This window comes from Haliotis rufescens, unplaced genomic scaffold (genome assembly GCF_023055435.1).
Source record: "Haliotis rufescens isolate VD_foot unplaced genomic scaffold, xgHalRufe1.0.p SCAF_5, whole genome shotgun sequence".
In the NCBI taxonomy this organism is placed as follows: Eukaryota; Metazoa; Mollusca; class Gastropoda; order Lepetellida; family Haliotidae; genus Haliotis; species Haliotis rufescens.
Genome location: NW_025964223.1, coordinates 59,020,522 through 59,996,314, shown reverse-complemented (window position 1 = coordinate 59,996,314; position 975,793 = coordinate 59,020,522). Strand labels below are relative to the sequence as shown.

The 975,793-nt window shown below is 41.3% G+C and overlaps 18 protein-coding genes and 3 long non-coding RNA genes across 33 annotated transcripts; 15 read left to right on the top strand and 6 right to left on the bottom strand.

Annotated features, from left to right (window-relative positions):
• Positions 1-3,565: 3,565 nt before the first annotated feature.
• On the bottom strand, positions 3,566-7,058 carry LOC124140340 (myb/SANT-like DNA-binding domain-containing protein 4). The gene has a single exon (XM_046507875.2). The coding sequence runs from the start codon at positions 6,921-6,923 to the stop codon at positions 6,015-6,017; it is 909 nt and encodes a 302-aa protein (XP_046363831.1). The 5' UTR covers positions 6,924-7,058; the 3' UTR covers positions 3,566-6,014.
• Positions 7,059-30,192: 23,134 nt separating this feature from the next.
• Positions 30,193-61,279, bottom strand: LOC124140339 (monocarboxylate transporter 13-like). The gene is made up of 5 exons (XM_046507874.2): positions 59,633-61,279; positions 40,652-40,985; positions 38,646-38,916; positions 36,102-36,483; positions 30,193-32,036 (listed from the first exon to the last, which is right to left on the bottom strand). Exons 1-5 carry the CDS (start codon positions 59,985-59,987, stop codon positions 31,372-31,374), a joined length of 2,007 nt encoding a protein of 668 aa, XP_046363830.1. The 5' UTR covers positions 59,988-61,279; the 3' UTR covers positions 30,193-31,371.
• Positions 61,280-64,447: 3,168 nt separating this feature from the next.
• LOC125373335 (coiled-coil domain-containing protein 1-like) lies at positions 64,448-70,029 on the top strand. The gene is made up of 3 exons (XM_048384348.1): positions 64,448-65,180; positions 65,273-65,918; positions 69,864-70,029. The coding sequence occupies exons 1-3, from the start codon at positions 64,448-64,450 to the stop codon at positions 70,027-70,029; spliced, it is 1,545 nt and encodes a 514-aa protein (XP_048240305.1).
• Positions 70,030-83,960: 13,931 nt separating this feature from the next.
• LOC124140337 (copine-3-like) lies at positions 83,961-110,026 on the top strand. The gene is made up of 17 exons (XM_046507873.2): positions 83,961-84,322; positions 87,892-88,064; positions 91,445-91,524; positions 92,803-92,915; positions 93,205-93,329; positions 93,597-93,691; positions 94,624-94,713; positions 96,079-96,153; positions 96,782-96,880; positions 100,027-100,105; positions 100,614-100,670; positions 103,104-103,274; positions 105,341-105,493; positions 105,704-105,814; positions 107,099-107,227; positions 108,015-108,243; positions 108,480-110,026. Exons 2-17 carry the CDS (start codon positions 87,894-87,896, stop codon positions 108,554-108,556), a joined length of 1,854 nt encoding a protein of 617 aa, XP_046363829.2. The 5' UTR covers positions 83,961-84,322; positions 87,892-87,893; the 3' UTR covers positions 108,557-110,026.
• A 43,372-nt stretch (positions 110,027-153,398) lies between these two features.
• On the top strand, positions 153,399-312,321 carry LOC124140336 (potassium voltage-gated channel subfamily KQT member 1-like). 3 transcript variants are annotated; one of them, XM_048384046.1, is made up of 16 exons: positions 153,399-153,973; positions 170,258-170,976; positions 217,986-218,076; positions 228,961-228,978; positions 235,789-235,915; positions 242,370-242,448; positions 254,036-254,132; positions 255,694-255,822; positions 257,571-257,681; positions 289,959-290,054; positions 294,605-294,833; positions 298,934-299,045; positions 300,173-300,248; positions 301,023-301,117; positions 307,173-307,275; positions 309,361-312,321. In XM_048384046.1, the coding sequence occupies exons 2-16, from the start codon at positions 170,630-170,632 to the stop codon at positions 309,460-309,462; spliced, it is 1,812 nt and encodes a 603-aa protein (XP_048240003.1). In that variant the 5' UTR covers positions 153,399-153,973; positions 170,258-170,629; the 3' UTR covers positions 309,463-312,321. The 3 variants fall into 3 exon arrangements, with proteins under 3 accessions (XP_048240003.1, XP_048240005.1, XP_048240004.1); XM_048384047.1 differs by lacking the exon at positions 153,399-153,973 and adding an exon at positions 163,954-164,831; XM_048384048.1 differs by lacking the exon at positions 228,961-228,978 and having other exon boundaries at positions 153,400-153,973.
• Positions 312,322-387,911: 75,590 nt separating this feature from the next.
• On the top strand, positions 387,912-540,609 carry LOC124140335 (potassium voltage-gated channel subfamily KQT member 1-like). Of its 3 annotated transcripts, none has more exons than XM_046507866.2 (15): positions 387,912-388,029; positions 450,802-451,735; positions 506,590-506,680; positions 512,606-512,732; positions 516,373-516,451; positions 517,726-517,822; positions 524,246-524,386; positions 525,118-525,228; positions 528,767-528,862; positions 531,028-531,286; positions 532,343-532,439; positions 534,676-534,751; positions 535,497-535,591; positions 536,428-536,527; positions 537,333-540,609. In XM_046507866.2, the coding sequence occupies exons 2-15, from the start codon at positions 451,446-451,448 to the stop codon at positions 537,432-537,434; spliced, it is 1,761 nt and encodes a 586-aa protein (XP_046363822.1). In that variant the 5' UTR covers positions 387,912-388,029; positions 450,802-451,445; the 3' UTR covers positions 537,435-540,609. The 3 variants fall into 3 exon arrangements, with proteins under 3 accessions (XP_046363822.1, XP_046363823.1, XP_046363824.1); XM_046507867.2 differs by lacking the exon at positions 387,912-388,029 and adding an exon at positions 388,064-388,243; XM_046507868.2 differs by lacking the exon at positions 387,912-388,029 and adding an exon at positions 394,308-394,506.
• Positions 540,610-550,203: 9,594 nt separating this feature from the next.
• LOC124140334 (3-hydroxybutyrate dehydrogenase type 2-like) lies at positions 550,204-567,758 on the bottom strand. The gene is made up of 10 exons (XM_046507865.2): positions 567,603-567,758; positions 564,132-564,249; positions 559,997-560,075; positions 556,688-556,784; positions 555,891-555,999; positions 554,607-554,667; positions 553,834-553,947; positions 552,553-552,611; positions 551,366-551,458; positions 550,204-550,365 (listed from the first exon to the last, which is right to left on the bottom strand). The coding sequence occupies exons 2-10, from the start codon at positions 564,201-564,203 to the stop codon at positions 550,312-550,314; spliced, it is 738 nt and encodes a 245-aa protein (XP_046363821.2). The 5' UTR covers positions 564,204-564,249; positions 567,603-567,758; the 3' UTR covers positions 550,204-550,311.
• Positions 567,759-568,134: 376 nt separating this feature from the next.
• Positions 568,135-572,446, top strand: LOC124140333 (IST1 homolog). The gene is made up of 3 exons (XM_046507863.2): positions 568,135-568,560; positions 569,177-569,630; positions 570,313-572,446. Exons 1-3 carry the CDS (start codon positions 568,292-568,294, stop codon positions 570,646-570,648), a joined length of 1,059 nt encoding a protein of 352 aa, XP_046363819.1. The 5' UTR covers positions 568,135-568,291; the 3' UTR covers positions 570,649-572,446.
• A 4,333-nt stretch (positions 572,447-576,779) lies between these two features.
• On the top strand, positions 576,780-599,024 carry LOC124140332. Its single transcript, XM_046507862.2, has 21 exons — positions 576,780-576,897; positions 578,661-578,746; positions 579,339-579,482; positions 581,028-581,119; positions 581,460-581,628; positions 583,858-583,988; positions 584,510-584,645; positions 585,080-585,262; positions 585,992-586,204; positions 587,412-587,484; positions 587,759-587,801; positions 588,704-588,872; positions 589,317-589,626; positions 590,459-590,592; positions 592,068-592,147; positions 592,746-592,988; positions 594,021-594,108; positions 594,999-595,158; positions 595,990-596,073; positions 596,256-596,323; positions 597,776-599,024. The coding sequence occupies exons 1-21, from the start codon at positions 576,888-576,890 to the stop codon at positions 598,031-598,033; spliced, it is 2,874 nt and encodes a 957-aa protein (XP_046363818.2). The 5' UTR covers positions 576,780-576,887; the 3' UTR covers positions 598,034-599,024.
• A 2,145-nt stretch (positions 599,025-601,169) lies between these two features.
• On the bottom strand, positions 601,170-667,745 carry LOC124140331 (zinc finger protein aebp2-like). The gene is made up of 5 exons (XM_046507861.2): positions 667,405-667,745; positions 621,079-621,701; positions 613,446-613,570; positions 612,290-612,357; positions 601,170-611,232 (listed from the first exon to the last, which is right to left on the bottom strand). Exons 1-5 carry the CDS (start codon positions 667,737-667,739, stop codon positions 611,085-611,087), a joined length of 1,299 nt encoding a protein of 432 aa, XP_046363817.1. The 5' UTR covers positions 667,740-667,745; the 3' UTR covers positions 601,170-611,084.
• Positions 667,746-668,012: 267 nt separating this feature from the next.
• Positions 668,013-698,109, top strand: LOC124140327. The gene is made up of 20 exons (XM_048383719.1): positions 668,013-668,108; positions 669,776-670,015; positions 670,437-670,505; positions 672,075-672,149; positions 674,386-674,503; positions 676,515-676,630; positions 677,298-677,499; positions 682,163-682,241; positions 684,085-684,260; positions 685,651-685,727; positions 686,530-686,672; positions 688,405-688,501; positions 689,929-690,133; positions 690,626-690,740; positions 691,593-691,740; positions 693,617-693,761; positions 694,449-694,582; positions 695,324-695,480; positions 695,577-695,723; positions 696,484-698,109. The coding sequence occupies exons 2-20, from the start codon at positions 669,783-669,785 to the stop codon at positions 696,907-696,909; spliced, it is 2,862 nt and encodes a 953-aa protein (XP_048239676.1). The 5' UTR covers positions 668,013-668,108; positions 669,776-669,782; the 3' UTR covers positions 696,910-698,109.
• A 2,482-nt stretch (positions 698,110-700,591) lies between these two features.
• LOC124140326 (ubiquitin carboxyl-terminal hydrolase 47-like) lies at positions 700,592-763,936 on the bottom strand. 3 transcript variants are annotated; one of them, XR_007218286.1, is made up of 34 exons: positions 763,747-763,936; positions 753,258-753,464; positions 752,145-752,258; positions 750,723-750,867; positions 748,330-748,426; positions 747,796-747,874; positions 747,250-747,316; positions 746,530-746,669; positions 744,059-744,148; positions 743,801-743,896; positions 742,443-742,540; positions 741,907-742,049; positions 741,174-741,295; positions 739,629-739,708; positions 738,489-738,540; positions 735,860-735,936; positions 735,099-735,154; positions 733,076-733,188; positions 732,287-732,391; positions 731,232-731,439; positions 730,502-730,617; positions 729,900-730,019; positions 728,660-728,783; positions 726,981-727,652; positions 725,738-725,910; positions 725,276-725,356; positions 722,350-722,465; positions 720,636-720,754; positions 712,053-712,183; positions 710,669-710,716; positions 709,625-709,755; positions 708,947-709,018; positions 704,623-708,660; positions 700,592-704,379 (listed from the first exon to the last, which is right to left on the bottom strand). XR_007218286.1 is itself a non-coding variant. In XM_048383717.1 (33 exons), the coding sequence occupies exons 1-33, from the start codon at positions 763,789-763,791 to the stop codon at positions 708,543-708,545; spliced, it is 4,155 nt and encodes a 1,384-aa protein (XP_048239674.1). In that variant the 5' UTR covers positions 763,792-763,936; the 3' UTR covers positions 700,592-708,542. The 3 variants fall into 3 exon arrangements, 2 of the variants coding, with proteins under 2 accessions (XP_048239674.1, XP_048239675.1); XM_048383717.1 differs by having other exon boundaries at positions 700,592-708,660; XM_048383718.1 differs by lacking the exons at positions 750,723-750,867; positions 752,145-752,258; positions 753,258-753,464; positions 763,747-763,936 and adding an exon at positions 750,363-750,381 and having other exon boundaries at positions 700,592-708,660.
• Positions 759,071-759,257, top strand: LOC125372954. The gene is made up of 3 exons (XR_007218290.1): positions 759,071-759,084; positions 759,128-759,170; positions 759,215-759,257. It is a non-coding gene; the product is annotated as an uncharacterized LOC125372954 (long non-coding RNA).
• LOC125372955 lies at positions 759,855-760,104 on the top strand. The gene is made up of 3 exons (XR_007218291.1): positions 759,855-759,868; positions 759,912-759,954; positions 760,082-760,104. It is a non-coding gene; the product is annotated as an uncharacterized LOC125372955 (long non-coding RNA).
• LOC125372953 lies at positions 761,723-762,833 on the top strand. 3 transcript variants are annotated; one of them, XR_007218287.1, is made up of 3 exons: positions 761,723-761,762; positions 761,803-761,935; positions 762,023-762,833. It is a non-coding gene; the product is annotated as an uncharacterized LOC125372953 (long non-coding RNA). The 3 variants fall into 3 exon arrangements; XR_007218288.1 differs by having other exon boundaries at positions 761,980-762,833; XR_007218289.1 differs by having other exon boundaries at positions 761,725-761,762; positions 761,807-761,935.
• On the top strand, positions 763,911-768,214 carry LOC124140329 (60S ribosomal protein L10a-like). The gene is made up of 5 exons (XM_046507860.2): positions 763,911-764,016; positions 765,273-765,425; positions 766,330-766,478; positions 767,235-767,407; positions 768,002-768,214. The coding sequence occupies exons 1-5, from the start codon at positions 764,012-764,014 to the stop codon at positions 768,170-768,172; spliced, it is 651 nt and encodes a 216-aa protein (XP_046363816.1). The 5' UTR covers positions 763,911-764,011; the 3' UTR covers positions 768,173-768,214.
• Positions 768,215-770,276: 2,062 nt separating this feature from the next.
• Positions 770,277-783,962, bottom strand: LOC124140325 (ankyrin repeat domain-containing protein 50-like). Of its 2 annotated transcripts, none has more exons than XM_046507850.2 (7): positions 783,865-783,962; positions 781,643-781,767; positions 779,370-779,504; positions 775,502-775,554; positions 773,490-773,548; positions 771,634-771,759; positions 770,277-770,696 (listed from the first exon to the last, which is right to left on the bottom strand). In XM_046507850.2, the coding sequence occupies exons 1-7, from the start codon at positions 783,913-783,915 to the stop codon at positions 770,604-770,606; spliced, it is 642 nt and encodes a 213-aa protein (XP_046363806.2). In that variant the 5' UTR covers positions 783,916-783,962; the 3' UTR covers positions 770,277-770,603. The 2 variants fall into 2 exon arrangements, with proteins under 2 accessions (XP_046363806.2, XP_046363808.2); XM_046507852.2 differs by lacking the exon at positions 783,865-783,962 and adding an exon at positions 783,487-783,587.
• A 12-nt stretch (positions 783,963-783,974) lies between these two features.
• On the top strand, positions 783,975-875,184 carry LOC124140323 (protein O-mannosyl-transferase TMTC1-like). Of its 2 annotated transcripts, XM_048383703.1 has the most exons (18): positions 783,975-784,400; positions 795,521-795,698; positions 815,099-815,172; positions 825,324-825,506; positions 826,803-826,881; positions 827,192-827,295; positions 827,592-827,787; positions 828,957-829,081; positions 844,626-844,790; positions 850,321-850,434; positions 852,230-852,373; positions 858,174-858,385; positions 859,791-859,926; positions 861,089-861,233; positions 869,678-869,815; positions 872,418-872,549; positions 872,671-872,748; positions 873,339-875,184. In XM_048383703.1, exons 1-18 carry the CDS (start codon positions 784,111-784,113, stop codon positions 873,474-873,476), a joined length of 2,631 nt encoding a protein of 876 aa, XP_048239660.1. In that variant the 5' UTR covers positions 783,975-784,110; the 3' UTR covers positions 873,477-875,184. The 2 variants fall into 2 exon arrangements, with proteins under 2 accessions (XP_048239660.1, XP_048239661.1); XM_048383704.1 differs by lacking the exons at positions 872,671-872,748; positions 873,339-875,184 and having other exon boundaries at positions 871,202-872,543.
• A 6,838-nt stretch (positions 875,185-882,022) lies between these two features.
• On the top strand, positions 882,023-895,695 carry LOC124140322. 2 transcript variants are annotated; one of them, XM_046507845.2, is made up of 6 exons: positions 882,037-882,230; positions 887,411-887,556; positions 889,326-889,382; positions 891,136-891,275; positions 891,927-892,071; positions 892,480-895,695. In XM_046507845.2, exons 1-6 carry the CDS (start codon positions 882,167-882,169, stop codon positions 892,636-892,638), a joined length of 711 nt encoding a protein of 236 aa, XP_046363801.2. In that variant the 5' UTR covers positions 882,037-882,166; the 3' UTR covers positions 892,639-895,695. The 2 variants fall into 2 exon arrangements, with proteins under 2 accessions (XP_048239835.1, XP_046363801.2); XM_048383878.1 differs by lacking the exons at positions 891,136-891,275; positions 891,927-892,071; positions 892,480-895,695 and adding an exon at positions 890,608-891,128 and having other exon boundaries at positions 882,023-882,230.
• Positions 895,696-931,420: 35,725 nt separating this feature from the next.
• Positions 931,421-951,248, top strand: LOC124140321. Its single transcript, XM_046507844.2, has 6 exons — positions 931,421-931,618; positions 944,159-944,343; positions 945,292-945,348; positions 945,939-946,078; positions 948,115-948,274; positions 949,588-951,248. Exons 1-6 carry the CDS (start codon positions 931,555-931,557, stop codon positions 949,738-949,740), a joined length of 759 nt encoding a protein of 252 aa, XP_046363800.2. The 5' UTR covers positions 931,421-931,554; the 3' UTR covers positions 949,741-951,248.
• Positions 951,249-956,411: 5,163 nt separating this feature from the next.
• Positions 956,412-970,846, top strand: LOC124140319 (dynein heavy chain-like). 2 transcript variants are annotated; one of them, XM_046507842.2, is made up of 6 exons: positions 956,412-956,622; positions 963,844-964,082; positions 965,903-965,959; positions 968,298-968,437; positions 968,899-969,058; positions 970,028-970,846. In XM_046507842.2, the coding sequence occupies exons 1-6, from the start codon at positions 956,562-956,564 to the stop codon at positions 970,169-970,171; spliced, it is 801 nt and encodes a 266-aa protein (XP_046363798.1). In that variant the 5' UTR covers positions 956,412-956,561; the 3' UTR covers positions 970,172-970,846. The 2 variants fall into 2 exon arrangements, with proteins under 2 accessions (XP_046363798.1, XP_046363796.2); XM_046507840.2 differs by lacking the exons at positions 956,412-956,622; positions 968,899-969,058; positions 970,028-970,846 and having other exon boundaries at positions 963,995-964,082; positions 966,156-968,377.
• The last annotated feature ends 4,947 nt before the right edge of the window (positions 970,847-975,793 follow it).

Genomic DNA, 975,793 nt, shown 5'->3' with positions numbered 1-975,793 from the left:
TTGTCAATGCATCTGTTTGGGTACATAACTGTAAAACGGAGTGAGTGAGTGAGTGAGTGAGTATCATCATAGAAGTTGATATATACAGAAAAGTACTTATTATGTACTTGGATAACGGTGTACGAATCTTCATCGAAACGTTGCTAAATGCATAAACCATAAGTTGTTATCCATAACATGGGCGGATACAGCCCCGCAACCCCCCTCTGTATCCGCCCATGCATAAAGTTGTACGAACTTCTAGAATGCCAATCAAATAGTAAGTATGCCAGGGCTACGTTCAGTCCTCTAAAATCCAGGATAAGCTGAACCAACTCACAAAACGCGTTTGAGACAAGTAGGTGGTGCACACAATTCGGGTTACACATATTTGGTTTGTTACAGGTAGAGAGGGTGTACGCATGTTATGCATGTGCAGGTCACGACGATGAAATTGACGACGCTCCCGTGTGCACAATTGTTGCTCATAAGCCTATTGAAGAGGTCGATGTGAAAAGTCGATACCGGAATTCTCTAAAAGTCGTTTGACTGAAGTTAATTACAAACATTGTCGATCTTGGACTCACGGCTGGATAAAATACAGAAACTGCATCAGAATGTGAAGACATGTTGTTTGTTTGTTTGTTGTTTAACGCCGCACTCAGCATTATTCCAGCTATATGTCGGCGGACACGCACATATCTATCGTACTACTTTTCGCGGACCACCCGTTATCCCTTTCTTACCATTGGTACGCGCCTTTGGACGGACCTCCTAAATAGCTATACGGGGTTAATTGTCGGGTTACAACGCAACTTATCTTGTTTACCAGTACATCAGTGACACTTCCATGCTTGTCGTAACAGGCGACTTACTTGTGAAGATATCCCATTTATCCCCTTGTCTTACATTCCAAGGGCGGTCGGGTAGCCTAGTTGTTAAAGCGTTCACTCGTCACGCCGAAGACCCGGGTTCGATTCCCGACATGGGTACAATGTGTGAAGCCCATTTCTGGTGCCCCCCTACCGTGATATTGTTGGAATATTGCTAAAAGCGGCGTAAAACCATACTCATTCACTCACTCACTCTCTTTTATATTCCAGTACCATCACGGCCCGTGAACATCCGGGGTAGAATAGGTTTTCAGCAAACCATGCTTGACGTAAGAGGCGTCTATACTTGTCGTAGAGGCGACTATAGCTAACGGGATCAGGTAGTCAGGTTCCCTGAATTGATTTATGCATGTCATCGTATCCCAGTTGCGTGGCTCGATGCCCATGATATCATTCACCGGATTGTCTGGTCCAGACTCGATTATTTACAAACCGTCGTCATATAGCTGGAATATTGCTGAGTGCGGCGTTAAAACAACAAACAGACAAACCTAAAAAACACTATGATTTTCAGAGTAAGATCATAAGAGTCAAGAACGAAAATACACACAAAAAACCCATTAAATTTTGTCTTGATTGTCAAATAATATCTTGTGACCTACAAAGTTGACATTTTCACTCGTGACAACGCCACTCGTGAAACTATTAAGTTTTTTCTCTTTATAAACAATATTATTTGACATTAAATACATATCCCAAACTCGTCCTGATTATCATACTTGATCTGCACCGTGCTGTGGACTTCACCAAGTACCGGGTCGTGCACGTTGACGACATGCATGCCTCTCTTGCTGGTCGTAAGAGGCGACTAACGGGATCGGGTGGTCAGGCTCGCTGACTTTGTTGATGTATGTTATCGTATCCAACTGCGTACATCGATGCTCATGATGTCAATCACTGGTTTGTCTGATTTACGTTATAGCTGGAATAATGCTGAGTGCGACGTTGAACAGGAAGCAGCTCTCCGCTGACATTACCCCGCGACATATAACGGAAAGACTGCATACAACGCAGCGACAAACACACTTATGTCAGGCAACATTCTTATGAAATGTTCAGTGGCCCAATAAGCCACAACAGTTAAGTTTAGTTATATACTCTAACCACTTATTTGTATGCCCTTTTCTTCTAGAATCATGATAAACACAATGTCGGCGTGTCAGATTGATCATAATAATAACAATAATAATGATAATAGGCTATTTATATTGCGCATTTTCCACACCACCGATGGACATGCTCAAAGCGCTATTATTACCCTGGTCACTTGATCATTGTGCACTCAAGAATCATTCTCAGCTCCCTGGGGAGTATACTACCCATCCTGCCTTTTAGGCGCTAGAAGGTTAACAACCACATTGCCATCTCATCCAACCGGGTAGGGTATGTGAAGGGAAGACCCACACTGACGCAGCCCGTTGGCGTTACCACTAAGGGGAACACTAGCGTGGGTCTGACAGATCACAGTGGGGTAGCCTAGTGGTTACAGCGTTTGTTCATAACACCGACGCCCCAGGTTCCATTTCCTACATGGGTATGTGAGAAGCCCATATCTGGTATCCCCCGCTGGGATATTACTGGAATATTGCTAAAAGCAGTATAACCGATTTCGCTCACTCGCTCTGACAGATCAAGCCCTTGAACAGCGGATTCTGGTAGACAAGGGGGGCAACTCTGTATAGGGAGTTGTTGCACCTTTATAAGGCTACAGGGCCAATAGGCGTTGTTGATGAATGAACTCGAATCAAATTGATATATATTTGGAGTCAACTTACAAATGAGATGCTATTACATTCTGCATCACATGAATGGCAGCACGAACACTGTATTAGATTATAACGATGACATGGTTTGGTTACACTTTCTATACGTTTTATCTAACAAGTCTGACGAGTAATGTGTGGCAAATACATAGTGTTCGACGGTAACAGGTGGGTTAAGCTGTAGATTGATCGCACAAGAAGAAGCAACACCAGTGTTCCATTCTTTTCCTGAAGGCCATATATCGAACTGAAGATGCGTAAACATGCATGCAGAGAATTCGAAATTCAATGCCCACAAAGGAAATGAAGCGCCCTACAATCACCAGAGACGACAGTCTTAATAACTAGCACGCGGACATGAATCTTTTAATGTTTACTCCGTATAGAACACATCGTCTGTATACATAGTCTCAGAACTACATTCAGCAATATTGTAAGCGGCATTTCAGCATTACAGTTTGCAAAATTTCAGCACTACGGTCAGCAAAAATCTTAGAATATATTCAAGGTGAAATAATATATAATTCATCATTTCGACACTGCATTCCCTTACACTTCAGCAGTACAGTCATTTAAAATTACAGCACTTCAATCCCTAACATTTCAGTCCCCTACATATCCCTGTTTATCAGCACTTCAGGGCCTTAGTTCTTCCATCTCAGCACTTCAGAGCCTTCGTCCTTGCATTTCATCACTCCAGAGCCTTCGTCCTTACATTTCAGCACTCCAAGCCTTCGTCCATGCATTTCAGCACTTCAGAACCTTCGTCCTTGCATTTCAGCACTTCAGAGCCTTCGTCCTTGCATTTTAGCTAAAGCACACATGGACGTGGTGTGGACTCATTGTACATTCCTCGTGCAACAAAATTCGAATACTGCAACACTGTCATAATACAGGTAAATACATGGTACAAAGAACATATGACATGACTATATAAAAAACACGTTTTATTTCGCATTTTCGCAGCGAAAGAACAATCTTCCGGTCTGAACATCTAAATCTGTAAAGACTTCTCCAGTGTTACCTGACCTGACCTGCGACCTGACCTAAACTGTGACATGACTTGCGACCTATGACCAGACCTGACCTAGTCTGACAGGCACCGTTACAACGTCTCGTGATACACGTGAATAGCTGATACATTAAGGGTAGCATGATACGCATAACCTAAGGCTTCAATCCGCATCACGACACTAAGTCAGGAGGCGATACCAATCGCGATACTCGATTTGCGACGTTCATTTCATGCGACCCGGAATTGCTCGCAATAAGTGATTGATTCTATCAAACAGTTCTTGTTCAACTCTACAAGTCGCATTGGAAATCTGATATGACATGCTCAAGCATGATCATGCTTTTGTATGTATTTTTGGCAGGAGAATATAACTGTCTATCTGATTGTCTAATTCGCACAATGTGTGAAGCCCATTTCTGGTGTCCCACCGCCGTGATATTGCTGTAATATTGGTAAAAGCGGCGTAAAACCATACTCCCTCACTCACTGTAATTCGCATGACTGGTCAATGTTGGATCGTTCAAAACTTATTGAACCATCACATGCAGCAGTGCCCGCGACAGGAGGGAAGGCGACGCTCGTCTTTCGCGGCGTGAGCACTATTCCAGACTATTTCACTAAACTATACAGTATATAGCATGGATCTATGTCTACATACAGTATATAGCATAAATATCATACATATATGTAACCATGTCTACATACAGTATACAGCATAAATATCATACATATATGTAACCATGTCTACATACAGTATATATCATGTATATCATACACTCATAGATCCATGTGTACATAACGTATATATCATATATATCATGCACTCATAGATCCATGTGTACATACCGTATTTATCATATATATCAAAGACTCATAGATCCATGTTGACATACAGTATATATCATACTCATGGAACCATGTCTACATACCGTATATATCATATATATCATACACTCATAGATCCATGTGTACATACCGTATATATCATATATATCATACACTCATAGATCCATGTGTACATACAGTAGATATCATATATATCATGCACTCATGGAACCATGTCTACATAAAGCATATATCATACACTCATGGATTCATGTCCACATACCGTATATAGCATGTATATCATACACTCATGAAACCATGTTAACATACAGTATATTTCATACATATATATATATGTATATATATATATCATACACTCACTCATGGATCCATGTCTACATACAGTATATATCATACACACGTGGAACTATGTCTCCATACAGTATATATCATACACTCATGGAGGGGCGGTCGGGCAGCTTAGTGGTTAAAGCGTTCGCTTGTCACACCGAAGACCCGGGTTTCGATTCCTTACATGGGTACAATGTTTGAAGCCCATTTCTGGTGACCCCCATCGTGATATTGCTGGAATGTTGCTAAAAGTGGCTCAAAATCAAAATCACTTACTCACTCACTCACTCATGGAACAAATTTTACATAAAGCATATATCATACACTCATGGATCCATGTCTATATACAGTATATATCATACAATCATGGATCCATATCTATGTACTGTGTATATCATATATATCATACACTCATAGATCCATGTCTACATACAGTATATATCATACATTCATGGATCAATGCCTACATTCAGTATATATCATGTGTATCATACACTCATAGATCCATGTCTACATACAGCATATATCATACACTCATAGATCCATGCCTCTAGACTGTGTATATCATGTGTATCACACACTCATTGATCCATGTCTACATACAGTATATATCATACACTCATGGATCCATGTCTACATACAGTATATATCATGTGCATCATACACTCATGGATCCATGTCCACATACAGTATATATCAAACATTCATGGATCCATGCCTATATAGTATATATCATATGTATCACCCACTCATGCATCCATGTCTACATACGGTATATATCAAACATTCATGGATCCATGCCTATATAGTGTATATTATATGTATAACATACTCATAGATCCATGTCTACATACAGTATATATCAAACATTCATGGATCCATGCCTATATAGTGTATATCATATGTATCACACACTCATAGATCCATGTCTACATACAGCATATATCATACACTCATGGATCCATGTGCACATTTTAGTGTATATCCAGTATATCGTACGCTCCTTGGAGCATGTCTATATCTACAGTATGACAGTGTGTCCTGGGTGTTATCACCCAAACAACAACATCGTCACTGACAACACACTTGACCAGTCTATTGCATCACGTCCGGGACACTATAACTGACACTAATACTGTTCCAGATGGGTATATGAGTATATCACAGGAAGCACCTTGTATGGTCTTATCAGTCCACGCCATTCTCTGAACGTTCATTACTGTCAAATGGGCTTCTTGTTACTTGCAGCAACTTCCTCTTCCAATAACTGATTTCTAGCGCCAACTTCTCCTTTTCCATGTTCATCTTCTCTTTCTCCATGGCTAATTTTTCTCGTTCCATTCCCAACTTCTGTCGTTCTATAGCCAGTTGCTCTTTCTCCATCGAAAGTTTCTCCTTTTCTATTTTCATTTTTTCTTTCTCGAGAGTGAGATTCTCGCGGTCCAGATGCATTATTTCTTGATGAAGATGACTGACTTCCTCGAGTCGCCTCTTCTTCGGGTTTGATAGGTTGCTGTCCATCGTATATGACGTCATACTCTGAGACGATGACGAGAAGTTTGTGTGACGTGGTGATATGACGTTATCCCCCGTTCTCACACCGAGAGCACGACTGGGATCGGACTGGGTCCCGGGGGATGAGGAGATGTACGACATGTCATCTTCCTCGTCGTCATCGTTGCAAGCCTCCACCTTCATGAACGACGAGAGACAGGGGTCTGGCCCGTTTATATTGTAGGTAGACACATCCTGCCACTCGGGGTTAATGTCTAGAATCTGTAGGCTGAGATCCGAGGGTTCTGGTATCGACGCTGAACCAGAAGGCATGCTCTTGATTCTGGCCACCTCCTTCCTAGCAGCGCCCACCATGTTTTTCCACCTTCGGCGAATGTCTCCCGAGGTTCGCTGCACATTGCGGGTCCTGTTGTTGATGTACTCACTAATACGACTCCAAATATCCTTCTTACGCTCGTTCGTCACAGCGTCGGAGAGTTTGCTGGTGAGAATGTCTTTGTGTTTCTTCACCTGCTCAACAATCATCAAAGTCTCCGACTCGGTGAAGTTCGGCTTTCTCGTTTTGGGAATATGTTCCGCCATATCTCAGCTGCGCTCTCAATACATAGCATGGGCTGAACGATCAACCGAGACCCAGCCAGGCAGTAATACCGCCCTAAGCCCTTGCAAGGCCGCGAACCAATCAACAAACAGCCTGTCTCGTATAATACACTCCTCAGCCGAGACTAATCCTTGGCCTAGACTGCTATAGCGCGAGGCCCAGCGCGACTTGGTTCGGCGCATTGATTCCTGCTCTAAGGAGCTGTTTCTGTGAACAAAATGAATCTTCTTTGAAAAACATAGCACACGTATAGAATATTACGTCTGTGGTAGGTTTTTGCAGCATTTATTGTCTTGGTTAGAGATGCTGATGACCTGGAAAACATCAACCAAGGCGCGGTATAACGAGGGATGAGGGTAGAGGCTAATACAGTCTTAACGGCTTGCTGGAGGCATACTGCGCTCCTTCCTGACTTGGCCAAGCTGTGCAGCCGAGACTTGATATGTGTATCACAGAGCAGTATCCCAGGGTCAAGACATAGATTTTTGTGTATAGTTCAATATATGTAATGGCGACTTGTTTGGTGGGTATTGTACTGAACAATCGGAACAACCGCGGAGGAACTGTTGAGTATAAATTTATAGCGTAGTAGTATACTGGTTACAGTGTAGTATCACACATACTGGTTATAGTGTAGTATCACACATACTGGTTATAGTGTAGTATCACATATACTGGTTAAAGAGTAGTATCACACATACTGGTTACAGTGTAGTATCACACATACTGGTAATAGTGTAGTATCACACATACTGGTTACAGTGTAGTATCACACATACTGGTAATAGTGTAGTATCACACATACTGGTTAAAGTGTAGTATCACACACTGCTTATAGTGTAGTATCACACATACTGGTTAAAGTGTAGTATCAAACATACTGGTTATAGTGTAGTATCACACATACTCGTTACAGTGTGGTATCACACATACTGGTTACAGTGTAGTATCACACATACTGGTTATAGTGTAGTATCACACATACTGGTTATAGTGTAGTATCACACATACTGGTTAAAGTGTAGTATCACACATACTGCTTATAGTGTAGTATCACACATACTCGTTACAGTGTGGTATCACACATACTGGTTACAGTGTAGTATCACACATACTGGTTATAGTGTAGTATCACACATACTGGTTATAGTGTAGTATCACACATACTGGTTACAGTGTAGTATCACACATACTGGTTATAGTGTAGTATCACACATACTGGTTATAGCGTAGTATCACACATACTGGTTATAGCGTAGTATCACACATACTGGTTATAGTGTAGTATCACACATACTGGTTATAGTGTAGTATCACACATACTGGTTACAGTGTAGTATCACACATACTGGTAATAGTGTAGTATCACACATACTGGTTACAGTGTAGTATCACACATACTGGTTACAGTGTAGTATCACACATACTGGTTACAGTGTAGTATCACACATACTGGTTAAGACCCGTGAAGATCCGGGGTAGAATAGGTCTTCAGCAACCCATGCTTGCCGTAAAAGGTGTTTATGCTTGTCGTATGAGGCGACTAACGGGATCGGGTGGTCAGGCTCGCTGACTTGGTTGATACATGTCATCGATCCCAATTGCGCGGATCGATGCTCATGATATCAATCATTGGATTGTCTGGTCCAGACTCGATTATTTACAGACCGCCGTCATATAGCTGGAATATTGCCGAGTTCGGCGTTAAACAACAAACAAACAAACAAACAACATACTGGTTAAAGTGTAGTATCACAAATACTGGTAATAGTGTAGTATCACACATACTTCTTATAGTGTAGTATCACACATACTGGTTACAGTGTGGTATCACACATACTGGTTACAGTGTGGTATCACACATACTGGTTATAGTGTAGTATCACACATACTGGTTATAGTGTAGTATCACACACTGCTTATAGTGTAGTATCACACATACTGGTTAAAGTGTAGTATCACACATACTGGTTATAGTGTAGTATCACACATACTGGTTATAGCGTAGTATCACACATACTGGTTACAGTGTGGTGTCACACATACTGGTTATAGTGTAGTATCACACATACTGGTTATAGTGTAGTATCCCACATACTGGTTATAGTGTAGTATCACACATACTGGTTACAGTGTAGTATCACACACTGCTTATAGTGTAGTATCCTACATACTGGTTATAGCGTAGTATCACACATACTGGTTAAAGTGTAGTATCACACATAATGGTTACAGTGCAGTATCATACAAACTGGTTACAGTGTAGTATCACACACTGCTTAAAGTGTAGTATCACACATACTGGTTATAGCGTAGTATCACACATACTGGTTATAGCGTAGTGTCTGGGTAGGGTGGCCACACATACTGGTTTCAGCGTAGTGTCCGGGTGGGTGGCCACACATACTGGTTTCAGCGTAGTGTCCGGGTGGGTGTTCACACATACTGGTTATAATGTAGTGTCCGGGTGGGTGGCCAAATGTTCTTGTTATAGCGTAGTGTCCGGGTGTGTGGCCACACATACTGGTTACAGCGTAGTGTCCGGGTGGGTGGTCACACATACTGGTTATAATGTAGTCTCCGGGTGTGTGGCCACACGTTCTGGTTATAGCGTAGTGTCCGGGTGTGTGGCCACACATACTGGTTATAGCGTAGTGTCCGGGTGTGTGGCCACACATACTGGTTACAGCGTAGTGTCCGGGTGGGTGGTCACACATACTGGTTATAATGTAGTCTCCGGGTGGGTGGTCACACATACTGGTTTCAGCGTAGTGTCCGGGTGGGTGGTCACACATACTGGTTATAATGTAGTCTCCGGGTGTGTGGCCACACATACTGGTTATAATGTAGTCTCCGGGTGTGTGGCAACACATACTGGTTTCAGCGTAGTGTCCGGGTGGGTGGCCAAACGTTCTTGTTATAGCGTAGTGTCCGGTAGGGTGGCCACACATACTGGTTACAGCGTAGTGTCCGGTTGGGTGGCCACACATACTGGTTATAATGTAGTCTCCGGGTGTGTGGTCACACGTTCTGGTTATAGCGTAGTGTCCGGGTGGGTGGCCACACATACTGGTTATAATGTAGTCTCCGGGTGTGTGGTCACACATACTGGTTATAATGTAGTCTCCGGGTGGGTGGCCACACAAACTGGTTATAATGTAGTCTCCGGGTGTGTGGTCACACGTTCTGGTTATAGCGTAGTCTCCGGGTGTGTGGTCACACGTTCTGGTTACAGCGTAGTGTCCGGGTGGGTGGTCACACATACTGGTTATAATGTAGTCTCCGGGTGTGTGGCCACACGTTCTGGTTACAGCGTAGTGTCCGGGTGTGTGTGATTATGTGTGGCTATTAACGACACATCAGCTATATCACGACAACGCACCTCTTGATTATGTATGTATCTGTAGTATACTATTGCAGTAGTTGCTGTGTTGATGTAGCTCACGTGGAAACAATGTTGAAAGGACAATGACGTTTTTCGACTTCATTTTAATTTAATTCGTTTGAAGTTTTGACTGAGGCCCTTATACAAATGTAGTGACACTCAATCATTCCACCTGTAGAAGGCTCATATATGCATTTGGAGAACGAAATATCACTCCCTAATGTCGGCAGCAACGGTTTGCTGATCGCCCATACATTCTCACATATACCAGCGACTTTGTTTGTTTGTTGTTTAACGCCGCACTCTGCAATACTCCAGCTATATGACGGAGGTCTGTAAATAATCGAGTCTGGACCAGACAAACCAGTGATTGACATCATGAACATCGATCCACGATTGGGATCGATGACATGCATCAACCAAGACAGCGAGCCTGGCCACCCGATCCCGTTAGTCGCCTCTTACGACAAGCATAGTCGCCTATTACGGCAATCATGATTTGCTGAAGACCTATTCTAACCGGGATCTTCACGGGTCACCAGCCAGTAAGGGAACGTACATCACCCAATGTGTAACTTTCCACACCAGTTTGGCGGGGAACAATCTTTAGACTTCGGGATATGGAGACACGAAAGTGTGTTCATTGACAAATGATCCTTGAAGATCTGAGTAGAGAATAGGTCTTCAGCAACCCATGCTTGCCATAAAAGGCGACAATGCTTGTCGTAAGAGGCGACTAACGGGATCGGGTGGTCAGGCTTGCAGACTTGGTTGGGGCATGTCATCGATCTAACTTGCGTGGATCGGTGCTCATAATGCATTTTTTTGATTATCTGGTCCAGACTCGATTATTTACAGACCGCCGACATATAGCTGGAATATTGCTGTGTGCGGCGTTAAACAACAAACAAGCATCATTGTCAACTCTCTGGTCCAGCTTTACCCAAGCCCTAATCTGAAGAGAGAAAGTTCAATAAGCACGGCCAAATTCTTTTTACCAGGATTATAACATTTTACAAGCTTTTGATGGATATAGCGAAAGGTGGCATGGAGTTGAACGTCGCTTCGTACGAGTTGTTGGCGATAAAAATAACTAAATATGCATTTCTAGCTAAAGGTAAGGGAGATAATCTTCACCAGTCTTGTGGACAACTGGTATTATTTGTCATTTTTTCACATATGCCCCGAGTTAATATACGGTATCGGCAAATTAAGTTAAACCAGTGCAAGAATCAGTTTCGTGGGGCAGTTGTTGCCCATCCCGAAAATATACTATCACAACTTTCTTACACCTGGGTACCAGGGTGTCTATTTTGCTTAAAATCGGGTGTCCATTAAAAGTCTTCGTCGAGACATTCTATTTAAAGTATGGAATCTGGTAAAGGACATTCTCGGATTCTCGTGATCTTGACCTTTCGAAAAAAGCTCAATATATCAAAAGTGCGAGAATGTGAGATCGCGAGAAAGAGAGATTTTGCCAAATTCTCGCGTTCTCGCACTTTGCACGTATAGCTTGTTTTCTAAGATCGAAATCACAAACATGCGAGGATGCGAGAATATCCATAACAGTATTCCATGAAAAACAGTAATAATTTACTGTTAGGTATAGATAACTGACTCAAATTTACTCGGTCTGCCAATGAGTACATTTCCAGGCGTGGCATTACCCATGGCATGCACGTGCATCTCATGGTCCAGTGAGGAAGATACAAGCACGTATGTTGCACAATAATGACTGACATACTAGACGTAAGTAAATGAGAAAACATACAATAATAACAATGGATAACAACTTCTGGTTTATTGCATGTAGCAATGTTTCACTGTTGATTCTCACTCCAGCTTGATAACGGTGTAAGAATCTACATCGAAACATTGCTACATGCAACAAAAAATAGAATTTGTTTTCCATAAATTTGCATCTTTTCTTCAGCGCACATGCATCAGCACATGTCGATATATAGAGAATCTCACCCGAGTGTCTTTTGATATCAAATATATCAACACGAGTTGATAAAAGTGGAAAAATCCGAGGCTTGCCGAGGATTTTTGCCACTTTTATCAACGAGTGTTGATATATTTGATATCAAAAGACACGAGGGTGAGATTTTATTTATCATCCAACATCATTCTTTCAACTTTTTCAATTTGTAGACAGTAATTAGCAGTGTCTTCAGTGTAAAAAGTACTGCAAACAGCTTCAGTAGCAGAGCCATTAGTGATGTCATTTGATTGTGACGTCATGGTAACCAGTGATGTCACAATGGTCTGCAAAGCATTGTGATGTAATTTCATTGCAGCGATATCTACAGTGTAGATATCGCTTGATCTCATCCAAGCGATATCTCCTGTGGGAGCCAGTTTTGGATGATAAATGACACATTGCGCTTCACATGGTGTTGTCCACTGTGTAAGTAGGACATCAACCAAACGCATTTCGCCCAACCACATAGAGCAAAGCGTACGTAAAATCGCTTCAAAATCGTGTCAAGTTGTGTGTTTTGGTTTTCACAAATATTGTTTCCAATCTTTCCATCAGACCTCTATTACTCCTAACCCTTGGGCCCAGTTTCAATAAGTGACTGTTTGTGTTACACCATGGCAGTTATGATTGTCGTCGCGCTAACATCACTTTGTGAAAGTAGACCCAGGGTTCAGTTTCACAAACCGTTCGTAGTGTATACTTTGGCATGGACTTGTGATAATAGCAGCACTTAGATCGCTTTACGCAACGGGGCCACATCACTTGGTGCGGCAAGTCAACATGACCATTTCAACTCAATGTCCATCGTTGGGAATCCGTGGCAGAATAAGGCTCCAGTAACCAATAAGATTTCTTTATGAGCTGACCAACACGGGAACCTGCAAGTAGAGAATCGAACCTAGACCCTCGCCAAGTGGAGCAAACGCTTAAACCAATAGACTACCTCACCTCCTCGATTTATTACAGACTGGTCGCTTGGTCCCACCGCATGTAAACATCAACATATAACATGTAACATATGATACATAATATTTTTTTTAATTTCCCCCCTCCCTTTTCATCTGAAGATCTATAGGGGGCGGTCGGGTAGCCTAGTGGTTAAAGCGTTCGCTCGTCACGCCGAAGATCCTTGTTCGATTCCCGACATGGGTACAATGTGTGAAGCCCATTTCTGGTGTCCCCCGCCGTGATATTGCTGGAATATTGCTAAAAGCGGCGTAAAACCATTCTCACTCACTCTGAAGATTTGTAGTTATATTAACAAGGTAAAAATGGACAACGTTTTACAAATATCTTATAACGATATGTTAAGGAACGAGTGTAGTGACTAATTACAGAAATTGAGTAATAAAGGAATATAATTATCTAACCGAACAGGATCCAATGTGTTAACGGGCTTTGGACAAAGTCCAGGGCCAGTATTTCTTGCTGTGCTGGTCAGATAGAGTAAGGCGAACACATTAAAGACGTTACCACCTTTATTGGAATATTTACCCAACCAAAGACTCCGCTTCAAGCCAGAATATGTAAATTTTGTAACAGTCAAGTTGAGGAAGATGAAGTACATTTTCTAGGTGATTGTAGTTTTTACTCACACCTGAGTGAGTGAGTATGGTTTTAAGTCGCTTTTAGCAATATTCCAGCAATATCACGGCAGGGGACACCAGAAATGGGCTTCATACTTTGAACACATGTCGGGAATCGAACCCGGGTCTTCGGTGCGGCGAGCGAACGCTTTAACCACTAGGCTTCCCCACCACTCCTTCTCATATTTGAAGTACGACATGGAAATTATAATTACGGCATTATCCGACATCTTTTGTTGATGTCCCCTGTCGACTTGACCGTACACTTAATGCGAATGATTGGTTCATTACAGCATTATTATCCCAAATGTTTCAGCGAAGAAAGCACAAGCTTTCGCTGAAACCCCACTTTATCCTGAGTAAAACTATATGTTAACCGCTGGAACATGGTAAGCTATATATGCATGGATCTTGGTCTATATGCATTTTTGTATATCCGATGTGCTGTGTGTCTCATAAGCCATATTGCCTAACATTGTATACCTTTGATGAATATTTATTATTGTAACGCTTTCAATTTACAACGTGACTCACATTAAAAAATATCATTTTCTTCTTTATCTTTTGTATTTGCGGCTGCGTCCATCATCTAAATTTATGAAAACACACGTACCACGAATTCATCCGTGTCACAAGTAACTGGTCAGCTAGTCTTCGTTATGCCAAACTTCGTTCATGAGCATCTCCGTCATTAATGCTTCGGTCAAATTAAATATGTAATTCTGTCGAGATAGCACCACAAATAACACAATAACAAGTTTATCGCCGTTTTATATAAAATAATATAAATATCTGTAGTAGCTGTAGGTTTGATATGCTTGTAAGAGGCGGCTAACGGGATCGGGAGGTCAGACTCGCTGACCTGGTTAATTCATGGCATCGTATCCCAATTTCGTGGGTCTAAAATGTATTTTTTATTAAGATAAAATATGACAACATATTAAATGTTAGTTTCAGAGTTACACTGACCAATTGCGAGCGTGTTGCACCATGATATGAGTGGAACGCTTCAAGCCAGTCTTCAAGTTTCATTCATCTAACTGCATGGTTAAAAGTTACGCTCAGGGAATATATTTCCGAATATTTAAATGTTAAATGACGATGATGTTAGGGCCTTGCCTAAGGATAAATAACTAAAATGAGTTTATCGTTTAACGTAAGTTGCGCGTTACTTCTGCCAGTATGTAGCGTGCACATAAAATAATATTCTCACGACGCCAATGTGAAAGTAAGGTGGTACTACACTACACTGTACAAAATGTGTTTCGATCCTTAGCACAAACCTATCCGTGAAGATCCGGGTCAGGACAGGTCTTCAGCAACCCATGATTGCCGTAAAAGACGATTATGCTTGTCGTAAGAGGCGACTAACGAGATCGGTTGGTCAGGCTCGCTGACTTGATTGATGCATGTCATCATATCCCAATTGCGTGGATCGATGCTCATGATGTCAATCACTGGATTGTCTTGTCCAGACTCGATTATTTACAGACCGCCGTCATATAGCTTGAATATTGCTGAGTGCGGCGTTAAACAACAAACAAAAAAACAAACAAAAACTTAGCATGATTGTATGGCCGACCTTGTTCATTGTCTGAACCACGCACTTCATTGTCTGAACCACGCACATAAAGAGATGAGAGCCTGCAGTTGGAAGCCATAAAGCACCATGCACAGCACAGGACAAATCAGCAGCCTTGTACTGCCTGGACAAGATATATTGCTTTGGACATTCTTGTTACATCACGGCGTGTGAGCTAAATGTGGGAGGAAAGCCCTAAGTGATGCAGGTGTCAGACATTTACCACTCTGGTGAAACCCACAAGCAGGGGCTGACAAACTCAGAAACATAATCGGTGCGAACCGGGATTCGAGCCCACAAACAGGTTTCTGGCTTGCCCAAGGGACGCAATGCTGCATAGCCACTTGCGGCGCCTTAGACGACTGGGCCACCCGTGTCCCCTCAACAGTAGATAGGCTGAGCTAATGTCTGATCACATGTGATGGGAAAACCTTTTCCTCCTCTAACCTATCCACATCACCTGATTCAGAAACCTGTGGGGTCACCCATCCGGACACTACACTATCAACATGTCCAAAAGAAACTGACCATCGTGCGTATACTTGTAAGAATCGTGTTGTTGTAATGGGTATGGAGTCTTTCGTGCCAGGCAAATAATATAAGCATTTCAGCAAATGTAGATCCCGGCAGCGTGATCCCGATTTATTAAACTGTGCAGAGTGAGTGAGTGAGTATGGTTTTACGCCGCTTTTAGCAATATTCCAGCAATATCACGGCGGGGGACACCAGAAATGGGCTTCACACATTGTACCCATGTCGGGAATCGAACCCGGGTCTTCGGCGTGACGAGCTAACGCTTTAACCACTAGGCTACCCGACCGCCCCTAAACTGTGCAGAGGGCAGAGGCCATGCGAGGCTTGTGATTATAAAGGAATCTGTCTGTCTGTCTGTCTGTCTGTCTGTAAGGAATAGGTGGCCGTGCTGACCGTACCCCGACTGCGTTGACCGTTACTCATGCCAGCCACTATTGCCAAGTTTTCTAGGCCGCCATAATATCGCTGAAATACTGTGACGTAAAACAACATTCATCCATTCATTTTTGGCTCTGAGATCTGATATAGCATCAGCTTACGAAATACATCTGACAAAGAATAAGACAGAGAAATACAACACGCCATTTTGAATAATAACAGTTTAATGGTTCAAGAAATGTGTTAATTATTCCAACGGCAACTCCGACTCGTCTCTGGTCACTGGGGCAATCGCTTATAGATAACAGCCACTGCTTAGATAACACGCTATATATAGACGATGACCAGCTCATCCCACCAGACCATTGAACTGGTGCTTGATGGGAACTATCCAGATATAGACCGATGACGAACCGATGGTCAGGGCCCCGGACAAAGGGCAGTGATTCACCAATTGATACCACGGAGGTTTTTCTGCTCACTGACCACTCGTTCAAACCAGGCACTGTTGCTGGTTAGAGACGCAGAATGATTCAGCAAACTGGGAACTCGTCCAAATTTGCTGGAACTTGCTAACATAATGGACGCCTAAAATAATGCCTCTTATTCTAACACGGTCAAACTTGGGACTGGCTCACATGTGACTATGAAGTGAAAGCGTTGAAAGAGCTGCCGAGTTGTTACGCCTAACCAGTCAATCTGGACGGTCTGCAATTTTTCGTCTTCCATCCCGTAGTTTTATTGTTGCCAAACACATGTTGACGGAAGTTGTGTCGAAGTGTATGTTCTGACTATATATGGTCTTGTTGGCCAGTGATCCTTAAAGAGGTGAGGTTAGGTGAAATGGGGTTAACGTCGCGTCCAAGATTATTGCACTAAAATAGCGACTAATAGTGTGTTTGTGTGTGTGTGTGTGTGTGTGTGTGTGACTGCTTGCACTAGTCCTGACTGATGCCGATTTATAGTGCTAGCACACTGAGATACCATGCCGCAGTTTAGCATGAATACCCCACTCAGACACAGTATACTGACTCCGAGCCGACCAGTCCTTGTTTTAGCCCCTTAATGCCCAGCGCCAGGCAGAGTAACAACAAGTACCATTTTTCAACGGCTTTTGGTATGACGCGGCCAGGGATCGAAACGGCGATCTTCAGCTCTCTGGGCGGACGCTCTACCACTAGACCATGGAGGCAGTCGATCCTAAAGACATACTGGTCAGCCTTACTATTTGCAGATTGAGTTATTCCATGCATTATAATTCGTGTACAGTTCTGGTTCATGATAAGATGGTGGCCCAGTTGCCGTAGGCGCCGCAAATGGCTGTGTAGACTTGAGTCCCTTTGGAACGCCAGACACCTATGTTTTTGGGTTCGAGTCCCGGTTCGCCCCGATTATGTTTCTAGGTTTGTCAGCACCATACCTGCGCTCGTGGGTTTCACCAAAGCGGTAAACGTCTGAGGCATGCATCACTTCAGGCTTTCCTCCCACATTAATTAAGCTGACACGCTGTGGTATAACTGAAATACTGTTAAAAGCGGTGTTAAACCCAACTCAGGCACTCACTCAGACTTTGTGTGTGACAGCGTGCACAGCATGGACATGAAGACCAGCACCAGCACCGTGATCTCCTCCTCCGACCTCAACAATAAGGACCGACCCTCCCTTCGGGTTTTCCTCCCACATCAAGCTGACACGCCGTCATATAACTGGAATACCGTTCAAAGCAGTGTTAACCCAGACTCACTCAGGAACGATAGTCGTAGGTTTCTGGCGTGCCCAAGGGAGGTAACTCTGCGCAGCGAATTGCGGCGCCTTTGACATCCGGCCCACCCGTGCCCCCCAACTATCGAAAGTCAATATTGAGTTATGAAGTTACAATTGCCTTAGCACTAAGATCGCTTTGTGAACAGGGCTTCAGGTAAACGTGGCAAAAAACTGCCAAAAACGTCAATCATAAATCTATATATTCCGAGCATGGTTTATGAACATATTTAGGGCTCTAGTCGCATTATGTTTGTGTTTAGTTGTTTGTTTTGTTTGTTGTTTAACGCCGCACTCCAGCTATATGACGGCGGTCTGTAAATAATCGAATTTGGACCAGGCCATCCAGTGATTAGTGTCATGAGCATCGATCCACACAATTGGGATCGATGACATGCATCAACCAAGTCAGCGAGCCTGACCACCCGATCCCGTTATTCGCCTCTTACGACAAGCATAGTCGCCTTTTACATCAAGCATTGGTTGGTGATTCTAACCCGGATCTTCACTGGTCCTGATGGTATTGGCGTCGTGGGAATATTATGTTACGTGCACCTATATTCTGGCATTCTTGGCAACGCACAACTAAATACGATTGAACGAAATACTCATTTTAGTTTCTTAACCTTAGGCAAGGCCCTGATATCATCGTCATGTATCATTTTAATATTCGGAAATTTATCCCTGACCGGTTACGTAACCTTTAACCAGTTAAATGATACAAAATTAATGAAATTTGTAGACTTGCTTGAAGTGCTACAACACGCTCGCGGGGCGGACGGGTAGCCTAGTGGTTAAAGCGTTCGCTCGTCACGCCGAAGATCTGGGTTTTATTCCCGACATGGGTACAGTGTGTGAAGCCCATTTCTGGTGTCCCCCGCCGTAATATTGCTGGAATATTGCTAAAAGCGGCGTAAAACCACACTCACTCACTCACCTGAAAACGCTCGCAGCTTGTCAATGTAACTAATATTTAATATGTTGTCATTGTTTGGTTTATTTACAGGCTGACGTCGCATGGCAGGAGTACCGCCACATGCGCGGCGTCAGACAGTAAATACTTACTATTTATGCAAATAATATGAATAGCGGATGTTACCGGTAGGGCTGGACATGCTTATCCTTTTTCGCGAACACCTGGTGTCATCATTGAGTTTCAGTGGTCCGTTCATTGCCCTTTACGGCAAATGAAATCTGTTTCGGCAGAAAATCTAGGCTGGTTTTTTTTTTCATTGACGTTTTATATTAATATGTCTTTAAAAGATACATTTTAAGACCGATGGCCAACATCTGCAACTGAAAAGTGTCACTGATTGACTGTTCTCACATCATCGTCATGTTGGTTCAGCACGTGCAGGCCGCATGCCTTTGTGTCCATACGTATGGCTGTACACACGAGTGTGCATACGTGTAAGAAATAATATATAGAAATTACATATAGTACATACTGATAATTGTTTTTCAAATTCCTTTATAAACTAGGGATATAGGATCTTTCCACATTTGCATAGCACAGAACCTTTGCTGTGTTATTATATTTGGGCATGAAGATGATAGCAGTAAGTCTAACTTCTGTAAATTTTGGAAATATAATATTTTGATTTGAGATAGATTTGTCTAAGCTGAATGTAGGATGGACATATTACCAAAAAGATGTATCCTTACATTTTCTAAATCGCCGCAGTATAACAACTGCCGTCCTCGCTCACTTTTTAAATTGTGACAGTACAGCCGAAATTGGGAAAGTGCTATTTTCAGTTTGCTTGATTTAATAAATTGTAAGTAATGTTTATTTAAAAAACAATGCTTTTAAATTAGCTCGAAATGACATGTTTGAACAGTTCAACAAGTCACTGTGCCAGAGCTGTTTAAAAATTGTCAAGTCAGCTATAACCCACTGACATATGCCAGACACTTACAATTCCATTGAAATCATCTCCAGCTATTTTAAAAGAGACGGATCCGTCTAAACGAGCTGGGGACATTTGACTTTATGCAGCATAGATGCAGCCTCCCTTTTCTTGCGGTCACCCACCTCTTGCACGACCAGTACGTGAGGTGGATCGATGTCTGTGAGTGACACTAACCTCCAAATGACATATAGCGGGTTAGGTTCCCTATGTTAACGTCGACATGCTGCGGGCGACCAGCAGTGCCCGTTGCTGTGGCAAAGATTATATGCAAAATACGTACGACTGTACTCTAGCGACTTGACCGTAATCATATCGATTATACTACCGAGAATGACATTGATATTGCAGTATGGTTAATTTGGGACCGTTTCAATGATGAACCTTCTTCAGTTTATTTGTGCACAACGCTATAAGGGCACGTTGTGCTGATAAGATAGGAATGGCAGTTAGATTTGAGTAGCACTTGGTACGCTATATTGGTATACTTTCTATATCTACTGCTAATGTCATCTTTGTTACAGGCTTGATGAATTAGTTTGCTATTAATTCAATGCATCCTCACTATAAACATACAAATCGATATGTTATCGACCAGCTATAATTAACTATTGAGTGAGTGAGTGAGTATGGTTTTACGCAGCTTTTAGCAATATTCCAGCAATATCACAGCGGGGAAATCAGAAATGGGCTTCACACATTGTACTCATGTCGGGAATCGACCCCGGGTCTTCGGTGTGACTAGCGAACGCTTTAACCACTAGGCTACCCGACCGCCCCTAATTAACTATAGCAATACAGTTTTCGTCAGTGCTTTATCGGCATCATCGATATCAAAACTGCCGGGCAAAGAAGGGATGCATATGAAAATTGCATTTGACCAACAAATTACGAACGTTATCAAAACGTTACTAGGCGGAAAGCGGTCGCTGAAACACTGCTAACTAAAGGTCCAAAATACACCTATGATACCCGTCGCTTCATGAAAAATTTAAGAAAGTTTGCCATTGAAATATCAATGCTTTTTTTAGGTATCTCCTTTTTGACATTAGTCTGTATCCATATTTAATGTTAACGGTCAAAGAGTGACACAAATATGGATATAATAGGTCGCCAAAATGCTGCTTAACAAACGACCATGGTACAAATTCACTTGCGATTCCTTGTGCTTTTTCTGATAAACGGCACCCCAATACCTGGGTCCAACATTCTTGTATCGTGCTAGCTCCATGCCAAGAAGAATCAGGGAAAACAAGCTTTAGGACGACTAGTACATGCGCGAAGTATGCTGGGTAATGCGTGCGCATCCAAGATGGTGGCACTTCTGGTTCCGGGAGGCGTGCGCATCCAAGATGCCGGGGAGGGTTGGGTTCTTTTAGGGGTTTGTTTCTTTTGGTCAGCATGTTTTAAGTTTTCTTTCGGGAGAGTTGGGTGGCCATGAAAAGGCCGTTGGAAACAAACTGGAAACTGGAAACTGTTAAAAACTGGAAACTGGAAAACAAAGTTTAGCAGCATGCCATGAGCTAGTCACTTTGCTCAGATATGTACACATCTTCTTCCTCCTCCTCCTCATCGGACTGATGACGTCGCCGGTGCTTTGAAGGGGGCTTTCTTGAGGGGCTTCTGTCATGTTTCCTTTTGCCTTGGCGTGGTATGACGTCCGAATGGAGTTGTGTGATGCCATCTTGTAGGCCAATGACATCGTTATACATGTCTTCTATGAGATAGTGCACTTGTGTCAGTTGTGTCGTCATTGACAGCGCTGCTGGAGTCCTCATGCAGGGTTCTGGACAATCTGCAGCAAAATGGCCAACGGCTTGACAGTTGTAGCATGGATCATATGCTTGACCTTGTCTGTTGTCTGCTGTCCTTGGTTTACCTTGACTGCTTGTTGTCTGTTGTCTGCTGTCCTTGGTTTACCTTGACTGCTTGTCCTGATACCTCCTCCACCCAGAGTTTTCTACCCTCGCTAACTTCATCATGTCTGCCGTCTGCACCTTTTTTTCGAAACAAGACTTTTACATGACACAGCCCAGTGATGCATCCATGGATATCTATCCAGACAATAAAGTAAATGCGTATGAAATTAAGTTGCCTTATCCTCTGCACCTGGACCACCAACAGTGGGAGGTACGAGTCAGTGAAATTCACTTTCCAATGACATGGTACAACGTCACCCCACCCTTTGACTGGTTTGCTCTGAACCTCAAACTGAAAAAAACAACCCCTGTGTATAAAAGCATGTCAGACGCTATACCACAGACACAGCATGGTGTCGTCAATTATGAAAGCAGGAAGATTCCTATCGAGATATATATTCATCTTAAGATTTGATGAAAACCCTCAGCCGTTTGATTCAGGAGCATATTACAGGTGCCTTGAAAGAAAAGCTCTCAGGCAGAGTCCAAAGTGATGGCAAACGATTTGTCATTGATGTCAAATATCCCCAAAATAGTCTTCGGTTTAGCATGCTTGAAGATGGAAAGGTGAGATTCCAAGTCCCTGAAGTAATAGAAATCCTCCTATCATGGGAAATACTGGTGGACCACTCTATTCCACGGAAGTGATCATGCCAAGCCCACTCTTAAGAATGCTCAGATTCGTTCAACTACCGCCCCTCAGTGATGATGAATATGAAAGCTACTCAGAAACTCCTGTTCCCTTGAGTGTATTGTCCCAGTGGCAAGTGGGTTCTAATACCATGGCAGGGGGATTTAAAGAAATCACAGGTCATACAAAAGCTCATCGCCTGTCAGGATTTGATACAGTGTACATTTACACCAACCTGGTTGAAGATCAAATTGTGGGCAATACGATGGCCCCATTGCTGATACATGTGCCTGTGTCAAAGATGATGATGCAAGATAGTGTGGTGATTAAAAGTGCTCAGCACATACGCTACTTTGGACTGTGTCATGGTTCCTTTGACGGCATTAAACTCTGTATCATGGACGACAGAGGGCCCGCAGTACCATTTCAAATGGGGAAAGCCATCGTGACACTTCACTTCAGACACTGCTAACAATGGGGGGGGGGGGGGGGGGGGGGGGGGGATGGGCTGCCAAGTATCCCCTTTAACGTGTGCAAGTGACACCCCATGACATCCCAAGAGACGGTAGAGACTTTCAGAAGGATCAGCCCATCGGTGAACAATTACCAAAACGAGTGGTTATGGGACTGGTGGACAATAATGCCTATGTGCCAATTTGAACAAATCTACATGAATCTGTTCCGAAACACTGGACAGCTGTGGCGGCCTGAGGCCTGTGAGGTGACTCCCAAAGCCTTTTCTCAAAGTTACACCTTGTGGGTGGTGGATCTCAACCCCAGACCTTGGTGCTGATGAAGGCATCAACTATCCTCGACACACTGGCAAGTTGGGTTTGGAAATCCAGTTTGGGCAAGCTCTCGTCACCCCGGTCACCCTCATCTGCTATGAAGAATATGAAAATGTTCTGGAAATAGCAGAGACAAACTTTCATGCCTCACTCCCAAATAGAACCAACCTTTCTGCCTTCATTGACCTGACACTTGCTTACTGAACATACGCTCACCCTAGTTACAAAGTTTCTGTTCACTGGTTTTATGAGTGTTAATACGTTCACCCTAGTTACAAAGTTCCTGTTCACAAAAATCACAGGGACGCCCCTAATCCTGTGACTTTTGTTTGTTGGTTCATGTTAGCGGGGGAAATAAAAATTGAAAAACATGTTGCAAAAAAAATAATGTGTTGTGTTGTCTTTATTAAGTGGATCGAAATGCACACCCGATAAACATGATCGAAAATGCACCAATCAGAAGACAGCACCCGAGTTGTGCTTTCTCTCCCATTGAAAATACATTTTACTATGGAAAAGAAACACAAGGCTCGAGTCGGTTTGGAAAAATATGGGCTCTGACAAGGCACCGAAATGGACCAATCAGCGTGCATCGTTATGGACCAATCAAAACATTGGGCGCCACCGCAACGGACCAATCAGCGTGCAGACCATCTGGTTTTTCCTAAGATCTGAAAGGTAAAGGTTGTGCGAGAATTGCGCTCACGCGGCACTGTATCTACCTCCGGCTATAAAATTACGCATTTGTAAATTAGATGTAGAATATTAAATCTCCTATCTCCTGGTGTAAATATAACGGCAATATTAAGTCGGTTTGAAAAAATAAACAATGCTAAGTGTTGTCCGAGGATGTAATCTTTGTTAAAAAACAGCCAGTTTCTCCTCTTTGTATCGTACACCGATAAAAGTACTCTTTTATCTTCTTTTAATTTAGCGGCTTTACGGAAAGTGTGAGCAAATAAAATACTGTCTAATATCTGAACGACATAAATGTATATCAGATGGATTTATATGCTTGTGTATAACGTTATACATTCAATACAAAAATAGCCCGCCGTAAATGACGAAAACTGATTTTCTACGATGCCGTCAAAAGGCGACAGAGAGGTTACACACATACAAAGAAAAGGGGTCCTAACTCCGCTATGCTTAGCACTAGTTTAATATAACTCACTTGGTGTAAAATTAGCTGTAGATAAGTAGAATGTACTTTCGTGATGTTTTGTTCACGAGGAACTAAACTATTCCAACACAAATATCGATATTGAAACTGTATACGTTTAGGTATAAAAATAACCATAAGAAATTATGAAATCATACTTCATAAAAAAGGAAGTAATAGCGAAACGGATTGTCCTATCTGACCTATTAATAAGTCCTTATATTCCAGCATTCTCCTGATTGTGCAAGTGTAATTTGACTAATGTTGCACCATTATTAATGGAGCACTGGCCTTTTCATCCAAAGTTATGAATTACTAAAAAATGACACCATTTTATTTGACGTCAGGGGTGGTTTTATGACTTCGATAACTTCGGAGAAGGATGACACTGGTATTTCGATTAATATATATCTCCCCTTTTTTTCATTCATGGTACGGCAAATCTCGATAGGTAAAACGGAATTTGACGCCTTTTCGACACAACAAAAAATGACTGCTTTTACCATTTAAGTCATGTTTTGAATAGATCAACAATTAGATAGTTTACCGTGTATCTTAATTGGACAAGACACGCAAGTGTTTGGCATCAATTCTACGTTATCAAATACCCAAAAGAATATTTCAAAACATACAAAATTATATTCAATATTGGAAATGCATTTGTTCATTATTATGCGATTATTTCTCTTTATCTCGTCTCAGAATTATACAATAAAAGATACGAAAAAAGCTCCTTTGGTATAGAATTATCCGGATAATCGTATACTGTTCGACCAACTGGGTACATGGCACGGCTTCTATATTTTATACTTTTACAATTCTTGGAGAAATAAAGTAAACAGTTTGATATATTCGGATCACAATATATAAAATAGGTGAAACCATTGATTATATAATACAAAACGAGAGAAATAATACGTAAATCGTTTATGACTAACACGCACCTGGCGAAATGTAGACATCATCGTTCTGTATATCAAACGACATAAAAAACAATTCCAAGACCAAGACAATTTCTCTACAAATGTGTGCCTATATTTTAACCAAAAATATTATCTATTTTGTTAAAGTTATATATTCAGTTTAAGTTTTAACATAAAATGAAACGGTCAACCTAGCTGTTTATATGAAATCACAATATTAACTATTACACTCCAAAGAAATACGTACATGTGGCAAATACAATTCATTTTCTAACACCTGTCTAAGGAAAGAAATATCGAATACAACACTAAAACTATCAATTTCCTATGTAAACAATGTTCAAACAAACAGTAGATTATAAAAGGTCCATACATGTTGTGGCCCACATCTACGTATATCATATTGAACTTTGATAAATATCCATAGTGAAATTAATTGTGTGAAAAAATGTATAAAAGATATCAAAATTTATATCATAATTGAAACTGTAAACAGCAGGATACACTGGTCAGCAGGATATACTTTCATTCAAAGTAACCTTCACCTCAAAGAAATTACCAAATATGAACAATAATGTTGACGTATGACATCACTACCGGTGACCTACTTTTACAAAATGGCGTGTTCACTGACAATAGTATGCGGGATTTTACGAGGGGACCGTCGCTGATTCAAGGATCGTGTATACATAAATGTGACATGTAAGTAATCAGAAACACTCTGACAATCCGTGAACTGATATTTGTTGTTATATTTTTCATTGAAACCAAGAGATGTAGTCAGAAATTCCGATAACTAAAGTCGTCGTTGTGCGTGATTTTGCGGCAGTCATGGCGTCACGCAGAACGGATACTTTGACAATATTCTGTTGAATTTATCAAATCATTGCAGTGCATCTTTCTTCAATTCCCTAACTCTTCCTACGATTTTCTTCCCATGTATATTCTGAAAACGTTGAGCCAATGTATGCAACGAATATAGACGAATGGATAGCTCAAAGTAGAAAATGCTACACAGTGTAAGATCTGAAATTTGCTTTGTTTACATTTCAAACAAGTGCAGTTTTCCGACCTCAGCGTTTGTTTTCCGACCTAATTTATTTTGCTTGATTCCATCTAGACACTTTGTATTTGTAAGACCATTTGTCATTTGATTCTAAAATGTATGAGGAATTCAAGGATTATGTATAATTGCAGCTGAGTTTGAAATAAACGTGATGTTACAGGCGTCTCATTCCCGGCATAGACGTGAAACGGGATTTTGTAAACACTGTCCAATATATGGCGGAAAGTTCACTTCGGCGTTCGTATTTGCGTATTTTCCAAAACGTTCTAAACGATTCTAGGGTTATCGGCGACGTTTTGGAATGATCATTGGTGATTTGATAATAGACAGATACCCTTGATAACTAATATGTTATTTTTGAAATTCATTTTTCCGAGTAAATATCCAAAATTTAGATTTCAAAATATGCTGTAAATAACGCCGTGGATGGTGATTTAGTAATGTGTAAAAAATGGCGACATTTACGATATACCTACTTTTTAGAGTTCATTTTCAGTACTTTTGCTTTGCCTAAAATGACATTTGATGATATTATATAACAGGGAATTTCCCACAGAATTCAAAACTGTGAAATGTATTTGTCTGCGTGAAGTATGTTGAATTTTATTCTACTAGAAAGTGAGGGTTGAAGAGGAGGGACATATATGTCCCTCTGGCATCCAGGGGGAAGTGGATCGAAATGTACACCCGAAAAAAAAAACTGGATCGAAAATGCACCAATCAGAAGACAGCACCCGAGTTGTGCTTTCTCTCTCATTGAAAATGCATTTTACTATGGAAAGAAACACAAGGCTCGAGTCGGTTTGGAAATCTGGGCTCAGACCAGGCACCGAAACGGACCAATCGGCGCGCAGGGATATGGACCAATCAAAATCGGTGTGGGGCATTTCGATCCACTCCTCTCCTATAAAAGGAGCGAGGACACTTACACCGGTACAGTCCTAGCACTCATTAAGATCGACTATGTCGTCTAGATACAGCTGTCTGAAGTGCCAGACCAACAGTCACAGTTACCTGTACAGTCCTGAAGTGACATGTACCGAGTGCCTCACTCAAGGTCACCGCATCTCTGTCTGGACGAAGACGAAGTCAAGCAGTCAAGGTCACCGCATCTCTGTCTGGACGAAGACGAAGACAAGCAGTCAAGGTCACGGCTGCTCTGTCTGGACGAAGACGAAGACATGCAGTCAAGGTCACCGCATCTCTGCCTTGACGAAGACGAAGACATGCAGTCAAGGTCACCGCATCTCTGTCTGGACGAAGACGAAGACATGCAGTCAAGGTCACCGCATCTCTGCCTTGACGAAGACGAAGACATGCAGTCAAGGTCACCGCATCTCTGTCTGGACGAAGACAAGCAGTCAAGGTCACCTCATCTCTGTACGAAGACGAAGACAAGCAGTCAAGGTCACGGCAGCTATGTCTGTACGAAGACGAAGACAAGCAGTCAAGGTCACGGCAGCTATGTCTGTACGAAGACAAGCAGTCAAGGTCACGGCAGCTATGTCTGTACGAAGACGAAGACAAGCTCGCAAGGTCACGGCAGCTATGTCTGGACGAAGACAAGCAGTCAAGGTCACGGCAGCTATGTCTGTACGAAGACAAGCAGTCAAGGTCACGGCAGCTATGTCTGTACGAAGACGAAGACAAACAGTCATTTCGCTGCAGATTGCCCCAAGAAGACTCCAGAAGCGGCGTCAATGATGACACAAGTGCGCGATCTCAAAGAAGACATGCATAACGATGTCCGTGGCCTACAAGAAGACGTCATACCACGCCTAGGCAAAAGAAAACATGACAGAAGCCCCTCAAGAAAGCCCCCTTCAAAGCTCCGGCGACGTCATCAGTCCGAGGAGGAGGAGGAAGAAGAAATGTACATATCTGAGCAAAGTGACTAGCTCATGGCATGCTGCTAAACTTTGTTTTTTTCCAGTTTCCAGTTTCCAACAGTTTCTAGTTTCCAACAGTTTCCAGTTTCCAACAGTTTCCAGTTTCCAGTTTCCAGTTTCTTTCCAACGACCCTTTTCAGGGCCACCCAACTCTCCCGAAAGAAAACTTAAAACATGCTGACCACAAAAAAACAAACCCTAAAGAACCCCACCCTCCCCGCCATCTTGGATGTGTTCGCCTTTCAGAACAGGAACTGTCGCCATCTTGGATGCGCACGTCTAATTGAACCGGAAGAGAGGCCATATTGGATGCCCAGGCATTAACCAATATACCCTCTTCGCGCATGCGCAGAACCACTACCGGATACTAGGGTAACGCCCTACCAGGGTTATATTACGAGTAGTAGAACACTGCTGGCTTTTGCTGTATTTTTGTCCAAATCGAAATCAGAATTCTCTTTACGTTTCAACAAAACCTTTTCTTATACCACTAAAATAAAGGAAAGGACCATTTTTATCTTTCATGTTTATATGGAACGCCATATTAACTACAGCAATATGAAATATTCGGATGGCCCTTAACGTTTTTAGTGATATGCTATGTTCTGAAAGAATAACGAAAAGGTCTTTCCCCGAGTTGCTATACGAATACCACCTTTAATGCTGCTGATCTAAGTGTACTACAACTGAGTGAGTGAATATGGTTTTACGCCGCTTTTAGCAATATTCAAGCAATGCGAAGGCGGGGAGACCCGACGGCTTCACACATTGTAGCGATGTTAGGAATTGAACGCGGTCCTTGGTGTGATGAGTGAGCGCTTTAACTACTGAGCTGCTAGATCGTCCTTACTACAACTACTACTACTTACAAGCAACATTGTAGTAGCGATCAAAGAGACCGGTCCAATCTGAACCCCCGATGTCTGTATTGGGCATTTGTATTCACGTAACAACATAACAGGCGTGCATAACGCAAATATACAGTACAGGAAAAACTTACTGCAGATCCGATCCACAAAGTTATAGTAATTAATGAAATAATTCATCAACAATGATGAACAGCTACCTCATTCATTGTTTACAACTTATCATTCATTGCAAATTTATTTTGCACGTATATCCCTACTGAAGGCAGTCTATTGTTCAGATGACGTCATGTAATCAACTTGTGACATCATAAACAATGGAAGACGTTATATTGTATTTGTCACAACAATGAAGCACTGTGACGTGTTATGGCTTCAACTGACCAATCAGCACTGATGTTTGCTAAAATGCAAATATAGGAAAGTTATCACACACGATCATTCTTCCCTTTTGTAAAATAAAGTCGTTCTAATCCTCAAGAAAATAAACCCGTGAAGTTCCGGGGTAGAATAGGTCTTCAGCGACCCATGCTTGCCGTAAAAGGTGACTATGCTTGTCGTAAGAGGCGACTGACGGGATCGGGTGGTCAGGCTCTCTGACTTGGTTGAAGCAGGTCATCGATCCCAATTGCGTGGATCGATGGTCATGATATCAATCACTGGATTGTCTGGTCCAGACTCGATTATTTACAGACCACCGTCGTATAGTTGGAATATTGCTGAGTGCGGCGTAAACAACAAACCAACCAACTTCACGCCAGTCGTGAAGGAAAACCTTGAACCCTCGGAGATCAATCACAATTAGCACTTGGCTACGGCACCGTATCGTGATGCATCCTCCACACAATACAGAATGCATAAAGTAAGAATGACAAAACCCCTCTCAAACCGTTTCTTCCAAATGTTTATTTTTTTGACAAAATCATTGACGACACAGTGATGAGATTGAGTACATGTTAATCCACACAAGCTGTTGCAGAGCACGTGCCGACAACATGACGACAGCACTAGACAGGGAGATAACTCCACGAGTGACATTCAGTGACTATACCATGTGTATGTGTTATGTAGCATCATTCAGTTAGCTCACTCCAATAACATAAAGTATGCATTGATCGCATTCCGGTGTGTGTGTGTGTGTGTGTGTGTGTGTGTGTGTGTGTGTGTGTGTGTGTGTGTGCCGACTCAGGCATTAGGTTAAATCGGAAAATGTGTTTTTGTGCGTTCGCGTTTACAGGACAAGTGGCAGACCATGGGGACCTTTTGTGGGGAATGGGAGGATTCAAGGAAGTGTATCAAGAATTATTTTGGAAAAATATGTTTTTTCATCATAACAAAAATATAACAGAAAATTTTGTTTGTGTATGTGCAGAAAATTTTCTGCTCGTGGGGGTGGGCTCGGGGGCTTGACGTCACTTTTGACACTTTGACAGCTAGGCCGAAGCACATCCTTGGACTATTTCAACATAGTTCATACTGTGATGTGTGTCCTAAATTGTCAAACCTTGCATGTTCCTTAGCCTTAAAGCGAAGCACTAAAAGTTCATGACGCGGGGCTAAATAGATTTAACTGTTTTTATTTGTAATATAACGTTTGACTGTTATCTTGTTCCTCGTTTGATTGCAACAAAATTGAGTGAGATAAGTGATCAATTGTCACAATCGATGCCCGGCACACGACCTTGACATGGTACAATGCAATTTCAGGCTGGACATGAAACTCTGCTTACGAAACAGCCAAGTTCATGAAGGTCACCGCTTCAGACAGTGTTGAACTGAAATAGAAGAGCACATGCAACTACATGATGCCAGAAATATCTCACAAACATGTGACAGAATCATACAGTTTCTAAAGGCGGTACGATATTGAATGATAGTAACACAACACCTTGCTTCAACAACTTGTTCAAATAAACATGTACTCTGATGTGCCCTCGTAATAGAAACACCGGCAAAGCCCTCACTATAACGAGGACTAATGATGAATGATTGTGATGTAACAGACACGGTGCAGATGCTTCAGTGACGTCACTGAATGACGTCACCGAATGATGTCACAATGACGTCACACTTGTGCTTCACAAAGATTTATGTACAGGTCACTATCATACGAAACAGTTGCAGTGGATTCTTTCTCCTGACTCGGTGGATCAAACAGGTCCACCCTGACATCGTTCTTCTTACTCTTCTTGCTATCGTTCGTTTTCACAGAATTACTATCTTTGCTGCTCGATCTGTCCGTGTTGTTAGAAAACGTACTGTCTGACGGACCATCTGTTGTGGATTCTGAGAATTCGTTTTTATTTGAAACATACTCTGGCACTTTGCCGCTGTTGGGCGCCATGTCGCACCCTCTGGAGTTGCTTTCCTCCGCAATTTTGGACAACACAATTTGTTTCGGCTTTTCACGTTCTTTGTGCTGAAGATAACACTGCATTTGAATTTTACCTCCCTCCTTCCCGTTTTGTTTCATTTTGGAATGTGTCACCGTGCACTGAGCATTGTTAAGAGGTTTGGAGATGACGCCCTCCGACACCTCGAGGTCAAGGAGAGCTGCGGCCTCGGCCACGTTCGCACAGCACGTGCTGTTTTGTTTCTGAATTATCACCTGGTTGGAGGGATGGCGCTCGAACACTGGCATGGCATAAAACAGAACGCCTCCAAGAATCAAGTTGACTCCTGAAAATATGTACCCCGCAGCGTCCGTTCGGAAGTTACTTGTTAGATAAGCTGGAACAGAGTAGAAGAACGTTACACATGACTTAAAAAAGTGAGTTTGAATTATTATCTCTACCCTCTTGAAATGTTTGTTTGTTGTTTAACGCTGCACTGAACAATGACCCAGCTATATGACGGCGGTATGTAAGTAAACGAGTCTGGACAAGATAATCCAGTGATTGACATCATGAGCATCGATCCACGCAATTGGGAAACGATGACATGCATCAACCACATCAGCGAGCCTGACCACCCGATACCGTTAGTCGACTCTAACGACAAGCATAGTCGCCTTAAACAACAAACAAACAAAAACAAAACAAACATTGTCGACAAGCATGGGTTGCTGAAGACCTATTCTAATCCGGATCTCCACGGGTCCTTAGTGAAATGACTTGACAGGAATTGTGAAAGAAGTGATGAGAAAATAAATAAATTTCAAACGATTCCGTACCATTTGATTGGCTAACCTAGGCTTTTTTTGCTTTTATGTTTCCACAAAATCGAAAAGAAATTAGGCACGGCCACTAATGGATTACCGCTTCTTGATTGTCTGACAATAGAATGGGTGGGCCTAGACTGCATTATTGTATAGCAATATTCCGGTGTCCCTGTGGTCGGGTGGATGTCAGTGTGTACGGAGGGCTAGTGTGGTTGGCTGGTGTCCCTGTGGTCGGGTGGACGTCAGTGTGTACGGAGGGCTAGTGGGGTTGGCTGGTGTCCCTGTGGTCGGGTGGACGTCAGTGTGTACGGAGGACTAGTGGAGTTGGCTGGTGTCCCTGTGGTCGATCAATTATTGCGCTGAAGGATGTCACTGATTTCGTATCGTTGTCAACAATTTTATTTGTGTTGATTAAATAAGCAGTCTGTGAAGTTATTATTGTTAACTTTTTATTTATAACGCGGATTCACAACACCGGTTGTACGTTAATACCTTCATCAAAAAGTTTGTCATATCACATAAACACATGAACGCTTGTTGTTCGCAGAGGAAATGCACTACTTGCAATAACGATGTATGGATTGTGTATGACGTTATTACAATTATGAGCTAGAATCCAAGGGAGGTAAATCTGTCATATGCGTCACTACAGCATTACGGGCACTGATTAATTACCACTGATTAAACCACACGCACGTACGCACGCACGCACGCACGCACGCACGCACACGCATCTATGCAGGCACTATTTTGATGGTCAGTGGAGACATTACACAACATGGAAATAACCTTCACCTTACATAAAAGCCCTGCCCTTGTGAGATTTCCTCACCTTATCTGATATCTGCTGCTGACAAGCAATTAGAAGAAAAACCTCCCAGGAAACAGAAACGACTTCAATGATACGGCAACATGTGTACCGCGGCCCTTATACTGATCAGTGTTGTGTAACTCTCAAATGTAGAGCAGACGACACGAGGTTGAAGGACACGTGTCTGGTGACGTGGGTGCGCCCAGATCGTGTATAACAAACGGCATGCACATCGGTGAAAATACGACTGATCACCCATACGGGACATGCAGCATCCATGGATGCCAACTTATATAACCATGAACTTTGATGTTCATTTTTTTTTCAGTCCTGCCGCGATGGTTGGGAGTGCCATAGTGTCACGTGCTTACCATTGGGAATGCAATAGTGTCACGTGCTTACCAACATATTCCCTTTCGACACTCATTTAACCTTCAAACCGTCTTAAACTTTCACCCGTGTGTTCTGTCTGCCATTGTCCGAGCTACAAAAATCGAGGTCGCATGTATTCTTGGACAGGAGTGTGGACCACAGCAAGCGATATATATTAAATTCACGTCTTCGGGTACTGCCAGCAAGCTAAGCTACGGCTGACAGGCGAACTCGTGTGTATTTCCCAATGCAGATAAACTCGGTTGTAGTCTACATAATATATTTTGAATGTTAATAACTTTACCGACAGATCCACCCACATGCAATTCGCACACTTGGTGGCAGAGTTATAGGCTAGAAAACGTTAGGTTAACACTCTTTGATGTTCCGTGAAAAAGACTCCTATATTAGAAAGAAAAACGATCGCACATTGGCCCTACCGCAGCCACATTGTGCGGTGTGTGTGGCGCGCCGATTTGTGGTCTCCATCTTTGTGTAACATTGTTCTGAATTAAACGGCAAGATAACGAGTAAACGCGTCAACCCTATAGGGTTCAAACCCGAGTCTCCGGCGGACGGATGTTTGTCTACTAGACTAAACCTGTCTTCCTTTCATCGTTCATGACTAGAGGGGAGGTTTGTCTCCATGCGGGTGGGTACGGATGGCTAGTGTTTGTTTGTTTGTTTGTTTGTTTGTTTGTGTTTAACGGCGCACACAACAATATTCCAGCTTTATGACGGCGGTCTGTAAATAATCTAGTCTGGACAAGACAATCCAGAGATTGACATCATGAGCATCGATCGACGCTATTGGTATACGATGACATCCACTAACCAAATCTGGCCTCCCTGTGTGTGGTTAGACGTCAGTGTGTACGGAGGGCTAGTGGGGTTGGCTGGTGTCCCTGTGGTCGGGTAGACGTCAGTGTGTACGGAGGGCTAGTGGGGTTGGCTGTGTCCCTGTGGTCGGATGGACGTCAGTGTGTACGGAGGGCTAGTGGGGTTGGCTGGTGTCCCTGTGGTCGGGTGGACGTCAGTGTTTACGGAGGGCTAGTGGGGTTGGCTGGTGTCCCTGTGGTCGGGTGGACGTCAGTGTGTACGGAGGGCCAGTGGGGTTGGCTGGTGTCCCTGTGGTCGGGTGGACGTCAGTTAGACGAAGGGCTGGTGGGGTTGGCTGTGTCCCTGTGGTCGGGTGGACGTCAGTGTGTACGGAGGGCTAGTGGGGTTGGCTGGTGTCCCTGTGGTCGGGTGGACGTCAGTGTGTACGGAGGGCTAGTGGGGTTGGCGGGTGTCCCTGTGGTCGGGTGGACGTCAGTGTGTACGAAGGGCTAGTGGGGTTGGCTGGTGTCCCTGTGGTCGGGTGGACGTCAGTGTGTACGGAGGGCTAGTGGGGTTGGCTGGTGTCCCTGTTGTCGGGTGGACGTCAGTGTGTACGGAGGGCTGGTGGGGTTGGCTGGTGTCCCTGTGGTCGGGTGGACGTCAGTGTGTACGGAGGGCTAGTGGGGTTGGCTGGTGTCCCTGTGGTCGGGTGGACGTCAGTGTGTACGGAGGGCTAGTGGGGTTGGCTGGTGTCCCTGTGGTCGGGTGGACGTCAGTGTGTACGAAGGGCTAGTCGGGTTGGCTGGTGTCCCTGTGGTCGGGTGGACGTCAGTGTGTACGGAGGGCTAGTGGGGTTGGCTGGTGTCCCTGTGGTCGGGTGGACGTCAGTGTGTACGAAGGGCTAGTCGGGTTGGCTGGTGTCCCTGTGGTCGGGTGGACGTCAGTGTGTACGGAGGGCTAGTCGGGTTGGCTGGTGTCCCTGTGGTCGGGTGGACGTCAGTGTGTACGAAGGGCTAGTCGGGTTGGCTGGTGTCCCTGTGGTCGGGTGGACGTCAGTGTGTACGGAGGGCTAGTGGGGTTGGCTGGTGTCCCTGTGGTCGGGTGGACGTCAGTGTGTACGGAGGGCTAGTGGGGTTGGCTGGTGTCCCTGTGGTCGGGTGGACGTCAGTGTGTACGGAGGGCTAGTGGGGTTGGCTCGTCTCCCTGTGGCCGGGTGGACGTCAGTGTGTACGGAGGGCTAGTGGGGTTGGCGGGTGTCCCTGTGGTCGGGTGGACGTCAGTGTGTACGGAGGGCTAGTCGGGTTGGCCGATGTCACCCAACTAATTCTAGCTATATGGCGGCGGCGTGTAAATAATCTAGTCTGGACAGGACAATACAGTGATTGATATTATGAGCATTAATACACGTAATTGGGATACAATGACATGCATCAACCAAGTCACTGAGCCTGACCACCCGATCGCGTTAGTCGCCTCTTACAACAGGCATGTATTAGGGGCGGGGGTGGTTTGGGAAAGGTTGGTGTAGAGTCAATGTTGTAAGAAGCAATACGGGCTTTGACTAAGTGACTCCAGTTAAAAAGATGACAAAATATAAGGTATTCGAACAGATGAAGCAACCTCCATCACTTACATGCCACTGGCGCTCCAAAAAGGAAAGGAAAGCACTGAACAGCAGATAGAAAACTCCAAGCTCGTTCCATCAGTTTGGCCTTAACAAGTTCATATGCGTACATCTTAAAACTGTAATAATAGGCTCCACAACATATGCCGTATGCCCATGCGAACAGCGCATGCGCGTTATGGTCTTCCGCCATGATGAGAAGCAGCGAGAAGACACCACAAAAGATGGCGGCGGTTTGACACAAGTGACGCCGTGAGATGGAACACTCTATACTGTTCCGGATGAGAATATAGCCAAGAGCACAACAACCGACAGCATAGCCGATGCCGAGGTATACGTTCAGTAGTAGCAGCTGCTTATCGGGGACGCCATGTTCGGACGCTGTGTGGAGCTGTAAGTAGAAAGATACAGTGTTAGCCTTCATGCATTCACAGTCTTATGTCGAGGATGATCACAAGAAAAGTCCTGATGCTCTCAGAGTAATACATACGTGTTCTGGAAACCAAAACAAACATGAACATATCGGTATAGCGTATAGCTTCAAATAATAGGCCACCGCATTTCAGACTATCTGGCTCAAAGCAATCTTATTGACACGACAATGTCTATGATGAAATATGGGAGTTAAATAGTAATAACGCCTTGTCTACTTTGTGCGTGTGGATCTGGGTGATATCCCATGATATCCCCAAAAGGTCAAAGCTCACATGGGTATCGGCAACTGACAGTGGTCGGCAAGGTCCACCGAGTGTGACATATCTGTTGTATAGCTATCCACTGAAAATTCAGTATCACCCCAACAAGTGGATGTCAATACTATAATTTGGAATGGGGACATTATTTTCGTAAACACCTGGTATCATCACCATTTGACCGTGATTCATAAAAAACTTGCTCATGATATAGTCGGAATCGTAAAATCGACTCTGCTTTTTTGCAGATATTTGTATTTAAGGTGTTGTCGCTTTTATTTACAAATGCTCCACGTTTAACATCTGATCAGATTCTATGAGCATGTTTCCATGACTCATTGACAAATCCACAATGTAAGGTAGAGATTTATATCAACTGCAGGCGGACAGACGGGCAGCAATCACCATAATACGTGTTGTTTACTTATCACATCATGTTGTATATCAAATACGATACGTATATTGATACGTGCATATATGAGTTTAGACGAAAAGAAAGTCAATCTGATAAAAACTGATAAAAATGTAAACAAACTCTTAACATCTACCATTTCACTCACAAAAGAATAATTGGCACATGTATTCCACCTACCAGAGCAATGAATGAGCCAGTGAATGACTTGGGTGTAAGACCCCTTTGAACAGTATTCCGCTTATGTTACAGAGTGCCAGCCTTATGTTGGAGGAATCTGGAAGTGATGCAGGTCTTAGACGTTCACTACTTTGGTGAAACTCACCAGCACAGGTGGTGCTGATAAACTCAGAAACGTAATAAGGGTGAACCGGGATTCGAACCCACAATCATAGGTTTCTGGTATGCCCAAGAGATGCAACTGTATTTCATCCACCATAACAATAAATGTCACCTATAATACCTACCAGAACAATATATGACACGTGTTTTCCATCTGCCAGAACATTATGACACCTGTATTTAACCTTCCAGAACAATAAATGACACGTGTTTCCCTACTATCAGTACAATAAATGGCACGTGTTTTCCACTAATCAGAACAATACATGACACGTGTTTTCCACCTGCCAGAACAATAAATGACACGTGTATTTCACCTGTCAGAACAATAAATGACACGTGTTTTCCACCAACCAGAACAATAAATGGCAAGTGTATTTCACTTATCAGAACTATAAATGACACGTGTTTTCCACTAATCAGAACAATAAATGACACGTGTTTTCCACCTGCCAGAACAATAAATGACACGTGTATTCCACCTGCCAGAACATTATGACACCTGTATTCAACCTTCCAGAACAACAAATGACACGTGTTTCCCACCTCCCAGAACAATAAATGACACGTTTATTTCACCTATCAGAACAATAAATGGCACGTGTTGTCCACCTACCAGAACAACAAATGACACGTGTATTCTACCAACCAGAACAATAAATGACACGTATATTTCACTAATCAGAACAATAAATGACACGTGTTTTCCACCTACCAAAACAATAAATAACACGTGTTTTCCACCTACCAAAACAATAAATGACACGTGTTTTCCACCTACCAGAACAATAAATGGCACGTGTTGTCCACCTACCAGAACATTAAATGGCACGTGTATTCACCCACCAGAACAATAAATGGCACGTGTATTCTACCCACCAGAACATTAAATGGCAAGTGTATTCACCCACCAGAACAATAAATGACACGTGTTTTCCACCAGCCATAACATTATGACACCCGTATTCCACCTACCAGAACAATCAAAGGCACGTGTATTCTACCCACCAGAACAATAAATGACAGGTGTATTCTACCCACCAGAACAATAAATGGCACGTGTATTCTACCCACCAGAACAATAAATGGCACGTGTACTCTACCCACCAGAACAATAAATGGCACGTGTATTCCGACCCCGACAATGGAGGAGATGACCATGAGAGCCTGCAAGGACCGCATCTTCAGGGCGCTGAAGTCCAAGTATGGCGGCTTCTCTGCCTCCCTGTCCCTGCGATTCTTCTTCTGGCTCTTCAGGTGGAGGATGACCTTCCTCCGGGGATGGTATAGCGAGGCAGAGCGGTACATAGCACCGGCTATGATGGTAAGGATCAGTAGCCCGGCAACACACTGCAGTCCATGCATCCACTCCACGATGCTGGAGAAGAACACACAGTGCACGTCATATGCAAAGGGCTTCAACACTTCATTAAAACACCGGATTATTTTTGAAAGACATGACAGTTTTGAGATATAGATAAATATATACACCATGATAACGACATATGAAAACATTAATAATTTATTGTCACAGTTGAAGCTTCAATTTTATGTTTCTTTAAAAGTTTTTGTCAGACCTTCATGATGATACCCTGCAGTCTGTCGTGGAGAACAGCGACGAGGCAATGTTTTACATTGATGCTATACTGGGTTCGTCTTGACCGTATGAGTTCAGTTACGTTCCTATTCCCACAAGCCACAGACCATGTACTTACTCTACATGCGGGATTAGGATTGACCTGAACTCCAATGACGTTTATAGCTATTGGTGAATTATTTGTATTTATTACTTGCCCGTGAAGAGATCACCCGTTTAATAAACATACAGCAGTATTACACATTGTGTAATACCAAAACACGTGCTTATGTACTCCCGGAAAATGTTTCACGAAAAATATTGAAAGCTCTCAACATCCCTTGGCTTATTCAACGACATTGCGTGTGGAGATGATACATCACTGAGAGGAGCTTATGCACACTCGATGACCCCAGCAACCTTGTTGCTAGGCTGACGTCACATGGCATTGTTTCGCCGAAGGATCTTGCAACAAAATTCCACAAATTACATCATCGGGTATTGTGACGTCATTGTAAACTTTGAGGTGCAAGGCCCCGTTCCACAAGGCGTTCGTACTGTAGCGCAACGACAGTCGTTGGTCTAAGTTAAAGTATGTGAGATGCGATAACATTAACGCTACGATAATTTTTTGGAACGGACGCCTGAATTCTAAAGTTGGACCTTTGTATGGTATTAAATTCATACGTTTCAACTTTTGACGTGTTTGAAGTATTATTCTGTTCAACTCAATTGTATTATGCCATGGATCGTGTAGGTGTCAGCCTATTCACACTCGACAGTATAATTCTAAAAACGTTATAAATGGCAAGTAATATATAATATATAATATAATGGCTTTCGCTCGTCAGAAACCACAACTATTCACTCGTTTAATAAAATTGGTATTACACGGGAGCTCATTTAGTATTCTATATATATGTAATATTTCAAAGCGAAATTCTCGATGTGTTATCAATACCTAAACACTGCAGTATTCCTAAATTGAGCAATTGTAGATGTCTTACGTATCTCAGAAAAGTCCACTTTGGCTCATGAAGCCAAGCTATACTACCCAAAAGAATTTAAGGATCACCCGATTCTTTCATATTACTTAAGTTAATCTGTCATGGCAAGCATAAAACCGAAAGGGACTCACTCACAATAAATGATGAATTTGTGGTTTGCCAAACATATAATTGATTTCCATTTCTTATATCAGAGATATCATTATGAGAGAAATACGATATCTATTGGTCATTATTACTGTTGAATTCAAACATTTTCGGAATAAATAGTGGTTGAGTATTGTTTTACGCCGCTTTTAGCAATATTCCAGCAATATCACGGCGGAGGACAACAGGGGCTTCACACATTGTACCCATGTGGGGAATCGAACCCGGGTCTCCGGTGTGACGAGCGAATACCTTAACCACTAGGCTGCCCAACCGCCCCTGAAGAAAATAGCTAATTTCTCAATTTACCAATGAGATGACATTGTGTGTCCGTGTAGGACAATGGCATTAGCCTAGACTTCTATAAGAAGAGAACCATTTACCTCATGAGTTCCCTAAAGAGGACCGACATCAGGGCAGTTCCTACGCCAGTTCCTCCAACGAGAATCATTTCGGCCACTTCGCGCCTCTTCCGGAAGTACCTCCCCACCATGATATTGGCCGTTGCTATGGTGATGCCACTGCCTAGCGACATGACCACACAATGACTGATGAACAGTTGCTCTGGTTGGGTGGAGAAGGCCAGAAAGAGACAACCCAAGGCGCAGATGAGTCCTCCGATAACGGCATACAGACGGGGACTCTTTCTTCTGCATATGATGGTCACCACCGGGGATATAAACAAGGAGATCCCGATACCAAGACTTCCAAGCCATGCTGGAAAAAAGAGACGGCATAAATATAACATACTTATTTCCAATCCGGCTGTCTTGAAGTAGTGTTGAACGTCATACTGCATGTTCGTATTCATTCCTCTAAAGTCACACTAAATATGCATGAATCTAACGTCATGCAAGCATTCGTACTAATACTATACTTATAATGTCATAATGCATGGACGCATAAGTTTATCCAGTGTTATTTTGAATATTCGTATATATTCCCTTTAATGTTCGATGAGTGAATTGTGATTAACGCCGATTTGAATATTATATTTCGGGTGACAGGCTCTGCAGGCCAAATTGTTCCACATTGTACCACCTTTGTATATCTAAAGAGTTATACTGATAATATTATATTGTCTCAATGTTGTTTTAGCCAAACGCTTACTTCCAAAGATCTAAACTCTCTAAATGCCGTTATCTGCCATTATGAAATACTCAAAGAGAAACGCTTCTCTAATCTCGTTTCCAAAATTACTTTGTTTAGTTGTTTGTTGTTTAACGCCGCACTCAGCAATAGTCCAGGTATATGACGGCGGTCTGTAAATAATCGAGTCTGGACCAGACAATCCAGTGATTGACATCATAAGCATCGCTCCCTGCAATTGGGATACGATGACATGCATCAACGAGCCTGACTAGTAGATCCCGTTAGTCGCCTCTTACGACAAGCCTCTTCCAATTTACTATTTGCTACAGTACTCGATGGGAAATAAGGACTAAATGCCGTTATTCTTCTTATTATTATTAGTTTATGATACAGCACAAACGGAGGCATATCACGGAGGGGAACTTTTCGCACAGAGTATCCTTGTAGAGAATCGAACCCAGGGTGACCTGCGTGATGAGTCAAAGTTTCACCCATTCGACCACCCACCGCCAGTAAGTATGGTTTGAGGTGTCAACGGAACAAATCCTTTGACGGTGAAACATTAGGAGGACCTGTTGAAGGGTGACTCAGTCACGAGACAACATTGCTTGAGTAAATAGCTTGAACAAATAGCCATACCACCTTACAACGCGCCACTCATGAGTGAGTGAGTTGGGTTTTACGCCGCTTTTAACAGTATTCCAGTTATATCACGGCGTGTCGGCTTAATGCGGGAGGAAAGCCCGAAGTGATGCAGGTCTCAGACGTTTACCACTTCGGTGAAACCCACGAGCACGGGTACGGTGCTGACAAACCTAGAAACATAATCGGGGCGAACCGGGATTCGAACCCACAATCATAGGTTTCTGGCGTGCCCAAGGGACGCAACTCTGCACAGCCACCCGTGCCCCACTGCCACTCATGAAGACGCCCGGGTTGGAATAGATCTTCAGCAACCCTTGCCTCTTGCAAGAGGCGACAATGCCTGTCTTAATAGGCGACTAACGGGATCGGGTGGTCAGGCTCGCTGACTTGGTTGATGCATGTCATCGTATCTCAGTTGCGTGGATCGATGCTCATGATGTCAATCACTCGATTATTTAGAGACCACTGTCATATAGCTGGAATATTGCTGAGTGTGGCGTTAAACAACAAATAGACAAAAACGTATAACGTACACCGTGTTCTTCTCCAGCATCGTGGAGTGGATGGATGGACTGCAGTGTGCGGCGGGGCTGCAGATCCTCACCATCATAGCCGGTGCTATTATTTAGCGACCCCGTCACATGGCATGAATATGACGGTGTTAAGCAACAAGTAAACACACTTAACAACGCCCAATACCCCATGATGCCATGTGGCTAAATGTTCTTGGTTCGGAAATCACCTGCTGACGTAAGCCTGCAAATTACTTGTGTCGAAAACGCTGAGAAAACAAGATTTAAACCTGTGAAGAACATTTAAGTTGGAACGTATTTCGCACCTTAAGCTAAGCGACGGTGTCTACAGACATTATTTTATCTCTCCATTGCGAGAATGCATGTTACTGGTCATAAAGGAAAATATGTTTATTGTTACCTAGCAACATAAAACATAACGAAGTGTTGCCTAACTTAAACGATACAATGTTCAGACAAATGGCACCATTATATATTATAGAATTTGTTGGAAAAGTGTGCAGTGAGACTCGCAGGTCACACAGGCTAAGGCGTGGTCTTTATGTATTCTTATCAGCATGTTTGACGTAATTTACCACACTCTCGTTTAAAATAGTCAGTGCCTAGGCGGTATTCGTATTTGTAATATCTATGTTACAAGACAGGGAACAGAGGCCAAGGCAATTGGAAGTAAGAGAAGCCACTCTTATAAAAAGACTGTAACGTTACAGTAATTTCACTGGAAGGGTACATTTATGCTACGGGGTGTTCTTGTTTGAAGAAGGGTGTTTCATCACGCCGTGGAATTGGCATCTTCCAGAGGCAAAGACGTTAACTGACTATAAATGTCCAGTTTCCACCCTTGCTGAACAAGGCTGGAATTCCGGGTTTACATTTTGGTTTGACTACCGAGTCTATGCATAGTCAAAATCGCGTAACGAACAAGAAATCCGGTTCGTAAACAAACAGGGACTTCAACGTGCATATTTCGGTCGACAGGATTTGCAAAGCATATGTAATACCAATTGGGCGTCGACAGATATTTTGCAAATCTTTTCATGTTTTTAATCAAGGTGTTCAAGTGATTTGATGCGCTTCGCGGGGTAACACCCGTTTTATTACAATATAGATCTTGATTATCGATCTGATAGTCCTGACTGGTTTTGTTTGAAGCAATGCAAGTGATATAAGTGATGGAATCTGATTGGTCAATAGGAGGACAAAGAAGGGACATAACTCATTATAGCCATTGGTGGCGCTACGATCGAGCCTGGAAATTCCAGCCTAGTTCGTCAAGGGTGGAAACTGGACTTTTTAGTCAGTTTACGCCTATAAAATTGGGAAATTGAGGAATTGGTTGATAGGAATACTCTTCTCAAGTAGCGCATTTCATGAGTGAAGGCTCAAGGAAGCATTTTACAACCGCCTAGATCAGGAAAATAGTTGACTCACAAGTAACGTGTGCTGACGACATGTTGTAGGTATGGCAATTCCTGTTGTAACAGTCAGAACAAAATTGTATCCACTTCTTTCTGTTATATAAGTTGAGCCAAGACTTAATTCCTGCATATTAGACAAAATCTTCTGCATGATGCATTTAAATAGCAATAATCCCCGTGTGTCGTCGCCGTAATATTTCCGGAAACTAAATGAGTGAGTGTGGTTTTACGCCGCTTTTAGCAATATTCCAGCAATAACACGGCGGGGCACACCAGGAATGGGCTTCACACAGTGTATTCATGTAGGAATCGAACCTGGGCCTTCGGCGTGACGAGCGAACGCTTTAACCACTAGACTCCCCCAACGCCCCTATCCTTGCGACATAACTTGTAATATACACTGAGAGGGTGTAAGTTCGGGGTATTCACATCGATACTGAGTGACTCCTATTGTCACCCTTCAAACTCTATCTTGGCATTTGTTTTGTCAAATCAATTTTTATTCCATTTCAGTAGGTGAACACTGAACTAATATAATCGATAGCGTCAGCGAAAGTCTCACAGTGTTATTGCCATGTGTGTGTCGTGATTGCTGAACCCCCTTTCAACGTGGCCACAGTGCATGGAGGACCCGCGGTTGATTACATCACAGGACACCGACTGCCTCCATCTCTACTCCTGCAGCTAAGAATACACCATCACGGTACACAGACTGAGTTTTTCCTCGCATCTTGGCACAGCGTTTGTCTGTTGTACCAGAATAACATTGTCAGAGAAACGGGATACGACCTATTTCAGTTCACAAATACACATCACGACGTGGTTCCAGTTGCAACCGCATCAGCCCTATCCTCCGTTCACATCTCACCCCCCTTCAGAACAACCCCCCTTACCCTCATTCCCATTCTCTGTTCAAACCACACTCCCCTTTCACCTGCCCCTGACCTATCGTGATCCCCATCCTCCTCCTACACACACCCCCCCCCCCCCCCCTCCCCCCCCCAATCTGGACGTCTTGCGTGATTGTCTGTGGTCCATAAGTCAACTCAAAAGCAGCGTTAAATCAAACTGTTCACTTCCTCTGAGGCTGCTCAGAAATGTTTGATGTCGTGTATATAAGGTGAAAGGACAGTCTTTGTAACTGTCAAATACATATAACCAACAAAATATACCCATTGAAGATCCGGGTTAGAATAGGTCTTCAGCAACCCATGCTTGCCGTAAAAGGCCACTATACTTGTCGTATGCGGAATCGGATGGTCAGACTTGCTGTCAAATATACATACTGAATGTCAAATAGACAGACTGAATGTCAAACAGACACACCGAATGTCAAACACACACACACCGAATGTCAAACACACACACGGAATTTCAAACAGATATGCCGAATGTCAAACAAACACACTGAGTGTCAAACAGACAACGAATGTCAAGCACACACACTGAATGTCAAACAGACACTGAATGTCAAAAGATACTGAATGTCAAACATACACACTCAATGTCAAACAGACACACCCGATGTCAAACAGGCACACCCGATGTCAAACACACACACTGAATGTCAAACAGTCACCGAATGTCAAGCACACACACTGAATGTCAAACAGACACCGAATGTCAAGCACACACGCTGAATGTCAAACAGACACTGAATGTCAAACAGACACTGAATGTCAAACAGCCACACCCAATGTCAAACATACACACTCAATGTCAAACAGACACACCCAATGTCAAACAGGCACACCCAATGTCAAGCACACACACTGAATGTCAAACAGACACCGAATGTCAAACAGACACTGAATGTCAAACAGACACTGAATGTCAAACAGATACTGAATGTCAAACAGACACACCCAATGTCAAACATACACACTCAATGTCAAACAGACACACCCGATGTCAAACAGGCACACCCAATGTCAAACACACACACTGAATGACAAACAGACACCGAATGTCAAGCGCACACACTGAATGTCAAACAGACATACCGAATGTCAAACAGACACACCAAATTTCAAACAGACACACTAAATGTCAAGCATTGTCCACGTTATACTTGTGTATGCATATACATAAGAGCGTCCAACTGCACCCCTGTGCAAGAGGGTAAGCGATTACCACAGATGGTCACTGTGAAGGCTGGACAACTAACAGAGACTATTTTTATTGTCTTGTGATGTCAAATATATCAACACGGGTCCATGAAGTATAAACTCAATATCTCCTTTGGATGAAATACTACTGTATGACAACGTATCAACGTTCCATGAAAGGTCTTGCTAAGCATTTATACTTAAATGTTCCACATTTATATTCAGATTAATAAGGGACTATTGTTAAAGAAAACGACATGTTACAAAATGTCCATGGGATACCATGTTCCCCTTGAAAAGAGTGGACTTGACTAAAACTGTGAAAAGGGTACCTCCGCACGGCGTACAATAACGCCATCAGGCAGCACAAGAGGTGACGTGGAAAACGCCATCCTCAGTCGATAGATATTTCGGTTTGTAAATTATCATTATCGAGAGGTATATGTTGTACAGTTGACATGCAAAGAGATTGGACGCCATTTCAGGGAGCCCTGTAAACGTGGCGATGCCCAAAAAAACATAATTATCAAATGAAAACAGGATTCTAAGGTGACTTCCCCTGGTGATAATTAAACAAGCAAGAAAGTAGGCTACTGCAGAGAATCACGAGATCTCGCGAGATGAGATCCGACAGACAATCTGCACACAAATGATCCAATTTTCCGCTGTTGAACTGAAGGCCTGTATCAAATGTGTCTAAAAGTCACCCGTCGTTGTGAGTGGGCCACTGTAGCACTGCACGTGATTCACTGTATTATAGACACCAAGATGCTGTGTGCAAGAAAACCCTTATCAAAATCATCAAGTCACGTGTATGTAAAATATATCACCTAGGGAAAGGGTTTATAATGGTGATATCACGTAGTCTTAAGTTCATGAAGGTGAAATCGGACAGGTTAGGCGATATTATCCTGCCGTCCAAGGTACAGACAAGGGTATAAGAATGATATCGTCTGGACTAGGGTACATAAGGACGATATAATCTGAACTATGGTACATACCGATGATATCACCTGGACTAGGGTACATAAGGATATCATCTGAACTATGGTACATAAGGATGATGGCATCTGAACTATGGTACATAAGGATGATATCACTTGGACTTGGGTACAAAAGGATGATATCATCTGAACTAGGTTACATAAGGATGATGTCACTTGGACTTGGGTACATAAGGATGATATTATCTAGACTCGGGTACATAAGAATGATATCTGGACTAGGGTACATAAGGATGATATAATCTGGACTAGGGTACATAAGGTTGATATCATCTGGACTTGGGTACAAAAGGATGATATCATATGGACTAGGGTACATAAGGATGATTTCACCTGGACTTGGGTACATAATGATGATATCATCTGGACTAGGGTACATAAGGGTGATATCATCTGAACTAGGGTACATAAAGAAGATATCACTGGACTTGGGTACATACTGGTGATATCATATGGACTAGGGTACATAATGATGATATCATCTGGACTAGGCTACATAAGGATGATATCATCTGAACTATGGTACATAAGGATGATATTATCTGGACTAGGGTACATAAGGATGATATCACTGGACTTGGGTACATAAGGATGATATCTGGACTAGGGTACATCAGGTTGTTGTCATCCGAGTTAGGGTACATATGGGTGATATCATCTTGACTAGGCTACATTAGGTTGTTGTCATCCGAGTTAGGGTACAAATGGGTGATATCATCTGGACTAGGCTACATTAGGTTGTTGTCATCCGAGTAAGGGTACATATGGGTGATATCATCTGGACTAGGCTACATTAGGTTGTTGTCATCCGAGTTAGGGTACAAATGGGTGATATCCTCTGGACTAGGCTACATTAGGTTGTTGTCATCCGAGTTAGGGTACATATGGGTGATATCATCTGGACTAGGCTACATTAGGTTGTTGTCATCCGAGTTAGGGTACATATGGGTGGTATCATCTGGACTAGGCTACATTAGGTTGTTGTCATCCGAGTTAGGGTACATATGGGTGATATCATCTGGACTAGGCTACATTAGGTTGTTGTCATCCGAGTTAGGGTACAAATGGGTGATATCATCTGGACTAGGCTACATTAGGTTGTTGTCATCCGAGTTAGGGTATATATGGTTGATATCATCTGGACTAGGCTACATTAGGTTGTTGTCATCCGAGTGAGGGTACATATGGGTGATATCATCTGGACTAGGCTACATTAGGTTGTTGTCATCCGAGTTAGGGTACAAATGGGTGATATCATCTGGACTAGGCTACATTAGGTTGTTGTCATCCGAGTTAGGGTACAAATGGGTGATATCATCTGGAATAGGCTACATTAGGTTGTTGTCTTCCGAGTTAGGGTACATATGGGTGATATCATCTGGACTAGGCTACATTAGGTTGTTGTCTTCCGAGTTAGGGTACATATGGGTGATATCATCTGGACTAGGCTACATCAGGTTGTTGTCATCCGGGTAGCCCAGACGACCTTCATTTCTTAGTGATTAAAGTAGTTGCATGATGGATGGTGTGGTATGGTGTGATGGATGGTATGGTGTGGTATGATGGATGGTATGTAATGGTGGATGGGAGGGTATGGTGTATGGTATGGTACGGTAAGTTATGATGGCATGGTATGGTGTGATGGATGGTATGGTGTGGTATGATGGATGGTATGTTATGGTGGATGGGAGGGTATGGTGTATGGTATGGTACGGTAAGTTATGATGGCATGGTATGGTGTGATGGATGGTATGGTGTGGTATGATGGATGGTATGTTATGGTGGATGGGAGGGTATGGTGTATGGTATGGTATGTTAGGTATGGTATGATGGATGGGAGGGTAATGTGTAAGGTACGGTAAGGTATGATGGTATGATATGGTATGGTATCGTATGGTGGTATGGTATCGTATTTCTTCACAACGGCCAGTTGACATAGCCTTTAAACGTCATTGTCACGTCAATACACCAACTCTGGTATCCTTGCATCCTTGATATTCGAACCATGTTATGACTCGTGAAGGTTCCCTTCAGTAGGTGGCCGCCTCCGTGGTCTTGTGGTAGAGCGTCCGCCCGGAGAGCGGAAGGTCCGGGGTTCGATCCCCGGCCGCGTCATACCAGAAGACGTTAAAAGATGGTACTTGTTGTTACCCTGTCTGGCGCTCGACATTAAGGGGCTAAAACAAGGACTGGTCGGCTCGGAGTCAGTATACTGTGTCTGAGTGGGGTATTCATGTTAAACTGCGGCATGGTATCTCAGTGAGCTAGCACTATAAATCGGCATCAGTCCGGACTAGTACAAGCAGCCACACACACACATACACGTGCATGCACGTCGCTATATAAGTGCAATAATCTTGGACGCGACGTAAAACCCAATTTCACCTCACCTCACTTCACCTTCAGTAGGTGGACTGTTTCGGATAAATACAAGTTCCACAACAGAACCTGATGCGCAGCGATTTCCCCACGGTGAGATGAAGCCTATTTGTCCTTTATGTGAGGAGCGGCATGAACTACTATCGCTGGCAACACAGCGGCTGACTACATAGACGAGACACTATATTGTATCTACGCAGTATCTCAGATCGTTGAGAGAGAGCCTTGACTAGAATCGGGACGACATAGCTCCAGAAAATCAATACTGATATGTTGAACCCCCAGTACTAGTGCAACAATATCTCCCTATCCCTCTCTCTGGGCGAGTTTCTCTCTCAGTATCACAGATGACAAGGGAACACATCGCACGCACGCACGCACGCACGCACGCACGCACGCACGCACGCACGCACGCACGTTCGCACGCACGCACACTATAAGAATGAATGAATGTCGTTCGACGGCACAGTTGCCGACACATCATCTTAATTACGGCGATTTGAGAAAATGCAAGTGAAAGTATGGATAGAACAAAAATGTGGATAATAGTAACGACGGTAGATGCTGGGTTAGGTTGGGGATAACCTTTAAGATAACCATGGGGTAACTGGGATCCCCCTTTCCCCCGATACCCCAACAGCTTTGTCTCCCTGTTGTTTTACTTCGAACTGGAGGGAAGGGCGGCGTGGTATTTTTCACAGAATACAAATATATTATATTTTATATTACAAATTCGACACACATATTTAATGACAGTTTACAACAGTGATTAACGTCCGTTCGATTCTGACCTCCAAGCAGGAAGGTTATATAAGCTTGTTGTCATGGCTACACTATACACAAGTGTATCGGGTGTTATAACAGTAACCAGCCTGCTCTGAATTCGTATCCACAGGAAAGTTTCAAAGCGTGGAAATATAAGTGGTTATTTCTGTAACAGACACCCATGATACCTTCGTTAGGCTCCGCGGCACACGATGACAAACAATGCCATATTTTTCGGACAGTTTGTTTTATCTAGTCAGCATTTATGACCATACATTCCGTGGGATCCGCCTATCCTGTGATGATCGTCGTGACAGAAGGCTACAATGAGGATTAGGTGGTAAAAAAGAGTACCCGGGTTGATTGTGTGTCATCGTAGAATTTTCGGCGTCCTTAATGCTATCAACCATTAGTTGCCTCATGCAGACACGGGAAGAACCAGATGTAGCTGGAATACTCAATCAGTTCACAGTGATCCCGAGGTATATAAAAAAACCGTCAGCGTCAGAGAATAATCCACCTCGATTATCTCCCGAAACATTCCCTTTGGCGAGAAAGGCAAAATAAAGGTGAAATTATATGAATGGATCATTGAAAATCAGTGATGACACTAGGTGTTTGCGAAAAGGGCAAGCAAGGTCCTGCGATATAGGTAGAACCCGCCATATTTTGTACATTTCACAAGCATTCTGTGCGACTGTGTGATAACCTATTTGGTTCGGAGTAAATGTTAATGTCACACCACAACTCAGCTCTTACACTGCCGGACAAAAAACTCACACCCATGTTTGATGGTGGCTAAAAATGAAAAAAAACATGACATGGCTTTACGATGGCTCACCCTGAAACAGGTATAAGAGTTGTGTTTTGGACGTTACGTTTTGCGTGTTTTGGACGTTATGTTTGGCGTGTTTTGGACGTTACGTTTGGCGTGTTTTGGACGTTAAGATTGGTGCGTTTTGGACGTTACGTTGGTGTGTTTTGGACGTTAAGTGTGGTGTGTTTTGGACGTTAAGTGTGGTGCGTTTTGGACGTTAAGTGTGGTGTGTTTTTGACGTTAAGTGTGGTGCGTTTTGGACATTAGGTTTGGTGTGATTTGGACGTTAAGTGTGGTGTGTTTTGGACGTTAAGTTTGGTGTGTTTTCGACGTAAAATTTGCTTTGTTTTGGACGTTAAGTTTGTTGTGTTTTGGACGTAAAGTTGGCTGTGTTTTGGACGTAAAGTTTGTTGTGTTTTGGACGTTAAGTTTGCAATTTGCTGTGTTTTGAACATTAGATTTGCATTGTTTTTGACGCTAAGTTTGCTGACATTTGGACGTAAAGTTTGTTGTGTTTTGGAAGTTAAGTAAGCTGTGTTTTGGACGTTCAGTTGTGTTTTGGACGTTAGGTTTGCTGTGTTTTGGACGTTACATTTGCTGTGTTTTGGACGTTAGGTTTGCCATGTTTTGGACGTTAAATTTGCTGTTTGCTGTGTTTTGGACGTTAGGTTTGCTATGTTTTGGACGTTAAATTTGCTGTGTTTTGGACGCTAAGTTCGCTGTGTGCTTAAAGTTTGCTGTGTTTTGGACGTTAATTTAGTTGTGTTTTGAACCTAAAGTAAGCTGTGTTTTGACGTTAAGTTTGCTGACATTTGGACGTAAAGTTTGTTGTGTTTTGGAAGTTAAGTAAGCTGTGTTTTGGACCACAAGTTTGCTCTGTTTTGGACGTTCAGTTGTGTTTTGGACGTTAAATTTGCTGTGTTTTGGACGTTCAGTTGTGTTTTGGACGTTAGGTTTGCTGTGTTTTGGACGTTAACTTTGCTGTGTTTTGGACTTTATGTTTACTGTGTTTTAGACGTTACATTTGCTGTGTATTGGACGTTAGGTATGCCATGTTTTGGACGTTAAATTTGCTGTTTGCTGTGTTTTGGACGTTAGGTTTGCTATGTTTTGGACGTTAAATTTGCTGTGCTTTGGACGCTAAGTTCGCTGTGTGCTTAAAGTTTGCTGTGTTTTGGACGTTAATTTAGTTGTGTTTTGAACCTAAAGTAAGCTGTGTTTTGACGTTAAGACTGCTATGTTTTGGACCTTAAGTTTGCAATATTTTGGACGCTATGTATGAAATATTTTGTATGTTACGTTTGCTGTGTTTTGGACGTTAAGTTTGCTGTGTTTTGGACTTTATGTTTACTGTGTTTTAGACGTTACATTTGCTGTGTTTTGGACGTTAGGTTTGCCATGTTTTGGACGTTAAATTTGCTGTTTGCTGTGTTTTGGACGTTAGGTTTGCTATGTTTCGGACGTTAAAATTGCTGTGTTTTGGACGCTAAGTTCGCTGTGTGCTTAAAGTTTGCTGTGTTTTGGACGTTAATTTAGTTGTGTTTTGAACCTAAAGTAAGCTGTGTTTTGACGTTAAGTTTGCTGTGTTTTGGACCTTAAGTTTGCAATATTTTGGACGCTATGTATGAAATATTTTGTATGTTACGTTTGCTGTGTTTTGGACGTTAAGTTTGCTGTGTTTTGAACATTACGTTTGCTGTGGTTTGGACGTTACGTTTGCTGTGGTTTGGACGTGGATCCTGTTGTGTTTTGGAAGGGACGTAAGTTGTGTTTTGGACCTCAAGGTTGTTGTGTTTTGGAAGTTAAATTTGCTGTGTTTTGGACGTTCAGTTGTGTTTTGGACGTTAGGTTTGCTGTGTTTTGGACGTAAAGTTTGCTGTGTTTTGGACGTGAGGTTTGATGTGGTTTGGACCTTATTTTTACTGTGTTTTGGACCTTACGTTTGTTGTGTTTTGGACGTTAATTTTATTGTGTTTTAGAAATTAAGTTTGTTGTTTTTAAGACCTTAAGCTTGTTGTGTTTTAGACGTTACATTTGCTTTGTTTGGGACGTAAAGTTTGCTGTGTTTTGGACGTGAAGTTAGATGTGGTTTGGACCTTATTTTTACTGTGTTTTGGACCTTACGTATGTTGTGTTTTGGACGTCAAGTTTGCTGTGTTTTGGAAATTAGGTTTGTTGTGTTTTGGACGTTAATTTTATTGTGTTTTAGAAATTAAGTTTGTTGTTTTTTAGACCTTAAGTTTGTTGTGTTTTGGACGTTAGGTTTGCTATGTTTTGGACGTTAAGTGTGCTGTGTTTTCGACGTTAAGTGTGCTGTGTTTTGGATGTTAAGTTTGCTGTGTTTGGGGGCTTAAAGTTTGCTGTTTTTGAGACGTTAAGTCTGCTGTGTTTTTTACGTGAAGGTTGCTGTGTGTTCGACGTGAAGTTTGCTCTGTTTTGGATGTTAAGTTAGTTTGCTGTGCTTTGAACGTTAAACTTGTTGTGTTTTAGACGTTACATTTGCTTTGTTTGGGACGTTAAGTTTTCTGTGTTTTGGACGTGAAGTTTGCTGTGTTTTGGACGTTAGGTTTGTTGTGTTTTGGACGTTAGGTTTGCTGTGTTTTGGACTTTATGTTTACTGTGTTTTAGACGTTACATTTGCTGTGTTTTGGACGTTAGGTATGCCATGGTTTGGACGTTATATTTGATGTTTGCTGTGTTTTGGACGTTAGATTTGCTGTTTGCTGTGTTTTGGACGATAAATTTGCTGTTTTGGAAGTTAAGTTCGTTGTGTTTGGGGCTTAAAGTTTGCTGTGTTTTGGACGTTAATTTAGTTGTGTTTTGAACCTAAAGTAAGCTGTGTTTTGACGTTAAGTCTTCTGTATTTTGGACCTTAAATTAGCAGTGTTTTGGGCGTGAAGTTTGCTATGGTTTGGACCTTATGTTAGCTGTGTTTTGAACGTTGAGTTGCTGTGTTTTGAACGTTAATTTTGTTGTGTTTTGGACGTTACGTTTGCAATATTTTGGGCGCTATATATATAATATTTTGTACGTTACGTGTGCTGTGTTTTTGCGACTGTTTTCATCCTAGTAACGTTTTGATAACGTTTATAATGTTTTGGTCAAATCCAATCTTCCAGTGTATACTTTCTTTTTCCCGGCAGTGCACATAACATAACATAAAAAACGTGGGTTGTGAAATATGGACAGCTGACTATCGATAACTGATTCACCAAGGGACGGGGCAAGGGTCCATTTTGGCCGACTGGACATTTGTTTTGAAATTTTCGACAATCTCTTTCACTTGCACCTTTTTGTAAGTACAGTAAGCTTTAAATGAATGATCTTGAAATGAGCAAATCTTTCCATGAACAAGTACCTGAGCCCAGATGTAGTTTTTCCTTGACAACGCCTGGTCCCCGCGTGGTGTCCAAAACACTGAACTATTGAAAAGACAACAGCCTTATTCATATATATCTGCCCCTATTATACTATGTCCAAAATTTGAGTCCTTTAGAAGGCGAAAAATAATGACTCCAGGCATTATGGCTGATAGCAAAAGTAACGTCTCGCCGCTGGGTGAACGATGGTTCTCAAAAACATATTTTACACATTGAAAACACCAAAGCCTATTTTCTATTTTCTAAAATAAAAATAAAAATGATGCTGCCTCCTGATCCGAAATTATATTTTTTTAAGGAGGACTCGAGTGAAAGGGAGTAACGTTGGGGACAGTGGAGACTGGGTAAAGGTTGCTGAGCCATCATTCTGGGTTAGAAAGTTTCGCGAATCTTTCCTCGGCATGAACATTATCTATTATCTAGACACTTATCTATAAGTAAGGATTGACTTAAAGAATCTTTTATTTCAATTCCACGTTTCGGTAACGATAATACACAGCATCTTTATCAAATAAATAATGAACGAAGTAGAAATACGTGAATTATGTTTCATTAATATTGCAGCTTCTAAATGTCGGTTGAAGATATTACCTGTTATCATTACGTTAGACTGTTGAAGTAGGTCGTGCTGCTATTCTACCTGTCAGACACTAGCATGAACACACAACACATGTACTGACCACGCCCTTACGTGTACACCGTTTACGTTTTCACTTACAAATACCAGATGAGTGAGTGAGTGAGTTTAGTTTTACGCCGCTTTTAGAAATGGGCTTCATACATTGTACCCATCTCGGGATTCGAACCCGGGTTTTCGGCGTGACGAGCGAACGCTTTAACCACTAGGCTACCCGGCCGCCCCCAAATACCAGATGAGTATATAGTGTCCTATATAGGGAGGATACATTCGGTTACAATTTTCTGTGCTGTGAAGATGCCGTTTGTTAAATAGAGAATCTCACTCTAGTATCTTTTGATATCAAATTAATATATCAACGAGTGTTGATATATTTGATATCCAAATACACGAGGTGAGATTTTATTTATCATCCATCATCATTCTTCTAATGTTTTCAGTTTGTAGACAGTAATAAGCAGTGTCTTAAGTGTAAAAAGGACTGCTAACAGCTTCAGTAGCAGAGCTATTTGCGATGTCATTTGATTGTGACGTCATGGTAACAACGATGGCACGATGGCATCTACGATGTAGATATTGCTTGATCTCACCAAAGCGATATCTCCCGTGGAAGCCAGTTTGGGATGATAAAATGTCATTTACTATGACAATCTGTTTTTATATTGGATGACACAGTTTGTTATATTGACTGATACACTTTACATTGACTGACAATATATTTTATATTGGATGATACCGTTTGTTATATTGATTGATGCACTTTAGATTGACTGACAATCTGTTTCTCCATTGGATGACATAGTTTGTTATATTGATTGATGCACTTTAGATTGACCGACAATCTGTTTTTCGAGTGGATGACAAAGTTTGTTATATTGACTGATACACTTTACATTGACTGACAATCTGTTTTTCAATTGGATGACACAGTTTGTTATATTGGCTGATACACTTCACATTGACTGACAATATATTTTACATTGGATGATACCGTTTGTTATATTGACAGATACATCGTTTCAGTTTGACTGACACCAGATGTTCATGACACTAGTTTAGTGTGTAAGCAGCCTAGGATGGTCTTACCATGACATAGCTTTGACATGGCACAACCTGACATGGCACAGCTCTGACATGGCACAATCTTGGCCTGACACTCAACCTCGCACTGACAACTTCGTACAACATCGCATGGCACTGGTTTGAAATGACACCATCTTAGCATGAAACTGGTTTGACGTTTGACACGACTTTAACAAGACATAAACCAAGCATAGCACGGCCTTGACAAGACGCCAATCTGACATGACACTGGGTTGACATGGCACAACCTTGCATGACACAGCTTTGACCATGACATCAACTTGATATGGCGCTCCTTGTGACACGCGTGATGTATGGTGAATAAGATGATGTCGTGCTGTTAGGAGAACGTGATATCCTGAGACAGGACACCAACGAACACTTGAAAAGACGTATAGACATTCACGAGGACGGGACAAAGAGGATATTAAAACACAAGACGATGCCAGTATAGGCATGACACAGTGATGCAATCTCCAATATGTGGCGCAAACAAAATCAAAATGACAATATGATGATACGCATCAGGTAACAACAAGGTAATGTGATAACGTGGTTCAGATGATGAGACAATGTCATTAAAGTGGTTCTAGTGATAACAAGACAATATCATCACTTGGTTAAGAGGTGATTCCACAACATACAGAAAGATAAATAGACGATAAATAAGACTTTATGATCTGGTGGTAGAGAAGGTGAAAATACAATCAATCACATATGCTAATGGATAAATAACACAATATGAAGACGTTGGGCAGTGGATAAATATCATGATATGATGACGTGGGGCAGTGGATAAATAACACAAAATGATGACGTCGGGCAGTGGAGAAATAACATAATATGATGACGTGGGGCAGTGGATAATAACACAATATGATAACGTGGGGCAGTGGATAAATAACATAATATGATGACGCAGGGCAGTTGAGAAATAATATACTATGATGACGTGGGGCTGGGGATAAATAACACAATATGATGACGTGGGACAGACACAAAATAACACAATAGGATGACGTGGGGCTGGGGATAAATAACACAAAATGACTCGGGTCAGAGGAAAAATAACACAATATGATGACGTAGGACAGTGGATAAATAACACAATATGATGACGTGGGGTGTGTGTGTGGAAACATAACACAATATGATGACGTAGGGCAGTGGAGAAATAACACAAAATGGTGACATGGGGCAGGGGATAAATAATATAAAATGATCAAATGCAGGGGACAGAAAACACAATGTAATGATGTAAAGTAGATAAAATACATAATATGATGAAGTGGGGCAGTGGATAAATAACACAATATGATGACGTAGAAATAACATAATATGATGACTTGGTGCAGAAGATAAATAACACAATATGATGACGTGGGTCAGTGGAAACATTACAAAATATGATGACGTGGGTCAGTGGAAACATTACACTATATGATGACGTAGGGCAGTGGAGAAATAACAAAATATGATACGTGGGGCTGGGCATAAATAACATAATAATGATGACGTAGAAATAACACAATATGATGACGTGGGGCAGAGGGAAAATAACAAAATATGATGACGTGGTTCAAGGAATAAATAACATAAAATGATGTGGTGCAGGGGACAAAAAACACAATGTAATGATGTGAAGGGGATAAACCAATATGATGATTTTGCAGTGGACATTATAACACATATGGGACATATGGTGATGTGTTACAGGAAACAATAAGGACATATGGTGATGTGTTACAGGAAACAATAAGGACAGATGGTGATGAGTTACAGGAGACAAATAAGGACATGGTGATGTGTTACAGGGGACAAATAAGGACAGATGGTGATGTGTTACAGGAGACAAATAAGGACAGATGGTGATGTGTTACAGGAGACAAATAAGGACACATGGTTATGTGTTACAGGAGAAAAATAAGGACATGGTGATGTGTTACAGGGGACAAATAAGGACAGATGGTGATGTGTTACAGGGGACAAATAAGGACACATTATGATGTGTTACATAAGACACAGAAGGACACATGGTTATGTGTTACAGGAAGCAAATAAGGACAGATGGTGATGTGTTACAGGAAACAATAAGGACATATGGTGATGTGTTACAGGAAACAATAAGGACAGATGGTGATGAGTTACAGGAGACAAATAAGGACATGGTGATGTGTTACAGGGGACAAATAAGGACAGATGGTGATGTGTTACAGGAGACAAATAAGGACAGATGGTGATGTGTTACAGGAGACAAATAAGGACACATGGTTATGTGTTACAGGAGAAAAATAAGGACATGGTGATGTGTTACAGGGGACAAATAAGGACAGATGGTGATGTGTTACAGGGGACAAATAAGGACACATTATGATGTGTTACATAAGACACAGAAGGACACATGGTTATGTGTTACAGGAAGCAAATAAGGACAGATGGTGATGTGTTACAGGAGACACAGAAGGACACATGGTGATGTGTTACAGGAAACAAATAAGGACATGGTGATGTGTTACAGAAGACAAACAAGGACATATGGTGATATGTTACAGGAAACAAATAAGGACACATGGTTATGTGTTACATAAGACACAGAAGGACACATGGTGATGTGTTACAGAAGACAAATAAAGACACATGTTGATATGTTACAGGATACAAATAAGGACACATGGTGATGCGTTACAGAGGACAAATAAGGACACATGGTGATGTGTTACAGAGGACAAATAAGGACACATGGTGATGTGTTACAGGAGACAAACAAGGACATATGGTGATGTGTTACAGGAGACAAATAAGGACATGATGATGATATGACAAGAACCCAATCAACCACATCGACCCTCTCCGCCAGTGACGTCGTACTACGTCGTTGCTTGTAACATCAATAGCTAAATATAGACTATAACCTTCCAGTGTCGGCGCTTCAGACGTATTGTCAACACACAGGCCGCCGGCAGGGGTGGTTCTAACATGGACACACGCTCCATTGGGCTTTGCAATGTTCTTACTACGGCAAGAGGTCAATAACACAAATCGGGGAAGGCAACTCTCATCTAGGGCCATGTCATTTCCCGAGGAGACACACACAGCTTGCCATGTTTTTACACATCCGTTGCCAAGCGCACCCTACTTGCGTATATCGAAGTATGTCAACTGGGAGGCCGAAGGACAGTATTTACCTAGCTTGCGTGTTCTAGAATGCAGTGCTGCGTATAACAGCTATAAGGAAATGAGATTACCCCTAAATCTCTTTATATGGTATTTTTAGATGATGTATTTCTGGCATGGCTTAGGTTGTCTGTGGAATTGGTTATCTGAATATATATATAACTATAACTATAACTATATAACTATATATATAACTATAACTATATATATATAACAACACACATAACACACACACATGTATATATATACACACATATATCACAAACACACACACATATATATATATTGGATACAAGATTTTAGAAGTATCATGACTCATCAACTCTTACCTTTATCGATGTCGTTGATAGTGAACTTCTTCGTGATCTGTAGGTACAATGTGCCGTATGCGAAATGGAAGCCATTACACAACACATGAACAAGCGTGGCTGCCACCACCACAACCCAACCCCACCCGCCATCGGGATGGTAGTCAGCAAAGTCCAGTCGGGGCGGAACCTTTTCTTGCATGCTGCACAGGTCTTTCTTATGCACGCGGCTACACGATGTGTCGCGGGTCGTCTGCGACTGTCCGCTGCGCGTGCTTTCACCGCTGCGTGCGCTCTCGTCGCTGCTCAGACGATATAAAAGATGCTTCTCAGATTTACTGTTACCGACATCGTCGCAGGTTGTAGAGGCAGGCATCGCCTCGTGTCGACCTCAAAATATGCTAGTTATCACTAGATACAGTTGTACGCTAGCCACATTGTTTTCAAGGGTTGGCATAGTCTGAGTCGCCGATGGATATTTATAACACATAGCGTGACTCCACAAACCACCAGTGCTGTCGGTGGAGAATTCCTCACCTCGTTTCCAGGCTCCTGGTACAAACTGTTGACATCCATCCGAGTAAAGACACCATTGCACCGTGAATCCCGCTCGTCAACTCGAGCAATCACCAATGGTTATCGTCTGTACTTACACGAGGATCCTGCAGAGCGACACAGTCGAGGTAGACAACAGTTATTTTGGTTTCCCCTGTGTAGCCACGAGTAGCGGTAGTGACGACGGAAGACTGTTTGCTCATGAATATCGTCTGCACAACCAGTTGCAGACGTAAACCAGCCAAGCTAGCAACGCAGACGTCAAAGTTTTGGGCGCCGAACGACAGGGCAACTAGTGGTGACGCGTTGTTGGTTGAGGGGTTGGAGGTCCGGTTTTGGCTGTCGTTGACCACGGGGTATGGAGGCGATGTCAGATGGTGGAACTGCACGCACAAGACTTACACTGCAATCTGATATCCAGTCATAGAGGCGGGGAATCAAGCTGGTCCTACTGGTAGCCAGGCAGCTCGGTCCCAATACAAGGTCGCAGCCGGCCGTCAGTGCGACCCGATGGCGGTACGCATATCGATTGATTGTAAAACATGGCCTCGATTCTGTGAGGCAAAGCGGTAGGTGATTGGCTACAACCCATGTCGATTATTGGCGTCTGCTAACATAATGTATGTTCCTGGCGATGTGTAGTTGTTGTATTCCAACTGAGAGGCCAGGCGACATGCTGATCGGAGCTTGTCAGTTCGAATTCATCAATGTGACCCAATTAATGCGTCGACAGTTGTTGAAACTCCCCAGCACGGTGTGATTGCTCGGCCTCCAGCGGCCGGAGAACTAGAACAGCCGGGATGAGGCGTCATGCACGACCTGGGAGGGAGCGAAGGCGACGGAGTCGGGCATTAATGTATGTCGGGGACACAGTATGGCCGTCGCTTTGTTGATAAACTGTATTACCCAGGTGTACACGAGCGTCCAAGAGCCTTGTCCGCACACCAGCAGTATGCAAATAAGTCAGCGGGATAGAGCGTTGTCATAGCAACACAATATAGCAACGCGCGTAATTCAACGTTGGTATGGTAACCCAAGCTTGGACGTTACGGCGAAAGGATGAAACAACGTCAGGATTGAGGAGCTCGGCTGAGCCTCTGAAACTTCAACAGCTCTGAGTACAAACCCAGCCCTTGGGCGAGCTTTTATCGGCAACACGCTAAATCTGGACGCAAGTCAGACTGAAGCAGCTATTGCTGTCACAGCTTGTGTCATATAGTCACGTTTCCCTCGGCCCAGTACAAACCTTGACTATCTACTTCATGTTTTATGTTTGGAGCTGAATCTTTTGTAAATTAGATTTCTGTATTCTTTTATAAGACAAGTGGTACGGCTTTCCTTCGTTCGGGTTAAATATTATCGATACACTTTACTTCTACACCGATACAACGGACAGGAACACGTGAAGTTCTTACTTTAAGTTTGATCAGTACAAACGTATTATATTATTGAAAAGATATGTCATTTGGGGTCAATGCCAGCTAAATTGAATGTAAAGAATGTGAGAATTCTAAACGACATTATGGGAGATATTCATGCCGTTAGTGTAAGAGCGGAACCGACAGGAGTGGTTTATTTCTCGCACATAAATACTCTAACTACAACATAAGATTAACTTTCTGCCTTGAACGGTAACAAATACATCAAATCTTAATGATGGTCATCCAGTCGACATCTCCCCTCTTCATAGCCTTCAGTAGTAATTGAGATCCTGGTGGTGCGCCGCGTTCTATTTTAAGATAGATTCATTACTTTTTTGCGCAATTTATTTTGGTAATATCTGGTCGGGCGTTAAAATCGAACTCATTTACCCCCGTTAAGGTGTTGTATCCTCATGGTTATCTGTCTGATGACAGGCGCCGCACCCCTCATCACACCCACGCCGCACCCACACTGACACCAACAACGACCCTACGTCTTGCCCTCCCGCCCGCTCCCCGACACCAACGCCGCCCCCCACTCCTTCCACCTACGCTGTTAAGCCAGAACCCACAGGTGGGGTTTAATAGGCACAATGATGCAATATTTCTGACCAGAATAATAAGACTAAGGTTTGTGCTAAGAACTCCTATGATTTTGATGTAATGTTTGAAACAAACTTCTCACATTCTGCCCATAAAGAAATAGATGATCTAATCAGACTCTTTATTGATATGAAGTCCTTGACAGGCATTAAGAAGTTGGGAGAACATGAAAACATGGATAGCATTAATAAAAGAACTTGCTATCCATAAAAAAAGTGTCATGTACGAGGGCTGGTCAAAATGTTCTGAGCCTGACTTACTTTCAACTATGGGCTGTTACAAAGTGAACTAGTCAATACAGTACAGCGTACATACATTGAGTAGCTCATTGCAAGTGTATTTGGTCTGTTGAGGCCGTTTGTATATTAGTGGCAGCCAGTTGAACGAGATAGGGTCCAAATGGACACATAAATGGAAAAGAACGTGGAAGACATCTTGTCACATGTGTGCGGAAGACGACTTGACTGGTGTGGAAGACATCTTGACTGGTGTGGAAGACATCTTGACTGGTGTGGAAGACATCTTGACTGGCTTGGAAGACATTTTGAATGGTGTGGAAGACATCTTGACTTGTGTGGAAGACAACTTGACTCGTTTGGAAGACATCTTGACAGGTGTGGAAGACATCTTGACAGGTGTGGAAGACATTTTGAATGGTGTGGAAGACATCTTGACTGGTGTGGAAGACATCTTGACTGGTGTGGAAGACAACTTGACTGGTGTGGAAGACATCTTGACTGGCGTGGAAGACATCTTGACAGGTGTTGAAGACATTTTGAATGGTGTGGAAGACATCTTGACTGGTGTGGAAGACATCTTGACTACTGTGGAAGACATCTTGACTGGTGTGGAAGACATCTTGACAGGTGTGGAAGACATCTTGACTGGTGTGGAAGACATCTTGACAGGTGTGGAAGACATCTTGACTGGTGTGGAGGACATCTTGACTGGTGTGGACGACATCTTGACTGGTGTGGACGACATCTTGACTGGTGTGGACGACATCTTGACTGGTGTGGACGACATCTTGACTGGTGTGGACGACATCTTGACTGGTGTGGACGACATCTTGACTGGTGTGGAGGACATCTTGACTGGTGTGGACGACATCTTGACTGGTGTGGACGACATCTTAACTGCCGCGGAAGACATCTTGACTGGTGTGGAGGACATCTTGAATGGTGTGGAGGACATTTTGACTTGTGCGGAAGACATCTTGACTGGTGTGGAAGACATCTTGACTGGTGTGGAAGATATCGTGACTTGAGTTGAAGACATCTTGTCACATGTGTGGAAGACATCTTGACTGGTGTGGAAGACATCTTGACTGCTGTGGAAGACATCTTCACTGCTTCTGGAAGACATTTTGACTAGAATGGAAGACATCTTAACTGCCGCGGAAGACATCTTGACTGCTGTGGAGGACATCTTGACTGGTGTGGAGGACATCTTGAATGGTGTGGAAGACATTTTGACTTGTGCGGAAGACATCTTGAGTGGAGTGGAAGACATACTGAGTGGTGTGGAAGACATCTTGACTGGAATGGAAGACATCTTGAATGGTGTGGAAGACATCTTGACTAGTGTGGAAGATATCTTGAATGGTGTGGAAAACATTTTGACTTGTGTGGAAGACATCTTGAGTGGAGTGGAAGAGATACTGAGAGGTGTGGAAGACAACTTGACTAGTGTGGAAGATATCTTGACTGCTGTGGAAGACCTTTTGACTGGTGTGGAAGACATCTTGACTTGTGTGGAAGATATCTTGACTGGAATGGAAGACATCTTGACTGGTGTGGAAGACATCTTGACAGGTGTGGAAGACATCTTAACTGGTGTGGAGGACATCTTGACTGGAATGGAAGACATCTTGACTGGTGTGGAAGACATCTTGACTGGAATGGAAGACATCTTGACTGGTGTGGAGGACATCTTGACTGGTGTGGAGGACATCTTGACTGGTGTGGAGGACATCTTGACTGGTGTGGATGACACCTTGACTGGTGTGGAAGACATCTTGACTAGTGTGGAAGATATCTTGAATGGTGTGGAAGACATCTTGACTAGTGTGGAAGATATCTTGAATGGTGTGGAAGACATTTTGACTTGTGTGGAAGACATCTTAACTGCCGCGGAAGACAACTTGACTAGTGTGGAAGATATCTTGAATGGTGGTGAAGACATCTTGACTGGTGTGGAAGATATCTTGAGTGTAGTGGAAGACATACTGAGTGGTGTGGAAGACATCTTGACTGGAATGGAAGACATCTTGAATGGTGTGGAAGACATCTTGACTAGTGTGGAAGATATCTTGAATGGTGTGAAAGACATTTTGACTTGTGTGGAAGACATCTTGAGTGGAGTGGAAGACATACTGAGTGGTGTGGAAGACAACTTGACTAGTGTGGAAGACATCTTGACTGCTGTGGAAGACCTTTTGACTGGTGAGGAAGACATCTTGACTGCTGTGGAAGACCTTTTGACTGGTGTGGAAGACATCTTGAGTGGAGTGGAAGACATACTGAGTGGTGTGGAAGACATCTTGACTGGAATGGAAGACAACTTGACTGGTGTGGAAGATATTTTGACTGGTGTGGAAGACATCTTGACTGGTGCGGAAGACATCTTGACTGGTGTGGAAGACATCTTGAGTGGAGTGGAAGCCATCTTGAGTGGTGTGGAAGACATCTTGAGTGGAGTGGAAGCCATCTTGAGTGGAGTGGAAGCCATCTTGAGTGGTGCGGAAGACATCTTGACTGGTGTGGAAGACAACTTGACTAGTGTAGAAGACAACGTGACTGGTGTGGAAGCCATCTTGACTGCTGTGGAAGCCATCTTGACTGCTGTGGAAGACAACTTGACTGGTGTGGAAGACCTTTTTACTAGTGTGGAAGCCATCTTGACTGCTGTGGAAGACCTTTTGACTGGTGTGGAAGACAACTTGACTGGTGTGGAAGACCTTTTGACTGGTGTGGAAGCCATCTTCACTGGTGTGGAAGACCTTTTGACTTGTGTGGAAGACAACTTGACTAGGTGGAAGACCTTTTGACTGGTGTGGAAGACAACTTGACTGGTGTGGAAGACAACTTGACTAGTGTGGAAGACAACTTGACTGGTGTCGAAGCCATCTTGACTAGTGTGGAAGCCATCTTGACTGCTGTGGAAGACAACTTGAGTGGTGTGGAAGACATTTTGACTGCTGTGGAAGACCTTTTGACTGGTGTGGAAGACAACTTGACTGGTGTGGAAGCCATCTTGACTGCTGTGGAAGACAACTTGACTGCTGTGGAAGACCTTTTGACTGGTGTGGAAGACAACTTGACTATTGTAGAAGACAACTTGACTAGTGTGGAAGCCATCTTGGCTGCTGTGGAAGACCTTTTGACTGGTGTGGAAGACAACTTGACTGCTGTGGAAGACAACTTGACTGCTGTGGAAGACCTTTTGACTGGTGTGGAAGACAACTTGACTAGTGTGGAAGACAACTTGACTGGTGTGGAAGCCATCTTGGCTGCTGTGGAAGACCTTTTGACTGGTGTGGAAGACAACTTGACTAGTGTTGAAGACAACTTGACTAGTGTGGAAGCCATCTTGACTAGTGTGGAAGCCATCTTGGCTGCTGTGGAAGACCTTTTGACTGGTGTGGAAGACAACTTGACTGCTGTGGAAGACATTTTGACTGGTGTGGAAGACAACTTGACTAGTGTGGAAGACATCTTGACTGTGAAGTTCATACACTGACGCGTGTTGACTGTGAGTTCATACACAGACGTGTAACGTCTGTGACATTTATATACTAACGTGTTATGTCTGTGACGTTTATACACTGACGTGTTATGACTGTGAAGTTCATACACTGACGTGTAACGTCTGTGACATTTATATACTAACGTGTTATGTCTGTGACGTTTATACACTGACGTGTTATGACTGTGAAGTTCATACACTGACGTGTAACGTCTGTGACATTTATATACTAACGTGTTATGTCTGTGACGTTTATACACTGACGTGTTATGACTGTGAAGTTCATACACTGACGTGTAACGTCTGTGACATTTATATACTAACGTGTTATGTCTGTGACGTTTATACACTGTCGTGTTATGACTGTGAAGTTCATACACAGACGTGTAACGTCTGTGACATTTATATACTAACGTGTTATGTCTGTGACGTTTATACACTGACGTGTTATGACTGTGAAGTTCATACACTGACATGTAACGTCTGTGACATTTATATACTAACGTGTTATGTCTGTGACGTTTATACACTGACGTGTTATGACTGTGAAGTTCATATACTGACGTGTTATGTCTGTGACGTTTATATACTAACGTGTTATGTCTGTGACGTTTATACACTGACGTGTTATGTCTGTGACGTTTTACACTGTCGTGTTATGACTGTGAAGTTCATACACTGACGTGTTATGCCTGCGAAGTGGTTCATTCCACCCAGTGCATCCATCGCCGTTCAAAAAGCTTTCACATGTTCTAATAGTAAGGGATTGTCCTATACATACTGAACCAAATTAAAAACTTTAACATTTTGACCAGTTAGCATTGTGGGCCCTTATTCTTCAGATAACACCCGTTTTTGTGCAGGTGAATCGATCAAAATCATGTGCAAAGCACTGTAGTGGCAAAAGTGGTTTTTCACGTGCAACTGGTCACGTGGCCATAATACCGCACGTGCTTTCAGCCATACTTGTTAGCAGTCATTAACAAAAAAAGAAAAACACAAGAAAACAAAAGTCTTTACGGCCATTTGTCATGCCACGCTTTTCAAATGTGCAACGTGAACGTGCAATCGGCATGTTGCAGACGGGAACGTCCGTAGCTGAAGTCGCAAGGACGATGGGTTGTAGTCGACGGACTGTTTATGATTTACAGACGCGTCTACAGCAAACGGGTGCCACCGCTGATCGCCCTCGGCCAGGTCGACCACGTGTGACGTCACATGCAGAGGATCGTCAGATTTTCTTACATCACCTCCGTAACCGATTTTTGACGACTACATCAACCAGAAATGAACTGTTTAGGGTAGACAGAGTGCGCAAACTGTTCGAAACCGTCTGAGAACTGCTCACCTTCAAGTACGACGGCCATAGTACGGGCCGATTCTGTCTCAATTACACAGACGTCAACGTCAATTGTGGGCAGAGCGACACTTACGATGGACTCAGAGGAATTGGAATCAAGTCGTGTTCAGTGATGAATCCCGATTTAATCTTCGATTTGCTGATGGTAGGGCGAGGGTGTGGAGGCGCCGTCATGAACGTTGCGCCCAGTGTTGTGTACAGGAAGTTGACAGATTTCGAGGCGGAAGTGTCATGGTGTGGGGTGCTTTCTGTGGCAATGCACGTTCCAGGCTTCTTGTCATCCGTGGCAACCTCAACGCTGCTGCTTACCGCGACCAGGTACTGGCACCAGAACTTCTGCCTTTTATGGCAGCACAAGGACCCGGTTTGATCTTCCAACACGACAATGCCAGACCCCACACAGCAATTTTGACAAGGAATTTCCTTCAGAATGCGGGAGTCAACGTCATGGACTGGCCGTCATGGTCTCCCGACCTCAATCCCATCGAAACCGTCTGGGATGCTCTTGGCAGAAGTCTGCTCACTCTCCAGAACCAACCACAGAATTTGCAAGATCTTGGCACCATTTTGCAGCAACAATTGCGTCGTCTTCCCAATCATGTGTTCACAAGCATCACAAGGTCTTTCAGAAGTAATACGAGTAAGTGATTGTTCTATATGTACCGGACAACACAAGTTAGGGATCATGAATATTTTTTGTGGATATTCTTATGAAATGGTTTGCCCAATATATATCCCCAATATAATTATGATCCCTAACTTGTCTTGTTGTGCGGTATATGTTATCTCTTAGATGCGACTTACGGTATCGGGTGGTCAGGCTCGCTGACTTGGCTGATGCATGTCATCGATCCCAAGTGCGTGGATCGATACTCATGATGTCAATCACTGGATTGTCTGTTCCAGACTCGATTATTTACAGATCGCTTTCATATAGCTTGAATATTGCTGAGTGCGGCGTTAAACAACAAACAAACAAATAAAAACCAGTTGTGCCGACACAAACTCTTTCAGATGCTGTGGTACTGTTCTCTACTCATTGTTTCGCTCTCTGACAAATTTGTGTCTGTGAGGTGAGGTGAAATGGGGTTTAACGTCGCGTCCAAGATTATTGCACTTATATAGCGACGTGTATGCATGTTTGTGTGTGTGTGGCTGCTTGTACTAGTTCGGACTGATGCTGATTTTATAGTGCTAGCCAACTAAGAGACCATGTCACAGTTTTAACATGAATACACCACTCAGACACAGTATACTGACTGCGAGATAACCAGTGACCTTAATGCCGAGCGCCAGACAGGGTAACAACAAGTACCATTTTTTAACGCTCTCTGGGCGGATGCTGTACCACTAGACCACGGAGGCGGTCTTGTGTCTTTGAAGCATATATAGATATATAGATATAGATATATATATATATATATATATATGTATGTGTGTATGTGTGTGTGTATGTATGTATGTATGTATGTATGTATCTATGTGTGTGTGTGTGTGTGTGTGTGTGTGTGTGTGTGTGTGTGTGTGTGTGTGTGTGTGTGTAATACATGTATGTATGTATGTATGTATGTATGTATGTATGTATGTATGTATGTATGTATGTATGTATGTATGTATGTATGTATGTATGTATGTATGTATGTATGTGTGTATGTATGTATTTACATGTATAATGTATGTATATACATATAAATACATACATACATACATACATACATACATACATACATACACTATATTTGGCAAAAGAGGACAAGAAGGGGCTTGGGGCTCAGTCGTCTAAGGCGCGGCAATTCCCTGTGCTGAGTTGCGACCCTTGGGCACGCCAGAAACCTGTAGGCGATGGTTCGAATCCCGGTTTGCCCTGATTAGGTTTCTAGGTGTCAGCACCATACCGGTACTCGTGGGTTTCACCATAGTTATCAACGTCTGAGACCTGCATCAATTGGGGCTTTCCTCCGCTGTGATATAACTGGAATACTGTTCAAAGCGGCGTTAAACCCCAATATAATAGTATACCTATCACTAGTAACGTTTTGAAGTAAAATATGATTTTTCCAAAGTAACATTGTATGTGACAGCAGATTATATTCCCGGCAGATGCTGTCACAATGATGAGTGTGAGTGTACGTCGCCTAGATGCTGGAGGTTTGGCTCGTCCGAAGTTCGCTTCCACCATGAGCACAATATGTGAAGGTTATTTCCGCTAACCTCCTGTCGTGATATGACTGGCATATTGCTTACAGCGGCATAAAACATCATTCACTCACTCATTAACAGCAACAAGTGGCTATTTTTGAACACTCAATCTGAAAGAAATAGTTTCAGTTAAGCCAGCTGTTGCACCATCTAAATCTGACATGTGTGATAACAGTACCACCAAAACTTGTATATGAGAATATTAGATCTTTATGCTTGATAAATGTGATTATTATAGTTAAGATATTGACATATATGGTACTGTATCTGACATATGTGGTCACACTGAAAGTGAGTGTATGACTTAGTGAGTTAGTATTACTTAATGTCGTGACAGATGATGATGATTAATATATTGTGATGATAGTGATGATGATGACGAGGACGATGATGGTGAAGCTGAGGAAGACGATGATGGTGGTGATGATAGTGACGAGGACGATGATGGTGATGATGATGGTGATGGTAATGAGGATGAGGACGATTATGGTGACGAGGACGATGATAGTGATGATGATGACGAGGGACGATGATGCTGGTGATGGTGACGAGGACGATGATGGTGATGGTGAGGAAGACGATGATGGTGGTGATGATGACGATAGTGATGATGATGGTGATGGTGATGAGGACGATGATGGTGATGGTGGTGATGATGACGAGGACGATGATGGTGGTGATGGTGACGAGGACGATGATGATGATGATGATGATGATGATGATGATGGTGATGGTGACGAGGACGATGATGTGATGGTGATGGTGATGAGGACGATGATGGTGATGGTGGTGATGACGACGAGGACGATGATGGTGGTGATGGTGACGAGGACGATGATAGTGATGATGGTAACGAGGACGATTATGGTGATGGTGATGGTGGTGACAATGACGATGACGGTGACGGTGACGGTGGTTGGGGTGGTGGCACCTTGGACACATGTTTAAACCTGTGGTCAGTGACGTCACACCTGTTTGTTGTTGAACAGTAAACCTACAGAAGTCTCCGTAAAATACCAAGAAAACAACAGCGATTTACCGGGCTGTGGCACAACCCCAGTCGAGGGGCTTTTAGGGCCGCTTCACTCAACATTCCATGTATCGATTCAATCTGGGATCCCGACTGTTTGAAGTAGTGCGCGCTCGTTCTACTCTCCGCATTGCTACAGTCCTTGGAGTATAAAACCCACGTAGTACCGTCGGAATACTGCTAATAATGATAAATAATAAAAATAATATATTTCTACACCTCTCAGAAGCATGCTCAAAGAGCACACAAGATGCAAAACTGGCGATCGCGGTTTGCTGTGAACGCGCTTATCGACCAGAACTGCGGAGTCAGTGGACGAGATGTGTTTTAAACCCAGGCTTGAAGGACTAAAGTGTTGGGGCTGATTTCAGTGTGAGAGGGAGTGAAATATCTGGAGCCGAAGGTCTTTAACTTATGGTCTTTTTTATTTTAGACCCTGGAACAGGAATGAGCGTTCTGGGCGCGACTGGGCGTTCTTGCTGGGATCTTTCAGATGTGAGAGAGGGGGCACAAGCAGAGTACAAGCAGACTTCAAGCGGACTACAAGCAGACTTCAAGCGGACTACAAGCCCCCTCCCTCGCTGAATCCCTCACGCTGGTTTATTAGTGAGTGAGTATGGTTTTTACGTCGCTTTTAGCAATATCCCAGCAATATCACGGCGGGGGACACCAGAAATGGGCTTCACACATTGTACCCACGTCGGGAATCGAACCCGGGTCTTCGGCGTGACGAGCTAACGCTTTAACCACTAGGCTACCCGACCACCCCTCGCTGGTTTATTAAGAGAAAATGAAGGAATGAGAGGGGATTAACATCTCGGGAATAAAACTGCAGGTTGTACAAGGAAATTTATGTTAAGCTGATGTGTGTTGAGTCGATTGTCCCGGGTCCTGTTGTGAAATATGCGCTTACATCGTAGCTGTGCTGAGGAAAGAAGTGTGTAAGCTGTGCAGGAAACTCATGTTCCACTGTACACAGGAAGAGACAAAACACACAGTATGTGACATAACGACATACGGGTGACTTTACGACATAAGGGGGACATCATACTGGATAGCGGGGGCACAGGTGGCCCAGTCGTCCAAGGGGCCGCACTTAGCGGGTTCGAATCCCGATTCTCTCCGATTATTGTTCCAGGTTTGTCAGCACCCTACTCGAGCACGTGGGTTTACCATGACAAACAGAACTTTATTCACTCAAGGCTATGAACATTCAAGGCTATGAAGAGTGTACACAGGTCTATGTTTTATGACGTGGCGGCACAATATTCAATAGTTGTTCTATGAAAATGTACAAAGAATGTGGCTACAGAAATGAGACAGTTTCCTCAGAGTAGATATGTGTTTACGTTGGAATAATTTGATTATTTTGAAAACTGATGGTCGATTTATGTAATAAGGAGATGAAACGTGGTAAGAATAATGGTATTCATCTGCAGTATCATTTGATGGACATAATATACATTTTCTTTCCATAAGAGGATGTTCTGCCAGCTACCTGTTTCAACAGGTAGACGGTGACAAGAACGCCTGAAATGAAATAAACTGGTTTTAAATTTATTACATAAATTCTGTAGATAAAAGTCAGTGTCAGTATTTTCTTTCATTGTCTGGTGGAATCTGTTCTTACTCGATGTTTCTCGGTCTGGGTTCAATTTTTGAATATATAGGTCTGTACGAGTAAGATACTTCACTGTATAGCATATGTAGGGGGTAACTTTCTTAACAGATAATATTTTTCTTATAAACGTTAAGTGGATGTTTTCAATCATATTTAAGTTTTCAAATTGCCATATTTCTGATCTGTAAGGTAGTACTGGCGTTACTATAGCGTCGAATAGCTTGAGCTCGTAGTGAATTGACAAATAATAATATGTACCTAATATCTATCTAAAATAAAATTTATGGCTTTTGTACCCTTTTCACACTAAGATTTTCTTGAAGAAATAAAAGTACATTTCTTATTGAATACAACACCAAGGTATGTGTATTCATTTACATTTTGTAAGCAAAAGTCTGATAATACAAAAATACAACTATTATCTCCTTAGTCCGCCATTAAATATGAGGACTTAACATTTTTCAAAATTATTTTTTAGTTTCCATTGATTGGAATACTCACAAAATACAACCAGTTCTTTCTGCAGATCATCCTTAGAAGAAGCTAATATCACTGTATCATCAGCATAGAGCAAGGCGAATAACTTTACGTAGATATCTATGTGCTCATCGTTGAGAAGAATCCCAACACAGTTATTGAAAGAGAAGTATTCATCATGGTCATTTAGAAATAGTGAGAATAGAACGGGAGAAAGATTTTCACCTTGCCTTACACCTGTTAAACAATGAAAATATTCTGTTGTATGGCCTTTGAATGATATGATTTAATACAGTTGTACGTATATTGAATAATTCTGCAACATTTACCTGTAATTTACCGTAAATAATTTACTCATACCACACAGTAACGTACTAGGTCTGTATTGTTTTGGATCAGTGTTGTCACCTTTGTTTTTATAGATGGGTCTTACAATCCCTTTCAACCAAGTAGCAGGATAATATCCCATATCCAGCATTCTATTAAAACAATTGTATGTACATTTAATATATTCATCGATGACGTTATCTATACCAGTAGCCTTATTATTTCTTAAATGCTTAACAGCAAGAAATATTTCTTCAGATGTGATGGGTCTATCCAGAATCTCATTGGATTCAATTAAATCTATATGTACAATGTTATCAAAATAACCATCACCTTCATTCATTTCCTTTTAATGATCATAGAGCTTTTCCAAGGTAGCTTATCATCAGAATGTCCTAGGGCGGTCGGGAAGCCTAGTGGTTAAAGCGTTCGCTCGTCACGCCGAAGACCCGGGTTCGATTCCCGACATGGGTACAATGTGTGAAGCCCATTTTCTGGTGTCCCCAGCCGTGATATTGCTGGAATATTGCTAAACGCGGTTATTGTTAAACCATACTCACTCACACACTCAGAATGTCCTTGTTTTAAAAGTTTCCAAAACGATTTCAAATCCTTCTTGGATGAAGAATCAAATCTGTGTTGTAAATTATTTCTAACATCATTGCTGTGTTTCACTAAATATTTCTTACACGATTGACTTGCATTCTGGAGGCCCATTTTGTTCGCCAATGTGGCATTAGTATAAAATGCTCTACTCAGCTGAAAAAAATATTTTCTCCGAGCTCTTTTACACTACAGTAAACAACGTTTATAACGAATACGCTTATAACGAACTGACAGGTATAACGAACTTACTTTTTGGTCCCGACCCTTTGTTGTATAAATGCTGTATATATGCTTATAACGAACTACGGTTATTACGAACTAGAATTAGTGGTCCCTTCGAGTTCGTTATAACCGTAGTGTACTTATAAACGTAGTTTCCAAACCATGGTATACATGTTTTCTTCTTTTTACCTGTTTGTGGCATGTTAATTATAAATTCAAAAAGGTATTTTGAGCAGTTGTCCAAAAAAATATCATTGATGCTGTCAACAATATCATCAATATGATTACCCGTATCTGAGTTATTAGTTAAATTGTATGGGCGGCCATTCGGTCAAAAAATACAAAGTTGACAAAAAGGACAAAAGGACGCAATTAAGGCCAAATATTACGAATAAAGAACTAAATGTTACTACTAAAGGTCAAAATACAATATTAATAGTCAAATGTTAGGAAAAGACGTCACAAGAAAAGAAAGAACAATGTGTACGAAAGAACGTCAGTGAGCACGAAAGGGCGTTTTCAATAAAGAACGTCAGTGAGCACGAAAGGACGTTTTCAATAAAGAACGTCAGTGAACACGAAAGGACGTTTTCAATAAAGAACGCCAGATGGCGCTGCAATTTGTAAAACATTCCGAGTTTAATCGGCTTATTCCGCCGTGTATATGATAACTGCATGCCGAGGTGCACAATGTATTACGTCATTCCTCGTGCACTCCCCGTCTGACGTCACACATAAATGTGGATGTACACAAGCGAAATAAATATTGTTTGAAAACGAAAGCTGGCGTCATAGATGAAACTCGATTTTCTTTATTTATGGCGAGCTATTTTTCCTAACGAATGTGTAAGTTATACATATGCATACAAATCCATTTGGTATATATATTTGTTGTTCAGATATTAGGCAGCATTTTGTTCGCACACAGTTTCCGAAAAGCTGTTAAATAAAACAAACTCTCGCACAACGTTCACTTTTCAGATGAAAATGTGCGTCTGAAACAAAACTCGGCATCATAGCACCCTCGTGTTGCACCAAGCATGAACAGTTATTGGATCACTGTAAATGAATCCTAGTTTAGCGTTAAGTGAGTGTTTTTTATAGGTTGTATACAAAATACATGTACCAATGTTAGGCAGATGTTGGATTACACAGTATACTGACTTTGTATTTATGAAAAGGCCCTTAAGCGGTGACAAAGCTTTACGCAACATGTTTATACCCAATGTGTACATTATACATTATAAGTACATGTATATATATATATATGTGACGTCAGACGGGAGTGCACGAGGAATGACGTAATACATTGTGCACCTCGGCATGCAGTTATCATATACAATACACGGCGGAACAAGCTGATTAAACTCGGAATGTTTTACAAATTGCAGCGCCATCTGGCGTTCTTTATTGTCAACGTCCTTTCGTGCTCACTGACGTTCTTTATTGAAAACGTCCTTTCGTGCTCACTGACGTTCTTTATTGAAAACGTCCTTTCGTGCTCACTGACGTTCTTTATTGAAAACGCCCTTTCGTGCTCACTAACGTTCTTTCGTACACATTGTTTTTTCTTTTCTTATGACGTCTTTTCCTAACATTTGACTATTAATATTGTATTTTGACCTTTAGTAGTAACATTTAGTTCTTTATTCGTAATATTTGGCCTTAATTGCGTACTTTTGTCCTTTTTGTCAACTTTGTATTTTTTGACCGAATGGCCGCCCATAAAATTGTCTAGTTTTTTTTTGATCTTATTAATAGCAATTGCCTTAATAGCGTTGGCAAATTAAAGTTCTGTGTGAGATTTTTATTCCTCTTCCTGGTTTTGATATCCACTTTTTTCTGTGACTGTGTCATCACGAGACAAATCTGTTGTTAGTGTTAGGGCTGAGTGAACATCTGAAAAGACTGGATCAAAATCGTACACCGAGAAGTGTGTGACATAAGGAAAAGCAATGTAAGAAGCAACAGCAACATCAATGACAGTTACTCCCTTACAAGTAACTTGCCCCACGTTTTATTGAACCCACCCTTCCATTGATAATGTATAACCCATGATTTCTGCATGTTTCAAGTACCTTAACCATGATCATTGACATGGCCTTTGTCCTGGGAAGTTCTTGTAGATCGGAGGCCAGGGTTCGCCAGCTGCTGCAGATCATGATCATCGCTAGTCGGGTCAACGGGAAGGTCCACGTAGCGGTCAACGTAGTGTGGACAGATACTGGTGCGTGCATTGTAGAAGCTCCCCTAGGGAGACGTAGTATGGACAGGTACTGGTCCGTGCATTGTAGAAGCTCCCCTAGGGAGACGTAGTATGGACAGGTACTGGTCTGTGCATTGTAGAAGCTCCCCTAGGGAGACGTAGTATGGACAGGTACTGGTGCGTGCATTGTAGAAGCTCCCCTAGGGAGACGTAGTATGGACAGGTACTGGTCTGTGCATTGTAGAAGCTCCCCTAGGGAGACGTAGTATGGACAGGTACTGGTGCGTGCATTGTAGAAGCTCCCCTAGGGAGACGTAGTATGGACAGGTACTGGTGCGTGCATTGTAGAAGCTCCCCTAGGGAGACGTAGTGTGGACAGGTACTGGTGCGTGCATTGTAGAAGCTCCCCTAGGGAGAGGTAGTGTGGACAGGTACTGGTCCGTGCATTGTAGAAACTCCCCTAGGGAGACGTAGTGTGGACAGGTACTGGTGCGTGCATTGTAGAAGCTCCCCTAGGGAGACGTAGTGTGGACAGGTACTGGTCTGTGCATTGTAGAAGCTCCCCTAGGGAGACGTAGTGTGGACAGGTACTGGTCCGTGCATTGTAGAAGCTCCCCTAGGGAGACGTAGTGTGGACAGGTACTGGTGCGTGCATTGTAGAAGCTCCCCTAGGGAGACGTAGTGTGGACAGGTACTGGTCTGTGCATTGTAGAAGCTCCCCTAGGGAGAGGTAGTGTGGACAGGTACTGGTCTGTGCATTGTAGAAGCTCCCCTAGGGAGACGTAGTATGGACAGGTACTGGTGCGTGCATTGTAGAAGCTCCCCTAGGGAGACGTAGTGTGGACAGGTACTGGTCTGTGCATTGTAGAAGCTCCCCTAGGGAGACGTAGTATGGACAGGTACTGGTCTGTGCATTGTAGAAGCTCCCCTAGGGAGACGTAGTGTGGACAGGTACTGGTCTGTGCATTGTAGAAGCTCCCCTAGGGAGAGGTAGTGTGGACAGGTACTGGTCTGTGCATTGTAGAAGCTCCCCTAGGGAGACGTAGTATGGACAGGTACTGGTGCGTGCATTGTAGAAGCTCCCCTAGGGAGACGTAGTGTGGACAGGTACTGGTCTGTGCATTGTAGAAGCTCCCCTAGGGAGAGGTAGTGTGGACAGGTACTGGTCTGTGCATTGTAGAAGCTCCCCTAGGGAGACGTAGTATGGACAGGTACTGGTGCGTGCATTGTAGAAGCTCCCCTAGGGAGACGTAGTGTGGACAGGTACTGGTGCGTGCATTGTAGAAGCTCCCCTAGGGAGACGTAGTGTGGACAGGTACTGGTCTGTGCATTGTAGAAGCTCCCCTAGGGAGACGTAGTGTGGACAGGTACTGGTGCGTGCATTGTAGAAGCTCCCCTAGGGAGAGGTAGTGTGGACAGGTACTGGTCCGTGCATTGTAGAAACTCCCCTAGGGAGACGTAGTGTGGACAGGTACTGGTGCGTGCATTGTAGAAGCTCCCCTAGGGAGACGTAGTGTGGACAGGTACTGGTGCGTGCATTGTAGAAGCTCCCCTAGGGAGACGTAGTGTGGACAGGTACTGGTCCGTGCATTGTAGAAGCTCCCCTATAGGGAGACGTAGTGTGGACAGGTACTGGTGCGTGCATTGTAGAAGCTCCCCCAGGGAGACTTAGTGTGGACAGGTACTGGTCCGTGCATTGTAGAAACTCCCCCAGGGAGACGTAGTGTGGACAGGTACTGGTGCGTGCATTGTAGAAACTCCCCTATAGGGAGACGTAGTGTGGACAGGTACTGGTCTGTGCATTGTAGAAGCTCCCCCAGGGAGACGTAGTGTGGACAGGTACTGGTGCGTGCATTGTAGAAGCTCCCCCAGGGAGACGTAGTGTGGACAGGTACTGGTGCGTGCATTGTAGAAGCTCCCCCAGGGAGACGTAGTGTGGACAGGTACTGGTGCGTGCATTGTAGAAGCTCCCCCAGGGAGACGTAGTGTGGACAGGTACTGGTGCGTGCATTGTAGAAACTCCCCCAGGGAGACGTAGTGTGGACAGGTACTGGTCTGTGCATTGTAGAAACTCCCCCAGGGAGACGTAGTGTGGACAGGTACTGGTGCGTGCATTGTAGAAACTCCCCCAGGGAGACGTAGTGTGGACAGGTACTGGTCCGTGCATTGTAGAAGCTCCCCTAGGGAGACGTAGTGTGGACAGGTACTGGTGCGTGCATTGTAGAAACTCCCCTATAGGGAGACGTAGTGTGGACAGGTACTGGTCTGTGCATTGTAGAAACTCCCCCAGGGAGACGTAGTGTGGACAGGTCCTGGTGCGTGCATTGTAGAAGCTCCCCTAGGGAGACGTAGTGTGGACAGGTACTGGTGCGTGCATTGTAGAAGCTCCCCCAGGGAGACGTAGTGTGGACAGGTACTAGTCCGTGCATTGTAGAAGCTCCCCTAGGGAGACGTAGTGTGGACAGGTACTGGTGCGTGCATTGTAGAAACTCCCCTATAGGGAGACGTAGTGTGGACAGGTACTGGTCTGTGCATTGTAGAAGCTCCCCTATAGGGAGACGTAGTGTGGACAGGTACTGGTCTGTGCATTGTAGAAGCTCCCCTAGGGAGACGTAGTGTGGACAGGTACTGGTCTGTGCATTGTAGAAGCTCCCCTATAGGGAGACGTAGTGTGGACAGGTACTGGTCCGTGCATTGTAGAAGCTCCCCTATAGGGAGACGTAGTGTGGACAGGTACTGGTCCGTGCATTGTAGAAGCTCCCCTATAGGGAGACGTAGTGTGGACAGGTACTGGTGCGTGCATTGTAGAAGCTCCCCTAGGGAGACGTAGTGTGGACAGGTACTGGTGCGTGCATTGTAGAAGCTCCCCCAGGGAGACGTAGTGTGGACAGGTACTGGTCCGTGCATTGTAGAAGCTCCCCTAGGGAGACGTAGTGTGGACAGGTACTGGTGCGTGCATTGTAGAAGCTCCCCTATAGGGAGACGTAGTGTGGACAGGTACTGGTCCGTGCATTGTAGAAGCTCCCCTATAGGGAGACGTAGTGTGGACAGGTACTGGTCTGTGCATTGTAGAAGCTCCCCTAGGGAGACGTAGTGTGGACAGGTACTGGTCCGTGCATTGTAGAAGCTCCCCTATAGGGAGACGTAGTGTGGACAGGTACTGGTCCGTGCATTGTAGAAGCTCCCCTATAGGGAGACGTAGTGTGGACAGGTACTAGTCCGTGCATTGTAGAAGCTCCCCCAGGGAGACGTAGTGTGGACAGGTACTGGTCCGTGCATTGTAGAAGCTCCCCCAGGGAGACGTAGTGTGGACAGGTACTGGTCCGTGCATTGTAGAAGCTCCCCCAGGGAGACGTAGTGTGGACAGGTACTAGTCCGTGCATTGTAGAAGCTCCCCCAGGGAGACGTAGTGTGGACAGGTACTAGTCCGTGCATTGTAGAAGCTCCCCCAGGGAGACGTAGTATGGACAGGTACTGGTCCGTGCATTGTAGAAGCTCCCCCAGGGAGACGTAGTGTGGACAGGTACTGGTGCGTGCATTGTAGAAGCTCCCCTAGGGAGACGTAGTGTGGACAGGTACTGGTCCGTGCATTGTAGAAGCTCCCCTATAGGGAGACGTAGTGTGGACAGGTACTGGTGCGTGCATTAAAGTCTCCAAAAATATATATCATGTTCAGTTTTGAACTTCGAAATATCATTTTCTATATACGTGAAACAATCTATTTTAAAATGGCGAGATCCATTTGGGGGAACATGTATCATATAAAGCATAAGGTCTTTATGCTGTTTACATGTTACACAATATTCACTGCCTCTGTGTATGTTTCTATGGGGTATATGTTCCCGAAATGCAACTAGAATTCATCCAGATCGATTAATTCAGTTTGGGATCCAGGAAAATTGTGAATTTTGTACCCAGGAATATCAACCGAGTCAAGGCAGACGATTACATTATAATTGGTAATGAATTTTAAGTCAGGTGATAAAGGTCTAGTACATATAAATACATATGTCGGGTGTCACTTGACCACCCAGGATGTTGTTTGTTTATGACCTTGTCAATTCTGTTTACATTGTCGTATTGAGAGAGTTGCAGGTCAAGGTGACCTCGTTGACAGTACTATGACATCATGTCTCTATTCAGGTCACTCTGATCAGCATATACTTTCTCATTACTTACAAACAGTTTGTCTCTCACCAATTTTGCATTATCACCTCTCAAGATAAACACAATTGTATGGAAAACAATTCCTTTAATACTGTGAAAAGCGACAATAATAATCACTTATCCTGTATATTGGCATCATGTCCCTATTGGCTTCCACCTATGTGTTCTCTGTCCATCGTGCTGTGACAGCATTATCCCTTTGTTGTCACACCTACCAATGTTATCCCACTCATGTATGCAATTGTTGTTACTGTTAATCCTCTACTGATAATCCTCCACCTGCTATATACATTCTGTACTATGTCCCTCATTCAGTCTTGCTTGACAACGGTATAAGGATCTATACCGAAACGTCGCTTTTCACAGTATTAAAGAAGTTATTATCCATAAAGTTGTGTCTATCTTGTCATCCGTCAACTTCTAAGTAATGCCTATCAAACAAATTATCACCTCTGTTTCTTGTTTCAAGCTGTTCATTCACTCCATACTGGGTCCCCCTCAACTGAACGGTTTGTTTGTAGTGGGTGAAGCGCGCCACAATGGGCACGTTTTTGGTCCCGATGGGATCCCGAGGGTGCCCTGCCAAACATTTTCTTCCATTTCAAGAGTTTTCTTTATGAATGTTGTTTATTTTTTCTGTCTTTTCTTCTCTGTCTTCTGTTATCCCGATGAATATCAGATGATTCTTAATTTGCCTCCACTCTAGGTATGTCATGTATTCTCTTACCCGGGGTAGATCAATAGATGGGCAGCCAATACGCTCTATATCCTTCTTAATCCACTTTTAAAGTAATACACTTCTAGTGTGTGATGCTTGTTCAATGTTTCAGTGGCTGAGCGAATTATGGCTTGCTTCTCAGCAATGTCATCATAAACGTCTAAGATCTGCATCACTTCGGGCTTTCCTCCCTCGTTAAGCTGACACGCCGTGATATACCTGCAGTACTGTTCAAAGCAGCGTTAAATTGATACGCATGAGTGGTTTATATTTGACTGACAGGAGGCTGATAAAACGCGGTACAACCATACTGTCCAACATCCAGGAGCCAAACACAACGCATACACACAAATACACGCGCACAGACACGCATGCACACGTGCGCGTGGACAACATCTCTGAATATGCGACTTGACTTGTATCTAACAACGTGGCGCTGGGAATTTTAACCCTTTTATTTGCAACCAGTGCATCTACCAACATTCACGTGGAATAGTCTAGTGGGAGGTGCGTTCCCTCTTCCCACTAAGGACTTTGTTCGATTCCCCTACGGGTACAACGTATGAAGCTAATTCTTCTATCTGGGTGGTCTAGTGGATAGAGCGACTGCTCGGTGTGTGTTTGGTCAGTGGTTCGACCCCCGGCTACGTCATACCAAAAGTCGCTGGGAATTGTTGTTACCCTACCTGGCGATCGGTGATAAATGAAGGACTTGTCGGCTCGGAGTATACTACGTTTGAACCGACATTAGTCCGGACTAGTACAATCAGACAAACACGCATACATAGACGCACACGCACGCAGCTATAAAAGTACAACAATCTTGTAACAAATGTTATATTTGGGATAACACTTCCTTAGGAAAGTACAAATTCTAGTTTTTGGGGTTGATTACAATCCGGGATTTGAACCACTACTCTGAGTGAGGCACTAATCGCCAGCACACAAATTCAGCGATCCAACCCACTCAGCTACGGAGGCTTCCATAAAAATGAAAGTCCTACAACTGGTAGTCTAGATCACGTACTTTGTGTACCCCTCTGGTAAGTGTAAATTGGCACGGCTGACTTTGTGTGCTGGCCATTCCCATGCTGTGGGTATCACTAAAGCGGTCAACACCTAAGGTCTGCCTCACTGTGGCTTTTCTCCCAACTTTACCTGGTACATGACTGAAATATTCAAAGCGGGATAAAAAAAATCCCCCACTCACACACTCACCCGTACACAGGACGTGACAGCAAACCAAACAGTCCGTCTCTTTATTAACTGTTAAGACCCGTGAAGATCCGGCGTAGGATAGGTCTTCAGCAACCCATGCTTGCCGTAAATGGCGACTAGGCTTGCCGTTAGAGGCGACTGACGGGATCGGGTGGTCAGGCTCGCTGACTTGGTTGATGCATGTCATCGTATCCCAACTGCGTGGATCGATGCTCATGATGTCAATCACTGGATTGTCTTGTCCGGATTTTTAACAGACCGCCGTCATACAGCTGGAATATTGCTGAGTGCGGCGTTAAACAACAAACAAATATTAACTATATTATAAAGCATATAATATAAGATGATAAGGCATTACACTGGCATATATACGGGTTGCTCTTGTGGTAATCAACCTATCACTGTCACAATCGGGTGAAGTTAAGCAACGTTGGTGGCGGAGAGTAGCTGGATGGGTGACCATGTTCAGCAGCTTGACTCCAGAGAGTTTGTCGGGCTTCAGTCCTTCCCCACATTGAATCACCAGTAACACATGTGTTGGCAAGTAACTTTGTTCGTGATATGCCTCTGTTTACCCAGCTGTGAATGGTACCCGGTAGGGCGAGATGGTAATTCAGCCTACTCACGCCCCACAGGCAACTTATGTTGTATACTCCCCAGGGAGCTGAGAATGAAAATGGAGCGCAAACTGATCCATTATCCAGGATAATAATTATAATGTAGCGTCATGAGGATTCACTTGGTGATTGGAATTTGGCGCATTACAAATGGATTTGTTATCATTTGCAGGTTCCCCCGCCCGACTGCAGTGGGAAGGGCGGGGGATGTATACATAGTCATTGAGAAGCCTTCACTGAGTTATCACCTAGTCTATATCCCACCCAACAATGTTACACACACAGGCTATTTAAACAAAGCAATACTCACCCAATCTGCATAGTGATGGGAGCATAATCGCCTGATCAAGTGTTATTCATGGCAATGGCACTGTTTGAAGAATCACTTTAACTATCAAAAACAGTGCTATGAACCAGTGCCTTAAACACCTGGGGTTTATCTCGTACGTCTGTGCGTGGACAGTGTTTCCGATGCTTGTATACGCCCGTTGGTGACGGCTTGCATTGTAGCTCTTCCTGAAGTTTCTTTTGTGCCGTTCAGTTTTTGTGATGTGGTATTTTACCCTTGTTTATGAACAGGCAGATATGGCAGGCCTCCAGAGCCACATTCAGAGAAAATTTGTAAATGAAATTCATTTTTTTATTCACTGGAATTTTTATGATGATTTGCGTTTCAATCTTTTTAATGCAGCATATGAAAAAATAATCCTTGGTTTTATAACATTAATGGTGAGGATACATTTGTATATATAATGAACGAATTAAGATACAAAGCCTTTTAGCCTCAACACTTTTTAAAAATGTTGAGACAAATGCTTTATTTTTTACAACCAAGTATTGATTTATTTTTATTTTGTTGTTGTATAATTTGATTTTAGTGTTTCATAGGTCAATTTGTGGCTCGACGCACTGTATTTTATATGTATATATCATGTATATTTTACAAGCTTGTGTGACACTTAAATAAATAATTTCTTACTACTACTACTACTACTACTACTACTACTACTACTACTACTACTACTACTACCACTACTACTACTACTACTACTACTACTACTGCTACTACTACCACTACCACTACTACTACTACTACTATTTATCATGTCAGAACAGTAAAGGACGTGATTCCACAAAGACACATTCCGTTAGCATGATCAGTAACGCATGATCAGCAATGCACGACCAAATACCTCTCATATCGATGTTCTCCAAAAGTGTCCGCAGTGAACTATAACAGCGACAGGGCCACTGTTTTCAATGACCCGTGCTTCAGTGAGGAGCGTTCAGCTAGTCCCACAATTAACTCCACCCTGAAAGCAGCCGACGTCACACAGAGAACTACCCCGGGTGCAATAGATTTGATACCCCTGGTTAGAGCCAGTGACGGCTTGTGAATCACCCTGGAGATGTCAACACAGCTGGGCTGACCTACCCCTCCCCCGAGGGCCCTTCCCTCCACGTGACCCGGGTACGTGTGTACGAGACATGCGGTGGTACGGGTACTAGTGTTGATATTGTTTACTAGCTGCACCACGGAGTTGGGCGAGTGTCACGTAGGATATAGCGCTTGATGTAGGAATTTATACGCCATCGTTTGTGAATTACAAATACAAGGTAAACTATACTTTGCTCTTTTCGGTTTGTGTCTTAAGCCATTGTGTCATTGTGGTATAATGTGTTTGTGTGTATAGATGTGTTAGTTGTGTCTATCAGATTCATTCTCCTGTAGCAAAGGTTCGTTTTATTGCCTTTATTCTACACACTTTGATCGATTATTGGTTATCGACTATCGATCTATACATGCAACACATTCAAGCTTTGCGTCTTCAGTTAACACATCAGTAATCAGGACGGAGTCTGTATATGTTGTGTACATGGTTTACTCGTGAAATGCTTCCATAAATTCAACAGTATTTGTTTGGACATTATGTTACGCAATCTGTTAAAATGAAACACACATCGTCATAATAAATGTAGGTCTGCATGAACATAACTATAAACGTGAACGTCGAATGCTCGTGATATTTAGTTAATTATCAGAAATGACGTAAGATTTTATACAGATAATTTTGTAATATGTAATTATGTAATGCCGTGACTAATTCCACATTAATCACAACACAAACATGCGACGGTTTATTTTGGACGCACCTTGGAAACACGATCAGTTAAACAAACACAGGTTCATGCTAGCTGACAGTCCCAACAAATGTGATTCAGCTCATTCAAAGTCTATTTGTTCATCCAATGATATGGGAGTGAATGAGTGAGTGGTGTTTTCGGCCCTTTTTAGCAATAATACAGCCATATATTATGAAATAACTTTCTAATATCTTGATCCGATTCCGGGTCTTCGGCGTTGTAAGCCAGCGTTTTAACCACATTGCTACTCCCCTTCGCGTTATAGATGTGTCTATCAGACAGCAATACCTCAAGTTCATAGATAGTTTCTTCTTTTGACACATTGTACTGATCACAAAGTGTAGACGTTATACAAAACGCACTAAATTATTGTTATATACTTTATTATTACAATTAAAGAATCTAGCTATCTGATTGGTCAGTGCTGTCTTGTAATACCCATACAGGTCGGCTGTCTGCTCTGAACTGACATCATAAGGTTTGAAGTGACGTCACTTGTCACGTCATAATTTATCCTGTTCGCGCTTGGAGTTATCAAAACGAAAGTCCAATGGAGGTCACAATATAGGTCTAATAGTCACACACAAATGTATCACAGAGAATATGTTTTTGTAAACTTGGGTCTCGTAACGTTAAATTCGTCACCAGTCACTTATCTCTCTTGCACAGCCGGCAATCTTCGGTCTGACGGTAACCAGGCTCATGTGCCTCCTAAACCCCGTACTGCCCGCTAGTGACACATTAACTCACAGAACACAATATACCTGTACAGAACCCTGATCACACATGACCTTGCTATACTGTCAACATTTGTACATACCTCGAGTCCTATTGTACTTCAGTAGGTAATAAAGAAGCATACAGAAGTCAAGGCTACCCGTGTGTATCGGCAATGCTCCCCTTCTTGTTAGTCTTATTATAACCAGAAAGAATTTCTAATCTTATCTGGTGCGGACCGCCTCCGTGGTCTAGTGGTAGAGCGTCCGCCCGGAGAGCGGAATGTCCGGGGTTCGATCCCAGGCCGGTCATACCAAAAGACGTTAAAAATGGAACTTGTTGTTACCCTGTCTGGCGCTCGGCATTAAGGAGGTAAAATAAGGACTGGTCGGCTTGGAGTCAGTATACTGTGTCTGAGTGGGGTATTCATGTTAAACTGCGACATGGTACCTCAGTGAGCTAGAACTATAAATCGGCATTAGTCCGGACTAGTACAAGCAGCCACAGACACACACACGTGCATGCACGTCGCTATATAAGTGCAATAATCTTGGACGCGACATTAAACCCCATTTCACCTCACCTCACCTCTTATCTGGTTAAACAATATCAAACCAATACGAATCTTGACCATAAACGTAGATCACTCTCAAGACGTTATAAGCACTAACGTCAACATAAGTAGGCGTCATAATTTATTTCACTTGTGTATTGGGGTCACGCCCAAGTAAAACTCTGGTCAACACTACCACGTTATACACACGTTTTCTCTCGATCTATAGCCAACGTACACTACCGGGCGAAAGATGTATGCACCAATGTTTGGTGGTGGAGGCTAAAAGTGAAACAAACAAGAAATGGTTATTCGGTGGTGATGTTGTCAAAGCGACCGGGTTGGGACAACCTTTGTCTGAATACAAATGTAAAGGCAAAGGATAATTATAAAATGTCGAGGATCACTTAACCGTTGCTTTAAGATGCTGATACCCATTGGTCGTCCCGGTTCTGTTGTACTTGCTTTGCCATCCTGAACGAGTTGTGACATTATGTCACTGATTAATTGTTGTGGTTTCTATTTATGACTTAGTCCGTGTCAGGTGACCTTGGAAAAATAAGCCTTTGTCCAGAGATGAAAATAGAGGATTGTCTCACCCTTAGTCCAGCTGGGGTTAGGTTAGGTGCTCCGGGGCACCAACACAGCAACCACAACCACTAGGTGCTCCGGGGCACCAACACAGCAACCACAACCACTCTGTGCTGACCTTGGCACATAGCGCTTCTTGTATATATCGACCTACATAAAACAAACATGCATACATACACCACAAGCCATCGCCTCCATTTAGTCACTTCCTACGGAGAACAAATATATGCGAATAATCTTATCAACGTCACGAAGTTAATGTACTTGATACGGGTATCATAGCTTTTGCAGTGTTTTTGGTCAAATCCCATCTTAAGTCTCTAATTTCTTTGGCTGGCAGTTTATACCAGTCAATGTAAAGTGATTGCATGTTGTTGGAAGTTATGTCAAGGCGGCCTGTAGAACGTGGATCTGACAAGCAATAGTGACTTGAGTATAGCTCTGCGCCGTCCAGGTACGACCTAGGCAGAGTTTATTGTGATTTGCAAACCTCTGATTGACCAATCAGAACCGAGTTTTGTTTGTTTGTTTGTTGTTTAACGCCGCACTCATCAATATTCCAGCTATTTCACGGCGCTCTGTAAATAATCGAGTCTGGACCAGACAATCCAGTGATTGATGTCATGAGCATCGATCCACGCATTTGGCTGACATGCATCAGCCAAGTCAGGGAGCCAGACCACCCGATCTCGTTAGTCGCCTCTTACGACAAGCACCGAGTAATCTCCAAATTCATGGTACTGCGTAGAACCTGAAGTTAAGGAAATTTGAACTTCAAAATATATTAAAGAGATTTACCCATGACAACAGACCACGTGTTACACTCAACCAACCGGGAGGAAAGGTAGGCGCATAATGAATTTGCAATTGATTTATTTTTATTTTTATTTTATTGCATGGGCTACTAACAAGAATATGAATTATATAGAACCACTACACTGTATATACCCAGATATAGAAAACATCAATACAAGCTCCGTCTGACACGTCTCAACTCACCCAGGTACATTTGTATTCCTGATATGAACGCCATATATTATTGATACATGTAATAAGGGAGCTACACACCAGGTGACAACACTTGTGATAAACACGATTGACTTGTATCGTGGTGCCAATCCTCGGGAATACTTTTATTCTACACTTTAGAAGCCCATGATGACATGCCCTTGCCTTCCAGATATGTCGGCGCCCCCTGGTGGCCGAGTGGAGATACTGGTGTCCTGTCAGGACCTGGTCAATCTGGACGTGTTCACAAAGACTGACCCCATGTGTGTCCTATTTGTGAAACTCTTCGGCCAGTGGAAAGAACACGGGCGGACAGAGGCTATCAGGGAGTCGCTCAACCCCAGGGTAGGTTATCAGGGAATGTCTCCATCCCAAGGTAGGTTATCAGGGAGTCGCTCAACCCCAGGGTAGGTTATCAGAAAGTATCTCAACCCCAAGGTAGGTTATCAGGGAATGTCTCCACCCCAAGGTAGGTTATCAGGGAATGTCTCCACCCCAAGGTAGGTTATCAGGGAATGTCTCCACCCCAAGGTAGGTTATCAGGGAGTCGCTCAACCCCAGGGTAGGTTATCAGGGAGTCTCACATCCCCAAGGTAGGTTATCAGGGAGTGTCTCAACCCCAAGGTAGATTATCATAAAGTATCTCAACCCCAAGGTAGATTATCAGGACATGTCTCATCCCCAAGGTAGGTTATCAGGGAGTCGCTCAACCCAAAGTTAGGTTATCAGGGAGTCTCACAACCCCAAGGTAGGTTATCAGGGTGTCTCATATTTCCAAGGTAGGTTATCAGGGTGTCTCACAACCCCAAGGTAGGTTATCATAAAGTATCCTAACCCCAAGGTAGGTTATCAGGGAGTCTCACAACCCCAAGGTAGGTTATCATAATGTATCTCAACCCCAAGGTAGGTTATCAGGGTGTCTCACAACCCAAAGGTAAGTTAGTTCCTCAACACAATAGTATACTTTTGGGGACTTAAGTTGAGGTAGACCATGGATATCTAGCTTGGTTTGAGGTGGTCTAACGTTGAGGTAGTCAATTGAAGACTATCTTACGTTGAGGTAGGCCATTGAAGACTATCTTACGTTGAGGTAGGACATTGAAGACTATCTTGCGTTGAGGTAGGACATTGAAGACTATCTTACGTTGAGGTAGGACATTGAAGACTATCTTGCGTTAAGGAAGGACATTGAAGACTATCTTACGTTGAGGTAGGACATTGAAGACTATCTTACGTTGAGGTAGGCCATTGAAGACTATCTTGCGTTGAGGTAGGCCATTGAAGACTATCTTGCGTTGAGGTAGGACATTGAAGACTATCTTACGTTGAGGTAGGACATTGAAGACTATCTTGCGTTAAGGAAGGACATTGAAGACTATCTTACGTTGAGGTAGGACATTGAAGACTATCTTGCGTTGAGGTAGGCCATTGAAGACTATCTTGCGTTGAGGTAGGCCATTGAAGACTATCTTGCGTTGAGGTAGGACATTGAAGACTATCTTACGTTGAGGTAGGCCATTGAAGACTATCTTGCGTTAAGGTAGGTCAATGAAGACTTACGTTGAGGTAGGTCATTGAAGACTATCTTACGTTGAAGTAGGCCATTGATGACTAACGTTGAGGTAGGTCATTGAAGACTTACGTTGAGGTAGGTCATTGGAGACTGACGTTGAGGTAGGTCATTGGAGACTGACGTTGAGGTAGGTCATTGAAGACTATCTTACGTTGAGCTAAGCCAACGTTCAGCTTAGGTAGGTTATCATTCATTTTATTCAGCACAGGGCTGTGGCCTACGTACAAAGTATAATACAGTTTGAGACATGTTGGGGCAAAGTGGCAATGACACATACATTGTATACACAAAGAGAGTAAAACCAGCGCAGTTTTGCAAAGCAGTGTTTATAAAATAACATATCTCCATGTCCATATTTAAGTTTTGAAATATTTCTGGCACAGGGTTATAATGGACTGGGCATTCAAATAGAAGGTGAAATTCACCTTCAACAGCATTTTTATCAACAAACACATATTTTTTTATGCAAATTGTGTGTGTGGCGGGTGCTACCAATTCGCGAACACCTGGTGTCATCACTGGAGCCAGGTTATTCTCTGGCGTTGACGTTTTATATCACATATATACTGCATCATCAACATCACCATGCCACTCCATCACGTCCACTAGTATTAGACAAGGATAATGTGTCATTCCTTGACACGTTATACTGAGCCTTACATCTTTAGATTCAATATTTGTCAAATGTGGTCCAATACAAAAGGTATGTTTTAATATACATATATAGATGGGCAACTGTGAATATTTGAAAATATTGGTTCATATGGCACACATTTATTAAAAAACATTTTCTTGTTACCAACTCTCTGGGTTACAAAATAAAGTCAAATTTTCACCTGAAACAATAAGGGAACACATGGTACATGTCAAAATAGGGAATTGCATCATTTTTGTCAGATTTGGAAATGTCCCCAACTACTCGTAACCGGGATCAAACAACTTATTAGCAAGAGTCGTTTGACGCCTTTTGAAATCTTGGTAGAAAGAGCATGTTCGATTGTATCTCAAAAGTTATAAAACAGGTAGACACAAAGGGCTGGAGATGCGAAAATATTGATTGACATAAAAGGAAAGTTGACTCTTGGCTTGTCAAGGAGTCACAAGGAATCAGCATGAATACAATTTCTTCCTCATTCTGCCAGAACAGCAATCTTTGTTCATCTGTAACTTATTTACAGAACATATATACAAAATCTTACACGAAATTGCTCAATAACCGCCCATTTCTAGAACCCCCATTTCGGAGGTCTACAAAATAACTGGCTCAATTTGCACATCAAAGATGGTCCGCATTACAATTGAAGATATAGTTTCTTTAATCACATAGCGAAATGTTTAACTGATGCCCTGTTATATTGATAAGCTATGAAGGTGGACCATGAAGCACTAACGTACCAACCTATTACAACTTTGAAGGAGTAACCTTAGGTAGGTTTAGTGGGACTACCTGAACTCCAGGTAAGGGCCCTCAATGATCACCTCACCAGGACATGTTTGTTTGTTTGTTTGTTTGTTGTCTCGATGCAATGGCACACAAACAGTCAGGTCACAGGCTTCCCGAACCTTAATTAGTGTCGGTTCTTACGACAAACATAAGGTACTCAATTTCATTCAAATCCGATCTTACTTCTCGCTACCGCTAAACAAAGTTCTGAGGACGTCCCATTAGGGGTCACATCAGAACGACCTTTCATCCAGTCAGAGCGTCGCTTACCAGATCGTGAAAATGACAGTCGAACGATAGTTACGGGTTTAACGACTGAATCCATACAACCAAGACCATCTATTAGCCATTCCATTAAGGTTTCACTTTTTTAAATTGAGAATTTGTCAAAATATGGTTTGAAGCGTAGTCGCCAATTTGAAATCAGTGCCGTGAAGCACGAGAAAGCTGCCTTCTTATTGGCTAATGTCGACTTCTTGTCAGTCCTTCCAATGGTCGGTCAAACTTAGCGCAAGTTCGGTCTGACGTGACCCGTAATGGGATATCCTCAGATCCTAAAAAAGTGAGGACCTACCCTGTCTCGGAATCCCAGTGTATCCGATGTACTAATGAAAGTTGACTTGTAGGTGGTATATGTAGTATTTGTGTATGGAAGAGATACAATGTGTGTCATTGTGGAGTATACTGACACCTGCGGTTTCTGCCCAGTTCACACAGGTCTTCCTCGTGGACGTGCAGCCTGACGTGCAGCAACACCTTATGTTCTCCGTGTACGACATCGACAGTAGGTGAGTGCATCGGCATGGGAACGTTCCCGTGGAGGGAATGTGACGTGCATCTGTCAGTAGACCCGTGAAGATCCAGGGTAGAACCCATGCTTGCCGTAAAAGGCGACTATACTTGTAAGAGGCGACAAACGGGATCGGGTGGTCAGGCTCTCTCACTTAGTTGAAGCATGTCTTCGTATCCCAACTGCATGGATTGATGCTTAATATGATGTCAGTCAGTTGATTGTCTGGCCCAGACTCGATTTTTTTACAGACCGCTTTCATATAGCTGGGATATTGCTGAGTGCGGCGTTGAACAACAAAAACAGTATTTGTGAGTAGCGGCGCGAGCTGCATTGTCAGATGAATCGGTACGTGGTGGATTCAGTCCCGTATATCCCACTATTGACACCAGAATCGGCGGTATCACTACGAGTTAATAATGTTCAATTCTGCACGTTTTATTTACATGTGTATATAGACACGTGTACCCAATTAATGCTTGTTAAAGTAAATCACGTACCTCCACCTCACTGGTGTGACTTACATTTACAGGTATATGTTTATCTTGGGGCCCGACGGCGGGCAGTCAATAAGGTTTTTTTCAATCTCAATCGTGAAGTGTAGATTAAATGACGTCACATAAAACAGCATGATGGCTGGACTTGTCGTGGGGTTTGCAAGCTACATGTATCACCTAGCCGGATGGCTTAATTTTATAACGACTAGTATACTATCATCTGCTCCGTGGTCTAATGGCAGAGCGTCCGCCCGGAGAGCGGAGAGCGGAAGGTCCGGGGTTCCATCCCCGACCGCGTCATACCAAAATACGTTAAAATATGGTACTTGTTGTTACCCTGTCTGGCGCTCGGCATTAAGGTGCTAAAACAAGGACTGGTCGGCTCGGAGTTAGTATACTGTGTCTGAGTGGTGTTACACTGCGGCATGGTATCTCAGTGAGCTAGCACTATAAATCGGCATCAGTCCGGACTAGTACAAGCAGCCACACACACATACACGTGCATGCACGTCGCTATATAAGTGCAATAATCGTGGACGCGACGTTAAACCCCATTTCACCTCACCTACTATCATCTGTTACTTCACGGCGTATAGTCCTGAAAGGGACAGTAGGTTTTAGCAGATATTAAGCACGACGGACCTATATTAATCATTAAAGTGTAACTTTTGCCAAAACAAATTCATCTCGATTTTGGTGACATCGGCTATTGTGGTACAACAACAACACCACTTTAATGTTTTTCAATAACGCGGTGATTGTGTTTTATGCGGCCTCAGGTCATCAGACTTGCGCCAACATGACTTTGTTGGATGCGTGGAGGTGACTCTGGACTCACTGATTGACGTCACCAAACCTTGGACCACCACTTCCAGGATTCTTCGAGTAGCAGGTGCGCGTTGCCATGACAACATCGTCTGTTGAAAGCATTACGTATAAAACTACCATCATAAAGTGAACATTGCAGGATTTTCTTTAATTATTTTAAAACTGTTCATTGCTAGAGAAGTGGGGTAAAGGGAGAATACTCTATATACCTAACTGCTTAATGGTAGAGTCCTCTCTGAAGTAATCAATACACCGCTGCACTATGACTGCCACACTATGCTGGAGTTATATTATTCATTCTTTTATTAAACTATTTATGGCATAAATCCGACCCTCCTTACCATTGCCCCCAGGTGATCCGAAGTCTCGTGGTCTGATTAACATGACCGCCGAGATTGTGCGAGAAACGAGAAGCAAAGCCCAGTTCCATGTAGCGGGTCACAAACTAGGGAAGGTCGGCTTCCTCAATAACCGCAAGGTGAGAAGGAAACACGGGGAAATGCCAATATCTGGTATCGAAATAATAAAATAAATGTAAATTCTATACACTGCCGTATTTTTATCGATGTTACGTGACGAGCAATGCTAATGTGTTGTTTGGTCGGAACGTATATATTACAGAAATATTCTTTATAGTGACACTTTTTATGTAATTATCATGAGAAAGTTCGACTGAACCGTCGCCTGTTTCTTGTAATGATTGATACGCTGCCAGTATGGTTTTAATGTTCTCTGGTTTCTACAGCCAGACACGTACCTCGAAATCGGCCGACAGATAAACAGCGTGACATACCACCCGGTGTTCAGGACAGAGGTGCAGCACAAGACGAGGAGTCCCAGGTACAGAGTGAGTGAGTGAGTGAGTGAGTGAGTGAGTGAGTGAGTGAGGCTTAACGCCGCTTTGAAAAATATTCCGATTAAATCCCGGCGTATCAGTTTATATGAACCGCATATATTTTCTAGTATAATTGAAACACGAGCACGAGTTTGGTACTGACGAACCAAGGATCGAACCCAGGACCAGCAGATCCGGGATCCTTGCTTTTCATGAACACATACACACCCGTGTAGCTAGAAGGGAGAGCTAGCCTAATTAAAGCTCTAGTTTTAATTCCGTCTATAGTATAGCATGGGAGGTCCATTTTGGGGATTGTCCTCACAGTATGTTTCACATCAATAGTGCTAGAAACAGGGCAAATCGCCACACTCACTCACTCACTCACCCAACCAACCATCACCCACTCACTCACTCAAAATCTTACCGAGTCACTCCATCAATCACTCACACACTCACTCTCTCACTAACTCACACACAGACACACACAAAATCTCGCCCACTCACTCACTCACTCATTAATTTGCCTTGAAGGGAGAGAATGAAGCCGTTTTTGTTGTTTTTAAGCGGCACTCAGCAATGCTATTCTGTTCTGTAAATGATCGAGTCCGAACCATACAATTCTGTGATTGACATCATGAACATCGATCCTCGCTGTTGGGATACGCTGACATGCGCCAACCAAGTCAGCGAAACTGACAGCCGATCCATTTAGTCTCTTACGACAAGCATGGGTTGCTGAAGACCAATTCTAACTTGTATTTGCACTGGTTCCCAGTAGTGGAGAACGTGCACCCACTGACACCCCGTGATCAGTCAGGTCACCACCGGCTGTATATACTTCCTTGTTCATGATAGGATATCAGTTTCAGTCTTATTAAAACTGGATTTTTTATTATTTTTATGGTGAAAAATCTTTTTGATCGTTAAATCACAGCTGGCGCCCGTTCGACGTGAGCATGCAAAGACTCTGCAACGACGACCTTGACCGCCCAATACAGTTTTCCTGCTGGCATACGAACTATGGGTAGGCAGCGAGAAGTGTTATCAGCAAACATGTTAATTAAGTCTCGTCGAGAGTCTTGATTTAAGAGCATATACTCGCCAAAATGAAAACGTGAAGCTTATGTGTACCATTATTATGATATTTAATAATAATTTATGGTAATTGTTGGAACTACAAATCAACCTACATATTAGTTTGTTTATTTGTTTGTTGTTTAACTCCGCACTCTGCAATATTCCATCTATATGACGGCGGTCTGTAGGTGATGGTGAAATTGGGTTTAACGTCGCGTCCAAGATTATTGCACTTATATAGCGACGTGCATGTACGTGTGTGTGTGGCTGCTTGTACTAGTCCGGACTGATGCCGATTTATAGTGCTAGCACACTGAGATACCATGCCGCAGTTTAGCATGAATACCCCACTCAGATACAGTATACTGACTCCGAGCCGACCAGTCCTTGTTTTAGCCCCTTAATGCCGAGCGCCAGACAGGGTAACAAGTACCATCTTTTAACGTCTTTTGGTATGACGCGGCCGGGGATCGAACCCCGGACCTTCCGCTCTCCGGGCGGACGCTCTAGAGCACGGAGGCGGTCTACGGCGGTCTGTAAATAATCAAATCTGGACCAGACAATCTAGTGCTTGACATTATGAACATTGATCCACGCAATTGGGATCGATGACATGCGTCAACCAAGTCAACAAGCCTGACCACCCGATCCCGTTAGTCGCCTCTTACGACAAGCATAGTCGCTTCTTACAGCAAGCATGGATTGCTGAAGACCTATTCTATCCCGGATCTTCACGTGTCAATTACATCATTAATCTGTTCTTGAAGAACTATTTTATACCTGTTACTGATTACTTCGGGCCAGGTATCAAACATGTTTATTGGCGTCAACCATCATTTTGACACCCGGTGTTTTACAAAAGTTGGTTACTATCGGATAATAATCATTGACCTGACTAAAAATATCTGATTTGTATTACTGCATGGCCTCCAAAAATATTATTAATATTATCATGTAACTTTATGACGGTCGACATGACCAAACTGATGGTTGACGGACTATGGGCATCTTGATGATGATGATGATGATGATGATGATACCATTATTATGTGAAAATGTGTTTGGAAATGAAACGTAAATATCTGAAATACATTTAGGTGCTCGATAATGAGAGATATACAGTAAACTTCGGTTATAACGAACTCCAAGGGACCACTCATTTTGGTTCGTTATAACCATAGTTCGTTATAAGCATATACACAGCATATATACAACAAATGGCCGGGACTTAAAATAAGTTCGTTATATCGATCAGTTCGTTATAAGTGTGTTCGTTATAACCGTAGTTTACTGTATGCTGGTTTGTTTCCAGGGCTGGGTTCAAGTCTGCCTATGACAAACTAGGGGAGTTTGTGACAACAGCCAGAAAGCTCCTGAACATGAAAAGGTGAGGTCCATTTTTGGAATATGACTTGCTAATTGCAACATGTAATGTTGACTTCGTTACCAAATTAGGATGACAGTCCAGTGGGCGATAGTGTGTCTCCGCTCCATGCTGCCATAGTGTGTATACAACAGCAGGTATAACAGCCGAATACATCTCACGTGGGCACGTGTGAACATGCACGAGACTCGAGGGCCATATTATAAGACAATACATTGTTCCAGCTTTACCAGTATATAAAATACGGCATGTATTTCGTCGCATAACGAAACATTTTCTTCACACACGTAACCTGTAGTTTGTGACAGTTGTGAACAACCCATTTCATTTTGGGTTAGAGAGGGAGGTGTGTGTGTGTGTGTGTGTGTGTGTGCGTGTGTGTGAGTGAGTGAGTGAGTGAGTGAGTGAGTGAGTGTGTGTGTGTGGGCGTGCGTGCGTGCGTGTGTGTGTGTGTGAGTGAGTGAGTGTGTGTGGGTGGGCGTGCGTGCGTGTGTGTGTGTGTGTGTGTGAGTGAGTGAGTGAGTGAGTGTGTGTGGGTGGGCGTGCGTGCGTGCGTTGTGGTTGGGTGTGCCGCTGTGGGTGTTGGTATTGATTTCATATTCCCTTTACGTGTGCCTTGTGTCATTCCCAGAGTAAACAATTACAAGAGCTTCCATCTCATTTGCCCAAAGAAGGAGAAGAAAAAAAAGAAGGATGTTACTTCCGGCAGCGTTAGATTTTACCAGTTCCGGTAAGAAAAAATCACAAAGAGTTATAATCTGATATAGCTTTTCACACTTTGACAAAAACAGTACGATATAAAAGTAATATTCATGTGTCTTGTCTATAGGAAAGAAAGTGATCAAACCACAGCTTGCAGGATTGTCTTTGAGGAAGATTTGTTACATCCGGCTGAAAAAACCCAGCGGGATCGATAAGGTTACATATTAGATTTTTTCATCCATTGCGACGTGAGATTCTTACAGCACTCCAGTATTCGAATCTAAAGAATATTTTTTAAGTAAGTTCTCTGGGCGGTAATGTGAATTGAAGACGGTCGAAAACGTGCCATCGGATACAATCACGCAACATCCGGCGTGTGACATCTCTGAATGTGAAGGTACGTGAAGATCCGGGGTAGAATAGGTCTTCAGCAACCCATGCTTACTGTGAAAGTCGATTATGCTTGTCGGTAGAGGCGACTAATGGGATCGGGTGGTCAGGCTCGCTGACTTGGTTGATGCATGTATCAATTGCGAGGATCGATGCCCATGATATCAGTCACTGGAATGTCTGGTCCAGACTCGATTATTAACAGACCGCCGTCACATAGCTGGAGTGCGGCGTTAAACAACAAACAAATAAACAAACAAACAAACTAAGTTATGTAGGTTGATATGTAGTTCCAATAATTACAATACATTATTATAAAATATCATAATACCGGTACACATAAGCTTCACGTTTTCATTTTGGCGAGTGCGGCCTTAAACAAAAAACAAACAAACAAACAAACAAACAAAAGCAAAACGTAACTAGTTATGTTGGTCACTCAATGGACGCAAGAAGACAGGGAGGGTCAGGAAGAGAACGCTGACCGCATTTAGATTGAACAATCCGTACTGAAATACCTCCGTATGTTGTTGGAGTGCTGGAATTCAGTTCATTCATAAGAGTTGTCGTCTTCGAAGCACTTCATGAGTAAATGTAGAATAAATCCACAACACCCTTTCCAATATCAAAAGAAAACTCTAAAAGCAAAGACCATTGTACCATTCCCACTGTGTCATAAACGTGTGTATGAAGACAGTTATGATAATCAGAACATGCGAGCGTGTCTCGCGATGGCACCTGTCACAAACTCTTTTCAGACTTTAAGGCAAGGCAAGTTTATGGAATCTCAACAGACCCGCGTCACATGTTTGTCATTCAGCCGACTATTTAACCAAACTGAAACTGTGTATTGAATGAGCTGTCTCTTGGTAGAGCAGAATGTCAGGTGAATGTTTCTCTCGATGCGGATATGGGTTGAATTGTCTGACACATGAATGTCTCTTGTTGATGGTACATGTAGAACTGTCTGACACATAGATGTCTCTTGTTGAGGTACATGTAGAACTGTCTGACACATGAATGTCTCCTGTTGATGGTACATGTAGAACTGTCTGACACATGGATGTCTCTTGTTGATGGTACATGTAGAACTGTCTGACACATGAATGTCTCCTGTTGATGGTACATGTAGAACTGTCTGACACATGGATGTCTCTTGTTAATAGTACATGTAGAACTGTCTGACACATAGATGTCTCTTGTTGAGGTACATGTAGAACTGTCTGACACATGAATGTCTCCTGTTGATGGTACATGTAGAACTGTCTGACACATAGATGTCTCTTGTTGATGGTACATGTAGAACTGTCTGACACATGGATGTCTCCTGTTTATAGTACACGTAGAACTGTCTGACACATGGATGTCTCTTGTTGATGGTACATGTAGAACTGTCTGACACATGAATGTCTCCTGTTATCTGTACACGTAGAACAGTCACATGCATGGATGTCTCTTGTTGATGGTACGAGTAGAACTGTCTGACAAATGGATGTCTCTTGTTGATGGTACACGTAGAACTGTCTGACACATAGATGTCTCCTGTTAATTGTACACGTAGAACTGTCTGACACATGGATATCTCTTGTAAGTGGTTCATGTAGAACTGTCTGACACCATGGATGTCTCCTGTTAATGGTACATGTAGAACTGTCTGACACATGGATGTCTCCTGTTAGTGGTACATGTAGAACTGTCTGACACATGGATGTCTCTTGTTGGTGGTACATGTAGAACTGTCTGACACCATGGATGCCTCCTGTTAATGGTACATGTAGAACTGTCTGACACATGGATGTCTCTTGTTAATGGTACACGTAGAACTGACGTCTGACACCATGGATGTCTCCTGTTAATGGTACATGTAGAACTGTCTGACACATGGATGTCTCTTGTTAATGGTACATGTAGAACTGTCTGACACATGGATGTCTCTTGTTAATGGTACATGTAGAACTGTCTGACACATGGATGTCTCTTGTTGATGGTACATGTAGAACTGTCTGACACCATGGATGTCTCCTGTTAATGGTACATGTAGAACTGTCTGACACATGGATGTCTCTTGTTAGTGGTACACGTAGAACTGTCTGACACCATGGATGTCTCCTGTTAATGGTACATTAAGAGCTGTCTGACACCATGGATGTCTCCTGTTAATGGTACATGTAGAGCTGTCTGACACCATGGATGTCTCCTGTTAATGGTGCATGTAGAACTGTCTGACACCATGGATGTCTCTTGTTAATGGTACATGTAGAACTGTCTGACACCATGGATGTCTCCTGTTAATGGTACATGTAGAACTGTCTGACACATGGATGTCTCTTGCTAGTGGTACATGTAGAACTGTCTGACACATGGATGTCTCCTGTTAATGGTACATGTAGAACTGTCTGACACATGGATGTCTCTTGTTGATGGTACATGTAGAACTGTCTGACACATGGATGTCTCCTGTTAATGGTACATGTAGAACTGTCTGACACATGGATGTCTCTTGTTGATGGTACATGTTGAACTGTCTGACACATGGATGTCTCTTGTTGATGGTACATGTAGAACTGTCTGACACATGGATGTCTCCTGTTAATGGTACATGTAGAACTGTCTGACACATGGATGTCTCTTGTTGATGGTACATGTAGAACTGTCTGACACATGGATGTCTCCTGTTAGTGGTACATGTAGAACTGCCTGACACATGGATGTCTCCTGTTGATGGTACATGTAGAACTGTCTGACACATGGATGTCTCTTGAATGTTGTACTTGCTGTGTTCAGTGTGGACAAGCAGCACTCCCTGATGGACTTCGTGCGAGGCGGATGCAAGCTGAGACTCATCATTGCTATCGACTTCACTGTAAGTTCCACCAATCTGTTGTCCAAGGCCAAACCGTCACAGCTGGTAGGTCCTGTTAAAACACATCGCGATTATATATTGGTTAAAATAAATTTTATTCACCTCCTTGAGAAAAGTGTATTCAGCCTACTAGTACCTTAGGTCGAATTGGAGGTTAGTCATGTCTTTGGCGTTAAAGGTAACGTTGAGTGAGTCAGTCAGTCAGTCAGTGAGTGAGTGAGTTGGTGGGTGGGTGAGTGAGTGAGTGAGTGAGTGAGTGAGTGAGTGAGTGAGTGAGGATACGGCTGCAATTATATCAGGCCGTGGGGACACTACACACATTTGTCATGCAAATGTGATACATTGTTAAAATTGTGGTTTCCAATAAAGCGCGTCCAATAATCTCCTATTCACGGCCTTATTGCAAACTACTGAACTATAATTCAGATACAATATCACTTCGCAGGCTGATAAAAAGAAATTTAGTTTGCCTATCATAAAGTTGTTACATCTTCCTGTGCACTTGCAGGCTTCCAATGGTACAGTATCGGACGAACTATCTCTCCATAGCTGCGACGATGCAAAGGTGGGTGATCGGAGGTGCCTTTCACACACATATACACATATACAGTAAACTACGGTTATAACGAACACGCTTATAACGAACTGACCGATATAACGATCTTACTTGTTAGCCACGGACACGTGTTGCATATATGTTGTATATATGCTTATAACGAACTACGAACTACGGTTATTACGAACTAAAATGGGTGGTCCCTTTGAGTTCGTTATAACCGTAGTTTATTGTACATCACAATCAACATGGATCTGTGAAACATTCTACCTACTCGTGTATGTGAGTGAATTTGGTTAAATTCAACATAGATCTATACAACATTCAACCTAGATCTATACAACATTCAACCTAGATCTATATAACATTCAATCTAGATCTATATAAACATTCAACCTAGATCTATACAACATTCAACCTAGATCTATACAACATTCTACCTAGATCTATATAACATTCAACCTAGATCTATACAACATTCAACCTAGATCTATACAACATTCTACCTTTATCTATACAACATTCAACCTAGATCTATACAACATTCAACCTAGATCTATATAACACTCAACCTGGATCTATAAAACATTCAACCTAGATCTATACAACATTCAACCTAGATCTATACAACATTCTACCTATATCTATACAACATTCAACCTAGATCTATACAACATTCAACCTAGATCTATACAACATTCAACCTATATCTATACAACATTCTACCTATATCTATACAACATTCAACCTAGATCTATACAACATTCAACCTAGATCTATACAACATTCAACCTAGATCTATACAACATTCTACCAAGATCTATACAACATTCAATCTAGATCTATATAACATTCAACCTAGATCTATACAACATTCAACCTAGATCTATATAACATTTAACCTAGATCTATATAAACATTCAACCTGGATCTATACAACATTCAACCTAGATCTATACAACATTCAACCTAGGTCTATACAACATTCAACCTAGATCTATATAACATTCAACCTAGATCTATATAAACATTCAACCTGGATCTATACAACATTCAACCTAGATCTATACAACATTAAACCTAGGTCTATACAACATTCAACCTAGATCTATACAACATTCAACCTAGATCTATACAACATTCAACCTAGATCTAAACAACATTCAACCTAGATCCACATAACATCCTGTCAGTGTCTATATTACATGCTGCATGTACCCAGCTTAAAAGAGGCGACTATGCTTGTTGTAAGAGGCAACTGCCGGGATCGGGTGGTCAGATTCGCTGAATTGGTTGAGTCATGTCATCGTATCCCAATTGCGTAGATCGATGCTTATGATATCAATCACTGGATTGTTTATCCAGACGCGATTATTTACAGACCGCTGTCATATAGCTGGAATATTGCTGAGTGCGACGTTAAACAACAAACAAACAAACAAATTTTAAAACTCGGTTCTGATTGGTCAATCAGAGGTTTGCAAATCACAATAAACTCTATCTTCCTGAGGCAAGCGTGTCAACAAACAAACAAACAAACAAACAAAACCTACCTCAATAATGATATCATTATGATTATGATTGTTTGAGGTAATTATCGGGCGTGTTGTATTTGTTAGATTTCATGCTACAAGAACATGGTTTTGTTGATTACGTCTTGGTTTACGTCTTCAAGTATCGACCTTCAGTATACCTTGTTTGGCTACAGTCTTGTCCATCAATGGTCGACAGTATCAACAAGAACAACGCACTGTCACACATACTGCAAGAGCAATCCAAGTTGTATCAAAGAATATATTTCTTTCTTTTTTTTCGATTTGAGGGATGAAGCCGGGCTCAGAGCAGATGAGCGATCATAGACTTGCACAAGTCTCTTAGGCAATAATTATTAGTTTAAATCAAAATTCCTAGATTACTAGTATGTAAATAATAAAAGTTGTCCCTATAAGAGACTGGAGTCCTTAGAACTGTCCATATATCTAGATTTGCCTATTAGTAAGTGTGTGAGTGCGTTGGGTTTAACGCCGCTTTTAACAGTATTCCAGTCATACCAGGGCGTACCAGCTTAATGTGGGAGGAAAGCCCCAAGTGATGCAGGTCTCAGGCGTTTACGACTTCGGTGAAACCCACGAGCACGGGTATGGTGCTGACAAACCTAGAAACATAATCGGGGCGAACCGGGATTCGAACCCACAATCATAGGTTTCTGGCGTGTCTTTATGATTGTGGGTTCGAATCCCGGTTCGCCCCGATTATGTTTCTACGTTTGTCAGCACCATACCCGTGCTCGTGGGTTTCACCAAAGTGGTAAACGTCTGAGATTGCATCACTTGGGGCTTTCCTCCCACATTAAGCTGGTACGCCGGATATAACTGGAATGAGGTGTTAAAAAGCGGCGTTAAACCCAGCCCGCTCACTCACTCTCGCATGTCTTGTCACCAGAACCAGTACCTGGCGACGATACAGACGCTCGGAGCCAGCATATCTCGCTACGACGTGGAGCAGAAGATAGCAGTGTTTGGATTTGGCGCCAAGAGAACATCAGACGACAATCCGCTCCACTGCTTCCCGCTCAGAGACAACCAATCAAATATCTGGGTCAGCGGGGTCAAGGTCAGTCTGGCTGCTTATAAGAAATCGCCGATATGCAACTTTCTTCCTAAATCGGACCAATCTGTATACATGTTATTGCAATAAATACACCCTTTTGAAAGGGATAGGACGTGACATTTGACAATAAGGGGAAATATCGTGCAGATATTAGAAGTTACTTTTATAGACATAATGAATGATATAAACATCATCTGCACTAAATACCGTCAGCACGAAGTATCGTCAGCACAAAATACCATATGCACTAAAAAACTTTATAACTAAACACCATCTGAACGAAGCATCATCTGCATTAAATACCATCTGCACTAAATACCATCTGCACTCACTTGAGTGAGTGAGTGATTGTGGGTTTAGGTCGCTTTTGGCAATATTCCAACAATATCAAGGCGGGGAACACTGGACATCTGCACTTGACATCATCTTTACTAAATATCACCATCTGCACTAAACATCATTTACATTAAATATCACCATCTGCACTAAACATCCACCCCCTAATTATCATCATCTGCACTAAACCCCATCTGCATTAAACATCATCTCCAGTAAACACGGTCTGCATTAAATATCATATGCACCAAATACAATTTGCACTTAATACCATCTGCAATAAATATTACCTACATTGAACACCATCAGCCATGTTTATCACCATAACGTTTAAAGCCTGAAGAATATTACATGGAGATCAGACAGTCCTCCACTCTACTTCCTTGATTTCACAGCACATTCAGGTCGCCTTCTAAGTAACTACTGGTAAGCCAAGATTACTTGAGTTGTGACCTGACAATTAACCACGTATGACTGTGTATGAGGTCCGCCCTCAGGCGCGTACCACTGTGAAGAAAGGGGTAGAGGGTGGTCCGCGACAAGCAACAGATAGATATGTGTGTGTCCTGTCTCGGCTAACAACGAGACTTAAATAGCACATGATAGTACGTGGTGATGTGAAGTATCCGATGACTGTGAAAACGGTGACAGCAAATTTGTACATATAACAATAATTGAGAAGTATTGTGACAATGAAGGGAATTCATATGCTGTAGAAATGGAGACAGAGGGAAATAATGAAGAAAGTCATGTCATTCATCAAATGGTTGTGAAGGCTGAGACCTTAACGTAGTGATAGTTGACTCAATGACATACTCCATGAATAATCCCATATGATTGTTTATGGGATTTCAGCATGCTGTAAACGTAATATTGCTAGCTGGATTTATTTTGAGATAACTGGGTAATCATAGCTATAGTCTTCAAATTTACCGTATTCGACGTAATAAGCGCCCAGGGCGCTCTCAAAGTTAGAAATAGGGGGCTCTTATTAGAATATAATTTTGGTGAGGAAAAAAGAGAGTTTAAAGATCGGATATTTCGTGGTTTATGCTGACAGCCTGAAATAATACAGAAGAAAAGTCGTATTATACACGACAGATATATTTTCCAGAATTTAATTGCCCATAATTAAGGGTGCATATAACACACGAGTGCGTATTATACACGAATAAATACGTCTTGTGTACATTGATCAATTGGAAGGGGTGCTAATTGGGATTGTTCACTTGCCAATATATTAGCAAATATCGCCGTGGGCGCTTATTAGGACGGGGCGCTTATTACGTCGAATACGGTATGTGTTTGTAATTAACCTCTATCAACGTAGACGTTTAGAGAATTCTGGTATCGACTTGCCACATCTTAATATACTTATGAGCAACACGTGTGTCCACGGGAGTCAAATTCATCGTCGTGACCTGTACGTGCACAACATGCGTGCACCCTCTCTACCTGTAACAAACCAAATATGTTTGCCAAAATCCTGTGCGCCGCCTATTTGCGTCAAACCCATTTTGTGAGTTGGCTCAACGTATCCTGGATTACCAGTAGTTAGCAGCAGCTTCCTTGGCCTTTCGTTCAGAACATTTCCAAGTAAGGACACATATGGTGGACTTAGCAATTCAAATATCATGATGATAATGAGTCGGGCGAGGAACTGATAGATGCAAATCGGCTCCTTGTTACTGAGTCTCCGCGACATCTGTGACAACGGTGACATCTCTCCCCAGGGGGTAACGGAAGCATACACAAACGCCCTTCCCACTCTGACCTTTGCTGGGCCAACCTGCGTGGCGCCGGTCATAGCAACCGCTGCTGACGTCATCCGTGACGCCACAGTCACCCAAGGCAACCAGATATACCACGTGCTGCTTATTCTTACAGTAAGTCTCTACCGTAAGCAGCAAGGCGTCATATTAAATGCGTATATGTGAAATCTAATTTCTAATTATTCCCTATGAAAACTTAATTGCTATTATTATTAGCGAATCACGTTTCATGGCGTTGTTCATAATATCTTTTTATGAAAAGTACCATCTTTCCAAAATGATCATTCTTGTGATATATTTGATATCAATGTTTCGTGGTCCTAGGATGGTGTAATTAACGATATCGACGAGACGATACATCGACTAATTGACACGAGTGGTCTCCCTTTGTCAGTTATCATCGTTGGAGTTGGGCCTGCCGACTTTTCTTTGATGGTAAGTGTCAGGAGATGTTTGTTTTTTACAGATCCATCCTCAAGATTTCACAAATGTTGAATAAAATATACATCTTTGTCTCCTCAAACCAAATCTGTTAACCAATGTCCTCGTTAGTATAAAGCCAAAATTAGGTCACTGTGGGAAGGGAACTAACTCTTTGTCTACAAAGGACGACGTAGGATGATGGCCCTTTTTGGCCTGCAGGATCTGCACAATTTAGGAACTGAGGCAAATATTTAAACATTGGCATGAAAGTTAACAGATGCGTTCATCTGAATGGTAATTTAGACTTTGTCCATTTCAACAATCATAAATTTGAGACGTTTGACGACACAGTGTCCCAAAATGGCATTTTTTAAGAGGTTTTAAGGAAGCGTTTTCTGATATTTGGATTGAACCAATCTGTGACCCGAGCTGTTTTTCGTAGATGTTGATTAAGAACAGTACATTCATGATATAGAAAATCAGAAATGGTGCTGATCTTAGAATTTTACCACTTTGGTGAAACCGATGATAATGTGTAGAGCACTGACAAACCTGGAAATCAAGGCGAACAGGGATTCGCACCAACGGTTATAGGGTTCTGGCACGCCTAAGGGACGCCACTCTGTACCAATGTGCATACAAGAAACGATGTAACCTAAAGATAATCATCGAATCATACCAACAAACTGGAAGGGTTAACGTAACACGTGGCCTAAGTACGCCGTAATGGAATATTCCCATTCTGCACACGTCAGAAGTACAACACCATCTGAATTGGCTCTCGATGGCTGCCGTTAACTCTATGCTCCCTGTCCTGTCCAGTCTTCGAATGCATGGTATGAAACTTGACACTTGACACTTGATACCTGCCGTGTGTTCATCACATTGACATTACCTTTAATGACCAACTCCGACAAATCGAATAGCAACTCGTGCCCCTCTGTGCCCATTTTAAGCGACTGGCATCCGTCTAAGCGCAAAAGAGCATAGTTAAAACAATTGTCAAGTCGTTGGTTATTATTCACGTATATTTCCCCCCATGTCATACATATTCCAGATGCTATTTAAAACACATCGGGACTTGACTGAACACATTTAACTGTATTTAGAGTATATTTTTAAATGCAAGAGGGATTCGTTGACCAAAGTACTTGAAGTACGCGCATTCTGATTGGTTTGTCGTATTTTAGCATTCATCGATAGTGGAGTCTTCTTGCAGGTTACGGAAAGAGGCGAGTGGTGACGAATGTGAAAGTATAGCAGTACTTAATGTTCATGCAACCCCTGCCATTCCAGGAGCAGTTTCATACACGCGACAACAGGCCCCTGGCAGATGACCACAGCAAGAGGACAGCAACTCGAGCCAATGTCCACTTCACAGCTCTGAAGAAGGAAGCCTTGGTCAGCGGGGGCAGCCTGGCTGTGGTCAGTACATCACATGAGTCAGTGACAGCGTCCATTTCCACTGCTTCCTGTGTGTTTACGGCCGGATTTCAGTCAGAATTTGTTCCTAGCATCCTTTGCAAGAACAACGACAGAAACCTTTACTCATGACCGAGGGTGCCATTACTATTATGAAAATGTTGAATCTACGTACCAAATACGCTCTGACGTTACTGAACCACCACATTGGCAGCCTCATTACTCATGCTATCGACCACTGGTTTGTCTGATCAAGATCTATTTGCACATTTTCGTGATATAGCTAGACTTCTGCCGACTCGGCAGAAAAGGACAGTTACCGCTTAAATACTCACAGGAACATGATACCTGTCAACGTCTTACTCCTTCTGGATCATATAGGGCTTCTAATGTACACGCCTACGCTCAACGTCTAGATAATTTACTTTAAGAAGTTTAAATGGCAAGGAAACTGCTTTGTGTTTCAGGGCTGTGGCTTGGCCTGGTGGTTACATCGTCCGCGAGTCACATCCACGTCAAAATGTATTGGGGGCGGTCGGGTAGCCTAGTGGTTTAAGCGTTCGCTCGTCACGCTGAAGACCCGGGTTCGATTCCCGACATGGGTACAATGTGTTAAGCCCATTTCTGGTGTCCCCCGCCGTGATATGGCTGGAATATTGCTAAAGTCGGCGTAAAACCATACTCACTCACTCACTCACTCACTCACTCACTCCAAATGTAAGGCCAGTTGTATAGACAAGGGGTTACTTTCCCCACTCTAATAAACTGATCCTACCTTGTGACATTCCAGGTGCAAGAAGCCCTCGCCTCGCTGTCATCCCAGTTTCTCCAGTACATGAAGTGCCACAATATAACTCCAAACAGACCCCGTGTAATGAAAGCTGACCCCCGGAGCTCCTGGGTGGGGTCAACAGCGGAGGAGAGGGAGGGTCTGGAGACCATGGGTATGATATCAGCCCCCTCTATGACGTCACTGGCGTCCAGGGGGTCGAGAGGCTCGGCCATGTTCACACAGACGGGTAGGTGGATTCTTCATTGGAATCTGTAGCGTGCGAAACCTGTTCCATCGGAAGCGCCCATAAAATCCTTCAAACCTTAACGTCGACTTTTGTAGTTGTCTGAAATTTTGCCTTCACAAGTATATTTTGTAAAACGATAATCAGTCTCGATTATACCCCGAAACAGATTCAAGTAAATTAATCTCAGGAAAATGAGTTTATTATTTGGCTAATGACTGATACTTCATCTATTTCAGGTCCGTTCTGTCCAACGTGCGGATCGTCGGTGGGGGACGGCCTGGGGGGTTCAATGTACGATGTTCACACCTTCTAGCGTTCTGGAGGTCTAGGCCTGAGCATCAGAAGGCTAGCGGACGAGAGGACAAGAATATAAATCAACGCGCGGTCCAGCGGCGAGTTGGTTCGCTCGAATGCAAAAGCGTGGACCAGCAAATTTGCAGATATGTGGAACAATTGACTAGTGGGCGCGTGAACAGGACGCTAGAACACGCGTTGGCTAGTTGACTGGCAGACCACTTATCCAGATGACTAACGGGCTAGTGGGCCAGTGTGCTAGCAGAGTTTGACAATGAGACATTACATGAACGGACTTCCAGTACGATAATCCGAAATATACGCGGACAAGAGGATCAGCAGGATGGTGGACAAGTCGGCGAGTGGACAAGCAGACTAGCGTGCAAGATAGTCATGTGCAATACACAAGCAGCAATACGAATCAACATTGAATATATCTCAGTACAAAGTCAACACAGTATGATCCGATTCCCGTCAGAATGATTCAGACATTTCACCGGAACTAAATTACAATGGATAGAACAATATAGTTGTGGAGACATGACGTGTCTGTTATTCGTATGAAGAATCTGTGATAGCGAATGTAATTATTCGCCATGACAACACTCGCCAAATACAGATGTTCAAGTAATAGCTATTTCCTATAGACTTCACATTAAGGTAATTAGACCAAGCGCAATCATTAGCACAGTAATGCCTGTCACGCAATACTACCATAGCCCCTCGATGCATCGGTCGTTTAGACACTTGTGATGGTAAACTTGGTAAGGTTCAACTCAGATGTCTGAGTGGTGTTAGACAAGGAGGACCAGCGCCGAAACTGTCCTTCCAGGGTTAAAGCTCTACTGCATACTCTGTATGTACAGTAGATAACGCCATGTTTGTTTGTTTGTTGTTTAACGTCGCACTCAGCAATATTCCAGCTATATGACGGCCGTCTGTACATAATCGAGTCTCCACGCAATCGGGATACGATGACATGTATCAACCAAGTCAGCGAGCCTGACCAGCCGATCCCGTTAGTCGCCTCTTACGACAAGCATTGTCGCTTTTTACGGCAAGCACGGGTTGCTGAAGACCTATTCTAGCCGGGATCTTCAAGGGTCAGATAACGCTATGTATAATGTTGAGGTTGGTTTACTTCAAGAGGCTGCAATATCTCACCTTAAACCCTTCAATTATTTTTATTGGTCTTGTCTTGATTTCAGTTAACTATGGGATCCTAGAAGGGACATTGTCGCGTTGTCGCATTGTCGTTCTCCCAAAAACGAGGACAGGGTGTCAACATTAATCAAAGCGCAACAATGTTCCTTCAAGGATTCCATAGTTAATTTCCATTGAGAAATGCCATTGTCTGATTGGATGAATCATCTTTATTTTCATGCTCGGGACAATGTTGTTTAAATGTTTTATATTTTGTGTGATACAATGATGGCTCTAATTCCTGACAGGTAATCTGCTAAGGTAATAAAACACCGGATATCCTATATCTCCAAACAAATCTGTCGTGTGTTGTAATCCGTCCTTCAACACTGGTCGAACGCTCCATGCAACCGCAAACTACATTTAATACTAAATAGTCGACGTAATCTGGGCGGTGATAAACGCCAATCTCGAAACAAAAGGAATAAGCATCACAATGACTGGATATCTGTTACGTTCATGTCTTTGCATTGGCCGAAATCTATTTGGGAATAAACAGTATCAATATTTAAGCCAGTTTCCAATAATCAGCCCCCTCGCATGTGTCGCCAGGGGCTGCGGTTGTATTTTCCTGTGCGTGCAGGTCATGTTGTCACCATCAGAGGAAATCCTTCCGACCCATTGTGCAGGGAAGGACATACACTCGTTGAAACATCTGGTGAAATGAATTTTTATAATACTTCTAAATGTACTGAAGAAATAAATTCTAAAAACATCTCAATGTCGTATATGACGCGGTGAATGTATGCGCCCATGCGTCATCGTCTTGTTTCGTATACTTTCATAACCGAAGAAATGACCTTGGTAATATAGACTTGGATCCATTATCGGTCATCCAGTGTATTATATCTCCATTCTATTAGGATAAATACCCAGGACCCATCCGCACCAGCAAGGTTAAACATATACACATTGAGAACGAAATAGAATGTAGATTGACTAGGTTACCGATACTAATTTAAACTTATGATGTTACCAGGGTTACCTGTACCTAGATATGTATCTTCACTTTCAGGACCCGTGAAGATCCGGGGTAGAATAGGTCTTCAGCAACCCATGCTTGCCGTAAAAGGCGACTATGATTGTCGTAAGAGGTGACTAACGGGATCAGGTGGTCAGGCTCGCTGACTTGGTTGATGCATGTCATCGTATCCCAATTGCGTGGATCGATGCTCATGATATCAATCACTGGATTGTCTGGTCCAGACTCGATTATTTACAGACGGCCGTCATATAGCTGGACTATTGCTGAGTGCGGCGTTAAACAACCAACCAACCAACCAACCACTTTCAGGAAGGACGTAGGTGGTTCTGTCGCCCACGCAATTCTCTGTGCAGCGTCCCGTAGGCATGTCAGAAACCTATTATCGTGAGTTCGAACCCCGATTCGTCCTGATTGTCAGCATCATGCTGTGCACGTGGGTTTGACCACAATTATAAACGTTTGACATCTGCATCAGTTCGGACGTTCTTCCCATATAACTCGACTCGTCGTGAATGTACTCTTAAAAAAAGTAGGCGATACGAGTGTTGGTCAAAATAATCAAAGCCTAACAAACAAAACCAACGATTGTGAAAGTGTTTTTAAGTTTATTTTTCAACATAAACTTCTTTTCAATACACTTCTCATATAGATTGTGAAGCCTTTCAATTCCAGTCACGAAGAAGTTTCCTGAAGCCACCTTAAATAACTCATTCACGGCAACTTTGTTTTGATCGTTGTCGTTACAGCGCTTTCCACAAAGGTGTTCTTTCAGTTAAGGAAACAGGTGGAAATCACTTGATGCCAGGTCTGGCGAATATGGAGGGTGAGAAAGCTCTTCGAACCCACACTGTCGCACAACAGCCTTTGCAAGTCGAGAGTTGTGAGAAGAGGGATTGTCATGAAGGAGTTGAACTCTAGCAGTAAGTATTCCTCACCGCTTTTCTTTGATAGAATCTATCAGGGGAATCGGCAAATCAGCATAGTTGGCCCCGGTAATCGTCTTTTGACTTTCTAAGTAATCAACAAAGATCACACCCTTTGCATCCCAGAAAACAGTGGCCATGACTTTCTTCACTGATCTTGAAGACTTGAATTTCTTTGGTGCCGGAGAAGTGGAATGGTGCCATACCATGTATTGACGTTTTGACTCGGGATCATAGTGGTAGATCCATGTTTCATCACCCGTTACTAATCTCTTTTTGAATTTTAAGAAATCCCCCTTAATTAGCTATAAATTTTCTCTGGCATTGTCAGTTTCTTTAGATCTTTTCCTTAAGATGAGAATTTAGAAGCTTTGTCACCAAAACGAGCGTATATCTTATTCATCTGTAAATGTTCATGATTAATAGTTTCATGGGATCAATGGCTTAGATCTGTGTCTTCTTCAATTTCAGCAATGGTAATACGCCTATCTGCCTAGCTGCCAGCATACGTTATTCTGTCTCCTTGCTTGAATCTTTATTGATGGAAGCTGAGGGACGTCCAGACCTAGGGTCATCATCAAGGCTTCTTCTCGCAGCCTTAAACATAGCTGCCCATCGGTTAACAGCGGGATATCTTGGGCACTTATCCCCATACACTTGTGACATGCGGTCATGAATTTCTTGGGAAGTACTTTTCTCTAAAGTTCAAAACTTGATGACTGCTCGGTACTCGTTCTTTTCCATTTCTGTGTCCATTTGAACCACTATCACGTTCAACTAATGTACAAACGGCCTCAACACACCAAATACACTTGCAATGAACAATGTACTGCATTGACAAGTTCATTTATTGTGTCCCATAGTTGAAAGTTAGTCAGGCCTAGAACGTTTTGACCAGCCCTCGTATTCGCAAATGACTTAAATTTCCAAAATTCTAAGAAGATCTTAGTGTCTATTAATGTTGTATGATAATAATGAACGAATTGGGAACAGTACAACCGGTAGTGAAATATGACAGTAGTTATGACCGCCAATGATATTGTAGGACGACAGGGGTAAGATGGGAATTTTCAAAGTTGGTGTTTTTGGATCAGTAGTGTGTAATACAGCCACGACTGTCAAACATTCATTCACTCGAAGAGGCATACTGCATATCAGTCTCCCAATGGCGATTTGAGGGAGTCTGTCCTACTCATCTTGCAGCGCCTGGCCAAGTTCAGCCACCGTGGTCGGCGGCCTGTCATGTCCCTGTCGTGTTCAATGGGGAAAAGGTCTGATCTCATTGCTGATCATGGTATTCTATAGGATCCAATAATTTTTTAAGAGTATAATTCATTTTTTAAATTCAAATCGGCGTTAAGTCAAACTCACTCACTCTCCGATATTCATATCAACGCAATCCAGTCCCATCCACACACGCAACTGTACTGTCACTTAGTATTTTCTTCTTAACTTAAGGCGTGTGCCCATGCACACAAAGGGTTAACCTAAATAAGTTCGCAGACTTATGTATCTGAACCTCTTTGAGTAACTCAAGATGTTGAATGCGTCTATTATATGCCACCTTGGTTTTCAATCAAGAATGGGCATTGAATCATTGAAGGCGGCGAGGAGAGACAATTCAGTTTAGTGAGTCACGTGACATGTCAAGTCACGGACACTCTCGGGACCAGTCTCGCCACGAGAGTCAGGGACGGAGCTTTCGTCAACGTCGCCGACGTCGTACTTCGGGGTGAGAGTTGATTAATAACTTGTTGATAAGATGACATGACACTAGAACAGATCAGCGGTGATTTGGAAGGGGAAACGTGTGTCTCGGCAGCTTTAGAGCAAGTCTCGCAAATACACAAATATATCTGTTCAACTGGTCATCTTTGATACGTTCCGAAAACCTTTTACAAATGTAACAGCAGTTTGTGCATTTTGAGACCCCCACGCACACCCCAACCCCCACCACATCCCTTATTGGCAGATATTTGAATGTTTCTTGGTCATTGACACTTCCGGGTATGTCATGGATAAGTATAAATTTTGCATGTTTCCTAACCACGAACACTTCTGGGTATCTCATGTGAAGTTTTTTGAAAGGCTGGTCACTGATACTTCCGGATATCTTATCGGAAGGTATTCGGATGGTGTCTGACCACTCACGCTTCCGAGTTCCTTATGTGAGGGGACGTTTCCCAGCCACTGACACTTCCGGAGATCTTATGACCGCCTCCGTGGTCTAGAGGTAGAGTGTCTGCCCGGAGAGCGGAAGGTCCGGGGTACGAACCCCGGCCGCGTCATACCAAAAGACGTAAAAAGATTGTACTTGTTACCCTGTCTGGCGCTCGGTATTAGGACGCTCAAACAAGGACTGGTCGGCTCGGGAGTCAGTATACTGTGTCTGAGTTGAGTATTCATGTTAAACTACGCCCTGGTATCTGTGACAAATGGCCTGAACAATTTTTTACCATTAATTTGACAGATTGCCTGACATTCTTCACTTGAATTAGACCTAGATCTAAAACTACAAACAATCTTCCCGTTGCAAAGGCCATCACAAACAAACATGACACGACTATATGAACTGAGGTATTCGTAATTAATTTCAGGCAATCTGCAATATTAATTTTTGAAATTGTCATGCAATGTGTACAACGCCTGAGGTCAGTGACACAGACAGCGTAAGCCTCACCAGATGCAGCCGCTTAGACGGTCCGATAACAATCAAGTCCTGATTTTCAATTCACACAGTGATGTTTTATTGAAATCATATTTGTTGAACTATTATATACATATTATATGAACTATCATGAACTTGTCTTACGAAATTGTGTAACGATCACCTGGGGCATACTAGCACATCCTGCACTATCCGGACGGTCTGTATCAGAGGTAATCCCTACAAGGAGACGCCCTACTTCAGGCAATGTTTCCGTGGCAACGGATGACGTCAAAGCACTTCCGACAATCCAACAAGAATGTTTGTCTCATGTTGAGGAAATATACAAGATGCAAACCCAGACGAATCGTGATTACAACTTCCACTCAGTAAGGAGATTCTCACATAAAGAGGTTATGTGTACGAGGAGTAGGTCGCATAAAGCTAATTCATTATGCAACAGGGGCACGGGTGGCCCACTCGTCTAAGGCGCCGCGATTCGCTGTGCAGAGTTGCGTCTCTTGGGCACGCCAGAAACCTATGATTGTGAGTTCGAATCCCGGTTCGCCCCAATTATGTTTCTAGGTTTGTCAGCACCATACCCGTACTCCTGGGTTTCACCGAAGTGGTAATCGTCTGAGACCTGCTTCACTTCGGGCTTTCCTCCCACATTAAGCTGACACGCCGTGATATAACTGGAATACTGTTAAAAGCGGCGTAAAACCCAACTCACTCACTCATTATGTAACATGACAGTTTACCCTTCAGCACATGCGCAATACAATCCTTAGTGTTGTGATGGCTGTACGCTGGTTCTATGTTGAATAGTTGCATGTGTGATACATGCCTCAAATGGAGACACAAGGATGCCCCGGGGCGGGGGAAAGATATGTAAGTACAAGAATACTTAGTCTAGTATATGAGGGGCAATGGGGTAGCCAAGTGGTTAAGGCATTCGTTCGTAAGCGCCAAAGACCCGGGTTTGGTTCCCCAAATGGGTACAATATGTGAAACCCATATTTCTTGTGACACCACCCTGTCGTGTTGCTATTACTACAAGCGGCGTAAAATGATATTCACTCACTCGCATGAATATGTATGTCGCAATTCACAACAAGCTGATACAGTACTATTTGAACGGAAATGTTTACTGCAGGTAACTGTTCATAATTTCTACAGCAACTATTGTAGCGGCCATAAAATTTCCGAGTCGCGTGATGGGATTCGAACCACGGACCTTCTGATCAGAGGTCGGACGCCTTGTCCACATGACCAAAGAGGTTAACCCCGTCAGCAAGCTGACACGGTAAGGATGTCATCTGTCGGATGATTCCACGCCCTGCTACACTATCTGTCTAACCCACATCTGGGGTACAAACGACGGGATGTCCGGTCTTTGGATCTTTTTCCTCTTGGCACACTCTTGCTCTTTGTACTTGAACTCTAACTCGACTCTAAGTACTTTCGCCTACATACTAGTATCACATTATACAGGCGTCTTTACTCGGCATTAAGGGGCTATATATATAGACAAGGACTGGTCGGCTCAGGGTCAGTATACTGTGTGGGTCATACACACAGACACCCACACCCACACACACACACACACACAGACACACACACACACACACACACACACACACACACACACACACACACACACACACACACACATACACACACACACTACTACTTATTTTTCGGTTTAACGTGAAAACTAATGCCGACAGGTCGACATCAGGTGTATTTTCTTAGACGCCTTGAATTCCAGCGTATATATTGGACATTTCGCTAAAATAATAAACGCGCGTCTTTACACAACTCGACACACGTAGTTAATTTCATGCCCTGTTGACGTTATGAAAATTATCAAATATATAAATATCCATCAAGAGGCAACCCTCTGCACTTCCAACTCTGAACACAGGAGGAGACAGTTACGGGCACTCGCCGCCATTTACGTCAAGTAACGGAAGCACTAGTAAAATCTCCTTAGGTTCCAGTGCACCTCGTTGTCGTATCCCCCCCAAATTGTTGTGGAAAGTGACATCGTGTGTATTAGTAGCACCTCCATTATGTGGAAGGAGAGAATCTAGTTCACACATACATTCGCTCAAGACGGTGATGTTCCCATCAAGCAACGTACCGATATAGCCGTGTTTGTTATAGTTGATCAGTCTATTTCACCTTGAATTAAAAACATCTGTAAAAGACGGCCCTTGGGACAAGGACGTAATCCCGAACACTTAATTTCTTCAACTGAAGATACTAGACAGTGAAAGCCAGTCGGCAATACTCACGACAGCGTCTGGCTCACCCTGTCAGGAGTACAAACTTAACTGGCCTTGAGGGCCATAAAAGTCAACTCGTCGCGCGTTCCGTGATCCTGTTTATGCTTAAAGTATTAAGTGAGAATTGGAAGTCATCGATCAGTGTGATCTTTAGACTCAGGCTATAATTCTTTCAAAGTCAGCAATTTTCCAGTTATCACCACGGAATGTAAATAATCGAGTTTTGTTAAGGCAAACCAGTGTTTGATGGTGTGGGCACCGATCAACTTCACGGAGTGCAGTAACACACAGGGTACATCACATAGGGTATACTAGTCTATCGTAAGTCAGTGCTTAGCAAGGACAGTACTAGTGGTTTCTCTCATTTACTTCTCACAAAGGGTAGCCTAGTGGTTAAAGCGTTCGCTCGAGGCCCGGAATTCGATTCCCAACACGCGTCCAATGTGTGATGTCAATAATGGATTGTCTGGTCAAGACTCGATTATTTACAGACCGCCATCATACAGCTGGAGTATTGTTGAGTGCGGCGTTAAACAACAAACAAACAATGTGCGAAGCCGAGATATTGCTGGAATTTTGCTAAAAGCGGCGTAAAACCATACTCACTCACTCTCATTGTCATAATTCACACACTCTTTCATATATCTGGGTCTTAAACTTTTCAGAATTTGGTCCTTATCTTATTTGAAAAAGTACACACTTCGTTCAATCCTGGAGTTTGTCCAGAAATTTCCAACACAGCTCCGTTTATCTTTTTTTTCTGTCTAGCATTAACATGGTAATGGGAGCAAGTAGCCAACGGTGTTTACATTAAAATTGGGCTTAATAAAATTTCTGCGGCGCGATACATTGTGTTGACCTCCATGTAGTTGGTAGACTCATACGTACATTTTCCTATTCCCGCCATGGCCATGGAGAATCTCGATCACACCCGTGAACTGTGAAGAAGGATACTTCGTTACCAAACCTTCCAATGCATCGATCTGAGTTTCCCATGAATTGTCGCCTTCCCAATCAACAGCATGCACTTACATCATGGATTATAATGTCGTCTGCTAGGGTCGCGCAGACGTCTGCACGTCGTCATCTGGAATGTCTGTTTCCTGGAATCTCGTCTGCGCCAGCTGGACCAAGGCGAGTTGTTGCCTGTACAGACACGCAGACAGGGGAGGTGTGATGTTCCAACACACAGCCTATGTACTCAAGAGGCCGGATTAGTAAATATAAATTGTCAAATTGAATGCAAGAGTTTGTTTGTTTGTTTGTTTAACGCCGCACTCAGCAATATTCCAGTTACATGACGGCGGTCTGTAAATAATCGAGTCTGGACCAGACATTCCAGTGATTGATATCATGAGCATCGATCGACGCAATTGGGATACGATGACGTGCATCAACCAAGTCAGCGAGCCTGGGCACCTGATCCCGTTAGTCGCCTCTTACGGCAAGCATGGGTTGCTGAAGACCTATTCTAACCCGGATGTTCACGGGTCGTCAATGCAAGAGAATAACGACCCTAGACATTCTAGCGAAACAGATTCACTTGGCGTAAAGGGCAAATAGCTGTGGAAATTATATGAATGGACCACAAAAAATCAGTGATGGCACCAGGTGTTCGCGAAAAGGGTAAGCATCTCCTGTCCTACCGGTAGCACCCGCCATTCAAAACAGCCCAGAATCAGTTCATCTGTAAAGGGTATCCTCTGGTATTATCTGCAATAATCAATGGCGGGTTGAGATGGTGGGAGGTGAAATGGGCTATCTGACGTCGCGTTGAAGATTATTGCACTTTTATGGGGACGTACATTACACCATGCGGTGTGTTGAGACGGCTCAAAGTCACTGTGGTTATATAAATGAATGATTGAACTATGGCATTTTTGTGTACAAGGTATACTAATATAATGAAACAAATATAAAAAGAAAGTTTTTGAAGAGTTTCTTTGGTGAAATAAATAAGCAGTACAGCTGAAACTGAGAAATGAGTGATCTGTCGTTTGCAATTCAGTCAGCTACTATTGTTCATGTAGATCATATGTTGTAATTGAACTGGTGGATGGGTAACCAATAGTAGGGACTAACGGTGTGTGTATTTCTCAACTCTGATTGTTTCACCGCATTTCACACTTTTGACTTGTGGGCGGCTTGGTAGTCTAAAGGTTAAAGCGTTCGCTCGTCACGCCGAGGGCCCGGGGTTTGATTCCCTACATGGCTACAGTGTGTGAAGCCCATTTCTGGTGTCCCCCGCCGTGATGTTGATAAAGGCGGCGCAAAACCATACTCGTTCACTCAATTTTGACTTGGCCAACGGTCATTATTATTATTATTATTATTATTATTATTATTATTATTATTATTATTATGTAAAGATAAAAATAAAAAATGCAGCAAAGAAGGTTTGGGTGATCCTGGCACAGTCAGGCTGGTTAGGCTCATCATCAGCTCAGGGCCCTTGCCCCCTCTACACGCAGCCCAGACAGCGAATAGGACTTCTCCCAGGAAGTGTTGCCTAGACAAACCCACCCAGAACGTTTTGGAGAATGTGAAGACACCCCAACACTGCAGTCTTCTGCATCACCCAGATTGTCAGAAGGGCTGTATTCCTGGCAGCAAACCCGGGTACTCTCTCAATGTCAGTCAACAGATTGGGAGGTACCAAACCTAAGGAGAACAATGGGGAGTCGGACAACTTGGTACTTTGGATGCAAGCGAGGTCTGCATATTTGCCACGTTTTCCCTGAATCTTGTCAATCACATTGGTGTTAAAAGGGACAGAAAATTCAATAATATAAATTATTTCATTGGATTTTTATCATCATCATCATCATCATCATCATCATCATCATCATCACCATCATCATCATCATTATTATTATTATTATTATCTGAAACATTAGAATACGCATATGATCAGATATTCGGTTTATTTCGTTCGGTCGCGTGTGTTTAGTTCCAGCGTTTTGGGGCCGCCTCCGTGGTCTAGTAGTAGAGCGTCCGCCCGGAGAGCGGAAGGTCCGGGGTTCGATCCCCGGCCGCGTCATACCAAAAGACGTTAAAAGATGGTACTTGTTGTTACCCTGTCTGGGGCTTGGCATTAAGGGTCTAAAACAAGGACTGGTCGGCTCGGAGTCAGTATACTGTGTCTGAGTGGGGTATTCATGTTAAACTGCGGCATGGTATCTCAGTGTGCTAGCACTATAAATCGGCATCAGTCTGGACTAGTACAAGCAGCCACACAAACACACACACACGTACATGCACTTCAACTATATAAGTGCATTAATCTTGGACGCGACGCTAAACCCCATTTCACCTCACCTCCAGTGTTTGGGCAATCTTCCATCGAGGTAGACATATGATGGGTTTTCCATATGACCAGCATGCAGGTACAGTTAGTGCAACGATATTGATTACCCTGGTCTTGCTTTCATCTTCTGGGGGTTGGTGTCTCTGATAGGGTCAAGAAGCAGGCAAGCGGGGAGCATCACCAAAATGACATATGTTCCTGGAAGAAGCCCCGAGGGGGTTCCGGGTTAGAATAATCCCAGTGACCTACACTTGTCGTGCAGGCGACAAAATGGTTCGACTGATCAGACTCGCTGATAATTTCGTGTCTGTGTACCTCAACCGGGATGACTACATGCAAGTGTATGTCAGCGGTGGAGGGGCGTTTTCTCAAATCAGATATCACAGGTTTGTCTGGTGCCTACTCAATTAACAGACATATGCTGGGATATAGAGTGCGGCGATAAACAACAAACACATCAGGAAGAAAAATAAGAGAAAGCAAATAAATAGTGTTGATTTATGCTATCTAGAGTGCCGAGTGAAAATACTTTACATCAACACACTAAGTGGCAGAATAATTGTTAGCATCTGTCGTTTTCATCATACAAAACGAGGATGCAGATAATGCGAAACAAAACATACTCTTAAAAAAATGAAACGCAAAGCCAGATTTGTTTGAGGTAGGAAAATACATTTATTCGAGGAACCGTACAAGGTATTGAGCAAAAATGTAGAGGAGAGAACACTTAGTGATTGTAGTCATCTTAATTATAGGTATGTGGAAAAAGTACAATGTGAAGGTCAGATACTATCAATAACGCGTATGTCCCCCATTGGAATCGATAGCGGCCTGACATCTCCTGCCCATGGAAGAGATGAGTATGTGAATCACATCCTGGGGAATGGTAGCCCACTCGACCTGCAACGCAAAAGCCAGCTGCTGCCTTCTATCCAATTCATCCCACAGGTACTCTATCGGGTTCAAATCCGGGGATCTCGAGGGCCAGGGGAGAACATCAACGTTGTGGTTGTGTAGACAGGCTCTTGTGATCCGTTTGGTGTAAGGTCGAGCGTTGTCCTGCTGAAATACACCGTTGCCGTTGGCTGCAATTGGGAGGACGTGTGGTAGGAGAATTTCGTTGATGTATCGTTGAGCCGTAAGATTGCCCTGGATATGGACGAAACCTGTCCTGCCATGATGAGAGATATCCGCCCACATCATAACGCTACCCACATCAAACCTGTCCAATTCCTGTACACAGTTTCCGGCGTAACGTTCTCCCCATGGTCTGTAGACCCGTGCTCTTTCATCCCCTCGACGGAGGAGAAATCTTGATCTTGACCAGACATCTCTCCATCGCAGTTGAGGGCCATACCCTGTGCTGGCCACACCAATGCAGTCATTGTTGACGATGTTGTCGACTCAATGTGACAGGACGTCTTGCTTGACTAGACATGCTGCTCTTAAACGGCTTCGTACGGTCTTGTCGGAGATTCTGCGCAGTCCGCGTATTTGGGAAGCGGTTGAGGTGGCCCAGTCGTCCTTTCACGTAGGTGGCGCAGTCGGATGTAGCGATCCTGGGCGGGGGTAGTTACTATTGGTCGTCCCGAACATTGGAGATCACGTGTTGACCCATGCTGTCGAAACCGATCCCATAGCCTTGTGATGGTGCTTCGCGCTACATTGAGAACCCTGTCTACAGCTGATCGGGATTCCCCTGCCTGCAAGCGGCCTATGACGTTGTTTATCTTGGCATGTGTTAAACTGTCACTGTTCGATTCACGCAGATGCCAGGCAATCAAAAACCCTGTACTTTAATACCGTTTATAGTGCTGCTGCACGTTTCCCGACTAATAGTTTGCATGTCCTTGTTGTAATCATTTTGATCCGGGAAATTTGTCACTGACACATTAAACACAGGAAACCTTTTCATTTTGCACCTCTTGGTCCGCTAAAATTGCTTTTATGGCCAAAAATATCCTTATTGCGTTTCATTTTTTGAAGAATGAATATACAAGGGGAATACGTCACGGTGAGATGAGGTGAAATGGGTTTTCACGTCGCGTTTTAGATATAAAGGGAAATGAATGAACTTGTGCGTGTGCGTGTGCGTGTGCGTGTGCGTGTGTTTCTGTGTGTATGAGGTACCATGCAGCAGTTCAGCATTAATACCCCCACTCAGACACAGTATACTGGTGCCAGGCCTTGTTTAAGCCCCTTAATGCCAAGAACAAGCGAGGTAACAACAAGTACCATCGTTTAACATATTTTTGTATGACCCGGTCGGGGATTGGAACACCGACATCCCGCTCTCCGGGCAGACGCTCTATCCACTCGACCAATGAGATGGTCACGGGGGAGTCATGGATAAATATAAAAAAAATAACCGATTGTTTCAAAGAGGATTTTGCGTGGGTGACGTTAACGTTTATTCTTAACATTTAGTTACGTGATTACCTTGCACCTTTGAGAAGGGCATTACTCCACAACAGCAGGTGAGAGGAGATCAAACTGTCGTCTGCTAACACGTGGATGATGTTGTCGCCCCCTGGTGGCTGTCTGTGGTCCAGTTGAATAGCGGGACACAGCTGACACTGATGACCACCTAGGAGCTGCTAATTCCCAGATATTGTGTCCATGCGTCCCAATATTCCTCACAAATTAACTTTCATTGGTTCAACGCCGTGATGCAAAGCCGGGAGATCGGACTTAATTCGCAAATCCGTGCACGGGGATCTCATTTGTACATTTACTATTTCGTCCGGACTAATTCATCAGGACAAATAAGCATTTCTCCTCAGTGTTCACATAATGAGATGAGGCAGGGTAATATGTGATCATTCAAATGCGACGATGTATTCAGCGTGCTGACAACGTGATCCAAACAGCATTGTGCCTGCCACACGTGTGATTGTGTTGTGACACCGTATCCCTGTCAAGGCGGTATCTGTAGCCCTGTCTGTGCGGTATCTGTAGCCCTGTCTGTGCGGTATCCGTACCCCTGTCTGTGCGGTATCCGTACCCCTGTCAAGGCGGTATCTGTAGACCTGTCAATGCGGCATCTGTAGCCCTGTCAAGGCGGCATCTGTATCCAAGTCAAGGCGGTATCTGTATCCCTGTCAAGGCGGCATCTGTATCCCTGTCAAGGCGGCATCTGTATCCCAGTCAAGGCGGCATCCGTATCCCTGTCAAGGCGGTATCTGTAGCCCTGTCAAGGCGGCATCTGTTCCCCTGTCAAGGCGGCATCTGTAACCCTGTCAAGGCGGCATCTGTATTCCTGTCAAGGTGGCATCTGTACCCCTGTCAAGGCGGCATCCGTATCCCTGTCAAGGCGGCATCCGTATCCCTGTCAAGGCGGTATCTGTATCCCTGTCAAGGCGGCATCCGTATCCCTGTAAAGGCGGCATCTGTAGCCCTGTCAAGGCGGCATCTGTATTCCTGTCAAGGCGGCATCTGTATCCCTGTCAAGGCGGCATCTGTATTCCTGTCAAGGCGGCATCTGTATCCCTGTCAAGGGGGTATCTGTATCCCTGTCAAGGCGGCATCTGTATCCCTGTCAAGGCGGCATCTGTATTCCTGTCAAGGCGGCATCTGTATTCCTGTCAAGGCGGCATCTGTATCCCTGTCAAGGCGGCATCCGTATCCCTGTCAAGGCGGCATCTGTATTCCTGTCAAGGCGGCATCTGTATCCCTGACAAGGCGGCATCTGTAGCCCTGTCAATGCGGCATCTGTATCCCTGTCAAGGCGGCATCTGTAGCCCTGCAAAGGCGGCATCTGTAGCCCCCTCAAGGCGGCATCTGTAGCCCTGTCAAAGCGGCATCTGTAACCCTGTCAAGGCGGCATCTGTATTCCTGTCAAGGCGGCATATGTAACCCTGTCAAGGCGGCATCTGTATTCCTGTCAAGGTTGCATCTGTACCCCTGTCAAGGCGGCATCTGTACCCCTGTCAAGACGGCATCTGTATCCCTGTCAAGGCGGCATCTGTATCCCTGTCAAGGCGGCTTCTGTATCCCTGTCAAGGCGGCATTTATATTCATGTCAAGGCGGCATCTGTACCCCTGTCAAGACGGCATCTTTATCCCTGTCAAGGCGGCATCTGTATCCCTGTCAAGGCGGCATTTATATTCATGTCAAGGCGGCATCCGTATCCCTGTCAAGGCGGCATCCGTATCCCTGTCAATGCGGCATCTGTAGCCCTGTCAAGGCGGCATCCGTATCCCTGTCAATGCGGCATCTGTAACCCTGTCAAGGCGGCATCTGTAGCCCTGTCAATGCGGCATCTGTAGCCCTGTCAAGGCGGCATCCGTATTCCTGTCAAGGCGGCATCTGTAACCCTGTCAAGGCGGCATCTGTATTCCTGTCAAGGCGGCATCTGTAGCCCTGTCAATGCGGCATCTGTAGTCCTGTCAAGGCGGCATCCGTATCCCTGTCAAGGCGGCATCTGTATCCCTGTCAAGGCGGCATCTGTATCCCTGTCAAGGCGGCATCCGTATCCCTGTCAAGGCGGCATCTGTACCCCTGTCAAGGCGGCATCCGTATCCCTGTCACGGCGATACATGACAGGATCAGTTAGCACAGGCCCTCCCAGACAAATGGCGTCGATAGCCATGTCCTGTGATCAGACGTCTCACATCTGTTCGTCGTCGAGATGGGGCGCGCATTGATGCCCATTGTGGTCCTACGCGATATTGACATTCTGAAAGATTAAAGGGAGTTTCATGTGCTGATTTCAGTCGTGATGGCTGATCGATTACTGAACAGCTGACCCCATGCTCCAAACTGTGAACACAATACACCCAATTAAATTCTTATTCACGGCATAACGTGGATGTGATGGTGTCGTGAATTCATGTCCTTTGACAATACAAGTATCTTCCTTGACATTGATCCCGTTCTGTTTCAGGAACCGACACTGTTGGTTGATAACGTTTCCTTTCCTAGTCAGTTTAGGTTATTGCAATAAACTTCTATTAATTATATATGTTTATGTGGTATTTTGATTTGCTGTAAGGGTAAATGATGCATAATGTACATTTCACAGACCCGTGAAGATCCGGGGTAGACTAGGTCTTCAGCAACCCATGCTTGCCGTAAAAGGCGACTATGCTTGTCGTAAGAGGCGACTAACGGGATCGGGTGGTCAGGCTCGCTGACTTGGTTGATACATGTCATCGTATCCCAATTGCGTGGATCGAGGCTCATTATGTCGATCACTGAATTTTGTGGTCCGGACGCGATTATTTGCAGACCCCCGTCATATAGCTGGAATATTGCTGAGTGTGGCGTTAAACAACAAACAAACAAACAAACAACATCACAGTCATACCCCTGGGGGAGAAGTGGATTCACTAACCTTGTCCAAGGATACAACACAGTGACTTGCATGATGCTGGAAAATTCTTCTAGGCGACGTAAAACCATACTCACTCAGTCACTCACTGACATAAAAGTGATGCTACTTGAATGAGGCGCGGTCGACAGTCTAAGCAACGTTCGAAGCTGCAAGGTTACCATTGCAATTGCTTACAAGTCAAGGACTTATACCAAACAAGGCAGCCATGTTGCTCCTGACAAGGTAGTGAGTGAGTGAGTATGGTTTTACGCCGCTTTTAGCAATATTCCAGCAATATCACGGCGAGGGTCACCAGAAATGGGCTTCACACATTTTACCCATGTCGGGAATCGAACCCGGGACTTCGGCGTGACGAGAGAACGCTTTAACCACTAGGCTACCCGACCGCCCCCCTGACAAGGTAGAAATTACGGGAGACTTATATTGCACCGTGACTTTCGTCACACGATAAATGAGAAGAAATGATTAATGAACTCATGGGAATGCATCCACCAGAGAGACAAGCACTCTTCTTTGGGTTTACATGATACACTTTGAACCAGATTTTAATCATTGACATGGCTGCACGGAAGTAAATGAATCAGCCGATTGAGGGAGAGAGGCCTTCCTGAAAGGTGTCTAGTGTTTCTATAAGATAAATCACCTGACAATCTACACGCTAACGATGTCCATTGTTGTTGGGACACACACAACCACGTCTGGAGTCGTCCTTCACGTGGCGACAGTAACATGGAGTTTGTGAGTTAGGATCCTGGTACCAGTACATTCGTAAGTGTGCGCAGCATTAATCCAGAGTTACGAAAAATGTACGTTAGGATCCTTTTTTTGTCGTAGTGAGTGAGTGAATTGGGTTTTACGCCGCTTTGAACGTTATTCCAGTTACATCACGGCCTGTCAGCTTAATGTGGGTGGAAAGCCCGAAGTGATGCATGTCTTTGACGTTTACCGCTCTGGTGAAGTCCACGAGGACGGTTATGGTGCTGACAAACCTAGAAATCAGAGCTAACTGGGATTTGAACCCAAGATAATATATTTCTGGCATGCACAAGAGATGCAACACTGCACAGAGAAATGAGGCGCCCTTGACGGCTGGATCACCCATGCCCCCAGTGGGGTGGTCGGGTAGCCTAGTGGTTAAAGCGTTCGCTCATCACGCCGAAGACCCGGGTTCGATTCCCAGATGGGTAAACTGCGTGAACCCCATTTCTGGTGTCCCCTGCCGTGATATTGCTGGAATATTGCTAAATGCGGCGTAAAACCATCCTCACTCACTCCTCATGCCCCCAGTATTGTCGTAAGTGTATGAAACAATAAAATAGAGTTACGTAATGCGTAAGTTAGGATCCTAGTGCCACTACTGTCGTACAGATGCATAGTCTTGATGTCCTCTGAAATCACTGTACAAAAACAAGGACATTTAATGATAGTACAAGACAAGACAGCTTCAAGTCATGTCGTAACCAAGAGAAACGTAATTTGTCTTTCTGATAAGGTACAACTACATATTTACAAACTGTTTGCAGCAATCGACATTGACAAGCCCTACGTGTGTTTGAATGTGCCATCGCAGCAAAGTATAGAACCTTTTCTTATACGCAAACAGCGACCTGTCTTACTTCTGCACGAGCCAGTACTCTCTGGTAATGGTATCTGTATTATTTGCTTTGCAAGGACACTTCTGACAAAGTCAATTATGTAGATACCAGTCTCATCCTAGGGGCATCCGTCATCGGCTCCAGTCCTTCAGTGCTATCTCGGAGTATCAGAGCCGCTCGTTGGATACAACTGGTCAGATATATGTGGATTGAGCGAGGCGCTTAGAGACTGCCTTCGGTGCAGTGAAAGCAAATCCACTGCTTGGAACATTACACGGAAAGACAATATTAGCCTGCTGAGAATACACAATGGCTTAACGCATGATGTGGTTGTTATTGGTCGTATGCTGGTATGCCTGGTGTACGTTCTATCCAAATATGATGACGTTTAGCTTGGACCTATTGATTCCTTACGCTTACCACGTTCGATGTTCGATTACTGAGTAAATGGGAAGGAGATTAAGACATACAATCTATTTAATGTATTACCGTCACTTGTAACATCGAATCTGTAATTGATTTAGAGCTGTTTTCAACCATTTTGTCACGAACGTGTTCAGAGTCTATTACGTTACATCAGTGTGTAGGGCATGGGGAATGGCCAGACTCTCACGAAAACAACATTTTTCAGAGGTCAGTTCGGGAAAAAAACCAACCCAAGTTTCGTTAATTGAATTCTGCTTCAAGAGGATCAACATCAGCTCCACCACCAAGCTTTTGACCGCGGTGTTTGAAGAACATTTCACGACCCCAGTCTCTGGAAACCTACGAAAACAAAAATTTTCAGAGGTCATATCGGGATAAAAAAACAACCAAATTCCATTAATTGAATTGACGTCATTTTGCTTCTAGAGGATCAACATCAACTCCACCACCAAGCTTATGTCCGCGGTGTTTGAGGAACATTTCACGACCCCAGTCTCTGGAAAGTTACGAAAACAACATTTTTCAGAGGTCAAATCAGGATAAAAAAAAAAGTTTCATTAATTGAATTGACGTCATTTTGCTTCTAGAGGATCAACATCAGCTCCACCACCAAGCTTTTGTTCGCGGTGTTTGAGGAACATTCACAACCCCAGTCTCTGGTATCACTACTAAATCGTTTGAATGCCGTCCTTACACTGACGATACAGGACGATCTGTTTCCGTCGATATAATAGACTGTGTCCACCCCATGACACGGGAGACAGGTTGCGCGGAGACTCCTCCATGTGTGATGACATTACGCCCGGTACGACCGACTCGGCTGCCTCTGATCTGTGATATGAGATAGTTGTGCGTGACGCGCGGAGGTCTTCCTTGAACTATTTCATCATCCGCTTTGTTTGGTTCTGAAGAGGGGCTTACTCCCGCCCAATACATCAGTCACTCGGATCTCGTTTTGTAACTGGAGCAACACGGATTCATTGAATCAATCACCAAGTATCTGGAATTACTTAAGTTTGATTACTTACCTTAAATGGATGAGGCAGTGTTGGTACTTCGAATGGTGATATACAGGTCGTTCACATCCCAGTTAAACCAACTGAACGCCTTGATTCTATTAACATGGGGGAAATGCATAAACTTTAACAAATATCTTTTCACGTTACATGACACAGGATTGGAAATTGTGAAATAAGGGAAAGTGACAACTAACGGACCACGTTCCCACATCTCTAACCTTCAAAGGGTCAAAACGCACTTCAGACAGGGCCAGCATCTTTCATTGTGCTGGTCAGATAGAGTTAGGCAAACTTATGTATGGCGTTAATAACTATCTACAACTGTTTCTATTCCGGCCCAATCAAATCACACCTACCAAGTATATTCGTGGCATACTAGCAACACGTCAGCTATTATACTTTCTGAACTTCACTCATAAACACCTTTATCATCAATGCCTCGCTCAAACTAAATTATATAAAGAGCGCCAGTAAAGTTCACAATGACAACTTTATCGTCAGTTTAATCAGTAAATGAATGTATCTGTAGTCATTAAATAGGTATAAATACGGACGACAGACAGCCGAAAATCATTCTGTCTAATAAACTGATTGTTTATGCACTCAGGTCAGAAACGTTACTACCTTGTCCTATGTTAAATCTTAACTGTATGGGGGGCACGGGTGGCCCAGTCGTCTAAGGCGCCGAGATTCGCTGTACAGAGTTGCGTCCCTTGGGCATGCCAGAAACCTATGATAATGGGTTCCAATCCCGGTTCACCCCAATTATGTTTCTAGGTTTGTCAGCACCATACCCGTGCTCGTGGGTTTCACCGAACTGGTAAACGTCTGAGACCTGCATCACTTCGGGCTTTCCTCCCACATTAAGCTGATACGCCGTGATGTAACTGGAATACTGTTAAAAGCGGCGTTAAACCCAACTCACTCACTCACTCACTCTTAACTGTATGCTATTACCCTTGGCAATACCTGTAAGTCCATATAGTAATTGAAAATGTCATACTTGTGTGTATATTTTAGATATTCCCATTGTACTACTGCTGTATATAGATAATGCCAATTCTTATAACCTTCTTATGTTATTTAACGTCGGGAATATGTAGTGTTGCCTAACTAGAATGTATCTTGTGTGAATGTCCACTTGGGTAATGTATTAGTTGGAGTGTGTCGGGTATACCAGATTCAATCACATGTAGACGGCAGTATACGTCGAGTTCCTTGGAATATGTATCGTGACTAATGTAGTGTGCATCTTGTGTAATCATTCTATATCATGTTCATCTGATGTTCTTCGCATACATGTACTTCTATAATTGATTGTAAACATTCTGTTGTTGACTGATTACATGTATATATCGATAGATTCTGTGACTGTCTAAAAAAACTTACTGTTTTTACGCCCAGGCCTTGTGTTGTTATGTGGGTTGGTCGTGTTCAGTGGTACCTCAGCTAAGCGAGCTAACTCTCGCTTATCAAATATTATTAGAGAACATTCTCTTGATTAGGGGGGGGGACCAAGAACTCAAAGTTCTTGCCAACAGGGCACTCTCTTTAGAAGCTGACAACGTTCCAGTTTTCTATTATTTCAAGGATTTTTGATTTTTGAGTTTTGATGAGGAAATGGAGGCCACATCTTTGAAACCCATTTCAGCTTTTGAAGAATCTTTCAGCAGGCTCATCATTGATTGTACTGGTCCTTTGCCTGAAATTAAGTCAGGAAATCAGTACATGTTTGAATGTTATGTCTGCTTCCACAAGGGTTCCAGCATCTTCCCGAGGCAAGAGAGTTAACTGACTTTAAAAGTCCAGTTTCCACCCTTGCCGAACTAGGCTGGAATTACTGGGCTCGATCGTAGCGCCACCAGTGGCTATTACCAATTATGTCCCTTCTAAGCCTCACCTAAGGACCAATCCGATTCCACCTCTCGTATCACTTGCGTTTGCTTCACACAAAATGGTTGCGCCCGGTCAGGACGATCTGATCGATAATCAATATCTATATATTGTGATAAAACGGGTCTTACATCGCGAAATGCATCAAATCACGTGAGCACCTTGATTAAAAACATGAGACGATTTGGAGAATATCTGCTGACAACGAGTTGGTGGTGCACATGCTTTGCAAATCCTGCAATCGACCGAAATCTGCACGACAGTTTACGAAACGGATTTCAATTTCGGTGCGCGATTTTGATTGGACTATGCATAGACTCGTTAGTCCAGCCAAAATGTAACTCCATAATACCAGCCTAGTTCGGCAAGTGAGTGAGTGAGTGAGTATGGTATTACGCCGCTTTTAGCAATATTCCAGCAATATCACGGCGGGGGACACCAGCAATGGGCTGTACACATGTCGGGAATCGAACCCGGGTCTTCGGCGTGACGAGCGAACGCTTTAACCACTAGGCTACCCGACCGCCCCTAGTTCGGCAAGGGTGGAAACTGGACTTTTATAGTCAGTTAACTCTCTTGCCTCGGGAAGATGGCCAGAGGCTATTCCTTTGATTACAGCTCAAGTTATCATCAAGGCTTTGGTAAACTTCTTCACCATGCAGATTAAGTCTGGTGCATATCATCCTGAATCTCAAGGAGGTTTAGAGAGGTTTCATCAGACTCTTAAGAATATGATAAGAATTTACTGTTTTTAGACTGGGAAGGATTGGGATGAAGGCATTTATGCGTTGTTGCTTGCTGTGAAGAAGTCCCTAGGTTTTAGTCCTTTTGACCTTGTCTTTGGCCATACTGTTAGCGGACCTTGCATGAGCATTAATGGAAGCACATTATGACAAAGTCTCAAGAGAGAAATTCAGTCCTGTCGAGAAAGTCTTAGTGTTTTTGCCAATACCTAGTCAACCATTACGTGCAAGGTACCACTGTCCGTATGTTATTGACAGAAAATTTCAGTCAAGAAACTGAAAAGTTTCTCCCGTGGATATTGTGTCAGGTTGTCATACTGATGAGAATTGCGACTTTGTCAAATTTGATGGCATTGATGACTTTGCTAGCCCCACGCTAAACAATTCTGAAGTTTTAGCTAACTTGGAAGCTAAGTCTTGTCATGCCATAGGCCAAGGTCAGGTACAGCCCGTACAAGCAAATGTGGAAGCTATTTTAAAATTCCAAGTTTCACAAAACAAAAAGGTATGGCTGGTTACTACGTTAAATTTTGTCAACATGTCTCTCATGTGGTAGCCACTCTCACTGATGTGCTGGGCAAAAAGATGGAATTTGTTTTGGGGCAGCAGTTGTCAGTCTGCTTTGAGTAAATTAAAGCCTCTCTCATGGATTCCCCTGGTCTCCAAGCCAAATCTTTCAAATTGGCAGTAGATGCTTGTGACATTGGTGCTGGTGCTGTCCTGTTGCAGGAAGATGCACCAGGCTTTGGTCATCCTGTTTTGTGTTTTTTTTCACACACATTTGACAAACATCAGAGAAATTATTATTTGAAAAAGAAACTCTTGCTCTATTGTAAGCTTTGCAACAATTTGAAGTGTACTAGGGTACTCTTATTCAAGAGTATACTGATCACATACTCTGACTTTTCTTCATAAAATGAAGAACAAAAACCAACGCCTAATGTGTTGGAGCCTGTCTTTGCAAGGATTTGATTCAGACATGAAGCTTTAAGCATATCAAAAGCTAAGACAACGTTATTGCAGATGCATTACCGCGAGTTGGTTAAGTGTGATCAGTTCAGACTGCACACATGATTTGTATTTTTGTAAACATTTCTTATAACTATCATGAATGTTCAATATCATTTACTGTACTTTTATCAGCAAAGAAAGATCTCAGTAAGTTCAAACTTTTTCTCTCGGAAGGGTGAGAGCGTTATATGGCAGTGTAATTTGTTGTAAAACAATGATTGTAACAATTACATTGTTTCTGTTGAGATTCTGATCAGTAGAAGTTCATTGCATTGTATTTAGACAATGATTAGTCTGGAATGCAGTACTATTTAATGTAAGCAGTGATGAGGAAGTTATTATATTATTATATTAGATGCTCGAATTATCTGTAAACTTCCGGAATAGCATGGGTGGATGTCAAGCGTTATAGAAACATGTGGAATATGCTGTGATGTTCTAGTAACACTGGACTAGTCTAGCACTGTGTGGAAAGTGCGGGAAGCTATGTAAATTATGTAAGTGGAGTGGGCGCGTGTCGGTCTTATCTCATATTTCATCTGACATTACACCAAGACCAGCTTTCGTGTGAAGATCACTTATCACCCTGGTGTTCAGCTTAGGCCTATCCCAGAAGCTTGAAGAGTGTTGCGGCGATGTTATTAATATTCTTGTCATTGTCATTTCCACTCCTCACATTTTATACTGCCATTGAATACTGTAGTACCACTTTATGCATACTGCCATTGTAATTGCTGTGCTGTGATTTGTTAATTTTGTAATACAATTGTTGAGTGCATATCATTTGTTGGTTGTTTGTTTGTTTGTTTCACACTAAATTCTTTCACGTACAGATTTCTGGGTTAATACATTGTTTCCATTTGGGAATCGACACGTTACACGATGCAAAACTAATAACATTTTCGAACTTTCGAAGCTTTGAGTTTGAAAAAAATTTGAAATGTCTAAAATTTAAAAAATAATCAGGGTAATTATTTTTAAAACCTTCTCCCTATTCTCAGATGTCCCCTATCACGTTTCGCACTCAGAATCCTCTTCAGTTGGAGTGACTTGGTTGCCGGCGTGTCGACACCATGAAGGCTTTCACTGATTACCTCGGCCAAATTCAACACTAGTGAGAGACACAACTTTTGAGTGAGACACGTGAACAAACTTCGATCTGATCTGCTGGTGCTGCAACCGTCTTTTGTTGTATTTCATTTCGTCGTGACGTGACGAGTTAAAGCTTTATCGAGCATACCCCAAGCCCCTCTTCTCATGCGCATGCTCTCGTTAGAAGATAGCTCACCTGGATCTAGTCAAAACATGTTGTCATCGTTTCTATCTGCGTGAACGCTGAACCTTGTGGAGCTTCCCTTAAAAGTTAATGCTCTGTGGGATTTGGGACCATGCTGTTCATGCACTTGCTGGTCACCCGAGAAGCAACGTGGAGAATACATATACTCCTAGAGTGAGTGAGTGAAGATGGTTTTACGCCGCTTTTAGCAATATTCCAGCAATATCACGTCGGGGGACACCAGAAATGGGCTTCACACAATGTACCCATGTCGGGAATCGAACCCGGGTCATCGGCTTGACGAGCGAACACTTTAACCACTAGGCTACCCAACCACCCCCATATACTCCTAGAGCTCAACGCTTCACTCCGTACTAGTGAGTCAACACCTCATTTGACACTACTTCATATCTTTTATGCTGTTCTGTAAATAATTGAATCTGAAGCAGCATTAGGAACGCTGCTCTCCGCACTCCCAGTCGTTCAAGGCGCCGGAATACGCCGTGCAGAGTTGCGTCCCTTAGACGTGGCTGGATCCTATGATCACCTTGATTGTGTTGAAGTTTGTCAACACCATACCGGTAGCTCATGGGTTTCACCAACGTAGACCTGCGTCACTTTTCGCCCACATTACGATGACGCTCACTCACTCACTCGCTCACTCATTTCTGATTATCCCTAAGTGAACAAGATTAAGAAATGCAATCATTTCACTTAATGCAATATTGTTGTTTGTCAGTGTTGTACTCAAAACATGATATGATGCCGGTTAACTATCACTCATTTGTTTATATCTATGGACCGCCTCCGTGGTCTAATGGTAGAGAGACCGGAGAGCGGAAGGTCCGGGGTTCGATCCCCAGCCGCGTCATACCAAAAGACGTTAATAGATGGTACTTGTTGTTACCCTGTCTGGCGCTCGGCATTAAGGGGCTAAAACAAGGACTGGTCGGCTCGGAGTCAGTATACCGTGTGCATGGTATCTCAGTGTGCTAGCACTATAAATCGGCATCAGTCCGAACCGGTACAAGCAGCCACACACACACATACACGTGCATTCACGTCGCTATATAAGTGCAATAATCTTGGACGCGATGTTAAACCCCATTTCACCTCACCTCACCTTATATCTTTGTATCTTGGAAAATTGCCTATGCGTGGGTTGTTGCTCCTATCGTCCCAGTTTGAAAATAGTTGTCCTGCGCATGCGCATAGTAGTAATATTTTAAGATGGCGAGAACCACGGGAATGGATCCAGGAGTTAGTATATGTTTACTGAAATGCGAGCCCTGGAGATATAGAGGCATTCATCACCATTCGCCCCTTTCCGCAACCTGCAAGAATACTCGCCCCCCTATCGATGAATGTCATGTGCGAAAATACGACAAACCAATCAGAGTGCGCGTATGACTTGAAGTTCTTGCGTCAAAGAGTCCCTCAGGAAAAATCTTGGATTTTACCTATGTCTTGCATTTAAAGATATACCCAAGATACAGTTAAATGGGTTCCACCATACTGTATAATACTGTAAGTTCCGATGTGTTTTCAATAGCATCAGTAACATATATGATATATGGGGGGAAATATATGTGAATCTTTCCGCAACCAGTTGACAATTCTTTTAGCTATGCCCATTTGCGCTTAAACGGAACCCAGTCGCAAATATGCCAACGAGAGGGACTCGAGTCGCTATTCGGCTTGTCACGGAATAACACGAGTTAGTCACGAATGATATCGAGGATGAGGATTATTTTGGATTATATATGATTAAAAATTTGGATTAGCATATTTCAATTAATGACACTTAACCTTTGCAATTGAATGTTCATTCAGATAAAGGCGTTCCCGAATCGGTCGCTATGACAGTATTTACCTTCAAGTGTAAATTCAACCCTACATGACGAAATCAGTGCAAAATCAGAACTTATTGTATATACTATCTTCTCCAGGCCTCAGGTCGTCATCAAACTCCGTGTATTAAGACGTTTTGTAATTCAAACTACAAATAACCTAACCGGCATGTGATGGAGATAGTTTCGAATTAATTCTAGACATGATTCGCCGGAATAATGGCCGCCATACTCTCCCAGACGCTTGCGGGTACAGACGACTGTCCATCTGAAACTGCTTCTAATTGTGGAGGATCGTATTGTCACTCATCTTTCATTGGCAACGAGTATAAGAGATATTACATAAGTTTAGTAGCCTTCGTGGTGACTATTTATTGAGTTTTGTCCGGCGCGGGGGCCACTCAAAGTCGGGAAAGCCCCTTCAACAATCCCATCATGCGCTGGATATCATTTAGCGAGGAAAAAGCGATTTCGCAGGAGACAAATATAATGCCAGTATTTGATGCTAGAGCTGCAATTACACTTCCTCTAGAGACACCTCAACCAAATGGGGAAATTTCACCAGGCTTTAGACCAAATAGAGATGGCCCATGCTTATGTCTGACGAAAATGTCAAATTTATTGAATTTCATATATATTTGGTATTTTTTTCCAAATCTGTCCGGTCTGCCCGTAGAGGGATGCGCAGAGCTGGTTAGGATGCTGATTGCATTATATCCTCCCCAACCCTTCTCGGGAGCGCTAAATGAAGTAACAGCAAGCACATGCCAAACGATGATCCAGTAAATGCATTTACATAAACATGTTTGCGTCGTAAAGGTTGTCTGTCCCAGTTCAAGGATTGTTTTGGATGTGACGAAAAGTGCGCAACAGCTATGTCTCACGCAAATGGGGTTATTTTCCTTCCGTTTCCATGGTAATTTTGAAAAATGGTGAAACGGTGGAAAAGACATGTAGGACTTTCCCGCCATCTTGGTCCTCCACGTCACCGTGTATCGTCACTTATGCCGTGTTAAATGTCAACCATGAGTACAAAAAGACAAATTAGTGTTCCCGCTTCCCAATATACTCTGACTTAGCAGAACAAAAGAGCCTAATGATAAGCCGAAGGCTTGAACCAGACGTCAAGTATGTCTGCCAGAGCTTCGAGTCGTGTCGTCTGCTTCTGGCGCATGTTTTGGTCACTTTGGACACAGATGCTTGGGGCTAGAGTTGTCTTCTGCTCCCTTGGCACCGGTGCCTGTGTGAGTCTACATCTGATCACCTCTGACCTCCAGCTGCATAGCCATGTTTGTTCTGGTTTTGTTGGCAGCGGTGGTCAATGAAACATTCTGCTGGACGCCCGTGGCACCTGGGAGTATGTAGGGACTACACGGCGCGAAACAAGTGAGTACTGTGATGGAAACATAGTTGTCTGCGAGTCTCTGAAACCCATAATAACACCCGATTCCTGCTAGTAATTGGGCTTGAAATAGTTCAGCACAGAACCCAAAGCCGGAACCTAGTCTAATACCAACGAACGGGCTCTGTACAGAATTGTTTTTTTTGTTTTTTGTTTGGATGAATCGTTGTAAGGTTTTTTATTCTTGTATGATGCAGAAGGTACAAGATTGATGAATACATTAATAGACCGACGCTCATGCCAATGGAATAAGGTCGGTGATGTTTCCATTTGAGGTAAATACGGCCTATAACATCGGATTATATAATCGTCTGTCTAAAACACAAGAAGGTACAAGATTGATGAATACATTCATTTAGGTTTGCGCCGAACATAGACTGACGTTCATGCCAATGGAAGAGGTCGGTCGTGTTTCCATTTGAGGTATATACGGCCTATAACACCGGATCATAGTTCATCTGTCTAAAACAGAAGGAGACCAGTCTCGCCACTTAGCAACAGCGCCATGCATTATTCCATGTTTGTATTGGCCGGAACATTACTAAATGTCTTATAACAATATAGAATTGTATGCTCAATGACGTCATCGGGTAATTTCCGTAAGAGGACAGTGATATTTTCACAAGGTCATTGTTGATCAGCGAGTATTGAGTTTCATGTCCATGAACAAAATGTAATTTGATGCCAGTACTTTTGCAGACGACATGGACGTTGGCAGCAGCTGTGGTGACTTATTGTTGCCGATATAACAAAACATTTCAATTACTGTATCGCCAGCCAGATGAAAGCTTTGATCGTTCCATCAGATCCCAGAAACTGCCCCTCAAGGCACCCCTCAATATTTAATATGATTAAAATGGGAGATTTTAAAAAACTGAAGACTTAAAACTTTTTTTGGGATCTAGACTTACCAGTGTCTTTTGTGTTTTGTTTTGTATGAGGGTTGACTGAGTCTTACTACGACGGATTGCACTGGTGCAGTTGGTTGATAATTATTTTCTAACACAATCCCCCTCCGAGGTCCACTCACTTCTGCCAACGATGCTGGAGTGCCTGGATCCCAAGGGTGTAGAAGGCCACAGGAGGTGTAAAAAGTCCTCCGCAGCGGAAATAACGTCATCATGATTAGCATAATGCTTGCCAGTGTGCTTCGGGAAGAGATGAAATCTGACGGCGCCAAATCTGGTGAATACGGAGGATGTTCGACGAGTTCAAAGCTCATGAGTGCACATGTACTTCGTCTTATTGGAACAACACAGTGACGTTTAGCCTTGATATTTTCAAGTAGTTGCCGCAGCTGATAGGCAAAATATTGGCCATTAATGATCTGGCGTTTTACCTTGCCAACACATATATCAGACTGTGCCTTCTTCGGAGGAGGAGACATTAGATGTTTCTACTGCTTTGACTGTTTTCAGTGTCTGGCTGATAGAACCCATGGCTCATCAATGGTTACACATCGCTCAACAATACATGCTGGGTCTGCTCCTGCCTCGAAACGACGTCATTTCTCACGAGTGATTTTGATTATGTTTCTGATCAGGAGTTAGAAGGACAGCGCGGGCCAGTTTTGTCCATGTTAATAAACAGAGAATACCTAGTCACATTGATGGCTGTAGACATATGCTGCCTGGTTGCGTATTTGGTTCAAATTCAGCATGTGAGCATGATGGAAAGTAGTGTACCTAACACATGCAAACTGTTAAGTGCGTACTATACATCCTTCGCAGTTAGGCTCAGAACTGTTGTGTCACCGCTGTTTCCAGTGTATTGTCTGTAATAGAAACATGTCATATAAGCTACCGCGTGCAATTAGGGATACGTTAAAAATTGTAATATCTATTCGAGACAAGTTAAGGGTTACATATAGACGGTAATAATCTCAATTCAGTAATAATCTCAATTCTTTACGAACTATGGTATTGTCTGTTCCGACCGAAATGTGACCGCATGTCTCCTTTAGGGTTAACGTTTCAGTATGGGAAGATAAAATAGGGACCTCTCTCTCTCTCTCTCTCTCTCTCTCTCTCTCTCTCTCTCTCTCTCTCTCTCTCTCTCTCTGATTGACTGCGATGGGGAACTTAAGAGGATAAAATATGGACTGGTCGGCTTGGAGTATACTGTGTCTGAGTGGGGTATTCACGTTTAAACTGCCGCATGGTATCTCCGTCGGCTAGCACACGCACACGCACACGCACGCACGCACGCACACACGAGACAACATAATGACGTCAATATTGGTACCGTTTGCGCGCCATGCTGGTCAACGTTTTGTCTGTCAAGACCTTAACGCCCACCCTGCACGTATCGTAACTGTCTACCTCCAGCAGCTAAACATGGGCAGCCATGAGTCCTGGCATTTCTCTCAAAGAGCAAGTCATTGACATGATAGAGAATTGTTAACGCCGAGGTCAAAGGCCACAAGCTACGTTGGCCGAACTGCGCCAGGTGCTGCAGGAGGAGTGGAAAAGACTCCCTCAAATTGTCAGACAGATTCGGACCCTGTCACGCTATATGAATGAATGATTGACCAATCGTGCGGGCAATGACCCATTATTGATCAGGTCATCTCAAACTTTCAATTTTGACTCCACATCCTCGTCTTGCTTAGTTGTTTGCACTCTTACAATACACCGCCATCATGTTCTGTTGGCTGTCATGATACTCCTTCCCTTTTCTTAGCCATCCATTACCATCACTTGATACCTCTTTGTATTTCTGTAATCATCTGTTATTTTCTAAAACCCCCTACTTTTTTTATAAATAGTGCAGCAATTACTTGAATTATTATATCAAGGAAACAATAAAACTCTTAACGTGACGACTGTAACAACATGAACAATAGCTGACATTCCCTCTCTGACAACACTGCCACAACGTCACTGGTATCTCACTTAACACGCCAAACTGTAGTCATTAAGTGTGCATTTAACATCAAGAGTATCGCCGTCATCACCTTCAGTGATTGGCTGACATCAATACCACGTGACGTGTCTGACACTCGCCCTGACAGTCGTGTCCGTGCGTGATCGGTACTGGGGATAAAACATTCCTGTGCATCTCGCTTAACAAGAAAAATGAGCGTGATCGACCGACGATCTATTTTTTGTCTTTGGTAATTATTTATCCTTTGATACGTGATTGCTGTAATTTCACACGAGACTAACCGTCGATTCTTATTGATCGACAAGTAATTTATGGCCGCTAACTACAAACAGCTCGCGAATTTGATTAAAACTCCTCCTGAGGATCGCCAGTAGGAAATATGAAGTCTTGTTTGTAACTTTTGTCACTAATAAACATCCCGTTGTGCACTCAGTACCTGTATCTGTTCGCGCCCAGTTGCGGACATTGCCTGGATCTCCTACACCTGTATACTGACTGTTTTACCTTATTCTGTTGGCCTCCCGGTGCAGCCAGGTAGCACCTTATTCTGTTGTCCTCCCGGTGCAACCCGGAATGACCTTATTCTGTTGTCCTTCCGTTGCAACCCGGTAGTACCTTATTCTGTTGTCCTTCCGATGCAGCCAGGTAGCACCTTATTCTGTTGTCCTCCCGGTGCAACCCGGAATGACCTTATTCTGTTGTCCTTCCGTTGCAACCCGGTAGTACCTTAATCTGTTGTCCTTCCGATGAAACCCGGACGTACCTTATTCTGTTGTCCTTCCGGTGCAACCCGGAAGTACCTTATTCTGTTGTCCTTCCGGTGCAACCCGGTAGTACCTTAATCTGTTGTCCTTCCGATGCAACCCGGAAATACCTTATTCTGTTGTCCTTCCGGTGCAACCCGGAAGTACCTTATTCTATTGTCCTTCCGGTGCAACCCGGTAGTACCTTATCCTGTTGTCCTTCCGGTGCAACCCGGTAGTAGCTTATTTTTTTGTCCTTCCGGTGCAACCCGGTAGGATCGCATCAAACGCTTTAACGGCTCAACCGGCTACCCAGGTGATGCTAAGGGCCTACTTTCATGTCCACCTAGAGCCATATCTAATAAATGTGAAGGCACAGTCTATAATCGTCAAGATGCATATCTAATAAATGTCAAGGATCATATCCTCCGGTAGCCAAGAGGCATATCTAATTATTGTCAAGACGCATATCCTACGATCCCCAAGAGGCATATCTAATAAATGTCCAGGCACAGCGTATAATCGTCAAGAGGCATATCTAATAAATGTCAAGGATCATATCCTCCGGTAGCGAAGAGGCATATCTAATATTTGTCAAGACTCATATCCTCCGATCGTCAAGAGGCATATCTGATAAATGTCAAAGGGCATTTCCTACGACCGCCAAGAGGCGTATCTAATAAATGTCAAAGGGCATTTCCTACGATCGTCAAGGGGAATATCTAATAAATGTTCAAGCGCATATCCTACGACCGCCAAGAGGCATATCTAATAAATGTCAAAGGGTATTTCCTACGATCGTCACGAGGCATATCTAATAAATGTTCAAGCGCATATCCTACGATCGTCAAGAGGCATATTTAATAAATGTGAAGGCGCACATCCTACCATCGTCAAGAGGCATATCTAATAAATGTGAAGGCGCATATCCTACGACCGCCAAGAGGCATATCTCATAAATGTTAACGCGTATATCCTACGATCGTCAAGAGACATATCTAATAAATGTGAAGGCGCATATCCTACGACTGTTAAGCGGCATATCTAATAAATTTCAATGAGCATATCCTACGACCGTCAAGAGGCATGCCCCCAGTGACATCAAGACGCAGGTCATGTGACCGTCGAGCTGCATATCTTATAAATGTCAAGGCGCGTGACTCTAGCAACTTCAAGTCGATTATTGTTCCACTTGACAATGTTCAACAACCAGAGTGCCTCGTATCAAGTCTCCATTCCAACCCCTTTATGTGGCTATGATCAGAAGGCCGATGTCTGCTTTCAGTGCCCACACTAGTCCGCCTCACAGTCCCTGAACTGTCTATTTTCCTCTTCCACCCATCTGTACAGAATAGTCCAAAATAAACCAAGCTTAGATTTTCCCCCAGCTTCAGGTTCTGAATCACCCATCGCACTGGGGCCCCTTCTCAATATAAATGTAGTTGTTTGTTGCGATCATAATTAGATATTTTCAGAGACTTAACGTTAGTACATGTCGCACAAGTAGGTGTAGTTTTTGACTCGTGAAGATCCGGGGTAGAATAGGTCTTCAGTAACCCATGCTAGCCGTAAAAGGCGACTATGCTTGTCGTAAAAGGCGACTAACGGGATCTTGTAGTCAGGCTCGCTGACTTGGTTGATGCATGTGATCGTATCCCAACTGCGTGGATCGATGCTCATGATGTCAATCACTGGATTGTCTGGTCCAGACTCGATTATTTACAGACCGCCGTCATGTAGCTAATATTGCTGAAGGTGTACTTTCTAAAACTTAACTCAGTTTGTTTTCTGTTTCATAGAATACGTAAACATCGTATACGACAATCATTATTGCCTCGCCCCGCATCGAATGGCGTCACTGTAGAACTGGCGTGTCTGTTATTCACCTCCGTTGGAGCATGTTATTCCTATATAGATTAAGTGAAGAGCCATTGCGTCGAGGCTTTGTGTCACTCAACGGCGCTCAGCGTTAGGGAATATCTCTATCACACTTAGTATTAACATGCATGGTTTAATAATGGAACTGCATGGAGGTTAGGGTGTCTTGTAGCATATTAAAACTAATCGCTAGCAATAAGCCGGTCCAAGAAGTCGTTATTAGTGTAAGCCGGTCTCAATGAAAGTATCGATTGACAGTAACGGTTGGCTTATTCTCGCGCTCATTGCAAGCGCAGCATGCGATCCTGAAGCATGTTGTCCACCAATTAGCACTTGTAGGTCCTCGGGGTGGCGAGAACGACAGTCTTTTGATTAGTGTCCAGTACCTAGGGCGGCACAACGTTTTGTAGAAAGGGCGTTTGGTTTCTACACCTTATCAGGCAACCATTACCTAGGTGCTCAGGTTATAACATCAGTCCATTGATTGGTAACACACGTGGCGATGTGGGAGCTAATTGCCCGGACGTGTGTTCAGTTAAGAGAGCGATGAAGCGGACCTCACAACGTCCATTGGCGTTCGCCGAGTTCCTTCGTGATGACAAATTAACGTTCTGTTGGTACAGTTAACCATTTATAGACTGTTGAATTCACTCGATGGCTCCCAGGGACGTGTTAACATGGAGCTTCTGAGAAACCACTCGGTCTCGATGCAACGGAGTCTGCACAAAACGGGATTGAAAAGGGGTTCATTGGCGTTTTCCCTTCCATCTGACAGATGTGGTTTGTTTCCCTTCCATATAACAGCCGCAGTTGGCTTCCCTTCCACCTAAATATACTGGACGGCAAAAGAAAGTATAGGTCAAGTTCCATGATCGATAAAAAAATAACAAGAAGAGGCTTTGTTGTGAATTATAATATAATCTAGGGAGGGGTAACAAATGATTGATCAACCACAGTTTGAATGAAATTGTGCAATCACAGGTTATGTAAGCTAAAGGTTCAACAATGGTGGGGTAAGAAATTTCATTTTCAAAAGTGTCAGACACACTGCAAGTTCATTGTCGACACAGTTGCCTTCAATAGCGTGTATGACCTCCAGCTGCCTCAATGCATGCTGTGATACGCCGCCTCATCGATGACGTCAGTCTTTTGATGACGTGGACTGGAATCCGTTGCCACTCGTCTCTCAGGGCCTGCTGTAATTCTTGTCTGTTGACGGGAGGCTGATGGCGTGCTCTGATCTGTCTGTGAAGATGGTCCCACAGATGTTCAATAGGATTCATATCGGGTGAGTGGGCAGGCCAGGGCAAAACGTCAACGTTCTGCTGGTTTAGAAAGTTCCGAGTCTGTCTTGCAGTATGGGGCCTGGTATTGTCGTGTTGAAACAATGTCCCCTGCTGTTGGTTTTGTAAGAACGGAAGCACAACTGGCTGCAGCACTTGGTCTCTGTACTGCACAGCGTTCAGGTTTCCCTGTATAATCACAAAATCAGTCTTCTGATCTCCACAAATACCGCCCCACACCATGACACCTCCCCCGCCGAATGGATGGACCTCTCGAATACACGCCGGAGCCAAACGTTCCCCTCTGCGTCGATAAACTCGTTCTCTGCCGTCATTTCGAAACAAGTTAAACCGACTTTCATCAGTAAAAAAACACTCGACGCCAATTTCTCACTTGCCAGCGTCGAACCTGCCTCGCCAATCGCAGTCTCAGGCGTCGATGTTGAGCAGCCAGTGTCATTCCTCGGAAAGGACGATACGCTCGGATTCCAGCAGCATGAAGTCGTCGTAGTACTGTACGTTGGCTAATGGGATGTCCAAACGCTGTTGCTGCCGTCGCCGTCGCCGTTACGAATCTGTTTCTCAGATGAATGAACCGTATCTGACCGTCTTCCAGTGGTGTTGTCACTCGGGGTCGTCCGGTTCTAGGTATGTCCTGTGTCCTCCCTGTCTGCCTGTACCGTTGAATCAGCCTGGCTACTGTCAATGGTGTACAACCAAACCTTCTGGCAATTTGGACCTGTGTTTCCCCCATTTCGGCCACACCGATGGCTCTCGCTCTCTGCTCCTGTGACAGTCGTGGCATTTCTTTTGGGTGCTTTCATCACGTGTGGTTTTACCCTGCAGACGAACGCATTTATACAGCTAACATGCACGTGCAGTTTATGCCATAGGCGGGAAACCTGTTTCACCATTTTTTGTCACCGCACGAGCGCCGTCAAAGGTGGCGCGTTCGGGTGAGGTTTTTTTGGGGTACCTGTTCCTGGGCAGTCATATTCCCAATACCAACTTTCCACTAGTTATTTCTGTTTTTAGGAAAATTACAAATTGCCAACCTATACTTTCTTTTGCCGCTTAGTTTAAAAACGACAAAACCCTTTTTCAAAATTATGAGAAAGATGTTAGGACTCCACAGTACGATTCCGACTATATCATAGGCATGTGTTCATGAGTCATTGAGAAAAGGTAAGCGTAGCCCGCCCCACCAGGGACAACCATGACAAACACATGCAAAAGCAAGTCAATTGTTCCCCCGAAACACGGAAACAAATAGGACAAGTCAAAATAGGGAATCGCTTCGGACATCAGCTGCCCCTGTTTGGATTTGACATGTCACCGTGGAGTAGGCTGTAGACTACCATATTGAGTTACCTTAACAGAAACGTACTGGTTGAACCCTGGGAGAAATGACAAACAACGAATTGCTTTATTTACTTCAACTTGAGATGATTAGGGACGTAGCAACTATCGCCCTTCGAATAACATTACCTCGACGGATTGAATAATAAAAATTAATATTATAACATAGATAGCGATTATTAACCGAGTGTGTTTTCGTATCGTAAGTATCACATACATATGTATGTATTAGGAAGACAAACTGGATTATGCGAGCCTTTTCAGTCATTTTTATGCGATGTATATTCCGAAGCTTTGGAAATCGCGTATGGATACATGTTTGGAGCGAACCGAATTTATCATATAGTGCCAAACGAGTGAAGCCATGCTTCTCGCCATGTTTCGGCGACACATCACATTGGAAGCCCCCTATCTAAGCACATCTAAGCAATAGTTCATTAAGTAAGAAGGCATCACATTGACATCTGGCGCTTGAAAGTAGTTCCTCATTTGCATATTTATCGGATCATGATGAAGTTTATCGCATCGATGACACAAGCCTTTATATGATACAACTTTATAATAACCTACTAGAGAGACTCTTCCACCGCCTTATATACAATACCATTGCCATCCCTTGTCAGATGACGCTAGAAGGTCTCCGATGTCGTGTAGACGCTTTTTGTCGCCTCTGCATATAAACAACACAGTCGGTATCAACTCCATGCCGTCACGGCAAACTGTAATGTGACGCAACAGATGCTTTACTGCCTTCAGGGTCACATACTCAGAGATGAATATTATCCTCAGATGGGTCAGGTTTTCGGTCAAAGCGAAGTTGTGTCTGTACCTGTGCATGCATCCGTCTTGGTTTTCAAAATGTTGATAATTGATTTCAACACTGACATTTGTAATCGGAGTTCATCTCTGAGACACACGAGTCATCATCATCTGGGTCTAGGATAGGATATTATCCTGTTGACATTTTCTGTGTAATCACAATACCATTAGCACAGGTCGAATTTCTCTTGGTAATTCTGATTCAGCAATGCAAGCACTGCGTTCGTCCAGCGGTCGCAGCGGCATGGCTCGATTAATTTACGACGGATTCCACGGGGAGATTTATGTGTCCATTGGTGTCTATGTATGTCCAGCCGTCGCCCATATTTACCAGGGCGCGGCAAGGTGGCCAAGTGGTCAGTGCGTTTGCCTGGGATGCATAAGACCCAGCTTCGAATGCTTTCCAATTTGTGAAAAAACACTTTTTATAAGACTAATTATTTTGCTCAAAGGTATTGCGTTACAGTGCTGCAATGGAGGAGGTGAGGTGAAATGGGGTTTTACGTCGCGTCCAAGATTATTGCACTTATATAGCGACGTGCATACACGTGTGTGTGTGTGTGTGTGTGTGTGTGTGTGTGTGTGTGTGTGTGTGTGTGTGGCTGTGTGTGTGTGTGTGTGTGTGTGTGTGTGTGTGTGTGTGTGTGTGTGTGTGTGTGTGTGTGTGTGTGTGTGTGTGTGTGTGCTTGTACTAGTCCAGACTGATGCCAGTTTATAGTGCTAGCCTACTGAGATACCATGTCGCAGTTTCACATGAATACCCCACTCAGACACAGTATACCAGCCGACCAGTCCTTGTCGTAGCCCATTAATGCCGAGCGCCAGACAGGGTAACAACAAGTACCATCTTTTAACGTCTCTTGGTCGGACCTTCTGCTCTCCGGGCAGACTCTCTACCACTAGACCACGGAGGCTGTCTTCAATGGAGGAACCGCGTGGATTATGATAGTATTGGTAGTGACGTGTGTATTGGCCATGCTACAATATCATCCAAGATGCCACTGGTCCACATGTGTCACCAGACTCACGTACGCGTCATGGGCGGAAGTGATCACACACACACACACACGCACGCACGCATAAAGCGTGACACCAGACACACAGACGTTATACGTGTCACCAGCCACACAGACGCCACACATGTCACCAGACACACAGACGTCACAGAGCTCATACGCATCGGAAACGGTTTACAACTCAAGACAAACTTATATAAAGGAAATACGCTGCAATAAAAGATGCTGACACTTCAATCACACAAAACAAATAGCCATCCCCACAGGAATATTCACGACAGGTCAGAAAGGCCTGAAGGAGAGGAGCGAGGTCTACGTCTGACAATAATTAAACATGGCCCAGTGGGGACCTTTCAGAGAAAGAAGAACGCATTGGTGTGTTCTGGTAAGCCCTCAGTCTAGCCCTGGTTATGGCGTGTTGGTTCTTTGTCCACAACTGAGGGTGGTGTGGCTAACATTAAATTACGACAATTAAATATTATGGGTGTGTTATTCCCGACGCATTATCATTTCGGAAAATTTTTTTTTTTAAACTTTTCTTTTTAATTTCTGGAGAACATTGTAATTATTTATTTTCTTGCATATCAATACACTGCAGATTGGGAATGTTGTCATCTACTGTTAATGAAAACAACGCTACCGGGTTCACTTTCGGCATTAAACACATCGATGCCGCTGATTAACATGCGTCACCAGGCTCCCGTACTCTTCTTCTGATGGACCTGACTGAACATCATCCCGACTGAATGTAATCCTGACTTAACGTAATCCTGACTGAACGTCATCCCGTCAGAACGTAATACCGACTGAACGTAATTCCGACTGAATGTAAAACCGACTGAACGTAATCCCGACAGAACGTAATACCGACTGAACGTATTCCCGACGGAATGTAAAACCGACAGAACGTAATCCCAACTAAACGTAATCCTGACTGAACGGAATTCCGACTGAACGTAACCCCGACTGAACGTCATCCCGTCAGAACGTAATACCGACTGAACGTAATTCCGACTGAATGTAAAGCCGACTGAACGTAATCCCGACAGAACGTAATACCGACTGAACGCATTCCCGACGGAATGTAAAACCGACTGAACGTAATCCCGACTGAACGTAATCCCAACTAAACGTAATCCTGAATGAACATAATCTCGACTGAATGTAATCCTGACTAAGCGTAATCCTGACTACACGTAATCCCAACTAAACGTAATCCTGACTGAACGTAATCCCGACTGAACGTCATCTCGACTGAACGTAATACCGACTGAACGTCATCTCGACTGAACGTAATACCGACTAAACGAAATTCCAAATGAAAATCATCTGAACGACTGAACGTAATACGGACTGATCCGACTGAACGTAATGCCGACTGACCCGACCAAACGTAATCCTGACTGAACGTAATACCGACTGATCCGACTGAACGTTATGCCGACTGACCCGACTGAACGTAATCCCGACTGAACGTAATCCCAACTGACCCGACCGAACGTTATCCTGACTGAACGTAATACCGACTGATCCGACTGAACGTAATGCCGACTGACCCGACCGAACGTAATCCTGACTGAACGTAATACCGACTGATCCGACTGAACGTTATGCCGACTGACCCGACTGAACGTTATCCTGACTGAACGTAATCCCAACTGAACGTAATCCCGACTGAACCTCATCCCAATTCAATGTCATCCCGACCGAACGTCATCCCCATTGAAAATCATCCCGACTGAACATCATCTCGACTGAACGTAATCCCGACAGAACGTAATCCCGACTGAACATAATCACTTCAGGTTAACCCTGAGCGATATAATGGCGCAACAGTATTTATTTACATTCAGGTGTGGTCGCTTTTTTTCGAGATACGAAATCACATATGGTGCTTTTAATACTCAACTCAGTCGAACTGATAAGTTAGAAACCGCTGATTGGTTGATTTGAATGTTCACCAGATTTCTTTTCAAAACAAATAAACCGATCAGGAGGCAGCGTGTATATACAAGAAAACAGACAAGACAAATTACACTTCAGTAGAAGATCTATATTTTCATCTTTTGACTCCGGCCTTCCGGCATTTTGGGGATAAAAAGCCTTTAACTAATTAAATTGGTCTGGCCTTACTTTAACCTTACTATGGTTTTTGAGATTTGCTAAAACTATGAGGCGCTTTATGATCTCAACGTTTTTTTATCATAATTGACTTTCACAACCCAGGGAATGTGACGTAACGAAGGTTGCGATGTCGCATCTACATGTATTATCTGAACGGTAAACTGCGAGCCAGTCACATTCGACAAAAGGCCTGAAGCAGACAATGACAATGAACCTCTCGTGTATGCCATAACACTTTCTGAAAGCTTTACTAAAGGCTTGGATGTTATAACCCTGATGAAACAACTTTTGAGCAAGAGTGTGACGCTCTTTGAAATCGTCGTAGAAAGAACATGTTCGAATGAGCCTCAACAGTTGCGAAATGAGGACATCAAAGGCTGGAGCTACCGGAATACTGCTAGACATGAAGGGAAAGTTGACTTTTTGAAAGTTGGAGTCATCCCTCTTGTCATACAGTCTTGTGGATAGTACGTTGTCACTCTGAATCGTCGCGCATAGATCTCAATGTGAAACAGATAATGCAATTTCACTGCAGCTGGTCTCTGGTATTTTAAGCTCAGGTGGGTAAATCAGTGGGAGGGAATTGGCTATTTGATCATTATTTAACGATATCAGATCATCGATATATCCGAACCTCAAAGTTTTACCAATCCGAGAATAAATTCCGACTCGTAGGCATGACATAATCGCAAAATCAGAAAATCGCTATGGTGTCATCGGATTGTCACCAGAAATGGGCTTCACACATTGTACCCATGTCGAGAATCGAACCTGGGTCTTCGGCGTGTCGAGCGAACGCTTTAACCACTAGACTACCCGACATACCAAATACAAACAGGAAGATATATAGGTTTAGATATTACTTAAAGAAAATGTCGTATTTGTTTTAATGTTGAAGATGAGTTCCATTTCATATTGAAATGTCCATTATATTTAGAAAAAAAAAAATATTATATTTAGAATTCTGTTTTATATATGACCATTCTATTGGGAAAAAAACCCCTTCAAACTTGTTCAATTACTGATGCTACAGAATGTCCAACAGTTGTGTAATTTAGGAAGGGTTCTGTATCATGCATGTAATTTCAGATGTTAGTTAAGTAAATGAGTATGTGTATTCTATAAACCATTCTAAACCATGACTACCATTACAGTTTAGACCCGTGAACATCCGGGTTAGATTAGGTCTTCAGCAACCCATGCTTGCCGTAAAAGGCGACTGCTTGTCGAAAGAGGCGACTAAAAGGATCGGGTGGTCAGGCTCGCTGACTTGGTTGATGCATGTCATCGTATCCCAATTGCGTGGATCGATGATCATGATATGAATCACTAGATTGTCTGGTCCAGACTCAATTATTTACAGACCGATGTCATATAGCTGGAATATTGCTGAGTGCTGCGTTAAACAACAGACAAACAAACAATACCATTACAGCTTAGTTGGGTCAACCGAAGACATTAATTATTCTGGGACAAGAATCAGAAAAAAAATGAAACCCGCTTGAAATTCTGTTCAATGGCGATGTGGAGCCCCTCTGACGAGAGTAACTGGTTGGCAGACGAATCAATGATCTGGGAGCTCTGGCAACAGAGTACCTTCAAGCGACATGCGATCTGCCAGCACATCAATCTACCGCGACCATCTGACATCATCAGGGGCGAAAAACACGCCCGTTTTCATCCATCCTATTTCAATTTGAAAACAATCTGAGACCAAAATAGTAGCGTGTAAACAGTCAGCATCGATTAAAAGTTACCTGTTTGTATTTTTAAAAAAATTGATTCGCTATCAATTTGTAAGAATACCATCAATATTTCTCTTTTGTTGAAATTAACTACCCAACTTTAAGTTGATATTTTGTAGAATAAAACAACCCAGTAAGTGTTTGAGTAGGAAGCTTAATGTCAAGTGTCTTGTTACGCGTCTGAATTATGTACAGGATAAAATACGACTCCGATAAAATCCTAAATATAAAAGAGGAGGAGTGTGTCATCCAGCTGAGACAAATACCGGCAACTAACGTTGAAATATGTCAGAATAAAGTTGGAAAATATGTCCCCCGGTCCAGACCCAACAAGACAAGTGTACATCCGGTCTATACATATACATCCAACATTTTTTTTGGTTTTTTTTGTGGGCCGGGGGGGGGGGGGGGGGGGGTCTGTTCGGGTATTTCCAAATTGATCGGATATGTCGTAGAAATGTTTAGTCCGTTGGTGGGATGTACTCTGAGGAGACCTGACTTCAGCTCGAGGGTGACAACCAGCAGTCAGGCCAGGCGTCAAAAGTTGGATGTCCATGGAGTCAGGCAACACAATTATTTTTTTATTTTTTACTGACATATTGGCTTTGATATAACCATCTAAAATAAAGATGGATTGTTGTATCTGAAGAGTTTAAGGATGTGTCGGTTTAACAGTGAAATCTTCAAGTCTGTTTACAAATAGAAGTACACTAATAAGTACAGTAAACTACGGTTATAACGAACACGCTTATATCGAACGGACCGATATAACGAACATATATTTTAGTCCCGGCCATTTGTTGTATATATGCTGTATATATGCTTATAACGAACTACGGTTATAACGAAATAAAATTCGTGGTCCCTTTGAGTTCGTTATAACCGTAGTTTACTGTATTCACTTCTGTGACACGGGGGTTTAGTGACTAGTATTTTCAGTGCTCAGAGACAATTATATACATGTGATCAGGAATAATTCTAACAAAGTAACTGCTGTATTTTGTCGAATTTTTAAAAAAAAAATTCTAGTCCAGCAAAAAACACAACAAAAACAGTGGACTAAACCAAAATTTGGATATTTGTTTGGTAGCTTTCGATCCAAAATATGAAACAAGTGTTGCCACACACAAACGTTTTTGGTCAAATAGCCTCCCCTCTGGACACGACACGTCTAGGTGCTTCAACCGTTGCCCGGAAAATATCTCGCTGATTTTTTATTTCTTTTAACAAGTTTATTGCCACAAAAGATGTTTTGAGGATCAGGATAAACTCATCAAATTCGAGACCGTCTCTCTTTACATACATGTACAAAGAAAAACATGAAATTAAAATGACGCGTGCAGTGATCATTGAACACTGGTCTACACCGCTGACACATGGCATCCAGGTATCACTTGTATAAGGCATAACGCCGCAACACGCTGCTAATCATACACTTATCACAGGAACTGCTTGACAATATTCGTCTGTACAGGTACTGGATAGAACTAACGCACGACTTACAGGAGACTCGTCATGACAACACATCAAGTCTTAGGGCTCATGCATCGTTTAGAAGTCGAATCTTTGAGGGTTCAGCGTTCATTCACATGCAACATAGTTCGCCTATCAAAAATCCATACTTAATGGATACACCGAGTACTGTCAAGGGCTGTAACGACAATTTTGCATCCGTCCACCACATAACTCGGCTCTCAAGACTAAATAACAACTTGGCAGTCTGAGTTTCCTGCCATGTATAAGTGTGATTAAACAAAGGAACAGCCAAACATTTTGAACGACATGCCTCCTGTACGATAAAACCCCACAGGAGCGCACTGTGTAACAACATAAATCTCTGACTTTACATTAGGGTGCTGAAGGAAGTAAATTCCGTTCTACTGATATTGTACATATTCAATATTTTCGGGATAGAAAAAGACTTTTCCATTTTTCAAAATGTCCTCTTTGTCGAGGCACACATGAAAAGAGAGGTAGGTATGTATTTACTTTGTTCTGGGATTTGTAGACATGATAATATTTGTTTTATTCGAAAAAAATTCAAAGGAAGGGGTGTGTTTTCACATTCCGATTTGTCATCTTTTATTTTAGCCCTAGTGGACAAAATAACGTAATCTGGTATTTTGAGATAGGCCTTTGTTGACACCTGCACCACAGATTGTCTATCTTTAAAATTAACCAGGCTTGTTATGTCGTAACTTTCAATTCTTAAAGCAGGGTACCTAATTCAAAGTTCAAAGACAATATTTGTTTGAAGTTTTTAGGTTGATAATGTGCGTGAATCACGAGTTCCAACACGGAGACACTGCATCCATTCTAAAGAAAAACAACCGTTGCACAACATGTCACTTGTGAGTGAACGCATGTTTTGATATCGTCGGAATCGTATAATGGACTCTGCTTTTCGCAGATATTCTTATGATTGTGTTTGTTTGTTGTTTAACGCCGCACTCAGCAACATTCCAGATTTATAACGGCGGTCTGTACATAATCAAGTCTGAACCAGAAAATCCAGTTAATGACATCATAAGCATCAATCCACGCAACTGGGATACGATGGCATGCATCAACCAAGTCAGCGAGGCTGACCACCCGATCCCGTTAGTCGCACATTACGACAAGCATAGTCGCCTTTTACGGCAAGCATGGGTTGCTGAAGTCCCTACTCTAACCCGATCTTCACGGGTCTCTTAAGATTATAAAAAGGGGTTTGTGCTATTATTTCAACAATCTAACCTGATAACGCACAACCTCTCTACCGAAGAAGTAACATTTATAAAGGCAGATGGGTTATCGGGCTCGATTTTATTCCTTAATTCGGGTTACCCACGTCTGTGCTGGAGTTTGTCAAACATGTTTCTGAACGCATCGAAGTACATTCCAGTTTGCTCAAATGTATTCCACATATAATGTGATGGGCCTGCGGGCGGCATTATACGTGTCTTAGTGTGTATGAATGTGAATATAGATCAAAGTATTTGCATGCATCCTGAAACAACGGTTTTCCTAATGTGTATTAATGTCATCTATATCGTGAGTAGGAGACGCTAAGGTTGCCGGAAGTTTTCATATGCATTTACAATGACATCGCGTCGGACCCGAAACCTGCAACCCGCACTCCAATCACTGTTCGTATGACAAGTGCTCTTGCGGTGATTATTTTTGTGCCCCGGACAATGAAATATCGCAAAAACACATAGATACACAGATAAATGTATTAAAAATGAAAGCTTGATATCTGGCCGGAATGTGGTTGGCGCTAGTATCGACCGTACAGAAGCAACAGTACCGCCCAAGGCTCAAGTCAGTCACTCAGTGGAGTCACAGATGCAGTGTTGTTGCACGGTGTGCGTGGACAGACGACACTTCTCTCAACTCCCAAACATACCCTAATGGTCATCATACACTCCGAGATGCTATCTAGCTCGATAGTATCATTACACTAATCCCGAGCAGCTTCGAGTGGTCTGCATGTCCACAGCATCATCGGGTTGTCAGGCCTGTCTCCAATGCGACACTGGTCGGTCGATGGTTCGCCGCGAAGACAGCCTGCCTGACCATTTCTCTCGGGTTGGGTTCATCATCTGGTGACATCGATGTTAACATGCCCTGCACGGAGTAAACTTGCCACCATAGATGCCTCGACGTGTCCACCTAGAGTGACGGCAGACGACAGGTAGGTTGTTTCATTGTTTAAGTGATAACCTGTGTTGCCACTAAAAGCATTGACACCCAATGTAACACTCCCATAAACTGATCGCGTGTTAGAACCAAATGTTGCGAGTGCAATCAACCTGTATGGTTTGTGTTGGTAACCACACACTTGAATCCTCCTGCACACGAGATAGTCTGTGTATGGTTGTACATGGTAGGTTATAAGCCGTCTGGGTTTGGTATCTGAACGATCGTGTAGGCGCCCGTTGTGGAAATATTTCATAAGTTCATGTAAGGAGACAGACACGCTATGGGCTTAGGGATTACCTGCCTGCCGTTTTTAGTTTTTTCACGAGCTACTTCAAACTCATGATGGCACACGGGAGACACTGTGGGAATACCTTCTTTAGTGTCCTCGAACCACTCGGCTTTGTGTATATATATATATATATATATATATATATATATATATATATATATATTACGGTGCTTCAGGCGTTAAAGCTATGGCAGTCTGGTTATCAGATCTGAGACACCTAGATCAGGTTACTTGACAGACAGTTGTCATTTGCTGTTGGAGAACATGCTATTGTCAGTAGACATTTGCTGTGGGATGATCATGTTATTGTTGGTGGTAGCCTGTTGCTGTGGAAAGACCGTTAGTAGCCAGTTGCTGTGAGAAGACTGTGCTATTATTATCAGGAGCCACATGCTGTTGGATGATCATGTTATTGTTGGTGGTAGCCAGTTACTGTGGAAAGACCGTTAGTAGCCAGTTGCTGTGGGAAGACTGTGATATTATTATCAGTAGCCATAAGCTGTGGGAGAACATGCTATTATTGTCAGTAGCCAGTGGCCATGGTACTTTTGTCAGTAGCAAGTTGCTGTCGGAAGATCATGGTACTTTTGTCAGAGGCCAGTTGCTGTGGGAAGACTGTGATAGTATTGTCAGTAGGCACTTGCTGTAGGAACACCATCATACTATTGTTAATAGCCAGTTGCTTAGGGAAGACTGTGATAGTATTGTCAGTAGCCACTTGCTGTGGGAAGACTATGCTATTGTCAGTAGCCACTTGCTGTGGGATGATCATGTTATTGTTGAAGGTAGGCAGTTGCTGGGAAACTGCCGTTAGTTGCTGTGAGAAGACTGTGATATTATTTTCAGTAGCCACATGCTGTGGGAAGAACATGCTATTATTGTCAGTAGCCAGTTGCCATGGTACTTTTGGCAGTAGCCACTTGCTGTGGAGAGATCATGGTATTTTCGTCAGTGGCCAGTTGCTGTGGGAAGACCATGCTGTTGTCAGTAGCCACTTGCTGTGGGATGATCATGCTATTGTTGGTGGTAGCCAGTTGCTGTGGAAAGACCGTTAGTAGCCAGTTGCTGTGAGAAGACTGTGATATTATTATCAGTAGCCACATGAAGGGGAGATCATGCTATTATTGTCAGTAGCCAGTGGCCATGGTACTTTTGTCAGTAGCCACTTGCTGTGGAGAGATCATGGTACTTTTGTCAGTGGCCAGTTGGCTGTGGGAAGACCATGAAATTATTGTCAGTGGCCAGTTGCTGTGGGAAGACCATGCTATTATTGTCAGTAGCCAGTTGCCATGGTACTATTGGCAGTGGCCAGTTGCTGTGGGAAGACTGTGATAGTATTGTCAGTAGCCACTTGCTGTGGGATGATCATGTTATTGTTGTCAGTAGCCAGTTGCCATGGTACTTTCGTCAGTGGCCAGTTGCTGTGGGAAGACCATGCTATTATTGTCAGTAGCCAGTTGCCATGGTACTTTTGGCAGTGGCCAGTTGCTGTGGGAAGACTGTGATAGTATTGTCAGTAGGCACTTGCTGTAGGAACACCATCATACTATTGTTAATAGCCAGTTGCTTAGGGAAGACTGTGATAGTATTGTCAGTAGGCACTTGCTGTAGGAACACCATCATACTATTGTTAATAGCCAGTTGCTTAGGGAAGACTGTGATAGTATTTTCAGTAGGCACTTGCTGTAGGAACACCATCATACTATTGTTAATAGCCAGTTGCTTAGGGAAGATCATGTTCTTATTGTTGGTAGCCACTTGCTGTGGGAACACCATGGTACCAGATGCTGTGAGAATTGCTGCTCTCTTATAGCCAGTAAGGTCGTTGTAGTGCTCCAGTTGCTGTGACAGGAATTATGTATGACTACCAGTCTTCAATTGGGAAGAATGTAAATGTCCATAGTCAGTTGATATTGAAAGGCCAGCTATCATTGCTGGTAGTTGTCACAAGGTTGGCGAAGTATTGTCAGTAGCTAGATGCAGTTGGGAAATTCATGATGTAATTGAAGGTTGGTAGTGGCTGTAAAAAAAATCATGGTATTGTTTTTTTAGCTGTCAATACAGATGAAAGACAATGGTTCTCATGGTTAATTCTTTTACAGTTTTTTCAAAAGGTTGAAGAAAGTTGAACTGCTGAAGGTGTTCCAAGGTAAGTTTCAAGACAAGTTTTTGTGAAATGATAACTCACTTAATATTTTAAGGTTATGAGAGACTTTGCCCATGTGCCATGACCTTGCAGTGGTCTGTGTCGCAGTTGCATGCATCGGTTGCCCTGAAGACTGAACAACTACCTAAGACATATACAGCAATTTAAGAATAGACATTTCATGAAAATGCTTGTCCACAGGTCTTAAAAAACAAAATAATTGTTCACTGGATGTGATGGATGTCCTGACAGAGGACACATTGTTCAGCTCTCTTCTCACAGAATAAAACTGTATCTCCTGAAACATTATGTACTAAGTATATTCTCTTACAACAATACCCACGCAGCCTTAGTCAGACTAGATTGTCAAAATAAACACCACTTAAATATCCCAGAAAAATATTTATTAATGATGTTCCTTTATTTGTGTTCTTTTAGTCTGGGTTCAAGGGTACCCTCTTTTTAGAAGCTTATTAATCTAATTTTATGATTGCCGAAGTTGTGTAAATGACTTGTTAGTAAAAAGGTTCACCTGTTTTGAAAAAACCTCTGTTGATGCCTGGAGGGGATGAATGGCAGGTGGACACGGTTTAACCAAGCAGACTCTAACTTCCCTGCTTTTTTGAATTTATTCTGAATGATTGTTCAGAAACATTTAATTATCTCTCAACCATAACACGAAGTAGTTCCTCCATAGTAAAGAAAACGTAGATCGTGTACAACCTGTTTCTGGTCAGATGGAGATTCCAGTAATAAATTTTCAGAAGCCCTTTTTCTGTTGAGCATGTAGCACCGTCATCACCAAGTTTACACTTCAAGTGACATATATTATTAATCTCCAGGCAGAAAAATGCTGTTGTGAAGTATTTTGCCAATGAAGTTGGAAACATTACTGCCAATCCATTACCCCAGTAAGCATTATCTCATGGGTACTGCAAACGGCTTCCCGCTTCCCTCATAAACCTGGACGAAATATCCCCCAATTTTTACTTCTTTGCCAACCTAGTATTAAAAAATGTAAAGTTGCATGATGTGAGCTAATTTGCTTGAATTACATGTCTTAAAGTAAGCCTGAGGACTTTTGACTTCTGCAGCGGCGCTCATCAAAACTTCTGCCTCAATCTGCAATTCTTGAAGCTTTGCAACGTAAAAACTTGTGAAGTCACAAGCTGGTAACGTGGAAACAAGAAGCTAATACCACAAGAGAGGTCATCTTTTCCCCTGCTGCAAGAGCTGTGACAATAACAATTCTTTATTGTCTCCAAGCTGGAGCTATGGTGTAAGTTGGTTCATTAGAACTGATCAGGAACTGATCCAGACAACATCTTGCATCTGCACCGTTGGGAGTTGTACCAGGAGTAATGATGTTGTAAGATCATGTTTGCGAGTACCACTGGATACATGTGATGTATACAAAAGTCTTGTAGAATTGTGGCACTTAGAGATATGATGTGCAGTGTTGATATGAGATTTATGACATATAGGATGATATGAGGGTTATGATTTGGAAGCGAAATATGATATGCAGGTTGATGTTAGATTTATGACATAAAGGGTGATATGAGAGTTATGACATGGAATCAAAATATTATATGCAGGTTGATATTAGATTTATCACATATAGGGTGATATGAGAGTTATGATATGTCAGGGTGATATGAGAGTTTTGATATGTTGAGATTATATACTCTGCAAAAAAAAAATGCAAAAGTTATTTTAGATGAATATATTGTACATCACATAAATGATCAACAGATGGTAATCAATTGTTCAAAATTGGAAAACATCATTGACATTGAACCAGGTTCCATATGGCACATATGGAACAGTAGATTTTTAAGGTGAAGGTCAGCTGTTATCTTGGCAACCATTAGAATAAAAAACTGACAGGCATTGTCGTCCCATGGAAGCAATCAGATCCTGAATTGTAGCCTGGGAAATTCACCCATACTCCCATTGGGCATACTCTGTGACCTTGACATCATTGATGTCGCAGCAAATGCTGCAGGTCCATCAAAATGACACCTCGAACTGGTTGTCTAGTGCGAATACATTCAGCACGTAAACAGTTCCTCACTGTCTGTCTTGTAGAGGTGGCCATGGTGTTTCTTTCACGTAAGTGACGTAGCCGTCCTGTGCTCTTGTAGTGATATGTGGTCAACCTGATATAGAAAGTCACGTGTTGCCCCATGTGTCTGATGACGGTTCCACAGTCTTGTAATCGTGCCTGGTGCTACGTGGAAAAGTCGAGCTACAGCTGAAGATGATTTTCCTGTTTGCTGTTGGCCGATGGTGTTGTGACATTGGGCTTCCATCAGTCGCTGTTCACTTTCTGTAAGATTGTGATGGCATGCAAATGAAAACCCAATGTTTTTATAGCCAACAAGTGATGTTGCACGTGCGTGTCATGTTGGTGTGTTTCAGTGTCAGGCTCTCATGTGCAATATATCCATGGCTATTTTGCTTAAAGCAGTACAATAACTTACATACTGGTATTCATGAACATAAAGTTTCCAGATATGTCCATTTTTGTCATCAGGCTTACCTTATGCCTAAAATGATAATGTGAATATAGTGATGAGTGACATCTGTTCCAAGTACATTAACTGATGTTGTGGTAGTTGCAGTAGACATCACTGTGTTGAAATCTGTTCCAAGTGCATTATCTGATGTTGTGGTAGTTGCAGCAGACATCACTGTGTTGAAATCTGTTCCAAGTACATTATCTGATGTTGTGGTAGTTGCAGTAGACATCACTGTGTTGAAATCTGTTCCAAGTGCATTATCTGATGTTGTGGTAGTTGCAGTAGACATCACTGTGTTGAAATCTGTTCCAAGTGCATTATCTGATGTTGTGGTAGTTGCAGTAGACATCACTGTGTTGAAATCTGTTCCAAGTACATTATCTGATGTTGTGGTAGTTGCAGTAGACATCACTGTGTTGAAATCTGTTCCAAGTGCATTATCTGATGCTGTGGTTATTGCACAGTCAGTACAGGTCAAATCTTGTAGTATTCTTCAATCAGGCCAGGTCAATTCTTGTATTCTTCAATCAGTCCAGGTCAATTCTTGTGGTATTCTTCAATCAGTCCAGGTCAATTCTTGTATTCTTCAATCAGTCCAGGTCAATTCTTGTGGTATTCTTCAATCAGTCCAGGTCAATTCTTGTAGTCTTCAATAAGTACAGGTCAATTCTTGTGGTATTCTTCAATCAGTCCAGGTCAATTCTTGTATTCTTAAATCAGTCCAGGTCCATTCTTGTGTTCTTCAATAAGTACAGGTCAATTCTTGTATTCTTCAATGAGTACAGGTCAATTCTTGTATTCTGTAATCAGTCCATGTCAATTCTTGTATTCTGTAATCAGTCGAGATCAATTCTTGTAGTCTTCAATAAGTACAGGTCAATTCTTGTGATATTTTTCAATCAGTCCAGGTCAATTCTTGTGTTCTTCAATCAGTACAGGTCAATTCTTGTATTCTGAAATCAGTCCAGGTCAATTCTTGTGATATTCTGAAATCAGTCCAGGTCAGTCAATTCTTGTGGTATTCTTCAATCAGTACAGGTCAATTCTTGTAGTCTTCAATAAGTACAGGTCAATTCTTGTGGTATTCTTCAATCAGTCCAGGTCAATTCTTGTATTCTTAAATCAGTCCAGGTCAATTCTTGTGTTCTTCAATAAGTACAGGTCAATTCTTGTATTCTTCAATGAGTACAGGTCAATTCTTGTATTCTGTAATCAGTCCATGTCAATTCTTGTATTCTGTAATCAGTCGAGATCAATTCTTGTAGTCTTCAATAAGTACAGGTCAATTCTTGTGATATTTTTCAATCAGTCCAGGTCAATTCTTGTGTTCTTCAATCAGTACAGGTCAATTCCTGTATTCTGAAATCAGTCCAGGTCAATTCTTGTATTCTTCAATCAGTCCAGGTCAATTCTTGTATTCTGTAATCAGTCCAGGTCAATTCTTGAAGTATTCTTCAATAAGTACAGGTCAATTCTTGTAGTATTCCTCAATCTGTCTAGACTAGCAGGGGCATTGTCAGTTTCCACCATTGTTATTGATGCCTCCTAATAATACTGGGGGTTAACTCATCTTCATCAGTGATGCCACTATTGGCGTTGTCTAGTGGGCCCAACACCAGCCATGTTAATGCATGAGAGTGTCATGTTTTCCCTACAACTAATAACTTACTCTGGTAGGCTGTGTGGGGTCTGTAGAGTCAACTGCCTTGTCCTGTAGTGGGAGATTTTAACACTCCAGGGACTTCCTCATTTTAAAGGTCACTTCTGATGGAAGGAGACTTTAGAGAGTTCTCTCTACATGTAGTTCACATTTGGGGCGACAATACAGCAAGGTCACGATAGGATGCGTATCACTATACATGGGTCATGATACACTATGTATGGTAGGGCTGGGATGGGTAACTCGGGTACCCGGGTCGGGTGGGTACTGAGTAGGAAGCGGGTACTCACAGGACTACCCGGACCCGTGGTTAGAAGGAATGGGTGCATAGTCAGAAAGAAATGTGAACATTAGTGACTTGTAGTGTAACCATAGAGTTCAGATATTGTCATTATACAATATATCTGATTTTTCATATGGTTGAATAAAGATATAACTTAATTCAGCTTCAGTGTATGAATGACTAGATTGTTTAATACATGTATCTAAATACGTTTTGCCAGGGCTATGCTAAAAATGTTCCCAATTGGACATGTTCCCAATTGGACATTTTGAGAGTGGGTACCCGTGTAGGATCGTGTAATAGGGGGTGGGTACCCGGATAGTAAATTTGGACTCATCCCAGCCCTAATGTATGGCGAAACGCATATTTATGTGCAATCACTTCTTGACTATAAATATTTTAGAGCAGATTCCAAAGGAAAAGCTAGATGTAGACACATGTTCATAACATCTCTTTTAAGAAGTAAACTTGAAAAACTAATTACAACACATTTTGCAATATGTGACTGACGAAAAGGGGAGGGGGAGGGGGTAATTAAATAAGAACAAAGTAATTTATTTTAGCAAGTGTGCTCTCTTGTATGGATACAGAAAAAATGTATCGTATATCGTATCATTGTATGAAAACCCACGATGCACCAGTGCACCGATGTATCGTTTCACCCCGAGTTGACATGACCTTGCACATACCACAGGGAATACAGTACACCGCTTCATGGTTTGTTTTTCACAAACCATTTAATTGTTCATCATGTTTTATTCAATTAATTTTCAACAGAAAATAAGTTTTTGATTTTTACTGTATATTCCAAGGATTGATTGAACTCTTCATGTGTAGAAACAAAATAGGTTTCCGAAATATGGAGGATCCATTGAGTTCCGAAATGGAAGGTCGTTGAACATTGCAGACAAGTACCTTGTATGTTAGATTTACAAACTGGGGATATCAACGGCTAAGGGGATGAGGTGTGATTTTATTTAAACATATTCAATCACAAAATGTGAATGGGATTGGGTACAAGTTTTCCAACTTAGGACACCTTCTCCCAGATATTTACGCCATTGATTTCCAGCTTGTTCTAAACACGAACAGAACAGAAGGAAAGACAAGAATAGGAAAAGACAAGTGAACAGTGAGAAAAATATAGTTGACATAAATCTATTTGTATTACGTATATAACTCTTTTTAAACTTAAACTTTTTTTGTTATCTTGTTCTGGTAACTCCCCATTTCCATTGAATATCAAATTGAGATCAGCTGGTGTATTTTCGGCTATTCTGCTATGTTTCATGAGGTGTAGTGGTGTGAAGTGATACACACACGGATGAAAGTCTGATAACGTATAATTGATTTAAAGGTCAATTTTGACATTCATGCTAAATTCATGGTAAAGATTCCATACTTAAAGGTAATGCATGATGTGCCACCAAGGATGTTACCTTATTTAAACATTAAAATACAGGGATGGATAAGTGGAATGTTTTGTTTCCAATTGTCTTTGATGTGATTGAAATAAACAACGCTGTTCATGTCACCTTCTTAAGGCTTGGTATTCAAACTGGTCATATGATTGATTTATCTTGGAAGTTGTATTAGTTTGAAAGCTTATTGATGTATCCTTTATTGAGGAAATACATACCGTATTCAACGTAATAAGTGCCCAGGGTGCTCTCAAAATTAGAAATAGGGGGCTCTTATTAGAAATTTGGTGAAAGAGTTGAGAGATCGTATATTTCATGGTTTATGCTGACAGCCTGAAATGATACAAAAGAAAAGTCTCTGCGTATTATACACGACAGATATAATTTTCCAGAATTTATTTGCCTGTGATTAAGGGTGCATATAACACATGAGTGTGTATTATACACGAATAAATAAGTCTTGTGTACGTTGATCAATCGGAAGGGTGCTAATTGGGATTGTTCACTAGCCAATATATCAGCAAATATCACTGTGGGTGCTTATAACGTCGAATATGGTATATCACTATCAAAGGATTCATTAAATGGATAGCTTTTGCAGTTTTAATGAATACTTAATTTACATAATAATGATGATCATCATCATAGCGCCGAGACCGACTCTGTGGTCAAGTGGTAGGGCATCCGCCTGGAGAGAGGAAGGTCAGGAGTTTGATTCCCGGCCGTGTCATCCCAAAAGACGTTAAAAGATGGTACTTGTTGTTACCTGGCCTGGCACTCAACATTAAGGGTCTAAAACAAGGACTGGTTGGCTCGGAGTCAGTATACTGTGTCTGAGTGGGGTATTCATGTAAAAGTGTGGCATGGTATCTCAGTGGGCTAGCACTATAAAATCGGCATCAGTTCAGACTACTACAAGCAGCAACACACACACGCACACACACACCCGCACACACACACCCACACACACACATGCATGCACATCACTATAAAAGTGCAATAATCCTGGACGCGACTTTAAACCCTATTTCAGCTCACCTCACCTTATAGCAATGAAGAATGACACTAATAATAATTATCATAATAACCTCAGATTAATTAGTAGTAATTATAGTCCTCATTGTATATATTCTTGTTTGACAATTTCCTGTTTATGATACTTTAAATGCAAAAGAATGGTTGTTTTCAACCTATATTTAACTAGAACTGAGCCTGAAGCTCAAACACGTCCTGAGTCTTCAATGTATATGTGTGGTACATCCATGATAGGACACGTCATATATTCCCCAGCACACACTGACACAAAGCTGTGACAGCACCTGAAGGACTCCTTTGATTCCATCATTATTTCTCTCATTACTCCCCTATGCTTAGCGGAAGAGTACTCTTTAAGCTTTATGGTGTGGCGTGTTGGGAGAACCTGTGAACCCGTGGCTATGAAACTCCTGAAACCTTTCACAGGCTGTCCGTCAGAGAAGAGCAGATGGTAAACACGCATTTTGTGCCTGTCCTTCCACTGCTTCGTCTAATAGCCAGGCAGCAATCTCGTCCTCTACATCGCTGTGGTACAGTGTTTGTAATTGCTCACCTCTCTCAGCTATTTTGGACTTTCTGTATACATCCCCAAGCCGATGGCTGCCATGTTTCAAAGTGCGCTTTTGTAATTGTGTGAAGGTGTGTTGTAAAGGCCTGAGGGACTGCCACCATTGTTGAGAGGGAGAAAGAAAGATGATGTATGGAGACTGGGAGGATTCACTACATCAGGTACCAACAGGAGAGTTATGTCAAGCCATGTGTGGAGTTCAGAAAGGTGTTGAAATTGGCAGGTCTGAAATCTACCACTTGTTAGAGTTAAGCTTCAGAAGACACTGCATTGGATGCTTGTAAACATAATGCGGTTTTCGTGGATTATTAGTGGCTGAAAAGAAGCTGTAGTTTTGAAAGTGATGCTTAATCACATGAACTACACAACTCATCATTTACTTTAGTGCTGGGGAAGACATTTCTAAAAGATATCCATCCCACGATGGTCTGAGTTTGCAACTTATTATCCTTCAGGGCTTATCCATGATGATGTTGCTGAGTCTGATGCATCACATCCTTCTTAGTTTATATGTTTTCCAAAGTGACAAGTACTTTTCGCAAATGGGCATTTAGATCCATATCTTGGCGTCTGTGGATGGTGCCATTGTGGTGGCCATTGTTGCTATTGTCTTCAGACGGGTGATACTAATCACGCAGGTTACACCGTCTCCTAACCGTGGAGTTGCCTGAAGGAGTTCAGCTCAATTTCCCCTGTGTCACTAACCAAGGTGGCTTCCTAATTGGTCGGTGAAACCCACGTTCACAAAATCGGAAATACGTTGGTGGGGACACGGACTCACAGCGAATTGGTGACACACGGACAGGAAATGTACTTTTTATTGCAGATATTTGGCTAGCGTCCATTTACTAGGATCTCTAATATAATCCCTCCTCTCACGTGGAACTGTTGCATCTGAATGCACCTTTGACTTTATATTACAGGTAGGTAATTGTATACATGGCTATTGAACTACCGGGAAAGAGAAAGTATACATATGAAAATTGGATTTGACAAAAACATTGCTGACGTTATCAAAACGTTGCATGGCTGAAAACACTGCAAACAGAAGTCCAGAACACAACTATGATACCTGTATCGAATCCATCACCACTGAATATTGATTTCTTGTCGGTTTCATTTTTAGTCACCATCAAATATGGGTGTATACTTTCTTTGTCTCGTAGTTTATATGAAGAACAACTTTGATTCTAAGCATTTAAATGACATAGATATGAGATAATTCAATATAAAATAGGGGGCACGGGTAGCCCAGTCGTCTAAGGTGACTCTGTAAAGTTGCGTCCCTTGGGCACGACAGAAACCTATGATTGTGGGTTAAGCTGACCCGCCGTGATATAACTAGAATACTGTTAAAAGCGGCGTTATACCAAACTCACTCACTCACTCAATCTAAATAAGCGTAACAATGGACAATGTATTGGTTATTATTGTTCATATCTCCTTAACAGATGTATAGTTAAGTTTGCAGTAATATCATTTGGTTTGTCTTAATATTACAATTATTTCAGCAACTTGACAAGTATATGCACAAGATGTGTTGTCGTTCAAGTAGAAGTATTTGCAATTGTGATTCATTTACAAACTAATTGAACTGCAGCTGAAGAATATCCAAACACATGCTCATTCTCTACTTAAGGAAGGCAGCGGGGGGGAATCGGATCTCTTGTAATGATCCAGTGATGCTTCTAAAATGTCACAACGACCCTTGGTATTGCATATACATGAAGAGATAAAGGGCTGCCGGTACAGCTGATCAATATCAGACAGAGCACATATTTGGTGACACGTGTGGCATGGTTTCAGTGATTATGATTAACGTGACAAAACCTGTCGCAGGTGTTGACCATACCAGCCTCAAAAAATACTTTACTCAAATCAAAGAAAATTTACGTACAATGTGATGAATGAAATCTTCAAAAGTACACGTCTTCATTTTCCTGAAGGCCATGTTGCTATACAAGAAAGCACACATGTCTCATTGTATAGCTAGAGCTTAAGGGTAGAGCTTGTCTATTATTTTAGGATTTCTGTGACATCAAACTAAAATTGTGTTGTGTTGTTGCATGCACGACGGTTTAATTGTGTTGTCTGGGGACAAGAGTAGTCGTTGCCCACAGTGCCTTGTGGCTGGGATTCTCAGCCTTCTTCTGTGTGGAGGGACACCAATGGCTGTCTCGCATGGCTTATTGAATTGTTGTTGAAGGACGTGTGGTTGATGTAATCCCCAGCAAGTTAGCTGCAACTTTTGTCACCTTTGCTAACACATCCATGTTCTTGTCGCACAAAGAACCTGTACTTGAATTCCAGCTCGTTTCTTTCATTTACTCTCTATTTCATAAAAACTGATGCTCTGTTATCAGCATGTACTGTTTACTTCGGAAATAGGATTATATTTTAAATATTTTTGCTTATAGTTATAGGCCTTTTATTTCATATTAGTTAATTAACAAATCTGATGGACAAAAATAAATGAAATTAGAAAGAAACAAATTTGGTCTGACTCTATTTCACGAACATGTATTTTTTTACCCGGAATGTGCACGCAACATAATTTTCTGTTCGGAGGATAAAACCACTGCCACTTACGGGCTAATGGCTCTTGAGACTACTTGAGGGTTGGCATTCAAGTCCTGATCAACACATTGTTGGCGGTTCCCCTCAGCTTTCCTGGATGAAATGATGACAGAATCTGGGGAAACATGTCTCAAAACCATCGACTACAAACACCAAACTCCGTGACCTTCATTCACCATTTGCAAATATATTTGGAAGTTGAATTTTGTTTCAAGTAATTTTTGTGACCACCAGCTTAAATGTTTTGGTAATGAGATTTGTAAGCCAATTTATGACATTAAGAGGGCATAAAACTATCTTTAGTATTGTTGTATACCATACAGCATCTATGCTACTAAGACCGCCTCCGTGGTCTAATGGTAGAGCGTCCAACCAGAGAGCGGAAGGTCCGGGGTTCAATCCCCGGCCACGTCATACCTATAGACGTTAAAAGATGGTACTTGTTGTTACCCTGTCTGGCTGAATTAAGGGGCTAAAACAAGAACTGGTCGGCTCTGAGTCAGTATCCTGTGTCTGAGTGGGGTATTCATGTTAAACTGCGGCATGGTATTTCAGTGTGCTAGTAATATAAATCAGCATCCGTTCGGACTTGTACAAGCAGCCACAGACACACATACACATGCATGCACGTCTCAATATAAGTGCAATTATCTTGGATGTGATGTTAAACCCCATTTCACCCAACATAACCTCAATGATACTTAAGTTCAGCAAGTTAATTACCACTCAGCATGAAATACCGTATTCGACGTAATAAGCGCCCAGGGCGCTCTCAAAATTAGAAATAGGGGGCTCTTATTAGAACATCATTTTGGTGAAAAAAGACCAGAGTTTAAACATAAATTTCGTGGTTTATGCTGACAGCCTGAAATGTTTATGTACGACAGATTTATTTTTCCAGAATTAAATTGTCCATAACTAAGGGTGCATATGACACACGAGTACGTAATATACGCGAATAAATAAGTCTTGTGTACATTGATCAATCGGAAGAGGTGCTTATTGGGATTGTTCACTAGCCAATATATTAGCAAATATGGCCGTGGGCGCTTATTACGTCGAATACGGTAGGTGTCTGTGAAGATGTCTCCTTCATACTGACTGGGTCACAACAGGAAGGGGCACAGGTGGCCCAGTCGTCTAAGGCGCCACGATTCGCTGTGCAGAGTTGTGTCCCTTAGGCACGCCAGAAACCTATGATTGTGAGTTCGAATCCCGGTTCGTCCCGATTATGTTTCTAGGTTTGTCAGCACCATACCCGTGCTCGTGGGTTTCACTGAAGTGATAAACATCTGAGACCTGCATCACTTCGGGCTTTCCTCCCACATTAAGCTGACACGCCGTTATATGACTGGATACTGTTAAAAGCGGCGTTAAGCCCAACACACTCACTCACAAGTGTGGAGATGGTGTCCGACCTTGGAAAAGGAGGTCAGTGAGACTTGTATATATAATGCCCACTGGTAGTAGACACATCGTCCTCCATTGTGGGGGCGGTCGGGTAGCCTAGTGGTTAAAGCGTTCGCTCGTCACGCCGAAGACCCGGGTTTGATTCCCGACATGGGTACAATGTGTGAAGCCCATTTCTGGTGTCCCCCGCCGCGATATTGCTGGAATATTGCTAAAAGTGGCGTAAAACCATACTCACTCACTCACTCACTCCTCCATTGTGTCTGTTTGTTGTTAACACCGCATTCAGCAATATTCCAGCTGTAAGACAGTGGTCTGTAAGTAATCAAGTCTGGACCATCAAGTGTGGACAAGTCTAAACAATCCAGTGACCAACATCATGAGTATCTATCCACGCAATTGGGATATAAAGACATGCATCATCCTCTATTGTGACTATATGGCAATTAAGTTGACATTGTTTTTTATAATATGAGAAACCTTTATGCCTTTGGTTTAATTGATTTTTTTCATGAGAAACAATGATTAGCAATTGCCAACTGTTTCACCGAATTACTTTTTTAAATTTAATCTGACCAACTCCAGTGTATTGTCCTGGTTTGTGATAATTACACAGGAAGAATGTATGTCACCAGAATTTCTTGATGTTTCATTTTTGCTCATCAATAATCTAACACTACTTCTCATATGACATGCAAGATTCACAGAGCAAGCCATATCAGTTTCCTTTGTCTGAAGTCCTTTGGACCTGTTATAAACTATCTATGTTGCAGTAAAGGTCGGAGTTCACTTGCCAATAATCAGACCATTCCCTTTCATTGTTGTGATACCCAGTAAATGTTGCCATGTGATTGTGTTCATTAGGGAGCCAGTTCCTACGGCTTTGTCATTGTTTTTAGAAAGGTTCTCTTCTGATTCGTATATATTTGCCAGTAATTATTTATCAGCATAATGTAGGACAAAGTCCATTGTCTGTTGTCCATGCAGCTTGGGTATTGATATTCTGTAGAGTGCAAATTTGAATTGTATTAGGTATCCAAGTGTGTGGTCATTATGTCGGCTTACTGGACAATGAGGACATGAGATGTGGGTTTGCGACTGATACGTTTTTATGGAAACAGACACTGGAGGTGATAAACAGGCTTTGTTTGAAATCTGTGACCTTTGGTGCTAACTGAAGCTGTGAATGAGACAAGAAGGTGTGGGGATCTGTGTTGTCAAACAAGCTGGCTTGCTGTGATTTAGACGAGGAAAATATGGGGATCTGTGTTGTCAAACAAGCTGGCTTGCTGTGATTTAGACGAGGAAAATATGGGGATCTGTGTTGTCAAACAAGCTGGCTTGCTGTGATAGAGTCAAGGACGATATGGGGATCTGTGTTGTCAAACAAGCTGGCTTGCTGTGATTTAGATGAGGAAAATATGGGGATCTGTGTTGTCAAACAAGCTGGCTTGCTGTGATTTAGACGAGGAAAATATGGGTATCTGTGTTGTCAAACAAGCTGGCTTGCTGTGATAGAGTCAAGGACGATATGGGGATCTGTGTTGTCAAACTAGCTGGCTTGCTGTGATTTAGACGAGGAAAATATGGGGATCTCTGTTGTCAAACAAGCTGGCTTGCTGTGATTTAGACGAGGAAAATATGAGTATCTGTGTTGTCAAACAAGCTGGCTTGCTGTGATTTAGACGAGGAAAATATGGGGATCTCTGTTGTCAAACAAGCTGGCTTGCTGTGATAGAGTCAAGGACGATATGGGGATCTGTGTTGTCAAACTAGCTGGCTTGCTGTGATTTAGACGAGGAAAATATGGGGATCTGTGTTGTCAAACAAGCTGGCTTGCTGTGATTTAGACGAGGAAAATATGAGTATCTGTGTTGTCAAACAAGCTGGCTTGCTGTGATTTAGACGAGGAAAATATGGGGATCTCTGTTGTCAAACAAGCTGGCTTGCTGTGATAGAGTCAAGGACGATATGGGTATCTGTGTTGTCAAACTAGCTGGCTTGCTGTGATTTAGACGAGGAAAATATGGGGATCTGTGTTGTCAAACAAGCTGGCTTGCTGTGATTTAGACGAGGAAAATATGAGTATCGGTGTTGTCAAACAAGCTGGCTTGCTGTGATTTAGACGAGGAAAATATGGGGATCTGTGTTGTCAAACAAGCTGGCTTGCTGTGATTTAGACGAGGAAAATATGGGTATCTGTGTTGTCAAACAAGCTGGCTTGCTGTGATTTAGACGAGGAAAATATGGGTATCTGTGTTGTCAAACTAGCAGGCTTTATTTGATAGAGTCAAGGACAGTATGGGTATCTGTGTTGTCAAACAAGCAGGCTCATGCAAATTATTATATTTTCTTTTCACAGATTGGCCAATGAGATGCTGCAGATGAACAACCTGTGCCGGATGCAGCAGATCAGGATCATTGGACAAGATGGCTGCAGCCGGTGTAGGGTGACCCTTGGAGCATAGGAACTGGACAGCCATGTCAGCAGTGGGATAACCCACGTGAATGTTTGTCATAGAAACTTTACATTGAACTAACAATGTACATATCTGCAGTTAGGTGATCTCAACGTGTTGTAGGAAAGTCTTCATAGACTGAGCCTTGTCTTCTGACCAATATACCAATATGTGACACTTTGGACTGTTGGGAATCATTTCAAGTTTCAATTCATGGTTAATTGTGAATTGGTATACAATAAGTGACAAATTGCATCAGGTGAAAGTTCATTCAGATGGAACCAGAGATGGATGTCCCTTGTCGGGACGATGGCTCTGCCCAGCGTATGCTGCCTAAAGGTGACGTCCGAGGCTTCCTTAAAAGGAACAAGTCCAAGTTTTCTGGAAATGGATTTCCAAGTATTATTACTGAACATTATGAAGCAGAATTTTCCTCGGGGTCTACATTGGCTCCCTCTGTAGACTCCAAGAACCTCCAACAAGCTTTGCAAGCAGCGGAGAACAAGCCTTACCCACCTATGTACGCCAGTCGCATGCACGGCAAGACCTCACTACAGGCTCGCATCTACAACTTCCTGGAACGACCCACGGGATGGAAGTGTTTCATCTACCATTTCACAGTGTGAGTACATCATAATTTCTTTCAACTTGTCTTTTCTTATTGGGGGGCGTGGGATATTCTCAGGTACATCGGTACCTTGATCAACAATATTTATTAATTAGTCAGCCAGTATCGTAGTTCATAATCACCAGTTGCAAAGATGTGGTGAGGATTTGTTCTTTGTATTCCCCTAAGAATTCGAGGTGATACTTCCTGAACAATTAAGACTCAGTGTGTGTAGATGAATCCCTTACATACCTTCAATGATGACAACAAAGGTGAAATGGTTCTGGTTAATGTTTTACAGGTTCAGCATTCAGGACCTTGGTTGGTTGGTTGGTTTGTTGTTTAACGCCTCAATATTCCAGCTTTATGACGGCGGTCTGTAAATAATCGAGTCTGGACCAGACAATCCAGTGATCGATATCATGAGCATCGATCCACGCAATTGGGATACCATGATATGCATCAACTGAGTAAGCGAGCCTGACCACCTGATCCCATTAGTCGCCTCTTACAATGAGCATAGTCGCCTCTTACGACAAGCATAGTCGCCTTCAGGACCTTAGTAAAACTTTCAAAATGTTTTATGATAGACATGTGGAGCACATTTCCAAACCTGATGCTTTAGTAGCAAAAGTATACCTGATGCAATTCCCACTTCTTACTTGTGCCATGTATTCCATGTATTTTCAGGTAAACAATTGACTTGCCTTTGTATGTGTTTGTGACTGATGCCACCGGTGGGGTAGGATACACCTACCATGTTGTAATCACCAGATATCATCACTACATAGTGATTCATAAACCCAGGCTCATGATATAGTCAGAATCGTACACTGGACTCCACTTCAAGCAGAGATTTCTTTTGATTTCTTATGCTTTTGTCACGTTTATTTAATAAAATTAAGTGAAAATTGAAAATCTAAAGCAAGTAATAAAGACATCAAGTTGGAGAAACTACTAAACAGAACGTGTTTGACCTTTATACAGAATATGTAACAATATAACAGTTGACTATTTTAACTGGGGTCTTGCCACTAACCCAGCACCTATTCAGAGGTTCCTGATTAATGATCAATCCATGGTAATCCCCACAGACAAGAGGTTTAGTTCCAGGCAAGTTATGATCATGGATCTGTCCTGGATTAGTGACCATTATCCCGGTCACCTGCTGGGTGGGGAGTGCAGATGGATTGGTGGGGGGTCTTTTGACCTAGATGAGCCTTTGTCTAGCAATCAACTGGTAATTATATACATGGTAAACAGTTTTACAATAAAAAATTAAGTCCTAACACTTGCCTCAAGGCTTGAACGTAAATTGATCAAATTAATCAACTGATTGTTTAGATCACTCCCTGACATAAACTGTCCTTTATGTTCTCAGCATGGTTATTCCTGTATAATATATTAATATAGATACAGTAAACTACGGTTATAACGAACTCAAAGGGACTAGTAATTTTAGTTCGTTATAACCGTAATTCGTTATAAGCATATATACAGCATAACTACAGCATATAGTCAGGACTAAAAAGTTAGTTTGTTATATCTGTTATTTCGTTATAAGCGTGTTCGTTATAACCGTAGTTTACTGTGTATATGACCGGCCCAGTTATACATGACTTTATTTTGCTATCACATTTATCAGAAATGTTAGATCATCAATACACATCCAAGATACACCATTTACTCTCGGAAATGAAAACAAGATACAACACAAGGCGTGATTTGTTGATTTCATTGGTTTGATTGACGAAATAACAATTAATATCATGATTGATTCGTTGAACATGTCAACGGGTCAAGCTACCTTTCGATTGTTTTCAATATCTGTTTTTGTTTATGTGGATGATCGCTCAATCCTTGATTGAAAGTAATATGGGAAGATTGTGGTCGGGTACCCTAGTGGTTAAAGCGTTCGCTCGTCACGCCAAAGACCCCGGTTCGATTCCCGACATTGGCACAATGTGTGAAGCCCATTTCTGGTGTCCCCCGCCGTGATATTGCTGGAATATTGCTAAAAGCGGCGTACAACCATACTCACTCACTCACTCACTGAATGGCAGGGCAAGAAGTATCCCAGAAATGTTGGTACAAGCAATGGAGAAATTGTTATCCATAAAAAGTGCCTATGCAAGACCTCACGATAATAATACTCCACACTCCTCTTTGGATTGTAACTTTATTCACATCCATATTTTTCATTAATGACATATTGACATGAGTATCAAGTCTAGAATAGTTCTTGCAGACAATTAGACAGTAAGCCTCAAAGGAATATGGTTACTGATTTGTTCACTGTTTAAGACTTATTCCTGCACTGCCAATCTATGCTCTGCACAAGGTCCGTGGCGTCAAAGTGTCCTTTAGACAATGGGAGGACCAATACTAACGTGTTGAGGATCCTATTCACTGTCAGGTTATCCATATTTAGCTCTTCTTTCTTGTAAATGCATCTTCATTTCTCAAAATTGGATATAGCTTCAAATAGGTGAGCTACTGAACATTTTTTTAGTATTGATTTTTGGACTAAGTCCGAGAGATGGTTGTTTCCCTTGAAGGGATTTGGGTGGTTAAGAGAGAGAGAGAGAGCTTTATTTCAGTATTCCAGTAAGTGCCTATCGCATTGCTTTGAGTAAATGAAGATGTTCTGGTCATACTTTGCTGAATGAAAATGGAAGGAAGTACAGTATACCTAAAGCTAAGAGACTATGTCCATTTTGTGTCAGACCTGAAGTTGAATCTGAATTTTTTGTTTGTTTGCAATGTCCATACTATGACAGTTTGAGACGTAAGGTTCTACCTTATTATTTTTACACAAATGTAACTTTTGATAAATTTGTAACACTCTGTACATCTAAAATCCCATGCATAATTAATGCTTTAGCTAAATTTATATTTCTTGATTTTAAAAAACATAATAACTTTCTCACTGGCGCTGAAATTGTCTTAATCTGATATCATGTATTGTATAATGGGCTGGTGGCCCCTTTACTGAAATAAAGCCTAGTGGTTAAGGCACCAAAGTCCTGGGTTTGATTGCCAAAAATCTGTTGCCCATTTCTAGTGTTTCCCACTGAGAGTTTGCTTTAATACTGCTAAAACTGGTGTAAAACTGTATTCACTCACTCACTCACTCCCTTGAGAGCCGACTAAATTCATCAGGGCCTTCATCTGTTGAAAAAAGTATTATTATCAATGCTTATGGACATGGCTATTTTAATCACTGCAAGCTTCAAAGCCAAAGAATTCCCCTGTGTATCAAGATTAATAAATATGTCATTAAGCAGAATGATTGTGCCGAGTGGGATACATCGTTTCTATACGGTCATTGCATGGTAAAGCAATTACAAGATAGCCACAGTCACTCGGCTTCCCTGCCTCGCTGCTGGCTGTTTCATAACATTAATGTGAGGACGGACACACCTTGACAGAGAACGTTTCTAAATGGGTCCACACTGATTCACAGCAATGACATTTTGGTTTGTGTCTGTTCATCAGCACAGAGCCTGTAGTGGCCAGCTAATGGAGTGGACTTCATCAGCACAGAGCCTGTAGTGGCCAGCTAATGGAGTGGACTTCATCAGCACAGAGCCTGTAGTGGCCAGCTAATGGAGTGGACTTCATCAGCACAGAGCCTGTAGTGGCCAGCTAATGAAGTGGACTTCATCAGCACAGAGCCTGTAGTGGCTAGCTAGTGGAGTGGACTTCATCAGCACAGAGCCTGTAGTGGCCAGCTAGTGGAGTGGACTTCATCAGCACAGAGTCTGTAGTGGCCAGCTAGTGGAGTGGACTTCATCAGCACAGAGCTTGTAGTAGCCAGCTAGTGGAGTGGACTTCATCAGCACAGAGCCTGTAGTAGCCAGCTAGTGGAGTGGACTTCATCAGCACAGAGCTTGTAATAGCCAGCTAGTGGAGTGGACTTTATCAGCACAGAGCTTGTAGTAGCCAGCTAGTGGAGTGGACTTCACCAGCACAGAGCTTGTAGTAGCCAGCTAGTGGAGTGGACTTCATCAGCACAGAGCCTGTAGTAGCCAGCTAGTGGAGTGGACTTCATCAGCACAGAGCTTGTAATAGCCAGCTAGTGGAGTGGACTTTATCAGCACAGAGCTTGTACAGTGATCGCTCGCTATTGCGCTCTTCGATAAAGCGCTACTTCGGTTATTACGCGCGGTAACGCATGGCTCCCAAAATTTATGTACACTTTTAATACTGAGAGTTTTACACAGACATGATTGTATTGTTGTTCGTTGTTTATTTGCACATAACGCTTCTCATTGCATAATCAACGGTTTATTGCTGAATGGAGTTATAATAATCTGTTTGAAAATATCCGCGGCAAGTCCCGGAAATACGATTGTTCAACTAGTTAACTTTTCACACTATACATCCTTTGATCTTAGAAGCGCATGCATGCAATAAAAGAGAACCACAAGTGAAGTTTATATTCTTAATTAGTGGGCAATCCAATTTAAGGCTAAACTGTCACACACATGTAGTTGCTGTCACAACACGGCGGTCATTCATTTCGTAATCGCGCTTTCGTAACATCGCCTGTTTTTTCCCCGTAGTTATAACAAGCGATTTCATTGGATTAAAATTTGTTTCTAATGACGCTTTCTTGCCGAAATCTGCTACAAGTTTCGTGATTGGTCAATTTTGAGCACGTGACCTCAGGCAGCCAATCAAGCTTTGATACAAAGCTCGTGTTTGATAAATTTCAGAAGTTAGCGAAAGATTTTTTGTTAAATCGTGTTATTCTGAACGTTTTAAGCAGGAAATCACGATATATTTTAAAAATATGGAACTTCGCGAATGTATCGTGCTAGGTTACGAGCTGTGACAAAGATTTTTCATGCATATATTTTTGCATTAAACGTTGTGTCCGAGCAGAGAATTCAAGGCGACGAAAGCCGAGATGTCATTTGACTTACATTACACGCGATCGCACGAAACGATGGAAATAATAACTTAGATGTAAGTTTGATTACTTTTAGATATATTTTTGTTGATTTTATTTATCACTTTGTATAATATATTTAAAGATTTGCTTAAAATAGTCTTTATTTTGCTCTTTGACATGTTCGATGCGGACCCGTTGTCGAAATGTGTGTCCGAGAATTTTATTTTCAATAACATCGCGGGAAATAGTGAATAATTTTTTAGTTTATTGATAAAAAATGATAAATTAGAATGGAATACGTATTTCAGACATTGTGAAATATGACAGATTTAATAAATGAATGATATTACAGGTAGATCTAGGTCAATAAAAATATATACTATTTTGACGTGACGTGAGATAAACACATAGGCCTATTGATGATTTGAGATTTGCCGAGCGCGCTCCCCCGCCTCGGCCTCGGTTAAACGGCTCATCGTCTATAACGCCCACCAATTATTTGGACCCCATTGGTAGCGCAATAGCGAGCGATCACTGTAGTAGCCAGCTAGTGGAGTGGACTTCACCAGCACAGAGCTTGTAGTAGCCAGCTAGTGGCGTGGACTTCATCAGCACAGAGCTTGTAGTGACCAGCTAGTGGAGTGGACTTCATCAGCACAGAGCCTGTAGTGGCCAGCTAGTGGAGTGGACCTCATCAGCACAGAGCTTGTAGTGGCCAGCTAATGGAGTGGGCTTCATCAGCACAGAGCTTGTAGTAGCTAGCTTGCGGAGTGGACTTCATCAGCACAGAGTCTGTAGTGGCCAGCTAATGGAGTGGGCTTCATCAGCACAGAGCTCGTAGTAGCTAGCTTGCGGAGTGGACTTCATCAGCACAGAGCCTGTAGTGGCCGGCTAATGGAGTGGGCTTCATCAGCACAGAGCTTGTAGTAGCTAGCTTGTGGAGTGGACTTCATCAGCACAGAGCTTGTAGTAGCTAGCTTGTGGAGTGGACTTCATCAGCACAGAGCCTGCAATGTCCAGTTAGTGGAGTGGACTTCATCAGCTCAGAGCTTGTAGTGGCCAGCTAGTGGAGTGGACTTCATCAGCACAGACCATGGCTAGCTAGTGGAGTGGACTTCACCAGCACAGAGCCTGTAGTGGCCAGCTAGTGGAGTGGACTTCATCAGCACAGAGACTGTAGTAGCCAGCTAGTGGAGTGGACTTCATCAGCACAGAGCCTGCAGTGACCAGTTAGTGGAGTGAACTTCATCAGCACAGACCATGGCTAGCTGGTGGAGTGGCCTTCATGACTGGTTGCTGCCGATGCAGTCAATGCTGCAGTGCTCTCAGTGCCATTACATGGGTAATGTAAATGGTAATATATACAGGCAGTAAAGGACTGGTCTCAGCCAGGGTGGTAATCAATTGATGGTATGTTTATGTGTTTTTGTTCAGGATAGAATAGGCTAACATACAGGCTATTAAATCTTTTAATACAAAATACATTTCTCTCCTCTAAAATTAAAACAAATTAAAACAAAACAGAATATTTTCTGGGGAAGCTAATAACCCAAACTGTATGGAGTGCTTGTCTCCGAGTTGGATATAACACTTGTATTAACTACCATGGAAGACTGTATGGAGTGCTAGTCTCCCAGTGGGATATACAACTTGTACTGACTTCCATGGAAGACTGTATGGAGTGCTAGTCTCCCAGTAGGATATAACACTTGTACTGACTTCCATGGAAGACTGTATAGAGTGCTAGTCTCTCAGTTGGATGTAACACTTGGATTGACTTCCATGGAAGACTGTATGGAGTGCTAGTCTCCCAGTAGGATATAACACTTGTATTGACTGCCATGTTATCATGTGAAACATCACTTCCTGCACAGATATTAATGTTCATATGACACAGGCAACACAAGTGTTATTACACACAAGTCAAGGGTATGTCAGCTGTTCAATGAGCTGTTCATACAAAGTTGACAATGTTGAGTATGTGGGTCAGGTGGAATTAGGTTTGCGGCGTTTGCAAGATTATGATGCGTGCGTGGCGTGGCGTGGCGTGGCGTGGCATGGCGTGGGGGATGGGTGATTGTGCACTGTGATACCATACATAGTTTAATATAGATACCTGACTCAGACACAGTATACTGACTCTGAGCCGATAAGTTCATATTTTTGCCCCTTAATGCCGAGTGTAAGGCAGGGTAACCAACTTTTGCTATTTTTGGTATGATGCAGCTGGAGATCGAGCCCCCGACCTTCCGCTCTCTGGGCAGTAGCTCTATCTCACCTTGAGCCCATTAATTGTTCTGTTCATCTTTTTGAGCAAAGTTCAAAGTACAACCCTGAATTATTTGTTATGGAATGTTAAAGTTACATTTTTCAAAACTATGCATGTTGATTGTGTTCTTGATTAGAATGTCTTTGTAACTTCCCTTTTCATAGGCTCGTCATTGTCTGCTACAATAGTATAGGAAAGAAATGGAATATTGTTGTAAGAAAAATCTTTTGAATGTGTCATCACATTTGATTAATAACTGTTACAGAGTGTTCTTTATGAGGAAGACAGATGAGGAAGTGATGAGGGAATGGAATCATGTCGAGAGGTTTCAGGGAGGAAGTATTGATTTTACTGATTCTACTTTTTTTGTGTAGTATAAGGGATGTTGTAAAAATACAACAGACAGTGATCAAGATATTTTGTTTGATGATTCAACCAAATGTCAGCAAATATCAGAAGCAGGAACTTATGAATAACTGTGTTTGTGGCTACATGGAAGGGAGGTGAGGTGGGGTGAGGTGATTTGAGGAGAAATGGGGTTTGACATCGCATCCAAGATTATTGCACTTATATAGCGATGTGCATGCATGTGTGTGTGTGGCTGCTTGTATTTGTCCGGACTCATGCTGATGTTTAGTGCTAGCCCACTGAGATACCATTCCGCAGTTTAACATGAATACCCCACTCAGACTCAGCATACTGACTCTGAGGCAACCAGTCCTTGTTTTAGCCCCTTAATGCCGAGGACCAGGCAGGGTAACAACAAGTACCTATTTTAACGTCTTTTAGTATGATGCGGCGGAGGATCGAATATCGGACTTTCCTCTCTCCGGGCAGACACTCTACCAGTAGACCATGGAGATAGTACATGGAATGGGGAAATCATTCCTAGCCTTGAAATATCACATTGTTGTTCGTGGTTTAACAATACGACAATACAGAATTGTATCGCAACAAGTCCCTTTCCATAATCACAAGAGGTCTCTGCTAAAAAATAAAACAGATTAATTAATTATGTAGCTATGTTCATACTAAAATCATATGTAGTATTGACTCTGCGGCCTGAACATTGAATACGTCCTGTCTTGTTGATAAACTTTAACATTCCTGTATGTGTTCATGTCCCCAGAAAAGTATTACATAGAGGTGAAATAAATGCGACATAAGCTATTTCCATATTCAATAGAAATCTCCGCTAAAATTTAAGTCCATTGTACAATTCCGACTATATCATGAATATGTGTTTATGAATCACTATCAAATAGCGATGATACCAGGAGCGTCCTGTTCCACCAGTGGCACCCATCACAAACACATGTAAAAGCTACTGATTCAACATTATCTTTTTTTACATCGTAAATAGAGCAAGAAAACCTTTCCATATTCTTAAGAAATCTGTATGATTCCAATTATATCATGAGCATGTGTTTATTAATCAATATCAAATAGTCATGATACTATGTGTTCGTGAAAACACAAGTGCATCCTGCCCACCGGTGGCACCCATCACAAACACATGCAAAGGCAGATCAATTGTTTACCTGAATATGTTATACAAGTCAAAATAGGAAATATTGTTAAATTTGTTTATTTTGCATCATAATTAATTATTGATGTCATATTGCTTTACTGTCCAATCCGCTATGTATTTGAAAACTCACGTGTGCATATATAAAATTTATTACACTTGGTCTCAATGATTGGATGGGAATAAAGTGTGTATAAAGTGTATTAAGTAGACCAACTAGCATAGTTTCCAGTCTGCCCAGTCCGAACTAACTCTTGAACAAGTTCTTCATAACTTCATTCACTTATAAACATATTTATCATTGACAAATTCCTAACATTAGTGAAAACAGTAGGGTTTTTAACAGATTTTGTAATAAAAAAATCCATAACTTTCATGAAAAATGTGTTACCAAATTATGTGAGTATTAGATTTCTAAATAATTCAGTCCATCAGTTAGAAAGTATGTGTTCAATAAGACTAAGTAGCATACATTATGTAGGACTTAGTAGATTACATTTACAAACTTGTTTATACAGATAGATGGATGGATGGATGGATGGATGGATGGATGAGACTACCTACGCCTCAGTTGTTAGTCAATGGGTAATATTTACTAAGGGTACAACAAAAATACATTGGATGTGATGTGTTTGTCATGACAGTAGTTGTAAAGTTGTGAATAGACATCAGCCATCAAGGTAGTAACAGATACCTGTGTTGCTAAATTGGGTTACATCTGGCCTGGTTTGTAAAGGGTGTTGACAAGGCTAGGTTATTCAGTGCAGGAGCAGCACAAAACAGAAAATGTGATTGTTCCACTGACAGATACAGGGAGACTGCTTGCTGTAACTAGTTGGCTCTGATGCTCTGCAAGGTTGGGGCTACTGTGGTCGAGTGGACAGCAATCCATATATATAATACCATTGATTTATTTTGCATTCAGAATCCTGTGTATTGAACATTCTTGACCTACTTCACCTGCCAAGTTATATCATCCTGTCTGTGGTTTTGGTTTCTGGAGCTCATATGTAATATGAAGGTATAATACCTCTGGAGTATACAGCTTTGGTGTCTTGAACTAATATGTAATACAATGTTATAACACCTTCATCTACAGCTTTGGTTTCTTGAACTAATATCCAACACCTCTATATATGGCTTTGGTTTCTTGAACTAATATGTAATGCAAAGTTATAACACCTCTATATATGGCTTTGGTTTCTTGAATTAATATGTAATGCAAAGTTATAACACCTCTATATATGGCTTTGGTTTCTTGAACTAATATGTAATGCAAAGTTATAACACCTCAATATATGGCTTTGGTTTCTTGAACTAATATGTAATGCAAAGTTATAACACCTCTATATATGGCTTTGGTTTCTTGAACTAATATGTAATGCAAAGTTATAACACCTCTAAATATGGCTTTGGTTTCTTGAACTAATATGTAATGCAAAGTTATAACACCTCTAAATATGGCTTTGGTTTCTTGAACTAATATGTAATGCAAAGTTATGGTACCTTTATCTACAGCTTTGGTTTCTTGAACTAATATCCAATATAAAGTCATAACACCTCAAAATATTGCTTTGGTTTCTTGAACTAGTATCCGATATAAAGCTATAACACCTCTTTATATGGCTATATGTTACACCCAATTTCACCACACCTATGGTACATCGTAAAATGCATCTAATTATACTGCTTACAGAAAATTTGGAGCTATTTGAAAAAATGTTTTGATAGTTTCGAGATCTTATAATGATTATGATGTTTTCCAGAGAAATATTAGAGAACTCAGTTGTCCCAGGGTTAACTCAGCCTTTGAACGATGAGCCCAAGAGGTGCTTCTTTTATGTGCTTCTAAAGAAAGCTCTAATCTTTTTTCCATTGGCCAACATCCCTGTAGATACTACAGGAGACTTTGATCTCATATGGGAATAAGTACTAAAGTATTAACATGAATATGTTTTCTATTTTTGAGGCACTTTATCCTAAAACTATCTCATCAAATGGACATAACCATGTGCCTTTGTCAACTACAGGCAAGTTTGTCCTGGTGGTATTTGTAAATTAGCCAGCCTGATGCCAGATTTGTTCAATGAGGAACTACCTTACTGCATATGGCAGCGCTGTAGAGCTCCACACAGAGCACAGAGGATAGACGTTCATTAAGGCATGGCCATATTACCATATCCACATGGCAGCGCTGTAGAGCTGAGTAATCTACCTTCAGAGCACAGAACACATGAACATCAAAGACTGTTTGCTGCCTAAATGCACCAGTGTTTTAAATGTGGTAGAAAAACACTATCTCCCAAATGCCTCCTCCATGTAATTGAAAGTTTTCTGATGGTGTACTGTCATCTGGGAGAGAGCCAGCCATCATTAAGCCTTCTAATGTACCTGGGTTCAGAGGGCCTTTGAAATGTCCTCTTTATAATAATGACCAAATAAAATGGTCTAAATCTGTGCTTAAGCAGGACTGTGTACACAACAATAGCAAAGGATTACTATTGATATATGTACATAGATATCATTAAGGGTTATTATTGATATATGTACACAGATATCATAAGGGGTTATTATTGATATATGTACACAGATATCATTAGGGGTTATTATTGATATATGTACATGGATATCATTAGGGGTTATTTTTGATATATGTACACAGATATCATTAGGGGTTATTTTTTATATATGTACATAGATATCATTAAGGGTTATTATTGATATATGTACACAGATATCATTAGGGGTTATTATTGATATATGTACACAGATATCATTAGGGGTTATTTTTGATATATGTACATAGATATCATTAAGGGTTATTAATGATATATGTACACATATATCATTAGGGGTTATTATTGATATATGTACACAAATATCATTAGGTGTTATTATTGATATATGTACATAGATATCATTAAGGGGTTTTATTGATATATGTACACAGATATCAGGGGTTATTTTTGATATATGTACATAGATATCATTAGGGGTTATTATTGATATATGTACATAGATAGCATCAGGGGTTATTATTGATATATGTGCACAGATATCATTAGGGGTTATTATTGATTATATATACACAGAAATAGTAAAGGATTACTATTGACCATGTTGATATACGTACACGTATATAATAAAGATGATTATACGAACATGTGTGTCATTCTCATTTTATGAAATGAGTGTCAGAATTTTTGTATTTCCCGAGCGAGAGCAAGGGTAATACATGAATTCTTACTCAAGTTAAAATCAGTATGAGAAACATATGCAAGTGTAATAATTTCTTTATTACCCATTATTTAATTAATCCTTTTGAGCTCCCCTTTTGAAAAATGCAATGACCACGAATGAAAACTACTATTGTCTAATGACATCAACAATCCTCAGCTATGACATCATTTCTAGTGTGATGACATTCCGACCTTACGTCACAATAAAATTTGAATGACGTCAACAATGTGGCCAGGATTACGTAAACAATACGCTGGTATGCATGAAGTGATAATTTGCCCAAGGGCACAAACATTTTTTATGAACTTGGTTATTTCTAACCCGTTTGGGTAATGATATTGATATATGTACACAGATATAGAAAGATAATTTTTCATATATGGAGATAGACCCTTATCCAATCTGGTGAGAAGACTATGGGTCTACAGACATGTTGCCATGTGTGTGTTGGGCTCTTTGAGTCCATCCTAAAACATCCTAAAACTTGAATCTGCGAGTGTTAATAATGAATTAGTCTATACGAGTGTAACCAGTTCTTTAGTCCTTAGCAGTACATGTTGAGTGTTATTCAGCCTCAATAACATGCCTGACTAGCTAATTCTGATTAGTGGGATCGCTTTTGTAACAGTACATATTAACAAGGGAATATGTTATTCCATTTATACACCAGTAATCCAGCCAGAGAGATGTGGAACAGTGTTATGTTATTATAACCTAGGAGCACCATGACTTACAATGAATAAGCAATGATCAAACAGGCAGGGAGGAATGTTTGATGACCTCAACACAGAAGTTGTTGTGTCCCTTATTCAGTGTCATGGTACAACAGACAGAGAGATGATGGAGCTTGTATAATTGATATTGACCAGCCCATTAATGTGCGGTCACAATGGCTGTGTCAGTGTACCTGTAAAAGCTGAGGATGGCAACACAGTGCCCCTTACATGCAGCCTATGGGACAGAATAGAAAAGTCAGGCAACAGAATCAATTTGGTTTGGTTGATTTTACAAATCACTATGGAATTGTATGCAGGAGGAGCCTTGTCCCTTGCGTCAATTGTTCTGTGTTTAGAATGGCCATAAACCAGAGCAATAAACCAGAATCCTGACAAAGGACACAATGGCTCCCCCAAAATGTGTTTTGATGGAATAGATGTTTTCAGTCTAGTTCTTCAAGAATAAAATAGAAAGTGATGTTAGAAAGGTATTTTTTCTCAGTTCCTGCAATATTTCCCATTCTTCTCTAGTTATTCATCATCAATTCTTGTTAAATTAGTTCCTGATTCAGATTATGCGAACTGATTCCTGAACAACATCCAGATCCAACGTTTTCAGTCGGTATGTTTTTGTCTCAAATCTTTCTCCCTTTTCTAACGCATGTACTCCAGCATTGAGTATGCACATCATGACAATAGATGGGGAACGACATTGGTATTATCAGCCACTGATTAATGTATATAGGTACTCCCAACAGTTTTAGAAAGCTGCTCGACAACATGAAAACATCCCATTCATTCATAGGAGACTAACGAAGAACAAGGGTATTACTGCCAGCTTGTGCAGACCCGGCTCCCTGGTGGCATATTTGTAGGTGTATGAATAACTCCAGTCCAGTCCAAATTTTATGATATGTCTGCAGACCAGAGGAACATGCTGGGAAGGTGTCTATAGAAGTGTTAGTCCCCCTCTGAAGGAAATTATCTCCGTGGATTCACCGAATTCGTTGCATGTTTGGTGATTTGAGCACAGTCAATAATTGCCAATTTGAAATTCATTCCAGGAAATTTCTTTTTATTTCTGTCTTCATTTAAGCTTTTCCCCAATGCATGGAGAGAACTATTGTTATTAGATTGCTTCGTTATCAGAATGTAAAGGTCATACTCTGTTCAAGAAGATTTTTGATAATATAGTTTCAGTTCATGTGATTTTATCTTTGTCTTGGTAGGACTTAGTTATCTTTAAATCAGGAACTGCATTAAATATAAGGCATAGAGTTACAAGTTTTACATCAAAATTATTGAATAATGATAAATATGACTTTTTGCAATTGATTAAAAATTGGAAGCCTGTATTTCTGAAGTTGAATTAATCCTTATTAGCAATCAAATACAAATCTTGATAATAAAAGTCTGTTTGTCCCAGCTGCCTACTGTGATGCCATCCATTGGAACGAGTGGATAGTGTTGTGATGAGGGTCTCCATGGGAACGTGTGGAGAGTGTGGTGATGAGGGTCTCCATGGGAACGAGTGGATAGTGTGGTGATGAGGTCTCCATGGGAATGAGTGGATAGTGTGGTGATTAGGTCTCCATGGGAATGAGTGGAGAGTGTGGTGATGAGGTCTCCATGGAAACGGGTGGAGAGTGTGGTGATGAGGGTCTCCATGTGAATGAGTGTAGAGAGTGGTGATGAGGGTCTCCATGGGAACGAGTGGATAGTGTGGTGATGAGTCCGTCTCCATGGGAAAGAGTGGATATTGTGGTGATGAGGTCTCCATGGGAATGAGTGGATAGCATGGTGATGAAGTCTCCATGGGAACGAGTGGATAGCATGGTGATGAAGTCTCCATGGGAACGAGTGGATATTGTGGTGATGAGGTCTCCATGTGAGTGAGTGGAGAGTGTGGTGATGAGGTCTCCATGGGAACAAGTGGAGAGTGTGGTGATGAGGTCTCCATGGGAACGAGTGGATAGCATGGTGATGAAGTCTCCATGGGAACGAGTGGATAGTGTGGTGATGAGGTCTCCATGTGAATGAGTGGAGAGTGTGGTGATGAGGTCTCCATGTGAATGAGTGGAGAGTGTGGTGATGAGGTCTCCATGGGAATGAGTGGAGAGTGTGGTGATGAGGTCTCCATGTGAACGAGAGGAGAGTGTGGTGATGAGGGTCTCCATGGGAACGAGTGGATATTGTGGTGATGAGGTCTCCATGTGAATGAGTGGAGAGTGTGGTGATGAGGCCTCCATGTGAATGAGTGGAGAGTGTGGTGATGAGGTCTCCATGTGAACGAGAGGAGAGTGTGGTGATGAGGGTCTCCATGGGAACAAGTGGAGAGTGTGGTGATGAGGTCTCCATGTGAACGAGAGGAGAGTGTGGTGATGAGGGTCTCCATGGGAACAAGTGGAGAGTGTGGTGATGAGGTCTCCATGTGAACGAGAGGAGAGTGTGGTGATGAGGTCTCCATGTGAACGAGTCGATAGCATGGTGATGAGGTCTCCATGGGAACAAGTGGAGAGTGTGGTGATGAGGTCTCCATGGGAACAAGTGGAGAGTGTGGTGATGAGGTCTCCATGTGAACGAGTCGATAGCATGGTGATGAGGTCTCCATGGGAATGAGTGGAGAGTGTGGTGATGAGGTCTCCATGTGAACGAGAGGAGAGGGTGGTGATGAGGTCTCCATGTGAATGAGTGGAGAGTGTGGTGATGAGGTCTCCATGTGAACGAGAGGAGAGGGTGGTGATGAGGTCTCCATGGGAACAAGTGGAGAGTGTGGTGATGAACTTTGGATGAAGGTGTATTCAAAGTCAGACAACTAGCAATTCTCTCATGGATACAGTTTGTCCATTTAAGGTTTCCACTGCTATTCTGAATATTGATTTTCATTGTAAACTTTATTCACTCACACACTGATTGCCAGATTGAAGTGACTTTTTGTCTGAATCAGTGGTCATCAGCATGAGAGGAGACATGAGAGGAGACATGAGAAGTTATCAATTATCTATGTGGACACGACAAGAACTAGAATGCAGTAGAATTCATTCTTCAGTCTAACAAATGATAAGGAAAAAACCAGTTTGATCGTTTCAAACTGAACCTGACCTTTTAACTTTGACTAAAAATGTTTCATGAGATAAGGCATGCATTTGGGACAACCTTCTTATGATGAGTGAATTCTTTAATACAAATTCTTATTTGATGCAAATTTGAAAATAAACTGAGTGGCATTATTGGCCTTTCTTCTTCAGGAAAAATTGATTTCCTACAACAAACAATATTTATTGCCTTGCTTGGAAACATTGTAATTTGCTGTCTGATAAAATAAACACAAATCTTATCTGTAATTAACTTTTACCTTGTTATCAATAATTTTGAGAATACACTTAGAGTTGACAATGTGTTTTGCAGTTTATAAGTTTATTTTGTTGTCTAGGTGAGCCAAGGACAACTAGATGATTTCTAGTCTTTGAGGGATGATGAATGCCTTGACATTCATACTAGTTGGTTATCCTGCAACCCTTGTTGAGTGAAAACAAATATCTTTAACTGCAAGATTGCTTCATGGATTAAGAGATATTATACTGATAATACTGTGTTTTTGTGTCTGGAAAGTATTTGATGTCTGTGCAGTAAGGTATGTAAAAAAGAAATGTTATCTGTCCGTGACAGTGAAAACAAGATGAACACTTCTGTCTTGTACCATCCATGTCCCTGACTGTGAAAACAAGATGAACACTTCTGTCTTGTACCATTGATGTCCATGACAGTGAAAACAAGATGAACACTTCTGTCTTGTACCATCCATGTCTGTGACAGTGAAAACAAGATGAACACTTCTGTCTTGTACCATCCATGTCCGTGACAGTGAAAACAAGATGAACACTTCTGTCTTGTACCATCCATGTCCGTGACAGTGAAAAAAAGATGAACACTTCTACCTTGTACCATCCATGTCCTTGACAGTGAAAACAAGATGAACACTTCTGTCTTGTACCATCCATGTCTGTGACAGTGAAAACAAGATGAACACTTCTGTCTTGTACCATTCATGTCCGTGACAGTGAAAACAAGATGAACACTTCTGTCTTGTACCATCGATGTCCGTGACAGTGAAAACAAGATGAACACTTCTGTCTTGTACCATCCATGTCCGTGACAGTGAAAAAAAGATGAACACTTCTGTCTTGTACCATCCATGTCCTTGACAGTGAAAACAAGATGAACACTTCTGTCTTGTACCATCCATGTCCGTGACAGTGAAAAAAAGATGAACACTTCTGTCTTGTACCATCCATGTCTGTGACAGTGAAAACAAGATGAACACTTCTGTCTTGTACCATCCATGTCTGTGACAGTGAAAACAAGATGAACACTTCTGTCTTGTACCATTGATGTCCTTGAGTGATGTAACACCACTCAAAGTATCACTTTTCCTAAGAATTGCCATTCCCTATTTATCCTAGTAATACATTCCTTCTACAAGAATATTCACTTAGTATTTGTTTTGGTTATCTTCCATTACATTGTGAGAAGTGACAAATAATTCCTGGTTTTGATTCCAGTAATGATATTTATTATGACTGCTAATGGCTTGCCTTACAGTTTCTACTGGAAGAGCCCTTGTTCCTAAGCCAACCCAATCTAATCAGCCTAAACTGACAGCACCAGCATCAATAAGACTATGAAAATAAGGGAGTAAATATTTGCATGAGGACATTAACCAGGAGGGAGTTATGATCGTATATACACCTTCCCACATGCCTGTCAGTTTGCACTTGATCTGTTTGAAGCAGCAATGATGGTGACATACTGCAACCTAAAGTGTCTTGGTGGACAACTACAAATGTGTTTCCTGCAGATGAGTGGCAACTTATTGATCAGTCAGCCACCACAGGATGTCAGTACAAATTAGATTTTGTTCCTGATGTGTGTACATGATAGATTTAAGTATTTATTTTTTCTTCTGTGGTGAATATCAGTGAGTATTGGTTGAGTTCATTTGTTCGGGATTATTTGGTTTAGGATTTAGTTGTTTAAGTATTTAGTATCATGACTAAAAATAATCACGTACAAAAATTGTAACAGTCATGTTCTTGACTTTATTCTTGTGTGCAGCAGACAGCAATTCTGCATCTGAACTACCCGGCTAAAAAGTATAATTTGAAAATTGGATTTGACCCCCAAAATTACATATGTTGCTGAAAACAGTTGCTGAAACAATGCAAAACACAATTATGAAACATTTATCAAGTACATCACCATCGAATAAACATTTCTTGTTTGTTTCAATTTAAGCCACCATCAAACATACACATATTCTTTCTTCTATCTGCTTGCTTAAGTAGCCTGGGCTGGCAATGCAGTGGTTGATACCAACGCTTCTCACTGTTGAAGTTTTATGAAACAATCATTCAGGTCCTCAGTCCATATCTTAGTCCCTGATCTTCATATCACAGTCATCCTTTGCAACAAGCATTAGGTATATGAACATATAACCTATGTTGCCCTGACATCCTTGGGTTATCTCTTTCAACAAGCATTGGGTATATGAACATATAACCTATGTTGCCCTGACATCCTTGGGTTAACCTTTGCAATAAGCATTGGGTATATGAACATATAACCTATGTTGCTCTGACATCCTTGGGATATCTCTTTCAACAAGCATTGGGTATATGAACATATAACCTATGTTGCCCTGACATCCTTGGGTCATCCTTTGCAACAAGCATTGGGTATATGTACATATAACTTATGTTGCCCTGACATCCTTGGGTTATCTCTTGTATCAAGCATTGGGTATATGTACATATTACCTATGTTGCCCTGACATCCTTGGGTCATCCTTTGCCAGAAGCACTGGGTATATGAACATATAACCTATGTTGCCCTGACAATTCCTTGGGTCATCCTTTGCCAGAAGCACTGGGTATATGAACATATAACCTATGTTGCCCTGACATCCTTGGGTCATCCTTTGCAACAAGTTTTGGGTATATGTACATATAACTTATGTTGCCCTGACATCCTTGGGTTATCTCTTGTATCAAGCATTGGGTATATGTACATATTACCTATGTTGCCCTGACATCCTTGGGTCATCCTTTGCCAGAAGCACTGGGTATATGAACATATAACCTATGTTGCCCTGACATCCTTGGGTCATCCTTTGCCAGAAGCACTGGGTATATGAACATATAACCTATGTTGCTCTGACATCCTTTGGATATCTCTTTCAACAAGCATTGGGTATATGTACATATAACCTATGTTGCCCTGACATCCTTGGGTCATCCTTTGCAACAAGCATTAGGTATATGAACATATAACCTATGTTGCCCTGACATCCTTGGGTCATCCTTTGCAACAAGCATTGGGTATATGAACATCTTACCTATGTTGCCCTGACATCCTTGGGTTATCTCTTGCAACAAGCATTGGGTATATGAACATATAACTTATGTTGCCCTGACATCCTTGGGTCATCCTTTGCAACAAGCATTGGGTATATGTACATCTTACCTATGTTGCCCTGACATCCTAGGGTTATCTCTTGCAACAAGCATTGGGTCTATGTACATCTTACCTATGTTGCCCTGACATCCTTGGGTTGTCGCTTGCAACAAGGATTGGGTATATGAACATCTTACCTATGTTGCCCTGACATCCTTGGGTTGTCGCTTGCAACAAGCATTGGGTATATGTACATCTTACCTATGTTGCCCTGACATCCTTGGGTTGTCGCTTGCAAAAAGCATTGGGTATATGTACATCTTACCTATGTTGCCCTGACATCCTTGGGTTATCGCTTGCAACAAGCATTGGGTATATGTACATCTTACCTATGTTGCCCTGACATCCTTGGGTTATCTTTTGCAACAAGCATTGGGTATATGTACATATAACCTATGTTGCCCTGACATCCTTGGGTCATCTTTTGCAACAAGCATTGGGTATATGAACATATTACCTATGTTGACTTGACATCCTTGGGTCATCTTTTGCAACAAGCATTGGGTATATGAACATCTTACCTATGTTACCCTGACATCCTTGGGTTATCCTTTGCAACAAGCATTGGGTATATGTACATATTAACTATGTTGCCCTGACATCCTTGGGTTATCGCTTGCAACAAGCATTTGGTATATGAACATATAACCTATGCTGCCCTGACATCCTTGGGTTATCCTTTGCAACAAGCATTGGGTATATGTACATCTTACCTATGTTACCCTGACATCCTTGGGTTATCGCTTGCAACAAGCATTTGGTATATGAACATATTACCTATGTTGCCCTGACAGCCTTGGGTCATCCTTTGCAACAAGCATTGGGTATATGTACATCTTACCTATGTTACCCTGACATCCTTGGGTTATCGCTTGCAACAAGCATTGGGTATATGAACATATTACCTATGTTGCCCTGACAGCCTTGGGTCATCCTTTGCAACAAGCATTGGGTATATGTACATATTAACTATGTTGCCCTGACATCCTTGGGTTATCTTTTGCAACAAGCATTGGGTATATGAACATATAACCTATGTTGCTCTGACATCCTTGGGTTATCGCTTGCAACAGGTTTTGGGTATATGAACATATAACCTATGTTGCTCTGACATCCTTGGGTTAACCTTTGCAATAAGCATTGGGTATATGAACATATAACCTATGTTGCCCTGACATCCTTGGGTTATCTCTTGCAACAAGCTTTGAGTATTATTATTGAGTATTCTTTCTTATTCTTTGAGCTTCAGGTATACATACTTATGATCTATTTGGCCCTGTTGTCCTGGGTCATCTCTTGCAACAAGCTTCAGGTATACATACTTATGACCTATTTGGCCCTGTTGTCCTTGGGACATCTCTTGCGACAAGCTTCAGGTATACCACTTATGACCTATTTGCCCCTGTTGTCCTTGGGACATCTCTTGTGACAAGCTTCAGGTATACCACTTATGACCTATTTGCCCCTGTTGTCCTTGGGACATCTCTTGCGACAAGCTTCAGGTATACATACTTATGACCTATTTAGTCCTGATCTACTTGGGTCAGTGTGATGGATGCAGCAGATTTCTCTGTGGACTGAGAACAGTCCCCAACTGGACATGATGAATGTCGCAGCAATTATCCTCAGTAAACCATTGATTGATTGGACTCAGTTGTGGGAAAATTTAGTTTCATTAGAATTACATTGATAGATCCCGATTGTCTTGTGGAGCTGTAATCACTGATAAGTTTCTCTCATTGTCGTCCACTAACAAATTCTATCCCTCCACAATGAAATGATTGATGAACGTGATTTGTCATATGTCTGGTCTAAGTTTATACACAAATAACAAATCCATGGTGGACTGCAATGATAAAGCAAGAAATACCTTCATACTTTGAAGACCCGTGAAGATCCAGGGTAGAAGAGGTCTTCAGCTACCCGTGCTTGCCGTAATAGGCAACTATGCTTGTCGTAAGAGGCGACTAATGGGTTTGGGTAATCAGGCTCGCTGACTTGGTTGATGCATGTCATCGTATCCCAATTATGTAGATCAATGCTCATGATGTCAATCACTTGATTGTCTGGTACAGACTTGATTATTTACAGTCCACCGTCATATAGCTGGAATATTGCTGAGTGTGGCGTTAAACAAAAAAAACAATCATACTTTGAAATACTCATGTACATCTTTGTCAGAAAACACACATCCCACTTTCATATCATCAGATTCTTGATTTTTTTAATTCATATTTGTCATCAAGACAAATATTGGCTTTTATATATTTTTCAAAGATATTTTAAAATTAATAATTAAAAAAAATAATTTTTTGATTGGTTTTGAGATTTCTTATTTCTTTATGAGCTTTCATCTTTAGCCATGATTAATATGCTGATATACACTTTTAAGTTCTGATATCCTGAATATTGTGCCTGTAATGTTGTGAGCCAATGTTATTGTAGTGTGACTGTTGTGTAGAATATGTCATTGCCCACTACATAACAATCTATAAAATAATCTCCCTGTAACTTGATTGACAATGAGTGTCTATTAGGGCTGGGACGGGTAACTCAGGTACTCGGGTCGGGTGGGTCCTGAGTAGGACCCGGGTACCCACATGACTACCCCGGACCCGTGGTTAGTCACGTGACATACTGTTAAATGACATTAACAATAAAACTCAATGGTTACACTACAAGTATAGCTAATGCTCACGTTTCTTTCTCACTATGCAAGCATTCGTTCTGACTTTTATATGTTAGGATAAAGCATCTATCAACTGCAGATTATATATGATCAGATTGTTTTATACATGTATCTAAATAGATTTTGGCAGGGCTGCAGTAAAACAATTCCCATTCGGACATTTTGTACCCAACTCTTGAGACCTATAGCGGGTATCCGGGTAGGGCCGGGTAATTGGGTGGTGGGTACCCAGGTAGTAAATTTGGACTCGTCCCAGTCCTAGTGTCTAATGCGAAGAATACATGGTGTTTCTATGCAATCAGTCTTTATTTACAGTACTGAAAGGCCACAAACATATATTACATGTATACATACAGTAACAGTGGTGCAATAGGAATAAATATATCATAAGTAATATCCCATCTATAAAGCAAAGGATCTGATGTTCATTGTCTGGTATAAAAACATTGCAAGACACGTTGTGACTGTTTGACTTTGAGATGACACGCGGATATAAAATTTGTCTGTTCGAGAATTCAAATAGAAACATTTCTTTATGTATTCTTGTTTGATATTTGCATACAACAGACAAACAAGCAATAAATGGTATTCATCTTCTATCTCATGACAAGTACAATATTTACACAATCGGTTTTCCCTTGACATCCCTCAATGTCTACTTGTGTCTATAAGAAGATCATGAGAACTACTTCTTAAACAGGATAGTGCTGGTCGGAATGTCTTAACATTTATGTCCAAAAGATAGTTTTCAGTAAGAATAAATGATTTTAAACAGGAGTAATTTTCAACTTATTGTGTAAACATAGTGAAGAGTACAGCATTATAGCATTTCTTGGGGAATTTGGTACTTGGCATTTTAAGCAATTATATTTTGTTTTATTACTTCTATGTAACTAAATATATGCATAGGATAGACCATCTATTAGCCATTCCAGAATGTCCTTTTGTTCAGGTTTCAAATTTGTAATCGAGAATTTGTCAAAATATGTTGCATAGCGTAGTTGCCAATTTAAAATTAGTGCCGTAAAGCACGAGAAAGCTGCCTTCTGATTGGTCATTCCATTGGTCGGTCAAAGTTCGCACAAGGTTGGTCTGACGTGACCCATAATGGGATGTCCTCAGATCTTTGTTTGGCAGTAGCGAGAACTAAAAGATCTTGATGAGATTGAATAGTTTCCAGATGTAGTTAGATGCCCTCATTACAATTTTTCATATATTTGTAGTGTTCATTTATGAAAAACAAAAACAGAAATGGACTAAGTATACATGCTTGTCTTACCCCAATATAACAGTCAAAGAAATTAGATCAGGTGTTATTGTTTCGAATACAAACGTTGTGATAAGGTGTTCCCTCGCTATTGCGCTCTGCATTATAGTGCTAACTTGATTATAGGGCGCGGTAAAGCATGGCTCCCAAAATTATACATACATTTTTAATATACTCAAGTTTTCCAATGACACAATGTTTTCACCTTCTCAAAAAACTTATCAGCTGATCACCACGATCACGTTACGCTGGAAATATCAGTCAACAAATCCCAACTGAAGTACACAATTTAATGCCATTATTAAACTATCTGGTTATAAAAAGGTGTTCATTGTTTATCTGGACATATGTTTGTAATGTATTTTATCAATTTTGTTCAAAATTTAATTCAATAATGTTTACATTAATTTCTGAGAAAATGAGTGCGAAGTGATCAGTAGATAGCACAACTCACCGTTATTTACAGCAACCACGGTCAGATTACCGCCATTGACGCCTTGAAGTGAACTTTAGTTGCAAGAAAATGGATACAAATAACATAAATGTCATACCATGACTCGTTAAAAGTCATATTTGAGGCAGTTTGACTATTAAATGTCAACGTAACATTTTTGCATAACATTTTGAAATTCATGTAGTGCGTCAAGTTCTACAGTGACTGTTCTAATTGTTCCATACGTAAAAATATCCTGCAATGACAATCACACGTACCAAAGTGCTACTCTTATGGTTCTTATAATTTTAAATATATACAGCGAAAGCTGCAACTAAAATAACACAATGCTTGAATATATTATTCCTGATAACAACAATAATTTTAGATACAATTTCTTCTCATCATTGCATCAAAATTCTTTGAAGTTGTATCATTGGGTACTTTTTACTTAATCACCAGTAGATTTGGAAAACGTGTGCACAGCTGATTGCTATTTCCGGCTTAGTTTACGAGAAAATACACACAGTAATCATAATCGCTGCATATAAAACAATGCCTTGGGGAGTAGGAAATACAATTTAAATGGTAAATCATTATGTCTAGTAAATATCAGATTTCATATTAATATTGACCAAGTTTGTTTTATCTGTTTTAATTTTTTTCAAAAATGAAGCAGCTGGTAAAAATAACTTGATTCCTGAAAATTTTAAATCCGAAATTCTCCTCCCCAACCTTGAGAATATCGGATTTAAAAAACGCAGGAATCAATTTATTTTTACCAGCTGATTTATTATTTTTTGAATTTGCAATGCTTTCTGAAGTTTCATTTCTTGTTATAGATGAATCAAGAATATCTGAAGTTAACTGGCAAAACTATTGATCAAATGCATTTGAATCGTCAGTATAAAAAAGCTTTCTTTGTTCACTGTAGAAGCTGAAAATAGTTCCTTGAAATGGTTAAAACAATCATCAATTGGAATATTGTTTTGTGGAAACAAGTAGTATATAAGCCTTTATAGTTGTTGAAATTGTTTAGAAGTTTTTCCTGCTTCCCTTTGAATTTTTCCCCCCTGTTCTCTGCATAGATTGTTGTATTATTTCTAATGATGTTGAACTCATGTAAAGAGTAATTATCCCTTTTTTTTAATAAAATTGTTTAAATATTTGTTTTTAAGTAGCTCACATTCATTGTCAAACCACTGTTGACTAGACTTGTTAAAGGTTCATACTCTTTTCATATTATTTGGTGCAGTGCACAAGGCCTCTGACATGTAACTAACACTTTCGTCTATATTATGTCACACTTCGTCAACAGCCTTTTCCAAGAACGAACAGCATTCGCTGCTCAACAAGTTGAACATAAATTCGTCAGGTTTGTTGTTGACCCAAACAAATTTGGAAGCCTCTTTTGTTATGACAATAAAATCTGGAAATCTGGATGCTAAATCAATTTCTTTGGACCAAGATTCTGTCAATCCAATGACATCGCATGGTGTTGTTTTTTTGTAGTAGACGCCACCGCTTGGTGCAGGATATGTTCACCTTACTACAAACACCTGGTATCATCTCTGTTGACAGTGATTCATAAACACATACTCATCATTGAGTCGGAACCATACAATTTTAGTCAGAATCATACAATGTTAGTCGGAATTATACAATAGACTCTGCTTTTGGTAGAGTTTTCTTATGATTATGGAAATTGTTTTATCGTTTTATTGATATTTTGAGTCTTTCCTATTTTGAACTTTTATTATCCTAATCAACTACGGAAACTGCAGCTGTGATTTGTATATGATCTCCTCACACTCAGTTTCCTTTTTACTTGTAACAATGAATTTTTAAAAATTATTTCTCGAGTATCCACCTTTTAGCTTTGCTGTCAGGGTATAGAATGGGGAAGTTAGTTCCTTTATCATATGTTATAGGGCTGGGACGATACACCAACTGTGGGATCCGATGCGTATCACGATACCTTACTCACGATCCGATATGTATCACGATATTTGCATGTGCACTTATCTATGGTGTGACAACCATCTTTTTCATAGGCATGAAGGCCTAATACCTGGCACGCTAATGATTAACAGTTGGCAGTGTTAGGTATGGCACAATAGATGAAAATATTTAAAGTTGGATGTTTTATTTGTGTCTGATGCGGCTGAGGTCAGCTGTACAGTGTGGTTACCAATTACCAAATGGAACTGACGTTAGTTTAGATTGAACGCATTGTCTCATTACGTGTTTGCCATGTTCTGTTGATTCTGTATTTATTTACCATTACATCTGTCACCATGTACATTGTGTTATATTTCGGTGAACACAAACCCAAAGATGTTGATACGCATGTTTTGATACCAACGCTTGACGTATTGGTGTATTGTCCCACCACTAATATGTAATCAACCAAATATAATGAATTATAGTCAGTTACTTTGACAAAATAAGTTTGACAAATAACAGGACAAACTATTTTCAAAGACAAGCTAATAACCTTCTCAAGCATTTCAAAATCAATTCAATTCCGTATGGTCTGTTTTGCTGATCATTGTGTTTGCTTGATGATGTCATTATTTTTAATGGCCCCAGTCACTTTGGGACAGTATAATTCTTATGTGTATTTTATTACGTTTGCACTTTCTATTTTAGCACACAACTGTAAAGAGGACCTATCAGATAAATTGTCATCTCTGCTCAAATGAAATGGGTTTTGTGGAAAATGTAATTATGGAGGGAGAGGCATGCTTTATACTGCTATAATCTTCGGTAATGAAAAGCGACATTGAGTTGAGAGGGAATGCTTGGACAGCAACAGAGGTGGCGGCCATCTTTATCCGATTCAGTGCAGTGACAAAATAGGCTCCGTTTGAGATCATTCCTTTCCGTTTTGAACATTGTTTGTTGTTTCTGTCCTCAGAGCATTATGTTGAGTTTGTAGATTGATTTACTCTCAACTGTATGACATCACAGAAAGGTTCCTCCATTTCTTACAATCGTATTTCCAATTAGCAACTGCTTTGTATGTTTATTGGAAATGCATGTTCAATTGTTACTGCTTAATCAATGCAAATATAACAGAGGAAAGAGCTATGATTCTACAAAGCCAAAATATGTATGGTCCAATTAACGTCTTGAAGATTATTTAGCTAGTTTTCGGGAAATTCTGCTGTGAAGACATGTTAACTATGTTTAAATAACATTACAAACTGAATGTTCAGTTGATGAAGCAAAAACAAAAGACATGTATTGAACATTTATTTTGGATGACATATTGCAATATTTGTAAATTACCATAGTTATTACCAGTTGCTAAGATACTGTCGTTATTCTGACATGAAATGGAGCCTTGTTTATAAATAACAAGGTCATTTACATTGACAGAACGTATTTCTTGTTGCCAATTTGCTTAGCTTAATGATTGTCAGGATTTTTGTTTTGTTTTTTGTGCACATGCTTGTTCAAGATGTTATTTTCAAAAACCTGATAATAAAGTTTACTGACTATGGCCTTTTCATTAAATATGTTATCAAGAACACTCTAGAGGAGATCTCTTATACATCAGCCATAAGTTCGTTTTCGAGGGTGACGACTAGAACTAGAGGTTCTGAGGTTCTGATATTACAACTATTGCAACAAGGCTGATGTGGGTCAGCACCAGTTGTGCTCCCCTCCTTGCTGGTCTGTTTCTTCATACATAGGAATTTAAGCTTCAGGTATCAGGTATATCAATGATCTGATGTCGTTCAATAATTGTATAATAGCCAGTTCCCCTTCACACCTTTGGTGTCTCCATTACACAACGTTTGAGGTGCAATCAAGCATGCTCTTTCTTTGGAGATTTCAAGGAGTATTAGACAACTCCTCCTCAAGAGTTGTTTGATCAGGGTTATTGCATTCAAGGCTTGAGTAAAACTTTCAGATCATTTTCGGTAGGCATGTAGGGGACAGTGAGTGAGTGAGTGAGTGAGTCAGTGAGTCAGTGAGTCAGTGAGTCAGTGAGTCAGTCAGTCAGTCAGTCAGTCAGTCAGTCAGTCAGTCAGTCAGTCAGTCAGTCAGTGGTTTAAGCCGCTTCTAGCAATATTCCAGCAATATCAGGACGTGGGACACCAGAAATGGGCTTCACACATTGTACCCATGTCGGGAATCGAAGCCGGGTCTTCGGCGTGACGAGCAAACGCTTTAACCACTAGACTACCCGTCAGCCCTGTATGGGACAGTGACACATTTTATGCATCAGTGATCAATACAATTCTCTATTTTGAATTTTTACCATATATTCTTTACATGTATTTGTGATAGGTACCACAAGTGGGACAGAAAATGCTTACCATTTTAAAACACCTGGTATCATCGCTAGTTGACAATGAACGTAATTACTAGGTATATTAAAAAGAAACCCTAGCATGGTCTTATGTTTGGTATCTCACCACAAGATGTTGCAAAGACAACAAAAAAACATAGGATGTATTGGGTTTGACATGAAGTTGAATAGGATTTGTTTTAACTACATGAAGAAGAAAAAGGGATTTGCAGAGACATTTTCTCAATGCTATATAGTGTAAAGTTGTGGCAATTCTCAAGCTGCAGTAAGGACTGATCCAGGAAAGTGGGGGTCCAAATTGTGATTGACAGGATTTTGTTACAAAAGAGGGCAAAGCCTACTCTCTTTTCTGTTCCTTGGGATAAACTATTTTCTATTCCTTGGAATGAACCAATGTCTGTCCCTTGGGATGAACCAATGTCTGTGTCTTGGAATGAACCAATGTCTGTGTCTTGGGATGAACCAATGTCTGTGTCTTGGAATGAACCAATGTCTGTCTCTTGGGATGAACCAATGTCTGTGTCTTGGGATGAACCAATGTCTATGTCTTGGAATGAACCAATGTCTGTGTCTTGGAATGAACCAATGTCTGTGTCTTGGGATTAACCAATGTCTGTCCCTGGGAATGAACCAATGTCTGTCTCTTGGAATGAACCAATGTCTGTCCCTTGGGATGAACCAATGTCTGTGTCTTGGAATGAACCAATGTCTGTGTCTTGGGATGAACCAATGTCTGTGTCTTGGGATGAACCAATGTCTGTGTCTTGGAATGAACCAATGTCTGTGTCTTGGAATGAACCAATGTCTGTCTCTTGGGATTAACCAATGTCTGTCTCTTGGAATGAACCAATGTCTTTCTCTTGGAATGAACCAATGTCTGTGTCTTGGGATGAACCAATGTCTGTGTCTTGGAATGAACCAATGTCTGTGTCTTGGAATGAACCAATGTCTTTCTCTTGGAATGAACCAATGTCTGTGTCTTGGAATGAACCAATGTCTGTGTCTTGGGATGAACCAATGTCTGTGTCTTGGAATGAACCAATGTCTGTGTCTTGGAATGAACCAATGTCTGTGTCTTGGAATGAACCAATGTCTGTGTCTTGGGATGAACCAATGTCTGTCTCTTGGAATGAACCAATATCTGTGTCTTGGAATGAACCAATGTCTGTCTCTTGGAATGAACCAATGTCTGTCCCTTGGGATGAACCAATGTCTGTGTCTTAGAATGAACCAATGTCTGTCTCTTGGAATGAACCAATGTCTGTGTCTTGGAATGAACCAATGTCTGTGTCTTGGGATGAACCAATGTCTGTCTCTTGGAATGAACCAATGTCTGTGTCTTGGAATGAACCAATGTCTATGTCTTGGGATGAACCAATGTCTGTGTCTTGGGATGAACCAATGTCTGCCTCTTGGGATGAGCCAATGTCTGTTTCTTGGAATGAACCAATGTCTGTGTCTTGGAATGAACCAATGTCTGTGTCTTGGGATGAACCAATGTCTGTGTCTTGGGATGAACCAATGTCTGTGTCTTGGGATGAACCAATGTCTGCCTCTTGGAATGAACCAATGTCTGTGTCTTGGGATGAACCAATGTCTATGTCTTGGTATGAACCAATGTCTGTCTCTTGGAATGAACCAATGTCTGTGTCTTGGAATGAACCAATGTCTGTGTCTTGGGATGAACCAATGTCTGTGTCTTGGAATGAACCAATGTCTGTCCCTGGGGATGAACCAATGTCTATGTCTTGGAATGAACCAGTGTCTGTGTCTTGGGATGAACCAATGTCTTTCCATTGGGATGTACAAATGCTCAGTGACAATAGTTTGCAAACATTACTGCTAATGTCATGGTTGATGTGTATCTATCACACTACATGCATGGTTCAAGTTGCTATTGCAGCCATATTGGATGTCTTTTGGCCTTTCAGACTTGTCAGAAATATTTACGTTTGTATTTATCATTCTATGCAGATATGAGTGTCCGATATTTTTTCCATTATAATTATGTCATTAAAGTTGAAGTGTTGCTTGAGGAGGGTTGACAGAGTGTAATGTTCCAAACATTAGAGCTCCATCTTGAAATCTAGAAAACATCAAAGTAATTTTACTGAATTGCCGTAGGAGTTACACAACTCAATTTACAATTTCAACAATGCAAATCAGTCGGCCCGCATTCCTGTCTCTCACAGAGCAGCCAGCAGGTGATATTTGTGTGTGCATCAGGTCAAAATCAGAAGGTCGCCATGACTCTTACAGTCATGTCATGTGGCCAGCAATTCCCACTGGGTGTTTTCAGAACCATTGGCTAATATGGCACTAATAAGAAAACCATGATGAAATGAACAAACAGTATCTAACTGTGCCAGGTATGTTTGAGATGTTTTGATTTCTTGAGTCAAAGCCATGATTATAACCAGTCAACTCCAATCATTGCATGTACCGAAATATATGTTTTACCAAATTCAGTCACAACTGATGGGTAGTTATGCAAATGGAGTCTCAATTTTCAGACAATTTTTATCAATTTGATCTTGTTTTGTGTGAGGGTTCCTCTGAAGACTTGTTCGTGTGTTCATGATCCGGTGTAGTGAACAAGCATGCTGGTGGCACATGTCAACGTTTTCAACATGTGACCATTTGCCCACTTAATTTTGACCAAAATTTGGCTAGCTATTAAACAGGACCAGTCTTGACGTATATCACCCATCTACAACTTAGGACTCATAATAAACTCTTTTAAGAGTGTCATCCAGAGTCTAAAATCATTTTTCGGACCTCTTCTTATGTCTTGATAGCTCATCTTATCTGCTTACATATTGATGTCTCCTTATCTGCATACATCTTGATACATCACCTTATTTGCATACATCTTGATACATCACCTTATTTGCTTACATCTTGATAGCTCACCTTATCTGCTTACATCTCGATACATCACCGTATTTGCTTACATCTTGATAGCTCACCTTATTTGCTTACATCTTGATACATCACCTTATTTGCTTACATCTTGATAGCTCACCTTATCTGCTTACATCTTCATATCTCCTTATTTGCTTACATCTTGATAACTCACCTTATTTGCTTACATCTTGATACATCACCTTATTTGCTTACATCTTGATGCATCACCTTATTTGCTTACATCTTGATACATCATCTTATGTGCATACATCTTGATAGCTCACCTTATCTGCTTACATCTTCTTATCTCCTTATTTGCTTACATCTTGATATCTCATTATCTGCTAAAATCTTGATAGCAGCTACCAATGCTTGCTGTAAAAGGTGACTATGCTTGTCGTAAGTGGCGACTAATGGGATCGGATGGTCAGGCTTGCTGACTTGGTTGATGCATGTCATCATATTCCAATTGCATGGATTGATGCTCATGATGGTCCACACTTGATTATTTACAGACCACCGTCATATAGCTGGAATATTGCTGAGTGCGAAGTTAAACAACAGACAAACAAACAAACATCTAACCTCACCTAATCTGCTTACATCTTGATATCTCCTTATCTGTTTACATCTTGATAGCTCACCTTATCTGCATACATCTTGACTGCTCACCTTATCTGCTTACATCTTGATAGCTTACCTTATCTGCTTACATTTTGATAGCTCTCCTTATCTTCTTATGTCTTGATATCTTATCTTATCTGCTTACATATTGATGTCTCCTTATCTGCATACATCTTGATTGTTCACCTTATCTGCTTACATCTTGATAGCTTACCTTATCTGCTTACATTTTAATTGCGCACCTTATCGTCTTATGTCTTGATAGCTCATCTTATCTGCTTACATATTGATGTCTCCTTACCTGCATACATCTTGATTGTTCACCTTAGCTGCATACATCTTGATTGTTCACCTTATCTGCTTACATCTTGATAGCTTACTTTATCTGCTTACATCTTGATAGCTCACCTTATCTTCTTACATCTTGATAGCTCACCTTATCTTCTTTTATCTGAAATGGTGAAAGGTCTCCTAGCAATGATAGACCTGTGAAGATCCAGGGTAGAATAGGTCTTCAGCAACCCATGCTTGCCATAAATGAAGACAATGCTTGTCGTAAGTGGCAACTAACAGGATCGGGTGGTCAGGCTTGCTGACTTGGTTGATGCATGTCATCATATCCCAACTGTGTGGATGGATGCTCATGATGTCAATCACTGGATTGTCTGGTTCAGACTCGATTATTTACAGACTGCTGTCATATAGCTGGAATATTGCTGAATGTGGCATTAAACAACAAACAAACCTAGCAATGATAAAACTGGCCTTGGTCTGTTAAGGGAGTTGTAATTTTGATGCATGTTGATATGTTTGAAGCAAAGTGGAGTTGGAAACATATTTGATATACCTTAACATAAGGTTTGAGTGCCAGTTTGATTGATCCAGATACAACCAGCTGTCACCATGATGATTTTAGTTTTCAACATATTGATTCATTTGAACTGCATTTGTAAATTGCAAATAGCTGACTCATAGAATAATTGGTCCATTGTAAAGGGGTCACAAGTCATGATTTTAAAGTCCATCTTGTACATAACCAGTAATCATGAGTGTAAGATTATAAGAAGTTTATCGTTAATCGCTTAGCTTAAAATATAAATTTGATGTCTATTGTTAAAGTTAAAAAAAACAACACATTCTTGGTGTCACAAGGTGTTTAACTTTGTTACTGATAACTTTGAGATGGTGAACTAAGAATTCATCATTCACTAAGGAATGCAATTTCAACTTGAAATTTCAAAGCCCTTCAGCATTATTGTCTTTGCATATGTATATATTTTACAGGATATTTTAAGAGAAGTTGAATTTTGTGTTAAATGTCAAGAGGTTTCATGTTGGCTGTGTAGATAGATATTACATATATACTCAACCATGTAAAGTGCCACAATTTGCTGTGGGGAGTTGCATCCCTTGTCCACTCCAGGAACCTGTGATCTTGGGTTCCGCTCAGGTTTGCCCACAATGTTTCTAGGTTTGTTAACACCATACACATGCTCATGGTTTCCCCAAAGTAGTAAATGTCTAAGACCTTCATCACATCAAGGGGGTACGGGTGGCCCATCCGTCTAAGGCGCCCGATTCCCAATGCAGAGTTGCATCCCTTGGGCACGCCAGAAATCTATGATTGTGGGTTCGAATCCCGGTTCACCCCAATTATGTGTCTAGGTTTGTCAGCACCATAGCCGTGCTCGTGGGTTTCAAGGAAGTGGTAAATGTCTGAGACCTGCATCACTTCGGGCTTTCCTCCCACATTAAGCTGACACGCCGTGATATAACTGGAATAATGTTCAAAGAACGTCAAACCCAACTTATTCATCTGTATTAAATATCTGTTGGATACATATACAAGGCACAATTTCAATAATTTCACTTTATTCACTGGCCTAATATTTCAAGATTATGGACAAAGTCTATAATTAGCACTACATTCCTGAGCTGTTCGCAAGGATTTCACTTGGAGAAATTTCAATAACATGTCACTACAAAGTTTTCCAGAGATTATTGTTTGGTTGGGTGGATCACTTAAATTGATTTGGTCACGTTTGTTTTGACAGTCCCTTTAATGAAATTAGCACCTTGGTGTAGTAGCACAACTGTATTGGATTTAAGATTAGATTAAAATGTATTGATTTTACACATGGTCCTGGCTTGAACATATCTCATCAGCATATGCAGAGATTCTGATCGTCATTACACTTCAAATAACCACTTTGTAATTCTAATACCATACCGTAATATCTCTCAAAACACGGACCCCCTAATTTACCCTGTACAATTTCTCAGCCCCGTTTTCTTAATATTCTGATCATCATCATACGTGAAATGATCGCTTTGTCTCTCATACCATACCGTAATATCTCTCATAACACAACTCTCTCATTTATTCTATACCATTTCTCAGCCATCTTTTGTTAAGATTCTGATCATCATCACACTTCAAATAACCACTTCGTAATTCTAACACCATACCGTAATATCTCTCATAACATGAACCCCCTGATGTAGTATGAAGAATTTCTCAGCCCCGTTTTCTCAATATTCTGATACCATACCGTAATATCTCTCATAACATGAACCCCCTGATGTAGTAGATGTAGAATTTCTCAGCCCCGTTTTCTCAATATTCTGATACCATACCGTAATATCTCTCATAACATGAACCCCCTGATGTAGTATGAAGAATTTCTCAGCCCCGTTTTCTCAATATTCTGATACCATACCGTAATATCTCTCATAACATGAACCCCCTGATGTAGTAGATGTAGAATTTCTCAGCCCCATTTTCTCAATATTCTGATACCATACCATAATATCTCTCATAACATGAACCCCCTGATGTAGTAGATGTAGAATTTCTCAGGCCCGTTTTCTCAATATTCTGATACCATACCGTAATATCTCTCATAACAATTTATTGAACCCCCTGATGTAGTAGATGTAGAATTTCTCAGCCCCGTTTTCTCAATATTCTGATCATCATGACACATGAAATGACCTCTTTGTCTCTAATACAATACCGTAATATCTCTCATAACATGAACCCCCTAATTTGCCCTGAAGAATTTCTCAGCCCTTTTTTTGTTAATATTTCTCTGTGGATAACTGTCATTCTGTTACCTTCTTTGTATTTTTTACCTTTGTTAAAGTACCATTTTGATTTTGCAAATATTCCAGGTGAGCTTCAGTGCCAAGTGGGTTTGTTGAGTATATCAGTGTGCTGTCTGCTTTGACATCAGTGTGCAACCATGCAGTCGTGTCTGTAACAACACATGCTCCGCTTCTTATCCTCAACCATCATGAACACTTAAACAGTCCGGAGCTAAGACTGACTGAGTATGGTTTTACGCCGCTTTTAGCAATATTCCAGCAATATCGCGGCGGGGGACACCAGAAATGGGCTTCACACATTGTACCCATGTCGGGAATCAAACCCGGGTCTTCGGCGTGACAAGCGAATGCTTTAACCAATAGGCTACCCGACCGCCCCCCGGAGCTAAGAAGGGAACGTTAATAGTTTTCATCTCAAGAAATATGGGATAGTTTTCGAAGCAACTTCATAAGGCATATTATATTAAGTATGTTTGAAAATGCTATTCTAATTAATGTTTCAAAAATGTTAAAATCTTTCTTTTCTAAACCACAAGGCCCTAGGAGCCGTATTAACTTACCAAGTGATGTGTTTACTGTGCGGTAGCATGATCAGCATATCGTTAGTTGTTGCAAGTGCTGTAATTAATTTGTTTGTTTGTTGTTTAACACCGCACTCAGCAATATTCCACCTATATGATGGTGGTCTGTAAATAATCAAGTGTGGACCAGACAATCCAGTGATTGACATCATGAGCATCAATCCACACAAATGGTATACCATGACATGCATCAACCAAGTCGGTGAGTCTGACCACCCGATGCCATTAGTCGCCTCTTAAAGACAAGCATAGTCACCAGTTACGGCAAGCACAGATTGCTGAAGACCTATTCTTCCCTGGATCTTCACGGATCTTGCAGTGATTGAAACATGCAAAATGAATAAATAATGACAACTAAAAGGTTTTATCCTCAGCCTGCTCTATCACCACAAAATGGAAAAGTTAATTATTTCCATGACAAAAGGAACAATTATTGCCCCAAGAATTATCCATGTAAAGCTCAAGTAAGCTACAGATCACATCATCTTGTCATGAAGACCATGCTGGGGGATCACAATGAGAACCCTATCTGTGAATAACCAGGAAAGATCAAACTAAGTATATGATTTCTACATGCTGACTCGTCTTTGAATCCTCTTAGAGACATCTGTAATTAACCTGAGATAATCAAGCCCACTGCTAGTCTGCTGCATGCACTGTGTTAAACCGTCTTTGCAGAATGAAATAACTTTCTCTCTTTGTCTGACTTGGAAACAAATTGACATGAAATAATGTGGTTTCACTTGTAGAGGAAAAGGTAAAATTGCCAGATAAGATCAGGATATCTACATTCGCGGCTTGGTGACTTGGTTGATTGTGTGCCATCGTACCCCTGGTAGCGTGGATTGTGCAGAGTGCTGGAAGGATTTTATTATCTGAATTGGTTTGTACACCATGAACTGAAGGTCGAGGAGGTTACACGAACTCTCAGCTTGTAAAACCACATACATCCCTCCAGTGACACATGTAACGAGCTATCATTCTATGTCCTCAAGTACGGAGACTTATTTTTGGTGAACTGTGTGTTTGTACAACAGCCATTGAATTCGGTGAGATAATTCAATACAAATTGGTCAGTTATGACGTGATAAGCAGAGGACGTCATACACAACACCATAATGTCATGATGTCATCACAGGCTGATTGACGTCTGGGATTTTACAAAACAGTGACTGGCCAGTCAACAATACAATACAGCCAACATGTATTGCAATAGATGGCACTATATGTTAACTGGCAATACTTTCCAGGACCGCAGACTTGAGGACCAGGATTAGGAGGAGACACATTCCTCACACTTGTCAGGATGTAATCTAAAGTGAAGGAATGTGAAGGGCAGCAGAGACACCCTGTGCTCAGCACATCTGTTTCCCTCACTCTATTCCGTGCAACTGTCTACAAGATGAATGACTTTAATTAAAACATGTCTTCACTGGGAAGGGGACAGCATTAGCAACCTCTTTGTCCGTCCCTGTTGGTCTGTTAATAAGGTCATGTGTGACAGTGTGAAACGGTAGGTTAGACAACTGTAGCTTAGGCATCTATTCCACTTACTGTGTAGATTATTTTTCAAGAACAGTGTGGTCAGTTCTTGAACTAATAATCTAAATATGTAATGGATCTCATAAATATAAATATAATACATCAAGACCAGTCTCAACCGTCTTCCAAATGCATGGGTTCGAATCCCGGTTCGCCCCGATTATACTTCTAGGTTTGTCAGCACCATACCTGTGCTCGTGGGTTTCACTGAAACGGTAAACGTCGGGCTTTCCTCCAACATTAAGCTGACACGCCGTGATAAAACTGGAATACTGTTAAAAGCAGCATTAAACCCAACTCACTCATTCACTCACTCACTCAACCGTCTGCCAAAAGAGATTCCACTGGCGGCGAAAGACAAAATAGCAGTGAATACTACGTGAATGGATCACTGAATTTCAGCGATGACACCAGGTGCTCATGGTAAGGGCAGGCCCCTCCCCACCACCAGCACCCACCACCACACAACGTGCATAAAACAGCAAGTGTCTACCAATAAGTGCTTAAAATAATAATGTAAATATATTTGTTTGTTTGTTTGTTGTTTAACACCGCACTCAGCAATATTCAACCTTTATGACGGTCTTTAAATAATCGAGTCAAGACCAGACAATCCAGTGGTCGACATCATGTGCATAGATCCTAGCAAATGAGATACGTATGATGACGTGTGTCTACCAAGTCAGCAAGCCTGACCTCCCGATCCCATAAGTCGCCTCTTACGACTAGCATAGTCACTTGTTACGGCAAGTATGGGTTGCTGAAGACCTATTCCACCCCGGATCTTCACAGGTCTGTACATATATAGTGGATCTCATTAGAAATCTTTTAACATGTTTTGCTACTGAAACATGTGGACATGAGTAGTGGTATACATCAACAGTAGGGCATTTTGGATATGAAAAACAGCAAAGCATTTGTCAGTCTGTTAAAGAAATGGACACGAAATATTGATGATGGCGCCATAAAACGACATTCACACACACTTATTCAGTTGGGACACTGCATCTGGAGGAAAACACAACATATTGAAATAGCAACACAAGCAGCACCAGGGGAAATGAACATGGCAGTATATATATATATGTTCATTCACACACACACACACACACACACACACACACACACACACACACACACACACACACACAGAGGTCTTCAGCAACCCATACTTGCTGTAAAAGGCGACCATGCTTGTTGTTAGAGGCGACTAACAGGAACAGGTTCGGGTGGTCAGGCTCGCTGACTTGGTTGATTCGGGTCATTGTATCCAGTGTTCGAAATACCTGCCTGCGCGACCGCCCGAGACGGGTTGATTTCAACTCGGGCTGCCAGATTTTCAAATCCCCCTGCCCGACGGTCGGGTTATATTTCATATGTGACAATATTCTAAATATTTCCCGATGATAATCATTAATTCACATGTAAAGATGAATGATAAAATGTAACCAAAAAGAAATCCCGTTAGCTTATCCTGAGAAACATATGATTATAGTGGGCAGGCAGGTTTTGGTCAGGGCTGGCAAGTATTTCAGCTAGCCAGTCCTGTGGTCTGGCTGAAATTTTTGGGAGTTTCATACCCTGCTGTATCCCAATTGCAGAGATTGATGCTCATGATGTCAATCACTGGATTGTCTGGTCCAGATTTATAGACAACTGTCATATATCTGGAATATTGCTGAGTGCAGCGTTAAACAACAAACTAACTAACCTTATCAGAATGTGACATCTGCATCACTTCGGGCTTTCCTCCCACATTAAGCTGACGCGCAGTGATATAACTGGAATACAGTTCAAAGCGGCATTAGACCCGTGAAGATCCGGGGTAGAATAGGTCTTTAGCAACCCAAGCTTGACGTAAAATGCGACTGTGCTTGTTGTAAGAGGCGACTAACAGGATCGGGTGGTCAGGCTTGCTGACTTGATTGATGCATGTCGTCAATCCCAATTGCATGGATCGATGCTCATAATATCAACCACTGGATAGTCTGGTCCAGTCTTGATTATTTACAGACTGCCGTCATACAGCTGGAATATTGCTGAGTGCGGCATTAAACAACAAACCAACCAAACCAATCAAAGCAGCATTAAACCCAACTCACTCACTCACTCTTATCAGAATGCTTGCAGTTGCATGCAAACTTTGCGTGCAACACAATATCTTTTGCTTATAAATCACCTTCTCAGTTGTACCCCACAAGTCTAAATTCATTATTAGTTTTTGTTGTGCATCATTTTAAAGAATAAAAGAAGTTGCTATCCATGAAAAAAAGTGTCATGCATTGACCTTTAAAATATTATGGCAGAATACACATATAAGTAAACATACATTGTTGAGCCGTAATCGTAATTCTGTCCATATCACAATTTGTCAGCCAGCTATATACGAGGACACAAATGTCATTAAGGTCAGCAAAAACTGCTGTCTAAGCAGTTTCAAACCTTCCAGAGAAGACAAATGCAGAAACTATGTTTTTCGTTTTTTCCAAGTTTGATTGAAACTTTATTTGTTTGTTTTCCTCACTTTTGAGTAGATAGTTGATCATTATAGCAGTGTGTTGACTCGTGCTACTTACTTGACAACTACTGCTTTTTGTCAGCGTGTGGTGGACATCCCGCGGGAGTGTTTACGAAGACAATATCATTAGCGTAGGATTGATGGGTAATGGGAGTGAGTTGACTCGGTGTCTTCACCCACAGCACCTAACACCCGATGTGATTTGCAGTCCAACACCGCCAACGTTTATCGATGTAGCAAGGACAGTGATCAATGCATGTTATGACTCCATTGGGATTATCCTTAATCCCTATCATCAGGATAAGCTGTTAGGGAAGCGTAATTGATTCTACAAGACTTTACCAGGTCATCCTGGATGTCTAGTGGTCGGCAAGATGTGTACGTTAATGACATGATGGTCACAGATTGTTTACTAACGTCAAGTGAGTGGTAAGTGGCCATCCGATGGGAAATATCGGCTAACCGGCATCTTGTGGCTACTTGTCCATCGGGGATCAGCTCTCAAACCTTAATGTATCACTGAAGTATGATATTGTCGCCCCGGCGGAGTTAATTGCCTTGCACAATCAGACTAAAATCTTGTACCTGTTTGTTTAGATGCTTTTTCATAATCTTTAATTTTTTTACAGATCAAAGTTTGAAGACAATAGTTTTAGAAAAGGAATTTATTCCTTATTTAAGAATTGGCTTCAATATTCTTTGCACTAACTGAGGTATAAACGTAAAAAACAGTGTGCATTCTGTATAAAGCCGCATTGCGGATATTTTGCAAAGTGTACACTCAGGTTTTACGTCAACAATATTAATTTAACTTCCCAGACCGCTTATTTAAATCATTGACACACAAAAAAATGTAGACAACAGCTGTACGAAATCTGTGACATCTTTCAGCCCATTAATAACACAAGCCCTGCCATTATATCAGCCAATCAGGAAACAGTTGTCGACTATATATCGTGGCCTTATGTTTGTTTTGTTTATGGAAACATAAACGCAAAAACAAATTGTTGGGCAAGCCAATTATATGCCATGGAATCTGTTTCAGTTTATTTGCTATGAAAATATACCCCAATGGATGAAGTTCAACTGCTAAATCCACTGTAATCTCATTTTTCTGCTTACATGAGCATTCCGTGAAGCATTCTCTTAGAAAATATCTCTGAATTGTCCATAACTGAAGCCCTATAAACATGGAATAGCATTATTTATTCTATATTTTATAAAAAAAAATGATCAGTTGTCTGTATGCATATCATAAGGTGAACCTCCATGCAGGACGGGGCGGTCGGGTAGCCTAGTGGTTAAAGCGTTCGCTCGTCACGCCGAAGGCCCAGGTTCGATTCCTGACATAGGTACAATGTGTGAAGCCCATTTCTGGTGTCCCCCCTCCGTGATATTGCTGGAATATTGCTAAAAGCGGCGTAAAACCATACTCACTCCCTCACTCACTCCATGCAGGACAGTAGACAACACCAAGCCTAGCCTTGATCCAAGGCGACACTGAATGATAAGTCCATGGATGTGTAGTAATTCTCTCCTTACATCATGGCGTATGTCAAAGGACGCCATTTTCTCATAGGGACAAGTTGTTCTTATTATTCATATAATCTAGAATTTATGATGTAAACTAATAATTTTTGCCTCAGAGACTTGTGCAAGTCTACACCAAGTCCTGTATTTCAAATAACCTGTTTAAAGGTTTAATCAGTTTTCAACTCTTACTGGAAAAGTAATTACACTTGTTTAGCCGCTGGCATTCTGACAGCAGATTTCAGCTGTTTGATTCCCCAGGAATCCCATTGCATGTCCCTGCACTTCGCAGACCAATAGATTCCCTGCAAGGCCGTATTCATCAGTTCATCTGCATCACCCCCATATTATCTGGGAGTGTATATTACCTATAACAGCCTGCCATTAACTGAACAGCATCACATATGCACTAAGCAGGGGTTCTATGAGAAATTATGTTATTTCTGGTTTTCTATATATCTATTAAGAATAATTTTCAAGTTAGGAAGACATTGATGGGTTATATATGTATTTTGCAGTGTTTTTTGGTAGTTTGGATGACAGCTAACTGTCTGTATATGTTAAAGTGCCATCATTTAATGTCATGTCTCACCACGGGTCACAGTATATAGGCCTGTATCTCGTGCTGTAAAATTGCAGAATAATCCACATATCAATCAATGCCCATTTCCACTGCTTGTTACCTGCAGCTTGGATTCTATATCAGTGCATTATTAATTGTGTATTACATGTTACTGTATTTAATTATTATCCATACAGGAATAAATGTTTAAATTATTAAATTGATTAATGTGTCTTAAGATGATAACATGGATTTATACACCCTGCTCAGTGGCTGATATTTGGTTCCAAGTCAGCAGCAAATGTCAGAACAAATTCCCAAATTGGAATTAAGTAATGATATGATGGGTTACGATATGTATCCTGATACTATGGGTTCGATACGATTCGTATCATGATACATTAATTTTATTTTATAAGGTTGGTATTCTTTCATTTCACAGGTGAATCACAACCCTGAATCTTAATGGCATTTTGTGTTCAGAGCTTTTGGCCATGGGAGCCATGCCAATTTACATTTGTCAGAGGGGTACACAAAGTATGTGATCCAGACTACCAGTTGTCAGACTTTCAATTTGTGAAATTTTGGTGGTTTGATCGCTGATTTTGTGTGCTGGCAATTAGGTGCCTCACTCTGGCAGTGTGGGTTCGAATCCCAGAAGGGACTCAACCAAAATAAAGTATGAAAATTTGTACTTTACTAAGAGAGTGTCTTCCTAAATTTAACATTTGTTACTGAATCATATGTTTCTAAATTTCAGAGATCAAAGTTAGAATATTGTAGGATGGAAACCTACAGGCTAGAGGGTCCTGTGAATGTTATGCTGTTACACTACATATAGCTAACCAGGAAATACTAGAGAATCTGTGTAAGCTTGTTGTTGAGCAGCTCCTGGTATTATACATTTGTTTTTACAGCTAAATATCTTGTAATGATAATGTATCATGGGCCTCGTATCACGATACAATACTGTATCACTGTATCGTTACACAACTAGAGTGAGTGAGTGAGTGAGTATGGTTTTATGCCGCTTTTAGCAATATTCCAGCAATATCACGGCGGGGGAAACCAGAAATGGGTTTCACACATTGCACCCATGTCGGGAATCGAACCGGCGTGACGAGCGAACGCTTTAACCACGAGGCTACCTGGCCGCCCCTTACACAACTAGAAGTTAGAGTGCACACAGAACCAGGTGTAAGGGTATGGTAAGTTTTGCTGATTTCACAAAAGGGAGTGTTAGAGGAGACAGCATCACAGCAAGAGCAATCATCATGTTTGTTTAGGGCTAACTGAAAAAGATAGGATTCTTTTCCTTCCACAGAGTAGGGATTTAATGTGCAACATGATTCTTTTTGTGAACACCTGGTGTCATCACTGATATTCAGTTATCCGAAAAAAACATCATATAATTTTCACCCCGTTTTACACCAATGGAAGAATCTGTTTCGGGAGATAATCGAGACTGATTATTCTCTGGAGTTGATGATTTATATTCTTAAACAGGCGGTGTATGCTGCAACAGTGATAATGTAACCATATTCAATTCCATTATCTATATCTTTGGAACTTGTCAGGAAGCAAGAGCAATTCTCTTCTAATACAGTTTTTCTAGGACAATGTGCCAAGATGGATGCAAATAAAATATTATCAGACTGGATTTGATTTTTTGATGTAAAAAGTTAATTATGAGCAAATAAACCGGGGGTGATATTCATATTTAATATTGTAGTTAAATAGCTATATCAATAATGTCAACAGTCAATATGACATTATTTAGATAAATCCTTATAAGGTAGTTCAATTTTTTTTCAGATTTTTAATTTGAAAGATTTGTGAAAAATTTGCATCATATAAATTTTAACCTTGGAACAAATGTTCCGGTGAGCTACAGAGCCTAAAGGCTTTAATTATAACGTTCTGCAGCCATTATGATCAGTGTGGTAACAAGAGTACCTGTGGTTGGTAATGCGTTAATTACAGCAATTATTTGGTAGTGACAGAGACGTTGGGATAAAAGCATGCTAGAATCCACAGTAATTATCTGAGCTGGACCAGACCGTGCTCATGACATCGACTGATTCTCCAACAGCATGTCATCCAGTTGATGGTACAGTTTCTAAAAGATAAAACCAGCAAATGTCAAAGCTATAGGTGATGGGCCCCAGAGGAGACTCCCCAGCACATTATTGCTGTCAGTGTTCACGAGTGGCAGCCATTTTCAACTATTTCGATTACCGATTCGTCAGCATTCTGAGAACATCATTCCTTTAGGTGTGAGGATGGTTTATGCTTATCACCAAGATTACTGTCACGCTCCATGGTGTAGTAAAATGGTTGAGAGATCAAATACACATTTGTTTTATCATGATAAAGGGGCTAGATAGTGAGTGTGGGACCCGTAATTCACATACTGTGTTGTTTTTTAACAAACATTTGTGACAGGACATCGTCACTGTTAGAAATTTAAGTCACAGAGAATTTGTTTTACAATTAATATAAAAGAATTACAATAAAAGAAAACAAAACTATTAAATTCCTAAGTCACAGAGAATTTGTTTTACAATTAATATAAAAGAATTACCCGGCACAATAAAAAAATAAAAAAACTATTAAATTCCTAAGTCACAGAGAATTTGTTTTACAATTAATATAAAAGAATTACAGTAAAAGAAAACAAAACTATTAAATTCCTAAGTCACAGAGAATTTGTTTTACAATTAATATAAAAAAATTATAATGAAAGAAAACCAAACTATTAAATTTCTAAGTCACAGAGAATTGGTTTTACAATTAATATAAAAGAATTACCCGGTACAATAAAAAAAACAAAAAACTGTTAAATTCCTAATGACTGACGTTTAAGGGACAAACTATGATACTTTTATGGTCAGTTCAGGGAAGATTTGCTTTTTCATCTTCCAGTTTCTTGTAACTTGGCCTCACATATTGCTATTGTTTATTCATTACAGAGATTCTGTTAAATATTGAAAAAGTAACCTAGCATTGAGATTTAAATAACATGTATGTGCATAAGGAAGAGAATATATGGATGTCAACTTCTTTATTATGAGGAACACAACCTTTCAGAGTGTATGCTTACTCCTTCATCAGGTAAATGAACGATATGAGGCAGAGTACATATAAGAACAATTAACAAAAGTAATAAGATAGCAAAAGGTGGAAACTTAACAAGGGAAGCCAACAGATAGTTGGCGCTAATTGGTGATTAGCAATAGACAATGGAAGCCATATCACTTTACAGTCATACGTGCATGTCAAGTGAACTCCTTATGTTCAGCAAGAACATCCATACACATGGAGAACACCTTTGTACATTCGTACAACATTTGAGGCTAAGGGTCAAAGGAAATATTTACAGAAATTATGTATATTTATTTGTGTATTTGCTTCTTATGTACTTACCATCTTCCATATTTTAATTAATATTCACACTACTATACACTGGAGAGCTCCATTAATGATCAGGCTCCACACTACCATACACTGAAGGAGTGGAGAGCTCCATTCTACACAGACTCTGGAAGTGGCCACACACAGCAATTCCAACATTTGGACATGATCATTACTACAAGGAGAATAATCATCTCTCTAGAGAATAAAACTGAGCAGCTTGGAGGAGTTCAGATTATCTGCCAAGTGTTATGGCTGTCTTTAATATGGCTTCTATTGCAACGTTTTGGAGTCCTACAATTTTGCAGTCAGCAAACAATATCAGATCAACTGCATTCTATGACTGAAATGATGTCAAGAATGCATTTATTTGAATCTTTTTTTTTCCAAAACAAACTGGTGGGCAGTTCCAAACACTGATTGAGAACTTTTGTTGCAAAAAAAACGAACAGATTTTTTAAACATGCGTGGCAGTATGTAGTTAGGGCAGAAACCTGACAATCAATGCCTAAAGGACTGTAATGTAACATTCTGAGACATCGAGAGAGCTTGACATTTGAGCTGCATCCTCCTTGAACTGTGATGTCCTGCTCCTATGTTTTTGTCTGGATAATGTCAGGACGTCCAAGTAGTCCACAAGTAAACCTTGAAAGCTTCATTTCATTTTCTCCAAGGTGGACCAGTTAGATTTGTCGCAAGATATCTGCCTCAAGCTGATCCCTTGTGTTCTTTGAGATAATGTAAAGTGACACCAGAGTTCAGGGAATCAAATTGCATCTCATGCTGCAGTACATTCACAGCTGGTCCATGAATAGCTGTGCAGTACATTCCCTTCATTTTTAGTCTGTATTTGAGGTGAGGTGAAATGGGGTTTAATGTCACATTTAAGATTAGTGCACTTACATAACAACTAGTCCGGACAAATGCTGATTTTATGGTGTTAGCCCACTAAGATACCATGCTGCAGTTTAACATGAATACCCCACTCAGACACAGTATACTGACTCCGAGTCGACCAGTCCTTGTTTTATGCCCTTAAAGCCAAGCGCCAGACAAGGTAACAACAAGTACCATCTTTTTACATCTTTTGGTATGACACGGTTGCTCTCTGGGCAAACACTCTACCACTAGACCACGGAGGCAGTCGACTCAGTATTTGAACCACTCTAACAATATGTCTGAACAGGGGTCAACAAACGGAGGACCATTGGTGTTCCCCACGTCTTTATCATCCATGCATTTTGTGTTTTGGTCAGGTTATCTGGTCATATTGATCTGAGCAATGTGCCCAAATACTTAACTATGATGTGTAGTTGTATGCCAGGCTTAGTACAACCTGTATGAACTCCTGTGTTTGCCGCACACTTGTACATGGACCAATAGCTCAGGCCTATTACTATGGTAGAAGTGTAACAAGTAACTGACCATCAATGCAATATCCATGTCCCAATTGTTACACATCAATGACTTGTGGATATATAGTTTACATTAATAGTATCGATAGATGTAATAAAATGTGAAAAAAATAGCGATAATCACTTCCTTTCGTTGTTCCATAATACACCTTTCTTGAAGTGACACATGGTCATTGATTCGGTAAACGTTCATGAATGTACATCAGACAATAGGTAGAGGTGCCTGGCAAACAATGTACAAAGCAAGATGTAGAGTATAGGACTTTGGTGATGTGTTAGGCTTTGTCATCTGTCTATCATTGCAGTTGGGATATAATTGCAGTACTTAAAACTATCACAATTCTATTGCAGTAGTTGTGGTGTAAGTTGGGTCTAACACCTCGTCTGAGCCTTTTTGGACCCATATGTTGGTCTAATGCCAACCTTTTTTTACCCATATGTTGGTCTAATACCAGCCTTTTTTTACCCATATGTTGGTCTAATACCAGCCTATATGGACCTGTAAGTTGATCTAATATAGCTGGAATATTGCTGAGTGCGACGTTAAACAACAAACAAAACAAAATCTAATACCAGCGTATATGGACCTGTATATTGGTCTAATACCAGCCTATTGGACCCTATGTTTGTGTAATATCACCCTATGTGGACCTATATGTTGGTCTAACACCAACCTATATGGACCTGCATGTTGGTCAAATACCAGCCTATTTGGACCCACATGTTGGTGTGATATCACCCTCTGTGGACCTATATGTTGGTCTAACACCAACCTATATGGACCCATATGTTGGTCTAATACCAGCCTATTTGGACCCTATGTTGGTGTAATATCGCCCTATGTGGACCTATATGTTGGATCTTATACCAGTGAGGTAAGGCATATGTAAACCAACTCTCCAGCGTGTGAGTCCCAGTACTAAATGTTGTGTCTTCTGTTGCAGCTTCATGATGGTGCTCATCTGCCTCATCTTCAGTGTCTTATCTACCATAGACCAATACTCAACATTTGCAAATGAGACCTTGTTTTGGATGGTGAGTATGCTTTCTTGGTGTGGTCCTGTGTGAGTGACGACGATCTTCTGTTCCAGTTGTGTTCCCACACCTGTTTCTAACACTACTAGTTCTGCTTTAAAACAAATTACTATTACTGTTGTTTTTATCATTAGACAAGTAGATATAGAGATATAGTTGTTGTGGATTGACTGTGGTTTAACAATATCAGCACCATTGTTGGTTTAGAATCACACAAGAAGTGAAATGCATTTGTTTAACCTGCTTGTGTCAACCATGGCATTATCCCAGCCACATTGGAACACCGCTCTGTCCTGTCCTTTAATGCACACAAGAATAGCACCAGCCACCCAAATTAACCGTTCTACTCAGTACTTCCACCTCACTATTTAATCTATTAAGAACCATCAGATATTCCTACAATAACATCCTAATGTACACACACCACGCTCTAACCAACTCAACCCTCTAACCAGCTCCACCCATCTAACTAGCTCCACCCCTGAAACTAGCACCACCTCTCTGACGAGCTCTACCCATCTATCAAGCTCCACCCCCTAACTAGCTCACCCCTCTCACCAGCTCTAACCGTCTAACCAGCTCCACCCCACTAATCAGCTCCACACATCTAACTAGCTCCACCCATCAAACCAGCTCCACCTATCTAACTAGGTCTGCCCATCTAACCAGCTCCATCCCTCTAACTAGTTCACCCCTCTCAACAGCTCTACCCCACTAATCAGCTCCATCCCTCTAACTAGCTCTGCCCATCTAACTAGCTCCACCCATCTAACTAGCTCAACCCCTCTAACCAGCTCCACCTCTCTAACTAGCTCCACCCCTGAAACTAGCACCATCTCCCTGACGAGCTCTACCCATCTATCAAGCTCCAACCCCCTAACTAGCTCACCCCTCTAACCAGCTCTACCCCTCTAACCAGCTCCACCCCTCTCACCAGCTTTGGCCGTCTAACTAGATCCACCCATCTAACTAGCTCAACCCCTCTAACCAGCTCCACCCCACTAACCAGCTCCACATATCTAACTAGCTCCACCCATCAAACCAATCCAACTATCTAACTAGCTCTGCCCATCTAACCAGCTTCACCCCTCTAACTAGCTCGACCCTCTAACCAGTCTCCACCCCACTAACCAGCTCCACCTGTCTAACTAGCTCCACCCATCTAACTAGCTCAAACCCTCTAACTAGCTCCACCCATCAAATCAGCTCCACCCATCTAACTAGCTCTACCCATCTAACCAGCTCCATCCCTATATGTTCACCCCATCTAACAAGCTCCACCCGTCTAACTAGATCCACCCCTCTTACTAGCTCCACCCCTGTAACTAGCTCCACCCCTCTAACCAGCTCCACCACACTAACAGGTTCCACCCCCCTAACCAGCTTCACCTTTCTACTAATGAGCTCCACCATCTATCAAGCTCCAACCCACTAACCAGCTCCACCCCACTAACCAGCTCCACCCATCTAACTAGCTCTACCCATCTAACCAGCTCCATCCCTCTATCTATGTTCTCCCCCATCTATCGAGCTCCGCATGTCTAATTAGGTCATCCTTCTAACTAGCTCAGCTCCTCTAACCAGCTCCATCCCTCTAACTAGATCATCCCTCTCACAAGCTCCACCCCTCTAACTAGCTCCACCCATCAAATCAGCTCCACCCCTCTAACTAGCACCACCCCTCTAACCAGCTCCACCCCACTAACCAGCTCCACCCATCTAACTAGCTCAACCCCTCTAACTAGCTCAACCTCTCTAACTAGTACCACCCATCTAACTAGCTCCACCCATCAAACAAGCTCCACCCATCTAACTAGCTCTACCCATCTAACCAGCTCCATCCCTCTATCTATGTTCACCCCGATCTATTGGGCTCCGCATGTCTAATTAGGTCATCCTTCTAACCAGCTCCATCCCTCTAACTAGATCATCCCTCTCACAAGCTCCACCCCTCTAACTAGCTCCACCCCTCTGACCAGCTCCACCCCACTAACTAGCTCCACCCCTCTAATCAGCTCCACCTCTCTAATGAGCTCAACCCATCTATCGAGCTGCAACCCTCTAACTAGATCCACCCGTCTAACTAACTCAACCCCTCTAACTAGATCCACCCCTCTTACCAGCTCCACCCCTCTAACTAGCTCCACCCGTCGAACTAGCTCCACCCCTCTTACCAATCCCATCCCTCTAACCAGCTCCACCCATCTAACCACCTCCACCCCTCTAACTAGCCCCACCCCTCTTACCAGTCCCATCCATCTAACCAGATCCATCCCTCTAACCAGCTCCACCCCTCTAACTAGCTCCACCCCTCTTACCAGTCCCATCCCTCTAACTAGCTCCACCCCTCTAACCAGCTCCACCCCTCTAACTAGCTCCACCCCTCTTACCAGTCCCATCCCTCTAACTAGCTCCACCCCTCTAACTAGTTCCACCCCACTAACCAAATGCACTTCTCTAACCAGCACCACCCCTCTAACTAGTTCCACTATCTAACCCACCCCACCTATCTAACCAGCTCCGACTATCTAACATCAGCTGCACCTATCTAACCAGCTCAACACCTCTAACTAGTTCCACACATCTAACCCGCTCCACATATCTAATTAACTCAACCCCTTTAACAAGTTCCACCCATCTAACCCGCTCCACACATCGAACCAGCTCTGACCATCTAAGCTGTTCCACCCCTCTAACCAGCACCACCCCACTAACCATCTCCACCAATCTAACCAGCTGCACCGATCTAACCAGCTCCATCCCTTTATCTATGTCAACCCCTTTAACCAGCTCCACCCCTCTAACTAGCTCCACCCCTTAAACTAGCACCACCTCTCTGACAAACTCTACCCATCTATCAAGCTCCACCCCTCTAACTAGCTCACCCCTCTATCCAGGTCTACCCGTCTAACCAGCTCCACCCCACTAATCAGCTTCGGCCGTCTAACTAGCTCCACCCCTGAAACTAGCACCACCTCTCTGACGAGCTCTACCCATCTATCAAGCTCCACCCTTCTAACTAGTTCACCCCTCTAACCAGCTCTATCCCTCTAACCAGCTCCACCCCTATAACCAGCTCCACACATCTAACTAGCTCCACCCATCAAACCAGCTCCACACCTCTAACTAGCTCACCCCTCTATCCAGGTCTACCCGTCTAACCAGCTCCACCCCACTAATCAGCTTCGGCCGTCTAACTAGATCCACCCCTCTAACTAGCTCACCCCTCTATCCAGGTCTACCCGTCTAACCAGCTCAACCCCACTAACCAGCTCCACCCCTTTAACCAGCTCCACCCATCTAACCCGCTCCACACATCGAACCAGCTCTGACCATCTAAGCTGTTCCACCCCTCTAACCAGCACCACCCCACTAACCATCTCCACCAATCTAACCAGCTGCACCGATCTAACCAGGTTCACCCCTTCTAACCAGTTCAACACATCATCAAACTCTATTTGGCAAACTCCTCACATCTTGTGGTTATTTAGTTAGGTTCTGCATTTCACAGGCCTAGGATATTGTGTGGAACTGCTCCTGACCTCTAATGGTGTGGAGCTTCAGTGGTTAAGCTCAGTTTCCTTTGTCAGTGGTTTCAGTAGTGGTGCTGTAGTGGCTCTGTATGAAGCTGTAATGGAGCTGTAACAGGGCTGTAATTGGGCTGTAACAGGCCTGTAACGGGGCTGTAACGGAGCACTTAGGGGATATGTTTATTGCTGAAAGTAACCCTTCCCACCCATGGCCTCTGGTACAGTGAGAGTGTTTCAGTGTCTCTGATGGAATAGATTTTCCATCTCTCTTGTAGCAACTTAGATGGTGCTTCCCGTATTCTTGGTGGTTGTTTCTCGGTGGTTGAGAGTAGATGATGAAGTGTTAAGTGTTAAGTGCTTAATGTGCTGGTTCATAATCCATTCTAATGTTCTGTACAGATAGGGTTGTATAAAGTTGTTGTGAAGATCTCACATTGATGTTCAACACCATCCTCTTGGTGCAGGGGTCATTTTCAATGTTCTTATGTACCAATACTCTAATCCTCATAACTTGTCTGCATCAAAATCTTGTTAATCACAGGACCTTATTTGTAAACATGTACAATTGATGAACAATACAAATATTTATAAACAGAGCTGAGGGGGTTGAAGGTGGATGGGATAGGATGTGTAGTGTTTACCAGACTGCCATGGAGCCAGGTGATAGATGTAGGAACTAATCAGAGACAGTGGGTAGCATTTCATTAAACAGTCTTGTAAGTACTCATAAGCATCAAAACTAAGTCACATTGAAACATCGGCCATGTATAGCCCCCCTTCAGATGTGTGTTGGTATCACAGAGGCCGTTCAGCTGTGTGTTGGTGTCACAGAGGCCCTTCAGCTGTGTGATGGGTATCACAGAGGCCCTTCAGCTGTGTTTGGTGTCACAGAGGCCCTTCAGCTGTGTTGTGTCACAGAGGCCCTTCGGCTGTGCATTGGTATTCTCATAGGCCCTTTAGCTGTGTGTTGGTGTCACAGAGGCCCTCCAGCTATGTGTTGGTGTGACACAGGCCCTTTAGCTGTATGTTGGTATTCACAGAGGTCCTTCAGCTTAGTGTTGGTATTCACAGAGGCCCTTCAGCTGTGTGATGGGTATCACAGAGGCCCTTCAGCTGGGTGTTGGTATTCACAGAGGCCCTTCAGCTGGGTGTTGGTATTCACAGAGGTCCTTCAGCTGTGTGTTGGTATTCACAGAGGCCCTTCAGCTGTGTGATGGGTATCACAGAGGCCATTCAGCTGTGTGTTGGTATTCACAGAGGCCCTTCAGCTGTGTGATGGGTATTCACAGAGGCCCTTCAGCTGTGTGTTGGTGTCACAGAGGCCCTTCAGCTGTGTTGTGTCACAGAGGCCCTTCGGCTGTGCGTTGGTATTCTCATAGGCCGTTCAGCTGTGTGTTGGTGTCACAGAGGCCCTCCAGCTATGTGTTGGTGTGACACAGGCCCTTTAGCTGTATGTTGGTATTCACAGAGGTCCTTCAGCTTAGTGTTGGTATTCACAGAGGCCCTTCAGCTGTGTGATTGGTATCACAGAGGACGTTCAGCTGGGTGTTAGTATTTACAGAGGTCCTTCAGCTGTGTGTTGGTATTCACAGAGGCCCTTCAGCTGTGTGATGGGTATCACAGAGGCCCTTCAGCTGGGTGTTGGTATTCACAGAGGCCCTTCAGCTGTGTGATGGGTATTCACAGAGGCCCTTCAGCTGTGTGTTGGTATTCACAGAGGTCCTTCAGCTGTGTGTTGGTATTCACAGAGGCCCTTCAGCTGTGTGATGGGTATTTTTACAGAGGTCGTTCAGCTGTGTGTTGGTGTCACAGAGGCCCTTCAGCTGTGTGTTGGGAGTCACAGAGGCCCTTCAGCTGTGTTAAGTGTGACAGAGGTCCTTCAGCTGTGTTTGGTGTCACAGAGGTCGTTCAGCTGTGTGTTGGTATTCACAGAGGTCGTTCAACTGTGTGTTGGTATTCACAGAGGCCCTTCAGCTGTGTGATGGGTATCACAGAGGCCCTTCAGCTGGGTGTTGGTATTCACAGAGGCCCTTCAGCTGGGTGTTGGTATTCACAGAGGTCCTTCAGCTGTGTGTTGGTATTCACAGAGGTCGTTCAGCTGTGTGATGGGTATCACAGAGGCCATTCAGCTGTGTGTTGGTATTCACAGAGGTCGTTCAGCTGTGTGATGGGTATCACAGAGGACGTTCATCTGGGTGTTGGTATTCACAGAGGCCCTTCAGCTGTGTGTTGGTATTCACAGAGGTCCTTCAGCTGTGTGTTGGTATTCATAAAGGCCCTTTAGCTGTGTGTTGGGAGTCACAGAGGCCCTTCACCTGTGTTAAGTGTGACAGAGGCCCTTCAGCTGTGTTTGGTGTCACAGAGGTCGTTCAGCTGTATGTTGGTATTGACAGAGGTCCTTCAGCTGTGTGTTGGTATTCACAGAGGCCCTTCAGCTGTGTGATGGGTATCACAGAGGCCCTTCAGCTGGGTGTTGGTATTCACAGAGGTCCTTCAGCTGGGTGTTGGTATTCACAGAGGCCCTTCAGCTGGGTGTTGGTATTCACAGAGGCCCTTCAGCTGTGTGATGGGTATCACAGAGGCCATTCAGCTGGGTGTTGGTATTCACAGAGGCCCTTCAGCTGTATGATGGGTATCACAGAGGCCGTTCAGCTGGGTGTTGTTATTCACAGAGGCCCTTCAGCTGTGTGTTGGTATTCACAGAGGCCCTTCAGCTGTGTGATGGGTATCACAGAGGTCGTTCAGCTGTGTGTTGGTGTCACAGAGGCCCTTCAGCTGTGTGTTGGTATTCACAGAGGCCCTTCAGCTGGGTGTTGGGAGTAACAGAGGCCCTTCAGCTGTGTGTTGGTATCACAGAGGCCCTTCAGCTGTGTGTTGGGAGTCACAGAGGCCCTTCAGCTGTGTTAAGTGTGACAGAGGCCCTTCAGCTGTGTTTGGTGTCACAGAGGTCGTTCAGCTGTGTGTTGGTATTCACAGAGGCCCTTCAGCTGTGTGTTGGTATTCACAGAGGCCCTTCAGCTGTGTGATGGGTATCACAGAGGCCCTTCAGCTGGTTGTTGGTATTCACAGAGGCCCTTCAGCTAGGTGTTGGTATTCACAGAGGTCCTTCAGCTGTGTGTTGGTATTCACAGAGGTCCTTCAGCTGTGTGTTGGTATTCACAGAGGCCCTTCAGCTGTGTGATGGGTATCACAGAGGTCGTTCAGCTGTGTGCTGGTGTCACAGAGGCCCTTCAGCTGTGTGTTGGGAGTCACAGAGGCCCTTCAGCTGTGTTAAGTGTGACAGAGGCCCTTCAGCTGTGTTTGGTGTCACAGAGGTCGTTCAGCTGTGTGTTGGTATTCACAGAGGTCCTTCAGCTGTGTGTTGGTATTCACAGAGGCCCTTCAGCTGTGTGATGGGTATTCACAGAGGCCCTTCAGCTGTGTTTGGTGTCACAGAGGCCCTTCAGCTGTGTGTTGGGAGTCACAGAGGCCCTTCAGCTGTGTTAAGTGTGACAGAGGCCCTTCAGCTGTGTTTGGTGTCACAGAGGTCGTTCAGCTGTGTGTTGGGAGTCACAGAGGCCCTCCAGCTGTGTGTTGGTGTCACAGAGGCCCTCCAGCTGTGTGTTGGTGTCACAGAGGCCCTCCAGCTGTGTGTTGGTGTCACAGAGGCCCTTCAGCTGTGTGTTGGTGTCACAGAGGCCCTTCAGCTGTGTGTTGGTATCACAGAGACCCTTTAACTGTCTGTTGGTGCCACAGAGGCCCTTCGGCTGTGTGTTGGTGTCACAGAGGCCCTAAACCTGTGTCAGGTGTCACAGAGGCCCTTTAGCTGTATGTTGGTTATCACAGAGGCCCTTCAACTGTGTTGGAAGTCACAGAGGCCCTTCAGCTGTGCGTGGGGAGTCACAGAGGCCCTTCAGCTAGGTGTTGGTATTCACAGAGGTCCTTCAGCTGTGTGTTGGTATTCACAGAGGCCCTTCAGCTGTGTGATGGGTATCACAGAGGCCATTCAGCTGGGTGTTGGTATTCACAGAGGCCCTTCAGCTGTGTGATGGGTATCACAGAGGCCGTTCAGCTGGGTGTTGGTATTCAAAGAGGTCCTTCAGCTGTGTGTTGGTATTCACAGAGGCCGTTCAGCTGTGTGATGGGTATCACAGAGGTCGTTCAGCTGTGTGTTGGTGTCACAGAGGCCCTTCAGCTGTGTGTTGGGAGTCACAGAGGCCCTTCAGCTGTGTTAAGTGTGACAGAGGCCCTTCAGCTGTGTTTGGTGTCACAGAGGTCGTTCAGCTGTGTGTTGGTATTCACAGAGGTCCTTCAGCTGTGTGTTGGTATTCACAGAGGCCCTTCAGCTGTGTTTGGTGTCACAGAGGCCCTTCAGCTGTGTGTTGGGAGTCACAGAGGCCCTTCAGCTGTGTTAAGTGTGACAGAGGCCCTTCAGCTGTGTTTGGTGTCACAGAGGTCGTTCAGCTGTGTGTTGGGAGTCACAGAGGCCCTCCAGCTGTGTGTTGGTGTCACAGAGGCCCTCCAGCTGTGTGTTGGTGTCACAGAGGCCCTCCAGCTGTGTGTTGGTGTCACAGAGGCCCTTCAGCTGTGTTTGGTGTCACAGAGGCCCTTCAGCTGTGTTGTGTCACAGAGGCCCTTCGGCTGTGCGTTGGTATTCTCATAGGCCCTTTAGCTGTGTGTTGGTGTCACAGAGACCCTCCAGCTATGTGTTGGTGTGACACAGGCCCTTTAGCTGTATGTTGGTATTCACAGAGGCCCTTCAGCTGTGATTGTTATCACACAGGCCCTTCAGCTGTGTGATTGGTATCACAGAGGCCTTTCAGCTGAATGTTGGTATTCACAGAGGCCCTTAAGCTGTGTGTTGGGAGTCACAGAGGCCCTTTAGCTGTGTGTTGGTATTCACAGAGGCCCTTCAGCTGTGTGTTGGTGTCAGAGAGGCCCTTCAGCTGTGTGTTGGTGTCACAGAGGTCCTTCAGTTGTGTTAGGTGTGACAGAGGCCCTTCAGCTGTGTGTTGGTATCACAGAGGCCCTTTAACTGTCTGTTGGTGCCACAGAGGCCCTTCGGCTGTGTGTTGGTGTCACAGAGGCCCTTAAGCTGTGTTAGGTGTCACAGAGGCCCTTTAGCTGTATGTTGGTTATCACAGAGGCCCTTCAACTGTGTTGGAAGTCACAGAGGCCCTTCAGCTGTGCGTGGGGAGTCACAGAGGCCCTTTTAGCTATGTGTTGGAAGTCACAGAGGCCCTTCAGCTGTGTGTTGGGAGTCACAGAGGCTCTTCAGCTGTGTGTTGGTGTCACAGAGGCCCTTCAGCTGTTTGTTGGGAGTCACAGAGGCCCTTCAGCTGTGTGTTGGTGTCACAGAGGCCCTTCAGCTGTGTGTTAGGAGTCACAGAGGCCCTACAGCTGTGTTGAGTCACAGAGGCCCTTCAGCTGTTTGTTGGAAGTCACAGAGGCCCTTTGGCTGTGTGTTGGGTGTCACAGAGGCCCTTCAGCTGTGTGTTGGGAGTCACAGAGGCCCTTAAGCTGTGTGTTTGGAGTCACAGAGGCCCTTCAGCTGTGTGTTGGTGTCACAGAGGCCCTTCAGCTGTGTGTTGGTGTCACAGAGGCCCTTCAGCTGTGTTGGGAGTCAGAGGCCCTTCAGCTGTGTGTTGGGAGTCACAGAGGCCCTTCAGCTGTGTTGGGATTCAGAGGCCCTTCAGCGGTGTTAGGTGTCACAGAGGCCCTTCAGCTGTGTGTTGGTTATCACAGAGGCCCTTCAGCGGTGTTAGGTGTCACAGAGGCCCTTCAGCTGTGTGTTGGTTATCACAGAGGCCCTTCAACTGTGTTGGATGTCACAGAGGCCCTTCAGCTGTGTGTTGGTTATCACAGAGGCCCTTCAGCGGTGTTAGGTGTCACAGAGGCCCTTCAGGTGTGTGTTGGTTATCACAGACGCCCTTCAACTGTGTTGGATGTCACAGAGGCCCTTCAGCTGTGTGTTGGTTATCACAGAGGCCCTTCAACTGTGTTGGAAGTCACAGAGGCCCTTCAGCTGTGTGTTGGTTATCACAGAGGCCCTTCAACTGTGTTGGAAGTCACAGAGGCCCTTCAGCTGTGTGTTGGTTATCACAGAGGCCCTTCAACTGTGTTGGAAGTCACAGAGGCCCTTCAGCTGTGTGTTGGTTATCACAGAGGCCCTTCAACTGTGTTGGAAGTCACAGAGGCTCCTCAGCTGAAAGTTTGGAATTATGGATTTTTTGTGTGTATTGAATTTTGAACAGTTTATTACCATTCCTCTTAAACTGAGACAGAGCTAAACATGAATCTTTTATCCGATGAGGAAACCAAGTAGCAAATCATCTGCTCTTAGACTCCTGAAAGTCAATGTTTCTATTAGCAACATGTAAACAAGCCAAATTCTGTCATCAAGTGTTGGCTTCTGTTGGCATAAAGGGATTATTAATTGGATGTAAATCTCCACATTTAATGTGCATTATTTACTTTTATAGAGGTATTGATATCTAGAGAAGTGCAGTTATTTTTATTAGGGTATTAATTTCTGCTCAAGGCAAATGAGCATCAATACTAAACTGGCAAAGTTATTTTGACAGTCATAAATAACATGTTATGAGTTTTTTGTTTTGATGTATCCTTGGTTTATTTTCTGTATCATTATTTCTAAGGCTGTTACGAAGAGTTGGTCCAGTTATCTGAGTTCTGTTTGCATGACACGCCCATTATTGAGTTCCTGCCATACAGTAACTGGTTATATACCCCGCATCAATGTCTGTATGGCATATTTCAGTTATATCCCTACAGTTGGCTAAATACAGTGTCTTTTATTAGTTTGGCAGGGAGTCACTTTCAGGAAGACGTTAGATAAGAAGTATTAACACTCCACATGATTGATGTATGTGTTCTTGTAACTTGTCAAAATGCTTGATATTGAGAATGTCATAGCAGATGTAGCATCAGTGAAATTATGATATTTTGTCATGCATCTAGCCATCTATGCATCTAGCCATCAGAAATTAGACTGGACTGATCTTGTAATGTTACACTCTATAAGTGAGTTTTCAGTGTTCTGTAAGATTTGGCTGGTTGCCAAAATGTAAGCACTGTTGATCAGCAATGATAACAATGTTCTACAAGTTATATTAATAATACTGCGCAGCTGCACTGATGTAGATTTATGAAATAGTAAGGAAACCTAATAGATTATAATACACACAGTTGCCTCAATGATTATGTGCAGCGATATATTCATTTATGTATGCTAGAGCCTAAAGTAATATCCACATTTGACATGTTGCACAATGACACAAGATGTGACATATAGGTGTATTGTTTGTATTCTATATTGGTGTATAAGTGCCTACTGTCCCTATTGCTATCTCTTCAGCTGGCCGAGTACTATCTGGTAAGTCTTGCTATTGTTCTGCAGCATGTGTAGACATAACTAGTCCCCAGTACTTAACATAAATAAATAAATACATTAATATAAATTTAAAAAATAAAAAAAATAAAAAAATAAATAAATAAATAAATAAATAATTAATTAATTAATTAATTAATTAATTAATTAATTAATTAATTAATTAATTAATTAAATAAATAAATAAATAAATAAATAAATAAATAAATAAATAAATAAAATTGAGAGACACTGTTCAAAGTGGTATTAGCAGCAATTAAACGCATGACAAATTATGCATTAACTTGACAAGTAGATCAAGTTAAACATTTTGATTATTAAGCACTTTATAAGGCATTAATAGATCCTCAAAGGAAAGATCTGACATGAACCACATTAATTTGAAGCTGAAGTATTTTTGTATTTGAAAATGTAAATTCATTTGGTTACAGATGTGAATTGTGATTTATTATCCAATATGTATCAGGAGAAGGCCTAAATAAGGAGCAAATTATTGTTGGAAGAGTCTGTAATTTACATCTAAAAGGTGATTATATTCTGGCTAATTGATTTGGTTGGGCTACTAAATACCTGTCGTTCTCCTGTTCATGATGAAGTACCGAGAAAGACTGCACCATGGAGACCTATACTCCTCGTTTTCAAATGTCAAAATCATGATAGTTCTCAAATCTCATCCACGAAGGCAAGATATAGACATTTATAATCGATAACACCAAGATAGCATCCTTAAGCTTTAGGTGTAGTACTAACAGGACTAATCTGTAGCCCACAGTAACTATGTAATGTATGCATCTAATACCATACCAGTACAATAATCACCCAAATGTTTCGTACTGTCTCAGACACCTTTGAGCTGCCGTTATCAAGTAACAAGAAAACATTGATATTGTATTAATAAATGAGTTTTTTTGCATAGAATTGGGCCCCTGTTCCATGGATCTCCCGCTAAGATGATCGCACTCCCATACCTTAGCATAGGACTATGAACTTAGTAGCGCTATGATTGCTTTGTGGAAAGGGACCCAGGGCAATATTAGCTCAATCTCATTAAAATCTGATCTTAGTTCTCGCTACTGCTAAACAAGGATCGGAGGATATCCCATTACGGGTCACGTCAGAACGACCTTTCGCGATTTTGACCGACCAATGAAATGACTGACAAGAAATTGACATAAGCCAATCAGAAGGCAGCTTTCTCGAGCTTTACGAAACTAGTTTCAAACTGGCGACTCGAAACATATTTTGACGTATCCTCGATTAAAAAAATAAAACTGATAAGAAGAACATTCTGGAATGGCTTATAGATGGCCTAGATTGTACGGATATAATCATAAAACACGTAACTGTCATTCGGAATACCCCGTGTTAAATATTTCGTGGTTGCATGATTAGAAAATACATTCCGACTGTCACTTTCATGATCTGGTAAGCGATGCTCTGATTGGTTGGATGAAAGGTCGTTCTGACATGACCCTTAATGGGATGTCCTCAGATCTTTGTTTGGCGATAGCGAGAACTAAGATCTGATTTTAATGAGATTGATATTAGCTGTGCTGGTATTGCTGTAAGTGGTTATGTATTAGGATGTATACACTGGGCAATATGAGGCTTTATATAACAGATGATATAACAATATTAGGCATGAATGTTGTAGAGTGAGATGATATACAGCATGTGTGGTCATATAACTGTATACCAGGGGGCACGGGTGGCCCAGTCATCTAATGTGCTGCAGTTTGCACACCAGAAACCATTGATCTTGGGTTCAAATCCTGGTTTAGGTTTGTCGGCACCATAACTGTGCTTGTGGGCTTCACCAAAATGGTAAACGTCTGAGACCTACATCACTTAGGGCTTTCCTCCCACATTAAGCTGACATGCCGTGATGTAACTATTCAATGTGACGTTAAATTCAACTCACTACCTGCATCAAGGATGATAGCTCAGCTTAATCAGCAGGTGATATGATAGTGGTCAAATCTAAATGGACATGACTTCACTATTATTGTCTCATTATCTACTCTATTAAATGCAGTGGGTTGTTTGGAGTGAAGTTTAAGGATTTATAGTTTCAAGCACTGTGGAAACTATGCACATTAATTTATTTTTATAATGTTTGAGATGTATTATAGAAGAAACATGGTGAATCAGTTAATATATATTCAACCATAAGCGCTGTGATATTGCTGGAATGTTGCTAAAAGCGGCGTAAAACCATTCTCACTCACTCACTCAACCTTAAGCCTTTGTTTATCACCTGGTCAATGTACTATTTTCTTGAAAACCAGGGGCAGTGGGTAGCCTAGTGGTTAAAGCTTGGGAGACGGGCTCGATTCCCTGCCTATTTCTGGTGTCCCCTTGTGATATTGCTAAATATTGCTAAAAGTAGCATTAAACCGTAATAATTTACTCACTCACTCACACACTCTACAAAACCATAGGGTTGGTGGTTGTAACAAAAATAAGAAAAGAATTGAAAAGAATCTTTGAAAGCCAGTTTTCATAACCATGATCAATTCTGTAAAATAAGAAAAAAGCTATAATGAAACGAAAGTTGATTCCAGGAGTGTGTCTGTAAATCAGACACACCTCACTGTTCTGTGGAATACATGTATATCTGTATTCCTGAAATTTGTAATACAAAAGAAATCTAATCAACTTTTGTAATATTTTCATCTGTCAGATAAATTACCGTTAACACATGCCTGAAGATATTTTGATTCATGAATGGAAACTTTAGACAATACAAACTGTCACTGAAATATCTTCCATATACATCCATATAAACATTTAAAAAACGACTCTTCTATGACTTTGGAATATAAGTATCAAATCAAAACCACGTCAAAGCCAGTAGGAATAAATGTAAGGAAACACCTCTGCCCCAGTCCTTGGTTGACAGGTTCTTATCCTGATATGAGCGAATGCAGTTCTGAAGTATTCATCTGTTTTAAACACATGACAAGCACCCAATACATGCTATGTAAAATGACAAAATGAGTGTTATACAACTTTAGGAACAATGTAATACTTATCAGTCATGGACTGTGATAATACATTTATTGCATTACAATTCTAAAGTACTGTTTGACCAATAAGGTTTCAAACTATATTTAGGATATCAAATCAATGATAACGTACCTCAGAATTCAAAATACAATATTCATCTCCCAATTAAAGGCTTTGATGAAATTAAAAAGACTTAACCCTTTCCATGGTAATAAACAGGATCTGAACATGTTAAGATGAAGAAATTGTTCAGAATCTGTATATTTCCAAATATATACCAGTTAATGCATGAATGCAGTATATGTAGATATTGATGAGAAATTGCTTTGAAGGTGCATTGAACCAATATTTGATCTTCTGACATTAACCCCTGCCAGTGTCTGCCCGTAGAGTGATATGGGTGTTAATCACCAGCCTATTGTATAAGCCACCGTAACAACCTCCCCTGTAAGAGGATGCTAACATGTGTAGATGCTCCTGTATCATGTTCTAGTAGTCTTAGCGTTATTGTCCCATTGCTTCACATCATGCGTGTAGAAACAGCGTAAGAGATCTCTTCCATATGGAGTAAAGGTTTGTCTAGATTGAAAATGGATGGTGTATTTTGAAAGAATGTTGTATGTTCTACTAAACATTGTTGGGCATGGCTTACTGATGGTGAAAGATTCTTTCCACATGGTTCAGTGTTTCTTTGCACATCTCTTTGACCGCTAGACTCTACGTGAACTAGCACTGCAGAAAGGCATCATGTAACCATAGTGACCTAATATGGTTTTCCGCGATGATGTGGATCCTCCGTTGCCACTTGTCTCTGATGGTTCTTCAGTCTTTGTTTGTACATAGGGCTGTTACGTGGCTACCTTCATATGGACTCCGCCTTCAATTGATGACGTACACTGTTGTTGTTTAATCAGAGACGGTGGAAATTCAGTTTATTTGTACTTGTTGTGCTTCTTGGTTTATATCATTGCTGTCTGTTATTGTATGAGTGTGTTTATTTGTTGATGCATTTCAGATTGTTTGAGAACTTTGTACGAGACACACAAGGCAAGCAAATCTTGAGTCCTGGCATGTTGAATCTTGAAATAATTTTACTTCAGAATATGCCTTGAAAAGTATTTGAATGAAAACTAAATGACCCGATAAGACCTTGAATTTTTTAAATAATAAGTTAAAGTAATGTGTTCAAATTCAGTTTATTTCCACATCCAGGCACAAAATATTTCTGACAATATCTGGAACTTACATTATCATTTCAAGATAGATAAAGTTTCCAATGTACATCTCCAATAATATGAGTGTCGTGTCGAAGTGTAAATCAATACTTGCTGTTTAAAAATATATACAATGTATAAGTTTACCTGGCTTTGTCCACCATTAGAGACTGAGTCATTGGCATCCATTTTTAGCTTGCCTTGGCAAAGCCCGAGTGAGCTTACATCGTCATGGCTGTTATGTCTGTGGTCGTTGTCTATCAACATCTTCCTCTCTAAAACCACTGGACCAGCAATGGCTACTTTAGAGCATGATGATCCAAGTCATTTCTTGTCCTACTCAAAAGGAGTTAAAGAAGGCTATGTTTTTCATATGACTATGGTTAATCTCTCATGGTGTTCTTTAACTTCTTTTGAGTATTATGTTGTTAAATATAGTTAACATTTATGAAGAACTTTATTTTCTCTATAATTATCTTCTCAGAAGGACCAAGGGGCAGAAAGCAAAAAACAAATATGAATGCAAATGTCAAGAGTTTTCAAGGCTTTTTGATCAGTGTCATTTTCCCAATTAAGGGCCTTAACCTACAATAAAATTCCAGTTCCCAACCTTCCCGAACTAGGCTGGAACTTCCTAGGCTCGATCATGTCACCACCAGTGGCTGTTACAAGTTATGTCCCTTTTGAGTCCCTCCTACTGACCAATCAGATTCCATCTTTCTTATCACATGTATTTGCGTCAAAGAAAATGGTGGCACCCAGTCAAGAAGATCTGATTGATAATCAACATCTATATTGTAATAAAACAGGTCTTACCCTACGAAGTGCATTAAATCAGATTTACAAAATATCTGTTGGTGCCCAATTGATGGTACACATGCATTGCCAATCCTGTTGTCAACCAAAATCTGCACATTGAGATCTACCGTATTCGACGTAATAAGCTCCCTGCTCTAATAAGCGCCCCTGGCGATGTTTGCTAATATATTGGCTAGTGAACAATCCCAGTTAGCACACCTTCTGATTGATCAATGTTCACAAGACTTATTTATTCATGTATAATACGCACTCTTGTTATATGCCCCCTTAATTATGAGAAATCAATTTCTGGAAAATATATCTGTCGTGTATGATACACACATACTTTTGTTTTGTATCATTTCAGGCTGTCAGCATAAACTACGAAATTTACGATCTTTTAACCCTGATGGGTTTTTTTACCAAATTTTTTTTCTAAGAAGAGCCCCCTATTTCTAATTTTGAGAGTGCCCCGGGTGCTTATTATGTCGAATATGGTATGTTGTTTACAAACCAGATGTCTAGTTTGGGATATGATTTTGATTGGACTATGCATTGACTTGTTAGTCCAGCCAAAATGTAACTCCAGAATTCCAATGTAATTCAGCAAGGATTAAAACTGGACATTCATGGTCAGCTGATGCCCGTCCTCGGGAATATGGATCGGTATTTAGCTTTAGCTATTGTAGCATCCCAGATCCCACAAAATCCCAGAGAATTGAAACTCTGAGCGAATGACAATAAATGGTTTCAACTTTTAGGTTTCATAATCAGTGTTTAACTCCAGTGTAGAAAAAAAGTTTGCTTTTCTTAACAAGTGGAATAATTAGAGTTGAAGTATATTTTTAAATCTATACTTCTTAAATGGCACAAGACCTCATAAATTGAAATTGTTTGAAGGAGATTTAACAGCTAAATAGTTGTAGCTACAACAATGTTGTTGCAACTGAATTGCTGTTTTGATAAATTAATGCAGAAAGTAAGGAATTGGAGTATCAATACTGACTTTTCCTTTAGAAGGCTATCAATTACAATGGCTGTCTGAAATCAGAATACAGATGCTGACAGAAACTACTCGGCTTCTTTGGCTGAATCACAGTGCCAATGAGCTAGATGAAGTTTTTTCTAAATGTCACATGAATATGATATTAGTTTTAATGAATTTTTCATATTTTACATCTTTTATCATTAAAATATGTTTTTCTCCAACCCAACATTTTGATTTAAAAAAAAGAAAATATAGGAAGATATGGAGGCAGATGTGGCCAAGTTGATATGAAATGTCAAAGCTCTTATAAAGTACATCCTATTTTGTTGTTATGTTGTTGGTATTTTTAAAACTCTTTTGGAATATATACATTTGAAGACAAACTTGCCTGTCCTTGTGTTAATCTGTAGAATCACCTCAAGTGTAGTTTATGAATACAAACACATCTCCTAAAGTCAGAAACTGACTCCTCTGTTTGTTAATGTGGTATTTGATGAGAAATTTGGCAGAGCATGAAGAATTAGTGAAAACAAGCCTATAATCAGAACTGTCTTCCAAAAAATACGATGACATGATATTCGTGTGGAACACTGATACCGTTTTGTTTCTTCACCAGTTTTTTTTAACTTTGATTAGCATCTAACCACAGAGTTCATTCTGACATGGTATTTGATTTGTTCCGATGCGATATGACTACATGAATACATTTATTCTTGTCATGAATTCTATTATTCGTTGCCTCACACCAAAAAAAGTCAAATGCACTTTGCATGATTTTCTTTTCAGGAAATATTTTTAGTAACGTTCTTTGGCCTGGAATACGCGATCCGCTTGTGGTCGGCAGGATGCAGAAGCAAGTACATGGGGCTGAAAGGACGGGTCCGGTTTGCCAGGAAACCTATCTCCATCATAGGTGAGTTCAGGGTCTCAGTACCATCAACAGGCTACAAGTAATAGTTTCTGGGATTTGAAAATATGCCTCAGTTAAAATGTGACATCACAATCTGCAGTTGTTTAGCAATGGCAGCTACATTTTTGCATCTAATTTCTAACTTCAGTGTAAATGGAAGAATAATTTGAGGTACATGTAGGTGCAGCATTAACTGAGTGAGTGAGTGAGTATGGTTTTACACCGCTTTTAGCAATATTCCAGCAATATCACGCCGGGGGACAACAGAAATGGGCTTCACACATTATACCCATGTCGGGAATCGAACCCGGGGCTTCAGCATGACGAGCGAACGCTTTAACCACTAGGCTACTCGACCGCCCGCAGCATTAAGTAAAATGATGACATGACCTCAGAAGGGTCGTTGAAGCCCTGATCCTGATCGACCGCCTCCATGGTCTGGTGCATTGAGCGTCTGCCCGGAGAGTGGAAGGTCAGGGGTTCGTTCCCCGGCTGCATCATACCAAGAGACGTTAAGAGATGGTACTTGTTGTTACCCTGTCTGGCACTAAGGGGAAAAACAAGGATTTTGTCTGCTCAGAGCCAGTATACTGTGTCTGAATGGGGTATTCATATTAAACTGTGGGCAGTGGGCTAGCACAATAAAATTAGTCCGCAGCCACACACACATACACATGGATGCATGTCGCTATATAAGTGCAATAATCTTGAACGTGTCGTTAAGCCCCATTTCACCTGATCCTCTGTACACAGGGCACTCTCTCTGTCAGTGGTGTTGTGTTTTTGCAATTTCATTTCTTAGAGTCTCAAATGAATTACTTGAAGTATTTCAGAATTTACATATAAAAACAGCTGGTAAAAGGTAACGCTTTCACCAGGAAACTTAGTGCTTCAGATGAATTAACTGAGGTCCAGCATGCCGAGAGTTGTAAGCCCTGCCCCAAGGGACTTCCTTGCAGTGAAAGTAGTGGCAGCTTGATGTGAATAAATCAGTGTCAAGTTAAAATATCAATTACTGATATGGAAATTGTGCTGACTATCAAAAATATAGAAAAATTTGAAGAATAAAAAACAAAAAAATATATATATTAGACGAAGTACTCTTTCATTTCTATTTACTGCATCAACACGAATGTCACTGACCTACTTTTACAAATATGGAAACGTCATAGAACAAACCAGATGACATCACTATCCTATGACGTCACCTAACAACGGGCTTGATAATGGCCTGTCGTCAAGCAATATGAGGGCATTATCAAGTTACAGTGGCCCGCTCATTTCTGATAACATGCAGGCGGTTTAATGATAATTCTATCAATTTTAGCTATAATGTGTATTAGCATGGCTTATCATGGCAACAGAGTGTATTGTTGCAGCCCTCCAACTCACTCACTCATGCACCAAACAATGATCTGCCACTGAACCTGGCGAACCACGAGTGATGGGAGTCAATATAAAATGGGAACGCCAGAGAATCTCAGTTTCGATTATGCATCTAAACAGGGACCATTGGGTGTGAAAGTGAAAATACAGGTGAATGGATCCCTGAAAATCATGGATGACACAAGATGTTTTGGAAAGAGGTAATCATGTCCCGCTCTACCGGTAGCACTCACCACTCACACAATTTGCATAAAGACGTGTTTGTTTTTTTCAAACCAGGACTATTCCTACTATACCACAGTGATAGTTTAGCATCAAACAATATATCGTCACAGCAAAAAAAAGTGTAGGTTTCCGTTTTCCGGAAACATTCAGGATACCTTTCCACTTTGAGTCCAGTCTGGATAGCTTCCAGAACCTTCAGCAATCTGCAATTTTCTTGGAAAGTTTCAAATATTTTTTATCTGTTTCACACTTAATTGAACAAATTGCACCCCCCAAATTTTGACAATTTTTTGGAAGGTTTCTGAAAGGTTCTTGAAGGTATCCTGTCGGATTCAAAGTGTGAAAGGTTTCCAGAAGGTTTCTGGGAAATGGAAACCTACCCTTTTTTTTTTGCTGTACATGTGGCTATCTATGGGTTTGGGTAGTCCTCTGGGTACCTGGGTCCTACTCAGTATCCACCCGACCCGAGTACCCGAGTTACCCCACCCAGGCCTAGTATTTTTATGTAGGAATTATTTTCTTCGTACTGTGTGGTGCAGGTGAGCTACAGACCGGTTCCTGTTGTGTTCCTTGAGTGACTGGAAACATGTAGTCAGTGTGGCGGATAAGGGGGAATTAGTTTGTTCAGGGACGTGATCTCTAAGGTGAGGTGAGGTGAAATTGGGTTTAACTTCGCGTCCCAGATTATTGCACTTATATAGCGACGTGCATGCACGTGTATGTGTGTGTGTGGCTGCTTGTACTAGTCCGGACTGATGCCGATTTATAGTGCTAGCTCACTGAGATACCATGCCGCAGTTTAACATGAATACCCCACTCAGACACAGTATACTGACTCCGAGCCGACCAGTCCTTGTTTTAGCCCCTTAATGCCGAGCGCCAGACAGGGTAACAACAAGTACAATCTTTTAAGGTCTTTTTGTATGACGCGGCCCGGGATCGAACCCTGGACCTTCCGCTCTCCGGGCGGACGCTCTACCACAAAACCACAGAGGCGGTCCGATTTCTAAGGAATCAAGAATGGACTGTTAACTTTGTTTCCTCACTCGTCTTCTGTAGAGATTAATTTGAACAAGTCTCTGCATATTTTGTCACATCAGCTTAGGGGCTGGTAAATGTACTTGTGATGTTAATGTTCCTGTAATCACATGCTTCATGGGAAAAAAGAACTGTATTCAGTGTACATCTTAATAGACATGAAGAGAAAATTGAGAAGCAATAAATGTCAAAGAATGAATAATTTTGTGTGGTGTTTTTATGAAGTGTTTGGGCAAATCAATACAGAAAATCACATTTCTCTGCAAGATTGCCAATGTGATTTCACATTTCCTTGAACCTGAGGGCTTTTACTTTTTGTGTCCCCTTTGTGGTCATTTTTCACAGTATTGATTGAGTTGGGCAAAAAGAATTTCTTGTCACTTCAGTGGAAGGCCGTCAACCCAAGGTGAAGGTCATCCTCCTCAGCTCTGATATTTCACTCAATCATCAGGAAGAGTCTCATACGAACTTTTAATCAAATGTCATAGTTTTATTGATTAAATCTGAATTGAAATATGTCTCATATGTCATGGGACAATAAAATTGGAAAGCAGAAGAAGATTTGATATTCCTGACTCACCAAAATGTCTGAGATTGTCGGTGTTATGATATGCTGACCCTCCATCCTCTGCAAATTGTTCATTTAAAACTCATGTGATGTAATTGAATGTACAGTCAAGTCTCGTTAATCCGACACTCGTTAATCCGACAATCGGCTTTATCCGACACAAATGATGGGAACCGATTTAATCAGTGCTATTTAGACCCATTAATCCGACAGTCTTGCACTCCGACTCCGACACACCTAATTTGCAACGAATTGCTGAAATCACTCATTAATCAGTCTCGTTAATCAGACACAGTGATCAGCGTACTCATATGTCATCTGCCTGCGAGTACACAGCCCCATGTTTTGATGCGAAACGAGTCGACGAGTAGCTGCATATTTCAACGGCTGCAGAGATAAACTTGCTTAACAATAAACAATTACTGCTTTAAATAAACAAAACAGCATTAATCACATGCCTAGATTACCTCAATCTCATTAAAATCGGATACAAATTCTGGCTACCGCTGAGGACATCCCATTACAGGTCACGTCAGCACGACCTTTCGCGAACTTTGACCGACCAATGAAATTACTAACAGGAAGTCTAATAGCCACTAAGAAAGCAGCTTTCTTAAGCATCGCGGCACTAGTTTCAAATTAGCGACTTCCATTCCAGACTATGCTTTAAAAATCAGTCAAATATTTTGAATCAGTCATACAGTCCGTAACAGTAGTTTTGTGTTAAACCTTATGATTAGAAAACATATTCCGCTGACAATGTAACCCAACAATATGAATATTTCATTTTTCATTTTCCTACGTGTTCGTATCGTTATCTTTCGTGTTGTTGTCCAATTTTCGATCCCGAATGTTTATTCTACCTAATTCCGTTTATCTGACATACTCGTTAATCCGACATAATCATATGCAACCAACAATGTCGGATTAACGGGACTTGACTGTATATTTTTACATGATAATGTATATGGAGAACATCTTCTTCCCTGCCAGTGTATATGTATGTGGAGAAGTATCTTATTATCGCCCTGCCAATTTTGTTCAATGTAAGTTTTTAGTCGTATCAGTGTGGACGCCGTATCCATTGTTAGCTCACCTGATTTCAGTCAGATGAGTTAATGTCGTGATCTATTTGTCACCAAGGTTCACTAAATGCAATATAATACAGGATATTTAACATAGAACAACAACAATACCAAGACATCGATACCCCACTAAATGCAATTAACCAGAAATTGTTATCCATAAAGATGTATGTTTTCTTTTTAAATCCACTGTTTATTCCTCATACTGAATATTTACCGTCCCAGAATACGCCAAGACTGATTAAATACAATGTTTATTCCTAATACAGGATATTTACCATCCCAAAACACGCTAAGACTCATTAAATACAATGTTTATTCCTCATACAGGATGACCTCTGTGTCAATTGATGGTGTTCCCCAAGTCTTATTTTGGCATGTGGTTTTGTCATTGTGTCCTGAAAGTTCATATGTGTGTGAAGGCTGATATCATTGGGGTTCATCATTGGAGATCAAAGAGATCTTATTGGCATTGCGATAGCAAAGTTACTGCGCATAATGTACAATGGCTGCGTGATATCAAGGTGTATACATGGTGTATGTAATGGCTATATATGATATCAAGGTGTATACATGGTGTATTTAATGGCCATGTGATATCAAGGTGTATACATGGTGTATTTAATGGTCATGTGATATCAAGGTATATACATAGTGTATTAAATAGTCATGTGTTATCAAGGTGTATACATGGTGTATGTAATGGCTGTGTGGTATCAATCTGTATACATAGTGTATTAAATGGTCATGTGGTATTAAGGTGTATACATGGTGTATTTAATGTCTGTGTGATATCAAGGTGTATACATGGTGTATTTAATGTCTGTGTGATATCAAGGTGTATACATGGTACAAGTAATAGCTGTGTGATATCAAGGTGTATACATGGTGTATGTAATGGCTGTGTGATATCAAGGTGTATACATGGTGTATGTAATGGCTATGTGATATGAAGGTGTATACATGGTGTATGTAATATCTGTGTGATATCAAGGTGTATACACGATGTATGTAATGTCTGTGTGGTATCAAGGTGTATGCATGATGTATGTTATGGCTGTGTGATATGAAGGTGTATACATGGTGTATGTAATGGCTGTGTGATGTCAAGGTGTATACATGGTGTATGTAATGGCTGTGTGATATGAAGGTGTATACATGGTGTATGTAATGGCTGTGTGATGTCAAGGTGTATACATGGTGTATGTAATGGCTGTGTGATATGAAGGTGTATACATGGTGTATGTAATGGCTGTGTGATGTCAAGGTGTATACATGTAGTATGTAATGGCTGTGTGATGTCAAGGTATGTAGACATCACTGTAACTTCACATTAGTAGACATGATGAGGACATTTCCAAATTTGAAGCTTCAGTGACAAAAGATAATGTCCAACACAATTCCATCTTGCGACTTACCATATGGCTCCGTGTTTTTTTCTGGGGAACAATTGACTTGCCTTTGCAAGTGTTTGTAGGGCAGAATACGCTCATCCTAGAAAATTGTGTACACATGGTATTATCACTTTATTATAGTGATTCATAAACACCTGTTTATGATACAGTCGGAATTGCACAATGAGATTTCTTATGATTATATGAAAGGGTTTTGACACTTATATTTATAATCATAGATCTTTTAGTTTATTGCTTCCGATATGCCCAATAATTATTATGATTAGGTTTATAAAGTTTTATCAATGTTATGAGCACTATTTGTGAAAATATGTTTGTTTGTTTTTAAAGAATAACAAATCTAGGACCCTAACAAAAATGTAAATGTTCTTTTTGCATTTGTGGTAAGATTTGTGGTAAGTCTAGCCAGGTTTTCTGTCAAGGAACCTAAGGTGTGTGTATATAATTGCAGTGTCTATGTGTATTATTGTGGGGGTGTATACTTTGCCTTGTTATCCTAAGAGTATATACTTAAGGGGATGAACATTTCCATTTGCTTGCTGCACAAATACAGAGATCTCTCCATTAACTGATTTAAGCCTGGTCTAGGTTTATTTTGGCATTCCTGAAGCACTTAAGGAAATTCATGTAATTAAATTTGGGTGGATGAATAGATATTCATTCATTTGTATATGCTACTGGTCAGAAATAAATATTTTCATTATATTTTCAATTCTAATTTTCATATTGTATTTTTTCAGATTTGATGGTGGTGGTAGCTTCATGTGTGGTGTTTACAATAGGATCCGAAGGCCAGGTGTTTGCCACATCAGCAATAAGGTGAGTGTCACGATCAGTGCTGCCATCGCTAGACCTCATCACCGTCTTACGTCATTCACAACGAAACACTGATAAGAAAAAGAGGTGGTGAAATAGGGTTTTATGTCACATCCAAGATTATTGTACTTAAAGGGCGACATGCATGCACATGAATGTACGTGTATGATGCTAAGAAATGAAATTGTAAAAACACAACTCCACTGACAGAGAGAGTGCCCTGTGTACCGTAGATCAGGTGAGGTGAAATGGCGCTTAATGACACATTCAAGATCATTGCACTTACATAGCAACATGCATGCATGTGTATGCGTGTGTGTGTGGCTGCTTTTACTAGTCAGGACTAATGCTGATTTGATAGTGCTAGCCACTGAGGTACCGTGCCACAGTTTAACTTGAATACCCAGTATACTGACTCTGAGCCGACCAGTCCTTGTTTTAGCCCCTTAATGCCGAGTGCCAGGCAGGGTAACAAGAAATACCATCTTTTAATGTCTCTTGGTATGCCGTGGCCGGGAATTGAACCCCTGACCTTCGACCCTCTTGGCAGACGCTCTCCCACAAGACCACAGAGGCGGTCAATAAGCAAAAAGAAATACTGACATGTTTCAATCAACCTGACACACAGAATTCACATCTCAGCCCCAAGTCGGCAGCAAATGTCAGTTAAAATTCTCAAATTCAGTTAAACATTTCCAAATCCATGCTATAATTTACTTTAAAAAAATGTTATTTCTATGAAGAAGTGACTTGTATTTCACTGATAACAGGACCAATATAGAGGGAAACGTTTTAATATTTAGTTTAACATTATTGCATTGAATGCAAAATAAAAATCCAATGTTAAAATACCTCTGAATTTAAGAAAATAAAAACTTTAAAAAACTTTCAACAAAATAGAGATTTTTTTCAGTTTGCCTGCCTGAAAAGCACTTACAAGAATTTGGAATCCTTGATAAAAGCCTGGTAGTGGTAAAGTCTACCCCAGTTTTCAGCCAAGGAACCAATTGTTACTGTGTATATATCATTGCAATACCTTTGTACCGTAAGTGTATTACTGTCGGGGTGAATACATCACCATGTTAATCAAACAGTATTCAGTCAAGTCCCGTCAACTCGACATGGTTTATTCACAGAAAGGAAATTCATGTGATTAAATTCTGGTGAGTGATCAGATATTAATTTAATTGTATATGCTGCTGGTTAGAAATAAATATTTTCATTCTACAATGTATAAGCACACTAGAACATTGTCAAGTAACTTTACGGTTTACGGTAGTTCTTGGTCATGCCTCCAGTCTTTGATATGCAAAATAAATAATCATTTTAAAAAATGTATTTTGTTAAATTCTTTTTTTGACATTAACATTCACTAAATGAGGTACATAATTAGTTTTCCATGTTAGTTAGAAATAGCTCATTCAATTAATTAGGAAAGAAACATTCTGATGACATGTCGATACTTTCTATACAGTTCAATACTCACAGTAATACTTCTAATTCTGGAGATGTTTTTCAATAAATTTTGACATTTATGCCCATAACCAGAACCTATATAGCAATATGAACAAGATGTTTGGAAACAATTATACAAATAACCATATTGACATAAACAGGTATGCATTTACCTGGAATACCTGTATTGGGTAACTCAGGATTAAAGGAATTAAGTTTAAAAAATATTGTCCTTCAGTCCTTCATCTTCATTCTCACCAATTAAAGTTTCAGGAAACACTATTAATTCCCAAAAATATATCCAGGTTGTGTATGCTGTGTTTGGCTTGATAATTTCCACTGGAGGCCATATTAGTCCAAACTAGGTTGGATGAGCCACCCACGTTCTCCCTCATCAACCTCCATCCGATCCCTCAGCTGCCCCCACACAACTGTCACCAGGTGTCAACATCACGAACCATTCATTAATCTTGGTATATCTCTGTAGGTAGCCTCTGTGACATCTTTGTTTGATGTCATGTTTGACAGGAAGCAGTTGCCGTAGCAGGTTAGACCTACACATGCATCCAGTGGAAGATTAATCAGGTACTGCTGGTCAACTGGGTGTTTCAGATGCAAAGAGGGGAGAGGGGGGAAGGGGGTGGGGGACTGTCATCATGCTGGCTGGGACCATTGTTGTGAAATTGAAATATGTTATCATACACTAGACATTGAAATATGCCTTGTTGCCATATACTTGGCAGAACAAATATGTCATGTTATGTAGATAGTGAAATTTACCTTATGTTTTGTTTTAACTGTTTTCTAGATAGTCAAATATTCCTTGTTATCATTTACTAGACAGTGAAATATGTCTTGTTATCTTACATTTGAACAGTGAAATGTTGTAATTGTAATATTTACTTAACTGTGAAAGCCTGAGATTTCTAAAGTTTATTTACTTAAAAAAAGTGATATTTACTCAGCAGTGACAGAAAAGCTAGTGATATGCAGTGAAAAGAACACTTTGCCGGAACTGCCGGGGATGTAGCGTGGAGGTTGCCTGTTTTGTTACCAAAACCTAGCCCGGATGAACCCTTCTATCCAAGATAGCGATCCATTGGGGGATGTAGTGTGGAGGGTTGCCTGTTTTGTTACCAACACCTAGCCAGAATGAACCCCTCTATCCAAGATAGCGATCCATTGGGGGATGTAGTGTGGAGGGTTGCCTGTTTTGTTACCGACACCTAGCCAGAATGAACCCCTCTATCCAAGATAGCGATCCATCTGTGGATGTAGCATGGAGGTTGCCTGTTTTGTTACCAACACCTAGCCAGAATGAACCCTTCTATCCAAGATAGCGATCCATTGGGGTATGTAGCATGGAGGTTTCCTGTTTTGTTACCAACACCTAGCCCGGATGAACCCTTCTATCCAAGATAGCGATCCATTGGGGGATGTAGCATGGAGGGTTGCCTGTTTTGTTACCAACACCTAGCCAGAATGAACCCTTCTATCCAAGATAGCGATCCATTGGGGGATGTAGCATGGAGGGTTGCCTGTTTTGTTACCGACACCTAGCCAGAATGAACCCCTCTATCCAAGATAGCGATGCATCTGTGGATGTAGCATGGAGGTTGCCTGTTTTGTTACCAACACCTAGCCAGAATGAACCCTTCTATCCAAGATAGCGATCCATTGGGGTATGTAGCATGGAGGTTTCCTGTTTTGTTACCAACACCTAGCCAGAATGAACCCCTCTATCCAAGATAGCGATCCATTGGGGGATGTAGTGTGGAGGGTTGCCTGTTTTGTTACCGACACCTAGCCAGGGTGAACCCTTCTATCCAAGATAGCGATCCATTGGGGTATGTAGCATGGAGGTTTCCTGTTTTGTTACCAGCACCTAGCCAGGATGAACCCTTCTATCCAAGATAGCGATCCATCTGTGGATGTAGCATGGAGGTTGCCTGTTTTGTTACCAACACCTAGCCCGGATAAACCCTTCTATCCAAGATAGCGATCCATTGGGGTATGTAGCATGGAGGTTGCCTGTTTTGTTACCAACACCTAGCCCGGATAAACCCTTCTATCCAAGATAGCGATCCATTGGGGTATGTAGCATGGAGGTTGCCTGTTTTGTTACCAACACCTAGCCAGAATGAACCCCTCTATCCAAGAAAGCGCTCCATCTGTGGATGTAGCATGGAGGTTTCCTGTTTTGTTACCAACACCTAGCCCGGATGAACCCTTCTATCCAAGATAGCGATCCATTGGGGTATGTAGCATGGAGGTTGCCTGTTTTGTTACCAACACCTAGCCCGGATGAACCCTTCTATCCAAGATAGCGCTCCATTGGGGTATGTAGCATGGAGGTTGCCTGTTTTGTTACCAACACCTAGCCAGGGTGAACCCTTCTATCCAAGATAGCGCTCCATCTGTGGATGTAGCATGGAGGTTTCCTGTTTTGTTACCAGCACCTAGCCAGGATGAACCCTTCTATCCAAGATAGCGATCCATTGGGGGATGTAGCATGGAGGTTGCCTGTTTTGTTACCAGCACCTAGCCAGGGTGAACCCTTCTATCCAAGATAGCGATCCATCTGTGGATGTAGCATGGAGGTTGCCTGTTTTGTTACCAACACCTAGCCAGGATGAACCCTTCTATCCAAGATAGCGATCCATTGGGGTATGTAGCATGGAGGTTGCCTGTTTTGTTACCAGCACCTAGCCAGAATGTACCCTTCTATCCAAGATAGCGCTCCATCTGTGGATGTAGCATGGAGGTTTCCTGTTTTGTTACCAACACCTAGCCAGGATGAACCCTTCTATCCAAGATAGCGATCCATTGGGGTATGTAGCATGGAGGTTGCCTGTTTTGTTACCAACACCTAGCCAGGATGAACCCTTCTATCCAAGATAGCGCTCCATCTGTGGATGTAGCATGGAGGTTGCCTGTTTTGTTACCAACACCTAGCCAGGATGAACCCTTCTATCCAAGATAGCGCTCCATCTGTGGATGTAGCATGGAGGTTTCCTGTTTTGTTACCAACACCTAGCCAGGATGAACCCTTCTATCCAAGATAGCGATCCATTGGGGTATGTAGCATGGAGGTTGCCTGTTTTGTTACCAGCACCTAGCCAGAATGTACCCTTCTATCCAAGATAGCGCTCCATCTGTGGATGTAGCATGGAGGTTTCCTGTTTTGTTACCAACACCTAGCCAGGATGAACCCTTCTATCCAAGATAGCGATCCATTGGGGTATGTAGCATGGAGGTTGCCTGTTTTGTTACCAACACCTAGCCAGGATGAACCCTTCTATCCAAGATAGCGCTCCATCTGTGGATGTAGCATGGAGGTTTCCTGTTTTGTTACCAACACCTAGCCAGGATGAACCCTTCTATCCAAGATAGCGATCCATTGGGGTATGTAGCATGGAGGTTGCCTGTTTTGTTACCAACACCTAGCCAGGATGAACCCTTCTATCCAAGATAGCGCTCCATCTGTGGATGTAGCATGGAGGTTTCCTGTTTTGTTACCAACACCTAGCCAGGATGAACCCTTCTATCCAAGATAGCGCTCCATCTGTGGATGTAGCATGGAGGTTGCCTGTTTTGTTACCAACACCTAGCCAGGATGAACCCTTCTATCCAAGATAGCGCTCCATCTGTGGATGTAGCATGGAGGTTTCCTGTTTTGTTACCAACACCTAGCCAGGATGAACCCTTCTATCCAAGATAGCGATCCATTGGGGTATGTAGCATGGAGGTTGCCTGTTTTGTTACCAACACCTAGCCAGGATGAACCCTTCTATCCAAGATAGCGCTCCATCTGTGGATGTAGCATGGAGGTTTCCTGTTTTGTTACCAACACCTAGCCAGGATGAACCCTTCTATCCAAGATAGCGCTCCATCTGTGGATGTAGCATGGAGGTTTCCTGTTTTGTTACCAACACCTAGCCAGGATGAACCCTTCTATCCAAGATAGCGCTCCATCTGTGGATGTAGCATGGAGGTTTCCTGTTTTGTTACCAACACCTAGCCCGGATGAACCCTTCTATCCAAGATAGCGATCCATTGGGGTATGTAGCATGGAGGTTGCCTGTTTTGTTACCAACACCTAGCCCGGATGAACCCTTCTATCCAAGATAGCGATCCATCTGTGGATGTAGCGTGGAGGTTGCCTGTTTTGTTACCAACACCTAGCCAGGGTGAACCCTTCTATCCAAGATAGCGATCCATTGGGGTATGTAGCATGGAGGTTGCCTGTTGTGTTACCAACACCTAGCCAGGGTGAACCCTTCTATCCAAGATAGCGATCCATTGGGGTATGTAGCGTGGAGGGTTGCCTGTTGTGTTACCAACACCTAGCCAGGATGAACCCTTCTATCCAAGATAGCGATCCATTGGGGATGTAGCATGGAGGTTGCCTGTTTTGTTACCAACACCTAGCCCGGATGAACCCTTCTATCCAAGATAGCAATCCATTGGGGGATGAAGCATGGAAGGTTGCCTGTTTTGTTACCAACACCTAGCCAGGGTGAACCCTTCTATCCAAGATAGCGATCCATCTGTGGATGAAGCTTGGAAGGTTGCCTGTTTTGTTACCAACACCTAGCCAGGGTGAACCATTCTATCCAAGATAGCGATCCATTGGGGATGTAGCATGGAGGTTGCCTGTTTTGTTACCAACACCTAGCCAGGGTGAACCCTTCTATCCAAGATAGCGATCCATCTGTGGATGTAGCGTGGAGGGTAGCCCAGGGAATAGGCCTGAGACTGAAGCGACTGATACATGTGGAATAATGAGAGATAAATAACATTTTATAATAGTAGTGTATTCCACATGGGAGCTATTTTTCTTTATTGCTACCTAATTACAGGAAATTATTGATGTTGATTTTAACTTGTTTCGGTTTGTGCTCGTTGAGCCATTATTTCATGTAAATATAATTGCCTTTCAGAAGTCATTATTTTTTTCAAAGTTTGTATATACATAAGGCTGAAAATAGATTGATAAGTAACATTAAGTCAGCATGAATGTAACTTTCCACCTGATTGAACGTATCTCAAAACAGACATAATTGCAATATTGACCTTAAACTAGACAACTGCAATGACTGTGGCGCCATTAGCTGCAGTAGGAACCTCATGTAATAAAGCTATGGGCAGTCTATCACTGGTGCAGGCTCTTCCTGGCAATATATTAGTTCATTTTTTGTAAGACATTTACACATCTATAAGGAACGTTAAGATGAAGCCTATTTCATATTAAAAAATATTGATTAGACCAGACCAATTTAATATCTTGTAGGGCTGGGACGTGTCCCAATTTAGAAACCAGGCTACCCAACCCCCTGTTACCCAAGTCTACCCAGGTACCCGATGTAGGTTTCAAATTGGGGTACACGATGTCAGATTGGTAATCATTTTACAGGAGCCCTGTCAAACATTATTTAGATTCACCTAACTAAGAGTCAAGTGAGCTAATATCTTGGCCTGTTTGTCCATTGTAAACTTCTTCTAAAAAAACACTCGACCAATAAAGCTGAAATGTAACATGCTTCTTAAAATTCCCACCGATGATGACACCCCAATTTGTTCAAATCTGATTTTCAATATGGCCACCACAGCAGTCCATACATAGTGTTCTTATTGGTTGAGTCAGTTGAGTCTCTATATTAACCATAATCTTTACTGTTTTATCTTTCATTGAAAATGAGAAATGATCTGAAACATGACAATTTAGTTTGTTGTGGCCTTTAATACATGTCAAACCAGCCGCTTCCCATCTTGGATGTTTTTCTATTGGATGAAGATGCTTTGTATACTACTCAAAAGAAAGGGGAACACCCATTTGTTTCATGACATGACATAGTAATGAAAAAATTGAGTGTTCTTTAACTTCTTTGGAGTTGTATTGTCATGAAGTAATTGAATGAAGACTATTCAATAATAAGAATAGTCGCCGCTGATGTGTACATGTCATGGGGGGTAATTTTGTTTATCTGCCATTTCGTTGCCGGTTCAACAATTATATGCACCTGATTCGTATTTTTTTTTAATTAATGTAACCACATGTGTCCCAGTATTGACATTGTGTCATGCCTTGCCTTGCATTGCCTGTATGACGATGAAATAACAAACTGCCAGTACATGGTCTTGAATGACTTCCGGAGATTTCTTAGTCTTCTTTTCTTGTATATTTAATATACCCTGAAAAATCATCGGGAAAATAATTATTTCTAAGGAAATGTGTAACAAAATCCTAATTATGTTTTTCTTGTATGGCATTTATTCCCTAATTGTTGTTTTCGTCTTCACTGTTGTTAATCATGTCACGTTATTCCCAAACCAGTGATTTTGTATCGAGCTACCTGTGTTACCATGGAAACAAAAGAGCTAAATATCAAGAAAGAAAAGACTGAATCTTTTATTAGCTTTATTATAATTGATTTGGTCATCATTCAAACATTTAATTAAAAACATCGCAAAAATTCTTCACAAGGAACAATGAGGAATATTTCTAGCGTTCCTATTGAAGACTATATATATGGTTGGTGAACAGATCAGTGTGTTGTGTATACTAACAGCTGGTATAATGAATGATGAATTGGCTTCATTCTGTCAGTAACACCACACCACAGGGCAGCCATTAGCCTTGTGATGTGGTCTAGTTGGGAGGTAGCAGTCAAACATCTATAATGGCGTGACAGCATCATCGGTCTTGAATACATCATCGCTCCTCTCTCCTGACATAGCTGCCATTCAGACTCCATGATCAATATTGGACTTATATGAGTATTAAAAGCTCACATGGCCAAATAAGGGAATATTTGAAGAGAAAAACCCTAATATAGCCTTATTGTAAACTATGTCCAAGTCAGAACCACAGCACATTAATCTTTTCAGGCCTGTTTGCTGGAATAACAGATAAATCCAGCCTGATCCAATCACCCTGATATCTCCTCAAGGCAACCTTTAGATCACTTGAGCTTATATTGAGTGAGTGAGTGAGTACTGCTAAAAGGTGTGGTGAGGTGAAATGGGGTTTAACGTCGCGTCCAAGATTATTGCACTTATATAGCAACGTGTGTGTGTGGCTGCTTAATTGTACTAGTCTGGACTGATGCCGATTTATAGTGCTAGCTCACTGAGATACCATGCCGCAGTTTAACATGAATACCCCACTCAGACACAGTATACTGACTCCGAGCTGACCAGTCCTTGTTTTAGCCCCTTAATGCCGAGCGCCAGACAGGGTAACAACAAGTACCATCTTTTAAGGTCTTTTGGTATGACGCGGTCGGGAATCTTATTCCGGACCTTCCGCTCTCCGGGCGGACGCTCTACCATTAGACCACAGAGGCGGTCTAAACTGCTTATAACAATATTACAGCACTATAACAGAGGAGGACACAGAAATGGGCTTCAGGTATTACCCATGTCAAGAATCAAACCCGTGTTTTCGGCACTATGAGTGATAAAGGTTTCCTAAGTGAGGATACTGTCATGGTGACTGATTTACGACACCCATTGTCTGAAGAACATTTGATTGCAAAGCTTCCCTACCCTGGAGCCATGACATCTATATGCCTTGAAACATTTAATTGCTGTTATTTATAAGATGCTAATCCTAATTGTTAATCCCCAGTTTTGTGTACATCGACCGTCTGTCATCCTGAACAGGATGTGCAAGTATGTCACTGATGATTTACTGTTTACATTTATATTTATTCCTTACTAAATGTCAGGTGACCTTGGCTATATAAGCCTTGGTCCAGATAGGAAGAAGGAAAAAAGAAAGGTCTTACCCTTAGCCTAGCTAGGGTTAGGCTGGGTGCTCCGGGGCACCTAGACAACAACCACTACCACTATGTGCTGACCTGGCACATAGTGTCTTTTGTATGTATATATCTACACGTATGAAGTAAAACTGTATATACCGCAAGCCACTGTCTCCAAGTTGTCACTTCCTACAGGAACCATACGTCGGGCCCTTGTATATATACGAGTATGCAAATTGTTCATTATTCAACGTCGGACCGCCACACGTTGATAATACACTGCTGTTTTGAAAAGGAGGGATGGGGGGGGGGGGGGGGGGGGGGGCGGTGATCATAAGTTATCATACTGTGGTTTGATGAATGGACAGTAGTTTTGTGTTTGGCAATTGTTTTATGTTTAATAATTTTTAAGGCATATCCCAAAATGTGTTTCTTATCGTGTTGTAATATGTTTGCTCTTGGCATACTTCTTACGTGTAGAAAAGTCTAAAGGAATAAATGTTTCAAGAGGAGGTGTGTGCACAAGACATGCACTGTATTACTGGCATACCATGCTTTGAAATGCTGATGAATATGTATCACAATACGGTTCGGACCCCCCCCCCCCCCCCCAAATTTTTTTTTTTAAATTGCGTTTTTCAAAATCATGCATTTTTTCATCTTGTTGGCAAAGTTTTCAAAAGCAAAAAGTCAAAATGAAATTCAGAAATTAGCAACTTGATTCCTGTGTTCAAAAAGAGATAGTACTTGCGACCGTCTTCCTGTATATAATGTGTCTATTATGTGACCATAGCAACGGCCAACAACATGGTGGACGAAGTTGTCAGAAGTGTGCAGGGGAAGTCTGATGTTTGTATTCAGGTTTATAAAAAAATTACAGAAGAAAGAAAGCGTGCAATATATTGCGATAGCTAGCCATCACTAAAGGACATCCACAAACATGTCATAAACTGTCAGAGGGTGTTGGGGACATTGAGCCTTTAGTATCAGAGAGATGAAGCATCTATCAGGGAGAATTTTAAAATAGCAACATTAGATTTAAATGTAATCCAGTCATCACACTCTATCAAATTACAATGGCTTAGCACCTCAAAGGCCAATTTTCCTCATCCATAATAACTGAACATGCTTTCTAGGCCTTCATGTATGCACCAAACAAGCAACTCGAGAGAATGATAATAATTTAAATTTATACCAAATTAATGTCTTTTTCTAAAAAGGACAAATATTGACTGATATGAGTCTAGATGTAGCATAAAATTTGTATCTACATGTATTTGCATTTTTGATTTCAAATGTCATCAATCATATTGTCAGTTAATAAAGACATAATTTGAATATAAACTTTTTCAGCCAATAGGAATATGTAGCTGTACACACAGTACCTGTTATATTGACTCGTGTATCATTCGGCCTGGTAGGATACAATTGGGTCAATAATCAGAGAAAGATTCACAACCTACCCATAGTACTTTAGGTCAAAAATCATCTCAGACTAAAATAACATCCACAGATATTGAAAACAAATGATTGGCGAATGACCATTTGACATTTGACATACGTTTTACTATGATTTTTGAATGAAATGTGCCTTGTTTTCGTCGTTGACCTTTCTGACCTAGACGTGTAGTCATTGGTTGACTAATACTGTTGTATGCAAATTACATTTCCAATGTGATCCGCGAGCAAAATATTACCCAATCAGCTTGCGTTAAAGAATCACATGATACATTCTTGCAAAATTTCAATGTGTGGACATTACTGTGCAGACAAGTCATGATGTCAGCTAAAAGGCAATTAACACAAGGTTTACTTGAACTTTGACTTTGAAACCCTATGAGGAATCCTGATCATGTAACTCATTATTTCGACTTCCGAATGAACCAATCACGCATAGTGTTGTTTCTGGATACAGCGCGTGCAGGTCATGTTTTGTTTCCATTCACAAGAGTTTAATGGTGCAACTTCATGGTATTTTGACATTTTAACATAGTTTCTGATAATCTGAAAACCAATAAAGTCATGTATAACTGGGCCGGTGATGTATATCTACGCATGAATTAAATTTTGCAGTAATAGCTGATTATTCATTTCAAATTCAACCCCTCACACCTCCCTTCGACTATCTGAGTTTTCTTTACAGTTTAGTTAAATCGTTCCCCATATGGACTAAAATAACAGCTAATTACTGGACAAAGGCCCATCCGGGTCAAACGGGGCCCTCCTCTGGTTGATGATCGTGATGAAGGTCACTCCCGAAGTATCACATGTATGCATCCAAGCACCACCTTCTGGATCCCAACTGGAACCTGGATCCTGGATCACTGTACATGAATGTTACATTAACAACAGTTAATTCTTGTTTACAGGGGAGTGAGGTTCCTGCAGATTCTGCGTATGTTGCACGTGGACCGACAGGGCGGTACTTGGCGTCTTCTAGGTTCTGTAATATATCTACATAGACAGGTATGTCAAAAAAAGAACACAAAATAATCTGATTAATATTTGTTTAAAGTCAGAAAATAGGTAGTTTAGTAGTTAGTGGTTTACCGGTTTGGGATGATACGCATCATTATCACACATACCATATTCGACGTAATTAGCGCCCGGCTCTAATAAGCGCCCACAGCAATATTTGCTAATATATTGGCTGGTGAACAATCCTAATTAGCACCCCTTCCTATTGATCAATGTACACAAGACTTATTTATTTGTGTATAATACAGACTCGTGTGTTCTATGCACCCTTAATTATCGGCAATTAAATTCTGGAAGAATATATCTGTTGTATATAAACATTTCAGGCTGTCAGCATAAACCATGAACTTTACGATCGTTTAACTCTGTTGTTTTTCACCAAAATAATATTCTAATAAGAGCCCCCTTTTTCTAATTTTGAGAGCACCCTAGGAGCTTATTACGTCGAATACGGTAGTCATGTCAGTCTGTGGGAGCGTCAGTGTCCGGTGCTTGTCCTGGACAGGGGTTGTTGTGAGCTCCTTTACCACAAGGCTGTAAATACAAATGACTTTTCATAATTTATAGTTTTTTCCAGGAATCGTGACTAGCATGCTGTAGAAGATAATTAAATGTCCTTCCAATCTGATAAACAGTCTTCTTGATTATCTGAATTATTATACAAGATCACCAGTTGAGCACAATCCATCAGGTTCTGGTCTGGTATTTTCAAACAGTTCGTATTTATTAAAAGTGGCCATTCAAGGGATGTGTTTACACTGAAGTGGTTTAAACGTATTTTTATTTCAAAAGAAGTCTGGATTGGTAGACAAGCAAAACTTTCTTATGTAAATACCTCTCCAGGTACTAACTTAACAACAGCGGGTTATATATGAGAGTGCTAAACATGAACATACTAAAGTACCATGAAGTAGAGAGGATTCACTGCGCCTGTAGTATCAACAAAGAGAAATTTGGATTGAATACAGAATATAATCAAAAGTGGTTTTAACACAAATAAAATTGATGAAAAGTAGATTTGTGTCAGGTATTACTGAACACATAACACTATAACTAATTTCCGCTGTGTTCTCATTACAATACAAATATCTAACGTTTACATTGAACCTTTCAATGTGAATGATATTCAAATGTTCCGTGAAGATCCGGGGTAGAATAGGTCTTCGGCAACCCATGCTTGTCGTAAGGGGCGACTAACGTGATTGGGTGTCAGGCTCACTGACTTGGTTGATACATGTCATCGTATCCCAATTGCGTAGATCAGTGCTCATGATGTCCATCACTGGATTGTCAGGTCCAGATTTGATTATTTACAGACCACAGTCATATAGCTGGAATATTGCTGAATGCAGCGTTAAACAACAAACAAACAAACAATCATATTCATATGTAATGACCCGCAATGTGAGAAAAACATGAAAATTAACATTTTGTTTGGTAATAGCTGCTTGTTTGGTAATAGCCAACACCGCTCTAGACCTCAATCAAGATTTTATTGACATTTATAATATTTTCCCTTTTGTTTGATGTGACATATTTGTTCTTCCAGGAGTTAATTACAACACTGTACATAGGATTCCTGGGCCTTATATTTTCCTCCTACTTTGTGTATTTGGCGGAGCGTGAGGATGGCCGGAAAGACTTCTCCAGCTATGCAGACGCCCTCTGGTGGGGAGTGGTGAGTAGGCAAACTTGGTTGAAGCTGCCATGTACCATTCTCTTTATTACATGTTTTGTGTATATGATAAAACACGTCCGAGGGTTGTTATGACATTTAAAACCCGCATCCCAAGGGATTTTCCGAGGGAAAGGGTTTTAAATATCACAACAACCCGAGGGGAAGTGTTTTATCTTACTTATAAACCGAGAAAAGAAACTTAAAACATCATTTATCAACATTTTTATCTTTCGAACATACTTTCCATGAACCTTAGGAAACGGGCGTAAAATAACTGTTGCTGGCGTATGGATCAACACCTCTGTAGCCTTGTGGTACACTCACTGGGCTACAGATATGAAGGTTGCGAGTTCGATCCTCAGGAATTTAAAGAAAACATTTGTCATTTGATTTTACATTACATGTTACAATCTGAACGGAAGTTATATTAATAAAATCCCTGGGATATTATAAAACATTATATAGCAAATATGACTTGAATATCCTATAAAATCCCGGGGATATTATATAAAATCCCAGGGACATTACAATGTCCCTGTTTGTGAGATTTAACCCGACTGGAGAACAATAGGATGACGTCACCGGAGGTTTATAATGTTAAATGATGCACTCAGCGAGTCTGGTCACCACTGAGTGCTACCTAGAGGCTTCCAGACACACCTATTAGTATCATGACTTTCTCCCTGAACATGAAGCTTAATTAAATGTATGAACTGTTGTTTATTTTTATTGATATACCATACAACAGTGTTGTTAACAAACAAAACTGTGACGTTTGCATTATGACTGCCATTGCACAAATCTCCACAATTTCTGTCTTCCCTTTCACATTGACAGTTTCACACTCTCGTAACCCCACACAGGTCTCGGGGACATGGGTAACCAATGCCTCTAAAGAATTCACTGTGCAGGTTGCCTCCCCTAGTTGCGCCAGGATTCAATGATCATTATAACTATTTTACGTTGAAAGTTGAACTACATTAAACTATGGATATAACGAACTAAAAGGGACCATTCATTATTGGTTGTTATAACCATAGTCCATTATAAGCATATATTGCATATATACAGAAAATGCCTGGGATGAAAAAACATGTTATATCTGTCAGTTGTTTATAAGCATGTTCGTTATAAACATAGTTTACTGTACATAGTTGAAGCTTGTTGAACATGTTGGTATGTCTGCACTTATTCCATGAAATATGAAGGCGCTGTTCCACAGTAGCAGCAAGAGGCCATACACAAGATCTCCAAGTCTACAGGGCCTTGTATTATATAGAAAGGACTTAATGACAATATTCATAGAGCACAGACACAGGGGAAACAGCATAAGGGAAAATTTTGTCTCGGCCTATATACTGCTGAAAAGATGCTTTCATGTCACTACGGTTAATCTGTCGTGATAAGTTAAAGGACAGCCGATTTTGTCATGTGACGATAGTTAACTGTTTGATAGGCATTCTTGAAGCTGGAAAGTAAGTAAAAAAAAATGTAAATTTATAATATAATGTGCGTAATAACTTCTGATTTATTGCATATAGCGACATTTTGATGGAGATTATTACACCATTATCAAGCTGGAATGTAAGAATCTACAGCAAAACGTCACTATTTGCTATCGTTATCCATAAGTTTTCTGATGATATTTAATATGCTCTGAAAGATTATCTATGGTAATATGAAAGAATCATGTGTTCTTTAACTTCTTTGGAGTAATATAGAAAAGATTATGTTGCTGTCTGTTTCAGATTACTGTGATGACTATAGGTTACGGAGACAAGGTGCCCCAAACATGGATGGGGAAGATAGTAGCCTCCTGTTTTGCTGTGTTCGCAATATCCTTCTTTGCTCTTCCTGCCGTAAGTTGTCAAGATAATAATTTGTCTTAACAGAAATCTGACTGGATGTTGTCATAGAATGTGCGTTTCAGGTTTTAAGATCTAAACATGTAAAAATCAGAATTAAAAGTACTTGCACAAGAGTTTGCAAGAGACAAATTAATACTGACATGATTTCTGTGGCCATGCAACACAGAAATGAGATATGACAGTTGTGTCTTACCATGACAGCTTCCTGCTATGATACATTCTCTCTTAGTCTCCAGGGCGTGCATTTTGGTATACCTACACTAACATGTAACATATGACAACCAAGGGAATGAATCCACGGGTATTGTAGGTTTACCCAAATGTTGGTGTTTAACCCCTGGCAGCCTAAGACGTCTAGTGGACAGAGCATCTGCCTGGAGAGCAGAAGGTTGATCCCCATCTTCCCGAGGCAAGTGTGTTAACTGACAATAAAAGTCCAGTTTCCACCCATGGAGTTACAGTTTGGCTGGACTAACGAGTCTCTGCATAGTCCGATCAAAATCGTGTACCAAAAACGAAATCTGGTTAGTAAACTGTCGTGCAGATTTCGGTGGTTTGCAGGATTTTCAAAGCATGGGCACTGCCAACTCGTTGTCAACAGATATTTTCCAAATCTTTTCATGTTTTTAATTAAGGTGTTCCCGTGATTTGATGCACTTTGCGATGTTAGACCCATTTTATCACAATATAGATCTTTATTATTAATCAGAACGCCTTGACTGGGCGCCGCCATTTTGTTTGAAATAAATGCAAGTGATACGAGAGGTGGAATCTGATTGGTCCATAGGAGAGGCTTAGAAGGGACATAACTCTTTATTACCACTGGTGGCGCTATGATCGAGCCCAGGAATTCTAGCCTAGTTCGGCAAGGGTGGAAACTTAACTGACTTTATAAGTCCACTCTCTTGCCTCGGGAAGATGGTCGATCCCTGGCTGCATCATACCAAAAGAAGTTAAAAGATTGTACTTCTTGTTACCCTGGCACTTGACATTGATGGGATAAAACGAGGAATGATGTCAGTATACAGTGTCTGAGTGGGAAAAATATGTTCAAAGCAACATTCAATTAAGGACTGGATTTTTTTAGTTCATTGAGGTATGAATCGAAAAGACCGATGTGCAAATTGTATGAATCCGCGTTGCACATCGGTTTTTCACGTGACCAATTCAGCTAATCAGAATGCAGGAATTACAATGAACATGTTGTCAAAAGTCATTGCCTCAGAAACCAATTGTTCTTCAGCCCCCAAATAGCCAGGCTCGGTATATTGTTTAACAGCTATGACTGTTCTACTGCCTCATCAAGCTCCACACAGTGCCAGAGAGACATTACATTACAGTTTCCCATGAGCAACTGAAGAGCACTTTCACAGCACAAAGAAGCTTGCAAACAGTGAATGCAAACTTTAGATTTTGTTTTTCAGAACTACTTGTTTGAGACGACAATAGATTTGTTAGTGTATTTGTTGTTGAGAGCTTCACTTTAATTCCAAGCAGAATGAAGTGATTTATTTGAGATTTGTTCCGATCTCGTCATATCCTGGACATGTAATCACTTCGTGATGGAGGTTTCAACTTCAAAGAGAGACAAGATTTCAAAGAGTTTAGGATTTCAAAGGATCTAAAAAACACCTTGGCCGTCAGTATTTACACGTACTCAGGAAGGTCGGGTATGGGAACCAAAAGTCACTATACAGAAGCGCACCATTGTATCTAGTTCAGAGCTTTCAAGATATTGATGAAGGTATACATCTATAATTTGATCTTTGTCGATCTAATTTATGATGCAACTATGTTCGAGGTGGTACAGTATTACAGTATAAATGCTGAATTGGAATTATAGTGATAGGATAAAGAGGTAAATGCTGAATCAGCAATATTTCATTACCAGGATATTGAATAAATGCTGATTCAGCAACATACAAATACAGAAATATTGAGCTGAATGCTGAATAAGCAATATTTAGATATAAGGATATTGAGCTGAATAAGCAATATTTAGGTATAAGGATATTGAGCTGAAAGCTGAATAAACAATATTTAGGTATAAGGATATTGAGCTGAATGCTGAATAAACAATATTTAGGTATATGGATATTAAGTTGAATGCTGAATAAGTAATGTATAGTTATAAGGATACTGAGCTGAATAAGCAATATTTAGTTATAAGGATACTGAGCTGAATAAGTAATGTATAGTTATAAGGATACTGAGCTGAATAAGTAATGTATAGTTATAAGGATACTGAGCTGAATGCTGAATAAGCAATACAGTCAAGTCTCTTTAATCCGACACTCATTAATCTGACAATCGGCTTTATCTGACACTAATGATGGGAACCGATAACGGGACTTCACTATTTAGTTATCCAGATACTGAGCTGAATAAGCAATATTTAGTTATAAGGATACTGAGCTGAATGCTTAATAAGCAATATTTAGTTTTTGGGATATTGAGCCGAATAAGCAATATTTAGTTATAAGGATACTGAACTGAATAAGCAATATTTAGTTATAAGGATATTGAGCTGAATGCTGAATAAGCAATATTTAGTTATTGGGATATTGAAATGAATGCTGCATAAGCAATTTTTTAGTTATTGGGATATTGAAATGAGTTCTGAATAGTCAGTATTTACTAAGTGATATTTAGGTCAATGCTGAATATGCAATATTTAGTTCAGTATCATAAGTGAGATAAATGCTAAATTTAAACCATACAGTTTGGCATATTGAGGTATTCCTTGAATTTGTCAGCAGTATACACATGTTGAGGTGTCACTCACTCACTCACTCACCTACAATCACTCACTCACTCACTCTGATACAAGCACATGCTCACTCCCTCCCTGGTTCTTGCCTACAGTAACTTTTGTATCAGTGGACAAACTAAAAAAGTATGGATTTATTTGGTGATACCCCTGCTCCATTAGTCAAGCTCTGTGAAGTGTTAACCCTCTCTGCCCAACTCATACATGGCAACACAATCACATCACAAGCCATTGCCTTGATTTGAAGCGTTCCATGAGAAGTGTGATGTCTTAATCACCATGAAGTATCCTCATAAATATTTTATTTGCTTTATGTCATTGAATAGCTGTGTGGTTCAACCTCTGTGTCTGAGACAAAAGACTTGCTGTATCCCTTGAAGACAGTAAGTGAATTTGTGGCTGCATCTCCACTTTGTAAGTGATTGTGATGAGATGTGTGAAGGGATTTGTCAAGACGGAGGCTGGGGACTAGCCCAACACTGTCCAGTTTCTGTCATCTTGCCACTCAGCCAGGCTGCATATTTATCTCACTATAAGCTGTAATTATCACAGAAACAAGATTTATTCCTAGAATGATCACTGGGTTGTTGAGGCATTGTGTCTGTAAACAAGCTACTAAGGGATCTTGATAAGCTGATGTGGCAGAGACACCATTACTCTGTGTCATGCTCACGATTGTTGGAGAGGCTGTGCGTGGATGTTAGACTACAACAGGGGCACTTCTCTGTGTGTCAAGAGGCTGTACGTGGATGTTAGACTACAACAGGGGCACCAACGTGTTTGTCAAGAGGCTGTAAGTGGATGTTAGACTACAACAGGGGCACCACCGTGTGTGTCAAGAGGCTGTACGTGGATGTTAGACTACAACAGGGGCACCACCGTGTGTGTCAAGAGGCTGTATGTCGATGTCAGACTACAACAGGGGCACCACTGTGTGTGTCAAGAGCCTGTACGTGGATGTTAGACTACAACAGGGGCACCACCGTGTGTGTCAAGAGGTGAAGTGGATGTTAGACTACAACAGGGGCACCACTGTGTGTGTCAAGAGCCTGTATGTGGATGTTAGACTACAACAGGGGCACCACCGTGTGTGTCAAGAGCCTGTACGTGGATGTTAGACTACAACAGGGGCACCACTGTGTGTGTCAAGAGGTGAAGGGGATGTTAGACTACAACAGGGGCACCACCGTGTGTCAAGAGCCTGTATGTGGATGTTAGACTACAACAGGGGCACCACCGTGTGTGTCAAGAGGTGAAGTGGATGTTAGACTACAACAGGGGCACCCCTGTGTGTGTCAAGAGGTGAAGTGGATGTTAGACTACAACAGGGGCACCACCGTGTGTGTCAAGAGGTGAAGTGGATGTTAGACTACAACAGGGGCACCACCGTGTGTGTCAAGAGGTGAAGGGGATGTTAGACTACAACAGGGGCACCACTGTGTGTGTCAAGAGGCTGTATGTGGATGTTAGACTACAACAGGGGCACCACTGTGTGTGTCAAGAGGTGAAGGGGATGTTAGACTACAACAGGGGCACCACTGTGTGTGTCAAGAGGTGAAGGGGATGTTAGACTACAACAGGGGCACCACTGTGTGTGTCAAGAGGCTGTATGTGGATGTTAGACTACAACAGGGGCACCACTGTGTGTGTCAAGAGGTGAAGGGGATGTTAGACTACAACAGGGGCACCACTGTGTGTGTCAAGAGGTGAAGGGGATGTTAGACTACAACAGGGGCACCACTGTGTGTGTCAAGAGGCTGTATGTGGATGTTAGACTACAACAGGGGCACCACTGTGTGTGTCAAGAGGTGAAGGGGATGTTAGACTACAACAGGGGCACCACTGTGTGTCTCAAGAGGCTGTATGTGGATGTTAGACTACAACAGGGGTACCACCGTGTGTGTCAAGAGGTGAAGTGGATGTTAGACTACAACAGGGGCACTTCTCTGTGTGTCAAGAGGCTGTATGTGGATGTTAGACTACAACAGGGGCACCACCGTGTTTGTCAAGAGCCTGTATGTGGATGTTAGACTACAACAGGGCACCACCGTGTTTGTCAAGAGGCTGTATGTCAATGTTAGACTACAACAGGGCACCACCGTGTTTGTCAAGAGGCTGTATGTGGATGTTAGACTACAACAGGGGCACCACCGTGTGTCAAGAGCCTGTATGTCAATCTTAGACTACAACAGGGGCACCACCGTGTGTCAAGAGCCTGTATGTCAATCTTAGACTACAACAGGGGCACCACCGTGTTTGTCAAGGGGTGAAGGGGGATGTTAGACTACAACAGGGGCACCACCATGTGTCAAGAGGCTTTATGTCGATGTTAGACTACAACAGGGGCACCACCGTGTTTGTCAAGGGGTGAAGGGGGATGTTAGACTACAACAGGGGCACCACCGTGTTTGTCAAGAGGTAAAGGGGATGAGACTACAACAGGGCACCACAGTGTGTCAAGAGGTGAAGGGGGATGTTAGACTACAACAGGGGCACCACAGTGTGTGTCAAGAGGTAAAGGGGATATGAGACTACAACAGGGCACCACCGTTGGTCAAGGGGTAAAGGGGGATATTTACCAGCCTTATTTGTTTCGCCACCAGTTCTAACTCCATGACAGTTCACTGACTGAATATGCATATGTACTGAAATGATGAAGGTCATGATATAACAGAAACGTACAATGACAATACATTTACCGCTGCCTTCATTGCAATATATCACATTACATTTGTCCCTGCCTTCAGTGCAATATATCATATTACATTTGTCACTGCCTTCATTGCAATATATCGCAATACATTTGTCCCTGCATTAATTGCAATATATTGCAATACATTTGTCACTGCCTTCATTGCAATATATCGCAACACATTTGTCACTGCCTTCATTGCAATATATCGCAACACATTTGTCACTGCCTTCATTGCAATATATCGCAACACATTTGTCACTGCCTTCATTGCAATATATCACAACACATTTGTCACTGCCTTCATTGCAATATATCGCAATACATTTGTCACTGCCTTCATTGCAATATATCGCAATACATTTGTCACTGCATTAATTGCAATATATCACAACACATTTGTCACAGCCTTCAATGCAATATATGGCGATACATTTGTCACTGCCTTTATTGCAATATATGGCAACACATTTGTCACTGCCTTCATTGCAACATATGGCAACACATTTGTCACTGCCTTCATTGCAATATATCGCAACACATTTGTCACTGCCTTCATTGCAATATATCGCAATACATTTGTCACTGCATTAATTGCAATATATCACAATACATTTGTCACTGCCTTCATTGCAATATATCGCAATACATTTGTCACTGCTTTCATTGCAATATATCGCAATACATTTGTCACTGCCTTCATAACAATATATCGCAATACATTTGTCACTGCCTTCATTGCAATATATGGCAATACATTTGTCACTGCCTTCATTGCAATATATGGCAATACATTTGTCACTGCCTTCATTGCAATATATCACAATACATTTGTCACTGCCTTCATTGCAATATATGGCAATAAATTTGTCACTGCCTTCATCGCAATATATCGCAATACATTTGTCACTGCCTTCATTGCAATATATCGCAATACATTTGTCACTGGCAAAGCCCATCCCTAACAAAGACAGTCCCTCCTTCAGCTTGTGTGCAACAATATTTCAAAGTAGTTCATCACTGCTAATGGACACACTTGTACAAACTTTATCTGCACTGACGATCTAATATTCACAAGCGTGTAATTAGACCTTAATCTTCTAAACGAGATCTTGTATGTCTTTTTTAATGAACGGAGTGTAATGGAATTTATATTACTCCAGTTGTACAAATCTGCATCCAGAAAGTATTCACTTGATGTATGACACTCTCCCACATCATTGCTTCATTGATTTGCGGTACACAAATTACTCTGTTGTTAAGCCTATCAAGTTTGGTAATAGGTTAGAAAACAGTGCAGATGGACTCTAACTGCGGTTGATATTAACTGATTGTAAACAGGTTTTTACATTAGAGAGACAGTTATGCCAAATGTTATTTGCTCAAACCAGTTGACGTGATCGGTGATTGAACTTACATATATCATACGAGTGCCTGTATCTTTGGTGTTCAGGACATGGTTGCCCTAATTTCATGAAAAGTTTCTAGAATAGCATTTTAGATATACCGTTATATAGATGATGGGATCATTTAAGAATTGACTTTCATCTTGTATAAGTTCATTGGAGTATGAACGTTCATAGAGTGAGGGTCAAACTGTATGAACGTCCAGTGAACTCACACATAGTGAAAGTCAATTCTTTTCATTTTTTTTATCACAATTTCTTACCTCAAAGGATGTAGGTCAAGGTCTAAACACAATTTTATTTAGTACGTGTGACTTCATGTTTACACTGACAGCCATACAACAACCAGCTATATTGCGGAGGTGACATGAGCGTATGGATGCACTTCTTGCTCTTCAGAAACATCTTACGCAGCACATGTGTTCAAATCATATCCTCATTAGATGAGAAAGTTCTGTAAAGAACTTCCTCAGTAAGTCAGTCACAATGACAGCACGTCGTAATACATTTACATCAAGTACAAGACGTCAAAATGGCCGACAGGATAAACGTGATGGGAGAGACTTCCGAAGTTGTTAATGAACCTGATCATCATTGATCAACTGGCCTATCATTGAAAGGTGAATAAAGATGCGTCAAACAGACACTAAGGTAAATTCATAGATTGCTGGAGACGGTCAGTGTCAGCCGAAGACATGGATCGAGTCGATACTATGATAGTTTAGATGTGCATTTCTTCGTTTGTTCATTAGGATAGGCCGCAGCAAGGATATTCGTGAACAATCATGCAGTCACGCTCTCTGACATTTCTCAATGTATACTGAAATGCTGAGACCAAGAATAAAGGTTCTAAATGATCAGAAAGAACGCTTATGTATGTTTTCGTGCTAGGGAATTCCCAGGGGTTTCCCCAGGAATGTGGAAGTAGTCCGTCAGTGTTTACGTCATTTCAAGAACACGATCTCGTGAAAAACGTATGAACGTCAAATTGTGTCGTTCATACACTTATGAACATCAATTTCGCGGTCATGTGACCGACTTCTCATCCAATGGAAAAGCCGTATATTGTGTAAACTTTAAATTTAAAAATTATTGTATTGTAAATTAATAATTTACAATGTGTGCGCAAGTAGCTTGAACAAGTACAAACAAAACATGAGCCGGGAATAGATCAGGAACAAGGGTGTCTGCTTGATGCCAACAACCCTCGGACGTCATCCACGGATTATTCTCAGTGAGTGAGTGAGTGAGTATGGTTTTACGCCGCTTTTAGCAATATTCCAGCAATATCACGGCGGGGGACACCAGAAATGGGCTTCACACATTGTACCCATGTCGGGAATCGAACCCGGGTCTTCGGCATAACGAGCAAACGCTTTAACCACTGGGCTACCCGACCGCCCCCATTATTCTCAGACTGGGCTCCTGTCTTCCTAAATGAGTTGATGGGCGGAGGCTGATTTGTCGTTGGCTGTGATTGGAGGACACTACAAATAGCATTTTTGTTCCTCTGTATTGATTGAAAACAAATAGCAAACTACATGAAGTAAAATTGCTCTCAATAAATTAAATTCCGCAGAGCAATTGGTATAATTTTTACGTCAACACTATTTGGCTGCTGTCTGTTGGCTGTAAGTATTTGTTGGGCAAACCTTCAGTGGAACTAACTTATTTCTTTCAGTTCATTACGTCATTAATGGCGAACATCATTGATAAATCCAATGAAATCATTTATATCATTGAATTTTCTGATGTGATTGACAAGATTCAGGAAAGACATGGCAAATGTGCGGACCTCGGTTTCGAAATGTCACGCTTGCATCCCAAATACCAAGTTGTCTGACTGCTCATTGTTCTCCGTGCCTTAGGTTTGGTACCTCCCAATCTGTTGACTGACATTGGGAGAGTATCCCGGTTTGCTGCCAGGAATACAGCCCTTCTGACAGTCTGGGTGATGCTGAAGGCTGCAGTGTTGGGGAGTCTTCACATTCTCCAAAAAGTTCTTGGTGGTTTGACTAAGCAGTGCTTCCTGGGAGAAGTCCGATTCGCGTGCTGCTTTGTTTGTTTGTTGTTTAATGCCGCACTCAGGAATATTCCAGCTATATGATGGCGGTCTGTAATATTTTTTAAAAATTTAATACAAGTGTAAATAATAATAATAAAGTCATTTTTATTTATATATACTCAGCAACAAAAGAAACTGACATGTTTTATAATGATATGAAACTAACTAAAATCTTTCTGGCATTGAAAAAATAATTTAGTCAGACTAGCAGGATACATGATAAACAACTGATAAACGTTAATGGCAAGCAGCATGGCTACTCAATGAACAGGGATGTCACAAAGATGAAGAACCAATAATGTCATTTCACAAGTCAGAACCTGGCAGTGCTTGATAGCAGGCATGGCATGGCATGGCATGGCACCTACATCGCATTGAACCGACCACATGTGGAAAAGCATTCCAGATGAACACAGATGTGTTCCACAACTCCTGCAGTGTATGGGATAAATGTTGAAGACGTCGTTCCAGACGATGGGGGACTGACCAGGAGAACAAGCAGGCCAGGGTGGAACATTAACGAGAGGCGTGCCACACGAGGTCTGGCATCGTGCTGCTGGAAGATCTCCCCAGGGCCATATTGGTGAAGGAATTCAGAACCACAGGCTGGATGTTCTCATCTCGTTGGTAACGTTGGTCAATAACCACCCACCAACTATGATCTCGGGGTTGCTTTTATCCCTCCCAATATATTAACACTTAACCATAACCCCAACCAAACCAATCATCCTCCATGACAAAGTTATTGGCAAAACGTTCGCCACGACATCTGTACACTTGAATACGTCCATCAGATCGGTTCAGGTGAAAGCAAGATGTGTCTGTAAACATCACCTGTCTCGACTGATGGGCAATCCAGCATAAACATTGTCTGCACCACTGTAAACGTAGTCGACGATGATTATTTGTCAAAATTGCTTGTCTTACTGGTCTCCTAGCAATGCTGTCGTAATGTCGTAAACGGCATCGAACTGTCTGTGCCAATATCCTACGGAGCCTTAGACAGTGTTGGCAGTAACAGTAGCAGGTTGGAACCATTGTCATAGGTGGATTAGAATTAACCTGATGGAGATAACAGGTGGTCCACCATTACAGGGTCGGTCCCTAACAGGGTTTTGTTGCTGCCAACATTGCCACATGTTCCAGATGGTGTTTCTGTGAACGTTAAACTGTCGTGTCACCTGACGTTGAGACAGTCCAGATTCCATCAGCTCTGTTACATCATTTTCGGACAAGCGTGGCATCCTGATGCCTAATTTTCCTGCAAGCTAACAATCAAGGCTGTACATGCTCCGTTGATTTGATAACTAGATGACCTTCAAAGACCAGCAGTGCTTGTGAGTTTGAACACAGATGTGATTGATGCAATCAACCGTGGTTTGCCTGTACCAGTGTTGATCCCATGGACCACTGTGTCGTCATTACTCTGAGCTACATATGGTCAGGTCTCGTTAATCCGACACTCGTAATGATGGGAACCAATTAAATCATTGCTATTTTGACCCGTCAATCCGACACTCACTCACTCCGACTCCGACACACCTAATTTGCAACGAATTACCGAAATCACTCATTAATCAGTCTCGTTAATCCGACACAGTGATCTGCGTACTCCGTGGTCATCTGCCCACAAGACAAGTACACAGCCCGTGTTTTGATGCTAGACGGGTCCTACTCAGTACCAACCCGAGTACTGGAGTTACCTGTCCCAGGCCTAATGAAAATGTCCTAATATTTGTCTGTCACGAAATCGCCGAATCTTTTACACGAATATTGCTCTAGTTTATATTTTTACCTGTCAATCAGCTAGACAGCTAGATCTTGTAACGAGTGATGATAATGTTATTTGCAATCATGTCGCATCTGGGCCAAAATGATTTAGATCCCTGCGTCCACTCACTCGCTGACTGCCATGCTCTCGTTCCCATCTGACAAGAAGTGATACGTTGTGTAATATTGTAAGCAGTGTGGATTAGACGTTAACTGTCCATGTCAAACATGACCTTTATACCTTGCATCATAAATGAAAAATCAATTTCCACATGAACTTCAATGTTTTCTTGGTCCATCATGCCGAGAAAATTGTCTGTGCTTATTAGGAAGACATCATGTTATAACATGTTGTTATAGCAATAGAATGGACGCAGTTGGGGCACCTTAGAATATCTTGGCGATATGATAGCTTGTTAAAGTGGATCACACACACTGACACATCATGGTAACCATGCAGCAAAGTGAATAGTAGTTGCATGGTGAACATGATGTATTACCCTGTTAACATCTAGTTACAGGAAAGTAGTATGTATTACACTTCTGCTGTGAACAGTTGTGAGGGAAATATTGTCTACAATAGAACCCTTAGCCAATCCAGGATCTGGTGTTGATAAGTTCGAAATCCCAGGTGTTCTGATAATGCTTTGTCAGTACATGATAGTATTTCAGCAAAGTTATATGCGCCCACATTCATAAGACACAACACAGCACATCTGGAAAACTACTCAAAACGGTATAAAACCCACTCAACTGGTTCACAATTTATTTATTGAGACCAGGAAAATATGCAAATCACACTAAAACCTCGATTCATTGATTCGCATCACAATTGAATATACAATTTGAGTGCCAATGATTAAATCAGGGATATATCTAGGATTCCAAGCTAAGAGCCTTTGGCAAGCAAGTTGGAGGAAAATATGTCATTTTGTTCAAAATGGGATTTTTTGAAAGTTCCTATATTTTTTTTATTTCTTTTATAGTTGTATGTTACAATACTTTCAAAAACTGAGCATTTTAGTGCCTCATTGGACCTGAGATCAGAGTAATACAAGTACACCTGACCAAGCCATAACGTTAGATATGATTACATTAACATGAAGGGCGTTTAATATCAAAATCTTCTCTCAGATATTTTACAACAGACTGCATTTGGTTTTCACTGGGGAATGGGGGAGCTCTGGACCCTCACACACATGGTATCTCAGTGGGCGAGCACTATAAATTGGCATCAGTCCAGAGAAGTACAAGGGCGCGTACACTTGCACGCACGCACGCACGCACGCACGCACGCACACGCACACGCACACGCACACGCACACGCACACACACACACCATGGATCCACCTATGAATTAGTATCGCTTTGATTCCAATTTGGGAATTTTTTACTAACATTGGCTGATCTGAACAGGTGTAAATAAATCCTTGATGATAAGATGCCCTAACCATCCAGTGGTTGAAGTGACGAGGACATGCATGTGTTGTCGGCTCAGTACAAGAGGCCGTAACTCCTACCAACAGTGCCCGGATATTGATTATGCTGTTAACCTGTAGGGGGTTGAACTGCCTGTCATACAACAAGTGTTGTTATAAATGTCAATAGCAGTAGTACTGTGGTGTAATTGAACATTGCAGGTGTTGCGATAGACATACATGCTGCATCGACAGAATAATCACTGACATTTACAGTTACTCTATTTTCTTGTGCATATATGCACTTGACTATAAACACACATCCCCCCTGGTGTACAAAAAACTATCGTGTACAATGCATCTTTTTCCATAAGATACAATTTGTAGTAGAAATTTCTCTAAAGAGAATGGTCAGTGGGGTAGCTCAGTGGTTAAAGCATTTGCTTGTCATGCCAAAGACAGAGGTTTGATTCCGACATAGGTACAATATGTGAAGCACATTTCTGATATCCTCCAGATTGTTGGTAAATTTCAACCATGAGCAGTTGTGAAAAATGGTATTGTTATACAGTAAAATCAATTTCTGTCCATCTGACTACATCTATTAATGAAAGTGTTGTAGCCAATCACAGACCAAGTCTGATTTCATCCCCATGATATCACACATACACTTCAGGAATAAAACCCCTACAAAAACTGCAAGGTCTTTTTGATTAGCCGAAAACAAAAGGCTTGATATAGATCGATCCGGTTGCATTTGCACTCAAAGATTATTAACTAATTATGTATCGGCTGTAAAGAAGCATTTCTCAAAATAAGTGACACATGTGGGGTTGATTGTCATATGATGGAGGCGCTCCCACCATGAGCAGACACTTGTGTGGCCCTGATATCAACCCAGCTGGCTTTTTGGATGGGTGATTCAATAAACCTCAATTTACAGGCTACCTTATGACCATACAGTTCCAGGAACCAACTTCAGGATCATAGGGACAAGTTGTGCAGAACAAAGATTGGTGACAACCCATAAGTGTCTGAAAGGTGTGACATCTGAACTATCAGGGTCCAGACTAACAGGGTATGACCCTATATCTTAAACAATGGGCTTTTTGGGGGGATGAGAATCACCAGTATATAACATTCCTGATATGGCCTTGTTGAGGTATATATTGTGTGTGGGGCGGTTGGGTAGCCTCGTGGTTAAAGCGTTCACTTGTCACACCCAGACCCATACATGGGTACTATGTCTGTAGCCCATTTCTGGTGTCCCCCGCCGTGATATTGCTAGAATATTGCTAAAAGCGGTGTAAAGTCAAACAGGCCCTCTTGTATATTTCCTGCTGACGGTGTGTTTCCAATGATTCTGTTAGTGATTGCATCTAACTAACCAGGCGAGCTACAGGCCCTCTTGTATATTTCCTGCCAACAGTGTGTTTCCAGTGATTCTGTTAGCGATTGCATCTAACTAACCAGGCGAGCTACAGGCCCTCTTGTATATTTCCTGCCAACAGTGTGTTTCCAGTGGCTCTGTTAGTGATTGCATCTAACTAACGAGGCGAGCTACAGGCCCTCTTGTATATTTCCTGCCAACAGTGTGTTTCCAGTGATTCTGTTAGCGATTGCATCTAACTAACCAGGCGAGCTACAGGCCCTCTTGTATATTTCCTGCCAACAGTGTGTTTCCAGTGGCTCTGTTAGTGATTGCATCTAACTAACGAGGCGAGCTACAGGCCCTCTTGTATATTTCCTGCCAACAGTGTGTTTCCAGTGATTCTGTTAGCGATTGCATCTAACTAACCAGGCGAGCTACAGGCCCTCTTGTATATTTCCTGCCAACAGTGTGTTTCCAGTGGCTCTGTTAGTGATTGCATCTAACTAACCAGGCGAGCTACAGGCCCTCTTGTATATTTCCTGCTGACAGTGTGTTTCCAGTGATTCTGTTAGCGATTGCATCTAACTAACCAGGCGAGCTACAGGCCCTCTTGTATATTTCCTGCCGACAGTGTGTTTCCAGTGATTCTGTTAGCGATTGCATCTAACTAACCAGGCGAGCTACAGGCCCTCTTGTATATTTCCTGCCAACAGTGTGTTTCCAGTGGCTCTGTTAGTGATTGCATCTAACTAACCAGGCGAGCTACAGGCCCTCTTGTATATTTCCTGCCAACAGTGTGTTTCCAGTGGCTCTGTTAGTGATTGCATCTAACTAACCAGGCGAGCTACAGGCCCTCTTGTATATTTCCTGCTGACAGTGTGTTTCCAGTGATTCTGTTAGCGATTGCATCTAACTAACCAGGCGAGCTACAGGCCCTCTTGTATATTTCCTGCTGACAGTGTGTTTCCAGTGATTCTGTTAGCGATTGCATCTAACTAACCAGGCGAGCTACAGGCCCTCTTGTATATTTCCTGCCAACAGTGTGTTTCCAGTGATTCTGATAGCGATTGCATCTAACTAACCAGGCGAGCTACAGGCCCTCTTGTATATTTCCTGCCAACAGTGTGTTTCCAGTGGCTCTGTTAGTGATTGCATCTAACTAACCAGGTGAGCTACAGGCCCTCTTGTATATTTCCTGCCAACAGTGTGTTTCCAGTGATTCTGTTAGCGATTGCATCTAACTAACCAGGCGAGCTACAGGCCCTCTTGTATATTTCCTGCTGACGGTGTGTTTCCAGTGATTCTGTTAGCGATTGCATCTAACTAACCAGGCGAGCTACAGGCCCTCTTGTATATTTCCTGCCAACAGTGTGTTTCCAGTGGCTCTGTTAGCGATTGCATCTAACTAACCAGGCGAGCTACAGGCCCTCTTGTATATTTCCTGCCAACAGTGTGTTTCCAGTGATTCTGTTAGCGATTGCATCTAACTAACCAGGCGAGCTACAGGCCCTCTTGTATATTTCCTGCCAACAGTGTGTTTCCAGTGATTCTGTTAGCGATTGCATCTAACTAACCAGGCGAGCTACAGGCCCTCTTGTATGTTTCCTGCCAACAGTGTGTTTCCAGTGATTCTGTTAGCGATTGCATCTAACTAACCAGGCGAGCTACAGGCCCTCTTGTATATTTCCTGCCAACAGTGTGTTTCCAGTGATTCTGTTAGCGATTGCATCTAACTAACCAGGCGAGCTACAGGCCCTCTTGTATGTTTCCTGCCAACAGTGTGTTTCCAGTGATTCTGTTAGCGATTGCATCTAACTAACCAGGCGAGCTACAGGCCCTCTTGTATATTTCCTGCCAACAGTGTGTTTCCAGTGATTCTGTTAGTGATTGCATCTAACTAACCAGGCGAGCTACAGGCCCTCTTGTATATTTCCTGCTGACGGTGTGTTTCCAGTGATTCTGTTAGCGATTGCCTCTAACTAACCAGGCGAGCTACAGGCCCTCTTGTATATTTCCTGCCAACAGTGTGTTTCCAGTGGCTCTGTTAGTGATTGCATCCAACTAACCAGGCGAGCTACAGGCCCTCTTGTATATTTCCTGCTGACGGTGTGTTTCCAGTGATTCTGTTAGCGATTGCATCTAACTAACCAGGCGAGCTACAGGCCCTCTTGTATATTTCCTGCAAACAGTGTGTTTCCAGTGATTCTGTTAGCGATTGCATCTAACTAACCAGGCGAGCTACAGGCCCTCTTGTATATTTTTTGCTGACGGTGTGTTTCCAGTGATTCTGTTAATGATTGCATCTGACAAACCAGGTGAGCTTCCGACTTAATTTCCTCTCGTACATTACTCTGTGATTCTGTTAGTGATGCCCGCTGTCAAAGTTCTATCAGTGCAAATATCCCTCACAAGCCAACATACACCTGTCATGAATGATTAGCATATATCATCATTACGTGTGTAATTGGAACAAACTCTCCGGAGAAACCTGTATTTCGGGACAGATCAGCTCTAGTTGAATATGACTTCCCTGGCACTTATTAGCCAGAACAATCTCCCCCCGAGTAGATCAGCTGACCGATTCTGCCGTGTGATTATTGATAAACGGAGAAGACAGAGGAGCTATTGATGTGGCAAGTTTCACGGCTGCGGCAAGATGAATCATACGTTAGGGAAAGTGAATTACACATTTCGGCATTTTCATTTCCTGTCGTTTATCGCTCTATTTGATAATGGATCTGTGATTTATGTAAACAAGTTTACAGCAGAAACACTTCGGTAAAATGGATTGAATTTAAATATGTTTAAAATTCGCAATCACTCCTGTAAATGCCATGTATGCAGAACAGGACGGTTTGACACCTAAGGTGGTCATCCATTATGCAAGCAATTTAGGTTTAGTAATAGCCCGATACATCATCCCTCTTCCCTCTCCCTATAGCGTGGGGGATGCCCATCACACTGTTCTGCCAGTATTGCCCTCAGAGCAACTCCAGAAATAATTTGATATTTGCAACATTTTCCAATTTTCTTTTTTTCTTTTCTTTTTCAGTTGTGTGAATACCTTACATTTTAATCAAAAGTAGTTTATTAACCTTGTTGAATGGAACACATTTTATTCAGATAATGTGTATGCCTGTAATATCTTTTCCTTTTTCTTACTGATGTCGAACAAGATTCTGGGTTATAGTTTGGCATGTTACTCATGATATCAATCACTGGTTTGTCTGGTCCGTACTTGATTATTATCAGTGTGACATACAGATGGAACATTGCTACTGAAGCAAATAGAAGAAACAATCGTAATCATACAATATTTAATCAGAGACATGTCCTTGCGGTGGTGTGTTAGACGACATCATTCTGCCGTAGACAGGTAGGAAGAGAGATGGGTATGATGACTGAGGTCATTGGAGATAACGACTGACATGGACAATGTAAATCCTGTTTAACATTTTCAAATAATTCAGCCCAGATCACTCGTTTCCTGGTCCAATTCATAAATTTATGGCTTTCTCTGTGACAGAATGAGTGAGTAAGTAAGTGAGTATGGTTTTACGCCGCTTTTAGCAATATTCCAGCAATATCACGGCGAGGGACATCAGAAATGAGCTTCTCACATTGTACCCATGTTGGGAATCGAACCCAGGTCTTCGGCGAATGCTTTAACCACTAGCCTTCCCGACCGCCCGACAGAACAAGTACTATGGCTTGGGAAAAGCAAGAATAATTATAGTGAGTGGTAATCGTGACAAACGTGACAATTGTCTGTGTGAAACGTATTAATAGAAGGTAAACATATTAATTGGGAACACACCACTGACAAGAAGAAATTAAAACATATGACTTGGTTTTAATTGCTTTTGTTTGGGGGAGAAGGGGGATGGAAATAGAGACTGATTACAGTCTAGAAAGATCCAAAAATTTGTTTCTAAGGATCACGGTCAGAATGTTCATCCTATTCAAGACATTATAGTCATGGCAGCCATATCTAAATTGTCATTTTAACCTTTTACCCAGCCATTTGCTTTGTATCAAAGTGAAATCTGATATGTAATATGTATGGTGTATGAGCAAAACATATTTCGGTTTAATGGCGCATATAGATTTGTGGTCTCTGTACATGACCTGGACCTTCATATAACCCATGAATATTGCAATATTGTCTTCATCAGCGTCTCATCAAGAACTGCTTACAGAATGATCATACAGTTTAAATGTGAGTGTGATATGGTGTTGGATAGTGGGGAATACATGGGATTATCAAGTTTAGATGTGAGTGTGATGTAGTGTTGGATAATGGGGAATACATGGGATTTTCAAGTTTAAATATGAGTGTGGTGTGGTGTTGGATAGTGGGGAATACATGGGATTTTCCAGTTTAAATGTGAGTGTGATGTTCGATAGTGGGGAATACATGGGATTATCCAGTTTAAATGTGAGTGTGGTGTGGTGTTGGATAATGGGGAATACATGGCATTTTCCAGTTTAGATGTGAGTGTGATGTCGCATTGTATAGTGGGGAATACATGGGATTATCCAGTTTAGATGTGAGTGTGTGATGTTGTGTTGGATAGTGGAGAATACATGGGATTATCCAGTTTAAATGTGAGTGTGATGTCGCATTGTATAGTGGGGAATACATGGGATTATCCAGTTTAGATGTGAGTGTGTCATGTTGTGTTGGATAGTGGGGAATACATGGGATTATCCAGTTTAAATGTTAGTATGATGTGGTGTTGGATAGTGGGGAATGCATGGGATTATCCAGTTTAAATGTAAGTGTGTGATGTGGTGTTGGATAGTGGGGAATACATGGGATTATCCAGTTAAGATGTGAGTGTGATGTGGTGTTGGATATTGGGGAATACATTGGATTATTCAGTTTAAATGTGAGTGTGATGTGGTGTTGGATAGTGGGGAATACATGGGATTATCCAGTTTAAATGTAAGTATGTGGTTTTGGTGTTGGATAATAGGGAATACATCGGATTATCCAGTTTAAATATGAGTGTGCTGTGGTGTTTGATAATGGGGAATACATGGGATTTTCCATTTTAAATGTGAGTGTGGTGTTGTGTTGGACAGTGGGGAATACATGGGATTATCCAGTTTAGATGTGAGTGTGGTGTGGTGTTGGATAGTGGGGAATACATGTTTTTTTTCCAGTTTAAATGTGAGTGTGATGGGGTGTTGGATAGTTGGGAATCCATGGGATTATCCAGTTTAAATGTAAGTATGTGGTTTTGGTGTTGGATAGTGGGGAATATATGTGATTATCCAGTTTAGATGTGAGTGTGGTGTGATGTTGGATAGTGGGGAATACATGGGATTATCCAGTTTAGATGTGAGTGTGGTGTTGTGTTGGACATAGGGGAATACATGGGATTATCCAGTTAAGATGTGAGTGTGGTGTGGTGTTGGATAGTGGGGAATACATGGTATTTTCCAGTTTAAATGTGAGTGTTTTGTGGTGTTGGATAGTGGGGAATACATGGGATTATCCAGTTTAAATGTGAGTGTGATGTGGTGTTGGATAGTGGGGAATGCATGGGATTATCCAGTTTAAATGTAAGTGTGTGATGTGGTGTTGGATAGTGGGGAATACATGGGATTATCCAGTTTAGATGTGAGTGTGGTGTGGTGTTGGAAAATGGGGAATACATGGTTTTATCCAGTTTTAAATGTGAGTGTATGATGGGGTTTTGGATAGTGGGGAATACATTGGATTATTCAGTTTAAATGTGAGTGTGATGTGGTGTTGGATAGTGGGGAATACATGGGATTATCCAGTTTAAATGTAAGTATGTGGTTTTGGTGTTGGATAATAGGGAATACATGGGATTATCCAGTTTAAATATGAGTGTGCTGTGGTGTTGGAAAATGGGGAATACATGTGATTATCCAGTTTTAAATGTGAGTGTATGATGGGGTTTTCGATAGTGGGGAATACATGGGATTATCCAGTTTAAATGTGAGTGTGATGTGGTGTTGGATAGTGGGGAATACATGGGATTATCCAGTTTAGATGTGAGTGTGATGTGGTGTTGGATATTGGGGAATACATTGGATTATTCAGTTTAAATGTGAGTGTGATGTGGTGTTGGATAGTGGGGAATACATGGGATTATCCAGTTTAAATGTAAGTATGTGGTTTTGGTGTTGGATAATAGGGAATACATGGGATTATCCAGTTTAAATATGAGTGTGCTGTGGTGTTTGATAATGGGGAATACATGGGATTTTCCATTTTAAATGTGAGTGTGGTGTTGTGTTGGACAGTGGGGAATACATGGGATTATCCAGTTTAGATGTGAGTGTGGTGTTGGATAGTGGGGAATACATGGTTTTTTTCCAGTTTAAATGTGAGTGTGATGTTGGATAGTGGGGAATACATGGGATTATCCAGTTTAAATGTGAGTTTGGTGTGGTGTTGGATAATGGGGTATACATGGGATTAGCCAGTTTAAATGTGAGTGTGGTGTGGTTTTGGATAGTGGGGAATACATGGGATTATCCAGTTTAGATGTGAGTGTGATGTGGTGTTGGACAGTGGGGAATACATGGGATTATCCATTTTAGATGTGAGTGTGTGATGGGGTTTTGGATAGTGGGGAATACATGGAATTTTCCAGTTTAGATGTAAGTGTGTGATGGGGTGTTGGATAATGGGGCATACATGGGATTAGCCAGTTTAAATGTGAGTGTGGTGTGGTGTTGGATAGTGGGGAATACATGGGATTATCCAGTTTAGATGTGAGTGTGATGGGGTGTTGGACAGTGGGGAATACATGGGATTATCCATTTTAGATGTGAGTGCGTGATGGGGTGTTGGATAGTGGGGAATACATTGGATTATCCAGTTTAGATGTGAGTGTGATGTGGTGTTGGATAGTGGGGAATACATGGGATTATCCAGTTTAGATGTGAGTGTGATGTGGTATAGGACAGTGGGGAATACATGGAATTTTCCAGTTTAGATGTAAGTGTGTGATGTGGTGTTTGATAATGGGGCATACATGGAATTAGCCAGTTTAAATGTGAATGTGGTGTGGTGTTGGATAGTGGGGAATACATGGGACTATCCAGTTTAGATGTGAGTGTGATGTGGTGTTGGATAGTGGGGAATACATGGGATTATCCAGTTTAGATGTGAGTGTGATATTGTGTTGGATAGTGGGGAATACATGGGATTATCCAGTTTAAATGTGAGTGTGGTGTGGTGTTTGATAATGGGGAATACATGGGATTATCCAGTTTAGATGTGAGTGTGATGTGGTATTGGACAGTGGGGAATACATGGAATTTTCCAGTTTAGATATGAGTGTGTGATGGGGTGTTGTATAGTGGGGAATACATGGGATTATACAGTTTAGATGTGAGTGTGATGTGGTGTTGGATAGTGGGGAATACATGGGATTATCCAGTTTAAATGTGAGTGTGTGATGTGGTGTTGGATAGTAGGGAATACATTGGATTATCCAGTTTAGATGTGAGTGTGATGTGGTATTGGACAGTGGGGAATACATGGAATTTTCCAGATTAGATGTAAGTGTGTGATGGGGTGTTGGATAGTGGGGAATCCATGGGATTATCTAGTTTAGGTGTGAGTGTGATGTGGTTTTAGATAGTGGGGAATACATGTGATTATCCAGTTTAAATGTGAGTGTGTGATGGGGTTTTGGATAGTGGGGAATACATGGGATTATCAAGTTTAGATGTGAGTGTGATGTGGTGTTGGATAGTGGGGAATACATTGGATTATTCAGTTTAAATGTGAGTGTGATGTGATGTTAGATAGTTGGGAATATATGGGATTATCCAGTTTAAATGTAAGTGTGTGGTTTTGGTGTTGGATAATGGGGAATACATGGGATTTTCCAGTTTAAATGTGAGTGTGGTGTTGTGTTGGATAATGGAGAATACATGGGATTTTCCAGTTTAAATGTGAGTGTGATGTTGGATAGTAGGGAATACATGGGATTATCCAGTTTAAATGTGAGTTTGGTGTGGTGTTGGATAATGGGCAACACATGGGATTATCTAGTTTAGATGTGAGTGTGGTGTGGTGTTGGATAGTGGGGAGTACATGGGATATTCCAGTTTAAATGTGAGTGTGGTGTGGTGTTGGATAGTTGGGAATACATGTGATTATCCAGTTTAAATGTGAGTGTAGTGTGGTGTTGGATAGTGGTGAATACATGGGATTTTCCAGTTTAAATGTGAGTGTGGTGTTGTGTTGGATAATGGGGAATACACGGGATTTTCCAGGTTAAATGTGAGTGTGATGTTGGATAGTAGGGAATACATGGGATTATCCAGTTTAAATGTGAGTTTGGTGTGGTGTTGGATAATGGGGTATACATGGGATTAGCCAGTTTAAATGTGAGTGTGATGTGGTGTTGTATAGTGGGGAATACATGTGATTATCCAGTTTAAATGTGAGTGTGATGTTGTGTTGGATAATGGGGAATACATGGGATTATCCAGTTCAGATGTGAGTGTGATGTGGTGTTGGATAGTAGGGAATACATTGGATTATCCAGTTTAGATGTGAGTGTGATGTGGTATTGGACAGTGGGGAATACATGGAATTTTCCAGATTAGATGTAAGTGTGTGATGGGGTGTTGGATAGTGGGGAATCCATGGGATTATCCAGTTTAGGTGTGAGTGTGATGTGGTTTTAGATAGTGGGGAATACATGTGATTATCCAGTTTAAATGTGAGTGTGTGATGGGGTTTTGGATAGTAGGGAATACATTGGACTATCCAGTTTAAATGTGAGTGTGATGTGGTGTTGGATAGTGGGGAATACATGGGATAATCCAGTTTAAATGTGAGTGTGATGTGGTGTTGGATAGTGGGGAATACATTGGATTATTCAGTTTAAATGTGAGTGTGATGTGGTGTTGGATAGCGGGGAATACATGGGATTATCCAGTTTAAATGTAAGTATGTGGTTTTGGTGTTGGATAATAGGGAATACATGGGATTATCCAGTTTAGATGTGAGTGTGGAGAGGTGTTGGATAGTGGGGAATACATTGTTTTTTCCAGTTTAAATGTGAGTGTGATGTTGGATAGTGGGGAATACATGGGATTATCCAGTTTAAATGTGAGTTTGGTGTGGTGTTGGATAATGGGGTATACATCGGATTAGCCAGTTTAAATGTGAGTGTGGTGTGGTGTTGAATAATGGGGAATACATCGGATTATCCAGTTTAGATGTGAGTGTGATGTGGTGTTGGATAGTGGGGAATACATGGGATTATCCAGTTTAGATGTGAGTGTGATGTGGTATTGGACAGTGGGGAATACATGGAATTTTCCAGTTTAGATATGAGTGTGTGATGGGGTGTTGTATAGTGGGGAATACATGGGATTATACAGTTTAGATGTGAGTGTGATGTGGTGTTGGATAGTGGGGAATACATGGGATTATCCAGTTTAAATGTGAGTGTGTGATGTGGTGTTGGATAGTAGGGAATACATTGGATTATCCAGTTTAGATGTGAGTGTGATGTGGTATTGGACAGTGGGGAATACATGGAATTTTCCAGATTAGATGTAAGTGTGTGATGGGGTGTTGGATAGTGGGGAATCCATGGGATTATCTAGTTTAGGTGTGAGTGTGATGTGGTTTTAGATAGTGGGGAATACATGTGATTATCCAGTTTAAATGTGAGTGTGTGATGGGGTTTTGGATAGTAGGGAATACATTGGACTATCCAGTTTAAATGTGAGTGTGATGTGGTGTTGGATAGTGGGGAATACATGGGATTATCAAGTTTAGATGTGAGTGTGATGTGGTGTTGGATAGTGGGGAATACATTGGATTATTCAGTTTAAATGTGAGTGTGATGTGATGTTAGATAGTTGGGAATATATGGGATTATCCAGTTTAAATGTAAGTGTGTGGTTTTGGTGTTGGATAATGGGGAATACATGGGATTTTCCAGTTTAAATGTGAGTGTGGTGTTGTGTTGGATAATGGAGAATACATGGGATTTTCCAGTTTAAATGTGAGTGTGATGTTGGATAGTAGGGAATACATGGGATTATCCAGTTTAAATGTGAGTTTGGTGTGGTGTTGGATAATGGGCAACACATGGGATTATCTAGTTTAGATGTGAGTGTGGTGTGGTGTTGGATAGTGGGGAGTACATGGGATATTCCAGTTTAAATGTGAGTGTGGTGTGGTGTTGGATAGTTGGGAATACATGTGATTATCCAGTTTAAATGTGAGTGTAGTGTGGTGTTGGATAGTGGTGAATACATGGGATTTTCCAGTTTAAATGTGAGTGTGGTGTTGTGTTGGATAATGGGGAATACACGGGATTTTCGAGGTTAAATGTGAGTGTGATGTTGGATAGTAGGGAATACATGGGATTATCCAGTTTAAATGTGAGTTTGGTGTGGTGTTGGATAATGGGGTATACATGGGATTAGCCAGTTTAAATGTGAGTGTGATGTGGTGTTGTATAGTGGGGAATACATGTGATTATCCAGTTTAAATGTGAGTGTGATGTTGTGTTGGATAATGGGGAATACATGGGATTATCCAGTTTAGATGTGAGTGTGATGTGGTGTTGGATAGTAGGGAATACATTGGATTATCCAGTTTAGATGTGAGTGTGATGTGGTATTGGACAGTGGGGAATACATGGAATTTTCCAGATTAGATGTAAGTGTGTGATGGGGTGTTGGATAGTGGGGAATCCATGGGATTATCCAGTTTAGGTGTGAGTGTGATGTGGTTTTAGATAGTGGGGAATACATGTGATTATCCAGTTTAAATGTGAGTGTGTGATGGGGTTTTGGATAGTAGGGAATACATTGGACTATCCAGTTTAAATGTGAGTGTGATGTGGTGTTGGATAGTGGGGAATACATGGGATAATCCAGTTTAAATCAGATGTGGTGTTGGATAGTGGGGAATACATTGGATTATTCAGTTTAAATGTGAGTGTGATGAGGTGTTGGATAGCGGGGAATACATGGGATTATCCAGTTTAAATGTAAGTATGTGGTTTTGGTGTTGGATAATAGGGAATACATGGGATTATCCAGTTTAAATGTGAGTGTGGTGTTGTGTTGGACATAGGGGAATACATGGGATTATCCAGTTTAGATGTGAGTGTGGAGTGGTGTTGGATAGTGGGGAATACATTGTTTTTTCCAGTTTAAATGTGAGTGTGATGTTGGATAGTGGGGAATACATGGGATTATCCAGTTCGAATGTGAGTTTGGTGTGGTGTTGGATAATGGGGTATACATCGGATTAGCCAGTTTAAATGTGAGTGTGGTGTGGTGTTGAATAATGGGGAATACATCGGATTATCCAGTTTAGATGTGAGTGTGATGTGGTGTTGGATAGTGGGGAATACATGGGATTATCCAGTTTAGATGTGAGTGTGATGTGGTATTGGACAGTGGGGAATACATGGAATTTTCCAGTTTAGATATGAGTGTGTGATGGGGTGTTGTATAGTGGGGAATACATGGGATTATACAGTTTAGATGTGAGTGTGATGTGGTGTTGGATAGTGGGGAATACATGGGATTATCCAGTTTAAATGTGAGTGTGTGATGTGGTTTTGGATAGTAGGGAATACATTGGATTATCCAGTTTAGATGTGAGTGTGATGTGGTATTGGACAGTGGGGAATACATGGAATTTTCCAGATTAGATGTAAGTGTGTGATGGGGTGTTGGATAGTGGGGAATCCATGGGATTATCTAGTTTAGGTGTGAGTGTGATGTGGTTTTAGATAGTGGGGAATACATGTGATTATCCAGTTTAAATGTGAGTGTGTGATGGGGTTTTGGATAGTAGGGAATACATTGGACTATCCAGTTTAAATGTGAGTGTGATGGGGTGTTGGATAGTGGGGAATACATGGGATTATCAAGTTTAGATGTGAGTGTGATGTGGTGTTGGATAGTGGGGAATACATTGGATTATTCAGTTTAAATGTGAGTGTGATGTGATGTTAGATAGTTGGGAATATATGGGATTATCCAGTTTAAATGTAAGTGTGTGGTTTTGGTGTTGGATAATGGGGAATACATGGGATTTTCCAGTTTAAATGTGAGTGTGGTGTTGTGTTGGATAATGGAGAATACATGGGATTTTCCAGTTTAAATGTGAGTGTGATGTTGGATAGTAGGGAATACATGGGATTATCCAGTTTAAATGTGAGTTTGGTGTGGTGTTGGATAATGGGCAACACATGGGATTATCTAGTTTAGATGTGAGTGTGGTGTGGTGTTGGATAGTGGGGAGTACATGGGATATTCCAGTTTAAATGTGAGTGTGGTGTGGTGTTGGATAGTTGGGAATACATGTGATTATCCAGTTTAAATGTGAGTGTAGTGTGGTGTTGGATAGTGGTGAATACATGGGATTTTCCAGTTTAAATGTGAGTGTGGTGTTGTGTTGGATAATGGGGAATACACGGGATTTTCGAGGTTAAATGTGAGTGTGATGTTGGATAGTAGGGAATACATGGGATTATCCAGTTTAAATGTGAGTTTGGTGTGGTGTTGGATAATGGGGTATACATGGGATTAGCCAGTTTAAATGTGAGTGTGATGTGGTGTTGTATAGTGGGGAATACATGTGATTATCCAGTTTAAATGTGAGTGTGATGTTGGATAGTGGGGAATACATGGGATTATCCAGTTTAAATGTGAGTTTGGTGTGGTGTTGGATAATGGGGTATACATCGGATTAGCCAGTTTAAATGTGAGTGTGGTGTGGTGTTGAATAATGGGGAATACATGGGATTATCCAGTTTAAATGTGAGTGTGGTGTGGTGTTGGATAGTGGGGAATACATGGGATTATCCAGTTTAGATGTGAGTGTGATGTGGTATTGGACAGTGGGGAATACATGGAATTTTCCAGTTCAGATATGAGTGTGTGATGGGGTGTTGTATAGTGGGGAATACATGGGATTATACAGTTTAGATGTGAGTGTGATGTGGTGTTGGATAGTGGGGAATACATGGGATTATCCAGTTTAAATGTGAGTGTGTGATGTGGTTTTGGATAGTAGGGAATACATTGGATTATCCAGTTTAGATGTGAGTGTGATGTGGTATTGGACAGTGGGGAATACATGGAATTTTCCAGAATAGATGTAAGTGTGTGATGGGGTGTTGGATAGTGGGGAATCCATGGGATTATCCAGTTTAGGTGTGAGTGTGATGTGGTTTTAGATAGTGGGGAATACATGTGATTATCCAGTTTAAATGTGAGTGTGTGATGGGGTTTTGGATAGTAGGGAATACATGGGACTATCCAGTTTAAATGTGAGTGTGATGTGGTGTTGGATAGTGGGGAATACATCGGATTATCCAGTTTAAATGTGAGTGTGGTGTGGTGTTGGATAGTTGGGAATACATGGGATTATCCAGTTTAGATGTGAGTGTGATGTTGTGTTGGAAAATGGGGAATACATGTGATTATCCAGTTTAAATGTGAGTGTATGATTGGGTTTTGGATAGTGGGGAATACATGGGATTATCCAGTTTAGATGTGAGTATGTGGTTTTGGTGTTGGATAGTGGGGAATATATGGTATTTTCCAGTTTAAATGTGAGTGTGATGTGGTGTTGGATAGTGGGGAACGCATGTGATTATCCAGTTTAAATGTGAGTGTGATGTGGTGTTGGATAGTGGGGAATACATGGGATTATCCAGTTTAGATGTGAGTGTGATGTGGTGTTGGAAAATGGGGAATACATGTGATTATCCAGTTTAAATGTGAGTGTATGATGGGGTTTTGGATAGTGGGGAATACATGGAATTTTCCAGTTTAGATATGAGTGTGTGATGGGGTGTTGGATATATGGGAATACATTGGATTATCCAGTTTAGATGTGAGTGTGATGTGGTGTTGGATAGTGGGGAATACATGTTATTTTCCAGTTTAAATGTGAGTGTGTGATGGGGTTTTGGATAGTAGGGAATACATGGGATTATCCAGTTTAGATGTGAAGGTGATGTGGTGTTGGATAGTGGGGAATACATTGGATTATTCAGTTTAAATGTGAGTGTGATGTGATGTTGGATAGTTGGTAATATATGGGATTATCCAGTTTAAATGTAAGTGTGTGGTTTTGGTGTTGGATAATGGGGAATACATGAGATTTTCCAGTTTAAATGTGAGTGTGAATTTGGATAGTAGGGAATACATGGGATTATCCAGTTTAAATGTGAGTTTGGTGTGGTGTTGGATAATGGGCAATACATGGGATTATCCAGTTTAGATGTGAGTGTGGTGTGGTGTTGGATAGTGGGGAGTACATGGGATTTTCCAGTTTAAATGTTAGTGTGGTGTTGTGTTGGATAGTGGGGAATACACGGGATTTTCCAGGTTAAATGTGAGTGTGATGTTGGATAGTAGGGAATATATGGGATTATCCAGTTTAAATGTGAGTTTGGTGTGGTGTTGGATAATGGGGTATACATGGGATTAGCCAGTTTAAATGTGAGTGTGATGTGGTGTTGGATAGTGGGGAATACATGTGATTATCCAGTTTAAATGTGAGTGTAGTGAGGTGTTGGATAGTGGGGAATACATGGGATTATCCAGTTTAAATGTGAGTGTAGTGTGGTGTTGGATAGTGGGGAATACATGTGATTATCCAGTTTAAATGTAGGTATGTGGTTTTGGTGTTGGATAATGGGGAATACATGGGATTTTCCAGTTTAAATGTGAGTGTGGTGTTGTGTTGGATAATGGGGAATAGATATGATTTTCCAGTTTAAATGTTAGTGTGATGTTGGATAGTAGGGAATACATGGGATTATCCAGTTTAGATGTGAGTGTGGTGTGGTGTTGGATAGTGGGGAATACATGGGATTTTCCAGTTTAAATGTGAGTGTGATGTGGTGTTGGATAGTGGGGAATACATGGGATTATCCAGTTTAAATGTGAGTGTAGTGTGGTGTTGGATAGTGGTGAATACATGGGATTTTCCATTTTAAATGTGAGTGTGGTGTGGTGTTGGATAATGGGGAATACATGGGATTTTCCAGTTTAAATGTGAGTGTGGTGTTGGATAATGGGGTGTACATGGGATTAGCCAGTTTAAATGTGTGTGTGGTGTGGTGTTGAATAATGGGGAATACATAGGATTTTCCAGTTTAAATGTGAGTGTGATGAGGTGTTGGATAGTGGGGAATACTTGTGATTATCCAGTTTAAATGTGAGTGTAGTGTGGTGTTGGATAGTGGGGAATACATAGGATTTTCCAGTTTAAATGTGAGTGTGGTGTTTTGTTGGATAGTGGGGAATACATGGGATTATCCAATTTAGTTGTGAGGGTGGTGTCGTGTTGGACATAGGGGAATACACTGGATTATCCAGTTTATATGTGAGTGTGATGTGGTGTTGGATAGTGGGGAATACATGGGATTATCCAGTTTAAATGTAAGTGTGTGATGGGGTGTTGGATAGTGGGGAATACATGGGATTATCCAGTTTAGATTTGAGTGTGATGTGGTGTTGGATAGTGGGGAATACATGTGATTATCCAGTTTAAATGTAAGTGTGTGATGGGGTTTTGGATAGTGGGGAATACATGGAATTTTCCAGTTTAGATGTGAGTGTGGTGTGATGTTGGATAGTGGGGAATACATTTGATTTTTAAGTTTAAATGTGAGTGTCATGTAGAAATAGAGAAAGACAGAAATGAGAATTTTTATCTATGAGGGAAAACATCTCAGGGTTTATTAAAATCATATGTGCCCATACTGTAGCTGGGCAGTGAATGAGTGAGAGGCAAACACACGCTACGGGTGAGAGACGTTTATTCCGCCAATGGATTTGTCATATATTTATCTATCTAGGATATACACCCTGAAACATATTAAAGGAATGATAAGTAATATTAACAATATACATAATGCAGTCATGGACATGACAGTATTACACACCGTTTTACATTACAAACACATCTTATTCATATATTAGTTGTTACACTGTACAATGATCTGCTAACTGATGTAAGAACCAAACAGAATAATTATTCATATATCATATTATCTAAGTGTAAAGCGATTACAAATCTCTTTCAAAATACATACATATACAGGACTTTACGGGTGTGACACACTTATGTGTTACACAAATATAGAAACTGACTATACAAGTTATTATGTGCCTACCCTGTGGGTGAGACTGGGGTGTCTTCCCAACTAGCGCCGCAACTTATAAATCCGGATATCTGAATAAAACATATACTTTTATAACAATGACTAATACAACTATTTACATACACGTTAAAATATTTCTCCAGATCCTGTATAGTACAGACTGTATATTATACAGAACTGATCACAAAAGCATTTAAAACATAGCATAGAAAAACAACACATACACTCTTCCTCATACATACAAGAATAAAGAGACAGAAGAGTGATATATTAGTAATTACCAAAGCTTACAATTTATAAGTATTGTTTACCACAATTACTTAAATAGATTTTAACTGAGAATATGATGATATTAAACATGTTTAGTTAAGTTTAGTATTATAGGTTTAATATACTGCAACATTTAACTGCAATAACAACAATACAAGTATACACATACATATTAAACTAACCTGATTTTAGATGATTTCACTTGGCAACTTGTCTATGCAGAAAATGTGTGCAGACTGAGAACATGCAGTGAGACAAAGGGTCAACTTTGAGGGTTAGCTTGGCCAATCAGTTGAGAATGTCATGGCTTGGGTTTGTTAAGGCTTACAACATGAAGGACACATTAACTACATTTAATCTATCTTAACTAATGATTAAACATAAAAGTTGAACACTTAAAAGCAGATACTGAAGGTGAATAAAATAAATATGTACAATGTTGTATCTGTCACAATATCACGTCATGAGACAACAGTGTATTGTTTCCGTTATCCCGACATTATTGTTTACGTCATTTGAATCTTATTGTGGCGTGAGGTCGGAAACAACATCATAGCTAAAGATTGTTGACATCATTCGACAAATTGTGGTTCTGTTGCTGTTGCGACTTGCTGTCCTTATAGGTAAACACAAACGTCATACACACACACTCTCTATCTCTCTCTCTCATACTCACACACATACTCACATTCACTCACACACACACACACTCTCTCACACACTCACACACACTCTCACACACACACACACTCATACAACACTCACATGCACTCACACGCAGACACTCATACCACTCTCCCATGCACTCTCACACACACACACATTCACATGCACTCTCACTCTCACACACACACATTCACATGCACTCTCACACTCACATGCACTCTCACACCCACACTCATACCACGCTCACACACACACACTCACACTCACATGCACTCTCACACACACACACTCATACCACGCTCACACACACACACACTCATACCACACTCACATGCACTCTTACACACACACACTCTCTCACAGACACACTCAGACCATACTCACTTTGCCATGCACTGTCTCACACACACACACACACACACACACATTCACATGCAATCTCACACTCACACACTCATACCACACTCACACTCACATGCACTCTCACACACACACTCACACACACACTCACATGCACTCACATACACACTCATACCACGCTCACACACTCACATGCACTCTCACACACACACTCATACCACGCTCACACACACACACACACTCACTCTCTCTCACACACACTCATACCACGCTCACACACTCACATGCACACACTTATACCACACTCACATGCACTCTCACAGAAACACTCATACCAAGCTCACACACACACTCATACCACACTCACATGCACTCTCACAGAAACACTCTCACTCTCTCACACACACACTCTCACACACACTCTCTCTCACACACACTCTCTCTCTCTCTCTCTCTCTCTCACACACACACACACTCATACCACACTCCCACAGCAACACTCTGACTGGTAATGCTAAGGTGGATGGAGTGGGCTGCTGAACTTAGCAGAGCACTGTGCAAGAGGCTGTGAAATCAAACCACCAGCCTCTGTGTGATTATCCTCCACTTCATTTCTGTACACGGCCATCTCTTCTTAAACATGAATGCGAGGGACTGTAATACTATATATGGCTGTTTACAGTTTGTATCAACTCCTGTTTCACATGGGCTATGTGCCTGTCAGTTTAAAATTAATACATGGATATCACATCTCAATCAGTGATGCTATCCTTTTAATATCTGGCATTGCGTGTAAAACATCACTGAATGATAAACACACCTGGGTCATTCTCTGATTGTTTCAAGGCAACCTCTGTCACCACTGTGTTGATCCAATGAACAATTAGCACTCATTATTGCTGGCTGACAAGTAGAATTTGATTTGTTAAAGCTGGTTTAACCAGAATTTGTTTTTGAAGAAATGTAAATGTTACACAAAGTATATCTATACATCAGACACTTCAGTGAACTGTTACAGACCTACGGTTGTGTGAAAAGTTAGTCACGGAAATAAAGTTATTTTATTTAAAGATATATCTCTTCAAAATAAAAAATTAAATCCAAATGGAGCCCAGGACACATTCGTAATTTCAGTAACCCTAGAGCTAAGGCAATCTAGGCTTGCTCAATCATTCCAGACTTGATTTGGGCTCTTATATAAATTTATTTTCTAGGGTCTGGGAGACAAGACAAAAATAGTTATAACATGTACTGTATTGCAGCATTGTCAGAATTTGTTGCCTTTTGTTCACTGAAGATGTGCTGTGTTTCAGGGTATCCTTGGTTCAGGTTTTGCTCTAAAAGTCCAACAGAAGCAGCGCCAGAAGCACTTCAACAGACAGATACCTGCAGCAGCAACACTCATACAGGTGAGACATCCCATATGGGTCGTTAGGAGGCAGTACCTGCAGCAGCAATAGTCAGACAGGTGAGACATCTCATATGGGTCGTTAGGAGGCAGTACCTGCAGCAGCAATAGTCAGACAGGTGAGACATCCCATATGGGTCGTTAGGAGGCAGTACCTGCAGCAGCAATAGTCATACAGGTGAGACATCCCATATGGGTCGTTAGGAGGCAGTACCTGCAGCAGCAATAGTCAGACAGGTGAGACATCTCATATGGGTCGTTAGGAGGCAGTAGCTGCAGCAGCAATAGTCATTCAGGTGAGACATCCCATATGGGTCATGAGGAGGCAGTACCTGCAGCAGCAATAGTCATTCAGGTGAGACATCCCATATGGGTCGTTAGGAGGCAGTACCTGCAGCAGCAATAGTCATACAGGTGAGACATCCCATTTGGGTTGTTAGGAGGCAGTACCTGCAGCAGCAATAGTCATTCAGGTGAGACATCCCATATGGGTCGTTAGGAGGCAGTACCTGCAGCAGCAATAGTCATACAGGTGAGACATCCCATATGGGTCGTTAGGAGGCAGTACCTGCAGCAGCAATAGTCATACACGTGAGACATCTCATATGGGTCGTTAGGAGGCAGTACCTGCAGCAGCAATAGTCATACAGGTGAGACATCTCATATGGGTCGTTAGGAGGCAGTACCTGCAGCAGCAATAGTCAGACAGGCGAGACATCCCATATGGGTCGTTAGGAGGCAGTACCTGCAGCAGCAATAGTCATACAGGTGAGACATCCCATATGGGTCGTTAGGAGGCAGTACCTGCAGCAGCAATAGTCATACAGGTGAGACATCCCATATGGGTCGTTAGGAGGCAGTTCCTGCAGCAGCAATAGTCAGACAGGTGAGACATCCCATATGGGTTGTTAGGAGACAGTACCTGCAGCAGCAACACTCATACAGGTGAGACATCCCATATGGGTCGTTAGGAGGCAGTAGCTGCAGCAGCAATAGTCATTCAGGTGAGACATCCCATATGGGTCGTTAGGAGGCAGTACCTGCAGCAGCAACACTCATACAGGTGAGACATCCCATATGGGTCGTTAGGAGGCAGTAGCTGCAGCAGCAATAGTCATTCAGGTGAGACATCCCATATGGGTCGTTAGGAGGCAGTACCTGCAGCAGCAATAGTCATACAGGTGAGACATCCCATTTGGGTTGTTAGGAGGCAGTACCTGCAGCAGCAATAGTCATTCAGGTGAGACATCCCATATGGGTCGTTAGGAGGCAGTACCTGCAGCAGCAATAGTCATACAGGTGAGACATCCCATATGGGTCGTTAGGAGGCAGTACCTGCAGCAGCAATAGTCATACACGTGAGACATCTCATATGGGTCGTTAGGAGGCAGTAGCTGCAGCAGCAATAGTCATACAGGTGAGACATCTCATATGGGTCGTTAGGAGGCAGTACCTGCAGCAGCAATAGTCAGACAGGCGAGACATCCCATATGGGTCGTTAGGAGGCAGTACCTGCAGCAGCAATAGTCATACAGGTGAGACATCCCATATGGGTCGTTAGGAGGCAGTACCTGCAGCAGCAATAGTCATTCAGGTGAGACATCTCATATGGGTCGTTAGGAGGCAGTAGCTGCAGCAGCAATAGTCATTCAGGTGAGACATCCCATATGGGTTGTTAGGAGGCAGTACCTGCAGCAGCAATAGTCATACAGGTGAGACATCTCATATGGGTCGTTAGGAGGCAGTACCTGCAGCAGCAATAGTCAGACAGGCGAGACATCCCATATGGGTCGTTAGGAGGCAGTACCTGCAGCAGCAATAGTCATACAGGTGAGACATCCCATATGGGTCGTTAGGAGGCAGTACCTGCAGCAGCAATAGTCAGACAGGCGAGACATCCCATATGGGTCGTTAGGAGGCAGTACCTGCAGCAGCAATAGTCAGACAGGTGAGACATCTCATATGGGTCGTTAGGAGGCAGTAGCTGCAGCAGCAATAGTCAGACAGGTGAGACATCCCATATGGGTCGTTAGGAGGCAGTTCCTGCAGCAGCAATAGTCATACAGGTGAGACATCCCATATGGGTTGTTAGGAGACAGTACCTGCAGCAGCAACACTCATACAGGTGAGACATCCCATATGGGTCGTTAGGAGGCAGTAGCTGCAGCAGCAATAGTCATTCAGGTGAGACATCCCATATGGGTCGTGAGGAGGCAGTACCTGCAGCAGCAACACTCATACAGGTGAGACATCCCATATGGGTCGTTAGGAGGCAGTACCTGCAGCAGCAATAGTCAGACAGGTGAGACATCCCATATGGGTCGTTAGGAGGCAGTACCTGCAGCAGCAATAGTCAGACAGGTGAGACATCTCATATGGGTCGTTAGGAGGCAGTAGCTGCAGCAGCAATAGTCATTCAGGTGAGACATCCCATATGGGTCGTGAGGAGGCAGTACCTGCAGCAGCAATAGTCATTCAGGTGAGACATCCCTGATAAGATGACTGCCACATGAGTAAATGTTTCAAGAACATGTGATTCAAAAAGTCACTGCCAGAATCAGAAGCTGAGATATGGCAGGATATTCAAGATCATGAAAATTGGCTTTGTAGAAATTCAAGGCTAAATAGTGCATTATGTTTAGCCCCAAAGTTGCCAGTATGTTATATATTGACAAGCATGGTGGTTAACTTCAAGTCCTCATTAGCCATGGTGACATGCCAACTATGTGTAGCCTTGTGGTTAAAGCGTTCGCTCGTCATACCGAAGACCCGGGTTCGATTCCCGCCAAGGGTACAATGTGTGAAGCCTATTTCTGGTGTCCCCCGCCGTGATATTACTGGAATATTGCTAAAAGCAGTGTAAAACCATACTCACTCACTCACTCACTCACCCACTCACCCAACAATGTGTCAGCCTTCATGGTGCCTCCTTGCTGAGAATACAGGACTTGCTGGAAGCTGAACCGCCATGTCTGAGGGAGCTGTCACATCGTATTGCATTCGTGGATGTGATCAAAGTTGTCTCAGGATAAGCGGGAAGTCATGCCAACTTCCTGCAGTACTCCGACTGCACAACTTTGTGGACATCAAAGACGGCAGAGTTCACCCACCAATGCAAAGGTCACCTGCTGTTCACAAGAACATGTATTCAATTGAACTAGATCTGTGTGTTCAGGCATATCTCCTATACTGGATGGTAGTGGATGTCACAGAATACACTTTTGTTTGTTTGTTGTTTAATGCCGCACTCAGCAATATCACAGCTATATGACGGCGATCTGTAAATACTCAAGTCTGGACCACACAATCCAGTGATTGACATCATGAGCATCAATCCAAGCAGTTGGAATACGATTAAATGCATCAACCAAGTCAGCGAGGGGACCACCCGATCCCGTTAGTCGCCTTTTACGACAAGTATGGGTTGCTGAAGAACAATTCTACCCCGGATCTTCACGGGTCACAGAATACACTGATCAGTGTTGTGGCTAACATGTCAAACAGATATCTCCTGAACTGGATGGTCGTGGATGTCACAGGACACGCTATCTGTGCCCATGTGTCCAGCCAGGATAAGGCTCTATAGAACGGTGGTATTGCACGGCTCAGTGGAGTTGATATAAACAGAATCACAGGAGCAGAGGGTCCAGGAAAGCCAGACTTATTGTCGGACTTATTGACAGTCAACACATGCAGCGTTACAGGCCACCATATTGTTCAGACAACTGGGGAGGAGGTTCAGTTGAGCTTGTGCCGTCATGCAGTGAGTGAGTGAGTGAGTGAGTTTGGTTTTACGCCGCTTTTAGCAATATTCCAGCAATAACACGGCGGGGAACACCAGAAATGGGCTTCACTCATTGTAACCATGTCAGGAATCGAACCCGGTTCTTCGGCGTGACGAGCGAATGCTTTAACTACTAGGCTGGGTTGAGTCCCACCCGGGATTCGAAACCACACTTCCACAGTGAGGCAACTAATCGCACAAAGTCAGCGATCTAACCCACTCAGCAACTGAGGCTTCCACGAGAATCTGAACTTTACAAAGAAAGTGTTATCTGAATTATAACGTTTGTTTCATGTGCTGACAGAGTGAGTGAGGGAGTATAGTTTTACTCTGCTTTTAGAAACATTCCAGCAATAACATGGCAGGGGAGAACATAAATGGGCTTCACACATTGTATCCATGTTGAGAATCAAACCCGGGCCTACCGCATGCCAGGTGAACGCTTTACCCACATGGCCAATCCACTGGCCCCGGTATGTCCTTAGAAACAATGAGGCCACTCACTCACTCACTCACTCACTCACTCACTCACTCACAAACCCACCCACCGACCCACCCACTCACTCACCCAACCACCCACCCACCCACCCACCCACTCACTCACTCACTCACCCACCCACCCACTCACTCACTCACTCACTCACCCACCCACCCACTCACTCACTCACTCACTCACTCACGCAAGCACGCACTCACTCACTCACTCACTCACTCACTCACTCACTCACTCACTCACTCACTCACTCATGTTTCTTCTCTGTCTCCAGTGTCTGTGGAGATGTCATGCCTCAGATCCCAACTCCAAGTCAGAAGCCACGTGGAAGATTCATGTCCATGATCCAACCAATGAAGAGACAGTATTTGCCCGTGTGGCGCGGCGTGCAAGTCTGACATTACGCAAACGTCGAGCGTCACGCCTCGACATCGGCACCACAGCTTCCAATCATCTACATCGAGAAAGTGTGTCGTCAATATCTTATACCGATGAAAAACTAGGTTTGCTTTTTCACGAGTTACTAATGACCTATCACTTTTCAGTAATATTGACCTACCTTTTTACATTACCTTGATCACCCTTGCATATACAATCTTTTATTCCTTTCATATATTTTGCAGATACTTTTTTTTAATCATGGATGACCCCCAGATACCAACCACCAGGCTAAGTAAAGCACATACTTTACCTTAGGATTTGATGAAAACATTACAAACATCATCAAAACGTTACTAGGCTGAAAGCAGTCGTCAAAACACTGCAATCTTATGATCCAAACACAGCTATGATATCGTTATCAAATACATCAAAATGGAATACCCATTTCTTATTTGTTCATTTTTACCCACCATCAAATATGGACTTTGTTTTGACTGGCAGTTTACGTTCAGGCCGGTGAGCAGCGCTTGTCAAAAGTGTGCCTGCTTCACACTAACGTAAAACAAATAAAACAAGTAAAACATGACAGAACCATGAAGCAATATGTGAAGCAATACTGATTGTGTCAGTAAAACACAACATTTGTTTGCTTTGGCTTGGATCAGATTAAAAAAACTTTCAAATTTCATCCTGATACTCTTGTATAATCCATGATCTAAGTCATGTAGAAAGTTGGTCAATAATATATGCATGCTTCTTTCTTGCTTGTTGCAAATGCTGCTGTCTGTACATAACCTTAAAGGTGCAATATGAGGTTTGCACTGAGATTCATGTTTGTTTTTACGGCCTATGTTTGTTATGCATATTCTCATGTAGAAATGGGGTGGTCGGGTAGCCTTGTGGTTAAAGTGTTCACTCGTCGCGATAAAGACCCGGGTTCGATTTCCAACATAGGTACAATGTGTGAAGCTCATTTCTAGTGTCCCCAGCCATGATATTGCTTGAATATTGCTAAAAGTGACATAAACCATACTCACTTACTCATGTAGAAATAGTTCATCTACTCAAATGATCTTTGGAAAAACTTGTAACCTTTGCTAAATTTTCAGGCTGAATAGGAATGCCCTGTGGTATAACACACAATATCTTTGCCCTGGCCAAAGGCAATAAATGTCGTATTTCTCAGTTTGAAATTGTGAATATTAAACAGCTTACAGACATGATCTGGCTATTTAGGGCTGTAGCTATTACTAATCCTGTCGGGGAGGTCGGGTAGCCTAGTGGTTAAAGCGTTAGCTCGTCACGCCTAAGGCCCGGGTTCGATATCTGACACAGGTACAATGTGTGAAGCCCATTTCTGGTGTCCCCCGCCATGATATTGCTTGAATATTGCTAAAAGCGGCATAAAACCATACTCACTCACTCACTCACTCACTCACTCACTCACTCACTCACTCACTCACTCACTCACTCACTAATCCTGTCAATATTATATAGTGTTGGCTGTGGAGAGTAGTTGGATGGGTGACTGTTCGGCAACTTGGTTCCTGAGAGTGTCTACACTGTTGGGGATGTTGTGTCTCCTTAAGCAAGTGACTTTGTTGGAAATATGCCTCTGATTACTCAGCAGTGATCGGGTACCTGGTAGGATGAGAGGGTAATGTGACTGTTAACCTTCTAGCACATCAGATACAGCTTGGCTTGTATACTCCCCTGGGAGCTGAGAAAGAAAATTGTGTGCATACTGATCCATTGACCAGGGTAATAATGTAGTGCTTTATGCATGCTTTAGGCTGTGGGGGCGGTCGGGTAGCTTAGTGGTTAAAGCGTTTGCTCGTCACGCCTAAGACCCAGGTTCGATTCCCGACATGGGTACAATGTGTGAAGCCCATTTCCGGTATCCCTGGAATATTGCTAAAAGCAGCATAAAACCATACTCACTCACTCACTTTTGGGTGAGGAATTGGTGCTTTACTAATATGCACATTATTTATTGTCTGAAAATGTTTATTAGTGAAATGAAATTGAGGTCATACAAAAAGATACCATGAAGAGGTTATTGACCAACAGGCGCTTTTAATGTTCATTTTAATCATTGTTAGTTTGACAAGAAGTTGAGCATCTTGTCAATTGGAGTAAATGTATTCTGTGTGGCAAACAGCTGATATTTAATGAGGTTTTCAGTTTCTTGTCAAGGTTTACGCTGTACTCACGAGGCTGTGTGAGTAGACGTAGATACATCTCAAACACAGAGGGCTTCGGTACAGCTGCTTATTCACTACTTCTTGTTATTGGGATTGACTGATGATGAAGTTTTGTCAAAATGTTTTTGATCATTTACAACATAAATCAGATCTAATTGCTCTGTGGAAACCTGGTGATTTATGTGACTAAATGACCTTTTCTTAAAAATTAAAACATTTCGAAAAAAGTTATGGTTTCAAGGAAAGAGTTGAAATCCCAGGTCAGATGCAACAGGAAGTGATGACGTGTCAAACTGTCATACTGGATACTGTTTTGTTTTGCATCTTTTGTCTTTTAATGAACACAAAAGATTATGCTATTCTCATGTGTCTTAAAAAGGCATATGGCATTGTTCAATTTGTTTGGAAGGCATATTGCATCAGACCACATTTATGAAAGCATATTGCATCAGACCATTTTTTTAAAGGTATATTGCATCAGACCATTTTTATGAAGGCATATTGCATGAGACCATTTTTTTAAAGGTATATTGCATAAGACCATTTTTATGAAGGCATATTGCATCAGACCATTTTTATGAAGGCATATTGCATCAGGCCATTTTTATGAAGGCATATTGCATCAGACCATTTTTATGAAGGCATATTGCATCAAACCATTTTTATGAAGGCATATTGCATCAGACCATTTTTATGAAGGCATATTGCATAAGACCATTTTTATGAAGGCATATTGCATAAGACCATTTTTATGAAGGCATATTGCATCAGACCATTTTTATGAAGGCATATTGCATCAGGCCATTTTTATGAAGGGATATTGCATCAGAACATTTTATAAGGGCATATTGCATCAGACCAATTTTATGAAGGCATATTGCATCAGGCCATTTTTATGAAGGCATATTGCATCAGACCACTTTTATGAAGGCATATTGCATCAGACCACTTTTATGAAGGTATATTGAACTGTACAGTTAATTCCATGATTGGTATTTCAACACAACTCAACTGGTGATGTGTCTGTGGAAAAATACCAATTTTTTGTTATGTGAGTGAGTGAGTATAGTTTTACCCAGCTTTTAGCAATATTCCAGCAATATCACGGGCAGGGACACCAGAAATGGGCTTCACACATTGTACCTTTGTCAAGATTCAAACCGGGGTCATCGGTGTGACAAGAAAATGCTTTATCCGCAAGGCTACCCGACGACCCCTTTTTGTTATGTAATGAATAGGGAAACACCATTTATTTGCAATGTAATGAAATGAGAAATACCAAGTTTTGGGAATGTCATGAATTGAGATAGATTCTGTATTAAGTTTAATACATATATGTATGGCGGCCATGAAATTCCTGAGCAGCCTGGACTTGGACCAATGGCCTCATGAGGACACAGATGCCTTGTCCCAAGGAGTAAAGGGCTTGTACCTGTCTATATGCTATCATGCTTAGGAAATGACCATTTAATATTCTCTGATTTATGTCAGAGACAGGATCTTTTATCAGGCCTGTGAAGATCCGGGGTAGAATAGGTCGACCTTCAGCAACCGATGCTTGCCGTAAAAGGCGACTATGCTTGTCGTAAGAGGTGACTAACGGGATCGGGTGGTCAGGCTCACTGACTTGGTTGATGCATTTCGTCGATCCCAATTGCATGGATCGATGCTCATGTTGTCAATCACTGGATTGTCTGGTCCAGACTCGATTACTTACAGACCAACGTCATATTTTCTAGAACATTTTATTTATTTGAAGTATCGCAATCCCTCCTAGGCATATGAATACCCTCAGTCCACCTCCACTCCTCGAGGTGGCTATCTCCCATCTCACCGCCGGCACAACTCCCGACTGCTAGTTGAGTGTTGAGAAATGTTACACAAACACGTTCAGTCATAGGGCTAAAAGGGTAAAGCCAGGAATAGGGTGACTACAGTGAAAGTTAATGATATCATCTGATGGATGACTCAATGCCCTGCTGGAAAGTCGTGGACATCATTGTAAGTGTTGTGTTCAGGTACTCCGCGTGGAGGACGCAAGGACAGCCATCGCCCCAGCATCTGTGGAGGGAACGAGCAGTACATCGAAGACACAGACTATGATGGGGAGGAGACAGAGAAAGTTGTGCAGTAAGTATCACACAGCATTTTCACCTACACTCAAAGGCAAAAGTTATTGTGACACACAGACAACAAACAGAATCATTGTTAAACTTTTACTGTAATGTTATTACATAGAATAACAAATGTTTCAAAGTATGGTAATGATCAACAAGTGCTTGGGTGCATTGCATCGGCCATTCTAACACACTCTTTCTCTGGTTCAAATCCCCAAATTCATTTACAAGATTACCAATGACAAAATTCCATGTCACAATAACTTTTTCCGCTGAGTAGAGTTGTCACTATGCTCTTAAAATCTCTCAAAATGCATTTTTGGCACTGTAGTCAGTACTTAAATATCAATGCTGACATCAAATTCTGTTTAGAGAGACCGCCTCCGTGGTCTAGTGGTAGAGCGTCTGCCCGGAGTGCGGAAGGTTCGGGGTTCGTTCCACGGATTCGTCATTCCAAAAGACGTTACTCTGTCTAGAGCTCGGCATTAAGGGGCTAAAACAAGGACTGGTCGGCTCGGAGTCGGTAAACTGTGTCTGAGTGAGATATTCATGTTGAACTACAGCATGGTATCTCAGTGTGCCAGCACTATAAATCAGCCTCAGTCCGGACTAGTACAAGCAGCCACACACACACAGCCACACAGACGTGCACACACACACACACACACACACACACACACACACACACACACACACACACACACACACACACACACACACACACACACACACACACACACACGCTATAAGTGCAATAATCTTGGACGCGATGTTAAACCCCATTTCACCTCACCCCAGTTCAGTGCCAATCTTTGTCATTTTAGACAGCCAAATACATATCCATGTGAGCTACAGTGCCTTGACACTATTTACTTTCACTGGTTGCCTGGTCTAGGCTCAAAAGTTTACAGACAGTCATGAAATAATTGTAATATTGCTAACACATTCAACAACTTTCACTCAATCATGCATTTGACTGTAATTGTTTTGAAATGTTCCATGACATACCATTATAAACATGGGACTTGGAGATACCGTGTGAAGGCATCGTTCTGTTGTGTCAGCCTATTTTCAGATGTTTGCTAACACATGTCATCATTCATGATGAAGATGATCACTCAAGATAATTTTATTTTCCAGATTGACATTAGCTCATAAAACAGCTATAAGAGTGATACGAAAAATAAAGTATTTTGTTTCAAGAAGAAAATTCCAGGTAAGACATTTAGTTACCAGGGTAATTAAATATTTGATGGAATTAGATTCAGGCTCAGACGATACACCAACTGTGCCATCAGATACGTATCACAATACCTTACTCACGATCCAATATGTAACACCATACTCACGTGTGCTCTTATCTGTGGCGTGTAAGCCATCTTCGACATAGACAGGATGGCCGACTACCTGGCCCACTGATGTTTTACAGCTGTCAGTGTCAAGTATGGCGCAACAAATTAAAATATGTATGTTTTCACTATTAACTTGCACTACTGATTAGTGTTTGGTGGAACAGTTATTAAAACCAACATTTAAGGTTAGAATCAATATTTCTACTTAGTGTGCAATTGTGATCGATACTTGTATCGAGAAGTAAAAATCGCGATCCACGGATGCATCTCTGTACTGTCCCACTTCTAGATTAGATGAGATAACTTGATTTCTCTACTAAGTGTATATGATGTCATTGAGATATTTAACTTTAGAGTAAGTGAGAGAGTGTGTGAGTATTGTTTTATGCCACGTTTAGCAATATTACAGCAATATCATAACGGGAACACCAGAAATGTGCTTCACACATAATTGTTTCCATGTGGGGAATCGAACCCAGACCCTTGTCTTGACATGTGAACGCTTTAACCACTAGGCTAACCCGCAGCAGCCCTTGACCCTAAAAATATAGATATTGTTGTTAGTGCAGCTGAAATAAAGGAAGACATTCATATATCATCAGCTTCCCCGATAACAAACGTAATGTTGTTGTTTGCAGCAAGCTCGCAAGCCGTACGATGTACGTGATGTGATAGAGCAGTATTCTCAGGGACATCTCAACATGATGGTCAGAATCAAAGAGCTACAGAGGAGGTGAGCAGGTCAAGGTCAAGGTCATCAGTCAGAAACCATCCACATATCAGCTTTGACAATGTGTCAAATACACCTTGTTGAAATAATTTATGTTAAACCCAGATACCAGGTGTAAAAACCACAGATACAAGACATAATGAAAAGAACAATGAACACATAAAGATTGTGAAAAATCGTGAAAAGAATCTCTATACATTTAAGGATTGACTGCATATTTTTTTCGGTTCATTGAGGTATGAATCGAAACAACGGATGTGCAAACTGTATGAATCCTCATAGTTGATTCTTACAAAAGTTTGCACATCGGTTTTTCGATTCATACCTCAATGAACCGAAAAAAATACACAGTCAATGCTTATAATTAAATTCGACAATGTAAAACATGTTTTATCTACAACAGTTTAACCAAAAACAGTTGGATATATCAAAACAGACAAAATGACGAGATTGATAAACCTTCCAGGTGTAGGAATACATACAGTGGCGTGACATGAATCAGGTGATCGTTTAATTTATGCTTATAACTTGACACGCCTACACAGTCAGTAGCCAATCAACGTAGAGTAGGATCAAAACAATGTTCATTGGACCTGTTAATTATGGCAGGAGGCGAAAAGAACTGCAACAGTCAGACTGTAACGAACCGGAAGAAATATGTCCGGGAGAGGGCGGCTGTTTCAAAATACATGGTCAGTTACCGCCAAATTCAAACATTACTTCCCTGATTACGGTAAAACACAGTTGGAAAAATGCTAGTTAGAAATGAAAACTGAAGACATGAAAGTTGAGCTGAGGCATGGAGGAAAAAAACAGGCGAGCGAGCCTGCACGTTTGCTGTTTCATTCAATCTCGGCCTTCGGTTTCAAAGGGTAGTTTGGACAATGAATATGCATGAAAGTTGCTAAATGTCCTGTGCATGACAATACATGTGAGCAGAAAGGGAATTCCCTCGACTGTAATATTGGGATTCCCCGACATTCCGCAGTAATAAAAGTAGTGCACCTCGGTGGGCGTGGCTTAATTTTTTACATTCATTGGGAAATAATTAAATTTTCGTTGTGTTCATTGAAATTCTTGATTAGCTGAATTGGTCACGTGTTATTGCATTCATTTCCCAATGAATGTAAAAAATTAAGCCACGCCCACCGAGGCGCACTACTTTTATTACTTCGGAATGTCGGGGAATCCCAATATTACAGCCGAGGGATCCCTTTCTGCTCACGTGTATCGTCATGCACAGGACATTTAGCGACTTTCATGCATATTCATTGTCCAAACAAACCTTTGAAACCGAAGGCCGAGAATGAATCAAACAGCAAACGTGCAGGCTCGCTCGCCTGTTTTTGTTTCTGCTCGCCTCGGTTCAACTTTCATGACTTCGGGTTTCCTTTCTAACTAGCATTTTTCCAACTGTGTTTTACCGTAATCAGGGAAGTAATGTTTGAATCTGGCGGTAACTGACCATGTAATTTGAAACAGCCGCCTTAAAAAAATTCTCCCGGACATATTTCTTCCGGTTCGTTACAGTCTGACTGTTGCAGTTCTTTTCGCCACTTGTCTTAACTGACAGGTCCAATGAACATTGTTTTGATCCTGCTCTCCGTTGATTGGCTACTGACAGTGTAGGCGTGTCAATTTATGTGCATAAATTAAGCAATCACCTGATTCATGCATGCTACAGTATGTATTCCTACACCTGGAATGTTTGTCAATGTCGTCATTTTTGTCTGTTTTGATATATCCAACTGTTTTTGGTTAAACTATTGTAGATAAAACATGTTTTATGTTGTCGAATTTAATTATAAGCATTGACTGTGTATTTGTTTCGGTTCATTGAGGTATGAATCGAAAAACCAATGTGCAAACTTTTGTAAGAATCCGCTACGCGGATTCATACAGTTTGCACATTGGTTTTTCGATTCATACCTCAATGAACCGAAAAAAATACACAGTCAATGCTTAAATGAATGCAATAACACGTGACCAATTCAGCTAATCAGAATAAAGGAATTTCAATGAACACAACGAATATTTAATTATATCTTACTAACATTGTTTTAGGTAAGATGAAGCAACATCTCCAAGGAGATGACATCACAATGCTTTGCAAGCCATTGTGACATCATCAGACTTCACAATCAAATGACATCACAAATATCTGCCCCTGAAGATGTAGCTGTACTGTTTACACTGAAGACACTGGTTATTACTGAACAATATTGAAGAATGATTTTGGATGATAGAGACTCTCACTCTCATGTCTTCAAAGCTCAAATATATCAACATTTTATGATATAAGTAAAACTATCCCCAGTAAGCCTCGGATATTTGTAAGTTTAATCAACTTGTCTTGATAGGTTTGGTCTCGGTTGACAAGTGAGATTGTCTATTTGTTACAACTCATGAAACATTTGTTATGAAAACCTTGTACATGCAACATGACACAGTCAGTGACAATTAATACTTAAAATAGGTCTGCATCTTTAATTGACTTGTCTGGTGACATTCTCCTCTCATAAGCCATTTCCCTCGATGCGAACACCTCAACAATGTGGTATTGGCCCACCAAACCTTAAACTAATATTACAGTGGATTTGAATTACAGACAGATATGGAGTGGTAATGGTAAAACCTGCAGACAGCTCTAGCTCATTACAGCTGGGTGAAGGCTGACCTGCTGGGATAGGCTTAGGCTTGATGTCCAGTGATTGTGTTGCAGAGACATGTAGCTGTAATAAACGTCCCCGTCTCACTGCGACCTCTTCATCAGAGAGCTGGGGCGACGGACACAGTAGATGACTGAGTTCTAGATGTAGAAGTGCACTAGTCAGAACACACCCTTTGTCAAACCACTTTACAGCCGTTACTTTGTTTTGTTACCCACACTCCGTAATCTCCGTGGGGGGTCACGGGTTGCTGTGCAGAGTTGCGTCCCTTAGGCATGCCAGAAACCTATGATTGTGGGTTCGAATCTTGGTTCGCCGTGATTATGTTTCTAGGTTTATCAGCACCATAACCCTTGTTCATGGGTTTCACGGAAGTGCTAAATGTCTGAGACCTGCTTCACTTTGGGTGTTCTTTCCACATTTAGCTGACACGCTGTGATATAACTGGAATACTGTTAAACCCAACTCACTCACTCACTCAGTAATCTCTGTGGCATTTCATGAGCTAACCAAGCAATTATTTTGCGTTTATGTTTCCTTAAACCAAACAGATAAATGAGGTCATGCTCCCAGACTACTGTTTACTGATTGGTGTGGACACGATGTGGATTTACACTCTGTGCATACCTTTTGTTTACGTTTATACCTCCATTAATGCAATAAATATAAATAAAGTCCATTCTCAAATGTTCTAGTGATATGACCGCCATTGAGTGAGTGAGTGAGCATGGTTTTACGTCACTTTTAGCAATATTCCTTCAATATCACGGCTGGGGACACCTGAAATGAGCTTCACACATTGTACCCATGTGGGGATTTGAACTTTGGCGTGACGAGCGAATGCTTTAATCACTAGGCTACTCTGAACCATTAAGTCACTACGGACCTGTTGTGTTTACTGCCATACCCTGCCTGGTACTCGGCATTACCGGGATAACGCACACACACACGCACACACGCACACACGCACACACGCACACACGCACATGACATGAACCTAACTTTAAAGTGCATAGATCATAACATCTTCAAAACATCGAAAGTGGCGCGTAAATAAGCTTATTTGCACTTTTGTCATGTCTATCAATTTCAAAGGCTGAAACGAAAATACAGCGGAGGCGGAGCCATAATATACAGAGAGACTGCATGTATGGTCTTGTTGGAACAAATTACCACCCAAAATTACACGTTTGATCTCACAAACTACCTCTAAAATTACACGTTTGATCACACCACAAGCCCACCCCTCCGTTCGCACTCTAGCAGGCAAGTCTCCATTCATGGTCATGGTCAGCAAAGCTAACCTATTCTTTACCCTTTTTAACCCTTAGACATTCTCTTTTCCACAATTAGCAATGACGGTTGTATTCTGTAGTTTTCTACATATTGGTGGGATTAAAGGATTGAAATATACTCCTCTTTCTTTCAACAGCGGAAATGTGACAAAGGCCATTTAAATCACAAATTGAGGTCAATATTCGGTGAGAAAACGATGTGTGAAACATGCTATTACTTTAATTGCGTGGATTGTCTGCATTACGGAACTCATCTCTATATTTTTTTGTCAGACTTTCTTTGTTTAAAATATTGGCTGATCTGTGTATAAAATGATATCGTGAGCTCAAATCGGTCATAAATTTCTGATATGTCCGACTCTGACAGTGACATTAGTTTACAAGTTATCAGTATAAATGTTTCCTGGAAGATGAATTGGTGATGTCAGAGGAACAAGTACAGGTGAAGCCCTACATGTTTGAACCTTTGACTGACAATAGTGATGACAATAATCAGGATGATCTCCAACTTGGACACGACATGTCATTGACTCGATCTGGGAATCCGTGTCACTTCCTAACGTGTTACATTACGCTATACACATGGCTGAGTGTTTTTGATACCTGGACTGCCTTCTGGCATACATTATGCAATAATCTACTGTAGTGAGTGAGTGAGTGAGTATGGTTTTACGCCGCTTTAAGCAATATTCCAGCAATATCATGGCGGGGGACACCAGCAATGGGCTTCACACATTGTACCCATGTCGGGAATTGAACCCGGGTCTTCGGTGTGATGAGCAAACGCTTTAACCACTAGGCTACCCGACCGCCCCTACTGTAATTTCATGTTGTTATGAGACGAGTGACTGTAGGTGAGACAAATACCGTTCTGGTTAATTAGCTCTAACTGACTACAAAGATCAATCAATGTCTAACGTCATAATGGCACAGATTGAGGGAAAGGGGGTTGGGATGGTACCCGTTCACCTAAAACTGAAAAAGGAAAAAAATATCTTACAATGTTAAAATTATTTTTTTCATGTTAAATCAAGGTTATTTAACACACCCCACTAGCCATACTGCTGTCATACATGGAATCCATACCGGCTTTATATATACAACACAGGTCTCCCAACAAATAATGACATGATTGCGTATATTCCGTACCCAGCTAGTGGTAATACCCAATCAGTTTGCAGGCCTAGCCTGTCGTGCTAATTAAAGCACGCCTCCTCATTAGTTGCAAATACAGACCTCGAATTATGTACTTTTAATTAAGAGCAACAGGGCTTTTACGTTTTCACAATTTTAATCTCAGCCACTGTAGCCTATTGTACGTCATGCTGGCTACATAAGGATGTTACAAAAATTTATCATCATGCTTTCACTTTAAACTATACGTTTTACCTGACCTCGTCTAATTACTGCCAGGAGACAGCATGTCACTGGTTGTAGAGGGGAGTTCAAGAAACTTGAAGGAGTGTAGCCTACTGACAACCATTTGAGGTTGGGAATCACTGTATTAATACCTTAACCAGGTGCCCATTTACTGCTGGTTGTCAGACAGCATGCCATCAAGTGTGTAGCAAAGCCTTTCTGGTATCAAGGTACTCATCCTCAATAACTGTGTTCCACATTTTACGAATCCATTCAGACTGTTCAGTACTGGTGTGACTGACAGGGTAAGGGGGATAACTCTAACGACTATCCTGTTGGTGTGGAACACCCACTGACATTTTCACCATTTGACTAATGGTTTGGCTAACAGCTGGAAATTTCTTATCGTGATCAAATCATTACACGTAACTAAATATTGTATTTTTAAAACCTTTTTTGCCTCAAACAAAGATCCTGTCACTTAAATGAATTTATGATTCCTTAATTAGAGATGAATCAAACACCAAGGAGAGAGTATGATTTTATGCCGCTTTTACCAATACGCAATAACAAGTAGGGAGACACCACAAATGGTCTTCAAACATTGCATCCATGTGGGGAATTAAACCTGGGTCTTTGACGTGATGAGCAAACGCTTTAACCACAATGCCACCCCACCAACCCTTAGCAGGAATGAGAGGCTGTGATCATGCTGAGATGATGTTGTTGTTTCAGACTGGACCAGACGCTGGGGAAGCCGGGCACCCTGTACTCCAGTCACTCCCGCGACAAGGAGAGGCTCACCATCAGCGCCAGGATAGTCAAGATGGAAAACCAGGTGACTTAATTTGGGTGATCGGTAGAACATCACACACCTGGGTAGAATTGGTCTTCAGCAACCCATGCTTGATGTAAAAGGAGACTATGCATGTCGTAAGAAGCGACTAACGGGATCGGGTGGTCAGGCTCGCTGACTTGGTTGATGCATGTCATCGTATCCCAGTTGGTGGATCGATGTTCATGATGTCAATCACTAGATTGTCTGGTCCAGACTCAATTATTTATAGACTGCTGTCATATAGCTGGAATATTGCTGAGTGTGGCGTTAAACAAGAAACAAACAAACATAACTTTCATCACAGCCAGATCTGCATGCTGAGGTTGGAAAAGAAGAGCATCGAAGTGGTAGCAAGCAATTCAGTGTTATGACTCATTGTCTAGTTTCAGTATATCAGGAAACAACATGAACTGTATTCTTACCTTAGGCAAGACTTACTTTAGCCCTCCCGGCTGACAGTTAATAAGGCTAATGTCATGGTATGTTTATCCATTGTCTGTTGACCATCATCGATTGTCTGACCTTCATCATAAACATATTATCAAAAACCACACTGGACCAATGAAGCTGAATGTTTGTATGCTTGTTTCTACACCTGAAGTTATTCAAGAGTTTAGAAATTGATTTTAAATATGGCCAACATGGCACCATCATAGTAAAACCTATTTATAGCCATTGCTCAGGACGTTTTGTTGAAAATGTAATGAGATTTGATATATGTCTATTTAGTGGTAGGGCTTAATACTTAAGTTCCATTTGTTTTGAGAAAAACACTTTTTTTTTAAAACCCTGTATCACATGTCATTGTATGTTGTATGACCCTGTATCACATGTCATTGTATGTTGTATGACCCTGTATCACATGTCATTCTGTGTTGTATGACCCTGTATTACATGTCATTGTATGTTGTATGACCCTGTATCACATGTCATTCTGTGTTGTATGACCCTGTATTACATGTCATTGTATGTTGTATGACCCTGTATCACATGTCATTCTGTGTTGTATGACCCTGTATTACATGTCATTGTATGTTGTATGACCCTGTATCACATGTCATTCTGTGTTGTATGACCCTGTATTACATGTCATTGTATGTTGTATGACCCTGTATCACATGTCATTCTGTGTTGTATAACCCTGTATTACATGTCATTGTATGTTGTATGACCCTGTATCACATGTCATTCTGTGTTGTATAACCCTGTATCACATGTCATTGTATGTTGTATAACCCTGTATCACATGTCATTCTGTGTTGTATGACCCTGTATCACATGTCATTGTATGTTGTATGACCCTGTATCACATGTCATTGTATGTTGTATAACCCTGCAGTACATGTCATTGTATGCTGTATAACCCTGTATCACATGTCATTGTATGTTGTATAACCCTGTATCACATGTCATTCTGTGTTGTATGACCCTGTATCACATGTCATTGTATGTTGTATAATCCTGTATCACATGTCTTTCTGTGTTGTATAACCCTATAGTACATGTCATTGTATGTTGTATAACCCTGTATCACATGTCATTGTCTGTTGTATGACCCTGTATCACATGTCATTCTGTGTTGTATGACCCTGTATCACTTGTCATTGTATGTTGTATAACCCTGTATTACATGTCATTGTATGTTGTATAACCCTGTAGTACATGTCATTGTATGTTGTATGACCCTGTATTACATGTCATTGTATGTTGTATAACCCTGTATCACATGTCATTGTATGTTGTATGACCCTGTATCACATGTCATTCTGTGTTGTATGACCCTGTATTACATGTCATTGTATGTTGTATAACCCTGTATCACATGTCATTGTATGTTGTATGACCCTGTATCACATGTCATTCTGTGTTGTATGACCCTGTATTACATGTCATTGTATGTTTTATGACCCTGTATCACATGTCATTGTATGTTGTATGACCCTGTATCACATGTCATTCTGTGTTGTATGTCCCTGTATCACATGTCATTCTGTGTTGTATGACCCTGTATCACATGTCATTATGTGTTGTATGACCCTGTATCACATGTCATTCTGTGTTATAACTCCAATGCTCCTCCTTCAGATGTCTCGTATGGACCAGAAGATGGATCAAGTGATACATCTCCTCAACTCCTTACTGAAAAACAGGATGGTTAATGAAGATTCCAAGGAAGATGAAGTATGACCTTGCCTTTGATAGATGATAATATTCCATGAATGTCTGTTAGCGGTCCAGATATGTAGCAGACATGAAGCAGATTTGAAGCAGACTTGAAGCAGACATCATTCAGTCAGCAGCTGGAACATGAGCAACATGATGATAAAAGTTTGCAGTGTCAAGACTGCTCGTTCCTATGACGATGGAAATGGTACACAAGTGTGCCTGTCCTCTGTTGCATGATGAGGCTGTATGTGAAGTTCGTCATTGTGCCCCGTCTTGATGTCCAGTCTCTAAAAAAACAGTCACTGTGTGACTGCCATTGTAGATATGACTTTGAATCCCCTGAAGGAACATTGTGCTACTTACAATCAAACTGTACATATTCTCAAGACACATGGACAGTTGTAACTGAGTCTTTGTTGGTTGGTGCAATACATGAGCATTTGATTGGATTTCCAGAACAGGAGATTTATGATTTATATAACCCTCACTACTTAGATTTTTGCTGCACCAAAAATGAGATATACAGCAGTGTGTTGGTGTTTGTACAGTCTACACAGATGCAGGTCGTGCCCTGACGACACAGATGTAGGTTGTGCCCTGACGACACAGATGTAGGTTGTGCCCTGACGACACAGATGTAGGTCGTGCCCTGACGACACAGATGTAGGTTGTGCCCTGATGACACAGATGCAGGTCGTGCCCTGATGACACAAATGCAGGTTGTGCCCTGATGACACAGATGCAGGTCGTGCCCTGATGGTCATGGATGCAGGTCGTGCCCTGATGGTCACAGATGCAGGTCCTGCCCTGATGGTTACAGTTGCAGGTCCTGCCCTGATGGTCACAGATGCAGGTCGTGCCCTGATGACATGGATGCAGGTCGTGCCCTGATGGTCACAGATGCAGGTCCTGCCCTGATGGTTACAGATGTAGATCGTGCCACGATGGTCACAGATGCAGGTCCTGCCCTGATGGTCACGGATGCCGGTCCTGCCCTGATGGTCACGGATGCAGGTCGTGCCCTGATGGTCACGGATGCAGGTCCTGCCCTGATGGTCACGGATGCTGGTCCTGCCCTGATGGTCACGGACTCTGGTCCTGCCCTGATGGTCACGGATGCAGGTCGTGCCCTGATGACACAGATGCAGGTAGTGCCCAGATGGACACAGACGATTACATGGATTGAGCTACAGAGCTGTGTGGATGTGGTTTTCATCAAGTAAGTTACAGCACCTTGTTTGGTGAAGTACCAGCATCCGTACCAAAATGATGCATAAGAAGAAGTTAATCCATGTCAATCCTGACTTCATTGTAACTATAGTATATATAAACACAAGTAGTGAAATGTGACTACCCAGTCGTGAACACCATTCACCCATGTCATGTAGATTAGATTAGTATATATGCTTGTGTGTATTAATATTCATGGCCAGCTTTATCATTGTACAGTCACATATTAACCTGGCCGTTCATCTCTGTGTCTTGGAGACATGCGTCACATAGCTTGTTGCCCGGGATATTGTAATACACAAGCATGCAGATGAAAGTGTCACCATGACGACAGCTCTGTAGCTTTTTCCACAATGGATGTCTCTAGTTCCTGTATATCTTTACAGCTAGGGAAATATAACTGTTATCCAGACTTCAAGACAGATTCTTCATGGATCAAGAATGCCTTCTTTGGATTTGAATGTGGAGGTTCCAAAATGATAATACTCAGAAATACTTGGACATATTGCAAGGGAGGTCACTCTTGCATGAATCATGGCCGTTGCTCCTCACATAGATACAGAAGACAACCTGAAAGTCAAATAAAATCATGATGCATATACATATATTCTTGCCAAAAATATACTTTGATTGGATTTAGTAATATATCTAAAGTCCTATATTTAGATATAAAGTCCCAGTGTACAAGACGTTTTCATTGCATTGAGAGATGTTGCACCCGATTTTAGACAAATTTAGATTGAATATATTCAAAGTCTGAGATTCATTTAAGAGATTTAGGTTTTGTATCACAGGCAGCTTTAATAAGAACCATGAACGGCAAATCTTTTGATAAACAGCATGAGCCTGTTGTGGTTTTGCAGGACGTTTGGAATGTGAACTGACAGTGCGAGGGGTGCATGGAGGGTAGGTTGCTAAGGTGTTCAAAAACCCACAATCCAAGGTTATGTTCTGAGTAAATATTGTTACCATGAGGTCTGATATTCAAACCACAAATACAATCATGTTAAAATCATGTGCATCTTTATTTAAGTAAGGGGAGCTACATGCTGTGGTGGTGTAAGGGAGGTAACTCTAGCATGGACCTTGTGATGGTGCTTCAGTCTTCGAGAACTGTTCCGAGAACTGTTCTGATGATGAGTGTGACTGTGAGTAGTCTGTGTCTAGATTCCTACTTTGGTCACAGCTCTGTCCTCACATCTAGAGACTCCAGTGAGGCACACAGTCTTAGACCCAGTAGCAGTTTTTCATTCCATGTCTGTGTTCCATCACCCATTCACCCATGATTTAAAAGCACAATCATAAAGTTGTATGAAGTGGTAATAAAATATACTCATGTAAGTCAGAAAATGAAATTTACATTGTGAAGGCAAGCAAGTGTTGTGGGAAATAAAATGGAATGTTTTGACAACACATAATTTGCAAGATATCTTATGCACATTTTCTAAATATTGATGAGTGGAGGTACAGTAGTTTAGAATATAACTCGTAACTTGTATGTTTTCTGATTCTTGATCTTGATTACCGTATACGACGTTAAAGCGCCCCGCTCAAATAAGCGCTCACGGCGATATTTGCTAATATATTTGGCTAGTGAACAATCCCAATTAGCACCTCTTCCGATTAATCAATGTACACAAGACTTATTTATTCGTGCATAATACGTGTGTTATATGCATTCTTTATTATTGGAAATTAAATTCTGGGAAAATATATCTGTCGTATATAAACATTTCAAGCTGTCGGCATAAACCATGAAATTTACAATCTTTCAACTCTGCTGTTTTTCACCAAAATATTATTCTAATAAGAGCCCCCTATTTCTAATTTTGAGGCCGCCCTGGGCACTTATTATGTCGAATACAGTACATTTAATTTGAATTTCAGGTTACTGATTTTGTTGTGTGGTTAGGCAGGAGTTAGTTCACACCAACTTTATTATTGGTTCTTCAGCTTCTTTTGTCTCACAAAGTAGACAATTTATGGATAAAAGCGACGTTTTGATATAGATCCTTATACCATTGAAGCCGACAATGTCGTCTTTACAGTAAATAAAGAAGTTGTTATCCATAAATTGTGTCTACTTGTCATCCATCAACTTCTAAGTGATGTCTATCAAACAATTCTCTTGCCCCAATGACGATACAGTGGTCAATTTGAATTTATGTCCTTTTGAAGGACAGCGTGAATCTGTGTTTGAAGATTACACAATTTGGATAGTTTCTCATATCTGACACTTGTGTATCAGCAACTGATGGAATATTAATGATTAGATACTATGGATTTTATTTCCAGTATTGTTGTTTTGGTTCATCTCATCCAAGAGTCCACAATTTGGAGATAACTTGCTTGTTTTGAAATTTTGGGTCATAGAAACAATACCACTTACCGTATTCGACATAATAAGCGCCCAGGGCGCTCTCAAAATTAAAAATAGGGGGCTCTTATTAGAATATTATTTTGGTGGAAAAAACTGAGTTGAAAGATAAATTTTGTGGTTTATGCTGACAGACTGAAATGTTTATATAGGACAGATATATTTTTCCAGAATTTAATTGCCCATAATTAAGAATGCATATAACACACGAGTGCGTATTATACGCGAATAAATAAGTCTTGTGTACATAGATCAATCGGAAGGAGTGCTAAATGGGATTGTTCACAAGCCAATATATTAGCAAATATCGCCATGGGCGCTTATTACGTCGAATACGGTATATTTGATTTAGAACCGAGGGACAAGTAGCTAGGCTAGTTAGACCCTTCATGTTTAGATTATATACAGTAATGAGGCTGAAGAACAAATATTCAATTTGAAGTGCCCTCAAAATAGAGACATCAGCACTGTGGTCTTGTTCTGCAGGTTCTGTTTGATTGGGTTAATTGTCAGCCGGTCTTGACAATCTCAATTCATCTTCACAAGCATAGAAACATAACACTTCTTGTAAATTGTGAATTTTGTTTAGATTTCTGTTTCGTTTGACTTGATTATTATTATTAATTGATATTATCGCCATGTGTATTATGTGTACTACTCAAAATAAGTTAAAGAACACCCGATTCTTTCATATTACTATCATATGGCATGACAGAATAACTATAGCAATATAGGAGAATCGGATGATCAATATATACAAGCAGAAGAAAGTACGGTAATTGTACTTCATATGTTATGTTTGGATGAAAATAACATAATATATGGTCATTTGTCTGATCAATTTTTTATCATGACAAATGCATGTACAAAACCCATAACTGTTAACAGGAGACAGAGAGACGCCCTAAAAGAGGGGTGGTGTAACAACTCAACTGACAATGTCAATATCGTGTGTGACCACCATTTGGGTTGATATAGGCCAACCAGTGGCAGTGCATTGAAGACACCAGATGATTGAAAACAGCCAGAGGGATATTGTTCCAAATATCAACCAAAGATTGGCTCAACTGAGATAGCAGCATTACTGGCTGGTTCTGATCCTGTCGTAGGTGTCGATCCATCTCATCCTAGACATGTTCTATGGGGGAGAGGTCTGGAGAAACAGCGGGCCATGGCAATCCAGTAATGTTATGCTGCTTTAATACGTCTGTTACAACACATGCAACATGTAGGTGGGCATTATCCTGTTGCAACATGACATTACATCCCTGCGTGTGCATGATCTTGAACAATGTCGTCCCAGTAGCGTGCGCCATTCAAATTTCCATTAACAATGATGAGTTGTGATGCCACCTAAAGTGTTTCTATAACGTTCTCCTGTTGATGCCTGTTGACACTTGCACGACCATCAGAACTGTCCAGATGAAACCTTGACTTGTTTGTGGACAGTATACAGTCCTTGTCTTGACTCCTGAACCTCAGATGCTGTCTGCACCAAGCCAGGCATGCCTGACGGGGACCTGGAAGTAAAATTGGGCTCCCTCAAGCGGTTGGGTTTCATACTGCCTAACTGCCCTCAATCCAGGAATTGTCCAAGAAGTTAATGCGGCAGTTTGGTATCGTATCTGTAGATGCACCAACCGAATATGGTTGTCTTGTTGACATCATGACAACCAGCCCGTGGCAAGTCATGAGTGTTGCCCTGCTGTAGATAAAGTCTCCAAAGAGATGATATTGTGTTTCGGTGAACATTAAAATGTCTGCCAACTTCGTTTTCCGCCATTCCTGCTTGCAGCATACCCACGGCGTATAGACGGTGATTTTCAGCAAGCCGTGGCATTGTGTAAGCGTTACGTACGGTTAAAAAAAAGTGTTTTTAGGATAACTGATAAGTGATAACTAAACAATCAGTGTGTGCTGTTCACATTACAAAAACATGTGCATGAGTATCATAGTCCCAACAATCACGCTAGGCTCCTAATATTGTGAATGATGACCTCAAGGTAAAGGAGATGAATATTTAGAGATGCATTATTTAATCTCAGAATAGAATTATTTTTATTGAACTTTATATGAAGCACTGTTACCTTTTTCTGTTTGTATATATATATAGATATAGCGGTCTGATACAGTGTTGACTACCGATCAGATGGGACCGCAACTAGATGTTGGTTTTCTTGAATGTTTGTCTGTTATAAAAATCATGAATTTTATACAATACTAAACAGCATTAAAGAATGAGACTTCTTGTTGAGTTCTATCCATGTTGTTCTGTACTGTACTGCCACCTAGGTGTACAGTGAACTGATGGCAGGTACAGGATGTAGGAGCAGGATACGAAATAGAGTGTATGTCTACTAAATGTGCACCACTAGACTACATTTAGAGTAAAAGGAAATGTTATAGGTCTCCAGTAACCTGTGCTCGTCATAAGAGATGACTACATGGATCAAGTGGTCAGACTCGGTTACTTGTGTCATTTGGGTGGATCGATGCGCATGTCAATCACTGCATTGTCTGGTCCAGACGCGATTATTTACACACCACCGTCACAAAGCTGGTGGAATGTGTGGTGCTCAACAACAAGTCAGCCAAACAACCTTTAGAGGTCACTTCCTCTGGATGACTCTCCCAGGCAGCCGTGGGACGACAAAGTGATAGTTCCGTTGAGACAATGTAGTCTTACGACATCACTAAGATCGCTTTGTGGAACAAGGCCAAGGTCGGTATTTAGTCAGAGTTACCAAAGGGCAACCACTATGATTGTGGGTTCGAATCCCGGTTCGCCCCGATTATGTTTCTAGGTTTGTCAGCACCATACCCGTGCTCATGGGTTTCACCGAAGTGGTAAACGTCTGAGACCGGCATCACTTCAGGCTTTCCTCCCACATTAAGTTGACAGGCCGTGATATGACTGGAATACTGTTAAAAGCAGCGTTAAACTCAACTCACTCACTATTCTGTGTGGGAATTGATTCTATATATACTACTCAAAAAGGTTAAAGAAACCCCAATTTGGTCATTAACTGAAGTTAATCTGTCATGCCAGTAATATGAAAGAAATGGGTATTGTTAAACTTCTATTGAGTAGTATTTTACTCATTTTAGAAAGAACATGAAACTAAATGTATGAACCGTGAATCTTCACTGAGTTCAGTCTGTTGTTCAGATCGCCTTATGTTGTCAGTTTGTCATGGCATTAATATGGCATCCTATCAAGTGACCAATCAGCAGAAAGGATTGCTTCAATGCATGTGCATTGTCAGAAAGTTATTTCACTCCATCTTTCAAATGCCACCTTGTTTTACAAACCTTTCAAGGGGTAGATGTAGGCACATCTGTATCAGAATATTGTGTTATCTTGGACAAATACTCAACTTACAGAACAAGAAATGTTTTATTGTATTGTTATGTGTGTGATAAAGGCTAGTTTGGTGTGATAAAGGGTAGTGTGTGTGATAAAGGGTAGTTTGGTGTTATAAAGGCTAGTTTGGGTGTGATAACGGCTAGTGTGTGTGTGATAAAGGTAGTTTGGTGTGATAAAGGCTTGTTTGGGTGTGATAAAGGGTGGTTTGGTGTGATAAAGGCTAGTTTGGGTGTGATAAAGGGCAGTTTGATGTGATAAAGGCTAGTTTGGGTGTGATAAAGGCTAGTTTGTGTGTGATAAAGGGTAGTTTGGGTGTGATAAAGGGTAGTTTGATGTGATAAAGGCTAGTTTGGGTGTGATAAAGGGTAGTTTGATGTGATAAAGGCTAGTTTGGGTGTGATAAAGGCTAGTCTGTGTGTGTGTGTGATTAAGGCTTGTTTGGGTGTGATAAAGGCTAGTTGGGTGTGATAAAGGCTAGTTTGGGTGTGATAAAGGCTAGTGCATGTGATAAAGGGTAGTTTGGTGTAATAAAGGCTAGTTTGGGTGTGATAAAGGGTAGTTTGGGTGTGATAAAGGGTAGTTTGATGTGATAAAGACTAGTTTGGGTGTGATAAAGGCTAGTTTGGGTATGATAAAGGCTAGTCTGGGTGTGATAAAGGCTAGTGTGTGTGTGATAAAGGCTAGTTTGGGTGTGATAAAGGATAGTTTGGGTGTGATAAAGGCTAGTGTGTGTGTGTGTGTGATAAAGGGTAGTTTGGGTGTGATAAAGGGTAGTTTGGGTGTGATAAAGGCTAGTTTGTGTGTGATAAAGGCTAGTGTGTGTGTGATAAAGGCTAGTGTGTATGTGTGATAAAGGCTAGTTTGTGTGTGATAAAGGCTATAGTGTGTGCGTGTCATAAAGGCTAGTGTGTGTGTGTGTGTGTGTGATAAAGGCTAGTTTGCGTGTGATAAAGGGTAGTTTGGGTGTGTGATAAAGGCTAGTTTGTGTATGATAAAGGGTAGTTTGGGTGTGTTAAAGGCTAGCTTGTGTGTGATAAAGGCTAGTTTGTGTGTGATAAAGGCTATAGTGTGTGCTTGTGATAAAGGGTAGTTTGCGTGTGATAAAGGGTAGTTTGGGTGTGATAAAGGGTAGTTTGATGTGATAAAGACTAGTTTGGGTGTGATAAAGGCTAGTTTGGGTGTGATAAAGGGTAGTTTGGGTGTGATAAAGGGTAGTTTGATGTGATAAAGGCTAGTTTGGGTGTGATAAAGGCTAGTTTGTGTGTGATAAAGGGTAGTTTGGGTGTGATAAAGGGTAGTTTGATGTGATAAAGGCTAGTTTTGGTGTGATAAAGGGTAGTTTGATGTGATAAAGGCTAGTTTGGGTGTGATAAAGGCTAGTCAGTGTGTGTGTGATTAAGGCTTGTTTGGGTGTGATAAAGGCTAGTTGGGTGTGATAAAGGCTAGTTTGGGTGTGATAAAGGCTAGTGCATGTGATAAAGGGTAGTTTGGTGTAATAAAGGCTAGTTTGGGTGTGATAAAGGGTAGTTTGTGTGTGATAAAGGGTAGTTTGATGTGATAAAGACTAGTTTGGGTGTGATAAAGGCTAGTTTGGGTGTGATAAAGGCTAGTGTGTGTGTGATAAAGGCTAGTGTGTATGTGTGATAAAGGCTAGTTTGTGTGTGATAAAGGCTATAGTGTGTGCGTGTCATAAAGGCTAGTGTGTGTGTGCTTGTGATAAAGGCTAGTTTGCGTGCGATAAAGGGTAGTTTGGGTGTGTGATAAAGGGTAGTTTGGGTGTGATAAAGGCTAGTTTGTGTGTGATAAAGGGTAGTTTGGGTGTGTTAAAGGCTAGCTTGTGTGTGATAAAGGCTAGTTTGTGTGTGATAAAGGCTATAGCGTGTGCTTGTGATAAAGGCTAGTTTGCGTGTGATAAAGGCTAGTTTGGGTGTGATAAAGGGTAGTTTGATGTGATAAAGGCTAGTTTGGGTGTGATAAAGGCTAGTCTGTGTGTGTGTGATTAAGGCTTGTTTGGGTGTGATAAAGGCTAGTTGGGTGTGATAAAGGCTAGTTTGGGTGTGATAAAGGCTAGTGCATGTGATAAAGGGTAGTTTGGTGTAATAAAGGCTAGTTTGGGTGTGATAGAGGGTAGTTTGTGTGTGATAAAGGGTAGTTTGATGTGATAAAGACTAGTTTGGGTGTGATAAAGGCTAGTTTGGGTGTGATAAAGGCTAGTGTGTGTGTGATAAAGGCTAGTGTATGTGTGATAAAGGCTAGTTTGTGTGTGATAAAGGCTATAGTGTGTGCGTGTCATAAAGGCTAGTGTGTGTGTGCTTGTGATAAAGGCTAGTTTGCGTGCGATAAAGGGTAGTTTGGGTGTGTGATAAAGGGTAGTTTGGGTGTGATAAAGGCTAGTTTGTGTGTGATAAAGGGTAGTTTGGGTGTGTTAAAGGCTAGCTTGTGTGTGATAAAGGCTAGTTTGTGTGTGATAAAGGCTATAGCGTGTGCTTGTGATAAAGGCTAGTTTGCGTGTGATAAAGGGTAGTTTGGGTGTGATAAAGGCTAGTTTGCATGTGATAAAGGGTAGTTTGGGTGGGATAAAGGCTAGTGAGTGTGTGTGTGTGATAATGGCTAGTGTATGTGTGATAAAGGCTAGTTTGCGTGTGATAAAGGGTAGTTTAGGTGTGTGATAAAGGGTAGTTTGCATGTGATAAAGGCTAGGTCAAGGTGAAGCTTCAGGTCAAGGGGGCTTCAGGTCAAGGTAGCTCACTTCTTCCTACATTAAGCTGACACCCCGTGATATAACTGGAATACTGTTCCAACTGATATTAAACCAAACTTATTTCTTGAACAGCAATAGACATGTACCTCAATTAACGTCTCCTGGATCAACACTTTAGATATAGACAGAACTAATAAACAAGCAATAAGGAATATACATTGTTGATAGCTAACCTGGACAGGCTGGACCTCTAGATGTAGTTGTAAAATTGAAATTATAAGAATTAGTAATTAAATAGATATCTGCCAAATGAAAATGTGTTCAATTAAAAAAAGAAAGTATTTTGTAGAAATTTACCATGCAATTTTCATTTCATCTTCACATTTATTGCAGAGCAGATGTCAGAATTTATAGAGATGAATGAAACTAAGTCATTCCATAAAATTGATTTCTGTTTCCAGACACATAAAAAATGAAAAGAAAAACAAAATGACCACACCCTACCCCACCACCCTAAATAAAATAAAACTGTTACATTACTTTTAAGCAGAGTGCTCATGGTGTGGAATATTGCTTCGTATATCCCTGGCCTAGTTTGTATGTGTCCCAGCAGTGGGAGTGAGTGGATGGAGATACATGTATCAAGGTGTTATTGTTGTACATTGTTGACTGTCTGCATCATTTACCTCATACCTGCATCAAAGGCATCTCTCATGCAATCACCTGTAATTAACTGATGTTATCATGTTTATACAATGTGTCAGGTGTGCAGGTCACACCTCTGGACCTTCCCTGGCAATCGGGGATTGGAGCAGCTGCATGTGGAGCCCTGGGGTAGTTTGGATTTAGGATAAAAAAACCAAACTGTATGCTTTTCTGTTCTTTTTTAGTATTTTTTCTGTTGATCTAAAATGCTATAGTGTGTCTATGAGTATAGGCCTATGTCATGGTGTAATGTTTGAGTATAGGCCCATATCATTCTGTTATGTTTGAATATAGGCCCATGTCATGATATAGTGTTTGAGTATAGGCCCATATGATGCTGTAATGTTTGAATATAGGCCCATGTCATGCTATAGTGTTTGAGTATAGGCCCATATCATGCTGTAATGTTTGAATATAGGCCCATGTTATGCTACAGTGTATGAGTATAGGCCCATATCATGCTGTAATGTTTGAATATAGGCCCATGTTATGCTATAGTGTTTGAGTATAGGCCCATATCATGCTGTTATGTTTGAATATAGGCCCATGTCATGCTATAGTGTTTGAGTATAGGCCCATATCATGATGTAATGTTTGAATATAGGCTCATGTCATGCTATAGTGTTTGAGTATAGGCCCATATCATGCTGTAATGTTTGAATGCTATAGTAGTTTTTTTAGTATAGGCCCATGTCATGTTATAGTGTTTGAGTATAGGCCCATATCATGCTATAGTGTGTGTCAGTAAAGGCCCATGTCATGCCATAGTGTGTTTGAGTATAGGCCCATCTCATGCTACAGTGTGTTTGAGTATAGGCCCATGTCATGCTATAGTGTTTGAGTATAGGCCCATATCATGCTATAGTGTGTGTCAGTAAAGGCCCATGTCATGCTATAGTGTGTTTGAGTATAGGCCCATCACATGCTATAGTATGTTTAGGTGTAGGCGAATGTCATGCCATAGTGTGTTTGAGTATAGGCCCATCTCATGCTATGGTGTGTTTGAGTATAGGCCCATGTCATGTTACTGTGTTTCAGTATAGGCCCATATCATGCTCCAGTGTGTGTCATTGAATTACTACTACTCCTACTACTACTACTACAACTACTACTGCTACTACAACATGAGTGCTGTTGAGCTGTCTTGCAGTGTTTCTCTGGATCTATCACTGCTACTTCAGTTTTGTCTGACTGTATAGTACAACCAAACTGCTCCTGGGGGAGATAGCTGGATCAGAAAATTACCCCTGTGTGCCGGGGATGCTAGTTTGTACATATATTGTCCCATGAGTTCTCCAGGATAGGAATGCTCATTCATCATTCATGTTCTTTACAACTCTTCACAAGACTTGAGACTCTTCTCACATATTCAGTTTCATCATTTGGTCGACTTAAAATACTCACTAATTTTGTCACAGATTAAGTATTATTCGGGGTGAAACCCTCACTGCATACATGATAGCTGGGTCTGCCGTTTTACCATTTATTCCTAGATTTTTTTATATCAATAATACATTTCGAATTTGTGATATCTAAAATTAATTAAGTGATATCAAAAATCGAATTTATGATATCAATCATTTTTTTCTTATATATATCAATAATTCGATTTAGTTATATTTAAAAATACATCAGATTTATTGATATCACAAAATTGAATTTGTGATATCAATAAATGAATTATTGATATAATAAAATAGGGAATAAATAGTAAAACGGACCCTCATAGGTCTGGTTCAATCCTAATGTGGAGCACTGTATGGATACTGCAACAACAAGCTGTGTTGTAGGCAACAATATAGTCCTTACCAAAGTCCACAACTTTAGTTTGCTGTAAAGAAAATTGATAAATTGCCCTGTCCAGCATCACCTGTTATTTATCATGGATTAATGGGAGGCTGTTTTCATCCACTGAGTGCTAAAATGTGTGTTCCTGTTCTCATGCCTCTGTTCTTGCAACATGTAAAATTGCAAAAGTATCATCTAAATCACAGAAATAGTGATAATCTGTGACTCTCTGAAGACCTCCCCAAAGTTTTCTTTTTTGGTCTGTGCTCAACGCTCCCTTAAAAATTCACTCAATGAGAGTGCCTCAGTATACATGTAGTAGCATCAACAGTGGAACTAGCAGCCCAATACAGTGACCTGCTAATCTGGACACGACACTTAATCTGGACAATGCCTACATACCCGACTCAAAAGAAGTTAAATAAAACCTGATTCTTTCATATTACTGGAGTTAATCCGTCATGGCTTGTCAAAGAAGCTAGAAAACACAATTCTTTCATTTGGCAATCATGGTAAGACAGATTAACTTCAGTAATATGAAAGAATCATGACTGACTGATTAGCTAGAGTAATATAAAAGAATCAGGTGTTCATTAACTTCTTTGAGTAGAATATGTTGGCATCCATACAGGTCTCACTTCAGTTTATTTATGAAAACCCAAGAATGTTTCACATGTAGCGAAGGTCAACTTGCGGCCAGCACTTTAATACAGCCAAGAATATTCCATACTTTGACATGTTTGTACTTTAAACTCATGTTGGCCTTTGCAACAAATGTATCCACAATACTTACAGAACTTACATATTTTTTGCACAAATCTCATGAAATAATTTTCACAAATAAAGATATGAGGAATGAAATCAGATTGTTCTGTACTCATTAACTTTAACTGGTGTTTATTGCACCTATCCTATAATTTGTAGGTCAAAAACAAATTATATTTCCTGTTTTACAGAAAAGCCTGGCAAGTGGACCAAGGTGCCAGGAGTCCGATAGAACAGACTGGTGGTAATTGAACCATTTTGTGAACATTAATTCGAATCATGTCTCTAATTATAGGTTCACACTCTGGTTCACACTCAATATTTACAGGCCACCATGATATAGCACACACTGACTTGTCTGGTTCAGACTCAATATTTACTGGCCGCCATGATATAGTACACACTGACTTGTCTGGTTCAGACTCAATATTTACAGGCCAACATGATATAGTACACACTGACTTGTCTGGTTCAGACTCAATATTTACAGGCCGCCATGATATAGCACACACTGACATGTCTGGTTCACACTCAATATTTACAGGCCGCCATGATATAGCACACACTGACATGTCTGGTTCACACTCAATATTTGCAGGCCGCCATTATATAGCACACAGTGACTTGTCTGGTTCAGACTCAATATTTACAGGCCGCCATGATATAGCATACACTGACTTGTCTAGTTCAGACTCAATATTTACAGGCCACCATGATATAGCACACACTGACATGTCTGGTTCACACTCAATATTTACAGGCCGCTATGACATGGTATACACAGATTTGTCTGGTTCAGACTCAATATTTACAGGCCGCCATGACATGGTACACACTGACATGTCTGGTTCAGACTCAATATTTACAGGCTGCCATGATGTAGTACACACTGACATGTCTGGTTCAGACTCAATATTTCAGGCTACCATGATATAGCACACACCGACTTGTCTGGTTCAGACTCAATATTTACAGGCAACCATGATATAGTACACACTGACATGCCTGGTTCACACTCAATATTTACAGGCTGCCATGACATGGTACACACTGACATGTCTGGTTCAGACTCAATATTTACAGGCCGCCATGATATAGTACACACTGACATGTCTGGTTCAGACTCAATATTTACAGGCCGCCATGATATAGTATACACTGACTTGTCTGGTTCAGACTCAATATTTACAGGCCGCCATGATATAGTACACACTGACATGTCTGGTTCAGACTCAATATTTACAGGCCGCCATGATATAGTATACACTGACTTGTCTGGTTCAGAATCAATATTTACAGGCCGCCTTGATATAGTACACACTGACATGTCTGGTTCAGACTCAATATTTACAGGCCGTCATGATATAGTACACAGTGATTTGTCTGGTTCAGACTCAATATTTACAGGCCGCCATGATATAGCACATACTGACTTGTCTGGTTCAGACTCAATATTTACAGGCTACCTACCATAACATAGCACACACAGACTTGTCTGGTTCAGACTCAATATTTACAGGCTACCATGATAAAGCACACACTGACATGTCTGGTTCACACTCAATATTTACAGGCTACCATGATGTAGTACACACTGACATGTCTGGTTCAGACTCAATATTTACAGGCCACCATGATATAGCACACACTGACTTGTCTGGTTCAAACTCAATATTTACAGGCTACCTACCGTAACATGGTACACAGTGACTTGTCTGGTTCAGACTCAATATTTACAGGCCACGATGATATAGCACACACTGACATGTCAGGTTCAGACTCAATATTTACAGGCTACCATAACATAGCACAAACTCAATATTTATATTGACAAGGACTAGACTGCTACCCCACTGCCACCTGCCTCTCAGAGGATCTCTGCAGAAGTCGTGCGTTCAGCGTTGATCATGACATTATTCACACGCTGCCCCTTCCGTGCACAATGTCATGAGAGTATGTAGATTTTAGTGCCTGACGCACACATGCTCATCATGCAGTAGGAATTGTGCAATCGACTTTGCTTTCAGCAGAGATTTCTTTTGAATATGGAAGGGTTTTGTCCATTTAATTCATAAACGTATACATGCATGGTCACATTACAGGTCCAATTACTCCCAAACAAGAGGAAAGAACACACATCACACTGAACTAATTCAGTTCAATCTGCTTAAAACTTTAAAAAAATAACATTTTGTCTATTCCTGAACTTACGATAGAATAACGGATACTATAGTACTTTATGATCCTGAGGGAAATGTGCTTTCCACGATTACATCCTCAGCATCAAAAAGCATGATTAAAACGAACTTTTAAGACGCATATAATATAACAAATTAAAGATATCGTTCACCTTGTGTTAGTTTTTCGAGCTGAAATATTGGTTAAGAAGATTGAAAGGAAGTCGGAATCGTCTCCGATATATCAGAGGTGGCAGATGGATTAATTTGATTCAAACGTTTCTTGTTAAGAAAACTCCAATTCGTTGACCTGGCCATACCTTCACAATCTTGTATAGTCTCCCTGCTTAAGCTGTGGCTTGTTTCCCTCTTCCTTGCCCCGGTACTGACTCCCCTACACAATGAACTCTCTCCACGGAATGGTAGCCATACCTTTCACACCATATACTGGTGCAACACGACTAGACGGTACATCCACAGACAGGATCTGAAGGGCTTTAGTAAAAGTTCTGCCCGTAACAACTGCCTCGGAAGTAAAAAAAACCATAACTCCTAGCTAGAAGTAGTATTAAAAGATATTTGTTTGGGTTTGGGTTAGGTTGCTGTAACCCAAGGTGAGGTGAGGTGAGGTGAAATGGGGTTTAACATCGCGTCCAAGATCATTGCACTTATATAGTGACGTGCATGCACCTGTGTGTGCGTGCGTGCGTGCGTGTGTGTGTGTGGCTGCTTGTACTAGCCCTGGCTGATGCCGATTTACAGTGCTAGCACACTGAGATACTATGCCGCAGTTTAACATGAATACCCCACTCAGACACAGTATACTGACTCCGAGCCGACCAGTCCATGTTTAAGCCCCTTAATGCCGAGCGCCACTAATAACAAGTACCATCTTTTAACGTCTTTTCGGATCGAACCCCGACCTTCCGCTCTCCGGGCGGACGCTCTACCACTACACCAAGGAGGTGGTCCCGTAAACCCAAGGATGAACGATGGTCGGGGCATGACAAAGGTTTCATCACGCGGAGTTATCAGAAACGCTCCAGTTTCATCATTTTTCGTGAGGATTTTACGTCGTTAGTAGCTTTTCTTGAGCCATTTGTTACCATGGCAATACTATCACCAATATCAACCAAAGAGTAAACAAAACAGTGGAATCATCTGACGTTTGGCAAGGCGATGGTTTCCGTTTTCTGGGATTCCTACTGGCGGACTACCTTCCGAAAATCAAACCGTTCCTGGCCAATATTGTGCTAATCTGCTCATGCAGCTGCTTGGAATATGAAGGCTATCAAGTTTGTTGTCGCCATAGCTACACTGCATGACTGTGGTTTTGAACTCATTGAACATCCTCCGTAAGCACCAGTTTGCAAATGATGAACGTCGTTCTGCTGTCGAGGACCTTTTACACCAGTGGGATCCAGGCACTCTGGCATCGTTGGCAGTTGTATGCGGACGTGTGTGTGTGTGTGTGTGTGTGTGTGTGTGTGTGTGTGTGTGTGTGTGTGTGTGTGTGTGTGTGTGTGTGTGTGTGTGTGTGTGTGTGTGTGTGTGTGTGTGTGTGTGTGTTCGTGTGTTCGTGTGTGTGTGTGTTCGTGTTCGTGTGTGTTCGTGTTCGTGTGTGTGTGTGTGTTCGTGCGTGCGTGCGTGTGTGGTGATGGAGGGGGTGGGTGGGTGTCTTGGGACAACATTCGCCCAAGATATCAATTTGAACCATGCATCTTGCAATCTTGCAGACAGCAACTCTCACAGCCTTCATTAGATGCGCATCTTCGAGGACAGTCCGATGAACCAGAAAGCCAACACTAATGGCAGAACTTCAACGTCGACGTCCTCAGTGGTTGAGACAACACTTGCAGTGGACAACACGACAGTGGAGAAGGGTCCTCTTCACTGATCGGTCAGTAATCCTTCTTTTACCGATCCGATGGCAAGACACATGTACAGTCACAGCCCTGAACATCACGCCATGTGTTCTTGAAGGCGATCGCGTTTGGAAGTGGTGGCGTTATGACCAGGGCCCCGTTCAACAAAGCGATCGTAGAGCTACGACTGTCGTAAGTCTTTGTTAAAGTATGGGAGTTACGATCACCATTGCGCTACGATCGCTTAGTGGAACGGGGCCCTGGCGTGGAACAACAGCTACAGGAAGAACACAAGTGAATGTGATTGATGGGACTTCTTTTTTTTCCTTTTTTTTCAAAAATAAACACAACAAAATTCACATAAGGTGCCATGATTTTACAACAGACCGTACCAGGCCACGTGGCTGGTCTAACGGGTCGTAGTATGTGCAGGCTTTGTAGACATTGCTTGGGCAGAGCTTTAGATGGGACTTTGAATGCTGCGAGATACCGAGATGAGAAATTGCACATTGCTGTAATATCGTTTTGGCAACAGAGCGGCCCTGCAGTAACACTGCGGTACGATAATGCCAGGCCACGTGGTGCTAGAACTACCAACACTCACATAACGTCAATGATCGACGTCGCACTTGACGCCCAAGGGCAACAACTCCTGCCCAGGATAGATTAGTCACAATGATGGCATTAAGAAGTCTGTTGGAAACAGGAGTGAGTGAGTGAGTATGGTTTTACGCCGCTGTTAGCAATATTCCAGCAATATCACGGCGGGGGACACCAGAAATGGGCTTCACACATTGTACCCATGTCGGGAATCGAACCCGGGTCTTCGGCGTGACGAGCGAACGCTTTAACCACTAGGCTACCCGACCGCCCCGTTGGCAACAGGAAAGGGAGCAACAGGGAACTGGTCACGCCCAGACGATGTGAACTCGTCTGCATAGGTGGCATTTGCGAGCACAACGTCCATGCGCCATCCCACAACCTACTGCACGTCATTTGAATCAGAGGCGTCAGAGGTGTAGGGAACGTTAGCACTGGGATAATCGCCGTTGGACAATGCCATGTTTTCTGACGAATCGAGATGTAATCTTGACTTCCATGATCAAAGGAATCCTGTTTGGAGACGCCCTACTGAGCTTTTATGGACGTTGACATCGTACAGCATGATCGTTTTGGGGTGTGCCCATAATGGTATGGGGTGGTAGCTCAATGGCTGGCCGAACTGCGCTCCATGTTGCTCATGGCAGAGACACGGGTCAATACTATCGAGCCAACAACATTGCCCCACTCGCCATTCGCACAACGTGTTGGCCAACGTTTCTTCTTTCAAGTTAATGCATGTGTTCATCGTGCCATGATTGTGACCCAGTTCCCCAACAGCAGAACATACATGCCATGTCGTGGCAAGCATACAGTCCTGACCTTTTCCCCTTTAAACACCTCTGGGACGTCTTTGGCAGACGTGCAGGTCAACGTCAAAATCCACTCACCACTGTCAGTGAACTCGGTGTTTGCGCTCACTGACTAGTGGAACAATTAAGAGTCAAGCTGACATTGGTCGACTCCTCAGAAGCATGCCTCAAGGAATTCCCGCATATCTTGCCAACAGATGTGGTTTTAGTCGATATAAGTAGCGTTGGCTGTAATTGTAAATGTCGAATATGTCCCCGACCTAACGACCTAATGCACCACTATTTTACAACCAAACGTTGGAACCCATAAGATCTGATCACCTACTCCCCAGCAGATATGATCATTGATTGTCTTGATGATTCCCACTATCCTCTACTTTTTTTGGCATAGTATACACTGTCTTTGACGTAGATGTATCTTCATAAACACGTTTGTCACTCCTATTGTCTCGACTATTTCTTAACCTTTAATTCACTTTTATTCGAAGAAATTTTGCCATCTAAAAGGAATAATAAATCAGTAATGCGTTTAAGACAAAAAGAAATCATTCCACAAATGATAAAGCATGCTCTCAAAAACGAAGCAATTGAAGTTTAAAGCAATTAACTCGATCCCATTAGAACCGTGAAATATCAAAGGGTAAAGGGGTTATAGCTTCAGCTAGGTTTGGGGCAGCCTAATGACATGGTATGATTAAATTAAGGACGTTTTTAATCAATAGGAGCTGTAAAAACTGTTATTTATACCTTGTAATTAGTTCTAATGCCAGCATTCGAAACCCAGTAGATTGCAAATAGTGGGTTTTTTCAAAACGAGTACATGCGTAGATGCATCGTGACGTCACACCACTTTTACACCGACTTGTTGGTGATGCTTCAGACGGGTCCACTGACATGTGTTGGTGATGCTTCAGACCGGTCCACTGACTTGTGTTGGTGATGCTTCAGGCGAGTCCACTGTCTTGTGTTGGTAATGCTTCAGACGGGTCCACTGACTTGTGTTGGTGATGCTTCAGGCGAGTCCACTGACATGTGTTGGTAATGCTTCAGACGGGTCCACTGACATGTGTTGGTGATGCTTCAGACGGGTCCACTGACATGTGTTGGTAATGCTTCAGACGGGTCCACTGACTTGTGTTGGTAATGCTTCAGACGGGTCCGCTGACTTGTGTTGGTAATGCTTCAGACGGGTCCACTGATTTGTGTTGCTGATGCTTCAGGCGAGTCCACTGTCTTGTGTTGGTAATGCTTCAGACGAGTCCACTGACATATGTTGGTAATGCTTCAGACGGGTCCACTGACTTGTGTTGCTGATGCTTCAGACGGGTCCACTGACTTGTGTTGGTAAGGCTTCAGACGGATCCACTGACTTGTGTTGGTAATGCTTCAGACGAGTCCACTGACTTGTGTTGGTAATGCTTCAGACGAGTCCACTGACTTGTGTTGGTAATGCTTCAGACGAGTCCATTGATTTGTGTTGGTAATGCTTCAGACGGGTCCACTGACTTGTGTTACTGATGCCTCAGACGGGTCCACTGACATGTGTTGGTAATGCTTCAGACGGGTCCACTGACTTGTGTTGCTGATGCTTCAGGCGAGTCCACTGACTTGTGTTGCTGATGCTTCAGGCGAGTCCACTGACTTGCGTTGGTAATGCCTAAGGCGAGTCCACTGACTTGTGTTGGTAATGCTTCAGGTGAGTCCACTGACCCGTGTTGCTGATGCTTCATGCGAGTCCACTGACTTGTGTTGGTAATGCCTCAGACGGGTCCACTCCTCTGTTTCTGTTACCTACATATATACTACCGATCCTTCTGCATAGAGTTCGCACAACATAAAGGATCATTTTGAGAAATGCCTTCTTTAATGCTTAATAGAAATTGGGTATACAATTTTATAATCGAGCAACAATTATGTGAAGGTTACGGCTGACACCAGATTGTGTTGTTCTTTGTGAAAGTCACGTGAACTTCAGAAACTAGCGAGTCCTGTTCCAATATGGGCTGCCTTCAAGCGGGGTGGGATGGGGCATTATGGAGGGACTAGTTGTCTAATGCGCCGCAGTATGGTCGCAGAGTTGTGTCCCTTGTATACTCCAGAAACCTCTGATTGTGGGTTCGAATCCCGGTTGGCCCCGATTTTGTTTCTAGGTTTGTCAGCACCATACCTGAGCCTAGGGTTTCAGTTGTAAACGTCTTAGACCTGCATCACCTCGGGCTTTCCTCCTACATTATGCTGACACACCATGTTATAACTGGAACACTGTGAAAAGCAGCGCTAAACCCAACTCATTCACTCACATTTGTAGTTTTGACAGATGGATGCTGTTTGCAATAATTCTGTGGTTTGCGCTACCAGTATTAACATAATTATACAACTGTTTGGGGGTACGACTCAGTTCAGGTAAATTGAGGCGAACTTGTTTCGCAACCCGAAGATGCCACAAACTGAGCTGGATGTGGTAATCGTTCCTGAGGCGACACTTGTGTGAACATGAAAGTCTGAAAGGTGGAGGACAAGCCATCAGACAGTCTGCATTACACCTGCTCAAATAACGAGAGCCAATTAGCCAACAGGCAGTTCAATATGGCGGCGCACACCTAACGAGAAGGTGTCTGTTACAGGGCTCAGGTTTCTCTGAAGGTGTTTTATTGTGGTTTATGAACACAAGACAAAGAGAGTCGTTTTCAGGGGAGGTAATTGTTGACCTTAGTGACTTCAAAGCGAAGAATACTGTCTCCGTTGGAACAGAACCACTCTGTGGACCACTCGTCTAAGACGCCAAGTTTCGCTGTGCAGAGTTGCGTCTCTTGGGCACGTCAGAAACCTATGATTGTGGGTTCGAATCCCTGTTCGGCCCGATTATGTTTCTAGGTTTGTCAGCACCATACCCGTGCTCGTGGGTTTCAACGAAGGTAAACTCTGAGACTTGCATCACTTGGGGCTTTCCTCCCACATTAAGCTGACACGCCGTGATATAACTGGAATACTGTTAAAAGCGACGTTAAACTCACTCACTCACACTCAATTTGAATAGGCCAACAAAACTCTTTTGCTTGTCGCAAAAGGCGACGATAGTGGTTCGGGTGATCTGGCTCGGTAACCTGCATGGTGGAAAGATGGTCATATAAGATCAACCGCGCGGTTGGCGACCCAAGACTCGACAATTTACAAGCCGTTTCAGTACGATCAGTGATGAGTTAACATGTATACAATCACTGTTTTTTTTATCAATGGATACATAATTACTCAACCGTTGCTTACTTGATTTGATGAGACACTTAGACACTAAACTTTGAGACTATCTAATCTGTCCCCAGTTTGTGTGTTATAATTTCAGCTTTATCACGGCATGGATTATCTGAACGGCAGATTTGAATTATTCCCTCAATTTTGAACGGATTACATAAAAACCTCGGCACAATTAGGTCCACAGACATGTAATGTTTACTATTACTCACACATGACACATGACTAAATATATACTTTATACTGTAACGATATCTATCAATTCAGTGTGACTTAAATGTCAAGTTATCAGTACAATTGAGCAAATATACACTGAAATTCGACATTATCATCTTGACAACCGAAAATGAGAATTATTGTGCTCATAATAAGATATACTTTCTGAATAAAAACAATCCTCATTCCAAACTGAAGGTTGGTTGGTTGGTTTGTTGTTTATCGCCGCACTCAGCAATATTCCAGCTATATGACGGCAGTCTGTAAATAATCGAGTCTGGACCAGACAATCCAGTCATTGATATCATGTGCATCGATCCACGCAATTGGGTTCGATGACATGTATCAACCAAGCCAGCGAGCCTGACCACCCGATCCCGTTAGTCGCCTTTTACGACAAGCATAGTCACCTATTACGGCAAGCATGGGTTGCTGAAGACCTATTCTACCCCGGAATCTTCACGGGTACCAAACTGAAGGACATGTTGAGGTAAGAAAACAATTCGTTCACAGGAAGTAGCTAAAGGGACAGAAAGAAGTATACCCGTATTGAACGAATTACATCATTGCAGGTGCAGATTTCAAATGCAAATGGGGGCACGGGTGGCCCAGGTCGTCTAAGGCGCCGCGATTTGCTGTGCAGAGTTGCGTCCCTTGGGCACGCCAGAAACCTATGATTGTGAGTTCGAATCCCGGATCTCCCCGATTATGTTTCTGTCAGCACCATACCCGTGATCGTGGGTTTCACCGATGTGGTAAACGTCTGAGACCTGCATCACTTCGGGCTTTCATCCCACATTAAGCTGACACGCCGCGATATTACTGGAATACTGTTAAAAGCGGCGTTAAACCAAACTCACAATTCAAATGCAAATACTGTCATCTTAGCATCGATAGCTTTCAAGAGGTAAAAAAACATTGTATAAAGAGGCCCACAGTAGTTGAGTTTGGTAGACTTTCTTTTGATCCTGATACTAGAAAACAACTGTACCGAGTTCAAAATTACATTTTCATTACATGCAACACGAAGCCCTAGACAAAATACAGTTTGTACAAATGGAGAAATTGGTTTTGCAAAGTTTACGATTAGGCAGCATCAACGATTTTACCAATGAGGATCAATCCAGATGTCAAGATCACAGTATACCAAAACTCTGTTGCATAAAAATTGAAAGAATAATTAGAGATTATAATAGATATGTGTATATCCTTGTTTTCTATAGTCTGGGTTACGACGAAATATTAGTAACTTTGAAATTAAAAATAAAATGGTTCCAACACTAGTGACAGTACAAGGACAATATCCACCTTTTTCCTACAAGAATATATTAATATATGGCTCTGAACACCATTAGCATCTGGCTAGAATGTGTTTATTTGTTGACGGTGGTACAACACTAGGGTCCCGTTGTTAGAGTGAGTGAGTGAGTGAGTATGGTTTTACGCCGCTTTGAGCAATATTCCAGCAATATCACGGCGGGGGACACCAGAAATGGGCTTCACACATTGTACCCATGTCGGGAATCGAACCCGGGTCTTCGGCGTGACGAGCGAACGCTTTAACCACTAGGCTACCCGACCGCCCCCCGTTATTAGAACAAAACCTTAGTGCTGCGACTGTCGTAACTCTATGTTGAGGTATGGGAGTTCCGATCACCTTAGCGCTCAGATCGCTTAGTACAATGGAACCCTAAAATTGAAATAATAATAAGAGTCTATAATAGATATGTTTATATAGTTGTTTTCTTTATTCTGAGGTACAACGAAATATCAGTAACTTTGAAATTATTAATAAATGGTTCAAACACTGGTGACAGTACATGGACGATATCCACCTTTTTCTTACAACAATATATTATTTTAGATGGTAATTAAGAACATCACCGTTGATAATACATGAACAGGAAGTGAAAGTAACCCCCTAAAAAGTATCACAGTTGCAAAATAAGTGTTCTAAAAATCACTTCCAAGATAAACAGAATGATCAGGCGCTGAATCCATGCTTGTGCTCTCTTTGGTGTGAAAGCTGATGTCTAAGACACTGTTGCCGCTGAAGCCACTGATGAGAAAAGATGTGAACAAATGACAATACATCTGAGTAAGGGACAGAAAAAAATGGGAAATACGATTATAACAGGTCAGTACAGAAATGCAAGGAGGTATCAAGTGATGGCTATTGATTGATAACAGTGAGTGAGTGAGTATGGTTTTACGCCGCTTTTAACAATATTCCAGCAATATCACGGCGGGGGGACACCAGAAATGGGCTTCACACATTGTACCCATGTCGGGAATCGAACCCGGGTCTTCGGCGTGACGAGCGAACGCTTTAACCACTAGGCTACCCGACCGCCCAAGAAATGCAAGGAGGTATCAAGTGATGGCTATTGATTGATAAGAACAAGGAAGGACTAGGTGTAACGTGACAGAACAGAACACGTTGGCGGTGTACTGAAAAGGGTGCAAACAACCAGGGCAGACGACAAGGGTGTGTAGTAAAACAAATGAATGTTGAGAAGACTTGATCAGTAAAGGGTCATGTGGCCACGATTGGTCAAACATTCGTTTATACGGCGTGGCATGGTCCGAATGAATCTCTAAATGACAATTTGAGGGAGTCTTGTATGGCTAGGTTCGGCGCAGACGGCTTCCGACCATGTCCCATACGTGTTCTTTAAGGGAAAGGTGCATGCTGGTGCATTCTGGTGATGTTTTGCTGCTGAGTGTAGTCTGTTCAGATACATGCACGGTGGGCGCGAGCGTTGGCGTCTTGAAAGACAAAACTTGGACCAGCATGGCGCGCAAACGGCACCATGATTGGCGCAAGTCTGTTATCTCGGTAGTCCTGTCGACGTCCAGTGACCCTTCCATGGACAATATGCAGTGGGCGTTCTGGCAGCCATAGTGACCCCGTCCCATATCTTTTCAGACCCGCCCCAAATCGGTCATGTTGCCTTACAATTACTTTCGCATGACGTTCGTTAGGACGCCTTTAGATACATCCACGCCTATCCAGAACGTCCAGAGCGATTCACCCAGTATCTACGTTCTCAACACCATTGGCGTCTGGCTGGAATGTGTTGATTTGTTGACGGTGGTACAACGCCTGCATGTAGACGATTTCTAATTGCTGTACCAGTTGTAGCAGACCAAGAGACCTTATAAATTAGGCGTTCATCGCGTTGTAGATGAGGCATTCCCAATCTGATCCCAAATATTGCAGTAAAGCAGATCTTACGTACCGCTGTGGATATTGAAAACTCAACAATACTCATGGTTCTGAGCCTTTTGACGTCCTTTCACTGAAGTGTGAATATCAAGAATGACCCCTACCCACGTACACAGGGGAATTGCATGGTACACGTGCAATGTTTCGGGCGTGTTAGAGTGTTAGGCCCTGGTTCAAATTTGATCTTCTTACGAGAGAGGGGCGGTCGGGTAGCCCAGTGGTTAAAGCGTTCGCTCGTCACACCGAAGACCCGGGTTCGATTCCCGACATGGGTACAATGTGTGAAGCCCATTTCTGGTGTCCCCCGCCCTGATATTGCTGGAATATTGTAAAACCATACTCACTCACTCTGACGAGAGATTATCAGGCATTTACGCGACGCACAAATGAAGAGAATGGGCTGCGGAGTGTACTGTGTACCCCAGGAGGTGAGGTGAAATGGGGTTTAACGTCGCGTCCAAGATTATGCACTTATATAGCGACGTGTGTGGCTGCTTGTACCAGTTCGGACTGATGCCGATTTATAGTACCAGCCCACTGAGATACCATGCCTCAGTATAATATGAATACCCCACTCAGACAAGGTATACTGACTGCGAGCCGACAAGTCCCTGTTTTTGCCCCTTAATGCCCAGCGCCAGGCAGTACCATCTTTTAACGCCTTTTGGTATAACCCGGCCGGGGATCGAACCCCGGACTTTCCGCTCTCCGGGCGGACGCTCTACCACTACACCACGGAGGCGGACGCGTACATCAGGAAGCACAATTATATTCATTGTACCTACAGCACATCAAGAGCAGTAATGAGTGTCTGTCATATCATCCATCAACCATGACCACTGTCCACATGACCTTTGATTATCAAAACACAATTTCATGACATAACAGTACCCTTATATTGCCTTTAAGGACCCTTAAATTATTTTATTTTGGTCCTCTGGACCCCCCACATTTGTAAGACAAGGCAAAACCCTTGATTATAACATATATATTTCATTATCTCCTACGTTCTGAAGAGTATTACTCCACCGCTTATCCAGACCCTAAAGATATCCGTATTCGAAAAGACATGATAACCACACCCTCAAGGACGCACATGGATGAATTTGATTGTATTTATATAATTAATTATGTACAAAAAGTATCTAAAAAGCGATTACTCAAAAGTGTAATGCGTTCAAACATACGCGTTGAAAAGTGTGTGATTGCGTTCAATGCCCTTAGCTTAATCCGTTCAACGGGATCACAGGGTTGCAGACTTTTGGTGTCCCTCCTTTCAATTTTGAGGAAAATCAAGACAAAGAGAATTAGTTAAACCAATGCAGTGAACATCATAGAAACTATTTAAATAAGGAATACTTGTCAAAAATGTAATTTGACTGTCATATTATGAACACAACAGCATTGTTGAATTTATCGCATTAGACAACACAGAGAGTTATTGGTATTACCAGACGTATACGACAGGTTTTAGCGTGGTGGTACATCACGCATATATCATCTAGTTGTATATTCTGCCATATTTATACTAAAACTATGCAAGTTTCTCTTAACGTGCGTATGTGTTTGTTTCTTTTCTGGTGTAATTCGTTCAAAATGGAGGGATCTGCCGTTCCGAGATTCCATAGCGTGTTAATGCTCGTTCCGAATGTTCCACTGTTTGCATTGTTTGCCAAGAGAGAGAAACTGCGCGCCTCCGGGTTTGTTGGCCCGGAAAGACGAAAGTTTAAATGGGAAGTACAGCTTGGGGTTATTCCAATCAAACATTTTGTCCTACGTTATTCTAAGTCGTGCAACCAGTAGCAGCTGTTTCGCATAATGTAGCTCCAATTATTCACATCGAGAGTACCATCAAACAATTAGTGCTGTACTTGGCGGGGGGTAAGCACAGGGCAATACACCCACCTGCAATTAAATTGCGGAGGACCACATGCGCTCACTTTCCTCAAGCCCTCCATTATACAATTATATCTTTAACATAGGTCTTTTTTAAATCATGGACTATTGTACTGTTTCATTTTGACTCTGTGTAAGACAGGTTTGGTTTGATAGATCCCTCCTTCCACAAATCAAAGGTTGTGTGTGAGATATGTGTGCATGGTAGTTTATGCATGATCTTGTCAAGCTAGTGATATGTGTACATGATAGCAAGTGCATCATCTTGTCAGGCTAGAGATTTGTGTGCATGATAGTTTATGCATGATCTTGTGAGGCTAGAGATTTGTGTACATGGTAGTTTATGCATGATCTTGTCAGGCTAGAGATTTGTGTGAATGGTAGTTTATGCATGATCTTGTCAGGCTAGAGATTTGTGTGCATGGTAGTTTATGCATGATCTTGTCAGGCTAGAGATTTGTGTGCATGGTAGTTTATGCATCATCTTGTCAGGCTAGAGATTTGTGTGAATGGTAGTTTATGCATGATCTTGTCAGGCTAGAGATTTGTGTGCATGGTAGTTTATGCATGATCTTGTCAGGTTAGTGATATGTGTACATGATAGCAAGTGCATCATCTTGTCAGGCTAGAGATTTGTGTGCATGATAGTTTATGCATGATCTTGTGAGGCTAGAGATTTGTGTGCATGGTAGTTTATGCATGATCTTGTCAGGCTAGAGATTTGTGTGCATGGTAGTTTATGCATGATCTTGTCAAGCTAGTGATATGTGTACATGATAGCAAGTGCATCATCTTGTCAGGCTAGAGATTTGTGTGCATGATAGTTTATGCATGATCTTGTGAGGCTAGAGATTTGTGTACATGGTAGTTTATGCATGATCTTGTCAGGCTAGAGATTTGTGTGCATGGTAGTTTATGCATGATCTTGTCAGGCTAGAGATTTGTGTGCATGGTAGTTTATGCATGATCTTGTCAGGCTAGAGATTTGTGTGAATGGTAGTTTATGCATGATCTTGTCAGGCTAGAGATTTGTGTGCATGATAGTTTATGCATGATCTTGTCAGGCTAGAGATTTGTGTGCATGGTAGTTTATGCATGATCTTGTCAGGCTAGAGATTTGTGTGCATGGTAGTTTATGCATGATCTTGTCAGGCTAGAGATTTGTGTGCATGGTAGTTTATGCATGATCTTGTCAGGCTAGAGATTTGTGTGAATGGTAGTTTATGCATGATCTTGTCAGGTTAGTGATATGTGTGCATGGTAGTTTATGCATGATCTTGTCAGGCTAGTGATATGTGTGCATGACAGCAAGTGCATCATCTTGTGAGGCTAGAGATTTGTGTGAATGGTAGTTTATGCATGATCTTGTCAGGCTAGAGATTTGTGTGCATGGTAGTTTATGCATGATCTTGTCAGGCTAGAGATTTGTGTGCATGATAGCAAGTGCATCATCTTATGGGGCTAGAGATTTGTGTGCATGGTAGTTTATGCATGATCTTGTCAGGCTAGAGATTTGTGTGCATGGTAGTTTATGCATGATCTTGTCAGGCTAGAGATTTGTGTGCATGATAGCAAGTGCATCATCTTGTCAGGCTAGAGATTTGTGTGAATGGTAGTTGATGCATGATCTTGTGAGGCTAGAGATTTGTGTGCATAGTAGTTTAAGCATGATCTTGTCAAGCTATTGATATGTGTACATGATAGCAAGTGCATCATCTTGTCAGGCTAGAGATTTGTGTGCATGATAGTTTATGCATGATCTTGTGAGGCTAGAGATTAGTGTACATGGTAGTTTCTGCATGATCTTGTGAGGCTAGAGATTTGTGTGAATGGTAGTTTATGCATGATCTTGTCAGGCTAGAGATTTGTGTGCATGGTAGTTTATGCATGATCTTGTCAGGCTAGAGATTTGTGTGCATGGTAGTTTATGCATGATCTTGTCAGGCTAGAGATTTGTGTGAATGGTAGTTTATGCATGATCTTGTCAGGTTAGTGATATGTGTGCATGGTAGTTTATGCATGATCTTGTCAGGCTAGTGATATGTGTGCATGATAGCAAGTGCATCATCTTGTCAGGCTAGAGATTTGTGTGAATGGTAGTTTATGCATGATCTTGTCAGGCTAGAGATTTGTGTGAATGGTAGTTTATGCATGATCTTGTCAGGTTAGTGATATGTGTGCATGGTAGTTTATGCATGATCTTGTCAGGCTAGTGATATGTGTGCATGATAGCAAGTGCATCATCTTGTCAGGCTAGAGATTTGTGTGAATGGTAGTTTATGCATGATCTTGTCAGGCTAGAGATTTGTGTGCATGGTAGTTTATGCATGATCTTGTCAGGCTAGTGATATGTGTACATGATAGCAAGTGCATCATCTTGTCAGGCTAGAGATTTGTGTGCATGATAGTTTATGCATGATCTTGTGAGGCTAGAGATTTGTGTACATGGTAGTTTATGCATGATCTTGTGAGGCTAGAGATTTGTGTGCATGGTAGTTTATGCATGATCTTGTCAGGCTAGAGATTTGTGTGCATGGTAGTTTATGCATGATCTTGTCAGGCTAGAGATTTGTGTGCATGGTAGTTTATGCATGATCTTGTCAGGCTAGAGATTTGTGTGAATGGTAGTTTATGCATGATCTTGTCAGGTTAGTGATATGTGTGCATGGTAGTTTATGCATGATCTTGTCAGGCTAGTGATATGTGTGCATGACAGCAAGTGCATCATCTTGTGAGGCTAGAGATTTGTGTGAATGGTAGTTTATGCATGATCTTGTCAGGCTAGAGATTTGTGTGCATGGTAGTTTATGCATGATCTTGTCAGGCTAGAGATTTGTGTGCATGATAGCAAGTGCATCATCTTGTCAGGCTAGAGATTTGTGTGAATGGTAGTTGATGCATGATCTTGTGAGGCTAGAGATTTGTGTGCATAGTAGTTTAAGCATGATCTTGTCAAGCTATTGATATGTGTACATGATAGCAAGTGCATCATCTTGTCAGGCTAGAGATTTGTGTGCATGATAGTTTATGCATGATCTTGTGAGGCTAGAGATTTGTGTACATGGTAGTTTCTGCATGATCTTGTGAGGCTAGAGATTTGTGTGCATGGTAGTTTATGCATGATCTTGTCAGGCTAGAGATTTGTGTGCATGGTAGTTTATGCATGATCTTGTCAGGCTAGAGATTTGTGTGAATGGTAGTTTATGCATGATCTTGTCAGGTTAGTGATATGTGTGCATGGTAGTTTATGCATGATCTTGTCAGGTTAGAGATTTGTGTGCATGGTAGTTTATGCATGATCTTGTCAGGCTAGAGATTTGTGTGCATGGTAGTTTATGCATGATCTTGTCAGGTTAGTGATATGTGTGCATGGTAGTTTATGCATGATCTTGTCAGGTTAGAGATTTGTGTGCATGGTAGTTTATGCATGATCTTGTCAGGCTAGAGATTTGTGTGCATGGTAGTTTATGCATGATCTTGTGAGGCTAGAGATTTGTGTGAATGGTAGTTTATGCATGATCTTGTCAGGCTAGAGATTTGTGTGCATGGTAGTTTATGCATGATCTTGTCAGGCTAGAGATTTGTGTGCATGATAGCAAGTGCATCATGTTGTGAGGCTAGAGATTTGTGTGCATGGTAGTTTATGCATGATCTTGTCAGGCTAGAGATTTGTGTGCATGATAGCAAGTGTGTCATCTTGTGAGGCTAGAGATTTGTGTGCATGGTAGTTTATGCATGATCTTGTCAGGCTAGAGATTTGTGTACATGATAGCAAGTGTGTCATCTTGTGAGGCTAGAGATTTGTGTGCATGGTAGTTTATGCATGATCTTGTCAGGCTAGAGATTTGTGTGCATGGTAGTTTATGCATGATCTTGTGAGGCTAGAGATTTGTGTGAATGGTAGTTTATGCATGATCTTGTCAGGCTAGTGATTTGTGTGCATGGTAATTTATGCATGATCATATTAGACTATAAGCATGCATGATCTTGTCAGGTTAGTGATATGTGTGCATGGTAGATAACGCATGATCTTGTCAGGCTAGAGATTTGTGTGCATGGTAGAAAATGCATGCTATTTTTAGACTATCAGCATGCATGATATTGTCAGGCTAGAGAATTGCGTGCTTCGTCTGAGAAGAGACCCACATGGTCTTAGTAAATTAGCTGATTTGTTCCATCACTTTGTTAACAATCTAGTCTCGCGTCCTGGATCAACAGAACATGAAGGTAGTGCCAGGAGCCTAGCCAAGCAGAGACATAAATCACATCAATGTTTATCATATCAATAACATTGCAGGGATGTATCAAGACCTGCTCAGAGGCCCATAATCGGCCCCAAGTCTGCAGCAAATGTCAGTAATAATTCCCAAGTTGGAATTAAACATTTCCCAAATCATGCTGTTTTAGCTAAACATCTAACTTAATCGCTGGCCACTCTCAATCTTTATTTACAGTACTGAAAGGTCATAGGCCAATAGCATATATATATATACATATACAGTAGCACTGAGTGCAATAGGAATAAATACATCGTAAATAACATCACATCTATAATGCAGAGGATATCATGTTCATTGCGTGATATACATTGCAAGATACGTTGTGGCTGTTTGACTTTTGAGATAACATGCGGATATATAATTTGTCTATTTGAGAATTCAAATAGAAATATTTCTTTCTTTCTTTTTTTTGGATATTTGCATACAATAGACAAACAAGCAATAAATGGTATTCATCTTCTATCTCATGACAAGTACAATATTTACACAATCGGTTTTCCCTTGACATCCCTCAATGTCTACTTGTGTCTATTAGAAGATCATGAGAACTACTTCTTAAACAGGATAGTGCTGGTCGGAATGTCTTAGCATTTATGTCCAAAAAATAGTTTTCAGTAAGAATAAATGATTTGAAACAGGAGTAATTTTCAACTTATTGTGTAAACATATTGAAGAGTACCATGTTTGAAAATACATATCTTTTAGCCTTTGTCTTTAATTATATATGATATGATCCGGTGCTGTTACATGCTGTTCTCTCCAAATGTAGTCATTCCCGCAAGATTGGAATATCTATTTGACACACGAGGCCCAGTTATTATACCTCAACTATCGTAGAGAATCATCCTGTTATAGCACTTCTTAGGGAACCTGGTACTTGTCATTTTAAGCAATTTATCCACAATTTTATTTTTAGGATTTGTTAGGGAATCTTGAATTTCACGGATCACAGGACCAATATGAAAGAAGAGGCTTTATTGCTTAGTTTAATATTATTGCATTGAATGCAATGCTGAAAAAATAAATATTATGTATATTATAATGTCCTAGATTTAAGGAAAATAAGAACTTTAATAAAACTCCTAAATTTGAACAAAATAACGATTGTTCGCAATTTGTCTGCTAAGGGCACTTAGTTTGAAATCTTAAATAAATCACAGTGACTGCATTCCAAGGTAACCATTTGTTACTCAACTGACACGTTCATTTGGGGCGGTCGGGTAGCCTAGTGGTTAAAGCGTTCGCTCGTCACGCCAAAGAGCCGGGTTCGATTCACAAAATTGTGAAATTAATTCTCATTCCACCATCAGTTTGGAAATTACTTGATTCTGATTGGTCAATTAACACCTCTGATTGAAACAGCTGATTTGACGGCCGCATCACCGCGGATGCTAATATCAATAGAATAGTACTTCTTTTTCAGTCATGGTCGCGTTCGGCGCATTCGGTTCCAAATTCAATTTAGGGCGGTTGAATCCTAATATCCCTTTGTTTGCAAAGTGGTACATAGCAACGTGATGTCATATCAACACAAAACAATTCAAGATGACGAGGTGACGCAGGTCTCAGACGTTTACCACTTTGGTGAAACCCACGAGCACGGATATGGTGCTGACAAACCTAGAAACATAATCGTGGCGAACCGGGATTCGAACCCACACTCATAGGCTTCTGGAGTTCCCAAGGGACGCAACAACTTCGATGAAACCCACGAGCACAGGTATCGAGCTGACAAACCCAGAAACATAATCGGGTCGAACCGGATTCGAACCCACAATCATAAGTTTCTGGAGTTCCCAAGGGATGAAACTCTGCACAGTGAATTGCGGCGCCTTAGACGAGTGGGCCACCTGTGCCCCCTCGACAATAGATAGGCTGAGCTGATGTCTCCACATGTGATGGGGAAACGCTCCTTTTTATTCACTTCCTCAGGGGCAAAAATGAAAATATTGCTTACTCATTAAAAGAATATCAGAAAAAATCATCTGTCAAAAGCGACTAGCGAGTGGCTCAGAAGTACTGCTCCAGAACTGCCTGGCCATTTTTCTCCCGACAAACACCCATATAACAAGCAACGGGGAGCCTAAAGCGGCTGTGAGTGTGTCTGTCTTTGTATTGGTCGGCGTTACAGTCGAGAAAACAGACATTAATATTATTTATATGCCTAATCGCTTCTTAATCGTGCTCCAAAGAGCTCAGACCCCTTTTCAAGAAGAAATGAAATCCATTTTATTGATTCTGTACTTACACTAGTACACGAGAATGTTTTACTTACAATTCGCGTGATGATATGGCGTTACCATGGTTACCGTCATATCTACGTGGAGCATGAAGCACGTTGCATGATCCAAATGCAAAGATTAGACTCGTTAATAGATTACAGAGGCGGATGTGCACAAGACGTGATTACGTTGCCCGTCCAGGAAGTGTATATATGGGACAAGGACAGGCCACCAGTTATTCCTCATATTACTGGCACCACAGTCAGGCTATATCTATACATGGCGAATTGGTCATCAATATGTATGTATCGCCGTCCTGAATCCGTCCACTGCGTGGTCTAGTGGATAGAGCGTCTGCCCGGAGAGCGGGGAGTGGCTGGTTCGATCCCTGGCCGTCATATCAAAGTATGTTGTTACGCATCCTGCTTGGCGTTCGGATAAAACCAGGGCTGGTCGGCTCGGAATCGGTACAGTGGGTCTGAAATAGGTAACCATGGTAAAGTGTGGCATGGTATCTCAGTGGGCTGGCACTATAAACCGGCATTTACACACACACACACACACACACACACACACACACATGCATGCGCGTCGCTATATAAGTTGAATAATCTTGAACGCGATGTTAAACACCATTCAAACTCATGTCACACCTTAATCAGTCAAACTAGCAATGGATAGTGTGAGCGACGATCCACTCCATATATACACGATGTGTGTTGTTTAAGGCGGGCACTTAGCAATGTTCTTACTAAAACATCGTGTCCGAGCCAGACAATCCAGTGTTTGACATCATGAGCATCAATCAACACAACTGGGATACGAAGACATGAAATCAACCAAGTCACCGAGTCTGACCACCCGAACCATTTAGTTGTCTCTACGACAAGTATAGGTGGACCTACATTCTTAACGAGTTACCCAACGTGTACTACGAATGTGAACATAAGCACACCGCAAACACATTGACAACAATATGTACGTAGATCTCACCAGACTGTGTAGATCACACAAGCCGTGACAAGGTATGTAGATTTATTAAATGTAGCAGGTAACATGCTGTAAGATATTGGATGGCAACCATAGTTATTATGTGTCAATGTGCATTCCCGTTACCGATATTTTAAACTCGAGGGCGACGAGGAAAGCTAGGTTTTGTGTGAACCTGTTCAACCTGATCAAACCGCATGAACAGGCAAATAAGCACTATCATCTGCGTATTTGTGTAAGCTGCGGTGTCACTATTACCGTACGGACATTCAGATATGACACCATTGATAAGTAATCTGACGCTGGCTTTTGCCAACAACACTTTAAGTACTTTCAAAGTTGTATCAGCACTCTGTATATTCGGATTTATACAAATCCTTGCCAAAATGGTGCCCTAAGCATTTTCGATTTGCTCGCCCGCTTCGTCTGTAATACAGGTAATTAACGTGCGCTTCTTACAGTTACAAATCATTTGATAAATTATTTCGTAGTTTTTTTAGTAGAACGTAGCTTAATTCCTCCATGAAAAAGTGATTGTTAATAAATTAATATAACAAAATACCGGTGATTATGGTATTGACATTCCACGCATGCGCTTACTGTACCGGAAGTTGTTCTCGAAGGCGTTGCCATGAGGTCTTCATTCAGAAACTTCAGATAAGGCGGTGGACGAGTACAGGTGGGTTGTTTGGATTATTCCAGCGTATACATGTGTTAGTTATGACGCTTAATACACCTATATGGTCGCTGGTTATTACATGTTCCTCTAAATTAGGTTTCCGGAATGGAATAAATTCTCCATAATATGTTTATGGTTTCTAAAATATTTTCTGGGATCTGCAGCCATACATACCGGCGCCCTTACCTGTCTTAATAACGACAATTTTGGTGCTACATAATCCACATATATAGCTTACAAGGACAAAAGGGATAGTTTCTGACCAGAAAAATCTGTAATTTTCGGGCTTGTTTTGAAAATATTTACTTAGTAAACAGTACCAATAAACAAGCCAAACGTCGGAGCAAATGATTTTGGTATCGCATTTCTAAGAGTCATTGGTACCCCAGATGGAATAAGTCCCCAGTACTCTATTGCTTGTCGTTCATAAGAGGCATATCATTATACCCGGTATGAGTCATTGCTCATACTTTCAATCACTGAATTGTCAGGTCCCTAATAGGTAATTTAGAGGCAACCATCATATAGCTTTACTAATACTGACTGCTGCAGCATGAAAAAGAATAAATGACCAAATTCTAGAAAAATCATACTTTTTAATCATAAAGATTTAATAATATGAGAAGGTTGACTAATGCCTGATGGTCTAGCTGTACAATGGTTTTGGTTTTGTGCCTGTAATCTAAAGAAGCAGTTATATGTTTCAACTGACACGGCCCTGACCATGGATAGATCATGCATATTGAATACCAACACTTTTGTAGGAGTAGGTTCTACAAATGAATTCTCTTGACTTTTCATGGCATGATGAAGAAACATTTATGAATTCTTGGTGTTTATAACTTAATGTGCCCTGAATGTTGGTTTTGCTGGTCACTCACTCACTCACTCACTCACTCACTCGTGAACACACTCACTCATTCAATAACTGTCACATTGCCTTTGTCTGCATTATTTGATGATTATGTTTTAGAAAGGAAGCAATATATTTGTCTATTTAAAGAATAATTTGCGTCTATTGAATTTCATCTGACCCTGTAGGCACTGTGGCTGAATAGCAACACAACCTTATTGGAGAATCGTTGAGGAGTATTTAAACAGCTCATCCGTAGTAACAGCCTCAGGTGACACACTGCCACAACCACAATTTTCTCACAAACACGATTGTACCATTTATGAATTTCATGATTGAATTGGCCAGCTCGTTAAGAGATTTATTGGTTATATGTCCACTATTCTCATGAATGAGACCAGCCTTTGTTCGAGGAAGCAAGGAAAGTGCTCCTGCTGTGAGATGAAGTATTTCATTGGAGTCCAGGCATGTTCAAGTAAGTCTATGTCTTGCTCTGTCTGTAGTTTAAAGGGCCATCATTACTGGATTTAGGTGTTTCACAGGGCTGAAGGGAACAGTATTTTGTCATGAGAACCATGTGTGTCTGGTTTGTGTGAACTCTCTCTGTAACGATGTTCCAGTACATCGATGAGTGATATCTAAGGGCTACTGAAGAAGAAGTCTGGATCTGTTGGGAAACATATAGACTACGGCTTAGTCTCAGAAAATATATAATTTTGATGGAGACAAATGACAACATTTATATTGAAAAGGAGCCCAAGTGAGATGGGAGATCCTGAATCTGCGGAAAACCTAGATTTGCTTCATTTAGGGATTTTGCATTACAGAAAGGGCTGGGCGGAAGGGAAAATAATATGGTTCAAGGACTGTAAGACAGGCAAGGAAACATATAGGTGGGGTAAGGAAAGACATATCACATAAACCAGCAGACTATAAATAAATATTTCATAAGCTACATCAATGGTCTTCGGGATTCATTTCCATGTTGCTTTGATTGAGTGAGTGAGTATGGTTTTACGCTGCTTTTAGCAATATTCCAGCAATATCACGGCGGGGGACACCAGAAATGGGCTTCACACACTGTACCCATGTCGGGAATCGAACCCGGGTCTTCGGTGTGACGAGTGAATGCTTTAACCACTAGGCTACCCGACCGCCCCTCATGTTGCTTTGAACAGAACATTATCATTACCATTTGGGTCATGTTCCTTGAAATGAAGCCCAAAACATCCTGTAACAAGCCAACATGGACTTCATTTAAATGTATTGAACACAGTATTAACTTATCCAGGATTTACAAAAGTCTGGGTGTGTATTTTGAAAGACCTAATTTATACCAGAACCAGTTGTGGGTCCAAAAGGGTCAGTTAAGGGTGCATAGAGAGAAAGTGAGTGAGTGAGTGAGTATGGTTTTACGCCGCTTTTAGCAATATTCCAGCAATATCACGGCAGGGGACACCAGAAATGGGCTTCACACATTGTACCCATGTCGGGAATCGAACCCGGGTCTTCGGTGTGACGAGTGAACGCTTTAACCACTAGGCTACCCGACCGCCCCGCATAGAGAGAAAGAAATTGCCTGCCTTGAAGTAGTGACGGAAAATATTTTGTTGCTAACAAAACACTTTCTCATGTGACTTTAATAGCAGAGTCATGTGACTTAGATAGACTCACATGACAAATGGTCCCCCCTGGGATTTTTGTCAGTGCTCAGCCCAAGATGTGTCCCCCATGAAACTGATGTCCATGATGAACCCTGTTTCCCCCTCATTCATCTTCGCTAGGACATAAACTATGTTATCCGATTGGGTGTAAATAATAATGTGTGCTTGTATTGCCCTAGCCTCCATACACTCAGTGCATGCTCAGAGCGCTACAGTGGAACAATCACAATCAATTTAGTGATGAGTTGCAGCTAGACTGCACAAAAAGCATTTACAGAAACGTTAGTGGTACTGACGAGGGACACTGCCCCAGAACAGTTTCCTTACCTTGGTAACTGCCTCATGCACGTCATAAGCTTCACAAAAAAAGATGTTTTTTGAGTGATTTAAAAGATTTTAATTTTAGAAAGTCAGATATTAATAGGAAGAGTATTCCATCAACAAAGACCAGTTGTGTGAAATGATCTGTATTCAGCCTTTGAGTTTTTATGGTGTCAAATGACCTTGAAAAAATAATGCCTTGAAGTGTCTGAGGCATGTATTTTTATGCTGTTGGAGATTACTTTTGACACCAAAATAAAAATAAAACCAAGACGACAGTCAAAGCTTTATTGGACTTGTTAATCAGTGTGCTCTTTTTAGTTTCTAGGTTTACTGTTTTCATATCCTGGTTATTAAAGATGCTACATTACGTCCTAGAATGTGGGGTCAGGGTCTTGCCCTTTGACTCCCCAACAATGACTGATAATACCCAGGTCAACTCTATATATTATACTGCAGTATCAACACCTAATGAATAAATAAATACTGTGTTTCCAATAACATTGATAATTAACTTGAGGCAGTTTTGGTTTTTTTATGAGTTGGTTTACGGTTCCGTAAAAATCAAGAAAGTAGAAAGAAAATCCTCATTTGTTTTCATTACAGCTGAGTAGGAAAACCCCATTTAGCAATAAAATATATCACTAATTGTTTTCATGCCTGTGAATAAAAGATGAACTCGCTGTGACCCAGAAAACATTCAAACACTTTAGGTCAGGGGGTGAGCCTATTGAGTTGAGCCTATTTATAGCTGCACTCAAGCTAAGCTGGATATAATAACCCTATTTTCTTGAGTGTATATAAAATAAAGACAGAAGCATGCAAGAATAATGCTTGATTCTTTTAGGGGATGCAGTATTTTGGAGAATATTTTGGGAGTATCATGTGCAGTTAAAATGTACATCATATCGCTTCAGGTCAACAAACAGGAGATAACAAACTTGGTCAATGAAAATGTGAAATTTGGGATAAAATATCACCAGAAATGATGATCGATCAGATCGTCTTAACTGGGCGCCGCCATTTTGTTTATGGCAAATTCAAGTGATAGTAGATGTAGAATCTGATTGGTCAAAAGGAGGGATATAGAAGTCATAGAACTTGTAAAAGCCACTGGTGGCATTACAAACGAGTTACAAAATCCTGGAGTAGTTCAGCAAGGGTGGAAACTGAACTTTTGTAGTCAGTTAACACCCTTGCCTCAGGAAGATGAAACTAAGTCGGAATTGCAATCAGCTGAACAAACATTTTCTTCAAGAACTACTGGTGATTTATTTAAAAAATAACTAATGATATCAATTATGTGTATAAATTTTAATGCATTGATTAGGAATAACATATTCAAATATTGTGTTATTTTAGTTTTTACGTACATGTACATGGGCGGATACCGAGGGGGGGTGCGGGGGTGCACACCCCCCCTTTTTATTTCGAAAAAAATCTGTATAAATTACCACCAAAGACAATAAATAGATCTTAATTGTGCACCCCCCTTTTCAAAAAAGCTGTATCCGCCCATGCATGTATATATTAAGTAGTAAGAACCATAAGCCTATCAAGTTATTACAGTGCCAGATATTCTTTACGTATGGAATAGTTTAGCAAGTCTCCTTTAGACGCTCCCTGCTATTTTGATCACGAAAGCTATAGGTCAAACTACAACAAATAAGATTTTTAATGAGTCAAAGTGTGGCATTTATGATATATGTATCCATGTTATGTCAACTAAGGTTCATTTCAAGGCATCAATAATGGTAATCTGATCATGGTTGCTGCCATCTTCCCGAGGCAAGAGAGTTAACTGACTATAAAAGTCCAGTTTCCACCCTTGCCGAACTAGGCTGGTATTATGGAGCTACATTTTGGCTGGACTTACAAGTCTATGCATATAGTCAAATCAAAATTGCGCAACTAAATCGAAATCCGGTCCGCAAACTGTCGTGCAGATTTCGGTCGATTGCAGGATTTGCAAAGCATGTGCACCGACAACTCGTTGTCAGCAGATATTTTCCAAATCTTTTCATGTTTTTAATCAAGATGCTCAAGTGATTTGATGCATTTCACGATGTAAGACCCATTTTATCACAATATAGATCTTGATTATTGATCCGATCATCGTGACTGGGCACCGCCAATTTTGTTGAAGCAAATGCATGTTATACGAGAGGTGAAATCTGATTGGTCAATAGCAGAGCTTAGAAGGGACATAACTGGTAATAGCCACTGGTGGCACTACAATCAAGCCCAGGAATTTCAGCCTAGTTCGTCAAGGGAGGAAACTGGACTTTTAAAGTCAGTTAACTCTCTTGCCTCAGGAAGGTGGGTTGCGGCAAATTAAGGTGAGTTGGTGTGATCTGCCGATCACTTCACACACGAATTCACCAAAATAAATGTTGGCAAAATTTTGAATAAAATTAATAAAATAGATTACAGACTTAAGTCCATATATACAATGAACAGATAGTGTAATAACAAGATTAACTTGCAAATTTCAATGTGGATTTGTGTGTGTGTGTGTGGGGGGGGGGGGGGGGGGGGGAAACAGCAATTGTGCCTTTTTCAATTCTTACTTACTTACTTACTCACAAAGGGCACACCAAATATAACTTAAAGTGTTTTGTTTATTTGTTTTTTGTGACCATTAACTTAGGTTTGAAGGAAAAGGACTGTAAACAAACCAATGAAAAAAAAGCCTAAGGGTAGTGTCTGTTGGCATTTCACAGGATGATATATTTGTCATGTATTTGACAATTGTACTGTTTTGGACGAAAACCAAAACCTTCGTGATGCTGGACATACAACAGATCTGGTTGTTCCTGTGGAAAGATGAATTGTATGTTTCGTTTTCTTGGTCAGTGTGGCACCACATTGAAAATGAGGTGTTTATTAGTACTTGTGTTGCTTTACACAGAAATTTCTTAAATTAGGATTCTGATAAAGGTTCAAAACCCTTTCCATAATAAAAGGAATTTCTGCATGTTGCAGAGTCCATTGTATGATTCTGACTATATTAGAAGCATATGTTTGTAATTCACTGTCAGATGTTCATGAAATCGTGAGCCTATCCTGCCCTACTGGTGGCACCATCACAGACACATGCAAAGGCAAGTCAAGTGTTCACCTGACCAAACGTTGGAACATATGGTGCAAGTCAAGGTTGGTTGGTTGGTTGGTTTGTTGTTTAACGCCGCACTCAGCAATATTCCAGCTTTATGACCGCGGTCTGTAAATAATCGAGTCTGGACCAGACAATCCAGTGATTAATGTCATGAGCATTGATCCACGCAATTGGGATCGATGGCATGCATCAACCAAGTCAGCGAGCATGACCTCCCAATCCCGTTAGTCACCTTTTACGACAAGCATAGTCGCCTTTTACGGCAAGCATGGGTTGCTAAAGACCTATTCTACCCCGGAATCTTCACGGGTCGCAAGTCAAGGATTTGCATTGGACACCACTTCAGAATTTCTGCACTTGTACACAGCAGATATAATTTAATATAAACATTTCAGTTTCAGTTTCAACAATATCAGTAAATGGACTATTGTATGATTGGATTTCTGGTCCATCACTTGAATGTCTGGTTTGTTTGCAGCCTCCCATTGCATGGCAGGACCACTGCTGTGCAACTTCAGGCAACAAACATAAGTGTTATGCAAATCGTGTGAGTGGTGGGTGCTCCTGGTTATACAGGACATGGTTGCCCTTTTTGCAAACCCCTAGTGACATCACTTATTTTCCGTAATCCTTTCATACAAATTTCACTGCTATATTGCCTTTTACGTCCAATGTAATCTGTTTCATCGGATAATCGAGACTGGTTATTCTCTGGCATTGACGTTTATGTTTGGTCACTGATGCGTCAAATTTGGAAATGTCCTCCACATGGCCACCATAAAACATTTTGAAAGCTTTACTAAAACCTAGAACGCTGTAACCCTGATCAAACAACTTTTGAATAAGAGTTGTATGACACTCTTTGAAAGCTTCATAGAAAGAGCATGCTCGATTGTCCCTCAAGAATGGTGAATTGTAGACACCAAAGGCTGGAGCTGCTGGAATATTGCTCGACATGAAGTGGATAGTTGAAGCTGTCCTCTTCCTAGTGAATAGTTTTTTCACTGGTCTCTTCAATTTCCAGCTCAGATGAGTAAATCAGTGGAATGGTTTATTAACCATTATAGAACAAGGTCAGTCCATCAATATACGTAAAGTTTATGTTAAACTTTTGGGCCATATTCCCTTGTTTTGATTTTGCCAATTCAGCAGAAATTCCGATTCATCTGTATAAGGAAAGACATCAACTAGCAGGAAGTTGAGGACGATTGGTACCATAAAGATGCCGACTTCCTGCATAGATGTCCTGTCTCCAAATGTTTCATTGATGCTGTCTTTGAGGAGTCCAGCTTTTCACGTTGTTTTCTCATTACCGGTATACTTCAGATGACTTTCACATTCATTTTTGACAAGTTGTCCTGAATCTTTGATGACAGAGATGTAACTATATCTATGTTCACAGTGATTTGTGACAAATATGCCCCATGGATCAAGGAATGAAGTTTTCCTCAAATTTCCCATGTTGATAGCAGTGTACAAAGTTGAAAAATCAAATTGTTTGACAGAATTGACCTTGGTTCCTTTTCAGATATTGCAAAACTTCAAGCAAATCCTTTGGGTTTTTGAGAATTCCCATGGTATGAAACCCACATGTGGCAAATATACTACTCAAAAGAAGTTAAGGATCACATGCTTCTTTCAAATCACTTTACTTACACTGTCATGGCATATTGTGGCTATTAACAATAGTAGGAGGGAATTGGGTGGTCCTTAACTTCTTTTGAGTTGCATATTTCCTGTCGGGTCTCCTCATTGTCTTGGCTCACTTGTGGGATGCTCTTGAGCAAAGGTTATTAATGACATAGTAGTAGTTTGTTTGTTTCTTTAACGCCACACTCAGCAAGATAGATGATGGCGGTCTGTAAATAATCAAGTCTGGACCAGACAATCCAGTGGTTGACACCATGAGCATCACTCCATGCAATTGGGAAACGATGACATGCATCAACCAAGACAGCGAGTCTGACCATCCGATCCCGTTAGTCGCCTCTTACGACAAGCATAGTCACCTTTTACAGCAAGCTTGGGTTGCTGAAGACCTATTCTACCCCGGATCTTCACGGGTCAGCAGTGGTAGTTGACAGGCCGGTCATCTGAACATTTAAACAGCCATGAGTGATACAGATCATAACAATCTACACAAAAGGACCAGCTTGATATTTGTGCTGATGTTCATGTTGATGCTCGATCTGTGCAGGCTGTCTCTTGTCGATAATTTCTGTTGTGTCTCCTCAACAAAAATCAATCCACAAAGGGTACATTTAATACAGTAGATTGTGTTGTAAGTGTGACATTACTGGTCTTCAAAAGGTTTTGAGTGTGAGTGAGTTGGGTTTAACGCAGCTTTTAACATTATTCCAGTTATATCACGGCGTGTCAGCCTAATGTGGGAGGAAAGCCCGAAGTGATGCAGGTCTCAGACATTTACCTCTTCGGTGAAACCCACAAGCACGGGTATGGTGCTGATAATTTTAAACCTAGAAACATAATCGGGGCGAACTGGAATTTGAACCCACAATCATAGGTTTCTGGCGTGCCCAAGGGATGCAACTCTGCACAGCGAATCACGGCGCCTTAGACGACTGGGCCCCCCATGCCCCCAAAAAGGTTTTGAGCAGTAGGTTGTAGCTATATAGTTAGATTTAATTCAGGATCAGTTATCACAATAGGACAAGTTTTGCAAAGCAGTTTGCTACTAACAAGCAAACCTTTCAGCTTTTGACGCTTTTTTCCTTTTTCTTTACAAAACATATGTAGGCTTGTCTGTTAAATTAGAACCTCTTCTATCTGTTGTGATATCAAACTTTGTCCTAAGTTGTGAATAATTGATTATTTTAGGATCTGGGTCCTCACAAACACTACAGTCCTGACATACAAAGAGACAGGTTAGATCACAAAAATGCAATTAATTTGAGTTTGTGTTTAGCATCCTTTAGGGAGTTTCATTCTTCTGTGTCAATCTGATATAGGCAGAGATTTCCCTTGGGACACTGATATCACATCACATCATAGCAATACTGGGGAGACAATGATGAATGCACTACATTTTCCAGTTGATATTTTATGTCAAGAATGTTTACTCTAGCCATTATGGATGCTTGTGAATATTGATTATGGTTGAACGGTTATTAGGGATTGGCATGATGAGCAATATGGGTTGTTTTTTCAGCAGTAAATTGTATTCCTTTAAACAATAAGGGGAACTGATGCATATGAAATAAGTCAAAACTGTATAGGAAAAATATATGAAAAGGATTCGGTGATGTGTGACAAATATCCATGTGTTAAAAAACTACTTTTGTTGTTGAATTCTATTCAAAAGGGCATATTTTTTTTCATGTCATTTCTGTAAGTCTGTCTGGTTGAGAGGATGGTATTTACTTGGGATACCGTATTCGACGTATTAAGCGCCCTGGGCGCTCTCAAAATTAGAAATAGGGGGCTCTTATTAGAATATTATTTTGGTGTAAAAAACAGAGTTGAAAGATCATAAATTTCATGGTTTATGCTGACAGCCTGAAATGTTTACATACCCCGGTACAACAGATATGTTTTTCCAGAATTTAATTGCCGATAATTAAAGGTGTGTATAACACACGAGTGCATATTATACATGAATAAATAAGTCTCGTGTACATTGATCAATAGGAAGGGGTACTAAATTGGGATTGTTCACTAGCCAATATATTAGCGAATATCACTATGCCTGCTTATAAGAACGGGGCACTTATGTTGAATATGGTATGTCAAAATAAAATTTGAAATAATTTTTTGGTGCTTAATATTTTTATATTTTTATTTTGCCCTACTATGAAGTGAGGTTAGCCAAGTAGGTTTGTATTCTGTCTGTCCATCCATTCCCTTGTCCTCCATCCTCCAAGTTTTCAGGCACTGCTGTGGATACAAGGAGTTATGGCCCTTGTTTGATGTTTTGTACATTGTGCACACGACCTCCAATGGTGACATGTTTTCTTGGAAACCGCCATGGATAAAAGAATGACATTTTGTATACATTACTGAGTAATGATTATGTTACCAAGATTGAAATCATATCAATAATTCTTATTTTGCAGAGTTATGGCCCTTGTTTTCGATTGTTTAATTTGTGTTCAGGATCATAACAAGTAAACCATTTAATGTACGGGGTATTACTAAAAAGTTCTGAGCCTAACTCTGATCGATTGCATTGACAGTTCTTTCTTCAAGTTTTGGAAAGAGGTGGAAATCTGACAGTGGGATATTTGGTGAAAATGGAGGATGTCAATGAGTACCATAGTATTGCATTGCAGCAATGGCAACTTCTGCGCAGTTGTGTTGTCCTGGCGGAACAACACACCTTGATGATTTGAAAACTTGACCAGCTGCGGTCATACTGGTTGATGACACAATCATGGTCTCTTCAAAATTGTATACATGTCTAACAATAAAGATTCCTCCTCTAAAAGAATGCACACTGGACACTTGTTTCTACCTGGATACATCCTTGTTTGGGTCAGGTACATACAAACTGAAATCACAGATCCAGTAGAAAACACATGCATTGAGACTGAAGTACTGATGTTCTAAGCAATATTTATCCAAGGCCCTTAAATACAAAACATTGTCTGGAGTAAACAAACACCTCAATGAATTATAGATATCACAAATAAGTAAAACATTATATTCATTTTCAACATTTGCTTTCATACATAAAATACACAGTCTAATGTTATGTGTCGCTTCCCAAATTGAAACCCAGAAATCTGTACATAAAAGAACATAAACCAACAAACAACCAACCAGTGGTATACTATCAACAAATGTATTTCAAAATAAACTAAATTTACAAGTCTATACAAATTACTGCACAGGAATTACAATGGCAGAACAATAGAGTGGCAGTACAATATTCAATGTCAATATATAATATGATGGCAGTGATCAGTATCAAATACAAAAATACAGTTGTGATAGCAAAAGTCAGTGATAATGATCTATAATCACACGCAAAAGAAACGCAAGTGGTTTTAAGTAAATAGGTAACAAACACAGAACCATAAATTGATACGAGTTTAGCATGTAGTGAAGCCTGATGGTGTTATCAATATTTTTGGTTGCATTTTGGAAGCCCCGAGTAAAAACGCAACATAAAAAACGAATTGCCAAAACCCACAATTTCAATGAATATGTGGGTATCATGCACCCATTTCTGGCCAAATCGAATATGCCCGAACTGTCATGAACTGTATCGGGTATAAAACTGTCGCGGATTCTTGGACCTACCACTCCTTGGTCAACAATGCCACGCCTAACTCAAATTCAGAGAAACCAGGCTATCGGATGTTTGGAAGCTGGAGAGTCTGTCCAAAATGTTGCCCGTCATTTCAGCCACATAACCACAATTTACCGTCTCCTGCATCGATACAATGCTACACAGACCACAGATGACCACTGTGATCCGACGTCTCCGTTCCAACAACCTCAGATGTCGTCGACCAGCAGGTCGTCCTGGTCTCCAACCACAGCATCGACAAGCACGACTTCACTGGGCACAGGGTCATCACAACTGGCATCATCGTAAGTGGAGGCGTGTTATCTTCTCTGATGAAAGTCGCTTTTGTGTCTCCCATGCTGACGGAAGAGTCAGAATTTGGCTGCGTTGAGGTGATCGTTTCGCTGACAGAAACGATGTTGAAAGGGATCCATGGGGTGGACCTAGCGTCATGATATGGGCAGGGATTGGACCTAATGCGAGACTTGGACCCATGTGCTTTCTGAATGTTGGTCAAGGTCAGGGACACGGCGTCACTGCTCAGCGGTATATCGACCAAGTGATCAGACCCCACATTGTTCCATTTTTTGCACAACATCAACAACACAATTTCCAGCAGGACAACGCTCGTCCCTATGTTGCCTTTCTGCAACAACACAACATCCTTGTTCTACCGTGGCCAGCCCTCAGCCCTGATCTGAACCCCATCAAGCACTTGTGGGATGAGGTTCAAAGGCGTCTGCACAATGTGCGCCCAGTACCTACAACTGCCAATGAACTACGCACAGCTGATCTGGATGTGTGCAGGAGGATCCCTAGGGCCTTCACAAATTGTCTGATCCACTCAATGTACAGGAGATGTGTGGCAGTGATCAATGCTAATTGTGGTCACACCAGGTATTGACTGACATTTTGGGTATTGACCCGAAACTGTGTAAGCCCTTAACATTTGAAAAAAACAATTATGTCATCTGCCTTTTAATTTATTAAACTGTCTTTAGTCAAATTTTTGTCAATCTTGCCCTATTAGTATTTCTTGTCTTTACTGTTTAAAAAAATTAACATGTATACTGCATACTCGACTTGTGTTTCTTTTGCGTGTGAGTATATATTCATCCAGCGGCGACAGTGGTCAGGATGGGCTAGGCAGGGAATATCAGGGATGATGAGCAATCCTCACATGAAAGCTGGTTCCAAAGCGATGAAATGTGTGAGAGATGCAAGAGGCATGCTCTTTTTCCCATATATACTAACTAGCTTCCAGAACTTTTTCAGACATTGCTGTAAGGCCCTATTCAATGGTGGATGAGTCTCGCCATTTCCAGAAAATACCACACCACTCTAGCATCTAAAAATGGTAACTTCATGATGACTGCTTACATTCAATAGTACTACATTCCTGACGACCAATCAATGCCCAAATACAATGCAATTAGCGTCTACAGAATCTCAACAGAAACAATGTAACAGTTACAATCATTGTTCAACACTAAAATACACTGCCACATAACAATATCATTCTTATTTTCCCCAATGTATCTGGCAGTCTTTGTACTGACTCTGTGTGATATACATCTGAAATTGACAAGGGTCCATCTATGGTTATATTTTTTTGTAATGTTGATGTTAGAACATTGAACATTGTGGAGCCAAATGTTTTCGAGCCGTTTGAAGGAGACAACTGCATATCTTTTTCATGTGATAATTTCTGTCTGTCTTCATATTCTTTCAAAACAATCTCTTCATTTCTCACAAACTTTTGCCATACAAATCCGAATCCATGCTCTGATAAAACATGTTTAACTTTAGGTGGCCAATTTCTTTCACCATTTACATCATACATCAAAAACATGTTATTACATTTTGTGCGAACCGCTGGTCTGGCATATACAAGAATTATCTCTTTCTGGTCTGATATATTTGTGTTTTTTGTGATAATATTACATAATACATCATGGTGTAAGTAAACACCTTCTGAAGCAGCAATCCTCATCAGGCATTGAGAATGTATTGATTAATATAGATGGCAAACCAGTGTATAAGATTTGACAGTTGGAGCAGATCGGAATGAGATTGTCACAATATTGTTGATAGCGTGTATAAAGTCTGAGATGAAATACGAGAAGTTATTGTACATGTACAGTAACTGTAGAATATAGGGGGTATGATAATGAGAGTCTAGACCATAATTATTTCAGAACATGAGATATTATTATTTAATATTCTTGAAAATTGTATCTAATTTTCATAACTGTTCAGAATGAATGTTCAGAAAGAACCTACAGTAATGTCACGTTTGTAATCCAACTCTATTGTGTGCGGAATGCCCCTGGCCTTGAACCAGGAACTGAATAATTCCTATTCTATAAACTTGATCTTTATCCATACAACAAAACTGAAGTGTCAAATCTCTTCGTTGAATTGTTATTACCATTTTCTCTATGGGTAGACAGAGAAGTAAGCGATCGAGGGAGAGAACAATTTACTCAGGTGACTCAAGTTTCTGTGGCTAAACATCATGTAATGTCTACACCATAAGTCTTCACTATGATGCAATACCTTCCATGTCTGACTCAGAACTTATCAATTATCCATCGTATTTGATGCCAATTAAACGTTTTGGCGTAGGTGTAGCTTCTAACACCATTATCAAGCAAATGGTGTTAGAACCTACACTAAAACATCACTTTTAATTGTAATAAAGGAGTTGTTCATCCATAAATTCTTATCCTTACTTAGTACTCCAACTTCTAAATGCCTATGAAAGAACACATGCAAAGGCAAGTCGATAGTTCACCTAAGTCAATACAATACTTGATACAAGTCAAAGTATTGCATCAGACATCATTTTGGTCATCAGACAAATTTGGAAATGTCCAAGTTTTAGTCAGAGTCGAAAATTCTACCTCACTTGCCTCACACAACTTGAGTTATTGAATCATACTGAAATACATGCTAGAGTTGATGACCAATCAAGGTATCATTGTCTTTACTTCTACAATGTGTTCCGCTTTTTTAAATTGGGCAGTGGCGTAGAGAAGTGGTTGAAACATTTGCTCGTCACAGGTTAGATTCCCGACATGGGTACAATGTGTGAACTGGTGTCCCCCGCCGTGATATTGCTAAAAGCGGCGTAAAACCAAATTCACTCACTACAGGGTCGGAACATTTTCACTGTAATTTTAGGTATTTAACCCTGATATTTTTTCTGGGTCAGATCTAAATTTGGGCAGAATAAAAACATGCTTTCAGAGCACCTACTGACCTTACAGGGATTTGGTCAGGTTCAATTAATGAATAGCACTACTTACACATAACATGAACTTCACCAGCGATGGTGTGGAAATAAGTACAGGAAGACGAGATGCTAAAGAGGGACGAGTCTTGTCCGTCCAGGCAAGTTGGATTCAAGTTGTTCAAACATCACTTTGTTTGTCAACTAATTCCAATCCTACGATCAAATCAAACTAAAGTTGATGATTGCCTTACACCGAGACAATGTCTGAGTTTCACACATAATCACAGTGTCTAGACCTAGGAATGGAATCCAGATTGTTGACTGATATTCAGAGGTTGGATTCTTACTAAGTTTTATATAAGGACATGGCTCCATTAGGACAGGCTCCGCTATCCTGCGAGATAGCGGAACTTGAAATTAAGACAATTATGTTACTTGGATGAAATGGTCACGGATGTGGAAGTACTAGATGACTGTAGAATGTGATCTTAACTCCTGTTAAGCGACCCCAATACAGCAACTGCTGCCTTGTATCTATGTTACGGGAATGTGAAGGATAATAATAATAATACCGTATTCGAAGTAATAAGCACCCTGCTCTAATAAGCGCCCACGGCGATATTTGCTTATATATTGGCTAGTGAACAATCCAAATTAGCACCCCTTCCGATTGATCAATGTACATAAGACTTATTTATTCGCGTATAATACGCACTCGTGTGCTACATGCACCCTTAATTATGGGCAATTACATTCTGGAAAATGTATCTGTCGTATATAAACATTACAGGCTGTCAGCATTAACCACGAAATTTATCTTTCAACTCACCAAAGTAATATTCGTATCAGAGCCCCCTGTTACTAATTTTGAGTGCGCCCTGGGCGCTTATTACGTCGAATACGGTAATAATAATAATAATAAAAAGTGCATTTATAATGCGCCAGATTCCATTCACCAAGTGGATGCTCATAGCGCTACACTATTATTACCCCGGTCAATGGATCAGTGAGCACTCAATTTTCATTCTCAGCTCCCTGGGAAGTATACAACTGCTGCCTTGTATCTATGTTACGGGAATGTGAAGGATGCTTACAAATCATTCATGAAACCCCAATTGGAACATCTGATCATATTGTGATCAGTTAAATTCTAAAAAACAGTTCAAGGTATGACTTGTACAGAATGTTTAAGAGTCTTATTCAACCAGAAAAATACTTATCAACATTAACATCAAGAACCCTTCAACGTCCATTTATTCAATTTAGGCCCGGGTTGTTAGACTTCATGATAAATGAAGGAAGAAAAATGTCCACTGAAAAGTCAAAGAGGCTGTGACCAATATGTCGTTCAGCTATAGAAAATGAAATTCATTTTACTTTTGTCTGTCCTTATTATTGTGACCTAAGAAGAAAGTTTATACCAGAACGCTATCTGTCAAATTATCCTGTACCTGCTTTTATATCTCTTCTTTCTTCAAAAAGATGATGCTGTCATATTAAAACTGGCTATGTATGTTAAAAATGCAATTTCCCTCAGAAACAAATAGTTAAACATGAGTATATATCCAAATATGTAAACTACTTATTTGTAACTCTCTTGTATATGGGCGGGAGGCCTTACATGCAATAAATATCTTTGACTTTGACTTTGACTTTGAAAAAAGCCCAAAAGTGAAAAAACCCTATTGTAAAATCTGTCAAATCATTGACAAAAGATTCACTGGACCAATTAAGAAGTTTTGACTGTACCACATGGGAAGTGTTTGAGGAATCAAGTGCTGACCTAGATGAACTAGCTGATGCACCCGAACAACAAACTCTAGGTATCCAAAGAGCTCAAGCCTGTGCTCAGCGAAAAGAAGCAAACTTTTTTGTGTAGCCGACATGACAAAAGTTAATTCCATTGAAAAGGAAATCACATGTGTAACTAGGGAATGCAAATCACTTTACAAAGACAAAATTGAAAACAATTCTCCAGCTAATCTATGTTCCGCCTGTAATGGCATTAAGACTAGTACGGGGACTGACAAAAAACACAATCGCATAAGTGCACATGATGGCGGGTCTATTGCCAATGAGTTGAACTCTTTGTATGCTTGTTTTCTCCAGCAAGATGATGACTTAGCCATGTCTTATGATGATGATCTTATTGCAGTAAATATTCACAAGGCAAGCAGCCTGGATACTTTATATGGTATAGTATTTAAACAATGCAGTGCGGCATATTTCAAAAACCTTTTCAAGCTTCAATAGCTTCCCATCACGTTGCTCTGTTATAGAAAAGTTCTAATATTGTACCTCTCCCAAAAGCAAAACCCAACTATACACAATGACTATCGCCCTGGGCTTTACCTTCAATAGCTAGGAATTGCTTTGAACTCATTATTAAGAGATTGTTGTTTTTCAAAGTTCAACATTTTCTTGACCTTTTGCAATTTGCATAGACCAACAGAGGTGTCAAGGACACAACACAGACTCTTCTACTTAATATCTATTGCCATCTGGATAACAGTTAATGATATGTCAGAATATTGTTAGTTGATTTTTCATCTGCTTTTAATGAGGCGAGTATCCTTGTAAGAGGCGACTACGCTTGTCATAAGAGGCAACTAACGGGCTCACGCGGTCAGGCTCCCTGCCTTGGTTGATGCATGTCATCATTTTCCAATTGCGTGGATTGATGCTCATCTTTCCAATCACTGGATTGTCTGGTCCAGACTCGATTATTTACAGACCGCCGTCATGTGGCTTAAATATTGCTGAGTATGGCGTAAAAGTGATGCAGGTCTCAGACGTTTACCACCCACGAGCACGGGTATGGTGCTGACAAAACTAGAACCATAATCGGGCCGAACCGAGATTCGAACCCACAATCATAGGTTTCTGGCATGCCAAAGGAATGCAACTCTGCACAGCGAATCGTGGAGCCTTAGACGACTGGGCTACCCGTGCCCCCAGTTGACAGAAGAATATGGGAATGTTCCTGACCATGCTGTTCCTGGCGTGTCAAGTCAGTGATGTAGAAGAGGTGCTATTAACTTGTTATCAGGTCAGTTAGCCTCTTCCCTCATTGTATTATATAATCATTTCATGTTGTGATTGGTTATATCCTGTAGTGACCTCTGATGACATCATAGTAGGTTGACACAAGGATAACTCATGTTTTCTTTTCCTCGGGATTGTACACCCTGAGGCACCTGTGAAGATCTGGGCCCCGTTCCACAAAGCCATCCTAGCACTGAGGTGATCGTAACTCCCATACTTTAACACTAGCTTACGATAGTCGTAGCGCTAAGATCGCTTTGTGGAATGGCGCCCTGATGTAGAAAACCTTCATCAACCCATGCTTGCCATGAAAGGCGACTGTGCTTGTCGTAAGAGGCGACTTAGATATTAGATATTTAGATATTACTGAAAGAAAATGTAGTATTTGTTTGGATGTTGAAGATGAGTTCCATTTCATACTGAAATGTCCATTATATTTAGAATTTAGAAATTCTTTTTATATAAGACCATTCTATTGGAAAAAAACCTTCAAACTTGTTCAGTTACTTATGTTACAGAATGTACAACAGTTATTTAATTTAGGAAAGGTTCTGTACCATGCAAGTGATTTCAGATGTTAGTTTAGTAAATAAATATGTGTATTCTATAAACCATTCTATGACTACCATTACAGTTTAGACCCATGAAGATCCGGGTCAGATTAGGTCTTCAGCAACCCATGCTTGCCGTAAAAGGCGGCTGCTTGTCATAAGAGGCGACTAACGGGATCGGGTGGTCAGGCTCGCTGACTTGGTTGATGCATGTCATCGAATCCAAACTGGGTGGATTGATGTCAATCACTGGATTGTCTGGTCCAGACTCGATTATTTACAGACCACTGTCATATAGCTGCAATATTGCTGATTATGATGCAAAACAACAAACAAACAAACAAACATAATATCAAAGCCAGTTGAACAGATGAACTTGAACATAGAAGCCAACCCTGTCAATGTATACATGTCATTCATGTTGACGTCACAGTCTGATAGTCTTCATCTTGAACCTACATTCTGTGTTGACAAGAACACAGTATTGTTAAACACACAAGGTACCATCTCTTGTAGGCTTGAGAACTGACCACACAAAATTACACTTTAACATTTACAGTATGAAGAAGTTTCTGATTTGTTCAATTTCTGTGCTTTGCGGAAAGAAACATTCCGTTGAGTTAAGCAACCAAATTCTTCTGAAATACACAGCATATACTCTGGCATCAATCTTGTTTTACATCACTGTTTATTTCTATGTCAGGGAAAACTCTGTTTGTTGAGAGGAAACAAAATGAGCGACTATATATTTAATCACCACACTATAGCTTGAGAACCTTTTTTGCACCATGGTCTAAAGATCCAGGCTGTCATTCATATAAACACATCCTTCTATACTGACAAGTAATTAGTCACATTCACAGAATTGTCAATGTTTTCATGAAAATCTATATATTATTTCCCATAAAACTGTCAGTACATCAGAATTATTTTCTCAATAATTGCCAATTTTCTTGAAATCCGGTGGTCAATTCCTACTGATGTTTTGTCCATAGACTTGCGTCTCTGTTTACATAGATTTTCCAGAAGTTGAAGACTGTAGGAGAGGCTTGAATGTGTCTAGCACTGTGTAAACCTGTCAGAAGGTTGGGGTCATTAGCGGCCGAGCTCCCTCGGCAGGGGCAGTTCATCATGGGGCCACCACCAGCACCAACTAATGATGATGAGTGGAGGCAGGGGGCACCTCTGACAAGCTGCTTAACTCGAGAGGGGCACAGGACCTCATCAACGGTCATGGTGATGTTACCTCAAGGAGTTGTTGTTACTGACCCTGTCAGCTGTGACACAATCAAATTAACCTGCCAAAGGACAATTCACAACAATCAATGATGGTGACATCTGTAACGATATCTTAATGTGACCTAAAGAGCTGAGTTGACATCTGTATTTAACATGATCTGAAGCGTCATGGTGACATCTGTATTTAACATGATCTGAAGCGTCATGGTGACATCTGTATCCAAAAATCACCAGAAACGTCAAGGTGACATCTGTATTCAAAAACCACCTGAAGTGTCATGGTGACATCTGTATCAAAAATCACCTGAAGCGTCATGGTGACATCTGTATCCAAAAATCACCTGAAGCATTATGGTGACATCTGTATCCAAATATCACCAGAAATGTCGTGGTGACATCTGTATTCAAAAACCACCTGAAGTGTCATGGTGACATCTGTATCCAAAAATCACCTGAAGCATCATGGTGACATCTGTATCCAAAAATCACCTGAAGCATCATGGTGACATCTGTATCCAAAAATCACCTGAAGCGTCATGGTGACATCTGTATCCAAAAACCCCCTGAAGTGTCATGGTGACGTCTGTATTCAAAAATCACCTGAAGCATCAAAGTGACATCTGTATTTAACATGATCTGAAGTGTCATGGTTACATCTGTACCCAAAAATCACCTGAAGCGTCATGGTGACCTCTGTATCCAAAAATCACCTGAAGCATCATGGTAACATCTGTATTTAACATGATCTGAAGCGTCACGGTGACATCTGTATCCAAAAATCACCAAAAGTGTCATGGTGACGTCTGTATCCAAAAATCACCAGAAGCGTCATGGTGACATCTGTACCCAAAAATCACCTGAAGCGTCATTGTGACATCTGTATCCAAAAATCACCAGAAGCGTCATGGTGACATCTGTATCCAAAAATCACCTGAAGCGTCATGGTGACATCTGTATCCAAAAATCACCTGAAGCATCAAAGTGACATCTGTATCCAAAAATCAACTGAAGCGTCATTGTGACATCTGTATCTAAAAATCACCTGAAGCGTCATGGTGACATCTGTATCCAAAATTCAGCTGGAAGTGTCATGGTGACATCTCTATCAAAAATCACCTGAAGCGTAATGGTGACATCTGTATCCAAAAATCACCTTAAGCATCATAGTGACATCTGTATCCAAAAATCACCAGAAGCGTCATGGTGACCTCTGTATCCAAAAATCACCTGAAGCGTCATGGTGACATCTGTATCCAAAAATCACCTGAAGCGTCATGGTGACATCTGTATCCAAAAATCACCTGAAGTGTCATGGTGACATCTGTATCCAAAAACCACCAGAAGCATCATGGTGACATCTGTATCCAAAAATCACCTGAAGCATCATGGTGACATCTGCATCCAAAAATCACCTGAAGCATCAAAGTGACATCTGTATCCAAAAATCACCTGAAGCGTCATGGTGACATCTGTATCCAAAAATCACCTGAAGCGTCATGGTGACATCTGTATCCAAAAATCAACTGAAGCATTATGGGGACATCTGTATTTAACATGATCTGAAGCATCATGGTGACATCTGTATCCAAAAATCACCTGAAGCATTATGGTGACATCTGTATCCAAAAATCACCAGAAACATGATGGTGACATCTGTATTCAAAAACCACCTGAAGTGTCATGGTGACATCTGTATCCAAAAATCACCAGAAACGTCGTGGTGACATCTGCATCAAAAATCACCTGAAGCATCATAGTGACATCTGTATCCAAAAATCACCTGAAGCATCATGGTGACATCTGTATCCAAAAATTCACCAGAAACGTCGTGGTGACATCTGTATCCAGAAAGCACCTGAAGCGTCATGGTGACGTCTGTATCCAAAAATCACCTGAAGCGTCATAGTGACATCTGTATCCAAACATCACCTGAAGTGTCATGGTGACATCTGTATCCAAAAATCACCAGAAACGTCGTGGTGACATCTGTATCAAAAATCACCTGAAGCATCAAAGTGACATCTGTATCCAAAAATCACCTGAAGCGTCATGGTGACATCTGTATCCAAACATCAACTGAAGCGTCATGGTGACATCTGTATCCAAACATCACCTGAAGTGTCATGGTGACATCTGTATCCAAAAATCACCTGGAGCGTCGTGGTGACATCTGTATCCAAAAACCACCTGAAGCATCATGGTGACATCTGTATCCAAAAACCACCTGAAGTGTCATGGTGACATCTGTATCCAAAAATCACCTGAAGCATCATGGTGACATCTGTATCCAAACATCACCAGAAGTATCATGGTGACATCTGTATCCAAACATCACCAGAAGCGTCATGGTGACATCTGTATCCAAACATCACCAGAAGCATCATGGTGACGTCTGTATCCAAACATCACCAGAGGCGTCATGGTGACATCTGTATCCAAACATCACCAGAAGCATCATGGTGACATCTGTATCCAAAAACCACCTGAAACGTCGTGGTGACATCTGTATCCAAAAATCACCTGAAGCATCATAGTGACATCTGTATCCAAAAATCACCAGAAACGTCGTGGTGACATGTGTATCCAAAAATTACCAGAAGTGTCATGGTGACATCTGTATCCAAAAACCACCTGAAGTGTCATAGTGACGTCTGTATCCAAAAATCACCAGAAACGTCGTGGTGACATCTGTATCCAAAAATCACCAGAAACGTCATGGTGACATCTGTATTCAAAAACCACCTGAAGTGTCATGGTGACATCTGTATCCAAAAACCACCTGAAGTGTCATGGTGACGTCTGTATCCAAAAATCACCAGAAAGGTTGTGGTGACATCTGTATCCAAAAATCACCAGAAACGTCGTGGTGACATCTGTATCCAAAAATCACATGAAGTGTCGTGGTGACATCTGTATCCAAAAATCACCAGAAGCATCATGGTGACATCTGTATCCAAAAAATTACCTGAAGCGTCATGGTGACATCTGTATCAAAAAACCACCTGAAGCATCATGGTGACATCTGTATCCAAAAATCACCAGAAGCATCATGGTGACATCTGTATCCAAACATCACCAGAAGCGTCATGGTGACATCTGTATCCAAAAATCACCAGAAGCATCATGGTGACATCTGTATCCAAAAATCACCTGAGGCTTCATGGTGGCATCTGTATCCAAACATCACCTGAAACGTCATGGTGACATCTGTATCCAAAAAACCAAACATTATTGTTGTTTGTTTGTTTGGTTGTTATTGTTTAATGCCACACTACCCAATATTCCAGCTATATGACAGTGGTCTTTAAACAATCGAATCCGGACCAGTTATTCAGTGATTGACATCATGAGCATCGATCCACGCAATTGGGATACGATGACATGCATCAACCAAGTCAGCGAGCCTGACCACCTGATCCCGTTGGTCGCCTTTTACGACAAGCATGGGTTGCTGAACACCTATTGTAAGCCATCCGTGAAGTGGAGGCAAAAGCTATATTTGTCTGTAAGTTAATGGTGTAATGCCATTGGCACACAACCCTTCTCTGGTGTTGCCCTGCCCACCTTAAGCTTTGATGCCTTTGATCCATGCAATTGGGATATGATAACATGCATCAACCAAGTCAGTGTAACCACATTGTCGTAAGACGCGACCAACTGGATCAGGTGGTCAAGCTTGCTGACTTGGTTGATGCATGTGGATCAATGCTCATGACATCAATCACTGGATTGACTGATCCAGACTCAATTATTTACAGACCGCTGTCATATAGCTGGAATGTTTCTGAGTGTGCCATTACACAACAAGCAAACAAACAAATAAGATCAGGACAAGGGAGACAACTCTGTACATGCAGCCCCATGAGATACAAAGGTCAAGCATGTTGCAGAATTACTGTAAATTCTTAAATCTAAAGTTACAAAAACATGTTTTTCTCGTTTATTAACTGTTTGAACTTTTGAGAGTGTTTACCTTCTCTGCATGTTGATGGAGAGTACTTATTTCCTACTCTTATTACATTGAAAATAGAGGTCTTCCATCATCAAGTTGAAAGAAAACACAAATGCAAAAAGTATGTGCTGTTTCTGAAATACCCTTCATTCAAGGTTATGCTAAAATTGGCATCATAGTCAGTTGCATCTGATGTTGAGGACGTCCTTGTTGATGGGAAATGCACATCAAACATCTCTCATGAAATTTTTATCTGTCTGAAAATCTGACGTCAGTGATCTGGCCTCTCAGATAGAGACTGTGCACTGTACATTTCAAAGACCAGAAAAGAGTATGAAATTCACTTTTTACCACAGAACTTGACATATGCGATTTTCCAGCTTGTAGCATATCTAAGTCCTTTGGATTTATTAAAAGTGATAATTAGAAAACAGCCCCTTAAATATTGCTGTTTTTATTGAGACCTATAGTAATGGCCGTCTTTAAGAGACGTGAAAGTCACTTACATGTGAGAGATTTCATTATGCCTTTTGAAGTTGAGCAACATAGGAGAAGGTTTATTTTAGGAAAAATGAGTCTGTAGACTTATGTCAGATAAACTTGTGATGTAGCGCTTCTAACAGAATATGTAATCCCCCTAATTTGAGAATAATGAGTCTTTTGTGTGCTCTGTGAATGTCTTAGGAGGCTAAGGAGGGTTAATACCTGTTTCATCTGTTAATTTTCGTTCAAAGTAAATTTGATAAACTTTTAAGCTGTTATCATGGATGACCAACAGGACATTATACTCAACACTATCAATAATAATATCTGGAGTCTTACTTTAGCCACAAGTCCGAGGCTCAATCTAGTAAGATTCTGTTCCATCTAGTAAGGCCACAGATTTTGTTTTGATGTTTCACAAATTTATTCCAGCTTTCTTCACATGAGGTTGGTTGAAATAAAAATAAAAATAAATCGCTATGTCAATCATTTATTTATTTATTTATATGAAAGTCATTCTGACATGGAGTTAAGACCTTGCCTGGCTTCTTGAATCACTGAAAGTGATGTAGACATGGAATTTAAATATAACATTTTTTATAAGAGGGTCTATATTACTAGTGGGAGACATAAAAGAAACAAATATTTTTACGTTTCATTTATTTGTATTCCAGTTGCTTTTCAGTAGGGTTGGCGGTCCCGTGAAAACAAAAGATAAAAAGTGTGTCACCTAAAAAGTCCATATGATAACACTGAAATGTACAATAAATTATTCTTAGGGCTAAGTTTGGGCTAGTATCTTCAAAACCTTTTGACTGCATCATGGTTCTTTGACCTTTAACCTACTGATGACCATAGATGAGGAAGTCTTCTTTAGCACTTCAGTTTGCCTTGCAGAGTTGAGTCCCTTAGACATGTCAGAATCCGATAATTATGGGTATGAATCCAGATTCTCCCTGATGACGATTCTTAGTTCGTCAGCACCATGCCATGCCATGCCATGCCATACCATACCATACCATACCATACCATACCATACCACACCGTACTGCACTGCACCTGTCTTTATGAGAGTGAGATCGACCAATCAGAGAGCAGAACTACTGACCCCACATGAGCCTGTATACCATCAGTAAGAATCCAAGATGGTTGTTACTGACCTAATATGAGACCATATACCGGCAGTAACAGCCATCTTGGATTTTCCAACTCCCACCTCACATATTTCACATGAAAATTCTGGTACAGAAATTTGTTATTCGACACTGTTTTGTGTTTTTATATAGATCTAGTGTGATGTGCAAGGACATTGATTTTTAAAGAAGTCATGTTTGTGAATTTATTAATAAAATTTGAAGAGCAGTCGACGACAGAGGGAGGTTGAAAAGACTGAGGACTTCTGCAAATTATTATGTCCTGAAAAATAATGTTATCGCGGACTCTGTTCCCCATCTTACTGTTCAGCTTCTGCCTGGTCCCTTCCAGGAAGAGGGCACAGCTGGCTACATGCCAGTACCTCTTTGGCAGCATGTCTGACCACAGAAGGACAGCACCAGGGAGGAGGAGGTGTATCCTCAGGAGTGCCAGCTTGATTTCATGATATACCAAGGTGAATAACCACCGCCTTTGGTGGTGTACACATTGACTTGACCTGGGCATCTACCAGCTCTTCCCACCTCATGCCACCCCTTGCCAACCAGAGACATCCCCCCGGGATACTGAAGTCACTGTCCTGTAGGTGCTGCCTCACCAGGTCCAGGGAGCTGGACCCAACCAATCATGACGAAAACACAAATAAAGAGGAAGAACACTGTTCTTGCATTATTGGACGATTTAAATGTTTACAGTTCTGCAGCTTTTGTAACGTTGTGTGTGACCCCCACCTACTAAAGTGCAGTATCGATTCTGAACTTATTCCGTTACAGACTGCTGCAGTTACTACGCCCATACCATGCCATGCCATGCCATGCCATGCCATGCCATGCCACGCCACGCCACGCCATGCCATACCATACCATTCCTGTTTCTACAGTCAACATAATTAATCTGATTAAGGAACATTAAAAACTTCGAATCTAGTCACCCCTATTAAGCCTTAATTAGGAAAGACTGGGATTAATCAGAATTCCAAACTAAGTACCCAAGGCAGACAAATTGTGAAAAAACCTTATGTTATTCAAAATTGGGATCTTCTTGAAAGTCTTCAATTCAGAGGGGGCATGGATGGCCCAGTCGTCTAAGGCACCGCGATTCGCTGAGCAGAGTTGTGTCCCATGGGCACGCCAGAAACCTTTGATTGTGGGTGCAAATCCTGATTTGCCTTGATTATGTTTCTAGGTTTGTCAGCACTAGAGGTGTAACGATACATGGGTCACGATACGATACGTATCATGATACAGTGTTTACTGGTATAAGCTAAGCCAAGTTGATGTCTTTCTGCTATCTAAAAGATGTGACAAGTACAGTTGAAGAAGATATAAGGTGTTTGTTTACTGTTATAGCAAATTGTCAGCAATACAGTATGTTTTACTGAAACAACAAACTGGCTTTGAAACTGTTAAACGTATTTCATGGGCGCACCCCCCCACCCCCACCCTTTTTATTTCGAAAAAAATCTTTATTTCTGTATAAATTACCACCAAAGACAATAAATAGATCTTAATTGTGCACCCCCCCTTTTAAAAAAAGGTGTATCCGCCCATGTAATTCATGTATTTTCTTGAGTATAATGCGCACGCCCCTCTAGCGGGTTCAATATTTTGGAAAAAAAGAAATTTGAATATTTATATATGCGCAAAAAAAAATTACACCGTATCCCTTCAGCGAAGTCCGGCAAACGAACGGGTGATGAGAAACTTTGTCAGTACAAATTCGAAATTTGAGATAAGAAATCACCAGACATGTTGATTTACCGTTTAAATTGTATTTTTTTTTCTGCTAGGCATTGTTTTATATCCAGGGATTAAGATTACCTTGTGTATTTTCTCGTAAACTAAGCCGGAAACAGCAATCAGCTGTACACACGTTTTCTTGGAAGCGACCGGTAATTCGGTCAAGACACACCCAATGATATAACTTTATAGGATTTTTAATGCAAGGATCGGCAACAATTGTATCTGAAACTATTTTTTTTATCAGGAATAATATATTCCATTATTTTCTTAATTATATGCAGCCTTTACTAAACATATTTAAAATAATAATAACCCTAAGCGAAGCAGCTGATCGCTATTGCCGGGTATTAATTTTTACATGGAACCAGTCTGACCAGTTACCGTCAAGGCTCACGCGCGCGTGATCGCGAGAATTTCATGTTGACATAGAATCGTCAAACAAAAACAAATATGACTTTTAACGAGTCAAAGTATGTCATTTATGATATATGTATCCATTCTCTGTCAACTAAAGTTCGTTTGAAGGCGTCAATAGCGGTAATCTGACCGTGGTTGCTGTTAATAACAGTGAGTTGTGCGATCTTCCGATCGCTTCACACACGATTTCGCCGAAATTAATTAAAACAATATTAAAAGGAATTTTGAATAAGATATACAAAGAACACTTTTTTTATAGCCAGACAGTGTAATTACATGAATAATTTGCGAACTTCAGTATGGATTTGTTGACATGGTATTTCCGGTGTTACGTGCTCACGGTAATGTCTTTCCATGAGGGAAAAACATCAAAATTTATTACACAGATGTGTTTTTTTTTTAAAAAGTGCGCACTATACTCAAGAAAATACGGTAGGTAAAACTGTGTTATGAAAATATCATATGTATCGCAATACATGCTTTCCAAATCGATGCATCGTATCGTGGGCTGTGCATCGGGATACAATACTGTATCAGCGTATCATTACACCACTAGTCAGCACCATACCCGTGCTCGTGGGTTTCACTGAAGTGGTAAACGTCGGAGACCTGCATCACTTCGGGCTTTCCTCCCACATTAAGCTGACACGCCATGATATGACTGGAATACTGTTAAAAGCAGCGTTCAACCCAACTCATTCACTCACTCACTCTTCTATTCAGAGGTAGTTTATTATTCCATTCAATGCCACAATGTAAAACATGAAAGCTTCTCATTTATTGGTCCTGTTATCAGTGAAATGCAAGTCACATCTGCAGAGCCAAAACATTAGCTATTCCTATTATGACATGACAAATGTTTTCAAAAGGTTTCCACGTGTCGGCCTCTGAGCAAGTCTAGATAAAACCCAGAGCTGTTGTAGTGATTGTATGCCTGAATGATATCCACCTATAGAGCATCTGGGACAAAACTCGGGCATTTCTAGGTGATCTGGGAAACTGAGTCAGAAATTAGATGGAAGTTGACTGTAACCATTAGGGTTACACAAAACCAAATGTTTTCCCATAGACTTCTATAGTAACGTTTTTTTAAAAAATGAAAAATAACTAGACATTCAACAGCTATTACATGTACAGCCTGGCCTTAAAGCAGCAATAAAAACAAAAAATGAGCTTAGCCTGTTCCTTTTCCGAGTACAGGAAGCTAAACACACCATCCCCAGTTCCTCATTAAATGTCACTTGAAAATAGTTGTGGGCACATTCAGCATAAGTCATTATGATAAATGAGACAGCTCTAAATATTGAAAAACATGGTTACTTTTGTTAGATGTACATTTGAAAAACATAAATTCTGAATCTGCATTCAGTCTTCTCTATGCTCACATTCCGACACAGAGCGTACTTAGCATAATATCACTGCCAACGATTAATTTGCATATCATGTGACCAGACTTTTCTCTTATTTGTAAACGAACACGCTTATTCTGAAATCAGAACAGTCTGGCCTAATGCAAGCCCTTCGGTGCGCTTTACATTTTGTTTTTCATAATTATATGGATATGCTACTACAACTGCGACAGTAAGGTGCATGAATCACAGTGACCACATAGCTAGTTCTCCATAAGGCTTCGTTGACAGCACGTGGAGCTGTACAACCAATGTAAACAAATGGAAATAGTTTTTCATGTTTTAGGATATTTTCTCAATAAAAGCTAACCATTCCAAGACATTTGCTTATCTAAATATGCACTTGTACAAAATGAAACAGATGAAAACATATGCAATATCTTGAATGGGCTGTGTAAGATGTGACAAGTTGTCACATGGCGCTGGTCTGTGGCAGAGGTACTATGCTGGCCACATGGAACTCTGGATAGGAGAACGTTCTACTCTTATTTAGTGTAGTAAGATGGATAACCTGTCTGTATCATTGTGACCTAATGGCATGGATGGTTGCTGATGCTATGGACCACTGGTTTGCCTGACCCAGACTTGATTATTTACAGACTGTGATGTGATTGGAATACTGCAGAGAAAACATTCACAATTCCATTGTAAGACACTTAGTCTGTCTTACAGACCGTGATACAAATATATAAACTACAGCCCATGCGTGTCTATAATGTTTGGCAAGTCTAGATTACTGCAGTATCAGGAATGAAGAGAATCACTGGGCTCCCTTTTTATTATATTTTTATTAAGATAACTGAGCAACTGTTTTTTCTGTACGATATGTTCATTTCAGAGACTATATGTTAGTCTATAAGACACTTAGTATCATGAGCATTCAATCATGACCCTCAATAGGAACGATACACACTGTCTTGGGGATATAAGTTACACCTTAGAGTAATTGGATTTTCTGAATGCAAAACTTTCATTGGATGGATGAGAAGAATTGACAGCACATCAGTGAAAGAAATCTGCTTTACAATTTAGCCAATCTAGAGAGTTGATGGTAAGAAGCACCTTGGTTGATGGCTTTTCAGAGATCACACACAAACTTGTGGCAGCAAGGCTCTGCTCTTACATGGCCAATGAAGGAAGATGAGATGGTCTTCATTGAGGCAGACACTTCAGGCAGCAGAGAACGCTTTAAGTAGATCTCGGCCACTTTAATGGCTGACTGAGAGTTCTGGCTTCACTACTAATGGCTATCAGACACCAGGGGAGACAATCCTTGTTTGGTCTATTTATTAAGTGATAACTTCGTAACTCCCCTTTTACGTTGGTACAACAGGATCAAAGACAATGGTGTAAGGACATTGTAGGAATAGAGCACTCTAGTTTGCTCCGAAGCATTCCCTATTGATGTGTTAGACAGAGTCTAGCGATCCTTGTCAATATTTTCATTTCTAAATGAAAGCACCTTGGGTAAAATAATCTATGCAGAAGTGGAATATACAATATATAAATATAGCATGAGTTATTTCAGACTTTCAGAGTTATCTCAATACTTCATATCAGTATAAAACAGTCCTTAGAAGGTTATGTTGAATCAGCTGGTCAGGCTCTGGTTGTGTGTCATCATGCCCAGATGGTGTGGATCATTGATCAGATTCTGTGACCTGGCTGATTGTGTGTCATCATGCCCCCATGGTGTGGATCATTGCTCAGGCTCTGTGACCTGGCTGATTGTGTGTCATCATGCCCTGATGGTGTGGATCATTGATCAGATTCTGTGACCTGGTTGATTGTGTGTCATCATGCCCTGATGGTGTGGATCATTGATCAGATTCTGTGACCTGGCTGATTGTGTGTCATCATGTCCCCATGGTGTGGATCATTGATCAGATTCTGTGACCTGGCTGATTGTGTGTCATCATGCCCTGATGGTGTGGATCATTGATCAGATTCTGTGACCTGGCTGATTGTGTGTCATCATGCCCTGATGGTGTGGATCATTGATCAGGCTCTGTGACCTGGTTGATTGTGTGTCATCATGTCCTGATGGTGTGGATCATTGATCAGATTCTGTGACCTGGTTGATTGTGTGTCATCATGACCCCATGGTGTGGATCATTGATCAGATTATGTGACCTGGTTGATTGTGAGTCTTCATGCCCCCATGGTGTGGATCATTGATCAGATTCTGTGACCTGGTTGATTGTGTGTCATCATGTCCTGATGGTGTGGATCATTGATCAGATTCTGTGACCTGGCTGATTGTGTGTCATCATGACCCCATGGTGTGGATCATTGATCAGATTCTATAACCTGGCTGATTGTATGTCATCATGACCCCATGGTGTGGATCATTGATCAGATTCTGTGACCTGGTTGATTGTGTGTCATCATGCCCCGATGGTGTGGATTGTTGCCAAAACATCTCATCTTCAGCATGTTCAGGGATTCTTAGAGATGTTCAATCAAAACAGATGGAAGACAACCAATTTTACAATAACATTAGTTCTTAGTTCATCCTGTAATCCTGTTTTCAAATGTTTGGAAGATAAAGATATATAATATATATTTAGTTTTAAAGGACAGATCCATTTAAAGTTGAAGAAAATCTGTGTGTGCGAATTTAATCATCAGATGTTGTATAAAAATTATTAAGGTGAAGAATGATTCTGAATTGAGGGACATTCTTCACTGTCAAAACAGATGGCCAGACAAAAACACTCAAACTTGTTCTAGTCTGGAGGAGACATTGTCTGGTCTGTGTTTCAGTGCATGACTGTTTCTATAAGGGTCATCATGACCAGTCAGGACAGACACTAGTGGAGGTTGTGTACAGTGATAGCCCTTGATGAGCGATGATAACAACAGTCCAGCATTCCTCCAGCTCTATTATATCACTGCTTCAGCATGGAGATAGCATGGAGCCAATTGACGTGGGAGATATGGTTCAATGTTAAGGATATTATATTAATTAAAAGAGAATAACAGATCATATGTTTTCGGATATCTTATGTTTTCGGACGGACATATTTATCAAGAGTACTCACGCTATAACGAGGGTTGTGGCATCACACAGACATTGTAAATATGTAATGTAATGTAGATGGCTTTGTTTAAAGACAAAGGTGTCTTTTATAAGTGATTGAGATGTTTTACTGTTGTGCTTGTGACTAGCGAGAAAACTACGTAACTTTCTTAAGCGTCCAAAAACCTATAACACAGGGATGCTACTTACTGGGAGATATGTTGCATGCTCATGTTACTGAAATATTAAAGTAAATAAAGTTGTGTGGATAACAGCTTCAGGGATATGTTTAAATGTAATACTTCCTGCAACATCTTACATTGGTCATATATGTTTTTGACTGCAGCTTGAAGCCTGAAGTCTGAACCTCAATGATCCAATGATTTTGGATTTCTTCAAATGAGCTGAATCTGAGGATTAACAATGTCTGACTGTTTCATGACCCAGCACCATTATCCAGCTCCATCATGGAAGCTTGTCGTGAACTGAAGCCAGTGTGTGAATCTATCCACACACAGTCAGCAATGTCACACATCCTAACCACCTGATCCCCAGTGAAGTCAATTCTTTCCGGAGAGTTACTGGGTCCCTGGAGGGTCCCTTGTGGAGGGACATGTACCATATTTCCTTGAGTATAGGGCACACCCGAGTATAATGCGCACCCCCTTATAGCGGATTCAGTATTTTGGAAAAAAACAAAACAACGAATATTATGTGCAGAAAAAATTACACCGTACCCCTTCAGCGAATTCCGGTAAATGAACGGGTGATGAGAAACTTGGTCAGTACAAATTTGAAATTTGAGATAAAAAATCACCAGACATGTTTATTTACCATTTAAATTGTATTTTTTATTCTGCTAGGCATTGTTTTACATCCAGGGATTACCTTGTGTATTTTCTCGTAAACTGAGCCGGAAACAGCAATCAGCTGTACACATGTTTTCTTGGAATCTACCGGTGATTCGGTCAAGACACACCCAATGATATAACTTTACAGGATCGGCAAAAATTGTATCTGAAACTATTTTTTTATCAGGAATAATAAATTCCAATATCTTGTTATTTTAGTTGCAGCTTTTACTAATATATTTAAAATAATTATAACCCTAAGCCAAGCAGCTGATCACTATTGCCTGTTATTATTTTTCACATGGAACGTGATCGCGAGTGTTGACATGGAATCGTCAAACTAAAACAAATATGAATTTTAACGAGTCAAAGTATGGCATTTATGATATTGGAATCCATTCTCTGTCAACTAAAGTTAGTTTGAAGGCGTCAATAGCAGTAATCTGACCATGGTTGCTGTTAATAACGGTGAGTTGTGCGATCTTCTGATCGCTTCACACACGATTTCGCCAAATGTTTTATAAAATTTGTGAAATAAGTTGCAAACATAAGTCCAGATATACATAGAACACTCTTTATAGCTAGATTGTGTAATTACGTGATTAGTTTGTGTACTTCAGTATGGATTTGTTGACATGGTATTTCCGGTGTTACATGCTCACGGTAATGTCTTTCCGTTGGGGGGAAAAAACATCAAAACTCATTATTGCATGTATAATGCGCACCCCCTTCTACACATCTGTGCTTTTTGGAAAAAAAGTGCTCGCTATACTCAAGAAAATATGGTATGTAATACTGGTGACCTATTCTTCCCCAGAATTCCCACCGAGAGACAAGTATGTAATACTGGTGACCTATTCTGCCCCAGAATCCCCACAAAGAGACAAGTATGTAATACTGGTGACCTATTCTGCCCCAGAATCCCCACGGAGAGACAAGTATGCAATACTGGTGACCTATTCTGCCCCAGAATTCCCACCGAGAGACAATTATGTAATACTGGTGATCTATTCTGCCCCAGAATCCCCACAGAGAAACAAGTATGTAATACTGGTGACCTATTCTGCCCCAGAATCCCCACGGAGAGACAAGTATGTAATACTGGTGACCTATTCTGCCCCAGAATCCCCACGGAGAGACAAGTATGTAATACTGGTGACCTATTCTGCCCCAGAATTCCCACCGAGAGACAATTATGTAATACTGGTGATCTATTCTGCCCCAGAATCCCCACAGAGAAACAAGTATGTAATACTGGTGACCTATTCTGCTATAGAATCCCCACGGAGAGACAAGTATGTAATACTGGTGACCTATTCTGCTATAGAATCCCCATGGAGAGAAAAGTATGTAATACTGGTGACCTATTCTGCTATAGAATCCCCACGGAGAGACAAGTATGTAATACTGGTGATCTATTCTGCTATAGAATCCCCACGGAGAGACAAGTATGTAATACTGGTGATCTATTCTGCTATAGAATCCCCACGGAGAGACAAGTATGTAATACTGGTGACCTTTTCTGCTATAGAATCCCCACGGAGAGACAAGTATGTAATACTGGTGATCTATTCTGCTATAGAATCCCCACGGAGAGACAAGTATGTAATACTGGTGACCTATTCTGCCCAAGAATCCCCACAAAGAGACAAGTATGTAATACTGGTGACCTATTCTGCCCCAGAATCCCCACGGAGAGACAAGTATGTAATACTGGTGACCTATTCTGCCCCAGAATCCCCACGGAGAGACAAGTATGTAATACTGGTGACCTATTCTGCCCCAGAATCCCCACGGAGAGACAAGTATGTAATACTGGTGACCTATTCTGCCCCAGAATCCCCACGGAGAGACAAGTATGTAATACTGGTGACCTATTCTGCCCCAGAATCCCCACGGAGAGACAAGTATGTAATACTGGTGACCTATTCTGCCCCAGAATCCCCACGGAGAGACAAGTATGTAATACTGGTGACCTATTCTGCTATAGAATCCCCACGGAGAGACAAGTATGTAATACTGGTGACCTATTCTGCTATAGAATCCCCACGGAGAGACAAGTATGTAATACTGGTGACCTATTCTGCCCCAGAATCCCCACTTAGAGACAAGTATGTAATACTGGTGACCTATTCTGCTATAGAATCCCCACGGAGAGACAAGTATGTAATACTGGTGACCTATTCTGCTATAGAATCCCCACAGAGAGACAAGAGAATACTGATGATCACATGAATCCCCATGGGTGATCATCACATGGATCAATATGAGTCTTAGTTGTGACAATGGTGACGACTATGTAAATTGTATCTGATCCTGTGTTGTGTTGACAATAAAATAGGTTTCAATAAGTCATGACATGCTCAGTGAGAAGTATCCTGTTCCAGTCAGCGCATGTCTGCATCTCATTTATAAGTGTAGTATACCCAGGAAGATCTGGGGTCTTCAGCAACCCATGCTTGCCGTAAAAGGCGACAAAGGGGACCGGGTGGTCAGGCTCGCTGACTTGGTTGATGTATGTCATCGTATCCCAGTTGTGTGGATCGATGCTCATGATGTCAGTCACTGGATTGTCTGGTCCAGACTCGATTATTTACAGACCGCCGTCATATAGCTGGAATATTGCTGAATGCAGCATTACACAACAAACAAACAAATATAAGTGTGGTAGGTTTTATAATACAGGCCTATCTGACTACATATTACGTTTTATGACAAAGACTTGAATGGATTTAGCAGTCGGATTCGGCTGACTGCCATCCAACGGATCTTGATCTGATGTTGTGGATTGTTGTTTATGTATTCAGTTAAAGGTCCACATTCAGTTATCAATACTCTGCCTCAGTATCCGTGGGATGTCATCTTCCAGAGGCAAAGGAGTTAACTGATTACAAAAGTCCAGTTTCCATCCTTGCTGAACTAGGCTGGAATTATGGAGTTATATTTTGGCTGGACTAAGAGTCTATGTAATAGTTCAATCAAAATCGCGTAACGAAATCAACAACTGGTTTGTAAACCATACAGATTTCAGTCGATTGCAGGATTTGCAAAGCATGCTTACCATCAACATGCTGTCAAAAGAACTTTTCCAAATCTTTTCATATTTTTAGTTGAGGTTGTCACATGATTTGATGCACTTCGCAGAGGTAAACCTGTTTTATAACAATATAGATCTTGATTATCGATCAGATTGTCTTCACTGGCCGGCGCCTTTTTGTTTGAGGCAAATGCAAGTGAAATGAGAGGAAGAAACTGATTGGTCAGTAGGAGGGATACAGAAGGGACATGAATCATAATAGCCACTGGTGGCCCTACAATTGATACCCAGAAATTCCAGCCTAGTTCGGCAAGGGTGGAAACCAGACTTTCACAGTCCGTTATTTCCCTTGCCTCGGGAAGATGGTGGGATGCAAGGAACTTGTGAGGCTGAATGACATACGCTCACTTAAGAACTTGAATGTCTGTCAACACAGGGATCACAATTTAGATTTAATTTGTTATATTTAACGTTTAATCTGACACCACAGAAAGGCAACCATGGCTTCCAGCCAGGCCATGGGGGGGGGAGTTGTCTTCATGTAGCTTTGAACAGACAACTGAGTTCACGCACATCAGGGAGATTATACTCCTGAACTTAATACATAAAAGACTTGAACTGTTCTTTGTGTGTTTGCCTAACTAATTTATAGGCTGCTTTGTTGTTTGAGAGTGCTGTAATTGAAGCATAGTGCTGCCCCTGAGTGCTTCTACCAAGTATGTAAGTATGGATCCCGGGAGAAGAATCAGAACCAACACTGTGTGACTAAACCTCTATTCTCCCTGTTAATATTGGAATGTATCCAAGTTCACAGTACCCATCCTGTTGTATTGTGTAATGAAAGTTTTCTTCTCCAGCTGCTGATGCAGCCATTTAGTCATTCTGACTGTTACGGAACTGTTTCAGTACTGTTACGGTACTGTTAAAGAACTGTTACGGTACTGTTAAGGAACTGTTACGGTACTGTTTCATTACTGTTACGGAACTGTTTCATTACTGTTACGGAACTGTAACGGTACTGTTTCGGTACTGTTACGGTACTGTTACGGTACTGTTTCGGTACTGTTACGGAACTGTTACGGTACTGTTACGGTACTGTTACGGAACTGTTACGGTAGTGTTACGGATCTGTTACGTTACTCCATTATGTATACGTACCAACATTCACGAAGTACCAGTAACAGTATTTCTTTAAACAGTGTTGTGTATCAGAAATATTGCTGATTCTTGAAGCAGTGAGTGAGTGTGGGGTTGAACCTCTGAACAATGTTAACAGTTAATCACTGTTGAGTGTGTCAGACCTGTTTTGTACAGTGTATTATTGTACAAAGCTATCTTAGCGCTAAGGTGGTTGTAACTCCCATACCTTAACATAGACTTACGACAGTCGTAGCGCTAAGGTTGTTTTGTACAACTGTACCCAGGTGTTTAGCATTTTGGGGAATCCCAAGAGATGTGGTTGGGAACAACCAAGGAAAATAATGGGACAATCTCAGATGATCAGCGGATCCTGGTATGGCTAAGGGATGCAACTCTACACAGCTAGTTCTGCTGCCTTAGATTACTGGGCCAGATGTTACCAAACTTATGAATGAATGTTTTTTCGTAGGGTTCAATCATTGCTCAAATATACTGTCCCAGAAACATTTGCCATGTGCTGACAATTACTATGAAATGTTAATATCCTACATATTGATCTTATAAGTAAGTAGGTAACCATGACAAATCAGATCACAACTAAGGCACACGTTTATATGTTGTAATTGGTTACAAAGGTGTAGATGACTGTTAATGAAGTTGGCTTAAATAAACTGTTACCATAGGAAAAGTCAATGTAACTCTTACTATTGTGATAATAAAGGTCTCTGTCACTAAAGGTTACACAGAACCAAATTTTTTTCCATAGGCTTCTACAGTAACATTATATATATTTGTTTTATAATAACAAAGCATTCAACAGCTATTACATGTACAATGTTCCCTCGTTATTGCGCCCTTCAATATAGCGCTAACTCGGTTATAGCGCGCGGTAAAGCATGGCTCCGAAAATTTACTAACATTTCAATAAACTCAAGTTTGTACATGTGTGCACAGCCTGGCCTTAAAGCAGCAATAAAAACAACAAAATTGACTAGCCTAGCATGCTCCTTTTCGGAGTACAGGAAGCTAAACATGCCACCCCCAGTTCCGCACCAAATGTCACTTTCTAGAAAATATCTGTGGTCACATGCACATTCAGCATACGTCATCATGTTAAAGAAGACAGCACTAAATATAGAAAAACATAGTCAGGTTTAATTACTGGAAGGTTGTACATTTGAAAGACATAAAAATCTTACAAAAAATCATCCAATCACAGCTGCCAGCTGATTCAGTCTGCACTGAATGCCCTCTACGATAACGGCTTGTGGGACGACTGATTCTGATTTGGCGTAGTCATGGACACTTAATACGATCTGTAAATCTGTATTTAGGGTCCATGGTGTAGTAGAACCGGAAGTTGGCTTAAATGAACTGTTACCATGACAACAGTCAAGGTCACTCTTAAGGAAGTTGGCTTAAATAAACTGCTTGCAATTGATACTATGGACATGTCACTGAAATCCGATTTTTGGCATGGCTAACATTTTACCCAAGTTTCTGTGCTATTCAGCAGCAGACGTTTAGTTCTCTTCTTGATTGGATTTCGTTTCAGGATGCTGAAATTTTGAATAGATAATCCAAGCATTGGTGTTATTAAAACATATTTAAATATTTTGATTCTCATTATAGTTGTATTAGAATTGATTGATTAATGTTTGGTGTTTTAAACTTTGTTTGAAGTTCATGTAAATTATTTGATGTGATAAATGAAGAAAATGGTAATATCGCCGCAATTCCATATGAGTTACGTATTCCCAGGGATTTATTTTTCTGATCTCCAATGAAATATGGTACATGGATTTCAAGGCGGGAGCATCTATAAAGGACGGTACCTGATATTGGGATTGTTACAAGCCACGACTGAACTGACAAAGAATATTGATTAAAATCTTGAAAAATAAGAGAAACTATTGATTTATAAAACATACACAAGTATAAAGTGAATGGCTAGACTGATGAGTGCGGGTCGGAGAAGAGTTTGACAAAAGTGCATCTTATCAGTAAGCCCTGTCTGGAGTTCACAGCAGGAAGAGAATATCTCAACGTCTGCTGGAGACATGATGGCACTCGACCGGCAGATGCATGTTTTTTAGTTTCGAATATATAAATCATTTTGCTTCCTTGTGACATTCAGTTGGAAGGCGGCCTCTTTGGCCCTGGTCACTGGGCCTTGACTGTAGTGAGTGAGTGAGTGAGTGAGTGAGTGTTTTATGCCATCACAAACATTCTGGACATATCAAGGCAATCTGTAAATAATCAAGTGTGGGTTAGGTAAACTGTTGGTTGATAGTGTGAGCAATTATCCATGAGTACCGTGACACATAATCAACCTTGTTACACATTGTAACATTGATTATTTTTGTCAAATCAAATGGTGTTAATGTTTCCACCCCTGATTTTAGGGAATGCATTTCACGCATTTCTAGAACCCCTTAATTGTTAGCAACAATTAGGGTGTGTTTGATTTGAATGTTGCCATCATTGAGGTGAACATTTACAATACTGTGACGTTGCATCTGAACACAACATCTAATCACATCATTTCCCATCATGCATGGACAGCATGCGATGCACACAGAAGCCAAAGTGTGTGCCCCTATCAGGGAACTTACAATCACTCATGGAATTGAGATAAGCACACGCTTAAAAATGCCTGAGACAGTATCTAGACAAGCTGTGAGGTTTCCAGGGCCACAATTCTTGACCATGATCGGTATGGGAGCAGTAGTGTCATGATGTGGGGCGGTATCACACATAACAGGTGAACTGATTTGGTTATTGTGTATAGACATTTGACTGGCAAGTGGTATGTTGACAAAATTTTGCATACTGTCATTGTTCCATTCTCTAGATATTTCGACAGACGTTTTTTTAACTCCCAAGATTGCCAGACCACTTCATGCCCAGGCCATCACCGAGTATCTCCAATGAGCAGGCATACGGACATTGGACTGGTCCTCTAAGTCCTCTGACATGTCCCCAATAGAGCATCTGTGGGATGTGTTCAGGCTGAAAGTGTATGTCAGAGACTCAACACCCTCTAGCATGGCCCAGCTCTTCAGGCAGAATGGCAGGCAATACCAAGGGCAACTGTATGCAAGCTAATCAACAGTATGCCATCAAGGTGTCATGCATGTATCACCCAATATGGAGGACACACTAGATATTGATCTGCATTAAAAGTCATTACAGCTTCAGTATAATTTTATCAGTTTTTTGCCAGTATAATTTCAGACATGCTGATATCTCTGTCTTGACATTGCAATGAAATACAAATTTGAAAAACTTATATTTCTGTGTTGTTTTAATTGCTTAATGGAATCATGCAAATGCATTAATTTTGTTATCCCATGTAATTTCAATTCATCAATATCATGAAGAATAATTTATTCATTATTCAACAACAAATGTTGCGTGAAGCTTAGTTCCTGTGTTTGTAGAAGCAATATGTGACAGTTTGGATGGCATGTTATAGGTGGTAGGTGGTAGTTTGTGTGGATGCATGTTGGTAGACTATGTGACACATGTGCTCCGGAGCCTCGGTACCACAGCTGTGCTTTGGTGATAAACAGCCCTGTAACTTCACATCACACCAATGTGTGGGGAATGACAGTTGTATGGAGAAAAGTATTAGTGGGAAATTGAATCTGTTGCCATGGCAACTATCGGCACCTCCTGTCATCAACCATATGGGGAGTGAGTATTTATGGCATCAAGGGTCAATGAGTGCAAAAACCAGTGGAAATAAATAAATGATTTTCTTTTTGCTTTGTTTTGAAAAATTGAAAATTGAAAATGTGTTTTAAAAAATGAATCAGTTTTCATTTATTAATGTTTCATATTTATAGATGTGCCTTCTGTCAGAAACTATTAATAAAAGATAAAAAATAAAATAATTTAGAAATAGTAGTAATTATTTATAAACCATTTGCGTTTGTTTTTTCAGAGGATTGACATTACTGGTAGTGTTGGTATAACATGAATGTTCCTGATGACACACCACATTAGGTAAATTAAAGTTGGCTGTCACTTACACGCTGACGATTCATGGGACTGAGACTGATATGAGAACTTTGGGACTGTGAGACTGATGTGAGAACTTTGGGACTGTGAGACTGATGTGAGAACTTTGGTACTGTGAGACTGATGTGAGAACTTTGGTACTGTGAGACTGATGTGAGAACTTTGGTACTGTGAGACTGATGTGAGAACTTTGGTACTGTGAGACTGATGTGAGAACTTTGGTACTGTGAGACTGATGTGAGAACTTTGGTACTGTGAGACTGATGTGAGAACTTTGGTACTGTGAGACTGATGTGAGAACTTTGGGAATGTGAGACTGATGTGAGAACTATGGGACTGTGAGACTGATGTGAGAACTATGGGACTGTGAGACTGATGTGAGAACTTTGGTACTGTGAGACTGATGTGAGAACTTTGGGACTGTGAGACTGATGTGAGAACTTTGGTACTGTGAGACTGATGTGAGAACTTTGGTACTGTGAGACTGATGTGAGAACTTTGGGACTGTGAGACTGATGTGAGAACTATGGGACTGTGAGACTGATGTGAGAACTATGGGACTGTGAGACTGATGTGAGAACTTTGGTACTGTGAGACTGATCTGAGAACTTTGGTACTGTGAGACTGATGTGAGAACTTTGGTACTGTGAGACTGATGTGAGAACTTTGGTACTGTGAGACTGATGTGAGAACTTTGGGACTGTGAGACTGATGTGAGAACTATGGGACTGTGAGACTGATGTGAGAACTATGGGACTGTGAGACTGATGTGAGAACTTTGGTACTGTGAGACTGATCTGAGAACTTTGGTACTGTGAGACTGATGTGAGAACTTTGGTACTGTGAGACTGATGTGAGAACTTTGGTACTGTGAGACTGATGTGAGAACTTTGGGACTGTGAGACTGATGTGAGAACTTTGGTACTGTGAGACTGATGTGAGAACTTTGGTACTGTGAGACTGATGTGAGAACTTTGGTACTGTGAGACTGATGTGAGAACTTTGGTACTGTGAGACTGATGTGAGAACTTTGGTACTGTGAGACTGATGTGAGAACTTTGGTACTGTGAGACTGATGTGAGAACTTTGGTACTGTGAGACTGATGTGAGAACTTTGGTACTGTGAGACTGATGTGAGAACTTTGGGACTGTGAGACTGATGTGAGAACTATGGGACTGTGAGACTGATGTGAGAACTATGGGACTGTGAGACTGATGTGAGAACTTTGGTACTGTGAGACTGATCTGAGAACTTTGGTACTGTGAGACTGATGTGAGAACTTTGGTACTGTGAGACTGATGTGAGAACTTTGGTACTGTGAGACTGATGTGAGAACTTTGGTACTGTGAGACTGATGTGAGAACTTTGGTACTGTGAGACTGATGTGAGAACTTTGGTACTGTGAGACTGATGTGAGAACTTTGGTACTGTGAGACTGATGTGAGAACTTTGGTACTGTGAGACTGATGTGAGAACTTTGGTACTGTGAGACTGATGTGAGAACTTTGGTACTGTGAGACTGATGTGAGAACTTTGGTACTGTGAGACTGATGTGAGAACTTTGGGACTGTGAGACTGATGTGAGAACTATGGGACTGTGAGACTGATGTGAGAACTTTGGTACTGTGAGACTGATGTGAGAACTTTGGTACTGTGAGACTGATGTGAGAACTTTGGTACTGTGAGACTGATGTGAGAACTTTGGTACTGTGAGACTGATGTGAGAACTTTGGGACTGTGAGACTGATGTGAGAACTATGGGACTGTGAGACTGATGTGAGAACTATGGGACTGTGAGACTGATGTGAGAACTTTGGTACTGTGAGACTGATGTGAGAACTTTGGTACTGTGAGACTGATGTGAGAACTTTGGTACTGTGAGACTGATGTGAGAACTTTGGGACTGTGAGACTGATGTGAGAACTTTGGTACTGTGAGACTGATGTGAGAACTTTGGTACTGTGAGACTGATGTGAGAACTTTGGGACTGTGAGACTGATGTGAGAACTTTGGTACTGTGAGACTGATGTGAGAACTTTGGGACTGTGAGACTGATGTGAGAACTTTGGGACTGTGAGACTGGTGTGAGAACTATGGGACTGTGAGACTGATGTGAGAACTTTGGTACTGTGAGACTGATGTGAGAACTTTGGTACTGTGAGACTGATGTGAGAACTTTGGTACTGTGAGACTGATGTGAGAACTTTGGTACTGTGAGACTGATGTGAGAACTTTGGGACTGTGAGACTGATGTGAGAACTATGGGACTGTGAGACTGATGTGAGAACTATGGGACTGTGAGACTGATGTGAGAACTTTGGTACTGTGAGACTGATGTGAGAACTTTGGTACTGTGAGACTGATGTGAGAACTTTGGTACTGTGAGACTGATGTGAGAACTTTGGGACTGTGAGACTGATGTGAGAACTTTGGTACTGTGAGACTGATGTGAGAACTTTGGTACTGTGAGACTGATGTGAGAACTTTGGGACTGTGAGACTGATGTGAGAACTTTGGTACTGTGAGACTGATGTGAGAACTTTGGGACTGTGAGACTGATGTGAGAACTATAAGACTGTGAGATGGATGGGACAACTGTGGAACTGTAAGATTGATGTGAGAACTGTGAGACTGATGTGAGAACTCTGAGATTGATGTGGGCACTATGGGACTATGAATTAAAGAGAGAACTATTGGACTATGAATTGATGTGAGAGCCATGGCACTGTGAAATTGATGTGAAAACTATTGGAGAACTGTGAGAGGGAAAACGTGCCCCTGCAGCCTATCCTCCTTGTATCATATATGTTGTAGTGTATGTATATCCCGATCAATTGACGACTATTGATTGATGAGCACGCTGTCGCGACCCGTCAGATGTTATCACAACCCGTCGGATGTTATCACCTGCCCACGGTACCATCTCAGGTAGGTAAAATAGGCTTTAATACTTCTGCTTCCACAGAGACTAAAACTGTCCGTGAATGTTGGAACATTTTCTACTGCTGATTAATGAAGCCCACTGTTTGATGTAGCTTAGTGACTGCACCATACAGTTTCAGACTCCCTCAGCGATAAGCCTGTCACGACACCCAGTTTCATCACATTCATGACATGTCGGAGTGGTGTTTGGTGAGGAGAGGTGAGCACAGCCTTCAAATCTATGATTCAGTTACTTGTGAGAAATTGATGTTGCATTCGGCATTACATTGATTATCAAGTGGGTGATAATACTTTTCAGCAGCATGGATTTTCATGCAATTCTACTTTGAGTCAGGCCTAGCTGCTGCATGTTATTGTTTAAAATATCTAAGGTCCTGGGGTACCAACATTGGTAATGATTAGTCAGTGTGGAAGAACGGTATGTTCTGTCTACACAAAGGAGGGATTGGCAGAGAAGGCCTCATGGTTGGTTGATATTGTCCGTATACACTGTTTGTCATATACAAGGTATATTGATAAGTTCTGAGTCTCAAATAGAAAGAATGGCATAATGGTGAAATCTTTTGTTGCCGACATTACATGATAACAGAGGTATAACCATGGAAACAAATCGTTTCGCTGTGACAAGTCAGTAAAATATGGCGAGGTCTGTGAGTTTTTTTTTAAAATGGACGAACATTAGGTATGTGCAGTGATCAGATACTTACAAGTTATTTTTTAGACTTGGTGAACCCAGGTTTCATCCAATTCACAATTTCTTGCAAGAACCTTTCTGGATCAGGTTCAAACAGATAGATTATCCCGAGACATGTCCCTGGTGCGTTTTTGATTAGATGTCAGAAGCTTTGGAACACCACAAGCTGGGACTTTCTTCATTCTGTGGTATTGGAAGATACTCTCTGCTCAGTCATTTGCCGTGGGTCATCATCATGTCGGGAATTCTCTGGATCATTTTATGATGTTGACTCGTCTCCGTGGCTTCCCCTGTCATACTTAATGATACCCACCTCATTATGAAGGTATAGATAGGGGCATCCATCTCTAGTGTTGTACATGGATGGCTTCTGGTGTTAAGCCCTTTCTCCACAAGTGCTTGTCAGCCCAGCACCTTCTTCACCTTTGTCCATTTTCCACAGCCCCACAGACACCTGTTTATTTTACACTTTACTCAACTGACTCAAGTTTTTGTGAATATACCTCTATGTCCACAACAAAAGAATTCACTTTTACGCAATTCCTTCAATGAGGCTCAATTAACCCTTGTACGAGTGGATACAGTGTACTAGTGTTTTATACCTGCATCATATAGACTTAGACCCAGGGGTCCGGAAATTTAAAATCCCAATCGGACATTTGCATTTAGGCCAAGCCCCCTTCAAATAGCGTATTTTTGTACGACTTTTCACACACATTACAAGTTGTTACGTACAGTGTTCCCTCGTTATTGCGCTTCAGTTATAACGCGCGGTAAAGCATATGTAAGCTCCCAAAATTTACTAACATTTTTAATAAACTCATGACACAATGTTTTCCCCCATCTAAGTTAGACCTCAAACCATATTAGGGTTTCATTTTCCTGAATATTATTTTATCTTGAATCTTATATTTTTATGCACTGATCTCTTTGAGAATTAAAAATAACCTTATGTATTTTTAAAAAGACAGTGCTGATAACATTGGCTTTACTGACATAACCTACATTTAACCAAAAGCCAATGTTTATCAAAATATTCTTAAATATTGATTAATAATGAAAATAAAGTCAAAATTAATTGGTTTTCTTATAAAAATGTAGGTAAATTATCAAACATTTATTATTGTGCTATTGTAAATTGTCCTGCTATAACACCTGTGTATTGGCTACATGAATATTTCACAAGCCAATCACCACCAAAGGTCAGAATCGGAACAGGTTTTCATAGCTGTATTTGAAGATGATAATTATTCATATGACATTTTTTTATGAATGCGTACTGCAACCGAAAGTAGGTGTGTCACTATTGTCACAATGTTTGTACTTTGTGGGCGTGTAAGTTATTAGGCCGTGATTAATTTAGTACCGATTGATCGGCTGTGCAAAAACAACAGAGGGTGTGTTCTGTCATGTAATCAACTCGTTCCTAGTTATTCTTGCAGTCAGGTAATCAGAGGAATGGTACGACACCTACCCAGTGCATCTTGGGTATTACGGAACATGTTCCACTTGCCCTGCTTTCCCCCAGTGACTGCTGTGTTGTAAATGAAAGGCATCCATTCTTCCACGTTCCAAGCAGATTGACACGTGTCCTCCATATTGTCTACTTGGTACAGAGCAGTGCTGTCATTGTTACCAGTTTTGACTTGCCAAAACATTGAAACGGATAATATCAGACATTGTTTTTTTGTTTATTCATTATAAGCCCATCTGTGTGTGGTTGCCTTGTCTGTGGGTGTCACAACTTGGGGTTTGTAACGGCTCAAGGATTGCTGGGACCATGTCGGGATGTATAATACTCACTGACTTCGGGATTTTTTTTTAGTAAACTCACTCACTCACTCACTCACTCACTCACTCACTCACTCACTCACTCACTCACTCACTCACTCACAGAAACAGTAAGATAAAGATCATTTGTGTTGAACGTGCTCATCATGATACCAAAACTGATTATTGGTTTATGTCCTTAAGAAAACAATAGAGCATTTCATACAGGACACTGGAGCAAGGATGACTGGCCTTTATAAACTGCAAAAAAGTACAACTTTTAACTTTTTCTTTTTACACTGGTAAATGTTTTCAGTATTTTTCATAGCCATTAGTATTCGCCGATGTTCTTGTGTCAAGAGTATGATGCCCATTAAGAGTTGTGATTCTGAGAGCGAGAGACTAAATGGCTTGCGCTGACATTAAACATGTATTTGGATTTGTTGTGCTTGAGGAATACTCTTTTGAGATCAAGACTTATGTTAAGAAGATACCAATTGAATGGTCGAGGATGATGGCTCTATTGATTGCTGAGGACGTTTGTGTTGTCAGGAAGAAAATGTTTGGACGTAAAAAGGATTATCGAGAAAAGATCATTAAATGCATCATAAAATATGTATACTGTGACACACAAACAAAGTGAAATTCTTAACAAAGCAGGCAGCTTGATGTAAACATTCATGAATCTAGTGCATGTTGAGTCATGGCCACATATTGCTAGTTGATTCCTCCCTGCGTAAACATGCAGTTCCCATTTTCAGTGAAATTGGTGATCAGTTTCGACTCAGTGTTTAATAGGGACATCATGCCAGGGTCAGACTAAGAATACGTGGGAAATATGCCTGGCATACAGCGCAGTGTTAGAACAGTCGGTCTGAGCTGGATGGGGCTTATGACGAACTGCAGATTGAGTTGACGTTGGATATGGATTGTATTCCGCAGATGTTCTGAAACTGTGTTACACATTGTCTTATGCCACAATTACATCAGATCACCCTAATACTAAAGGACAAGTTTACATGAAAATGAACCTGTTTTTCTTGTACTTTCTCAATATGAAAAGTATTTTCCTAGTAGTTTCATATAACAAATGTTATATTTGGGAAAACACTTTCTTAGTAAAGTACAGATTCTAATACTTTTGGGGGTTGAGTCCGTTTCGGGATTCGAACCCACACTCCCATAGTGAGTGAGTGAGTGAGTGAGTGAGTATGGTTTTAAGCCGCTTTAAGCAATATTCCAGCAATATCACGGCGGGGGACACCAGAAATAGGCTTCACACATTTTACCCATGTCGGGAATCGAACCCGGGTCTTCGGCGTGACGAGCGAACGCTTTAACCACTAGGCTACCCGACCGCCCCACTCCAATAGTGAGGCACCTAATCACCAGCACACAATGTTAGTGATCTAACCCACTCAGCCACCGAGGCTTCCACAAAAAGTTCTAGAATTTGTACTTTACACAGAAAGTGTTATCCCAAATGTAACATTTGTTACATTTGACCACTTTCTAAATGGCATTGTCTATTTATAGTAGTTTAATAGCAAAAAAAAGGAAATTCTCAAAATGAACTTATTGATTTGTTGCATTAAATGAATCATATTTATCACATCTACAGTGAGATCTATTGGCCTAATACACCATAACACACCATGGCTGATGATGGTTACAGTCTGACATCTTTGCTTCCAGCAGATGAATACAGGTGTGGGTTTCTGGTGTCTCAGATGGTACACTGTTCTGTGCACCATTGTTCATAGGTTGGAAGAATGGCTGTACGATTAGTTATTTTTGTTTTCAAAACTCACCACACGCCAATGGATAATTTAAGGTACTGTAACACTTGTGCACAAATCCTGGGTCCCCTCAGCTGTAAGGCTGCAAGCCTCGAAGTTTAAATTTTTACCAAGTAGACATATGGCTACAAGTAGTTTTTTCCAGGTAGCCAGTGGTAAAATCAAGAAGTCAAGCCAATATTGTACGTAGCCCAATTCGTTTGAAATTATATTTTATCAAATAACTATTACATGTACAAGTCATTGCACTAGTCTTGGAATTGTATATTAGTGGAAACTTTACATGCTGTACTTGAGTTTTGTTATTTGTGACTCGAGCAATGGTGCAATTTATGTTACTAGATTATATAGGTATATCCTTGCTTATCCAATAAACTATCAACTAAAATAAAATGCTAATTGCATTAATATTTATGTATTTCGGTTCATTGTTGACTTTAGGAGGAATTATTTGTGAGTACAATTAGTAGCAGACATGTTTATTTTTGTGTCCACAAATGTGTAGCAATAGAAGTTAGTCGCCACAAGATATTTTTCAAGGTAGTCATTTGGCTACCTCTGAATTTTAGACAGTAGACAAATTGAAATTTAGGTCGCATTGGCGACCATTTTAGTTGTAACTTTGAGGCCTGAGGCTGCTTTGATGGAATTAAGGGTCCATTGTGTGAATCAATTATTATACCCCTGACTGGACTACTGTTAAAAGCGGCGTTAAACCCAACTCACTCACTACCAACTCACTCAAACTACTTCATAGATTCTTTTCCAATTGTTGGCATAGTTTCTATATTAATAGGGGAGGTGCAGTGCAAAGTTTGATTATGATAAGTGGATTTTCTGATTTTATGTTTGGAACTTAGTAACATGTTGGAGTCTCAGTCGGGGGTATTAGTGAGCCCTGCTCACTTTTTGCCTTTGTTTGGATAAGGGTCTCAGCAGGGGCCAAGGCATTAAAACTGATATTTTTATGGAAATGGTGGAAAGTAGACCTATGCCTGACATCTAGATTTAACTTTCAAAGACTCCCAACATCAAGTATAGAGTAATGCATATGTGTAAAAATATAAGTCAACAAATAAATAGCTGATGGTAAAATATGTTTGAAAAAAGTTTCTATAAAATCTAAAAGTTTTCATGGATATTGGAATATCTTAGTGCTAAAGTAATAAAAATGCTTCTTTCAGTCAGATGAAACTGATGAATAATTTCAAATCTCCATGAAAACTACAATGAACTTGGCCTAATTCAACTCTAGGATAGCGATTCACTATCCCAAGAAGAGTAGTGGCAACTGTTAACTGCAGCACCATTTCCATGTACCCATTGTGATGATAGCTAACAATTGTCATTACTATCAGAGGATCCCTCCTAATATCACAAAACAATACCCAAATAACTATATTCACACAGAGGGTAACAAAATTATTCTTAATGTGCAAAATTCCCAATTTTGCCATAAATTCCTTTTGAAAAACCTAAAAAATAAATCTCAAAATAGCATGAAAATCAATTGTGTGGCTGTATGTATAGAATTGTGTTCATGAGAGCTACCATTGATCGTGGATGGAAGACCAATCACAAATGAGGAGCTTACTGCACCCTACAGCACAAATCCATGTTCTCCGAATGTGAATATAAGAATATGTGATAAAAATAGAATCAGCTGTGTCTTGCAGTACCCTGTGCTGTCTCAGTTGTGGGCACCCGACCATGAACGCTGTAATGTAGGTACGAGATCCACATCGGTTTTGAAATAAATATCTACGACGATGTAAAATATCATTTGACCAGTATGTACATGATCCATTATTGGAGGTAATATGGGATGTTTTGACCGCTAGGCATTAGATCCTAATTGCAGGTTAACACCTGTATAATTACCTGTCGTTAACCTGAGCAGGTAAACCTGATCACTGCTTGTTGTCCTGTTTAGGCCAGCTGTTACACTCCGTTAAGTCCGACATGGAGTGTACTTTAATAAGCAAGCCAGGCTTGAGGCATGTCATTGTTTGACGGTCTTATGGTACGGCCACACACATGATTCGCTCCACTAGGCAACATTTTATTGAACTTGTATTTGAAAAGCAGTGTATTAGCTCACGGTTCTGTGTCATGGTAAACACGTGTGGATACGTGAAGTCTATGTTCAACACGTGAGGTGGTGTGGGACTTATTCGCGTCGACTGCTCTCGTCACAAGGTGAGTTTTAGCACAGATGGTTGATAACTGTCGTATCTCCCTACAGCATTGGAACTCCCTCAGTCACGACCATACAAGTTTCCCCTGTGTAACAACATGCAGTGATCAATACACTCACACACACTGTACATGTTCAGATGTTAATCTTGGGTGAATAACAACAAAATCAATGGGATTTCTCAACTACGTTATTTTTGTTTTACATTAAAACAATTAAGCAACAGGCTCACAGCTGTGTTTTGACTGAGATCGAGGCATGTGATTTCTATGCAATCTGTCCTGCAGCGTGGGAGAGCTGATCAGCTGTGAATATATGGAGAGGACACTATTGATTCAGTCCAATGTTGTACACAGTCTTGTAACATTTCTCAATAATCAAATCAGTTCATAAATCGGACAGATTTGGATTAACTGCCTTGAGGATAGATTAACCCAATTGCAGGTAATTCTGCAGCTTTTGGTGCAAGAACATGAAAACATAGTCACATGACTGATGGACAATATACCGAAATGTCCAGAACAATCAGAACGGCTGTCGTGTGTTGAATCACACATCAGGCATCGTTCTCTCTGTATTTTCCAAAGGCCACGCAGCATTTGTAAAGGAGTGTGGTGTGTATTAAAAATTTTGAAGAAAAAAACCATGAGTCATCCCAACTGTTATGGGAGCAACAATGGCTGGTAGTGAGGTCAATATGGAACTTTGCTGCTGATGCAAGGCCCTAATGAGAGCATTGATTACCTGTAATGGCAAGTGTATGTATGCCAAGGTGACTGGAGAGGCCTGTTTTGATGACTCAACATAATATGGACTCTTATAATCAGAAATATTTTGATCAGCTCGATCAGCTCTCTTGTTCATTCATGCAAATCGGGAAAAATAAGAGTGTGATCCATACTATTCATTTTAAGGAAAAGAATTGATTCTTCTAAATGGCAGATTACAGGAGGAGGCTTTGGATATAGACAAAACAAAATATACAAATTTGTGTCGAATGCTGTCCGAAATTTTTGTTTGACTTTAATTTGGTTTGCTTTTATCACAGACTTATATTAGGTAATATAAATTTCCAAATACATTCACTTTTGATCTTATAATTAGCAACTGTGAGAGAAATCTCCAGTCAAGTACAAATGGCTAAGTTAACTGTGGAATGTAATTATAGGTTTGCGGTGATTACAATTAAATTTTCTACCTTTGATGGGCTTCGTCAATCAGGTATCAGGACTGGTTGATGTTACATGATGTTCGACAAATTTTCACTTGTTAAGTGAATGTGATAAAAAATTCACTGGAACTCATTCAATTTTCATATTGTCATGACAATGTAGCTATAGATGTGGAAGAATCGGATGTTCTTTATCTTCTTTTGAGTAGGATATAGTTGATTGAATGCTGTACTTGACTGGTATAAGATGAAGTTGTATGTTGATTGCCATTGTCATTGTTTTGTTCACTCATCAAATTATCAGTGGTCCCAAAGAGTGAGTGAGTGAGTATGTATGGTTTAACGCCACTTTTAGCAATATTCCAGCAGCATCACGGCAGGGGACACCACAAATGGTCCCAAAGAAAGCCATGTAGAGTGCAGCAATGAATGTTGTGATAATGCTCGGTGGGAGATCCCTCGGGAGTAGGTAATGTGTCTGGCAGCAGAGGTGTTGCTTTTTTGTGCTACCGGCACTTCCATTCCAATAACCAGCTGATGACCAAAATAGTCCCGTCCGCTTCTGATGCCATACATAGGATCAACTGTCTGTTTATTAAATAGTTGTAAATCAACAGGGGAGTAATGAAAGAGAATATTACTGGAATTACTAATATTTATGATCTGCACATATCACAGATAGGCATTTTATAAATTTATGTAACAAGGATTTGATATAAGTTCAGGTGGAACTTTTACTACAAACATTTGTTCGGGTCATACAGGAACTTTCACACACATATGTTCTACCTTGTGAAACTGTCAGGTGTCTAAAAAAAGGTTATATTAAAAAAATGGGGCTTGGTTGTTTTGTTTTGGGTTTTGTAAATTTATGTAACCAGGATTTGATATAAGTTCAGGTGGAACTTTAACTACCAACATTTGTTTCTTTGGAGGTGTATATCACGTCAAGATTGGTTTTTATCACACTGACATTTGTTCGGGTCATACAGGAACTTTCACACACATATGTTCTACCTTGTGAAACTGTCAGGTGTTTAAAAGAAGGCTATATTAAAAAAATGGGGCTTGGTTGTTTTGTTTTGGGTTTTGTTATGTTGTTATTTTAGAGGAATGGGGAGGGGGAAGAGAGGTAGGATACAGGAATTTTAAACATAGAGCAAATCTTGCAATATATTTTTTTCTGGTTGGAACAAATGCTCTATGTGTAAAACTACATTTAACATTTCCGTTATCATTGGAACAACATAAACAATTCATTAAAAAATAATTTTTTTCTATAACTCTGTTACCATGGTAAAACATATTCTCCTTTTCTCAATTTCTGTGAAGTTTTCAGGAGACTTCATCCCGACAGCCATAGTATTCACTGTCAACGGCGTTCTTGTTTAATTTATTTGATATAATAAATACAGTCATCTCATGGAATTTTTGTGCAGCAGTATTCTGATTTTGGTTGCGTTTAGGGCTCTGCATTCCATCCCTTTCTGTCATAATTACATGTTATCACATTTTTCTTTATCATTAATTAACTATCGGGAACACACCCAAACATTCGTTCCAGTCAACTGGAACTTGTCACTACAGTTTCGGAACATTTTCAATTTTATGTGTTTCATTCTGATATTTTTTCCAGGTCAGAACTAGATTTGGGTGAACAAAAATATGCTAACATATTTAAATGATTTTTAATAACGCGTCATGGACCGTGGAAGCAATGTTTCATGGGGCAGTAATATTAGCAATGATCATCGCTGCATTTTGAGTTGAATGTTTTATTTGGGGTTCATTTTGTTTTATGGATGCGCATCTAATACATTCGTCCAATCAAAATTGAAAATCAGGTTCTCAAAGTTTCAAAGCTTGTATGTTCTTGAATGATGCAAGATGTAAATAGACTCGATGTTAAGTTTGTACAAGGATATCCCAGTCTGGACCAAACTTATTATCTTTGTAGGTTTCATGGTCAATATATGATTCATGTGCAAGGATTTGCTGCCTGGTGGCTGCCTTTGGATACTTTTTCAATCTTCATATTTTATCAAGATTCTGCTTATCAGTAATATGTCTTCAGGTAGGGGAAGTCATTGGTCAGCAATATGAGAAAAAATGTCGAAATTAAATTTGTTTAGGTAAGAGAGGCTTCTCTGGTAATACCTTCCAGCACTCTATTTTTGGTAAAATATGGCTGTTTTTCTGCATTATTCATGTTGTACGTCATGTACATGTGAATAGCACTGTCAGATAGTGAACAAATTCTTTATCATATCCCCATGATTGTGATCCTAATCTTATATCCCAGCTAATATTATCCCAGGCCACCATCACACAGGGTGGCCTTGAATCTCTGGCCATTGAAAGTCTTTGTGAACACGTTTATGACTGTTGGTCAATTCATGACAGGATGATTAACAGTGAATGTGTTTCAAACAAAAGATGTGTTCGTGCATTAAAGTCAAGCCATCATTGTATGATTATTATTATTGATTGCATGAAAAGGATCAGCTATTGATAGTGCATGTTTTATAGGAATCTCTATTCTTTAAAGCAGTGGTGAAAATCAAATAACACAGCTGCTATTCCAGGTCAGTTGTGTCTGGTGCAAGTCATGTGCTATAGCCAGCGTAAGCTACCCAAATCTACCCCCTTCAGAGTATACCCGGGGTAGATTTTGGGGTCTTCCCAGAATCTACCCCCCTTTCCCAGAATGAATCCCTAGGGGGTATAATGTTGGAGTTCCCAGAATGTACCCCGGTGTAGATAAAAATAAATTGTTATCGAATCCAAAAATTCAAAATGTTGTTTTATGCATGCAAAGAAGAAATAAATATTGTTTAAACTAATAAAAAATATCTTACAAATCACATTGACTTTAACTCATTGTAGTCATCATCAATTTGTAAGTTCGAAAGTTGGTTGAGAATTGTGTGAGGAAATGTCTTACACTTAATAAGCTTTAATATATGCTTTGTGAATAGACCTAACTACTTTTGATTGCATATAAAATCATTCTGAAACCAATTTTAAGTATGCACTTATATCGGTAAGTACCTTTGTTTGGGGAGGCATGTATCACAGTATCAAGAATATATTCTGACTATAGAAGACATCACATCATTAACAGCATCTCATTATTTGTCAGTTTACATTCTTATTCTTCTCAATATAGTCAGATGGGTGTAATAAATACTGTTCGGAAAAACTGGTGCTCCCACCTTTGTCTTCTCAATTTAATTAACCGGATATGAATGTTTTAAAACTAATTAGATGTGTACTGAATAGGCATTTATGTAAACCATGACCAGGATCTAGAACGTATACAAAAGCAAGTCTAGCCAGCTCTAGCTAGCTCTATTTATCATAGGGGATACATAGGGAACTCCAAGAGTTGCACATAGGGTTGTATACCCTACTGTCAGATCACTACAGCACATGTTGAATATAGGGTTGTATACCCTACTGTCAGATCACTGCAGCACATGTTGAATATAGGGTTGTATACCCTACTGTCAGATCACTTCAGCACATGTTGAATATGGGTTGTATACCCTACTGTCAGATCACTTCAGCACATGTTGAATATGGGTTGTATACCCTACTGTCAGATCACTTCAGCACATGTTGAATATAGGGTTGTATACCCTACTGTCAGATCACTGCAGCACATGTTGAATATGGGTTGTATACCCTACTGTCAGATCACTGCAGCACATGTTGAATAAAGGGTTGTATATCCTACTGTCAGATCACTTCAGCACATGTTGAATATGGGTTGTATACCCTACTGTCAGATCACTGCAGCACATGTTGAATAAAGGGTTGTATATCCTACTGTCAGATCACTGCAGCACATGTTGAATATGGGTTGTATACCCTACTGTCAGATCACTGCAGCACATGTTGAATATAGGGTTGTATATCCTACTGTCAGATCACTTCAGCACATGTTGAATATGGGTTGTATACCCTACTGTCAGATCACTGCAGCACATGTTGAATAAAGGGTTGTATACCCTACTGTCAGATCACTACAGCACATGTTGAATATAGGGTTGTATACCCTACTGTCAGATCACTGCAGCACATGTTGAATATGGGTTAGATACCCTACTGTCAGATCACTGCAGCACATGTTGAATATAGGGTTATATACCCTTCTGTCAGATCACTGCAGCACATGTTGAATATAGGGTTGTATACCCTACTGTCAGATCACTACAGCATATGTTGAATATGGGTTATATACCCTACTGTCAGATCACTTCCGCACATGTTGAATATGGGTTGTATACCCTACTGTCAGATCACTGCAGCACATGTTGAATATAGGGTTATATACTCTACTGTCAGATCACTTCAGCATATGTTGAATATAGGGTTGTATACCCTACTGTCAGATCACTACAGCACATGTTGAATATGGGTTGTATACCCATATTGTCAGATCACTACAGCACATCTTGAATATGGGTTATATACTCTGACAGACAGATCTCATGATTATGTCACTTTAATGTTGTGTATAGGGTTATTATAAAGACCCAGACAGACACATCTTGTTGGTGTTGTGAGGCAATATAGATGCTCTTTGCGTGCTGCTTGATGGATGTTGGTGTCCTAGGGCAAAGATGATCTTTGCATGTCATCAGTTGTAACCAAGAGGGCAACAGGTGGTTGCACTTGCTTCTGAGAGTGAAGAAGACAAGAAGCAGTGACAGGTATGGAAAACACACAGCTGATTGTGTGTCATCGTGTAAGGTATGATGTTCATACTCTCAACCACTGGTTTGCTGATTCAGGCCCGATACCATTGCAGGCCAAACTGAAAATCACAAAGGATGAGAATTATTGGTCAACCAATCTGTTGCGTTAGACACAGCTCCTACAGTTCAGTGTGTTGGTCAGTGGCACGTTGACCAGGCTCTAGTTGGTCATATGTCGGACATGTTGGACATCCGGACGTTTGACGATGGCTCCTTGACCTGTCTCATTTAAAGCCATTTAATCTTGTCGGTGGAGATGATGACGGCGAGAAGCATGTTCCTCCTTCTGGCTAGAGGCTATGTCTACTCTGTGATTGGAGCGAGCCACTTGGCCATGTGAAGAAGGAGTTGAGGGAGATTTTCCCAGTCTGCTTGGTAAACTGCTGGACTAGCTGGTGCTTGCCTGTCCTCTGAGGAGGTTATAGCTGTATTTAGCAATACATGTGCGTGCAGATAGTCAGGGATCCTGCTGTAGTGCTTTTTGATCTTGAAAAACTTTCTTTAGCTCTTTTAAAACTGCAGTCCTTGAAATGTGATTGGTGTTAAGCCTTGTGATCATGCATTCTTCAGTTGGATGAAAATATTCATTTAAATCTCATTTCAAATGTTTAACATTTTCTTTTGTGAATATTAAGTTCAATATAAATACATGGATTGTCACTTTATGCCTTTGTTTTAAGGAGTGACATAATTGTTTTGGTTATTATTTGTTAAGGAATGTAGTTTAGTTGAGATCCGTTTCACTGTCTATAACAGCCATTTATGACATTTTCTTAATAGTTCATCACTACAAAATACTTTATTTTCTCTCTATTTGACACAATATTAGTAAGAGTATTTCTCCAGCAACTAATGCTTGATGTAAGAGGCAACTAACGGGATCGGGTGGTCCGGCTCGCTGACTTAATTGATGCATGTCATCGTTTCCCAATTGCATGGACCGATGCTCATAATGTCAATCACTGGATTGTCCAGTCCAGACTTGATTATTAACATATGGCTGGAATATTGCTGAGTGTGGCATTAAACAACAAAACCGTGAAAATATGTTGCTTACTTCGTAATGTGGCTCATCAGCTCCTCAGGCACATTCTGCTGAAGCTTATAGTCTGAGGATTGAAGCATGTAAACAGTGAGGACTGAAGCATGTAGACAGTGTGGACTGAAGCATGTAGACAGAGAGGACTGAAGCTTATAGACTGATGATTGAAGCATGTAGACAGTGAGGACTGAAGCATGTAGACAGTGAGGACTGAAGCATGTAGACAGAGGACTGAAGCTTATAGACTGAGGATTGAAGCATGTAGACAGTGAGGACTGAAGCATGTAGACAGAGAGGACTGAAGCTTATAGACTGAGGATTGAAGCATGTAGACAGTGAGGACTGAAGCATGTAGACAGTGAGGACTGAAGCATGTAGACAGGGAGGGCTGAAGCATGTAGACAGTGAGGACTGAAGCTTATAGACTGAGGATTGAAGCATGTAGACAGTGAGGACTGAAGCATGTAGACAGTGAGGACTGAAGCATGTAGACAGAGAGGACTAAAGCATTTAGACAGTGAGGACTGAAGCATGTAGACAGAGAGGACTAAAGCATGTAGACAGTGAGGACTGAAGCATGTAGACAGTGAGGACTGAAGCTCATAGACTGAGGATTGAAGCTTGTAGACAGTGAGGACTGAAGCATTTAGACAGTGAGGACTGAAGCATGTAGTCAGTAAAAAACAGTATGTACACATCTGCATTATTGCTGTATTGTACGTTGTTTAAGATAGAGGATATCAAGAGTTAAAGAATATTCTCTCAACCAGGGGTATTGGAAGCTATCGAAACTACTAAAATAGTAGTACTATTCCCTACAAAGATCATTAGACTACAGTATATTGACTGTACTGAACTGGTACATTGGGGAGAGTATTTTAGGCCTTCAATGTCTACTGATCCAGATATATATGGGAGGCAGATAGTAGATATACAGCCTCCAAATTGAGTTCTGCAAGAAAATATGAAATCAACAATGTAGAAAGAATTTTTTTAGTTTCCTTCGATCTCTAATGACACACGGGATTCCCTTTCTGGATATTGCAATGGAACGTGGAGTCTTCTTCCTGTCCCGCTGAGCACGCTCAGTGTGTACGGAAATACAGGAAGTTCAGAAGGAGTGCAACTTTCTAATTATCAATAGTTGAAGGTAATTCTGCACACCAAGTTCCTAAACAAACAATAAAAAAAACAGTTAAATATCAACTTCAGCCTTAAAGTGTTTTGAAAAGTCTAAGAAGCTTTCCCAGAAGCATCATGGGAAGGCCGAAGATGAAAGTCTCTCGGGACTAAACAGCAAGACTTGTCTTGATCTGATTCACTAGAGGACTCTAACACCAGATGGTAGAGTGGAATGAGGGGTGAAATTACCGTCATCCATTTGACTCCATATCTCCCTCCAGATGGACCTCCCCATCAGGCTTCTGTAATTGTTCTACAATCTCCCATAAGTCTTTTGCCTGTAATAGTGTCTACTAGACAATGCTTAGTCTCTGAAAATATTAAATTTTAAAAGAAACAAATGATGTGTTTCAATTGGAATTGAGCCCCAGTGACCTGTGAAAAATTATTTAGGGCTATAACATTACAGTAAATTACATTACAGGCGGAAGGGAAAATAATATGGTTCAGGGACTGTGGTGTCTACTACTGACTTGGTATACCGTATTCGACGTAATGAGTGCCCTGCTCTAATAAGCACCCACGGCGATATTTGCTAATATATTGGCTAGTGAACAATCTCAATTAGCACCCCTTTCAATTGATTAATGTACACAAGACTTATTTATTTGTGTAATTATATACGCACTCGTATGTTATATGCACCCTTAATTATGGGCAATTAAATCCTGGAAAAATATATCTGTCGTATTTAAACATTTCAGGCTGTCAGCATAAACCACAAACTTTACGATCTTTCAACTCAAAATAATATTCTAATAAGAGCCCCCTATTTCTAATTTTGAGAGCGCCCTGGGCGCTTATTACGTTGAATACGGTATGTGGGTATCATCAAGGACATTTCAGTTTAAATGCCATTTTGCATGTACTTTGCTCAAGGTATTATTAAAGAGGAAACAATAATTACAATGATAATTACTGTTTTAAAAAATTAGAATTTATAAAATGTATATTTCAAAATAAAAAATGCAAATGACAGAACTTTGTGAAATAGAAATGCCTGAAGTTAAAATCAAATTTTCACTACACTACTAAAATATCTCCGGGATTGAACATGCAGCACAGTTACCCTATTGAAAACCAGTGATGCTAATTAAACCTGTATTACGCAGTATTGTGTTTTTTGTAATGAAATATTGAGAATGCTGGTCAAATTACAGCTTTATAAATTTTAATTGTGAAGTATGTGATCTTGAACAATATCAAGCATGGCTGTTCTCTTAGAATTGCAATTGTAAAAGAGTATTATGCAGAGATGTTCAAATACCAAAATGTCCTCCTTGCCCAAAGGCAAATAAACTTAAATATTCTATTTGCCCAGCTTTCAACTTGCCCTTCTAGATCAGAGAAAAGAAGTAAACTTTTATTCAACAACAAAACTTCATTATCTGAAGTAACACCTAATGGACAATGTGCAGAATAGAAAAAATATTAGTCAGGTACTGCATCTGCAGTTGACAAACACACGATGCATCTTCTCAGTTTCAAAGTTAATACCACTGATTTTCATTACTAAATTACATTTTCCCACTTGCCTGGCACTATATTTTCACAGGTCAGGCAAGTCTTGCATACTAATTGAACACCCCTGTATAATTAAGTACTTATAACTGCTAAATATTGAGAAATCATCATCAAACTATTCACTGTAAAAACTTACATTGAGGCTGCTTTCAGCGTACAAATTTGTCTTGCAAATTATAGCTATTTTTTTATGGGAAACAAAATAGGTGTTGGGCATGTGATGACCTTCCAGTGGGCATGCATTTGACCTCTGACAACCAGCAATAGCCTCTGTAATAGCCTTGCTTTGAGGACTCAAATTTCACCTGGGTTGTGTAGTAAAGGACTTCGTGGCCGGAACCTGAAGAACCCATTTAATGTTGGATGAATTGTTCATATAGTATGTATACTTCATAATTCATGGGGTCATAACACTGATGATCTTCACGATTGTTTTAAATGATTTTCGTTTCCATGCCAACTCTGATGTCTCCAGTGAAATGATATCATGAAAAGTAATCTGTGTATCTAGTTCATGTCGGCTGTGAACATATTATATATCAATAATACCCTCCTAATTTGATATGAAACCAAGCTAAGGGTCCATTAAGTACTAGGGAATATTGTCCAGGGGATGCCCTACTCGTCACACCACTTGATTGGCTCTCAGGGGCGCCATTTGGGCTTCCATTTCTATCGTCAACTTCGTCTTCTGATCAGTTACTACCATGGGAGTCACTTGAACTTCCTGGAGTTTGCTGGACGCTGGAACGGGTTCCGCGGGGAATCAGATATACTCTTGCAGAGGAGAAAGTTGAAACGTAGATGTAAATGACATGAATAGTGTATATGTACCTAGAGTGAGTGAGTGAGTTGGGTTTAACACCGCTTTGAACAGTACTCCAGTTATATCACGGCATGTCAGCTTGAAGTGGGAGGAAAGCCCGAAGTGATGCAGGTCTCAGACATTTATCACTTTGGTGAAACCCACAAGCAAGGGTATGGTGCTGACAAACAGAAACATAATCGCGGCAAACCGAGATTCAAACCTCGTTCTTAGGTTTATGGCATACCCAAGGGATGCAAGTCAACTTTTTCCGAAGATTTCAATGAAGATTTATATTTTTTAGTTATTGGTTAGAAAATGTCCACTTAGTGTTATTATGAAATTATTATTATTATAATGGAATCTGTATTATATGTGGAAATTTGAAGACCTTGTGATCATGACTACTGAATAGCATTTACTGTTAACATCTTACATATCTGTCTGAAATCCATTGACTTCTAACATCGTACATGGCATCTGTCGGAACTCCATTGACTTCTAACATCGTACATGACATCTGTCTGAACTCCATTGACTTCTAACATCGTACATGACATCTGTCTGAAATCCATTGACTTCTAACATCGTACATGACATCTGTCTGAACTCCATTGACTTCTAACATCGTACATGACATCTGTCTGAAATCCACTGCAATAAATGCAGACTCTATGGAAATGTTGTGGTGTTAACAGTAGCAGCTACTGGATTTAATGGAAACTGGGAAAAGGAGACTTATTTGGGCCAAGCAACATTTTGTGCTTTCAAGGTGTGTTATTTCTCTTGGGTTGTCAGTTTCCTATTCATTGTTTGTAAGAACCAGTTCAATGTTCATAGTCTTTCCACAGGATATGACTACAAGTTTGGTCCAAATGTTTGAATCGTCTTTGAAGTTGCTTTCCATGCCAGCTTGTGTGTGAGTGTCAAATCTGGTGCTTGTATGTAGCATCCCATGCTCCTGTGACCGCCACACAACAGTGTCTGAAATAACTGCCTGCCTGCCTGTGTGTGAGTGTCAAATCTGGTGCTTGTATGTAGCATCCCATGCTCCTCTGACCGCCACACAACAGTGTCTGAAATAACTGCCTGCCTGCCTGTGTGTGAGTGTCAAATCTGGTGCTTGTATGTAGCATCCCATGCTCCTGTGACCGCCACACAACAGTGTCTGAAATAACTGTCTGCCCACCTGTGTGTGAGTGTCAAATCTGGTGCTTGTATGTAGCATCCCATGCTCCTGTGACCGCCACACAACAGTGTCTGAAATAACTGTCTGCCAGCCTGTGTGTGAGTGTCAAATCTGGTGCTTGTATGTAGCATCCCATGCTCCTGTGACCGCCACACAACAGTGTCTGAAATAACTGCCTGCCAGCCTGTGTGTGAGTGTCAAATCTGGTGCTTGTATGTAGCATCCCATGCTCCTGTGACCGCCACACAACAGTGTCCGAAATAACTGTCTGCCAGCCTGTGTGTGAGTGTCATATCTGGTGCTTGTATGTAGCATCCCATGCTCCTGTGACCAACACACAACAGTGTCTGAAATAACTGCCTGCCAGCCTGTGTGTGAGTGTCAAATCTGGTGCTTGTATGTAGCATCCCATGCTCCTGTGACCGCCACACAACAGTGTCTGAAATAACTGCCTGCCAGCCTGTGTGTGAGTGTCAAATCTGGTGCTTGTATGTAGCATCCCATGCTCCTGTGACCAACACACAACAGTGTCTGAAATAACTGCCTGCCAGCCTGTGTGTGAGTGTCAAATCTGGTGCTTGTATGTAGCATCCCATGCTCCTGTGACCGCCACACAACAGTGTCTGAAATAACTGTCTGCCAGCCTGTGTGTGAGTGTCAAATCTGGTGCTTGTATGTAGCATCCCATGCTCCTGTGACCGCCACACAACAGTGTCTGAAATAACTGCCTGCCAGCCTGTGTGTGAGTGTCAAATCTGGTGCTTGTATGTAGCATCCCATGCTCCTGTGACCGCCACACAACAGTGTCTGAAATAACTGCCTGCCAGCCTGTGTGTGAGTGTCAAATCTGGTGCTTGTATGTAGCATCCCATGCTCCTCTGACTGCCACACAACAGTGTCCGAAATAACTGTCTGCCAGCCTGTGTGTGAGTGTCAAATCTGGTGCTTGTATGTAGCATCCCATGCTCCTGTGACCGCCACACAACAGTGTCTGAAATAACTGCCTGCCAGCCTGTGTGTGAGTGTCAAATCTGGTGCTTGTATGTAGCATCCCATGCTCCTGTGACCGCCACACAACAGTGTCTGAAATAACTGTCTGCCAGCCTGTGTGTGAGTGTCAAATCTGGTGCTTGTATGTAGCATCCCATGCTCCTGTGACCGCCACACAACAGTGTCTGAAATAACTGTCTGCCAGCCTGTGTGTGAGTGTCAAATCTGGTGCTTGTATGTAGCATCCCATGCTCCTGTGACCAACACACAACAGTGTCTGAAATAACTGCCTGCCAGCCTGTGTGTGAGTGTCAAATCTGGTGCTTGTATGTAGCATCCCATGCTCCTGTGACCGCCACACAACAGTGTCTGAAATAACTGCCTGCCAGCCTGTGTGTGAGTGTCAAATCTGGTGCTTGTATGTAGCATCCCATGCTCCTGTGACCGCCACACAACAGTGTCTGAAATAACTGTCTGCCAGCCTGTGTGTGAGTGTCAAATCTGGTGCTTGTATGTAGCATCCCATGCTCCTGTGACCGCCACACAACAGTGTCTGAAATAACTGTCTGCCAGCCTGTGTGTGAGTGTCAAATCTGGTGCTTGTATGTAGCATCCCATGCTCCTGTGACCAACACACAACAGTGTCTGAAATAACTGCCTGCCAGCCTGTGTGTGAGTGTCAAATCTGGTGCTTGTATGTAGCATCCCATGCTCCTGTGACCGCCACACAACAGTGTCTGAAATAACTGTCTGCCCACCTGTGTGTGAGTGTCAAATCTGGTGCTTGTATGTAGCATCCCATGCTCCTGTGACCAACACACAACAGTGTCCGAAATAACTGTCTGCCCGCCTGCCCATGACTGGTAATGTTTCCGTCAGGCTGCATGGAAATTTCCTTCACCTGCCCGACAATTTTGCAGATAATTTTAAGACTTATGTATTCAGTTTTATTATAACTCCTTGCAGATTCTCTGGTAACTGTTTGCAATATTTCAACTGAATCAAGACATAATTTGTCTCATATTTTTGTGTGATTTTTCAATATGTATTATGTCTGAATGCAGGCAGGTAACTTTGAAGATGGGAAGGCAACACTTATGGGTCACCTGCCCGACTGTCTTGTTGAAGTTCAAACTTATTTTGAACACTGCCACCCATCACTGATTTCACAAGGGAACAGCTAAGAGTATATAGATACTACTCAAAACAAGTTAAAGAACACACAACTTAAACACCTGGCTTCCATTAGTTCATTGCAAATCACTAATCTGCTCAATTATCTGTTGGCTCCCTTTGTTAAGTTTCCACCTTTGTTATCTTATTACTCTTGTTGTTGTTTACAAGTACATACATATGCTCTCTGCATCCTGGCATCCATTCACTTGGAGTAAGCATATACTCCACAACTTTGTGTTCCTCATAATAAAGAAGTTGACATACTTAAGTTCTCTCTCTTAAATGTGTCACTTCTAAATGCCAATCAAAGAATTCCTATTTGAAAGTGTTGGTTGCAATACGCACCAGTGAGTGAGTGAGTGTGGTTTTACGCTGCTTTTAGCAATATTCCAGCAATATCACGGCAGGGGACACCAGAAATGGGCTTCACACATTGTACCCATGTCAGGAATCGAACCCGGGTCTTCGGCATGACAAGCGAACACTTTAACCACTAGGCTACCCGACCGCCCCCAATACTCAGCAACCATGACAGGTTAACTGTAGTCTTATGAAAAAGATGGGTGTTCTTATACTACTTTAAGTAGTATATAGTTTAAATCTGTGGACAGATTTGAAAGATTTCAAGGAAGCTTACTTTTGTGTGGCTGGAATTCCATGGCCCACTCTGTGAGTGATTACCTTTTATATTCTCAGCCTTTTTCATATAATTAAGTTACCTGGTGGGAACTAAAGTTAATTAAGGATCAGGGCCGCATTCCACAAAGCAATCACAGCACTAAGGTGATTGTAACCTTACACACTTTAACATAGGCTTACAATAGTCCTAGTACTTAGACGGCTTTGTGGACCAGGGCCACGGGTCTGTATGTTTGTGAGTGAGTGAGTTTGGTTTTAAGCTGCTTTTAGTAATATTCCAGCAATATCACGGCGGAGGACACCTGAAATGGGCTTTACACATTGTACCCATGTCAGGAATCGAACCCGGGTCTTCAGCGTGATGACCGAACGCTTTAACAACTAGGCTACCGCCCCAGTTCGTTGATGAAGGTACTCGTATGTTGAAGGGACTTGTATGTTTGATCTGGTCCTCCATACAGAGCACTGACTCAGTCATGATGTGGATGTAACAAGGTCTCAATAATGGCTTTTTTAAGCTTTTGACTACCATTAGAAATCACGGCCCTCTACTTGACCCATTGGGTGCACATGCCCAAAGATTACCAAGTCTCTGTGGACTGCGTGTATCTAATGGAAATGATAGCGGGAGTCATCGCACAGAAGTCATAAAGTCAATGAGCATGTCCCATGTTGGTAATCAGCAGCTCGGCCATCACGGAAATGATATGAGGATACGTCGCTTGGTGGTGGCAATTATAGACGATGATTAGTGTAGTCGGTATCATCTGCTTCGATGATGCAAGTCGGGTTGTGATATCTCGGGGAATAAGGGATGGTCGGGAGCAGACAGCAGATACCGTCTGTTGAACATGGGCCTAACGGCAGGATATTGCTGTATGGGGGTGATTGCCAGCATGGAGACAATTTCTCTGTCGTCATCTAACTGTCTCGTGATGTGCCTCATCTGCCGCGGAATGTCAGGGATTTTGATCAGTGCACTTAACTAGCAACGTGTACAAAGATGTTGACACTGGTAATAACATCTAGACACTGGTTCAAGGGATCCCATTCCTGATGTGAGGAGTTGCATGGATCAATGCTCATGATATCAATCACTTGATTGTCTGATTCAGACTTGATTATTTACAGATCGTTGTCATGTAGCTGGAATATTGCTGAGTGTGATGTTAAACAACAAACAAACCAGGCTGCAGTTTAACATGGATTCCCCAATCAGACACAGTATACTGACTCTGAGCTGACCAGTCCTGGTAAAAAACCCTTAATTCCGAGTGCCAGGCAGGGTAACAACAAGTACCACCTTTTACGGTCTATTGGTATGACACGGTGAAGATGATCTCAGGCCTGTACCTGTCTGTTTGTGCAGCTGGACCCAGGCCTTACCTGTCTGTTTGTGCAGCTGGTCCCAGTCCTGTACCTGTTTGAGCAGCTGGCCCCAAACCTTACCTGTCTGTTTGTGCAGCTGGTCCCAAGCCTTACCTGTCTGTTTGTGCAGCTGGTCCAGGGCCTTGTACTTGTTTGTGCAGCTGGTCCCAAGCCTTACCTGTCTGTTTGTGCAGCTGGTCCCAGGCCTGTACCTGTTTGTGCAGCTTGTCCCAGGAACACACCTGGTTGTATGTAGGATATAATTCTCTGCAACCTGATAAGATCAGACTGACTAGGTGTTGGTTTTCATTTGATACCTGTCAGTGTAACATCTGTTATGCTTGACTCCCAGTATATATGCAGAATGATTCATTTATTAAGCAATATAATGGAAGCTTTCAAATCATATACATAGCAGGATATGATTGGAGCTGGATGTGGCATAGTCTGTCATGGTTTTCATATCCAGTGGACGGAGGCCTGTTATCAGGAATTATAAATCCATGGTATGTTTTCTATATCCACCAGAATCCTGTTATTTTAAAATGTTTCATGGTATGCTGTCATATATTGTATTTTCTTGACCATGGTGTGCTCAGAAGCATGTAATGCTCATCACTTTTAAATTGCAGCTATTACAATAATACAATTTACCATAAACGTAGCACTTTGATACAGCTGATTGCTGTTTGGATACTTTTTACGCATGTAACAGTTTCATCAGCCACCGATCTCACTATTTCGAACGCGAAAAACATTCTGTTGACAGATCATCGTCGAATTACGAGTATGACTTTTAACGAGTCAAAGTAAGGCATCAATAGCGGTATTCTGATCATTGTTGCTCTAAATAATGGTGAGTTGGTGATGGTGAGTTGGTGATGGTGAGTTGGTGCAGTCTGCATATCAGTTGACACACGATTTTGACAAAATTAATGTAAACAATATTGAATGAGATTTTTAATAAAAATAATAAAAAAGATAAGTCCAGACATAGAACGAACACTTTACACAACCAGATATGTATTAACCGAATTAATTTGCGTTCTTCAGTACAAATTTATTGACATCGTATTCTGGTGTTATGTGCTCACGGTAATTTCATTGTGTAGGTGAAAAAAATCAAATCTCATTGTAAACGTGAATTATGCACATCCCCCTCTACATAGCTGTATTTTTTTCAGAAGATAAACATGTGCACAAATCTCTTAAGAAAATATGGTACTTCCGTCCAGTTATCTTGTTGTATTTCACTGTCTGTTTTCATACCAGTCAATCCTGTTATGATGAATTTCATGATATTTGATATATTTTCATATACATCAGATGTTTGATTGGCATTCTCAAAGTTGGTGAGAGACACATGGAATATCTTATTTAGAATATATTTTTTATGTGGTTGCTTACCGGAAAATAAATTTATTTCATTACAAATGTAAAATCTTGAAATGTAAATTCTCCCCACCTAACACCCAGAGACGTTTCACCACCCCTTGTAATTGGCACTTAAACAGTAGTTCCGTGCTTGCAAAATCGTAACAAATATAAACAAAATTAAAGTAACAAAAAATATTTAGGGTCACAAAAATTCTTTATCATACATTTAGATATGAGTATATACAAAATCAACTAATATTCACAAAAATATTCTATCTATGAGACTGCTGTTGGGAGTGAAAGAATAGATGCTGGTCAAGTAACAAAAATGGCACTTTGCAAAACGAACAGTTTTGATTGACAAGTTAAATGAGAAAATTACAGTTTATAACAAAATATTTTCAAGAGAATAACAAATGACAAGAAGCAATATTAACTCCATAAATGATCCACCATCTGTAATTATTTTGCCTTGACGTAAAAAGGAAGTGAACAAGTTTGTGTTTGGGCCAGACTATCTCTTATTTGTGGGGAGGTAGCTCTTGTATGACAATAGTTCTATCAAAGTGTTATGTTCACTGCAGTGAACTATTAAGTGTTATGTTCACTGCAGTGAAATATCAAGTGTGATATTCACTGCAATGAAAATATCACTTTTCTCAACTTTAGAAAACTCAGTCTTTCACACTGAAGTATATATATAATAAACCAGAATCTTGTAATCTTCCTGTTATGTTTCATGATATGGTTCCTATATAGATAGAGTCACGTCCTCTTCAAGTACTTCACGGTGTGGTTTCCTATACACACACAGCCTGTAATATGCAATAACAATGCATATATTACACACAATATATTGGCTAATCCTCTTGAATAGAATGTTTCTTCAAGCATTCATAATACTTTAGATTGAATTACATTCTCTCGTTAGTACACCTGTACAGGTACAGCCTACTACAAATGGTTGGCTGCTATTGTGAAAGCTCGTTTGTCCTGAAGGGGACTGACCTACGTCCATGGTACGAGCTTCTACCTGAGGATATAGTATCTGAACACCAGAGACTATTGATCAGTATTGATACTCTGACAAGCCGGTGTTTCTGACCGGAAGGATCGACATTGCTTGATGTAGTAAGTAATCACCCATTCCTGTCTCCGGGCAGGTTTTGCTGTAACTCCCTTATAGAATAACCATAAACGGATGTGAATAATGGCTGAACCAACATTACAGCAGCATGCTAAATCTTGATGAATAAATAGCGATGAGGTGCATCACGACAGAGAACATGTCCGTGGAATGGCAGTTTTAAGATGTCTACTGAAAATAATATCATTGCCAAATAACTATGATATCAATAGGCGATAATCCTTCATATTCTACCGGCATCTGATAGTTCCCATGTTTGATGACATGGTGTAACATTGTTTCCATGTTTTGTTGCTATCACACTGCTCCTCAGAATAGGAGGAAGCTGATGATGGTCATCCAAGTGCCAATCTCATTCAAATCAGATCTAAGTTCTCGCTGCCGCTAAACAAAGATCTGAGGACATCCCATTATGGGTCACGTCAAAACGAACTTTCACGAACTTTGACCAACCACTGAAATGAATAACAAGAAGTCGACATCAGCCTTCTCGGGTTTTACGGCACTCTTTCCAACCGGGCGACTTCCATTTCAGATGACACATGAAAAATATGTTGACACAGTTCTCGGTTAATATTTTGAAAACTGAACAAATGAACATTCCGGAATGTCTAATATATGGTTGAGATTGTATGGCAGTGCTTCCCACCTACTAAGCAACACCTCCTCCATTCAAATGTTTATCCCAAGGAAGCGAGAGATAGAAGCTTTGATTGGTTGGATGAAAGGTCATTCTGACGTGACCCATAATGGGATGTCCTCAGATCTTTGATTAGTGATAGCGAGAACTAAGATCTGATTTTAATGAGATTATCCAAGTGCAAAATCAGGCACCTCCTGAAGCATTCGTAAATGTCAACAAGGGTTTGATGTGATGAGGGTGGGTGAGAGGGTGTGATGCAGGTCAGGTGGGAATTAATTATTTACTTAATTTATTCAGTTATATACCTATGGTCATCCTCCAGTCTTCATATTGGACATAGGGGCACGGGTGGCCCAGTCATCTACGGCACTGAATTCACTGTGATGAGTTGCATCCCTTGGCTTGCCAGAAACTGTGATTGGTTCGAATCCCAATTCACCTTGATTATGTTTCTTGTTTTGTCAGGACTATCCCCATGCTTGTGGGTTTCACCTAGTCGCGGCAATTCGACAGAAACCTATGATTGTGGGTTTGAATCCCGGTTCGCCCCGATTATGTTTCTATGTTTGTCAGCACCATACCCGTGCTCGTGGGTCACCTGCATCACCTGCATGGAATTATTTCTGTTCACAGCGACATTAAGCCCACTCACTGACACATACTGGAACCTAACTTTTGTTTTTTTTATAATTTGAAAACCCACGTTGAGATACTGTTTCATTATTTGACACTTAATTGTGTGTCACCTTTAGGTGTCTTCCTATAGGGACACCTCACTGTTGGATATCTCACTCTAGGGTGTCTTGACACCTCACTGTTGAATATCACTTTGGGTGTTTAACTATTTGACACATCACTTTTGGATAGCTCACTCTTGGGTGTCTTACTGTAGGACACCTTAATGTGTAATATCTCACTCTTGGGTGTCACACTATTTGATTCATCACTTTTGTATATCTCCCTCTTAGGACACCTAACTGTTCGATATCTTATTCTAGGTGTATACTATCAGCAACTCACTGCTGGATTAAATATCTCACCAGTTGGTGTCCTGCTATTGGAGGCCTCACTACTGAATAATTTACTGTTTGGTCATTGCACTACTGGATGTATTGCTAAGGTTTTGACAGTCAAAGAGTTAAACCTCTATATTATGAAACATGACACTTTCAGTATCACGGGTCAGGAGCTTGTCCATCAATCCACCAAGAACAGACCAATCTGGACATAGTTTTGCTTTATGTTTCGCTGTTGCCTGTGCTCAATATGCAGTCTCTACATTTCAATATAAAATTTGATGTTTGAGGAATATTTATAGGAATTTGATGACAAGTTTCATGCCTAATGTTATTATACCCCTCACATACAGTGATTTTGAAAAAAGTATACAATACACGTCTTCAGCTCCCTGAATAAAACTCTTTCATCTCCATGTCAGCCATTGATGATTTTTTCACAAGGACTTGCTTGAAGGGAGTAGTTTAAGACTTTTTCATCCAAAAGCAGACATAAATGTGACAGGTTGACTTCATGTTGTGCGTAATCATAAAGTGCCAGCTCTGCTAGTCTGTACCATGGCATCAATAAATTGTTTCATATTTCTTTTGTCTCCTTGAGATCTAACAGCATTGGAAATGAATAGGAGGCTTGTGTAGCAGATTTGCACAGGATATCTGGAAGAATTGATCTCGTGTGAGAAGCCTGATTGCTAGCGTTCAGCAAGGAAACTTTTGAAAGATTTGATGGAAAACGGTATCATGCCAATCATCAGATAATGCATGTTCTTTTAAGAATCATGTATTCTACCTCATCTCTGTAAGAGAATGTTTTTGTAGGAAATGCATATTTAATGTCATGCTGTCCTTGTATTTGAAGCGTTATAACAACTGTTATTATTTGATTCAGATATAAAAGGGTAATATGGGTTGATTGGTTGATAACAGGTTTTATAACCCTGATTGAAGTTGATCATGTGTGAGATATATGAGTAAATCATAAAAGTTGGAGTCAATTGGGCTGCATCGCCTGAGTGAGTCGACAGATTTCAGTAGTTGTACTACTACACAATCTGTCTGTGGCTTGCTCTCAAAATACACAGCTTCACGCTTGAGTAAATTTAATAGGATATTTATCTGATCAAGTGTTACAGGGTTGTTGATCATATCCTCCGGTATCATCGTGACGTGTGCTCTGGTTGGTACTGGGAGTGTGTCCACATGAACTGTACAGATTGATCACACCTCAGGCTAATCCTTTGTTGAATGCAGCACAGAATATGTCTACATGTGGCCAAAGATTTTTATCAAATTCATATTACAACAGGTGGTATTTTGTTTGATAGGCATTACTTAGAGGTTGACGGATGAAGTGGACACAATTTATGGATAACAACTTCTTTATTTACTGAAAAGGTGGCATTTTGTTATTTTTAATGTGAGTGAGTGAGTTGGGTTTAACGCCGCTTTTAACAATATTCCAGTTATATCACGGCGTGTCAGCTTAATGTGGGAGGAAAGCCCGAAGTGATGCAGGTCTCAGACGTTTACCATTCAGTGAAACCCACGAGCATGGGTATGGTGCTGACAAACCTAGAAACATAATCGGGGTGAACCGGGATTCGAACCCACAATCATAGGTTTCTGGCGTGCCAAAGGGACGCAACTCTGCACAGCGACTCGCGGCGCCTAAGACGACTGGGCCATCTATTTTTAATGATTTTGGGGGGGAAATTCTGGATTTTCGGACAATCCATTTGCAGATTACAGAGCATGGCCAGGGTAACATATGGGTTTTGCAAATGAGATGTTGGGTTTTAAGTGAGTTTAATGTCGCTTTGAACATGTCAGCACCTCGTTCAGCAATATTCCAGCTATATGATGGCGTTTTGTAAATGAAAAAGTTTGGACGAGATAGTTCAGTGATTGACATCATGAGCATTGATCCTCTCAATAGGGATATGATGACATGCAATCAACCTAGTCAGCGAGACTGACCACCTGATCCCATTAGGTGCCTCTTACGACCAGCATGGGTTGCTGAAGACCATTTCTATTCTGCGTCTCCATGGGGGGAAAACATGGGTTGAGAAGACCAATTCTAATAATAATAATAATAGTCCGGTTGTCATGCGCTAATCCATATACTACGTAGGTGCTCACACTGCTACTCGAGAGTTTATGTACAATACACTGTCGTCAAGAAATGTGTTTTGAGGTTTGATTTGAAGGCTTGGAAAGAAGAAGACAGTTGGATTTCTTGTGGTAAGGAGTTCACAATAGGTGCACAATAGGAAAAGGCTCTGGAACCAGTGGTGGGACAGAATTGGAGTTAGTTTGATGATCAACTCCTAACCCGAAAAACAAAGGTTGTTAAAGACTATTCTAACACGGACGTTCACGTGGTTAAGACATTGGTGCTGAAGACCAATTCTATTCCAGATCTTCACGGGGGAAAGCATTTTATAAGTATTGTGCTGACACAGTAAGGATCAGTTTGATGGATAGGATACTGAGGAACCTCTCGGAACCTCTTGGAACAGCAAACTGCTGCGCTTTCAATCACAGGACCACCCTGGGTTTTGCATTGATACAGTGACGATGCTAAAGTTGTGAGCGTTCATCACCACAATCATTTGTTTGAGTGTTATGCTCACAATGGTCACCAGAGCTGTTTAATTCTTGCCAACACTCTACCTCTATTAGATTACTGTCATAAATCCTGTATTTTGGCTGTTAAAACACCATACTAAACTTTCTGATTTTCAACTGGATTCACTGTCAGCTATACAGTTAGTTGTCCACACCATAGCACTTTAGCATCCTACAGCTGTTTGTTTGAATCTTTTGTGTTTATAGGAGTTACAATCATATTGACAGTAATGCTAGGTACAGAAGTACTCTGCGTCACCAAGTATTTTGCAGTTATTGCCTGTGTTGATGTATAGATACTACCAGCTCCATCAAGAATATAAAAAAATTCTACATACCTCTGACAATAATTTTACAGAGGCCAAGCCCATCTTTAAGGCAATTGTAGTGGGTGATTGATGCTAGCTTTCTTCCATCCAAAAAGGATTAAAAATTGGCCTACACATTATATGCTAACTTCACATTAGCAAAAGCTGATATTGGATTTGCTTAAATTTATTATAGATGGATAAAGCCATATTGCTTGTGATTTAGAAATGTCTGTAAAAGTAATTAGCAAGGGTATTTAAGGGGAATTGATTATCTTTAGCTGACAGTGCTTCATAACCTATTGTCCCCCAGATTCGGTAGGCTTACATTTGGAGCGAGAGCATTATAATGAAGTGTTTCATAACAGTTCCATTATCCTGCGTCATTTATCCTGAGGGAGTAGATGATGCTTGGCCTAGAACCGCCGTTGCATAACCGATAGAGCCGCGGTACCTGGTGTTCCATGGCTTCTGCTGCTGCTTGTAGTGCAGGATCTCCCCACGGACCGTGGCTGATGACATGCTGAGTGATGGCCCATGGAATTATTTTGTATCTGTCATCGAAAATGGTCTTTCAGTGGTAGTGTTGGTATAGAGAATCAATATGGTACATGAAGATAGACAATTGTAGTCACATTTATTCCCCGTAGTCTACAGACCCGCAGTGGCTGATGCAGGCATCAATTAATGGAAATCAAGGAGATGTGTTCTTAATTATAACCTCTGACATCCATTTGGCGAGGAACTGGAATCAATGAGCAGACGCTACCTCTTTTTGTCATCAATTCTCTGTGCAGTCTGCAGAGAATACAAGGGATATATGCTAAACCTTTGGGCAATTCAGAGAATTTTTTGTGGCGAACGTTGAATGGGAGTTGCTGGAAGCAATCATATGCCTACAGTAAATATAGACCACAAATATTGTAGGGAATTGATTAAAAGTCCTCATTGTTTGAAGAAACAGTCAATGGTCGATTGATGATCGAAATAATGATACAAAGTTAAATGTTGAAATATATCTGATTGATGATAGCAATAATCAGTCAAAAGTCAGATGATGAAATACATCATTTCATTTTAAGGGTAATGGTGAAAAGAACTCAATGTGAAAGTATACAGTAATTTAAAGCAGAAGATCACAAAGTAGTGCTTGTTGGTTGTGAGGGTCATGCATTGTGGTAATTATCTAGGATTATTTCTGAATGTTTTGGGGAAGGAAAACTTTGAGAGTATGTTTAGGCATATGTATTTTCTAGAATTGTTAAAGAAAGTATTGATGGTTTATTTGTTGATTGTTAAAATCAGTAGTGAAAGTTGATCAGGTGACTTTAAAGGCTACTGTAAAAATGCATCTCGGGTTTGTTAAAGGCAGTGATGAAAGTTTGTCAGGTGTTTGTTAAAAACAGAAGTGAAAGTCTTGTAGGGAATTGTTACAAGCACTGGTAGTCAGGCTTGTGGCTTGGTTGATGTAGGTTATGACATCAACTGGTTTGCCTGGCCCAGACTTCACCATTTACAGGCCACCATAATATGGTTGGAGTATTGCGGCATAAAACACAAGCAAACAATTAAAAATTCATCTGGCGATTGTTTGAGGCAGGCAAAGCTGTAGCTGCTATTGTCACATTAATAATGGAAATATAATTAGTGGTTCTAGTCATGCCCGAAATGAAATTATATTTGATAAATTTGATGAATTATTTAGAAGTATGTTTGTTTGAGAACCACGTCGGAGAGGTGATTTCCAAGGACTCATGGGGTAACACCTCATAATTGCCAGCTGTTCAATCGGGCTGATTTTGTGGGAAGCTTCACGACGCTTGTGTCCTCGTTGAACTTATTGATGCCTCTCTTGTTCCTGTGTCATGCCATCTTTGTTGAAGTTAATTGGGAACGTGAATAATTAATCAATTAATGTCATGTGAAATGGGTTCTGGAGGACTCCCAGTTGGAACTCTTCATTAAATTATTTCCAGGTTTCTGTCAGAGGATTAGCAAGGAATCAGATAAACGGATTGACTCAACACCAAAATCTGTGAACAGATTTAGGTGTTGTGTAACATTGTGTGAAATTAGAGCAAAGGATTGACTCAATACCCTCATGCTAATCCATATAGTGTTATTACTTATTATAGGGTTTATTGACACTGTTTGTGAAACGGAAATGAACACTTTAAATGTCAATAGAGCCATTACAACCTTGAAAGAAAGTCTCTCTTGTCTATATCTATCAGAGGAGAACAGTCAATGTTATTGTGACTGTCATAGTAATTGAATTTAGACAAGCATGCAAGTTTTCAGGGCGAGCCTTTGTGGGACATTTTGGTCCAATATTTCATATCTGTGTCCTAATGGCGTGACGCAGGCGGCAAATTGATGAGGTATGGAAGAATGAGACATGCCTGTTGGACAGCAAGGCAGGCAAACAAAGCAGTGATCTAGTGGGTTTGTTTCCCCTGGTCTCTAGAGGGTGAGGGATACAATGCTATTGCATCCAGCTTATGGAACACCACAATGGACATTTGTGTCTCATCCTTGCTGGCTCGGGAAGCTATCTACTACTGCTATATCATTCTCATGTTTTAGTAATTGTTGTAGGATTGAATAGATTCTGTATTTGCAACTGACATTGAGCGACATCAAACAGGTAGCAATGCACTGGTATAAACAATTCAAGGTATATTGTCCTCTGTTCCATGGAAACGGTTCAAGGTGTATTCCTCTGTTCCATGGAAACTGTTCAAGGCATATAGTCCTCTTGTCCATGGAAACAGTCCAAGGCATATCGTCCTCTGTCCCATTGAAACAGTCCAAGGCATATAGTCCTCTTGTCCATGGAAACTGTCCAAGGCATATAGTCCTCTTGTCCATGGAAACAGTCCAAGGTATATAGTCCTCTTGTCCATGGAAACTGTTCAAGCCATATAGTCCTCTTGTCCATGGAAACTGTCTAAGGCATATAGTCCTCTTGTCCATGGAAACAGTCCAAGGCATATAGTCCTCTTGTCCATGGAAACAGTCCAAGGTATATAGTCCTCAGTACCATGGAAATGGTCCAAGGCATATAGTCCTCTTGTCCATGGAAACGGTCCAAGGCATATAGTCCTCAGGCCCATGGAAACAGTCCAAGGCATATAGTCCTCAGTCCCCATGGAAACGGTCCAAGGCATATAGTCCTCAGTCCCCATGGAAACAGTCCAAGGCATAAAGTCCTCAGTACCATGGAAACGGTCCAAGGCATATAGTCCTCTTGTCCATGGAAACAGTCCAAGGTATATAGTCTTCTTGTCCATTGAAACTGTCCAAGGCATATAGTCATCTTGTCCATGGAAACTGTCCAAGGCATAAAGTCCTCAGTACCATGGAAACGGTCCAAGGCATATAGTCCTCTTGTCCATGGAAACAGTCCAAGGTATATAATCTTCTTGTCCATTGAAACTGTCCAAGGCATATAGTCATCTTGTCCATGGAAACTGTCCAAGGCATATAGTCCCCTTGTCCATGGAAACTGATCAAGTATTCTATTCCGCTGACGTAAGTCAGGTAACAGGGATGTAAAGCCATGCAAGTCTTCCAATCATTCCAAGATTACTTGTACTTAGCAAAACAAATGACCTAACACATTATTACTGCCTATGAGTTATTACGCTCTTGGTCATACATCTAAACTGACATGCTACATTATGTACACATGCTTGTCGTAAGAAGCAACTAACGGGATCAGGTAGTCTGGCTTGGTTGATGCATCTCATTGTATCCCAGTTACGTAGATTGATGCTCATGATGTGAATCACTGGATTGTCTGGTCCAAACCGACTATTTACAGACCATCATCATGTAGCTGGAATATTGCTGAGTGCGGCGTTAAACAACAAACAAACATAATGCACACACAATCCTGTCATCAGCATGTTTGGTTTGCACAGATGTTCCCAAACATTGTTCTTTTCTTCTCCAAGTAAGTCAGATTTTTTATTCCTCTACCCTCACCCTTATCTCCCCTCGTCCTCCCCCTCCTCGTTCCCCCTCCCATCCTCTCTCTCCCCCTCCCCTCTCCCCCTCCCGACTGCGGGGGAGGGGTAGGGGAATAAGCCACAAACAAACAATTAAAGATTCATCTGGTGATGCTAAAAAGTCAGAGCTGAAGCTTCTTGATTTGAAGGTGTGACCCCCTTCTCTCCCCCCCCCCACCACCCACCCCCTCCCCTTCCCCCTTCCATCCTCGCACTTGCAACATTAAGGAGTTGTAGGGAAGCTACTTGGGTCTTACCTTCAGGGTAATATTGATCACCCATACGGGAATATTCTGTTTATCTGTGTGCCCCTGGGTGGTTTCACTTCCATCCATAACCCCGAGAACTTTCATTATCAGCTGGTGCAGATTAAATACAGCATCACACAGCTTACCTAGTCTACCCAGGTATAATTGTATTAATCGTGTATATTACATTGTTCGGAACGGAAATTAATTCTAAATGGTTATTTTTTCTTATCTAATGATGGATCATGTCAACACAGGTTTTGACACAGTTCATTTGTGATAGCATTAACTGTAAATGCAATCAACCAATTTGGTTTAGAAGCTGTATTAGGAATAGTCATGCCTATAGCCAGAGCAAACCTATTCATTTGTCCTACTGAAACTGATGTCATTATTTGGAATTATTTGCTTGATATAGTTCAGAAAGACACAGTGGAAGTGGCAGGGAATATAAAGCCCACCGTGGAATCTAACCATGAATTCGACCATTTATATACTGATCCCTCGGGATGCTTTATGTCAAAACTGGTCACTCATGTGTGAAGCTTTGTTACTTAGAATTGAAGAGGCATAATCCATTATCCTTTATTGATTTTATGATAGGACAAAAATTTATCATTTGTGATTAGACATTGAATTTTGCTTCATGTTTTGGTCGGCGGTGATTCTGAGAGACAACGGGTCCCCAGTACCTCTGCATTATGCTTATCTTAAGAGCCGACTTGGATGAGGATCAGACTCGTGAAGATCCGGGTTAGAATAGGTTTTCACCAACCCTTGCTTGACATGAATGGCGACTATGCTTGTCGTCAGAGGCGACAAATGGGAACGGGTGGTCAGACATGATGGACATACATCGTAAGTGACATGCTACATTATGCACACATGCTTCTTGTAAGAGGCGACTAACGGGATCGGGTAGCCAGACTTGCTGACTTGATTGATGCATGTCATCGTATCCCAATTGCGTAGATCAATGCTCATGATGTCAATCACTGGATTGTCTGGTCAAGACTCAATTATTTACCGACTGCTGTCATATAGGTGGAATATTGCTGAGTGCTGCGTTAAACAACAAACAAACAACAACAAAAAAAAAACGTAGTGATTTTGAAGGGAAAGATCTCAGGTGCTACTACCTGCTTGATCACCTACCCAAGTATGAGGGACCAAAAAATCCATTCACCAACATTCCACAAGTTTATGAGATATTAACATACGTCAAGAGAAGTAATCTAATTAATCATATTCTCATCTCCCTAGAAACATATTTGACTGAAATAATCATGATGACAAGTGATTGATAATGAAGTCTTCATGGACTTTCTATGCATACGGAACTCTCAAATCCTGGAATCAATATCAACCATGGGAAGCACAGACCATCAGGGTATTGAGATTGTTGTACTTTATCAGATTTACTTTCATTCAGTGTCACACCACACGATCCTGTGACTAGAGGGGGCACGGGTGGCCCAGTCATCTCAGGTGCCGCAATTCGCTGTGCAGAGTTATATCCCTTGGGAACACCAGGAAACTATAATCTTGGGTTCGAATCACGGTTTGCCCCGATTATGTTTCTAAGATTGTTAACACCATACCCATGCTCATTGGTTTCACCAAAGTGGTAAATGTCTAAAACCCATCACTTTTGGCTTTCCTCCCACATCAAGCTGACATGCTGTGATATATCTGGAATAGTGTTCAAAGCTGTGTTAACCCCTACTTACTCACTCCTGAATAGGTAAAATCTTGTACACTTTAGAGTAGTACATGTTTATGTTGATATTTTCAAATCAACACCCCAAACCTTATTTCATGTCAGCTGGGACAAGTTGTTTCAAGTTGCAAGGAGCTGCAGTATGAGATCGGTTATTGAATCCCTTTTGCTATTCACTACAAAAGACCCATAGCTTTCATTGAGAGTGAGTGTCTTAAGAGGCCATCTTTTTACATGCCAGACCCTGCCTTTCAGCAAATGGCCTATATTTAAATGGCAGCACAATACTAGAATGACTCTACTATGCTCTATGTGTGAGGGTTATAAGGTATTTTAGTCGATGTATAGGCATAAATATTCACGCAGCTAAACCTTGTGACTTCTGGCCTTAGTCCAGTACCACAAATAAACTAATTCAGTCAGTAGTGTGCATGAGAAGTTGTCTGGGCTTGTACTTGAGGGTTGAACTATGACAGGTATATACGCCGTGAATAACGCGTCTCTCGTACCCTTCCGCTGAGTACATAATATGGCCTACCAGTTGTAAGTAATTCATATACTTGGTAAGCTTGGTTAATACAAGGATTGTGTCATATGCCTTCAGTATGTCATTTGTATTGATGCTTTAGAAGTATGTATGTAGAGATTTGTCAGGTTCACATTGACAGGAGGACATTGACATCAGTAGCCCTGCCTTCATGGTGATCTGCTTTGGAATACGATTAAGATGCTTTTATAACCTCAGAGAAGAGAATGTTATTAAGTCTTCAGACTGTGAACTTATTGTTGGTCATGCAGTATACTGCTCACTTCAACTGCAAAATGCATTTAAAAACACATGAATATGGGTGAAAATGAGATGACTTTAAATGTATAAATTTTCTTCTTTCAGTCTTATTCTTGAGTTTATTCATATATGTTGTTTTTGCAATCGCAAAGGAACTTAAACATGACCTACTTGTATCTGGTCATTCCTGTGTCAGTTCTTTGTGTCAGTCCTATATGTCAGTCCTTGTAATTGTTCGTTTTCTGATTTTCTGATGTGTGTGTCAGCAGTCATTGTCCTTGCCTTTTAAACCTTGCTGACAGAGGAATTGTAACTACAGTTCAGAAAACTGCATGCTGCATGATTATGGCATTGCAACTGTGTTTGGGCGATTTGCTCCATTGCATTACGTTTCGGGCAATCTGCATGTTTACTTGAAAATTTATTGAAATTTAATGATTACTTAAGAAATAAAATAAAATTTCTGTGTCTGTGACACCTAAACAACTATGCAAGTGTCTGTGACACCTTAACATCTCTGCAAGTGTCTGTGACACCTAAACATCGATGTGAGTGTCTGTGACACATCTAAACATCTATGCAAGTGTCTGTGACACATCTAAACTTCTATGTGTCTGTGACACCTAAACATCTATGTGAGTGTCTGTGACACATCTAAACATCTATGTGAGTGTCTGTGACACCTAATCATCCATGTGAGTGTCTGTGACACGTCTAAACATCTATGTGTGTGTCTGTGACACCTAAACATCTATGTGAGTGTCTGTTACACCTAAACATCCATGTGAGAGTCTGTGACACATCTTAACATCTATGTATGTGTCTGTGACACATCTAAACATCTATGTGAGTGTCTGTGACATCTAAACATCTATGTGAGTGTCTCCAACACCTAAACATCTATGATAGTGTCTGTGACACATCTAAACATCTATGTGAGTGTCTGTGACACTTAAACATCCATGTGAGTGTCTCCAACACCTTAACATCTATGTGAGTGTCTGTGACACATCTAAACATCTATGTGAGTGCCTCCAACACCTAAACATCTATGTGAGTGCCTGTGACACCTAAACATCTATGTGAGTGTCTCCAACACCTAAACATCTATGTGAGTGTCTGTGACACCTAAACATCTATGTGAGTGTCTGTGACAACTAAGCATCTATGTGAGTGCCTGTGACACCTAAACATCTATGTGAGTGTCTGTGACACATCTAAACATCTATGTGAGTGTCTGTGACACCTCAACATCTATGTGAGTGCCTGTGAAACCTAAACATCTTTGTGAGTGTCTGTGACACATCTAAACATCTATGTGAGTGCCTGTGACACCTAAACATCTATGTGAATGTCTGTGACAACTAAGCATCTATGTGAGTGCCTGTGACACCTAAACATCTATGTGAGTGTCTGTGACACATCTAAACACCTATGTGAGTGTATGTGACACCTAATCATCCATGTGAGTGTCTGTGACACGTCTAAACATCTATGTGAGTGTCTGTGACACATCTAAACATCTATGTGAGTGCCTGTGACACATCTAAACATCTATGTGAGTGTCTGTGACACATCTAAACATGTATGTGAGTGTCTGTGACACATCTAAACATGTATGTGAGTGTCTGTGACACATCTAAACATCTATGTGAGTGTCTGTGACACATCTAAACATCTATGTGAGTGTTTGTGACACATCTAAACATGTATGTGAGTGTCTGTGACACATCTAAACATGTATGTGAGTGTCGTTGACACCTAAACATCTATGTGAGTGTCTGTGACACATCTAAACATCTATGTGAGTGCCTGTGACACCTAAACATCTATTTGAGTGCCTGTGACACCTAAACATCAATGTGAGTGCCTGTGACACCTAAACATCTATGTGAGTGTCTGTGACAACTAAGCATCTATGTGAGTGTCTGTGACACCTAAACATCTATGTGAATGTCTGTGACACCTAAACATCTATGTGAGTGTCTGTGACACCTAAACATCTATGTGAGTGTCTGTGACACCTAAACATCTATGTGAGTGTCTGTGACACCTAAACATCTATGTGAATGTCTGTGACACCTTAACATCTATGTGAGTGTCTGTGACACATCTTAACATCTATGTGAGTGTCTGTGACACCTAAACATCTATGTGAGTGTCTGTGACAACTAAGCATCTATGTGAATGTCTGTGACAACTAAGCATCTATGTGAGTGTCTGTGACACCTAAACATCTATGTGAGTGTCTGTGACACCTAAACATCTATGTGAGTGTCTGTGACACCTAAACATCTATGTGAGTGTCTGTGACACATCTAAACATCTATGTGAATGACTGTGAAACCTGAACATCCATGTGAGTGTCTGTGACACCTAAACATCTATGTGAGTGTCTGTGACACCTAAACATCTATGTGAATGTCTGTGACACCTAAACATCTATGTGTCTCCGACACCTAAACATCTATGTGAGTGTCTGTGACACATCTAAACATCTATGTGAGTGTCTCCGACACCTAAACATCCATGTGAGTGTCTGTGACACCTAAACATCTATGTGAATGTCTGTGACACCTAAACATCTATGTGTCTCCGACACCTAAACATCTATGTGAGTGTCTGTGACACATCTAAACATCTATGTGAGTGTCTCCGACACCTAAACATCCATGTGAGTGTTTCCAACACCTAAACATCTATGTGAGTGTCTGTGACAACTAAACATCTGTGTGTCTGTGACACATCTAAACATGTTTGTGAGAGTGTCTGTGACACATCTAAACATCTATGTGAGTGTCTGTGACACCTAAACACCCATGTGAGTGTCTGTGAACCTAAACATCTGTGTATCTGTGACACCTAAACATCTATGTGAGTGTCTGTGAACCTAAACATCTGTGTATCTGTGACACATCTAAACGTCTATGTGAGTGTCAGTGACACCTAAACATCAATGTGAGTGTCTGTGACACCTAAACATCTGTTTGTCTGTGACACATCTAAACATCTATGTGAGTGTCTGTGACGCATCTAAACATCTATGTAATTGTCTGTGACACATCTAAACATCTATGTGAGTGTCTGTGACACATCTAAACATCTATGTGAGTGTCTGTGACATCTTAACCTCTGTTTGTCTGTGACACCTAAACATCTATGTGAGTGTCTGTGACGCATCTAAACATGTATGTGAGTGTCTGTGACACATCTAAACATCTATGTGAGTGTCTATGACACATCTAAACATGTATGTGAGTGTCTGTGACACATCTAAATATCTATGTGAGTGTCTGACACATCTCAACATCTATGTGAGTGTCTGTGACACATCTAAACATCTATGTGAGTGTCTGTGACACATCTAAACATCTATGGGAGTGTCTCCAACACCTAAACATCTATGTGAATGTCTGTGACACCTAAACATCTATGTGAGTGTCTGTGACACAACTAAACATCTATGTGAATGTCTGTGACACCTAAACATCTATGTGAGTGTCTGTGACACATCTAAACATCTATGTGAATGTCTGTGACACCTAAACATCCATGTGAGTGTCTCCAACACCTCAAAATCTATGTGAATGTCTGTGACACATCTAAACATCTATGTGAGTGTCTGTGACACATCTAAACATCTATGTGAGTGTCTGTGAAACCTGAACATCTATGTGAGTGCCTGTGACACACCTAAACATCCATGTGAGTGTCTGTGAAACCTGAACATCTATGTGAGTGCCTGGAACATACTTGAAAAAATATTCAGTTTGATCCCTGTTCATAAGTTTCATAATGTAATGTAAACTGCAAGATAATGCTTTAAGTGCAGTATTTGCCACCACAGCCTAATCTGAACAGGAGGGTGACAGCTGTGACCTTTGGGATGTATTCCTGGATAATGATCACCGTGAAGAGGATGAGTTGACAGCAGGTGTGCCAGCCCATGTGATAAATCATATATATACACCAGCAGAGGCCAACATCACACATTGACTAAAGCATGTAGTGAGGTCTCCATTAATGCTTTCCCTTGAGCCATGGAGACATTGTGAGCTATGGTCCAGTGACTCCTCATTACTCTCTGTGGAGGACAGTATGGCTAATTGATTGTTTCTGTTTCTGACAGGCTGGTGTTCAACTGTTGTTGAATGTTGTTGATACTGCATGACCTGGCGGGCACTAAACTCGCTGCACTGAATGACAGAACTGTCTGGCAAGTACCAGCAACTGGCTGCACTGAATGACAGAACTGTCTGGCAAGTACCAGCAACTTGCTGCACTGAATGACAGAACTGTCTGACAAGTACCAGCAACTCGCTGCACTGAATGACAGAACTGTCTGGCAAATTATGGCAACTCGTTGCACTGAATGACAGAACTGTCTGGCAAGTAAGAGTAACTCGCTGCACTGAATGACAGAACTGTCTGGCAAGTAAGAGTAACTCGCTGCACTGAATGACAGAACTGTCTGGCAAGCACCAGCAACTGGCTGCACTGAATGACAGAACTGTCTGGCAAGTAAGAGTAACTGGCTGCACTGAATGACAGAACTGTCTGGCAAGTACCAGCAACTTGCTGCACTGAATGACAGAACTGTCTGGCAAGTACCAGCAACTCGCTGCACTGAATGACAGAACTGTCTGGCAAATTATGGCAACTCGTTGCACTGAATGACAGAACTGTCTGGCAAGTAAGAGTAACTCGCTGCACTGAATGACAGAACTGTCTGGCAAGTAAGAGTAACTCGCTGCACTGAATGACAGAACTGTCTGGCAAGTAAGAGTAACTCGCTGCACTGAATGACAGAACTGTCTGGCAAGTAAGAGTAACTCACTGCACTGAATGACAAAACTGTCTGGCAAGTACCAGTAACTCACTGCACTGAATGACAGAACTGTCTGGCAAGTACCAGCAACTGGCTGCACTGAATGACAGAACTGTCTGGCAAGCACCAGCAACTCGTTGCACTGAATGACAGAACTGTCTGGCAAGTAAGAGTAACTCGCTGCACTGAATGACAGAACTGTCTGGCAAGTACCAGCAACTGGCTGCACTGAATGACAGAACTGTCTGGCAGGTACTAGCAACTCGCTGCACTGAATGACAGAACTCTCTGGCAGATTACGGCAACTCGCTGCACTGAATGACAGAACTGTCTGGCAAGTACCAGCAACTCGCTGCACTGAATGACAGAACTGTCTGGCAAGTACCAGCAACTTGCTGCACTGAATTACAGAACTGTCTGGCAAATTATGGCAACTCGTTGCACTGAATGACAGAACTGTCTGGCAAGTACCAGCAACTGGCTGCACTGAATGACAGAACTGTCTGGCAGGTACTAGCAACGCTCTGCACTGAATGACAGAACTGTCTGGCAGATTACGGCAACTCATTGCACTGAATGACAGAACTGTCTGGCAAGTACCAGCAACTGGCTGCACTGAATGACAGAACTGTCTGGCAAGTACCAGCAACTCACTGCACTTAATGACAGAACTGTCTGGCAAGTAAGAGTAACTCGCTGCACTGAATGACAGAACTGTCTGGCAAGTACCAGCAACTCGCTTCTTGAATGACAGAACTCTCTGGCAAGTACCGGCAACTCACTGCACTGAATGACAGAACTGTCTGGCAGGTACTAGCAACGCTCTGCACTGAATGACAGAACTGTCTGGCAGATTACGGCAACTCATTGCACTGAATGACAGAACTGTCTGGCAAGTACCAGCAACTGGCTGCACTGAATGACAGAACTGTCTGGCAAGTACCAGCAACTCACTGCACTTAATGACAGAACTGTCTGGCAAGTAAGAGTAACTCGCTGCACTGAATGACAGAACTGTCTGGCAAGTACCAGCAACTCGCTTCTTGAATGACAGAACTCTCTGGCAAGTACCGGCAACTCACTGCACTGAATGACAGAACTGTCTGGCAGGTACTAGCAACTCGCTGCACTGAATGACAGAACTGTCTGGCAGATTACGGCAACTCGTTGCACTGAATGACAGAACTGTCTGGCAAGTACCAGCAACTGGCTGCACTGAATGACAGAACTGTCTGGCAGATTACAGCAACTGGCTGCACTGAAAAACAGAACTGTCTGGCAAGCACCAGCAACTGGCTGCACTGAATGACAGAACTGTCTGGCAAGTACCAGCAACTGGCTGCACTGAATGACAGAACTGTCTGGCAGATTACAGCAACTCGTTGCACTGAATGACCGAACTGTCTGGCAAGTACCAGCAAACCAGTTGCACTGAATGACAGAACTGTCTGGCAGATTACGGCAACTCGCTGCACTGAATGACAGAACTGTCTGGCAAGTACCAGCAACTCGCTGCACTGAATGACAGAACTCTCTGGCAAGTACCAGCAACTCGCTGCACTGAATGACAGAACTGTCTGGCAAGTAAGAGTAACTCGCTGCACTGAATGACAGAACTGTCTGGCAAGTACCAGCAACTCGCTGCACTGAATGACAGAACTGTCTGGCAAGTACCAGCAACTCGCTGCACTGAATGACAGAACTGTCTGGCAAGTAAGAGTAACTCGCTGCACTGAATGACAGAACTGTCTGGCAAGTACCAGCAACTCGCTGCACTGAATGACAGAACTGTCTGGCAAGTACCAGCAACTCGCTGCACTGAATGACAGAACTGTCTGGCAAGCACCAGCAACTGGCTGCACTGAATGACAGAACTGTCTGGCAAGTACCAGCAACTCGCTGCACTGAATGACAGAACTGTCTGGCAGGTACTAGCAACTCGCTGCACTGAAAAACAGAACTGTCTCTGGCAAGTACCAGCAACTTGCTGCACTGAATGACAGAACTGTCTGGCAGATTACGGCAACTCGCTGCACTGAATGACAGAACTGTCTGGCAAGTACCAGCAAACCAGTTGCACTGAATGACAGAACTGTCTGGCAGATTACGGCAACTTGCTGCACTGAATAACAGAACTGTCTGGCAAGTACCAGCAACTGGCTGCACTGAATGACAGAACTGTCTGGCAGGTACTAGCAACTCGCTGCACTGAAAAACAGAACTGTCTGGCAGGTACTAGCAACTCGCTGCACTGAAAAACAGAACTGTCTCTGGCAGGTACCAGCAACTCGCTGCACTGTATTATATCCCATGGTAGATGTTTAAAGGATGTATTATATTCCATGGTTGATTTATAAGGGATGTATTATATTCCATGGTAGATGTTTAAAGGATGTATTATATTCCATGGTAGATGTTTAAAGGATGTATTATATTCAATGGTAGATGTTTAAAGGATGTGTTATATCCCATGGTAGATTTATAAGGGATGTAATATATTCCATGGTAGATGTTTAAAGGATGTATTATATCCCATGGTAGATTTATAAGGGATGTATTATATTCCATGGTAGATGTTTAAAGGATGTATTATATTCCATGGTAGATGTTTAAAGGATGTATTATATCCCATGGTAGATTTATAAGGGATATATTACATTGTACGGTAGATGTATAAAGGATGTATTACATTGTATGGTAGATGTATCAAGGATATAGTGCATTTCATGGTAGATGTATAAAGGATGTATTACATTGTGTGGTGGATGTATAAAGGATATATTACATTGTATGGTAGATGTATAAAGGATGTATTACATTGTATGGTAGATGTATCAAGGATGGATTGCATTTCATGGTAGATGTATAAAGGATGTATTACATCCCATGGTAGATCTTTAAGGGTTGTATTATATCCCCTGGTAGATATTTAAGGGATGTATTATATCCCCTGGTAGATATTTAAGGGATATATTACAGTCAAGTCTTGTTAATCCGACACTCGTTAATCCGACAATCGGCTTTATCCGACACTAATGATGGGAACCGATTAAATCAGTGCTATTTAGACACATTAATCCGACAGTCTCGCACTCCGACTCAGACAGACCAAATTTGCAACAAATTACCGAAATCACTCATTAATCAGTCTCGTTAATCCAACACAGTGATCAGCGAACTATGACCGACCAATTAAATGCCTAACAGTAAGTCAACGTTAGCCACTAAGAAGCAGCTTTCTCAAGCTTTGCGGTACCAGTATCAAACTGGCGACTTCCATTCCAGACTATCCTTTTTAAATTATTTTGAATAAGTCCTACAGTCCGTAATAGTTGTTTTGTGCTAAGCTTTAAAGGTTGCATGATTAGAAAACATATTCCGCTAACAATGTAATACAACAATATGAATATTTCATTTTCCATTTTTTTTACGTGTTTGTATCGTAACCTATCGTGTAGTTGTCTACGTTGATACTACTTAATTTCGTTTATCCGACATACTCGTTAATCCGACTTAATCATATGCAACCAACGATGTCGGATTAACGGGACTTGACTGTATATCACCTGGTAGATGTTTAAGGGATGTATTATATCCCCTGGTAGATATTTAAGAGATGTATTACAGTAGGTACAATGGCTGTGTATCTGTGAGAAGATACAAGTCTTTGTTTTTGCCAATTTAGTTAGTTCTTTCTTACAGATTATTTTTCTTCAATTTCCTCTGTTTTATACCCAAAGTATCTCTGCTTAGCTTTTCTATAATTTCCTTTGTTTTGAAAATAATACTTTCGTTTGTATCAATTGAAAAAACTGACTGTGAAACAAGTCAACGCTGTATTTTTTTGTTGAGTTTAAAATTACGAGCAATTTCTAATATTACTTGCAGATTATTAGATGTACGTTTCCTATGTACAGGGCTTATCAGCCATCAGAAACATCTGCTCCAGTACAAGCCATCAGTCCCCGATACAACCATTGATTGGTAGCATGTGTTCAGTTTGTATTGATGAAAGATCATTTTATCAGATCTATATTTTCTTCCACCCATCACCATCTGGGTGCAATCACCTGGATTTGACAACAGCTGACGATCGGTTCATCAAATGTCGCCAGTGTGGGTCCAGTGGTCAGGTGGATGTGTGTGTGCCAGTTATGTCCTCGGTGTACCGTGCAGTTACATAGATGTGGAACGAATAGAGACTAGATGGAAATCAGAGAGCAGCCATTTTGTTTCTTGGGAGAATGTGACAATCAGGATTAAATTGGGGGTTTGGGTTGGAAGGGGTGTTATATTCTATAACCCCCTTCTACAGTTGTTTGTAAGTCATTAGCAGAACAGCTGGGAGTAGATGGTTCAAATTATCAGCCCACCTGATTAAAAGTCAATTTTGGCAATTTTGGCTGTACCACAAATATTACACTAACAATGAAAACCATGATTGTTAGATGTATGACACTAACAATGAAAACCATGATTGTTACAAGTATGACAATAACAATGAAAACCATGATTCTTACAAGTATGATAATAACAATGAGAACAATGATTGTTACAAGTATGAAAATAACAATGAAAACAATGATTGTTACAAGTATGACAATAACAATGAAAAAAATGATTGTTACAAGTATGACAATAACAATGAGAACAATGACTCTTACAAGTATGACAATTACAATGAGAACAATGATTGTTACAAGTATGACAATAACAATGAAAACCATGACTCCTACAAGTATGACAATTACAATGAGAACAATGACTGTTACATGTATGACAATAACAATGAAACCAATGATTGTTACAAGTACGACAATAACAATGGGACAATGATTGTTACAAGTATGACAATAACAATAAAAACCATGATTGTTACAAGTATTACAATAACAATAAAAATCATAGATGTAGCAAGTATGACAATGACAATGAGAAGAATGTTTGTTGCAAGTATGACAATAGCAATGAAAACCATGGATGTTACAAGGTTTACAATAACAATGAGAACAATGATTGTTGCAAGTATGACAATAACAATAAAAATCATGGATGATGCAAGTATGACAATGACAATGAGAAGAATGTTTGTTGCAAGTATGACAATAACAATGAAAACCATGATTGTTACAAGTATGACAATTGCAATGAAACCAATGATTGTTACAAGTATGACAATAACAATGAAAACCCTGATTGTTACAAGTAATACAATAACAATAAAAATCATAGATGTAGCAAGTATGACAATGACAATGAGAAGAATGTTTGTTGCAAGTATGACAATAGCAATGAAAACCATGGATGTTACAAGGTTTACAATAACAATGACAACAATGATTGTTGCAAGTATGACAATAACAATAAAAACCATGATTGTTACAAGTATGACAATAACAATGAAAACTATGATTGTTACAAGTATGACAATAGCAATGAAAACCATGGATGTTACAAGGTTTACAATAACAATGACAACAATGATTGTTGCAAGTATGACAATAACAATAAAACCATGATTGTTACAAGTATGACAATAGCAATGAAAACCATGATTGTTGCAAGTATGACAATAACAATGAGAACAATGATTGTTACAAGTATGACAATGACAATGAGAACAATGATTGTTACACGTTTGACAATAACAATGAGAACAATGATTGTTACAAGTATGACAATGACAATGAGAACAATGATTGTTACACGTTTGACAATAACAATGAGAACAATGATTGTTACAAGTATGACAATAACAATGAAACCAATTATTGTTACACGTTTGACAATAACAATGAGAACAATGATTGTTACAAGTATCACAATAACGATGAAAACAAAGATATTTCACCTGTTTATAGTAGCTTTTATTGTGTTTGTATGTTCCAGCGTGTCTTCACCTGTTTACTGTAATAATGATTGTGTTTGTAAGCACAGATATGCATAACGTGCATCATTAGCAGACAATCGGCAGGCTGCCAGATCACCAAGTTGATTAATAATGTCCTTCCTAGGGTTTTGTGTACACCATGCCAGACAGATTACTGGAGTTCTTGCAGGTAACGCCCCTTGTACAATTTCTGCCAGAACAGCCTGAATGAGTATTCCCCTGTAGTTACGTAACAGTAGTGCCTGTACTGTATCATCCAGTTATGTGTGGACGACACCATGGTGTGGATTGTGGGTCTGTTCCTGTCTGACTCTGTGCTGCATGGGAGAAGGCTAGTTAATAAGGTGCTGCCGAGTAGATGAGAGGTCAGTCACATCTGTTGGGAAGAGTTTCGTTGTTATGAAGAAGTTTAGGTTGTTGAATAATTAGAAATACTGTTTGCAACATTTTGTTCAGCATTGATGCCATAGTGCTGTGAGATGTCACTGTATTGTCACCCCACTGCCTGATGTCATAGTGCTGTGAGATGCCACTGTCAGATGTCACTGTCAGATGTCACTGTATTGTCACCTCACTGCCTGATGCCATAGTGCTGTGGGATGTCACTGTCAGATGTCATTGTACTGTCACCTAACTGCCAGATGCCAGAGTGCTGTGGGATGTCATTGTCAGATGTCACTGTCAGATGTCGCCTCACTGCCTGATGCCATAGTGTTGTGAGATGTCACTGTCAGATGTCACTGTATTGTCCCCTCACTGCCAGATGCCATAGTGCTGTGAGATGTCACTGTCAGATGTCACTGTATTGCCACCTCACTGCCTGATGCCATAGTGCTGTAGGATGTCATTGTCAGATGTCACTGTCAGATGTCGCCTCACTGCCTGATGCCATAGTGTTGTGAGATGTCACTGTCAGATGTCACTGTATTGTCACCTCATTGCCAGATGCCATAGTGCTGTGAGATGTCACTGTGAGATGTCACTGTATTGTCACCTCACTGCCTGATGCCATAGTGCTGTGGGATGTCACTGTCAGATGTCATTGTACTGTCACCTAACTGCCAGATGCCATAGTGCTGTGGGATGTCATTGTCAGATGTCACTGTCAGATGTCGCCTCACTGCCTGATGCCATAGTGTTGTGAGATGTCACTGTCAGATGTCACTGTATTGTCCCCTCACTGCCAGATGCCATAGTGCTGTGAGATGTCACTGTGAGATGTCACTGTATTGTCACCTCATTGCCAGATGCCATAGTGCTGTGAGATGTCACTGTGAGATGTCACTGTGAGATGTCACTGTATTGTCACCTCACTGCCTGATGCCATAGTGCTGTCAGATGTCACTGTTAGATGTCACGGTCAGATTTCACCTCACTGCCTGATGCCATAGTGTTGTGAGATGTCACTGTCAGATGTCACTGTATTGTCACCTCATTGCCTGATGTCATAGTGCTGTCAGATGTCACTGTTAGATGTCACCTCACTGCCTGATGCCATAGTGTTGTGAGATGTCATTGTCAGATGTCACTGTATTGTCACCTCATTGCCAGATGCCATAGTGCTGTGAGATGTCACTGTGAGATGTCACTGTGAGATGTCACTGTATTGTCACCTCACTGCCTGATGCCATAGTGCTGTCAGATGTCACTGTTAGATGTCACGGTCAGATTTCACCTCACTGCCTGATGCCATAGTGTTGTGAGATGTCACTGTCAGATGTCACTGTATTGTCACCTCACTGCCTGATGTCATAGTGCTGTCAGATGTCACTGTATTGTCACCTCACTGCCTGATGCCATAGTGCTGTCAGATGTCACCGTCAGATGTCCCCTTACTCCCTGATGTCATAGTGCTGTCAGATGTCACTGTCAGATGTCACCTCATTGCCTGATGTCATAGTGCTGTCAGATGTCATTGTCAGATGTCACTGTATTGTCACCTCACTGCCTGATGCCATAGTGCTGTGGGATGTCACTGTCAGATGTCATTGTACTGTCACCTAACTGACAGATGCCATAGTGCTGTGGGATGTCATTGTCAGATGTCACTGTCAGATGTCACCTCACTGCCTGATGCCATAGTGTTGTGAGATGTCATTGTCAGATGTCACTGTATTGTCACCTCATTGCCAGATGCCATAGTGCTGTGAGATGTCACTGTGAGATGTCACTGTGAGATGTCACTGTATTGTCACCTCACTGCCTGATGCCATAGTGCTGTCAGATGTCACTGTTAGATGTCACGGTCAGATTTCACCTCACTGCCTGATGCCATAGTGTTGTGAGATGTCACTGTCAGATGTCACTGTATTGTCACCTCATTGCCTGATGTCATAGTGCTGTGAGATATCATTGTCAGGTGTCACTGTATTGTCCCCTTACTGCCAGATGCCATAGTGCTGTCAGATGTCACTGTCAGATTTCACTGTATTGTCACCTCACTGCCTGATGCCATAGTGCTGTCAGATGTCACCTCATTGCCTGATGTCATAGTGCTGTCAGATGTCACTGTCAGATTTCACTGTCAGATTTCACTGTATTGTCACCTCACTGCCTGATGTCATAGTGCTGTGAGATGTCACTGTCAGATGTCACTGTATTGTCACCTCACTGCCTGATGTCATAGTGCTGTGAGATGTCACTGTCAGATGTCACTGTATTGTCACCTCACTGCCTGATGCCATAGTGCTGTGAGATGTCACTGTGAGATGTCACTGTATTGTCACCTCACTGCCTGATGCCATAGTGCTGTGAGATGTCACTGTGAGATGTCACTGTATTTTCACCTCACTGCCTGATGCCATAGTGCTGTGAGATGTCACTGTCAGATGTCACTGTATTGTCAACTCACTGCCTGATGTCATAGTGCTGTGAGATGTCACTGTCAGATGTCACTGTATTGTCACCTCACTGCCTGATGCCATAATGCTGTGAGATGTCACTGTCAGATGTCACCTCACTCCCTGATGTCATAGTGCTGTCAGATGTCACTGTCAGATGTCACCTCATTGCCTGATGTCATAGTGCTGTCAGATGTCATTGTCAGATGTCACTGTATTGTCACCTCACTGCCTGATGCCATAGTGCTGTGAGATGTCATTGTCAGATGTCACTGTATTGTCACCTCACTGCCGGATTCAATAGTGCTGTGAGATGTCACTGTCAGATGTCACTGTATTGTCACCTCACTGCCTGATGTCATAGTGCTGTGAGATGTCACTGTGAGATGTCACTGTATTGTCACCTCACTGCCTGATGTCATAGTGCTGTTAGATGTCACTGTCAGATGTCACTGTATTGTCCCCTCACTGCCTGATGCCATAGTGCTGTGAGATGTCACTGTGAGATGTCACTGTATTGTCACCTCACTGCCTGATGTCATAGTGCTGTGAGATGTCACTGTCAGATGTCACTGTATTGTCACCTCACTGCCTGATGCCATAATGCTGTGAGATGTCACTGTCAGATGTCACCTCACTCCCTGATGTCATAGTGCTGTCAGATGTCACTGTCAGATGTCACCTCATTGCCTGATGTCATAGTGCTGTCAGATGTCATTGTCAGATGTCACTGTATTGTCACCTCACTGCCTGATGCCATAGTGCTGTGAGATGTCATTGTCAGATGTCACTGTATTGTCACCTCACTGCCGGATTCAATATTGCTGTGAGATGTCACTGTCAGATGTCACTGTATTGTCACCTCACTGCCTGATGTCATAGTGCTGTGAGATGTCACTGTGAGATGTCACTGTATTGTCACCTCACTGCCTGATGTCATAGTGCTGTTAGATGTCACTGTCAGATGTCACTGTATTGTCCCCTCACTGCCTGATGCCATAGTGCTGTCAGATGTCATTGTCAGATGTCACTGTATTGTCACCTCACTGCCTGATGTCATAGTGCTGTGAGATGTCACTGTCAGATGTCACTGTATTGTCACCTCACTGCCTGATGTCATAGTGCTGTCAGATATCATTGTCAGATGTCACTGTATTGTCCCCTCGCTGCCTGATGCCATAGTGCTGTGAGAGATCTTCTATGGAATTTGATGCATGTTAGAATTTGTATTTGTCAATGCAAATTTTAGCCACTTGCTAAAGAATTATCACACCAACATACAGACATTTAATTTTGTTTCTTAAGTTTATGAAAATTTCACACATATTCAACTACAATATGGTGAGTGTGTAGCAACGTTTTTTTGGCATATTCTGTTGTGCACACACTAAATAGCTGCTGTGTTTTTACACCGCTGAACTCCACAAGCCTTTAATCACTGCCACTTGCTGACATCACTATTTTACACAAATTTGACTTTGATCGATATGATTTCCCTTTTTCTTCTGAAGAGCGTATGAGGAATGCATCACATGCTGCAATGAAGCCCTGCATGACTACCCCAGTTCATCCCTCAGTATTTGCATTGTATCATTCCTCTCGTGTGGAGCAACAGATTCTTTTGGCAATCTAGCTTGATGACCTTTTAGCTGATGGACTGATTGCCTTCTTGTTAAAGTTCAATAAGGATTTATAACTAAACCCAGCATATATAACCCAGGAGTGGTTTGGTGTTAAGGTGTTTGGTGTGGGACACTGGTGACCCTGTCACCTGACAAATGCTACAATTTGCTCAATCTCATTATAATCAAATCTTAGTTCTCGCTACATCTAAACAAAGATCTGAGGACATCCCATTACGGGTCACGTCAGAACGACCTTGCACAAACTTTGACTGACCAATGGAATGACCAATCAGAAGGCATCTTTCTCGTGCTTTACGGCACTAATTTCAAATTGGCGACTACGCTTCGAAACATATTTTGACAAATTCTCGATTAAAAATTTGAAACCTGAACAAAAGAACATTCTGGAATGGCTAATAGATGGTCTTGATGGTATGGATTCAGTTGTTAAACCCGTAACTATCATTCGGAGTTAAAGTTTTCGAGGCTGCATGATTAGAAATCACATTCCGACTGTCACTTTCATTATCTGGTAAGCGATGCTCTGATTGGTCAGATGAAAGGTCGTTCTGACGTGACCCCTGATGGGATGTCCTCAGATCTTTGTTTAGTGGTAGCGAGAACTGAGGTCTGATTTGAATGAGATTGCAATTTGCTGTGTAGAGTTGTAGCTAGGATACTGGGATACCGTGGTCATGGGTTCGAATCCCAGGCTCACCCTGATTGTGATGCTTGGTTTGTCAGCTCCATGTACAAGGGCTGTTACAATTCACTCGCGTATTTGGTGAAGTGAACCGTATCGTGTTATTCGTATTCTTTATTCGCGGTCACTAGAATCGAATATTTACAAATTTAAAGTGTTTTTCACTTGAACTCGGTAGGATGAGATGGTAATGTAGCTGTGAACCTTCTAGCGCCTTACAGACAGCTTTGGGTTGTATACTCTCCAGGGAGCTGAGAATGAAAATCGAGTGCTCACTGATCCATTGACCGGGGTAATAATGTAGCGCTTTGAGCATGAACTGCTACATGGAGGCTAGCACATTATAAGTGCACATTATTATTATTATTATTATTATTATTATTATTATTATTATCATCATCATCATCATCATCATCATCATCATCATCATCATCATCATTATGTTATAAAATTTCTTAAAAAATACAACTCTCTTATATGTTTCATTTGACAGTAATGTGGTCACTGGTCATTGTCATATTTGAGCAGATACTAGTACCTGGATAAGTGCGGTATATAAATGTATTATATAATAATAATAATAATTCACACTGCCAACATGGTCAAACCATGTCAAATAGTTGATTTTGTTATTGTTTCACTGAATACAAAAAATAAGACATCAACTGCTGACTTTTTATCTTATTCATGAATATATATTTGTATTCGTTACCCTCTATTTGTGATATGCATTGTATTCACCTTATAGTGTATTTGTTACCCTATATTCGTGATATGCATTGTATTCACCTTATAGTATATTCGTTACCCTCTATTCGTGATATGCACTGTATTCACCTTATAGTATATTCGTTACCCTATATGCGTGATATGCATTGTATTCACCTTATAGTGTATTCGTTACCCTATATGCGTGATATGCATTGTATTCACCTTATAGTGTACTCGTTACCCTCCATTCGTGATATGCATTGTATTCACCTTATAGTGTATTCATTACCCTCTATTCGTGATATGCACTGTATTCACCTTATAGTGTATTCGTTACCCTCTATTCGTGATATGCATTGTATTCACCTTATAGTTCATCATTACCCTCTATGCATGATATGCATTGTATTCACCTTTTAGTGTATTCATTACCCTCTATGCGTGATATGCATTGTATTCACCTTATAGTGTATTCATTACCCTTTATTCGTGATATGCATTGTATTCACCTTATAGTGTATTCTTTACCCTATATGCGTGATATGCATTGTATTCACCTTATAGTGTATTCATTACCCTATATGCGTGATATGCATTGTATTCACCTTATATTGTAGTCATTACCCTATGTTCGTGATATGCATTGTATTCACCTTATAGTTCATCATGACCCTCTATGCGTGATATGCATTGTATTCACCTTATAGTTCATCATTACCCTACATGTGTGATATGCATTGTATTCACCTTATAGTGTATTCATTACCCTATATTCGTGATATGCATTGTATTCACCTTATAGTTCATCATTACCCTCTATGCGTGATATGCATTGTATTCACCTTATAGTTCATCATTACCCTATATGCGTGATATGCATTGTATTCACCTTATAGTTCATCATTACCCTACATGTGTTATATGCACTGTATTCACCTTATAGTTCATCATTACCCTACATGTGTTATATGCATTGTATTCACCTTATAGTGTATTCATTACCCTCTATGCGTGATATGCATTGTATTCACCTTATAGTGTATTCGTTACCCTATATTCGTGATATGCATTGTATTCACCTTATAGTGTATTCGTTACCCTCTATTCGTGATATGCATTGTATTCACCTTATAGTTCATCATTACCCTACATGTGTTATATGCACTGTATTCACCTTATAGTGTATTCGTTACCCTCTATGTGTGATATGCATTGTATTCACCTTATAGTGTATCCGTTGCAGCCCTACCACGTATTCATGTCTCTCCAAAATGATCAACAATTAAATGGATGCAATAATCAAATAGATGGATACAGTGGTTAACTTATAGATGGATGCATTTATCAATGAATGATGGATGAAATAAATAACCAAGATATTTATGAATTTAATAATCAGTATTTGGATGTAAGCAGTGATTACCATACAGATTGACGTAGTAAGCTACATACAATATACAGTCAAACCCTGTTGTGATGAACTTTGATGTGTCGAACTTAATGGAATGTCTTGAAGTAAAAGCTTGGTCCATGCATATTCCTTCTGTATTCTTCATTATTTAACCTCTGTGTTGAATCGGATGTGTCGAAGTAACGCTTGTCTTGAAGTCATTTTCCATTCCCAAACATGTACTCCCAGCACAATTTTACTCTGATCAGACGATCTCGGCTTGACTCATTGGTCAGCATGGTTCAATTGACAAGGGTTAACAAGCCGGAAACCTGCTCTGCATTGAGTTCAGCGTGTCAAAGGCCTATTGTCTTCTTAGTTACACTCAGTGATACCTAACTTCAAAGAAACATTTAATTGATGTGTCTATCAGGGATTAACAGGTCATTTGATCAACACCACGCGCAGAAGTGAATGGAGTCATGCGATTATCATATGTTTATGTTGGGATTACAAATTGTGGAATGTGTCGCGATTAGGATTTGCATTGATATTCTTTTTGTTTCACTGTTTTTTTTAAATGACGGATAGGTACTGAAATGAATTGTTGGATGGATGGATATGCCTGAGTAAAGCAAGGATGATAGATGGATGGGTTTGCCTGAGTCAAGAGAGGATGTTGGATGGATGGGTTTGCTTGAGTCAAGAGAGAATGATGGATGGATGGGTTTGCCTGAGTCAAGAGAGGATGATGGATGGATGGATTTGCCTGAGTCAAGAGAGGATGTTGGATGGGTTTGCCTGAGTCAAGAGAGGATGGGGGATGGATGGATTTGCCTGAGTCAAGAGAGGATGGGGGATGGATGGATTTGCCTGAGTCAAGAGAGGATGATGGATGGATGGATTTGCCTGAGTCAAGAGAGGATGTTAGATGGGTTTGCCTGAGTCAAGAGAGGATGGGGGATGGATAGATAAGCCTGAGTCAAGAGAGGATGATGGATGGATGGGTTTGCCTGAGTAATGAAAGGATGGATTTGTATGTCTGAAGAAAAAGAGGATAATGTTTGGTTATGCCACGAGGCATGTTCTCAGAGGAGAGAAAGTTTCATGATAGTATGAGATTACATATAATGACAGGACAAAGACGCTGGCATGTAGCTTCTTCCTGTACAGAGGAGTGTCGATTGCTGAGTACAACATCCCCTATGTTTTAAGATGATCAATACAGCTCAAGCCCTTGATTGTGGATGTAAAATCATAGCGACATCACGCACAAAACGGTTGACAAGAAAGTAGAGATGTCTACATTTGATCTACCGGTAGTATGGATGGTTTTCATATTGGTAGCTGACTGTTTGATTTACTCTTGTGTTGAAGGTTTGTGCTAATTGCCTCCACTCTGCGACCAGTGTATGGGCTGACTTTCACTCACTATCGACTCATAGTTTCCACATAGTTTCCACACAGTTTTCCACAGTTTTCCACTCTGGCACTGATGGTGCAATGATAGCTAGTAACAGTTTTGACTTGTCATCATTATGCCAATGAGTTTGTATGAAAAAAACAGGGAGCACGGGTGGCCCAGTCGCCTAATCCGACACAATATGCTGTGCAGAGTTAAGTGTCTTAGGCATGCCAGAAACCTATGGTTGTGGGTTCAAATCACTGTTCATCCTGATTATGTTGCTAGGTTTTGTTATCACCATACCTGTGTTCATGGGTTTCAACAAAGTTTTTGTTTTTGTTTGACGCTGCACTCAACCAAGTCGGTGAGCCTGACCACCTGATCCCGTTAGTCTCCTCTAACAACAAGCATGGGTTGCTGAAGAACTATTCTAACCCGGATCTTCACAGGTGTTTACTCTGACCAAAGTGCTAAACATAGGAAACCTGCATCAGTTCAGGCTTCAATCCCCTCACATTAGTTGAGGTGAAATGGGGTTTAACATCGCGTCCAAGATTATTGCCCTTATATAGCGATGTGCATGTACGTGTATGTGTCTGTGTGTGGCTGCTTGTACTAGTCCGGACTGATGCCGATTTATAGTGCTATCACACTGAGATACCATGCCGCAGTTTAACATGAATACCCCACTCAGACACAGTATACTGACTCCGAGCCGACCAGTCCTTGTTTTAGCCCCTTAATGCCGAGCACCAGACAGGGTAACGACAAATACCATCTTTTAACGTCTTTTGGTATGACGCAGCTGGGGATCGAACCCCGGACCTTCCGCTCACCGGGTGGACGCTCTACCACTAAACCTCGGAGGTGGTCCTCTCACATTAAGCTGACAAGAATGATAATGGAATAATGTTAAAAACAGTGTTAAAACCTAACTCACTCACTCTTTGGCTTCACACCTGCAGACTACGATGACTGACAAGGCTCTGTGGGGAGGCAGGCAGTTGAACTGCTGAACGCTTGGTTGCCATGATGGCTTCTTGACACCTGTTTAATGTCCTTCCGGCTATCATTTCTCAAATCTGTCAATGTCTACACAACAACAGGCCTGTGCTGAAGACATGGCGGTCACATGACATTGAGCTTCAGCGACTAACGCCACACGAGGGTCGTCAGTGACGTCACTGACATTTCCTTTGAGTCCTTCACTATGTCAGTCAATCCTGCTGTTCAGTCTATTGGCAATCACCTGAAAATCAGTTCTCTCAACAAATAGCCTGTCATACTACAAAGAATCATCACAGCTATTGAATTTGCATTATTAATGTGTTTGTAATATTTTGCTGGTCTTACCAGCATATCCATACACAGTTTGTATTTCTTCACTGCAGACAAATAGCAGAGCCACGTATGTCAGCTGCTGTGTAAATGTAATTGAACGTTTCCTTGAGAGTCACCTTGTCTTAATCACCCCTGTCTTAATTACTTAGCACCTCCGCCAAATCAATAGCAGCAAAAACGGTTTTCCATTAAAAATTGAACGCAGTGATGAAAGGGCAAGTGGATGTAATCTTGTCATTTGATTTCTTTACAACTTTGAAAACCCACTTGTATAACTTTGTAAACTGCGTCATTCTTTCCACACCTTTCATTACTAGACTGCTTGGCCACAGACATCAGAGTTTTGTCACTGTTGTGTTTTGACAAACTACTTCTCAAATAATGTTTGAAAGTAATGAACAATCTAAGCTATGAGATTTAAAGGTCCTCGAATCAAAATGATTAGGGAAAACCTTACTTCTCTCTATAGAGTACTGGAGGTGAATGAATTAAACTATAAATGTATTGTAATTGTCTATAGACAATACACCTTTAGCAAGTAGTTGATATCACTACCATCCTAGTCAAACATACATTATATCACTTCTTTGGATAAGGACTTGGGTAGCCTAGTGGTTAAAGCGTTCGCTCATCACGCCGAAGACCCAGGTTCTTTTCCTGACATGGGTACAATGTGTGAAGCCCATTTCTGGTGTTAGCTGGGTTGGGGCACCATAGGGATACTGGTGTTAGCTCTGGGCCGAAGCACCATAGGTAGTACTGGTGTTAGCTGAGGGCTGGAGCACCATAGGTAGTACTGATGTTAGCTGAGGGCCCGAGCACCATAGGTAGTACCGGTGTTAGCTGAGGGTCGGAGCACCATAGGTAGTACCAGTGTTAGCTGAGGGTCGGAGCACCATAGGTAGTACCAGTGTTAGCTGAGGGCTGGAGCACCATAGGTAGTACTGATGTTAGCTGAGGGTCGGAGCACCATAGCTAGTACTGGTGTTAGCTGAGGGCCCGAGCACAATAGGTAGTACTGGTGTTAGCTGAGGGTCGGAGCACCATAGGTAGTACCGGTGTTAGCTGGGTTGGAGCACCTTAGGTAGTAACAGTGTTAGCTGGGTTGGAGCACCATAGGTAGTACCGGTGTTAAGTCAGGGTCGCAGCACCATAGGTAGTACTGGTGTTAGCTGAGGGTCGGAGCGCCATAGGTAGTACTGGTGTTAGCTGAGGGTCGGATCACCATAGGTAGTACCGGTGTTAAGTCAGGGTCGCAGCACCATAGGTAGTACTGGTGTTAGCTGAGGGTCGGAGCACCATAGGTAGTACTGGTGTTAGCTGAGGGTCGGATCACCATAGGTAGTACTGGTGTTAGCTGAGGGTCAGAGCACCATAGGTAGTACTGGTGTCAGCTGAGGGTCGGATCACCATAGGTAGTACCGGTGTTAGCTGTGGGTCGGAGCACCATAGGTAGTACTGGTGTTAGCTGTGGGTCGGAGCACCATAGGTAGTACTGGTGTTAGCTGAGGGTCGGAGCACCATAGATAGTACCGGTGTTAGCTGAGGGTCGGAGCACCATAGGTAGTACTTGTGTTAGCTGAGGGTCGGAGCACCATAGGTAGTACCGGTGTTAGCTGAGGGTCGGAGCACCATAGGTAGTACTGGTGTTAGCTGAGGGTCAGAGCACCATAGGTAGTACTGGTGTTAGCTGAGGGTCGGAGCGCCATAGGTAGTACTGGTGTTAGCTGAGGGTCGGATCACCATAGGTAGCACTGATGTTAGCTGAGGGTCAGAGCACCATAGGTAGTACTGGTGTCAGCTGAGGGTCGGAGCACCATAGGTAGTACTGTTGTTAGCTGTGGGTCGGAGCACCATAGGTAGTACTGGTGTTAGCTGAGGGTCGGAGCACCATAGGTAGTACTGGTGTTAGCTGAGGGTCGGAGCACCATAGGTAGTACTGGTGTTAGCTGAGGGTCAGAGCACCATAGGTAGTACCGGTGTTAGCTGAGGGTCGGAGCACCATAGGTAGTACTGGTGTTAGCTGAGGGTCGGAGCACCATAGGTAGTACTGGTGTTAAGTGAGGGTCGGAGCACCATAGGTATTACCGTTGTTAGCTGAGGGTCGGAGCACCATAGGTAGTACCGGTGTTAGCTGAGGGTCGGAGCACCATAGGTAGTACCAGTGTTAGCTGAGGGTCGGAGCACCATAGGTAGTACTGGTGTTAGCTGAAGGTCGGAGCACCATAGGTAGTACCGGTGTTAGCTGAGGGTCGGAGCACCATAGGTAGTACTGGTGTTAGCTGTGGGGTCGGAGCACCATAGGTAGTACTGGTGTTACCTGAGGGTCGGAGCACCATAGGTAGTACCGGTGTTAGCTGAGGGTCGGAGCACCATAGGTAGTACTGGTGTTAGCTGAGGGTCGGAGCACCATAGGTAGTACCGGTGTTAAGTGAGGGTTGGAGCACCATAGGTAGTACCTGTGTTAGCCATGGGGTGTTAGCTGAGGGGTCGGAGCACCATAGGTAGTACCGGTGTTAGCTGAGGGTCGGAGCACCATAGGTAGTACCGGTGTTAGCTGTGGGGTCGGAGCACCATAGGTAGTACTGGTGTAAGCTGAGGGTCGGAGCACCATAGGTAGTACCGGTGTAAGCTGAGGGTCGGAGCACCATAGGTAGTACTGGTGTTAGCTGAGGGTCGGAGCACCATAGGTAGTACTGGTGTTAAGTGAGGGTCGGAGCACCATAGGTATTACCGTTGTTAGCTGAGGGTCGGAGCACCATAGGTAGTACCGGTGTTAGCTGAGGGTCGGAGCACCATAGGTAGTACCGGTGTTAGCTGAGGGTCGGAGCACCATAGGTAGTACCGGTGTTAGCTGAGGGTCGGAGCACCATAGGTAGTACTGGTGTTAGCTGTGGGGTCGGAGCACCATAGGTAGTACTGGTGTTAGCTGAGGGTCGGAGCACCATAGGTAGTACTGGTGTTAGCTGAGGGTCGGAGCACCATAGGTAGTACTGGTGTTAAGTGAGGGTCGGAGCACCATAGGTAGTACCTGTGTTAGCCATGGGGTGTTTGCTGAGGGGTCGGAGCACCATAGGTAGTACCGGTGTTAGCTGAGGGTCGGAGCACCATAGGTAGTACCGGTGTTAGCTGTGGGGTCGGAGCACCATAGGTAGTACCGGTGTAAGCTGAGGGTCGGAGCACCATAGGTAGTACTGGTGTTAGCTGAGGGTCGGAGCACCATAGGTAGTACTGGTGTTAAGTGAGGGTCGGAGCACCATAGGTAGTACCGGTGTTAGCCATGGGGTGTTAGCTGTGGGGTCGGAGCACCATAGGTAGTACTGGTGTTAGCCATGGGGTGTTAGCTGTGGGGTCGGAGCACCATAGGTAGTACCAGTGTTAGCTGAGGGTCGGAGCACCATAGGTAGTACCAGTGTTAGCTGTGGGGTCGGAGCACCATAGGTAGTACTGGTGTTAGCTGTGTGGTAGGAACAACAATCCTGCATAATCCCTACATTTGTTGAGTGAATGAAAAACTTCAACAAGTTTCTTTATTGCCTAAGGCTTGAATATCTGTCATGTTTACAATATAACATTTGAAAAGAATGATACATCTTGGAATGAATATTTGTTCTTGTCAAATATGTATTTTACTAGAAAGCAATCAGAATGTGGGTAAGTTCTTTTTGAATATTGAGTCTAGAATAATGAGGCTACTTTGCCAATGCAGTCTTTAACAGTGCAGTCTTGACATGGACAGTGCAGTCTTGACATGGACAGTGCAGTCTTGACATGGACAGTGCAGTCTTGAGATGGACAATGCAGTCTTGACATTGACAGTGCAGTCTTGACATTGACAGTGCAGTCTTGAGATGGACAATGCAGTCTTGACATGGACAGTGCAGTCTTGACATGGACAATGCAGTCTTGACATGGACAGTGCAGTCTTGACATGGACAGTGCAGTCTTGAGATGGACAATGCAGTCTTGACATGGACAGTGCAGTCTTGACATTGACAGTGCAGTCTTGACATGGACAGTGCAGTCTTGAGATGGACAATGCAGTCTTGACATTGACAGTGCAGTCTTGACATGGACAGTGCAGTCTTGACATGGACAGTGCAGTCTTGAGATGGACAATGCAGTCTTGACATTGACAGTGCAGTCTTGACATGGACAGTGCAGTCTTGAGATGGACAATGCAGTCTTGACATTGACAGTGCAGTCTTGACATGGACAGTGCAGTCTTGAGATGGACAGTGCAGTCTTGACATGGACAATGCAGTCTTGACATGGACAGTGCAGTCTTGACATGGACAGTGCAGTCTTGACATGGACAGTGCAGTTTTGAGATGGACAGTGCAGTCTTGACATGGACAGTGCAGTCTTGACATGGACAGTGCAGTCTTGACATGGACAGTGCAGTCTTGACATTGACAGTGCAGTCTTGACATGGACAGTGCAGTCTTGACATGGACAGTGCAGTCTTGACATGGACAGTGCAGTCTTGACATGGACAATGCAGTCTTGACATTGACAGTGCAGTCTTGACATGGACAGTGCAGTCTTGACATGGACAGTGCAGTCTTGACATGGACAGTGCAGTCTTGACATGGACAGTGCAGTCTTGACATGGACAGTGCAGTCTTGACATGGACAGTGCAGTCTTGACATGGACAGTGCAGTCTTGAGATGGACAGTGCAGTCTTGACATGGACAGTGCAGTCTTGACATGGACAGTGCAGCCTTGACATGCACAGTGCAGCCTTGACATGGACAGTGCAGTCTTGAGATGGACAGTGCAGTCTTGACATGGACAGTGCAGTCTTGACATGGACAGTGCAGTCTTGACATGGACAGTGCAGTCTTGACATGGACAGTGCATCAGGAGAGTTACATAACCTCCTCTCCGCTGAAATAGGATTATTCATTTTATTGGGTTTGGTATAGAGATGTCCAGTCATCATATGCTGGAGAATAATGATGTTCTAGGTATAAGAGTGCAGACAGCTTGTAGACACTGCCTCATCACGAAGTATTGTAACTGGGGAGAGTAGGTTAAGGAGACCAGGGTTACCCACAGGCTGTATGTTTTGTATGGTTCATCAGTACAAAGCAACATATCAGTCATTTAAAGCCCTCACTCTTGGCAGTTGCTGATGATAATGTGAATGGTGGTGGGATGTACGTGTTGGGAGAGCTCCACTTACCGACTTGAATCACAGACCTCCTTCTTAGAAACTTTCATTTAAGATTCTGAAGATGGTTGGCCTGATCACCAATATAATTTTGTCTTTAGCCCTTTAGACGGTGTGTGCCGATGGCTTCATGGCAGTAGAAATCACAGAGAATCTGTGATTGATTTAGGTACTTTGCCGATTCCTTCCAGCGTAACTGAACAGAAAGCGAGCATCGGATGCCAGCAACATCAGCCGGGGGCAATTATGTCCAAACTGTTTCAAGTATTTTGTCATGTCCTTGTGTCAAGTTGGAGGAAGGCTGATATGAGTGTTAATCTCACTCCTGGGCAATATGTTCAATATCACCGCTCTGTCCAATACCACCTGATGTGTGAGCTGGCCACATGGCTCGGTTCTAGACAGTTGTGGATCAGTATCATAACCACTGGCCACTATCACCACCCCACATGGCCTTATATACCAGTAGTGAGATCCATTCATCCCAACATATAGCCTAGGTTTTATTGTGTACAAGACTCAACCATCACACTATATACCCCAACTAGGAGATATGGCTTCCTTGTCAGTGTAGTACCACTTCTGGTTGCCAGGCTTTCACCTTATTGTTTCAATGCCTCCCTTCTTACATGGTTGCTTCTGTTGCAGGTTACCTGATGCAAGCAGTGATGCGGTGAAGTGGTCGTGGTTGACGTTGTCCCCTACTGGTCCAGTGTCACCGAGGCAAGTGCCAGCCTTCTAGTTCCCCTCCAGATCAATACAGCGCTACGTCTCCCAGCTCGTAGTACATCCAACTCTCCATATCTCTGTATGGGGACAGTGACAGGGCTGGAACAATGTAGCAATAAGTGGCACTTATTACTTACACCCCTACCTACTTGTCATCATGGATATCATCTAAACCAGCTCACCCTTGGAGCTTGGAAGTCATTCACTGAGTGATAAGTAAAAGGAGTGTGTTAAGTGTGGAGATGAGGATATAGTACTGGTCGTGGGACTGAAGTGGTAAGTGTTGAATAAGAAGTGTGAGCACCCTGCTGCCATCAATTGCTGTCCACTTATTGTCATCCTCGTCTAACCAGGTGCTCGGCCGAGTTATTGATGATTGAGCAACTTATTCAACTTTTTACCTCCTTTCCCAATACATTACCTTGGTAGTGTCAATATGTGTGGATACCGAGCCATTCCGATAACACCACCTGCAGCGAGATGCACGTTCCAGTGACCTTAGGGAACAAAGATCAGCACGCGGGCAATTAACGTGTGTATGTTAATATCCTGGAGTTGATGATATGGAACTTACAGAGATGGGGACTCGCCAAAGAGAGTTGGGGCAGCTGGCAGTGGTACCAGTGGCGCCGACAGAGGAAGTCACTTATGGTCCGGAGTCTGCACACTCCACGTGTGAGTCGCAGACAGCTTGGGTTGAGTACAAACCTGTGCTTTCACAAATGGATCGCCTGTTGGATGAACGGTACCGGGCCAAGTTAAAAAGTAACGTTACTGCTAGCCTGCAAGCTAAAGTGTATAACTTTCTGGAGAGGCCGACAGGATGGAAGTGCTTCATATATCACTTCACAGTGTGAGTATACCTTGTTAACGCACTGTTTGTTGGAGGAGTGTTCACAGTATTTCTCCCACCTATCACTGAATAATTACAGTGAGACAAGAGGCATGCTACCTGGGCAGGGCTTGTCAGATAGTTGCATGCACCAGTCTTGATGAGTGTTGATAGGAAAAAATACATTGTTTACACAGAACTCTTGCACCATGTATTTTTTATATTTTTTTAATGATTTTATACAGAAATTCTTAGCTAGCTTGTTTGAATTGGTTGCAGGAGATTCTTGATTGTGTATTTTCTACTGGTAATAATTAATCAATATCAACTTATTCTAATTAATTAATAATAATTACCATTGATTAATTGTTGGCTCTATTGAACAATGCCAACTGTAGGCCGAACTGCTACCAAACGGTTTTGTACCGAGTCCAGTACACACTTTACACATTTAGAACATGCTGTTATTGATTCCCTGGACCCATGATATGTCTGTTAAAAGGTATGGTATTTATATGCACTGGGCATGTTGGCCTTTACCTGGGTATATTTGCATGCAAATAAGCCCATCAGTTCTATCAATATGTCAACAGTGGCCGGAGTATTTAGCCATGGTAGAGGAAGATGATTATTGAAGTTATTTTTTTATTAATTGCTTGGGGAGTGATGTTGGTTAAAAGCATCTGTGTCAGGTGTAACTTTCATGATGCATTTAGACCAGGATGGAAATGCTTTGTTTTGAAAGAGGATGATGAACTACATCCAGGGTCATGAGTGAGTGAGTGAGTGAGTTGGGTTTAACGCTGCTTTATACAGTATTCCAGTTATATCACGGCATGTCAGCTTAATGTGGGAGGAAAGCCCGAAGTGATGCAGGTCTCAGACGTTTACCACTCCAGTGAAATGGAGCTGACAAACCTAGAAACATAATCATGGTGAACCAGGATTCAAACCCACAATCATAGGTTTCTGGCGTGCCCAAGGGATGCAACTCAGCACAGCAAATCACGGCGCCTTAGACGACTGGTCCACCCATACCCCCTCCAGTGTCATGAAAATATAAACTACTCAAAAGAAGTTAAAGAACACAGATTGTCTCATGTTATTTGGCATGACAGATTAACTATAGTAATATGAAAGAATCAGGTGTTATTTATCTTCTTTTGAGTAGTATGTATATTTGTTATGCAAACTTATGTTTCTATGTATTTCTTTTCAAAAACATTTTCAGAATCACTTTATTTCTTGATGACATAGGGGGCACGGGTGGCCCAGTCATCTAAGGTGCCGCAATTCGCTGTGCAGAGTTGCGTCCCTTGGGTACGCCAGAAACCTATGATGGTGGGTTCGAATCCCGGTTCACCCCGATTATGTTTCTACGTTTGTCAGCACCATACCCGTGCTCGTGGATTTCACTGAAGTGGTAAACGTCTGAGACCTGCATCACTTCGGGCTTTCCTCCCACATTAAGCTGACATGCCGTGATATAACTGGAATACTGTTAAAAGCAGCGTTAAACCCAACTCACTCACTCTTGATGACATACTATCTTTGCCTTGATGCATGACTGTGAGATCCGCCAATTTCCCTAATGAGCTTATTAACCCTGCGACACTCTCAGGTAGCCCGGCACAGGGGTGCAGGTGTTAGCTTCCTCTACAGGATCAATTCCCACATTTCCTTCCTATTCTAGCTGACCAAAAGATCATGCAGACTATAAAGTTTGATTGGATTCAGTTTAATATCCGCTTCATGTCCAGCGGGAATTAATATACATTACTTTCTTTCTGTAATGAAATTGAAGGTTTGCAACAACTTGCCCTATGGAACCTCCCCTTCTGTTTGACATTATAACTACATTCTAACACAGCTTATCATGCAGTTTGAAAGTATTAGTTTAGCATATGAGCCATATCTGGAGGCTTATTTTCTTAAATTTAAATGATTTTTTACTCTCTTTTCAACATTTCATTAAAAACAAATCTTATCTGAACATCAGTCAAAATGATATTTTGATGGCAATGTAATTGTTATGAGTATTCCTTTTACAAATTCTGTGCAGTGCTCTTGTGTTGTTTAGATTTGTGATTCCTGTAGCTACTTCAATGCTGATGGCAAATCACAATCTCAGCTATAACCATTACTATTTGCGTGCAATTATTTGTCAAACTGTAGAGTGATTGAAAGCCAAACCGACATGGCCGTGTTTAAGGCGACTATGCTTGTCGTACGAGATGACTACCGGGATCGGGTGGCCAGGCTTGCTGACTTGGTTGATGCATGTCATCTGTCCCAATTGCATGGATTGATGCTCATGAAGTCAATTACTGGATTGTCTGGTCCAGATTTGATTATTTACACCAACGTCATATACCGTATTTGACGTAATAAGCGCCCAGGGCGCTCTCAAAATTAGAAATAGGGGGCTCTTATTAGAATATTATTTTGGTGAAAAAAAGAGTTGAAAGATAAATTTTGTGGTTTATGGTGTCAGCCTAAAATCTTTATGTACGACAGATATATTTTTCCAGAATTTAATTGCCCATAATTAAGGGTGCATGTAACACACGAGTGTGTGTTATACGTGAATAAATAAGTCTTGTGTACATTGATCAATCGGAAGGGGTGCTAATTGGGATTATTCACTAGCCAATATATCAGCAAATATTCCGTGGGCACTTATTAGAGTGGGGCGCTTATTACGTCGAATACAGTAGCTGGAATATTGCTGAGTGTGCCGTTAAACAACAAACTTACATAAAATATACATGATGATACAATCACTGCAACATGTTGTGGAGGTATTCATGTGTGAAAACCTGCTGTGGACATGTGTCATTCTTTTGCGTTAATATATCGTCATTTGACTGTTCAGAAATTAAATTAAACATGAAATATTAATACTTTATCAACAAATAAACTAGCCAATACATAAGACACTTCTTTATCATGAGGGGCGGTTGGGTAGCCTTGTGGTAAAAGCGTTCGCTCGTCACGCCGAAGACCCGGGTTCGATTTCCGACATGGTTACAATGTGTGAAGTCCATTTCTGGTGTCCCCCGCTGTGATATTGCTGGAATATTGCTAAAAGCGGCGTAAAACCATACTCACTCACTCTTTATCATGAACATTAGTTGTGAAATTGCCCATGGTAGTGCTGTATTAGAACAAAATTGGTTGTTAGAAACCATACCTTGCCTTGGGGAGGGAAACACAACAGCCAACATACAGTTAGTGCTTGTGTTAATTATTAATATTGTTGAACTGACCTGAATGTAGTTGCTGTTGGCAAACTTAAGCCTGACAGTGGTAGCTGTTTGATTGCAACGTACAGAAACACCATGATGGCAGAGGACTTCACCTTTGTGCCAGCAGACTACGGCTAACGATTGCATGTCCATTATTGATAGCTGGGCAGGTTGCATAATATTCCAAAGAATAGCTAAATGTTTTCTAATTAATGTACATTTCATCTACCTTTTTAATCTTAATTCATCTTCCTGAAAATACAAAAATGGTGATGAAAGTAGGGCTGGGATTGGTAACTCTGGTACCCGGGTCGGGACCCGGGTGCCCACAGGACTACCCGGACCCGTGGTTAGTCACGGAATATATTGTTTAATGACAAAAATTATCTAGAACACTATGATTACACTACAAGTCACTAATGTTCACATTTCTTTCTGACTATACACCCATTCCTTCTGACTTTTCATATGGTTGAATAAAGATATAACTTAATTCAACTTCAGTGTATGAATGACCAAATTGTTTAATACATGTATCTAAATATGTTTTCCGAGGTCTATGCTAAAAATGTACCCAATCGGACATTTTGAGACATCTGCAGAGACCTACAGTGGGTACCCGGGTAGGGTCGGGTAATAGGGGGGTGGGTACACGTGTTGTAAATTTGGCCTCGTCCCAGCCCAAGATGAAAGGTTAGCTGTAATTGTTTGTACATTATGAGTTAAACAGTCCATTCAATATTTCGTGTTTGTATAGATTGTTTGTATGAGTAAAATGCTAGTTGTACTGATGCTGGAGCAGTTCTTAAGGCCTCCTTGCAGTCATAATGTCTATCTTCCAGTGGGACGCAGGGAGGGGGACTTACGTTCCCCACCTACATGGTTATTCCTGGTTGTGACATCATTTATTATGGTGACGTCACATTGTAACAGTTTTGAGCTGATGAACTCTGTGAATTAAGGAGCAAAAGTACTTCATATATAAAGACCCTCTTACTTTGTTTTTTCTATTTAATATGTACGCACCGTGCAAAATAATGTACATTTTACATACACATGCACGCACGCATACTACACTCGCACACGCACACGCACACGCACACGCACATGCACACGCACACACACCACAGACAGACATACAGAAAGAAAGAACTGCACACACAATGTTTATAAACTTTTTCTCTCTCACACACACACAAACTCACACACTCACACATACACACACTCATATACACACACACAAACACATTCACACTCACACATACACAAACACACTCACATAAACACACAAACACTCACTCACTCACACTCAAACACACACATACACACACTCACACTCACATTCACAAACACAAAGTTTATAAAATTCTACTCTCAGGTAGTATAACAGTTAAGAGTGAAATCTTGGAGTAAATTAATCCGGGGGCTGGGTGTGGCCGGGTGTGGCAGGGTGGGTGAGTTGGTGTGAGTGTGTCTCAGCCGTGCAGTCAACATCATATGACATATTTATCTTACTAAAACTCAGATTCGATTTCTCCATGCTGTCTAGATTATGGTTACATTACGAGTACACGACATCTGCAGCTTGATGTCCTGTGAGCAAATTCCACCGACAGTATTGTATTAATTTTATATCTTTATGGCCACATACAATTCCCTTATTGATGAGAGCTATTGCTAGCTTCAGTTGGTGACTTGTTATAAATAAGTAATGCCCTTTCTGTGTGTGGAGCCATGCTGTGGCTGTGTGCTGGTGATAAGCTGATAGACCGGTCATCTGCCAGAGGGCATGAACACCACCTGACAATGCCCCTCATACGACAGTAGGAATTAAGTATCAATTATGTATGCTGATAAAGTCAACTCCCCAGCTTCACATAATGGAGTTGCAGTTGGATGTGTGTCACTTCAGTTGCAACATCCACCTCACTGTCCTCATATCTGCCACCACTATCGTTGTTGTCATCATCATCAGCAGCAGCAGCAGCATCAACGTCGCATTAGAAACTACATCATCGTCGTCGTCATCGTCCTGATCCCCCTCAACATCCCCTTCACCACCAGTGTCACCTTGATAACTATCAGCCTCGCATCATCGTCACAGACACCAACACCAGCATGTGTCTGCATCATCATCACCAACCCATGCACCATCATCATTATCAGTACTGCATCAGCAACATCATCCACTACATGTGAAGATCCGGGTTAGCATTGATCTTCAGCAACCCTTGCCTGTCATTAGAGGCAGCTAACAGGATCGGGTGGTCAGGCTTTGTGTCATTGTATCCCAATTGCCTGGATCGATGCTCATGATGTCAATCACTGGATTGTCTGGTCCAGACTCAATTATTTACAGACCACCGTCATATGGCTGGGATATTGCTGGGTGCTGCGTTAAACAGGAAAGAAAGAAGCAAACCAGCATCCACTTCAACATCATTTCACGATTATTGTTGCATAATATCACCATTACAGATCCTAACAAGAAAAGCAAAACCCCTTCTCATGCATCACCATGTCATCCTCATCACTGACAAGGTGATTCTCAGAAGCTGTCACACTGATTTGCTTCAAACTGTATGGTGAAAGAATACATCTAAAATGACTGATAGTGCAGGCAGCAAGAACATCTCAGGTCTTGAGGGTTCTGATAAGCCAGGTACCATGTAGACACAAGAACATCTCCGATCTAGAGAGGGTTCTGATACACCTGGCTCCACGTAGACACAAGAACATCTCAGATCTAGAGGGTTCTGATAAGCCTGGCTCCATGTAGACACAAGAACATCTCCGATCTAGAGAGGGTTCTGATAAGCCTGGCTCCATGTAGGCAGCAGGGACATCTCAGATCTAGAGGGTTCTGATATGCCTGGCTCCACGTAGACACAAGAACATCTCAGATCTAGAGAGGGTTCTGATAAGCCTGGCTCCATGTAGACACAAGAACATCTCCGATCTAGAGAGGGTTCTGATAAGCCTGGCTCCATGTAGACACAAGAACATCTCCGATCTAGAGAGGGTTCTGATAAGCCTGGCTCCATGTAGACACAAGAACATCTCCGATCTAGAGAGGGTTCTGATACGCCTGGCTCCATGTAGACACAAGAACATCTCAGATCTAGAGGGTTCTGATAAGCCAGGTACCATGTAGACACAAGAACATCTCCGATCTAGAGAGGGTTCTGATACGCCTGGCTCCATGTAGACACAAGAACATCTCAGGTCTGGATGGTTCTGATAAGGCTGGCTCAAAGGGCAGCTAGAGCATCTCAGGTCTAGAGGGTTCTGATAAGCCTGGCTCCATGTAGACACAAGAACATCTCAGATCTAGAGGGTTCTGATAAGCCTGGCTCCATGTAGACACAAGAACATCTCAGATCTAGAGGGTTCTGATAAGCCTGGCACCATGTAGGCAGCTAGAGCATCTCAGATCTAGAGGGTTCTGATAAGCCTGGCTCCATGTAGGCAGCAGGGACATCTCCGATCTAGAGAGGGTTCTTATAAGCCTGGCTCCACGTAGACACAAGAACATCTCAGATCTAGAGGGTTCTGATAAGCCTGGCTCCATGTAGACACAAGAACATCTCCGATCTAGAGAGGGTTCTGATACACCTGGCTCCTTGTAGACACAAGAACATCTCAGATCTAGAGGGTTCTGATAAGCCTGGCTCCATGTAGACACAAGAACATCTCAGATCTAGAGGGTTCTGATAAGCCAGGTACCATGTAGACACGAGAACATCTCAGATCTAGAGAGGGTTCTGATACGCCTGGCTCCACGTAGACACAAGAACATCTCAGATCTAGAGGGTTCTGATAAGCCTGGCTCCACGTAGACACAAGAACATCTCAGATCTAGAGGGTTCTGATAAGCCTGGCTCCATGTAGACACAAGAACATCTCAGATCTAGAGAGGGTTCTGATACGCCTGGCTCCATGTAGACACAAGAACATCTCAGATCTAGAGGGTTCTGATAAGCCAGGTACCATGTAGACACAAGAACATCTCAGATCTAGAGAGGGTTCTGATACGCCTGGCTCCACGTAGACACAAGAACATCTCAGATCTAGAGGGTTCTGATAAGCCTGGCTCCACGTAGACACAAGAACATCTCAGATCTAGAGGGTTCTGATAAGCCTGGCTCCATGTAGACACAAGAACATCTCCGATCTAGAGAGGGTTCTGATACACCTGGCTCCACGTAGACACAAGAACATCTCAGATCTAGAGGGTTCTGATAAGCCTGGCTCCATGTAGACACAAGAACATCTCAGATCTAGAGAGGGTTCTGATACACCTGGCTCCACGTAGACACAAGAACATCTCAGATCTAGAGGGTTCTGATAAGCCTGGCTCCATGTAGGCAGCAGGGACATCTCAGATCTAGAGGGTTCTGATACGCCTGGCTCCATGTAGACACAAGAACATCTCAGGTCTGGATGGTTCTGATAAGGCTGGCTCAAAGGGCAGCTAGAGCATCTCAGGTCTAGAGGGTTCTGATAAGCCTGGCTCCATGTAGACACAAGAACATCTCAGATCTAGAGGGTTCTTATAAGCCTGGCTCCATGTAGACACAAGAACATCTCAGATCTAGAGGGTTCTGATAAGCCTGGCTCCATGTAGACACAAGAACATCTCAGATCTAGAGGGTTCTGATAAGCCTGGCTCCACGTAGACACAAGAACATCTCAGATCTAGAGGGTTCTGATAAGCCAGGTACCATGTAGACACAAGAACATCTCCGATCTAGAGAGGGTTCTGATACGCCTGGCTCCATGTAGACACAAGAACATCTCAGGTCTTGAGGGTTCTGATAAGCCAGGTACCATGTAGACACAAGAACATCTCAGATCTAGAGAGGGTTCTGATACGCCTGGCTCCATGTAGACACAAGAACATCTCAGGTCTGGATGGTTCTGATAAGGCTGGCTCAAAGGGCAGCTAGAGCATCTCAGGTCTAGAGGGTTCTGATAAGCCTGGCTCCATGTAGACACAAGAACATCTCAGATCTAGAGGGTTCTTATAAGCCTGGCTCCATGTAGACACAAGAACATCTCAGATCTAGAGGGTTCTGATAAGCCTGGCTCCATGTAGACACAAGAACATCTCAGATCTAGAGGGTTCTGATAAGCCTGGCACCATGTAGGCAGCAGGGACATCTCAGATCTAAAGGGTTCTGATAAGCCTGGCTCCATGTAGGCAGGAACATCTCAGATCTAGAGGGTTCTGATAAGCCTGGCTCCATGTAGGCAAGAACATCTCCGATCTAGAGGGTTCTGATAAGCCTGGCACCATGTAGGCAGCAGGGGCATCTCAGATCTAGAGGGTTCTGATAAGCCTGGCTCCATGTAGGCAGCAGGGGCATCTCAGATCTAGAGGGTTCTGATAAGCCTGGCTCCATGTAGGCAGCAGGGACATCTCAGGTCTGGATGGTTCTGATAAGGCTGGCTGAAAGGGCAGCTAGAGCATCTCAGGTCTAGAGGGTTCTGATAAGCCTGGCTCCACGTAGGCAGGAACATCTCAAATCTAGAGGGTTCAGAGTCAACTAACAAGTCTTTATCATTCTTTTCGCACAACTGATCCTAACAAAGTAGATCCATAACTTTAAATGAGATCCACTGTAGCATAATAGATACTCAGAGTCACGACAAAGTACATGTTCGTGCCTTTAATCGATACTTGAATCTCACTACAAAACTGAGAAGTCAGCTTTCATTAAAAAGCCTGAACTAAATGTAGACATGAATCAATTAGTTGTAGGATAATAGTATTGCTTCTAAAGCTGATAATGTGTGAATTCTTTTGACAGGCTAGTTAACTCACAATCTCCACATCAATCCTGGGGAATTTGTTTAGAGTCTCCCGGCATTCTACATACAGAAAATAACCCTCTAGCTCTCAAGACTAAAAGATGTGCAAAAATTGTTGAAATTGTGAATGAGTATTAAAATGGGAAAATGGTGTTTTTCTGTATTTAGTTTACAGTTCCTGCCCTGATGGGGTGCCGACAATGTCACCTCTCTGCACCTAATTGGATTTGCCAGGCGGACGGGAAACCTTTCCCGACCTATCGGGAAGTTGTGAAAAAAATGAAATCTTTGATACAAGGAATCCTCAGGAGTGTTCCCCCTGATTCTAAATCTGAGCTAAGCTTTTATCAGCGAAAATAATCATGTTTTTCGCTGGATTTTCACAGGTGTAGTCGTCCTTCAAAATTGGATTGCCTTTGAAATAATGTGATTGAATTTAGAACTCCAACCATCTTCATTACCGGCCGTGTTTGTATGCTCAAATTCTCCAAACCTTGTTCCCTCTTGTAGTGACATTTTCAACACATCGGCTGGATGGAAATCATTGAAAGTATTTTATTTTTAACGTGTCGCCAACATATGGGCTCAGATCATTCAATGAGTTTTTTCAAGTTGGGACACTGTGCTCTGGATCTTTGTCCCAATATCTGGTGCTGCCTGCATAATTAACCTAGGGATGTTTAATATAGTATTAGATTTAAGTTGCACCCGACATTTCTTGTTGTTGTTTTCCAGATTCTGTTTTAAAAAATCTTGGTCGGGAGATGGGGGGAAAATGAAAAGACTTCCAGATTGGAAGATTAATTTAGATGTGCAATATGAAGTATTACATTTAAGTGATGCCAGATGTTGTTGCTTCCTAATTGTTTACAGATTCCTATTAACAAAGAAAATGGTTGGCAAATTGGAAAAAGATAAAATAGAAAAGACTTTTTGAATCAGAAAAGTCCCAAGTTACCCACACTTGTCAGAATATCAAATGGGATTGGGCGGTCAGATTTGCTGGTTGATGCATGTCATTGTACCCAATTGTGTAGATCAATGCTCATGATGCTCAGTCACTGGATTGTCTGATCCAGATTCAATTATTGCTAAGTACTACATTAAACATCAAACAATAATAGCTGTATAAAGAGGATTTGGTGGTCCGAGACTGAATGCATGTCATCATGACCCTGTGGAATGAGATGTTGTTCATGCTTTCAGTCACTGGTTTGTCCAGGCCAGGGTCTGTTTTATACAGGTATTTGTCCAGTCCAGGGTCTATTAGTTACAGGTGTTTGTCCAGTCCAGGGTCTGTTATTTACAGGTGTTTGTCCAGTCCAGGGTCTGTTATTTACAGGTGGTGTGTCAAGTCCAGGATCTGTTATTTACAGGTGTTTGTCCAGTCCAGGGTCTGTTATTTACGGGTGTTTGTCCAATCCAGAGTATGTTATCTACAGGTGTTTGTCCAGTCCAGGGTCTGTAATCTACAGGTGTTAGTCCAGTGAGTGAGTGAGTGAGTGAGTTGGGTTTAACGCTGCTTTTAACAGTATTCCAGTTATATCATGGTGCGTCAGCTTAATGTGGGAGGAAAGCTCAAAGTGATGCAGGTCTCAGACGTTTACCACTTCGGTAATACCCACGAGCATGGGTATGGTGCTAACAAACCTAGAAACATAATCGGGGCGAACCAGGATTCGAACCCACAATCATAGGTTTCTGGCGTGCCCAAGGGATGCAACTCTGCACAGCGAATTGCGGTGCCTTAGACGACTGGGCCACCCGTGCCCCCTCTTGTGCCAAAACATGAACACATTGAAACTGAATATGGGTCACATGGAAGTCAGACACTATAACCTGCAGGCAATGGAGCCAACTCTCAGACTCAAAATAAACTTCGAACCGAAGACCAAATTGTTGATAATATGCCAGGTAGTTATTCATAGTCTCAATTTGAAAAACCAGTGCCTTTTGTCTACCAACTAAAATTGATTCGTAACTTTTCAACTATGAGCTATGACAACCTAACAAAGTGAAATGTTTTATTGATATGACCAAAAGGCCTTTTCATGCCCCTCATTTATTAAGACTTTCTGCACAGCTGGGCAATGAATGCATGATGGCATGTAGAATGTATATGTACATGCCCATTGTTTTGTACAGAGCAGCCAGGGAATACGCACAACAATATACATTGTTCTTTTGCAAAGCATTAGCCGCAAATGCCAGCTTAGAGACAGGCGACTGATAGATGGTTATGGAGGACAGGTCAAGGTCATCTGATGAAACAGTGGGCATACGTCTGTTGCCGTGGTAGACATACATAACACATGTGGGTGTGGAGAGAGCCCTTGTGTGTGGACATAGTAGTCTGTCATCATGGGGGAATTCTGACAAGAGATGTATCAGGAAGCACGATATTCAGTTCGCGGTGGTATTGTCCTTGTTGATGACAAGATCTCCACTGGGTATCTAACTATTGGAACCGTCTTACAGAAAGACCTACACATGAGTCGGGCCCATGCTTAACGACCTCATTGCTTTCATTTGTAGCTTGGGGGCACGAGTGGCCCATTCTTCTGAGGTGCTACAATTAAACCCAACTCACTCACTCACTCACTCACTCACTCACTCACTCACTCACTCACTCACTCACTCACTCACTTATATTGTCCTTGTGTATGACAAGGTCGCTACTGGGTTTGTGTCAATTATTGAGTGAGTGAGTGGGTTTGTTTTAACGCCACTTTTAACAGTATTCCACTTATATCACAGCGTGTCAGCTTAATGTAGGAGGAAAGCCCGAAGTGATGCAGGTCTCAGACGTTTACCACTTCGGTGAAACCCACGAGCACGGGTATGGTGTTGACAAACCTAGAAACATAATCGGGGAAAACCGGGATTCGAACCCACAATCATAGGTTTCTGGCGTGCCCAAGGGACGCAACTCTGCACAGCGAATCTCGGCGTCTTAGACAACTGGGCCACCCATGCCCCTAGTGAATTATTGATGACACTGAAGAAATATGATGACGTTCATTGAAACTTTACTTATATACAAGTATACAGTATATATACACTCATGTATGTGTGATGTCTCCATCTGACCAGTACATTAAGACCTGTAAAGAAATACAGCTCCGCAAGGTGGAGAGGATTCATTGTGCAGGGTGTTGTTATACTTTGGGCTTTTTAAAATTTTGTCCACAACTCAAAATAAATTGGGTGATGGTGACATATTCTGTGTAGTGTATGCCAATACTCAGCTTATCTGGAGCTTTGGTATAATGTAAATAACTGAGTCAACTCTAAGTGTGTGCAAGCGCCAAGGGTTGGCAGTCCGGACTGCTCTATGTGGAACCTTAATAAGAAGCTTCTTTTCTGTAGAACACACAATAATACAACAATTAAAATGCTGATAGTTGTCCCCTCATACTAAAAGACGTTAAAAGATGGTACTTGTTGTTACCATGCCTGGTACTCAGCATTAAGGGGATAAAAGAATGGTTGGTCAGCTAGGAGTCAGCATTAGGTGTCTGAATGGGGTTTCCATGTTATACTGTAGCACCTCACATTGTCCCATAACATAGTGTTCACAATATTGTTCTTAAACTTGATTGGCTGAAGTAATTAGTCACTTGCCCAAGGAGACACCACATGGGATGCATGTGTTAGAATGTGGGACAAGACTGAAGCTCTCAGGAGCCAAGCTGCCCAAAACGGTCACCCGTCCAAGGACTCACCGCGATCAGGACCAATCTGGGATTCAAACCCATCAGCAGATCTGGCAGTGTTAAGGAGGCACAACTCCTCACGGTCAACATGTGGGAGACCACTGAGCTAACTGTGCCCAGCCCTAAACGTCACCTGCATGATATAAACTGTAAATCTGGAAGTTAATGCGTCTTCAAATTAATACGACTGCAGACCCCTTGCCAACAATGCGACTGAATATCAATGTGACTCCCCCCACCCCATCCCCAGTGGAATGATACATATCCTTACTATAATCCAACCTTACCTTAATCCAATCAAACAGCAAATAGCACTGCTTATTCCCTCTGAGTAGAGAACTTCCGTAAAAACAATAAAGGGTTTTCCTTAAAACAACACACAGTTTTCTCTGTTGAGTGGCATAAAGGAAGTTCAAGGCAATAAAATACTTGAACCAATAACAGTTCACTTATTGGTATGCAGAGAAGGTGTGAACAAGCTTTTCACGAGTGGGTAGAACTCTTGACCCCAGCAGTGATAACTCACCCAATGCCCATTGTGTAATTCCTATTCTTTGATTGACATTGTTATATACTTGTTACAACTGCTGCTCAATAAACCGTGTTTGTGTTTATATTCAAGTTGGTATTTCCACTATCCAAAGTGTGCAGTGAGGCCGTCTTATTGTTGATAGTCATTTTGGAGACATAAATGCGATGCAAAGACCACTCGCTTTTTTCGCTAGAATTCATGCTCGGGTTAATTTCGAGAATTACTGTAGTTGATGGTCAATAATAAATGTGTTCCCTACATATTGATCAATCACCATACTTCGAGAGGTATAAGCAATGTTAATCACCACTGATGATGTATATACCTTCACACTGACACATATTCATTGTATACGCTATTTATCAACCGGGTCAGAACGACCCTACATTCATGTTTTATTCATGGTGGGAAGTAACTGGATGTCCCCAGAATTGAGCCAGTTGCCTGGTGTGCTGACAGGGATTTCACCTTAAATCTTTGAGTTGTGTAACTATGTAATTACTGTGTCTGTGAAGCCAGGAAGATGTCAGACTTCAGGATAATGTGGGCCTTTTAGCTTCAGAATCACAGATTTGGTCCACTTTGTTACTGTAGCAGCAAATTGATGTTTTGGTGGCATTTCTTTTTTTCAAAATAATTATCCTGTACCGAAAGTTCAGAGGAATATTTTATCATCTTTGTCTGTCTGATCACTTAATCAATTTGGTATGTTCTCTGTGACAAACTAGTCTCTGGTTTCACCAAGGATTTTATGAACTAGCAATATAGATTTTACAAGTGCATTTGCATCGTGTGGACCATGCATGTTAGCCCAGTGGGTAGTGCTGAGTACCGAGTTTGTGTTTGTTGGAAGAGCAATTTTGATGTTCCTGTTTGGATATGTCTGCAACATGATGCCAGGCTTGTATTCAACAGTGTCAATGACAAGTCGCTTTGGGTTTGCCTTTTCCTATTATGCTGCAATGACATGACTTGATTGAAATACTGTGCATAGTGCCATGACTTGATTGAAATACTGTGCATAGTGCCATGACTTGATTGAAATACTGTGCATAGTGCCATGACTTGATTGAAATACTGTGCATAGTGCCATGACTTGATTGAAATACTGTGCATAGTGCCATGAAAAGCTGAACTCAAACACTGATGAAGGAGCAGTGAATTCATGATACACAGAGAGGTTGGGGTGGGGTGGGGGTGGTTTTGTGTGTCTAACGGGGTGTCTGTGTGTTGGGGATGGGGTGGGATGGGGGTGGTTTTGTGTGTCTAGCGGGGTGTCTGTGTGTTGGGGATGGGGTGGGATGGGGGTGGTTTTGTGTGTCTAACGGGGTGTCTGTGTATTGGGGATGTATGTGTGTGTCTGTCTTTTTGTATGTGTGTCTGTCTGTCATTCCTGGGGGCACAGCTGGCCCAGTCGTCTAAGGCGCTGCGAGTTGCATCCCTTAGGCACGCCAGAAACCTATGCTTGTGGGTTCTAATCCCAGTTTGCCCTGATTATGTTTCTAGGTTTGTCAGCACAATACCCATGCTTGTGGGTTTCACCAAAGTGCTATACGCCTGAGACCTGCATCACTTCGGGCTTTCCTCCTACATTAAGCTGACACGCCGCGATATAACTGGAATAATGTTAAAAGCGACGTTAAACCCAACTCACTCACTCTGTCATCCCTCTGTCCATCTGCCTGGCTATCATCCCTCTGTCCATCTGCCTGTCTGTCTGTCTCCAAGTACTCAAATGTCACAGCAGGACACAGCAGTGTCCAGGGAATCATTAGTCCATTTGAAGGTACAAAGGCCCTGTTCCACAAGGCAGATGTAGTGCAATGACCATCTTAGGTTGATGTCAACGTCTGAAAGTTATGGTAATCCTAATGCTGAGATATAGCTTGTAGAACATGCCAGTGGTGGACTTCGTGTTTGTTTCACCGAGTGGTGAACGTCTGCCTTGTCTCGTGTTTGGATGTCCACATTAACACTTACTGCAGTGACTAAAACACCATGAAACATGTCTGTAAAACCAATAGCACCGCTCCCTTGCTACCTGCTCACAGCCACTCACAGTACACTACTCATCATTTGGGCTCACTTCACACGAGGACTGGTCTTGCCCTTTCCCATATTCCTGAAGGGACAGGTTTTGTTATCAGTTCAACTTGGAACACTTATCAGAGCTGTGCACTACAAACTGCATTACCATGGTAATAGGTCAGAGAACACTACGTCCCTAGGACCGTCCCGGCAGGAGGGTTCCCCATGCACCAGTGGAGAAGGTATCAAGCTCTTTGTAATGGCACGAAAAATAAACTAAATCAACTACAACAGTTTCTGCATGAGCTTCTTCAGTTTTATCAGCCCACACAACTGAATGAGCCCCTGAATAAGTGATGGTTTTATGCTGCTTTTAACAATATTTATACCAATCTCACGGGGGAAATGGGCTTCATGCATTGTACCCATATTGGGAATCGAACCCGGGTCTTCGGTGTGACAAGGGAATGCTTAATCCACTAGGCTACCCCACCGCCCCGAGCCTCCTTTGTGACACCCACAATAAAGCCCCATCCCCACCTCGTACGAGAAACCCAGCCTGTGCCTAATATGTTGTATGAGAGGCCCAACCTGTACCTAATGTGTCGCTTCATATGGCCTTAGATAAGTCAATATTGTTTCTTTCTGTAGTTCATTCTTCCCTTCCCCAAACAGAGACAAACATGCCGATCTGTTAGCGTTCCCGCCCAGGGCAATATAATTGATTGGAATGGTATATGTTAGGGTCAACTGACTCCGGACTGAGGCTTGCAATTACCAATATTGGGCAGCGGCCTGACTGTGGGGAGACCCATATGGCAGTGGAATACAGATGGTGTTTCATGAAGCATTCCTATTGGATTACTTAAGATTACAAGATCAGCCCACAGACAAGCTGTTTAGCTCCCCTAGCTCACAATAAGCCATTTTTTCTCCTCCTCCTTTTTGGTTTCATTGACAGTTATTGACTTTGAACTGACACTGGACTGCTCCACTCAGAGAAGCTTCTCACTAGCTTTGTTCCTTCCTCGTGCTCCTCCGTTGGAGATCACGCTGTAGGTGATGATTTAATATATCTGCTGTGTCACCTTGATGGAGCGTTGAAATCTGAAATAGCACAATTTGACAATCAATGGATTATGATGCATTGATGTATCTTGTAAATATATTTTCTTCTACAAAACAACCTCAAGAGGCAGGGTACAAAATCTGAAGTTCAGATAAACAAATTGATGTGTTAATAAACGCAGATGTTTGGGAGAATATATCATAAATAAGTTTAGAAACATTTTTGACAGAAATAGGGTTTGGATGTGTGGAAGACTCGGTTGCTAAGGGGTAGATTGCTGACTTTGTGTGCTGGCGATTAGGTGACTCACTCTGACAGTGTGGGTTTGAATCCCAGATGGGACTCTACCCAAAATACCAGAATCTGTACTTTACTAAGAAAGTGTTGTCCCAGATATATCATTTGTAATATATAGGGCTAGGATTTAGTATCCTTGCAGAGAATATTATTATTGAACATCGGTTTAAAAACATTTAAAGTTTTGCATTGTTTAACCTTAATGCGAAGGATTGACATATAATAAAGTACTGATATTTGTTTATGCATGTGTTGAAAATTGAGGTGTATGATGACAGTATATCCTATCTATGGGAGTGTTGAGCCATGCACAAACTGGTGAGGTGAGGTGAGGTGAAATGGGGTTTAACGTCGCGTTCAAGATTATTGCACTTATAAAGCGACGTGCATGTACGTGTGTGTTTGTGTGGCTGCTTGTACTAGTCCGGACTGATGCCAATTTATAGTGCTAGCTTACTGAGATACCATGCTGCAGTTTAACATGAATACCCCACTCAGACACAGTATACTGACTCCGAGCCCCTTAATGCCGAACGCCAGACAGGGTAACATCAAGTACCATCTTTTAACGTCTTTTGGTTTGAGGCGGTCTATGCACAAACTGGAGATCCATCCAGCATGGTAGTTGATGGAGAGACTGAAGCCAGCAGGGACGGTCCTCTTGTCCTGCTGTAGCATGGGGCATCATGGGATGTCACCCAGGGAATATACAGGCCTGAGCTGATGGGAGATCATCTTCCCGAGGCAAGAGCCTCCACCAGCCTTTCTTATCAAAGTCTTGTTTCCACCCTTGCCACATCAAGCCCACTTTCCTGTGCTAAATATGATTGGACTATCTCACATATCGATAGTCCAATCAGAGAACATTTCCCAAAATCAACATCCATGACTGGTACACCTTCGTGTAAAAGTGATTTACCACTGCCTGTCTTTATTTACAAGAATATATCTTTTTCATCTTTTAAACCCACAACAATTGCCTATGCTTTTGTGTCAGGGATGAAATCACGAATGTTTTCGTTATCTGATCGACTAGGTCTTCGCCTATGGTAGTTGCCATCTTTGTTAATCTATACAAGATAAGAACAGCGATCTGGCACAACTAGTGATCTACAGGAGGCTGCACCAGGGTCGAAAAGGGCAAGAAAAGTGGCCTTGATGTGGCAAGGGTAGAAACTAGGCTTTGATATAGGGTAGTGGACATGCTTGCCTCGGGAAGATGATGGGTGACGGGAGTCTCTGGAGTAGGGTAGTGTGGAAGGCTGAGTCATCATTATGGAGTTTGATGTCTTGTAAAGAAAGAACACATGTTCATTCTGGCATCATTTTTCTTATGAGGGAGTTGATCAGCTGGTGTATTGTAGGGTTTCTTCTAGAGATGTTAGGTGGTTGATCAGCTAGTGTGTTGTAGGGTATCCAAGAAGAAAAATATCTTTCCTGATTTCTGTATCAGTAACTGTAGATGATACAAGGAAGTCCTATATTACTGAATATCTTTCAATATTACCAGTGAGCCTTGTGCGTCTTCTTCGCGAGCAGGGATCAGAGTCCCAGAATACATGGCACCCAGGTTGTCTCACCCACCACAGATATTACTCATGTCAAGAACTGTCCACATTGTTATTGGATTTGGCAGAAGCCTTTGAAGGATGACAGTATATTGAGTTTCAGGGTCAGAGACTGGGTGATGCCAAGGCCAACCTGGTTGATAAGTGCAGAAATTCAGCCATCGTGGAGGTCACTACTCCCACAGATCCAGATTGGCTATGCTTTCACAGTAATCTTGCCATATAAGTAATTTCAACTTCAACAGTCATGCAGCTGTACGCAATCTATTAATATACAAAAGAAAATTATAAATTTTTTCACTTGTTGATTAGGAATGACAGTGTATATATGATTAAGACATTGTGTTTTATGTTTTATGTGTGAGAACATAGGGTTGACTGTGGCATTGTATGAAGCTCATGGGCCCACTTGCACAAAGCGATCTTAGCGCTAAGACTATTGTAAGCCTATGTTAAAGTATGGGAGTTACGATCGTCTTAGCACTAAGATCGCTTTGTGCAAGTCGGCCATGGTGTAGTATGCCTGAGAAGAACTTTCTCAACTTAATGGTGCTCATGGGTTTCACCAAAGTTGTTTTTTTCCTCCCACAATAAGCTGACAGGCTGTGATATAATTGTAATAATGTTAAAAGCCAGGTTCACTCACTCACGCACGCAAGCACTCATGCACGCACTCACTCACTCACTCACTCACTCACTCACAAGTTAATGATGGAAAGTACAGATAAACTTTGAGAAATAGTTACAAATGTGCTATATTTGGCTGTGATATAATTGGAATAATGTTAAAAGTGACGTTCACTCACTCACTCACTCACTCACTCACTCACTCACTCACTCACTCACTCACTCACTCACTCGTTAATGAAAACGTACAGATAAACTTTGAGACATAGTTACAAATGGTTGATAAGTTTCCAGCACCCAGCAGGTGGGGTCTATACCAACATGTTATTAATCAATTCTGTTCAATAGGTAGTTTGTCATCATTGATTTAGATGTCATTTAGATAGAGCACTAAAATGTCTGTAATTTCATCTTTCTGGGAAATAATTAGAATCTCTTTGTTATGAAACAGGTGTTGAACATAAATGAACAAGTAATGCTTGTAACTACAGAATAATGACAAGTGTCTGTGTAAACACAGTAATCCCACTTGGTAAATATAACTATATCTTTTTATTTTTTTTTATTTTTTATTCACTCCATTATACATTTTCCTTTTTATGGTTTTAAGTATGCATTTCAGGACAAAAGTAGGAGATTTTATGAGACAGTTTCACATTTAAAGTACAAACTCTAGGGAAATGTTCATTCCTTTTTTGCAAACACCTGGTGTCATCTGGTTTTCAGTGATCCATTCATATAATTTTCACCCTATTTTGCCTTTTACACCCAATGGAATCTGTTTTGTCAGGTAATCGAGATTGGTTATTCTCTGCTGTTGAGTGAGTGAGTGAGTGAGTGACTATGGTTTTACACCGCTTTTAGCAATTTTCCAGCAATATCATGGCGGGGGACACCAGAAATGGGCTTCACACATTGTACCCATGTCAGGAATTGAACCCGGGTCTTCGGCGTGACGAGCAAACGCTTTAACCACCCGAACGCCCCCTCTGCCGTTGATATTTTCTATATACACCAACTAGGCATTCCACCATATGTTATTTGATGTATGTAGTTCAAGTACCGGTAGTCTCCCGATAAATGCAACATTTGTGTCTATTTAGTGGCATGGATCACTGCCCATGTCAAAAGACTGCCTCTGGGAAAATATAAATGACATTTAAGAATATAAGTATTTATCACCAGCTGATCCTTTTGTATACACAAAAATATGAACGAATCCTGCTGATATGTAGATAGAAAAGAAAACAAACATTCAATACTCTGATAAACTGAATAATCATATTTCATAAAAATACAACTCTGACACTGACTTGAAGTCAAAATATATCTAAATGGCAACAAATTTATTTTGATCAACCGTCTGTTTAGTGTGATAAGAAATTTAAATAGCAAATAGGCTGATTGTTTAAGAAAGAAAAGAAGTCACTTATCACTGTTTACTGAAAGTTGGAAAGAATGATTTTGTGTGATAAATAGAATCTTACCTTGTGTGTTTTATCCGAGTAAGGACTCGATCCATGTCCAGCCTGACAGTCTACAGCAATCTATGAATTGGCCTTAGTATTTATTTGACACATCTTCACAATCACCTTTCAATGATCGGACAATTGATCAGTGATGGCTAACACTTGTTATCGCCACAGGTTCATGAACAACTTAGGAAATCTCTGTCGTGTCGGCCATTCTGACGTCCAGTATTTGACAGAGGTTGTTCGTAAGACACTTTCTTCATTTCCTGATGTATTATTTGAATCTATTTGGTGTAAACAAGCAACAAAAGATGTTCCTGTCGAGCATGTTGTGCATCCATACACTCGTGTCACCTCTTCTTTTGAGGAACTATTTTATTCCACGTTACAGTTGGGTGTTGTAGGGCTGTCAGTGTAAACACAAAGTCACACATACTGAATGACATTGTGTAATACATCCCTCAAGGTATAAAATAGTGATATACAAAAATGTAAGAATTGACTTCCACTTTGTGTGAGTTAATAGGAGTATGAATCTTCATAGAGTCAGGGACAAATTGTATGACCATGACCGTCAGCGCTTGTCATCCAGTGTGTAAAGGTCCATACTCCAATTCTTAAATCGATTTTTAAATAAATTTAAAAACCTTTGCGTAAATATGCTATGCAGATTTACACAGTTTGCACACTGTTTTTTAAGTTTATACCTCCATAAAAACAAAATATATTGAAACCAATTCTTAACTAGCTAATTCTTGATTAGTCTTAAAAACAACAACGATTTCTAAGAATGCTAGTGGGTTTTACTAAAGTGGTAAACATATTTTTACGAGCTACCTCAGTTGAAGTTTCCTCCAATCAGTAAGACTAACATCTAGTCTCTGAAATGAACATATCATACAGAAAAAAAACAGTTGTTCAGTTATCTTAATAAAAATGTTATAAAAGGGAGCCCAGTGACTCTCTTCATTTTCTGATACTGCAGTAATCTAGACTTGCCAAACATTATAGACTTGCATGGGCTGTATTTGATATATATTTGTATCAGGGTCTGTGAGACAGACTTCCAATCAGTGAGCTGACTTGCTTTGATATTATTGATATTATTGATATTATTGATATTCTGTTCAAAGTGACATTGAACCAGACTCACTTACTCTCACAAAGACTTTGTTTGTATATGGTTCTAACCTCAGCTATGATAGTTATCCGATTTACAATACACCTCAATACGCTAATGAGTTGTCAAACACAACCTTGCCATGACGTCTGTTAATCATTTGTACTAAAAGATAAAACCTAGGCAAACATCTTCGACTGGTCATTGATTCCTGGCGCCGAACAAAGAAGAAATGAAGTTATGGACAGCGGCCACCACACCCGGCCTTCCCATAGGCGCCATTACAAAGGCTGTGTCACTAGATATACAGACACATCATAGACCCATGTAGGGGAATTACTGTTGTTTCCATTTAACATACCGTATTCGACGTAATAAGCGCCCAGGGCGCTCTCAAAATTAGAAATAGGGTGTTCTTATTAGAATATTATTTTGGTGAAAAATATTTTTGAGTTGAAAGATAAATTTCGTGGTTTATGCTGACAGCCTGAAATGTTTAAATACGACAGATATATTTTTCCAGAATTTAATTGGCCATAATTGAGGGTGCATATTATACACGAATAAATAGGTCTTGTGTACATTGATCAATTGGAAGAGGTGCTAATTGGGATTGTTCACTAGCCAATATATTAGCAAATATCGCCGTGGGCGCTAATTAGAGCGTGGCGCTTATTACGTCGAATACGGTATGAGTAATCTTGAGGGCAACAGCAACAAACACAAATGTTTGCTGTCTTGGAATTGATAATAATTGTGAAATTAATGTGAAAGGTTGCTGTTAATCATTGTTGTTAGGTTGAAATTCACAATAAGATCCTTCTAGCCTCATCAGTTTTTGTATGTGATGGAGTTTGTCGCAGCCGAAATACATGATAGCCATATCTTACAATAGTGTATGCAGTTATTTCACATAATCCAAACCATCTCAGTTAATGTTAAATGAAGTAAAAATATGGAGATTCCAATGCTTTCAAGACTTTTTTACCATTTAATTCACTACCCGCACAACAGGCCACATGGCTTTTCAGCACTCTTATTGAAAATGATGATTTTTGAAGATTTAGGAGTTCTTGGGATGTTTGTTTTGAAGCAACAAGCTTTTGTGTTGAAACTTGTATGTGCTCCCAAATATAACTAGCCATGCTCCCAAGTATAACTGGCCATGCTCCGATGTATAATTGGCCATACTCCCAAGCATAACTAGCCATGCTCCCAAGTATAACTGGCCATGCTCTGATGTATAACTGGCCATACTCCCAAGCATAACTAGCCATGCTCCCAAGTATAACTAGCCATGCTCCCGAGTATAATTAGCCATGCTCCGATGTATAACTGGCCATGCTCCGATATATAACTGGCCATACTCCCAAGTAAAAGCTAGCCATGCTCCGATGTATAGCTAGCCATGCTCAAATGTATAACTAGCCATACTCCCGAGTATAATTAGCCATGCTCCGATGTATAACTGGCCATACTCCCAAGTAAAAGCTAGCCATGCTCCAATGTATAACTAGCCATACTCCCGAGTATAATTAGCCATGCTCCGATGTATAACTAGCCATACTCCCAAGTAAAAGCTAGCCATGCTCCGATGTATAACTAGCCATACTCCAATGTATAACTAGCCATACTCCCAAGTAAAAGCTAGCCATGCTCCAATGTATAACTAGCCATGCTCCGATGTATAACTGGCCATACTCCCAAGTATAACTAGCCATGCTCCAATGTATAACTAGCCATGCTCCCGAGTATAATTAGCCATGCTCCGATGTATAACTGGCCATGCTCCGATATATAACTGGCCATACTCCCAAGTAAAAGCTAGCCATACTCCCAAGTATAATTAGCCATGCTCCAATGTATAACTAGCCATACTCCCATGTATAACTAGCCATGCTCCAATGTATAACTAGCCATACTCCCATGTATAACTAGCCATGCTCCGATGTATAACTAGCCATGCTCCAATGTATAACTAGCCATACTCCCAAGTATAACTAGCCATGCTCCGATGTATAACTAGCCATACTCCCAAGTATAACTAGCCAGGGCCTGATAACCAGCTAACATTTAGCTCCAGTATTCTCTACAGAAACTGGACTTTTAAAGTCAGTTAATGACCTTACCTCGGGAAGATGCCCTGTTAGGGGAAGGATCGTGTGTAGTATTCTATAGCTATTGGCCCCCATGTTTGGGGAAGGATTGTGTGTCGTATTCTCCTAGGTGTTGATTTTATCAATCATTCTGTCAGCTTGATGAAGATATGGTTTCCAAAACCGTACCATATTTATTGATTGTCATTCCTAATATTTCAGTTGCACTATACAGAAAGGTTATGGAAATGTTTGTACTGAAACATATTTGAGTGTAATTATGTGTTGGGATCATGAACAACAACAATAAGTCTTAGTTCACCTTGACCAAGTTTGTTTCTGGGTCATCAATATTTTGTATATTTTCCATAAACGTTTTTGTTCTTTTCAGCTTTCAAATGTAACAAAACGTAACACGAACAATGTGCTGTTTGATGTTTGACACAAAATATTATCTATATCTATTATCTATAAACTAGCCTCCAATCATTTTGCTAATATTTTATGTATTTTGTGAGGCTTCACTCCTGCATTTTGTCCTTATTGACCAAGAAAAACATATTTTGGAATCTTGACAATTACTTTTAATTTTCCTGTATTTAGATCAATCTGTTTCCATGAACCATTCAGTATTTATGCCTAGCTGACAACAGTACAGTATTTTTTGGTTCGAGCACCATGGGTGATTTCATCACGAGTAATCTACTTAACGAATGTCCTTATCAGCCATGGAACATCTGGAAGCAACAGACTCCCAACACCACATTGAGAGAAAATTGCCAGGTCTTGTTCTGTGAGGAAAAACAGAGATATTGACATTTGGCCATCATTTCTCACACTGATAATGACTATTAACCATAAAACTGACAAGTAAGAGGATTCCTACTTTTTGTAATTACCATGGATTGGGTTTGATTGGTTTTGGCTGTCCTTTTATCCTCATTCAACGCTAAAGATTCTTCTTCGTTTGATGTCTATAATTTGATAAACATGTCAGGGAAGGAACGGAATCAATAGCACTGTCGTACCTTGTGAACATCGACTCGGACCATTCCGGGAACAGTTGCAGTCGGTTCAGATTCAGCTTACCTGAAATAAACTGCACTTGGGGATTTTGATTTATTTCTGTCTGGAATAGCATTGTTTATGATGTATACTACTCAAAAGAAGTTCAGGAACACCTGATTCTTTCATGTTACTCTTGTTAATCTGTCATGGCATGATTTATGAAAATATTGTGTGTTCTTTAACTTCTTTTGAGTTGTATACATGATTTCATTGACAGATGTACTTTTGGATTATATGCACCGACATGGCGAAAATCATGAATATTGTGGGGGGGGGGGGGGGGGGTGTAGGAAAGATAAATTGCATGAACACAGTGTCACAGGAGGGTACTTGGGACCTGTGACGATCTGGGGTAGAATAGGTCTTCAGCAACCCATGCTTGCCATAAAAGGTGACTGTGCTTGTCGTAAGAGGCGACTAACGGGATCGGGTGGTCAGGCTCGCTGACTTGGTTGATGCATGTCATCATATCCCAATTGCATGGATTGATGCTCATGATGTCAATCACTGGATTGTCTGGTGCAGACTTGATTATTTACAGACCGCCATCATATACCTGGAATATTGCTGAGTGTGGCGTTAAACAACAAACAACCAACTTGGAAATTAGTAGGATCAAGGATAAGAAGGATTATCGGACCAAAATCAGCAACTTTTGTTTGTAACCTAGAATCTTCAGCTTTCAGAAACAGTTTTATGTAAAGCCAACACATGACACTGAGGAGGGCGTATAAAAGAACCTTGGTACTTATGAATTTATTTACATCACAGAAGCTCATAACCATTTCCATTTGTCTATATACAAATAAATAAATTTAGCCAATTTCTTTTTGCCGACTGTTTCCATTCAACAAAACTTAGGCCATGCCTTCTAATGGATCACTGTGTACTGATTGTCTGATAATAGAATGGGTAGGACTTGTAATGCAATATTGTGGTGAAAGATGGCACTGGTTTTGTTGTCTACAGATTTCATGTGTTAATGGGGGGCACAGGTGGCCCAGTCATCTAAGGCACCGCTATTCGCTGTGCAGAGTTGCATCCCAGAAAATCTATGATTGTGGGTTCGAATCCCGGTTCGCCCCAATTATATTTCTAGGTTTGTCAGCACTATACCTGTGCTCGTGGGTTTCACCCAAGTGGTAAACGTCTGAGACCTGCATCACCTTGGGCTATCCTTCCACATTAAGCTGACACGCCGTGAAATAACTGGAATGCTGTTAAAAGCAGCGTTAAACCCAACTCACTCATGTGTTAATGATTACATAGGCAATCTGTGGAGTTGTTATTGTTGACATTTATATATAAGAATTTACTTTTGTTTCATCTGTTTATGGAGTTATAAACACAATGCAGATTTACACAGTATGCACACCAATGTTTACGTTTATACCTCCATAAGTGCAAAAAGTATTGTCAATATTCTTATCAATTCTTAGAGATACATCAGTCTTTTTCAAGAGTCTTTCAGCTGTTGGATAAGATTATGGCATATGTACTATAGATTGACAGATTGTTTGGATTCCTAGATAAATCTCTGCGATCCAATATACGGTAAATGGTGAACTGGCAACACCCTACAATACATTCTACATGTCGTCTGAGTATATGCCTGTAGTTTACATCTCAGTGATGGTGTTAGAGGGCAGTGGTATTGGGCTGTGGCCAGTCAGTCACAGTACTCCTGCACCATCACACCACTGTTGATATTGATTTCTGTAATTTCATAAATCATTGTCCCTTCTCAATTTGTGTAAAGCTGTCAGCTTATGGCTCCATTCCTGATCGTGCCCTGTTGTTTAAATGTCAAAACCATCGTTCGAGAAGACGATTTCCAATTGGGCATCCCTCTGGATGGAGGCTCGTGATCCACCATTTGTTTGTGGACAGTTACCAGTGTCACAGGTCGGCGCAGAATAAACACCTTTATCTGTACAATAACTTCATGTCAATTACTGAGCCACATGCGCCATAACTATAACATTAGGGTATTACTTGGTATCCTGCAAATTAAATCACGGCAACATATACTACTCCTTCAGCCAATGAACCATTGATTTATTTCTGTAGGTGAACATCACAGCTTCTTGCATGCATTGTTGCTGTTCCTGGTGGCTTGACTTACTTCTAGTATATATGCTACTCAAAAGAAGTTAAGGAACACTGATTCTTTCATATTACTGTAGTTAATCTGTCATGCAATGGTAATAGTAATTTGAAAGAATCAGGTTTTGTTTAACTTCTTTTGAGTAGTATAAATAACATGAGAATTAGCATACTTTGTCAAGCCAGCTAAAAATTCATTTATGATTCAAATTTTCCAAAAGCAAGTAATTAAGGATGATTTGATTTTATCATTCCATACTGGCTTCTACTGGCTTCCACTGGCTTAGATCATGGGATATCTCCTAGGAAATTGAATCAGAATATCATGGAGACCTGTATTATGTCATCAGTTACCGTGACATCACACTCAAATGACATCCCTAATCTCTCTGCCACTGGGGCTGGTTAGCTGTATATGTTACACATAGGACACTGCTTACGTCCGTCCGTACGTCCCACCTGTTTGTTGCCGCGATATCTCAAGAACTAAACACTGGATTGTCTTCATATTTGGAACTATGGTGTATATACAAATTCCGCAGACACCAGTCGGTTTTGGTGACCTTGACCCCATTTTCAAGGTCACAGCAGGCAAATCTGCTTTTGGAGTTAGAAAACGGTGTTGCCGCGATATCTCAAGAACTAATCGCTGGATTGTCTTCATATTTGGAACTATGGTGTATATATAGACACCGCATACACCAGTCGGTTTTGGTGACCTTGACCCCATTTTCAAGGTCACAGCAGGCAAATCTGTTTTTGGAGTTTGAAAACGGTGTTGCCGCAATATCGCAAGAACTAATCGCTGGATTGTCTTCATATTTGGTACTATGGTGTATATACAGGCGGGGGACATTTCGTCACTTGTACTCTTGGAAGAACGACTTTGGATGATAAATAGAGATTTTTAGCAAAGCCTTTTCGTATTATAAATATCATATAATAGAAGTAAAGTATTATGCTAGCCTTTGGTGACATGCTTACCCTTTTTGTGAACAGCTGGTGTCATCAATGATTTTCAGTGATCCATTCACATAATTTTCACCCCTATTTTTCCCCTATGCCCAATGGAACCTGTGTTCAACAGATAATCAAGACTGGTTATTCTCTGGCATTGACTTTTTAATATTTTGTTACATCAAAGTAAATGCAGGTGAGCTACAGAGCCTGAAGTGAGTTAATGCCTGCATGGGGATACCCTGTTTCATATCCTGCTGGTAACAGCACACCTGTCTGCCATGTCCGATCATGAACTAGTTCTGTGTTAATAACACTCCACGTGGAGGTGCAGAGGGGTGAACATATCACCTTTCAGGAGTTTAATATTACATCTGTTGCTATGCAGCATTGTAACCTTCTGTTACAGGCATCAGCTTGTAACTGATCACATGCCAGACTCTACTTGATGACCAATAGACAATCTGCAGATGAAATTTTAATACTTCATAAACCAATATGTTTTTATTACTTAGATCAGCGGATTCAGTTTTGGTCAAGAACAAATGAGTTGGGGGTTCGTCTGTTTTCGTTGACCATACTGCTCTTGTTTCACCTAGGAGCCTGGTATTGTACATCTTCCTCAAAGTAAAAGCGACAAAATTCATTCCATAATCATAATAAATCTCTGCTATAAGCAGAGTTCATTGCTGGATTCAAACTATGTCAAATAGAGGTAATACCAGGGTTTGCAAAAACGTGAGCGTATCCTGCCCAACCGGTGGCAACTGTCACAAACACATGCAAAGGCAAGTCAATTGTTCACCTGAAAAGACAGAGAACAAATGGTACATGTCACAGACATCATTTTCGTCACTGATTTAAATGTCTTATTATCTTTACTATAAAACCTTTTGAAATCTTTGCTGAGGCATTTAATATTGCAACCATGATCAAATAACTTTTGAGCAACAGTGGAAAACTATAGCTGTTGGATAGAAAAAACAACAACAGGTAGTTACAGTATGTTTGTTGGTGTTTTTTCTTTCCCTGTACAGTTAGCATAACAATTTAACTGGTAGTTGATGATTTTATGTTAATATTGTGGTATTTGTTTTTATTTAACTCTCAACATTTGAGTCGTACCTTATTGAGCCAATGATCCAATTACAGTATTCGACATAATAAGCGCTCTCAAAATTAGAATTTGGGGGCTCTTATTAGAACATTGTTTTAGGTGAAAAACAATAGAGTTCAAAGAGCGTAAATTATGTGGTTTATGCTGAAATGTTTATAAACGACAGATATATTTTTCCAGAATTTAATAACAAACGTATTATGCACGAATAAATAGCCTTGTGTACATTTATCAATTGGAAGGGGTGCTAATTGGGATTGATCACTAGCCAGTATATAAACAAATATCGCCGTGGGCGCTTATTAAAGCGGGGCGCTTATTACGACGAATACGGTAGTTAGAAATGGCAGGTGATTTCGGGCACATGCATGGATGTAGCTACAAACTGGCACTTTCACGGTAGAAACAGTCAGTGAGACAGCAAGTAACAACTCTTTGTCATAGTAGTTCATGGTATGCATGGAAGTACTTGTGATGAGGGAGTGGTTTGGTTAAATTCTCCTTGAAAAGATTCGATAGGGTGAATAAAATATCCACAACGATATAATGGTGCGGCTGTGTCGTTACCATTTGGAACAAGCCGATTAACTTTATTTTCAAGATACATTAATGAATTATGCAGGTCTAAATGTTTAGTACACTTGTATCAAGAATTTAGAAGACCTCAACGCTGATTGGCTGTTCAGAAGAATCACCTTGTGTGAGATCCTATGGAGGTGTCGTGAGATCTTCGCACAGGGAGGTCACATGTCTGAGTTCAAGATCTGATTTAAATAACCAGAACGATAATTTGAACAGATTGTGTATGAAATAAAGCATAGCATCATAGTTTGAACAAATATAAATGAAAATCTTATAATAATTGATTGTGGCCTGATGCAGTTTTACTGACTACATGTAGTAGTTGATCAAAGGAGACATTAATAGCCAAAGACTCTTTGTCCTGGTGTTTTTAAGTAGACAATTTGCTATGTGGCTATATCTATACTATTGTATCCAATAACGTCTCAAAGCATCATCAGAAAGACTAGAACTGGCTCTCTCTTACAACCAGATTATAATCGCATGGTATTTCTCTCATCTTATTTCAAAGGATTATATCGCATACCGTATTTGACGTAATAAGCGCCCAAGGCGCTCTCAAAATTAGACAAGGGGACTCTTATTTGAATATTATTTTGGTGAAAAAAAGTTGAAAGATCGTAAATTTCGTGGTTTGTGCTGACAGCCTGAAATGTTTATATACGACAGATATATTTTTCCAGAATTTAATTGCCCATAATTAAGGGTGCATATAACACATGAGTGCGTATTATACGCGAATAAATAACACATGACTTATTTATTAGCGTATAATACGCACTCATGTGTACATTGATCAATCGGAAGGGGTGCTAATTGGGATTGTTCATTAGCCAATATACTAGCAAATATCGCAGTGGGCGCTTATTGGAGCGGGGCGCTTATTACGTCAAATACGGTATATCATTATACTCTGTTCTTTTGATGATGTCCCTTCAATTTGATCCATTATTGAAGAGATCCTAATTTTCATGAGTCCAAGATATTGTAAGGCTATGCTGTAGCCTCTTGCTGGCACTTGGGGATTACTTGTCAATGGCAGGCCTAATCAGTGGGAGCCAGCTTCACGGAATGTTACCTCATGACATTTTGAAACGCCAACTTAACATGACCCAGGTGTCAGCAGAACCCAGGATAGCACACACATGACATTTGGGACTGAAGATAGTACAGTTAATTCTTGAGCTGGCCGTGCTATGAGCTGTGATAATTCCTTGTTCCAGGCTGAAGCGCCATCATGGGGAAAGGGGATGTAACTTTTGTATATCCTGTTGATTGAAATTAAGAGTTGTAATTGACTTTGGTAGCTAATTCAAGAAGCAGCTCTGAAACCATTGGAAGGTGGAATAGTATTGGCATGTTATTCAAGCTATTCAAGTAATGTGCTTTTGGGGAAGAATATTTTTGGTTTTGCAAGGTGCATATAAGTGTTCATTCATAACTTATGCGTTTCTTTGAAGAATATGGAACAAGTTATTGGCCCATTTTTATAAACATTTATATTTTAATACTTTGTCTAAACTCTCATGGCTGCTTTGTTGAGATTCTACTTTTAGCCTAACAATATTTTGCAATATTGTTATGTTCCCTTATTTCCTTCCTCAGTATATATGATGGATTTTCCTCATATTTCCAAGATGTTCTCTGCTTCTGCAAGGCGGTGGAAACCTAGTGGTTAAAGATTTTGCTCGTCACACCGAAGATCCGGGTTTGATTCCCCACATGGGAACAATTTGAGAACCCCATTTCTGGTGTACCTCGCCTTGATGCTGGAATATTGCAAAAAACGGCATAAAACCATACACACTCACCCACTCAGTCACCAATGAGGTATAAAATTCAAAGGCACTTTTTCACCATTGCATTTGTATGGTGAGCTTCACCACATCAGCATGTGACCATTGATCTGTGTTAAATAGTTCCAGAATACCATCAAACCTGTTTGTGGCCTTTATGTGTTAATGTCGACATATATATTAATGACATGCATGCGTAGTAATGCACACAAACGTCGTAGTCATCTGATTGGCTGGTACTTCCGATTCCAGGTGTTGTATGAACAGAAGTTTATCATAATTGGTCAGTTGGATTTCCATACAATTATCTTTTGATTTGAAATGGTAATTTTGATGCACATTAATGAGATTTACTGTCAACCGAGTGAATTTTAAATGGCTGCCGTTTTATTTAGATGGAAATGATGTGAGATGAAACTAGGTTGTTAGCTGTATTCTTCTGCTTAATTCTCTGGCTGTGACCAACATGTGACTATTAGGGGATGGTGATGACCTGGACTTGAACCATATTCATTTTCATTGATACAGATGTACTGATGCCGATGGAACAAGACAGCTGCTTGTCTGTTACCAGGGCAATGAATAATTGACCTTATTATTTTGTTGTAAGATGACGCTGGATGGGCTGCTGTATTGTGGCACCATTTTTCTGATGTCATGACACAATGCCTATTGTAACTCTATTTTACAACTTGATTGATGTGCCTGGCAATGGTGTCTCTAAAACATGACACTTTATTACAACACATCCACATGCTGTCTTTACCCATGACGGAGTCCTATGTTGATGTGACCCGTAAAAGTCCGGGGTAGAATAGGTCTTCAGCAAAGATGACTATGCTTGACGTAAGAGGCAACGAACAGGATCGGGTGGTCAGGCTTGCTGACTTGGTTGATGCATGTCATTGTATCCCAATGGCGAAGATCGATGCTCATGATATCAATCACTGTGTTGTCTGTTCCAGACTCGATTATTTACAGACCGCCATCATATAGCTGGAATATTGCTAAGTGCACCATTAAACAACAAACAAACAAACAATATTTTGATGTCTGGATGTGCTAATATATTGGTGTTTGTAATATTCAATTTTGTTACATTCTTTGACTTTCATAGTTGTTGAATCTATTGAAGACCCATTTTCACTCTCTGGTCTAAATACACAACGTCAATAATGCAGACAGGAGATTCGAACATGCACTCGCAACTTGATGACGTCGTATATTGGCAACGTTATTTTTGAGAGGGGAATGTCTAGAGAGATGTTCCCCATAGATGTAGCTGGGCAAAGCAGATAAATGCGGTGGCCCAATGATCGCATCCAAATGCAGGAGAGATGTCACAATCAGTATTGGGAGAAAACGTACTAGTAATCTACGTGAGGATTGTGAGAATATGCAGGAAAAACCCACCTGTGCATAAAATGGACTTGTCCAAAATTGCTGAGGTCAGATTCTATTGAGGGAGTCATCATTATATAAATACGGGTCTATATTTTTAAAGCTTGAACATTTTATCATCATCCTCATTGCTGTACATATTGTTGATATTTCATATAAGAAATAAACAACGAACGCCTAAGAAATAAACAGCTAGTGGTCGTTGTTTATTTCATCTCCACCCTGATGCATGGCGTAACTCTTCCCCAGAATCACTGTATTACAGGGGGCACGGGTGGCCCAGTCGTCTAAGGCGTCGCGATTCGCTGTGCAGAGTTGCGTCCCTTGGGCACGCCAGAAACCTGTGATTGTGGGTTCGAATCCCGGTTCGCCCCGATTATGTTTCTAGGTTTGTCAGCATCATACCCGTGCTCGTGGGTTTCACCGAAGTGGCAAACGTCTGAGACCTGCATCACGTCGGGCTTTCCTCCCACATTAAGCTGACACGCCGTGATATAACTGGAATAATGTTAAAAGCGGCGTTAAACCCAACTCACTCACTCACTCACTGTATTACGTGTTCAAGCCTTTTCTGTCTAGCTCTCTCTTCCGGATGTTTACATCTTGGCTCTACTTGAAGCTCACACATAGGTTAACGTCTTGACACTCCAAGACAGAGCTGATGCTACAACAACACCACCGCTGTCTGCCAGCTCCATCACTGAAGCTTTTAGTCCTCGCACCAAACCCTACAGCATTACTCCTTCCCTGACACCAAACATACAGTCTGATTTGTCAGCCAGACATCTCCCAAGCTATTTGTCCTCCTGACGTTGATGATGCCTTGTCCCGGTGAGAACCTTCTCCAAGTATGTAATCCCAGTCTCTATGCAATCCCTGCTCAATTATTCCCCACTCATGTCAATTAAGTCTGTCAAGGCCTAGTCTCCCCAAGCCTCCAGTCTGTTAAGTAAAACCAGTACAAATCTCACAGATTGCACAAGCTGGCATTGCCGTGACGGAGTCAACCAATGATATCCAACACATATGAACTAGTGGGAGGATATACACAATATACACTGGGTGATGGTGCATCTGGTATGAGTGGCATGGGGAGATGCGAGTGATCAGCTTCCACATCATACAGGCGATGTGAAGCCTCCATGTCCACAAGATCGAGGAGGAATCACAGATCAAAGCCGCATCTCTGGTTTTCCGTCATCAGCAGTTAAAGATAGAAGACGTTCGCTCCGATCGACCAAAGCTCTGTAGGTCCTGTTATAGGGTGAACAGAAATGTTTGGGGACAAATTGTTTCTGGCTGCCTTGGTAGTGTTGACCAAAATAGAGGTGGCCCGTTGGAATCCTGTGACAAATGCAGTATCTGAGTTTCAACTCCTGTGGGTTCATCACTGGTCAGACAAGGATCATCACTGGTCAGACAAGGATCATCACTGGTCAGACAAGGTTCATCACGGGTCAGACAAGGTTCATCACTGGTAAGACAAGGTTCATCACTGGTCAGACAAGGATCATCACTGGCCAGACAAGGTTCATCACTGGTCATACAAGGTTCACCACTGGTCAGACAAGGTTCATCACTGGTCAGACAAGGCTCACACAGTCATCTGGCGGTGGGGTAGCCTAGTGTTTAAAGCATTCGCTCATTATGCCGATGACCTGGGTTCGATCTCCCACATGGGTACAATATGTGAAGCCAATTTCTGGTGTCCCCCGATAGTGTTGGAAGATTGCTAAAAGTGACATAAAACCATCTTCACTCACTCACTCACTCACTCACTCACTCACTCACTCACTCACTCACTCACTCTGCTTCTGCATCAATGAGGCTTAAAATTCAAAAGCAGCTTTTCACCATTGCGTTTGCTGTGGTGAGCGTCACCATTGAAGGTATAACCTAACATTACTCTTCCCTGTGTGGATAGTTAAACAATCCCAAGTAGACCATTGGCACAAATAGATTCCTCGAAATACTCGCACTGTGAACAGAATCTGTGAAGTTTGTCTAGCTATAACTCCTGTTTAGATTTGTGTCCCCACCAACCTGACCAGCAAACACCTCACAGACAAAAAGAAATACTCTGTGTGCATCCTCAACCATATCTTACCAATCATTCATTCTTCATTGGAATCACATCAGTAGTCAATGAAAATTAAAAAAATATAATACCTGAAACCTCATTTTTGTTTTATATTTCAAATTTATGATATGGTAATTTATGGTATCCTAAGAAGGGCATCATGCTGCAAGCGACAGATTTGGTAAGCTTTTAAGTTTGGGGGAAATGGAATGTGGCTGTAGGGAGCTTGAGTTAGAGTGAGTGAGTGAGTATGGTTTAACCCCTTTTTTAGCAATATTCCAGCAATATCACGGTGAGGGGACACCAGAAATGGGCTTCGCACATTGTACCCATGTGGGGAATCGAACCCAGGTCGTTGGTGTGATGAGCGAATGCTTTAACCACTAGGATAGAATATGAAAGTAACACAGTGATGGTGTAGTTCAATGAATGAGGGTGTTTCTTTGTCCCTGACAACACATGGTAACAAGTCCAGGGAGAGAGCTGCTGTTCTGATCTCCCAACTGCTGGTATTAAGTAATTCCTTTTTTTAAATCCTGTACTTGTCATGGTTTTATTAGCTCATTAGGTTCAGATATGTTTATGTAGGGGGTTCGTCTATAAAGGAATTTGTGGATTAAGCTGGGATGTTCTTGTAGGATTCCTAGGCTATGAGGAGGCTTATGGAGTGAATCGAAATGTTCCTGCAGGGTCCCTGGGTTTGAGGAGGCTTATGTTTGTTCGAAGGCAGCAGAACTCAAAATTCAAATTTGATAAAATATTTCAAAACCTTCTCCCATAAACATGAAAAAGCCTTGTATGGAGCTCTTGAGGTTTGGTTTCCATGACAATCACATGTAAAAGGCTACCATTAGAAAATTATTGGATGAATTTGAGTTACATGGTGTAAATGTTAGGATGTATGCCTCAATACCATGGCGGATGTAGCTTCACTGCAGTATCTTTATCTATGGACTCCAAACAGCATAATTTAGTTAGCTGGTAATTGTGCACATGCTTTTAACATCTTAACTGATATACCTTTATATCAAGGACTCTGTATCTAGTTATCTTGCGTCTATTCGGCAATCTTTGTCAAAGGTATCCAAGATAATTTTGGTTAAAAATGAATTTTAAATTTTACAGTTTAAAAATTATTTTTTAAATTTAAAATGAATTTATACTTTAAAAATGAATTTTGAATTTTTTAAATTATTTTTTTAAGTTTAAAGTTAAAATTGAATTTTAAGAGTTCTGGCATGTAGGTGACTGTATCTGTGACACCCCACTTCATGTCACTGTGACCTGTGACCTGTAGCCAGGGGTGCTGTGGGAATGAGGTCAAGAAGGTGTATTAGTGGTATACAATTAATACTGATCAAATCTCCAACTTAAATTGATGGGCATATTTTCTGTCAAAGTAGTGAAAATTGATTATGTTTCCCATTAGCAGATTTGATGATTGTTGAATGTCTCAGCAACTTCAGTTCAGGCTGCAGGGATCTAGTGAATACAGAAGGGCGGAATCAATAGGGCTATTATTTAAAGTTCACTTCTTCAAGCTATTCTGCATTTAGCAATATATTGTGTTTTTGCTGAAGCACTGACTGCTGATGATGAGAGAGGATTTCTTAGGATGCTGTAATGTGTTTTGTCTTCAAATATTCTGGAGATTTGAAATGTAATGGGATTGCTATTTTTCTTTTGTAACAGACCTTATAAAACTGAATTATTCTTCCACACTTGGATCCCCTTTCCGCTGTTTCAATTTTATTGTAAAATGTATTGATGAAAACCATTGAAACGTAATTCACAACTTTGCATTTTTGGGTTCTATAAAAGAAGTATAAATGAGGAGAGTGCAAATAAGTTTTTAAGTGTATTTAAAAGATTTTTTCTGATCCTGTGTCACTTCCATGCAATAGACCATATTTATGGCTTTTATGAAGTCAGTTTGGTTGGCCACAGCTTTAGACAAGAGGAATACAGATGGTTACGACTTAATGAATGGGGCATGTCTACACCGAGAGTCAATTTGTTCCCTCACAAAGACATCTGTAGTCATTAGAGAGCAATGAGCCAGGATTCAGTAGAGACAAGTCTTCTAGAGGAGGTCTGCCATACGTCATGGGGAGAGTTCTATGGAGGGTGGGGGAAGGAGGTGTGTGTTTGGGGGGGAAGCAGTTGAGGAGGGGCAAGGTGGGGTAGGGGGGAGGGGGGCAACGCTTTGGAAGGGATGTTTGCTTCACTGGAACTGATATTGACAGAATTGTTCTTAAATACATGTAGTGTATCAGTTTGTCAGGACACCTGTTTACGTGTGTTGTCCAATATACCTATAGCTTGTTGTCCAATATACCTATAGCTTGTCAGGACACCTGTTTACCTGTGTTGTCCAAGATACCTGTAACTTGTCAGGACACCTGTTTACGTGTGTTGTCCAAGATACCTGTAACTTGTCAGGACACCTGTTTACGTGTGTTGTCCAAGATACCTGTAACTTGTCAGGGCACCTGTTTACGTGTGTTGTTCAATATACCTATGGCTTGTCAGGACACCTGTTTACTAATGTTCAGCAAGATACCTGTACCTTGTCAGGACACCTGTTTGCTTATGCTGTCCAAGATACCTGTAAATGTTGTCCAAGATACCTGTAACTTGTCAGGACACCTGTTTACGTGTGTTGTCCAAGATACCTGTAACTTGTCAGGACACCTGTTTACGTGTGTTGTCCAAGATACCTGTAACTTGTCCGGACACCAGTTTACGTGTGTTGTCCAAGATACCTGTAACTTGTCAGGGCACCTATTTACGTGTGTTGTCCAAGATACCTGTAACTTGTCAGGGCACCTATTTACGTGTGTTGTCCAAGATACCTGTAACTTGTCAGGACACCTGTTTACGTGTGTTGTCCAAGATACCTGTAACTTGTCAGGACACCTGTTTACGTGTGTTGTCCAAGATACCTGTAACTTGTCAGGGCACCTATTTACGTGTGTTGTCCAAGATACCTGTAACTTGTCAGGACACCTGTTTCCGTGTGTTCATCGGGTCCTAGTGATGATACAAAACTATGTTAAAGAGATGTCCAGCTTGAACTATTTGAACCATTGAACTCACGAACATACTTCCACAGTTGTGTAAGGGCAGTGGAAATGGAATACCAGCATGAGAATACTGGCACCAGGATGGCACTGCTGGCTGACTGGAAGCTCAGGGTAACGAACTCCAGTGCAGGTCCTTAATTGCCTTGTTAAATGTGGCAACAAATGCATTATTGATGGCCTGGCTGATACCATTTATTTGATCTGTTCATAACACTTACACAATAACATCAAAGTCAAGAACTAATCTGTAGTATATGTATATGGGATTATATGATTAATAATTTAGGAAGAATAGATCAGAAGAAATCATGTACTGAGACATAGAGTGTAAGGTGCATCCCCACTCAGACTCTTGTAACACTTGGACACATACTGAGACTACGATACACAGGAGTCGCATGGTGCACGTGTATTCCCATTTAGTACTAGAGAAACCATGAAGATCCGGTGTAGAATAGGTCTTCAGCAACCCATGCTTGCTGTTAAAGGCGACTATGCTTGTCGTAAGAGGCGACTAACTGGACCAAGAAGTCAGGCTCGCTGACTTCATGCTTGGTTGATGCATGTCATCGTGTCCCAATTGCATGGAGCGATGCTCATGATGTCAATCACTGGATTGTCTGGTCCAGACTTGATTATTTACAGACCACTGTCATATAGCTGCAATATTGCTGAGTGCAGTGTTAAACAACAAACAAACAAACAAAGCATGTGTAATTCCATTGAGTACTAGAGACTATGCAGGTTTTTTATACTAGATTGTTGCTGGTTTTTTGGGGTTTTTTTTAACGCCACAAGCATTTTCTATACTAGAGAAATACAGGATAAAGTTTACGTGCAAAAAGAAAAATGCATACAATAAAACCCAAAACCAGATCTTACGAAGCTTAATGTGGAGACTTGTATACAGTCTATGTGTCAGCACAACATGACACAACCCAGGTCTTACAACGGCTGATAATGTGAAGACTTGTATACAGTCTGTGTCAGCACAACATGACACAACCCAGGTCGTACAACGGCTGATAATGTGAAGACTTGTATACAGTCTGTGTCAGCACAACATGACACAACCCAGGTCTTACAACGGCTGATAATGTGAAGACTTGTATACAGTCTATGTGTCAGCACAACATGACACAACCCAGGTCTTACAACGGCTGATAATGTGAAGACTTGTATACAGTCTATGTGTCAGCATAACATGACACAACCCAGGTCTTACAACAGCTGATAATGTGAAGACTTGTATACAGTCTATGTGTCAGCACAACATGACACAACCCAGGTCTTACAACAGCTGATAATGTGAAGACTTGTATACAGTCTGTGTCAGCACAACATGACACAACCCAGGTCTTACAACAGCTGATAATGTGAAGACTTGTATACAGTCTATGTGTCAGCACAACATGACACAACCCAGGTCTTACAACAGCTGATAATGTGAAGACTTGTATACAGTCTATGTGTCAGCAGAACATGACACAACCCAAGTCTTACAACAGCTGATAATGTGAAGACTTGTATACAGTATATGTGTCAGCACAACATAACACAAATCAGGTCTTACAATGGCTGATAATGTGAAGACTTGTATACAGTCTATGTGTCAGCACAACATGACACAACCCAGGTCTTACAATGGCTGATAATGTGAAGACTTGTATACAGTCTGTGTCAGCACAACATGACACAACCCAAGTCTTACAACAGCTGATAATGTGAAGACTTGTATACAGTCTGTGCCAGCACAACATGACACAACCCAGGTCTTACAATGGCTGATAATGTGAAGACTTGTATACAGTCTGTGTCAGCACAACATGACACAACCCAGGTCTTACAATGGCTGATAATGTGAAGACTTGTTGTATACAGTCTATCTGCCACAAAATCATGTGACAAGTCAGCTCAGACTTGTATACAGTCTGTGTCAGCACAACAAGCCAGGTCTTACAACAGCTGATAATGTGAAGACTTGTATACAGTCTATGTGTCAGCACAACAAGCCGGGTCTTACAACAGCTGATAATGTGAAGACTTGTATACAGTCTGTGTCAGCACAACAAGCTAGGTCTTACAACAGCTGATAATGTGAAGACTTGTATACAGTCTGTGTCAGCACAACAAGCCGGGTCTTACAACAGCTGATAATGTGAAGACTTGTATACAGTCTGTGTCAGCACAACAAGCCAGGTCTTACAACAGCTGATAATGTGAAGACTTGTATACAGTCTGTGTCAGCACAACATGACACAACCCAAGTCTTACAACAGCTGATAATGTGAAGACTTGTATACAGTCTGTGTCAGCACAACAAGCCAGGTCTTACAACAGCTGATAATGTGAAGACTTGTATACAGTTTGTGTCAGCACAACAAGCCAGGTCTTACAACAGCTGATAATGTGAAGACTTGTATACAGTTTGTGTCAGCACAACAAGCCAGGTCTTACAACAGCTGATAATGTGAAGACTTGTATACAGTCTGTGTCAGCACAACAAGCCAGGTCTTACAACAGCTGATAATGTTGATACCTGTACAGTCTATATGTCGGCACCAACCGACTGTGGACAGTGGACAGAGTATTGACAGCTAACCAACACTGGAGCTGGTGGTAGGCTGGCTACTGCTTGTTATTACATAGTAGTAGTGACATTGTAATAAGATCCATGTGCGCTGAGTAACTAGACATGCGGTAGAAGGCGGAAATTTCGTAAGAACGCCATGACCTGAAGCTGTCATATGCAGCAGAATCCATACGTCATAGAAAACTTACCTGCTGTGTAAACATTCGGTAAAGTAAAGAGCGGAAGTATTGAACTGTACCAGATGAACCCACATTGATTTCCAGTGGGCTGGACCTGCCCTGGTGGGGTAATCATTGCATTGGGAACACTGGTGAGATCTGGCTTGTCCGTGAAGACAACCGCAGTGCATTGTGGGTCATGCCCACAGGAAACAGAGAGGACAAGAAATATGGGTTTTATAGGTTATGTTCCAATGGATGCTGTTGTCAAGTGACCTTGTGTCCTGATGTGTGGACCATTAGAAATGTGATTCAGATTTGTTGCTGTTGTTTCAGTGTGATGGCATGAGATCCAAAAGTGGGTTCCATTAATATATATAAGTCCTGCGGTGCTCACTCACTCACTCACTCTGCTGTGGTGAGCTTCACCATTGAAAGTAAATCCTAACATTACTCTACCCTGAGTTAAACAATCCCAAGTAGGCCATTGGCTCAAATAGATTCCTCGAAATACTCACTCACTCACTCACTCACTCACTCACTCACTCACTCACTCACTCACTCACTCACTCACTCACTCACTCACTGAGATGACTAAAAGGGGTGTTTACAATCACTTTGGACTATGGACCGCCTCCATGGTAGAGAATCTGCCCGGAGAGCGGACGTGCATGCTCGCTGCTGTATCAGTGCAAAAATCTTAACCGCCACATTAAACCCTATTTCACCTCGCCTCACTTGGGGTTTCCTCCGGAGTTAAGCTGACGTGCTGACATTGTGATATAACTGGAATAAAGTTCAAAGTGGCAGTAAACCCAACTCACTCACTCACTCTTTGAGGACAAGCTATCTGTGGTGTCCATTCAGGACTGTTATGACCTTTAGGAAGAGCTGTTATGTTCGGTTTGCTGGGTTTCATGGTGATCATTTCTTATCCTTAACCCAGATCTCTTGGAAGTGCATGGCACATCTGTGAAGCCTTTTTATCTCAGCAAAGTTCTTATTTTTAAGAAATGGCAGCTGCTAAGGAGGACCAGTTTGATACATGTGTGGAAGTAGTTCTTTGGTATTTGAAGTAGAGACCAAGAGGGGCCTTTTAACACTTTGTCTATATAGCCATGAATGAGTTATTAAAAGTTATTGATCCAAAAGCAAATTCTCCGGAACACTTTCAGAACATTAATTGAAGAAGAATTTATGTCCAGTTTAGTCATTCAAGCTGAAAATTAAGTGAATGGTGTAACAGTGACCCTTGTCTTGAAGAAATTCATCTGAAGCCAGGCTAGTGACACTTCCTCAATGCCAGAGAAGTTTTTCTTTCGTCGCTCAGCTGGACTGAAGATTGGAGTGAGGTTTTGTCATGGCACCTTGTCTGGTGGTTGTCTTGTAAACTTTCCCACTTTTGACATCCCTGAAATCTCTGTGTCAGTGACGATGAAGATGTATATTGATGACCCCAGCTATGTTGTCTCTGAAAAAGGGATCATAGAACTGGAATCTGATTATGAACATATAGATTTATCCTATTTGACAATTATTCAGCCCTTTTACGCTATGACCTTTGAAGTATGAAGTTGTAAATAATCAAGAAAAATCCAAATGTTTATACAGCGATCCCTCACTACAAGGCTACGTGTGGGGTCCAAATAATTGATGAGTGTTATAGATGATCAGTGGTTTAACCGAGGTGGAGTCACAGGGGGTAGATGACCAACACAACAGTACATGCTTGGCAAACCTAACATGATCTACGATGCTCGTTTCAGAGTTTGAGACTAAAGTAGTTGAGTTCATTCACTCACTTGAGCCACTCACTCACCTCACTCACTCACTTACTCACCCTCACTCACTTGACCCACTGCCTCACTCACTCACTCACTTGACCCACCCCCTCACTCACTTATTCATTTACTCACTTGACACAGTCACTCACTTACTCACCCTCACTCACTCGACCCACCACCTAATTCATTCACTCACTCACTCACTCACTCACTTGACCCACCCCTTCACTCACTTTCTCTCTCACACTCACCCTCTCTCTTTCACTCACTCACTCACTCACTCACTCGACCCACCCCTTCACTCACTTTCTCTCACACTCACCCTCTCTCTCACTCACTCACTCGTCCCACCCCTCACTCACTCTCTCACACACTCACTCACTCACTCACTCTACCCACCCCTCACTCACTCTCTCACACAATCACTCACTCTCTCTCACACTCACCCTCTATCTCTCACTCACTCACTCACTCGTCCCACCCCCACACTCACTCTCTCTCACACTCACCCTCTATCTCTCACTCACTCACTCACTCGACCCACCCCTTCACTCACTTTCTCTCACACTCACCCTCTCTCTCACTCACTCACTCGTCCCACCCCTCACTCACTCTCTCACACACTCACTCACTCACTCACTCTACCCACCCCTCACTCACTCTCTCACACAATCACTCACTCGACCCACCCCCTCACTCACTCTCTCTCACACTCACCCTCTATCTCTCACTCACTCACTCACTCATCCCACCCCCTCACTCACTCTCTCTCACACTCACCCTCTATCTCTCACTCACTCACTCACTCGTCCCACCCCTCACTCACTCTCTCACACTCACCCTCTATCTCTCACTCACACACTCACTCAACCCACCCCCTTACTCACTCTCACACTCACCCTCTATCTCTCACTCACACACTCACTCGACCCATCCCCTCACTCACTCTCTCACACTCACCCTCTATCTCTCATTCACTCACTCACTCACTCACTTGTCCAACCCCTCACTCACTCTCTCACACACTCACTCACTCACTCACTCTCTCTCACACTCACCCTCTATCTCTAACTCACTCACTTGTCCAACCCCTCACTCACTCACACACTCACTCGACCCACCCACTCACTCACTCTCTCTCACACTCACCCTCTATCTCTCACTCACTCACTCACTCGTCCCACCCCTCACTCACTCTCTCTCACACTCACCCATCTCCCACTCACTCACTCGACAAAACACAGGTGACACATTGTCTCACCAAACCCCGGTGAAGCCTTTGCTTCCCATGCACAAAAATAAATGGGTTGTCTCGACGACCACTCCATCTCCATGTTCTGAGGTGTTTCCTGTGTTTCTATGTTTGAAGCTTGTTTCCTGACAACTGTCTACAGGCCCAGACAAAGGTGTTGACATGCTTTGTTATCAAGATGTTGCTCTAAGAAAACGCTGAGCCCCTCAGAAACGAGGAGAATGATTACAGCATGGCTCCCAGTAGTTGAGCAGAGAGAGGCATACTTCATGTAGTTATTTATAAATATCGCAACTCCCGGGAAGGGGGAAAACAACTTGACACGCCATCATCCCACACTTCACAACCTCCTGAAAGCGGACTGAGGCCATGATACTCAGGAGGGTGACATGTTTGTTGTCATCGTGGATACACTGTACTATTTCTGATGACAAAAACACACTAAATACATCTATGTGTGTCAAAAGTTACGTCACATCAGTAGTTTCAAAAAAATAATTTCCTTACGTTACCTTGTTAATTAGTCAGCCCAGTTCAGACGTAATTAAATAGGTACGTGACGTTTGAACGAATAAAGGTTTAACCTTGTTGAAGGTCAAGGTCACTCTGAAGGCACAGTACTTTCTGTGGGATGGTTTGTGCACTGTGCTTGTCTACCAGATGGTTTACATGTAGGGATATACCCTACGTATGTGTTCTGGAAAACTGATTTATTATTATGTAAATTACTTTATTCATGTCACAGGTGGCCTAGTTGTCTAAGGCACTGCAATTTGCTGTGCAGAATTGCATCCCTTGGGATTACATTTCTAGATTTGTCAGCACCATGCCCGTGCTCATGGGTTTCACCAAAGTGGTAAACGTCTGAGACCTGCACCACCCCAGGCTTTCCTTCCAGCTGACGCACCGCGATGTAACTGGACTACTGTTCAAATCGGTGTTAAACTCACTCACTCACTCACTCACTCACTCACTCACTCACTCACTCACTCACTCACTCACTCACTCACTCACTCACTCACACACTTCACTCACTTGACCCAATGCCACACTCACTCACTCACTCACTCACTCACTCACTCACTCACTCACTCACTCTCACTCACTCACTCACTCACACCATAATCATAAGACATCTGTGCCAAGTTGATTGTACAATTCTGACTCTGTCCTGAGCATGAGTTTATGAATCGCTATAAAAAAATAACCATGGGCATCAATAGAATATTTGGTTGATCAGCTTTTTGACTTTCTAATTATCAGACTAGCAATAATCAAAGCTTTTACTCTTAACAAAAACAAGGTCATGAAAACTTGATAGATGTCATGAAACATCGTAGTTTACCTTTAAGGTGTGACCCCGTAACTGGTATTTTTCGTTCTGCCATCCATGTAAGGGCAAGGTCACCATTAATGTCATTCTTAAAGTTGGTTATCCTGTTTGTGCCCTTCCTCTCTCTCTGGACTTGGGGTCGCTATATAAGTGCAATAATCTTGGACGCGACGTTAAACCCAATTTCACCTCACCTCACCTCTGGACTTGGGTGGCCAACTACTGTGCCATACCTGTGATTACTATAATATACCACACTGAAGTTGGGGCGGTCGGGTTGCCTAGTGGTTAAAGCGTTCGCTTGTCACGCCAAAGACTCAGGTTCAATTCCCGTCATGGGTACAATGTGTGAAGCCCATTTCTGGTGTCCCGCCGTGATATTGCTGGAATATTGCTAAAAGCGGTGTAAAACCGTACTCACTCACTCACTCACACTGAAGTTGAGACTCACTTTATCAATACTGTTTCTTCTACTTCAAGAGGGGGCATGGGTGGCCCAGTCCTATAAGGCGCTGCAATTCACTGTACAGAGTTGCCTCCCTTTGGCATGCCAGAAACCTATGATTGTGGGTTAAAACCCTGGTTCTCCCCGATTATGTTTATAGATTCGTCAGCACCATGTCTGTACTCGTGTTTTTCACCAAAGTGGTAAACATTTGAGACCTGGATCACTTCAGGCTTTCCTCCTACATTAAGCTGACACGCCGTGATGTAATTGGAATACTGTTAATTTTTTCAATGGCAGTCAACCAGAAGCTCTTAGTTCCCAGAGACTCTGGGGTGATAGATGAAGCCTACTTTTATCAATTGTTAGATAGGCATAACTTAGAAGTTGACGGAAGACAAACTGTTAACTCTTTCTTGCTTGACAGTATAAGGATCTATACCAGAACGTCGCCTTTACAGTATTAAAGAAGTTGTTATCCATAAATTTTGTCTAATTTGTACATTTATCAAGAAAATGATCTGCTTGTAAAACATCTTTGCTACTACATTTTATACACCCTTTTAAAATTCTATTTATATTATGTAAATTATGCATTTACAACTTAATTGAGCTCATTTTAAATACAAAATGTGAGCTCACACATTCATAATTTCCAGATTAAGCAAAAAGGAAGTGAAAACATGACTATTTTCTGCTATTGTAAGATGTCATAATATCCATATAGCTATTTCTTTTTTATTTTCATTGTTTACGTAATTGGAAAATTATTTTAAATTTTTTTTTAAATATTATCTGTCATTACCCATTACCCAATAACGGAGGCTTTGCGCTCAGTAACATGAGAAATACCTGGAAATACCTCTGTTTTCGAAGCTTTGTATAAATATGAATGCGTCCATTCATTTGATGTTTGGTATCATTAGAAAGCTTATAGTATCACAAATATGGCAGTAACCTCCCCCATGTCTGTAACATGGGATTTTATTGGTTAGAAATTGGTTGCTAATGACCCTTTCATTAGAGTGATTGCAAAGTAGATGTGCCTGTTTGAGTTCTCGAGTATTTTGACAAGGTGTTTACCGTATCTAGTAATATCCCAGTGGGGGATACCAGAAATCCTGGGACTTCACACATTGTCCCCACGTGGGGACTAAAACTCAGCTTTTGTCATGGTAAGTGAACACTTTGACCCCTGGGCTACTCCACCACCCTGCTGCAACATGAACTGGCACTTCCTCTGTCTTTACCTGTAATTCAAACAGTCAATAAATAATATTCAAATCATTCATCAAATAAAGCATATATGCTGTACATAAATAACATATTCTTCCTTTGTTGAAAAGGAATTTTAAAAATATTGGTAATGTTCTTTTTGGTACTAACAGCTGAAACTATAAAGAAAGAAATACGTAGATATGTATGATATTTACATTATGTCAATATTTTTCTACCGGCTTTCAAAGAAGTTTTGTGGTTTCATCGTTCTCAAGACTCCCTTTTCCCTGGCGCAGTGTGTACATACTATTTTACCTTGGCATTTCTTTTGTTGTTATTGAATATTTCAAGATATTTTCAATTTCCAATATTGGCCATCTTTCCTAATATGAAGAAAAGTCTGAAAGGCACTTGTGTAGGCCAATACCGATTGTGAAGATAATGTTTCAACTTTTTAAATGTTCTATGATGGGATAGAATTAACTAAAGTTTTTAATCAATATTGATCTAAACATGTTTTGTTAAATGAGGCATCCCCGGTTTGTTGATCATGCAAGTGTGGCGTAATGAGGCAATCTTTCTCCACATCAGCTACAGACGACTTTTATTTCAATATCTGCCATTCTGCTACTGCTTTCCTGACAACAAATAAAAGACAGAGAAGAATTAAGAGACAATCTGAGTAGTTTTAGGAGGACATTATATGTATAATTTACATTTTAAATTCCCTCTGGTGTCAGTAGATAACATGACTGTTATGATCATGAGTGTGAAGGGAAATAGCTTTGAAGTGACATTTTGATGTTGAAGGACTAGTGGTCGATCTTGGCGATCATGAGATGGCAACAGTGAGCATCAGTGTCTTGCTACATGAATGAAGACATCTTCACATCTACTCCCAGCCTCCTGAATCACTGCACACCGGGCAGTGGTGGAGATTGTGTCGGGAGACAGTTGTTAAACAACTTTTATCTTTCCAATCATCCACAGACGTGCAGTGAGGGAAAATATTTTAATGCATTTTTAGAATTTAAATTGATGGAGGATCCTTTTTATACAGGATTTTCTTATAGGGGAGTATGGTCACAAAAATAGTTTATTGTTGTCCGTTTCTTAGGGAGTTGCAATGTAGTAATTACATTGACATGTGTGCGTTCAGGCTGGTGGTTAGAGACAGTTGCTTCCTCTATTGTGAAAGTCGGTGCTGCCTGATTGCGTCACATCAAGGCATGTCTTGCAGAAGCTGTACTGATACCATGTGAAAGCAAACAAATAAAAGTAGGTAATTTGGTTATAGATACAAACGCTTGAGGTTCATGATGTTTGAAATCAGTACGTGCCACGGTGACATTATCACGCATCTCGCCGGTATTGTCATTAGTTTTTGTAACTTTTCAAAGAAGTAGATAACTTTAACGTTATGCAACTTTCCAGACACCCAAAATGGATAGATCTTACCGCATTGATTGATATTGGTAGCTATGAATGTGTTCAGATTATCTGTGATCTAAGTTTTGTTTTTCATTAAGTCACTTGTCTGACTCCAGGGCAGATGAACGAGCAGGAATTGAAGGATTGCTGTAAAATGCACCATTTCCTTGTCTGTTTGTGGTGAATCAGTCATAGCTAAAGAACTACAGATTGAAGGTCTGCCATTCTGTTCACACTCAACTATTACCGATCTGTGTTTGGGTTTTGTCAGACTGTAGGCCCAATTGCCATGCAAAGGGTCTCCCTGGTTTCCATTACTTCTAGTTCAAGTGGGTAAATCAGTGGAAGGAATTGGCTATTTGATGCTTATTGAACGATATCAGATCATCCATATACCTGAAGCTTACATTGAAATTCTTGGCCAAATTACCTTGTTTTGATTTTGCCAATCTGAGCAGAAATTCTGATTCATATGCAAAAAGAAACAGATTAGCAGGAAACCAGGGAGCACAACTGGTGCCCATGGGGATGCCTACTTTTAGACTAAATGTCTTACCCCCAAATTGTACATTGATGTTATCAATGAGGAAGTACAGCATTTGTAATATTGTTTTCCCAGCAAACTTAAGATGACGTTTGCTTTCATTTTTTACAAATTGGCCTGAACCTCTGAAGATAGATACATAACTGTATCTGTTGTCACCACGTTTTGTAAGAAAAGCCCCATGGAACTATTTAGCCGATAGATATTTGATGTGGATGCACCATCTTGATGACAGGAATGATAGAACAATGTCGCAAAGGATACGTTAGATCACAGGGGAGGTAATTTGAACAGCATCATAACATCAGCCAATCATGACGTAACTCCCAAAGTGTACTTTATTGCAGGAAAAGGATAAGGATTAGGTACTCTCGGCGCCTTTGATCTTTTTGATCATCTTAGAATGTATCTTAGACTCCTTGTAGGCAAACAAAGCTCTGACATCCATATTCATGCACAGCTTCAGTGTCATCCACAACGCCTTCATCAGCGACACATCTTTGCAGTAAGTCTCCAGTAAGGGGTTATTGTCCTGTGGGTTAATCACAACAGCTGACTAATGTGATTGGAGACTTCAAATAATATTTAGATGGGTGGCTACCAAGAAAGACCAACAGGCCCTTGTGACCAGGCTGATTGTGCATCAATGTACCCAATGGCGCTGATATTTTCTCAAACCACCAGGTTGTCTGGTCCGGGTAACGGCTGTGTCGGACAAACCCACTCACTCGCTACACCAGGAGGCAACTTCAAACTGACTTCAGTGGTCAAGTTGATCTTATTAATGTTGAACTTAAAGGGCTTCTTCAAGATGCACAGTTCCAGGTGTGTTATTTTACTTTTGTGAGCAGTGTAGTGTAGTGTCGAGGTTCTTCCTTCCTTCACAACTCACTGTGTCATCAGATTACAGTGGTATTCAGCACCTCTCGTCAAGGTACTCATAACTTTATGGGATTACACTTCGGGGTCAATGTCTTAAACAAGCAAGCGAATGCATGCAGACACTTAAAAAAGAATTCCTGGCAAGTCCTCTAAACTCTATAGCAGACAAACTGAGGTCTTCCACACGTCTACAGCACCCAATGCTTGTATTAACAGCAGACAGACTGAGGTGGTCTACACTAACCAATGCTTGTATTAAAAGCAGACAGACTGAGGTGGTCTACACTACCCAATGCTTGTATTAACAGCAGACAGACTGAGGTGGTCTACACTAACCAATGCTTGTATTAACAGCAGACAGACTGAGGTTGTCTACACTAACCAATGCTTGTATTAACAGCAGACAGACTGAGGTGGTCTACACTACCCAATGCTTGTATTAGCAGCAGACAGAGGTGGTCTACAGCACAGTACATTGTCACCATACCCTGATGCTGTGGAGTCATGCTCTCACTATCAACCACTGGTTTGCCTGTCCAAGACTTAACTCTTTACGGACTTCTGTCATATGGTTGTATTGCTTACGTTTTGTCAAATAACATCCAGGTATTCATTTATTTGATAATCAGAAGATAAGATGGGTGCAATGTGAAATCTAACCCAAGAGTTGAGAAAATGCAGTAGCCAAAGACATCCTTCACATTACTCAGCAATCACATTAATATGTTACATCCTGATCTTATTGTCCAAGCAAAGCTCAGCACTATCTTAATGATACAGCACACATCCCATCAAGTTGTGTGCATGTCTTTCGCCAGTTGTTCCTCCTTGGCCAGGCCTGCGAGGCGTGATGCTGAGGTAGGCCGGGGCTCATCTGTGGTCACTTTACAGTATGGCTAGTAACTGTAATTTCCCTGAAAGAGTTCCGGCTAGCAGTTTCCTTCTATCCTGTCGCTAGGTGACCAGGGTCGAGGACTCCCACCCTCCGTCAAACACGTTCTTCCTGGGGCTCCAATAATGAAACCCTGTGTGGAGCCCATGGTGTGGACAGAAGGACAAGACATTCTGTGATCTGGAATGGGGAGAAGATCAGCAGAACTATTAGTTGATTATTGTGGAAATGTTTCATTCATGGTCACACTACCTCCAAAGGAAACTTCCCTTTTCATGTTTGTTTCATATTGACGAATTAAGACATCAAAATATCACATTGATGTGTTACTTTTGAAGTATGTTGGACAAGATTATGTTAGTTTATTTGCTTTAGATTTGCATTTTCTGGGATTGCTGTGTATGTGGTTGGGAGTGGTGTCACGTGCTGTGATTCAATGGGGAACTCTCCATTTTCCTTCTTTTTTTTTTATTCTGTTGATTTTGGAATAACTCAATGTAATATGATGACATTCATTCAATGACAGGATAAAGAGATGTATAAGGAATGGAGTGAGTGAGTTGGGTTTAACTCTGATTTTAACAGTACTCCAGTTATATCCAGGCATGTCAGCTTGATGTGGGAGGAAAGCCCCAAGTGATGCAGGTCTCAGGACATTTACTACTTTGGTGAAACCCACGAGCACGGGTATGGTGCTGACAAACCTAGAAACATAATTGGGGCGAACCCGGATGCAACCCACGATTGTAGGTTCCTGGTGCAACTCTGCATAGATGACTGGGCCAACCATGCCTCTATAAGGAATGGATGAACAAGCATACTTACCGTATCACTTGCTGACAGAGTTAACCTCTGCGGTCATTTGGACGTGGTGACCAACCTCAGATGATAGGTCCATGGCAACCGATCTCAGATGATAGGTCCGTGGCGACCGACCTCAGATGATAGGTCCATGGCGACCGACCTCAGATGAAAGGTCCATGGCGACCGACCTCAGATGAAAGGTCCATGGCGACCGACCTCAGATGATAGGTCCATGGCGACCGACCTCAGATGAAAGGTCCATGGCGACCGACCTCAGATGATAGGTCCATGGCGACCGACCTCAGATGATAGTTCCATGGTGACCGACCTCAGATGATAGGTCCGTGGCAACTGACCTCAGATGATAGTTCCATGGTGACCGACCTCAGATGATAGGTCCATGGCGACCAACCTCATAAGAAAGGGTCCATGGTGACCGACCTCAGATGATAGGTCCATGGCGACCAACCTCAGATGATAGGTCCGTGGCGAACGACCTCAGAAGACAGGTCCATGGTGAATGACCTCAGATGATAGGTCCATGGCGACCGACCTCAGAGGACAGGTCCATGGCAACCGACCTCAGATGATAGTTCCATGGTGACCGACCTCAGATGATAGGTCCATGGTGACCGACCTCGGATGATAGGTCCATGGCGACCAACCTCAGATGATAGGTCCATAGCGACCGACCTCAGAGGACAGGTCCATGGCAACCAACCTCAGATGATAGGTCCATGGCGACCGACCTCAGAGGACAGGTCCATGGTGACCGACCTTAGAGGACAGGTCCATGGTGACCAACCTCAGATGACAGGTCCATGGTGACCAACCTCAGAGGACAGGTCCATGATGACCGACCTCAGATAACAGGTCCATGGCAACCAACCTCAGATGATAGGTCCATGGTTCGATTCTCATCATCAAAGTTTTAGTATTGAATGAGTTGATAGGTGTATGTGTTATGAGAAATGAGTTCCTGGGAGACCCATACCAATGTTAGGAGGCATTGGCCGCCAGACTTCTGGATTGCAGCACTGGAGGTTTTAGGCACACACTCTAAAAGCTACTTTATTTTGTCATAATATGTTTTATCTTCTAGTTATGAATGAAACAGAGATTGTACTAACATCAGTTTTATTGAAACAGCAATAATAAATATTTTTTAAATAATGTGTTTCTGGTGCAAACTGTGATGTAGAGAGTTATGTAAATATGTTTTTAAATATTGATCCTGTATTTGAGTGCATAAGGACATTCGAAAGTGTTGGAATGGTGTGAAGAATTTGCTCTTTTTTGTGTTAATGTACATACTGATTCTAGAGTAACCTTTTGGCCTTGAAACATTGCTGTCAGCTGATGATGAATCTTTTATGAGTCACCTTAATGCTCCAAGGAGTCTATTGTAGGTAGTGATAAGGCTGGACCACTGCTGATGTGACTATAAATCTGAACTCACACAGTCACTATTGTGGGTAGTGAAATCACTCCTTGTACATTAGACATTTAGTTTTGCACTCACTCTGGTTGAAGTATATTAGATAAAGCTAGGTCCCAACAAGCAACATTCATCATACACACATCTTCAACATCTAGTCTTGAATTCAAAATGTTGAAGAAGACATCCGAGCCCTGCAATTGTCAGACATCTGATGAGTCTCCACATTCTCATTGTGACTGTGTCCTGAACAATAGACAATGTCTCGTGCAACACCGTTATAAACTAGATTTACCAAAATGATAGTGCCACTATGCACTAGACCCCGGGGCAGTCCCAGAAGTACAAAGCAGAGCATGGTCAAGTATTGGCAGGTCCATTTGGTCCACTAACTTTATCAACACACTGTTCCATTTAAGGTCCATTAGTGCTGAAACAGCAACTCTGGCAGCTTGGATGTGGTTGGGTGAGACTGCTGCTGCTAGGTAGTTAACATCCATACTGACTTGTGTTTTACTTAATAGCCTGCATTATTGTTACACACATTAGCAATGTGTGTCTATTCATGACTTCAGTTCATGTGCGGTTTTCCATCACTTAGGGTAGAAGCTGCACTTGTGGGGTGACTTTGAATTGAATATCGTGCCATTAAATGACATTTAGTGCAAACAAGTTCACAATGAGTATCCATATGACTTTTATTGATGTATTAGCATCAAGCAGATTTGCAGCAAGTTTCTATTCTGACCCATGTGACCTGTGTCTACCTGTGCAGCCCTATACTGACCTGTGTGTACCTGTGTGGCCCTATACTGACCTGTGTGTACCTGTGTGGCCCTAAAATGACCTGTGTGTACCTGTGTGGCCCTATACTGATGTGTGTACCTGTCTGGCCCTATACTGACCTGTGTGTACCTGTCTGGCCCAATACTGATGTGTGTACCAGTCTGGCCCTATACTGACCTGTGCGTACCTGTCTGGCCCTATACTCACCTGTGTGTACCTGCCTGATCCTATACTGACCTGTGCGTACCTGTCTGGCCCTATACTGACTTGTGCGTACCTGTCTGGCCCTATACTGACCTGTGTGTACCTGCCTGGCCCTATACTGACCTGTGCGTACCTGTGTGGCCCTATACTGACCTGTGTCTACCTGTCTGGCCCTATACTTACCTGTGTGTACCTGTCTGGCCCTATACTTACCTGTGTCTACCTGTGTGGCCCTATACTGACCTGTGTCTACCTGTCTGGCCCTATACTTACCTGTGTGTACCTGCCTGGCCCTATACTGACCTGTGTGTACCAGTCTGGCCCTATACTTACCTGTGTGTACCTGTCTGGCCCTATACTGATGTGTGTACCAGTCTGGCCCTATACTGACCTGTGTGTACCTGCCTGGCCCTATACTGACCTGTGTGTACCTGTGTGGCCCTATACTGACCTGTGTGTAACTGTGTGGCCCTATACTGACCTGTGTGTAACTGTGTGGCCCTATACTGACCTGTGTGTAACTGTGTGGCCCTATACTGACCTGTGTGTACCTGTCTGATCCTATACTGACCTGTGTGTACCTGTCTGATCCTATACTGAACTGTGTGTACCTGTCTGGCCCTATACTGACCTGTGTGTAACTGTGTGGCCCTATACTGACCTGTGTGTAACTGTGTGGCCCTATACTGACCTGTGTGTACCTGTGTGGCCCTATACTGACCTGTGCGTACCTGTCTGGCCCAATACTGATGTGTGTACCTGTCTGGCCCTATACTGACCTGTGTGTAACTGTGTGGCCCTATACTGACCTGTGTGTACCTGTCTGATCCTATACTGACCTGTGTGTACCTGTCTGGCCCAATACTGACCTGTGTGTACCTGTCTGGCCCTATACTGACCTGTGTGTACCTGTCTGATCCTATACTGACCTGTGTGTACCTGTCTGGCCCTATACTGACCTGTGTGTACCTGTCTGGCCCTATACTGACCTGTGTCTACCTGTGTGGCCCTATACTGACCTGTGTGTACCTGTCTGGCCCTATACTGACCTGTGTGTACCTGTCTGATACTATACTGACCTGTGTGTACCTGTCTGGCCCTATACTGACCTGTGTGTACCTGTCTGGCCCTATACTGACCTGTGTCTACCTGTGTGGCCCTATACTTACCTGTGTGTACCTGTCTGGCCCTATTCTGACCTGTGTCTACCTGTCTGGCCCTATACTTACCTCTGTATACCTGCCTGGCCCTATACTTACCTCTGTGTACCTGCAATACCCATCTCTCCAGCGTGTGAGTCCCAATACTGAAAGTTGTGTTTTGTGTTGCAGCTTCATGATGGTGCTCATCTGCCTCATCTTCAGTGTCTTATCTACCATAGAGCAGTACACAGCCTTCGCCAACGAAACACTCTTCTGGATGGTATGTTCACATTAAAACAAAGATTTGTACATATTATTTTTATCTATTCCCTGATACAAGCCACTGTGTTGTCAACATGAGTCAACATGGCTGTGAAGTAAGGAGTTGTGTCTAAGAATATTGATCAATTGTCTGATATGATTGTCCCATAGCTCTACCAAGGATACAAAAAAGTGACAGTCAGAATATTCATTGATAACCTAATATTATTGTCCCATAGCAGCATCAAGGATACCAAAAAAGTAGACAATAAGAATATTCATCAACAACCTAATATGATTGTCCCATAGCACCATCAAGGATACCAAAGAAGTAGATCATAAGAATATTGAACAATTGTCTGATATGATTGTCCCATAGCACCATCAAGGATACCCAAAAAGCAGACAATAAGAATATTCATCGATAACCTAATATGATTGTCCCATAGCACTATCAAGGATACCAAAAAAGCAGACAATAAGAATATTCATCGATAACCTAATATGATTGTCCCATAGCACTATCAAGGATACCAAAAAAGTAGACAATAAGAATATTCATCGATAACCTAATATGATTGTCCCATAGCACTATCAAGGATACCAAAAAAGTAGACAATAAGAATATTCATCGATAACCTAATATGATTGTCCCATAGCACCATCAAGGATACCCCAAAAGTAGACAATAAGAATATTCATCGATAACTTAATATGATTGTCCCATAGCACCATCAAAGATACCAAAGAAGTAGATCATAAGAACATTCATCAATTGTCTGATATGATTGTCCCATAGCTCCATACCAAGAAGGTAGATCATAAGAATATTCACCCATAACCTGATATGATTGTCCCATAGCTTCATACCAAGAAAGTAGATCATAAGAATATTCACCAATAACCTGATATGATTGTCCAATAGCTCTATATCAAGAAAGTAGATCATCAGAATATTCACCAATAACCTGATATGATTGTCCCATAGCTCCATACCAAGAAAGTAGATCATCAGAATATTCACCAATAACCTGATATGATTGTCCCATAGCTCCATACCAAGAAAGTAGATCATCAGAATATTCACCAATAACCTGATATGATTGTCCCATAGCTTCATACCAAGAAAGTAGATCATAAGAATATTCACCAATAACCTGATATGATTGTCCCATAGCTTCATACCAAGAAAGTAGATCATAAGAATATTCACCAATAACCTGATATGATTGTCCCATAGCTTCATACCAAGAAGGTAGATCATAAGAATATTCACCAATAACCTGATATGATTGTCCCATAGCTCCATACCAAGAAAGTAGATCATAAGAATATTCACCAATAACCTGATATGATTGTCCCATAGCTCCATACCAAGAAGGTAGATCATAAGAATATTCACCAATAACCTGATATGATTGTCCCATAGCTCCAAACCAAGAAAGTAGATCATAAGAATATTCACCAATAACTTAATATGATTGTCCCATAGCTTCATACCAAGAAAGTAGATCATAAGAATATTCACCAATAACCTGATATGATTGTCCCATAGATCCATACCAAGAAAGTAGATCATAAGAATATTCATCAATTGTCTGATATGATTGTCCCATAGCTCCATACCAAGAAGGTAGATCATAAGAATATTCATCAATTGTCTGATATGATTGTCCCATAGCTTCATACCAAGAAAGTAGATCATAAGAATATTCACCAATAATCTGATATGATTGTCCCATAGCTCCATACCAAGAAAGTAGATCATCAGAATATTCACCAATAACCTGATATGATTGTCCCATAGCTCCATACCAAGGAAGTAGATAATAAGGATATTCATCAATTGTCTGATATGATTGTCCCATAGCTCCATACCAAGAAGGTAGATCATAAGAATATTCATCAATTGTCTGATATGATTGTCCCATAGCTTCATACCAAGAAAGTAGATCATAAGAATATTCACCAATAATCTGATATGATTGTCCCATAGCTCCATACCAAGAAAGTAGATCATCAGAATATTCACCAATAACCTGATATGATTGTCCCATAGCTCCATACCAAGAAAGTAGATCATCAGAATACTCACCAATAATCAGATATGATTGTCCCATAGCTTCATACCAAGAAAGAAGATCATAAGAATATTCACCAATAACCTGATATGATTGTCCCATAGCTCCATACCAAGAAAGAAGATCATAAGAATGTTCACCAATAACCTGATATGATTGTCCCATAGCTCCATACCAAGAAGGTAGATCATAAGAATATTCATCATTTGTCTGATATGATTGTCCCATAGCTCCATACCAAGAAAGTAGATCATAAGAATATTCATCATTTGTCTGATATGACTGTCCCATAGCCCTATCAAGGATACCAAAAAAGTAGTCCATAAGAAAGTTATCGATCACAATATAGATCCCTGCCAGGTACACCAAATTGAAGAATTCATAGAATTATAAAATTACAAGTTAAAAATGAACCAACATGAATCATGAATCACATGAACCATTCAGATGATGAACAATGTGTCCACCTCATTATCAAAACTTCGTCCATTTCGTCACAAATGTCACATGTATTTGGTACAGCACTCACAAGAGATATCAATACAATTAATTATTCTTTCATGACTGTACAAATATAACCGTTTCCTTTATGCCAAACAGACACATAATGTCAATACCGGTTTGCCCAATGTAACTAACTACACAGTGTCCTACGAATCAACTCATGAGTTCATGTGTAGCCAGGTATTGTGCCAAAGATGGCAAGTAAAGACAGCTTCCATTTCCCCCAGAATGCTTCATTTCCTGGCGACCAAATTAGGGCCAATCGATGTTGTAATTGTCTGTTTAGACTCTCTCTGATTTGGATGTATAAACAGACATTTTATGTAAGTTTTTATGTTAGAGTTGACCTTTAGTGCTAGACTTGATGGTAGTAAAGCAGTTGAGTGAACTGTTTGGCCTCAGTACTTGCATCGTTACACGGCAACTTCGTCCGGACATGATCATTGTCTTCTCTACATGCAGATAAACTGTTGTCTCATTTACCCAGATTGGTAGATGGATGACTGTGCCAGGCTGTTGGTAGATGGATGACTGTGCCAGGCTGTTGGTAGATGGATGACTGTGTCAGGCTGTTGGTAGATGGATGACTGTGCCAGGCTGTTGGTAGATGGATGACTGTGCCAGGCTGTTGGTAGATGGATGACCGTGCCAGGCTGTTGGTAGATGGATGACCGTGCCAGGCTGTTGGTAGATGGATGACTGTGCCAGGCTGTTGGGAACAAACTCTTCTTCTTTTCGAGTAGATGTTTTTACTATGACTTCAAAAAAAATCTGTTCCGGAATTTGCAATATGTTTGGTTACCTATTTTCATTTTTGAGAGCACGGGTGGCCCAGTCGTCTAAGGCGCCGCGATTCGCTGTGCAGAGTTCGCTGTGCAGGGTTGCGTCCCTTCGGCATGCCAGAAACCTATGATTGTGGGTTTGAATCCCGGTTCGCCCTGATTATGTTTCTAGGTTTGTCAGCACTATACCCGTGCTAGTGGGTTTCATCAAAGTGGTAAACGTCTCAGACCTGCATCACTTCGGGCTTTCCTCCCACATTAAGCAGACATGCCATGATATAACTGTATAAAAGCAGCGTTAAACCCAACTCACTCACTCACTTATTATTTTCATATACATTGACATTGAGAATCCCACACAGACGTACACAGTGAAATATGTGATGGAGAATCACTTGAATCTGTTGATTCTTGAGGTAGAATCAATAAGCCTTTTTGGTTTGGGTCTTGATGATTCTGTTCCACAATTAACAGATTCGAGTAATTTCTCTGACTTAAACCGTGTGTGGTTGATATATATTTTCTCTATAATTTTTCCTAGAGAATCTAGAGTTGCGTCAGATGTATTTGTTAAAATGCACGTTTAGAATGGCCAGTGAATTCCTGGCTCAGAATAAACGGCAACAAAAATAGTGTGACATCATTATAACAGTTAAAATAGGGAAAAGTGAATTAAACATTATTTTGTCATAATACGGGCACTCCAATGCATTTAAAAACTTTTCCTTAGGCAATTGAGAGTTTTTTTTAACTTTTTAAGGACCCTGATGACTTTAAGAGAATCTCCCAAGCACAAATCCATACAACCACCCATCCCCTAATTTCACCCAAAAAATAACCCTACCCCACCCCACGCACACTGCTGGAGCTTTGGAATTTTGACTCGGTACGTTCTCCTTGAAGACATTCTTGACCCACGTGTGTAGAATGTATGTGTCTGTGAAGTGACATGGACGCCACAACCAGGCTGCCCGACCTGGCGGGGAACTGCTGCAATCATGGTCTTTGTTTGTCTGAGTGGACTTGGTCAGCTGAAGAAACAATTTATCTGGGCAACCGTGTATTACTGTAGGTTAGGAAACAAATGAAGGTGTCACGCTGGACCACAGATCTATCTGTAATCTGGCGTCTTGCACATCCAAGTGTCAGCCTCACTTGGCTGTAGATGGCTGCATCAGACCAGACAGAGGCCCATGCAGGTGGAGGCTTTCGGTAATGGAGAAATCATGAGAACATTGATTCCAGAAGTTTCTTGTTTAATGCCGCACTCAGCAATATTCCAGCTATATTATGTAAATAATCGGGTTTGGACCAGAACATCAAGTGATTCACATCATGAGCATCGATCCACGAAATTGGGATACAATGAAAGGCATCAACTAAATCAGCGAGCCTGACCACCTGATCCTGGTAGTCGCCTCTTACGACAAGCATAGTCGCCTCTTACGACAAGCATAGTCGCCTCTTACGACAAACATAGTCGCCTCTTACGACAAGCATAGTCGCCTCTTACGACAAGCATAGTCGCCACTTACGACAAGCATAGTCGCCTCTTACAACAAGCATAGTCGCCTCTTACGACAAGCATAGCTGCCTCTTACGACAAGCATAGCCGCCTCTTACGACAAGCATAGCCGCCTCTTACGACAAGCATAGTCGCCTCTTACGACAAGCATAGTCACCTCTTACGACAAGCATAGTCGCCTCTTACGACAAGCATAGCCGCCTCTTACGACAAGCATAGCCGCCTCTTACGACAAGCATAGTCGCCTCTTACGACAAGCATAGTCACCTCTTACGACAAGCATAGTCGCCTCTTACGACAAGCATAGCCGCCTCTTACGACAAGCATAGTCGCCTCTTATGACAAGCATAGTCGCCTCTTACGACAAGCATAGGCGCTTGGTTCCGGATGTAGAATCAATTAACCCCAGAGGGGCAAGTTGGTTCTACTTCTGGAATCAACAGATTCAAGATTTTTCACTTTAACAAAGTTCTTGTTCATATCTAATTTCTCTAAAATTTTGCATAATGAGCAATAGTTGCATCACTTTTACTTCTTATAATGTCGGTTCTGAATGACCATTGGATTCCTGGGTCAGAATTAGCTGCAACAATAGCAGGTCATCATAATGGTTTAGTCTAGGATACTCTAGGCTATAGTGTTGCCCAGCCGTGATGTGGCTGGAATATTGCTAAAAGCGGCGTAAAACCATACTCACTCACTCACTATAGTGTTGCCAAAGAAAATAGACCTTGGTCAAAGTTTTACCTGGAAAAATTGTTCTTGCTCAAAGTCCTGCCAGCAAATGTAGTGGTAGGCCAAATTTACAAGGCAAAGTAGTCCCACATTTGCCAACAGTTTTACCAGAAAAGGCCAAAGTTTTACCAGAGAATGTGAAGTCGCAGGAACAAATTTACGTGGTGAAATTATTCTACCCCCAATTAATGACAGCAAAGGTCAAAGTTTCAAAGGGCATTATATCCCTGACCAAACTTTCCAATAGGGGAAGTGTGTTTTGGGAAAGTTTGAATGATTTTACTTGTTGTTAAGAGTTTTTCTTTGATCAATTTCAGGAAATTGTCCTGGTTGTGTTCTTTGGGTTGGAGTACGCAATCCGGTTGTGGTCGGCCGGATGCAGGAGCAAGTACATGGGAGCTCGGGGACGATTACGATTTGCACGAAAACCCATTTCAGTTATAGGTGAGTACCTGCGATGGGGAAAACAGTGCCCTTTGCAGGTCTTCCAAGCAGCACAACGAACTTTGGAAACTCCGAGACCAGCCACTCCAGTATCTGAGAGTCTATTTGATAGAGAATAGCTGTGATTGGCCTTGTTTAGATTCTATACTCTGTAGCCCCATTGGAATGATATATGATGAAAGTGAACATTGCAGTCGTCAGGAACCTATTAACAGAGTGCTTGTGTGGAATTGAGGAGATCGACACTGAAGCCCTTGCACTTGCTGGCCGTGGTGTTGGTGTATGGCAAACCGCTACTGAAGAGGGAATCTCTAGGGAGGGCGATCATTTAGCACAACAGCTTTAGCTGGGCTTGATGAAGAAAGCATACTGCCACCCACTTTAAATGCATGTGGAAATTAGCCTTGATGCATGATTCGCAGAGCATCGACCACCATGTTTCATATCAATGTCCATGTACTCTCTTCACAAGATCGGTCCAACTCCTGATTAATTGCGCCCAATCACAATCTTAAACATTTACCTTGGCGATTGCAATACGTGAACCTTGCAGAGTGGGGACTAATGATCATTACATTCCTAAACTTTCATGCCACTAGGAAGTATTTGTGGGTATATTAGTTTTGTTGACACATAGCTAATTGATATTTGATTTTCAAACTGATTTGCTGTAGATTCCTCCTTGAAGGGTGTAGGTTCTTTTGATGGTGGAAGTGCCTTGTTTACTCTCAGCATCTCTCACCACAAAGTAATTGAATTCCATGCGTGGATGTGACGCGCGATTAGATTTCACTTGACGTAGAAAGCTGAGAAAGTGGCGAAATCAATGGCTATTTGCTGGTACTTGAGTAAACATACCGTTGGTGATATAACAGTCAAATCTCTCGCCAGTTTGAGTCATCTCTGCGTCTTCATAGACGGAGCCAGTGATGCCAGACAATTGTTTTTTTAAGAGTTCATGTCAGCATACTATTTCCTTGACAACTTATTCTAGGATGATTTAGTTTTAAAAGAAGCATCCACTGACACTATTTATCCATCCTGGTTATCGATATGAAATGCTAAGGGTCGGGTATATCAGTAGGCTAGACTTCGTAATGGATTACAACTTGACGTCTGCTCAATATGCCAAGAAACAGAAGCAAAATTTTAAAGTAATAAATGCTGTTGGGGTTGATTTCAAGTTATTGTAAAGTGATTAAAAAAATCATTTTTAATCAAACACAGCATTTTCCTAATAATTGAAGTTTAAGATCCACTAATGATGTATAATTAAGGCTGATCTCTGGAAATATATTAGATCGGTCTGAGAGACTGAAAAGGAGGAGAAGGAAATTAGTTTCATTTTGAGCACCTGATCATATTTGGATTTTTTTAAAATATTTTGAGAAAGTAAAAATAAAACATTAATAAATCTTCAATAAATGACACCACTGAGTAGCTAATGTCTGACGGCCATGTTCGGACATCTAAGTGAACTTATTCAATCAATCAAACACTGAGAGAGAGAAAATGTAGGTTAAATAGTAGAAAAGGGATTCTTTTATGTATTTGTGGGGGGTGGGGTACAAAAAAAGGATCTCAAGGAGATAAAAGCATCAAGAATCTTTTTGGCGTTTTCAAAGATCAGCTTTCTATTGTTTTACTAGGAGATTCAGAACATTTAGTTTTAACATAGAAATAGCAGCTGACAGATTCAGTGGGGATTTACCAGTTGTGAGTGTCAGGTGAGAGGGGCCCCCGTCCCGGTAATGTGATTGTAGCACAATATTGAGAGTGTTTATCGGCATATGGAAGTAGGGTGTAATCATGATGAGGAGTGCTATGGATCGGAACTTCTGTACCATATACCCACAGTGAGGTGATGATGGGGCAAGACGGAGCCCTGAAACATTGTGTAGGTGCGACGCGTGTATAATAAAGAAGTTGTTTCCGTAATACTCCTTGTCATGAACACAATAGTACATCATAAGGACACGGTTTTGTAGGTTAAGTTTTCCTTCATGAGACTTGATCCGACGGGGAAAGCCCTAGTGGGTAGTTTATTTGCCAATCAGAGGCTGTCATTTCAAGGCCAGATAAGCACCATGCTGACTCTGTTGGTGACTAAATGGACAATGATACATTTTGGCTTAGAAAGACTGGTGCATGCCAAACTTTAATTATCATGGCCATGCAGTGCTACAGCTTCTGAGGAAGTTTGATCCGAAGACCTAAATGCAGACTTGGATTGGAATGAGACTGTCTGCTTCCACCATTAGCCAGAGACAAGCCCTACCACAATGAAGCCAAACTTACTTGTAAAGAAGTGCGGTTAATCCTAAGAAAATAGTGGGCTCAATGTCAGGTGCAGCGTGAGAGACATCACTGGCACTACGTCATGTTCAGGGCAGAGTCAAGGTGTCACTCCACAACCGGAGTGCATCATATGTCCCTTTCCTGCTCCTCTGTTAGACAGACCATTTCTTGTACTGGGGCAGTGTCTTGTACTGCAGCAGACAGTGTCATGCACTGAGGCAGACAGTGTCATGTACTGGGGCAGACAGTGTCATGCACTGGGGCAGACAGTGTCTTGTACTGGGGCACACAGTGTCATGTACTGGGGAAGGCAGTGTCATGTACTGAGGCAGACAGTGTCATGTACTGGGGCAGACAGTGTCTTGTACTGGGGCAGACAGTGTCATGTACTGGGGAAGGGAGTGTCATGAACTGGGGCAGACAGTGTCATGTACTGGGGCAGGCAGTGTCATGTACTTGGGCAGACAGTGTCTTGTACTGGGGCAGTGTCATGTACTGCAGCATACAGTGTCATATACTGGGGAAGGCAGTGTCATGTACTGGGGCAGACAGTGTCATGTCCTGGGGCAGACAGTGTCAGGTACTGGGGAAGGCAGTGTCTTGTACTGGGGAAGGCAGTGTCATGTACTGGGGAAGGCAGTGTCATGTACTGGGGAAGGCAGTGTCATGTACTGGGCCAGACAGTGTCTTGTACTGGGAAAGGCAGTGTCATGTACTGGGGCAGACAGTGTCATGTACTGGGGAAGGCAGTGTCATGTACTTGGGCAGACAGTGTGGGCAGACAGTGCCATGTACTGGGGAAGGCAGTGTCATGTACTGGGCCAGACAGTGTCTTGTACTGGGAAAGGCAGTGTCATGTACTGGGGCAGACAGTGTCATGTACTGGGGAAGGCAGTGTCATGTACTTGGGCAGACAGTGTGGGCAGACAGTGTCTTGTACTGGGGCAGTGTCATGTACTGGGTAGTGATTGTGTCCAATGCCTTGTTTCATTTTATCATTAGATGTAGTTAAATACAAATAAATTTCAGTAATTGCGATAAACTTCAATCTTATATTTTTTACATTTGACATTCATCTTTTGCAGTAAAAATCTGACTCAAATTTGATTCTGACATCATACTATCAACCACATGCTTTTATGGTTCAGATTTGTTAATTTACAGGACACCAAGATATAAAGTTAATATTGATTACTGTTGCATCAAACAACACCATAAACGGTTTAATGGGAGATTTATGATATACCTGTTCAATCAAGACACAAATGTATAGTGCAAATGCAGACAATCAGAGAATGTATGAACAAACATCAGATTGTGTGTTTGGTTTTTCTTTTTTCAGATTTCCTTGTAGTTATCGCATCTATAGTGGTTCTCTCAGTAGGCTCAAATGGCCAGGTGTTCGCTACCTCCGCAATCAGGTGAGAAATAACCACAAGACACACCCGTATGTTGACTAACAGTCACAAGATGTACCCATTGCTTTAGAAACAGCTGTATCCTTGTGGACATGGCGTAGTGTCATGAGAGAGGTTCAGTTCTTTGCAATACTTTGTGCTGATACAAAACAATACAGGTATAGAAAATATCAACTGTATCACAACAAAGTGGATTGTTATGACTAGTACTCCCACCCATTCACCCACTTACCCACTCACCCAACCACCCACTCACTCACTCACTCACTCACTCACTCACTCACTCACTCACTCACTCACTCACTCACTCACTCACTCACTCACCCACTCACTCACTCACCCACTCACCCACTCCCTCCCCTCTCTCATTCACCAACCGACTCACTCACTCACTCGCCCACTCCCTCCCCTCTCTCATTCACCAATCGACTCACTCACTCACTCACACACTCTCACACCAACCCACTCACTCACTCACTCACTCCCCTCTTTCACCCACTAACCGACTCACTCACTCACTGTGACTCGCTCGCTCACTTACTCATCCAATCATTCACTCACCCAATCACTCACTCGCATACCCATTCCCTCACCTGCCCCCTAACCCACCCACTCACTTACATTCTCTCACACACACACACAAACCCACTCACTCACTCACTCACACTTTCTCACTCACACATTCACCCAACCCAACACAACCGAACCCCACCACCAACTCCACTCCACCCCACTCCACTCCACTCCACTCCACTCCACTCCACTCCACTCCACTCCACTCCACAACCCCCACCCCTCCACCCACTCCACTCCACTCCACTCCGCTCCGCTCCACTCCACTCCACTCCACTCCACTCCACTCCACTCCTCTCCACTCCACTCCACTCCACTCCACTCCACTCCACTCCACTCCACTCCACTCCACTCCACTCCACTCCACTCCACTCCACTCCACTCCACTCCACTCCACTCCACAACCCCCACCCCTCCACCCCCCATTGGCCACCATGGCACCAGTGTTGGACATACCACTGACTACAGACTCGAGCGAATGAGGACCTGTTCTAGGTGTTCTGTATACCTAATTTAGTTTTTATTACACGTGTAGTCTAGACATTTTTCCATCATGTTTTAATGAGAACAGGCTTTCTGCTTTGTTCCTTCCTACAATTGCCTTACACTGGGGTAGCAGGTTCATCTTGGTAAATGATTTACCTATTTAACTCTTTGTATGATGACCTTGTTTAATGTATTGAAACTTGCTGTGTTGTTTACAGGGGAGTGAGATTCCTGCAGATTCTGCGTATGTTGCACGTGGACCGACAGGGAGGCACCTGGCGTCTTCTAGGTTCAGTAGTGTACATACATAGACAGGTACGTCATTCACACCAGTGTTAGCTAGCTGCCTGCCTGAGAGACAAATGCCAGTGACTTAGAAATACGGCTAGTTACATTTCCGTAAAGCTGGCCTGACTGTCTAGTTGAAAAACTACATTTTTCAACAGATTTTGTGACTAGGGCTTTTTCCACCAAATTAATTTTATGAAACGACTTTCACAACTTTTACATTGACTTGCAATCTAATCACAATAAATGACTTTGTGCTTTGAAGAACAAGGCCATGTTTCTCTGGAAAAGATGCAAACCTGGTCGAATACATTTTGTGATTGCATGTTACCCTTTTCAAGGGGTAGAGGGTTAGCCTAGTGGTTAAAGCATTCAATCCACACGCTGAAAGGCCCGGGTTCTATTCGCCACATGGGTACAATGCGTGAAGCCCATTTTTGGTGTCCCCTGCCATGATATTGCTAAAAGCGGCGTAACACCATACTCGCTTTTCAAATGTTTTTTAGGGGTGAGGGAGAGGGGAGGGGTCATCCTCTTTATGATTTTCTGTATTTTGATGACCCTCATCCTTATTCCCAAATCAAACAAATATTATCAAGAATTTCTCAGTAGAAAACAAGATATTGTCTATCATTTTCATAATGAATATTTTGGTATGTCGTTCCCCCTTGAACTGGCCTTGTGTTAGAGTGACTATCTATTTATCCCAACCTCCGTCCCATGCAGTATGCCTCGCACTCCAGCCAGCACCAAGACCTGTACGTTTACTAACATAAACCTTACATGTGACTTGATTAATGCCTGCTTTTAAGAAATACCATATTTCCTAAAGGTCACCGAGGCATGCACCAGTCCACAAATTGCATATTAAAACTTTTTTCTTTCATTACAACAATGTTATACCATGCGTATTGGAACCATAAATTGTTCCAGGCAGCGTTCTTTCATTCTCTGTTTAAGCTGAGGTGAAGCTTATGTTTCTTTATGGTCAATACTTCAATCTGGGAATTGTGTTTGTTTTAAAGTGTATTCAGAATTCTATCTTTCTGTGAGGCCAATGGGAATTTTGCATGCCAGTATTCTGATAAGGTAATATTTTGTGAAATTGAATCATTTTTTTTTTTTTGTTAAGTGAGTGAGTATGGTTTTACGCCACTTGTATCAATTCTCCAGGAACATTACGGCAGGGGACACCAGAAATGGGGTTAATTTCTTTTCGGGGTATGTTTGAGGAAAGACATGTGCACATGCTAGTTAATAGCAATACTCATGCACCCATGTTTCCTTGTGTTTGATGGTGAAGAGGCATGGAGTTTTAATTAATCTTATTCCAATCAGTCTTTGCAATCTATTTTTAGCCAATACCTATTCAAGGACAGCCCTTTTGGCTTAATGCCTGATATATAAAGCAGAACACAGACTGATGAAAATGAACCTCAGATCATGGCAGTTAGAACAAAGCTTTCAAAATAAGTTTCCTTCCATAAAGCAGTTGTGTTCTGACAATTGATTGATATTGATGATGACACAATTACCACATACAAATGCAATGATTGGTTGTGATCAATGATTGACCTCTTACCCTGTACAAACGCAATGATTGGTTGTGATCAAGGATTGACCTATTACCCTGTACAAATGCAATGATTGGTTGTAATCAATGATTGACCTGTAATCATCTACAGATGCAGTGATTGATTGTAATCAGGGATTGACTATTACCCTGTACACATGCAATGATTGGTTGTAATCAATGATTGACCTGTAATCATCTATAGATGCAATGACTGATTTTAATCAGGGATTGACTATTACCCTGTACACATGCAATGATTGGTTGTAATCAATGATTGACCTGTAATCATCTATAGATGCAATGACTGATTTTAATCAGGGATTGACTATTACCCTGTACACATGCAATGATTGGTTGTAATCAATGATTGACCTGTAATCATCTACAGATGCAATGACTGATTTTAATCAGGGATTGACTATTACCCTGTACACATGCAATGATTGGTTGTAATCAATGATTGACCTGTAATCATCTACAGATGCAGTGATTGATTGTAATCAATGATTGACCTGTAATCATCTACAGATGCAATGATTGGTTGTAATCAATGATTGACCTGTAATCATCTACAGATGCAGTGATTGATTGTAATCAGGGAGTGACTATTATCCTGTACACATGCAGAGACTGATTGTAATCAAAGATTGACTATTACCCTGTACACATGCAATGATTGGTTGTAATCAATGATTGACCTGTAATCATTTACAGATGCAATGACTGATTGTAATCAGGGATTGACTATTATCCTGTACACATGCAATGATTGGTTGTAATCAATGATTGACCTGTAATCATCTACAGATGCAGTGATTGATTGTAATCAGGGATTGACTATTATCCTGTACACATGCAGAGACAGATTGTAATCAAAGATTGACTTTTATCCTGTACACATGCAATGATTGGTTGAAAGAGTCAAGAATCATTTGTACAAATAAAAACGTCATGACAGATGTTCAGGTGGACAGGTCCTCCACATCACGCCGAGTGAACAGGTCATCCAGGGCTTGATTTAACCATGTAAAACTGCACCAGTGCAATCTATTATTGAAAAGTGCAACCTGATATTTATGTCTACTTGCACCAAGTGCATGGTGGTGGAATTCCTATTTGCATCTGACAGGGCCTTACTTACACAACAACCTGGTTTTCTCTGGTGCAACTAAGTTTTCATATTAACATGCACCTGGTGCAAGTTAAATCAAGTTCCTCAAATCAAGACCTGTCAATTGATTGACATGTGCTTGCTTGAAAATATGCAAAATACTCGGTTACAGTCCTTGAATTATCTTTTGGAAACAAAAGAGTCCTGGGAATGAGCAACAACTAAAGGTGAAAACCCAACCAATAACCATCACTGCCTAATGACTCATGTCATCTTGAGGCAGCGCACGTGGTTCAGAAAGTCACAGTGAAGAGTTGCCTCCCTTGATCTGCCATGATCTGCTGATCAGGGGTTTAAATCCACCATTATGATCTTTGGTTTCTCTGCATCACACCTATGGGTTTCAATCGTGCCCAAAGCTGATCAATTCACTCACATAACCCACCTCTGACTTGGTTGATGCATGTCATCATATCCCAATTGCGTGGATCGGTGCTCATGATATCAATCACTGGATTGTCTGGTCCAGACTCGATTATTTACAGACCGCCGTCATATGGTTGGAATATTGCCGAGTGCAGCGTCAAACAACAAACAACAAACAACAACAACATTACCTGACTGTTTTGTGTTCAGTTTGGCAGAATTTCTGTGTGAATGTCCACTTTCTATCAGGGGGACTCATTCAGCACATCTGAGTCTCATCATCGCTCACAAGTTGATTGTCTTGACCCTGAACAAATTGATTATGTCTCAAAATCCTACTTCATGTTAAAGGAACGTTTAGGTTCAATATGTCAATCAGATTTCAGACAAACTATAACAGATACATAAGGTAGAAGAAATCAAACATGAAATTTGTGGTTATGTTATCGTATTGAATGACATGATGTTAGAGAACACCCAGCTAGATTGTCAACGTACTTATCTCAACAACTGATAAATACCGACAGAAGGCAATTATCCATATTGGAAGCTTGTACAGGTTGCTCTGTAATAGGCTGCTTTGGTGCATGCTTTGTATAGCCGATCGAGGTTGTTAACACACACAAGCTAGAATAGACAGTGGATGATGTTTCATTACTTTATTAGGGTGGGTGGGTGAGTTGGGTTTAACGCCGCTTCTAACATTATTCCAGTTATATCCACACGTGTCAGCTTAATTTGGGAGGAAAGCCCGAAGTGATGCAGGTCTCTGACATTTACCACTTCGGTGAAACCCACGAGCATGGGTATGGTGCTGACAAACCTAGAAACATAATTTGGGCGAACCGGGATTCGAACCCACAATCATAGGTTTCTGATGTGCCCAAGGGACACAACTCTGAGCAGCAAATCGCGGAGCCTTAGACAACTGGGCCACCTGTGCCCCCTGTGACCATCAGAACTGAATAAAACTAATACAGATTCTGAAAAACTCCCTGTGTTGTTTCAAACACCTTATCTTCACAAACTAAAAACATTACAATTCGTAGGCATTATTAGAAATATAACTATAATTTAAAGTTTCATCAACATCAATTTGTTGTTGCAGTTATTTTCAAATCAATCCAAACGACTTTTTGTTTCTGTTCACACTTCCCACAGTGGCATATTACCCTATAAAATCCTGAATGAAAATACATTGGCTTGGTGTTTTGTATGAGGCAATGAAAAAACTGACATCTTTCTTCATTATACAAACAGAGTAAAAGTTGATGTCAGAACTAATATAGCTTCCCAACAAGAGACAGTCCTAGAAGCTGTGAGACTTGTACATTATGAATGAACTGATTGAATGGATACATATTGACGAAGAGAAGTTTTGAAGGAAAATAAGATACACCACGCTGATGTAGTGAATTCTGTTGATCTTGTAGCAGACCGATGTGTTTGTTCGAGAGGATGGTTAGCAACCATCATTTTCCTCTGTACAGAGATTTCTTTTATTCAGTACTATCCTTGAAGTCATCGTCCTGGTAGAGTGCTTTTATTGTCATCATGATCGCTCTTGTTTTGCCAGTGTGGTTTTCCTCGGGGGAAAATAATGGAATTGGGATATTGTTCGGAATTAGATTTCGTGTAGAATGGTATTTGTAGAGGCTGTGTTGTTCCTAGCACGACAGCCCTCAAAACGCAACATGAAAAACATGTCTCCTCAAAAGAGCCGTATTTGGTTTGGTGCCGTGTTTTCAAGAGGGCTTCAACTAATTTGCCTAGTGGGAAGGAAGCATTTTAGATTTAATAACATGCAGGAAATAGAAATATGTTATGGAATCTCGGGCATGAACGGACTCATTTCCCCCAGTGTGTGGCTGCTGTAGCTTTTTCAGATTAAGCGTCGCGAATGTTGAGATTTGTGGAAGTGAAAAAAAAATCATTTCCAGCAGTGATTATTTTCTTGCTTCGTCAAGCTCAGATGTGGGTAAAACTGACCTTTTTATAATTGAAGTCTTTGCCTCTGTTAATTCAGTTTATAACATTGTTATACTGACACCAAGATCATATTAAAGGTCATAATATCAGATGTTGCAGGAACTGAGTTTCTGTGTGATACCCAAGTAGATTTGGACACACTTGTATGCAAATTTAATCTTTATGTTTGACAGGTGAACATTTGGTAACACAGTTTCAAGACCACCTTGAGCTGTGTGATGCAGGGTTTAAATGAATGTAGCCTAGAGATCTAGTGGGCAGATCTAGTGGGCAGACAGCCCTGACTTCAGTTGTATGTTTGACATGTAGGCCAGTCTGGTTTCCTGTTTTGTGGTATGAATGTCAAAGTTCACTTGATAATTTGCTTGCTTTAGAAATTAGAACAAGAGTTTTGACAAGTATACCATTGGTGAAATGTAACATAAGGTTATATTTAATCAAAGGATAATGGTTTCCTGTTTATGTTAAGGAATTAAAAAACATTTTGTATATTGGGTGTCCGATTCCTTGTGGGAACTAATTACCATTTTGTATATTGGGTGTCCGATTCCTTGCAGGAACTAATTACCATATTGTACATTGGGTGTCCGATTCCTTGCAGGAACTAATTATCATATTGTACATTGGGTGTCCGATTCCTTGCAGGAACTAAGTACCATATTGTACATTGTGTGTCCGATTCCTTGTGGGAACTAATTACCATATTGTACATTGGGTGTCCGATTCCTTGCAGGAACTAATTACCATATTGTACATTGGGTGTCCGATTCCTTGCAGGAACTAAGTACCATATTGTACATTGTGTGTCCGATTCCTCGTGGGAACTAATTATCATATTGTACATTGGGTGTCCGATTCCTTGCAGGAACTAATTACCATATTGTACATTGTGTGTCCGATTCCTTGCAGGAACTAATTATCATATTGTACATTGGGTGTCCGATTCCTTTCAGGAACTAATTACCATTTTGTATATTTGGTGTCCGATTCCTTGCAGGAACTAATTACCATATTGTACATTGGGTGTCCGATTCCTTTCAGGAACTAATTACCATTTTGTATATTTGGTGTCCGATTCCTTGCAGGAACTAATTACCATATTGTACATTGGGTGTCCAATTCCTTTTTAGGAAGTAAATACCATTTTGTATATTTGGTGTCCGATTCCTTGCAGGAACTAATTAACATATTGTACATTGGGTGTCCGATTCCTTGCAGGAATTATTAACCATTTTTTACTGGGTGTCCGATTCCTTGCAGGAATAAATAACTACGCTGTATATAAACTGTCTGTTTCCTTTCAGGAATTAATAACAATGCTGTATATAGGCTGTCTGTTTCTTTGCAGGAATTAATAACAACACTGTATATAGGGTTTCTGGGACTCATCTTCTCTTCCTACTTTGTGTATCTGGCGGAGAAAGACGCGGTAGGCGAGGATGGTACGACAGATTTCACCAGCTATGCAGACGCCCTCTGGTGGGGTGTGGTGAGTGCTTTCATTATCTGACACACCTATAGGTTGTTCCTACACCTATAACCTCTGTATTTTACCTTATATATCTATTCATTGGGGAGAGTTATGTCCCCTAAACATGCCAGGATCCAGTGATTGTTGGTTCAAAGCCCAGATTTACCCTGGTTATGATTCTTGGTTAGTCAGCACCATGCCCTGCTCATGAGATTGAGCCAAGCTGTGTCATTTTGTGAGTGAGTGAGTGAGTGAGTGAGTTAAAAGTAGCATAAAATCAAGCCCACGCACTCAGTCAAATGTAAGTGAAGGTGATCAGGCACTAATAAAAAACGTTAGGGACCACCCATTTCTTTCATGTTACTATTGTTCATGTGCCATGCCATGACAGATTAACTGTAGTTGTATAAGACAATTGGGTGATCCTTAAGTATTTTGGAGCAGTACGTATAATTTAGATGAGTGCTGCAGTAGAGACATGTTCCCGCAAATAAAAGTGATAAAAAAATAGCATACTGTGATTGACATTTCATTAATATTTGAATATAGGTCAACAACCTTAATCAATAATAGTTGTCAGTGCTAAGTGAAAGAAGGCTAAGAATCAAATAGTTTCAAGTTGTTTTGGAACGTATAATGAAGGATTGATCCTCGATGGTATGAAAGCCGTCAGTGACTGAAACGGCTGGTAGCAGCATTTAATAGCTTTGTTCAGTGAGGCGCTAATTGATCTGCTTGATGTGTTTCAGATAACGGTTACCACTATAGGCTATGGCGACACGGTTCCGCAGACCTGGATGGGACGTATCGTGGCTTCCTGTTTCTCCGTGTTTGCTATCTCATTCTTCGCCTTACCTGCAGTATGTATAGTTCTGTTATTACTGACAGGGGGGGGGGGGGGGATATGGGCTGTAATAATGTCAGGTATTATTTTTAATATTTCCTTCAGTAAATTTTATATTGTGATGTGTAATATTAAAAAAAAAAATTAAAACTGCTTACATGGCAGAATGCTTTCATTGGAGGTACATACGAGCATTTGACTATTGTTCTTGATCACAGATAGCAAACAATCTGTTATTAATTAGTAAAGTTAAATTTAAGAACTGCATGGCAGCAATACCTTGAGAAAATCTTTGTTGAGAAATAAGAATTCTTTAAGTATGAAATGTAAAATTAAGATATATCTCTTGAGATATATGTATGATATGTTTTACCCTAGTAGTTTATTTAACAATGCATTGCCGATATATACATTGGGCTGATAGCATTTGGAGGTTTGCTTAGCAGGGATGCTTCCTTTCAAAGGGGGAAATTTTGTAGCCTAATTTTACACCTAAATAAAACACCACTTAAAATAAAGCATATATTTTTTTTTATAGGTGGCAACTTATGTGTCTAACAAATAATTAATTTTCTAAAACTCTCTTTATATATATATATAATATTGGACTGACAGTAGGTGTTATATCTGTATTTTGTTGTTCTATTTGTTGTCAGTAAACTTAACTAGTCGGGCACTATTCAGGCTAAAACAAGCTTCGACCTTGTTGCAGCAGGACCTCCAAAAAAGCTTTAGATTTATTACTTACAGAAACATCAATTAACTTGAACTGCTTGCTAGCAAGCATAAGTCTTTACAAACATTGATATTGGCAGGTCTGTTGTGGTTATATAGCAAATGACATCCAGCTGTGACGTCTTGTTGATGCTGTCGGCGCCCGAGGAACAAGAATTTTAACTTAAACAACACCCTTACCTTCAAGGGGAGCTGGAATTGGCTTCATTATTTTTAATTTCCACCAAATGCGACTGTGGTGTAACCAAAGTTATAACAGAGAGGCAAAAACTAAAATTGAAATTTTTATGACTTGTGAGAAAAAAGTAGGAATTTGGTGTAGTGAAAAGTCGATTTTAGGTCCCTACAAGATGCTTAATAATTTGGCAAGTACAGGCACAGACAAAAAAATGAAATCTGGAAAAAATATTCCATTTATTCCACAGCAGTCCCATTGGGCAAATAGTGTTGAGAATAAATTTATTTCAAGGCAGATTTACAATATCATAAAAAAGGGAAGATTCGAGTTAGCTAATTTTAGTCCACAGTATTCTATAAAGTTAATTTTTCTACCTTCTGAAACATGAGCTTTTATCAATATTTCTTGGCTCAGGAAGGGATCTCCTCATCTGGTGTTCTGAAGCTTCTTGAAAAAAAATATGTTGATTTGATTTGTTTTTTGTGCCAAGCATTACTTTGCATTGCACTGGAGATTGCTGGGGAATAGACACAGGTCTACTAAACAGGCTGTTAAAAAACATTCCTTGATGGGGAAAAGAATTAGACAAACAAGAAAAAGCTAAAAGAGGAAAGCAATGATGTTTTAAATGGTTAATCAAATAGAGTAATCAGCTGATTGGTTGAGATAAAGAGACGCGAGACAGGACGATGATATAAAAATGTTCCTCCCCTTGAAGACAGAAAGGCCGAAGTGTGTTTACTTAACGTTGGTGGGTGTATCGCAATCAGTGGCACTGACACAAACCGCTGACAGATTAGCATGTTGGGGCAATGATTGGGAGTCGTCGATCAATATTAAACATTAGTGAGCCAGATTGACACGCAGCTCATCAAAATCTTTGTTTCATTGCGTGCACTTCATACCCATAATGCCAGGAGGAAATAACACAGCTTGCTTCATGTTAGACAACTCAGTGGCAGAAAACAGTGTTTGTTTGTGAAATACCAGTTTTAGCCATGCAATTGGTGAAAAAATTTGTTTGCCAAGATCATGTGCGATTATTGAGGGAAATGTGAGCATGTACCATGTTAGTGGGAAGAATCACTACAGATTAAAAAAACCACATTCCAAGTAATTTCAAATTGAAAATTGTGGTAATTTATTCATGCTGAATCTATACCAGCTGATTGGCTACAATTACATCATAGTGTGAGAGGGTAATAACAACAGTTTAATGAATTCAAGGACTCGGCAACAAAGGCCTTTGTAAACAAGTGCCGATGCAGTTTAATTTGAAAAAATCTTAAACATGTTAATTATGTTTTTGAAAAACTATTTAATCTGCATGTTCAAAGATCAATGAGCGAAATTAAGTTATTTCCAAAAGAAATTAATTGTCGCATAACTGTTTAAGCCCTAGGGTTATATCTATTCATCAGAAGCAAGCCTCGTAGGTCACCATTTAAAACTGTATACAAATAGGTAATATTATCTTAAGGTTCACAGCCAGCCTTGAAGGGTTATGCTATTGGAGCTGGTTTTTGCTTTTGCCGTAGGCATGACCTAAGGTGATGCTGTCATAGGTGTGCCACATCAATAGGAAATAGGCAGACTGCCTCCTATATACTTAAGAAGAAACAGGAAAAAATGCCTGATGAGTATCGATCGTTTTGTACGGTTGACATTTGTATTCTGGTGGACTTTGTTAAGTCCACAGTGATTCAAGAAACTGTCACTTGATGAGGTTTCGGAAGGGCTGTCTGTGAAGACCCTTCTGTTTGGCTTTGCAATGCAATTAATGTTTGCAAAATTAAACGGAATGACATTTATCAAACTTAAATGGATGAGAAAACCCCCGTGAAAGTGTAGACCAGATTGTGGTACTCTTCCACCTACTCCGGGATACCCATGAGGCTATATGTTTGATGGTGCTGAAAAATGCATGGACTATTGAACTGATTGTGTCTTTAAAATATTAAACAGAATCATAAGTTGACCTTCACCTGATGTTTTATAAAACTGAACAATCCATGGCAGTTTAAACTGAAGGTGAACTTTGAGTAAATGTTTCATAAAGGTCAACCGTTCATGGAGTGTTGAACCGATGGTATCATTAAAACCTTTACCAGAATCGTGAATTGACTTTGACTAAATGTTTTACACAGCTGAACCATGCAAGTAAGATTGAACCTATTACAACAACCATAATGCGAAGTTGACCTTGACCAAATGTTTTATAAAGCTTTACAATACATAGTCGAGTGAACCGATGGTACTATATAAGTCTTTAACGGAATCCTGATTTAGAGTCCATCAAGACATACGATTTGGAAATATTTGAGTAACGGGTAAATCAATTAAGTATTAAGTCTTGAGTATAAAAAACGGGGATATACGGATTATCGGTCCCCAGTGAATTATTGGTGAATGTCGTCAGGATGTTGCGCCACACTGAATCAATATGGTGAGAGTCATCAAGTTCCCCAATGCTGCATGACAAGGGTCAGATAGACTACTCTCTGTGTAGCCTTCTGGGAATGTGTGTGTGTGAAGCATCACTGATTTAGTCCCACAGTATCTTGAAGCCTGGGTCTGAGTGCTATTGGAGTGTTCCAGTGTGTCTCAGTGTCTGGGTTTGACTCTCATTATTGTTTTCCAGGGTATCTTGGGGTCTGGGTTTGCCTTGAAGGTTCAGCAAAAGCAAAGGCAAAAGCATTTTAACAGACAGATTCCCACAGCAGCATCTCTCATACAGGTGAGCTATGTACAGCAGCAACTCTCATACAGGTGAGCTATGTACAGCAGCAACTCTCATTCAGGTGAGCTATGTACAGCCGCATCCCTCATACAGGTGAGCTATATACAGAAGCATCCCTCATACAGGTGAGCTATATACAGCAGCCTCTCTCATTTTGAGCTATACCCACCGGAATCTCTGATACAGGTGAGCTATATACAGCAGCAGCACTCATTCTGAGCTGTACACAGAAGAATCTCTGATACAGGTGAGCTATACACAGCAGCATCCCATATAGGTGAGCTATATGCTGCAGCATCTGTCATGTAGGTGATTTAAAGACAGCATCTGGCATGTAGGTGAGCTAAAAACAGCATCATCTCTCATGTAGGTGAGCTAAAAACAGCATCTCTCATACAGGTGAGCTATATACAGCATTTCTCATCAGTTGAGCTAAATACAGCAGCATCTCTCAAGTAGGTGAGCCATATACAGCAGCATCTCTCATACAGGTGAGCTATATACAGCAGCATCTCTTACAGGTAAACTATATTAGACACATACCTCATACATGTGAGTTATATACAGCCGCATCTCTCATATAGGTGAGCTACATATAGCAGAAGCTCTCACACATGAGGTTTAAAAATTGATCAAACTATGCATTAGCATTATCAATGACACGATGACAATACATCCGTGACAACTTAAAATATCAAACGTTAATGCTGATGCTTCCTTACACTATTGATAGTATTGACAGATGTAATACAATGCCAAAAAATACTAGTACTCATATACTCTTCAATTTATTTTTGTCCAAACTACACCATGCTTCATGAAAAACATGGGTATCCACTTAGAAACCATTCCTTACTTTACACCAGACCATATCGATGTAGAGCATCTCCCTTCCTCCCGGTGCCGTCGGCTAAATCTGGCACATGTGTGAGGCTTTGTCATCATGTCATGTAGTGCAGGTTAATCTGTGTTGTAAGATGGTACTTATAAAACTATTGGGGGGCACGGGTGGCCCAGTCGTCTAAGGCGCTGCAATTCGCTGTGCAGAGTTGTGTCCCTTCGGCACGCCAGAAACCTATGATTGTGGGTTCGAATCCCGGATCGCCCAGATTATGTTTCTAGGTTTGTCAGCACCATACCGTGTTCGTGGGTTTCACCGAAGTGGTAAACGTCTAAGACCTGCATCACTTCGGGCTTTCCTCCCACATTAAGCTGACACGCCGTGATATAACTGGAATACTGTTAAAAGCGGCGTTAAACCAAACTCACTCACTCACTCACTATAAAACTATTGTATGTCTCGGGGTCACGGATGGCCCAGTCATCTAAGGCGCCTCAATTCGCTGTGCAGAGTTGCGTCCCTTAGCGATCCAGGAACCTATGATCGTGGGTTTGAATCCCTGTTCGCCCCGATTATGTTTCTAGGTTTGTCGGCACAGTACCTGTGTTTATGGGTTTCACCAAAGTGGTCCACGTCGGAGACCTTGGACTTCTGGCTTTCCTCCCACATTCAGATGACACAGCCTGACATAAATGGAATGCTGTTAAAAGCGGCACCAAGCCCAACTCACTCACTCATTATTGTATGTATATTTCAATAGTTGTACTTTGCAATTCTTTCATAATAGTGTGTTTAATGATAGCAATACTATTGCAATTTTTGTAGCTATACTGCAGTAGTTCTGCAATAGTGTCTTTATCTATTGCAGTACTATTGCAATAGTTGTCCTTACATTGAAACAGTTTCCCATTAGTGTTAACAATAGCAACACTACTGCAATTTTTGTAGCTATACTGCAGTAGTTCTGCAATAGTGTCTTTATCTATTGCAGTACTATTGCAATAGTTGTCCTTACATTGAAACAGTTTCCCATTAGTGTTACCAATAGCAACACTACTGCAATTTTTGTTGCTATACTGCAGTAGTTCTGCAATAGTGTCTTTATCTATTGCAGTACTATTGCAATAGTTGTCCTTACATTGAAACAGTTTCCCAATAGTATTAACAATAGCAAGTTTTGTACTTCTATGGCAATAGCATTGCAATCAGTTTCCCAATAGTGTGTTTCACCCTAGCAATACTATTGCAAAAGGAGTAATGCCCTTCATAGCAACTCTGCTCTACAGATGAATAACCTCCATCCTTGTGTTCTGTCCTCCAGTGCTTGTGGCGGTGCCATGCTGCCGAGTCGTCCTTCAACTCCAACGCTACATGGAAGGTGCATGTGCAGGAGAACGGCCACCATCATTTTTATGGTAGCAAGCAGTACGGGCTCAACGCCAACCCCTCGGCTCTCTCACGCATGGCCCGCCGAGCCAGTCTTCTGAAGAAGAAGCGGTCGTTTCGCGGGCCCAACATGCTGGAGAGACAGGAGAGTTGCTCCTCATTGTCCAACTACCAGCTGGATGCCATTAAACCAGGTACTACTCCAGGGCGCCCGCGAAGATCCGGGGTAGAATAGGTCTTCAGCAACCCATGCTTGCCGTAAAAGGCCACTATGCTTGTCGTAAGAGGGGACTAACGGTATCAGGTTGTCAGGCTTGCTGACTTGGTTGATGCATGTCATTGTATCCCGTATCGATGCTCATGATGTCAATCACTGGATTGTCTGGTCCAGACTTGATTATTTACAGACCACCGTCATATAGCTGGGAATATTGCTGAGTGCGGCTTTAAATGACAAACAAAGAAATACTCCAGGGTGCCGTTGTAGAAAGCGATCTTGGCACTAAGGTGACCGTAACTCCCATACCTTAACTAGACGTAGAACAGTCGTAGTGCTAAGGTTGTTTTGTACAAAATTGTTTTTTAACAACCCATGCTTGCCCCCTCTTCCCCCCTAAAAAGATTGGGGTTAGAATTAATCTTAAGCAACCCATGCTGGTCATAAGATGCAACTAACGGGATCGGGTGGTTAGGCTTGCTGACTTGGATGATGTGTGCCATTTTATCTAGATTGCGTAGATCGATGCTCTTGATGTCAATCACTGGATTGTCCGGTCCAGACCCAATTATTTACAGGCTGCAGTCATATAGCTTAAGTATGGCAGAGTTAGGCATAAGCTGATATGGCTTTCAAAGTCTTTATTCCTGCAATGTGACACTAAGGTACAGATTCTAGAACCTTTACGAAACAATGTACCACTTCACTGACAGCTATTAAACTGTCCCTTAATGAGACAGTTCCACTAGATCACTGCTGGGGAAATGTAGACACGCACAAGCAGATCCAACACAGGTAGTTTGGCTCATCTAACTCTGTGTTTCTCATCAAGTGACAGATATTTAGTGAGTCGTAAAGCCACGAGATTAGAATGACTATTTGACAAGATTAATCACGTAGCCGATTTATTCTAAACCTGAGTGTTGATCAAAGTACCAGAAAATATTGAAATTCATCAATTTTGCCACACACCACACATTAGCAATACCACCTGTGTGTACAATGAACCAACCGGCACTCACTGTTATTCCAGGTACCCCGACCCGCTGTGGGTCGTATGGTCGCGGCTCCGATGCTGACATGTCACTGGAGGATGAGATGGATGGTGATTGCATCATAAAGCCAGAGCAGTAGGTCATATCCCAGGGTCAAGATCTCAAACATCAAACATTGTCCATGTTTTAGAGTCTGTCCCTTATCAAAATAGTTTTAGTTGATAGCTTTCTGTTTTCTTCTCTCAACCTAGCAGCATCTTGCAGATTGGCAGTTTTAGGATATATAGTGGAACCCTGCTTATCCAGACCCCAGACACCTGGAACACTTACCTTGGATACTTAAGCAAAAAGAAAATAAATACCAAATAAAATGCTTGTTCTATTTTTTGAAATCTGTTTTCCGGGAAAAGGAAGGTAATCTGTCAATATTACACTAATCCTAAAGCTTTTTTGTTGATGCAAATGGTTTTATGCCTCGATAGAATTGGGGTAAGGGTGTAAACTCTGATAAATTATCAAGGTATTCAGATATGCCGAAACTAATGTATTCAGGAACTTTTGGAGAAAACACAAGTGTCCAGATAAGTGGGGTTCAGCTGTATAAGGGTTATTTGACACATGCAGACACTGAAGGTAAATTTGGTATTTGGAATACCAGTTAGATCAGTTCCTTGTTAGCACATTCTTGTTTTCATGTAAAACTTACATAATCTGTCAGCTCTTTCATAATGCAAATTTCTTGCAAAGGGGAGACAACTCTTTCCTATGTGATTGTTGTACCATCAGAAAATGTTTCAATGTACTGCATGACAAACATGTAACGATTTTAGCAATTAATGTTAAAAGTTTCTCATCTTTTTTTGATAGAAAAATCTTTACATCCTTATCTAATCTAAAATCACCATGGAATCCTGATGTGAAAATAATTATACTGAAATCCGTAAGCTAGGTTTGTCGATATTTCGAGTTGTTGAAGTGAGTACAAGAGCCACCTTCAGTGGGGCAGGTTTTTTTTTATACACTAATGACAAAAATAATTACATTGATTCTTCAATAATTGTCTGTCCTTGAGAGAGAACGTGTTCTTGATAAAAACATGCAGTTATGTTACATAGTGTTTAAATGATGCTCCTTCTGTTTCGTAATCATTGCTGTTAGCAATTAAGTACCTCTGTGGGAAACATGTTGATTTCATAAATAATTGGGTAATAGAGCAGCGTGTACAGTGTCTGTGTAAGCTAAATGAACATACTATCAGGCTTATTTACTGAAATAGAATTTTAATGATGATGAGTTTTAACAGTCACGTTTTGGGGAAATTATTTGGCACTCCATGAAGTGTATAAATGACAAACTGTTGCTTCACATACCGTATTCGACGTAATAAGCGCCCCGCTCTAATAAGCGCCCACGGCAATATTTGCTGATATATTGGCTAGTGAACAATCCCAATTAGCACCCCTTCCGATTGATCAATGTACACAAGACTTATTTATTCGTGTATAATACACACTCGTGTGTTATATGCACCCTTAGTTATGAGCAATTAAATTCTGGAAAAATATCTGCTGTACATAAACATTTCAGGCTGTCACCATAAACCACGAAATATATCTTTCAACTTTCAACTTTCACCAAAATAATATACTAATAAGAGCCCCCTATTTGTAATTTTGAGAGCGCCCTGGGCGCTTATTACGCTTATTCGAATACGGTATTGACAACATTAACCCCCCAAAATATTGAAGTCAATTCTTTAAAATAATAAGTTAACATAAGAAGGAAAATTTATGGATGTCAACTTCTTTATTATGAAGAACACAACGTTTCGGAGTATATGCTTTTATGGATGTCAACTTCTTTATTATGAAGAACACAACGTTTCGGAGTATATGCTTTTATGGATGTCAACTTCTTTATTATGAAGAACACAACGTTTCGGAGTATATGCTTTTATGGATGTCAACTTCTTTATTATGAAGAACACAACGTTTCGGAGTATATGCTTACTCCTCCCTATGTGTATCACTTGTAAATGCCTTTCAAAGACTTAATAAGTTAGGGTCAGTCGCGTAGCCTAGTGGTTAAAGGGTTCGCTCGTAATGCCAAAGACCCGGGTTCGATTCCCGACATGGGTACAATGTGTGAAGCCCATTTCTGGTGTCCCCCGCCGTGATATTGCTGGAATATTGCTAAAAGCGGCGTAAAACCATACTCACTCACTCACTCACGCACTCACTTAATAAGTTAACACTTACAGTGGCCATGTCCGAATGTGGATATTCCTACTCTCTGTCGGGTCTCAGCAAGGTGGCAGGCATCCACACACATACTAGAGCACCTGTCATGTTACAGCCCATGTGGTTTCCAGGTTGACGGAGTCTCACAAGGTCATGATCAGGGTGATTCGCAAGATCAAGTTCTTTGTAGCAAGAAGAAAATTCTCAGTGAGTACATTTTGGTCAGACATCTGAACAATGCCTCTCAGTGTAACAAATGTTATATTTGGTATAACTCTTTCTCAGTAAAGTACAGATTCTAGTACTTTTTGGGGTTGAGTCCTCTCTTGGATTCAAACCCACAATGCCAAGGTGTGGCACCGAATCGCCAGCACACAAAGGCAGCGATCTAAACCCCTCAGCCACCGAGGCTTCCACAACTGGTAGTCTAGATCAGTGTTTGTCTATTCAACCACTGACTTTCAATGTTTGTCTGTTCAAACAATGCCTCTCCAGGTTTGTCTGTTCAAACAATGCTGCTCAAGGTTTGTCTGTTCAAACAATGTCAATCAAGGTTTGTTTGTTCAAACAATGACATGCAAGGTTTGTCTGTTCAAGCAGTGCCACTCTAGGTTTTTCGATTCAAACAATGCCACTGAAGGTTTATCTGTTTAAACAATTCCACTCAAGGTTTGTCTGTTCAAACAATGCTGCTTAAGATTTGTCTGTTCAAACAATGCTATGTGAGGTTTGTCTGTTCAAACCATGCCATTGCCAGTAATTTTAAGATATAGATAATGGACAGGTAATTCATTACATGTTCTAAAATCTAGTTGAGTTTGTAAATTGGGAAAACCTAGAAAAGAAACTTCAGACAATTTGTTTCCGCCTTTTCTGGAAATTTGCCAACTGAAGGAAGACATTCATACATCATCAGCTTCCCCGATAACAAACGTAATGTTGTTGTTTGCAGCAAGCTCGCAAGCCGTACGATGTACGTGATGTGATAGAGCAGTATTCTCAGGGACATCTCAACATGATGGTCAGAATCAAAGAGCTACAGAGGAGGTGAGCAGGTCAAGGTCAATCAAGGTCAATGGCCATGGTGACCTTGGAACTGTAAATATTATAGAAATGAGTCTGGAAAACTTTATCTACAAAATTGTGAGATTTCTCTTTGCAAAAATGGAATGTTGATTGCAATTAAGATAGGAATGTTTTCATATGTCCAAGCCATGTGATGTCTGATCACAGTTGGGTGTATGGTAATATGTGACTCTTCTTGACAACTGATTGGTCATCTAGACAAACCTATGAGAGCAGGTGTGAACGGAGCTTGTATTTGTCAGGGTATATGGTCCGGTCTATTGCAGAAGGGCACTTTCTGTCATAGAACTCCTAAAGCCAAGAGATGCAATAGCGAAGACAACACTAACTCTATTTCTGAGAGATGGACAGCTACTCGAATGTATATAAACAGAGCAACCAAGGATAAAAATGAAATCATATCAATTATAAGAAAATAGAAATCATATCAATACAAAAACAGAAATTATGTGAATACCAAACTCACACACTGGAGCCCCAAAGAGGGACAGGTCAGCCGAAATTGCTTAGGCAGAAGGCGAACTCTTTAACACTTAATGCAACACAACAACAGAAGGGCACGACAGGTCACTGGAACGTAGTGTGTAGATGGTGTAACATGAGAGAGTTCTAGGGCTTTGATGATATCCCATACAGGTTGTTAAGTAGGCATGATTTTGTTTTTTTCAAGAGTTGAGTTGAGATTATTATGAACTTAAATAGTGGCATGCAGTCACTCAGCATGCCGTGTGGTGTGGAGTACATGGCTACAGATGGGCTATGGGTTTTGTTTGACTCAGTGTCTGATTGTTCTCCAGGCTGGACCAGACTCTGGGCAAGCCAGTATACTTCGGTGCCAACAACAAGGACAGGGAAAAGTCCACGCTATGTGCACGAGTCACAAGGGTAGAAAATCAGGTAGGTACTGTAGTCACAAGGGTGAAGTGGGTGGAAGCATGGGCTGACTGACTGGCGATGTCATGGCTGCAGTTCTGTATAGACAGACCTGGAATAGGCAGGTGAATGAGTGTGTGTGTGTGTGTGTGTGTGAGAGAGAGTGTGTGTGTGTGTGAGAGTGTGTGTGTGAGAGAGAGTGTGTGTGTGTGAGAGAGTGTGTGTGTATGAGAGTGTGTGTGAGAGAGAGAGAGTGCGTGCGTGCGTGCATGCATGTGAGAGTGTGTGTGTGTCTCTGTGTGTGTGAGAGGGTGTTTGTGAGAGAGGGTGTATGTGCAAGAGTTGAGTGTATGTGTGTGTGTGTGTGTGTGGAGAGAGGGTGTATGTGTGAGGGTGTGAGAGTTGTGGGTGTGGGTGTGTGATTGGGTGCATTGTGTGGATGCATGGGCTGATTAGGGATATAATGACTGCAGTACTCAATACACAGACCTAGAGCAGGCAGACCACAGCTGAAGCTAGTGAGTAAGTTGAGGTTCAACACTGCAAGAGCAATGTAATATTTCACTTACATCAATAAATCCTGGAGTACGGCCATAACGAATGGAGCCTTGACCGGTGAAACTGATGAACATCTCTGTAGGAATGCCAGGATCATAATCGGAGCAGTTGACGGCAAAGGCGTTTTGATTTGTGTAACATGTCAATTAATTTTACACTCCAAAGAAGGTAAAGATTGTTTAACACTATATTTGGATCTTCTTCTTTGCATTGTACTGAACATGTGACCCTCCCAGATGATAGGTTTGATGTTGAAGGTTTATGTTTCCAGGTTAATCGTTTGGATACAAAGATGGACCAGATGTTAACATTAATGAATAAGCTAGTCAAAATGACAGAAGGAAAAGATTCCAGTAAAGAGGACAATTCCTAGCATTGACTCCGATCCGTACATCCACACCAATCAGGTGCCAGTATGCAGGCACCATATGCACATGCACATGTCAGTGCCAGGGCGTGACCCCTGCTGACTTGCACAACCAACGCACCTAGAGCAGGCTGACGTTGGCCAATAGGAGACAAGGTCAGAGTTCAAGGTCATTCAGGACCAACATGGCTGACAGTCACTGAGAAAAGCTACAGTGATCACCATCATACATTCACATTTTGTACGGAGACAGAACCAGCAAATAACCGAAGTGTGAAAGTCTGACACAAGATGTACAGTGTTGTACAGTATTAGGCCAGTGGCAGGACATTCAGTGGCGGGAGAAGAATCAACACACATGCCTGGCACACAGAAGCAGACGTCTTCCTTTAGGAACCCCAGAGTGTAGTGTGTAAGGGAGGCACAGTCCCTGGTTAGAGGATACATTGTCCCTGGTTAGAGGATACATTGTCCCTGGTTAGAGGATACATTGTCCCTGGTTAGAGGATACATTGTCCCTGGTTAGAGGATACATTGTACCATGGTACATACTAGATTGACTCGAAGTATATGCAGTTACCTAAACACAGTAACCAGATACACAGACCATGGTTCGTGTTGTTTGTTATGGGTTACAAATGTGTATGCTAACAGACTCAAAGTACCTTACTATGTCACTTACACCGTGAGGAGAAGGTGAGTGTGTCACCCTTGCCCTGATGTACTTCAAAGTCCCATCTTCCCAGCAAGCCATCTCTAATCACCTTCATCTTGTCGTAAATGATGGTGCATTTCATGAAAAAGTAAGGTTTTAAATTCCAGCTATTGCCAGCATTGAAACTAATGTAGCTTCTAGTCTAATATTTGATTCAATTTTGTCATCTTAGTACTGCGGTGCTCAAAGAGTCGGACTCGACTAGTACTTTGATATGCAGTATCGGATATCAGCTGAACATAGCGCCATTGTACAAGCAGCCTTAGCGCTACGACTGTCGTAAGTCTATGTTGCTACGACTCTCGTAAGTCTATGTTAAGATATGGGAGTTACGATCACCTTAGCGCAAAGATCGCCTTGTACAACGGTGCCCTGGTCCTTAAGGAACAGGACGTTGACGGTTCGGAAGCTTTGTTTGTAAACATTAGCCAATAAAACCCGAGCTTGCTCTGCTCTGCTCGCCTTATTCAGAGACAGAATGTTCTGCTCCAATGACCTTGCATACCATGTGTGTAGGTTAAAGACAGTATCAGTTTTCTCTGGTTTTGTAATGAAATGAAATGTGAACAGACAGGCCTAATGCAAGCCTTTTGTTGTGCTACAACAAATGCGACGGTGAGGTGCATGACAATACAGCTTTACACTTCAAAGTGACCGTATCGCTAGCTCTCCTAAGAACTTCGGTGACTGCACGAGGTGGTTAAAAACGCAAATGAAAATAGTTTTTTATGTTTTAGGATATTTTTTCAATATCTAGACTCGTCCAAGATGAAACCGATGAAAAACACATGAATTGAAAAAAAACACTACTGATGCCATTTTACTCTGCATATAGCTTGTGTTGTCGGCGTCACTGTGTGGAGCTTTATTGTTTTGGTTTCAGAATTGAGTCAGGCATGTGACTTCACTCTCGGAAATTATTTCATGAATGATTTAAAAACACACAGACCCATCGACGTACTGTCCCTTTAAAATATCGGATAGGAAGTATCGGATATCGTATGAACTAGTCCTTAAAAAATATCTCACTTCAGTGACTGGTACCTTAATGTGTAGAATCAAATATCAGATGAACTGGTCCTTAAAATATCTGACCTTATGACCAATACCGTGATATGCTGTACCCAGATATGTAGTACCATGGTAACAGTCAGTGGAACCTCCATACAGTACCGTCAGGGCCACTTTCACACGACATGGACTGCGAGGTAAACATCCGTGATGCAATGTGACTGTACGAAGCGTGTAGTTAGCATGGTACAAAGTGTCTGGATGCGTAGCTAGCATGGATACACTTTCTGATACAAAGCAGACCCATGTATAGCAACAACCCACATATAACTGCTTGGGTGAAAGGGCATTTTGTGAATGGGCATCTGGAAAGTGAACTTACGTATACCGTGAAGGTGCAAACTGTTTTGACATTCCATGATCGTGCAAGGCTCTCCGCCCAGCATTTAACATTCCTGGAATCGTGGGAAGATGTAACAATGATCATCGACCTGCGGACATACTCCTACTCTCATTGCTCGTGACATGCATTCCATGATCGGGGAAACCACATCCACTTCATCAAGGTTGTTTTAAGGTCACAAATTTAATGGCAATATCAAATATATCATGTTATCTTTTCTCATGTAATATTATCTTACAACTTCTTATGATTCCTTAGAAGGAAGTACTTCCAAATTCAAAATACTTGACCTGTAAAAGAAGTCCTAAAAAGACATACAGTCAAACACCGTTGTTTCAAAGTCGAAGGGACCTACAGAAATATTTTAATTTATCCGAGGTTCGAACACAACCAAAAATGATGAATAAAGAAGGAATACGCAGGAAAAAGCTTTTGTTTCAAGACAATCATAAGTTCGACACATCAAAGTTGGCCACAACACTGTTTGACTGCATATAAAAGATATATATATATGAGTGTGTTTTTCTCTCTCAGGAAATAATGGCACATACATCAATTATCAAACAAACGATCAAACTACTGTAATTATTCTAAAAATTTGAACCCTCCAAGAAAAAAAAATCCTAATTGTCATTATATTATAATATTGTTTGTCTTGTTTTATGGATGAAATTGCCCTAAAAAATCAAAACGGTGTATTGATTGAAAATATGCACATTTTGAGAAAAACATTGTTTGTATTGTCGTTTTGCTTTAGTGTATTTAAGGAGAAAATAAATTAACTATATTTAATCAATTTGCCATCTTGCGACATTGACCAGGAAAATCTGTAAGACAAGTCAGCCTTTTATGCATTCAGGGTTTTCTAATCCTAACTGTGGGAAGACATGACGACATGAAACGCTCATGAATAACAACCATTTCATTGTTTGTAACAATGTTTCAGTTGAGGAGAAATGGGGTTTAACGTCTCGTTCAAGATAATTGCACTTATATTGCAACATGCATGCACGTGTGTGTCTGTGGCTGCTAGTACTAGTCCGGACTGATGCCGATTTTATAATGCTAGCCCACTGAGATACCATGCCACAGTGAATACCCCACTCAGACACAGTATACTGACTCCGAGCCAACCAGTCCTTGTTCTAGCCCCTTAATGCCGAGCGCCAGGCAGGGTAACACGTAACATCTCTTAGCATCTTTTGGTATCATGCGGTCTGTGATCAAAACCAGTCTACCACATATATACCGTATTTGACGTAATAAGCGCCCTGCTCTAATAAGCGCCCACAGCGATATTTGCTAATATATTGGCAAGTGAACAATCCCAATTAGCACCCCTTCCGATTGATCAAAGTACACAAGACTTATTTATTCGTGTATAATACGCACTCGTGTGTTATATGCACCCTTAATTATGGGCAATTAAATTCTGGAAAAATATATCTGTCGTATATAAACATTTCAGGCTGTCAGCATAAACCATGAAATTTATCTTTCAACTCTGTTTTTTCCACCAAAATAATATTCTAATAAGAGCCCCCTATTTCTAGTTTTGAGACCGCCCGGGGCACTTATTACGTCGAATACGGTAAGACCACAGGGGTGGTCTCCAAAGTTTCCACGTTATTTCTTGCCCAATCATCTGGTGAACATTCACCTCGACATTCACCAGTGAATGTACAAGAAGTAGCTTCTATAAAAGAGAAGTTGTTGTCCATTGAAGTGTCATGTCTTCATGTTGTTCCAGCATCTTGGTGACTTCAAAAGATTTGATGATCGTATAAAAGTTATTTTAGAAAATACTATGACATGCCCCTAGTTACTGGATAATTACAGCAAGGATGACCCACATGCTCCACAAATACAATGCCCGTGAAGTTCCAGCTTACGATGTCAGTATTACTTGAACAAACCGATATTACAGATCTTGTCAAGAAATTGGTAGCATTTGGAGAAAGTCATTTGCCAGTATATTGACACAAGTATACGTTACTTTACCACTCTTAGATAGCATAAAAGAGTCTGCCTAAATTATAACTTCAACAATAAGTGTGTATCAAATGATTGGTAGTTCTTCTGAAGCAGTGATCCAAAAATGAGTTACAGTCCAAGGGAGACAACTCTGACTGGCAGGGACTTATAGGAATCATCCCACACGTCTGATCTATGTCAGAATGTCATGCAAGTTTTTATTACATTTATAACACTTTTCAGCACCCCTGTTTGCAATATTCATTGGTACTTATCACGGAGGTTTTATTATCGTCACACCATATCCTCCGCTTGGAGCTCACGTGACATGGCTGTCCTGTACTGTATGTTAGAACCATTCCTCACTGTCATCTTAGCACCAGCACAAGCATAAGAGATTCAAGAGGCAAAATGCTAAGATGAGTTAATGCAATTAGGCCCGGGAATGGCAAAAATGGTACACTGTTTAATCATACGCAGATATTCTCATACATTGTGTTAGGCTAAAAAAGATAATAGTCTTGGTTCTCAGGCACTCCATCATCATAAAGTTCGCCACATGTTTCGTTTTTATTTCCATTTTTAAAAAAAACCCACAAAAATCCTTAAATATTGTATGTGTGTATTATACACACACTGGTAGTCCAACAGTAGTCAAATACTGTATTCCAGTATTTTACTCATCAAGGAATACATTTATGTAGGGAGGCCCTTTCCCAGGTTGATTGTACATAATTGTTTATTTGGTTACATACTAGTTTGAACAACCAAAAAACAACAACAAAAAACACTGCCTGCTCGCACTATATTTTCAAAAGCAAATGTCTGAGAACCAAATCTTTTATTTTTGTAAGCCTTAAAGTTGTACAGCAAACGAAGTACAAGACTGATATTATTTTATCCAAAGAATGTATCAGATGTTATTTTAAGAAAGTGTTACATTGATATCTATCTTTGTGTAATTATGGGACAGAATCTGGTCATGGTTCCTCGTCTCACCTGGCGTACTATGTAGACGGGTGTATCAGTTGTGACACAATACAGGGAATACCTCATGCTTGTTGGAACCGAATCAGCTAATAGAGTACATGTATCATTATTTGTTTCCAAGATTGGGTGATGAATACACACAAAACAGGTACCCCGATTGAGTTGGTAACTGCAGTGCTGGGCCCTGTTCCACGAAGCAATTGTAGCGCTACGACTGTCCTAAGTCTGTGTTAAAGTTTGGGAATTAAGATCATCTTGGTTTTATGACAGTCAAAAGTCTGTGTTAAAGTTCGGGAGTTGAGATTGTCTTTTCGCCACGACTGTCATAAGTGTGTGTCAAAGTTCGGGACTTATGATCATCTTAGCGCTATGACTGTCATAAGTCTATGTTTAAGTATATGAGTTGAGACCGTCTTAGCGCTATGACAGGTGTATGGTTGTGTTAAAGTTTCGGACTTACGATCATCGTAGCACTACAACTGTCGTATGTTTGTGGTAAAGTTGGTGACTTACAATCATCTTAGCACTATGACTGTCGTATGTTTGTGTTAAAGTTTGGGACTTACGATGATCGTAGCACTACAACTGTCGTATGTTTGTGGTAAAGTTTGTGTTACGATCGCCTTAGCTCTACGATTGCTCTGTGGAAACTGGCCCTGGTACCAAAGTAAAGGAATGGACGCAGTCCAGGCGGATAGGGAATCTACAGCCTTGAAGTCTTGTTACACTTGTTGTTGGTTATGAACATATACATGTTTCTGTTCTCATAGTGCCTGTCTGTACAGTTACTGTGCCCAGTTGGGAAGTGCCACACTAAGCAAGTGGTCTTACGGTGCTTAGTAGCAGCCAATCAGAGCAGGCAATTTTTTTACTACTTATAAGCTCGTAGGAAACAAATGTTTGGCATAATTCAATTGGGCATCAACGAAGAATAAAAAATATTAAATATTTTGGAATGAGTAATGCCATTTACTGGCATTTCAATAAATTATTTCTAGGGCTTTCAGCTGATGTAGGACAATGATTGCTGTTTTCAGGCAAATCATGGCATTGGTTGTGATTCTCCATTAAATCTCTCATTGTCAGGGGTTGAGGGGGATGGGGGTCACTATTATACGTATAATGGTACACCAAACATGAATTGTAAACTTGAAGACAACGTCCTGGGTTCTCTACCCATAGAAACCTTCCTCCACATGCATTGTGTGATTGTGTATGAGGGTCATGTGTTGGGAAACCAGTATCGAAGTATATGGCAGAAACTGCATTTACTAGTTGATGCATTTAACCTATTGCTCCGTCTGACGTCTGTCACTTGCTCAGAATGTTCCGTCTTGTAGAATAATTATCAACACTGCTTAGTTCTTTGTCATTTGCAAAACCTTTTGAGAACAGACAACTTGAATATTTTCCTTGTCTTTTGGTCAGGATGCTGAGAGACAGAGGACACAGTAAAGCAATGTTGTCCGGGCTGGGTTAGGTTCCGGAAAAACTAGATCTTACAAATATACATGTAGAAAAATGCTTTAAAAAGCATGCTTAATTATTATGAGGTCTGCATACTTCTACAAAGGTTAGTAGCTTAAGAGCATCCTTAAGACAAGTGAATTAACGGGTCTGTGTCAAAGATATGATGCGATATACTACTCAAAACAAGTTAAAGAACACCCACAATGGGAAGCTGTGTGTGTTCAATACCCACCAGCCATGACAGTTTATCTATAGTTATATGAAAAAATCAAGTGTTCTTTAACTTCTTTTGAGCAGTAGTGAGTGAGTGAGTGAGTTTGATTTTACCCATGTCGGGAATCGAACCTGGGTCTTCGGCGTGACGAGCGAACGCTTTAACCACTAGGCTACCCGACCGCCCCCTTTTGAGCAGTATAGATTATATGCCTCTTACACATCAATGTTTAACAGGTAAATTATTTTAGGATGAATAGGATCTTAGGATGAATATATGCATGAGTGTTCATGTGATACTTTTCAAATATGCAAAGATATACTGGTTCTGTGACAGATTAAAATGATGTTTTAGCATGATAATCCAATTCAGTGAGACTTTAACAGTGATATTTGATTAATTATTTTCAGTTATAAGACAAGCCGTTTTTATTTTACTGTAGAAGGGCAAAGCCCCACAGTGTATTAAGTTGTGACCATGGTGATCCTTTTGTTAAGCATATGGAGAGAATTAATATCAGTAAAGACAGAATTGATATCTTGTTATGTATTTTGTATACAATTTGATAACTTTAATGTCAGTAATATGAGCCATAAAAAGCTTTAAAAGTTCACCGCTTTCTAGCTTGTATTACCTAAAAAAAATTCAACCTATTCGTTTAAGTCAATCATTGTATGAAAAGTGAAAAGCATTGTTTTGTTTGTTGAAAATGAAACAATATCATTAAAATCAGATGTATAATCTCAAATGAAAGATTCTAATAATGATCTGTAACTACAGGACTTCTAGTACATTTAAGATTGCAGGACAACTCCTGTGAGGTGCCTGTTGTATATGGGGGGACATGAGTGTACAAAACAAAAGGTATGCCATGCTAAGTGATATAGGTTAAACAACATATTATTTATACATATTTTAACCAGGAAATAACTATTGATGTTTTCGGTGAAATTATGTACTTTGTCATAGCCTCACCCTGAATCAGACTTTTCCATTCTCCCCAATAACTCTCCAGCCTCTTTAACACATGCCAGGACCTCATCCACAGAGTGCTCTTAACATTACGACCATCGTAAGTCTAAAAAGAGCATTGCAGTTACGACAGTCGTAGCACTGAGATCTCTCTGCAGGACAAGTTCCAGGTCACTACTGATGTGCTGTTATAACGTATATGCCTAGAACTCATTCCACAGAGTGCTCTTAACATTACAACCATCGTAAGTCCAAGTAAGAGCATTGCAGTTACGACAGTTGTAGCACTGAGATCACTCTGCAGGACAAGTCCCAGGTCGGCACTGATGGGCTGTTTTAACATATATGCCTAGAACTCATTCCACAGAGTGCTCTTAACATTACAACCATCGTAAGTCCAAGTAAGAGCATTGCAGTTACGACAGTCGTAGCACTGAGATCACTCTGCAGGACAAGTCCCAGGTCGGCACTGATGGGCTGTTGTATCGGGCCTATCCCTTGTAATATATAAAGTACACTATGGCAGCTACATCTCTCACATGGGGGCATCGTGTCTCTCCTCCATGCTTAGTTGTGTCTGTGCAATGTACCAGTATTTATTTGCACGTATGTCAGACTTGCATTGCTTGATGCTAGTTTTGATAGTTTATATGTACACTTGATTCATCCACTTCAATTTTCACTTGAGTATTTTATTTCAAATTTTTGTCTCACCTGGGCCAATGGAGACATCAGTGAGATGGCTGGATCCAAGCCACTCGACCAGTCCAGAGGAAGCCATATGCCGGCAGGAGTTTTGGGGTAGTTTATTTATCAATGGCCTAATTAGCATAAATTCTTTTCTTTTTTATTTCTAGGCAATGATGCAGGATGTGAAATAAAGAAATAATTTATTTTGTCAGGGTTCAGTGTCAATTAAAGTAGAAAAACATCAAATATACAATTTGTGATTTAAGAATTCAGGATTACCGTATTCGACGAAATAAGCGCCCCGCTCTAATAAGCGCCCACGGCAATATTTGCTAATATATTGGCTAGTGAACAATACCAGTTAGCACCCCTTCCGATTGATCAATGTACACAACACTTATATACTGGCATATAATATGCACTCATGTGTTATATGCACCCTTAATTATGGGCAATTAAATTCTGGAAAAATGTATCTCTCGTATATAAACATTTCAGGCTGTCAGCATAAATCACGAAATTTATCTTTCAACTGTTTTTTTCACCAAAATAATATTCTAATAAGAGCCCCCTATTTCTAATTTTGAGAGCGACCTGGGCGCTTATTACGTCGAATACAGTATTATTATGATTATCATATTCATCATGATTACTAATTTTCCACACTAAAAAAGGTGGTTCGAAGAAAAAGAGATATTTAGGGAAGACTCATTTGAACAACTGAGACAATTTGTTTAAGGTTTTTATCAATATAGGGTTGTAAACAGTATAGATCTGATCATAACTGTGTAACTATTACTTTCTGTGTCTTCTTCCAAGAAATAACTATAAAGTTTACATATTTAATAAATATGTTATACTGGTTAAATTTTGTACTTAACCTAGTTCTTCAAAGATAAATACAATAAAATATCAGATGTTGTTATTCACCATCTGCACTGAAGGCCGTGGCAGTAATGTGAATGCCGTCTTCATGTGCTGTGAAAACCTTAGAAATCCATGAACCTGCTACAGTATAGCACCCTGGGAGTATATCCTGAGTGGGTGATATCAGGTGTTATTGCCCAGTGACTGGCCAGAGAGAGGCTAGTTTCCCCAAGTATGAGATTGGTTAGTGAGAACGAGCGTTGTTGTGTTTGTGTGTGTGAGTAGGGTGAGAGACTTTATCTTGAACATCACAATGTATATGACAGTTATACACATCACTTTATCTTTATCAAGCAATCTTTGATCACTGTTTTTATTTATTAGAAATAAACCTATTATTTTGTACATCCTGTTGGTGTTTGTTTTTATTTTGAGTGAGTGAGTATGGTTTTATTCTGGTTTAACATTATTCCAGCCATCACAGTTAGAGAGACAACGATTGAGCTCCATGCCAAAATGGGGAGTCAAACCAAGAATTTGTATATAAGGAGCCACACATTAAGCTAGCCCAGCACCCTCTTAAGTTGTTCATACAGGTGTAGTCCAGGCAAAATAAGGTTTCTTTGGAACAAATTGCAACAGAATTTATTTTACCACAATGCATTTCTACAAGGCCCCAAAGACCTAGAAAGATATTCAGCTATTCATACCCTACTTAATGTTTTCAACAATTAAAAGATTTTCACAAATTCAAGATGGCCACCAATTTCAAGATGGCCGACAAGTTTTCTATAAATCAGTCCCGACAGTGGAATCCTTACATACAATCAACATTTATACGATCCTACTTCCACTATTTGGTTGGAGCATGGAAATAATCTGCTGTTTTAGCTGTGTGTGTGAGTACGTTTGAATTTAAGCAATCGTTGGAAGAAGTCAAAACCAACAGGATCACTCTGGAGACCAACCCAAGAGATCTGAAGAAGAAAAAACCCACAAAATCTGTTCTCATAAAAATTCACCCACTTGATCAATTTGGTGGTGACAAACCCTTGTCTGGTTGTACCTTGAAGACAAACCCGCATGGTCTGTCCTGGTGAAGACAAACCCCCATAATCTATTCTGGTGCAGACAAACACACATGATCTGTTCTGGTGAAGACAAACCCCCATGGTCTGTTCTGGTGAAGACAAACCAACATCTGGGTGCAGACAAACCCCAATGATCTGTTCTGGAGCAGACACACTTACATGATCTGTTCTGGTGAAGACAAACCAACAACTGGGTCTGCTCTGGTGCAGACAAACCCCAATGATCTGTTCTGGAGCAGACCCACTTACATGATCTGTTCTGGTGCAGACAAACCCCAATGATCTGTTCGCGAGAAGACACATTTACATGATCTGTTCTGGTGCAGACAAACCCCAATGATCTGTTCTGGAGCAGACCCATTTACATGATCTGTTCTGGTGCAGACAAACCCCAATGATCTGTTCGCGAGAAGACACATTTACATGATCTGTTCTGGTGCAGACAAACTTGCATGGTCGCTTCTGGTGCAGACAAACCCACAGAAATTTGTTCTGGTGCAGACAAAGTTACATGGTTGCATCCGGTGCAGACTAACCCCAATGATCTGTCCTGGAGCAGACACACTTATAGATCTGTTCTGGTGCAGACAAATCAACAACTGGGTCTGTTCTGGTGCAGACAAACTTGCATGGTCGCTTCTGGTGCAGAAAAACCCACAGAAATCTGTTCTGGTGCAGACAGAGTTACATGGTTGCATCTGGTGCAGACAAACTTGCATGGTTGCTTCTGGTGCAGACAAACCCACAGAAATCTGTTCTGGTGCAGATAAAGTTACATGGTTGCATCTGGTGCAGACAAAACCCAAGACCAAGAAATATAACAACATAAAACAAAACAGTTCAAGTTTGGGCAAACTTTATCAAACCTTAACTTATTACATCATAAACCTGACCTAAAGCAAATCTACATCTTTAAACTCTTAAGTGAATTTAAGTTTAACAACAACCTTAAATGCTACATTCAGAAGATTGTAGAAATATTGTTCTACCTACACTTTTTGATGTTTTCATTAATTCTCACCTACTTTTCTCATTATACATGTCATAAGAGAGGACTAACGGGATCGGGTGGTCAGACTCACTGACTTGGTTGATGCACGGCATTGTATCCCAATTGTGTGGAACGATGCTCATGATATCAATCCCTGGATTGTCTGGTCCAGACTTGATTATTTACAGCCCGGAATATACAGTCGTGCCTCGTTTATACGGACACTTGCGTCATTTCACAATTCGTCCGTATAAACGAATTTCCGTATAACTGAAACCAGCTTCTTACTGGAAGAGTTACTTCCCTTCATGATACACTATGTCGAGTGAGCCACCCACGAGAATATGAAAAGTCAGAAATGTCCATTTTGCCACCAAAGTCGCTTTCTCTATCAGCATTTCATCACATTACAACTTGTCATGCCAAATTCAGTGCCATAATGCTTACTGATGCTTACTTGCTGACGGGTGTTTTTCCTTAAACAGACAAATTTCCCTTTTTTCGCGTGCTGTAACTGCGTGTCGCTTACGTTTCGCTGGTTACTTACTTACACAACTTTGACCTCTGACCTCCACAGACGCCATATTTATCAAAGGGGATTACATGTACAATAAACAAGCTTGTCTCAAACGTAACTCAGTGTCACTGGGTTAATTGACTTCTCACGAATCAAAGGATTACCACCAGCGGAAGTGTATTGTCCGGATAAGTGAGACAATTTTGTGTGCATTTCAGTGTTTTGTATATGAAAATGACCGTCCGGTTCCGGAAACTGAATTTCCGTATATACGGGTAAATTTATATAGTAATTATTTCATTTTGAATGAAAATCGTCCGGGAACCGAGGTTTCCGGATATCTGAAGTCCATATATATATATAGCTGGAATATTGCTGAGTGCGGCGTTTAACAACAAACAAACAAACGATAATGTTATATCACTTTGATTTGTACACTCAAGCTTCTATGTTTGGATGCGGATGTGTTCACAAAAATGTGTATACTCCCCAGGGAGTGGAGAATGATAATCACATGTATACTACCAGTACACAAAACAAGTTCAAGAACACCAATTTTTCATATGACCACAGTTAATGTGTTATGGAATCTTGAGTAAAATATATCAGTTGTATTAATAAGAAAGAAATCAATGTGTATAAACACCATCATCATCATCATCGTCATCGTCGTCTCTGGAGTACGAAAGTAAGGCACATATTGCTAATAATCCTTGTGTGTGGCCCCCTCATAATGTCAAGGACACTTGAGGGTTGTTCATTTCCTTCCCTTTCGTCATAATCACGTCACTCTGAATAGGTATATCTAGATGCCAGGTCAAGTGGAGGTGAGAGTGGAGGAGACCTGGAGACACAGGGGACTTTCTACTTGGGGTTGGGTGGGGTGGGTGGGGTGGTTTGTCACAAAGGCCCACTTTGGGGGGCACAGGGGAATCCTCCAGCACAAGCTGTGAGGAGCCGCTGTGAGGAGCCAGTGTGTTACAGACTCCAGCCACCATCAATGATGAACTCCTGCCCGGTTACATACGAGGACTGAAACAAACAATATATCCTTGACACAACATACATGGCTTGATCCAATATGCAAAGATCAAATAAAGGTCAAAATTTATAATGTAAAAAAGCCAAAATAGGTGTTGTGCTCCGCTGTGACGCCAGACAATCACGACATGGAATGAGCATACATGACATTCATTTCACATGAGCCGAAACTCGAAGTTAACTCACATATATTGCTTTATGTCCCACATCAGTGTTTCAGTTATATTAGTCTGGGTCAGGCAAACTAGTGGTAGACTGTATGATCATACATCCCAACCCCAGGTCAAACATTGTAACCACACATACCTCAAACTGTCATCTTCCCGAGGCAAGAGAGTTAACTGACTATAAAAGTCCAGTTTCCCGACGCAAGAGAGTTAACTGACTATAAAAGTCCAGTTTCCACCCTTGCCGAATTAGGCTGGTATTATGGAGTTACATTTTGGCTTGACTAACGAGTCTATGCATAGTCCAATCAAAATTGCACACCGAAATCGAAATCTGGTTCGTAAACTGTCGTGCAGATTTCAGTCGATTGCAGAATTTGCAAAGCATGTGCACCGCCAACTCGTCAGCAGATATTTTCCAAATCTTTTCATGTTTTTAATCAAGGTGCTCATGTGATTTGATGCATTTCGCGATGTAAGACCCGTTTTATCACAATATAGATCTTGATTATCAATCAGATCGTCCTGACTCGGCGCCACCATTTTGTGTGAAGCAAACGCAAGTGATACGAGAGGTGGAATCTCATTGGTCCATAGGAGAGGCTTAGAAGGGACATAGCTTGTAATAGCCACTGGTGGCGCAACAATCGAGCCCAGTAATTCCAGCCAAGTTCGGCAAGGGTGGAAACTGGACTTTTAAAGTTAACTCTCTTGCCTCGGGAAGATGCATACTGTCAGCTATAACCACAAGCTGAACCTGGAACCTATACCTTCCCAGGACCCCTCAAGAGGGACAGGTGCAACACCTCGGCACTCACACATACCTCATCTGATGCTAGATACAGCACCAGGCTAGCAATCTCTTCCGCTGTTCCCAGACGGCCAAACTTCTGACGAGCAATGAAATCTTTCATACCCTAAAATAAGGAGTTCTTTAGTTTAATATTTGTAAAGAATAAAACAATTATTTACACATAAGGCTTAAAAAAATAATAGTCTTGGTTCTCAGGCACCGCCTGCATCAAGTCCACCACACATTTCATTTTTATTTCCATTTTCAAAACCAACAAAAAATCCTTACATATTCCATGTCTCGAACACACAACTCATTGTATGTGTGTATTATGCACACACTACAGGTCAAATGCTGTATTCCAGCATTTTACTCATCAAAGAATACATTGATGTAGGGAGGCCCTTTCCCAGGTTGATTCTACACAACTGTTTATTTGGTTACATACTAGTTTCAACAACCAAACCACTGCCGCCTGCACTGTATTTTCAAAAGCCATTGCCTGAGAACCAATTCTTTTATTTTTTTAATCCTAAGCCTGGCTGAACAGAGACGCCCCAATCATTACAATCCTATGCATGTAAACACATTGTGATACTCGGCATTATGATATGTGTTGTATTACACATCACAATACACGTTGCCAAGAGACATATATATATATATAAAAATAATAAAGTTCACGTTAGTCCAACATCTTCTTTATATAAGTTTCAGACATAGTACTTTCACTGTCTCATGACAGCTCTTCAGTGTAACTGAAAATGACATATAAATGACGCCATACTTATGATGATGTCATAAATTACAACTGTGACGTCATAATGTATTTACACACTCCAGCAACGACACCAAGTAATTTAACAATTGTAGGGAGACATTTGAATTAAAATATACAGTATTTGTAAAGTAGCAGTGTAACGTTTACGATTGAAATGACAAATGTATTAAGTTCATTTTGGGTTTCATCAATTGGATAAACATTTGTTCTTTTTCCAGTCTCTACTGCTTGTTACTGGTATACAATTTATAAAACAAAAAAATAATAAATTTCCCGTTTCTGCAATCATCAATGTGTTTGCTGACACTTAAGCATCGATACTGACCTGACATATTGAAAATGTTTGTACAATCAATTTTTTTGTGAAACCTTGGATGGCTGATCAATAAACCAAACAACATGATCACCCAGACAAGGCATGTCGCTGTCATACAGACCTGTTCTGGGTCCGGGAGGGCGTTGATCCTGTCCCTGAGCGAAGGCGTGTCCACAGTGCCTATAACACAACACAGTCAGTGAGTGAATATTGTTTTATGTTGCACCTATATGATGGCAGCATTTACATACTGTACAAGTTTGCTATCACCTGTTCATTCACCTGATGGGCCATATCCTACCCCATATCTAGCAAGACCCCCATATCAGCCCGAGTCTTGAGTATGATATGGGTATGATAAGAAAAGTGCCTTATAATATCTTTTTTATCATACGTATCTATTTCAAGTAAATGCAATACATTTCCACCTTGTTTGGACGACATTGTCACAGGAGAGCTGGCTGAGCAGATAACGCACCAAGGGACGTAACTCCAATTCCTTACCACCTGGGCTCATATCAATCGCCTGTTGAAAATGCATTGACAAGCCATATCAGTCTGGCAGGGGGTGGAATACGAGTTTGGTTATTACACGCACTGTGATATGACCACCTCAATGTTGTCTCTATCACAAATGCAAAATGACTCATATCATTGATAGGTATACAAGTTTTTACTGTGCATAGTACTAAAAACATCTTGCATCTCCAAGAGCAGGATGTGCATTATGCTTGGATGCATATTATTCTCAACAAAAACTGGTAATCAAATCTGGGGGATGCAAACATGTGTTTGACAGCATGAGCAATATCCATGACATGAGGATAGGATACCACACAGTCAGCAAGGTGACACATCGGATTTCCCTGACACTAAGTTTGGTCCACTCACAGGTCAAGCATGGAGTCAACTCACAGGTCAGGCATGGCGTACCAGGGGTCATATTCTCACCGTGGGTACCACAACAGACAACAATGGTGTAAAATACAATCATGAATATCAACCATTATATATCAGATGATTGCCAGACGACATCCCCCTGGTTACATATCACAATTATTATAGACCTCTAGGATGAGCTTGTATACTAACGACCCGTGAAGATCCGGGGTAGAATAGGTCTTCAGCAACCCATGCTTGTCGTAAAAGGCGACTATGCTTGTCGTAAAATGCGACTAACAGGATCGGGTGGTCAGGCTCGCTGACTTGGTTGATGCATGTCATCGATCCCAATTGCATGGATCGATGCTCATGATATTAATCACTGGATTGTCTGGTCCAGACTCGATTATTTACAGACTGCCGTCATATAGCTGGAATATTGCTGAGTGCGGCGTAAAACAACAAACCAACCAACCAATTGTATACTACCCTATGTCTCCTAGCAACAGTTAGATCATACCTGGACAGATGCAGTTGAGTCTGATATGCTGGGAGCAGAAGTCGGCAGCCATGGCCTTCGTCAGCCCAATGACAGCAGCCTTGGTAGTACTGTACACAAATCTGTTGGGGATACCTGTCATGTACACCAACTTGTTATCACATGATTCATGACTACATAGACTGAATAATAAGCACAAGGTACCAGTTCAGAACTTGACTGATGTGTACACAAAGTTTCATGAGGAAATACTGAACTCCGGAAACAAAATGTGACAGGCAGATGGAGCCAAAGTTTCCCCGCAAAATTTCTCTATCAATATACCAAAACTTATCAACAAACATACAAAAAACTTCTCTACAACATACAAAATCTTACCTACCAACATACAAAAACTTCTCTACGAACATACCAAAACTTCTCTATCAACATACAAAAACCTCTTTACCAACATACAAAAAAACTTCTCTACCAACATACAAAAACTTATCTACAAACATACAAAAAACTCCCTACCAACATACAAAAAATTCTCTATCAACATATGAAAACCTCTTTACCAACATACAAAAACTCTTCTACCAACATACAAAAACTTTTCTACCAACATACAAAAACTTATCTACCAACATACAAAAAACTCCCTACCAACATACAAAAACCTCTCTATCAACATATGAAAACTTCTCTATGAACATACAAAAACATACAAAAACTTCTCTACCAAACTTCTCAACCAACATACAAAAACTTCTCTACCAAACTTCTCTACCAGCATACAAAAACTTCTCTACCTTTGATACTGGAAGCCACGGAGGACATGTTGATTATGCTGCCCCTCTTCTCGGCCACCATCTGAAATCAAGTAGACCATGACAATGAAATTGGGCTTAATGTTGCGTTTAAGCCGTGTTGGAAACAGCTGCCTGCCTGCAAGCCAAATGCCAGTGATTTTTAAATTGGTCTCGTAACATTTCCATGAAGCTGGCCCAACTGTCTAGTTGAAAATTACAGTCAATACACATTTATTTCTATGAATCATCAAGGTCCTGACAAAACTCTTCAGGACCTTTTTTTTTATAAAACTGCAGCTTATTGTGACAGATAAATTGGCACATAATTTACTGCAGGCTATGAGGAACCCTACAAGTTTGAAACTATGGGTCCAACACGGGATCCACTTGCCACAGGCCTGTGGGCCAGCGCTTATTGCGAACACTGCAGTTAATTAAGTCATCATTTAATGTCAAAGTCTGTTGTCATTTTGTTGTCATTTCGTAGTTTATCAGAAACCCACGCACAGGTAGTAAACTGGGGTTTTGTTGTACACTGATCATGACTGAAATACCTGTACATCCATTATTAGTGGTGTGTGTGAAAGTCTAAGAACCACCACAAATGTCAGACAAACGTATTGAACCAAACGGCCAAGCAGCCTAACTGTTGTTTGCTGCAATGGTCTCAAAACACACAAAATACATTTAGGTTAACACAAAGTATGTCAGCTGTAGCCATAAAGTAGGCTAGTAAAATATGACGAGGGCTTGCAAGACCTTTTGTTGACAAGTCATCTGGTGAACTGTGACAACAAATTCATACACTGCATTCCAAGATAATTGCACTTAAATAGCGACGCGCATGCACCGGTGAGTGTGCATGTGAGTGTGACTGAAAGTTTCTGTTTGTACTAGGTCCAGATTTATACCCGCCTAGTGTGTCAGTTACTGTATAGTTTAAGAGAAATCGCGTGGACAAAGTTTTCCGACGGACGGACAGACAAACCTTGGTATAACTATGTACCCCCGACCTAAAAGTGCCATCTATAAACGTTTTGATATGAGGAGGCCGGGGATTGAACTACCAGCCTTCTCCAGGCAGACACTCTACCCACCACACCACGGACGCGGTCACCAGTAACATAACATAACATTGATGACATCACAGTGAGAAAAACAACCGCATCAAACCCCACCAACTGCAGGCTCAGACGATGAGGACAGTTTACATGTCTGTGACAGTAGAAGTGAGGCCATGTTGGCCCTGATTATCTCCCCCTGACTGTGACCTCCATGACTCACCTTGGGAATGACCTGTTTGCACAACCTATACATGCTCTTCACATTGATGTCGAAGGCGAAATCCCACGACTTTTCATCACAGTCCAATATGGTGCCAGTATGAACAAACCTGTTGTCAGAGAAGGAAATATCAGAAAGTTAAAACTAAACATACCACAGCAAGTTGGGTATATCACATAACATGATATCATATATTGTATGCTTTCAACCCCATTGCTGGCATTGTTGTTGTTGTTGTTGTTGTTGTTGTTATTTGTATTGTTGTTGTTGTTATTATTATTATTTACAGATTAAAATTTAAAAAATGCAGTAAAGAGGGTTTGGATGATCCTGGCACATTTTAGGTTGGTTAGGCTCATCATCAGCTCAGGGCCCTTGCCCCCTCTACACACAGCCCAGACAGTCAATGGGACTTCTCCCAGGAAGCGCTGCCTAGTCAAACCCACCCAGAACTTTTCGGAGAATGTGAAGACTCCCCAACACTGCAGCCTTCTGCATTATCAGTCAACTCTCCCAATGTCAGTCAACAGATTGGGAGGTGCCAAACCTAAGGCACCGAGAACAATGGGGAGTCGGACAATTTGGTACTTGGGATGCAAGCGTATGCAAGTATATTAAAACTATACAAAAAGCATGAGCTGATTTGTTTTGTTTTTTTCAAATGCATTAAAGAAGTCAAACATCATTTTTACAGAATGATGAGAATGAGTGGTCATTGTGGAAAAACGTTCTAAAAGTGAGGCAGGCAGTGATAAAAACTAAGTAACCTAATTAATTAATTCTGAGAAACCTCTCACCCAGCACAGTTGAATACGACGTCAATCTTGTCAAACTTGGCCACAAATGCTTCAACATCCGCTGTGGATGTGACGTCCAAGAGCTGTGTCTCGATGCCTGTAACAGTCAAAGATGGAAGACTGTGTTCACAACCTCACAATCAGAGAAATAAGGTATTGTTTCAACTCATGCTGGCCAAAGGATATTTTACCATCAATTTAAATGTTTATCCACTTTTGAGAGATCTCACTTGAAAATTATGCATATTTTTATGCCAAACCAGAATGAATCATTGTCAATTATATTAACTTAAAAACAACCATATTCCTTGCGTTTATGTTACAAATTTCTATTCTAAAAAGCTTCATAAAACGACTGAGCTTAAATATATGGTCTGGGTTTGTATTAGCAGCCAATTTCTATGAACAGAATATCCAGCTGTGCGTTCATTAAGCCACAGTGTGCCGATAAGCCAGCGAGCGTTTCTGTATATTTCCTAATGAACGAGCGTTTCCACGCATTCTGAGGAGGAAGGGGGCCAGATGTGGAGTTATTGCTATTTGTGATGACAATGCACCGTATCGCGAAAGGTGGACGCCATGTTGAAATCAGCGCCCTCTCGACTGCTCACTAGCTCCCATTTTGGTAAATTTCACGAGTGCTTCAGTTTAGTGAACTTTACTGAAGGCATCTCGAACCTGTTCCTGTACACCTGGTTTGCAGTGGAAGACTAAACTCAGATTAACTAAAAATGAACTTACCTTGCAATCAACTAAACGTGAATTCCCCTTTTAATCAACTAAATGTGAAATCCCCTTGTAATCAACTAAACGTGAAATCCCCTTGTAATCAACTAAATGTGAAATCCCCTTGTAATCAACTAAACGTGAAATCTCCTTGTAATCAACTAAATGTGAAATCCCCTTGTAATCAACTAAATGTGAAATCCCCTTGTAATCAACTAAATGTGAAATCCCCTTGTAATCAACTAAATGTGAAATCCCCTTGTAATCAAGTAAACGTGAAATGCCCTTGTAATCAACTAAACGTGAAATCCCCTTGCAATCAACTAAACGTGAAATCCCCTTGCAATCAACTAAATGTGAAATCCCCTTGTAATCAACTAAATGTGAAATCCCTTTGCAATCAACTAAACGTGAAATCCCCTTGTAATCAACTAAACCTGAAATCCCCTTGCAATCAACTAAATGTGAAATCCCCTTGTAATCAACTAAACGTGAAATCCCCTTGTAGTCAACTAAATGTGAAATCCCCTTGTAATCAACTAAACGTGAAATCCCCTTGTAATCAACTAAACGTGAAATCCCCTTGTAATCAACTAAACGTGAAATCTCCTTGTAATCAACTAAACGTGAAATCCCCTTGTAATCAACTAAACAATGAAAATGTAATAAGATAAAATGAAATGGATTTGAAACTTAAAATGAAGTTGCCGTTTGATTAGCGTATGTAAACAATGTAAATGGGTAACTCTCTCAACTATTTCTATTCTATTCTATTTCTGTACAATTCTAATTCACTATTTTGTAACTTAGAGAGAGATATCCATTTACTACTTGCACATATAAACGCGAGAAGCCAACTGAAATTCACTGTTTGCAGAGTATGCGCATTTTACGCTCATTAAGCAAGAAGCATGTGCCAACTTTAACGCTTTGCGCGAAGCTGTTGTGTACCTATGAACCAACCACTGTGTCCAGGAAAATGACACTTGTTCCTGGACGCTTCAGAACAACACCTGTTCAAAATACAAACACGTCAGAGTCTAGGTATCACGAGTGATCAACAGTCCATCAACATCAGCTCAGTGAAGATAATACACAAAGGTGCTCCTTCAAGAATATCTACTCTAAATGTTGGTTGGTTGGTTGGTTGTTTTATGCCGCATTCAGCAATATTCCAGCTATATGATGGCGGTCTGTAAATAAATCAAGTCTGGACCACACAATCCAGTGATTGATATCATGAGCATTGACCACACAATTGGGATATGATGATATGCTTCAACCGAGTCAGTGAGCCTGACCACCCGATCCCGTTAGTCGCCTCTTATGACAAGCATAATAGCCTTTAAGGGCAAGCATGGGTTGCTGAAGACCTATTCTACCCCGGGTCTTCACGGGACTACTCTTAATGTTGTCATGGCGATAAAGTTTGTTTGTGTGTTGTTTATATTCCAGCTATATGATGGTGGACTGTAAATAATCGAGTCTTACGAGAATCATGGGTTGTTCAAGACCAATTCTATCCTATGCTGATTTTGAGTGATAGTCCCCTTTTGTCAAACATCTGTGTCTTTTAGGGCTGGGACGAGTCCAAATTTACTACCCGGGTACCCAACCCCCTATTACCCAACCGTACCTGGGTACCCATTGTAAGTCTCGGGAGATGTCTCAAAATGTCCTTTTGGGAACAGTTTTAGCATAGCCCTGGCAAAAGGTATTTAGATACATGTGTTTAACAATCTGGCCATGCATTCACTGAAGTTGACTCAACCATATGAAAAGTCAGAAGGAATGGGTGCACAGTCAGAAAGAAATGCGAACATTAGTGACGTGTAGTGTAACCATAGAGTTCTAGATAATTTTTGTCATTAAACAATATATCAAATGACTAACCGGTCCGGGTAGTCCTGTGGGTACCTGGGTCCTACTCAGTGCCCATCCGACCCTGGTACCCGAGTTACCCGTCCCAGCCCTAGTGTCTTCACATCACTCCAAGACTTGCGTGGTATGCACACCGATCTCATTAAATGTGATCTTTCACTCTCATTTGACATCCCTCTGTGTTGAGATCTGAAAATCCCTTCAGATCAACCCTGACTTAACGTAGAGCACCAATTTGAAATGAAAGATAGTGAAAGATTCTTGAGCCAAGTAGTTGTCAACTTACTAAAACAATTCAGCTGCAAAAGGTTTACAACCTCGATTCAGAAATTCAGTTTATACAACTGAAAACCCTCAAAGAAAGCAACAGAATGTATAAAACATTCACAGCAACATAACAGCAGTCTTTACTATCCCCATTTGGAACTGGACATTTATGTTCATTTTTTGAGATACAGAGCTCAGATATGCTTCTCTGAATGCAGCTGCTCAGTCATCCCGAGAATGTAGAAGCCTTGCATCTGATTGGTTGATTAAAAACTTCACCTGAAGTAACGTTCAGATCTTCAAGCAGTACGTGAGGTATCGTATCACAAAGAGGTATAAAATATCTGATTTTAATCACACACACACATATTTTCAAAAGTCTTGTCGAACTTCTGTAAATACGGTGTTTTAATCTTCCATACAAGCATGAAATACCTTTCACCGATTCCAGCTCCTTCAGCTTGTCAGCATTGATGTCAGTTGCAATCACGCGGGCTCCCTCCCTCGCTAGTGCCTACAATGAAAATCAGTGTCAGTGTTGTTGTGTTAGGTTTGTTTACATATTGTGAGCGCCAATGTGCACGCGCTACTACGTCATACGTCACATTATTGACTAATTGAAAAACAGCAACTTCTCCCTAACATTGTAATGATACCAACTACTTGATAGTTGAAATGATATAGAAATTCAAATTCACATATAAGACAACACTTAGCTTGGGGAAGTGAGTGAGAGAGAGTATGGTTTTACTCCTCTTTTAGTGATATTCCAGCAATATCACGGCGGGGGGCACCAGAAATGGGCTTCACACATTGTACCCATGTCGGGAATCGAACCCGGGTTTTCGGCGTGACAAGCGAAACGCTTTAACCACTAGGCTACCAGACCTCCCCAAGCTTGGGGAAGAGTATTTGGTTTTGACTTATTCAACACGTCTTACTTTGAGGGGCGGTTGGGTAGTCTAGTGGTTAAAGCATTCACTCGTCACCCCACATGGGTACAATTTGTGAAGCCCATTTCTGGTGTCCCCTGCTGTGATAGTTCTGCAATATTGCTAAAAGCGGCGTAAAACCATACTCACTCACTCCCTCTTACTTTGACTTAACTTGACTTTGTTAAGGACCAAATAGTCCAATAAGAATGATTATGTCAGAACAACATTACATGCTGACATCATTGTAATCTACAAATAAGTTTACAATTTGTCCAGACCAATTTAAGAGCATGCGGCTAAAAACAATGTATGCCTTGAATATATTTGACAAGATGGCATATCAGCAGGAGAGAGTGTGTTTCCAATAAATCATCTGCTTTACGTTCAAACAATGTCATTTCATGTTGTTAAACTGTGAGATTCCAATCACCAAGAACACATCACAGATTTCACATCAGAAAAGTTGTCCATCGCGATACCAATCTACATAATCAGAACTATCAAGCCGATAGCTAAAATATTTTTTCCATCTGAGTCTATGCTGAAATAAGTGAGAAACAACATACCTCTTTCGATAATTTGGGATGGATAAAAAAGGAAGCTGTTGACAGGCTGTAGCAATGACCGTGACCTTTTTGATAATTCAAGGGCAGCTACTTTTAGTTCATACTCTAGTTGGGAGTGAGTTCCCCTTGTATACATGCAGTTGGCAAATGAGCATCTTGCTCAATGTTACAATCGTCATAAAGCTCCAAGTTCTGCCTTTATATCTAAAGGTTCAAATTTCCGTCAATGCTTTGTCACTTTTTTCTCATGATCTTAAAGTATTTAAAAATTAGCTAAAAGACATTGAGGAAAGCCATACATGTTTCTTGTCAGATTGTACATAAATACTTAATGTTATATGATGGTGCATGACTGAATGTTGTATGATGGAAGCGTGACTGAATGCTATATGATGGAAGCATGACTGAATGTTATATGATGGTGCGTGACTGAATGTTATATGGTGAGTGACTGAATGTTGTATGATGGAAGCGTGACTGAATGCTATATGATGGAAGCGTGACTGAATGTCATATGATGGTGCGTGACTGAATGTTATATGATGGTGAGTGACTGAATGTTGTATGATGGAAGCGTGACTGAATGTTATATGATGGTGCGTGACTGAATGTTATATAATGGTGAGTGACTCAATGTTATATGATGGTGAGTGACTGAATGTTATATGATGATGAGTGACAGAATGTTATATGATGGTGAGTGACTGAATGTTATATGATGGTGAGTGACTGAATGATATATGATGGTGAGTGACTGAATGTTATATGATGGAGAGTGACTCAATGTTATATGATGGTGAGTGACTGAATGTTATATGATGGTGAGTGACGGAATGTTATATGATGGTGAGTGACTGAATGTTATATGATGGTGAGTGACTGAATGTTATATGATGGTGAGTGACTGAATGTTATATGATGGTGAGTGACTGAATGTTATATGATGGTGAGTGACTGAATGTTATATGATGGTGAATGACTCAATGTTATATGATGGTGAGTGACTCAATGTTATATGATGGTGAGTGACTCAATGTTATATGATGGAGAGTGACTGAATGTTATATGATGGTGAGTGACTGAATGTTATATGATGGGCTTGACTGAATGTTATATGACGGTGTGTGACTGAATGTTATATGATGGTGAGTGACTGAATGTTATATGATGGTGAGTGACTGAATGTTATATGATGGTGAGTGACTGAATGTTATATGATGGTGAGTGACTGAATGTTATATGATGGGTAGTGACTCAATGTTATATGATGGGGCGTGACTCAATGTTATATGATGGTGAGTGACTGAATGTTATATGATGGAGAGTGACTGAATGTTATATGATGGTGAGTGACTGAATGTTATATGATGGTGAGTGACTGAATGTTATATGATGGTGTGTGACTGAATGTTATATGATGGTGAGTGACTGAATGTTATATGATGGTGAGTGACTGAATGTTATATGATGGTGAGTGACTGAATGTTATATGATGGTGAGTGATTCAATGTTAAATGACGGTGTGTGACTGAATGTTATATGATGGTGAGTGACTCAATGTTATATGATGGTGAGTGACTGAATGTTATATGACGGTGAGTGACTCAATGTTATATGATGGTGAGTGACTGAATGTTATATGATGGTGAGTGACTGAATGTTATATGACGGTGTGTGACTGAATGTTATATGATGGTGAGTGACTGAATGTTATATGATGGTGAGTGACTGAATGTTATATGATGGTGAGTGACTCAATGTTATATGATGGTGAGTGACTGAATGTTATATGACGGTGTGTGACTGAATGTTATATGATGGTGAGTGACTGAATGTTATATGATGGTGAGTGACTGAATGTTATATGATGGTGAGTGACTCAATGTTATATGATGGTGAGTGACTGAATGTTATATGATGGTGAGTGACTGAATGTTATATGATGGTGAGTGACTGAATGTTATATGATGGTGAGTGACTGAATGTTATATGATGGTGAGTGACTGAATGTTATATGATGGTGAGTGACTGAATGCTATATGATGGTGAGTGACTCAATGTTATATGATGGTGAGTGACTCAATGTTATATGATGGTGAGTGACTCAATGTTATATGATGGTGAGTGACTCAATGTTATATGATGGTGAGTGACTATATGTTATATTATATGATGGTGAGTGACTCAATGTTATATGATGGTGAGTGACTCAATGTTATATGATGGTGAGTGACTGAATGTTATATGATGGTGAGTGACTGAATGTTATATGATGGTGAGTGACTGAATTTTATATGATGGTGAGTGACTCAATGTTATATGATGGTGAGTGACTCAGTGTTATATGATGGTGAGTGACTCAATGTTATATGATGGTGAGTGACTGAATGTTATATGATGGTGAGTGACTGAATGTTATATGATGGTGAGTGACTGAATGTTATATGATGGTGAGTGACTGAATGTTATATGACGGTGTGTGACTGAATGTTATATGATGGTGAGTGACTGAATGTTATATGATGGAGCGTGACTGAATGTTATATGATGGAGAGTGACTGAATGTTATATGATGGTGAGTGACTGAATGTTATATGATGGTGAGTGACTGAATGTTATATGATGGTGAGTGACTCAATGTTATATGATGGGGCGTGACTGAATGTTATATGATGGTGAGTGACTGAATGTTATATGATGGAGAGTGACTGAATGTTATATGATGGTGAGTGACTGAATGTTATATGATGGTGAGTGACTGAATGTTATATGATGGTGAGTGACTGAATGTTATATGATGGAGCGTGACTGAATGTTATATGATGGTGAGTGACTGAATGTTATATGATGGTGAGTGACTGAATGTTATAAAAGCATTGTGATTTATCAGCACATCTGTTACCTAGTGGTACAATATCAACCACATTGCAGCTGTTTCATGGCAGAATACATATGTTCGAGACCACCGCCTTTCACATTTTCTTCAAACTGTGCGGACAATGCATGTAATGAATATGAGATGTAAACATCTTAAAAAACAAGAGTTCTAGATAGAAGCCGTGGACCCACCTCAGCTGATGCTCTGCCGATGCCCTGGGCTGCCGCAGTCACAATGACAACTTTCCCATCCACACGACCCATGTCTGTATGAACACCTAACACACAAGCAGCGGCTGAGGAGGGAGATCTGAAACACCACAGTGTATTGATCACCGACAACGCGATGTGGGGGTGACCAGTCAGTGCATTGTCTCTTGCATTGGCAATAGATATCTTGGTTTGTCAGCTGTTGATCAGCTGTTGTCAAGTCAAAGCAATAACGTAACAGTTCAGTGTGCCCAACAGTTAGGTAATCTTCACGTGACTTTGTCTACACAGCCTCGATCCAGGTAGGCTTCCGATACCACAACATGGACTACAGGTAAACATGTATACCTGCCCACATTCATTCATTCATTCATCCATCCATCCATCCATCCATCCATCCATCCATCCATCCATCCATCCATCCATCCATCCATCCATCCATCCATCCATCCATCCATCCATCCATCCATCCATCCATCCATCCATCCATCCATCCATCCATCCATCCATCCATCCATCCATTCATTCATTTTTTTATTTTTTTATTTTTTTTATTTATTTATTTATGAACATGTGCCACATGATGATGATTTTATTTCTATATTATTTATTTTACTGGAACATATTCATATTTGACAGTTACGTGATTGCGTCAATGTGTAAGCAAGGCTATCTTCCTTATTCAGTGTTATTCACATAACAGTTTGATAATTGCCTAAAGCCGGAAAGTCAATCGTGTTGCTGTGTGGTGAACTTGGGTGCAATATCATTTTTATGATTTAATACACAGTGTTTGAAATAAAAAAATTACCAGGCTGCCATCAGGACCCACAGACTTTGGAATCTGCAGGCCCTGACAAAACTCTTCAGCCCCTCATTTTAGAAACTGCAGCTAATTGTGACAGATAAATGGACACATAAGTTACCGCAGGCCATAAGGACACATACAAGTTTGAAACTACAGGTCCACACGAGATCCACCAGCCACACCACGTATTTTGAGCAATGAATATACATTTATATACCATGCTTATTCAGGAACATGTATCTGCTCAAATGCAGTTTATTTGTTCCCCAACCAGTGGATCCTTATGCATTCGAGTTATTGTCCTCAACTCCCTGAGGAGTATACAAACCAAGCTGTCTACAGGCGCTAGAGGTATTTTACATCCACCTCACGTATCGAGTACCCATTCCGTGCTGGGTGAACAGAGGCACATTTGAACTAAGTCACTTGCCCGGGTGACACTACACGTTTTGACACTTGTGTTTCGGGTGAATGAACGTATTCATGTTTCCACCATCTAGTCATCTACCATCGGACGAGTGGGTTCTTTTGAGTGCACAGGGTGAATGGACAGTACACAAGGGGTAGCGACAACACTGTATAGACCTGTAAACATTGTTTGTCCACAAGTTGAATAAAAACCTGGTCACTAGCGCGATACGATCTCAGCTCATGGCATTTGCTAGCCTGGTGCTTTAGGCTGCTTGCCCACTCCATCCCTGTTTAAAGAGATACTTGGAATCATCTTAACACAGGACAGAATCTGTCAGGTAGTCATCTTTAGAGTATCACATTTCGTACTTGAGCAACTACTGTAAACCAGATACCATACATCGAAATATAGTCTCGGTGTAAACCAACAAATTAGCAGATGAAATAATAAATTATCTACTTCCCTGTTCCATGTTCAGAAAATGGACCAATCCATTGAAAGTCACAAAAACATTCAATGATTGTGGAGGATAGGTGGTTTAAAATATATTATGTTGAGAAGGTTAAAAAACAAACAAACAAACAAGAGTGGGAAGTCAGCTTGAAGCACTCATAAAATCAGCATGCTACCACAACAGCAGAGGTATGTCTTCCTAGCCATGTTAGGCTGGACAGCCTGATAACAGTCACATAACAATAATTACAAACCAGGCTCACTCACTTGTTTACTGGTTGTAACTATAAACATCAGGTGTAAGGGATGTCCTAACCTCTACAAACAAGATCTAACTAGCTAATTGTTTACAAAAAAGATAATAATTTAAGTATCTAAGCTTATATCAGAGTATTTTAACCATGCACAGACCCTTGATAAAGATAAATTCTGCAAACACATACATACACAAAGGCCTGATTTACAGAACAGGGTGTGTGGCAGAGCTGCATGCATGGCTCATTCATCTAAGCTGGTGCTGTGGTGTTTATCTCACTGACACAACATCAATTTTATAAATTGTTTTAATTATCCACACATCATATTGTCTATACTTATATTGATTATGGATTATTCCATGGAATTTATATTTCAGTCTGATCAGAAAGATATCATCCTATCAAAATCATGAAACATATTTACATACGTTTACTAAAGAAACTGCCTCCAATGCTATGATAGCATACAGTAGGACTAAGACGGGTAATTTGGGTACTCGGGTCGGGTGGGGTGGGTCCTGAGCAGGACCCGGGTACCCACAGGACTACCCGGACCCGTGGTTAGTCACATGATATATTGTTTAATGACAAAAATTATCTAAAACTCTATGGTTACACTATAAGTCACTAATGTTCCCATTTCTTTCTGACAATGCATCCATTCCTTCGGACTTTTATATGTTTGAATAAAGATAAAACTTCATGCAGTAAACTTCAATGTATGCATGACCAGATCGTTTTACACGTGAATCTAAATACATGTAAAACCTGGGCTGTGGTTAAATGTTTCCAAATTGGACAGTTTGTACCTATCTCTAAATATCTACAGCAGGTACCCAGGTAGGGTCGGGTAAAAGGGTGGTGGGTACCCGGGTTGTAAATTTGGACCTGTCCCAGCCCTAGCATACAGTTGACCTAATATACAGAGATGGAGCCACTAGTGAACTGAACCATAGAAAATAGTGATGTCATTGGGGCATGTCAGTGAATGAGCCTTCAAATTAGATAAACTGTCTCCTAAATAAATGTGTCTAGAAGCTGTAGAAGAAATCTTTCTTTGCCGATTTATTATTGAAAACATAGTATGATAAAATATCAAATCCTCGCAAAATCTGATTTTGAAATTTTCTTTTGCAAGCAGAGTTTATATCAGGTGATATAGATCCAGGGTAAAGGCATAAAACCCACCTTTAATAGCTTATGAATATGTACTATTATTGATATAATTTAAAAGGGTACATTGAGACATTCAACAGCTGAGATTTTAAGATATTATTTCTATTAAAAAGACTCTTATTTCATTATTTGCATATAGGGCTTTAAAACAAAGTAGGTCAACTGTCTCGACGTACAGGTTACTGATATCACCTGGTTTACTTGCTCATGAGAGCAGTGATGGGGCGTTCTTGCTGCACATAGTTTGTATTTTGGACGATGACATGAACATTTACTCCTGAATATTTCTTTCATGTGACACTTGCGATAAAAGTGAAATAAATGTATGCTCGATGAAAAGTGCTTACCTTGGATGAAGGCTTATAACACCAATCTGTCAAGAGATATCACAGCTCGTTGACCTGAGACCTTTGAACTCTGACTTATTCTGTCACACAGAGTTGTGTCCCCTCCAGCGAGTGTTGCAATCATCGCAAACGCATAGTTCCATTTCATTCTGAAGGCTGAATGAATATGTAATTAGTTCTTGTTGAAAACTATTAATATAGATGTAAATAATATAATAAATAAAGAGAAAAATAAAACACGGGTTTTTTTTCTGTTTCATTATATTTTGTTAATTTCTTGAGGAAACTCTACTCAGCTTATAAGTGCTTGGAGAACTATGCCGGGTTTTGTTTTTACACAAGAATAATATCTAACGGTACACTTTGTTTGGCTAACGAGCTTTGCATCTGGAATGTGGGCATGATTGCGGAACTCAAATCTATATTTCTATCCATCATTTTATAAATATAGATTAGCTCCAAACAGCGATAAAGCCGTTCCTCAAACAGATGAATATTCAATGAACATGAAGAAGCGTCGGTATAGAGTGCGCTGTACCGGAGCCTAGGAAGTGACGTCACAACATGTCTGACCTAAGAGTCTTGTGATCACTTGTTTCTATATAAACAGTGTTTTGATTCATACCCACGTTTAGTTCAGGTGACATTTGGATTTATCTGTCGTTGAAAGTTAACTGTAAACTTTCGCCATGTTCAAGAGCGGGCCTAATTACACTAAACTCAAAACCAACCTGAGACTGGTGATAAACCGTCTGAAGTTGTTAGAAAAGAAAAAGACGGAAATAGCTTTGAAATCAAGAAAGGAAATCGCCGACTATATTACAGCTGGTAAGGAAGATCGAGCCAGAATCAGGGTGGAACACATCATTCGAGAAGATTATCTGGTAGAAGCTATGGAGCTGTTGGAGATGTACTGTGACTTGCTGTTGGCACGGTTTGGACTGATTCAGACACAAAAGTAAGATACCCTGAAGGCCATTTCTGACGTTTTGACCATGTTGAGTCGGTTACGAAGTTTAATTAATCATTAAGTGAGAAAATGATAGATGTGTTATGACTAAAAGATATTTCAGACTTCCTGAAAGAACAAAGTTTTATCCACACCAACATCAATCAACAAAAACAGGGAAGCTTCAAGAAACTTGGCCTATAGAAATATACAAAAACAATCCAGCCATTAACAAGGATGACAGCACCTACCTACCAAGCATGGTCTACTGAGCTATAGGACAATCATTAACCAAGGATAGACCCCTTGATCGTTATATTGCCATATTGTTACCCTAGTGAGGTCTCTGTTATCACACCAAGTCCCATTACTCTGTTGTGCGGCTTAATCATTTAGTGATCATTTTAATTATCTGATTAAGTGAGTAGCCCTGCCTTGTTAATGGTAATGGTTAATGGTAAATGGTAATGAAGATGATGAACATGATGAACATGATGAACATGATGAACCTGATGAAGTTGTTATCCCCCTCTCTGCCCACAAGTTTCATGTCTTCAGGGTAAGAATTGGTTATACATGAACATGTTAAAATCATTCGATAACATTACTTATTCATTTTCTTCAGAGAACTTGATCCTGGATTAGAGGAATCTATTGCAAGCATATTATGGGCAACACCCAGACTCCAAGCCGATGTCCAAGAACTGAAAGCAGTTGCCGATGAATTTACTTCCAAATATGGAAAAGAATTTGGCATGGCATGTCGATCAAATTCTCTGAACAATGTCAGTGAGAAAGTGATGCACAAACTCAGTGTTCAAGCACCACCCAAAACTTTGGTGGAAAGATATATGGCTGAGATTGCAAGGTCTTACAATGTCCCCTTTGAACCGGATGCATCAGTCATGGCATGTGATGAGATACTGTTGGCAGAGAACATGCTGATAGATTTTGGAAATGAAGACAGGAAAGGCAGGGGAGGAGGATCCGGCCCAAGTGGAGGTATGGGGGCACTTCAACCTGCACCCGCTGCCTCATCAGCTCCTTACCCAGCCAACAACTTCTCCTACCCCCCACAGGTGCGATGGCAGTAGATACAGTGTTATTGTTACATAGATAGAAATCCACTCACCTGCTAGCCAATTTCCATAATGTTAAACATGTCAAAGGTATTCCAAGGGCTGCAGTAAAAGTTTTGACATTTTATGGTTTATGGCCATCACTTATTGTGCAAGTAGACTTTCTGTAAAGTTGATTTGTATCTGTTACATAATATATTAAATTTCATCAGGTTATAGTTCTATATTGACCACAATGTTAAAAACATTTTTCAAGTCAAAAGGGGAATATTTTTGTTTTAAGAATAATGTTAATTTAGAAATAGTTACCGGTTACCAATCGTTAAAAGTTACAAATTTTAGACTCATGGTCTGACTTGATTTCCAGCATTGTTATCAAATATTAAACGCTATTTTCTTTTCCTGTTTGAAATGTAAATTACACCTACATTTGTATACTCGTTACATAGTTTAGTTTACATTAACCAATCTATGTACAGCCATGTGCTTAATGCTGTCCTATTTTACACATGAGACATGTGTTTTGTTTTATATGAAATTAACAATACAATTACCATGTTTATAACAAAAATGTAAACAGCTACTTTAGATGGAATGTTTTTTACTTGTTTTTCTTCCTGTTATGTACGTAATCGATATCATACTGCAGCAAAAACTTATCCTATCATCCTTCTTTTTTCAGCAACCTTACCCCGCTGGTAAAGTCCCCCCTGCACTGCCTGATGCACCCCCTGCTGGTAACCCCAGTATGTCGCCACCCCCATCATACAACACCCCTGGCTACCCAGAGCCAAGTGGGGCCTACCCCCCATACCCTAGTCAGGACCAGATTTATGACAACAACGTCAAGCCAGCCATGCCCCCCAACCCGGGTTTTAATATCCCCGATCTGCCCGCTGTGCCCACCAATACCCTGCCTGACCTGGGTAACACGGTCGGGTCCGGAACGGCTGGAGGAGAGGATGTCGACTTCGATGACCTAACCAAGAGGTTTGAAGCCCTTAAGAAGAAGAAATAGTGCCACTGTCAGTCAGTTTCTCTTCATTGAACAGCGTGTATAATTCCCATGTCGAGATCTATAGCAGTATGTGTCATTTTTATTCATCTGTTTGTAACTCACATCTAGAAAACATGATGATTAAGCTATTGATGTATCAACTGGACAGTACAGAAAGCTATGTATTATTTTTCACTACTGCTAGACAATCCTGTTACAGTCATTTTGGCCCCTGTTGAAGATATTACCGTTATTTGTATTGATACAAATGTATGTATGTCAGTCATTGGATAGTCATAGTTCTCTTGTCTGAAGTTGAGTTAATTTGATCTTTGTGGATAATTTAGAACTGTTAAGTGTTTATAAGAGAATATGAATTTGAGAAAGGAATATGTGGGCCCACTTTTTGTTACCCTTTTCACAATAACTAAACCATGTACTTCATGTACATTGTATCAATTAGCATGGTAAGAAATATACAATTTTTTATCCTATATCAGATGTCAATATTGAAGTGAACATGTAATGTTCATGTCTGATCTATTCATCTTTACATGGTTATATGCCATTATGTATATATGCTGATTTGTATATACAAATATTCAAACATTAAACCTTTTAAGCCCCTTTTTGTCGTTCATTATTTTCTCACCAAGATGATCCACAAATTGGCTGTTTCTGATCAGTATGTGCTTCTTGTCCCCATTATGGAAGATTACCATGTTGTACCTAAAAAGGCCTTTATGAATTGGTTGGAAGTTTTATGTTCAATCCGCCTCACTTTAAACACCCCTGCCTCAGTAGATCAGATGAACCACATGACTTGTCATTCGTCGTCATGCAGATTTCCTCCATCAGCAAGGTGGCAAGTCCCAGAATAGCAGTTCTCTCCAAGGGGAAGTAGGGCTTGATGAAGTGTGTGCTTCATGCCAGACGTACCGGTTATCTGAAAGATGATAGGGGGTAGTTGATTCATTGTGGCCTTATATTATGGATCTGATGACAATGAGAAAACATATGTTTGTTCCACTTAAAAGCATTCAATACTGATACAGTGATTTTGATATTTCATAGGAACATACCTGTGAGTGAGTATGGTTTTTATGCCGCTTTTAGCAATATTCCAGCAATATCACGGCGGGGGACACCAGAAATGGGTTTTACACATTGTACCCATGTCGGGAATCGAACCCGGGTCTTCTGCGAGACGAGTGAACGCTTTATCCACTAGGCTACCCAACCGCCCCGTACTGTATAAACAGACTAAGAATTTATTTTTTTCAAAGACTAATCCAGAAGACCAGTGTAGACCTAATTACACTGGTCCTCCGACTTTGTAGTGAGTTCTACTTGAACAAGACAAATAAGTTTTCTATGTTTACATTTTCAGCCTGTTTTATTCAGTTGTAATTTGTAGCAAAATGGAAACCTTGACAACTGGTTCAGAACTATAGACCTCAAATGCTACCAGTCAATGAGGACAGCCTTCATTGGATTCTTATTTGTTTATTGTTATTCTTATTTGCAATTTGTTTGATGTTAGAGTAAGGTCAGGATATGTTGATTTAATAACTTTGCCTTATAGGTTTGGTTTTGTATATCACATTGTGAAAGTCAGGTGACTTGGCACTGATGCTAACCATAAGTTACAAGAGGTGTATGGATGCTTCAGCTTTGTGAAATTGTTTCGCTGTGAATTCTTCGTGTTGTGACACCTGACTTCTGATTTGATACCTGTTCCCGAAAGCCCCTTTTTTATAATTCTATGTGCATTGCAATTTAATGTTTCATAATAATAACCACTTTTAATAAAAATCAATCTGTGTATTGTTGTTTCTGGAGTATCCGAGTGTTCAGTATGAAGACCTCACCTGCAGTGTGTATTGCTGTGTGGGACCAAGACTCTCGGTGTACGCCTGTCCACTATCAGGGAATCCAGGTTAGAATTGGTGCCCAGTGACCTATGTAAGGGACTGTTACATAGACAGTGGTCAGGCTGGGCGACTTGGTTGATTACATTACATCGTACCCTACGCGATCGATAATATCAATCCCTGGATAGCCTGGTCCAGACTCGATTATTTATGGGCCGTAGTCATATTGCTGGAATTTTGCCGAGTGCAGCATTATTAAAGCAACAAGCAACATTGGCATGATTGGTGGTGTGTGCTGGGTCAGCTGGGAGCTGGGGGCACGGGTGGCCCAGTCGTCTAAGGCGCCACGATTCGCTGTTCAGAGTTGCATCCCTTGGGCATGCCAGAAACCTATGATTGTGGGTTCGAATCCTGGTTCGACCCGATTATGTTTCTAGGTTTGTCAGCACCATACCCGTGCTCGTGGGTTTCACCGAAGTGGTAAACGTCTGAGACCTGCATCTCTTCGGGCTTTCCTCTCACATTAAGCTGACACGCCGCGATATAACTGGAATACTGTTAAAAGCGGCGTTGAACCAAACTCACTCAGCTGGGAGCTCATCAAGCAGTGATGCTGGCATAACCCACAGTCCTACACTACTGAAAAGAAGTTAAGCCATGCCAGATTCTTTCATATTGCTATGGTTAATCTGCCGTGCCTGACTAACTATAGTAATATGAAAGAGTCAAGTGGTCCTTAACTTCTTTTCAGTAATATAGGAAGGCGGTGGAAGAGCAATGTTGACTTGAATACACAAGACTCATACTCCATGTCCTGCAAGACGTCATTAACCTTCATTAACCTTTTACCAGAGATTTATGATTTAATTCAAGTTAAATTGCCTGGGCTCGATAGATGTATTTAGCAGTAATTTCTGGAAGGTGGGGACTTCAGACTTCAGTGATTTGGCAACTGGGTACACACACAAAATATTGTGTTAAGAGATTCAGTGTTAACTCTTAATGGCATTTACACGTGATACACATAAGGAAGAGAATATATGGATGTCAACTTCTTTATTATGACGAAACACGTTTCAGAGTATATACTTACTCCTTCATCAGGTGAACGAATGCTATGAGGCAGAGAGCATATATATGTACATGTAAGGACAACACAATTATTAAGATAACAAATGGTGGAAACTAACAAGGGAGTCCAACAGATACTTGCCAAAGAGGGTGATTAACAAAAGACAACAGAAGCCAACACTTTACTGTAATTAGAGCTCATGGTTAATGATAACTCGAAGCCAGCCCTTAAATATCATTGGTTTGCATTATGACGAAACAGCGTTTCGGAGTATATGCTTACTCTTTCATCAGCTGAAAGAATGCTATGAGGCGGAGAGCATATATATGTACATGGTCGGACAAGAGAGTGTTGATAAGTTATTCAGATACCACGCTATGTGAGAAAATTCAAAACAGTTCACTGCAGACAAAACTGATTATGGACAGTTCTGCAACAACTGCAGCAGATGCTTGACTACTGTTGGCCATGTGTAATACATTGTGCACAAAATCGTCAATAACAATACATAATATTATTTAATAATAAACTATTTCTTGACACGAGAAAATCTTAATTGTATCTGAAATATCTCAGACATATCCAGCTCACTGACTACACTACAAAACTCCCGACGAACAACTGACATGGTACAAATAATATGCCTCGCTTTTGAAAATGAAGCGCTAGATCTACTCGTTGAAGCGTCCGTAAAATATCAACACTAGCTCCTGCTTGATAAGTTTTCTGATTGCCTGTAAGTTCTGTGTCTGTTATAATCGAACTGACAAACTTGCAAACACAATTAGATTTGTCTGTATTTACAACAACACATTTACATTGTTGTTAAATGACACAAGTGACAAATAGTCCAATTATATCCCAACAATCCGTGAAGATCCAGTTTAGAATGGGTCTCCAGCAACAGAATCGGGTGGTCAGTCTCGCTGACTTGATGCTTATGATATCAATGACTGAATTGTCTGGCGAGACTTGATTATTTACAGACCGACGCCAAATATCTTGAATACTGCTGAGTGCGGCGTTAAACAGGAAACAAACAATATCTCCAGCGACAGTTAATGCTGAAATACGCTTCACATACACAAGGGGTATAGTGTAAATAAATACCACGGCGAAAATCTCAAAAGAACATGTCAGAATTAACTCTTCAAAGGCTGAACGAAAATAAAACATTCCTAGGTACTGTAAAGGTGCGATTTGATGTGGTCAGGCTCGCTGACTTGGTTGATACATGTCATCGATCCCAATTGTGGTGATCGATGCTCATGATGTCAATCAATGGATTGTCTGGTCCAGACTCGATTATTTTACAGACCGCCGTCATATAAAAGGAATATTGCTGAGTGCGGCGTTAAACAACAAACAAACATATTGACAAGTTAAAGCTGGATGGTGCGATCTGACAGATGCTGGACCAGGAGTCGGCGTCAGTAACAATGAAGTCAGGTTTAGAGATGCTTAAATGTGTCGTATATTTAAGTCTGATTATAAAATATAAACGCATAGAGCATGCGAGAATTCTAAAGCTGAGTGATCCAATTCTACCTAGAAATGTGAAAATTTGATTGATGAGGACATATAAGCCCCGTCAATTAAAGGTTTAACATGTAATCCTTGAAGATGACAGAATGGAAAGGACTGCTTGGAAAGTATGTGAAGAGGTTTTTAATCGACTTGATGGTGTCCCTGTACTTGGAGAATACATTCTTTCCTTCCTCACGACAACACTACGGGAATCCTTCCCTGTAAATAGAGGTGGACTTATGAAGTAGGGACACGGGCGGCCCAGTCGTCTAAGGCGCCACGATTCGCTGTGCAGAGTTGCGTCCCTTGGGCACGCCAGAAACCTATGATTGTGGGTTCGAATCCCGGTTCGCCCCGATTATGTTTGTGGGTTAGTCAGCACCATACCCGTGCTCGTGGGTTTCACCGAAGTGGTAAACATCTGAGACCTGCATCACTTCGGGCTTTCCTCACACATCAAGCTGACATGCCGTGATATAACTGGAATAATGTTAAAAGCGGCGTTAAACCCAACTTACTCACGCACTCACTTATAAAGTACTACTCTTCAGCATTAGAGTCCCAAAGACGGACAACCCAAGCTATTTCACATTCTTTTTATTTTGCACTATAAATCATGGGAACTCTATATGGAGTTCGTTGAGAAATCTTGTAAGCCAATGTGTTGCTCTGAATGGTCTGGTCCAGGGGTAACTAGACTACCAAATATAAATCTTACAGTAGCTAGGTGACTACCCATCTCGTGCAGCGTTGAGAATTTACGTGAAGATTGGAATGCCCTCTAAATGAGGATATCAAACGATTTTCAGAAAACATGGTAGCCATTACATTTGTACGGACATTTGTGGACCATCTACACCATCTAGACAAGACGATCGTTTGTTTGTGTGTGTGTTTGTTTGTTTGTGGTTTAACGCCGCATTCAGCAATATTCCAGCTTTATGACGGCGGTCTGTAAAATAATCGAGTTTGGACCAGACAATCCAGTGATTGACATCATGAGCATCGATCCACGCAATTGAGATCGAGACATTCAAGTCAAGTCAGCAAGCCTGACCACCCGATCCAGCTCAACGCCTCTTACGACAAGCATAGTCGCCTTTTACGTGAAGATCCGGGGTTGCTGAAGACCTACCCCGGATCTTCAGGTGTCGAAGCAGATGAGTGAGTGAGTGAGTGTGGTTTTACGCCGCTTTTAGCAATATTCCAGCAATATCACGGCGGGGGACACCCGAAATGGGCTTCACACATTGTACCCATGTCGGGAATCGAACCCGGGTCTTCGGTGTGACGAGCGAACGCTTTAACCACTAGGCTACCCGACCGCCCCCGAAGCAGATGAGGGTGAGAGATCGCAGTAAAGCCCGATCTGTGCAGAGGAGCAAATTCTGTCAGGGTTATCAATGGTGTGAACAACTGATTTCAGGAAAATTTAGAAAAATAACTTTTAGTATCAGACTTGGACAAATATGAAGATTCGGGTTAGAAATGAAACCCATGCTTGGTCATGAAATGATTATATAATAACGTCACGATCTATTGTGAAAATTGATACGTAGTAATTAATACAGGGATATGCGTGAAAGGTATTGTGAAATAATTACTTTATCATACAGTGTATAAGTCATTATCCGTATCAAAACGAAATCTGACGGGCAGTCACGTGACTAACTACATGGCAACACCTAATACAATATGGCGGCCAGTGTTGTGATTGATTGTGTGTGAGGCGGGTTATCGCTGAATATCTCCAGTTCTGAGCACGTTTACTCCGCAAGACTTTCATAATGGACAGAGGTATATTTGTAATATATTTCATGCCAGAAATACGAAATGTCAACCGGTCTAGCTCCATAGTGTGTATATTGTCGTCTGTGTCGATTGTATGTATTGATGAATACGTATTGCAGTATAAGTACGCATACTCCTCCTTGATCTTCTGCAGGTGCCCGTTGTGTTTAGTATTGGACACGGTCATATGAGCACGGATACAGTTAGGATTCATTTGAATTCAACATTGTTAGGAATATGAATGATGTTATAATAATCAATAGTACGAAAGCAGATGTTTGTTAGTTGTTTAATGCCGCACTCAGGAATATTCCAGTTATATGACGGCAGTCTGTGAATAATTTAATCTGGACCAGACAATCCAGTGATTAATATCATGAGCATCGATCCACGCAATTGGGATACGATGACATGTATCAACCAAGTCAGCAAGCCTGAACACACAATCCCGTTAGTTGCCACTTGCAAGCATAGTCGCCTGTACGGCAAGCATGTGTTGGGGAGACCTATTCACGGGTGACGACAGCAGATGGGTCTCATATGTTGTCTTGAACTTCTCTATGTTACTATTACGTCAATTAAGGATGCTTTAATTTGTAGACCTGTGAAGATCCGGGATAGAATAGGTCTTCAGCAACCCATGCTTGCCATAATAGGCCACTATACTTGTGGTAAGAGGCGACTTGCGGGATCGGGTGGTCAGGCTCGCTGACATGGATGATGCATGTTATCGATCCCAATTGTGGTGATCGATGCTCATGATATTAATCATTGGATTGTCTGGTCCAGACTCGATAATTTACAGACTGGCGTCATATAGCTGGAATATTGCTGAGTGCAGCGTTATGCAACAAACCAACCTACCAACTTTAATTTGTAGTTATTTTTTTGTCAGATTCAGCTGTTTTGTTAGTGTCAAGAAAGGGACGGAGAAAGCTATTTATAGGGGAATATATGCAGGTATATCCAACTCAAGCGATTACAACTTTTTTATTATAGCCATGAGGGGAAATGATATGATAAATATTCTTGATGATTGTACATTTTAATAAATGTTATTAATAGTTCAAATATTATTAATATTGATTTATAGAGAGCATATGTATCAGTTAGCCATCTGTGCCAGCATGGAATTGTTGGGACCACCTGATAGAATTTGTAATATTATATTTTTTTATAGAAAACAGAGTCAGCGTAACGAGAGTTGACTGACCTTTAGTAATATATATCACATAGTTCACACTAGAATAGATGACAATGTTTATATGAGTTGATGACATACAATGAGTAAATGTTGTTTTATGCCACACTCTGTATTAATCCAGCAATATCAAGGCAGAACTTCTTTGCGTGAACCAATATTCATTCAAGTCCTAAAACATCTATTGAAAGAATTCTAAATAAAATCTGTCATGTAGAAATACAATAAACAATAGCAATCATTCATTCACAGCATAGGGCCACACAGCCAGTTTATGGCCATAGTAACTTTTCTTCACAGAAGTATGAAAAATTAAATGTGTTATCACTGGCCAGAAATACATTCTGGTGTGAATTTAAAACAGGAATCATACGAAGAACTAAATTCACAAAAGTTGTAAAATGCAAATATTAAAAGAAAGTAATAAATGATGCTGAATTTATGATTCCTTGTAATTATTGTTCATTTTGCCAGTGTGCTGTGATATGTGCATATACCTCATAGTAATGCTCTAAGTTTCCAGGCAGTATGTAGGACCTATATGCTCATTTGGACGTGTTTGCTTCAGCTTTAGGGAAGAACTTGGAGTCACTTGCGGAGGAAGATGATGAAGAGGAGGAGGAAGAAGCCACAGGACGCTCAGAGGGAGCAGAGGTAAGCATCATTAGTGCTCAGGTTGGTAGTACATGTACTGTGCTAGGATATAGAGACCAGATACAGGACGGTCGGAGGGAGCAGAGGTAAGCATGAGTAGTGCTTAGGTTGGTAGTACATGTACTGTGTTAGGATATAGAGACCAGATACAGAACGGTCGGAGGGAGCAAAGCTAAGCATCATTAGTGCTTAGGTTGGTAGTACATGTACTGTACTAGGACATAGAGATCAGATACAGGATGCTCAGATGGATCAGAGGTAAGCATCATTAGTGCTTAGGTTGGCGATACATGTACTGTACTAGGATATAGAGACCAGATACAGCTCAGAGGGACCAGAGGTAAGGATCATTACCGTTAGTGTTTAGGTTGGCAGTACTATGCTTGGAAATATATGTAGCCACAGCAAACCCTGCTACAGGATTATCAGTTTTAGTAGATTTCAGTAAGACAAACTGTCCCTCATAAATAACTGGCGTTTCTACTTTGAGAAAACTTTTCTCACGTGAGACTGCCTATTTGTTGTTTCCAATGTGTGCTCCGTTGCCAACCTGTAACAAGCTGCTGCATGTTGTCCTCTCTCCTCCAACTAGAGCGAAGTGGACTCGGACTCAGAGTCAGACTCAGAAGATGAAGACGGAGACCCTGGTGCTGTACGAGGAGAACCTAACAAGTTTGAAGGGCTGTGTGACGGGGTGCTCAACGCCACAGCGCTAGTACAGGTGTCCCTGCTGGAGGTAACTAAACACATGGTCAATATTATTATTTATTACCCACGTGGTGAAGATACAGGTGGTAAGATACTAAATCCGTACGTCACATGTGTGTCGTACAAGGTTGACCTTGTTTTATTCGTTTTGATTGGATAACCGTGACCTCTGTCACACCTACTCGTGAACTTTCTATGGTACCTGACCTCGCTTTCGCTCGGTCAGATACCTTAGAAAGTCCACTCCTTTCGTAAAAATGATATCTAATGAGAATGAGTGTAGTATTCTCTATAATAATAATTAATAATTATAATGAAACTGTTTCATGGTCAGTAGTGGGGCTCAACACATCTGTCCCATGTTTTATTATTTTAAAATTTATCCTTTATTTGACCTATACACTTTGACCTCAGCATTTTCTAGATTCTCTCAAAATGTAATTTCTCGCACTGTCAATACCGTCTCAGAAACCAGTGAACCAATGAAGCTGAGACTTCATATACTTGTTCCCACCAGTGATGTCCCCTGAATTTGTTCAAGAGCTATAAATCCAGTTTTCAATATGGCTCACATGACAGCCATTTATTCAGCCATTCGTGTTCAAAATGTAATGACATTTGGTATTAACTGGTCTCAACCCATATGTTCCATTTTTAATGACATTTTAAAGTTTGATTGTGTTTTGATCTTTGTGATCTGACCATGCTCTTTAATTCTCTCAAAAGGCAGTTTGGGCTCTGTAACATCTTCTCTATAACTGCCAGACTGGCAAAGCTGAAGTTTGACATGATTGTTTCTTCTTTTGGTGATATGATATTTTGTTCAAATCTTTAGAATTTAGTGTCAGTCTTTAGCCCTCAGTGTTCATGCAGGAAATAGTTGAATATCAATGCCGACAGCAACTCGTATGTGGCTGTCTCTGTTGAAAGTTTTAACTGTTGACTCATATCCAGGTGAGCTACAGTGTTGTTGCACTTTCTCTGTAAGTTATGTCTCTTTTGTCTTCCTATAGACTTTGATAATGGCCAATTTTCTCTGAAATCAGAAACTAATACTTGGGATGGATGTAAAAATATTCATAGAAATCTGGGCTCCTTGAAGATCCGGGTTAGAATGGGTCTTCAGCAACCCAAGCTTGTTGTAAAAGGTGACTATGCTTGTCTTAAGAGGCAACTAGCAGAATCGGGTGGTCAGGCTGGCTGACTTGGTTGATGCATGTCATCACATCCCAATTGTGTGGATCATACTCATGATATCAATCACTAGATTGTCTGGTCCAGACTCCATTATTTACAGACTGCCTTCGTAGCTGGAATATTGCTGAGTGCGGCGTTACACAACAAAAACAAACAAAGAAATCTGAACCAATTATCTCCACTGAATCCATGGTCTAGTGGATAGAGCGTCAGCCCGGAGTGGTTGGTGGTGCAATCCCTGCCCACATCATTCCAAAAGACATTAAGAGGTGGTAGTTGTTGTTACCCTGCCTGGCGCTGTGCATTAACAGATAAAACAACAATCAGGTGTAACAATGTGTAACGAGGCATACAGGTATAGTGTTGTTTTTTGCAGCTTTTGGAGTTGAAAGATGAGCTTCTAGGCCACGCCCTCCCGCCAACACTCCTCGTCAAACTCGCCCTCACCACAGCCAAAGTCTTCCGCAGGTAACAGATACTACCCAATTTTTGATAGGGTCATTCCTCTAATTTCTAACTTAGTGCCTATAATCAGACCTTTGAACTTTTTGTTTTACCCTTGTGTTATTTTTAATTGGAAATACACATTTTTGTTTGTGTTATAGGCTGTGTATTTATTTCCTGAAATTAGGCCAAACTTGACTGTTTTTCTTACTTTCTTGGCTCTAGACATCTTTCTATATGTACCAAGGAATCTTAAAAGAGAAGATAACATAACTGATATTAAAATAACGATCCAGGTTCAGATAGTCATCCCTACAGTGCAGGTAATACATGTGGTCCGCGGTGACTGTTTCTTCTACTGCAGCATCAGCGACATGAACATGCCCATGAACGAGCTGGTACGCCTGGTGCGTGTGTACTCCACGCCGTGGGAGGAGAAGAGCGCTGCCCTCAAGAAGTTGCATGAAGACTACGAGAGCAAACAACGGCAGCTCAACATCGCCATCAAGAGACTGCAGCTTGTCGATGCTCATGTGAGGACTAGGGAATGTTAAGTTGATAGTTTGTTCTCCCAAGATTATTTGGGTTAAAAATGTTATGGACACAATATGTTTTTTTAGATTCATTGAATTTTTTTCTCTCATATAGGCTAAAAAGAATAATAGTTTTGGTTCTCAGGCACCGCCCGCATCATTTTTATCTCTATTTTGAAAAAACAACCAAAAAATCCTAAAATATTCCAAGTCCAACGGTAGTCAAATACTGTATTCCAGTATTTTTACTCATCAAGGAATACATTTATGTAGGTAGGCCCTTTCCCAGGTTGATTGTACACAACTGTTTATTTGGTTACACAACGTTTATTTGGTTAACAACTGTTTTTTTGGTTACATACTAGTTTGAACAACCCAAAAAACAAAACAAAATAAAAACACCGCCTTCCAGCTCTATGTTTTAAAAGCCATTGCCTGAGAACCATTTCTGTTATTTCTTTAAGCCTTAGCTGCTGTTGAAGAGGAACTTCATGAGCTTGTGTCCATGTTGAGTCTAGATCCCGCTGCTTCAGTTAGTGTGAGACTGAGACATTGTCTATTTGTCATAGGGTCAGGAAATACCAGATGGAAATGCATCATTAAATTTGATTTTCTAGACAACCACGTAATTTCTGAATGACTTGAGACCACCTCTGTGGTCTAGTGGTAGAGCGTCTGCCCGGAGAGCGGAAGATCTGGGGTTCGATCCCCGGCCGCGTCATACCAAAAGATGTTAAAAGTGGTACTTGTTGTTACCCTGTCTGGCGCTCGGCATTAAGGGGCTAAAACAAGGACTGGTCGGCTCGGAGTCAGTATACTGCGGCATGGTATCTCAGTGGGCTAGCACTATAAATCGGCATCAGTCCGGACTAGTACAAGCAGCCACAAACACACACACGTGCATGCATGTCGCTATATCAGTGCAATAATCTTGGACGCGACGTTAAACCCAATTTCACCTCAGCTGAATGACTTGAAACAAAGTTGTAGGGACTGCCAATTGACCCAAGCATACTTTAACACTGCATGAATTGATGGAGTGTTAGTGACTAGATTTAATTATACCCCCACCTAAAAGGGCAGGGTTATATAGTTATACCAAGGAATTCCGTCCATCCTTCAGTCCCATCCTTCCATCAGCCCTTCTGTCTGTCCGTCCTTCCAACCTATGCCTTGAAAACTACTTCATAGATTCTTTTCAAACTTGGTGAACACTTTCTATATCAACAGGAGAGGTGCTGTGCGAAGTTTGATTTCAATATTTGGATTTCTAGAAAAAAATACAATTTTTTAAAAAGAAATTTAACATAGAATTTTTTTTATTTTGGGGTAAAAAGATCCACATGTAGCCAGTAAATCTGGCTCTTGTACAAGACACTCATGTAGACATTATCATGTGGACAAAGTAATTGCTTTGTTTGACGAGATAAGATATGCAGCCATATTTCAGGAGATTAGTTAGAGAAAAAGTGTTTGGTGATCTCTTTGTTGATACAGTCTAGGGATAAGCATTTTGGATTTTACAGAAATTCTGCCAACATTTTCAGAATTGATGGTAAAAATGTTGTGTAACACAGAGTATGCTGTAACTATCATCTCTAATGATGACTGCATTCCATCCTATATATAAAGATTGTGGAGTTTATGAAGAACGATAAACTTTGAACATTCAGTTGAAAACTTATTATTGGAAGTAGTAACATGCATAACATTTTTTTAATTATGACAACATTGGTGTATAATAATAACTTTATTGATAATTTATAACAATAATGGCTCTAGTCGTGGCAACTTCCAAACTTTCGGGTTGTAATCTATCGGACCGTCATTCAGGCAATGTTTCTGTCGGATCACAATCTGAAAAATACTATCATGAAAGTGTATCCCATGGATAAGCCGACCCCTTTCTACAGAATCTTTTTTCTGGTCCTCAAAATTCGGTTTATCCGCGGTCATATACGGTAAGCCCAACCTTTTTTCATTGATGTAACAAAACAGGCACTTGTGTCATCTACAAACTGACAAAAGCTTGACCAACATTTGCATGGCCACCAACTATGCCACACCTTAAAGTTACTGTCAAAACCATCAGAATTAAATAATTTCCGAAATTTGTCGATCAACATTAGCTCTTATGTAATACAAGTTGTTTCATTTGTAGTTGGTGATGCCCAATTGTTAATTCTGAAACAATGACTCTTGTGTTGATGCTAATCCTGCTGTTTGCAGTCCAAGAGAATAGCCAAGGAGAAGCGCATCATGAACTGGGAGAAGCTCTTTTCAAAAGTCACATCAACAAAAGGTCATGGCCGCAGATGGAAATTCCTCATCGAGACAATCAAACAGAAGGCGAAGATGGGGTGAGTACTCCTCACACAGGGGGAGGGAGGTTATCAGGTGTGTGTGGGGGGGGTGCAGATGGGGTGAGTACTCCTCAGGGAGGGAGGGATGTATACAGGTGCACGGGGATGGGTGGGGTGCAGATGGGGTGAGTACTCTTCAGGGAGGGAGGGATGTATACAGGTGCACGGGGTGGGGGTTGGGGGGTGGAGATGGGGTAACTACTCCTCGGGGATGGAGGTATACAGGTGCACAGGGTGGGGGTGGAGATGGACTGAGTACTCCTAGGGGAGGAGGTATGCTGGTGCAGGGGTGGGGGGTGGAGATGGGGTGAGTACTCCTCGGGGAGGGAGGTATGCAGGTGCAAGGGGTGGGGTTGGGGGGATGGGGGTTGGAGATGGGGTGAGTATACCTCCTTGAATTGTGGTGATGTTAGGGCTATATTCCATGTTAAGATGGTACATGTGGTTATTTTAAGGGGTGTACTATGTGGTGATGTTGCTGGATGATGTTGATTATGATGTTGTGGATGATGTTGCAGTCTGGAGCATGTGCAGGAGTACACGAAGGCCCTGGAGCAGGCTTCAGACTCGGAGGACGGGGAGGAGGAGGTTGTTGACACCACCAAGGCCACCGAGTCCTCACCAGAGGCCATTGATGTTGTCAGCGAGAAAACAGTAAAGAAATATATATATCTTTTTTAAATTTTTAAGTTTTCTAGAGCATTTACACTGTTTTGCATAACAATATTTTCAAAGAAATAAAGCATGACAGCTTGACCAAAGCTTATAAGTAATCTCTATTACAATTAATGATGGTAATATATTTTGTTAACTTATAAAATTCAGTGAGCTCCTTCTGTATAAATTGGAATGTTGGTGGATAGTTATTATTTCTGAAGTTAAAAATGATTCGTTTTGACGTAATAATGATAAATTTTAAAGGATTGTTATTCTTCAATAAATAACCCAACAGAACATTAAGAAATATTGGTTATGATTATTGTTCAATAATGATTTATATAATAAGCTCCTTGTGCTTTTGCATAAGTTAAAAGATCTCTAAGAACACCTTGATTAATGTCTGGTGACCAAGATATTGATGTGTACAGGAGGACACCACGGAGAGCCGGGGAGAGAAGGAGGACGAAGAAGGAGAAGAAGAAGAAGAGGAGTCTGAGGCAGAGAGTGAAGACCCTGAGGAGGGAGCTGTGCCCACCGTCACCATCAACCTGACGCAGGAGAGTGAGGATGAAGAATCATCTGATCAGCTCAGTCGTTCAACCTCACCAAAGGTATGTGATCTGTAGCCAATCAACTCGGTCGTTCTGCCTCACCAAAGGTATGTGATCTGTAGCCAATCAGCTCGGTCGTTCTGCCTCACCAAAGGTATGTGATCTGTAGCCAATCAGCTCGGTCGTGCTGCCTCACCAAAGGTATGTGATCTGTAGCCAATCAGCTTGGTCGTTCTGCCTCACCAAAGGTCAGTGATCTGTAGCCAATCAGCTTGGTTGTTCTGCCTCACCAAAGGTACGTGATCTGTAGCCAATCAGCTCGGTCGTTCTGCCTCACCAAAGGTACGTGATCTGTAGCCAATCAGCTTGGTCGTTCTGCCTCACCAAAGGTACGTGATCTGTAGCCAATCAGCTCGGTCATTATGCCTCACCAAAGGTACATGATCATCAAGTGGTAAATGTCTGAGACCTGCATCACTTTGGGCTTTCCTCTGACATCAAGCTTATATGCCATGATATGACAGAAATACTGTTCAAAGCGCCCTTAAATCCTACTCACTCACCAAAGGTATGTGTGAGCTCTGTCTGGTCAGCTCTCAGTTGTCCTGCCTCACCAAAGTTAAGCCATCTTAGTCAATCGATTGATGAGAAACCACTTATACCTGAGTTAACCCCTTGCTACATTTCCCCCTGAATTCTTCTTTATCTAGGAGGTAATAGTGGAAAATACAACATGCATGAATTCTATGAAAATAGAATATTGTGTTACCTGCAAAATTTTCCTCGCAGAAAGTTCGGTTTGGTGAGACTGCACCGCCCCCTGTGGTGAAACCTCAGATGCGAGACATGAGCATCGACACGGGAGAGCCAGAGTATGACCTTTACCTTCATGTGCGGATGTTTGCTCCCGAGGACCTCAACCATCAGGGTCTCAAGTGCTCGGTGACGTACAGAGATCAGATGTACAAGACTGGTGTTCTGGATGAGGAGAAGGACAAGGAGGTGGGTGGTTGGGGGTGAGAGATGGAACGAGGGGGGTGCCTGTGGGGAGAGACAGAGGGGATGGGGGTGGTTAATAGGTGCTTGCAGGGAAGAGGGGAGGGGAGTAAGTAGGGTGGCAGTGGAAAAGGTAGGTGCATGCAGGGGGAAGATGGAGAGGAGGGACTAGGGTGGGGCGGAGAAGGGAGTTGCTTGTAGGGGAGAGGAAGGAGAGGAGGGGAGAGAGAAGAGTGAGGGTGGAGAAGGGAGTTGCTTGCAGGGGAGAGGAAGGAGGGTAGGGGAGAGAGTAGGGTGGGGGTGGAGAAGGGAGTGCTTGCAGGGGAGAGGAAGGAGGGTAGGGGAGAGAGTAGGGTGGGGGTGGAGAAGGGAGTTGGTTGCAGGGGAGAGAAAGGAGGGGGAAAGGGGAGAGAGTAGGGTGGGGGTGGAGAAGGGAGTTGCTTGCATGGGAGAGGAAGGAGGGGAGGGGAGAGAGTAGGGTGGGGTGGAGAAGGAAGTTGCTTGCAGGGGAGAGGAAGTAGGGTAGGGGAGAGAGTAGAGTAGGGGTGGAGAAGGGAGTTGCTTGCAGGGGAGAGGAAGGAGGGTAGGGTAGAGAGTAGAGTAGGGGTGGAGAAGGGAGTTGCTGGCAGGGGAGAGGAAGGAGGGTAGGGTAGAGAGTAGAGTAGGGGTGGAGAAGGGAGTTGCTTGCAGGGGAGAGGAAGGAGAGGAGGGGAGAGAGTAGAGTGGGGGTGGAGAAGGGAGGTGTATGCAGGGGAGAGGAAGGAGGGGAGAGAGTAGGGTGGGGATGGAGAAGGGAGGTGCTTGCAGGGTAGAGGAAGGAGGGAGGGGAGAGAATAGGGTGAGGATGGAGAAGGATGGTGCTTGCAGGGGAGAGGAAGGAGCGAGGGGAGAGAGTAGGGTGGGGGTGGAGAAGGGAGGTGCTTGCATGGGAGAGGAAGTAGGGTGGGGGTGGAGAAGGGAGGTGCTTGCAGGGGAGAGGAAGGAGGGGAGGGGAGAGCGTAGGGTGGGGGTGGAGAAGGATGGTGCTTGCAGGGGAGAGGAAGGAGGGGAGGGGAGAAAGTAAGGTGGAGAAGGGAGGTGCTTGTAGGTGGAAGGAAAGAGGTGGACAGAAGACTAGAGTGGGGATGGAGAAGGGAGGAAGTTGTAGGGGAGAAGAGGGAAGTTAGTTGATGTTGATAATGGTAATGATTTTCAGTATCTTCCTGTGTTCCAGCCAGAGCAGGTGGCTGAGATGTCTAAGTCAGAAAAGAGACCCCCTGCAGCCAGTGGAGGCAGAACTAGCCCAGGTGAGGAGCACCATCTTGTACTGTCCCCATGGTAACTGTTGTGTGTAGAATAACAGGCATACTTACCTACCACCAACTGCTGTGCACACATACTTTCTGACGGTTGCACTGTCTAAGTAATCTATGCCATAATTGAATTTATATAAACATTATTTCAGTTAAATCACATGTCAGCTTCATGCAGGTGGAAATGCCGAAGTGTTGCAGTTGAATGGTGCATGGTGCAGACAAACCATTTATAATGTTTATAAGACGACAACTTCTATCTTCACAGGTTCAAAAGCAGCGGTTGAAGAGGATGGGTCAACGAACAAAAAGTAGGTACCAGACTTCCTATTTAAGGGAAATAGAAACAATTGTAGTTGTACAAGAAGTTCATGATGTTTTTTAAGAAGAGTTCATGGGGATGATGTTGTGGTACAAGGAGTTCATGGTGTGGTACAAGGAGTTCATGGTGTTGTGGTATGAGGAGATATGGTGCTGTGGTACATAGTTCATGGTGTGGTACGAGGAGTTTATGGTGTTGTAGGTACAAGGAGTTTATGGTGATGATGTTGTGGTGCAAGGAGTTCATGATGTAGTACAAGGAGTTCATGATGTTGTGGTACAAAGATTTCATGGTGATGTGGCATGAGGAGTTCATGATGTGGGTATGAGGAGTTTATGGTATTGTAGCACATAGTTCATGGTGTTGTAGTACATAGTTCATGGTATTGTAGTACATAGTTCATGGGATTGTAGTACATAGCTCATGGTATTGTAGTACATAGTTCATGATGTTGTACATAGTTCATGGTGTAGTACATAGTTCATGATGTTGTACATAGTTCATGGTGTAGTACATAGTTCATGGTGTACATAGTTCATGGTGTTGTACATAGTTCAGGGTGTTGTTTGATGTTGTACATAGTTCATGGTGTAGTACATAGCTCAGGGTGTTGTAGTACATAGTTCATGGTGTACATAGTTCATGGTGTTGTACATAGTTCATGGTGTAGTACATAGCTCAGGGTGTTGTAGTACATAGTTCATGGTGTACATAGTTCATGGTGTTGTACATAGTTCAGGGTGTTGTATTACATAGTTCATGGTGTTGTACATAGTTCATGGTGTTGTAGTACATAGTTCATGGTGTACATAGTTCAGGGTGTTGTATTACATAGTTCATGGTGTAGTACATAGTTCATGATGTTGTAGTACATAGTTCATGGTGTTGTAGGTACGAGGAGTTCATGGTGAGACTACCAGATGAGGTTCCCCGTGGGGTGCTAATCACTGACAAGGCCAAGTCCGACACGCCCAACAATGTGCAGATAGCAGTCCATCATGGGCAGTTTGAGGAAATGATCGCCATGGCAACTTTAGACCTTGAGGACTTAAAGGAACTGGTAAGCATGTGGATTTATAAAGTTACAGACAGATTACTGTTTATCCACATTAGGAAGATGGCCTTATCCTCTGTTAATTATTTTAAGTCTCAATTGCTTTTCATTATCTAATAATCTGGTATTTAGTGATAACATGGGGTGGGATGTTGAGTGTCCCTGTTTTAAAATATTTTTATTTAGTTCTGTTGGTAAAATTATTATCTTGTAATGTTGGGTGTTTGGAAGAGAAGGGACAATTACAATATTTGTATTTCTTTTTTCTTAATAATGTTTTTGTTTTTGTTGGATTGATCAAAGTTTTACAGAAAAATATAATTAACAATGACGTCTGGATGTTATGTTTATTCATGTTTTTATACATTTGAACGTACATCACAAACAGCATGACAAGCATTTGGGAGGGTCATTTCTGTACACACTCCGTCACCTATGTTCTTGTGCCAGGACCTGCGGACAGTGTACCACCCCCCACCTAAAGGGGATGACGACGTCCCCCGTAGCAGCGCAGGACGTGAGGACGACCTCCTGTCCTTGTCCGACTCCATTGACTTGTCGTTTGGTGATGACGAGTCCGAGCATGGCACTCCCAAGCCTCGGGAGGACCCAGTGAAGGACGTTGACCCCCTGCCTTTCCCCCTGTATTCCCTACAAGTCAGCGGTCGGTCTGATGCTGTCCACATGCCCGTCGGCAACCAGCCCCTCATACTCTACTGGGGCAGGAAGAGGAGGCCGCCAGTCTTCAACAGACAAACAGGTGGGCCTTGAGTCACTGGAGCCTATGTCCTTCGGTATCACATCTTCCAGCTGCAAGGGAGTCAACTGACTATAAAAGTCTAGTTTCCACCCTTGCCAAACTCGGCTGCCATTATTTATATTGCCACTATGTATATGCATAGTCCAATTAAAATCTATTAACAAAAATCGGCATTCAATTGACATGCAGATTTCGGTCGATTGCAGGATTTGCAAAGCATGTGTTACCATCAACTTAGCATCAATAGATATTTTCCACATCTTTTCATGTTTTTAGTCAAGGTGCTCACGTGATTTGATACACTTCGCAAAGTAAGACCTGTTTTATTACAACATAGATCTTGATTATCATCTTCACTAGGTGACGCCATATTATTTGAAGCAAATGCAAGTGATATCAGAGGTGGAATCTGATTGGTGAATAGGAGGGACAAAGAAGGGACATAAGTCATAATAGCCCCTGGTGGTGCAATGATCAAGCCCAGAAATTCCAGCCTAGTTCGGCAAGGGTGGAAACTGGACTTTTAGAGACAGTTAACTCCCTTGCCTCGGGAATATGTAGACATCAAATCAAAACCAAACACTTCTCAGTCAGTGTACAAATAATTGTAAAAACTCAAGATACTTTTCATACTTTGTTTACTTGGATTCTTGGAACTAAGTGCAAGAGTTGCTTCCCTACTATATAGATCTTGTTTGCAGGTTATGTTGTTATTGAAATCTCTGAGAAACTTTGGGGGAAAAGAAAGTTGTACTTTGTGTACCAAGTTGGGTATAATGCCTTCATGTGATCTCTATGTATGCATTTCTTGAACTGTCATGATGGTTTGCAGGAACCCTTGGCATCAATGAGGTCGTGTTTGAGCTGACGGGGATCGACCTGAACACAACCACGAAGGAAGACCTCCATAAAGACATGAGGGACCAGGCTCTGTCAGCAATAGAGTTCACACCAGAGCCCCAGGAGGTGAGGGGAGGGGGTTGGGGCAGGCTCTGTCAGCAATAGAGGTCACACCAGAGCCCTAGAAGGTGAGGGGAGGAGGTTGGGGCAGGCTCTGTCAGCAATAGGGGTCACACCAGAACCCCAGGAGGTGAGGGGAGGGGGGTTTGGGCAGGCTTTGTCAGCAGTAGAGGTCACACCAGAGCCCCAGGAGGTGAGGTGAGGGGGGTTGGGGCAGGCTCTGTCAGCAATAGAGGTCACACCAGAGCCCCAGGAGGTGAGGGGAGGGGGGTTGGGGCAGGCTCTGTCAGCAATAGAGTTCACACCAGAACCCCAGGAGGTGAGGGGGGTTGGGGCAGGCTCTGTCAGCAATAGAGTTCACACCAGAGCCCCAAGAGGTGAGGGGAGGGGGTTGGGGCAGGCTCTGTCAGCAATGGAGGTCACACCAGAACCCCAGGAGGTGAGGGGAGGGGGGTTGGGGCAGGCTCGGTCAGCAGTAGAGGTCACACCATAGCCCCAGGAGGTGAGGGGAGGGGGTTGGGGCAGGCTCTGTCAGCAATGGAGGTCACACCAGAACCCCAGGAGGTGAGGTGAGGGGGGTTGGGGCAGGCTCTGTCAGCAATAGAGTTCACACCAGAGCCCCAAGAGGTGAGGGGAGGGGGTTGGGGCAGGCTCTGTCAGCAATGGAGGTCACACCAGAACCCCAGGAGGTGAGGTGAGGGGGGTTGGGGCAGGCTCTGTCAGCAATAGAGGTCACACCAGAGCCCCAGGAGGTGAGGGGAGGGGGTTGGGGCAGGCTCTGTCAGCAATGGAGGTCACACCAGAGCCCCAGGAGGTGAGGTGAGGGGGGTTGGGGCAGGCTCTGTCAGCAATGGAGGTCACACCAGAACCCCAGGAGGTGAGGGGAGGGGGGTTGGGGCAGGCTCTGTCAGCAATAGAGGTCACACCAGAACCCCAGGAGGTGAGGGGAGGAGGCTGGGGCAGGCTCTGTCAGCAATAGAGTTCACACCAGAACACCAGGAAGTGAGGGGAGGGGGTTGGGGCAGGCTCTGTCAGCAATAGAGTTCACACCAGAACACCAGGAGGTGAGGGGAGGGGGTTGGGGCAGGCTCTGTCAGCAATGGAGGTCACACCAGAACCCCAGGAGGTGAGGGGAGGGGGTTGGGGCAGGCTCTATCAGCAATAGAGTTCACACCAGAACACCAGGAGGTGAGGGGAGGGGGTTGGGGCAGGCTCTGTCAGCAATAGAGTTCACACCAGAACACCAGGAGGTGAGGGGAGGGGGTTGGGGCAGGCTCTGTCAGCAATGGAGGTCACACCAGAACCCCAGGAGGTGAGGGGAGGGGGTTGGGGCAGGCTCTGTCAGCAATGGAGGTCACACCAGAACCCCAGGAGGTGAGGGGAGGGGAGGTGACCAGGGAAAGGGAAAGGGCTAAATCTGTCTGTAATGGTTATCACCAGTTCCATGTGGTATATGTATGCGATTCTGTTTTCTTCCACAGGAAACCATTGCCCTGACTGAGGTGGAAGAGCTGCAGAAGAAGCACACGGAGGAGATGACGGGCATGAAGGACTCGTATGAGTGAGTTGTGTTCCTTGTTGTCATACCTTGTACTGTACACATCAAGCTGAGCACCTCCTTCTGTATATTTCCACGTGTATCTGTGTTAAGAAAATCAATCCTGTAATTTTCTTTCAAAACACATCTGTTTTTGACTCAAAGTGAAATACATGCAGAAACAATAACTATATATTGTCCATACGTTGTGTACCTGTTCCATGACAGTAGTTCTTTGAGTACCTTTCCTTTTGCTTCCTCTTTGTCGTTACAATATATGATAATACCTAGCACACCTGGAAGAACATGTGATGTTCTTGTACCAACCTTTCAGAAGATATCGGTGTTATCGTACAAATAAGACAGTATATCTACCCACTCACCCTCTCCTTCACTCACTCACCCACCCACACATACCTATACTATACTATACGCCCACCCACATACCTGCCCGCTCACTCACTCACTCACACCTCTACGCCCACCCACATGACCGCTCACTCACTCACTCACTCACTCACTCACTCACTCACTCACACATACGCCCGCCCACACGCCTGCTTGCTCACTCACTCACTCACTCACTCACTCACTCACTCACTCACTCACTCACTGTTCCCAGAAAGCAGCTGAAGGCTCTGCTGGAGAACATCTCGCATCTGGAGGAAGAGCGGAAACTACTTCAGGAGCAGCAACAAAACATGCGCCCCCTGTCGGCCCGCAGCAGAACTAGCACCTCTCCGCCACGCGCCATGTCACGGGGAGCCAGCACACGACGGACTCCCGCTCACAGTCCAGACAAGGACATGGCAGAATCGGAGAAGGTGTCAGTTACCATTCCCGTGTCTCCAGGCACCAAATACAGGTAAGTGGTAGTCGTCAGACTCAATCTCAGGTTGTTATTCTGATACGATACAGGAGGTCGTCACGTCAGGATGATATCTATTAAGGCTTACCATTACTCAGTGCGAGAAGTCAGCGAAGCATTCAGGCCAGTATGTCTGATTTCTGTATCTCGAAAACAAACTTAGTTGACCAGTTCCAAATGTAGGTAATAAAGGCAGTGCCATTATATTGTTGTGGGTACACATGTTCTGTGCCAGGGGATCTTCACCTGGAAGGGAGTACCACTTAGGGAATAGTTGTGTTCTGTATGGGTTTTCTTTTGTGCAAATAACAATTTTGAATTGAGGGGGTAAAGAAACAAATGAGAATCATTTTCGAAAGCTGACATCTCATTGGCTCTAGAGCATAAACATCCTTCATTTAGAGTGTCAGATCAAAGTTCATGCAGAGGTCACCTTATGGGTGAGGTGAAATTGGGTTTAACGTCGGGTCCAAGATTATTGCACTTATATAGCGACGTGCATGCACGTGTGTGTCTGTGGCTGCTTGTACTAGTCCGGACTGATGCCGATTTAAAGTGCTAGCTCACTGAGATACCATGCCGCAGTTTAACATGAGTACCCCACTCAGACACAGTATACTGACTCCGAGCCGACCAGTCCTTGTTTTAGCCCCTTAATGTCGAGCCCCAGACAGGGTAACAACAAGTACCATCTTTTAACGTCTTTTGGTATGACGCGGCCGGGGATCGAACCCCGGAGCTTCCGCTCTCCGGGAGGACGCTCTACCACAAGACCACGGAGGAGGGAGGCCCCTTATGTGAACCACACAGTGTCGTATCAGAGTACAAGATCGGATTGGAGTGAGATTGCATGTCAGTGTAATACAAGGAATATCATTAAGTTGCACTGAAATGCTGAAAGAGCATTTTCACACTACAGTTATAACAAGTAATTGTATACAGACATCAGGTAGTGATGACTACTTTGTCCAGAACAGTGTACTCTCATCAGTTACGAACATGACAGTGACAGAGTTGTTTCCCTTGTAGACCAGCACCTCCTGCCACACACAAGCCAAGGAAGAACTTCCGCGTAGGTCGCCCTCTACCAAAGTGGGGAGAGGCTTTGCCACAAGACGTGAGTTTATTGGACTTTGATATGAGGGTAGCTATCTATATTGAAACTTGAGGCACTTTTTAAAATGGCAAGCCATTCAGCCATGATCACAAATGTGAATCTGCAGGCCTCCTTTCCTTGAAGCTAGATCAATCTTTTCCCTTGTTTTACAGTTTTTGCTCAATAGGCCAGGGTCTCGTTCCACAAAGTGATCTTTGGCAATTCATTTTTTTTCAGTTGGTTTACAGAATTTTACTTTGTTTTTACAATTTCGGTGGTCAAAGAACAAAAGAAATTGTTTTCAAATGAACATGTCTGAACTTCCTGAATTTATTCCTCTCAATGGCAATCATGCCTAAACAACTGCACAACCGGATAAAGGCTGTAACTTTCATAGATCTAAATTGCTTAAAACTTTGTAGTAAACACTTCACTATGCATTGCAAATTTTGCCATGAATCCTCTTTTCAACACAAACTAATTTGAGTGATATTTCATGTTAACTTATTATTTTAATTTTTTTTTATACCATTAGAGTTGTCAGTATTAAAAACAATGTCAGAAAAGTCATTTTAATCCTATTTTCATTTTGCTATTTTTCATGTTGACATGTCCATAAATATTATATAAAAACTTAATCGCCGCAGCAAGAAATAAACATGTTGTCATAGTTGATTATCAGTTCATATATTCCCTGGAAAGACTTTTGAAGAATAGAAGAATCTAAAATATATTTCGGTGAAAGCACAATGTTTTCAAAAGAGTTCTATTAAATTTACTGTAGGTTTGTTAGGTAAACAAAAATATTTTGGTTCAGCTTAAGTATGATACACAAAATGAAAATAAGGAGTATATATGTAGTATATGTGTACAGTTTCAAAGGAAGCCATTAACACGACATGTCATTGTAGTTCTTGGAGCGACTTCGGTTGTACGAAGAGGAGAGTAAACAGCACATGGCCGAGCTGAATGAACGAACACTCCGCGACATTCGTGACAACTTGGAGAAGAAGTTGGCTGGACAACATCGACTCAGCAAACGAGAGGAAGCCATGTATGATGCTCTGAAAGGTACAGCTTCCATTTGTTTGTGTAGTTGATCTGGTCTCCTCCATTGTGAGTGAGTGAGTGTGTGAGTGTGTGAGTGTGTGGTTTGGGTGGGTGAGTGCGTGAGTGTATGGGTTGGTGAGTGAGTGGGTTGGTGGTAGGGTGAGTGAGTGAGTGGATGAGTGTGTGGAAGGGTTGGTGAGTTAGTTGGTGAGTAAGTGAGTGAGTGAGTGTGTGAGTGAGTGAGTGAGTGAGTGAGTGAGTGAGTGAGTGAGTGGGTGGGTGGGTGGGTTGGTGAGTGAGTGAGTGAGTGAGTGAGTGAGTGAGTGAGTGGGTGGGTGGGTGGGAGAGTGAGTGAGTGAGTGGGTGGGAGAGTGAGTGAGTGAGCTAGTGGGTGGGTGAGTGAGTGAGTGAGTGAGGAGTGAGTGGGTGTGTTTTGGGTGGGTGGGAGAGTGAGTGAGTGAGTGGAGGGGAGAGTGAGTGAGTGAGCTAGTGGGTGGGTGAGTGAGTGAGGAGTGAGTGGGTGTGTTTTGGGTGGGTGGGAGAGTGAGTGAGTGAGTGGAGGGGAGAGTGAGTGAGTGAGTGAGTGGGTGGGTGGGTGGGAGAGTGAGTGAGTGAGTGGAGGGGAGAGTGAGTGAGTGAGTGGGTGGGTGGGTGGGTGGGAGAGTGAGTGAGTGAGTGGAGGGGAGAGTGAGTGAGTGAGTGAGTGGGTGGGTGGGTGGGAGAGTGAGTGAGTGAGTGGAGGGGAGAGTGAGTGAGTGAGTGATTGTGTTTTGGGTGGGTGGAAGCCAGTGTAGGAGGGAGGTACCAGGGGTCTGGATAGTAAGATGCCTGACTGAAGTTTTCCTGTTGTAGACGTCAGCCTGCCGGCGCTGTTTATGCCATTCCGGAGTGGGACAGTGTTCAACCCCCGGGCTCATCAGTACTTCCACCCAACAGGTGAGGGGCATTATTCATCAGTCAAGTCATATTGTTTTTGTGTATTAAAAAGCTGTTTTTGTAGTTGACCTGGTACATGTTGTGTAACCATGTTTCTGTGGCTTTTCCTGTGTCTGTGATCTTGTGTAATTATGTGGTTATTCCTGAGGCTGATACCTTGTATATTTATTGTGTGTCGCCAGGTTCCACGGACCTTCGTCTGACTCAGCCGCCCTCCATGTTCCAACTGCCGCCGCTCACCAAACACAATGTATCCTTCTGTGGCCTAGCTGTAAATAGAGAGCAAGTTCATTCTGACGCTTGTTTTGTATAATCAGTAGGATACAAATATTAGTGCAATAATCTCTTCATTGTTCACGCGTATATACAAGTGCCGAACTGGATGCTTTTGTTAATGAAGAATGTTTGTAATTTTTGTTTTGTTTCCAAGGCAATAAGTTTGACTTAGGTTCAAATGGAGGTAGGATCGTTCCCATAATGTAACCCAATAGTTTCTCATTTCTTTGTGAAACTTTGTATACACATCAGACATGTGCTAAACTGGTGCCTTCTGATGTTCAGGTGTTTTTAATTATACCGTATATCACTGTGTATAAGGCAAGTTTTTCGTACCTAGAATGAGGGGGTGAAGAAGGGGGTCGTCCAATCATCGTAGAAAAAACAATGCAAGATAAACATATTTTTATTGCAAATGTAAGGTTTGTGTGCGCACTTGTGATGTGCTTCTTTCCAGGTCGCCTTATACACGGAGTATAGGATTTTGGGTCGATTTTGAAGGCATGTTCAGGGGGGTCGTCTTATACGTTAGGTCGCCTTATACACAGCGATATACGGTAGATTTTGCATTTCTAAGTTTGCGGTGGTCAGATTTGGTGACTTGTCTGATTGTGGGACATGGTGCTCTGACAGAGCGGGACACTACTCATAGGCAGAGTTTCTATAACAAGCACGGCATCATACATCGGTTCAGGAATTGTTACGTGTTTGTTATTTTGTTATGGAATTATGATTTACAGTTTTGAAAATATTGATATATTTAACATTGCTATCAATGAAAAATCTAATAAAAAGTATCATTACTAATTCACATTCTTGGATAAAGATATTGCAAGCATTAATGGATTGAGGTAAGTCAGTCTGCCATAAAAGGCGACTATGCTTGCCGTAAATGGCGACTTTGCTTGTCGTAAGAGGCTGCCAACGGGATATGGTGGTCAGACTCAATGACTTGGGTGATCAATGTTATCGTATCTCAATTGCGTGGATTGATGCTCATGATGTCTATCACTGGATTGTCTTGTTCAGACTCTTTAATTTACAGACCGCCGTCATATAGCTGGAATATTGCTGAGTGTGGCATTAAACAACAAACAAACAAACAAAATGGTATGGTCAGTCCCTACCATTCAGGTTTAGTGAGGTATATGACATACTTCTTGTTATTTTATGCACATATTTAAAAGGGCGGGGGATACCAATGACTCTGTCTTCTTGTTATTGTAAGTGGCCAGTAATCTGTGATACGTATTGCCAGAGACCATATACTGCTACAATATTGCAAAGTTTGAATTATCTTTGACAGAAGAGCTTCATTGACATGATTTTTTGTCCATGCAAAATTAATTATGTCCAAACGATAATTTCAGAGGAAGTTTGATGCTAGAGTTGCAGGACAAATGATTCATTTCCTTAATGTGCACAGCAGAAATTGTCTGTGGTGAACCTGTTTGAGCTGAGCAGCAACTTTTCGTCAAGGAGTCCGAGTTGGTTTGTGGAGCGCTACATCCAGCAACAACGGCCTGCCTCCAACGAAGCCTTCAACCCCTCAGCAACAACATCCAACAAAGCTGCACCTAACTATCTCACCCAGGACTCGCAGCTGTCAGACTCGGGGCTTGATGCCCCTCCGCACAGTCCCCAGGGCAATCCCAGCATGCCAGAACAGGAAGTCGGGAGTTGAGGTTCAATAACCAGCAATAGGACATTTCCAGGTTTTCACCGTTTGTCGGACCAGATGGACGTACCTGTGATAATAAGCAATTGATACCACATGCCTCCATATCTGTTGTACTACCTCTCTGGACAAAGATACTCCTCAACATTTGCTGCAGAGGATTTGATAACCGCTAAAGCTTCATTATTGTATATTCAAATTAGTTTTAAAATCGGCTTCATGTTTTTGTATATCAAGAAAAGAGTGTAAGGTTCACCATTTTAGGTCTCATAAGCTTCCATTGAAGGCAAGGCTATGTTGAGGAAGGGTGGTTGTGCAGTCCACACATACCAATACATACCCGCTGGACTGTCACAGTTGTTTTATGGAGCCAAGGAGGAGTGTGTCCCTGATGAACCTATGGACATGTTCAAAAACACGAACTCTTAGCAAATGTTGAGTGGTATTGTTAATATGAACTGTCATATTAATCCTGCAACTCTTTTAGCCCCTATTGTCAGTTTCCAGGGCTGATGCTGCATGATGGGATCAGTATTCAAAGTCCATTTTCTTCCCCTTTCACTCCTGCCAAAATGTAAACCCAGTGCTTCACATTGAGAGGAATTGAGGTGTTGTTGGTTTGCTGAGTAACATGGTTGTGCTGATGAACTACTGAGTGGTGTTGGTGAGAACATAGCCTAGAATGTACCCATTCATGTAGTTACAAGTGATATGTTGGACCTTACTTAAAAGGCCCTGCTACTGTTCTGAGTTGTGTCCCTTAGTTGCCCCTCAACAGTATTCCCATGCAGAGTTGTGTCCCTTATAAGCTCCTCGTCAGCATACCGTGGCAGAGTTGTGTCCCTTAGTTGACCCTAAACAGTATTCCCATGCAGAGTTGTATCCCTTAGTTGACCCTCAACAGTATGCCCATGCAGAGTTGTGTCCCTCATAAGCTCCTCGTCAGCATACCACGACAGAGTTGTGTCCCTAAGTTGACCCTAAACAGTTTTCCCATGCAGAGTTGTGTCCCTTAGTTGACCCTAAACAGTATTCCCATGCAGAGTTGTATCCCTTAGTTGACCCTCAACAGTATGCCCATGCAGAGTTGTGTCCCTCATAAGCTCCTCGTCAGCATACCACGACAGAGTTGTGTCCCTAAGTTGACCCTAAACAGTTTTCCCATGCAGAGTTGTGTCCCTAAGTTGACCCTAAACAGTATTCCCATGCAGAGTTGTGTCCCTAAGTTGACCCTATACAGTATTCCCATGCAGAGTTGTGACCCTCAACAGTATTCCCATGCAGAGTTGTGACCCTCAACAGTATTCTCATGCAGAGTTGTGTCCCTTAGTTGCCTCTCCTCAGCATGCCCATGCTTCCTATCAGGCCGAATCACTTTGTATTGAAATATTATTGATGATGCAGATCTGAATATTCCTTTAATCAAATCTTCATAATGTCCGCTGGGTCTAACAACCAAAGAAACCAGGGCTCTCCGAAGTATCGCAATGAAGTCTTCATGATGCACCCTGGCTACTGCAGCCAAAGTCTCGTCTGTTGTGGTCCCAAACCGCCACAATGTAGATTTTGTACATCTTTTTAACACTTTTTAACATATGTGTGAATGTGTAATAAAAATCATGTTTCAAAATACAATCAGAAAATGGATATCTTTTCTTTACTTGTTGTTCAGTGAAGAGCCCTACATTTACCAGGTCATAATGAGTGAGTTTGATTTTACGCCTCTTTTAGCAATATTCCAGCAATATCATGGTGGGGGACACTAGAAATGGGCTTCACACATTGTACCCATGTTGGGGATCGAACCCGGGTCTTCGGCGTAGTCAATTCTGTTTGGTCAATCAGAGGTTTCAAATCACAATAACCACCTCTGATTGAAGCAATCAACTTCCCAATTACCATGGAAGATAATATTTTTAGAAAAGGGCTTTTTTCTCAATCATTTTTGGTAGGCATTTGAAAGGCTTGCATTTTCTTCAGGGGTGACGACTTTGTCAGCTTACAAAGTATCTATGCTACACAATTTCTTGGCCAGTAAAGAAAATGTTACATAACAATGTTTGAGCGTATACAGCGCTGTACTTTAACAGCCTGTTATCAGCGTGTCCATTATTCAAATCGAAAACCAACTCAATGTTTAGAACTCTTCTAATGCCGATCTATATCTTCACCAACACCTACAAGTTCGCGTTTAATTTTATGGTATGGTGTAGATACACATGCCGTGTTTTCAGTGGAGAGCGAGGTTACCTGTAGATTTAACCAAGCTATGTGTCCCAAATTCAATTTAGCGCAGTTAAATCTACAGGTAACCTTGTCCATGAAGATCCGGGTTAGAAGAGGTCTTCAGCAACCCATGTTTGCTGTGAAAGGTGACTATGCTTGTCGTAAGAGGCAACTAATGGGATTGGATGGTCAGGTTCACTGACTTGGTTGATGCATGTCATCGTATCCCAATTGTGTAGATCGATGCTCATCATGTCTATCACTGGATTGTCTGGTCCAAACTTGATACAGGCCGCCATCATACAGTTGGAGTATTGCTGAGTGCGGCGTAAAACAACAAACAATTAGGTAACCTACATTGAAAACACAGCATGTTTATCACCCACTTCATCCTGCTGTCAGGAGTATTGGTTTCCTCCATATCAGGTGAGTGCATACTTCAGGTGTAAGATATTGTCTCCCTACACACTACGGGGGCACAGGTGGCCCAGTGGTCTAAGGTGCTGCGATACGCTGTGCAGAGTTGAATCCCTTCGGCACGCCAGAAACCTGTGATTGTGGGTTTGAATCCCGGTTCAACCCATTTATGTTTCTAGGTTTGTCAGCACCATACCCGTGCTCGTGGGTTCCACCGAAGTGGTCAACGTCCGAGACCTGCTTCACTTCGGGCTTTCCTCCCTCATTAAGCCGACACGCTGTGATATAACTGGAATACTGTTTAAAGCGGCGTTAAACACAACTCACTCACTCACTACCATATGAGTGTATATTTCACAGCTGTAAACTGATGTGGTGCAGGACAATTTTCATCAACGTGGTGGCGGTCCTCACTTTTGCAGACAAATAATTAAAATTGTGAGCATCTGAGCCCAAGCATTTAGCAACACTGGGCACACAATACACACAAAACAAACAATTTCAACTGTAAGTGTTTATTTTTACAAAACTATCTATACAACGCTAGCTACCGTTGCTTTATAAATAACTTGAAACAAGAGAATATGTTTCCAAGTCTTCACCAAATTGATACGTACACAGCAATGAAAAAATAAATATGGAAGTGCAACCTGATGGATATGGTGTCACATGATTGGTGGATTTGTGTATGATGCATGGTCACATGACCTACACAACAACGTTGCTCCGGGGAGTCGCACAACCATCCTAGTTCCGCAAGACAGCCAGAGACTACTCCTGCAGAAAACCAGCTACAGAAAAGCTTAATGAAGGGGAGTGGGGTGGTCCAGTGGTTAAAGCGTTGGTTCATCACACCGATATCACTGGTTCCATTCCCACATGAGTACAACGTCTGAAGCCCATTTCTTGTGTTCCCCTTCATGTAAAACCTACTCATTTGCTGTAATGACCTTTAAGGTTCTTAGAATGTATCTACCGGTAATATCCAATTTGGGAGTTACCATAAGATTCATTCCAGCTCTCTATTAGAAGATTGGAATAATCCTGAACTTACGGGACATTACTTTGCATGCAAACAGCAAGTTTGGAATAAAGAAATACTAGACAAGCAGCTGACTTTGATCAACAAAACAATCACCTTACTACTTCATTATTATCAGAACTCGTTTGGCCGCCTGGCTGTGACGGAGGCGTGGTTCCCCAGTGCAAGTTGTTGCGTTGCCATGGCATTATGAGGACGACACTGACATACTCAATATAGGAAACAAGGTGTGACAAGACAGGCACTCCCAGTCATGGTAGTGTGTACTATCTACAATGAGATCGAGATGCTAATGGTGTTCATCCATGCTTCGCATACATCCCACAGGCACTGAAACACCAATACCGAAAACAGTTCCATCATTATGGGAGCTTCTCACTTTATGAACGGAGGGTGAAAAGAAAGAAAATTCTAACAAAAAAACCAACAACAAACAAGAACAATTTGTTTTATCTGTGGTATATTAGTTGAGTGTTTAATCCTACCTATTGTGTGGTTGGTATTTTTGTAGTCGAGTACCTGTGTTTCGCCCCAACGGTACCTATTGTGCGGTTGAATCTTGGGAGTTGTACCTGTGTCTCATCCTACCTATTGTGCAGGAGATCCCCACTAGGTGGCAGCACCTACACGTGTGGTACCTCCCTGAACGACATTGTTAACACATAAAATTGTCTCATCAACATACTTCAGAATGACTGCTTGAGATTTTGAAATTTATTTTTTTTTGTTTATCAGACAAATATGACTTAAACTAAGTTTCAAAAAGAATATACCGGTTAGCATGATTCTTAACCAATGCTCCTCAATCAACTCTTCATTTTCTCAAAGCAATTAGTAAACTTCACAGGGCCCATACAAGAATCTTTGTCTACAGATGCCCTTGTGACATTGTCCTGAAGGTCTGGTCACCGACTGTACAAGGAACCCATCCAGGAGGGTCGTTAACCAATAATCCCGTACAACATCTCGACATGGTTCCGTGTCTGGGACACACTCGATATTAGTACAGAATAAAAGCCATCTTGTCATTCTTCCTCATCACATTGGTCTCCAGCCTGCCAAATACCTTGTATATTTTTCATTTAGAAATACAATGTATGGCTGAATCACTGCACTGACGTCACACTCAGCCTTTGACATTTGTTTTTCTCTCAGGACATGTTCAGGGGTCCGTTCCACAAAGTGATCTTAGCGCTAAGATGATCGTAACTCCCATACTTTAACACAGGCTTACGACAATCCTAGCACTAAGATCGCTTTGTGGAACAGGCCCCAGAAGACTAGTGGAAACTTTATTTCACTCATCGTCAGAGTTTGCAGCTAGTTCCTTGAACAAACCATAATGCTTACTGTTTACATTATTCCGTTTCAATTTGTGGCAAAATTGAAGCATTGAGACTGGCTCAGAATGATGCTACTAGTCTATGAGTACAACTATTATTGGATTATTATTTGTCCAGCACAATTTAGAAGTCTGGGTATAGCAGATGAGCGTAAATTTCAAAAAGGCTGCGCACTGAAGTCCTTACAATATGGTTCCTCATAAGCGGACCCAGAGGTGTAGGGGTGTGTTCATACCAAAACATATTACAACTTTGTAACTCTTTTCATGATTACTTTCAACAAAATTTACAGAGTTACAAAATGAAAATGTCCAAATCCAAAAACGCACCCCTTTTTCCAAAAGCTCTACAGTTGTTTGTTCATGAGACTCATGTACATATTTTAATAACCTATTTCAGGTAACATTGTATATTTGGGAAGAAAAAAAAGATAAGAAAAGTTGATGACTGAAAACAACACTTTTCAATGTTGTTATATTACGACAAGACGAATACATGATCAGATTGAACAATAAACTTCGACAGAACTAAAACTGTTGATCAGTATCCGTTTGTTAACCATTTGATGTTCAGAAATTTATAACATTTTGTAAAAAGCTACGTACTCATACATAATGGGTGTCATATTGACTTAAGATTTAAATTTGGATTTGATCTCCATGAATTGTTCCAGCCTTATTGGGACAAGCTACTGATGGGCAGCCAGAATGAACATGTCTATTGCACACTGTGATTATATTTGATGGAAGGCTACACAACACTTCCTTAGTCTGATTCCAAGTGAAGTTTCTGATGTCATCTGTCCCAAGGAGTGATAACACCTCTAATCAGTCACTAGCACGGATAACCTGAGTCAACAGAGACTGATAACATGTCGTATACCCCCACTAGGTACATTACATACCCCACACTAGGTATGTGATAACCCCCACTGGGTATGTCATATACCCCACTAGGTATGTGATAACCCCCACTGGGTATGTCATATACCAAACTAGGTATGTGATAACCCCCACTGGGTATGTCATATACCTCACTAGGTATGTAATAACCCCCACTGGGTATGTCATATACCTCACTAGGTATGTGATAACCCCCACTGGGTATGTCATATACCTCACTAGGTATGTAATAAAACAATGTTCCCCAGCAACATATTCAGGCGAAACTACAGCCATTGGCCACAAGGACGTTTACCAAAAGTGATCATCCAAAGGGTTCTGTGCCACTGGCGTAATACAACTTTCATTTTATTTTACTGGTACTTCTTTAAGGATTTGATTCAATTTGTCACATGAGGCTACATGTTATGTTTATACATTTTCTTCTTCCCTGAAAACATTATTTTGAGCAAATTCACTACAGTGCCTTGAGCAGTATGGAGAAAAATAAGACATGTAATTTGCATTTTTCTAAGAAAGAAATATTAGTAATAATGATGATACAATTTATTGTCAATGTTCTTGCAAAAATCAGTGAAATTTTATTACAAACCAAATCTTGAAAATGATTTTTGATAATTTTTGCTTTACAATAAACCCTTTGGAGATCATGATTTTGGAAATTTCCTTATGGACAATTAATTATCTTACACCACCAGGCAATGTACACATCATCAGTGTTGACCTGGTGTGTACTGTCATGACGATATTATAGTTGGTCGAACATTTCTCGCAGCAGCCTTATATACCATTAGTTCACCAACTTGGAATTAAAACAATATTTTTTTCAAAATGAACTTCAAACTTACAATATGGCTGTTGTTTTGCAGTTAATAAATCCATTAGCTAAATAACTCCCGTCAGAAAAACACGCCGCATTAATACCTCAAAGTTGCATATTAAAGCTCTCACAATGTCATGGACACTATAGCCGTAACACTATTTGGCAGTTATAGAATATTAATTTGCACTGTTGAGCATACAGGTAATAGTTGATTTTACAATTCTATGAAAAACAGCATAAAGTATATCCCTGTTTTGTTAAAAATCCACTTAAAATATTTCACGCATAGAGATAATTTCTGAATGAGGTGTTTACAAAAACATGACATCAACAGATCTGTACAAAAACATGGTAACATTACAGCGACGCCAGGATTGCTACCAACTCAGTTTGTGCAACAATTGAAAACCCAGACATTTATATTATGTAACTGAAACATAAAAAAAATACTATTAATTATTTCATTTTTTTTATAAACTACCAGAAAAACTTAGGACAGAAGAACAGGAGGGTATTTTGATCAGTGAATACAATGAAATATCTGACAAACAAAAAAACCCCCAAATTTACTAAACTGTACACACTCGGCTTGATCATGTTTCTCCCTTCTGGTCAATGTTTGTGTGGGTGAAGTTTCTCCTGCGACAGCACAGTTCATTCACGACACATTAAGTCTGTAAATTGATCACAAGACCATCACAACTAATATACAACAGAAAGTTCAACCTATTACGGGTCTGTAAGTCATATGTAGTCCAGGGCCCCGTTCCTCAAAGCGATCTTAGCGCTAAGGTGATCGTAAGTCCCATACTTTAACATAGGCTTACGGTCATCGTAGCGCTAAGATCGCTTTGAGGAACGGGGCACAGACCAACCAGTGCTCCCTCACCTGGCAGAGGTAAGCACTCTTCTCTATGCATTTGATAACAGAACTTAATGAGTAAATGCGTTTCAAGATATAAGCAGTAATAGAAAAGAAATATTCTTGGGAGTAGTAATAAGTATTTGTGTATTAACAATATCAAGCCACTGACAAAAGGAGAAGACAATATTCAGACAATATTCAACAAACTTTATCAATTGCTTATTGTGTCCATTAAACTCTTTTGAAAAATGGACAAGATTTGGTTACGAAAAAGACTAGGCATTTATTGAAACAACAAAGATCCTCTTCAAAACACAGTACTACTACACAAAGAATCATTATACAAAACTGTTTAACACTAAAACTGGCATAGCAAATGAAGTTTGAGGAGATTATTGCGGTGTTGCAGTGACAGCCCCACAGCCACACGTTAATGCTATCCACTCACAGGTAGCCGTGTATCAATTATGTCCCGTAACATTATGCAGACAAATTACACAGGGATGCTCCTTCCAATCAAGGTCCAATTCCTTGCATGACATACAAATATTTATACCATCCTAATATACCATGTATAAATCTTGTTCAGCTCGGTGTGACTAACAGCAAAATGAGGAAATAGGGAAGAGTACAGCTAAAAACATCTGCACATATCTCTTAACGTCCTTGACAGAAAAGCTGGTGCAGGTGGTTTCTAGATGTTTTACAGTTCTCTCCTTGTCTAAGTCGACCAGTAAGTTTTACTGGACTCCGATTCAGCAATCTGGCTCACATGAGACTAACACAACCTTTAATACTGAACAGTAACGTAGAAGGGATTATCACCATGACACAATATCCTTAAACGACAATTTGCATAGATAGAAAGATGTAGGACAATTGTAATCCATTTTGTCGTGCGTTTTGGTATCATTTCATCCATAACTGAGAAAAAATCATTCTTGACTGATGTAATGGCAGCTAGTGATCTATGTCATGGCGCAATATACAAACCCAAGTTGGTATTTATTCAACAGCGACCAACAAACTGCTTAATTTCATATTCTGCAACAGCATCAAGTTACAAAAAAGAAAAGAATCACGTAAGCATGAAATCATTCTCTTAAATGGAAATCTGCCAACTGAAGTCTGCAAGTGAATATTATTTATCATTATCTAGGGAAATATAATTACTGTCCAACCTAACGAGCTACGATGCATGAAGACTGGCTGCTTCTCCATCGCCTACTCACGTGATGTTGGTCTTGTTCTTCACTCAGCAACAATGTAATGATTACACAGCTACATCGTCATGGAAACATGTCATCGACTTAGCAGTACCTTTATTCGCTACACCAAAACAAAGTGTGGTTTTGTTGACTGAAACCGCCATCAGATCTGACAGCCTCTTTCCACATGGGGATATGGTGTTTTTTTAATATATCAACACATCGTTTCACCTACCAACATAAATAAAACATTTTCTATTTCAAATCTTCATCCATACTGTGAATCCCGTCAATGTGGAAATGTTTGACTACGATGTGGAAATGTTTGACTGTGGTGTGGAAATGTTTGACTACGATGTGGAAATGTTTGACTGCGATGTGGAAATGTTTGACTGAGGTGTGGAAATGTTTGACTACGATGTGGAAATGTTTGACTGAGGTGTGGAAATGTTTGACTACGATGTGGAAATGTTTGACTGTGGTGTGGAAATGTTTGATCTAACATCACTATTTGTTTTATGTGTTGCTTCTAACCCAACATTTCAACGAATGGTTACAAAACACCCCTAGGAAAGTCAGCAACACCAAGTCACATGGTACTGCACTGTTGAATCAGGCCAGTAAACCTAACTGAGTGAATAAATTTGCTTTTATGCCGCTTTTAACTGTATTTCAAGTGAACTGATGCAGGTCCTAGATATTTGGTGAATCCCACGGACATGTGTATTGTACTATCAAACCTAGCAACATAATCAGGGCAAACCAGGATTCAAACGTATTCCAAAGGGATGTAATTCTGTATTGCAAATTGTGGCGTTTTCGAACTTGCCACCCATGCACCCTGCCGGTAAAACTGAAGCATTCCTTGAAAGTCTCTGGTGTGAAAAATCTGTTGCTCGGGAAATGTTACTACTACTTTAAGGGAATAACATGGCGAGATACATTTCGGGACTTACTAGGTCAACCTCAGGTGGAGAACTTAAAATATTGAAAAAAATCATTGATTAGTTATTAAAATGAACTATTTTTATATTTCATTCATGTCTGAAAAAGTTGCATGATCAACAAAATCATGCACACCCACTCTACAATAAACGATCCCCCTTACAATAGATGATCACTTCTACAATAGTCAGACTACCCTACAATAGATGGTCCCCCCTACAATGGATGATCCACCCTACCATAGACGATCCACCCTACAATAGTTGGTCCCCCTACAATAGACGATCCCCCTACAATAGACGGTCCCCCCTACAATAGACGATCCCCCTACAATAGATGGTCCCCCTACAATAGACGATCCCCCTACAATAGACGATCCCCTTACAATAGACGATCCCCCTACAATAGACGGTCCCCCTACAATAGACAGCCCACACTACAATAGACGATCCCCCTACAATAGACGGTCCCCCTACAATAGACGATCCCCCTACAATAGACTGTCCCCCTACAATAGTTGGTCCCTATACCCACAGATGAAAGACAAGAAATAACATGTTCCCATTCTGGGCAGATCTGGATGAGTGGGGTGGACATCCTCTGTCATCTAGGGTACTTTATCTCCGTTCTATTATGATAAATGCCCCGGACCCCTGAGGATATCATCAGGGGGAACTTTGGTTCACAGCGGAAAGTAGCAAACTGCCCTCTCAGCAACATCAGCATCGCAGCAGTTCTAATCAGCTAGACGAACAGAAATAGCGAAACAGCAAAAGACCGCTCAGAATGTGAGATAAGTTACATGCAAACTTGGAGAAGATACAGAACAGTTTGTATAATTAAATCTACAGAAAAAAAAAAAATCTCTTACAACACGGTTGGATATATGTTTGAAAAAATAAATGAAAACATTTGTGATAACATCCTTAACTTGACCCACTTAATACTTTGTCAGTATTTATCATTTTAGCTGTGATGCTCAAATTATGACGGACACAAAGAAGTCCACAAACACTGCAGACCTCCATCAACGTGGCCAACGTGGCCTAGGTATATACAAGTAGGCTATACTCAATATAGCTGGAGAATAGGTGTCCCGACAGAACATCAATTAAGATGAAAAATCAGATCATAGGTACCTAGTAATATATTTTCTATCCAGTCCAAGACTGATTTAAAGCTAACATGGTAAAGTATCGGTTTTATGACCAATTTTACAATTGATGTGCAAAATGATTTTCAGCTTAAGACATGTTCTGTTCCGACACCGGAGGCACTGATGACAACATCTATTTACTTTTTTAAAATAAAACCAGATTATCTGTACACAAATATAGTTTTCGTATTTACATGAAACTCATCAAGGATTGTTTCAATTTACACTTGATCAAAGACACCCTGGACCTACCATTGTGATGGTTCTACATTGAGACGCCCACAAGCAAGGACACGTGTCCTGGCCTTGTGATACCGGTTGACATAACGTAAGGCTAAAAATAAATATTCTGAGTTCTCAGGCACTGTGTGGATCAGCACGACAGCCCAACTTGATGACAGTGTATTTCTTCGTAATTAAGACAATGAACATTCTTAGACCTGAGCAGCACACTTATTTACACTGCATCAAAACAGTTTACCTGCTGTGATCAATTAATAACTTTTATAGAGCCTAGGTCACCGTGGCTGACCTGAGTAAGTAAATTCAAAAAAAAAAAAAATAAAAAAAATAAATAAAAAAAATAAAAAATAAAAAAAAAAATAATAAAAAAAAATAATAAAAATAAAAATAATAAAAATAAAAATTAATATAAAAAAAAGAAAGTAAAACAAACATTTTGATATCAATTGCATCTTGCTAAATGTCTACATAAATGGTGACCAGGATTCAGCTATAACTTGTTCTTTCACAGAAAAATGGAAAATACAACATACCTACTTTTACGTATGTCATGGCATGACAGAGTAACTATTGTAATATGAAAGAATTGTGTGGTCCTTAACTTTGGTTTGCGCTCTATGGTAGTCTGTTGGAGTATAAAGGATACTATTTAAAAAATGTTCCCATGGAAACTATATAAATGGAGACATTTCAACAGACTTGAATAAAAAAACTGCAGGACTGTCTAGATCGAGTTCACCTCATGGTTCTGATAAAACTTTGAAACTTAATTGTTTTTTAAATGCTGCCAAAGGATGAATTGTCACAAGGGGTGTCACACGGCCTGAGAACCAGCAGTTCATCCTACAGATCGTCATACAGTAGAGAACACGTGCTATACAGTACTACACAACAAAATACCCACAGTACATTCTCATTTCAAGAATAACATTTGGCCAGACCAGTTTGTTTCGTGTGATTATGGATTTTCTAGGCAAAAGTCACTGACTCAGGAGGCAAAAAATGAAATTGTTTTTGTGGTTGACAGGAGGTGAGTTACTAAGCGAAAAGTAACAATCATCATCTCATGCTTTCCACAAGACTAGTTGTGTGTTGTTTCATCTTCAACAAAGACGATGTATTTCGGACACAACAAAGGTGTTCGAAAAATGCATGGAATCAAATGGAATTCACAGTATTTGGGCGGAAGAGAGGGCATTGAAAAAGATTACAGCACAGAAATTGGTCTGGCCTTATAAAGAGTTTTCCTTAAATGTTAACATTATTTGTCCAAGGTTTAACTTTCACATGGTTTTATTGTGTTGCATGTAAACCTTACCACAAATAGGTTTTGACATTTTGAGACTGGTTTCATTAAGAGTCAATATTACTGCTTCAATAAATGAATTGAAAATAAAATGGACAAGATGGTGTTTACAAATCAAAGGAAATTCAATATGATACAGATGGTATTTTGTTCGACATTAAGGGCTCATAAGAGAGGATATTCCTAAACTGCTATATTCAATAATTCAAATTCTAAAATAATAAATAGTACATAAGGACTCATCCATCAATTAATATACAAGTTGATTAAAATGAATTTAAAAATCAACTAACAATGCACTGACAATAGATCCAACACTGAACTCCTGAACCGGTGAAATGGACTTCTGGAAAACTGTTGGTAAAACATTCATAACACAAGACTTTAACAACTAAACATTGCAAAAAGCTAAAAGCACTAAACAATGACATGAAAACACAGTGAACACTCGCTACAGTATCTGCAACACAATCCTATGTCAAGGACAACAATAACAAGACAAACAGTCTCCATACAGGCTCACACACTCTTTCACACATGTACGTAGTTGGGTAATTGCACTGTTGCATGCTGGGAAGGTATTATTTTCGGCGATGTTTTCGGAACCTATGGTGCCTGTAGAGGGAGGGATGGAGGTTTGCGGTAGAGTCTCGAGGTAGCTGGGTAAGTGGAATGACTCTTTGTGACTGTTCGCTGACTTGAGATTCAGGCACCCATACATCCGGCAAACTGGAACGAGAGACAGGGGATGGTAATGCTAAACGTTAACACAAACCTACTGCCGATGAGATTCTCAATTTCTTACTTTTTTCAAACTGAACAAATCTGTTATGAGTTACATTACATGGCTATTGAATGGGTTAAATAACAATGCTTTATAACGAAGGGTGACATCCTCCCTCATGAAGTAGAATAGCAATTACCATTCAACACTAAAACTACAAGCATATGTTGAAAACATCCTGAATGACCTCGTAGTTAATTTATCAAGATAACTACCATTTTTGGGAATTAAATTTGAAAAATTAGCCCATACACTTCGAAGGATAGATTTGGATGGCAATATGTGAGTGTTTTCAGACCAACAGGTAAACAACCTATGCACCTTCAGGCTTGAAGCTTATCAGGGGAGATAACTCTGCCATGCAGGTCAACCTACACATCCACAAGTCTACACAAAGATAGGTTTGTCTTATCACCACATAATGAACTGCTAGAATGAATTTATTGAACGCCTCCTTGAACTATTCTCTATAACATATATTCAGACATCCTATTTACTCAGTCTATATAACATATACTCACATGTCCTCTCTACCCAGTCTATATAATATATACTCACACGTCCTCTCCACCCAGTCTATATAATATATACTCACATGTCCTCTCTACCCAGTCTATATAACATATACTCACATGTCCTCTCCACCCAGTCTATAATATATATACTAACATGTCCTCTCTACCCAGTCTATATAACATATACTCACATGTCCTCTCTACCCAGTCTATATAACATATACTCACATGTCCTCTCTACCCAGTCTATATAATATATACTCACACGTCCTCTCCACCCAGTCTATAATATATATACTTACATGTCCTCTCTACCCAGTCTATATAACATATACTCACATGTCCTCTCTACCCAGTCTATATAACATATACTCACATGTCCTCTCTACCCAGTCTATATAATATATACTCACATGTCCTCTCTACCCAGTCTATATAATATAGACTCACATGTCCTCTCTACCCAGTCTATATAACATATACTCACATGTCCTCTGGGGTCCAGTGGAGTAATACTTTGATTTTTCCTGATTCTTCAGTTCGCTTTGCGATGACCTGCAACAGGCATAAGTCAGTGTCAACACACAAGGAATGATTCTACCGATTCAACACCCCCTACCCTCGACACCCTCAACATCCCCAGCCCCTCGACACCCCACCGGTCCACCACTCCACTCCCTCTCCCATACCAGTATGTCCCCTGACTTGCAGCACTGTGAAATGTGACAGAGTAAGGTGGTCCCCTCAACACTCCCTGCCCTTCACCTTGACCCCTGACATCCAGCCGGTCCACCACTCCGCTCCCTCTCCCATCCCAGCACCTCGACACCCCACCGGTCAACCACTCCGCTCCCTGTCCCATCCCAGCCCCTCGATACCCCACTGGTCCACCACTCCACTCCCTGTCCCATCCCAGCCCCCTGACACCCCACTCCACTCCCTGTCCCAACCCAGCCCCTCGACACCCCACCGGTCCACCACTCCACTCCCTGTCCCATCCCAGCCCCTCGACACCCCACCGGTCCACCACTCCACTCCCTGTCCCACCCAGCCCCTCGACACCCCACCGGTCCACCACTCCACTCCCTGTCCCACCCCAGCCCCTCGACACCCCACCGGTCCACCACTCCACTCCCTGTCCCATCCCAGCCCCCTGACACCCCACTCCACTCCCTGTCCCACCCCAGCCCCTCGACACCCCACCGGTCCACCACTCCACTCCCTGTCCCATCCCAGCCCCCTGACACCCCACTCCACTCCCTGTCCCACCCCAGCCCCTCGACACCCCACCGGTCCACCACTCCACTCCCTGTCCCACCCCAGCCCCTCGACACCCCATCGGTCCACCACTCCACTCCCTGTCTCACCCCAGCCCCTCGACATCCCACCGGTCCAACACTCCGCTCCCTCTCCCACCCCAGCCCCCCGACACCCCACCGGTCCACCACTCCACTCCCTCTCCCATCCCAGCCCCTCGATACCCCACTCCACTCCCTCACCCATGCCATCCCATGTCCCCTGACTTACAGCACTGTGGAATGTGACAGAGTGCGGCGGTCCCCTCAACACTCTTCAACACCTTTCAGCCTGACCCCCAACATCCCACTCCCTATCCCACCCCAGCTGTCCCTCCCCTGACTTACAGCACTGTGGAATGTGACAGAGTGCGGCGGTCCCAGGACGTCTAGCTGTGTGCGCTGGGTGAGATCTTCTAACTCTTGCTGCAATCTAGCCATGATGCAGTTGTCAAAGAAATCGCCTGTTCGAGCTGAAAAAGGAAGCAATAAATAAGTCATCATTGTTCAAATCAAGGCATACATTAGATAGTGTATCACAGTGTTACAGTCTTGCATAAGTTTGTGTATAACCCAATGAACATGACGAATGGGACGTCCCGTCGGCGGCAGCATCAGGATGACGCATCACTCGCCTCCCACATAGACCCACTGGTTAATACCGGAGGAATTAAAGGAATGAAGAACAGTACAGTCTGCGAGTGTCACAAATAACACGCTTTCCACAAACATCCACCTTTAGTGTGTCAAGGTTAACTCTTCATTACTACTTCATCACAGATCTGACACCTCTAAGTTGACAGCAGCAACAAGGCACTGTAGCTCCCTACATTCAGTACTGCTCATCAAATACTTCAGTGTGAGTTGAATGTTAGCTGAACTCTTCAGCTGTGGGTGGGTGGAGTGAGTGAGTGAGTGAGTGAGTGAGTGAGTGAGTGAGTTTGGTTTAATGAAGCTTTGATATGTGTTTCCATTATATCCTGGGGGTGTCAGCTTGACGTGGGATTAAAGCCCAGAGTGATGCAGGTGTTGGACGTTTACTATTTTGGTGAAACTCACAAACATGGATATGGTGCTGATAAACCTAGAATCAATATCAGGATGAACACTGTTAGAAATTGGCATTAGTCCTATAGTCCTTGACAAATAATATATACCATAGTTAAGGTACAATAAGGATTAGTAGAAATTTGCCCTTTTTAAGGGTTTTTATACATGTTATCATTGAAAGGACTAGTGAACTAAAACTGTTAGTTTCTAACGTTGATGAATCTGGGATATCAAAACCACAACCATAGCTTCCTGGCATACCAAAGGGATGCAACTCTCCACAGCACCACCCGTGCCCCAAGGCGTAACATGATTGAATTGGTGACAAAAGGTAGGATTTAAAATCAACTAATTCCCTGTTACAAAATCAAAATATAAACCTGCATAAAAGTAAAAGTTTCTAAATGACAGGCTAATTGTGATTATGCAGAAGAAAATACATCACATATAACCTTTCCCAAAAGAAGCTTCAGACGAAATACAATAATAAAAAATTGAAGTAATTGTTATATTTTCAGTATTTCAACATTCATTTTTCGCTATGTTGTGTCTGAGTTAGAACAGGAAGTGTGTGAACTAAGAAAGGTTTATTCCGATGTCTCTGGACAAAACATACACCGGCGAGCACGGTGAAATAGGACGTAGCTCTCCATGTAACTGCTGCTGGTTAACTGGTTGTGTAGGACTCGGACTCATAACGAACAGCAGGGATTATAGCTCAAGCCCCATAGTGATAACAACCTCTCACATTGTATGATAACATCAATATTCCATATGCCACATGATCAATACAATGCCAGGTCATCCTGACCTAAGAAGGGTAGTGATACGCAAAGTATCCTCTGGGGAATAACCGGCTTATAGGAAATACAAACAGCCAGTAGGAACCTGAGGAGTGTCGGTACAATGTTCACAACACACAACAAAGTACTACAAAGTCTGTCCTGAGTGAGGATGTGGAGAGAGGCTGCTGATGCCTGGTCTGCTTCACTGTCCAGGATTGCCTTGTTCATTATCACTAGTATAGGATGTCACTTGTCATATTTCAGAAAATCAATGTTCCATTAACACTTCACCCACGGATGCTTCCAAACTAGAACACAGCTTCACACCTTAGTCAGCATCCTTTCTAATCTCATTGTAAAAACTACAAAAAATAAACTCCCTAAAAATACTGGAACATCTTTACTTTTGATTTGTTGATGTGTTATTCACCTATAAAGGTCTGGGGGACTAGACATCTACTGTTATTCACCTATAAAGGTCTGGGGGACTAGACATCTAGTGTTATTCACCTATAAACGTCTGGGGGACTAGACATCTAGTGTTATTCACCTATAAAGGTCTGGGGGACTAGACATCTAGTGTTATTCACCTATAAAGGTCTGGGGGACAAGACATGTAGTGTTATTCACCTATAAAGGTCTGGGGACAAGACATGTAGTGTTATTCACCTATAAAGGTCTGGGGGACTAGACATCTAGTGTTATTCACCTATAAACGTCTGGGGGACTAGACATGTAGTGTTATTCACCTATAAACGTCTGGGGGGACTAGACATCTAGTGTTATTCACCTATAAAGGTCTGGGGACAAGACATGTAGTGTTATTCACCTATAAAGGTCTGGGGACAAGACATGTAGTGTTATTCACCTATAAAGATCTGGGGTACTAGACATCTAGACATCTAACCAACACGCAGAACACTTGAATGATTTTCAACTGAACCACTGTTCAGTGAAATAGGTACACATTTTTACATATTTTATGAATTATTCATGATCTTCACCAGCTGTTGCCATCTACATGAATATTACATGACAATATCTCGATTGCATGGTGTCAGTACCCTTAAAGTAAAATCGCCCGCCTGTCAAACTGAGGACAGGGTTCGATTACGTACAATGTTCGAAGCCCATTTCTGGAGTCCCTTGCCCAGAATATGCTGGCTATTGCTAAAAATTGGACCAAAAGTCTTCTCACACAAATAAAAAACCCAAAGGAATAATTAATTTAAAAAAACAACATTTTTATGAATTGATATTGTCCTTAAACCCTGAACGGTGTGATAAAGCTGACATAATTGCCTGTGCTCATAATGCTTGATCGAAGTCAGGTTGTTTATATTTTAGGATCGTCTACACTGGTGGGGCCCACTTGACCAACATGTGGCGGCACACTATAATCAAGTGTCACACTTACGTCTAACTTCATAACACCACTTCTGCAGGTACTTGGAAGTGAAACAAACAGTTGCTTTGGGGATAAGATGTTGAAATCAAAGAGCTCTTGAATTATTGCTGTCAAGTGGAAACATACTTTTGAATATACTTTTATTAAATCAGTTTCTATTCTTACTGACTGCTAACACTATTGCTACTAAACATTGGATGGGAACAAAACAAATTATTTTTTAGCAGACAGTTGACATGTTAATGGATAAAAGTAAAAAAGTAGCAGCTTCTGAGTGAGTTGGGTTTAACTCCGCTTTTAACAGTATTCCAGTTATATCACGGCATGTCAGCTTAATGTGGGAGGAAAGCCTGAAGTGATGCAGGTCTCAGACGTTTACCACTTCGGTGAAACCCACGAGCACGGGTATGGTGCTGACAAACCTAGAAACATAATCGGGGCAAACCGGGATTCGAACCCACTATCATAGGTTTCAACTCTGCACAGCGAATCGCAGCGCCTTAGATGACTGGGCCACCTGTGCCCCAAGCAGCTTCTGAAGCATTTTGCCTAAACCATATATTGAGAGAAGTCTTCAAAACATTTGCCATACAAGTCTTTAAATGGCATTTAGAAGTGATACACATAAGGGAGAGAGTTTATGGATGTCAACTTCTTTATCATGAGGATAACCTCTAAAGTTTAACACAAAACTATTGTTACAGACTCTTTGACTGATTTAAAATACTTTTTAAAGCATAGTCTGGAATGGAAGTCGCCAATTTGAAACTAGTGCCACAATGCTTAGGAAGCTGCTTTCTTAGTGGCTAATGTCGACTTCCTGTTAGTAATTTCATTGGTCGGTCAAAGTTTGCGAATGGTCGTTCTGACATGACCTGTAATGGGATGTCCTCAGCGGTAGCGAGAACTTGTATCCGATTTTAATGAGATTGAGGTAATCTAGTCATGTGACTAATCCTGTTTTGTTTAATTAAAGCAGTAATTGTTTATTGTTAAGCAAGTTTATCTCTGCTTCTGTTGAAATATGCAGCTACTAGCTGATTCGTCTCGCATCAAAACACAGGCTGTGTAGTCGCGGGCAGATGACCATGGAGTACCCTTATCACAGTCGGATTAACGAGACTGATTAGTGAGTGATTTCAGTAATTCATTGCAAATTAGGTGTGTCGGAGTCGGAGCGCAAGACTGTCGGATTAACGGGTCTAAATAGCACTGATTTAAACGGTTCCAATCATTTGTGTTGGATAAAGCCGATTGTCAGTTTAACAAGACTTGACTGTACTCAGAAATGTTGTGTTTCCCATAACAAAGAAGTTGACATCACCTGATGAAGGAGTACGTATATACTCTGAAACCTTGTGTTCCTCATAATAAAGAAGCTGACGTCGATAAATTCTCTTCCTAATTTGCCATACAATCGTACAATGTGTTTCCAACTCCAAGACTGCCATTAACTTTAAACCCAGCCCACTAATCCCTGTAAGAAAAGCAACTTCCAGATACTAGTATCAGGACACCTTAAATAGAATATCACAATGGAGCCGACTCTTCCAAAGATGTCATTTATCCTTCTGTCTTAGCCCAGCCCCTATCATATGAAGATATGTTCTGTCATCACCGCTCATATGAGATAAGCTGGCGGCCAGGTGTGCATCATAAACCAATCAGACATAATGACATGTTTGTCAACCTTACACTGGATACTGCTTTAGGACAGTGGAGACTCTCTGGGCAAACAGCCTCTCGTTACCTTGTAATGTGCTTCAGTAAGTCTTGCCAATAAGTCTGTGTCCTCTACGCTGTATTTAACGCAGACCCACTCGATGCTATTTATATCTATTTTTTTGTCTACCTGCTTTGACCAGAAGTATCACCTGGTGACAGGTGACCTCATTATAACACCCACATGGTAATTACCCTATTATAATGCCCTTAAGGTATAACCTTTGTAATAGTGTGTATTTGCAGATAGTGATATCAAGGTTCATTGAACAATATCATGTCAGAAAGCTCCTTGTTTATTGATAACAGGATTTTAGGAACAGAATGGATCTTTATCAGATGATAAATATGTAAATTATAAGGAATAGGGGGTGTCCGTAAATTAATAGTTACAGTAATTAAAAAAATCTGGAGCAAAATTTTCAAAAAAACCCTTCTTCCTTCAAAATTGTATCAGTGACCATTCATCCCCCATTTAGGCAGGTGTGTCAGTGATTGACACCAGCTGATAGCATCACAGGTATTGATACTCTCAGCAGGGTTGCAGCAAGGGGGATGAGGCGGCCTCCTCTGTGTCGGACAATGACACACCTACCTCACCTGTGTTGTCACCTGTGTAACTCAAGTGCCGTGGACCATGATACCAGGTGGATCATTGATTAGAGGCAACCATTCCATGCAAAGAAAGGAATTGTAATAAAAGGGTTATGGATTAACAGATGGACAGGTAAATTTATGAACCAGAAAATCAAGAGAAACAGATAAGTATCGATGTATTGGAATAACAGGGGAACCAGGTAAATATTGACCGATAAATATGATTGTCTGATCCATTTAGTCAACTCTTACAACAAACCTAGGTATCGGGGGATCCATTCCAACAACAGTGAGTGAGTATGGTTTTACACCGCTTTTAGCAATATTCCAGCAATATCACAAAGGGAAACACCAGAAATGGGCTTCACACATTGTACCCATGTCGGGAATCGAACCCGGGTCTTCGGCGTGACAAGCGAACACTTTAACCACTAGGCTACCCGACCGCCCCTCATTCCAACAACAAGAGCAGGCTGCATGATACAGCGGCCACTAGGACACCAATACCTACCAAATCATCTATACTTAGGTACACACGATACTCGAATTGTCAGTTTGTGACATCGCAATACGCTATAAAAAGAACAGGAACTAATAGTGTTACCTTCCGTTATGCAGAAGTAGAATAACGCCACTTGTAAGCATGGCAGAACACAAGGACGTGGAGGCTGAGGACGTGCTGACTAACTGTTACATTTACTAACCATCCATTCATTTAAACCTGTTTTGTTCTTGTGGTTTTCTTTGTTAAAAATAAATAGATGCACAAAGAAAGATGTTTTAGAGCTGTAGATATTTCAGATATTTCATCATTTCTTACTATTTGATGTAGTGTATCATGATACCAGTAGTAACGTCAGTCTGTGATACGAATCATATCGCAAGATACCAGGCGATACTCAGCTCTATCAGCCACTGTTCTTTATTGACAGTAAGCCATGGCTATCATGCGTACTACCTTATGACCTTACAGACACTGCTGTATAATTTACCACCAGAAAAACAACTTCATCGAAGTCGGCATAGGTTAGTATACAGCGGTCAGGTGTAAGGATCCTACTTTTCTTGATCTCCTCATTTTGTGTATGTGGTCAAAATGTTTTAAGTCGTCTAGCCCAAACTTGGCTCGAAGCATCCTCTTCCATAATTTTATGCCATAATATGAGCTATCATTAGCTGAGCTTAGACTGCACAGAATTTTACTAGACTTGGGCTTCAGGCTAGCGGATAAAGTCACATATTTAGTATGATTGTCAATGACAGTCCTCGATATACGTGTCAGATGAAGCTTGGCCATCCATGCCACTTGGCTAGAGAAGGTTTCATGTACATTCATTCAGTGTTTGTCTCCACGGTAACGCCAGCTGAAAAATGCTTTAACCATGGAAACATGACAGGTGTATGTTTCCACTGACAACAGACTCTTCATCGCTGTCACTTACACACTTGCAAAAGCAACTTTTGCTTAACATACATTTTTTCTTTCCTCTAACTGAAAGTTTCTCACTAAATATGTTGGAAATAGAATTCCTGCTCTAGTATCAAGCAAAGATATTGTATAATGTTCTTTAAAACCTTTCAGCTGCACTAAACATTTATCCTACTTCAACAGAAGTTGCATGGACATTTCAAAAGCTGTACCTAAAAGTGAGGTTAAATGGGGTCTAATGTCATGTTTAAGATCACTGCCTTTATATAGCAACGTGCATGCATGTGTGTGTGTGGCTGTTTGTCCCTCTTACAACAAGTATGGGTTGCTGAAGACCAATTCTAACCCAAAACTTCATTTGTGGGGAGACAAGCATGGGTTGCTGAAGACTACTCTAACCCAGATCTTCACTGAAGGATACAAGCATTGGTTGCTGAAGACCTATTCTAACCTGGATCTTCAAGGGGGAGACAAGCATGGGTTGTTGAAGGCCTATTCTAACCTGGATCTTCAAGGGGGAGACAAGCATGGGTTGTTGAAGGCCTATTCTAACCTGGATCTTCAAGGGGGGAAACAAGCATGAGTTGCTGAAGACCTATTCTAACCCAGATCTTCACCGGGGGAGACAAGCATGGGTTGCTGAAGGCCTATTCTAACGTGGATCTTCACAGGGGGAGACAAGCATGGGTTGCTGAAGGCCTATTCTAACCTGGATCTTCACAGGGGGAGACAAGCATGGGTTGCTGAAGGCCTATTCTAACACATATCTTCACAGGTGGAGACAAGCATGGTTGCTGAAGACCCAGATCTTCATGAGTGTATAATTGATAATAATCCCATAGTGTGCACTTACTACCTTGAGTCAAAGTGAAGGTCATATTCTTGTGCATATACAGACTTCTCTGAGACAAGGTGAAGGTCATGTTTCTGTGTGTATACTCACTTCTCTGAGACAAGGTGAAGGTCAAGTTTCTCAGTTTGTATACTTACTTCCTTGAGGCCGCCTTCTCTTTATCTTTCGTTTCCGCAGTAATTTGGTTGGCGTGTCTTCCCGAAGTTTCTGCGTCTTCTGATTGGCTTGTGGTAGTGTATTAAAGTGACTATTGACGTGTCTCTCCAGTCCCGCGTGAGTGGTGAACCTCTGCCCACACCCCTCCACAATACACTTGAAGGGCTTGTGTCCGCTGTGGCACACGATATGTCTCGACAGCCACGACATGGAACAGGAGGACTTGTTATACACCTTGCATCCATCCCACAGGCACACAAAAGTCTCACTCTGTTGTTGAGGATCTACATGGACCTGTCGTATATGTTCCAACATATTTATACTAGGGTCTATTTTCACTGAGCAGTTTCTCCATCGGCATGGAATTTGTTTTTCTTCAACCTTTGTTTTACAGTTTTTGCAGTTTAGTGAGTCTTTATTGCTTGGGATGGTGATTGCTGATGGTGCAAGGAACGGATTTGGCGTACATGATCTTGAGGTGTCGGGCGTGACCTGCTCTGAGCACGGAGCAGACGGCGGTTCACTGGGACTTGGCACTTCATGTTTAAGGCTGGATGTGTCTAACTCAAGGTGAGCTAGTTTGATCTCTTCTATATCCTTAATTCTGGAAATACAGGAAATTACAACATAAGAATAATGAAACAAACAGTTTGATTATTAAAAGAGCATGTTGTGTCCAACACCATCATTGAAATAACTTATGGAATTATTCCTACAGATGTCTAACAAGCTAAATAATTGAAGATGGTCTGATTTGTCTTTATTTTCCTGAAGTGCAATTCAGCCACTGGAGACACCATGTGCCTGTGACTGTTGATTACATCAAAGGACCATCCCATCCCTTGAGAGTAAGGTGATACTTCAGATAACGTAATGATTAGAGGTCTTCTGCCTCTAATGATGAACACCTTGAGAGCAAGAATCTGTTGTCAACTGTGCCTGGAGCAATAAAGGCCTGGTAAACATCATCTTATAATGCTTCATGCAATCACAGCAGTGTTAGTGAGGTGGTGAAAGCCCACTGAAATACCATGCTGCAGTTTCACATGGATATCCCAGTCAGTATACTCAGACTCTCAGAGACCAGTCCATGTTTAAGCACTCAATGCTGAGCGCCAGACAGGGAAACAATAAGCACGATCTTTTAACGTCTTTCAGAATGACATGGTTTGGGGATTGTTTGTTTGTTGTTTAATGATGCACTCAACAATATTCCAGCTATATGATGGCAGTCCCCGAAGACCCGGCGTAACGAGCGAACTCTTTTACTACCCGACCGAACTGAAAAGTTCAGGAAGAACTAGTGACATTTCCTTGTGGACCACACCTTCTTCCATTAGGTAGATGGCTACTCTGCAGCAGGACTAGTGATATTGTCTTTTTTACTTAGATAGACTGCAACTCTGTTGCCAGATCAATATTCCCGACTAGTGAAAATAAAAATTAATTTCTATCACTGAGATTCTTTTACATATTGATATCAGAGATGAAATAACAGTAATGCGAGATAAATACAAAACGGCGAGATAAATACAAAACGGCGAGATAAATACAAAACGGCGAGATAAATACAAAACGGCAACACCAGAGAACAAACAACCTGGATCTTGCAACATTCTTGTGTGGACCAGGTGGGCAAAATCTATTTCAAGCATGGATCATGTCGCCCTGCACCAATGGCGACAGACACAAGGACACCCGGATAAAACACCTCAAGGACTATAGTAGTAAACTACAAGAACAAAGAAGCCTTCTATTTATAGTTTAATAACAGCAATCAAGGACCTCTGACCTTTCCTTGTCATCAAAAACACTACTGTCACCACCAGCCTTGGGCTACAGTGATGAGTTGGGTCAGTTGTCCTGGTCAAGAACCCCAGCAGTTTACTGGGGGCAATCAACATCACTGATGAGATGGACAAAAGATCCCCCTCCACAGATCAATGTAATCTAACTCCAGACAAAAGCTACCCATAAACTGCTTGGTGTTCAATCCTGATTGGCAGGTCAAGAGTTGAATGGACAGAGACAATCCTGAGTTGCTAGTGACAATCAAGAAATATTTTGTTTTGAAATATACTGAACAAAATAAGTTAGGGATCATGAACATTTGGGGGATATTTTTTTTGTAGTGAACAGTGAGCACACAATTTCATAAACATATCCCAAAGAAACATACATGCTCACTAACTGTTTTTGTTCAGAATATATCATAAAATAATGTACACAAATAATATTTATATAATATATATGCATGAATAAAGGGATTGTAACATTATCTTTTGAGGAATTATCTTTTCAGAAAAGTAGTCCCTAGGTACTGAAGCTCACCTTACATACAATAATGAGCAATGACTGACAATGTACACAACATAACCTCACATTAACTGAAAGGTAAGGTGAGCTAACAATTCAGAGCAGGAAGACAAATGATAGGATGATTTTCTTGACAAAGTCAAACAAGTGATCAACATCATCTGGTTGCAAGTGAAATTGTCAAGTCAGATTAAGCATTCTTTCATTCTTCTGTTTCTTTACATATTTGCCAAGAGAACTGGTAAAACAAAACATACGATTGGACTTGACTTAGGCCTTGGCTAGGCCCATTCTACCCAGTGATCTCAACACTGTCCTATGTCTATATTTAAGTATGTTACTTTTATGAGTTTCGCTACTGTTAAGATCGCTCTGTTTGTCCATGACATATAAGGCACACTTTTTCGACAACTTCATTTTTTTTAATCAATTGTTTTGAGCAGTAAAAACAGCTTCAACGTCAATACAGTGCAGGATAGATTTCGGTGTGATTCTACCTGGACATCAAACCACACAACTAGCATCATCAGATTGAATGTTCTTTGTTTTTTCTGAACCAAGTCCGAAGTCAGTGTCTTACGTGAAGGTAGAATGTGCCACCGACATGCATGGCAATGGTAGTGAAGATGAATTCAGGTCACACCGACTCGGGATGCAGGACATACTGACTGTGCCAATCACAATACACATGAATAATAGATCCAGTCTGTGACAAGACAATGATCCCTGTGTTAAGATTGAGACAAACTCGCCATTACATGCAATACACCACCGATGGAAACACTACCCTGCGCACAATCTTCCAGGAAATTGTTCATTAATGACTGTGTCAAACCTGTTACCCTTGCAACTATTTACGTAAGTGAAATTAATTTTTGAAAACATTATGAAAAGGATGTTTTTCACAAAATAACATTAAAATGTTATACTAAAACCAATAAATTAGAATTTATTTATTTTAATAATTCTATACATTTCTTAATTTTCATGATAAAAGTCTGTTCGAGAAATCATTTGTTTCTTGGGTGTGGAAATGGAAGGGGGGTACTTTGGTAACCTGGAAATTTAGCTACAGAAATTCAGGCCACTCATGATGGTAAGTTTGCTGTTTGTATTTTTGTTATTTAATGCCTGACTCAGCCATATTCCAGCTATATGATGGCGGTCTGTAAATAATCGAGTCTGGATCAGACAATCCAGTGACTGACATCATGAGTATTGATCCACGCAGTTGGGATATGATGACATGCATCAACCAAGTTTGCAAGTCTGACCACCTGATCCCGTTAGTTGTCTCTTACAACAAGCATGGTCTAACCCCGATCTTTATGGGTACAATACATTTGTAATAATATACCATGGATCCTTATTCACAACGAAAGTCATACACTGAAATAACTTTGGAGACGAGACACTGTCACAAAAGAATCCATATCGGTGCTCTAATATCGACGCTGTGACGCTCGATGGTCCTAACGGCTTTGATTTACCAAAGTTTCACAGCACATAACAGGAAATACTACCCAAATCTAATCATTTCTACATGGTTTGGGGATATGTTGAAGAGAGAAAAGTGAATTTCTTATTAATTCCAGTTTCCCAGTGTTGTGTGAGAGATGTGTGAACATTGTGTGTATGCGGTGTGAGAGATGTGTGAACATTGTGTGTATGCGGTGTGAGAGATGTGTGAACATTGTGTGTATGCAGTGTGAGAGATGTGTGAACATTGTGTGTATGCGGTGTGAATTTTGTCATGAGTTACCGTTATATCACAGATTGATATCATTATACAGGATAAAGCCATGGCCATGCGAGTATCGTGCGAGTGTCATGAAAATGTCGTGAGAGTGTTGTATGAGTGTCGTGTGAGTGTCGTGAGAATGTCGTGAGAGTGTTGTATGAGTGTCGTGTGAGTGTCGTATGAGTGTCGTGTGAGCGTCGTGAAAATGTCGTGAGAGTGTTGTATGAGGGTCGTGTGAGTGTCGTATGAGTGTCGTGTGAGCGTCGTGAGAATGTCGTGAGAGTGTTGTATGAGTGTCGTGTGAGTGTCGTGAGAATGTCGTGAGAGTGTTGTATGAGTGTTGTATGAGTGTCGTGCGAGTGTTATGTGCAGGTATATAACTATACTGGTCAATAACATGACTTGCCAGGCCTGGGCTCTACACAGTCCCAATCACTACTCCAGGGACCACATTGAACATACGAACCATTTCATTTTCTTGATAAGGGCTATTTGCCTGGAAATCTGTTCTTATTGTTTTGAAAGAGACAGTCTGAATAAGTAAGCCACATAAAGCCACTGACCTTAGCCAGGTAATACCCCAAGAAACCTATGAGACAACCCCTTTTCCTACTGACCTATTTGGCAGCAGCAACGAGGGCAGTCACCTCAAATATGAATAAAGGTAAACAGATTTAAATATATGGTGCTCATAAACAAGAATATAAATTCTAGCAGTATAACTCATCTTTTTCACATCAGGATGGAGAAATGAAGTTTGACAATAAATGCCAGTGAAATCTCAATGATGTGTAAGTACCATTCGTTCATGTATTTTAGATCCAACTACTAATTAAATACAATTATGAAAGGACATTAAAAGTTGTAAGTCTAACACAATAAGAAACTGTTACCTCTTGAGAAACTAATTAATATTCTAAAAAAACCTGATTCCTATCTTTTTAAAGCAAGCATTTGGGGTAACAATCACTAAAATTGAGGCGAAGACCAAACTTGGCTGTTCTGACCCAACTCATTTGTACACATCTCTTACAACCACATAAAAACTAAATCACTCTTTGAACCAAATAAAAGTGATATGCCGCAATTTCGTCTGAACATTACATCGGTCAATAACATTAAACTTTAAAAAATAAAGCACCATATGTGACATTTTTTCTATCCTGGAGAATGTGCAGCATAAACATATGTGTCTGCCGCCGCCACCGCCGCCGCCACCGCCGCTGCCTCCGACAACGTAAGTCTGGTAAGATCAGCACCCACATGTGTACCAGCATGCCTGCCCGACCCAACGACAAGAGTTATGACAAGCTCACTGATAGAAACAATTAAGTGCTTACATGCAGTTCAAATCTCTACATTCTGTTATGGGAACACTGCTCAAATAATCTGCATCATTTCTAACAAATGTATTTAATTTCAACACATCATCGTTTTTGTTCATCTAATATGTGAACAGAAAAAAACTCCCTCTTCACTTCCTAGAAGTTGCCCGACAAAGCCCTGCCTGTAGTCAGTGAGCATTTCCTTGTTTGATTCCTCACACAGCATAACAAAATGCGGGGTCAGAAAGGGTTGGCACCTCTCAAGCTGCCTCTCATAGCAGGGTGGGCCCTTTAAGCTATTTGCAGGGCTAATCTGAACAATGCCTAAGCGAGGAGGCGAGTCTCCAGTCTGAACATAGTGTAATCAGATTGGAGACTGTTTTCTGGCGGTAATGCCAAAACCTGTCAATATAATGTACGGAGATTTGTAGCGATTCTCCTCCAAGCTTCACTTTATGCTTTTTACCAGCTTTTTCTCCTTGCAGCTTATCTTGAGCCCTGAAGTGTGTCATGGCTATATATACAATTACCTACAGACAAACTGGGTCATGTGATGACAAGGAGACATAGGGTTTTACCTCCTAGTCAGACTGTGTGTTGGCCTAGCATGTTACGACATTTATACCCTGATTACTGTCTGTCCTAGATACCTGTCCATATGCCAGCCCTCTCACATCAGACCGACCATACTGGAAGCAGTTGCCTGATTACAAAACTCTCCAGCCATAATTACCTTTGTGGTCGGCTGCTGCAGTAGAATCGTAGCTCTACTTCCTCCTTCATCTTGCGTACTCTACATTATTGTGAGGCAGTAGATGCGGAGGCTGACAGCCAGAGCACCAGTATACAACCATCAAGATCTACTAAATCACGAACAACGAGTCCTGAGGTGCCTATGTTCGTCACTATGTCCTCTCACTAATCTCAACCAAACTTTTAATCCTAACTTTTTAAACATTAAGAAAATTGCAATTTGATTCAAGTTTGTTGTTATACAGCCTATGTTTTCAACTCATTCATAAGGTGACATGACCTAATATGGGAGTTTCTCCAAAAGAAGATTTTCCATAATAATCACTGTATAGTTATCAGTATTCATAAAAAAGGACAAAATTCAAGTTTTTTTTGTCACAACCCTATTGTTGAAAATCAAAGATTTCTGAAGTCCCAAGATAAAAATATTACAGCAGAAATATATCTTCATCTTGTATATGCATAAACTTTGCATAACATGTATACCATGCCTTACACAGCATTGGCCCAGTAACAAGTATTGTCCACTTCCATTCAGAATTTTGAAGGTCAAAATGAAACTCCATGAATAACATGAGTAAATGACAGACACTGAAACTCATACATAGTTGGGGGGATTTAAAATAAAAACATATGCAAGAAATTTATTTACTAAATCAAACAGTTTCTATACAGTTTGCTAAAGTGCTCAGTGTTTGTGTACTTAACAGATATACATAAGTTTAATTTTGACATATGCTTGAGAATTAATCATAAATACAAAGTTCATTGCTTTCAAGGCCAGAGTTATTATTCAAGGTTGTTACACTTCCGGACTTAAGATGGGGCATCCAAATTCAAGGTCTTTTCAAGCGTGCATAAAACCTGTCTAACGACAAAACAAGTCTGTCTGCAATTTGACATGAAGAGATATAAATGAAGAAAATAATGTGTTAAATTTGTAAATGAAATACCCCATGTCACATAAAGTTATACCTATGTGAAATGGTATAAATGCTGTAAATAATGTGTTAATTTTGTAAATGAAATGCCCCGTGTCACGTAAAATTATGCCTATGTGAAATACACTCCTCATCTATGATGGACTCCTTCTAGAAGCCAGAAGGGGTTGTATGCTGATTGCATCTGATGTCAACCGTCAACATATATGATGTAACTGTCAATGTGTGGGTTATAACTGTTGTTGCAAATGCTGCCAACTGTGTATTGTTTTGGACAATGTTGATAACTGTGGACTATTGTTGCCAGTGTTAATTGTGTACTGGTGTTGTCAAAGTTAACAACTGCATACAATTGTTGCCAAAGTTAACAACTGTGTGTATTGTTGTTGCCAAAGTTAACTATGTACTGATGTTGCCAAAGTTCACTGTGTACTATTGTTGCCAAAGTTAACAACTGCATACAATTTTTGCCAAAGTTAACAAATGTGTGTACTGATGTTGCCAAAGTTAACAACTGTGTGTACTGATGTTGCCAAAGTTAACAAGTGTGTGTACTGATGTTGCCAAAGTTAACAAGTGTGTGTACTGATGTTGCCAAAGTTAACAAGTGTGTGTTCTGATGTTGCCAAAGTTAACAAGTGTGTGTACTGATGTTGCCAAAGTTAACAAGTGTGTGTACTGATGTTGCCAAAGTTAGCAAGTGTGTGTACTGATGTTGCCAAAGTTAGCAAGTGTGTGTACTGATGTTGCCAAAGTTAACAAGTGTGTGTACTGATGTTGCCAAAGTTAACAAGTGTGTGTACTGATGTTGCCAAAGTTAACAAGTGTGTGTACTGATGTTGCCAAAGTTAACAAGTGTGTGTACTGATGTTGCCAAAGTTAACAAGTGTGTGTACTGATGTTGCCAAAGTTAACAACTGTGTGTACTGATGCTGCAAACACTGCCTCTGCATGTCCTGCACCTACAGTTAAACCTTCCACCTGTTTTCGGAATCGTGTTTGCCCATCCCTCCGACACAACTGATTTGCGGATTTTTTCATGATGAGCAAATATAGATGGCTTTTACCAAATGGCTCTTGTGAATAACAAGGTCTAGCTAGCTCACTACTCCCTCCTTACTCAAGTGTTTGTACAACATGAACAATAATAAAAAATGGGATTCTTTCAAACCTTCTCCTTTGAATGTGAACACAAAGTAATGTTTGCAAACTAAAATATTCTACAATTTCCAGTCTGTCCTGTTTCAAATAGGTTCTTAATATTAGACATTATTATCAAGTTACTCTTATTAATCTCAAGAAATATTTTTATAAAACCTCCACTTTCTCCAACTACATCTCGTTTAAACTGAAACCAAGATGAATATTTCGTTTTCATTTGGCTTAAAATATAGAAAATTAACTTTAAAAGGTTGAAATCTCAAATATATTATACATTTGCCTGTGATGAGACAAACTGTAAACGTATTGGGTTATAATCTGTAGGAGTCAAATCTACTGCCCTTTCATTTCATGCAAACATGACTATTTCTATAACACATTATGTTAATTAAATGCATATCACTGAAATAAAGTACAAATATGAACAGTTGAAACCACTTAATAAGAGCACTTAACTTCCCTTAGTTTAACATTACGTCATTGTATGCAATATTAACATGCCTAGATCTGAAGTTAAGGACTAAGAATAAAAATTTTCCAAATTTGCCCGCCAAAGGCGTTAACTTGAAAATCCTAGATAGACACCTGCATGAAAATAAAACTGAATTTAATCTGCTTAGGTCAAAGAATGGTTATCTAATTTCCTATGATGACTGAACTTCAGCCCAAACCAATTACTGATAAACAGCAGTGTATATATTTCATTAACTCTAAACCATGAATTATAAAAATAAGGGTACGTCATGAGGCCTTTTGCCATTGTCTTTGTACGACAGGCTGTCATTTTCATGAATAATTAAAATAAGACTGAGTTTAACCCTTAGGACCTGCCAACTAATCTCACAAAACTCAAGAGGACAACAGTTGTTGGGTAAACAGTCTCAAATCAGTTGGTTATGGCTGCTATCAGCGGGTGTCACCAAGTCAATGTGCGTGTGCTGTGTGCAAATGGTGTGGTGCTACCAGCTGTCATCGCCACTTTTACACCACCCAGCACACCCAACATCAGCTGTCACAACATCAGCAACATACACAATGTCGAACTCATATCAGTTTTTTGCTGCCAACAGTTTCATACTTGGCATTGATTATGTTTTATCATTGTCTGTTACAATACGCAATTGTATGTCACAGATGTGATGATATCACGTATAGTATCACTCACATGAAATAGGAGTTTTTTTCCTGCTTGAAACCTTTCAGGAGCCACTTGCAAGATTTAGGCGACAATAAATATGACTATTCCAAATAAAAGACCTGTCTGAACTGAAAGAGCAGCATCATTGACATATTTTATTTTATGGAGCGGGGTGGTTGGGTAGCCTAGTGGTTAAAGTTTTCGCTCGTCGCGCCGAAGACCCGGGTTCGATTCCCGACACGGGTACAATGTGTGAAGCCCATTTCTGGTGTCCTCCGCCGTGATATTGCTGGAATATTGCTTAAGCAGCGTAAAACCATACTCACTCACTCACTCTATTTTATAGAGCTTTGTAGGGGTCTCACTGATGTATCATGATCTTAAACATGACAATCGACCTCCAAAACTACTTATTTCAAGGGTCCTTTACAGGAAATATGAGGGTCTTGTAGAGTAATGAAATGATTTAGCTTACTGTGGCCTGATTTGATAATTACTTCAACGCAATATTTGTTGTCAAGAATATGGTACAACGAATATTATTGAGCGTCCCTTGGGACGCAATATATTTTTGTGTCTGCGTCCATTCTATACATTCGTGAGTACTGGACGCACCTTTTTGCATCATGAGAAACCCTGCAATATTGTACAAGCTATGCAATGAATCATTTATCATGTCAGGACTCGTATCATGTATCAATACTAATGGTACTCAATAGGTGTATTGTGACACCTCTGTATTAATTAATAAGCACAACTATAGCAACTGTTCAGTTGTTTAACGACGCACTCGGCAATATTCCAGCTACATGTATATGACAGCAGTCTGTACATAATGGAGTCTGGACCAGACAATCCACTGACTGACATGACCAGCGACCCGTGAAGATCCGGAGTAGAATTGATCTTCAGCAACCCATGCTTGCCATAAAACGCGACCATTCTTGTTGTAAGGGGCGACTAACGGGATTGGGGGTTCAGGCTTGCAAACCTGGTTGATGCCTGTCATCATATCCAAGTTGCATGGATCTATGCTCATGATGTCAATCACTGGATTGTCTGTCCCAGACTAAATAATTTACAGACCGTTGTCATATGGCTGGAATATTGCTCAGTGTGGCGTTAAGCAACAAGCAGGAATAAAAATACTCCAATATGACCAACAACGATTCACTCCATTATAATGACCCACAATCAAACAAGTCACTGGGCCGGACCACCTGTCCATGAAGTGATCTCTTACAATCAGTATCAGTTGCTGGTGACCTCTACCAAACCAGACTCCCCACGGGCAGCAACTGCATCATACATTGAGTGAGTGAGTGAGTGAGTGAGTGAGTGAGTGAGTGAGTGAGTGAGTGAGTGAGTGAGTGAGTGAGTGAGTGAGTGAGTGAGTGACTCAGACGTTTACCACTTTGGTGAAACCCATGAGCATGGGTAAGGTGCTGACAAACCTAGAAACATAATCGGGGCGAACTGGGTTTCGAAACCCACAAATCATAGGTTTCTGGCGTGCCCAAGAGACGCAACTCTGCACAGTCAATTGCAGCGCAAATGTAGGTTTCAACAGTGAGAAACTAGTCATGGAACCTATGAGTCAACTCCTGCAGCTCCAGATCCAGGGCCCACTTGCACAAAACGGTCTTAGCGCTAAGATGATTGTAACTCCCATACTTAAACATGGGATTACAATAGTCCTAGCGCTAAGATCGCTTTATGCAAGTGGGCCAAGGTGTTCACTGCATATGAGACATGGGGCTTCAGAAGAAAGTTTAAGTTGCAAATGAGGGAGTTAGTGAGATAGGTTTAATGCCATTTCGAACAGTATTCCAGTTATATCACAGTGTGTCAGCTTGATGTGGGAGGAAAACCCGAAGTGAAACCCACGAGTACGGGTATGGTGCTGACAAACCTAGAACCGAGATTCGAACAATCAATCAAAGGTTTCGGGTGTGACCAAGGGACGAAACTCTGCACACTGAATTCCAACACCTTAGACCACTAAGCCACTTGTGCCCCCGAGTTACGAGTGAGAGCAATCATCTCACTAAGCGCAGGCCCCACTCATGTGTAAAATAACAAAGCCACAACAAATCTATGGAGAAATATTTGCACAAACAATGTTTCATTTCTCCTTCTTTCAATTAATCAATGGAAAACTAAACATTGTAAAGTGAATTTTATTATTTCACGCATCTTAGCAGGAAATTTCTCTTATGTCAAGATTCCAAGAACAGATTATTGTAAACAAGGATAAACACTGATAAACAATGACAACTTCTAACATATCTTCTTTCATTCTGTCTCCTCAAACTGTTTCACACCTTGGAGAAAAAATTAACATCTGAGGCAAGTGAAATCCTAGAGTGTTTTGACAGCAACAAGATATTTCAATCCCAATATCTTTCTTGACAAATTGCCCAATAAACTTGGCATAAAGACAGTCATCTTTCGATGACCCCTATCTGACCTGGGGAAGGTCATAGGTCATATCAATGTAAACCAGGGAGGCATGGCTTTGTCTGCTGCTTCTACTGTGGCAATGATAGCCTGGAGACATGGTCAGATCAGGGCATTATAATTATAACAGCTAACGACACTTTTATTACGATAATTGCAACTTGGGATTTAAAGGACCAAACCACTCTTTATTTACTCTGATTGATCAGAATTTTATGGACATATCTTCTTACCTGAGCAACTCAACAATTACCTTGGCGCAATGTCACAACCAAAACTTTTGAGAGGATACAAAAAGATCATTCATAAAGCTTTGGAACACATTCACAACATGCTAAAGAGGGCTACAGTATATTGATGTACTAAACATGATATACACCCAACAACATTACATAATAACAAGAGCATCCTTACCTCGATAGACCACTACAACTGTCCCCATGTGATAAACATGATATACACCCAACAACATTACATAATAACAAGAGCATCCACACCTAGACCACTACAACTGTCTCCATGTGATAAACATGATATACACCCAACAACATTACATAATAACAAGAGCATCCACACCTAGACCACTACAACTGTCTCCATGTGATAAACATGATATACACCCAACAACATTACATAATAACAAGAGCATTCCCACCTAGACCACTACAACTGTCTCCATGTGATAAACATGATATACACCCAACAACATTACATAATAACAAGAGCATCCACACCTAGACCACTACAACTGTCTCCATGTGATAAACATGATATACACCCAACAACATTACATAATAACAAGAGCATTCCCACCTAGACCACTACAACTGTCTCTATGTAATAAACATGATATACACCCAACAACATTACATAATAACAAGACCATCCCCAATGCAGACCACTACAACTATCTCTATGTACTAAACATGATATACATAAATGTCTACATTGCATTCTTTCCTTTTCATTTTAATTTAGTTGCTGATAATTTAAGATGCATCAGAATTACAAAGTCTTTACAACATGTCTAACTGATTCTGAACTTTAAGCAATACAATTGCTAATTGTATAACAAACTTAAAGAGGGGAATGATAACAGAATTCCCTAAACCTCCATTTCTTAATTTCCCAAAACTATATCAACACTTAATAAGGCCGCTTAATTTCCTAACACAGTTCTCTTAATTGCATTCACAACATCAGTATTAAGTGAGCTTTGTTACATGTTTAGGGAAACTATATCTTTAATACTTGGATCAAGGAATTGATTTGTCTGACTTGAAAAATGGAAACAATTAGGGTTTTCTTTTCTTTCCAGCTACTCAATAAACAGTTCTTGTGTAACTTCAGGATCTGCTATTACAAGTCAGGTCATGTTGAAACAGTTGTCAAATTATTTAAAGGCTCAACAAAAAAGAAATGAATACACAGTTGGAGTTTGTTCACAACATATCACCACAATGTCAAGTCAACCGCTACTAAATTCCCTGCTGGTCTGCTGCCCGTGTCATCCAGCAACTACAGCAGGACATCCAAATGAATATGTCATATAAATAATGAACAATTAAATTGGCCATATATTATCCAAAATTCACAATTCCCAGTATCTCTAATGACAAATACCCTGGAATAATTTGGTTCCACAGCTTCGTTTCAAACTGGATTCAAAAGACATGATGCTAAAAACAGCCATGGATCCATCAAGTTACATTCATGAGCAAGAGAAATTCTGTGCTATGATAGTGACAAAAGAGATGGAAATTATGACATCACTTCCGAAACAAAGCCTTGATGGTGGACGGTCCAGGGTATTTATCCTAACAGAATGGAGATATAGTACCCTGGATAACTGAGGATGGATTCAAGTGTGGAATCCAACATCTTCCCGAGGCAAGAGAGTTAACTGACTTTAAAAGTCCAGTTTCCACCTCTTGCCTCGGGAAGATGGGAATTCAACTGAAATTCGCTTCAAATACAAGTACAATAGACTCCCCTTCCAGATGTGCCCTGAACAATTGATTCCTTGATTCCACCACTGCTACTGTGATAGGGGTGAGTGGGTGGGTGAGTTGAGTTTAACACCGCTTTGAACATTATTCCAGTTGTATCATGGCGAGTCAGCTTGATGTGGGAGGAAAGCCCCAAATGATGCAGGTCTTAGACATTTATTTACCTTTTTGGTGAAACCCACGAGCACGGGTATTATGCTGACAAACCTAGAAACATTGGTCACTACGGGATTCGAACCCACGATCATAGATTTCTGGCATGCCCAAGGGACGCAACTCTGCACAGAGAATTGCTGCCCTACGAGTAAAGGTCTCCAATGCACTGTAACCACACATCTACAATTAATGGTAAGGAGGGCCACACTAACAAACCCTGACCAGTATTTGATGGTAACTTCCTTTCTGAGTGATGAGAGTAGGCGCCAGTGCTGAGATAGTACTGATACCACGTCCACCCTCCATTTACCAAGTCATTCAGTACATGGTGCCTGGATCCACTATTCCCTTCCGCCCAGCTCTGACTGCAATGCTACAGCCCTAAATGAGGCAAGTCTAGATTTTCCACAGGATCTTGAACCATATTATTTCCTCTTCTACCCAGCCCTTACTGCAATGCTATAGCCCTAAATGAAGCAAGTCTAGTTTTTTAACAGGTTCAGGTTCCCAAATTCCAATGTCACTGGTCTCCTTTTCAATTTAAATGTAGTTACTTGTTTCTATCAAAATCATACATGTTCAGACTTAGCATTAGCCCAGGATATATCATCTTGTGTCAGTTTGCAAAGAACCTATGCTTGTGCCTCCATACACATTTAGATCACCACTCTGTCTGTGCTGACTTATGCAGAATAGAAATGTGTACATAAACATGATAAACAAAGTAATAAACATGCAATGGTGTTGATTTACTTGCCATCTACCTGGTAGGGATAGCAACAGGTCCTAATCGTGTGTATATTGCCTAAGAGAACAATACTGGTTGTACAGGGTATTAGGAAGTTAGCCAATAACTCCCGTATATCCCACCAGGAAGTGTAGTATAGAGTGTAGCAACCATCTGGAACTATTGACAGAATCGCAACGCTCAGCAGAGCTAGACAACAGAGCCATGGAATAAACACACCAGGAACTGCCAATAAAACAGATGGACAGACTAACACTAGCAATTGCCAATAAACATATAGATAGCATAAACACATTATTAAAAGCCAACATACAGAGGTATAGAATAAATACATGACAAAGCCAGTAACACAAAGTCATCCGATAAACATACTAGTATCAGCATCAAAGAGGCATCTAACATTTGTAAGAGGAATTAAGGCAGAACTTGCCTGATCTAACTTTTTTCCTTACACCATTCATATACACGAAACATTCAACGTCCTTCATATACACGGTACAACATTCATATACATGATACAACATTCATACACATGATACAACATTCATATACATGATACAACATTCACATACATGATACAACATTCATATACATGATACAACATTCATATACACGAAACATTCAACATCATTCATATACACGATACAATATTCATATACATGATACAACATTCACATACATGATACAACATTCATACACATGATACAACATTCATATACATGATACAATATTCATATACATGATACAACGCCATTCATATACATGATTCAATGTCATGTACACGATACAATATTCATATACAGGAAACATTCAACGTCATTCATATACACAATTAAACATTCATATACATGATTCAACGTCATTCATATACACGATTCAACTTCATATACACGATAAAACATTCATACACACGATTCAACATCATTCATATACACGATACAACATTCTTATACATGATACAACATTCATAAACATGATATAAAAGAAGTGAGTTATTTATTGCTGTAGCATGTACAGGGTGTTACGTGACGTACACACCAGTGTTAAAGGACACAGAAACAGAATATACTGTGTCCGGATGGCCACACAACAACTTTCATTGTACCTATAGCGCAACAAGAGCACTTCATGGGCGTCTGTCATTTCATCCATCAATCATAAGCACTGTCCATATGATCATTAATTCATTCCAGGCTCTAAAGTAATTATCAAAACTTAAAACACATCTGTGACGTCATTCTATTGTTTGAACGCTCCATTATTTTTTCAGGAATGGAGAGTTGCTTGAAGCAGCATTTGAATTTTTCAAATATTTTCAACTACAGAATATTTTGTCAAAGTGTAAAAGTAGGGATGAGTTTCAAGTAGGGGAATATCCTCGTAACTCTCCATTCCTTAAAAACAATGGGCCTCGGTCCCTGCAGGGCCTCTGCTTGATTATTTTTAAGGAATGGAGAGTTACTCGGACATTCCCCTCTACTACAGTACACGACACCATTTCATTACTTTACAGGACCCTCATGCCTGCAAGGACCCTTTAAAGTAATTGTTGGGGGTTCCCCACTTTTGTAAGTGAAGAAAAAACCCTGACTTTACAATCTGAAACACTGATGCCGAAACAAGATTGTGTATGAATCGTGTTAGCCCCTTTAAATGATACCAGAATGATACAATGTACATTTTGATTGAATCAATACCAACACCTTCCAGACGAAATGAATGAAGTAATAGTTACGTGTCATACCCACTGCTGGAATCATAAAGCATCTAAAGAAATGTGGAGATTACTTTCAACATGTGCTTAATATATTGGCAATAAATATCTGTCGGAACTGATATGCTCCTTCCGAAGATTTGAGCGAGCTCTTCAGTTGTGTAACATACACACCCTTCCTCAACCTTCCTCACGGACACTTACACTGCAATTGATCATAATGATAAATATCTGAAAGAGGGCTTTCAAAGTTGTCATTAGTTTTGCAAACTGTTTTTCTCGTAATTGAACCCCATCTAAAAGAAAATATATCAAATCTAATTGCAGGGTTTCAGATGTGCTAGGACATGGACTGTCATCCAAAATGTCCTACAGATCGTTTAACATGTGGGTAATTACACAGAGCGTCTTTCCAAAAGCTGCTAAAATATGAAAATGTTCTTCTCCTTTCATTATCTGCTTACGTAGAAACAAACCATGAAATGAAGTAAGTTAACAAAGAGCTGAAGAGGTCCCAAACTACCAATATAGGTATTCCAGAGTTCACATTCCCTCCCTTTGTCAGCACTCTTCACACTTAAAACACCACAAATCTCCCCTGGAGCGCACGACACAAGATGGCTAGTTTTTCTAGAACCTCCTTTCAAAAACAGATATTATCAGGAAGCACCCAAAAGGTTCCCTATCCTATTTCCAATGGACATGATAACACACGATCTAATGTTATGTTTCTGTGGGGATATGAAAGCGCATTGTTTCATGTCATAATTACTACTATCAGTTTCCATGGACCAGGTGGCCGACATTTCTATTGTGGAGCCAACAGTGCTGCATAGAATTTTCCCATCGAGCTTAAACAGTGACATTAATATCTTCTTATCTGTCATTCAGTTTTCATAATGGCAGAGCACAACCGCACACTTAACTGATTTTATTCAATCATGCAGAATGCAATCTATTCTACATTTTCAAAACTATACTCCAATTTCACACTTCTGGGATATTTTTTAAAACATACCACCTGTTGAAAGAAAAAGTCATTTGAAAAAAAAATCAACAAATTTGAACATCCGTGAATTCACTGCATTGAATAACTAACCTTTCATAACATTCATTACGAATAACAAATGGAATCTAAGGTGATAACAATTCATGTCATTTTAATAATTTTAAATCTCTATGAAAATGATATGATCCATGAGCTGTGATGATATAGGTCATATTGACCTAGTGCAGGGGTCAGAGTGACCTATGACAATCAATGGCTGCTTGCACCTGTATGGACATGTCATGGTATAACTAGTTATACTGCAGCCAGATGGCAACAGCAGCTAATATATGTGAAGAGAGTTTCCACATGCATACCTGTCCATGGCTATTATGCAGGCATTATTCATACATCTGTGCATAGTGTAGGAATATTTGCTGATGTTCTTTTTGTTTACATGATCACCATGTGAAGTAATCGTGTTTACTTTTGTCATACAGCACACAAACAAATCCAGACTACTTGTGCAGATATCAATACTGGCTATAGACAGCAAAACACAGACCTTCATACACTGAATATTCCACATGATTCCCACATTACGATATGTTCACAGGGATAATGTATAGCGTTCTATAAATAGGCTGCTTCATGTGGTGGCCTCATAAATCTTACAGGTATTCCATATTTCAGTGTAGGTGAACTATGTTTATTACCATGGCAACAATAAAACGAGATTATTTTGTGCATTCTTTCACCTTTCGACCAGGTTGTATCTGATTGAAACAACTGGGCGATAATCTGAAACTGACAGACAAAATAACTCTCAGTGTTTATAAACATACCACACAAATGATTCTTAGAAAAATCTGCTTGTCATCTTGAACAATCTTGTGCAGAATCATCAAAAACATGGGTTCTTTTCTTAAAACAGTCTTCAACATATGGAGATGCCGTTTATGAAAAATCATACACGTGGTGCATACAAACTCTGAAAAATTACAACACTAAAAATAATTTTCAGAAGGATAAATTCACGACTATCACCTATGAGTTCTTGTGGAATTGAATACAGAGCATGACTACAGCATAGAACAACAGCATAGTTATAGATTATGAAAATGAAATTAGCAACAACAAAAACTACTATAAAACAGGAATATTTTGTAGTGCCCACACCTCACAATTTTTCCCTTTTTCGATTTATAACTCTTTTACTATTTACAGACAACTACTTTTGCACCCAAAAAACCTATGTTTGATTGAAGACTTTTTAAAATTTAAAAATCATTTTGTCTATATTTTCAAAAGAGTTCATTTTAGGAATTAACTGAAAATTGACCCTGACAACAAGACATGCTGACCAATAAAATGCACAAAACAAGAAATTAAATTGGTGTCATCCAACTGGCCTCCAAACTTCCCAGTACCGTTATTATGTACTAAGTGATCCCTAGTCTCACTTCCACAATCTGCTACTGTGGACATGATGGAACATGGTGAATAAAAGTTCAGTGTTCCAATGACAAGGAAACCTGCAGTCCTTGAGGTTTGCTGGCATAGCATATAAATGTAGGAACACTTTGAACTTCTACCATTATGATAATGATAAGCACCCCCTGACTTCATGCTTACTTGACCCGTGAAAATCCGGGGTAGAATAGGTCTTCAGCAACCCATGCTTGACGTAAAAGGTGACTATGGTTGTCGTAAGAGGCGACTAACTGGATCGGGTGGTCAGGCTCGCTGACTTGGTTGATGCATGTCATCGATCCCAATTGCGCGGATCGATGCTCATGATATCAATCACTGGATTGTCTGGTCCAGACTCGATTATGTACAGACCGCCGTCATATAGCTGGGATATTGCACTTTCAATAGTTTCATCTGCATTGACACTCTCATTTTTTCCTACAAAACTCGAAAATGTTGTATTGCTTGAATAAAATTATCTATCGTACCTAAAATTGCCAATATAAACTTACAGGATAGATTTTATTTAATCGTCAAAAGTTGTCAATCAAAACAGCAAGTTGCATACTCGTAACACTGCATGCAATTTCTTACTGTGCATAACCGATTCCTACATCGCTGCAATATTTATTGCATAATGAACATATGATGAAATGACACTTCTGTTTAATTGAAAATTCTATAATATTTCCTTCGATATGTTACACACTACAGATGGAAAGAGACAGCGAAATTGACAAAAGCACTGTTTCATCTCATTCTGGAATGAAAATCCCGGTAATATATTTCTTGCCAACAAACTGTAATACCATTTACAACAATCGCTATTTCATGTCATAACTTTGAATAGCCCAAGTTACGATTTACACACACATTGCTGAACAACCAGAAATTTGATAACCATAGATTGTTGTCTCCTGCATGCCAATGAATTGAACAGCTGGTCGTGGTAAGCACTTCAGCTAAACGACCTAAAATTGTGCTTGCATATAATTCCTCATAAGTCGACAATGATCAGAAACACATAAATATTTATGCATTTTCTCCTAAACTAGACAATGCACAGAAACACATAAATATTAATGTAATTGGAATTTTACTTCAGTTGACAATGTGCATAATCCAGCAATATACACATATTCTTAAATAATCACAGTGGAACAATTCATGTTCGAAAATAGGATATGCAAGGATATATGGATATAATCGAGTAACACTAATTGCAACATAATTCAAGTCACAAATAACAAAAAACAAACAGTTTCCACGGTTTCAAGACGAAATATCTGATAATTAGCAAAATCCATCACACACCAAAAAGTCTCATTGCTTTCGGACCAGGGGTGAGTTTCTCTCATAGGTAAAAATTTCCAGGATAATCCCGGAGTATAATAATGAAAACAAATGCCTAATGCCATCTCATGTTTGTGCAGATCGACCGCTAAAGGTGATGCCCGATGAGAGTTGACTAAAGCGACAATTTCTGAAACACTGAACTGATACAGGTAATTCATTCACAGGCGACTAACATGAGTGAGTGAGTGAGTGAGTGAGTGAGTGAGTGAGTGAGAGTATGGTTTTACGCCGCTTTTAGCAATATTCCAGCAATATCACGACGGGAACACCAGAAATGGGCTTCACACATTGTACCCATGTCAGGAATCAAACCCAGGTCTTCGGCGTGACAAGCGAACGCTTTAACCACTAGGCTACCCGACCGCCCGGGTGGTCAGGCTCACTGACTTGGTTGATGCATGTCATTGATCCCAATTGCGTGGATCGATGTTCATGATGTTAATCACTGGATTGTCTGGTCCAGACTCGATTATCAAAAGACCGCCGTCATATAGCTGAAATATTGCTGAGTCCGGCGGTAAACAACAAACCAACCAACCAACATTCACAACAGTTGCAAAAAAAATCCTGTTTGACAGAGATATGTACAGCCTTTGCAATTCATGGTAGTCTGTTAGCCCGAGACAACTAAATTGTGCTGTAAGGAAAAATCCAATGATGGAAGTCCTCATGACTAGTAGCATCTAAGAGCTATAATTCTGAACCAGTTCTTAATGCTTTCATTTTGAAACAAATTGGAACTGTATACAACTGACAGAAAATTTACACATAGTAAACAACTTTGACAAGCTACAAACTCTTCTTGTCTTCTGGACTAGTCTTAAAAATGAATTTCTAAGGCTGTTAGTATAGCAATGTTCTGTATCTTATTTAAATGAATGTCATGTATATTTCATGACAAAGACAAGAAAATTCCCTTGGTACAATCATTCACACAGAATAACTCAATTAAGAATTTTTGTATTAAGGTGATAATGTTCTTTCACAATTCTACAAAAATGTCTAACAAAAACCAACATGCTTACTATGTATTCATATTTCTAGAAATGTTGAATTCCAAATATACAGAAAACACAAAGTTAAAAAATGTGACTTAACCCTGCACCTGCTGGTAAAGATTGCCATTATTTATGTACAGCATCTCTTGAGTGAACTGCAGATGAACATGATGAACAACAGGTATAATTACTTCCCATCAAGAGGCAGGATTAACTTGTCTCCTTTGACATGTCTAAACCCTACTCCACTGACACCTCCTATTCTTTCATACTTGGCATATATCCATCATCCAAAGAGCTGTTGTTTGTATAAACATTTATAGATGACTTGCTGGATCAAGGGCGCCTGTCGCTTGGTCATGCCATCGATGACCACTGACACCGATAAGCCGCTACTTTCACGCTTCACCGAGTCCTGCACACACGCCTTCACAGGTTTGCTTGTTCAAATGGAAGCTGTTATGCTTACCTAAAATGTTCTGTACCATATCTACGTGTCAATTATCAGTCATATGTATAGACGAAATGACTATGGTGAGTTAGTGAGTGAGTTGGGTTTAACGCCGCTTTTAACAGTATTCCAGTTATATCACGGTGTGTCACTTTCAGCTTAATGTGGGAGAAAAGCCTGACGTGATACAGGTCTCAGATGTTTACCACTTCAGTTAAACCCACAAGCACAGGTATGGTGCTGACAAACCTATAAAAATAATTGGGGCGAACCAGGATTTGAACCCAGAATCATAAGTTTCTGGCGTGCCCAAAGGACACAATTCTGCACAGCGAATCACGGCGCCTTAGACGACTGGGCCACCTGTGGAATGGAAATGATTATAATATCGGAGTCCATAATATCCATCACCTCCAGTACGAATCTTACATTGTGCACAACAATAGCTTCTGGAACTCGTTTAATAACTTTGCCTGTGTTTTCTAAAGTTGTCTGTATCTTGGGTCAGGCACTACCCTGGGTGTCTGGTATTATCTGTAGCAGGGATTCAGAAATAGAACATTAATTACGACCAAAAAAAATAGTGATAATAATGAGATGAGGTGAGGTGAGGTGAAGTCTAATGTCATGTTCAAGGTTATTGAAGTTATATAGAGATGTGCATGCACGTGTGTGTGTCCCTGCTTGTACTAGACCGGATGATGCCAGTTTTATAGTGCTATAGTGCTAGCATAGTGAGAGACCATGTCGCAGGTTAACATGAATACCTCACTCAGACACAGTATACTGACTCTGAGCTGACCAGTCCTTGTTTTAGCCCCTAGATGCTGAGCGCCAGGCTGGGTAACAAGAAGTACCATCTTTTAACGTCTTTTGGTATGACACAGTTCAGGTCAGAACCACTGCTGAATCTACAAGACCAGAGAGACAGTAACCAATAGGGATAACTAGGCGACACTTTGATTGATAGTTCTCTTGATTTTACATATTTTCTCTTAAGAACATGATGAAAGGGTTAAGAAGATTAAATGAAATGAAAAATGATGACTCCATTTTCATCAGAGAAACATTTGTACATGTGTGATCAGTCATGCAGAGCTTAGACACATTTTCTTAACATAATGTCTTTCATTTTGAAAGGAAATTTATGCTCCATTGAATGAATTCATAAAACTTTTCCCCATCTTATATTCAACATTTCGCAAAACGATTTTTATTTTCCAAGAATGTAGTAACACAAGTATAACAGTGTATAACAAAGAATGGCCATATAGCAAGGATGTAGGTTATGACTACACATCAGGGTTAGAAAGTAACAGTTTTTATCCACTAGTCCTTACATACATACAGCAAAACCCTTAAAATGGGCAAATTTCTACTAGTCCTTAGGATACCTTTACTATTGGGCAGTTTGGTAAGGACTATAGGACTAGTGCCAATTTCTAACGCTGCACATATATGTGGAACCTTCTCACCTCCATCAACACCTGGCCCTATCTGCTGTACCTGGTTTAATTAACGTCTCGGACAGGAAGAGGATGTTTCATTAGCATGATGCATGGCCCCTGACATTCACCTGCCTCACTGATACTCCTGCTGGCAATCTTATTTCAACATGTTCAATCTCGGCTGCCTTCATCACTTCTTCTGTTTCAAATTCCCTTATAACTTCCCCAGAAATATGTCATTTGTTTTACTGAGCCAGATGCACTTAGTAAAGAACTGGTGGCATTCAATCTCGGCTGCCTTCATCACTTCTTCTGTTTCAAATTCCCTTATAACTTCCCCAGAAATATGTCATTTGTTTTACTGAGCCAGATGGACTTAGTAAAGAACTGGTGGCATTAACAGACCAAAGCCCAACCTAGTGGTTAAAGTGTTCACTCATCACGCTGAACGGCTGGGTTCGATTCCTCACATGGGTACAATGTGTGAAGCCAATTTCTGGTGTTGCCTGCCATGATATTGCAGAAATATTTCTAAAGGTGGCATAAAAAACCATACCCACTCACTTACTCACCCAAAGCCAAAGTCTGGTGAATTAAATTTTGGTCCAGTATGCTTTGCTTATATTAGCCCATACATTAAGGCTAGTTGTCTTTGATTTATTAAAAATGATATCATGGCGGGGAACACCCTAAATGGGCTTCACACATGTGGGGAATCGAACCCAGGTCTTCGGTGTGATGAGCGAACACTTTAACCACTAGGCTACCCCAGCACCCCTTATTATTGAAAACTCAAGTGCTGAGGGAGGACCATTATTATTTCCCCACAAGAATACTGACAAACACAACAGACCACACACTGAACTCAGTAAGGCTCTGTGATACATTTCACTTGTCAAGCATGGACGACTGGATCTGCTTCATATGACATGGGAAATTTGAAAAATATTTATTCTGATTGGTAAATAAAATGACCAATTTAAGTGATGCTTATGCCCTTGAGAAACATTTTTAAGCATTATGTCCTCTGCACACAAAAGCAGACTTTTTCTTGCGTGCTATAAACTGTTCACAAAATGATATATACACTACCTGTAGACATTGTAATACTTCGAAAACAAACATACCTATGTATGTAAATGTGCAGGCAGGACAAGTGTACGTGCACACTTGTGTAAACAGTAGCCTGTGAATGAGGTATTAGACTGCCTACTGCTTACGTATGGTTGTATGCCATGTTTCAATGAATACCACTCTCCTTACATTTGACGATTCAATAGGGACTAGTTTCTATTGTGCAAGGTTGAGTAGACGACAGCATTAGTACATGAATGAATTGTTTCGCCCCAAGCTACAATGAACAGATCCCTGAAATGAAACCTTGGCGATAATTGTAAGTGTGTAATTACTCCCTGGCAGGGTATGCCAGTAGTTGTGTTGCGGCTGCACTGCAAGGAGCCTGCAGCTTCACCTGACTGGAGCTATCCATCGCCCGACACTGATCACGCCCCAGGGACTCAACCCATGAAGGGTCTATCGATGAACCTTCAATCACCCCAAAGTTGTTGGGGTTTTTTAATTGTTGAACGCCGCACTCAGCAATATTCCAGCTATGTGACGGCGGCCTGTAAATAATCGAGTCTGGACCAGATAATCCAGTGATTGACATCATGGACATCGATCCACGCAATTGGGATATGATGACATGCATTAACAAAGTCAGCAAGCCTGACCACCCGATCCCGTTAGTCGCCTCTTACGACAAGCATTGTCACCTTTTACATCAAGCATGGGTTGCTGAAGACCTATTCTACCCTGGATTTTCACGGGTCCCAAATGTTAATAATTACACTTTGTAAATAATACAATGGAGAATGAGACACTTTACATTTACTTATTTTTACAGGGTGAGGTGAGGTGAAATGGGGTTTAACATCACGTCCAAGATTATTGCACTCATGTAACGGCTGGCTTGTGTGCGTGCGTGCTTCTGCTTGTACTAGTCTGGCCTAATGCCGATTTTATAGTGCAAGCCCACTGAGATACATTGTCGCAGTTTAACATGAATAGTATTGAATACTCTGCTCAGAGACAGTATACTGACAGAGCCAACCAGTCCTTGTTTTAGCTCCTAAATGCCGAGCGCCAGGCAGGGTAACGACAAGTACCATCTTTTAATGTCTTTTGGTATGATGCGGCCGGCCCATTTCTGGTGTCCCCTGCCGTGATATTGCTGGAATATTTCTAAAAGCGGCTTAAAACCAAACTCACTCACTGAAGGGGATTCTGGGAGATGAGTATTAGCTAGATACAATGTCTGAGCTGGTTTCTAGTGTGTCATGGTGTCAGCATCCTTTTGCTAGAATGTTGCTGTCGGTGGCATCAAACAATATTCATTTACACACACACAAACTGCCTTGATGATTGTTATTTACAAGGACGTTATCATCCCATCACAACTTGCACAGATATTTGCCTGTATCATTTTCCCCAAGAAGCAGACAAAATAACAGATAACCTTTTTCCAAATCCCAAAGGCAATCCTCAATGGCATGTGAGATGATTCATACATATTTATTTACCATCTGTTCCAGAAATTAAAATCATCTGTGGCAGGACAAGATACTGTGACACCACCTCGAATCATACTGAAATGATATCTGTGGGCATGTGCAAAGACGTAACATTATTGCATGTATGCCAGTTAACATGGTTAATGTGGTATTTTGTGTGTTATCGACATAAATGCTTAGGCAGCGCAATTAAAATTAGCATAGACCATGTAATGGGAACTCCAATTTCTCTGTAAATAATTTGCAAATCCATTTTTAGTGCGTGTCTTCGGTTGGGGAGGGGGACGCACGGCTGCAGCAGGTGTTTCTACAGGGATGAGTTATAGAGGACAGGGATAACTGCACAAAGTATTGACATCTAGTGACGAAGCTTGGACCAAATACGCACTAAATGTTGGCTGTCTGCTTCCTGTTTGTCCAGAGGACAAACATGGCCAGTCATACTGCAGCAGAGTCAGCACTGTAGCACATCTTTGTTTGGAGGAAGTCTGAGATGGTATGGGGGAGAAGTACATCTGGCAGACCAGGGGGGAGCAGAGGATCACTCACTCACAGGTCATTGATCCCGACACAGTCAACAATGGCAGCCGGTGCCGACGCATGTGGTATCATTACACCTTAGGTCACAAGCCAGTATTTACGCGATATTGAATTTTTACTTGAATAGATTGTGAAGAAAAGCAAAGAGGTTGTTAAGATATTGTTACAATCATAGCTGCAACTGCCCACTTAGAGCTTATTTGACTTCAACGATGACCCATAAATGTGCTGATCGATCCGGGACTCAATCTGAAGTTATTTATATTACACATCAAATGGCTTATGCTGTGGAAACACGGCCACTTTGAGTCAATAAAATACACTTCATCTCACGTCTTCGTCTCTCCCGACATCATTATTCAAGCGGTGGCTCTGAAGTAGGATTCTTATTCAACAGAGAAACCGCATGCTCTTCTTACATTGTATTGTCATTTAATCATTTTCCAAATCTTATCCCTATCTCTTATCTCACCAATGTCGGAAAGAGATAAAACTAATCATATCAAGCACATAAATCATTTACAAATAAATATAATGCAATTAACTCCATGGCATTTGGGTTGGCTAACCAAGCACTATCTTTTGGAGTTTGTTTCCATAAACCTTAACTAAAATAGGCCACTCCCACTATGACTAGAGGAATACTGTTTCCTGAATGGCAGATAATTAAGTGGGCGGAGCTTGTTGTGTCGCACAGAACAATGTCACTGATTGCTTATCGTTGTCTCCCATTTTTTGTTACTGATTAAACAGTGAAGTGAAGTTATTTTTTTATATTTATTTATTTATATTACCTTCAATATATCCTTGCATTTTGGGAAGTATTGACGTGAAATTGAAAGTGGGGGGCAGAGGATGGCTTCTTGTCACTGGCTTGTGACCTAAGGTGTAATGATACCACATGTGTCGGCTTCCTCAAAAAATGCCCCAAACGATCAAAGTCAGTATCACTAGCGAAAGTTCATTAACTCATTAGGACCTTCCTGTGTATGCTGAGTTACCAATACATTTAGATGAGCAGAATACAAGTGTAGAAAGATTACGTCATGCATAACTTTCCGATATTTGCACATGTGCATTTAGTGATTCTCAATGCTGATTGGTCAACTGAAGCCAAAAGACATCAATGTACTTCTTTGTTGAGAAAAATATGAGATGATGTCATCCATTGTCCATGACGTCCCAAATTGTTTACATCAGGTCTTCTGAACAATAGGCAGCCTTTAGGTAAGGTTATCTCTAGGTTGACATTTTAAACTCCTTTTCTTCAATTTCTCTCTTAAAATGTCAATAAGTAATACACAGAATAACCTGCTCAGAACTTGGAACTATGAATTATCTGTCTCTCGTGTATAAATGGTCTTCTTCATTTATCTCTTGGGAAGAACACAAAGATGGCCGCCATACTGTATACCATATTGTCTGTAACCTGATGTAATAGGCATGAACAGGCTTGAAAAGAACAAGTTATGAACTTGAAAGCCATTTTGTGACATTTAATTCTATCTGCACTAGTATAATACTTAGGAATGTTCAATGTATAAACTGACTAAATTTCTAGTGTACCAATATGCTAGTATGATTATATAATATACATAACCTGCCGATGTACATCTCTACATCTTTAAAATATAGAAAATAAAAACATAAAAAGAGAGAAAAAAACCCAACAATTATTCACTTTGGACAGATAACCATAATTTGCATATCTCGGTGGTGGCTTTCTAATGGAGATAATTGAGTTTGAGCTGCATTACGAATATTTATGAGAGCGTGTCGCCATCAGCATGTTAGTTAAGTGAAATTATGAGATTCAAAATCAGCAGAACCTGTAACTGATAAGGGAGGTAACTTTGTGCTGCAAACTGCAGCGCCTTTGGCAACCCAACAAAACTAACAATAATAACATATTGACAAAAGAGAATTACTAAATCAACAAAGAACCGACAAAGTAATACGAGGAATTTCCATGTACCAAGATTGTTACCCGCCCTCTGTCAAATACCAACATGGAAGCGACTGCATGTTACAGCCACATTCTGCTGGAGAAAGCAGGCCCATCCAATTCCACATTGTTTACCATGTTCCTAGTACAGCAGTAGAACTAGGAACCTAGCTTTCATTTCCTGGTTGTAAGATGCAAGCTGTGAATGTGCCGCCCTAACCTGAGCCATCGAGTGAAACTTTCTCCATGTCTGGCCCATCCAGCTAATTTTAGTCTGGTCATGACTCTCATGGCCAATTTGGGATAAGTATGCTGCGAATTTTAATAATCACCAGCTGGGGGATTCCCATTGCCCAGGCCTCTTATGTTCATTAGGCAATCTGGAGATGCTCCACTCCTCAGCTGTGTGTAAACAGCCAGGTCCCGTGAACCCTGTCATGACATGCGAGATCTTCATTGTGGCTTGCCTCTCAGTTGTCTCCTTATCACAACTCATATGATAAAAAGGAAATCAAAACATTGTTATCTATTTCGATTATTTTGAAAACTAATCAAAGATCTAATGAATAAAAGGACAATTTTAAACCCAAAAATTTCATCAATGTTAACTGACTCAAATTAAAATTGTTTTCTATGCATTATCACTTTAAGACATTCATATAAAAAAATGTATATGTTTCAGGATCACATTTACATTTAGATGAAGGATTATTTCAGCACGCTTTGTTGTGACTTTCTGAACTTTGATGCAAGACTTTACTGGAACAAGTGTTGATGAAAATGTTGTTTTTTTTCAGAAATTTGAAGAATGTATTGAAAGAGTATTAATGCAATCAGCAAAACTGATCACATCATTCTTCGAGTTATTGAGCTGGACAAGATGGACAAGTGGCTAACGGTCTGAACAGATATACACAATCAGCCAGGTCACAGCTAAGGGAGATAATTTGGTGGTCACTTTTCAAGTACTTTCCTGGATCTATTCAGCACTTAATATGACAATAAGGTTTCCATTTGAGAAAGATCACCTGGGACTGTAACACCTTCTGCCAAAGAGTGATAAACAGTTATTGTAAAAAAAAGATAAATATAAATGTATCCTACTCAAAAAAAGTTAAAGAACACCCAATTCTTTCATATGACCGTAGTTAATCTGTGTTGCCATGATTTATAAATAATTGAGTCTGGACCAGAAAAACCAGTGGTTGATATTATGAGCAACATCCCATGTTGATGGCGAACGATAACACTCAACAAATGCCCAACCTACACTACACTCACTACAACAAGCATAGGTTGCTGGGGGAGGGTGAAAGGTAGGGGAGAGGGAAAGGTAAGGGGAGAGTGAAAGGTAGGGGAGAGTGAAAGGTAGGGGGAGAGTGAAAGGTAGGGGGAGAGTGAAAGGTAGGGGGAGAGTGAAAGGTAGGGGAGAGTGAAAGGTAGATGGAGAGTGAAAGGTAGGGGGAGAGTGAAAGGTAGGGGAGAGTGAAAGGTAGGGGGAGAGTGAAAGGTAGGGGAGAGTGAAAGGTAGGGGAGAGTGAAAGGTAGGGGGAGGAAAGGGAAAACCTATTACCACAGTTGTGTTCGCGTGTGTTTGCTTGCATGTGTGCGTATGTGCGTCTGTGCATCTCAATCACCACAGTAGAGATGTACTACAGACTGACTTTTCCCTTGGAATTTAAGTAGATATACAACTGCTAGCCTCTCAGTCTGTGCCACTTCTACCAGCATCAACAGTCTCTTGGCATCCTTTTCAGCTGACTTTGGTGTTGATGTATGGACTATAATTAGCCGAGCTTAAAACTATAAAAGCCAGAAAGACATTGTACTGGATGGTGTAGCCTTGCTCCAAGGCTGTACTGAAAGAAAAGTCCATGGATGTGTAATGATTCTATCCTCCTAATAGGCAAGTCTAGATATGTGGAGTGTACCGTCTCTTGTAGAGACAATGTATTCTTATTATTTACATAATCAAGAAATTATTATTTAAACTAATAATTATTGCCTTAGAGACTTGTGCAAGTCTATGGATAGTGGTTCTTGCTCTGGCAGGCTGTTTATTGGCTGGCTCTCTCAGCCACAAGACAATGAGAGGAGGGGCCTGGAGCGCTGGCCACTCCTTTCAGTCACTTCACACTGGGTTACCATTGGTTACAATACACTAACGAACTGCAGTGATTTTGATGGACACAATGTCATTAGGACATTTTCCTATCATCTTTTGATAGGATATTCTTCTATATAATTACCAAATATGAAAAATATTTGAGACTTTCTGGATCATGATCAGTCAATGTCCTTGAAAATGAATAATCTGAAACCGTGTTATCTTGATGCTTCCGTGACCCTATTTTGAACCATTGAACCACATGGTTACCATGTTTTTTTCAGGTGCTGTCTTGCCTTTGCATGTATTTGTGATGGGTGCCACCAGTCGGGGAGGATATGCTCACTTTTTCGGGAAAACTGGTTTAATAGTGCTAGCCCAGTGAGAAACCAGCCTGCGGATACCCCACTTAGATACATCATACTGACTGAGCCGACCAGACCTTCTTTTATATCCATAATGCCCAGTGTAACAGGCACAATATGGCTGAAATAATGCCGATGTGACGTTAAATCTTCTGACTCACTACCCAGCATAACAAGTACCATCTTTTAGTGAGTGAGTGAGTTTGTTTTTACGGCGCTTTTAGCAATATTCCTGCGATATCAGGGAGGAGGACACCAGAAATGGGCTTCACACATTGTACCCATGTCGGGAATTGAACCGGCTACCCGACCGCCCGTACCATCTTTTAACATCTTCTGGTATGACAGGGCCAGAAATCGAACAACCAACGTTCTGCTCTCTGGGTAGACGCGGATCGGTCTTTCACGTAAGGACTGTGACAAGGACCCCTGACTTCCATGTGTAATTCAGGAACACGGCAAAAGTAATGCACTTGTCTGAGGTGGTCCTATACCATAGGCTAGGTAGGTGCAGCGACATAACTGTGAGCTCGCACCACTGTGAGGCTTGTTTAGTAGGTAGCTGTAAGGTTGTAGAATCAATACTAAACTCCTCACACTGGCAGCATGAGACAAGCATGTCTGTTACATCTGTGTCAGCAGCGGTCATCAGCCTAGATCTTACGCAGAGGACTATTATCTCTGTGGACTCGATATAGACATGGGACCATGTCGCGATTCATCTTCCAATTGAACAGACGCCCAGTAGAGATGAAACAATTCACCAGTGCATCACGTCATCGTGCAATAAATACATCCAGTACCTTGTTCTCCATCATGACATACACACATCATTTATCAGACTTTTGTAATAGTATCAGTTCTTTTGAATTGTTGAAAAACTGGTATTGAATGACATTGTGGGTTTAATATTGACAAATTTAACATTCTATCTGATTAAGGATCCTTTTCCATTGAACCAACCTGATATTGTAACAGTATTCCTGGGGAAAAATATCTCTGGTTTACCTTTGTTTTGGCTAACAATAAACAATGATTGTGTACTTCGTCTTTGATTAGTGTACTGAGATATATATCGTATTGCAATTCTTTGTCATTACCAAATGCTGTTTATGTTTGTCTCTAACGTAACCATGGTAACTTAATTTCAACTTCTGATTCATCATCTTCTTTCCTTCAAAATGTTTACTCTTAACTATTTATTCATTCATATAACTTGAAATTATTCTTTGAAAATCAAGTGAAAATATCATAATGATAATACCACCTTCAGTTCCAAGCACAAAACCTATTTGCTTACAAACTAATCTCTTCAAATAACTATTAACGCATGGCCTTCCTAGCAGCTTAGAATGTGTCAACATGCAAAAACAATCATCAATATTTTTTTTTTTTCATCAGTTCATTCCGACAACTGTGTGGTGTGTGTTTTGAAATTCAACAGGAAAATTGACTTCATAAATCTTTAAAATAACCACAAAAGCAGATATGCGCTATATGTGTCTTCTATGCCATCTGCTGTCAATTCTTGGGTTGGGAGGGTAGGGTTACACCTCTCGGGTCCATTTATGGCCTATACAAATTCAAAAGGTCGCACCTTTTTCACCAATTTTAGCCCAAGTGAAAACACAGGATTAGCAAACACAACCCCATCCTGTGGCTGTAATCTTTGTTCATGCTGCGATTGGCAGTACGAGGGCTTTGTCATGGCTATAAGGGGCCACCCTGGCCCTTTCTGTACATTCTGCCTGGTCACCTGACCAGGTCATGTGACCCTCCCCCACTTGTTTGGCATGACACATCAAACGGCTTGAACTGTGTTGATATGTCCCGTCACTCCATCAGATTGACAAATACTTTCTCTTCAATGTCCCCATCACTGAATAGCAGGCCGTTTACAGGAAAACTTGTCTAAACATAAAGTAACACAATCAACTTATTTGGCCCATCTTTACACACACTGAACAGCATTAGAAATTAATGCTAGCCCACTAGTCTGTGGCTTGTAAAATAATCTAAAGGACTTTGGAATGAGAGGCTGTTCTGTACCAGCTGTCAAGTTCTATCTCAGAAAACGGAATTGCTTCCTGAACGACAAAACTATCAAGTCTTTATGATATACACAATGAGATTTAGAATGTTGTCAAATGTAACAAATGTTATATTTGGGATAACACTTTCTCAGTAAAGTACAGCTTCTAGTACTTTTTGTACTCCCATCCGGTATTCAAACCCACACTGATCATGCTGATAGTTAAAAAACATAGTAATTTGTAATTCAAAGAGTATTTGTTAAAATAGATATAAATATGGAGGCAAAAAAATCATAAAATTTCAGGAAAAATAACTCTCTAACGTCATTTTTACAGTGAGATAAATTTGAAAATTCTTAATTCGAGACTACCAACCATACCAGCTATTTATACCCCATCAACATGTCAACATGCAAACACCTCAAAGTAGAACATTCATCGTGTACAAAGTGTCAGTATACTCAAGCTGTATCTATTCAAAATTCATGAAATTCTAGTCTCTCTGTCACTTACTGTCCCCTGACGTACATGCTGAGACCCAATTATTCCCAGTAAATTATAAAGCTGAAATGAAAAATTACTTTGAATGCCTCATCAATCTACCATACTTTTATTGCATGATATATTACAACAATTACTGTACTACCAAGTAACAAACCACACCTAGTTTGTTATTGTAAAGAGGTGAATTAGTAAAATCTAAATATTTTTTACATTTGTATACTTATCCTGCATTAATCCTTAACGTAGTAATGCAGGATAAGTAAAAAATTTGAAGTTTACTCTCAGACATTATTGCTGTTTGAGAAATATAATTATTTAAAAAAGAAGAAGAGAGAAAGCAAACCCTTCTTAATATTTTCCACAAAAAGAAAATCCGCTAAACGCTTGTTAATGTTCACCAGCACAGTTTTTTTGAAAAGCTAACATTGAATAATCAAATTAACAACTAAATTGTGATTTTTTTTAAAATTATCACAGGCCTGAACTCTTTAAAAATATTGATCATTTGTAACATAATTCTTCCATCTGACAGCATGAAAATATTAAATATCTATTCAAATACGTTTCATCAGGATTGAAAAAAAAAACCAAAACCAAAAATTGCTCTTCTCAGATTGTCACATAAATCATTTGTAAATAACTACATTGCCCAAAATACCATATTTCTTTTGCAGCCTTCCACTTCTTGCATGACAGAACAGGACATGAAAATACCACCAATATCAATAATATCTGACCATAAAATAACTGTCCTTCTTTTCAAGGCCCTGACAAAATGTTGTACTTTTTCACAACCCTCCCTCCCGTGTCAGTCATGTTGGTTTTCTGCCAGCAAAAAAAAAGAAGCAGGCCCCAAAGATTAATCAAGGCGATGTAGCACCCAACTTTCCACTACCCATTGAGCCACAACCAGCAAATGATCTATACATTATGTCACAGTTTTTGTCCCCACCTTTCTAACCATATACCCCAAGAGATTTATACACCACATGTAGAAGCCATTACATGTTTTTCAGAACTAATGTGAGGAGGTTACATTACTTATATCTCTGTACTCTCACCTACAATTTATATTCACATCACACTAGGCTACCAGGGAGCGAGTCATCTCACTATTACTAACTAATGTTCTGTTTTATGCTGCAGATGTGACGCTCCGAGGAACATGCAGGGTTTAATCTTGACTTCCAAAAGTAGGGTCCATAGACTTAATATCAAGGGTCCTTGTAGGCAATATGAGGGTCCTGTGAAGTGATAAAATGGCGTAGTGTACTGTACGTTTAGTTTATTACTTTAGAGCCTGGAATGAATCAACGATCATGTGGACAGTGGTCATGATTGATGGATGAAATGACAGACACCAATGACTGCTTATGATGCGTTGTAGGAATATTATTGTACGTCTCTCGGGATGCAGTATATGTTTTTCTGAGCCCATTCTCTACATTTGTAGTACTGGACGCACATTTGTGATCATGTAATACCCTAACACGTCAATAAAGTCCCAAGTGTATTCGTTTTATCTGTGTCATTCTCACCTTTGGTATTAAACATTAAAGAGGCTGATCAGGATCATGTTTCTGACCTCGTAATAAGTCTGTTTTTATCTGTTTGTTGTTTAACGCCTCACTCAGCAATATTCCAGCTGTATGACGGTGGTCTGTAAATAATTGACTTTGGACCAGACAATTCAGTTGTTGACATCATGAGCATCGATCCACGCAGGTGGGATACGATGACATACATCAACTAAGTCAGCGAGCCTGACCACCCGAGTCTGACCACCTGATCCTGTTAGTCGCCTCTTACAACAAGCATAGTTGCCTTTTACGACAGGCCTTGGTTGCTGAAGACCTATTCTATCCCGGATCATCATTGGTCCGTTATAAGTCATATCCACCTCATCTGATTGACCTTCCTTTACAACCATGCAAAATATCTTATTTACCCTGCATGTTTAGCAATCTAAAAACAAATATCCTGTAGAACAGGTTCTGCCTTGGCTATGTAATTGAACAAATAACTTTTATCAGTTTTCCACTGATGGCAAAATACATGTAATCACTTGCATCCACAGTGATAGAAATTACCAGGAAGCTTTGTTAACATGGTTAAACATGTGTAGTCAAACCCTTCTACTAGCCCCTATGGACTCGAATAAGTCCTTACATTACAGTTTATAATGGTTGTTAAGGGAGGTTTCTCATCTTGGTGGTGTCAAGGTCTCATAAATACATGTCTTTGATGAGTGTGGTGATTCCTAAATAATATCATGTTAATCTGAAGAAAATGATCTTAGAAACCCTTGCCACTCAACAGCTAAAATATGTTTTGCTACGAAAGCTACTTTACCTACTCTCATTTCACTACTAACACTTCTTAAAATATTACGAGCCACAGGCTTATAGTTAATATTAAATCATAACCATATTTCATAAAATTATGTTAAACACACTAAGGAAATTATACCTTCACTACTCACATAAACCTGCATATATTCCATGTGGTTTTTATCTAGTCTATTTCTCAGGCACAAGAGAATAAATAAAAAAATGAATCCAACTCAAGTCCAGAATGGATTGGTCAGTCTAGATTACCTCAGCTCTAGTAATTATGCATTATCTGGTCCCCATTTGGCCAGTTCGGATTACCTCATCTCTAGGAATTATGTATCATCTGGGCTCCATTTGGCCAGTCTGGATTACCTCACCTCTAGGAATCATGTATCATCTGGGCTCCATTTGGCAAGTCTAGATTATCTCACCTCTAGGAATTATGTATCATCTGGGCTCCATTTGGCCAGTCTGGATTACCTCACCTCTAGGAATTATGTATCATCTGGGCTCCATTTGGCCAGTCTAGATTACCCCACCTCTAGGAATTATGTATCATCTGGGCTCCATTTGGCCAGGCTAGATTACCTCACCTCTAGGAATTATGTATCATCTGGGCTCCTTTTGGCCAGTCTAGATTATCTCACCTCTAGGAATTATGTATCATCTGGGCTCCATTTGGCAAGTCTAGATTACCTCACCTCTAGGAATTATGTATCATCTGGGCTCCATTTGGCCAGTCTAGATTACCTCACCTCTAGGAATTATGTATCATCTGGGCTCCATTTGGCAAGTCTAGATTACCTCACCTCTAGGAATTATGTATCATCTGGGCTCCATTTGGCCAGTCTAGATTACCTCACCTCTAGGAATTATGTATCATCTGGGCTCCATTTGGCCAGTCTAGATTACCTCACCTCTAGGAATTATGTATCATCTGGGCTTCATTTGGATCTTATTTTGTATTTTGTAGATATATATAAAAAAAAGAAAAAGATAATTTTATTTCTGGGACTAAATGTTCCACTAGTATCTACGTCACTATATGGCTGAAATAATGCTGATGCGGCAGTAAAATTTGAACTCCCCCCTCTAGTATTACCCAGGATAGTCCTGGCTGAGTAAGGTGTGGAGTGGGGCTCCACATGGGCACAGTAGGGGTAACATAAACCAGATACTGACGGGCACATCTCCCTCCCACAAGCTGGTTGAACCATAGTACTGGTGTGTCGGTGCTTATCTTCCACCATCACAGTCACACGGAAGACTTTTAGGGCCATTTTGTTTTTTCTTGAAATTTCAAGATACTCAGTTGAAATATCAAGATGTTATATTGAAATTTCAAGATATTTAGCTGAATTTTCAAGATACTTAGCTGAATTTTCAAGATACATATTAAGTTGAAATTTCAAGAAAATGAAAATTATAATTTTGAAATTTCATGTTAGTAAATTTCAAGAAAAAAATGGCCCTAAAAAGGAGGAAAATCAGGCAGTCAGGCAAATCAACACCAACAAATACACTGATATAAATGTTTGGAAACTGAAGTGTGAAACCATATTGAAAGCCATGTTATTGGAACTCCGCTGAACTAATCCTACTAACAGATGGAGAGTTCACACATCGCCTCATGTCCAAAGCTAGAATCTCAGCTAGAGTAACGATCATGTCATCTTGAAAATAAATTATACACTGACCTTAACCAATAAGCCATGTGACTGCAATTCTAAACAAACTACCGGTAATAAAGGCTACCAGTTAGCTGAAATACGTGTCTTAAGCCAAGCTTTCACAGACATAAATAATTGACATTGTGAGGGTTGATCTTTCTGTCTGCCTTACACAGTATTATCTAAGCCACTTCTTCAACTGACAATCAGACAAAATGAAGTCAGGTCTTGCTCAGTTCCATAATTCCTCGAAGACTGCAGATCACAAGAGTCATCTAGCTGTTTCATCATTTCCTGGACATACTCACTTACTCTTCACTTTCTCAAATTCACGCAAAATTACAATTTCCTGATTCTAATTGCACTGGAAACTATGGCAACAGAGGAATAAGAAATTTAAGCCATTTGAGGAATGGCCTGATATGGTTATCTGTGTTGATTGGGTCCTAGATAAACAGCACACGGCAATCTTTTTTTCTGGCTGGCTTTCATGACCACGGCTTTCATCAAATACACATAAAAAATAGTTATGCCTTAAAGTATGACATACCTTTGCATTCGTTCTTAAAGCAACACTTAAAGATTCAAAATTGAATGGCCTACGCTGGTTCTTTCAACACTTTAAAGATAGTGACAGAACATATTTTCAGGACGACCTTCCCCAAACCATCCTGGCTGCTTCAAAGAATGACAGTACATCACTGTGTTAGAATGAAGAGTCTTGAGGGCAAGAGGATTTTTGCTTTAGTTTTTTAAAAAAGCCTAGGTTCCCTTCTAAATCTAAATCCTTAATTCTGAACACTGTTTAAGTTCAGGTGATTTTTTCCCTTACCTTTACAGAACAATGTAACACATTATGTGATCAAATTTCACTTACAATAGCAACGGTAGAACAGGATCGACCTAGTATTCGAAACTAAGTACCTTTGGCTGGCAAACTAGGAACTATTTGTAATATTGCTCCAAATTGTGACTTTTTAAAGTTCTTATTTTCTTAATTTCAGAGGTATTTTAATATATGAGCCTCTCCCTCTGTTATGATTCTGTTATTAGCAACCTCCAAGCCAAGTGATCACAGCTTCATCAGCATGAACTGGGAAATAATTCTTTTTTATTTGGGACTTCTTACTGAAACTGGCCGCAGACCTGGGGACAAATATTAATTTCAGGAAGCTGTTTTCATTAAGTGTGTAAATTTTCAGATGAACTTTCCATAAAACTCAACAAAAATCTGAGATTTCTGTAAATATTATATCTAGGTATTGTGAAGACTACTCCTCTCCAACAAAGTCCTGAAACTTGAAGTTGAATCACTGTGGAACTGTGGCTCCTGCTATAGTACAGTATTGTATAGAATACATGTTGTAGTTGCTTTGTGTACAGCTAAAACGTGTTACAAACAATGAATAATGAATACAAAACACTTAACATACATGAAACATTGAAAGACTTGATGACATAAAAAAAAACCGGTACTGGTAGCCATTTAAAAATACATGCCATATGACGAAGGCCACAAACTGGTAACAAAAAACACTGATTATGTTAAAAGCACCAATATAATTACACCATCAGAGATATTACTAGGTTACAACTACAAGAAATCAGCTGATTAGAGACTGGAACAAAATATGGAAAATAAATTATTAAAATCAATATTTTTTTCATCAAGGAAACAACGCTGTAATAGTCAGTTCTTGAATTTCAAACATTTCAAGACAGTTTTTCCAGTGTCAATCCCAAAGCATTTTTACTAGAAATACAAGCTAACACTTTCCAAATGAGACCTTTTTCTCTCCAGTTATAGCTACCAGTTGGGACAAGTAGTTCAGTAGTTTTCCTCCACAGAAAACATGCTGTCTTTGTTAAAATGAAGATTAAAAAAAGAAACATGTTTTTTTCTTTAAGAATGGAGAAATTCAAGCATTGCTCTACACCAAACAACCCCCCTCATTGTGTGGCCGGCACATTTTATACATTTTGTGTGTGGACAACCGTAATGAGTAGCACTATTCATCACATGCTGCAGGTATTAACATTCAAACAGTGTGGAAAAAAAAGAACTTTATGATTATCTCTTAATTGTGAAATTCTTTCCGACAGAAGAAATATCACTATATTCAGTTGTCAGTAATGATAGATAGTGTTATTATCTGACAATCAAGATGAATCACAGAGTATCAACATTTAACATTATATTTCCCAAAAAAAGAAACCTCAACAGACATGACAGATGTTATAAACATGGCAAATACGATGTCAAAAAAATATTGTTAGATGGTTAAAGATTGGAATTGATTTGTTTGAATATATATTATAAAATTTGCACAGAAAGTTTGAAATATTGGCAAAATGGCACACTTAATTCTGGGTGAACCTCTTAAAATAGATTTGATTCTTGTGCACATCATATGAAAGCAAAATATATGTATTTGATTTATCCATATGTTGGTATAAAGAACAAAAGATCGTCTGGTCTTTGAAATGCATTTAGAAGTGATAAAAATACGGAAGAGAAATATCTGATGAAGGAGTAAGCTTTTACTCCAATACATTGTGTTCCTCAAAATAAAGAAGTTGACATCCATATATTCTCTTCCTTAAAAGATTGTCATTGTCATTTTTTACAGTATAACAAAATACATTGTAAACTTAAGCAGAAGACAAAAATATATTAAACCCGAAAATTCACAATCAACATCACGCAAAAAATGACTGCATTAACTAATGGCTATTTTGTGTAATAAAAAAAAGAAGAAAGAAATGATATCAGAGTCACATGCTGATGTGGGGAAAAGTGTACAATCATATTTTCAAGCATGAACTTTAAATTGCTTTTGCCAAGTATTATCCTGTAAATTAATGAAAGTTATGTTAACAAAAGTAAAACAGGATGCCTAACATGGAATTTCTTTAGAGGTCTAGGGAAATCCCTCCTAAGCATCTGGAGATTCTGTTAAGCAGGAGGTGCCTAAATGGTGCCAGTTGATGATTCCAAAACAGAAAAGAAAAATTCACTTTCTTATCCATCATCTGCTAACACTGCAGTTTACGATACATTATCCATATTGATATGTATACACAGGCCACAACTGTTGCCATAGTTTCTGCACACAAATATATTTCTTGCACTGTGAAAATACACATGACTAGCTGATGCAGCTTAAACAATATTCAGTATTATTCAACCCCCACTGTGTAACACCTTGACAACCTGGGGTCCCACCATTGTATTCATACAGGACATTCAACAAAATGTGCTGCAATTCACATTCACCCCATTACCACAAATCAAAATTATATTTTTTCCAACTTCAAAGGAATTTGTCTGTCCACATACAAAATATCTTTAAAAGAATTTTTTTTACATGTTTGTTAAATTATTAAGACGGTTATAACAGAATGAATGTTGAATGTCATAAGAACTATTTAATAGACATGGTAAGAAAAGAATATGCCATATTGAAATACGGAGATGTGTGTGAATCTGACCCCTTCTCCGTTCCTTTCTCAAGTGTTTCCTTGCATCACCAGATAAGCTTGAACCATAATGTTTCTAAGTTTTGATTCATTGTGTAAACAATTCTGAAATATTATTTGAAACACTACCTGGCTTGCAAATTGAACAGGAAGTAAAAGGTGAGTAGTTTGCATTATAAGTGTGTAGTATTTCTGGATCAGATACACGGGTTAGAGGATTGTATCTTCAGCAAAGATGGCATCTCGGACTCCTAATGTCTGCCAGCACACTGTCTAAATAAACATGTTCACATATCACCCAACAAGAGTATGACAGAGAATGAAGGATAACCAGTTAGATAAATCAGTTAGTTTAAAGTTTGATAACAAGTTCCTCATTCTGACACGCTACTGTTGGATTAGAGATATGCTTGCAGGGTTTTCCTTGACTTACAAATTATTTTAAACTTGCATGCAATATGAGTTTCCTGTAAAGTAACGAAATGGCGTCATTAACTGTATGCTTGGACAATTAGAGCCTAGAAAGAATCAACGACCATGTGGACAGTGTTCATGATTGATGGATGAAATGACAGACACCCATAACTGCTCTTGTAACCATGGTAACACTATAGGTACAATGAATATTATTATATGTGTCCCTTTGGATGCAGTATATTCTTTTTCGGAGTCCAATCTCAACATCTGTGAGTTGCGTAAATCCCTGTCCTTGGATGGTATATAATATATCTAATATATCTTTACACAGTTAGATTCTGTCTGCAAATACCTAAGAGTGATAACTACATGTAACAAACGTATGATCGGATGATTAGACAATCTACATTTAATCATAATATATGAATACTGTCTGAGAGATGGCAGTTGGTAGAGTAGCAGAGTCTGTAATGATGCAGGCTGTTTTGAAACCGACATGGATGCATGTTCACACAATATTTTTATGTGCTTATTTTTCAGATGAGTAGCAAGTTCCTTAAACACTTTAGAGCCAAGAGTCTGATTTCTATCACAGGGTTGTGATAATCTGGTTAACAATGATAATCGGTATAAATGTGCTGTTATCAAATTAGTGGCGCTAAATGATGGACTGGATCCAACACAACATTCACGTGACCAGACTTGGTGACTGGAATATCCAGCAGGTTTTACAGAATATGCAAATTTTCACAAAAACTACAAGGAAGCTCCAGTGTTCCAAACTTATCCCATTGTGTTACAAGTACTAAGGTAGAAATTACAAATGTAGCTACTGTATTAGACGTAATAAGCGTCCAAGGCGATATTTGCTAATATATTGGCTAGTGAACAATCCCAATTAGCGCCCATTCCGATTAATCAATGTACACTTATTTATTTGTGTATAATACGCACTCATGTGTTATATGCAACCTTAATTATGGGCAATTAAATTCTGGAAAATACATCTGCCGTGTATAATACACACAGACTTTTCTTTTGTATCATTTCAGGCTGTCAGCATAAACCATGAAATTTATGCTCTTTCAACTCTGTTTTTTCTCTCACCAAAATTATATTCTTATAAGAGCCCCCTATTTCTAATTTTGAGAGCGCACTGGGCGCTTATTATGTCAAATATGGTATATAATATTCAATATAATGGGTACTTGGTGGATGGTATTACTTGTAAGCCACAAACAGTTGTATAGTTACCTGACCAACTGAGAACTAGTTAAGATTTGTCAGTGTGAACATAATGTCTGCTAAAAATAGTATATTTTAGTGGATGTCTCATGACTAGCTCTAGATAAAGAAATACAGGTAGAGCATATTATTATGAACATTTTAAAAAGACCTTCAAAAGATGTCTTTTAATTCAACATTCTGGGACATTAGATAAAAGGCTTTACCTCAAACATATTCACTGAATTGATAATTCAGGGAGGGACATAACCACAGGTCAGAAACTAGTGAAAATAAAGTTGTTTTACCCCCAAATCTAGTTATTTTACATAAACCACTTGTCAATGGTCGACTAGCTAGATATGGCCAATTGTGTCTATCCTGGATACGGTCAAAATATTTGAACCAACAATAATTAACAAAATAATATTTCACAGGGAGAGTTGAAAATCTTCCTAATTGTCACTGACTGTGTGTACACATTGACAAAAATCAGATTTCATATCCCATCATAAATGTGAAAAAACTGATGCTCCAGCCAGGACTGTTGTTCAATGTCTGTGCAGACAGGATGATTAATGGAGGCCGGGTGTGATTGCTCAGAATCTCCACAGCTCAATAGAGAGGAGAATCCTTTCTTCCCGCTGGCTGTGAGACTCGTCCAGCACAAGGTAGTGTCCCCCATCATGAATAGACTGACCTCCCCACAACCATCATCTGTCATCCCACATCTGTTGTCCTGATCACACACTTTCCAATCGGCCCATGGCAGTTCTACCACACTTTTTATTTATTTCTTGTTGATTTACATTTTTTTCAACATTTACAAAGGTTGAAATATTTAACATCTCCAAGAACATTTTATTGCACATTTAAAAATGATGAAAGAGTAGGAAGAAGATTGCAGTAAAACACTTGTGCATGTTTTCCATTAATGATTTGTAAAAGAAGGTACTATTTATGGACAGTTGATTATGACCTGAAAATATTGTAGTTACACCAAAATACATGCACAGATGTCTGTATTACTTGAATATTGATGGTATAAAACTAAACATTACATTATTTTCTTTGAAACTACTGTTTTTCCTGAACGTTTAATATTTCATTTCAAGCCCGAATTTTAAAATGTCCCACTGTATCAAAACAGTTTAAAGATATATAATCATTCATTTAATATCAGTTTACACTTGATGTCATATAAAAAGACACACGATAAAGCAAATTAAATATTTGTGATACCAGACATTGTTCACTGCGGCAAAAAGATCATGCTAATGATCTCTTCTCTCAATCCGGCTGCTTTCAGTTATTTTCCTAGTAAAATGGAAAACATAGTTTGCTGCCCGATTGATGCAGTTTTTCCTATGACCCAAGCAAATCAATGTGAAGCTCTGGAGAATCCACTACACAAGTGTCTCCTACTTTAATGTGAGGATGTTGTCATGTTGAGGATGGAAGTTATCACTGTAGGAAACAATACACCTGAAAACATACTCTTCCTTTCTTTCATGTTGATTAAGGGTTCCATATGTCTTCCTTGTCTTGTTTACCATTCAAGAATGATAAAAATAGCAGATTTAACATATAAATAGCAGAGATAATGGATAAGGTAAAAGTACAAAGCAAAAAATCAAAAACAAAAGATTACTGCATATGAAAAACCTTTATCTTTGTACAATAACTCTGATAATAAAGTGAAGTTGTACTGTGCACACCTATTCAAATTATTCTGGTAATCATATTATATAATTTAGATATAATTATAATCACAGTTTTAAATAGGCCTTTTTAAAAGAATTTACACAAGCTTTTTTTCAGGAAATATCTACTTTTAAATAATTAATTTGTTACAATCTGCTGAAAAGGGAAATACTATCAAGGAAACAAAGCCATATTAAGCATTCAACATCAAGGATCAAAATCAAGGGTTTCTTATCATATTCCTAATGTTAAAAATTAAAGATTTATGGAGATCCTAGATTCAAATACCATAGGATATTTCCTAAAAGACCCCCTTATATTTGAACAATTATTTTAACAAAAACACGGACGTTCAAAACCTTACAAAACTGATGAACTTAACATAGGCAAAATCAAATTGACACATATGTCTACGCCACAAAGTATGTGAGTGAAATTACTAACACAGAAAGAGCATTAATATTTAACTTAAACTGCATGTATTTTGTTTGAGAAAGCAGTTACAGAGATTGGTTGTAACAGAATTTTTCAAGCCCAATAAAATGGATAACAGCTTAACTGCAACAGGGATTCAATTAGATTCACGATAAGAAATCAATTGGTGAAGTAAAAGATTAATGCCATAATCACTTTTAGCCCAATCTGACAGTTTGCACCAGGTGATTTCCCACAAGGTATTTGTCCTCAGACTGGTATAGGAAGAAACCAAATTGTTTCATTGAAAGTCACATTAGCAATTTTCTTTCAAAATCAGAAAGGGTTACTACACTGAATACCTTAGAATATGAAACATTACAGCAGCACTGGCTGACATATTGTTGATTTATTCCCTCTTCTCAAGCTGATGGTATAGTTTAGCACACTTGACGTTACAACAATGGAAATGTGATAAAGTATCATTTCACAAATCTAATAGCTATCAATATGTGATCTATTACAACTAACTCCAAATATATTGTCTATCCAAAAATGGGTTTAACAGAGCAATATGAATAACTCTTAAAAACCTTAAATTCTCTTGGATTTTATGGCTTAACAGTAATTATGGCATTAACGTACACCTGGCAATTCCATACCTGCTTAAATTTGCATTAACTATGTACAGAATATTAGCGCTGCTTTTGTAAATATCAGATATTACTGCTTCCAAAGACTAGGTTCCACCTGTAAATATGTATTCAAAAGTCATAAAACAAGAGTTAAAAGTGTCCGGACTGTCATTTTAGGCTCCTTAAAAGGGAAATTCTTTTCATGAAAGAATCTTTGGTGTTATCTATTATGCAAGATGAAATAGTTTGACAGGATTATTAGTAATATCATTTTTACCGTTATTTCGTCCTCAGAGATAAGAGAAGCCTAATCTACTTAAATAAATCAAGAAAATACCTGCTCAATGAAAACAGGCAGAGCTGACACAAATAATATTTGAAAAGTTTGTTTTCAAATATGAAGAAGCTCAGTGCAATATTTTGAAAAATATTATTCTACAGTCAACAAAAATATTACCAACACTGAACAAAGTCATTTTGATGCAAAACAAACTCTTGAGTACAGAATCACATCAGACACTGCTACCAACCACAGCAGGGTCTAAAAAAATTCATAAGAAGATCTTACAGAATACAAATTTGATTTAAATGTATTTATTCTTATGATTGGAAAACAATTAAAATATATTCAGTCTCAAACATGTAGATTGCCAAAAAAAGCCAATGCGTGTGTGGAGATGGGTAGTACCATGTAATCTCTTGTGTATTGCTAGTTGCTTAATGGTCCACAAGGCAAATAGCACCAATCACAGCTACAGGTGCAATTTGTCTTAATTGTTTGTTACATGTATGTTGAGACAAAGACAATTGCCTAATCAGCAAAATCAGATGATAGGCTACTGACAAATGGTAAGTGATCCAATCATGTTCCAGCACGGAGGGAAAACCTTAGATGTCTTCCATGAAGAATGTCAAATAAAACATCACGTTGGTTTTATAAATGTATAACAGTTGGACTTGTGTCTGAGAGATGTAATGCAGTAGCTGAATTTGATGCAGATGAAAGAACTTGAGCTGACCCCTGCCAACATGGATCTCAAGGGAGAGAGGGACCGAGCCCCCCCTATACATATGCTAATGCAACACACGCCGAGTGTTTAGCCACAGCCTTGTGTGAGAGTCCGTCTAAACCTCGCCCATCCCAGCCCATGACACGAATAAACACTGAATAAATGACAAATACTTACTCTTCTTTAGGTTCACTAATATCTTGCTTAGATGCTCTCCTCTTCCTCTTTTGGATTTCTGGAGGTATTTTGTCTTTCCTTGATCGTAAAGTTGGGATGGATGGTTTAGGAAACGCAGGCAAGCCTTGTGGCTTCACGCTGCACCCATTAATTTTAGGCATTTTTTCATGCTTTGACACGGTAGATTCCAATGGGTCACAATTTTTATCTCCAAATAAACAATTATGATTGATGCCATTTTTCTTCACCATATCGAACAACACAGGATCGGTATTCCTTTCAGCTAAATCCTCACTATCTAATGAACCATTATCTCCCATGCACACCGCCGCCATCTTGAACACCACCATCCCTCTGACGTCATCATAACATGCGTGGATTTCCTCACGCGCCGGTAAGGGGTTTCCCAATGTTTACATTTCAATTAGATATATTTAAAAACTTTATAGAAAGTAGTTTATTCGGAGGTATTCAAAGTTGGTAAATCAATATATTTCATAATGACAAGTGAAAACCTGTATTTCAAAAACTCTTCCAACATTATTTTCGGGCACCTGTCACTTCACTTCAGAGCCCGCGAACCATTGTGACGTCACTGATATATATAGGGAATTCCACAAATCACGTGACAAAGGGGTTTTCCAAGATGGCAGCATGCACTAACGTTGTCTCGAGGATGTAAAAGATTTACAATTCATTAACATGTAAGTGTTTGATCGTGGATCAGGTAACAGCCGAGCCCACAGTCTCTGGACTTTTAAAACAAATTTGACTTTCGAATCGATATTAAACAACAGTGTGCACCAGAACGGAAAGCATCAATAGAATGTCCCCCTTATTTTTTTTTGAAATGGCATATTACACCAAGGCAATTTGCTCTGTCAATAATTGTAACCTGATTTCCCCCTTTATCCTTGCTTTGGAATGTAGACATATTCATGGCTGCCTGTTAATATTGATTTATTATGATGACAAGTGATAGGAAGCAATTAAATTTTTTTGCTGGCCAACAAAGTGCACTGTGTATTGCCGTGACAGTTGGACCCCTCAAGTAAATTACTTACACGACACTTTGGATGAGACTAATCTGGACATATTTCTTAAAGTGTATTTGTGTTACTTCTGTATATTACTTGTGTGTGTCATTGTGTGTCAATAAGAATAGGCCTATGCAAGCACACTATTCTGTGCAGCGGGAAGTGCTTGGTGATATTAATCAACACAATTGCAACATCCCCTTATTCATTTTTTAAACTGCAGATTGAGATTAAACATATTAAAGTGTGAACAGTTTCGTTATTGGAGTATATTTCTGTACCTTATGTTAGTTTGTTGTTAATGCCACACTCACCAATATTCCTGCGGTCTGTTAAAAATCAAGTCTGGACCAGACAATCCAGTGATTGACATCATGAGCATTGATCTACACAACTGGGATACGAAGACATGCATCAAGTCAGTCACCCTGACCACCTGATCCTGGTAGCCTCTTGCTACAAGTATAGTAGCCTCTTTCAAAGCATGTTTTGCTGAAAACCAATTCTAACCAGGATCTTCACAGGTCCAATACAGCATGTATTTATTTTAGTACTATTAATACAGACATTGTCTCGACAATTCTTTTATTTGTATTACTGTTTTACACACATCTATGAGGCCATAATAAAATATTTTCACAAAGCAGAGAAAAGTTTATGGACAAAGCCATCGTTATTATACTGTAATAGCGGCATTTTGGTAAAGATCCTTATACTGTTGTCAAGCAAGACTGGATTTGTCTTAGGCATGGGTGGCCCAGTCGTCTAAGGTGCCGCGATTCGCTGTGCAGAAACCTATGATTCGCACGCCAGAAACCTATGATTGTGGGTTCGAATCCCGGTTCGCCCCGATTATGTTTCTAGGTTTGTCAGCACCATACCCGTGCCCGTGGGTTTCACCGAAGTGGTAAACGTCTGAGACCTGCATCACTTTGGGCTTTCCTCCCACATTAAGCTAACACGCCATGATATAACTGGAATACTGTTAAAAGCGGCATTAAATCCAACTCACACACTCACTCACTCACTCACTCACTCTTTATTATAATGTATGCAAACTTTTGGTGTAGGTTACCAAGCAAGTGTTGTATCTTCACTGAAACACCGCATTCATTGTAATAAAGAAGTTGTATTTCCATAGAACAATTTCCCTTGTTCATCATTCCAAATGCCGTTTAAAAAGTTATTGAGATATATTCTGATTGAAGTCTTTGTGGCCTTCATCCGGTTGACTCAGAACTCTGATAGGGCATTCTACACAGCTGTATCCTGACAGTTGTATGAGGTAGGACACTTTCTGAAAAGAAGGGCAAAGTTATTGTGTTGCATTTCAGAAGTAAAATGGACTTGGATCTGGAGCAACTCCATCATCGAAGAGTACATCACCAGGTATCAACCGAGACAGAATCCGATGTTTCGGAAAGCGAAGATGAAGATGACAGGAGGCAGGTTATGGACAGTTCTTCCGAGGAGGAGGAGAAGCTGGTGGATCCTGGACCTTTCCGATATCACAAGCGGATCTGTGCTGCCGCCCTCCCCTGCTTCCTCATTGTCATCGGATTTGTTGGAGAATTGTGAGAACCATTTGCACTCTTCCCCTTAGCAGTGTATGAAATAATTTTAAAGCCAAACAAGACAAATGGGCAGGTGACTCATAAGTGTTGCCTCCCCATCTTCAAAGTTACCTGCCTGCATTCAGACATTATAAATATTGAAAAATCACAAAAACAAAGAGACAAATCATGTCTTGATTCAGTTGAAATATTGCAATCAATCACTTGAGAATCTACGAGGAGTTATAATAAACCTGAATATAAAGTAGTTCTAAATTTATTTGCTAGATAATCGGGCAGGCGGCTGAAAATTTCATGCAGCCTGACAGAAAAGTTACCAGCCACGGGCAGGCATTTTTTTTCGGACACTGCCCCTTAGATTCAGTCTGTGTCTGGAGAAGACTCTGTTGGAGAGTTCTACAGCATGTGTTGTGTGTTGCAGCATGCTGACAATGATGACTGTGGGCACAGTGCTGCTGATTCTGCTGGATCGGATGGGAGAGAGGAGGAGGTGAGGCTTAGAGGAATTCTACTAGGACTTTGGTTGGAAAATCATAGGTTTCAAATCACAATAACTACCTCTGATTGAAACGGCTGATTTCAAAGGCCACATCACCAATACATGTAGTTTAACAAGTCTACTTTTTTCTCAGTCATAGTCAGTTGACATTTTGAAATCATGATGTGTCCAATAAAAGGCTACTAAATGCAGAATTGCGGTTACGACAAAATTCATAACGTGTGTAGCAAAACATGTTTTGCTGGAAATACAGAAGATATTAACTAAGAGTAATAAGTACCCAAGGTGTTGAAAGATTGTAAATTTCGTGGTTTATGCTGACAGCCTGAAATGTTTATATATCTTTCCAGAATTTTATTGCCCATAATTAAGGGTGCATATAACACACGAGTGCGTATTATACACGAATAAATAAGTCTTGTGTACATTGATCAAACTAATTGGGATTGTTCACTAGCCAACATATTAGCGAATATCACTGTGGGCGCTTATTAGAGCGGGGCGCTTATTATTTTGAATACAGTATTTCTTTTGGGGACAGCAGTGAGATTTTGCCTTTTGCTATGTCTGAATGTGACGTATCTTTATCTGAGTGTGAAGTCGAATCTTTTGCGTCACAATGAGCGATGTAACATCATAGTAGTAGTGTTTGCTGGTGAACTGAATCTTGTAGGACTTGGTTCATTTTATATAAATGGTGTCCACTCCATGTTGCTCTACGAAATAGCCGTGCTAAACACTTTCAGTGCGTGTGAAAGTGACGTATGATGATGGGACTTCCCCCCCCCCCCCAGAGGATCACTATTTAATCAAAGGCTGTTTCCTTAATGCACATTGACAATCCACTCTAAACATTAGACTCAGCCTGTTTCACTTGACTCAGTATTTTCGCTCATAGTAAATGTCATGTTTAATTTTGTCATGGCACAATAGAGACAAACAAACTGTGTTTTTAATGTAGATCCAGCTTACCTGTACATTTAGCAATATGCTGAGTTAAATGTATGAAACCACTAGCCCTGCAGTCAGATCGAAATAGCATGGTTAAAACTACAGGTACTCTACATTAACACACATTGTTTGTCTCCCCGACTCGAGGGGGTGGTCGGGTAGCCTAGTGGTTAAAGTGTTCGCTCGTCATGCCGATGACCCAGGTTCGATTCCTGACATGGATACAATGTGTGAAGCCCATTTCTAGTGTCCCCTGCCGTGATATTGCTGGAATATTGCTAAAAGCGGCTTAAAACCTTACTCACTCACTCACTCACTCCTAGACTTGAGTTGGCTATCATAGGAGCTTCATTCAAAGTCTACTTAATTTTGTGATTGTTATGTGTAGTAGTTAATGATTCCCTCAGGAACCCATGCTTATCGTAAAAGGTGACAAACAGGATTGGGTGGTCAGACTTGCTGACTTGGTTGATGCATGTCATCGTATCCCATCGTATCATAAGGCAAAATGGCAGTGAAAATTACAGAGTTGGATGACTGAAAATCAGTGATGTGTTGATGAAATGATATCAGCATCAACTTTCATGTCGCTGTTGTTGCTTGTTCCAGGTCTGTGATCATCTTCACTCTGTTCTTCATTCCTTGTCACATCCTGGTGTTTGTGTCCGTTCTTCCTCTGATCTGGTGAGTATAGCGTTGTCCAACAGACATGTCACATCCTGGTGTTTGTGTCCGTTCTTCCTCTGATCTGGTGAGTATAGCTATGTCCAACAGACATGTCACATCCTGGTGTTTGTGTCCGTTCTTCCTCTGATCTGGTGAGTATAGCGTTGTTCAATAGACATGTCACATCCTGGTGTTCAGACCCGTGAAGATCCGGGGTAGAATAGGTCTTCAGAGGGATCAGGGGGGTCAGGCTCACTGACTTGGTTGATGCATGTCATTAATCCCAATTGCGTGGATCGATGCTCATGATATCAATCACTGGATTGTCTGGCCCAGACTCGATTATTTACAGACCGCCGTCATAAAGCTGGAATATTGCTGAGTGCGGCGTTAAACAACAAACCAACCAACCAAAATCCTGATGTCCGTGTCCGTTCTTCTTCTGATCTGGTGAGTATAGCTATGTTCAACAGACATCAGATTTAACGTTTAGTTCTGTGATAGAGGGTAAGTTAAGGCTAGGTAAGGTAGTCCAAGTGGTTATCTGTCCGAGTTTCTGCAACATCATGGTCATATATTCATTTAAGCATTGACTGTGTATTTTTTTCGGTTCATCGAGGTATGAATAAAAAAATCAATGTGCAAAAAAAATTTGTAAGAATCCGAAAACTATAAAGTCAGTGCTTATAACATATTTTCATTGTTGAATTTAATTATATCTACAATAGTTTAACCCAAAACAGTTGTATATATCAAAGGAGACAAAAATGACGAGACTGATAAACATTCCAGGTGTAGGAATACATACTGTGGTGTGACATGAATTGTGATTGTTTAATTTATGCTAGAAGACATGAAGTTGTGGAACCGAGGTGAGCGGGAAAAAAACCCAGGCAAGCGAGCCTGCACGTTTGCTATTTCATTCCTTCTCGGCCTTCGGTTTCAAAGGGTAGTTTGGACAATGAATATGCATGAATATCGCTAAATGTCCTGTGTCGATATATACGTGAGCAGAAAGGGAATTCCCCAGACTGTAATATTGGGATTCCCCGACATTCTGCAGTAATAAAAGTAGTGCGCCTCAGTGGGCGTGGCTTAATTTTTTACATTCATTGGGAAATGAATGCAATAACACGTTACCAATTCAGCTAATCAGAGTGCAGGAATTTCAATGAACACAACGAAAATTTAATTATTTCCAGTTAGGACTTTGTTACTAAGAGCAATATGCAATATGTAATGCTGGATAAGTATCTAAAATAGACATGATACTCTGATTATGTAATTATGTCAGATAATCATTTTAGATGACGAGACCGCCTCTGTGGTCTAGTGGTAGAGCGTCCGCCCAGGGAGCGAAAGGTCCAGTGTTCAATCCCCGGCCGCGTCATATCAAAAGACGTTAAAAGGTGGTACTTGTTGTTAACCTGTCTGGCGCTCGGCATTAGGGACTAAAACAGGAACTGTTTGGCTTAGAGTCAGTATATGTGTCTGAGTGGGGTATTTGTGTTAACCTCGGCATGGAATCTCAATCGGCATCAGTTTGGACTAGCACACACACGCATGCACGTCGCTATATAAGTGCAATAATCTTGGAAGTGACGTTAAACCCAATTTCACCTCACCTCACCTTTATGTATAACAGTTTCTATAACATGCTTGTATACGTTTTGTGTCACTTCAAACCGTGTGCAAGGCTGCTGAATAAACACCCTCGATGATACTGAGTCATTGTCTTTCCTGACACGCATAGATCAGTACAAAACATAAGATCAATACATGGGTAGGCATATGTATATATCAGGTGTAAATTTGCAGTGCATCCCTTATGACACACCTAGTGTTTTGTTTTTTGTTAGTTTAATGCCGCACTCAGCAATACTCCAGCTATATGACTGCGGTGAGTAAGAAGTCGTGTCTGGACTGGACAATCCAGTGATTGACACACCTAGTGGCTACTCATGATTAGCAAATACCCTTCCTGCTTGGCTGGTGTAGTGTGTTACAGCCTGTAACATACCCCCAACATTTTAAACCTGTCGCTGCTCACTCCATCGACCAGTGGTTCGTGAGCTCCAGATCTAAACCCCCTTTACTGACATTAATGCAATATTACGGACTAAAACAGTGTCTATGCAGTAAAACACTGTTCATTCGCTATCTTCCTGCAACAAATTTATCGTCACTGAAAAAGCAAATCATATTTCAAACTTTCCACATGAGCTGGTAGACAAACCTTTTCACTTTGTTCCAGGTTATCACTGTGGAATGTCTTCCTGATTGGTGCTATCAACGCTTACGTCATACTGACAGGAGGCTGGATCATTCTTCTGTTTGTTGCCTTCCGCACTGAAGAACCACTGCTTGCTCAGGTAGGGAAATACCCCTTCTGATACTTATAAACGAGAGCTGAGCTTTATATTAAACTATGGAAACAATGGGCGTAGTTAAAGAATTGTAAGTCAATGTGGCCCATACTTAAACATAGCGGGTATTGTTCAGGTTATGCACAACTCCAAGGTTTGGGTTGAAAATGTAAAACCTGGAGTGAGGGCAGTCTCATTAAAGTCAGATCGTAGTTCTCGTTGCCGCTATACATAGATCTGAGGACGTCCCATTACAGGTCACGTCAGAACAACCTGTAGTGAACTTTGTCTGTCAATTTGATGACTTACAAGAAGTTGGCATTAGCTAATCAGAAAGCTGCTTTCTCTAGCTTTACAGGACTTCAAATTGGTGATGTCCCTTCCAGACTATTTTGACGATGTTCTTATTTCAAGGTTTGAAAACTGAACACAGAAATTTCTGGGATGTCTAATAGATGACTGAGATTGTGGTGGGGTACTTCCCACTGGCTATGCAAAGTGTCTTCCGTTTCAATTGTTCATCCCATTAAAGCCAGAGCAGATGACTTGGAAGGAATCAGCTGTACAGCTGTTTGGATTATCTTGTATTAATCTTTTTGAGGTTGAATGATTCGAAAACACATTCCAACTGTCACTTCCCCAATCTGGTAAGCAACGTTTTGATTGGTCAGATGAAAGGTTCTGACGTGATCCGTAATTTGATGTCCTCAGATATTTGTTTAGCTGTAGCAAGAACTAAGGTCTGATTTTAATGAGATTTGGATTGAGGGTAAAGATTTTTTTCCTCACTTGAGGTTGAACATTTCCAACCAAAACCTCGGAGGATTGTTTTAACCAACTTATGAACCGTCTCAATTCAATAAATACAAGCTCGTACGAGAAAGAATTAAAACACATCAGGATTCCTTATGGTGAAAAAACACAGTTATAGCAGTGACAGTGGACGAGAGAAAGACCACATGCAGAATGTAGACAACTGATGTCATGACATGTAAGATTGAACACCCTTTCATCACCTGCCCTGGTGGCTGCATGGGAAAACATTGGGCTACAAAACCAAACATGTCGTGAGGTTTGAGGTTCAATTCACATCATGGAATATTTATGTAAAAAAATTGTGACTTTTAACTTGCCAAAAATCACCATTATATGCAGATTGAAAAGGCTGTTTATACATTTCACCTGTAAAATCTTACAATTCTTACAACTTAAATGTAATGCCTTGTAGCAGGTTTCACAATTCAAATGTAAAGCCTCCAAGGAGGTCTTACAGTTCAAATATGAAGCCTCCAAGCACGTCTTACAGTTCAAATGTAAAGCCTCCAAGGAGGTCTTACAGTTCAAATATGAAGCCTCCAAGCACGTCTTACAGTTCAAATGTAAAGCCTCCAACAAGGAGGTCTTACAGTTCAAATATAAAGCCTCCAAGCAGGTCTTACGACTCAAATGTAAAGCCTCCAAGCAGGTCTTACGACTCAAATGTAAAGCCTCCAAGCAGGTCTTATAGTTCAAATGTAAAGCCTCCAAGGAGGTCTTATAGTTCAAATGTAAGGCCTCCAAGCAGGTCTTACGACTCAAATGTAAAGCCTCCAAGCAGGTCTTATAGTTCAAATGTAAAGCCTCCAAGGAGGTCTTATAGTTCAAATGTAAGGCCTCCAAGCAGGTCTTACAACTCAAATGTAAAGCCTCCAAGCAGGTCTTACGACTCAAATGTAAAGCCTCCAAGCAGGTCTTATAGTTCAAATGTAAGGCCTCCAAGGAGGTCTTATAGTTCAAATGTAAAGCCTCCAAGCAGGTCTTATAGTTCAAATGTAAAGCCTCTCGGCAGGTCTCACTTAAAAGTAGTACCTCTCACAAGGTTTCTTTGAGATGACAAGATACCTACAATACTACTGGCAAAAGTGGCAGTAGGGTTATAATAATAGGGGTCAATGCCAGGGACATCTCACTCCTGATGATGCATCAAGTTTGTTGTCTCTCCTCGTGAGAGTGTATGTGATGTCCTCCCATGTTGTAGATGATTGAGCAGCTGTTGTTCTCGGCCTACCCGGCTGTGTGCAGCGTCCTCGTCACCTGGATCCTCACCACCATCACACCTGTCTCCATGGCACCGCTCATCATCATGGCAATCTCGTAAGTTGGGGGAATTGCTTCGACCCCCAAGACACCCATTTTACCTGGCAGTCAGGTTGTTGAGAATGTGATGCTTTGCTTTTACTCTGTGTCTGATCCTTTGTATAACATGTGAAGATTTGATTTAAGATGCAGAATTGTCTCTATCCATACAAGATAAGGGTGCACGGGTGGCCCAGTCATCTAAAGCGCCGCGACTCGCTGAGCAGAGTTGCGTCCCTTGAACACGCCAGAAACCTATGATTGTGGGTTCGAATCCCGGTTCGCCCCGATTATGTTTCTAGGTTTGTCAGCACCATACCCGTGGGTTTCACCAAAGTGGGAAACATCTGAGACCTGCATCACTTCGGGCTTTCCTCCCACATTAAGCTGACACGCCGTGATATAACTGGAATACTGTTAAAAGCGGCGTTAAACCCAACTCACTCACACTCACTCACTCCATACAAGATAATCTTTTTTCACATGCAATGTATTTCCAAAATTTGATGAGGACAGAAATCGTGTATGACATCCTTGGGTGTCAACAGGCCTATTTAGCTTTCAATCAGGGTGTTTTTTGCTCATATGTATATTCTTTTAATAGTGGGCAATCATAGCAAACTTCATATAAAACTGCAGGATGTGTTGTACAACAATGTGGACATAAATATTTCTTTATCATTAGGTTTGTGCTGCTTCAAGTCTTCCTGACACCCGCTGTGTCCTCTTTCAAACTGAAGACGTCAGCGGACGAGGATCTCAATGTCCTCCAACAGCCCATTGTGTTGGTCATGACGCTGTCCTTTTGCTTCCTGCCATCCATGCTCCATGTCATCCTCTGTATAGCTTCAACAACCACCGATAGCATCTTCAGTCAGAGATCTTTGGTAAGTCATTCTCTGTATAGCTTCATCAACCACTGATAGCATCTTCAGTCAGAGATCTTTGGTAAGTCATCCTCTGTATAGCTTCAACAACCACCGATAGCATCTTCAGTCAGAGATCTTTGGTAAGTCATTCTCTGTATAGCTTCATCAACCACTGATAGCATCTTCAGTCAAAGATCTTTGGTAAGTCATTCTCTGTATAGCTTCAACAACCACCGATAGCATCTTCAGTCAGAGATCTTTGGTAAGTCATTCTCTGTATAGCTTCATCAACCACCGATAGCATCTTCAGTCAGAGATCTTTGGTAAGTCATTCACTGTATAGCTTTATCAACCACCGAGAGCATCTTCAGTCAAAGATCTTTGGTAAGTCATTCTCTGTATAGCTTCATCAACCACCGATAGCGTCTTCAGTCAGAGATCTTTGGTAAGTCATTCACTGTATAGCTTCATCAACCACCGATAGCATCTTCAGTCAGAGATCTTTGGTAAGTCATTCACTGTATAGCTTTATCAACCACCGATAGCATCTTCAGTCAAAGATCTTTGGTAAGTCATTCTCTGTATAGCTTCATCAACCACCGATAGAGTCTTCAGTCAGAGATCTTTGGTAAGTCATTCACTGTATAGCTTCATCAACCACCGATAGCATCTTCAGTCAGAGATCTTTGGTAAGTCATCCTCTGTTCAGCTTCATCAACCACCGATAGCATCTTCAGTCAGAGATCTTTGGTAAGTCATTCACTGTATAGCTTTATCAACCACCGATAGCATCTTCAGTCAGAGATCTTTGGTAAGTCATTCACTGTATAGCTTCATCAACCACCGATAGCATCTTCAGTCAAAGATCTTTGGTAAGTCATTCTCTGTTCAGCTTCATCAACCACCGATAGAGTCTTCAGTCAGAGATCTTTGGTAAGTCATTCACTGTATAGCTTCATCAACCACCGATAGCATCTTCAGTCAGAGATCTTTGGTAAGTCATCCTCTGTTCAGCTTCATCAACCACCGATAGCATCTTCAGTCAGAGATCTTTGGTAAGTCATTCACTGTATAGCTTCATCAACCACCGATAGCATCTTCAGTCAGAGATCTTTGGTAAGTCATTCACTGTATAGCTTCCTCAACCACCGATAGCATCTTCAGAGATCTTTGGTAAGTCATTCACTGTAAAGCTTCATCAACCACCGATAGCATCTTCAGCCAGAGATCTTTGGTAAGTCATTCACTGTATAGCTTCCTCAACCACCGATAGCATCTTCAGCCAGTAAAGGTACCATCTTCAGCCAGAGATCCTTGATAACATCTTCAGATAGAGATCCTGATAGCATCTTCAGCTAGAGATCCTTGATAACATCTTCAGTCAAAGTTCCTTGATAGCATCTTCAGCCAGAGATCCTTGATAACACCTTCAACCAGAGATCCTTGATAGCATCTTCAGTCAGAGATCTTTGGTAAGTCATTCACTGTATAGCTTTATCAACCACCGATAGCATCTTCAGTCAAAGATCTTTGGTAAGTCATTCTCTGTATAGCTTCATCAACCTCCGATAGCGTCTTCAGTCAGAGATCTTTGGTAAGTCATTCACTGTATAGCTTCATCAACCACCGATAGCATCTTCAGTCAGAGATCTTTGGTAAGTCATTCACTGTATAGCTTTATCAACCACCGATAGCATCTTCAGTCAAAGATCTTTGGTAAGTCATTCTCTGTATAGCTTCATCAACCACCGATAGAGTCTTCAGTCAGAGATCTTTGGTAAGTCATTCACTGTATAGCTTCATCAACCACCGATAGCATCTTCAGTCAGAGATCTTTGGTAAGTCATCCTCTGTTCAGCTTCATCAACCACCGATAGCATCTTCAGTCAGAGATCTTTGGTAAGTCATTCACTGTATAGCTTTATCAACCACCGATAGCATCTTCAGTCAGAGATCTTTGGTAAGTCATTCACTGTATAGCTTCATCAACCACCGATAGCATCTTCAGTCAAAGATCTTTGGTAAGTCATTCTCTGTATAGCTTCATCAACCACCGATAGCATCTTCAGTCAGAGATCTTTGGTAAGTCATTCACTGTATAGCTTTATCAACCACCGATAGCATCTTCAGTCAGAGATCTTTGGTAAGTCATTCACTGTATAGCTTCATCAACCACCGATAGCATCTTCAGTCAAAGATCTTTGGTAAGTCATTCTCTGTATAGCTTCATCAACCACCGATAGAGTCTTCAGTCAGAGATCTTTGGTAAGTCATTCACTGTATAGCTTCATCAACCACCGATAGCATCTTCAGTCAGAGATCTTTGGTAAGTCATCCTCTGTTCAGCTTCATCAACCACCGATAGCATCTTCAGTCAGAGATCTTTGGTAAGTCATTCACTGTATAGCTTCATCAACCACCGATAGCATCTTCAGTCAGAGATCTTTGGTAAGTCATTCACTGTATAGCTTCCTCAACCACCGATAGCATCTTCAGAGATCTTTGGTAAGTCATTCACTGTAAAGCTTCATCAACCACCGATAGCATCTTCAGCCAGAGATCTTTGGTAAGTCATTCACTGTATAGCTTCCTCAACCACCGATAGCATCTTCAGCCAGTAAAGGTACCATCTTCAGCCAGAGATCCTTGATAACATCTTCAGATAGAGATCCTGATAGCATCTTCAGCTAGAGATCCTTGATAACATCTTCAGTCAAAGTTCCTTGATAGCATCTTCAGCCAGAGATCCTTGATAACACCTTCAACCAGAGATCCTTGATAGCATCTTCAGCCAGAGATCCTTGATAGTATTTTCAGCCAGAGATCCTTGTTATCATCTTCAGCCAGAGATCTTTGATAGCATCTTCAGCCAGAAATCCTTGTTAGCATCTTCAGCTAGATATCCTTGAAAGTATCTTCAGCCAGAGATCCTTGAAAGTATCTTCAGCCAGAGATCCTTGATAGAATCTTCAGCCTTGGTCAGTCCTCCTCCACAGAGTTGACACACCATTGGTTGTCAGTGGAACAATGGCTGGGAAACAACTCCACATGTGTGTTATTTATGTGTATTAGTTTCTGTTTTATGGTTGACCTTGTTCCTATATAAAACCTCAGTTCATACAGTCATGTTTTTATAGAAGATGTGTCGGTAAGATGTACTGATGAAGTGCTTGAACAGAGTATAGTACCACAGTCCAATGATTGGCTGAAAAAGTGGTTCTGTGGTTTAGGCCAATTCTTATTCTTCCATTTTGGTATGGTACAGTATTAGATAATCACTGTTTTTGCAGTTCCACAAATCTGTCCTGAGTAAGGGCGCTGGGGTAGCCTAGTGGTTGAAGTGTATCTTCATTCAAGCATTCATCGCAACATGACACTGCTTACTCGGGTCTATAAAGTATGGAGGCAGTAGGTTAGCCTAGTGATTCGTTCAAGCATTCATCGAAACATGACACTGCTTACTCGGGTCTATAAAGTATGGAGGCAGTGGGTTAGCCTAGTGATTCGTTCAAGCATCCATCGAAACATGACACTGCTTACTCGGGTCTATAAAGTATGGAGGCAGTAGGTTAGCCTAGTGATTCGTTCAAGCATTCATCGAAACATGACATTGCTTACTCGGGTCTATAAAGTATAGAGGCAGTAGGTTAGCCTAGTGATTCGTTCAAGCATTCATCGAAACATGACACTGCTTACTCGGGTCTATAAAGTATGGAGGCAGTAGGTTAGCCTAGTGATTCGTTCAAGCATTCATCGAAACATGACACTGCTTACTCGGGTCTATAAAGTATGGAGGCAGTAGGTTAGCCTAGTGATTCGTTCAAGCATTCATCGAAACATGACACTGCTTACTCGGGTCTATAAAGTATGGAGGCAGTAGGTTAGCCTAGTGATTCGTTCAAGCATTCATGGAAACATGACACTGCTTACTCGGGTCTATAAAGTATGGAGGCAGTAGGTTAGCCTTGTGATTCGTTCAAGCATTCATGGAAACATGACACTGCTTACTCGGGTCTATAAAGTATGGAGGCAGTAGGTTAGCCTAGTGATTCGTTCAAGCATTCATCGAAACATGACACTGCTTACTCGGGTCTATAAAGTATGGAGGCGGTGGGTTAGCTTAGTGGATAAGGCAATCACTCATCAAGACCTGGGTTGTATTCCTCATATGGGTACAATGTATGAATCCCATTTCTGGTGTTCCCCACCTTGATATTGCTGGAAAATTGCTAACAGTGGTGTAAAACCGTACTCACTCTCTCACTCACTGTCCTGAGTGAATTAATTTTGTAAGTCCTCTACTTCAGCTTTGTGTAAATTGTTGCATGCAAAAATTCCATAAACAGGTCCAGCATGCTGGCAGGAAGAAGGCATGGATTGAAACAAACAACAGAATTATCTGTCAGCCTCACCATCAAAATAGAATTCTTGATGTACAGTTATGTAAAAAATGTATTATGTTTATTATGCCACTCTTAGGTGCACATACCAAGGGCAGGTAACTCTAGTAACTAACTAATTTCAGTCACATAATTTTTATCTTGGAACTCAGCCTTCAAAGTTCACGCCTGTCCACCAGCCTGAGAGTGCGGCATTAAACAACAAACAAACAAAGAAAACTCTAGCCTGAGACGACTAACTTGTGTATTTCCATTCTGTATTCTGGTGATGCTTGTTCCAGCTGGAGCTAGGCCTGGTGGTGTCACTGAGTCTGTTCCTGGCCACGCTGCTGAGTGTCAGGCAACTGTTTGAGTACGCAGGTAAGCGGGAGCACACCTGTCTTATACCCCGTTCACATGCCCCTCTATACATATGTGTGTACATGTGCATACGTGTGTAGAAATACATACGTGAGTACACTTGTGAACACGTTTACTCATGTGTTATATTTACACCAGGAACAAATTTACATCATGTCTGGAGCAGGTGCAAATTTAAATGTAAATTTGCACTGTGTGTATATGTTGCAATGTGAACGTTTATGTCAACGTAAGAGGATGATCTAATTAATATCTGTTCTTTTGCCAGCACCAAACAAACTTTTATGTGTATATACAGATTTGAGCGGACAGTGTTTTCTTTTGGTTTCAAGCAGTCAAAACGTTGTGTACAAATTAAATCAAACACATGTTGCTTCACGCGAACATTTTTTGGTAAAGTAACTCAACTTTGATTGGAAAAAAGCCTGTTTTGTGTTGAAAGTCGTAAACAGACTGACGAATATGTGTGTCTTACACAATTTACATACTTTATTTACACACCTTAGATGCTTTTCATGTGAACGTATAGTAAATTTACAAATATGCACGTATGTATAGTTACACATGTGCAAAATTACTTACGTTAATAAATGTTGTGCATATGAAGGGGGTATTAGTTTAAAGCATGTCATTGTCCTCCAACAGCATGGATTGTTGCTCACAATATTGATCACTGGATTGTCTGGTCCAGACTTGATTATTTACAGGATGAAATATTACTGAATGTGACCTTAACAAAAAAAAGTTCTAATGACTGATGCAGGATTAACATATTGGAGCGTTACTCATTCAGACTTTGATTATAGGATTAGTCATGTTTATTATTTAGTACAGACACATTTCCTGTGGTCAACTCTCATGTTGGATATTCAAAGTGTATCAATGCTCCTCCTGCGTCTCGTGTGTTCACTTTGATTCTCCAAAGTTGATGTCTCCCCCGTGTTTATCTGTGGACATCATGTGACCTGCTCAGACATTTGCGATGTCAGATATTGATTGGTTGTTACACAGGTGGAGTGAGTGAGTGAGTGAGTTGGGTTTAACGCCGCTTTTAACAGTATACCAGTTATATCACGGTGTGTCAGCTTAATGTGGGAGGAAAACCCAAAGTGATGCAGGTCTCAGATGTTTACCACTTCGGTGAAACCCACGAGCACGGGTATGTTGCTGACAAACCTATAAACAAAATTGGGGCGAACCGGGACTCGAACCCACAATCATAGGTTTCTGGCGTGCCCAAGGGACACAACTCTGCACAGCGAATCGCGGCGCCTTAGACGACTGGGCCACCCGTGACTCCCTCCAACATCATAGCAAGCTGGTTAATGACCTGCCCAGACATTTGCGATGTCAGATAGTGATTGGTTGTTACACAGGTGGAAGATTGAGACCATACCTGTGCTATAAATATGTGGTGGTTTCTAGTGGTGGAACGATACGCAAATGCATCGGTGGATCGTGATTTTTTATTTCTCGATACAAGTATCGATCACAGTCACACACTAGGTAAAAATATCTATTCTGACCTTAAATGTTTGCTTTAATAACTGTTCCACTAATCAGTAGCGTAAGTTAATAGTGAAAACATACATATTTTCATTTGTTGCGCCAACACTGCCAACTGTAGAGGGTCAGTGTGCCAGGTATTTTGACATCCTGTCTATGAAAAAGATGGCTTACACACCACAGATAAGAGCACATGCAAGTATGGTGTTACATATCGGATCGTGAGTAAGGTATCGTGATATGTATCACATCGCACAGTGGGTGTATCGTCCCAGCCCTAGTAATTTCTTGACAACTGTTATCCTGCTGCCAATTTGAGAATGGTTTCTTGACTTAGGCTATCCGTATACCATTGTGACGCGGGCTCGCTGGGTGTGTGGGATGTTGGCGACGTTGCTCTGTTACCCAGTGCTGCAGCAGTATCGACTCTCGTCCCACTTCCTGCCATGGCTGCCCATCGCCATCGTCGCATTTGCAGTGTTAGGTCTTTTCCTGGGCGTCAAGAAATATTGGGTGAGTGTAGTTGACACATCATGGAACTGACACCTTTACTGTGGCGCATCTCATAGGGCTGAAAGATTGCTGACAGCGTGAGTAGTTGAGTGAGTGAGTAAGGAGAAGGAATGATGAGTAAGTGATGGAATGAGTGGAGTCAGTGGGAAATTGGAGGGGAGGGTGACTGTGAGGGTGACAGAGGGACTGTGTGATGCTAGATGGAAGGAGACCCGTGAAGATCCGGGGTAGAAAAGGTCTTCAGCAACACAAGCTTGCCATAAAAGGCGACTAACAGCATCGGGTGGTCAGGCTTGTTGACTTGGTTGATGCAAGTCATCGTATCCCAATTGCGTGGATCGATCCTCATGATGTCAATCACTGGATTGTCTGGTCTAGACTCAATTATTTACAGACCGCCATCATATAGTTGGAATATTGCTGAATGCGGCGTTAAACAACAAAATAAACAAACAAATAAACAAAAGATGGAAGGATGGGTGAGTAGATGGAAGGATGGGTGAGTAGATGGAAGGATTGGTGAGTAGATGGAAGGATGGGTGAGTAGATTGAAGGATGGTTGAGTAGATGGATGAGTAGATGGAAGGATGGGTGAGTAGATGGATAAGTAGATGGAAGGATGGGTGAGCAGATGGAAGGATGGTTGAGTAGATGGAAGGATGGGTGAGTAGATGGAAGGATGGGTGAGTAGATGGTTGAGTAGATGGAAGGATGAGTGAGCAGATGGAAGGATGGTTGAGTAGATGGAAGGATGGGTGAGTAGATGGAAGGATGGGTGAGTAGATGGTTGAGTAGATGGAAGGATGAGTGAGCAGATGGAAGGATGGTTGAGTAGATGGAAGGATGGGTGAGTAGATGGGTGAGCAGATGGAAGGATGGTTGAGTAGATGGATGAGTAGATGAAGGATGGGTGAGTAGATGGAAGTGGGAGTAGATGGAATGGGTGAGAGGAGAAATGAGTGAGAGGTGAAATGAGCGAATGATGGAATGAATTGAGTAAGATATTAAAGGAGTGCATGACTGGCTGACAGGGCTGTTGAGTGACTGGAATGAGTCGATGGATAGGTGGTTGGGTGAGGAAGGATGAATGAGTGAGTGAGTGATGTGGAATGAGTGATGAATTGAAGGATTAAGGTAGGGAATGTGTGAGGGATGGTGTAAATAGGGAAGGAAGGGACACCATTTACTAAATATTTTTGAATATACTTTATATTTAATTATTAATTTTTTCAAGAACCATTTACTAAATATTTTTGAATATACTTTATATTTAATTATTAATTTTTTCAAGAATCATTTTCGTGATGTTCCAACTGGAAGATAACGAGTGTTTATCCTCCTGCTGTTCGGGACCTGATGCGGTGTGCTCATGACAAGTCATTCATTTCAGATTCCAGCCGTGGTTCTAATGGCCGGCCTTGCCTCCCTGCTGGGCTTCTGGATGATGGTGCTACCGTGGCATCTCACGTATCCTTCTGACGGAGACAGCCACTTCTATTCTCATCTTCATCATTCTCATTCACAAGAAAAAATTTTATCACACAAAACTGTCCTCCACAGGACATATCGCTTGGGTGAGATCAAGCAATATTTCCTAGGGGATATCACTATGAATTGCATTACAATGCTTTGCAGACCATTGTGATGTCATCGGTTACCGTCATGACATCACTACTCACTCGCCACTGAGGTTGGTTAGCTGTACATTTCACACACAAGACAGTTCTTATTACTGTTTACAAACTGAAAACGTTGAAATCTGTTTGATATCAAAAGACAGGGGACGGATTCTTTATGTACCAGACAGGACTGACGGCAGGTTGTGTTGACATTATTTAAACCGTAATGGAGCTGAATCACTTTAGAAAGCTCACATCTGATTGGCTAAAACAGAAGTGTACATCCTTTGAGTTCACCTGATGCGACCTGGGAGTTTTTTAAAGTTTTTCAGATCGTGTTGATTGATTTAAAACACTGTTGTGTCTAAGTTAAAGGGAAACACTTCGAGTTATCCGAGGTCGACACAACAGTGTTTGGCTGTGTATCATTTCAAAAGACACTCGGGGGAGGTTCTGTGTATCATCCTCTAAAGTATTCAGAAAACTTCTCTGCAACGTTACAGTTCGAGTTAGAGCTATGAGCATGAAGATCGTTGCAGTGAACATGAGGTATCTGTGCAATGATTGGTTGACATTGGAGTCAGGGTCAGTATTAGTCATCACTGTCTTAGTCATTCTAATCCTGTTGTGTTTCTCCTTGATGGGTCCAGCTTCTATCTGCTACACAGCGTTCATCTCAACATCTTCTACGTGGTCCTGTGTGGGAACTTTGCTGTCTGCCTTGTGTGCATGTACATTGGTTCCCATGGCAACAAGGAGTTGTTTGGCTTCCTGCTGTGTCTTCAGTCCGTGTGTAAGTATCCAAGCTAGACATATCCTGCTTTGTATTCACAGCTTTGTGACAGTGATGGTGTGTTGTGACGGTGATGTTGGTGTTTCAGTGCTGACGGTGATGTTGGTGTTTCAGTGCTGACGGTGTGTGAGACAGAGATGGTGTGACAGAGATGGTGTGTTGTGAAGGTGGTGTTGGTGTTTCAGTGCTGACGGTGTGTGAGACAGAGATGGTGTGACAGAGATGGTGTGTTGTGAAGGTGGTGTTGGTGTTTCAATGCTGACCGTGTGTTGTGACGGTGGTGTTGGTGTTTCAGTGCTGACGGTGATGTTGGTGTTTCAGTGCTGACGGTGTGTGAGACAGAGATGGTGTGACAGAGATGGTGTGTTGTGAAGGTGATGTTGGTGTTTCAATGCTGACCGTGTGTTGTGACGGTGGTGTTGGTGTTTCAGTGCTGACGGTGATGTTGGTGTTTCAGTGCTGACGGTGTGTGAGACAGAGATGGTGTGACAGAGATGGTGTGTTGTGAAGGTGGTGTTGGTGTTTCAATGCTGACCGTGTGTTGTGACGGTGGTGTTGGTGTTTCAGTGCTGACGGTGATGTTGGTGTTTCAGTGCTGACGGTGTGTGAGACAGAGATGGTGTGACAGAGATGGTGTGTTGTGAAGGTGATGTTGGTGTTTCAATGCTGACCGTGTGTTGTGACGGTGGTGTTGGTGTTTCAGTGCTGACGGTGATGTTGGTGTTTCAGTGCTGACGGTGATGTTGGTGTTTCAGTGCTGACGGTGTGTGAGACAGAGATGGTGTGACAGAGATGGTGTGTTGTGAAGGTGGTGTTGGTGTTTCAATGCTGACCGTGTGTTGTGACGGTGGTGTTGGTGTTTCAGTGCTGACGGTGATGTTGGTGTTTCAGTGCTGACGGTGATGTTGGTGTTTCAGTGCTGACGGTGTGTGAGACAGAGATGGTGTGACAGAGATGGTGTGTTGTGAAGGTGGTGTTGGTGTTTCAATGCTGACCGTGTGTTGTGACGGTGGTGTTGGTGTTTCAGTGCTGACGGTGATGTTGGTGTTTCAGTGCTGACGGTGTGTGAGACAGTGATGGTGTGTTTATGACGGTGGTGTTGGTATTTCAGTGCTGACGGTGGTGTTGGTATTTCAGTGCTGACGGTGATGTTGGTGTTTCAGTGCTGACGGTGTGTGAGACAGTGATGGTGTGTTTATGACGGTGGTGTTGGTATTTCAGTGCTGACGGTGGTGTTGGTATTTCAGTGCTTACAGTGATGTTTGTGTTTCAGTGCATACGGTGTGTGAGACAGTGATGGTGTGTTTATGACGGTGGTGTTGGTATTTCAGTGCTGACAGTGGTGTTGGTGTTTCAGTGCTTACAGTGATGTTGGTGTTTCAGTGCATACGGTGTGTGAGACAGTGATGGTGTGTTTATGACGGTGGTGTTGGTATTTCAGTGCTGACAGTGGTGTTGGTGTTTCAGTGCTGACGGTGATGTTGGTTTTTCAGTGCTGACGGTGGTGTTGGTGTTTCATTGCTGACGGTGATGTTGGTGTTTCAGTGCTGATGGTGATGTTGATGTTTCAGTGCTGATGGTGGTGTTGGTGTTTCAGTGCTGACGGTGATGTTGATGTTTCAGTGCTGATGGTGGTGTTGGTGTTTCAGTGCTGACGGTGTGTGAGACAGTGATATTGTGTTGTGACAGTGGTGTTGGTGTTTCAGTGCTGACGGTGATGTTGGTGTTTCAGTGCTGACAGTGTGTGAGACTGCCCTCCATGGTGCCGGACTCTACAGCCTCTCCCTGTGTGTGATGACCACAGTGCTGGCTACCTACATGCTGCAGAGGTGAGGCTGCTGGATAAAACAGGGGAGACAAAAATGTCATGTTATCATAATTATAAGGTTATATTCACAATTGGGGGCACGGGTGGCCCAGTCGTTAAAGGCAACACTATTCGCTGTACAGAGTTGCTTTCCTTGGACATGCCAGAAACCTATGATTGTGGGTTCAAATCCGGGTTCCTCCTGATAATGTTTCTAAGTTTGTCAGCACCATACCCGTGCTCACTGGTTTCACCGAAGTGGTAAATGCCTGAGACCTGCATCACTTTTAATACTGTTAAAAGCGGCGTTAAACACAACTCACAAATTATTGTGCGATAAACAACTACCACTCATCATTAATTTCTTATGTGAGATATCAACATTTTGTACAGCCTGTACAAAGATGTACAAGCTTTAACAACATTTACCAGATACCTGTATTCTAATAATGATGACTCCCTCAATAGAATCCGACCTCTTGCAATGTCGGAAAAGTCCATTTTATGCACAGGTGGGTATTTTCCACATATCCTCACAATTCTCACCTTGATAACCCGTAACTTTTCTCCCAATACCGATTGTCATATCTCTCCTGCTTTTGGATGCATTCATCGTTTATCTGCGTTGCCCAGCTTCATCTGTGGGTAACAACTCACTGGAGGCTCCCCGCTTAAAAATAATGTCGTCCAATGTACAACGTAATCAAGCTGCAAGCACATGTTTGAATCTCCAGAATTGACGTCATAACAGAACAATGTTTCATCATGACATACACCACACTTCGTTCTTCATTGTTCTTTTTGATATATCGCGTAGCTGACTTATATTATATGATAATATATAGACCGTCAGTCAGGACTCTCTAAATAGTTTATGTCCGTGTGTATTATCAATGTTCCTCTGTATTGAGCTGGGGCAGTTAGGATAGCCTAGAGGATAATGTGTTCGCTCTACACACAAAGTGTCAGGTTTGATTCCCCACATGGTTGATATTGCTGGAACATTGCTGAAAGTGGTGTAAACCCATACCCGCTCCCTCACTGTACAGGGCTACTCCACCTTCAGTTTATGTCTGGTTCTTGCCAGCATGCTCCATGATTCTAAAGCTTAAAGCTGCCATGGAAAGTTGTCAGGAGTTAGAAGAGATAGTTCTAATTATTGTGCAATAGAAAGTTCTGAATTGACCTGAATGGATTCTCAAAAGTCCCTTTAAAAATATAATTGGGTAAACAAACTGTAAAGTGATGTTTTCCTTCTTTTCTGGTTTGTTACATCTTTCAAAATAGTGTAGGACTGCATCAGTGTTACCTGTTGATATTCTAACTTTCCTCTGATGTATTGTATTGGAGTGAGGCCAGTGCATCAGTAGTTCAATCAATCATTACCCCACACATCCCTCCTAGTTCGTTGGTTTCTCTGTATATGTTGTCATGGTCGTCTCTTCCCAGACTGCACCACTCCGACAAGCTGTGGCTGGGCTCGGTGCTGTTCTGTTCGTCTGTCCACATCACCAAGGGGGTGTCATGTCTGCTGACGGAACTCGTTCTCAAGGACAAACTGGGACTGCTGAACCATGCCGGACTCTTTCTGCTCACCTTCGCCATCTTACAAAGTTTTGTGTACGAACCCCGAGAAGCAGTTCCCCTAAATGAGGTACAATATGTGAACACTCTGGATTGAAAACAGAATAATTCTAAAGTGATTTCAAATCAAATGTGTCTGATATATCGCAAAGTAATATTCTCCAAACTGAAAATTCATTATTTTGCAATCATGTATGTTCAACCCAAAATTGGCCTCCGTGGTTAGTGGATAGAGTATCTGCCCGGAGAACGGAAGGTCTGTGGTTTGATCCCTGGCTGCATCATACCATAAGACGTTAAAAGATGATACTTGTTGTTACCCTGCCACGCCATGGCTCAAAGTCAGTATCCTGTGTAGGAGTGGCATATCCATGATAAATGGCATGGTATCTTGTTGGGCTAGCACTATGAAATTGGCTTTGGTCTGGACTAGAACAAACAGCCACATACACAGTCGCACTTGCATACTGTGTTGGAGTGTTGTCCACCGGCAGACTGAAGGTGTGGAGTGCAGTCTTGGAGTGTTGTCCACCGGCAGACTGAAGGTGTTTTGTCGTTCCAGGCTGCCAGGAACCTGGTGTTCCTGCTGGTGTCTCTGGCCATGAACACGTTCCCGGTCCTCACCGTGCTGTGCTACAACCTGTGGCAGGACATGCCTTCATACACAGAGCTCATAGGTGAGTCGGTTGGTCAGCTGTCCAGTGTCTACAACAGGTCATACACAGAGCTTGCAATTCTTCCTTACATCCTTCCACCCACCCAAACCTCACTCAACCACCCGTTCACCCAACTACCCATCCATCGATGTATTTTCATATCCATCAGTGACCACCTATCCATTCATCTGCTTTCCATCTTTCCATCCATTCTCACACCCACCTACCCACAGAGCTAGCCTTTCTTTTCCACGTCCACTCATCCATCCATCTACCCATCAACAAAGCCATCCCTCCATTCACACACCTATCAGTCCGTCTGTCCATCCATCCATCCAATCTGTCATCCATCCATCTATCCATCCATCCTGTCATCCATCCATCCGTCCATCCATCCGTCAATCCATCATCCTGTCATCCATCCATGTTCCCTTCCACCAAGCCAGCCATCCACCAACTTACGCATCAACCCACACACCAGTCCACACACCAATCCACACACCAATCCACACACCAATCCATCCATCCATCCATCCATCCACACTTCAAAACCCAACCCACTCACTCACTCCATCCACACACTACTCCATTCATCCTTTCATCCCTCCATGGATCTATCATCCACTGGGGCGGTAGAGTAGCCTAGTGGTTAAAGTGTTTGCTTGTCATGACGGAGACCCGGGTTCAATTCCCAACATGGTACAATTTGTGAAGCCCATTTCTGGTGTCCCGCTTCATGATATTGCTGAAATATTACTCAGTCTGACATCCATTCTTCTATCCACCCATGGCATCAACCCATCCACTTACACCTCCACCCACACATCAAGCATACATCCATCCACCCCCTGTATGTGTGTCCTTATGTTGTAGGTATGTGGGCGCTGGTGGGCGGCCTGCTGGTGCTGCTGTTTGCCCAGGTGCACAGCGAGGTGGTGTCCGAGATCCGCCTCACCGGCCTCCTCATGTCCATGGTGGGCGGTATCATCCTGACACTACAACCACAGTTCCAGCTGTCAATGTGAGTGGGGCCTGTATTCATCCATCCATCCATCCATCCATCCATCCATATATATTATACATGTATATACCACAGGTATCCAGGTACTTTATATATTATACATTTATATCCCACAGGTATCCAGGTACTTTAAATATTATACATTTATATCCCACAGGTATCCAGGTACTTTAAATATTATACATTTATATCCCACAGGTATCCAGGCACTTTATATATTATACATGTATATACAACAGGTATCCAGGCACTTTATATATTATACATTTATATACCACAGGTATCCAGGTACTTTAAATATTATACATTTATATCCCACAGGTATCCAGGCACTTTATATATTATACATGTATATACAACGGGTATCCAGGCACTTTATATATTATACATTTATATACCACAGGTATCCAGGTACTTTATATATTATACATTTATATACCACAGGTATCCAGGTACTTTATATATTATACATTTATATACCACAGGTATCCAGGTACTTTATATATTATACATGTATATACCGCAGGTATCCAGGCACTTTATATATTATACATTTATATACCACAGGTATCCAGGCACTTTATATATTATACATGTATATACAACAGGTATCCAGGCACTTTATATATTATACATTTATATACCACAGGTATCCAGGTACTTTAAATATTATACATTTATATCCCACAGGTATCCAGGCACTTTATATATTATACATGTATATACAACGGGTATCCAGGCACTTTATATATTATACATTTATATACCACAGGTATCCAGGTACTTTATATATTATACATTTATATACCACAGGTATCCAGGTACTTTATATATTATACATTTATATACCACAGGTATCCAGGTACTTTATATATTATACATGTATATACCGCAGGTATCCAGGCACTTTATATATTATACATTTATATACCACAGGTATCCAGGCACTTTATATATTATACATTTATATACCACAGGTATCCAGGCCCTTTATATATTATACATTTACATACCACAGGTATCCAGGTACTTTATATATCATACATTTATATACCACAGGTATCCAGGTACTTTATATATCATACATTTATATACCACAGGTATCCAGGCACTAGTATCTGCTCAAATGCGGTTTTATTTGTTTCCAAACCAGTGGTTCCGTTTGTATATCATTCTCAACTCCTTGGGGAGTATACAACCCAAGCTGTCTAATGGGTGCATATCAGGCACCCATTAGGTGAACAGAGGCACATTTGCACAAAGTCACTTGCTATTGTGAGTGGGCCTTGTACTTTAACATGAGTCATCGTGACACAGTTTGTGAAAGAAATTCACATAAATACTGTTACCGTATTCGACGTAATAAGCGCCCAGGGTGCTATCAAAATTAGAAATGGGGGGCACTTAATAGAATGTTATTTTGGTGAGATAAAAAACAGCCTTGAAAGATAAATTTTGTGGTTTATGCTGACAGCCTGAAATGTTTATATACGACGGATATATTTTCCCAGAATTTAATTGTGTATTATACGAGAATAAATAAGTCTTTTGTACTTTGCTCAATCGGAAGGGGTGCTAATTGGGATTGTTCACCAGCAAATATATTAGTAAATATCGCCGTGGGCGCTTATTAGAGCAGGGCGCTTATTACGTCGAATACTTTAACATGAAATGCAAATGTCTGGCAAATGTCTAGCATATATATACTACTGAAGGAAAGGTAATTCTTTCATGTTGCTATAGTTAATCTGTCATGATTAGTATAGCTCGCATGAGTAGACAGAATTATGCTTCCTCTCTCTGATGCTGAACACTGATATCATGTGAGGACTGTCCCCCCGCACTCAGATGACCCCAGTTTTACTTCCTCCTGCAGGTATGCACTGTTCCAGTGGAGCGAGATTGTTAATATCCTGGTTGTCATGGTGATCCTCACAACCAGCTGTGGGGTGACTGTCAGACAAGCAGTCATCATTGCTGTCATCACTGGCATGTCGCCCAGCGTCAGAACTGTGTTCATGGTGAGATTCATTATATGTCATCCAAGTATGACACTGCTTGCTCAGGTGTATAAATTATTGAGCGGTGGGGTAGCCTAGTGGGTAAGGCGTTCGCTTGTCACACTGAAAACCTGGGTTTGATTCCCACTTGGGTACAGTATATGAAGCCATTTCTGGTGTTCCCCGCTGTGATATTGCTGGAATATTGCTAAAAGGGACATAAAACAATACGCACTCACTATAAATTGTCTCTCCTTTTCTCTCTGACCGTATTGTATTTATCACAAATATTAACTTTCATGACTTTATGAGTTTAGTTTTGTTAAGAATTAAACATGAGAATAATTCCAGTGATCGTTTTATCTGCTAATTGTATAGTATGTATTGTGTATGAGACATGGCTGCCTACTGTTTTGTGACCCGTGAAGATCCGGGGAAAAGTAGGTCTTCAGCAACTCATGCTTGCCATAAAAGGCGACTATGCTTTTCGTAAAAGGCGACTAACGGGATCGGGTGGTCAGGCTTGCTGAATTGGTTGATGCATGTTATCGATCCCAATTGCGTGGATCGATGCTCATGATATTAATCACTGGATTGTCTGGTCCAGACTCAATTATTTACAGACCGCCGTCACATAGCTGGAATATTGCTGAGTGCGGTGTAAAACAAGAAACCAACCAACCAAGCCTACTGTTTTGTGTGTTCCAGCTGTATGGGGACATTCCGTCTGCCGTGCACGTCCCGCTCTACCTGGTCCTGTCTGCCTCCATCGTCACCGTACTCATCCTCTACAGCAAGGCAGATACTATTGTCCAGCAAACAGATAACACTGTCATGGGCAGGTCAGTGTCATTCATAATTCCAAAATACCTCAAGGTTAGAACAGGTCCCCAGCAACCTATGCTGGTTGTAAGAGGCGACCAAATGGATTGGGCAGTCTGGCTCGGTAACTTCGTTCATTGCATGTCATCGTACCTCAATGTGGATCCTTGCACACAATATCACCACAAGATTGTCTGACTTAAATATTTACAAGCTGCTGTCATATATCTGGAATATTGCTGCGTGCAGCAAACAACAAACAAACAAACAAACAGGTCTAGATAAAAAATTATAAATTTTTGCAAACAATTTCACTTGGGCTGGGACGAGTCCAAATTTACTACCTGGGTACCCACCTCCCAATTACCCGATCCTACCCGGGTACCCACTGTAGGTCTCAAAATGTCCGATTAGGAACATCTTTAGCTTAGCCCTGGCAAAACGTTTTTAGTACAATCTGGTCATTCATACACTGAAGTTGAATTAAGGTATATCTTTATTCAACCATATGAAAAATCGGAAGGAATGGGTGCCCAGTCAGAATGAAATGCGAACATTAGTGACATAGAGTTCCAGATAATATTTGTCATTAAACAATATATCACGTGACTAACCACGGATCAGGGTAGTCCTGTGGGTACCCGGGTCCTACTCAGTACCCACCCGACCCGGGTACCCGAGTTACCCGTCCCAGCCCTAAATTTCACCCATATTTAGTGATATGAAACATTAAAACTCATGTTTTTCTGTTTCTCCCCCAGCTGTATTCTGTCTGCTGTCGCCATGGCTTTACTTCTTGGCCTTGACCTTGCTCTCTTACAAACCAAGGTCACAACCTCTTCACTTCCTGTGTTGAAAGGCATGATGGGAACAACAGTGAGTCTCAGTATTCTGATGAAGCTGCTGGTCACGAAGCAGGTAAGTAATTACAAAGGATGTGCACATCATTATTGAAACACATGGATGATGTAATGATGTGTTCTGTAGATACTGAGTGAGGGGAGTTTGTTGCAGGGTCCAGACTTTATCCCAGTGGCGACGCACACAAAGGATACCAAGGAGAAGCCACTGCTTCCCCTGGTGAGCAACGTGGTCACTGTCGCCGCCTTCCTTCTGCTCTGTCTGCAGGGGCCCTCTGAGGGTTTTCTTCATGATATGTGGGTGAGTAGGGGCCCTCTGAGGGTTTTCTTCATGATATGTGGGTGAGTAGGGGCCCTCTGAGGGTTTTCTTCATGATATGTGGGTGAGTAGAGGCCCTCTGAGGGTTTTCTTCATGATATGTGGGTGAGTAGAGGCCCTCTGAGGGTTTTCTTCATGATATGTGGGTGAGTAGGGGCCCTCTGAGGGTTTTCTTCATGTTCATGATATGTGGGTGAGTAGGGGCCCTCAGAGGGTTTTCTTCATGATATGTGGGTGAGTAGGGGCCCTCTGAGGGTTTTCTTCATGATATGTGGGTGAGTAGGGGCCATCTGAAGGTCTTCCTCATGATATGTGGGTAAGTAGAGGCCCTCTGAGGGTTTTCTTCATGATATGTGTGTGAGTAGGGGCCCTCTGAGGGTTTTCTTCATGATATGTGGGTGAGTAGGGGCCCTCTGAGGGTTTTCTTCATGATATGTGGGTGAGTAGGGGCCCACTGAGGGTTTTCTTCATGATATGTGGGTAAGTAGGGGCCCTCTGTGGGTTTTCCTTATGATATGTGTGTGAGTAGGGGGCCCTCTGAGAGTTTTCCTCATGATATGTGGGTGAGTAAGGGCCCACTGAAGATGACAGGAATAAAATAAGGAAATGAAATACGAACATGTATCTACTTTCAATTAGACGGTCTTCCAATACTACTTTTCTGATTTGTCACGTTCCAAAGTACCCCAGCTACAAAATTTGCTTCATTGTTCCTACGTCCTGTTCCAATGTATGTTTTCAGTGCTGCGGCGCCTCGCTTATATTCTTCTGCCTACAACGAGACTTTCAGTTCCTCCTCAGTCTGCGAGACCACAACCACAGAACTCCCACAATCCTCTCCTCCATAGCAGTCCTCATCCTCGCCTCCATCTACAGAAGCAGTTTGTGGCAGGGGGATGTCGTCAACATCTTGTGGGGGTGCTCGGAAATACTCCTCCTCATTTCCACAATCCCAGTGTACATAGTGCTGTGGGGAGTTCTCTGGAAGAACGAAATCATCTCGGAGAACATGGTCGTTTTCGCCATGCCATTGAATGGCTTCATGTACTTAGTAGGGACCACTTACACCATCTGGACCGTAGCCACGTACGGGCTGATGTCGGCCATATGGATGATGGTGTATAAGCTCCCAATGGTGCCCTATGCGATGCAGTATCAGACCAGCTGACACGCAGGATGTTCTGGGAAAGGAGCGAAGATGTTTCGTTACATATCTTTTAAGAATGTTACCTTTTGTAGCTCTTTATTACATGTGTATATTTTCACCTGTAAATGTTTTGACTGTTTACTCTGTGTGTGAGAGCGGATGGTAGTGGACCACATCAGGGCTGTGACAAAACTTTGCATGTCATCTTCAAACAAAATTCCGCCTGTATCACCTGAAGGCATCTATCAGTCCTCTGCCAATCCGTCCATTGTAGGGCTTTTATGAATCTGTTTAATAAATGCAGGATTTTTTAGAAATCCTAACTGATTATCACATTATCATTGAAATTATCACCCTGGCTCGTTGATTTATGTTCAACGCGAAATTTATTTTGCGCAATCCTTATTTATTATAAAGTGTACGAAATAACAGTTTGGTGCATATTTTGACTTTTAATCATGCTGCAATCTTGTACCACTTCAATCTAGTCACATTCCATATCAACATCTTTATCCTGTAAGATCCAAAGAACAATGCCATGATGTTCAAACTTCATATGTCAATGTCTATCTTGAAGTTATGCTGAAGTATTGGAATTATTAGTTTGGCTCATTAATTCATGTTCTTAGTACCATTTATTTGGTCAATCCTTATTAAGTGTGATGAATATGCAATAACACAGGAACTGAAGTGAAAATAATAAAAAAGAAGCCATAATAAATGACCTTTACCCAGTAGATTTAATTATGTTGACATTCATGCTGCAACATGATCACAATAAGCCAGGGCCCGTTCCACAAGGCAATCATATCACTAAGATGATCGTAACTCCCATACTTGAACATAGATTTACGACAGTCGTAGCGCTAAGATCGCTATGTGGAACGGGGTCCAGGTGGGTGTAACTCCTCACAGAAGTGGGGCAAGATTTTGTCCTGTTGACAATAAAGATAAGTGAAAATGTCATGGTTGGAAATGTCATGCAATCTTTTGTCACAGGAAGATTCTGTTCCCTGGTGTGGTTGGGTAGATGATCTAACACACTCCTTGTCGGGGACCTTGGTCTTATTATTGAATGCGATCTCTCAACTGTCTGCCGGCCAATCTTCATAAAATCATGTTATTTATTAAAAATCTAATCTGTTGCCAGTGTTAGGAATGTTTCTTGATGTATAGTTGACCTACAGAGTGCCAACATGTATGCATGTGCCATACAAATCACCCTTAACATTGAAAAACCCATGCTTCTTCCCTTGAATAGAGCTCAGTATCTCACAGATCAGAGAGGTCATGCAAGGAAAATTACGAAGGACAACCAGAAGAAATAACAGAAGTCTCTAATAAACAAACATCCTCACAGCTTGTTAATTACCGGTATGTCACACAATGATACATGCTTAACTGCCCCAACTTTGCAGAAGGCAAAATCTAATGTGCCTCATGACTCTGGATTATCAGCAACCTGCACAGAGATCGTGACCAACATCACAATGCACGTCAAACTGCATGTGTACTGTTATAGTGTCAATTACTGTGTAATGAAATAGGATGATGCATGCAGAACTGGGCCGAGCAAACTACATTTTCACTGTGACAATCATGTCTGATCAAAATTTACGCTTTGTTAACCCAGGGGCGATATTGAAGATGCAACAAGACCTGGATTTTATTCCCCATTCAGATCAATGTGTAAACCCATTCTTGTTGCCCCTACAGCTGTGATGTGGCTGCAAAGCCTGGGTTTTATTCCCCATTAAGATCAATGTGTAAACCCATTCTTGTTGCCCCTACAGCTGTGATGTGGCTGCAAGGCCTGGGTTTTATTCCCCATTAAGATCAATGTGTAAACCCATTCTTGTTGCCCCTACAGCTGTGATGTGGCTGCAAGGCCTGGGTTTTATTCCCCATTAAGATCAATGTGTAAACCCATTCTTGTTGTCCCTCCAGCTGTGACGTTGCTGCAAGACCTGGGTTTTATTCCCCATTCAGATCAATGTGTAAACCCATTCTTGTTGTCCCTACAGCTTGATGTGGCTAAAAGCAGCATAAAACCATTTTCACTCACTCACATGATCACCAGCATCTTCTGAGGTGTTGTCATCAAATCTCACTACACAAAGATGGCTGCCATGGTCCACCTGTTTGTAAATACCACTCACTGTATCCAGTACCATCATAGGGATTAAAAAAATAAAAGAATTGGTTCTCAGGCAATGGCTTTTGAAAATAAAGTGAGGGCAGGCGGTGTTTTTTTGTTGTTGTTCAAACTAGTATGTAACCAAATAAACAGTTGTGTACAATCAAGCTCGGAAAGGGCCTCCCTACATAAATGTATTCTTTGATGAGTGAAATACAGGAACACAGTATTTGACTACCGTTGGACTACCAGTGTGTGTATAATACACGCATACAATGAGTTGGAATGAGACATGGAATATTCAAGGAATTTTTGTTTGTTTTACAAACGGAAATAAAAACGAACAATGTGGCTGGCTTTGATGATGAGGGCGCTGCCTGGGAACTAAGACTATTATTTTTTTTAAGCCTAATCTTTGTAATTATATACGGTCACTACTGCACATTGAAGTTGATATGTCTTTATGAGAAGCAGATTTGTAAACCAAATATGCCGAATGAGGATGGGAGGGTGGTGGGGTGGTGGGGTGGTGTTGATGGGGAGGGAATTTATAATTGCCTTCATACTGGGGACCACAGAGCAGCCCCCATGACAATTACTCTGTGATCATCCTGACTGATTGACTGCTGTTCTGCATCCCGCATCAATTACTACCAAAGTCTCACTCAAATAAAACTGTGTCTCGGAGGTTTGTGTTTGTTCTTAATTCCAGCACAATGTGTGTCTTGACCTGTGAACATCCAGGTTAGAAGAATATGTCATCAGCAACCATGCTTGCCGTAAAAGGAACTATGCATGTCGTAAGAGGCGACTAACGGGATCAGGTGGTCAGGCTCGCTGACTTGGTTGATGCATGTCATCGTATCCTGATTGCATGGATCAGTGCTCATGCTATCAATCACTAGATTGTCTGGTCCGGACTTGATTATTTACAGATCTCCATCTTATTGGTGGAATATGGCTGAGTGTGGATTTTAAACAATAAACAAACAAAACAATTTGTTTCAGTCCGAGAAGTAGCTACACGTAATGATGGTTTCCACATGTTCAGTCTTTGTCACTGCAGACTGGTGATTCATGACCCCAGCATCCTGAGCTGGTCATAAGGGGCAACTCAATGGATCTGGTAGTGAGTTGGGTTTAACGCCGCTTTTAACAGCTTTCTGGTTATATCGCGGTGTCAGCTTAATGTGGGAGGAAAGCCCGAAGTGATACAGGTCTAAGACGTTTACCACTTTGGTGAAACCCACGAGCATGGATATGGTGCTGACAAACCTAGAAACATAATTGGGGCGAACCGGGATTCAAACCCACAATCATAGGTTTCTGGCGTTCCCAAGGGGCGCAACTCTGCACTGCGAATCACGGCACCTTAGACGACTGGGCCACCCGTGCCCCCTGATGGATCTTGTAAGATTTTATGTCTTGTTGATAGCGTAATATCATACCTGACAACATGGATCTTGCCCATAATATCAGTCACTGGATTGCCTGGTCTGGATAATACCAAGGTTGTAACTCTTGATGCTGCTGAGAGATGTGGATGGACATAAGGTGACAACACTATTTTCACAAATATTTTTATTGGCTTGTATAAACAAGACAGTTTCTATGCCCTGCGCCTGATGGTGATGGTGACTGCAGGGCAACTGTGGCTATATACATTACATGAAAGTTTATACAATCTATCAGTCATCCACCCTGGGTGGAGGGCATGCCACGATCAATTGTCAACTCTTGGTGGGGAACATGCCACTATCAATCATCCACCCTGGGTGGGATGGGAACTCCACTATCAATCATCCACCCTGGGAGGAGGGCATGCCACTATCAGTCACCCGCGTGGGAGGAGGGCATGCCACTATCAATCATCCACCCTGGGTGGGATGGGAACTCCACTATCAATCATCCACCCTGGGAGGAGGGCATGCCACTATCAGTCACCCGCCTGGGAGGAGGGCATGCCACTATCAATTGTCAACTCTGGGTGGGAAGGGAACTCCACTATCAATCATCCACCCTGGGAGGAGGGCATGCCACTATCAATCATCCACCCTGGGAGGAGGGCATGCCACTATCAATCATCTACCCTGGGAGGAGGGCATGCCACTATCAATTGTCAACTCTGGGTGGGAAGGGAACTCCACTATCAATCATCCACCCTGGGAGGAGGGCATGCCACTATCAATCATCCACCCTGGATGGAGGGCATGCCACTATCAGTCACCCGCCTGGGTGATGAGGGAACTCCACTGTCAATCATCCACCCTGGGAGGAGGGCATCCTACAATCAATCCACCTTGGGTGGGTGGCAGTGCCACTATCAATCATCCACCCGAGGTGGAGGGCATGCCACTGTCAATTGTCAACTCTGGTGGCGAACATGCCACTGTCAATCATCCACCCTGGGTGGGAAGGGAGCTTCACTGTCAATCATCCACCCTGGGTGGGAAGGGAGCTCCACTATCAATCATCCACCCTGGGTGGGAAGGGAGCTCCACTATCAATCATCCACCCTGGGTGGGAAGGGAGCTCCACTATCAATCATCCACCTTAGGTGGGGGGCATGTCAATATCAATCATCTACCTTAGGTGGGGGGCATGTCAACATCAATCATCCACCCATGGTGGGGGACATGTCAATATCAATCATCCACCCTGGGTTGGGGACATGCCACTATCAATCATCCACCCTGGGTAGGCAAACTACAAAACTGGGCCACCAGACTTTGTGCAACATTTACAAAATTAACCCTTCATGCATCATGTATGCCTGTCCTGCAACATTCACCAGTGACACCATTGATACAGTGGAATTCATAAATACAGCCTTAGCGGTCAGTCTAGCTCGGATCTCTTGTACAAACACTTTCATACACTGTCATCATACTCTGTTGTTAATCTGTATGTCCATCAGACAACATTGGTGTGAGGGGAGTGAATGACTGACACCCACCATAGACAACTGTCAGCTAACTAGTTTTGTTTTCAAGCAGCCGAGTCACACGAGGCAGCTCTACATGTACATCTTAGCACTTATTTCAACACGGAGTAACAGTGGCTGGTACACAGGCATATGTACAGTCTTATAAATCTTAGCAACAAAATAACAACTTCAGGGTCTTCAACAAAATAAACTTCACATCTTTGTAGTGTATTTACAAACTACCTCAAACACAGGAAATGTACATCTTCCCGAGGCAAGAGAGTTAACTGACTTCAAAAGTCCAGTTTCCACCCTTGCCGAACTAGGCTGGAATTACTGGGTTTCGATCGTAACGCCAGCAGTGGCTATTACCAGTTATGTCCCTTTTAAGCCTCTCCTATGGACCAATCAGATTCCATCACTTGCGTTTGCTTCACACAAAATGGTGGCACCCAGTCAGGACAATCTGATCGATAATCAAGATCTATATTGTGATAAAACGGGTCTTACATCGCGAAATGCATCAAATCACATGTGCACCTTGATTAAAAACATGAAAAGATTTGGAAAATATCTGCTGACAACGAGTTGGCGGTGCACATGCTTTGCAAATCCTGCAATCGACCGAAATCTGCACGACAGTTTACGAACCGGATTTTTATTTCGGTGCGCGATTTTGATTGGACTATGCAAAGACTCGTTAGTCCAGCCAAAATGTAACTCCATAATACCAGCCTAGTTCGGAAGGGTGGAAACTGGACTTTTATAGTCAGTTAACTCTCTTGCCTCGGGAAGATGGGAAATGTATGATTGACAAGCTCACTATGCAGTGTCTACAACATGGGTGACATCAGGGCAAGCCTGATGGATATTACAGCATGATATCAGAAACATATTGCAACCATGACTACTTACTTGGTATAGCACTCTTGTTGACATAACGTAATTTATCTCAAGCATAAACAATGGTATTTTACACTACAGGATACTCTTTTCACAAAAACAGGTAAAATGCACTGAAATTGTGGTCAAGCTTGTTTCAGACTAGGATTATCAAAACATCAGCAGTTATGTCCCTTTGCTGAAAGCCCTGTTTGATGTCGGTGCACACAAACCCACGCAACTGACAGTGTAGTGTTCTAGCATTATTGTGTTCCATACAAAACTTGTCAAAGTGAAACATCAGTGTCCAACAGTGTCAGCATATGTATACAGGCATCCATATCAGAAACATTTTACAAATTCCAATCACTTAAAAAACTCCAAAACAAAAGACAACTTGATTACTGAAATTACTACTTGGTCTAAAACATTCTTTTAAAGATTTAGTTGATGATTTCATGAATGAGACAAATTTCTGTCTGAAGCAAGATCCACCATCATGTACATCCCTGGCATAAACAGCGGAGCATAATACGGAGGACGCTCCTCTCCATAAACACCGCCATCAATAGGCAATGGTTGGAAGGACAGATGCAGTCTGGGTCTGTGGTGAGAAATTACTTCTTCAGGGGACTGTTTCATTTCAAAACTTCCTTTTTAGGCCAGATCAATATATTTTCTTGTTTTAAAGATTTCCTTGGTCAAAATGCCAAAAACATACCAAACCATACTCACTGTAAGTTAACAAAGAGGGTGTTATTGAAACCATACTCATGTTAAATCTGATTTCAGGTGGTTTAGAACTAAGTTCAAACATCGATGCTAAAACATTTTTGATAATAGTTACAAGGCAAATATATACAGGACACACCCCTGCTGTTTTCTGTAAATAAATCTGTAATACACTCATGAAAATAAGAACTATCCTGTAAAGTTCTGGTTTTTGTAGGGGGCGTATAAAGATTATCTACAGATTGGTCTAGAAGTTGGTCAGGGTCTTTATACGGCGAATTTGGTAAGAGTCTTAACAAAACTAAAAACAAAAACGTGAAAAATAAAGTATAGTTTCAATCAAACACATCATCTTCATTTAAATAAATTTCTTATTTTCGCAAAGGTTCTGTCTGTACAACAAGATCAAACCTGCATCTGGCCTTGACCTTATCTGTAACCTCCTTAATTTGACCTTAATATGAAATGAATGAGTGTGGCCTTATATAGTGGCTGAAATTTTTTTTTAACTAAACAACATAAAATAGTGGGTGTTCATTGAAACAATTCTCTTCAGGAAATCAACACATTTCTTTACCTGGATCAAAATACTGCTTGTTTGTTTCCAAAGACAAAAAGTTCCTTCAGAACATAACACTACAGCATCAATATCAAATATCAATACCTGAAGTCAGACTCCGTGGTTATATTTCAGTATGTACATACATAAATCCAAACACACAAATCACTCAAAAATTATTTGATTTAATCAACATGGAATTTTTAACCCTTGAACCAGTTGGTGTCCAGGACACAGTCGGAGACCCACAGAGACCTGCACAGGCTGTGAGTCCTGGTGTACACAGTCGGAGACCCGTAGAGACATGCACAGGCTGTGAGTCCTGGTGTACACAGTCGGAGACCCACAGAGACATGCACAGGCTGTGAGTCCTGGTGTACACAGTCGGAGACCCGTAGAGACATGCACAGGCTGTGAGTCCTGGTGTACACAGTCAGAGACCCACCGAGACGTGCACAGGCTGTGAGTCCTGGTCTACAGTCGGAGACCCACAGAGACCTGCACAGGCTGTGAGTCCTGGTGTACACAGTCGGAGACCCGTAGAGACATGCACAGGCTGTGAGTCCTGGTGTACACAGTCGGAGACCCACAGAGACATGCACAGGCTGTGAGTCCTGGTGTACACAGTCGGAGACCCGTAGAGACATGCACAGGCTGTGAGTCCTGGTGTACACAGTCAGAGACCCACCGAGACGTGCACAGGCTGTGAGTCCTGGTCTACAGTCGGAGACCCACAGAGACCTGCACAGGCTGTGAGTCCTGGTGTACACAGTCGGAGACCCACAGAGACCTGCACAGGCTGTGAGTCCTGGTCTACAGTCGGAGACCCACAGAGACATGCACAGGCTGTGAGTCCTGGTGTACACAGTCGGAGACCCGTAGAGACATGCACAGGCTGTGAGTCCTGGTGTACACAGTCGGAGACCCGAGAGACATGCACAGGCTGTGAGTCCTGGTGTACAGTTGGAGACCAACAGAGACATGCACAGGCTGTGAGTCCTGGTGTACACAGTCGGAGACCCGTAGAGACATGCACAGGCTGTCAGTCCTGGTGTACACAGTCGGAGACCCACAGAGACATGCACAGGCTGTGAGTCCTGGTGTACACAGTCGGAGATCCACAGAGACCTGCACAGGCTGTGAGTCCTGGTGTACACAGTCGGAGACCCACAGAGACCTGCACAGGCTGTGAGTCCTGGTGTACAGTCGGAGACCCACAGAGACATGCACAGGCTGTGAGTCCTGGTGTACACAGTCGGAGACCCGTAGAGACATGCACAGGCTGTGAGTCCTGGTGTACACAGTCGGAGACCCACAGAGACCTGCACAGGCTGTGAGTCCTGGTGTACAGTTGGAGACCCACAGAGACCTGCACAGGCTGTGAGTCCTGGTGTACACAGTTGGAGACCCAAAGAGACATGCACAGGCTGTGAGTCCTGGTGTACAGTCGGAGACCCACAGAGACATGCACAGGCTGTGAGTCCTGGTGTACACAGTCGGAGACCCACAGAGACATGCACAGGCTGTGAGTCCTGGTGTACACAGTCGGAGACCCACAGAGACATGCGCAGGCTGTGAGTCTCGGAAGCCTGTTTCCCCATCCTGGAGTACAAAGGTCACACACATCATCTGTACATAGAGGACACGTATCACATACCACCTGGATTCCATCAAGCTTACGGCTGGACTGGGATTCCCTATCCTCATATTTCCACAAGTTCACTTTCTTAAAATTTAACCATTTTTATTCTAAATACAAACAAAGTGTGAAGCCCCAGAATGAGTGAATGTTTATGGAGTCTGCATGAAGCAATCAGGTTTCTGATGGTTAATAAGTAGAAGTTAAGTATTGAGCAAACACAGGGACAACTTGATTAATAATACATAGTGATGTAAACACGGAGATTACCGTTTCACACTGCCTCAGCAGCAATGCACAAAGGAAAATGCTTACCGAATTCGACCCAATAAGCGCCCAGGGCGCTTAAAATAAAGACAGAAGGGGGAGGCGCTTATTGGGACATGGGCGCTTATTGGGTCGAATACGGTATGTTGTAATGAATCCAGCTGTTAACACTATTTAGTTTAGTAGATCATCTCAGAACTAATTTGACAAAGAACAGTAGTTATCACTTGATGAACTTTTGTACCAAGACTTATATAACACCTCCCAGATGCTACCATTATAAGGGTTAGATGCAAAATCACAATCAACCAGATCATTGGTATGAATTATGTATATCATTTGTTATAAGACAATGACTTCCCTCTCCAGTCTAACTCATCATCATCATCATCATCATCATCATCATCACAGCTTATCATAATGATTATGGATATAAGAAGGACATTAACAAGAGACATGTCTAGACCTAGCTAGGACACACATGAGATCGGGATAGTTGCACCAGGGCAGAGACGGCCAGCTACACTCGCATGTGCTGCCACCTTCAGGGCGGAGCCCTGGCCTTGACCCTGTGTGTGTGGACATCATCGCTGTCATGGTAGCAGTAACAGTTGCTGTAGAAGCAGTAGCAGTGGTTGTAGTTGTTGCTGCTGCTGAGGATGCAGCAACATCAGTATTTGTTGTAAAAGTATAGCCATACTATATTCAGTCATGTCCAGGGTCTGCATACACAAAGTGGTCCTGGAACACAACTATTGTAAGTCTATTTTAAAGTATATGCATCACAATAGTCTTAGTGCTACGATCTCTTTGTGCAGGTGGGTCCGGGAAGGTACTACCAAACCCCACTGAACAATACTATCCCAGTGTTAGCAGCAGTGCTTCGTGTGTGTATCTTCCGCAAGCTTCGATACACTGTGATGATGACAGCATTGTAAAAATATCTTGTTATACTTTGCATCCTTCCAACTGTTTGACTTAAACGTGTTCCTTCAGAGCCCAAGTCACCAACAAGCCCATCTATCACATGTGTTCAGACATCGGCAGATACACTGCTTCCCTGACAACTGCTGACAGACAACACATGGGAAGACTTCTCCGGCTTCAATCACCACACATCTCGACCAGTCCCACACATTTATACTACTTCCCTGACGACAAATACGGAGGACTTCTTCACCTAGTACCTGGCTTTACCCCACAAGTCAGCCTCAATACTCATACTGATACCCTGACAACTTATTGATTGACAATAGGGCAGAATACTTCTCCACAAAGCACTTGGCAACACCAGAATCAGTCTGAAGACTTATACTGCTTCCTCGACAATATGTGCAGAAGATTTCTCCACAAAACACTTGGCAACACCAGAATCAGTGCTTGGCAACATAGAATCTGTCTAAAGACTTGTACTTCTTCCTTGACAATATGGGCAGAAGACTTCTCCACAGAGTGCTTGGCTACATAGAATCAGTCTGAAGACTTATACTGCTTCCCTGACAACACGGACAGAAGATTTCTCAACAAAGTGCCTGGCTTTACCTCACATCTGGACAAGAAGTCAGACTGTAGGTATACCATTTCCTTGACAACTTACTATCTGACAACAAAAGCAGAAGACTTCTCACCTCACATCTGGACAAGAAGGCAGCCACAGTAGATATACCACTTCCCTGACAATTTGCTGACTGACAACATAGCTAGCAGACTTCTCCCCACGTGCCTGGTTTCACTTCAGAACTGGCTAAGAAGAATGACTCTGATGATCCTTTGTCTTCCCCGAGGACTGTCAGCCATCCTTGAAATGATCCTCCACAAGTGTTATTGGTACTCCACTACTTATGAGATAACTTGTTGCAATGTTTCTATCAACATTTAAACAGACGGCATCTGTAAGCACACATCATGGCCTGCCTCCTGTTTCAGCACAGCCATCAGATGATGCTTCACTGTGGACTTGCATACCATGATGCCTGTCCTTACATTAGTGTATTATTACATCAGTGTATTGGGCATTTGGCCTGATGCTGGCTCATCAACTTCAGAACCAACCCCCTCGTAAGCAACATATAGCGAAATACAGCCAAGACACAAATGATTTCATGTTTGAAAGGACAAATAAAAAGAACTTCAGACTTGATAGATACTTATGCCTCCATGAAGGGCACTGCAGCAGAAAATTCTCAAGGTCATAAGTTGAACTGTGGGGGTCAGCAATACAATTCATCAACATCATTAAAATCTCCAAATGAACAACTTGGGGAAACTTCACACTTGCTGAATGAACTCTATGACAGCTAATTCAATATTGTGATGCCATCATACTTTTGGTTGAATCATATAACTACATAAAAATGCCATCATTGTGAAGATGACAGAACCCTCTGAAGCCTGGAGTTTGTTGGTTTACAGGTATAACAAGGACGTTCCACAGGGAGACCTAACATCCACACACACGGAGGGCACAAACGGTCGATTATAGGAACTATTACTGAGAATCAAGGGGACACAATCAGTCAAGATCTGGCGAGGACTTGCTGCTGGAAGGAGGGTTATCTTCTCCTGTGTAGATCTTCAGAGCTTTCTCTTTACGAGGTGAGTAAGTCAGCCTTTGACTGGAGCGAGATATTCTATAAAAGAACAAACCAAAGTTAGGTTCAATTAACAAGTGATTTGTTGTAATTGTTTTTTTTTTTCAGAAGATACTTTAAAAGACATTTTTGCTTCATTTATCTTGCTCATAAAGTTTTAATAATGGAGGATAATTGTCCTTTCGTGTCAAATAACACATACCACTCAAACACAATTATTTTTTATGACTACAGTTAATCTGTCAAGTCATGTTGTATTTATCTCATAACATGACATTGAGTGATCAGTTATATTTAAATTTTACCACTAACTACATAACAATACCTGATATTTTCTTTCTGCTGAATTTCCTTCTTCTTTTCTTCCGAGAGCTCCATTATTTCTTCAGTTTTATCCCTGAAACAGGAAGTCATGACAGCTTATGAGAATGGCACCTGAGTTTCACTTCCACGTGAAGAAAGGGCAGCAAGGATGGACTTGTGATTCTGTTGGGGGGTGAGTTTAAACCTTGTGTGTATAGAACACATTATACAGTGAGCTTGTGTCATTAAAGGGAAGTCCTTTTGGCAGCAGAGAAAGAAACAGTCATGTTTTACAAGTATTTAGACCCTGTAAGTCCACACTGTCAGACATATTTATAAAATACATTTGGGTTATGTCAAGGATTCATTAACTTCCATTCTTAATATTGATGCTTCTATTCATCCATGCATCGATCCACGTAATTGAGATACGATGACATGCATCAACCAAGTCACCAAGCCTGACCACCCGATCCCGTTAGTTGCCTCTAGCAACAAACATATTCGCCTTTTACGGCAGACATGGGTTGCTGAAGACCTATTTTACCCCGGATCTTCACGGGTACACCTGTAATTGAATCATATGTTTCACCTGTACTCATTTAATCACACCTGAAATTACATCACATGCCTCTACTTATCCCATCTCAACCTGTAATTACTTATCCCATCTCACATGTAATTACTTATCCCATCTCACCTGTAAAATATCACATGTCCATCATCACAGATATAGAGAGGCCACACGTTGAGGGTGGAGACCTGAGGGTTCCAGTCGAGATCTTGTTGTATCTCCAGTACCGATGTCTCACACGGGAACGTGCCCTTGCCCTGTCAACAGGAAGCATGAGTACCTCACACCACGGCCACACCTAGCATCTGACTTAATCAACAATATGAGGACCACAAAGAGGCTCTACCCACCGACTCCAACACAGCTCTACTTAGGAGACATATTGTGTTTTCAATGTAGAGCTAGGTAACCTGTAGATTTAACCGTGTTTAATTGAATTTGGAACCGAACGCTCAGCATGAGCAAGCTTTGCAAAGCTTTTGTTCTACACCGCACGTCACCGTTATGACATCATATTGCTCATTGTGATGCAAAAGATAAGACATCACAGTCGTATATAGAAAAGCACCAAATTCCAAACTCTCTGTTGTCCCCCAAACTTAAAATACATTCTCTTTGTAGTTTCTATAGTGTTTTCTACAGAAAAATGTATTGTCACAAATCCTTTGAATAGTGCAGTAACTGCAACTTTGCATTTTGTAACCTATAATTGTAGATAAAATTATTTAAATATGCCTACAATGAGTAAAAAAGGGAACTATTCTTTGAATATTAGCTTATGCAGTGATGCGGCTGTCAAATGGGCTGTTTTAGTTAGAAGAGGTTAATGTGATTTAACCAGTAATCAAGTAATTTCCAAATTCATGGCAGAATATTCATTTAAACTATGTATTGAACTCTGAACTGCAAGTTACAGAACAGGTACAAAGGCCTATGTTAAAGACTGCTTACTCAGCAATATTTCAGCCAAATAATCCAGTCTGGATTAGGCAAACAACGATTGACAGCATGAGCCTAGGTCCATGCCATCAGGGGCTGCCGACTGCCATCAGAACACGATCTCCATCTTAGTCAGCTCATACAACAAGCATGCCGACCTGGTCTCACTCAGAGTTCTGTGACATTATGACACGAAGGATGGTAACAAGCTTATACATGTACTGTCCTTACCTTGGCAAAGTCCACGTTTTCTCCTGGGACAAGACTCTTCTCGGCTATCTGGAACATGAAGCAAAAGGCTGTACAAACAGACTTGATTAAGTAATATACTCGTACCAACACTATGGGTGAGTGAGTGAGTTGGGTTTGACGCCGCTTTAAACAGTATTCCAGTTATATCATAGCGTGTCAGTTTAATGTGGGAGGAAAGCCTAAAGTGATGCAGGTCTCAGACGTTTACCACTTCAGTGAAACCCATGAGCACGGGTATGGTGCTGACAAACCTAGAAACATAATTGGGGTAAACCGGGATTCGAACCCACTATCATAGGTTTCTGGCATGCCCAAGGGGCTGTTGTAGTTGGCATATGGTCCTATGCACAGGTCACAGGTAACAAATCCGGTGAAGTTAAGCAACTTCGGTCACGGAGAGTCCTTGGATGGGTGTCCGTGGTAGGCAGCTTGTTTCCTGCAAGTTTCTAGGGCTTCAGTCCTGCCCCACACTGAACCACATGTACCACAGGTGTTGTCTCCTTGGGCAAGTGGATTTGTTCGAAATGTGCCTCTGTTCACCCAGCAGTGAATGGGTACCCGGTAGGATGAGATCGCAATGTAATTAACCTTCTAGCACCAAACAGGCGGCTTAGGTTGTATATTCCCCAGGGAGCTGAGAACTGTTGCAGTAGAGTTTACATGTTTGTTGTCTAATGCTGCACTCAACAATCTTCCAGCTGTAAGATGACGGCCTGTAAATAATCAAGTCACCTTGTACAACAAGCTGAGGTTGATTGAGACAAATTCTCACCCGGAATTCTGACAGTGGTCAGAGTATGTTGTCAGACCATCCAATCCATTAACTCACCTCGTACGACATCTTCAATGTCAGAATGGTGAAGATACAATAAATGTTATCCAAATATGCTTATAATGAACGGGTGATTGAGTGAGGTTTGGGTGGGCGGAAGGATGTAAGGAAGAACGGCAAGCTCTGTGTATGACCTGATGAAGAACCACTGGACAGCTGACCAACCGACTCACCTGAGTTCCATGTATGAAGGTGAGTGAGTGAGTGAGTGAGTGAGTGAGTGAGAGAGTGAGAGAGTGAGTAAGTGTTTGGGTGGGTGAGTGAGTGAGGGCATGAGTGGGTGAGTGGGTGAGTGAGTGAGTGAGTGAGTGAGTGAGTGAGGGCATGAGTGAGTGAGTGGGTGAGTGAGTGAGTGAGTGAGTGAGTGAGTGAGTGAGTGAGTGAGTGAGTGAGTGAGTGAGTGAGTAGGCGAGTGAGTGGGCGAGTGAGTGAGTGAGTGGGAGAGGGAGTGAGTGAGTGGGCGAGTGAGTGAGTGAGTGAGTGGGAGAGGGAGTGAGTGAGTGGGCGAGTGAGCGAGTGAGTGATATTTACCCTAAGTTTGAGTTCCTCCACTGTCTGCTGGTTGAGAACTATTTCTTGGAATGGATCAATTTCGTACGTTGATGGGTGCCATCGCCTGATGTAGAGAGCAAGCTGGGACATGGACGTCATCAGCTCAGGAGCTAGAGTAGAGGATAAAACAAAACTTCAATCCTTAAACAGGCGGAGTACTGTAGTACTGTAGTGACACACACAGGTTCAGATACAGATATAACTGTGTATCTTCAATGTGGACATACCGGCATACCAACAACGACCAGGGTGAATCATCCTATCACATACCATACCTACACACTCTTCCAACCAATGTGACACTACTGCTACAACTATTGGCATCAAACTATACTTCTAGCCATCTATGAAAACACCTGTACCCACCACACATGATCTCTATAGCACATGTACCCACCACACATGATCTCTATAGCACCTGTACCCAGCACACATGATCTCTATAGCACCTGTACCCAGCACACAAGATCTCTATAGCACCTGTACCCAGCACACAAGATCTCTATAGCACCTGAACCCAGCACACAAGGTCTCTATAGCACCTGTACCCAGCACACATGATCTCTATAGCACCTGAACCCAGCACACAAGGTCTCTATAGCACCTGTACCCAGCACACATGATCTCTATAGCACCTGTACCCAGCACACACGATCTCTATAGCACCTGTACCCAGCACACAAGATCTCTATAGCACCTGTACCCACCACACATGATCTCTATAGCACCTGTACCCAGCACACAAGATCTCTATAGCACCTGTACCCAGCACACAAGATCTCTATAGCACCTGTACCCAGCACACAAGATCTCTATAGCACATGTACCCAGCACACAAGATCTCTATAGCACCTGTACCCACCACACATGATCTCTATAGCACCTGTACCCAGCACACAAGATCTCTATAGCACATGTACCCAGCACACAAGATCTCTATAGCACATGTACCCACCACACATGATCTCTATAGCACCTGTACCCAGCACACAAGATCTCTAAAGCACATGTACCCAGCACACAAGGTCTCTATAGCACATGTACCCAGCACACAAGATCTCTATAGCACCTGTACCCAGCACACAAGATCTCCATAGCACCTGTACCCAGCACACAAGATCTCTATAGCACCTGTACTAATACACAAGATCTCTATAGCACCTGTACCCAGCACACATGATCTCTATAGCACCTGTACCCAGCACACAAGATCTCTATAGCACCTGTACCCAGCAAACAAGATCTCTGCAGCACCAGTACCCAGCACACAAGATCTCTATAGCACCTGTACCCAGCACACAAGATCTCTATAGCACCTGTACCCAGCACACAAGATCTCTATAGCACCTGTACCCAGCACACAAGATCTCTATAGCACCTGTACCCAGCACACAAGATCTCTATAGCACCTGTACCCAGCACACAAGATCTCTGTAGCACCTGTACCCAGCACACAAGATCTCTATAGCACCTGTACCCAGCACACAAGATCTCTATAGCACCTGTACCCAGCACACAAGATCTCTATAGCACCTGTACCCAGCACACAAGATCTCTGCAGCACCAGTACCCAGCACACAAGATCTCTATAGCACCTGTACCCAGCACACAAGATCTCTATAGCACCTGTACCCAGCACACAAGATCTCTATAGCACCTGTACCCAGCACACAAGGTCTCTACAGCACCTGTACCCAGCACACATGATCTCTATAGCACCTGAACCCAGCACACAAGATCTCTATAGCAAATGTACCCAGCACACAAGATCTCTATAGCACCTGAACCCAGCACACAAGGTCTCTATAGCACCTGAACCCGACACACAAGGTCTCTATAGCACCTGAACCCAGCACACAAGGTCTCTACAGCACCTGTACCCAGCACACATGATCTCTATAGCACCTGAACCCAGCACACAAGATCTCTATAGCAAATGTACCCAGCACACACGATCTCTATAGCACCTGTACCCAGCACACAAGATCTCTATAGCACCTGTACCCAGCACACAAGATCTCTATAGCACATGTACCCAGCACACAAGATCTCTATAGCACCTGTACCCACCACACATGATCTCTATAGCACCTGTACCCAGCACACAAGATCTCTATAGCACATGTACCCAGCACACAAGATCTCTATAGCACATGTACCCAGCACACATGATCTCTATAGCACCTGTACCCAGCACACAAGATCTCTAAAGCACATGTACCCAGCACACAAGGTCTCTATAGCACATGTACCCAGCACACAAGATCTCTATAGCACCTGTACCCAGCACACAAGATCTCCATAGCACCTGTACCCAGCACACAAGATCTCTATAGCACCTGTACTAATACACAAGATCTCTATAGCACCTGTACCCAGCACACATGATCTCTATAGCACCTGTACCCAGCACACAAGATCTCTATAGCACCTGTACCCAGCAAACAAGATCTCTGCAGCACCAGTACCCAGCACACAAGATCTCTATAGCACCTGTACCCAGCACACAAGATCTCTATAGCACCTGTACCCAGCACACAAGATCTCTATAGCACCTGTACCCAGCACACAAGATCTCTATAGCACCTGTACCCAGCACACAAGATCTCTATAGCACCTGTACCCAGCACACAAGATCTCTGTAGCACCTGTACCCAGCACACAAGATCTCTATAGCACCTGTACCCAGCACACAAGATCTCTATAGCACCTGTACCCAGCACACAAGATCTCTATAGCACCTGTACCCAGCACACAAGATCTCTGCAGCACCAGTACCCAGCACACAAGATCTCTATAGCACCTGTACCCAGCACACAAGATCTCTATAGCACCTGTACCCAGCACACAAGATCTCTATAGCACCTGTACCCAGCACACAAGGTCTCTACAGCACCTGTACCCAGCACACATGATCTCTATAGCACCTGAACCCAGCACACAAGATCTCTATAGCAAATGTACCCAGCACACAAGATCTCTATAGCACCTGAACCCAGCACACAAGGTCTCTATAGCACCTGAACCCGACACACAAGGTCTCTATAGCACCTGAACCCAGCACACAAGGTCTCTACAGCACCTGTACCCAGCACACATGATCTCTATAGCACCTGAACCCAGCACACAAGATCTCTATAGCAAATGTACCCAGCACACACGATCTCTATAGCACCTGAACCCAGCACACAAGGTCTCTATAGCACATGTACCCAGCACACATGATCTCTATAGCACCTGAACCCAGCACACAAGGTCTCTATAGCACATGTACCCAGCACACACGATCTATGCAGCACCTGTACCCAGCACACAAGATCTCTATAGCACCTGAACCCAGCACACAAGATCTCTATAGCACCAGTACCCAGCACACAAGATCTCTGCAGCACCTGTACCCAGCACACAAGATCTCTGCAGCACCTGTACCCAGCACACATGATCTCTGCAGCACCTGTACCCAGCACACATGATCTCTGTAGCACCAGTACCCAGCACACAAGATCTCTATAGCACCTGTACCCAGCACACAAGATCTCTATAGCACCTGTACCAATACACAAGATCTCTATAGCACCTGTACCCAGCACACAAGATCTCTATAGCACCTGTACCCAGCACACAAGATCTCTATAGCACCTGTACCCAGCACACATGATCTCTATAGCACCTGAACCCAGCACACAAGGTCTCTATAGCACATGTACCCAGCACACAAGATCTCTATAGCACCTGAACCCAGCACACAAGGTCTCTATAGCACATGTACCCAGCACACATGATCTCTATAGCACCTGAACCCAGCACACAAGGTCTCCAGAGCACATGTACCCAGCACACACGATCTCTGCAGCACCTGTACCCAGCACACAAGATCTCTATAGCACATGAACCCAGCACACAAGATCTCTATAGCACCAGTACCCAGCACACAGGATCTCTGCAGCACCTGTACCCAGCACACATGATCTCTGCAGCACCTGTACCCAGCACACAAGATCTCTGCAGCACCAGTACCCAGCACACAAGATCTCTATAGCACCTGTACCCAGCACACAAGATCTCTATAGCACAAGTACCCAGCACACAAGATCTCTATAGCACCTGTACCCAGCACACAAGATCTCTATAGCACCAGTACCCAGCACACAAGATCTCTATAGCACCTGTACTAATACACAAGATCTCTATAGCACCTGTACCCAGCACACATGATCTCTATAGCACCTGTACCCAGCACACAATATCTCTATAGCACCTGTACCCAGCAAACAAGATCTCTGCAGCACCAGTACCCAGCACACAAGATCTCTATAGCACCTGTACCCAGCACACAAGATCTCTATAGCACCTGTACCCAGCACACAAGATCTCTATAGCACCTGTACCCAGCACACAAGATCTCTATAGCACCTGTACCCAGCACACAAGATCTCTATAGCACCTGTACCCAGCACACAAGATCTCTGTAGCACCTGTACCCAGCACACAAGATCTCTATAGCACCTGTACCCAGCACACAAGATCTCTATAGCACCTGTACCCAGCACACAAGATCTCTATAGCACCTGTACCCAGCACACAAGATCTCTGCAGCACCAGTACCCAGCACACAAGATCTCTATAGCACCTGTACCCAGCACACAAGATCTCTATAGCACCTGTACCCAGCACACAAGATCTCTATAGCACCTGTACCCAGCACACAAGGTCTCTACAGCACCTGTACCCAGCACACATGATCTCTATAGCACCTGAACCCAGCACACAAGATCTCTATAGCAAATGTACCCAGCACACAAGATCTCTATAGCACCTGAACCCAGCACACAAGGTCTCTATAGCACCTGAACCCGACACACAAGGTCTCTATAGCACCTGAACCCAGCACACAAGGTCTCTACAGCACCTGTACCCAGCACACATGATCTCTATAGCACCTGAACCCAGCACACAAGATCTCTATAGCAAATGTACCCAGCACACACGATCTCTATAGCACCTGAACCCAGCACACAAGGTCTCTATAGCACATGTACCCAGCACACATGATCTCTATAGCACCTGAACCCAGCACACAAGGTCTCTATAGCACATGTACCCAGCACACACGATCTATGCAGCACCTGTACCCAGCACACAAGATCTCTATAGCACCTGAACCCAGCACACAAGATCTCTATAGCACCAGTACCCAGCACACAAGATCTCTGCAGCACCTGTACCCAGCACACAAGATCTCTGCAGCACCTGTACCCAGCACACATGATCTCTGCAGCACCTGTACCCAGCACACATGATCTCTGTAGCACCAGTACCCAGCACACAAGATCTCTATAGCACCTGTACCCAGCACACAAGATCTCTATAGCACCTGTACCAATACACAAGATCTCTATAGCACATGTACCCAGCACACAAGATCTCTATAGCACCTGTACCCAGCACACAAGATCTCTATAGCACCTGTACCCAGCACACATGATCTCTATAGCACCTGAACCCAGCACACAAGGTCTCTATAGCACATGTACCCAGCACACAAGATCTCTATAGCACCTGAACCCAGCACACAAGGTCTCTATAGCACATGTACCCAGCACACATGATCTCTATAGCACCTGAACCCAGCACACAAGGTCTCCAGAGCACATGTACCCAGCACACACGATCTCTGCAGCACCTGTACCCAGCACACAAGATCTCTATAGCACATGAACCCAGCACACAAGATCTCTATAGCACCAGTACCCAGCACACAGGATCTCTGCAGCACCTGTACCCAGCACACATGATCTCTGCAGCACCTGTACCCAGCACACAAGATCTCTGCAGCACCAGTACCCAGCACACAAGATCTCTATAGCACCTGTACCCAGCACACAAGATCTCTATAGCACAAGTACCCAGCACACAAGATCTCTATAGCACCTGTACCCAGCACACAAGATCTCTATAGCACCAGTACCCAGCACACAAGATCTCTGCAGCACCTGTACCCAGCACACAAGATCTCTGTAGCACCTGTACCCAGCACACAAGATCTCTGTAGCACCAGTACCCAGCACACAAGATCTGTATAGCACCAGTACCCAGCACACAAGATCTCTATTGCACCTGTACCCAGCACACAAGATCTCTGCAGCACCTGTACCCAGCACACAAGATCTCTATAGCACCTGTACCCAGCACACACGATCTCTATAGCACCTGTACCCAGCACACAAGATCTCTATTGCACCTGTACCCAGCACACAAGATCTCTGCAGCACCTGTACCCAGCACACAAGATCTCTATAGCACCTGTACCCAGCACACAAGATCTCTATTGCACCTGTACCCAGCACACAAGATCTCTATTGCACCTGTACCCAGCACACAAGATCTCTGCAGCACCTGTACCCAGCACACAAGATCTCTATAGCACCTGTACCCAGCACACAAGATCTCTATAGCACCAGTACCCAGCACACAAGATCTCTATTGCACCTGTACCCAGCAAACAAGATCTCTGCAGCCCCTGTACCCAGCACACAAGATCTCTATAGCACCTGTACCCAGCACACATGATCTCTGTAGCACCTGTACCCAGCACACAAGATCTCTGCAGCACCTGTACCCAGCACACAAGATCTCTATAGCACCTGTACCCAGCACACACGATCTCTATAGCACCTGTACCCAGCACACATGATCTCTATAGCACCAGTACCCAGCACACAAGATCTCTATAGCAAATGTACCCAGCACACACGATCTCTATAGCACCTGTACCCAGCACACAAGATCTCTGCAGCACCTGTACCCAGCACACAAGATCTCTATAGCACATGTACCCAGCACACACGATCTCTATTGCACCTGTACCCAGCACACAAGATCTCTATAGCACCTGTACCCAGCACACACGATCTCTATAGCACATGTACCCAGCACACAAGATCTCTATAGCACCCGTACCCAGCACACACGATCTCTATAGCACATGTACCCAGCACACACGATCTCTATAGCACATGTACCCAGCACACACGATCTCTATAGCACCTGTACCCAGCACACACGATCTCTATAGCACATGTACCCAGCACACAAGATCTCTATAGCACCTGTACCCAGCACACACGATCTCTATAGCACATGTACCCAGCACACAAGATCTCTATAGCACCCGTACCCAGCACACAAGATCTCTGTAGCACCAGTACCCAGCACACAAGATCTCTATAGCACCTGTACCCAGCACACAAGATCTCTATAGCACCTGTACCCAGTACACAAGATCTCTGCAGCATCCTTGCCTACAGTTACAGCCTAAGTAGACGAAAACACCTGTACCCTAGCACTCAAGATCTCTGCAGCTAACTTGCCCACAGTTACAGCCTTAGTAGAAGAAAACACCTGTACCCTAGCACACAAGATCTCTGCAGCTAACTTGCCCACAGTGACCAGTCTAAGTAGAAGAAAACACCTGTACCCTAGCACTGAAGATCTCTGCAGCTAACTTGCCCACAGTGACCAGTCTAAGTAGAAGAAAACACCTGTACCCTAGCACTCAAGATCTCTGCAGCTAACTTGCCCACAGTGACCAGCCTAAGTAGAAGAAAACACCTGTACCCTAGCACTCAAGATCTCTGCAGCTAACTTGCCCACAGTGACCAGTCTAAGTAGAAGAAAACACCTGTACCCTAGCACTCAAGATCTCTGCAGCTAACTTGCCCACAGTGACCAGTCTAAGTAGAAGAAAACACCTGTACCCTAGCACTCAAGATCTCTGCAGCTAACTTGCCCACAGTGACCAGTCTAAGTAGAAGAAAACACCTGTACCCTAGCACTCAAGATCTCTGCAGCTAACTTGCCCACAGTGACCAGTCTAAGTAGAAGAAAACACCTGTACCCTAGCACTCAAGATCTCTGCAGCTAACTTGCCCACAGTGACCAGTCTAAGTAGAAGAAAACACCTGTACCCTAGCACTCAAGATCTCTGCAGCTAACTTGCCCACAGTGACCAGCCTAAGTAGAAGAAAACACCTGTACCCTAGCACTCAAGATCTCTGCAGCTAACTTGCCCACAGTGACCAGCCTAAGTAGAAGAAAACACCTGTACCCTAGCACTCAAGATCTCTGCAGCTAACTTGCCCACAGTGACCAGCCTAAGTAGAAGAAAACACCTGTACCCTAGCACTCAAGATCTCTGCAGCTAACTTGCCCACAGTGACCAGTCTAAGTAGAAGAAAACACCTGTACCCTAGCACTGAAGATCTCTGCAGCTAACTTGCCCACAGTGACCAGTCTAAATACAAGAAAACACCTGTACCCTAGCACTCAAGATCTCTGCAGCTAACTTGCCCACAGTGACCAGTCTAAGTAGAAGAAAACACCTGTACCCTAGCACACAAGATCTCTGCAGCTAACTTGCCCACAGTGACCAGTCTAAGTAGGGCTGCTTTATCTCCGTGCCGGTTTCTGTAGACTGAACACTCACTCTCAGTCCACCACCTACAGGCACAGTCACCACACATTCAGTGGACATGACCCATTGCTATAATGATGGACACTCACCATCCAGGATTTCTAGGTACACCTCCCAGTTGGGGAAAATGGCAATTTCATCCTCATAGATTTGAGAATCGATATAGACTGTTCCAGGATTCTTCCATGTTTTCTTTCGTAATCGACACCTGCAACACCAGAGAGAAAGAAATGTAGTGAGTGAGTGAGTGAGTGAGTGAGTGAGTGAGTGAGTGAGTGAGTGAGTTGGGTTTAACACCGCTTTTAACATTATTTCAGTTATATCACGGCGTGTCAGCTTAATGTGGGAGGAAAGCCCGAAGTGATGCAGGTCTAAGACATTTACCACTTCAGTGAAACCCTTGAGCACGGGTATGGTGCTGACAAACCTAGAAACATAATTGGGGCCAACCGGGATTCGAACCCACAATCATAGGTTTCTGGCATGTCCAAGGGATGCAACTCTGCACAGCGAATCGCAGCGCCTTAGACGACTGGGCCACCCGTGCCCCTGAAAGAAATGTAAATTGATCTTGATACACAATGTTATAATACAGAAATAGAGCCAAGAAGCTCTGTAGGTCACCTGGACAATGAAGAAAGTTTTATGATGCTTAAACCTTATAAAGTGGACACAGAAGTGGACAGCCAATTATAATTCCTTGAAGAACTCGGAAACAAACATCAAATATAATCACAAAGTAAAAAGTAACATGCATGCTAAATTTCAGTTTCATCAGTCAAGCAGCATCAAAGAAGCTATAAAGCAGTATCAGAGAAGCTATAAAAGAGCATGGTAAAACTGCAAACGCTTTCCAGTGCAAAGGTCAGTGTTGGGGTTACTTGGGGCACTGGGTCATATACTGTTTAAATATTCTGTCCCAAGAATGAGGGGGGGCTGTCGGGTAGCCTAGTGGTTAAAGCATTCGCTCATCACGCCAAAAACCCGGGTTTGATTCTCGAATGTGTGAAGCCCATTTCTGGTGTCCCCCGCCGTGATATTGCTGGAATGTTGCTAAAAACGGCGTAAAACCTAACTCATTCACTCTTTGAAACGGGCATATGTCATTTTCTTTGATAACTAACACGCTGGTCAAATTAAAATACTGGCCTGCCCTACATGCTTTTGTCTACTTGAAGTTCTTCCACTCTTTTTGCCATAACCACAAGGTGTAGGATGGTGAAACTTTGGCTTTGCCTGGGGCATCATACTGACAACCTCTCAAAAACTTAGTCTACACCAAATTTCATTACATTTTGAAACAGAATTATCATAAGAAATATTAGTTTTCATGATTGTCAAAAAACAAAGGTCAAATCAAGGTCATTATGTAAATATTGCCAAAAAACAGAACATACATGTTGAATCCGACTACTAACTTCACATTTACCTAAATTCTGGACAAAAGTATTGGAGTAATGGCCATAAATAGGTTTTTCAATATGCTGCCATTATTCCATATATCACACACTTCTGCACTTCAAATACATGCAGAATTGGACAAAACTGACATTTTCAGCATGGTGTCCATATTGAAAAATCAGACTGAAATTTTGTGAGAATTTTCAGAGACACCATCGCTTGGATCGTTCAGACAAAGTTTCAGCTCCATAAGCCTTGTAGTTGCAGAGATGACATTGAATAGGAAAAGTTTCAGCTGCCGCAGCTAAAAATACCCATTTGAAATGAAAAGTTTCAGCTGTCGCAGCTAAAATGCCCATTTGTGGCCTCCCCAGAGGTAGGCTAGCCCATGTCCCTCCCTACCTGTCTAGCGGTATCTCCATCTCACACTGTTCCTTGATCTCGGGGAGAATCAGCTTCTTGGACTCCAGCACTGTCATCCCCTTGGCTAGGATGGTCTCCACCAGGAACTTACACGGCTGCAAGCGACACAAGCAGCAGATCAAGTAACTAATTTCTCACAGCGAAGGATTAATTTAACAGAGATGTTTTTCACTTATTCACAAAGAAGTCCCTACAATTAATACTTTCCTATTTTCAACCATGATGATGATATCATGATGTTGTTGCAGTGTATTCTAAGACAGTGTATTCTAAGACAGTGTATTCTAAGCCAGTGTGTTCAGAGCCAGTGTGTTCAGAGCCAGTGTATTCAGAGCCAGTGTATTCTGAGCCAGTGCATTCTAAGCCAGTGTATTCTAAGCCAGTGTGTTCTGAGCCAGTGTATTCTGAGCCAGTGTATTCTAATCCAGTGTGTTCTGAGCCAGTGTATTCTGAGCCAGTGTATTCTGAGCCAGTGTATTCTAAGCCAGTGTATTCTGAGCCAGTGTGTTCTGAGCCAGTGTATTCTGAGCCAGTGTATTCTAAGCCAGTGTGTTCTGAGCCAGTGTATTCTGAGCCAGTGTATTCTGAGCCAGTGTATTCTAAGCCAGTGTATTCTAAGCCAGTGTGTTCTGAGCCAGTGTGTTCTGAGCCAGTGTATTCTGAGCCAGTGTATTCTGAGCCAGTGTATTCTGAGCCAGTGTATTCTAAGCCAGTGTATTCTAAGACAGTGTATTCTAAGCCAGTGTATTCTAAGACAGTGTGTTCTGAGCCAGTGTATTCTGAGACAGTGTGTTCTGAGACAGTGTGTTCAGAGCCAGTGTATTCTGAGCCAGTGTGTTCTGAGCCAGTGTGTTCTGAGCCAGTGTATTCTAAGCCAGTGTATTCTAAGACAGTGTATTCTGAGCCAGTGTGTTCTGAGCCAGTGTATTCTGTGCCAGTGTGTTCAGAGCCAGTGTGTTCTGAGCCAGTGTGTTCTAAGCCAGTGTATTCTAAGCCAGTGTATTCTGAGCCAGTGTATTCTAAGCCAGTGTATTCAGAGCCAGTGTATTCTGAGCCAGTGTATTCTGAGCCAGTGTGTTCTGAGCCAGTGTGTTCTGAGCCAGTGTATTCTGAGCCAGTGTGTTCAGAGCCAGTGTATTCTGAGCCAGTGTGTTCTGAGCCAGTGTATTCTGAGCCAGTGTATTCTGAGCCAGTGTATTCTGAGCCAGTGTATTCTGAGACAGTGTGTTCTGAGACAGTGTGTTCTGAGCCAGTGTATTCTGAGCCAGTGTATTCTGAGCCAGTGTATTCTGAGACAGTGTGTTCTGAGACAGTGTGTTCAGAGCCAGTGTATTCTGAGCCAGTGTGTTCTGAGCCAGTGTATTCTGTGCCAGTGTATTCTAAGCCAGTGTATTCTAAGACAGTGTATTCTGAGCCAGTGTGTTCTGAGCCAGTGTATTCTGTGCCAGTGTGTTCAGAGCCAGTGTGTTCTGAGCCAGTGTGTTCTAAGCCAGTGTATTCTAAGCCAGTGTATTCTGAGCCAGTGTATTCTAAGCCAGTGTATTCAGAGCCAGTGTATTCTGAGCCAGTGTGTTCTGAGCCAGTGTGTTCTGAGCCAGTGTATTCTGAGCCAGTGTGTTCAGAGCCAGTGTATTCTGAGCCAGTGTGTTCTGAGCCAGTGTATTCTGAGCCAGTGTATTCTGAGCCAGTGTATTCTGAGCCAGTGTATTCTGAGCCAGTGTATTCTAAGACAGTGTGTTCTGAGACAGTGTGTTCTGAGCCAGTGTATTCTGAGCCAGTGTATTCTGAGCCAGTGTATTCTGAGACAGTGTGTTCTGAGACAGTGTGTTCAGAGCCAGTGTATTCTGAGCCAGTGTGTTCTGAGCCAGTGTATTCTGTGCCAGTGTATTCTAAGCCAGTGTATTCTAAGACAGTGTATTCTGAGCCAGTGTGTTCTGAGCCAGTGTATTCTGTGCCAGTGTGTTCAGAGCCAGTGTGTTCTGAGCCAGTGTATTCTAAGCCAGTGTATTCTGAGCCAGTGTATTCTAAGCCAGTGTATTCAGAGCCAGTGTATTCTGAGCCAGTGTATTCTGAGCCAGTGTGTTCTGAGCCAGTGTGTTCTGGGCCAGTGTATTCTGAGCCAGTGTGTTCTGAGCCAGTGTGTTCTGAGCCAGTGTGTTCTGAGCCAGTGTATTCTGAGCCAGTGTATTCTGAGCCAGTGTATTCTGAGCCAGTGTATTCTGAGACAGTGTGTTCTGAGACAGTGTGTTCTGAGCCAGTGTATTCTGAGCCAGTGTATTCTGAGCCAGTGTATTCTGAGACAGTGTGTTCTGAGACAGTGTGTTCAGAGCCAGTGTATTCTGAGCCAGTGTGTTCTGAGCCAGTGTATTCTGTGCCAGTGTATTCTAAGCCAGTGTATTCTAAGACAGTGTATTCTGAGCCAGTGTGTTCTGAGCCAGTGTATTCTGTGCCAGTGTGTTCAGAGCCAGTGTGTTCTGAGCCAGTGTGTTCTAAGCCAGTGTATTCTAAGCCAGTGTATTCTGAGCCAGTGTATTCTAAGCCAGTGTATTCAGAGCCAGTGTATTCTGAGCCAGTGTATTCTGAGCCAGTGTGTTCTGAGCCAGTGTGTTCAGAGCCAGTGTGTTCTGAGCCAGGAATTCACTGGCCATTTTGAACGAGTACACAAACAAGTGAAACTGACGCAACTACAGATCATTATGCTAAATAACAGAGAAATTATATACTACTCAAAAGAAGTAAAACAACATCCATTCCTTTCATATTACTACAGTTACACACTTCACTACAGTCTTTAAGTAGTATACAGCAGGAGAAATCACTTAAATCAGTTGATTCCGGAAGTAAAATGAACAGATCCCCCTGATACCTCCACTACATCTTTACACCTGTGTGTGACAACCCTCACCTCTGTTTCATTGACAGACAGGAGGTACACCTTTACCCTGTGTTCCCCGGGGCGGAGCGCACGGCCAAGTTTGATGTTCAGCTGTAATAGGTATAGGATTAATTGCAATAAAAGCAGACCAAAACCTCACAATAAATTAAAAACATATAAACTAAAGCATATCTTATCGGTGTAAACATTACGATTCTTAAATGAATTAAATCTTTTAGTCAATTCCACTAATTGAATATCTCATCGACTGAAGAATTAAGACAGAATTGATGGATGTAAACTTCTAACGATGAAAATTCCATATAATTCCCTATCTTATGTGGATCACTTCTAAATGACATTCAAACCCTTGACTGAAGAATTATTGTTCAAACAGTTTCATCTCACAATCAAATCTGCAAGACTAAATAGGATATTTAACAGAATAAGCATTACGATTCAATTGAGTTTTGGCAGACAGGAAGTAAATACCTTTCCATCCTCCAAGAAAGAGAGCGTGTCGGTGAGCCGGATACTCTCAAACTCCTGATTGTTGGAGTACACACGGTACACCTTAAAGTTTTCCATGACAGTCCCCACATAAGGCTCCAGCTCCTTCTTGAATGCACCAAGAGTGATCCTCTTGTCCACGAACACAGTCAAACCTGTAGCAGATACAGTTACGCCTTCTTAGGAATATTATTTGTTAGCAGACTGTTAGCTGTTTAATGTCACACTCAGACATATTCCAGCTGAATGTAGGAGGCCTCTAAATATTCAACCAGACAATCCAGTGATTGATACAACAAGCAATGCCCCCCATGTTGTGCCATGATGACACAATCACCCAGTCACTGAGCCTGATAACTTGGTGAGTGAGTGAGTGAGAAATGGGCTTCACACATTGTACCCATGTTGGGATTCGAACCCGGGTCTTCGGCATGACGAGCGAATGCTTTAACCACTAGGCTACCCGACCGCCCCTCGATAACTTGGTTCCCATAGTCCACTACGACAAGCATATCTATTGAATGGACCTATTCAAACCCAAAATTCTCACTGCATTTGTAGTAAGGTAATTATGTGTCATATACTGCTCAAATCAAGTCTAAGAAGGACTTCTTTAATGACTACAGTTAATCTGTCGTGCCATGACAGATTAACTATAGTAATATGAAAGAATCGGGTGGTCCTAAACTTCTTTTGAGTAGTATATAATTATTCCTGAAAAGGGGCTGTCAATACATAAAGATCTCTGTGCTTCTTGTGTAGAGATTAAATTAGAGATTAAATTACATATGAGAACACACAAGGATTGTAAGTCCCCCATTACTGTTGTTCATTAACATTGGTAGGTTAATTTGGCAGGCAAGGAATAAAATTTAATCTATGTCTGGTAATCTAACAACGGGATGAACTCGTTTACTTAATGCAACATGATACACAATGCCATTTTGAAAATGGTCAAATGAAACAAATGTTAAATTTGGAATAACGCTTTCTTAGTAAAGTACAGATTTTAGTTCCATCCGGGATTCGAAATGTGGAATCCTTTGTGTGCTGGTGATTAGGTGCCTCACTCTAAGAGTGTGGGTTCGAATCCCAGATGGGATTCACCTCCCCACCTAAAAAAAAAAAAATAAGAAAAGAAAGTACTAGAATCTGTACTGTACTCAGAAAGTTTTATCCCAAATAAAACATTTGTTGCATGATAGGGGAAGATGGAAATACTGACTTCTTTGGTTGGTGTCTGGCAGGGGGTCGCTGGGCATGGCGGTGAAGTAGCGTGGAGGTTCGGCCTCCTCCTCCTCCATGGCCTCCTTCCCCGACATGCTGGACGTGATGCTGGAACACACACTGTCTGCCGTGTCGCCGATCTCCAGGTCCCAGTTCTCTTCACGCTTGAAGTCACTATCTTTGTCACCTGAGTCGCCATTTGGCGAGACTTGACACGGAGGCGACACCTGCTCGGGGTCACTGAAACTGTGCTCCACAGCCCCGGAGCCCTTATCACTGAACTGCTGAAGATCGTCTGGCGATGTGGACTGACCGTCATTGTTCGTGTAGTTCGTGGTGAGACTGAACTCCGCACTTGTGCTCGTATCCTGACTACTTGTACTGGGTCCAACGGGGCTGCTACTACGACCCTCGGACCCAGACTCCTGAGGAGAGATGTCACTGTTGTCTTGGCAACTATGATACACAGAAGGGTCACTATGGCAACCATGAATAGCCATGGCCCGCATTTTATGATCTATTCCATCCACAGGGTCACTGATACCCTCGTCGATATCAGGAGAGTCACTTGTGGCATCATTGCACATGGAGGAGGGGTCGGCCCGTAGTGTGAGCTGATGTCGACGCAGGAGACTCTGCTGGATAGATTTGACGTAGTCCTCCACATCCTCTGTGGGTGGAAAGAGAGGTTAGTGACACACTACACACACATTGGGAGGCACATCATTCAAAAGCTGATCCAATAATGTGTATCTACTACCTGGCAGTAGGCAACAGCAATGGAAAGGCAATACCAGGGAACATGCAGTAATGTAGGAGCATTTCAGTTGTATCAGAAATGGAGTGTAGGTAGACATTATCTATCGTAAAACTGAAAGGATGTGACATATTCAGGGATGAGAATGGAAATTTTCCATAATTTGGGGGTGTTTATGGGGGAAACCCATCAGATTTTAACATATATGTGGTCACTAAAATTCGCACGAATTCCTGGAAAAAATTCTCATCCCTGCCTATTGGGTACGAAAGACCTCTTTAGTGTTTCAGCTAGCCTGTGGTCCATAATTTGGGGGTGTTTAGGGGGGAAACCCATCAGATTTTAACATATATGTGGTCACTACAATTCACACAAATTCCCAGAAAAATTTCTCATCCCTGCCTATTGGGTACGAAAGACCTCTTTAGTGTTTCAGCTAGCCTGTGGACCTAGCTCATGCAGTGGATGAAACTTTCCACAATGCAGTCAGCATATTTCAGGAATTTGTTCAAATCTGGACCAAGAAACAAGTTGGTGATAGTGACAAAAATGCAAACAGGCATCACAGCCACCGTATCTTGTTTAGCCCCTTATCATGACCTTTCTGATCCAGAGTTTGCAACGGGAGGCTGGTTGTTTTGCCTGCCAGATGTCCTGATGGTTGACCTGTGTATGGAGCTCCTGGCTCCACTGTGTTGTTCTAGGTGTGCCCTGCCGTCTTCTAGTGCCGAGTATATCAGGATTCCACCTACCTAGTGATGTTTCGGTATAGATCCTTATACTGTTGTCATGTTTATTCAGCCTTGCTTGACATCGCTATAAGGATCTGTACCGAAACGTCGCCTTTACAGTAAATAAAGAAGTAGTTATCCATAAATTCCATCAACTTCTAAGTAATAACTTTCAAACAATCCACCTACCTGGAGTGGGGATGGTGACGTTTATGCGAATTGTGTTCTGATGTCGGTCCAGCAGCTGGTAGAACTTGGTCTTGAGGAATGGGGTGTACATGTCGTCCTCGTCGTGTGGGTACTGGATGTACACCTGGACAACAAACACAGACAAGTGTCAGCCATTGTACCACATCCCCATAGAGGTGAGTGAGGGAGTTTAACACTAGGTTTACAATAAACGTTTCATTAACTTGACTCTTGATGTGAACATAATTGTGTGTGAAGACTGGTTAAAAGTCATAATTTTTTTTAACATGAAAATTCAATGATGTGAATCGAACCTGCACCCTTACATATCGTGTAAAGTTTTGTAAGCCCCTGTTTTCCCACTGAGCAACTGGAGCAGATGATGAGAAGTTGTTACGTTCATCTGGTCATGACTCCAGCTTGTCCATGCTTGCACAAGGTTTTTCTCCCATACGCTTTGAACGAATTCCTCTTATACCGCGATACACTGTATTGTTTCACTATAAGGTATGTCCATGTTTTCTTATGTTTCTGGGATTTCTTGCATTGAGACAGTTCATAAGTTGGCTACAGCACGCCTCCTCAGTTTTGGTTGAAAATGGAAAACCTTTACCTCGGAAAAAGCCCTTGGGCCTCTGGCCCTCAGTCTCTCTGTCGCTCACAGTTTTACACTTTCAACCCAAACCTCAGAGGCGTGCTTTATCCTATATATCATGGCATGTCAGCTTTATGTGGGGGGGATGCCGATCTTGGATGTTGATCACAATGGAGAAGACCATCCTATAGACCATCCTACCCCCATGATATAGAAAATATACTACTTTAAAGAAGTTAACATAGTAAGAATCACTTGATTCACTGGTGCCGGGATAGCGATAAAGAGGTTTTGTTGTGTCCATTGCATTTCCCGAATTTGTAAACATTCTTTGCAGAGTGTACTGTGCTACATCGAGGGAGTGAGTGAGTGAGTGAGTGGGTGAGTGAATGAGTAAGTTGGGTTTATCGTCGCTTTTAACAGTATTCCAGTTATATCACGGCGTGTCCTCTTAATGTGAGAAGAAAGCCCGAAGTGATGCAGGTCTTAGACATTTACCACTTCTGTGAAACCCATGAGCACGGGTATGGTGCTGACAACATAGAAACATAATCGGGGTGAAACTTTTTCATGCATGGAATAGGATATTAGAGAAACTGGAAAAGGTTCAGAAGTATATATGCTCCGTAAGTGACTCCCACTCACCTTATTACTTTTGAAAAAGCCTTCAGCTTTTAGTGTTTTGTTTGGCACTGTGAGAGGTCTTAGGTCATTGTGGAATCTTTCCAAGACACAGGTCATCTCCGTTGACTCGAGTTCCAAGGTCTAGACATGTATGACAGAGCAAATTTAAGAATGGACTTTGTGTGAGTTCATTGGAGTATGAACCTGCATAGAGTGAACGACAGCACGTCATAATACATTTACATCAAGTACAAGACGACAAAATGGCCAACACGATAAATGTGATGGGAGAGATTTCTGAAGCTGTTAATGAACCTGTGGCAGTTACATGTTTCAGTCATCATTGATCAATTTACCGATCATTGAAAGGTGATTAAAGACATGTCATACCATCTGTCATACCAGACATAGACATGTATGACACAGCAAATTGATGAATAAAACACAGAGAATAAATTTGTAAAATACAAACTCATATAATTTTGAGTGAGAAAGAGAATATCATCTTATGCCACTGTCTGCTATTCCACTGTCACTACATGTAAACAAACTGTAGCTAGGACATAACAACACCAGTTTCAGCCTCAGAGAATGCAATAGAACGAAAGTGTAAAGCATCTCACCTGTGTGACGAGGTTCTTGAACTCGCTGACAGTCTGGACATGGTAGGCGCGTACGCTGACCGGAGGGTGGATCTCTCCCTGCTTGGAGTCCACCACATACACCTTCACGGTCACACCTACACACAGCAAACACAGGCGTCATCTCACTGATCAATTGGGAATTGGGAGTTTGGCTACTTCATTGCCATTGAATACCTTCAGTTCAGTGAAATGATGTTCAGTATTTATCAATATCCCAAATCAGCTAAAGGCACCAGTTCCCCACCAGACTGATCTGTATAGCAAGTTTAATCCAAAAATGTTCAACGGTTTTGGAGTTCTGCTTCAGAAACGGAAAACGGATGGAGGACAGATGGGTGGACATACTCCCATCTGTTCTTTAAAAACAGGTGGATAACAATATGTAATCAGCACTCACACAGCACACACACAGCATACATACACCCAGTATACACACCACACACACACAGCATACATACACCCAGTATACACACCACACACACACCCAGTATACACACCACACACACACAGCATACATACACCCAGTATACACAGCACACACACACAGCATACATACACACAGTATACACACCACACACACAGCATACATACACACACACCACAGCATACATACACCCAGTATACACACCACACACACAGCATACAAAAACCCAGTATACACACCACACACCACACACCACACACCACACACACAAACGTGCAGACATACCTCCTGGCTTGTACTCCTGGAACTTCTGGTCAGGTCGCTTGGTCTCCAGCAGGAGGTCGAAGTTGTAGCAGGACTTGACGCCTCCCAGAAGACAGCCCATGGAGCTGTCGTCCTCGCCATCGAATGACTTCTCCAGGGAGTCCGAGTACTCATCATACTTAACCAGGCGGCAGTCTGACAGAGCTATTACGTTGTCGATCTCGAACGACTGGAGACAAAGTTGTGCATTTATAAGGAACTTAATCTCATACCAAAAAGGGGAGGTAACCAGTGCAGTAAACAATGAGGCCTGGAAGTGGGACATTGTGAGATGAGGGGTTTTCAATATAACAATGGAGTGAGTGAGTGAGTATGGTTTTACGCCGCTTTTAGCAATATTCCAGCAATATCACGGCGGGGGACACCAGAAATGGGCTTCACACATTGTACCCATGTCGGGAATCGAACCCGGGTCTTGGGCGTGACGAGCTAACGCTTTAACCACTAGGCTACCCGACCGCCCCTATATAACAATGGAAATTTGTCTGCCAAATAATAGCAACTGGAAAGCCTCAAACTGAACAGTAGTGTCTGACATTTCACTACCAAATCAGTAATCATCCTGTAGCAGACCTTAGCTGATGCCCTAAAATGTTGACAGTGGAAAAAGTAGCTGTGCTTCAGAGAAAGTGGTGTAAATGTTATATTATTGTAAATAACAACATGATATTTGGTCATTTGTCTGATCAATGTTTTATCATAACAAGTCTACATAAGCGCTACATATGGCTAAACAAAATGTTTTTATGAGCAAAAATATGTGAATGAGTATCATCCTCCCAACAAACGCAAAAAACATCAAAATTGTGCGCCTGCATCAACATGCACATGCAAATTGTGAATCATGACCTTAAAGTTGAAAGGTCTTCATGAATATGCATTGAAAGATGCATTTTTTAAATTCAGAATAAATCATTTTTTACTGAACTTCATATGAAGCACAGTTACTTTCTTCTGTTAGTATATGTTGACAAATCAAATATCCCATGACTTTCAGTATCTGAAGTTACCATTACCTTGAAGGCCATTTCTGTGGCTTGTTTCAACGTCTTGTCTTTATGAACTTCAAACTTCGACTCCATCTTCTTTTTATTGCTTGGGTGAAAACAGTACAGCTTGATCTGGAAGACATGTACAATGCATCATGAAATAGGAAAGACAGAAATTAATTGTCTATCTTGCTTTCCCACCCACCTTTTGCAGGTGGACTGGTCTAAATTCCACCCACCAACACCTTGAAGATGGGCTTGTCTATCTCCCGCACCCCCTCACCTTGCAGATGGACTTGTCTATCTCCCTCACCCCCTCACCCCGCAGGTGGACCTGTCTATCTCCCTCACCCCCTTACCTTGCAGGTGGACTTGTCTACCTCCCTCACCCCCTTACCTTGCAGGTGGACCTGTCTATCTCCCTCACCCCCTTACCTTGCAGGTGGACTTGTCTACCTCCCTCACCCCCTTACCTTGCAGGTGGACTTGTCTATCTCCCTCACCCCCTCACTTGGCAGGTGGACTTGTCTATCTCCTTCACCCCCTCACCTTGCAGGTGGACCTGTCTATCTCCTTCACCCCCTCACCTTGCAGGTGGACTTGTCTATCTCCTTCACCCCCTCACTTGGCAGGTGAACTTGTCTACCTCCCTCACCCCCTTACCTTGCAGGTGAACTTGTCTACCTCCCTCACCCCCTTACCTTGCAGGTGGACTTGTCTATCTCCTTCACCCCCCTCACCTTGCAGGTGGACCTGTCTATCTCCCGCACCCCCTCACCTTGCAGGTGGACTTGTCTATCTCCCGCACCCCCTCACCTTGCAGGTGGACTTGTCTATCTCCCGCTGTTTTCTCTCTGCCTCTTCCTGCTCCTGTTGTTTCTGCAACGCCCTCTTCAGGTGTTTGGGGAAATCATCCGGCATCATGCACTCTGTCAAGAGAATGCAGAATGGTTGAATGCACACACATACCTAAGGCAGCATCCATGATCTAAGTATTTGGAATGATCAGCTTCAAAGTTGAACTAAAATATGATCTGATCTCACGGTTATAATAATACATATAACTGTAACACAGTAATTTAGAACGGCTCTTGCCAAATTTAGATGTATGTACTTGAAGGTATCTGTACATATAACAAAGTCAAAGACTATTTCAAGGCATGTATTATTTGTTAACTTGAAGATGAACATCATAATAGTCTGTGTCTAGTCAGTGATGTACATTTCATAATGGTCTGTGTCTAGTCAGTGATGTACATTTCATAATGGTCTGTGTCTAGTCAGTGATGTACATTTCATAATGGTCTGTGTCTAGTCAGTGATGTACATTTCATAATGGTCTGTGTCTAGTCAGTGATGTACATTTCATAATGGTCTGTGTCTAGTCAGTGATGTACATTTCATAATGGTCTGTGTCTAGTCAGTGATGTACATTTCATAATGGTCTGTGTCTAGTCAGTGATGTACATTTCATAATGGTCTGTGTCTAGTCAGTGATGTACATTTCAAAATGGCCTGTGTCTAGTCAGTGATGTACATTTCATAATGGTCTGTGTCTAGTCAGTGATGTACATTTCATAATGGTCTGTGTCTAGTCAGTGATGTACATTTCATAATGGTCTGTGTCTAGTCAGTGATGTACATTTCATAATGGTCTGTGTCAAGTCAGTGATGTACATTTCATAATGGTTTGTGTCTAGTCAGTGATGTACATTTCAAAATGGTCTGTGTCTAGTCAGTGATGTACATTTCATAATGGTCTGTGTCTAGTCAGTGATGTACATTTCATAATGGTCTGTGTCTAGTCAGTGATGTACATATCATAATGGTCTGTGTCTAGTCAGTGATCTACATTTCATAATGGTCTGTGTCAAGTCAGTGATGTACATTTCATAATGGTCTGTGTCTAGTCAGTGATGTACATATCATAATGGTCTGTGTCTAGTCAGTGATGTACATTTCATAATGGTCTGTGTCAAGTCAGTGATGTACATTTCATAATGGTCTGTGTCTAGTCAGTGATGTACATTTCATAATGGTCTGTGTCTAGTCAGTGATGTACATTTCATAATGGTCTGTGTCTAGTCAGTGATGTACATTTCATAATGGTCTGTGTCAAGTCAGTGATGTACATTTCATAATGGTCTGTGTCTAGTCAGTGATGTACATTTCATAATGGTCTGTGTCTAGTCAGTGATGTACATTTCATAATGGTCTGTGTCTAGTCAGTGATGTACATTTCATAATGGTCTGTGTCTAGTCAGTGATGTACATTTCATAATGGTCTGTGTCTAGTCAGTGATGTACATTTCATAATGGTCTGTGTCTAGTCAGTGATGTACATATCATAATGGTCTGTGTCTAGTCAGTGATGTACATTTCATAATGGTCTGTGTCAAGTCAGTGATGTACATTTCATAATGGTCTGTGTCAAGTCAGTGATGTACATTTCATAATGGTCTGTGTCTAGTCAGTGATGTACATTTCATAATGGTCTTTGTCTAGTCAGTGATGTACATTTCATAATGGTCTGTGTCTAGTCAGTGATGTACATTTCATTATAGTCTGTGTGTCTACAGCCAGTGCCGACAAAGTAAATATTCCGTCATTTTACAAATATTAGCATTGGCTGATGGATGCATCTCCTCTATCCTTTCAGTGTGACATCCACCTGACATCAAAACATCATGATGATAGAACAAAGGAGTTGAAAATGATATCAACTTGTCTTGATGATAATACTCCACACAAATGGAGTCTGGTATAAGCCGATTGCCAACAATTCAAGAATAAAACATATAAAGTGAATAACAATTAAGAAATAACTTGTAATCCGTACCTGCATTTCTGAGCTTGTCAATCTGTCTGTACATGAGCATGTAGGCATTTGTGGAGCTACAACAGAACAGAGTGAGTGAGTGAGTTGGGTTTAATGCTGCTTTTAACAGTATTCCAGTTATATCGCGGCATGTCAGCTGAATGTCGGAGGCATGTCAGCTATATGACGGCGGTCTGTAAATAATCGAGTCTGGAGCAGACAATCCAGTGATTGGCATCATGAGCATCGATCAGCGCAATTGGGATCCGATGACATGCATCAACCAAGTCAGCAAGCCTTACCACCCAATCCCATTAGTCGCCTCTTTCAACAAGCATAGTCGCCTTTTATGGCAAGCATGGGTTCCTGAAGACCTATTCTACTCCGGATCTTCACAGGTCCCCAATCACTGAAAAGAGTCCTTGTACAGAGTTATGTCCCTTGGGCATGAAAAAAAACCTATGCTTGTGGGTTGGAATCCTAGTCGTCCCAATTATTTCTAGGTTTGTCAGCACCATACCCATGCTTGCGGGTTTCACCAAAGTCTGAGACCTGCATCACTTCAAACTGTCCTCCCACGAAGCTGACACGCCATGATATAACTGGAATACTCACTCACTGAAGAGAGTGTGTTTAACATTGCTCTCAGCAATATTCGAATAAGACAACGGCTTCTATATTATCGAGTCTATTAACATAATAAAGTGGCCTCTTATGACCAGCATATGTTGGTATTCTACCTGGACTTCCCCTGTACTGAGAGGTCTGACTTGGCAGATTACCTTGCATAAGCAGAGGAGTAGAAGCCCCTCCCCAGGCTGGACCCTCCATAGGTCTTCCGGATATCATCATATGTTATCTGGAACAGAGGACCACCATCAACACCATCAACACTGCATCACCGACTGCTGGAGGTCGGGAAGAACAACACCATGTGACATAAACACCATCTTCCCAAGGGATGGGAGTTTACTGACTTTAAAAGTCCAGTTTCCACCCTTGCCGAACTAGGCTGGAATTTCTGGGCTCGATCGTAGTGCCATCAATGGCTATTATGAGTTATGTCCCTTCTATGTCCCTCCAACTGACCAATCAGATTCCACCTCACATATCACTTGCATTTTTCTTTAATAAATGGAGGCGTCCAGTCAAGATAATGTGATCTATAATCAAGATCTATATTGTCCTAAAACGGGTCTTACCTCACAAAGTGCATCAAATCACTTGAGCACTTTCATTAAAACATGAAAAAACTTGACGGTACACATGCTCTGCAAATCTTGTAATTGAACAAAATCGGCATGACAGCTGCCAAGTTGTTTATGAACCAGATATCGATTTCATTACAGGATTTTGATTGGACTATACATGGACTTGTTAGTCCAGCTATAGTATAGGTGAGGTGAAATGGGGTTTAACGTCATGTCCAAGATTATTGCACTTATATAGCAACGTGCATGTACGTGTGTGTGTTTGTGTGGCTGCTTGTACTAGTCTGGACTGATGCCGATTTATAGTGCTAGCTCACTGAGATACCATGCCGCAGTTTAACATGAATACCCCACTCAGACACAGTATACTGACTTCGAGCCGACCAGTCCTTGTTTTAGCCCCTTAATGCCAAGCACCAGACAGGGTAACAACAAGTACCATCTTTTAACGTCTTTTGGTATGACGCGGTTGGGGATTGAACCCCGGACCTTCCGCTCTCCGGGCGGACAATCTACCACTAGACCACGGAGGCGGTCCCAGCCATAGTATAACTCCAGAATTCCAGCCTAATTGGCCAAGGGGGGAAACTGGACTTTCAAAGGAGCAGCATAAACAATTATCAATTTATCTTTTTTCAACCTTCCATCTACAGCTTTATGAAACATGGCCATCATTTATATATATTTATCAATAGATAACTTTCTAAACTATTATTTTAACTTTGACATATATCAAGAGCAAGTGGGATCACTGTGGAGTTTGTGAAGTGAGGGAGGCGCTGTTTTGTACCAATATTCCATATAAGAGAGAGTGACCTTTGTTTGATGCTGAAGCCAGCACTACTCCATTCTAATCACAGAGGCCTCTAAATTGTGGTTGCAACCATCTACATCAGGGTATGGGGACACAAAATCAGCCACGTCACTGTAACTGTGGCTAAGTAACTGTGGCTAAGTAACTGTGACTAGTAACTGTGGCTAAGTAACTGTGGCTAGTAAGTGTGGCTTGTAACTGTGGTTAGTAACTGTGGCTAGTAACTTAGGCTTGTAACAGTGACTAGTAACTGTGGCTAAGTAACTGTGGCTTAGTAACTGTGGCTAAGTAACTGTGGCTAGTAACTGTGGCTTAGTAACTGTGGCTAAGTAACTGTGGCTAGTAACTGTGGCTTAGTAACTGTGGCTAAGTAACTGTGGCTAAGTAACTGTGGCTAGTAACTGGCTAAATAACTGTGGCTAAGTAACTGTGGCTAAGTAACTGTGGCTAGTAACTGTGGCTTGTAACAGTGACTAGTAACTGTGGCTAAGTAACTGTGGCTAAGTAACTGTGGCTAAGTAACTGTGGCTAGTAACAGTGGCTAAGTAACTGTGGCTAAGTAACTGTGGCTATGTAACTGTGGCTAGTAACAGTGGCTAAGTAACTGTGGCTAAGTTACTGTGGCTAAGTAACTGTGGCTAGTAACTGTGGCTTGTAACAGTGGCTAAGTAACTGTGGCTAAGTAACTGTGGCTAAGTAACTGTGGCTAAGTAACAGTGGCTAAGTAACTGTGGCTAAGTAACTGTGGCAAAGTAACTGTGGCTAAGTAACAGTGGCTAAGTAACTGTGGCTAAGTAACTGTGGCTAAGTAACTGTGGCTAAGTAACTGTGGCTAAGTAACTGTGGCTAAGTAACTGTGGCTATGTAACTGTGGCTAGTAACTGTGGCTAAGTAACTGTGGCTAAGTAACTGTGGCTTGTAACTGTGGCTAGTAACAGTGGTTAGTAACTGTGGCTAGTAACTGTGGCTTGTAACAGTGACTAGTAACTGTGGCTAAGTAACTGTGGCTAGTAACAGCGGTTAGAAACAGTGGCTAAGTAACTGTGGCTAAGTAACTGTGGCTAAGTAACAGTGACTAAGTAACTGTGGCTAGTAACAGTGGCTTGTAACAGTGACTAGTAACAGTGGCTAAGTAACTGTGGCTAAGTAACAGTGGCTAAGTAACTGTGGCTAAGTAACTGTGGCTAAGTAACTGTGGCTAAGTAACTGTGGCTAGTAACAGTGGTTAAAAACTGTGGCTAAGTAACTGTGGCTAGTAACTGTGGCTAGTAACTGTGGCTAGGTAACTGTGGCTAGTAACTGTGGCTAAGTAACTGTGGCTAGTTACTGTGGCTAAGTAACTGTGACTAGTAACTGTGGCTAAGTAACTGTGGCTAGCCAACTCACCCTTGTGACTTGCTGATCATTGAAACTATACCACTGACCATCTTTGAAAGACCTGTGAATAAACAATATGTACACATGGAATTGATACAGACATCTTGGAGAAAATACATCAATCAATTTATTTACATCCTTGATAAACATCCCAGTACCTGCATTGTTGCATTAAAAGAATAAGTAGAAATCTATGTCGACTCTGTCACAGCCAATAATTATTCCATGAGTCAAGAGTCTAGTCACAAATGCTGCAGTCAGCAATAGCAAGTACAGGCTACTGGGGACCTCACTAGAATCCCTACAGGGGTTCCAATCACACCAACTAACACCTAACACTACTGTATTAGGTCTATAATCAGCACCACAGGATGATAGTATTTCTATTTCGATTGTTATAGGAGTACATATACTATGAATTGTTAGACAGGTATTTCTTATTTCTAATAAAGAAGTTCCTATCCATGATTGTGTCTACTTCAAATCACTGTTCGTTTGTTTGTTGTTTAACGCCGCACTCAGCAATATTCCAGCTTTATGACGGCGGTCTGTGAATAATCAAGTCTGGGCCTGACAATCCAGTGATTGACCTCATGAGCATCGATCAATGCAATTGGGATCGATGACATGCATCAACCAAGTCAGCAAGCCTTACCACCCGATCCCGTTAGTAGCTTCTTACAACAAGCATAGTCACCTTTTACGTCAAGCATGGGTTGCTGAAGACCTATTCTACCCCGGATCTTCACGGGTCTACTCAACACATGTTAAAGAACACCCACAATATGAAGGCTGTGTGTCGCAACACCCACCAGCCATGACAGATTAACTACAGTCATGAGAAACTTCTTTTGAGTTGTATATACGTGTAGGAACAACGGCAGGTCTCTCATCTGTGGTAGATTGTCTCAATCTGGACAGATTTAGGAAAGGATTAATATTTGACGTAATCTTTATAAAACATCATCTATATTCAACATCATCTTCTCAGTGATGTCAACAGGAAAATTGATGTGACACCAGATATCTAAATGATGTCAACCTTACGCCATACAACTAAACCTGCCCTGAGCGAGACAATCTGCCACAGATCTGAGTCCTGCTATGGAACCAAGCCTTACATGCTACTGAAGGAACTGGCTCACTTACTTGATATAAGCATAGTAGTGCCCTCCTGCTGCACTGCCGGAGTGAATCATTATAGAAAATAACTCATACTCATACGGGCCCTGCAAGAAAAACACATGTCTCAGGTATCTCAATGTTTTTGTTTCTTTGTTGTTTAATGCTGCACTCAGCAATATTCCAAATACCTTTGTGATTTTATGTATGATTTTTTGAATGATGTATGTATTTATGTATGATTCTGAATGATGTATGTATTTATGTATGATTCTGAATGATGAATGGATTTATGTATGTAAACAAAGATGTGATCGTAACTCGTAACTTGAAATATGTTCTTATGTTATTACTTCATAAATGAATTTTATTTTACGGGCACCAATTTGGTGTCGCACAGTGTAAACACAAAATGGCAACATGTGCTGGAGTTACACACGCGACCAGTCATCGTAGAAACAAACAACGCAAGATAAACATATTTTTATTGCATATATAAGGTTTGTGCGCGCACTTGTGATGTGTTTCATTCCAGGTTGCCTTATACACGGAGTATAGGATTTTGGGCTGATTTCGAAGGCGTGTACAGGGGGGTCGTCTTATACACAGCGATATACGGTATATGACAGCAGTCTATAAACAATAAAGTCAGGACCAGACAATCCAATGATTGATATTATGAGCATTGTTCTACGGGGATACAATGACATGCATCAAGCAAGTCAGCGAGCCTGACAACCTGATCCCGTCATTAGCCTCTTATGACAAGCATGGGTTTCTGAAGACCAATTTTAACCCAGTGGTGGTTCAAAGATATGGTTCAACATGACTCAATCACCTGGAAGGTTTGCCACAGATAACACGGCAAGGGAGACAGTCGGTACTGTTAGTTTCCACTTCAACAATATCACAGGAGGAAGGACAACAGAAAGGTGGGCAAATGAAACAGGTCTTCACCATTACAATTTTGTTGTTTAACGCCACGATCAGCAATATTCCAGCAATATTGCAGCCATATAACAGCAACCAGTAAATAATCAAGTCTGGACAAGAAAATCTGGTGATGTGTTTAGCACTGACCGATGCTGTTTGGGTATGATGACCGGCAATCAACTAAGTCAATGAGGTTGATTAGCCAATCCAAGTCGCCTCATACAACAAGCAGGGGTTGCTTGAGACCTATTGTAACCCCACGGGCCCAGTATGAGTGAGTAAGTGAGTGAGTATGGTTTTACGCCGCTTTTAGCAATATTCCAGCAATATCACGGCGGGGGACACAAGTAATGGGCTTCACACATTGTACCCATGTCGGGAATCGAACCCAGGTCTTCGGCGTGACAAGCGCACGCTTTAACCACTAGGCTACCCGACCGCCCCCGGGCCCAGTATGACAAACATAGGTGAATGCAGTGAATGCAGATTTAGCTTCTCAGATACCCATAGCAACAGGAACTCACCCAACACACAGATTCCCTGGCATTCTTGTCATTGGTTGCAGCTTCACTGCTGAGACTAGCCCCACCCACCCAACCCCTTAACAGCGACATGGTGAGTGAGTGGGGGGCAACTCACCTGACACACGGATTCCCTGGCATTCTTGTCATTGGTTGCAGCTTCACTGCTGAGACTAGATGAGTCACTGCTGGAGGAAGCTCCAGACAGCCCATTCTCCACCTCAATACCCTCGTCTATACCTGCACACAGGGAGGGAACAGTCACCACCATGTATCACATACCTTTATGTCTGTTCTAGAATGAGTGAGTGAGGCAATACAGATTAGTCAGTTTTATCATGATCATACACTGGCTTGGTCACACATTTCAACTCGTCTCAATATGACATCCCAATACATCAGCAGGGTTCACTCTAGACATTAGACATGAGCCCTTTATATGGAAATTTCAAATATTTCAGAGTGAGTAAGTATGGTTTTACGCCGCTTTAAGCAATATTCCAGCAATATCACGGCGGAGGACACCAGAAATGGGCTTCACACATTGTACCCATGTTGGGAATCGAATCTGGATCTGGACGAGCGAACGCTTTAACCATGAGTGACCACATATATTTATATAGTTGTATGAGGTATGCCTATGCAACACAATATAAGAATGAACCATTGTATTTAAAAATGTCGGCCTTTTTTTCAAATTTAGGGGCTAAAAGCACAAGGCTTCACCCTAGAATTATCCCTGAATCAGTTTTGTCTCTAACTAGTCAGAGGATCAATGAGAACCATTCAAACTTGCTGTAAACAGAACTGGTCGTAAATTCCATATTTGATCATTGGTATAGATAACCTACCCTCATCACTGCTGTCTGTAGGACCATTACTGGTGACGGCGCTGGGTTTGGTAACCTCGGCAGCTTCGTCCACCTTCTGCTCCTTGGAGGGAGTCTCCGGGGTCACAAACCGATTGAGGTTCAACACTTCCGCAAACGTCATCCTGGAAGCAGACAACCATTTAACAACAGCCCCAATGATGATTTTGTTTGTTTTGTTGTTGCATAACGCCGCAATCAGCAATATTCCAGCTATATGAGGGCAGTCTGTTAATAATCGAGTCTGGACCAGACAATCCAGTGATTGACAGGATGAACATCGATCTACACAATTGGAATATTCTGACATGCATCATACCAAGTCAGCGACCCTGACCACCCGATCCCATTAGTCGCTAATTGTGTCAGGCATGGGTTGCTGAAGACCAACTCTAACCCGCGCCTTCACCGTCAGGGAAAATTATGGATGAGAGCCCACATAATTAATTATCACGAGTATGAGAATCAATTTACAGACCGCACATCACAAAACTGATCCGATGGTTGATAATACTCACCTGTCGTTGAGTTTGATGCGGTGCATTGTTGCATAATCAAAGTCAAACCTTTTCAACTGTAGTGTTAGGAGGTAGGGAAATGACACAAACTTCAAACCCTGGAAACATAACACATCATCTCAATGAAGCATTCTATCACAATGTCCCTTTGGACATATTAAGTTTCTAAAGTTCATCTTATGTCAATAATAAATTCTGAGTCTAATACTGACCATCCCTCACGATGCAGTCCAGGGTACATATCATGCAATGGGTCCTTCAGGATTGACCATTTGATATTTGGAAGGAGGGGCTTGGATCTTAAAGTGAAAAGGGTCCAATTCCCCGCTATCTTAGCGCAACAACTATCATAATTCCTATATTAAGGTACAGGAGCTACGATCATCCAGACATTTCTACTACACTAATCATTTATACATTTTTATTAATGAGCAGTAATTCATAATTAAATGAGGATAATTATTCTCTGGGGTGACTCATTGCATTTAACTCCTTAAATTCTTTCCTCGTGACAGACCCGTATTAGTAGTGATATTAATAAAAAGATTAAAGGAAAAAACCTCATAGTTATATTATCATTGAATATACGCACTGACCTACTGACGTGACCTATTATGGCAGGTACCACGTGACCCCGTGAAACACTATAGTTGCAGCTGAGCCAAATGAATTCGCTTCTGTCACTCCGAGAGAGTGATCCGAACTGACAGATCTCCCACACTAACTGGTTTTTGTTATATAATGTAATAGTATAATCTGACTCCTCATGTGAGGTGAGGTGAAATGGGGTTTAATGTCGCATCCAAAATTATTGCACTTATATAGCGACGTGGATGCACGTGTGTGTGTGTGTGGCTGCTTGTACTAGTCCGGACTGATGTGGATTTATAGTGCTAGCTCACTGAGATACCATACCGCAGTTTAACATGGATACCCGCATCAGACACAGTATACTCCGGGCCAACCAGTCCTTGTTTCAGCCTCTTTATGCCGAGGGCCAGACAGGGTAACAACAAGTACCATCTTTTAACGTCTTTTGGTATGACGTGGCCGGGGATCGAACCCTTGATCTTACGTTCTCTGGGCAGACGCTCTACCACTAGACCACGGAGGCGGTCGACTCTTCATGTCTTGTAAGTATTGTAAATAACTACCTTGCAAGGGGTCATTGTTATTACAGGTGTAGTGTGTTCCGGCTTCAACGGTCTTAGTTTTAGAGATGTTTGCCATGTGGCAATTATCGCAGGCTTTTTTATATAACGATATGCTTTCAAAGGAAGGACTTCAGAAGTGAACAATGAGTCATCCAAGAGAAAAATGATACGGACATTACTGTCGGATTGAATAATGAGAAATACCTTATGGGCATTGCACTTCTTGTTGCAACGTTCACAGAAATACTGATTGCTGCAATCCAGGATCTCAGGCTGAACAAACGCATCCAGTGCTTGTTCCTGGAATGAAACAAATGGTCACCCATACATATACACTGTCAGACAGTTTGGTAATATCCAACAAATGTTTGGTTGCAGTGCCATACTAAAAAATATCATCATAAACCATATCTCCAGAAAATGATTTTCTTTTCTTTAAGTTAACTGCCAAGTGGTACTTACCACACTTCCATGCACCTGGTTGGATCCAAATGGCCGGATAACAAGGGGAATGTCTAGGTAGGCGTCGGTGCGAGCACTCTCATAACCACACTGAAATCAAGCACATACACAATGTCAGCAGGCAGAGAATGGTTCCCAGGACAAGTGATCAAATCAAGCACATACACAATGTCAGCGGGCAGGGAATGGTGCTCAAGACAAGTGATCAAATCAAGCACATACACAATGTCAACAGGCAGAGAATGGTTCCCAGGACAAGTGATCAAATCAAGCACATACACAGTCAACAGGCAGGGAATGGTTCCCAGGACAAGTGATCAAATCAAGCACATACACACTGTCAACGGGCAGAGAATGGTTCCCAGGACAAGTGATCAAATCAAGCACATACACACTGTCAACGGGCAGGGAATGGTGCTCAAGACAAGTGATCAAATCAAGCACATACACAATGTCAACGGGCAGGGAATGGTGCTCAAGACAAGTGATCAAATCAAGCACATACACAATGTCAACAGGCAGGGAATGGTGCTCAAGATGAGTGATCAAATCAAGCACATACACAATGTCAACAGGCAGGGAATGGTCCCTAATACCAGTGATCAAATCAAGCACATACACAATGTCAACAGGCAGGGAATGGTGCTCAAGATGAGTTATCAAATCAAGCACATACACAGTCAACAGGCAGGGAATGGTGCCCAGGACAAGTGATCAAATCAAGCACATACACACTGTCAGCGGGCAGGGAATGGTGCTCCAGACAAGTGATCAAATCAAGCACAAACACAATGTCAACAGGCAGGGAATGGTCCCTAATACCAGTGATCAAATCAAGCACATACACAATGTCAACAGGCAGGGAATGGTGCTCAAGATGAGTTATCAAATCAAGCACATACACAATGTCAGCAGGCAGGGAATGGTCCCTAATACAGTGATCAAATCAAGCACATACACACTGTCAACAGGCAGGGAATGGTCCCCAATACCAGTGATCAAATCAAGCACATACACACTGTCAACAGGCAGGGAATGGTCCCTAATACAGTGATCAAATCAAGCACATACACACTGTCAACAGGCAGGGAATGGTCCCCAATACCAGTGATCAAATCAAGCACATACACACTGTCAACAGGCAGGGAATGGTCCCCAATACCAGTGATCAAATCAAGCACATACACAATGTCAACAGGCAGGGAATGGTCCCTAATACAGTGATCAAATCAAGCACATACACATTGTCAGCAGGCAGGGAATGGTTCCCAGGACAAGTGATCAAATCAAGCACATACATACTGACAGCGGGCAGGGAATGGTGCTCAAGACAAGTGATCAAATCAAGCACATACACAATGTCAACAGGCAGGGAATGGTGCTCAAGATGAGTGATCAAATCAAGCACATACACAATGTCAACAGGCAGGGAATGGTCCCTAATACCAGTGATCAAATCAAGCACATACACAATGTCAACAGGCAGGGAATGGTGCTCAAGATGAGTTATCAAATCAAGCACATACACAGTCAACAGGCAGGGAATGGTGCCCAGGACAAGTGATCAAATCAAGCACATACACACTGTCAGCGGGCAGGGAATGGTGCTCAAGACAAGTGATCAAATCAAGCACATACACAATGTCAACAGGCAGGGAATGGTCCCCAATACCAGTGATCAAATCAAGCACATACACACTGTCAACAGGCAGGGAATGGTCCCTAATACAGTGATCAAATCAAGCACATACACATTATCAACAGGCAGGGAAAGTTTAAGTAAGAACTGTCAACACGTAGGGCCATGTGATCTAGACATGAGACAAGAGTAAATAGGTTCATAAAGTTAGTGAAATTGTTTCTTGATACTGTGGCAATCCAGTGAGTTTCTAGAGTGCGACACTGACGTAAAATTGAAGCAACAACTCATACAATATGTTTCACAGTTTCAAACAAAATGTGCATTAGTTTTACCCAGCTCAGTGTGTCCACTGATGGACTTGTTCAAGAAAATAACTTGACTTACTAGTGAGTGAGTGAGTATGGTTTTACACCGCTTTTAGCAATTGACTTACTAGTGAGTGAGTTGGGTTTAACGCCGCTTTAACAGTATTCCAGTTATATCACGGTGTGTCATCTTAATGTGGGAGGAAAGCCCGAAGTGATGCAGGTCTCGGACGTTTACCACTTGGTTGAAACCCACGAGCACGGGTATGGTTCGGACAAACCTAGAAACATAATTGGGCGAACCTAGATTCAAACCCACAATCATAGGTTTCTGGCGTGCCCAAGGGACGCAACTCTGCACAGAGAATCCCGGCGCCTTAGACTACTGGGCCACCCGTGCCCCCCTTGACTTACTCAATTCTGAAGGTTGGCAATGTTGTATTCAAAATAAAGTCTCAGGTATCTGTCTAGCAAACCATGTAACTATAAACTGAATGCTCAATAGGTAATGTTGTATGACTTACTTCAAGACATTTGACATAGTCCTTGAGCTTTCCCTGGTAGAGGTGGTTGATGAGATGGGCTTGGTCTGTATTCTTCCACGTGTGTTCCAGGGCATCAAACATAACTCGACACAGCTCCTGTACATCATGCTGCTGCCACACTGGAACATCAAACACAGTCAAACCTCCATACACATCAGACCAGTCAAACATCCATACACATCAAACCAGTCAAACCTCTGTACACATCAAACCAGTCAAACCTCTGTATACATCAAACCAGTCAAACCTCTGTACACATCAAACCAGTCAAACCTCTGTACACATCAAACCAGTCAAACCTCCACACACATCAAACCAGTCAAACCTCCACACACATCAAACCAGTCAAACCTCCACACACATCAAACCTTCATTCACATCAAACAGTCAAACCTCCATTCACATCAAGCAGTCAAACCTCCATTCACATCAAACCAGTCAAACCTTCATACACATCAAACAGTCAAACCTCCATTCACATCAAACAGTCAAACATCCATACACATCAGTTAAACCTCCATTCACATCAAACAGTCAAACCTCCATTCACATCAAACAGTCAAACCTCCATACACATCAAACAGTCAAACCTCCATACACATCAAACAGTCAAACCTCCATTCACACCAAACAGTCAAACCTCCATACATATCAGTCAAACCTCCATACACATCAAACAGTCAAGTGTCTATTACTAACCTTCACTGCTGTCCCAGCCAAAGCTGCGGGTCAAGTCCGTCGTCTCCACCGACTTCTTCTTACTTGTCTACAACAAAACAAGATCAAGTCAGCATCTTGTCAATAGATCTTAGTGACGACATATGTATCGGCTGAGGATACCAAACAAAGCAGGTTTCAGCTCCAGACAAAGTTAGAAGTACAGAAATAACATCTACACTGTGGTGACCTGGTTCATCATGTCCATCTGTGTCCAGTTAACCAGATACACCTCCAAGGTCAACTAGTAGATTAGGATTCATAATGATGCAGTGATAGAAATTGGCACTAGTCCTATAGTCCTTGCCAAACTGCCCAATAGTAAAGGTATCATAAGACCTAGTAAAAATGTGCTATTTTTAAGGGCTTTGCTATATTTTATCATTATAAGGACTAGTGGACTGAAGATGTTAGATTCTACCGCTGTGATGGAGTTCAGGGGAGATAATTGGTAAGTCGCAACAACAAGCAGGCAGGTGGTTGCGGGCTCTCTACCTGGGGAAGGGTAAACTTGGCATTCAGCATTACCTGTAGTTGTAGAAACAGATTCTGGAGCTGAAAGGGAATACTCTTCACAACCTCCTCATCTGGCCCATTGAACTCCCACCTGAAACAGTAAGTTCATAAACAGATTAAAGTTAATTAATCAGCATTGAAAGATTAATGAATGAATGTGTTTTACACTGAAATAGGCAATATTCCAGCTATATCATCGTAGCTTGTACTTTTCAAATGTTTGTCAGGCAAACTAGTGGTTGATAGCATGATGAACAATCCACATCTTGGGGTACAAAGACACATTATACTTGGCTCTGTTGACAAGCAGGGCCTGCTGTGAACCTGCCCCAGAAGACTTGAAGTGGTAAGTGTGAGTGAGTGAGTATGGTTTTACGCTGCTTTTAGCAATATTCCAGTAATATCACGGCGGGGGACACCAGAAATGTGCTTCACACATTGTACCCATGCCGGGAATCGAACCATGGTCTTCGGCTAGACGAGCAAACGCTTTAACCACTAGGCTACCTGACCGCCCCTGAGGTGGTAACAAGGATGGTAAGTCACCTGTAGATTGCATCCCTGAACTCTGGCGTCATGTACAGGGTCTGTAGCAGGCTGTTCAGGTAGCACGTCATTGCCTGGTTCACGAGGCCAACATACCCTGCAACACACACACATAAAAACTGACTTCAATATTTTTGGCGTTTATTGAGGTATAAACAAAAAATATGGTGAGCACGCTTTGTAAACCTGAGTAGCTGCAGAGTTATGCAAAGTGTGCACGATAAGTGTGTTTTATGTTAATAACTCAATACGTGCAAAAAGATATTGAAGTCAATTCTTTAAATATGACAACAATAACTGCTTATTTAACCATTATCACAAAACTGTCAATAAAATTAGACAATCGGTGACATCGATCAGTGTAATAATGAAACATAAGCCCCACCCTTTCTATTATCAGCCAATCAGGAAACTCTCGTCCATTAGTGGGCATGGCCTAATTTTTTGGGAGTTGGAAAACATAATACAAAATACATTGCTTGGTTAGCCAATAAAATGCCACAGAATCACTTGTGATATCTTTAGTCAGTTCTGACGGGCAGGACCAAAGACCCAGAAACTTAACTTCCCCTGATATGTGACCTGTGTTGTGTGCATAAGTCATCACGCCAATAGTCATTATTGGCATATCAACTACTGACGACAACTGGATCATTATTATGAGGGTCACGCTATTTTTCAGGGCATTATCATTTGAGTGAGTGAGTGAGTGAGTGAGTGAGTGTGGTTTTACGCCGCTTTTAGCAATATTCCAGCAATATCACGGCGGGGGACACCAGAAATGGGCTTCACACATTGTACCCATGTCAGGAATCGAACCCGGGTCTTCGGCGTGACGAGCGAACGCTTTAACCACTAGGCTACCCGACCGCCCCCATTATCATTTGAAGAAACTTGAGGTCTTCCATTAACTGCCCGACGAAGGAGGGCGGATGAAAAGATCAAGGGCTTAAAGCTAAAATGGATAGAATTTGTTATCAAATAAAAATAAACAACAATATCGGTTTTGAAACATTTACTGCTATCAACACGAATTTCACTGACCCACTTTTACAAATATGGAAACGTCATAGATGACGTCACTATTGAATGTGAAATTTCCCTATCCCCATGACGTCACCTAACAACGGGCGTCGTCAAGCAATATATGGGCATTATCAGTGGCTCGCTCATTTCTGACAACATGCAGGCGCTTTAATGATAATTGTATCATTTTAGCTATAAAAGAAGATATTGGGCCTGAGTTGTGTATACTGTGAAAAGGTTGTGTTCTCACCTGTGTCAGATTCAATGAGAGGTGAGAAATTCTCACCTGTGTCTGATTTAATGAGAGCTGAGACATTCTCACCTGTGTCAGATTTAATGAGAGCTGAGAAATTCTCACCTGTGTCAGATTTAATGAGAGCTGAGACATTCTCACCTGTGTCTAATTTAATGAGAGCTGAGACATTCTCACCTGTGTCAGATTCAATGAGAGCTGAGAAATTCTCACCTGTGTCTGATTTAATGAGAGCTGAGACATTCTTACCTGTGTCAGATTCAATGAGAGCTGAGAAATTCTCACCTGTGTCTGATTTAATGAGAGCTGAGACATTCTCACCTGTGTCTAATTTAATGAGAGCTGATACATTCTCACCTTTGTCTGATTTATTGAGAGCTGAGACATTCTTACCTGTGTCAGATTCAATGAGAGCTGAGACATTCTTACCTGTGTCAGATTTAAATGACAGCTGAGACATTCTCACCTGTCTCAGATTCAATGAGAGCTGAGACATTCTCACCTGTCTCAGATTCAATGAGAGCTGAGACATTCTTAGCTGTGTCAGATTCAATGACAGCTGAGACATTCTCACCTGTCTCAGATTCAATGAGAGCTGAGACATTCTCACCTGTGTCAGATTCAATGAGAGCTGAGACATTCTTACCTGTGTCAGATTCAATGAGAGCGGAGACATTCTCACCTGTGTCAGATTCAATGACAGCTGAGACATTCTCACCTGTGTTAGATTCAATGAGAGCTGAGACATTCTCACCTGTGTCTGATTTGATGAGAGCTGAGACATTCTCACCTGTGTCAGATTCAATGAGAGCTGAGACATTCTCACCTGTGTCTGATTTAATGAGAGCTTAGACATTCTCACCTGTGTCAGATTCAATAAGAGCTGAGACATTCTCACCTGTATCAGATTCAATGAGAGCTGAGACATTCTCACCTGTCTCAGATTTAATGAGAGCTGAGGCATTCTCACCTTTGTCTGATTTAATGAGAGCTAAGACATTCTCACCTGTGTCAGATTCAATGAGAGCTGAGACATTCTCACCTGTGTCTGATTTGATGAGAGCTGAGACATTCTCACCTGTGTCTGATTTGATGAGAGCTGAGACATTCTCACCTGTGTCTGATTTGATGAGAGCTGAAGCATATGAGTAGGAGGGGTCTGTGTGTGACGTCGATGAGTAGCTGGTGTAGGTGTCGCCGCTGGTGTACGAGGTGCTACTGGACGCCTGACTCTCATAGCCAGATGTGGACGTCTCGCTCTGGGGAAACACAGCAAATGGTCATACATGTTCAGGGTGACAAAACCACCTACGGCTATATAAACCTAATACAGGTCGAATGTAATATACTTCAATTTCAGAGCTGAATATTTATCATGTTGTCATGCACACTTAGACTTGAGGACTATGAAACTGCCTAATATTCAGTGAACAACTGGTCTCAATACTCTCGTCCTGTCAGATTGAGGGGTTGGGGTTGGGCTTTATCGGTGCTTACTTCTGATGAACATATTTATCGGTGCCTACTTCTAATGAACGTATTTATCGGTGCCTACTTCTAATGAACATATTTATCAGTGCTTACTTCTGATGAACATATTTATCGGTGCTTACTTCTGATGAACATACTTATCAGTGCCTTCTTCTAATGAACATATTTATCGGTGCCTACTTCTAATGAACATATTTATCGGTGCCTACTTCTAATGAACATATTTATCAGTGCTTACTTCTAATGAACATATTTATCGGTGCCTACTTCTAATGAACATATTTAATGGTGGTTACTTCCAATGAACATATTTATCAGTGCTTACTTCTAATGAACATATTTATCAGTGCTTACTTCTAATGAACATATTTATCGGTGCCTACTTCTAATGAACATATTTATCGGTGCCTACTTCTGATGAACATATTTATCGGTGCCTACTTCTAATGAACATATTTATCGGTGCCTACTTCTAATGAACATATTTATCGGTGCCTACTTCTAATGAACATATTTATCGGTGCCTACTTCTAATGAACATATTTATTGGTGCCTACTTCTAATGAACATATTTATCGGTGCCTACTTCTAATGAACATATTTATCGGCGCCTACTTCTAATGAACATATTTATCGGCGCCTACTTCTAATGAACATATTTATTGGCGCCTTCTTCTGAAGAATGATGAACATATTCCTCTTTTCCCAATTTTTCTAAACAATCTTTCTTCTACATCAACGAAGTGTTGTTAATAAATGTCATGTTTAGATGTAAAGGGGTCTGATTAACTACACATGAGCTAGACTTTGTTGAGCTAGACTTTGTTGAGCTAGACTTTGTTGAGCTAGACTTTGTTGAGCAAGACTTTGTTGAGCAAGACTTTGCGAAGCTAGACTTTGTTGAGCCTAAATAAGTGTGTGAATAGCATCAATGAACAGACAAGAGATGTTGCACTCGTCAGTCCAGCCACCAGCTAACAAAAATCTATCTGTTGATACCTAAGCAAAGTAAATCTAGATCTGAATCGTGATGATTCCAGCTTACTTCCATCTTTTTGGGCGTCACTCCTTCCTTCTCGTGGACAGTGAAGGAGTGTTTCCGTATGTTTGGAACTACGATAGCTCCAAGTGCTTTATCTGTTACATTGCTGAGAATCACCTGGAACAAGAGGAGAAGCCTGTCATGGGGAAGCAGGAGTAGACCTGTGGATTGCAATGTGGCAGGTAGGGCCGGTTATCGATATAGATAATAGAGATCGATAATCGCCAACCAAATATCGATCAATTATTATCAGCAAATGTGCTAGAAAGTCCAGGAAGAAATCAACATTTTTCACACCACTGGTGTGCAGTGACATGTTGAGGCATGGATTACTTTGTGGACATTTGAGATGTAACAAAAACAGTTGCTTTCCATCTTCGACAAATGACATTATTGACAATAACAAGTCTGTTTCGGTAAATCTAAACTTTATATCATTACAATAGTTTAAGTAAGTTCTTATCGATGACAACAATTTCATATCAATAATCGTTAATATTTCTTCCCATTGACAATAATTCCGCTTATCGAACTTTTTAGCCAGCTCTAGTGGCAGGGGATGAAGATTGTACAAAACCAACACTAGCCAGAATCATTTGTAAACATTAGAATCGACTGGTCAAATCTGAATACACCAAGTCTGTGAGTGAGTGAGTGAGTTTCATGCCTCTTTTAACATTATTCCAGTTGTCAGCTTAATGGGGAGGAAAGCCGAAGTGATGCAGGCCTTAGACATTTACCAATCTTGTGAAACCCAGATTTGCTGACAAACCTGGAAACATAATCGAGGCGAGCCAGGATTCGAAGCCACAATCACAGGTATCTGGTGTGCCCAAGGGATGCAACTCTGCACAATGAAGTGAGTGAGTGAGTGAGTGAGTGAGTGAGTGAGTGAGTGAGTGAGTGAGTGAGTGAGTGAGTGAGTGAGTGAGTGAGTGAGTGAGTGAGTGAGTGAGTGAGTGAGATTTTACGCCACTTTCAGCAATATCATAGCGGGTACACAAGAAATGTGCTTCACACCCATGTGGGAAATCGAACCTGGAATCGAACAATGAGCAAACTCCTCAACCACTAGTCGACCACTTCATTCACTTGACATTCAACAGGTATACTCACATCATCATCCCCTCCTCCATGCGTAATTTCATAGTGAATGAGGACAGTCTCGGGGTCATAGTTGCAAATCTTCACCATCTCCTTCAGCGTCTCCCTCACGGAGGTAGATGCTGGCAGATTCAGGGTGTGCTTGCATCCCGGCTTGGTGACGTTCACCAGGTCACTGATGATGCAGAGGACCTTCTCCTCATCAGCAACACACACACCCTGAAAACACAACGTGTTCTATAAAATTTTACGATCGTAATCAGAAAAAAATCACATTTTGACTAACGACGAAATATTCTACTCAAAAGACATTAAAGAACACCTGATTTGTTCCTATACTGCTCAAAAGGTTAAGAACTACACGATTCTTTCCTATTACAGCAGTCTATCTGTCCAGCACTCCAATCAGATCTAGTTTTGTGGAATTCATGAACATCTCAAAATGGTTTGGTTTGTTTGTTGTTTAACACCTCACTCAGCAATATTCCAGCTGTATGACGGCAGTCGGTAAATAATTGAGTCTGGACCAGACAATCCAGTGATTGATATCATGAGCATCGATCCACGCAATTGGGATCGATGACATGCATCAACGAAGTCAGTGAGCCTGACCACCCGATCCCGTTAGGACAAGCATAGTCGCCTGTGAATGAATTACCTGTATCAGTTCAGTGTTACGACAAGCATAGTCGCCTTGTATGGCAAGTATGGGCTGCTGAAGACCTATTCTACCCCGCATCTTCACGGGTCTCTCAAAATGGCATCTTTATTGAGTTATGCCCCCTCATGTCAGTTGAATGGTACGTCAGGGAGTTCATCACACACAGGGTGGGAAATTACTGAGTTCATAAATATCATGTGTGCACTATTGCAAATATCATTATGTGCACACCACAGGATAAGAAGATAAAAAATATCTAGAGTTTACTAAATTTTTTAACTTGTCCTGCATTACTCCTTAGTGCATCTTTATCTTCAAATGTGATCTTAAATAAACTCTCCATAGACTCCAACCAATCAGAGAGTCAGGTATGTCCACATATCATTTCAGTAATAGACATTAAGAGAAGTTGAAGTCTAGAACGGATGTACCGAGCCAATGAGAGCAGCATGTAACCTTCTAGCCTGGGGTGACACACACCGGTAGGCTCGAAAGGTTGGCTTTATGGTAGAGGTGACCGCTTGGATCTCATGCAGGTGGTTGGCTCTCAGAGGATTCAGTCCCACGGCCTCATAGTGCAAAGCCATAGGGCAATCCGGTTGCAGCTGAGTGAGTGAGTAAGTTTGGTTTAACGCCGTTTTTAACAGTATTCCAGTCATATCACAGCGTGTCAGCTTGATGTGGGAGGAAAACCCGAAGTGATGCAGGTTTCAGACGTTTACCACTTTATGGTGAAACCCACTGGTATGGTGCTGACAAACCTAGAAACATAATGGGGGCGAACTGGGATTCGAACCCACAATCATAACCCACAATCAAGGGACGCAACTCTGCACAGGGAATTGCGGCGCCTTAGACGACTGGGCCACCCGTGCCCCCTCGGTTGCGGCTGACTTCCATCTGCGATGTAGAAACCGGGACGAAAAGGCGGTGACATTATCCTTGACGTTTCTTGGAGTGTCGATTGAAGCATAGCAGGAGTTCCTGTTCATCTTCAACGTCCACTATCAAAGATAGGGGAGGGATGGTGAAGGATCTGTCCGGCTGTTCTGGGAGTTGATTCTTGGATATGATGTCCCATATATGGAGGTTTGGCCAATCTGGTAGTTTTTGAAGGAGTACTGGCGGTGGAAAAGCGTATGCTTTTAGTCCTTCCCAGGGGACGCTGAGGGTGTCGACTGTCCAGGGTTGTGGATTCAGCACCAGAGATATGAAGGCCCGGAACTGGAAGTTCTGGCTGGTGGCAAACAGGTCGATGTTGGGGTAACTGAGATATGGACAGACAAGATCAAAGATGTCCAGATGGAGTTTCTACTCTGTGGGAGCTACCTTGGGAGCTCTGGTCTGGAGTGGGCATCTGCAGGATGTTGCAGCAACCTGGGATGTGTTGGGACTCATTACTGGAGCTCCAGTTGATCGACTAGTTGGAAGAACCGGACACCTCAAACTGGACATTCCTTAAATGGGGGTAGGTGGCAATTGGCTTGGTGATATATGTAAATAGCAACGGTAGACCATGACAGTGAAAGAGGCGCCTTGAAAGAGAGGGTAAGTAGGAGCTTGGCAAAGTCTTTGTCCAATGCAGATTTCAAGTCTTTAATCACTGTATCAGGAGGGACGGATGTTGGATGAGACAGACGTCTTTTTTATCCACGTCTTCACCCAGCGATTGAATGACAGCAGCCAGGCAATCTGCAAGCCAGTCAGGGACCTGGCTGAGGCCTAGGTGGGAGTCAACATCTGAAAGTGAATCGTCAAAGGCAGGGACGAAGGGACCCTCATGAGTTGGAGCGGTAGTCTCTAGAGCACGGGACTGGAGAGCGGCTCCAGGAACGGCTTCTTGAACAGGATGACTTGTTCTCATTGCGTCTGGATGATGAGCCAGGAGAGGTATGACGAAGAAGACGGGACCTAGAGTTGAAACCAAGATCCACAGGAGGCGCCGTCTGAGCCAGTAGGAGCCGAGAGCATTGCAGAATCGCTTGCCAAATCATCGACTGCATAAGTTTAAGCCATGATGGATCCATGAACAGCAGCTGAAGCGTCTGGGGAGGCGCTGGGAGAAAGGATGGATGTCTGAAACCTGGAAGGGCCTGAACCATGGGGGCGCCACTGGCGCTGTGAATAGCTGGTATCACTGAGGGAGAGACGAGCTCAAGATTGTTTCGCAACGCAAGGCGTCATCGTCGAAGAGGAGGCCGTATAAATCAACGAAGCTGAGATGGAGTTCGCCCTCAGAGTCGTATCAACGATGAAGGACCAGGTATGTATAGGTGATGATGAGGTAGACATGGTCCCTGATGAAAGAGTCAGGTATAGTGATGGACGCTGGAGGTATCCCACCTGATGAAGAGATGGTCATGTTTGTTGGGGGAATAGTAGGCTCGCACGAATCTGACATCATACTTAGACATTTCTGAGCCTGCTGTGTCGGACGTTTCTGTGATACCTGCTATTTCCGTGGTATTTTGAGAAAGCTGTAGGGGAAAGTGGCAGACAATCTCTACACTTCGTTGCCTGGGAGCAGAGGGTGGTGCAATTGAGACACAATGGATGATGGTCCCACCCAAACTTATTGCAGTGGCACTTGCTACAACGTGACATGTATCTGCAATGACAGCAGAGCGTAATCACAATGCATTCCCACCTGATTATGTATGCTATAATCATTTATCCCAGACATGTTGGTTAATGAAAAATAAGTTTAAACGAAGAACGTGAAATACCACGCTAATATCGCAAGGGTACGACAATGAATTGATGTACCAAGCAATACAAAAAATACAGAACGCATGACACAAAAATATGTGGCCACAATGAATTCAAAATGGCTAATTGGAGCAACAATACGCCCGATACTTACAGTGGTAAACACCAGCACCAGGCGTTAAATATTTATGCACAAACCGCAAGCACAATAACAATCACAATGAAAATAGTGTTGCAAAACCTGCAAAGGATTCAAATGGGTTTGAGCTGAAACTCAAGCAGTTGAAACAACTACTTCTTATGCTAAACCTCACACAGCTCTTTCTCTGTCCAGACCAAGCAGTAAATGCATAAGGAGAAATGCAGGATAAGTGAAAAGTAGATAATGTTGTTCAAAATTTGGGAATTTCTTAAAGTCCTTATTTGCATATACAGTATTCAGGGGTATTTAACATTTCATTCAATACAAAACTGTAAAACTAAACATTACAGCCTCTTTGTACTGTTATGCTTGCTGGTCCTGTCCTCAGTCAAATGCGAGTGACCTATGCAAAGCAATAAACATCATAAAATGACTAATTCCAATTTTGGAATTGTTACCTACATTTGCTCGACCTTGAGGTAGAATATTGGCCTCTGAGGAGGCCTAGGTAAATCCATGTGATAAACAATCATGCTTTGTAATAATGTCATGTCAATAGACCTGTCATATTAACAAAAACATGTTTGATTTGTTTGAGGCCGTACATGTAACCCCATTACATATGGTTATTGTATACCATTATCAGATAAAAACTGAACCTGATAAAGTCATCAAAATCCCTTGCCCTTTTAAATGTGAGAAAAATCAAACAAGGTATAGTCATATACTGTATAGTACCAAAAATGTTTGTGAGTACAACGACATTATGACAGATGACTAATCCACAAAATGAAACCCTTACTAGAACCTACAATCATGACAATCATACACTTCAGGTAAATAGCATTTGAGCATCATGATGAGTGCTGAGATCGTACTTCAGGTGGGGGTGGAGCATCATGATGAGTGCTGAGATTGTACTTCAGGTAGTGGAGCATCATGATGAGTGCTGAGATTGTACTTCAGGTAGTGGTGGAGCAGCATGATGAGTGCTGAGATCGTACTTCAGGTGGGGGTGGAGCATCATGATGAGTGCTGAGATTGTACTTCAGGTAGTGGTGGAGCATCATGATGAGTGCTGAGATTGAACTTCAGGTAGTGGTTGAGCATCATGATGAGTGCTGAGATTGTACTTCAGGTAGTGGTGGAGCAGCATGATGAGTGCTGAGATTGTACTTCAGGTAGTGGAGCATCATGATGAGTGCTGAGATTGTACTTCAGGTAGTGGAGCATCATGATGATTGCTGAGATTGTACTTCAGGTAGTGGTGGAGCAGCATGATGAGTGCTGAGATTGTACTTCAGGTAGTGGAGCATCATGATGAGTGCTGAGATTGTACTTCAGGTAGTGGAGCATCATGATGAGTGCTGAGATTGTACTTCAGGTAGTGGTTGAGCAGCATGATGAGTGCTGAGATTGTACTTCAGGTAGTGGTGGAGCATCATGATGAGTGCTGAGATTGTACTTCAGGTAGTGGTGGAGCAGCATGATGAGTGCTGAGATCGTACTTCAGGTAGTGGTGGAGCAGCATGATGAGTGCTGAGATTGTACTTCAGGTATGTAGTGGTGGAGCATCATGATGAGTGCTGAGATTGTACTTCAGGTAGTGGTGGAGCAGCATGGTGAGTGCTGAGATTGTACTTCAGGTAGTGGTGGAGCAGCATGATGAGTGCTGAGATTGTACTTCAGGTAGTGGTGGAGCAGCATGATGAGTGCTGAGATTGTACTTCAGGTAGGTAGTGGTGGAGCAGCATGATGAGTGCTGAGATTTTACTTCAGGTAGGTAGTAGTGGAGCAGCATGATGAGTGCTGAGATTGTACTTCAGGTAGTGGTGGAGCATCATGATGAGTGCTGAGATCGTACTTCAGGTATGTAGTGGTGGAGCAGCATGATGAGTGCTGAGATTGTACTTCAGGTAGATAGTGGTGGAGAAACATGATGAGTGCTGAGATTGTACTTCAGGTAGTGGTGGAGCATCATGATGAGTGCTGAGATCGTACTTCAGGTAGGTAGTAGTGGAGCAGCATGATGAGTGCTGAGATTGTACTTCAGGTAGTGGTGGAGCAGCATGATGAGTGCTGAGATTGTACTTCAGGTAGTGGTGGAGCAGCATGATGAGTGCTGAGATTGTACTTCAGGTAGGTAGTGGTGGAGCAGCATGATGAGTGCTGAGATTGTACTTCAGGTAGGTAGTAGTGGAGCAGCATGATGAGTGCTGAGATTGTACTTCAGGTAGTGGTGGAGCAGCATGATGAGTGCTGAGATTGTACTTCAGGTAGGTAGTGGTGGAGCAGCATGATGAGTGCTGAGATTGTACTTCAGGTAGGTAGTAGTGGAGCAGCATGATGAGTGCTGAGATTGTACTTCAGGTAGTGGTGGAGCAGCATGATGAGTGCTGAGATTGTACTTCAGGTAGTGGAGTATCATGATGAGTGCTGAGATTGTAATTCAGGTAGGTAGTGGTGGAGCAGCATGATGAGTGCTGAGATTGTACTTCAGGTAGTGGTGGAGCAGCATGATGAGTGCTGAGATTGTACTTCAGGTAGTGGTGGAGCAGCATGATGAGTGCTGAGATTGTACTTCAGGTAGTGGTGGAGCAGCATGATGAGTGCTGAGATTGTACTTCAGGTAGTGGTGGAGCAGCATGATGAGTGCTGAGATTGTACTTCAGGTAGGTAGTGGTGGAGCAGCATGATGAGTGCTGAGATTGTACTTCAGGTAGTGGTGGAGCATCATGATGAGTGCTGAGATTGTACTTCAGGTAGTGGTGGAGCAGCATGATGAGTGCTGAGATCGTACTTCAGGTATGTAGTGGTGGAGCAGCATGATAAGTGCTGAGATTGTACTTCAGGTAGTGGTGGAGCATCATGATGAGTGCTGAGATTGTACTTCAGGTAGTGGTTGAGCATCATGATGAGTGCTGAGATCGTACTTCAGGTAGTGGTGGAGCAGCATGATGAGTGCTGAGATTGTACTTCAGGTAGTGGTGGAGCATCATGATGAGTGCTGAGATTGTACTTCAGGTAGTGGTGGAGCAGCATGATAAGTGCTGAGATTGTACTTCAGGTAGTGGAGTATCATGATGAGTGCTGAGATTGTACTTCAGGTAGGTAGTAGTGGAGCAGCATGATGAGTGCTGAGATTGTACTTCAGGTAGTGGTGGAGCAGCATGATGAGTGCTGAGATTGTACTTCAGGTAGTGGAGCATCATGATGAGTGCTGAGATTGTACTTCAGGTAGTGGAGTATCATGATGAGTGCTGAGATTGTACTTCAGGTAGGTAGTAGTGGAGCAGCATGATGAGTGCTGAGATTGTACTTCAGGTAGTGGTGGAGCAGCATGATGAGTGCTGAGATCGTACTTCAGGTAGTGGTGGAGCATCATGATGAGTGCTGAGATCGTACTTCAGGTAGTAGTGGAGCAGCATGATGAGTGCTGAGATCGTACTTCAGGTAGTAGTGGAGCAGCATGATGAGTGCTGAGATTGTACTTCAGGTAGTGGTGGAGCATCATGATGAGTGCTGAGATTGTACTTCAGGTAGTGGTGGAGCAGCATGATGAGTGCTGAGATCGTACTTCAGGTAGTGGTGGAGCAGCATGATGAGTGCTGAGATTGTACTTCAGGTATGTAGTGGAGCAGCATGATGAGTGCTGAGATTGTACTTCAGGTAGTGGTGGAGCAGCATGATAAGTGCTGAGATTGTACTTCAGGTAGGTAGTGGTGGAGCAGCATGATGAGTGCTGAGATTGTACTTCAGGTAGTGGTGGAGCAGCATGATGAGTGCTGAGATTGTACTTCAGGTAGGTAGTGGTGGAGAAACATGATGAGTGCTGAGATTGTACTTCAGGTAGTGGTGGAGCAGCATGATGAGTGCTGAGATTGTTCTTCAGGTAGGTAGTAGTGGAGCAGCATGATGAGTGCTGAGATTGTACTTCAGGTAGTGGTGGAGCAGCATGATGAGTGCTGAGATTGTACTTCAGGTAGTGGTGGAGCAGCATGATGAGTGCTGAGATTGTACTTCAGGTAGGTAGTGGTGGAGCAGCATAATGAGTGCTGAGATTGTACTTCAGGTAGGTAGTAGTGGAGCAGCATGATGAGTGCTGAGATTGTACTTCAGGTAGTGGTGGAGCATCATGATGAGTGCTGAGATTGTACTTCAGGTAGTGGTGGAGCAGCATGATGAGTGCTGAGATTGTACTTCAGGTAGGTAGTGGTGGAGCAGCATGATGAGTGCTGAGATTGTACTTCAGGTAGGTAGTGGTGGAGCAGCATGATGAGTGCTGAGATTGTACTTCAGGTAGTGGAGCATCATGATGAGTGCTGAGATTGTACTTCAGGTATGTAGTGTTGGAGCAGCATGATGAGTGCTGAGATTGTACTTCAGGTAGTGGTGGAGCAGCATGATGAGTGCTGAGATTGTACTTCAGGTAGTGGTGGAGCAGCATGATGAGTGCTGAGATTGTACTTCAGGTAGGTAGTGGTGGAGCAGCATGATGAGTGCTGAGATTGTACTTCAGGTAGGTAGTAGTGGAGCAGCATGATGAGTGCTGAGATTGTACTTCAGGTAGTGGTGGAGCAGCATGATGAGTGCTGAGATTGTACTTCAGGTAGTGGTGGAGCATCATGATGAGTGCTGAGATTGTACTTCAGGTAGGTAGTGGTGGAGCAGCATGATGAGTGCTGAGATTGTACTTCAGGTAGGTAGTAGTGGAGCAGCATGATGAGTGCTGAGATTGTACTTCAGGTTGTGGTGGAGCAGCATGATGAGTGCTGAGATTGTACTTCAGGTAGTGGTGGAGCAGCATGATGAGTGCTGAGATTGTACTTCAGGTAGTGGAGCATCATGATGAGTGCTGAGATTGTACTTCAGGTAGGTAGTGGTGGAGCAGCATGATGAGTGCTGAGATCGTACTTCAGGTAGTGGTGGAGCAGCATGATGAGTGCTGAGATTGTACTTCAGGTAGTGGTGGAGCAGCATGATGAGTGCTGAGATTGTACTTCAGGTAGTGGAGCATCATGATGAGTGCTGAGATTGTACTTCAGGTAGGTAGTGGTGGAGCAGCATGATGAGTGCTGAGATCGTACTTCAGGTAGTGGTGGAGCAGCATGATGAGTGCTGAGATTGTACTTCAGGTAGTGGTGGAGCAGCATGATGAGTGCTGAGATTGTACTTCAGGTAGTGGAGCATCATGATGAGTGCTGAGATTGTAATTCAGGTAGGTAGTGGTGGAGCAGCATGATGAGTGCTGAGATTGTACTTCAGGTAGGTAGTAGTGGAGCAGCATGATGAGTGCTGAGATTGTACTTCAGGTAGATAGTGGTGGAGAAACATGATGAGTGCTGAGATTGTACTTCAGGTATGTAGTGTTGGACCATCATGATGAACACATATATATTATATGGCAGATGTTTGATTACAAAATTTCGCATCTTTGAAGAATTGAATTATGAAAGAAACTTTTAATGACCTACTATTAAACTTGGTCAGATTGCCCTTCATACAAATGACATCATGAATCCTAGCTGGAATTGTGGAATACAATTTGCGAATAAACTCTAAACCATCAACAGGAGCATTGTTATACTAGAAGATGTGTGTTTTGTTGATGAAATGCCATGCAAAAACAGCCCAGAGATTATTTTCAAGCATGTCAATATATATATATTACACCATTTATATTGCCTTTGATCGCTGTCAGTATTCTGACACCTTTACAACATATGCACCCCTACCTGGACTGCACCACAACAGAAACCTTCCTTTTCAAGGGTAGGCACACTATGTTGGGACTGTTGATTTCATTGTCCTTTCTTCAATGAAAACATAAACGTTCCGCAGTGGTCAATAACTGTCCATCAGTTTCTTTCCCTACATCATTTTACAAGTTTTTGTTAGTTTACATCATGCACCAACATCATATTCTTCGTCTGCAATATCCAATTCTTTTCAGTTTTCTCTGGTCAGTCTTATCACAAAACATTACCTCTTTTCCTCATTAATTATGTTGGTAATTTTTTGTTAAGTTGCCTTTCTGTTCTTTTTCATGACCCGTGAATGTTCCATCTCATCTGTGATGCCAAATGATTACTTCCACCAAATTTGTTCCAAATTTTCCACTGACCCACTCACCCATATTTTCTGATAATACTGCTAATAGTTGTCCTGTGTATGGCGAAAAGTCTTGGAAGCTCGAAGTGATTACTAAAGTGTTTTGATGCATTTGCAATAGTTTCTCGTTACCCGCTGCTCAATTCGGCTGATTTGCAATCCATAACTCCCCCGGCTGACAGTGCAATAACTAGGGCAAGTAGATGGCATCAGCTGGCTGTAAAATGACTTGAACATTCTAAATATAGTACACATGAATCAGCTGGGATATACTCGCTTTTCAGGCTTCGCAGCAAAGAAGTGTTTCACCACATGTTTTGCTGAGAGTTTTCTAACTTGACGAATACTATGTCCATTGACTGTACACCTGCGATACGGTCAATATATCAGAAACTTAACTCACAACAAAACCAAGTAGGGCCGAATAGGCTTGGGGGTCATTGACTGTTGTTTCATACTGTCATACTGAATGTTGACATACTGGCCCTTTAATAATTCTGCCATGTTTATCAGTTATCACCATGATGATCCTGGTCCTCCAATAATTACCTACTAGTCTAACAAAATCAATACAGAATGGACGCACATGAAAGAAAGCGTTTTAATAAATATAGATGACCAGGGTCATAAATAAAAAAATTACTGTCAGATACTGTGAAATGTAGTGATCTCGAACTTCCCCCTTGAAAACTAAAATAACACGGCCATCTGTTTAGGGTAAAATAGGTCACCTAAATCATATCCGGAACTCGTCAGATTTTACTACAACTGATATATTCCATAGATATCATTAAGTTCATAGCATGACAGAAATGATCATTAAAGTGAAAGTGTGTTATTTCGTTTTTCGTGAACAGCCTAACACCGAATAGACTTACCTCCATTGGCACAATTTGAGTCAGGTCGTTTTCACCAGTTACCATTTCTTGTAAGATTTACTCCTTAAACATGATTAACCAAGTCTTTAGGTTATCCCACAGACCCATAAGCACTCATTTTATGTTGATCTTTTGCGTATAGTTTCGAAACAGTGCATTACACAGAACACTATGGCCGATGGAACTCTCGCAAAGTCACAACCGGAAGTTTCGACATCGGTAACGTCCTTCACCTTCCCTCTTTCATCGCGTGGATTCCGTCAAGATGAGGTGTGTTTCACAGGCTCTACAAATCTGAGAACATCCTTAGAAATTTGATGTCTTATTGACTAGGCATTACTCAAGGTTTTAGATAATGAAATGAATATTCGAATTATACACCGATATGTGTTACATTTGTTCGTAATATTTGTTTTTGTTCACTTGGAATTTGACGCATTTCTGGGGATGTGACATGTAGGCGTCACACGATTTATATTTATTAAAGCGCAAAGTCTAAGTTTTACTGATGTTAAATTCTAATCATATATATATTGACAGCGGGAGGGCGTGCAATTTCATGTAGTTCCCTGTATTTCATGCATATAGTATACCGGTATATACAATCTTGGACAGTCAAATTAGATCTAGTGTAACACATGTTTAAACCAAGACTTGCACAATACTAGGAAATATAGATGCTAATAGGTCTATAGTTAAAATACCTTTGAATCTATATCCGAATTTTTCTTTTGACCTCGTTTTCAGTAGATTTAATAGTCTCTAGTATTTTTTATTTCTGTAAGTCATCTCAGAATAATTATTAATACTAGAGATGCAGATTACCAGACTTGAAAAATATTAATTGACTTGGGGATTTTGATAAGTATTGCTGTTGAGGTCGTTTTGGGCACAGGTACTACAGAAATAAACCTTGGGCACCTTGTTTGCCGATATATTGATATTCAATGCATGAATTAGCATATGACCGAAAATGGTTTGGAATTAGTACTTTGAAATTGTGATCAATGACATGCATCATAAGGTGGAAATAAAAAGTAGTTCAACTGTAATTTTGTTGTAATCTGTAGCTGAGCACCTGAGTTCAAACCCCAATGTAGCCAAGTTTCCAGCAGTTTATAAGGAGACTTGTCCTCGGACAATAATTGAAACTATTTTTCTGAAACTGCTGAAATATAAGCTGGCGCGTGTGGTCATAATGTCAATTGGTAGAATGGGGTTTTGGTGGTCAAGTCAAGGCAATTTTGAAAAAAAAGCATACCATATCAGACGAGCAGTGAAATTAAATTAAGGGATCATTGTCATCCTGCTTGTCATCAATAAGTTGAAATTTTAGGACGTCCCTAGACATGCTAGATTCAAATGCTATAACAGCCTACCTCAGGGACCCAAAACTTTCCTTATTTCGAAGACTATATAATAAGTGATCCCACATAATCCATCGCCATCCTTGACTTGTTTGAGATTTATTTTCTGACTTAGCTGTTTGTTGCAATGTACATGATATTGTGTGTTTTGTTTTACAGTAAAATCAACAGAGACAACTTGCGAGAATCCATCGGCACTGTGGTCCAGAAGTCGAAAAGCAAGAAACGCAAGTTTCTGGAATCTGTGGAACTTCAGATTTCTTTGAAGAATTATGATCCCCAAAAGGACAAGCGTTTTTCTGGAACCATCAAGTATGCTTTGGGCAACATGTTTGCCGTAACCCACTTTTGATATCTGGCTCTTGGTGGAATCAGTGATCATAGCTGCATTTAAGATTGATCTGGCACTGGTCCAGACAAACCTTTACCCAAGAACTAGCTCAAGTTATCCTGTGAACAGATTAATTATGGTGATAATTTTCCATTCTGATGAAACGGCCATAACATTGACCATTTTGGGCGTAACTTGTGATATTTAAAAAAAATTTAATGCATTTCAGAATTGTCAGTTGAGTAACATGTCTAAAAGTGAAAGTAACCATTCTAATACTTCATTAGTTGTAAGAGCCAGATGTTACTGCTGGGTAGTTGGGTAGACCACCTGACGGGACCTCCACCCAGGGTCTTTAAATAATTGGGTAGGCTCCAGAGCTTGTCTCTGATGCCGACCAATCATTGTCCTTAGCTTCACTTGACTTCCTGTTCCTTGGTCAACAGTGCAGGTAGAGCTTCATCAAGTTTGTGTTTGTTACCGATTTATTTGGTTTGCAGTAAGATTGTGTGAAGTCTCAATTGAATGATTTGTGCAATTCAGAACTGGACTAGTTGATCTTTTTCTAAAAACGTACTTTCCCCATTATTTATTCCATGTCTACCTGACACAAGCTGTGTCATCTAATTTGGGAATTCCCTCCAGTGTACCCTGACATGGACACTTTGAGTTTGCTGAAAGGTGTAAGACCATGCCCTCTATTAAAGACATAGCATATAGTAAAGGTTGACAAATGTCTACATATTGCTGTGTTTCTCCACCCAGTTAGCCCTGGATTAAAAGATGAGACAACTGTTCAGTGTACTTCACATTGTAATCTCCAAGTAAAATGTGTTTCCTTTTGGTTTGTGTTTGGATGTTCATGGGTACTCTCTTTACGTAAAGGCTACGTCATGTGCCCCGTCCCAAGATGAAGGTCTGCATTCTTGGTGACCAGGTCCACGTTGATCAAGCAAAGGCTAATGAAGTACCATGCATGGACGCAGACCAGCTGAAGAAGCTGAACAAGGACAAGAAACTGGTCAAGAAATTGGGTAGGTGATCAGTCATTGTTGCAGAGGTTGGATCACTTTGGATGTAAGCAGTATGTTACAAGATACAAATATCTTCAAAACAAAACCCAAATGCAGTAGCAAAGATGACAACCAGGTACACTGCTTGTAGTGCACACAGCTGTTCTGTGCTAAGAGCATACTGTACCTCGCACAGCAATGAATATAGTAAAATGTAGGAGACGGAGTGGTTTCATAGTTGAAAGGGCACGGGTGGCCCAGTTGTCTAAGGCGCTGCAATTAGCTGTGCAGAGTTGCCTCCCTTGGACACACCAGAAACCTATGACTGTGGGTTCGAATCTGGGTCCGCCTTGATTGTTTCTAGGTTTGTCAGCACCATCCATGCTCCCGGGTTTCACCCAAGTGGTAAACGTCTGAGACCTGCCACTCTTCAGGCTTCTCCCACATTAATCTGACACGCCATGATATAACTGGAATACTGTTAAAAGCAGCGTTAAACCCAACTCACTCACTCAGTTGCAAGTCTCACTTGAGGTAACAAATGATGACTTAACTAGGAATATAAGGATCTGCAAGTAATGCCAAATATCAACACAAAAAGTATTGCAAAACATCTTGCAATCAGTTCTGAAAATAAACATTGAAGTCTGGGGTCGTCCTTGTAACCCAATAAGTTAAATGATTTAGCGACTGTCACTCCCTAGATTCAAATACTAGGAAGCATATCTTGGACAACATGCTTAGCTGTCTGTTTAAATCCTGATTTGAATGTTCCAGCAAAGAAGTACGATGCCTTCCTGGCCTCAGAGTCTCTGATTAAGCAGATCCCCAGGATCTTGGGCCCAGGTCTGAACAAGGCCGGCAAGTTCCCCTCTGCTCTCACTCACCAGGAGTCCATCCCCTCCAAACTGGATGAGGTCCGCTCCACCATCAAGTTCCAAATGAAGAAGGTAACTAATCCATTGCATAAAATCTTTGTTGTGATTGGGGGCCATGGGTGGCCCAGAGTTGTCTCTTTGGCACACCAGAAATCTATGATCGTCGGTTGGAGTTCCAGTTTGCACCGATTGTGTTTCTAGTCTTCTCCATATCCGTGCTCATGAGTTCGCTTTGCTCGTGTGTTTCACCACAGTTGAAAATGTCAGGGACCTGCATCACTTCGGTCTCTCCCTTCATATGAAGCTGACATGCAGTGGTATACTGGACTATTGTTCAAAGCCATGTTTAACCCAACTCGCTCATTGTTGTGGTTTGTTTTCATTTCCAGTTGCCTATGATGTGAACATATTGTGCATGTATTACCTTACATAACATGTGGGGAACTTTAGTTTCTGAGGTTATTTGGAAATGAAAACATTCGATTCATTAAAGTGAAGACATCGAAACATTTAATTTGATTCTGTCACCTCTTAAAATGTGGGAAAGAGTAATGTAAAGTGTCTTTTTGCACTTCCTGACCAGGATTTTCACACAAAAAATCTGGCCTTGGGAGTTGATTTTCCATCTCCAGTGTTTCTAACTATGAATGTTGTCCCTTTGCTCAGGTTCTGTGTTTGTCCGTGTGTATTGGCCACGTGAGCATGTCGGAGGAAGAGCTGTACACCAACATCAACTTGGCCGTCAACTTCCTGGTGTCCCTTCTCAAGAAGAACTGGCAGAACGTCCGCGCTCTCTACATCAAGAGTACAATGGGACCTTCCTTCAGAATCTACTAAACGTGTATATTTGACTCTAATAAAGTCACTGAGGGAAAAAAACCAGTGTTTGTTTTTCTGAGGGACCAAGTTGAAATAGAATTAACAATTTAAAGAATAAAGCAGTGTTAATTAGCTGTGCATAGTTGCATCCCTTGTGGTTCCTAGTTTCTAGGTTTGTGGGCACATGTACCTGCTCATGGGTACAACCAGTGTTGTAAAAGTCTGAGACCTCGCCCCGATTATTTTTCTAGGTTTGTCAGCACCGTGCTCGTGGGTATCACCGAAGTGGTAAACATCAGACCTGCATCACTTCAGGCTATCCTCTCACATTAAGCTGACACGCTGTGATATAACTGGAATACTGTTGAAAGCAGGTTTAAACCTAACACAGTGACTCAAAAAATCGTTTTGGATGCATAGGTCATTGGCAAGAACAAATTTGAAAAAACCCAAATTCGAAAAAAAACACTCTAAATACCATGGCCTTAATCTCTGAATAGGAATATACGCTGTGTCGCCTGCAAACAAAAACAGGCTCTGTCAGTCCTTGGTACCATTATCCCATCAACAAATCTACTACTCGAAACACTGTTAATGACCCTTGAATATTTTATATAATGAGATTGACATTAGATATTCTTCTATGGACTTGCAAAAGCCTGTTGAGTTAGTTTCATGTATCTTGACAAATTCTACCACATCTGATGTCGGTGCACGTCGGTCATCTTTGAAGTTACCGTATTCGACTTAATAAGCGCCTAGGGTGCTCTCAAAATTAGAAATGGGGGCTTTTATTAGATTATTATTTTCGTGGAAGAAACAGTTGAAAGATAAAATTTCTGAATAGCCTGAAATGTTTATATATGACATATCTTTCCAGAATTTAATTGCCCACAATTAAGGGTGCATATAACACACGAGTGAGTATATACACGAATAAATAAGTCTTTTTGTACATGTGAACAATCCCAAAAAGCACCCTTTCTGATTGATCAAAGCCAATATATTAGCAAATATTGCCGTGGGCGCTTATTAAGTCTAATACAGTATTATGAAACTTGGCTGGTCTTCATTGCCAGCTAGGGGGCACAGGTGGCCCAGTTGTGTAAGGTGCTGCGGTTCGCTGTGCAGAGTTGCGTCCCTTGGACACGCCAGAAACCTATGAATGTGGGTTTGAATCCTGGTTTGCCCCGATTATGTTTCTAGGTTTGGCGGCACCATACCCGTGCTGGTGGGTTTCATCGAGGTGGTAAATGTCTGAGACCTGAATCACTTCGGGCTTTCCTCCCAACATAAATCACGCCGCGATATAACTGGAATACTGTTAAAAGCGGTGTTAAACCCAACTCACTCGTTCATTCATTGCCAGCTTTTGTTTGTACAATCCTTAGACTTTGCGAGGGCTTACCTCGCACATTAATCCGACATGCTGTTATGTATCTGGAATACTTTCAAAATGATGTTAAACCCAACTCCCTCAGATTGTAGAAACTGTCCAAAATGTTGATGAAACAGACTTTTTATTGATAATATTCTGCTCAATTTGATTGAGATACCAAGAAATTTCATACCGTTATGAAACTTGAGGATAACTTCTTAAACTGTGTTATGTTTTGTCAACTTTGAATGAAGCTGAATATGCTGCAGTTCAATGGAAACACGGAATACTATTTGTATAACAGTTCCATTCAGACCCCCACCTCGAACACTGAAAATATCCCTATCAAAAGTTGAGTTGTATGGTTACGAGGCAGTTTTCTGGGTAGCATTGCTGCGCAAACTCGTGGATTTCACCAGAGCAATAAATGTCTGACGAGTGTCGCTTAGGTCTTTTCTCTTACGCAAATCAACATTCTGTGATACGATTGAAACAGCATGTCCACTTAATTTGGAAGGAACGCTTGAAGTGACACAGGTATAGATAATAGACAGTAACACCTACAACTACTTGTATCGCAGTGAGAAACCTGGAAATGGACAGGGCAAATCAATGATAACACATCTAAGGTATGCAAATTTCAGTGTCTTCTAATGGGCTTCCCTATCTGGCTGGTGAAAATCACACCATGAGATAAAGATAAGTTAATCGCGCCAGGAAAAGACAACTTGAATCATTCATAAATCTGTGATAAAATATTTTAATACTTCAGAAAATAATACATGGGAAATACACAGTAATAAATAAAACTCTGAAAATGTAGATAATACTGATTGTAAATGCTGTCTGGTATTCTCAATGAAACGTTTTACTGTGATGTAAGACTGATACCTCACATCTGAGGTATCAACATTTTTTCATGACATAACTAATGTATAGTGTGGCACTGTCAACATATCGTAATGCAGTCCAGTCAAAGTGAGCATGAAGCCTGACTTGAAGGTATGACTAAATATTCAAGCATATATTCAAGGATGATGATGACTTGGATGCTGTCCAGTCGCTTGACCATCAGTTATTCCACACAGGCCCCTTTATTCGCCTGTCCCGGAATGCATCATCAGGTGTCCCTGCAAGTACGTCCCCAGTCACTGATGCATATGCCTGAAATAAGATAACTTTACTGTTACCACAACTCTCAATCTGACATGAGACTTGAGGGCAGACAATGTCCACCTTTTGCCACGCTTATTTTTGAAACTTGTGGTCTAAACTCCAATAAGTGCCCCTTCGCAAACGTTTTGATTATTCTGTAAGTAATCTTTATAAGTACCCCCTCCTAGACCGATATTAACACGACAGTCTGTATTTTCTTGTTAATATTACAGATTTGTCTAAAAAACAACGACTGTGTAGAAGGTTTATATAATTGCCTAGCAACTATTATCAAAACAGTTTTAGTTTCATGGATGTTTCAACTAATTTTGGGCACAACCGCTCACTCTCAGACTTAACCTACTATTCATGGTCTTAAAAGGCACTCGGGATGCTTATGAACGGTGACTATAGTATAATATTATTTATTTTCTTTTTCTGTTCGATTGACATCTTGTAGCAAGGTTTTGATAAGGATTTAGAAGTTGGAAGAACATGAAATCTTGAAACTTTTTATGGATAACAACTTCTTGATTGTTTACAATGTTTCTGGACGACTACCAGCTTCTTCTTCAGATGGGAGCACAGGTTAAGGCACCACGATTCCCTGGGTTCCGTCCCTTGGGCACACCAGAAACCTATGATTGTTGGTTCGATTCCCGGTTCGCCACGATTATGTTTCAAGGTTTGTCGGCACCAAACCTGTGCTTGTGGGTTACACCGAAGTGGTAAACGTCTGAGTCCTGCATCACTCCAGGCTTTCCTCCCACATTAAGCTGATACGCCGTGATATAACTGGAATACTGTTAAAAGCTGCGTTAAACCCAACCCACTCACTCTTCTTCAGGTGAACAAAGGAGCAAGAACTAGCCCTGAAACATTGTTACAGTCAATAAAGAAGCTGTTTCCATAAAAAGTCTCATGTCTTGATCTTGTAGCAGCTCACCATTCTCCCATCTGTATAGTGTGTGTTTGCCAAGGACTGTGTGTTCATGACATAGGCAGACCCTGGCCGGGAGGACTTGAACCGGATGTGGTCGGTTGCCGGGAAGCCACTTTCTACCGGAGATACCTGTGACAGAAAAGAACATAACATCTTATTAATCTCTGATGGCCTTCATGCAGTTTATCACCATGACTTTAAAAGTCCAGTTTCCACCCTTGCCGAACTATGCTGGAATTCCTGGGCTGGTATGTAGCGCCTCCCGTGGCTATTACAGGTTATGTCCCTTCTATGCCTCTCCTATGGCCCAATCAGATTCCAACTCTCGTATCACCTGCATTTGCTTCAGATCTCTATATTGTGATAAAACGAGTCTTACATCGCGAAGTGCATCAAATCACGTGAGCACACTGACTAAAAACATGAAAAGATTTAGAAAATATCTGTTGACAATGAGTTAGCTGTGCACATGCTTTGCAAATCCTCCAATTGACCGAAATCTGCGTGACCGTTAACCAACCGGATTTCAATTTCAGAGCGGGATTTTGATTGGACTATGCATAGACTCGTTAATCCAGCCAAAATGTAACTCCATAATACCAGCCTAGTTCGGCAAGTGTGGAAACTGGACTTTTATAGTCAGTTAACTCACTTGCCTCGGGTAAGATATTTTATCACAAGCATGATGATGTTGGGAGAACACAAAGACATGAAACGTTTATGGATAACAAGTTCTTTATAGTTTGCAAAGACATTTCAGGGAAACTTCTTGCCCTCACCTGATGAAGGGGCAGGGATGAGCCCCAAAAAGGTTGTTACAAACACACAATGTTGTTTAGAAAGGGTCCAATGTAACAAATGTTATTTGGGATAACACTGTCAGTAAAGTACAAATTCTAGTACTTTTGGGGTTGAATCCCATCCAGGATAAGAAACCACACTGCCAGAGTGAGGTACCGGCACTCAGCCACCGAGGCTTCCACAAGAATGAAAGTCCCACATCTGTTAGTCTAGATCGCATACTTTGTGTACCCCTCTGACAAGTGTAAATTGGCATTGTTACCATGGCACAAAGTATGTGATCTAGTCTACCAGAGCAATATCCCAAATTAGTTACTAAAGTTGTTTTCACATAAAAATGACAAAAACAAAGAAACTTCAGTTATTTATCTTGAGTTCAATATGACAATCATTTATGAATTGTAGACAAAGGTTAATTAAGTGCAAGGTTAATACATAATTAGAAACATTTTTGTATCATCAGGTCATAGGTTTTCAGATGGCCACCTTTATTGCAATTACTTTAACTATAATTGGGGGTGTTGCATCAAACAGTGAGTGAGTGAGTGAGTTTGGTTTTACGTCGCTTTTAGCAATATTCCAGCAATATCACGGCGGGGGACACCAGAAATGGGCTTCACACATTGTACCCATTGTCGGGATTCGAACCCGGGGCTTCGGCGTGACGAGCGAACGCTTTAACCACTAGGCTACCTGACCGCCCTCAAACAGACATTGTAAATACTCATATGATGGCTTGTTTTTAAGAGAAAGTTGTTTTTTTATGAGTGAATTAGATGTTTTACAGTTATTTTGTGATTAGAGAGAAAACTATGACTGTTTCTTAAGCGTCCGAAAATCCACCAAAAAAAGCACAGTAAATTGAAGCGCCAGTAAAATATCCACTGCATGCCCATTTCTCCCTTGGTCATACATTCTACAGCAGATCTTGAAATCAAGCAGAAAGTGTCTAATGAATTTCTGAATTCTCAGGTACAAAAGTGACATGTTGTTATATTGTTGCTCATGTAAGAACTGTGTAACTGTGTAACTATTAGGACAAAATAGCCTCTGCTAACCTTCTTGATGATATCCATTCTAATCAGGTCTGACTTGGGAGTTCTCTTACACCCAGCAGCTGAAACAGTAAATGAATGGATGTAACCCACAACATACAGCATGATGACATGAGTGAGTCAGTATGGTTTTATCCTGCTTTTAGCAATATTCTATCAGGGAGACACCAGAAATGGACAGCCATGTATCATGTTACGCTACATATATGGTCAGCCTGCAGTATCACACACCTCATCCACAAAGTTAAACTTCAGTGGCCAACACACCATTCTCTGGCATTACCGTATTCCACGTAATATGCGCCCCGCTCTAATAAGCGCCAATGGAGATATTTGCTAATATATTGGCTAGTGAACAATCCCAATCAGCACCCCTTCCGACTGATCAATGTACACAAGACTTTTTTATTCGTGTATAATACACACTCGTGTGTTACATGCACCCTTAATTATGGGCAATTAAATTCTCGAAAAAAATATCTGTCGTATGTCAACATTTCAGTCTGTCAGCATAAACCACGAAATTTACAATCTTTCAGCTGTTTTTTTTCCACCAAAATACTATTCTAATAAGAGCCCTCTATTTCTAATTTTGAGTGCGCCCTGGGCGCTTATTACCTCGAATACGGTAATAACAATCCGCTGACCCGCACATGACTCTGTGCTGCTGGCCATGAGAATGATACCCCAGCTGCTGTTATAATTTGTATTGGCAGCACTCTCAATACTGCACTCTCAATACTGTACTTAAATAGATATAATCAACTTACTTAACTGATGAAATATATAAAATGTATATAGACTCCCTGTTAAAATATATAGATTCCCTGTTAAAACCTATATACCCTGCCAAACTGCCTATGATACAAGACAAAAGTAAGCAGGGCTCACTAATACCCTGACTTTGGCTCCAACATATTTTCTCAGAAAATCCACTTATCAAAATCAAACTTTGCATTGCATCTCTCCTACTGGAATAGAAACTGTACCCACAATCAGAAAAGAATCCATGAAGTAGTTTTCAAGTTATAGGTCGCACAAATGTTGAAGTACAAAAAACATTCCAAGTTCAAAACATGAAAAAAAATTGCATTTTTTGTCAGAAAATACACATATCAAAATCAAACTTAGCACTGCACCTCTCCAATTAGTATTTTTACCATAAAATTCTTAATACTAAGGACAAACTGAAACATGTAATTCTCCCCGAAAGATATGTACATGAAATTATACAATGATACACAATTAAATGACTTAATGTTTGACCCGGATTCTCTTAAAAAGCAAAATAATATAACATGGTAATGGCATGATTCAAAGATGCACCGGTGTATCATCGTAGGTTGGGGGTGTATACATATTTCTGAGTTCAAAACATGAAGAAAGCAATATTTTCTCAGAAAATCCACTTCAAGTTATAGGTCGCACAAATGTTGAAGTACAAAAACATTCTTAGTTAAAAAAATTAAAAGAATCATATTTATTTTCAGAAAATGCACATAAAAATAAACGCTGCACTGCACCTCTCTTATTGGCATAGAAAGTGTTCACCAAGTTTGAAAAGAATCAATGTAGGAGTTTGCAAGTTAGAGATCACACAATAAAATGTCCTCAGAAGGACAGACAGGCGGAGAAATTTCTTGGTATAACTATATACCCCTACCCTTATAGGTAGGAGCTATAATAATCCAATGGAAAGAGAATATAAGTAATAATTTATATGACTAATTAGGACTTTTGAAACAAATTATCCAGGGTACTTTCTTATATGGAGAAACAACCGTTTGGTAAACTTTTCAGTAATATTATCAAAATTTTGAAAAAAACTAAATAAGAAAATTGTAGGGATGACTGTAGACATGCAAATGTTACAAACTGACTATTGAAACCCAGCAAATACAACTTGCCAAAACAAGGTCTGAGATACGAGTCGTGGTTACAACATGGCATACAAGGCAGCATCACCTCAGATTGTTACATTGTTCTAAAGGAGAGTGTATATGGGCTCCACTTACCAGCGAAGAATGGCCATATGGAATCCAGTGCTGATGCAAAGTCTATTGCAGTTCTGTAAGGAGAGATACGGAACATGTCAGACAGTTTGAATTTCTTCACTTAAATGATTCTCATTCCATTAACTGAAGCAATTACATACTGATGCCTAACTCTAGCACTGTTGGAGCTCTACACCTACAATATATCTGTGTGATCAGATCTGGTGATGCCTAACTCTAGCACTGCTGGAGCTCTACACCTACAATATCTCCATGTGATCGGATCTGGTGATGCCTAACTCTAGCACTGTTGGAGCTCTACACCTACAATATCTCCATGTGATCAGATCTGGTGATGCCTAACTCTAGCACTGCTGGAGCTCTACACCTACAATATCTCCATGTGATCAGATCTGGTGATGCCTAACTCTAGCACTGTTGGAGCTCTACACCTACAATATCTCCATGTGATCGGATCTGGTGATGCCTAACTCCAGCACTGTTGGAGCTCTACAACTACAACATCTCCATGTGATCGGATCTGCTGATGCCTAACTCTAGCACTGTTGGAGCTCTACACCTACAATATCTCCATGTGATGGGATCTGCTGATGCCTAACTCTAGCACTGTTGGAGCTCTATACGTACAATATCTCCATGTGCTCAGATCTGCTGATGCCTAACTCTAGCACTGTTGGAGCTCTATAGATACGTACAATATCTCCATGTGATCAGATCTGCTGATGCCTAACTCTAGCACTGTTGGAGCTCTACACCTACAATATATCTTTGTGATCGGATCTGCTGATGCCTAACTCTAGCAGTGTTGGAGCTCTATACGTACAAAATCTCCATGTGATCGGATCTCCTGATGCCTAACTCTAGCACTGATGCAGCTCTACACCTACAATATATCTGTGTGATCGGATCTGGGGATGCCTAACTCTAGCACTGTTGGAGCTCTACACCTACAATATATCTGTGTGATCGGATCTGCTGATGCCTAACTCTAGCACTGTTGGAGCTCTACACCTACAATATCTCTGTGTGATCAGATCTGGTGATGCCTAACTCTAGCACTGCTGGAGCTCTACACCTACAATATATCTGTGTGATCGGATCTGGTGATGCCTAACTCTAGCACTGTTGGAGCTCTACACCTACAATATCTCCATGTGATCGGATCTGGTGATGCCTAACTCTAGCACTGTTGGAGCTCTATACGTACATTATCTCAATGTGATCGGATCTGCTGATGCCTAACTCTAGCGCAGTTGGAGTTCCAAACCCACAATATCTCCATGTGATCGGATCTGCTGATGCCTAACTCTAGCACTGTTGGAGCTCTACACCTACAATATATCTGTCTGATCGGATCTGCTGATGCCTAACTCTAGCACTGCTGGAGCTCTACACCTACAATATATCTGTCTGATCAGATCTGGTGATGCCTAACTCTAGCACTGTTGGAGCTCTACACCTACAATATCTCTGTGTGATCAGATCTGCTGATGCCTAACTCTAGCACTGTTGGAGCTCTACACCTACAATATCTCTGTGTGATCGGATCTGCTGATGCCTAACTCTAGCACGGTTGGAGCTCTACTCCTACAATATATCTGTGTGATCGGATCTGGTGATGCCTAACTCTAGCACTGCTGGAGCTCTACACCTACAATATATCTGTCTGATCGGATCTGGTGATGCCTAACTCTAGCACTGCTGGAGCTCTACACCTACAATATCTCTGTGTGATCAGATCTGCTGATGCCTAACTCTAGCACTGTTGGAGCTCTACACCTACAATATATCTGTCTGATCAGATCTGGTGATGCCTAACTCTAGCACTGTTGGAGCTCTACACCTACAATATCTCTGTGTGATCAGATCTGCTGATGCCTAACTCTAGCACTGTTGGAGCTCTACACCTACAATATCTCTGTGTGATCGGATCTGCTGATGCCTAACTCTAGCACGGTTGGAGCTCTACTCCTACAATATATCTGTGTGATCGGATCTGGTGATGCCTAACTCTAGCACTGCTGGAGCTCTACACCTACAATATATCTGTCTGATCGGATCTGGTGATGCCTAACTCTAGCACTGCTGGAGCTCTACACCTACAATATCTCTGTGTGATCGGATCTGGTGATGCCTAACTCTAGCACTGTTGGAGCTCTACACCTACAATATATCTGTGTGATCAGATCTGCTGATGCCTAACTTTAGCACTGTTGGAGCTCTACACCTACAATATCTCCATGTGATGGGATCTGGTGATGCCTACCTCTAGCACTGCTGGAGCTCTACACCTACAATATCTCCATGTGATCGGATTTGGTGATGCCTAACTCTAATACAGTTGGAGTTCCAAACCCACAATATCTCCATGTGATCAGATCTGCTGATGCCTAACTCTAGCACTGTTGGAGCTCTACGCCTACAATATCTCCATGTGATCAGATCTGGTGATGCCTAACTCCAGCACTGTTGGAGCCCTACACCTACAATATCTCCACGTGATCGGATCTGCTGATGCCTAACTCTAGCACTGTTGGAGCTCTATACGTACAATATCTCTATGTGATCGGATCTGCTGATGCCTAACTCCAGCACTGTTGGAGCTCTACAACTACAATATCTCCATGTGATGGGATCTGCTGATGCCTAACTCTAGCACTGTTGGAGCTCCATACGTACAATATCTCCATGTGATCGGATCTGCTGTTGCCTAACTCTAGCACTGTTGGAGCTCTATAGATACGTACAATATCTCCATGTGCTCAGATCTGCTGATGCCTAACTCTAGCACTGTTGGAGCTCTACACCTACAATATATCTTTGTGATCGGATCTGCTGATGCCTAACTCCAGCACTGCTTGAGCTCTATACGTACAATATCTCCATGTGATCGGATCTGCTGATGCCTAACTCTAGTACTGTTGGAGCTCTACACCTACAATATATCTGTGTGATCGGATCTGGTGATGCCTTACTCTAGTACTGTTGGAGCTCTACACCTACAATATATCTGTGTGATCGGATCTGGTGATGCCTAACTCTAGCACTGTTGGAGCTCTACACCTACAATATATCTGTCTGATCGGATCTGCTGATGCCTAACTCTAGCACTGTTGGAGCTCTACACCTACAATATCTCTGTGTGATCAGATCTGGTGTTAACCCACCTGCCCTGGTTGTCCGTTGTATACAGATCTGATAACCCACCTACCCTGGTTGTCCCTTATATAGAGAACTGAAAACCCTACTGCTCTGGTTGTCCATTGTATACTCATAACCCACCTGCCCTTGTTGTCTGTTGTATACAGATCTGATAACCCACCTGCCCTGGTTGTCCATTGTATACTGATAACCCACCTGCCCTGGTTGTCGGTTGTATACAGATCTGATAACCAACATGCCCTGGTTGTCGGTTGTATACAGATCTGATACCCACCCGCCCTGGTTGTCCGTTGTATTAGGATCTGATACCCACCTGCCCTTGTTGTCGGTTGTATACAGATCTGATAACCAACCTGCCCTGGTTGTCCGTTGTATACAGATCTGATACCCACCCGCCCTGGTTGTCGGTTGTATACAGATCTGATACCCACCCGCCCTGGTTGTCCGTTGTATTAGGATCTGATACCCACCTGCCCTGGTTGTCGGTTGTATACAGATCTGATAACCAACCTGCCCTGGTTGTCGGTTGTATACAGATCTGATACCCACCCGCCCTGGTTGTCCGTTGTATACATATCTGATACCCACCCGCCCTGGTTGTCCGTTGTATACAGATCTGATACCCACCCGCCCTGGTTGTCCTTTGTATACAGATCTGATACCCACCTGCCCTGGTTGTCGGTTGTATACAGATCTGATAACCCACCTGCCCTGGTTGTCCGTTGTATACAGGTCTGGTTCGTAAGGCATCAGTTTCAGGATGACCTTGCCATGAGCTTGGAATGAGGCACAGTGAAGCGGCGTCCATAGTGTTCCCCTGTTGAGGAGGTTGACGTCTGCTCTGAAAGTTGTAGACAAACACCACTAAATGACTGTGTACCAGAGCTTCAAGTATCTTTGTGAGGGGATAAATAGACCCTTCCCTGGAATGTTGGCTATAACAACATGGCTGACACATGCTGTACAGTATCTGAAGCAGTCGAGGTAGAAAAGAAGACTATGGTCTCATCTGATGTCATCACAGCTGGGGCTAGTTCTAACTTGTATTTCTGTTGGAACAGACGTATATTTGTGAATGTGAATGTGACTTAGCCTTCTAACGCCCCATAGGCATCTTAGGTTGTGATTCTCCCCAGGGAGCTGAGACTGAAAACTGAGGGCACACTGATCCATTGATCGAGGTAATAATAATGTAGCGCCATGAGCATTCACTTAGTGAATAGAATTTGGCGCATTACAAAAGGACTTATTATCTCTTTCAGTTCTCAATGTATGTGCTACATTCATGCCATAGCCCAAATTGAGAATTCTCAATATTGTCCAGAATATATAAGAAACTTTGGCAATCGCGATGCTCACTTGAGCAAAATACCCAGAACTGTAATTCATTTACAATAAAAGAGATTAAAAACTAAATGTTTACGAATACCTCTGATTGGTTACTCTTTATCGCAATGAATGTATCACATACTGAAATAAACCTTATTTGTGCCCAGGCATTTGATCCTGGTCACAAGGGGAGCTCCTGGATTATTTCAATAAACAAATTATATCAAAACAAATGATGAACATAATACAGTCAGTACAATGTAGTCAGTTCCTCTGTCCTACTTGCTCAACGGAAACTGACACTGAAACCTCAACATGAAACAGAAATGTCACCACAGTAACATATATCTAAATTCAGTTATAATTGTTGACACAATGTGAGTGTATGAATCACCCCAATCAATGAGACTGGTCTTCATTATCAGACAATTGCCTCGTATACATGATATACACTTAAAGGGAAGTAACTCCTGCATGCTTATATGATCAGTATGGCAAGTATGCAAAGTGGTCTGAAACATTTCTATCTGAAGTGCGAACAAACTAGGGCTGGGACGGGTAACTCGGGTACCCGGGTCGGGTGGGTACTGAGTAGGACCCGGGTACCCACAGGACTACCCGGACCCGTGGTTAGTCACGTTATTATATTGTGTAACGGCAAAAATTATCTAGAACTCTATGGTTACACTATAAGTGATAAATGTTCACATTTCTTTCTGACTTTATATGTTTGCATAATGATAAAACATCAGTCAACTTCAGTGTATGCATGACCAGATCGGTTTACATGTGTATCTAAATTCATTTTGACAGGAGTACGGTCAAACTATTCCCAATCAGACATGTTTTACCTATCTCTTGAGATCTACAGCAGGTACCCGGGTAGGGTCTGGTAATAGGGGGTTGGGTACCCGGGTAGTAAATTTGGACTCGCCCCAGCCCTAGAACAAACATCAACCTTTCTCCACCATTGTTGGTACTCTTTTCATATGTTTGTTTGTTTGTTGTTTAATGCTGCACTCAGCAATAGTCCAGCTATATGACGGCGGTCTGTAAATAATCGAGTCTGGACCAGACAATCTTTTCACATGAGAACTATTGAGTGTTCATAAATCACTATTTGATCCCCCCAACCCCACCCACCTAACTTTGAAATCAAACACTGCAACAGTTGTGATTTACTTGCAGGCACAGAATGAATGCATCTAATCCATACATGCTTTGATTTATTGACATTAATATATAATGTAATATCTTGCATATTGTATGGCCACACTGTGTTTAATTGTGATGAAATTTGTAACCAACAAATTCACACACAAACACACACACAGACACACATAGACAAACAAACACAAACACACAAACATGAACAAACACACAGAGACAGACACACATACACACAAACATAACCAAAGACACAGACAGACACATACATACGCACACATTCACAGACACACACACACACATCACACACACTCAGACACACAAACAGAGAGACACACACATGCATGCACACACACAGCCACAGACACACACAGACACAGTAACACACACACACTTGACTTTGTTATCCCTGTATATGTCACCTGGCTTTGGGCAATACTTGGTCTATCCCAAAACAGGTGAACTGGAAACTTGGTTCCTCACCCAGCTTTGAGTAGTTCCTCCACTATGTCTGCATAGCCCCAGAATGCTGCAACAGCCAGGGGACTCATCCCGTCGGATGACAGGCCGTTAACATCCGCACCCTGCACAAGTAGCTGACGAACTGACTGAAAATACAAACAGTAACATCCCATGATACCACCGCTAAAACTGATTACCCCCTGGTCAGTGGCACAAAAGAAATCTGACTATTTAAATAAAACATGCCAAACATGTATCTGTATTAACTCAATAGTTTTAGTATTTTTATGTTTACAGAACACAAAAACTGCATTATCAGTGGTTTGAGAAGGGAGCTAACTCTGCTTGCCTAATCGAAAGTGCAAGGTAAGCCATCATTCGAAACTGAACTCTCTGGTTTACTACATCCAAAAAACTTAAAAAACAACTAATATTTTGTCAATATAAAGTATGTTTCCTGGCTTTAAATTGGAAATTTAAAGCAGAACACACTTCTACAAACATTGCAAAACTTGGTACTAGTGAGTGAGAATGGTTTTACGTCACTTTTAGCAATATTCCAGCAATATCACTTCGGAGGACACCAGAAATAGGCTTCACACATTGTACCCATGTGTGGAATTGAACCCAGGTTTTTGGGGTGACGAGCAAACGCTTTAACCACGAGGCTATCCCACCACCCCTAAATTGGGTTCTCGTCTCATTAATATTCATGAGTTTTTCTGTAAAATGGAACAAGTTCCCGGAAAAGTTGGAGGTCATCAGTCATAGGCTTGATAAACATGATAAAGCTTGGGGTTATACAAATGTGGGCCCACTTGTTTTGATCACCATATATATGACCGGGAAGCAGTGAGCCAACATTTTAGAAAATGATAATGAGCGGTAAGCCAATGTATTAAAGAGGATTTGCATACTAGTAGTATCACACTGATCATACAACTACTGACTTTCTTAAATGTGGGCCAACCTGCAGCCATCTCTATTCAGAAAAAAAGTGGGCCTTTTGGGAAAACAAATACCCTTGAGTTTTTAATTTCATTTGCAAGAGCTATATTTTGATTTGCTGCAAGTTACGGATGGAAAGATGAAAATACAATATATTCAAACCTTTGATGTAAATAAGAATACTGGAATAGAGCTAGCTTGAGCTGGCTAGACTTGCTTTTGTATGCATTTCTAGATTATTTTTTTTCATAAATTAATATATTCCACAGTCATGGTACAGGACTATATACCTTAGTGTTGAGATGGCAAATTAATATTTTGACTTACAATGTGCAGTGTGACAAAAACGCCATTTTTCATAAATACTAAAATAACAGAGATATTCCAGATTGAAATTAGCGTGACCTCCCTTCCCAATATGAACCACTGATAATACGGTTTCGCATTTATGAAAACAAAATATTAATTAACGCAATTCTCTCGATGCCTGACTGTCACCAAAGTGTTTCCTTAGTTAGACTATGAGTGAAGATATCTGGGAAACAAATTAGCAAAATAAACGTGACTGTTTATTTGGGCTGTTTTACAATACTCATTATATATGGGCTTTCTCCGGAAACGTAAGTTTCAAAAAGCCCTCAGATCAGATCTTGTACTTTTAGAATAGATTTAATTGTTTGACATACACTGGTGAGAATCTGTAGCCAATTACAATTAGGAGCTTGATAACACCTCCTCTCTAGAACACGCATGCTCATAAAGCGTAGGGATAAACATTTTACTGATCTGTCATTACTTGCAAAAGAAAAAGGCAATTACAAAATTCGAAATTAAAATATTGGCATCCGCGTACCAGATAAATATTTTGATGGTATCCTAAATTGCCTGTACCACTTTAATAACATAGCTCGGCGTACCAATGAAAAGGGGGTTGTCGCCATCAATTAGGCCTAGGTCTGTTTACGTTATCAGTTATTGTTTACTGTGTCGCCGTCGCCCAAAACAGTGATAAATACACCGCTGTAAACAAATCCAACTGTAGCGGCAGTCTTGAAATTGAGATGAACAAACAGCTGCACTGATCCACGATGTGACGTTCTAAAAATAGAGGTAGGTCATGTGTTGCATAGTAATTTCCATGGAAACCAAAAGTCAGCTGAATTTTTCCAGTGATAATAAAGCCTTATCGAAATGTTACATAACCATTTGTGACGCTTTTTCAAACACATAGAGCTTTGAGATAAATTCTGCAAGTAGAATATTTCGTGAGATGCATATTTCCATTGAATATTCACCGAAATATCACCGCTAGCGGCGGCAGCAGCCAGTTGCATGGTCGTCGCCATTTTGAATGTGACGTAAAAGTCACGTGACCCAATGACAACACCCAACATGTGCTCGCGGCTGAAAAACATGAACTCGCCGGGGGCAGCGTGTATATAAACTGAGTTGGATGTCATGGTGTGCAATCTCCTCTTGGATGTAGTAGAGACATTTCAGACAAGAAGTCATCAGAGTGATTTCATGTCCGATGTTCAATCATGGTGTTAAACAACAATGTTGTGAAGAAACCGACAGTTAAATCTTCAAAATGGGCGGGGCAAATAGATGCTCTTCTGTGTGTTTTGACAGCCATAGTCGCCGGCGGTTGCTATCTTAATAGCTTGAATGGAGATTTTGTGCATGATGATATCTATGCAATTAAAAACAATCCTGATGTTAATGGACAGTCGGAATGGACGGAAATATTTACCAATGATTTTTGGGGACGGCCAATGTTGGACAACTCGAGCCATAAGTCGTACAGACCACTAACAGTTCTGACATTCAGGTAAGTCAACGGCGCGCGTAATAGAGAAGCGATGGGTAACTTTTGTTAAGTCTGTGTGCACACGAGTCCTGCTGTGAATTCATAGGCGGGATAATGGCGAGATAGAGATGAAAATACCACAGTAGGAGAATCAAACAATATCCGAAACGCAAACGTTTAGTATTCTCTATCCATCAATGTGATATTCAATCCGCATCAATCACAGTGACAGTTTAATTATCGTGATATTTGGAAACTCTCCAATACGTTCAGAGTTCAAAGGATTGCGTTTGTTACAGTATTGTTATTCTGTGGACAAAGCGGTCACCAGTTCACATTGATGTGAACATCTGGTAAACATCACATGTTACTGAAGCACCATGCAAAACGTGTTGATTGCATATGTAACACTTTCAGTCAGGTTACCAGTAACAGAAATAAGTGTGAAAAAAGTGTTTGGCAATAAAAAGTTTTTTTTTATCTAAGTTGTAATCCTCAATAAAGCCACAGTTCATCCACAACTATGCTTGTTGAAAGAGGCGACTAACGGGATCGGTTGGTCAGGCTCGCGGACTTGGATCGATGCTCGTGATATTAATCACTGGATTGTCTGGTCTAGACTTGATTATTTACAGACCACCGTCATATAGCTGCAATATTGCTGAGTGCGACGTTAAACAACAAACCTACCAACTACCTCATCCACCAGCTTATGCATCTGTTTGGCTAGCCTTATTGATTAACACTGAAAAACTGTTTTGGTTCAATAGTCTTGAAATTGCCAGGAATTGAAGAGTCCATGTAACAGCTGTTCTCTGTGTGTCCCAGGGCTCCAGATGAATAGTTATTACTCACAGTGTCGTTATTGGGCTATGGTGATTTATTGTGTGTATTTTACACAAATGAACAGCGTATCTGGTGCTCTGTGTACATTTTCAGTTTAAAAGTATGACCAACATGGACACCAGGGGTGGGGACTACATTAGGGAGTAACTCTCTTCTGGATGAAAACATATCATTGACAAGTGATAGTATTCTCAGTTTCTTGAAGTGGTATTTTACAAACTTTACTATCAATGAAGACAGATTTGACATATTGATTTCAACTTCTTTAATCTTTCATTGTCTTCATAATATCAGTTCATATCGTTAGACCTTGTTTCGGAGGTCAGAACAGTGAATGTTGTTTTATTGATGTTTAAGGCTTATATGAAGGAATAACATTCTGATTGTACCTGCAACAACTTCTTTAATCATTCTTTCACTCTGTCGGCGATACACACTGGTGGCGATTACCTCACCCATCTTCTATGCAACCACATTATGAGAAGAAGAAATAAGAAAAATGATGCTGTAATATGTAAAATGAATACAAAAGAATATAAATTAAAAGGGACTAAAAATATTTGACAAAAGTATATCCTAAATGAGAATTGAATCTGATAGTGAATGTCAAATTCACTTCCAGTTTATAGAAACACTTTTCCATGTCACGAATGTCTAAACCATGTGACTTGAACAGTCACACAATGGAGGACCCTGGTAGATCAAAAGAGAATATAAATGAACAACTATCAAACACATTAATTTCACCTCCAGGTAATACTACGTAGCATTAAACCAGTTAATTAGCTCACACAAACTTGCTTCACCTACTGTTTGTTAATCAGGGGAAACAATTAGACCTCTTGTGGTGTGTCATGTAACCAGTCTACAATGGTTTGTCAGGAACCAGAGCTAACTACCCTTTAATGAGCTACCTGTTTGTCACTGTACTGCCCACGTGGTGTGTTTGATCTCATAATGACCGTCACTTGCCAGCATTGATAGGGATAACAGTAATATCTACCACCAAGCTATCAGCTGTATTTTTACATGCAGATCGTGATAACCTGTGTCCCAGTTCAAAGACGGAAATAAACAATATTTTCAGTATTAATAAGTACCGTATTCGACGTAATAAGCGCCCACGGCGATATTTGCTAATATATTGGCTAGTGAACAATCCCAATTAGCACCCCTTCCGATTGATCAATGGACACAAGACTTATTTATTTGCGTATAATACGCACTCGTGTGTTATATGCACCCTTAATTATGGGCAATTAAATTCTGGAAAAATATATATCTTGTATATAAACATTTCAGTCTGTCAGCATAAACCACGGAATTTATCTTTCAACTCTGTTTTTTTTCCACCAAAACAATATTCTAATAAGAGCCCACTGTTTCTAATTTTAAGAGCGACCTTGGCGCTTATTACGTCAAATGCGGTATTTTATTTGCTTTTGAATGACAATATTGAAATTGTTTGCAAGAGTTTCAATGAGCCTTGGCAACTATAACTTGACTACAACTGTTGAATGATGAAATCTAGTTCATGTTTTTTGGCAGGGCTTTGTTACCTTGGAGCAATCTGTGATACAAGTAATAAATAAAGGGTTGGCCATATAAGAATTAGAACACCAACACTTACTTTATTTATTCTGTGTTTAGCAGAAATTAAGATAAAAGGTGATGCCATTACAACTACAATCTGTTATTATTCAAGTGAGTGAGTGAGTGAGTATGGCTTTTAAATGTCGCTTTTAACAATATTCCAGCAATATCACGATGGGGGACACCAGAAATGGGCTTCACACATTGTACCAATATCAGGAATTGAACCTGGGTCTTTGGTGTGACGAGCGCTTTAACCACTAGGCTACCCAACCGCCCCTGTTATTCATGTGAGAACATATAAATGTAAACATGAAAATTAATTAAAAGCTTAGGATATTAAAATTGATCTTTCAGTATTTGCCTTTTCACCCACAGTACAATATTGGTGGATGTACAAGAATTAAATCATAAATGTAACATTGAACAAACTTAAAGTTGAATATATTTTTCGTTTCAAAGTAGTAACCATTGAAATTTTAGTATTTTTCCCATCCAATCACAACTATCTAATCAGTAGCGATGTCCTTGAAGGGTATTTATCTAGAGAGTCCAATATTCAGCCCTCAACCTGCAGCCAATGAAGTTCCTTGTATTAATTCATGTTCCTACAGTAATAACTAATGTGATGGCTTGGTCAAGGAGACTTGTAGTCCAGTGATAACAGGTCCAGGAAAGTTGGAGAGGCTGTAAATGCTTAATTTATTCATATGACTGCATGAATGCAGTGTTAAAATTCCTCTGAACAAAAAGAACTATAAAAAATCCCAATTTTGAACAAATAAGAGTTGTTTCCCGATTTGCCTGCCAAGTTATCTGGTTTGGAATCTTTGATAAATCCCCGCTTGATTGTCGCATGACAACTGAGTATGAGGTGTGACCTTGACCGATGTATACGGGGAAAGCGCGTGAAACACGACCCAAACTAAGCAAATTAACATGTCTCCCAAGCAAGTGACACGACCTCTTCACGATATCTGTTTGTATACCAAGCTGGTCAGCAAGACCTTTTCACATCACGTTGTCATTATAAACCTGACACTTCAAACGGGAATACGTCCAATATCTCCTGACTGAAGGTGTAATATAGTCTATTATAACTTGCTTGCAGTGTTGCATAAGCAAAAACATTCTCTAGTCATCAAAACGTCCCAACTTAGTGAAGGCATTTGTTATATTTCCCTTATTAAATGCCTTCAAACTTTCAATACTACATTTGAAAAGTAATCAAAGGATATTTGCATGACAAGTATCCCATATTGATATGTGTCAAGTGGTGGTGGATTTAGAAGGCAAAGTTGATGAATTAGCCGTTTTGATTATGTAAATCTGCGTTGTGATCCATTATATCCCTTTCATTAAATGAAGGCGTGGTATTAACTTCCAAACTATTTCAGGAGAACATTTTATAATTGTTCAGAAAATCATTCATGTTTTGTTTACTTGTGTGAACAATTTAAAAGGTCTAAAAAGAGAAAGATTAAGAAATGTTAACTTATTTAGACTTCAATGCGTCAGTTCAGATTGGAATTTTTATATATGGTTGTCTTTACTGCATAGTGTCTCTCCGTGATATATAGCTGGAATATTTGCACTCTGATAACTGTAGAGTGAGTCAGTTGCATTTTATGTCATTTTAAAGCAATATTCCAGGAATATTTCGGCGGGGATCAATAGACATGGGCTTCAGACATTGTAGTCCTGTCTGTAATGGAACCCAGACCTTCGACATATGCTGTAAGCATACCCAAAGAGGGCACACAAAGTATGTGATCTAGACTACCAGTTGTCGGACTTTCAATTTGTGGAAGCCTTGGTGGCTGGGTGGGTTAGATTGCTGGCGATTAGGTGCCTCACTCTGGCAGTGTGGGTTTGAATACCGGATGGGACTCGACCCAAAGAGTACGAGAATCTGTATTTTACTTTACTAAGAAAGTGTTATCCCAAATAAAACATTTGATATATTCAACATATTTTGGACAAGGAATGCTCTTGGTATCCTGATTTAAAGGCGTTCCAATTGTAGCTATTACCAATATTATCATGAAAGCATTGTTGCTCAGTGCCCTTGTCTGACTCTGTATCAGGAGTGAGCGTCAAAGATTATCGTACCTCCATCCTTCAAGCATCATCATTAAGTCTCGTCTCGAAATCAGACCCTCTGTAATGGTGGTCTTTTTGTCACAGAGTCTTTAGAAAAGTTACCCAGTGTAGGCACGGAGTACATCTAACGTTGTGTTGCATGTCTTGTTGTGAATGTGGGTTCGAATCCTGGATGGGACTCAAAAAGGTACTAGAATTTGTACTTTACTAAGAAAGTGTTATCCCAAATTTAACATTTGTTACTGTAAGCACTTGGCTACTCCATCACCCTCACAGTTGTAGGGATAAACATCTTAGATGTGAGCTTAACATCTCCATCATCTACAAGACTAAAATATCCAAAGTTCAAACAATGGTGTTTGTTATAGTGCTAATCCTAGGACTACTTATGAGGTAGAAAGAATAAAACATAACTTAGATTTAGACACAGTTATAAGACTTCAGGACATCAGTTGAGATTGCAGTTTTGTTTATCTGTTGTGAACATCTCTTAAATCTGAAAGACGAAACATCCTAAATGTTTTAGAAATGTAATGTTTCTCCTTGATGAGCAGAGAGAGGTCTCTGTGTGATTGAGGAGAATGACGGCAGGAATGGCGCTCCTTTGTCCCTCTGACAGATGAGTCTGCCATCAAGCACTGTCACGGTGTCTGTCACACCTATTCACACAGTGCATACAGTAATATTACAAACATTCAGAACAGGATTTACCGTTCTGGCTGGTTGTGCAACAGCTGTTGTGGAATTTATAACTAGGACATCGTTTTCATGATTGTGATGTCATTGTTAAAAGTAGATTCTGTTTAATTTAACCCTATATGTACATCTTACTATCTCACAACATACGATATACAGCAGGGCAATTACCTAATGATATTTGTTATAGTTGAAACTTGACTCCAAGGTTTTGGTAGAAAATTAAACCTTTGAGCAAGGTCTCACTTGAAAGTATTACCTTTCACAAGGTTTCTAAGAGAAGGCAAGACACCTACAATACACTAGGCAAAAGTAGCAGTACGTTATAAGTAATTAGTAGGATGCTGTGAACCACAATGGATGTTATGAACTGTAGTTGAGTCATATTTAAGGTAACTAATATCAGCTAAACTGGGCTTGTCTGTCAAATATGGACCACCCGATTCATCAAGTGAGTCCTCTCCTTGTGTTAATGCTAAAAAAATTATGAGAAATCTAAAAATCTTTGCTGGGCTGGTTGATCTGTAAAACTGAAATATAGAAAAATGCCTCTTAGCTGGACCACACTGTACAACATGGCTGGTAAATGATTCTGACATAAAGCTGTATTCATTTTGACAAAGTCTAAAGTCTATGTACTGTAAAATGGAAAAGGTCTGTTGTCTGTTGCCATCAAGTCAATGTACCTGTGTGGTGAAGTGAATATATGCTGGGATTACTTCCTTGTTTGATATATTAGTTAGTGTTGACGGTCATCCGTGTAGATAGGAGGTATCTGTCAGGTTACAAGCCTTTGTTGTCATGAAGAATGTAGATAAGATAGGACTTCATAGGTTATGGGAAATGTATTGCAGTTAGTGAGTTGGTGGTCAGACACTACTAGGATCTGACAGCATGGAGTTACACAATAATGTCAGAGTTGATGTGTTGGAAGCTAATAGTTACGCAGGTGGTACAACCGGGGCGACACACCTATGCAATGAAGCTGGGTCATCAAGCATCTTTATACAGATGATGTGGTGCCTTGGGAGAAATGCACTTTTACACTGATCGTAAACAGTAGGGTGATAATTCAAAAGTTTTGTTTTATTTTTAAACTTTTAATATAAGGAGAATTTGATAAATTGGACTCATTGGACATGGTAAGATTTCTGTAATATTATGAAACAAAACACGGCTCTTCATAATTTCGTGGGGTCCTTAACTAGTATTTTACAAATCGCTTGCGTGTTGTAAATACATTCTGACAGGGATTATAAAAAATATAGAGCCTTAAACAAAGTTATATATTTTTACCTGATTTATTTTCTCGTCAAAGGTTTATCTAATTGCTATAAATGTGAACATTGTTATGGATACCCTGCTGTAAGACAACATTATACACATATGATTTTGTAGATAATAGGTTTGAGAAAATATTTGAAACTGTTTAATAGATAATTTCACACCATATGGTCATGTGTCCCTATTTCCGTGGTCGACTATTAGATGTCCTCAAATCATACGATGCAGGTTGGAACCCAGCTGGCGGCACATAATTTCCCAGCAAAATTTGAAATCTTTCACTTGTCCCCAAAAATAGTTCTGTGAAAATTAATTCAGTGTTGTTGAAGATATTGTATACTTACAAACAACTCTAACTCCTAAAAAATAATGGAGCGTTTAAACAACAGAATGATGTCACAGATGGGTTTTAAGTAAAGAAAAAGGTGGTTAGTTTGAGATTACTGAATTAATCCCCATGTGGCGATTCCAGGTAAATAGGCCCCAGCAGTGGATCAGGTTGTCATGGTTATTGCTTTGGATGATTGCTTATCATCCCAACCCAAAGAAATGTTGCTCATTATATCAATCACTGGATTATCTGGTACAGGCTTAATTATTTTCAGGCTGCTTTCATATTGCTGTAATATTGCTGAATGCTGCGTTTAACAACACACACGTGCATACACATACACTAATTCATTAAAACACCCACAACCAATAGGTAATAAAGTGCTTCAGGTAAGTTAGGAAGATAGGTAAGTATAGCCCCTCTCAGGAACAGTGACTATGTAGGGTAGGTCAGCAATGAAAATAAACAGTGTCTGCCAAATGGTAGATAGCGTGTATCTCTGTAAAGGATATGACCACGTTATCATAGATCACATTCTCTGCCGTGGCTGCTGGGGTTACGTTACATTTAAAGGTACATCTTCAGATTTTGTGTTTATAGACCCTGAATTCTATTAGTCTGGAAACACAAATAACGAAATAAGACATTATCTAACATTAAAGTTTTATCAAACACACAGTGTCTCTATGTATATATCATGCCATCTTATTAAGAAATGAGACCTTATAATTTGTTTGTACTATGGGGCTGTGGCCTTACAGTTATATATGAATAAACTGACCTACACACAGTAAGCACAAGGTGAAGTTAATGCTTTCCATAAAAAACAGCAGGTCTAAACACATATTCAAGACCTAACTAAGCACATGTTCAAGACTTAACTAAGCACATGTACAAGACCTAACTAAGCACATATTCAAGACTTCTCTAAGCACATGTTCAAGACCTAACTAAGCACATGTTCAAGACCTAACTAAGCACATGTCCAAGACTTAACTAAGCACATGTTCAAGACCTCTCTAAGCAAATGTTCAAGACCTCTCTAAGCACATGTTCAAGACCTAACAAAGCACATATTTAAGACCTAACTAAGCACATATTGAAGACCTCTCTAAGCACATGTTCAAGACCATACTAAGCACATGTTCAAGAAATAACTAAGCATATGTTCAAGACCCAACTAAGCACATGTTCAAGACCTAACTAAGCACATGTTCAAGGCCTAACTAAGCATATGTTCAGTACCCAACTAAGCACATGTTCCAAGACCTAACTAAGCACATGTTCCCAGACCTGATTAAGCACATGTTCAGTACCTGACTAAGCACATGTTCAAGACCAAATGAACAAGGAGTGGTTGTATCGTGTGGTCCTTGCTATGAATACTAAACATTATGCCAAGCTGTGTTAGACGACCAAACTGTGGCACACATCAATGACTGGATGTGTTTGCTCAGCATAAGATTAAAAACATTTTACACTAATTTAATAAAACTACCTATGTAGACAAACTAAACCGTATGTGGAGATGTAAATAAGTTCAGTACTAGTGTAACCATGGAATTTTATTGTTATTGTCATTTAACTATTATCACATGACTAACCACAGGTCTGGGTAGTCCTGTGGGTAGAAAGGTCCTACTCAACCCACCCGACCCGAGTACCTGAGTTACCCTTCCCAGCCCTATATCGTAGTCTGATCTTACGTCTTTACATAATATGAATCTTGGCTGTGAAGACTTTGTTGTCCTTAAGACGACATCTCATCGCGATCAATTTTAGCAAAGCCTTCTTGAAACTCTGTATTTTGACAGCTCTGTGCATCTTCAATAGTTTTAATAAGCTTGAGGATACGTCAAGATTGTATCAAAGTGTTCCAAGATGCTAGTAGAGATACGTAGTCTCAGTGGACAATGCAACACCTTCCTGTATCACATGCCAGACACATCTCATCTTCTTCTAAAACGAGTTTCACTGCAGCTATTGTAATGGTGGAATGGTGGCCACCTGACTATTTTCATCAATATGGACGCATATTTTTTTCTAACCATTTATTCATCAACTGATGTCTTATACTTCAGTAAATTGAATAGTCATACTGTGTCTCTATATCTAACTTTCCTGGCTACCGTGATGTTAGCCGGGGTTCCGGGATAGATTTGGCCCCCAGTAATCTATGATCTGGTCATTATAGGCGACTTAATGGATCATCATGGTCAGACTCGGTGGCTTGGTTGATGGCGTGTGAACATGCCCTGAGGGTGTTGATTGTTGCTCATAATATCAGTCACTGGATTGTCGTGTCTAGGCTTGATTGTTTACTGGCTGCCGTCATATAGTTGGAATATTGCTGAGTGTGGCAGTAAGCTGTTCACCTAGAGATGCTATGTCCCTCCAACTATATACGTTGTGAAACTTTTCACCCAAGAGATGCTATGTCCCACCAACTATATACATTGTGAAACTTTTCACCCAAGAGATGCTATGTCCTCCAACTATATACATTGTAAAACTTTTTGTGCAGAGTTGCATCCCTATGTTTGTAGGTTCGAATCCCGATTCGCCCCGATTATCTTTCTAGGTTTGTCAGCACCATACCCGTGCTTGTGGGTTTCACCGAAGTGGTAAACATCTGAGGCCTGCATCACTTTGGACTTCCCCCCAACTTAAGCTGACACGCCATGATATAACTGGAAAAATGTTAAATGAGGCGTTAAACCCAACTCACTCACTTCTGTAAAATAACCATCTGGTTTCAATTTCAAAATTTTCACAACTCTGACCAACATATTTCTTGTACATTTGTCGCTGATTATTCATCTGGTTTGTCCTTTATTGACTTCAACATCAAAGTACAGAAACATCCGCTGGTGTTGCGCAAACTGGGGACTGAAGGGAGCACCAGTGTCCCCTCTGTTCCCAGGTTGCAGCTCAGCGGAACCCCAGTTATCAATGACCCGACAGGGCGGCTTATTGTAGTCGTGCATATATTTACTCTGCCTACATATTGAGTGTCGGATGCATGCTCCTCCAAGTACGCTGACAGTTCACTGTCAAAGGCTCTCAGTTGACGTACAGTCAGGATGTGTGTGACAATTTTTTTTTTCATATTTATTCCCGTCTCCTGGGCGCACGTCGATTCAATAAATGTTTTTGTAATTGACTCATGCTGAGTTGAGACCTAGTTTAATGCAAGCAGACCTTCAGGAAGCGCTGATCCTCTTTAACAATAAATCTGCCACAGCAGGGTGTCGGGCACTGTCAAAACTGAAACTTGAACATTGTCAGCAGCAAGGAAAAACAGATTGAAGTATATTTATGTAGGTTTCGTAAATTGTCCCTGTTTTACAACAGTCTCCTTCTTGAAACTGTCACCAAGCATGGCGTGTGAGATGAAATATTGTGGATACTAGTTTTTTTACCTTGTTTAATAAGTTGCTGATAAAAAATGTCTTTTAGATTAGAAGTGTAACGATACGGTAGGGTCCTGATATGATACAAATCAATTGAATTTAAGACATCACCAAAGCCTGTCATCGATTTACTGTTTAATAACTAGAGGATCAGCTGCCCACTAAAGAACATTAAAATGAAAAAGATTTATTGTTCTAATTTCAAAAGTCTTGTCAAGTTAGTCATCTGGCGAACACTGTGAATATTCACTGAACAGCAAAATGTAGTTTGACCAGTTTCGTTTAGTATATTAATCTGTTATTATACACAAATATTTTTACACCAATGTAACTTGTAATGTTTTGTTTGTATCGCGATACAGGGGTTGTGAATAAATGTTTGGTATTGAGGGCCTCATATTGACATACAACAATGTATCGCTGTATCATTCCACCACTAATAAAAAAGTTTTACAAACAGATCTGGTTCTAGGAATGGGGAAAGTTAGGGAATATCAAGTTAGTTTTGGACGTTTTGGATAAAAATACAGTAAGACTTAAACAAGTGAAAGGCTGACAATCTCAATCTTTAAAGCAAATTATATATGTTTGTCCTGTCTTTATCTCGTCGAAGAAATATAGCTATGGTCAAAGAAAACCACTTTCTGAAACCTCTAAAACCAACTTATTTTCACATTTCAGTCTTAGATGAACAGTAAGTGTTATAAGTTCAAAACATGCAGGTGTAATGAATAACGACGAATTCCACATCTCGTGGATATTTCTGACAACAAGTTTTTAAAGATTTGCTCATTTTGTTAATTCTACAGATCCTGCAGGCCAAGACAGGGCGTGTGATGTCTTCGTTGTATGAAACCCGTGTGGTTATGTTTCAGATGGGATTACAGCCTAAGCAAGGGCACTGCATCATGGTTTCACATCGTCAATGTCGTCCTTCATTCCATTGTCTCCATGCTTTTCACGTACATGTGTCGGAACGTGTTCTCTATCCCAAGAGAGTGCTCGATCACCGCGGGGCTGTTGTTTGCTGTGCACCCGGTACACTCCGAGGCAGTAAGTACTCATTCATACTCCCCTCGTTGTTATCCCACCTTAATGCAGGTAGACAGCCTTCAGCACATCAGACTGAATGAATGTTGTTTTACACGTCAGCATATATCAATGAATATTGTTTTACTTTTACATGTCAGCACTGTTTCAGTAAATGTTGTTTTAGGCCACAGTCAGCACTGTTTCAGTGAATGTTGTTTTAGAAGTCAGCATATATCAGTGAATGTTGTTTTAGACCGCAGTCAGCACTTTTTCAGTGAATGTTGTTTTAGACCACAGTCAGCACTATATCAGTGAATATTGTTTTACAGCACAGTCAGCACTATATCAGTGAATGTTGTTTTACGGCACAGTCAGCACTATTTCCGTGAATGTTGTTTTACGGCACAGTCAGCACTATTTCAGTGAATGGTGTTTTACAGCACAGTCAGCACTATTTCAGTGAATGGTGTTTTACGGCACAGTCAGCACTATTTCCGTGAATGTTGTTTTACGGCACGGTCGGCACTATTTCCGTGAATGTTGTTTTACGGCACAGTCAGCACTATTTCAGTGAATGTTGTTTTACGGCACAGTCAGCACTATTTCAGTGAATGGTGTTTTACAGCACAGTCAGCACTATTTCAGTGAATGTTGTTTTACGGCACAGTCAGCACTATTTCAGTGAATGGTGTTTTATGGCACAGTCAGCACTATTTCAGTGAATGTTGTTTTACGGCACGGTCAGCACTATTTCAGTGAATGGTGTTTTACAGCACAGTCAGCACTATTTCAGTGAATGTTGTTTTACGGCACAGTCAGCACTATTTCAGTGAATGGTGTTTTATGGCACAGTCAGCACTATTTCAGTGAATGTTGTTTTACGGCACGGTCAGCACTATTTCAGTGAATGTTGTTTTACGGTACATACAGCACTATTTCAGTGAATGTTGTTTTACACGTCAGCACTGTTTCAGTGAATGATGTTTTACGGTGCAGTCAGCACTATTTGGACGTATCTATGGTGTTTATGGTGACATTGTGGGATATTATCAGATTACCATGGTTTTGGACCCTTTAGTGTCCCACAGTCAGGGGGAGTGTCACCGTGGATCGGAGCATGAGAGTCCCTAATGGCTCACTTTATGACCCGTGACTATCAGTACCGTGTTTAGGACGTTGGATTTACCACAGTGATCAACGACTTAGAGCCGCATGTTCAGTGTTAAACTAGACACCCTCATTTATTCAAATATACATTCTGGAGTTCAGTAAATTGGACATGACCCAAAACAGATGGTGTCTAAAACTATAATCTTTATGATAAATATCCTATAAGTGAAAAGGCTTGTTAGAGCTTTTACAGATTCAAATTCTCACCTAAATTATTTAGGTTAAGGATTTTTCATAAAATTGTACTATGGACAGACATGTATCATGATATAACATTTATACTAAGTTTTCATATAATAATTAGATCCACAGCAAGTGCCTTATAAGTTATCATGTTTTAACATTTGTACAAAATTTCATATAATTATAGGACAGCGAGTAATACATATTAATCTAGGAAAAATGCAGATACAAAATATTATTAGTTTCAGTTATAGTGTTTAGAGGGATGCTAGCCTAAGGTAACAAGACCTCATCTCCCAGAGAAACTATTCAATAAGACAAAAGTTATGTCAACATTGTTTAATAGATTTAAAACTTTTAAATAAATACTAGCCTATTAGGTAACAAGATCCCATCTCCCAGACATACTATTCAATAAAACAAAAGTTATGTCTACATAGTTTTATAGATTGCCTTGAACTATTTTATTTACGTAAATCTGTCATCATCTATATTCGAATAACAATCGAATACTTCAATTTAGACTCATTAAGGATTAGCCCCATACAAGCTCATCTATAGTGATACCTTAATCTCTTTCCAAGCACCCAGTATATATGTCAACAAGATTAGTGCCAGTCCAACAGGATTAAGTATTCCCCTCTGTCTAGCCATTCATTTACCGTAGGGAACACCCCATTGTGTGTCAACAACCAATCATATTCCTTTTCATTGTTCTAATTTTTGATAAATGCACACAGAAGCCAAATGTTAAGCAGGAGGGGTTTGACACTCATACCAAGCAGACCTCTCTCCCGCATCCACAGCTATACTTAAGAAATTGTTTATTAACAAAGTAGGGTTCGTTTCCAGAGCATAAACCATTCAATATCTTTTCATGAAACTTTGCAGGTTTGTCAGGTACATGCTGAACTGGTGCAGTTTGCTATTTAGAAATTTTTGAAATTTTTATTTTTTACGTTTCCATGGCAACAAGATGGACTTCTTTTTTCTACAATTTCCATGACAAGTTCCACCTCGGTTAAAAAAGGTTAGGGTTTGTTTAGATTAAATTATGTCATAAATTCTGCAACAGGGGCGGGGGATATAACCACGTTAGTGGCAAACTCTTGTTGTTCTTGTAAATAAAATTGTTACTCCATCTCTTTGCTGACTAATTCCCCCAAGAAAAAAAGCACGCCATTTGGAAGGTTTTGTACATAATAATACATTTAAGAATGCCTTTTAGTATTCAATGGCATAAAGATTGTGTTAGTTAAATCGCATCTTGGACTGAATCCATTTGATGCTTGGGTGGTTCACAGCATTCTCCAGAGAAAACCATGATTTCAATGAATGTTGTTAAACTAAGCTGAACACTTGGAAATATTTAATGGCAATCTGTATGGTCTTTGGTTAACACTTGAATGAATAGAATTAACAGATCACCTGAGAAATATACGAACACAGGAAAGAATTTTCCTATTTTTATTACCTGTTAACACTGGAAGATATTCGGGGTCATATTCATGGATTCACATAGGGATACGGCTTGTTCTGAATCGGTGGACAAAGCCATCAAAATCCCATAGAAATTTGTCTTTCAGCCACTGCACGGTCTGGTTCTAATATGACAAGATATTTTAAACTTGTTGAACCATATGCAAACATTAAATACGAAGAATAGACATTGAATATGACATTCTGAATATGATGAATTGCAATTGTATTTTGAAGAAATAAAATGTTTGTTACCATTTAAATACAGATTAAACTTTTACAGTCTGTCGTTTATACTCCCTTTTAGAAACTTTTTGCCGATCAGACATGCATGTCATTGATACAGGTTAAACTTTTACAATCTGTCGTTCATTATTTGTCGCTCGTTCAGAAACATATTACAGAGCAAGACATGCATTTCACCCCTGGAGTCGTTATTAAATATTTCACTTTGAGACATGAACATATCTCAGGCCTCAAATTGCGACTAAAATGGTCGCCAATGCGACCTAAATTTCAATTTGTCTATTGTCTAAAATTCAGAGGTAGCCAAATGACTACCTTGAAAAATATCTTGTGGCGACTAAATTCTATTGCTACATATATGTAGACACACAAATAAATAATAGTTGATCTTGGAAGAGACGTCTGTTAATAATTGTACTCACAATAAATTCCTCCTAAAGTCGACAATGAACCGAAATACAGAAACATTAATGTAATTAGTGTTTTATTTCAGTTGACAATACTCATTGGATAAGCAAGCATATACCTATATAATCTAGTAACCTAAATTGCATCATTGTTCGAGTCATACATAACAAAAATCAAGTACAGTTTCCACTAATATACAGTTCCAAGACTAGTGCTATGACTTGTACATATGATAAAAGGTAATTTCAAACGCATTGGGCTACCTACACTATTGGCTTGACTTCTTGATTTTCCCACTGGCTACCTGGAAAAAAATACTTGTAGCCATATGTCTTCTTGGTAAAAATTTATATTTGTGGCCTGTGTCTCTTGAAAAGGTGAAGCATGTTGCTGACAGTAGAACATGGACTAAAGTACATATAGATTCACAAGGTATTGGTTGGACTCTAAGGGTGTTCTTGTAGTAGTGGGACAGTTATTGAAGGGGGTGGTCGGGTAGCCTAGTGGTTAAAGCGTTCGCTCGTCACGCCGAAGACCGGGGTTCAATTCCCGACATGGGTACAATGTGTGAAGTCCATTTGTGGTGTCCCCCGCCGTGATATTACTGGAATATTGCTAAAAGCGGCGTAAAATCGTACTCACTCACTCAGTTATTGAAGGTCAACGCCCTCTGCATTGAGGGTTTGGTACAGATTTTCCACACACATTCAAAGTAGATATATTCGCCTGATTTTCAATTTTGTAAAACTGTTTTGTTCCTGTGTTATTCATTTTATTGCAAGAAAATGAAAACTTTAATAACATAATTATTAGTAACACAAGAAACTTGAACTATTTGAGGACGTGTGTGCATACAGGTATACCTTGGGCCTTGTTCCACAAAGCGATCTTAGCGCTAAGATGATCATAACTCCCATACTTTAACATAGACTTACGACAGTCGTAGCTCTAAGATCGCTTTGTGGAATTAAAAATAAGGTCAAGGTATGTTCATCGGCACTTGCTGACGCTCTGATCTTTTATCCCATGTGAGCTCTAAAGTTGTTGAAGTGTTATTCAACACCGGAGGTAAGTACAACAGTATAGAAAGCATGACAGTATGGCCGGCCGGCCGGGGATTGCCTGACAAGGAACCTTTCATATAAATTTGAAATACACATACACTGATTTGAATGGTGATAGATACTGTGGATTTATTTGTTAAGAGTTTAAACATGGTTGAATCTTTTTTATGAGAAGGCATAAAGGAGCTTTGATCATGCGTGCAATGACAACTCTTTATTGGTGTGAAATACATCTCTCCATATTTACAACATAATGCAATGTATATAAAGATCAGTGTTCACGATTTGGATAAAAAGACAACAAAATGAGATTCCTTGAATTGAATAAGCTGACTTTCATACAAAGAACACATGTAGACAGGGTGTTGTGAGAAACACATTCTGTCTCAGATACTGTTCAAGTCACATCTTTCATTCAGAGATTGAAACACTTTTTAACATTGCTTACATTTCTTCTTCTTCTTGAAATGGGTTAGACTAACATTTAGTCCCAGTTATATGATTTATAAATATGTATCTACAAAATAGTGGGCAGTCGGGTAGCCTAATGGTTAAAGCGTTTGCTCATCACGCTGAAGACCCGGGTTCGATTCCTGACCTGGGTACAATGTGTGAAGCCCTTTTCTGGTGTCCCCCGCAGTGATATTACTGGTATATTGCTAAGAGTGGCATAAACTCACTCACTCACTCTCTCACTATACAAAATTAAAAAAATCAGAACGGAACTTGGAATGATTGTAGACTTGGGTTGGACTCCTTTTTGAATGTTTTCTCTGGGTGCTGGAAGACAGAGTACATATGGGTCGGTTGTATCTGTTTATTAGTGTGATGAATCTATAACTGCTAGCTGCCATGATACCGAGTGAGAAGCGTTGCTGAATGTTGGCTGCTATTGAGAACTCTATGGAACAAAGAACATGTGGACATTTTGAAAATGACAAGGAGACAGTTTTAACATGAAAAGAAAATATTATATCCTCCAAACAAAATGCATTCTGGTCTTTGAAAGACATTTAGAAGTGATACACATAAGGATACAACCATATTCTCTTCCTTAAAACGCATTCTGTTTCAAAATATATATCAACTTCAGAACTTGATTGAATAGTCTGCAAAACTCAAATATGTGATTCAAATGTTAATCCCTTACAATCAAAGAAGTTACCAATTTGGTGTTACGTTTGAAAAAACAATCAACATTTGATTAGATATTGATGACTTTTATTTTCTTTGTATTCACCACTCAGGATCTGAAGTAGTTCAAGTGTGTAAATCAGTAATAGTCAATAACTGGATGTAAAACAATGCCTAGCAGAACAAAAAATACAATTTAAACTGTAAATCAACATGTCTGGTGATTTATATCTCAAATTTCAAATTTGTACTGACCAAGTTTCTAATCACCCGTTCGTTTACCGGAATTCGCTGAAGTGGTAAGGTGTTATTTTTTTCTGCACATAATATTTGAATTTTTTTCTCCAAAATACTGAATCTGCTAGAGGGGTATGTGCATTATACTTGGGTGCGCACTATACTCAAGAACATATGGTACACTAATTTATCATTTCTTATACTCTGATATATTGATCTCAATATATTTCTTCTTCAATAGACTACTGGTGTACATAGACTGTACATATAGCTAAATGGTGAAAAGAGATATTCATTGAAAAGGTCTATAAATTTGTTGGAACAGAATCATTCAGTTAGCACTGTAGGTCATCAGAATATCATTTGAAATGCTCGCTGCTGCTGGCAATGGCCGCCGGCTGGAGTGGGTGTTGGACCATGCCATGATGACAGTGTTTGCACTCGAGTACATGACGTCTCCTTTCAACACAGAAAGACATTGTTCGCTGATCCTGATCCTGACTGCATGTTTTGTTGCTATTTGTCAAACCACTGTGGCGACATCTCTCTGACAGAGCAGGTCTAAAAGGAAGTTGTCATGAGTTATGACAAACACTGATATTGATGAATAGGTTGAAGGCGTGCACTGAGAAAAGATAGATGTTAGGATACAGAACTTTAGACTTGGGTGAATTTGAACAAAGCTTTAAAAGATGCCCTGCAGTTATTATTTTGTTTTGATACTTGTTTCGATATAATGTTTCTTTCTCTAGATAATATGTCAGGACTAAGTGATTATCAGGATTGAGGTTCATGGGTATAGATTTATTTTTTTAAATGTTTTCTTCTCAAATCATTTGAGTTCTGTAATGAATAAGAATATCCTGAATCATAATAGCTGACTAAGATAGCCTCTTCTTTGTGTTAGTTTAGTTGTGTCTCATACTATCATGGTCAACACGTCAAAGTATGTTACAAGAAGTACAACCTGCGCTCCTAAATTACTTGTGTGGTTGTCCTCAATAAGATGTTCTAGTACTTGTTCTACTCTGTCGATTGAGAACCCTATGGGAGTGAGTGAGTGAGTGAGTTGGGTTTAAAGCTGCTTTTAATAGTATTCCAGTTATATCAAGGCGTGTCAGCTTAATGTGGGCGAAAGCCCGAAGTGATGCATGTCTCGGACGTTAACAACTTTGGTGAAACCCACGAGCACGGGTGTGGTGCTGACAAACCTAGAAACATAATCGGGCGAACCGGGATTCGAACCCACAATCATAGGTTTCTGGCGTGCCCAAGGGACGCAACTCTGCACAGCGAATTGCGGCACCTTAGACGACTGGGCCACCCCTGCATCTGAGAACCCTATGGGGATTCAGGGTTAGAACAAGTCCCAGCAACGTATGCTGGTCGTATGAGGTGATCACATGGATCGGGGGGTCAGGCTTAGTGACGAGGTTGATTGTGTGTCATTTTTACCTGATGGTAGCGTACGTTGCTCATAATATCAATCACTGGATTGTTTGATCCAGACTTGATTATGTACTAGTCATTGTCATATAGCAAAAGAATTGCTAAGTGCCATGTTAAACAGCAAACAAGCAAACAAACAAACAAACAAACTGTCGATTGAGGCGGGAATGTTAACAGACATATATTTAGAATTACTGGACATGAGGATCATGTGATGGATGAAATACGCTGATGATGCTGATGTCATGTGACTGTCTCATCTGCATCATCAGCTTTAAGACCGCCTCCGTGGTCTAGTGGTAGAACGGACGCCCGGAGAGCGGAAGGTCCTGGGTTTGATCCCTGGCCACGTCATACCAAAAGACGTTAAAAGATGGTACTTGTTGTTACCCTGTCTCGCGCTCGGCATTAAGGGGCTAAAACAAGGACTGGTTGGCTCGGAGTCAGTATACTGTGTCTGAGTGGGGTATTCATGTTAAACTGCGGCATGGTATCTCAGTGAGCTAGCACTATAAATCGGCATCAGTCCGGACTAGTACAAGCAGCCACACACATACGTTCATGCACGTCGCTATATATAAGTGCAATAATCTTGGACGAGACGTTTAACACCATTTCACCTCACCTAACCTCATCAGCTTTAAGGATATATATACATGAGTATAACATCAGCAATTTGAGAATTTATCAGACTTCCATCACCTAGATAGTTGTTTGGCTTCACAATTAGATTGCAAATATTTAATGTCATGGATGAAGTATTGCTCATAATGATCCTAGCTTCTCACACTAGACATATTTTACAAAATCTGTATACATATCCTTTATCCTTGCTGTTTGGCTCTTGCCTTATCGTCATGCCGAAGACCTGGGTTCGATTCCCAACATGGGTACAATGTGTGAAGCCAATTTCTGGTGTACCCTGCTGTGATATTGCTGGAATATTGCTAAAAGTGGCGTAAAACCAAAACTCACTCACTGACTCATTGCTCAGCTTGGAAAGTATTATTGAAATAAAAAGAAGAACTTAAAGTTAATATTTATATAACTGCTTTTTCTCTCCACCCGCCTTGTCGACTTTAGTGTAATATTTAACTACATATTTACTCAACCCAATCTAAAAATATGTGTAGTCCGATTTCCACTGGATGTTCAGTATTCAGTAAGGGTCTATAGGTTGGCTACTACAGAACGGCTGCAGAATCCTGAATACAGAGAGCTGGCAAGGCTATTGTAACACTTGGATGGTGCCCCTATACACTGAAGTATGCAGTGCGCTAATAATTGGGAGAAAAAGCTAGAATTCAGAGAGAACTTTTATCATGGAATGTTAATAATGTATCGATTGTGAGTAGCTGTTACATAGAGTAGGTGACAGCTGTGTTGGACAGGTATTGCAGTATGTGTTTGTATGTCTGCAGCCTGGACAATAACTTTGTCAAGCAGACAGAGGAGGGCACTGTGACCAGGGGATACGTGACTGGGGGATCTGCAACTGGGAGATTCATGACAGGGGGATTCGTAACTGGGGGATACGTGACTTGGGGATACGTGACCGGAGGATATGTGACCGGGGGATCCGTGACCGGGGGATCCGTGACCGGGGGATGTGTGACTGGGGGATACGTGACTTGGGAATACGTGACCGGAGGATATGTGACCGGGGGATCTGTGCCCGGGGGATCTGTGACTGGGGGGTTCTGTGACTGGGGGATCTGCGACTGGGGGATTCATGACTGGGGGATTTGTGACCGGGGGATTCGTGACAGGGGGATCTGTGACTGGGGTATCCATGGGGGATCTGTGACAGGGGGATTCGTGACAGGGGGATCCGTGACCGGGGGATGTGTGACTGGGGGATACGTGACTTGGGAATACGTGACCGGAGGATATGTGACCGGGGGATCTGTGCCCGGGGGATCTGTGACTGGGGGATCTGCGACTGGGGGATTCATGACTGGGGGATTTGTGACCGGGGGATTCGTGACAGGGGGATCTGTGACTGGGGTATCCATGGGGGATCTGTGACAGGGGGATTCGTGACAGGGGGATCCGTGACTGGGGTATCCATGGGGGATTCGTGACAGGGGGATCCGTGACTGGGGTATCCATGGGGGATCTGTGACAGGGGGATCCGTGACTGGGGTATCCATTGGGGATCTGTGACAGGGGGATTCGTGACAGGGGGATCTGTGACTGGGGGATCCGTGACCGGGGGATGTGTGACTGGGGGATACGTGACTTGGGAATACGTGACTTGGGGATACGTGACCGAAGGATATGTGACCGGTGGATCCGTGACCGGGGGATACGTGACCCGGGGATGTGTGACTGGGGGATTCGTGACAGGGGGATCCATGACTGGGGTATCCATGGGGGATTCCTGACAGGGGGATCCATGACTGGGGTATCCATGGGGGATCTGTGACTGGGGGATTCGTGACAGGGGGATCCGTGACTGGGGTATCCATGGGGGATTCGTGACAGGGGGATCTGTGACTGGGGTATCCATGGGGGATTCGTGACAGGGGGATCTATGACTGGGGTATCCATGGGGGATTCGTGACAGGGGGATCCGTGACTGGGGTATCCATGGGGGATCTGTGACAGGGGCATTCGTGACAGGGGGATCCGTGACTGGGGTATCCATGGGGGATTCGTGACAGGGGGATCCGTGACAGGGGTATCCATGGGGGATTCGTGACAGGGGGATCCGTGACTGGGGTATCCATGGGGGATCTGTGACGGGGATTCGTGACAGGGGGATCCGTGACTGGGGTATCCATGGGGGATTTGTGACAGGGGGATCTGTGACTGGGGTATCCATGGGGGATCTGTGACGGGGATTCGTGACAGGGGGATCCGTGACTGGGGTATCCATGGGGGATTCGTGACAGGGGGATCTGTGACTGGGGTATCCATGGGGGATTCGTGACAGGGGGATCTATGACTGGGGTATCCATGGGGGATTCGTGACAGGGGGATCCGTGACTGGGGGATCCGTGGGGGATCTGTGACAGGGGGATTCGTGACAGGGGGATCCGTGACTGGGGTATCCATGGGGGATTCGTGACAGGGGGATCCGTGACTGGGGTATCCATGGGGGATTCGTGACAGGGGGATCCGTGACTGGGGTATCCATGGGGGATCTGTGACGGGGATTCGTGACAGGGGGATCCGTGACTGGGGTATCCATGGGGGATCTGTGACAGGGGGATTCGTGACAGGGGGATCCGTGACTGGGGTATCCATGGGGGATCTGTGACGGGGATTTGTGACAGGGGGATCTGTGACTGGGGTATCCATGGGGGATCTGTGACAGGGGGATTCGTGACAGGGGGATCCGTGACTGGGGTATCCATGGGGGATTTGTGACAGGGGGATTCGTGACTGGGGGATCTGTGACTGCGGGATCCATGGGGGATCTGTGACCAGGGATCTGCGGCTGCTCCTGCTCTATTATAACTCTTTCATCAGTAATAATTTTGAAAATATGAAATTAACTATTTTTTAACATAACTATGAAAAAGGTGAATGTGAGAAGTTATGATACATCTTTAGTATATATTCTTTATTATCCTTGATGTTTGGAGATAATATCATGTACGTTAAATATCAACATAAGTTTTGTAATAATACTTTGTGCTTAAAACTATAATAACTACCAGTAAAGGTTTAATAACCGTTATTATAGTTATAGCATTAAGCATTATTACAAAATTATGTTCATCTTTAGTGCCCTTGATAATAAACCTTATGTTTTGAACTTTGAGATATATGTCGTAAGACCTCTAATTTCTTCCATAAATATAACAGATGGTCCGTTTGATGGTCTTATAGTGAACCGTTCCAAGTGCCATGAAGTGGATTAGTTGAGTGACAAGTAGCATCAGCAGCATGGCAACAATAAGGGAATTATACCAGCCAGGGCTTAGGCTCAGCATCTTAACAGCAAATACTTGCAAGGCCAAGTGGCTTCAATAGGGGTCAGCCAGCCTTTCTTCACATCTTGTGGGGCAGAGAAACCGATCAGTCAGCTATTACCATTTAAACTCCAGTTATCATCCATCCATCCATCACTACACCCAGTCCTTGTTATGAAGATGAATGGCTTTTTCACGGGATGGGTATTTTCGGAGAGCGCCCAGCAAAGTAGGGAGCTGTCGGGCAAGTGATGGTCTCACACTGAGGTCAATGGGGGATGATATTAGTTGTAGACATATATTGTACCGGGCATTGTGTGCCGTCGCCAACCCTGTAATTTCACCCCGGACATTCTCAGGTCAGTTAATGATAGTCGAAGGTTCCACAATTCCCAGCTGTCTACACCATCTTCGTACAGGCAAAATACCCTCATATCAATTTTCTTATGAGTTCACATTTTCTTGTAGAGACTTGGTGGTAAGGTTTTGTTGACACAGACAGCAAAGACCCAATTGGGTAAGCTAACAAATGAGAGAGGCCACTGAAAGTCCAAAAGTAATAATTCTGTTTCAAGGTTAAGCCATGGTATCAATGTGGTTTTCCTCTTAAGAATGTCGAAGCACCTTGTCTGAAGGCTTAGTGAAGGTTCATTGCTTTTCATGGTGATGGGTAAAAGAAGGGATTTCTTGCCATTAGCGTGGACACGGGACTCTGACTGGGTGTAAACTAGGTTGTGTGGTAATGGAGTAGTAAGCCAGCTCTATCCCTCCTCATATATGTTTTTATCTTTACATGTCATCACAGGATTTTTTTAACGTTAATTGACATTTTATTGGAAGATGGTAAAATGATTTAACCAACCCAAAAGCCCAAAGTGGTAAACATCACTTCGGGCATTCCTACCACATGAAGCTGACACGCCACAGTTCAAAATGGGGTTAAACCCAGCTCGCTCGCTCACTCACTCACTCACTCACTCACTCACTCACTCACTCACTCACTCACGTGAGAATAAGCCCATTTGACACAACATTTAAGAGAAAGGATTTTGTTTGAAAGCTGGTACTGAGGAATAATAAAATAATTCTAATAAAACATAATAAAGGACATGGTTAAAGTAAGAATGTGAAAAAAACTTTAATAAATTGAAGAGAACCAAAGATAATATTTCCTTCAAACTCTGAGCAGGCATCATATTGTAGATTGAGGATTGTTAAACATTTTATGTTATCTTGGGTGATAACATTCATAACGCTTGTCTGCGATGTTTGTTTACTGTTGACAGGCTGTGGAGATATGATTGATGTTCATGTTCTGTCATGTTGTTTGCTGACCTCAGTGTGTAGGATAAACAGCCCATCTGAAAACATTGAAGACTTCACAGACAATGCTGAATGGTTCATTTAATATGTTTTCAGCATACAATTGAATTCAGATTGTTTGTACGCATGGTAGGATGTGATATAGATCTAGTTCAACTCTGTTGTATTGTGTGAATGTTGCTGCTTCTTTTAGACAGTTTCCCGGTCATGGCTTGACTGACTGTTATTTCCAAGGATGTGTGAGTGAGTGAGTGAGTTTATTGGATGACCTCTGCATCAACTAGATGACCCCTAAAGATGTGTTGTAAACTAAGTATACAGACATACTAACATTATTTGATATTTAAAACTAAAAATATCAGTTCAAAATGTGTTTTGAAAGATTGATCTTCAGTAATTTTTGGCAGAATAATAGTTCTGATAAGGTATCCTGATTTCTCATTTACTCAACATCTAAAACGTCATTGTTATTCTAACTAAGATGGCCATGGATGGATGGTAGGTTTCATCACCATACGGGTGAAAGTTGTGTGTACACCCGAGAAGTCCGGGGTAGAATTGGTCTTCAGCAACCCATGCTTGCCGTAAAAGGCGACTATGCTTGTTGTAAGAGGAGACTAACAGGATCGGGTTGTCAGGCTCGCTGACTTGGTGGATGCATGTCTTTGTATCCCAGTTTCATGGATCAATGCTTATGATGTCAGTCACTGGATTGTCTGGTCCAGACTCGAGGTGAGGTGAGGTGAAATTGGGTTTAACGTCGCGTCCAAGATTATTGCACTTATATAGCGACGTGCATGCACGTGTATGTGTGTGTGTGGCTGCTTGTACTAGTCCGGACTGATGCCGATTTATAGTGCTAGCTCACTGAGATACCATGCCGCAGTTTAACATGAATACCCCACTCAGACACAGTATACTGACTCCGAGCCGACCAGTCCTTGTTTTAGCCCCTTAATGCCGAGCACCAGACAGGGTAACAACAAGTACAATCTTTTAACGTCTTTTTGTATGACGCGGCCTGGGATCGAACCCTGGACCTTCCGCTCTCCGGGCGGACGCTCTACCACAAGACCACGGAGGCGGTCCGGTCCAGACTCGATTATTTACAGACCACCATCTTATAGTGCTGTGTTAAACAACAAACAAACAAACAAATGCCGCATGACCTTACTTCACATTATGAGCAATGAAGAGTCAACACCATGTGGGCTCTGGCACTTCAGGGCCTCAGTCAAGTGTGGGCCTCACCTTCTTACAGAGCAAACAGAGACTTGAGGCTTCATGATTAGTAGGTTTGTTTGTTTCCCACTTGACTTGAATATTGAGGTGTTTATCTGTGTTCACCTGGCTGGTACATAGCCAAATTTCGATAAATTTTTAACCCAAGTGTGGTGACTTTGTTGTTTTCAGTCATTAAGATCCAGTCTGTTATGCACACATTCAGCCATCAGTCCACCCAGCCCTTAGCCCAAATCTACCCCTGCCCAACATCCATCCATCCATCCATCATCTCTATTCAACCATCCATCCAACCAACCATCCATCCATCCAACCAACCAACCAACCAACCAACCAACCAACCAACCAACCATCCATCCGGATAGTGGAATGTCGGGGGTTAGATCCCCGGCCGCATCATACCAAAAGACGTTAAAAGATGGTACTTGTGGTCACCCTGTCTGGCGCTCGGCATTAAGGGGCTAAAACAAGGACTGGTCGGCTCGGAGTCAGTATACTGTGTCTGAGTGGGGTATTCATGTTAAACTGCAACATGGTATCTCAGCGGGCTAGCACTACAGAACAGCAATAGTCCGGACTAGTACAAGCAGCCACGCACACACAAACAAAGCAAGCACATTGTTATGTGAGTGCAATAATAATGCACGTGACGTTAAACACAATTTCACCTTACCTCACCTCCATCCATCCATCAATTATCCCCTCCATCCATCATCCCTCCATTAACCCATCCATCAATCCAACCAACAATGTTTCCCACTCACCCAGTAACCAATCCACCCACCCATCTCACTCACTCACTCACCCACCTAGCCTAGCAACGTCTAAATAGAGGTTCAATAAGATTTAAGCATCTATTTCATTTTCAAATAACTTTGAAGCTATATTATCACCAACATCTGCATATGCATATTATTATCTGTATGTTTCAACTTAGAAACAGTGTTATACAAATGGTATAAGGATGTAATAATGGACAGTGATGTAAGATATAGACACTTAAAGACCATATTTGCAATGTCAGCGCTACTTCTCAGAGGATATTGATGGGAGGGCGTGGCAGGTAGCTGACATGGGAGAGGCTCGTGTATGGGAAAACTTGATGTAATTGGAGAATTAGACTTGCATAAGTCTCTAAGGCAATAATTATTAGTTTGAATCATAATTTCTGGATTATGAAATAAGAACAAGTTGTCCCTATAAGAGACTGGCATCCTTAGATGTACTGTACACATATCTAGGCTTGCCTATACTACACACCCATGGACTTTTCTTTGAGAGAGTAACTGTATTGACCTGTACTCTGTTGCATAGATAACTTCACTTCTTTCAATATAGGGCTCCATCTGGCAGTGTAAGAGAACATGTCCTTTCATTGCTGACTGTCTTGTGATAACCACTGCTTCCGTGGTAGTGGTAGAGCTTCCGCCCAGAGAGCTGAAGGTCTGGGGTTCGATATCATACTAAAAGACGTTAAAAGATGATACTTGTTGTTACCCCGGCTGGTGCTCTGCATTGCAGGCGTACAACAAGGACTACTCGGCTCGGAGTCAGTGTACTGTGTCTGAGTTGGGTGTTCATGTTAAACTGTGGCATGGTATACCAGTGGGAACGTTAAACCCCATTTCACCTCCCCTCACCTAGAGGTTAAAGTATCAGCTATGGTGGACAGTTTTAACTATTAACAAGTTCCTGTTGGATGGTCTCAAGATTAAATCTCTGCCCATCACCGTTAGAAAATCTGTTGATGTTTTGTCTGTAGGAGCTGATTAGCCAACAGCAAGGCAGCATCCCTATGCATGTGCATATTAATTATAATGTGCATATTTACAATGCACCAATTCCACACCCTAAAGCCTGCTCAAAGCACAACATTATTCCGCCGGTCAATGGATTAGGGTACTCAATTTTCATTCTCAGCTCCCTGGGGAGTATACAAACAAATCTGCCAGTGAGGCGCTAGAAGGTTGGTTAACAGTTACATTACCATCGTATCCTTCCAGGTACCCATTCTCTGCTAGATGAACAGTGGCATATTTTGAACAAAGTCACTTAAGGAAACACCATGCGGGCAATACGGCTCTTATATCCTATTAAATAATACAAGGCCTTTTGTAAATAATCTCTCTTTAATATCTATTTGCCTGCATCCTAAACTTCATGGCCTGACCCAGTAACTCCTGTGTGCAGAAGCAGCACGGTGCACAGTCGTCAGGAACCAGGGCGTGACAAAACAATGATTCTCATTCACGCTACAGAGGAATAAGAGCATGATGTACACCCCAGGGTGCCAATTCAAAACGTGTTATAGCCATGAACTGATTATTCTCACATGGAAAATGTACTAATTTATTCATATTGCTTTCTTGCATTTTTTGTGTACTTTGTCAAGTAGCAGGGTCAGTAGGAGCTGTAGAAATCTGTGAACAGAAAGGCACCTTTTCAAACATGTGGTTATCATTTTGTACGTGTTTCTTGTATACCACTCAAAAGATGTTAAAGAATACCCAATTTTAAAAGAATGGCTATGACAGTTTAACTATAGTCATATGAACAGTTTAGTTGCTCTTTAAGTTCTTTTGAGTATATATCGCCTCCGTGGTCTAGTGGATAGAGCATTCTACTGGTGAGCAGTAGGTTGGGGTACCTCAGTCGAGCCTTACTAAAAGACCTTCAAAGATGGTACTTGTTGTTACCCTGCTTGGTGCTCAGCATTAAGTGGCTAAAACAAGGGTTGGTCGGCTCGGAGTCAATATGCTGTGATCGAGTGGGGTATTCATGTTAAACTGCGTCATGGTATCTCAGTGGGCTAGCACTACGAATGCATCTAATCCATGCATGCTTTGATTTATTGACATTAATAAATAATGTAATATATTATCATAGTCAGGGCCCTATATTAAAAGCCAGAGATTAAATATTAAAAGGGGGGAGTGTGGGGTGTGTGCAAATATTCAAATACTGCAGCAGGAACCTCAAGGACCCCCACCCCTAATACACACACACACTCAGACATACACATGCACGCACTCAGACACAGACACACACACACACAGACACACACAGACACAGACACAGACACACACATGCACGTCGCTATATAAGTGCTATATAAGTTAAACCCCATTTCACCTCCCCTCACCTAGAGGTTGAAGTATCAGCTATAGTGGACAGGTTAAACCCCATTTCACCTCCCTTCACCTTGAGGTTGAAGTATCAGCTATGGTGGACAGGTTAAACCCCGATTCACCTCCCTTCACCTTGAGGTTGAAGTATCAGCTATGGTGGACAGGTTAAACCCTATTTCACCTCCCTTCACCTTGAGGTTGAAGTGTCAGCTATGGTGGACAGGTTAAACCTTATTTCACCTCCCTTCACCTTGAGGTTGAAGTATCAGCTATGGTGGACAGGTTAAACCCCGATTCACCTCCCTTCACCTAGAGGTTGAAGTATCAGCTATAGTGGACAGGTTAAACCCTGATTCACCTCCCTTCACCTAGAGGTTGAAGTATCAGCTATGGTGGACAGGTTAAACCCCGATTCACCTCCCTTCACCTTGAGGTTGAAGTATCAGCTATGGTGGACAGGTTAAACCCTATTTCACCTCCCTTCACCTTGAGGTTGAAGTATCAGCTATGGTGGACAGGTTAAACCCTATTTCACCTCCTTTCACCTTGAGGTTGAAGTATCAGCTATGGTGGACAGGTTAAACCCTATTTCACCTCCCCTCACCTTGAGGTTGAAGTATCAGCTATAGTGGACAGGTTAAACCCTATTTCGCCTCCCCTCACCTAGAGGTTGAAGTATCAGCTATAGTGGACAGGTTAAACCCTATTTCACCTCCCTTCACCTAGAGGTTGAAGTATCAGCTATGGTGGACAGGTTAAACCCTATTTCACTTCCCTTCACCTTGAGGTTGAAGTATCAGCTATGGTGGAGGGGTTAAACCCTATTTCACCTCCCCTCACCTTGAGGTTGAAGTATCAGCTATGGTGGACAGGTTAAACCCTATTTCACCTCCCTTCACCTTGAGGTTGAAGTATCAGCTATAGTGGACAGGTTAAACCCCGATTCACCTCCCTTCACCTTGAGGTTGAAGTATCAGCTATGGTGGACAGATTAAACCCTATTTCACCTCCCTTCACCTTGAGGTTGAAGTGTCAGCTGTGGTGGACAGGTTAAACCTTATTTCACCTCCCTTCACCTTGAGGTTGAAGTATCAGCTATGGTGGACAGGTTAAACCCCGATTCACCTCCCTTCACCTAGAGGTTGAAGTATCAGCTATGGTGGACAGGTTAAACCCTGATTCACCTCCCTTCACCTAGAGGTTGAAGTATCAGCTATGGTGGACAGGTTAAACCCCGATTCACCTCCCTTCACCTTGAGGTTGAAGTATCAGCTATGGTGGACAGGTTAAACCCTATTTCACCTCCCTTCACCTTGAGGTTGAAGTATCAGCTATAGTGGACAGGTTAAACCCTATTTCACCTCCCCTCACCTTGAGGTTGAAGTATCAGCTATGGTGGACAGGTTAAACCCTATTTCACCTCACTTCACCTTGAGGTTGAAGTATCAGCTATAGTGGACAGGTTAAACCCTGTTTCACCTCCCCTCACCTTGAGGTTGAAGTATCAACTATGTTGGACAGGTTAAGCTATTAACAAGTTCCTGTTGGATGGGTACAGGATTAAACCTCTGCCCATCACCGTTAGAAAATCAAGATAAGATGATACAACGTAACACGGCTTGCTATCATTTGTAATGCCCTTTTCTTTTCCTTGGTGAGAGATAATTCTGCTTCAATCAAACTGCACTATCACACTGTAGACGTTTATTCAAACTACACAAAATTGGGAGAAATTTGATATGCGTTAAGCCACTGCATAAAGGGTTGACGGATGTAGAAAACAAACTTTATGACATTATGCTAATGACACCTGTCCCATGTTCCGTGTGTGTGATCTGACACCGTTCTCTCACAGCACGTCGTGACAGACACAGATCACACGGATCAGTGATCTGTGACTCCCTTTCTAAAGGCCGATTATGTAGAGAGAGCCACTCACCTGTGGGATTTATGAAGGTCAAGGCTGGTTTATTCCGATCGTAAAAAAACGGGGTACTTGTGAATTCTTTTGAGAATTGAAACAGTGGGGTCCTTGTCCTCCAGGTACCCCTAGCTTCAGTTCGTGAGGGATGGGGAGATAGGATGAGGTCTCACATCATGTTAGCAACATTCATGAACACAGAATATTACATTATATACTTGTTAACGTATAGTGAGTGAGTGACTGTTGGTTGATGCCATGGTCCCCTCTATCTCATGATAGCATGAGAGACATTATGAATTGTTCAGATACGAACACACACAATCCTCCAGGCTAAACATGTTGCAATCTGATAACATTCTCCCAATTTTATTGCAAAATAGTTTATTATGATGGTGTTACGATAAATATCGTATCTAGATTTCACTTGATTTCCTAGCTAGCTCCTGTGGCTTATGTATGTAAAACTTTATCAAGGCTTTCCGTTATTACAAATGTGTGTTTCCTGTTGCAGGTTGCAGGAATTGTGGGAAGGGCAGAACTGCTGGCGGCCATCTTCTTCCTCCTGGCTCTCATCTGTTATGTCAAGTGAGTAGCTGGTTGAAAAGTATTCAGGTGCTAAATCTTCTTTCGATTAATCACATTAAACACACAGAAAAATCTACCACAAACCCTGTCAGAAAAGGTCGCCTTTTACCTATGGTTGTCACACAAAGTGACTTTATGTTGGTGGTTTGTCTTGGTGGTTTATGTGTCATCGCACCCTGACAGCATGGAACATTGCTCTTAGTATCAATCACTGGTTTGTTTAGTCCAGACCTTTATAGGAATTTTAGCTTCATTGGACAATAAACAATAAATATGATATTGATCTGTGCTCTATGTGAGTTAGAAAATGCATTTGAGAGTACGTTAGGCGGGTATATGTGTTTTGTTTAAGAAAACATACTTTACTTTGCCTTTCTGTATTATCAGTGGCAGTTTCTTGATGTATCAATAATGTCATAATAATAATGTAAAAATATTGTAACTCTGGGCAGTAAGCATTTTTTATTTGTTTGTTTGTTGTTTAACGTCTCACTCAGCAATATTCCAGCAATATGACAGCGGTCTGTAAATAATCGAGTCTGGACCAGACAGTCCAGTGATTGATATCCTAAGCATCGATCCATGTAATTGGGATACGATGATATGCATCAACCAAGTCAGCGAGTCTGACCACCTGATCCCATTAGTCGCCTCTAAAGACAAGCATATTCGCCTTTTACGGAATGCATGGGTTGCTGAAGACCTATTCTACCCCGGATCTTCACGGGGCCAGTAAACATTTAAGATATAGGGCTGTATAAGAAGATACGGAACAAACAGAAATATCCTGTCCTGATGAAGAAACTGTCATCATCCTAATAGGAGAATGATTCTGTTGGTTTGTGAATGAAACACATGCCTCCAGGTGGCAGTTCTACCTGATGAAGTGGGGGAGGGAAGTCAAGGTAAACAAGGAGCCATTGTACTTCAACAATAGATGGTAATAAGAAGATCAAACACGGGCAGGTGAGGAGGTGACATACCTGTATAGGTCCTCCTCACACCTTCTGGGTCGAGTTTCAACATTAACTGTCCCCAACCCCAGGTCGCGTCAGAAGTTAATGAAATATCGCACCCCTATGTCAAGCAAACAGGATGTCTGCCAGTTGAAGGCTACCAGGAAAATATCTTGCAAATTTTTTTCCAATTTTGTAAGAGAAATGTGATCGAGGTGCTAAGAGGGTATCTCTGTAGGGGTTGTTTGCATAGGCCCCAGAGACGGGGCCAAGAATAGGTCCAACATGTCCAAGTGTTTGGTTGTCACACAATCATTGTCTGAACCTGCCAGTTATCTATTTGGTTCAAGTGCTGACCCCTCTCAATACATCCTGGAGCTCCCTTCAGAGCACATTTCAGAGCATCACCCAAATACATATCAGAGCCTCCTTCAAATACATACCAGAGCCTCCTTCAAATACATATCAGAGCCTCCTTCAAATACTCATCAGAGCCTCCTTCAAATACATACCAGAGCCTCCTTCAAATATATGTCAGAGCCTCCTTCAAATACTCATCAGAGCCTCCTTCAAATACATACCAGAGCCTCCTTCAACTACATACCAGAGCCTCCTTCAAATACTCATCAGAGCCTCCTTCAAATACATACCAGAGCCTCCTTCAAATATATGTCAGAGCCTCCTTCAAATACTCATCAGAGCCTCCTTCAAATACATACCAGAGCCTCCTTCAACTACATACCAGAGCCTCCTTCAAATACTCATCAGAGCCTCCTTCAAATACGTACCAGAGCCTCCTCCAAATACATACCAGAGCCTCCTTCAACTACATACCAGAGCCTCCTTCAAATACTCATCAGAGCCTCCTTCAAATACATACCAGAGCCTCCTTCAAATACATACCAGAGCCTCCTTCAAATACTCATCAGAGCCTCCTTCAAATACATATTAGAGCCTCCTTCAAATACATACCAGAGCCTCCTTCAAATACATACCAGAGCCTCCTTCAAATACATACCAAAGTCTCCTTCAAATACATGTCAGAGCCTCCTTCAAATACATGTCAGAGCCTCCTTCAAATACATGTCAGAGCCTCCTTCAAATACATACCAGAGCCTCCTCCAAATCAGGGGCGGAAATTTGCCATTTCCCGACTCCCGGGGCAAGTAGAAATACGAGGTCGGGCAACAAAATCACTTACTTTAACTTGTCTGGAGGCAAGTAATATTGGAAATTACTATCACTGTCTACATGTCTAACTACTGGTAAAATGGTACAATAAATTAGCTGAGAGAAATTTCGTAATCGCGCTTTCGCGAAACACTGACACTATTAAAGAACACACGAGACTTAGAGTTACATCCCTTTTCTTTTGTCGTTTTAACATTCAATCGGAACAGTGAGAAACAACTTTCTACACTCGGTTTGAATGCTTTTCTCTCATTGCGGCCTAGAGGGATCTGATAATTGATACACGACCAATACTGCCTAGAGGGGTCTCGTAAATGAAACACGTCGTGGCCTGTGACTGTGTCCAATGTAAACAGTTACGACCTGGTTATGGCGACACACAAGCAGGCGTCGAATAAAAGTTTTTTCGGTGGGGAAAGTGAAAATAAATCTGAAAATGCAGAGGATAGGGAATCATGTAAAAGAAAACGACCAAATGAGGACACATGTTCTAAGAACAAGAAGTATGATGCCGAAAAACGGGACAGAAAATTAATTCAGAGTTGGTGCGATGAGTTTCCATGGGTAGTGTATGACGAAAAACAAAATGTCATGAAGTGCAGAATTTGTTGTCAGTATCCAACTGTAACATCCAGAAATAAGAAACATGTATTTGTTGACGGTTGTACACAATTTCGAAAACATTATTTGACAAGTCATGAGGTTTCCGATGTTCATTTAGAATGTGAAGCCTATTATCGATCACAGCTGTATGGAGATTCACAGGTTGCCGATAGATCGCAAAGGACAAGTGTCATTCTTAAAGCATTTACACAGTTGGATGAACAGACTCTAAAAAGACTTGATATTTTGTTTATTGCCACTTTTCAAGACGCATTTAGGGGTAAGCCCTTACTGGATTATGAAGCCAATCTTGACCTTCTCGAAAGTGCAGGCACTGACATCGGAACAAAGTACAGGAATCGTAAGGCCTGTGGAGAGTTTTTGAAATGCATTTCTGACTCTCTACGCAAGACATTTATCCAAGAACTTCAACAATCTAATTTCATTTCTATAATGAGTGATGGCAGCACAGACACAGATGTATTGGAACAAGAAACTGTCTTCATTAGATATCTATCCCAAGGAGCACCAGTATCATTTCAGCATACCCGAGTCCTTATGTAGATATAACAGTGCTGGTGTAGTGTAATTTTGTTCAACGGTAAATAAACACATATTGATGATTTGAAGTTTTATTTTGAAATTATTTGGGCAAGTGAAAATGAAATCAGGGCAAGTGAAAATTGTCTTTCAACTTGTCCGATGGCAAGTGAAGTTTTTTTTTAAATATCCACCCCTGCAAATACATGTCAGAGCCTCCTTCAAATACATACCAGAGCCTCCTCCAAATACATATCAGAGCCTCCTTCAAATACTCATCAGAGCCTCCTTCAAATACTCACCAGAGCCTCCTTCAAATACATATCAGAGCCTCCTTCAAATACATATCAGAGCCACATGTTTAAGTGAGAAATATATTTGCAAGTTTTACATCAGACTTGATTTTTCTGTTTGTACAATATTATAAAACACAAGAAATATATTGATTTTTTAAACCTAAAACAACCAAATCATTATATTTCCATTTTATTCCTTTAAAACATTCTGACAGGTACGTCATGATGAGGACCTCCCACGAGTATGAAAATGTTAAAATCCACGCAAACAATGGTAGATGATTGATAATACTGCTCTAAGCTACGACAATAATGCACCTGTGTCTTACATCAAGGAGAAGCCACCAGACTCACCCGGCTGTGACATGAACTTCCCTTTGAGCAGCATTAACACACATATATAACCTTCATCATAAGCATTATCCTGTGTCTATCTCGCCATCGGCTCATGTCTTGTACAATCATAAGACATCTCGATGTCCCAACTGCAAGATAGATTGAGGGAAATATTTGAGTTAGAAAAAACCCCGCTGATAGCATCTCTATATTCTTTGCCAAAATTCCAGTTTCTCTAATCTCATGATCTGATGGAGGATGTACTTATTTTGGAGAAAATTAGTACAATTAATCTGTGACTTTAGCGAGCAGTTTTTATATAAATGACCAATGAAACGAATTAAGATATGGCATTAGTGGTCTTTCTAAAATAAATGCGAGAACATATCCATCTTCAAATAGATCTTACCTTGAAGGAAAACATCACCTTTAGGAGAAATAAGAATTCTAAATTCATGATTGTTGTGTGAGAAATTTGTCCAGGAAACAATTAACACTAATGATTATGATATCAGGATTGATCTATATATGATTAAAGACAAATATATGGATTAAATTATCAATTGTGTTTTGTGTCATGAGTGTTATTCTGAAATCACCCCAAAGACCCGAGTTCGATTCCAGACATGGGTACAATATATGAAGCCCATTTCTGGTGACCCCTGCCGTGATATTGCTGGAATATTGCTAAAAGCGGCTAAAAGTGGCTAAAAGCGGCTAAAAGCGACGATTTGTTGTGTAACACAGATTTCACTATGAAGCTAGGTTCATTCCTTTCTCTCCACTCTCCAGTGTGATATTATCTCCTTGCATATGAGTCCACACTGTGTGTGTCAATGGAAATCACTAAATCCTCTGACAGACTACACTACGGCGTCCTTGTGCCTCTATATGACAAGACTTTCTATTGATGACAAAGTCAATATGATTTCCAGCCTGGTATACTGACCCATACAGACACACAGTAAACCCGTTGTTGAATAACCCGTCTATAGACAGGCGCACAATGGCCAGATTACTGACAGACCGGGGCGTTTATAGGTACACTCAGTGTTGATTAACATCATCACTGAAGTCATATTCTAACCATAACAACAGTACTTAGGATTACAAGTCATCGTCCAGTCATGTTTGATTACCAGGGCCTAATTCTAATGAGCACTGTTGGCCCTGTGGATATTGTAAATCTGTGTTAAGATATAGGAAATACAAACAGGGCCACATTCTACTGTAAGCACACTTTGAGCAATGACATCGTAAGTCTGTGCTAAAGTATGGGAGTTACAAACAGGGCCACATTCTACTGTAAGCACACTTTGAGTAATGACATCGTAAGTCTGTGCTAAAGTATGGGAGTTACAAACAGGGCCACAATCTACTGTAAGCACACTTTGAGCAATGGCATCGTAAGTCTGGGCTAAAGTATGGGAGTTACAAACAGGGCCACATTCTACTGTAAGCACACTTTGAGCAATGACATTGTAAGTCTGTGCTAAAGTATTTGAGTTACAAACAGGGCCGAAATCTACTGTAAGCACACTTTGAGGAATGGCATCGTAAGTCTGTGCTAAAGTATTTGAGTTACAAACAGGGCCACAATCTACTGTAAGCACACTTTGAGCAATGACATCGTAAGTCTGTGCTAAAGTATGGGAGTTACAAACAGGGCCACAATCTACTGTAAGCACACTTTGAGCAATGACATCGTAAGTCTGTGCTAAAGTATGGGAGTTACAAACAGGGCCACAATCTACTGTAAGCACACTTTGAGCAATGGCATCATGAGTCGGTGCTAAAGTATTTGAGTTACAAACAGGGCCATATTCTACTGTAAGCACACTTTGAGCAATGGCATCGTAAGTCTGTGCTAAAGTATTTGAGTTACAAACAGGGCCACAATCTACAGTAAGCACACTTTGAGCAATGACATCGTAAGTCTGTGCTAAAGTATGGGAGTTACAAACAGGGCCACAATCTACTGTAAGCACACTTTGAGCAATGGCATCATGAGTCGGTGCTAAAGTATTTGAGTTACAAACAGGGCCACATTCTACTATAAGCACACTTTGAGCAATGACATCGTAAGTCTGTGCTAAAGTATGGGAGTTACAAACAGGGCCACAATCTACTGTAAGCACACTTTGAGCAATGACATCGTAAGTCTGTGCTAAAGTATGGGAGTTACAAACAGGGCCACATTCTACTATAAGCACACTTTGAGCAATGACATCGTAAGTCTGTGCTAAAGTATGGGAGTTACAAACAGGGCCACAATCTACTGTAAGCACACTTTGAGCAATGACATCGTAAGTCTGTGCTAAAGTATGGGAGTTACAAACACGGCCACACTTTGAGCAATGGCATCGTAAGTCAGGGCCTCATTATACAAAGCAATCTCAGTGCTAAGACTATCATACGTATGTGTCAGAGTTACGAAAGGGCCTTGTTCAACAAGGAAATATTAGCATTTGGACTATCACAGATCTGTGCTTATGTAGAACAGTTAAGAAGTCATAGTGCTGAAGACCATTCTTAGGAATAAGCAGTTGTTGTACGTAATGATCTTAACACTGCAGCCTTCTTAAGTTTAGTGTGTATGATTACGATGCTCTAGAACCTATATGGCTTTGTGGAATGTGGCCCAGCTAGTCCCAGACAACATGAGATACATTATCTGTCAGGTAGTTTATGAGTTTCAAGCATAAACATTTCCAGGCAACCGTCCTTTGTGATTATTTATCACTTTAATATTGATGTTCAATTTTGAGTTTTGTATGATAAGATACAAAGGCAGAACCACGAGGCAACGTATGAATGCCTCTCAAATAAAGTTAATGCCTTCTTACGTATTCCCTGTTAAATGTAAATTTATTACGTGGGGCACCTGCATGAGGCCTTTGAGCTGCATCGTGCACTCTAGGGTGTGTTGTGTGTGAGTAAGTGGGTTTGGTTTTATTCCGCTTTTAGCAATATTGAGTAATATCATGATAGGGGATTCCAGAAGTGGGCTTCACACATTGTACCAATGTTGGGAACTGAACCAGGGCCTTTGGCGTGACAAGTGACCACTTTAACCACAAGGCTACCTGTCCACCAACTCAAAACAGAAATGTTACTGATCATGCAGACTGGGAAGCATGCGTATGTTCTGCATTAATTTATTTCTAAGACCATGATGACTTTTGTCTGCAGGGCCCCTTTCCACGAGGCTATGGTAGCGTTACGACTGTCGTAAGTCCATGTTAAAGTATGAGAGTTATGATCACCTTAGCGCTACGGCTGTCATAAGTCGATGTTAAAGTATGAGAGTTACAATCAACTTAGCTCTACGATTGTCGTAAGTCTATGTTAAAGTATGAGAGTTATGATCACCTTAGCTCTACGATTGTCGTAAGTCTATGTTAAAGTATGAGAGTTATGATCACCTTAGCTCTACGATTGTCGTAAGTCTATGTTAAAGTATGAGAGTTATGATCACCTTAGCTCTACGATTGTCGTAAGTCTATGTTAAAGTATGAGAGTTATGATCACCTTAGCTCTACGATTGTCGTAAGTCTATGTTAAAGTATGAGAGTTACGATCACCTTTGCGCTACAACTTTGTAAGTCTATGTTAAAGTATGAGAGTTACGATCACCTTTGCACACCGATCACTGTCGAACGAGACCAGGCAGACAGCCATTTTGAACACTGGTCTGGATTGGTAAACCTCATAAAGGATGCTCCAGTTTTCCAAAGATACAGACTGCCTTTCTTGGTCAAAAGATCTGTCTGGAGAGCAAAAGGTTAGTGGTTTGATGCTTTTCTGCATCATACCATAAGACATTAAAAGATGGCACTTGTTGTTACCCTGCCTGGTAATCAGTATTAAAATTTTGGTTTGGTTTGTTGCTTAACGTCGCACTCAGCAATATTCCAACTATATGACTGCGATCTGTAAATAATTGATCCTGGACCAGACAATCATGAGCATTGATCCTTGCAATTGGGATCGATGACATGCATCAACCAAGTCAGCGAGCCTGACCACCTGATCCCATTAGTCGCCTTTTATGGCAAGCATGGGTTGCTGAAGACCTATTCTACCCACAGATCTTCACGGGTCCCTCAGTATTAAAAACAAGAACTGGTCATTTTGGAGTCAGTATACTTTGTGTGAATGGGTTATCAATGTTAAACTGTGGCATGGTATAACAATGGACTAGCACTATAAAACCGGCATTAGTCCGGACTAGTAGAAGCAGCCACACACATGCACATCGGCCTGCACGTCACTATATAAGTGCATTAATCATGAAGGCAATGTTAAACCCGATTTCACCTCACATCACCTCTAACGATAGACAGGCTTCTTCTGATTTGTATTTGGCCCATGCTCTTGGGGTTCAAGGTAAGGAGTGAAACACGAGACTACGATGCTGCTACTTGCTGTGAAGGGTTGTGTTCTGCATTGTGTCAGCTAATTGTTTATTCAAACGTCAGAAGTCAAAGGACCCTTGGTCCACAGGCATCCACAGCATGCTGTGAGGGGAACACTGAACCACAGAGCACTCACTCTATACCTCACTAACCCTGGAATATAGACAGCGAGTAATTCATTTTTGATTAGGATTATAAAGACTGTTATGAATCTGGATGTATGGCTATCTTTGACATACCAATATAAATCAACCATGACAACCATTATCATTAAGTGTATCTACAGCTGATTCAAGTTTTCAATAACACACAGATGATTCTGTAATGAACACCCCCTATCGGAAACCCATTCCATCAACAACAATATGTATATAATGGCCGGATTAACCTGCCCTGCATGTGGCTGTGCGTATTACCTGTTGTGGAATACAGTTTTATACCACAGGGCAGGTACTGACACTATGATTGATCACTGCCACCAGCAGTGTACAACATTGTCACAAGCAACCTCTTTCACTTTGCTCTGTAATTACTTGTGTGTACAGCTTCAAATGGCTGCTACACCGGTCAAATACCGGGTATCACAATACAGGGGGTTTGTAGAGGGCTATCTGGCCATGTTCAGAGGAGGTGTTATGTCATATGCTTGTTTACACGCCGTGTATATATCCCAGCTGTCAGAGTGTCAAGTACGCAGGCTGCAGGAACAAAGGCGGAAACCTCCTTGATAATGTAGAGGGAATTAAATGCAGACTATAGTAGCAATCTAGTATTTATTTTACCTGATGGGTTCATATAATTAACATGACCTGCTTGAAAAGTTTGTTTGAAGTTTAGTCAAGTGTTTATGGATTATCTCAATTACTGAACTTACAGGGTGCCAGTGAGTAGAAAACTGTGGGGAACATGATCCCAGGGGTCGTAATACTGACACTTGAGGAACGGATTAATTCACAAGACCTTCCAAATAGACAGGGGACTTAAAACAGTGAGTGAGTGAGTTTGGTTTTACGCCGCTTTTAGCAATATTCCAGCAATATCACGGCGGGGGACACCAGAAATGGGCTTCACACATTGTACCCATGTCGGGAATCGAACCCGGGTCTTCGGCATGACGAGCGAACGCTTTAACCACTAGGCTACCCAACCACCCCGACTTAAAACAGACCAACCACTATATTATCATATTTTCTTGAGTATAGTGCAATTTTTTTCCCAAAAAAACACAGATGGGTAGAAGGGGGTGCCCATTATACAAGCCGTAATGAGTTTGGATGTTTTTTCCCAAAACGCAAAGACATTACCGTGAACACGTAACACCTGAAATACCATGTCAACAAATCCATACTGAAATCGTATGGCGAGATCTTGTGTGAAGCGATCGGAAGATTTTCTTGGTTCGAATCCAAAGTGGTAAACGTCTGAGACCTGCATCACTCTGGGCTTTCCTCCCACATTAAGCTGACACGCCGTGATATAACGGGAATAATGTTAAAAGCGGCGTTAAAACCCAACTCACTTACTCTTATGTCGCAAACTATGTAAAGGATGTCATTCCTTATATGGAGACATGAAAAGTGAGTGAGTGAGGTTTTACTCATGAAAAGTGTTTGAATATTATTAATATATTTATCAAATCTTTGAAGAAGTAAGCATATACTCCGTCAAGAAGTTGACATCCATAAACACTCTTCCTTAATATAGATATCACATCTACAAATTAGTTTTCTTGTACATGTATTCCATGATTTTATCAAACATGTTGAGTACTGAAAAGTAAAAAATTATTATATTGTTTCTTAATTTTTCAGATCAATTGATGTCAAGTATGCTTATGAAACCCCTGATTTCCCAGTTACCAAGCATCCTGTGCTGTTAGTTGCCATGGTGATATGTACAGTGGCAGCCATGTTGTTCAAGGAACATGGTGTGACGGTGATTGGTGTGTGTGGCATGCTAGATGTCGCCATCTTCTGCAGGAAAGGAATCATCAGGTTAGATAACAAGGAATATGTTATGAACACACAATGCCATTTAGAAAGTGGTCAAATGTAACAAATGTTATATTTGGGGATAACATTTCTTAGTAAAGTACAGAATTCTAGTACTTTTTTGGGTTGAGTCCCATCTGGGATTCAAACCCACACTGCCAGAGTGAGGCACCTAATCGCCAGCACACATTTACACTTGTCAGAGGGGTACACAAAATATGTGATCTGGACTACCAGTTGTCGGACTTTCAATTTGTGGAAGCCTTTGTGGCTGAGTGGGATAGATCGCTGACTTTGTGTGCTGGTGATTAGGTGCCTCTCTCTGGGAATGTGGGTTAGAATCCCGGATGGGACTCAACCCCAAAAAGTACTATAAACTGTACTGTACTCAGAAAGTGTTATCCCAAATATATCATTTGTTACAAGGAATATGTTGCATATAATAAAGACTGTGTAGAACCGTGTCACGCCTAATGCTGAAATTCCCCTGTGTGGTTGAAACAGTGAAGGAATAATATCACGCATGTATCACACTTCTATTACTTTGTAACAAAATTTTGTTCTCTTTATGTGCAACAATATTCAACTTTGTTGGCCTGACATTCATATGTTGGAAACCTGTGTGTTGGTAAAGAGTTTCATCACTTCAAGCTTTCCTGCCACATCAAACAGACACTCTGTGATACAACTGAAATACTGTTCAAAGCAGCATTAAACCCACCTCACTCACTCACTCACTCACTCACTCACTCACTCACTCACTCCAAACATTGTTGTTGGTAGTTAAGAGATGCTGAAAATGACTAAAGCAGAAAGCATTTTTTGATACAGAGCCAGAGTTATTGTGAACTTAAGTAAAATAATGTTGGAAACCGAAACTTTCAATTCTATATTTTTACAGTGATGGTCAAGTCCACTCAGAACTGCTCCACTTGTGATAGGGATATTTGGGATTTAAATATATCTGGCGTGTGTACAACTTAACATATGGTTATAGACCCGTGAAGATCCAGGGTCGAATGGGTCTTCAGCAACCCATGCTTGCCTTAAAAGGCTACTATGCTTGTCGTAAAAGGCGACTATTGGGGTCAGGTGGTCAGGCTCTCTGACTTGGTTGATGCATGTCATCGATCCCACTTGTGTGGATCGATGCTCATGATATCAATCACTGGATTGTCTGGTCCAGACTCGATTATTTACAGACCGCCGTCATATAGCTGGACTATTGCTGAGTGCAGCATAAACCAACCAACCAACCAACCAACCAACATATAGTTATAGTGCATGATGTATTTTCAGGGTACTGAGTGAGAGGAGTGAAGCAGCGCTGATGAGGATGAGTCCCCTGATGGTCAGGTGCCTGGTGCTTACGTCCACTGTAAGTACCGATACAGTGGCACCATCTTCAACATTGAGGAAATACGTGTTGATCATGTTCTGTTTAAAAGTTTATAGATCCCACTGAGTGTGTTGAAAGGCAATATAGAATTTATTAGCCTCTTTGCTCAACACTGATGACATGGATTAGCCAACTGGTTGGTGTGTTTGCTGGTTGCATTGAAATTTTGGGTTTCATTCCCCTCATGGTTTCTTTTTGTGACGCCATTTATTCATGCCTGTGCAGTGTTAGGACAGCAAAGTAGGGTATTACTTGTTCACGGTCACTGATGTTTGCTCTTTTATTTCAGTTTCTCTGCCTCCTGATATTCCGAATCTGGATCATGGCAGGAGAACTTCCGGAATTCCTGGAGCAAGACAACCCAGCATCCTTCTCTGACTCCCTCACCACTCGGTGGGTGTACTAGCTGGCTTCAGGATTAGCTGAATATTTGGCATATGTCTTTAAAATAAACCATGAATACTTTGCTACCACACACAAGCTCAGTTTTCACTTTTGTTGAAACTTGGTATGGTGAAGCTAAAATTCATATTAAGTATTTAATGTTCTATATACTGTATCTGCCATATATTCTCTTGGTTCAAGTTCATCTCAAGGAGATAGTGTTGTAGTCTTACTTCCTGTTATGTACATGCGTGTCTTTATACTACTGGTTTGAGGTCCTGTACCCTGTTGGCTGTGTGTTCTAGAGTTCTGACCTACAACTACCTGTTTGCCTTCAACTCCTGGCTTCTGTTGGCACCGGTCACCCTGTGTTATGACTGGACACTTGGCAGTATCCCATTGGTGGAGTCAGTTGCAGACCCTCGTAACTTAGCAACTCTGGTGCTGTTTGCTACATTCATCATGATTGGCTACAAGTGCTTCCAAGACTTCAAATCTCAGGTATGTTTGATATCAGATATCTAATTAAAGGTGATAATGTTAGATATTTTCTCTCCTGATGCTGGATATACAAGGGCGGATCCAGCATTTTTAAAAGGGAGGAGTCCAAAATATCAAAATCCTCTCCTAGATAAGTGTACAAGTCCCTGGACCACCTCGCTGGATCCACCTATGACATATATGTATATGACAAGACGTGATATTAAATATACCTACACAGGGCAGGTTTATAATGCCAAATATAATCCCCTGCAGGATGACAGTTACTGATATGGCATGACAGGGTGATAACAGCAGATATTCCCCCTGCAGGATGACAGTTCTTGATATGGCATGACAGGGTGATAACAGCAGATATTCCCCCTGCAGGATGACAGTTCTTGATATGACATGACAGGGTGATGAAAGCAGATATTCCCCCTGCAGGATGACAGTTCTTGATATGGCATGACAGGGTGATAACAGCAGATATTCCCCCTGCAGGATGACAGTTCTTGATATGACATGACAGGGTGATAACAGCAGATATTCCCCCTGCAGGATGACAGTTCTTGATATGACATGACAGGGTGATGAAAGCAGATATTCCCCCTGCAGGATGACAGTTCTTGATATGGCATGACAGGGTGATAACAGCAGATATTCCCCCTGCAGGATGACAGTTCTTGATATGACATGACAGGGTGATGAAAGCAGATATTCCCCCTGCAGGATGACAGTTCTTGATATGGCATGACAGGGTGATAACAGCAGATATTCCCCCTGCAGGACGACAGTTCTTGATATGACATGACAGGGTGATAACAGCAGATATTCCCCCTGCAGGATGACAGTTATTGATATGGCATGACAGGGTGATAATAGCAGATATTCCCCCTTGCAGGATGACAGTTATTGATATCATGTGACAGGGTGATAATAGCTGATATTCCCCCTGCAGGATGACAGTTCTTGATATGACATGACAGCATGATAATAGCAGATATTCCCCCTGCAGGATGACAGTTATTGATATGGCATGACAGGGTGATAATAGCAGATATTCCCCCTTGCAGGATGACAGTTATTGATATCATGTGACAGGGTGATAATAGCTGATATTCCCCCTGCAGGATGACAGTTCTTGATATGACATGACAGCATGATAATAGCAGATATTCCCCCTGCAGGATGACAGTTCTCCCAGTGTGACGCTCCTGGCGTTGGTGCTCCTGGTGATGCCCTTCCTGCCAGCATCCAATCTCTTCTTCCGTGTGGGTTTTGTAGTCGCAGAAAGAATCCTGTATCTACCAAGGTGAGATAATTCTTCATCATTATGAAGTGTAGTCATATTACTTACACATTTTACTCAATTATGTCATATAGCCATTGTGATATATCCTCTCCCTATACACCATAGTGTGTTCACATCAAATTCCAAATAGTTTCAATTCTAAATTGAACTTATGTTTGAACAGTCTATGGAAATAATCATACATATATGCAAATATTTTTTTTAGACTGTTTCAAATGTAGAAAACTCACAATACCCTTTAAATGAATTTTGATGAAATTGACTTGAAAATATACTTTTGAACATTTACACAAAAAAGCATTTTGTACCTGCAGTGCCAAGCATTGGTAGCTTCAAGAGTGTAACTACCGGTATATATGATTCTAACTACTGAGGACCAGACAGGAAGTTAGCTGGTACTGTTGGCTGTCAGAGGTGTTTGTTGAAGCGTAGGCGATATGACTGTCATAGCACCTAGGTTGTAATGGTTATCAGGCTCTGTATGCAAAAGGCCTGTGATATTGTTTTATAACATGGGCATCTAATACCGCTGTCACAGCATGTATCCTGCCAACAACAATAACTACAAAACGATCACCCATCATGATTTGTACCGTTTTCAACAAGCTCTACAGCAGTAATTTGGGAATGAATTCACAGTGAATCCTTTCATTCTTGACCTGATTGTTTTGGGGTTATAAATCGTGTTTGGACCATTATAGTGTGTTGCCCTGGTTTGAGGCTGTCTTGAGAGAACTATAATGTCGTATATAGCCGACTGATGACTTTCTCTATGAACTTACTCTTCAGGCCACACATTTTTTTATTTCTTTTCCACGGGCTCGCCGCCCCACCCCCTACTGAAAAGCAACTGGAAAAGTGATAAATAAAATAAAAAAGTATTTATTTTTATTATGTCTCTCGCTAGAAATATAGTCCCTCTTATACAATAAAAAAATGTTATGTATAAATTCCATGTCTACATCACCATCAGTAATTCAAGAGGCTGCCTGCAGTTTTAACTCCACGGCAGAATGACTTTCATATGAATGAATGAATGAATGAATGAATGAATGAATGAATGAATGAATGAATGAATGAATGAATGAATGAATGAATGAATGAATGAATGAATGAATGAATGAATGAATGAATGAATGAATGACAAGGAATAAATCTGTGAAACATAACATTAAGAATGTGTGGCCTCGTGGGGTTATAGGTATGCAATGTAAACTCTTTCTTTTGAGATGTCAGACTTCAAGCTGTGGCATTGTAACACTGTTCATCGTAATTGCCATATTGTCTCAGTGCCTGTTGTCTGATATAAGATGTATTACCCTTCATAACAGAGACCAAGATCCTGCAGTGTTAATAGCTGTATTACAACATGATCTTTACAACTCCGAAACAATTTACTCCAAATACAAATTAAGAAAATCTGACAATGATTAATACTTATGCACAAACTTGTAAGATCCACTGAATGAAGAAGATGTAGAGTGGTGTAGGGTTGGGGATACAGGTAAACCCCAGGGGACAAGGTCACTGAATGATCCACGTCAGTTCATCATGTAACATACATGTACTACAAAGATCCTACTGTTAAGAATACCCCATAGGGGGTTTATTGGGGGCGAAGGTACTCCTCCTTTTTCCGTCATGCTCAGGTAACTATAATTTATTATCGAAGATGAAAGCGTTATCTATGCTGAATTAACCAGCATTCATACTCTGTAAAGGTAACCCAGTGTCAGACTATCTTTCCTCCACAACCAGTGTGACACCTGTCAAGTCTCCTGGTTATAAAACACTATATTGACCGTGATAACGGGTAGATAACACATGCATGTCTTTTGGGATGTTTTTTACCACCTGGTTTCATATCATCGATTGTAACTCGTACATTCCATGAACAATGGCTGCCTCTAACTACATGCTTATTTCATTAAAAAAATTACGCGTTGAAGTTGCTCCAGTTTAATATTAATCTGTTTCTAACAAACTCTTTTTGAGGGCGTGATTCTCTTATTTTTTTACCTGTTACTGAAAACTCACATATTAGCTATGTTAAGGATTTATGGTAGTACCATGTACCGTATTTAGTGTATTAAGGGCCCTGCAGCAATAAGCACCCCCTGACTCAATTCTAGACCAATTTGAAAGGAATCTTTATAAGCACCTCCTACATGACAGTCCATATTTTTTTGTGTGTATTTTCATCGTTGACAGCTTTTTATTTAGTCTAAATATATGTATCATAAATGTATAACTTCTCGGCACGATGTGGCTGAAATACTGCCGATGTGACGTTAAAAAATAACCCACTCACTCTTGTGTGTATTACAGAAAACAGCCGTGTAGAAGGGGTATACAATTTTAATGTAACTATTATCGAAAACATTGTGTCAACATTTGACCAATGTTTGTTCACTTCCTCTCGATCACTGAAAACAAATTTAACTTGTGTCTGGTTTTAATAAACACCACCTTTGCCAATTTTCTCAGTGCCCAGGATGCTTATCATGGTAAATACAGTATGACTTTCCTTCATGGTATTTTCTGCATAAATTCCCATTCTTGACGTTGTAACACTGATCTTAACACCCAGTTATGCATTTCGAGCTATTGCCATCTCATCTGGCCCAAAGACATTGACGGTTTGTTCAAGGCAGCATCAGCAACAATCAGAATGGCAATCAAATTGTGCTGAAGTCAATGTACTGGAAGGATCGAGCAGGAACATGGAGACATTGTTGCGATTTTCTTTTTTAAGTTCGACTTCTTCTGAAGAACCATTTACCGGAAGTAAATATATTGTTTTAACCTGTAGGGGATGATGTTTTTTAGATTTAAAAACAAATACAAATTTTCAGTCATCTTCTCAGACACAAGACCCATGTAGCTGAAGGTTTGTGATACAAGGCTAAAGGGTTAATGTCTTTGAATACCGTATTCGACGTACTAAGCGACCAGGGCGGTCTCAAAATTAGAAATAAGGGGCTCTTATCAGAATATTATTTTGGTAAATGGTGAACGTAAATTTTGTGGTCTATGCTGATACCCTGAAATATGACAGATATATTTTTCCAGAATTTAATTGCCCTTAATTAAGGGTACCTATAACCCACGAGTGTGTAGAGTGTGTATAATACACGAGTTAATAAGTCTTGTGTACATTGGTCAATTGGAAAGGGTGATTATTGGGATTGTTCACCAGCCAATATATTAGCAAATATCGCCGTGGGGGCTTATTAGAGCGGGACGCTTATTACGTTGAATACGGTAGTTGAACTGTAGCGATAAGCGGACTCATTCAAGGGACTCAATACCGATAAAGGTCTCTGCTAAGCCTATGCATTAATGACCACAATGCGTATACCTGTACAAATGTATACCTGTGTAACAAATGTTATATTTGGGAAAACACTTTCTTAGTAAAGAACTGGTACTTTCTAGTACTTTTTTGTTTTGAGTCCCATCCGGACTACCAGTTGTCAGACTTTCATTTTTGTGGAAGCCTTGGTGGCTGAGTGGGTTAGATCACTGACTTTGTGTGCGGGCGATTAGGTGCCTCACTCTGGCGGTGTGGGTTCGAATCCCGGATGGGACTCAACCCCCAAAAGTACGAGAATCTGTACTTTACTAAGAAAGTGTTATCTGAAATATATCATTTGTTTAATGTATACCTGCTTGTGTAGGCTATGTAACCCTTGCGTCTGTATTGGAATCTTGCAAGCAACATGTTGATGTTGTAATGGACCCCTGTGGCGTGACTCTCCAGGCAAGGATGAAACACCCTTTAATACCTACTCTCACTTTCCATCACAAATGCTTTTCAGGTTATACCATATGATTACTTTTGACTTACACTTGAATGAGACGTGCTTGACTTCTTGTTAAATGAGTCCTTATTTTGTACTGAATATAATCCACAAAAACTGCTTTTGTGTAGCCAACACATGACATCCTTGTAGGTTTGCCAGCAGAGCTGAATTGGTAAATGTAAGATAACAAGTCGTGTTATTGGTCTCCTTGTCATACACAATTAGTGGTTAGTGAAGCAGTATCTATTCGAGGGACATGTGACTGTCTGTTGTATAGCTCTTGTCAATCTCACAATGTACCATATACCTGGCACAGATCTACCACTTTCCAACCCTCACCTCAGGTCTGACTTAAGGCTAATCACCTGACATTTATTATTCCCAAAGTAATAAACCGGAATAAAAATGAATGAAAAAATACCAGGATATCTTTATTGAATCAGCACATAAATTGAAATTACGAAATCAGCTGATGTGTTAGAGATGTTATTCAGGTGGAAAATCTTACAGCAGGTACTTCAGCTAAATAAATTCTAAAAGAAATTCTGTTTTCTATGATAATAGCGTTATCTGATTTGTAAATTATGTGGGTAGATAATCCCTGTATTCAATACAGGAAGCAGAGTGTCCCCGTCCGCAAGTATCCAGGCACAGAGCAGTGTTTACCCTGCAGCATGGTCTACAAAGTGATCGCATACTGATCCCTCCATCAAATGCCCATATCTGTAAATTCGGCTTTGTCATCGAGGAATTTCCCATGGCTGCAGTAAATTGTTGTCAGCTGTAATTTTGGGACAATACAGCATGGTTCATTGAACAAGATAACTCATGTACATAGCTATTACCTATGATATAACCTAATGCAGGTACATGGAGATTACGACCGCCTCCGTGGTCTAGTGGTAGAGCATCCGACCGGAGAGTGGAAGGTCAGAGGTTAGACATTAATAGATGGTACTTGTTGTTACCCTGCCTGGAGCTCAGCATTAAGGGGCTAAAACAAGGACTGGTCGGCTCGGAGTCAGTATACTGTGTCTGAGTGGGGTATTCATGTTAAAGTGCAGCATGGTATCTCAGTGTGCTTGCACTATGAATCGGCATTAGTCCGGACTTGTACAAGCAGCCACACATACACGTGCATGCATGTCGCTTTATAAGTGCAATAATCTTGGACACGATGTTAAAACCCATCTCACCTCACCTACATAGAGATTACCACTCTCCCAGCCACTGATGTCATAGTCAAGACGTTATATTTATCAGCTATTATATGTTTTCAGTGTGGTGCCAAATGTTTAAGACATAGAAAACTACCAGTGATTACTTGTATCGTAGGCAAGACCAGCTTATGTTCTTGTTTTAATAACACTACTTGCCTATTTAAATCTAACTTCTTTAGGATTCATTATAAATTGGAGTACTAATATGTTAGAACCTACACTGAAACATCGCTCCTAATTGTAATAAAGAAGTGGTTCATCCATAGATCTTATCCTGACTGATTTTAATCTAATGGAAAAATTTTAAACAAAATAAATCAAAACAAATCTGTGTTTTTTAGGAAATAAACATTAGATCAACCCAGAAACATTTATCTTATCGGTTCTTAAATTGTTTGATAGGTGTTACATAGAAGTTAATGGATGACAAAGTAGACACAATTTATTGATAACAACTTCTTTATTTACTGTAAAGGCGTCATTTGGGTATAGATCCTTATACCGTTGTCCTTGCTTGACAACGGCATAAGGATCTTTACCGAAAAGTCGCTTTTCAGTAAATAAAGAAGTTGTTATTCATAAATTGTGTCTACTTTGTACCGATAATCAGTTCTTTGCTTTCTGCTTCTTGGCATAAATCTTGGCATCAGAGAAGTTGTTCCTGCCTTGGTGTAAGGAGCCCTACACTGTGGTGGGTGCATAATGCCCATATTCCCCCACATATGTAGGGCAGGAGGCACCTACTCGATCCTCAATAGTCATATTGTCAATCCTACCTGGCAATGTAGTTTTTTGTATCATTTGTACTCCAAAACCTTTTTCAATCTTGATGTATTTGAAAAGTTATCAAAAGCCCATTGAGGCAAAACTGTTTCTTGTAAGCGTCTATACATAGCCGTACAGGGTGTGATCAGGCCGAGGGGCGGAGAGAGTGCTGGAGAGAGTGCTTCAGTGACAGAATGAGATTGCAGGTGCAGACACGTGAAAAGAAAAATATAACCTGTAAGTGATTGGAGTATTTGTATGAGATGGGATATATCTTATATCAACTAGTACTCAAAAAGCCAATTTAAACTCAGAGGAAATAAATACGAGAACGAGGCGAGTACCGTACAGATCAACTAGACAGAAAGCAGTCACTGCTACCAATGCAAATTTATAACATTAATGTCTTCTTTCCTGATCTGTTCCAAATGCATCCATATCTTTTTTGGTTCAGTTTTTCAAATTTGATGTTTTTATTGCATTTTGTTTTTTTGCTTGTTTTGGGTAATATGAGATTTTATTTACATGTTATTGTTTACATTTACCTAAAAATGTGCTTGTGGTTATTAGACTTGGTATGCTACTGATTCTAACTTAGTGATTACTTATGCATGGTTAGGGAGTAGACTTGTAGCTTGCTACTGGTTCTAACTTAGTGATTACTTATGCATGGTTAGGGAGTAGACTTGTAGCTTGCTACTGGTTCTAACTTAGTGATTACTTATGCATGGTTAGGGAGTAGACTTGTAGCTTGCTACTGGTTCTAACTTAGTGATTACTTAAGCATGGTTAGGGAGCAGATTTGGCCTGCTACTGGTTCTAACTTAGTGATTACTCATGCAAATTTATAACATTAATGTCTTCTTTCCTGATCTGTTCCAAATGCATCCATATCTTTTTTGGTTCAGTTTTTCAAATTTGATGTTTTTATTGCATTTTGTTTATTTGCTTGTTTTGGGTAATATGAGATTTTATTTACATGTTATTGTTTACATTTACCTAAAAATGTGCTTGTGGTTTTTAGACTTGGTATGCTACTGATTCTAACTTAGTGATTACTTATGCATGGTTAGGGAGTAGACTTGTAGCTTGCTACTGGTTCTAACTTAGTGATTACTTATGCATGGTTAGGGAGTAGACTTGTAGCTTGCTACTGGTTCTAACTTAGTGATTACTTATGCATGGTTAGGGAGTAGACTTGTAGCTTGCTACTGGTTCTAACTTAGTGATTACTTATGCATGGTTAGGGAGCAGATTTGGCCTGCTACTGGTTCTAACTTAGTGATTACTCATGCAAATTTATAACATTAATGTCTTCTTTCCTGATCTGTTCCAAATGCATCCATATCTTTTTTGGTTCAGTTTTTCAAATTTGATGTTTTTATTGCATTTTGTTTATTTGCTTGTTTTGGGTAATATGAGATTTTATTTACATGTTATTGTTTACATTTACCTAAAAATGTGCTTGTGGTTTTTAGACTTGGTATGCTACTGATTCTAACTTAGTGATTACTTATGCATGGTTAGGGAGTAGACTTGTAGCTTGCTACTGGTTCTAACTTAGTGATTACTTATGCATGGTTAGGGAGTAGACTTGTAGCTTGCTACTGGTTCTAACTTAGTGATTACTTATGCATGGTTAGGGAGCAGATTTGGCCTGCTACTGGTTCTAACTTAGTGATTACTTATGCATGGTTAGGGAGCAGACTTGTAGCTTGCTACTGATTCTAACTTAGTGATTACTTATGCATGGTTAGGGAGCAGACTTGGCCTGCTACTGGTTCTAACTTAGTGATTACTTATGCATGGTTAGGGAGCAGACTTGTAGCTTGCTACTGATTCTAACTTAGTGATTACTTATGCATGGTTAGGGAGCAGACTTGGCATGCTACTGGTTCTAACTTAGTGATTACTTATGCATTGTTAGGGAGTAGACTTGTAGCTTGCTACTGGTTCTAACTTAGTGATTACTTATGCATGGTTAGGGAGCAGACTTGGTCTGCTACTGGTTCTAATTTAGTGATTACTTTTGCATGGTTAGGGAGCAGACTTGGCCTGCTACTGGTTCTAACTTAGTGATTACTTATGCATGGTTAGGGAGTAGACTTGTAGCTTGCTACTGGTTCTAACTTAGTGATTACTTATGCATGGTTAGGGAGTAGACTTGTAGCTTGCTACTGGTTCTAACTTAGTGATTACTTATGCATGGTTAGGGAGCAGACTTGGCCTGCTACTGGTTCTAACTTAGTGATTACTTATGCATGGTTAGGGAGTAGACTTGTAGCTTGCTACTGGTTCTAACTTAGTGATTACTTATGCATGGTTAGGGAGCAGATTTGGCCTGCTACTGGTTCTAACTTAGTGATTACTTATGAATGGTTAGGGAGTAGACTTGTAGCTTGCTACTGGTTCTAACTTAGTGATTACTTATGCATGGTTAGGGAGCAGACTTGGCCTGCTACTGGTTCTAATTTAGTGATTACTTTTGCATGGTTAGGGAGCAGACTTGGCCTGCTACTGGTTCTAACTTAGTGATTACTTATGCATGGTTAGGGAGTAGACTTGTAGCTTGCTACTGGTTCTAACTTAGTGATTACTTATGCATGGTTAGGGAGTAGACTTGTAGCTTGCTACTGGTTCTAACTTAGTGATTACTTATGCATGGTTAGGGAGCAGACTTGGCATGCTACTGGTTCTAACTTAGTGATTACTTATGCATTGTTAGGGAGTAGACTTGTAGCTTGCTACTGGTTCTAACTTAGTGATTACTTATGCATGGTTAGGGAGCAGACTTGGCATGCTACTGGTTCTAACTTAGTGATTACTTATGCATTGTTAGGGAGTAGACTTGTAGCTTGCTACTGGTTCTAACTTAGTGATTACTTATGCATGGTTAGGGAGCAGACTTGGCCTGCTACTGGTTCTAATTTAGTGATTACTTTTGCATGGTTAGGGAGCAGACTTGGCCTGCTACTGGTTCTAACTTAGTGATTACTTATGCATGGTTAGGGAGTAGACTTGTAGCTTGCTACTGGTTCTAACTTAGTGATTACTTATGCATGGTTAGGGAGTAGACTTGTAGCTTGCTACTGGTTCTAACTTAGTGATTACTTATGCATGGTTAGGGAGCAGACTTGGCCTGCTACTGGTTCTAACTTAGTGATTACTTATGCATGGTTAGGGAGTAGACTTGTAGCTTGCTACTGGTTCTAACTTAGTGATTACTTATGCATGGTTAGGGAGCAGATTTGGCCTGCTACTGGTTCTAACTTAGTGATTACTTATGAATGGTTAGGGAGTAGACTTGTAGCTTGCTACTGATTCTAACTTAGTGATTACTTATGCATGGTTAGGGAGCAGACTTGGCCTGCTACTGGTTCTAATTTAGTGATTACTTATGCATGGTTAGGGAGTAGACTTGTAGCTTGCTACTGGTTCTAACTTAGTGATTACTTATGCATGGTTAGGGAGTAGACTTGTAGCTTGCTACTGGTTCTAACTTAGTGATTACTTATGCATGGTTAGGGAGCAGACTTGGCCTGCTACTGGTTCTAACTTAGTGATTACTTATGCATGGTTAGGGAGTAGACTTGTAGCTTGCTACTGGTTCTAACTTAGTGATTACTTATGCATGGTTAGGGAGCAGATTTGGCCTGCTACTGGTTCTAACTTAGTGATTACTTATGAATGGTTAGGGAGTAGACTTGTAGCTTGCTACTGATTCTAACTTAGTGATTACTTATGCATGGTTAGGGAGCAGACTTGGCCTGCTACTGGTTCTAATTTAGTGATTACTTTTGCATGGTTAGGGAGCAGACTTGGCCTGCTACTGGTTCTAACTTAGTGATTACTTATGCATGGTTAGGGAGTAGACTTGTAGCTTGCTACTGGTTCTAACTTAGTGATTACTTATGCATGGTTAGGGAGTAGACTTGTAGCTTGCTACTGGTTCTAACTTAGTGATTACTTATGCATGGTTAGGGAGCAGACTTGGCATGCTACTGGTTCTAACTTAGTGATTACGTATGCATGGTTAGGGAGCAGACTTGGCATGCTACTGGTTCTAACTTAGTGATTACTTATGCATGGTTAGGGAGCAGACATGGCATGCTACTGGTTCTGACTTAGTGATTACTTATGCATGGTTGGGGAGCAATGTATGCTGTAATACAGCCCAACCAAAGGTTAGGACTATGTTGACATCACCAAGCCTGGATGAGTCCACAGCATTTTCGAACTGATTACATATTACACAGTGATTTGGGGACTTGTGCCACCCACACAGCCATCACAGCGCTTTTAGCCATCCTGCGGCAGCCAAATATTGTGGTACAAATCTCGACCATATCCAGTTATTGATGCACATGTGTGGTGTCCTTAAATACGAACATAAATAAACATGACACATGTCTACACCTCGAAGGTTGTTTTGCACGACGACAGTTACAACAAACTGTTCTGCCGATGTTTGTTTTTGATAGAGCCCCAGGGGTGGTGTGTCCGGTCTTACACTGGGGTCCAGTGACTTGTCATCTTAATAGATATCTGCCCAAGTTGTCAACACTCAGCCACTGCTCAAAATATAAAGATCAGATTACAAAATGGAGATTATTTCTGTGGTATTCATGTGTAGGGAGACTTAGCAGAGAGTCTCTATGTCTGTCAGAAGTGCTGCCCCAGGGAATAGCACATGAATGTGTCCATGTGTTGAATGGTGAAGGTTTTGTCTGGGGATGGCTAGTTTTATCTATATGGATCTATCATTTATTAGAAAGAATTAACCTTTCACTAAAGAGAGTGAGAGAGGGAGTTTGGTTTACTGATACTTTGAATTTGATTTTGAGTTGGGAGGTAGGTGCTTGATGGGAGCTGCTTTGGGAGACAGGTGCTTGATGGGAGCTGGCTTGGGAGGTAGGTGCTTGATGGGAGCTGCTTTGGTAGGCAGGTGCTTGATGGGAGCTGGGTTGGGAGGTAGGTGCTTGATGGGAGCTGCTTTGGGAGGTAGGTGCTTGATGGGAGCTGGGTTGGGAGGTAGGTGCTTGATGGGAGCTGGTTTGGGAGGCAGCTGCTTGATGGGAGCTGGGTTGGGAGGTAGGTGCTTGATGGGAGCTGCTTTGGGAGGCAGCTGCTTGATGGGAGCTGCTTTGGGAGGTAGGTGCTTGATAGGAGCTGGTTTGGGAGGCAGCTGCTTGATGGGAGCTGGGTTGGGAGGTAGGGGCTTTATGGGAGCTGGGTTGGGAGGCAGGTGCTTGATGGGAGCTGGGTTGGGAGGTAGGTGCTTGATGGGAGCTGTTTTGGGAGGCAGGTGCTTGATGGGAGCTGGGTTGGGAGGCGGGAGCTGGGTTGGGAGGGAGGTGCTTGATGGGAGCTGGGTTGGGAGGCAGGTGCTTGATGGGAGCTGGTTTGGGAGGCAGCTGCTTGATGGGAGCTCGGTTGGGAGGTAGGTGCTTGATGGGAGCTGTTTTGGGAGGCAGGTGCTTGATTGGAGCTGGGTTTGGAGGCAGGTGCTTGATGGGAGCTGGGTTGGGAGGCAGGTGATTGATGGGAGCTGGGTTGGGAGGGAGGTGCTTGATGGGAGCTGCGGTGAGGAGTTGAATCATCTTAGGCTCTTCATGTTGTGTCCACCAATGCTGACCACTCTCAGTGCTGTTATGGACTGTGGTGTGGTGATCAGGCCATTGTGTGTGGTGGGGCAAGAGAATTCAGCGAACATGAGGTTGTTATCATAACTTAACTCCTGGATGTTTTACCCTCTTTAATAGCCTTGTTATTCTCCATGCCTTTAAAGACCCTGTCTTATGTCATGTTAAACCTTTTGGAAGCGATCCATGAACAACTTTTATGAGAATGTTTAATATTTTGTAATTCTAGCAATGAAACATGTTGTTACAAAACAAGGTTGGCCTGTTTTTGTCACTGCAGCATTAGAATAATGTATAACAAAAGCCCCTGATGGGAGATTTACCGTATAAGTATCTGACCTGATGGACAAATTGTAACTAATACCATGTGAAAACAGCACGGTTGATCTTTTGTCACACCTGTTTAATGCTTGTAGTATTACATTAACAGTACACAGGAATAAGTTAAGCATGTAACTGATCTGCATGCTCAACCTGGGTCCCTCCAGTCTTTCCCAGGTAGTAACATTGTGAGTACCTGACAGGGCTCCTAGCTTCGGATGTAATCAATATGTTGCAACCTTTGAATCAGAATACAACCCTTTGACATTATGTTACAAACAATTTGCATGATAAAGTGTTCATTGTGGTCCCCCCCCCCCCCCCCCCCCCCCCCCACCACCACCCCACCCTGTTCAACAATTTGATTGCCTTTTAACCAGTCTTTATGTGAAATTTGTATGGTTTAACTTATGTTATTTAGTATCAACAAGATTGTGTGACGTGTTGATACAAACAGCCTCTTGTGTGTTTATGTCAGCTTGCTAATCTCTCAGGATCCAGCACTCAAACATTCCATAATGTTTGTCACATTAAATGGAGATTTTTTGAATATCTACAGGTTCTTTAGAGTTCTCACACCTCCTTAATATCAGTTGTAAAGTCACAGTTAAGTCCAGCATTGATGAAGGATGTCTTCCAGAGCTGTCAGGCTTGACTTCTCCACAAGGGCACCTGCTGGTTCTGAGTGTTTTATGTGTAAATAATGAGGACTGTTCCCTTGGCTTGTTTGTTTGTTGTGCTGGTTTTTCTAAAGAGCTTGCATAAAGCAAGATTGATGATAATTTTCGCAAATTCTGACAATTGGTTTTCAAAGTGATAGTGTGCCGAAAAACAGGATAAATGCACATCTCATGCGTTTAGGAGATTAGATTTTGACAGCCGCATTTCATGTTTCCTGATGCAATGATGTCATTCACGTATGGATAATACTGCATCACCAGTCTTGACAAAACTTATTTCCTGCTGGTGTAATCTTGAACATTTATCAGAGACATGGCGGGCAATGAAGGAAGGATAATCACTTCAGCTAGGCAGGAGGGTCTTCTAAGTGTTTATGTGAAGAGTGGGGACTAATTCTAAACTCTACTGATTTGTTCATGGTAGACCATCAAACCCTGTTATCTCCAAGGACTCTCAGTGTACGGATGAGTTTGAACCTGTTACTTTGTTGTGATGATATATTTACCAATAATATAGACCATTTATCTCATATTAAAGATAAACATATATATGCGCATATTTTGTAAATGAATTGGTCTGATTTATTAATTATGTATAAGCTTGTAGCCTTATGTCAGCCTTGGTTTGATGTATATACTCACCACCAAAAGAAACATGAACCATGGAATCCATGAAGTTTGTACGTTAAGAGTATGTGAGTGAGTGAGTATGGTTTTATGTAGCTTTTAGCAATATTCCAGCAATATCACGGCGGGGTACACCAGAAATGGGCTTCACACATTGTACCCATGTCAGGAATCGAACCTGGGTCTTCGGCCTGACGAGCAAACGCTTTAACCACAAGGCTACACTTGTACGTTTAGAGATGTTTCCAGTGTGTATTAATTAATGACAAAAAACAATCAGTCAAGTGTTACCACAGTGTGTCTTTATTCTTATCACGATAGGCTGCACATGATTTCCGGACTTAACATGCTAATCGTGCACGAGACAAATGGTGCATCTTGAGTCATGGATCTATCACATTCATAAGCATCGGTTCACATAACATACCAGTATGTTCGTTTGTGCATAAACCAATCTAATTTCTCTTGAATATGAGTAGTCTTTATATATTAACCAACATATCTGGTCTTCACGTTTCTTTTGGCGGTGTGTATTGTAACGAAACTTTGATGTCAGTCTGAGTCAAACTGCTCATTTGGAAACTTGTGTATCCTTGTGTTCTAAATCTCTTCTATATAATGGCTCTTCCGGGAGACTAGCTTCAGACAATCTGCAAGACATAGGTTAGGGCTCAGTCACACATTCAGGAATTTTACTGCCGTCCTTGAAAGGACCATTCCCAATTAAAATTTGTCAAAAGTCTGATCAAGATCCTGTGATTCGTGGCAGGAAACTCACAAACAATCAGCTCCAGCTGAATTCGTCACGATTCTCACGTTTTCAATCTGAATCTGATCACATTTGTATCTTCCGCATGGTAAAAACGGCCGAATCTGTCCCGCAATCTGGACTCAATAAAAAAGAAACGGCAATGAACAATTCATGCCAGTTCATTACGACAGCATCCCGATCCACAGGACATCGTCCAGGCAACACAGGACATTGTTATGATTTTGATCCGATACAGCAGAATCTGTCACGACATAGTCACGATTGTAATCCGACTAGACAAAATCGGCTGAGTTTTGTGAATGTTACCGGATGCACCATACTGTCGGGAGTGCTTGGACCTTTTCCGAATCGTAGGACTCGGTTACGAATGTATGCAACTGCGTTCAGACAATGATAGGACATTCCAGATGATTGAGGATAGTAATCCAACTTTTTCACTTTCGTGTCATAGCGCTGTCTGATCTCAAACGGGAGCCATAATGGGCACTGTGTGAACCTGGCCTAACTTACAGGGCATTCTCACACAACTTTACTTCTCCGATTCCAACTGTGCATCGTCGATCTATCTGGCAATAAATTATTACCCTGATTTCACAGAGATGAAGTCTCATTTTCACAGAAGACACTAATTACAGCATTTAGAGGTTGCCAGGAGGTGGGCAGCTTTGTAGGGTAACTAGCAGTCACTGCTGATAGCTGTTTACAGCAAATGTCCCCTCCTTAGAAAGTATATCATCACTGCCTGGTCCGGTTAGAAATAGATAGTTTGTCTGTAGGTGTCATCTATATGTATGGATGATGGATGTCTTGCAGTTAAACATACTGTGACTTCTATGTTGAACTGGGTTACCTGTAGATTAACCAAGCTAAATTGAATTTGGAACAGCAAATGTAAACTTTCAGGAATTAAAGTTTCAAAGTTTGGTGTCACCGGTAGGAGCAATGTTGTCTATTCATTTGTTCAGCAGTTTAACCAAGAACAAAAGTTTCAAAAAAATAACAATTTGTCAAAAATGTATATGACTTAAATAAACAATGGAAATGTTTTCGGCCACAACTTGTAAAGACACGCTCTTTAACAGAGCATTTCATTCTGCCGGAGACAACACAGCATATATGGTACCACATAGCCTTGCTCCAAGGCTGTGTACTGAAAGAAAAAGCCATGGATGTGTAGTAATTCTATCCTCCTACGGGGGCACGGATGGCCCAGTCGTCTAAGGTGCTGTGATTCGCTATGCAGAGTTGCGTTCCTTGGGCTCGCCAGAAACCTATGATTGTGGCTTCGAATCCCGGTTCACCCTGATTATGTTTCTAGGTTTGTCAGCACCATACCTGTGCTCGTGGGTTTCACCGAAGTGGTAAACGTCTGAGACCTGCATCACTTCAGGCTTTCCTCCCACATTAAGCTGACACGCCGTGATATGACTGGAATACTGTTAAAGGCGGCGTTAAACCCAACTCACTCACTCACTATCCTCCTAATAGGCAAGTCTAGATATGTGGACAGTACATCTAAGGACTCTAGTCTCTTATTGGGATAACTTGTTCTTATTATTTACATAATCTAGAAATTATGATTTAAACTAATAGTTGTTGCCTTAGATATGTCTTAGATATGCCTTAGATACAGCATGCTCCTCCATAACATTTTTTGTGTATTTAGAAGTTGGTCAGACTTGATTGCTCCAACGTGTTGTTGATGTTGCAGCCTAGGGTTCAGCCTACTGGTGGGGTATGGGTTGATGGTGTTGCTGCGACGATGCCGAGAGAACAGGAAGCACCTGATGATGGCCCTGCTTGCATACCTGGCCATTCTCGCCACCAAGACATGGACGCAAAACGCTGTCTGGATGTCTAGAGAGGCCCTGTTTAGGTGAGTTAGAAGACTTTAAACAGAAGCGTCAATCAAGAGAGGCCCTTTTTGGGTGAATTTTAGGGTTTTATCAGAACCTTGAGAGGGCCCCATTACGGTTGGTTATTGGAACATACAGACCTTTGTCTATACGTGAGGCCCTGTTATGTGAGGTAGTTGGATCATGTAGCAACACACTGTTCTACTTTACAGAGTCCCTGTTTGGGTGCACTAGGTATTGTGTCAGAGAACTGTCTATACAATCTTCTCTCTGGTGATCTTGTACAGAACACAGTGTTGATCGGTCAGCTGGTTTGATCAGCCAGAGAGTGGGGCTATGGCTGAATAGTATCATGGTATGAAATCAACTGGCATTGTTGTTTTCACTTGCGCAGGTGACCTTGTACAACTGCTTATTTATATTGCATGTTAGCAAAACAAAAGCTTACTTCAGTTGACACACAGCAAACAGGATGTGTAATCATTATCCAAACAATCTTTACAATCCAGGATGTAAATAATCTTTTTTAAGATATGTTAAAAAAGAGTGTTATGGTATCATTGTCAAATAAACAAAGAGACAAAACCCTCTCCATATCCAACAGATATGTCTGCATAAAGCAGAGTCAATTGTACGATTCCGACTACATCATGAGCATGTGTTCTAATAGTGGTCTAGTGGTAGAGCATCTGCCCGGAGAGCAGAAGGTCCAGGGTTTGATCACCGACCGACATACCAAAAGATGTTGAAAGATGTTGCTTGTTGTTACCCTGCCTGGCGTCGGCATTAAGGGGCTCTAAACAAGGAGTGGTCGGCTCGGAGTCGGTATACTGTGTCTGAGTGGGGTATTCATGTTAAACTGTTGCATGGTATCTCAGTGTGCTAGAACTATAAATCGGCATCATCCCAAACACATGCAAAGGCAAGTCAATTGTTAATCAGAACAAAACAAGGGAACATATCGTACAAGTAAAAATAGGGAATTGCATCGGACAATTTTCACTCTACCACAGTGAAATTAAGGAACCCTGTTTAACCGATGTTTAATCTGTTTGCAAACCTACAATTTCACCTTGCAGTTTTCACTCTACCACAATGTTACCTGGAACAATGTTCAACCTGTTTGCGAACCCCCCTGCCTTGTGATGTTATCATCCGTATACCCCAACAGCTATTCTCGACCAAAGATTATGCTATGGGCTTCCACCCCTCTCATACAAGTCTAATATTTTCACAAGAAGGTTTGACAAATACTAAACCAGCTTTGTCGACCGTATATTCTCATTCTGTGTATAATCCTGAAGTAATGGCGACTGTGATGTTGACCAATGTCACACCTGGATTGATCAAAGGAGACACCTGGATGGGGGGTCTGTGGGCAGGTAGAGGTGTAATCCAGGTAACAGGTACTTGGTGACGGAACAAGTGTTTTCACAGGACATCCATCCCTGATGTTGTGCAATTAGATGCGGAAGAAGTGGATTGATATCAGCTTAACTATTAGGGAATTTTGTATGATTAATGGAGAAACTCTGTTGTATGAATTAAATATATTTGAACATAGACTTTTTTAATTATGGTAATTGAACAGAATTTCTGATGTGTTCATACAAATGAGAATGGGACTTGACAAATGTCGTGTTACAGCTACGATGTGTCAATATAAATGATTTTAATATGCACATGACTAATTCATTGAACCAATCTGATTTTTCTCAGAAGTATGTAAGACTCGGGTTAGAATAGGTCTTCAGCAACTCATGATTTTGTAAACGGATTTTAATATGCACATGACTAATTCTTTGCACATGACTAATTCATTGAACCAATCTAATTTTTCTCAGAAGTGTGTAAGACCAGGGGTAGAATAGCTCTTCAGCAACTCATGCTTGCTGTAAAAGGTGACTATGCTTGTCGTATGAGGTGACTATGCTTGTCGTAAGAGGCGACTAATGAGTTTGGGTGGTCAGACTTGCCAGCTTGGTTGATGCATGTTATTGTATCGCAATGGCATAGATAGATGCTTATGATATCAATCACTGGATTTTCTGGTTTAGACTCGAATATTTACAACCCGCCGTCATATAGATGGAATATTGCCAAATGCGGCGTTAAACAACATACAGAAGCAGTGTGTAAGGATTGTACAAAATAACGGGGAACGTTTTATCTTGGGTCACTGATCTGGTGACTCGGAGAGTAGTTGGATTGCTGACCACGTTCGTCAGCTTGACTCCTAGGAGTTTCTAGGTCTTCTGCCCTGCCCCACACTGGAGCACATGTAGCACATGGAGCACATGTGGTGTCACCTTCGGCAAGTGACTTTGTTCAAAATGTGCCTCTGTTTGCTCAGCAGTGAGTGGGTACCCGGTAGGATGAGATGGTAATGTGGCTGTTAACCTTCTAGCGCCTCACAGGCAGGTTGGGTTGTATACTCCCTAGGGAGCTGAGAAAGAAAATGGAATACACCCTGATCCATTGACCAGGATAATAATGTAGCATTTTGAGCACGCTTTAGGGTGTGGAATTGGTGCATTATGAATATGCACATTATTTTTACATTATTTGCACACAGTAAAGATTTGCTCCACAAGTTGAAAAATCAATTGTTGTCCCCCGCCGCGCGAAGCGCGAAGCGGGGGATATAGTATTCACGACCGTCCGTACGTCCCACCTGTTTGTTGCCGCGATATCTCAAGAACTAAACACTGGATTGTCTTCATATTTGGAACTATGGTGTATATACAGACTCCGCAGACACCAGTCGGTTTTGGTGACCTTGACCCCATTTTCAAGGTCACAGCAGGCATATCTGCTTTTGGAATTGGAAAACGGTGTTGCCGCGATATCTCAAGAACTAATCTCTGGATTGTCTTCCTATTTGGTACTAGGGTGTATATACGGACTCCGCAGACACCAGTCGGTTTTGGTGACCTTGACCCCATTTTCAAGGTCACAGCAGGCAAATCTGCTTTTGGAGTTGGAAAACGGTGTTGCCGCGATATCTCAAGAACTAATCGCTGGATTGTCTTCATATTTGGTATTTTGGTGTATATACAGGCGGGGGACATTTGGTCACTTCTGTGACAAATACTTGTTTTCCTCATTTTCGCCACATGTAATTCTGTACTTGATCCTATCTGAAAAAAAGGTAAAAAAAGGCTATTTGAAGTCATTGGCATTTAAAGAAAAATATTTTAAAAATTTCCATTTTGAGTGTACTAGAATAGGGCTGGTTTCCTTTTTCTATATTTTGTGTGTTTAGAAATTGTACATAATTTACAATTTCCTTTTCATCTTGACTCTTCATTATTTTGATATTCACCTGTATATGAAAAGGACAGACTGATATAGCATTCCTATAATCACACATTGCATACAGTGCTTGACATTTTCAGTTCAGATTAACAGTAGCTGAATATTTACTGGACCAAAAAATCTGTATTTTCAGTCCTCCTTATGATTTGACTCCATTATTTCCGTATCGACTTGTAGAGGAAAGTAAACCTCTGAACCAATATTGATCTACAAAAATAATAGTATCTTTCTGCTTCGTGTAGAGGAGGTTAAAGGGCCCTCCATACTACCAGACTGGGCAGTAGGTATTATCACATAACATGCATGGGTGATTATAGCTGTAGTGGGCCGTGTAGTGTGGTTCCTGCGCCTCAAGGCATAGACAGTCTGCTAGCTATGACAGGTTCCCTTAGATCTTCACAACTGCCACCCAATTATTCACAGACAGTCTCACAGAAATTGGTAGAAAGTACATGTGCAGTGTATGTCCCCCTGACATTGACAGTCAGTTAGGTGTAACAGGTACCCCCAGATCTTCATAGCACACCTCCCACCCAAACAGTCACAGACAGTCTCACAGAAAATGGTGGAAAGTACATGTGCAGTTTTTGTCTCTTGACATTGACAGTGAGCTAGATGTAACAGGTACCCTCAGATCTACATACCTCCCACCCAAACAGTCACAGACAGTCTCACAGAAAATGGTAGAAAGTACATGTGCAGTTTTTGTCTCTTGACATTGACAATCAGCTAGATGTAACAGGTACCCTCAGATCTTCATAGCACACCTCCCACCCAAACAGTCACAGACAATCTCACAGAAACTGGTACAAAGTAAACATGCAAATATTATCAGAGCTGTGATGGGGCGAGGCTGAGTATCATTGTAAATGCCGTGTCAATAACGACAGCGTTGCCTCCCGAGAATCTCAGTTTTGATTAAGTGTACAGGGCCACAGCTTATAAGATTCCTGTTCTCGATGTGACAAGCATTTGCTTCCCTTGATTAGCGTCGACCATGAAGAAATTCAAGCATGTCTTTGTATATCTTGTCAGATTTTGTAAATGGAAATCCAGTTTTTTGGTTAGTTGTATGTGTGAAGTGTGGCTCGGAGCTGGTTGTGTCGCTGCAGCAACCGCTTGATAACAAGCTGAGACACACGGCTCCGTCATTGTCCACTTTTGTGAGCAAATACTCTTCTAAATGGTTACCAATTTACTTAGTGAATTGCATATTTGCTAAAAAGTTTAGACACGTGCACAGTAAGACCTGAGTTTGGGAAGTGAATAAGGTTCAAAATGTCTTGTTTTTATAACAACAATAGAACACTGGGCCCTTGTGCTGGGAGGTGCAGGGCACTTGTGCACTTGTGCAGGGATGGGGAGGCCTATTGGGACAGGTGATGATGTTGCAGTTTCCGATTCAGAGGCTGTTTGTTTGCAAAATATTTGTCTTCAATCCTTACATTATTGAAAAAATTATTTCCACATTTTTAAAATGTGTCAAAATATTTGAAGACGTCTTATGCTTGTTATTTTATTTATACGTACGATTTTGAAGAATTACTAGAATCATCACTCGGTGACTGGACTTGAGTAGACTTAGATGTGAAGTAGAGAAATGTCTTTTTAATTCACTCAATATGATTATTATTTTCTTATTAATCTGAGATAGTTGTATGATAATAGTTTCAAAAGCTGGGATGTCGGTTTTTGATAAAATGATTGAATGACTTAAATTGTTGGAGAGAGCTGGCATGTTAGCTTGTGACATAGTTTTCAATTCCGGTTTTATTGAGTCGTATTATTATCCTGCAGCTGTTTATTACCTCAGCGTGGTTCATGACTGAGAGTTTTATGTGTCTGTTCTGAGTAAGACTCTCGAGTCACGTTGTAGTAATACAGTGTTAAAGTGCTGTGTCTGTCTAGGAGGTAATAACCTAAGTGAAATGAAACAGAGAAAGACATGATATTGACAAGGAGTGAGAGTTCAGTGGATATCAGTGCCATTGAAAGAACTGACAGTTTTGTCCCATGCAATAAAACAACCTTTCAAATAACTATGAAATATCTCTATCCAAGGACCGCACACATTGGCAAATATAAACCTCTTCCTTTCAACTGATATTAATTCTCACCCAAAAGTTTTCTTTTATAATGTCATCAAATATTCTGCTGTTTTTGAATTAGAACCAAAGTATGGTTTGTTGGTGTTGGTTTTATGTTGTTAACTTACCCAGCGGCTCTCCACAGGTCTGGCGTGAAGACACTTCCTGACAACGCCAAGGTGCACTACAACTACGGCAACTACCTCAAAGACATCGGCAACTCCCAGGAAGCTGTTCTACACTACAAGAAGTCTCTCCAGTCAGTGGTTTGCCTTTTACTGTTACGAGCTCGTATTTCATAATCTGAAGGTGTTACAAAAATATTGTAAAAACAGTTTTGGGAAAAAGAAAATGTTTTTGAAGTAAATGAGAAACATCCCAAAACTAAATACTTGCAAAGAATGAGTTAATGTTGTTTGGACGTATGACAACAAATAGAGAGTTGGGGACATATGACAATGAATAGAGAGTTGGGGACATATGACAATAAATAGAGAGTTGGGGACGTATGACAATGAATAGAGAGCTGGGGACGTATGACAATGAATAGAGAGCTGGGGACGTATGACAATGAATAGAGAGTTGGAGACGTATGACAATGAATAGAGAGTTGGATACGTATGACAATGAATAGAGAGTTGGAGACGTATGACAATGAATAGAGAGTTGGGGACGTATGACAATGAATAGAGAGTTGGAGACGTATGACAATGAATAGAGAGTTGGGGACGTATGACAATGAATAGAGAGTTGGAGACGTATGACAATGAATAGAGAGTTGGGGACTTATGACAATGAATAGAGAGTTGGGGACATATGACAATGAATAGAGAGTTGGAGACGTATGACAATGAATAGAGAGTTGGGGACGTATGACAATGAATAGAGAGTTGGAGACGTATGACAATGAATAGAGAGTTGGGGACTTATGACAATGAATAGAGAGTTGGGGACATATGACAATGAATAGAGAGTTGGAGACGTATGACAATGAATAGAGAGTTGGGGACATATGACAAAGAATAGAGAGTTGGGGATATATGACAATGAATAGAGAGTTGGGGATATATGACAATGAATAGAGAGTTGGGGACGTATGACAAAGAATAGAGAGTTGGAGACGTATGACAATGAATAGAGAGTTGGAGACGTATGACAATGAATAGAGAGTTGGGGACGTATGACAATGAATAGAGAGTTGGGGATATATGACAATGAATAGAGAGTTGGGGACGTATGACAATGAATAGAGAGTTCGGGACATATGACAATGAATAGAGAGTTGGAGACGTATGACAATGAATAGAGAGTTGGAGACATATGACAATGAATAGAGAGTTGGGGATATATGACAATGAATAGAGAGTTGGGGACGTATGACAATGAATAGAGAGTTGGGGACATATGACAAAGAATAGAGAGTTGGAGACGTATGACAATGAATAGAGAGTTGGATACGTATGACAATGAATAGAGAGTTGGGGACGTATGACAATGAATAGAGAGTTGGAGACGTATGACAATGAATAGAGAGTTGGGGACTTATGACAATGAATAGAGAGTTGGGGACGTATGACAATGAATAGAGAGTTGGGGACATATGACAAAGAATAGAGAGTTGGAGACGTATGACAATGAATAGAGAGTTGGAGACGTATGACAATGAATAGAGAGTTGGGGACGTATGACAATGAATAGAGAGTTGGGGACATATGACAATGAATAGAGAGTTGGGGACATATGACAATGAATAGAGAGTTGGGGACATATGACAATGAATAGAGAGTTGGGGACATATGACAATGATTAGAGAGTTGGGGATGTATTCTGTACCCATGTGCTTAACAGACATGATAATATATGTACGGCCATTATCTAGCATATACCAATCAGCCAGTCCCAAAATGATTCTCCCAGTACACTATTAGGCACACTCATTGAGGCTAGGTGTAATCTCCCAATGTGTGTTTATTTGTAAGAACAAACATCAATGGGTTAAGTCGACTGTGTATGTGTGTGTATATTTGTGTTCACTCCGCTGGTTTCTCCTCCAGACTCTACCCCCACCATGCCAGTGTCTACAACAATTTGGGGACAGTGGTGACCAATCAGACGGAGGCAGAGATCCTGTACAAGATGGCACTCAAACTTTTACCCAATCACAAGGGAGCTTACATCAACCTTGGGCAACTTCTGTAGTGAGTTTGACATCTTTGATCTCAGATAAAACCCCATATCTATGAGAGGGACTCTACATACTCTATAGATTGTTGTGGCTGTACCCACCCTGTTCCCACCCTGTACCCACCCTGTTCACACCCCTGCTTGATCAAACACATGTCTGGGAGTCTCTTACTCTAGGTCACAGGCTGGATGTAAAAGTGGGAATGAGAAAGGCGTTGATGTTATATTACTTGTCTTCTTAGAGGCTGGTCATTTATTGGTGGGTTAGGGAAAAAGTCAGTTTATTTACAGGTTAAATATTGAATCTATGGCAGCGATGCCTCGCGGCAAATAACAATTACAGCAATTTTGTGTTAATGGTAGCATCGTCATCAAAATTAATTTACAGAAGAATGTCATAGTTTGGTGAAATATGGATGTGCAATATCCATATTTTGGGACTTATATTCTAGATTTTATTCAGTCCAGAAATTGTCCACATTAGCATTTAGAGTTAACGTTTTGTACAATGGTTGTACAATGAGGTGATTGTATGGGAGATGATGGTTCTGCTGATGTTCAAATAGCTGGCATTTATTGGTATTAATTCCAGTTCCTGGAGACGTTCAGATTGCTTGTATTATTAATTATATTAATACCAGTTCCTGGTGATGTTCAGATAGCTGGTATTTATTGGTATTAATACCAGTTCATGGTTACATTCAGATTGCTTGTATTATTTATATTAATACCAGTTCCTGGTGATGTTCAGATAGCTTGTATTATTTATATTAATACCAGTTCCTGGTGATGTTCAGTTAGCCAGTATTAATACCAGTTCCTGGTGATGTTCAGAAAGCTTGTATTATTTATATTAATACCAGTTCCTGGTGATGTTCAGATAGCTTGTATTATTTATATTAATACCAGTTCCTGGTGATGTTCAGATAGCTTGTATTATTTATATTAATACCAGTTCCTGGTGATGTTCAGTTAGCCAGTATTAATACCAGTTCCTGGTGATGTTCAGATAGCTTGTATTATTTATATTAATACCAGTTCCTGGTGATGTTCAGTTAGCCAGTATTAATACCAGTTCCTGGTGATGTTCAGATAGCTTGTATTATTTATATTAATACCAGTTCCTGGTGATGTTCAGTTAGCTTGTATTATTTATATTAATACCAGTTCCTGGTGATGTTCAGTTAGCCAGTATTAATACCAGTTCCTGGTGATGTTCAGATAGCTTGTATTATTTATATTAATACCAGTTCCTGGTGATGTTCAGATTGCTTGTATTATTTATATTAATACCAGTTCCTGGTGATGTTCAGATAGCTCACATTGTTGGTAATTATATAAGTTCCTGCTGATGTTCAGTTAGCCAGTATTAATACCTGTTCCTGCAGATGCGATGTAGGTGAGTGTTGTCATGTGGCTATCCCCGAAGGGTGCCTGCTGGCTTCAATTATACCTGAATACTGAACCACAACCAGAGCTTTATGCCAATATTGATCTAGGTGTCCAGGGTGGATACTTACTGCCTTCTGCCTTTGTGAGGAGGGATGACAAATTACTCAACCAATGACAAATCAATGATAATGCAGTGATTCCTGCCTTAATGAGAGCCTGCCGGCGGTGGTCTCCTACATACAGGAAAATGGTCAGATTGAATTAATTAGAGTCCTGCTTTTCAGGAACCAAGGCCATACATTATCTTGTGGTAAACAACTGTCACATACAAGATCACTGAATACATTTGTATTTGTATCAGATGTTAATGATGAGTTTTTGAATGAAATCTGTGAAATAATTATCAAATTTTACAGAAACATGTCAATATTTGTTTGTGGAAGTTGAAATTTGCATGACATTGAGACATTTTTGTGTTAATAAAATACATGCGAGATAAACTGAATGATTTTTTCGGTGTGATTTTAGCAGAAATTCTGCTTAATGATCTGTTTCATACTTTGGTGTTATTTCCATGGTGAACCCAGTTTCTTCTCTGTGGTCAAGTGTGATTACCGAGTCTACTTACTACAAACAAAACGTGTGGCAGTTGCTAGGGGAATGCTCATACAAATATTATATACATATTTGGGGAGGGTCATGAAAAAAATGGACATTTTATAATAAAATACAAAGTGATTTTCCTCTTGTCTGCTCAGGGAGGGTAATGAAAAAAATGGACATTTTATAATAAAATACAAAGTGATTTTCCTCTTGTCTGCTCCGGGAGGGTCAAGAGCTAAATGTACAAAGACAAAGGGAGGGTTGTCTGAAATATGACAAGCATAAGGGGAGGATCATTATTTTCAGTACATTACAATCTCATTAAAATCAGATCTTAGTTCTCGCTACCGCTAAACAAAGATCTGAGGACATCCCCTTATGGGTCACGTCAGAACGACCTTTCATCCAACCAATCAGAGCGTCGCTTACCAGATCATGAAAGTGACAGTCGGAATGTGTTTTCTAATCATGCAACCACGAAATATTTAACATGGGGTATTCCGAACGACAGTTACAGGTTACAGGTGACCCGTAATGGGATGTCCTCAGATCTTTGTTTAGTGATAGCGAAAACTAAGATCTGACTTTAATGAGATTGAGTACATTACTGCATGAAACCCCTCTGAACCACCCCCTGTGATAAGTGACTGGTCCATGGTATGTTACAAACACAGAGTTTGTAGGGTTGCCGTGTCAGGATGAGGCAACCCCTCTGAACCACCCCCTGAGATAAGTGACTGGTCCCTGGCATGTTACAAACACAGAGTTTGTAGGGGTGCCGTGTCAGGATGAGGCAACCCCTCTGAACCACCCCCTGTGATAAGTGACTGGTCCCTGGCATGTTACAAACACAGAGTTTGTAGGGTTGCTGTGTCAGGATGAGGCAACCCCTCTGAACCACCCCCTGTGATAAGTGACTGGTCCCTGGCATGTTACAAACACAGAGTTTGTAGGATTGCCGTGTCAGGATGAGGCAACCCCCCTGAACCACCCCCTGTGATAAGTGACTGGTCCCTGGTATGTTACAAACACAGAGTTTGCAGGGTTGCCGTGTCAGGATGAGGCAACCCCTCTGAACCACCCCCTGTGATATGAACTGGTCCCTGGCATGTTACAAACACAGAGTTTGTAGGGTTGCCGTGTCAGGATGAGGCAACCCCTCTGATCCACCCTCTGTGATAAGTGACTGGTCCCTAGTATGTTACAAACACAGAGTTTATAGGGTTGCCATGTCAGGATGAGGCAACCCCTCTGAACCACCCCCTGTGATAAGTGACTGGTCCCTGGCATGTTACAAACACAGAGTTTGTAGGGTTGCCATGTCCGGATGAGGCAACCCCTCTGAACCACCCCCTGTGATAAGTGACTGGTCCCTGGCATATTACAAACACAGAGTTTGTAGGGTTGCCGTGTCAGGATGAGGCAACCCCTCTGATCCACCCCCTGTGATAAGTGACTGGTCCCTGGCATGTTACAAACACAGAGTTTGTAGGGTTGCCGTGTCAGGACGAGGACCAGGTTGTGTTGGTGCCATCAGCTGGGTTTCACCAAGCCCCTGAAGACAGGGAGTCCTCATGGCAGACTCCACATTTGTCCTCAGTCATTAGCACAATTTAGAGAGTCATGCATTAATTTAACTAATTGTCTGCAAGATATTGATAAAATAAAATAGCAACATGAATATTCTATTGATAAAACAAATTTTGTTACAGTGACTTTCACGCCAGTAGTGCTGACAAAAGAATTGGCATCTAATATGACTCATCAAAAATTTGATTGGAAGTATTTTGGATGAAAAAAGTTGAATATAGAGTTTAATGAAACCTCATTGAATGATAGAGCGACAGAGAGAAGGAAGAGAATATATGGATTTCAACTTCTTTATATTGAGGAACACAACATTTCGGAGTATATGCTTACTGCTTCATTCACCTGATGGAGGAGTAAGCATATACTCCGAAATGTTGTATATTCTCTTCCTCATATGAATCACTTCTAAATGCCTTTCAAAGACCTGGTGAAGAGAGAGCGTTTCAATAACAGCATGCATTGTCAGTGTTCGAAATACCTGCCCGCCCGACCGTCCGAGACGGGTTGATTTCAACTCGGGCTGCCAGATTTTCAAATCCCCCTGCCCGACGGTCGGGTTATATTTCATATGTAAAAATATTCTAAATATTTCTGGATGATAAGCATTATATACATGATGTATTCTAGGATATTAAATACAAATCTAACCTAAAACGTGTTTGCTATTTCTTTTCTTGCATTACTTCATGTTCAATGAATTCGATTTAAAGTTTTAATTAAATTATCCTGAGAAACATATGATTATAGTGGGCAGGCAGGTTTTGGTCAGGGCTGGCAAGTATTTCAGCTAGCCAGTCCTGTTTCATACCCTGGCATTGTATATTGATTGTTTTGATGACTTTCTTAATCTACCAATGTTTGAAACATTATAAAACATTCATTAGCATCAAGTCTTTGAAAGGCATTTAGAAGTGATACACATAAGGAAGAGAATTTATGGATGTCAACTTCTTTATTATGAGGAACATGTTTCAGAGTATATGCTTACTACTTAGTCAGGTGAATGAATGCTATGAGCCAGAGAGCATATATATGTACATGTAAGGACAACAAAGGTAATAACATAACAGAAGGTTATTCATCCTTACACCTGATGAAGGAGTTAGTATATACTCCGAAATGTTGTGTTCCTCATAATAAAGAGGGGCAGTCGGGGAGCATAGTGGTTAAAGTGTTCGCTCGTCACGCCGAAGACCCGGGTTTGAATCCCGACATGGGTACAATGCTCGAAGCCCATTTCTGGTGTTCCCCGCCGTGATATTGCTGGAATATTGCTAAAAGCGGCCTAAAACCATACTCACTCACTCACTCATAATAAAGAATGAGGGACTCAACCCTAAAATGTACGAGAATCTGTACTTAAAGAAAGACAAGTTCTATGGATGAACAACTTCTTTATTACAATTAGTGAGATGTTTCAGTGTAGATCCAAACACCTTTATCAAGCAAGTGATGAAAGAAGGTAATCTGTACTTAACTAAGAAAGTGTTATCCCAAATATAACATTTGTTACATAATAAAGAAGTTGACATCCATAAATTCTCTTCCTTGTTTATTATCATATTTGAACTTCCATTGTGAGTATATTTAGTAGTAAAAGGTCATGAGTGACTATAGTTTGCTGTGTGCCATCTTTCTTAATGCATGTGTAAAATAATATATGGCAAGATCTCCCAGCTACAACACTTAATATGACAAGTCAGTCCCGAGAGAAGTGTATGTTTAAGATTAATAGCTCAGAAGGGTACGCAGTTGAGATTAATGGCTGTCTGGTGGATTACAGAAATATTATCTTTCAAGCATGAAATATCTTTAAATCCCCCTGCTGTCAAGGGCCTTTCACAAGATATGGATGGTGCTCATTATTATCCACTGCCATGAAGTGGAAGGGGGATACAGGAATGGGTGCTGTCTGTCCGTCCGTCACGTTTTGTTTCTTGAACAGAACTAAACAAACATGAGAGATATCTTACCCAAACTTGTCATATAGATAGGTCCAGTGGTGAACTGGTGCCTTTCGATAGTTTGGGATTTAAAAAAAAATAATGCTTGAGTTTCCATGGCAACGACTTTGACTTAGACTGAAAATGGCGGTTGTGCGCCTTTCCGGAGCAGATCTTGAAAAACGTACAATATTTACCTCCCTTGCCCTTGTTAGGCATATACACTATGATATAACTAAGATATTGTTACAAGCGGTGTTAAACTCCGTGTTTGTCATTTGTCCAGCAATGGAGGTCAGAGAGAGGAGGGTGTGCTGATGGTGCAGAAGTCGCTGGACATCGACGCTCACAACATCGAGGCGTTGCTGACGATGGGCAAGATGATGATGGATGAACAGAGATGGACGGAGGCAGAACACTACATCAAGACGGCCATTGTGGAGAAGCCATCATTCGCCAAGGCCTACAACTACTATGGAGTGTTTCTACTGAGGAAAGGTGGGCACTGCTCCTGATGCACAGCCATGTGTTGCTGCATCAGTCTTTACTGAAATGCAACAAGCTTTTTTAGTTTGAGCTTCATACCTTTGCATAAACCATGTTTGCCGTATTAAGCACCCTGTACCAATAAGCACCCATTGATCAAATTTTAGACCAATCTGTAAGTAATCTTTATACTACAAGTACTTTGTGGTACTATACGGTACTATTAAGCTATTAAGAGGATTTACATGGCAGTCCATATTTTCTTGTGCACATTACAGATCTTTTTACAGTAAATACAGCAGTTTAGAAAGGGTATGTAACTACTTGTAAATATTATTGAAAACATTTTAGTTTTGTGGGTGTTGGAAGTCGCTTCTCTAACGGATGATCTCTGACAACAAATTTGATTGTTATATTTTTTATATAATTGCCCCCCTTTGTCAATTTCTAAGTGCCAAGGGTGCTTATTACAGTAAATATGGTATGTTTTAAATACTTCTTAAGCTAAATATTTCTTTGATATCTCCCTTATATAGAGCTGATGTTTGATCTGTTAGGAGAAATGTTTGCCGGATTAGTGTAAAAATATTATCCTTTAGAGCAAGACATAAACCTGAACTTGCAGATATAGTCATCCATGGATGTATAATGATGCATGATGGATATTATAGCCTGTTGTAGACTAGTCATGATCTCAGCTTAATAATATTGGTGAATCGTTTGTTCAAATGGCCATAGACCAATAGTATACAGTGCAATTCAGTGGTCGAGGTTACTGTACATGATTATAAATTTCATTTTGTTTTGTTTATCATTGCGTGATGGACATATTGCGTAATATACAGGGTTTATCCGTAGTGTTACGTGTCGACTTCAAAACGAAGTTTTGAAGTTAATCCAGAAAACTATGGATAAAAAAATTCAGTGAAAAGCCAACCGTGTTCTAGGGCTGGGACGTGTCCAAATTTACTACCTGGGTACCCAACCCCCCCTTTACCTGACCCTACCCGAGTACCCACTGTAGGTCTCAGGAGATGTCTCAAAATGTCGATTGGGAACATTTTTAGCATAGCCCTGGCAAAACGTATTTAGATACATGTATTAAACAATCTGGTCATGTATACACTGAAGCTGAATTAAGTCATATCTTTATTCAGCCATATGAAAAATCAGAAGGAATTGGTGCAGTCAGAAAGAAAAGCGAACATTAATGACTTGTAGTGTAACCATGGAGTTCCAGATAATTTTGGTCATTAAACAATATATCACGTGACTAACCACAGGTCCGGGTAGTCCTGTTGGTACCCGGGTCCTACTCAGCACCCACCCGCCCCGGGTACCCGAGTTACCCGTCCCAGCCCAACCGTGTTACCGTTGGTTTGATACCTCTAACTGACCAATCAGTGTTGTTGTACAGGCCAGGTGAAGGATGCCGTGTCGTACTACCAGCAGGCCTACAAGCTGGACGAGCTGGACACCATCGCTATGTCCAATGCAGCGGACGGCCTTCGACAACTCGGGAGACTGGACGAAGCAGAGCAGCTCCTGAGGCAGTGAGTCTTATCATCCTCTTACTTTATGGTCCTGTTTTGGGAGATGGTTTTTTAGCTGCTTTGAGCAAAATTCCAGTAATATGTGGCCAGGTGACACCAGAAAGAGGCTTCGCACACTGTACATGTTTGGGAATTGATCCTGGGTCTTCGACATGATGAGCAGACGCTTCAACCACCAAGCTATATCACTGCACCTCTTAATATTTCAAATTGGATCAGATTCTATTAATTTGTTTATATTAATTCAGTGCTCCAGATAATGTTTCAACAATATACGTACAGTACTGGTCATGACCAGGACTAACAAGTACGAGACATGTTTTCCTCAAACCTATAAGTACCATACTGCTCGTTTTGTAGAATTGTTTGTTTGTTTTTTTGTTTGTTTGTTGTTTAATGCAGCACTCAGCAATATTCTAGCTATATGACGGCGGCCTGTAAAATAATCGAGTCTGGACCAGACAATCTAGTGATTGATATCATGAGCATCGATCCACGCAATTGTGATCGATGACCTGCATCAACCAAGTCAGCGAGTCTGACCACCCGATCCCGTTAGTCGCATTTTATGACAAGCATAGTCGCCTTTTATGGCAAGCATGGGTTGCTGAAGACCTATTTTACCCCGGATCTTCACGGTTCTGTAGAATTGATGAGAACTGGTATGATATTGCACCACCATCATTTGAAGACCTTAAGTTGTACATTCGGATTTTGGTCACTAACATAAACATAACCCAGATGAGAGAATTTGAGTGCAATTTTATTAGCCAATGACAATACAAGATTGGGAGGAAATCATTTTGCTGCTGACATGAAATGACATAATCCCATTTAAGCAGAAGGATATCCCCGATACAGTAAACAGAAGTTTAACAGTGTTTTGAAGAAAAGTTTTGAGAATATATACACAAGGTACAATAACAATTAATCTGAGCATATAATATTGTTTACCTGCATATTTGATATGGTTGTAATTTTCAAACCATCTATATTTGACTAGTTTTCATCACTACATCACTCCAATGCGGCATTTATCTGGTGCACTGAGTGAGTCGTGTCAGCTTTAATGTGAGAATATCAAAGAATGTTTCTGTTAGAGTCACAGAAATAATCACAGAACAAGTTGGCATGTACTCAATGTCTCTATATATTTGTCCAGCTCCAATTCCATCAAGCCGGACGTGAAGACCCTGGACCAGTTGGCAATGCTGTACTTCCGCTCCGGGCAAATGTCAAAGGCCCAACACGTGTACGAGGAGCTGATGGCCCAGTCGCCCAACGATACAGACATCATCATACACTATGTGAGTACACGTGATATAAACACAGACATCAGACACTATGTGAGTACACATGTAATAAACACAGACATCAGATACTACGTGAGTACACGTGTAATAAACACAGACATCAGACACTATGTGAGTACGGGTGAGATAAACACAGACATCATACACTACATGAGTGCACGTGAGATAAACACAGACATCATACACTACATGAGTACAAGTGATATAAACACAGACATCAGACACTACGTGAGTACACGTGTAATAAACACAGACATCAGACACTATGTGAGTACACGTGAGATAAACACAGACATCATACACTACATGAGTGCACTTGAGATAAACACAGACATCAGACACTACATGAAGTAAACACAGACATCATACACTACACGAGTACACGTGAGATAAACACAGACATCATACACTACATGAAATAAACACAGACATCATACACTACACGAGTACACATGAGATAAACACATACATCATACACTACCTTGTAGTACACGTGAGATAAACACAGACATCATACACTACCTTGTAGTACACGTGAGATAAACACAGACATCAGACACTACGCAAGTACACTTGAGATAAACACAGACATCATACACTACATGAAATAAACACAGACATCATACACTACACGAGTACACATGAGATAAACACAGACATCATACACTACATGAAATAAACACAGACATCATACACTACATGAGAACACGTGAGATAAACACAGACATCATACACTACACGAGTACACGTGAGATAAACACAGACATCATACACTACCTTGTAGTACACGTGAGATAAACACGGACATCATACACTACCTTGTAGTACACGTGAGATAAACACAGACATCAGACACTACGCAAGTACACGTGAGATAAACACAGACATCAGACACTACGCAAGTACACTTGAGATAAACACGGACGTCATACACTACATGAGTACACGTGAGATAAACACAGACATCATACACTACGCAACTACACTTGAGATAAACACAGACATCATACACTACACGAGTACACGTGAGATAAACACAGACATCATACACTACACGAGTACACGTGAGATAAACACAGACATCATACACTACATGAAATAAACACAGACATCATACACTACACGAGTACACATGAGATAAACACAGACATCATACACTACATGAAATAAACACAGACATCATACACTACACGAGTACACATGAGATAAACACAGACATCAGACACTACATGAAGTAAACACAGACATCATACACTACACGAGTACACGTGAGATAAACACAGACATCATACACTACATGAAATAAACACAGACATCATACACTACACGAGTACACATGAGATAAACACAGACATCATACACTACATGAAGTAAACACAGACATCATACACTACACGAGTACACATGAGATAAACACAGACATCATACACTACATGAAATAAACACAGACATCATACACTACATGAGTACACATGAGATAAACACAGACATCATACACTACGCAAGTACACGTGAGATAAACACAGACATCATACACTACGTGAGTACATGAGAGATCAGCACATACATAATCATACACTACGTGAGTACATGAGAGATCAGCACATACATAATCATACACTACGTGGTACATGAGAGATCAGCACATACATTATCATACACTACGTGGTACATGAGAGATCAGCACATACATTATCATACACTACGTGGTACATGTGAGATAAACACATACATTATCATACACTACGTGGTACATGAGAAATCAGCACATACATTATCATACACTACGTGGTACATGAGAAATCAGCACATACATTATCATACACTACGTGGTACATGAGAGATCAGCACATACATTATCATACAATACGTGAGTACATGTGAGATAAACACATACATTATCATACACTACGTGGTACATGAGAGATCAGCACCTACATTATCCTACACTACGTGGTACATGAGAGATCAGCACATACATTATCATACACTACGTGGTACATGAGAGATCAGCACATACATTATCATACACTACGTGGTACATGAGAAATCAGCACATACATTATCATACACTATGTGGTACATGAGAAATCAGCACCTACATTATCATACACTACGTGGTACATGAGAGATCAGCACCTACATTATCATACAATACGTGAGTACATGTGAGATAAACACATACATTATCATACACTACGTGGTACATGAGAAATCAGCACATACATTATCATACACTACGTGGTACATGAGAAATCAGCACCTACATTATCATACACTACGTGGTACATGAGAAATCAGCACATACATTATCATACAATACGTGAGTACATGTGAGATAAACACATACATTATCATACACTACGTGGTACATGAGAGATCAGCACATACATTATCATACACTACGTGGTACATGAGAGATCAGCACATACATTATCATACACTACGTGAGTACATGTGAGATAAACACATACATTATCATACACTACGTGAGTACATGAGAGATCAGCACATACATTATCCTACACTACGTGGTACATGAGAGATCAGCACATACATTATCATACACTATGTGAGTACATGTGAGATAAACACATACATTATCATACACTACGTGGTACATGAGAGATCAGCACATACATTATCATACACTACGTGGTACATGAGAGATCAGCACATACATTATCATACACTACGTGGTACATGAGAGATCAGCACATACATTATCATACACTACGTGAGTACATGAGAGATCAGCACATACATTATCATACACTACGTGGTACATGAGAGATCAGCACATACATTATCATACACTACGTGGTACATGTGAGATCAGCACATACATTATCATACACTACGTGAGTACATGAGAGATCAGCACATACATTATCCTACACTACGTGGTACATGAGAGATAAACACATACATTATCACACACTACGTGGTACATGAGAGATCAACACATACATTATCATACACTACGTGGTACATGAGAGATCAGCACATACATTATCCTACACTACGTGGTACATGAGAGATCAGCACCTACATTATCATACACTACGTGGTACATGAGAAATCAGCACATACATTATCATACACTACGTGGTACATGAGAGATCAGCACCTACATTATCATACACTACGTGGTACATGAGAGATCAGCACATACATTATCATACACTATGTGAGTACATGTGAGATAAACACATACATTATCATACACTACGTGAGTACATGAGAGATCAGCACATACATTATCATACACTACGTGGTACATGAGAGATCAGCACATACATTATCATACACTACGTGGTACATGAGAGATCAGCACATACATTATCATACACTACGTGAGTACATGAGAGATCAGCACATACATTATCATACACTACGTGGTACATGAGAGATCAGCACATACATTATCATACACTACGTGGTACATGAGAGATGAGCACATACATTATCATACACTACGTGGTACATGAGAGATCAGCACATACATTATCATACACTATGTGGTACATGAGGGATCAGCACATACATTATCATACACTACGTGGTACATGAGAAATCAGCACATACATTATCATACACTACGAGAGTACACATGATAATAAACACAGACATCATACACTACATGAAATAAACACAGACATCATATCCTGCACAAGTACTCATGAGATAAACACAGACATCATACACTACATAAAATAAACACAGACATCATCATACACTACGTGAGTACACATGATAATAAACACAGACATACACTACGAGAGTACACATGAGATAAACACAGACATGATACACTACGCGAGGACACAGGGCGATAAACAGAGGCATCATACACTACACGAGTACACATGAGATAAACACAGACATGATACACTACACGAGGACACAGGGCGATAAACACAGACATCATACACTACACGAGTACACATGAGATAAACACAGACATCATACACTACATGAAATAAACACAGACATCATACACTACATGAGTACACATGGGATAAACACAGACATCATACACTACATGAAATAAACACAGACATCATACACTACACGAGTACACATGAGATAAACACAGACATCATACACTACCTTGTAGTACACGTGAGATAAACACAGACATCATACACTACCTTGTAGTACACGTGAGATAAACACAGACATCATACACTACATGAAATAAACACCGACATCATACACTACACGAGTAGACATGAAATAAACACAGACATCATACACTACCTTGTAGTACACGTGAGATAAACACAGACATCATACACTACATGAGTACACGTGAGATAAACACAGACATCATACACTACGCAAGTACACTTGAGATAAACACAGACATCATACACTACACGAGTACACGTGAGATAAACACAGACATCATACACTACACGAGTACACGTGAGATAAACACAGACATCATACACTACATGAAAAAAACACAGACATCATACACTACACGAGTACACATGAGATAAACACAGACATCATACACTACATGAGAACACGTGAGATAAACACAGACATCATACACTACGCAAGTACACTTGAGATAAACACAGACATCATACACTACACGAGTACACATGAGATAAACACAGACATCATACACTACACGAGTACACGTGAGATAAACACAGACATCATACACTACATGAAATAAACACAGACATCATACACTACACGAGTACACATGAGATAAACACAGACATCATACACTACATGAAATAAACACAGACATCATACACTACATGAGTACACGTGAGATAAACACAGACGTCATACACTACGCAAGTACACGTGAGATAAACACAGACATCATACACTACGTGAGTACATGAGAGATCAGCACATACATAATCGTACACTACGTGAGTACATGAGAGATCAGCACATACATTATCATACACTACGTGAGTACATGAGAGATCAGCACATACATTATCATACACTACGTGGTACATGAGAGATCAGCACATACATTATCATACACTACGTGAGTACATGTGAGATAAACACATACATTATCATACACTACGTGGTACATGAGAGATCAGCACATACATTATCATACACTACGTGGTACGTGAGAGATCAGCACATACATTATCATACACTACGTGAGTACATGAGAGATCAGCACATACATTATCATACACTACGTGGTACATGAGAGATCAGCACATACATTATCATACACTACGTGAGTACATGTGAGATAAACACATACATTATCATACACTACGTGGTACATGAGAGATCAGCACATACATTATCATACACTATGTGGTACATGAGAGATCAGCACATACATTATCATACACTACGTGAGTACATGTGAGATAAACACATACATTATCATACACTACATGAGTATAAGAGTTCAGCACATACATTATCATACACTACATGAGTATAAGAGATCAGCACATACATTATCATACACTACGTGGTACATGAGAGATCAGCACATACATTATCATACACTACGTGGTACATGAGAGATCAGCACATACATTATCATACACTACGTGGTACATGAGAGATCAGCACATACATTATCATACACTACGTGGTACATGAGAGATCAGCACATACATTATCATACACTACGTGGTACATGAGAGATCAGCACATACATTATCATACACTACGTGGTACATGAGAGATCAGCACCTACATTATCATACACTACGTGGTACATGAGAGATCAGCACATACATTATCATACACTACGTGGTACATGAGAGATCAGCACATACATTATCATACACTACGTGGTACATGAGAGATCAGCACCTACATTATCATACACTACGTGGTACATGAGAGATCAGCACATACATTATCATACACTACGTGGTACATGAGAGATCAGCACATACATAATCATACACTACGTGGTACATGAGAGATAAACACATACATTATCATACACTTCATGAGTATAAGAGTTCAGCACATACATTATCATACACTACGTGGTACATGAGAGATCAGCACATACATTATCATACACTACGTGAGTACATGTGAGATAAACACATACATTATCATACACTACGTGGTACATGAGAGATCAGCACATACATTATCATACACTATGTGAGTACATGTGAGATAAACACATACATTATCATACACTACGTGGTACATGAGAGATCAGCACATACATTATCATACACTACGTGGTACATGAGAGATCAGCACCTACATTATCCTACACTACGTGGTACATGTGAGATCAGCACATACATTATCATACACTACGTGGTACATGAGAGATCAGCACCTACATTATCCTACACTACGTGGTACATGTGAGATCAGCACATACATTATCATACACTACGTGGTACATGAGAGATCAGCACATACATTATCATACACTATGTGAGTACATGTGAGATAAACACATACATTATCATACACTACGTGGTACATGAGAGATCAGCACATACATTATCATACACTACGTGGTACATGAGAGATCAGCACATACATTATCATACACTACGTGGTACATGAGAGATCAGCACATACATTATCATACACTACGTGGTACATGAGAGATCAGCACATACATTATCATACACTACGTGGTACATGAGAGATCAGCACATACATTATCATACACTACGTGGTACATGAGAGATCAGCACATACATTATCATACACTACGTGGTACATGAGAGATCAGCACATACATTATCATACACTACGTGGTACATGAGAGATCAGCACCTACATTATCATACACTACGTGGTACATGAGAGATCAGCACATACATTATCATACACTACGTGGTACATGAGAGATCAGCACATACATAATCATACACTACGTGGTACATGAGAGATAAACACATACATTATCATACACTTCATGAGTATAAGAGTTCAGCACATACATTATCATACACTACGTGGTACATGAGAGATCAGCACATACATTATCATACACTACGTGAGTACATGTGAGATAAACACATACATTATCATACACTACGTGGTACATGAGAGATCAGCACATACATTATCATACACTATGTGAGTACATGTGAGATAAACACATACATTATCATACACTACGTGGTACATGAGAGATCAGCACATACATTATCATACACTACGTGGTACATGAGAGATCAGCACCTACATTATCCTACACTACGTGGTACATGTGAGATCAGCACATACATTATCATACACTACGTGGTACATGAGAGATCAGCACCTACATTATCCTACACTACGTGGTACATGTGAGATCAGCACATACATTATCATACACTACGTGGTACATGAGAGATCAGCACATACATTATCACAAACTACGTGGTACATGAGAGATCAGCACATACATTATCATACACTACATGAGTACATGTGAGATAAACACATACATTATCATACACTACGTGGTACATGAGAGATCAGCACCTACATTATCCTACACTACGTGGTACATGTGAGATCAGCACATACATTATCATACACTACGTGGTACATGAGAGATCAGCACATACATTATCACACACTACGTGGTACATGAGAGATCAGCAGATACATTATCATACACTACGTGAGTACATGTGAGATAAACACATACATTATCATACACTACGTGGTACATGAGAGATCAGCACATACATTATCATACACTATGTGAGTACATGTGAGATAAACACATACATTATCATACACTACGTGGTACATGAGAGATCAGCACATACATTATCATACACTACATGGTACATGAGAGATCAGCACCTACATTATCCTACACTACGTGGTACATGAGAGATCCGCACATACATTATCACACACTACGTGGTACATGAGAGATCAGCACATACATTATCACACACTACGTGGTACATGAGAGATCAGCACATACATTATCATACACTACGTGGTACATGAGAGATCAGCACATACATTATCATACACTACGTGGTACATGTGAGATCAGCACATACATTATCCTACACTACGTGGTACATGAGAGATAAACACATACATTATCACACACTACGTGGTACATGAGAGATCAGCACATACATTATCACACACTACGTGGTACATGAGAGATCAGCACATACATTATCATACACTACGTGGTACATGTGAGATAAACACATACATTATCATACACTACGTGGTACATGAGAGATCAGCACATACATTATCATACACTACGTGGTACATGAGAGATCAGCACCTACATTATCATACACTACGTGGTACATGAGAGATCAGCACCTACATTATCCTACACTACGTGGTACATGACAGATCAGCACATACATTATCATACACTACGTGGCACATGTGAAGACATATAGTTCGGCACAATGAATGCCTGTGACCTCCTCAAGCCTGTATGCTGTGTCTTGTTTCTTCAGGCAAATGTGCTGATGCGACAGAATGAGCTGAACAAGGCAGAACTGTATGCGATGCGAGTGCTATCCCATCATCCCTCACACTTGGAGGCACTTCGAGCAGCAGCAAACATAGCAGGGATCAAAAGACGATACAAAGAGGTACATGTCAGAATCTACATTATCTTCTCGCCGCCTCTTTCAGCCCGTATTGTTAATAAGCATCTCGAGTCAAGATGAAACTTATTCAGTGATAGAACATTTCCTGTTGATTCACATAGGTTACAAGGACAGAAACTGACTTTTATAGTCAGTTAACTCACTTGCCTTGGGAAGATGGTTACCTATGTGAGGTGGTGGCCCAAGCTGTTCTTTCCTTGTGTCTAACTGTCTCTGTTACCTATGTGAGGTGGTGGCCCAAGCTGCTCTTTCCTTGTGTCTAACTGTCTCTGTTACCATTGTGAGGTGGTGGCCCAAGCTGCTCTTTCCTTGTGTCTAACTGTCTCTGTAACCTATGTGAGGCAGTGGCCCAAGCTGCTCTTTCCTTGTGTCTAACTGTCTCTGTTACCATTGTGAGGTGGTGGCCCAAGCTGCTCTTCCCTTGTGTCTAACTGTCCCTGTTACCTACGTGAGGTGGTGGCCCAAGCTGCTCTTCCCTTGTGTCTAACTGTCCCTGTTACCTACGTGAGGTGGTGGCCCAAACCATTCTTCCCTTGTGTCTAACTGTCCCTGTTACCTACGTGAGGTGGTGGCCCAAACCATTCTTCCCTTGTGTCTAACTATCCCTGTTACCTACGTGAGGCGGTGGCCCAAGCTGCTCTTCCTTTGTGTCTAACTGTCCCTGTTACCTACGTGAGGCTGTGGCCCAAGCTGCTCTTCCCTTGTGTCTAACTGTCCCTGTTACCTACGTGAGGCTGTGGCCCAAGCTGCTCTTCCCTTGTGTCTAACTGTCCCTGTAACCTATGTGAGGCGGTGGCCCAAGCTGCTCTTCCTTTGTGTCTAACTATCCCTGTTACCTACGTGAGGCGGTGGCCCAAGCTGCTCTTCCTTTGTGTCTAACTGTCCCTGTTACCTACGTGAGGCTGTGGCCCAAGCTGCTCTTCCCTTGTGTCTAACTGTCCCTGTTACCTACGTGAGGCTGTGGCCCAAGCTGCTCTTCCCTTGTGTCTAACTGTCCCTGTAACCTATGTGAGGCGGTGGCCCAAGCTGCTCTTCCCTTGTGTCTAACTGTCCCTGTTACCTACGTGAGGCTGTGGCCCAAGCTGCTCTTCCTTTGTGTCTAACTGTCCCTGTTACCTACGTGAGGCTGTGGCCCAAGCTGCTCTTCCTTTGTGTCTAACTGTCAGTGCTTTCTCTCCAGGCTGTATATTACCTACGTGAGGCTGTGGCCCAAGCTGCTCTTCCCTTGAGTCTAACTGTCCCTGTTACCTACGTGAGGCTGTGGCCCAAGCTGCTCTTCCCTTGTGTCTAACTGTCCCTGTTACCTACGTGAGGTGGTGGCCCAAGCTGCTCTTCCTTTGTGTCTAACTGTCAGTGCTTTCTCTCCAGGCTGTATATTACCTACGTGAGGCGGTGGCCCAAGCTGCTCTTCCCTTGTGTCTAACTGTCAGTGCTTTCTCTCCAGGCTGTATATTACCTACGTGAGGCGGTGGCCCAAGCTGCTCTTCCTTTGTGTCTAACTGTCAGTGCTTTCTCTCCAGGCTGTATATTACCTACGTGAGGTGGTGGCCCAAGCTGCTCTTCCCTTGTGTCTAACTGTCAGTGCTTTCTCTCCAGGCTGTATATTACCTACGTGAGGTGGTGGCCCAAGCTGCTCTTCCCTTGTGTCTAACTGTCAGTGCTTTCTCTCCAGGCTGTATATTACCTACGTGAGGCGGTGGCCCAAGCTGCTCTTCCCTTGTGTCTAACTGTCAGTGCTTTCTCTCCAGGCTGTATATTACCTACGTGAGGCGGTGGCCCAAGCTGCTCTTCCCTTGTGTCTAACTGTCAGTGCTTTCTCTCCAGGCTGTATATTACCTACGTGAGGCGGTGGCCCAAGCTGCTCTTCCTTTGTGTCTAACTGTCAGTGCTTTCTCTCCAGGCTGTATATTACCTACGTGAGGCGGTGGCCCAAGCTGCTCTTCCCTTGTGTCTAACTGTCAGTGCTTTCTCTCCAGGCTGTATATTACCTACGTGAGGCGGTGGCCCAAGCTGCTCTTCCCTTGTGTCTAACTGTCAGTGCTTTCTCTCCAGGCTGTATATTACCTACGTGAGGCGGTGGCCCAAGCTGCTCTTCCCTTGTGTCTAACTGTCAGTGCTTTCTCTCCAGGCTGTATATTACCTACGTGAGGCGGTGGCCCAAGCTGCTCTTCCCTTGTGTCTAACTGTCAGTGCTTTCTCTCCAGGCTGTATATTACCTACGTGAGGCGGTGGCCCAAGCTGCTCTTCCCTTGTGTCTAACTGTCAGTGCTTTCTCTCCAGGCTGTATATTACCTACGTGAGGCGGTGGCCCAAGCTGCTCTTCCCTTGTGTCTAACTGTCAGTGCTTTCTCTCCAGGCTGTATATTACCTACGTGAGGCGGTGGCCCAAGCTGCTCTTCCCTTGTGTCTAACTGTCAGTGCTTTCTCTCCAGGCTGTATATTACCTACGTGAGGCGGTGGCTCAAGCTGCTCTTCCCTTGTGTCTAACTGTCAGTGCTTTCTCTCCAGGCTGTATATTACCTACGTGAGGCGGTGGCCCAAGCTGCTCTTCCCTTGTGTCTAACTGTCAGTGCTTTCTCTCCAGGCTGTATATTACCTACGTGAGGCGGTGGCCCAAGCTGCTCTTCTCCAGAAGGACAATGTCTATCGAGCAATGTTGAGCTATGACCTTGGCAACATGTACAAAGATCTGAAGGAGATGGAACTAGCGGCACAGGTTAGCAACATGACTTTTCTTCAATTAGAATGAACCCCATTTGTGTTGCGCTCACCTTATTCTCACATATTTCTGCTGAATTGTTGGCATTTTCATTCCGCAAGTGTAATCCTGTTTTCAGTATTATGAGGAAACCCTGCAGCTTGATGCCTCCAAGTCCAAGGCTCACCTGAATCTCGGTGCTATCTATCACCTGAAGGTAGGTACACAGTACTAGTGTTGGTCTCAGCGCTGAGTTTCTCTTTGCTTCTTTGAAAACGTGTGAAATGTTAGAATGGTGTGGTTATTAGGGTTGAAACGATACATCGGTGCACCGTAAGTTTTCATTCAAAGATACAATACACAAAACGTTTTTCTCTGTTTCGATACAAGACGATTCACTTGCTGAAATAATTACTACTCGTGTCCACGGCGATATTTGCTAATATATTGGCTGGTGAACAATCCCAATTAGCACCCCTTCCGATCTATCAATGTACACAAGACTTTTTTATTCATGTATAGTGCGCACTCATGTGTTATATGCACCCTTAATTACGGGCAGTTAAATTCTGGAAATATATATCTGTGGTGTATGATACGCACAGACTTTTCTTTTGTATCATTTCAGGCTGTCAGCATAAACCATGACATTTACGATCTTTCAACTCTGTTTTTTTTCACCAAAATTATATTCTAATTTTGAGAGCGCCCTGGGTGCTTATAATGTTGTATATGGTATTCACTGTCCAGTTTCATGAAACTGCAAGTTGAGCTCAATCAAACTCAAGTGTCTTGTCTGTTTCCCAGGGCCAGTTTGCCAATGCCCGCCGCCACTATGAAGCTGTTCTGAAGCTGGACCCTGACGACCAATTGGTGAAACAGAATCTCGCGAAACTCAGGCGACTGGAGAAACAACAAGCTGACGTCAACCACACCAAGCGCTGACAGGAATGATGCAGTAGATGACGACTGAAACATATGAATGTCGGATGGTCTTCCACATCATCTATATCGTCTTGAACATCCTCCACAGCATCAGTATAGGCCCAATAAGGCAGCAGGTGCTTGTTGTGCAGGGAACCAGGTGTTCCTCCACCCCACTGGGGCTGGGGAGACTTTACATTACAAGGCTCTGGATTACCTCCCCTTGAAGATCTGGCGCGCCTGGCATCAGAGCAGGAGACTGGTCTGGTGTCTCTTTGAAGACCATAAGGCCTTCAGGAACTGACACTATTGAGCACCGGGTTACTTTATATTTTAACAATACAATTCAAACACTGTGCATCGACTCCAGCATCTTATATAATGTAGAGAAGAACGTTGAGCCGTGATCCAGTTCTTCCGGTGACCACCATCTGCCACATGCTAACCTCTCCATCTGCACCGTGTACATGCCATGTGCATATGCTAATTATTGATGGAAAGTCTTCATCGAATGTGACAATAATTATGTGATTTTCTGTTTATACATGTATAAGCATGTGCAACATGATTTAAGTCGCCTCAAGAGCAGTATTATAGTGCTACAATTGTACATAAGTGTATAAAAATTAAAGGACAAAATATGAATACTTTTGTTTCCCGTAGCCAGCCCATTTCACCTACATTCTTGACAGTTTTATTAACTAGTCAGAAAAAATTGTCAAAACTTATATTGAAGAGACATTGTAATAATATCTCAAAATGGCATGTTACCTAAAACAGAAGGATTATTTTGGGGGGGTTCGAATCCCAGTTCGCCCCGAGTATGTTTCTAGGTTTGTCAGCACCATACCCGTGCTCGTGGGTTTCACCGAAGTGGTAAACGTCTGAGATCTGCATCACTTCAGGCTTCCTCCCACATTAAGCTGACACGCCGTGATATACCGGTAACTGGAATTCTGTAAAAGAGGCATATAACCCAACCCACTCACTCACTCACTCATGTACATAGCAGTCTTGTAGTAGATATGTGTATAAATATTGCCAAAGGATATTCAGTTCACTAAGATCCTACTTCAACAGGAAAATCTCTCCGATGTCTTCAATATTCCAAGTCTTCTCAATTGTTTATGTTTGTACTGTTGATAGTTCAGAAGGATTTACATCATTCACACACATGCCAACTTACTTTCTGATTGTGTTAGCCATATACTAGTACAAATTTGCTTGCCAATTTTTATGAAAAAACTTATCTTATGGAAAGATATTACTGAAGTATAAATGTTACATTAATCTCCTTTGGACTCTCTTGTCAATGGTTGTTAGAATGATAAGAGTATTATCACATACTGCATAGTGGTGTTATGGTATAAGGAAGAGACAGATATGTATGGCTGACTTCCTCACAGTGACCCGGTAATACTCAACTAGATATGAAGTGTTCACTGTGTTCAGTGGAAGCCAAACTAAAATACCTATTCTATCATCCTTTTGACTTTGTTCCTATTTATTTTTTAGACTGTGATGAATTTCATTTTAAGTTTTGATCAGTTTAGAAATTAGGAGATGCCTGTTATATCCCACTGCTTTGTAAGGCCACACGTTTTTAATTTTATGTTTCACGGATTTATTCCAGCTTTTCCACACAATGTTGGTCGAAATAAAAATAAAAATAAATTCATTTATTTATTTATCTGCTGTGGAGTTAAAACTGCAGCTGGCTTCTTGAATCACTGATAGTGATGGGGACATGGAATTCATATATAACATTATATATTTTATAAGAGGGTCTATATTACTAGCGGGAGACGTAATAAAAATAAATATTTTTTTGTTTCATTTATTTCTTTTCCAGCTGCTTTTCAGTTGGGGTGGTGGGCCCGTGAAATGAAAAATAAAAAATGTGTGGCTTAAGTTGTTAGATGGGTTTATGTGATAAAGACAGGGTTTGGAATATCTTGAATTATTTTTTCATGTACTGTAGTAAAATGTTGCAGTTATTGTAAATATTTAAGGCCTATGTTGAACTACAGCCTGATGGTCTTTGTACTTTAATGGAACGTTCATGTTTTTTTCTGCCTTGTTAAACCTCTTTAATATGCAAAGTTCCTCAATGAATAATGAGAAATTGATTGTACTTTGTGCATGTTGTGTGACAAAGTGTCATGATTTTATTGCTTTCAGACAAAAATGTCAAAGTGCTGTATTTTGTGCATATCATGTGACGCTGGGGCCAGATAATTGGTAGGAAAATATTTGTGTATGCACGTGACAACTGCCTATCAAAATGAATCATTTATTAATTATTTTCTTTAACTGTTGCTCAATCTAAGTATTCAAACTTCTACACACACATGGATAAAACCAGAATGTTGATGTTTTGATTGTGTTACACGATCATGGGCATGGGTGGTCCAGTTGTCTGAGGAACCTCCCCAATTCTCTTAATCCCTTAGGGGGCATGGTTGGTCCAGTTGTCTGAGGAACCTCCCCAATTCTCTGAATCCCTTGGGGGCATGGGTGGTCCAGTCGTCTTAGCTGCCGCGATTTGCTGTGCAGAGTTGCATTCTTTGGGCACGCCAGAAACCTATGATTGTGGGTTCGAATCCCAGTTCGCCCCGATTATGTTTCTAGGTTTGTCAGCACCATACCCGTGCTCATGGGTTTCACCGAAATGGTAAACGTCTGAGACCTGCATCACTTTGGGCTTTGTTCCCACATTAAGCTGACACGCCGTGATATAACTGGAATACTGTTAAATACTGTTAAAAACGGTGTTAAACCCAACTCGCTCACTCACTCACTCTGAATCCCTAAGGCATGTCAGAAACCTTTGGTTGTGGGTTCAATTCCCAGATTGATGCTGATTATATTTCTGGTCTAAATGGTTTTGCCAGAGCAGTAAACATCTAAGTCCTGCATATCACTTCGCGGTTCTCCCCACACCAAGCCGACACACCGTGATATAACTGAAATACTGTTGGAAGCAGCATTAAACTGAACTCACTCACTCACTCACAATGATGCACTCCCATTTCATTGTCCAGGATTACAACAGGAGTTAAATTGTGCAATCAAAGTAGTCATGCAATATCTATATAATTTTTATATTGCTTTTTTGTAGAATAACTTTTTTGAAATTTTCATAGCTATTCATTGTCTTAATATGTCTGAAAACATCCATATTGTTATTGTTTATTTACATTGATCCATTTATTGTTAAGCATAATAATGATCATCATGTATCATATCTGTAAATTTGTTTTATTGTCTTTAACAAAAGTACAACCTGAGAATTGAGAAAGTTAGAGATTGATATGAAGGCAATGTATAATGGATTTAGAAGTGGAGTTGGAAGTAGTTTATTACTGGCCATGAGCACATGGTCTTCAAGAAAGCAGACATATGGGGTAGGAACATTTTGTACTCTCCACGAACCTAAGAGTTACATAGGAATGAGGCTGCTGGGAGTTATCTCCCCTAGATACATATGAAATCAGAAGGTCAGACAGAGAAGATATTGCTATGTTGGATGAATGTTGGCATTCTGGGCAGAAAAGCTCCCTAGCATTCAAACGTTTCATTATAGCCGGCAAGTTTCCACTGTCTGGTTGAACTGACTGCCAAATATGAATAACACTTGAAAGTTTCCACTGTCGGGTTGAACTGACTGCCAAATATTAATATTACTTGAAAGGGCAGATCACAGGCCTACTCTGACCTGTCACTTGCTGATAGGGGCAGTGGGGTAGGCTAGTCAGAAAGCATTCAAATCCCCACATGGGTTCAATGTATGAAGCCAATTTCTGGTGCCTGCCAGCAGCCTTGATATTGCTGGAATATTGCTAAAAGCTGCATAAAAAAAACATACTCACTCACTCACAGTCTGAATTTAAGTCTTTTAAGTCTTTGTACCCTGGAAGGGTGAATAGGTGCTCATACTATCGACCACTGCTCCAACTGAATTTCATTCCATTTTTCATAATATTGATGTACATTTGCCGACTTTGATTTAAAATTTGTTTCACTCATTCAAGAATATTGCAATTCAGTGTAGAGAGACAATCGTGGCTTCATGGCATAATATAATGTTTGAATTAAGTCACAGACAATGTAGGTTTGTCTGTTGTAAATAAACATGTATTGTGATTTAAGATATTCATACTTTAGTCACATATTTTTCAGTTATATTTTTTTATATCATAGGTAATCCCATATATCCTGTTCTATGCATTCCTTTGTCCTTAGTGTATCACCCATCCTACAGCATTACATGATAGAGGATGTCTGTGACAAATGTGATTTACTGGTCAGTATTGGTAGTTTTCCATACCATTGTTTACATATTGTTGATATAGCCACCCTCCATCATAGGAAATAAACTGTTATTGTTTTTATTCCATGTTTTGTGTTATAAAGAGAATATGTGACACCAGAGTGTGAAGAAGCACCCAAGTTTCACTGCTGTTTGAGACTTGGCCCCAAGATACAAGTATCAGTGATAAATACAATTGCTTCAAGTTTTCATTCCGTGATAAATACATCGCATGTACAACTGCTTCAAGTTTTCATTCCGTGATAAATACATCGCGTGTACAACAGCTTCAAGTTTTCATTCCGTGATAAATACATCGCGTGTACAACTGCTTCAAGTTTTTATTCCGTGATAAATACATCGCATGTACAACTGCTTCAAGTTTTCATTCCGTGATAAATACATCGTGTGTACAACTGCTTCAAGTTTTCATTCCGGGATAATAGATCATGTGTACAACTGCTTCAAGTTTTCATTCCATGATAAATACATCGCGTGTACAACTGCTACAAGTTTTCATTCCACGATAAATACATCATGTGTACAACTGCTTCAAGTTTTCATTCCATGATAAATACATCGCGTGTACAACTGCTACAAGTTTTCATTCCACGATAAATACATCATGTGTACAACTGCTTCAAGTTTTCATTCCATGATAAATACATCACGTGTACAGATGGTTTATTAAGTCATCATACGTTGATCCGCCCCAGGCCATGTTCCCTAAATCTATGGAGCGTCGTTTAAACAGACTGTAATATGAAAGGGTATTTAAACAGAACCCGAAATGTAAAATGCATGCATGATAAGGGACCTGGTTCAAAAGCCTGCTGCTGCTTCTCAAACCTCCCCATTTACACATGATTAACGACCAAATTATACATGTTTGCTCCAAATAATTCGGGAGTGAATTCAAAACATATAGAATAAAAAGTGTACAATTTTGATGTTGTAAGTGCATTTTGACAAAGGGCTTCCCTGTGTATCACTCGAGTGCAGTGCGTGCGCCATCAGGTAAAGTTACCAGATGGTAATTTAGGCAATGAATTACACTTTGGTGCATTATCAGAACTGTGTTTTTTCTCTCATACTTCTGTAGTTTCAAATTACATGCAAGCATGCCCACTCCCGAATCCACGGACACATTGCGTCGGGTATATTTGTTTAACTTAGGTTGCTTGAGGTAGGATCATATCGTTTGTTGCTCACGATACCCGCACGTGCCTTGTAGCCTATACTGCTTAGAAACTGTTTGAAATAGCGAGAAACGTATATTATGTAGGGTATTATCCACGATTGTGTCAGAAGCTGACACGCTGCCCAGCATGAATAGAGATGTGTGGTCTTGCATACTTGCTGCGGGGACTGTCTATCTTGTCACAATTACAGCTGTTTCGAACTAAAACACAGCTGTTCATTTCCCACAAATACTAATTTCAAATGTACTGTAACAATATATGTATTACAATCACAAATTCGTTTCATTTACAGCAAATATATTTCATAGTTAATATTGAACACCGTATAAAGGACATTAACCTTTCCATTATGCATGTCATACACATACACATGTGTAAAATAATCACGTATCTACTTATGATTTTGGCATGTAATAGGACAACACAAACCCTCTCTCTCTCTCCCCCCCCCCCCTCTCTCTCTCTCTCTCTCTCCCTCTCCCCCTCTCTCTCTCACTCTCTCTCCCCCTCTCTCACTCTCTCTCTCTCCCCCTCTCTCTCTCTCCCTCCCCCCCCCCCTCTCTCTCTCTCTCCCCCTCTCTCTCTCCTTGCCTGTTCTATACTATATAATACTATCAACTCGAAATATTCATAACTACACTTTGTAGGCTTGAAGTTATCACAATACGTACGGTAAGGAGATACATTTATACACATAATAAACAGTATTTCCCATTTAGTAAATAATACTCTGTATTAAATAAAATAACGTTTAAAATGTAATGTTGACTAACATCTAGTCTCTGAAATCAAAATATTTTACAGAAAAAATAGCACGTGATGTAATCGACGTTTTAAGGCAGTACATTGTATAACATTTCTGTACTTCCATAGCCGCCTGTTTCTCCAGACATCTCCCCCATAGAACATGTCAGGGATGGGGAAGGCATCTGACAGAACACTAGAACAGGTAAAAAGAAATTGAGTACACTGTAATTCCATCATATAAGAAAGATAGAAAGACTGCCCTGTAGACACACATTCGTGAGCGCACGCACGCACGCACGCACGCACGCACACACACACACACACACACACACACACACACACGCCTCTGGATCCGTGTATGGTATACGAATTCAACCTTCGTTTCATTGTCAAAATAAAATGGCTTTCATTTCGCTGTGCAAGTTTTCCAGCTTCGTCTGTTGCTGACCCTGTTTTAGGATTTTATGAACGCTTCCCAAAGTTCCTATCCTCATTTTAAGTTTGTTTGCTAAGATTAATTATATCGGTTATTAAAGTATTCAAACTATTCATACATCAGGCTTTCTGGAGCGACTGGTTTGGGATTGAACACGGTGTGCTGGAGAGATACATCCTTAAGCACAGCCACGATCATAATTGGGTTCTGGTACGACAAACGGTTCTGGTACAACTTGAATAGGGACGGAACCGCTCAGCGGTGCCTTCGAGCACCCAGTTAACCCTGGTTATTATAAATCAAGCCTTGAAACGCGTTATTGCCATGGGAACCAGGTATCGGAATAGATGTAAATATTGTGCCGGTCTTCTTTTATGTTGAAGGTTTTTGTGAAAGCTTTTTTGATAACGAGAAATGTACTGTATATGACGACAAGTTATCATGCAAGTGTTAAATGCATGCTGCTGTTGTATTGACAAATCGTGCTGCCCGTGTATCGACTCAACTTGCCATGGTCATCATAAAGGACGGAAAGCTCAAAAGTTTGTCATCGCTCTCGTATTCAAATTTATTAACCTATATTTGAAAATATGAAAATTTCATAAGCTCAAATCGCTCTATTGAGCCTCTTTACCCTCACAAATTAAATTATTTCCAAGCCTGTCAGCTTAGTCTAGGAACAAAATATTGCCAATGTGACGTAAAGCTTTTACTCACTCACTAGTCTAGGAACAAAGCCCAAAGCTCTCAACAAACCAGACATCATACTCAGTACCAATCCGGGATTCGAACTCGTGATGAGCGAATCCTGGCAAGCTCATCAACGCAACTATATGGTAAAAGACCTGGCCACACATGTCGCCAAAGGATGAAAGAAGACGAGAGGTTATATTTTATCATCAGTTATTTTCCGTTAGAGACTTATACTGGGCAATGGATTGTCTTGCCCAGAATCGATAATTTACAGACAGCCGTCATATGGATGGAATATTGATGAGTGTGGCGTCAAACAGCAAACAATCACATCACATCTCTTGGGAGAACACGGATCATCATTGTTAATAGCAATGGTGACGCTACCGGGACGACATCGTTCGAGATCACGTTCTACCCTTCTACCCAAATGCAGGGACGTAACGTCACGTTTGCAGCAGGATAATCCACGCACACATGTTGCACGTGTTGTAACAAACATTTGAGGCAGCAAAACATTTCTGGACTGCCCTGACCGGCTGTTTCTCCAGACCTCTCCCCCATAGAATATGTCTTGGGTTAGATGCAACGATGCCAACGACAGGGCCAGCACCAGCCGGACTAGCTCAGTTGGACCAATCTTTGTTTAAGATTTGGAACAACACCCCCAGGCTGTTTTCAATCATCTGGTGCCCTGAATGCGCCCCCACTGCCTCGCCCGTATTAAGGCAAATGGTGGTCATTCCCGATATTAACAGTGTTATTGAGTTTCTACACCACCCCTCTGTCTCCTGTTACCATGTGGTAACGTTTCTAGGTTTGTCAGCACCATACCCGTGCTCGTGGGTTTCACCGAAGTGGTAAACGCCTGAGGCCTGCATCACTTCGGGCTTTCCTCCCACATTAAGCTGACATGCCGCAATATAACTGGAATACTGTTAAAAGCGGCGTTAAACCCAACTCACTCACTCACTGTTACCATGTGTGTAAGGGCGTTACTTTTTTCCGTTAGTATACTGATGATACGATGACAACCAAGTCAGCAAACCTCACCACCCGATCCTGTTAGTCGCCTCTTACAGCAAGCATGGGTTGCTGAAGACCTATTCTAACCCAGATCTTCTCGGGTTCTTTCTGTTTGTTTGTTTGTTACGGAAAGAAGCGAGTGGTGACGAATGGGATATACGTAGTTTCGGAAACGAACGATAACGAGGCGCTTGTGAGGTTGTATGTCCCTGTTTTTCCGGGTTCAGTTTCCAGATCAGATCAGCTTGCCAGGAGGACGGGCGGAAGCACCACTCACACATAACAGTACTCTACCATGGCAGCCAGACATGGACAAAATACTGCAAACGGAATCATATCAATAATAGTCTTGGTGTTCGGTGAGTATAAAGACTTGAAAAACGTCATCGTGCTATGTTTTAAAATGGAGAACATCCTCGTCAGCAACATGTTGGTGATTCACAACTCAGTGTCACACGAAGTCGGGGCGCGACTGGGATGTAATAAAGGAATTATTCAAGTAAAATTTTCAAGTATACTTTTAACGTACTAATTTGTTTGTTTTTAAAGGGGCACTGATCTAACGCAATTCTCCGGACTGGTTGTTGCCTTTGTTATTGTTTTTTCCCCCGTGAGTACCCGGATGATACGCTACGCAGCTGAGCGTGACCAGAGACTGGGCTACCGTCTGCAAGGACAGCTAAATAAACTTGGAGGCTGGAGGCAATCCAGTTTTATGATGTTAATGAACGTTTTTATTCAGAAAATAGGCCAACAGTGAAAACACAAACGGTTTCAAAACGGCGTTGCGCCACACGTACAGTGCAACAGCTAGTACAGTATTATATGTTAATTGCACTTTCGATGATCTAACCTTTCGATGATCTAGGGGGATCGTTTCTCATAATGCAAACTGTTCTACATTGTAAAGTGACTGTTATACCGTTGAATCGCGACTCGTCCATGCCAGAATGGGTTATTTTAACTGTATTTTAAATAATAGATTTTAGTGTCGCGATAATATTAACTTCCTTATTAGTTGAAAGTAATTTTCCTGATTGAAACAGGAAGTTAATCATTCGTACTGGGTTTTCTTATCATGAGTAATAAAACATAAAGAAAACACATTTCCGCTTTTATCGGATTTTTCATATCATAATGGATATGTTTTTGTCGCTTTTATTTATTTACAAATATCATCTTATTACCTCATCTTCGATTATCGATTAATTGATTACTTTACAAAGGTCCCTGTAGCGCACCTGTTGCACCTGTTGCGAGCGACGTATGACGTAATGGACGTCTGTGCCGCCCGTATCGCCAGTGCCCCTGTACTTCTTTTTGGTTTCTTTATTTTTAACGCCACACTCAGCAATATTCCAGCTATATGACGGCGGTCTGTTAGCAAGCGATTCTGGACCAGACAATCTAGTGATTCATGAGCATCGATATACGCAAATGGGATAAAATGAAATCCCCCAACCACACGACCCCGTTAGTCGCCTCTTACGACAAGCATGGGTTGCTGAAGACCAATTCTTACCCGGATCTTCACGGGCGATGCCCTCTGTAAGTATGGATATTATTTGGAATAAAGCAAATATATTGTCATGAATGGAAGTGTATGGAATATTTTGCAATGTGTTTTGTAAGAAGCCTAGTGTCACTGGTAATCCAGCACCACCTAGCGAGAGAAGTAGGGATTAGCCAAGCGTGTGTGTCCGTAGAGTAACTGTAGCATATGCAAGGGTAACAATCTCTCTATCATATAAACAGAATTATAAAATAATCGACATTGAAGACGTTTTGTCACCCACTCACTGGGGGCACGGGTGGCCAAGTCGTCTAAGGCGCCGCGATTCGCTGTGCAGAGTTGCGTCCCTTAGGCACGCCAGAAACCTATGATTGTGGGTTCGAATCCCGGTTCGCCCCGATTATGTTTCTACGTCTGTCAGTACCCTACCCGTGCTCGTGGGTTTCACCGAAGTGGTAAACGTCTGAGACCTGCATCACTTCGGGCTTTCCTCCCACATTAAGCCGACACACGTGATATAACCGGAATACTGTTAAAAGCGGCGCTAAACCCAAATCACTCACTCACCTACTCACTTTTGTCACCGCGTATGGATACAGTGCTGTAGTGAAGCACCCGTTGTCATGTTGTGCCCAAGTACTGGAAGCCATGTACAGAAAGACGAACGCATCGCTAAACTCCTTCCTAAACTTATTGCGAACGTTAGGCAGCCGTATATTGAGCAAGTAGACACTGAATCAGTGCATGGAGTTCTTAAGAGGTGTACATGCTGGACTATCTCATTTGCATATTTATTGGATGAGTACAGTGGTTCTATTTTCAACAATGTCGAATGCGGTAACCTCTATGATATTCTCTGCATGTTTTTTTGTAATATATGGAGAATCAAAGAAGCGTCTGTTCATTATTAACGTTGCAAATATTTGCCCATATACGTACGAGTATCCCATTTGTATCATTCGTCACCACTCGCCCCTTTCCGTAAACTGCAAGAAGACATTCGTCACCACTCGCTCCTTTCCGTAACCCGCAAGAAGACATTCGTCACCACTCGCCCCTTTCCGTAACCTGCAAGAAGGCTTGTCCCGGAATAACACGAGTTGGTCATGAATGCTATTTGTATTTGAAGGGCAAAGTTATGATTTAAAACCAGCTGAATGAACTTCAGAAGACACGATAATCATCACTGTGTCCGACACGGATTAATGAAAGTAACTCAGTCCGGTACATATAACTGATAGACGTGTATGGAAAGACTGGCGTCCCCGCGGGTGCCCAGTTACCTATACTGGACATAAGAGTCGACTGAAACGGACCAGGTGACAAGGGTCAATGACCTGGATGTTCTTGTCAGTGTATCCCCATGGTCCCTGGTTGGCCCGGTGTAGTACAGTCCGTCCTGTTATTGCCGGAAAAGGTCTTCAGCAACCCATGCTTGCCATAAAATGCGACTATGCTCGTCGCATAAGGCGACTTTCGGGATCGGGTGGTCAGGCTCGCGTAGATCGATGCTCATGATGTCAATCACTGGATTGTCTGGTCCAGTCTCGATTATTTACAGACCGCCGTCATATAGCTGGAATATTTCTGAGCGCGGCGTTAAACAACAAACCAACCTAGTATAGGTCTCCAGCAAACAAAAAGAGGCATTCTATAACGTCATGGTGCCACGTCACCAATAGACTTTCATGGACGTTCTTAAACTTTGATTTACGACTGATATGTCTGTCATATAATTCTCATCACTTCTTGGCATGGCTTATAATCCTTGTATAAGTCCGTGCTGATTGCCATTTAAATACTGTGGATTTAGTGGAATGATTCTCTGAGCGGGTTCTTCGCGTCGTGTCCGAATAAATATATATTCTGAGTAAAAAGAAAGTTTCACGACATTTCCTTGCCTCGGCTTATTTGCCTCGGTTAAACAACAAACAAACAAACAAATCTTATGTAATGTTTCATGACATTTTGCGGAAGTATTCTCTTGTCATTGTGTGGTTGCAATCGGAAAACACATCTGTGACCTAGATACATTGCCCTTTGAGGGAATACGAAACGGTCCGGTACTGTAGCGCAGCCAGCACAGAAGGTCAACTGTGTTTTTATGCCGCATTCAGAAGGATCCCAGCTACTTGACGGCGGCCTGTCAATAATCTAATCTGGAATATGCAAACCAGCGATTGATATCATGAGCAACTATTTACGTTGACGGGTTTGATGAAATACAATCAACAAAGTCGCCGAGTCATCACCCCATCCAATAATTCATCTCTCACAACCATCCTAGGTTGATGGGGACCTGGCCACCTTACACGATCTTAAAAAATTACGACTGGAACTCTTCCCCTTTGTGAGGTAGGACACCGGCACTAGAGTTACCTACCGTGGCAGGTGCTCTGAGCAGACGACGAAGCGCAGTAAAATGGAGGACTTTTGCGTAGGGAAGTCAAAAAGAAGGAGAAACTTTTCGGCCACAGAAGTAGAAATTCTCACTGAAGAAGTTGGCAGCAATTGGCGCTGACATTTAGTGTCGACCATCTATGCGTCATGAAAATATGAAAAGTGTATGTACATATGGACATCAATACATCACCGGTTGAGGGGCGGTGGGGTACCCTAGTGGTTAAAGTGTTCTCTCGGCACGCCTAAGACCCGGGTTCGATTTCCCCACATGGGTACAATGTGTGAAGTCTACTTCTCGTGTCCCTCGCCGTGATATTACTGGAATATTGCTAAAGTTGCACGAGTTGGTTGTTTCTCATTTCATTAGCTAACTAAAACACTAAGATAGACACGTCACTTCTATACAGACCAATCGGCCAAATCACCCACTGGTGATACTATGCTCGTCGTTTGAGGCGACTTTAGGGATAGGGTGGTCAGGCTCGCGTAGATCGATGCTCATGATGTCAATCACTGGATTGTCTGGTCCAGACTCTATTATTTACAGACCGCCGTCATATAGCTGGAATATTGCGAAGTGCGGCGTTAAACAAGCAAACAATCAAACAAACCAACACCGGAAGTAGTGAGGTGTTCTGGTACATGCCCATGACAACTATTGAACATGTTTCCAATGGCATTTACAAGTAGGAGTACTAAGCAAGGATGAGATATATGCATGAACAACCTCTTAATTACAATTGGGAGAGACGTCTCGGTCTTGGTTCTAACACCGCTATCAAGCAAGTGATGTTGTGTGGTGTTAGAACCTACCCTGCAACGTTGCTCCTAATTGTTATAAAGAAACTGTTCATCCATATATCTTATCCTTACTTTACCTCTCTAGAGATTGGAAGAATTTACATTATTAGGGTTCAGTATGCCTATACAGTAAACTACGGTTATAACGAACACGCTTATAACGAACTTACGGATATAACGAACTTACTTTTTGGTCCCGACTACTTGCTGTTGTTATGCTGTATATATGCTTATAACGAACTACGGTTATAACGAACTAAAATTAGTAGTCCCTTTGAGTTCGTTATAACCGTACTTTACTGTAATTGTAACTGGATTATTCAGATCATTTGCCTATTCTGACAACAATCATCTAGTTTGATCAGTGGGAATTTCGGCTAATGACGATGAACTCTGGTGACAGTGGGGCTTCAAGTTAAGCTAACTAGCCCTTAATACCACTTTTGGTTGTATGTTGTTGAAAGAACTGTTGTTTTGGATATTGGATTGCTGCCTCGTTACTATTGTTTGTCGGAAATATCCATCGTCATGTCATGTTGATTGGGGGTCGTCTAAGGCGCCGCGATTCGCTGTGCAGAGTTGCGTCCCTTGGGCACGCCAGAAACCTATGATTGTGGGTTTCTCGGTTTGTCAGCACCATATCCCTGCTCGTGGGTTTCACCGAAGTGGTACACATCTGAGACCTGCATCACTTCGGGCTTTCCTCCCACATTAAGCTGACACGCCGTGATATTACTGGAATACTGTTAAAAGCGGCGTTAAACCCAACTCACTCACTCACTCACGTTGATTGTGACCTTGCACCTCCCGTGTGTTCTTCAGGAGTTATCATCAGCAGCGTGGCGAGTGCATTACTTCGAAAGTTCATCAGAAATGACGAGGGAGACGTCAGCAACATCGTCGACACCACCAGCCACCGCAGCGTATTTCCCTACGCAACGTCGCCGATATGGACGCTTGGCTTGTTTGTAAGTATCGTGCAATCGTTATTTATTTCCAATTTGGTTTAGGGGTGTTCAAACCAACTATGTTGGGACTTTCCATTTGGGTTTAAGAGTGCACAGTCTATGCGTATACCCAAATAGTTGTATATTCGTGTCAGGGGAATTACGTATCTTTACGAGCGCGTGGGGATTCGGGGATAGAAGCGACCCCCAGTATCTTCTGCTTTAAAAGGTGACTGATATGGAATGGGTCATCAGATTCTGTATTTTTTTTTATTGCGTGTCATCATACCCCGACGACATGGGACATTGCTCATGATACCGATCACTGGTTTATCTGAACAAGACTGATTAGTTATAGGCCTTCAACAACCCATGCTTGCAGTAAAAGGTGACTATGCTTGTCGTAAGAGGCCACTAACGGGATCGGGTGGTCAGGCTGGCTGACTTGGTTGATGCATGTCATCGTATCCGAATTGCGTGGATCGATGCTCATGATATCAATCACTGGGTTGTCTGGTCCAAATTCGAATATTTACAGACCACCGTCATATAGCTGGAATATTGCTAAGTGCGGCGTTAAACAATAAACAAACAAACAAACAAAAGTTATAGGCCGACGTTACATAGCTGGAATATTGTTGACTGACGTTAAACAAGATTCACTCCAAATGCAAACACGAATTCTGTTTGGATTTATAAACTTACAAATCAATGTAAAAATTCCACCTTGGCCTGGGGGCACGAGTGGCCCAGTCGTCTAAGGCGCCGCGATTCGCTGTGCAGAGTTGCGTCCCTTGGGCCACCCCAGAAACCTATGATTGTGGGTTCGAATCCCGGTTCGCCCCGATTATGTTTCTAGGTTTGTCAGCACCATACCCGTGCTCCTGGGTTTCACCGAAGTGGTAAACGTCTGAGACCTGCATCACTTCGGGCTTTCCTCCCACATTAAGCTGACACGCCGTGATATAACTGGAATAATGTTAAAAGCGGCGTTAAACCCAACTCACTCACTCACTCACTCCACCTTGGCCTCTTTTTTTTTAGTCATTAGTATTTGTCAACTCTGTGTCCAGGTGATATGTCTTTCCGAACTCATACGTATAATCACGGACTTGTATAACCAGGTTATATAGGTCCGTGGTATAATCAGCCAATCAACTGAGATTGATGATTAAACGGACAAATAGTAATGACATTCTTGATCACACGGAAAGGATGACGTTTCACGGAAGGATGACATTTGACGGTATGTTGCTGTTTCACGGAAGGTTGACGTTTCACGGTAGGATGACCCTGATGCTTCACGGTATGTTGGTGATTAACGGAAGTTTGACGTTAACGTTTCACGGTAGGATGACGTTTCACGGAAGGCTGACCCTGATGTTTCACGGTATGTTGATGTTTCACGGAAGGTTGACGTTTCACGGTAGGATGACGTTTCACGGAAGGTTGACGTTTCACGGTAGGATGACGTTTCACGGTAGGATGACGTTTCACGGAAGGCTGACCCTGATGTTTCACGGTATGTTGATGTTTCACGGAAGGTTGACGTTAACGTTTCACGGTATGTTGACATTTTACGGTATGTTGCGGTTTCACGGAAGGTTGACGTTTCACGGTAGGATGACGTTTCACGGAAGGCTGACCCTGATGCCTCACGGTATGTTGGTGTTTAACGGAAGGTTGACGTTAACGTTTCACGGTATGATGACGTTTCTAGAAGGTTGATGTTTCAGGGAAGGTTGGCGTTATCTGCAAGATTGATGATTCACGCTCTTCCACTATTTCAGTACGTCTTCCCAGGCCTGATTGGTTTCATCTCCGCCTTCGTCAAACAGAAAGGAGTGGTAAGTTCAAGATACAAGTCAAACTGATTTAGTCGAAATGTTAACATTTTATGAAATTAGACATCAGATCAATGTAAAATCGACTTTCTGTGCCCTTGGATTACTCTCGTGCTGCTCCCCGTCCTGTGTATGTGGGTATATGAATGGTGGTATTGGGCGATACAACAAACTGACACAGTGTCGTTCTAAACACCTGTTCCAAACTTCGGGCGTTGATGGGTGGCCCAGTCGTCTAAGGCGCCGCGATTCGCTGTACAGAGTTGCGTCCCTTGGGCACGCCAGAAACCTATGATTGTGGGTTCGCATCCCGGTTCGCCCCAATTATGTTTCTAGGTTTGTCAGCACCATACCCGTGCTCCTGGGTTTCACCGAAGTGGTAAACGTCTGAGACCTGCATCACTTCGGGCTTTCCTCCCACATTAAGCTGACACACGTGATATAACTGGAATAATGTTAAAATCGGCGTTAAACCCAACTCACTCACTCACTCACTCACTCACTCACTCACTCATGAAGGAGGAATTGTGTAAAGGTGACATTACATGATGTACTGAGGTATATCCAAAGAAACATGAGTCAACTGAGCAGTTTTCGCTGTGACAAATCTATAAAATAAACAGGGGTCTGTGGATAAAGTTGAGCAACGCGCTGTTCTATACCCCAAGTACTTAACTCAAATGATAGTCTATTGTCTACGGTAAATCACTCACATTGTTATCTATTGTCTACGGTAAATCACTCACATTGTTTTCTATTAACTACGGTACATCACTCACATTGTATTCTATTGTCTACAGTACATCACTAACATTGTATTCTATTGTCTACGGTACATCACTCACATTGTATTCTATTGTCTACGGTACATCACTCACATTGTATTCTATTGTCTACGGTACATCGCTCACAATGTATTCTATTGTCTACAGTACATCACTCACATTGTATTCTATTGTCTACAGTACATCACTCACAATGCATTCTATTGTCTACAGTACATCGATCACATGGTGTTATATGTACTCCAGTTCATCACTCACATGGTGTCTATATACTCCAGTACATCACTCACGTGGTGTCCTATATACTCCAGTAAATCATTCATATGGTGTCCTGTATACTCCAGTACATCACTCACATGGTGTTCTATATACTCCAGTACATCACTCACATGGTGTTCTATTGTCTACAGTACAACGCTCACATGGTGTTCTATTGTCTACAGTACATCGCTCACATGGTGTTCTATTGTCTACAGTACATCGCTCACATGGTGTTCTATTGTCTACAGTACATCGCTCACATGGTGTTCTATTGTCTACAGTACATCGCTCACATGGTGTTCTATTGTCTACAGTACATCGCTCACATGGTGTTCTATATACTCCAGTACATCACTCACATGGTGTTCTATATACTCCAGTACATCACTCACACATTGTTCTATTGTCTACAGTACATCACTCACATGGTGTTCTATTGTCTACAGTACATCACTCACATGGTGTTCTATTGTCTACAGTACATCGCTCACATGGTGTTCTATATACTCCAGTACATCACTCACACAGTGTTCTATTGTCTACAGTACATCACTCACATGGTGTTCTATATACTCCAGTACATCACTCACATGGTGTTCTATATACTCCAGTACATCACTCACACAGTGTTCTATTGTCTACAGTACATCACTCACATGGTGTTCTATTGTCTACAGTACATCAATCACATGGTGTTCTAATGTCTACAGTACATCGCTCACATGGTGTTCAGCATCATTTCGCTCGTCGTCATGGGGATGTTCTTCCTGGTTGGGCAGCTGGCTATCTTGCGCCTCGCCACCACCGACATCAGCGAGTGTGTCCCCGTGGGAAGTAAATGTCAGTGCTCGTAAGTCTAATCTGTAAACATTTGTGTTTACTTCTCGTTTCTTGGTTGATATATAACCTTTAAAGAATTTTATTTTTTAAGTTTGTTAGAAACAGAAAAGTATCTTAATGCAATTAGGGATTTACATTTTAAAATATTATTGTGAAGTTTAGATGGGGACCATTACGATTGAGAAATAATGAAGGTAGGTGGCAAAACAAATCGACATTTGCATGAGAAAGTGTCCTTTTTGTGATCGTGGTATAAAGGAAGAATGGCATTTTTCACTTGCATGTGCTACTTATGATTCTATATGAATTAAGTAATTACCAAAGACATGTATCACTAATGTAAATATTCATATCTTCAAAAAGATAATTGCCACAAAAGATCCTTAACAAATGAAATCCCTATTCCTGTATATTTATCCTGTGTATGAAAGAAGAAAGTATGTGTTAAACAATGTTTATAATGTTGTATATTGCCAATAACATTCTTGTAAATTGTTATTTGTATATGGGTATTTGGCCTTCATACAGAATAAAGTTGGGATTTGTTATAAAAACGTTGCAGGACAAGGATGATATTCCAAACCATTATCTTGGAGAGAGGCAATTTTAAGACTCTCCATACACTGTCCATTATGATAGATTGTGATATGGAATTTTGCAGGAATTCTGGGCCCGTATCAATGACTTGTGACGACATGCGCAGCATCTACACCATGACCATCGTTCTCGCTCTCGTCTTTGTCGTAGCATGGATTCTCTCCCTTGTCGGCACTATCCTGTCCGGCATGCTCGGCTGCAGACGTGAGGTAAGCGGTCCCTTAACACGTCTCTACGACATCAGTAGAACAGCTGTAAACATCGGAATATGGTTTGATTGAATATCTTCTAAGAGGCGTTGGGGCAGTGGGGTAGCCTAGTGTTTAAGGGTTCGCTCGTCATGCCGAAGACCTGGGTTCGATTCCTCACATGGGTACTATGTGTGAAGCCCATTTCTGGTGTGCCAGAAACGTTATATTATGGGTGAGATCCCGATTGGCCCTGATTATGTTTCTAAGTTTGTCTGCGCGATTCTCAGCCTCGTTGGTTTCACCAACGTTTTAAACACCTAACACCTGCATCACTTAGGGCCATAAATGTCTCCAGCCTGACACGTCGTGATGTAACTGTCCTAAGCAACGCTTTAACCCAAACTCCGTACTTCACTTTCTTTACAGCCTGTGGGTATCATCATCCAGAGATCCCCCATGACCACCACCGTCTACAGTGTGAAGCCGGGGATGATACGGACGGCTCCGACGGGCTACACTCCCCTCCAGGTGGAGTATCAACCCCAGACGCGAGACAACGCTAACCTTGTCACCAACATGTTCTAGTGCACCGGAGGATGTGGTCGATTACTCTCCAGCACTAAAACTGATGTTTCTCGTCAGAAGCTTGTTTTGAAATGACCAGGCATCTTCGAAATCTCTCTTAAAGTCCAGTTTCCACTCTTGCCGAACTGGGCTTGAATTTCTGGGCTCGATCGTAGCGCTACCAATGGCTATTACGGGCTATATCCCTTCTATGTCCCTCCTATTGACCAATCAGATTCCACCTGTCATATCATATTTCTTTCAAGCAAAATGGCGGCGCCCAGTTAAGGCGATCTGACCGATGATCAAGATATATATTGTAATAAAGCGGATCTAACCTCGCAAAGTGCATCAAATCACGTGAGCACCTTGATTAAAAACATGAAAAGATTTGTAAAATATCTGTCAACGCCCAGTTGACGACACACATCTTTTTCAAATCCTGCAGTCGACCGAAATCTGCATGTTGAAATCCATTTTCTTTATGAACCGGATGTCGATTTCGTTACGCGTTTTCGATTGGACTATGAATAGTCTCGTTAATCCAGCCAAAATATAACTCCACAATCGCAGTCAAGTTCAGCTGGGTTGGGAACCCTTGCGTCGGGAAGATGTGACCAGGTGACCTGGCTTTTTTTCTCAGCTGATTCTATATCGCTTGCAATTTCACATATGATCTTGCAGATCACCTCATAAAACTCCTCTTTAAATGAACATGGGTCCAGAATGCCCAACCTTTCTGTCAAAAGTTACGTCCCTCAACTGCCAGGATCAACGGCCGTGAATTCGTCTTCAAAATTCGTCCCGATTATGATCCTCGGTTTTTCAACACCTCAACCGTGCTTTTGGCTTTCATCAAACTGGTGATTAAACGTCTGCATCTTGGGTGACCTGTGGCTTTCCCACATTCAAATGTTGTTGTATTCTCTCGTTCTACACGTATTCATTCACTGTGGCGTTTTATACTGACTTATATGATACTTGCTGGGTCTGCGAATTAGTCGGAGGTAAACTGCCGGGCAACGAAAGTACACATTTGAAAATTGGATTTGACGTTACAAGGTTGAAATCAGTCACCTGTTGTGAGATACCCATTGATATGAAGCATGTAATATCGCCAATGACATCATCATCACATAGATTTCCATCGCATAACAATGTTTTGTTTATTTCATTTTTAGCCAGCTTCAAACATGGGTGTATACTATCTCTTGCCCGGAAGTTTAAATTCTCTCTGAAAGTCGAGTAATATTGTGTATCTGTGTTGTTGTTGTTGTTAAGCCTTTTCATGAGCTGTGCAGAGTTGCGTCCCTTGGGCACGCCAGAAACCTATGATTGTGGGATCGAATCCCGGTTCGCCCCGATTATGTTTCTAGGTTTGTCAGCGCCATACCCGTGCTCGTGGGTTTCACCGAAGTGGTAAACGTCTAAGACCTGCATCACTTCAGGCTTTCCTCTCACATTAAGCTGACACGCCGTGATATAACTGAAATAATGTTCAAAGCCGCGTTAAACCCAACTCACTCACTCACTCATTAAGCCTTTTAAGTATATAGTACAGCGATTTGGGGACCTTTTTATGAAAAGCATGCTAAACATTCGCTCGATAAGGTCGGAGTTTCAGAATGCCGTTAGCGTTGTTAAAAGTGAGGCTGTGACATGGAAGCGTTGTGTCCATAAATAGGTAGCATTCCTGATGACAAGAGGAATAACATTTACATACTGTTCACTGTGAGCATTAACTCTCCATGCTCATTCGCACATTCGGAGTTCTGTTGAATTAAACTGACGGTCAAAGAAAGTAGGGCGGTCGGGTAGCCTCGTGGTTAAAGCGTTCGCTCGTCACGCCGAAGACCCGGGTAAAATGTGTGAAGCCCATTTCTGGTGTTCCCCGCCGTGTTATTGCTGGAATATTGCTAAAAGCGGCGCACGCAAAAACTCTCCGGCGCACGGAAACAGTTAGTTGTCTGATGACGTCACGTGGGATACATGGCCATTCTTCTTGGAGGACCTGGATCAGGACCTCGTTGGCAGGATGAGGTCGCTGTCGAACACGACGATCCATGACATCCCAGATGTGATCTATGGGGGACATGTCTTCAATGGACGTAGTTAGCCTGGGTCTGCCTGTTCTTGGCCTGTCTGATGTCTGTCCGGCCTGTCTGTGACGTTGCATCAGGTTGTTACAACAACAAGGGAGCAACAAACGTTTTATCAATGTGGGCACGGGAGGCTCCCATCTGTATCATGTTGGGCATTTTTGTGGAGTTCTTTATCAGTGTTAATGTCTGACGCGTAGTTTTCGCATTTGTTTCTCAAAAAGCCGTGTCGTGGACGTATATCGCTTTCTGCGCAGAGCATTGCTTCGGTTTGAACTTGTGTTTTTAAAGTTTTGCAGTTTCATTTATAAAGTTGTGAAACTTCTTCTAAAGTCTCCAGAACACAATTTTATGTGCGCTTAGCTCAGTACTCAGTTAAGCTCAGCTCTCACGTGATATCAGTGTTAAATAAAACAAACCTTCAATCGACATAATATGTTCTTCCCTTTTTTCGATGCATTAATGTGGCCGAAAACATGCATTACTAAATACTAAAATTCAGGTCCTGTAATATGGAAAAAAGGGATGACGTGGATGGATGTATTGTATTATGGAACCAATTACTTTTTAATTGGGAACAAATGTCAGTCTTATTTTCAGTGTATATTTGTCTAAAGCAGCCGTATTGATTTTCCAGCAGTTGACAAAACGAAGGCATATTGTTACTTCGCTTGTTTTCAGAGGGGCGGTACGGTAGCCGAGTGGTTACAGCGTTCGCTCATCACACCGAGGACTCGGGTTCCATTTCTGGTGTCCCCCGCCGTGATATTGCTGGAATATTGCTAAAAGCGGCGTCAAATCATACTCACTCACTCACTGTTTTCAGATAAACATTCCAAAAAAGCATACCAACTGGTGTTTTTTTAATTGTATGTTTTTGTTCAGTGAATATTTGAAATTACATCGCTTCTATTTCAAGGGACCTGGGAGTTTCAGCAGTCTATGATATTGCTTTAATAAACTCAAATGTTTATCTTCATCGGTGTCAAGTGTTCATTGTTCACTGAGAAAGTCGTTCAATGGACTTGGGTAGATCGATGGACGGGAGACGCCCTTCCCCGCTGTCGAGAGTCACGCGTGAGTTAATCACAGTATACAACGCCAAGTGTGGACAATACGGGATAATGGAGGATGTTTTATGGACCATGGTTTAACGTTATGCTTCTGTGATAAGCTCTTTGGTACCGTGGTGTACGTAAGTCAAAGGCATGACCTTAACGTGTATTATACATCGTCCTGTGGTATAATGTACCAAAGGAAACCCTGAAAATTAGCTGAGAGTTACTTCCCTTCCCTCACAAGCTTATCATCGCTCGACACCTGGATTATATACCCTTCTGTCCGTGTGTTATAGGCAGAGGACCCTATTTCTCAGCATTCTAGTTAGTAAATATAGGGATTGCCTAAAAGTCGGGCCGGGCCGGGCCAAGACGGGCCAAAGTGTTATTGGCTAATTACTTAATTATCGGCGATCATATCTACATATTATTGATGCAACATACACACATGACACTACTGAACAATCACCAATCCAAAACGTGCAGCATAATTAAGTAATTCGGAGTAAATCACTTAAAAACTAGAAAGTGGAGCTGTGTGTTAGCGTCGCTGATCTAGGTAACATGTAAAAGAGCAATCGTTAAACGAAATAGGATTTGACACGTATCAAATACTTCTAGCTATCGTCATACGAATTTCCATCTGTCGGCATAGCGTTTATATTATAGGAACGTACTATATCTAAATAAATACCACTTTATAACGTCACTGTTCATCGTATTTAAAGCAGACACGTTGGTTAAAGTAGACCTCTTCTCCCTCTACTCTCGACAGTCACACAGTTCGCTCCGACTTGGCCCGGGCTGTCAAAATCAACTTTAAACACACAGATTTATCTTCAAATGTGATTACCTCTATAGATTAGTGTTATATCTACATATACACCACTTTATAATGTTACAGATCGCAGTATTTATAGACAACAAGGGGCTCGAAAGTGAAGCCCTTTTCCCTCTACATTCTCAACATAGTCTCTATCAGAAGTGTTTGGCTTGTGTTGGGTCCGACTTGGCCCGGGCGGTCAAAATCAACTTTAAACACACAGATGTATCTTCAAATGTGACTAAATCTATAGATTAGTGTTATATCTACCTATACACCACTTTATAATGTCCAGGTGTATCGCATTTAAAGAAATCTGCGCCCTTAAAGTGAAGCATTTTTACTGTATTTTCTTTAAAAAATCCAAGTCAGAAATGTTCGGTCCGACCTGGCCCGGGCTGTTAAAATCAACTTAAACCTCACAGATGTATCATCAAATGGATTCACATCTATAGATTAGTATTATATCTACCTATACATCACTTTATAATGTCACAGATTGAAGTATTTATAGAAGACATGGGGCTTAAAGTGAAGCCCTTTTCCCCTCTACATTCTCAACATAGTCTCTATCAGAAGTGTTTGGCTTGTGTTGGGTCCGACTTGGCCCGGGCGGTCAAAATCAACTTTAAACACACAGATGTATCTTCAAATGTGACTAAATCTATAGATTAGTGTTATATCTACCTATACACCAATTTATAATGTCACAGATCGCAGTATTTATAGAAGACATGGGGCTTAAAGTGAAGCCCTTTTCCCCTCTACATTCTCAACATAGTCTCTATCAGAAGTGTTTGGCTTGTGTTGGGTCCGACCTGGCCCGGGCTGTTAAAATCAACTTAAACCTCACAGATGTATCATCAAATGGATTCACATCTATAGATTAGTATTATATCTACCTATACATCACTTTATAATGTCACAGATTGCAGTATTTATAGACAACAAGGGGCTCGAAAGTGAAGCCCTTTTCCCTCTACATTCTCAACATAGTCTCTATCAGAAGTGTTTGGCTTGTGTTGGGTCCGACTTGGCCCGGGCGGTCAAAATCAACTTTAAACACACAGATGTAACTTCAAATGTGATTAAATCTATAGATTAGTGTTATATCTACCTATACACCAATTTCTAATGTCCAGGTGTGTCGCATTTAAAGAAATCTGCGCCCTTAAAGTGAAGCATTTTTACTGTATTTTCTTTAAAAAATCCAAGTCAGAAATGTTCGGTCCGACCTGGCCCGGGCTGTTAAAATCAACTTAAACCTCACAGATGTATCATCAAATGGATTCACATCTATAGATTAGTATTATATCTACCTATACACCACTTTATAATGTCACAGATTGCAGTCTTTATAGACAACAAGGGGCTCGAAAGTGAAGCCCTTTTCCCTCTACATTCTCAACATAGTCTCTATCAGAAGTGTTTGGCTTGTGTTGGGTCCGACTTGGCCCGGGCGGTCAAAATCAACTTTAAACACACAGATGTATCTTCAAATGTGATTAAATCTATAGATTAGTGTTATATCTACCTATACACCAATTTATAATGTCCAGGTGTATCGCATTTAAAGAAATCTGCGCCCTTAAAGTGAAGCATTTTTACTGTATTTTCTTTAAAAAATCCAAGTCAGAAATGTTCGGTCCGACCTGGCCCGGGCTGTTAAAATCAACTTAAACCTCACAGATGTATCATCAAATGGATTCACATCTATAGATTAGTATTATATCTACCTATACACCACTTTATAATGTCACAGATTGCAGTATTTATAGACAACAAGGGGCTCGAAAGTGAAGCCCTTTTCCCTCTACATTCTCAACATAGTCTCTATCAGAAGTGTTTGGCTTGTGTTGGGTCCGACTTGGCCCGGGCGGTCAAAATCAACTTTAAACACACAGATGTAACTTCAAATGTGATTAAATCTATAGATTAGTGTTATATCTACCTATACACCAATTTATAATGTCCAGGTGTATCGCATTTAAAGAAATCTGCGCCCTTAAAGTGAAGCATTTTTACTGTATTTTCTTTAAAAAAAAACAAGTCAGAAATGTTCGGTCCGACCTGGCCCGGGTTGTTAAAATCAACTTAAACCTCACAGATGTATCTTCAAATGTGATTAAATCTATAGATTAGTATTATATCTACTTATACACCACTTTATAATGTCACAGATTGCAGTATTTATAGACAACAAGGGGCTCGAAAGTGAAGCCCTTTTCCCTCTACATTCTCAACATAGTCTCTATCAGAAGTGTTTGGCTTGTGTTGGGTCCGACTTGGCCCGGGCGGTCAAAATCAACTTTAAACACACAGATGTATCTTCAAATGTGACTAAATCTATAGATTAGTGTTATATCTACCTATACACCAATTTATAATGTCACAGATCGCAGTATTTATAGAAGACATGGGGCTTAAAGTGAAGCCCTTTTCCCCTCTACATTCTCAACATAGTCTCTATCAGAAGTGTTTGGCTTGTGTTGGGTCCGACCTGGCCCGGGCTGTTAAAATCAACTTAAACCTCACAGATGTATCATCAAATGGATTCACATCTATAGATTAGTATTATATCTACCTATACATCACTTTATAATGTCACAGATTGCAGTATTTATAGACAACAAGGGGCTCGAAAGTGAAGCCCTTTTCCCTCTACATTCTCAACATAGTCTCTATCAGAAGTGTTTGGCTTGTGTTGGGTCCGACTTGGCCCGGGCGGTCAAAATCAACTTTAAACACACAGATGTAACTTCAAATGTGATTAAATCTATAGATTAGTGTTATATCTACCTATACACCAATTTCTAATGTCCAGGTGTGTCGCATTTAAAGAAATCTGCGCCCTTAAAGTGAAGCATTTTTACTGTATTTTCTTTAAAAAATCCAAGTCAGAAATGTTCGGTCCGACCTGGCCCGGGCTGTTAAAATCAACTTAAACCTCACAGATGTATCATCAAATGGATTCACATCTATAGATTAGTATTATATCTACCTGTACACCACTTTATAATGTCACAGATTGCAGTATTTATAGACAACAAGGGGCTCGAAAGTGAAGCCCTTTTCCCTCTACATTCTCAACATAGTCTCTATCAGAAGTGTTTGGCTTGTGTTGGGTCCGACTTGGCCCGGGCGGTCAAAATCAACTTTAAACACACAGATGTAACTTCAAATGTGATTAAATCTATAGATTAGTGTTATATCTACCTATACACCAATTTATAATGTCCAGGTGTATCGCATTTAAAGAAATCTGCGCCCTTAAAGTGAAGCATTTTTACTGTATTTTCTTTAAAAAAAAACAAGTCAGAAATGTTCGGTCCGACCTGGCCCGGGTTGTTAAAATCAACTTAAACCTCACAGATGTATCTTCAAATGTGATTAAATCTATAGATTAGTATTATATCTACTTATACACCACTTTATAATGTCACAGATTGCAGTATTTATAGACAACAAGGGGCTCGAAAGTGAAGCCCTTTTCCCTCTACATTCTCAACATAGTCTCTATCAGAAGTGTTTGGCTTGTGTTGGGTCCGACTTGGCCCGGGCGGTCAAAATCAACTTTAAACACACAGATGTATCTTCAAATGTGACTAAATCTATAGATTAGTGTTATATCTACCTATACACCAATTTATAATGTCACAGATCGCAGTATTTATAGAAGACATGGGGCTTAAAGTGAAGCCCTTTTCCCCTCTACATTCTCAACATAGTCTCTATCAGAAGTGTTTGGCTTGTGTTGGGTCCGACCTGGCCCGGGCTGTTAAAATCAACTTAAACCTCACAGATGTATCATCAAATGGATTCACATCTATAGATTAGTATTATATCTACCTATACATCACTTTATAATGTCACAGATTGCAGTATTTATAGACAACAAGGGGCTCGAAAGTGAAGCCCTTTTCCCTCTACATTCTCAACATAGTCTCTATCAGAAGTGTTTGGCTTGTGTTGGGTCCGACTTGGCCCGGGCGGTCAAAATCAACTTTAAACACACAGATGTAACTTCAAATGTGATTAAATCTATAGATTAGTGTTATATCTACCTATACACCAATTTATAATGTCCAGGTGTGTCGCATTTAAAGAAATCTGCGCCCTTAAAGTGAAGCATTTTTACTGTATTTTCTTTAAAAAATCCAAGTCAGAAATGTTCGGTCCGACCTGGCCCGGGCTGTTAAAATCAACTTAAACCTCACAGATGTATCATCAAATGGATTCACATCTATAGATTAGTATTATATCTACCTATACACCACTTTATAATGTCACAGATTGCAGTCTTTATAGACAACAAGGGGCTCGAAAGTGAAGCCCTTTTCCCTCTACATTCTCAACATAGTCTCTATCAGAAGTGTTTGGCTTGTGTTGGGTCCGACTTGGCCCGGGCGGTCAAAATCAACTTTAAACACACAGATGTATCTCCAAATGTGATTAAATCTATAGATTAGTGTTATATCTACCTATACACCAATTTATAATGTCCAGGTGTATCGCATTTAAAGAAATCTGCGCCCTTATAGTGAAGCATTTTTACTGTATTTTCTTTAAAAAATCCAAGTCAGAAATGTTCGGTCCGACCTGGCCCGGGCTGTTAAAATCAACTTAAACCTCACAGATGTATCATCAAATGGATTCACATCTATAGATTAGTATTATATCTACCTATACACCACTTTATAATGTCACAGATTGCAGTATTTATAGACAACAAGGGGCTCGAAAGTGAAGCCCTTTTCCCTCTACATTCTCAACATAGTCTCTATCAGAAGTGTTTGGCTTGTGTTGGGTCCGACTTGGCCCGGGCGGTCAAAATCAACTTTAAACACACAGATGTATCTTCAAATGTGATTAAATCTATAGATTAGTGTTATATCTACCTATACACCAATTTATAATGTCCAGGTGTGTCGCATTTAAAGAAATCTGCGCCCTTAAAGTGAAGCATTTTTACTGTATTTTCTTTAAAAAATCCAAGTCAGAAATGTTCGGTCCGACCTGGCCCGGGCTGTTAAAATCAACTTAAACCTCACAGATGTATCATCAAATGGATTCACATCTATAGATTAGTATTATATCTACCTATACACCACTTTATAATGTCACAGATTGCAGTATTTATAGACAACAAGGGGCTCGAAAGTGAAGCCCTTTTCCCTCTACATTCTCAACATAGTCTCTATCAGAAGTGTTTGGCTTGTGTTGGGTCCGACTTGGCCCGGGCGGTCAAAATCAACTCTAAACACACAGATGTATCTTCAAATGTGATTAAATCTATAGATTAGTGTTATATCTACCTATACACCAATTTATAATGTCCAGGTGTATCGCATTTAAAGAAATCTGCGCCCTTAAAGTGAAGCATTTTTACTGTATTTTCTTTTAAAAAAACCAAGTCAGAAATGTTCGGTCCGACCTGGCACGGGCTGTTAAAATCAACTTAAACCTCACAGACGTATCATCAAATGGATTCACATCTATAGATTAGTATTATATCTACCTATACACCACTTTATAATGTCACAGATTGCAGTATTTATAGACAACAAGGGGCTCGAAAGTGAAGCCCTTTTCCCTCTACATTCTCAACATAGTCTCTATCAGAAGTGTTTGGCTTGTGTTGGGTCCGACTTGGCCCGGGCGGTCAAAATCAACTTTAAACACACAGTTGTATCTTCAAATGTGATTAAATCTATAGATTAGTGTTATATCTACCTATACACCAATTTATAATGTCCAGGTGTACCGCATTTAAAGAAATCTGCGCCCTTAAAGTGAAGCATTTTTACTGTATTTTCTTTAAAAAAAACCAAGTCAGAAATGTTCGGTCCGACTTGGCCCGGGCTGTTAAAATCAACTTAAACCTAACAGATGTATCTTCAAATGTTATTAAATCTATAGATTAGTATTATATCTACCTATACACCACTTTATAATGTCACAGATTGCAGTATTTATAGACAACAAGGGGCTCGAAAGTGAAGCCCTTTTCCCTCTACATTCTCAACATAGTCTCTATCAGAAGTGTTTGGCTTGTGTTGGGTCCGACTTGGCCCGGGCGGTCAAAATCAACTTTAAACACACAGATGTAACTTCAAATGTGATTAAATCTATAGATTAGTGTTATATCTACCTATACACCAATTTATAATGTCACAGATCGCAGTATTTATAGAAAACATGGGGCTTAAAGTGAAGCCCTTTTCCCCTCTACATTCTCAACATAGTCTCTATCAGAAGTGTTTGGCTTGTATTGGGTCCGACTTGGCCCGGGCGGTCAAAATCAACTTTAAACACACAGATGTATCTTCAAATGTGACTTAATCTATAGATTAGTGTTATATCTACCTATACACCAATTTATAATGTCCAGGTGTATCGCATTAAAAGAAATCTGCGCCCTTAAAGTGAAGCATTTTTACTTTATTTTCTTTAAAAAATCCAAGTCAGAAATGTTCGGTCCGACCTGGCCCGGGCTGTTAAAATCAACTTTAAACACACAGATGTATCTTCAAATGTGACTAAATCTATAGATTAGTGTTATATCTACCTATACACCAATTTATAATGTCCAGGTGTATCGCATTTAAAGAAATCTGCGCCCTTATAGTGAAGCATTTTTACTGTATTTTCTTTAAAAAATCCAAGTCAGAAATGTTCGGTCCGACCTGGCCCGGGCTGTTAAAATCAACTTAAACCTCACAGATGTATCATCAAATGGATTCACATCTATAGATTAGTATTATATCTACCTATACACCACTTTATAATGTCACAGATTGCAGTATTTATAGACAACAAGGGGCTCGAAAGTGAAGCCCTTTTCCCTCTACATTCTCAACATAGTCTCTATCAGAAGTGTTTGGCTTGTGTTGGGTCCGACTTGGCCCGGGCGGTCAAAATCAACTTTAAACACACAGATGTAACTTCAAATGTGATTAAATCTATAGATTAGTGTTATATCTACCTATACACCAATTTATAATGTCACAGATCGCAGTATTTATAGAAAACATGGGGCTTAAAGTGAAGCCCTTTTCCCCTCTACATTCTCAACATAGTCTCTATCAGAAGTGTTTGGCTTGTATTGGGTCCGACTTGGCCCGGGCGGTCAAAATCAACTTTAAACACACAGATGTATCTTCAAATGTGACTTAATCTATAGATTAGTGTTATATCTACCTATACACCAATTTATAATGTCCAGGTGTATCGCATTAAAAGAAATCTGCGCCCTTAAAGTGAAGCATTTTTACTTTATTTTCTTTAAAAAATCCAAGTCAGAAATGTTCGGTCCGACCTGGCCCGGGCTGTTAAAATCAACTTTAAACACACAGATGTATCTTCAAATGTGACTAAATCTATAGATTAGTGTTATATCTACCTATACACCAATTTATAATGTCCAGGTGTATCGCATTTAAAGAAATCTGCGCCCTTATAGTGAAGCATTTTTACTGTATTTTCTTTAAAAAATCCAAGTCAGAAATGTTCGGTCCGACCTGGCCCGGGCTGTTAAAATCAACTTAAACCTCACAGATGTATCATCAAATGGATTCACATCTATAGATTAGTATTATATCTACCTATACACCACTTTATAATGTCACAGATTGCAGTATTTATAGACAACAAGGGGCTCGAAAGTGAAGCCCTTTTCCCTCTACATTCTCAACATAGTCTCTATCAGAAGTGTTTGGCTTGTGTTGGGTCCGACTTGGCCCGGGCGGTCAAAATCAACTTTAAACACACAGATGTATCTTCAAATGTGATTAAATCTATAGATTAGTGTTATATCTACCTATACACCAATTTATAATGTCCAGGTGTGTCGCATTTAAAGAAATCTGCGCCCTTAAAGTGAAGCATTTTTACTGTATTTTCTTTAAAAAATCCAAGTCAGAAATGTTCGGTCCGACCTGGCCCGGGCTGTTAAAATCAACTTAAACCTCACAGATGTATCATCAAATGGATTCACATCTATAGATTAGTATTATATCTACCTATACACCACTTTATAATGTCACAGATTGCAGTATTTATAGACAACAAGGGGCTCGAAAGTGAAGCCCTTTTCCCTCTACATTCTCAACATAGTCTCTATCAGAAGTGTTTGGCTTGTGTTGGGTCCGACTTGGCCCGGGCGGTCAAAATCAACTCTAAACACACAGATGTATCTTCAAATGTGATTAAATCTATAGATTAGTGTTATATCTACCTATACACCAATTTATAATGTCCAGGTGTATCGCATTTAAAGAAATCTGCGCCCTTAAAGTGAAGCATTTTTACTGTATTTTCTTTTAAAAAAACCAAGTCAGAAATGTTCGGTCCGACCTGGCACGGGCTGTTAAAATCAACTTAAACCTCACAGACGTATCATCAAATGGATTCACATCTATAGATTAGTATTATATCTACCTATACACCACTTTATAATGTCACAGATTGCAGTATTTATAGACAACAAGGGGCTCGAAAGTGAAGCCCTTTTCCCTCTACATTCTCAACATAGTCTCTATCAGAAGTGTTTGGCTTGTGTTGGGTCCGACTTGGCCCGGGCGGTCAAAATCAACTTTAAACACACAGTTGTATCTTCAAATGTGATTAAATCTATAGATTAGTGTTATATCTACCTATACACCAATTTATAATGTCCAGGTGTACCGCATTTAAAGAAATCTGCGCCCTTAAAGTGAAGCATTTTTACTGTATTTTCTTTAAAAAAAACCAAGTCAGAAATGTTCGGTCCGACTTGGCCCGGGCTGTTAAAATCAACTTAAACCTAACAGATGTATCTTCAAATGTTATTAAATCTATAGATTAGTATTATATCTACCTATACACCACTTTATAATGTCACAGATTGCAGTATTTATAGACAACAAGGGGCTCGAAAGTGAAGCCCTTTTCCCTCTACATTCTCAACATAGTCTCTATCAGAAGTGTTTGGCTTGTGTTGGGTCCGACTTGGCCCGGGCGGTCAAAATCAACTTTAAACACACAGATGTAACTTCAAATGTGATTAAATCTATAGATTAGTGTTATATCTACCTATACACCAATTTATAATGTCACAGATCGCAGTATTTATAGAAAACATGGGGCTTAAAGTGAAGCCCTTTTCCCCTCTACATTCTCAACATAGTCTCTATCAGAAGTGTTTGGCTTGTATTGGGTCCGACTTGGCCCGGGCGGTCAAAATCAACTTTAAACACACAGATGTATCTTCAAATGTGACTTAATCTATAGATTAGTGTTATATCTACCTATACACCAATTTATAATGTCCAGGTGTATCGCATTAAAAGAAATCTGCGCCCTTAAAGTGAAGCATTTTTACTTTATTTTCTTTAAAAAATCCAAGTCAGAAATGTTCGGTCCGACCTGGCCCGGGCTGTTAAAATCAACTTTAAACACACAGATGTATCTTCAAATGTGACTAAATCTATAGATTAGTGTTATATCTACCTATACACCAATTTATAATGTCCAGGTGTATCGCATTTAAAGAAATCTGCGCCCTTAAAGTGAAGCATTTTTACTGTATTTTCTTAAAAAAAATCCAAGTCAGAAATGTTCGGTCCGACCTGGCCCGGGCTGTTAAAATCAACTTAAAGCTCACAGATGTATCAAATGTATTAACATGTATACAAAGTGAAGCATTGTTTCGCCTGAGCCAAAATTCACCATAACCTTATAGATTTAAACGTTGTATATGTCATTTTAACTGTAACCTTTTGATTGAAATCCTATTCTTTTGAAAAGGAAAATAACTTACACGTTTAGAGGCCTCCCAATCGTAAATCCTTGGTAGAAAACGATTGACAAGGTAGACGTTACCCATAAAGTTGTGTCTACCTTGTGATCCGTGAACTTCAACAAAGAGAAACAAATGTTTCAACTGTTAGATGCATGGACGTAACACATCCTTCGATCATTGTAGTGGTCAGTTTACTGACCCGGTGTGTTGACATTTGTCATCAGCAGGTTGTCAGTTACTGACCATACCAAACCACACCACGTGTTTGTGTCTACGTAAACATACCAATTGTGTTTTTTAGATCACAGACCCCTACGTATGAAATGAGTCCTTTATAATTGAAAGAAACGCCGGAAAGGATTATTCCAAATAATTAGAAACTGGCAGGCTGCGTAGACGGGGCGTAGTTGTTGGCATCTAATTGTGTCACTATTAGTACGATGCATGTACTACATGCCATTCCACTTCCCGTTATTAGTTATACAATATTTATAATTCCAAAATAAGTGAGTAAATGCTTTTGACTTCCCCATTCTCGAGATTAATCTAAGCTTGTATACCTTGTTTGATCTCATTGTAGAGTAAGTTTTGCAGCTATGTTGCTGAATAAATTGTAACTTAAGCTGTTTATTCCAACAACAGATAACGCGTGTTGAAGTCTCGGCATGTTTATATGGTGTCATAAGCTATGATCTTTAGTCAAACGTGTTTTGAATTTATAAGAAATGTAAAAAAACACTATCTCAAGACTCACACATGTTCCTTTTTTATGCTGATTCAGAAAACGCAACATTCATATTTATTGTAATGTGAATTTTAAACATGTGTTTTAACTTTCTCAATTATGTTTTGCCATTTTACGCAATATTTGTTCTTACATCAGGTGTAGACACTTACGGTTTCTTTCCCGAACGCAAACTAAACTGTAATTAGAAATATACCGATGCGGGTTGAGAATGCATTTACAAAACTGATTCACATGTACTCATAAAACAAACGCATGATATTTCCAATTGAGAATTATTCGTAACGTACTACTGGTTAACACATGTGAACACATCTCAATGTTGAAGATTATCGTGAACTGTTAGTATTTGTACTTACATCTGAGGTACCACTTAGGGACCAGGTTTTCGTACCTATATGCACATGTACATCTTTTTTTGCAAGAAAAACACTTCCTGCACCCGAACTTGAGTTGATAACATTAATGTTTGGTTTCACAGTTCAAGCATCGTCTCACAATGCGCTAATTTGATTATTCGATTATACTGGAGAAACGTTTTTGCCTTACTTCAAGTCTTGTGTCTCATCGATCCTTCTCATTGCGTCCGTATATGCACGTTAAGTGTGGAATTAATCCAAATTACACCTGTACCCAGCTTGCTTAATTGCCCCTTGCTTAATTGCAATCAAGTAGGTGTTGCGTAATCAATCAACCATTTGCCCTTAATTAGCTGTCTTGAGCTGTAGTTAATAGCAGACCGTTTCATTGATAACTTATGCATTTGGTGAGGCTAATTAACAAAACCCATTTATTTTCTTTTGAACTTACGTTAACATGTTTGTCCTAAAATGCTTCCAGAATACTTTTGTAAGCTATGATAGTGTCGTGTCCCTCGCAAGTACGAAATAAAGTTATAACATATCACCATATTGGTATGAAAGATACTATTCCATAAAACATACTATCACTGGCCACTGACAAACATTAGCAGTATTAGAATAAGTTAGTGAGTGAGTGAGTACGGTTTTACGCCGCTTTCAGCAATATTCCAGCAATATCACGGCGGGGGACACCAGAAATGGGCTTCACACATTGTACCCATGTTGGGAATCGAACCCGGGTCTTCGGCGTGACGAGCGAACGCTTTAACCACTAGGCGACCCGACCGCCCTCTTAGAATAAGAAACATAATTAAATACAGTATGACGTATAAGCATACAGAAAACTAAGAGAGCCCAAATTACTTCAGTTTCTGTACTGTACTTGGGTTTACCTCGATACACCTGGACATTATAAATTGGTGTATAGGTAGATATAACACTAATCTATAGATTAAGTCACATTTGAAGATACATCTGTGTGTTTAAAGTTGATTTTGACCGCCCGGGCCAAGTCGGACCCAACACAAGCCAAACACTTCTGATAGAGACTATGTTGAGAATGTAGAGGGGAAAAGGGCTTCACTTTAAGCCCCATGTCTTCTATAAATACTGCGATCTGTGACATTATAAATTGGTGTATAGGTAGATATAACACTAATCTATAGATGTGAATCCATTTGATGATACATCTGTGAGGTTTAAGTTGATTTTAACAGCCCGGGCCAGGTCGGACCCAACACAAGCCAAACACTTCTGATAGAGACTATGTTGAGAATGTAGAGGGGAAAAGGGCTTCACTTTAAGCCCCATGTCTTCTATAAATACTGCGATCTGTGACATTATAAATTGGTGTATAGGTAGATATAACACTAATCTATAGATTTAGTCACATTTGAAGATACATCTGTGTGTTTAAAGTTGATTTTGACCGCCCGGGCCAAGTCGGACCCAACACAAGCCAAACACTTCTGATAGAGACTATGTTGAGAATGTAGAGGGAAAAGGGCTTCACTTTCGAGCCCCTTGTTGTCTATAAATACTGCAATCTGTGACATTATAAAGTGGTGTATAAGTAGATATAATACTAATCTATAGATTTAATCACATTTGAAGATACATCTGTGAGGTTTAAGTTGATTTTAACAGCCCGGGCCAAGTCGGACCGAACATTTCTGACTTGGATTTTTTAAAGAAAATACAGTAAAAATGCTTCACTTTAAGGGCGCAGATTTCTTTAAATGCGATACACCTGGACATTATAAATTGGTGTATAGGTAGATATAACACTAATCTATAGATTTAATCACATTTGAAGATACATCTGTGTGTTTAAAGTTGATTTTGACCGCCCGGGCCAAGTCGGACCCAACACAAGCCAAACACTTCTGATAGAGACTATGTTGAGAATGTAGAGGGAAAAGGGCTTCACTTTCGAGCCCCTTGTTGTCTATAAAGACTGCAATCTGTGACATTATAAAGTGGTGTATAGGTAGATATAATACTAATCTATAGATGTTAATCCATTTGATGATACATCTGTGAGGTTTAAGTTGATTTTAACAGCCCGGGCCAGGTCGGACCGAACATTTCTGACTTGGATTTTTTAAAGAAAATACAGTAAAAATGCTTCACTTTAAGGGCGCAGATTTCTTTAAATGCGATACACCTGGACATTATAAATTGGTGTATAGGTAGATATAACACTAATCTATAGATTTAATCACATTTGAAGTTACATCTGTGTGTTTAAAGTTGATTTTGACCGCCCGGGCCAAGTCGGACCCAACACAAGCCAAACACTTCTGATAGAGACTATGTTGAGAATGTAGAGGGAAAAGGGCTTCACTTTCGAGCCCCTTGTTGTCTATAAAGACTGCAATCTGTGACATTATAAAGTGGTGTATAAGTAGATAAAACTAATCTATAGATGTGAATCCATTTGATGATACATCTGTGAGGTTTAAGTTGATTTTAACAGCCCGGGCCAGGTCGGACCGAACATTTCTGACTTGGATTTTTTAAAGAAAATAAAGTAAAAATGCTTCACTTTAAGGGCGCAGATTTCTTTAAATGCGATACACCTGGACATTATAAATTGGTGTATAGGTAGATATAACACTAATCTATAGATTTAATCACATTTGAAGTTACATCTGTGTGTTTAAAGTTGATTTTGACCGCCCGGGCCAAGTCGGACCCAACACAAGCCAAACACTTCTGATAGAGACTATGTTGAGAATGTAGAGGGAAAAGGGCTTCACTTTCGAGCCCCTTGTTGTCTATAAAGACTGCAATCTGTGACATTATAAATTGGTGTATAGGTAGATATAACACTAATCTATAGATTTAATCACATTTGAAGTTACATCTGTGTGTTTAAAGTTGATTTTGACCGCCCGGGCCAAGTCGGACCCAACACAAGCCAAACACTTCTGATAGAGACTATGTTGAGAATGTAGAGGGAAAAGGGCTTCACTTTCGAGCCCCTTGTTGTCTATAAAGACTGCAATCTGTGACATTATAAAGTGGTGTATAAGTAGATAAAACTAATCTATAGATGTGAATCCATTTGATGATACATCTGTTAGGTTTAAGTTGATTTTAACAGCCCGGGCCAGGTCGGACCGAACATTTCTGACTTGGATTTTTTAAAGAAAATACAGTAAAAATGCTTCACTTTAAGGGCGCAGATTTCTTTAAATGCGATACACCTGGACATTATAAATTGGTGTATAGGTAGATATAACACTAATCTATAGATTAAGTCACATTTGAAGATACATCTGTGTGTTTAAAGTTGATTTTGACCGCCCAGGCCAAGTCGGACCCAACACAAGCCAAACACTTCTGATAGAGACTATGTTGAGAATGTACAGGGGAAAAGGGCTTCACTTTAAGCCCCATGTCTTCTATAAATACTGCGATCTGTGACATTATAAATTGGTGTATAGGTAGATATAACACTAATCTATAGATTTAATCACATTTGAAGATACATCTGTGTGTTTAAAGTTGATTTTGACCGCCCGGGCCAGGTCGGACCCAACACAAGCCAAACACTTCTGATAGAGACTATGTTGAGAATGTAGAGGGGAAAAGGGCTTCACTTTAAGCCCCATGTCTTCTAAAAATACTGCGATCTGTGACATTATAAATTGGTGTATAGGTAGATATAACACTAATCTATAGATTTAATCACATTTGAAGATACATCTGTGTGTTTAAAGTTGATTTTGACCGCCCGGGCCAAGTCGGACCCAACACAAGCCAAACACTTCTGATAGAGACTATGTTGAGAATGTAGAGGGAAAAGGGCTTCACTTTCGAGCCCCTTGTTGTCTATAAATACTGCAATCTGTGACATTATAAAGTGGTGTATAGGTAGATATAATACTAATCTATAGATGTGAATCCATTTGATGATACATCTGTGAGGTTTAAGTTGATTTTAACAGCCCGGGCCAGGTCGGACCGAACATTTCTGACTTGGATTTTTTAAAGAAAATACAGTAAAAATGCTTCACTTTAAGGGCGCAGATTTCTTTAAATGCGATACACCTGGACATTATAAATTGGTGTATAGGTAGATATAACACTAATCTATAGATTTAATCACATTTGAAGTTACATCTGTGTGTTTAAAGTTGATTTTGACCGCCCGGGCCAAGTCGGACCCAACACAAGCCAAACACTTCTGATAGAGACTATGTTGAGAATGTAGAGGGAAAAGGGCTTCACTTTCGAGCCCCTTGTTGTCTATAAATACTGCAATCTGTGACATTATAAAGTGGTGTATAGGTAGATATAATACTAATCTATAGATGTGAATCCATTTGATGATACATCTGTGAGGTTTAAGTTGATTTTAACAGCCCGGGCCAAGTCGGACCGAACATTTCTGACTTGGATTTTTTAAAGAAAATAAAGTAAAAATGCTTCACTTTAAGGGCGCAGATTTCTTTAAATGCGACACACCTGGACATTATAAATTGGTGTATAGGTAGATATAACACTAATCTATAGATTTAATCACATTTGAAGATACATCTGTGTGTTTAAAGTTGATTTTGACCGCCCGGGCCAAGTCGGACCCAACACAAGCCAAACACTTCTGATAGAGACTATGTTGAGAATGTAGAGGGAAAAGGGCTTCACTTTCGAGCCCCTTGTTGTCTATAAAGACTGCAATCTGTGACATTATAAAGTGGTGTATAAGTAGATAAAACTAATCTATAGATGTGAATCCATTTGATGATACATCTGTGAGGTTTAAGTTGATTTTAACAGCCCGGGCCAGGTCGGACCGAACATTTCTGACTTGGATTTTTTAAAGAAAATAAAGTAAAAATGCTTCACTTTAAGGGCGCAGATTTCTTTAAATGCGATACACCTGGACATTATAAATTGGTGTATAGGTAGATATAACACTAATCTATAGATTTAATCACATTTGAAGTTACATCTGTGTGTTTAAAGTTGATTTTGACCGCCCGGGCCAAGTCGGACCCAACACAAGCCAAACACTTCTGATAGAGACTATGTTGAGAATGTAGAGGGAAAAGGGCTTCACTTTCGAGCCCCTTGTTGTCTATAAAGACTGCAATCTGTGACATTATAAAGTGGTGTATAAGTAGATAAAACTAATCTATAGATGTGAATCCATTTGATGATACATCTGTTAGGTTTAAGTTGATTTTAACAGCCCGGGCCAGGTCGGACCGAACATTTCTGACTTGGATTTTTTAAAGAAAATACAGTAAAAATGCTTCACTTTAAGGGCGCAGATTTCTTTAAATGCGATACACCTGGACATTATAAATTGGTGTATAGGTAGATATAACACTAATCTATAGATTAAGTCACATTTGAAGATACATCTGTGTGTTTAAAGTTGATTTTGACCGCCCAGGCCAAGTCGGACCCAACACAAGCCAAACACTTCTGATAGAGACTATGTTGAGAATGTACAGGGGAAAAGGGCTTCACTTTAAGCCCCATGTCTTCTATAAATACTGCGATCTGTGACATTATAAATTGGTGTATAGGTAGATATAACACTAATCTATAGATTTAATCACATTTGAAGATACATCTGTGTGTTTAAAGTTGATTTTGACCGCCCGGGCCAGGTCGGACCCAACACAAGCCAAACACTTCTGATAGAGACTATGTTGAGAATGTAGAGGGGAAAAGGGCTTCACTTTAAGCCCCATGTCTTCTAAAAATACTGCGATCTGTGACATTATAAATTGGTGTATAGGTAGATATAACACTAATCTATAGATTTAATCACATTTGAAGATACATCTGTGTGTTTAAAGTTGATTTTGACCGCCCGGGCCAAGTCGGACCCAACACAAGCCAAACACTTCTGATAGAGACTATGTTGAGAATGTAGAGGGAAAAGGGCTTCACTTTCGAGCCCCTTGTTGTCTATAAATACTGCAATCTGTGACATTATAAAGTGGTGTATAGGTAGATATAATACTAATCTATAGATGTGAATCCATTTGATGATACATCTGTGAGGTTTAAGTTGATTTTAACAGCCCGGGCCAGGTCGGACCGAACATTTCTGACTTGGATTTTTTAAAGAAAATACAGTAAAAATGCTTCACTTTAAGGGCGCAGATTTCTTTAAATGCGATACACCTGGACATTATAAATTGGTGTATAGGTAGATATAACACTAATCTATAGATTTAATCACATTTGAAGTTACATCTGTGTGTTTAAAGTTGATTTTGACCGCCCGGGCCAAGTCGGACCCAACACAAGCCAAACACTTCTGATAGAGACTATGTTGAGAATGTAGAGGGAAAGGGGCTTCACTTTCGAGCCCCTTGTTGTCTATAAAGACTGCAATCTGTGACATTATAAAGTGATGTATAGGTAGATATAATACTAATCTATAGATGTGAATCCATTTGATGATACATCTGTGAGGTTTAAGTTGATTTTAACAGCCCGGGCCAGGTCGGACCGAACATTTCTGACTTGGATTTTTTAAAGAAAATACAGTAAAAATGCTTCACTTTAAGGGCGCAGATTTCTTTAAATGCGATACACCTGGACATTATAAATTGGTGTATAGGTAGATATAACACTAATCTATAGATTTAATCACATTTGAAGATACATCTGTGTGTTTAAAGTTGATTTTGACCGCCCGGGCCAAGTCGGACCCAACACAAGCCAAACACTTCTGATAGAGACTATGTTGAGAATGTAGAGGGAAAAGGGCTTCACTTTCGAGCCCCTTGTTGTCTATAAATACTGCAATCTGTGACATTATAAAGTGGTGTATAAGTAGATATAATACTAATCTATAGATTTAATCACATTTGAAGATACATCTGTGAGGTTTAAGTTGATTTTAACAGCCCGGGCCAGGTCGGACCGAACATTTCTGACTTGGATTTTTTAAAGAAAATACAGTAAAAATGCTTCACTTTAAGGGCGCAGATTTCTTTAAATGCGACACACCTGGACATTATAAATTGGTGTATAGGTAGATATAACACTAATCTATAGATTTAATCACATTTGAAGATACATCTGTGTGTTTAAAGTTGATTTTGACCGCCCGGGCCAAGTCGGACCCAACACAAGCCAAACACTTCTGATAGAGACTATGTTGAGAATGTAGAGGGAAAAGGGCTTCACTTTCGAGCCCCTTGTTGTCTATAAATACTGCAATCTGTGACATTATAAAGTGGTGTATAGGTAGATATAATACTAATCTATAGATGTGAATCCATTTGATGATACATCTGTGAGGTTTAAGTTGATTTTAACAGCCCGGGCCAGGTCGGACCGAACATTTCTGACTTAGATTTTTTAAAGAAAATACAGTAAAAATGCTTCACTTTAAGGGCGCAGATTTCTTTAAATGCGATACACCTGGACATTATAAATTGGTGTATAGGTAGATATAACACTAATCTATAGATTTAATCACATTTGAAGTTACATCTGTGTGTTTAAAGTTGATTTTGACCGCCCGGGCCAAGTCGGACCCAACACAAGCCAAACACTTCTGATAGAGACTATGTTGAGAATGTAGAGGGAAAAGGGCTTCACTTTCGAGCCCCTTGTTGTCTATAAATACTGCAATCTGTGACATTATAAAGTGGTGTATAAGTAGATATAATACTAATCTATAGATTTAATCACATTTGAAGATACATCTGTGAGGTTTAAGTTGATTTTAACAGCCCGGGCCAGGTCGGACCGAACATTTCTGACTTGGATTTTTTAAAGAAAATACAGTAAAAATGCTTCACTTTAAGGGCGCAGATTTCTTTAAATGCGACACACCTGGACATTATAAATTGGTGTATAGGTAGATATGACACTAATCTATAGATTAAGTCACATTTGAAGATACATCTGTGTGTTTAAAGTTGATTTTGACCGCCCGGGCCAAGTCGGACCCAACACAAGCCAAACACTTCTGATAGAGACTATGTTGAGAATGTAGAGGGAAAAGGGCTTCACTTTAAGCCCCATGTCTTCTATAAATACTGCGATCTGTGACATTATAAATTGGTGTATAGGTAGATATAACACTAATCTATAGATTTAATCACATTTGAAGATACATCTGTCTATTTAAAGTTGATTTTGACCGCCCGGGCCAAGTCGGACCCAACACAAGCCAAACACTTCTGATAGAGACTATGTTGAGAATGTAGAGGGAAAAGGGCTTCACTTTCGAGCCCCTTGTTGTCTATAAAGACTGCAATCTGTGACATTATAAAGTGGTGTATAAGTAGATAAAACTAATCTATAGATGTGAATCCATTTGATGATACATCTGTGAGGTTTAAGTTGATTTTAACAGCCCGGGCCAGGTCGGACCGAACATTTCTGACTTGGATTTTTTAAAGAAAATACAGTAAAAATGCTTCACTTTAAGGGCGCAGATTTCTTTAAATGCGATACACCTGGACATTATAAATTGGTGTATAAGTAGATATAACACTAATCTATAGATTTAATCACATTTGAAGTTACATCTGTGTGTTTAAAGTTGATTTTGACCGCCCGGGCCAAGTCGGACCCAACACAAGCCAAACACTTCTGATAGAGACTATGTTGAGAATGTAGAGGGAAAAGGGCTTCACTTTCGAGCCCCTTGTTGTCTATAAATACTGCAATCTGTGACATTATAAAGTGGTGTATAGGTAGATATAATACTAATCTATAGATGTGAATCCATTTGATGATACATCTGTGAGGTTTAAGTTGATTTTAACAGCCCGGGCCAGGTCGGACCGAACATTTCTGACTTGGATTTTTTAAAGAAAATACAGTAAAAATGCTTCACTTTAAGGGCGCAGATTTCTTTAAATGCGATACACCTGGACATTATAAATTGGTGTATAGGTAGATATAACACTAATCTATAGATTTAATCACATTTGAAGTTACATCTGTGTGTTTAAAGTTGATTTTGACCGCCCGGGCCAAGTCGGACCCAACACAAGCCAAACACTTCTGATAGAGACTATGTTGAGAATGTAGAGGGAAAAGGGCTTCACTTTCGAGCCCCTTGTTGTCTATAAATACTGCAATCTGTGACATTATAAAGTGGTGTATAGGTAGATATAATACTAATCTATAGATGTGAATCCATTTGATGATACATCTGTGAGGTTTAAGTTGATTTTAACAGCCCGGGCCAGGTCGGACCGAACATTTCTGACTTGGATTTTTTAAAGAAAATACAGTAAAAATGCTTCACTTTAAGGGCGCAGATTTCTTTAAATGCGATACACCTGGACATTATAAATTGGTGTATAGGTAGATATAACACTAATCTATAGATTTAATCACATTTGAAGTTACATCTGTGTGTTTAAAGTTGATTTTGACCGCCCGGGCCAAGTCGGACCCAACACAAGCCAAACACTTCTGATAGAGACTATGTTGAGAATGTAGAGGGAAAAGGGCTTCACTTTCGAGCCCCTTGTTGTCTATAAATACTGCAATCTGTGACATTATAAAGTGATGTATAGGTAGATATAATACTAATCTATAAATGTGAATCCATTTGATGATACATCTGTGAGGTTTAAGTTGATTTTAACAGCCCGGGCCAGGTCGGACCGAACATTTCTGACTTGGATTTTTTAAAGAAAATACAGTAAAAATGCTTCACTTTAAGGGCGCAGATTTCTTTAAATGCGATACACCTGGACATTATAAATTGGTGTATAGGTAGATATAACACTAATCTATAGATTAAGTCACATTTGAAGATACATCTGTGTGTTTAAAGTTGATTTTGACCGCCCAGGCCAAGTCGGACCCAACACAAGCCAAACACTTCTGATAGAGACTATGTTGAGAATGTACAGGGGAAAAGGGCTTCACTTTAAGCCCCATGTCTTCTATAAATACTGCGATCTGTGACATTATAAATTGGTGTATAGGTAGATATAACACTAATCTATAGATTTAATCACATTTGAAGATACATCTGTGTGTTTAAAGTTGATTTTGACCGCCCGGGCCAGGTCGGACCCAACACAAGCCAAACACTTCTGATAGAGACTATGTTGAGAATGTAGAGGGGAAAAGGGCTTCACTTTAAGCCCCATGTCTTCTAAAAATACTGCGATCTGTGACATTATAAATTGGTGTATAGGTAGATATAACACTAATCTATAGATTTAATCACATTTGAAGATACATCTGTGTGTTTAAAGTTGATTTTGACCGCCCGGGCCAAGTCGGACCCAACACAAGCCAAACACTTCTGATAGAGACTATGTTGAGAATGTAGAGGGAAAAGGGCTTCACTTTCGAGCCCCTTGTTGTCTATAAATACTGCAATCTGTGACATTATAAAGTGGTGTATAGGTAGATATAATACTAATCTATAGATGTGAATCCATTTGATGATACATCTGTGAGGTTTAAGTTGATTTTAACAGCCCGGGCCAGGTCGGACCGAACATTTCTGACTTGGATTTTTTAAAGAAAATACAGTAAAAATGCTTCACTTTAAGGGCGCAGATTTCTTTAAATGCGATACACCTGGACATTATAAATTGGTGTATAGGTAGATATAACACTAATCTATAGATTTAATCACATTTGAAGTTACATCTGTGTGTTTAAAGTTGATTTTGACCGCCCGGGCCAAGTCGGACCCAACACAAGCCAAACACTTCTGATAGAGACTATGTTGAGAATGTAGAGGGAAAGGGGCTTCACTTTCGAGCCCCTTGTTGTCTATAAAGACTGCAATCTGTGACATTATAAAGTGGTGTATAGGTAGATATAATACTAATCTATAGATGTGAATCCATTTGATGATACATCTGTGAGGTTTAAGTTGATTTTAACAGCCCGGGCCAGGTCGGACCGAACATTTCTGACTTGGATTTTTTAAAGAAAATACAGTAAAAATGCTTCACTTTAAGGGCGCAGATTTCTTTAAATGCGATACACCTGGACATTATAAATTGGTGTATAGGTAGATATAACACTAATCTATAGATTTAATCACATTTGAAGATACATCTGTGTGTTTAAAGTTGATTTTGACCGCCCGGGCCAAGTCGGACCCAACACAAGCCAAACACTTCTGATAGAGACTATGTTGAGAATGTAGAGGGAAAAGGGCTTCACTTTCGAGCCCCTTGTTGTCTATAAATACTGCAATCTGTGACATTATAAAGTGGTGTATAAGTAGATATAATACTAATCTATAGATTTAATCACATTTGAAGATACATCTGTGAGGTTTAAGTTGATTTTAACAGCCCGGGCCAGGTCGGACCGAACATTTCTGACTTGGATTTTTTAAAGAAAATACAGTAAAAATGCTTCACTTTAAGGGCGCAGATTTCTTTAAATGCGACACACCTGGACATTATAAATTGGTGTATAGGTAGATATAACACTAATCTATAGATTTAATCACATTTGAAGATACATCTGTGTGTTTAAAGTTGATTTTGACCGCCCGGGCCAAGTCGGACCCAACACAAGCCAAACACTTCTGATAGAGACTATGTTGAGAATGTAGAGGGAAAAGGGCTTCACTTTCGAGCCCCTTGTTGTCTATAAATACTGCAATCTGTGACATTATAAAGTGGTGTATAGGTAGATATAATACTAATCTATAGATGTGAATCCATTTGATGATACATCTGTGAGGTTTAAGTTGATTTTAACAGCCCGGGCCAGGTCGGACCGAACATTTCTGACTTGGATTTTTTAAAGAAAATACAGTAAAAATGCTTCACTTTAAGGGCGCAGATTTCTTTAAATGCGATACACCTGGACATTATAAATTGGTGTATAGGTAGATATAACACTAATCTATAGATTTAATCACATTTGAAGTTACATCTGTGTGTTTAAAGTTGATTTTGACCGCCCGGGCCAAGTCGGACCCAACACAAGCCAAACACTTCTGATAGAGACTATGTTGAGAATGTAGAGGGAAAAGGGCTTCACTTTCGAGCCCCTTGTTGTCTATAAATACTGCAATCTGTGACATTATAAAGTGGTGTATAAGTAGATATAATACTAATCTATAGATTTAATCACATTTGAAGATACATCTGTGAGGTTTAAGTTGATTTTAACAGCCCGGGCCAGGTCGGACCGAACATTTCTGACTTGGATTTTTTAAAGAAAATACAGTAAAAATGCTTCACTTTAAGGGCGCAGATTTCTTTAAATGCGACACACCTGGACATTATAAATTGGTGTATAGGTAGATATGACACTAATCTATAGATTAAGTCACATTTGAAGATACATCTGTGTGTTTAAAGTTGATTTTGACCGCCCGGGCCAAGTCGGACCCAACACAAGCCAAACACTTCTGATAGAGACTATGTTGAGAATGTAGAGGGAAAAGGGCTTCACTTTAAGCCCCATGTCTTCTATAAATACTGCGATCTGTGACATTATAAATTGGTGTATAGGTAGATATAACACTAATCTATAGATTTAATCACATTTGAAGATACATCTGTCTATTTAAAGTTGATTTTGACCGCCCGGGCCAAGTCGGACCCAACACAAGCCAAACACTTCTGATAGAGACTATGTTGAGAATGTAGAGGGAAAAGGGCTTCACTTTCGAGCCCCTTGTTGTCTATAAAGACTGCAATCTGTGACATTATAAAGTGGTGTATAAGTAGATAAAACTAATCTATAGATGTGAATCCATTTGATGATACATCTGTGAGGTTTAAGTTGATTTTAACAGCCCGGGCCAGGTCGGACCGAACATTTCTGACTTGGATTTTTTAAAGAAAATACAGTAAAAATGCTTCACTTTAAGGGCGCAGATTTCTTTAAATGCGATACACCTGGACATTATAAATTGGTGTATAGGTAGATATAACACTAATCTATAGATTTAGTCACATTTGAAGATACATCTGTGTGTTTAAAGTTGATTTTGACCGCCCGGGCCAAGTCGGACCCAACACAAGCCAAACACTTCTGATAGAGACTATGTTGAGAATGTAGAGGGAAAAGGGCTTCACTTTCGAGCCCCTTGTTGTCTATAAATACTGCAATCTGTGACATTATAAAGTGGTGTATAGGTAGATATAATACTAATCTATAGATGTGAATCCATTTGATGATACATCTGTGAGGTTTAAGTTGATTTTAACAGCCCGGGCCAGGTCGGACCGAACATTTCTGACTTGGATTTTTTAAAGAAAATACAGTAAAAATGCTTCACTTTAAGGGCGCAGATTTCTTTAAATGCGATACACCTGGACATTATAAATTGGTGTATAGGTAGATATAACACTAATCTATAGATTTAATCACATTTGAAGTTACATCTGTGTGTTTAAAGTTGATTTTGACCGCCCGGGCCAAGTCGGACCCAACACAAGCCAAACACTTCTGATAGAGACTATGTTGAGAATGTAGAGGGAAAAGGGCTTCACTTTCGAGCCCCTTGTTGTCTATAAATACTGCAATCTGTGACATTATAAAGTGGTGTATAGGTAGATATAATACTAATCTATAGATGTGAATCCATTTGATGATACATCTGTGAGGTTTAAGTTGATTTTAACAGCCCGGGCCAGGTCGGACCGAACATTTCTGACTTGGATTTTTTAAAGAAAATACAGTAAAAATGCTTCACTTTAAGGGCGCAGATTTCTTTAAATGCGATACACCTGGACATTATAAATTGGTGTATAGGTAGATATAACACTAATCTATAGATTTAATCACATTTGAAGTTACATCTGTGTGTTTAAAGTTGATTTTGACCGCCCGGGCCAAGTCGGACCCAACACAAGCCAAACACTTCTGATAGAGACTATGTTGAGAATGTAGAGGGAAAAGGGCTTCACTTTCGAGCCCCTTGTTGTCTATAAATACTGCAATCTGTGACATTATAAAGTGGTGTATAAGTAGATATAATACTAATCTATAGATTTAATCACATTTGAAGATACATCTGTGAGGTTTAAGTTGATTTTAACAGCCCGGGCCAGGTCGGACCGAACATTTCTGACTTGGATTTTTTAAAGAAAATACAGTAAAAATGCTTCACTTTAAGGGCGCAGATTTCTTTAAATGCGACACACCTGGACATTATAAATTGGTGTATAGGTAGATATAACACTAATCTATAGATTTAATCACATTTGAAGATACATCTGTGTGTTTAAAGTTGATTTTGACCGCCCGGGCCAGATCGGACCCAACACAAGCCAAACACTTCTGATAGAGACTATGTTGAGAATGTAGAGGGAAAAGGGCTTCACTTTAAGCCCCATGTCTTCTATAAATACTGCGATCTGTGACATTATAAATTGGTGTATAGGTAGATATAACACTAATCTATAGATTTAGTCACATTTGAAGATACATCTGTGTGTTTAAAGTTGATTTTGACCGCCCGGGCCAAGTCGGACCCAACACAAGCCAAACACTTCTGATAGAGACTATGTTGAGAATGTAGAGGGAAAAGGGCTTCACTTTCGAGCCCCTTGTTGTCTATAAATACTGCAATCTGTGACATTATAAAGTGGTGTATAGGTAGATATAATACTAATCTATAGATGTGAATCCATTTGATGATACATCTGTGAGGTTTAAGTTGATTTTAACAGCCCGGGCCAGGTCGGACCGAACATTTCTGACTTGGATTTTTTAAAGAAAATACAGTAAAAATGCTTCACTTTAAGGGCGCAGATTTCTTTAAATGCGATACACCTGGACATTATAAATTGGTGTATAGGTAGATATAACACTAATCTATAGATTTAATCACATTTGAAGTTACATCTGTGTGTTTAAAGTTGATTTTGACCGACCCAACACAAGCCAAACACTTCTGATAGAGACTATGTTGAGAATGTAGAGGGAAAAGGGCTTCACTTTGAGTTCTGTGTTTTCTTTAACTACTGAAATATGAGACAATAAAGTGGTAAATAATTAGATAAAATACTAGTGTTTAGATATAAATAATGTTAGGAACTTTAGAAGTGCTTGGACAGTTATTAACACGTGTCGTGTCAGTCTTTTGACATTCGAGAATATCCATTTCCAGAAAACATCCTGTGTTGGTTTAACACGAATTAGTAAAGGTTAATTACCTAAACACGTTAATTAATGAAAGAAGAGTAGTCAAAACACTGTCGTTTCCTGCCCAGGACATCACACCCCTACACGCTAAGGTCGGTGAGAAGCATTCTAATCAAAGAATACACAGTCAAGACGCTGACTTTTCTACGAGACTCACGGTATGTAGTCATAATCATCAGTTAATTACATTGTTGAAGGTGCATTTTTATTCAAACTCAATTAAATGAGCAAAACTATACGTTTGTGGACATTTGAGATCTGCCTAGATATGCGCGTTTCGTTTTATTATTCTGCAATCCATTTTTAGTATTACCCGCTGGCCCGGCCCGGCCCGACTTTTCTTGGCCCGACTTTTAGGCAATCCCGTAAATATAAGATACAGGGAATGGTTAGAATTTGTCTTCTTGTTCTGTGTACTCACTTTATCCCACTTATACCTCACATTTCCTCAACCAGGAAGTGACACGACAACAGGATTGGTAGTGTTACGGCGTGCCTAGCACAACTTATAAGGAGAGAGCTCAAAGTGTTAATTCTGTTATACTGCTAGATTACGTTGAACATTGCATATTCTAAAAATAGAACCAATACGGTGACACACTCGGCCGTTTCCGTTTTGTCTTAAAAGCGAGTTGTTATAAAAATAGAAATAGATGGAGTTATGTCCCTTACATCCCTTACTTATTTGAAGCGCATGTTTTGACATTTCAATGATAAGAACTCTTTTAATGAAAAAAATAAAACCATAAAATTTAATTGTTATACTGATATGCATGTATAATGCTCATTTACAGGTTTGAGGTAACAAATGTTTTATAGATAATTTTCGTTACTTCACACCTATACCGGTCTTCCACTGAAACAGGAACCGGGGTGGTAGACAAGTCACGACATGTCAGAACGTGTTCACAGCCTATGCTTCGCGGAATAACCAACGTTCTAAGAAATCCAATCATTGCATCATGTCTCAACACGAAATAGTGTTGCAATAACTGCTTGCGTTGGAAGACCCAGGTGAACCCGTGTTGATCGATACTACTACACATTAACTGATTTACATCAACTTCCGGTTGGCCTAAGTCGCCCCCCACCCACCCCACGAAAAAGAAAGAAAAAGAAAGTGAAGTCTTCGTTACCATAGAGCTTTTGGGTTCCATTTATATATTTAATTATGAATAAATGTATTTCAAATAAAAATAATTAAGTATAGTCATTGCCGCTAGAAATAGAATCACGAAATATAGCGATGATTAATTAACTTGGGGAAATAGCTGCATGTGTCCTGACACATGAAAACAAGCCATTCCGCCGATAAGGAATATTACTTACAGTACTGACAGAATTTACAAAGGGAGCTACTCAAGAAAATTAATGTCAGTTTTCTTAGCGATAAACATGACCATTAAGTTTTGATCACGTGGTTACAGCCCGGGGGAAAATCGACAGTCGGGTGATTGTGAGCTGTAATATTCAGAAGTGACCTTGTCAATAGGCTTTAAATTCTACATCTGCACGTGTTTTTCTTTCAGTTCGTGCTGGTCATGTATGCACGCTGCATGCACACGCTGCTGAATATAGTTGTCACATTGTCACCTTATTGTCTATCCTGAGTCGGATTATAGGCAGACAATGGAATTGAGGGGCTATTCCATGCAGGGACAATAGCACGGGCATTAAAGCATTGTTTCCCAGGAATGAAAATGGTTCTTTGTCTCAGTCAGGACATATGGTCTGCTCGCTCTGTGAACCTCATTAACGACGAGTATCAATCTTACTTTCTAAGAATATATTAAGTTTAGTGAAAACGTGGATTTTGCTACAGTACAAAAACAAATAACAACAGCGGTATCTTTAGAACAATGGTTTATACAATGCGCAATCTCGGTAAAATCAGATCTTAGTTCTCACTATCACTTAACAAAGATCTGAAGACATCCCATTACGGGCCACGTCAGAACGACCTTTCATCCGACCACTCAAAGTGTCGCTTACCAGATCATGAAAGTGACAGTCCGAATGTGTTTTCTAATCATGCAACCTCGAAAACGTTAACACGGTTTATTCCGAACGACAGTTACGGCCCGTACGACTGATTCCGTCAAAATTATCGTCTGTCCCTCGCTTCCGTGGGATAAACATTTGAACGGAGGAGGCGTTGCACAGTACGTGTACAATCGCAACATATATTAGATATTCCGGAATGTTCGTTTGTTCAGTTTTCAAGATTTTAATCGAGAACTGTGTCATGCGTAGTCTGAAATGGAAGTCGCCAGGTTGAAACGAGTGTCGAAAAGCTCGAGAAAGCTGCTTTCTAATTGGCTGATGTAGACTTCATGTTAGTCGTTTAAGTCGTCGGTCAAAGTTCGCGAAAGGTCGTTTTGACGTGACCCGTAATGGGATATCCTCAGATCTTTGTTTAGCGGCAGAGAGAACTTAGATCTGATTTTAATGAGATTGTACAATGCTTTGATATTGACTTAGAGAAAAAAAGTTGTAAATATTCACTGCTATATTGACATCGTTATTACTTATGATGAAGTAATGTTGTTCAAAGTATCATACACACAATCAATATTATTGCGATCACTCAGATTATGTGAAAGGTCCTACCGTATACAGATTATTTGTTAAGACGATATGTCTGGTCTCTTGACAGCCATTCATAAACACTACGTAATCCTAACGGTAATCACCTCATGTACCTGTTGCGGTACGAATCGTAAACAAACAGTATCAGACCTTTGGCAGAAAGTGAGTGAGTGAGTTGGGTTTAACACCGCTTTTAACATTATTCCAGTTATATCGCGGCGTGTCAGCTTAATGTGGGGGAAAGACGAAGTGATGCAGGTCTCAGACGTTTACCACTTCGGTGAAACCCACGAGCACGGGTATGGCGCTGACAAACCTAGAAACATAATCGGGGCGAACCGGGACTCGAACCCACAATCATAGGTTTCTGGCATGCCCCTTTTGGCAGAAAGAGGAAAGTATTTAAAATTGGTAAATGTTTATAAAATGGATAATCAACTTGTACCAGAATATCTTTCGGAACTTATACCTGGAACAGTGTCTGGCATTGGTATTTATAGTCTCAGGAACTGTAATAATTTGCAGAATATTAATTGCAGAACATAGAACTATCATGCTAAATCCTTGTTACCCGGACCCGTGAAGATTTCGGGGTAGAATTGGTCTTCAGCAACCCATACTTGCCGTAAAAGGCGACTATGCTTGTCGTAAAAGGCGAATAACGGGATCGGGTGGTCAGGCTCACTGACTTGGTTGATACATGTCATCGATCCCAATTGCATGGATCGATGCTCATGATGTCAATCACAGGATTGTCTGGTCCAGACTCGATTATTTTACAGACCGCCGTCATATAGCTGGAATATTTCTGAGTGCGGCGTTAAACAACAAACAAACAAAAAAACAACAACCTTTAACCCGACACGGTCAATTCGCTACGAGAGGAATGCAGCAGTGCTCGTTCTCTGAATGAATTTAAGACTTTGATATCAGACCCAATAGTTTCCGACATTCACGTCGATATGAATCTTGGAACTAGTATGTGCCAAGTTATTCGTTGTCGCCTCAGGCTTGGAAGTAGTGTCTTGAACACTGACAAGGTAAAACGTTAATAGACATACATCAGATAGTGGATATAATTTAGAAACAGTGCTTAATGTTAACCCAAAGAAGCTGGCTTACAATACCATCATTGAATGTGGAATAGAGCTAGCTAGAGCTGGCTAGACTTGCTTTTGTATGCGTTTCTAGATATTTTTTTTTCATGAAATAAATATATTCTACAGTCATGGTGCAAGACTAAAATTTAAAAAAAAAAATGTTAACTGTGAAAGTGTTAAAGGAAGTAATCTTTTACGGAGTCTTTTATCGTAATGCGATATAAGCATTGTTGCTTGTTTACCAATACCGATTTAATTCTACATGTATGTGATGAAATAAAAATATGCTTAAACCATATATACAACAATACCAATTCTTGACGTAATATACATATATACATCAATATAAATTACTGTCATAATATACATTTATACATACATCAATATATATTATTGACATGATATACATTTATACATATATACATAAATATGAATTATTGACATGATATACATTTATACATATATACATAAATATGAATTATTGACATGATATACATTTATACATATATACATCAATATGAATTATTGACATGATGCTGTTAATGTTAACAGCGGGTGTTGATTGTTGGGTCGAACACGCACTGTTTACATGTTGTGCTGTGACGTACAACACCAACCATTTCAAACACCGTTGTCGAGATCTCAAATGACAACAGACCTCACCGAACGTCTGTGTTTGTGCATTGGTATTTGTGTGTATTGTGTATGACATTGCGTAAACCCATACTGACGTGACAAGTTGTCCCACATATATAGGAGTAGTAGTGACAGTTATAGTTACAGGTGGGGTGAGGTGAAATGGGGTTAAATGGGGTTTAATGTCGCGTCCAAGATTATTGCACTTACATAGCGACGTGCATGCACGTGTGTGTGTTGCTTGTACTGGTCCGGAGTGATACCGATTTATAGTGCTATCACACTGAGATACCATGTCGTAGTTTAACATGAATACCGCACTCAGACACAGTATACTGACTCCGGGCCGACCAGTCCTTGTTTTAGCCCCTTAATGTCAGGGTAACAACAAGTACCATCTTTTAACGCCTTTTGGTATGACGCGGCCGGGGATCCAACCCTCAGGAAGTAGAGAATTGAAATCGAGTTCACGCTGATCCACTGCCCTGGGTAATAATTTTAGCTCTTACAGCGTGCACCTTGTATATGCAGTCGAACACTTTGTGCATAGAGTAGAACACCTTGTGTACAGAGTCGAACACCTTGTGTATAGAGTCGGACACCTTGTGTATAGAGTCGGACACCTTGTGTTTAGAGTCGGACACCTTGTGTATAGAGTCGGACACCTTGTGTATAGAGTCGGACACCTTGTGTATAGAGTCGAACACCTTGTGCATAGAGTCGAACACCTTGTGCATAGAGTCGGACACCTTGTGTATAGAGTCGGACACCTTGTGTATAGAGTCGAACACCTTGTGTATAGAGTCGAACACCTTGTGCATAGAGTCGAACACTTTGTGTATAGAGTCGTACACCTTGTGTATAGAGTCGAACACTTTGTGTATAGAGTCGAACACCTTGTGCATAGAGTCGAACACATTGTGCATAGAGTCGAACACTTTGTGTATAGAGTCGAACACCTTGTGCATAGAGTCGAACACATTGTGTATAGAGTCGAACACCTTGTGTATAGAGTCGAACACCTTGTGCATAGACTCGAACACCTAGTGCATAGAGTCGAACACCTTGTATATAGACTCGAACACTTTGTGTATAGATTCGAACACTTTTTGCATAGAGTCGAACCTTTTGTGCATAGAGTCGAACACCTAGTGCATAGAGTCGAACACATTGTGTATAGAGACGAACAACTTGTGTATAGAGTCGAACACCTTGTGTATAGAGTCGAACACATTGTGTATAGAGTCGAACACCTTGTGTATAGAGTCGAACACCTTGTGTATAGAGTCGAACACATTGTGTATAGAGTCGAACACATTGTGCATAGAGTCGAACACCTTGTGTATATAGAGTCGAACACCTTGTGTATAGAGTCGAACACATTGTGCATAGAGTCGAACACCTTGTGTATAGAGTCGAACACCTTGTGTATAGAGTCGAACACCTAGTGTATAGAGTCGAACACCTTGTGTATGGAGTCGAACACCTTGTGTATAAAGTCGAACACCTTGTGTATAGAGTCGAACACCTAGTGCATAGAGTCGAACACCTTGTGTATAGAGTCGAACACCTTGTGCATAGAGTCGAACACCTTGTGTATAGAGTCGAACACCTTGTGCATAGAGTCGAACACCTTGTGTATAGAGTCGAACACCTTGTGCATAGAGTCGAACACCTTGTGTATAGAGTCGAACACCTTGTGCATAGAGTCGAACACCTTGTGCCGGTGCCGTAGCCAGCCGGGGGGCAGTGAGGTCAGCTGCCCCCCTTGATTTTTTTTAGAAAACAGTTTTATTTGAATCAAGTTGGGGACAAGTGATACTTGCACAAAATATTTGCCCACCCCACCCCTGTCAAAATAAGTTAACTACGGCCTTGTGTGCATAGAGTCGGACACCTTGTGTATAGAGTCGGACACCTTGTGTATAGAGTCGAACACCTTGTGCCGGTGCCGTAGCCAGCCGGGGGGCAGTGAGGTCAGCTGCCCCCCTTGATTTTTTTTAGAAAACAGTTTTATTTGAATCAAGTTGGGGACAAGTGATACTTGCACAAAATATTTGCCCACCCCACCCCTGTCAAAATAAGTTAACTACGGCCTTGTGTGCATAGAGTCGGACACCTTGTGTATAGAGTCGGACACCTTGTGTATAGAGTCGAACACCTTGTGCCGGTGCCGTAGCCAGCCGGGGGGCAGTGAGGTCAGCTGCCCCCCTTGATTTTTTTTAGAAAACAGTTTTATTTGAATCAAGTTGGGGACAAGTGATACTTGCACAAAATATTTGCCCACCCCACCCCTGTCAAAATAAGTTAACTACGGCCTTGTGTGCATAGAGTCGGACACCTTGTGTTTTGAGTCGAGCGCAAAAGAAGTACAAGCATTGTTCCTAACCAGATCCCTGGGACCTCGGTTGTGACAACAATAACACGTGGGGGTGCATGGCGATAGACAAAGGCAGCTTACATCACAAGTAGAGCAAGAATGATCAGATCCCACGTGTTTTTTATGACAAATACTGGGGAAAAGATAAAAGTGCCTGAAGCAGTTTGTTAAAGACTTTCAACTTGTTCCACATGGACGAGTAATACTCTTCAGGACGGGCATTGTTTCAAACGAGTAGCGGTCGAACAAGTTCCAAACCAGTTTGTTCAATTGCATAATATAAAGATTGACAATTGACAATTAGCCACAAAGTACTTTCTTGACAAACGCTACTTTCATTTAGGTCTTTGAAAGACATTACGAAGTGATATACATAAGGAAGAGAATTTATATATGTCAACTTTATTATCTTTTTTTCATCGCCTGATGAAGAAGTAAGTACATACTCCGAAGCGTTGTGTTCCTCATTACAAGGAAGTTGACATCCATAAATTCTATTTCTTACTTTCATACCAACATATCCATGTGCAAAACACGAGTTCACACAACTTGCCTATACAGGTGTTTACCTCTTCATATTCAGTATGAAAAATGAAATACTTGAAATATTCATAACTGTAATAGCAATATTGAAAAGCTGACCAAGTCAACAAAACCATGCACGCGATCAGCTGTGGAACCCGATCTGCATGCTATAGTGTAGACTAACATTTAGTCTCTGAAATCTAATATTACACAAAATCCTTCTTGTCTCTAAAAATAAAAAGAATATTTCCCTATGCTGATTTGTGGAATAGAGCCAGCTTGAGCTGGCTAGACTTGCTTTTGTATGCGTTTCTAGATTAATTTTTTTTCAAAAAATAAATATATTCCACGGTCATGGTGCAGGACTAGCTATAGTGTGGTATTCACAAAAGACTAAATATTTCAATCATTTCACAAATTGACTTTTACATACATTTGAATGATTGACTGACAAGTATTGAGAAGTTCATAAGGACCCAGTGACATTACAATAGACTTATTATTTTGGGACTGGAAACCAGGTAAAGATTTCTCAGACAATTTGTAAACTGACTGAAATAATTAGGCATTTTGTAAATATCCTAACTGAATCAAGCATTTTACAAATTGACAGTAACAGATATACGCAACGTGGTGTCCCTAGAGTATTCCTAGTATAGGTTACCCGTGAAGATTCCGGGGTAGAATAGGTCTTCAGCAACCCATGCTTGTCGTAAAAGGCGACTAACGGGATCGGGTGGTCAGGATCGCTGACTTGGTTGATGCATGTCATTGATCCCAATTGCGTGGATCGATGCTCATGATGTTAATCGCTGGATTGTGTGGTCCATACTCGATTATTTACAGACCGCCGTCATATAGCTGGAATATTGCTGAGTGCGGCGTTAAACAACAAACCAACCTAGTATAGATCTCCAGCAAACAAAAAAAGCCATTCTATAACGTCATGGTGCCACATCACCAATAGACTTTCATGCACGTTCTTAAACTTTTATTTACGACTGATATGTCTGTCATATAATTCTCATCACTTCTTGGCATGGCAAATATTCCTTGTATAAGTCCGTGCTGATTGCCATTTAAATACTGTGGATTTAGTGGAATGATTCTCTGAGCGGGTTCTTCGCGTCGTGTCCGAATAATAATATTTTCTGAGTAAAAAGAAAGTTTCACGACATTTCCTTGCCTCGGCTTATTTAGAAGAGACCGGACCGTACAAACGCACGTTTTGAATACTCTCCAATAGCGAAAAATCCTTTTTAAATTAAATCATAGCCTTGCTCCAAGTCTGTACTGAAAGAAAAGTCCATGGATGTGTGGTAATTCTATCCTCCTAATTGACAAGTCTAGATATGTGGACAGTACAGACTCCAGTCTCTTATAGGGACAACTTGTTATTATTTACATAATCTAGAACTTATGATTTATACTAGTAGTTATTGCCTTAGAGACTTGTGCAAGTCTAATTAAATGAATGTGTTGATGTCTGCAAATCAAGCTATGCACTGAGTTACGCTCGAGGCTAAAACATTTCAACGAACTTAGCGGAAACATCGCGCACACCGCCCCAGCAGGCCAGGCTTCCTACAACTCCCCGCACCACTGTGTAAGTCACTGTCGATGTGAGGAGCTGCACTTTCTCTGCCTGCGTACTTATAAAGCTCCCTGGCCCGTAATCAACCTCGCTTATTTCTTGGAAAAGTCACGTCGGACAGAGAGCTAACACTGCACTTTTCAACCATGGCGACAAGCAAAGGACATAACAACGCCAACGGAATTATCTCCGCAATTGTGTTAGTTTTCGGTGAGTATTATGTTTTTGTGAACGAAAAGATTCGTGAGGAAGACAGCTTGTAGTGGATAGGTGAGCTTGTGCTATGCGCGCCATACTGGCTGGAAGTCAACAAGCATGGGCATCCGGTTCTCAAAACTGAATTGAATGGGAGCGAGGTTGTTGTTTGTATATCTTATCTCACACACACACACACACACACACACACACACGAAACACTACTTAGACCCTGTTGTATGTCTGTATTTCCTGTAACAATAGTATTTTCCTGATCTGTCAAGGGTACTTTATGGATGTTATTTCCTAGAAAAACAGCGTTTCAACTATTTTTCAACAATGGACGCTAAATATCGTATTAGCCGTCCATGGTGTAATCAGACCTGATTTTGGTCCATGCGGAATATACCAGACGCAGTGTGGGAGAGGCGGAATGGGGTGAAATAGTTCCATGAAAACATTTATTCATATGGTTTTGTTGCTTTTAAACCACGGATACAATGTTTACAGTTTGTTCCTAAGAAGTGACATCCATTAATTCATTGTAATTAAAAACCGCAACAAAGTATAGTTTACTTTAAAGCCAGATCTCGGGAACGTTGTGACCAACGAGCTAGATTTCGTAATTGTGAAGCAGAGATGGAGCACGTCGGTTCTGCGTGAGCTCCCTGAACACGGCCCGGTGAAACGGAACAATAACGATCAAATATTGTCGTGGGGCCGAGGGCGACATTCGGGGATTTTTAGAGCCCTTGTCTTCTGTTTTGTGTTGAAATACCAGCGATGTTATTGAAGACACCCCACACGGCCTCTCGGTCTCGGCAGTCTGGGAAATGTCTTCGTTGGTTAACCGCGCAGGCTAGAATGACGTCATTGTTATTTGCTGTCAGGGTGGCGAAGTAAATATCCTCTACAGTGCGCTACAAACGTACCGGATCTGCATGCATGTCTGGGTTAACCGGTCAAGTAAAGCTACAATACGTCACAATAGAATAGTCAAGTCATTGATAATTTCTTTACAATCCCTTTTTTCGATATTTATTATTAATTTTAATACATAAGGCTAATTTGGCACACAATGTTCACAAACGAGAAAGGTCATCATTACGCGACAGCTGGGACTAGGAAATTGCTACGTGCCTGTAATATATGATCTAATTCTATTTAAGAATTGTATTTCGTTTTTTAAGTAGAACGGTCACAAATTGTATACAATCGCGTAGTTCTGTCACTTAGGGGAAGACATGCTTTCATGATATATAAATTCATGTTTATGTGCATAGTGAATATGAATGTTTATGTGCATTTAGTGAATATGAATGTTTATGTGCATTTAGTGAATATGAATGCAAGTTTTCGGGACCTCTCGACCAAACAGAATTTCCTAAATTTGTATAACAAATTTATTTTGTAATTATTACTGCTTGAACATACAGAAACACGTACGTTTCGTATACTACTCAGTATTTCCTAAGCACCAAAATAGTCCTCTTTAGTCAAAGTTGCGATCCTTGGCAAATGAGGAATAGTATGTTATCGTTTTATGACCCGAGACTGACCACATGGTTGAAGTAACCAATAGGCAATCGTAATGGACGTCTTGTCACCTTGCTCCTCTGGACTGCTTTGGTTTGTTTGTGGTTTAACGCCGCACTCAGAAATATTCCAGCTATTTTACAATTGGGATACGATGACATGCATCAACCAAGTCAGTGAGCCTGACCACCCGATCCTGTTAGTCGCCTCTTACGACAAGCAAAGTCGGCTTTTACAGCAAGTATGGATTGCTGAAGACCTATTCTATCCCGGATCTTCACGGGTCCTCTTCTGGACTGATCAATACATTCTGACCGACGTCACCCACTCTCGGAATCAGAGATGGAAATAAGCAATAGCCTGTTTTTATAAGGGCAGGAAGTGGTATCATGAGTGGTATTGCTATATACGTTATCACTATTCGGGCTAGTGCACCTTCCAGATTAATCCCCACCCCAGCTGTACTATAGTCCTTCAACTATCATTTTCATATTCTAAAATATTTTTATTCGGACATGGAATATTACAAAACTTATGTTTCGACAGGTCAATGATTACTCGATATCTATTTTTGTGGCGTGATTGTGTGTTCAATGGAAAATAATCGTGGAAAACCGGGTGGCCAAATGAAGGTTGACGGACTAAAGTATCGTTCAAGATAGCTTCGACCATATCCAGTAAGATCCTGTAAACCGAGCTGTCATGTCAGCGAAGCCGAATTAGGCCAGTAGAATTGGTCGGAAACCCGGACATTTTACAGAACAACCAAATTTTATGTTTTTCTGTTTCCTTAAGGTATAGTTATGGTACACACAAAACCCAGACAAATTCAGACTTGAGGAAAATTGTCTACACCCATTTGAAAATAGGCCTATCATACCTATACTTGTGCCTGTATTCGGCCAAATTAGAACAAATGTGTATTCATATCACTATGTTACACAAATCTTAATGCACTCATTAAGGCTTACAAAGTTCAACAATGTAATAATTTATATTTACATGTCTTTATGAATAGTTTTTATTATAATTTTAATAATTATGTCTGTAAATCTTAAAAATATATCAATAACTTTCGTATCCTCTGAATTCTTTCACTATCTACAAGAACTGTGGATATAATTATGGTTTTAAAAAAAATATTATTATTATTATTATTATCTAATAATTTACATATCATTTTAGTTATAAGAAAAGGATAACAGCATCATATTTTTTGCTGTTTTCAACTTTATGAAATGCACATAAAAAGACAAACTTCATTGCTTTCCATATACAATGTTTGAGTGTGCTATATGAACTGGAACTATGAATATTATGGACATTATTTGAAGTATATTTACAAAGAACACATGCCAGTTTCACCTATGAGAGCACAATTAACATGATATGAAGTCTATTAATAGTTTTCATATTCTGCATTTAAGTCCTGTCTATTCTCACAGTTACTTTCACATTTGCAGTGGATGCTGCATTGAATCCCCCTTTTGACACAACTACAGGATGTGCAGAGTCTGTTAGATGATTTACAAGAACACTTTATTTCCTTCAAGAGTTCTGGAGGGGCTGGAGGCATGTCTGTTATAATTGGGACTATACTCCCTTTAACTGATTTGAAGCCATGTGTCTCTTTGTCCAAAACAGTTTTAAGAGATTTCCATGTTGACACTTGCAGATGAACCCTTAGACAATGAAAATAACATGCCCGGCTTGTTGGAGGCATGCGCTCTACACTTGTGAACTTGGTTGATTTTACATTTTTGAATCTCAACTCATCCAGTTTCTCGTTTTGTTTCCCACCATAGAGTCCACAGACATACTGTTCTCCCACTTCTTTGATTACTTGGAGAGGAACAGATGATTCTCCAAAAACTGTGACTTTCTCATGTAATTGCTCTGCGGAAGTGAAATAAGCCAGATGTTTAGATTTTCCAAAGCCGAAGAAGGAAGATGTTGTATCACAACCTGATACTGCATGAAGGAAAGGAAGATTGTGACACAATTGTTCTCCTAGGCAATGTTTTGCTTCTTTTATTGACATAGTTCTTGATCTTGTCTTCATGTAAACATTGCTCTGGGAATCCACATGATGTATCAGAAGGACAAAAATGTCAGTATCATCAGAAATGACATGGACGGTTTCATGTTTCTCTGCCAACTCCACAGCTCTTTGAACAATAACAACATCAGCGTCCCCTTCATCCCCTGCATGGCTTACTAACACACGTGAGTTCTCTTGTATGTATGATGAAAGGAGATTAATTGTTTGTTGTTTGTTTTTCTTGTTGGCAAGAAAACTTGCTGCATCACTTGGAACTGGAGTATTTGACTTCAGCATAACATCAGCCATTGCAGTTCTTGAGAGCTTTCTGCGCTTCTGTTCTTGATCTTTTGTTGTTGTTACATCATAACTGTCGAACACAACAGTTACCTCATGATTCAAGGATGACCTGTGATGAATTGTAGAGAGGAATATTTCACAGACGTCCAACATTGTCCCAACCTTTGGCCATTTCAACTGTTGAAGTAACGCACATCCATCAAAGACTGTTGATACTGATGGAACATCAGTTTCAACATTTGAAGTCATCTTCATTATGCATTTGGCGAGTTGTGATTTCGTTGATTTTCTCATGCTACCATCATCATGGAACAAGGCAGGTGCCACAGACGAAAGTTCATGGCAGAACACAGATGGAGATGGTGGTCCTATTGTGTAGGCAATAGCGAGAAGTCGTTGATACAACTCAAGTGATGACATGCGAAGTCTTTCTCCACTTGTTAGTGTTACTGCACGTTTCATGATGTCAAATGTCACCACTTGTTGACTTTTCTTCATTGAAACATCTCCAAAAGAATGGTTTGTAATTAGAGATTGTATTGAACTTCCTATACTGACTGTTCTGTCAGCATTAACCCTGTCATCAGCAATAACACAAGTAGCTATGTTGCGAAGTTCAGACTGGACTCCAGTAAATGGATTGTGACTTCGTAGGAAATCTAAGAATTTGTTCATATCAATGTAATCTTGATTCATTCTTCCTGGATTTAGTTCTCGATGATGATCACTCCATGAATTTGATGATGTATTTGTCAACATTCTCAACTCCTCTGTGTACTGTGCAACAATGTGTGCTGATAGAAGCCATCTTGTCCTTGCACTGTCTTGGTGAGTTATGTTTATGAGACCGCCTGATGTCTTCCCTGACCTCATGAGAGATTGTTCTATCACCATATCAGACCAAGTGCCACTCCAGAATAACTTTTGACTCCGATGAATCGTAAAGAGGCCATCCTCTAGTGGTTTGTGAAGACAGGGGCATGGATGTACAAAATCTTGAATATATAGACGACAATACTTGGCATAATTGTTATGTCCTGTTGCAGCAAACCAGGGAAGCATGTCTTGTGAAGCTTTCAAATGCAGGAGCCAATCACCTGTTCTTTCAGCTCTAATGAACATACACATTGTTGAGACAAAATCCATGAATTGAAGCCATAATTTTGATGTCCTTGACTGTAGGTGTTTTGCCTTTTCTTTGTCAACTTTGCCCAGAATGTTATCCACTGTCTCTTCAAAGTCATCAAATTGAATTTCCCGACTTGAAATATCTTTAGCAATCTGTTCAATATCTGACAAAGAACCACTACCTACAGAATCATTTTCGTGTTCACGATTGTCACCATCTTCATCCATGATGTCTTCATGAGGCTGTTCAAAGAGAAGAATATGTAGTGCTGCGCAAGTCAAAAGACATGCCCTTACAGTTTTGTGGTAAGATTTTCTTCAAACATTTTTGGAATTGAGTTCTTTGCATACACACATGACCATAGTTCTTCTAATCCAGTATATTGCATTGACTTACATCCAGATCCAAGAAAGGACATCAGCTGATGAAATCCTCCAAGGCGAAGCTGTATGTGTTCGAAATCCAGAGGATTTTCTGTTTTGATTTTGTAAGCTTTGGCGTAGAGTGGTTGATCAAACGTGAGGAGTGCACAACACTGTCCAATCTTCTGACGTTGCTTGTCTACAAACATCATTGTTGAATAGACATTGTTGCTTCATTTGTCTGCGGATTGAGTGGTATCATTGGATGATAAAGTACTTTTGACTGCATATACTCCCCATGTGTCACATCAGACATGAACCCTTGCCATCCTGGGGTGATTTGTGATCTGAAATTGGAGAGCATCCACACTGTGTCTTGGAAGAGGAATTGCTTCAGTTTTGGAACTATAACTTCGACCACCGGATTAAATTTTACCTTTGCCATGGCGTTTGTATGATGATTTCTGTAGGGTTGTATGTTGCTGAAATCACCAGCAGCAAGAATGTCTGTAGCATAGTTTTTTTGTCTTCTCACTGACAGTTTCTGTGTTGATGCAGGTGTCTGACATGCGATAATTCCCATGACATGTGTGCTATTGTGGCCACTTATTGTGTCCTCATTGTAATCAAAATTATCAGCTATCCACTGACAAAATCCTTCTGTGCCATCTTCATTGACACCAATGCCTGGGTGAAGGTCATCAATGTTTCTACTTGTAACAGCAGATCTTTCAAAATCCAAAATAGTGTCATATGACACTGTCATTCCTAAGGATGAAAGGAGATTGAGTACAAGTTTTGACCTTGTAGTCTGGTGGATGAATAAACCAGTAGAGAACAGCAATGGAGACTGGTATGGATTTGGGGCAACAGCATTCATCAAGATATGACATAGAGATATCATTTGCAGTGTATTTCTATCTGAAGATGTTGAAGATAATCCTAAAAGACTCTTCATGAAAACCAGTAGAGCTTCAGGAACTTGACTCTCTAAAGCGTTGATGTTTAATTCATCTGGCGAGGGAAAGTGTTCAGTGTCAAATTTGATGTCAGATAAAAGATTCCTGAGCTTTTTTCCCAATTGGCGTGACTTGGCAATCAATTCATCACCATCCTCCTGGTCATCAGTAAGAAAAGCTTGGTGTAAAATCTCTGAAGCTGTATGTCTAAATTGGAATACATTTTTCTTTCCTCCTAGTTCAGTTATACTCAGTTTATTGCCAAAATGATCTTGCAGTTTGCGTTTCAAATGTTTAACACTGTAAGGTTCAACATCCTCTGGAAGAAATGAAGACAGTTTTACCTGTAGATCTGATATAGTAAACTGACTCCCAGTTTGTGATGACAACCATGTGCACAAGTTACTGAAACCTTCAGAATTTGTCGAATTTAGATTTCTTTCATTCGTATCACAGTCTTGTTTACAGCGTAAAAAAGTTTGCAAACATTGGCGATGGTAGATTGCCTCTGCTGCTCTTATGTCTCCAGCACATATGATTCTTGACTTGACATCCAGAGCCTGCTTATCTGAACGCTTGGAGCATAGTTCCAATAATGTATTCTGCAAAGTGCTACATTTATCCAATTTGTCAACAATTTCAACTGAACCTATGCTTTGTCTTTTTGGATTCTTTTCAACATTAGGAAAGTTAATACATTCGCACAAATAAGACAGTGAGTCTTGAAATCAAAATTGATTTGTAATGTGCGAAGATTTCTTGGCGGTAAAGTATCAAGTTCATAATTTCTTTTCTTCAAGAAATAATGTATGTTTTTTGATGAAGTATATGACTTCCTGCATTGTTCATGCACAACAAATGCTTGTTTATTAGATATAAGAGGCAGCAGTTGTTCATGTTTTCCATCTTGTCTTTTCTTAGACGAAGAAATAATTGATAGGAAGCCCTTTGTGGATAAGTTAGCATCCCATCCTGCTTGATCACAAATGATGCAGTGACTATCATTCTCACCTGAAAATAGTAAGAATTCAAATCAAACATATATTTCAATATATTTTAGTTTTAGTATGATTTATAAGAAATTAACATTATTGAATAATTGAATTCATTGTCTCAAAAAGTAACTTTATTTCTTGAGTTATTATGCTTTGGACAATTAATTGACTCCCATGAATAAAGGTAAACAAATATATGTCTCTTTCTATTTTGTTCTAATCGTCTAATTCTTCAAAACATTTTAAGTAAAAGAACAATAAGTTTCTTTTTGATATAGGTTGTGGCTATTTGTGGCATAATCATATTAGATGAACAATGAAATTAGTGATCTAATAAGAATCTCACTCTGTATCCTTTAGAATGAACAGAAAAATAACTTATTAATTACACTTATGTTTTCTTTGTTAAAATGAGTAATTGATTCAAACATATTCTTGAAAATTCAACAGATCCATGTAAAGATTATATTCAGGTTATTTGCTGCATATCTTTTCTCATACACATTACATTACAAAAACAAATCAGGTTTGGTAAGATGTTCTCAGAGAAAAGAAGTCTGATGGAAAATAGTATTACTTCAACTAACAGCTAATTTGCAAGGTATGGAATTGAAGATTACATTCAGGGGGTTTCATGTAGATTTTCTACAGTAAATAGTTAAAAACCAATAATTAAAAATTGGGTTCAGTTGACGTTCCAAGATTGAAAATTAGTATGTTGGAAAATAGTATCACTGCAACCAACACCTGATATATAGGGTATAAATTTAACCTTGATTAAGGACTGAGTTGTCTATGAAACGCATATATTCCATTATTCCTAAACAATGTTTGTTTACATAGAAATCAATGGGAACATGATACTTATATTTGATGAAATATCTAGCATACATCAAATATAAAAGTTGCCTAATTGACCATTGACTAGCCTAACATTAGAGTGCATTTGAATCATAAATGGTAAAATGATGAACATAGTAATTCATTTGTAACAAATGTTGTACACAGAATGTAACTTTTACTCACCATTTAGATGATTTTCACTCTCAGTCATGACAGCAACAAAGTAGAAAATGAATATTATTCCACTGTAAAGCAGACGACATGGAGGCTGACATCTTGTTTATGGTAGCAACAGGTAGTACTTTCCTTACAACTATAAACACTGGGAAACTGAATGGGGAGTGATTTGGAGCAAACTTTGACATGGCATTGTAGATTTTCCTCAAGTCTGATTTTGTCTGGGTTTTTTATATAACATCTCCTATACCTAATTTATGATTTGTGATAGAAATTTGGTTGTTCCTTAAAATGTCCGGGTTGAATTAATTTTAGGGATTTTTCTACTGGCCTAAATGGACTACACCTAGAAAGATGCGACCGGGGAAAAGACGCTTGGAACCCGGAAGAAAGAATGATCACGTGACAAAAATAAATTGCTGTTGGATTTCAACTCCGTATAAAAACATTGTTCGTGGTTAAGGCCCCATTTACCTTTGTGGACCTGCGCTTTTAGATATCATTTTCATTGGCACGTTTTTCATAGGGATTATTGTCATGTGTTTCCGTGTGATACATACCGTACAATAGGATTACGAAACGTATTATGCGGGCATTTGGTGACTAAAACATTGTTTTTATGTGTAATGTTTGATGTTTACTCGGAATCACGCGGAGATTACCCGTCATTCTTAAGATAAGCGACGTGTACTGGTGTAAATTTCGCTCAATGAAGTATAGTGTATTAATAAGGCGACCATGCTTGTCGTAAGAGGCGACTAACCGGATCGGGTGGTCAGGCTCGCTGACTTGGTTGATGCATGTTATCGTATCCCAATTGCTCATGATATCAACCACTGGATTGTCTGGTCACGCTCGATTATTTACAGACCGCCGTCATATAGCTGGAATATTGCTGAGTGCGGCGTTAAACAACAAACAATCAAAACTAGTGTATGAATATAGTGTTTGTATGAAAAATGGGGCGGTTCACTTTCTCAGAGCCACACGATTTGCAGCCATGTTTATGTAGGTAATCACCCACATTTCTGATTACCCGGGTCTACACTTGCTGGGAATGTGAATCAATTGTTCATTAGGAAATCAGTCATTGAATCGATGAGTGGAGATTAAAATAGTTCCCGCTTTGGGACTTCACTTGCATTTTTATCAGGTCGATATATCAAGTTAACTATCCGTTATGACAGGTGACATTTTTTTATTTTTTTATTCTCCACGTAGTTATTTCTGCCTATAATACTTTCCTGTGACACTGCAATGAGATGACATACTTACACATGGGACACTGGCTACCCGGGTGTGGACAGGGTAATGCTGATACACGGGTGTTAAATTATTTTGAAGGGTTTTGCCTTGTGATGAGCTTGATTTATCGTTTCTTGTCAGCTGTTTGTGCCCGAGACATAATCTTATCGTAGGCTCTATTCTAACTTGTATGCTTCAATTACCGTTACTAGTTGCTATGGAGGAATATATAGTTCGAGGTTCAAGTTTTCTTACTACAAGACGCAAATCTTGATGCAGTAAATTGGAGTTTTAGTTTTGTCTCAACTTGCCACGCCCATCTGCCATCGACACTATTGTCATGATCTTCGCCGCGATTGGCTAATTCAGACACACCTCCGAACTTTCAGCCAATCACAGAGAGAAAGATAGAAGAATGAGTCAGAGCAAATGCACGTAATATCCGTCTTAAACACTCGTGAAGATCCAGGTAGAACAGGTCTAAAGCAACGCATGCTTGACGAAAAGGCGACTATAGGCTTGTCGTTACAGGCGACTGACGGGATCGGGAAATCGACTTGGTTGATATGCTCGTGTCAATCATGGTTGTCTGGATCAGACCGCCGTCACTTCGTTGCTTTTGCTCCCGATAGTTTGAGATACTTCCAGGGTCCGGGTGGGGTGGGGTATTAAGGGGTCGGGTACCCGGGTAGGATATTTGACCCCGTCCCAGCCCTAGTAAATAATGCGGTCGTGTTCAGTGGCTGGAACGTTTGAAGAATGTGTATGTCGGGCGTTTTGCCACGGGCACAGTGGAGGGATCAATCTTTATTGCCCAAACACCACAATCTCATTAAAAGTCAAATCTTAGTTCTCGCTACCGCGAAACAAAGACCCGAGGACATCCCTTTACGTGTCGCTTCAGAACGACCAATCAGAGCTTCGCTTACCAGATACGGAAAGTGACAGTCGGAATGCGTTTTCCTAACGTGCAACCTAGAAAAAAATATCAGACAGGTATTTTATTTTCGTCTCGCCGCTGTACATCCTTAAAAAAACATGCATAAATGGACGTTTATACTTAAAAATGATAATACAGCGGAACACAGTTATAAGGGGCGATACACTAAATACATGATATATACAGAAAATAATGTTTTACCCGTACAGCAATAGATTTCTGCGTTGTAATATTAAAAGCAGGTTTTGGCAGTGACATATACCTCATCTTTGAAAAGGACACACAATTTCTAATCTTTTGACATGTTTAAAAAGTTGGACATTTTAGCCGTTATACTCGTAAATGATGAAGATCTTTGATCATCGCATAAGAAACATTGGAATAAAACATGTTTTTCATCTTCAATATGATCATTACATTTAAAGCGCACTCTGTCTTCCACCTTTAAATTAATATTTCTGTCTGTTTCGATTCTTAAAGGTGCAATACCACATCTAAGTGTTGTAAAGACTTATAACTCTTCACAAGTTTTTGGCTGTGAAAACTAATCTTTAAAAAATATATACGTAAGGAGTTTGCTTGTACCAGTATGAACATTATCTTTCCATAAAAGTTCCTGCCATCATATCAGATATTTTTTCCACGAGGACATCTTGTATTTTGCTGGAAATGGCTTTCGTATGTAAACCAGTGGGGATATTGAATATATGCTGTATGTTTTTTTAGATCGGCCAATTTTGTAATAAGTAATCTGTTAGCTGATTTGGCCGCAGTCTTTGCCATTGCGTTATAATCAAGATTCTCAGTCAATTATAAACCCAGGTAGCTGTAACAGGTAACAATACTTAAAGCCGAATTACCGACACAAAACTGTCGTGTGGTTCCTGGTACGCTAGGATTTCTAAAATGAACAACATGAAACTTATCAAAGTTAATAACGGTATCATTGGTTTATCACGGGGTATTCCGATCGATAATTACGGCCATGGCGACTGAATCCATAAAAATCATCTTCAGTCTGTTGCTTCAATGGGATAAAGATTTGAACGGAAAAGACTTTAAGTACTCCCATACAATCTCGTCCTTCTGTTAGACAGTCCAGAATGTGCTTTTGGTGCAGATTTTAAATTTTGAATCGAGAATGTCAATGTTTTTCAAAGCCTAGCCGCATTTATGGAACCAGTGCCGTTTAGCTCGAGAAAGCTGCTTTCTTATTGGCTAATGTCAAGTTAATCGCGTTGACGTGACCTGTAATGAGATATCCCCAGATCTTTGTCTTGCAGTCGAAAACTAAAATCTGTTTTAATGAGATTGCAAATCCCCACTGATTATAAAACCTTACCCAAGCAGTGACGACTTGCAATATACTGTGAGCATGTTGACTTCATACAATGCCACATATGCCAACATTTACTGAGCATTAAACACCAAAACACTTTATATATAAATTAATAAAGTGTTATAAGTGTTCGTTATATTAGTTTTTGTCACAAGTGCCATTAAGTGTTATGAAGAATGACAGCTAGCAACCTGCCCCACACCACCCACCTTCCTAGAGCCCCTATCGCACGGCCTAACCACCACACCCCACCAACCCACAGCCCCTATCGCACGGCCTACCCACCCCACCCCACCCACCTTCCTGCAGCCCCTATCGCACGGCCTACCCACCCCACCCTACCCACCTTCCTGCAGCCCCTATCGCACGGCCTACCCACCCCACCCCACCATCCTAGAGCCCCTATCGCACGGCCTACCCACCCCACCCACCTACAGCCCTTATCGCACGGCCTACCCACCCCACCCCACCCCACCCACCTTCCTGCAGCCCCTATCGCACGGCCTACTCGCCCAACCCCACCCCACCAACCCACCTTCCTACAGCCCCTATCGCACGGCCTACTCGCCCAACCCCACCCCACCAACCCACCTTCCTACAGCCCCTGTCGCAGGGCCTACCCACCCAACCCCACCCACCTTCCATCAGCCAGTGTCTTGCGGTGTTTAACCCACCTTGTTTATTTCCAGGGATCATTCTCAGCGTTGTGCTGAGTGTGTTGCTGAAAAGGGCGGAGAAGATCATCAACAAAGAGATGAGCAACAGCGACAGCAACTTTGGAAACCAGTTCCATAGTAGCAGCTTGGACAACACCTACAGCGGTCACAACACCAACAGCTATGGCGATGCGCCCATATGGGCCCTTGGATTTGCTGTAAGTCTATCAGTCGCATCTGAATATTAATCAACTTCCAAACCAACCTCAGTAATCCAAATATATTTCCTCTTCATCCCCCCAAAATGCGAATTTAATTTTCCAGATTCTATCATATTACCATAGTTATTCATCATGCCACGACATATTAAGTATGGTAATATGAAATAATCGGGTGATCCTTACCTTCTTTGGAGTTTTTTTGTGAACAGATTAGCTTTAACATCAGAAGTACCACATTAAAGTAATTGTAAAACCACATGTATTTAAGCGGCCACATTTTGTGACAGTTACCACTGGTGGGGCAGGATACGCCACCTTTTTGCGAACACCTGGTATCATCCCTATTTGATAGCCATTCATATAAACACGTGCCTATGATGGTAGGGACGGAATCGTACATTGTATTCTGCCTCTACCAGAGATTTGTATATGGAAAGTGTTTTGTTGCTATTGTCTATGTGAATGGACTGTATGCACCGGAACTGTGCAGGTATTTTCAACTGAATGAAATGCTCCCGTATCGTCTGTGTACCAATCCTTGAGATAGGAATACAAATATTTTACTGTAGGAAAATATTGCTTCTGACCCCAGAAGTTCCGGTAGAGAATAGGGTCACCAGCCACCCATGCTGCTTGTTGTAAGAGGCGACTAACGGAATTGGGTGGCCAGGCTCACTGACTTATTTGATGCATGTCATCGTATCTCAACTGGGTAGATCGATGTTTATGTCAATCACTGGATTGTCTGGTCCAGCCTCGATTAATTCCAGTCGGCAGTCATGTAGCTGGACTATTGCTGAGTGAGGCGTTAAACAACAACAACAAACGAACAAATTTGTTCTATTTCCCTGTGAGCTAGCTAATATTTGAAACATTTCAACAATTGTACCACCGTATTAAATGACTTCTAAGACATTTCCCTTACAAGGCTTCTTACTGTTTCAGTACATCGTCCCTGGCCTGATTGGCCTCATCTCGGCCTTCACCAAGCAGAAGGGAGTGGTACGTTCTCACATTGTTCTCTGACGCCTTTGTCCAGTACAGTAAACTATGTTTCTAACCAACACGCTTATTACGAACTAACGGATATAACGTGCTGTTTTTTAGGTCCCGGTCAGTTGCTGTACATAATTATGCTTATAATGAACTACGGTTATAACGAACTAAAACTAGTGGTCCCTTTGAAGTCGTTATAACATAGTTGAGTATATATTGTATTCTACTTCAATGTACATTGATAGGGGTTGGGTAGCCTAGTGGTTAATGTGTTCGCTGGAATGCCCGTGTTCGATTTCGACAAGACCATATTGCTGAAAACAGTCAATCAAAAAACCTAACCCCTCTCTGGTCAAGACTTGGATGAAGTACTTCCGATGTGTTTTACTGGCTAACTCGCCCAACTCTCTCCCCCAGAACATATTGTCATGTTCTCTGCTCGCCAGTACGTCACGCTCACATTGTCATGTTCTCTGCACGCCAGTACGTCACGCTCACATTGTCATGTTCTCTGCACGCCAGTACGTCACGTTCACATTGTCATGTTCTCTGCACGCCAGTACGTCACGCTCACATTGTCCTGATCTGTGCTTCAGTACATCACACACATGGTGTTCAGCATCATCTCCCTTCTCGTCATGGGCATCTTCTTCATCGTTGGAATCCTGGCCATGGCAGGACTGGCCGTCTCTCACCCCAGCCAGTGTACCCCGATAGGAGACAAGTGTGTGTGCACGTAAGTCGCCGGGCGGATGGATGGATGGATGGATGGATGTGCTATATTCAAGCTTGTTAGGGAGCACGGTTGTCCAAGTCGTCTAAGGCGCCGCGATTCGCTGTGCAGAGTTGCGTCCCTTGGGAACACCAGAAACCTATGATTGTGGGTTCGAATACCGGTGCGTCCCGATTATGTTTCTAGGTTTGTCAGCACCATACCCGTGCTCGTGGGTATTACCGAAGTGGTAAACGTCTGAGGCCTGCATCACTTCGGGCTTTCCTCCCATATTAAGCTGACACACCGCGATATAACTGGAATACTGTGAAAAGCGGCGTTAAACCAAACTCACTCACTCACTCAAGCTTGTTATGTGAGGGAACACACGATTTCACATCGTTCTGAGTATGTCATCCCTGTGCAGCGCAGATGACAAGAAATAATTCATGAAATGATTTGCGAATAGACTTACATGTGTGTATGAATTGGATTGGAGTCCAAACACTACTATTATAAACGAACCTTGCAACGATGACTGTCCTCCATTATGTCCGTAATTGCCAGATGCTGTCAACCATGACGTTTATATTTAGGTATCGACAACGTTTGTCCATACATTTTAGAAACGTATAGAAACCTCCTATTCATGTTTTAAATCATTTTTTTGAACGTTTGTGTAACCCCACATAGGTTTCCATGATGTTTCTCGCAAACGTTTTGAAAACGTTTAAAAAAACTCCACAAATCTGTTTTTAAAAGGTTTTTTTTTTTAACGTTTTTGTAACCATATGGAAAAGTTTATGAAACGTTTTAACAATGTTTCTGTTATTGTCGTCCCTATGCAGCAAAACGAAACTTTGTTTACAAACAATATGTGGTTGTGTTGATGTTATTTATTTTATAGATGCTTGCCTGCTAGTGATACGTTTCACATTTGCTACTGACGTGTCATCGGCAGGAGTTGTTACATCAACTCGATATCGGGGGCACGGGTGGCCCAGTCGTCTAAGGCGCCGCGATTCGCTGTGCAGAGTTGCGTCCCTTGGGCACGCCAGAAACCTATGATTGTGGTTTCGAATCCTGGTTCGCCCCGATTATGTTTCTAGGTTTGTCGTGTTCGTGGGTTTCACCGAAGTGGTAAACGTCTGAGACCTGCATCACTTCGGACTTTCCTCCCACATTAAGCTGACACGCCGTGATATAACTGGAATACTGTTAAAAGCGGCGTTAAACCCAACTCACTCACTCACTCAACTCGATATCGACAGATTAAACACAATACAAGTTTCCCAGAACTTTTTCTTCGCCACTTGAAAAGGAATCGTGAAATATAGCGATGATTGATTGACGAAGAGAGCTGCAAATGTGCAAATACTTATGTGAAAACAAGCCATTTTTTCAAACTTCTTACTTGTTACACGGTGCTTTTTGTTTGGTAGTATGATCTCCGTTATGTCTTCAAGATAAGCTATCCCCAGCCCTCTCTGCATAAGGACCAGCACTGAGCCTGTTAATGGAATGTCATTTTGTAACTTGAAACTCCACAATCTCTGCTCAGATCCGAGCACATTCTGACCACTGGAGGATAGTAAAAAGTGCACTTGACATTTTTAAACAGTAACATTCCTAATCGGCGGAATGGCATGTTGTTCAAATGGCATGTTTTCGCTTTATAAGTGTTAGTACACATGCAGCCATATTCTTTAATTAATCTTCACGATATCGTTATTCTATTTCAACTGGCGAGGATTTAAAAGCTCAAGATTTTTCTTGAAATGATATGTTTAGGAATGAAGGACTTTTACACAACCTTGTGATTTGGTGGAGTTGTGGATTTTTTAAGACACAGGAGAGCTTAAGTCACTTTTTTTAAAAAACGAGGAACTGAAAAATGTAGTTACTCCTAAGGACATCCAGCAAGTACAGCGGACAAATTATTTTTTCCCCAGTTATTTACAGAACATTCCTGTTCAAAACAACCACCACCACCCAGAATTCCAAATGGTCGGCCTCCAAGATGCTTTCGGTGATCTGACGTGTGTTGTTTTACATTGCAGAACCAGTGACTTCACTACCCCAACGCCCATTGACATGTCCTGTGACGACATCAACGCCATCTACGCCATGGCTATTGTCCTCGTCCTCGTCCTGGTCTTCGCTTGGATCCTGACCCTTGTCTGCACCATCCTGTCAGGCATCCTCGCCTGCAGACATGAGGTAATTGCATCCCTCAGTCATTTTTGTTTCTTTTTGTCCACACTAAAAAAATAAGTATAGAAAGAGATGATTGTGTCTGGACCAGGTCGGTTTACTCGTGAAGATATGGCGTAGAATAGGTCTTCAGCCACCCATACTTGCCGTAAAAGGCGACTATGCTTGTCGTAAGAGGCGACTTACGGGATCGGGTGGTCAGGCTTGCTGACTTGGTTCAAGCATGTCATCGTATCCCAATCGTGTGGTTCGATGCTCATGTCAATCACTAGATTGTATGTACAGACCACCGTAAAATATCTGGAATATTGCTGAGTGCGGTTTTAAACAACAAACAAACCAAACAAGTTTTGACCGACCTTGTGTGGAAAAGCTAGAATAAATCCGTGAAACATAAAATTAGTTAAGTGTGGCCTTATGTGCCACGTCCCACCTTGTCGTGATTGATGACATCAACCAAGTCGCTTTAAATTACAGGGAGCCCCACGTAACCTACAAAACAACCCATGCGAAGTTATAGCTATATCCGTTGCAATCTGATAGGGGCGGTGGGTATAGCCATGAGGTAAATCCTGTGGCATTGTCACCCCAACGCCCCGATTCGATTCTCCACATGGATCCAGTGTTTGACGCCCCCTTTTTGGTGTCTTGTGATTGTGCTGGAATAAACACAACAGGCAGTTGAAATACGAGCGAGATATGGACCGTCTGGGTTGTTAGTCTCTGCTATTGTTTGTTTGTTTGTTGTTTAACCCCGCACAAGGCAATACTCCAGCCAAATGATGGCAGTCTGAAAATAGTCTGGACCAGACAATCAGTCCTGCTATAGCAACTGCCTGGTATTATATGGCATTGGACAGCTAAGAGTTGGATATAAGGTCCTATTTGAATTTAATGATAATAATAAAAATCAAACAATTTTTGTTTTTATTTTCTTTAGAGATAATTTACTTGATATTGTTGTGGGTTCTTCATCTGACCTTATGACCTCAGCTGATATTATTCTGGATATTAATAACCCGTGAAGATTCCGGAGTCTTCAGTAAGCCATTCTTGCCGTAAAAAGGCGACTATGCTTGTCGTAAAAGGCGACTAACGGGATCGGGTGTGGTCAGGCTTGCTGACTTGGTTGATTGATCCCAATTGCGTGGATCGATGCTCATGATATCAATCACTGGATTGTCTGGTCCAGACTCGATTATTTACAGACCGCCGTCATATAGCTGGAATATTGCTGAGTGCAGCGTTAAACAACAAACAAACCAACCAACTGGATATTAATAGATTTTCATATCCTAGATTTATTTTGTTTTCCACAGCCCGTGGGAGGAGTTATCATCCAGAGAATCCCCGCGACGACCACCGTGATCCACAGCCACCAGATGGCGGGGGCGAACTACGCCCATGTTCAGCAGTACCAGCCCCCCTCGACTCACGACAACGCCAAGCTGGTGACCAACGTGGAGTACTAGACATGGTGCTGACGGTTTTCTGCAGTCACAGAAAGACACCGTGCAGCATTTATAATAACCATACCGTTTTGCTTTTTAATACTGTTTCATGTTTCATCGGTAAGGGTTATTCAAGAGATCTGATGTAAGGCACATGTCAGTCATTTCGCCTAGTAGCTGACAAACGCCCCCAGGCCATCGTCGTCATCGCTGTATTCCAATTAAAAAGCCAAGGGAAAGGCTAAAAAATCCTAAATCATTGTGAACAGTTCTTAAGATTTGACCAGTGACTTTTATATTTTGACGTGAAATGTTTCTCCTGTGTAACAGAATTATACCTTTAGTGTTCCGTTATTTTCTTGTAAACAAAAGTAAGTATAGTTTGTATTTGCTTTTCAGCATAATAGACACACACCAATAGGTATCTTAGTGTTTCTTTCAGATGGATATTTACAAAAGAATTACTTTTAGCGTTGGTTTTACTCTTGATTTCTAAGTTTACTTTTTAAAGTATTTATGTGGATATTAGTTTCTTTACTCACGAGCTTTTGTATCTGCAGCCTTTGAATCCTTTGTCCTGACTGCCCTAAAAGCGGCGTAAAACCATACTCACTCACTACAACTCACATCCTGGCCAGGTTATGTGGAAATCATGGACGGCCATCAGTCATGAAAACTCCCAACATGCCTTGTCTGTGCAATAATACCGAATGCGGCCTTAACAACGAACTGTACGTTTCTACGCTGATCTATTGTCATTAACTCATAAAGCTGGAATATTGCTGAGTGCGGCCTTACAAACAGTAACACAAATATCATACAAGACATAAGCCATGTTAGTTAATGGGAACTGAAAGCATCACTTTGGCACTATGTGGCCCTTACGAAGCTTTGTTTGTTTGGGACAAAGTATAAATCAATATCTGTATCTGGGCGGTCGGGTAGCCTGGTGTCGGGTTAGATTCCCGACATGGGTACAATGTGTGAAGCCCATTTCTGGTGTACCCCGCTGTGATGTTGTTGGAATATTGCTAAAAGCAGTGTAAAACCAAAACTCACTCACTCACTCAATATTTGTATCTATCCTTGGATTTAGAGTTATTTTACGAATAGCTTTGTCAGCATTTCCGTCTCTGTTGCTAGTTTGCCTGTAGACACTGTCTAAATCTGCCTAAAATTACGCTCTTACTGACTTAGTCCTAAGCTAGGGACTAGCTAGTTCATAGGTTTTGTGTTTACATGCAGGGTGACCCGGTTTGATAGTAATGTAATAATTGGCCATTACTGTTTCTTGACACTCTCCATCTCCGCCACCAATACAGTTGGGCGTGTAACCCCACGGCCGTTTTAATGAAGGCAGTTTTCACGTGTTATCAGGCATTATCACGCTGAAATGTACACGTGCTCTCGCCACAGCCTATGGACTTGTTTTTTCTGGCCTTTTAATTTTTTATGTTCTGGGATAAAAATTTCCTTCTATTGCTTGCTTTGTTGAATGTTTTTAGAAAAAAATAAAATGTATTTCTAAAGCAGTGTTTTATCATTCGTAATACGTGAATGTATTGTTCATTTGATTGGAACCGAGCTTGAGGATGTGATAAGACCGCCTCTCCCGTCCTTCTTACCAGGGAACAGCGTGACAATGCAATCACTTCCATCGTTACAAGGAGAGGGCCGTGAAGATTGGGGTTAGAATAGGTCTTCAGCAACCCATAGGGCGGTCGGGTGGCCTAGTGGTTAAAGCCTTCGCTCGTCACGCCGAAGACCCGGGTTCGATTCCCGACATGGGTACAATGTGGAAAGCCCATTTCCGGTGTCCCCCGCCGTGATATTGCTGGAATATTGCTAAAAGCTATAATGATACAAATGATACATATTTGTTGTGACAACATGCTACAGCGCAAGATATGTTCTCAAAGGGATAGTCGTGACATAGAAATTAGTCTCAAAATCAAGATATTGGATCAACTTTTAGTTTGTTCATATTCAGTTGGGAAGAGACTTCCAGGTATCATACGTCCCTGAAGCACTGAACAAGTGGGATTCCCTTCTGTAATAAGCTAATCGATAAATCAACGATTAGTCACATTTGTTTTCAAGAATTTATGATTACTCGCAAATACTGACGTCGGTTTTCTGGGGCAGCATTTTCTGGACGGAGATATGGTTCTGCTGGCTATACTGAGGGCGTCAAAACCCAATAGATAGAGGTTTTCCAGCGTATTAACCGACTTGTACACTTAACATCTTTAAAGATGAATATTAATGTATCCGCTTCAGCCCGAATATAATCCACGGGCCGCAGCATTGGCCGAGAGTTGTTTGTCCCCTGTAGAGAACTGGGCTCGACCGGCGCGTGTCAATTTCGGACGTGCACACGACGTCATCGTGACGACAACGTTGCCACGCTCTCAGCTGTTTCTTCCAAAATTCAGAAGGCATCCTCTATCTGTTTAGATACTGCAAAACGTATCCCTGATGATATTTTAGAAAAAACAAACATAATTTATCACACACTGCCAATTATAATTTATAACACTCCCAAAATGTATGACTTGGAAATATTATCAATCTGTTCACAAGGCCCCATAGCCAGAAACATTAGCGAAATGTCAACCCAGTTGGGGAACAAAGGCATGACGTCACAGGTCCAATTGTACCTTAATGAAAAATGAACACATATTTTCCAACAGCCACAAAATTACGCACAGCGTGTATCAGGATAATATACATGTAAATAGCTTAGAATGATATACTAACGGAAAAAAGTAACTGCTTCATATGAAGTGTCAATGTCATGCCATATTTGGCCATTCGTCTGAGACCGCCTCCGTGGTCTAGTGGGAGAGCGGAAGGTCCGGGGTTCGATCCCCGACCGCGTCATACCAAAGACGTTAAAAGATGGTACTTGTTACCCTGTCTGGCGCTCGGCATTAAGGGGCTAAAACAAGGACTGGTCGGCTCGGAGTCGGTATACTGTGTCTGAGTGGGGTATTCATGTTAAACTGCGGCATGGTATCTCAGTGAGCAAGCACTATAAATCGGCATCAGTCCGGACTAGTACAAGCAGCCAAACACACACACACACACACACACACACACACACACACGCGTGCATGCACGTCGCTATATAAGTGCAATAATCTTGGACGCGACGTTAAACCCCATTTCATCTCACCTCACCTCATTCGTCTGATCAATGTTTTATCTTAACAAATTCATTGACAAAACCCATGCCTGGTAACAGGAGACAATGTGACACACCCTAAAGAGGGATGCTATTACAAATCAAATAACACCGACAATATCGGATGTGACCACCATTTGCGTTGTTACAGGCGAGGCAGCGGCGGTGCATTGAAAACGGGTATGTTTAGGTGATGATATTCCAATTGTCAACCAAAGATTGTCCCAATTGAGGTTGCGTCGCCGGATGGTGCTGGTGCTGGTGCTGAGGTAGGCGTCGTTCCTTCTAATCCCAGACATGTTCTATGGGGGAGAGGTCTGGAAAAACAGCCGGCCACGACAGTACAGCAATGTTATGCTGTCTTAACACGTCTGTTCCAACACGTGCAGCATGTTGGCGCGCATTATCATGCTGCAACGTGACGTTACGTCCCTGCATTTGCACAAAGGGTAGAACATGATCAATTATGATGAGTTGTGATGCCATCCCATTCCATTACACTTCCACCCCCATACAATTACACTTCCACCCCCAAACTGACCACGTTGAGTAACGCAAACGTCGCTAAAACCTTCCCCTGGTAGCGTGTTGACCATCAGAGCTGTTCAGATGAAACCGGTCCCGGTCTTGTCTTCTGAACCTCAGACGCTGTCAACACAAAACTAGGCGTGCCTTACGACATGGAAGCAGCATTGGGCGTATCGGTGGACGTCAGGGTCGGATGTTGTGCGCCCTCAGCCGGTTGCCTACGGTTCTGCCTCTAATTGGTCTCAACCCAGGAATTGTCCGGGCTGTGAATGTGGCACTTTGGTATCGATTCCGTAGATGCACCAACCGAATGTGGTTGTCTTGTTGGCGTGACATCACACGTGGACAGTCGGCCCGTGTCAAGCCATTCCTGTTTGCGGCAAACCCACGGCGCGGAGACGTTGAACTTTAGCAAGCCGTGGCATTGTGTAAACGTTATTTACGGTAAAACAAATATGTCTTTTTATGAGCACACGATAGCTTAACAATCAGCGTGTGCTGTTCACATAACAAAAACACATGTATGACTACCTTGCTCCCAACAAACATGCAAACATCAAATTAACTTTAACACGCACGTGCAAATTGTGCATCACGACCTTAAAGTCGAGGATATGTCTTCATCAATGTATTGAAAAATTGATTATTTTGTGTCAGAATAAATCTATTCTTATTGAACCTAATATGAAGCAGGATCACTGTGTCCCGTTAGGATATAAAACAATAACCAAATCATTGATGTCAGTAAAGCGTGTAGACCTTTTTCGCGAACACCTGGTATCATCACTATTTGGTAGTGGATAAAAGACACATGCATATGATATGGTTGGAAACGTACATTGTACTCAGTTTATTGCAGATATTACTTATGATTTTGAAAGGGCTTTGCCGTTTTTATTTAGATCACAATATTTTGAAGAAAAGGAATGTATTTATTTGCTTAGTCGCGAACATCTGATGTCATCACTATCTGATAGTCATTCATAACACATGTTTGTGATAGGGACGGAATATAATCTTACAATGGACTCTGCCTTTTGAGGATAGTGCTTTGCATTGGTTATGGAAAGGGTTTTGTCGTTTTTATTGCCGGATCTGTTGTCCTACATATTCAGAAATGTCAGACAGACAGACAGACAGACAGTTTATTCAGTATTTTAGGCATCCAGAAATGTGGAATTCATTAACAAGTAGATTTGTCTCTCCTCTGAGACTGATCAGGTAGGTTACAGTAATGAAGAAAAACCAAGTTGGTCAGTCCTTCGATGTATGTTGTCTATGCTATTTTGTTTCTAAAACTGGCTCATAGAATTCCGATCCCAATTTGAGCATGGCCATCTCGGCTTCAGAAACATTTAAAAATACTTTAATGACCATCAATCGGTCTGTGTTTTTCAAAATGTATTAAAATTTGGCATTTGGTCTACTTAGTGGGAGGGGGCACGGGTAGCCCAGTCGTCTACGGCGCCGCGATTCGCAGTGCAGTTGCGTCCCTTGGGTACGCCAGAAACCTATGATTGTGGGTTCGAATCCCGGTTCGCCCCGATTATGTTTCTAGGTTTGTAAACACCATACCTGTGCTTGTGGGTTTCACCGAAGTGGTAAACGTCTGAGACCTGCATCACTTCGGGCTTTCCTACCACATTAAGCTGATACGCTGGAATAACTGGAATACTGCTAAAAGCTGCGTTGAACCCAACTCACTCACTCACTCACTACTTAGTGGGACCTAATGTGTGTTTAATTTTTGGAGTATAATGATTTTTACCTTGATTCAACCTATACAGCAACTTTTACACCAAAATTAAAATGTTGACATTGGCCCTAAAATTCGGAATCCATACCTCAGAACCTACCGTACACTAGCCTGCCACCATGTTTCATCAAAGTACCTGCATACATTGGGGAGCAAGGACAAAAAGTAGTTTTTGGAATACGGTTGCCATGAAAACTAAACTTGACTATAAAAAAAAGGGCTGGGCAACGTTAACACTGGGAGAGGCTATCGATAGGAAGGCCAAGGCTCCGTTCATCATCTAACACATTTTGATTTTAACATGTTCACGAAAGGCCAAAACTGTCCACGGACGACAGGCCAGCGTTTACTCCAATTTGATTTGTGTGTAAGGCACTCCTGGGCTGGCCAAAGTGAAAACAGACGTTGCTTTGGCCGCCGAGGCAAAGGGACCTCCATCCCTTCAGGACTACAGGGCTACAGGGCTACAGGACTACAGGGCTACAGGGCCACAGGACTACAGGGCTACAGGGCTAAGGGACATAGTATCCGATGAGAAAGCAGTGACCTTTTCAGACCTTTGCTATGCTCTTCTGTGATACTACTTGATTGATGAAGCTGAAATTTGGCATCCAGATTCCTTCTAATGAAGACATCTTATCTTGTTCAAATAAACGTGGTTTTGTTGTATATGTTATTTTAAATATCTAAATTATAAAACTTGACAAAAGTAGAAAGAGGTACTTTAAAACCACTCGGCACAAGGCTGACACTTTGCGTGAATGTAACCGCCATAGGGAGATCCAAGCTTGTTCAAGGCATCACTAGTTGCACTCAACATCTGCCTCCTCAACGATGTTGCAGAGAGATATTTATTTCCCATTTCCCATAATAATTTGGACCAACGTATCTAAACTCACCATAGTTATTTACACCAAATCAGGTTAAAATGATAACTTCATAACTCAAGTGAGCTACAAAACCGTATGGCTCCATTTTGTTGTTATTTCGACTACCGATCGCGGCCCAATGGTTTTGGAAGAGATAACCTCGACCTAATTTTTATGTTGACGCGCTAACCTATACCTGCACTCCGATGATTATCACAAGTGTGTTCTCTCCCATTGATCTATACAATGCACCTACCTTCCACGAAGCGATCACGATTCATGTATAGAATATCAGTACAGTGTTGAGGTTATTCAACGCCTTACATCGAGCACGGCTATTTACATGCATATCGACTGCGCCGGACCGTGTCGCTGTTGGGTCTATGACTGACAGCGAGGCTGTGTATATAACATTTATAGCTCTAACTCAGGTACCCGAGCACTATTCACAGCAGCAGGGCAATCGTGACAGGTAAAACACAGTGACTGGCAGTTTTCAACCATGGCGAAGAACGGACACAACATCGCTCACGGAGTAATCTCCGGGATTGTTTTAGTTTCTGGTGAGTATTCATATCTACAAACAAATAATTTGATAAAACATCAATCAGCCACGGTACCTAGGTAACAGGCTGACATCGATCTGTCGGTTTGAAGTATTGACCTGGATGTCTGTCTGTTTGTCGATGTATATGTATACTTGTCATGTTCAGGGTTTGCGTCCATCTATTGTGTTGCCCCCTGTAGAGCGTTAATGTGTTTGGTGAAAAGAAAACACAACGGGTTGTGATGGTACCACCGGTGGGGCAGGATACGCTCACCTTTCCGCGAACACCTGGCATCATCACAAATCGATAGTGATTCATTAACACCTGCCTGTGATACAGTCGCACTATAGACTCTGCTTGTAGCAGAGGTTTTTAAAAAATGATTTTCTGTTCATAAAAAGGACACTGTAACTTTGTACAGGGTATCATAGTCTCATAACGTCAGTTACCCTAGGGTTTAACTACTTGTTAGCCCCCTTTATGGACGCTAGAGTAGTATATTCTCTTAAATTATCATACTATTAAAATGGGCGCAAAACAAATGTATCACCTTTGTATTTCTGCCTCTCTCTGTTACACCGTGCCCAGCAGCAAACTGAAATCCAACAATTCATTATATCCGATGTGACCCCCCCCCCCCCCGGTTTATTAAACTTATGGTGCAGTTGGAATCATACAGTGGACTCTTGTATTTCTTGTGATTGTGAAAAGGGTGTTGGCGCTTTTACTTACACAATGAGGCTAGAATCGTTTGGATATATCCGAAGTGACTCAACTATACATGTTCTTATAACTATTGTGAGACTAATAACAGACTGGGTATTAAAAATGGTGTACCACATAATTAACACAGACTGCCGAGACAAATTTAAGACATGACGAATAGCCTTGTGATTCGCGATCACGTGAGCCTCAGGCTGTATTATTTAGGTCAGTCTAACACTGGGGTTGTCGTTTTCAATGCGTCAAACCAGTCGTGCGGAACAGAACCCAGTCGGATCATTATCCTCCCTTGTTGAGCAGGCCAGGGTATCACCACCTCTTAAAACACATCTGTGACGTCATTCTATTGTTTGAACGCTCCATTTTTTTTCAGCATTTGAATTTTTCAAATATTTTCAACTACAGAATATTTTGTCAAAGTGTAAAAGTAGGGATTAGTTTTAAGAAGGGGAATATCCTCGTAACTCTCCATTCCTTAAAATAATGGGCCTCGGCCCCTGCGGGGCCTCTGCTCCATTAGTTTTAAGGAATGGAGAGTAACTCGGACATTCCCCTCTACGTCACCACCAACACAGGTCACGGTGTATGCATTTGGACTTGCATTGTAATGTCGACATGTTTTGTTTGTTTGTTTGTTGTTTAACGCCGCACTCAGCAATATTCCAGCTATCTGAAGGTTGTAAATAATCGAGTCTGGACCAGACGATCCAGTGATTACATCATGAGCATCGACCCACGCAATTTGGTCATGCATGAACCAAGTCAGCGAGCCTGAACACCCGATCCCGTTCGTCGCCTCTTACGACAAACATAGTCGCCTTTTACGGCAAGCATGTGTTGCTGAAGATCTATTCTCTTCCCGGATCTTCATGGGTCATTTTTGACATGTTAAATGGGCACATGATTTTTGTGTATACTGATGTTAACAAATAAGGGAACAATGACATATATAGGGAAATAAGCCTTGTTGTCAGTAGATTTAAAATATCGCACATGCAAATTCAACACGTCAGAATCAAATGTTGAGATGTTTTTGTGTGCATTGTTTTCAACGCCCATTTGATGGACAAGGCTGAGAACCCATGATAGCATATCGTTTTACTGTCTAAAACTACACGTTCCCTTATTTATTTCCATCAGTATAGCTGCAGATTCGAATGGTTAGTCGAATAGGCTAGTAAATACTATACTATTTAAAAAATATGAGATACGTATATCTTATATTGACTGTCTGAGGTTTTGCAATTGAAATACAATACACCTTATCATTAATGTGCCGTTTATAAGTGAAATATAAGTACATGCAGGGGCAAGGGTGGCCCAGTCGTCTAAGGCGCCGCGATTCGCTGTGCAGAGTTGCGTCCATTGGGCACGCCAGAAACCTATGATAGTGGGTTCGAATCCCGGCTCGCCCCGATTATGTTTCTATGTTTGTCAGCACCATACTCGTGCTCATGGGTTTCACCGAAGTGGTAAACATCTGCATCACTTCGGGCTTTCCTCCCACATTAAGCTGACACGCCGTGATATAACTGGAATACTGTTGAAAGCGGCGTTAAACCCAACTCACTCAACCACTGAAATATAAGTAGTGAGTGAGTGAGTTGGGTTTTACGCCGCTTTTAAAAGTATTCCAGGTATATCACGGCGTGTATAGCTTATACTTCTTTACCATTTAGCTGTGACTTTTTGGTGGACAGGGTTACTTTCAATATAGTTGATATGATGTATTTAATATTTAAATGACATAAGTGCTGGGAGAGTTCCCAAAAGTATCCCATGGGTACAGAGAGGTACAGGTGAAGCATACAATTCACATGCTGACACTGTGACATGTAACATCAGTAACGCGTGTAACATGGGCACAAAGGTGACCCGATACTGGAGAATGAGTTACAATTTCTAATATGAGGAAGAATATATTTATAGATCCGTAAGAATAATATTATCAGTGATATTGTTGATAACCTGCAGGACAAAGTGATATTGTCAGTCGCGTTTGAACATTATCTGTTGAGTTTACATAAATTTGATCGTCCACCCATTGCTATTATTACGGCTTATATTTTGTGACCAAGGCAACATTTTTGTATTTTTCGTCTTAAGAGGTCAATCTGGAGCCTTTTAACCATTTTTATTATTCGATCGTTCTAGCATTGATCTTCATCGATCACTTGATTGATTGGGTTGTTTACCGGCCGCCGCAAGGAGGACTGCTGTGCGGCGTCAGGCAATAAATAATAAATACTTTTTTTATGCAATGTGTAAATGGCTGGTGCTACCGGTAGGGCAGGACATGTTTCCCCTTTTACTCGAACACCTGGTGCCATCCCTGATTTTCAGTGGTCCATTCATTTATTTATCACAGCTATTTGCCCTTTAAGCCAAATGGAACCAGCTCAGGCGGATAATCAGGACTGGTTATTCCCTGGTATTGACAATTTATACTTACCAAATTTAAAAAAGGGGTGTTGACTGTTTTAACGTTAAATGATTAATGCAACTAACCACAGCACACAGTCCAACCACAGCACACGGTCCAACCACAGCACACGGTCCAACCACAGCACACGGTCCAACCACAGCACACAGTCCAACCACAACACACAGTCCAACCACAGCTCGCAGTCTACCCACAGCACACAGTCCTACCACAGCACAAGTCTAACCACAGCACACAGTCAAACCACAGCACACAGTCAAACCACAACACACAGTCCAACCACAGCTCGCAGTCTACCCACAGCACACAGTCCAACCACAGCACAATTCTAACCACAGCACACAGTCAAACCACAGCACACAGTCCAACCACAACACACAGTCCTACCACAGCACACAGTCCTACCACAGCACAAGTCTAACCACAGCACACAGTCAAACCACAGCACACAGTCCAACCACAACACACAGTCCAACAACAGCTCGCAGTCTACCCACAGCACACAGTCCAACCACAGCACAAGTCTAACCACAGCACAAGTCTAACCACAGCACACAGCCCAACCACAACACACAGTCCAACCACAGCACACAGTTCAACCACAGCACACAGTCCAACCACAACACAAGTCTAACCACAGCACAAGTCTAACCACAGCACACAGTCCAACCACAGCACAAGTCTAACCACAGCACAAGTCTAACCACAGCACAAGTCTAACCACAGCACACAGTCCAACCACAGCACACAGTTCAACCACAGCACACAGTCCAACCACAGCACAAGTCTAACCACAGCACAAGTCTAACCACAGCACACAGTCCAACCACAACACACAGTCCAACCACAGCACACAGCCCAACCACAACACACAATCGTCAAACCACAGCACACAATCCAACCACAGCACAAGTCTAACCACAGCACAAGTCTAACCACAGCACAAGTCTAACCACAGCACACAGTCCAACCACAGCACACAGTCCAACCACAGCACACAGTTCAACCACAGCACACAGTCCAACTACAGCACAAGTCTAACCACAGCACAAGTCTAACCACAGCACACAATCCAACCACAGCACAAGTCTAACCACAGCACAAGTCTAACCACAGCACAAGTCTAACCACAGCACACAGTCCAACCACAGCACACAGTCCAACCACAGCACACAGTTCAACCACAGCACACAGTCCAACTACAGCACAAGTCTAACCACAGCACAAGTCTAACCACAGCACACAGTCCAACCACAGCACACAGTCCAACCACAACACACAGTCCAACCACAACACACAGTTCAACCACAGCACACAGTCCAACCACAACACACAGTCCAACCACAGCACACAGTCCAACCACAGCACACAGTCCAACCACAGCACACAGTTCAACCACAGCACACAGTCCAACCACTGCAAACAGTCTAACCACATCACACAGTCCAACCACAGCACACAGTCCAACCACAACACACAGTCTAATCACTGCACACAGTCTAACCCCAGCACAAGTCCAACCACAGCACACAGTCCAACCACAACACACAGTCTAATCACTGCACACAGTCTAATCACTGCATACAGTCTAATCACTGCACACAGTCTAACCACAGCACACAGTCTAATCACTGCACACAGTCTAACCACAGCACACAGTCCAACCACAACACACAGTCTAACCCCAGCACAAGTCCAACCACAACACACAGTCTTATCACAACACACAGTCTAATCACTGCACACAGTCCAACCACAACACACAGTCTAATCACTGCACACAGTCCAACCACAGCACACAGTCCAACCACAGCACACAGTCTAATCACAACACACAGTCTAATCACTGCACACAGTCCAACCACAACACACAGTCTAATCACTGCACACAGTCCAACCACAGCACACAGTCCAACCACAACACACAGTCTAATCACTGCACACAGTCCAACCACAACACACAGTCTAATCACTGCACACAGTCTAACCACAGCACACAGTCCAACCACAGCACACAGTCCAACCACAGCACACAGTCAAACCACAGCACACAGTCAAACCACAGCAAACAGACCAACAACAGCACACAGTCAAACCACAACACACAGTCCAACAACATCACACAGTCCAACAACAGCACACAGTCCAACCACAGTACACAGTCCAACCACAACACACAGTCTAATCACTGCACACAGTCCAACCACAGCACACAGTCCTACCACAGCACACAGCCCAACCACAACACACAGTCCAACCACAACACACAGTCTAACCACAGCACACAGTCCAACCACAACACACAGTCCAACCACAGCACACAGCCCAACCACAGCACACAGCCCAACCACAGCACACAGTCCAACCACAACACACAGTCTAATCACTACACACAGTCCAACCACAACACACAGTCCAACCACAGCACAAGTCTAACCCCAGCACAAGTCCAACCACAGCACAGAGCCCAACCACAACACACAGTCCAACCACAGCACACAGTCCAACCCCAGCACAAGTCCAACCACAGCACACAGCCCAACCACAACACACAGTGCAACCACAGCACACAGTCTAACCACAACACACAGTCCAACCACAGCACACAGTCCAACCACAACACACAGTCCAACCACAGCTTACAGTCCAACCACAGCACACAATCGTCAAACCACAGCACAAGTCTTACCACAGCACACAGTCGTCCAACCACAGCACACAGTCCAACCACAGCACAAGTCTAACCACAGCACACCACAGTCCAACCACAGCACACCACAGTCAAACCACAGCACACAGTCGTCCAACCACAGCACACAGTCTAACCACAGCACACAGTCTAACCACAGCACACAGTCCCACCACAGCACACAGTCGTCCAACCACAGCACACAGTCCAACCACAGCACACAGTCCAACCACTACACACAGTCCAACCACAGCCCACAGTCCAACCACAGCACACAGTCCAACCACAGCACACAGTCCAACCACTGCAAACAGCTCACAATGGGAACAAGGCTTCCTCTGACACAAGAACATACATTTACGTTACTGTCAAAACAGTAAGCCTCTTGCATTTTAACAGAAATAGATAAAACTGAACAACCTTTTGCCAATAAATAAATATTGAGATAAGCATATTCATAATACCCAAGCTGATTATTGCGCAAATGTTTATATATAATTTGGAAGAAGAACGATTCGGCCCATTTTAACTCAAGACGTTTCTGTAATTTGTTAGAAAGGGGAGTGAGTGCGCCGCTTTTAGCAATATTCCTGAAATATCACGGCTGGGGACACTGGAAATTTGCTTCACACATTGTACCTATGTGGGGAACCGAACCCGGGCTGCTGCTGCTACTACTACTACTACTACTACTACTACTACTACTACTACTACTACTACTGACCGCCTCTGTGTATAGAGCGCCTGCCTGGAGAACGTTTATAGAAGGAATTTCTTGCTACACTACCTGGCGCTCTCATTAAGGGACTGGTCGGCTCAGAGTCAGTAAACTGTGTCTTAGTGGGGTATCCATGTTAAACTGCGGCATGGTATCTCAGTGGGCTAGCACTGTTAGTACAAACAGCCAAACACACACATACACACGTGCTAGCACATCGCTATGTAAGTGCGAAAATCTTGAACGCGACGTTAAACAACGTTTCCCCCCACCTTGCCTACTACTATGCATGTATTACTTCCTCGTGGGGATTCGGGTTAGAACTGGTGCCTAGCAACCTGTGATGGTCGTAAGAAACCATTTAATGGATCGGATGGCCAGGCTCGATGACTTGGTAAACATCGTATCGACTGCTTGGAGCGTTGCTCATGATATCAATCACTGGAATATCTGGTCCAGACGTAGATATTTATAGGCCGTCGCTATACACCTGAAATTTAACAACTTTAATGACCTCAGCAATGGATATGACAATCGCAAACCTACGCTTCTATGTTTGCGATTGTTGCATTTCGCCATAACTGTACAGTAACCCTCACCCACTCAAACTCAACTCACTCACTCACTCAAACCCAACTCACTCACTCACTCACTCCACTCCAGGGATCATCCTCTGCGTCGTGATCAGCGTGGGCATCCACAAGGTGGAGAAGCTCATTGAGAAGCAACCTTACGGCAACGACGGAATCGAAATCCCGGAGAATGACAGAGATTCCAGCATGGAGGACTGGCATGAACCCCAGGCTATGCCTTCCCGACTTCCCGAACGTCACGAACACCACCACCACCGCCACCACCATGGACATCATGGAATAACGATGATATGGGCTGTTGGCTTTGCCGTAAGTTTCACTTATTGCTGTGTATAAAGAAAGATTAAGGGTGGTTCAAACGTCCTAATATCTTACGTCAATGTCGTTTTCTGATTCGTCATGAATTTGTCTAGAATTTGTTCTGCTGACTGTCGCAGGGTGAACAGGCAACGTATCAGGTTGTCCCGGGCCTTCCTCTTTACTGATATGTTATCCAAAACAATGTTCTACTGTTTCAGTACATCCTGCCACCATGTTCTGTTGTTTCAGTACATCCTGCCACCATGTTCTACTGTTTCAGAACATCCTGCCACCATGTTCTACTATATCAGTACATCCTGCCACCATGTTCTATTGTTTCAGTAAATCCTGCCACCATGTTCTACTGTTTCAGTACACCCTGCCACCATGTTCTGTTGTTTCAGTACATCCTGCCACCAAGTTCTACTGTTTCAGTACATCCTGCCACCATGTTCTATTGTTTCAGTACATCCTGCCATCATGTTCTACTGTTTCAGTAAATCCTGCCACCATGTTCTACTGTTTCAGTACACCCTGCCACCATGTTCTGTTGTTTCAGTACATCCTGCCACCAAGTTCTACTGTTTCAGTACATCCTGCCACCATGTTCTATTGTTTCAGTACATCCTGCCATCATGTTCTACTGTTTCAGTACATCCTGCCACCATGTTCTACTGTTTCAGTACATCCTGCCACCATGTTCTATTGTTTCAGTACATCCTGCCATCATGTTCTACTGTTTCAGTACACCCTGCCACCATGTTCTGTTGTTTTAGTACATCCTGCCACCATGTTCTACTGTTTCAGTACACCCTGCCACCATGTTCTCCTGTTTCAGTACATCCTGCCACCATGTTCTACTGTTTCAGTACATCCTGCCACCATGTTCTACTGTTTCAGTACATCCTGCCACCATGTTCTCCTGTTTCAGTTCACCCTGCCACCATGTTCTCCTGTTTCAGTACATCCTGCCACCATGTTCTCCTGTTTCAGTACATCCTGCCACCATGTTTTATTCTTTTAATTTATCCTGCCTCCATGTTCTATTCTTTCAGTTCATCCTGCCACCATGTTCTACTGTTCCAGTACATCCTGCCACCATGTTCTATTCTTTCAGTTCATACTGCCACCATGTTCTACTGTTTCAGTTATCCTGCCACCATGTTCTACTGTTTCAGTACATCCTGCCACCATGTTTTATTCTTTTAATTTATCCTGCCACCATGTTCTATTCTTTCAGTTCATCCTGCCACCATGTTCTACTGTTTCAGTACATCCTGCCACCATGTTCTACTGTTTCAGTACATCCTGCCACCATGTTCTACTGTTTCAGTACATCCTGCCACCATGTTTTATTCTTTTAATTTATCCTGCCACCATGTTCTATTCTTTCAGTACATCCTGCCACCATGTTCTATTCTTTCAGTTCATCCTGCCACCATGTTCTACTGTTTCAGTACATCCTGCCATCATGTTTTATTCTTTCAATTTATCCTGCCACCATGTTCTATTCTTTCAGTTCATCCTGCCACCATGTTCTACTGTTCCAGTACATCCTGCCATCATGTTTTATTCTTTCAATTTATCCTGCCACCATGTTCTATTCTTTCAGTTCATCCTGCCACCATGTTCTACTGTTTCAGTACATCCTGCCATCATGTTTTATTCTTTCAATTTATCCTGCCACCATGTTCTATTCTTTCAGTTCATCCTGCCACCATGTTCTACTGTTTCAGTACATCCTGCCATCATGTTTTATTCTTTCAATTTATCCTGCCATCATGTTTTATTCTTTCAATTTATCCTGCCACCATGTTCTATTCTTTCAGTTCATCCTGCCCGGCCTGATCGGCTGCATCTCCGCCTTCATGAAGAAGAAAGGAGTGGTGAGTCTAACTTTCTTCTGGAACTGTCAGAGATCAGTTGTTACTGTTCCATGTCCCGCAGTACACCACATGCATAACTCACAATGTGTTCTATATAACCATCACACATATAGTGTTCTATATACTCAAGTACATCAGTCACATGGTGTTCTATATACTCCAGTACACCGCTCACATGGTGTTCTATATACTCCAGTACATCACACACATGGTGTTTAATATACTCCATTACATCACTTACATGATGTTCTATATACTCCAGTAAATCACTCACATGGTGTACTATTTTCTCCATTATATCACTTACATGATGTTCTATATACTCCAGTACATCACTCACATGGTGTTCTATATACTTCAGTACATCACTCACATGGTGTACTATATACTCCAGTACATCACTCACACAGTGTTCTTTATACTCCAGTACATCACTCACATGGTGTTCTATATATTCCAGTACATCACTCACATGGTGTTCTATATACTCCTGTACACCGCTCACATGGTGTTCTATATACTCCAGTACATCACTCACATGGTGTTCTATTGTCTACAGTACATCACTCACATGGTGTTCTATTGTCTACAGTACATCGCTCACATGGTGTTCTATATACTCCAGTACACCGCTCACATGGTGTTCTATATACTCCAGTACATCACACACATGCTGTTCTATATACTCCAGTACATCACACACATGGTGTTTAATATACTCCATTACATCACTTACATGATGTTCTATATATTCCAGTACATCACTCACATGGTGTTCTATATACTCCAGTACATCACTCACATGGTGTTCTATATATTCCAGTACATCACTCACATGGTGTTCTATATACTCCAGTACATCACTCACATGGTGTTCTATATATTCCAGTACATCACTCACATGGTGTTCTATATACTCCAGTACATCACTCACACAGTTTTCTACATACTCCAGTACACCGCTCACATGGTGTTCTATATACTCCGTTACATCACTCACATGGTGTTCTATATACTCCAGTACATCACTCACACAGTTTTCTACATACTCCAGTACATCACACACATGGTGTTCTATATACTCCGGTACATCACTCACATGGTGTTCTTTATACTCCAGTACATCACTCACACAGTTTTCTATATACTCCAGTACATCACACACATGGTGTTCTTTATACTCCAGTACATCAGTCACATGGTGTTCTTTATACACCAATACATCACACACATGGTGTTCTATATACTCCAGTACATCACACACATGGTGTTCTATATACTCCATTCCATCACCCACATGGTGTTCTATATACTTCAGCACATCACTCGCAAGGTGTTCTATTGTATAAAGTACATCACTCACATGGTGTTGTCACACTGTTTTGTGTTCTCACATTGTTCTCCACATTGTTTCATGTTCTCATAATGTTTCGTGATCTGACACTGTTTCGTGTTGTCAGATTGTTTCGTGATCTGACACTGTTTCGTGTTCTCACAGTTCCGTGATCTCAAACTGTTTCGTGTTCTCACATTGTTCTCTACCTGTTTCATGTTCTCAGTTTCGTGATCTCACACAGTTTCGTGTTCTTACACTGTTTCGTGTTCTCACATTGTTCTCACACTGTTTCATGTTCTCAGTTTCGTGTTCTCACACAGTTTCGTGTTCTCACATTGTTCTCTACCTGTTTCATGTTCTCACATTGTTTCGTGATCTGACACAGTTTCGTGTTGTCAGATTGTTTCGTGATCTGACACTGTTTCGTGTTCTCACATTGTTTCGTGTTCTCACACTGTTTCGTGTTCTCACATTGTTCTCTACCTGTTTCATATTCTCAGTTTCGTGATCTCACACAGTTTCGTGTTCTCACATTGTTCTCTACCTGTTTCACGTTCTCACATTGTTTCTTGATCTGACACTGTTTCGTGTTTTCAGATTATTTCGTGATCTCACACTTTTTCGTGTTCTCACATTGTTTATCTACCTGTTTCATGTTCTCACATTGTTTCATGTTCTCACACTGTTTCGTGTTCTCACATTGTTTCGTGCTCTCACACTGTTTTGTGTTCTCAGTTTCGTGATCTCACACTGTTTCGTGTTCTCACGTTGTTCTCTACCAGTTTCATGTTCTCACATTGTTTCGTGTTCTCACAGTTTCGTGATCTCACGCTGTTTCATGTTATCACATTGTTCTCTACCTGATTCATGTTCTGACAGTTTCGTGATCTAACACTGTTTCGTTTTCTCACATTATTCTTTACCTGTTTCATGTTCTCACATTGTTTCGTGTTCTCATATTGTTTCGTGTTCTCACATTGTTTCCTGTTTTCTGTCCTCCAGTACATCACCCACATGGTGTTCAGCATCATCACCCTCCTCGTCATGGGAATTGCCTTCGTTGCGGGAATCCTGGTCCTGGCTAGTTTAGCCGTCTCCCACCCCAGCCAGTGCACCCCTGTCGGGGAGATGTGTCAATGCACGTGAGTAGTGATGTAGTGATCTACGGCACCGACCGGCTGCTTATCTGTCGGTGTTGGTGTGTGTAGTATTGAAAATTCTTTGTTCCAGAAATTACTGGACAAAATTAATGTTGCCTCAGTTTAAACCGACAAAAACACGGACTTGCTCTCTGGATATGTTGTATGTCCCATTAAAAGTGTTTTAAAAAACAAAACTGTTCGGCTGAGAAAAAGTGAGGAAAAGATCCGCCCATTTTTCGAAGCTCTTTCGGAGCTGTGGATAACACCAGACTTGCCCCCGACTACCCAAATATTCTGTAAGACCGCAATACAAGTCTTCAGTCTTTTTCGAAATTTTATCCTTTTATAAAACAAAAACCGCACGTTTTTCGAAATTTTATCCTTTTATAACACAAAAACCGCACGTTTGAGTTAACTTAAGATGCTGTTCAATTTAAAATGTCTCAATTATAACTCTTCAGACGGGACGAGATGTATGCACCCGTGACCCTCAACATCAGCTGTGACAACATCCACTCCCTCTACGCCATGGCCGTCGTCGTCGTCCTCGTCGTCGTCTCCGCCTGGATCCTCACCCTCGTCAGCACCATCCTCTCCGGCGTCCTCATCTGCAGACGGGAGGTAAGCAGCGCCCCATTGCAGCTTCAGGCCACACTGATAGCCACCTCCACGTAGGGTTTCCGGGTTAGAATTGTTCCCCAGCAACCCCCGCTGGTCGTAAAAGACGAACAAATGGATCGAGTAGTCAGACTGGGTGACTTGGTGTGATTCTACCTCGATGACATGGGTCGTTGCACACAATATTGATCACTGGATTATCTGGTGACAGGCCGTCGTCATACAGCTTGACTATTGCCGAGTGTAACAAACAAACAAACAATCGGGAGTTGTTAATAAATGACCGACCACACTATTTGTATTAAGAAGGTGAGGTGATGTGAGGTGAAATGGGGTTTAACGTCGCGTCCAAGATTATTGCACTTATATAGCGACGTGCATGCACGTGTATGTGTGTGTGTGGCTGCTTGTACTAGTCCGGACTGATGCTGATTTATAGTGCTAGCTCACTGAGATACCATGCCGCAGTTTAACATGAATACCCCACTCAGACACAGTATACTGACTCCGAGCCGACCAGTCCTTGCTTTAGCCCCTTAATGCCGAGCGCCAGACAGGGTAACAACAAGTACAATCTTTTAACGTCTTTTTGTATGACGCGGCCCGGGATCGAACCCTGGACCTTCCGCTCTCCGGGCGGACGCTCTACCACAAGACCACGGAGGCGGTCTTGTATTAAGAAGGAGCGGTGGGGTCGCCTGGTGGTTAAAGCGGTCGCTCGTCACGCTGAAGGCCCGAGTTCGAATTTCCACATGGGTACAATCTGTGAAGACCATTTCTGGTGTCCCCCGCCGTGATATTGCTGGAATATTGCTAAAAGCGGCGTAAAACCATATTCACTCAATCACTCACTTGTCTTGACTAAATCCGTGAATGAGGGAATAGTGAACTGTGGCCGTAACATATAACACTTCAAACCTTTCATTAAACGTTAAGCCAACAGTGTTAAGATGTAAATCCCTTCATTTTCAGCCCACCGGTAGTGTTGTCATTCAGAAAAACCCCATGGCGACCACCGTCGTCCACAGCGGGGTGCTTGGGTTCGGAAATGGCGAGAAGAAGGGACTCCCGCAGACTCACGACGCCGCCAAGCTGGTCACAAACATGGAGATTTAGACAGCTGAGCATACGTTCCTCAGCGTATTCCATCTTGGGGGATGATTGTCGTTAAATAACCACCTATCTTTCTTTTTGTCTTATGTCCTGTTAATACTGAAAACCATTTTGCCAAGTTGGTATTATGCACATTCTTTCAAAGATCTGATTTCATTCGCAAAATGACAGCCCTGACGGGCACCAAACTCAGCAAGCACCCGTTGTAATATCCGCCATGAAAAGGACCTGCTTCTCTTCACTAGACCTAATGTTGTGTGCGCTTTCATTCCGCTATACTTTTACATTATTCAGATAGATTTCATAGATTTTTTCCTCTCGTTTTGATCTATTATTTACTATTTTCAATATTTGTTCAATAACATGCTAACACTTGACGACATTTATTATTAACACTAATTAGCTTATTCCGTATTGATTTGGTCGCGTTGTGATGCTATAAACAGATTATCCTGAGAAATCTCTTTCTTTAAAAAAGATAAAAAAATGTTTCTCTAAGAACGTTCTACGTTGCTGGAGCAACAACTGTTAAAGTGTAGTGTACCAAGGCGTATGAGAAGTGACTTTTACCTTTTCTGTACTTAATTACAAGATAACAACAAATTTCTTTTGAATTCAATTTACATTGTTCTTATTGTTAATTTTTTTTAGAAAATAAAATGTTATATTTCTGGAGTACAAAGTGTTTCAGTGATTTTTATGTTCATATGCGTACATCACACTGTTCACCCTGCGGTGTGACACGCCCATTCAGGGTGTACAACGTAAATCATTTCACGATGAGAAACGAGTCAGAAGGGGTTGGGGGTGGGGGTGGGGGTGGGGGTGGGGTGGGGGGGGGGGGGGGGGGGGGGGTGTCGAGATTTATACTTTTTGCTTGCTTTTCTTAAACTATGAAAATGAAATTAGCCTTTTTGCTCCGGCGGAGGCAAAGACAATGACACACATACTATGTCCTGTTGTCCATCGTTGGTCTACATTCTGACAGTAGAACATGGCTTCGAACACGGCTGCTAGGTCAAGATGACCTGTAACAAATATAACACCTACAGGGTGATCGACTGCCTCAGTTTGTCGTTGACCATGGAGTTGTGTTTGGAATATACCCGAGTGCGGCGTGAGGCAACACTCACTTACTTTCTTGTGCAAAATATGTGAGGCGGGCGCTACCGGTAGAGCAGGACATGTTTATCCTTTTCGCGAACACCTGGTGTCATCACGGATGTTCAGTGATCCATTCATATACTTTCATCGCAATCGTGCCTCGGGGGGGGGGGGGGGGGGGGAGGAGGAGCACGGGTGGCCCAGTAGTCTAAGGCGCCGCGATTCGCTGTGCAGAGTTGCTGCGTCACTTGGGCACGCCAGAAACCTATGATTGTGGGTTCGAAACCCGATTCGCCCCAATTATGTTTCTAGGTTTGTCAGCATCATACCCGTGCTCGTGGGTTTCACCGAAGTGGTAAAGGTTTAGACCTGCATCACTTCTGGCTTTCCTCCCACATGAGGCTGAGACGCCGTGATATAACTGGAATAATGTTAAAAGCGGCGTTAAACCCAACTCACTCACTCATCGAGACTGATTCTCTTGTGTTGATGTTTTAGATTCAGACACATGCTCGCGAATACACAAACAGCGTGTACATTATTATGCATAATGTTGTATTTTAGAAGCTGTGTCAATGAGGACAGGGTTGTCGTATGGGTTCCAGCTTCTTTATTCGTTCAGCGCGACGTTTTGGTACAGATGTTGGAACTTTTCCATCACTTGCTTGATGAGGGTACCAGAACCTGACGACGCAGTGAAAGAATATAGACATTGAAAACCAAGAGGCGAGTCTGCCTCCTTTATCCTCGTGTGGGTTCACATGAAGACAACAGTCGAACGTGCAAAACTCAGGGGCAGGCCCTTACTATTTCAAACACACAGACACATGTACACACACAGACATACACGCATAGACACACAGACACAAGCACAGAGACACACACAGACACATGTACACACACAGACATACACGTATAGACACACAGACACAAGCACAGAGACAGACACACACGCACGCACATAGCCATACCAAGAACAGACACAAATAAACACACATATGTAAGTATAAACACACACATAGGCACACACACTAACACACAGACACAGACACACACTCACAAATACACACACATATACAAGCACTAACAAACACAGAGGCACACACACTAACACACATCAAGCACACTAACATACACAGACAAACACAAACACACAGACACACACACAAACACACACACACACACAGACAACCACACATAAAGACACAAAACCATACAGACACACAGAGGAGGACGAAGACACACAGACACACATAGACACTTGCCTCTCTGCAGGAAGATGTTTACTTATGCCAGACTTCGGGTTCGACTTATTAAACTGAAAGAAGATCTAAGCTGACATATATCTTGTTACAAGTTAGTGATAAGAGAGGCGAAGTTGTGACGTCACTACCGAAACGAGGAAAAAAGTGAATATATACCACGGATAATTTATCATTCTGTTGGACACATCGTGACATTCATACCAACAACTCGCAAACCTTAGACTGCCGTGAACAGGATATGGGTCCTATGACGTTATCTTTACCCAGTAAACAAAACAAATCACAGAAGATCGTTTCAACATTTGCGTGGTTGCAAATGAGACCATGCGGTGGAAACTCCGAGATCACGTGGTGTAGAAGCTACCCGAGTATGTGACGTGATGGAAGACAAAGGCCTGTGGAACAATACAAGGCCTGGGGAACAGTACCCTATGTTTAAGCGAAGCCTCTGGGAATGTGAAATATGTGTGGAGGACTGTGTGAGAACATAGCCTCGCTGGAACGTTTCTGGAACGTTTCTGGAACGTTTTAATATCTGTAAATTTTTTTTAGGAAACGGGGAAATATTATATTCTACACAATCGTCAGTTAAGCAGTATTTCTGCAATGTGCGTTTGAAATTCACAAACACGTTCCCTTTCTCCATTTGTATCACACACACCCCCCCCCCCCCCCACCCCTCACCTCCCACCAATCACAATGGCCCCCAAGTTATTGTGATTGGAGCCCCAATGTAATGACATAATGATATTACTTTCATAAAGAATGCCTTAAGCAAAAATACAGTGTTTTCATAATGCGTATGGAAGAATTCGTGATGAATTGAAATGAGATATTACGGCTGTTTCACAAAAGTGAAATTTTATACGGTCATTTACTGTTATGAAATGCACATCCATCTGTATATACTCCATGTATATACCCTTTGAAATCCTGAGATGTAGTGATTACACACAATCACAATTTCATTGAACCCTGTGAACAAACATGATACACGGCCAGGGGACATATTCTACCCTTTGGGCCGCCAGGAATAAATTAGTTCATTTACGTTTGTACACGAAATGTGTATCTTACATACACAACTAAAAATATTTAAACAGTCAAACAATGACTGTATTCACCACAAGTATTCATTCGGCGTGAGATCTATGTCAGGGGACAGCATGTGAGACTTATGACACGACACTTGAGACTTGTGACACAACACTGAGAGGCGTATGACACGAAACTGTGAGACTTATGACACAACACTGTGAGACTTTTGACACAACACTGAGAGACTTATGACACAACACTGTGAGACTTATGCCACGACACTGTGAGACTTATGACACAACACTGAGAGACTTTTGACACAACACTGAGAGACTTATGACACAACACTGAGAGACTTATGACACAACACTGTGAGACTTATGACACAACACTGTTAGACTTATGCCACGACACTGTCAGACTTATGACACAACACTGAGAGACTTGTGACACAACACTGAGAGACTTATGACACAACACTGTGAGACTTATGACACAACACTGTCAGACTTATGACACAACACTGTCAGACTTATGACACAACACTGTCAGACTTTTGACACAAAACGTGAGACGTATGACACGACACATCAGACTATGACCCAGCAATCTGATATATCTTTCGAAGCCATTCAACCAACACCTGTAATATGTCTGTTATACACCAATTATCAAGAACTGTCATATATGTGCCCACTCCAGTAATCCAACACTGTGATATATTTGTTATACACCAGTCACACCAGTCCATGTTGTTGAGAATATTGCACCTCAGCACAGCGAAGATCATATACTTTAAAAACCCACTTCTTGGATACCGAGGACCAAGACTTGAGTCTACATTTACGCCCGTGCACGTTGTGAATTGATCAATTATACAATACACTTGACAGGTTGACTCAGCGAAGCCTGACCTACACCCCGAGAACACTTTGACCCAACAACCATGTTGGTTTCATGCGCAGCCATATTTTACTTCCTGTCGTATTACTGTTTGTGTGAGCTGTTCAAAAAACACTTCTGACTACATCACCGCTCGTAAATAAACATCACCGTCCCTACACCAATCACATGTACACCCCACCCCACCCCACCCATCACACTGTATCACCCCCACCCATCACACTAGAATCCATACCCATCCTACTAACCCCCCACCTCTACCCAACTACCCCCCCCCCCCCCCCCCCCCCCCCAAATCTACTGTGTCTCACACCTCATCCTAACCGTATCCAACCCCACAAACCCTCATTACACTAGATCCCTAAATCCTAATATATTATCAGTATCTAATTCCTTATCCGTGGCCAATTATCACTTTATTCAACATAATGTCTCGAAACCTGAACTCAAACCTCGCATGCTGTTATGCGGTGTTCATGTGATAAAGTTCAGACCACGGCTGTCAGAATTATCTCCCTTGTATTAGAGACTCGTAATGATCAACAACGGAGAGGCTGTTCAATATTTACTTGAAATCTTAATATAGCTATCAAATAAAAACAAAATAACATAATTGGTGTTTTGTCTTGATCCCCGGCAGCGTAGAGTCGGTGGTGTACATTATCAAGACCTCGTGGGCAGTTGGCAGGGCCTGCAGAGGCTTCCACGGCATAGTGTAGCTTAGAAGGATGGAAGATGATGCGATTATACTAGTAGTAACAGTATTAGTAGTAGTAGTAGTAGTAGAAGTAGTAGTGGTGGTGGTTGTAGCGGTAGTGGTAGTAGTGGTAGTAGAAGTAGTAGTAGTGGGAGTAGTAGAAGTAGTAGTGGTGGTGGTGGTGGTAGTAGTAGTAGTGGAAGTAGTAGTAGTAGTAAGTTGTAGTGGTGGTGGCAGTAGTAGTAGCAGTAGTGGTAGTCGTTGTAGTAGTAGTAGTGGTAATAGTAGTGGTTGTAGAAGTAGTAATAGTGGTAGTTGTAGTGGAAAAAGTAGTAGTAGTAGTAGTAGTAGAAGTGGTAGTCGTTGTAATATTAATATTATTATTATTAGTAGTAGTAGTGGTAGTGGTGGTGGTGGCAGTAGTCAGTAGTAGTGGTAGCCGTTGTAATATTAGTAGTAGTAGTAGTAGTTGTAGTGGTGGTGTTGGTTGCAGTAGTAGTAGTAGTGATAGTCGTTGTAGTAGTAGTAGTGGTTTGTTTTCGCACTCAGCAATATTCCAGCTATATTACGGCGGTCTGTAAATAATCGAGTCTGGACCAGACAATCCAGTGATTGACA

Bases quoted from the DNA above. Each gene is read 5' to 3' on its own strand.
- LOC124140340 (XM_046507875.2), bottom strand. From the start codon at position 6,923: ATGGCGGAACATATTCCCAAAACGAGAAAGCCGAACTTCACCGAGTCG.
- LOC124140339 (XM_046507874.2), bottom strand. From the start codon at position 59,987: ATGCCTGCCTCTACAACCTGCGACGATGTCGGTAACAGTAAATCTGAG. The intron at 40,986-59,632 runs GTAAGAGTTGAT...TCTTTTTTCCAG, and splicing joins TATCAACGACATCGATAAAG to CATGGCTTGGAAGTCTTGGT. The intron at 32,037-36,101 runs GTAAGTGATGGA...ACTCTGTTCCAG, and splicing joins TTTTGGAGCGCCAGTGGCAT to CTTATCTAACAAGTAACTTC.
- LOC125373335 (XM_048384348.1), top strand. From the start codon at position 64,448: ATGGAAGACATCTTGAATGGTGTGGAAGACATCTTGACTAGTGTGGAA. The intron at 65,181-65,272 runs GTGTGGAAGACC...CTGGTGTGGAAG, and splicing joins TGTGGAAGCCATCTTCACTG to ACAACTTGACTAGTGTGGAA. The intron at 65,919-69,863 runs GTTCATACACTG...TTGTGATGATAG, and splicing joins GAAGACATCTTGACTGTGAA to TGATGATGATGACGAGGACG.
- LOC124140337 (XM_046507873.2), top strand. From the start codon at position 87,894: ATGTCGGCGCCCCCTGGTGGCCGAGTGGAGATACTGGTGTCCTGTCAG. The intron at 91,525-92,802 runs GTGAGTGCATCG...ATGCGGCCTCAG, and splicing joins GTGTACGACATCGACAGTAG to GTCATCAGACTTGCGCCAAC. The intron at 107,228-108,014 runs GTCAGTACATCA...GTGACATTCCAG, and splicing joins GCGGGGGCAGCCTGGCTGTG to GTGCAAGAAGCCCTCGCCTC.
- LOC124140336 (XM_048384046.1), top strand. From the start codon at position 170,630: ATGGAACCAGAGATGGATGTCCCTTGTCGGGACGATGGCTCTGCCCAG. The intron at 257,682-289,958 runs GTAAGTTGTCAA...GCTGTGTTTCAG, and splicing joins CCTTCTTTGCTCTTCCTGCC to GGTATCCTTGGTTCAGGTTT. The intron at 301,118-307,172 runs GTGAGCAGGTCA...TTGTTGTTTCAG, and splicing joins ATCAAAGAGCTACAGAGGAG to ACTGGACCAGACGCTGGGGA.
- LOC124140335 (XM_046507866.2), top strand. From the start codon at position 451,446: ATGGAACTTACAGAGATGGGGACTCGCCAAAGAGAGTTGGGGCAGCTG. The intron at 451,736-506,589 runs GTGAGTATACCT...TTTGTGTTGCAG, and splicing joins TTCATATATCACTTCACAGT to CTTCATGATGGTGCTCATCT. The intron at 531,287-532,342 runs GTACTACTCCAG...CTGTTATTCCAG, and splicing joins GCTGGATGCCATTAAACCAG to GTACCCCGACCCGCTGTGGG.
- LOC124140334 (XM_046507865.2), bottom strand. From the start codon at position 564,203: ATGGGTCGTGTGGATGGGAAAGTTGTCATTGTGACTGCGGCAGCCCAG. The intron at 560,076-564,131 runs GTGGGTCCACGG...TTTTCATTGTAG, and splicing joins TCGGCAGAGCATCAGCTGAG to GCACTAGCGAGGGAGGGAGC. The intron at 554,668-555,890 runs GTGAGTCATGGA...ACTTGATTTCAG, and splicing joins GCAAACAGGTCATTCCCAAG to ATGGTGGCCGAGAAGAGGGG.
- LOC124140333 (XM_046507863.2), top strand. From the start codon at position 568,292: ATGTTCAAGAGCGGGCCTAATTACACTAAACTCAAAACCAACCTGAGA. The intron at 568,561-569,176 runs GTAAGATACCCT...CATTTTCTTCAG, and splicing joins GGACTGATTCAGACACAAAA to AGAACTTGATCCTGGATTAG. The intron at 569,631-570,312 runs GTGCGATGGCAG...TTCTTTTTTCAG, and splicing joins ACTTCTCCTACCCCCCACAG to CAACCTTACCCCGCTGGTAA.
- LOC124140332 (XM_046507862.2), top strand. The intron at 587,485-587,758 runs GTGAGGAGCACC...CTATCTTCACAG, and splicing joins TGGAGGCAGAACTAGCCCAG to GTTCAAAAGCAGCGGTTGAA. The intron at 592,989-594,020 runs GTAAGTGGTAGT...TTTCCCTTGTAG, and splicing joins TCTCCAGGCACCAAATACAG to ACCAGCACCTCCTGCCACAC.
- LOC124140331 (XM_046507861.2), bottom strand. From the start codon at position 667,739: ATGGCGGCGGTGTGCATGGGAGATAATGGTTCATTAGATAGTGAGGAT. The intron at 613,571-621,078 runs GTAAGTATACAA...TTCCTTTTTCAG, and splicing joins GAGAAGGCGGCCTCAAGGAA to CTCGAACAGGCGATTTCTTT. The intron at 612,358-613,445 runs GTAAGTCAGGGG...TGCCTGTTGCAG, and splicing joins CTGTCACATTCCACAGTGCT to GTCATCGCAAAGCGAACTGA.
- LOC124140327 (XM_048383719.1), top strand. From the start codon at position 669,783: ATGGACTTGGATCTGGAGCAACTCCATCATCGAAGAGTACATCACCAG. The intron at 670,506-672,074 runs GTGAGGCTTAGA...TGCTTGTTCCAG, and splicing joins CGGATGGGAGAGAGGAGGAG to GTCTGTGATCATCTTCACTC. The intron at 690,134-690,625 runs GTACAATATGTG...TTGTCGTTCCAG, and splicing joins AAGCAGTTCCCCTAAATGAG to GCTGCCAGGAACCTGGTGTT.
- LOC124140326 (XM_048383717.1), bottom strand. From the start codon at position 763,791: ATGGTAACTGGTGAAAACGACCTGACTCAAATTGTGCCAATGGAG. The intron at 733,189-735,098 runs GTACGGATTACA...TTCTCTTGACAG, and splicing joins TGACAAGCTCAGAAATGCAG to AGTGCATGATGCCGGATGAT. The intron at 732,392-733,075 runs GTGAGGGGGTGC...CATGTCTTCCAG, and splicing joins TAGACAAGTCCACCTGCAAG to ATCAAGCTGTACTGTTTTCA.
- LOC124140329 (XM_046507860.2), top strand. The intron at 766,479-767,234 runs GTAGGTGATCAG...TGAATGTTCCAG, and splicing joins GAAACTGGTCAAGAAATTGG to CAAAGAAGTACGATGCCTTC. The intron at 767,408-768,001 runs GTAACTAATCCA...CCCTTTGCTCAG, and splicing joins TCAAGTTCCAAATGAAGAAG to GTTCTGTGTTTGTCCGTGTG.
- LOC124140325 (XM_046507850.2), bottom strand. From the start codon at position 783,915: ATGGCGACGACCATGCAACTGGCTGCTGCCGCCGCTAGCGGTGATATT. The intron at 773,549-775,501 runs GTAAGTGGAGCC...TTACTGTTTCAG, and splicing joins CATATGGCCATTCTTCGCTG to CTGCTGGGTGTAAGAGAACT. The intron at 770,697-771,633 runs GTGAGCTGCTAC...ATCTTATTTCAG, and splicing joins ACTATACAGATGGGAGAATG to GCATATGCATCAGTGACTGG.
- LOC124140323 (XM_048383703.1), top strand. From the start codon at position 784,111: ATGGTGTTAAACAACAATGTTGTGAAGAAACCGACAGTTAAATCTTCA. The intron at 825,507-826,802 runs GTTAGATAACAA...ATGTATTTTCAG, and splicing joins TGCAGGAAAGGAATCATCAG to GGTACTGAGTGAGAGGAGTG. The intron at 872,749-873,338 runs GTAGGTACACAG...TCTGTTTCCCAG, and splicing joins GTGCTATCTATCACCTGAAG to GGCCAGTTTGCCAATGCCCG.
- LOC124140322 (XM_048383878.1), top strand. From the start codon at position 882,167: ATGGCAGCCAGACATGGACAAAATACTGCAAACGGAATCATATCAATA. The intron at 882,231-887,410 runs GTGAGTATAAAG...TGTGTTCTTCAG, and splicing joins AATAATAGTCTTGGTGTTCG to GAGTTATCATCAGCAGCGTG. The intron at 889,383-890,607 runs GTAAGTTCAAGA...TATTGTCTACAG, and splicing joins TCGTCAAACAGAAAGGAGTG to TACATCGCTCACATGGTGTT.
- LOC124140321 (XM_046507844.2), top strand. From the start codon at position 931,555: ATGGCGACAAGCAAAGGACATAACAACGCCAACGGAATTATCTCCGCA. The intron at 946,079-948,114 runs GTAAGTCGCCGG...TTTACATTGCAG, and splicing joins GGAGACAAGTGTGTGTGCAC to AACCAGTGACTTCACTACCC. The intron at 948,275-949,587 runs GTAATTGCATCC...TGTTTTCCACAG, and splicing joins TCCTCGCCTGCAGACATGAG to CCCGTGGGAGGAGTTATCAT.
- LOC124140319 (XM_046507840.2), top strand. From the start codon at position 966,234: ATGGTGTACTATTTTCTCCATTATATCACTTACATGATGTTCTATATA.